This window comes from Manacus candei, unplaced genomic scaffold (genome assembly GCF_025592945.1).
Source record: "Manacus candei isolate 608988 ecotype Guabito, Panama unplaced genomic scaffold, ASM2559294v1 h1tg000047l, whole genome shotgun sequence".
NCBI lineage: Eukaryota > Metazoa > Chordata > Aves > Passeriformes > Pipridae > Manacus > Manacus candei.
Window position 1 is genome coordinate 11,051,381 of NW_026138095.1, and position 1,030,453 is coordinate 12,081,833.

The 1,030,453-nt window shown below is 50.2% G+C and overlaps 9 protein-coding genes and 6 long non-coding RNA genes across 27 annotated transcripts; 5 read left to right on the plus strand and 10 right to left on the minus strand.

The window, feature by feature from the left end:
• Positions 1-1,671: 1,671 nt before the first annotated feature.
• LOC127475613 (uncharacterized) lies at positions 1,672-63,695 on the minus strand. Its single transcript, XR_007906252.1, has 3 exons — positions 63,561-63,695; positions 12,029-12,225; positions 1,672-1,795 (listed from the first exon to the last, which is right to left on the minus strand). It is a non-coding gene; the product is annotated as an uncharacterized LOC127475613 (long non-coding RNA).
• A 36,221-nt stretch (positions 63,696-99,916) lies between these two features.
• SHISA6 (shisa family member 6) lies at positions 99,917-548,214 on the plus strand. Of its 2 annotated transcripts, XR_007906238.1 has the most exons (7): positions 99,917-100,596; positions 114,769-114,929; positions 165,386-165,481; positions 334,135-334,197; positions 347,424-347,576; positions 356,259-360,067; positions 548,204-548,214. XR_007906238.1 is itself a non-coding variant. In XM_051797526.1 (6 exons), exons 1-6 carry the CDS (start codon positions 99,917-99,919, stop codon positions 356,807-356,809), a joined length of 1,704 nt encoding a protein of 567 aa, XP_051653486.1. In that variant the 3' UTR covers positions 356,810-362,316. The 2 variants fall into 2 exon arrangements, 1 of the variants encoding a protein (XP_051653486.1); XM_051797526.1 differs by lacking the exon at positions 548,204-548,214 and having other exon boundaries at positions 356,259-362,316.
• LOC127475606 (uncharacterized) lies at positions 139,889-151,078 on the minus strand. Of its 3 annotated transcripts, none has more exons than XR_007906244.1 (3): positions 150,956-151,078; positions 145,564-150,855; positions 139,889-141,362 (listed from the first exon to the last, which is right to left on the minus strand). It is a non-coding gene; the product is annotated as an uncharacterized LOC127475606 (long non-coding RNA). The 3 variants fall into 3 exon arrangements; XR_007906245.1 differs by having other exon boundaries at positions 145,564-145,708; positions 145,818-151,072; XR_007906243.1 differs by having other exon boundaries at positions 145,564-150,852; positions 150,956-151,055.
• On the minus strand, positions 347,665-353,835 carry LOC127475612 (uncharacterized). The gene is made up of 3 exons (XR_007906251.1): positions 353,432-353,835; positions 348,284-348,346; positions 347,665-347,944 (listed from the first exon to the last, which is right to left on the minus strand). It is a non-coding gene; the product is annotated as an uncharacterized LOC127475612 (long non-coding RNA).
• DNAH9 (dynein axonemal heavy chain 9) lies at positions 387,892-576,581 on the minus strand. Of its 2 annotated transcripts, XM_051797453.1 has the most exons (61): positions 576,455-576,581; positions 574,925-575,092; positions 572,769-572,885; positions 571,524-571,674; positions 570,516-570,630; positions 569,761-569,829; positions 568,449-568,575; positions 565,779-566,034; positions 564,368-564,609; positions 563,219-563,354; positions 561,985-562,181; positions 561,286-561,704; positions 559,150-559,372; positions 556,515-556,681; positions 555,312-556,182; positions 552,887-553,017; positions 551,441-551,567; positions 548,245-548,397; positions 547,181-547,306; positions 546,310-546,549; positions 544,944-545,104; positions 542,852-543,008; positions 541,614-541,718; positions 538,930-539,087; positions 538,485-538,623; positions 536,865-537,152; positions 535,929-536,139; positions 533,585-533,712; positions 532,430-532,538; positions 531,629-531,776; positions 529,506-529,680; positions 524,963-525,136; positions 515,476-515,715; positions 511,045-511,206; positions 510,591-510,787; positions 507,236-507,398; positions 504,560-504,683; positions 500,754-500,896; positions 500,135-500,296; positions 498,652-498,885; positions 492,690-492,950; positions 489,603-490,028; positions 485,723-485,842; positions 480,303-480,491; positions 478,330-478,565; positions 476,342-476,464; positions 473,767-473,971; positions 469,048-469,212; positions 466,399-466,539; positions 464,048-464,218; positions 461,837-461,959; positions 442,226-442,419; positions 435,404-435,552; positions 431,178-431,305; positions 413,203-413,430; positions 408,134-408,325; positions 407,456-407,647; positions 406,360-406,530; positions 403,228-403,410; positions 394,611-395,000; positions 387,892-389,301 (listed from the first exon to the last, which is right to left on the minus strand). In XM_051797453.1, the coding sequence occupies exons 1-61, from the start codon at positions 576,554-576,556 to the stop codon at positions 389,074-389,076; spliced, it is 11,730 nt and encodes a 3,909-aa protein (XP_051653413.1). In that variant the 5' UTR covers positions 576,557-576,581; the 3' UTR covers positions 387,892-389,073. The 2 variants fall into 2 exon arrangements, with proteins under 2 accessions (XP_051653413.1, XP_051653414.1); XM_051797454.1 differs by lacking the exons at positions 563,219-563,354; positions 564,368-564,609; positions 565,779-566,034; ... (5 more) ...; positions 574,925-575,092; positions 576,455-576,581 and adding exons at positions 516,659-516,761; positions 518,406-518,571; positions 523,365-523,572 and having other exon boundaries at positions 561,985-562,495.
• Positions 576,582-583,256: 6,675 nt separating this feature from the next.
• On the minus strand, positions 583,257-596,618 carry ELAC2 (elaC ribonuclease Z 2). The gene is made up of 24 exons (XM_051797486.1): positions 596,229-596,618; positions 595,958-596,008; positions 595,808-595,878; positions 595,122-595,186; positions 594,459-594,516; positions 593,897-593,965; positions 593,260-593,415; positions 592,681-592,739; positions 591,775-591,833; positions 591,614-591,686; positions 590,671-590,783; positions 589,963-590,061; positions 589,636-589,774; positions 589,466-589,551; positions 588,386-588,495; positions 588,033-588,129; positions 587,476-587,614; positions 586,832-586,870; positions 586,563-586,672; positions 586,007-586,106; positions 585,807-585,927; positions 585,562-585,640; positions 584,723-584,867; positions 583,257-584,112 (listed from the first exon to the last, which is right to left on the minus strand). The coding sequence occupies exons 1-24, from the start codon at positions 596,612-596,614 to the stop codon at positions 583,870-583,872; spliced, it is 2,667 nt and encodes an 888-aa protein (XP_051653446.1). The 5' UTR covers positions 596,615-596,618; the 3' UTR covers positions 583,257-583,869.
• A 33,223-nt stretch (positions 596,619-629,841) lies between these two features.
• Positions 629,842-634,708, minus strand: LOC127475614 (uncharacterized). Its single transcript, XR_007906253.1, has 3 exons — positions 634,650-634,708; positions 633,949-634,087; positions 629,842-630,015 (listed from the first exon to the last, which is right to left on the minus strand). It is a non-coding gene; the product is annotated as an uncharacterized LOC127475614 (long non-coding RNA).
• A 192,910-nt stretch (positions 634,709-827,618) lies between these two features.
• Positions 827,619-862,706, plus strand: MYOCD (myocardin). Of its 9 annotated transcripts, none has more exons than XM_051797479.1 (13): positions 827,619-828,023; positions 837,885-837,950; positions 842,199-842,254; positions 846,578-846,653; positions 848,839-849,015; positions 852,934-853,109; positions 853,801-853,926; positions 854,417-854,676; positions 855,024-855,177; positions 856,275-857,225; positions 859,903-860,019; positions 860,959-861,016; positions 861,665-862,706. In XM_051797479.1, the coding sequence occupies exons 1-13, from the start codon at positions 827,969-827,971 to the stop codon at positions 862,225-862,227; spliced, it is 2,835 nt and encodes a 944-aa protein (XP_051653439.1). In that variant the 5' UTR covers positions 827,619-827,968; the 3' UTR covers positions 862,228-862,706. The 9 variants fall into 9 exon arrangements, with proteins under 9 accessions (XP_051653439.1, XP_051653443.1, XP_051653435.1 ...); XM_051797475.1 differs by lacking the exon at positions 827,619-828,023 and adding an exon at positions 828,353-828,787; XM_051797477.1 differs by lacking the exon at positions 827,619-828,023 and adding an exon at positions 828,353-828,787 and having other exon boundaries at positions 860,962-861,016.
• An 11,292-nt stretch (positions 862,707-873,998) lies between these two features.
• MAP2K4 (mitogen-activated protein kinase kinase 4) lies at positions 873,999-971,457 on the minus strand. The gene is made up of 11 exons (XM_051797536.1): positions 971,291-971,457; positions 935,029-935,131; positions 916,827-917,001; positions 908,428-908,547; positions 895,398-895,517; positions 894,086-894,137; positions 893,570-893,697; positions 880,047-880,124; positions 878,927-879,075; positions 875,551-875,596; positions 873,999-874,948 (listed from the first exon to the last, which is right to left on the minus strand). The coding sequence occupies exons 1-11, from the start codon at positions 971,388-971,390 to the stop codon at positions 874,835-874,837; spliced, it is 1,185 nt and encodes a 394-aa protein (XP_051653496.1). The 5' UTR covers positions 971,391-971,457; the 3' UTR covers positions 873,999-874,834.
• On the minus strand, positions 906,200-908,412 carry LOC127475615 (uncharacterized). The gene is made up of 2 exons (XR_007906254.1): positions 907,012-908,412; positions 906,200-906,369 (listed from the first exon to the last, which is right to left on the minus strand). It is a non-coding gene; the product is annotated as an uncharacterized LOC127475615 (long non-coding RNA).
• Positions 971,458-984,768: 13,311 nt separating the features above from the next.
• Positions 984,769-988,888, plus strand: LOC127475890 (uncharacterized). The gene is made up of 6 exons (XM_051798085.1): positions 984,769-984,782; positions 987,344-987,474; positions 987,951-988,030; positions 988,223-988,348; positions 988,494-988,573; positions 988,691-988,888. The coding sequence occupies exons 1-6, from the start codon at positions 984,769-984,771 to the stop codon at positions 988,875-988,877; spliced, it is 618 nt and encodes a 205-aa protein (XP_051654045.1). The 3' UTR covers positions 988,878-988,888.
• A 564-nt stretch (positions 988,889-989,452) lies between these two features.
• Positions 989,453-995,796, plus strand: TMEM220 (transmembrane protein 220). The gene is made up of 6 exons (XM_051798058.1): positions 989,453-989,649; positions 989,787-989,816; positions 990,640-990,700; positions 993,079-993,202; positions 993,995-994,054; positions 995,125-995,796. Exons 1-6 carry the CDS (start codon positions 989,578-989,580, stop codon positions 995,255-995,257), a joined length of 480 nt encoding a protein of 159 aa, XP_051654018.1. The 5' UTR covers positions 989,453-989,577; the 3' UTR covers positions 995,258-995,796.
• A 548-nt stretch (positions 995,797-996,344) lies between these two features.
• On the minus strand, positions 996,345-998,506 carry ADPRM (ADP-ribose/CDP-alcohol diphosphatase, manganese dependent). Its single transcript, XM_051798057.1, has 3 exons — positions 997,911-998,506; positions 997,302-997,418; positions 996,345-996,978 (listed from the first exon to the last, which is right to left on the minus strand). Exons 1-3 carry the CDS (start codon positions 998,461-998,463, stop codon positions 996,692-996,694), a joined length of 957 nt encoding a protein of 318 aa, XP_051654017.1. The 5' UTR covers positions 998,464-998,506; the 3' UTR covers positions 996,345-996,691.
• On the plus strand, positions 998,493-1,006,533 carry LOC127475850 (protein SCO1 homolog, mitochondrial). The gene is made up of 6 exons (XM_051798054.1): positions 998,493-998,684; positions 998,767-998,857; positions 999,629-999,826; positions 1,000,738-1,000,830; positions 1,000,942-1,001,057; positions 1,005,569-1,006,533. The coding sequence occupies exons 1-6, from the start codon at positions 998,508-998,510 to the stop codon at positions 1,005,695-1,005,697; spliced, it is 804 nt and encodes a 267-aa protein (XP_051654014.1). The 5' UTR covers positions 998,493-998,507; the 3' UTR covers positions 1,005,698-1,006,533.
• Positions 1,005,987-1,021,978, minus strand: LOC127475868 (uncharacterized). Its single transcript, XR_007906367.1, has 2 exons — positions 1,011,972-1,021,978; positions 1,005,987-1,007,904 (listed from the first exon to the last, which is right to left on the minus strand). It is a non-coding gene; the product is annotated as an uncharacterized LOC127475868 (long non-coding RNA).
• Between the last annotated feature and the right edge of the window lie 8,475 nt (positions 1,021,979-1,030,453).

The window sequence follows — 1,030,453 nt, forward strand, 5'->3', positions numbered from 1 at the left end:
TATAACTGATTAGGTTGAGACACCGAGGTCGTATCGATTTTGGCTGGTGGCAGAGCTGTCAGGAGGTTAAAAGAGACTGGAGGGATGGAGGGGAGCAGAGGGGACTGGAGCCTCCAGCACAGTTCAGGCAACTGAATTTTGGAGGGATTCTCCCCTGCCTGAGAAAGGGAGGGATGAATTAGTTACACAGAGAGGTACCAGAGTTCAATGCACTGACCATCATTTGTTCCTCACTGCTGTGGGGAGTGTTTTGCTTCAAAAGTGGAGGTGATTTCCTGAAGCTGAGTCTTGTCCATCCCACTGCTGGGACAAGGTGGGTGTCTCTCAGCAGGCACAGGGGGAAGCCCTGGGGGCTGTTCTGATGCTGGAGGTACACACTCATCTCCCTGCCTGCCCTGCTCATCCAGGCTGGAGCCACACGACCACATCAGCAGGAGGGAGAGAGTGAGGAACCCTGGCAGGGGGGGAGAGGGAGGACATGAGGGTTCTCCTCCTCTGCCCCTCAGGTGAGACCCCCCTGCAGAGCTGCTCCAGCCCTGGGAACAGCACAGGGAGGACATGGAGCTGCTGGAGAGAGTCCAGAGGAGGCACCAAGAGGATCAGAGGGATGGAGCAGCTCTGCTGGGAGGAAAGGATGGGGGAGCTGGGATTGTTCAGCCTGGAAAGGAGAAGCTTTGGGGTGACTTAAGTGTGGCCTTCCAGGACCTGCAGGAAAGATGGAGAGAGACTATTTCCAAGGTCCTGGAGTGACAGGACCAGGGGGAATGGCTTCAAATTGACAGAGGACAGGGTTAAATGGGTGATAGGGAAGAAATTCTTGGCTGTGAGGGTGGGGAGGCCCTGGCACAGGTTGTCTAGAGAAGCTGTGGCTGCCCCTGGATCCCTGGAAGTGTCCAAGGCCAGGTTGGATGGGGCTTGGAGCAGCCTGGGCTGGTGGAAGGTGTCCCTGCCCATGGCAGGGGGTGGAACTGGTCCCTTCCCACCCAAACCATTCTGTGATTCCATGATGATTCCATGGTCAGCAGGTCCTGTAGGGCAGCAGTAACATTTACACCCCTCCAGAGGGAGAGGACAAAGCACCCTGTCCTCTCCAATCTGTCCATGAAGACATTCACCAGTCATCAAGAAAAGAGCTTCTTCTGGTGCCACAAGAGATTTAAATGCCTTCTCATTTTCCTCACAAAAATCAAAGGACAAACAGGAACAACAGGAAAAGTATAAAAAATTTGACAAACTCCCCCCTCCTCCCCATCTCAGTGCAATTAACCTTGTTGCTTTTCATTCCTTCCTACAATGAGAATTTATAGCCAGATTTCAAAACAAATTGGTGTGTCTGGAAAAAAGTTGGAATTTAATTATTTCCCTTTAACTTAGGCTGTTTCATCTTTTTTTCTCTCTGTTTTTTTTTCCTCCAGCTGAAACTATGTACTGACTCACAAAAAGTTCTGAAACTGCGTTTTTTTAAGCACATCATTTATTTCTCAGGGAAAAAAAGAAACCCATAAAACCACTGCAAAAAACCCCACCCAGCTGTCGGTGTCACATTCTTCCATTGAGCCCCTACCTGGAATTGCCTGATTCCAGAATCTGCTGAGCTGGAAGGGACCCACAGGGATCAGTGAGTCCAACCCTCAGCCCTGCACAGGCCCATCCCCAAGAGTCACCCCCTGTGCCCCAGAGCATCAGCCAAACCCTCCTGGAGCTCTGGCAGCCTTGGGGCTGTGCCCACTGCCCTGGGGAGCCTGGGCAGTGCCCAACCAGCCTCTGGGGGAAGAACCTTTGCCTGAGATCCAACCTGAGCCTGCCCTGACACAGCTCCAGCCCTTCCCTGGCTGCTGTCCCTGGTCCCCCCAGAGCAGAGCTCAGTCCCTGCCCCTCCTCTGCCCCTGCCCAGGAAGGTGGAGCTGCACTGAGGTCTCCCCTCAGTCTCCTCTTCTCTAGGATGAAGATCTGTGACAGGTACAGACCAAGACCCGTGACAACTCCCACAGATATCACAGAGAGCTCTTTTTGGGGGGTTGATATCACACATGGCTGCTGTGGGAAAGTCCTTGAATGATCTGAAGGCCAGATTTTGCCCTCTGGGCTCCCCACTGATTTTCAGGTCAATGGGACTGTTTTAATCCCTCTTTGGCAATGATTGGAGCAGGAGCTCCTGGGGGGCCAGTCTGGGATCCCAGGCTGTTCCCATCCCTCTGAGCCATAAGTGATGGGTTGGAACTCAGAGTGAGATGCAGGGGATGCTCAGTTGCCTTCTGGTCCTTCCAGAGACTCTTCCAGTGCCTCTGAGGGAGATGGTGCCGACTCACATCCCCCAGGTTCATCCAGCAAACAAGGTGGGCAGGTGGCCTTGGGGTGGCTGGAGCAGAGAGAGGGTGTGAGGACACTTCTGTTGGATTAAAGCCCTTGTTTAGGGGGGAGGCCACTCAAGGAGCAGCTGAGGGCACTTGGCTTGTTCAGCTGGAGGAGACTGAGGTCAGACCTCACTGGAGGCTGCAGCTCCTCCTGAGGGGCAGCTCCATCTCTGCTCTGTGTGGGCAGGGACAGCAGCCAGGGAATGGCTGGAGCTGTGTCAGGGCAGGCTCAGGTTGGATCTCAGCCAAAGGTTCTTCCCCCAGAGGCTGGTTGGGCACTGCCCAGGCTCCCCAGGGCAGTGGGCACAGCCCCAAGGCTGCCAGAGCTCCAGGAGGGTTTGCCTGATCCTCAGGGACAGGATGGGACTGTTGGAGTGTCTGTGCAGGGCTAAGAGTTGGACTGGATAGTCCTTGTAGGTCCCTTCCAGGTCAGGATATTCTATGATTCTTTGAAATCAGAGCCTTGTTCACTCTTACCAGGCAAACCAAGAGCAGCAGAAGTTCAGGATTCTCAGCAGAGCCAACAGACAACAGACCTCACTGAAACTAAGGTCACTGAGCAAGTGTACCCTGACACCCCACTGCCAGGGGACTCTGCTCTTGCAGCCTCAACATCCTTCTCTCCCCCTTGCTCTCCAAGGGTTGCCTGTTTAGTGCTCACACACAACTTTGTGTGCCCCAGTTCACCTCCTTCAGCAAGAGAGGGCAGGGATGGACTCCACAGTGGGGGGATTGTTGGGGATGGGCTTGTGCAGGGCCAGGAGTTGGACTGGATGGTCCTTGTGGGTCCCTTCCAATCCAGGATGTTCCCTGATTTAAGGGAAACAGCCTTTAAAACAGGAGTACAGGGAAAGGCCACCCCACCATGCAACCTCCTTCTAACAGGAGTTTGTGGAGCATCTTTAACTGCAATTGGTTCTCATACTTCCCTCACACTCCTGATGCTAAACCTGCCTGCAAAACCTAATTCCTGTCTCAACTAAAGCTTGGAGGAGCTTTGTGATGAATGTTGGAACACTCCAGCTCCTCGTCAGCCACAGCTACTCTTGCAGTGGAGAGATAATTGATAAACACAGAGACATCCAGCAGGGAAGCAATCCTGACCTCTCTGCTGGGGTCTTTAACTCCTTCAGAAGTGAGGCAGGATCAGTCCTCCCTGCTGCATAAACCCACGAGGAGGAAAGAACCACAGCTTCTAAAATGGGCATTTTTTTACATTCCTGACCTAAAATTAGCAGCACCCGGTGAACAAACCCCTGGTGCTTTGGTGTCCTGTGAACCCAAGCAAAACCTGCTCTGCTGGAGCACCAGGGGCTGGAATACAGGGCCTGGAAAGATGGAAGTGTGGTGTGAAGAAATGTTTTATTGCTTTAAACAGCCCTACTCTGAAAGTCATTGAGGACAAATCAGCCTGGGATCTCACAATGGTATTTTTTATCAACACCTGTCTCGGTGTTGCCACAGTGTTTTGGAACCTCCAGGAACCTAAAGAGTCAGATGAAAGTGAGCAGAATTAGAAAAGATGGATGAAAATCCTTATGTAAATGAAGCTTTCAACCCTGTCAAGAAACTCACCACGACACTCATTTATTACTTTATTAAGGCAGCAGATGGCAAAGTGCTAATGAATGTGAGAGACATCAGGAATCTTTACAGACAGACAGAGAGATGTTGGAGGAGGCTGGAAGGGAGGAAAAGCTGGGTTTGGCAGCACAGGCTCAGGTAAACCCTGAGCAGGCAGGAAGGGGCTGCAGAGGCTCAAAGTAGGGTGATGCCTGAAGAAATTTGGGGTTGGCAGTTCCAAACAAGGCTGCTGGGGCTTTGGGGTCAGTGCCCAGGCTGCCTGTCCTGGGGGGGAAGGGGAGCAGGGCTGGGGAAGTGGCTGAGGCCGTGCCCACCCCTGCAGGGAGCAGAGGAAAACCAGACCACTGATGCATCGACCCATTTTCCCAAACCACAAACGGCACTTTTTAAGGTCATGAACCATGAAAAGGGTTCAATTGCAGCTCAAATCCAGGCCTCAGGCAACTTCCCCCTGAGCCTCACACACACTGAAGCCCGTCCAGGCAGAGGCTGAGCAGCACCACAGACACAGATGCCACCAGAGGTGTCCCCAAAGCCCCTTGGAGGTGATGCCTTAAAGTAGGAGAAATAATTCTCTGGGCTAATTACAATATTCACATTCTAATTACGATATCTGGCCATTACCCCATCTGTTACACCCACTTCCAAAGCCATCTCTCCCATTGTACCACCCTCGAGAATTTGAGTTCAGAGGGCCCAAAAAGATCCCTCTCTTCATCTTCTCTTCCCCTTCCTCATCTCCTCTGACACACTATCAGCCTCTGGAACGGTTTCAAGGCTCTTGAGTAGCTTTGACTGGTCATATCAGGTGTTGTGTCTCTCTCTCAGTACATTTTTGCAGATAGAAAACCCTCCACATTGTTAAAATCCCTTGTCTGTTGAAATTCTTAACAGAGAATGATAATGCTGCACTTTAGGGATTTTGTACAAAAGTACCAGCAGGATATACTAAAACTCATCTATTATAGGTTTTATGGCTACACAGGGCAGGGACAGGCTCTCCTGGCTCCAGCCCCTCCTGCAGCACTTCCAGTCCCAGCCCACAGCAGGACAGGGATTGTTCCTCAATAACCATTCAGTGTCGTTTTTCAATCACCTCAAACAATAAGCAAATTAAGCACCAACCCTATATAAGGAAAAGCCTAAAAAGCTCTGAGGATCCTCAGCTCCTGGCCTGCAGATTTGCCTCATCTGACCAGTGATCTGCTGGTTCAATCCCAGCTTTTCTGCCCAGCTGATGCAGAGGGATATGATGAATTTCACACAGACCAAGCAACAATACAAGTCTCCATGGAAATCTGCCTTAAAGCTCCATCCTGGAGAACATGGTCTTTAAAATCTTCAGAAAAAGGAGTCCTGTCCTTTACAACTAAAAATCAGAAGCATAGACAGGTCATTGTAGGCACATGAAACCTTCCTATTCAGAGGATGACCCAGGATGGCTTTATAGTGAATGTAATTTGGGTTTCATAATAAGTGTAACAGGGCTCAAAATACTGATCTGAAGGAAAAGGAACATTTCACACGTTCCAAAACACACCCTTTCCCTGTGACAGGGTGTTCTCTGTGACAGCTGAAATGCTCAGGAGCACCAGGGGAGATTTTAGTTGATTTTTTCTGTGGTTCTTCTAAGCCTTGGTGTGGTGTCTCCAAGAAGACAAAGCACATTTTGTGGTAGCATGAGCAACACTGGTGATGCCACATGAGGTGAAAATAAGACAAAGATCAGCATTTGCAACATTATGAGCCAAACCCCACAATTGCAGATGCTGAAAGACTTCATGAAGATGGAGATTGTGTGGAGAATAATCCTTAGTTTAAGAGGAAAATCACTACAGAGAGTTGGGTAACTACAAACCACCCTCAGACCTCCTTAGGATTAGTTCCAAACAGGAAAGCAGAGACCTGCAACACATCAGAAACCTTATCCCTGACCCGTGGGAATGGCACAAAATGCAGGTTTGCTGGAGAATTGTGTGATCACTGTGGGAAACTTCTGAAAGGCAAGAGAGGAACTCCCCCCCCAGGATATTGGGGAATCTGAGCCTGTGGAGGGTGTAGACATTTGGGAATAAAAGGGATTGAAATGAATCTTCCCTTCTAAGGTGCTTGTGTTGTTAGAGAGAGCTCCCAGAGGCTGTAGCTCCTCAAGGACACTTGCATGTGACACATGTCCATGATGGAGCTGGTGGCCAAGGATTATTTTCCCCCAGTTCTTGGAGATATCCAGGCTCATTCAGGGCATGAAATGAATCTGCTCTCACAGGAGGCCAGAAAGGACCTGGAGCAGCTGATGCAGAGGTTGCTGGTGCTCAAGGAGGAACCTGAGGCAGGAGGGCCCCTGTCCAGCAGCTCAGGAGGTGGAGCAGAAAGCTGGGACCTGGCTCAAGAACCTGCATGTGCTCATACAAATTAGAAAATGGAAATCAATCCCATAACCAGCCACTGAGTAACCCAGGGATCCAGCCAGGTGGAGAAGTAGGCCTTTCATGCACTATAATAAGCTGATCTGACATCTCACTACTCGAACTGACACTTATTACTGGAAATCTCAGCTGTTTTTTTTTGCTGTCAGCGAGTCCTCCCTCATAATTCCCTCAGATTTCTCCCTGTCAGGTCACTTCAGAATTTCTTTGAAATAAAGACAGCCTTGTAAATAAATGGAGGCCAAGATACTCCTCAGTCAGATGACAAAAGGCCTGTCAGGAGAGGAGCTGAGGATTTGGTGCAGAGTCAACAAGAAGCACGTCTTTTGTTGCAATTGCTTACTAAGTGTAATTAACTTCCTGATGAGGTGCAGGATCTTAAGGACTGATTGGAGTTAGAGACTAATCATTATTCATGAGAAATTAAAAGGCACTACTTACAGGGAGGTGAATGCATTAAAAAAATACGTGAAAGCTCACTGAAGCAAACACATCCATGATCCAAGGCTCCAAATGAACTCTTGGAGGGATTCCTGCTGGGAAGGGGGTTGTGGGGAGCAGAGAGGAATCAGCTCCCCTAACTTTGAGGCTCCAGAGGGGGAGTGGTACAGCCCAGCCCACGTCAGAGCTGCCCTATGAAATCTCTGCTCACCAAGAGGGATGTTAGAGATGCCAGGAGTTAAATCCCGGGGGTGTTTCAGGAAGCCACTGGTCTTGGGTGGGATAATTCCCCTCCTTTAGGTGCCCCATCATTCCCAGGATGCCACTGTGCACAGGGAGTGGGGGGAAGCAACAGCCAGCACACCTTTGCTGGGATCACTGACCACAAGCTCCACAGACTCAAATACCTCTGGAAAAGGCAGAGTTTGCAGGGAGCAGTCCCAGCCTTGGGATGGAGCCGGCTCTGGAGAGCCCAGAGACCCCATAACTCACCAACCATTGTGGACAGGAGGCACTGCTACAAGGAGCCCTGGACCAGCCTGGTGGAACTGTGGAAGCAGCTCCCACCACTTTACTTTGGCTCAGTAGAGCAGCACCAGGGAGAAACTGCTCTTGTTCCCCAGACCCCACATCCCAAAGCACTTTTCCAGCCCCTCCTGCAAGAGAAGAGCAGTTCACAAGGAGCACTTGTTGTTTGTGTTCTCTGAGGACCCCTCAGCCAGTGGCTGGCACAGTTTGGGCTTCACCATCCCCTGGGGAGGCTTTTCAGGGCTCAGATCAGATCTTAGCCAACCTTCCTTTCAGTCCTAGGCTGGGCCCAGACCTCCCTGGGTGGTCCCTATTCCCCTAAGGGAATGGCCTGGTCATCCTGGACTCCAGTCACCAAAGGATGTCTTCAGTCTTTCATCACCATGTACTCTCTTGGTGATGGAATTTGTCTCCTCCAGGATAAAACCAAGTGACCTGGGTGACCTCTTTGGACTCAAGCCTATAACAAAACACATCAGGTCAGGACAATACAGAATAAAGGCTTTTAAAGGAGGAACACAAGTCTGGAGTTCTCACAATGAAATGGAATTTGGGGCTTCCTACTTTCTTATTGATTCTTCACTGATGAAGGCAGGAGCAGCTGCCTTCACATGAGGCAGGAGCAGCTCTGATCTTTTCAAAGCAGGAAAATATTTAAAGCTTCATTTATCCTTCAGCAGCAGCAGCTTCCCCTTTGGCCCAGAGTGAGCAAGTCTGCACTGACACTTCCCCTGGCACTGGGAGATTTTTTTATGTTTCCTACTCTCAGGATTCTCACATCTGTGGGTTTGCAGCATCATTAGGATTTCCCTACATTTGGCCTTAATTACAACATCACAAATTAAAGGCTAATCATCAGCAGCACAGCAAAGTCTCCAGGACTCCTGCAGTGCTGAACAGATCCAGGCACATCTGAGCTGCTCCTTGCAGGAAGGTCTTCCTGATTATTCCTTTGCTGCTGCCTGTGGAAGGCAGGCCAGGGACAGCCTTTGGGGCAGGTCTCACAGGAGCAGGAATTCCCTGGCAGCTCCAGGACACACACCACGTGCTGCCCTGCACCTCTGCCAGCCTGACAGGCCCTGGGGCAGCTCCAGGTGTTCACAGAAACTGTCAGATGGAAGAGGAAATTATTAATTTGGAAGGTTCTGACCTAGCAAAGCAATCAGGGCATTCCTGCTCCTTGTGCCACTCACTCAGGGCAGTGAGTCAGCATAGAGAAGAAAGTGTTATGTGAAAAAGAGCAGAGCTTGGTCTCCCAAAGCTGAGCTGTTCAGGTGGATGCCCAGCCCCCAGGTGCTCCTCTGCATCTCTCTGACATGTCCCATCCTTTTATAAACAGGCAGTGAGAGAGAAGGTGAATTTGTCTCTCTGAGTCCTGGAGCACCTCCCTGGGAATACTGATATACAGGAGGTTTTAAACAGGCTTGGAATCATGTCAAGCAGAAAGTGTGTCAGTCTAAATCCGTACAAACCACTTCTGGATATTTGGGCAACCTCTGGTCTGTGCTGGTGGCTCCATTCAGACTTGAACACACTCCTACAAGGAGTGTTCCCTAAAAGGGAACACAGAAGAGGTGTGATGAAGGAACTGTGCAAAGCAGCTGTAAGGCTCTTGTGCTCCAGTTTTTCAATGCCAGGGATGTCTGTTTAATCTCTCCACTCTGCTTATCAGTCAAGAGAAAACAGCTGAGGAAGAAAGGATAATCAAAAGCAACTGTTAGCACTTTCCTTCCTGTTTGTCTTTCCTTCCTGGAACAGCAGCCCTTGGTGTTAGCAGGAGTTGGGATCTGTCAGCAGGAGCTCAAGGAACCCCAGTGCTGGAAGGGTCAGTTCTACCCCCAGAGACACTGCTGGGAAGTGGGAAACCAGGAGAGCCTGAAGAACAAGTGTTTTGTACCTCCTTCCTTGTCCTCTCTGGGACAGCCCTTCACTGTAGGGCCTGGCAGGTGGGGCAAGGGGCACATTGTTTCCTAAATTCAGAGAATATAGATTTTAAGGCATCAACATCCCTCTCCAGCATCACTCCCTGCACTTCACACCCACCTCTTACAGGTCAGGGGCAGTGGGTGCTCACACAGTGAGTCCTGACAGTCCTGCTCCAGGGAGTGCAAGGACCAGGTGTGTGATGGCAGAGCAGCCACAGAGAGGTGACAAAAATCCTGGAGCCTCCCTGAGGTGCCTTATCCCAGTCCCTGCTGGCCTGGCCTGCTTCCTGCCACCATGTGAAACTTCCTTCTCCTCCCATCACCTCTTCCTCCTCTCTGTCCTGCCCCATTAATTGTCTCTAAGGTGACCAGAGATAATGTGCTGGGGGTAAAGCCCAGTCCCTGTCCTTCCATGGCAGTGACACCCCATCCTGCAATAACACTGGCAGTGCCCACCTCAGCCCTGCCCACTGCACCCCCCCTCCTTCCCTCTGAGAGAGGCTGAAGAGGTTGAATTCCTGCCCCAGGACCCACCTGAAGTTCAGGAGAGCATTCCCAGAAAAGGCTGAGTCCACCAGGGAAATATCCAAATAGGAGTGTCTGCTCCATTGAGAAGGGCAAGGGAAATGGAGCCATGGTGACACTGAATATATAAAATATATGTGGTTAGTTTTGCCTTGATAAGGAAATGAAAACCCAAACAAGCAGGAGATTCAATTCCAGTCCCATCATATTCTACAGAAATGCATTGAACTGGCATTTTTATAAACTGCAGATACCTCTGTGACCAGGAGGCAACAGTAAGTGTAGAAGCAAGTGCAATTGGAATGAAATTCTGGGATGTGAAATTTATGAAAAAGCAGAATGAAACCCCAAGGAAAAGAGTGTTCAGGTCTGTTTTTCCTGAGCCATTTCAAAGATCCTGGTGGGCAGGTCTCCAGAGCCAGGCAGCAACTCCAGTGAGAGGAGTTCTGGGCAGGGGACAGTGACTGCTGGGCTGGGTGGGACTCTCAGGGTAGAACCTGCTTGGCACATTTATTATGGGGGCAGCCAGGAGTGGCAGCTTGTTTCTGGTTTGGAGGACACAGGATCACAGGCTCTGAAGCAGAAAAATACACATTCTTGATATTCTTCCCCACCCAGCTCCCCAAAACAAGACAAGGTCCAGGCTCAGACCCCACAGGCTGAGGGGAGAAGACTTGGACAGCAAGGGCAGGAGAGGACTATGAGGCCAACATTGAATCACAGAATTACAGAATGGTTTGGGTTGGAAGGGACCTTAAAGATCATCCAGTTCCACCCCCTGCCATGGGCAGGGACACCTTCCACCAGCCCAGGTTGCTCCAAGCCCCGTCCAACCTGGCCTTGGACACTTCCAGGGATGGGGCAGCCACAGCTTCTCTGGGCAACCTGTGTGTCCTGGGACCCTGATTGTCTGTCCTGGGATCCAGCCTGTCTGCCCTGGATCCCAAATATGTCCTGGGATCCCATCTGTCTGTCCTGGGAATGCCATGCATGAAGGTTTCATGGAACACTCCCTGACAGTGCTCTCCAACCTGGGATTTTATCCCTGCTCCAGCCTCTTTTCCTGCAGGATTGATGCAAGCTCTCTTTGCCCTCTCAGAGATCACCTTCTCCTGCTTCCAGACCCTCTGCTAACTTGCTGCTGCCATGACAGCCTGCTCCACACCGAGGGAGGGGATAAATCCCCCCTGCACAGGGTATAAATCGATAGGATGGGACAGGGCAAAGGCAGGAATGGGAGTAATTGGACCATCATAAAGCTGGAAGTGAGACAGGCAGATTTCCCAGAGGAACCAGCCAAGAGCAATACATGTGTAGGTTTACAAAAGAGCTCCTGTAAATGGAGATAACAGATGTGGTGGTGAATGCAGCCTTTGTCAGAGCAGCATAATTGGGATGTTCAATGGCTCCATGGAAGGACGTGGACTCCTAATTGCTGGAGCACCTGCGTTCCTTGGCTCCCTCAAAGCTCCAAACCTTCAAGGAGATCAAAAAAAAAAAAAAAGAAAAAGAAAAAGCCTGAAAGTTTCCTGGCTCTCAGGCAGCTGCTGTTTTCAGCTCCCCTGGGAAACTGTGCAGGGACAGCAGTGCCAGCAAGTCCACTTGGCAACTGCTCCTCCCTGTGCTGTGGGAAGCAACAGGAGATCACACTGGGCACTGCAGGATGAGCAGAAAGGTGGGATTTTTCTTCTTGCTGTTCCTGAGGCAAGACTCTCCATAGTCTCCAATGGAGTGGAATGGTCTCCCTCAGCCTGGACTGCTGTGTCTCCACAGGGATTGACTGTTCCCTCTCTGTGTTGCCCCCCGAGCTGCTGCAGTGGTTCCAAACCTCTTCAGCTACTCTGTGTTATTCACCTGCTGCACTGCTCCCTGCTCAAGGGCACTGATGGGCACCTGGCAGAGGATGGGGCTGAAGGTGTGATTGTGAAGCACCAACCAGGTCCTGTGTGTTACCCTGGTTTGGGGGGAGGTGAAGGGCACATGTCTGAGTGACACAGGGACCTGCAGGAAAGGAATGGGATCACAGAGGCACAGAATGTGCTGAGCTGGAAGGGGCCCACAAGGATCATCCAGTCCAACTCCTGGCCCTGCACAGGCCCATCCCCAAGAGTCACCCCCTGTGCCCCAGAGGATCAGCCAAACCCTCCTGCAGCTCTGGCAGCCTTGGGGCTGTGCCCACTGCCCTGGGGAGCCTGGGTAGTGCCCAACCAGCCTCTGGGGGAAGAACCTTTGGCTGAGATCCAACCTGAGCCTGCCCTGACACAGCTCCAGCCATTCCCTGGCTGCTGTCCCTGGTCCCCCCAGAGCAGAGCTCAGTCCCTGCCCCTCCTCTGCCCCTGCCCAGGAAGGTGGAACTGCAGTGAGGTCTCCCCTCAGTCTCCTCTTGTCCAGCTGAACACACCAAGTGCCCTCAGTGTCCTCACACACCTTCAAATCAAGGCCCTTCCCCATCCTTGTGTCCCTCCTTTGGACACTCTCTAATGGCTCAATCTCTTCCTTCCATTGTGTCCCCCCAAACTGCCCCAATGTTGAGGTGAGGCTGCCCCAGGGCAGAGCAGAGCAGGACAATCCCCTCCCTGATGCCCCAGGACAGGGATGTCCCTCCTGGCTGCCAGGGCACTGCTGACTCAGGGACAACTGGCACCACCAGGACCCTCAGGGCCCTTTCCCAGCTCTGCTTTCCAGCATCTTGTTCCACCCCTGGGACAGGGGGTTGCCAGGCTGAAATTTCATCCCACAGGAATGTACCTCTAGGTCCAGGGGTAGCCAGGGTAAATCTTGCTCTCAGCCTCCAAAACATACAAATACATCCAATTTATCCCAAATTCAGCAGCCCTTGCTTGTCCAGCTAGAGCAGGTTTAATCAGACTTAAAGGTTTTCTAGAAGGCTTTTCTCTCAGAGCTGTTTTCAGGATCCAAAGGATCTGCCAAGCACACTGTGCACAGCCCCCTCTCCACACCCACACGTGGACTGGCATTTCATCTCAAGCTATGCTAATCCACAGCTCTTCCTGCACTCATGCAGAGTTCAGTGATATTTTATTTATCATAGGATTTGACTTCAAAATTTAACCTTTTTGCAGCTTGAAAGGAGGTGTCTTCTTGAGAGGGTGAGGCTTCTTTATTGCCACATGGCTGATTTTGGGCTCTACAGAAATGTTCTTCCAAGTCATCAGCCCTTTCCACTTCTATCAGTTTCCATTTATTGGTATTTTATGTGTCAGCTCATCAGGTTAGACCTGGTGCATTCTTTTTGTTTCAATTAATTGCAGTCTGCTGAGGATGTTTCTTAGATTTTCACGCTGGCTTTGGATGGAGTTTTATGTCTCTGTTTGGATCCAAGGAGACACAAAACCAAAACTAATCTGGGTAAGACTATTAAATTATTTCTTTAAGTTTTCTCTCAATTAGATTAGACTCTTCCCATAGACAGGCTCTTCTGAGAACACCTCAGCTTAGAAGACCTTGATGGTTCCATTGATGCAATGACCATCTGAGTGCTTGGATGGGCCTTGGACTATCCCAAATCTACCACAAGTCTCCCAAATCTACACTCTAAGTGCCTGCCAGAGCATCTCCTCAGTGGAGGGCACTGATTGCACTGGTCAGTCCCTCAGTGTGGGTCCCACAGCCCGAGGGACACAGTTTTGGGCATAACAGAAAATACAGACTGGATGGAAATAACCTTTCAGGAGGAGTCCAGGGTACCAGGTGCTCAGAAATGAGCTCAGCTTTGGGCTGACTGCTCTTGCTTTCCTTCCTGTGAAGTTCAAGAACATGAGAAAAGCCAAATCTGGCTCCTGCCTGGTAAATTCAGAGGGATGGGGCAGCACCCAAGAGCAGCCCCACAGCTGGAGAGCAGCTCTCACCCCTCCGAGGCTTGAGCCAGGGGTGAGAAGCACAAATACAGGCCAGTGGAATGCCAACTTATTTGACTATTGCCCTGGGGCTACACAACCCCTCAAAGAAGCCCTTTGTCCCCTTTCCCTCTGCAAAGAGCTTGGAACCTGCCATGAATTCTCAGAGGACAAAGTGGTCCATTGCTGTTCCCAGCCTGGGGTGGGTTCAGCCCTGAAGGTTGTATGACATTCTCTGAGTCCTTGGCCTTCCCAGCTCCCTGCAGCCCTTCCTCCCCCAGGGGAGGGAAGGGAGATGGTGCCAGCTTGGAGCAGTCTGGAGGGGTGACAGCTTTCCAGGAGAAGCCACCAGTAGCTCAGGTTTCTCGCCCACCTCAGGAACTCCGATTTGCAGCTCAGATGTTCGTGGCCAGTGGACATGGGGATGTCCCCACCGGGCAGACCTTTGTACCTGCTGCCCCTCTGCTGCTGCTGCTCATAATCCTGCACACAGAGCTGGCCAGAGGGGCATCACCTCCCCTGCAGAAGGAGGTCTGTCTGCAGGGACAGGAATGGTTTTACTGCAAGTCAGCCCAAGGGATCGGCCCTGATCAGCTCCCTGGGAGAAAGGGAGAGAAGCAAATTCCCGGAGTCACTGAGATGAGCAAGGGACACCCCAGGAATGGTCAAGGATTCAGAGAATGCCACACAACCTGCCCCAGGCTGGGAACAGCAATGGACCACTATGTCCTCTGACACTTCATGGCAGGTTCCAAGCTCTTGGGAGAGGGAGAGGGGACAAAGGGCTTCTTTGAGGGGTTGTGTAGCCCCAGGGCAATAGCCAAATAAGTTGGCATTCCACTGACCTGTATTTGTGCTTCTCACCCCTGGCTCAAGCCTCAGAGGGGTTAATGCCCAGGAAGACACTTTCAGAATGCTTTTCCAAGTGGTTTCATTCCTCTGAGAGTATCTGGTGTCTTTGGCACCTGCATAATTTATAAAGCTCCTCCCTGCCTGCCAGGGGCTGTGACTGAGGGTCTGGAAGGTTATCCAACCCTCCCTCCCCAGCTGAGACACCTCAACATCCAGCTTTGTGTTTTGCTCCAAGGACATTCCAATGTCAAAGCAGAAGCATTTGTGCTTCCAGAAACAGAGAAACAGCTTTGCTCTGGTCTCACTGCTCCCTCACCTGTTTCAGAGCTTCCTGACCTGGAGTTCCTGCAGGCACTATTTTATTTCTTGAATATTTTTAAGCAGCATTATCTTATTTTTCTTTTCTGTCCCCTTGTGAAGGAGGATACTTTGAACAAATAGCGAAGCTGAGGGGGCCTTGGCATAAGGAGTCTTCCCACAGCTCTCTGGCATGTTTTCCTCCTTCTTGGTGAGGCAGAGGGAAGGAATTGCTTGGTTGGAAATGTTAGGCTGACAGTTGGGCTTAATGAAGAATTAGAAGTCTTTTCCAACCTTAACAACTCTGAGGTTCTAAGGAGGGAGCCGGGGGGTCCCTCTCTCTCTCTGTGTTGTGGATCTCTTGGTTGCTCTGCAGGATTTGATGGGGAAAAACCCAGGAGCAACAGTCCATTTTGGGGAACTTGAGCCTGAATCCGTCCTGGGAAGTTCAGTGCTGTCAGGAAAAAGCTCAGTTTTATGCCACTGCCTGGCAATTGCCCATGTGAGCATTACCACACCTCGTGGCACAGTCTGTGCTGGCCCAGTCTGTCCCAGACAGTCACAGGATCTGCTGGGCTGGAAGGGACCCACAAAGATCATCCAGTGCAACTCCAGACCCATCCCCAGGGATGGCTCTGGGGTTGGCATGAACCAAAGACCATCCCCACTGAGCTTTCTGGATTCAAAACTTCTTTCTGTGGAACTCGGTGGGTGAGGGTGGGGAGGCCCTGGCCCAGGTTGCCCAGAGAAGCTGTGGCTGCCCCTGAATCCCTGGAAGTGTCCAAGGCCAGGTTGGACAGGGCTTGGAGCCACCTGGGCTGGTGGAAGGTGTCCCTGCCCATGGCAGGGGGTGGGACTGGATGAGCTTTGAGCCCTTCCAACCAAACCACCCTGGGACTGATTCTCTGGCCACTGACCCCTGAAGGGCTGTACAGGCACCTGATGAGCAGCAGTGTCACTGAACATGGGAGTCTGTCCCAAATCCCAGAGTGAGAAGAGACCAGGGGATTCTCCTTGGATTCCTTCAGACTTGGCTGCCAGGCATGGTTTGTGTTTTTTTTTTTCAGTGCAGCCAGGCACATAAAAATGCAAATTAGCACCCAGTAGGATTTTTAAAAGCACGTAATCCCTGGTAATTTTGTGGGAGGAAGGTGCCTGAATACAGAGCAGAATGTGGCTGTAGGTTCCCAGGAATTTACAGAATAAATCCCAATGGATGCCCACCTACTGTAAAGCTGTTTGAACACAAGTCTCTGCCAGTCCACAGAGTTGCTGTTGGGTTTCTCAACCCCCAAAAACCTGGAAGTTTCTGTAGAGCAGCATTCCCTGTGATTGCTGCAAGGAGTGTGGCTCTGCCAGTAACACAGGAACAGCTGAAAGTTCTGGCTTTGGAATATTCAAATGACATGCAAAATGCAGGCACAGCCATTACTCATTAATTAATCTAAATAATTGACTATTTCAGCAGTGTGTCTGGGCTGCTCCTCCTGCAGCTGTCTGCTTTGCTGGCCCGTTGTTCTGCGGACAGATATCAGAAATATTTGTGAAATGCACAAAATATTGAGCGTTTCACTATGGCAAGAGTAAATATGCTTTTTATCCAAACTCTCCAGAAGCACTTAATTAACGTTATAGCCTCAAAAAAGAGAGCTCTTCATAAATCAGTGTCACTAAAACAACCTGTTCTGGTGGCTGTAACATAATAGTTACTAGTCTTATTTGCCCAGGGATAGCTGAGTCTGTTAGCCCCTGGATGATCAAAGGAGGAGTTGAATAAATATCTTCCTTGAGGAAAAAAAGCTACCAGGCAGTTTACACTCCGACAAGACTTGGTGTACATGTTTTTCATGTTAACAGAGCAAAAACCTTCATCCTCAGTGAGATTCAGTCTGCAGAGTATGGTTTGTGAGTGTTTGTCTGGGAGGGAAGGGCTGGCTCTGGAGGTCCTTCTTCTCCATAGGTTCTGAGGGCACATGCCTGGGATTTGATCCTGCCAATGGCCCCATTGAGGGGCTGCAGGTGGGTCAGGACAACCCCCAGGATCAATCCAGGCTGGGGATGAGCAGATGGAGCAGCCCTGGGAGAAGGACCTGGGGGGCTGGTGGGGGACAGGCTGGACATGGCCCAGCCCAGAACCCCCCGTGCCCTGGGCTGATCCCACAGCGTGGGCAGAGGGCAGGGGGGATTGTGCCCCTCTGCCCCTCAGGGGAGACCCCCCTGCAGAGCTGCTCCAGCCCTGGGAACAGCACAGGGAGGACATGGAGCTGCTGGAGAGAGTCCAGAGGAGGCACCAAGAGGATCAGAGGGATGGAGCAGCTCTGCTGGGAGGAAAGGATGGGAGAGTTGGGATTGTTCAGCCTGGAGAAGAGAAGCTTTGGGGTGACCTGATTGTGGCCTTCCAGGACCTGAAGGAGCTACAAGAAAGAGACTATTTCCAAGGGCCTGGAGTGACAGGACAAGGGGGAATGGCTTCCCACTGCCAGAGGGCAGGGTTAGATGGGATATACTGGGAAGGAATTTTCCCCTGTGAGGGTGGGGAGGCCCTGGCACAGGTTGCCCAGAGAAGCTGCCCCTGGATCCCTGGAAGTGTCCAAGGCAGGTTCAAGAGAGTGTTTTCAGTAGAGTGGAACTGATTTGGAGAAAGGTTAAATGATTATGGTTAAGCTTCTTATACTATAATTTTGCTCTTCTACCTTCTTTTTTATCACTACAACTACCATGTGATTATATGATTTCCTTCCTTGCTTTGCAAATGCAGCCAAGTGGAGAGTTTGGTTGTAATTTATGTGAAAATAGACCTATTAAAGTCTGTTACCTGGTAATACCAGAGCATTTCCTGATTGCAGGAAAAAAATTAGTGTGGTACAAATATCGTGGGGAGGGACAGCAAGCAAGGAAATGATCCCAAATCCAGCACAACCTGTGGTGGGAAGACCAATTGTGGTCATTACAACAACAAAAAAGGAAGAACACCTTCTTCCAAGAAATAACTCCCTGCAAAGGAAGATACTGCAATTTCTGAAGAGCTTCACTATGTATTTTAAATGCGGGTTTGGGACTCCAGCCATCTGTCCAAATATTGAAATTCATCAGCCGTTTCAAGTGGGAGTTCGTCAAGCAACAACCTCCCAGGAGCTCCCACGCCTGCTCTGCTCCCGGGCCTGGACTCCAGCCAAACACCACTGACACACTTTTCTTGCTTTTGCATCTTAACATTTGTTTTTTGGCTCTAAATCATCTCAGAGTGGGAGAAAAACAGAGCTGTGAGTTGGGCACAGTCACGTGTGGTGTGGACAGGATTGTCCATGTGCAGGTGGAGACAGAGAGAAGAAATGTTCCCAGGTCACATCGAGGTTCATCACGGACTCACAGAATCAACAAGGCTGGAAAAGACCTCTGAGATCATCCAGTCCAACCCATGACCCAACCCCACCTTGTCACCCAGACCATGGCACTGATGCCACATCCAGGCTCTGCTCAAACCCCTCCAGGGACGGGGACTGCACCCCCTCCCTGGGCAGCCCATTCCAAGGGCTGATCCCTCTCTCTGGGAAGAACTTCCCAATGTCCAACCTAAACCTGCCCTGGGGCAGCTCAAGGCTGTGCCCTCTTGTCCTACTGCTGGTTCCTGGGAGCAGAGCCCGACCCCCCCGGCTCCCCCCTCCTGTCAGGGAGTTGCAGAGAGTGAGAAGGTCTCCCCTGAGCCTCCTCCTCTCCAGGCTGAGCCCCCCCAGCTCCCTCAGCTGCTCCTCACAGCACTTGTGCTCCTTATTATGTTCCTCCAGGAAGGGCTGGGCCATGAGGCTGAAGAACCTTTGAGTTCTGAGTCCTTCTGGGGTTGAAGAAGCTCAGGAGGACTGTGGGTCTGGTCACACAGGCATGGACTCCTCTGCATCACTTCTCTGGCCTTCCTTTCATACCTCCCCTAGAAAAGCCTTTTTTTGGTTTTCTGTCCCAAGTCCTGCTGTCATTTCAAGGTAAGGAAAATAATTAAAGTAGGTTAAGGAGAAAAGGCAGCACAGACACCTTGGTGAGAGGGCTCAGCAGTGCAGACAAAAAAACACCATCAGCTTTAGAAATCGTCTCCCTGCTCTGGAAGGGTCACTTCCTTCCCAGCTGGAGGCAAGATTTCAAAGCCACAGCTACTGTGTGTGCTGATTTCCACAGGTTTTGACCCAGAAACTGAGTCATTACTTTTACAGACTGGTCCAAATATGCCATGGTCAGGGATTGCAGGAGACAGCCCAGAAGGAGCATGGATGGAGATGTCCAAACATTGCCAGGGTCATGAAGGGACTGACTCAGTGCAGGCTGAGGAGTGAGCTGGGCTCAGGTGTCAAACTGCAGGGCTGGAGGAGGGATTTGGGCTCCTGTGTCCAGCACAAGGCAAAGGATGAACAAGGCCAAGGCCTGGCAGGACACAGCTTTGAGGAATGGTGAGATTTCAAGCAGCTCCAGAATCCATCTCTGGAGAAACTCCTCCTCCTCTGCAGCTGCCAGCCCTTCAGCACCTTCACCTGCCGTGTCCTGGGGCAGGAGGACATGTCAGAAGGCACAGAGAGACCTCCATCTGCTCACACCTCCCAGGTGTGGCTGCTGGACCTGGCACAGCCCAGAGAAGGGGGACGGGGCAGACTCACAGGGATTTCACTCAAGACTTTTGACCTCCAGGATTTGGGATTTCAGGAGACACTTTTGGGCAAAGCCACAGAGGGTGGTTTTGTAGAATATAGAGGATGAGGAAATCAAGCCTGGGACCTTCAATACTCCTGTCCTTTGCAAAAACCTGGCTCTGAGGTATCCATCACATTATCTGTTAAGCTTTTCTGATATTTCTGACCAAAAAACCTGGAAAAATAGCAAAAAATTAGTGGGAAGAAGCAAGGTAGCACGTGACAGGCCTGGGAAGGTTCCTCTGCAGAGATCCCTGGTAAAGAAGCAGGGCAGAGGTTCCTGATGGTACATCAGGCAGGGGATGGAATCCATACATTGTACAGTTAGGAGGAATGTAAAACCTTGTTATATTTAAATTGGGAGCCACAACCTGGGGTTTTCCACGTGTTTTGTCCAAGGGAAATTCCTCCATAGCTGGGTTTAATTCCAGCAGTTTGCTGATAAACTCTGAGGAACCAGGAGCTCTCCAGGTTTCCCCCATAGTGCAGGTGAGTGAGGATAACTGAAACACTCCCAAGTTCCAGCCAAGATGGACTTTTGCTTTTCCACTTTTCTCTGCCCAACAGGACTCACTTCTCTTGCCCACATCCCCAGGATTTGGCTTTGTTGGTTTTGTTCATAAATTCAAAGTAAACACTTCTTCCTTTAATTATTTATTTATTTTTACTCTGAGGATTTGGGAAGTTTATAACATTTTAAATCTCTCTATAATCTCATAAATATAAATGGTGATATTGTGATAGACTCAAAAAGGTACAGACAAGCAGGATCATTAAATCTGGGATTTTGGTGTAGAATATGTTCCTTTATCTGAGACTCTAATGAGGAAACCATCACTTGCTGAAATTTCCCTCTAAGGGAAAACTGGGGATGAGAAAAATGATGCTGTGCTGTTTTTGTGCAGCACCAAACACCAGCTCATTCTTAATACTCCCAAAGTTTGGGCAAAGTCTGATTAGGGCGTGATAGAAAACCAGCAGATGAGCTTTTCTTTTCCCAACATGAGGAACAGATCAGCAACAGCAGGATCTGGTTGGAGTGGATTTCATCCACTGGTTTGACCAGGCTTTGGAAAGCCTTTTCACCCCAATATTTCTCTGTCTTCTCTCTTTTTAATAAGGAAAAGCTTCCCTGCAGCACAGCCCTGAAGCAGCTCACCCAGGGAAGGTGTGCTGGCAACCCTTGGAAGTTCTTGGGATCCACTAAACAGAGCCACAGCTGAGCTGATCTGCTGGTGAAGATTGTCCTGCTCTGGGAGGAAGAATGGACTAGAGACACCCAGAGATCCTTGTCACAGACTCATGGGATCTCTTGAGCTGGAAGGATCATCCAGTCCAACTCCTGGCCCTACAAGACACCCCAAAAATCCCACCATGTGCCTTTTCCATAAGCACTTCTATGATTCTCTCAGAAAAAGTAGGTGTCAGTCTCCTCTCCCACATGACAGGATGACAGGAAACAACCAGGGGAGGTTTAGGTTGGATACTGGGAAAAATTTCTGCATGTAAAGGGTGGTCAGGCATTGGCACAGGCTTCCCAGGGCAGTCACCATCCCTGGGAGAGTTCAAAAACCATGTGGATGTGGCACTTGAGGACATGGCTTGGTGGTGAACATGGTGGGGGTGCTGGGGTGGGGGTTGGACTTGATCTTACTGTTCTTTACCAACCTTAACAATTCCATGATTCCATGATTTCAGCAGGAGGTTTGTTCTCCTGTCTCTCCCAGGCCCTGTCTCCGTGTTCCCAGGGGTGAAGGTGATGGCCTGCAGAGCTGGGGCTTGGATTTCACATCTGATAAACAGCAGAAGAACCTCAGCATGTTTGGGTGGAGTGACCAGAGCCCAGAGCTGGCTGCAGGTTGTTCTTTTGGGATCAACTTTCAGATCTTCACTGGAAGATCCCCGTGACATAAAGCTCAAGTTGCAGTGTTTGGGTCTGAGATGTTCTCTCTCAGCTTCCTTTGTAGAAGGAGAAAGGAGAAAGGAGAGGGAAAGGAAAGAAAGGGAAGACCAATCCAAATGAGAGGTTTTACCTCTATCTTAGGCCTGTAGGCAATGAACACTCATCACTGGTGCTGCACTGGATCTCTCTTTGCATGTCCTTTGAATGCCCACCAACACAATTCATATTAATAGCTCTAAAACAGTTTCCTTCAAGAGCATTAAGGATTTTTTTTTCTTCATGGGAAGAAACTGAAAAAGGAATCATTAGGCTAATTTTCAGCAGATCTAATCTGCTTAAATAGAAACTCATGCAGAACACTGACATGACCAAAAAAGCAGGTAAAACTCCTGCATGCCCAACACAGAGACTCTACAGGCTACTGAACTGCACCTTTGCATTTCAGGTGCTTCTGGAGCTCACAGTGACCCCCAGAGACAGATGAAGCAGGACTAGGATTAGGCATTCAAGGAAGAAGCCCCAAATTCCACCAACTGAAACACAAATGCTTATGAAGTGAAATCTGGCCGAGCTGTCACTTCATACACAGAAGTACTTTGTGGGACAATTGCGCTCTGGAATAAATTGCTCCCATCTAATTACACCCCAAAACACCGTGGGATGCTCAGAGTAATCATGATCAAACACTGCAAAGCTGCCTTACAGCATTAAAGAAAATATTTGATTGCCAGAAATCCATTACTGAGCAGACATCTGTGCTCTGAACTCGGGCCATGAGAGGGAGATTCATTTCTCTGTAATCTGCCTCCTCCTCCTCCTGTCCAAACACAGCATTTGCATTGACTTATGAAGTTCTGCAGCCTTGGAAATTGTATGTTAATTAAAAATGTTCCATTCAGGAGAGAGGATGGAGAAAGTTTTTGGAGGAATTTCCACAGGTCTTCCTGCAATTCCAGCCCCACTGCAGGGACCCTGGGGCACCCCTGATCCCTGGGGACACTGCAGGCATCCTGGGAAAGGCAGGGAAATGCTGACACAGCACTTTGCATTGGGATCATCCCAAACTGCCTCTGTGCTGAGCAGTGCTGCCTTCAGTGGCATTATCATGGAATCACAGACTGGTTTGGGTTGGACCTTAAAGCCCATCCAGTTCCAAGCCCCTGCACTGGGCAGGGACACCTTCCACTGTCCCACCTCCCAAACCCCATCCAACCTGGCCTTGGGCACTTCCAGGGATGGGGCAGCCACAGCTTCTCTGGGCAACCTGTGCCAATCTCACCTTCACAAGGAATAATTTGTTCCCAATATCCCATCTAACCCTACTCTCTGTCAGTTTGAAGCCATTCCCCTTGTCCTGTCACTCCAGGCCTCTGGAAATAGTCTCTCTCCACCTTTTCTGTCACTCCTTCAGGTCCTGAAAGGTCACAATTAGGTCACCCCAAAGCTTCTCTCCTCCAGGCTGAACAATCCCAATTCCCTCAGCCTTTCCTCATAGGAACTGATGCTGTGCTGAAATCCTGTGTAAAATTACTTAAAGAGCATCACTCTGACCACAGAAAATCGTGTGTATTCCTGACACCCCAGATTTGTGACAGTCCCACCCTCCTGGGAGAGGTTCCAGTCTGTCACTTCTGCTCAAGGAGTGACAGGTTTGTGTGACCACACAAACCCTGTGAAACTGGAGGTGGTGCAGCAGGAGATGAAGGGAAAAAGCAGAAAATGAAGATCCTGATGGTCCAAAGACATGGTCTCAAGGAGGAGGCAGCTCCAGAAACACCTGACTAGAGGAGCACTCACCCATCAGAACAGGAACAGTGATGCTCAGACACAAGTCACCCTCCTCTCTTTCATGTCTAAATCCTTCATTACAATCTTTCTTTTGGTATTAATTAACTCTGTAATCAGCAGGACATGGGAAAGGGCCACCACAAAGGCAATTCAGCTGCTCCAAAACATAGAGGTTGGATGTTCCTGGGGAACAGCCACAGGTCCCTGTGTTTGTGTGTGAAAATAAACCAAGACTCTTAAACTCAGGGAAGGGAGGGAGGAAGGAAGGAAGAAAAAGAAAGAAAGAAAGAAAAGAAAGAAAAGGAAAGAAAAAAAGAAAAAGAAAGAAAGAAAGGGAAAAAAAGAAAGAAAGAGAAAGAAAGAGAAAGAAAGAAAGAAAGAAAGAAAGAAAGAAAGAAAGGAAAAAATAGAAAATGATGAAAAGCAAGGTTTGTTTAGAAATACCATTGCCAACATTTTAAAATATGAGACTACAAGACAATCCTGGAGTTCCAAGTTAGATCCCAAGGGTCTTTCTCTCTTACTGAAGCAAAGACATCAGGTTTGACTTTCACTCCTGCCCTGTGGGGACAGACAGACAAGGCCCTGAAGCCACAAACTGAACCTCAGGAGCAGAGACAAGAGGAAGCCACTGCTGTGAGTTTATCTGTCCTGTGGGTTGAGTCACAGCTACTTGGGAGGCCAGGAAATGATTTATATGTTTTCATTTCAGGAGAGGTGCTTATGCAAATAACTCTGGCTCCATGGAGTTTTTTAATCCTTGGAAACAGAGTTCTTGATGCTCATTCTTCATTATCTTCCCATTAAAGGAGATTCCCTCCTCTGATGCATCACATCAGAGCCCATCCCACCCACTGAATGTGACTGACAGTTCTCTCCTCCCTGATCCCACTCCTGCTTTCTCCTTCATTTCCCTTTGTCTCTGGATAAACACAGGGAGTATCTGCTATTTAGTAAAACTGGATGAGTTTGGGGGTAACTTTGGTTACCTCAGTGCTACTTGTTTCCCAGGTCCGTGACATCCCTGCACACAAATCCTCCCTCCACCTGGATCTGCTCTCCCTAAAAAGCAGCCACAGGGACATTTCCAGATTGTCTCCTGTGTCCCAGCACATAAAAGGTTGCCCAGAGAAGCTGTGGCTGCCCCTTCCCTGAAGTGTCCAAAGTTAGGTGTGGCTTGGAGCAACCTGGGCTGGTGGAAGGTGTCCCTGCCTGTGGCAGGGGGTGGGACTGGATGACCTTTAAGGTCCCTTCCCACCCAAACCATTCCATGATTCTCTGACTCTGTGATTCCAGTACAGAGAGGCAGAGGCACATGGATGCTGGGTGGTGGATGGGGGGGCAGGGTGGGAAGGAGCTTTCCTGCCAGACCTTCTCCTTGTCAGGGGTGACAGCGGGTCTGTCAGCACCTTGGCACATACTGACGAAGCAATAGATGTTGACCAGATCAAAGTATACCCCTGAGATGGACTTAAAGAGAGGACTGAAAATGGAGGCCCTGATCCTGACAACATACTGATGCATCCTGAAGAAGCTGTCCCGTGGGAACAGAGAACACTGTCTCATGAGAACAGGAGCACTGTCTCATGAGAACAAGGACCTGTTTTGAATGAGAGTGGTTGGGAAGAACATCAACATGAGAGAAAAATAAGAGCAGGTGCTCGGGACTGTTGTGGGAAAGAACTGGGCTGTTTTGAGAAAGAGCAAAGTTGTGGTGAGAAAGTAGAGTTTAGAAAATGCACCTATTAGCTGTAAGAATTCTGGTGTGAAAGTTTGAACTGTCCTATCCGTGTGCATTACGTGTGTTCAAAAACTGTACTTAAGGGGCTGCGCAGCAGCCCCGGGTGGCTGTCCCTGCTTTTTCCTTGGAATAAACTTTGCTGGAACCTTTTTTCGTGTCGCTTTGGCCGTTCCGACATTATCAGCGACATCTCCTCACACCCCTCCCAGGAGCAGCAGCTGCTCTGATTCCACTGCTGGCAGTGCCCCAGGAGGAGATGGGTCCTGAAGAGCCACATCTCAGGCTTTAGAGGGTTTTGCAAGGACTCTGAACTCACCTGAGGAAGCTGGAGAGAGCAGCTCCAGGGGCAGCACTGCCACCTGCACAGGCCCATCCCCAAGAGTCCCCCCCTGTGCCCCAGAGGATCAGCCAAACCCTCCTGGAGCTCTGGCAGCCTTGGGGCTGTGCCCACTGCCCTGGGGAGCCTGGGCAGTGCCCAACCAGCCTCTGGGGGAAGAACCTTTGGCTGAGATCCAACCTGAGCCTACCCTGACACAGCTCCAGGCCATTCCCTCAGATAACCCTGAATGCCCTGAGCTGTTGGTTCTGCTCAGCAGCACAAATATCACACAGGGGGGTGGGGATGGGTGTTCACCAGCCCTGAACTGATCCAGGGAGCTAATATGCTAATTTAAAAAAAAATAATGCAAGTGGAGTGTGGGGGAGGTTTGTGGAGCTCATTAATGTTTGAAACCAGCTCTGACATCTGGGCTCTGGGCAGAGGAGACTCTGCCAGTCTGTGTTTGGGAGAGAAATGCTGTAGGTAAAAGGCTTCCCAATGTTCCCAGAGAGCCCATCCTTGGGAGCAGGATCGTTCTGACGTTGTTTTAAAGACCTTGGAACTTCTCTCTGTAACTTTTACAAGTATCCAGATATGGTAGTTAATGACATGTCCCTGCAGATAGTGTGAGATTGTATTTTGTGGTACTGAGCCCCTCTTAGAGTAATTACCTTCCACACAATGTGTCTGATTCAGATTTTATGAAAACAAAGAGGGTTTTTGAGACAGAAATATTCACTAGATTACTCCATACTCACATAGGTGTGGCTATTCATGTCTGTAGAAGCCTAAATTCCAGCAGTTGGTGTCCACTGCTGAAGTCACCAAGTGATGATTCTAAATGATGATCCTAAAATCATCTTGATTTTAGGAAGAACTGAATTACTTTAGGATAAGACGCTGCCTATCTTCAGGGATCACAGAATCCCAGGATCATCGAGTCTGGAAAAGCCCTCCCAGCCCATGGAGTCCCCCCTGTGCCTGATCCCCACCTTGTCCCCCAGCCCAGAGCACTGAGTGCCACGGCCAGGCCTTCCTGGGACACCTCCAGGGCTGGGCACTCCAAACCTCCCTGGGCAGCCCCTGCCAAGGCCTGACCACCCTTTGCAGGAAGAAATTCCTCCTGATGTCCAACCTGAGCCTCCCCTGGCACAGCTGGAGGTCGTTCTCTCTCCTCCTGTCCCTTGTTCCTGAAATCGTCTTGATTTTAGGATCGTACAAAAGGGACGGATTTTCCCCCTCTCCCCACACAACCACAGCACACAGAGCAGGTTTTATTTCTTACAGGGAGGCTGAATCCTTGTCAGTACATGAGTGGGTTATGGCAGGAGTGTGAGCTGTGTCTGTGTGGAGGAGACCTTATTACAAGTTTATATTTACCCAACTAAAATCAGGCCCTCATTAGGCTACAGACAACACAGCCTCCTGCCATCAGCTGTTTGCTGCAGCCTGTGCACTTTAATTAGACAGGGCCTGAAGAGGAAATCAAAATGCCAAGGGAAAGTGCCTGAGTCACTGGATTGCAGCTCGAGGCCCAGATGGAAACTTGCTGTAAACCAGGTCTGTGGGAATTTGACAGCCAGGGACCCTTTGAGAAGCAAAGAACACTTGCAGCACTGTGGAGCAAGAGGCAGGAGCTCCAGGCAGATTTGTTGGGCCCTGTACATGTTGGCAGTCATCACCTTCCCATCCCAGCCCAGCCCAGCCCAGCCCAGCCCAGCCCAGCCCTGCTGAGCCTGTCCCAGCCCAGAGAGGAGCCCAGATGTCCCAGCAGGCCTGGGTCTGTCACCCACCAACACCGTGTCCCTTGGTCACCACCCCCTAATCCAAGGTGGGAAGCAGAGGAAATTCTCTCTCCCTCCTGCTGGCTCCTTACTCAGGGGCTTTAACTTGGCTTTTTGGGCCACGCTGGTGCCCAAGTGTTAGCTGAAGGACCAGGAGTGTTGGGAGAGCTGGATTTGCCCTTTGTGCTCCCCTCCAGTGCTGGATTTTTTAGAGATTCTCTTTCTGCTTCAGCAAACACCTCTAGAAATGGTTCATCTCAAGCTGTGATGTCTAAACCAGGATGAAGGTCCTTTCCATTGACTAGAGAAGAACTAAATTACTCTAGGACAAGATGCCTCCTACCTTTAGGAATCATAAAATCACAGGATCACTGAGGTTGGAAAAGCCCTCCCAGCCCATGGAGTCCCCCCTGTGCCTGATCCCCACCTTGTCCCCCAGCCCAGAGCACTGAGTGCCACGGCCAGGCCTTCCTGGGACACCTCCAGGGCTGGGCACTCCAAACCTCCCTGGGTAGCCCCTGCCAAGGCCTGACCACCCTTTCCAGCAGCAAATTCCTCCTGATGTCCAACCTGAGCCTCCCCTGGCACAGCTGGAGGCCGTTCCCTCTCCTCCTGTCCCTTGTTCCCTGGGAGCAGAGCCCGACCCCCCCCGGCTCCCCCCTCCTGTCAGGGGGTTGCAGAGCCAGAAGGTCCCCCCTGAGCCTCCTTTGCTCCAGGCTGAGCCCCCCCAGCTCCCTCAGCTGCTCCTGCTGCTCCAGCCCCTTCCCAGCTCCGTTCCCTTCCCTGGTCACACTCCAGTTTCCTTTCCAGGAAGGAACTGTTCCCAGCAGCATTATCTGTCCTTCAGCCCAGAGAAGCCCTTCCCTGTGCCCCCAAAAGGGAGTTGTAACCTCTGGCATCAGGGTGGAGAGAGGAGACACCTCCAGCCCAGCCCTAGTCCTTTGCAGGCAGCACAGACACAGCCCTGAGGAGCAGTTCCTCTGCCCTAGGGGAATCACATCTGGGGGTGTCTCTCTGCTGATTTTAAGGCCACTTAAACAATTTTGATACTGAATTTTGCTTCTGTTTGCAAAAAGATGAATTCTTGGGCTGATTTGCTTTCTGCTGCAGGTTTGTGGGGCAGGTTCTTTGTTGTTGTTTGAAAAGGGGGGAGATTTGCAGCCTGTCTGGTCAGCCCTGGATGATGACAACGTGTGAGCTGTGCTTGCTGAGGTGTCTGTGAACAGATTTGCCCCCAGGCTGGGTGACCTTTAGCTCAGCCTCAAACAGAAGTGTAAAGAAAACAAGCTCTTCTTGAGCCACAGCACTGCAAAAAGAAGTCTGTGACAGAGGGAACCTACAAAACACTCCTTTCAGAGGTGATCCATAAACCAGAGATGTCCACATGTGTCCCTGGATGTTATCCAGCTGCTCCTTGATTTGTAAAATCATGGGAATCAAACTCCAGACTTTCATCTACAAAACCTCAGGTTTGGTTTTTAGAACCAGTAGGTAAAAGGGGCTCCGAGCTCAGCTCTGCCACCCACAACTGGGGGGGTGAGGATGAGCCAAGGGCAGGGTGGGAGCCAGGACTGTGCCAGCAGCACATGGAAGCTGTTTCCTAAAGGATAAGCAGTTTTGGAGGCAGGAACTGGAGATCCACTGCTCTTAGACAGCTCTGTGCATGTTAGTGGCTGGTCTAAGTAACAGTAATAATAACAATTAATAATTGAATGTTTGAATTATTGAGAGCAGCAATTAATAATTGAATCATTCAAGGCACTATTCCAGAGCTTCTTGTCAGAGAAATTCAAAGTATTTTGCAAATGTTAATGAATTGATGTCAGGATCTTCTGCCAAAGGCAAAACCCAAATAAAACACAATTTCCTTAGGTCACTCCACCCTCATACAAGCACTTGGGCACATTTTCCTGAGAGGGATGTGGGCAGGAAAACATCCAGGCTGTGGTGATGGTGCCAACTTCTCAGGAACCCCTCGTTGTTGTCCCATTTTGGGATGTTGGGGCTCACAAGCCAAGTAGATGTAAAATATCAGACTTAAACCTGGTCTTGTGGTGTCTGTAGCAGATGTTTTGCCTAAGTGGGGGCAAACCAGCTTGAACAACACTGTTTGCAAAAAATTATTCGTGGTGGATGGAGAAGGGGGGGGTCACACTGCTTTGGGTGTTGAAGAAAGCTGGGACCAGCCTGACCCACCAGTCCCAAAATGCTCCACCCTGAGGAAGGACAATGTCTCTTGGGAGAAACTGGCCCCAGGGAGGGAGTGGGCAAAGCTCCTGACAGAGGAACCAACAAGTGATAGTGCTGAGAATTGGTCTAAAGCTGCTCCATCTTTTATCCTATAAAAGCCCATTCCCCTATTTTAATCAGAGGGTCTTCCAACACCCCCCTTCCCAGAGTGTGTGGAGATTCCTCCCTGGAGTGGGGGTCCCCTCAAGGTCACTCCTCAAGGTTGAGAGATTTGCCCATTTGTTTGGGTGAGTATCATCAACCTCTACTTAATAATTATTTTCCAAGCTTTAATATCATTGTGTCACTTTTCTTCAATAATTAGTGCTCTCTACTAGTAGTTATATCTACACATATTGTACAGGAAATAATTCTGATTAAGGTCTTTCAGACTCACAATTATCATCATCATCAATTTAAATAAATAATTTATTTTAGTCATATATGAGTTGTCATCCCTAATCCTACAGGGCAGAGTTGTATAAAGGCTCAGTTACATCCATATAATCCTTCAGAGAAAAATCGATGACCAAATCTGGGACTGGGATTGGATCCAGCTGCACACAGACCCCTCTCTGAGAAGGAGTTTAGGAGGGCAGGGGGTCCTTCCTGCACTTCAGGACTCAACAGGAGGGTGTCCCTGCTAAAGCTTGTCCAAAGCTCCCATCCTGCCTGGGACAGTCTCTTTGCCTTTCTCATGGGCCAGAAAACACCAACATTAATTTCACTCACCTCTAATTTCTTTTTCAGGCAGATAACTTCTTTCCAAGACACAGGATCCTCACTTCAGCTTGGGAAGAGAAGACTTTGCCACGTCTGGCCCCTTGTTTGTTTGCCTGGGAAGCAGTGGGAGGATGGGACCATCTGAGTGGGACCATTCCAGCCCTGCCCTTCACAGGGTGGGAAAGATCAGCTGCCTGCTCCTGTTTGAAGTGTGACTTTGAACAAGGGCAAAGCCCAGCTTTTCATCCAAATCTTTAATGCTGACACTTTCCCTTTGAAACAATAGGCCCAGATGTGGTCCTTCAGCCCTCTGCCCTCCCTCCATCCCTGTGTGCATCCTTTGGGCTGGGTCAGAAGAGGATCTCCAGGGCACTGCCCTTCCTGGGATGTTCCAGTTAGGATCATTTCCACTTTCCCAGCAGAAGCTGCCTCAGCCCAAAGCATCTCAAACAGCCCCTGCTATCTGTAATTATTTGCTGTTCCTCTCCCTCCTATCTCTCTTTCCAAGCAAGGCTTCATCTGCTTCTTTTGTGATTCCCAAGGATTATAAATGAGGACATTTATTTTACATTGCAGACAAACTTCTGTTTGGAGTAGTAACAATCACAAGAACAGGCAGTGGCTGTGAAAAGCCATTTTATTTTCTTTCTGAATAGCAAAAGTTTCTCATTCACCTTCCAGCCACTCTGAGAATACACTGCTCTTGAATTAAATGCATGTTACCAACAAAGAATCACAGGGTGAAAGCAGGGATTTCTGGCTGCTCTTGAAAATACATTTCACTGCTTCACAGCAAAATAAAGAGCTTAGAAAATATTTCAGACAAGCCTTTCTGTAGGGCACAGATTGGTATCACCCTCTCAAATGTCACAGAGAAAGCCCTGCCTGCACTGAGCCAACTCAAACACAACCCAGTTCTCCTGGGAGACACCAAATACCACCAGACCTCCAGGGGCAGAGCCCCCCCTGCCATGGCCGAGGGGAGATGTGGCAGCTCAGCACAGGGAGGGCTGGGAGTGCCTGGTCAAGCCACCCCTGAGTTGGGGTGAACAGCACAAATGTCATCCCTCAGCCCAGCACACAAGTGTGCAGGTGAACCAGAGCGAAGAGATGGGATGGTTTAAAATCCATCTGTGTCCATGTCCAGGCAGGAAATGACCTTGGGTGATTCTGCCTGATTAATAACGAAATGACTTCAGAAATATGTTTCCCACTATCTTCATCTCTCTTTTTCCTCCTCTATTTTGGCTCATTCCAAAACTGGAAAGAATTTGTTGCCAGAACAGTGTTTTGCTGGCTGCTGACCAGCTCTGCTGTGTGTTTGGGGCAGCAGACAGGGGTGTTGGGGGACCTGAAATGCTGTCTGGGCTGAAGCTGCCTCTGGGTTCAACCAGAGTTGTCACCCAGACTGTCCCTCCTTGGGCTGGACTCTGGTGTCCCTCTGAAACACGTCCCCCCTCATGTGCTGCAGAGCTTTGCATCAGAACCTACAGGAAAGAGGGAGAGGGACTTTTACAAGGGCCTGGAGGGACAGGACAGGGGGGAATGGCTTCAAAGTGCCAGAGAGCAGGGTTAGGTGGGATATTGGGAAGAAATTCCTCCCTGTGAGGGGGGAACAGCCCAGAGAAGCTGTGGCTGCCCCATCCCTGGAAGTGTCCAAGGCCAGGTTGGAGCAACCTGGGCTGGTGGAAGGTGTCCCTGCCCATGGCAGGGGGTGGAAGGAGATGAGCTTTAAGATCCCTTCAAACCCAAACCATTCTGGGATTCTATGAAATTCTCTGTTCTCTTCCGTTGCTGGTGCTCTGTTTTTGGAGCTCTGCTGAGGTGGTTGGTGTTCTGCACCTTCTGGTTTATCCCAGTGCAGGCCCTGATCCTTTCATTTTCACTTTCCCTTTTAGTCCCATTGCAGAGTGAAATGGGATTGTTGGGTTTCATTTTAACCCTCTTTCTCACCCCACAGCTCAACACAACCATTGATTACACCTTTGCATTTTTCAACAGGATGAAGGTGTCCCTGCCCATGGCAGGGGTTGGAATAGGATGATCTTTAATGTCCCTTCCAACCTAAACCAGTCTGTGATTCCATGATTCTATGACATAAAAGTATTCCATGTGCCAGCACCCAGCCAGAGAATTTGGATTTTCAACAAGGAATGTTCTCCTCTCACAGACTGCTCAGCAACTGCAGTGGGAAATCGTTTCCAGAGCCTCCACACTGAGTGATTTCAGAAATGTGAGAAAATAACAATGTGCCCACGAGCGATGTGTGAGCAGAGCAGGAGCTCCATGTGGGGAAAAGCTTTGAGTAAATCCTCCCTCTCCCTGTGCCTTCCAGAGCTTTGTTTCATCTCCTCAGATATGAGCAGCTCAGGCAGCATCCACAAGAAAGAGGGAAAACGTGGAAGAACCCCCTGTTTTGGAAGGAGCAGCCAACACCTGCTGCCTGTCCCTGCTGGGTTTGGGAGCTGGAATTCAGGGACTGTGCAGATGACCATGTTTCTGTGACCCTGAGGAGCAGGAGCAAAGAAAGGCTGTTTGGCCTTCTCTGAGCATGTGAGACCAAGGGCAAAAGGCAAGTGGGAGGTGATATTTCACAGGGACTCAGGAGAACCAGCACTGCCCTGCAGCCTGACCTGGGCAGTGCCCTCTGATGGGCTGGCACGAGATGGTTCAGCAGAAGAGGCCTGGACTGAAAGGGTTTGCACAGTGAGTCCACTCTGGGCATGAACAGCTGCTGGGCACTGCCCTGGCCATGGCCCAGCTCTCAAGAGTGTACCCACAGCTCCAGTGGAATGGGGTCCAGGCACCCCTGAGCACCATCAGGGGTCCTTTGTGATCCCTGTCTGCTTCCAGCCCCATCTTCTATTCTTGAAGAAGCAGAATTTGCTCTGAGCTGCTTCCAGAGTTGTGACAGTCCTCAGAGAAATGTTTAAAAGAGTTGCTGAGCACTGTCTGACTGTTTGGTCCTATAAAAACACAAACTTTAACCTGCTGAAGCTCTTCAAGATGAACTTCCCTGATATGTTTATGTATCTGTGAACCCAAAGCTGTCCCTCCTTCACTGCCTCTCCCTGGCAGTTCTCCTTGCTAAAGCAGGAGGATTTGTGGATATTTGGGTGAGGAAAGACAACCTTGAGTCCCTCCTGGCATCTTCACTCCAAAAACTGCCACTTGAGTGCAGAGATTTTTTCCTAGCTGTTGCAGTGAAGGGTCTCAGGGACTTGTCCTGGTCTGAACCATTTCAGGTTATTTTACCTGTGATCATCATCTGTCCTGGGTTAACTCCTCTCTGGCAGAGCCACCACAAACCATCCTTTGATTGCACAACAAACAACAGCCTTTTTTGTTTAGGGGACAGGGGAAAGCTCCTGAGGCTTTAACTGAGACTCAGTGGAAAGGGGGCAAACTATGAGCTGAAAATGTGTAAAACCAGACTCAAGCAGACCTAAGAGCAAGGATGAAGAAATCCTCACCATGAGCATTGTTTTCCTCTTGCTGGAGGATTCTAGGTGATGGCAAATTGCCACAACCTCCTCTGGACTCCCCTGGGGACCCTGAGGGTCCCAGTGTGAACATAACCCCAGAATACAGGCATATATTCACCCATCTTATTTAGGAGGTTTCTCTGTATTGGATATCTTGGGCTATTAGACTACTAAAACATTATTATTTAAGTGACTAATAAATTCTTTCCCCTGTGTGTAAGATGTGTTTCCTTTTGCTCACAATAACCTTTGGCTGCAGCAGTGTGATTTCCAATCCCTCCTGCAGAAGGTGAAGGGATCCTGCCAGGAGGCCCTTTGAAGTCAGGACACATTCCAGGCTCAATCTGCTGAGCTGGGCAGTTCTGGCCTGGGATTGCTCCCAGTTTGCTGCTGGTGAAGTGGACAAGGTGTTAACAAGGTCAAGGAGCCCAAAGATGAAAGGCAGGGAGTGAGTGGCAATTTCCAGTGGCAGGAGCTGGTTAAGGGCAGAGGATTAAGTGTTCCCAGCCTGGCACAGCTCTCATGGGATCAGCTCACCTTGGCTTTATCAGGCCCTTAAGGTGTCAGTCAGGAGAAGGTGCCCAGGATTTGCTTTGCTGTGGATCCCCTGGATGACTCTGAGCATCTTCTTTGTGCAATTCCTCAAATGGACTTGCTTGGTGGAGCTGGGCAGGTTGGTCTGTCCTGCAAAAGGGCTGGAAATGCAAGGGGTGTCAGGAATAAATGGGATGTGTGTGTGGGGGGGTGTGTGTGTGGAGGGGAGTTTGAAGGTTTACATATTGATTTGGGGAAAGACACCCCCTGCTTCATGTCAGTGTAACACCCAAAAAACCAGGGTGGGGCAGCCACAGCTTCTTCACAGCCATAAGGTGTGCTATTGCCACAACTGAACAGGAGGGCAGGAAGGGCTCCAAATGGAAGGTTTAGATGGGATATTGGGAAGGAATTCTTGGCTCTGAGGGTGGGGAGGCCCTCAGAGAAGCTGTGGCTGCTCCACCCCTGGAAGTGTCCAAGGTTGGATGGGGCTTGGAGCAACCTGGGCTAGTGGAAGGTGTCCCTGCCCATTTCAGGGGTCGACTGGGTGAGCTTTAAGGTCCTTCCCAACACAAACTATTCTGTGATTCCACGATTCCATGAATATCATAAACACACACAGGATATCTCCCTGAGTGCTGCTCCATGGGTGGGAACGAGACAAGGATTTCCTTAAGTCACCAGAGAGCTTTCCCTAAGGAAACTCAAAACCAACCAGAGGAGGGAGGACCACAGTCCTTTATCTGAAACAAATCTTGATTAAACCCATTCCTCAGCCTCAGTGGTGAAGCAGTGACAGCTACAGCACCAAAACCTGCCTGGTTCTGGCACCACTCAGTCAGGGGCAGAAGGTGGGTTTGTAACTTCTCTAAATCACCTTTGGACCTGGGGCCTCATTCTGGCTGTTCCCACTCTGAAGAGGAAGCTCTGGGTGCCATGAACATCCAGGCCACCCTGTGACCCCCCGTGGTGTGCACAGGGAAGGAGACAGGGCTGCACATCTGCAAATCCCAGGGACTGTCCTGGGGAATAAGAGCACTTGGACCCGAGGGGCAGCCTCTGTGCTTTAGGGGTGTCCTCAGGTACATAAACCTCAATGATGAGGAAATATTTGTCTCCTCCCAGCCCTGTTTGTCCCCTGCTGTGACAGCAGGCAGTCAATGGGGTCTAACTGGATGTGGCCCTAAATCCCAGTTCCATTTCTGGGGCTTCTGGAGTTCTGCTCTCACCTGAGACACTTGCTACAGGCTTGGTGACAGAGGGCTTTGAGGATGGCTCAAATTTTATATATTTTATATATTTTTATACAATTAAATATCTTTATATGGTTATATATTTATACTTTTGTATATAATTATATAATTATATATATATTTCATATATTTATATAAATGATATTTTAAAAAAATTATAGTGTGAAAAGTCAGGATTGCTCCAGGTGGGTGTATTTTTTGGAGCTGTGCTGGTCTGTATCAACACAATTGTCTTTATGGTCTGCCTGTGTGACTTGGGTCACCCTGCACAGGCTCCAAAGCAGAGGAATAAACTGCCCCAAACTCTCCCAAAGCTGCAATTTGCTACAGAGCTTCATCCATTACCCGGGAGAGCAGCAGTGGAAGCCCTGAACGACACCTCCGAGGGGGCCTGTTGTTAGTGCCTCATTTTTGGCTTGGAGAAAGGCAATTGGATTGTGGAGTCTCTGGGAGTGATGGATAAATGACAAGCAATTTGGGGAGATAGACTGAGCTGATGTGAAAGCGGGAGCTAATTGGATTATGTGCTTGTCAGGAGCCTTCTCTGCTGCACTGCCAGGATGGCTCAGAGATATGGGCTGGGGGCAGGGCAGAGCTGCAGGGAACCTGCTCCTCCCTCCCTTTCCCAGGGACAAGAGGACCAACAGTGACAGTATGTCACGTTTCCCCAGCTCTGAAGCCCCCAAAATTCAGTAAGGCACCTCCAGACCTCTACCAGTCCCAGGAAAGGTGTTGAGCTCCCAGGTTTTTGGAGCAATAGTTATTAACATGTGATTCCATTAAACACCTGGTCTCCATCAAACACCTCTCAGATTTAAGGGGTACTTCTGGAGCAGTGGATCAAGAAGGTAAAGGAAGGCTTTACACAGCCTGGGAGAAGGAGAAACTGCAGATAAAAACTGAGAAGAATTTTTCAGTCAAGGAAAATGCTGTGCTTGAGCCTGCCCTGGTCCCACACTCAGAGCAGGGGGACTCAGAGCAGGGTCACCCCGGATTTACCCCAGTGTGGGTGGATGAATTAACTGACCTACCACATGATGGAGAGATGGAATCAGAGGAACTGCCTGTAGCTGATATCATCCCATTTTCTCAGACACTGGGAATGCAGTCTTTGCTGTTTACTTAAAAATGCAAAGTAAACCCCTCCATGGCACCAAAGTGGCACCTTGTCCCAGAGGGGTCTGGGCAGGGGGCTCTTGGCTGCACTGCCACACTCAGCCCCTCTGCACTTTTCAAGGGCTCTCTGTTGGAACTGCACCTGGATGGCAGTGTCAGAGGGGTCTGTCCCACCCCCAGGACGGACAGGGACAGGTCCCCTCCCTGGAGCAGAGAGACCTGGTGGGAATTCTGCCCAGATGTCCCTTCGGCCTGGCCTGCCAGGGACAAGTTGTTGAGCTCTGATGCTCTGCTAGGGAAGGAAGATGGGAAAGATGAAACTGGTGTGTTGGAGAGAGAACAGGGCCCTGCTTGCTCCTCTGAAGCCTGGCCTGGTGTGTCTAAAGGCTGAGTGTACCTTGGAAAAGCCAGAGGATGGCAGTAGGACCAGCACAGTGTGGGAGCAGCCACAGCCCCACTGCACCCCCCAAAGCTGTTCTGTGAGCTGGCACTTACTGAGAGAGGCTGAACAGCCCCCAAACCTTCCTGGACCCAGAGCCCTGCAGGACCCCCAGGGCCAGGGAGCTGCAATTTAGGACTGGAGAGCCCTTGGTGGGTGCCCTGAGCCCCCAGTGCCCAGGATAGCACAGCAGTGCCTGGGGGGCACAGTGGCACAGCCTGGCAGAGCTGTGCCACCCAGAACCTGCCTCAGAGCTGGGTTGGGACACAGGTGACACAGCAGGACCTCTTGTGGACACTGTCATCAGCAGGATGGTGATCTTGGGGCCACCTCTTCTGTCACGTGACTGCAGATATTTAGACTCCACATACAGCAAATCCAATTCCCCTCCTACAAGATAAAAACAAGGGGAATATTTGGCAGAGGTGAAGCCCTCAGTGAAGGTACCACAACACCTGGGATGCAGGTGGAGCAGATACTTTCTGTGCTCCGAATTCTGGTGGCATGTGAACATCAGAGGAAAGGGATCCAGGTCATGGATGTTTTGAGAACTGAAAATGCTTTGCTGAGAGGTCACAGACATGAGGACACTCTGCTGGGGTCAGGGCATTTGCTTACACCTCTTAAATCTGCTGCATCAGCTCTTTTTTTTCTTTGCCTCTGTGTTTCCAGGGGCTTTCAGAGAAGGGATTGGGCTGATGTTTAAAAGAAAGAAGATTCTTTCATCTGTGTGAAGTTCTGTATTAATTGAAGGATTTAATCTTGACTTTTTAGATGGGATTTTTTTTGCCAGTTGTAATAAATTCTCATTAAAATCACTGTGTGGATTTTCCATCAGGTGGCTCTGCCATTTGGGTCTCAGGGTGCTTTGTATTTCCTGCTATTTAATCAGTTCTGTTCACAGGCATTTTTTCCCCTTTAAGTTTACCTTCACAATTGGCTGTGCTGCTCAGAAAAATACAAGTTTATTAAACAAGCAGGGAACTCAGGGGACCAAAGAAACCCTGCAGCTGCTGGGGATCATTTTCAAAGTGTACATTACCCAGAGCAGCTCGTGGAAAATGCAGCACGGGGGGGAAGCTCCTCCCTGTCATTTCAGGAGCACAATGTGCAGCAGAGAAACTGGAGCCACCAGTGCAAACGGGGCTCAGCAGAACTGGGGGCACTGAAGTCCAGGGATACCTGGAATTGTCCTCTGACTCAGGTGTTTGATTTCCAGCTGTGGGAAACTGTGGGATGTGGCAGAGCTCTGGCTGAGGAGCTCAGTGCCTGCACAGGGTTTGTGCTGGAGACACATCCAGAAAGGAAGATTTGGAATGGGAATGAATTTGGTGGAAGCTGCTGGGGCTCTGTTGGTGGAGGAGCTGGGGAGAGCTGCCTGTGCTGTGGTGCCATGGTCTGACCTCGTGTCCTCAGGTGTCACCACACACTGTGACCCAGACTGAGCTCTCAGCTCTGTGCTGGGACTCCAGGGAGGGCTTTCTCCACTCTCTGGACTCTGTGAGGGAAAAGACAGAATTTGGCTTTGGTTCTGGCTGGTCTGGAAACCAGTTGGAGCCATCCCCAAACACGGATCCACTTCAACAGCACATGATCAGCAAAGATCCTGCTTCCTTTCTTTCAGTCCCAAGCAGCTCACCCTGGTTTGGTGCAGCCCGGGGGACTGTCCCCTCTGAGGGGTCTGTGGGCAAGGCCTAAACACCAACCAGAGGGGGGGATGTGGCACAGCCCCTGCAGGAATCCCTCAGGCCATGAGGGCAATGCCAGAGGAGAGTCCTTTGCTGTTGTCTGTCGGGCTGCAGGCAGAGCACAGAGCAGAGGCAGTGAGAGGGGCAGAGGTTCAGTGGGTCAGTGTGTGATCCCACAGTGCAGATGTGCTCGGTGAATCCCATAGGACCCACTCCCCAGGCCCAATTAACACTGGGTTTCAGCAGGAATTGTGTTCCCCGCGGCTCTGGGCTCTCACTGTGTCACTCCCCGTTTGCTGTCAGACACTTTGGGAGCAGGTTTGGGGGGTTCTCAGCCCTCCCCTCGTGGAACCAGTGTGGGGTTCCCTGGGGACTGTGCCTTTCCTCAGGCCTTTCCATGTCCCTGGGACAGGCACAAACAGCAGCTCTGCTGGGAGGAAAGGAGGGAGTTGGGATTGTTCACCTGGAGAAGAGAAGCTTTGGGGTGACTTGGTTGTGGCCTCCCAGGATCTGAAGGGACCCTACAGGAAAGATGGAGAGAGACTGTTTACAAGGGCCTGGAGTGACAGGATGAGGGGAATGTCTTCAAACTGCCAGAGGGCAGGGTTAGATGGAATACTGGGAAGGAATTCTTTCCTGTGAGGGCTGTGAGGCCCTGGCACAGGTTGCCCAGAGAAGCTGTGGCTGCCCCATCCCTGGAAGTGTCCAAGGCCAGGTTGGACAGGGCTTGGAGCAACCTGGGCTGGTGGAAGGTGTCCCTGCCCATGGCAGGGGGTGGTATGAGATGATCCCTTCCAACTCAAACCAGTCTGTGATTCTTTGAAATGCTCTTGGGACTTCCATCTCTGATCCCCTGTTTTTGGAGGTGGAGGGAGGCTCTGAGCTCTGCTGAGGGGGCTGATGTTCTGCACCTTTTGGTTTATCCCCTGTTTGTTTGTGTTTTCCCTTTTAGTCCCATTGCAGAGTGAAATGGGATTGTTGGGTTTCATTTTAACCCTCTTTCTCACCCCACAGCTCAGCACAGCCATCAATTCCACGTTTGCATTTGTTCAACAGGATGAAAACCTTTCTTATTCATAAACCATATGGAGTTTGTTTGGCTTTGTTTAACAAGCTGAAATTTGAAACTGCAGATACCCAGTGCCTTCCCACAGCACACACAGGCAGCACATGGCCCTTGCTGACAGCTCTAGCAGATCAAATATTATTTGCCAAGAGATTATTCATCCAATATGCCTGTTATTCACAGAGCAATTTTCCCATTATTCACCAAATTCTCTTGCCCTATCAGCTGAATTCCAAACCTCGCAGCTCTTGGTGCTCTCCAGTGTCCAAGTAAATGATTCCATCTCCACAAAACCACCTGTGGTCAAGGAGAGGAGGTGTTTGTACCACTGACCACCCCACTGGCACTTCAGGAGACCCTGCCCCAAGCCATGTCCTCAGCTCTGCTGTGGGACACAACCCTGGAGTTCTGCTTCTCCAAGTGCCATCAGATGTCCCATATTTTTGGGGGGACCCAGGCTCAGTTTGTGGTCCAACTGCTACAGAAGAAATCCTTTAGTGTAGAGACCCTGGGGGACACTGGGGAGAAGTTCTCCCAGATTGTCTTAAAAGCAAACCATCATTTCTTTCATCCAACATGACTGGGTATAAATCCAACCTTCTTACCTGGGTTAAAACACTCTTCTGGCAGTGGCTATTTTATTAACATCTTATTTTTTTACATCTTAATTCTCAGATCCATTTCTTGATTCATTTAGAAGCTCAATTGTCATGCAGTTAATGAAATAAGTAATATTTTCTCATTCCAAGGAATCTCGTTAAGCTAATTAGCATGCTCTGCTGGCAGATGAGGTTGATTTTACTCCATTAAATGAGTGTGTTATTTATTTCTCCCCTGTCTCCTCCCTCCCCATCTGAGGCTGAGGGAAGAATAAAGCAGGGATGTGTGTCCTCCTTGGAGAGGAGTCACTGTGTGAGAGGGAAGGTGGCCACGGCCACAAATGTCTCTTGTGAGAGGCCCCTGTTTGGCCCAGAAATCCCCCTGTATAATGTGGGAGACTGAAGTGACAGCTCAGTGTCCCCTGTCCAGATCCTTGTCTCTCCACTCACCTTTCCAGGTGCCAGAGGTTCTGTTTTGGTGAGGTTCTCACTCTCCGGGATTTTTGCTGCCTGAAGATGTTCAGTCCTATGTCGCTCCTGATGGGAAGGACTGTTTGTGCCTGTCCTTCCTTGTGGGGCTGTGCATAAACCAGCCCCAAATTAAGCAGAGGAACGTTGTTAAACTATGCAAAACTCTGTCTAGACACCCTGGTTTGTGTTTGATTATAATTCAGCTGAGATCAGTTACTGACAGAGTGACATTAAATCAAACACAAAAAAACACCTGGATGCTGCTTCCTCCATGTGGAAATCAAAGCCAGTAAATCAATGCTGAAAGCCCCTCGTGGGGGGCTCTGACATCCTGAGATTTCATTTGGACCTTCAGCTTCTCCCAAGGACCAGTTTGCAAAGGGGGGTGCAGGACCCAACCTGAGTTTCAGCTCATTTATTCCAGTGAATTCGAGGACCCAACCTGAGTTTCATCTTTATTCTAGTAAATTCCAGGATCCAACCTGAGTTTCAGCTCATTTATCCCAGTAAATTCCAGGACCCAGCCCAGCAGAACCCCCTGCTTTTTCTCTGTGTCTGTTAATTAGCACCACAGCAGGACCCTGACAAGGCCAGAGCATCCCTTGCCACTGCTTTAAGTCATGAAATCACAGCTGGCAAATTTGCCACCCCTGAGGCTGGAAAATGTCACCCTTGTCTATGGAAATGATGAAGTAAATTCATATAACAACATTTCACAGGGGCTGAAAACCTGTTTCTCTTTCCCCTGCCCAGCTGAAAACCCATCAGTGTCCTTAGAGGAGGAGCTGGGCATTTGGTCCAGAGCAGCTCCTGTCAGACCCCAGCAGCAGAGAAATTCTGTTTGACAGGATTCTGAATTAATTTGGTACAAAGCATCTCAGTCTGAATAAAGAAATCAAATACTGTCATATAGGTCAAATATCTTACCCCAAACCCAAGGGAAAACCAAATGTCTTTTCAGAGAAATGAAAGCAGGTATTGGAATCACATCTCCCAGTGGAAAAGCGTTTGACAGAAGGTCTTGAGCAGGTCCTGCTTTGTGGATTGTGGCCAAGGAAATGTCACAGGGAGAGCAGGATCATTTGGGCTCACACTTGTTCACAGCACTGTCCCATATTGACAAGTGTTTTACTGCTTTTACTGCTTTTTACTGCTTTATTTTACTGTCCAGCCATTCCTGCTGAAGGGTTGCCAGTGTCTGCTGCTGGACATGGGTCTTGCACAAAGGAATCCCGTGGAGTTCATGCTCTCACTGGGAAAACATGGGATGGGGGATAAAGCATTTAATGGGGTGCTAAAGAGGGTGGGAAAAGGAGGGCCTTTTGCTCCACATGAGCTTCATAATTAAGTTGTTTCTCCACAGGAGAACACACTTTGCAACTCTCTGGTGAGGCCAAGGATAAACCACTCCTGAGCAGAACATCCCCCTCCCTTTGGGGGTCATTACAAGGTGAGGGATGGTCCTGCAGGCCACCAGCAAGGAGAGTAATAAGCCCTCAAGGAAGACATTTCCTTCAAGGCATTTTAGGGGTTTTTTTGAAGCTGAAGCTCAATGTTTTCCATTTAAGAGAGGTTCCCGTGCCATGCTCTGACAGAGCTGCTGGTATTGAAGCACAGAGACCAGGGAATGGCTGGAGCTGTGTCAGGGCAGGCTCAGGTTGGATCTCAGCCAAAGGTTCTTCCCCCAGAGGCTGGTTGGGCACTGCCCAGGCTCCCCAGGGCAGTGGGCACAGCCCCAAGGCTGCCAGAGCTCCAGGAGGGTTTGGCTGATCCTCTGGGGCACAGGGGGTGACTCTTGGGGATGGGCCTGTGCAGGGATGAGGGTTGGACTGGGTAATCCTTGGGGGTCCCTTCCAGCTCAGTCTCAAAGGGAAAGGATGGTCCAGCAGGTGCAGCAAGGGAAGGGCATTGGAAGGTTCCTCCAGGGGACACATTGATGTTTACACCTCATTTCTGGCCCAGATTTGCTTGACTGGCACTGAGCTCCTGGTTCTGGTCACACTCATGTGCTGGAGAAAAAGGTTTGTCCTGATGCCACATAGAAAAGGGGGGTTTGATCACTGAACTTGTGTCTGGGGTCTGAGACTCCTGGGTAGGAGTTGGGTGCTGTGGGACTGAAAAAACCGAGTGTGGTTTAAAAAATGAATCAAAACTGGCCACTGTCACAAAAACCAGCAGTGGAACCAGGGCCTTCTAAGGAAAGGCCTCTCTGTTCCTCACTGTCAGTGGGGAGGGATGAGATGGAAGCACAGCCTGTCCACCCAGGGAGACAGGAACCCCCCAAATCCCTTCAAAGGCACCAATCCCTCCCATGGTGACACAGGAAACATAAATATCTTTTTGAGGAGTGCTGGGTTATTGGGTGCTGAAGACAAGGACAGGGCAGGGAGGTTAAAACACACATGGGAAGGTCAAGGAGAGACATCCCAGACATCCCAATCCATGCTAAGGTGTATATAATGCATTTCCCTCATGCACAGGCAAAGCAAACAGTCCTTGCAGAGCTGTTCCACCATCAGGGGTTGCACTGCAGCTGTTTTGGAAAGTCCTGCTGCCAGAATGAAGAGTCTCCTTTCAGCCCATGTTTTGGGAACAGGTGTCCATGTCTCAGAGTCCTGAGAATGGGTTTGAACCTTTGCTCCTACTCCAGGACTGGTGCCACCATGGGATAAAGGAAGTTCAGAGTCACCTCACTCGATCTCAGTGATTTCTTCACCAGTTTGGACTGCAAGGCCCATGTTTCTGGTTTCCCAAACTGACCACTTGGACTGGCATCAGTTTTTCTTGGAAAGTTCATAGAACTTTTGCCCTCCAAACACAAGGTTAAGCCATGAATTTTGCTGTGGAGGGGTCCAGAATTAGTATTTCACCAGGAAGCAAAAGGTTGAGCCAAAATTCACATGTGAGGGTCTAGGGAAGGACCAAGCAGGTGTGAGTGAAGGTGGATGAGACAGAAGGTGCACATGGAGCACGTGTCATCTTCAGTCAAGCATGGAATTTGATGTGACCCCTCCAGAGAGAGCCCTGTGACTCCAGATCTTCTCCAGGACACAGAGGTGGCACTTGGCACCCAGAGGAGCAGGGGCTGCCTGTCACCCACCGAGCCACTGCCACCCACCAGTCACCCCCCTTTCCTTCCTGGGGCAGCCCAGATGCAGCAAGGCACTGATGGACATCAGTCACACAGAAATTAAATGATTTTCTGTCCAAATTATATTATATTTATTATTATTATATAATGTATTCTATAATATCTCATATATTATCTATTCTATATGACAGATATGTTATTTTATATTATTTTCTCTCTAAACTCCCCAGCACTGGGGTGTTTGTCATTCCCATGCTGAGGAGGAAGCTGTGTTTACTCTGCTCCACACACTCCATCATCATCTGTCACTAATTAATCCACCATTACTGGGAAGTGTTGGGGATCCTTGCCCTGCCAAAACACATTTCTCCCTCAGCTCCTCTTTAGCCAGAGTGAGCAGAATCGTATTGGCAGGGTGATTAAGGATTATGAAGAGGAGACATTATCATCTCTGAATAATTGAATGAATGCACACTTCACATGAATTGTGTGTAAAATCAGCCTGGCTGCATGTTGGGAAGGAATTCTTTGTTATCACATTTATGGCTCCTTTACTGCCTTGTGATAGCTCTAGGTAGGACCATCAGAAAGGCTTCAAAATGTTGTCATAATTCACCACCAAAAAGTGCCATTAGTGCAGATTTAGTGACACTGCTCCTGGGGTGATTTCTGCTGTTCACAGACAGCCTTTTGAAAAGAGAATTAATGCCCCCAGGAGCCCTGACCTCACACACCTCCCTGCTCCAGCATGGAGCTGGAGCTGTGGCCTGGCCAGGAGGTAAAAAAGGGATAACCTGGGCTGTGCAAGGAATTCCTTTTGCACCTCATTGATCAAACCAAAACAAATCACAGGAATAAAATGATTATTCCCAGTCCAGATGGAGCAAGACAAATCCAGACAATTTTTTCTTGGCTAAGAGATAAGGAAAAGAGAGCAAAAGAGAAGAGAAAAGAAAAAAGGAAAGAAGAAAAGAGAGGAAGGTTTGGGAAGGGAAGGTTTGGGAAGGTTTGGGAAGGTTTGGGAAGGTTTGAGAAGGGAAGGTTTGGGAAGGTTTGGGAAGGTTTGGGAAGGTTTGAGAAGGGAAGGTTTGGGAAGGGAAGGTTTGGGAAGGTTTGGGAAGGTTTGGGAAGGTTTGGGAAGGGAAGGTTTGGGAAGGTTTAAGAAGGTTTGGGAAGGTTTGGGAAGGTTTGGGAAGCCCCTGAAGGGGCTCAAAGAGAGGTGGAGAAGAACCTTGGACAAGGGCCTGGAAGGACAGGACAAGGAGGAATGGCTTCAAACTGACAGAGAGTAGGTTTAGAGGGGATATTGGGAAGAAATTCCTCCCTGTGAGGGTGGGGAGGCCCTGGCACAGGCTGCCCAGAGAAGCTGTGGCTGCCCCATCCCTGGAAGTGTCCAAGGCCAGGCTGAATGAAACTTGGAGCAACCTGGGCTAGTGGAAGGTGTCCCTGCCCATGGCAGGGGGTGGAATTGGATGATCTTTAAGGTCCCTTCCAACCCAAACCAGTCTGTGATTCTGTGACATTTAGCAAACATCTTTAGTTGCCTCAAAGGAAATAGAGACTTAAGGAGGAAAGATTTCCATGCCCTTGCTTTTCCATGTGCATTTCCTTGGCACGAATGTCTGCTCATACTGTGATTGGAGACCATCCCCAGTTGGCTCTGGATTGCCATTTCTTCACTTTGACTGTCAGCTGGAGCGTGACTGTCAGTGATTCCACACTGTTATCCCTGTTCCCTGTGGTGTCATTCCACGGGAGATGACTTTTCCCTTGTCCAGTCAGCCTGTGTGGCTGGGCAGCAGAGCCACTGCCAGCTCTCCTGGACACGGCACACTGGAAAATGGAGGAACTCAAGAGGAAAATTAGCAGTTACCCCACGACCTCCTCCTCATGTCTCTGCTCCAGACCCCTCTCCATGTGACACTTTGCTGGCTCTATTGGGAATAAGCATCTTGTCTTGGTGCTCCAGACAAATGTTGCAGCAATGCCAACATGTGCACAGACACCAGTGCTCTGAACCCCCCCAGGCCACCCAAAAAGCTGCAATGGGCACAATAACAGCAGGTTTGTGCAACTCCTTAAGATCTGGATCTGCTTCTCCCCGAGCCCTCGGTGGTTTCAGCCCCTCTGCAGCACCAGCAGGTTCTCTGTGCTGGTGGGAATAAAGGTACAAGTGACAGGGACTGCAGCAAACCCAGGGGTTCTGTCAGGATGTGAAACCTTATGACTGCATGTCTGCACCCCCAGCCCACAAAGAACATGGAGAAAAGGATGGGAGGGAACACCCAGGCAAGACGATGAGCAGGATTTCATAGCCCAGGTAGAGCTGGATGGACCTGTTCGGATGTGGGGGTTACCTACGTTATGGAATCATGGAATCACAGAATCACAGAATGTTTGGGGTGGGAAGGTGCTTTAAAGACCATTTAGTCCCACCTCCTGCCATGGGCAGGGACACCTTCCACCAGCCCAGGTTGCTCCAAGCCCCGTCCAACCTGGCCTTGGACACTCCCAGGGATGGGGCAGCCACAGCTTCTCTGGGCAACCTGTGCCAGGGCCTCCCCACCCTCACAGGGAAGGATTTCCTCCCAGTATCCCACCTAACCTCTGCCCTCTGGCCTCTCCTCCTCCTGGGAAGCCTCTCCTCCTTGTGAGGAGTCTTTTCTTGAAAACCTTGATACGAGGTCTGATACCATTCCAAGGCTGGTTTCTTCTAATTCTTCCCTCTATCAGGACTTTCCAGATCTCTTAGGAAGCCAACTCAGCCAGACCCACCCATGCCAAGGGCAGCTCAAGGCTTGGGAGCCTCCTGCTCCTTATTTCAAACCATAGGGTGATAAAGACACTTCTTTAAGTTCCTCTTTCACGGCCAAAGTGGAGATGCCCAAAGCCATATCCCAGTAAACTGGCTCTTCTATGAAATTTGGGAAGAATGAGTTTGGATCAGCTCTTCTATGAAATTTGAGAAGAATAAGTTTGGGATCAGCAGAAGACTGAGAGCCCAGGTTAGATGGGAACCTGGGTTTGCATTTTACACCCATTTAATGAACTTGAGGCTACAATTTTTATTTGGATTTCTTCCAAGTGTTTACTGGAATGAGAAAACCTTTAGAGATTCTTCCATCACTAATAGGTTTTCAAGTGAATTAACATGAACTCAAGGAGCAAAGATATAATATTCATAAAATTTAATAACCCTTGTAATTAAAAATGCACAAAAACTATGAAAAAAAAGAAACAAAAGAATTAAAGAGAAAAAGAGCACCCATAGCAGTGAAAATGTTGATATAGTTTGAATCAAACAACCACCCCCTGCAGCTCCAGGCTTGGGGCAGAGCAGCTGGAAAACTGCTGGTCAGAAAGACCCTGGGGGTGCTGGTGACAGGGGCTGGACATGAGCCCAGGTGAGCCCAGGGGGCAAGAGGCCAATGGCCCCTGGGCTGTGCCAGCCATGGTGTGTCACAGCCCCAGGGCAGGGACTGTCCCTGTGCTGGCACTGCTGGGGCACCTCCAGTGCTGGGGCAGCTCTGGGCCCTCAGACAAGAGAGACATTGAGGGGCTGGAGCGTGTGCAGGGAAGGGAACGGAGCTGGGAAGGGGCTGGAGCAGCAGGAGCAGCTGAGGGAGCTGGGGGGGCTCAGCCTGGAGAAAAGGAGGCTCAGGGGGGACCTTCTGGCTCTGCAACCCCCTGACAGGAGGGGGGAGCTGGGGGGGGTCGGGCTCTGCTCCCAGGGAACAAGGGACAGGAGGAGAGGGAACGGCCTCAAGCTGTGCCAGGGGAGGCTCAGGTTGGACATCAGGAGGAATTTCTTCCTGGAAAGGGTGGTCAGGCCTTGGCAGGGGCTGCCCAGGGAGGTTTGGAGTGCCCAGCCCTGGAGGTGTCCCAGGAAGGCCTGGCCGTGGCACTCAGTGCTCTGGGCTGGGGGACAAGGTGGGGATGGGGCACAGGGGGGATCCATGGGCTGGGAGGGCTTTTCCAGACTCGATGATCCTGGGATTCTGTGATCCCTGAAGATAGGCAGTGTCTTATCCTAAAGTAATTTAGTTCTTCCTAAAATGAAGATGATTTTAGGCACATCATTTAGAATCATCACTTGGTGACTTCAGCAGTGGACACCAACTGCTGGAATTTAGGCTTCTACAAACATGAACAGCCACACCTATGTATGTGGGCATCGGGCACAGGGTGGATGATGCTCCAGTCACACTTGATGATCCTAGAGGGCTTTTCCAACCTCAGTGGCCCTGGGAGTCTTCAAACACTGCTGAGCAGCAGTTCAGCCCCTCTGCCCTCAGCTCACCCCAAGTGCAGCACCTGAGGGTTTGCTCTGACTTTCCCTAAGGTGAACTGTGAAGGAGCAGCATCAGGATCTCAACAATGACCAGGCAGATATGACTGAACCCAGCTTGCAGTGGCTGCCCTGAGCTGTTCCTGCCCTTTGGAATCCTGTGTGATCAACACAAGCAGTGAGAGAGCTCCTGCAGCCACCATAAAACACCTGCACCTTCCCCTGCTCCCCCAACCTTCATTTAATGAGCAGAGACTGTTTTTATCTAATATCCAGTGTAATTACAGTTCATTGTTACCATTTATCAATAAATTTACTCCATAAATCACCTTTGCTAAATCATCTTTAGGTCCTCTGAAGCCTGAGGAGTTATGGAACGCCTGGGAGGCTGTGACAGGTGATTATCCAGCACTCCCAGATTTATTGCAACGCTAAAGAAACAATCAGCTCAGCCCTCCTGGAGGATTTGGTGAGGAAAGGCAGAGCTCTGAGGGAGGTAATTCTCACACAGGCCCTATTTGTTGTAGTGGAGGCACATCCTGGGGCTGGGCCTGTGCAGGGCTGAGGGTTGGACTCCATGATCCTTGTGGGTCCTTCCAGCTCAGCAGATTCGGGGATTCTGTGAAGCCAGGCTGTAACCACTGTCCACCTTCACTCCTGGGTGACTCCCCCTGCCTTTGGGGCTGGGATTTGGGTGCCAGCTCCACACTGACGTTATGTGACAGAAGTCCAATGTCAGCCAGGGCTGGTGGAAGTGTGGGAGGGCACAGAGGGACCCGCAGGACTTGGACAGGTTCCTCTGGTCCTGCTCTGCTGGCAGGAGCAGAGCCAGTCACAACCATTTGGGAGTGTGAGTTTTATCACAGACTCACCGTTTTGTCAAAGTGAAAATATTTGTGGTAACATCTCCATCCACATTGGAGAGGAAAAAGAAGAAATGACTTTCTGGTCTCATTTAAATACTGATAGAACATTCCTTTTGTATTTTTTTTAAGTATTCTGCTTAAATACAGGTTTGTATCCCCAGACCTTGTATCTGAACACTGTCAAAAGAAAATGTTTGCATCTTAATGAAGGAACAAGTTTCAATTAGAACTGGTGGGAACATTTGACAAAACACATTTCCATGAAAACACACTTCTTGGTTGAGAACCTGAATATTCTGTGGGTATGTACTGGATTTAACACAGTTTTAGCAGAGGATTTCTAAATTTCAAGGTTCCCTTAGTGAAGAAAATCATATTGAAACTCCCTTTTTCACTTTGCAAATGAAAATTCAAGCAATTTAGATCAGCAAAAAAATATCCAAAGGTTTGGAGATTTTTTTTTCTCTTTCACTATGATGAAAACAAAAATTTTGAAACTCAGAACATTACCACAGTCTTGTTACCCACTGGCTGGGTTTAATTTCTCTGCTACTGAAATAAAGCAATTTGGTTGGTTTTCTCAGTGAAATCATAGACTGTTTTGGAAGGGACTTTAAAGACCACCCAGTCCCACCCCCTGCCATGGACAGGGACACCTTCCACCAGCCCAGGTTGCTCCAAACCCCGTCCAACCTGGCCTTGGACACTTCCAGGGATGGGGCAGCCACAGCTTCTCTGGGCAACCTGTGCCAGGGCCTCCCCACCCTCCCAGGGAGGAATTACTTCCATATATCCCATCTAACCCTGCCCTCTGGCAGGGGGAAGACATTCCCTGTGTCCTGTCCCTCCAGGCCCTTGTCCCAAGTCCCTCTCCTGGTCCCTTGGAGCCCCTTTAGGCACTGGAATGGGCTCTGAGGTCTCCCTGGAGCCTTCTCACCAATCCTGCTCCATCCTCATGGACAATATTCCCAAGTGGTCACTCACTGCTCTAATTGACCCTCCAGCCTGGAGGTTCTGGAGTGGTCACAGTGGGTGGGATGGTTTCAGCATCTCTTTGAAGCTATGCTGCAGGGCACAGGATTAAACATCTCCAGGGTGTTGGGTGAGTGTAAGTGCACTCCATGAATTCACTGCAGTGCTCAAACACTGCTGGAACTGTTGACACCCTTCCTGCACGTGACTGCCTTGTCACACACCTGCTCTGGTGCCACCTGAACCTCTGGACCAGCCCAGCATTCCATGACAGCTCCCTGTGCACACAACCAGACCCCAGAACCATCCAACACACCCTGCCCTTGCTGCTGAGGGCAGTCTGGCCAGGCAGGTGAAGATCAATGAATCACCTCTCCAGTATTTCCCAGAGGTTTTAGCTTTGCTTGCTGCAGATTTGTGGTTTGGCTTCTTCAGACTCCACCTGAAGATCTGTAGATTTATCCAGAAAATAAACTAAGGCAGGATGCCTTTAGAACCAGAGCTTCCCACAGCTTCCTTTCTGGGTAGAAAGTTATTCTCTAATCACAGAATCCCAGACTGGTTTGAGCTGGGAGGGACCTCAAAGCTCACCTCATTCCACCCCCTGCCAGGGACACCTTCCACTAGCCCAGGTTGCTCAGGGCTCCATCCAGCCTGGCCTTGAACACCATATTTAAGCTGTAATTAAATTTCAAATTTGAAATGCTTCTCTTAAAGGTGGTTCTGTAGCTGTTGTTTACTCCAGTTCAGGAGAGAAATCACCAAAACCTCTTGCAGTGCACCCACTGTTTTTCAAGGGGGAGCGACATAAAACCACTGAAATTTGTTTAGAGGAAACTCCAGGGAACAGCTCAAGGGTGAGAAATATCTGTGGCATGAAAATTCTTTAAAGACAGTGTGAGGAAGGCTCAGAGGAAACATCTTTCACTTAACAGAGGGACCAAAACTAGCAAAATAGGTGTTCAAAGACCAGGAAATGTTAGAGCCAAAATAAGACTTTGAGGAACAGCTTGCTAAAAGCATCATAAGCCACTAATAAATCCTTTTTAATTCATAAAGAACTGAACAACAGCCAGAAAATGTAGCACCAATAGCTGGCCAAGGGTTAAAAGCAGCTGAGAAGGGAAGGACTCAGCATTAAATGTAAATGAAAGTACTCAGGGATGTGCAGATGAAACTGAGGAAAAAGCCAGGAATAAGAAGTACATTAAAACTGTATGACATGAGAAACTGCTGAGCAGGGCACTGGATGTCCACTGCAGGCAGAAGGGATGATGATGGAGAACAGAATTAGCAGAGAATTGATATACATGATACAGTGGTGAAGAGCTTCGGTGCAAGGAAACCCACTGGAGGATTCCCAAGGAATCCATGGATAATCGAAGCAGGACTGGAATTTTCAAAAAGCTTTTAACAAGCTGCTTCACTGAAGCAGTGGGATGAGAGGGAAATCCCTTGCATAGCCTAAAACCTCATTAGAAGAGAAAGCAATGGGCTGGAATAAATGAAAGGAGGTCCCAGGGCTGCGGGAAGTGACTTGGACTCCTCAGCATATTCAGAATATCCCTCCAGAAGGGATCTGGAGAAGGGACTGAGTAACAAGGGCTGTGCTCTGTGGATACTTTATTATTCATGGGACTAGGAAAGAATATTTACTGAAGGCAGTTGTAGAAGGACCTAATTGTCCTGAATGACTGTGCAGTAAAGCAGCATGTGGGATTCAAATAACTGCATGGAAAGCCTTGTGCTGGGGGAAAAGTAGGATTCACTGTCCTGAATTACCTCCCAGCACCAAAGACAGACAGCTGGGGGTCACAGTGGAACAGCTCAGGGCTCTACAGTGGGCCAAGAAAGCCCATTGAATGTGAGGAATTATCCAGAAAGGAAGGGGGAGAGAAATAGGAAGCACTGTTTTGTCACTGTATGAATGCAGAGCTCCCACAGTCAGTCACAGGGCTGAGCACCTGGGCCCAAAGTGCACAGCAGAACCAGCCCTGAGGCAGGAAAGGATTGGAGATCATGGAATATCCTGAGCTGGAATTGAGCAAAAGGATCATCCAGTCCAACCCCTGGCCCTGCACAGACACCCCAACAATCCCACCCTGTCCCTGAGAACACTGTCCAAACCCTCTTGGAGCTCTGGCAGCCTTGGGGCTGTGCCCACTGCCCTGGGGAGCCTGGGCAGTGCCCAACCAGCCTCTGGGGGAAGAACCTTTTTCTAAGATCCAACCTAAAACTCCCCTTGCACAGCTCCAGCCCTTCCCTGGGTCCTGTCCCTGCTCACACAGAGCAGGGCTCAGATTTGGCCAAACCAGGACTCTTCAGCTCTGCCACCTTGTGCACCAGCCCACCTCCTCTAGCACAACACTTTGCTACTCCCTCTTCCCTGCAAAGGTGGCACTAAGCCCTCACCCCTCAGCTCCTTGCTGTTCTCTCCCAGCTCCACACACACTGTGTTTCATTTTTTTTCTCCTTGTTTAACCAAGCAGAAGAGTGAGGAGCACTCGTCCCTCTGCTTGTTAGGGATGGGAAGCCATCCCTGCCTCCTGCAGCAAGACCATGTGCATTAATGTTTCCCCTGCCAGTTCAGGGCACGTTCTGCATAATGAAATCAGTGCTGCATGCTCAGCAGACACAGGCACACACACTCTCATAAGCTGTTGGGCATGAAATGGCAACATGCCCTCAAAAAATGCAATTTGGAACTTTAAAAGCATGAGTGAATCTTTCAGTTCCATACCAAGAAATCCCCAGATGTTTGGATACTTCTTCCTTGCTGTTTGTAACCAAAGGGATTTGTTGCAACCCACTTGCAGCAGCTTCTGCCCCTTCGGATCTCTCTGGGACACTAAAAAAATCCTCTTCATCCTTTCTGGAAGCAGCAGTACCAGCAGGTCTGGGCTGAGCACAGATGTTTGCCAAGGATTTCAGGTGTCTTTTGACAGACAGGGAGAAGAGGGAGAGAGGGGTGAACTGAGAAGCCAAGAACTGCATCATGTTGGTGCAGGACCTTCACAAAGACAAACCATCTCCAGACACCACATGTGCCATCTCCTGTGTGTATTCCTGTCAGGAGAGTTAAATGCCAGAGGTTTGCCCAAGGTTTGGGGAGCTGGAAGGTTGGCAGCTGGAGGTGTGCCAGTCAAGTCTCTGGATGAATCCTCCAATTCCCTCTCAGGGATCTGACCACCACTGGTGCAGCTGCAGGAAGTGGAACCAGCTGCTGGGAAAACAGCTGGGGGAAGAACCTCCACAAGCAGCTCCATAGGCTGCTCCCCACTGAGGTGAGGCCCCAGGTGAGGGCTGTGTTTCCGGGGACTCCACTGGTACCCCAACTGCTCACCTGCTTTTCAGCTTTACCCCAGACCTGCTTTACCACCAGGGACTTTTGTGGCAATCCCTGGGCTCTTGGCTGATCCTCGTTGATGTCACAGGCTCTGCTCCCTTGCCTGGTTTTGGCACTGTGGGGTGGCATCCTCTGTGGTGAGGACTGAGGGGAGACCTCAGTGCAGTTCCACCTTCCTGGGCAGGGGCAGAGGAGGGGCAGGGACTGAGCTCTGCTCTGGGGGGACCAGGGACAGCAGCCAGGGAATGGCTGGAGCTGTGTCAGGGCAGGCTCAGGTTGGATCTCAGCCAAAGGTTCTTCCCCCCGAGGCTGGTTGGGCACTGCCCAGGCTCCCCAGGGCAGTGGGCACAGCCCCAAGGCTGCCAGAGCTGCAGGAGGGTTTGGCTGATCCTCTGGGGCACAGGGGGTGACTCTTGGGGATGGGCCTGTGCAGGGCTGAGGGTTGGACTGATGATCCTTGTGGGTTCCTTTCAACTCAGCAGACTCTGTGACTCTGTGACTGTGACAGGCCCTGCTCTCTGCTCTCACCCCTTGCCCTGAGGAGAGGCTGCCTCTGTCCTGACAGTGCCCTCTGCTCACAGATGGCAGAGGGGAGGAAGAGGAGACTCTGTGCTTGCTCCCAGCTGGCAGGGCAGGAGGAGGGGATGATGCAGCTTCTCCACAGCTCTGCCCCAGATTACCAGTTCCCCCAGTTCAGGCAGCTGGAAGGAGGCTGGGCCTCCTCCTGTGTGCCTGGAGGGAACCTCTCAGCCCCCACAGTGGGTGTTCTCTGCAGATGGACTGTTTGCTGAGCTGTCCTTGCCAAGCAATTTGGAAGCAGTGACTGCACAGATTTCCTGTGGGAAAGGCTCCCACGTGCCCAGAGAGGCAGGTCCTGGAGTGACACGGGAGAAATGGGCCCAGCAGTGATCCCAAATGCCACAGTGTGACACCCCCCTCGGAGCTGCACCCCCAGCCCAGAGTTTTACTTTTAAAAATGTGCAGGGTTCTTTAATACCCTGAGATGGCTTCAAGAGAATACACCACACCCTTCTTCCCAAGAGGTACCTTTACTGATAATTTAGGGGAGGAAATAGGAGAACTTGGCAAAAATTTCAAAAGAGGAGCACACAGTCAAAACAAATCATCCCACCAAAAGGCTGACCCAGAACATGACAACCCTCACAGCTGAGCAAGATCCAATCCCACCAGCCTTAAGCTACCCAAAACATCAAGAAAGGAGCAAAGAAAGAGAAGAAGAAAGAAGAGAGAAGAAAGAGAAAGAGACAGATTATTACATAGCTACTATTGGATCCTTGTGGCAGACCAGCTCTCACATGTGCAGATGTCAGGACTGTGGCTGCGTGGAGAGTTCATGTCTTTGGTCTAATGCCTTAAAAACTATAGTATTTAGATTTTTAATGTAGCTTTTTAGCACTTATAGGATAGAACTTTTAGCTAATACCTTTTACACTAAAGTTCAGAAATACTGTTTAATGTTCCTCGTCAAGGATTTCAATGGATAAAGATTTTAGCAAGAACATCTAGTTTGTATAAAGTGTACCCAGAAGAACATAATAGTCACATTGTTTGATATGGCCTAGCCAAAACTATTCAGAAGGCCCAGAAGCCTTGAAATGGCTCCAAGCAAGACAGAAGGTGTTGATGAAGAAGAAGGTGGAGGAAGGTTGTAAAAGACCACCCACCCAATTCGGGGGGGCAGGGCTGAGGGAGGTCCTGGGGGACAGGCAATATTTGGACTAGTTGTATCCCATTATGTAATGGTTAGATATGATAATTAGCTAGTGTTATAAAATTGTAAAAGCTATGCTACCCCGTGTGCTTATGTATTTTATGCACCTTAAGGCCTTAATGAAAGGAATTGCTCTCTACCTTTCTGTATTAAAATTGTCCAGAGAATTTTTTCTTCAATGTTAGGCAATAAGTTTTATCTGCTCTGGTCCTTGTGGCCACCCCTGCTCTGACCCACTGGCCATTCCAGGGCTCCAGGGCAGGGAGAGGGGCAGAGTTCTCACTGTCCCAGTCTGAGCTGGTGAGGGGCTGCAGGAGCTGTGGGGTTACAGGGCAGTGTCCTCACTGTCCCTGCCAATCTGAGCTGGGTCAGGAGCTCCAGGAGCTGTGGGTGGTGAAGTTTTCCCAGGCTGTTTGTGGCTGGCAGCTACTCCAGGGGCTGCCATGAGGGATATGACACCATCTCACCTCTGTGGGGTTCGACCCATCCCTTCCCCCTGCACACCCCCCCAGGATGGTTCTAACTCAGCAATTACTGACCTGGTGCCTCACACGTGGAGCCCCTGCCAGGCTGCACCCCCCAGCACAGCCTGCCCAGCTCTGCTCTGGCTGCTCTCTGAGAGGGACCTTTGCAGGAGCTTTGACTCGTTTAACATAACTTGCTCTGTGCATCATAACAAATAGCAGGAGGGTGAGGCAAACATTAACTTGGTTACAGTATTTATGGCCATTATTTATGGAAGGCCTGCACAGCCACAAGCAGACAGCAAGTGTGACAGATGTGCAGTGCTTTCTGCTGTGCTTTGTCAACACCAAACCTGCTTTGGAGCTGTGAGCTGTTCCTGCAGGAGAGGGAACGATTCACATTTGTTTCAGTCCATGTTGACCTTCAGTGGCCTCTGCCCAGCGTGCCCACAGGAGGCTGCAGCTGCACTCATGGCCTTTTCCTGCACTGAAGATGTGGTTAATTAGGCCAAAGTTACCTCCCTGCCCTACTTGGGATGTGACATTTACTCCTCGAGTGTCTTTGGCTGCTGATTTTTAGCTCTAATTAATTCCCGTGCTCCATTGCTGGGGGAGCCTTCCCCACCCACAGAGCTGAGCCATCCCCTGTCCTGCCACTCACTGAGGCACCAGTGATTGCCCTGACTCCCTCTGCCCCTTCCAAAGATGTTTCTACATCTGCAAAGCTTGAAATGATGACAAATGTTAACAGAAAATTGAGGGAGCAATGGGAGTTTTCCCCAGGATGCTGCTCAGCCATGAGCAGCTCAGTCGGGCAGTGGCCACCAAGCACAGGAGAATTGCTTCCAAATCCTGATCTGCCAGAGAAATGCCTAAAAAATTGTCCCTCATGAATACCTCTAATTGCTGAACACAGAGCAAAGCAGTCATGACCACTTTGCTGCTACACAACTCAGGAGAACTGAGGGGCTGGAAGGGAAAATCCCTGGGAGCACAGGGCAGAGAATCCCAGGCCCTCAGAAGTCAAATGGAATGATTCATCCAGAGCCTTCAGAGCCCACTGCAGCATTTGGGGCTGTTATCATGTCCTGAAGATAAAGAGCAGGGAAATCGAATTTCCAGTGAAGGGAAATGAATGTTCTCTAGTGGCTCCTGAGCTCCCACATCAACACCATCACTACTTATCTCACTGGCTGTGGCCTCTACCAGGCACACTTGGGCTGTGTCACAGGTGTGGGATTTACATTTTACAGATGGTATTTTATGGGGAGGGAGAGGGAATCTCACAAATTTTAAGTGGAAGTACCCACTAAACCATGTGGGGAAAGGAGGGAAGTGGCAGCAAACACTGTCACAGATCCACAGGGCTGTCACACTCCACTGCACTGAACACTCAGGTGTTTGCCCAAGTGACTTTATTCTTGTGGGCTCAATCTTTAAATCTCCACTGCCTCTCTCAGAATTCCTGGATTCCAGCTGCCCTGTGCCTGCAGAGCTCAACAGCTGGGGAGGAGTCACAGAATCACAGAATCAGTGAGTTTGGAAAAGACCTCTGAGATCATCCAGTCCAACCCATGAGCCAACCCCACCTTGTCACCCAGCCCATGGCACTGATGCCACATCCAGGCTCTGCTCAAACCCCTCCAGGGACAGGGACTGCACCCCCTCCCTGGGCAGCCCATTCCAAGGGCTGATCCCTCTCTCTGGGAAGAACTTCCCAATGTCCAACCTAAACCTGCCCTGGTGCAGCTCAAGGCTGTGCCCTCTTGTCCTACTGCTGGTTCCTGGGAGCAGAGCCCGACCCCCCCGGCTCCCCCCTCCTGTCAGGGAGTTGCAGAGAGTGAGAAGGTCTCCCCTGAGCCTCCTCCTGTCCAGGCTGAGCCCCCCCAGCTCCCTCAGTTGCTCCTCACAGCACTTGTGCTCCAGACCCTTCCCCAGCCTCGTTGCTCTTCTCTGGACCTGCTCCAGCCCCTCCATGGCCTTCCTAAATTGAGTCCCTTGTATGGAGGAAGGCTCTGGGTAGAGGAGCCATAGTTTCTTCTCTCCTGCTGACCAAGGTTGAGAGCTCTGTGCATGTCTGAGCCTGAAAGACCTCCCAGGCATCAGAAACCTATGAGTGGTGGCTTGTGCAACCAGCTTAGAGACATGTTAACAGGAGAGGGAGCATCCCTGGAAGAGCAGCAGAGGCTGGAGGAGCCCTGGTGAGGCCAAGCCAGGCACCCACCTTGCCCACAGATACCCTCCTGTGCACAGATATCACCTCCTTCTGCAGGACTGGGGGCAAAGCCATTACAAAAAGGAGGATTTAGGGTACAGAAAGGATTTAGTCATTCAGATCTGAATATCACATGTCTAAATGCCCCATTTCTCTACTTGACACTTGGAGTTCCCTGTGAATTAGGTGTAGATGGACAAATGATTTTATGAGCTTGATTATGGAATCATGGAACAATGGAACGGTTTGGGTTGGGAGGGACCTTAAAGACAATCCCATTCCACCCCCTGCCATGGGCAGGGACACCTCCCACTAGCCCAGGTTGTTCCAAGCCCCGTCCAACCTGGCCTTGGACACTTCCAGGGATCTAGGAGCAGCCACAGCTTCTCTGGGCAACCTGTGCCAGGGCCTCCCCACCCTCCCAGGGAGGAATTACTTCCATATATCCCATCTAACCCTGCCCTCTGTCAGTGGGAAGCCATTCCCTGTGTCCTGTCACTTCAGGCCTTGTCTCAAATCCCTCTCCTGGTCTCTTGGATCCCCTTTAGGCACTGGAAGAGGTCCAAGGTCTCCCTGGAGCCTTCTCTCCTCCAGGTGAACCCCCCCCAGGTCTCCCAGAGGGGCTCCAGCCCTTAGACCATCTCCTTGACCTCCTCTGGACCTGTGTCTCACCACCCTCACAGGGAAGGATTTCTTCCATAAATGTGACCTAAATTTCCCCTCTGGCAGTGGGAAGCCATTCCCCCTTCTCTTGTACCTCCATCCCTTGTCCCAAGTCCCTCTCCAGCTCTCCTGGAGCCCCTTTAGGCACTGGAAGGGGCTCCAAGGCCACCTCAGAGCCTTCTCTTCTCCAGATGAACACCCCCAGTGCTCCCTCCCCACTCCAAACCAGTTCACTCCAGTGAACTGGAGTGAGCCCTGCCCAGCACAGGCAGGAGTACCACTGTGCCATGCCAGGGGCTGGAGAAGGGGCCAGGCAAGCTGGCAGTGCCAAGCTGATGCTTCCCAAGCCGTGACAGGCTTGTGGGTCTCTCCCTCCCCACGCCCTGCAGCGAGGAGGAGCTGGGCAGGGACTTTGTGCTGCTCCTGCTGCAGAGCCAGCCTGCAGCCATTCTTTTTATTGCTGATGCTGCTTCCTATGGAAACAATTTCGTGCTAATAAGCTCCATTTATAATAGTAAGGAATGGTTTTCGGTGGAATAATTGTCACTAAATACCATTCATGGCTTTGTTGCTTTTCCTGCACGTTGCTAATTATTCTGCATCTGAAATAGCGCCCAGAGAAACCACTGAATGCCAGTGAATTGGGTTCTCAGCACTCAAAGAGGATGAGGCAGGGTATGATTAGAAATATCAAGGCCCTAATCCAGCAGACAATGCCCTGCTCCCTGTGTGTGTCTGCAAAATCACAGCCTTTGGAAGCGCTGGGGGAATGCAGCGTTCACTGAACCTCAGGGGCCCTGCAAGGATTTGTGACCAAGTTCCTGTCAAAGGGGCATCATATCACAGAATCCCAGAATGGTTTGGGTTGGAAAGAACCTTAAAGATCAGCCAGTTCCACCCCCTGCCATGGACAGGGACATTTTCCACTGGCCCAGGTTGCTCCAAGCCCCATCCAACCTGACCTTGGACACTTCCAGGGATCCAGAGGCAGTTTCTCTGGGCAACCTGTGCCAGGACCTCCCCACCCTCACAGCCAAGAATTTCCTCCATAAATCCCATCTAACCCTGCCCTCTGGCAGTGGGAAGCCATTCCCCCTTGTCCTGTCACTCCGGGCCCTTGGAAACACTCTCCATCTTTCTTGTCAGCTCCCTTGTGGCCCTGCAAGGCCACACTTAGGTCACCCCAAAGCTTCTTTTCTCCAGGCTGAACAACCCCAGCTCTCCCAGCCTTTCCTCCCAGCAGAGCTGCTCCATCCCTCTGATCCTCTTGGTGCCTCCTCTGGACTCTCTCCAGCAGCTCCATGTCCTCCCTGTGCTGTTCCAAGGGCTGGAGCAGCTCTGCAGGGGGGTCTCACCTGAGGGGCAGAGGGGTACAATCCCCCCCTGCCCTCTGCCCACGCTGTGGGATCAGCCCAGGGCATGGAGGGTTTCTGGGCTGGGCCATGTCCAGCCTGTCCCCCACCAGCCCCCCCAGGTCCTTCTCCCAGGGCTGCTCCATCTGCTCATCCCCAGCCTGGACTGATCCTGGGGGTTGTCCTGACCCAGGTGCAGCACCAGCACTTGGTCTTGTTGAAGCCCATGGTATTACCAGGTGTTGCAGGATGGAAGGTGGTGATGAGGACAAATCAACCCTGCAGCAATTCTTGACCAGGGGGGTGAGAATAGTCGGGAGAGTTTTTCTGTGTTGAGGGAAACAGGAGGGAACACAATGGCTCAGCTCCCTTAGTACTGCAGGGATTCCTGGTGAAGAGTCCAGGCAGGAGCAGATCCACAATCCTTGGTGCCAGGTGGTTGCTCTGAGCTGATATTCATTTCCAACCCCCCTGGACAGCACAGAAATCTGCTCTGCAAGGTGGGCACACAGGATTTGGCTCTCAGTCAGGGATGGCAGGTCCCTGCTGCTTAGAAAACATGGGATGAGGATCCAGGGCTGTTCTCCTGACCCTCTCTGCTGGAGATCCACAGCCTCTGGTTGTGAGACATCAGATCCATTACTGCTCCAGTGGCAGGAACCTCAGAGACCTCACGCACCAACCAGGTCTTCAGCTGGATCCTTGATCACATTATAACTTGGGAGGTGACACTTTCATGCAGTGAGGGAGGTTTCCACCAAATGAAAAGCAGAGCTTTGCCCTACTTATCTTTAAAATGCAACATTCTGTAGCAGCAAATGCTGGTGTAGTTTGACCAACCCACCAATGATCCCATCAAAGCAGGTACAGAGCGAGTCAAGACTTCAAACTTGAGCCCATGCCAGTGCACCAACCAGTTTTTATTCTTGAAGGTCCTGCTGTCTGTGCAAAACCAAAAAAAAAACCAAAAAGAAAAGCAAAAACAAACAAAGAAACCAAAACAAAACCCAAAACCAACCACAAAACCCCACCCCAAAACCAGAGGAACACTGGCCAGTTGGTCCTACAATCCCCTGGGGAAGGTGTGATTGCCTCATGATTGATGCAGTGCCATGCCCTGTGTCTCGAGGTGAATGACACTGTTACAAACACACCACTCGTTTCTTGGCTTTGAATTTCCTTCCCATGTAGCTGAAATGGTTTTTCATTGTTCCAAACAAAGGGCAAAGGCTCAGTCCCTCTCCCCATGTGGAACAACCTGGCTACAAATGAGAAGTTTGCACAGCAGGAACCCAAACTGCTGTAACACCCCTTTTTACACATCGGCCACACCAAGGTCCAGCAAAACACTGTCAATCCACTCTGTTGAGCTGTTCTGCTGAGTGATTCCAGCTGCTCTGGGAAGCTCTAACAAGGCTGTGGGAAGACTTCCAGCATAAGCTAAAGAGCTCCAGACAGCCCCATCCCCCAAAATTAAATACAGCCCTGAGCAGCTCGAACAGCCCAGGCACTTTGAATCCCTGTTTCAGCAGCATCACTGACAGCAGAGGAATTATGGAATTCTGGAAAGCTTCCCATGGGATGATGTTGTGTCCAGCATGACAGTTCTGAAGCTCCTGGTCCAGTTCCTGCTCTGGAACCTGCCTGAAAGGTTGAGCCTGAGCTGAGCCCAGGTGGGAAGTGGTCCAGGTAAGCAGGACTTAGCAAAGCCTGCTCAGTCCCACTAAGGGCAATGCCAGGGCAGTGCCCATGAGCAGGTACAGTCCCCCCACTGCCCCCAGATCAGGTAGAGCAGCTGATAACATGTCCCTGCCCCCCAGCCCCTCACTGCTCATCTACACACAATGCATTTATTTCTTCGAATTTAGCAGCTGAGGGGTCACGGTCTCTAAAAATGCTTTGGCTTCTCACTGGGGACTTGCTTCAAAATAAGATTAGGCAAAAGAGATTTCTCTAATTAGCACAAAGCAGATCCAGGCCTTATTAGGGGCTATGAGAGGGAAAAGCAGCTCCCTCTGAATTTCCCTGTGCTGGCGTTTTGAACAGGAGTATTTGCTCAGAGACAATTATAAATTGCAAGTAAGTGGTGTGAAGTTGCTGGAAACTTTCAAATTAGAACCTTTAAAAAGATGATAAAATGACTTCCTTTGGAATTAAGGCTGGTGTTCCACTTTGTCTGGTGCATTTATCCATAGACCACCATCAGGAGCCATATCGTGTTCATATCAAGGTAACACTTCATTTGCTCCCCAGGTGAGTGTTTTTGCAAACACAACACTTTTTAATCTTCAGTTTGATGCACAACAACTCCAGGCACTGAGCAGTGGTGTGAACCAGGACAGAAGGGACACAGCACACACCTCACGGGCCCGACTGTGTGAAGAAAATAGGAGATTTTTAAAGTGGTTGTGATGATCCAGGTTTCACTCCAGAGCAGCTGCAGTAGCTGAATTCTTCTCATCACATCTGCAGCCATCTCATTATGGAATTTCCTCCAGGAAAACAGAAGCTGCTGCTTTAAAAACAGGGACTCTGTGGGGACCTGTCATCTCCCTGGAGCCAACACAGGAGCAGTGTGAGCTTGTCAGACGTGTTTTGCAGGAGTTTGAAGGAACATCATCCTTCCAGACTCCCCACGTGGATGTTTTCCCATTGTCCCTGGCTGTGGTCTGCACTCCAGGCTTAAACAAATCCAGGCTCTCTAAACGACTGACAGAACTGGCAGCACTGTGACCACAGGACTCTGAATCCCCAGTGGCTTCAGGAGCTGGTTCTGTTTATCCTTTCAGCAGTCCCTGGTTGGAAAAGCAGCCAAGGGAGGAATACTGAGCTTTAAGAACAGAGCATGTCCAGCTCCCTTGGCACTGGGTGTAGGGTGTGGAACACACTGGAGGGTGGTGTTGGGGCCCTGGATGCAGCCCCGGGGTTTGGTTCAGCTGCCTGTGCCTGGGACGGCTCAGTGGGACCTGTCTGAGAAGCTTGGAACCCTTGGAGAAGAAGCTCAGAACAGATTGGCTCCAAAACCTCAGCATGGTCTCTCTCTCCTTGTGGGAGCTGCTCTTAAGCTGAGGCTCCCATGACTCCAGCTTGGTTCCTAGTTTGACCTCAGACTGTCCTTGTCACCTCAGACTTGCCTGGTGAGCACTGGAGTGTGCCTGCTCCTGGACACTGCTCAGTATCACACTGATCCTGGCTGACCAAACCCCATCCTCATCCTGGTCCCAACTTTTTGACTCAGCTTCCTGGCTTGCCTCACACGTTGCTCACCCCCATGGTCTTTTCTGCAATTCCAGACTCGTGGCTGAGCCTGGCCATGACCATGGACCTGCTTTGGTCACCTTTTGCTCAATGTTATGAGAGAGACCCCTGTGTTGGTGAACCCACCGCTCCTTTGAGATTTGCTCAGCTCCTGCCTCTCCTTCCCCTGTGGAACAGCCTGTCCTGCTGCTCCTGGCCAAGGAGGGCCTTCAAACCCCAGCCAGCACACAGGCTGAGCTGGGCACTTACCAGGAGCCACAGGATTCACCCAGAGGTGCTGAGACACCCCGAGACCTGGGCCGGTCTATTGGGCAGCACTGGCACTGAGCAGTGGCAGGAAGACAAAGAAGAGACAGAACTTGATACAAAGCTGATATTTTCTCCCCCCCAGTAGGATTCCTGGGAAATCTTGTGGCAGAGCTCTTCCCTGGGCTGTGTTACACAGCAGCACAATAAACCCCCCATCTGCACTGAGGTCAACTCCAGCTGTGAACTCTCTGTGTGACAAGTGCAAACGCCTCTGTGGGGGCCTGGCACCAGCCTGGGGGCTGTGTCACACACCTGGGGGGACCTCCCAGTGCCCCACACTCAGGCTGAGGGGGACCATCATGTGCTCTCAGCCCACAGCCCTCATCCGACAAGCCATAGAATCATTTGGGTTGGAAGGGACCTTAAATCTCATCCAGTGCCACCCCTGCCATGGGCAGGGACACCTTCCACCAGCCCAGGTTGCTCCAAGCCCTGTCCAACCTGGCCTTGGACACTTCCAGGGATGGGGCAGCCACAGCTTCTCTGGGCAACCTGTGCCAGGGCCTCCCCACCCTCACAGCCAAGAATTTCTTCCCTATATCTAAACTCAATTTCCTCTCCTTCAGCTTGAAGCCCTTCCCCCTTGTCCTGTCCCACAGTTCCTGTAGGTCCCTTTCAGACACTGGTAGCCAAGGAGTACAATGCAGGTCAAACACCCCCCCGTCTGTCCCTGCCTGGGCAAATGTCCCTCCCAGGTTGTTCCTTTCAGGAATTGCACAACTGCAATGACCTTGAGCTCTAGACAATGAAGTCTGTGCCCTGGACATCCCACCATGGTCAAAGGGTGATCCCATGAGTCCCTTAGATGATTCAAGGCTCACATTTAAGACTCACCCACACTGACAAAAACATTTTCCATTTGAGTCACAGTCCTTACCAGTGTACGGAGCCCAAGAAACAGATCCTGGTCCATCCTCAGTGAGAACTCACTGGTGGGAAAACAGATCCCTTGGATGTTGTAACCATGTATCACTATGGCAACATTATAATTGACATTTCTGGGGTATTATAGAGTCTGAAAGTCATAAACTTAATGAAAGTATGTTTTTATTGCACTTCAACTTCATCTCTGATTAAATCAAATTTGCATAATGGAAAGTTATTACATTTCCACGTTTCTAATTTCCCTTCCACCCTCCCTCTCCTTTTTCCTTCTTTTGCCAAGTGTGGTCAGGTTTTGTTTGCAGGGAGGGCTCTGAAGGTCACCCAAGCCACAGCTTTGCTGAAAAATGTTTTTAATAATTTGTGTCAGAGGAGCCCAGGAAGTGAAGCCCCGCGAGCTGAAAGCTTTGTGGTGCTTTGAAATGCCTCTTGTTCTCCCCAGTAATGAGAGGGCTGTAGCACCAGCATGTTATTAAGTGGCTGTTGCAAGAGAGAGGTGCTGGGAGCCCAGTGAAAGGTGATTTATCAAGGAGAGGAGAAGCTGCTTGTCCCCAGCCCTCCCCTTGTGCCACCTTTGCAGAGTGTTTGAAGCAGAGTGTGTTTTTATTTTCAATAAACAAAAGCTCCCATCTCTGCCAGCAAGGAAATGGTAACGAGTTCCTTGCTGGGCTGAGTGACGGCTGCTCCCAAACTCAGCTTGAGCAGAACGGCCCTGGGAGAGGGTTGGTGATATAAGGAAGATCTGAAGCCATTAGAGAGTGTCCAGAGAATGGAATGAGGATGGGGAAGGGCCTTGATTTGAAGGTGTGTGAGGACACTGAGGGCGCTTGGTGTGTTCAGCTGGAGAAGAGGAGACTGAGGGGAGACCTCACTGCAGTTCCACCTTCCTGGGCAGGGGCAGAGGAGGGGCAGGGACTGAGCTCTGCTCTGGGGGGACCAGGGACAGCAGCCAGGGAAGGGCTGGAGCTGTGTCAGGGCAGGCTCAGGTTGGATCTCAGGCAAAGGTTCTTCCCCCAGAGGCTGGTTGGGCACTGCCCAGGCTCCCCAGGGCAGTGGGCACAGCCCCAAGGCTGCCAGAGCTGCAGGAGGGTTTGGCTGATCCTCTGGGGCACAGGGGGTGACTCCTGGGGATGGACCTGTGCAGGGCCAGGAGTTGGACTGGATGATCCCTTGCAACTCAGCATGGTCTGTGGTTCCGTAATTGTCTTTTCCAGGACAGTGGAACAACTTCTCACACGTTTTCCTGTGGAAACCTTCACCTGCAGAGAACTCAACAGAGCCATTTCTTCCAGGGCTAAATGCAAGTAGCAGGTGAAATTCCTGGCAGGCAGCAAGAAATGTGTCTGGAACCACCCAAGTCATGAACTGCCCTCACTGAATCATAGAATGGTTTGGGTTGAGAGGGACATCAAAGCTCATACAGTCCCACCCCCTGCCATGGGTAGGGACACCTTCCACCAGCCCAGGTTGCTCCAAGCCTTGGACACTTCCAGGGATGGGGCAGCCACAGCTTCTCTGGGCAACCTGTGCCAGGGCCTCACCACCTCTAGATGAAAGAATTTCTTCCCAATATCTCATCTAAATCTACTCTTCTTCAGCTTAAATGCATTCCCTCTTGTTTTATCACTCCAGGCCCTTGTCCCAGGTCCCTCTCCAGCTCTCTTGGAGCCTCTTTAGGCACTGAGAAGGGCTCTGAGGTCTCCCCAAACCCTCCCCTTCTCCAGGCTGAACAACCCCAGCTCTCAGCTCTGTGCCAGCTGTCTCAGTCAGTGCCACTTGGTCCTCAGTAATGCCCAAGCCTGAGCAGCAAAGCTGAGCCCTTGTGCTCTGCCAGGGGCCTGGCACGTGCTGCCATCTCTGCCACAGTCCAACACCTCCTGCCGTGTCTGTTTTGCTGTCGAGGCCCTTCCAAAGGCCCCTTGGACAGAACTGCTGTCCCTGGAGAGAGGAGCTGCAGGAGGTCCCCTGGGGGTCCTAGAATGTGTCACTCTGCTGCTGTTCCATGAACCCAGGGCACATTGTTTCCAGGAAAATGGAAATAAACTTGGGTTTGGGGCAGGAATGTGGGAGCCTGAGGTTTTTCTGGTCAGAACAAGCCAAGTGCTCACCATGCCCTGTGCAGGTGTCTGCCCAACCACCCGTGGCAGAGATGGCAGCGCGTGCCAGGCCCCTGGCAGAGCACAAGGCTTTGCTGCTCAGGCTTGGGCATCACTGAGGACCAAGTGGCACAGAGAGAGAGCTGGCACAGAGCTGAGAGTTGGGGTTGTTCAGCCTGGAGAAGGGTGGCTGTTCCCGGGTCCTGGCGTGGTGGTTGCCTCCCTTTCCTGAGGGCAACAAAGCAGGTTTGGGACTGTTCCTGCAAATCTCTGCATGAGGAGAAGGAAAAGGCAGGAACAACACTGACAACTAATCCCTGCCCGTTCCTGGGGACAAGTGACACTCTCCTGTGTGGGGGCAGAGGTCTCACTGTGGCCCCTGCTGCCAGACCTGCTGCCAGACCTGCCTGTACCTGGGCAGGGTGAGGGGCCCTGGCTGCCTTCTCTGCTCTTGGGATTACTGTTCCCCACCCAAATTTCCCACCCTACACACCCTCCCTTCTCCTCTCACTGCTCTCCTTCTCCTTTGTCCTCTCCAGAAACACTGACACCTACTTTTTCTGGGAACACTCTTTATGATTTCTGCCCTTTTCCTCCAAAATACTTCCCCGTAGGTAGGATTTGCTCATCAGAGAGATGTGGGATGAGCTGCTCAGGGCAAAGCCTCAGCCTTTGGACATGTTGATTTTTTAATCCTCACCTCAGTGGAAATGACAGAACTTTAGATTTGACAGTTTAGCTGGAATCCAGCCTTATATTTTTATACTGCTCAGATGTATTTTTGTATTTCTCTGTGAAAAGAAAGGGTCTTTGAGATTTCTTTGCATTTTTTTCCCCTCAGAATCCTGACAGTATCTGTTAAAAAAATGCATCTGAAAATCCAATTTTTCTTTTCTTGTTCGAAAAATGTTGACAGCCCTCATCATGAAGCAATAAAAGCAACTCTCCAGGGATTGTGGGCAGTGGGTCTGGCACCACTAATGAAAATAAACAGGCATTTCCAGCAACCTTTAGCTAAAGATCTGTCCTGCAGGGAGACAGAAAGAAAGTCTCCTCATAGAAATGGGGAGGTAAAAGGCTGTTTAATCATTTGACAGGCCAACTCTGAGGAGCAACAACAGGACATGGGGTATGAAAGTCCAGCATGGGGATAGGGAATTGATGTTTTGGCAAGGAGCTGGTTTGAGGCAGATCTCAGCCCTGTAGTGTGAGCCACAGAGCTCTGCTGGGACCAGGAACATTTTTCCGAGGGGTAAGAGAGTCTGAGGTGCAGCATTTGAGGTACAGGATGTGCTGGAACACGTGATACTGCTGCATCTCCTCTCTTCGTGGTGGCAGCCACCTCCTGCACCCTCTGCAGAGACCAAGGGCCCCCCCAGGCCCTTGAGGAAGGACCACACAGCTCTACCCCGGGACCTTGGGTATGAGATCCAGGGATGTGTGAGCAGCTTCCTGCTGGATATCCAAGAAGGAATCTTCTGTTGTTCCTGTGCATTTAACAGACATTAGACATCACCAGTCTCTGGCCAGCTCCAGAACCAGCCACCTTCTCCACCCTTGCACAGGCACCGGGTTTGCAGTCCCCAGAGCTCTTCGTGCAAAGCTGTTTTGTCCTTATTGTTCCTTCAGAGATGGTCCTACACAGCCTTGGTGTGGGCATCTGTCTGGACACATCCCAGACCTGTCCCCCAGCCCCACAGCAGCCCCACAGCACCCTCCAACCTGTGCTCCCCAGCTCCTGGGGAAGAGCTAGATCTGGAGCCTGTATCCTTTGGGACATCCCATGGCAGATGGGACAGGGAAGGTGTGGAATAAAGACAATGAAGGACTCACAAAGAAATTAATGTTCATTGGTTCTGAATTACACAATTCTGCTTCATTAGTGAGGATTCTGCTTTCTGTTGGTTATTAATTTCTTGGGTTTTTATGGTAATTAGTTCACATCTTTAGTCTTAATATCGTTTTTCCTTGGAAGGGACTTCCCATCACATATATTGAGTCTTTCTTGGCCTTCTTACCTGTGGATTTCTGCAAAAGGTCCTTGCAATTCATAAATCCTGTGTTCCAGATGTTCAGCTTCAATACCACACCTGTTTGGAAGGACCTCACCAGACCAAGCCACCAAACTGAGAGGGGAAGGTGCTGCAGCTCACAAGGACATTGAAGGGTGAAGCTCCTCCTGAATGTGACCTTGTGGACATCCCGCAGCAGATGTGACAGGGAAGATGTGGGATCAAGAAGCTGAGGGAATCCCAGAGGAATTAAAAAGCAGTGGCCTGGGCTGAAGGACAAACTTAGTGGAGGCATTTTGGAGCTCTGCAGAGCCTTGCCCAATCCTCACCCATGGGGGAGGCTGGGCTGCAACCTCTGTGTGTCTGTGCTTGGCAGTGTCCTGTAAATCCAGGCCAGCACAGCATTGCTGGGCCCACCTGATTTCCCACCTTCCTCCTCCTCCATCCCTCTGGCTCAGTCTGGTCCCAAGGCTGAGATCTTCTCCTAAGATGAGAATTCCAAACCATGGGCTGCTCCTGATTCTCCCAGTCACCTGCTCCTGGAGCTGCCCCTGATCTCACTTTTCCTCATGCACCAGAGCAGGGTGAAGGAGCTCAGGTGTCAGAACCTCTCCTGCCTCCCACTGCCCTAAGTCCCTTGATTATTTGTTTTGGCTAAAAACCAAGCATCTGGTCTCCTCCTCACCAGGGTTACATGAGCAGAGCTTGCTTCTTCCTCAGGCACCTGAGCAACAGGGACACAATCCAGTGAACAGGAAAGAGTCACAGAATGTCCTGAGTTAGAGGGACCCATGAGGGTCATACAATCCAACCCCTGGCCCTGCACAGACATCCCAACAATCCCACCCTGTCCCTGAGAGCATTGTCCAAACCCTCCTGGAGCTCAGTCAGCCTTGGGGCTGTGCCCACTGCCCTGGGGAGCCTGGGCAGCCCTTTGCAGACTGAAGTTGGAAGGAGAGGAACATGCACCCCCAAAATGTCCCTGAGCCAGCACGTGGAAAGGTGCTCAGCAGAATAGAAGGTTCTGGTGGCTGCAGGCGTGCTTCAAATTGTGTCCATGGCAGGATATTTTGCTTTAGGAATGTACAGAGGAGCAGAATGGGAGAATGGGGATATTCTAGGCACTACTAGAGGTGTGTCTGTTTGCTTTCAGGCAGAGAACGTCCAGCTACAAAACACCAGCTCTTTGGAGAACACTCAAGTCAATGCTCTTCTCTCACAGAAACAAATGAAAGAAAAGTATTTCTGCTTTCTGTGAAATTTCCAGCCCCTGCTCCAAAGCACTGAAGAGCTGCAATTATTCAAAGAATAAGTCTCCAGTCTTTCTTGTCTTATCAAAACGAGGTCTTTTGTCTTCAGCTCAGTCTCACAAATAGCAAAGTTGTGTGGATGAAACACAGAAGGATGATCCAGCCTGTGCCAAAACCCCAGCATGGAAAATTTCAGCGCCAAGGCTTCAAGCCTGGCAGAGGAGAAGGAGCTGAAGGCAGGGCTGTGGAATTAGAAGCACTGCAGCCCCTAAATTTCCAGTCTTACTGGTCTCTCTTGTAATATTGCCATGTTTCCAGTTCAGTGCACCCTGGAGTGCTTTGCTGGGTGGGGGCCAGCCCTGAGTGTGGTTTTGCTGTGGATGGAGGGCAAAGTCAAGCTTCAGTCAGAGAAACGAAAACCAGCCTCAGTGGAGCACCAAGAAACTGAGGCTCGTGGCTGGCAGGGCAGGGCAAGTTGAGCTCTGGGTTGACATCCCACAGGGGAGAGTGCAAAATTCCTGGGAAGGCTTTAATAGCCCCCACAGAGCCTGGCAGAGGACTGGGCCAGGGGCATCATTCCCTTGGCACTGGTGTCCCTTATCTCGGAAGGTCAAACCAGCTCCAGCACCAGTGTCAGCAAGGAGAAAATATCCCCAAGGAAACAACCCACAGGGCACCCCGGGGCACTGCTGTGCTTGTACCACCCTCAGCATCCCGAGACAGTTTGGGACAGCACAATATAGGGAAGATCTGAAGCCATTAGAGAGTGTCCAGAGAATGGAATGAGGATGGGGAAGGGCCTTGATTTGAAGGAGTGTGAGGACACTGAGGGCACTTGGTGTGTTCAGCTGGAGCAGAGGACACTGAGGGGAGACCTCACTGCAGTTCCACCTTCCTGGGCAGGGGCAGAGGAGGGGCAGGGACTGAGCTCTGCTCTGGGGGGACCAGGGACAGTCCCTGCCCCTCCTCTGCCCCTGCCCAGGAAGGTGGAACTGCAGTGAGGTCTCCCCTCAGTCTCCCCTGTGTTGCCATCCAGTTCCATCCAGGACACTGACCTGGAGCCAGTGAGTGCCCAGGACCAGAGGACAAGACTGTGACACTGCTGACACAGCACTTTGCCCACAGACCCTGGAGCAGCACTTGGCAAACTTAAGCTTCTGGAGTTTTATATAAGAAAATAAAAGACCATAAACAGGATGAAAATACTGAAACAGGGCAGTCTGAGATCCTGTGCAGTGTCACCTGCTGCTAGGCCAGGGGATTATGGATCCCCCCACAGTTCCCATTCTGGATCCAGCAGCCCTGTGCACAGACCCATGGACACCCAGGGGATCTCCAGCACTGCCAGACGTGTTTGGGTGACTGAATCCAGCCCTTGGTGTCAGCTTATTCTTCCTGCTGATCCTGAGTGTGTTCCCAGCTCTCCCCCTCCCTCAGAGCCTCTCCCCAACACTGCCATGGGCAGAAGATACCAGCCCACAACTGCCAGGTGTAAAGGCATCCCATGTTTCTTCCCAGAGGAGAAAACCTGTTCCTGGAGTTCAGGCAAGGCTGAGGATCACTGGGTCTGTGCTGCTGAAACTCTTTTTGTGCCTGGAAATCACCCCTGGTGTTACCAAATGCTCCAAAATTGTCAGGATAAATAAAACTCTGTGTTTTTAGTGTTAGAATGGCATTCCTTTTTCTCTGGCCAGAGAGTTTTGTGTAAGACTGACAGAGTCCAATCCCCACAGACACCCCCAGACGTGATTTTTCTACCTATTTATAAATTTTTACCAAATAAAGAAATTAATGTTCATTGGTTCTTCATTACACAATTCTCTTGCATTAGTTAACATTCTACTTTCTGTTGGTTATTAATTTCTCACTTTTCATGATAATTAGTTCATATCTTTAGTCTTAATGGGGCAGGGACTTTCCATCCCATCTGTTGAGTCTTTCTTGGCCTTCTTATCTGTTGATTTCTGAAAAAGGTCCTTGCAATTCATAAATCCTGGGTTCCAGATGTGCAGCTTCAACAACACACCTTTCTCTCTCTCATCTCTGTTCATTGAAGCATATCAGGGTTAACTTTTAACAAAACTTACAGTTTTAGTACTTTGTCCAAGCTGTGTTCCAACAGAAGTATCTTATGACAACTTTTTTGCTAAATACTGGCTAAAAGTGATTTAAGACCTAACAGAGCATTTATGATTAACTAAAACAACTAATCAAAAGGTTAATTAAAGCTATTAAAAATTAGAAAACTTACATCATTTTCAGCACTTGCGGCAGACAGATTTTAGGATAAAGGATGAAGAGAAAACACACCTCTTGTGGGAGGGAAAGGATTCAGTTCAGGCCCTGATTTACAGAGATAAAAGCCAGTTGTGCTAATATTTTCTCCTATCACAGTTGAGTTCCCAGAAGTTTCTCTCTGCTCCATCCATCTCTCTGTCAGGATGATTACACAGCCTCTGGCTTAGAGCCAGTGTTTGCACTAAACTTCCATCCCTGGTGCTTCCTTCCTTGCTGAGGATGAGATTTGGACACAGGGATCTCTGTGTGTCTCAGCTCTCCCTCAGGCTGCTCTGATTCAGGAGCAGGGGCATCCAGGTTTTTGTTCTTCCCAAGGAGCTGTTGAATTCCCTCAGCTGTCCTTAGAGATGCTGATGCCCACAGTGTGAGCAGGAGAGAGTTGTGTCCTGTCTGGACAATAAACTGAGGCTGGTGGAAAGAGTCCTGGTGCTTAACTGCAAACACATCAGGGATTGGTGGCACGTGCTCTCAGACAGGTGGAGGTGAAGGGCAGCGAGGCTGGGGAAGGGTCTGGAGCACAAGTGCTGTGAGGAGAGGCTGAGGGAGCTGGGGGGGCTCAGCCTGGAGAGGAGGAGGCTCAGGGGAGACCTTCTCACTCTCTGCAACTCCCTGACAGGAGGGGGGAGCCGGGGGGGTCGGGCTCTGCTCCCAGGAACCAGCAGTAGGACAAGAGGGCACAGCCTTGAGCTGCCCCAGGGCAGGTTTAGGTTGGACATTGGGAAGAAGTTCTTCCCAGAGAGAGGGATCAGCCCTTGGAATGGGCTGCCCAGGGAGGGGGTGCAGTCCCTGTCCCTGGAGGGGTTTGAGCAGAGCCTGGATGTGGCATCAGTGCCATGGTCTGGGTGACAAGGTGGGGTTGGGTCATGGGTTGGACTGGATGATCTCAGAGGTCTTTTCCAACCTCGTCGATTCTGTGACTCTGTATTGAAGGTGTTGGAGCAGTGCTTGACAAACCTCTGAGTGACAGGCAGGTGACACTGAGGCACATGACCATCCTGAGGGTGATGGCAGGTTTGGGTGACACACAGTTGTCTCAGGGTACCAGGGAAGGGCCACAATCCACATTTCGACTTTTAAAAGCAGTCAGTTCTTCACACCTGAAGGCACAAAAGCTGAGGGGTTTTTCCCCATGTCTGGATCCTCTTTGCTGGGAAATATTTTAGCTGTGCTTAGTGGGCTTATCATAGAACAATGGAATGGTTTGGGTTGGAAGGAATCTTAAAGATCATCCAGTCCCACCCCCTGCCATGGGCAGGGACACCTTCCACCAGCCCAGGTTGCTCCAAGCCCTGTCCAACCTGGCCTTGGACACTTCCAGGGATGGGGCAGCCACAGCTTCTCTGGGCAACCTGTGCCAGGACCTCACCACCTTCACAGGGAACAATTTCTTCCCAATATCCCATCTAAACCTCCTCTCTGTCAGTTTGAAGCCATTCCCTGTGTCCTGTCACTACAGACCCTTGTAAAGAGTCTCTCTCCATATCTCAAGGGGTATGTGGTGTTTGGGTGAGCAATAATGACATTTGGGACCACTCTGGCTGTGCTGGCAATACCTGACCTAGAGGAGAAGGTGCCTTTGGTACATCTGTGCCAGGATGTTGCTGGTGCAGAGATGGTGCCACATCTCCCTCCTGGCACAGCAGAACCTTGAGAAGTGTCGCTGGAACTGCATCCTCTAAAACACCCAGAATGTCTCCTCTGCTGGAAAAATTGCAAGTCCTTGGAAAGATCTCCTAAGCAGCTCTTTGGGAAGATGTATTCCTTATGTAGGAGCCTGGACAAGGGAGAGAAGCTGCTGCTGGATCATGAGCCTTGCTGTGGGACATGAGCCTTGCTGGATCATGAGACTGCCTCCTGATGGGATGAGCCTCTACCCCTGAGTTCTCTGGGATGCAAATACAGGCTGTACTGGAAGTGCAGGCTGGGAAGTTGGGCCTGTGGGAAGGAAAGTGTCCTTTGCTCCAGGCAGTTTCCTTCCCATGCTCTTCACCACGAGCAGAGGTCGGAAAACGTCCGTTGCGTCCGTGACTGGCCAGAACTGAGGCAAGGCATGAAATTGGTCTCAGTTTGCTGGAAATGCATTTGGTGATGTGGAAATGCTCTGCCTGGCTGTGTGGGGAGGGAGTCAGTCACCCACGTGTGATGCTGCCCAGGGCTGTGTGACACATGTGCCCAGGACAAGCCGATGCAGCCTCGGCAGGAAGGTCAGGGCCCTCCTGCAGTGGTGACTCTGCTCTCACTGAATGCCCACAGGGCCTCAAATGACAGGAGTCATCCCTGTTCAGTTAAAATGTGACACAAGCTTTAGAAGAGTGACACTGAACCCAAAGAAGAAAAAAAAAAACATCCAGGAAAGCTGGAATTTAAAAAAGCAGGGAGTTTTCTTCGAGGATTGTTTTTAAATACACACTTTTTCATTCCAGTGTGACACAAGCCAAGCTCCTGGTGTCGCTCCAGAAACAAAATCTCTGTGCTTCTCTGTCCTCCAGCACAGAAAAGTCCTATCCACCATCATGCTCAGTACCTGGGAAAACTGGGAAAAATGGGTGAATCTCTGGGTGGAGCCTTTGGTGAAGCCTTGGCAACCACAACCCAGCCAGGAACAGGTTAAAGCCTGGGCAGCTGGAGGAATTCACAGCAAAACCAAAGAAGCTCTTTCAAATCCAGATTTCTCCTGTTTATTTTTAAATGATCCTTTAAGAGTTAAACAAAACAATACCTAGTTCCTTTTAAACAAAAGTGACCTTTCTCCTGTTTCTTTTTCCCGGGTAAGTGCTAGTTTATTTTAATGTCATTTTAATGTCTTTAAGGTTTGGGAAGTGAGTATTTGGAGTGTGAGGTTTTAAAATATCTGGTGAGCAGAAATCCAATATTGACCAGAGGCAGGATTACCAGCAGGGCTGGGATTCCTTGGCATGTTCCCAAAAGCTGTGTAGATTCTCTTTGTTGTTATAATGTCACAGGCAGAGCACATCCCAAACAAAGGGTATCAGCAGGGAGCCCTCAGCCCCCTGGGCTTCAGGTGCAGGGCACCCTGTGCTGTTGGGGTGGTGTTTTCATAGAACCATAGAATGATTTGTGTTGGAAAGGACCACAAAGCTCATCTCATTCCACCCCCTGCCATGGGCAGGGACACCTTCCACTAGCCCAGGTTGCTCCAAGCCCTATCCAACTTGGACACTTGCAGGGATGGGGCAGCCACAGCTTCTCTGGGCAACCTGTGCCAGGGCCTTATGACCCTCAAAGACAAGAATTTCTTCCTAATATCCCATCTAACCTTGCCCTCAGTCAGCCTGAAGCCATTTCCCCTTGTCCTGTCACTCCAGGACCTTGTAAAAAGTCTCTCTCCATCTTTCCTTCAGGCTCCCTTCAGGTCCTGGAAGGTCACAATTAGGTCACCGCAAAGCTTCTCCAGGCTGAACAATCCCAGCTCTCTCCCCTTTCCTCCCAGCAGAGCTGCTCCATCCCTCTGATCCTCTTGGTGCCTCCTCTGGACTCTCTCCAGCAGCTCCATGTCCTCCCTGTGCTGTTCCCCAGGGCTGGAGCAGCTCTGCAGGGGGGTCTCACCTGAGGGGGCAGAGGGGCAGAATCCCCCCCTGCCCTGCTGCTCACATTTTCCCCTTTGGATTGAAGTTCCCTTGTTTGATAAAATCCCTGCTTCTGGTTTCCTGCCCTGATTTCAGATGAGGAGTTCAGGGTGCTGAGGAGTCACCTAACCCTCCTCATCTCTTCCCAGTGTGAAGGGGCTGTGACACACCACCAGCTCTGCCTTTCTGCTGGGGAAGCAGGTTCTGGAAGCAGAGGGGTGGGATGTGAGTCCCAGAGAAGAAGGTCAGGGTCAGGGCTCGCTGCTCTGGAAACTGCTGCCGTAGTTCAGAGGCACTTCTGGCTCAGGATTTCTAATGAGCTTTAAGCTTTGGCCTCTTCAGATGGCTCAGGGAGTGTGTCCCTGAGCACCAGGTTGCAGGCATGGCCTCCAGGAGATCATCTCACCACGTTGGCTTGGTGTCCTCATGCACCAAAGAAGCTTTTGCTCCATTTTCAGCTCCTTGAGAGCGAGGTTTTGGAAGTACTTTCCTACAACATGCAAGACAAAGCTTCCTCCACCTGCTGCTGTGTCTGTGTGTCCTCGTGGGCATCTCCCACAGCATCAGCCACAGGCTAAAGAACACTATGAAAGGCACATTATCCAGATGTTCAGTGAGGGAAAAGGGGGATTTCCAAGGAGAACAGTTCCTTTGCAGGCAGGGGATGTATTTGCCTGCGTGGGCGCAGTGGGACAGGAAACCCCTGCTGAAGGTGGGACCAATACCCAGCATCCTCCTGCTGTCCTGCTGAGCCTGGAGGGGGTCCAAGGCACCTGGATCACCCTGGCACCGGGAGAGGAGAGGCAGAGAGTGTGTGAAGCACTAGATAGGAGGGATGGAGAGGGAACAAACACCAGAGAGCTCTAGCACGAAGGGAAGCAGTAATCCCTTGGCTGCTTGACAGGGACCTGCCAATTTTGCAGCAAACAATGTTTGCAGCCTGCAGAGCTGGATAGGATTGTCCCAAATAACCAGGTTTCCATCAGAAAAATCCCATTTCTCTGCCTTTTGTCAAGAAGATGAACACAGACACTCCTTGGGGAGGACAAGCTGTGTCCTGCAGGAGTATTGCCCAGGGAGCTGAGCTGTGGGGTGGAGCAGATCCTTTAAAAGACCAAAAATTTATGGATCTGCAGTGAGGGCCATGGAGCCTTACTCAGGTACCCTGGGATGGAGTGTGCTCTAGGATGCAGGAAGATGGTGAAATTGGGGTTGAACACCCTCAAACTGGCTAAAACATCCCATTTTGGGGAGTAGGTCTCTGCCAGCTTTGGATACCAGTAGGACTTGTTAGCAAAACCACTACAGAGCAGGGGAATAAAGCCCTTGACACATCACAGCTACTGACATCAGGGACAGTGTTTCCTGCTCAGGACCACCCTCACGGGCAGCTCAGAGGAGACACCAGGGGGGTCTGTCACTCCAAGTGCCCCAACACAGCAGAGAAGTCCTGCAGTGGGACATCCCTGAGGAAGGGGATCCCTGCTCCCTGCATTCAGGGAGCACTGGGAACCAGCAGCCCCCATTGCAGAGGTTCTAAGGCTCAGCAGAGGGGGCTCAGCCCGTTCCCGTGGTGTTCAGGAGGCAGAGGGGGGGCTGTGGCCGAGGAGCCCCTCGGGGTCCCCCCGGGGCACAGGGACAGGGTGAGGGGCGGCTGCTGCCCGGGGTCACCGGCCCGGCCCGGCGGAACGCGGAGCCCTGCGGGCCCTGCGCTCGGAACGGCGCAGGGAGAGGCGGGGGCGGCCCGTCAGTGCCGGTCTGTACCGGTCTGTACCGGTCTGTACCGGTCTGTGCTGGTCTGTGCTGGTCTGTACCGGTCTGTACCGGTCTGTGCTGGTCTGTACCGGTCTGTGCTGGTCTGTGCCGGTCTGTGCTGGTCTGTACCGGTCTGTGCTGGTCTGTGCCGGTCTGTACCGGTCTGTGCTGGTCTGTGCCGGTCTGTACCGGTCTGTGCCGGTCTGTGCTGGTCCGTACTGGTCTGTGCTGGTCTGTGCTGGTCTGTGCCGGTCTGTGCTGGTCTGTACCGGTCTGTACCGGTCTGTGCTGGTCTGTGCTGGTCTGTGCTGGTCTGTACCGGTCTGTACCGGTCTGTGCTGGTCTGTGCTGGTCTGTGCCAGTCTGTGCTGGTCTGTACCGGTCTGTGCTGGTCTGTTTTGGTCGGTCTGTCCTGGTCAGTGTCTGTCAGTGTCGGTCTATCCCGGTCAGTCCCAGTCTGTCTATCCCAGTCCATCCCGGTCCATGATGCTCTATCCCGCTCCATCCCGCTCCATCCTACTCTGTTCCCGCTCCATTCCCGCTCCATCCTGCTCTGTTCCCAGTCTATCCCGCTCTGTTCCTGGTCTATCCCGCTCCATCCCACTCTATCCCGCTCCATTCCCGCTCCATCCCGCTCTATCCCGCTCCATCCCACTCCATCCCGCTCTATCCCGCTCCATCCCGCTCTATCCCGCTCCGTTCCCGGTCTATCCCGCTCCATTCCCGCTCTATCCCGCTCCATCCCGCTCTATCCTGCTCCATCCCGCTCCATCCCGCTCCATTCCCGCCTCATCCCGCTCTATCCCACTCTATCCCGCTCCGTTCCCGCTCTATCCCGCTCCATTCCCGCTCTATCCCGCTCCATTCCCGCTCTATCCCGCTCTATCCCGCTCCATCCCGCTCTATCCCGCTCCATTCCCTCTCTATCTCGCTCCATCCCGGTCTATCCCGCTCTATCCCGCTCTATCTCGCTCCATTCCCGCTCTATCCCGCTCCATTCCCGCTCCATCCCGCTCTATCCCGCTCCATCCCGCTCCATTCCCTCTCTATCCCGCTCCATTCCCGCTCTATCCCGCTCCATCCCACACCATTCCCGCTCCATCCCGCTCCATTCCCGCTCTATCCCGCTCCATTCCCGCTCCGTTCCCGCACTATCCCGCTCTATCCCGCTCTATCCCGCTCCATTCCCGCTCCATCCCACACCATTCCCGCTCCATCCCGCTCCATTCCCGCTCTATCCCGCTCCATTCCCGCTCCGTTCCCGCACTATCCCGCTCTATCCCGCTCTATCCCGCTCCATTCCCGCTCCATCCCACACCATTCCCGCTCCATCCCGCTCCATTCCCGCTCTATCCCGCTCCATTCCCGCTCCGTTCCCGCACTATCCCGCTCTATCCCGCTCCATTCCCGCTCCATCCCACACCATTCCCGCTCCGTTCCCGGTGCCGGGCGGTGCGTTACTGCCCCCTAGCGGTGCTGGCCGCGGGCCGCTCCCGGCACAGGGATCGTCCCTGATCCCGCACGGACACATCCCGATCCCCCCCCCGATCCCCCCCGATCACGCCCCGTACCACCCAATCTCAGCTGATCCCATCCCGTTCCCATCCCGATCACACACGATGTCACCCGATCCCATCCCGCAAAACCTTATCCCACCCAACCCCAACGGACTCCCACCCAATCCCATCTCTATCTCATCCCTATCCCACCTGATCTCCCTCAGATCCCATCCTGCTCCAACTCATTCCCAGCAGCTCTCTCCCCACCCTCTCCCATCCCAATCTCACCCAATTCCATCCCACTCCCACCTGCTTCCACCACAGTTCCACAGGATCTCATCCTGCTCCCACCTGGCTCCCACCCCACTCAGCCTCTCCCATCTGGAATCTGGATTGTTTTACTTCCTTCTGCTCCTGGGCCCCACAGATCGTGCAGAGGGAAGGCAGATCCACGCAGGGAGTCCCACATGGAGCAGAGCTGCTTTCCAGCTCCAGCTGTACTGACATTTGTCTGTGTCGTCATGTTTTTTCTCTCAAAATATGGAATTAGGCAAAAGCACCGCTGGACTGGCCCTGCCACTCCAAGTGCCAGCAGGAGCCACAGTGCCACGGACCTGCTCTGGGAACAGGCATTTCCACCCAGACAGGATTGAAAGAGGAGAAATTTCCCCTATTTGGGAAATAATGGCTGAGCCTGATTTTCAATGGGGCATCAGGAATTCAGGCTGTACTTTTCCTCCTCAAACCTGTCTGCTGGAAGAGATAGGAATGGATCAGGACAATGAGTTTCATTCAGGAACAAGTGCTTCCTGGGCTGAATATATTCTGCATGTATGGAGTGTGATGGCAGCATCTGGATGTGCTGCAGAGCCTGCTGAGAGGGGATGGGAAAGGGAAGGAATGTGAATACTGGATACAGCCTTCCTGTAAGGAGAGGCACTTCCAAAGAGAAATAAATCTCAGATGTTAAAATATACAGTAAAATCAAAGAGAAACCAGAAGGGTGTAGAAAATAGATGATGGAGCTCTGTAGGAACAGCTGGAGTAAATTAAGGCAGGTAATTGGAGCAGGATAAGGTAGGTGAGCAGCAGGGCTGGAAGGAGCTATTCTTAGCACAAGCATTTACTCATCAACAAATGGAATCCTGTCTTGGCTCGTGGGTGGCCTCGAGGGTTTGTCATTTGGCTGAATCCATGAGTTATCCAAATGCCTGTGGTGACACTTGGCTGGGGGTGTCCGGCGGTGCCCAGGCAGGATGAGGAGGGGGGAGTGCATCTCTCCTGGCTCAGGAGGAGGTGACAGCCCCATTTCCCTGGATGCTGCGCTCTGAAGGACTGCTTTGGCTTTGTTCTGGAGCCCAAAGGACCAGGGGGGTGATCCTTTTTCCCCTGTGTGTAGTTTACCTTCTGTTACTTTTTAGTGAGGACTCCTGAACTGTGGTACACCATCACTGGGGACAGTGACCTTGTCGCAGCTGCTGGGAGCCAGGAAGGAGCTGCTGTCCCCACCAGGCTGGTGGTTCTCTGAGGGGTCTCCCCCAGCTCGGGCACTGTGTGAGTGCCAGCCCAGAGCTGGCAGGGCACTGCTCTGGTGTGGAGCTGGGGCCAGACAGACACAGTGTTCTCCCTGCCCCCTCCTGCCGGGGGCCCGGGGTGTCCCCCACGGGTGGGGACCCTGGTTTGCAGCGGGAGGAGGGTGCAGGTCGTGCTGAGGGCAAAGCACTGGCTGTTTGTGCAGCTGCCTCGAGCTCACTGTCACACGGGCCATTGGCTCAGGGACACCGAGGGCAGAGCTGGCCTGTCACTGCACACGGATGAAATCAGTGCCCTTCCAGCTGCCGAACACCTCCGCACAGGGTGGCATCAGCTTTTCCGAGTGCTGTGAATGACAACGTGGATGGATTGTGCCAAAGAGCTCTTGGGCATTTACCCTGCCCTGTGCAGGACGTGGGAGGTGGGTAAAGGCTCCTTTCCATCTCTGTTGTGCCTGTTGTCGTGGCTGCACTGAGGATTTGCTGCTTGAGCACAAAGCTTCCCCAGCAGTGTCTGAAACAAAATCCATCAGCTTCATTCCTGCAAGAAAAGCCACTGACTCAGAGGTAACAACTATTTAGGCCAGTTAAGTCTCCTCCATTTGATGTAAAAGATCAATTAGTATAAATCATTGCAATGAAATAACATGCTCCAGGCTCTTCTTATCCCTCAACTGTAGAAGAAAATCCCAGCAAACATTTTAGAGCAAATACCTTCATTAAACACTTAAGTGAAGCAATCGGGATTACAACAGTCTGTAAACAAGGGAACAAACACGGTGATCTAATCTCACAAAAGAACAAAGCAGGTGTCGAGGGGCCCGATCTGTGTGTGTCTAATAAAGAGCTGATAAGCAAATAATAACGGCAAGGACTAATTAATGTATAAATATCGAGGTCTCCAAGCTGCACAGGGTTTGTACTGAGGGCAGGGAGGGTGTGGGGAGCTCCTGGGGACAGAGCCCTAAGGCCACCACGGGCTGGACAGGCAGGGATAGCTCCAGTCAGCTCAGCAGCCTTGTCCCTCACTGTCCCAAAGCCACTTTGTCCCCAGGCACAAGGGGAGCTTCCCTGTGACCATCTGTTGTGGCTTCACCAAAACCAAGACACCATCCTACAAAGCACTGAACCCAAAGGGTTACCCAACCTCTGATGGGTGGCACTGACTGAAACATTCCAGGTGCCCACGAGGAAGGAGTGTGTGACTGTCTGGTGCCATGGAGGAGCTCAAAGCTGGCCTGGCTGGGGGCTGGGACATGTCAGGATGTTTCTAAGTGAGGGAGCTCAGTGAGGAGTAAATGCCACTGGGCAGGTACCCACGAGTTTCCACCTGAGCTTTGGCTCTGCATCTTAGAAGACCAGAAGACACTGAGAGGAATCACCCATCCCTCCCACAGCCCTTCCTGCCCAGGTTCTCCCTTGCTCAACACTGTCTGGTCAGAGACACTCAGGGGCTCATCCTCACAAGGCAGACCCTCCTCTGGACGAGGGGGGAATCATGGAATCACAGAAAGGTTTGGGTTGGAAGGGACCTTAAAGATCATCCAGTTCCACCCCCCACCATGGGCAGGGACACCTTCCACTAGCCCAGGTTGCTCCAAGCCCTGTCCAACCCAGCCTTGGACACTTCCAGGGATGGGGCAGCCACAGCTTCTCTGGGCAACCTGTGCCAGGGCCTCACCACCTTCACAGGGAACAATTTCTTCTGTATATCTAACCTAAATTTCCCCTCTTTCAGTTTGTACCCATTCCCTCTTGTCCTGTCACTCCAGGGTCCCTCTCTGACTTCCTTGTAGGCCACTTCAGATCCTGAAAGGTGCTTTGAGGTCTCCACACAACCTTCTGTTCTCCAAGCTGGAGAGCCCCAGCTTTCCCAGCCCCTCAAGATGCACTGGCTGGATGCACTCCTTGCAAGATCGAGGTGTTTTGTGCTGTGTTCAACCAGAGCTGGAGATACTAACCCATGTCTCCAGCTTCCTGCTCCAGGATCCAGATGTTTCCCAGCTGCTCAGCCCCTCCTGTCCTTGCACAGGTTGCTCCAGCAACATTCTTGTGTCACCTGAGTGTGTTGCTGTTTCTCAGCCTGTCCCAGGACAATCCTCTCTTCTGGGAGGAGGGAGCACAGCTGCTGATGGCAGGAGCTGGAGCTCTTGGCTTGCCACTTCCAGGAGATGTTTACAGGAGTCCCAGGTACCTGGGCATGGGCTGGAGGGTCCTCAGTGGCACACCTGGTGTTTCCCCAACTAAACTTTGCCCAGTCATAATCTAATGCAGCTCCTCAGAGGTGGATCATCACCACCTCAGCCCTGGCCAGCACCAGCAGCAATGTGTGGACACTGTTCCTGTGGAGGCTCCCCCAGCAAGAGCTTGGCTGCTGCAATTGTGCCCTAAGGAGGGTAGAGACATCTCTCAATGAGGAAAGAGAGGTTTGTCCCTCAGTGTTGTCTCCTCTAGGGTGGGGAGACTCTTCTTGCCCACTCTGAGCTCTTTCCCTCCACCCAAACCTGCCTCTGTTGAAGCAGAGCTTAAACCAGTGTCTCTGCTGGGAAGCGCAATGGGGGAACTGGGCCCAGCACGTGTGGATGTGCTGGCACACCCCTGCCCCTCTCCACGTGTCCCTCAGCCCTGCTCCAGCCCACAGGGACAGCAGCTGTGACACAGAGCGGGGCCGGAGCTGCTGGCACGCAACGTCCAGCAAATGAATTTCATAAATCAAATTACCACCTCTCCTGTGCCCCGGAGAATCCCCGAAAATACAATGCACCTCCTTAAAACATAAATAGAGAAATAACTGCAGGTGGACAGAGGATGACCCAGTGTGAGGCTGGGGCTGAGGGGGAAAGGGTGGAGGAAAAAGAGTATCTTGGGAGTTTATAGCAGAACTTTAAACATGTATATTTTTTTGTTTGCTGGAGAAAAATGAGGATCCAGAGCCCATCATTATCTTGGGGTTGGTAAAGCTAGAAAAGACCTATTGGTTTTGCATCAGGAAAAATCTGGCTGGTTATTTTCAGGGGGTGGGGAGGGAGCTCTGTGCTTGCTCTTCCGAGAAGAGGAGAAACACATTGCCTGTGCTGATGGCATTTTGTCCCTGGAACTTGTCCCACAGCTGATCACTCCATCCCAGTGCAGATTTACTCCAATGGCTTTTGTGTTTTATAACATTTACCAACAGTCTCTGCTTGTTACAAACACAAGGAGTGGGCAGGGCCCAGCAATGGCCTCATCCCACTTTGGCCTGAGTAGTTTTGCTGTTGTTTCCAGAAAAAGAAAAGGTTTGTCAGCAGAGGTCAAAGCTTTTATTATGGCAGCAAACAGAGTGGAAACCAATGGTGAAGCCTTGAGATGAACAAGCCTTTGAGCTGTGACAGGGGCTCTGTCAGGCCTGGCTTTGTCTGGCACTGTCACCTGAGGTGCAAAGGTTCCCCCAGCTGGGCCACAGCCAGGGTTTGGGGGGGAACATCCTGTGTAATGGCCTGTTCTCCCCAGCCCCTTGTCAGGTCTCATTAAGGAGAACCAACAGCCTGAGGAAATTCTCTCCAAAGGACTTAATTAAGGTGGTTGGGGCCGGGAGCACCCAGGGATCATTTGCTCTCTGCAGGTCTGGCTTTCAGTGAACAGCTGCTGGGAGAGGGGAGGGCAGGGCCAGCAGGGCACAGAGGCTGCCCAGAGGAACTGAGCTGGCACCAGAGCCAGGTGGAAAGGGCTGGGGGCACCTGAGCGATTCCAGGGGGAGGATCTCCAGCTCTCGGGGGGAAGAGGTCCCAGCACGGTTCTCAGGTGGTTCCCACTCCTGTCAAAACCCCAATGTGCCTTCACGTCACAGGAGGAAAAGACACTCCACAGAAAGCCTGCAAAGCCTCTGAATGTGCTCAGCTGCCTCTTGAGCACAAAATCCCCTGGCAGAGAGGAGGATGGGCACATTGAAGGGCCATGGGCTCAGCAAACTAGCCTGGGATGTGCCTGGATAATCCAGCTGCAGTTCTTAGGGAAAGAGAAGAAGGAAAGCAGGAATACACAGCTCCTCATGTGCCTCCAGGCATCAGGCAGGCTGAGCTTCAGAGATCTCCTCAGACAGGAGCTGCATTAGTGCCTAATAGCCCTGGGGGTGTTATTCTGAGTGGATTTGTCTGACAGCCTTTTAAACCTGTCTGTATTTCTTGTGGCAACAGTTCCCCACCAACGCAGTGTTCAATATCTGCTCCTCTTTGGAGCCTGCCATGCTCAGGCAATTTCATTTTCCTGATGGCTTTGCATTACAGAGCAAAGTCAGGATACCTTGGAAAATTTCTGTGCAAAGCACCCACTTTTCTCCTAATGGATAGGATTGGTCCTGGCTGGCTGGATCCCCACAGGGTGAAGGAGGGAAGAAGGGCTGTGCTGCTCTTGGAGGGTCAGGAGTGGGATCTCGCTCCTCACTGACAGCAGGTTCTTTCCAGAACATCAGCTGGAGACTCAGCAGGCCCAATTCCACCCCCTGCCATGGGCAGGGACACCTTCCACCAGCCCAGGTTGCTCCAAGCCCTGTCCAACCTGGCCTTGGACACTTCCAGGGATGGAGCAGCCACAGCTTCTCTGGAAAATCCATTCCAGCCCTTCCCCACCCTCACAGGGAAGAATTTCTTCCTAACATCTAATCTGAACCTTTTCCATTCCAAATCTAAAATTCCATGATTTTTAACTCTCATCAACCCTCATATGCAGCTGTAAAGACTCAACAAAGCCCCTCTAACTTCCACACAGCATTCCTGGTTTACTCCAGCTTCCACACAGCATTTCTTGTTTACACCAGCTTCCACATAGCATTCCTGGTTTACTCCAGCTTCCACACAGCTGCATTTTCCAACTCAGTTTTTCCCATTTCCACTCACAGACAAGTGTCTGTGGGAGAAATCTGCAGTACCAGGTGGGACAGGCAAAGCTTCCACAAATCCACCTCCTCCCACTTTGTTTAGGAAACATCAAAATGCCTTGGAAAGTTTCTGCTGCTCCTAAGAATTCAGATCTTTCCCATCCAGACAGAAAAGAGCTTCTTTGCTTCTGATAAAAACCAGGAGCACTGGGAAGACATCTTGACCCCTTTTCTGAGCAACCAAATTGCAGCAAATGCCTCTGAAACCCTACAAAGGAGAACAGGGGGTTCTTCTGTGATTTCATACTCCAGTTCCACAAGGTTCATCTGAGCAGGGGTGTTAAACTCGGAGTCTTGGCTGGACTCCAGCACAGGTAATTACAGTTCTAACAACCTAAATATCTCCCCTAGAGTCAATTTAACATGTTGTTCTTTTTTGTTCCTGTCCTCAGTGCAGTGACAGTGTCCCAAGCACAGTCTGCTCTTCGTCACACGTTGCTCTCCTTCCCAGAGCACATTTGATGAGACACAAAATGATCTCCACTGATCGATTCCCACAGGAAGCTGCTCCAGAGGTGCCAAGGATAATTATAGGGTGAAGGCTGTGGAGCTGTAGCCCACCCTCATATTCACAGGGATAAAATCCAGCCCCACCTCCCTGGATCCTTGTGGGGTCCATCCAGCTCAGGATATTCTATGATTTTATGACTTCCATGCAGCTCAAAACATTCCAGCTGAGTGTTTCTGTGAGGACCCATGGGATGGACAAACAGCACCAAAATTCCCCCTGTCCCACTGTCTGGGTCCTGCCTGAAGAGGCCAAGGGGACAAGCAGAGCTCTGTGTAACACCCCAGGGGAGGCCTGTGGGGAGAAGAAACCTCTTCTCCCAAATACTTTCCCTGCATCTTGGTCTCTGTCACCCTGAGGTTGCTGACCCCCTCTTGGAACAAACAGCCATGAAGAGCCAGGTGAGTCACTGGCTGCCAGGTGGCTTCTGTCACCCCACCCCACTCCCCCCATGTCACAGCACAACCTGGAAGCAGCATCTCCACCCCCAAGGCACAAACAAACAGGGAATGGGAAGGGCTGTGGGCTCTCTCCTCAAATGAGAGAGAACACCAGGGACTCATTGTCCACCTTTACACCCCCATGAAAACCACAGGGTTTCAGAGGCCAAGCTGCAAATTCTCCTGATATTCACATCTGGGATAAAACAAACAAGAAAAAAGTGCTCCAGGGACCTTTTCAATGAATCACAAAATGGTTTGGGTTGGGTTGGAAGAGACCCTAAAGCTCATCCAGTCCCACCCCCTGCCATGGGCAGGGATACCTTCCAAGCCCCATCCAACCTGGCCTTGGACACTCCCAGGGATGGGGCAGCCACAGCTTCTCTGGGCAACCTGTGCCAGGGCCTCCCCACCCTCCCAGGGAACAATTTCTTCCCAGTATTTCATCTAAATCCACGCTCCTTCAGCTTAAGGCCATTCCCCCTTGCCCTGTCCCTCCAGGCCCTCGTCCCAAGTCCCTCTCCAGCTCTCTTGGAGCCCCTTTAGGCACTGGAAGGCCACAATAAGGTCACCCTGGAGCCTTCTTGTTCAGAGGCAACTCCTGTTTTGCTCCAGGAGAAACTCGGTCACACTCTGTGCTACTTCTGAGTGCTCAGCACGTGTTGGAGAAGGAGGAGGAGGAGGAGGAGGAGGAGGAGGAGGAGGAGGAGGAGGACAGGCAGCTCCTCCTGCCCATCTGCAGGTGCAGGAAACAAGACTCTCCTTCCACACCCATGTACTCCACAGGATATTTCAGTGTTCAGGGATGTCTCCGAATGGAACGTTTTCCTTCTGCCTTTTCTGTAATTGTATCAACGGGAAAAGAAATGTAAATAGAAATTTTAATAAAAGTACAGCAGTAAGCAGATCTAATCTGTAACCTTTTGAAATATGAAGAAGTTGCTTTATCTGCGAGGAAGCACAATCTCTCCCCAGCAGAGATGGGAATTTGTAGGAGTTAAATTAACTGAGGCACTGCTCCCCTCTTGCTCGTTGAGTGGAAGCAAAGCATATTGAGGATTATTGCAAAGGGAGAATTAATAAAAACAGAACGGGGAGGTTTCAAATCCAAGCATGTTTGCTAAATGTTTCCCAGGCACAGGGAGAGCAGCAAAGGTCCTTGGAGCATTTTTTTTTTCCAGGAAAGAGCTTTGGGTTATCCCAGATGTGAAGCTCAGAAGACTTTGTAGCATGGCCTCTGATCCATCCACACACAGGCCAACAAATGCTAACAAGAGAACCCACCTCTGACCACCCTTCCCCACAAAACCCCTCAGTGTCACTCTGAGAACCACCAAATCTCACTTTTACATTGGGCATCAGAATTCAGGTTCCTGCCCTGTTGGGTTTCTTTATTTTTATTTTTTTTACACAGTTTAAAAGTTCTTAAAAAGAATCCATGCCCTGTGGATTCTCTGGGAGTGTAAAGGTGGACAGTGAGCTCCTCACGGACTCCACGTGGATCTTTGTGCCCCACAGTCCGATGTCACAGTGGCAGGGGGGACTCGGGGCCACCACTCCCATGGCCTTGGGTGAGGAACTGCCTTCAGGGGTCAGGGAAGAGGAGAAAAGCAAACCCGGGGACACTTTCCCAGAGGCAAGTCTGGAGTCCCAGCAGCTGGAGGGAAGAACTGTGTTCCTTGGGAAGAACACGGAGCACACGGAGCAGGATGACATGCAGGGCGTGTTCAGTGGTGCTGCTCTGGCTCTTGCCAAGGTAAGAAAGAGGAGTCAGCACCTCCCAAATGCCAGTGATCCCTGCACTGCCACAAACCCTGTGCACTGGGAATCCACAGGGCTGGGAGCAGAGCATCTCCTCTGCTTCCACAGGGAAACAGGGAGCTGCAGAGTGGAAGGCCTTTGTGCTGGGAACAGGAGAGGAGAGCTGCTGAGGGGATCAGTGCTTGGTATTTTGTGGTGGTTACAGCTACAGACAGCTCTCAAAATAAAACCTCTCCAAAGTGGGGGTTCTTGCCCCTCCAGCTCGGACTATGAGGATCTCACTTGGTGTCCCACCTACCCCCACCCTCTGCATGTTATGATCTGCTTGTTGTGATGCAAAGGGGATGTACCCGTGGATTCAGCATCCCACAGATGTCCCTGAGCCAAAGGGCTCCTGGACTTGCATGGCTTTGGTAAACCAAGCCAGGATAAATCAGTGCAGGTTACTGCAGGCCAGGTGAGGTCACTGCACCTGGGGGGTTAAGGTAGGGGAGAGTCTTCAACAGAAAACCCAGTTCCAAATGCCAAATAGGTGGCAAGGTGAGGGGTCAGGGGGGTATTTCTGTCCTGGGGGAGCATCAGGGGCAGGGCAGGACCAGTGACTGGTTGTTCACCAGGGTGATCCTCTTATCTGCAGGGCCAAGCCATGACTGCAGAGTACCAAACAGAGCACATTTATCAAACATTCTGAGTGTCCCTGAGCTATATGCACCAGTTTAACCAGTTCCACCAGTCACTAGCCTGATACTAAAGGTAGGACTGCTCTTGTTTCCAAGAGATCCCAGATTACCTCTTGTAAACTCCTCTATGCTGTTGGGCATATTGTCCACGAATCCTTCACCTTTCCATTTGGGTTTTCAAGTGCTACAGAGTCCAGTTTCTTGCAGTCAGGTTTCTCTCTCAGCCCTCTTTCAATCCTCAGTGTGATCAGAGCACAACATGTGGTCCAAGTGTCAGCTCCAGATTTGTTCAGCATATGAGTGAGTTATCACAGCTGCAGACCCACTTTCAGATGAAATACAGATTGTCAAAAATGCCCTTGATCCATGGGTGCATTCCCTGCAAACCCCACCACACTCACTGGTGCTCCATGGCTCGGGTTTGTCCCCATTTCTCCAGGCCACACATCCTGTAGAATGTTCAGGGAGTGAAAAGGAATTTCAAACACAAAGCTGGGAAGCTGCACTGCACATTCCCACCAGAGCAAACCCCCAAATGCAGCTTTATTTTCATTCCTAGTGCTTCCCAGACATCATTCCAGTACCTAAAGGGGGCCTACGAGAAGGCTGGAGAGGGACTTTTCACAAGGACATGGAGGGACAGGACAAGGGGGAATGGCTTCCCACTGCCAGAGGGCAGGGTTAGATGGGATATATGGAAGAAATTCTTGGCTGTGAGGGTCATAAGGCCTTGGCACAGGTTGCCCAGAGCAGCTGTGGCTGCCCCATCCCTGGAAGTGTCCAAGGCCAGGTTGGACGGGGCTTGGAGCAACCTGGGCTGGTGGAAGGTGTCCCTGCCCATGGCAGGGGGTGGGACTGGATGGGCTTTAATGTCCCTTCCAACCCAAATCATTCTGTGATTCTATGATAATTTCTGCTGTAATTAACCCAGTTTTCTGAAGCATTTGAGTGTCCACAGGACCAGAAGTCCCAGCAGAGTGTGCTCCTTCCCCTGCTCCTCTGCCCAGCAGGGAATGCTGCCTTCTGCCCTTCCTGGGCTGCTGTGCTGGCTGCAGGCAGCAACAGTGGGACTCCTAAAGTGGTTTTTTTGCTTCTTAAACGACTGAAGTGGCAGCAGCACAAAGATTTAAGGCAAAGAATTCCCATTAAGCCCAGGGGTACCTTGCCTGAGCAGCAGCTCCTGCCTTCAGCACAGCAGAGCTGCTCCTCCCCCTGCCCTGCTTGGGGTTTTGCAATTGTTCCTGTGCATGGCAGGGATTGCCCAGGCCCTGCCTTGCTCACAGGGCTCCCATCCCACACTCTTTGCTGAATTCTGCAAGCCTGGGGTGAGCTTTCTTTGCTCTCTCCCTCTAAGCCTTGAAAAATATCCTAATTTCAGACAGCTCTGAACTCTATTCAAAGGACTTTTGAATCCTCCCATTTTCCAGTCATTCATCTGGCCCATGAATGACTGGGAAGAACTGGCTCATCCCTGGGGATTTTAGAAAAGGTCTAAAAATCACCCAGAAAGAGAAACAGAGGGACTTGCAGAGATGGGGGGCAGGATGTGACATGTTCTCTGAAAGCTCTGTCACATCTGAGTAACTCATTTGCTTTATTCAGAAACCTTTCCAGTGGCACAGGGGCTGCATAGGGGGCTGGACCCCGGGCAGAGTGTTCTCCTGACCAGCCTGGTTGTCTTTTATCAGGTCGTGGTGTGAGCCTTGAACTTGGAATCACAGAATCATAGGATCTCCTGGGTTGGAAGGGACGCACAAGGACCATCCAGTCCAACTCCTGGCCCTGCACAGACACCCCAACAATCTCACCCTGTCCCTGAGAGTGTTGTCCAAACCCTCCTGGAGCTCTGGCAGCCTTGGGGCTGTGCCCACTGCCCTGGGGAGCCTGGGCAGTGCCCAAACAGCCTCTGGGGGAAGAACCTTTGGCTGAGATCCAACCTGAGCCTGCCCTGACACAGCTCCAGCCATTCCCTGGCTGCTGTCCCTGCTCACCCAGAACAGAAATGGAGCTGCTCCTCATGAGGAAACTGCAGACCCTGCTGAGCTCTGCCCTGGGTCTCCCCTTCTCCAGCTGAACAGATCAAGTGCCCTCAGCTGCTCCTCTTGTGGCCCCTCCAGGCCCTTCACAGCTCACCATTTGCTCTTGTGTTGCTCAGTCTCATGCAAAACTGTCTCAACTCTCTCTTCCCATCCTGTCTGTTCCTGACACTTTTGGACGTGCCCCCCAATACTTCCTCACCTGAGCTGCTTCATCCACTGCGAGGAAGAGGAAGGTTTATATCTCTCAGCTGGGCAGGAAGGGGACCAGGGGTCACTCAGAGCTCTGGTCTAGTGGACATGGTGGTGATTGGTCAAAGGTTGGACGATGATCTTGGAAGTCTTTTCCAACCTCAGTGACTCTGTGATTCCCATCTGGATTGGAGACTGAAAATCATGGAAACATGAGGATCATGGAAAGAAGACCATGGGAATGTAAAACCCTCTACAAAGGTCATAGTTACTGTTCAATCAGGAAAAGCCTCTGTAGGTCCTTAGATTTCACAGAATCACGGGGTCACAGAATTATTAAGGCTGGAAAAGACCTGCAAGATCACCAAGTCCAACCATCAACCAGCACCACTACCCTGTTCACCAGTAAACCATGTCCTCAAGTGCCACATCCACTTCCAGGGATGGTGATTCCACCATTTAGAGGCATCTCAGCCTCTGCTCCTCCCAGGGCCTCACTACAGACCCCCTCAGAGGCAGCAGTAATGAGGCACCAGGGGAGATAAATGTTCCTGCTCCCAGGAAAATGGGCTCTCATCCCACCACAGCAGTGTGGGAGCCCAGGGAGAACCCCCAGGGCAGAGCATTCATTAATGGTGAGGGGCCAAGCAGAGCCTGGGCTGCTGCCCAGCAGGAAAGAGGATGGTCCAGGCATATCCCTGGAGCAGATTCAAGTTGCTCCAGCCTCCCTAGTGCATGTGTCCTCTAGAATCAGGCTCCAGGGAGGCTCCAGTGGCTTGGGGGCTGCTTCTCCATGACACCAAACAAGCTCTTCACCTGGGAGCTGGACAGCAGGACTTGCCTCTGGTTCCAGCTCAGGGAAAGAGAGAGTCAATCCTCCCTTCTGCACAGGAAAACAGAGAGTCAGTAAATCCTGCAGCCCGAATCCCAGTGCTGCAGACACACAATTGATGGAGCCTGGGTCAATATTCCTGCCCCTTCTCTTCCTGTGGGCTCTGACTCAACCTTAGGGCTCAGCAGGATGGGAACAGCCCCAGCAGTTGCCATCCGTGTGACACCCACTGGAACTGTCTCAGCCTTTGTTTTTCCCAGGACTTCAGTTTCTCCTTAAAGAGCTCTTGCAGATCCCCACAGCACAGGCTGGGTGCTCTGCACTGACTGCAGAGCAAGCTTGAGAGACTGGGCAGAAAATACAGGAATCCAAGGGCTTGGACAAGCTGCAGACACCATTTTAACCCCCTTGTGCTCCCACAATACCCACAGCCTGGGTTTATCTGCCCAGAGTTCAGGTAATGGCTAAGATGTAGTGGTTAATGGCCTGATTCTGCCCTTTGGGAGAGGAGGTGTTTCCAAGGTCTCTACTGAAGTGCAGGGATGCAGAGAAATGCTGAAAGGTGACCTCTAACAGGCCCTCCAGAGCAGGGTGATGATGTCAGTCGAGCAGGCAGGTGGCTCTCTCCAGGACTGATGTTCAGTTCCACGGTGGCCACCCACAGCTGTGGGAATGATTGGGAACAGCACAGAGGTTTTGGAAGTGCCAGTGCCAGCAGAGGAGGCTGAGGGAGAAGTGCCCTTGGTGTGCAGCATGATCCCAAAGGTGATTGACTGTGCTCAGCTCACACATCCCAGCTGATCCTGAGTGACTCTCATGCTCTGGCTTCCATCCTCTTCCAACAGAGAGCAGGAATCCAAGGATGTTGATAATGTTGCTTAGTCCTGAGGGTGAGGACTGTGACCCCAGTACTCCAGGGGATGACTCCCTGCTCTGTGGTTGTGGGAACATGGACTGACTGGCCTGGAGGGAGCCCAAGAAGCTGCTGGTTTGCAAGGAAAGGAGGGTTTAGTTTCTGTGACTGTGGCTGGGAGTGCCATAACCAAAGCCTTGCTGAGGTGCTGTCCAAGAGATGTCTGGGTTCTTCTCAGGCTTAAGATAAGGTCTAAAGCCCTCCAGCAAGGGTGAGACAGATGTGTGGGACAGGAAGGGATGAGCTGTTACAGCCCTGGGTGATCTGTGAGAAGATGAGGTCTGGGGTCACACCGTGTCCCAGCTATGGCAGGCTGCAAATATGCTCTGCTGTGGCATTTCAATGCCTGCTTTCTATTGCTAAATTAATGCATCCAGATAAAAGTGTCACAGGCAAAGAACCACTTGGATGTGATGTCTGGAGACAAGAAAAATGCCTGTTCACATCACCTCGAGGCTGTCTGTGCCTCAGCTGTCCGTGGTGGCCTGGGTGAGGTGGGCATGGACACGGTGCTGGGGGGGTTCCAGAACCAGAACTGCCTCAGTGGAGGGAGCTCCCATCATATTTCTGAGCTTGGACTCAGCCTGGGATCATTAACATGACTGCTAATTGGTCTCATCCCTCTCTGGTGGTGTCACCTGCACCCAGCCCGTGGTTGGGTAATGACTGTGCAGGGTGTGGGTACGTCCAACCTGCTCCTTCCATCTGCTCCTCTGCTGAGTTGGATGGTCTCTCCTGGCTCAGACTGGCTGGTGATGAAGTGCCTTGAGCTGCAGGACAACCTGAATGGAAGAGTGGCTGCCAGAGCCCATGGAAAAGGCGGATCTGTGGGATGCTGCTGGAGTGGTGCCTGGGTGGGTGCTGGGAAGGGGAGTCTGCCCTGTGTTAGTGAGACAGGTTGGGCCATGGAGGGGATGGAAATAACGACAGGGCCGCTAATGACACAGAAAAGGAAAGCTCTCCCTGGTTTCCCTTCTGTGCACGACCACAAGATAAAGGAAACCAACCCCCAGGACCAGCGTGGGGCAGGTCCCTGCACAGGCAGGAGTCACTCCCAGCTGGCACATTGTGCTTCAGGGGCTCGGGGACACCCAGCCTGGAGCACGGTCACACTGTGCCTTCAAAATGTCTTTGCCAAACTGGGGGGTAGGGCTGGGGGAACCTTGCACAGGAGAAACCAGTGAAGGAGGAGAACCCCATGCTGAGGTCTCTGCATTCCCTTCCTTCTGCCTGGATCCCCAGGGGATGCCCCACACTGCAGTGGAGAGTTGGAGGGTTTCCCTTGTGCTGGATTTTCTGTTAAGGTCAAGAAGGAGCCCACAATAAAAATGGAGACAGACTATTTGTAGGGGCCTGGAGTGACAGGGCAAGGGGGAGCGGCTTTGAAGTGACAGAGAAAGGTTTAGATGGGATGTTACGAAAAATTCTTCCCTGTGAGGGTGAGGAGGCCCTGGCACAGGCTGCCCAGAGAAGCTGTGGCTGCCCCATCCCTGGGAGTGTCCAAGGCCAGGTTGGACGGGGCTTGGAGCAACCTGGGCTGGTGGAAGGTGTCCCTGCCCATGGCAGGGGGTGGGACTGGATGATCTCTAAGGTCCCTTCCAACCCAAACCATTCTATGATTCTAAGATATGGCATCACAAGTGTCCACAAAGTGTAGAGACACTGCCAGGTGAGTTCTTTGTGGGTGAAGCAGCTCAGAAGGGAACACAAGAGTTGACCTTGGAGCTGTCATTCTGCAGATCTCCTTCCACACATGGAGGAGGGAGCAAAATGCCTCTGCTACCTCCCCACCACTCTTTGCTGTGGAAATGTATTTTAGAGGAGTTCAAACCAGGAGGAAAAGGTCAGTTTTGTGCCAGAAGAAGACGCTGAGCCTGTGTCCATCCCCCTGATAACAGGACCTCGGGATTTGCAGAGGTGCAGCAGTAAAAGTACTTCCTGAAGACTCCTCTGTAAGCAGAGCTGGGTAAATAATGAGGAATTAATCGTTTGCTGTGGAAGTTTCTTTGTGCTCTGTTTACAGATGGCCCACGTGGCCATGTCAGGGGAGGGCAGTGATGAACTGCCTGGCCAAGGCTCTGCCTGGTGACACATCAGTGAAGTCACAGAATCACAGAATCAACAAGGCTGGAAAAGACCTCTGAGATCATCCAGTCCAACCCATGACCCAACCCCACCTTGTCACCCAGACCATGGCACTGATGCCACATCCAGGCTCTGCTCAAACCCCTCCAGGGACGGGGACTGCACCCCCTCCCTGGGCAGCCCATTCCAAGGGCTGATCCCTCTCTCTGGGAAGAACTTCCCAATGTCCAACCTAAACCTGCCCTGGGGCAGCTCAAGGCTGTGCCCTCTTGTCCTGCTGCTGGTTCCTGGGAGCAGAGCCCGACCCCCCCGGCTCCCCCCTCCTGTCAGGGAGTTGCAGAGAGTGAGAAGGTCTCCCCTGAGCCTCCTCCTCTCCAGGCTGAGCCCCCCCAGCTCCCTCAGCTGCTCCTCACAGCACTTGTGCTCCAGACCCTTCCCCAGCCCCGTTGCCCTTCTCTGGACCTGCTCCAGCCCCTCCATGGCCTTCCTGAGCTGAGGGCCCAGAGCTGGACACAGCACTCGAGGTGAGGCCTCAGCAGTGCCCAGTCCAGGGGCAGAATCCCTGCCCTGCTCCTGCTGCCACCCTGTTCCTGACACACTGCCCCTCTCCTGGGAATGCTGGCTGTCAGGGCTGGTGGCACGTTCATCCCCAGGTTGTACAGTTGTCTGGAAAGCGGCACACACACATCTGTTCATGGCCTGGCACCTCCTCCCTTCATCCCTTTCACCCAGACAGAAAATAGAAGCTTGAGAGCAGAGAATGACCCAAGACAGAGACACGTCAGAGCTGCAGGACAGCACGAGCTGGGGACAGGCACTGCCACAGTGGTGAGAGGATGAGAGGAATGAAACAGAAACAAGATGTTCCCATGGGGAAAAATAATCACAGCTCCTCAAATTACACAAAAAAAATGTATAAACCACAGAATTCTCTCAGGCACCAGAGAATCAACCAACCACTACAAGCTGATGAAATGTCCCTGTTTTGGGGTAGACTTTTGTCCTCTATTTTAAGGCAGCTGCTCAGGAAGCTGCATAAGAAGCTGATCACATCTGGCACTGCCCACCCTGCTGTGTGTGAGGCCCTGCTGCCTCTGTGCCTGCTCTCTCTGTGCTTGTTTCCCTCATGGTTCCCTGCCTGCTGTACCTGGGAGTAAATATCCTTCTTGTAACAAACTCGGGACCCACCCATACCTATTAAAGCAAGAAAGAATGCAGCTCCATAGAAATACTCTCCCAAACTCCTATTATTAGCTTTTCGTAGCTACATTAATTTTAGAAGGAAAATTAGGTCCAAAGTGCTGGGCTCATTTTAATGAAGATTCACAGTCACAGCTGAATCCCTTGACGAGGAAGAATCAGCTTTTGAGCACATCAGACTCATTGCAAACTCCTCACAAAGTCATCAGTGTCTGACGGGGGTGGCAGGAAAACGGGCTAAAAGGGAGCGATTCCGTGTAGGGATTGGAGCGAGCAGAACTTTCTGAACCTGCACTTCCCTTCCCCGCCTGCAGCCGCAGCAGCTCCGGGAGAGAGATGAAAGCACCAGGAGATAAACAAGCAAACAGCTCTGAAACAGTCACGCTGCCAAAACAACCCGGGGAGGATGGGACGGGAGATAAAAGAGAAAGCGCTGGGGATTTTGGAGTGACTTCCAGGTGGGGCTGGAATTAGGGAGCGGAGCTGGCACCAGAGTGAGCTCCCCTGGGCAGGGTTGGATGTGCAGCAGAGGCATTTCCTCTGCAAACATCTCGTCCTTTCCTTCCCTTCCACAGCCAGCAACGCGGCTTCAAATCCCAGGAAAGTCCCAGAAATCCAACATTGCTCCTCGGGGACTGTTTCCTTCTTTTCACATTTACTTTAGCTCTTTCTATCCCGTATTTTGGCTGCAGGCCATGGGATTATATGGGATATCCAGGGAGACTCTGTCCTTCTTTAGCTCGTTGGTGTTGATAAACTGAGCAGGAGGAGGCAGAGGCATCAGAGTGTTTCATCATTACCTCGGGGTGATAAAGCCACGGTGGGATCAGAGGAGCACTTGGAGCTGGCTCTGGAGGCTGTGCAGACACACTAAAACAAGGCACATCTCAGACCCCAAATATTCTGGAGGGGGAAATACTTAACATTTAGTGCTGTTCTCCAGGGAGATAGTTCCACCAGGCTTTTCTTGTGCCCTTGTAACATTTGGCAAAAGGGCAGAGGAATGTCAATGGTTTATGTCCCAAAAACTCTGGCTCTTGTCCCCCGAGGATTGACCTCAGCAGGTCCTTGCCCACCTGGGAGAGGGTGCTGGGTTTTCTCCCCTCCTCTGGGCACAGCTGCTGCAGAGACCTCAGGTCCTGTATTGGTGTGCAGGGACCGCCCAGGGGAGGGAAGGACACAGGTTGCTCCATCCTGATGCCTCCCACACTTCACAAAGCCCTGGAGGAGCAGGGACAGAGTTTCAAGGCAACTCAGGGCTGAAGGTGCTTTCTGTGGTGCATTTGATGAGGACATGCTGGAAGGCCCACAGGGTTTGGAGACAACCTCCTGGCATCAGTCAAGTCTGCTCCGTGACCTTGGATGTCAGGTTTTGGAGGTGCCCCATAACAGGAACATTATTTCCCAGGGGAGGACAGGTGAGCTGGGCTCATGGGATTTGGGGTTCAGAAGGGTGCATGCACCAAACCAGCTCAACCTTCCACCTGGGTGCTCACATGGCCACACTGGTCCTGCACCTCAGCTTGGGGTTTGGGGTCAGGCCCTGCTGAGGCCTGGGGACACCCTGGCATGGATTTAACAGGGAGACCTGGGCACCTCCCTCACACCCAGTACTCCTTGGGCTGTGCAAGGGTGGGGCTTCTTGAAGAATGAAGTGATTACCTGATTTCCCCAGGTGTCCCCCAGCATGAGAGCAGCTTTAGATGGCAGAGCTAAAGCTTTCTTTGCCAACCTGTCAGTCCATGGGCTCTCCTAAGAGAGTTATAAAATGAGTTGTGGGCATTCAAACCTTTGGTAACTTGAGGAAATGATTTACAGGGTGTAGGTAGGGGATTTTTTAGGGATAGTTCTCCCTTTCCACTGCTCTCTTCCCCCTACACCCCATTCCCCACTCTCCTGAAAACTACTTGCCTGCAGCTACAGGGCATCACTTCAGTTCCCATCCTCTTGTGCTCCCATTGCTGTGATTCCTCTCTGTCCTCTGTGTGTCCTTCCAGCTGGTAGCACCTTGGATATCTTCAGGAAATGTTTGTAAAGGCTTTAGTTTAGTTTGCAATGGGACACGGGGGAGGCATCAGGACTTTGAGGAAATTCTGGCTTGGTGGCCCTGGCTAACAGCACTGAACTCTGTGCCTGAAGGAACCTTGCTCAAAACTGCCTTAACCAAACCTGTGGTGGCTGTGCCCAGGTCACTGGGCATGGCCAGTCCAGGGCATTGCCAGCCCATCCCTGCAGCACCCAGAGCTGCCCTGGAAGGGACCCAGTTGGAAGTGGGGAGTGTCTCAGACAGCTTGGGGTGGGGGATGCCACCTTCTCCACCCTGAGCCTTTGCAGCAGAGAATTGAGACTCAGTTGGGCTCAGTGAGGTGCCAAGGGCCCCAGGCTGGAGTAGCAATCCCTGTGGAGCCTGGGAGCCTGTCCCTGTGCAGGGGTTCACAGGGCAGGGGAGACAGCATGGCCCTGGTGGGGCCTGACAGCCCTGGGGGCAATGTCTGCCCAGCACCAGGTTGTGCTGCCCTGGGACAGGAACCTCCTGGAGGCACATGGTGAGATTCTTGGGGTGTCCTGTGCAGAGCCAGGAGCTGGACTTGGATGGTCCTTTTGGGTCCCTTCCAGCTCAGTGTTCTGTGGTTCTGGAGAGGTGAGGGAGCTCTGCCCCTGAGCTGAGTGGGACAGACCCCTGGACCCCACCAACCCTGGGAGGCTGCGTGTGTCTCTGGGGCCCCCAACCCAAACAATTTGTGCACATTTATAGGTCCTGCTCATGCGTATCCATGAGGACTGTGCCTCCCCCCCACACTGACAGGGAACATATCACATGTCCAGGGCATCCCTGACATTCCACACACCTACAGGGTCTATGGAGCCCTCAGACACCCACAGGGACCACATTCCCCACACAGATTGATCCATAAACTCTTACAGGAACAATCTCCAGTGCACACACTGAGGGGCCATACAGACTGCAAACCTACAGCCACCATGGCCCCTCTGTGCCCTCGAGGGGGCTGCTGTCCCTACACCTCCAGAGGGACTGTACCCACAGCTGAGCCAGTGGGAACACATCTCTGTCCACCCCTGTCCCCAGGGACAGGGGCCACTCACCACACACACCCATAGGGAGCAAATCCCTGCCTATCCCTGCAGGGACCCCATCCCCAGGGACACGTGTAGTGACCACACACAGGGACCCCATCCCTGCAGGGACCACCTCCACAGGGACAGGTAGAGGGGCCACATACACCATTAACGACCACATTCCTGCTCATTCCTGTTGGGACCACACCCCCAGGGACAGGTACAGGGATCACACACCTACAGGGAACACATCGCTGCCCATCCCTGCAGGGACCAAGTCTGTAGGGACAGGGACAGTGGCCATACACACCTTTAGGGACCACATCCCTACAGGGACCACATCCCCATGGACAGGTACAGGGGCCAGACACACTTACAGGGACATCCTTGCCCATCCCCGCAGGGACCACATCCCCAGGGACAGGTACAGGGGCCGCATCTACAGTGACCACGCCACTGCCACCGCTCCGGGTGCGTTCCCACGCGCCCCGCCGGAGCCAGCCCGGGGCCGGCGGGTCGGTGCGGGTGCGGGTGCGGGTGCGGGTCGGTGCGGGTCGGTGCGGGTCGGTGCGGGTCGGTGCGGGTGCGGGTCGGTGCGGGTGCGGGTGCGGGCGTGCGGAGATCTCCGCCCCGCGCGGTCCGGGGCTGAGCGCGGGTTCCCCGCGGTGCGGGCGCGGTGCCGGTGCTGCCGGTGATGTCAGGAGCGGCCCGGCAGCGGTGGGCGGTCCTTCCCCGGCTCTGCCCGGCCCCTGCTCCGCGCCCGGCCCGGCTCCGGCGCCGCTCCGCCCCCGGCCGCGCTGGGAGCGCGGGCAGCCCCGCGGCCCCGCTGCAGTCCCGCTCCGGCATGGTAAGGCCGTGGGCGGGGGGCGTACGGGCGGGGGCGGGCCGGGCTGCCCGGGGCGCGGCGGGCTCTCACCCTCTCCCCGTCTCTCGCAGCCCCTCTCCGGAGCAGCGCCGGGACCCCGCCGCCTCCAGCCCCGCTCCGCCGGGCTCCGCCGCTCGCCGCCCGCCGGCATGAAGCGCCCGGCGCCGGGCAGCCGCCGCTGAGGAGCCGCGCGGCAGCAGCGGGACCCCCCCGTGCCCGCATCCCACCCCCGCCCGCCCCGTCCCCACCCCGCTCCATGGGGCAGCGCCGCGGCCGCTGAGCCCCCCCCGCGCCGCCCGCCCGCCGCCCCCCGCGCCGCGCCCCGCGCCCCCCGCTCGCCCCCCGCCATGGGGCCGCGGCACCTGCTGCTGCCGCTGCTCCTGCTCTGCCTGCAGCTCCTGGCCCTGCTGCTGCTGCCCGCGCAGGCGGCCGGGCCCCCCCGCGCCAAGGGCAACCGGACCCAGGGGGCGGCGGCGGCGCGGCGGACCCCCAAGCCGGGCAAGGAGCTCCTGAACCAGACGCTGGCGGGGCCCGGGGTCGCCGCCCCCACGGCGCTGCCCGGGCGCGGCAAAGGCGCGGGGGGCGGCAAGAGCCCCCCCGGGGGCGGGGGCGGCGGAGGGGGCTCGGCCCCGGCCCACGAGACGTGCTGGGGGTACTACGACGTGAGCGGGCAGTGGGACAAGGAGTTCGAGTGCAACAACAGCCTCACGGGCTTCCGCTACTGCTGCGGCACCTGCTTCTACCGCTTCTGCTGCAACAAGCGCGCCGAGAAGCTCAACCAGAGCTTGTGCCGCAACTACAAGAGCCCCGAGTGGGCCCACCCCACCACGGCCAGCGGAGCCCTGCCCGCCGACGGCGGCGACGGCGGCGACGGGGACGCCAACAAGTACGACCCGGACAAGGACAGCACCAACGCCACCGTCTACATCTCGTGCGGGGCCATCGCCTTCGTGCTCATCGCCGGCGTCTTTGCCAAGGTGGCCTACGACAAGGCACGGCGCCCGCCCCGGGAGATGAACATACACAGGTGCGCCCCCTCCCCTGCCTCCAGCGCCCTCCCGGCCAGGGACAGCCCCCTCCCTCTCTGACTGTTCCCCCTTTGCAAAGTCTGCTCAAGGGTTTCCTCGTTGCACTCCCCATCCAAGGGTTTCCCACTTGCGCAGCCTGTCCAAGAGTTTCCCCATTGCATGAGCCTTCCGAGAATTCCACCTTTGAAGTGGCTGTCCGAGGGTTCGGTTTTTACACCACCTGTACAAGGAGTCCCCTTTGAACTACCCATTCAAGTCCTTGTGCTTTGCACTGGCTGACCGTGAGTTTCCCCCTGCTCCACCTTCCAAGGATTTCCCCAGTGCCACGGCTGTCTAAGGGCTCCCCTTTTGTGCCACCTGTCCAAACGATCTTCCATCGTGCTGTCACTTCGAGGGCTCCCCCCTTGAGTCACTCACCCAAGGGTTTTCCCCTGGCTGTCCAAGAGTTCTCTCTTTGCACCACACGTCAAAGGATTTTCCTTTTCCATCCTCTATCCAGGAGTTCCTCCTTTGCACGTTCTTATCAGGGACACCCCCACCTCTCGGTGCCTCCCGATCCCATCCCACCTCGGTGCCTGTCCTGCTGCCCCACGGCCCCATTCGTGGGTCGCCGTCCCGCGGCTTCAGCGGCGGCTCCGCGGACAGTTCCGTGCACGGTTCCACGGGCAGGACCGCGGACAGTTCCATGGACAGTAACGCGGGCAATTCCGTGCACGGTACCGCGGACAGTTCCATGGACAGTTCCATGGGCAGTTCCATGGACAGTTCCATGGACAGTTCCATGGGCAGTTCCATGGACAGTTCCATGGGCGGCTCCGCGCTGCCGAGCGCCCGGCCCGGCCCTCCCCGCGGAGCCGCCCCCTCCGGCATTCCGGCACCCCCACCCTACATCCCGGCACCCCGACACCCCTCTCCTTCCTCCCGGCACCTCCCTCTGCATCCCGGCACCCCCGGCACCCCCCTCTGCACGCTGGTACCCCGGCACCCCCCTCTGATCTCTGGTACTCCAGCACACCCCTCTGCACCGGGCACGACCCCCCTCCAATCCCCTGGCACCCCCCTCCCGTCCCCCGACATTCGCCTCCTCCCCCTCGGCACCACGGTACCGCCTTTCTACCCTCCGGCACCCCCCTCCTGCCCCTGGTACCCACTCCTGCTGCCCTCCAACACCTCCCTATTCCCCCCCGGCACTCCCGTCCTGCTCCCCAGCACCGCTCACCCTCCCTCCTGCCCCCGGGCACCCCCTCCTGCACTCGGGCACTCTGGCACCTCTCCTGCACCCCGGCCCTCCCGGCACGTCCTTCCTGCCCCCCCCAAAATCCCCCTCCTGTCCTTCTGCCCCCTGGCACTTCCCTCCTTCCCCCTGCCACGCCCCTCCTGCCCCCCAAAACTCCCCTACATCTCCCCCGGCCCCCTGCAGCCCCCACGCCCCCGGGGGCAGCAGAGCCCCTTGGCCCCTGTGGATCCTGCCCTGCCTGGCCCAGCCAGGAGAAGTTTAGGAAGTGTGGAGGGGACGGCTCTGACCCCCCTGGATGGTGCCTTTGCCTCGTGGTGCCAAGGGCTGTGTGGGAAAGTGCTGGTGGTGGGGAGAGCTCTGCATCTGTCCTTTTTTATTTCTTATTTTATCCCCTCTAAACCCTGCTAACTCTGTCCTTGCTGGTGTAGGAGTAGTTTGGGGTCCCCTCAGCAGTGCTGTTACACATGTCTGAGAACACTCGACATGTCAGAGAAAATTCTGTTTCAGAGCAAAAGCTCAGGCTGCTGTAGCAATTCTCATTTTGGACGAATGCATCTACTCTCTCAGTTCATATTTATTTTATGATGAAAAAGTCCCTCCAAATGATGAGTGCTCCTTGCGTGCCGAGAATCCAAGAGCTTCCCGTGTCTGAACGTAAAAATCGGTGAGAGGCTCCTTTATAAGAACACTGTGAGTGGGGAAAGACTATCTCTGGCAGATAATGCTTCATAAAAATTATTTTAATTTGGAATTGTTAGTCAAAACTATTAAAATCATTGACCATGTTTTTAAGGCTGAACTCCAGTTGCAGTTAACAGAGACTGGAGAAAGAAAGCGGAGGTTTTTACAAAGAAAAAGAGATGAGTGACGCAGTTTTTATGTATTTGGGGAGATGTGTTTTATTTAGACTCCTCCCTGAGAATGGATGTGCCTGCAGTGAGGCCAGGCTGGTTTACACTTGCTGAGGGTCTGACCCACATATTCCATCCCAAACCCCACCTGCCCCTGGTCTCACAAGGAAATACCTCTATGGTGCTAAAAACCAGACCCAACTGCGGTGTGGTGAGGGGTCCTGAGAGTGGCTCAGCCAGAAAAGAGGCTCCTTTAAGTGTTCTGTTAACTGAGGGCTGGTTCCCCAGCTGCCCAGCTCTTCTGGCTTCGAGGCAACTTTGCCTGGGCCTTATCTTCACACTAAATTTGGAAATCTGGGTTGGATGCCCATATGTTACTTCTGCTCCAGCTCCAGCGTGCTACAGGGCTGAATCCTTCACCCTTGGAAATCAGAGACAGCCTTGCCAGACTTGTCTGGATTATTCCTGATGTTTTCATGTCTTTGATGCTTGCTTTGCTTTATTTAGAGAAGTTCTGCTGAAATGATTCACCTGTGTGTAGAGTTATGAATGGCAGATTGAGTGCTCGGGAAGCTTGACTTCCAGAGCATTTTCAGGAGTTGATTGACTTCTATAATATGATAGCTGGTAACAGATTATACCTTTCAGAGCTGTGTTACCTGAACTTGATCAACACTGCACGATGGTTTAAATATTATGAAGTGCCAGAGGCTGCATCAGGCTGAGGAAAGACGCTCTCAGTGGTCTAAGCAGAACATAAATACGAGGAGTGGAATGGTTTGTCTTTGTCTCTGTCACCTGCTGAGGACTAACAGGGAAGGAGGGAATCAGGATGTGCTCAGATATTTCTATTTGTTTGAGACTGTGTCTATTGGAGTGAAGTGTAAGTTCCAGAATAATTCAGTGTAGTGGTGGCGAGTACATTAAATCTCCGTGTGCATCCCAGCAAAACCTCTGGGATGAGGAGGAGAGCAGCAGAACAAACAGAAGCTGCTACAGAGGGCTGGAAACAGCCCCTTAGGACCAGTACCCCACATTCAGGGAAGATTAATCAAGACTTGCCTTCACTTCACCACGAGCAAGATCACACTGTAAATTTTATTTCCTTGTGAATGGTCGGATAGAGGTGCTGTGTGTAGATGTTATTTCTCTGCTCATTTCTCATCCAGCTTTTACAGAAAATCCTTATTAACTCAGTCAGAAAGATCACTTGGAGGGAGGCAGGGCTCATTTCATGTCTTTTGATAGAAGGAGGGTTTACAAATTCACCGGAGAACTGTCACTCTCCTGTGGAATGAAAGGCTGGCTGTGCACAGAGATGTGCATGTGCAGCTCAGAGCTGGAATCAGCTCTTGTTTCCAGGCACTACAACATCCCTTTAAAGCAGAGGCACTGCTGGGATTCTGGGCTCAGCAGTGGCAGTGACTGAGACGGTTGTTTCTGAGAGCAGTAAGTGGAAGAGCTTTGAAAAACAGCAGCTGAAATATTCATATTTTGCACATGCACTTGTAATGCTTTGAACTGAACTGATTTTTAATGGTTTTAGGATCTTTCAGCCTGATCATACAGAATTACCTCTTGGCTGGGTTTGCTTTGGAGTTCCACAGCCAGAACTATTGCTGAGCTCCAGCTAGAAGCTGGGGCTGATTTCTTAGAGTTGTAGCCAGCGATATTATGTTGATGCTCTCTGTCTGCATTTGTGAGGATGGTTTGTTTTCATCAGTTTGTCAGGTTTTTATTTTTTCTCAAGCATTTCTTAAGTGGGCAGAGTATTTGCTTTACTTTCAGGATGGGGATGAGCTAAGGAATCTTTGAACAAGGAGTATCAGTTTGGTTGCAAAGCTGTTTTTCTCTAGCAAGGAGGGATGACCCAGAATATTCTCTTACCGTGGCCATGACCCCAAATCCCCAGGCTCCAGTGCATAAATAATTCACAGATAGTAGTATTGCTCCCTGACCCCTGTTTAGCCCTCAGCAGCAGCCACTGTGCTCTCTGCTGAGCTAGAAATGCACAAAGTAGGACTGGTTACAGTCTACAGAGAGGGATTGAAATATTCCAAGTGCTTCCCACATGGTCAGCCCAAGGCAGAAGGAGACAGTGGCAGTTCTCCTGTAGGAGATTTTCCCCAGTAAACCAGCTCTGTATCCTGCTCTAAGGTTGTCTGGCCTTGCCTGGAGTGTGATGGTGCAAAGGGCACAAACAGGCACCTTCTGCCCAGAGCTTCCCTTTCCCTACTCCTACATCAGCTATGTCGCTGCAGAGGGAAAGATCCCTGTGTTGCTCTTCTCCTTGGCCTCTGCCTTTGCTCCTCCTGCCCTGTGAATAATAACACTGAGTGGTTTTATAAATGACCACCCTTTTCCCATGTAGAGCCCACGGTGCCATTTTTACCTGGCAGCTCTGAATTTCCCCGGGAATCTGTTTGCCCACAGACCCGGGCAGGCCGGGGCACTGGTTTAGGTGAGGCTGACTTAAAGTGCAGGAGGGTTTCTGCTCCTGCAGGCCAGTACACTGCTCTGGGTGAGGCTTAACTCAGGGGACAGGAGGCTTTCTGTCCCTGCCTCTCCCCACAGTCTGGGCCCGGTGCTTGCTGAGGGCTCGCTGGAGGGCAGCTGCTTTCAGCTTGGGAGGCTCCTGCAAAGTGCCTCTGTCCGGCCAGGCTGAGTCCAAGGGGATCCCAGCCGGCTGTGCTGTGCTGCCTGTGTCCCTGCAGCCCAGCCATCAACCTTCCCCCCTCCCCAGGGCAGGGAGAGAGTGCTCGAACACACCTGCCCGGGGGGACTACACTGAAGGCTTTTGCTTGGACGCTGTTGCTGCTTTCAGTCTTTTTCCACTGATGTGGTTTTTTTTCATGCTCTGACATTTTTACTCCCCTCAGACCCACTTTCTGCTGCTCCTTGCCCTGCTTTGTGCTGTTTGCTCCTGATGGTTTCTGAGTCTCTTCCCTAAAGTGCCCTGTTCCTCTCACAGGCACAGGACACGTTAGACTTGACTGAGGGAAAAGGGAAAAGGCACAGACAGAATCACAGAATGGTTTGGGTTGGAAGGGACCTTAAAGATCATCTCATTCCAATCCTGTACCCTGGACACCTTCCACTAGAGACCTGTGGCCTCAGAGAAATTACTCTTGACTAGTTCTGTTTCAAACCAATGCCACACCTTGTTTTATTTGGGGTAATTCCCAAGCAAGGAGAAGACCTGGATCCTGTCCTGTTTGCAGGATGGATTTCCCAACCCCAGCTGGCCAAATCAAGGCAGGAGGTGGATTTTGTGTGCATGTACCTGGACAAAGTATTTGCTTTTTGTTTCACCTACACGTCATGGAGAAACTTCAGTCTGAAGCTCTGCTGACAGTTTGCAGTTTGGTAACTGGGTTTGTTTGCCGTGTTTTCCTCTCTGAGTCTATTTTATAAAGAGCCTGACTTTGTAAGAGCACAGAAGCTGCCTGGCCACAGAATTCCTCTGGATGCTCTTGAATCTTCTCTTTTCACTTTGAACTTCCCCCATTACGAGAGGCCACTCTCAGAAACCACTCTGCCCTCACCAAATCATTTCAGTGCCTCTAATTCCCATTTATTTGGTATTTTTCTGTTTTCTAATTAACTTTTTCTATTAGTCAACCTCTATCCTAAGGTGTCAAGGGAACCCAGTCTAGCTCTGAACTATTTCTTTTAGTTTTGTGATCCCTTATATCCTTAACCAATTGATCTCTGTGCCTTTGGAGATCAGATGCCTTTTAAAACTTCTGTTTCAAGTAAGATCCAAATTTTATCAGGAAAATGAGATCATGGTGCTTTTTTGCTTGTCTTTGTCCCTGCTCACATGGGCAAGTTGTGTTTCCTTAGATCTCTGTGCACTGCATTGCATGGAGAGCTTACATGTCTCATTTTTTAGGTAGATAAGCGTGGGATTCTTCCACAATAAATATTGTGCTGCAGTTTGACTCTCACCCAACCTCCTTTGTTGCAAGGGCTCTTCAGAGTTAGAGCTCTTCAGGGAGAGTACAGCTTTCTTCAGTGAGTTTAAAGGCTCTTAACTGTGCTCATAACATAGGACTTGGTGCAGAAATAGGTGCCACGTGCATGAAACTTCTGTGTGCACTCGTGTGCTTCTCAAAGCACTGCACGTCCACCGAGTGCTGCTGCCTTTGTGCCTGTGGATATCCTGAGCTGGAAGGGACCCACAAGGATCATCCAGTCCAACCCCTGGCCCTGCACAGGCCCATCCCCAAGAGTCACCCCCCGTGCCCCAGAGGATCAGCCAAACCCTCCTGCAGCTCTGGCAGCCTTGGGGCTGTGCCCACTGCCCTGGGGAGCCTGGGCAGTGCCCAACCAGCCTCTGGGGGAAGAACCTTTGCTGAGATCCAACCTGAGCCTGCCCTGACACAGCTCCAGCCCTTCCCTGGCTGCTGTCCCTGGTCCCCCCCGAGCAGAGCTCAGTCCCTGCCCCTCCTCTGCCCCTGCCCAGGAAGGTGGAACTGCAGTGAGGTCTCCCCTCAGTCTCCTCCTCTCCATATACACAAGCACCAACGGGCTAAAGAACTGGACCAGCTGACCTCTCAGGGCAATTCCTGCAGCCTTTCATGCCTCTGAAATACCTAACAAGATCTGCTAGTTTAATTTGCTCTTCTCTCCTCGATCACGATGGTGCTCTGTTCATTTTCTGCACAATAACAGTGCTTCCTGTTCTCCCCAGTGCTGTCTTTCCTGGGTCCATCATTTGGACAACACTCTCAGGCCCACGGTGTGACTCTTGGGGATGGGCCTGTGCAGGGCTAAGGGTTGGACTCAATGATCCCTGTGGGTCCCTTCCAGCTCAGCACATTGTGGGATTCTGGTATCTCTTTTCAAGGCCCCCCATTCTCTCTGTGAAGGGGCTGAGCTGTGTGGGTGCCAGGAGGGTGCTGGGGTGGAGGAGCACAGGGCAAACAGGAGCTGTTCCAGCAGTGCAGCAGGTGCCTGTTCCCTGCCTGCACCCTCAGCAATGCTGGGGACAGCCCTCCTGGAGGCACCAAATCCTTTGTGCCACTCACTGTCCCCAAAGCCCTGGTCATGGTTTAGATGCAGGGCTTGGCCCTTGCTGCTCTGGCCACTTCCTGCTCGGTGGAACAACTCTCTGAGGAGAAACATCCATTGGAAAGCTTCATTTTAACCTTTTAATTACAAAATCTTTTTGTTTTTTCTTTCCCTTTGGACTTGCTGTATTCACAGGAACTGGTATTACCTGCTGTGAGTTTAGTCACTGCAGTGAATCCCTTGCCCACATCACAGAATAGCAGGACACTTATTTGTATATTAGTGTGAGATGTGTAAAGAGTTGTGTGAGATGTGCCATCAAGCAGTCTAAGATTTACTACTCTTGGTCATAGCTGAAGTGACCCAAGGCAAGAGCTTTAGTGTTCAGCTGCTGATTCCCCCTCATGTTATAAAGAGAGGAGAGATGATGAGCTCACAGCCAAGTGTTTGCTTGGCATTTATCAGTACAACACTTATTTTCTTCTGCTTCAGCTGCAGTGCCTTTTCCACACACCTGCATTCATCCACGGGGGTGCATCTATAGTGTAACTCTGTCACCTGTGTTTTGGGCTTGTGTTCCCCAAGATGGATGAGGCAGGAAAGGTGCCAACCCCCTCCTGCTGGCACAGTCTGGGCAATGCTCTGCTCCTCAGTACACCTGGAATTCAGCTTTCATTGAAACTTGTCATTAAAGCCAGACTAAATCCTAGGAGCTTCCCACATAACTCTTGTGTTTGGCATTAAGATTTTTTTGAAGACACCTGACTTTTCCCTGTGGTGTTTATTTTTAAGGAAGAGTTTTTCCTCACTTACACTGAGTGCAAACGCTCTTGGAAGGATGTCCCAATGCTTTGTCTTTTTCCTTTTGTAATTCCACGGGTGAACTCACCTATTCTTGCACACACACACACACACACACACACACACACACGGAGGCACAGAATCATAGAATACAATCACAGAATCATGGAATATCCTGAGTTGGAAAGGACCCACAAAGATCATCCAGTCCAACTCCTGGCCCTGCAAAGGACACCCCAAAAATCCCACCCTGTGCCTCAATATGTTGTCCAACCCCTCCTTGAGCTCTGCCAGGCATCACCACAAACCCATTCCCGCTGTTCCTCCCTGGAATTCCAGCTCTAAAGCAGCAGCTGCTGCTGTTTGGGGCAGCTGTGGTGACTAGTCTTTTGCTGTGGGACTGGTGCACCTCCAGGACACTGCTGAGGCCCTGCACTGGGAGAAACGAGCCCTGCTTTGGCAGTTGCTCCCACAAGAAGCCTCCCACAGTTTGCTGGCAGCACCACCCCGTGTTTCCCTGCCTGTATCGGTTTTCAGTGTGTTGGTGCAATCAATTAACATCCCATCCTTCTGGCAGTAAGACCTGGGCACCCTCAGAGTGTGGGTGCCCTGGAGGTGATGCCCAGGAGGCAGCAGAGGGGAGGTTGCTGATGCCAGGCAGTGCCTTTGCCTGCCCAGGTGCTGTCTGACAGCAGCACAGGGAGATGCCATGGACAAGCAGGGCTGGGCTGGCAGGACCTGCAGGGTGGGAACCCCCCAGGATCTGAAGTGTAGGAGCCCTCCCAGGACCAGTCAGACCCAGCTCTGTGTGGTCAGTGTTTGGACCTTCCCAAGGCACGCAGCAGGTCTGGGGACAGGAGCCAAGCCAAGCCATCAATAATTCACAGCACCCTGTGTGTGACTGGCCAGTGACCGAAATCCTGTCCCCTGGAGAGCTGGCCCTTCCAGGTGAACTGGATCCACTCAGGATAAATCCCCTCTCTTGGACCAGCTGCCTCTGTGTTTCCAGGTCGGTAGCAGAGCAGAGGGGAGCCTTTAACCTCTCCTTTTTTAAGGACTTGTAGTGAAATCCTGGCCGTGCTGAAGTGGGTTGGAGTCCTGCCACAGGCTCCATCACAGCTCTGCTTTTAGGAGGCTCTCAGCTCAGCCAGGCACTGCTCTTTTCCCTGGGCTCTGCCAGATCCATTTGGTCATTCCTTTTCCATTCTTCCCCAAATTCAGAGGGACTTAGAACAAGCAATTCTGTTTTCTAATACGCTGTGCTTGAGGTCTCCAAGAGAGGGGATTTTCAGCAGAGTGAGGTTTTGCATGAGTACAACCTGCACTGCTGGAAATAGGCAGCTCTTCCCATTGCCTTTCCCATCCAGCACCCACAGACCCCTCTACTCCCATCTTATTGCCCACAGGCCACATCTCAACCTATTGGCACTGCCACCAAAGGTCCCCTTGTCTTCAGCAGATGCCCACACTCACACTATCAATCAGTGTGGAAAATCTGTGGAGATTGGGAAAACAGGACAGTACTGTGAGAAAAGGCTGTGGGGGAGGACTCTCGTTGGGAGTTCAGAGAGCAGGTCCTGGGCTGAGTTACTGAGGGCACAGGGAGCTGGGCCCTCACAGCCTCTGCAGCTTCACCTTCTCTCTGGTTACAAAGTCCTACTTTGGTATCAAAGTCTATTGATTTCACCTTTAGCATCAGGCCCCAGCTGATGCTCGACCTTGCTGCTCTGCTGCTTCCACCCATCACTTTTGGCCTTTTGTTTTTACAACCAGACCTTTTATTTTGCCTCCTGAGAATAGCCACAGCTGCTTCTTTGCATGAGGGCCCGTGTTCATCCCACTGTGTTTCTTCTACAGCTTCCTGGGCAGGGGCAGAGGAGGGGCAGGGACTGAGCTGTGCTCTGGGGGGACCAGGGACAGCAGCCAGGGAATGGCTGGAGCTGTGTCAGGGCAGGCTCAGGTTGGATCTCAGGCAAAGGTTCTTCCCCCAGAGGCTGGTTGGGCACTGCCCAGGCTCCCCAGGGCAGTGGGTACAGCCCCAAGGCTGCCAGAGCTCCAGGAGGGTTTGGCTGATCCTCTGGGGCACAGGGGGGGACTCTTGGGGATGGGTCTGTGCAGGGCTGAGGGTTGGACTGGATGATCCTTGTGGGTCCCTTCCAGCTCAGCACATTCGGTGATTCTGTGATTCCCAAAGTGTCCAGATTCCCACAAGAACCTTCCCTGATAACACACCTGAGAGCAGAACCTGGCCTGGGATGTCCTGGTTTCCCTCACACACTGCTGGCCCAGCACTGGTGTGGAACAGTGTCCCTGATGTCACTGTGGCTATTTGGGGTCCAGGGGGAAGCAGCTTTAGTGCTCTCCCAGCAGTGACGTGGGTGAGGAGGTGTCAGCAGTGGTTATCTCCGAGGTGAGGAGGTGTCAGCAGTGGTTATCTCCGAGGTGAGGAGGTGCCAGCAGTGGTTATCTCCCAAGGGATTGTGCCTTGTGCAGCTCCAGCCACTGCCATGTTCCAGCCAGGGAGGTTTGTGTTCCTGAGATAAGAGATGTGTCATCACAGAAAGATTCCCGAAGTGTCTCATATCCCTGGGCAGGTGATTAGGAGGCTGTTGACATCAGTGCTATTATCAGCACTAATTGTACCCAAATGGCTGTGCACACAAGACCCAAATATTTCAGTGACTCTCTTGCTCTGCCCTACTGAAGCTTTGCAATTAAACAACTGTACCCAAGAGACTTATACCAACAAAATCCTTCCTCACTTAAGTGGGTCTGACCTTCCACCCTCGGGGCCTTATGGAAATAACCTGGATCACACACAGCAGTGTGATTGAATTGGCAAGGAAATAACCAGTGTGATCCAAGTTGGACTTTCTCCTCCACCTATAAAGTTTTGTTCTGCTGGTGCTGAAAAGTCTTTTTTCTCTCTGTAGCCATGAAGAGAGAAAGGAGTACTCAGGACACACAATCTGGTGTATTTAGGGAATAAGGAGATCACACCTGCAGTGCTGCTGAGCTCACGCTGGTTTAGTCCCAGGTCTACCAGCCAGGGCTGCTTTGGACACCTCTGCTCAGTTTCTCTCATGTATAGTCTGACAGGACAGACATCACTTTCCTGAGCATCACCAGGGATTTCTTCAGTGTCTGAGAGCAACAATCTCCTCCCTCCCAGGTGGGCTGGCACCCGAAATCATTTCCTTATTGTGTTGGGACCAACAACCAACTCAGAGAGTAGCTCTCATTATTACAATCCCTTCAGGATGGAAAACAAAAAAGGGGTTACATTTGTGCTCATCAGGTCCCTGAGCTGTATTTTTGTTTGTGATAAAGATCACAAGCTGAAATGTTTTCCTGGACACGTAGGTTTGTCCTCAGAGAGGGCAGCAGGCTGAGGGTTCAGCTCTCAGGTGGATATTGGCTGGGGATGAGGCACTTCCTCTCACCTTCAGTTGTTCCAGGGTAGATTCACTCCAATTGCCTCAATTATTTTTAGTGAATGGAGGTAAACTGTCCATCCAGGAGTCAGGGAAGCTTAGGGCTGTATCAAACCCCATTCAGAGAGTAATACTAGCAGGACAAAGGGCAGAAGTATGAGGAGAAACGAGCTGAGCTGCAGTGGGAGGTGTCCCAGACTCAGAATCACAGCAGAAATCGAGTTGGAAGGGACCTCTGGAGGTCCCTCCTTCTGCCATCTGCTTAAAGCAAGGCAATCTTTACTGGCAAAGGAGGTTTCTCAGGGTCTTTTCAAGCTGAATTTGAAGATCTCCAAGGATGGAGATCCCTCAGCCTCGCTGGATCCCTGTTCCAGTGTTTTGCTGTCCCACTGTGGATTTTTTTCTGTTAAACCAAGTGCCTCTTGTCTCCTTTGATTTACAGCTCCACAAACAGCCCTGCTCTGCCCCTTTTTCAGCTCCTCACTGGTGGGATGTGGGGCCTCTCTTGGTCAGGTTAAACACACTCAGCTTCAGGCAGAACTGGTTTGTCCTCTCCCATTTCCACCCCATCAGTGCCTGCAGCTCCACATCCCACCTTTGTGTTTGCAGGGCTGGCTCTGTGTGTTCCCCACCCCACCCACCCCTCTGATCCCTGCCCTGGCTGGTCCTGCCCAGGTGGCTCCATGGATTAAGCTGAGTGGAATCTAGAGTTTTATACAGTGTTTTAGAGTCATCTTCATCTGTCACCTCCCTCTGCTCTCTGAGTGATTGCACTCTTGACACAAAGAGTGTCTTGGACAAGTGTTCAAAATGAGCCCAAACCACTGTGGGCCAGTAAATAATGGTCCTAATACAATCTGTGTGATTGAAAAATGACTCTTTGTGTTTCTGTACAGCAGATGCCATTAAATGGTCATCTGATGCTTAATATATCTTGGAGATATGTACCAAGGGCTCAGTTCTGCCAACGTGCTGCCTTCAAAAAATGTGTTGTCTCCAACAGGATGGTGATGCCAAACGGGCAGAGCTCTTTAGCTTCCCAAATATTCTCCAGTCAGCAGGGTCTGGAATGCAATGGGCTGGAATCCTGTAGGATAGAATGCATCAGGATTACTGGGTGAATGGTTCCTCTCCTCAGGAGGGGACTGTGCAGTGTCACACAGGGTGGGAACCTCAGGCCTCAGCTTCAGGTCCTTGTTCTGCCACTCATGTTCTCTACAACCTTGGACACAGAGCCAAAATTTCCAACATGTCCTGTGAGCTGGTGGCCAGTCTGAGATACCTGGAGCATGACTGTCCATGGGGAGCACTCACAGATCTGTGCCAGCCTGTGGGAATTCAGCAGCTTTTGGAGAACACCAAATGCCAGCTCTTTTTGTCTCAGTGAGGATTTAGGAGCAAACAAAAGGAGTCCTGACTTGGGATAAGGCTCAGTATCTACCTCTTACTGCTCTCTGAGCCTGTCTTAGCACTAAATAAAATCTGTGCTTTCATGTCCCTGCAAACAAGAACCCCTTTACTCTCCCTGTCTCAGTGTGTGTGCACACACAGATACCCTATGGTTGGTTACAGCCCCTATCTCTGCTCTCTCTACAGCCAATAAATAATCAAAAGTGGTTAAAAATATTCTGCACAGGATGGCTGTGAACTAACATAATCCTCTTTGGGAGCCTCTGAGATCTTCCCAGGGTTTCTTTTGTAGAGCACATTAGTGTTGCAATCCATTATGCACAGGGACAGCAGTCTGGAGAGGAAATCATTTGGAAAATGGAAGGGACTCGAGTCCCAAACTATTTCTCATATGAAAGACTAGAAATATGGCATTTAAGGAATGCCAGGAGATATGAGCAACACCAGTATCCTCCTCATCAATATGCAATGAAAGAATTTCTCCTCCTTACATCTTTCTTGGTACCCAAGGTGACATCAGACATGTTCCCTCTGCCAAGAGAAAAGAGCCTTTCAAACTCCATCATCCTTCAAAGGCCACTGTCCCTTAAATCCACACAAGTCACCCCCTTCCTCCTTTCCCTGTGGCTCCAGTGAGAGCTTGTGGCTGCCCTAAGAAAATCAGAGCATTTCACGCTGTGATTATTCCACTGTGTCCATGATATTCACAGAGGGAAAAAAAAATCTTGGAGTATCCAGCCATCCAAGGGGAAAACATTGGCTGCAGCTGCACTGTGTGGCATTGCTTATTCTTGGAGAATAGCAGAGAAACCTCAGGACCATTAAAGAAATCCCTAATGGGCAGAAAGCTCAAGGTAGGCTAATAGCTGTGTTGACATTCACCCAGGAACGTTGTTTAATCCTTTTCTTCTGGGCTGCTGGTTCTCCTCTCAAAAACTCCCTCCCCCCACTGCTGTGGTGCAGAAAAATTAGGGATTTCTGGAGTGTGGGGACCAGATTCCTGATTTTGGTCAATCTTAAAGAAGTGTGGCTTGGAGAGGGCAGTTTTGGTGCCCCCTTGGGCAGGTCCCAGGGCTGTGATGTGTTCAGAGTGACTCTGGGTGGAGCTTTCTGCTACAACGAGCAGTTTATCTGCACTGCAAGGAAAATGATGGAGGGATGACACAACCCTGGGGTGAAGTGAATGAGGGGAAGCATATGAAAAACTGAACAATAGCCAGGAACTACTTGCAGCAACCACACAGAGAGAAACTGAGCTTTTAAGCCATATTTTTTATTTTATTATGAATATTGTTGGTTTTTTTGTTTGTTTGTTTCTGTTTCTGGTAGAAATCCAACTGCTGCTGGATTTGAGGAACTGAAAATACTGAATTCTAGCTGACGAGTGAAAATATGTTTTTTTCCCTCTTTCTCTCTCCCCAGGGCTCTGGCTGACATCTTAAGGCAGCAGGGACCAATCCCAATAGGACACTGTGAAAGAGAGACTATCTCAGCCATAGATACCTCTCCCAAAGAGAACACCCCAGTCAGGACCTCTTCCAAAAACCATTACACCCCAGTGCGCACCTCCAAGAGCAACCCAGGTAAGTGCTGCTCTCCTCTCTCTCTCCAGAGCAACGAGGGGCCGTGTTAGAAGGCAGCAGAACATCCCACTTTACACCAGCAGACTTTGTAAACCTAAAATTAGGATAATAAATGGCTTTAAAAGGCGCCCAGGCAGAGCGGAGCAGTGCAGGGCTCAGTGGTGATGATTCTCTCAGGTTTCTGGGAGCAGAGTGGCTGTTCTCTCTCTCTCCAGGCATTTTAAAAATTCAGAGCCAGCGAGGTATAAATTCAGGCTGTACCAGGAGCTTGTATTGAGTGTAGAACAGTGTGTATTTCCAGCAAAACACATATGCTGAGAGGCTTTGTGGGGCTCCCTGCACTGAGCAGCTGGGAAGAGAGAAATCCGTGGAATTGGGGCCTCCGTGCTCATCCAGGGGAACTGTGGCCATGTGCTGAGAGGATGGTGTGGGAGGTGACCTAGAAGAGCTCCAAAGGTCCTCTAGGAGCATTGGCCTGGAACTGGGGACACACTTTGGGGTTTTTTTCAGCTTCTACAGCTGGGTGAATTCTGTGAAATCCTTTGCCTTCTTTTTGCATTGATTCCCCCAGTGGCACAGGGCTGGGGAATAAAGATATTGTTCTGGGTTATTTAATGCTTCAGAGGTTGATAGTTGTCTGAGCAGTGTCTAAGTGGGTGCTGCACACCTTTGTGGGGGGGATGTGGCAGATCTCCCAGCAGTTACCACCTCCCATTTGCTCTGGGTGTGTGCTCAGAGCTGGGCCCTCATTCACTCACAACCTGTTCAGCCTCCCGTGGGAGGTTCTGGTGGCACTTCCTGACCTGTGTCACCTGGTGAGCAGAGGAGGTTTCACTCATGGTCCCTGCTGGAGAAGCTTCTGAAGGAAGGCAGTGGGAGCTCAGGCTGCTCCACGACCTGCAGGGTTCTGCTCTGAGTGGGAAGGGCATGTGGCTGAGGCAGGGACTGTGTGGTTGGGACTTTTTGGTTGGGACTGTGTGGTTGAGACTGTTTGGTTGGGGCAGTTTGAAGGGTTTTGGTGCAGTGTTCATCACCCTGTGCAGACAGGCCCTGGTGATGATGTTCTCTGGAAGCCTTTTGCTGAGAACAAAGTAATTTTCCTGAGTACTAAGAAGGATTCCTTTGCTCTCCCATTTCCCTCAGAGCCAGGGACCCCTGTAATTCTCTACACCAGAGAGTTACCTGTGCAGTAAAATGCTGGTCTGGAGAACAGCACTTGAGTTGTCTTCTCCAGCTGAACATGACCCCATTACAAAGGACAGCAGTCAGTGAGGAGTCCACTTGGTGCTGGCTGAGGGTTGGGACATGAGATGAGCAAGGCAAGATGCCTCAGAAGGGGAAGGCACCTTGTCTGTGGGTTTGCCCAGACTGTGTGAGGGACAAAAGCCAGGACAGCCCAGCCAGGGCTCCAAAAGGCACCCACAGGCAGCAGGAGCCACTAAAGGAGATACTCCCAAACCCAGCCCCGAAGGAGAAGGGACTTCAGTCCCAGCAGAGCCTCCCACAGCCCTTGGCAGCTGTAGGGTGATGGATCAGTGCTGCCAGTTGGACTGAATATCACAGCCAGGCCTTGCCAAAGCTGGGAAGGGAAAACTTGCTGTTGTAAACTGCCCAAAAGAACTTGTTCCTGGCTGTGCCTGCTGTTAACATGTCCCCATAGATCATAGGAGACAGGAAGCTAATCACTTACAAAGGATCCTGAGCTCATAAAACAGCCATACAGGGAATGTTTTCCTGTCAGGTTTCCTTGGCAGAGCAGGGCGATGCTGGATCTGTGTTCTGTTACTCAGCTGAGCTGCAGATCTTTGTGGGAATCAGGAAATTGTATAAGTGAATGCTAAAACCTGGGAAGGAAGGAAGTAAAAGTTGGAAAATGAGTATGTTGAACTAGAATAAAGTTGGTAAGCCCTGGTGTGGAGGTAGAAGGGTCACTAATACTTATTTTATTGAAAAGGGAAAGAAAATTTTAAAAAAGGGAAGGAAATAGGGGACAGCTTGGGGAAAAACATAGAGGCAGAAATGTGCAGTAAGATCCAGGCAAAGCACTGCTCACTGGTGCTGCAAGTTGGCTGGAGAAGACCACAGCTGTAGAGTTTTGTGGTGGGATCTGAAAAGCACCAGCTCTGCTGGCTGTGGGTTTTCTCAGCACTGCAGAGTAGGAGAGGTTGAGCAACCAGAAAGGACTGTCCTCATTACACACCTGCTGATTGAGTTTGGGATTTGTTTTACTTGGAACTTCTGTTTCCAAACTTATAATTGGAAGGGTGCCCTGCAGTCCTGCTAAATAAACCATGGCTTCATTTTTCCATCAGGCTGGTTTGGTGTCAGTGAGCAGAGAGAGTGGAGGTGACAGTGACAAATGGAGGTGGGCTCAGCTCAGGCAGTGGAGCCCAAGCAAAGCAGCTCCTGCAGGTGCTGCTGAGGGCAGGGCTGGGGCACCTGCTGGGAGGTGCCTGGAGTTCCTGAGGGAAGGATGGAGAGAGGGGAGGAGAGGAGATGGAGAGGAGTTCATCTCCCACATCCCACCTCACACCTGAACTCCTCTGGGGTCATTCCTGTTCCTCTTGGATGCTCCCCAAGGAGCCTCAGGGGAGACAGGACCCTGCTAACTCTGTGCTCTGTGGGTCAGCCAGTCCCAGCCATGGAAGTGATGGGATGAGGGCAGGAAAAACCCTGGAAACTTGGCATGAGAAGCTCTGAGATGCACAGCCAGCTCCAAAGCAGCAGTGGGACACTTCAGGCACGGAGGCAGTTGGAGCTCTCTGACTGTAGCCTGCACATCAGCAGCCCTTTCAGCTTCCCCCCTGCTTCCTGATCCTGAATAGATTAATATAGATTTAAGCAGGTTTAACAGAAACCCTTGTTCTGCTGAGCTCTGCACCCTGGATGCCACACTGAGCACCTGTGACCTCAAGCCTGCAGCACTGGCCTTGTGCTCTAAACCTACAGCCTGGAAACATCTCCACACCTTCCTTCCATCCTGCAGCCCTCACAAAGGCTGATTCCTTCCAGGGTTCCACGAGGACCCTTCCTGTAAGGCACTGCTTGCTGGAAGGAAGATGAGCTGCTTCTGTCCCCAGCACTTGCTGATGCCTGAAGGGCAGTTCAAGGCTGAGGCAAAGCCCTCAGTGACCTCCCCAGGCAGTTCATAGCAGGTGGTTTCAGAAGCCCCTGAGCTCTGCAGCTGGGCTGGTGTTGGGTGCAGCCTTTACTTCTCAGCCCACGTCTAGATAAGGCTTGTCTAAGGGAAAAAGGAGAGTGTCTCTGTCCTAGACATGGAGACAATTGCTGTTCAGACAAGGCAGCTGGTTTTGAGAGGGCTTCATCCTGCTCCTGTGCCATGACCCCCTTCCCCAGGCAGGATGGGAGCAGCTGGTTCTAGGAGGCAGAATGCATTTCCCACACTGGGATCTGCCAAACCTGAGCTCCCCAGGTGTCTGAAGAGCATCTCTCCAGAGTTTATTGCCACTTTTGCTTCCCTCGGAGAAAGCAGCTGAGGACAGCCCCTTCCACCCCCTCTCACTTCTGTGGACACTTTTGGTCACTGTTTTTATGCAGTGCCTGTGTTTTGGTGGTGGTTGGGTCTTTCCAGGTAAAGAAAACCTGGAAGCTGTCCCCACAGAGCGCTCGGGTCAGAGCACATCACTCCATCAGTAGGAGCCAGGAATGCTCCTCCAGCCCCCAGATCTCCTGTTGGTTCAGTTTGTTGTTGTGAGCAACAGGTAAAATGTGAGGAATCTGAGATTCCACAATATCCATCTCATCTCTGTTGGCACTTTCAATATCTTCATCACAGCAGGGCTTTTAGGGGTTTGGGGAGGAAAACTCCAGCAATATTTCCCTCTATCTTCTCCTTGGCCACATGTGTAGGGGCAGGTTTAGGGGGTCTCAAAGGTCAGGGAGCGGATCTAGAGGGGTCACAAGGGTGTAGGGGCATATTTATGGGGGCTATAGGAGGATTCTGGGGGGTCTCAGGGGTGTGAGAAGTGGGTCTAGGGGGCTCATGGGGGCATAGGGGTAGATTTAAGGGGGTTATAGGGTGGTTTGGGGTCTCAGGGGTGTGGGGGTGCAGGTTTAGGAGGTGCCATAAGGTGTAGGGGCTGTGCTGACACCTCTTGTGAAGGTCAGTGCCACTCATGTGTTCAGTGGATGGACAGAAACACAGACAGGAAGGAGGAGAGATGGGAGAAAGGTCAGTAGTTCCTGCAGGGGTGGGAAATGTCCCCCAGAGGCAGCTCCATGTGCTCCACAGGCGAAGGGGCTACACTGGGCACAAGGGACAGAGTTTGAGCCAGAGGCAACTCCTGCAACATCCACAGTGAACTGGTGTGTCAGAAAGGGTGAAGGCAGGTCCTGTCACAGTGATGCTGAAGGGACACTAAAGATCATCCAATTCCACCCCCTGCCATGGGCAGGGACACCTTCCACCAGCCCAGGTTGCCCCAAGCCCTGTCCAACCTGGCCTTGGACACTTGCAGGGATGGGGCAGCCACAGCTTCTCTGGGCAACCTGTGCCAGGGCCTCCCCACCCTCACAGGGAACAATTTATTTCTTATAAATCTAATCTAAATCTACCCTCCTTCAGCTTAAGGTCATTCCCCTTTGTCACTCCAGGTCCTTCTGAAAAATCCCTCTCCAGCTCCTGGAGCCCCTTTAGGGTCCCCGGAGCCTTCTCTTCTCCAGCCTGAAAAGCCCCAGCTCTCTCAGCCTGCTGATGTTTTTGAAGGCCTTCTGGAAATATTTGAAATATTTCTGGCCTTCAAAGGAGATTTGAAGGCCTTTTGGAACTCAGATGCAAAGGGTTGCTTTGCTTTTCCCAAAATGTGGTGAAGCAAAGCACCTGGAAGATTCACAGAAATTGTCAGATGGGAGTTTTCTGAGGGCCTTGAGGGGGGGCCAGCTCAGGGTGACAGTCACACACGGGGTCTTTCTATTGCTGTTCTCCAAACCAAGTAAGGATTTGAAACCTTTGGCTGCTGGAAATCAGTGTTGTTCTATCACAGTGGGCTTGGTTTAGGTAAATCCTGATGGCTCAGGGAGATTTATGTCCTGACCCACAGCTGGGACAAATCTCTGATGCTCCAGGACAGCACATGGGCTGAACTGATCCTTTGTTTTCTTGGTTTCGTTCTGGCTCTCCCACTCTGGCTCCTTTTCACACAAATCCCCTGTATTGCCAACATGGGAGAGAAGGGACACTCAGGACTGTTGGATTGATGTGGGAAGTTTTGTGGGAGGAAAACTTCTCAAATGTGTTCAGGACAAGGATGTCCTTGTTGCCACTGTTCACAGCAGTGAAGGGTCCCCAGGTCTCACCTACCTGGTGTGTAAAATCTGTGCCTGGAATTCTGCTCCTTCTCACCACCCCCCGGAGCAGGAGGCTGGAGATCAAGGACAAGACTCTTTTTTTTGTACTTGGAGAGAAGACTCTGGCCTAGTTTTATATTTTATATTCTGTTGGCCTTTTAATTCTCAGAATATGCCTCACCAAGAGAATTCACTGGTCTGAAAGCAGCTCCAGACGTGCCAGGGAAGAGGTGACCACAGGGGGAAATGGAGATAATTTTCCAGTGTTAAAAATCTTCTGCTCTTCATCTGGGGGGACCTGCAGGTGTGAAGAACAGCCCACTGACAGGATTAGCACTTGGAATGCAGCAAACAGCCCAGCCTAGCACTCTGATTAGCCTGATATATCTGGGGAAGGTTTTTAATAAGCCATTTGAGTCAGGATGTTCCAGAGATGTATGTATTCAAAGTGGTGTTTTCAGCAGTGCCTTCCACCCAGAGGCATATTCTGAGCTTGTTCTGAATGTGAACAAATGCAGGAGAGGCCTTTAATCTTTGTGGAAATCGTGGCAAACATCTCCAGCCAAACACAGGGGAGTGTTTCCACCCCAAACATCACACAGGGGAGGGATCTCTGCTCTTGGCCCTGCTCCCCCTGGCCACGGGCTCAGGATGGGCTTTGTCCCTTTTCTAAGCCCGGGATGAGCCAGATTCCCTGTAGGTTATCCCTGCCTTCCCCTCATCCATCATTCTCCCTTTCCCCTCTCTCCCTTCCTCTGAATCAGCCAGGCTCTGCTTCAAATTACTCCCTTCCTTCATTCATTGAATTAGCGAGTTTCTCCCCAAAATCCTCAGCAGGTCTTTGAATTCATTTGCCGGGGCTGGGTGTGGGAATGGCAGTGGAAGGTGTTCCAACCCCCGCTGCTTCCCAGTTTGAGTTGTCATTTACAGCTGTTCAGGGGAACACAAAGCAGGTGTGAAACGATCCCCCGGGCCCCCGGCAGCGTTTTCCAGCCCCTGGGCTCTGTTGTGAGACACTAGTTAAGGTGCAGGTGGGTGAAGAATTAGGGAAACCACTTGGAAAACACGCAGAGAGTTCCAGGAACAGGTTTTTTTTTTTTTTATTTTTCTCCATAGTCCTGGTGCCATTCACTGACATTTGAAAAGAAAGAAACAGGGCCAGCTTTGAAACCTTGAGGATTTATAGGAGATAAGGCAATTCAGTGCCACTCCATCTGCTTTTTCCTCCCAGCACATCCCATGTTATGGTAAGCCCCAGTGCTTTCCCTCCCAGGAAAATCCCAAATGGGTTAATGCATTTTCTGAGCCACCGGAAAATGTCAGAGTTTGTGTCTCAGAAGGTTTGGAGGGTAAGAGTTACTCTGTGTCCTGCCACTGAAATCCCCCTGCCAAGAGGGAGGATGAGTCCAGCAGAGTGGGGAGAGGTGGATGTGCTGGGGTTGGTGCAGGGGGATGAGACAGGACACCAGCTGCTCACTGTGGTGTGGGGGATCTGGGATCCTCACCTGTGTGAGCCCGAAGTTACCCTGCACAGGGTTAGATGTTGGCAGTATTCACTCACCCCCAGTACCAGGACAGCTGATACCCTTTGATTCCCACTCCCTGGGGCAATCCCAGCTCCCTTTTACAGGGAAATGGAGGACAGAGAAGCAAGGGCCTTATTTTAAGAGGTCTGGACTTCAAAAATCAATGCCTAAAGGCCTGTAAAGCCCTGTCCCTGGGTAAGTCCTGCCCTTTGGCAGGCAGTGAGGGAGCAGTTTGCCCTGGGCCCTCCCCTCTCTCAGAGGGGCCGTGTGCTGTGTGTGTGCTTTGGTCAGGGAGCCACAGAAAACCAGAATGGTTTGGGTTGGAAGAGCCCTTAAAGATCATCTGCCATGAGCAGGGACACCTTCCACTGGGATGCTCTGGGTCCAACCCCTGCTGCACACACAGGAGTGGGGGCACAGGGGCTGCCAGAGCCAGGCTGTGATATCACAGTCACACAATGGGTTCTGTTGGAAGCTCATCCCATTCCACCCCCTGCCATGGCCCTGCCTCACATGCTCCTCCTGCATCCCCACATGGCACAGACCTGGCTCCCCCAATCCTGGGGCCAAACAGCAAGTGAGAGCTTTTACACCTGCACTGGACTTCATCCCAAAGAGCTTTTGAACCAAGAAACACAGGACAAGGGGTGGGTTGGAAAGCCATGAGAATGAGCTGGAATGCAAAGAGTTTAATTGGCCTGAGGGCAACCAGGATGGGGAATGGCCTTGATTTGAAGGCCTGTGAGGACACTGAGGGCACTTGGTGTGTTCAGCTGGAGAAGAGGAGACTGAGGGGAGACCTCACTGCAGTTCCACCTTCCTGGGCAGGGGCAGAGGAGGGGCAGGCACTGAGCTCTGCTCTGGGGGGACCAGGGACAGCAGCCAGGGAATGGCTGGAGCTGTGTCAGGGCAGGCTCAGGTTGGATCTCAGCCAAAGGTTCTTCCCCCAGAGGCTGGTTGGGCACTGCCCAGGCTCCCCAGGGCAGTGGGCACAGCCCCAAGGCTGCCAGAGCTCCAGGAGGGTTTGGCTGATCCTCTGGGGCACAGGGGGTGACTCTTGGGGATGGGCCTGTGCAGGGCCAGGAGTTGGACTGGATGATCCTTGTGGGTCCCTTCCAGCTCAGCACATTCTGTGACTCTGGGATTCCTCAGTCAGGGCTCACTGATGAGCTCAGGTGTTCCCTGGGCAGAGCTCACACCTGGGTGTGTTCCCAGCCCAGCCTGGCAGTGGCTGCACTCACACAGCAAATGGGATGTGGCAAAAAACTTTGCTCAGCTTTTGCAAAGGGACAGAGAGGAATAAGGGCAGAGGAACCTTAGAATCAGACACTGGTTTGGGTTGGAAGGGATCTTAAAGCTCATCCACTCCCACCCCTGCCATGGCCAGGGACGCCTCCCACTACCCCAGGCTGGTCCTGTGCAGGGCTGAGGGTTGCACTTGATGATCCTTGTAGGTCCCTTCCAACTCAGCCTATTGTGTGATTCCAAATGGATCTTTTTAACTGCTAAATATTTCTTTGCTTATCCTTGTTTAATCTCACTGTTTTGGACATCCAACTTCCCTCTTGTGATGCTGCCAGAGGTTGTGGTATATTCAGTTGTGAGAGGTTTAACCAGTGCTGCTCCCTGATTCCCACAGACTCCTCACTCCCTCGGCCATGCTGGGGCTGCACCTCCTGCTGCCTGCAGCTATTGATTTATTCTGGTCTCCTGAGCCTCTTACTGAGCTGTGAAGCTTTAGGGTAATCTGTGAAAAAAGAGCCTTTGGGAAAACTGTGCCCCACTAATAAGACACAGGAGACAACGAAACACCCCCAGTGCAAATATATTTACAAGTGAGCTTGCTGGAGACTCAAAAGCAACAATACTTGCAATATTTTCTTGTGTCTCATGCCCAAATATCTCCCATGACTGATGGCAGGGGTTTATGTGTTATACCAGTTAACAAGTGACAAATTTGACAAAAATTTGGAAAAAAAATAAGCAAGTCTTGCTGCTGTGGGGAATTAACTGAGTAGGTGGACACTGTGTGTGTGTCCACACGTCTGAGGGGGTGATGCTCACATGAACCACAGAGCCACGGCAGAGCAGCAACACCCAGAGCTGTGGAATAAATACCAGGTGTCTGTAAAAGTGTTTTGGTGGAATTTAGCATTCCTTGGACAGTCCCAGAGCCACCAGGCCGGGCAAGCAGTGCTGATCAGCCACAGTGATACCAGAAACTGGGGGTTACTATGGCAACAGCTTTTTTTTTCTTTTTTTGTAAGACAGACTAGTGCAAGTTGTGAGCAGGAGCCAGGATTAAACATATAGATTTACTTTGAAACAAAGCCTCCCAGTGAAACTCAGCCTGCTGAGAACTACCCACCAAAACACATGGATAATGTGGGAATGTAGTGAAGCAGCATTTTCTGGCACTGTGCTCCGGTGGAGAAGAGGCAGTGGTGTGGAAAAAGTCCAGGAGTGTGGTGCAGGCATGTAACCAACACGTTTGAGGGGCTGTGGGAACACACTGAGTGATGCCCCAAATTGCCTCAGGAGGCAGCAGCCCCCCATGCCCCCCGTGCTGCCAGAGCAGAAGTGGGGGCACAGGGGCTGCCACAGCCAGGCTGTGACATCACAGAGTCACAGAATGGCTTGGGTGGGAAGGGACCTTAAAGCTCAGCTCATTGCAGCCCCTGCCATGGGCAGGGACACCTTCCACCAGCCCAGGTTGCTCCAAGCCCTGTCCAACCTGGCCTTGGACACTCCCAGGGATGGGGCAGCCACAGCTTCTCTGGACAACCTGTGCCAGGGCCTCACCACCCTCACAGGGGAGAATTTCCTCCTAACATCTGATCTAAATCTCTTTTATTTTAAAACCATTCCACTACTCTCTGCCTGATATTTGCAGCAGTTGCTGTGTTTAAGAGTAAGTCCTGGGGTTGCTGGGCTGGTGGGGTCCTGGGATGTGGGACTGATGGAGGCAGGAGAGTCACAGCTCAGCTGACAGGGAGCAGTGAGATGGAATTACGGAGGATGGAGACTCTGTGTGTGTAGGAGGTCCAACCTGATACATTTGGATGCTTTCCCAGTTCCTCAATCTGTGCAGCTGGATTGGGAAGGGCAAAGAAATACTGTTCTGAAAACATACAAAATAGAATTGGAAACAGTTTTGGAGCATAACACCCAAAGGGGCAGGTCAGGTCATACCCTTGTCCTGTCCTATAACACTCCACACTCTGTGTTGGGGACAGGAAGGAAGGATGTTTAAATCATGTGGTTCCCCTCACCCTGTGCTCTGTCCTCCCCCTCCAGATGTGGGAAAGGATTGGGAACAGAGGGCATTAGAGGAAGTAATGGCACAGGTATTGTGGAGGATGTGGAGTGTGGGGAGAAAGGGCAGGACTGGGAGAGGCTCCTCTCCCTGGGAAGCACTGGGTGTCTGAGCTGCAGGTTTGTCACCTCAGCCCTCACCAGCTGCCCAGACCCAGGTCCCTGGGAAACAGGGAGGGAAGGATGGGGGTCCTGCACAAAGCAATGCAGGGCAGCAGGTCCCAGGGCTCCAGGAGGCAGCAGGTGAGGGGAGTCCTGCTCCTCAGGAGGCTTTGATTCAAGCCCTGACCTGTGTCTTGATTTGGATCTGCAAGTTTGCCCCTTCTTCCTCTCAAGCTCCAGTTTCCCAGGCAGTTGAGTCAGACTAATGTCCCTTGTGCTGTTGAAGGAGAGGACTCCATCCTCTTCTTCCCACATCCTCTGCCATGGCCGCTTCTCTCTCCTGGCTCTGGAGCTGTCACATCTTTCTTTTTTAGCTCATTCACCCATCAAAATCAGCTTAGGAAGAGGTGAAATGATGAATTCATAGAACCATAGAGTGTTTTGGGTTTGAAAAGACCTTAAAGATTATCTCCTTCCACCCCCTGCCATGGGCAGGGACACCTTCCACCAGCCCAGGTTGCTCCAAGCCCCGTCCAACCTGGCCTTGGACACTTCCAGGGATGGGGCAGCCACAGCTTCTCTGGGCAACCTGTGCCAGGGCCTCACTCACTCACAGCCAAAACTTTCTTCCCAATATCCCATCTAAACCTTCTCTCTGTCAGCTGGAAGCCACTCCCCCTTGTCCTGTCTCTCCAGGCCCTTGGAAATCATGTCTCTCCATCTTTCTTGCAGGTTCCCTTCAGGTCCTGATAATTAAGTCACCCCAAAGCTTCTCTTCTCCAGGCTGAACAACCCCAGCTCTCCCAGCCTTTCCTCCCAGCAGAGCTGCTCCATCCCTCTGATCCTCTTGGTGCCTCCTCTGGACTCTCTCCAGCAGCTCCATGTCCTCCCTGTGCTGTTCCCCAGGGCTGGAGCAGCTCTGCAGTGGATGCAGGAGGTCAGTCAGGAGAGGGCCTGAGAGGGATCCCCTTGGGCAGAGGGAGCTGCTTGATAACACTGAGCTGTGTCCCGTGTAGTCTCAGCCCTGAGCAGGGTTTTAGAAGTTGCCTGTGAGCAAGGACACAGGGGAGCCTTTGCTGGGGTGATCTGGGAACTTGGTGTCCAACTGGGATTGACTCCCAGCATCTTCAAGGCTCCAGGCACTTTGATGTGTGGGCTGAGGCTCAGACAGCAGGTCTGGGATCTTGGAGGACTCAGATTTGACACCCTGGTGGCAATTTACAGTCAGAACAATCCTGCCTGCAGTTCAAAGATTTTAGTTAAAGCTGCTCAGGAGTTTCCTCAGGGAAAAAAAACCAACCAAGCCCACTGTCTAAGCAGCTGTTGTGCCCTGTTTCATCCTGCAGCTCTACTGGGAGCTGGGGAAGGGGAAAATCATTTCTGTAGCAGCTTTGCCTCTCCCTGTTTGCCTCTGTGTGTTTTGCTGGATCAATTATTGTTTGTAACATCCATTAGATCTTCAGAAGAAAGGCAGAAACACAATGTTTTTCTTCCATTAATCACAGCAGTTTACAGAAAACATCAATTTAAAATGTTAAGGCCAATTTGCAACCAGTATTGACAACAATTAAATTGGCCTCCAGAAAGTTGCTTTTGACACTGTGAAGAATGAAATCTTTATAAGGACATTTTCCATGTTAAGCCTCTCCTGTTCCATGATTGCTGATCCTATCACACTGCAGAGGAGTGTAAACAGAGGTGAGGAGCTGGAAGCAATACTCCATTAAGAGCGTGCCAGAATCAGTAAACTTTCCTTCCCCTCTTCTTGGACCCCTGCCCAGATATTGCAACTCAATCCATGCTCTGCTTCCATCACTATCAGCCTCCTTTCTTTCCCAGTTGTCTTTTCTGACTTTAAATCTGCACAAAATGTACTGGAACAAAGGTTCACTACTTCTTCCTTGGCATTGTCCCCCAGAGCAGTGGGTTCCACAGCCGAGCACCACCCACAGCCCCCATGAGGAGCAGTGGCCACAGGCTCTGCAAAGGTACAGGTGACTCCTGCAGCCTTGTCATGGAAAACCTGCTCAGCTCCAAGGTGTGGGAGAGTGAAGGTGACACTGGAGAATTTCTGCTGATCTCCTCGTGGCTCAGTCCTTGGGTGTGGAACGAGCAGCTCCCTGGTGTCCGGGTGTGGAGCTCTCACAGACTCTGAAAGTCTGGCTTGGGGAAGTGGGAACATTTCCCAGCAGGAGATCATTGACCAGCTCTGAAAACCTAATTGATGAGTGTTCTGGTTTAGCATCTAAATCCTCAAAGGCTTAGCCAGGAGCTCTCACTGTCTGTCTCAAGCTGTGCTTGGCCAGAGCAACAAGCTGAGGCAGAGTCTGCAGGGCTGCCCTACCTGGGGCAGCTTGGCTTCTCCACAATCCACATCTCCAGGGTATTCCCTCCTTCTGGGATGTTTTCTGGTGGCTTTCATAAGAAGGTTTCTTTCTAGATTGACAGCCAGCAGGAAAGTTTGGCTCATGTTGAAGACCTGAAAACAACTTCTATTGTGGCTGCCAAGAGCTTTTGTCACTGGTGCAGGCCCTGCTCCTCCTGCACTGCAGCCATGGGTGGGCAGCTTGGGAATTCAGAGGGTCTTACCTCACTTCCCCTTCTCTGAAGCTTTATTACCCTCAGACTATCTTATTGTTATGGGCACCTGAAAACACTCCCATGTGGGGATTTATATGAGCATCCCTCAGAGGGAATGATGTCCTCCCCCATGAAAGGACACATCTAACTGCTCTTTCTGTTCGATTTAAAATGTTTGAGGAGGAAGGGAAGGGAGTACATCCGTCACAATCTCACAATCAGGGAAGTTAATGGAAAGATTTCTTCTGCCTCTCCTGGGTTTTGGACAAAGCTCTGTGCTGCAACATTAGCAAATAATGAAGTTCACATCTCATCAAATCCTCCTCAGGAAAATAATTCTAATATATGTGGATGGCCTTTTGCAAGGTTGTCTCTCCCCAGATCTGTCCCTGCTTTGTCAGCTGTGCCAACACCTCTGTCTCTGGTGTTAAATCACTGCTGAGGAAAACAGCATCTCTCTAAAGAACCTCCACACAGGGTGTTCCATCACTGCTGGTCCCAGAGTGCTGCCCCAGGGCTCAAATGGCCCCTCTGGAAAGGCACTGAGAGAAATATTAAATCTCCAACCTGTGGCTTTCTACCCCATGTCTGCCGGTGCAGGAATGGATAAAATCCGAGAATGTGCTGAGCTGGAAGGGACCCACAAGGATCATCCAGTCCAACTCCTGGCCCTGCACAGGCCCATCCCCAAGAGTCACCCCCTGTGCCCCAGAGGATCAGCCAAACCCTCCTGGAGCTCTGGCAGCCTTGGGGCTGTGCCCACTGCCCTGGGGAGCCTGGGCAGTGCCCAACCAGCCTCTGGGGGAAGAACCTTTGGCTGAGATCCAACCTGAGCCTGCCCTGACACAGCTCCAGCCCTTCCCTGGCTGCTGTCCCTGGTCCCCCCAGAGCAGAGCTCAGTGCCTGCCCCTCCTCTGCCCCTGCCCAGGAAGGTGGAACTGCACTGAGGTCTCCCCTCAGTCTCCTCTTCTCCAGCTGAACACACCAAGTGCCCTCAGTGTCCTCACACACCTTCAAATCAAGGCCCTTCCCCATCCTCCTTCCCTCCTTTGGTCACTGTCTAACAGCTTTAGACCCTCTTTATATTGTGGCACCCAAAACTGTCCCCAGGGTCGAGGTGAGGCTGTCCCAGCCCAGAGCAGAGTTGGACAATCCCCTCCTTTGTCCTTCATCCTCTGTGGTGCTTCCTTTCATTTCACATCTCCCCTCCCTGCATCCACAGCTTTTCCTACCAAAAAACCATTTCCCAGAGAGCTCCATGGGCTGGGGGAAGTTCTGCTGTTCCATGATTCCATCATTCTGTGCTGTCCACATCCTGCTTACCAGAGGGACCCCAAATCCCAGTTGTTCCTGGGTCTTTACTGGTCACACACTCAGCCTGAACTCAAAAGTCATCCCATCTTCCTTCCAGCAAGCAGTGCCTTACAAGAAGGGTCCTCGTGGAACCCTGGACGGAATCAGCCTTTGTGAGGGCTGCAGGATGGAAGGAAGGTGTGGAGATGTTTCCAGGCTGTAGGTTTAGAGCACAAGGCCAGTGCTGCAGGCTTGAGGTCACAGGTGCTCAGTGTGGCATCCAGGGTGCAGAGCTCAGCAGAACAAGGGTTTCTGTTAAACCTGCTTAAATCTATATTAATCTATTCAGGATCAGGAAGCAGGGGGGGAAGCTGAAAGGGCTGCTGATGTGCAGGCTACAGTCAGAGAGCTCCAACTGCCTCCGTGTCTGAAGTGTCCCACTGCTGCTTTGGAGCTGGCTGTGCATCTCAGAGCTTCTCATGCCAAGTTTCCAGGGTTTTTCCTGCCCTCATCCCATCACTTCCATGGCTGGGACTGGCTGACCCACAGAGCACAGAGTTAGCAGGGTCCTGTCTCCCCTGAGACTCCTTGGGGAGCATCCAAGAGGAACAGGAATGACCCCAGAGGAGTTCAGGTGTGAGGTGGCTGGAGGAGCTGAGGTGGGAGATGAGCTTTCCCTTCATCCCTACATTGCTGTCCTTTCTTTGTTGCCTTCAGTCCCTCTGCTGTGGCAAAGGGCAGCAAAGGAGGTGGAGTGACATCTCCACTATCTCCTGATGTGTTTCTGGGTGGGCTTATCCATGGAAGGATTCAGGTGGGTCAGTGTGGGTTCTGACCAGTGCTCATTGTCCCCGTAGGTGGCGGAGGCAGAGCTGGACTGAGGGGTCAGACGAGTTCTCAGGAGTTGTTGTGACACATTCTGGTTGAACAATAACAGTTGTGTAGCACCATGGCTGCCACCTGACATCTATGAGGTCACGTGGAAGGTCACCCTGTCCTTCAGGAGGCTGTTTGTAACCCAGGAGAGGGAAGAGGCAGCACCAGCGCCCCTGTCCTGGGCACAGAGAGTCCCTGGGGCTCTGCCCAGGGGGCTTGGCAGGGCTGGACCTGGGTCATTCCCATCTCAGCAGGGCAGTGACTGACAAAGAACAAACCAGTGTCCTTTTCCCTGGCTGCAGAGGGCAGGGAGGTGCCCCCAGCCTGAGTCCTGCAGCTCTGCAGCCCCTGGCACAGCTGGTGGGGCTGGGCTGTGCAGAGCCAGCCTGGGAATGGCCCCGCTGCTCCCTGCAGGGACAGGGAAGGCAGCAGCAAAGCTTCCCTCAAAAGGTCTTCTACAAATGTAGTTGCAACTTTCCAACCAAGGCACAGCTGCTTCTCCAAGAATCCTGGATGGTTTTTTATGAGGAGAAGAGTCACACATCCAAAACATCCACACATCCCCCGAATCTGGGGAGCATTATGGGATATTTGACACAGCCAAGACCCTCAGTTTGGTTGGGTAATGTTAGCCTCAAGATTTGCAGAGGTTCTAAGTTCCCCAAAGTTCAAATTCTGAGGCCTTTAGTCCCTTGGTGTCCAAGACTGTCTCCCTACTTTCTTTTTGCCCTCTGAAGTCGTTACATCCCTGTCTGAGCTCCATCTCTTTAGAAGCTGTGCATTCTCCAGTCCCAGGCAGTGTCACCTCTGGTGTGTCCCTGACTGCTGCAGGAATTTCTCAGCTGGTGCCCTCGGAAATAACTGGGCTTTCCTGTCATTTGGAGTATTACTTCTTTGGGCTGGAGGTGGGAGTCCAACCGTCCCCCAGTGAGCCACGTTCTCAGTGGTGGATGGCTGAGAACATTGTCAAGGTTTCTACTCAAACCTGTGTCCCACTGGGCAGGTTTGTCAGCTCCCATGGTAACCTCATTCTAACACCTTCTCCAGAACCATTTCATCCATGGATTTTGAGCAGATTTATTTACTTATTTATTTATTTGATTCTTAAATATGGGATACATTTTTTATTGGTTTGATCTTGTTCTACCCAAGCTGCCAAGCTGAATTTCCCCTCCCCACTTGGCACTCAGGGCCCCTTGCACCTTCCCTTCTGCCTCTCCTGCAGAACACACAGGTTTTTGTTTCCCAGAGAGTTCCTGCTCCAGGTTCCCTGCAGTGTCCAGTTGTACATCCCCCACCAGAATTCAAGTTCTACCTTCTTTGAGCCAAAATGTTCTGGCAAAACCATTTCTTTCAGTCCCTCCTGACTATACCCCATGACTTTTCAGCCCTGAGGACCCAGGGAATGGCTGGAGCTGTGTCAGGGCAGGCTCAGGTTGGATCTCAGGCAAAGGTTCTTCCCCCAGAGGCTGGTTGGGCACTGCCCAGGCTCCCCAGGGCAGTGGGCACAGCCCCAAGGCTGCCAGAGCTCCAGGAGGGTTTGGCTGATCCTCTGGGGCACAGGGGGTGACTCTTGGGGATGGGCCTGTGCAGGGCTGAGGGTTGGACTGGATGATCCTTGTGGGTCCCTTCCAGCTCAGCACATTCTGGGATTCTGTGATTCTGTCTAATAGTGTTTATCTGACCAAATTTCTCCTACACACCCCTTCATCCTCCTTGGTGCCTTCATTTCACTGCTGCTTCCTCATGTTCTGTTGTGTCACCTCCTCTGTCTGTCTCTGTTTCTCTAAATATATTTGGAATGGATAAACTGCAAAAAGTCAAATTTTTGTGCAGGATGCCCAGAATCCCCAGCTGGGATCTCGTGGGGGTGAGCACCAGGCTGAGCCCCCTCAGGCTCAGGGAAAATGTGACTGGAGGGCATGAAAGGCAAATTCCTGAGGCAGGGCAAGGGATGGGCACCAGTGTGGCTGGGCTAGAGGGGTGGGAACTGAGAAAACCAGCAGGGCCCTCCTGCTTCCAAAGGAGCCAGAAGATCAAGGGTTCTGCATGGTACATCTGGTTCCTCCTCTGCAGGAGAACCCAATGATCCTGAGGCATTTGGTCCTTCCAAGTCTGGGCTTCTTTAGTGTTCATGAGTTCAATGTGAATCATTAAGGTTGGAAAAGACCTCCAAGATCATCAAGTCCAACCTTCCACCAAAGAGCTGCTTTCCTGCCCTTTGTGCTCAGTGGCAGCTTGGGGAGGTTTGATTTCTTGTCAGAGGTACAAATGGTGCTCTTTGAGCTCCTGTTCTCATCTCTCTGCTGGATTCTGAGCACAGGGAGCTGAACGTAAGCCAGGGGTGTCCAGGGGGGCAAGAGGGCCAATGGATCCTGGCCTGGCTCAGGAACAGGGTGGCAGCAGGAGCAGGGCAGGGATTCTGCCCCTGGACTGGGCACTGCTGAGGCCTCACCTCGAGTGCTGTGTCCAGCTCTGGGCCCTCAGCTCAGGAAGGACATGGAGGGGCTGGAGCAGGTCCAGAGAAGGGCAACGAGGCTGGGGAAGGGTCTGGAGCACAAGTGCTGTGAGGAGCAGCTGAGGGAGCTGGGGGGGCTCAGCCTGGAGAGGAGGAGGCTCAGGGGAGACCTCCTCACTCTCTGCAACTCCCTGACAGGAGGGGGGAGCCGGGGGGGTCGGGCTCTGCTCCCAGGAACCAGCAGTAGGACAAGAGGGCACAGCCTTGAGCTGCCCCAGGGCAGGTTTAGGTTGGACATTGGGAAGTTCTTCCCAGAGAGAGGGATCAGCCCTTGGAATGGGCTGCCCAGGGAGGGGGTGCAGTCCCCGTCCCTGGAGGGGTTTGAGCAGAGCCTGGATGTGGCATCAGTGCCATGGTCTGGGTGACAAGGTGGGGTTGGGTCAGGGGTTGGACTGGATGATCTCAGAGGTCTTTTCTAACCTTGTTGATTCTGAGATTCCGTGTGTGTCCAGTGGTGCATCCCTTCCTGACTGCCCAGTCACTCCAGTTTAGTCCTCCTGGCACAGACCTGGCCCCAGCCTGGTGTTAAGTTGTAGGTAACACCCCTGAGCACCAGTTTAACACAATTGTCACAGTGATACGTGGTAGGGCTGATGAAATATTTACCTTTGAACACTTGGAAGATCATTAATGTTTCACTGGCTGCTGCCAGTCCTCTCCTGATTTCCATCCCTGAATTGTTTATGGGGTTAACTGCACTGCCCCTCATAAACCAGAGGTTTGGGCTTTGCTGGGGCACTTGAAATTAGGAAAAACTCCTGTGCCCTGCTCAGAAGGGCACCAGGGCAAGGAACCAGGAGATGGAGGCTGGCACAGCACTAACCCTCCATGAGCCCTCCCAGATTTCCCCCATCCCACTCCCCTCAGCATGAACTGGGTCTCCAATGACACCCTGCTGTGGGACAGGGTCTCAGAGTGTGGTGGCACTGGCCAAGCTCACACCTTTTGGACTCTCCCCTCACTTTGGAGACAGCAGCAGCACTCCAAGGGTGACTGAAAGCTCATAGTGGCACTTTTATTTTCGGCATTGGCATAAAGTCCCCAACTGAGGGGTGCTGGCTCAGCTCAGGGAGCCAAGAGAGGGACTAAAAGGTGGGTTTTTTTAAAAAAGGGCAAAGCCCAGACACTGCCATGCCTTTGGAGGAGGTGAATCTTCCCCAGGACAAGGCTGACATGGGAAGGGACTTCCTCTCAAGGTATTCACGTGCTTCCCAGCAATGCATTAAACACCACAACCAACCTCAGCCCAGGCTTAAATCTAGTTTTCTCTTCTCCCAGGAGCAAAGGTGTCCCATGGAATGTCTGCCTTTGATAGGTTTGGGGTTTATTTTTTGACTTTTGTTTTTGGTTTTCTGTTGGTGAGTTTTGTCAATTCCTTTATCAGAGCTAAAGAAATAGATTTAAAACCAAGCAACCAACCAAATTCCTCCACTGTCAGAGCTGCAGAGTCTCCAGTCTGGAATTGCCCTCACTTTTTTGGACAAAGCTGAGTTTGAAGGAGCTCTGTGTCCCAGAAAATTGTTACTTGCACTTCAGGAACCTCCTCTGTTGAGATTCACCTAGAGAACCCTCTTTAGATGAAGGGAGATTTTGCAATAGAACAATGTTCTGTTTTTCTTGTGCAATATGACGTCTTGATCTAAAGGAGGGAAATTTTTAGGCAGAGAGGCTGGAAATGATGGCAATGTGTGTTTTCAGAATGTGAGGGCGCTCAGGGAAGACAAACCCCCTGATACCTTAATCTTTGCACTGTCAATGTCCATAGCAGGGGGGGACAGGAGAGTCCCACGGGCAGGGTGGGGGCTGTTTCTGGTGATCTCCCTAAAACTGAAGAATCAGGGAACTCTTGTATAAAATCTTATCAGTGAAATGATAAACATCAGTCTGGACTAAATGTTCAGTTGAAGGGCTTTGAAAGGGGAGCTGCTGAGGTGCCCCGAGCTCAGTCCAAGCCGTCCCTCAGGTGAGTGGAAGGTGTCAATATTCACCTTGAGAAAGGCCTGGAGCTGGTGCTGGGGACGTGGGAGATGAGCTGGCAGAGCAGGTGCACTGTGAGACATGGCAATAAAATGAAGGAGGAGAGTCAGGATATGAAGGAGGAGAGGCAGGATGGCTTTGGGAGAGAAGTGCACACACTGTGGGTGTGCCCGTGCCCCGGGAGGGAGCGGTGACGTGGGCAGGGCACTGATGCTGTCCAGGCACTGCAGTCAGTTCTCTCTGGAAATTGTCAGCCAGATCTTTCATCAATAGTGCTTGAGAACAGCATGGAATGAGAGGAAAGGTCTTCTCAAGAATTAATAACAGATTAAGTGACAGAAAGCAAGGGATGAGAACAAACAGTTGGGGTTTGCAGCGGATGAATGATTGGAGCCCTGGAGGAGCTGCTTTGGGACATGTGCTGCTCAGTGAGGGTTTGAATGAGCTTGAAAAGATGTCCAGAGAGGTGCCAAAAGGTTGGATGTGATGTGCAATTATTCTGAACTCTCAAATCTGGGGCTGACAGCAGAGATTTAACTGTGTGAAGATAATAATGGAGTGAAAAGCTTTCCAGTGTCATTGAGAGGGAGGTCAGCAAGCTGTGCCTTGGACAGAGAGCTGGTTGGGGATCCTGAACTTCCAGCTGGGGTTTTAGGTCTCAGTACTTATATCTATTTATATATCTTTGCATTTAGTTTTTTAAAATATGACATCTTGGAGCAAATCTTTTCTGTGCTTGTAACTCAGACTGTCTGAGTCTCTGACCCTTCCAAGAATCCAGGACAGCTTCCATCAACCAGGTGTCCTCTCAAACCTCTGGGTAGTGAGGCTGATGCTCAGAGCCATTCAGAGCCCAAGGGCCTCTCTGTAGAGCAGTGTGCTCCTGGAAGACTGAGCTACAGGAGATGCTGCACGAGCCAGGGCAGAGCCCTCCTGGGAGACGGGAGCTGGAGCCTCCCCAGAGCACCCAGCAGCCAAAAGGGCAGCCTTGGGGTGCTTTGTGCTGCCTTGGAGCACAGCCCTGTCCCCCCTGGGCCTCCTGCTGGTCCTCCAGGGCAGCCAGGTCTGCAGATGCTCGGGGAGGCAGCTCCTGCCTGTGAGACACGTTGCTCTCCTTGACCTATTTGCTCATTACCTCCTCCAATGTGATTTTGATTAAGGAATTTTCCTAAGTAATTACTATGGAATTAGCAATTCAGCCAAAGAGAAAATAGTCCAAAAGGCAAGGTGGGAGGGTGTGTGCCCTGAGGGGGGACTGCTGCTGCTGCTGCTGCCAGGGAGGGACAGCAAATCCAGCACCACAGGGCACGTGGACACAGCTTTATCCACAGAATTCCAGCACTGGGGGGCACATGGACACAGCTTTATCCAGAGAATTCCAGCCCCATGAGGCAGATGGACACAGCTTTGTCCTGCCCATGGGGCACAAGGTCCTCCTGGCCATGTCCCAGCTCTGTGTGTGGTTTCTGCTGCTCATCATTGGAACTGCCCTGGATTTAGGGAGAGGTTCTCACAGCAGCTGCAGATTCAGGGGTTAAAACCACTCTCACTTCCAGCTCCTGGTTCAAATTTAAAACCCTGCCAAGCTCTTGTTTTGAGAAGCAGGAGAGAAAGATAGCACAGGGGCTGGTTCTGTGCTGGCAGTCCCACATTCCAGCCTCATGGACTGGGGACAGTCACAGGTGTCACATCCCTGCCAAAACCCCCTGCCCAGGGCACAGAGCTGGCTCAGAGCTCCTAAAACAGCCCCACTGCAGCAGCTGAGCTCACATTCCTTCCACATGTGGGACTGCAAGGGCTTTACTGAGCCACCATGTCAGTCCTTGGGAAGAGTTTGCTGCCAAGGAACTCTGATAGGCCTTTTCCTGTCAGGACACAACCAAAATCATGTGAAGATCTGCCCCAAGACTCAAAAAAAGACAGGCTCAGATTTACTCAGAATGGGTATAGATGAGATCTCAGGAAAAAATCCTTCCCTGTGAGGGTGGGGAGGCCCTGGCACAGGTTGCCCAGAGAAGCTGTGGCTGCCCCATCCCTGGAAGTGTCCAAGGCCAGGCTGGATGGGGCTTGGAGCAAACTGGGTTGGTGGAAGATGTCCCTGCCCATGGCAGGGGGTGGAAGGAGATTGTCTTTAAGGTCCCTTCCAATCCAAACCATTGCATGATTCCATGATTCTATGACTCAGCCAAAGAAAATCATCCCCCAGGAAAAGTGCCCGCAAAAGGGGCAAAGGCTGAGCTCACTTTCACTCAAGAAAGTCACAAAAATAATGGTGCCACCTTTAAGACCAAAGCAACTGTCTGAATTGCTGTTTCTGAGAGGACTACCTGGAAAACAAAGCCAGCACTCACCTTCTGCTGCATCTGCCTCAGCCCTCAGCAGCTTTCTAATCCAGCCCTGGGGGAGAGCTGCCAAACTCCCAGGGCCTCACTCCAAGGCTTGGACAGTGAAAATATAAATATCCCTCCAGTTAATTTTGGGTGCCATAATCCATCAGTGGCTGTCTTGTGCAATTCAGCTCCGTGCCACCTCCTTTAGTGCCAGCCTGGGCACTAAAGCATCCTGTGCTCATGTCACACAGGCACGTGCTGGGGCAGTTTTTTTTCCAGCTGCAGAAAAGGGTGGGTGGGACCAGCAGGGCCAGCTGGAAGACACAACTTACCTGGGGCAGTCACTGGGCTGGTCCTGTGTGAGCAGAGGTGCCAACAGTGACTGGCACCATTCAGGAAGGGCTGGGACCTGGGCACAGGGGGCTGGAAAAGGGACATGGAATCACAGACTGGTTTGGGTTGGAAGGGAACTTAAAGACCACTCAGTCCCACCCCCACCATGGGCAGGGACACCTTCCACCAGCCCAGGTTGCTCCAAGCCCTGTTCAACGTGGCCTTGGACACTTCCAGGGATGGGGCAGCCACAGCTTCTCTGGGCAACCTGTGCCAGGGCCTCCCCACCCTCACAGGGGAGGATTTTTTCCATATGTCTCACCTAAATTTCCCTTCTTTCAGTCTGAATCCATTCCTCCTTGTCCTGTCACTCCAGTTCCTGATGAACAGCCCCTCTCCAACTTCCCTGTAGCCTCTTCAGAGCCTGGAAGGTGCTCTGAGGTCTCCACTCAACCTTCTCCTCTCCAGGATGAACCGCCCTCACAGGGAAGGATTTTTTCCTAATATCTCATCTAAACCTACTCTCTGTCAGTGGAAATCCATTCCCCCTTGTGAGGAGTCCTTTCACAGGGAAGAATTTCTTCCTAATATCCAATCTAAACCTACCTTCCTTCATCTTAAGGCCATTCCCACCCATCCTGTCCCTCCATCTCTTGTCCCAAGTCCCTCTCCAGCTCTCCTGGAGCCCCTTTAGGTGCTGGAAGAGGTCCAAGGTCTCCCTGGAGTCTTCTCTTCTCCAGGTGAGACCCCCAGCTCTCCCAGCCTGGCTCCAGAGCAGAGGGGCTCCAGCCCTTCGATCTTCTTTGTGGCCTCCTCTGGGCTCCTCCAGCAGCTCCACGTCCTTCTTGAATTGGGGCCCCAGAGCTGCAGGGGGGTCTCACCCGAGCAGAGGGGCAGAATCCCCTCCTCTGAGGTCAGTCACAGCCAGTCCTGCAGGAGGTTCAGTTCTCACAGCACTGGGGGGTTGGCTGAACACTCACAGTTTGGTATCACAGGGGCACACTGGCAGCAGAAGAAGGATCAGACCCTTGGCCCTTCCCAGCCTGGCAGGGCCCTCCCAGGCTTTAAATAGCTTTAAACAGCTTTAAACACCCCCGAAGTGCCAGCCCTGCAGATGTCTGCACACACAGATTTACTGTATTCTGGTACTTGAGGAGAAGCCACTGACCTGTCACTTCTCTCCAGCCTCTTCACTCAGCACCAAAATATATTAAAACACCTCCAGGAAGCTCTCCCAGTCCTGCTTCTGAACAGCCTTTTAACTTACACTTGTTTTCCTCCTTCTTATTCACTACAATTTGAATTATAGTATCACTAAGGGACAATCTTTTAGGCTTGGCTGTAGATCTTTGATGCCTTTGTTTCTGCTCAGCCATTTCCAGCCCAACCTGGCCCCCTCTGCTGACACCTCTAAACCTCATTGGAACAACTAATGATGTCAAGCATTAAATGCATTTCTCATGGACAACTGGAGATCTCCAGCGTGTTCCCAGCTCTCCACTGGGATCCACATTCCACATTCCCATCAGCAATTAAAACTCAGCACAGGTCTGGCAGCAAGTTTGTGCAAACCACCTCCCAAACTTGTGGAGTGGGGGATTCCTTATGGATCTGTGCTTTGGGATCCTGGCAGGATCACTGCAGCAGTCTGATGGTGTGTCCTCAGGGCTCTGCAAAGATCAGCTCTGCTCCTAGGGAAGGATGGGGCTGTTTTCCAGGGGCAGCTGCAGAGCACTCCAAGTGGAGGAATTCATGAAACCATGAAAATATAATCACTGAAAGAATCCCTGATAATCATGCCTGTTATCCCAAAGCCATTTATAAAGCAGATTGACTTTCCCTCCAGAAAAACCCTCCCTGGCTTTTAATATCTTAATTTTTTCGTCAAAGTATTTAATGATGGAGAGAACCAACATCCACAATTTATGGGGAAACTGAGTCAGGGGGAGGTGTGAAGCATTCCCTAAGGTCAAACAGCCATCAGGGGCTTAATCCAGAAACAGAAGATGGGTCTTTTGAGCCTTGGGGTGGATCTCTGTGTCCTGGGAGACATTGTTCAGGCGGGCATTTGGGCTTGGATGGGGGGTTGTGTTACATATGGATTATTGCAGAGCTGAAAACAAAGCTCAGGGCAACTCCCTGCAAACAGAAGTTTGTCTTCTGGCCCCTGTGAACCTTCACCAGCCTCGGTAGAGGAAGGAGTGAGGGAAGGGCTGTTGCTGGGCTCGGGGTTTGGGTGGTGATGGCAGGAGGCTCCTGGTGCTCAGGGAGCTCCAAAGGGGTTAATTAGGAATGTGCAACTCTGCTGAGTTGGAAACAAGGCCAAGGCTGATCAGGACAAAGGGGGTGGGAAGATGCAAAAAGACAACTGAGAGGATTCTCAGAAGGTCCCCAAAGGTAACCTACTGCAGGTGTCACAGGAGAATGGGTAGATTATAAGATCCCAAATGACTCTGAGTATTTGAGCATGATGTCCCTTCTCAGACTGACTTGAGAAAGGATTTAGACACTTCAGCACTTTATAAACTTCAACAGGCACCATCTACATCTTTAAGCACATGAAGTACCTACAAGAGCTTCTCCCTGTCTTTCCTGATGTCAGCAGGATTTGCCCCTTAAGTACTGGCTTTTCTTTCCTAATTGGGGCTCAGTTTGAGGTGTGGTTTTGAAGTTGCTATTCCCAACTTCTCTGCTTCCAAATGAAAGCAGAAACCATAAATGACTGTGTTTGAGTGTGTGAAACAGAACAACTTGCATCCTTAGACTGTGAATTCCATACACCCATTTATTTACTTATAATTATAAACAGAGCTCTTCATAAATATTTATAAGGAGGCTCCCAAAGCCCAGCTGAGAAAATAAGTATTATCACCATTTATCAGTTCTCAAACTGAAGCACAGGCAGAGACATGACTTGGCCAACAAAACCAAGCAGGCTGACATCAGACTCAGAGTGGTTGAGGTTGGAATGACCTCTGGAGATCATCTGGTCCAACCCCTCTGCTCAAGCAGGGTCACCTGGAGCAGGTTGCACAGGATCACACCCAGGTAGGTTTGGAATATCCCCAGGGAAGGAGGCCCCACAGCCTCTCTGGGCAGCTATTCTGGGTTTTTCCTCATGTTCAGATGGATCCTCCTGTGTGTCAGTCTGTGCCTGTTGCCCCTTGTCCTGTTGCTGGGCACCACTGAAATCACTCTGGTCCATCCTCTTGGCACCCACCCTTCAGATCCTTACAGACATGGATGAGGTCACCCCTCAGATGCCTCCCCAGCTCCCTCAGCCTTTCCTCAGCAGAGAGATCCTCCAGTCCCCTCATCATCCTCACAGACCTCACTGGACCTTCTCCAGTGGTTCCCTGTCCCTCTCAAACTGGGGAGCCCAGAGCTGGGCACAGCTCTCCAGATGTGCCTCCCCAGGGCAGGAGAGGGGCAGGATGCCCTCCTTGCTCTGCTGGGCACACTGTTCCTCCTGCAGCCCAGGACACAACTGCCCCCCTTGGCCACCAGGCCACACTGCTGGCTCAGGGCCCCTTGCTGTCCCCCAGGGCCCCCAGGGCCTTCTCACAGAGCTGCTCTCCCCTGTGCTGCTGCCTGGGCTTGTTCTTCCCCAGCTTCAGGACCCTGCAGGATTTGCCCTTGCTGAAGCCATGCTGACTATTCCTGATAACCTTTGTTCTTCCACAGATTCATTTTCCATGAGCATTCACATCCGTCAGGGTATGGTGTTCTTTTGGATACCCACAGGATAAATTGTTCCTGCTGTCCCTGAGGGCTGGACCTTCAGCTGGTCAGAGCCTCCTTGCCTCACTGGAGTCCCCTCAGAGCTGGGTTACGTCAGGGGGCACAGCAGGTGACACCAAACTGCAAAGGCAAGACCTTGGCAAGGTGTTAACAGTTTGCTCTTTCCTAATGCCCAGGGTACAGGGTGAACACCACACCAGGAATGGAGGGAAACCGTGCCTTTGCCTTCCCGAGGACATTTGGGATCCTTTGGAAACTGGCAGGTGTCTGTCTGAGCTTCCAAAGAGAGCTCTGTTGAATTTGGAGCAGTTTGGATGGTGGCACAGAAGGTCCCAAGGCAGATGATGTGACTCAGTGGGAGTTCCCATGGCCCAGGGGGGAGGCACCTGTGGGGTTGAGCATTCCAGCCTCATTTAGGGCTGAGAGAAATGACTGCAAACAGAGCTGATCCTGCTTCTGGAACAGCCAGAAAGACAGTGCCAGGACGGATGGCTGGAAGAAACTGCCAGCATCTTGTAAAAAAGTCTGTTGTTTCCTAAAACCAGAAGGAAAAATTATCAGTGTCTGAGACGGAAAAGTTTTGGTCCAAACACCTGTTCCAAAAAAGTGGTGCAGGTTTGAAAAAGCTCAATATGTCAGACAAGGGATTGTCCTGCTTTGCTCTGCCCTGGAGTAGCCTCACCTCAACACTGGGGCAGTTTGGGGGGACACAATGGAAGGAAGAGATTGAGCCATTAGAGAGTGTCCAAAGGAGGGAAGGAGGATGGGGAAGGGCCTTGATTTGAAGGTGTGTGAGGACACTGAGGGCACTTGGTGTGTTCAGCTGGAGGAGCCTGAGGGGAGACCTCAGTGCAGTTCCACCTTCCTGGGCAGGGGCAGAGGAGGGGCAGGGACTGAGCTCTGCTCTGGGGGGACCAGGGACAGCAGCCAGGGAAGGGCTGGAGCTGTGTCAGGGCAGGCTCAGGGTGGATCTCAGCCAAAGGTTCTTCCCCCAGAGGCTGGTTGGGCACTGCCCAGGCTCCCCAGGGCAGTGGGCACAGCCCCAAGGCTGCCAGAGCTCCAGGAGGGTTTGGCTGATCCTCTGGGGCACAGGGGGTGACTCTTGGGGATGGGCCTGTGCAGGGCTGAGGGTTGGACTGGATGATCCTTGTGGGTCCCTTCCAACTCAGCACATTCTGGGATTCTGCCATCCTGTGACATGGACACTGCCTTGCCTGGCTCCTGGAAACATTCCTGCTCTCCTTCTGCTCCCACCAGTTTCACAAGGGAAATCTCTGACAGCTTAATCTTCTCAACAACCCAAACCACTTCCACAGCCACAGAGCTCAGGATAGGAATGGGAAAGTTTGCATTTTTCCCATAATTTATCACCTTTCTCTAGTTCTGTTATTGATGCACCTTTCCCACCTGAGAGCTCTAAGATGTCCTTTTCCCATGCCCTGTTGTCTTCAGGAACTGCCCAGGACAGTCTGGAACCTGTTTTCAGTGGATAGAGGTGCTGCTGTGAAGGAGTTTTAGCTAAATTAATACAATCATATCTAATATCCAATCTATACCCCCTCTGGCAGTTTGAAGCCATTCCCCCTTGTCCTGTCACTCCAGGACCTTGGAAATCATGTCTCTCCATGTTTCTTGTAGATCCTTCAGGTCCTGGAAGGTCACACTTAGGTCACTCCAAAGCTTCTCTTCTCCAGGCTGAACAATCCCAACTCTCCCAGCCTTTCCTCCCAGCAGAGCTGCTCCATCCCTCTGATCCTCTTGGTGCCTCCTCTGGACTCTCTCCAGCAGCTCCATGTCCTCCCTGTGCTGTTCCCCAGGGCTGGAGCAGCTCTGCAGGGGGGTCTCACCTGAGAGGGCAGAGGGGAAGAATCCCCCCCTCCCCTGCAGCCCACACTTCCATTTCCTTCACCTTTTTGCCTTCATCTCTCCCCCTTTCTCCTCTCCTGCCTTTCCTGCTCCTCCCTGGCTCTGTGTTGGAAAGGGAGGAGGGAACCATCCAAATCTGCTCTGTGATCTGCTGAGGTCAAGCCTGATAAATCAGTGAATCTCCTTGAAATGTTTTATGATCTGGGTCTGAAACTGAGGAAAAGGGGAAAGAGGAGTTAGGAGAGAATAGAACAGGAGCAGCAAGTCTCAGAGGGCACAGCAGTGACATTGGAGGGACCCCACCAGCACACACAGCTGCCCTGGCTGGGTCTGTGCTGCTCAGGGTCCATTCCTGCCTGGAAGTGACCTGGTTCCTGGAAGTAGGAGTTGAGCAGCTTTGTCCCTGGGAAGGGAACATTTTCCCATTAGCTTTTCTGAGAGCACACTTTGTTTCTGGCTGGGGTTCATTAAAGGGCTGAGGCTCCTCAGGGCCTCCTTCCCTCCCTCCCTCCTTCCCTCCTGCAGCTGGTGGGAGCAGCCAGGGTGGAGGAATCAGTGCTCAGGGTGGAGGAATCAGTGCTCAGGATGGGGCAGTGGCTGCAGCTCTACAGGAACCTGCCACAGCTCTCAGCTTTCTTTGCTTTTAAGACAATTGTGATGATCATGCTGATGTCATATCTACAGCTCTAATTAATTCATGCTGATGCCATATCTACAGCTCTAATTAATTCATGCTTTGGGGGTTAATCAATGGCTTGCATCACCTGCATATCAATAGTGCAGGTTGTGACATGGTAAAGCTTTGGGATACGTGTGAGCCAGGCTCCATCACACAACCACAGAATCATGGAACATCCTGAGCTGGAAGGGACCCACCAGGATCATCCAGTCCAACTCCTGGCCCTGAACAGACACTCCAACAATCCCACCCTGTCCCTCAGAGCATTGTCCAGACCCTCCTGGAGCTCTGGCAGCCTTGGGGCTGTGCCCACTGCCCTGGGCAGTGCCCAACCAGCCTCTGGGGGAAGAACCTTTTGCTGAGATCCAACCTGAGCCTGCCCTGACACAGCTCCAGTTGTACCTTTGAGTTCTGTCACTGGTCAATTTTTTGGCCATGTCTTTCCTCTCCTTCAATTAACAAACAGAAATCAAGAGACATGAATTCAAGCAGTTCAGCAACACAAAATCTCCCACCAGGAGGTGTTGGGTGTGGAGGATCTCCTGCAGCTTGTGATCCCCATTAGCTGTTGCCTTGGATTTAGAGCCTTTTGGAAGCCATCCCCCACACCTCCATGCCATGGATATGGGCAGGAATCCTTCCCAGGAGCTCAGTTCAGCACAGGATTTGCCACCACTGGTCCAGCAGTGACAGCACAACCCAGCTGAGGTCTGGGCTGATCTGCTGAACTGCCTCCTGAGCCACCCAGTCAGTCACCAAGTCCTTGGGAAGAGTCTGGGAGAGAGCTACAGACCCAATGAGATTTCCCTGCATTCCCCAACCCTCCAGGACCATTGGCACCTCCACCCTGCTCAGCTCTGCTCTCTGCTCCCAGGTTTGACCCTGGCAAGGACCAGCTTCCCCTCCACAGGAAGGTTTAAGGCCAAGGTGATAATCTGCCCCCTTAGGAAGATCATCCTCCTGGCCCATAGTTAAAGTTTATAAAACATAAACTTCTTCTATACTTCTAAAATCTCTGGCAAGCATCCAATATTATCAGGATCCTCTGGGATGCCAAGGTCAGTTTTTCTCACCATTTTAGTGTGGGACACTCTCCAAATCCCAGCTGTGGAGCACCAGGACATGCCTACACTGTCTCCTGCCTGGACTATGAGATAACAAACAAACTCCCTAAGAGCAGCAGACAGGTTTGTTCTACCCCTCACTGGGTATTCTTTCTTGAGTTTTCTTTTCAACACTCCGATGTATTTAATGTTGAATTTCTCCAAAAGAAAAAGACACAGTTGCTGCTCAAAACAAGTTGTGGCTTCAACAAGCTCTCACCTAAAAACAGGATAAAAATAATAGTAGTGAGGGGAAATGTTTTGATTGGTCTGGGAGATTATTTTCTTTATAATCATCAGGCAATTCATAGAATCACAGAATATCCTGGGTTGGAAGGGACCCACGAGGATCATCCAGTCCAACTCCTGGCCCTGCACAGAACACCCCACCAGCCCCACCCTGTCCCTGAGAGCGTTGTCCCCTTCACTTCTGCACCATGTCAACCCCAATTTCTCAGCTTTGCATGAGATCCCCAAAGCTGGAATTAAAGAGCAAGGTCTTCTTGCTGCCTGCTCCTTTTTCCTTGTGGGTTGGGCACAGAGAGGCAAATCCCACACACTCAGAGCTGAATGTCATTGAAACCCAGAATAGAACCAGAACCTCAGTCTCAAAGTACCTGGGGTTTTATTTTGCTCCCCCTGCAAGTTCTTAGGGCACAGAGGGGATGTTGGTCTGGAGTGGCACAGTGTGGTCTCACAGTTCCTGCCCTTGGGTTTATCCTTGTCCCTGGTCCTGGTTTTGGGGGAATGCTGCCCTGGCAGCCAGGCTGTCTCACTGCAAACCACCTCCCCTTCTGCTTTGGGAGCCCAACCCCCCTGCAAACAGCCACAAAACGGGAGGAATTGCATTGGGGTGGGGGCTGTGTGAGCACAGAAGAGCCACAGGACTGCACTGGGGAGAAAAAAAAGCCATTAGGACGAATGACAGGACACATTACCATAAACCACTCAAGAAATCTCTGTTTTCCTCCTAAAACATGCCAGAACACTAAAAAAAAAATAAAAATCCCCAAACCACGCTGGAGTCTAAATTGCTTTCCCTTCCATAGCCAGTCCCTCTGTTTCTCTGAATACTCCATTTCATTCACCTTTTTCAGAGATATTCAGCAGAAGGGGCTGAGCAGAGCACGTTGCTGGGCTCCTGGGGCACAGGAACTCGTTGTGGGTCATTAACATCACCCCTGTCAGAGCTGGGACAGGACTGTCATGTTCAGGAGGTCAACAGCCATAAAACTGTAAAACCAGCAAAATAAACAAACAAACAGCAAACTCGAACTGGGAAGCAGCAAAACAAACCTATATCTCAGACTAGACAGCTTAATGTGCCATTAGCAGTCATTACCAAATCTGGCTGGTTTAATTAGTGTGTGATCTCCTTAATTTCGGAATCCACTCAGTGTTCTTCCTTCTCAGGCTTCCCAATTTGCCACCTGGTCCCCATTTCACACCTCCCTCCTTGGGTAGAGAGTTCATTCCATTAAACTCTCCTTCACCCAGCTCAAATCCTCTCAAACGCTGGAAAAGATCAAACTGGTCCACACCGTGGGGTGAGATCAGAGCCCATTTCCACACCAAGGAAAAGCCAATGAATTAGACTTTGACTGCAGAGAGAGAAAGAGCACAGGATGCATTTTGCTGGCAGGAAACTGGTGCCCAGTGCTGCCATACTGGGACTGAGACCCAGACACAGCAAAAGGCTTTACAAGGTTGGGTCTTATTTTGTTTCTGGTTTCTTGTTGTGATATTCATGTGGGACCATGTGAATGAGATGCTTTTAGAGAGCATCTCATTTTGCTCTTCAGCTTGGGAAGGACTCAGTTGTGCCATCGTAGAATCATGGAATGGTTTGGGTTGGAAGGGACCTTAAAGCTCACCCAGTCCCACCCCCTGCCATGGGCAGGGCCACCTTCCACCAGCCCAGGTTGCTCCAAACCCCGTCCAACCTGGCCTTGGACACTTCCAGGGATGGGGCAGCCACAGCTTCTCTGGGCAACCTGTGCCAGGGCCTCCCCACCCTCACAGGGCAGAATCTCTTCCATATATCTAATCTAAATCCAACATTCAGTTTGAAGCCATTCCTTGACCCAAGTCCCTCTCCAGCTCTCCTGGAGCCCCTTTAGACACTGGAAGGTCTCCCCAGAGCCTTCTCTTCTCCAGATGAACACCCCCAGCTCTCTCAGCCTCACTCCAGAGCAAAGGGGCTCCAGCCCTTGGAGCATCCCCATGGCCTCCTCTGGACTCTCTCCAGCAGCTCCATGTCCTCCCTGTGCTGTTCCCAGGGCTGGAGCAGCTCTGCAGGGGGGTCTCACCTGAGGGGCAGAGGGGCACAATCCCCCCTGCCCTCTGCCCACGCTGTGGGATCAGCCCAGGGCACGGGGGGTTCTGGGCTGGGCCATGTCCAGCCTGTCCCCCACCAGCCCCCCCAGGTCTTTCTCCCAGGGCTGGGCTCAATCCATTCTCTGCCCAGCCGGTGTTTGTGCTTCAGATTAACCCTACCCATGTGCAGGACATTGCTCTTGGCCTTGTTGAACTTCAAGAGGTTCTCCTGGGCCACCTCTCCAGCCTGGCCCAGCCGGGCTGTGCAGCAGCCAGGACTCCCAGTCCAACATGCTGGGTGTCTTTGAGCAGATCCAGAGCCCAGGTGCCTCAGGAGGCAGGAGAATCCTGAGCACACCCACTCCTACAGGCTGTCTGGGAGCACCAGCTCCTGCAGACAGGGATGGTGGGTGAGCTGGGAACCCCCTCAGCTGGGGGTTGGTTTTGTAGCAGCTTCTAATCATCTCTCCCTCAACTCTGGGAGCATTCACTGCTGGCTCTCCTGGCCCACGTGGCTGTGCTTAATTAGCATAATTAGCACATGAGGTTGCTTTGGCCTCTCTGTTGGCTGCAGGATGATAGTTGTGTGGGCACAACGGGCACACACAGACCCCACTATCTGCCCGTCAGCTCAGAAGCAGGGTGGCAGCTCTTGTCACTGTGTCCCCCCTTTGGCAGAAGAGCACAAAGTGTCTGCAGCATCAAAGAGCTCCTGAGGGCTTGTGGGAGCCCAGAGAGATCGTTTATTCCTCGCTCCAAGGTGGGTTTGGCAGACAGGCCTGTGTTTTATGCAGGATGGGCTCTGAGTGCCCCCATCAGCTCCTCCAGCAGACAAAGATCGGCACTGACAGTGGGAGACACAGTGTTTGCTCCGCAGCTGAGGATGTTCTGCTCGGGGTCCTGGCTCAGCAGGAAGCCCTTTATCTGTGCCACTGCCCCGAGGGGCTCGTTAGCACCGGGACCTTCTCAGCAGGCTCCTGCTAATGATCCTTGCCCAGGACAGGAGGCTCCACCAGGGCAGCAAAGGGTTAAGCGTGGTCTCCTGAGCTCCCTTGCCACAGTCCCTGGTGTCTCCTGTGGCAGCAGAGCAGGAACTGGGAACACAGCCAGCTCCTGCTCTGCTTCCCCTCACCCCTCCTGCCCAATTCCCAAGGGAGGATGTGTCGTTTCCTAAGTAGAACGAGGTGTGTGTGTGTTGGGTCTGAAAAGCTCTTCCCTGGTGTGTGAGAGGCTGCTCAGTGCTGGGGCTTAAGCAGCTTGACTGGGGCAAAAATCACGTACAAATTTTTTCCATTTCCAGTTATTTTATGGCTTATCTGGGTGGTGATGTTACGGTGAGGATGTGCATCCCAGACAACCCCCTCCAGAGATCCCTGTCCATGCAGCCCACATCCCTGATGTGCCTTCCCAAGAGGATCCTGCCAGTCTGGGAGCAGAGACACTTTCTCTGTTCCTGCCCCCTGACTGTCCTTCCCAGCCCCTCACTCAGCCTGTCCCTGGGTCAGGCAGTGCCCCAGGAGGCTGCAGGCACAGGGAAGAGTCCTCTGCTGATGGGCAATCACCCCTGTGGGTGCTCTGGCTTTGCAGAGGATTCCAGAGCAGCTCTCACCCACCATTTCAGAGCCCAGCACCATATAGGATGTGCTGACATGTGATACCTGAACATCAGTGCTGTTCCAGCCCCTCAAAATGCAGGATATGCCTGGAAAGGTGTATCCTGTGTGTCTTCCATAGCCTGGGCACTCACACTCTCCTTGGATACCTTCAGTTGTGTGACTGTGAGCAGTTTCCAGAGTCAAACTGAATGTTTTCCTGTGATCAGCCTGTTTTATTTGTCCCAGTTCTTCCTCTGCTCTCTCTTCCCCATTTTTCTCTCTCTTTCCTTAGCCACCCTTTTATGCAATGCCACCGTTTTTCTCTGAAGAACAGTTATTCTTCTGCCCTGGAGTAGAGATTTGCATGGCTGTGCTGACCAGACACTGGGGGAATTGTGCAGTTTTGCAGAATTCCTATTGAAGTTTGGCCTGAATCCCCTTCATGTTTAGCATCTTTTGCTCAGCTCTGGCACTGGGAACTGGGATATGGGATCTAGAGCCTCCCAGGCTCTGGTTCAGGCTGTCCCTGGCAGGGAGCAGGAGCCTTTGAGTTCAGCTCCTTCCCTTGCAGCCTGTTCTCTCTGTTCTGGAAGCACAGATCCCAAGGAGATTAAAGAGCATCAGAACCCAGATCTGCTGCACAAGGCCAAGGGTGATGTGCAGACCTAATTTCACTGAGAATGTATCTGAGACAGATCTGGACAGCTCTGGTAACACACATCTGACCCTGGCAAAGGCATTCACATATCAAGGAATGTTTATCTCTAACCTTAAAGTCCCTGCTGGAGACAATCACTCCTCAGTATTCTCCCTCCACCTGAGCAGAGCAGGCTCTGCCCTCCCTTCTGCTCATACCCTTGAAGCTTGTGGGCTGTGATGAGCCCTCCCTTTGCCCTTAATCACTTTCTCCTAGCCTATATAATTAAATTCCATCAGGTATTGCAGCTAATTTTTGAGGAGCTCCCAAAGAACAAAAGCCAGTTCAGTGGCAGGCGAACAGAACAAATTAATTAGAAGGGGAATATTAGGACCTCTCTAAATTAGATCAGCAAATCTCCAGCAGGAGAAGCTGTGATGCTCCTCCCAGCCTGAGCAGGGAGGAGCAGTGTTCAGAGGCACAGCATCCCTGGGAAGGTGATTAGGGTTGGAGCAGCCCTTGCTGAAGGCCCTCCAAGGTGTCATTTCAAAGCAGGACACGGGGAATTGGTGGCTTTGTGTCTCTCATTAACACCAGCAGGACTCGTGCCATTAAATTCCTTCCCTGTACTTTGGGAATGGCTCCCTGTCATATTCCTGCATATCCAACCCCAATAACAGTGGATGTTACTTGAGTGTAGAGTCCTATTTACAACTTTCCCCCAGGCTGTGGAGATCTTCAGGAGTAAACACTGGGATCATCATTTAAACTCAGAAGTCACTCCCTATAAGCATTCAAAGCCCAGGGCAGCTCCCTGCTCCCTCTGGGAACCTGCAGGGTGGAGAATTGCCAGCACAGACTCCTGTTACTCCATGGGATGAGCAGGTTGTGCCAGGAGCTATGGAAGGGCACTCCATGCCCATAACTGTGGGTATCCCAGGCTGCTCATCCAGCACTGGGAGCACCAACACTGACAGATTTCCCTCTGTTTGCTCCCTGTGGGGCAGGACCAAGTATTGCAAACTGCAACCCAGCAGAGGTAATGAGGAGCTTGCAGGGGGGATGATGGGATGGGGACAAACTGCTGGAACAATTCTTCTTAATTTGGCACAAAGAAGAGGCTTGAAAAACAAACCCAGTCTCATGTATCCTGCCCTCACTCACAGAATCACAGAATGGTTTGGGTTGGACCTTAAAGCCTATCCAGTCCCACCCCCTGCCATGGGCAGGGACACCTTCCACTGGCCCAGGTTGCTCCAAGCCCTGTCCAACCTGGCCTTGGACACTTCCAGGGATGGGGCAGCCACAGCTTCTCTGGGCAACCTGTGCCAGGGCCTCCCAGGGAAGAATTCCTTCCCAATATCCCCTCTAACCCTGACCTCTTTCAGCTTAGAACCATTCCCCTTTGTCCTGTCATTCCATCCCTTGTCCCAAGTCCCTCTCCAGCTCTCTTGGAGCCTCTTTAGGCGCTGGAAGGACCCATGTCAGAAATGTCTGGTTGTTAATGCACCCACACCTCTACCAACCCCCTCTCCCCATTCCAGGACCTGGGAGGCACCTCCTGAGTTGATCAGCTTTCCACACTGTCTGATCTGGGAGGCCCTGGGGGTGCTGCCCAGTGCTGGAGCCATGTCCAAGTGTCCAGAGCCATGTCCAGAGCCATGTCCAGGTGTCCAGAGCCATGTCCAGGTGTCCAGAGCCATGTCCAGAACCGTGTCCAGGTGTCCAGAGCCGTGTCCAGGTGTCCAGAGCCATGTCCAGGTGTCCAGAGCCGTGTCCAGGTGTCCAGAGCCGTGTCTAGGTGGCCCCATAGTGCCAGGGCAGCATTGCTGCTGATGGAGGCACAGCAGGGAGGGTGAGAGCCAGCACTGGGGAGATTAATGGCCAACCAACCACTAACAATTCCTGGACTGAACCCTCTGGCCCACTGACCTTCTGTTGTAAAGGGAAAAAAGCAGCAACAGAAGAGTTTCATGGCAGAAGCAGGTTAGAGCAGGAGTCTGTAGGAACTCACTGGCCTTGTTCACAGAATCCCAGAACATGCTGAGTTGGAAGGGACCCACAAGTTTCATTGAGTCCAACCCTTAGCCCTGGTTGAACATTAGATATGATTGTATTAATTTAACTAAAACTCCTTCACAGCAGCACCTCTATCCACTGAAAGCAGGTTCCAGACTGTCCTGGGCAGTTCCTGAAGACAACAGGGCATGGGAAAAGGACATCTTAGAGCTCTCAGGTGGGAAAGGTGCATCAATAACAGAACTGGGCGAAGGTGACAAATTATGGGAAATGTCAGACACCAAAACACAAACTTTCCCATTCCTATCCTGAGCTTTGTGGCTGTGGAAGTGGTTTGGGTTGGTGAGAAGATGAGGCTGTCAGAGATTTCCCTTGTGATGCTGGTGGGAGCAGGAGGAGAGCAGGAGTGTTTCCAGGAGCCAGGCAAGGCAGCGTCCATGTCACAGGATCCCAGAATATGCCGAGCTGGAAGGGACCCCCAAAGATCATCGAGTCCAACCCTCAGTCCTGCACAGGCCCATCCCCAAGAGTCACCCCCTGTGCCCCAGAGGATCAGCCAAACCCTCCTGGAGCTCTGGCAGCCTTGGGGCTGTGCCCACTGCCCTGGGACGTTGTTGGGTGTAACCCAACGTTTGCCACTCTTCTCTTACCCAGGTTGTTTTTCTCTACAGCTTTAAAAGTGTGGTTGGATTTAGAAAATATCCAGGACAGGTGAAGAGCTGATGTGTCCATGGCCACACCCTGAGGGGACAGGAGCAGGCTGGGGCTCGTTCTGACTCAGTGAGGGCTGTTTGATACCAGGGAAAAAATCCCCTCTGAGAAGAGAGAAGATGGGATGGGGCTTAGAGAGCTGGGCATCTTCCAGGGGGGGTTTCATGCCTGTTCCCACTCGAGGCAGAGCTGTCCCCTGGCACTGGGGAGCAGGGATGATCACAGTCTGCCCATGAACAAAGAGCACCTGGAGCCACTTTCCTTCCCCTGCCCCCTGGGAACAGTGCAGTGCTTCACTGTCACACTGCTCAGCCCCCCTGTCTGCCCTCATCAGTTCTCCTCATTCCCCTTCCCAATAAGGCTCCCTAACAAATTATATTCTGCTGCATCTTTTGAATGAAACATTCCCTTACCTTAACCAGAAAAACAACCCCAGACATGAATAATCAAATCTCCTTTATTGACAAAGCTGTGTTTTTATGGCCTCTGCCCTTCCTGCCCTGAGTGACAGCATCAGTCCCTTCAGAAGGTGATTAAATCTAAGACATACACACAATTATTTCCTCTCCTTCTATCCCTGGTCTTCAAGAGATTTCCTGAGCTCATGTGCTTTAAGAACTCAGATCTTCAGAGTTAATTGAGGCAGCAGCAGGTACATTCCCTTTTACTCTCTTACCCAGAAGGAAAAATCAGTCATCATCATCCTTTTCCCCTGAAAGCCCTTGCACAACGTGTTAATGAGCATGTGGACCATGTATTTCTAAAAATTCTGTTTGTTGAGGAGTAACTTCATAAGCCAAATGCATTTGGGGAATGGATCTGAAGTTTTGGAGCTTCTTTATTCAAGAGGGTTATTGTGAGTGCAGAAATTCTAAACATTTCTGAAATTAATCTCTTCATATGGGATAAAAACTGTGTTTTAAAGGCAGTTAAGTTGCAGGCACCAACCAGCTTCCCTGAGTCATCTCAAGAGATGGCATTACTTGGAAATTAAGGGCTGAAGTTGCAGATTTTGTGCGACACAAAATCCAACACAAGACTAGAAGGTCCTGCAGTTTGATTCCAAGATCATGACATCCCTCCTACCCTCTGGAGACTTTCCCTTTCCAGTGGAATTTTATAACAACATCTTCATCTCCTTCTCAGAAGTGGCTTTCTCCAGTGTGAAGGTTCTTGACATAATTTTCTGTAGCAGAGCAGTAACTCCTTCCTGCTGCTTCCACCTGCTAAATCTGATTACAGAGCCTTGGGAAAGCACTCAACACTTCCCCCTGGTTACTTTTCCATGGAGGTAATTGCTGCTGTTCCCATGGGAAAAGTGTAATTCAGGCAGGAGGGGCTGAAGGAAATACAGTGAACAGGAGAGGCCTGGACTGCAGAGCTGTGGCTGGAGGTGCCCACTGGAATGATGAGTAAAAACATCCACATTGTTGAGTAAATGTCCAGTTCTGGCCACCGAAAAAAAAGCCAAAACCATCAAGAGAAGGAATGGGAAAATCAAATTCTAGAAATAATTACATAAATGTAATAATAATGGTAATGATGATGATGATGATGATAATGATTATAATGATGATGATGATGATGATGGTAATAATAATAATAATAATAATAATAATAATAATAATAATAATAGTAATAATGCAGGAGAAGTGGCCCTGGGTCAGAATAGGACCCTGAATCAGGAGGACACTTATGCACAGGCTTTTCTCCTGCTTATTCACCACTGCAGGAGCTGCCATCAGTCCCCATTATTCCTAATTCCCACCTGAATTCCCAGCACTTATGAGCTGTCCTGGGGAAGCAGAGATTCATCCCTTTCTCTTCACACAGCCAAATGTCTGAGCCGTGGCTGCCTCAGCATCCAGGTCACCTGAGATGCCCGGGGTTACCTGGAGGTACCCGAGGGCACCTGGGGCTCTGCAGCAGCTCTGCCCCAGCTGGTGGGCACCTCAAAGCAAGGCAGAGCACACAATATGTTTTTTGAAGCTGTGGCTCCTTGATGTCCTGTATTGGGAGAAGCTGAAAGGTGTCATAACATCAGTGCTTGGGGCTGCTCTGACAGGGCCTGAAATCCAAGAGGAAAAGGCTCAAGGTGCACCAGGGGAGGCTCAGGTTGGACATCAGGAGGAATTTCTTCCTGCAAAGGGTGGTCAGGCCTTGGCAGGGGCTGCCCAGGGAGGTTTGGAGTGCCCAGCCCTGGAGGTGTCCCAGGAAGGCCTGGCTGTGGCACTGAGTGCTCTGGGCTGGGGACAAGGAGGGGATGGGGCACAGGGGGGATTTGATGATGTTGGAGGTCTTTTCCAACCTGAATGATTCTGGGATTCTGGTATTGCTTTGATCAGGAATAAGCAAGAGACACCCAGTCCCCTACCGAGAGGAGGAGGAGAAGGAGGAGGATTGAACTTGTCACAGCAAGTGAAAATTTTAGCTCTGACAGCAGGGAATGCTCTTTGTGTGTAAGAAAGTGAGCACAGTGTGCCCTGTGCTCTGTCCCCTCTGTGCCCTGGGCTCTGTCCCCTCTGTGCCCTGGGCTCTGTCCCCTCTGTGCCCTGGGCTGTGTCCCCTCTGTGCCCTGGGCTGTGTCCCCTCTGTGCCCTCAGCAGCAAGGGGCAGGGGCAGCAAACAGCCAAGTGGGAGCAAGAGGAGCAGCAGAGCCTTCCCCTGCCCTGTCCTGCTGGGGAGAACTCACGTGCCAGGAAATCCAACCCTGCTGGCAGGAAAAGCAGCCGAGATAGTCGTGAGATAATTAATATGGTTTCTCTAAATGTGTCAACCAAAAGGCTTTATGTGCATCTAAGCTGGCATTTTCTCTGGCTGGAAACTTTTTAATTTCTTCCTTACTGATCTGGGAATTAGTGCTGGGAGAAGGGAAGCAGATTTATGACCACACTTCATAGATACAGCTCTACATCTCCTCCATAGCCAAGGGGTGCTCACCTCGTGTGTGGAGCTGGGAGTGTGTTATTTAAGGTTTTAATGTTCTAATCTAAACACAAGAAGCAGTTACAGCACTGCTCGTGCTCATGGCTCAAATTAATACAGAAAGGCTCATTTATTCTGCCCTTAAAACAGATCTATAGAACTTATTTCCTCACCCTGGGTCTTGGGTGTTGTGCTCATGGTTCCTGTGGCTCCCTGGAGTCACAGTTTGTCCCCAGAGACAGCCTGGCCTGTCAGGCTGGTGCCACCACCGTCCCCAAGAGAGCCAGCCCAGGGTGGGTGGCACACACTGTGCTGCTGGCACAGCCCAGCCCAGCCCAGAGCAGTCAGGGCTAGGCAAGCTCAGCCCAACCCCAAGACCCTTCCCTTCCCTTCCCTTCCCTTCCCTTCCCTTCCCTTCCCTTCCCTTCCCTTCCCTTCCCTTCCCTTCCCTTCCCTTCCCTTCCCTTCCCTTCCCTTCCCTTCCCTTCCCTTCCCTTCCCTTCCCTTCCCTTCCCTTCCCTTCCCTTCCCTTCCCTTCCCTTCCCTTCCCTTCCCTTCCCTTCCCTTCCCTTCCCTTCCCTTCCCTTCCCTTCCCTGCCCTGCCCTGCCCTGCCCTGCCCTGCCCTGCCCTGCCCTGCCCTGCCCTGCCCTGCCCTTCCTTTCCCCCTTCCCCCCCTTCCTCCCTTTCCCTCTTTCTCTTTTATTTTTCCTTTTTTTTTTTTCTTCCTTTTTTCCACCTTTTTTCTGTTCCTTTTCCTCCCTGCTGTTCAGGAAGCAGAAGGGTTGCCAAATCCTGCCCATGTCCCAGCAGAGCAGCAGAGATGCATGCTCTGAAGCCTGAGACATCTCCAGTCCTTCCTCAGCTGGGACTGGCTTTAAGTCCAAAAGGATATTTTTGGATGTCACCAAACTCCCCTGGTCACAGCCCTGCCACCCCCACGGGGTGTGTGCACGAGGGCACTCCCTGCACTCACTGATTGGTGCCACGGGGATAAAGATGGACCATCAGCCCCTCTTGGCAGGGATTAAAAAAGCCCCAGCCTGGTGTTTTCCAGGAGGGAAGAGGCCTGGCCTTGAGCTGGCAGAGAGAAGTTAAAGCTGATTGTTCTGAGCACTGTGGGAGCAGGAGAACACTGAGCTGGTAAAGCTGCAGGAACACGGCTGTGAAAACCTGCAGCATTTAGTGCTGACTGATCTTCCTTGTATAAAATACTTTAAATCAACCTGCAGTAATTTTTTCCTTGCTCTGGCATTCAGCAGGATGATGAAACAGTGCTCAGCCTCAATTATCCAGTTTCCCTGAGAGGGTGTTTTGTGCTGAGCACAAGTGTGTGAGTGCTGGGGATGAGAGAACTGATTCATGGCCTGGGACAGAAATCAGGAGGAACATTTTTCTCCTTCTCTTGAGTCACAGAATCCCAGAATGGTTTGGGTGGGAAGGGACCTTAAAGCCCATCCCATCCCACCCCCTGCCATGGGCAGGGACACCTTCCACCAGCCCAGGTGGCTCCAAGCCCCATCCAACCTGGCCTTGGACACTTCCAGGGATGGGGCAGCCACAGCTTCTCTGGGAAACCTGTGCCAGTTGCCATCACATAAAATGTAGAGAAAAAGCACAAACAAATCAAGGGTGGATTATATCTACAGAGTCACAGAATCACAGAACAGTCTGAGCTGGAAGGGACCCACAAGGATCATCAAAGTCCAACTCCTGGCCCTGCACAGACCCCCCAGCAATCCCACCCTGTCCCTGAGAGTGTTGTCCAGACTCACCCAGTAGCAATCCGTGCTCAGTGAGTGGAAAAAGCCACTGCTAAACCTTGAGGAACCCCAACAGGCTGGGGACTCAGAAACCCAAAATCCCAGTGACAGCAGTCAGTGGTTCCTGTGGGCACTGGGGAGCTGTGCTGCTGCAGCAGTGATGTTCCAGCCCCCACCCCACATGGGACTAATCCTAGACCAGACCTGAGCAGAGCAGGAGGCACAACCAGCTCCCAAAGGGGTGTTCTATGGCAGCCATGTATCCATGTATCCTTTCAGCTCAGGCTGTCCAAAACTGATGGCAAATCACACCTTCATCTGTCTTCCCTGAGCACCCCCTGTGACTGCACAGCTGTGACACAGAAGCAGCTCGAGTTTTTGGATGCCTCTGGCAGTCCTACAAAGTCTGACAGAGCAGGGTTGGATTAGATGGTTGGGAAAAATCCTTCCCTGGGAGGGTGGGGAGGCCCTGGCACAGGTTGCCCAGAGAAGCTGTGGCTGCCCCAGCCCTGGAAGTGTCCAAGGCCAGGTTGGACAGGGCTTGGAGCAACCTGGGATAGTGGAAGGTGTCCCTGCTCATGGCAGGGGGTTGGAACTGAGTGGCCTTTAAGGTCCCTTCCAACCAGTCTGGGATTCTGCAAAGGACAGGATCCATGGAGTCCCTTCCTCCTGCTGTGCTGCACAGGACAGGAGTGACTTTGGGTGGCTTTGAGGGTTTAATGTTTGCTCTTTGGGGACCATCAGAGGATCCTTCAGGACACGTGTCCCTCAGGGTAGCTGTTGATGAGCAGCAGCCCTGTGGGAGCAGAGCTGGTTCAGGTCCTTCAGTAGGTTTTCTGTTCCCCAGAACATGCTTTTGGAGACCTGGAGATGTGCTGGGTTCTATTTTCCTGTCCATTGAATCCTCTCTCTCTGTGAAAGTGCTTTTATTGCAACATCTGAGCAGAATTTGATCTGCTCACTGTGTTTCTGTCATCCCAGATGCACGTGGCTGGTGAGACCCTCTAGCCCTGCAGTCCTGGATTTTTCTTTCACATAGTCATTTTTTAAGTTAAAAGAACCTAAAAGTGCAGTTTCCTGAAGCTTCTCACAGGCTGTTCCAGCTTGCAGGGGGTTCACAGTCAAGGCCAAGTGCTGTAGTTAAGGGAGTAAACAATTAACCACAGGACATGTTCCCTGGATCACTGGAGGGGGGAACCAGCACAGCTTTTAGCTTCACTTTCCAGCTTTTCCAGTGCCAGAGAGATCCATGAGTCTGACCTGGCCTCCTGCAGCTCAGTGCTCTGGGTTTGGCTTGGTCTGCTGGGCAGTAATTGGGCATATTTTTGGCAGGGTTGTTGGTTTGGAGTGATCCAAAGCCCGTGCCAGGAAACTGTTCCCCATTCTGGTGATGTTATGGGAAGTCTTCCAGTCTGAGTCATTTTCCACAAAGTCCAGTTCCTGCCCAATGATTTTCCTTGGAAGTTCCAGTATTCAGTTGTGAGTAGTGAGTTTTTACCTGTCCTGGTTGCAAGGAAGGGTGGAAAGTGGGATGCAAATGCCCTCTGAAAGCTGCTAATGCAGAAGTCACACTGAAATAAATCCAAAGGAAAAGTAAGGATCTCCCAGTTTTCCAGCTGGAATGATCCTCTCGTTCTGTTTTGAACCCAGATTCCCTCTTGGCTCGGGAGTGATCCCAGCCTGAGTTTTTCCATGTTCTCTGGGCAGTCAGCTGTGCAGGAGCCACGTGCTGGTTGGAGGCCAAGGCAGCCCTGGTGACACAGGGTTGCTCATGGTGGGCAGGACTCAGCTCTGTCTGCTCAGGTGGGCACCTGCCCTCCTCCAGAGCCACCACAACACTCTGGGGCACCTGGAGGGAAGGGACCTTAAAGCTCATCCAGTCCCACCCCTGCCAAGTCCTTCCTACTGAAGGGCCTGAACCAGCTCTGCTCCCACAGGGCTGCTGCTCATCAACAGCCACCCTGAGGGACACGTGTCCTGAAGGATCCTCTGATGGTCCCCAAAGAGCAAACATTAAACCCTCAAAGCCACCCAAAGCCACTCCTGTGCTGTGCAGCACAGCAGGAGGAAGGGACTCCATGGATCCTGCTCCTCACAGAATCCCAGACTGGTTTAGGTTGGAAGGGACCTTAAAGAGCCACCCAATCCCACCCCCTGCCATGGGCAGGGACACCTTCCACTGTCCCAGGTTGCTCCAAGCCCGGGATGGGGCAGGCACAGCTGCTCTGGGCAGTGTAGACGATCTAGTTGAGCTCTGCCATGGACAGAGAGCCAGGGGAGGGGAGGGCCAAGGCCACCCCTGCCATCTGTTTAGCACAGGCTGTGGCCAGATGTCCCCATGGGGCTGCTTTGAGCAGGGTCTCTGTGCTCAGCAGTCACGTGGGGTGGAGGACAAGGTGGATGAAGCAGGGAAGGATGTGACAAAGACATGGGGAAGAGGGACATAAAGAAAGATAAGGCAGTTATTTGGAAAGAGGGAGAAATTCTGGATGTGTTGTCACATTTATCCCTCTCTCCAACCCCCTGACAGGAGGGTGGAGCCAGGTGGGGGTCGGGCTCTGCTCCCAGGGAACGAGGGACAGGAGAAGAGGAAATGGCCTCAAGCTGCACCAGGGGAGGTTTAGATTGGATATTAGGGAAAAATTCTCCTTGGAAAGGGTTGTAAAGCACCAAACAGGCTGCTCAGGGCGTTCAAAAACATGTGAATGTGGCACTTGAGGACATGGTTTAGTGGTGAACACAGAGGTGGGGCTGAGTGGGCAGTTGAACTTGGTGATCTTGGAGATCTTTTCCAACCTCTATATTTCTGTGATTCTGGGATTCCTTGGGAACTTGGCTCTGCTCAGCCCACCAGTGTGATTTAAACTCCAGAATATCTGTAGGATATGGAAAAAGCTGATATTCCCTGCACTGACTTGGGCTACATCTTGTTCATGTCTGGCTGGGCAATGCTGGCAGCTCAGCCCAAGTACCACTGAACTCTTCCCAGTTGCTTTTTTTCTTGTCCATTTGCATGTTCAGGATAGACAGGAATGCCAGAAACTTGGTATTTAACCAAAACTCCCAGTGGTGCTGCCCTTCCTGTGCCTTTACTGTGTGTGTGAGAGGTGCCAGCTGGCATCTGAATTTTGGGTTGTTTTGAGAAGGGAAATGGGGATGTTTCAATGGCATCCCTTGGGTGCCCCTTATCATTGTAATCTCTGTTATCTTCACCCCAAGATAAGACCCCAAGATGCCTGACCTGGCTACAAACACTTCCTCCAGTTGTGTAACCCACAGCCATGTCTAACTCCCACCAATTCCTGAATTAGGCTTTCCTCAAACTGAGATGGTTGGGGTGATCCCTGGGCAGCTCCAGGCCCAGGAATTCATCATTTTGGGTCTGGTGCCTCCCCTTGCTTTCAGAGATCCCTGTGTTTGACTGGCAGGACAGACAGAGTGATGCAGAGTCTGCCATGGGCTCAGCAAACACCTCAGAGCCCTTTAGGCAGCTCGTGCCCTTTGCCTTGGTCTGTTGGTATGTGTGAAACGGCTCCAGAAGATCCACTCCAGCTCTGTTATGTGTAAAACAGCTCCAAGAGAGTCACTCCAGCCCTGTTATGTGTCAGGCAGCTCCAAAAGAATCCCTCCAGCCCTGTTATGCGTAAAAGAGCTCCAAGAAAATCACTCCAGCTCTGTTAGGTGTCAAACAGCTCCAGAAGAATCATTCCAGCAGAAATGAGCAGCATCAGGCACAGGGAGCCTGTGGATCCTCCCCTCACCCCACAAAACAAGGGGATTTTTTCTTTTCCCACAGAGATCTGTCTGACAGTAATGTTTGTGCTGAGAAGTTTGGATGTGGGGATTCCTCCCTGGGTCCAGTTTTGTTCTCCCAAGGAGATTTGTGACAAGGATGAGGTCAGATCACTCTGTGTCTTGCAAAAGCCTGTCCAGGCCAGTCCCTGTCTGCCCTTCTGGGGTGATGTAATCTGTGCTCAGCAATAACATTTCCAAGAGGTGGATAACAGCATTTTAGTTCAGCTCTAATAATTCTGTTAAATCAGAGCTGGGCTTGTAATTGCTGTTTGTGGCTGAGGTTGTTCCATATGTGTGTTATGTAGGATGTTATTGTGATGAAATGTTCCCTCTGGATGCCCTCAAGAATTTGCCTTTGTTGTGGGCAGGCCTCTCCTGAGCTCTCTGCCTTTGCTGTGCCCTCACAACCAAGGGAGAGGGGGGAAAGGAGGCAAATTTCAACATGTTCCTGTTTCTGCTGGAAGTTTTAAGTTAAGTGCCCATCTTGCTTTGCTTCAGGAACACAAAGCTTTGCTCGAGTCCTCCTCTTTCCTTTGAAAGGCACAGCCTGGCAGTGTGTGCTGAGTCCCAGGGCTTACAGGAATTACAGCACATGGATCCCAGAGTGAGCCAGAACAGGGAGCAAAAGTGAAGGAAAAGCCTCTTCCAGCGAGGCTCTCGTGGTGCTCCGAAGCAGTGCTTTAAATCTGATCCCAGCCATGAGGAACAGACCTTAGAGGTGCAGAAGCTCTCCAGAAATCCCGTGCTAACACACGGCACACGTGGTTCCATGAGCTCAGGCAGCTGTGGGGAGGGTTGGCTTTGGGAGCAGGGAATGTTGGGAGGCTCCAGGAGCTCGGGCTCGGAGCGGGGTGTGCCATTCCCAGAGCCCCAAACCCTGCAGGCAGTGACCTCTTGGCAAACAGGACATGGAGGGGACAGAGCTGCTGCACTGACCTGCAGGGGGGTGACACTGGTTGGGGATGAGCAGATGGAGCAGCCCTGGGAGAAGGACCTGGGGGGCTGGTGGGGGACAGGCTGGACATGGCCCAGCCCAGAACCCCCCGTGCCCTGGGCTGATCCCACAGCGTGGGCAGAGGGCAGGGGGGGATTGTGCCCCTCTGCCCCTCAGGTGAGACCCCCCTGCAGAGCTGCTCCAGCCCTGGGGAACAGCACAGGGAGGACATGGAGCTGCTGGAGAGAGTCCAGAGGAGGCACCAAGAGGATCAGAGGGATGGAGCAGCTCTGCTGGGAGGAAAGGCTGGGAGAGCTGGGATTGTTCAGCCTGGAGAAGAGAAGCTTTGGGGTGACCTAATTATGGCCTTTCAGTGGGACCTACAGAAAAAATGGAGAGAGACTGTTTCCAAGGGCTTGGAGTGACAGGACAAGGGGGAATGGCTTCAAAGAACCAGAGGGCAGGGTTAGATGGGATATATGGAAGAAATTCTTGGCTGTGAGGGTGGGGAGGCCCTGGCACAGGTTGTCAGAGAAGCTGTGGCTGCCCCTGGATCCCTGGAAGTGTCCAAGGCCAGGTTGGACAGGGCTTGGAGCAACCTGGGCTGGTGGAAGGTGTCCCTGCCCATGGTGGAGGGTGAGACTGGGTGGTTTTTAAGGTCCCTTCCAACCCAAACCATTCTGTGATTCCATGAAAAATCCCTGAAGTCTGAAATAAAATGAATATCACTCCATGTACATGTTTTTCAAGGAACTGGGCAGTTTTTAGCTCTCTCACCGTAGAGCAGAGGGTGACACTGAGCTTCAGCCTATGAGGGAACATCTTGGATATGTTCCAGGGGCTCCTTCCTACCCCATGAGCCAGACACCTCCCTCAGCTCAGCTCAGCTTGTGGCTGAACCCTGGTTTTGGCAGAGCCCATCCCTCCCTCCAGCTCCAGAAGTACTCCCAGCAGCTTGGTGAGGGCACAGGGGTGGGGACAGAAAGGAGGAAAACAGCCCAGAGAACAAACTGGGGATGTTTTGGGTCAGTCTGTGCTCCCACTGCTCTGCCTGAGCTTCTGCAGCTCTGCTGGGGCTGCTGGACATGGGAATCTGGGGAAGGTCCAGGAGAGCTTCACTTCCAATGGGAAACCCCCCAGGCAAGAAGGGATTGTGGCAAAGCCTGTTTGAACAACAACACCCGGGTTTGACCCACCCACAGCCCCCGAGGCACCTTTGAAATCCAGCATTTTGTGAAGGCCAGAGAAAGGAGCACAAGTGAGCAGGAAGAAAAAACCACAGAAAGCAAAAGTAGCATCCTGTAATTTCTCCATAAAACAGGAAAAGTCCTGCTCCTTGAAGTCTGCAAATTCAAGTTTCTCCTGGGAAAACCTCCCTCCTGTTCAAATGCTAATGGCTTGTTATCACAGGGTTGTTTTAATTTAACTACAATGTTCTATAAGCAGGGGAAGAGCAAGGTTCAGAGAGCAAATGGCTGATGAACAATCTTCAATCTGCCAGTAAATGTTTGCTTTTTTTAATATACTTCCCCTTCTTGATCTCTGTTTTAAACAGCTTCTCCAAAGGGACATATAAAAGACAGCTGATTTCAGCTGGAGGTAAAAGCACTTATTTGTGTGGTTCTTTGATCCTTGTTTAAAATAGGGAATTTATGGCAGTTCTGGAGTGCCAGTTGCCAGAGTTTCTGGTCCTGAGAGCACAGAAATTGTTGGTATATGAGCAAAAATTGGCTTACTGGAAAGAAAAAATGCAGCACATTTTCGAAAATTATAGAGAAAATGAAATCAAATTGGGCATTGCAGCCACAAACCATCTCTGCTTCCCAGGAGCAGGAAAATCATCTCATGGAGCACAAATAAATTCCAGGGACTCAGAGGCAAAGGTCTGCCACCCTTTTCCAGGAATGCAACAGCCAGAGTTTGCAAGAGCAAGGGAGCAAGAAGAAAGAAAGAGCCCCTGATCTTTCCCATGGAATTAGAAAATCCTTGTTTCCTTTTTTTCTTCCCAGCCAATTGCTGAGTGGGTGCCTCCAAATATGAAGGGTTTTGCTACCACCTTGCAACTGTAAGAATAAATCTGTCCTCTGTTAACCCTCCCAAACCTAGAGAAACACTTTCTATGTGTTTTGAGGAGTTTACAGGGAGCACTTGGCTGACCTTGACCAGAAAAAAATCCACATGGGAAGGGAGTGGGAAGCTTTTTCTGTTAGATAGGAATAATATTGTCAGGAGTCTCAGCAGCTCCTGCAGGCCATGTGTGAGCTCCTCTGGGGCTCTTCAGCACATTCCTGGGCTGGCACAGCCTGTGCCAGGCTGTCCTGGCCAGGCAGCTCCTGGACAGGGGCTTTGGAGGCAGAACAGGGGGATTCAGCTGAGCCCCCCCTGCAGAGCTGCTCCAGCCCTGGGAACAGCACAGGGAGGACATGGAGCTGCTGGAGAGAGTCCAGAGGAGGCACCAAGAGGATCAGAGGGATGGAGCAGCTCTGCTGGGAGGAAAGGCTGGGAGAGTTGGGATTGTTCAGCCTGGAGAAGAGAAGCTTTGGGGTGACCTAATTGTGACCTTCCAGGACCTGAAGGGACCAACAGGAGAGATGGAGAGAGACTATTTCCTAGGGCCTGGAGTGACAGGACAAGAGGAAAGGCCTCAAACTGCCAGAGAGCAGGGTTAGATGGGACATATGGAAGAAATTCTTGGCTGTGAGGGTGGGGAGGCCCTGGCACAGGTTGCCCAGAGAAGCTGTGGCTGCCCCATCCCTGGAAGTGTCCAAGGCCAGGTTGGATGGGGTTTGGAGCAACCTGGGCTGGTGGAAGGTGTCCCTGCCCATGGCAGGAGGTGGAACTGGATGAGCTTTAAGGTCCCTTCCAACCCAAACCATTCCATGGTTCTGTGACATTTGGGGACCTTGGGGAGTGGTTGGGGTGCTCACCCTCAGATTGTTCATATGCAAGGTGGACTCTGCTGACAGGAGGAATGACCTGCAAAACCAGCACTAACTGCTGGGTACTGGGCTGAGAGTGACTGGCTAAAAGGAAAAGAGGCAAACTTTTCAGACTGAGTAGGTTCCAAAGTCTCTGTCCTGGTAGTGCTGCCAGAGAGTCTGAAAATGGATGAGAACAAACAGCACGTGGTCTCAATCTTTGAAAAATAGGGCTGTAACATCTGTACGTGGCCCCAGGATATTCCCAGCTGGATCCCTGATGCCCACTTGTCCCTGCCCTCTCCTGCTCCAGCACCAGGCTCTGGACCATCAGCCCCTCCAGGCCCCCTGGCTCTGAGCAGTGATACATCACAGCTTGGGCAGAAAGTCATGGAGAAGTGGAGATTTACCGGGGATTGAGCTGCATTCCTGGCCCCTGAGGCCACCTTCCTTCCCTCCCCCTGCACCTATCTTATCTCTGCCTCTCTCTGAAATAAAAGGAATAGAAAAATTAATAACATGAAAAAGGGAGGAGATGATAAAGAGTATCTGAAAAATTATCTCTGTCCTCATTTCAGAGCTTTGCATGGTAACAAGGCGGCAGGAAGCTTTTTTCTTTATTAATGTATTAAAATATTAAAAGGCTGGGTGTCTCTCGAACCTACTCTGTTGTCAGGGGATGAGAAAGCTCCAAAGAAGTCTTTTGAGAAGGCTGTTGCAGTTGAGGAACTGTCCAGGGATGCCCCTCGTGGACCAGAGCAAATCAAAGCTAAAGGACAAAGTTTGCTGTCCTGCTGTTCCTGGGGATGTGGGTGCAGCCTGGACACCTCTGCTTTTGTGCTGAGACAAAAGCTCTGCCAGCAGGAATCCTGTCAGGAGTGGGGCTGGAATGGGAAATGTTCAAAGTCAAAAATCTCTTCTGAATTCCTTTAGCTCCTTAGTCCTGAAGGTCTGAGTGAGACCAGTCCCAAACCTCAAGCTGAGCCTGTGATGAGCCAACTTCCCCAAGACTGGGGGGTTTGCTTTGGCACATCAGTGGTTCCCCTCTCAGATTCTGTTCTTGCCTTGGCAATTATCAAAATGTGCAGTTGTTCTCCATAAATCTTTGCCAGTAAAGCAGTGCTGCTGTAGCTGTTGTGTTCTGTGAGACCCTCAGGTTGGGATGAATAGTGTGACACGTGGTGGGGTCTTGGTGCTCTTCTATGACGGTGACAGCAGGGCTGTATAGCACAAATACAGATATCTATATCCACACAGGTACACTGAATAAAGGTGATTTTGTTTTCTTTTCCTTGACAGGTCACTATGGAAAAGATATTTACCGAAGTGGAGGCCCAGATCTCCATAATTTCATCTCCTCCGGGTTTGTCACATTAGGAAGAGGACACACGAAGGGTACAGTGGAAACCATTTTTTGCTAAATCAAAAGATTGTTTTAAATAAAAAGCTCTAACTCAGCAGTGGGTTCTAAGTGCCCTGAGAGAACAGTGTTGGACTGCAGGTAGTGGGTTTAGTCCAGGAAATATTGCTGCAGGTAAAATACTGTGCTCGGGCAGAACCTTTGAAATCCTTGCAGGGGAGGTGGTGGGGGAGTGCAGAGTCAGACAAATTCCAGATTCCAGATTCCAGATTCCAGATTCTGGACTCTGCCTGTGCAGTTGGACTGTTTATACAGCTTTGTGTTTTCCTGGGTGCATGGTTGCAAACCCCCCTCATTCCTGTCCTCCCAGAGGAAGGGGAGGGATGTACAGCTGGCCCAGGGCAGGCAGTGACCACTTCCAGAGTGTCTCTCTGGAGTTCTTTTGTTTGACTTCTGGGCTTTTATTTTATTTTTTTTTCTGGGGGGGTGAGGGGTGTATGATGAATATTTTATAAAATTCTTTCCTTTTTAGCTCCTGAAACATATATTTTATGTGTTCCTATAACCTGTGATATAATGTACAAACAGGAAAACACAAAAGTATACATATACTGCTCTGTGTATGTTCTGTGTATATGTACTGTATATAAAATACATGTTGAGAGCCAGCTGGAGCTCTATAAGACAAGTAACCACCTATCCCAGGAGTCCTGGTGACACCAAAGCTGTGAGCTCTGGCCCAGCTGGGCACCAGAACCCCCAATGAATGTTCATTTGATGACCTTGTTGCCTATTTTGGTGAGTTTTTGGAGTGTACAGTGAGACTGTGTTTGGAGCATCTTTCTGTCCCCCCTCCCCTGCCCCAGCCACCCTGGCAGTGCCACTGGGCTGTGCCACTGGGGGTGCATGTGCCAGTCCCTGTCTGGTTTTGTGTCCTCCTGACCTCGAGACTGTTGTACCTCCCTGTAGACACAATGTATGTGGAGATTCCTCTATAGACCAATGTACTGTATGTGGAGATGTGTCCTCGTGCTCACCTGGTTGAACGCTCCTGTGTTGTTCCTGTGGATGACATGACTCACAAATTATTAAAAGACCTTGGTTTTTACATTTCCTGCACTTTTTCCAGCTCTCCACGAGTGTCATCCGCAGTAGTGTTGGTCCTGTAGCACTGTCAGAGAAGAAACAAATCTATGTATATTGTCTGTGTATGTCTGTGTGTGCTTAAATAAAGTTTACTGAGGCTGAGGCAGCACCCGTGGGACTTGTAATCCAATACCCTGCAATTCCAGCCTGGCTCTGCTCCGGGGGAAGGGGAGCAGAGGAACCACCTCCAAACCCCAGCTGGGCTGGGAACTGCAATGGTTCGAGGAAGGACATTTACACAAGGTCTCCCTTTCTCCAGCCCATCCAAGAGGAGTTTTATAGTCATGTCATGTCACATCAGGAGGGTATTTAGGGTGAGACAGCAAGAGAACCCCAGGAGAGATGGGCCACAGGGTGGAGATCCTGATAACCTTTCCCAAGCACAAGGATAACCCCCAGCAGGGCCACATTCCTGCCTCTTTGTCCCAGACATCGGGATTATCTCCCAGCAGTTTTCTGGGCTATGTGGTTTCCCTGGTTCCTCCCCACATCAGAACAAAACCTGCTTTCCCTCTGGACTGAAAGCTCTCGGGGGCTCTGCTCTCCTGTAGATGGGCTCGTGGTTTTCACACCTGGAAGCCCCACAGAGCACATTTCCCATCCCTGGGAAGGTGGAAGAGTGGGCAGGGGGAGTCCAGACTGTCCATCCACCACAACAGCCCCCAGACAGGGGGGTTAAGGGGGGAGGCTTTCCAAAGTTTGTTTTCTGAAGAAATCAAATTCTACCTTGGCTGTTTATGGACAAACCAGAAAGGAATGGCCTTAGAATTTACTTTTCAGCTACCTATAAAACCACATTTTATTTAAACAGTATTATAATGTTAATTTCTAATTTTTTTTAATGGCAGATTCACACTCCCACTCATGAGTGGTGCAAGTGCTGAACATCTCCACACGTACTGCAGGCAAACTGCCTGGTTTGCTTGTGCAAATGTGTAGGTTTGTCTTTGTCTGTGACATGATTTGTGTGTTTGTGCTGTGAAAGCAGGACTTTTGGGGGAGCAAGTAACCGAGGGGCTCTGTTGTTATGATTGTGCCTGATATAATTTGATTATTTCTGGAAATATTGAAAAATTTCCTGTGTTCAGTTTGAACTGACAGCCCAGTACCTGGACAGGAGAGATGAGTGCTACAGCAAGGGTTAGTCCTGAGCTTTAGCTGAGCAGCTTCATGCTCAGGTTTTGTCTTATTTCAGTTCCAGTACATGTGTTAAAATCTCCACTTCAGCTGCCATGAGCCAAATAACCCCACCCTGCCTTGTTGTTACACCAAAGGGTTCTACTTTTAGACTGAACAAAGCCAGTGAAGTTTATCTCAATATTTCTTTGCACTGGGAGACACATTTTTGGTGTTTTCTCAACTGTCTTCTGTGCTGTGGCAGAACTCCAAGTGCTGAGTAATATTTAAGAGCTAATCTATTTTGGGCAGAAGACAAAGATGTGAGACATGCCAAACTACCATGGAGACCAAATCAGCACATCCACATGTCTGACATCCACAGGCTCCTGCAAGATTGTGATTTATGGTTCCTCTCTGACATGTCAGTGGGCAATGCATCACTGCCTGGCATTTAAAGGCTGTAAAGTCATTACAGGGGGTGTTCTTCACACCGTGGGGAAAGACTTTGCTGTCAGTGTGTCGTGGTGATCTAGGGATGAATCCAAACTCTTCAGGCCATAAAGGTGCCCATGGTGAGGCACATGGCAGGGTTAATCTCATATCACATCAGGTAGAGGTTGGATGTTTTATTCTGAGGCAGAACCTTCAGTTCCATGTGGTTCTACCACACCTGGGAGACAAAAGCACCTCTAAAGGAGCATTCACTGGATAGCACAAGACATCTCTTCCCCCCTCAAGCAAGAGGGAGCTGTGGAGGTCTTTTAGCCCTCAGAGGATGGATCCCACCTGCCTTATTTGTGTAGGAGCAGCTCCAGCTGCTCCAAGTGCTGTGGGAGTTGCTGAGAGTTCAGCGCTCCAGTGGCACAAACAGGAGCACAGCAGACAGGAGTTATCACATCCCTCTTATTTAAAACCAGCTTCTTCAACCTGTTCTGAGCACCTTGATACTCTCAGGTGTCCCAACCTGGGACTGGCCTGAGCTGGACTGTGCTCACAGAGGTGCCAGGACTCCTCAGGGCTCTGCCCAGTTCCCCAGGCTGGAGGAGGTTACACAGCTGCTACAACAGGGAGCAGGCACCCACAGGTACCCCCAACCACAGGGAAGGAACAAAGCTTGAGGAGCAGTAAATTCACTCCAGACAGATTATTTCACACCATGATTGCTGAGTTTTCAGGTAAAAATGTGATTTTTATTTTGTTTTTGTTTTTGTTTTTTTTCACTATCAGTCTCAGACCTTGAAAATAGTTTCCAAGTGGGATTGGGCTCCTTGTGTTCCACCAGTCTGGGACAGCAGCAGAAATTCTGTGGAGCAGATGATAATGTTGGTTCATCACTGAACAGCTTCTTTGTTTTCCTGGTAACTCTGCAACAGTGTTAAAAATAGTGAGGTTATTTGGTGGGAAAAGCATAATTTCCCATCTGAACCCAGTGCAAGGGGCTAGGAAACAGTGAGGCAGGAGAGGTTTGGGGGGTCAGACCCTCCTGCTGCGGGATCATCTCGTAGGGAACTTTCCCTACAACCTGCTAATTCCTTGTAAGTTTGTGCCAGGTCCTTGAGGAGGTTGGAACTTGAAAAGCAGATGTTGAAAACAAGGAGAGTCAAGTGCCCTCAGTGTCCCCAGTGTCCTCAGTCCCCTTACTGCCCTCAGCCTGCCCAGTAACACTTCCAGAAATGTGACCTCTGACTTTTGGATCTGGGCTGTTCCTGGAATCATTTTGAGATGTGCTCTGAGTCAGGGCGTTGCAGGAGGCTCTTCTTTGAGTATCCCACTGAAACGTGCTCTGAGGATGTTCTCCTGCAGTGCCATAGGCAGGAAAAATTAAGAACTGAGCCAGAACTCCAAGGCTGGAGCCCGGGCCAGTGCTCAGCTCTGCAGTGTGGGCAGGGTGAGAACAGTGCTGGGCAGGGGAGCCCTGGTGACTGAGCCCCAGGAGCTCCCCACAGCACATTTTATCTGTGCAGATGTGGCAGATTTACAGCTGAATGTGAGATTTGCCTGCTGGGCCTCCATTCTCTCCCTCCTGCAGATTGGTTGCACTTCCCATGGGCACAGGGCTCGGGGCACTGGGGGTGGCACAGCCCTGCCTGGGAGGTTCAGCTGTGCCTGGTGTGTGGAACATGGTGTATGTCCTTTAGCAGGGCCTTACACCCCACAGATATCACTCCTCAGATACTTTGGCACCTGATGAATATCCAACTCCCTGGGTTTGTGCATATTTAAAGGAGGAAATTGTTCCTGATCTGATCCTGCCTTGGAAAATGCTCACCCTCCTCTGCCAGCCCCTGTGCAAGAGGACACACAGAGCCTGTAATTCCTGGTGCCAGAGCAGGGGAGGTGGTGACCTGGTGGGTTTGAGGTTCAGAAGCTGCAGCATTTGGGAGAGGGCACGAGGCAGTGTCAGGAGGGGAGGGGGAGCTGAGGGGTAGGGCAGCAGCTGAGTCTCCCTCCATGTGTTCAGCGGGCTCTGAGAGGCTGAGGGGGCCCTCTGTTAGGGTGGGAGTGGGGCTTTAGACCAAGTTAATCAGAGAAACCCTCCCCTTGGCTCACAAGGTACAGAAAGGACCCCCTGCTCAGAGAGGAGCCTGGGGGTGACTGGATCCAATCTCAGCCTTGGGCTTTGTCAACAGTTTAAGTACAACTTTGTCCTGAAGGGTTAAAAGTGGCAAACTGGGTATATTTATATAAAATTAATTATTTTGGCAAACGATGAGACAAAAGATCTTATTCAGAATTATTTATTACACAGTATAGAAGCTAAAACTACTAGTATAGTATAGGATAGGGTAGTGCACTATATCAAAGCAATTCTGTGAAATAATTATATTAAAGCTATAAAAATAAGCAATAGTTATTAAACAAAGATTGATGTAACTCACCAGACCAATGCTGTGGGCAGAGCTCTTAACCTCAAGGATTATCCTTGAAAGGGCCTCCCCTCTCAAGAGAGGAACCTCCACACACCACAGACCCCAAAGGGTGTGTCAGAAGAACCTGATCCTAAGAAAGTGGACTGGACTTCTATAGTATAAAGTGATGGACTGCCAGTCATATGTCTCCACGTCAGCTTAGCAATTTATCTGCCAGATATTTGCCTCACTATGAGGATGTTAATTTGGGGTTGATGTGCCAGACTGGTTTTAGCATCACCTGGCCCTCTCCACAGCTTGCAAAATAGGGTGTTGTTTGAGTTGTTTGACCACAATCTGAGGGCAAATTCTGCTCCACCACCCCAGCACTGACCTGGTACCTTGGCCAACCTTCACCTCCTGGAGAGCCAGATCCCATGGGCCAGTACTGGGGAATGGGGTTCTGGTGTCACCAGGGTCCCTCAGGGCTGTTGCAAAGCCAAGAGTAAAGCAACAGCTTTATCAGTGTAATGTTTGTGTGTAAGAAAATCTACAGGGACAGACATGAGAGAGGGCAAAGGCAGCTCTAGATCATACTTAGCAACCAAGGTCCTCCTGAGGTGCTCCAGTGTCTCCAGCTGTGGGTGACAGCTCCACCTTCTCAGCTCTTTCTTCCCTGGGAGCTGCAGAGTTTTCCCAGCACCACAGCTCAGCTGCTCCCACTGAAGGGTGATGGGAGAGGAGCACAGAGTGACTCGTGGCTGGGGCTGTGTTTGCCCGAGTGATCTGGTGTTTGTGTGAGTCTCTGAAGAGCCTGTCAGTGAGACAGGGCTGTGGGACATCCTGTGTCAGCACAGGAGCAGGTCATTTCTGCTCTCCCCACCCATTGTGTTCTCTCATTGGCACCCCCTCCCCTGGATTTGCTGGGTCTGTGACAGGCTCTGGGTTTTATAAATGACATGTCTGTATGCAAACTGCCCTTCGTGCAGACACCCCGGTGGATCTCTAATATTCAGAGCTGCAGACTGTACACGTGGACTGAACCGTGGTGGAACAGGGGCAGGTATTGTGGCTGACACCATTTCCTCCCCTTGGACACCCACCATCCCCTGTTACACAACCCACTGCTCCTTTTGGAGCCCCCAGAATAAGCCCCTTTTCCGAGCATCACCTCAGGAACCAGCAGTTTTGCTGGTCCATGTAAATATGATTCAGAGATGAATGGGAGGAAAGAGATTTATTAATTTAATCATCATTAGCAGTTTGAAAATTCCGATTCCTCCCTCCTGTCCTGGTTCCCTGCTGTCAGGGCTGGTTCCACTGCTTGGCTTGCAGCCTTGTGTTCCAGTTTCTTTCCCAAAGTGCTGGTTCATACCCTTAATTTGTTATTTTGGGGTCTTATATTACATCTGTCACAACCAGCTCAGCCCAACATGGCTCCAAAACACACAATGAATCAGCTCCAAGCTGGAATTTGCTGCCTGCCCCCATCATTAGTAATCCAAGCTTGCAGGAGACTCATTAATACAGGGAAAGAGAGAACTTTAAAGGGTCATTTTTTTCATACCTGCATCTGTAGCTTGCCATGAATAGATATGCAAAAATTAAGGGCTAGGTTAGGTATGTTGAGTCCTTTTTCTCATTAAACACTTGTTAGACATCCTGTCAATGGAGAGGTGTTGAGCCCAGCCCGCTGCATGCCAATGAATCATTTGCTGTTCCTCCTGGCTGGTATCTAATGATTTTGATGGTGTCTTGCAGTGTGTGTGCTAAAGATCACTTGCATTCTTATTCCAGATTAATTTCAACCATTGCATATTCTGACACTTAATTGTATTGACTTGAAAATGGGCCCCCTGGGACGTGGGAAAGGCTCCAGAGCTCTGCAGAAAGATTCCATTACGCAATAGGGCATCTCAGCCACCCTGAATTATTTAATCGGCTTCAGACACGACCGGCCATTTCTCAGCAGAGTCTGGACAGCTCTGGCTTTTATAGCCCTCTGAAGAGCCTGGTGGGAGGAGAGGGGGAGGCTGTGGAAACCATACCAATGGTGCAGCTGATGCTTTGGGTGAGGGGTGGGGGAACACGAGCAGAACCACATCAAACCCCAGCATAACCTCCTGCAAGTGAAACATCAAAGGGGAAGGGCCCCTTCTGTCTTCACACCGCTCATGGCCACGGAGAGAACACGGGAGGTGGCTTTCCAAGCCTTCCCAGACTGTTAGCAATGAGCACAGGGAGGACTGGTGGCTCAGCTGAGAGCCTTCCTCAGGCTTGGGCAGGGAACAGCAGCAAGCAGGGCAGGGGCACACGGGGCACTGCTGAGCCAGGAGAGCTCAGCTGGCACACCCAGGGACATCCAGCTTCCTGGGGAAGGAGCCCAGGGTTGCTCCAGAGCCAGCTGTGGGATGGAATATCACAGAATATCACACATTAGCACAGAATCTGCTGAGTTGGAAGGGACCCACAGGGATCATCGAGTCTAACCCCTGGCCCTGCACAGGCCCATCCCCAAGAGTCACCCCCTGTGCCCCAGAGGATCAGCCAAACCCTCCTGGAGCTCTGGCAGCCTTGGGGCTGTGCCCACTGCCCTGGGGAGCCTGGGCAGTGCCCAACCAGCCTCTGGGGGAAGAACCTTTGCCTGAGATCCAACCTGAGCCTGCCCTGACACAGCTCCAGCCATTCCCTGGCTGCTGTCCCTGGTCCCCCCAGAGCAGAGCTCAGTCCCTGCCCCTCCTCTGCCCCTGCCCAGGCAGTTGTAAGTGCCATGACCTCTGCCCTCAGTGTCCTCTTCTCCAGCTGAACAGACCCAGTGAGATCCAGTTTCCTGTGGCAAGGAGTCCACAGTTGCTCCAGAACCAGCTACGGAATGGAAACTCCTTCCTGCAGCAAGGAAAACACTTCCCCCTGTGAGCAACCTCCCCAGGCAGGGGAGGGGATCCCACTGTTCACCTCCTCAGCCCATCAGTAGCATTTTTAACTTTCCCTGATCAAATGTGCCTCCTGGAGGACAGGGTGAGGACTGAGAAGGTGCCAGCCAGGCTGGGCTGCCTGTTCTTTTTCACTGAGGGACACTTAAACCCAGAATCTTGTGTCAGCCTGGAAAGACCACCCTGGACCTGTCTGTGTGTGCACACCCAGGCTGGGATCAGCCCTGTGTTTTGGCTGATAAGTCACTGGACATCCCTGGCTTTTGCCTTCAGCACCAGTCCCTGTTACAGAGTTTGGGACCACCTTCCCCACTGCCACTGCTGAGGAGCTGATGTTTCCAGGTCACGGTAAATCCCAGAAGTTATCACTCAACTAATTCTCCATCTGTGGGCAGTGATGTTGCCCATCCTTTTCCCACAAACTCCATGGCATCCAGCACCCTGCTGAATGCCCAGGGATGGTTTTCAATAATCTGGTGCTCTGGAATGGATTCCTCTTCTCTCTGCTGTGTGTTAACAGGATAACAAAATAAATGACAATAGCTGAGAGGAGAAGAAAGAAGCCCTGCCTATTATTGGATGCCCTTTCACAGAGAGTCTGTCAACTCTCTGTGATGTTTTGGCAGATATCTTTGAGAACTGAGCTGAAGGCTGGTGAAAAGCTGGCAGGTACAGCCCAGCTGTCTATGAAACTGGAGCTTCAGCTGCACACCACGAGCTGCTCTTTGAAGAATGTGTTTTTCTATATTTATTTCTATATTTATTATCAAAAAATGTTGTATAAAAAAGCCTTATGATTTCCTGCAATGGTGTCACTGAGTGTCTCAGGCTGGTTATCTCCCCAAACATGGGTTTACACCTAAATGAAGGACCACCTTAGAGCTGTGTCTTTAGCATTCAGCCTTATTCCTGTTTGCCAGTTGTAAATAGGAAATTCAAACATTCTGAAAATAATTGAGGCTCCTGTGTGCAGACAGAGGGGTTTACAGAGGGATCTGTAGTTCTGAAACATCTGTGGTCTCAGCAGAACAACTGAGTCCCATGGTCAGATGAAGAGGTTGGGCACACCCAAAATTCTATAGCAAAGCCAGTGTGTTATATACAGTTTATATACAGCCCTAAAGTTCCTTGGGAGAAACTTGGGGCATCATCAGAGAGATGTCTTTGGAGACACAGGACCCAAGTTTGCTTTCCAGATTTGCTTTCCAGATCTGGGACTCATTGAGAGGGGAATGATTTGGTCTTAGGAGCTTCTTTGGTTTGAAGGATGAGTGGAGCATATTCTCCTTGGACTGTCCTTGGACTTCCCAAAATAATCCCTGCACTCTGCTCCTGCAGAGTAATATTGAAATAATAAAACAATAAAATTATGAAATAATATAACATAATAACAATACTACTACAAAATAATAAAAATTACAACTTTTTGACAACTAAAAAGTTATAATTTGCTGGGAATAATCCACTCCTGGTGCTGCTCCCAGGCATTGGATGGGAGAGTGAGGGTTGCACTGAGACCCCCAGCAGCTGTGTCAGAGACCACCCTCGGACAGGGCTCAGCCTTCCCACTGCTCAGCTCCTGACTGTTGCTGGGACAGATGTTTCCTTCCTGAGAGCACCTTCATTCCTCCTCAGAACTGGATAAACCCATTCCATCATCCACACTCTTCAGGTGGGGGCTTAAAACTGTCCAGGGTCCTGAGATCCCTCACGCAAAGGCCACCACACTCCTGGAAAAATCCATCCCCAATCCCTCATCCCAGCATCTTTCTTTATGGAAAGACAGTCCTGGTCATTACTGTCAGGCACAGGGGGTGACTCCTGGGGCTGGGGCTGGGCAGGGCTGAGGGTTGGATTCCATGATCCCTGGGGGACCCTTCCAGCTCAGGACATTCTGCGGCTCTGTGGTGTCTCCAAAGCCTTTCCTGGGGACAGCACCATTCCCATGCAGTGCCATGAGGCTACTCTGGTGCTCTCATGGAGTAAATAAAGCTGCCAAACCCCAGATCTGGGGCAGTTTTGGAGGCTGAGGGTTGGATTGAACCTGTCTGTCAGTTGAAAAGAAAGAAGCAGCTCTTCTTCACTGCCTCTGCTTCCCAGCCAGTGGCTGCATTTTGGCCTGAGACAAATGCTGAGGTGATGCCACAGCCAGAGGATCTGTGGAGCAGGGAGCCTTTGGCCAGGGACAGATCTCTCCATGGCAGTTTTTCTGACTCTTGGATAGTCCAAACATCAAGTGAATGAACAGAGAACCTGGGAGGCTGCCAGGAATTCCTAGGGCTGACACACAGGTTCTGGATGACAGCCCAGTTCCTCCTCCAAAGAGCTGGTTCCCAGCCCACTTTGTGCCAATAACTGAGAGATTTTAATTGATTTCAATGGCACTGCCTTGGATCTGCTGCAGAGAATGAACTTCTGTGAGCAGTGCAGAGCATCCCTTCCCTTCCCTTCCCTTCCCTTCCCTTCCCTTCCCTTCCCTTCCCTTCCCTTCCCTTCCCTTCCCTTCCCTTCCCTTCCCTTCCCTTCCCTTCCCTTCCCTTCCCTTCCCTTCCCTTCCCTTCCCTTCCCTTCCCTTCCCTTCCCTTCCCTTCCCTTCCCTTCCCTTCCCTTCCCTTCCCTTCCCTTCCCTTCCCTTCCCTTCCCTAACCTTCCCTAACCTTCCCTAACCTTCCCTTCCCTAACCTTCCCTAACCTTCCCTTCCCAAACCTTCCCTTCCCAAACCTTCCCTTCCCACCTTCTCTAACCTTCCCAAACCTTCCCAAACCTTCCCTTCCCAAACCTTCCCAAACCTTCCCTTCCCAAACCTTCCCTTCCCTTCCCAAACCTTCCCTTCCCAAACCTTCCCTTCCCTTCCCTTCCTTTCTTCCTAATGTAGCTGATGTACCTTGAAGAAATGGACTTTTTGTGACCAAAAAGGAATTCCCTGCTCAGGGTGATCCCTGACTCGTGGGGGTTTATTCCAATGCTGTGATCAGACACAGACTGAGCTTGGGGACCTTCCAGCTACAAGAGGAATGCTGGAGGAGCCAGAGAGATGTAGATCTGCTGAATAAAACCCCTCATCCTTCAGAGCCATATTTCAGAGCAGGTCTGTGCTTTGTGTGTGCCCATATCTGCACTCACAACTCCCTGACTGCTCTTTGGAAACACAGTTTTATTAAGGTACTCTACTCTTATCTCTTTTTTTTCCTGGCATCTCACTGCCTCTATTGTTTAAAATGTAACACATTTTATTCAAAAGTATGTGTAACTTATTAATTTCAGATATGCTCAGATACCAAGAGTGTGCAGTCTATAAAAGGTATGTCCTCATATTCATCTGAAACCAGGAAACCAGAAATAGAGTCAGTTCAAATATAGGTGCTGAGAACAACCTGAGGTTTGAATTTGGAGGTATAATAGGAATTAAGACTCTAAAAGTGCCTGGCAAAGTGTCTGTGCTTGGAGGGAGCTGTAGATAAGAGTTTGTAAAGTAGATTTGGGACAGAGAGGCAGTTTGATGGGTGTGTCAGTGGAAGGCAGGGATTTAAAAATGCTGAATTGAGAAGGGAGAACAAGCAAGGCTTTCTGCCTCAGGAATGAGCATTCCCTGGGGGTCTCAGTGTCCCGAGGGGCTGGGGAGGCCCAGAGAACACAGAACACAGGTCTTCAGGCTTTTGTGGTGAGTGAAACAGGCAAAGTTACTGTGGTGTTAAAAGAGGAGTGAGGGCAGCAATGGGAATGTTCAGGCTGGGGATGAAGTGCTTCAGACTGCTGGCACTGGAGGAACCTCTCTGAGTTTGTGCTGTCCCACCTTCCAGGGCAGGGGTTCATCCTGGGGACAGTTAATGCTGTGCACCCCAAGGGCACCAGAAATATCCTCTATCTGTTCCACTATGGGCCTGAGGGAAAAATAGGACATTCTGACTGAGGGGAGCAAAAAAATGATCAAAGGCTGCATGGGAAGAGTTGGGGAACTCTGAGGAGTTCCCTGTGGCAGGAGGTGGGATGACCTTCATCCCTTCTCTGTGGGTCCAGAGAGAGGGCACAGCTTGGAAGCTGAGCTTGGTGACCCCTCTCCCTTTCCTTCTCGGGGTTTCCTGACCTGCCTGAAGCTCAGGGTCCTGGATGAGGGGCCAAGGCTCACCCAGCCCGGGGGTGTCCAGCTGTGTCCTGTTCCCCAGAGCTTTGGCCTCCTGAGTGTTCCCAGCTGCTCTGTGGAGACTGAGCACAACGAGCCCCAGGCCGAGCTCTGGGTGGTCCTTGGCAGCCCCAGTGACCTGCAGGGAGATGTTTTGCCTCCAGCAGGCTCCAAATCCCCCAGAGTGGCTTCACCAGCTGCAGCTGTGGTCAGGTGTGGGCTGGCACCAGGCACAGTCTGAGCAGTGCAGAAGGAAGACGAGCAGGAGAAGGTAAATGTGTGACCCCCCCTACATCTGAACCCACAAACCCCAGCACTTCCTCTGCCATCACCCACGCTGCTTATCTGTCCCTGAGGGGTTTAATCCCTGTGTAGGCTCTGGTCCCTTCCCAGTGCACATGGGATATCTCACTTGGGAATGGCACTCACAGTGGGCCAGGTGCTCCCTCCCCATCCCTGCCCCTTTGGACGAGGGCCTGGAGTGCCAGGACAAGGGGAATGGCTTTAAGCTGAAGGAAGCCAGGTTTGGATGGGATATTGGGAAGAAATCCTTCCCTGGGAGGGTGGGGAGGCCCTGGCACAGGTTGCCCAGAGAAGCTGTGGCTGCCCCATCCCTGCAAGTGTCCAAGGCCAGGCTGGATGGGGTTTGGAGCAACCTGGGCTGGTGGAAGGTGTCCCTGCCCATGGCAGGGGGTGGGACTGCATGGGCTTTAATGTCCCTCTCAATGGGATCATTCCATGATCCCATGATTCTGCAATTCTCTGATCCCTGCCCTCTGAAAGCAAAGCAGGGAGTGAGGCAGGTCCTGGCAGCACTTTGGTAGTTTCCAGCCCCCTTTTGTGTCTCGTGGGACATCCTGACACAGACTCTGCCATGGGATTCCAAATCTCCCTGCTGCTGGAATATCCCCCCTGGCTTGTGGGGCAGAGTGGTAGGAAATGTTGAGCAAAATGACAGGGGCCCATGTTCCAGTGGCTTTTCCTGCCTGTGCTGAGGTCTCTGTGCTGCCCTGCCCCTCTCCCACAGTGCAGATGTGATGGTGACAGACGTGTGGAAATACTTCTCTATTTCCCTGCCATTCCTGCAGCTACAAAAAAACCTTCTGGCACATCTTGAACTTCAAGGCCTGTTTCTCCAGATCCCTTGAGAGCCCTTTGACACTTTCCACGTGCCAGCAGTGACCTGGAGCCTGGCAGCACATGAGGGGTTGGCACAGCCACAGAGAGCTCAGATCTGTGGCATTCTCAGAATGACCCAGGCACTGTGGAGGAGAGTCAGAAATGGGACCTGCTCAGTCTGTCCTTGCACAAAACAAACTCTGGATTATCCTCATGGTTTGATGGTGTCTGGGCTCTCCCTTGGTTGCTCATGCAGGAAGGAGTAAAATCCCTCCTTCAGGAGGATGCCGAGGTACCTGTGCTGAGGGGTTGGTCAGAATTTAGGACAGTCTCACCCAGGAAGCCTTCCATTCCAGACCTCTGGAATCTGGGAACAGCATTGATGAAGCTGAGACTTGGCAATAGTGACCTTTCTTTCCATGAATTGTACAGCAAATATTGAGCAGCATTTGAAAGGAAGAGAGAGAACATAATGAGGGTTAACCTGAGCTCCCGGGGTTCCCTTTTCTCATCCTGCAGCACGTGGACAGGCCAGAACTTGAGAGACAATCCCCAGCAGCAGCCCTGTGTCTGCACAAGTGCCAGGTCAGACAGATTGGCCAGCAGAAATCCAGCAGTGTCCATCCCTTCTCTGTGGTTTGCAGGGAACAGGATCCTGCTGGTGGAGCTGGGATTTGTGATCCCTTTTGGTCCATCGGTTGCAGTGGGAATGGGAGCCCCTGCCAGGCTGTGTTGCTGCCCAGGAGAGAAGCCCACCCTGATGGGGTTTGCTCACCCAGCTTTCCCAGGCACAGGGGAGTTCCAGCACACACGAAATATTCCTTCCTTCTTTCCAAAACAGGCAGCACAGACCAGACAGAGTCACTCTGGTACCTCCAGCTGACTTTGCTGCTCAGTCTCCTTTGGTGCTGCCTTGGGAGCAGGAGCACATCCCACATCACACTCCAGGAAAGTCCAGAGGAGCTTCATCTTAACCACAGCTGATTTCTGCACCACCCATCACAGGGACTGACTCCAAGAGCTGGACCTCTCTGGCACATCCAGCTGGAGGATCCCCACCTTCTGACAAATTCACATCCCTGTGTTTATCAGATCCCCTGGGACAGAAGCCTCCAGCCCTCAGGATGGATATGAACCATCCACTGGGGAACAGAGAGGAGGCACAAAAACTGGTGCCTTTGAGCTGTTCTTCAGCACTCCCTAGACAAGGAATCACCCACAGGAGGGGCAGGAGCCACTGAGAAGTTTCTCTTTTCCCGCTCCAGTCAATAAAAGGTTAATTCACACTGGAGCAGGCACAGAACTGTGCTGCAAAGGGTTTTCTGGGGAGGATTTGTCCTGCTAGGCAAGATGAGACTGAAGTTTAGCTTGTTAAGCCCAGAAAAGGAAGACTGGGAGCCATGGGATCATCCTGCACCCAGAGGGGAAAATCATGTGTAAAGTAAAGGACAACACCGGCACAAAGACATGAAGTTGTGTCATGGAGAGATTTAGTGCAGGAGTTTCCCCAAGAATCACCCAGTTTGTGCACCCTGGGACAGGCACAGGAGCTCTGTACCAGAAGGATTGGGCATTTCCCAAAGGAAAACTGTCCCAGTGCTGGGACAAGGCTGGGAAGATGGTTCCCTTTTCCTCACTTGGCATCACTGAGGTTTGGAGCCCAGCAGGGCCAGTGTTCCTGTAATAAACCTGTTCCAGCAGCCCAGAGTTCCTGATGGGGAGCAGAATAAATAAAGGACAATTTCCCAGAGGAGGTGGATTATTTGTGTCTTTATAACTCTGTTCTGAAAGCACAAGTAATATCCCTCAAGAAGGAGCTGCTGTGCTCTGAGTCCATCAGCTCCCAGCTGCTCAACCTTTGCCACAGTTGTGGCTGTTCACATCCCTGTTCTGCAGGAATTCTTTCCTCACAGTTGTGGCTGTTCACATCCCTGTTCTGCAGGAATTCTTTCCTCACAGTTGTGGCTGTTCACATCCCTGTTCTGCAGGAATTCTTTCCTCACAGTTGTGGCTGTTCACATCGCTGATTTGCAGGAATTCTTTGCCTCAGAAATAAAGCAGATCAGGCCATTACATTCCTCTCCTGTATTCCCACTGGTTTCCTTGCAAAGGTACATCCCATGCCTCAAATTTCAACCCTCCAGACCTCTCCAAAGAGGGGGGAATTTCAGTCCAGTGCACAGGGGGAGGGCAGCCCTTCAGCCCACTCCGGTTTCTCAGGTGACCCCATGACTTACCAGGCTCACAACACCTTTGGAGTGTCACACGTTGGTCATATAGATGGAATTCTTCTCATCTCACCTCTAGCAGCCTAAAAATGGGGCTTTTAGTCTAATTGGTCATGTGGCTCCCCAGGGCAAGGGTGAATGAGTATCTTTGTAGTGGTTCAGCTCATCCTAAATCAGGTCAGTTTGGGTTCATAAAATCCTGGATGACCAATTAGAATTGGTGTACAAGGTTTGCAGCTAAAACCAGGGGTTTGGGTAGAGTTTAAAATGACATTCCCAAAACTACAGCTGGGAGAGGCAATTTGCCCTGTTCCCTCCCTTCCTCTCAGTGCCTCTTCCCTGGTGCCAGCACAGGCACTGCTGTGCCCACACAATGAGCCAGAATAGACAATTCCACCCGAATCCAAAGCCTGGGAACCCAAATCCCTTCAGCAGTTCTCCTCACGGATGCTGTGGTGGCCAAGATGGTCAGTTGGGCAAGAGGCCAATGGCCCCTGGGCTGTGCCAGCCATGGTGTGTCCCAGCCCCAGGGCAGGGACTGTCCCTGTGCTGGCACTGCTGGGGCACCTCCAGTGCTGGGGCAGCTCTGGGCCCTCAGACAAGAGAGACATTGAGGGGCTGGAGCGTGTGCAGGGAAGGGAACGGAGCTGGGAAGGGGCTGGAGCAGCAGGAGCAGCTGAGGGAGCTGGGGGGGCTCAGCCTGGAGAAAACGAGGCTCAGGGGGGACCTTCTGGCTCTGCAACCCCCTGACAGGAGGGGGGAGCCGGGGGGGGTCGGGCTCTGCTCCCAGGGAACAAGGGACAGGAGGAGAGGGAACGGCCTCCAGCTGTGCCAGGGGAGGATCAGGTTGGACATCAGGAGGAATTTCTTCCTGGAAAGGGTGGTCAGGCCTTGGCAGGGGCTGCCCAGGGAGGTTTGGAGTGCCCAGCCCTGGAGGTGTCCCAGGAAGGCCTGGCCGTGGCACTCAGTGCTCTGGGCTGGGGGACAAGGTGGGGATCAGGCACAGGGGGGATCCATGGGCTGGGAGGGCTTTTCCAACCTCAGTGATTCTGGGATTCTGTGCTGGCTTGGGGACAGGCACAGTGGGGAGCTGCAAAGGGCAGAGGAGGGGTGATGTGACTCTTTGAGCAGCATTGCTCCCTAAAACCAGTGTGAACTCCAGCCTGAGTTCAATCCCACCCACCCTGCAGGCACAACACGGGGCATCCCAGTTTCAATGACAGCACAGAACCACTACCCCAGATCTGTAATTGGTGTCACATCCTGAGATTTGTGTCCCAAAGCACCAGAGCTCCAGCCAGCACAGCCTGCATTCATCTTGCCTGTATTAATCCCTGCTCTGCCACAGGAATTCCTTGTTTTTGAGGATTCTTCAGTGTTCTAATGTAGGTCTTCACTGAAAGAGAAAAAAATGACAGCAGGATCACTGGTTGCTGTGTGCAAGGAGGAGAATTTGTGTTGGGAGCCAGAAAGCTGCAGCAACCGAGAGAGTGGGGCTCAGGAAGGTGACAAGGGCAGAACACAAGGCTGAGGTTCCTGTGTAGGCAGATGTGAACAGGAGACACTCTCAGAGAAGGGAGGACCCAAATGGTGCTAAAACACCCCCACCCAGGGAGGCAAGTTCAGAAGAAACCCAGGCTTCTACTTCACATGTGTGTAAGACAGAGCTGAGCCCTTTGATGGGCTCCTCTGATGCCCAGGAGCTGTGAATGTTCAAGGCATCAACACTAAATAAAGGCTGGAGAAAACAACAGAGAACTCCATCATGAGCACTGGGAGGGATGATTTCTTCCTGGCAAAGGTTGACAGGAAAACAAAGCATAACTCTCACTTTCTAAATAGGATGAGGCCAATACAGACATTTATTTTATGATGAACAGCTCCAGCCAGGTAGTATTTTACTACCCGGGGATAGGCAAATAGACTCCAGCTGTTTTTGGCAAACAGGCTCCAGCTTTGCAGAAGAGAACACATTTCCCAGGCTATTTCCACCCTCATGCTGCCTAGAGCCACGGGGTAGGAGCAAAGCAAAAATCAGGACAAACTGGCCAAGCCTTTGAGCTGCAGGGTTTGTCTTAGTTGGAAATACTGGTTACTCTATTTTATTTTATTTTTTTTTTGTCACCAGGGAAACAGAAGCAGAAATGACAAATGCTTTCAATTTGTCCACATTTTGTTCTTATGGTTAAAAACAAAGAATATATGTTTTTCAGTTCCAAGCTGTCTGATTGCCTTTCCAAAGTGAGTGTGGAAATGCTGTCAGAGGGCTGAAGGTACAGCTGGGGTTCCTCAGATGTACCTGGTCACTTTGGATCAGTGTCTTATGATGGAATCATGGGATCATGGAATGGTTTGGGTTGGAAGGGAATTTAAAGCTCATCTTGTCCCACCCCCTGCCATGGGCAGGGACACCTTCCACTAGCCCAGGTTGCTCCAAGCTTCATCCAACCTGGCCTTGGACACTCCCAGGGATGGGGCAGCCACAGCTTCTCTGGGCAACCTGTGCCAGGGCCTCACCACCCTCACAGGGAAGAGTTTATGTCTGTGTTTTTCTAAATATTTTTGAGGGGAAAAATAGAGACTTTCCTTCTCTTTTGAATTGCAAAGTTAATCTAGAAGGAAGGCAATGGAGGAGCTCTGACCTGCCAGGACTTCCCTCAGTTTAGAGCCACATCTCTGGAGATCATGTTGAGCTGGGCCCATAAATCCTGCTGAGATGTCTCTGGATGTGTCTCTTTGATTATCCTGTTGCTATTTGTCAAATGCAAAGGACTGAGTAAAAAAAAAGCATTTTCAGCCTTCAGAACTACTATACTTTCCCTCTGCTTTTGATGTCTGAAGAGAAAATAGTGTGTGAAGCAACTTGATTTCTTCAGAGCTATTAACAAGTCTTTCAGGGTCCCAGGGTGACATAACAGGTCTGCTCTGACTCATTCCATTTAAGAGTGTCTCCTTCCAGACAGAAATAGCTCAGTGTGCAGCCATAAAAAACGTGAATCAATTAATGTCTTTTATTAACTAGAAATGCAGATAAATCTCCTTAATTGGGGAATGCAAATTACTGGCTCCTGTTCCTTCTCATTCTCTTTGTATCTGGCTCCTGCTTTAATTGATCTTTTTGGATGTTGACTCCAGGTTCCTGTGGCTATTTTTGCAGCTGTGTCTCAGGCGTTTTGGGTTGCAGAAAGATGTGTCAGAGAGGCACTGGATCACACTCCAGGAGATCATTAACTTGTTTGGGGGAATAAGAAATCTCCAAATTACCTTGGCCAGGGAGCAGCGAGTTAAAGAGGAGCGTGGGCTGGGCTGGGAGGGTGAGGCAGAGGTGGAGCCTGTGGGTGGTACACGGGGAGCTCAAAGAAATGCAGCCTGTGCACACCATCAGTGGTATTTACATTAAAAATGGGGCTCACTAGTCCTGGTTTAACCTTGGCTGAGCCTCGCCCTGGCCGTGCTCTGGTCAGTCAGAAACCAGCCCGTGTTTCTGAAGAACTGAAGGAAGAAGTTTCAGAAGTTTCTTCCCCTCTCTGGCCCTGCTCCTGCAGGTGTGACCTGCTGTCCCAGGGGTCCCTACCCTGGCACCTCATCCCCCCTGCCCCAGCTCAGAGCTGCCTCTCTGTGCTGGTGTCCTGAGGAATCCTGGAGCTCCAGCTTGGGGGGGGTGGGGGGGTGGGAATGCACTGCTGTATTTTGGCTTTATCTTTGTGGTTTAATATACATCTTCTAATATTTAAAGGCCTGAAAATATCCTAGTTAGGATCCATAAAGGTCTTAAGTTGAAGAAGGGCAGGGTTAAATTAGATATGAGGAAGAAATCCTTCCCTGTGAGGGTGGGGAGGCCCTGGCACAGGTTGCCCAGAGAAGCTGTGGCAGCCCCTGGATCCCTGGAAGTGTCCAAGGTCAGGTTGGACGGGGCTTGGAGCCACCTGGGCTGGTGGAAGGTGTCCCTGCCCATGGCAGGGGGTGGGACTGGATGTTTTGTAAGGTCCCTTCCAACCCAAACCGTGCTGTCATTCCATGATTCTGATGCTATTTCCATTGCACCTTCTAAAGCAGGAGTCAAACACCACCAGGAAGCCTCAGTCAGGAGGTTTTAGCATCCCTTCTTTTCACTGAGGTGGGCACCAAGGACTGGCCACACACACACACAACAGATAAGTCTCAGTCCAAAAACCTGCTCACTGCTATTTTTGAAAGGCAAAAAATCACCTTCTCTCTCTAATCTCCACCTGCAAATAGGTGCATGAGTCAGAATGCACCCTGAGAAGCAGCCAGGAAGGCTTTAAATAATAGGATTCACTTAGTTAAAGCATCTAATCAGCCCTGAAAATGAAAGATTAGTGAAAACAAAAGCGTTGTTCTCCGGGGATGTGCCAGGGGAATGGGAGGGAGTTGGTTCCTCACGGGGGCTGGGGGTGCAAAGGCTTTGCTTTTCCTCCTGTGCTGCCCTGAAAGGCTCCACCAGCCCTGCGGTGGGACCGGAGCCACAAACACTTCTGAGTGCAGAAATCCCCCCCTGCAGCAGAAATCCCCCCCTGCAGCAGAAATCCCCCCCTGCAGTGGTGCTTCCTCTGAACCTGCTCACAGGGGGATCAGAAAGGGGCTGCAGAGGAAGCTCTGCCAGGGCTCACATGTGGAATGAAACTTCAACCCCCAAAGGGTGAGTCGGGGGGATCGTTTTAAACCCACTGCAAACAGCCCCCCCTGGGCTGTGCACACGGTGGCTGAAGGGGAAGTTCTGGGCAGAAGAATATTTAGAAAAGTTTTATTTTACTCCTTAAAAAAAAATAAAATGCAAACTTACTGTGCATTAAAAAGTCATGTTAGTCAAGGAAATTGGTTTTAATTAAAACCAAAAACTTGAACCTGGTCATTGCTAACCAGCTTTAGTTGGATTTTTGCTCTGATCTGCTCTTTCAAACTTGAGTTTTAGTCTGGTAGCGCTTTTAAATGATGGATATGAATTACTTCAGTCTTCATTTACTGCCTATTCATGCTAAAGACGTGACTGCAGCCCCTGATCTGTGCTCACACTCGGAAAAATGAGATTTATTTCCTTTTTCTCAAGTGTGTGAACCTTGAGGACAGTTTGGTGCTGCACAACTGAGGTAGAAGGAGGAAAGGAGGAGGAAGGAAGTGGATGCTGCTGACAATTTACATACAAACCTGGTATCAAAATTCTCCTGCACCTTGGTGGCTGGAACTTTCTTCTGGATGGTTTGATTGCCCCTGTTATAGGCAGGGAACCAGCCATGGAGAAATAGAGCTTTTTACACACAGCTGTGGAGCTCAGTGGGACTGGGATCCACCTTGACTTTCATGTGCTGGTACTGGGTGAACCCAAACAACAGAGATATTGTGGAGCAGAGGAAAATACCAGTGGATGGTATTTTATTTATTTTATTTTATTTTATTTTATTTTATTATCCTCACCTTTAAGCTCATCATTCAGTTTGCCAAAACAAGAACTCCAGCATCCTTTTTTACTTAGGAGCCCTAAGATTATACTCAAAGAAAGATCCCAAGTGTTTTTATTGTTGCTGTTGTTATTGTCATTGTGTTTATCATCATTATCAACATTATTATCATCTTACCAACAGGACAAGGAGCCTGTCCCTTTGGTAAGGGCAGGTGGTGAGATGTTAATTGAGAAAGTGGCATTTGTTTGATAAGACTGTTCCTTGGGGAAAGAAACAGTCCTGCTTGTATTTAGTCAGCAGAGCTGGAGATCAGCCACCTCATGTGTCCACAGAACTGGTTACTGAGGATTCCACCCCTCCTCCAGCTCTGGGGAACAGCCCTGGAGAACAGCAAGGTGCAGGAAATAATCTGAGAGAGGGATGAACAGTTGTCCTGGCAGTGGTGGTCTGGAAAGGCTGATTTAATCCTCACTTCATTGTTAGAGCAGGAATTACAAACAGCAGTGGGCACGAAGCCAGAATTTACAGTGAAAATGGTGGAAATTTCATGTTTTTAAAGAAGGTACAAAATAGCCTTAGAGGACAAAGAAAGATCTTCAAAGTTGCACCCACTAGAGACATGTTCTGCTGGTAAAATGCTGGACCTGTGGCACAAAGATGTGTAGATTGGGGCCTTTCCCTCCACCATAAACCCCCACCAGCCACATGTGTGGGATCAGGATCAGACTCCTCCTTCTTGATTTCAGCTGAAAGTGTCTCAATATTCCAGCCCTGTGAAATCCTAAAACCAACTAATTCAGATTGTCCTGGAGACGAGAGCTGACTGGGCAGGAGCAGAAACTGGGCAAAGCCTGCAATCCCAGATAATGACACACTGCAGGAGCTCAGGAACAGAAGGGGCTGGAAAAAAGTGTTAAAAAAGGCCAGTGTTCACTCCCCTCTCTTCTCACTCTCCCAATAACCATCCCAGGAGTGCAGGCCATGAGTTCATTGCATCCACACCAAAAGCTGGGTGCAAAAATTTGGCCTCATTCCCGGGGCAAAGACTCAGCGGGTCTCGTTTCTTGTCACACTTCGGAGGCTCCTGTCAAATCTTGATTTCTCTTTCCTTGAGGAGCTCTCTGGAGTGGCTGGATAAGGTCCTTGGCCAGGATGGAGAGAGGCAGGTCCTGCCACAGAGCAGAGCTGAGCCTTGGAGCACTGTCCTCACAAGTGCAGGGCTCTGAGGGTGCCTCAAACATTTCAGGTGTTAAAGCTGCTGAACCATCTCTGCCTCCACGGCCTTCACAGAATCACCATGACTGGAAGAGACCTTTGAGATCAAGTCCAACCATCAACCAACAGCACCACAATCACCCTGCACCCCATCCCCAAGCTCCTCTTGAATATTTCCACCGATGGTGACTCCACCATGGCCTTTAGTGAGGCAGGAACTGGTCAACTGGATGCCACTGGTGACACCAGTCACGTGTGGACTTAGTTGTGCTGGTACAGAGAAGGCCACCCCTGATACTGCCAGGTGTCTTCACCTCAGTTTGTGCACCACTACCCAGGAGCCCAGCAGACTTTGGGAAACTTCTAGTTTTTGTGACAGGGAATGAGCTTGTGGTGTGGGCAGGAGCTGGGAAAGCAGGTTGGAATGGCTGCTCTCTGTCAGCAGGACTCCTGCAGGTGCCACCACGCTCACTCCTGTGCTACAGGGGGAAATTCAGTGGAAATTTCACTCAAGACAAGTCTGCAAAGCTGCCTTCTGATCCCAAGGGAGACAATCCAGGATATTCTCAGTGTCAGTGTCGGAGAGATGGAGACCAGGAGGGAGTCACATGAGAAAACATCCCATGTTATCCTGCCCAAAGAGGGTGGTAGAAAACCACTTCTGTCAGCAGTGGTTCAGTGCAGATAAATCACTGGTTCAGTGCTGACAGAAATCTGAGACCCTTCTGCATCTTACAGATTTTTGCAAGAGATCTCAAGAGCTTCAGTGGCTCTCTGAAAAGCTCATGGAAAAAACACAGCTTCCAGAACTCCTGGAGAATCAATCAGTGCCCTTGAAGGGCAAAGGAATACCAGTAGGACTCAGGCTGTCTGTCTTCCATTGCTTTGATCCCTCTTCAGGAGTATCCCAGTGTTTGGAGAGGGCATCCAGCTCTTTAATGACCACAGATTAGTCCCTGTGGCTCACAGGGTGAGGTTGGACATCACTGGTATCATTACAGAGCTCAAAGCCCAGCAGCAGCTTCCAAACTGGAGTTACTCTCTCATTAGTGTGGCTGAGTGATGACTCTACACGTGTGCTGGGCTTATTGAACACCAAATGTCATATTTACATAACATATAGGATGATACAGGCAAATGCAACCAGGAAATACATTAAATTAGGCAAGAAATATTTGGGTTGGAAAACAGGAAAATCAAGGATTGCTGGTGGTTGCTGGAGGCAAAGCAGAAGGGAAGCATTTGGAAAGATTCCTGTTGTTTGGATCCTGGGATGCCATTGGCATTCAGGGTGTTTAAATCCCCCAGACACCCCTGGAATTACTGATGTTTAAGCTAAATTGATACAGCCACATTACTGGGGCTGCCCTGTTTTACTGGAGGGGAGAGGAACTGTGCAGCACTGATGTTGTAACTTTGGGATTTGCTTTCAAGAATAAATATTGAGTGCAAAATCCCTTTTATGAAGTATCACTTGTCCCAGGAGAGCAAAGATGATCCATCTTGGGTGCTACTGTTACCCCAATATCTTATCAACAATATCAGATCAACAAACCTGCTGTCCCTATAAATCACGTGAGGTCAGATATTAAACAGCCAAGTCAAAAAGGCTCCCACAAAAATTACCAGTGGTGGAGCAGCTGTTCCAGCTAATAAAGCCTCTTGGAGTGGTGATGGAGTTGTCGTGTCCCAACAGCAGCTTCAGCTCATTAGGGAGTTGATTTATCACCAGTTCCAGCAGAGCAAAGGGTCTAAATCAGCTCTGTCTGGCGGGGACTGCCAGGACCCCTCTGGGGGGGGCTGGAGGAGCAATGAGGAGCTGCAGCAGAACCACACATGACACAGCAGCTCCAGCTGGAATTATGGATCTCCTCCTCCTCCACAGGGCTTTGGCTAATTGGCACAAACGAGAGCTGAGGATGACATTAACACTTCCAGGAGATGGATCACAGAGATGTTCCACTCTAGAGGTTTCCCAGCTCAATGTCATGCAGCCACGTGATGTCTCCAAAGCTGTAGGGATGGAAATCCAAGCTGAGCCATGGAGGGGCTGCAATGCTCTGCTCTGGGCTGGAGCAGGACAGGCAGGGCCTGACAGCAGCTCTGTATTCAGGGAGATTTGAGAGCAAACACAGTGGAAGCAGGACCTTGTGGCTGGGCAGTGGTACAGAGGGGGCAGCTGTGCCCAGGGCAGGGTCCTTTGGGAGACAAAGGTCTGAGAATCACAGAATCACAAAATCATAAAACACAGAATGGTTTGGGTTGGAAGGGAACTTAAAGATAATCTTATTCCACTCCCTCCACACCTTCCACTAGCCCAGGTTGCTCCAAGCCCCGTCCAGCCTGGCCTTGGACACTTCCAGGGATGGGGCAGCCACAGCTTCTCTGACAACCTGTGCCAGGGCCTCCCCACCCTCACAGGGGAGAATTTCAGCCTAATATCCAATCTAATCTACTCTCCTTCAGTTTAATGCCATTCCCCCATGTCCTCTTTGTTTCTCACCCCTTTCTTCCAGCAGTGCCACAAGCCAACAGCTGCTCCCACACCCCCTGGATCAATCACTGAAAGAACAAAGACGCCCTTTCCCCACCCCCACACGCCCATCAGCATTTACCCCCGTGTCTGAGCCAGTTGTGTCCAGCAGCAGAGCCCAGTTCACTCACCTGAGGCTCTGGGAGATGTGGCTGTCAAAGTCCACCTTGTCTTTGGTACCCTCTGCATGAAACTCTCTGTAGAGGTGGCTTTGATTTTTGGACAGAGAGGTGCAACACACCCCGAGATTCAGGCACTGTGAAAGCAATCAGCATGTCCCTGTGCTGTAGGAGAGTCTTCTCCCTTATCTCAGCTTCAGGAACATCAAATACCTGGTCTTAAAAGCAGTAAGTACAGCTGGCTTAAAGCACTCCAATTTTTAGGACGTTTGGTGAGACTCTGCATGTGGCTGCATTTTCAGAGCACAGCTGAAAACTCCACTGGGTGCTTTGTAGTTACTCAGGAGTTGTCAAAGTTTGACTTTAATTGCATTTGATGTCTAAATCAACACTTTTTCTGCTAATATTATCATTCAAAAGGAGCCAGGCTGGTCTGAAAGCAAAACCATCCTCACTAAGAGTTTGGTGAAAGGCAGTGAGTGATCTTGTTGGTGGTTTTATCCTCCTGTCCTTCCATGATGCTCCCAGCATGGACACTCAGAATTGTTTGGAAGTTTTCTCAAAAGAGGAAGTATTACCTAGTTTAAATCTTGCTCTTGGCAAATGCAATTCCTGACAAAACCATCTTGGAGAAGTCTGTAGCACGGGAACAGAGGAGGCCTGTCTTCTGAGGATTTTACTGGTGGATTTTACTTCCATGACTGGTCTCACACAAGGACAGGACCCAGTTTATTTCCACGCTTCCTTTTCATCCTCTGAAGAGGGGGAATCCTTCACATCAATTTTCTTGTGCAAGAAAACACTGCCCCCCAGAAGTCAAAGCAATCCTGTTTGAGGTCTTCTTCCTGCTCCCCCAATATCCAAAGTGGGAGACACTGCTGCAGGAGACCAGCAACACCTGCTTTTGGGATGGCTGGGCATGAGAAGGGCCAATGAAAGGAATAAGTGAGGCTTGGAATCAGTTCCTGTAAGTTCTAAATGTAAAGAAGAGATCTCAGCAAGCTTTAACAGGGCTGGGAAAGGGTGGGCTGGCACTGCTCGTTTGGGAACTCAGATATAACTCATTGCTAAAAACAAAACCTGAAACTGCAATTTCCATAAAGTGGCCCAGATGTGCTTCTTGTCAGCAGCTCCTTGTGGTCTGGGCGTATCTTCAGGATGTGTCTTGTTTTGGGCCCCTCAGACAAGAGAGACATTGAGGGGCTGGAGCGTGTGCAGGGAAGGGAACGGAGCTGGGAAGGGGCTGGAGCAGCAGGAGCAGCTGAGGGAGCTGGGGGGGCTCAGCCTGGAGAAAAGGAGGCTCAGGGGGGACCTTCTGGCTCTGCAACCCCCTGACAGGAGGGGGGAGCCGGGGGGGTCGGGCTCTGCTCCCAGGGAACAAGGGACAGGAGGAGAGGGAACAGCCTCCAGCTGTGCCAGGGGAGGGTCAGGTTGGACATGAGGAGGAATTTCCTCCTGCAAAGGGTGGTCAGGCCTTGGCAGGGGCTGCCCAGGGAGGTTTGGAGTCCTCACCCCTGGAGGGATTTAAAAGCCATGTGGATGTAGTGACTGGGGGCATGTTTTAGTGGTGGCCTTGGCAGTGTTGGATTAAGACCAGATTTGATCATTTTAAGAGTCTTTCCAAACCTAAATGATTCTACATTTCTATGATTCTCAGCCTTTAAAATCAGCTCCACTCCACACACGTGGTCCATGCTGTGAAAGCAGGCACAGGTGCACAGTGCCTTGAGCAGGTCATTTTTTTCACCCCAAAATAGCTGCATTGAAAGAATATCAAGGTGATGTTTCCAAGTGAGGGTGACAGAACTGAGATAACTCTGCATTGGACTAATTCAAATGTACTATCCTGATTTAGGTTTTACATGATTGGACCCACAGCTCTGGTCCCATCCTGGGCTTGGGGACTTGCTCAGAATTTCATTAAGATCTCTCACTTTGCTGTGTCCTGTCCCAGGTCTGCACTGAATGCAGAAATATAAATTTCCTCAGGGCCCTTATTAGTTCTCTCATAATATTTTTTACTTTCTTTCACACCATTTTGAGGAGAAGTGTCATTTTTATTACAACCAGGTAGCTGTGCTCAGATTAAAGCCAAAATTGTCAGTACAACCAATTTACTACCACCAAGTTGCACTTTCATTGTTAATGTGCTCATGTCTCTTTTATCACCTAAATTCCCTACACCAAATCCTTTATACTGTCAGATATCCCAGTTCATGCACAAAATTCTACTTGTACCTTTTATGGCACTTCTTGTGCTCAGATTTCATCCTCATTTCCTCCAGCTGAACCTTTTTGTAGCTCTGCTCCTGGAATTTCAGATCTGCTTGGATGGTTCTGTGTATTTCCCCTCTTCACTAGATAAGACAGAGGATGCTTCTCAAAATTTACTTGATGTTTGCAAGAGAAAATAATGGCAGGGAGGAAATGCAGAAGAGGAGCAACTTAGTTTTGCAGAGACCTTTTGGCATCTTGGCCTGGCAACTTGATTGCAACTTTACTGAGGGTTTGGATTCATGGTGCAATTTGAAGACAATAAACTAAAGGGGAAATACACATTGGTTCCTGTAGGATTGTTGTTTGTTCTGCTGTGGCAATCAGCAGTTATGGGACCTCAGATTCCCAGCAGATCTCCCAGGAATTGGGCTTAGAGTACTCGGTACCCCCTGTCCTCTGGAGGGACCTGGCAGTGCCAGCAGGCAGCTCCTCATGCAGCAGGCAGCTGTGGGAAAGGTTCACACTCTGAGGTTCAGTTCTGGATTTCTGTGTTGTTCTGGGGAGATCTGAACCTTTACCTGTTTATGTTGAACTCTGGTTTCCTTCTGGTGTGTCCCAGTTGTGTCCCACAGCTCCTCTCCCTGACCTCCTGCCCTTCCCCAGCCCTTGTTCTCTTGCCAGCCCAGCGCTGGTGATTTTTCCTTTTAGTTCCCATGTCCTTCTCACAGTCCCTCCCAATGGATGGGAATGTTCCACCATCCCAGTGAGTTTGATCCTATTTACCTTCTTATCTTCATTTTCTTTCTTGTCTCTGCTTGAGCTCTCTTTTTCCTGCCCTGTCTCTTGTGCCATTATTATCCAACTTATCAGCCCTTCCTTTCCCCCCCTTCCTCACTTTTGCTCTTACTTTTGTCCTTTTAATTCAAGTCTGACCCCTCCTAGGTTCCTTATCTCTCTATTTTTTTGGTGACCACTTTCAATTTTTGTGTCCAGGGGAGCCCAGGACGGTCAGAGCAGCTGCTCTCAGACCTGGTGCCACAAACCTGGAGCCAACATCCTTCTCTGTGTCCACATCCCCAGAACAGCCTGGTCGTGGAGGAGCTTGAGGGACACAGAGCATCCCTAGGACAGGTTAAAACTCAGGGAATCTGCTGAAAAACTTTAAAAAATTTTATTGAGCAACTCATAGATGTTCAGAATTTTTGCAGTTTGGAAAGATTAAATGTGGAAGAAAATGAGACATCTTGTCCCCCTGAGTGCCCTTCCAGACCTCAAACCCTGCTTCAAAACAACTATGTAAAGTTAATAAAATCCAGGGAAATCTTTTCCTTGCTATTTCTTTCTTAGAAAAGGAGAATTTTTTTTTTTCCTGAAAATTAGAAAAGAAAAAGAAAAAAAATCTACCTTGACAGACACATCCAGCAGGGAAGAGTTCAGGCTGATTAATTCAGTTTTTAAAGCCATTATCACCTAGAAGCAGGTTTTCACAAGAGTAGCTGCCAGACAAACTGATATTTGGGTTTTGTCATTTAAACTGGCCTTAATGATTACTGGAATCTTCCCTCCAAGAATTCCTCCCCAGCACAAGGGGAAGCATAAGGCAGCAGGAAATGTTTTCTCACAGGTATTTTGAGCCCTGGGTTGAGTCCTGCACTGCAGCACTGCTCTGATTGCTCTGATTGCTACAAATGGCACTGGAATTCTGCATTCTTCCAGATGTAGCAGATATAGATGTAAACATTTCCTAGTTGCATGGATTTTTGCCTTTCAGTACCTGAAGGAAGCCCACAGGAAAGATGGAGAGGGACTATTTGGAAGGGCTGGAGGGACATTACAAGGGGGAATGGCTTCCCACTGCCAGAGGGCAGGGTTAGATGGGATATTGGGGAGAAATTGTTCCCTGTGAGGGTGGGGAGGCCCTGGCACAGGTTGCCCAGAGAAGCTGTGGCTGCCCCATCCCTGGAAGTGTCCAAGGCTGGGTTGGAGCAACCTGTGGCAGGGGTGGAATGAGATGGGCTTTAATTTCCCTTCCAGCCCAAACCAATCTGTGATTCTCTCTGACAGCAGGATTTGGTTTTGGCCCTGGCTGTTGTCTGTGGCTGGGGTTGATCACCTGAGTATCACAGAATCCCAGAATATGCTCAGTTGGAAGGGACCCACAAAGATCTTCCAGTCCAACCCTCAGCCCTGCACAGGCCCATCCCCAAGAGTCACCCCCTGTGCCCCAGAGGATCAGCCAAACCCTCCTGGAGCTCTGGCAGCCTTGGGGCTGTGCCCACTGCCCTGGGGAGCCTGGGCAGTGCCCAACCAGCCTCTGGGGGAAGAACCTTTGCCTGAGATCCAACCTGAGCCTGCCCTGACACAGCTCCAGCCATTCCCTGGCTGCTGTCCCTGGTCCCCCCAGAGCAGAGCTCAGTCCCTGCCCCTCCTCTGCCCCTGCCCAGGAAGGTGGAACTGCAGTGAGGTCTCCCCTCAGTGTCCTCTTGTCCAGCTGAACACACCAAGTGCCCTCAGTGTCCTCACAGGCCTTCAAATCAAGGCCCTTCCCGATTTTCCTTGGTCTGGGTGCCTTCATCCCCATTTGAGGTCTTATTTGACAATTTTCTTTAGGTTGGCAGAGACAAGCTCATTAAACCTGGATTCCTGTCCTTGGAGCAAGTTCCACTCCCTGAGGGTTTGCATTCTTGAGCTCCTACTCAAGTAGCCTGAATCATGATCTCATCAGAGACAATAAGATGCTGAAGAGGGTTCTTAAGTGCTTAGTTTAAGCTCCTGTCAGGGAATCTATCCCCTAACATAACTAACACATTCTCCAGTTCCAGAGACATCCTTCAATTTAGCCTCACAGTTACTCTTGGTCCATATTAATTTGGGGTGAGACCAATTCAGCAATAAGGGAAAATATATTTATGTCAAAATTATAGGATTGCAAAGCAGGTTGACAGTAATTAACAATCCCACTTAGCAAACATCTATTATTCACTTGTACATGTGTGTACACACACATACACATACAAAAAACAGTGTTCTGAAGGAAAACACAAAGCCAGAACTTGGGGAATAAAACCACTGAAAAAGGAATAAGTTCAGCATAAAAAATTTCCACTTTTTCGTTGAAAATATAATTTGCATTAAAAATATGTGGCTTTCATCTAAGTCTCAATTTTCTCTTAGAGGAAAAATTGCCAATCCATAGTATTCCCTGGATCAGAAATGAGTTGATTTCCCAGGCTGCCAGAGCAGCCCATCTTACAGAGCCCCATCAGAAGCTCTTGGTTTACCCTGATTCCAGGGAGGAATAAACCAGCATAATTCCAGCCAATTTGACTGTTGATGGTCTTCAAAGAAATGCTGAGGGGCTTTGATGCTTTGAGCTGAAGTCAGAAGAGTTCACTTGAGGCAAAAGCAGGCGAGGGGAACAGGCTGAGGCTGATCCCTGCTGTGCACCCTCAGTGCAGGGCCTGGGTGGTGAGTGATGGGTGATGGGTGACTTAATGAGGGACCCAGGCCCAAATTAAACTCCTGCCTGCTCTGTGGACAACCAATGTCTTATTGGCATCAAGAGTGACAGCCCAACTGATTTCTGTCCCACTCCCTGCTCAGTGACCCAGCACTGACCCCGTGGAGGTTCCAATCTGCCCAGCCCTGGGAGGCACATCTGAGCTGGGCCCAGCTCGGGCTCCTCAGCACAGCAGGGACAGGGAGCTCCTGGAAGGTGACTCTCCTACACAGATGCCCAAGGGATGGAGCAGCTCTGGGAGCAGCAAAGGCTGAGGGAGCTGGGGCTGTTCAGCCTCCAGAGCAGAGCCTGAGAGGGGCCCTGCCCAGGGTGTGTCAGGGGCTGCAGGGAGGGGGCAGAGGATGGCCCAGGCTCTGCTCGGGGGGCCCAGCAATGGCACAGCAGGAACGGGCAGGAACTGATGCCCAGGAAGCTCCAGCTGGACAGGAGGAAGAACTTCTCTGCTGGGCAGTGACCCAGCCCTGAACAGAGACCAGAGAGGATGTGGAGTCTCCTCCCTGGGGATATTCCAGACCCCTCTGGCCACAACCCTGTGCCATGTGCTCTGGGATGGCCCTGCTGAGCAGGGAGTGGGACCAGTGACCCACTGTGGGCCCCCCCAGCCTGACCCATTTGGGATTCTGGGATTCTGTGAAGGCAGTGAAAAGTTTTGCAGCACAATAACCAGAAATAAAGAGGTTTAGGGGACTAATCCAGTTATTTGGGTTCAGGAGCCCAAACTTCCTTCCCACACTGGCAGAGTCTCCAGGGCTGGCCTGGACCATCCAGCTCCATCGGGCTCCACTCCCTGGTTGGAAGCTCCTGTTCTGTAGGAAGTGGCACTAACCTGCCTCAGGACAGCCAGGTTATGTCTGGGATTCCAGGGGCCTCTTTGAAATCAACCACATAAAGGGAATTGCAGGTGTGTGAAAAGCTGCAGTTTGTAGTGACAGTGAGAGAAAAATTCTTCTCTCCTCCCTCAGGGATGATGGCACAGATATCTGACCTTCCCATAAGGTAGAACTTCTTCCCTGTGCAGTGACCCAGCCCTGAACAGGCTGCACAGGGAGGGGGTGGAGTCCCCATCACCAGGGATATTCCAGACCCATCTGGACACAATCCTGTGCCATGTGCTCTGGGATGGCCCTGCTGGAGCAGGGAGTGGGACCAGTGACCCACTGTGGTCCCTTCCAACCTGACCCATTCTGGGTTTCTGTTGCTCTGTGGATAAAAACAATTTAAAATTTGGCCCCAAAGGTAACTCTTTCAAAGAAATCTGTAGGTCATGATCCAAATGTAACATCTTTGATGATGTTCCACCAGTCACATCCCTCCAGGTACAGTGGCACTTGGCAGAGAAGCACCTTTGGGCTTTTGGGCAGATTATTCCACCTCCAGCCACTCCCATTTTGTCCACAAAGGTGCAAATGCTAAAGCAGGAATTTGGAGGGTCTGAAGAAGTGGATGCCCTGTGTCCACCCTCACACAGTTCCTGCACCCACCTCACTGATTTCTCTTTCAGGGAGGGTGAGGAGTCCCAAGGCAGCTCCAGAGTGCTGTGGGTCACCAGGCAGAGTCTTCTGGATCTCTTTGGTGATCTCCAGTTGTACAGGAGAATCCCTGTTCAGTTAAACACCCTAACCTACATCAACAGGAGCAAAGCTGTGGCTGCTCTGACTTGTTCAGGAGGACATTCCAACCTGGCACTCCTCTGTTTCCAGCAGCTAAGCACAGTTCAGCAGCTCAGAACCTCTTCAGAAAGGGTGATATCTCAGGAGACCTCCCATCCCTGTGGCCTGTCTTGGTGCCATCACTGTGGGTGGCACAGGAGGTGTGTCACAAAGCCACTCTCGGTTCCAAACTCCCCCGCTGGGCCAGGTTCGGTGCTGTACCAACAGTGGGGCCCAGTGACAGCTGACTTCTGATTTATAATAAATACAAAGTGCAGCTGAGGGCTCACACTGGTAGCAGAGGATGTTATCTGCCTCTATCCTACAGCCTGGGAGACATTATCCAACAGAAACCAGGGACTGGGATTGCTCAGTGCTTGTCTAAGGAAGAATTCTCCATCTCTGGAAGTGTCCAAGACCAGGTTGGACAGGGCTTGGAGCAGCCTGAGCTAGTGGGAGGTGTCCCTGCCCATGGCAGGGGGTGGGACTGGATGAGCTTTAATGTCCCTTCCAGCCCAAACCACTCTGTGATTCCATGATTCATTTGTAATTGTTATTATTGTTGGCACATGAACATTAGTGGGATTTACTGAACACAATTAAGATCAGGGGTTTCTTGTGTTTGTGTTTCATAGCTTCAGGAAAAATAAGTTGCTTCCCAAAGTGCTGAGAATTTCCATGGAGATGATAAAGAAAGTGTTATTACAGCCAATTTAAACAGGAGAGTTTATATGGGCACCAAGTCATTCATGTAGTTTACGTTCAGGCACACCATCCAGGATGGCATGAATTGGCCTTTAAAGTGCCCATTTCCCTTCACTATAACCAAAAAACACCAAACCTGCTGAGACTTTTGTAGCCACACTGCACCAAGGGGGAGCCTCCACAGCCACCACCTCCTCCCCAGGGCTCCTCTCACGTGGAGAATGGGACCTGATCAGGGTGTGTTTCCCTCTGCCCAGGTCTGCTGAACCCCCTCAGATAATTACAGCCAACACCAGGGCTGTAATCATGGCTGTTATCACATTACCAGGGTTACTTCTTGTTCCAGCATATCATTTTTGTCTTATTATTATGCTATTTCTGTTTTGACCATTATTCAGATAACAAAGCCAGATGCACTGCCTTGCTCCAGAGCTGCCTTGTGCTGGATGCTGTCACAGCCCCTGTGAAAAGCCAGCCCTCACCCTGAAGCACTTAAAAACCTAATTAGAGCAGACACACCAGCGTCATCTTCATCTACCAGAGCTTCAGGAGCAAACCCTCCCTGTTTGGGATATTCAAGGTCACTTTGCCAGACTTCCTGAAGAATTGGTGGAAGTCCCAATATTCTTAGTGCCACCAGCTCTAGAAACAACCTTATTTCAGTGTCACCTTCTGAACCACACACAGGGACCTAGGCAAGTATTTATTTACCCTGACTCACTTCTTCCTGTACATCCCACACATCATCTTCCTGACACGTGTCCTTTCACATAAAAACAGGTTTTAAAAAACCCAGGCTGTAAAAAAAATGGCTTAAGAAGAAAAACATTGAGAAGAAGAGACATTGAGGGGCTGGAGCGTGTGCAGGGAAGGGAACGGAGCTGGGAAGGGGCTGGAGCAGCAGGAGCAGCTGAGGGAGCTGGGGGGGCTCAGCCTGGAGAAAAGGAGGCTCAGGGGGGACCTTCTGGCTCTGCAACCCCCTGACAGGAGGGGGGAGCCGGGGGGGGGTCGGGCTCTGCTCCCAGGGAACAAGGGACAGGAGGAGAGGGAACGGCCTCCAGCTGTGCCAGGGGAGGGTCAGGTGGGACATCAGGGAAAAGTTTTGCAGGGAAGGACTTGTCAAGAACTAGAACAGGCCATGGAAATCCATGGAAGTGGTGGAGTCACCATCCCTGGAAGTGTTCAAAAAACATGGATATGACACTTGAGGACATGGGTTAGTGGTGACCATGGTGATGGTGCTGATGGTTGGACTTGATGACCTTAAAGGTCTTTTCTAACCTTCATGATGCTGTGATTCCATGATTCCAAACTGCTGCTGAAAAGGAAAGGCTGTTCCTGGCATTCCAGTTCCTGGGAAGTGGTTGGGTGTCACAGAACTGGGACAACACCAGCACAAGGACACGGGGCTGGCCAGAACCATCCACCCATCCCTCCTGCTCCAGGGATCCAAGCACTGGGATGCAAACTCAGGCACAGGAGCAGCAGCACTGCTGGCCATATCCTACCTCCAGCCACTCCTCCTTCCCCTTCCCAGCACAGCCATTCCCATCCCCAGGAGCTTTAACATTTTTCTGCAATTGGCTCTCCAGCCCAGCCCCAGCCTGGTTTCTCTGTTGGATTTCTCTGCATGTCCATTTAATAACTCCAATGTGCTTAAACCCCCAGAATTTGAGCCTCCATTGATTTTTCTGTTTCCCATCTTTTCCAAAAGGTGAATGTTTAAAATGATCTATGAGCCAAGAGCTCAGTGCTCATTTCTGCTTCCTCTGAAGCTTTTCTCTGTGGCTGGAAAACTGTGGACATTGGTAATATAAAAATAAGGCTCCTCTAAACAGCTCCAGTTTCATTAGGAGGTTGTCATAAAAGTTATTCCAAACCTTGCTCCAGTAAACTGGGGAGAGCAGGGACTGCTCAGGCTGCTGCTCTCTGAACTGGGCTCAGAGAAGCAAACCTCCAGAAAGGGTTTCAGGGTTTGAGGGTTTGTTTCACATCAGTATTAAATTCTGACACATTAACACTGCTCAAACAGCAGCTGGGAGAGACTGGAATTACCTCCAAAAGCATCCCATGTGAATGCAGGCCCTGCAGTGCCAGGTCCTGATGGGAGCTGTGGGAGGGGAGTGTCAGGTGTGATGTCACAGCTCAGCTTGGGGACAGCAGATTCTGGTGATGTTGATATTGGAATTATAGAATGGGTTGGGTTGGGAGGGACCTTGAAGATCATCTCTTCCTGCTGAAGTCAACAATAAAGTTACTACTGGTTTTAGTAAGAGCTGAATTAAGCTGAATTCTTAACCTTACCATCTACTTCTCAATCTGGATCCCTTTGGAGGAGATCCAAGCATATGGAGCGTCCCTTTGCAGTCTAATACAACATAGATGGAATTGTTGTTCCCTGAAATCCAGATACATTTTCAAAATCTACCACTTCCCATTAGGGTGCTGCAGAAGCCCTGGGAGAGTGACGACAGTTTTATCCAAAAGGTTAAGCAAAACATAATGAATGGAAAATATTGGCTGTGACAGAGCTGAAACAGAGATTTTGAAGTTTTAAAAAACACCCAGATATTTAAGGCTCTTTAAATGAACTTGACACATTTTTGTGAATCTGGTACCTGAACACTGAAATGCACATTTTCAATTTGAAGGCAAGCAGCCTGTTCAAAGTATTCTACAAACGTTTTTAAAGTCTCACTCACTGGGTCTGAAACAAGCTCCTTCAAAATCCAAATATGACAAATCCTACTGGCCTGTAGCTCCCTTCCTTCTTTTCCTTTTCCAAGCAGGATGGGGATTAACTGCTCCTGGACAGTTGTAGCCACACATCAGCTTCCAAGAGACATTCCTTTCTAAGCTCCTGGCTCTCCCTGTGCTGGGGGAGGTCATTTCCCCTCTCAGCAGTTGCTGAGGTAACAGTGAATATCCTTCATCTGGCTTTTTTTAGATATTACATCTTGCTCATTTCTAAGCTGCTTCTTGCTAAGAAGGCACTTCATGCAATCTAATTTTTCCATATTCCAAGAAAAAAGCAGGTTGGGGATCTTGATCTGAAGGCAGGAGACAGACTGACACTTGTTTTTACTGGGCAGTCAGAGGAGGAAGGTTCATTCCTCCTGCTGCAGGACCATTATTTCAACAATCTAATTTTTAACTGATGAAAATTGAAATGTGAAATTGCCATGTGAAAGCCCCAATTTTTCTTTTATATGGAAAACACATGTCTGAGCTGCAGAGGTAGTGCTGAGAGCTCTGAACCTGCTCTGGGGAACGTAGGGGTTGTTCAAACATGCCAGGCAAGGGCTGCAGGTCACTGGGCCAGAATTCACCTGGAATTTCTTTGACTTTCCCTGCTGAAGATCCCTCAGAAAAGCAGATTATTGAATTTTGTCCTTCCTTCAGATGCAGGTCTGGCCCAGGCTGCTGCCCTTGTCTGTCTTACCTGGGTGCAAACAGATCCTTGGGAAGCAGCCCAAGGAGGACCCTGGGGAGCTCGGGGGTGTGCTCAGCCTCGCCCAGAGTGGCCAGTGCCTCCTCACCAGGGCCTGGCAAGAGGGAGCAGTGAAGAAGAAGATGATGATGATGATGGTGGCTGCCTGTTTTACAGTTTCTCAAAGCCTGAGTCTTACTGAAGTCTGAGAATTGTCCTGGGGTCACACCCAGGCAGGTGTGATGTACCAAGTTACTGAGACACTGAGCTCTGCTCTGGGGGGACCAGGGACAGCAGCCAGGGAATGGCTGGAGCTGTGTCAGGCAGCTGTGCTCCAAGTCTCCCAAATACTCTGCCAGATCCTCCTGGAGAGGTTTTAGAGGATGTGGACCACATGAAGGAGTGGTCTTAGTGACAGAAGTCATGTCCAAGAAGCACCTGCTGCTTGACATTTTTCCTTTATTTCTCCATTCACTTGAGGAAGGGGGGTCACCTCAGTCACCTCAGCCAGGAGTCACCTCATCTCCTCAGCAGTTACTGGGAAAAAGCCACCTAAAATGTACAGAATTAACCATGAGAGACTCCTCTTTCCTCCAAATAAGGGAGTCCAGGCAATGGGGTGAGTGCAGAAACCCAATTTGTGTGTGGGTTAAACTGGAGGGATGAAATAATCCTGGTGCTACACGACCAGAAGATGCTGGAGGTTTTGGGATCAGCCTCAGATTTCATCCCTGGCTAATCAGGATTCCTGCTCCTGTTTGCAGGAGCCTCAGGTGAGGCAGCAGCCATACAGTAAATGCCTCTTCATGTCCCAGATTCACCAAACTGCTGTAAAACTTCAAGGAGGGATGGTCATTTTGGCCAAACTGCAGCATGGACAGGGCTCTGAGCAACCTGGTCCATTGGAAGGTGTCCTGGCCTATGGAAGGGTTGGAATGAGATGAGTTTTAAGGTCCCTTCCAACCCAAATTATTCCATGATTCTGTGATTTCCTGTCTGTATTATGGGAATTCTGTACAGCTGGAGCCCCAGAACCAGTCTTGAGGGCAACAAATGCTTCTGGATATAAACCTGGTGCCCACAGAGATGCCTTGCTGCATCACCCTGCCCATCACCAGGAGCTGTGATGGCATTGGCAGAGATGTGGACCTGGCACAGGGAGAAATGCTGGCACTGCAAAACACCCAACTTTATTTTGAAGTCATCATTCAGCACAAGTTCTTCAAAGACCAGTCCTAAGCTTTTGAAAAAGGGCTGCCATTTAGTCCATATTTCCCTCCCTGTGTGGCCTCAGGCTGAGTTACAAAGGACAGCCCTGGTGTTTACCCCTCAGAAAAGCCTGGGTCCCCTTTCCCAACAAAACACCTGCAGCCCCTCATCAGGAGCAAATGTCCTCCACCAGCAGAACACAGGGAACATCCAGGAGCAGCTGGACCCTGGTCCCTACTGGTTACAGGGAAATGTTTGTTGTAGTATCCCAGAAAAATCTGCTCATGGTGGATGAAAGAAGAGCCCAGGGCTGGTTCACCACAGAGCTGTGGATGGTCCATAAAATTGTTAAGGGTGGAAGGCCATCCATGATCACTGAGTCCAAACTTGGACTGAATCCCACCATGCCCATAAACCAGATGTGATAAGGTGAAGGAATGAGTCTGAGTGGGAAAGCAGCCCTTGAAGGGCAGAGGTGTGGAAGCTGCCACATTGTCAGCTCTCAGCATGGTCTGATGGGCTGGGACAGCAGCAAAACCCACCAACAAAGGGGGTTGCCAGGATAAGTGGAGGGAAGGAGGGGTATTCCCAGCACCCTTCTCCCTGTAGCTCCATGTGTCTGCTGGGCTGGTGGATGGGAACATCCAGCACAGCAACCAACCCTGCCCTGGGCCTGGCAAAGGAGCTCTGGAGTCACAGAACCACAGAATGTGCTGAGCTGGAAGGGACCCACAAGGATCATTGAGTCCAACCCTCAGCCCTGCACAGGCCATCCCCAAGAGTCACCCCCTGTGCCCCAGAGGATCAGCCAAACCCTCCTGCAGCTCTGGCAGCCTTGGGGCTGTGCCCACTGCCCTGGGGAGCCTGGGCAGTGCCCAACCAGCCTCTGGGGGAAGAACCTTTGGCTGAGATCCAACCTGAGCCTGCCCTGACACAGCTTCAGCCCTTCCCTGGCTGCTGTCCCTGGTCCCCCCAGAGCAGAGCTCAGTCCCTGCCCCTCCTCTGCCCCTGCCCAGGAAGGTGGAACTGCAGTGAGGTCTCCCCTCAGTGTCCTCTTCTCCAGCTGAACACACCAAGTGCCCTCAGTGTCCTCACACGGCTTCAAATCAAGGCCCTTCCCCATCTTTATTACCCTCCTTTGGACACTCTCTAATGGCTTCAGATCTTCCTTATATTGTGGCGTCCAAGACTGAGCTCCTGCTGATTCCACAGGAGAGGGCACCTCAAATGCTCTGTTGGCCAAGGCTGTGTCCATCACACCCCATATTCCCACAGAAGCTGCACGTGGAGATGGGTTTTGCTCCAGGACAGAGTAGACAGATGTCACCTGGATCTCAAGCCCTGCAAGAAGAAGAAGCTCCTTGAGCAGGTCCACAAGAGGCCACAGCTGAGCTCTCCTTGTCCCTGCTCTGCCCACCAGCACAGGTCTGGGCAGTCAGTGACAGCTGTGTCTGCCCACAGCTCCCCTCCAGGCTCTTGCCTTCCACGGAGGGTGGATGTCTTGGGGAGAGTGCCCCAGATCCAGCAGAGTCATGTGGCTCAGGCTCTATTTGCTGTTATTGCTGCTTTCAAGTGGAAAATTGCTCTAATAGCAGCCCTTTCTCCCCACACAGCAGTGTGCACGTTGGGACAGTGTTCTGGGAGGGCCATCAGCAGCCACTGGCACACAGAAGTGACAGATGCTGTCTGCAAATAATGAGCTGAAGCAGTTTCCTTTGGAAGGGAATTTAAGCAAAGTCCCTTTGAGTTTGAAAAACCAAAGAGGTTCCCATTTGTCCTGCTCTGGGAAGGCACATTCTATCGGCTCACATGGCATAATTATTTTTTAACTGTTTCTCTCACACAGATTTCTCTGGAGAGAGGAAATGCCCTGTTTCCTGTTTCCTGAGCATTTCCTACTAGGAACAAGCATGAGAGGGAATTAAGTTTATGGCTTATTCTGTTCCCTCCCCACGTGTTCCATGTCTGCCCAACTCACAGGGATGAGGTGCATAATCATGGGATAAAGCATCTCACACCTTTGGGATCCTCGTGTTTATTCTTTGCAACTCACACAAAAATCCTTTCAGCCATTTAGGTCTGTGAAGAGTCTCACACTTTTGAGATTGAAGGGAGACCACTGGGATGCTCCATCCTGAGCCTTTGATCCTTCTCTCCCTCCTTCCTGCTTTTATCTGATGAAGCCACAGTCCTGTGCCAGAGGGGTTTTTCCTAGTGTAGCACAATCAAGTGTTCAAAGTCATCCCCTCACCTCAGAGTTCTCAAGAAGGAAGTCCAGATCACTGAGAATGAAGGACTCAAAGCTTTCTAGCCAGATATTTCCAAACCTGTTAGTGAACTAGAGGCAAAGTTTGCCTTTAATGGTGTAAATCATCTTTCTATTGTAATATGCACAATTCTGCATTTTGTATTTTGAGATTATTGCCATAATCCTGAGTCCTGATGATGAAATGAGGCTCTGGGAGGTTACAGAGAGCTGAGATCTTAGAGAGATCCAGCATCTGTTACTTCCACACTTCTGTAGGTGCCTGAACCTACAGAAGGAAATGAGCTGCATGGGGCTCCTCTACAGCAAAAATAGCTCTTGATTCACAATCCCTCTCATTAGAGGCTTTGGAAAGTCTATAAGAATTGAATTTCTTCCAGCGTGACCTGTTCTCTTGGGCTTCTTTAGTAGTGGAAGTCCAAGCAAATCCAACCTAGGGTGCTGTAATTTACTGTACATTAGCTGGAATTAATGGTGGGAGCTCTGTTCCACAGCACGTTAAATCGACACACAAATGGATCAAAATAATGAACCACCATCCTTTGAGGCATCAGGGGGTAGAGCCAAGGCACTGCCTCAATCTTAATTCTGTCTCTTATTTTTAAAAGCATGATTTTCAAAACTCTGAGGCATTTTTCCCTGTATTCATTTCACTTCTTCCCTTTCTGGCTCTGGGTGCTCTTCTTTCTGCACATCTAGAGATGAAAAGCATATTTCTGCAGATTTAGAAAGGTGAAATGTGGTGGCAAATTAATCAATACTAATAATGATTTCTATAGATGAAACTCATATAAAAAAGGAAACCAAAATAAGGAGGTTCTACCTAATGGTGGCCTTCTGGGACCTGAAGGAGCCCACAGGAGAGATGGAGAGAGACTATTTCCAAGGACCTGCAGTGATAGGACAAGGAGAATGGCTTCAGACTGACAGAGGGCAGGGTTACACGAGATATTGGGAAGAAATCCTTCCCTGTGAGGGTGGGGAGGCCCTGGCACAGGTTGCCCAGAGAAGCTGTGGCTGCCCCAGCCCTGGAAGTGTCCAAGGCCAGGTTGGATGGGGCTTGGAGCAACCTGGGCTGGTGGAAGGTGTCCCTGCCCATGGCAGAGGGTGGAATGAGATGATCCTTAAGGTCCCTTCTGACCCAAACCATTCCGTGATTCTCTGATGTTTCCATATTCTCTTACAATAATTCCCTGGGGTTCTGTTGCCTTTAAAATCTCCCAGCTCTGGGATCCAAACACTGCCCAGCCTTCTTTGTCTCTTTGTTCCTGTTTTGGTTTTGCTGATGTCATTTATTTGTTGGCTTGGCCTGTAGGTTTTTTTGAGCTCTGTGATGTTCAATGAACTGTACTCTGTGAGATGGAAAACCCTGGCACTGAAGGGATAATCATTCAGTGACAGGAAAGGACAATAAGGTTGCAGAGCATAGAGAGTAAAAAATCCCCATCCCTCAAGGGACAGAGCAGGTACAATCCATCCTGATGCCTCAGGGAGTTGTTTGACTTGGGGATAATGGATCCCCATGGATAATGGGGAAAAATTATCACCTCCAAAGAAAACACTCATCCCATCCTGGGTCTGGAATAGTTTGAGGGAAAACAAAACCTCCCACAATAGGGGCAGAGCTGTGGACTCTGCAAATTATTCTGTAGATGCCAAAAGCTGAAAAGAAGGAAAACAAGTGATCCTGTGGTGACGGGGTGAGGATTCATCCCACATCACGTAGGAACTGGCACAGACACAGGCTCCAGGCCCTCAGAGCAGCTCCTTGAACACAAACCCATCATTCTCTCCCTTCAGTCTCTGCATCTGTTATTATCCTCCTTCAAACTTCCCCCACGAAAGGAAGAGACATCTCCTGGCCACAGTGACCCCGAGCACCGGGAGCACACAGAGCAATGTTCTGTTTTACAGAGCATTGTGTGCCTGTGGAATTAAAACTGGCTTCCTGCAGCAACTGTGCAGCGTCCTCAGGACTGGACATGCAGGTCACACATCGTCCCCCAGAAGAAATTATGTGGAACCACGGGAGAGAGCAGGAGGGGGCTGATTCAGAGGCAGGAAGATGCTTAACCCTTCCTTGGGCAATGGAGAGAGGGAAGCTCCGAGGCTCTGGAGCCCAGCAGGCCACGGACAATAAGCTCCAAGGCATCCTGGCAGGTAGGGAACCAGATCAGAGGGACAGAGATGGGCCCTGAAGGAGATTTCTACATCTGCAGGTGGTAGGTCAAGGCAGTAGCTGGAGGAGGCTGTGAAGCCCTAAAAAAGCAGCTGTGAGGACAGAGTAGGGGCAAGGGCTCTGCCCCGCCTCGGGCAGGGACAAACAGCTTCTCTGCACTGCCTTGTTTGATTTTTATCTCTACTTTAGTGCTTCTGAAGGAAGGTTTGAACACCCCTGCTGTCACAGGAATCATCATCTGCTTTGTCCTTCATTTCTCTGTGCAGTTTCCCAAATGAATAAGCAAAAGAGGGCTTTGGGAAGGGGAAAAGCTAGTGGGCATCTTCCAGGAGCTCTCTGCCCACATTCCCTCCATCTGTGGGGCTGAGGCACAGGGTGAGGGAGGTTTGGTGAAGGGTCTCCATACAGCTGGGTCTCACCGTGGCCACGTCCTGCTGTGCCATCCCCTGATCACTGCTGGGACTCCTGGGTGGGCTCCAGGGGATAGTGGGCAAGGGCAATTTGAGGCCCATTGTCTCCATCTGCCAGGGGAATTGGGTCACTCCTTTGAGCAGACAGATGGGGCAGAGGTTTGAGAGTGTCCTTGAGGGCATCAGAGCAGGGAGCTGGATGGATGGGGGCTGGGAGGGAGCATACAACATGAAAACCCCAGGGAGTTTAGGCTGAGACAGGGGAGAGCATGAGGAGGCCCACAAAACACTACCAAACAGTGGAGGGTAAATTGGCTGGCCTCCCCCCATCCTCCCAAAGCATCCCTGCATCCCTGCCCACAGCAGCACAGCCAGCCCAGCACTGCTCCCTCACAGAATCACAGAGCACAGAATCAACAAGGTTAGAAAAGACCTCTGAGATCATCCAGCCCAACCCTTGACCCAACCCCACCTTGTCACCCAGACCATGGCACTGATGCCACATCCAGGCTCTGCTCAAACCCCTCCAGGGACGGTGACTGCACCCCCTCCCTGGGCAGCCCATTCCAATGCCCTCCCCACCTGCAGCATCTTTTCCTGGGCGTGCAGAGGCCTCTGCTTCCTCCAGCACTGCCTCCTCTTGCTGCCTAATCACCCAGACAAGAATTAATGGGAAATGCTGCCTTACCTTGCACACCACGTGCTCTGGGGGTCGTGGAGCAGAGGCCACAGGCGTTTGGGCCCCTCGGGCAGGGCAGCTCCGTGGTCCTGATGGTTCCTGCAGCAGGGACACTGCTCCCAGCCTGGCAGAGGTGCAGCAGGTTGCAGACACCCAGCAGACACCCAGACAGGCTGCTGGGCAGGTCCACCCTGGGGAGGACACAGGCGCCGGGAACAGCCACGGGGACAGCACCGGGAATAAAACCCACCCGGTCCCGGCTCCTCTGCCTCCTCCTCCTCACCTTGTGTGTGATTGTGGGACTGCAGCACAGCCTGCAAGGCTGCTGCCACCACAGCTGGGCTGCCAGCGCTGCACACAGTGATCGATATGTTTGGCTTTTCATGTTCATCCATCGCGGGGATCTGCTTTCACGCTTCCGGCACCGGAATGGGCTTTGGAGGCAGCTCTGAACTTTGTTCTCGTGTCATTTAACATCTTTGGCCTGAATCCAGAGTGCAGGCAGCCTCCTGCTGCTCCCCTGGCACTCTGGAAGGCAGGGGTAATTCCAGCCCCTCCTCGTTGCTCCCCAAAAAAGCGCCACTTTTAGAATGTGAGCGATCTGCCCGGCACTCACTGCACACACAGACCAGGCTCTGGAGGGAGAGCCAGAGGAAAAACAGAGCTCCCAGTTTGTTTACTACCTCTTGGCACACATCCAGAGCCAGCTTTTTATACAGAACTTCCCAGGCTCTGCAGCCTGGGCAGCGGGATGCAGCTCTGCCCTGCTCCCAGCACTCCGACCGGTCCCAGCAGCATCCTGGCCCTGCTGTGCTGGGACTGGGACGTGTGGAGCTCCTGCCTGTTCAGGAAATTTGTGATGTGTAAATACAGCAGCGTGAGGGGGTGTGTGGTGGAGGGGAATAAGGGATTTCAGTCCATGCTCCACTGTTAAAAAACGCTTTTCTGTGTTTCTGAGCTCTCCTGGGAAGCAAAGCTGACGTCACTTCTGAGCAGGGAAATTTGTGGGGGTTTCTGGATGGTGGAAGGAGAGAAAGGTTAATCCAAAGGTACTGAGAGACAGGACCAGTTCTAGATGTAAACCAGGGCTCACAGCAAAAGGTGTTTTGGCAAAGACCTTCATTCCCGGGGTCAAGGGAGCGGGCAAAAAAAAAATAAAAAATTCTGTAACCCTTTTGTACCTGACACAGGAGGGGAAATGCTGTTTTAAACTAGAATGCAATTCCCAATTAAGGAACAATAAAAAGAAAAAAAACACTCATTAGCTTAAAACCAGTTTCACCAAGGACTGACTGCAGCCCTTTTCTAGGACTGGAAGCCTCTGGCACTGACACTGCCAGGACAAAGCCAGATTGGACAGGGCTTGGAGCAACCTGGAATTGGATGGGCTTTAAAGTCCCTTCCAGCGCAGACCATTCCATGACTTTATGATTCTATGACCTCTGCAATGACAGGGAGGTGACTCAGAGGCAAATCCCAGAGGGACGGGTCCATCCATCCTGCCTGGCCTTGGAATGACAAAACATGGCAGGTATCAAATCCCAGATCTCAGGGTGGTTATTAAACATCCCCCTCCAGTGTTTACTGTAGGACCTGGTATATTTGAGCCACCATGAAGATATTCCTCAAGGTCTTTGGTTGGAGGCTCCTGGCAGAGGAGGGATTCAGGCTCTGTGGTGGCTCACACCAAGATCTGCACCCCATGAGAGGTTTGTTCCTGTCCCTCACCCTCACAGCCATTCTGAGGGCAATCCATGGCATTCTTAAGAACTGCTCTTAAAACATCACCATATTTATAACTAATGCCCTAATTTGAAGGGATACTCAGTTCTCCTGGATCTAAGAAATTATTAATTAAAATGCAACAGGAAAACTCATTAGGGAATAGAATCAAACTTTCAATTAATGTCATTTTTATCTGGGAACATTAGATGAGTCTTATTTTTTCCACTTTAACAAGGATCTGGAAACATTTCCCAACTATTACAGTTCCTCCTATGAAATAATGTGATCTCTCATTTGCATATAAGAAAACAATTTCTGTATTCACTCTGACTCTGAGCTGCCCTATTTATATCAGGGAATGGAGTTGAAATCTGCCTTTGCATTAAAGACAAGTCTTTTATTATGCAGAACAGCAGCACATTTTACCAGTCCCATGGTGAACTTGTAGCATTATTTCAGGGTGTTATTTAACCCAGTCTTTAATTTTGGGCTCTACATGAGGCTTAGCAGGGGGGCTGAGCAAAAAGCCAGGTGGGGGTCTCTTGCTGAGTGTTACACAGACATTTCCTTTAGTCTTTTTTGAAATATTTCACTTCTTGATCCAAATATTTTACTTTCAATTTTGGTTTCAGTCTCAAAGTAAAACCTGCTTGAAATCACAGAGCCTTCAGGTGCCAGGCATGAATTCCATATCACTTAAAACCCAACAAATCAGCCACGTCCAGACTCCATTGGTAGTGCACTTATTTTTCTTTCTGATCTGTGAACATTTTGTTCAGGTTTGGGGGTGGGTTTGCTCTGTTGTTTGTATATCTAAGAGGCCATTCCACAGCATCCAAAATCTACAAGTCCCCAGAAACCTGATCTTTAGCTGCAGAACTGACCCAGTGATGTTCCATGTCCATCTAAGCTCTGAATGGGTTGGTAACATCTGAGTTCTTCTGGTGAATCCTGAACAGCCCCAGGAAAAGAAAGCTTTCAAAAAAAGCTCCTTGAGGGGCTCTGATACACATCTTTTGTCTTCCAGACTTCCACCCTTATTGTTGCTGCAAACATCAGATAAATCAGCTGTCTGAAAACAAAAGAAAAGAAACAATACCAGTAATCATCGTTTCATTAGTGATTTAAATTGTGAGAGCAGAACTGCCAGAGAGTCACCTGGATTATACAGGGAGTCAGGAAACCACAGTCACAGTTGGGAGGGACCCACAGGGATCATCCAGTCCAACCCTCAGCCCTGCACAGGCCCATCCCCAAGAGTCACCCCCTGTGCCCCAGAGGATCAGCCAAACCCTCCTGGAGCTCTGGCAGCCTTGGGGCTGTGCCCACTGCCCTGGGGAGCCTGGGCAGTGCCCAACCAGCCTCTGGGGGAAGAACCTTTGGCTGAGATCCAACCTGAGCCTGCCCTGACACAGCTCCAGCCATTCCCTGGCTGCTGTCCCTGGTCCCCCCAGAGCAGAGCTCAGTCCCTGCCCCTCCTCTGCCCCTGCCCAGGAAGGTGGAACTGCAGTGAGGTCTCCCCTCAGTCTCCTCTTCTCCAGCTGAACACACCAAGTGCCCTCAGTGTCCTCACACACCTTCAAATCAAGGCCCTTCCCCATCTCTGTGTCCCTCCTTTGGACACTCTCTAATGGCTCAATCTCTTCCTTATAGTGTGACATCCAAAACTGCCCCAATATTCTGCAGACCACAGAGCTCCCCCCCCACCTGCCCCCCAAACATGTCCCCAGGCAGAAGAGCTTTGGATGTTGGCTCCTGGCCCTTCTGATGTGCTCCCCAAGCAACCACTTCTGTGGGCTTGGGCAGATGTTGGAGGGAGGGTGTTCACTCCTGGGAGCTCTCCCCAGGTGTGTGGAGTGGACATCTACACCTTGTGGGAAAGGATAAAGGCTCATTCATGATTCTCCTGGAGAAGGGAGGACCTGTTTTGAAGTTATCTGAAATTAGTTTGAAGAGCTGAGAAAACTGCTTTCATACAATCATGGAATCATGGAATCACAGACTGGTTTGGGTTGGAAGGGAACTTAAAGCTTGTCCCACTCTACCCCCTGCCATGGGCAGGGACACCTTCCACCAGCCCAGGTTGCTCCAAGCCCCGTCCAGCCTGGCCTTGGACACTCCCAGGGATGGGGCAGCCACAGCTTCTCTGGGCAACCTGTGCCAGGGCCTCCCCACCCTCACAGAGAAGGATTTCTTCCTGATATTTAACCCAATCCTGCCCTCTGGATGTTCAAACCATTTCTGCAAACCTACTTTAATGGGAAAAAGTGACACTTGTCAGGCAAAACAGTCTGGTAGGTTGGGACAGGAGGGAGGGAAGTGTTGTGAAGAACAGGTCCAAATGTTTCATTTGCCAGATTTGAATTCCAGTTTTTAGTTTTTCAGTTTTTCCACTGGAGATGTGTTTCCAATTGAAGTGTTTCAATCTCAACTTAATTTTCATTTTTAAAGCAGAGAAATCCATCAATGTTTCAGTTGAGTCCAGAGATTTTTGTAGGGGGTTTTGGTTTGTTCTTGATTAATAAAACCAAACCAAAAAAAGCCAAAACAAACCAAACAAAAAGTTAAACAAACAGAAAAAAAAACAACAAATGAAACAAACATTTTCAGATCCTTGCAAAATGACCTTAGTGTTTTTTTTCCTGAGCTTTTTTTAGTGATAAAAAACACTCACAGTTCAAAAATCCCTCTTCACTTGTCCCATTATCTTGGTGAGGAGAGGAGCCCCAGGCTGTGGGATAAATGAGAATAGAAAGAGGCTGCAGGTAAAGCTCAGGTTATAAACCAGGGACAGGGATTTCTCGGAGAAACCTCTCTTTGATAAATCTCTTGCTGTGGAAGGCTGAGCTCAGCTGTCAGATCCAGCCCTGCTTCACACTGATGGCATTAAACTGAGCTTAAAAAGGCAGCCACAGGCTGGTGTGACCTTGCAGAGTGTCCCTGCCCCGGCGGTCCCAGCACTGAAGTGTCGGGGGGGAAGTGCCAGTGGGGCTCTGAGGGAGGGGATTCACCAGGGGTGGAGGATCTGGTGGGCACAGCACTCCATGGCCACATCCAGCTCCCCAAAATGCAGCTGCCCTGGGATTAGGGTGGTGCTGTTGCTTCCCCAAAAGGTTTCAGCCCCTCAGGACCCGGGTCACACTGCTGGGGTGACCTGGGCAGCTCCTTCCTCTCTGTGCCTTTCTCTTGCCCTTCCACTTGGTTCCAGTCACTTCCCTTCCTCCTGCTGCTCCCTGGGCCAGGGTTTTGTTCCTTTGTTGGATGGAAACTTCCTTCAGTTTTCCACTCAGAATTTATTCATGGCCAGTGAATACTTTTTGTTCTTGTGCCAAGTTTGCCTGTTAGATCTTCTCCCTCCCCAGCACTTTCCCTGCCCACATTTATTTATAGAAAGAAATATTTTTTTTTCTTTTCTTCTTTTTTTTTCCCTATTTTTTTTCCACAGAACCTTTTAAGTTCTCTCTCACTGTATCAAAGCTTGACTTTTGGGCAGTTGTCCCACCTTACTCTCCAGCCACCTCTTAGAGCTGTGCACCTCACCCCTTCTCGGACTCCTGAGCATCATTTGTCCAAGCCTGGGGCACAAGGATCGTGTCACCAGCTTGTTTTTCTTGGTGAGCCTCAGAAGTGCCTCTGAGCTGCCTCTGAGCCCTGTGTTTTTCTTGTCAGTTTAATATGCTCAGTAATAACACCCACCACTTTTATATGTCACACTCTGCACTCCTTCAGCAACTACACAGTGACTGGCAGAGCAACACAAAGAAATTGGATTTAACCAGAGAGGGGAAATGTTGCTTCTTAAATAACCTTTGCCTCCTCCAGGTACTTGTGCAGGTCACAGGATTACAGTACTTTGGTGACTCACAGCTCTCCTGCCTGGCAATTATTAGTCTGTGGAGCTCAAAACAATTACTGAAGCTTTAAACAAACCTTTTCTGGGTGCAGGAGCCTCAGTGACACAATTAACATCTTGCCAGCGAGTACGAGTCTGCTTGGAAAAAATACCATGGCTTGAAGTGAGAAAAGTATAAATAGATATATTAATAAACCTCAGTAACACATATCCTCACTGATATTTTACAGACAAGGATGGAAAATACGTTGGAATAATATAATAACAGTTCCTGGGAAAAGTGTATTTTTGGATGAGAAGTGAGAAAAAAAACGTGTTTTGAGAATTGAAAAATGTTTCAAGTTTTCAAAACACGAAATGTAGCAGGATGAGATTTCAAAAGGAATTCAGTGGTTCAAGGGAAATATTTGTTCCTTTTGAAAACACGTGTCCCTTAAAAAAACCAGTTTTGGCCACCCCTGGTTGTGGCTGAAAAAAACCCCAAAGGAGGCTCAGAAAAGGGAATTGGGGCTGGTCCTGAGCACAGCACAGGCTGTGGGAGTGTTTCTGTTCAGAGCAGGCTGGGGGTTTATTCCCATGGGGGGTTCCTGCTGTCAGTTGGGTCCCAGAAGGAGCTCCAGCTCTGGTGCATCCCTGGCTGTGCTCCCTGTGCTCTGGGCTTGGCACTGCTGGGACAGGGACCAAGTCCTGGTGGCCTGTCCATCTCCTCCCCGCCCCAGGTGGGGTGTTGGCTGCAGGTGGGCAGGTCCAAAATCCTGTTCCAGCACCTTATTCACCCCTAGAGGTGAAGGGGCTTCCTCAGGAAGCAGTGGGAGAAGCAGGACATAAACTAGTCCAGAGGTGGTGGATTTGAGCCTCCTCTCAGGGTCTCACCTGAGCTGGCCCTGCAGGTGGGATTCCTCCAGCAGAGACCCTGGGCAAAAGCTCCTCTAATTTCTAAGGAGACTTTGAAAACTATTTTCTGATCTCACAGGTTGCTTCAACAGCACAACCTGAGCTGAAACCCACCTGAAAACCCATCAGAAAACTTCCACTGTTACTTCGTGGAGTCCAGGAATTGGACTTGATGATCCTACTGGGTCCCTTCCAACTCAGCATCCTCTATGACTCCCTGATTCTATGATTCCATGACTCTGTGATTCTGTGGCTCTGTGATTTCTTGGAGCTGGGAAGCTCATGGGTCTTGCAAGCTTTGGGATTTTACTGGAAATGCAGGGTTGGGGAGAGTCTGGGAGCCAGAAACATGGGAAGTGCCAGCACTGTGGCAAGGGAATGAGGTAAAGGGCTGTTCAAAGCCTTCCCTGGAGTCACCCAGGGACTCAAAGGAGACTCAGAGCACATCCCAGCTCTCTCCTGCCCTTGAATCCAGGCAGGATTGGTTTGTATTTACGGTTAAACTGTGCAGGTTTTCTGCCTGGGTATGGAACATGGGCCAGGGCTCACAGGCTGCACACAGAGCAAAGTGAGGGAAGGTGCTCACTGAGTCCCTTAAATGTCTTCTTTTACAGCCAATGAAGATGTTTTCCATGACACCAGGCTGGTGTAGGATGCAAATTCGCCCCAGCTAAGCAGCCCTAATTACTACTTACCTTTAAATGTCATATTTTGTCAAACGGGAGGAAAAATGTATCATCTCAGTGAAACCAGAGGAGCACAGGGAGGTGTCAGCACAGAGGTTTAAATGCTCCACTAATTAAAAAAAAAATAAATCATCTCTCCCATTCCTGAGGGATTTGATTACTTTTTCTTGTGAAGGCTGGAGGTATCCCAGCATTTCCTGATGATGTAATTAACCTGACCTATTTGGTGGCTCCATATTAGGGTTCCTTTGTGATGGATTTACAATAAAGCCTCATTATTAAAGACTTCAGAGCAAGATTTACGATGATCTTGTTTCCCCCCCATTCATTATTTGGCTGTTCTCAGTTGGAAGTGAGTCAGGACCCCTGGGCTCTCTCCCTGGGCCTCCCAGCAATCCCTGCTCTGCTCTGGAGAAGACTCATAGCCTTGACCTCTGGGCTGTGCAATTTGCTGTCCTGCAAAGTGGGTGCAGAGAAGCAGCACTTCAGAGTTCCCCCAGCCTTACCTAACCCAGCCCAGGGCACCCAGAGCCAGAGCTGAGCTGAGGGCCCCGAGTTTCTCAGCTGGCTCGTGGGGCTTGTTATTCATGGGCATCTTTCTTCTTGCTGCTCCTGTCCCAAACCCGTGGTGTTTAGGGGGGCAGCTCCCACTGACTGCACTTGGTCTCAGCTCTTTGGAATATTTTCCAAGTCACCCCATGGGGTTGGCCCTGGGTGCCACAGGGGGCAGAGGGAGGTTATTCATCAATCCCTGTTTGTATCCCTAAGAAAAACCTGTAAAATCCCCAAGCTGAGCAGTTCTTTCAGCTATAAGGGGGTTTTTTTTGCTCTACAATAGATTTAGAGAGAATTCTGCATTCAAATCAGAGCATAACAGTCAAACTTCTTTTTTTTTTTCCCTGGAACAAACTGTTACAGAGGAAGCTGCTGCCAGATTGCTATACCTGACTTAGCTTCAAAGGTTAGGAATGAGCCCAAACCCCAGGGCAGACTTTGTTTCATTGATTGCCAAGGGCAGAACATTTTTAAAGTATTGGCATTAAGCAAACAGCTGGAAAAGTAACCAAAGATTTCAATTTTTGGTGAGATAATGTCAAAGTTTATTGACCAAGGGTGGTGGTGATGGAGTTACTGTTGCACAGCAATAACTGCAGCCAAACCTTTTGTAAGACACTGAGAAAAAGACTCAATATTTTGATGCCTCACTTGGAACTAAACTTTAGGACCTACCAGCAAATGTGCTTTGTTTGGTCCACTGGGAACCTGTGTTTAGATACCAACACAGGGTCCAGCCAGGAGGACAAAAAGGGAATATTTCAGGTGGTGCCAAAGACCAAAATCCATTCTCTTCTCCTGAGCATATGGAGGAGGGACACTGAACAAGGCTGACAGTGCTACAGGCAACAGAAAGTGTTCTCAGAGTCTGGCCAGGCCATTCCTGCCATCAGGATACCTCTCCTAGACAAAGCCATTTTTCCAAGTCCCTCAGTGTTGTGCCTGTGGAATAGGAACTCTTTCTGTCACTGGACACAGGAGATTTATTGAAGGGATGAGATGGCCCTGAATCCCCAATCCTGCAGTAATTAATTGGCTGCTGCTGGAAAGTGCAGTAGCAACATTTTGAGATACATTATCTGCTGTCCTGCTTGAATTAAGAATTCATAAGGGCAGAAATCACTCCACAGGCTTTGTTTTGCTTTAAGTTATACTTTATACAAATTATCTGAGAAGAGAAGCTGATTAATAGCATGGAAGGAGTGAGCCCAGAAGACAATACATCTCCTCTCTATCTCATCTCTCCCACCTTCCATCTGCCTGCAGGACAGAGCAGTGCAGAGCAAACCAAAAACTCCATCTCCTGCCTGAGGCCCCTTTCCTGTTCCTCGGTGTCTCACTGGGGTTCCAATAGATACACACTTCTGGAAAGAGCTGTCAGTGCTGAGGCCAGAGGAAAGGAACTGTCACCAGCAGCATCTCTATTGTGTTCAGCTCCTGCACCTCTGCAGGATCACCTTGTACCTGCACTGGGTATTCATTCAGGGGATTTTCTAGGAGCAGGATGGATGTGATTAGCTTGGCTTTATTTTGCAAACCATTTCAGAACTGGATTTTTATGTCCCACGTCCCCTCCTTTAGATTTCAGATCCTACCACAGCTTTCCAAGTGTTGTGATAATGCTTGGCAGGAGCTGGAGACAGAAGTGGCATGAGAGTGAGACATAGATTTTCCTGATGTGCCAGAGTCTTCATTTAAGTTTTTATAAGGCCAGATATGTCTTCCCAGCCTTATTAGACTGGGCTGTGCTCTGCAGCTCCCAGACTGGGAGAGAGCAGCTTAATACAAATGTCAGCTCCACAGGATCCCAGAACATGCTGAGCTGGAAGGGACCCACAAGGATCATCCAGTCCAACCCTCAGCCCTGCACAGGCCCATCCCCAAGAGTCACCCCCTGTGCCCCAGAGGATCAGCCAAACCCTCCTGGAGCTCTGGCAGCCTTGGGGCTGTGCCCACTGCCCTGGGGAGCCTGGGCAGTGCCCAACCAGCCTCTGGGGGAAGAACCTTTGCCTGAGATCCAACCTGAGCCTGCCCTGACACAGCTCCAGCCATTCCCTGGGTCCCATCACTGCTCACAGAGAGCAGAGATGATCTCAGGAAGCCACTCCTTTCGTCATGGTCATCACCAGTGGCCCAATCTGTGGCAGCCAAGAGCACTGAGGGAGTATCACCAATTATAGCAGATGGTCCTCCCTGCCCTGCCCAGCCTGGCTTGGTTTGCCTGGTGAGGATCAGCAGGATCCCAGAGCACAGTGTGCTCTGGCTGCAGAGTGATCTATACAGCATCAACTCAAATTAAGCTCAGAAATCAAGCTTTTCAGTGGAACAGAGCAAAGCTGTGGGGATTGGAATTAGACCAGACCAAAAGTGTCAAGGGACAAGCTGGACCAGGGCTTATTGGCAGAATGTAAAATGAAATCACAACTCACCTCTTTCCTGAGCTGCCAGGAGGATCAGATAGAGCCCCTGACCCACAAAGGCAATTTGCCACTATTGCAGGTACCCGGGGAGCCCAGGATTGGGGGTGTCAGTATTCAGCAAGGAATCAAAGCAATGAATCTGCTAACAAATGAGAACTGCAAGAATAATTGATTCTGAAAGAGGAACACAGCAAACAAAGCTCAACAAATTTATTTCTGCAGAACATTCTTACTTCCAAAAAAACCATCAGTTGGAAATTCATGAAACAAAGCAAAAAAAGGGAGGGGGGGGAGGTGGCTGATGGACCCTCAGCTGAGAGCCTGGTTTTATATGCGTAGAGGAGCTACCAAAAAGCACATGAGATTCTTGGCTGTGAGGGTGGGGAGGCCCTGGCACAGGTTGCCCAGAGAAGCTGTGGCTGCCCCATCCCTGGAAGTGTCCAAGGCCAGGTTGGACGGGGCTTGGAGCAACCTGGGCTGGTGGAAGGTGTCCCTGCCCATGGCAGGGGGTGGAATGAGAAGGTCCCTTCCAACCCAAACCAAACTCAAGATTCTATGATTTGGGGGCAAAATGTGGACCTAAATGGAGGGGGATGGATTCTGAGTGATTGAGATGGAAAAAAAGAAGAGGAGGAGGAAGAGAAGGAGGTGGAGGGAGCACTCAAGAGATCAAACAATCCTGAGATGGAAAGTGCTAAACTGCAGCACAGACAGCAAGAGAAATCCGAGGAAGGTGGGGAAATAATACTGAGAGGGAAAGTAGCAGATGGTGCCAGAAAACAGAGTAAGGGAGTCAGGAAATCTTTATTTTACAGGCCATGCAGGTGTGGTCAGTGCCTGCAGAAACACTGTGGTAACAGGGCAGGATGAGAAGGTCTGACACCCTCCAAACCTTCCAAAGTGGGAAACTGAGGCTCTGCACAGCCCACGAGTCCCAGACCTTGCAGGATTCTGCCAAAGCTCTGCCTTTGCAGTGTCCATAGTACTTCTGCAGTGTCTTTAGGCTATTTGGAAATGAACATAATTAAAACTAAGCATCATCTCCAATCTACTGGGGAAAGGACAGCTGATATTCCTCACGTGGGGCAGCTGAATTTCCCACAGAAAAGAATAATCAAAAGTGATCTTTGGAGCTCAGAGGCAGCAACTGAACGACCATGAGGGAAGCCAAAGTCAGATATTCCCTCTCTGATTTAAAATTGAAACAATTGATCAATTGTCCTTGCTAGAATTAATAGCAAAACAAACAAGCCTGCAATATTAAGCTGAAATTCATTGCCTGGTCTGGCTGGATCCAAATGTCTGGGGTCTCCCAGGAGTCCTCTGGATATTTATTATGATCGAATGAATTGCATTTTGGTACATAAAATAGAGATATTGAACAATTTTAAAGTAAAGGTCATTTTCAAAAGAATGGGATTTTTTAATTTTTTTTTAAGTGTGTGAATTAGGAGTTTCAAACTGTGCAGCAAAGGGCAGAGTCAGAAATGGGCAGAGGTATCCAGAGAGAAGGAGGTGGAATTTCAATCAGCTTTTGATTAAAGATTTAAAGAATTAAATTAAAGAAACTGCATCTTGTCTGCTCTGGGGTGGGGGGGGAAGTAGGGGGTTCTCAGGTTCAGAGTTATCAGACACACCTGAGCTTCTGGTGAAGTTTGGTGGCAGAAACACTGCAATGGAATTTCTCCTTCCTAGTGCCAGGAAAGGGCCCTGGGGGTCCTGGAGGTGCCAGTTGTCCCTGAGTCAGCAGTGCCCTGGCAGCCAGGAGGGACATCCCTGTCCTGGGGCATCAGGGAGGGGATTGTCCTGCTCTGCTCTGCCCTGGGGCGGCCTCACCTCAACATTGGGGCAGTTTGGGGGGACACAATGTAGGGAAGGGATTGAGCCATTGGAGAGTGTCCAAAGGAGGGAAGGAGGATGGGGAAGGGCCTTGATTTGAAGGTGTGTGAGGACACTGAGGGCACTTGGTGTGTTCAGCTGGAGAAGAGGAGACTGAGGGGAGACCTCACTGCAGTTCCACCTTCCTGGGCAGGGGCAGAGGAGGGGCAGGGACTGAGCTCTGCTCTGGGGGGACCAGGGACAGCAGCCAGGGAATGGCTGGAGCTGTGTCAGGGCAGGCTCAGGTTGGATCTCAGGCAAAGGTTCTTCCCCCAGAGGCTGGTTGGGCACTGCCCAGGCTCCCCAGGGCAGTGGGCACAGCCCCAAGGCTGCCAGAGCTCCAGGAGGGTTTGGCTGATCCTCTGGGGCACAGGGGGTGACTCTTGGGGATGGGCCTGTGCAGGGCCAGGAGTTGGACTTGATGATCCTTGTGGGTCCCTTCCACCTCAGCACATTCTGTGACTCTGGGATTCCTCAGTCAGGGCTCACTGATGAGCTCAGGTGTTCCCTGGGCAGAGCTCACACCTGGGTGTGTTCCCAGCCCAGCCTGGCAGTGGCTGCACTCACACAGCAAATGGGATGTGGCCAAAAGCTTTACTCAGTTTTGCAAAGGGCCAGAGAAGAATAAGGGCACAGGAACCTTAAAATCACACACTGGTTTGGGTTGGAAGGGACATTAAAGCTCACCCAGTCCCACCCCCTGCCATGGGCAGGGGCACCTTCCACCAGCCCAGGTTGCTCCAAGCCCCGTCCAACCTGGCCTTGGACACTTCCAGGGCTGGGGCAGCCACAGCTTCTCTGGGCAACCTGTGCCAGGGCCTCCCCACCCTCATGGGGAAGAATTCCTTCCCAATATCCCATCTAACCCTGCCCCTGTCAGTGTGAAGCCATTCCCCATTTTCCTGTCACTCCAGACCCTTGTAAAATCGGGAGCTCACTGGGGATATGGCACCAAAATGCCTTCAAGGCAAAGCAAACAGGAACCTCAGGGAAACATTTGGGCTCAGTAAAATAAAAGGCAGCAGGATGTGTGCAGAGCATGGAATGAAATCAGTTAACAGGGAATTAATGCCCCAGAACCCGGATTATTGCAGTGTCCCACCTTTGGTTTTGTTGTGTAATTTCCCTGTTGAATGTTCCCACTCTTTGGATGCTGCTGTGCCCTTCAAGCCTTTATTTGTTACCATGGTATGCATTTGGTTCTTTCTGGGGCTACCAGAACTCAGGTGCTGCCTCTGGACTGGAATTTCTTGGGATGTAGGGGCAGAGCTGTGCTGGGCTTGGGTTCCTGCCTTCAATCAGCTCCTCCCTTTCGCCTGGGAGGCTTTTGTTTTGTGTTTAACAATGTGTTTCATTGCAAATTCCATGTTTTTCTTGAAATGACAATTGAAAGATGTTTCATAATGAGTTAGCTCTGAATGAAAATACAAATTATTTCCCCTGAAGGACATCAATATGAAACACTTCATCCGGAGTGGAGGGAATCACTTATTTGCTTTTCTTTCCCTTAAACAGATCAGCAAAACTAAGATGCATTAATAAAATGGTTTTGATTCTGCCATTTTTTAAATAAAAAATTGAGGGACTTGCAAAATGCTGCAAATATCCAGGGACCTGCCAGCTCTTAATAAGGACACTTCTTAGGGATTTTTGAATCCCAAAAATGTTTCCTACTTCCTGCTCCTCAACTCCATAATTCCAGTTCCTTTGTCACCTCTCAGAGCTCCTTCTTGGTGACTCGTAAGATTTGCAGGGTTGAGCTTTGAGCTTTCCCATCTGCTGTGGTGGAGGGAGAAGTGGAAATGCCATACAAGACATTCCTATGCCATTCCATTTGGAGCTGTACCCACCTGGTCACTCAGCAGAGCTGCTGAGATGGAACAGATGTGAGAGGCTGATCCGTGGTTCCCCTGGGTGACTTTACATTTCTCTGGCAGAGGGAAGAGGATCATCCTCATAATAGTATAAATCAGGAATTTCTCCTTAGCGATGATGATTTTACACTTGTCCAATCCTTAAATCCTTGGAAACAAATCCAGGGAGAGATTTTTGAAGAGCTGTTTCTTGGTTTGTTTTTTTTTTTTTTTAATATTTGATCATCTGCAAGGAGGAGGAAATTCAGAGCAAGAACAGTTTTAAAATGACAGTGAGGAATCAAGTATGTTAAGGGAGTTCTGCTCCTTCACTGCCTCATCTCACCCACGTTTTGAAGCTGTAGGAGCTGCCAGAGCTGCCAGTGCCATCAGGCTGGGCACAGGCACCAACACCACACTGCCAACATGGCCAGGGATTTGCCTGACAGCCAAGTGAAGTTCCCCATCCTGCTCCTCCTGACCCTATAAACCAGCCTGAGTGCCATGGCACAACCCCACGGGGGGTTGTCTGAGTCACAGAATCCCAGGATTGTTTGGGTGGGAAGGGACCTTAAAGCCCATCCCATCCCACCCCCTGCCATGGGCAGGGACACCTTCCACTAGCCCAGGGTGCTCCAAGCCCCACCCAACCTGGCCCTGGACACTTCCAGGGATGGGGCATCGCTTCCCTTGGCTCCTTGCCTTCCATTCCATGAGTTTTCATCAGCTCTCCTTGGGCAGAGCCCTCAGTGTGTCACAGCAGCCTTTGACTCCTCGAAGTGTCATCTGGATGGTACTTTCCATCTCAGGATTGTTTGAACTCTTGAGTGCTCTCTCCACCTCCTTCTGTTCCTCCTCCTGCCCTTTTTTTCCACCTCAATCACTCAGAAACCATCCCCCTCCATTTAGGTCCATATTCTGCCCCCCAGATCACAGAATCCAAGTTTTGGTTTGGGTTGGAAGGAACCTTCTCATTCCACCCCCTGCCATGAGCAGGGACACCTTCCACTCTCCCAACTTGCTCCAAGCCCTGTCCAACCCTGTTGCTGTGCCCCTGCTGTGGTGATCCAGTGCAGGGTTTCCCAGCAGGAACCCTTGGGCACAATTCATTACACCCCTTGCACAAATTATTATTTTTTCCCCTTTTCCTGATTCTCTGTTTTGTCCCCCTTGTACCTCTGCACCTCCACCCCAGTAACCACCAGTTCCCCATTTGTGCCAATTTTGCTACATATGCACCAAAATCTGGTGTTTCTGAGAGAGGTGTATAGATGATCTTGGGCATTATATAATGTTGCAAATATGGTTATGCATATATTGCTGGTCCTGCACAGCTCTGCTCCCCAGAAGTTCCCCAAGACTTACCTAGGAAGTCTGGCCATTTCTTATATCATTCCACCTAAAACATCCATGAAATCCAACCATCCTTCCCAGGACTGGCTGTAAATTTTGTCACGTCTCACACAGCACTGGAAGAGGCTGCCCAGGGTGGAGTCCCCATCCCTGGAAATGCTCAAAAAATACGTAGATGTGGAACTCCATAGGATGGTGCAGTGGGATTGGTCAGAGGTTGGACTTCACAATCTTGGAGGCCTTTTCCAATCTTAATGATTCTTAATGATTTCCATTGTGTGATGTCCCGCTGTTTTCCAAACCCTGCTCAGTTGGTGTAAGCACAGCCCAGGCTCCTGCCTGCAGCCCTAACAGTTTCTCCTTGGAATGGTGTAACAGAGGGACAACTGGTCAGGCAACCACATGAGAGGCAAAGGCTTTCTGTCAGGTCCTCATGGGCAGAGTGTGAAGAAAAACTCCCTGGCTGAAGCAGAAAGCAGTTTGGCTTCTTCCTCTCTTGGTTTGGATCATACCTAGACTGTTCCACAGGGACTTGGAGACCATGGGAAACCTGCTCAGGCTTTGGAATGGGATGCCCAGGCCAGTGGTGGTGTCACAATCCCTGTAAGGATTTAATACATGTGTAGTTGTGGCACTTGGGGACATGGTTCAGTGGTGGCCTTGACGGTGCTGGATTAATGGTGGGACTTGATGGTCTTGGAGGTTCTTTTCCAACCTAAATGATTCTGTGATGAATCCAGACCAGTCCTGAGTGTCCTTGCTGTGAAATCAAAAGAACTGGAGGCTTTTGCTGGTGATGGTCAAATCCAGCACACCAGGAATAGTTTATGTCCTGCTTCTTCCACTGGTCTACCTTCCTGATGAAGTCCCTTCACCTCTAGGGATGAACAGGGTGCTGGAACAGGATTTTGGAGCAGCTCTTTCAGTAGGGTGAGTGTCTCCAGGTCCCTGCACACCTCCAACCTTGGCTTGGGCTGTGCAGCAGCAACACCACGGGATGGGGAGGGGATGGACAGGCCACCACGAGTGGTGCACGAGTGGCCTTCCAGTGCAAAAAGACTGATAGAAATCACTCCACCACCCAGGAGAACTTTCTTTGCCATCACTGGTAGGTGGCTCCAAAGCTGTGCAGCTGGATTTCTGCAGAGCTTTGTCTAACAGGGCCTGTTCCACCAGGCCCTTCTGGGGCTCAACACCCCCAGCACTGCATTTTCAGAGTCAGGTGGAACAAGCTCAGAGAACAAGCTCAGGGGTTGTTGGTAGGGTGAAGGAGCTGCAATATGGGAATGGATTGTCACAGAAAACTTAGATGTGTACGCAAAATAGTAAAAAAATGGGGTATTTCACACAACAGAGCAATTCTGTCCATCCCTGGCATGTCCTGGGTGCTACAGTCCTGTGGGCACCATGAGTTCATTTTCTACTCACACCTTTGGTGTTGCTGCTGAAGCCACACAGCCAAGCACTGAATTTGGTGTCACGTGTTAAAAAAGGAAAAAAAATAAATGGCAAAAAGAATTAAGGTGGAGCTTTGCAGACCAGATTTATGTGTGGGAGACCAGGGCCTTGTCTGAGGCATAAGGAGATTTGGGGCTGGATCAGTGGACTCCTGTGAGGAAAGTTTTTGTGGTGATGAACTGACATCACTCCAGGAACAGTCTTGCATTAAATCTGACATTGCCCTACTGTTTGTTCACCATGGGATGGGGTTTTCTGCACTGCTCTTGCACTGCAGAGTTGTGCTGGAACACTCAGAACTGGAGGGAGGTAGGGAAAGCTTCTCTTCCAAGCACTACAACGGATGAAGGAAATTTAAACAGGGCCCGTGTGCCCAAAATGCAATTTATAGATGAGCTGTGTCTGCCTGTGCAGCCCAACTGTAAAGTCTGGGTGACCTCCTGATGTCAGAGAGAACAATCCATCCAGAAAGGTTAAAGGACTGGATTTAGATTAATTCAAGAGCTTGTCCAATAAGATAAAGCAGTAGAGTGAAAGTAAATATTTGCAGCTTTATTTGCTGGGAGATTAATGTAATTGGTTTGGATTCCTTCACATCCTCCAGCCTCTTCATAAACACTGCACACTGTTAAATGCTGCAATAATGAAGGCATTTTGTCTTCATCATACTGGAGGGCAAGAGGCAGGGGAGAGCTATTCTTGCAAAATATTAGCCCAGTTTTGCACACCCCAGAGGATCTATTAATTTAGGTTAAAGGCTCTGCATCTCAGCAAGAGCTGAGCTTGGGAAGCATGTGAGGCTTTCCATAGCCCCACCTCCACCTCCTTTGGGGCTTTGCCCCCCCCCTTTCTTTCTTTTTTTTTCCATTTTTTTTCATCTAGCCAGTGCAGAACTCGGGCACAGAGTGACCCAGGCTGATCCAGTTTGTCTGGATCACCTCCCCAAGGGCTGCCAAATAGGGCTTGGAGTGCTAGGAAAATTCCACAGCTCTGTTACCAGACACCACTTCTCTGAGAGATCCTGAATCCCAGCTGTCACATGATAACTGATCCTAAAAAACTGGGAGGTGAGAGAGAAGGGTCTGATCCCAGTGCAGCCCCAGTAACCAATGCAATGTCTCTGTTACCTGTAGTGGGACAGGAGAACATGGTTTCTCTGGCAGAAACTCAAGATTTAATGACTTGCCGTGGCACTCACTGCTCTGGTTCAATTGACAAGGTGGTTTTTTGTCAAAGGTTGGGCTTGATCTTGGAGGTCTTTTCCAACCTTAATGGTTCTGAGATTCTATTCTACAGAATGGGACCAGAGGCACCTCTAGAGACCACCCAGCTCAGTGCAGGTTCCTCCAGCACTGACTGCCCAGGACTGTGTCCAGATGAGTTTGGGATATGACAAGAAAAGCATTTCTCTCTTTAAATGGAATTTAAATTACATTTTGGTTTTATATTATTTTTTTTGGTCTTTTCATTGAGCACTGATCCCAGAATCCTAGAATCCCAGAATCCCAGAATCTGCTGAGTTGGAAGGGACCCACAAGGATTGTCGAGTCCAATTCCTGGTCCTGCACAGGCCCATCCCCAAGAGTCACACCATGAGCCTGAGAGTATGAGGAGAATCTGTTTCCATCTCCTTTCCCCACTTCCATCACTGCTGAGTTTCTACAGCTACAGGGATTTTCTCTCTCCCTCTCTTTGGTCAGGGAATCCCCGTCCCAGCTTCCTCTAATCCAGAGAGATTTCAGCTCTGTCCTTCAGTGTTTGGCTCCCCAGCCATTCCCTGTCCTCCCAAGCCCAGCCACGAGAAGCACAGGTGGACAATGGCAGGTGGGACCCAAAGCAGCTCTTTCACAGTGTGAGCTGTGGCACAGGTTGGGGTTGGGTGAGTGAAGAGCAGCCTCAGCAGCCACCCAGGCCACTGTCTGGTGTGGGCCTGGGTCCCACCCCCAGCTCACCCCCAGCAAGGGAATCTGTGCCACTACGAGCAAAATCCACCACAGTCTGTGTGTCTCAAAGGTGGGACAGCCCAGGACTGAGCCTGCTGGGGTTTCTCCAGCCCATCATGACAGGTCATAATTACCTGCTGCTCATTTTCATACCCACCCATTCAGGGGCTGCTTCAGTGCTCAGAGAGCCTTGAGTTCTCTGGGGATTATTTTAAACATCCACTTGTCTGTCTCTCTGCTCTGGGCTTTCCTTTCCATCCTGCAGAGGTTCATTAATGGGGTCCTTCACTGACAGTCACACATATCCCATGATTATTGTTATAGAAATGACACTGCCCACGCAGGACAGCAATAATGATCCATGGCTCGAGGAGCTCTTTAAGCAATTCCCAGCCACAGGTATTGATTGGGTGGGTTTGGCTCAGCTATTGAAGAGGAGTAAAAGTTGTTTATTGCAAATATGTTATCAAACATCACACAGCTACTCTGGTGTGGGAAAGCAGAGTTATCCCTCAAATTTTACTCCTCCGTAGGGTGTGAAAGTCAAGTGTAGGGGCCGTGGGGAGCTTGTGGGGCTGGAAAGGATGTGAGGAGCTTGTGGGGATGGAGTGGACATGGGGATCTTGTGGGGCTGGAGGGTTGGTTGGCAAACATCAGGGGTTCAGGAGGAGGTGGGACACCCTTGTAAGCCAAAGCTGGAGGAAGTGCCTTTCCTGACAACCATCCCCACTGTTCAGTGGCCTCACCAACCATTTCCACAATACCATTTCTGAAATGACACCAGGAGTGCCCACATTAAAGCTGAGTGGATTTTGGCTTTTCCAGTCCCAGTCAGGGCACTCAGAAGGACTCTATTGCTACAGTAGTGTCTGGATGAGATGATTTAGTGACCAAATCAAAACACGGGGCAGATAACAATGTCTAATGGCCCTTTGTCCCCTGCCTGTGCCACCACCCCTGCTGGGACCAGATGAGGACTGGGGAGGAGGGGACTGGTGTTGTAGAGCTCCTGTCTCTCAGCAGTGATTTTTAGCTCTAAAAGTCTCTACTTCAACACATAAGTGGATGTCAAGACACAATTGTCACATCACCATTTCCAAGCTTGCTCTAGGTGACTGTCTTCTGCCTGCAATGTGGATCACAAATATGCCAGAATGTGAACATAAGGTAATTTTAGGTCTGTGATTTCTTTATAGGAATTACCATCAAATTTAGATCTGTTGCTGTCAGCACAAACCACCCACCCAGGGACCTGGTTTTCCTGAGCTATCACAGGCAGTGTTTCCCTTGCTGTGACTCCCTGTGTGTCCCACTTCCCACCAGCAAAGGAGTGTTCTGCTTGGTCAGGAAACTACTGTGGACCCACCCAGTTCCATCCAGCCCCACAGCTCCTCTTGGACAAGAAAGGCTTAGGAATAAGTGTATGACTTGTGAAAGCACAGAATTCTCTGTCCCTGTCTCCTTCTCCCACTCACAGTAACAGGGAATTTAGAGATTCCTGCTCCAGCATTGTACCTGCACCCTCATGTCATTGTTTCCTGTCTGATCTGCTTTGGAATTCTCTGTGGTTTTTTTGCATTTCCCCCCCCTTTTCCCTTCCCTTGCAGTGTTTCACACTTTAATCAGGCACTGCATGAGAAAATGCTTCCTTCTGTTCCTTTAAGCTCCCTGCAATGATCCCTTCCCTGCACGGCCCCTCATGCCTGTCTTTGACAGAGTGTGAACAATGTGTCTGCACTCCCTCCTCTGCCACTCCCCAGTTTGGGGACCCTGCACTCCTGCTTCATGCACAGAACCTCTTGTGATGTGGCTTCCAATCAAAGCCATAAATCAGCATTGACAGAACCCTGGAGTGCAGAACATCATCTGTTATCTGTTAGTGCCAACAGTGAGTCAGGAAATAGAGCTGTGTGGACTAGACAAGGACAGGAGCTGTGCCTTGAAATAATGGGGTCTGAGACATGGCTGAAAGGTTGGACAGCAGCCAGACAAGTGCCAAGGGTTGGTAGCTTCAGCTCTGAGTCTGTGGACATCTCTATGTTGGATGTCAATATATCCTGGTAATGGAACCAGCTGGACTGATCAGCTTCCCCTTGGAGTGTGGTCAGTGATTTAAGGCAAACCCTCCTTTAGAATAGAATAGAATAGAATAGAATAGAATAGAATAGAATAGAATAGAATAGAATAGAATAGAATATGCTGAGTTGGAAGGGACCCACAAGGAACATCGAGTCCAGCCCCTGGTCGTGCACAGGCCCATCCCCAAGAGTCACCCCCTGTGCCCCAGAGGATCAGCCAAACCCTCCTGCAGCTCTGGCAGCCTTGGGGCTGTGCCCACTGCCCTGGGGAGCCTGGGCAGTGCCCAACCAGCCTCTGGGGGAAGAACCTTTGCCTGAGATCCAACCTGAGCCTGCCCTGACACAGCTCCAGCCATTGCCTGGCTGCTGTCCCTGGTCCCCCCAGAGCAGAGCTCAGTCCCTGCCCCTCCTCTGCCCCTGCCCAGGAAGGTGGAACTGCAGTGAGGTCTCCCCTCAGTCTCCTCTTCTCCAGCTGAACACACCAAGTGCCCTCAGTGTCCTCACACGCCTTCAAATCAAGGCCCTTCCCCATCCTCCTTCCCTCCTTTGGACACTCTCTAATGGCTTCAGATCTTCCTTCCATTGTGTCCCCCAAACTGCCCCAATGCTGAGGTGAGGCCACCCCAGGGTAGAGGAGAGCAGGACAATCCCCTCACCCAGGACTGGTCCTGCTGCCCTGGGGTCTGATCAGCACTGAGAGGGGTCACATCCACCAAACCCTTTCTGATGCCTGCAGGGAATGAGTGCCAGGACCATCCTGAGGATGGATGCTCACGGGATGTGCCCAGAGAAGGCTCTGGGTGGCCATCAATGATGAACAGGGGCTTTAAACAGGGTCTAACTAGTTCTGCCCTGCCCACACTGATGACCCTTCTGCCATGGATGTGGGGAAGGGATAAGGGAAGCTGTAGCCCCCAGGACCTGGCCCTGCTGCTGAAAGAAAGTGGCAGCCTTGGCTAAGGTGATAATTCCAGATGAAAGGAAGGGAGAGTTCTGGCTCAGTCCCAGCTGTGGAGAGGCTGGAAGGAAGATTGCAGGTGTTGGACAGGTAGGGTTTGACACCTCACACCACAGGATACTTCCTGAGAGACTCCTGAAATTTCAGAGTCACCACCATTCCCTGTCCCCAGTGCATCCCAAGGGTGGCCAGCACAGGGCTCTTCAGGCTCATCCTGGGCTAATGAGCAGCCTGGACACTGAGGAGTGTTCCAAGGTTTGAGGAACAGGTAAAGCTTCTGTTTGTTCCTCTGTCTCATGCTCGGGAGCCTTTCCATTGCATCAGTAATCACACTGCTGGAAGAACTCAGGTGAACAATTACAGTGCCAACTGCTAATTGTTCAGCCAGGCTTTGCCCATTTGCAAACACCACATTTGTGGCCAGTTTAAGGAAAATCTCATTTTTCCTTCCTCTGTTCCTACTATGGGGGTACCTCAGCAGATTCCTGGGCGGAGCTGCATCCCAACAGATCCCACTAAGCTCTTCATTCATAAAAGATCCATTGTCAAATTTCCCAAAAGCTCAGGCAGAGGAAAATGTTTGTGCCACAGGGATGAGGAAACACTGCGTATGTGCCTTAACATAAAGTCATTTTTGGATGGGAATCTTCCTCCCTCAGTGGGCTGAGCAAAGAAAGCAGAGGAGAGGGTTGGGCATCTCTGGTCACTGTTGGGGTCTTCCAGGGATTCAATGAGCACAAGAGGTGCTGAGGATGTGGGTGGGGAAAAGATGAAGGGCACAGGGCACAGCATCAGAACCAGCTGTCAGTGTGCACATGGCACTGGGGGTACAAGGGCACAGAGCCCCAGGTGACATGGCCAGTGAGCTCCCTCAGCACAGCCCTGAGAGACCCCCCAGGTTCACCCGCAGGGTCACAGCTGCCCAAAGCTCTGGGCACAGAGAGAGGGAAAGGCAAGGAAGTGTCTGCATTTACTTGCCCAGTTCTGAGTCCTCAAATCTAAAAGGGGACTTTTGTATCATGCTGGGAAATGGTTCCTCTTCGAATGCAGTGTCATGGGCAGGATTTTCTTGCTCATCTGCAGGTCACCACTGTTGGGAGAGGAGAGCTGGGCTGACTCAGGCAGTTTTCAGCCCCCAATGGAGAAGACCCAGCCCCAGCTGAACTTGCCCAGCAAACCCACTGCAGGCTCTGGCTGTGGCACCCGGGGGAAGTCACAGCCAAGGCAGCAGCTCCTGGAGCCCTTTCAGGGGGAGAAAGCTCAGGAAATAGATTTTGGAGCTTGTACCAAACTGCACCATCAGACTTCAGACTTGATGTGCCCCAGGGGAGGGGAGGAGGGATCCCAGCTCCTTGTCCCTCCAGTTTGCACTGTTGCCAAGTGCTGGGATGGACACAGGATCCCCCCCAGTGCTGATCTCTGGCCATGCCCACAGGTTTTGGCAGCAGCCTCACTCTCTTCCATCTTCTGAGCAGAGGGACTGCTTTTCTCCAGGATTCCCTTCTCTGGGTTTTCCCTTCCCAAGTCAAACCAGTTTTTAAATCACTCCATGCCTTGAGGGCAGCTACTGGGAATCAGGAAGGTCCCCAAATTCTTCATTTCTCATTGGAACTCCCTGCCTTCACCCTGGCTGCTCTGGCACCCCAGGGACTCTCCCAACACACAGCCCTGGGCTATACTTGCTTTCTCTTCTCTTGTACAATCCTCACACTCCTCCCTTTCCTCAGGCTGAACTGTTGGGGACTTAACAAGGGATTTAGGAAATTTAATACAAGTAGTTACAAAGCATTTAATTCACTTATTGTGAATTATTGTGGTTGAAGTTGTGAATTATTGTGAATTATTGTGAATTATTGTGGTTGAAGCTCTGACTTATTGTGGTTGAAGTTCCCTGAATCACAAAGTTATCCCACTTCCCTTTGTAAAGGGAAACCATCATGGGATCTACTTAGTGGCTTTATCATTCTTTAATTGCTGGCTTTTGCTTTTAAACAAAAACCAAATAAGCCTGAAAAGAAGGCAAGAAAAGTATATATTTACATAAAAGTAATTGAGATACGTGAATGAAAGGAAATTTAACAGGTGGGAAAGGTTAAAGATGAATACAGGCCCTGTGCAATCTCTTTGCAGTTCTGCTCATTCTAGACTTTGGGTACTGTAACATAAATAGTCCTGTATTTTAGAGCATTTCTTTTGTATCACTTACAAAAGGATTTAGTGGATTAGGTAGAGAATGGAGCTGTTTGAGGAAAGGAGTTGGTTCCAGGGCCCAGCACACACCTGGGTTCTTGCAGGATATGTGGAAATGTCCTCTGGAAGCATCTGAGAGCTGGAGAGCAGAGGATGCAATTCCAGCCCCTGCCAACAAAGGCCTTGTGTTCCTCCTTACATTATTGTGGCCTTGGAAAAAGAAAAACCACTATGAAACTGGGATGGCTGGAATGCAACAGCACAGGTCAGACAAACTCCCATGTGGGGTTGTGTTTCTCCTCAGATTGTTGGGGCCTTGGAAAAAGAAAAACTACTGTGAAACTGGAATTAAACAGCACGGATCAAATAAAATCCCATGTGGGTCCCCTCCAAATGTGCTCAATTGGAAGAGGAAAGGTGTGTGAGGGAGGGAATTATTGCAGTGACTGTAGGACTGGGGGGTCCTATGTGGGACTGGGCTGGGCACTGACCATGGCCAGCACAAAGACATCCCTGTCCTGCAGGACAGACTCCAAACAGATCTGGTGAGGAACAACACACTGAGAGCTGGTGAGAGCTGTCCAAGCTCTCCAGGGGCACACATAAAACTCTGGTCACTGGGATTTTTGATCTTGGCATCTGACAACTTTTCTGCATGGCAGCTCCTTCCTCCCTCTCATTTTTGTCTCCTTTTCAAAGCTTCTTTCCCATATTTCCTTCCTCAGTTTTATTTCTGGCTCCCCCTCAGCCCTCAGTGCTCTCCCAGGCTGTTCTTATGGTGGTTCAAGTGCAGGATGTTTTTCCATATTTCTCCTTGTCTTTCCCTGTTTAAGATGAGAGTGCTCAGAAGCCTTGATGCTAACCAGGATTGGATGGTCCTGGAGGTCTTTTCCAACCTTAATGATTCCATGACTGCCACATTCCTGCACACTTATCTCTGAGCTCTTCCCTCTGCTTGGGGAATCCTCCCTCCTCCTTCACCTCAAAACAGGACGAATGGAAGTGATCCTCAGGAATCCAGGCTTCCCTTTCATGTAAAGCAGTTCACACATCACAGACATGAGATTTCAGAAGTGCAAATGTTTCTGTAGTACCCTGGAAAATATGAATGGAAAGAAACACGTTTGGGCTTCAAAATAGCCTGGGGTGAGACTTTTCCTGATGAGGGGGAGTGAGAAAAGGTAGGATAATTTTATGCACAGCCCGAGATGGAGTTGGGGGGCCTTTTTATGTCAAACCCAGATCAGCCTATTTTTGAAAGGATGCCCCGGTTTTGTCTCCGCGAGGCTGTCCAAGGGAGGGAGCAGTGGAGCTGAACTGTTCTCTGTTACATCTTCTCACAAATCTGTGTGATGGGTGTGCAGGTGCCAGGGGAGAGAATGGGGAAAGAAACTGAGAATTCAGTGCTGAGACAGGTCTGTGCTACCAAGCAGAAATTCCCTTTGGCCCCAGAGTTGTTCTTTCTTTGTTGGAGTCACTCACTTCACCAAGAGGCAGATGCCAAGAGCTGGAAAGGCTCTGAGAAGGTCATGTGCTGGAACAGCAATAACCACACTTATATTTTCAGTTAGTTCCAAGGCTGCCCAAAGTTCACTTTAATTCCCGGAAATTCCCTTTTTTGCCAGTCTCTGGGGCTCAGCTGTGCAGTCTGAGCCCTGTGTCTCTCCCTGGCTGCCCTTTGCCCTACCCCTGCTCTCCTCTCCAGGTGGTTTTGCAGAGCCTTAAAGGTCAGTTGCTCACAGGGAGGGAAGAATTTCTGTCTCTCTAAAGACCATTCATCCTGACTTTCTGTGTGACAGAAGAAATTATTAATGGGCAGATTTCTGTCCATTGTGCTCAATACCAGGGCACACAGGGCCAGAGAGGTGCCCCACTGGCTCCTGGCAGCAGCAAGGGTGGGATGTGCCAAGAAAGAGGGATAAGACAGACAGAGAAATGTAGAAAAGTAGAAATGAGACTAAGGGGTGACAATTTTGTATTTGCCTGCAAAGGCAACCCCTTCCCTTGAAAACTGTGCTCAGGACCCTTCCAGAATGATCAGCTCACCTGACTTCAGGGGCTGCATAAAAGATACATCCAACTGGGAATTGCCACATGAGTTGGAGCTCCACAGAGGAGAAGGTCTGGGAACAGCTCCCGTTGAGGACAGAGCTGCTCTTGGAGCCAGGCTGACAGTGATCCCTGGACAACCTGCTGGGGACTCCCAACACCCACAAACTGCTGGGTTTGCTGACCACAGGACATAACCCCAGCCTGGAGTTCCCAGGATTTGCTAAAGAGCTGGAAACACAGGCTGGTCATTCCAGATGTGAGCCATCAACAGGGGCTCCAGCACCATCAGCCTGCCAGCAAGGCAGCAAACCTTGGAAAAACTGGGTAAAAATATTAGTAATTGATGGCCCAAACCTCAGGCAGTGCATTAAGCTACAGGTGACCTGGATGCACCTCATTTAGGCAGGAGAGAACAGCAGGAACACCAAACACTGCAAGTGGTTAAATTACAGAGAGCTGCAGTGATTGATTAATGTCTATCAGAGCATCAGGAAACTGAGACAGACACACAGTCTGGAGAGCTTTATCTCCCCAGTGACCTGCAGCAGGGTCAGCTCTGGTTGCTGCTTCTCAGGAAGGTGTTTGTGTGCAGCCAGGGCAGCAATCCATGTGGAATTCCTGAGGGATGGTGGGTGATCCTGCACACCAGCAATGGAGATCAGAGATCACAGAATGTGCTGAGCTGGAAGGGACCCACAGGGATCATCCAGTCCAACCCTCAGCCCTGCACAGGCCCATCCCCAAGAGTCACCCCCTGTGCCCCAGAGGATCAGCCAAACCCTCCTGCAGCTCTGGCAGCCTTGGGGCTGTGCCCACTGCCCTGGGGAGCCTGGGCAGTGCCCAACCAGCCTCTGGGGGAAGAACCTTTGCCTGAGATCCAACCTGAGCCTGCCCTGACACAGCTCCAGCCCTTCCCTGGCTGCTGTCCCTGCTCCCCCCAGAGCAGAGGTCAGAGCTGCCCCTCGGGAGGAGCTGCAGCTCCTCTGAGCTTTGCCCTCAGTACCCTTTTTTCCAGCTGAACAATCCAAGTGACTCCTCCTATGGCTCCTCCAGATCCTTCACCATCCTCATGTCTCTCCTTTGGACACTTTGTCACAGCTTTAGATCTTTCTTATATTGTGGTGCCCCAAACTGCCCCCAGCCTCAGGCCCAAGGGATGGAGCCCTTCCATGGCTCTGTGCTGCTCAGGCAGTGCCAGAGCCACTGCTCCATCCCATGTGGGCTGGAAGTCTGAACTCCTGAAGCACCAGAGGTCTCAGTGAGAAGCAAAGAGAAAACTGCAGCCCTTTGTTGGAATCCTGGTACCTCCTGTCAGTGAGATTCAACAGCTTGGTACAAAGAGACATCAGTGCTTAAAGGAAGAGTGAGAATCATGGACAGCAAGTGGAATTCCCAGGTGCAGCCTGTTCCTCCCTCTGCTCCAGCTGAGCAACCAGTGCTTCCGTGGACTCTTCTCAAGTTGCTTTCCTTCTGCTGCATGGGATGGATGTTCTTCTATTGGAGGCCTCACCAGTGGAGAAAGTCTGGGCTTAGCCTCAATCCCAGCTGCCTACAAGGGCCCAGAGTCCTGGAGCTGGGCAGTGTCAGGGGCCTCCCAAAGTCCACTGTCGGGGTCCTCCTGCCATCCAGTGTTGGGGTCATCCTGAGCAGGACAGGACAGGGATGTCCACCTTGTCTGGAGGCTGGGCACATGAACAGGAGGTGAAACAGGTAAACAAGGCCAGGCTCAAACAGGTGAACAAAGCCAAGCTCAAACAGGTGAACAAAGCCAGGCTTGAAGAGATGAACAAGGCCAGGCTCAAACAGGTGAGCAGGGCCAGGCTCAGCACAGAGCTCTGAGATCATCCATGGGGCAAACAGGGGAACATTCACTGGAGTGCAGAGCATGTACTGGAGGTTTCTTGGGTGGTCCAGGGGGTCACACTGGAGCTTGTCCTGCAGAGCTGCCCCAGCTCAAGGCCACCTGTTTGTGATGGTGCCAGAGCACATCCCAGCACTCCCTCAGTCACCCTGGCTGAGGGAGAGGAGAGGAGCTGGGAGCAAAGCTCCTGTTAGAGCAAATCTTTAGGGGGATGTCCTGCATCAGCACTCTGAGCACAGAGCAGGGATGGCAGGAGAGGGGATCTGAGGCCCTCCAGGAGCTAAGGAAGGGATCTCTGCCTGCACAGCCCAGCCCCTCCTTACCAAGTGTTCTGCTGAGCTTTTTATCCCTGTGGTCTGTCACTGGTCCCAGCCAGGTGACAAAGGACACTGGACTGCCAGGTGGAGCTGCAGGGATCCAGGATGGCTCCAGGGACTGTGCAAGGGACAGTGAGAGACACTGTCCTGGGTCTGCTCTGAGAGGAGCCTTGCTGTGAGGGCCTCACCATGTGCCTTGCAGCAGCAGAACACTCTGTGTGGGCAGGAAACGCTGAATTCCAGGGGAATCTCACCAGAAATACTTGTGTCATCTCAGTGATCCCCTGGTGAGACCGAGCACAGCAATGGGAGTGAGAAGCTGCTCGTGGAAAGGCACAACCCCATGTGATATTGCACTGCTGGAAGTGCTGTGTCTGCTCATCCTGGTGAGCCAGAGCAGAGAAAGAAAGCAGAGTAACCCCCTGCTCCTCTGAAGTCATTAAGAATCATGGTTTAGGTTGGGATGGACCTTAAAGCTCATCTCATTCCACCCCCTGCCATGGGCAGGGACACCTTCCATTATCCCAGGTTACTCCAAGCCCTGTCCAACCTGGCCTTGGATACTTCCAGGGATGGGGCAGCCACAGCTTCTCTGGGCAACCTGTGCCAGGGCCTCAACCCCCTCCCAGCCAAAAATTTTTTCCCAATATCCCATCTAACCCTGCCCTCTGGCATTTGAAGCCATTCCTCTTGTCCTGTCTCTCCAGGCCCTCTCTCCATCTTTCCTGTTGGCTTCTTCAGGTCCTGGAAGGTCACAATTAGGTCTCCCCAAAGCTTCTCTTCTCCAGGTTGAACAATCCCAGCTCTCCCAGCCTTTCCTCCAGCAGAGCTGCTCCATCCCTCTGATCCTCTTGGTGCCTCCTCTGGACTCTCTCCAGCAGCTCCATGTCCTCCCTGTGCTGTTCCCAGGGCTGGAGCAGCTCTGCAGGGGGGGTCTCACCTGAGGGGCAGAGGGGCACAATCCCCCCCTTCCCTCTGCCCACACTGTGGGATCAGCCCAGGGCATGGAGGGTTTCTGGGCTGGGCCATGTCCAGCCTGTCCCCCACCAGCCCCCCCAGGTCCTTCTCCCAGGGCTGCTCCATCTGCTCATCCCCAGCCTGGACTGATCCTGGGGGTTGTCCTGACCCAGGTGCAGCACCAGCTGTTGAACCTCATGTTCACCAAGTCTGTCATGGAGATACCAAGTCACAACCTCTGTTTGAATCCCTGGCACTGGTCAGAGTTGGATGCTCCACTCCCAGTCCCATCCTTGGTTTCATTACAGGCACTGAGCTCTTCTCTTCTCTTTTACCACTTTATTTTTCCTGGGAGGGGCACGACCTCTGTACTTTCATGTCTTTGCATGTTCTTAGCCTTGTTCCACTTCTCCAGACCTTTACCTACTTGGCTCTGCCTCCAGGTGCCAGAGGTAAAACATATATTTATGGAATAGGTAATTTTAAAATTTGATCTTGCTAATTATTACCTTCATTATGGCTCAGTCCCCAGGGAGCGCTTGACGTTTTGAGAGCTTTCTAATCAAATTGTTCTAAAGCTCATTCTGAGGTTCATTAAAACATGGGAGGATTTTTCATCCTTATATAACTTTGGAGACTGCTAATGGTCTTAAATAAAATAGGAACCTTGTGAAAAATGCAGCGTGGAACCAAATATACCAGGGAGGCTTTCGAAGAAAGGAGTGAAGAGGGTGGTGCTTTGAAAGTGTTTAGGAAGAAAGTTTTCCAGATTAGTTAAAAAAAATGAATTGGAAAAAGTTTTGTGGGTTTAGCACAGAGCAAAATTAGCTCCTGGGCTGAAGTGAAGACTGAACCTGCTCAAGATTCTATCAAAAGTCTGGCTTAACACCCTGAGGCCAGGTCTACAAAAGCCTGACTGAGCCACCAGCCCTGTGTCCAGCTTGAGGAGAGTCAGCACTCCATGAATGAGTCAGTGAAAGAGAACATACCAGAAAGGATGAAGTTCAGTGGAATTTCAGGTTACCTTTGTTCCTGACTGCTGCCTCACCTGCTGGGGGGATGTTGGGAACCAGCTTTGTTTCTCTCCAAGTGCACTCTGCACATCTCCAACTATTTAATAGCTTGTGTGTCTGCAGCCATAAGGGAATCAGGAGCATATTTTCCCCTTTAATTTACAAGATTGTTTGCACACTGGGATGCCAGATGGCCTGAACTTTAAGTCAGGAGCTAATGTAGTCAAATACCAGCCTCCCATCAAGAGAGGAGGAGAGAAAATCCCTGTGAAAAGGCAGATTCTTGCTGAGTGCTCACAAACATCTCCACAGAGGGTTTACAGCCCCTGCAGGGGCAGCAGCAGCTTCAAACAGCACTCCTGGACTTCAGGCTGTGCTGGAGGAGAGCAACTGCAGCTGGGAAACTCCATTGGATATGAAATTATGGATTCCAAATGCTGCTCCCAGTCAGTGTCTCTGTCCCTGCACATTCCTCTTCCCCCGTGGAGTGCAGAGCCCACTCTGGCCAAGCTGCCCCTGCTCTGTGATCCTGAGGAGCAGTTGGAACAAAAAGTCCTGAAGGCTTTTCCCTGTGGGGGTGAATTTCTCCATGATGGGCTCAAAAGGAGACTTAGCTGTTATGGTATTGTATCAAGACACTGGCAGAAAACTCAGAGTGCAAAAAAACCATCACTTCTAGGGCAGATAAGCCTCTCCAGGGATGTTTTTGTTTCCACCTCCTCAGGAGAAACCTAAATGGGAAGGTCAGATATTGGTGCCCTCATCACTGAGAGAGAAGAATCTTTCTCTCACTGTCACTACAAACTGCAGCTTTTCACACACCTGCAATTCCCTTTATGTGGCTGATTTCAAAGAGGCCCCTGGAATCCCAGACATAACCTGGCTGTCCTGAGGCAGGTTAGTGCCACTTCCTACAGAACAGGAGCTTCCAACCAGGGAGTGGAGCCTGATGGAGCTGGATGGTCCAGGCCAGCCCTGGAGACTCTGCCAGTGTGGGAAGGAAGTTTGGGCTCCTGAATCCAAATAACTGGATTGTTCCCCTAAACCTCTTTATTTCTGGATACTGTGCTGCAAAATTTTCACTGCCTTCACAGAATCCCAGAATCCCAAATGGGTCAGGCTGGGGGGGCCCACAGTGGGTCACTGGTCCCACTCCCTGCCCAGCAGGGCCATCCCAGAGCACATGGCACAGGGTTGTGGCCAGAGGGGTCTGGAATATCCCCAGTGAGGAGACTCCACTCCCTCCCTGTGCAGCCTGTTCAGGGCTGGGTCACTGCCCAGCAAAGAAGTTCTTCCTCCTGTCCAGGTGGAGCTTCCTGGGCATCAGTTCCTGCCCGTTCCTCTTGTGCCATTGCTGGGCCCCCCGAGTAGAGCCTGCTCCATCCTCTGCCCCCTCCCTGCAGCCCCTGACACCCCCTGGGCAGGGCCCCTCTCAGGCTCTGCTCTGGAGGCTGAACAGCCCCAGCTCCCTCAGCCTTTGCTGCTCCCAGAGCTGCTCCATCCCTTGGGCATCTGTGTAGGAGAGTCACCTTCCAGGAGCTCCCTGGCCCTGCTGTGCTGAGGAGCCCGAGCTGGGCCCAGCTCAGATGTGCCTCCCAGGGCTGGGCAGAGGGGCAGGATCCCTTCCCTGACCTGCTGGCAGGGAGCTCTTCCCAATGCAGCCCTTGGATGGAACCTCTCAGTGACTGTCACAGCAAAAGGGGGTCCCATCTCCAGACTCATTCTGTGCTTCCCTCCTTCTCTGTTCCCATTGCTGCAGTTGTGATTTGGGTTTCAGCAGCACTCGCTGCTCTTTGTGGGGAAACCATTGGCACTAATTGATAAAATGCTTTCATTCACTTGCTGACAGAATTATTAGAGACTGATAATTGATGGAATGATATCACACAGCTTTTTTACAATGATCACATTAATTATATATCCCTCCTGCTTTCTTGTCACCAGCACTGGTGTTTCCATTCATGTTCATTTAACTGGATCAGGCGTTTCATTAGAAAACAACAAATAGGGTTGTGCAGAGCAGGAATTCCAGCCATAAACAGTGGCCTGAGTTTCACAATTCAGCATTAGGAAGGCAGTCAGTTTTAGAGTGTGTTTTGGAGAACTATTTGCTTCATTAGTTCAGTGAGAGATTGGTTCAGGGTCTGTTGAACTTGGGAAGCCACCCTGTCAATCCCATGGGATGTGGATCTGAGTGCTAATGAGGGATCACAGTGACAGGTGCATCACCAAGGGTTTCACGGCCTTCCAGCTCTTTTTAATGCAGAGTGAGTCAAAGTTTTGTCTTGGGAAGGCACAGTGTGCAACAGGAAGGGTTTCTGTCAGAGGACATGACTCGGGAGAAGGGGGTTCTGTGTGGGTTGAGAGCACTGTGGTCTCATTGGAGTCTTTGAATGATTTTCCTGGAAATTTTCTGGAAAACAGATTTCAGTGTCTGAGCTGAGTTTGCAGAGAGAGAAAATTACAGCTGTTAATCCATTGAGACTGGTTTGGGTTGGAAGGAACCCTAAAGCTCACCCAGTCCCACCCCCTGCCACGGGCAGGGACACCTTCCACTAGCCCAGGTTGCTCCAAGCCCCATCCAACCTGGCCTTGGACACTTCCAGGGATCCAGGGGCAACCACAGCTTCTCTGGGCAACCTGTGCCAGGGCCTTCCTACCCTCACAGGGAACAATTTCTTCCCAATATCCCATCCAACCCTGCCCTCTGTCAGTTTGAAGCCATTCCCCTTGTCCTGTCACTCCAAGCCCTTGTCCAAAGTCTCTCTCCATCTTTTCTCTCAACTCCCTTCAGGCACTGCAAGGCCACAATAGGCCACAGTTGGGTGACCCCAAAGCTTCTCCAGGCTGAGCAATCCCAATTCTCTCAGCCTTTCCTCCCAGCAGAGCTGCTCCATCCCTCTGATCCCCTCAGTGCCTTAATGACAAGCCTTGTCATGGGTCTCACTTCATTGAGGGGTGTAACACGACACAGAAGGATGAGATCCACCTTGCTCTTCTGCTTTCTGAGCCATTCCAAGGCCCACATTATCACTGAAGGCTCAGAGTGAAAACACCTTGTTTTTGCACTGTGCACCTGCAAACTCAGAGCTCTGCTCATGGACCAGCTCTGTGCTCAGAGCTCCTCTGCTGCTGCTCATTCTGCCTCCAGTCCCTGTGTCAGCAGCCCTGGAGAGTCCTGATCCCAACCCTGTGCTGAACTTAGATCTGTGTTATTTCTGCTGTGTGGATCCCATGTTCTTAGTCCTAAACACAGGCAGAGGCTTTAGGAATCTTTGTTTCATGTGCTCTCATAAACTGTGAGAAGTTTTGCAGCACAATATCCAGAAATAAAGAGTTTTAGGGGAATCATTTGGGTTCAGGAATCCAAACTTCCTTTCCACACTGGCAGAGTCTCCAGGTCTGGCCTGGGCCATCCAGCTCCATCAGGCTCCACTCCCCGGTTGGATGCTCCTGTTCTGTGGGAAGTGGCACTAACCTGCCTCAGGACAGGTCCTGTTCACCTGGGAATGTTCCAGACCTGGAGGTTGCTGCCATTCCCTGAGGGTTGTGTCTTGCTCCCTGTTGACTGCTGGGTGTCCCTCTGTCACCCGTGTGTGGGAAAGCCAGAGGTGCCATTTATTTTTGCTGCCCTCCAGACCCCCCACATGCAGGTGAACCTGTGTCCTGCAGGGAACATCTGCTTCCCAAAGGGCAGAAAGAAGCCAAAGGGCCTTGTCATGGCACAGTAGTTGGAGGCACAGGATGGTCCTGCTCTGGACTGCTGCAGCTCCAGCACCTGCCACCCACTCCACGAATTTCTGCCCAACTGGACCCTTAGGAGGACACATCCCAGGGAGGTTTGGAGTGCCCAGCCCTGGAGGTGTCCCAGGAAGGCCTGGCCGTGGCACTCAGTGCTCTGGGCTGGGGGACAAGGTGGGGATCAGGCACAGGGGGGACTCCATGGGCTGGGAGGGCTTTTCCAACCCCAAGGATTCTGTTTCTATCCTAGGAAGAGCCTCCTCACCTTGGTCAGCCAGACCCCAAGTCATGCCCCTGCAGCCCCACATTGTGTTTACCACAAAATTTGCTCCTCTCTGGATCTTCAGTCCCTCTGCCCTCCTTGACCTACCAGTTCTTTGAGGCTGAAGTGACTGTGAGCACACCCAGCCCAAGCACAAAGGATTATTTTGGGGTGCCCAGGCACAAAACTGGAGGGATTTCAAACATTCAGTCAAACGTTGCTTCTCTCAGCAGCATTTTGCTGCTGTTCTGTCTGGGAGCCAAACATATGGCCTGGGAACAAGGGTTCCCCTGACACTTATCACTGACATATGAGACAGGACAAGCTCTAATTTGCTCTCCTCTGGCAGCAAGAAGCATCTGTGGTGCTGGGAGCACTGGGACAGGGCAGGAAAACTCCAAGGTAAAGGGCATTGTAGAGAGGAGAAGGGAAAAACTGTTAATTGGCATTGAAATAATCCTTTGGCTCAATGTGAAGTAAGGGAGGAATAAACTCTGTAGTGTCAGGTAAAAGTGCAGAGATTTCACTAAAAATGCAGAAAGAGTTAAGAGCTAAAAGAGTGCCTGGAAGAAAGTTCCCTTTGAGGATGAGATGGGTCTGTGCCTCTTGGCCTCTGAAAGTGGGTATTAATTGAGACTCAAACCCACCAGCTTGGTAAAAATGGCACAAAAATGCCCTGCCTGGGTCAGCTGGGGAGGGGACAGAGGGGACAGTGGCTGTCCAGGGAGGGGAGTGCATAGAAAACCCAGTGTCTGACCCCGGGCCTTTTTTACTGAAGCTTTGGAGAAATATCAGGGTGTGTCCCTGCCAGGGGAGCGAATGGGACTGGGAGAAAGGAAATCAAAGGGACCTGAGCTCCTCCTGAAGGCAAACAGTCCCAGAGAGCCCCTACTGAGGGAGGGCTGTGCCTGAGCCATGGATGGATTCCAGGAAGGTCTGAGTGTGCACCATGAAACAAAGCCAGAGCCTCCTGGAGACAGGAGCGAGTCCCAGAGCTCAGGGATGATAGAGCAGAGATTTCTGTCAAGAAAACCCCATTTCCTGTGCTGAGCAGCACTGGGACATGAGTTTCCTCCCAGGACTGGCACTCAGCACTCAATCTGAGACCACAGACCATGTGCTGCTCGGTGTGTTTGTCCCACATTGGACACTGAAGCTGGATGGTCCCACTGAGTGTCAGGAGGCAGATTCTCACATTATATAGTGCCTTTATAGCACAAGATGCTGGTGCCTCGGAGATGCAACGGGGCCCTGAGATAGAAGTGGCAGGAGCAGGAGTTTTCTGGGCAAAGGGACCTTCCTGGGAGCAGTTTCTATGCCAAGAAAGGCAGCAGCTGGATAGACAGTAATGTGTGTGGATTAGACAGAGCCGTTGTACCACAGGTACAAACCATGTCTGCTCATAGATTCAGCCTTTGAGAGGAGGCTGAGGAGTCCAACTCCAGACACACTGTCCCCAAAGAGCTCAGAAAGAGGAGAGTGAACATCCCAAAGGCTGTGGAAGAAAAGGATGTTTCTCACCCCATGTTGTGCCCAGTGTATGTTCACTCTCTCACATTCCATCCACGTCACTTCAGGCAGGAAAAACCTGTCATTACAACCTGTCCTCCTGTGGTTGGGAGGAGTGGTCCCAATGGAATGGTTTGCTCAAATAAAAAGGGAATTGCATCAGCTGGACATCAGATACTAGGAAAGAATCCTTCCCTAGGAGGGTGGGGAGGCCCTGGCACAGGTTGCCCAGAGAAGCTGTGGCTGCCCCATCCCTGGAAGTGTCCAAGGCCAGGTTGGACGGGGCTTGGAGCAACCTGGGCTGGTGGAAGGTGTCCCTGCCCATGGCAGGGGGTGGCACTGGATCTTTTTTAAGGAGCCTCCCAACCCAAACCCGTTTGGGATTCTCTTACATAACCCTGGGTGGGCAAAGGTTCAGTTGACTAATGAGGTGTCCTGAGTGGGACAGGAAAAGCCACTTGTTCTTGGACTTTGTACAAGACTTTATACCAAAACCTTCCAGTTTAGGGAGCCCAGGCTGTAGGGCTGGTGCAGGGACAAAGGCAGAGCAGGAGAAATAAAGGAGCAAAATGAAATTATTGCATCTTCCTGCTATCGTTTATCCCAGCGTTGGAACATCAAAAAGTTGTTCTCCAAAACTCATGAAATTTTAAAGCATTTGGGGTTTATTGTGTAAATCTGCTGAATTTGTGCATACTGTCTCCTCTCTCTAGCCATCAGGACTGGAAACTTTTATTTGTTAATAAAGCTCAGGGAGCAGAGAGAGTCTAGAAAATGAAGTATTGAAAAGCAGCAGGAAATAAAGCTGCATTTCCCTGAGAAGAATCAATGGATTCAATCCCATTAATTTTATGTGTTGAGATCCTGAGCTCTCGCTGCAATAGGCAGTGCCACACTGCCTGTACCTGGCAATGCCACCCTGCTATTACTTAAAGCAGAGAAAACATTTTAACTGGGAAGTCACGGAATTGGCCATTCTGCTTTTTATTGAAACTTATATTTCATCGCTCATGAGAGACACGGAAAATCAATTCCACGAGACATCTCCTTTAAAGCAACATATAATTGCTTGCAAATAGGGCCTTAGACCAGAAGTGCCTCCTTGAATTATAAAGCCCCAGTATTGCAGTGTAAGAACATGATGTCTGTGACTTTTTGGATAAATCAATAAAAAAATAAACAAACAGCAGCAGATTGGTCCCAGGGTGATGCCAAGTCCACTCCCAGGGTGGATTTTATGGGCCATATAAAACCAGAGTTTGTATTATGGCATCTTAATTAGAGCAGAGCTCCCACTGCTGCTGCATTTATGTAAATTGTTGGGTCCTGTTGCTGTTCCAGGCTGGAATTGCTGCCCTTCCTGGTGTTCCAGCTTCAGACTCCCTCTCACAGCTCCTTTCTTTAAGTTTGGTTACTGTAAGAGAAGAGGAGCCCAGAAAGTGAAGTTGGGAGGGAAGTTTAGATGAGAAATGCTGATATTTTGATGTTTTTTTCCTTTCTGAAAACAGAAGAAAAAATATTCACTCTAAGTGATAACAGAAATATGAGACAGATCTTGCAACATTTCCATTTTGCTTTCGATCTTTGACGATATTTATTTCTCTTGCAGCACAAGTGGAAGTCAAGTTTTTAAACAAATGTCATTCAAAATGAATAAAAAACCAACATCACCAACTAAAAAGACTGATCACAGACCTTTTTTTAAAATTTGGAGAGACATTTGAAGAATTTATGATTATTTACCCTTAAATGTGTGATCTGGGTTTGTCCAGTTTGTCATAGAATCATCACAGAGTGGTTTGGTTGGAAGGGACCTTAAAGATCATCCTGTTCCAACCAGGGACAACTTCTACTAGCTCAGGTTGCTTGTCATAAATAGTTATTGCTTCAAGACATTGTCATTTGCCACCTCTGGAAAATTATGAGAGGGGAATTTGGAGATCACTGAACATTATCAGTAAAAATGCTCAAAATTAACAGATGTATATGGAATGTTTTGTCTATAATTTGAATCCAAACTTTATAGATCCTTGCAAATCTCTGCTAGTCTTTATTATTTAATTAAAATTAAATTAATTACATTTCCTAGAAAAAAATTAGTACTTCTAGTTCTTGCTTTACACCTTTTATTAGGTGCCTCAAAGAGCTGAGATTCTCATTTGGCCAACCTGGGGAATCCAGACAGTTGGAATGTTTGTCCAGAATAAATATTTTAACTACAGGCACAAACTAGGGTTATTCACTGAGTGTGTGGAGAGGCAGAAATTGGGAGAGAGCTCTCAAATAGGTGATTTCCAGGAATCCGTGGATTCTCTCAGGCACCTGCAGAGCAATTCCCACCGGCTGCTCCCGGCTTGCAGGAGTCAGGCTGGAATTTTGTTTCCCATGAGACACACAATCGGATGGGCATGGAATCATAGAGGCATAGAATCATTTGGTCTGGAAAAGCCCTCCCAGCCCATGGATCCCCCCTGTGCCCGATGCCCCCCTTGTCCCCCAGCCCAGAGCACTGAGTGCCACGGCCAGGCCTTCCTGGGACACCTCCAGGGCTGGGCACTCCAAACCTCCCTGGGCAGCCCCTGCCGATGTCTGAAATGCATCCCAATGCTGCTGTGATCCAGGATGGATCAAAGATGAGACTGCAGTGATGATCTGGTGGTGAAGAGAGTGCCAATGTTACCTCATATAATCCCAGAAATGTCAAGTCTGCTTCAGAATCCGGAGGTGGACAGTGATCAGGTTTATTCAGTTCAGCCCATTTTGTCATGAAATTTGGGTTCTCTGTGCAAGGAAACCTTTGCTGGTGGGGTCTCAGTCCAACTTCTTCACTTGCCCTGATGTTGAAAGTTGGGTCACATGCCCAGAGGGCAGAGGGTGCTGGAGCAAGTCACAGAGTCCCAGAATGTGCTGAGCTGGAAAGAACCCAAAAGGATCATCGAGTCCAGCCCTGCACAGGCCCATCCCCAAGAGTCACCCCCTGTGCCCCAGAGGATCAGCCAAACCCTCCTGGAGCTCTGGCAGCCTTGGGGCTGTGCCCACTGCCCTGGGGAGCCTGGGCAGTGCCCAACCAGCCTCTGGGGGAAGAACCTTTGGTTGAGATCCAACCTGAGCCTGCCCTGACACAGCTCCAGCCATTCCCTGGCTGCTGTCCCTGGTCCCCCCAGAGCAGAGCTCAGTCCCTGCCCCTTGGCTCTGGCAGAGGTTTCCCTGAAGACCATCCTGGGAATTCTCAGGCAGGATGGTCCACTTGGGCCACACAGGGAGCAGGGTCAAGGAACAGAATGGTCCACACAAAGTCCAGGGCCAGGGCAGGCCCAGAGCACTGCTGGGATCACTGACAGGGCAGCACTGGGACCATTCACTGCCCAAAGACACCTTTAAATCCCTTTGCCCACTTTAGCTGTGCTGTGCAGGGATCTCTCAGAGCTTCCAGCCCTTTCTGGAGTGGATCTTCCTCTGGCACACCCGAGGCTCAGCTGCTCCCAGGCCATGGCAGGGATTTCCCCCTGCTGGGAGCTCTTCCCTGCAGGGGAGCAGCCTGGACTGCCTGGAATGCCTTTCCTTGTGGCAACTGCTTCCCCTGTCACTCCAGACAGACCTGTGTGCCAACAGACTCCTTCAGTCTGTCAGCGGTGAGGGATGCTGGAAACAGAGAATATGGAGCTGCTCCTGCATGGAATGGCTTCTGCAGGCACTGGGAATGCTGGGCAGTGTGGAGAGACTGCTGGGGGCACTGGGAGGGCTTAGCACTCCTTCCCCAACCTGTGTCAATCCCTCTTCTGTGTGCTTGCATGTATATATCTATGAAGAATTAGTGATACATACATATACATATATATATACATATACACGTACATATATACATATACATATACACACACATATATATATATACACACACATATATATATATACACATATATATATACACACACATATATATATATACACATATACATCCACCCCAAACAAAACTTCTGGAGAAAGTTCTACCCAGTAGCTTCACTTGAAAGGGTTTCAACCCCTGACCCACCAGAGTTGAAGGCAGAACAAATCAAACAACCCCACTGAGCAGCTGCAAATCAAGGAAGCTGATTTTGGTGGCTCAGTAAAGATTAAAAACTGGTTTTGAAGAGCTTGTAGGTTCAATGTGGATAACATAAATGGTGAAAAGTCTAACTAGGGGCAAAACTGAAGGACTTGTTTAAGATGATGGTCTTCTCCTCACTCCCCACTGTTTAGTAACCAGTCTTTTCTTCCTGTCCATGCACATTATTGTATCTGTGTCTGTATTTATTCAACTTGGCAAATTCAGGTGCTGAACATTTTGATTCTCACATCCATCAGAAGGAAGGGCTTTTCCCTAAAACTGAGGTGGGCACTGAGGGGCAGAGTTGCCCCCCTGTCTGTGTCCCTCCTGCAAGGAAGGTGCATTTCCAGGCTGGTTGTGTAACAGCCAAGGCACAAATTTCAATGTACAAATACCTAAGACAGGCAGAGTGGAAACCTCACAATATTTGATTAACCTGAATTATTTGCTTTCATAAACAAGTAGGTTCTGAAGATCTCTCCAGGACTGCAAATGATTTTGGCAATTATCTCCCAGAGATAATTACAGATTTCAAAGGAGGATGCTCTGACAGGGATAAGGGAGGATACAAGGTGACCTACTGCAGTAATCCAGCGTGAAGATTAGGGAGGAAGACATCAAAAGGAGCTGGTTTATTGATGCAATTTCTATTAACAGGATTAGTGGTGATAGCAGAGGAAAACTGCCCTGGACAAGAGATCTGAAAACAACAGTTGTGCTCCCTGTGCTGGGATGGACGGTTCCTGCACAGGAGGGTGAGAGGCTGGGTCACCCTGTGGTTCTGCCCTCCCAGAGGAGGAGATGCTGTGAACTCTGTGCTGCAGGACAATAATGCCCAGACCCAGGAAATCTGGGAATCTTGACTCTGTCATGGTCCCTTTTCCAGCTCTAGGGCAGGGAGTCCTGGCTCATTCCTTGTCAGTGCCATTAAGAGGATGCAAAGTGTGAAAGGGTGGGTGCTCTCTGGGATGGGTGTTATTTTATTGCATGTTCTTTACCAGGAGAACAAGAAAGATGGAGGAAAAGAGGAGGGCGAATCCACATTTTTCCAAAACCTTGGCAAAATCTGGTAGTTGGAGTTACAGAATCCCAGAGTGGGTTGGAAGGGATCTTAAAGACCATCCATTCCCACCCCCTGCCATGGGCAGGGACACCTTCCACCAGCCCAGGTTGCTCCAAGCCCCGTCCAACCTGGCCTTGGACACTCCCAGGGATGGGGCAGCCACAGCTTCTCTGGGCAACCTGTGCCAGGGCCTCCCCTGCTTTTTAAGAAGTGCCTCGTCGGGTGCAGATGTTCAGATACTGAAGTTCCTCATCCTTCAGGGTGTTCAACTCAAACTCTCTTTGTTTTCATGCCTTTGGAGATGTTTTTAGGAATTGAACTTCTCAGTCTTTTTGTGTTCCAGCAAATGAACACTTTCTTGAAAATATGAAGTTGGGAGGCAAATTTTATGTCCATTTTTAACTTGACAGAATTATCTGTGTCAGATTGGCCAAGATATCCAAGCCAGAGTTCACTGTTACAGGGAGAGCAGATTCAAAGACACTGTATTCTCCTTGGAGAAGCAGAGTTTTCCTTCAGGAAAAAATTGGAATCCAAATAATTTTCAAAAATACCTTTTTTTTCAATTTCTGAAATTTCTGGCTGGTCAAAAATTCAATTTCCCCTCCACATAAAACTGTTTGGAGAAATGCAGGAACATCTGCCTTTAGGCCACCCTTCCATGTCACCATCTATCATTTACATCTCAGCTTTGCAATCTGGAAATTTAATCAGAGCTCTGAGCACAACATTGAACCCTCTCACTCCAGCCAGTGGTGCTTTGGGGATCCAGGCTCAAAAGCCAGAGTGAGTCATGTGTTTTATCAGATGGTTTCAAGTGTTCTGGAGGAAAAGAAATGTGATTATTGTGAATAATTTAGCTATCCTAGACTGAAAAAAAAGACAGTTCCATTCATTGGGGGAGATTTTGGTATTTGGATGTATCCAAAAGGCAAGGGGGAGTGGGTCCTGCTCTGTGCCCTGTTGGGGTGTGACACTTCATCCATCTCATGGCCAGAGCTCCAATAATCACAGTTGTTTCCTCTTTACAGTTGTCTGGCACAGGAATAAAGGAAACTTCTGTGTGCAGGAGACTCAAAGCTGTTCCAACAAACATATTATTAACAGCCTTGGGCTGCTCTCATTTAGGGCTGGCAAAGTGCAGGGTTTGATGTGCAGGACCAGGCTCCTGAACCTCCAGCAGAGAGGGAGCTGCTCACTTCGTTCTCTCTGGGTGCACCAATCCATGACCTGGGATTTGGGAGCAATAATCTGCCCATAGACCTCCTGGATTGGCTGATGCTCTCTGTGCATAACAAGAGAATGGCCTGGAGCTGTGTCAGGGCAGGCTCAGGTTGGATCTCAGGCAAAGGTTCTTCCCCCAGAGGCTGGTTGGGCACTGCCCAGGCTCCCCAGGGCAGTGGGCACAGCCCCAAGGCTGCCAGAGCTCCAGGAGGGTTTGGCTGATCCTCTGGGGCACAGGGGGGGACTCTTGGGGATGGGCCTGTGCAGGGCCAGGGGTTGGGCTCGATGATCCTTTTGGGTTCTTTCCAGCTCAGGAGATTCCATGATTGTCTCTGAATTTTGGGGCCTGTACTGAACAGAGTCAAAATCTCTTCCTGTTCTACAATTTCCCAAAGGAATTTCAGCCCTTGCTGGGTCTTACGGCAGAATCAGAAGGAACAAAGAGCAAACATTTGGAAGTAGGGACCATAACAGCCCTGGATTTGTGTGATCCCAGTCCCCAGCAGGAGTCCAGAGACCTTCTGTGTTGGTGCCTCCTGGGTCATGAGTTCTGGATCTTACCAGCCCTGTACCAGTCCCATGTGAGGTATTTTGGGGCAGGGGTCTCACAGGGGCTCAGGAGACAGAAATGGTCACTACAGTGACATCCAAAACATTTCCCATCTTCAAGGTCACTGAGAACCAGGAAAGTCTCAAAAATCATCCACAGAGAAAGTGTGGCAGAGACTGCCCTTCCCTGGCTCTCTCTGGGCAGTGGTTGGAATTACAGACAAACCCAACTTCAGTGCAAGTGGCCTCATGGGCAACTTCCTGGCCTCGTGGCAGCACCTCCAGGAGTCTGGAATCATGCTCCACAGGGGTGTCAGGGTTGAGGGAGCCATTTTAGGTTTTCAGGCTTGTCAGCATGAAATGCTGATGGTGGAAATGGTGTCTAAGATATGTCTGCACAGAATGAAATGGGGAACTCGAGTCAGCTCCAAGGAGAGGAATCTGTTGATTCCTGACACCCAGAAATGGTTGATAACTTGGGTGCTTCCCAGCTCCAAGAGCTCCAGGGAACAGGTTGCCCAGAGAAGCTGTGGCTGCCCCATCCCTGGAAGTGTCCAAGGCCAGGTTGGACGGAGCTTGGAGCAACCTGGGCTGGTGGAAGGTGTCCCTGCCCATGGCAGGGGCTGGAATGAGCTGAGCTTTAAGGTTCCTTCCAGCCCAAACCATTCCATATTTCTATGACATGCCAGAAGGGCAGGAGGTGTTCGGCTCATGGTTCTTTATAATCAGTCTCAGGTGACAAAACCCCCTCAGCAGCCACATGGCATGAAGAAAAGGGTGTGCAGGAAGGGATTTCACTAGCAACTCTTGCTTTGGTGGTTACAGGCTCTCCAGACACTGCTCTGAGGAATTCTCCTTGGGAAGGATGTGCTGGAGCCAGGGCAGCCTCCAAGCACAGCAGAGATGAGAGCAGGGCACCCTCAGAGCCTCAGTGCTCACCATGGGCCCACTGCTCCTCCCAGGCAACAAGGGGCAGGACAAGAGGAAACAGCCCCAGGCTGTTCCAGGAGAGGTTCAGGTTCGATATCAGGAAAAATGTCTTCACTAAAAGAGTTGGTCAAGGCCTGGAACAGGATTCCCTGGGAGGTGGTGGAGTCACATCCCTGGAAGTGTTGAAAAAATGACTGTGACACTTCACAGTATGTTCAGTGGGCACGAGGGTGTTGGTCACAGGTTGGGCTTGGTGATCTTGGAGATCTTCTCTACCCTCAGTGGTTCTGTGACTCTGTGTTCTGCCCTACAGGACCTGCCAGTGACCCCTTCCTGAGTTACTTGCTCTTGAACAAAGAGTCAGAGACCCAGCACTCCCCCAGGCACATGAAGTGTCCCCATGTGTGTGACCCCACTCAGTGGGCAGGTGGCACTTGAGCCTGGCCCAGAGTCCATCCCAGCTGCAGGATTAGTTTCTCCTTGAGCAGGGAACCAATGGTACACTGCAAACAGCAGCTCTGGGAACCTCACACCCCCTCAGCCCTTTCACCTGGCACAGATTAGGAGAGGAGCAGTTAAAATAGTCCCAAAAAGCTCTGTGAGACCATGTAGCTTCAGTGTGGAGCACTTTCACACCTCCCAGTGTCATCTTCTCACCCCAGTGACCTCACTGGCCTCCTACATCCCTCCCAGACCCAGCACAGCACTGGTTTTCTCACACTGATGTGAAACACTCTGAATAATTGATGATCTGATTTGCTGACTGAACTGGAAAATGGGTTTTTTGGGTCCATTCAAAATGAAATTATTCTTTCTTTTTTTTCTCCTTCCCCCCAACCCAAGATCTGAAAAAGAAACCCCCAGACGACCACACTGAAGAGTGACTTAAACATTTTGGTTTGAAGTTTAGTTAAATTTTTTTTCCTCTGAGGGGTCAAAACAGATGGAGAATAAAGGGGGAATAATAAGAAATGGGAAATGAGCAGGTTATGTCCCTGAATCCTGCAGTTCCATGCTTGGCTACCCACAGCCCAGGCTGATGCCAGGTGACCTTATCAGCTCTGCAGTGTCCTAGAAAACTGAGCTCCAACAGCATCCTGTGTGTTGGCTTAAAGATCCCTGCAAATCTTGGGAGAATGACCTCACCTGCTGCAGGGAATGTGGGGCTTAACAGGCAGGGGTGAAAGAAGGCAGATGAAAATAGAAAAAAACAATGCAGTGGAACACCAGGAAAGCTGCAAAGGTCCATCAGAAAGGGACAGACAGCAGGACATCTGGGTTACCTCCTGAGGGCACAACCTCCCTTTACCCTCCTGATTTCCTGTGAAAGTCAATCTATTCCAAAGAGAAGGAAAAAGAGACGTCTTGAAGGTGTCCCACCTGTGAGGGTGAGGAGGAGGCAGCAGTTGGAGCTGTGGGGAACTTCCAAGGCATTGTCAGACTTATTGTTCTCCTTCAAAGGCAGAAATAGCTGCACACCTGGAAGGGCAAGTTAGAGGTGAGACATGCAAAATAAAAATAAAAATAAAAATAAAAATAAAAATAAAAATAAAAATAAAAATAAAAATAAAAATAAAAATAAAAATAAAAATAAAAATAAAAACAAAAAAGAATATGTGGAAGTGTAAGACTCCTGTTGACTTCAGTGAGCCTTGGATCAGGAGGAGGGACCTGCAGAACTGATGGTCTCCACAGGACGAATTGTCCCTTGAACCTGGCTGCCTTTTTCCCTACAGAGGAATTTACTGCTAAGATTTCTGCCTAAAAGAAATCTCTCAGTTTTGTTTTGCTGATCATTCTGAAGTTATTTCCATATGCTCAGTGATGCTGATCAGACTATTCAAAGAAGGCAAAAAATCCATGTAAGTTCCAACAGATTCAAGTTTGACTAAAACTGCAGATCCTCCTTCTAAGTCACGGTAGCCTGTTATTAGAAAACAGAAAAGAAGCATTTCATGTATTAAAGAATCAGATTTAGTGTTGAATACTTAACAAGACTAGAGGTGGTGAGATACCGAATGAGGAGAGGCAGATGAAGAGAGCAAAAGAAACAATCACAGTCTCCCATATATGAATTCTTCCAATGGCTGATTAATTGCACAAATCAACACAGCAAATTTGAAACAAAACCTCCCAAAGCTGGTGTATTTGCCATATAATAAATATGTATTTTTATTTTGCTTGTGCTTTTCCTAGTCTTTACTAATGCTGTTAATATGTCCTGTGATCAGAAGATTTTAATTTTGATTACAAGAGAAATGAACTGATTCCCATGAGAAATCTGTGCAAAAGTAGCTTCTCCAGAGGGCACTGACCAGGCTCCCCAGGGCACTGGGCACAGCCCCAAGGCTGCCAGAGCTCCAGGAGGGTTTGGACAATGCTCTGAGGGCCAGGGTGGGATTGTTGGGGTGTCTGTGCAGGGCCAGGAGTGTGACTGGATGATCCTGATGGATTCCTTCCAACTCAGTATATTCTGTGACTCTGTGTCCAGGATCCTTCCCAGCCCCACACAGGACATTGTGCATCATCCAGGAGCTCTGTGAGTGGAGTCAGGAAAAATGCAGAACTCAGGATTAATTAGGTTGGAAAAAACCTCTGAGATCATCAAGTCCAACCTCTGGACCTCTCCTGGTCCACGCTGGTGGCAGGTTTGTCTGCTGTGTGCAGGTCCCAGCTCACTGGGGCTGCTCTGCTGAGCCTTGAACTGCTCAGGAAAAGGAGGAGCAAGAGGGGCCACTGACAGGAAATGTGGATTCCTGTTGAAGAGCTGAAAATGAGAAACTTCAGTTTGAAAGCCATTTTAAATATCCATTTTGTCAGAAAAAAATTAAACTGGAAATGAGAAAAGTTGTGTCTCTTGGGGATGGGCCTGTGCAGGGCCCAGGGTGGGACTCGATGATCCTTCAGGGTCCCTTCCAGCTCAGCATATTCTGAGATGCTGTGAAAACATTTTAAAGAGGATAATGTGTCCTCCTTATTCAGGGTCCTGCCTTGCTTATTGCTTACAGCCTGTTTTCCCAGGGCCAAAGGAGTGATTCCCAGCAGGATGTGCCCTCCTGTGGGATGCTGAGGTCAGTCTGGGATCAGAGACTCTCCAGTCACCACAACCAACCAATATGTGATGATTTGGACCATTGACATTCACATTTAACCCCATCACCTGATTCAGATGATCAGATCAGTATCACTGATATCAATGTTTTAAAACTGGATTAAGTTTTAAATTAAACCTGGAAGGATGAGACAAACCAGATGGAAACGCTGTTGGGTGGTTGTTCTGATATCACTTTCCAATAACAGGCAAAGGGTTATAGAAATTGAGGGTTATAGAAATTAAGGAGTCACACACCCCCCAACACTTCCTGAGCCATCCCACTCGGTACCAGTCAGCAAGAGCATTTTAAGAAAAGCAACTTTACTCATTGAGGTTTGGGGAAAAGGAGAGAGAAGCAAAGGAAGGCTCCCCATTGGATCTTGATATCAACTCAAGATATCCAATTTCATTGGATCATTTGATTCACTGCTGGGTTCAGTTCCCTCTGTGTTTCATGGACCAAAAGAAGGACAAGAGATGCTGGTAGGGAACGCAGGACTTTGGTTCCCTCCAGACTCCCAGTCCATGGGGAGGGAGGTCCTGCTATTCCATCTCTCCTGTCTGACTGTGCATATGCAGTTTCCCTCAAGGATTTTTCAAGCAACTAAAGCTGATTTCTTGGGTTTGGGAGGAATGCTTGAAAATGGTGTGTTTGCCTCTCCCTGAAAGAATCCAAACTCCAAGCTCAGACGAGATGTGAACTTAGAATTAAAGGTAAGAAAAAAGCACTAAAGTTGTACAGCCAATACAAAAGCCTGGAGCAAAGGAGGCTCAGGGGGGACCTTCTGGCTCTGCAACCCCCTGACAGGAGGGGGGAGCCGGGGGGGGTCGGGCTCTGCTCCCAGGGAACAAGGGACAGGAGGAGAGGGAACGGCCTCCAGCTGTGCCAGGGGAGGCTCAGGTTGGACATCAGGAGGAATTTCCTCCTGGAAAGGGTGGTCAGGCCTTGGCAGGGGCTGCCCAGGGAGGTTTGGAGTGCCCAGCCCTGGAGGTGTTTAAAAACCAAGTAGAAATGTCACTAGATATGGTCTAGTGGGGGTATTGATTAAAGGGTTGGACTTGATGATCTTGGAAGTGTTTCCTCACGTTAATGATCCCATGATTCTGTGAAAAAGGGAATTTGCAGAGCACAGTCTCTGTTATCTATATTACATTACAGAGCCTCCTGCAGGGTTTGGTGCTCACAGAGCTGTTGTGAAGGTCTTGCTTGATTTCAGACCTAAAGCTTTCTGCTTCCCAAGAACCCAGGATTATTGACCCCTGAATCATCCTATAATGGCATAAATATTGACAGTCACTGAGGTAAACATCAGGCTTTATTGACCAAGGTGTAGCTGTTATCCAGGTTTACAGAACTAGAAGGAATAACAAATCATGTTTCATGAGACAGGCTGTCAATAGACACTGTTATCACTTCCCCCAGCTGGAAAGGCTGGGATTTCATGCAGAGAGAGCTCATTCTCACTCCTGGGATAGCACATTCCCAGGTGGAGCTGCTCTGGCCCCAGCTGAGCCCATTCCCCCTCACTGACTCATCACAACCCTTGCAGATGGTGCATTTTTATTAGGATAGCCAAGACAAAGCTTCCCAGGAAATGATTCTATGGACAATTTCCATGCAAAGCACCTAATGCAGGGTAACAGAGAGCAGAACAGACTTAGGGCTGAGGAAGGAAAGGTCATTCCCATTCCAACTCCTGCACACTGGGACCGAAATGGCAATTAGGGAATCCTGAGAGCACCCCTTAGTCCAGTAGCACACATTCCATGGCATTCTTGTGCTTTCTGTCTATGTTGTGTGTCCATTCATATCCTATTTCCATTCATATCCTATTTGCACCCTACTTTGGGAAGGTTATGTAAGCTCCACCTGCCCCTGTGCCTGGGCCACACATGGGACACATTTCTGGGTCACACCCTGGGACCTTCCCGAGCCAACTCCCAGGAACTGAGGCAGCTCCAAGAGAACATTTGCCCCAGGCACTTGGTTTGATAATTATCCACCACGGGGCTCCTCAGCTGTTCCTTGCCCCTGTTTGGACAGGAAGCCAAGTCCTGTTGGAGTCAGGTCTGGTGATTTCAGATACTGGAGCTCCTCCAGGATTACCTCTCCTGAAGCCTTTACAGGAGACAGTAAAAAGATGTTCTTGCTTGCCATGACCCTTTCCAGTCAGTCCTGACCCAGACTTTTCCTCCTTCAGGATGGGGACTGGCTCAGGCCATGTCCTAACCCCTCCTCACCCCCAACCCACTCAGCTGAATTTCCTAAACACCAAATTACTCCTCTGAGAGATTCATTTTCCCTGCCAACCTTTCCTTCCTGCACAGTGGAGCTGAACTCAAGTGTGAGGAGATGCAGCAAACAAGAGTCTTTATTTTGCCCAGCAGTTTCCCCTGTCCCCTGTACTGGTCCTGCCTAAACAGAGGCACAACCACCTGAGATTCACAGGGGTGGAAACTCTTCACAATGTCACGTATGTCGTGTCCACCCACGGGCTCTGGTGATGGCCCAGTCACTGTGGAAACCCTTCTAGCCTCCTTCCTTCACCTTCTATCAGAGATTGTTACTCTCTGGTTGCCACAGGTGGCAGAAATCCTGTGCAGATATTCCAGGAGATGCCCTGGGAGCTCTTGGGCTGCTGAAGAGAGAAAATAGAGGACACTTCCATGTCTTCCTGAGGCAGCTCCACCACCTTCCTGACACTCCTTACACACATCCACCCTCACCTCGTGAGAAAAACTTCTCATGGATTAATGCAAATTCAGGGAGGGCAGTGATTATCCAGCTATCTCCAAAAGGAGAGAAACACAGCGACATTTCAGGCTGAATATTAAGTAAAAATTCTTATTAATTAAAATTAGACTTGAAGCATTTGAGCAGAGATCGGAGTCAGCAGTAGTAGATGGAACTGAATGAATATTCAGCACCTCCAGTCTCACTGAGCTGGGTGATATTCTGGCTCCCTGCTGTCCAGGGGAGAAGTCTGAACTGGAAATATATTATGGGGCTCATACAGTCTCATTATTGCTAAAGCATATCTTGGCAGATAAAGTGCTTTGTTGCAGCAAAATAGACCCCAGAATTACCTGATGATTAGTTTGCAGAATGTTTTCCATCTTGTTTTGCTCATTGTCCATATTCCTATTTTCCTGTTGAGGTGTCAGACACTAATTTGCAAACGACAGGGCTTTTCACACAATTAATTGGGCATCATCTGGAGAGGTGATGTGACAGCAGAAAGGCTCTCTCTTAAAAGTAGGGTTCACTCAGAAAAGTGCTGGGTTGTATTTAAGCATCTGCTTAAGTATCAGGCTGAAAAAGGACCCCAAAAGGTAGAAATCAAACCTTCACGAGCATTAAGTCAAAGGGACTTGAGCCACAGTGTTCAAAGCACCAGTTCTGAGCTCAGCCCGTGTGGGACTCACTGGCAATCTCAGCCCCATGGCCTCTGCTGGACATTGCTGTTGGTACTGCTGGTCCATTAACATTGGGACTTTATTTATTTACATTTTTATACCTTCCCACATGAACTGTTCTTGTTATTCCCCAGACTTGTTAAGTTCTGATTTGAAATCTGATGACATCATGTCTAGGACAGGTCCTGGAAGAAGGACAGGTCACACCTCTTCTGCTGAAATTTCTTCATTGCCAGGATTAATAAATGTTTAGAAAACAGGAATTGTGTGTCTCAGCAGATCATGCCCTACTTACACTGGTGTGTCTGCATACAGATGTTTCTTTGTCCTTTGGTCAACCCCAGAAGTCTGAGGTCACTTTTCCATTTCAGTTGTTCAGCTCATAGAAAGTAATAAAACATTCAGAGTTTCCTTGCTCTTGCTTTAATATTTTTTGGATGCTCATATTTGCCCTGCAGCTGCCACGACCCAGAGCTTTAAATTCCCTGCAATGACCCAATAGGAGATGTGCTTGAACTGAGAGGATTTAATCAAAACACCATGAGATTGTTCTGTGGGGACTTGTCTCATAAATTTGAGATGGTAAAACATGGCCAGTGCACTCCCAGCTCCCAAAAGCAGCCCAAGTGAGACACAGGTTGTGCATTAAAGCTCCTGCTGAACTGGACACCCCTCGAAGGCAGCAGATGTCAGATCTCAGCTTCCTTCCTACACAACCTTAACCTTGACCTGCTGGGGCTGTGATCCCACCGTGGTGCCAGCTGACAGCCACTGGGGACAGGGGGATACAACTTAGAATGAAAGAATTAAATGGTCAGATGAATCTCCTTGCATATTTTTCTTTTTCCTACATGCCACCAAGTAGATCTCAAACATGGAATTAATGCAGTGACCAGGTGCTGAATTTCCATTTCCATCCATCAGAGCACAGTTAATTCCAGTGCAACCACGTGACACCATCAGTACAATCAGGGCCAATTCCTGTAGAACTGTAGCTTCTGTGCAAGCCCCTGGTTCAGGTCTCTATAACTATATTTATATAACTGTATTTTCATTATAACTCCTGGGCAAAGTACCTGGCTCACGATGTTTGACCTTGGCCCACCCTGGGCTTTGAAAATCTGTCTCCCCCCAGTGCTTTGACAAGCTCATTATACCGGTGTAATTAGCACTCTAGGGGTAATGCAGGTCCCTGTCTCCCAGTGAGAGGTTCTGACTTCCTCCTCGGTGAATTAATCCTTTTATTCTCAGGTTTGAACTCACTCATTCTGTGCAATGACCCCAAATCTCTTCGGGGGGTTTCATTAAACACACACGGCTCCTCCTTGAAAAATTGCAATTCCTGTGGTGAGCAACACTCAGAAGCTGTAGCTGTTTAACCAGGCTGTGGTGCCTCCAGGAACACACATTCTCAGGGACAGAAAGCCCTGTGTTGGTGTTTTCCCTCAGAGGGGCAGGTGAAGGACCAGCAGGGAGGGAAGTGCAGTCACACCCTGAGAAAAGCTGCATGTCCAGCATGTCCAGACTTTGCAGGCTGTGAGTGGGAGTTGCAGCAGCCAAGGGAAAGAGTCTTGAAAGCTTTTGTGAGCTGGTTGAGATCAAAGAAATTTGGTTGCATAAATGGCAATATTTCTGGAATACTAAGCTGGAGTAAAACAAACCTGGCATTGCAAATGCAGGGAAATGTAAATTGAGAAAGTTGAACAATTTTCCCAAATGGACCAGTTTCGAGCTCCTCGTCCTCAGCCTCCAAACAGGCTGGCAAGGATTGCTCTCCCTTCTGACACAGAGGGGTGCAGTGCTGAGCCTGGGTGGGATTCCTGCTTGCTGGGACAAATCTGGGAGTGTTCAGCCTGGAGGAACCTCGGGGGCATCTTATCAATGTGCACCTGCCTGATGGGAGGGGGTAAAGACACAGCCAGAGCCTTCCCCCAGAGGCTGGTTGGGCACTGCCCAGGCTCCCCAGGGCAGTGGGCACAGCCCCAAGGCTGCCAGAGCTCCAGGAGGGTTTGGCTGATCCTCTGGGGCACAGGGGGTGACTCTTGGGGATGGGCCTGTGCAGGGCCAGGGGTTGGGCTCGATGATCCTTGTGAGTCCCTTCCAGCTCAGCATGTTCTGGGATTCTGGAATTCTCTCTGTTACCCAGTGAAAGGACAAAGGAAATGGACACAAACTGCAATACAAGGAATTCCATTTAAAAAACTAGAAAAAACTTCCTTTACTGTGAGTGTGCCCGAACACTGCAGTGGGTCAGACAGGTTGTGGAGTCTCCATCCTTGTGGATATTGAAAACCCATCTGCCCATGGTCCTGGATAACCTGCTCCAGCTGATCCTGCTCTGAGAAAGGAGTTGGAACTGGAAGGTCTCCAGAGGTGCCTCAGCAATTCTGTGATTGAATATTTATATTACTGTTTTGTGGGACAAAGCAACATCAAAGGTTCTTGTCTTAGATAAAGCTTAGTGCTGCCAGTAGGATAAAACTAAACCCATGCTGGGTCAAGTGCCCTGGAGCAATGGAAAACAGCTTCCCTTTAAATCCTCAGTGCTGGGCTACAGGAGGCTTTGGAAAGGGTGTGAATTCACCAGCATGGTCTAATTGTGTTCTGCAGCCACTTCTGACCACAGCAGATGACAAGAGTGTCATTTCTGCAAGACTTGAAAACAAATAATTAAGTCCAGAGCTCTCTTAGGTTGGTATTTCCAGCAGAGAGTAGAGAAGTCATGGAGCTGAGCAGGAGATGGCAAGCAAAGGAACCCTGGATAATTAATCCCAGAAGTAACACCAATCATTTACCTGACATATCACTTCATACTAATATTTTAAACACTTCTTGGAAGCTGAAACTGCACCAGGCAAAGCCAAGTGATTTACTTGTACATAATAATGAAAAAAGTCCCCAAACAACAAATTTTGGAAAAATCAGTGTTATGCTTAAGAAATGAGGCTGCTTTATATTAAATCTGTCCATAAAATGATCAAAAGAATTACTCTGAGCACGCAGACACTGGTGTGCAGGTATGAGCTGAAACCACAGAGCGAGGATTTCTGTAATAAACTGCTCCCTCTGCAACCAGTTTGTCTAATCAGATGTATAAAGGAAGTTTAGCCCTTATTCCCTGCAGAACCAAGCTTTCTCTGCTCATTTCTGTGAGAGCCAGTCAGACCAGACTCTGTCCTTCCCTTAACTGGCCCAGAAATGCTCCTGGGGCAGGGTTGAAACCAAGAGTTTGAGGATGGAGGACATGGTGGAGGGGTGGTTGGTGCCAGCTGGGGCTCCTCTTGTATCTGGGAGGGGTGACCACAACCCAACAAGCAGCTGGAGAGCAAAAACATCTTCAAGTATCTCAAAGGCTTCCAGCCAGGCAGCCTGAGCTGCAGCTTTCCTACTGGGATGGAGCAGCTGTGCTTGGACCTGCAGGACTCACCTCTGTGTCTGCACAGCAGGAGAACTCCCTCACCTCAAGGCTCAGGGAACATTCCCTCCTCCAGACTCAGTTCTGCTTCCCTCTGACTCCTGACTAGAAATTCCATGGAGGTGCCAAGCCACATTTCCCAGTTAAGAGCGTGTTGACACTGGTACATTCCTTAGTTTGAAGACATCTATATTTCTGGAGGAAAAGCTGTTCCTGGGGAGTCTCCCTTCCCTGCTGGGATCCTGCACCATCTGGGGGACATTTCCTCCCCCGTGCTGGGCCAGCCCCAGCCCTTCCCTTCACCTCCCTCTGCCTCCAGCACAGGGGCCCTGCACCCATCTGTGGCCAGCAGGAGCTTTGCACCTCTGCAAGGTGCCACAATGAAGGTGCTCCCTTGGCAGAGCCTGCAGAGACACAGGGCTGGGTGTCCTTGGGGGATCAAGGCTGCCAGGTAATTTGTCTTCCATGACCTCACTGCTGATTATCTGTGTACAAAGACTCATTGATAGGGCAACACATGACTTTGCTGATGAAAAACTCAACAGACAGGCTGAGTTGGGACTGTTCAGCCTGGAGAAGAGAAGGTTGTGTGGAGACCTCAGAGCACCTTCCAGGACCTGAAGAGGCTACAGGGGGGCTTCTGACTACAGCAGATGACAGCAGATGACAGGGGGGCTGGTCATCAGGAACTAGAGTGACAGGACAAGGGGGAGTGGATTCAGACTGAAAGAAGGGAAATTTAGGTGACACATATGGAAAAAATTCTCCTCTGTGAGGGTGGGGAGGCCCTGGCACAGGTTTGCCCAGAGAAGCTGTGGCTGCCCCATCCCTGGAAGTGTCCAAGGCCAGGCTGGACAGGGCTTGGAGCAACCTGGGCTGGTGGAAGGTGTCCCTGCCCATGGCAGGGGGTGGAACTGGATGGGCTTTAAGGTCCTTCCCAACCCAAACCAAACCACTGTGGTTTTATAGGTCTGTGACTTGGGGTTGTGAAGGCACTTGACTGATGGAGAGTTTTACACAGAGGGAAAAAATTGAGGTTGAAGTTATGCAGACTGCAAAGAATAAGAATAAGGACAAGAAAATAATTCAGATTCTCTCCTCCCCTCCCTGGTTTCACACACTTCTGTATTTTTGCTCTCTCATCTTCACGTCTCTAACCCAGAGAATGACCCCATAGCTGTCATTTCCCAGAGACTGGCAGGTCCTTTATCTCCCCAGATATTTTCCATCAGCCAGGCTGCAGAACCCCAAGAATCTTTGGGTAGGATCAGCCCTACTGAGGATGTAGGAATGAAGGTAGTTTTCTCTGCCTATAACTCATTAATTTGAAGGGACAGGGGTGTGGCAGAGCAAAAGTAAGAGGAGCCCCATCCCTTGGGGGAAGAGTTGGAGATGCAAAGTTTGTCTGCAAATGTTTTAACCAGAGGGAATGGAAATGTTCAGACACGAATCATGAGTCCTGGAGCCACAGCCACTTCCAGGAGGGCAAAATTTTACCCTTGGTCTTGGTGGTCCTGGAGGTGTGAGGAGGATCCCAAAGGGGAAGAGATGCCCTTGCACAGCTCTGAGGGGGCTGAGGACGTTCATCCAGCACAAGGGACCTGAGCCAGATGTTCAGTCACATGAACAGCTGCTTTCTTCGACCTTTCCAGGTCCAGGCCAAGTGTGAATGCAAGTAAAATTGGTGATGTGGGCCAGAAGGCCTGAAGCTTCTATGCTATGAACTGTTTTTGTCTGAGCTCTTTAGTAGGATGAGATTCGATTCACAGGCAGGTTATGAAGCTCAGGATAAAAAATAGTACTTCTTGACTAGAAGTGCCAGTGCAGCATTTGCTTGGCCAATATCAGCTCCAATAAAGGGGAGAAACAAGGCAATTTTGCCAGGATTGGTCCCACATCAGGCAGCAATTACCCAACTACCTCCCCACCAGGGATTTTAAGAACCCTCCCAGTCTTGCTCCATCAGGAGTGCAGAATAAGAATTTGGAAAGCTTTTAGCTAAACCTTCTGAGACTGACATTTACTTGGTGGTTTCCTTGTGTTGTCCTTTTTTTGGTATGGCAGAGAATTACCAGGAGCAAGAACAAGTTAAACTTGAGTAACTTGCCACTGGTTCACAAAGGAGAAGCAGTTTGAGGGTATCCCCTTAAGGTTATCTTGAGATAAGCTTGTCTTATAAGATTTATCTTAAGTCTTTTGGTGTCCCCTCCACTGGAACAAGCTACCTGGCACATAAATGTCCCTTTTCATGTCTCTTCTTAATAAAGTCCTCCAGTTACTCACCCTGTCTGCTGTGTCCCAGTGGTCACTGAGGGAACTCAGAGCAACTTTGTCATGATCTGATAAAAAACCAGGACATGCTGCACTGAGTAAAGCTCATTTCTGTATGAATCTTGTTATATATGAAAGCTTTGGGAATTATCTGAAGAGTTTGAGGTTTCTTAACAAAACAGTGGTTCATCCTACCAAGAAGAAGAAATAATATGGATGCTGCTGGAATTATGTGGTTAATAAAGTTTAGGTACTGCAATAGCTAAGAATAAGGAAAATACAATAGGTTTATTGTCTTACATAAGCTTCAAAAGCTGCCCAAGCCAACTTTAAATTCATGGAAAACTTTGTATGTTTGGAAATGTGACCACAAGTCCCAAGAGAAATTCCAGTCCTTTTCAGACCAAGCAGATGAAAGCCATGCTGGCACTCGGCTCAGGGAGCAATGACAGCCAACAAGAAAGAGCCTGCAGGTATTTATTTCAACTGTTAAATTAAAATTCTTTGGCTGCTCTCATTTTTCCTTAGTTTTCCAGGTGTTCTTGTCACCTGCCTTTTACTTTTAAGAATTTGGGTTTGAGTATTGGCACAGGAAACTACACGAGTTTCAAACATCTAGTGTTTGAGCAGGCGTAAAAATTCATTGCTGAACTCGAGGTACCACAGTTCAGTTCCAAACCCACTTGTTCCTGTGCAGTTCCGAAGCAGCAGCTGTGTGCAAACAGCCACAATGAGACAGCACAGCTCTGCCTCTGCATTTAAACCACTCAGCTATGAAGGAAGAACAAGCTGGGAATATGAGAGTTGAATAATTTCTGGATCCGAGAAAATTTGCTTTCATTCCACAAAGAAATCAGGAATTCAGACACCACTGAATACACTGAACATAAAGGGAGCACACATATCAGGTGAGCTGAGCTGAGATGACAGATCTAATAAATAGTTTCTTTAATAGCTGAGCCCAGGCAGACAGAGGAAAACAGCTCAGGGAAGCAACATAAAATCCCAGGATGGTTGGAAGAGAATTCCCAGTTGGAAGAGACTTTAAAGCTCATCCAATTCCAACTTCCACTATCCCAGATTGCTCCAACCTGGCCTTGGACACTTCCAGGGATGGGGCAGCCACAGCTTCTCTGGGCAACCAGTGCCAGGGCCTCCCCACCCTCACAGGGAATAATTTCTTCCCAATATCCCTCTAACCCTGGCCCCTTCAGCTCAAGGCCTTTCCCCCTTGGCCTGTCCATCTATGCCCTCGTGAAAAGCCCCTTCCAGCCCCTTTAGGTACTGAAAGGACCTAAATAAGGTCTAAATAAACCTTCCATGACCAAAAAGATCCAGAGTTCCTCCATCCCTGGAGGCTTTTCCAGACAAAAACTAAGACAAAATGCCCCTGAGGTAGCTACAGCTGTGCAGGGAAGGACAGGGACCAGGATCTGGCTGATCACCACTGAACTTTAGGAATCTGCCTGATGTGCCCAAGTTCCCAGATGTTCCAAGGTGCCTTCTTCAGTCAGGAGATAAAAATGGGCCATTTATCTAAATCAGAATTGGCACTTGGAGGAGGCTGGAGGGAGAACATCAACTCCTGGTTTTTAGATAGCTAATATTTGGTGATGTTTGTCCCTTCTGAGCCTCATCCTTCCTGGCTGGGCAGGATTTATTGAAGGAATGTGCTGAGAGCAGAGTTTTGCCCAGGTTTTACTCCACCTTCTCCTGCTGGGAGCTCAGCACACTCCTCTGCAATGTCCCAGCTGCCTGTGATAGGAGGCTAATCTTTTAATGAGATTTTGGAAGACTTTACTGCTAGTTTTATGTAAGGAGGCCAGAATCCCAGTGTCAGGAGCTTAATAAATAGGGTTTCTTGGTCTGGGGAATTCCACAGATCTGGAGCAAAAATTACAAGAGGTTTTACTCCTACATTAGACTGTCTAATAGTCAGGAGCTTATTCTTCTGTACAGTCATTGAAGAGAAAGAAGCTTCTCTTTAGCAATTCAGATCTCAAATGGAACCTATTTTCTGTTGCATCAGCAAATCTTAGAGTGTGTTAAGCCTTGAGCTCCATCTTTAGCACGGAGGCATTGGAAGCAAAAACAAATTTTCCATTAAACCATTCTTATATGGAGCAAATGAGTTCCATATAAGAGTCATGCTTATTAAATGCTATTAATCAGCTGTAAGCCTTGGAGTAACTTTATTCTACCAGTGGAAGGAAGTTTTAGGCTTGGATTAATGATTACCTGAAAGTACAAGTTATGTGCTGAGTGTGACTGTGAAGGTCTCAAGAATGCAAATTCCTCATGAAGTATCCTCAGTTTTCTCTGCCTGGTTTTCCTTTGTCAGGTGAAATGGGAACTTCAGGAAAAGCAGCTTCAGAGATCTGAAAGTTCCCTGCAGTACACAGTTTATTCACAGCACAGATTCCCTGGGTTTATTGTGAGGCCACTTCCAGAGCAGTAAGCGAAGGAAAGCTCACGGGAGAGGGACTGAAAGAAAAAATTGGAGGTTCATTTCCATTTTTCTCCATAAATTATGCATTGAAATCAGGAACTGTGTTAAAACTCCCGGCTCTCTGCTGTCAGGTGGAGCTCAGTGCCAGCCAAGGATGGTTTCATTAGGCACACAGGGCTAAATGGCACAGCACTTCTGCAGGATCTCAGCTCGCTCAGTAGAAAGCAGCTGCTGAATTGTTTGTTTAAACTCCAGCTTGGTGCTCTGCTCCTGCACTTCCTCTGCTTTCTAGGAACCACAGTTTGGAAAAGGGAACTTCCCCAGCAACAAAACTTGGCTTTGTGGGCACCTAAATGTGAGAAGCTGGGAATGATGTGCTGGACAAGATGCAAATGGTGCCGTGGTCTGCCCTCCACGTGCTCTGTCCCTCAGTGATTCCAGCTCTGTCCATGGTGCTCTGTCCCCACCCCTCTGCCCTGCCATGATCTCTCAGGACACTTGAATTTTCACCTGAACTGACCCTTGACTCTAGGGGGTGGTCCTGTGCAGGGCCAGCAGTTGGACTCGATGATCCCTGTGGGTCCCTTCCAGCTCAACACATTATGGGATTCTGTATGATTACTCCCAATGAATTATTTTTTGTGATTCCAAACTTCTTTGCTCATTTTCTGCCCATGTTTCTGGCCTCTCTTGAGCCTTTTCTATTATTTCTCCTGTTTGGCTTGCCCCTCCATGCAGCTCATCTGTGAATTTAACTAATGTGTGACTGCAGAGGGGCAGGAAATAACAGACTGATGTGGCAGAGCATGTTCTCCCCTGCACACACACTTTTGTTTGTTCTCAATCCATTTTTCAGAACTTGCAATATTGCTCCTGAATTTTCCAGAGGCAGTTCTGAGATGTCACCTGAAATGCCCTCCCTGTATCTCCAGGAGCTTCCCACTGGCTCTCCACTGGCTCCCACCCTGCTTCCAGGGCTCCACAGAATCCCAGAATCTGCTGAGCTGGAAGGGACCCCCAAGGATCATCCAGTCCAACCCCTGGCCCTGCACAGGCCCATCCCCAAGAGTCACCCCCTGTGCCCCAGAGGATCAGCCAAACCCTCCTGGAGCTCTGGCAGCCTTGGGGCTGTGCCCACTGCCCTGGGGAGCCTGGGCAGTGCCCAACCAGCCTCTGGGGGAAGAACCTTTGCCTGAGATCCAACCTGAGCCTGCCCTGACACAGCTCCAGACCGTTGGTCCAAGGGCCAAGACTCCCAAACTCAGGCTCTACAACACTCAGCATTGCTGGGCTTGGGCTGAGTTCTAGATTTAGCTCCTAAAACCACCTCTTAAATCAGGGAACTTTACTCCAGGCAAATTTGGAAGGTTTCTCCTCTAATTCAAACCTAAAGATTTCAACAGCTGTGCAAAACATCTCCAACATTTCTCAGCCTCGAGGTGAGAAGACCAGAGTCACCTCTGAAATATTCTGCTTTAGAAGGACAGTGAACACCCTCAACAAATTCCCATTTCTTGGTTTCCCTGTGACCTCTTTCCTTTTCTCCCTCCCCCTCGCCCTTCTCCTTTTTGCTTTCCAGGAGATTATAGCAGAGGGTGACAGAGTGCTAATCTTGCTGAGGATTACGCCCAAGGGATCTCTATTGATTTCCTTTTTCTCTTTTACAGAAATAATAAAAGCTGCATTGCAGGGGTTTGGGAGCTGCTGGGGATGATAATGCACTTTTTCTAACATTAACTTTAGGTTTCTACTTGCATAAAACATTGATTTATTAGAGAATCTAGGAGTAATATACTTAGTGGAGAACATGTTCCATTTGTGTAACTGCAAATCCTCATTAGTATATGTAATAACAGACAGAATAATGCAAAATATTGTTGTTATTTTTATTATTATTATTATATAGTGCTGTAGGTTTATGCCCTGCTATACCAGCTGTGCCTGTAGTCAATCAGACACTACACCATCCTATTGGGCAAGGATTTGATTTCTAGCAATTGGATATTGCTACAGATAATTCTGTAGTAATTTCAATTTTTTTTCCTCATTACATTTCATGAGACTTGGACTAGTTTGAAAAGAAAAATCCATCCCACCAGCAACCATTGCTGGACAGGAGAGGCTGTCGGGTTGTGTCTGGAAGAAAGAGATTCTCCCACCAGCATCAGACAAAGGTGGCTCACGCTGGGTGAGAGGCAGGAACTCTTAACACACAGACTCTGAAAGAGGGATATCAAACAACCCTATGTCAGCCAATTAACTGCTCCTTGTCCCCACAATGTCATGTACTGATGCTGCACTGAAAGAGGGCCCAGGTGGATCCTCTGGGCTGTGTCTCAGAGCCCAGATCTGAAACCTTTGCTCCAAAGGCACGTGGGGGGAGCTCCTGGGCAGTGTCCGAGTGTTCCTGGGGGAGGTGGGTGTGTGGGCTGGGGCAGAGCTGATGTTCCCCCCAGCGGGTCTGGGCTGTGTTTGGGGCTGTGCTGGAGCAGTGCTGGGCACACTGGGATGGCTCAGTCCCTGTGACACAGCCAAGGGCTGCTCTGCTCCTCACACGGCCCTGCCAGGCCCAGCCCGGGGGGCACAGGGAGCTGGGGGGGCACAGGGGGGACAGGGGAGCCCAACTGCCCCCAGGGATGGCCCAGGACCACGGGGGATAACACCGCCAACACTGGAAAAGACCTTTAAGGTCATCAAGTCCAATCATCTTCCAGCACTGCCATGAAACCATGTCCTCAAGTGCCACATCCACATGTTTTTTGAATATTTCCAGATATGGTGAGTCCCTATTCCAATGCTTGATATTTGTTATGAGGGCCTGTTCAGCAATAAAACTGAGGAGGAGGTTGATTTGAGGGTCCTGCTCAAGGACTGGCTGGGCATCTCTTGGGTGCTGGTGAGCAATTGTCTTCTTTTGGGTTTTAATTCTCTCTCTTCATTATTTTCCTTTTCATTACAATTTAGTTCTTTATTTTATTTCTTTTATTGAGCTGTCTTTAGCCACCAGTTTTCTTGCTTTTACCCTTCCAAATCTCTTCCCCCCCCTTGGGTGCAGTGAGTGGGTGGCTGTGTGGGGCAGAGCTACCACTGGGATTAAATCGTGACAGCAGGGACCGAGAAATGGGGGGGCTTTGGTTACCCAGCACCCCCCTCCTGTGCTTTTGGAAGGCATCTCCTTTTGAACTCCAGCTGGCAGTGGAGTTCAAAAGAAGAAAAAACAACTACATTCAGGATAAATTGGAAGGGCATTTGTGCAGGTGACAGGAACTGTGGTTGAGGTGTCACAACATGGGGTCCCAACAGGCTCTCCGGGGGAGGCAGCACCTTGCAGTCTCTGGAGGAGCCTGAAGAGCCCCCTGAGCTTGGCTCTTCCAAAATTCAGGACAAATGAGCAGGGAAGGATGGATGTTCCAGTGTCAGTGGGTGCAGTTGGGTGGATATTTCCAATAAACCTCAGCAGTGGGTGCTCAGGTTTGGAGGCATCTCATGGTGTTACCTGCAAACAACCCAAATGCCCAACTTCCCAGCTGGGCAAGGCCAGGACAGAGGGCACCTTCATCCCTCAGATCCTATAGAAGAGACCACAGCCTGCTCAGGAAAATGGGATGGAAGGTCCTTTCATTCCCTGACAGAAGGTTTTGCAACAGGAAATCCTCTTTTCATCCCCTCCCCTGGAGGCACAGGCAGGACCTGGCTCCTGCTGGCAGACATTTGTCAAGAGGAAAGAGAAAAGATGGAAACTATTTCCACCAGCTCTTGTTAATCCACCTCCTCACACAGCCCAGGGTCATCATGTGCTGCTTGTTATTAATTTATTTAGATTTATCCAGAATAATCTTGAGTTTTCCTTTGTGTACTCCAAAGACATGTGAAGGCCTTTAAAAGCAGCTGGATCACCATCCCTCTCCTCCCTCCTTCTCTCCTGGCTTCTCCCAACAAAACTTGGGCAAGAAACAGTGAAATAGGCTTAATTCCAACCTTCCTGTCCTTCCTTCTCCCGGTGAGCACAAGCACTGGGACTTTGGGAAAAGCTCTGAGTGTGACATTTCAGGTCATTTCCCTCCTGTCACCCACGTGGGCAGAGCAAGAGGTTGTTCTGGCAAGTGGCCTCTGCAGGACTTTGAGTTGGAGAGGCTGGTAGGTTTTTAAGGTCTTCTGTAGAGGCAGAACTGGTTAATAAAGTCATGGAAGTATCTAATAAAGTGATCAATCCGTTCATCTTGGGTGAATCTTCTGAGCACACAGGAGTTTAAGCTGTCCCTGGTGTCTCTCCCCTTGGTATCCCAGCTCTCAGATCTGTAGTTGCAAGGTTTATGACTCCATAACATTTTTATTCCTCCTCTTTTTAATTAGAAGATTCCCAGTCACCTCTGTGGGAGAAAACACCTTGTCCTTTGGAAGCTGAGAAAGTCCTGAAGACTCAGAGCTCTTGGGATGCTCAGCATCACTGGACAGCCATTCCCACAGCAATTTTGGCAGATATTCCTTTAGATGTTTCTTCCTAGCAGCCTCCAAATCTTATCATTCCAGTGAAATATTTGGATCTCCTGTATCATGTCTTTTGCTCCAATAATGGATTATTTTCTAGGATGACCATGGAGAACTGAGGGTGAAAGCTCACACCACTAATCCCACTTGAGCTGTTATCACTCCCTTTTAACTCCCCATTAATTATGTTTCCTTCCTATCAGGAGCTCCAGAGGCTGAGTCCAACAAGCTGAAAGTCACATTTGCCACAGAGTTTGGAATTCAGTGTTAGCTTTCAAGGGGACTTTCCCAACCACTGCAGCAGGAGAATAGTCAGCAGATTATTGTGGGAGATTTGCTGTTTGCTTCCAGAATTGTTCCCCACTTTCAGGTTAATAAGTAATTGTGATAGCTCTCAACACAGTTATGTGATGTTAACTCCAGGGGAAATTGTCCATCCAAACAGCTTCTCAGGCTTTAAACTCTGAGTTTGGGAAATATAGAAGAAAATTGTTTCTGTTGGGGCATTTTAGAGGTACTTACAACGCAGATAAATTTAGATCCCCCTCTAAACTGAGCTCATTCCCAAAAATTTATAACGTACTTAAATAAATAGATCCCATTTACCTGAAACTCTTGAAATCAAGCAAAATCAAAGTGCAATCAGTGCACAAAATCTGTTCCTCCTGGAGATTCAGCAGAGAGACATAATTTGTCTCTTAATTTCCACGCAGAGATTTGTTTTATGAGTCCCAGAAACACAATGATCCCCTGCATTTAGATCTTCAGCAGCTGTCACCACTCCTTTATGGCCCTTCCACCATATGGAGTAAATGCCTGCACTGACTCCATGTCACCTGCCCAGAGGTCACAGAATTTCATTAAGAAGTGAGCTAAGAAATGAGATTATTCTGATTCCTGTTTCATAGGAAAGGAAATGCTGGCTTAAGCTCAAGGCTTAAGGTGTCTTTGCAATAAGCAGGATCCAAGACTGGAGCCACCTCCTGATTCCTGCTGTGACCAGGAGCTGGGCACCTCCACAGGGTGACAGATCACATCCTAAGGCTTTCCATGCTGTCTTCTGGAGATACATCTTTTTCCTTTTATGGTGAGAGGAACACAGAAAACTGGCTTAAGACACCTCCATTTCAGATGACTAGAGACAATGGAAGGGACCCCACACAGTCCTCACTAAAGGGCTGGTTTAGAAGGACCCAAGAATAAGAACCACACTGGGAGGGGCAGTTTCTGATGTGGCAGATTTTGCCTCACCAAAGCTACAGAGTTATTCTGTGTTTTCTCAAACATAAAGGCATGGAAGTATAAAGGATAACATTTGCTTATTAAGGAAAGACCTGAAATTAAGTTATATCTTCAGATGATAGAATCTTCAGATCAGAATCACAGAATCCCAGGATGGTTCATGTTGAAAGAACCACAGTGGGTCATCTGATCCAACCTTCCTGTCATCCCAGAGCACATGGCACAGGATTGTGGCCAGAGGGTTCTGGAATATCCCCAGTGAGGAGACTCCACTCCCTCCCTGTGCAGCCTGTTCAGGGCTGGGTCACTGCCCAGCAGAGAAGTTCTTCCTCCTGTCCAGCTGGAGCTTCCTGGGCATCAGTTCCTGCCCGTTCCTGCTGTGCCATTGCTGGGCCCCCCGAGCAGAGCCTGGGCCATCCTCTGCCCCCTCCCTGCAGCCCCTGACACACCCTGGGCAGGGCCCCTCTCAGGCTCTGCTCTGGAGGCTGAACAGCCCCAGCTCCCTCAGCCTTTGCTGCTCCCAGAGCTGCTCCATCCCTTGGGCATCTGTGTAGGAGAGTCACCTTCCAGGAGCTCCCTGGCCCTGCTGTGCTGAGGAGCCCGAGCTGGGCCCAGCTCAGATGTGCCTCCCAGTCCATCTGGACTCACAGCCTGCCTTAGGAAAAGATGTTTGTTGGAGCAAATGGTTTCCTATTCAGACATAGATACAACTAAACCATGAGGGCATCCCAGACATGTGGGATCCAGGACAGAATGATGTCCCTGCTCTCCCACACTGGTGTTAAAGTTCCAGTTGTACAGTTCATTCTGAGATTCCCTGAGTGCCATTGGAATCAGCAAGACTGTTCCAGTTAGGACTTGCCAACATCAGTACAAAACCTGCACATTCCAGCCATAAATAAGTGAGTCAGGCTCCTGGCTGGATTTGTTTACCTGTGTTCTGACATTGCACTGCATTTCTGGGACACTTTGAAGATAAAAGCAGTCTGAGGGCAAACCTAAAAAAGGCTGGCGAGGAGGGGAAAGAAGAAACACTTTATCATCCCTTTCAGGTCCTGTTTTGTCAGTCGTTCCATAGATAAACCCAAAAGTGAACCAAGATGTCAGCACATGTCTTGGCTGTATTATCTTGAGATGGATTTATACCAAATGCACAAATAAATTCATTTTTTTTAAGTCAGCTACACAGATGATTGCATAATATTATTGACATTTAAAGATACTTAGAATTTTTGTTCATTCAATATGTGGGGGAAACCACTCTCCCCTTTAATATACCTTTAAGGGAGTGATTTACTTTTCTAATGTATTCTAGTAACAAACATCAAAACATCAGCATTTTTCCTCCAGGTCAAAACTTGGAAGGGTGAAATTTTCCAGATAGTTGGTGAACAATTTAAAGGCCATTTTGAAGTGGAGTCATGGTGGAACAGCATAAGGCCAAAAGTATTCTGCACCCTTTCTGAAGATGGAACCAGAGGCACTACAGGACTCAACCCTGTGGGATGTTTCTTTACCAAACCCTTGTCTCCTGTCACTTGGGTGAGACTCATCACACCCAAAACCTGAATTGTCTTGTGGAGACAACTCTCATTCACAGGGCACCAGGATTCCCACTCTGGGCTGCCCATGGAAGTGTCTGATGTCATAATCATAGAACTGTGGAATGGTTTGGGTTGGAAGGGACCTTAAAGCTCATCTCATTCCGCCCCCTGCCACGGGCAGGGACACCTTCCACTCTCCCAGGTTGCTCCAAGCCCCGTCCAACCTGGCCTTGGACACTTCCAGGGATGGGGCAGCTGCAGCTTCTCTGGGGAGCTGGAAGTTGATGTGGGAAGGCTCCAGGGCTTTATGTCCTTGCCCAACCATTTCATCAGTGTGACCAACCAGAGTGAAGGAACAGGAGGCTGACACAGACACCTCACACTTCCCAGTGACACTCTGGTGTCCCAACAAGCAGCTCAGCTTCATGGACACACAGCCCCCTCTCTGTTCACATCCCAGGGAACTCTTGGAGCAGTGCTGACTTTCACTCTCTGTGTGGCACCCAAACCTCTGAGCATGGGATTACAGAATCCCAGAATATCCTGAGTTGGAAGGGACCCACAAGGATCATCCAGTCCAACCCCTGGCCCTCCACAGACACCTCAACAATCCCACCCTGTCCCTCAGAGCATTGTCAAACCCTCCTGGAGCTCTGGCAGCCTTGGGGCTGTGCCCACTGCCCTGGGGAGCCTGGGCAGTGCCCAACCAGCCTCTGGGGGAAGAACCTTTGGCTGAGATCCAACCTGAGCCTGCCCTGACACAGCTCCAGTCGTTCCCTGGGGTCCTGTCTCTGGTCACCAGAGAGATGTTTTAGTCATGTTTCCAGCTTGTACTGAAGGAACACATTGAAAGAGTTGTTATTTTTGTTCTTTTTACCTAAAACACATCCTCCCTCCAGCAGCCACCAAAGAGCTATTGAAGAAAAGACAGGAGAAGAGGGGCAGATTCTTGGATCTAGCAAAAATGTGGGAAAAGCAGGGGAGAATGGCAAGATCCCTGGACAGCACTGAAAACAGAGCTGCTAAGGCTGCCCAGAGATGTGGTGCAGTGTGACCTGTCCCAAACTTACTAGTCCTGGTGGCAGAGCACTACATGTCACCAAAAGAAATAACTAGTTCTGGTGGATCCAATCTCATTTCAGCATGTTTGGTTGTATCTTAGAAAAGGGATCACCACTCTCAGATTGCTTCTCTGGAAAGAAGAAAGGTGATAGCTGGATCTTCCAGGCCATTGGCAATGAATGGTTGGATGGTGTCAGTGAAGGGTCTCTCTGAAGGTTGGATGTGGCCCTGAGCAACCTGGGCTGGTGGAGTTGTCCCTGCCCATGGCAGGGGGTGAATGAGATGAGCTTTGAGGTCCTTTCCAACCCCAACCATTCCATACTCTGTGAGTGATGGTGAAGGTGCTCCTCAGAGCTCTGTGTGTACCAGAGGAGTTTTGTGGCCTGGCTCAGTGTGCAGACCCAGGCTGAGCTCCAGGAGGACCAGACCAGGCCTCTGGTGCTCCAGGACCCAGTGATCTGTGCAGCTTCCTGGCCTCTGCCAGCTGAGCTGAAAATTTAATACCAGCCAGTGAGAATTTTATTAAAGTTTCCCCCATGTCCTTTGGGAAACCATCCCATTTATCATTGCATGTTATCATTTTACTTAATATCTTGTGACTAATTTCATCTCTTGCCTGAAGAATATTCAAATATTCATTTTCCATAACCCCACATGGATTTAGATGGCCAGGGTGATGCATGTGGTAACTCAGATTTATTCCCAAGGAAGGCTGGGAATTATTGTTGTGGTAAGACAGAAATAAGCCTTTTGTCTTTCCAACTGAGGCTGCACTTTCTCCCATAGCTGACACAGTGGAGTTTGTTAAAGGTAAAAAACACCCCAAAGGAGGGAGGAAGCTCAGACCTTTCTTTACATATTTATCTGGACTGTTTTAGAAAGGGGAAAGTTGAGAAATAAGGGAGCTTATTATGGGATTGATTTGAAAAACTCCAAGGTGGTGGCAGATGCAATCTGAGCTGCACTTGGCAGGGCAGTGGGGAACCCCTGGCCTTGCCCTGGTCTTTTCTTCTATTTTGGATTCCTGAAGAATCTGTTTCCCAGTGGTGGAAATGATGATTAATTACCCTGCAGGACAAGGAGTATTTTTTTGCCATCAAGAAATTCCTCCTATTTGAAAGTATCAACTTGACTCCCAAACTGAAAATTGAATGTAAGACCGTTCCTTCCAGAAATGACCAGGGATGAATGATTTGTGTTCATCATCTCTGCATCAAAGCCTGTGGTGTGACTCACCCCAGACCAGTTTCATCGTTGTTCTTATTATAGGATCTTCTCCCAAGGTCACATTTAACTACTAAAAATAAACCCATACACCAAAAAACATCCCCTCTTCAGCAAACACTTGGAGCAAATATAGGTTACTCCTGTATTAAAAGTACAGATCCAGGTCACTGAGCTCACCTACTTAGGGGATATTTTAGGTCTTCCCAAAAGATTTTATGTCCTCCAAATGTCAATCTCCTTTCAATTCCATGCATCAGCATTAGTTTTCTTACTTCAGAGTAGGCTGTTATTTAGATGTAGATTTTATCAAAGTTTAACCAGTTTAACACTTTGTATGTGAAACCCACAGAAAGTTGAGGTGAACTTGACTCCAGTGTTGAGCAGCAGGAGGAGGACTTGAGTACAACCTTATTTTGGTCCCAAATGATAGGACTGATTCACATCTTCATTCCTTTGACTGCATGATGTGTAATTCTATTAAAACCAGAGCAGCAGAGGCAGGTCCCTGTTTAAATGCTGATTTTGGAGAGCAGTCTCTGTCTGAACTCAGGTAGAACCCTAGAGGGAACCTGATTTTCAACCCAGTGTTTCAGCTCACAGAATATTTTATCTGTAACATGAGAGTCCTCAGCCTTTGACTACAAAGGAGAAGGAAGGACTAAACTTCCTCTTCAGCCTTTCTTACTGACCACCCTGGGGAAGCCCCTGCCCTGTGCAGATTTCTGTTTTCAGAGAATCACACAATATTTGAGTTAGAGGGACCCACAAGGATCATCGAGTCCAACTCCTGGCCCTGCACAGGCCCATCCTCAAGAGTTACCCCCTGTGCCTGAGAGAATTGTCCAAACTCTTCTGGAACTCTGCAACCCCTGAGCAGATGAGCTGGAGAACACCCTGCAGGGCTCTGCCCACTCCTGCTCGACCTGCAGGGTGAGCAGTGGCTGTGCAGGCTCTGCCTTCTGCTGCTCGTACCCAGAGGCCACAATCTGCCTCCTATTTGCCTCACAAAGAGCTCAGGGTTTCTAGAGAACATGTTCCCTGTTGACAACACCTTTTTCAGTGTTCTCTTCCCCTTCAGAAAAAAAGAGTATCCCACTGAGGATTCAGATTTCTGACCATGCACTTTTAAGTGACAACTGTAACACTGTGAAGTCTGAAATAAATCTTTTGGAAGAAACCAAGATTTCTGGGACACTGTGCATGAATGAGTAGAGTCAGGTGGCAGTTTGAAGGGTGAGGAACATCACTGATGTTCAGACTGTTTATCAGAGCCCGCTGTGCAGGTATTTCCTGGTGGGACTGAAGGGACCATGATATCCCATGGGGTTCTAGTTAACCACTGGCATTACTAGAGCAAGGCCATTAAATCCAGTCTTGTGCACTTCAGTTTAATCACATCTTCTGATACAATAATACTTTAATAAGACTTAAGCTGCAATTGATTTTTTTTTTTCATACACCGTGAATTGAAATCAAGGCAAAAATGGTTGGAAATTATTTAGGAGTTACCAAGAATTAGGGAAAAATCCTTCATTGTTAGTTGAAGAGGATTACTTTCTGGTTTTTAGCATTGAGGAGCTCTAATATATTTCACCCAGTTTGGTAACTAAGCTCAGCTGAGGAGGGGTTTGTTGGGATGGCTGTCACTGGACGTGAGTGCTGCTGTTCATCTGCTCATGTCCAAACAGCCTCTGATGGATAAGTTGCCTTCCAGTGCTTTCAATTTGTGTAACAGCAGGTGCTTGGAGATGCCATTAGCACTGAACAGAGGAAATCTATTAATAGAGAGGTCTGGATGGTCAATGTCTCTGCAGTGTGTGCATGGCAAATATTAACATGCCCATGTTGTCCGTGGTTTGCTGTGTTTTGGCTCTCTGGAGATCATTCTCTGTACATCAAATATCTCTGTGTTGCATGATACAATAGAGGAGCTGCCTCGGGCCACCCATCAGTCCCAAACTCAGCACCTCAGTTCAGTGTTGATGATTCCATCCAGAGAAGAGAAGGCTCTGGATTATGGCACCTTCCAGAAGCTAAAGAGGCTCTAATGGAGTTGGAGAGGGACTTTTTTCAAAGGGCATGGACAAGGGGGGATGGCTTTAAGCTGAAGGAGGGCAGATTTAGATCAGATATTAGGAGAGTCAGGAGGCCCTGGCACAGGTTGCCCAGAGAAGCTGTGGCTGCCCCATCCCTGGAAGTGTCCAAGGCCAGGTTGGACAGGGCTTGGAGCAATGGGGTCTAGTGGCAGGTGTCCCCACACATGGCAGGGGGTGGAACTGGATGATCTTTAGTCTCCCTTCTAACCCAAAGCTTTCCATAATTCCATGATTCTATTCCTCTATGACAACCCCTCTACAGGCTCCTCCCCACTCTCCCCAGGCTCAGTGATCTTTTAGTTCAGAGGACAAATCTGTCTGCTGGAACCAACCCAGGTCATGAAGGTGATGTTGTGACCATTCCATGCAGAATTCCTTGTTCCTCTTCTATTCTAGTTGAACACTTTTCCTGAGCCACCCTGTGCTCTCACATTTTGCTGCAGTTGGCCCAAGATCTTGGACCATCCTCCACACACAAATCCTCACAGCCCCAAGGCTGCCAGAGCTCCAGGAGGGTTTGGCTGATCCTCTGGGGCACAGGGGGTGACTCTTGGGGATGGGCCTGTGCAGGGCCAGGAGTTGGACTGGATGATCCTTGTGGGTCCCTTCCAGCTCAGCACATTCTGGGATTCTGTGGTTCCTGGACAGCAACCATGAGGTTGTTCTTCCCTGGACTCCTGTCAGACTATTGATGTTGATCTTGGCATGGAGACTCCAGTGATGAAGAAAGCAAAGCCCTTTTTAACAATGTTGTCCAGCTCCACAAGGAGAGACCCCAGAGTCACTTCACTCCTTGGATCCCCTAAACTTTGCTGTAAGCTCCACCTTCACTCAGGCTGCTTTGCCCACGAGGTGCACTCACTGTCCCAGGGGCACTGACCACTCTCAGGCAGGTTAATTCAGATCTGCACAAGGCAGCTCAGCAGTGCTAGAAGCTCTCATGGTCTTTCTGAAGCTCCTCACACTGTGCTAAGGGTCAGTGTGTAATCTCACATCCCTCAGCCCCGTGGCTCTGCTGGCACTGTCCCTCCCCAGCTCCTGCATCTGTCCCTGGTGACACTGTGACCCACTGGGCAGTTTGGCTGATTTAGAGCTGCTGCTGGGGCAGTTTCCTGGAGGAACAGGGGCAAACAGTGCTTTTTACTCAGGGACACATGGACTGTAAACTCCTCCCCTGGTATTTCCTGCACGACTGAGGCAAAGCAGTTGCAGCTGATGAGACTGTGATTGCATCCACAGTCATGGGACATGACAAAGCTCCATCCCTGCTGTCACACTCTTCGATAATGAGCCTCATTTGAATTAGTGCTGAAGCAATTGCAGACCTGTGAAATCACCTTTGACTGGTGGATTTGCTACAGGGACCAAAAGTCTCTGTGTCGGGTGTAGGATGGAGAGGTTGGTCTGCAAGGACCAGACCTCATCCTGCAGCTGGGTCTTTCCACCAAATATATTTTGGCAGGGATTTTCTTCTTGTTTACCTGGGTGACTGGAAGAAGCTGGATGACTTTTTCTAGTTGGACCTTGGATTCCATACGGACTCCTTGGGAAGTTTTGGGCTTTAACTTTGCTGGAGGATAAAACAAACACAAAGATTTAACAGAATGGAAAGTCACAACTTGGCTTTTCTCTTCTTCCACATAGCAGCTTCAGCAGAAGGTTTGGAGGTGGCACCTGGTCTATATTGTCTGGTATCTGATGGTTTGGGTTGATTCAGAGCACCAACTGGGAAGGGGGGACCAGTCCCTTGCTCTGTAATTTCTGTTTCCTGGAATTGTTTAAGGTCTCAGGCTTAGGGTTGGTCCAGCTTTCGTTCTGAGCAATTGTGGGCACAAAACTGGTCCCAGGATGTTCCTCTTGGGCACAGGAGGGGACAAGCTTTCCAAGGAACCTGAAAACAATAAACCCTGTGCTGTGAGAGTTCTGTGCAATCGTGAGTGGTGACTTTCAGGAGGGCAAATCTGAACCCAGACATGTTGTTCTACTTCCAGGGCCTAAATCTTCGAAAAATAAGGATTTTTAAGAACTGGACAAAAAAAAATCTAAAAGTCTAAAAATCCTAAAGTCTAAAACTCCTACATATCTAGAATTTCAGGCCAGTGTGTTCACTGCCATGCCATGCTCTAATTCATTTCTGTGAATGACTACACAGCTCTGGATATATCTAGACCTAAGCCTAGTTACAAACAATGTTTTATTATTGTCTTAATAGGAATATTTTTATATAAAATTACTGAGAGCAAAGGTGACCTCTGTGTTAGCCACAGATTATTGCCTCTTTGTTGAATATATAAATAAATTATATTTAAGTATATTTTTTATAAAATTATTATACATTATCCAAATTATAGATAATTATATATATAATGTTTTTATATTTCTGGATTTATATGTACTATATATATACTTTATATATATATATATATATATATATATATAAATTTTATCTCTCTCTCTATATAAAATCAACCACCCTGCATGCTGATTTACTATTCACATTCCTAAAAAAATGTATCTGGGATGAGGGGTTTTAATGCCTCTTCCCCTCAATTTCTCCAGCTCTCCTCACCAAGTCTATCAAATTTATTTCTGTTTTCTTAACCATTTCTACTGTAACTTCATGTCAAAATAAATACAGGATTTTGGTGGTTCTTATGAGAAGCAGCCATGCAAAGAGTAATAATGACAATAACAGATGAGGGCTCTCTATGTGTTGCTGAAAATTATATTGGCCTCTTTTGATTCTCTGCAACATTTCAAACTTTACTGAAAACTTAATCAAATATTTTGAAAAATCCCTGAGCATTGTAAATAGAGATTGACAGAAAACTATCTTGGAATAAATAGAGCTGCTGGAAAAAATGCAGGATTTTAGACTGTGGGAGAATGACAATGTCACAGGAGGCAATTTCAACAAAACAGGGTGAAATGAGGAGTAAATATATGTGTAATTAGTTGTGTGGGCTGGGAAGGGAAAGAATCACTGTGTGCATAAATATGGCAATGTATAGGGTGAATTTAGATGGCTCAAGTGAAGCAGGATCAAATCCAGGAGGAAGTAGCTGCTTCTCTTTCCATTTCTTGTGGGAAATGTCCTGGAAATACAGGCAAACATGTCCAGAAAAATCATATGTGTTATCAGTGATCTCTGTGCCATCCAGCACTGCTGGGTCACCTGCTCCCATCAGCAGTGACCTGTCCTGAGAACTCCCAAGATCTCCACATTTCCTGAGGGGAGAAGAACTGTGGAAATCTTGCACAAAAATCAGGTGTTTTTTCAGTGCAGCCTGAAAATTTATGAAATAAATTCATACCCTGCAAACAGTAATTAGAATACTGTCATCAGTTTTCCAGGTAGATCCCAATAGTGGAAATAACTGGGTGAGATGCCAGGCCCTTGCTTTTGGACAACCATTGGACAAAGGGCACACAAACCAGGATCAATAATATTGATCATCCCAACATGCTTCCCCTCTCTCAAACACCTTCTCATTCACCTGCTTTCACTGTGACACACAACAGGAATGGTGGTGTCACATAGGATGTGTCCTGATAGTCAGGATAAGGATATTAAGGAGGATTTAGCACTGAGCACTAATTAACAGCTGAGTTATCTCCCTGAAATCAGGTAATTGCCCCAGAGAGAGTCCCAGGACACCAATTCCTTCAGCCATTCCCTGAATAAGGATTACCAGACAACCTGACCTAAGCAATAACAATTTCAAATGACATTTCTGCAGGAAAAGAGCTCTGGAGGGCCAGTTATTCCCTTAGTCAGACACAATAGATTCCTAATATTGAGGGAAAGGGAAACAAAAGGGAGGAAAAGGCCACTGGCTGTGGGTCCCTGTGCTCCTGCCCTTGGTCACTAGTGAAGGGCTCCCAATTTCACAGCAGCAGCAGCTGATCATCACTTGTTGCTGGGGGTGGGGTACCCTCCATCTCAGGTGTGTCTCCCCCTCTTTCCCCCTGTGCCATCCCTGCCCATTTCTCTGACCTCCCCTGCCTGGTACAGCTAAAGGTTTAGTTCTGCTGAGGGTTCCATCTCACCTACTTTTGAAACCACAGAATTATAGAATTATTGAGATGGGAAAAGACCTCCAAGGTCATTGGGTCCAGCTTGTGACCAAATGAGGAGCATGCAGGAGAAGGTACTGCAAAAGTTGCTTCAATCTTGTGTGTGCAACTTAAGTTGCCTTCTGCTCCTCAGGGACACCCTCGTGTCTGTTACTAAATTCACACCATCAGCCCTAATAAGGGGAGCAAGTCACAGAATCCCAAAACCCCAGAATATGCTGAGGTGGAAGGGACCCACAAGAATCATCGAGTCCAACCCCCAGCCCTGCACAGGCCCATCCCCAACAGTCACCCCCCGTGCCCCAGAGGATCAGCCAAACCCTCCTGGAGCTCTGGCAGCCTTGGGGCTGTGCCCACTGCCCTGGGGAGCCTGGGCAGTGCCCAACCAGCCTCTGGGGGAAGAACCTTTGCCTGAGATCCAACCTGAGCCTGCCCTGACACAGCTCCAGCCCTTCCCTGGCTGCTGTCCCTGGTCCCCCTAGAGCAGAGCTCAGCCCCTGCCCCTCCTCTGCCCCTGCCCAGGAAGGTGGAACTGCACTGAGGTCTCCCCTCAGTCTCCTCTTCTCCAGCTGAACACACCAAGTGCCCTCAGTGTCCTCACACCCCTTCAAATCAAGGCCCTTCCCCATCCTCCTTCCCTCCTTTGGACACTCTCCAATGGCTCAGTCCCTTCCTTCCATTGTGTCCCCCCCAAACTGCCCCAATGTTGAGGTGAGGCCACCCCAGGGCAGAGCAGAGCAGGACAATCCCCTCCCTGATGCCCCAGGACAGGGATGTCCCTCCTGGCTGCCAGGGCACTGCTGACTCAGGGACAACTGGCACCTCCAGGACCCCCAGGGCCCTTTCCTGGCACTACTCTCCAGCCTCTCATTCCCAGTCTGTCCGTCCATCTGGGGTTGCCCCATCCCAGGGGCAGAATCCAGCACTTCCCTTTGTTGAACTTCCCATGGTTGGTGATTCCCAGCCCTTGGATCTGTGCAGGTCCCCCTGCAGGGCCTCGCTGCTTTGAGGGAGTCAACAGCTCCTCCCAGTTTTGGGTCCTCTGCAAACATCCTCCATGTCCCTTCCAGTCCTGTGTCCAAGTAATTGCTTCGTGTCCTGGGGCTGTCACTGTGGATTTTGTGCTACATCACGTGGAGTCAAAGATTGTGTCACCCTGGGACTCTCTGCACCATCCATTGTGGTCATGGGAAATTCTGGGCTGTAGGTGGGAAACACCAGGAACAGGAATCTCTGACTGCCCTGCTCTGACCTGGCCAACAACGTTCTCATTCTGCTGAAGAAGAGACTATTCCTTTGGATTAGTCTTAAGAAGAATTTGAAAGAAAAATGAGAAAATATCCATAAACCTGTGAGAAACTGAGAGCCTTGAGGCCCAGTTCCAGAGCCATCAATCTGGGCTCCAGTTATTCCAAATGTTAGGGATAATGGGAAGGAAGAGATTCCCACTGGAGCACTGTATTATACATAATTCCTTTTGGTTGAAAGTTGGACTTGATGATCTTGGAGGTATATTCCAACCTTAATGATTCTGTGATTCAATGATTCATCTTGACCAAAAGCCAGAAGATTATAATTGGGTTGAGCTGGGTCTAACACCTCCTATTTGGTGCCAGCTTGAGTACACAGAGATCAAAGCTTGAAGAGAAGGGAGTAAAGGAGAGACTGGAGACAGATGTAACAGTAGGAATAGTAAAACAGTGGTGAGCTCCTGGTTCTCACCTCTGATCTCTACTTTTAAACACAAAAAAATGGAATAAAAAGGTAATGATAAAAAATATTCCTGTGAGTCATCAAAGGATATCAGGGAAAATAAGGAGCAGCCCAGCTGGCTAATCTGAATTGGACCTGGGTATCTCAATTCCTCTTGTAAATGTCCCAGTAAAATGAAGCTTTGTGGAAGAAATCAAATAATTAACTGATCCACCTATATTTCATCTGATGTTTCAGAGCTGAACAAACTATTCCAGAAAGCCAGTGGTTCCAGGAATTCTGCCTGTCCAGCACAGGGTTAGTCTGCAGCTCCTGGGTTTAAAAGAAAAGAAAAAAAAAGAGAGTATTTGGCAGCAAGAACTCAGAGAATCCTTCTCCTCTCAGGAGAGATGCTCTGAGTGGACCCCCAAGGAAACCAGTGCAGTGAGGGAAGGTTTCATTTATTTCAGGGGATGTGGTGTCCCAAGCCCTGGAGCAGGGAGTCTGTAGGACAATCTCCAGTCCCTGTCTCCAGGATAATCAGCTCCACTGGAGATGCTGAGAAGGGAATCCAAGGGGGAATTAGACATTCCTGTCTGCTCTTGTATCAATCACACTGAGCTCCACCAGGCACAGCCACTGCTTTGTTAACACCGCAGGTCATTGCTGCCAAAGTGAAACGCTCTCTGAATTTCTGGTTTGCAAGACAGTGGTTCAGTAAGAAACCAAATGTAAAAAACAACCCTTCCTTCAATGTGCAAATCGTGCCTTTGTGGCTGCTCTTCCCGAGGTTTTGTAGACCGGATTTCTGCACATTTTTGTTGTGATTAAGAATTTCTGGCCATTGGCTTCGTGTTTTGCTTTCAGTCTCGTCTGTGCATCTGTTGGTCTGTGACAAAATAAAACATTATCTTTTTCCTCAAAAATGAGAGCAGAGGCTTCTCTGTCTCATCTCTGAAGGAAACAACGATTTGTTTGACTTTTTCAGTGTAGGAATAGACACGAGAGCCTTTCTGAAATCTGGATCTTGCTCACAAGGGCTTTGTCTGAAGGGAACGAGGTGTTCCTGTATGCCCAGTACAAGTGCCTGGGGAAGGAGGGAGCTCACTCACCTTAGACTGATGCCCATCTCCAGAGGGAAGAGGGCTTGCTACCCTCCTGCCTTTCAGCCATGGGCACTGTCTGACCTAAGCTGACCTGGATCTCCAAGTTCACAGAAAACAGGATGGAGTTTGTGCCTGGTGTGAAAGCAGGTGTTTCTAAGATGCATTCTGCTCTCAGTCATATGAGGAGCTCCCAGCCATGAGGTGAAATGGAGAGTGACCCTCTGGGACCACTGGAGCATCAAGGGTGTGCAGAATCTGCACAGGGTTCATCAGAGTTATTGCCCTTGGTCTGAAATAGTTTCAGGGAGTAGGAGATTGGGATTGTTAGAGAACTAACTCAGTCTTTCACCTTCATTTTGTATCAGGGCAGTAAAAATAGGAAGAGAGGAAAGACAACCTGCAGGAGGAAACACCTCAAGTGTGGTGCTCTGGGACATCCAGCAGAGGGTGGGAACCTTCCAGCACATCCCTGGAGAAGTCACAGGGGGAGACAGCAGAATTGTCCCCCCACTGAACAGAGCCTGCACCCTAAGCTAACCAAACTGTTCTGGTCACAGCAACGTGGCACTTACATGGCAGGGCCACACCACATGAAACACCCTCCTGATCTGTCCCAGATCTGACTTTGCTTCAGGCAGGAGAGTAAAACCTGCCCAGTGGTGACACTGCATGTTGTACATTTGGCATCTCCAGTTGCACGAGGGTGGTTCATCCCCAGGACTTTTCCTCTGGGATCAAAGACTTGCTGCCTCAGGCTGGGCTGTGCTGAGCAGGACATCATCACTTTTGCTCTTAGTCCTTAGTACAGGCCCAGAGAGATGTCAGTCTTTTCCCACTGAGTGGGAAATGGCAGCACATAGTGGTGTTGAAGTGGGAGCAGTGTTTGGATAGCATTGTCTTCTGAATCCTCCCTAAGAGATCATGTAATGTGGTGTAGAAGAAAACACGTGGTAGGTTAAATCATCCCTGGTTAATAAGTTCATCTTACAACATAGAAGCTCAGTCACTGTTCTGGAAACAACGGAAATGGGGTAAAAATAAATCTTGGCTCAGCAGTGCTCTCTGCCTGACACTCAGGGACCAGACTTGTCAGCTGAAATCACTGAGGTCAGGGTGTGAGAGAGCTCTGAGCATCCTCCACAGGTATTTACAGAGATAACACAGCCCCTGTCCTTCCTCCCTCTGTGCTCCTCCCCACCTGTCCTTCTGTGAGGATGCAGTGACACTGAGGGCCACAGCCAGGGACAGGGTCCCAGGAATGGCAAGGCAGGGTTAGGTTAGAGATTAGAAAAAGGTTCTTCCCCCAGAGGCTGGTTGGGCACTGCCCAGGCTCTCCAGGGCAGTGGGCACAGCCCCAAGGCTGCCAGAGCTCCAGGAGGGTTTGGCTGATCCTCTGGGGCACAGGGGGTGACTCTTGGGGATGGGCCTGTGCAGGGCCAGGAGTTGGACACGATGATCTTTTTGGGTCCTTTCCAACTCAGCACATTCTGTGACTGGGATTCTGTGAATTGTCCCTCCAACACTGACTTGTCAGCAGTTGCCTCCCAGAAGCCACCCCACGCCCTGCAGCTGGTGATAAGCAGTTCTGCCAGATGTTCCTTGCAGCTTGGCAAGAAACACGGCAATGTACTGAAATTTCCTAATTCATTCTGGAGTCCAGCTGCCCAGGAATTCACCTGCAGAGAGGGGTTAATGGCTTCAAGGCAAACATCGTCCCTCCAGCTGCATTTGCTCAAAATAGCAAGTGAAATCTTGCATGAGTTTATCTGTACTAGAAGAAGATTAGGTTCCTGGTTACAAAATTGGAAGTACAGTTGTAAGAGGAGAAAAAAATTGCAATCCTAGAGCCTCCTCCTTTCTCTGTGGTTTCTGCAGTCAAATCAGAGTTGAAGGAGCCAAAGCCAGCTCCGAAAGTTGGGATCTTTCCTGTCCAGGAAAATTCACGGGTTCCTTGTTGCTGCTGAATGCAAAAGAAGCTTCAAAGAGGATGGGAAGAGCTGCCTTCCCCTCCCTGTCTGTCTCCTCCAGGAGGGCATCTGGGCTTCAGTGTGTTGTGAATTCTTGGTGTCTCATACTGAGGATGAAACATCCTTAAACTTCCCTTCAATCACTGTCCTTTGATGTTTATGAGGTTCTGAGGAATGTTGACTCCTCATTTCTGTTCACTTTTTTTCCCTCAGGAAGACAACTGACTTGTAGCCATATCTGCTTCCCTTGTGATATCCTCTGGGTTCAAAACCCTGTGCCAGTTCTAGATGATGAATGTGCCAATGGGCTTCCTTGTTCCCTGAGATGACGCACTGCAGTTCCCAAAGCAGAGCCCAAGGAGGCTGGAAATGAGGGGTTGGAGGGTGTCCAGGGAAGGGAACAGAGCTGGGGAAGGGGCTGGAGCAGCAGGAGCAGCTGAGGGAGCTGGGGGGCCTCAGCCTGGAGAAAAGGAGGCTCAGGGGGGACCTTCTGGCTCTGCAACCCCCTGACAGGAGGGGGGAGCCGGGGGGGGGGGTCGGGCTCTGCTCCCAGGGAACAAGGGACAGGAGGAGAGGGAACGGCCTCCAGCTGTGCCAGGGGAGGGTCAGGTTGGACATCAGGAGGAATTTCTTCCTGGAAAGGGTGGTCAGACCTTGGCAGGGGCTGCCCAGGGAGGTGGTGGAGTCCTCACCCCTGGAGGTGTCCAAGGAATGACTGGATGTGTAACTCAGTGCTCTGGGCTGGGGGACAAGGTGGGGATTGGGCACAGGGGGGACTCGATGGGCTGGGAGGGCTTTTCCAACCTCAGTGATCCTGGGATTGTGGGATTCCATGCCTGCCCTCTGTCTGTGCTGTGCCAGCACAGAAGGCCCTTGGGCTGAAGGAGCCACCCTTGGTCAGGTGATGTGGGACTCTGGGGTGTCTCTGAGTTTCCAGCACATTTTTTCCATATGTTCAGTTTGCAGGACTCTCATGGGTGCAGCTCCCTGCCTGCTGTCGGGGGCTGTTTCCTGGGGCACTGGGAGTGGGATGAGAGTCTCTGCACAAAACCCTGACACCCCCCATTGGCATTCCCAAAGAGACCTTCTTACATATGATACAGGATTCAAAAGTTATTCTAATTCTAGAGGATTTCCAAAGCTCTGCAGAACAATTGTATAACGATAAAAGAGCTTATAAACCTCTCAAAGGGGTTTTTTTCTGTTTCTGTGGCCAAAATATGAAATGTTTTATTCACATCCATATTCCCATGGGTTCAGTTTCTCTAATAAGAGATGCCACAAATGAAACTCCAACACCAGCACTGGATTAGAACATTTTGTAATTAAACTGCTTAGAATTGTTTTCAGTCCTTTGCTCTAACTTGGATAAATTGGTTCATCATAAGTTCCACAGTGAGGTTTCCATCTTCCTTTCTCTGTGTTTGATACTGAAGTGCTTCAAAGCAGCTTTCCTAGTGAGATACTGAGTCAGGAAGGAGACCAGCTCTTCCCCAAACACAGGTGCCTCTCTTTTCTTAAGCAAAGATATTTCCAGAGAAAAATATTGTTGTGTTTGTTATCAGGTGTGTTTATCATTTAAGATCAGTGTCAACAAGCATTAATGTCAAAAATGGATTTTATTCTAACAGGAGTGAGACTTTATTGGTGTGTTCTTTATGAACTAGGGCAATTCTGAGCACTCCCTAGCGTGTTTACTGAGCTGCAGACACTGTGACACCAGGCTTCCACCACTGCAGGAGCTGCCCTGGGTGGGCTCTGATGGTGGGAGGATTGGTCAAACCTTCTACTTCCTTCTAAGTCGCCTCAAAACCTCATCAGGGGCTGTGACAGTTTGAATATTCCCTCCACACTGCTCTGTCCCACCTGGGTCTGTCACACGGGGTCTGTCAGAGAAGAGTGCTGGGCATGGCCTGGATGACCCTTCCAAAGGTTTGTGCTGGAGGCTCTCAGCCAAATCTTCTCCTGGCTGGTTGTTCTCCTGCAGGGCTGGTGCTCAGCCCCTCCCCACTGATCCTTCCCTGCCCCCAGGATACACTTTCCTCCACCGTTCCACCTCTTGGGTCTTTATCCAACACATCACACAGGACAGCACAGGATCCTCAAGACCAATTTGAAGGTTTTACTTGAATGTTTCCCCTTGAGAGCACATTGTGTGGAAGGTGCACTTGAGCCAGGGAACAGAAACTGGCACTTCCAGGAGAACAGTGAATTCCTTCTGCAAATGGCCATCAGCCTCAGCCCAGGTGAAAACTGAGAGTACAGAGGGGCCCTCAGAGTTTGGTCTGTCGGGGTCACCACTGATGGGCAACTCAAAACCAGAAATCTCTTTTCACACAACTGAGTGTCCAAGAACTCCCTACTCTTGGAGAGAGATCCAGGTGCCAGTCCAGGACTCAAGGCTGGACTGTCTCTCTTGGCACACACAGAATCCCAGAATGACAGAATGACAGTGGTTTGGGTTGGAATGGACCTTAAAGCCCATCCAATCCAACCCTCTGCCATGGGCAGGGACACCTTCCACTACCCCAGGTGGCTCCAAGCCACGTCCAACCTGGTCTTGGGTTCCCTGGGCAGCCTGTGCCAGGATCTACCCCCAGCACCTGTCCCTGTGCTCAGTCAGCACGTGGAGGTGACAGTGGCACTGTAGGGGATGAGGTTTATGATATTAGAGAATCTTCAGGCTCATTCCACCCCTGAGGACAGAAGGGAGAGATGATGTCCATGCTCATCCCACTGCTCAGGACACAATGTGGGCTGTGCATCCCAGAGCAGCAGAGCTGGGGGAAGTCAACTGGAATCTGGAGGTGTGTGGGAAAAGAGTGTTTGCTCAACACCAGTTTCACCAAACCATGGACACAGGTGGAGCAGATGGGGGAAAAAGGAAGATATTTTAATTTACAAGGCTACAGGGAGGGGTATCTGGGTTGGTTTTCTAATTATTGACATCCCACTTCCCAAGGTAATTTTGCTGTGTGGAGTAATCCTGCTGCTTCCTCGAGGAGCTGAGACTGCCCCAGAGCCTAATGGGGTTCTCTGGTTTGAGTATGAACCATGGTCTTTGTGATAATGCTGTAAAGGAGATCTGTGTGTGCCCAGCACTGAGCAGTTTGGGAGCACCAGGAGAGCTGGAGCAGCTGGGCTGTGCAGCTGACAGGCCAGGCAGTGCTGGCTGCTCCTGACTCCTGGAAGCAGCACAGTCTGGGATGAAGGTGACCTTCACACTCAGCCTGTTACAAGAGTTGGTCTTAAGGGGGACCACTGTGGGGGAGAACTGGTGTTTTTATGACAACCAGTGCTCTCAGATGTATCCAGTCCCTGGAATTAACTCTTTCTTTTCTTGGATTTATAGACTTACTAGTGCCATTCCTTTCCCCGCAGTGGGAAATGCCTTTTTCCCGTTGTTACCTTCTGTGTAACTTTCTAAAGGAGAACACCCCGCTTTGGTCCTGGGAAAGCAGTTGTTCCAGCATTTATATGTGAAGACCTGTGGGAACCCAGGTTTGAATATTGCTGGTCTGACAGCACCCCTAGCCCAGGAGACGTGTCCCATTAACATTGTGGAGATGATCCTGCAAACCCAGCAGGCAGCTGGGCTGAAGCAGAGGGGCAGGGATCACAAAGGGTACAAATTTCCCATCCAGATCTGGTTAGAAATGAGCACCAAGTCAGGTTTGTTCTTTGATCCAGGAACATAAGCCATGGGAATTTGTCCTGATGGAGATGCTGAGAGTTCCCACAGGTTTGGTGGCATTGGCACAGGGTGGTGGCTCCCTTGGTGTGCCAGTGGGACAGCAGAGGTGGAAATCAGGCAATGCTCAGGATCAGCAGAGTGTGAGCAGTGAGGAAGGAACATTAAACAGACAGGTGAATTTAGGCCTTTGTGTCCATCAGGAACCAGACTGTGGAGCTGTTTTATGGTTAAACACACAACAGGCTGTGAGGGATTTGGGGCTGCTCTGATGGACAAAAAGGACTGCACGGGTTGGGGAGACACAGCTCAGATCAGAAACCAAACACTTTGTTGATTGCAGACATAAATAATAAAAGTCCCTTAGAGATTTAGAATAAAAGTGAGCAGAAAGCATTACCTGGTGGTACAATTTTCAATCAGTAGCCAAAACTGTGAGCTGTAGCCTGGTTTGTAGTTACGCTTTTAGCACATATTTATTAATGTTAATTAGCAAAAGTTGTTCAAATGTGTCTGCAGAAGGCAACATCAGCATATCCTACACTGCTGCAGTTGCCAGGGAGGGCTCAGTGCAATACCTGAGAATAGTCATGTGACTGTAATGTGATCTTTATTATTCTAATAATTATCATGGATGGGAAAAATATTTTACACTTGGAAAAAAAGCTTATTCTTAAAGGATCCCCAAGGGCATTCCAATCCTCCCCAGTCTGGAGTACATCCTGGAAAGGCCAAAGACACAGGCTGCATTCCACAACACTGCTCACACATAATGAACCTCAGGACATTCTGCCTCTCAAAAGGTCTCCCTAGAAAAAGAACTTTTCTTGCTGTTCTGGGAGGTTTTTGGAGAACACGGATCACTGTGAGTCATCCTAAGATTGTATTTATAGACGTATTTCTCAAAGAATTATCCATCCTTGGGGCATTCAAGCTGGGACCAGACAAATACACAACACACCTGGTCACCACCAGGGCTGGTTCTCAGCTGCAGTGTTGGAGATAAGGAGACAATTCAGTCCAGTTTGAACCACAGTTTGAAGATCTTCCCTCCCCTGTACAGGGACTGTCACAAGGAGCCCACGAGGGAGGGGATTGTCCTGCTCTGCTCTGCCCTGGGGCGGCCTCACCTCAACATTGGGGCAGTTTGGGGGGACACAATGGAAGGAAGGGATTGAGCCATTGGAGAGTGTCCAAAGGAGGGAAGGAGGATGGGGAAGGGCCTTGATTTGAAGGTGTGTGAGGACACTGAGGGAACTTGGTGTGTTCAGCTGGAGAAGAGGACACTGAGGGGAGACCTCACTGCACTTCCACCTTCCTGGGCAGGGGCAGAGGAGGGGCAGGCACATTCATAGAAATGTGCCCCTGCAGCCACATTGTCCACTGCAGAGCACAGGGAAGGACTGAGCTCTGCTTGGAAGTGCCAAGAGAACTGCCAGGAGTCTCTATGTCCATGCCATGGAAAGAGAAATAGAAGAGGATTACATGTGTGTATTCAGGATGGTGGAAATGCAAGTTCTGTAGTGCATGGAGAATGGGAAAGGCATGTTAATGTGGGGGCCAGGAGGAACAAACACTCCAGAGAGGCTTTCAACATTGTGTTTCTAGATGGAGGAGCCTCATACCCCAACCTGCTCAGGCTGCACTGCAACTTTCTACTTTTCCTCCAAAGGACTGAGTCCTGAACGGGACCCTGAGTCCAGTCCCTGCCTGTGATGCTTGTTGGAATCAGTCCTGGGGTTCCCACAAAGCCCAGCCCACTCAGCCAGGCCCCAGCTCCACCCCACGATGAAAGCACTGGAACAGCTCCACAGGAAACACAAACATCTCATGGAGTGTAATTACCATCTGCTGCTTTCCAAGGCAGCACATCTCAATTACCAATTGGGAAATAATTACAGCCCACAAGTCTCCATCACAAGGGTCTCAGCTTCCCTCCTGAAGCTGCACAACTTCCCAGTTCTTCCCAAACTGCTGTAGGTGCTGACACATCTCCCAGCTTTCTTGAGTTGCTGAAATGCACCAAATATCAGGAAAGGATTTGTAAAAAATTATAGAGATATTCATAAATAGTGATGTGATAAATAGTGATATCCATTCTCTGAGGGCTCATCCTCCATCAGCCAGAGGCATTTCAGGAGCATTTGATGTCCCTTACTCATAAGAAAGGATTTCAAGCTGTAGGAGAAGACAGGAAGGCACAACCCAACTTCTCTTTCCTGATTTGGGGAATTTTGATACCTATTTAAAAAAGTGAAGAGAAGAAAGAAAACCAGTTACTTGTAACAGGATCCTCCAGGGCTCGAGTTCCACAGCACTGATCACAGCAGCAAACCCTCTACACAAAAGAGCAGTGTAGGCACATATGGCCCTGTGAAACCTCAGCTTGGGATCTCAATGAATCCAAGGGCTGGGAATCAGCAACCACATGGAGTTCAACAAGGGGAAGTGCTGGATCCTGCCCCTGGGATGGGGCAACCCCGGATGGACGGACAGACTGGGAATGAGAGGCTGGAGAGCAGTGCCAGGAAAGGGCCCTGGGGGTCCTGGTGGTGCCAGTTGTCCCTGAGTCAGCAGTGCCCTGGCAGCCAGGGGGGACATCCCTGTCCTGGGGCATCAGGGAGGGGATTGTCCTGCTCTGCTCTGCCCTGGGGTGGCCTCACCTCAACATTGGGGCAGTTTGGGGGGACACAATGGAAGGAAGGGACTGAGCCATTAGAGAGTGTCCAAAGGAGGGAAGGAGGATGGGGAAGGGCCTTGATTTGAAGGTGTGTGAGGACACTGAGGGCACTTGGTGTGTTCAGCTGGAGCAGAGGAGACTGAGGGGAGACCTCACTGCAGTTCCACCTTCCTGGGCAGGGGCAGAGGAAGGGCAGGGACTGAGCTCTGCTCTGGGGGGACCAGGGACAGCAGCCAGGGAATGGCTGGAGCTGTGTCAGGGCAGGCTCAGGTTGGATCTCAGGCAAAGGTTCTTCCCCCAGAGGCTGGTTGGGCACTGCCCAGGCTCCCCAGGGCAGTGGGCACAGCCCCAAGGCTGCCAGAGCTCCAGGAGGGTTTGGCTGATCCTCTGGGGCACAGGGGGTGACTCTTGGGGATGAGGCTGTGCAGGGCTGAGGGTTGGACTCGATGATCCTTGTGGGTCCCTTCCAGCTCAGCACATTCTGGGATTCTGTGACCCTGTGCAATGGACTCTGGCTTTGCTTTGCCTTTGCCTCCCCCTTCTCTCAGCCTGGCAGCAAAGGGTACAACCTGCTGCCTCCCTGCCAGTCCTGCTGTCTGTGCAGGGACCTTCAGCTGCACATCCAGCCATGCAGAACCATGGGCAGCTGAGATCTCTCATCCCACAGCAGCACCACAGAACAGATCTCGTTGTGCCAGAGCTCCCTAATCACTGGCTGTGGATCAAAAGGGAGCTGCAGAGAGCAGCTTCTGATCTATGCCCTGATAATGGAATGATTACCCAGTCCTGACTGCCATTTCCACTCTGATCTCAGTCTAAGGATTTCATTCCCCACAGTTGGATGTGGAAATACCTGAGTTACTTGTGCAGTGATTTGAAGTCCCTGAGAGCACTGGGCTTCTCTTCTGTATCCCTGCACTGACCATCCCAGTTTCCCACTGAGGCTGGGAAGTCCTTCAGAGGGAATGGCTGCAGCAGGGAGAAGCTTTGCACTACAAAATCCATTTCTACTTGATGCACAAGTTCCGCCCTTCTATGTCCAGAGTCTCAGATATTGTTTTGTGGAAGGACTATTTGGAGATACATGTCCTCCAGAAATCTGAGAACTTTAGCTGATGACTGAATAACCACATGGTGTAGAAGTGGATTTAAGTTTAATTGCCAGAGTCAAGTCCCATGACTTCCCCAAAATGAGATAAATCCTATTAGAAGTCCTAAGAATCCAGGATTGCCATGGAGTGTGATAATGCCTTTTACTAGAAGCTGGTTTTTTGGTATTTTTCCTTTAGCTTAGAGTGCATTGGTACATTTTTTGTTGTTATGTTTTCCTGCAATGTAGAGACCTTGTTCCACACAGAATCCAATGGAAAAGGCTGTGCCATGACCCAAACCCAGATATTTAAGCTGAAATTATTCCTAGAGAGAAAAGGCCACTCTCGTGAGTTTACAGGACATGTTATTGCTGTGGGTGAGTTATTCTATGTAGAACTGAACACTGAGTGATGTACCAGCCAAAATGGTGAGTTAAGACTGGCACTGGCAGAAAGGCTTGGAAAGTCAAACACTCAGAGAACTTCAGGAAGTTCCATGGACTAAAGCAAAAGAGGCAAGGTAGTTGTGATGGATTACAGCCAGAAAAATTGTAGCACTGGAAAGAAGACACTGGACACTTGAGGGTAACTTTCCAAAGTCAAATACCACTGAGCTGGTGAGGGATGAAGACAAACAGATGATAAATTTACCATGGAAATCACAGAGTAGAAGTGACTGTCCAAGAAAGCCAAAATTTACAGAAATTAGGTGATCAGGAGAATTTGGAGACCACATAAGAGAGGAAGAGGCCAGATGCTGGTAAAGAAACAGATCCAAGGAATAGATTTGCTGCAGCAGGGAATATGAAAAAGAAGTTGGCAGAGATGCAGATGAGGTGACAGTGGAGCAGGGAGGAGTACCTCATCCTTAACAATCAAATGTGACACTAAAAGTGAGAAGAGTTGGTGTCCAAGCAAAACAGAGGGCAGAGCATGTGAGAAATGAAATAGGAAAGCAGTAAGGAGAGTGTTCTCAGGCACAAGACAAAGGGGGAACACTGGAAACACACCAAGAACAATAGAAAGGTCTGTGTGGTTGGAGAGTCCTTGTTGAGAACTTCTCAGTGAGGAAAGGAAAGGACAAGTGTAAGTCAGTCTGAATAGTAGTAAAAACCTGTCAGAGCACCTAAATGGGTCAGGGTAAAAGGGTTGGAGACTTACTGTGTGAACAGCAGCAACTAAAAGATTGTAAAGATGTGAAACAGGAGCTGATGGAATACATGAGCATGGAGGATCAGGAATTGGGGCTGGTTCTTGGGTGTGCAGGCTTTGAGAACTGGAAAAGTGGGGTGGAAACGATGAGAAAAGCAATGAAGGAGTGTCATGGCCATCCCCAACCTGGGACAGAATGATGGGAGAGGTTCTGATAGAGAAATGTTTATAATGACCTGAAGATTTGAGAATCAGACCTGGAAATGGGTAAATTCACCAAAATTAGTGTTAGTGCAGGAATTTTGTCACTGGGGGGATTTTAATTTTCTAGATAATGTCTTACAGAATAAGAAAAACTCATGGTGGTAAATCTGTGTCTTGGAGCTGGTACCACTTGAGTTTCTTTATCCAACAGCCCATAAGCAAGAGGCAGAAGTTACACTGAGGAGCTGAGTCATTCCAAACTGCTGTGGGACTCAATGACCTTGGGTGCAACGAGCATAAAATGCTTCAACCAAGATGAAATACTACAACAAAGGAAAGATCTGTAGGTGAAGTTCTTCAGTCCAAAAAGAAAAGCTCTTACCAGCTTAGGGAAGGGTTTAGCAGGGCCTGAGGAGCTCTAGGACTTCAGTTCAGAAACAGCTTTCAAATTCCAGGTGTAAAACTGTTAGGAGTCCGTATCAGGAGGGGAAATCATAATTAGCTCAATTAAAAATATAAAGAACTAGCAGAGTCTGGAAGGAAGGAGAGCAACTTATTCCTTAAGCAGTACAGCCAGGCATTGTGTGATTGCTCATGTTGTGATTCCAGCAAAACTTTTACTCTCCAAAAAACCACAAAACAGTATCAGAGACCCCAACCTCAGAACTCAAACTCTCACATACCACTTATATCATCCCACTCAGGCTGTGGGGAGCCTGGAGGCAGCACAGGCTCTTGCAGGTAGACCTGGAGGCATGTGCTGACTGACAAGGAGGCAGCTGCCAAAAGGAATGGATTATGGCTCAGAGACGCTGCTTTTCCCTCAGTGGAGCCACTCATTTGAATCTCTCTCATTTAGTCAGCTGCCAATTTTTCAAAATACTTGTAGAATCTTGATTATCACAGGTGCTTCCACCATCCTGTCAGGTGGGGTGGAAATTGGCCACTGGGTTTAGAAGTTCTTGCAGGAGAAGAAGGGGGAGGGGAATGAAAATGTGGAGGTTTTTTTGTCTGGGGAAACGAAATTAAAAGAGACTGATCAGCAAAAGACAACATCTTAGAGGTCAAGGAATGTAGTGATTAAGAAAGAATTGTCAAGTGTCACAGTGAGGTACATGTTAAAGCAGAGAGAAAAAGCTCCTTTTTATGTAAATGAAACGAGGAGGAAAAAAGAGTGAGACTACTGTGAAATGAGTGGGGTGGTAAATTAAAACCAGGCTCAGTCTAATGCCAAAGGAAAAGGAGGAGCTGTGTTCCATTTTTAATGATGTGGATGTTCACCAGGATATCAGAAACACAAGGACAGGAGCAGAGCATGTGTAAACAAGGTGAGGTGACACCCCAGGAGCCGACACACAAGCCCAAGAGGCACCAGATACTCCAGCACAGGTCCTGGGATGAGCAGCAGCACTGGGGGGCTGCTGATGAATCTCCCACATCAGGGCAGTTGCTCCAGGCTTTGAGAATGTCCATTTATTGTGGGGTCCCCTGCACACCCACAGCTCTGAGCTGGATATCCTCAGCCAAGCAGCTTTGAAACCAGCTGAACTGGGTTTGGTTTGAGCAACAGCTGGGCCAGGTGGGTCCATTCAGCCAGACCCCAGAGAGGTGACACCTTCCCACAGTCCCTGAGAGGGACCCTCCCAGGCTCCTGTCGTGGTGCCACAGCTGAGCCCTCTCTGGGAGCAATCACTGCTGCCCAACTTGCCAGAAAATCCTGAGAGGAGTTTTTTAACCTCTGGGAGGTTTGATCTCCCCTCCTGATCCCACTTCCCACAGCAGAGGAGGAAGCAGAACCCCATTGAGATGAACCCTCCCTGGAACAAAACACCCACCACAGTCAGAGGGTCCTGGCAGGGAAGGGCAAACAGTGGGATGTGGAGCCTGAAAGTTGAACTCAGCTTCATTCAAGCTTCGAAATAGATTCTGAAGGGAGAAGTAACTAAAGGCCTGGAAATAAGTGGGAAATAGGCCAGAATGAAGCATGACTTTATCTAAAGGAGACTGTGGCAGCTAATCCGATATCTTTTCCTGATAAACTAATGGAGTTTTTAGACAAAGGGAACATGGGAGATCCCATCTCTGAGGGCTGTGAGAGAGCATTTGATACGGTGTCACATGGGGAACTCATTAGTGATGCTGAACAAAACGAGGATTACAGGAGAATTAGAAGGGGAAGGAGGAACTGCACAAAGACAAGACAGAAAAGATCTTGTGTCGAAGGAAAGAGCCAGGATGGAGGGAGTTTGCCAGAGCTCCTGAAGGGCTGTGCCTAAGGGCAGTTTTATTCAATATTTATATGGAAAATCTCAATAGAAGTATGTGATGGGCAAAAACCTAATGTTTAGGGAGCACTGTATGAAAATACAGCCCAAACCTGGGCATTGGGGCAAATATCAGACAATACTGAGGACTAGAGAAATCAAAGTGGAGAGAAATATTCTTCCAAAAGAATATTTCTTCCAAAAGAAATTGGAGCAGAATCTGTTTGTAGAGGTGCCCTGGTGACCCAGGAGTCTCTCTGTGTCCGGGTCCTTCCTTGGGTGTAACTTCTTTGGAGTTTTCCACTGTGACATTTAGTTTGGTTGCTGTAATTCTCACTGTTTTTCAATTTGGGGTTAAGCTTTGTGAACTCCACCATTCATGAGATATTATTTTCCCTTAATTAGCTCCCTGTAGATATTTTCAAATTTATCATCAAGTTAATGATTTGGTGTCCTGTATCTCCCTCCCTTTTACAGGCCTTTATACAAGAGAAAAAAAAAACAGTCTCTGGAACATTGTGTGTGGTGGAAATTCCTTTTTTTTTTCTTACGTGTAGCATGTTTAGAATTTTCATTCTGAGTGGGAATCAATCATTTCAGCAGTGGGTCCTGGACAGTTGCGTCCTGACTACATATCAAGGTGCCATTTGGACACATGTGTGGCCCCTTTTGTGGTCTGTTTTCTGTGGTCTCAGTCTCTGCTCTGGAAGACGTTTGTAGTGACCTCTCCATCCCCCGTGTCAGAGAGTGAGTTTACAGGGCCTCTTTGCAGGTTGTATTGAGTCAGCTGGAGAAGGAAAACAACTGGGAGAGCCTGCAGAGCCCATTCCACAGAATCCCAAATGGATCAGGCTGGAAGGGACCACAGTGGGTCACTGGTCCCACTCCCTGCTCAGCAGGGCCATCCCAGAGCACATGGCACAGGACTGTGGCCAGACAGTTCTGGAATATCCCCAGTGTGACCCTCCTGTGCAGCCTGTTCAGGGCTGGGTCACTGCCCAGCAGAGAAGTTCTTCCTCCTGTCCAGCTGGAGCTTCCTGGGCATCAGTTCCTGCCCGTTCCTCCTGTGCCATTGCTGGGCCCCCCGAGCAGAGCCTGGGCCATCCTCTGCCCCCTCCCTGCAGCCCCTGACACCCCCTGGGCAGGGCCCCTCTCAGGCTCTGCTCTGGAGGCTGAACAGCCCCAGCTCCCTCAGCCTTTGCTGCTCCCAGAGCTGCTCCATCCCTTGGGCAGCTCTGTAGGAGAGTCACCTTCCAGGAGCTCCCTGTCCCTGCTGTGCTGAGGAGCCCGAGCTGGGCCCAGCTCAGATGTGCCTCCCAGGGCTGGGCAGAGGGGCAGGATCCCCTCCCTGCCCTGCTGGCAAAGCTCTTCCTGATGACCCCCAGGATTAAACTGCCCTCTTGGCCCCCGGGCTCACTGCTGGCTCATGGACAGTTTGTTGTCCCCCCGGACTTCAGGTCCTTCTCCCCAGAGCTGCTCCCAAGCAGGCCACCCCCAGCTTATGCTGAAGTGCTGTGATACTGAAAGAACCTTTTTTTGGGGAAAGGTCAGATCCTTTATTTTTCGTTATTCATTATCTTTTCATATCTCTTTAGCATCAGCTGTTTGAAAAGCTGTTATTGCAGCAGGTTTAGCAGTGCAAGGGATGAAGTGCTTTTCTCCCCCCCTGCTGTGACCTCTGTGGTGGCTGTGAATAAAACTAATGAAAATAAATTATAGAGGTGTTGTTGGATATTGCCAGAGGAGTGATAAAATGTGATGGCAGTTAATAGAGCATGTTTAAAAGACACAAGGCAACTGTAGTCTCCCAGGAGACACACAAATGCATCAGTAAACAGAGGAAGTGAATCCTGGTGCTCAGGGCTACAGCAATCCAGAGCTCCCTGTGGCTTTTAGCTCCAGCCTCTGTGGTGCTTCACCTCACAGGGCATCTCTGGCACAGCTGTGCTGCTTCTCATCCTACTGAAAACACATCTGGACCTGGAGCTGCGAGTTAACCCAATCCCCCCAGCTCTCTGTCCTGTCTCCAGCACGTCTGACATATGCAGGATGCAGGTGTCCTGATCTGTATTGTTCTGACATGTTGCAATTAATTGTCTGTATCACCAAATCCAGGAGGAGTTCCCCAATGGACATCCTGGCAGGGTGAGCAGAGCCCTGAACCCACTGCAGAAGATTAGAGACATCTGTGTTTCGCTTTGCTGTTGTGCTTTGTGAGCTGCCTGAACCCTGTCCCTTCCCCAGGCCTGGTGAATGGGTGGCTCAGCTCATGTCTGTGTTGGCTACTCCCTTCTCAGATGGCAAACACGAGCAGGGAGCCCATGGAGTGCTGGCACAGGCCCACACAAGCTCAGTGCAAAGGCCCAGCGAGTCCACAGCTCTCAGCTGAGGCCAAGGAAAGGGGAGAACAAAGCACATCCAGGACGGATGGTGCACACAGATCCCCACCTTCTCCATCCATACTTGACCATGAGGAGTCTTCTGCTCACCTTCCCCCTTGCCAGCTCAGTCAGCCCCACCCCAGAGGACCAGTTCTCTCCAGGCACTAGCACCTTCTCAGCACAGGTACCCACGTTTTCTGAGTGCCCTGAGCTCCACTTGCTGCTCTTTCCCTCAGTCACTCACCAGTCCATGGTTTTCAGTCTCTCACACTGTGCCTGGGATGAAAAAATGCACTGGTTCCCTTCCAGCACATTCCAGCCCCTCCTCCCTGTCTCAGTGATGTGGGTAATATGGCACAGACCTGATGCTTTTGCAGTGTTGGTTGGGAGCTTCCTCACTTACTGGGGCCACAGAGCTACAGTTCCCTCTATGGCTCCCTTGACACCTGAGAACTGTTCCTACTCTGCCCCATCCCACAAAATAATTTCAGAATCTGCTAAGCTGGAAGGGACCCCCAAGGATCATCCAGTCCAACTCCTGGCCCTGCACAGACCCATCCCCAAGAGTCACCCCCTGTGCCCCAGAGGATCAGCCAAACCCTCCTGGAGCTCTGGCAGCCTTGGGGCTGTGCCCACTGCCCTGGGGAGCCTGGGCAGTGCCCAACCAGCCTCTGGGGGAAGAATTTTTTCATGGCTGCTTCCCATCCTGACCAGGACAGTGTCAAATATCAATCCCCTCCAAAACTTTGGGTTTTCTCTTGTTCCTCTAATGTCAGGTCCCTCTTGTCTGAGCCCTGTTTTATAACCCCCCAGCACAACAAGTCCCCTGTGCCTCCACCAGCAGAGCTGAGCCTTCTGTCCCCCCAGGAACTCCTGTGTGCTCAGGCTCTGCTCAGTCCCTGCCCCTCCAGGCCTCAGTTTGCTGTATCCATGGATGTTTTGGTTATGCCTCTCCCACCATAGCTCCCCTCTGCCCCAACCTTCCCAAGCCAAGAAACCTCTGTGCCTGAGTCCGGCTGGACCTCAACACCAGCAGCATGGTTTGGTTAATTTTCAGCAGCTAAACCCACCCTAAATAGACTGCAACCCTCAACCTTCTCATTCTGAGCCCAAAACCCCCTCTCTATAATCCCATCCCCAAATCTTCATTCGCGAAGCCCAGCCATGATGATGATGATGATGATGATGATAATCCCATGGGATCTCTTGTTCCCAAACTCCCAGTCCTGTCCCCTCAGTGTGCAGGGATGTTTCTGCTTCTCTGTTCCCATGTCTGCACCATTTTCCTCAGGGTCCAATGTCACTGGAGACCAGTTCAGACACTGACCCAGCCAACTCAGCTTCCCTCACAGCCCAGGGCTCCCTGGGATTGCTCTCTGTGCCTCTTGGAACCTGGCAGTGCTAAATAGTAACACATCACCTGGAATTTTGCTGTGAGACCTTTCACTTGATCTGGGACGTGGAGCGTTTGTGCAGGAATTGGGCAGCCAGTGTGGCTCACAAATAATGAATAATCTCTGCCCAGGGTCAGCACAGCAAAGGCCTGACCTAAGATCCTGTTGGTTTATAAATGCCAGATTGTAGCAGACCTTTTCTGCACAGAGAAGAAGAATTTTTGTCTGTGTAGGTGGGTAAAGGAGCAGCTCTGTGGTGGAAACCACATGCCAGTCTGCAGAGGTTGAGAGGGTGGAGCAATGGGTGAGGATTGGCAAAGCCACCACTTGCTCCCTTATCCCAACCCCTCCTCATCCTGGCTCTCCCAAACACATCAGAAACACCAACAGCCCTTTCCTCTGAGCACTCAGAACTCAGGCAACCCTCCTGACTTCCAGGTGGCTGCAGGTTTAGCAGGTGAATCCTGCACCTAGAAAATATCCAGAGTTCCAAACAGGAAAGTGCAAATTCAGTTCTTCCCTGCACATTTTTGCCCAGCACATTCTTAAATGCCAACTGTCTATGACATAAATCCTTTCCAGGCCATTCTTAGCAGAATCAACAGCAGATAGGATGCAGGAGGATTCTGCCTGACACAGAGGGCCTGGGCCTTCCACAGCACAGAGATCTCCAGCATTGCAGCTCTGACAGTGGCTCTGGGGATGAAACCATGGGAGGAAACAGCCCTTGTCCATAGAGGCTTGGTCTGGGTGGCTGCAGTCAGTTGGGGTCAGATTGTTTTTTGAGTAGCCCTGTGAGTACCTGAGCTGAGAAGAAGAAAGTCTGCTGTGTGACAGGAGAGTGTGCGTTGGCTGAGGGGGTGGAGGGAGGATTTACAGCCTCATCAAATTGCCTAGTAAACTGTCTGTCCAATGTAAATGATTCCAAAGATATTTCTCCCGGGCAGACAGTCTGGGAATGCATAGGAAATGAGGCAGAGACTAAAGTTTCACTGCAAACAGCTGCCTAGGAAGGAATGAGCACTGGTCAGAGACGAGTCAGGCTCTTCCTGGAGGATAATTCACAACCAGAGGGGCTACACTTGCAGCTCAGAACCTAAATGTAAGGTCTAAATGTCCCACTTGTGCAGCCTGTGGTGTTCCACAGAAGCAGTGTCAGGATCAGGAGCACACTGCCTGTCCATCACCTGGACAGATGGAAGAGGGCTGAAAGCTTCTCCAGAGAAAACTCTGACGGTGCTCCCCAGGTTGAAAAGGGTCCTGTCCCTTGAGAGGCTGTGACAGAGCAGTGCCTCTCCTCCATGGCAATCCCAGGTTAGCCCAAAGCTTGCCACTGTTGGTGGATCAGCTGCTTTGTGCTCTTGCCTTGCCAACCTGTCCACAAGCAACAGGTCCTTGTGCACCTCTGTGAACCAGCTCAGTGATCCTGCCCCACTGGGGTTTTCTCCTGGGTGCTGAGCTCAGATCACTGCTGTCTTGGTGCCTGACAGAGTGCCATGAACTTCCCAGCAGTCCTTGTCTCCTGTTGGGGCATTCCTGGGTGCAGCTGGGGTGAGAGGGATGTTGCCCCAGGGATGGGGATTCTGAGGACACTTCTGTCACTGGTTCCCAGTCTTGGCAGGAGGACCATGGGGAGACATGTTTGGTTGCTCTAGACAAAAAGAGGAATAGCAGGGGGGGATTGGGAGCTTTTGAATGGCTTTTTGCTTTTCTGCAACACAGTCCCCCAGCAGCACCAAGAGAGGCAAGAAAGCCAGCCCTGCCATGGGCCCGGTGTGAGCAGAGAGAGTGAAGCAGACTCCTCTGCCAGATGCTGCTCTAGTGCTTGGTTTGTCAAAGCATGTACAAGCTCTCTGTAGAGGTGAGATAATCACAGACTGCTGTGGGATTTGAGGAGCTCTGAGTGTCTTGAAAAAACATCAAAGACAGCAAATCTGGGATGCTGGAAAAAAGGCTCATAAGCATATCCTGTTCACTCCTGATTCCACGCGAGTCTGAAGTGCCAAGTGCAGGCACCTCCCTGACCTGTGAGCAAGCTGAGGTTATCCTAAGATTTCTGTGGCCCTTTACATCCACTTCTGTAGGTCCTGTCAAACCCTAGATGTGTGAGGAGCTCTAATCTTTATCTCCAGCCTCCTCAGTCCCCTCACTCCTCCATTTACATGGGGTTGCAGAGCCCAGCTCACAACTGGTTTCCTTCAAGCAAGAGTTGCTCCAGCTCATTCTCCTCTGTGGTCTGGTCTGACCACTAGTCTCAGATGCTTAGGCTGGAATTTCTTAAGGAATGATCTACCTTTAATTCTACCTGAAATTTGGTAATCTTGAGGCATTTCCATCAGTTTGAACATACCATTCTTTTTATCTCTTCCACCCTCTTCTTTCAGAAGGACAACAGTGCTGGAGTGCTGTGGCTGAGGAACTCGAGGGCTTCAGCACAGTGGTCGTGAAATGCAGCTTCAATGAGAGCCAGAGAGGGAGGGATGGCTGTGGCTGTTGTGTGTGAGACAGGCCCTGGGGGAGGGGAGCTCAGTGCCCTGTTCCATGAGTTTGAGGGTGACTGCAGACAAATCCCACCCCTGAAAGAGATCCCACTCTTGAAGTAGAGCACTGAAAGCAGAAGGAAGTGTAAATCAAGAACAGCATCATCTCCCTTCCCAAAGAGCAGCAGCCCAGAGGCTGGGATCGCTCATTAAACACTATCTGCCATGCAAGGCAGGCAGGGAGGGTGACATTTTCCTCTTGAAGGCTATAAATATCCAGCCACAAGCAAACATTTCTAATCAGTGATTATGGGGAAGATTATTTTCCCTGACATTCTAAGTGATTGTTTGTTTATGCAGCGTTAATGGGCAAGATCATGCTGGGGTTGCTGGCCAAGGGTTCAGCCCCAGTGCCTGCTCCAGTGCTTTGGCACCCTGCTGAACTGGGTCACCAGGCTTGGGAGGGCATCCCAGACCCTCCGGAGCAACCTACAGCTGAGCTCTTCAGGCTTTTGTTTCCCAGGGTCACTGAGGCTTAGAGCAGAGTGACAGTGGTTCCACCTCAGGGAACAGTGGTTTGGCTCAGGGTCAGTGGCCATGAGTGTCCTCCTTGGGTCAGAAACTGCTCCTGAGCCAGATATGGAGGTCTGTCCATGCCCTGAGGTGAGCAGGACAAGGGGCAAAGCCCCCCCTCAGGTGGGGTGAAACTTGGGGAGGAATTTAGCTCAAGATGAGTGCTCACAGCTGGGATTAAGGAGGCTTTGCCCAGACCACGTTCAACCCCTCCAGAGCCTGAGCCCAAAGCCCTCTTTTCTTTCAGGCTTGTAGAGACAAGACAGGAGTGTGAAACCAATGGGCACAGTGACTGTGTCTGTGACTGTGTCCTGTCACGGCCATCTAGGGAATGGGGAGGCAAATTTTTCACTCCACCAGCCTTTTCCACCCCAGTGAACACCTCCCAGCTCCCAGCACCCCCTGAGCCCCCAGGAGCTCTGCAGCAGCACAGGGGAGGGAATCCAAAGGGGCTGCCAGGGTAAAATGCAACCCAGTGCCAAGCAGTGCCCTGGGAGGAGGGCAGAGAAAGGGAAATGTTGTGACAGCTCCTGTCCTACCTCGGGGACTGACACACACCATTGTGTGCAGGGAGCATGGTAACAAATCCAGCAAATGGGCTGGGAGAGACGGGACCAGGCAGAGCTCAGGGAAATCCTGTGTCAGCAGCATCTCTGCTGATGTGTCTGTAATTTATGCAATATGCTTTTTTCTCCTAAAAGAAGGGAGTTGGAGGGAACAAGACAATGCCCTTTTCAGAGACATGGCAATAGAGTCTCTGAGCTCATCCCTCCTGGCAAGTGCTGCTCCTGCTGTGGCCTGGATGGTGACCCAGCAAAACATCTGCTGGAGTCTGGACTATGAACATTTGTGAGCTGCTCACATGCTCATGATTAAACTCCCCATCATCTCTCCAGCCTAGGATGGAAGGTTGTTGTTGCCCAGGCCTTGGCACACTGAACCCTGGCAAATCTGGTGGCTTTTTGTGCTAATCCCTGTCCCACTGCCCAGAGTGGGCACTGTGGCACATCCCACAGACCACCACTCTCCTGGAAAAGAAATGTCTGCCTTCTAGACATTGATCTTCTCAGTGGCAGAGCTGCTGGTGGGAAGCATCATTGGCACTAAGTAGAGTTCCAGAGACCAACTCCCAGCTGCCTCTGGGCTGTAAGCACCCGGGAGGGCTTGTTCCTCACCCTTGTCCCAGGGAATTGCTGGTTGCATTCCATTTTGCACCCTGGATTGTCAACAGATCAGGAGGTGACAACTCATGTCATGAGGTCTGATGTATTTCTCAGACACATCAGCTGGTTTCTGACACATCCTCCAGGACAGTAAAAAAAGAAGGTGAAGAAATTGAATTTCAGCATTAAAATCCTAAACAAAATAATGATAATTGAGTTGGAAATTCATAAATACGATGTAGGCTGGGGTTTTTTTATTGTTCTCTGTTTGTATTAATTCTACTGAGAGAGGTTGTGCCCTTGGAGGGAAGTGAGCAACTCACTGAACTGGTGATCTACTCCCCACACTGGGAAACATGTGTTTCCATATGCTTTTCCAGATCCAGTGGATTGAGTGTGCACTGAGCTGTTCAAATGAGTCCTAAAACTGTTCTCATTGGAAGCTGAATTCACAGTCAAATTTACCATAAGAAGGGGCTGACGTGGCCCAGGGGAAGTGCTGAGGTTTTTGCTGGGAAGAGAGTGCCAAGTTCCTGGTTCCTTGCCAAATCCCTCAGCCATGGACTCCTGGGATATGCTCTCCTGCTCAGTGAGAGGGAGAGAGCAGCAAAGCACAGGAGTGCAACCTGAATATCCTCAGGACACCAGACAAACAATCAGAGCCACAGGTGCTGTAACTGCTGCAACACTGGTCAGAGGAGCCTCCTGGTGCTCCAGGAAAGCTGGGGATGTGTGAAGTGGGAAACTGTGACACTGAGTATGGAATGTGATTTTGGAAAAATCAACTGACACAGCAACACAGGAAGCTCTCCCCATCTCTGCAGGTTTGCAGAGGAGATTTTGGCTGTAGATGAATATGGGGAAAGCTGCCCCACTCGGGACAGCTCCAAGCTCACTTCTTTTGCCAGGCCATCAGTATCCAATATTTTCTCATCTTTCAGGGGTATTTCTTCTCGCTTCTTCCTTGGAGATCACAGTGGGCCCTCCAACCCCATTGAGAGGCAGCACCCAAAAGACCCAAATCCTCTCAAAATTCTCTGCTGTACCATGGCAGTCTGCAGTATGTGAGGGTTGCCTGGCACTGATTCCAGGTGAGCCCTTCTCTCTTTTGCTCCTGTAAGGCCACTTGCCTGATAGTGACATTATACAAGTCAGGGAGAAACACCTTTGGGTGCCAGCAGCTCCCTGGACACTGGGAACCACTTTTCTCCACCTTCCCAATATCTCCTGGGCACTTGTACAGAAACTTAGCATATATATTGCTGCACACAATATCACTGCTTTAGTTCCACAGCCAACACCTCCATCGCTGGAGTTATTTCCCTCTATCAGGCAGTGCTGTTAAAGAGGTAATGAGAAGATAAATTGTGCAAGGCAGCTGACAGCAAGAGCATGAAATTATGTCTCTGAGGCTTGTTGCCCTCAGGGAAAGAGGTGCTGATATCTGCTGCTGGTCAGAAACCCAGCTGGGCTGGTGGGAGTGCTGGAATTGCCCTCTGGTATCCGCCCTGCTCTTCCCACCAGGATGGTGTGGAGCCTGCAGGGAAGTTTAGCAGGGACTAATGGATCTCTTCTTTGAAAGTACAATTCAAGAAGTCCAAGGAAACAAGAAGGCAATGAGGAAAGGAGAGAAATGTGCTCAGGGCTGAGCAGCAGCTCAGTTTTATACAGAACAGTAAGACCTTGCTGGATTTTACCCCATTGATTGAGGCCCTCGGAAATCAGTGTCTATGATGAGGACTGTGAGGAAAAACCACCAGCCACCCTCCTGTGCATGGAGACTGCAGGAAAAACTGAGCAGGGGAGTGTTCAGGACTCTGAGATTTTGGGGTTCTGCTTGTATTTTTTTTTCCTTTTGGAAGCTTCTGGCACTCACTTGAGGCAGCTTTTCCATAGCAGTTTTCCCTGGAGGTCGCTACTATTCTCCAGAAAAGAGACCTAAGGCCCTGCCCCATCAGTGCTCCCCCTCCACACTCCCAGGGCATCGCCAGAGGTGACATTTGGAATGAAGTCCCCTGTGCACAGCCGTGTGCCAAATGCCCAGCAAAGTGGCTCAGCTCCCTGGGCACTGCCCCGTGCTCAGCACAGGAGAGTGGGGAATCATTCAGGAGGGTGGGGAGGGAACAGGTATAGCCAGAAGGATGTTTGCACCCCTTTGAACAATAAAAAACTCTCCCTGTACCTGATTTATGTTGAGGGAGTGCTGCTGGTGGACCTTGCTGGAGATTTCCCCCTCCTGCTCTCTGCTCTCCCAGCAGTGCTGGTGCTGCAGAGGTGCAACCCCCACAGTCCTGTTGGGAGACTGCACAGGAACATGTCACAGCTTGGACCCTGGAACACTGAGCCTGGGGCAGAACCCCCTGGGCTGGGGCTGCCCCTCCACTCACACACCCCCAGAGACCTCCCAGGACTGGCCTTTCTTCAAGACTCCCCAAAGACTCGTCTGCTCCAAATTGTCACCTCTACCTTCACTGTAGCTGCTGCCAGAGCCTTTCTACCCCTCAGAATCCCTTTTCCCCCCTGTTGGCATCTCTGCCATGGCAGATGGGACATGGCAGCTGCAGACTGCTCTGGTCCATCAGCACAGAGGGAGCAACAACTCCCTGGAGAACACCCTGGCACAGCAGCAGGGTCACCTTATCCCTCACCCCAAGGGCAGGCAATGCTCTGTCTCCAGCACAGAGCCCTGGGTGGAACCATACCCAGGGAGCCGACATGGTGCACACAGGAGGGTCTGATCCCAAAGGCTCATCCATCACCAGCAGAGCTGGGGCAGGAAGGCACATTTTGACAACATCCAACTCCACATCTGGAGCAAAGCACCAGCTGTGCCAGGAGTGCCAGGAGCTCGGGACAGCTGGACTGGGAACAGTGTAGGGAAGGGCACCTGTGGGCTTGCAGGGAGAGCACTGCACTCTCACAAGGTTATTTCCCCTCCACTGCTGAGGCTGCTGCAGGACTTTTCCACCTGGGTGTATTTACCTGTGCTGGTGCTACACTGAAAAGAGCACACAGTGCAGAGGGGTCAGATGGAGAAGAACCAAGGCTCTGGGCAAAAAGACCCCTGAGGAGGGTCACATTGGCATTGCCACGAGCTGGGAGGCCTTTGGGATCCAGAAAAGCCAGGCTCTGCTTCCCTGATTTCACAGAATCATGGAATCCCAGAAAATGCTGATTTGGAAGGGACCCACAAGGTTTCTTGAGTCCAATCCTTGGCCCTGCACAGACCCATCCCCAAGAGTCACACCCTGTGCCCCAGAGGCATCAAGTAGAAATGGATTTTGTAGTGCAAAGCTTCTCCCTGCTGCAGCCATTCCCTCTGAAGGACTTCCCAGCCTCAGTGGGAAACTGGGATGGTCAGTGCAGGGATACAGAAGAGAAGCCCAGTGCTCTCAGGGACTTCAAATCACTGCACAAGTAACTCAGGTATTTCCACATCCAACTGTGGGGAATGAAATCCTTAGACTGAGATCAGAGTGGAAATGGGAGTCAGGACTGGGTAATCATTCCATTATCAGGGCATAGATCAGAAGCTGCTCTCTGCAGCTCCCTTTTGATCCACAGTCAGTGATTAGGGAGCTCTGGCACAAGGAGATCTGTTCTGTGGTGCTGCTGTGGGATGAGAGATCTCAGCTGCCCGTGGTTCTGCATGGCTGGATGTGCAGCTGAAGGTCCCTGCACAGACAGCAGGACTGGTAGGGAGGCAGCAGGTTGTACCCTTTGCTGCCAGGCTGAGAGAAGGGCAAAGGCAAAGCAAAGCCAGAGTCCATTGCACAGGGTCACAGAATCCCAGAATGTGCTGAGCTGGAAGGGACCCACAAGGATCATCGAGTCCAACCCTCAGCCCTGCACAGCCCCATCCCCAAGAGTCACCCCCTGTGCCCCAGAGGATCAGCCAAACCCTCCTGGAGCTCTGGCAGCCTTGGGGCTGTGCCCACTGCCCTGGGGAGCCTGGGCAGTGCCCAACCAGCCTCTGGGGGAAGAACCTTTGGCTGAGATCCAACCTGAGCCTGCCCTGACACAGCTCCAGCCCTTCCCTGGCTGCTGTCCCTGGTCCCCCCAGAGCAGAGCTCAGTCCCTGCCCCTCCTCTGCCCCTGCCCAGGAAGGTGGAACTGCACTGAGCTCTCCCCTCAGTCTCCTCCAGCTGAACACACCAAGTGCCCTCAGTGTCCTCACACACCTTCAAATCAAGGCCCTTCCCCATCCTCCTTCCCTCCTTTGGACACTCTCTAATGGCTTCAGATCTTCCTTATATTGCAGGTGCCCAATACTGCCACAATATTCCAGGTGAATATTCAATATTCACAATATTCCAGGTGATTTCCTGCTGCAATGGGAATGTTTTCTAGGCAGGATTGTGATCTGGGACTCTCTCACTGCCAAGAACATCCTGTTCTTGTTCAATCACTGCACTGCTTTGAGAGGTCTGTCAGTAGGAAACTTTATTTCCCTATGAGGGAACCAAAGCCTATTTAAAACCTTCAAACATTTCAAAGAATGGTTTTTCTCTACCCACCTCAGGGGTATCTGTGACTATGAACAATTCCATTTGTTGGCTTTGAGCTGGGACTCTGTAAATTCTCAGGCAGCTCACCAAGGCAGTGCAAGGTGAGGGAGAGCAAAACCCAAAGCTTTCTGTCTCTACCTCCATTTCCCCTGGCTTCCCTTCTGCAACAGTGAGCACTGAGGCTACCAAGTGGCAGTTCAGACTTTATTAATGGTGTGTTCCCGGGGCAGCAGGTGACACTTGTGCCACTGGGAGCAGCCTCAGAGGCGGGTTTTGGTGCTGCAGAGCTTTCCAGGCACTGGAGACTGGCTGGCTCTGCTGGGCTAAACACACAGAGCCTCCTCCAAGGAGAACCTGCTCCTCCCTACCCAGTCTGCTGAGTCAATCCACAACCCCTTCCCTAGGGAATATTAACCTTCACTGCTCAGTTCCCTCTTGAGAGCAGTTATCACCCTCAGTTATCACCCCCCCTTTGCTGTGGTGGTGGTTACTTCTGCACTCCACTTTCACCAAGGAGCCCCTGCCTGAAGCCCCAGCCTGAGTCCTTCCAACATCTGCTGGTGATCCAGGGATGAACTGTGTGACCCACCCCGGGTACACCACCTCTGTCCCCTCCACCCTGCTCCCAGCCAGCCCTGCCCAAACCAGCAAGCCTGGCCTCTCCAGGGAAGCAGGATTTTCCCCTGCATCTCTGTGCCCTAGTCCTCCTCTCTCTGCTTCCCATGGCATGGGGGGAGAGAAGATGGAGAGGAGATGACAGGTCCTGGCAGCTGCTGCTACAGTCTGAGCACATCTCAGCCCATGTGGTACTTGCCACCCTGCAGCCTTCCTTCCCTGCTCTGCTCCCTCCTGCCCACAGTCCGTGTTATACTGGAGAAAGGAGATGTTGTGAAAACTGGAGGAGGGATGAAAGCTGGGAGAGGGGAGACAGAAGAGAGAAAGCCTAGATGAGATCTCTTAAACTTCTTACAAACCCAGCTTATATTCCTGCATGAGAAACTCTTGTCTCAGGCATCAGTCAGGGTGTGACTTGCAAGTGCTGCTCTCAGCCCATGTCATGCTCCTCTGTCCCAGAGTCTGGGGAGCTGATGTGTGCACAGACATCTCAGGACTTGTGTCCTGGAGCAAATTGTGCTCCCAGTTCCCAAAGCCTCACTCAGCCATTCCAGCACTGTCAGGAATTTTTCCACTCCAGAGCAGCTGCCTTTGCTGGGGACTGATAAAAATTTGAAGCACTGTGTTTTCAAGTGTGTTAAAATTCTTTGTAAGGTGCCATGTTCAGTCACTGTCTGTCAACACCCACTGTGTGATGTGTGCAAATTGCTGGTCCTGGAAACTTGGGAAGAAGTGTGGTGTTCCTGGAAGCAGTGCAGTGCTCCAGGGAAGCAGTGTAGTGTTCCTGAAGAAGTGTGATATTCCAGAGAAGCAGTGCAGTGTTCAAAAGAAACAGTATGATGTTTCAGGGAAGCAGTGTGGTGCTTCAGGAAAGGAATGTGGTGTTTCTGGAAGAAGGGTGATGTTCCAGGGAAACAGTGCAGTGCTCCAGGGAAGCAGGGTGATGTTCCAGGGAAGCAGTGTGGTGTTCCTGGAAGCAGTGTGATGTTCCAGGGAAGCAGTGTGGTGTTCCAGGGAAGCAGTGTGGTGTTCCAGGGAAGCAGTGTGGTGTTCCAGGGAAGCAGTGTGATGTTCCAGGGAAGCAGTGTGGTGTTCCTGGAAGCAGTGTGATGTTCCAGGGAAGCAGTGTGGTGTTCCAGGGAAGCAGTGTGATGTTCCAGGGAAGCAGTGTGATGTTCCAGGGAAGCAGTGCATCCCTGTGTCAACGCTCAGTGCAGCTGAGGTGTCACTGAGGACAAGGTAAGATACAAACTGTTTCTTACCTTCCTGCCACCTCCCAGTGTAAAGGCATTACTTTCCCCTGAGCTGGGAGGTTTCAGAACCTCCCTGAGCAACTTCTTCAGGACCTTCTCCTCATTTCCACCCCAAACATGTTTGTGATCAGATAAGACCTGTTTGATCACGTGTCTGCTCACCTCGCACTGCTCCTTAACCAAACAAGAGATATTCATTAGAACTAAAAGGGAAAAGCGTCAATTCTTAGTTCTTCTTACTCAAAACCATGTAAAATCCAGAAGTTGGGAAGGCAAATGTTGGGAGATTTAAAAAAAAAAAAATAAAATTACACTAATGAAAAGAATCAGGATCTACCGAGATTAACAAATAACAACTTATTAAATTAGTATTTCATAATTGCCACCAAAGTTGGGAAACCTAACAAAATCTGAAGTGTAAAACTCAGCAGTTAGTCCCAAGTCCCTAAACCCAGGCATGACTGGATGTGGGAGGAGAAGCCCCTTTCCTCTGGTTATGGGAAGCTGGTGCTGTGGACAGGACTGGGGACATGAGGGACCTCCTTGTTCCCAGTGCCCTTCTCCCACATCTCCAGGTGCCTGAGACTGATATTCCAGCTTTCTCCCTGCAAGTCCTTCCCTGACACTCAAAGGTTTCATGCTCAGAGGGGCTGCTGGAGAATGAGACTTGACTTCCTGAGAGTGCGAGTTGCCTTGCCAAGGGAAGTTTGCAAAGGGATGGACCCTCATCCTCCTGTTCTCCCTCCTGCCATGGGCACTCAGGGGGCAGGAGCTCCAAAGGGATGCACTGCCACATGTGATGCTGCTGGCAAAGCTGGGAACAGCAGGAAGAGCAAGATATGATGAAAACAGGGAAACTTCTTAGCTGTGTGTTTGCAGGTGGGGACTGGCAAGAGAGATTCCCAAATCCCAGTGAGTCACTGCCAGAGCCTTTCAGAACAAATCATCCTGATCAAAATATTAAAGTGCAGGAAAACTCAGTGACATTTAAAACAAGAGCCAGAGGCTTCAAATTCTGTGGGTGCAGGGTGGGGGGTGATCCCAGGTACTCTTAGGCAATCATCTGTTTCCAGGCTGAGGGACACAAGCAGCAGTGCAGCCCTTTATGGGGTTAATCTGCACCCTGACAGAACAAGGCAGGGGGCTCTAAAACATGAACAACTCTGGGAACAGGAACAGGAACAACTGTGGGAACAGGAACAACTGTTCCACAGGAGAACTGTGTGTCCCAGAATTGTATCCCAGAACTCTGTCCCAGACCTGTGTCCCAGAACCCCTGATCCACAGTGCAGCTCCTTCCCTCTGGCCCCCAGCTCCAGGAAAATCTCTGCACTGGCACTGCTGTCCTGCAGAGCTGGAGGCTCAGCTCAGGCCCTGGGCACTCTTTGGGAAGGTCCTTGGGAAGGACAGCATATGTGGGGCTTTGGCACAGCCTGAGTGTTTTGGAGGAACCTGCCTGCACTGGGCGACTCTTCCCTGGATGTCAAATATCTGTCCAATGTCCCTTCTGGGAAATATTTGGGAGGAGGGAGTGAGGAGGTCAGACTTTCAGTGAACTTTCCCTGATGGAAAAGGCAAAGCAATCACTTTGGCCCTTTGGAGCTGAGATCCTGCTCACCAGGGCACAGCTTTCTCTACCAGGTTCCGAGGGCAGCAGTGCCTGGGACTTTTCCCTGGGGAGAAGGTGGTGAGGAGAAGGCTGTTCTCGGGGACTCCTGCCTCAGAACCTCTGCCTCCTTCTCAGAGCCTCTGTGCAGCTACCAGAGCACCCTCTTGGTGGCAGAGAACCCAAAAATGTGGGACTACTCTGTCTAGAGAGGAACTAAGAATTGTCTGTGTTTGGTGCTCTGCAGTGCTGGGGCCCGGCAGGACTGTGACCCATGGCTGAGCTGGGGGGAGCAACCCCTGGTTTGCTTTGCCAAGGGCTCAGAGTTCGTGGATGAGAACAGCAGAGCAGGACAGGACTGTTTGACTGTCCCAGGAAAGGGATAGCCCAGGACAGGTCTGGCCATGGGATGGTCTGAGTGTGGTCAGTGCCTGGCTGTGGATGTCAGGTGACCAGTTTAAGACATGTCACATCTGAGAGGGGCTGCAGGACCCCTGGCAGTGGTGGCAGTGGTGACCTGGCAGTGCCCAGGGCAGCTCAGCCTGCAGGGCTTGCACAGGAGCTGCTCTGAGCCACCAAGCTCAGCTAAAACCTACACCAGATCTGAGAACAGAAACCATGAGCAGATGGGGAGCAGCTCCTGGAGCCCGAGCCTGTCCCTGTCACAGTTGTTGGCTCAGATTAGGGCAGCCCCTTCCCTCCAAGGATGCTGACTTTGCATTTCTATCCAAATGTCTCCCACTGTGTAATCCTTGGAAGAACTTTTCTGTCCATGCCACACCTTGTATGCCAAGCCTGCTTTCCCTATGCCCAGAGCCAAGAGGAGGGCACAGACCTGGCTGTGTCCCAGGGCACAGGGGAGCTGGTCACTGCTCTGCTCTGCACCTGCAGCTGGACTGACCCTGAAAAGCCACCAGAGGTGTGGAGAGCCTGGCCCAGGAGCCACGAGACGTGAGCAGAGATGAAATATGGCATTTGTGACAGCAAATGACATCAGGGGGATCTGTTGTTGAGCTCTTGGTGAGCTGAATTCAGCCCCCAGCCCTCAGTGCAGCCTCACTTCCCTCAGCTGGTGTGTTCTCAGTGCCTCATGCAGCACGTGCAGCTCCAGTCCTGCCTTCCACCCCCTTTGCACAAAGCAAAATTCCTGTGGGCACCAAACTGTGGGAATGATCCAGCTGTGTGAAATGCTTTAGTTGCTCAGTGCCCCAGGCTAGTTCAACTCCCCACTCTGGGCAGCATGAGGGAGCAGGGAGATGGGTCTGGAGAAGGAGAAGGAGCCAAAAGTGCTCCACAACAGGAGCTCAGTCCCTCCAGGCAGGAGAAGCCCCGTGGCCCCACCACCACTCTGCTGTGTGTCACTGGCTGTCACGACATAGATGGCAGAGATCATTTGTCACATAATTTACCACATTTCACAATTAATGGCAGCATTTACCACAGAACCTCGGCTCTTTACGTGCATTTCTCCAAGGATCTCAATTTCTCCAATGGAATTCCCTTTATAACTGCAGCTGGACATGGTCTGGGTAAAGAAAGCAGAATAAATACATTTGGTGCTAAACAAAAATACTTCAATGGAGGGGAGCTCATGTGTGGAACTGCAAAATGAGCACATGAAATGAGACCTTGTATTTGGTAGAACATCCCAAGCCTGATTTTGGAGAAATGTATCTCTTTCTCCAAAAGGAAATGCTCCGGAAATATCCTGAGAAAGGGAACTGCAGGAAGAAAGTTGTGTCCAGTGTAGCTTTTCCTTGCAGAGGGCTGGGCTGGCAGGCACTGTGTGACAGCAACACATTGGTGTCATGAAACATAAGGTTTGAGGCAGTCAGGAACCTCTGGATATGCAGGTTAAGGGACAGTGGCTGCCAGCACTCTGATTTCCAAAGGTTTTGCACAAGGAAAGCAGCTGGAGCTACTGGCTCAGACAGCACGAGCTTTCCAAGCTCTGGGATAGTGGTGGATCAAGAGAAAAAGGAGTTGTCAGGGGTGGGAGTGCAAGGCTTAGACAAAATTTATTAAAAAGCCCTGTCATTTTCATGAGGTGCAGAAAGGACTCCCTGGCTTTCTAAACTACTCAGAGAGGAGCTTGGGGGTGGCTGGATCCAATTTCAGCCTCAGATTATGCCAGTGATTTAAATTTAAGAAATTACAGAGCTGTGATTGAACCACTTTTGTCCCACAGGTTTTAATGATTGGTAAAATGAGAATATTTATATAAAATGAATCATTTATTATTACAAATGATCAAACAAAAGATCTTAATCAGAATTATTTACTACATAATAATGTTAAAGCTAATAGTAGTGTAGTGTAAGATAGGCTAGTGCACTATAATAAAGCAATTATTGAAGCAATTATATTAAAGCTGGCAAAAAGAAATAATTATTAAGCAGAGATTTGATATAACTCACCCAGACTGAGGCTTGTGAGATCTCTGCTCTCAGCCTCCAGGAATGACCTTGGAGGTTGCCCCCAGCCAAGGGAGGAATCTCCACACCCAGACCCCAAGAAGGTTATGTCAGAAGGTCCTGACTGGATGAAAGGGGACTGGACTTTCATAGTATAAAGTGTTTGACTGTCAGTGAGAGATTTCCAGGCCAACTCCCCACCTGTCTGCCAAATCCTGCTTCAAAAGCAGGGGGTGTGTTTGGAGTTTGTGAACCAGGCTGGTTTTAGCCCAGTTCGACACCAGGGCAGCCCCTGCAGCTGAACTTTCACGATAGTTTGCCTGATGGCTTGCACTGTGTGCATTCTCTGATGGGACACTAGGCCTGGTTGGGGCAGGGGCTCCTGCCACAGTGGTGGGACAAGGTCTCAGAGGGACTGGGCAGTGGGTCTGGAGGAGCTGTGGTTCTGTCACCAGGTGAGTGTCAGTACATGGGGCACATCTGCCTCAAGAAGGAGGTTTTGCCGTGGTCTGGAGAGCAGGGCTAAGAGAGGACAGTCTCATCCTGCCTGTGCTGGGGCACGTCCAGGAGTGTTGTACACACTCAGTGTGAGCAGAGACAAGGAGATATCTCCTCCTCTCACTGCTCTCACCAAGCCCCTCATGCTCAGGAGCATCTTCACACCCCCATGGTTTCATGAGCTGTGGTTTCCTGCAGTTACAACCAACTGTTTGCCTGGAAGTTTTCTGAGTTTTTCCAAATGTTTGTACATCCTGTACAGGAATTTTAGCTACCATCACCTCCTGCTCAGCTGCTCCCCCCCAGCTGCCCAGGAGCCAAGTCCCCTCTTGCAGAAGTGCTTCCCCAGGAAGTTTTGTGTCTCTTGGTGCAGAGGGAGTCACCTTCCTCAAGGGACAGGCTTTGCATCTGGACTGAAGGCATTGCAGTGTGTCAGCACCATCTGGACAGCAACTTCCCACTGCACTGAAGGGGGGGAGCAGATGGAGAGGAGAACAGGGAAAAAGGAGAAGAAAAATCCCTTCTCTGCATTGCAAAATTTCCTGCAGTTATTGTATCCTGAACTTTGCCATTCAGGGAACTTGTCCTCTTCCTTCTCCCAGTTTCTCACGCTGAAAAACACTTAAGGGATTTTTCCCAAGCTCTGGAGGCCTTTTGGAGTCATCAAGGGAGAAGAAGGATATCCACACACCCACAGCCTGCCTTGGTGATCCCTTTGGATCTCAGGGGAGAAGCACTGTGGGCTCCCGGTGTCTGTGTGGACCTTGCCAGGAGTCCAGAGCAGCTCAGAGGGGGCATTTCTGGTGTAAACAGCATGCCAGGTGTCTGTCCAGGAGGCTGCTCCACACAAAGGTGCTTTTGCTTCAATTTAACCTTGAGCTTCCTGCTCATTTTGGGGCAATGCTGGACGGAGGGGCCTGCCCAGGGTGGGGCAGAATCTGCCCAACTCAGACAAACAGCATTTCTGTGCTTGAGTTGTGTCTGTGACTTCACTCTGAAGGCACAGCCCAGGAGCTCAGGGAAGTTTTGTTCCTGTGACACCTTCGTATTAGGACCAGAATTCCTGATGTGAACCAGTCCCTGAGCCATCACCCACCAAGGTGAACATCCCTCATCCCTGCAAGGGGCAGATCCTCGTCCCCACCTTCCTCCTCCCCCTTTGTACCAAAAGTGAGCTCAGGGACCTGCTCTAGCCAAAAACTCCATGAGAAAAAAAAACTGATAGAAAAACATCTAAACACCAACACAGGCACAAGAGAGGGAGGAGAGTCATGGAACTGAGGGCTGGGGAGGGAGCAAGAGCAGCTCCTTCAGCACCATCACCCAGTGACGCCCAGTTAAACATGACCACAGGACTGGTTTGCTTGGCCTTGGTGAGCTGAGTGCAGAAATAAAATAAAATAAAATAAAATAAAATAAAATAAAATAAAATAAAATAAAATAAAATAAAATAAAATAAAATTAAATTAAATTAAATTAAATTAAATTAAATTAAATTAAATTAAATTAAATTAAACTAAATTAAATAGATCTTTTCCAGCAAATATAGCTGAGGATTAAATTTAGCTATGTAACTATTCCCATGGAAGGCAGAGAGTGAGTGCTTTCCCTACACAGCTGTAAATGCTGTTCTCTGCCATATAGCCAGGTTTTGGCAGAGAAGGGCAGTAAATATCACAAGAGTTATCAGGGAGTTGCAGTCTCACCAACCACACCTGTTAGAGAAACCATAGCTGAGATCTGAAACCAAACCTGAGGCTAAATTAAAACCCACAGGTTCAAAAAAAAAAAAAAAGTTGATTCTTTTGTTTGCCTTTTGCCTTGGGGGCCTTCAAGCTGCAAAGGGCTGTTTGTGCCTCTTCTTTAAAAAAAAATAGGCACAGAATTCCCTTTAATGGGAAAATAAATAAATCCCCACCTACTCAAATGATTCAGGAACCTGGGTCTTGAAAGATTGGTGAAAAAATGCTCCAATTCTGCTAAAACTGAGACAACTGGATGGAAAAACAACTCTTTAAGGGGGTGCTCATTTTCCATGGAAAAGGGTACCAGCATGGCACAACAAAAAGTGATCATTTTAAAGATCTTACTTTGGTAGTTATTACAGAATTTCCCCAAATAAGACCTGTATGAGCCTAATATATACAGTAATATATAATATAACCTAAATATATGATAAATACTTAAGTTATTGTCACTGCAGACAGACACATTGTTTGGAAGTGCTCACTGTGCCAAGCAATTTGGTCACTGGAATCCAGGCAGGTTTCCTGGACTAGCTGGAACTCTTTTTTCCCCTTTAACAGGAATCCAGTTTTCCACATGTGAGTTACTCTGAGGCTTCCAAATACCAAAAAATAAAATTACTCAAAAAAGAAAAAGGCTTTGCAATTTCAGCTGGTTTTGAGTCAACCAAGCTGAACATTTCTAATTACAACACATGGAAAAGGGCTTTTTAATTAAATATTTTTTAAATTAAAATAATAAGGATGTATAACATATCCAAGAATCTGTGTTTCATGAAAGGAATATAGTCCTGACTTTGGTAGTCAGGGTTAGTAAATCTGTTCTCAGCTCCTTCAAAGGTTATGTCACTTTTCCCCTTCTGATGGCACAGAAACACTGCAAGAACAGAAAAGGTAATTCATAGTAAAAAGCACGATTTTGACACTGTCACACCCAGATCTTTCTAGAGAATTGCTATTTTGAAAGCTACTGTGTGATGTGACTTCAGTTAGACTCAAGCAGATGCTTAAAGTTAACCATCTGCTTAATTGCTGATAGGATTAGGACTGGATTTAAATAGATCTCGTAGTTCTTCCCCCTTTCTTTTTGCCTTTATAAAGCCCGTGGTTCATTTTAAGTGTTTGATTAGTGCCTCTGACTTCCTCATGTGCTTAAAGACAAGAATATGATCACTGCTACATTGGATCTGGATCTTAACTCTCTTTAAAGCCCTGGCCCAAAGCAGTGTTTAGCAGTTGATGGGCAAGCAAACAAGCCTGGGAACAAGAAAATGCCAGGAATCAGCAAAAGGGTGGAATAAATTTCCCCCAGTCCCACCAGGCAGAGTTCCCATTCCTGGCCCCTCACACAGGCTTGTTCCTGAGTCATATCAAATCTTGTCCTCTCTGCTCAGACACCTCAGGGGTGGTCATGTGTTGCTGACAAAGAGCAAGGGAGTTTCTCTGACTTTAGAGTGATTTACAGAATATTTCACAGAATATTCTGAGTGGGAAGGAACTTACAAGGATCATTGATCCAGCTCCTCAGTGAATGGCCCCCAGGGATCAGATCCCCAGTCCTGGTGTTACTGGCACCCTGTTCTGAGCAGCTGAGCTGATCTCAGAGACTCACAGTCAGTTAAGGAGTTAAGTCTGCTTGTCATGATCATCACATTCCTTATGATGTGTCCTGTCCATCACTCCTGAGCCAGAACAGGGGCTGGCCCAGCCGTGCTGTGCTCTGCTCTGGGCACCTCCTGTAGATCCCTGGGTGACAGGACAGGCCATTCCAAACCATCCTGTTCCATGGGAATCCAAATTAGGTTGTTTTTCCTGTGAATTATGCTTTGAGTGTAACAAGGGTTTAGGCTTTCTGCTTATTTCTGTGTCTTTTCAGTATAAAAAGTTGGGAGAGTCAGGTCCTGGTGTTCCCTGAGGGACAGAATGAGCAGGGGCTTGGATTTCTGCTCTCCAGCCCCACGGGAGTCAGTGGAGAGCCCTTCTGCCAGGGATTTCATCCTCAGTTTTTGTTTCTCTTTATACTTCATGGAAGAGGGAAAAACACGGAGAAGACTTCAAATTCCCTTCCCTTCTCCTTCCTACCAATACCACGGGGTTAAAAAGGACCATGTGTTACTTCCAAAGGTATTTGCATAATTATCTCTCCCCCTGAAATGTGCAGGAGCTGGCTGTGTTCCACAAAAGATTGCGTTTAACTAATCCTGCTTTAGAACCCCAGACTATTTATACCTTCTTAAATCAACTTCATCTTCAGAAGTGCCCTTTAAAGGACACATTTTGTTCCCTTCTGACCATATGTTTTCACTGTGATCGGTGCATTTTAAACATGTTCTCAAAGGTTGGAATCCAGGGCTGCTCCCCCAGCTGCTGTTTGTGCTTTGCTGGCTGACATTAGTCATGCAGCCTGCTCAGCTGTTTGATTTCTGACAAAACCAGTCCATATTTATCCAATTACTTTGTGTTTCCAAAGTCAGTGGGAAGTCCTCAAACACAGGAGGGATCCCAGGCACTGACTGTCAACACCAGCTCTGTTTGTCCCCTGGGATTTGCCACCAGCACTGCAGAATTATCTCTCCCAGAAAGAAAGTCCTTGTTCTTTATCTTCCTCTGGATTTCTTTTAGTCCTTTTGTCATTTTGTTCACCTGATTTATGCTGGAACATGTGAGAAAGGGCAGCAATATATTAATTAAAATCAGAGCAAATAAAATAAGAAATGCTATGGGGAGATATAAAACCCCAGCTCAAAAGTGAGTCCAAACATTCCCCTTTGGGGCAGCGAGGGTCTCTCTGGTTACTGCTCTCTACAGCAGATGCATTTCTGAGGGGAATCCCCAGGACGTGTCTCTTTTCCAGACTCTTCTACTCCCGAGGCCCTGGGAACAGTGGGAAAATCTGCCCTTTTGATACTGTGTTGTCCATCAAACAGCCTTTCCAAAGATGCTCCACAACTGTCAGTGTATTTGGAGAGAGATGTCTGGAGCTCTGGGTTACCTTTATCCTCATGGGGTGTTGCCGTTTCTAAAAACACCATTTTGGCCAAGACTGGGAAATATTTTTTTGTGGCTTTGTTTTTCTGTAAGTGCTCTTTTTAGGCGTAGCTGCTTGAAAACAGAAGTTGTATTTCCCTCATGCCAAGCTCTTCCCTGCAGTTTGCTTTGGCAGTTTGGCACTTGAGAAGAGTCAGTGAGGAGCTCCAGGAATGTGCTGGGAAGGAGACATATGTTGGTGTGTAGGGAGTTTGTGAGTGGGCTTGGTTTCCGTGTTCCATCAGGGATATAAGGTGTGTGTGGGAGGAGGAGATTCCAGTGTGAATGAGTGTGTGAGTTTGTTCAGGCTCTCAACACAGGAGACATATTTTTGTGAGGGAACTTGCAGCCCTGTTCTATAGCCCTGTTCTCCACATGCTTTCACTCAGATATTTGAAAGAGAAGGACTATTTTCCATCAATTTTTTGGCATCAGTGGGCCATCCTGATTTCCTGAAGGGGTCAGGTATTACCTCCAGAACATCAGTGCTCTTTCCATCTCAGTATTTTCCACCTGCAGTTGGACATAATGGAGCTGTGTCAGGTTGGATCTCAGGCAAAGGTTCTTCCCCCAGAGGCTGGTTGGGCACTGCCCAGGCTCCCCAGGGCAGTGGGCACAGCCCCAAGGCTGCCAGAGCTCCAGGAGGGTTTGGCTGATCCTCTGGGGCACAGGGGGTGACTCTTGGGGATGGGCCTGAGCAGGGCCAGGAGTTGGACTGATGGTCCTTGTGGGTCCCTTCCAGCTCAGCATATTTTGTGATTCTATGATTCATCTCCTTCTTGATTTCTTAGAATTAATTTCAGCCCTTTCTCTTCCATAACCTTAAAATAAGAATAAACACAACACAAACTGGAGAAACAGAAGGTCAAAAAGTAGCAAATGACTGAGTTGAAGTTCCCTGTGAAGTGTTGACTCACACAGCCCTTAATTCCAAATAAATGCTGTGCCTTGAGCCTGTGCAGAGCAGTTAAGGGGGTTAGAGCATTTCTAAGATGTGAGAAGCACAAGGCACTGAGTGACAGCTCCAGGAGGTGGCAGGGGAAGCACTTGACTGGTGTCCAGGTGAACATGATTCCTCTCTTGGCACTGCCAAGGAGTTCCTGCAGCCAAACCCTCAGTGCCAATCCTGCTCACGAGTGTCCAGCTGTGAGGAACAGCAGCCTGAGCTTGTTGTGCCAGCACCCAGACAGCAATGGGTGTCCCGAGGGGGCAGGCAGGAGGGGAGGGCACTGGGGCACCCCTGGAAGGCTCTCCTGCTGTGGATGGTGCCTCAGGGACAGGCCTGTGGGAAGCTCAGTTAACCAGAGCCTTTCAAAGTCACTTTAGCTTCCTGCTCCCCACATTTGAAACACCTGCAGGAGGATGTTCAAAGTGTTGAACTCCAAGGAGCTGCCACAGCCATAAAATCACAGAGTCATTAAGGTTGGAAAACAACTCTAAGATCACCAAGTCAAGTATCACCTCAGCTCCACCACCACAGTCACCACTAAACCAGGTCCTCAAGTGCCACATCCACATGTTTTTTGAACACCTCCATGGATGGGGACTCCTCCAGTGCCCTGGGCAGCTGTGCCAGTGCATGGCCACCCTTTCTGTGAAGAAATTTTTCCTAATATCTGATCTAAACCTCCCCTGGTGCAACCTGAGGCTCTTTCTGTCATCCTGTCCCTTGTTCCCTGGGAGCAGAGCCCGACCCCCCCCGGCTCCCCCCTCCTGTCAGGGGGTTGCAGAGCCAGAAGGTCCCCCCTGAGCCTCCTTTTCTCCAGGCTGAGCCCCCCCAGCTCCCTCAGCTGCTCCTGCTGCTCCAGCCCCTTCCCTGAGCAGGCAGGCTGTGCTCTCACTGCCCTGACTGGTGATGGACAGTAACAATGCATTTGATTGGGGTTGAACTGGGCTGGGGGAGCATTCTCAGTCCTCCTTCTGTCCCTGTGCAGCCCCTGGGAGGTGATTCCACCTGTCTTCATTTTTTTCCCCACATGTAAAGCAGGAGCAGTCACACCTGCTTTACCTCCCCCACAGAAGGGGGGTGATTAATTAGCAGCTGATTTATGCTTGCAAAATCCTATTAAAAATCCCATGTGTGATATGAAAAATCTTCCCTGAGTGTTCCAGGGCTGTTCCTCAAAAGGAATAGAACCTTACAGGTTCAGGTGCATCTGCTCTGGAGCTCAGTTAAACCTGCTCTGGGACTCAGGTTAAACCTGAGGCTGGCAGTCCTCACCTTACCTGGGCTGGGAGTCTGGAGGCTGTTTGTGAGGCTTAGATGGGTGTTGGAGGAAAGACTTCATGGAAAATAACAGTTCCCTAATCAGTGCAGGGTTTCGATGGCGTGGGATACTAAAGAACAGACCATTCACCACTTAATGAGGATTAAAATAACTCCTGAATAGCTGCCTTATTCCCTGAGCATCCTGTTCAATGAATGAGTCACAGGATTACAGTTGAAAAATATGTTGGAATGGGAGAACAAACCCCTGACATAATGAATATCAAATGAAGGGGTTGGGGACAGCCTTTAATCTGGCATTTCCAGCCCCTTGAATGACTGACATGCTGACTCTACTAGTGGCTTAACTCCTGGCTTTGTCTGGCTTGCCCCTTGCTCCAGCCCATTTTTCAGGGTCAGTGTGCCTGGGCACTGTGAGCCAGGTGCACAAACCCTCTGCAAGCAGGATATTCACAGCACAGAAGTACAAAGTAATTAGTTATTGGCTGGTGTACATGAAATACAGCTGGGATTTAATGATCTATTAGGCTAAATACTCATGTGCTCATCACCTCTGAGTCCTGGCTGGGCAGAGCTGACTCAGGATGGGACCATGGGCTTCACCTCCCCCATTCCCTGGGCTGCCTTTGCCACTCTGTCTAAACTCCTGGGAAAAGGCTTTGCTGAGCACAGGGTTGGTTCCTGCCCCTGCCCCAGGCACCTGCTCAGCTTTGCCTGAGCATCCTGGAACAGCTGAAGGACATTTGCTCAAGGGTTTCCCTCTACACTGCAAACTGTGAACAGAAGATGCCAGAGGGGGCAGGAGAGTGATAAATGAGGAACTTTGTGCTGAAAGTATTTCTATTCTCATCAGCAGCTTTTGCTCTGCTTTCCTCCTCCCTTCAGGGCTACATTGCTTTCAGTTCCCAAAGCCAGAAGTGCTCTGGAAGAGCAGCCTTAGACAGGGATTTTCTCTTCCTTAGTGCAGATGCCAAAGAGGGAGCTTGTCATCAGAGAAAAAACCCACTTGTTACATCCTCCTCTGAAAATCTCAGCTGAGGAAGAAGGTTGAAGGGAGAAAAATGCTGAGGTTGTTGGAAAGGCCAGAGGAGAAGATGGCAAGGAATTGTTTTTCATGGAATTCTTTAGGTTGGAAAAGGCCTCTAAGATCATCCAGTTCAACCACTAACCCATGTCCCCAAGTGCCACATCCTCATGTCTTTTAAACCCCTCCAGGGGTGGGAATTCCACCCCTGCCCTGGGCTTCAGAGGCTGATTGTTCCTCTTTGGGCCACTTCTTTTGTCATGTTGATTACAGATTTAAGAGCACTTCCAAATACTTTATTAAATACTGTAAAACTAATGTAAAATAATGCATGACTGTCAGAACCATCACAGACCTGTAATACAGTTGGCACATATTAAAAATATCCTTGCTTTGCAGTCTTTATCAGAAACTTTATTAAGAAAAAGACAGGCTGGAAAATACAGTGGGTTTTTTCTGTATTCTGACACTTAATATTTTTTTTTCTATTATAGAACACAATAAATCTAGATTTTTTTTAACAATATTCACATAGGAAATCATTGAGAGTTAAAAAATTGGCTCTGGAGAAGACTAGAAGTAAGTACCAAAGGAAAGGTTAAATCTTTGTGAAAAGGTTGTGTCTTAAGAGGATCTCCTGGGCAAGAGGTGCAATGGGAACTCTTTGGGGGTTATTTAAAGTTTCCCAGAGTTTTTCCCCCTGTGCAGACAACGCAGGTTGTGACTGTGGTGGTTTAACCCCAGAGGGAACTCAGCCCCACGTGCCCCTCACCCCCTCACACCAAGGAGGACAGAATTGGGGGATAAAAGTGAGAAAAATGCTGCATTGAGATACAGCCAGTTTAAAAGGGAAAGCAAAAGTCACACAAGCAAAATGAAGAGTTCACTCCCCCCTTCCCGTGGGCTCAGCCATCCCAGGACTGCCCTGGGCTCCCTCCCACCTGCTGGGGACTGGGGAAGGCAAACCCCATCCATCTGAACATCCCCCTCCTCCTTCCCCCAGCTCTGTGTGCTGAGCGGGACTCCCCACGGGCTGGGCCATCCCTGGGGGCAGTTGGGCTCCCCTGTCCCCCCTGGGCCCCCCCAGCTCCCTGTGCCCCCCGGGCTGGGCCTGGCAGGGCCGTGTGAGGAGCAGAGCAGCCCTTGGCTGTGTCACAGGGACTGAGCCATCCCAGTGTGCCCAGCACTGCTCCAGCACAGCCCCAAACACAGCCCAGACCCGCTGGGGGGGAACATCAGCTCTGCCCAGGGCAGTGGTCACAGAGCTGTGGCTGACAGAGCCAGCCCAGGGCACGGGCTGACAGAGATCAGGGAGGGTTTGGCTGATCCTCTGGGGCACAGGGGGTGACTCTGGGGATGGGCCTGTGCAGGGCTGAGGGTTGGACTCAATGATCCTTGTGAGTCCCTTCCAGCTCAGCACGTTCTGGGATCCTGTGACTCTGTGACATCAGACCTCTGGTAGGTCCTACCTCACTCCTTTCAGCCCTTTGTGGGTGTCTGAGATGCCCTGGAATGACCCAAATGGTTCAGGTGGCTCTGAATTGAGCACTGGGCTTGTGACTCTGTGAGAGCTCTGTGAGAGGAGGGCTCTGCCCACGCTGCCTTTGGGAGATCATGGTCAGGGTTGTGCTGGAAGACAAGACTGAATCAGCCTGTCTTTGAGAAATGTGCGCTCTTGGACCATCCTCCACAGGCAAATCCTCACAGCCCCAAGGCTGCCAGAGCTCCAGGAGGGTTTGGCTGATCCTCTGGGGCACAGGGGGTGACTCTTGGGGATGGGCTTGTGCAGGGCCAGGAGTTGGACTCAATGATCCCTGTGGGTGACTTCCAGCCCAGAATATTCTTTTCAAAACTGCATGTACCTTCTCATAAAACTTCAAGGAATTAATAGAAGGACCCCTCCCCTCCATCTTGAAACACAGTCTGGGCACACTGAGAAGACAGGCCCTTGGGGAAGTTTAGGAGATCACCTGAACCTCTCTCATGGAGCTGCCTGAGCCCTAATTGCAGGCACAGAAAACAGCTGTACCTGCAGGACACCACCTGCAGCTCTTACCATGCTGAGCTGCCGGGACATCAGTGTCACCTCCAGACATCTGAGTGTCACCTCCATGGAGAAATGTGAGGCAGCAACAGGGAGAAGAGACACAGAGTCAGTGGTGGGGCAGAGGCTCCTCTGCTTCCTTCCATGCTGAAGCTGGAGGGCTCTGGAGAGCTCAGACAGGTTTGGAGCTGCAGCAGAAGGGACATCCCAGCAGGGCAGCAAGGCCATCCAGGCAGAGCCTTGTCCCCTGGCATTTCCCAGTTCCTAGAGAATCTTCCTTCTCCCTCCAACAGCATCTTCCCCTCTCCCCTCACAGTGCCCCCACACAGCCCCTCCTTCCCCACGTGGTACCTCACTGAGCAGTGGTTACTGAACTCAGACATAATCACAGATATATTTCTGGGGGATGCAGCACTTTGTCCTGTCCTTTCCATGTGACTCCATTTCCTTTGGAAAAAAAAAATGAAGCCCTTAAAACCCCTTCCTGTCCATGTGTCTCCCCCTGTTTGCAGAGGAGCACTGGTTTCCTTTCTCCCAGTAAAATACCTCATTCTTTTTGCTGGTTATTTTATCTGATCTCTCCTACAGCTGCCTCAGAAATTTCCTATTGTGGTCTGGCAATTCAGAGCCCTGTGAATTCTTTCTTTCCCTAATGGAGTTTCCTAGTAAATAGCTTTGAACTCAGATCCTTGTCTCAAAAATAGATAAGCTTCTGCCTAACTGGCACTTCACAATTAACAGCATTATCCTGTTAAACCTGAAGAGCTGTAGGAAGGCTCAGCCATCATTTTAAAGCATTTTATTGCTTAGAAAGTGTTTACAAAGGGCTACAGAAGTGGTAAATGAAGCCCAGTGCTGCATTCAGATGCTTGATTAGCTCAGCCACATCAAAATGCCAATAATTCGGGTTCTGACTGGTTTGGATGGCATTTCTTAAGCAGTAGCCTCAAAACATAGGAGGTTTTTAGAGAGGGAAGGTTTGGGAAGGGAAGGTTTGGGAAGGTTTGGGAAGGTTTGGGAAGGTTTGGGAAGGGAAGGATTGGGAAGGTTTGGGAAGGTTTGGGAAGGTTTGGAAAGGGAAGGTTTGGGAAGGGAAGGTTTGGGAAGGGAAGGTTTGGGAAGGGAAGGTTTGGGAAGGTTTGGGAAGGGAAGGGAAGGTTTGGGAAGGGAAGGTTTGGAAGGTTTGGAAAGGGAAGGGAAGGTTTGGGAAGGTTTGGGAAGGGAAGGTTTGGGAAGGGAAGGTTTGGGAAGGTTTGGGAAGGGAAAGTTTGGAAAGGGAAGGGAAGGTTTGGGAAGGTTTGGGAAGGTTTGGGAAGGTTTGGAAAGGGAAGGGAAGGTTTGGGAAGGTTTGGGAAGGGAAGGTTTGGGAAGGTTTGGGAAGGTTTGGGAAGGGAAGGTTTGGAAAGGGAAGGGAAGGTTTGGGAAGGTTTGGGAAGGTTTGGGAAGGGAAGGTTTGGGAAGGTTTGGAAAGGGAAGGGAAGGTTTGGGAAGGGAAGGTTTGGGAAGGGAAGGTTTGGGAAGGGAAGGTTTGGGAAGGTTTGGGAAGGGAAGGTTTGGAAAGGGAAGGGAAGGTTAGGGAAGGGAAGGTTAGGGAAGGGAAGGTTAGGAAAGGTTAGGGAAGGGAAGGTTAGGGAAGGGAAGGGAAGGGAAGGGAAGGGAAGGGAAGGGAAGGGAAGGGAAGGGAAGGGAAGGGAAGGGAAGGGAAGGGAAGGGAAGGGAAGGGAAGGGAAGGGAAGGGAAGGGAAGGGAAGGGAAGGGAAGGGAAGGGAAGGGAAGGGAAGGGAAGGGAAGGGAAGGGAAGGGAAGGGAAGGGAAGGGAAGGGAAGGGAAGGGAAGGGAAGGGAAGGGAAGGGAAGGGAAGGGAAGGGAAGGGAAGGGAAGGGAAGGGAAGGGAAGGGACTTGTGAAATTAAAAGTTGATCAAAATCAGAAGATGGTGGTTCCCATCCCTGTGAGTGCTGGTGTCATTGTCCTCAGTGAGGACACAGTTTCACCTTGGAGTGAGGTTGTGGCAATAAGTGACTCACTGAGCACTCTGTGTTTGCAGGAGGGAGAAACCTCTATTGTTTCCCTTCTGGAACAACTGATGTGCTCCAGTTCTGTCTGTTCCTGTTCTACATGGTTGCATTTCACACCACAAGTGTCTCCATCTCTGTGTCACCTCTCACCTGTCAGCTCCTGGTGTGTGTGAGCAACACCAGTTGGGAAGGGCACAAAGAACTTGGGTGTTTGAGTTGCAGATTGATTTGTAAATCAGCTTTGCTGCAGCCAGGTTTGATGTCCTTGCTCTCCTTGGCGTGACTGCGGCCCCATGTCTGTGTGGAACCACACGATGCTCTAAAAGCATGTGGAAGGATGGAAACCTCCCGGGGAAATCCATCACTTGCCAAGGCTTTGAGGAGAGAAGTGTCTGTGGAGCAGTTTAGTCATGCTCAATGAACTTATCGCTGCAAATGTCAGGGAGAGGTCATGAAAAATACAACAGGCTCGTTACTCACTACCTGCTTTGCAACCTCAAAAATAGATCTAATAACTTAGAAATAAGGTAATAAATGGTGGGTAAAATGACCGATGTAGGGCACCCAGTGCAAGGTGAGGGATCAATGCGCCCTTGTGGCAAAGGAGGCCACCAGCACCCTGGAGAGCATCCCAGGAATGCTGCCAGCGGGTCAGGGAGGTGATCCCTCCCCTCTACCAGCACTGGGGGAAATATCTGCACTGCTGGGAGCAGTGATGGGCTCCCAAGTCCAGTAGAGCCACTGGCAAACTGAAGCAGGGCCAGCAAAGGGCCAGGAATGGGATTGGGGTGTGGGGGAGGCTGAGAGCTGGGTCTTCTCAGCCTGGAGAGGGAAAGACTCAGGAGGATCTCATTAGTGCAGATAATTAACTGATAGGTGAGTAAAGAAGATGGAGCCAGTCCCTTCCCAGTGGTGCCCAGTGCCACAGCAGAAACATCAGCTTTGGAGCAGCTGAGGGCACTTGGTGTGTTCAGCTGAAGAAGAGGAGACTGAGGGGAGACCTCACTGCAGTTCCACCTTCCTGGGCAGGGGCAGAGGAGGGGCAGGGACTGAGCTCTGCTCTGGGGGGACCAGGGACAGCAGCCAGGGAAGGGCTGGAGCTGTGTCAGGGCAGGCTCAGGTTGGATCTCAGGCAAAGGTTCTTCCCCCAGAGGCTGGTTGGGCACTGCCCAGGCTCCCCAGGGCAGTGGGCACAGCCCCAAGGCTGCCAGAGCTCCAGGAGGGTTTGGCTGATCCTCTGGGGCACAGGGGGTGACTCTTGGGGATGGGCCTGTGCAGGGCTGAGGGTTGGACTCAGTGATCCTTGTGGGCCCCTTCCAACTCAGCAGATTCTGGGATTCTGGGATTCTATGAAGAGGCAAAGAACACAAGTTGTAATACAGAAAATTCCACTTAAACATAAGAAAAAGCTTTCTCACTGGTGGTTGAATACTGGAAAAGGACTCGGAGAGAGGTTATGGAGTTTCCATTCTTTGAGTCACAGAATCACAGTATCCTTAAGGTTGGAGAAGTCCTTTAAGATCATCAAGTCCAACCATCACCCCACCACCATGTTCACCACTAAACCATGTCCTCGAGTGCCACATCCACATGTTTTTTTGACACTTCCAGGGCTCCACCACTGCCCTGGGCAGCTGTGCCAATGCTTTACAACCCTTTCCATGAAGAATTTTTTCCTAATATCCAATCTAAACCTCTTCTGGTGCAACTTGAGGCCCTTTCCTCTTGTCCTGTTCCTTTTTTCCCCGGGAGCAGAGCCCGACCCCCGCCTGGCTCCCCCCTCCTGTCAGGGATTTGGAAATACTGAAAAGGTCTCCCCTGAGTCTTCTTTTCTTCAGGATATCTTTGGAGATGTTCCAAACCATGACAAAAATGATCCTGGACCACACAAGCTGACCCTGCTTTGGGCAGGGGTTGAACTGGAAGGTCTCCAGAGGTGCCTCCAGCCTCAGTGATTTAGTGATTTTATGAACTTGACAGCAGATAAGCAGCTGCAAGAGACACAGTTGTACTCAGGGCACTGAGAGCCCTGACCTGCACTGTACAAACCAGCTGCCTCTGCAACCAAAATCCTACAAATTCTGCACAAAGGAGGCTCCCCAGAGCTGGGTCTGGCAGCTCCAGCAGCCCCATTGGCAGCCAAAATGCTAAACACCATTCTGCCAGTAATATTTAAAACACATTTCTACTTGACAATGCCATGGATCAAATCTGCTGAAGTGAATCCCAGCCCAGACCTCATCCCCACAGCTTTCCAGAGGCACAGAATATTGAGATTATCTAAGAGAATGGTAAAGTTATGATTGTCAAGGTTCATGACCTAGAAATACCTCTATGGGAAAGCATTTTCTAGTAATAAATTGGGTTTTTAGTCCCACCAAGAAATATAAAAGATCTAATAGAAGCTGAATCCAGATGAGTCAGTTAAGACCTAAAGTATATTGTGGTTTTTGGTAACAAAGACTGAAATTACTGCAGTTATTTCTAAAGATGTGCCAGACTGACCACCACAGACAGTGTTTTAAAATTGTATTACTGAAAAGGTCTGTTTGAACTTAGGGACAGTTAAAACCTAATGCAGGATTAGTGAGCATGAATGTGCATCATGTTTGCTGGAAACTAGATAAAAATTAACCCACCTGCCCCCAAAAGGGTCCTGTGCAGGGCCAGGAGTTGGGCTCAATGGTCCCTGTGGGTCCCTTCACACTCGGCATATTCTGTGTTTCTGATTCTGGGAAAATCCCCCTGGATAGTCCCAGGGATTCCAGAAATACTTTCTTATTTGTTCCACCCGTCCTCTGGTCCAGTTTTCACAATTAAGTGAAATTTGACCATATGGAGGAAGAGAAACTAAAGCAAAGTCACAAAACTTGTTCCTGCAGGACTTTCCCTTGCTAAAAACAAGAGGGGAGGATCTAGAGGAAAATTCTAACTGAGGGCCCTGTGGGCCACTTATTCAAGGGCACTCCAGAGGTCCATGTGAACCTGGGCTCCTCTCAAATCCTTTGGGATCAAACCCTTTGGGTGTTTCCAGCTGCCTTTGTGTTTAAGGAGTGCCTGGTTGCCAGGTGGAGCAGTGCCCCAGCAGAGATGTCCAGTGTTGTCCCCTGAGTAAATAAGCTCTGATTTAATCCTGCCTGTAAACAGACATTCCACGTACTGTGCAGGGAGAGGAGTTTCAGGGAGATAAAGCACAACTTCTCAGAAACAGATCATGTGAAGTTAATTTTATTTTTATTTTTTGGCTGTGTTTTGTGGCCAGGGAGGAATAATTTCTATTAAGGCTCATGACCTCAGCAAGATTTCCAGCAGTTTCTAGGAGAGTAATGTGAGTTTAATTTGAGAAGCATGTTGTTAATGAACCTCTCTGGGGTAGATGTGTGACCAGAAAGGGGAACCAAAGATGAACCGATGTGGTTCTGAATTTAGTCTCCTTGTTACTGGTGGAAAAGGAATTTGCTTATTAAATTTGCAGGTGATATGAAGCTTGGGTGACCATAAGTCTATTAGAGAATGGGATTAGAATTTAAAATGTTCTTGACAAATTGGAGAAATAGCCTGAAAATAAATTGATTAAATGGAGAAAAATGAGATGCATTGGACTAAAACAAGAATGTTGAAATGTGTTGGAGAACAATTGGACAGTTTCTCAGAAAAGCAATAAGGAATCACAAAGGATCACAAACTTCACGTGAACCAGGAAAAGTAAAATATCACGAGTTTGTGTGAACAAGAGAAGTTGACTTGGAAGACTCCAGGGAATCCACTCTGTGCTGGTCAGGTCTCTCTCAGAAACATGTCCCAGACCTGAGAAGGATCCTGGTCACTCAGAGAGAGCACGGGGTGCTAAAATGACAATAATCAAAGGCAAAGCAAGTTTTATAGAGAAACATAAAAGAAATGGCATTAACTTGAAGAGTAAAGTTAAGGGAACACACAGGAACAGTGTTGTCATAAAGAGCTGTGGCAGAAACAAGGGGGGTTTTCTCCATGTCCCTGGAACAGAAAAGAAACAATTGGTCAGAACAGCAGTGAGAATGACCCAGGGAAACAGCTCTTCTTGGGGGAAAGTGAAGTATCAGTGACAGGGTTACAAGAACAGCAGAGGAGACATCAGAGTATCCACCCTGTACAGGGAGAGCCCGGCAGGAAAGGTTTCTAGAAATCTCCTCTCACCCTCCATTGCTACAGTTCCATCCCTGTTGTAAAGATCTGGACAAAGCATCCTTTCCTTACTGAAGGCCTGTGTGGAATCTAAAGGTCATGGAAGTTTATCAGGACTCACTTATCTAATGGTTTTATTACGGTGAGAAAGAGGCAGAGTTGTTTTCCACCCCACAGGGTAGTTCCCAAGCCCAGTTCTGGCAGTCACTCTGCCATGGATTTTTCCCCCTACTTTGAAGAATTTAATACTGAATACATCAGTTTTACAGGATTCTCCCTTCTTGGGGAGGGAGATCCACATCCACACGCAGACATTTAACTCAACTTCATTGATTAAAGAGGTCACTTATTTGATTTCTCTCTGCACTCAGACAGGACATTGTTGCTCTGGTTGTGCTCACAGTGGGACAGTGGTTTTTGGGTGGTTGGGGATAACGTCCTGAAAACCTCCAAATTTCCAAATCTCCAAACCTCCAAGTGTCCAGGTCTCCCTGGTGGGTGGAGGTGGAGCAGGGGGCAGGGGCTCTGAGGTTCCAGCAGCTCCCGGGAGCCCGTGCGGGTCCAGCAGCCACAGTTTGCCTCTGCCTGGACATGTTTCTCACCTTTGCAGATAACCTTAATTTGCAGGCTCAGCAGAAGGGGAGCAGATTCCTATTATCATATTCTTCTTGCATCTGGAATTTTAAGTGAACTACAGAACAGAATCTTCTGCTTTCTTAAGCATTTTCCTCTTCTTTTTTGAATCACGCTGAGATTTCCTGTGAGTGCTGTGAGCTGTAATTATCATCTGCAGATCACTGGGTTTGCTAAGCTAGTTCTTAAAGGTATTTTTTTTCTATGAATTTCAGATGACCAAGAACAAAATTATAATCACCTGATACTAGACAGTGCCACCCAGACACCTACACATGGTAAGAGATAACAAAGAGCAAAATTACACACGGTGTAACTTTCCTCTACCAGCCAGTAACATTTACTGGTGTCAAAGTATGTTTAATGTTAATAGAAATGTTCCTATGGTAATGCTGCATGACTGATGCTTTCCATTAACATTAAATATAGGACCATATTTTTCAATAGTGTGCAAAATGAAATATGGCCCAGGCTTTTAGAATTGTGCCGACCAACCTCGTGTTCCCCCGTGTCTGATTGCTCCTTTCTCTCTTCCACATCAGCAAAGTGGTGTCAGATTTAACCAGACAAACCAGGAAAAATTATAATCAAAGCAAAGTCTGTTTTGTCAGCCAAGCCATGACTTCCAGTGCTGCTTGGGCATCTGTGCAAGGGCAGTTTGAAGGACAAGGAACATGGGACAAAGCTTCCTAAGCTGATGTGGTTTTGGCACAACAATGTGTGGCCAGAGTTGGGGTTCATGGCTAAACCCAGCCTGTTCAACCCCTGCTTGCATGGGGCTGGTTGGAATAACCTGCTGAAGGCCCTGACTCACTGCACAACATCATTCAAGTTTCTCCTGTTCAGGACAGAGAGACCATGAGGGATTCAGGGCTGTCCCTGCCCAGTGCCATGGACAGAACCTCCTCTTCCTAAACCACTTACAGTGATTGCTCTCACACCCTTCCAACCCCCCTATTTTATTGTGCAAACATGATGCTTCTCTGACCCAGGGACTTATGGAACCCAGAGCACCTTTCATGTCCCTGCACCCACCACAGACTGCCCAGCACTGCCTGTCCCCAGAACCTCAGAGCTGCCCCCTCAGGAGATGTCTGGGGGAGCCTCTCATCACAAACCTGTCTGCTCATCCCTCTAAAGGGGAGAGCAGCCCCTCCAGAATTTTTCCAGAGCTTCCCAGGTTTGGTCTTTGTACCCAAACAGCTCCACATGTGTGAAGCTCCTGCCAGTGCTCTTGCTGAGCTCAGAAAACACGAGTTTCATGTCTCATGAAACGTGTTTCAGCAGCACTTTTTGGCACCTCTCTAGCCAGCCCTCTTGACCCAACAAGGGATGCCCCACGTCATCCTGGAGGCAGTGTCAGGAGTTCAGACACTCTTCAAGGACACTCCCTTGTTTTCCACTTTGTTTCCTTCAGCTCATCCCAGCCCGGAGAGATTTCTTCGCTTCTTCCATGTCCAGAAACCTTATCACTCCCTGCTCAGCCCTGTCCTCCCAGCCCTTGTGCATCCCCTGCCCTCTCTCCCTCCTCCTTTAGGTTTCCTTGACCCCAGATCAGCAGTTGAGTGTGGGCAGTGACCCCCTCCATCACCAAATCATCACAGCTCCCTGGCTCCATCCAACCCAGACCAGTCGCCACCCCCCAAACCAGTGGTTCCTCCATCGCTGGGCAATCAGACCCCCCTCTGAATGACCCCTCAGGTCCTCTCTGCTTTCTTCCCTCTTCTGCTGCTTCCTTGTCCTGATCTTGTCCATGTTCTTCCCTGCACCTTTACCCTTGCAATGTGATCTATTCCTCCAGCTTGCCTCTGGAGTCTTCCTGCTGCCGAGGAACCAGGAAGAGATTGGTAAATCTCATCTCAATATGCACTTCTTGCAACTCTGAGCCTGTATTTGTTACTGGGTTTGTCCTGGTATTTAATTCTGAAACTTCATCCTGTTAACTGTTCTGGAGTTGATTTACTGTGAGTCATGTCCATGTATGGAAATTTCCATGCTGCTAAAAAAGGTGGGAGAACCCTTGGAAAGGCCACCTAAAATCTTTGGTGTTTCTGCCTCCTAGAGGGTGGGTCAGGATCTCCTCAGCCCACAAGTTCCTTTCACTTGTAAGACAACATTACTGGGATTTCTTTTTCTATCTTTCAAAAACCACAGGAGAAACAGTGTCAGCTTTAAACCTGGTTGTGCCACAGGAATTTTTATCAAAGCTGAATCAACAGCCTCAACTGTTCCTCAAACTACTCACTCTGTTTACCTTTTTACCTTCTTGAGGGAAAAAAAAGAAGGAAAAGATAGAGAAATAGGGTTGAAATTGTGTTTTGTTCTCTTTTGTTTTGCTACTTGTTCTTAAAATCTGTCACTTGCTGGTTCTGAGCTGCCCCAGCAGAGCCAGGTGAGTCCCATTTTCCTGCCCAGGAGTCTCAGTGCAGCTTCATCTTCATTCAATAACTCAAGGGAACAACATGTGCTCAAACAACTCAACTTCCCTCTGGCCCTGGCAGCTGCTTTGCTTTTTTATGTACTTAAGAGACAAAAATCAAGGCAGATAAACTCATGATCTTGGATTTCTTGCGTTTCCTGAGTCTTAATAATGTGGCTGAACAAAGTGATTTGGATGAGCTGACTACAAATAACTGTGTGATTCAGAGTTCCATTTTATTCCTGAGTTATCCACATGGCCATGGGCTCTTCTGTTCCTTATATTCACATGTGCTATTGCTGGGAAGCCATTGCTTGGTGAGTCTGAAGAGATATTTGGACCTTTCAAATAAGGCATCCAAAGAGTTTGCAATGTTCAGAGTTACTGCTGCAATTCTGAGTGAGCCCAGTAAGGCCTCAGGTTTAATTTAATCCTTTCCTGGGTAGGACAGGGAATTTTCAGGGGGATTGTGCAAATTTTTAGGGGACATGAGCTGCCTTTCTGAGCATCTTGTTCATGGGCTCTGTCCCTCAGCCTGTAGTGACACTGAACAGAGACGGAGGGAAAGAAGTTGGTGTGAGGGTCAAGACATGCCTTTCTTGCACATGGTCTGGGGTCAGTTCACTTTTAACTCAGTAAATGTCCTTCTCTGCCAGCACAGAGCAAGCAAGGCAGTGGCTGTGGGTGACCTGCCACCAAACAAACAATCCCTCTTTCTCTCTCTTCTTTCCTTCTTTCTTCCTTTCTTTCTTTCTTTCTCCCTCTCTCTCTTCCTCTCTTGCTTTTTTTCTTTCATCTTTCTCTCTATCTTTCTCTCTCTCTATCTTTCTATCTTTCCTTCTCCTGGAGGAGCTCCCACAGGGACTGTCCCACTCTGCTCTGACCTGGATGTGTGAAGGGTGAGCTATTGGAATCTGGAATTCCTGTCAGGATGAGAGCTCAGCTTCTGTCTCTCCCTTTCCCCACCACCATAGGAATTTCACAGGTCTCTTACCTTCACCTATAATTCTAGAATGTATAATTATGCTGAATCTCCAAACTCATTCCACCCTGGGACTGAGCAGCAGAGGATTCCCACAGAATGGGGGATGTGGCAGAATTCCAACTCCCAACTGTGGCAGATGTGGAGCCCAGGGCTCTGCAGGAGGAGGGAGAAAAGCTGAGTCCCCTTTCCCCTTCTTCTCTTGGTTAGGCCTGTCCAAAAGCAGAGCAAAATGCCCATTTGTTTCCCCAAAGGTCTTGGGAATCACAGCAGGAACCTTGTGTGAGGGAATGATCCAGATGTGCAATGGGGCAGCCATTCTACTGTTTTGGGAATCATAACAGAATCTGTGTCCCGGTGTGATCCAGGTGTGCAGTGGGGCAGCTGTTCCACCAAACAACATTCTGGGAAAAACCCACTGTACGAGGAACACTGTTGAGCTGAGAAAGGCAGAGGATGGTCAACATCTATTTCCATGGGCTGATGCCCTGATGTTTCTGTTCTTCTCCCTGTAGATGCCACAGAGGAACAACCTCTGCTCACAAGGATAAGAACAACCTCTGCTCACAAGGAATCAGGAAAAAAATACAAAAAGCAGATTTGCCCTCAGCCGTTGGAGCTGTTCTGCTTTGACTGCAGGTTCCCAGGGTTAAACCCCCAAGGGTCTCTGCTCTGACCTTGCAGGGGAGGTGCCACTCCTGGGGCACAACTTCACTGTGCAAAGGGTCTGCCCATGGCAGTGCTGTGACTCCTCTGAACCCTTTGGTGCAGGGAGGAATAACTGCTAATTACTGGTGGGGTTGTGTCAGCTGCTGTCACCTCATTAGCACAGTGTTCTCTGCAGCACAGAGGGAGGAGAAAGGCTCCCTTCCCTCCCTGCCTGGCTGGCACTGAGGGGGATAATGTGTCTGGAAAATGTGCTGTGTTGGGAGGACAATTCCCAGTGGAGATCAAGCAGAGTGACCACAGGGAAGTGAGTCAGAGGAAGTGTCCAAGGCCAGGTTGGACGGGGCTTGGAGCAACCTGGGCTGGTGGAAGGTGTCCCTGCCCATGGCAGGGAGTGGAATGAAATGGGCTTTAAGTCCCTTGCCACCCAAACCAGTCTGGAATTCTGTGATTCCATGACTCTGCCAAGCCATGCTCTGCAATACCAGCATTTAAATTCCACTGTTGAGGGCTCTGAATGACCCATCCTGACTTTGACACCCCACATCTTAAAGAAATCCTTGATTTTTTTCTGCTCTCAGACCATTCCTGCCCCTGATTCCCTTCCAGGACACCAAATGTCCCATTCCAGAGGTATCTCCAGTCCTTTAGAAACCTCAGCCTAAATTCTAAATTTTCAGTGACAGACTTCAGACCCCAGTCCCACTGAAATTAGAATTTTGATGTGGGTTTCCTGAACTCCAGACTTTATTTCTACATCAGCTGCAGATTTGAGCTGCAAATGAAAAACTCTGAAGCAGTTTGGGAAATGTGGTGATTTGTATGTAAAAGGTGAGTGGGAGGGAGTGAGTCCCAGGCTCTGAGCACATTTCATTTTACATGAGAAATGCAGTGAAATCTTTTGATACATTAATTTATCTTGCTTAGATATTCAGTCTTCATACAAAATAAGCACATAAAATGATTTTCCTATAAAAATATTAAAATATGAAGAAAAAAACCAAGCTGGGGGCACAAAAGAGAACTGAGGCAGTGTAGCATCAGTTGTAACAGAAATATATGTTGACTGCCTGGGCTTAGTTTCTTTAAAGCTTATTACTCTATTTTTTACTGCTGCAGAAGTTTAATCTCATTATATTTAGTGCATATATAATTATCCTACCCTAAAGAGGATCTAAGAAACATAGTTTTTTTACATCTACATAAATACCAAGCACATTTCCAAATAACATAGTTAATAGGAAGTCCATATCAGAATTTTTATGTCAGTTAATTGCATTTGACAATCAACTCAAAAAATACTTGGTAAACCACAATTAGCAGCAAATTAATTCAAGTCATTAATTTGGCCAAGTGTTTTTCCAGGGATGGTGCCTGGGGTTGCTCTGATGGAGCCAAATTTCATTTTATAGCTGTGCTTGTGTGAACTTTTATCAGATTCTTATAAATATATGGATGTATGTGTGTGTCTTTTATATTCCTTCTTTCTTTCTTCCTTTCTTTTTCTTTCTTTCTTTCTCTCTCTCTTTCTTTCTTTCTCTTTCTTTCTTTCTTCTCTTTCTTTCCTTCCCTTCTTTTCTTTCCTTCTTTCTCTCTTCTTCACTTCAAAAAATCCAGGGCATCTCCCTTCCCACATAAGACTTTGGAGGATAAATTGCTGAAAAAAATCCTTGCATCAATTTTCTAACATCAGACCAGAAGCTTCAATTTGGGCCAATCCCAGAAGATCTGAGATGATTCGTTATTCTGTCACATCTCCTCCAACAATTTGTCAAGAGTTTTGTGTCTATTGTGTTTAAGACACTGTTTACAAAATCATAACAATTAAGGACTGTTAAATTAGATTTATCCCCGGTAGAAATACATGTGAGAAAATGAGAGGATAATCAGATCTGGAGCAATAACCTCCAGAACAAACAGCCACAGGCTGGGCTGATGCTCCCCAAGGCAGCAGGGCTGCAGTGACAGGGGGAGCAGCAACCAGGGGGTTTGGCAGGACTAGACCCCAGGACACGAGCTTTGTGGTGCCTCTGAGCTGCCATTTGGGCTGGGGCTGTCCAATGATGATTCGTTGCTTTGCTCCCCAGCTTTGCAAAGCAAAGGACACAGATTGTTGGGTTGCAACACAGATCCAGTTATGGAATTGGAGCAGGTTGGAGAAAAGGCTTCTGTGAATCAGGGTCAGCACTGTCCTGTCTTGCCCTGAGAATTTGCTGAGAATGTCCCACAGTGCAGAGCCAAAATCTGTGCTGGGATGTGTTGGTTTGTTGGGGCCATGGCTTCACTGAAGTGATGCGACCTTTGATGATGTGTGCTGACCTTCCTTCAGTCACAGAATCCTAGAAAGCAGGGTGCTGTGGGTTGGAAGGGACTTTAAAGACCATATAGTTCCAACTAGACCAGAAGTTGTGGCTGTCCCATCACTGGAAGTGTCCAAGTCCAGGTTGGATGGGGCTTGGAGCAACCTGGGATAGTGGAAGGTGTCCCTGTTGGAACTGAGTGGTCTTTGTGGTCCCTTTCAACCCAGACCATTCCCCAGTTCTGTGCCTTTCCTTGCTGAACCAGCTCCCCCTCCCTGCAGCGACAAGTTCTGACCACAAGGCACTTGCAGAGGCTGTTTTCTGCAACCCCACGGAAAGGCAGCAAACTCAGGAGAATGGATCTGCCCGGTGCTTTGATTGCCAAGTGCAATTCCACTCTGTATTTTTTCCTTTGATTTTAATTGGCAACATGATTCCTCCCACCCCGTGTTGTGGTGTGTGACTATGCAAGGCTCAGTTAAGCACTTCTTGTGCTCCTGTTAATGCCCCCTGGATGATCCAATTCCAGGATATTATCCTGCTGGGTCATATATTGTCATATTCAAGGGCACACCCTGCAGGATGTTCCTTGTTCCTCTTTCCATTTACTCCTTCAGTTGCTGCTCAGTTCTGAGCCATGAGCCCTGAAACCCCAATCCCAGCACCATCCTGACAGGCAGAGGTTTTTTATCCCTGACTGAATTTAAAATCCTACATCTCCAGCTCTTCCAAATGAGGGCAGCTACTCACCAGAGAGCTGCAGATATACACCACAGAGGATCTGACCTGGAAATGTAGGAGCCTCTTTGAGCTTCGTCATGAGAGATGTGAAGGACTATTAATAACAGTGTTTGTAACACAGAAAAAACAAGTGTGACAACACAAACACTGAAGATATATGCTATAAATTTTAATTTGAGTCTGTGAACATCAGTTCTTTGCCTCCTACAACAGTGTGGTACTTCAGGATGGCCTGGGAGGTCTGAGCTGTGGTGCAAAGGCTGCAGAACGTCATCAGTGCTCCCAGATTTTCCAAAGGAATGAGGGCTTTGTAAGAACTTTCGTCAGAATCCGGGAAGATTTTCCGTGTGAGGCTTTCTGGCTGAGCAGGAGCAGTGCTGGGGAGCAGGGTGTGCTTTGATGGAGGGCTGAGCTGTGCTGAGCTGAAGCTGAGCAGCAGAAGGCTGGGTGGTATCAGCTCCTCCGAGGTGAAATTGTTTGCTTTCTCTGGGTGAATGTTTGAAAAGGCATCTGTTGAAATGTCTTGCAGAATTCACACAACATATGTGCAGACTCAAATGTAAATCTGCAGCACATCCCTTTTACCACTTGAGCTTAGTTTAAAACTTTGCCATCAATTCACTTTTTTTTTGGAGCTTGGGTATCATCTTCTCCTGTCCTTAAACATGAAAGGTTTTCTGCTCATGTAAACACACTCGGAAACTGTCTTCCAGGAATAGGGGCAGAGCAAGGTGCCACAAAACTTCAGGTCTAATCTCCACAAATCTCTAGAAATCCTGAGACTTCTGAGCCCTGAGCTTGCAGAGTTTGCAAAGCACTGGCAGTGAAACGAGGCTTCCCCTCAGCTCAGAGGGCTTTTCTTTCCCCCACAGGTTACAAATCAGAGGAGTGAATCCACGTGTCCCCTCAGAGCCCAGCTGTCCTTGCAATCCCCAGGCACAGAGGGACTGCAGGCCCCCAACACCCATGGGGGTGACACTCCAACCACAGGCCCCAGATCCGCTTTGGATCCAGGATGGAGCAGGAAGCACATCAGTCCCACTGTATGGGCAGAGCTCTGGCTCCTCAGGTGCAGAGCTCCAGGATGGCACCTTCTCCAGCCTTTTGCAAGAGCCTGCTGTGAACAGAGCAGGAGCCTCTCTGAGCCTGGCCCAGGAGCCCTCTGGTTCCCACAGAAATACGACAGGGTTTGGAGTGGCCTGACAACTCTGCTCGTGAAGAAGAAGAAGAGAGGAGACTGTAGGGAGGCCTCACTGCAGTTCCACCTTCCTGGGCAGGGGCAGAGGAGGGGCAGGGACTGAGCTCTGCTCTGGGGGGACCAGGGACAGCAGCCAGGGAATGGCTGGAGCTGTGTCAGGGCAGGGTCAGGCTGGATCTCAGCCAAAGGTTCTTCCCCCAGAGGCTGGTTGGGCACTGCCCAGGCTCCCCAGGGCAGTGGGCACAGCCCCAAGGCTGCCAGAGCTCCAGGAGGGTTTGGCTGATCCTCTGGGGCACAGGGTGTGACTCCTGGGGATGGGCCTGTGCAGGGATGAGGGTTGGACTCAATGATCCTTGTGGGTCCCTTCCAGCTCAGCATATCCCGTGATTCTGTGATCCTGTGAAATGCACAGTCCTTGGTAGGTGTGCAAGAACAGAGGTTACAGCTCCCCATAGTTCCCTGCTCCCTTCCTGAGCTCACAGTGCCAACACTGCTCAGCCTTGTGAATTCTGGGCTGGGCTGTGCCAGTACCAGCCCTGCCAGAGAGCTGTGCCACCACTGCTGCTCAGGAGATGAGGAAGTGCTGCAGAGCTCAGCCCTCTCCTACTGAATTAATCAGAGACATCAGCAGAATTTTAAGATGTTGCACTGACTGTAAAAAGGTGTGGTTCTTTCCAGCAAAGAGAATTTAGAACCCAAGAGAAATGGCACTGCTGGGTGATGTTCCCATCCCTGTTGCATGGGCAAGGGGAGGTGTAGCTCCTCTGCGTTCCCCTGCAAACACCTCTGCAAACAGTGCTCACATTGGATGGGGGATCAGAGGGGCAGGATGGGGTAATCCCAGAAGCCACAGTTCATTTTCCAGGAGTCATCTCCAGTTGCCAAGAACACAGATCTGGACTGGAAGGAGTGGGAATGCTGGGAACACAGCAGTGCACAACCTCAGCTGCCTGGCCAGGAATGGGAGACCTTTTTATTTACTCCCTGATAATTGATTATGTCCTGAATCCTCCATAGGAGCCAACAAACAGCACAAACAAAGAGAAGAGAGAGCAGAGAAAAGCATGGCTCAAATATATTGCAGGAGTTAAAAACTGCAAAGAAACTTGGGCTGAACTGGTCCCAGAATATAAATTGCACAAGATATTTCTCCTTAGTGGAGTCCCTCAGTTCTCTGATCTCCCCCTCAAACTACATTATGCAAAAGACATCTGAAATTAGCTTTGGTCATTTCAGTTTATCACTTGTGTTGCTGAATGATGGACAGTGGATTTCAAGGTGACTTCTCATGTGCCAGAATCTTTACAGCCTGTTCCTGACTGACTGGATAGAACAGGCAGGGAGAAGATGAACTGATTCTTCACCAGCCCATCAGATAAATGTGTGGCACTTAATTTCACACACCTCATGCAAGCAGTCAATTAATGCTCCTGCTCTGGCACTGAGCACAAATTCCATACATAGGACTGGGCTTATTGCAGCATGTCCAAACCTCCATGAAAATGGAGATCAGATACAGGTTCTGCCTGAGAAATCTGCAAAGAGATGTTACCCCAGGGTCCTTACCACACAAGCACAAAGAGGAGTAGGGACATAGTTTTGATGCTGATACAGTCTCTGTTTACTGGATAATATCTAATCAATTGTTTCCAGCCCCCTGATGAATATGATGCAGTCCCTAATCCTGCAGTCAGTCTATTAGACATGGATTGAAGTCTTCAGCAGGGAAATAATATTCCCAGAGCGATGACACTCCAGCTCTGTGCTCACTTGGGGCTATGTTCTTTTTGCCAGACAATCACCCTGTTCTAGGAGTGCAGAGATGTACATAAGCAACAGGAACACAAGAGTTTATTAAGATGGTTATTGCATTGCCAGGAGGAAATTTTCTCTATTGCTAAATTCTATAAGAAAGTGCCTTGAAATTTCTTAGAACTGGGAAAAAATGATGCTGTGGCAGAGAACTGGGCTCTTCCTTTGACTGAGCACAGAGGGCAACATGCAGTGGCTTCCAGAAACATGTGAAGTCCCTGTTCTTGATAGAGCAGCTTTCCTCCTCACCATGCTGTGCTGGTAGCATTGGGAAAACCACAGGATAGAGGATCCCACAAGATGGAGGATTCCACAGGATGGGGGATCCCATGCTGGTGCCAGACTGGTGCTTGAGAGCAGAGGAAGCTCTTCCTCCCCTCACAGTCACACCTTGGGCATAGCTGGGAAAGAAATCACTGCTGGGATTTGTTCTGCAGGAAGCTGTATTGGGAGGAAGCTCATGGAGCAGCAGAGTGTAGGGAATCAGTGTGCCAGGGACAGGAAAGAGCAAGAGTTGAGTTTGGTGCCATGGTGGTTGTAATTCCAGAGTCAATACATGGGTGACATAAACACAAACAAAAGCCAAAGCACTCATTTGGCAAGCACCCCCCAGATGTAATGAACAGTACAGGACATGGGGCTGTCTCTCCTTTATGAAGATTATCAACAAATTAAGCCATTTCTGGTGAGCCAATCTCATGGTATTCTTGTTATTGCCTTGCTAAGAGCTGAAATCAATACAGGCTGTGGTCTGTGATGAGTGAAAGAACCTCAAAATCAGTATTTCCCTTGTCTGTAGAAAGCAGAGCAAGTGTTCCAGCTTCTCTTGCAGTTTCATTGATCCTCCTGTTGTCACCTTTACCAAAAGGAAAGGGATCACCTTGGATTAGTCAATCACTGTGGTTTAACCTCAGCTGGCAAATAAACCCCACGTAGCCACTTCACTGCCCCACCTGTGGGTTGGGGGAGAATATCAGAAGGTTAAATGTGAGAAAACTCCTGGGTTGAGATGAAGACAATTTAATAGTCTACAACAGTCTTTAACAGTTCCACCTTCCTGGGCAGGGGCAGAGGAGGGGCAGGGACTGAGCTCTGCTCTGGGGGGACCAGGGACAGCAGCCAGGGAATGGCTGGAGCTGTGTCAGGGCAGGCTCAGGTTGGATCTCAGCCAAAGGTTCTTCCCCCAGAGGCTGGTTGGGCACTGCCCAGGCTCCCCAGGGCAGTGGGCACAGCCCCAAGGCTGCCAGAGCTCCAGGAGGGTTTGGCTGATCCTCTGGGGCACAGGGGGTGACTCCTGGGGATGGGCCTGTGCAGGGCTGAGGGTTGGACTCGATGATCCTTGTGGGTCCCTTCCAGCTCAGCACGTTCTGGGATCCTGTGACTCTGTGACATCAGACCTCTGGTAGGTCCTACCTCACTCCTTTCAGCCCTTTGTGGGTGTCTGAGATGCCCTGGAATGACCCAAATGGTTCAGGTGGCTCTGAATTGAGCACTGGGCTTGTGACTCTGTGAGAGCTCTGTGAGAGGAGGGGTCTGCCCACGCTGCCTTTGGGAGATCATGGTCAGGGTTGTGCTGGAAGACAAGACTGAATCAGCCTTGTGTACAACGTGTGTGCAACGTGAAGGGTGGGTGACAGGAGGTTTAAAACATCCTGGGGAAGTCACAGTGGGAGAAAAGTTGTGAAGGCAGCACTGGATCCCCACAGACAGACACACAGGGAGCTGCTGGGCTCATTGCTAGGCAGCAGAGAGCACCAAGGACACAGTGAAATGAGAACCTCAGAGAGGAGGAAAATGTTCTGCTGTCCAGCAAAGAGGGCTCCACACAGGAGGAAGGCAGCAGGGGAGGGGGTGGCCTGACTCCTGTAAGTATTTTTTGAAGTAAACAATTTAACCTCTAACCCAGATCTAGAAAAATATCTGTGAAATACCTGCACCGTATTTGGGTGGATTTTGTCTTGAATTTTTCTGGGAGATGGGAGAAGTTGGCAAATGAATGGACACTGCACAAAGCCAACACATTTGCTGAGGTGAAATTCCCCTGCTCCTCCGTTATTTTGGTTAGAATCTGTGCTTTGGTCTCAACCAGCCCACGGTTCAGAGGAGCCCAGAGAGGCCTGGAGGCTGGTAAGGGCATGTTGAGCACACATTGCATTGCTCTTCATGGGTACATTTTAGGGCTGTACAGCAGGAACTTGTAAACCCAAGGCTTGGACATCCTGCTGCTCCCCAGCTGTTGCAGAGGATTTAGCCTTCTGATTTCATTGTCAGGCCATATTTGAAGTGGCCACTGGTTTGGCCTTTTGACACAGCTAATGCAACCCCATCACTGGTATGAGCTCCCACAGAGCCCACTGCAGTCTGTTCTAGCTTTGCTTCCAATAATTGAAGTTCTTGCTTTGTTAAACACTTTCACATCTGCCTGTTTTAATATCTGAACACCTGGGAGTTATAAATGCAGTTCAACAGGTCCCTGTCCCTTGGCTGAGCTGATGAAAGCTCATTTTCCAGCCTGCAGCAAAGGAACAAGGGCTCAAAACCCTGCAGATAGTCTGGACTTGAATTTTAGCATCCAGGCTCAGTGCTAATCTTTGTTGCCAGTGCCCTCAGCTTTAGATCTTGACAGGGCACTGAAACACTGGCTGGGGACTCCCTCAGTGACCAACAAAATGAACATCAGTAGAGGGGCACCTTCAACCCGTCAGGTGTGGGGCACCCTCATGCACCCTCCAACCCTCATAGACAGCACTTTCCTGCCTCAGGGACCTCTCAAACACCTTGCCTGGCCATCTGACTGCACTCAGATGTGCTACCTTAGTCCCACTTCACACTCCCTGAGTGCAGGGGAAGCAAGAACATCCCAGATCCCACCAGAACGTCTGGGGCCATGGACCAGCATTTCCCAGGAGCCTCCAGGCTTATGGCATTAACCAGAGGTCCGGCACCATGAGAAAGCAATTTGATTATCAGCCCCAGTTAAAGTGACCCCATAGGCTTGTTTCTGTGTCTCTGGGGGTGGGCAGAGCACAGTTTGTGGGGGTGAAGGTGGGTGATGCTGCCTGAGCTGGTTCAGGCTGCACTGGGGTCAGTCCACAGCCCCCCTTGGTGAGTGGGTGACTGACAGCCCAGACCCCCCTCCCCCCGAGCTCCAGGTGCTCTGGAGGCAGCAGTTTGCTTCTCTCCATAATCACTGTGGACAAGGAAATATCTCCACAGGATCCATTTCTCTGCTCTGCCGGTGCCAGGTTGAATTGTGTCCAGGATCCTGTCACTGGGGCTGGCTCTGGTACAGCTTCCCTGCCTGCTGGAGTCTGGGAATGACTTGCTTCTCTCCTCTCAGTTTGGTGCACACCATAGACCTGCCTTTCTCTGTTGTTTTTTTGCAGACAAGCCACGAATGAACAACATCCTCACTTCTGCCACCGAACCCTACGACCTGTCCTTCTCCAGGTCCTTCCAGAACCTCTCTCACCTCCCACCATCCTATGAATCTGCTGTCAAGACGAACCCGAGTAAATATTCTTCTCTGAAGAGACTAAGTAGGTGTCAGCTCATTTCATTTCCTTTGTATCTCTTTGTTTTGAGCCTCACTGGGCTCAGTGTTCAGCCAATAACCTCCTCCCTCTGCTCTGCTCTCCCGGGTTGGCAACTCCAGTAATGATTCCTTTGGCTGTCACTTCCCATCAAGGATGAGGAGAGGCAAAGAGTCATTTCATTACTAAGAGAGTACATGTGGTTATTTGCTTACTGACCTCCTTGCTGTGCTGCCTCCCACTCCTCCACCTCAGTCTGCTCCTGATGGAGTCCGCTGAGAATCCTTTTTTTCTCTGCTGGAATCCAGGAAGGCTGAGGGGACTCAGAGCTCACCCTGGCACCCCAGGGCAGGTCTCTCCATCCACAGGAGTAGCTGGAACCAGATAACAGCAGAAAGCTGCTGAGATTTTTGGGAGCATCTGTGTCAGCAGGTGACATCCCTGGGCAGTGCTGTGATCCCTGTGTTCCATGGGGTGTGTGCCCAGAGCTGGTCTTGGCCTGTGCCCTGCACTGATCCAGTGGTTTGGGTATTCCAGCACATTTCTCTATTCACACAGGTCAGGATCTCTCCTGTCTTGCTCTTTCATGCCCTGTTCTGCCAACAGTCTTGTAATGCTGCAGTTCATCACCTCAGTGATGACAAACTTCAGCTTCAGTGGGATTATGAAACACAAGGGATTTTTGTGCAGGCAAATGCTCTGTCCAGACTCACCCTGGGTCTGCAGTTGGATGTTTCCATGAGCAGTTTCTGGATGCAGCCATGTATTTCCAGTGCCTAATTTAGAGAAATAACTTAGGTGTTTATACTTGCAATACCTTCACTGAGAGAAGGTGAGGATGAGGAGCAGATCTAACTTCCTTAGTCTGAATAAAACTTGCATTCCCAATTTAGCCAGTTAAGTGAGACACACACAATTAAGTGGCAGGGAAGCCCTTGGATTTTCCATAAGATATATCTGTGGAATATTTTTCAGAAGAGACAAAGGAAATGTAGCACAAAAAACCCCTCAGTCCATTCTTTGACACTTCAACATGGGACTACATACCTGTTTAATATTAAGTCAAATGCATTTGGTGTGCTTAAAAGTAAACATGTGCTTAACTGTGTTGGAGAACAGAGCTCAGGTATTTGGAGATTGGAACCTGCCACCTCCATCAGTCAGTTTGCCATGTGCCATGTTTCCCTAGAAACATTTGGATCTTACACTCTCAACCAAAAGAATTTCCCCCCCACTGTATCCCACTGATGAACAGTCCATGTTCATGGGTGTAATATCTGATATTGGAAACCCCTTGAAATCGTGGCACTGTAATATTACTGCTTCAAAATATCCCCGTTTCGAGGTGAGAATTTATTTTCATTTCTCAGCTGAAATAAAAATTTCCCAACACATGAAATATAGCCCCTGGAGACACAGGAACAGGTTGCCCAGAGAAGCTGTGGCTGCCCCATCCCTGGAAGTGTCCAAGGCCAGATTGGACAGGGCTTGGAGCAACCTGGGCTAGTGGAAAGTGTCCCTGCCCATGGCAGGGGGTGGGACTGGATGAGCTTTAAGGTCCCTTGTAACCCCCAAACCATTCTGGAATTTTACAATATCATTCTATGGTTTCACAAACATTTGTCTAAAATGACAAAAGTTGTGTTAAGCTGCCAAGATTGAATGTTCTCAACAATGTACTGAGCAGTCAGTGCTCCTCTCCTGAGCTTTTCCTGACTCTCTGGGCCATTCCTGTCCCTGTTACTGTTCACTGGATCCCTGAGAGTCAACATGAATCCAAGAACATCAGAGTTTGTCTTTGGCCATTGCCTTGAGTGGGGTTCAGTGACCCCCTTAAATATTCAGCACCATCAACCCTAGAAGTGGAAACACCAGCTATTCCCCCTCCAGGGCAGGTGTGGACAGAGCTCAGGGATCTTTGCAAGGCACCAACGCATCCTCTTGCAGAGCACCTGGTAAATGCCAAACCAAGTGCTTGGCACTGTGTTTTTGAGTAACTAAATAGACAGTTTGGACTCTGAAAGTGCCAAGCACTCTCAGCTCCCACTGGGATTGAATACATTCAGCACCTCCAGAATCACTGAATCACTTTCTTACAGCTGCTCTACTCCAGAGCCAAAGGAAAACAGGCACAGAGCTCCCAGAACTTCCCTTGGAAAATACCAGCAATATAATTTTCTTATTCCATGTGAAGGAGCTAAAGGTAACACAAAGAATGTAATATTTAAATGCTGGAGTTTGAAAATTATTTATTAGGAGTTCATTGTTCATATTGAAAATTACTTCTTTCCAATGAACTCCCTGTTAGGGTTAAAAAAATAATAAAAAAAAAAGTTAATGAAGAGCTCCTTAACAAATAAAATATTTCTGTTTAAGTAAAATAAAAGGCAATAGATACTTTTTAAATCTATGTTTCAGCTGCTGGTCTGCATTTCTTTGGGTTTGCCAGGCAGGTAAATGTTATTTATTTTCCTCCAGTTAGCAGAGACAGGTAGTGAAAGACAATTTCTGCCCAAGAATATTGAATAATCAATTAAGAAAAAAATAAAATTTAGTATCTCTTTGCCAGAGATAAGGACAGAGCTCAGCAATGGCACGGTCAGCTCCACCTCAGCCACCTTGGCCACAGAGCCATCAGGGATCCTGTGTCTGTTCAGTGCTGGGATCAGGGAAGGACAGTCCCCTGTGACCCCTCGGAGGGTCCCAGTGTCTCTGACACCAGAGCTGCTCTCAGGGGCTGCCCAGCTCTTTGCTGGAAAATAACCCCAGTTTACAATGCCCAGGGGGGCCAACCCTGTCCTGGGGCATCAGGGAGGGGATTGTCCTGCTCTGCTCTGCCCTGGGGCGGCCTCACCTCAACATTGGGGCAGTCTGGGGGGACACAATGGAAGGAAGAGATTGAGCCATTGGAGAGTGTCCAAAGGAGGGAAGGAGGATGGGGAAGGGCCTTGATTTGAAGCCGTGTGAGGACACTGAGGGCACTTGGTGTGTTCAGCTGCAGTTCCACCTTCCTGGGCAGGGGCAGAGGAGGGGCAGGGACTGAGCTCTGCTCTGGGGGGATCAGGGACAGCAGCCAGGGAAGGGCTGGAGCTGTGTCAGGGCAGGCTCAGGTTGGATCTCAGCCAAAGGTTCTTCCCCCAGAGGCTGGTTGGGCACTGCCCAGGCTCCCCAGGGCAGTGGGCACAGCCCCAAGGCTGCCAGAGCTCCAGGAGGGTTTGGCTGATGCTCTGGGGCACAGGGGGTGACTCTTGGGGATGGGCCTGTGCAGGGCTGAGGGTTGGACTGGATGATCCTTGTGGGGCCAGCACATTCTGGACTCTGTGGGCTCCCTGCTGTGTCCCTGGCCAGTGGCACTGCACTGAGGAGGGAGCTTCCACCTCTGGGCACTCACCTCTCCTGCCACTGCACTGAGAAAGCAGCACCGTGGCTTCTCCTCCTTCCAAAGCAAAGGCTTGAAGGTGCCCCAGACCTTTTAGGAGCAGTAGGAACAGGTTGCTGACTGCATGGAAGCCACTCAGAACCAAGTCCCATGGGAGCTTTCTGCTTCCAGGGCTCTTTACTTCCCCAGCTCTTCCTTCAGGGCACAGACAACAGGAAACCCCACCCAGTGTTTGCTCCCAGAGGTAGGAAGGTCTCTGAGGGGCTGGGTACCCCCTCCATGGGAAGACCTACTCCAGCCCTGCCCTGGCAGCCCTGCAAGGTGGGAAAAGCAGTGGTGGGTGGGTGTGGGAACCTCTGGCTGAGCAAGAGCTGCCCTATTAATTCCATCCTGCCCAGAGCTCCAGGGAATTGCTCTTTCCAGCTAAGTGAGAAAGGTCAGTCAGGAAGGAAGGTGATATTTTCAGGCATATTAAACCACTTGGTTTTGGCTAAAGAATCTTCACAAATGAATAGGCAGCTTCAAAATGTTAAGGCCAATTAGAACAGGAGGTACAAGCCAGAAGAGAGAATATGTTGGAGCTGCAGAGAAAGAAAAACAGAGGAACTACCTTTAAGAAAAGCAAAGGAATTACTCTAATGGCCTCACACACACACATACACACGTGCACCTACTTTCACCACGTTAACTACAACCACAGGAAGCAAAAATCCCCTTGGCTTTTCCATATTCTCTTCCCAGATCACCAAAAATGTTCCTTGTTTCTCTAATTCCAGTGTCAGAGGAGCTGTGCTCTGCCTTAGACATGTTGAAGTGTAATGTGTGAGTAAGAGCACTTAGAGAGCACTTATTTGGGGATTTCCCCACAAATGGGAGGAAAAAACCCCCAAAAAGCAGTCTAAGGGAAAATCAGTTTATCCTAAAATCAAGGCAGTTGAAGCACTCAAATACTCCTGAAATTTGGTGACATCAGCCCTGGTCAATGTTCCTGAAACTGCCAAAGGAGGAAAAAAAGGGCAGAAAAAAATCCAACTAAAACCAATGAAAAAAACCCAGAAAGTGTGCAGAAAACATGATTTCCAGGTCCAAATGTTTGAAAAACACAAGTGATGACCCAGAACAATGGGACTGACTTAAAAAAAAGAGAAATTTTTGTCAATCAATACACCAGTGATTTCTTTTTGTCTGCTCACAATTTCTGGCCTTTTGGAATCCACTTTTTTGAATTTTTAAGCACATCCTTGATGGAGAAACATATGGGATTGTGCAGAGTCTCCATCTCCTTGATGGAGAAACATACTGGTAGTTTTATTTTGCCTGAAACTACAGTTGTCTGTTCTCATACCAATGACAAGATAAGGAGCAGTGGTATGAGAGCCTCAGTGTCCCAGTATAATGAGGATGAGATGGATCAGGCTGGAAGGTGGCCCTGCCCGTGGTAGGGGGTGGAATGAGCTGATCCTTAAGGTCCCTTCCAATCCAAACCATTCTGTGATTCTGTGATTTCTGTTCCCAGGGAGAATTTGGTTTTAGCCAACTATGAAACCAAACGTTCCCAGTTCCCACCCCAATCCACTGGAGCCTCCAGTCTCCAAAGCCTGGGGCTGTGTTTGGTTCCTGGCTGTCCCTGGGTGCACAAACACTGTGGTTACAGAGCTGTGCTGAGCTTGTCTCTTGTCTCTTGGCACGTGTGTGCTGCAGAACCTTGGCCTCCTGTCAGGCTTCGTTCTCCACCACTGGCTCACACTGACACCACCTTTTAGAGGCAACAGCCTGGTAAAAGTCTGTCTGGTGCCTGCCTAAACCAGCTTGTTGTTCATGAGAAACTGCTGTTTCAGCTTTGATTCCTTTGAGGCGGAGATGTGAAGCGTGTCTACACCAGGAAACCCTCCCAGAGTAGCTGTGCCAACATCCACACGTGTCCCTCAGCATCATGGGGGGCACAGCCTGTGTGAGCTTAGAATAACCTTTGAAATGAAATCAGCTCCCTAAAAGGTTTAGCCATGGCCAGCAAATGGCTGTACAGAGTTGTACATGGGATGGGAGAGGGGAAAAAAGGATATTTTTAATGCTACTAATGGAAAAAAAAATTTAAGGCGTAGAAATGCTGGGGGTTTAATCTAAATTAGCAAGGAACAACTTCAAACCACTTTTCATCAGCTGATTCACCTCACTAAAGCAGCCTCAGACGCTGCAAACCTCACATAAGCTGGTTTAGCTCCTGTTGGCAATTACCACAGCCAGGTATGGGCATCCCAGCACATCTCCATTTGGGATGTTCTCTGCTTTAATTACATCTATTTAGAGCCACTTGGGCAAATCCAGTGGAACTCCTCTCATCCAGAGCAGAGGCCAAGTGCCAGAGTTGTAATTGCTTCATTTCTATTCTGCAGCCAGCCCCAAGCACCAGTACCAAGCCTGTGCACACGAAGTGGGGCATTTCTATAGAAATAAACTATGGAATAAAAATGCCTACACTTACTGTGGCCATATGGAATTTCCCCTGTCCTTCTCAGGCTTCCTCAAGGGTGATTTTAAAGACAAAAGTGTTTGAGACCAGAGGAGCTGCTGTCTGATATTTGCCATGAGATACTATTCCAAGAAGTTTTTGATTGCAAAAAACAAAGACTCATTCCTCCAACATGTGCTCTGGAGAGCAAATCCCAGCAGCAGGAAGTGTGCCAGAGCAGGAGAGCTGTGGGTGACCTCAGCCTTGGTGGTGTGTGGGCTGCAGAGAAGAGATTGGCAGCAGTGATGGTGCCAACAGGCCCTTGCACGTGTTCTCAGTTTGTAAATTTGTGTGCTGAGATGGGAACCAACCACCCTGCTCACAGATCTTCTGGACTGTGCAAGGGCCCATGAGGAGCAGGGTCCAGGGAACAGTGAAGAGAATGTCTGGGAGAGGAGATAAGTGTCACACATAAGTGACATCATCCAGCACAGGGTGCTGACAGCTCTCCAGGGCTGGAGAAGACATTCAGGCACCATTGGGTAACTGTGCTCTTCTCTGTGGGGACCAGTGACAGGACCTGAGGGAGTACTCTGAAGTTGTGTCATGGCAGGCTCAGGTTGGATCTCAGGCAAAGGTTCTTCCCCCAGAGGCTGGTTGGGCACTGCCCAGGCTCCCCAGGGCAGTGGGCACAGCCCCAAGGCTGCCAGAGCTCCAGGAGGGTTTGGCTGATCCTCTGGGGCACAGGGGGTGACTCTTGGGGATGGGCCTGTGCAGGGCTGAGGGTTGGACTGGATGATCCTTGTGGGTTCCTTCTGACTCAGCAGATTCTGTGATTTTTGTGAGCAAACTCTGGGATGGTGTCAGCACCCCCTGTGCCACCTGAGCTCTGCCTCATGGGACACCAGCCAACTGTCTTCAACTCTCAGCCAGCATGGTGCATCAAACCAACAGATTTATGGCTATTTCAGAGGAGAGAGGAAATTTCCACCCATATTTCACTTTTAGGCCTGTTGGATGCCTACAGAAAGTGGGACCACCTTCCTTACCCAATTCTGGATTGCCCAGACTGTCCTGCAGCAGAGCTTTGCTCTTTTTGTCACTCAAACAACGTTCAGAATCTCTATGCACATGAAATTCTCCTCTTCTATCATCTGATACTTTCCCATCTCACATCACCTACTACAGAATGAAATATTGGAGCTGAGAAAATCAATGGTGTCCCTCTTTATTATCATTATCATATATCTTTATCATACTTGTCTTATAAGCAAAAGACTTTCCAAAGGAATTTCATGTCAGGTCCCAGGAGCTGGCCAAGGACGTGTAGGACAGGATGTCTTTGCCAATCAACACTTAGCTCAAGTTGGTAGGGACAGTGCACACTGGGTCTCGTGGGTGTGTGTTCCCAGCTCTGTGATCTCCATCCCAAGATGCTCCTATGAGGTTACTTCTCAAGAAGATTGTTTCCTCTGGAAGGTGGAGAAACTTGCTGTACCTGTCCATGTGGAGTCCCCTTCCTACACACCAGTGAGGGTTGTGTTGTCTTCTCCAAGGAGAAGAGGGCTGCCTGCCAGGTGTCTGGGGTGGGGCTCACTCTAGGGTCTTCTGGAGCCAGAAAGGATAGAGGTGCTTCTGGACACACCAAGGAAATATCTCAGACAAAGAAATGAGGAAGGAGGCTCGTAGAGGTGATCAGTGTTGAGCATTAAACATTCTCCATCCCCTGACCCCTGACAGAGGCCAATGTTGTGCTCTTCTCCTTGTGACAGAGACCATTCTGGTGAGGGACTGATGTCCTGTGCTTTCATCTCTGCAGCCACAGGCACAGAGGGAAGTTCTCCCTCCCCTCAAGTACCTCTCACCTCCTGACCTTAATGACATTTCCTTACAGGCTGCACTGGGCTTGAAGCCCAAGAACTGCTAAGCCTCCTTCCAGGTAAGTAATCCCAGTTTACAGCATATGAACATCAAAGGGGTTAACCAGGAAGTTTTTGTGTTTCTGTTGTTTAAAAAAAAAAAAAAAAAAATCTGAAACAGTTGTGGAATTGCTTCTTTTAATTAAATGTTGGTTGAATCAGGTCATTCCAGCTGTAGGATTTAAGTGGTCTAACATGGTACAGCTGCAGGAGCCAACACTGAGTCTCTAGTGTTTCTCTAAAAGCCAAAGAGAGGAGGGTGAGTGTGTGGAGGGGGGTGATGAGTTTCTGAGCAAAAGAGATCATTTAAGATGCAGAAACAGCAAATTGAGCACGAAACATTCCATGGGATAAATTCTATCAAACGAAGGTGTCTGAGAAAATGGAAACTGAAACCTTAGGCAGGTGTTTCAGTGTCTCAGTGAGAACATCCAGTGACTACCAAACCTGTTTTGTGATCACATTTACAACTATTCAAAAATGGTAATTAAAAATGTGATGATGTCACTCATGGACTCCAGGGAACATCCATGTCTGAGGCCAGAGATGAGCTGTGCATTCCCTCAAGTGGGGGGACTGTCCTGCTCAGCTCACCTGCCCTGTCCTTGCTTTAGAAGTGTATTGAGAAGGTGACATTTGCTACTTTCTCCATAACTCGCCTTTTGTGTAAATCACGTCATACCAAGTCTGGACTGGATGGCATGTGGGATCTGTTGTTTCATGGTGCAGGAAGGTGGGTGTTTGCACAGGGACTCCCCCCATCCCCATGCAATTCAAACTCTCTGGGGTCTCTCTGACAGGCAGCTCCTGACATGGGTGGTTGATGGTCCCTGAGGTGTCCCCAGGAGGCCACTCCAGGGCTGTGTGCTGTGCACAGTTCCCTTTCCCCCTGTGGAACAGCACTGTGACATTCCTAAACCACTCCCTTTCCCTCCCCACAGCTGACAAGGAGGCTGACGAGTACTACATGAGGAGGAGGCACCTGCCCGACCTGGCGGCGCGGGGGACGCTCCCCATCAACGTCATCAAGATGTCCCAACAGACCAACCACCGGGACAGGCCCCGCCGCCCCATCCGGGCCATGTCCCAGGACAGGGTGCTGTCCCCTGAGAGGATCATGCCCGAGGAGTTCAGCATGTCCTACGAACGGATCCTCTCAGACGAGCAGCTGCTGTCGGCCGAGCGCCTGCACTCCCAGGACCCGCTGCTGTCCCCGGAGCGCTCGGGGTACCCCGAGCAGTCCATGTCCCGGGCACTGTCCCACACGGATGTCTTTGTGTCCACACCCGTCTTGGATCGCTACAGGATGTCAAAAATGCACTCCCATCCCAGTGCCTCAAATAACTTGTACAACACTCTGGGGATGACCCCCACCTCGGCCAAGCGCCAGGCCTTCGCCTCGCGCCGCCACAACACCGTGGAGCAACTGCATTACATCCCCGGCCACCACCACCACTATCGCACGGCCAGCAAGACTGAGGTGACTGTGTGATAGAACCTCGGGCCTTGTACATACTCTGTAAGGACTGGGGGTGGCCACAGCACCCCACACTGCAGTGGCCTTATAGGCCAAGGTAACCTCTACTAACTCAGTGTCTGCAAAGACTTCTCTGACAGTCCCATCCACGTTGTTTTTAAAGCCACCCCTCCATCGGTGACATGAGAAGAACCCAAGCAAGCCAACAGACAATAGTGAGGGATAATAGAGGAAATTTTCCTGATGTGCATCAGTTTCTGTCAAAGAAAGCCATAGTAATCGATGGCTCCTTCCAAGGGCTCACCTGCATCATCTCATTGTTCCCATGAATTTAGGACTTTTCCGTTGCTCCAGGTAGAAGCAGTCCCATGCAGCCCAAGGTAGAGAGGAGGAAACACAGCACCCCATCCTGTCAGGAAGGGGCTTGTCCTCATGTTTGGTCTTTCTGTAGCAAGGAGGGAAGTTCTGGTTGCTGGGGGGTCACCCCCAGGCTGCTCGACACCAGTCAGCACCCACACATCTGTTCCTTGTCACCCTTGGAGCAAGTTCAAGGGCAGACTTTCCTTGGGGACTGGCAGATCTAGGGACAAGAATAGCCTGGCTGAGAAATAAACTTTTAGTATATATTAAATATACTCATAAGATACAAACATACTAGTGCCTACAAATCGCCTGCTCTCTCAGTGTAGGAAGTAGTGGGGTTGATGTGTTCAATAAGCACAAATACGCTGAAATGCTTGTTTCCCTTTCCTCCACTCATCATTCTAATATCTTGGTGTCTCCAACATGTAAATAGGAAGGAGGAATAGGGTTTCTCTTCCTCCAGCTTCTTGCCACTGCTGAACCTAAAGCACCAGAATTCGTTCAGCTTCGCCCTGCTGAGCCGTGCTGGGGAGGTCCCAACTGCACCAAGAGCCCTGCAAGGCCAGGTTTCCATCCCTGCCCCTGAGCCTGGATCTCTCCTCAGAATCTTTTCCTGACAGCATTTTCCACTGGCCCAGGTCCCCTGTTTCTGAACACGTTTTCTCCTCTCAGTTACAACCCAGAACTCCTTATGTAGCAAATCTTTCCCCAGCCCTCAGCAGAAGCACAAGACTGGGGGTGTCTCTGCCCAAAAGCAGGTCGGTAACTTTCCATGATTTTCTCTCCATGTGATGGCCTCCCAAGAAAACCTTCCAAATTCCAATTCCACTGAGTACCAATCCTAACCATGAAGACAGTTACATTTCATGCATATAAATTATATATCCAGCATAATTATAATTAATGGGCATGTTGTATATCTGATATAATGCTAATTAGATACTGTATATTTGTAAAATCTTTAAAACAGAGACTCGTGGGTCCAGAATTTGTGAGGGTTTTATCCTTGGCTTTCCAGCCAGATTGGGCTTTGCTTTAGTTTTTTTTTTGTTTTGTTTTTGTTTTGGTTTTGCGTTGTTGTTGTTGTTGTTGGATTTGGGTTTGGTTTTGCTTTATTTTTTTTTTCCCTTTTATTTGTGTTCCTATCAAATTCTGTAGAACTAACTCACATCAGAACACACTTCTGGGACCGGGAAAGGGTCTCAGAGGTTTGGAAGGCCAGCCAGACCCAGTGCTGTAACTCCTGGTGCTGGACCCTGTCCATGGTGTGCCCTGGGGGTCCCACCACATGCTGTCCACGCTGCCCGTCCCACCGGCAGCCACGCTCCCTCCTCTGGGTGGCACGACTAATTCAGGCTGTAAGAACATTCCTGGACACTTCTCCTCATGTCCTACATTTCCAATTAAATCTTTTCCTACATTAAACCTCAGTGAACTCAGCTCTGCCCTGGTCCCTCCCTTCAAATACCTCCCACCTCCCGGCCTTAATGATGCTCCCAGCTCCACATGCCAAGTCCTGTAGCAAACAATGATTGGGAGCTTGAGTCTCCTCTGGAGGTTTATGAGTCTCCTGTGGAGGTTTCTGATGCAGCACCAGGTTTGTCAGGGTAGGCAGGAGGAGCACGTCCTTATCCCAGTGGGATTTAGAGGCAGGCCTTGGTGGGGTGGCCACATGGGTCTGTTGGTATGAGTTCCAGAGCTTTATTCTGCCCCATCAGATGGAGACTGTGCTGAGAAGGATCCATCAGTGAGAGGTGCTGGGGCTTTGTTTGACGGAAACTGAGCTGGAAAGGAATAAATAACAGTCTCCATGGTTCAGATTTGGCAAAATCATTCTGAGCAACAACCAGAACTGTCTGTGGATCAGAGTGGCAGTTCATGGCATGGGAGGGATGAGAGAGAAAAGGCTCACACCTCCTCTCCTGCCCTTCCCCTGAGGGAACCACTCTCCCCTGACTACCTCCAAGCTCCTCAGCTCAGTCACTGGATATTTCCTCCCAGAAGACAATCCCTGGGACAATATTGCCCTGTGCTGACCTTCCCACAGACCAGTTTGTGACTCTTGTGAGGATAAGAGACACTAAGAGGGCTGATGGGGAGTCAGTCCCTGATGAGGTTCTGGGGCTCTTCCATTCACTCTTGGCCCAAGAAAGGCCAGGATTTCCCCTCTTCAGGCAGGGAGACATGAACACTGTGGGAGAGGAGAGGCCACCCCAGAGTCTGCGGGAGCTGTGGTGGCAGAGCCAGAGGAGCAGAGGTGGCAGTGTGAGGCCATGGGTAGGTGAACACTCCTCTCTTTCCATTCCCATAGCTGTCTGTCTCAAGCTCTAGTCCTTGTCTAAATGTTCCATTTATGAGCTAAGAAGTTGCTGGACCAGATGCAGATTTGGGAATTTTTCCCTCAAGCAGCCCATGCAGATGCTGAGCTGTGCCCGTGTCATTTGACCTCGGGGTCTTCTCTTATTCTGCCTGGCAGATATCACCAAGCCCTCTGCCAATTGTCCTATCTGGGCAACAACCCTCCAAAGAAAATTAAGCCCCATTTCCTTGTCTTTTCCACCCACTCAACTGTTTTAAGCAGATGTGTCCCACCCTTTTTGGGCCAAATCTCTTCAGGGACTCTGCCACCACCACAGAAAGTTTTCAGCAAATTTTCTTGGGAAGGAACAATGCCCTTGATACCAGTGGGGCACGCTGTGCTCCCATGGCTTGCTTTGTGTGCTGGGCTGGGTTGGGAGATGGGGCAGTGATGTTCCAGCACACACAGGTGTTCTTTGGTTACTTTTTTTCCTTATTCCTCACTCTGGGATTTTGTCACTGAACAAATACTTGCTCTGTGACCGGGTGTCGTGTCCCACAGCCTGATCCCAGCACTTCAGTTCCCTGTGATGATAATGGGAACACCTTCCAGTTCCACAGAGGCTTCAGACCATGGTGTGAAGGGCTTTGAGACCCTCTCACAGCAGAAACTGTAGAGCAGCAAAGTGTTTTTATGACTATTGTTTGTCATTGTCCTGACACATCGTGTGTGATGTGTTACAATCCTGTCTGCCCAGAAAGGGAGTGCTGGGGTGGGCAGATGCTGCATCCCAGATTTCCCATTGCTCTCTTTCTGGCCAGGGTCCCTGGGAGGCACAGCTCCAAGGGGTGCTGCCACCTGCACTGGGACCTCTCTGCTTTCTCCTCCTCGTGTCTGAGTCACCAGGACATCCTGCACTCAGGAGAAAGGCAGGAAGCAGCCACATTCCTCTGTACAGTGAAATAGAATCTGCCTTGATTAATCCAATATACTCTGAAGAATTGAGCTTTTTCTTCAACCCACAGGTGGAAACACCCCTGTGGAGTGTCCAGTTCCCTGAGTGCATGTGCAGGGACCAGGAGACGGGGTATAGAAAAGTTTATATTATTTCCTAAAAACTGATCATTATTTGCATTCCCTGAGCAGCAACAAAAAACAGTGCTCTGCACTGGGATTTATACACCAATCTCATGTGTGTGTATGTATATGGACACAAATATATATATACACATACACACTGCAAAATGCAATCAGTAATTCTGACTGACCCTGTATCAATCTAAACTTCAAACTACATCAAATCACTCTTTGAAATGTGGCAAACTACTTTTAATGAACCACACAGAGCACCACATGGAACAGAATTTTGACATAAAAAGTCTTCTAATGCCAGTGACTCATGTTTTAAGGAAAAATGAAATATTTTTCAATGTTTTAACGTTCCTTTTATAAATGATGATCTGTTATTTGGATATGGGAGTGGGTGGGAAGAAACAGGGACAGTTTTCTGGTAGCAAGCTCTCCTTTCCTGGCCTAGATTTCATTTCTGTCTGCTGTTCTGGAACCTGGCTGGCTACAAAGCTGGTCCCATGAACCTGGGCTTCGTGCATGCATCTTTCTGTTCCTGTATCCATCAGAGGCATTCCCACCAGGAATCTGCAAGAGCCTGGCATGTTTTTTGTAAGAGATGGACAGTTCCTGGGAGCTGGGACATGTCTTCATCTTCTTCCACCACTGCAACCAAACTCATCATGAAACAGGGTAACTTTAATTGTTTGAAATATGTGTTCTACTTTGTGATCAATTTGTCATCTTCAGTTCATGTGATGGAGAAACAGCTTGTGTTGGTTTTGTTTCAGATTTAGTGTTCATGTGGAAGGAGGGACTCTGCTGAAATATATCTCACACGTACAGGTTGGGGTATATTTCCAATGTGTGAAAAGTAAGGGGAATATGTGAGAAAGGGGCTGAAATATTTTCATACCAAGTGTTGTAGCAATAAGGCTGTGCTGGGGCTGCTCCTCAAAGAGCAGCCACTTTGTGCTGTCTGTCAGCAGATGGGAGAAGGGACTGTTCCCAGCTCCCAGAGTCGGCTCTTGGGGTGCCCTCACCAAAACCCAGCTGGGAAAGCCCCTGTGGCAGCCCAGGGGTGAGGGGAGAGCTGCAGGGTCCCTTTGGGGCGTGGTGGTGTCGATGTGAACGAGTTCTGTGCCCTCAGCACCCCCTGTCTCCATGGCCACACGATGTCCGGGAGGTCTCCATCCCACTGCCCCCCTGACCCTCTGCCCCCTGTGCCCCCCTGCCAACCCCTCAGACATTTTTGTAGCAAGAATTTCTTGGCTCTGAGAAAGACACTTCTTACTGTAATATTTTTAGTTTCGGGGGACAATATTTCCTAAGAGGGGTTAAGTGGATATTTTTGTGCTTTAGCCCAGTTTATGGATTCCATGTTTATTATACAGTAGTACTGAAGAGGAAGTACATTTGTATCTGTAATTTGCACAGACTCTTGGTTAACCATTAAACAAGCTTCAAGATGAGCAGTATTTGACTGTTTTTCTCTGTATTATTCTTGTTGTTATACTTACCTGTAAAAGCACATTCTGTATGTACTGTAAACAAAAATATTATCAGTTTAGTAAAATTTAGAGTCTTAAGGATTTTTCCACTTTTGTCAGTAACAAATATTTATGGATTAAAAAATAAAGGCAATTTCAACATAGAAGTTGTTTCTTTTTGATATCTATTGAGGGGAAATAAAAGCCATTTTCTTGGCGGCCTTCCCAATATTTGTAACCAGCGTTTGAAAGGTAGATATCTGTGATTCTGTGTGTAGTTAAATAGCATCTATTAAAATGAATGCTGCAAGGTTTGCAGGAGTCATTATTTTTATGTATTTATTTACTGCATTTAATCATCAAACCAGAAAAAGAAGCAGGGAAGAAACAAGACATTACCATTTGCTGTAAAATTCTGTCTTGCAAGCCTTAAAGATTTTATTTTAAAGTTGCCCTTCTCTAAGTTTGCATCCATGAGCTGTGATATTCTCTCCATCTTTGCCTTGAATTGCAAAGTTGGGACTTCTGGAATGTCTGTAGGCTTCGACATGGGCTTTGCTTTGCTTTTGAACACACAGGAGTTTCCCCATCTTTCTTCCAAGATGTGAAACGTGCTGAGGAGACATTTGTGTGTCTGACTGAACAGTCCCCCATGCTACCAGAGGGTCAAACTGTATTTTCATTTCTCCCAGCTCTGAATTTGGGATTCCTTCCTATTCTGGCTGGCTGGGAAACATGGTGGGGATTTTCTCTTGCCTTTTGTGAAGGAAGAGTAGAATTTCATATTTCCTTTTTCACATACCTTCAGCATCGTGAGGATTTACTTACATGGAAAAATGGGAGAGTTGGGAATTGGGAAGGATTGCTGGAAATAAAACTGTTGAGACATCAGTGCCCTTTCCTAGCACAGCTCTGGGGTGCAGGGAGGGCACTGCTTCCCTCACAGCCCATCCTTGCACTGTAGGGCTTTGGGAGAAGCTCTTCTCACCCAGCTGTGCCACATCTCTGCCCCTGTCCCTTCTCTGCCACCTGGTAGCTCTGGCACTGAGGTTCAGAGGAATTCTGCTGCCATGTCATCCCAGGGCTGACACACCACAGGTCCTTTCCACTGCTGCCTTGGTGTGGTGCAGAGGTCCTCACTTCTCCACCACTCATCTACCAGGCCCCAAGCTCTGCTCTTTGCTCAGGGGTAATGGGATTGTTTAGACTGGAAAAGAAAAGACTCCAGGATGACCTGATATCCAATACCTGAAGGGAGATTACAAGAAAGATGGGAGAGACTATTTACAAGGGCCTGGAGGGACAGGACAAGAGGAATGGCTTCAAACTCACAGAGGGCAGGGTTAGATGGGATATTGGGAAGAAATTCTCCCCTGTGAGGGTGGGGAGGCCCTGGCACAGGTTGCCCAGAGAAGCTGTGGCTGCCCCATCCCTGGGAGTGTCCAAGGCCAGGTTGGACGGGGCTTGGAGCAACCTGGGCTGGTGGAAGGTGTCCCTGCCCATGGCAGGAGATGGGACTGGATGAGCTTTAAGGTCCTTCCAACCCAACCCACTCTTTGCTGCTCAGCTTTAGTGGACTAAAGAAGCTTTGAGGAGGAATACCCCACAATCATCTTCCAGAGGAGGTCCAGTGGGAAGACAAGGCCCTTCTCTAGCCCTTTGGCCAAACTTGTGGTCTCCTGTGTCTGTGTGAGCAGAGCTCAATCAGTGAGACACAACCAGCACTGCCTGAGAAACACATGAACCCAGCAGAGTTAATTAAAATGCATTTTTAAGGGAGAAGTTTCATTTTGCCTGGCAGTTCTATTCATAATTACTCAATTCTTTGTGGTACTAATAAATCAGGATGGAGCAATGGGGAATTAGCTGATTTCTCCACTTCCTATAAAAGGCATTGAGGAGAACAGCAGAATTTGTGGTGTTGAGAGTCAGTGATGACTGAGATGAGGCTGGGACCAATTCTTACCTCAAAAGACAGTGAATTCCACTGTTTCCAATCCCTGTAATAATTGATTTCAGTACTTAAGTGCAAAGCTCACACTTTGGTGACCAACCTTCACTCAAGCCATCCCCACTGGCCCCACTAAGTGAGCTCTGCAGCTTCTCTGCTGGTGGCCCAAGGTGGCTCAGGTGGCCTGGGCACCCTGGCCCCCGAGGAGCTCCCTCCAGGCAGGGTATGACTTCCTTGCACGACTGGAGGGACACTTTGGTGGATGTCACAGAAGAGGACGAGCCCCTGGCCCACCCCAGCACAGTGTGGACCCCCAGTGCCTGTCCCTGCCTGGTGCAGCTGGGATTTCCCAGGCTGAGCTGGAGCCAGGCCCAGCTCATCCCCACACTGCCTGGGGAAGATCCCACCTCACCCTCGGGGGGACCAGGGCAGGCTGAGCAGGTCCCAGTGGATCCCCTGACTGGGGGAACAGAGCACAGAAAGGGCAAGGCCAGCTCTGGGCAGGGGCTCTGCAGAGGAAAGACCTTCCTGTGGAAGGACTGAAGGATGGGAATGGTGGTGTGGGTGTGGGGTCACCTGACGAACACTGAGGCTGGATTTTGTCAGCCACTTCTCCTTGGTGGACACAGCTCGGCCACAGGTCCCAGAGCAGAGTCCTGGTGTCACCTCCCACAGCAGGGTCCTCCTGTCACCTGGGCACACCAGTGCTGGCACAGAGCCAGAGCTGCACAGGGCCAAAACATTCCACTAGAAAAGCAGCAATTCCTCCTGCCGGGAAGGCTCAGGATCCTCACATGTGAAAACAGAGAGGATTGTGTTCACTCCTGGAAAGGCCAAATCCAGTAAAACTGCTGGGAGGCCCCAAGGATGCTGTTGAAGTCAATGACAGAAGTCAAAACTCCATCAATCACATCTTCCCAGCAGCTCTCCCACTCTTCCTGGGCTTCAGCAAAACACATAGGAATGTTTCCTAAACCCAAGGATTAGCACTGCTCCCAGCTGCCTTGGAAAGACATTGGAAAATGGTGAAGAATTAGAGGACTACAGGATAATTAACACCTTTCAGCAGGGGTTTAAAAAAAGCAGATGTTGTCAAACAACCCCAAATCAATTCTCTAACGTTCTTACAATTTGGGCTGCAGGACGATGGGTATGTGCAATGTGTTTTGCCTTTTCTACAGCACTAGATCACGTGTTGCTGGATAATCTGAGAGGGATTTGTGTCACTCCACGTCCTTGAGAGAGATGGTGTTGAAGGGTTGCAGCAGAGGGGAACTGGCAGGGCTCAGGATGGGTTTTACCCTCTCAAGAGCCACTGCAAGTGATATTTGGCAGCACTTAGGACAAGGTCACGCACTTTAGAACACTGAGCTCAGTGATCCAGAAATAAGGATGAAATTGTCACTGCTGAAAGTTTCAGAACACAGAGGGTTTGGGATGTAAAAAGCAATAAAAGAGGGAAATTCTGAGTCAAGGGTGGGCTGAGGCCTTTGAACAGAAGGTGCCCTAATGCCACAAGTTCTGCCAGACCTGCAGGACCTGGAGCAGGGCTGCTGGGGTGGCTGGTCCTGGTGGAGAAGCAGCCCAACTCCAAACCGAGTTGGGGAAATGTTTTTCAGTGACATTTTTACAGAGCTCAGCATTTCAGCTCGAAGTGAGAGGCTCTGAGGTGACGTGGTCACCAGGTATAAGCACTTTTAGGGGGTCAAAAGTGCGGGGTGTTAAAAAACTCTTTAATCCAGGCTCAGAAGGAGCAGCTGCTGAGAGACGAAGCCAGGTGAGTGCCCCCAGAACAAATATCAAGGAGACACGAAATGGGGGTTATTTCCCACTGCAAGAAATGCTGGATGGCTGCCAATATTAAGTCTTATTGCCACAGTAATTCTCTAAACTGGAAACCACCTTTCCCTCAGCTATTTTCACAGTCAAAACCTACAGCTCAGTGAGTCCTTCTGTGGTGGGTTGAAGTTCCCTTCAAACCTGGGAGTGTTTTCTGCCCAGAGAGCAGAGATCTGTGTCCACAAGGCATTTCCTCCCAGGTTGTAACACACTTAAAGGCATTTGATAATGAATGGCACTTGGAAGAGCTTCCAGGAGCATCACCATTTCCTGCAGAGCAGGGAGGACTTTGGAAGGAGAGACTTTTGGAAGTGACTCACCCCACTCACAGAGTGAGTCAGGAGCAGACTGGGAATAAGATACAGTTTCCTATTTCCCTCCTTGTTGAAATGCCAGGTAACAGTTCTTCTTTTCTGCTTCTAGGTTTGGGAAGCACTTTTTATTTATTCCAGTTTGAACTTTGGGCTGCCCACAAAGCTCAGCCTCTGCCAAGAGCACAGTGAACTCCAGCTTTGCAGGAACTCCCAGGGTGCTGTGGCACAGGGGCATCCAGGGCAGGGGAGAGGACAGATCTCACAGGTCACCTGCAGCATGTGCCCATTTCACCACCCAAAACCAGACAAAAAGGTTGCTGCTCATCTTGTTGCCTCTTCTTGCTTGACACAAGACTACATCAGGTCAGAAGTCAACTCAGGGCTGCCTTAGTGTCGTTCAGATAATTTAGTGTTCCACTGCTGCCTAAGAGCTCCTTGGGAGCTGGCCCTGTCCAGTGATTCTGGAGGGTTATATGGCAGTACCTGCAGTGATCAAAATTCTGCTTGGCTGTAGTAAAGCTCAGGAGCTGCCTGAGCCCTTCTGGGCTGGGATTCCTCTGTCCCTGCTTCCAGAGCTGACAGTCCAATATCTTGCTGCAGCTGTGCCAGGTGTCTAAGACCAATTGTCCTCTGGGGAGACCCAGAGAGGGATATTTTTTCTCAGTTGAGGCACCTAATTCTGACATATTTAAAAGGTGAATGACACTGCACTGTTCAAGCTTCCCCCAGCAGTCTCCCAGGCCTGCACTTTCTCTCCAGCTGGATGGATGGATCACCCAGTCACCCAGATCCCAGAGGTTTCCCCAGCAAGGAGTATTCTCCTACTCCAGCTGCCTTGGACACGCTGGGCCTTGGGTTGCCTCTCACCCATGACTTCACCCCCCTGCTGTGAGCTGGGATATGAGTTGTGAGAACAGTTGTGTGGCCCCCTTTGGTCCCCACTGCTCCTGCCACCACAAGCAGTGATGGAGCCCAGGGGAGCCCTTGGCTCAGCCAGACCTCTGGGATTGGCAGCCCTGGCCCTGCTGGGCAGGCAGGAGGGGGTGTGCAGGCTGCTCTGCCAGGAGGTGACACCCAGCACTGCTTCATTTGGAGAGTCCTCCAAGGACACCCAAATATCACACACAGGTTTCTATTCCAAGGCACAGTGGGAAATGGCAGAAGAAGAACTGTGGCACGTTTTCAGGACACTGAGGGTTGTGTCTCACCACACAAGCACCTAAAAACACCTTAAAGTCTCTTTGACCCTACCAACCAACCTGCTGCTCCTGTGCTGGCCCCTGGTCCTGTGCACTGAGCATACCTGGATCACAGGCTCAGTCATGTGGTCTTCTTGGACTAATTAAATCCAGCATTCAGTTTTTTCTGCCTCATGACTGGTCTTTAACAAGAAGGGGACTACTCTGGTGCACAAAGCTTTCTGGGGCAGCAGGAGGGGTGTCACTGTGGGACTCAGACACTCTCACAGCACACAAGGCTGGCAGCTGGGTACTGACAAACCTTCCCCCAGGGAAGCTGAGTGTCTCCCATACAAGACACAGTCACAGAATTATAGAATTGTTCAGGTTGGAAAAAGCCCCTGAGATCATCAAGTCCAACCGTTCCCTCAGCGCTGCCAAGGCCACCACTGACTCATGTCCCCAGGTGCCACATCCACACTGCTTTTAACTCCCTCCAGGGATGGGGACTCTACCCCTGCACTGGGCAGCTGTGCCAGGGCTTGATCAGCCTTTACATAAAGAATTTTTTCCTAATATCCAACCTAAACCTTGGTTAATGCAAATTGAGGCCATTTCCTTTCATCCTGTCCCTTGTTCCCTGGGAGTAGAGCTCGACCTCCCCCCGGCTCCCCCTCCTGTCAGGGGGTTGCAGAGCCAGAAGGTCCCCCCTGAGCCTCCTTTGCTCCAGGCTGAGCCCCCCCAGCTCCCTCAGCTGCTCCTGCTGCTCCAGCCCCTTCCCAGCTCCGTTCCCTTCCCTGCACACGCTCCAGCCCCTCAATGTCTCTCTTGTCTGAGGGCCCAGAGCTGCCCCAGCACTGGAGGTGCCCCAACAGTGCCAGCACAGGGACAGTCCCTGCCCTGGGGCTGTGACACACCATGGCTGGCACAGCCCAGGGGCCATTGACCTCTTGCCCCCTGGGCTCACCTGGGCTCATGTCCAGCCCCTGTCACCAGCACTACTATTGGCTACAATCCCTTGTGATCCTGGTGCCTGGACTGTTCCTCTCACCCTCTGGGTGCCCTGTTGTGTCCATGGGCAGAGGCACATCTTGTAACCTAATAATGATGATGGTGACCATCTTTATCTAAAATAGTGGAAGCTCGTGCCTTCTGGGTAGAGGTCTCTGGGCTGATTTTCTGTCTCTGAAGTCCTGGGAAATAAACCCCTTGTTCCCCTCTATCTTCTGCAGGTCCAGTGTCACTGTCTGTCCTGAACAGGTTCAGTGCTCTCTGATGGAGCAACACCATCCATTATTGTCCTTCTTACTGACTAGCCTGGCATTCACAGCAGATGAGAGACAAATTCCCAGCCCTGGCCCTGAGAGAGGATGCCTTTTCAACCATCCACATGTCAGGGATGACTCACTTCCAGAAGCCTTTCCCATGGCATTCATCACCAGTGCAGATGAGGCTGTGGGGAGCCAAGTTTATCTCCAGACACCCAGATAAAGGGCTGGTGTCATCCTCATTGTTCAGACACAGAACTGTGGCCTTCGAAGGCAAGAGTGAGGGCTGAGTTTACAAAAGGAACAGATTTTTAGATGATTTACTATCATACAGCACCTTTGGGCTTAAAGGAAAAGCCTCAGCTGCAGATCTGGATTTGGAGTATTCCTGCAAATCAGGTACCACCTTTTCCAGGAAATGAGGCCCAGGATCAGCAAGTCTGAGACCAGAGCTGAGCTCCCAGGCAGCATCGTGCCCATAATCCAACACCAGCCAGCAGCTCTTCCCTTTTCCACACCCAAAACTGCTCCTGGATTTGAGGCAGGGCTCTACAGCCAACAGTGTCCCTCCAGCCCAGGGAAGGTTTGTTTGTGCAGTGAGGAGATGGGGCCACAGCAAATGGGATCTGCACTCATGGAATGGATCCTCAGCCTGTTGCAACAGGCTCCCCAGGGCAGTGGGCACAGCCCCAAGGCTGCCAGAGCTGCAGGAGGGTTTGGCTGATCCTCTGGGGCACAGGGGGTGACTCTTGTGTGCAGGGCCAGGAGTGGACTGGATGATCTTTGTGGGTCCCTTCCAGCTCAGCATCTTGTGCGATTCTGTGATTCTTTTTGGTATTCCCTAAATGTTTTGGAGCTCTGTGTAATCACAGGGAATCACATCAGTTTCATTCTTTTTAATAAATCCTCCTTAAATGCAATCCCATCCTTACTCCCAATCCTCCCCTATTTTTCTCATGTCACCTCCCTGTTTTTCAGTTTGATGCAGAATCTTTCCTGAAAAATGTCACCCTAAGTAAGGTTTGGGTATAACCATGTGGAAAGAGTCTCTCCATGTAGAACACGCTGTCACACATCACCCAAATCCTGCCTGCCATGGCAACACCAGAGCACAACACAGGCAAAACAAGCACACAGACAAACTGAGGGACCTTGAAATTCTGGGATATCACTCTGTAGACCAGAATCTAATTAGTAACAAAAGTCCCACACTGCTCACTCAGTCACCATCCTACCAAGAAATTATTACTCTGTTCCAATTACTGTGGCCTCAATTATAGGATCTTCTGCAAGGAGCCTTCTAGTAAAACAAGCCACCTTTGATATGGGGCTGCTCTGCTCCACCTCCTTTGAAGCCCATTATAAATATTAACTTAGGATTCTTTGGATCCCTGATGCAGTTCTCTAACAGGCAGGTTCTCAGGCAGGAGGGCTGGGTTAGCCTGTTGTGTCATGCTCAGGTCAGGGCTGGAGGCAAATTCACTCCAGCAGCTCATTCATCTATTCAGTAAAACCAAGCACTTCAGGAAAAGAGAAATGCAGCTATCACCAAGGTATAGCTGTGCCTTTTTTGGTGTGTAGAGAGAGGCAGAGAAAATAGTTCAAGCAGCAGGATGACAGAGAACAGGGATTGTCAGTGTAACCCCTTGCCTGGCCTGTGAAAAGGATGTATGAAACTTTATATCCCTTATTTGTGAGATGGGATTAAAGCAGGCTGGGTGAGAACTCCAGCTGTTTTCTTATTTACAAGTGTTGATTTTTATACTTTGAGAAGGTTTTAGACCAACAAATATTATTTTTACTTGAATGGAACTGACTTTAAGATCATCTGAAGATCCCAATGTGAACACCTCTGAACTGCACCAAGTGTTGTCTCTGAGCATTTCTCGGATTGTGTGAGTGGCCAAAAGCCTGCTCAGCTCAGCCCACACTCATCCCAAGGCTGTGTCCGTGGGGTCAATGATTGGATGCTGTCCTGGATTTGCAGAATGCCCAGCAAAAGCTCCTCAAACACTCATTATCAATTCTCCAGGAACCTCTAGGCAGTGACCCTGCAGGGATTGTCCAAAAGCTGATGGAAATCTTAAGCAAAGAGGGACAGATGCCTGTCCACCAGCATCCAGGGCCAGTGATTTTTTCTGCCACAGAAAACATAGGGCTGAACTGCACCCCAAAACCTACTGCCCATCTGTGAAGGCTCCATGAAGGAAAGAGCTGCCAGTTCAGGGCCCCAGCTTGTCTCTCCACCCTGTGGCAACCTGTGCTCACCCATCAGTGCAGCTGCAGCAGCCAAATCCTGCCACTGGTGCTTCAAGCTGAAGGGGAACTCATTCCCCTGAGGAGAGAAACTTGAAGTCACAGAATCCGAGAATCCCAGAATGTGCTGAGCTGGAAGGGACCCACAAGGATCATCGAGTCCAACCCTCAACCCTGCACAGGCCCATCCCCAAGAGTCACCCCCTGTGCCCCAGAGGATCAGCCAAACCCTCCTGCAGCTCTGGCAGCCTTGGGGCTGTGCCCACTGCCCTGGGGAGCCTGGGCAGTGCCCAACCAGCCTCTGGGGGAAGAACCTTTGCCTGAGATCCAACCTGAGCCTGCCCTGACACAGCTCCAGCCCTTCCCTGGCTGCTGTCCCTGGTCCCCCCAGAGCAGAGCTCAGTCCCTGCCCCTCCTCTGCCCCTGCCCAGGAAGGTGGAACTGCACTGAGGTCTCCCCTCAGTCTCCTCCAGCTGAACACACCAAGTGCCCTCAGTGTCCTCACACGCCTTCAAATCAAGGCCCTTCCCCATCCTCCTTCCCTCCTTTGGACACTCTCTAATGGCTTCAGATCCTCCTTATATTGTGGTGCCCCAAACTGCCCCAATATTCAATGTCCCCACACCATGTCCTGGTTGCTGTGTCACATTCAGCCATTGACTGACCCCTTTATGCAGCGTGGCCTGGTCACAGTGTCCATCAGGAGCTGCCACTGAGGGTCTGCTGTGGCACAGGCTGTTCTCTGGGTATCCCAGCTGTTCCCTGGATATCCCAGCTCTCTGTGTGCAGCCAGTGAGTCCAGAGTAACTGCAGTGAGTAATGGCAGGAGAGTGTGTTCGTGCTCATTAGAGACAAATTGAGCTGCCTGCTGAGAGGGAAATAAAGAGGCATTTGCCAGCCTTTCTTAGTGGCTGTGTTTGCACAGAAACATCCCCTCTATGGGCTTCAAGAGCTGCTTTTACTGGAGTCTCCAAGGAGTGAGTGGTAAACGAGGACTGCCTGGGAATGGTGGATGGGGATGAGGATGAGGTGGTCGCTCTGATCTGCCCATGTTTTAGACAGCTTGGCCTGGGGACATGCAGAGCTGGCTTTAAAAATATAGAGAATCAGCCAACCATGCTGGAAAAGCTTTACCACCAGGGGAATCTGGCTTGGGTTTTGGTTTAATCTCCTCCACTAACTCAGGCCCCTCAGGCTGTTTACATCAGTTTACTGCAGAGAGGTCACCCACTAAGCTCCCTCTGTCCCTCGAGGCTGGACTGGTTTCCACAGAGCACAAACCACTTGGTGCCACCTTTATGTGCAAGTTTGTTGGTAGGAAAAGAGCACATTTGTGCTTTGGATGAAGAGGTTGTAATAAATAAGCAATAGTAAAGTTATTTGCTCATCAAAGCCCATGTGCTTATTATATAATATTGTAGTTAATGCTTCGCTAAGGCTGGGGAGCTGTGGGTTGCAGAATAGTTAACTGCCATGTTACTATTATAAGTTGGCTGTTCTGCAGCTGGTAGTTCTCTAGCTGGCAAAGATAAAGTATTATGCTTTGTTGAACATGTATGCTATATCCTGTTTTTCTAAAAGCATATTGTCTAAGTGTACTCATTGTGTACTCATTAGATGAAGAAGAGAACAAGGATCAGGAGGTCAAGAACAAGGATGATAAAGAAGGGCCAGAACGGACATCTGGAGAGCAGTCCCACACACCAGGCCTCAAGGGCTCAGAACTAATTAAAGTTATCAATGGAAAGTACCTGGCAGCTGAAATGGACCTGCAAAAAGACCAACCAGAACCAAGTCTGTGAACTCAAGCCCAATGAAGAGCTAACAAGTGACTATGGGAGGGGAATTGATAAGGGTATAAAAGTTACTGTTTATACCTCTTGTGCCTGTGGGCCCTTGGTGGAGCGAGGGTCTCCCCAGGCCGCCCAGTGCCCTGTTTTGCTTATTTGCACTTTATATAAATCTTACAATAAATTTTGCTGCTATATTTCAATCTAGTTTATTTACCTATAACAAGGGAGAGGAACCAAAATATCTTAGGATCTAGTTGAGTTCAACTGCTTATGGGACTGGCAGTTTCCAATCTCTGCTCCCAGGGCGTGGTGGTGCTGCAGTCATTGTAAAGCAGAGGCTGGACACAGAATCCCAGAATCCCAGGACATGCTGAGCTGGAAGGGCCCCACAAGGATCATCGAGTCCAACCCTCAGCCCTGCACAGGCCCATCCCCAAGAGTCACCCCCTGTGCCCCAGAGGATCAGCCAAACCCTCCTGCAGCTCTGGCAGCCTTGGGGCTGTGCCCACTGCCCTGGGGAGCCTGGGCAGTGCCCAACCAGCCTCTGGGGGAAGAACCTTTGCCTGAGATCCAACCTAAACCTCCCCCACAGTTTGGGGGGAGTGTTGATTTACTGAAAACCCAGCCCTGCCTCTCACAGTGACCTGTCCCTGCAGTCTGTGCAGTGAGTCCCATCCCAGCACCCCTACTCAGAGACTCCAGGATTATCTTTGATAGTCAAATGATTTTGCTGCTTGGTATTCAAGGCCAGCCCCCTGGAGCAGCCCTCTCCTGCACCTTCTCTTCTCTCACACCTGCAGGGAACAACTTCTAACCCAAGGAAGACAATTGGAGATATTTCGAGGCCAGGTTGGACGGGGCTTGGAGCAACCCAGGACGGTGGAAGGTGCCCCTGCCCATGGCAGGGGATGGAACAGGATGAGCTTTAAGGTCCCTTCCAACCCAAACCACTCTCTGGTTCTATGATTTGCCTGTCAGTGATGATGCAGACTGAACCAGAGAAAGGGGGCCAAGTGTTTCAGGTGTCTGCTGGCAGAGGGGCACAGGCTGCAAATTTGGCTCTAGAGACAGAGCTCTTTGGCTGGATAGCTTGTCCAGGAGCCCTGCAGGGTGCTGGCCACATATGGCCTGGCCCTGTCCCCAAAGAGCTCTGACTGCAGGGCCTCTGCTCATTCACTCCAACCATTTGTAAGCACTCAGGGATGCCCTGACTTTGTAAGGCACAGCTTTGTAAAGTCACGTAAATGGCTCCTTTTTGCTTCCTACTGGGACAGCATAAGCTGGGAGTGGCCTTCACCCATGTCCCTGCTCCTGGGCCCCTCTGTCACTTTGCTAGGAATTGTCCAAGGCCAGGTTGCTGTTCTGAGGTGGAACAAGATGAACTTTAAGGTCCATTTCAACCCAAACCAACCCGTGATTCCATGATTCTAATAAATTCACTCACAATATAGTACACTCGGATTTACTCATTGCATGTGTATGTAGGGAATCCTCACACTGAAGGACCATTTTTGTGGAGATTTGGGTGTCCCCTGGCACTGGCTGGGACATGGCACTGCTGAGTGACCTTCAGGAGTAGCAATTCCTCCTCCTCCCCCAGCCAGGTCAGGGTGTGACAGACCTGCTACCCCCCTTATTGGCCCAGCTGTGAGCACTGGGGGTGCTAATTCCTGATTTTCACCCAACCCTGTTAGGTTTGAAGGTATTTTTCCAAGGCAGCCTGGTAGCTGGTAATTGGACGGATCAACGAGTTCAAGGAAGGGATTTAGTCAAACGTTGGATTATCTGATTAATTGCCTTCCACTTCACGTATTTTTCCCAAGGTAAATTCAAATTAGCACCTGTTGAAGAGCCCATTAGTCACTGTCTGGGCTCTGGAGCACTGCAATTTAGAGGCTTTCTGGGTTGGAATTCAAAGGTTCTCAATGTAACACCAGACAATTCCTCATTGTCCCAAAAGCCAAAACCACCTTCTTGGGTTGTAGTGAACAAAACACTACATGGTCACAACACACAGCCACCACTTCCACACGTGTCCCCAGCCTGACCCGCCTGTCCTGCTCTCCAGGACATGATGGACACATCTTCCCATCAGCCACACATGTGGTCCAGATAATTGGATCTCTGGGTAGGCATTGCTCTCACAGAAGGGCTGTGTTGAACAGAGTAGCCCTAAACAAAGGATGAAGGATTTTGGCACAGAATGGTTATGGTTGTGGGTATGGTCCTAGCACCATGTGGAAGCTCAGGCTGTGATGAACACCTTCCTAAGCCCAGACCACCTGGACACAGCTGGATCAGGTACAGCAAGTTTTCCCCAACTGCAGTGGAGGAGACAGGTTTTTTATCCTGGCTGATTTGTCCTGGGCTGTGACTCAGATTTCCAGGAGCACTCCAAAGCCCAGCTGTTCCGAAGCTCTCCAGAAAATGGAGTTTCTCATCCTGGGCAACCAGTGACAGGACAAGAGAAAACAGGCCTCAAGGGAGGTTCAGGTTGGACATCAGCAGGAATTTCTTCCTGCAAAGGGTGGTCAGGCCTTGGCAGGGGCTGCCCAGGGAGGTTTGGAGTGCCCAGCCCTGGAGGTGTCCCAGGAAGGCCTGGCCGTGGCACTCAGTGCTCTGGGCTGGGGGACAAGGTGGGGATCAGGCACAGGGGGGACTCCATGGGCTGGGAGGGCTTTTCCAATCTTAATAATTCTGGGATTCTGTGTGGAAAGCCCTGGAGGGACATCACTGACAGGTTGCAGAACACAAACTCCTCCGAGTTGGTGTGTGTGGGGAGGTGGGACCCAGTGCTGAGGATGGCCCAGGAGATGTGGTGTCACCTCAAGGGCACACAGAGTACAGCTGACAGGCTCTACAAAAGCACCACAGCTGAGCAGACTGATAACTCCCACCTCAGGGCAGCACACAGGGAGCTGGGCTGTTCCCCCAAAGGAACTAAAAGCTCTCCAGATCTGTGATCATGGGAGCTCAGCACCCACGTGTTTGGAGGAGTTGTTTGAGGACATGACTTCCCAGCACATCCCCTCACCTGGCAGTACAGAGAGAGTGTAGATCCAGTGCCTTCACTTTAGTTGAATGTGTCTTTAGAGCATTTGGTCTTCCTTGATTTCTGCCAAACAAACCTACTAAGAGCCCTGCTGAGCAGGTTTGGGAAGAGTCAGTGGCATGTCCATGTGTGTGTGCACAAATCCTGCAGGAAAACAGCAGGGCAGATGTGCTGCAGGATCAGCTGGGACTGCTGAAGGGCACAGTGATAACCAAGGTGGGATAAAACCATGGAAAAGGCACCTTCTTTCCTTCTCCCAAGCTGTAACCCTCCCACTCTGCTCTCCTTGGTGTGTTCAGCTGGAGAAGAGGAGACTGAGGGGAGACCTCAGTGCAGTTCCACCTTCCTGGGCAGGGGCAGAGGAGGGGCAGGGACTGAGCTCTGCTCTGGGGGACCAGGGACAGCAGCCAGGGAATGGCTGGAGCTGTGTCAGGGCAGGCTCAGGTTGGATCTCAGCCAAAGGTTCTTCCCCCAGAGGGTGGGGAAAAGAATCTGGAAAAAATAGGCGAGGGCAGGATTGTCCCCCCTGTCCTGTGTCCTCTCTCTGGCTCCTGCCCCTGCAGCACAGCCCCACCCGGGGTGAGCAGAGCCCTGCTGGGAGCAGGGGGTGACTGGGCATTGCAGGGCTGTGACTGTGCTGGGGCTGTTGGGGTTTGTGTCCTCCTGCAGAAGGCAGGACACTGGAGGGAGGTGTGGGCATGGTGAGTGCTCTGCCCTACGCTCAGGACTGGCAGTGCCAGCCTCGGGGGAACTGCTGGACACTCTGCTCTGCCAAACAGAGGGGTAACAGCACCCTGGAGCAAACCCAGAGCAACTGTTTTTAAGGTGATGAGCACAGGAAAGATCAGTCTCCATCTCATACATATTTTTCTGTCTCAGTTCTGCTCCCTGGTGCTCTGGCAGAGGTCTGGCTTTGCAGCTGACACAGCCGTGCCCAAAGCTGATCCCAAAAGTGCCAACATTGCCCTGGATTTAGGGGTCAGAGGAACACAGGAACTCAATGTGACTCAGCAGCAGCAAAGCCAACACTGCTCTGAGATGTTCCAAGAGCAGAGAGGGCCCAGGGCAGGGAGGTGACTCCAGCCCCTGGGGATGACTGGCTGAGACCAGCACATGCATTAGAGGGATGATAAAAAGTGAGAGAGTGCAAAAAAGAGCCATAAAAATGATTTGAGGATAGGAGAGGACACTTTGAAGTGAAGGATTTAAAACCTCAACCTGTTTAGCTAATTGAGGAGACACTTGAAAGACAATGTGCTCACAACACAGAGCAGCTTAATGTGGAAAAACACCAAGTTCTGAAAGGCTCCTCAATAGACTGGGAGGGGTAATGGGGTCAGCGTCTGGGAGCTGGAGCCAGGCATGTTCAGTGTGGGGAAAATGTGCAGATCTTTACCAGGAAAGATGACAGAGGAATAAGCACCCACTGAACTAATGAACTTTCCCTCTCTCAATTATTTAAAGGATTACTTTTGGATAAGATGTGTCCTTGGTCTGGTGTGGTTCCACCCACCACATTCTCTCTGGAGCAGCTCAAACTCTGGTCTGTGACACCATCCAGACCTCAGGATGATTTTGAACCAGCAGCCTCAGCTCCCCCACGGGCTTTGCAGAGAGACACGTTTGTGTTTCACCTCCAGCTGACCCCCCACCTGTGCCAAGAGTCTGTTCATGCAAACACACATTGTCCTGGCCACTCTTTGCAAGTGGAGGTAAAAAGTTGAGTTAATCTTCTATGGAATCTAAAAGAATTGGATAACGAAGTGTTTGTGTGGCAATGACCTGGGGAAGCACCAAAAATCCTCCTTAGGGCTTTGCACATGGTCTTCAACCCCTTCCTGGCAGCTCTGCACCTCCAGAGGCTCTCCTGCTGAGCAGGACCTTCCTCTGAGTCTGTCAGCCAACACACACTCTGCTTCCTTCCAGTACAGATGGTCTGTGCAAGGTCTCTCTGTGGACCACCCTTTTCTTCACGTCTTGCTGATCCACCTCTCTGAAATCCACCTTCTTCTGCTGTGGGTTTAACCAGTAAAGCAACTTTCTTGCAAGACTAAAAGCATTTCTGGCTGGCTTGTCTGAAGTCTGAAGATGGGTGTGGGCAATGCACTGTCTCGGGTTGTTCTCTGCTACCAGCAAAGAACTGGATGCATCTTGATTTCCCAGTACGAGCCTTTTGGCTGCCATGATGACTTAGAAACCATACATTATTAAAATAATTATAAATATTTATTATGCATGCATCTTGTGTATAACACCATGGAGAGATGCAAGGGTTTAGCACAGATTTGAGATGGGGCCTCAAGGAGTGTTTGGAGGAACCCTCCCTACTTGTCGTACTGTGATCAGCTCATCATAAGCAAAGGTGGGTGAGGAGTGTTGGTCAGGGTGAGGAGGAAGCTCTCTTGGTGTGTCTCACATCAATCTCAGCTTATTCTTTAGGCACAGACTTAGCATCAAACCAGACAATTCACTGTGCACATGGAGGCTGAGGGGAAGAGGTGGCTCCTGACAAAGCACTTCTTCACTCTCCTCCTTTGTCAGTGTTAATAGAGGTTTTTTATTGTTATCTGCATCAGTTCATCCCAATTGTCCCATTCTCCTGCCTGGCACTGTTCCCAGATGCAGAGGTCATCTGGAGTCGAGTCTATCCCAGCTGGCAACCAAATGTCTCATTAATTTGCCGCTCGTTCCTGTCCCCACTCTCTGTGCAGGAGCCCGACACTTGGCTCCAGGAGTCCTCAGACACATGCCCAGGTCCCTGTTTATCCTGTCCCACCAACCTGGCCTGGGTCAGCACCAGATGCTGTCACTGACTGAGCCCAGATGTCCCTGAACCAAACCAGCTGGGGACAAATGACTCCTGAGAGCCACAGGGGAGGGAGGTGGCCTGGATGGTACAAACGAAGGGAGGATCAAAGACCTGTGGGCAGGCAAAGCAAACCCCTGGGCTGGCTGAACACCAGGCCCTGCTGTGTCCTCTGTGACCTCAGAACAGAGCCAGGACTGGTTCTACAGTTACCCTTGGAAACACCTTCCCTGAGGAGTTAATTCACCCCTCGGGCTACAGCAGAGGACAGGGAGCACTGAGTGAAGCACACCCAGCCCAGAGGGGGACGGAGCTGTCCCTGGAAATTGCCCTGAGGTGACTTATCTCCAAAGATGAGGAGCAGAAGCAAAGGCAATGGCTCCACTCGCCCTGTGACTGAGGGATGAGCAGCTCTCAGCTCTGCAGTTGGGCTGTTGACTGAACTCCATGGACTGTGGGGCAGCCCTGGGAGCAGGGCCCAGCACTCAGGAATCCCCAACAGGAAAAGAGCTGTTCCCAGGTCAGTGCTGTGCTCTGAACACCTTTTTCCAGCTCCACCAGGCAGATGTGTTGCCAGCGCTGGTCAGATCCCCTTCCCCTGCGAGAGCACAGCAGGCCCATGGTCCCTGGCTGAGTGCTTCCTCCTGACCCCTGGGGAGCAGCCACCCCCACCCACTCACTGCACTCCCCAAATGAACATTTCATTGGCATATTATGCATTATTAACTGAAATGTCTCCTGCGGACTAAACCCATTATGTCTCTGCAGTTTATGCAGTTACCTTTGTCAGCCCAACCTGTAATTGCATCATTTGTTTGCTTGACAAGACCCACATCCTCTAAAGGCCCAAAGCCTGGCATTTAATGCAGCCTTAGAGGGATTCCACGTGGCCTTTCATTCCTGTTCTCTCCTAAGCACCTCATCTCATTTACTCGTCCCATGTGGCCTTTTCATGGAGGAGCTTTGGAAATTCCCAGATATTCAGGTGTGAACAGCACTGGATGAGCAATGGGCTGTGCTGCCTTGGGGAGCCATGGACATGTCACTGAGCCCAGGAGACATTCACACCTCCATCTGATGGTGGGATTCACTCCCTGCTTTAGGGAACACAGAAAAATGTTTCCCAACATGCAAAATTTGCATCAGGACCACCAGACTCTGGTGCCCACCTGTCCAAAGCAGGGATTTGAGCAGAGGACATGTCAGGGGTCCCTGGGGGTTTCCTCCAAAACAAACAGGAGTAGATAGAGGGAGGTACTTTGGGTCTGTCTTGGTCATCCCTTGACACAGGGCCAGGATGTTTTTCCACATCTGATCCCAGAAATTACACCCAGTGCCACAGTTTGGATAAAGCCTGGGGACAAGTCACCCCTGGAGGACTTGTGTCCACACAGTCCAGGGGCCAAGCCCATGTCACAGCTGAGCAGAACCATTAAGCTCCAGAAGTCCATTAAAGCCCAACAGCCTTCATCTGCCTCACTCACTGCTGCCCTTCTGCATTCCCACCAGGAGTTTTCCCCACTCTTGGATGTGGGACCCGACCCACTGGGAAGGAATCCCATGACTGATTGTAATTTTGCCTGGTACAGCCTTTCTTCCACTGTTCTCAGCTTTCCTGAGCAATTTCCCACATCTTCCAGTTCTGCTTTGTGGAGAACTCTCTTTTCTCCTTTGCAGTTCTCCTGTGTTCAGCATTATTTGCAGTTGCCAACTCCATCCACCCTCCATGCTTTTAGGCAGAGCTGCCTCTCTGCTTGTGGCTTTTTTACTTCCCAATATCTTTATTTAAAGAATTTTTTGTTTCCCCTTCCACAATTTTCTATTCATAATTCTCATTAGTTTGGAGAACTTAGTCCCTTTGAAGAACAGATAATTAATTTCCAGGTCTGGCATCTTTCTCCACTGCAATCAGCCCCACATCCACATTCCCTCCTTCCCTGTGTGCTGTCTTCTGTGTTGGGAAGTGAGAACTGGATCTCAGGAGGCTTTCAGCTCTCTGCTTGTGGCCCCCAGCATATCTCCTGGCAGCTCCTCTCCTCTCCTCTCCCTGTACTTTGTGCATCCTGCAGTGGGAAATGCTCCCTGGACGGGAGGATCTCCCAGGGGTGTGAGGTTAGGGGGCAGCAGTGGCAAAGGGGTGCTGGACTCTCCCATTTCAGTAAAAAATGGAAGGAAACTGCCAGCAATAAACTCGTTTAGTGGTGAATCACTGATAGATCTCAAGCTCTCAGCGTGGTCCCAGCATGGACCAGACTAAGGTTGGACTTGATGATCTTGGAGGTCTTTTTAACCTCAGTAATTCTAAAAATAATAAAAATTCTCATTTGTTTCTATGGTCCCTTCCACTACACCTCTCCTTCTTTCTGGGGCCCTGTTTTGATATGAGCACATCCAGTGCCTGAATCCAGCTGTGTTCTGACCTCCCTATGGAGGAGTTCATTGCTACTTTTTATGCAGTTTTGCAGGCTGCTTCAAATACTGACCATTTTGAGTCTTTTTCCCCACAAATATTCACTTTTCTGTAGCCCTGCAACTTTTCAGCTAAAGGAAGATGATTGTACTTTCAAGAAATTGCAGCTTAAAACAAAGAAACAGAAACAGTAAAAAAATCCAATGCCATTGTCTATCAACAATTTCAAGCAGCTCTTTAACTCAAAAATGTAAATTCTGCTTAATCTGCATAATTCTATGATTCTATGAGCTAAACCTTTGAATGGATTCAAAGCAACCACACATTGTTGATCATGAACCTGTGCAATGTCACAGAAGGGTGACATTGAAGGTCACAGAGATGTTAAAGGAGGCACAGAGACAATGCCCTTGGTTTTTCCCAAAAAATGTGCGTGTCAACATCAATGCCCTGAGCCTCAGGAGTCCCCAGCTCCTCCAAAAGTCAAGCTGAGCTGTGCATGGCAAACATCTCCCTCTTTAGGGCCTCCCCCTGCCCCTTGCAGAGCTGGTCCCCAGTCAGGGGCACTCAGGGAGGGTGGCTCAGACACCTGGTGCCAGGTGTGTTCCTGGTGGGATGGTGGTGGCACAGGGGGGGACTGGAAGAGTGAAAGGCTGTGATGCATTCAGAGAGCCTGGGCAGCTCAGCCCCAAACAGCTTCACCTGGGATGGGACAGGAGGGGTTTTGGCACGTTGGTGTTGCTGCCACAGCCTGTGCTGGGCAGTCACAGAACCACAGAATGTGCTGAGCTGGAAGGGACCTACAAGGGTCATTGTGTTCAACTCCTGGCCCTGCACAGGCCCATCCCCAAGAGTCACCCCCTGTGCCCCAGAGGATCAGCCAAACCCTCCTGGAGCTCTGGCAGCCTTGGGGCTGTGCCCACTGCCCTGGGGAGCCTGGGCAGTGCCCAACCAGCCTCTGGGGGAAGAACCTTTGGCTGAGATCCAACGTGAGCCTGCCCTGACACAGCTCCAGCCCTTCCCTGGGACAGAAATTATAATAATGAGCAGCTCAGGGCATTGATGTTGCTCCATCAGCAGCTCCAGTCATTCCTTTAAGGTCCATGGGCCAGGCATCTCCTGCCCATCCTTCCCCCTGGCACCTCCCAAGCCACTGCCCCAGGGCAGCCCTGGTTTCTCCAGGATCTGGGGGGGAGCAGAGAGGGAGACATGGCTGGGGCAGGTCTCCCCCTGCACTCTTGAGCCCGTGAGAACTTCCTCAGGTGGGTTAACCCCAGCTGAGGTTTTGGGGAATCCCCCCTCTGCTTCTGGCTGCACTTCTGCCAGTGCAAAGCACTGCTGCTCCATTGGCTGCCAGGGCTGCTGGCCAAGATTAGGGTTAACCTGTCAGGCCCTGTCCCCGGTGGGGACACATGTCCAGGCAGCCCTGAGTCCCTGGGGCTGAGTCCCCACTGATACTTCGGCAGCTCACACCTTTGCCTTTGAGCCTCAGAGCCATGGTGACAGTGACCATGTAACCAGGCACACTCAGCTCCTCCCTCACAGCAAATCCCCCCCTCTGTATCTGACCTGCCTTCTGCTGACCCTCTGCTGTCACCCCCGTGGGCCTCAGTTTCCACAGTGTCCTGTTGCACCTAAGAGAGGAATGTGATACCATTTCTTTACTGAAAGGGTTGTTAAACATCGGCAGGGGCTGCCCAGGGAGGTTTGGAGTGCCCAGCCCTGGAGGTGTCCCAGGAAGGCCTGGCCGTGGCACTCAGTGCTCTGGGCTGGGGGACAAGGGGGGCATCGGGCACAGGGGGGATCCATGGGCTGGGAGGGCTTTTCCAACCTAAATGATGCTGTGATTATCATACAAATGCCCTGAATTCCAAGGTCTCCAGGGCTGCTGACCTGGACAAAACTCTCATCATGGACATGAGCTGCTTTTCCTGTGTAGCTTTCATCAAAGCTCAATCCCACAAATATTCTGATTTTTCCAAGGCAGCATTTTCAACAGTGAGCCTGGAGAACCTGAAAGAGCCCTTCCCAGGAGCTGGAAGAGCTACAGGCCCTAGACTATCCCAGCTGACATCTCCCCCCATCCCAGCTCCTGACAGACCCTTGGAAACATTAAACCAAGACACTGAACTCGGGGTTTTGCCTCACGGCTTTTAATCAAAACGAATGTTGTAAAAGTGAACTTGAAGTGAATCCTAAAGTTTGCACACAGGTAAGTGGCTTTCAAGCCCTTCAGACTGTGTGTTTACAGCCTCAAACCACCCTTCTGCACTAACAGCCACCCCAGCACTCCAATTACAAGGGCTGCTTATGACTCCATGAACAACTTCCACAGTCCAAAACCTTTTAAAATGAGGTTCACAGCCATTAACAAGGTAAATACATTTGTAGATTGGTTTGGGCAATTACAGTCATTCAAAAAACAATGCATAATAACAGACATGAGTCTAATAAGCCATTGCTAATTAAATATATTAATGCTGTTTTATAAAGTGAACGCATCCAGCTGATACATTGCAGCAAGTTTTGTGCTGTAAATACTTGAGCAGTGACACAGGCAGAATTTGCATCCCTGGGCATCACTAGTGCCCAATTATAGCTGCAATTACTTTGCTTCAGTGGGCCCAATCTACTGCCCATGAACCAGGCTCTGCTTTTATATGTCGTCCTCATTTTCCTTTGCTCTGTGAGCAACAGCTGCAGCAGAATGGAGCTGCTTAACCCCCAAATATGGGACACCATTCCAAAGCATTTGTGAAGACTCTACTTTGAACTGTGCTCTTCTGTCAATTATAATTTGCAGCAGGTAAAACACTCCCAGGCTGTGGAAAAGACACTTTTCTATCCCAGGAGAGTTCAGTCAATTTTCCGTGACATTAAGTGTCCAAGAGCACAATTTTCCTTCTTTCACTTTCATCTCTTTGGAAAATGCCACCAATCTGGAGTTAACTAGTTGCCCACAGACCTTTTGAGGAGTCAGGCCCAAAGCAACCCCGTGGAGATCCAGAAAGGCTGAGCCAGTCTGGAATCCCCTGGGCAGGGAGGGGCAGCTCCAATCTCTGCTCCCCAGCAGGGGAAGGCTAGGCTGGATTTTTGTAGGAAATGATTCTTCCCCCAGAGGGTGGTTGGGCACTGGCCTTAATTAGGTCCCCCCAGAGCTTTTCTCCTCCAGGTTGAACAATCCCCACACTCTCAGCCTTTCCTCCCAGCAGAGCTGCTCCATCCTCTGGCCTCGCTCCAAGAGATCCATGTTTCCTGTGCTGGGGACCTCGGAGTTGGAGGCAGCACAGGTGGGGTCCCACCTGACCCCCTGCCCTATTGCCCACCCTGCTGGCACTGCCCAAACCCCTGCCCTGCTGCAGCCCAACCTCAGATGTGCCCCAAGGTTACCCAAAGTGCTCAGCCCTCAGCACCAGCTGTGCCAGCTCCTGGGATGGGGCCCTGGCCAGTCTCTCCACTCCAGGCAGGGCAGGGTGGGCAGGAAGGTGCACACTGGCAATGCCAAGTGGGCAGCTGCTTCCAAGAGCTCAGGGACAGACAATGGTGACCTTTGCCAATGCACTGCTCCCAGTGACCAGCCTGGGCAGCTGGATTTAATGGCCTGCTTTGGGCAGGTATGGCTGAAATATCTCACACCTGTCAAATGTTTTTTTCACCCCCTAAAGCACCAAATTATTCACCATCCTCTTGTAGCATTTTGCAGCCAAGTCTCCTGTGACGATTTTCAAAGGATGAGGAATGAACACCCTGATGACATTTCTAGTATCTATAAATATCTCCCCACTCCCCTGCCTGCCCAACTGGTGAATTATGCAGGGAGATGTATATAATAAATAAGACAATCCGATTAATTTTGTTGTCAACAGCCCATTCTTGTTCAGCTGGCAAGAGAACAGCCCAGGCTGTGGCTCTGTAAAGAGCAGGGAGTGCCTGGGGAGTTACTGAGCTTCTCCTTTCCTGTAGGTCTGAGGGGCAACAGTGAGCAGAGAGAGGCCCTGGTGTGCTGGAAAAAGGAGGAAAGGTTTTGAAAGAGAGGCAGCCTGAAATTTATGATAGTAACACTCTCCAGAATGGCAGGAAATCCCACAAACAGAGCACTGAGGATCACAGAATCACACAGAGAATCCCTGAGGTTGGAAAAGCCCTCTCAGCCCATGGAGTCCCCCCTGTGCCCAATGCCCACCTTGTCCCCCAGCCCAGAGCACTGAGTGCCATGGCCAGGCCTTCCTGGGACACCTCCAGGCCTGGGCACTCCAAACCTCCCTGGGCAGCCCCTGCCAAGGCCTGACCACCCTTTCTAGGGAGAAATTCCTCCTGATGTCCAACCTGACCATCCCCTGGTGCAATTTAAGTCCATTTCCTCTCATCCTGTCCCTTGTTCCTGGGAAGCAGAGCCCAACCCACCCCAGCTCCCCCTCCTGTCAGGTGGTTGTAGAGAGTGAGAAGGTCCCCCATGGTAAAGAAATATTCAAGAAATACCTAAGAAGGACTAATCCAGCAGGATGGATTATCTGGAGCACGATGCACTTACTCTACATTCTGGTTCTGCTTTTCTGTGTTTAATTCAACCGTGCTCTGTTTATGCAACTGAACCTCCTGAATGGTGAAATCCACAGAGAATTTAATGTGCCCAACTTTGCAAAGCCGTGGGAAGTGACCAGTGTACATTACACATCTAATTGGCAGGTTTTAATTCAAACTGTGAGGGATTTAATTTAATAGGATAGCTTTCCCCAGCTAGCAGACCTCTTCTAGCCAGGTACTCATTAAGTGGGATAGTCCACAGACTCTCATTTACGGGTTAGAGGCATTTTAAAATAGGCAGCTTAAACCAGCTCTCTCCGTTGCTTTAGATATTTGCAGATGGCTTTTGCTAAGCCACAACTAACTTCTTCATCATTAATTTTTGGGGCTGTACCTTGGAGACACTTCCTGGCAATTAAACAGAGTTCTTACCAGAGAGTTTTCCCACCTTCCCTTCATCCAGAACTTTGCCATTCTCCGGGACTGCAAACCCAAGGATTTTGTATCTTCTCATTCCTGCAGGAAGAGCTGCTGTGCTGCTCAGAGCAAGGGAGTTCCTGTGGACCTCCTGCAAGGCCTGAGGACATTACCCTCCTGCAGGACTCTCAGTGGGAGGGAAGCTGATACCCTGCACTGGCAGAGAGCTGACCATGTCTTCTCCAGTGTGTGCTGAGGCCATCCATGAAGCTGCTCAGTTTGATATGAAGCTCTGAGAGACCAAACCCTGCCCACAGACACACTGGTTTAACCCCAGTAGCAGCCAAGCCCCACACACTCCCTGGCTCCCTCCCTCCCACAGGGATGGAGTGAGGCAAAAGGGCAAAATTATGAAAACTGGTGGGTTGAGATAAAGAAACTCGTGGGTTGAGGTAAAGGCAGTTTAACAGGTAAAGCCATAAGTGGATGGAACTTCCAGGCCCTGCAAGAGATGGAGCACAGCAGAGCTCAGAGGGGACAAATTCCTCAGGAGGGGCAGAGGAGGGGCAGGGGCTGAGCTCTGCTCTGGGGGGACCAGGGACAGCAGCCAGGGAATGGCTGGAGCTGTGTCAGGGCAGGCTCAGGTTGGATCTCAGCCAAAGGTTCTTCCCCCAGAGGCTGGTTGGGCACTGCCCAGGCTCCCCAGGGCAGTGGGCACAGCCCCAAGGCTGCCAGAGCTGCAGGAGGGTTTGGCTGATCCTCTGGGGCACAGGGGGTGACTGTTGGGGATGGGCCTGTGCAGGGCTGAGGGTTGGCCTCGATGATCCTTGTGGGTCCTTCCAACCCAGCATATTCTGGGATTCTGTGATTCCCAACTCCCAGGGCTCAGCCCCTGCAGTCCAGAGCGATGCTCTGTGTGTCTGGCTCACTGCCATCTGCACACCCAGCTCTGCTCTGGGAACACATCAGTTCTCAGCCACCCAGTCAGGATTAAATACCCAGGTAGGTTTGTTCCTCCCACCTGACCTCCTGTTTGCTCTCTGTGCTGTGATTAAAGACGTGGCACAGGCCTACAGGCAACTTCTAGAGACTAGTCCGGGAATAATGAGTTTTATTAGCATGGTGGGTTGACCTTGGCTGGACACCTGGAGCCCACCCAGCCACTCTATCACTCCCCTTTCCAGCCAGACAGGGGAGAGAGTAAGGTGGAAAAACCACTCGTGGGTCGGGATAAGGCAGTTTATTTAAAGCCAAAAGTAAAGCAGAAGCTTGCACGCGCTAAAGCAAAGTGAAAGATAACAGGGTTTATTCTCTACTTCCCGTGAGCATCCTCTACAGTTGGTGGATCTGTGTGTGGGTAATATAATGTTACCTGACTGTTAGAATATGACTCAAGGGTGCTTTGAACCACCTTCCTCCACATGGCCATCATGCAATGAACATCCTCTGGGTCTTTGGGGGTGTCATCCCTTCTTAGGTTACTACAAATGATTTCCAGCACTGCTAATTCTCTCCAGTACTGGATACTTTCATCTGCAGTGGCCCCACTTTCTCGGGGAGCTCATTAGATCTTCCTTGAATGGATACCTTTCCATCACACTTGAGAGGAGCCGTCTCCAAACACTGCAAATTGTTCTCTCCTTTCCAATTCCTGTTTCAATTTGGTGATCTCTGGCAAGGGATCCCAGCTGAGCTTCATGACCTTCCAGTTGTTGACTATCAGCCCTGTTGTCCCAGCATCGAGGCAGCCGGGCAGGAATCCATTCACTGGGCTGGCAGCTGGAATCTTTCCATAAGTCCCAGAGTTCTGATGAGGTCAGGGACCAGGTAACCTCGGCTTCCTGTTTGAGCTGTCTGACTTCCTTTGTTGAAGAACCAGCTTTCTTATCTGCCCTGTCTCCTCCTTCTACTTCTTCTCCTTCTTCTTCGTCCTCCTCCTCACTATAGCATGCAATATATATATATATGTATATATACATATATATATGTACATATATATATGTATATATATATATATATTTATATATATATAAAACTGCCTTTATCTCATCCCACATTGGGCACCAGAAAGGACTGTGGAGGGTTCACCTTGGCTGAACACCTGGAACCCACCCAGCCACTCTATCACTCCCCTTCCCAGTGGGACAGGGAAGAGAGTAAGGTGGAAAAAAAACCAACTCATGGGTTGGGATAAGGCAGTTTATTTAAAGCCAAAAGTAAAGCAGAAGCTTGCGTGTGTAAAAGCGAAAGATAACAGGGTTTATTCTCTACTTCCCATGAGCAGTGATGGGCGGCCCCTCCCCAGAAGCAGGGCTTGGGTACACATGATGATTCCTCAGCCATTGGACACAATGAATGCCCCCCTTCCTGCTCCTTGCCTCAGCTTTTATATCTGAGCTGACATCACATGGTCTGGAATATCCCTTTGCTCCGTTTGGATCAGCTGGCCCGGCTGTGTCCCTTCCCAAGATCTTCCTTTCATTGAGGAGGGAGTGTTACAGTGCTGGTGCTGTGCTCAGCAGCAGCCAAAACACTGGGGTGTTAGCAACACCCTTCTGGCTACCAGTGCACAGCACAGCACTGTGAGGGCTGCTGTGGGGAAATGAGCTCCAGCTCAGCCAGACACAGTAAGTCTCTATGACCACGAAAAATTCTCTTAAATAACGCCTGTGCTCTATTTTACAGTTGATTCCATTAAGCACATTGGATATTACCACTATTTTCAGTGTTTCTAAAATTTAGAAAGTTAGCAAGAAACAGTTTATAACCACAACATCTGCTCACCTCCCAGCTTTCAACATCACACACATGGGAAAGAAACACAGAGAAAAAATACAAGGTCTGGAGAATTTCACAAGTCACTGGACTATCTGAGTGTTTTGGAAAAGTCCACTGATTTTAAAACTACTTTGGAATATAAAATAGAAATAAAAACTAGATTTAGATTAAGATATTTCACACCTCTGAGTGTGGATTATCAGGCTGCAGGCTGGGATCTTCCAGTGCTCCAGTGCAGCAGGGTAGGAATTACAGGATCTGGGTTTACAGCAGCCATGAGCCTGGTCCACGTGTCCCTCTGCACCTCTGTCACCTCTCACAGGCTCTGTTATGGCCATATCTCCAGTGCTCAGAGAGAGTCCTGGGGAGTCCATTGGAGAGATGGAGCTTGGGCTAAACCTCAGCATTTAATTGTTTAAATTGCCTGAGGAAGGCAATGTTGGGATTTGCAAATGAGAGGTGTGGGGGTGCCCCTAGACCTGCAGCAGCAGGGCCACACCAGCCAGCACCCACTTGGTAGGGTTGTCCTTGGTTTTAAGGTTGAAAGTCCACACGTAAGTTGGGCCTCTCTGGCGTGTTTTGTACAGAGGACATGGGTACATGGCCCTGGTGTCCTGTTTGTCAGCAGGGATGGCCCTGATGAACAGGACAGGCATGGCTGGGGTGAGCTCTTTGAGCCTGGCATCGGTGATCAGCCCGGCCTGCAAAGGAAAGGAGACAAAGCTCAGTTAGAGTTCCAAGGTGTCCATCAGCTGCTCCATCACAGCATCATCTTCTGTGATTTTTATACAGGTTGGTCTTACTGGGGAAGTGCAAACAGCTTTTCTGAGCTCAAGGGGCTGGATGAGTCTGAGGGAAGGAGGGTCTGGATCCAACACCTGCCCTGTCTCACCATGAGCCTCTCTCAGTGCCGGTTATCTCAAGGGTACAGAGCCTGCCTCCCCTCAGGTGCTCAGACCCACACACATCTGAGCAGGACTTTGTGGGGGAACAACGTTCTTGGCTCTGTCCAGCTACATTATGGGCAAAGTCTTCACTTCTCTTGTTCTGGCTTCTACTGTGGTGCAGCTTGAGGCCATTTCCTCTTGTCCTATTGCCAGGCAACAAGGGACAGGATGAGAGGACACAGCCTCAGCTGTGCCAGGGGAGGGTCAGGCTGGATATCAGAAGGAATTTCTTCCTGCAAAGGGTGGTGAGGCCTTGGCAGGGGCTGCCCAGGGAGGTTTGGAGTGCCCAGCCCTGGAGGTGTCCCAGGAAGGCCTGGCCGTGGCACTCAGTGCTCTGGGCTGGGGGACAAGGGGGGGATCAGGCACAGGGGGGACTCCATGGGCTGGGAGGGCTTTTCCAACCTCAAGGATTTTGGGATTCTGGGATTATTCTCATGCAGCTATTTCTCAAGGTTTTGCCAGACCAGACTCCCCTCGTGGGAAGTGTTGCATGTGGCAGGAGCAATGGTGGGCACCTGAACGGGGCTGGGGATGGAGAACAACACTCACTAAAAGTCACCAAGTGAGGTTCCATCCCACCACCAAAATCGAGCACTTGGCTGGGAAATGAAACGCACACAGTGGTTTGTGTGGCCCCAAAAGGCACCACAGACTGGTTTCCCCTCTCACAGGTGCTCACACCAACAAGGAGGATTCAACAGGTCTGTTCCTGAGGGAATATTGTCACTAAATATCCCCTTCAGAGCAATGCCCTGCCCAGGCTGCCCAACACAGGACAAAGACAGTACTCTGCCAGGGCAAGAAATCAACAGCTTGTTTCTCTCATTTGGGTTTCTCTGGGATCTTCTGTCTCCCTTTCTGACAGTAAAATGCCCTACACATCAATCCATTTCCAGGGAGCTGCAAAATTGTTAATGGAGGTTAGAGAGACCAAATGAAAACAAATAGAGAAACAGAAACAAAGCTTTTCAGTGCTAGAGAAACAGCCTCTCTCTGCAGCTGACCCTCACATATCATTATTATTTCCAGTGCTCTTACATCAGGGCTGTGGAATGAGGTTCAGCCTCTCCAGTAGTTTATTTAGCTCTGCAAATGAATGAAGAAAAATAATCCCTCTTGCCACACACCTCAGTTTAATTGTACTAATGCCATCTGTTATACTGAACTGTGATAAATCCAGCTCTCATTTAGGATTTTATATTTTCAACGTGCTGAACAAACATTAAATAATTCTTATAAAACCTTGCAAAGTAGCTATTTATTAAACATTGTTATGCACTCTTTTGAAATCTACATCTTTCAGTTCTGAGACTGGATTTTGATCAGTTCTCTTTTTTTTTTTTTTAACTGCTTGGACTGCTTCAAATCAAATTTCCAAGAGATATTCTACCTGTTTCTGGGTTACCAAGAGTTGAAAACTTCCTGAGGTACCTCCATGTAACACATCATTTTGTTATGTCTGGGCTGATTTGCATTTGCATTTTTTATCGCTCTTATGATCAGAAATCAGTTCTACTCTGAAAGCAATTTTTCCTGACTACTGGCACAGCTTTTCGTGGTGCAAAGCTCGGGGAGCTCAGGCCTCAGATCCTCACAAAGCCCTTTCTGCTTGTCCTGGCTTCCCAACAGGCCACTGAGAGGGAACATGTTGATGGGCCTGAAGACACAAACCAGCTGTCACGAGGCAGGGCTGGGGAATGATGGGCCCAACTCCAGACCCAGTGAGACAACACCCAACACCCCTCACACTCTGTGCACACTGAGGTTCACCAGCACAGGGGCCCTCCCAGCACAGCCCATTGGGGTCAGTTGGCCCAAGGACCCCAGCACAGCTCGGCTGCCTTTGGGACACTGGAACCTGTTTGCAGGGGGGAGGGGTTGGTGACCAGCAGAGGAGCAGCAGAAACATCACCCCAAAGAGGGTACAGAGAGTGATGGGGTTTGTGGCTTCAACTGGACCAGGGGAATGAGAAGAAATTGTTCCCTGTGAGGGTGGGGAGGCCCTGGCACAGGTTGCCCAGAGAAGCTGTGGCTGCCCCATCCCTGGAAGTGTCCAAGGCCAGGTTGGACGGGGCTTGGAGCAACCTGGGATAATGGAAGGTGTCCCTGCCCATTAGATGAGCTTTAAGGTCCCTTCCAACCCAACCCATTCCATGACTCCATGGTTCCATGACAAGGGGCTGTGTTGTCTGTACCTGGCAAGGCTTCACTTGCCACATGTAGTGTAAAAGCCACCTCTCCCCTTGGGGAGTTGCAGGGCACATTCTTGGCATCAAACTGGCCATTGCTGGGAGCAGGAAAGCCAGGAATCAGTCAGCAAGGCTCCCCTGGCTTGAGATAAAATGTCTCAGAGTGTCCCCAGTGGAAGCATCTCTCACTGAGTGTCACTGACTTGAACAGGGCTGCAGCAACACATCATTTGCACCCAAAATAATCTGCTTAGTTTCATTTCATTTAATAGCTGCCTGCTGGTTTGTAATGAATGTTTTATAAATTTAAGACACCCAAGGGCAAATATAAATGTTTAAATAAATAGAAAAATGTGTGTAGCAGAACATAGAGGGACTTTTTCCTTTTTTGGAGGCACAACCTAAATGTGAAATATTCTTTTAAGAGTGGAGGTGTTCCCCAGAGGATGCTTCTAAATAAGGCCTGCCATTTTTATCAGAGGATTAATTTGGAAGGAGTATACAACCCAAAAGAGCTGTGCACCTGTTTTAAAAGTCCTGCATCCATTAATATACTGGTGCTCACTGGATTATAGGTGAAATGAATAGTTCCACTCAGTGGAAATGATATTTCAGTGTGAGCAGCAACCCATGAAAATATCCTTTTCCTTTCTGAAATAAATTGAAGCATGATACCAGAGATTATGAATGGTTCCATAAAGGTATTTGCTCAGTATCTTTCAATCACAAGGAAAATGGAATCAGAAAAACACAGTTCCTGGGGCTGGGATGGTCCCTGCAGACAAAGCTCATTGCTGAATGCAATCACCTGGATGAGTTATTAGGGGGAGGCAGAGGGGAGAAGCCACATGTTTCCCAAAAGATTTCTGGCTTTGCACCACCAAAACTTCTCACTCTTCCCTTCCAGCCCTGACTGGCACTGGGTAAAATCTGGGCAAAACCTGGGCAGAACTCAGTTCTAGTAATGGTGGCAAGGATGGTAAAGGAAAATGTAACACCAGTCACTGGAATTTTTTAAAAAGGATTATTTGATATGCACGACCAGGAATTTTTTTAAACTTTCTCTGTTGTGTTGTGTCCAGTTGGTTTGTACCTGTCAGATGTCAGGGTTTGAGGGCAGCTGAAATGCAGTGCTCCCTGTGCTGAGGGCTGTGACTCCAAGGGGCTATGTGTGGCAGCCACACCACAGACTTAGAGAAGGGAATAGTCAGGGAACTGTGGGACCAGGGCTGGGAAACAGACTGGGCTGGTTGGTCCCTGTTCTGCTGCTGGGAGCTCTGCTGGGAGCAGAGCAAAACCATGGAGGGGATCTGACATGACACCCACACGAGACCTTCACTGCAATCCCCTGACAGAGCCTTTGCCCATGTTCCTGACTGCCTGTGGCTTTCCAGACCCAGTGTACATGTCAACCCATTTCCAGAGTGAAAAAGGGCCGGGAAGTTCGACCTTCCCAAGGGTTTGTGATCAAATGCACTGGATGGCATCACTCAGTGAGGTCAAAGATTTGCTTAATTTCCTGTCCTTCAAGGCAAACCATTGCAGAGAGGGAGATGACAAATAAGTAGTGAGTGTTGGACGTGAATTGCAAGGTCAGGCTGGGATTCAGGATCTAACAGGCTCCTCAGCAGCCACCCACCAGGTCCCACAGCAGATAAAGTGGGATCTTCGAGGTTAAGACTTGGAGTCTTAAGAGCTGGCTCTGGGTAAAGAGCTGTGTCTGACATAAAAGCCTCTTCTTGTGAGAGGGTAAACTTGACACAGATCAGAAGGTTTTGGGTGACCCACTTTGGTCAGTGTTCTCTCTCTCACAGATCCCTGGCAGCAGCAGCAGAGCACAGGAAGAGCTGCAGGAACCACTGTCCTTGAATTCCCACGCACAGAACAAACTGGGAATCACAGCCCCACGGGCCAGGCAACTCATAGAACCAGACCCAGTGGGAATTGTCAGTCTGAGGGCTCTGGCTCTGCAGGCTGTGCTCCTGCAGCTGACAACTGTCAGAAGGACTCACAGGGAGAGCTGTGCTCCTTGGGATGATGCTCCAAGAGGATGCCAGAGCTCCACAGGTAGGAACAGTAAGTGCCCAAGGGGTAGGTATGGTCCTCATCTTGGCTGCCTGAGGTTGTGCTCCAGCTGAAAGGTGTCCCTCTCACCCAGAGGGGGAAAGAAGAGCAAGGGACACTCACTGTTTCTGCTTGTCCAGGGTCAGCCCACCCCCCATCCTGAGTCAACAGCCTGAGTCCACGTGGACTATCCAGGTTAGACCTTCATCAAGCTTTATTTAAGGGAATGGATAAAGAATATGATTAATTTTTGGTCACATCCTGCAGCACCTGACAATGGAAGCACAGTGCGCTGGGTGTGGCACATCCCATCCATCCAGCCCTGAGGATGTGAGCACGTAGGAAAGCAGAGTCCTCTCCTCTCTCCCCACTGCTGCCAAACAGGCAACAGAGCAGTGCCCCCAAAAAATCTGTCACTTTTGGAGGCAGCAGTGAAATCACACCATGTGAAGGTGTGGGGACAGTGCAGCTCTGCCAGGACCCCATGTGTCTGTCTGTAGCAGGACCTCGAGTACTGAGCACAGTTCAGTCAGTGAGATTCACCTGGGACACACTGGATGTGTCAGTCCAAGCTGAGCACCCTGGACTCCCTTCACAGCCATGGAGCTGAGCTCCAAAGGGTGATTCCTCTGATCTCAGGAGGCCTCAGATGGCCCAGATCTCCCATCTGTCTTTCCTGAAGAGGCAGCTCAGATGACTATTTCAGATGAGAGCCTGTCCAGGCTGAGAAGTTTCCTGAGTGCAGCACCAAGGAATAAGGACATGACATCCATGGCTTCCCTCCCAACCCAAGAGCCTTGGTGAGCTCACCTGTGCATCCCAGCGTGCTCCTTCCATGAACAGGCCATGGACATAGGCCCCTTCCCGAGGGGGGCTGGCAAAATCCTCTCTGCTCTTCTTTGTCACATCACACTGCAGGGCCATCCTGTCCAAAGGCCACTTGTTCTTCCTGGCCGTGGTCTGCATGATGGCTGTCAGGATGGACTGGGGGTTGAAGAACCCCCCAAGCCACACCGTGCAGGGCAGGGAGAAATCTCCAGTCCAGGTGTCCAGCTCGTTGATGCGAGCGAGGAGGTCAGTGAACCACATACCCAGGCTGGCTGTGGAAGGGTAGGACTTCCTTCCCCAGGACTCGGGCACCATGTCCAAGAAGAGGGCATTCTGCAGGCTCTCCATGTCACTGGTCATGGTCAGCTCTCCCTGTGTGAGAAAGGGCACAATTAGCACTGATAACTGTTCAGCAAAGGCTGTTCAAGCAGAAGCTGGGCTGGGACATGAGGAACAGCAGCTCACCCCACACAGTCACTGGTGGTCATGGACTGTGAAGGGCTTCAAGAGTTTGGGGCTTTCCTGAACACCTTCTGTTGCACATTCCTGCATCCTCATCTTCCCTGCTGTAAACACACTACTGGGAGGAGAAGCTGTGGGACAGTGAAAGGGGTGTCCCTCGGTTGGCCCCTTTTTTCTTCTGTTTGGACTTGTGGACTGAAGATTTGTTAGAGCCAGTTTTCAAAGGTTCAAAAGTGTTCTCATTCACTGCCAGGGCAGGACACTGGAGTCTCTGATGATCTACTCCAAAATTGTCCAAATGTTTGTTAAGTCAAGTCCTCTCCCCTCCTCTCCTCCACTTCCTCTCCCTCCTCTCCTCATCTATTGCTTTGGCAGTGCAAGGTTTTCTTTTTAACTTCATGTGTTGTCTGCAAATGTAATCACAGTTCCTTCCACAGCAGGGAAATACACAACAAAGTAAGATATGATTCAGCCAAGTGAGATAAAGAGAAAGGTTTGACTTATCCTTTATGCAGCAAGTAATTAGTTTTAAAGCATTTAGAAACCTGGATCACTTTTGTTCAGGCAGAAGAGCTGGAACATCATTGCCTGGCCAAAGAGGGGTTCTGCACATCAACCACACATCCCTCTTGAACTCGTGGTGCTCTGCAGAGGGTTCCCATGGCCTGAGAGACTAAAATTAAGAAAATTCTTGCTGTATTCAGCTGAAATCTTATGAAATCTAGATGAGAGATGTCTGGATGTTACCAAGGCTAAAGGACAGCTGGGAGAGGCTGTTCAGAGCTGCAGCAGGTTGTGCAGCAGGTTGCACCAGGGGACACACAGATGGAGCTCACCAGGGTACAGGTGGGGTGGTGACACTCCACGAGTCATTGTCCCTACCTGGGGCAGCTGACTGGCACAACAGAGGCTTGGCTCAGGCCAAGCTGCTGACAGGGGCTGTGCCTGGGACTGCAGGCAGTGCCTGGAGCCTCTCTGAGCCTGGGATAGGTTGGAGACCATGTCCTTGTCATGGCACTGGTGAGGCCACGTCTGCTGTGCTGGGACCAGTGCTGAGGATTGCTCAGCCCCAGGGAGAGGTGGCTCAGGGGGGTTCTCAATGCCTATGAACATCTGATGGCAGGAAGCAAAGAACATGGAACCAGACTCTTCTCAGGGGTGTCCAGTGACAGGACATGAGGCAATGGGAACCATTTGAAATACAGGACATTCCATCAAAATACAATGTCAGGGTGGCTGAACACTGGAACAGGTTATCCAGAGAGGCTCTGAGTCTCCATCCTTGGAAATTTCCAAACCCAACTGGAGTGGGTCCCAGATAACCTGTCCCTGTTTTGGGGATGGGGTTGGACTAGACAATATCCTGAACAACTAATCTGTGATTCTGCCCCACTCAAACCAAGCAAGGCTGCAAATAAAAAACCCGCAAACACAGGCTCAGCTTCCCCTGTATGGAATGATCAGATAATGATCAGGAGTGATCACTGGTTTCCATTATAAAAACTTCCTTTTATCCTCTTATCATTTCACCAGAGTTTATGTGACTTACAGTTTCTCTTTGCCTCAGGCTGAGTGTTTTTGGAAAGATCAACTGAAATCAGTTGAGCCATTGCTGAGAACAAGGGTGAGGGAATTGGGTCAGTCTATTCACATTAAAAAATTCCAGCTGTTCTTTCCCAGGGTGTCAGTGCCTCCAGCCATGAGGTCAGCAGAGGTGCCCTGTACTGGGGCCACAAAAATCCAGAAAGCTTTAGCAAAAGTTGAAATCTGCTCAAAGCACCTCACCCCCACACACATTTAGCAATTCTTGGCAGACCCAGCAGTTCCAAATCTTTGCAGTTTGTTCCTGGGCTGACCATGCCCTGCAGGGCTCTGACCTGCAGGCACCACTGCCAGGCTCCAGACAAGGTCACAGCTGGACACCCACCAGAGCATGGGACACAGGAGGGTGCCCTGGGCAATGGAACGTGGTGCATCCAACACCAACAAGTGGAGCTCTGCATGGAGTGATCGAGGCTTAGAACCACAGAATCATGGAATTGTTAAAACTCGAAAGATTTAAAGATTAAAGATTTAAAGATTTAAAGATTTAAAGTTTTAAAGATTTAAAGATTAAAGATTTAAAGATTAAAGATTTAAAGATTAAAGATTTAAAGATTAAGATCACCAAGTCCAACCATCAACCCACCACCACCATGTTCACCACTAAACTACGTCCTCAAGTGCCACATCCACATGTTTTTTGAACACTCCCAGGGATGGTGACTCCACAACTGCCTTGGGCAGCTGTGCCAGGGCTTTACAACCCCTTCCATGAAGAAATTTTCCCTAATATTCAATCTAAACCTTCCCTGGTGCAGCTTGAGGCTGTTTCCTCTTGTCCTGTCCCTTGTTTGCTGGGAGAAGAACCTGATCCCCACCTCTCTCCAGTCTCTTTAGGGCAAACCAGGCTTGCTCTGGGGTCAGCAAGTCCTTCTACAAAGAGCCCATAGCCTCCACCTTGGCAGACAAGTGTCCAGGACAGGAATGCCCTGAACCAACCACAGCCCTGGGAGCTGCTGGGTGACAACTTCAACAAGGGCTTTGGACACACACCTGCCCCATACACTGTTGTGTAGGAGCAAAGAGGACTGTCAGCTGAATTCAGGCCTTGGAAATGTCCATTCAAGCACTTCTGGTTTTTTAGAACTTGACTTACAACCCTATTTTTTTCTCTTTTCCCCCCCCTTTTTCTTTTTCTTTTCTTCTTCTTCTTCTCCTCCTTTTTCTTCTTCTTCTTTTTCTTCTTCATCTTCTCCTCCTCCTTCTTCTTCTTTTCTTCTTCTCCTTCTTCATATTTTTCTTCTTCTTCTTATGCTGATTCTTTTCTTCTTCATCATCTTTTTCTTCTTTTTCTTCTTCTCCTTCTTTTCTTCTCCTCCTTTTCTTCTTCTCCTTCTTCATCTTTTTATTCTTCTCCTTCGTCTTCATCATCGTCTTCTTCTTCATATTTTTCTCATTATTATTTTTTTTCCTCTTTTTCTGTTCCTGTGAAAAATTCTAAACATCCACAATAAAATCCATCTTGTCTGGCAATAAGCAAGGGCAGGACTTCAAGGGGAAGTCCCCAGCACCCACCAATTCCAATGGGAGCTCAGAGGACTTTTGCACTGCCCCATGCCTGGAAGATGCTGCAGCCCTGGGATCTCTAATCAGATTCCTCCTCTCTCCCAAGGTCTGTGGATTTCCCTGGGAAATGTTCCTGTCTCATCAGGAGGGACTGGTACAAGGCATGATTAAACCTCTGCCACACCATCTGAACCTGCTGGGTTTCCCCAAGGAGAACAGATTATGGTGGATAGAGAAAATCATGAGTACAAAGAGTTTAAGGTCTTTGAAGCCAAAAGAAACAAATGAGGTTAAATGAAAAGGTGGAAGTAGGAATATTTGCAGTTAGTACTAAAACATGAGGAACAACTGCAACCACCTTTCAAAACACACCTCACCTGTGCCATCCCAGGGGAGTCTCTGCCTCCTCATGATTTCTAATCAATGATTTTACAACTGTGGGGAATCTCAAAATGATGGATCATGTGGTCAAAGGGCTTTGAAGTCCTGGGTAACTCCAGGCACAAGGGTCCAACACAAATGAGAGATGGCTCATGTTGGCACTTGCCATGAAGTGACAGACACACAAGGCAGTGCAAACCCCAGGGGTTTCCTCTTGGGCACCTGTGTTTCATTTTCTCCATAACACACTCGGAGACAATTTCCTGATCCAACATCAAAGCTCAGCCTCCAGAAGATCAGAGGGGCTGGCAGGGACCTTCTCCAGCCTGTCAGGATGGTCTGACCCCATCAGGGCAGTTGTCATGACTTTGTTATTGAACACTGGCCACAGACCCTGAAGCACCATTGCAATTCCTTCTTTGTTCATACCCTGTGGGTCACCATCTCCCATCTTAGGAGAAATTGGACATGGAAAGGAAGTATCAATGGTCTAAAGCCATGACAAGACCATAGAGGAACTAAAAATAGTCTGAGGAGCAAAGTCCTGCACTGGCCACAGCGGGACACTGAGACAGGAGAATTTTGCACTCCTGGAAGGGTTTTAACATGGGAGAAAATCTTGCAAAATGTGTGCAAGCAGTCAAATTGATTTAAAGACATAACCCCCTGATCATATATCATGTCTAGTTTTACTTTCAGGAAACAAATGAATTAGCAAATGTAATTCTCAGCAAGGCTTGAGAAAAGCAATTTTTAAAACCTGTGCATCCAAGCATAATGTCAGAGCCTCCTGTGAGGGTTCAAAGCATCTACAGCAGCAATCTCATGTAGTTGTCCAAACACAATTATGCATAAATTTGCATTTCAGATGCTGAATACTAAAGTGCATCTGAAATGATTCAAGTTACTTTTTTCATTTTATTTTTCCCAAATGCTGGGAGTAATTTTCATTAAAGACACCCTCGAAGGAAACCCTAATCAGCCTGCAGCCATTCCCTCCAGATGAGCACACTATTGTCACAAATTGTTTTCTCAGTTCAGGTTATTTTATTTTCACTTGATACAGTGAAATACCCCGTTAGCCTATCGAAATTTGGTCTAACTTTGTTATTTTAGAATATATATTATCCTCATTTTGGAGGCTTATCCTTCACCCAAATTGCAAAATAAAAGATCTGCTTGCAAAGATGAGGCTGGTACAGCATTAACATGCAAGTGTTTCAGCCCAGCCTCTGGTCCCACCCAAGTCAGCCAGAACAAAGGACTTTGAAGAGCAACGTGCCAGTTATTTTTGATGGCCACCAGTCTATTGCAATTTCTCTTCCTCTTAATGGGATGTCTCCTATTTTTGGACCAAACAATCACTTTCCGCTACAAAGACACAATGAATTATTCAAAAAATTCAAATTAGGCCTGACATTTCCAAATCGCCTTCTTTTGGCAGATAGTCAGTTAAAACCAGTAAGATTTGCTTCCTCTGGGCTTTATTTATTCTCTGCTGAGCTCTGAGGCTCCTGGTTTATAAAGTCTCCTCCTCTGAGGGCTGTCAGTGCAGACCCCCAGCCCCAGGGATTAACGAGCTCCAGCGGCTCTCACAGGAGCTGCTTTGGGAAGGAACCTTTGGGAAGGAACAATTAAAGTAGGATTTCTCCCCCAAACTGAGTGTGAAGACCAGCTGTCAAGTCAGGGCAGCAGAAAGAGCCATCAGCATTCCCTGGCTGCTCGACAGGCCCCATGGCATGGGGACATGGGCAATGCTGGGCAGTGCTGTGGGTCATGCATGACATCTCTCAGCTCTTCAGGGACCCACGAGTGCCTGCAGACACAGAACTGTGCCAGAGGAGGGCTAGAGTGGATATTAGGAAAAATTTCTTCACAGAATGGGTTGTAAAGCACTGGAACACGCTGTGGTGGAGTTACCATCCCTGGAAGTGTTCAAAAACCACGAGGATATGGACATGGCTTAGTGGTGATCATGGTGTTGGTGCTGGGTTGATGGTTGGACTTGATGATCTTAAAGGTCTTTTCCAACCAGAAGGCTTCCATGAATTGCCCATTGGTGGTCTATCAGGCCCTTCAAATATGTCTCTTCAGCCAACAGCAGATGAAGAAACGCTGACTCAGACTGATGGTGCTGCTCATCCCATAAAAGTGATTCACAGATTCACAGAATCCTGAGCTGGAAGGGACCCACAAGGATCACTGAGTCCAACCCTCAGCCCTGCACAGGCCCATCCCCAAGAGTCACCCCCTGTGCCCCAGAGGATCAGCCAAACCCTCCTGGAGCTCTGGCAGCCTTGGGGCTGTGCCCACTGCCCTGGGGAGCCTGGGCAGTGCCCAACCAGCCTCTGGGGGAAGAACCTTTGGCTGAGATCCAACCTGAGCCTGCCCTGACACAGCTTCAAACTGTTCCCTTGCAGTTCTCCTCCAGTCCTGGCCTTGGGTGCCTGAATCCCCCCTCAGGTGCTGAGGCTGCTCCAGTCATTAGAGGTTCCTTTTCTGCAGGTACCACCTCCTGCCCTGCCCTGATTTATGGCAGGGTTTTGGGAGAAGTTTGCACCCTCTATTGTTGATTCTCAGCGTTTATTTTGTCTGTGCTTTATTTAAGCTTGTGCATCCCCTCATTCCCCTATCAATATTAAACAGCATATTCTTCCCCACATTAAATCTAATTGCCACACATTGTCCAAGTTACAATTATATCTTGTTTGCTGCTCTGGGATTGAAACATTAAATCACTTCTGTTTACCTGTCTCAGAAAACAGAATTTTCAATTCCACTGCCTTATGCTAGAAAATAAGGGAAATCTGTTTGTAATAATTGACTACATAAATATCAACCTATTTTAAACTGGACTGTCCACACTGGCCACCACAAAGTGACTGTGGTATGTCTCTCTTTAATGAAGACAATAAGCAGCAGCAGCAAATGCATTGCAGACACATGTGCAGGATTCAGGGTACAGCTCACACAGCTGGGATTTGGGAACAGCCCAGTCCCATCCCTGCAGAGCTGCTGCCCAAATCCCTGAGCCAACCCTGCCCCTCCCCATGCCCCTGCAGGGAGGGCCTTTGGAGATCTCTCTTCCAAGCTGCCCTCAGGAGGGGCTGGGATGTCCTTCCATCTCAGAACAGGCCCTCCTTGCCCACCCAGCAGCTCTTCCTGCCAAGGGGTTGGGTCAAAGCCGCTGCAGATCCTTCAGGCAGATGGTTCCTACGCTGTGCAAACTGGTTTTGGGAGCTGAGAATTTTGGTGAAATGGGATGACAACCTGTCATTCCAGAGATGATGGAGCAGGGAATGCCCAGCAACTGCTGCCCTTAACTGTTACTTCATCCCATGGAATCTCTGCTCTGGGGGGACCAGGGACAGCAGCCAGGGAAGGGCTGGAGCTGTGCCAGGGCAGGCTCAGGTTGGATCTCAGCCAAAGGTTCTTCCCCCAGAGGCTGGTTGGGCACTGCCCAGGCTCCCCAGGGCAGTGGGCATAGCCCCAAGGCTGCCAGAGCTGCAGGAGGGTTTGGCTGATCCTCTGGGGCACAGGGGGTGACTCTTGGGGATGGGCCTGTGCAGGGCCAGGAGTTGGACTGGATGATCCTTGTGGGCCCCTTCCAGCTCAGCACACTCTGTGACTCTGACAGCCATCCCCCAGGGCTGTGTGTGGTGGTGCAGGGCAGTGTTGAAGCCACCAGGTTTGTGCTGCCAGCTCCAGGCTGCATCTCTGTGCTGCACTTAGGCTTTCCCAAGGGATGTACAGCACCTGACTCTGGGGGGGAGTTTTTGGGGATGACAAGGGGAACAGGAAGTGTTGTTGCAGGGCACCAGGACAGCCAGGCAGGTCCTCACTCCCTGGCAATGCAGCCTGATCCCTGCTGATTTATCCCCCAATGGGCAACCAGAGCTGTTATATTTTGTCCCACCAACTGCCTGGGAGGGGATGCAGAAGATGATTTCTACCAGTGGATGAAGTATCAGTTACAGCCCTCCCTCCCACCCTGCTGAACCCAGAAATCTGCATTCCAACTAGTGTGGCCAAAGGCAGCACCCAGAGGGACACAGAATCACCCTCCTGGAGCAGAGTATCATTTCCTACCAGGGTGGAGAAGCAGCTGTGGTGGAGCATCAGGGATGTGTCTTCCTAGGGTAGGTCTGTCCTGGTCCTCCTCCATCAGCAGGTGACTCATACCCAGCAAGGGGAGTTGTACCTCTTCCAAAACTTGCATTTTTAGGCTTTTTCTCTTACAGTTCTGAACATTTTGTGTCCTCACACACAACCAATCTTTGATTTCAGCCCAGCTTGTGCCTCTAAGACACTTTGTTCCAAGTTCCCCCATACCTGGACATTTTAGGAAAAGTTGTGATTTTTGGCTCACATTTAAATAGGCCACGTCCCAATTTCTGAGTGACCTGCTGTTGCTGTGCCACAATATGGGGTGGCCAGAAGTGCTTGGTCTCTGTTCCTAAAGCACAGGCAGTGCTGTGTGTGTAACCCCTCCCCATGCCTGAGGGCACCGTGCCATTTGAAATCCATCTGTGAGCCTTTCCCACGGAGCCAAGATGGGTTTGCAGCCAGCAGCACGTGAGCACTTTTATTCCCCGTGACCCCTTTCATTCCCTGAGCACCATTCCCCAGGATTGTCCCCCAGTCCCACCTTCAGGCCCAGCTCCAGCTCCAGCAGCGAGCGCTTGATCTCCCCGGTGAGGACGTTCATGCGCTCGCACTCCTGCAGGGCGACCACGGCGTAGGGCGTCCTCTGCTCCAGCCTGGCCACCAGCTCTGCCATGTTAAACTCATCGCCCAGCTTCTGCAACATCTCTTCCAGAAGGTCTTTCACCTGTGTGCCAAAGGGAGGAGAGAGGGATGGGCACGAGTGACCCCAGAACCTCCTTAGCTCAGCAGCCTGAACGTGGCAGGAGAACTTCACCTGCCAGGCAGTGTCCCCAAAACCACCCAGGTCACCTGCACTGGGCACAGCACCTTTTTTCTGGTGCAGTTTTGGGCACCACAGTATAAGGAAGATCTGAAGCCATTAGAGAGTGTCCAAAGGAGGGTAATAAAGATGGGGAAGGGCCTTGATTTGAAGGTGTGTGAGGACACTGAGGGCACTTGGTGTGTTCAGCTGGAGAAGAGGAGACTGAGGGGAGACCTCAGTGCAGTTCCACCTTCCTGGGCAGGGGCAGAGGAGGGGCAGGGACTGAGCTCTGCTCTGGGGGGACCAGGGACAGCAGCCAGGGAATGGCTGGAGCTGTGTCAGGGCAGGCTCAGGTTGGATCTCAGCCAAAGGTTCTTCCCCCAGAGGCTGGTTGGGCACTGCCCAGGCTCCCCAGGGCAGTGGGCACAGCCCCAAGGCTGCCAGAGCTGCAGGAGGGTTTGGTTGATCCTCTGGGGCACAGGGGGTGACTCTTGGGGATGGGCCTGTGCAGGGCTGAGGGTTGGACTCAATGATCCTTGTGGGTCCCTTCAACTCAGCACATTCTGTAATCCTGTGACTGTGAGAGCTTGCCCCACCCTATTAAAATTCAGTTGCTTACAAAAGTTAATGTCAGATGAGCAGCTTTCAAAATGATGGTTTAAAAACATCCCCATGACATGTAGCAGCCTCTTCTGTGCTTGGCTTTCAAGCTTCTCTTCTTATTTCTCCTTAAGTCAAACTCAACACAAGGAGACAAATGGGGCTGTAGCCTCAGCTGAGCCTCAGGACAATGGAGCTTATGAGCTGGTTTGCTCTGGTTTATTGATATAGGGAGGTGATTATAGAAAATTGAATTTTAAGCTGACTTTGGCATTCTGGACTAATGGAGCCGTGGAAGAAAAGCATAATGAAACAAGATTATTTTCTGGTCACCATCACAGCTCCTTTGGAACTCTAAGTACAAAACAGGGAAATCTCCAATGTAACAGGATGTTTCCAGTGTCTAAAGGATTAAATAAAATAGACAAACCCCTTTCTGGCTGACAGGGAGGCATGAAGCCCCTCATCTCCATTGGATCAGCTGTATTTCCCAGGTTTCTGTGGAACATTAGACATCTTGCTGTGGAAGTCTCACACATTTCTTTGCTTTACTGCTGTGCTGGAACCTGAGCAAGACTCCTGCTTCCTGGGGATTTTTCAGGAGCGCATAACACAGTTACAACTCAACGATCCAACGTCAGAAATCTGGTTTGTGGGGGCCAGTGCCAACTGCAGAGGCAGCCAGGGGCATTTCATTGCCATGACCACCACCAGTCCTATTTTGGACTCTGTACTCCAATTTCCTCCCATTGCTGCTCCCCCAAACCCTCCCCACTCACGTCAGCAGCACTGATGTGTGGGCTGTTGTTCCAACACACAGGTAGCTGAAGCAAAGCTCTGCTGGAAAAGCTCTTCAGCTGCAGCTCGGGTGCAGTACAGAAATGTCCTCTAATTTGAAATTCCCCTGCAAATCCCTTTGGCTCTGATTCCTTCACAACAATTACAGCTCGTTTGCTGTAATGTGGCCTCAGAAACCTGTGGGAGTAACTGGACTTGTCAGAGCCTCAGGAAAACGACAGGTTCACAGTTCCCCTGGAAGCTCCCTAAAAACCACCTCAGCCGGAGCAGGGGCTGGATATCCTCCAGGGGAGGAGCTGAGACAACACTTAACTCCCTCTCATCCAAGAACCAGGTGGACACAGGCAGTGCAGTTATAGCTCAGATCATGACAGAGATCACCCTGGGAAGAAAATGAGCAGTGGGAGCATCCCTCAGATACAACATGGGGCAGTGAGGCCACACTCTGGCTGCTCTCAGGCAGATTTTATTCCCAGACAGAGCCATGAGGACTCCTGTGCTCCTGTGAGGGTCTTCTTGAGTGTCACCAGGGGTTTGCAGAGTGGCCAGGCCCTGTGACAGCACTGCTGAGGCACTCACTGATCAGTTTGTTTCTGTGGCTGAGCAGTTTAACTGCATTTCAATAGCAAATGGAATGAGAGAACAGGCAGCCACATCTGCTACCTCTGAGCATCTCCTTTGGCTTTGCTACCTCTGGATTATTACTGTCCCCTCAAATTCCAGTATGAACCAAAAATTGAACATACTGGGCACTTCTAAGAGCCCCTCAGTGGAAGGCAGTCAGTTCCCCAGCCCCACACCAAGGCAAAAGAAAGATGTGTGAAACTACAGGCTTCATATAAGCTCCCCATTAGCTACTCATCAATTTGCAAAGCTTGAACAGAGAGCTGGGGCCTTAAGACTTCAGAAATAAAAACCTGAGAATGTGTTGGCTGATTTCTGATCCTGATGGGAATGCTTGGGCCGTGTTTTGATGAGCTCTGAGTTTCCAGAGGAAGACCAGCCTGGTACATAGGCACAGCAAAGGGGTTCAGCTGGAAATAAGGAATTACAAGGTTACTGGGAGCCTGGGAGCTGGGTGGGACATGGTGGCAGCAGTAAGAGTTGGGCTGAGCTCTGGGTGGCACATTTAGGTGGCAGACTGTGCACTCCGGAGCCTGTTATGCCAGACACACAGGGGTGCACAGAGACTGGTGGCTCAGAGATCAGTGGAGGCCACACAAGGTTTATCTGGAACACCTTCAGAGGATGATAACGAAGGCACCGCAGTGCAAGGGTAATTAAAAGCCACTGTCCTATTACTGCCAGTACTCCAGTTACACCCCACTGTGGTGATGTCCTGCATAAAACGAGGCTTTAGGCTGGGTTTGTACCCAGCACAGGTAGAACACAGTCCAATGAGCAGCTGTGAGACAGCCTGAGCTGTGCAGAACTGAGGGATGGGACATGGATGGGATCCTCTGCCCCTCTCACCGTTTCCTCCCTGGTCCCCACTCCTCCTTCTCCAGTGCTGCTGTCCCGGGGCTGCAGCTCCAACAGCGTGTGCAGGAGCTGCTCCGAGCTCTGTGTGAGGAAGCCAAGCTCAGCGTTGGGATGGAGCCCATACAGGTATGGAGACTCTGGAGGCAGGGCTTCATCTATGTACTGCAGAGACACAGTCAGGCTCAGGTTAGACACAGAGCCAGTCAGGGTCAGGTGAGACACAGAGACAGTCAGGTCCAGGTTAGATACAGAGCCAACCAAGTTCAGATAAGATACAGAAATATTCAGGTCCAGGTTAAATACAGACACATTCAGGTTCATGTGAGATTCAGAGACATTCAGGTTCAGGTTGGATACAGAGCCCAGGGCACTTTGCCTGCAGAGCTCACAGCACTGGAATCATCTCCCTCAGGTCAGCCCAGGCTGGGCAGCTCTGCTTGGGGGTGAAACACCAGTGAACTGATGGAGGAAGGAGAGTATATTTGTTTACAGAACTGCTTCTACTCCTGTTGGCAAAATTCAGTAATTGCTGAAGTTTGGCTTGGCTCTATATCTCAGGCTGGACCTTCTCTAGCAATTATCTGCTGTGCACTTCAGCATCAGCATCCTGAGATCTCTCATGGCAATTTAGCTTCCAGTAGTTAAGTTTTATGAACAAACCCAGCCTAATATGTCTCTCTCTGCTACTGCATTTGTGTACAAAGAACAGATGAGATCAGTAAGTAGATCAACAAGAGCCATCAGTGATTCTCATCAAAACTGATGATAAAAGAAGCTTGAAGGGGCCATTTTAGCAAACGGTATGTGGATGTAATTTTCCAGGAGCCCTGCTCAAGTCTCAAGCACCAATACAGTTGCTCTATTCATGCATGAACAGAATGAGCCCATGATGAAGTGGCAAATTACCATTAGACTGGGTCATCCAAGGAAATGCTGAGACATCTACAGAAACAGAACATAATGGGAGATAACAAAGGTGTGCAGAAACACTGCAGCCCTGTTCCTGCCTCCTAAGGCAGATTATAGGGCAGTTATGGAACACATTACATTTAGGTGTGTAAATAATGCCAGAAAACAAAGAGCTTACCTGGTGATAGCCATTGTAGTCCATGTTCCCTGGGAGGGGGAATCCTGGAGCAAGGAGAAGTTCTCCCTCCAGCATTTCTGGCTTAATAAATTCTTCCAAATAGGTTTTGCAAAGCCTCCTGTCCCAGTCATCTGTGATGTGACCCCCATACATGATCTCACCCACAAGGTAGCGCAAGTCATCATAGGGCACCTGAGGATGAACAGGGAGGGCAGGAAGGACAGACAGATTCTCATTTTAGGAAACATGCAGGAGGTCAGAGAGCCAGAGCTCCAGAGGCCAGTGCTGGGCTGCAGGTTCCAGCACTGACCTGCACACTCAGTGTTTCCACCTCACTGCTTCAGTTTTCTCAGTGAACAAACATCAGGTAGTAGTTAAAGTCTGCCCAAGGAGAACTGGATCACAGCAGAGATTTCCTGCAATTCCCCGCTGAAATGCAAATTTACTCTAAGCTCTGTTAAACCAAAGATCACTGTTCTTTTCAATAATAAAGACCACAGGCACTGTTTGCTGTGATTTCTAAGCTTCTACAGGCTCGAGTGGCACCGAGGCCTCTCATCTCCCCACAAAGGCACAGCAAACCCACAGATCCCAAGGAAATGGTATTTCAGGAGATTTCCCAGGAGCTTCAGCACAAGCCATATCCCCAGTGGTTCAGAGCCCCAGTGAAGCACCCACCTTGGAGCTGGCCTGCAGGTAGTTGTGCAGCACAGTCACAGAGATGGTCAGGTCCCTGCTGCTGAAGGGGTACGGGCGGTTCCAGCCCTGGGGGCCGAACCTGCGCCGCTCGGCCACCACGGCATGGAAATAGCACAGGGCAAACAGGATGCTCCTGAACTCCTTCTCGTGGCTGCACATCTCCAGGGTGTCCTGCAATACAGGCAGAGCCACTGCTCTCAGCCTCAGGGCCTCCAAATACCTCCAACTTTGGACAGGGATGAATCACAGAATCAGTAAGATTGGAAAAGAACTCTGAGATCAAGTCCAACCTTTGACCAACACCCCCATGCCCACTAAACCACATCATGAAGTGCCACTACTTGAACATTCCCAGGGATGGTGACTCCACCACCTCCCTGCCCAGCTTGTTCCAATGTTTAACCACGCTTCCAGAGAAGAAATTTTTCCCAGTATCCAACCTGGACCTCCCTTGGTGCAGCTTGTTGCCATTTCCCTGGTCCTATAGCATCCTACCTGGAAGAAGAGGCCAATCAATTTTTCCTCCAGTTCATATTTGCATAATACACACATGTGTTAATTTTTGAAGTCAGTGGATTTGCATTGCAAATTTATTGGCAAATTCTAATGAATATTTTTGGAATTAATATTTACTATTTCCAGCTCAGAGTGGCTTTGGACAGGAACACACATTAACAGTGGAGAAGGGAAGGACACGTGCACCCACTCAATGCCCCATCACCTGCATGTGCTCAACATCCCTCACCAGAGAGATGGAGAGAGAATCCCAGAATCCCAGAGTGGTTTGGGTTGGAAAGGACCTTTAAAGCTCATCTCATCCCACCCCCTGCCATGGGCAGGGACATCTTCCTGGTCACTAGACCAGGTTGCTCCAAGCCTCATCCAACCTGGCCTTGGACACTGGCCTCACCACCCTCACAGGGAAGAATTTCTTCCCAATATCCCACCTAACCCTGCCCCCTGGCAGTTTGGAGCCATCCCTCCTTGTTCTATCACTGCATGCCCTTGCAAAAAAATCCCCCTCCAGCTCTCTTGGAGACCCTTCAGGTACTGGAAGGCCACAATTAAGTCACCCTGGAGCCTTCTCTGCTCCACGCTGAGCAATCCCAATTCTCTCAGCCTTTCCTCCCAGCAGAGCTGCTCCAGCCCTTGGAGCATCTTCGTGGCCTCATCTGGACTCACTTGAAGAGCTCTGTGTCATCACACTGGGCAAGGGGGCCAGCACTGGGCCTGGGACTGTGGCACCTTGCCCAGGAGGTGGAGGGGCAGGAGCCTGAGTCATTTAATCACTGAAAATGAACACAGGAACTGCTTCAAATATGTGCAGAGCACTTCCTCATTTTAGGAACCATCCCCAGACATGAAGGGGCACTGCCTGAATGAACACTGAGAATCCAGTTCAGTCTCATTCGGCCCCTCTTTAGTTTTGTATTTTTCTTCAGCTACAAAGCAGAACAATATCCCCCACACAGAATAAAGAGGCTCCTTTGTAGCTTTCAGCTGAAAGCTAAATTTGAACATCCATTTGTATAAAGCGGGGAAATGAGGTGTAAAAGAGACCCCACCCACTTGCTCCAGGATTTCTGATAAGAGATGCTTTATAATACTCCAGCAATTTAGAAAATGCTAATTACTATCTGATTGAAATGAGCAGAGGCAGGATGAAAATGTTACTTGGGGTGAAGGTTCTCCCCTTCCTTGTTCTCTGGGACATTTTGTGGAGTTCAAGATGATGAATGACAGTAGACAAAAATGGAATAATCTCTCCTGACTAGGGACATTAATCCTGGCATGGTGCCTCCCCATCCCATGCTCAGCACAGTTAGCTGCTGCTCTTGAGATTCCTTCTACTCTAAGTGCAAAATCAGCTGAGAGCTGCCCCCATTTCCCTGCTCATGGACCAGGGCCTAGGGTCCACAATAGACTGGGATGTTCTTGCCTGGTTCCAAAAGACAAGAGGCTGCATGGAGAGAATCATTAGGATCAAAGAATGGTTTGAGTCAGAAGGGACCTTACACATCATCTTATTCCACCCCCCTGCCATGGGCAGGGACACCTTCCACTAGCCCAGGTTGCTCCAAGCCCCATCCAGCCTGGCCTTGGACACTCCCAGGGATGGGGCAGCCACAGCTTCTCTGGGCAACCTGTGCCAGGGCCTCCCCACCCTCACAGGGAACAATTTCTTCCCAATAGCCAATCTAGATCTACCCTCCTTCAATTTAAAACCATTCTCCCTTGTCCTATCCCTCCAGGTCCTTGTCCCAAGTCCCTCTCCAGCTCTCTTGGAGCCTCTTCAGGCACTGGAAGGGCTCTACGGTCTCCCTGGAGCCTTCTCTTCTCCAGGCCGAACACCTCCAACTCTTTCAACCTCTCTCCTTAGCAGAGGTGCTCCAGCTCTGTGATCAATTTAGTGCCTCCTCTGGACTCACTCCAGCTGTGTTGGACTCAGCACTGCAGGTGGGGTTACAGAAGAGCAGAGAGATTTCTCACAAGAGAAAACCATCCTGCCAGACCTGCCCTGTGTGTTCCTGGCACAGCCATCAGCTGCAAGAACTTCAGCACTATTGTTTCAAAAAGGCACTTCAAGGGTTGAGGGCACCTTCAGACCCTCCTGGTTGCTCAAGGTTCACCAGATGGGGTCCTGCTGTGAGAGCTGTGTGTGCCAAGGCAAGGGCAGTGTGTGAGTGAGGGCAATGAGTGTTCAGGGCAGCAGGAGGCTGTGTCTGTGTTTCCAGGACAGGAATCACCAGCAGTGTGAATGCTCAGCTCTCAGCCTTTGTGTTATGTGGTAAACGAGGTCAGCAGGAGCGTGGATGGCTCCAGCAGTGACACACACTGGCTCCAGCCTGTCCTGGCCAGGGGCTGTTCCCTGGGGAGCCCTGTTTGATCTGTGTCCTGCTGCTCCCAGAGCCTCCTGCCTGTGGTGCCAGAGCTGTCGAGAGAGGCCACAGAGCAGAGCTCACTTAATCACCACATACCAACGGCTCTGACACTGATCTAACCCTCTGGGGCACCAAGAATATTTTCCATCATTTCCACACAATTCAGTGTCGTGTCCCCTGCACAGGAGACTCAGCTGCAGTTCCATCAGCAGGTCCAGCATCACCAGGATGGGGATTGTCCCGCTCTGCTCTGCCCTGGGGTGGCCTCACCTCAGCATTGGGGTAGTTTGGGGGGACACAATGGAAGGAAGAGATTGAGCCATTGGAGAGTGTCCAAAGGAGGGAAGGAGGATGGGGAAGGGCCTTGATTTGAAGGTGTGTGAGGACACTGAGGGCACTTGGTGTGTTCAGCTGGAGAAAAGGACACTGAGGGGAGACCTCAGTGCAGTTCCACCTTCCTGAGCAGGGGCAGAGGAGGGGCAGGGACTGAGCTCTGCTCTGGGGGGATGTAGTGGTTTGAATCTTGTTTTCCCCCAGAGGTTAAGAAAAGTGGTAGACCCCAAGGGGTGGAAACCCCTGGAAGTTTTGAAGTTCTGTCCAATGGGAGCTCCTGCAAAAATGTAAACATATCACAAGCTCACCAGAAGAGATGAGTTGTAGTTTTGGTTGTTGTTGGAGAGGTGGCCATGTTGTAGAGCCACGAGGAAGGGGCTCTGAGCCCCACAGGGGGGCTTTGGCCTCCCAGCCCCTGGTTGGGGGGCTGCAGGGACCTGGAACAGCATAAAGCTGGGCTAGGTGCCTGTAGTTATGCCGGGAGATGTTTTCTCCATGGGCGCAGAGCAGCAGCCGGCACTGACCAGAGAAACGGTGGCAGAGAGCCAGAGATAAGAACCTGAACCGGGGGAGCAGCAGAAACAACATGCAGCACCAGAGAAAGGACTCCTGGAAAGAGAGCTGGGAAAAAAGAGAGCCAGCAGCCTGAGAGACAGAGTTCTGGGGGTAAGACTGTACCAGATCCCCTAAAACTCCCTTGAGACCCCTCTTGGAGAAGAGGGACATGGACTCCTATTTTGGAGAGCAGTTTTAGACATGCAGCACTGGAGTGAGAGAGGAGCTGAGAAGCTCAAAAGACGTCCCGGAGCTGGACCGGGACGGCCAGAGGAATGCGGGGGGAGTTGACCTTGGCTCTTCCCCCCCCTTGCACTGCTGCCACGGTGGCAGCCTGAGGCAGGGCACAGAGGCCCTGCAAGAGATACCAGACCGTCACGAAGACCCCCCTGTGTCTTCGTGATATGACGTGGTGATACGACCTTGTCTGGGGTTACGAAGCCCACGGAAGACCCCTTTGCCTGCGTCGAGAGGGCCGAGGGAGCTTGAATACCTCCCTCGTGAGTGCTGGCAGAAAGCCAGCTATCAGCTGCTGCATGTGGAGAAGACAGACAGACTGCTGCCTCAGAAGATGCTGCTGCTTAAGAGACTGAAAGGGATCTGTCCTTCTTTCCCTCCTGGACTTTTATTTGGAGGGGAGAAGAGATCTGATCATTGTAAATACATATGTCATGGTAGAGATAGTTGTGATCGTGTGTATAATGTGATATGGTATTTATTTGTACAGTCATTGTAATATATTCCCTCTCCCCCACTTTGAGTCTGGTGTGTTTTGTCTGGAAAAACCCATCTCACATTAGGTTGAGATGTGGGAGGGGGAATGGAGCTAGGGAATTGGATTTTGGGGCCATCTCAAACCATGACAGGGGACCAGGGACAGCAGCCAGGGAATGGCTGGAGCTGTGTCAGGGCAGGCTCAGGTTGGATCTCAGCCAAAGGTTCTTCCCCCAGAGGCTGGTTGGGCACTGCCCAGGCTCCCCAGGGCAGTGGGCACAGCCCCAAGGCTGCCAGAGCTCCAGGAGGGTTTGGCTGATGCTCTGGGGCACAGGGGGTGACTCTTGGGGATGGGTCTGTGCAGGGTCAGGGGTTGGACTGGATGATCCTTGGGGGCCCCTCCAACTCAGCACATTCTGTGACTCTGGGATACATGATGGGATGCAAAGGGACTCACTCAGTTGCTGCTTGGAAGGGCAATGCCTTCCCCCATCACGCTCCATGGGGCCTCCAGCAGCTCCAGCAGCTCCAAGCCAACCTGTCACTGGTGCCCCAAGCTCCTACCTGGCTGAAGTTGTCAAGGGCTCCGTGCAGGTTTGCCTGCATCCCAGTGGGGGCCTCGTTGGTGATTTTGATGGAGTTCTCCAGGATGCCCTGGGGAATGAGGTGGCTCTCGGGGGAAGGTGCTGGCTCTGCGCTGATGAAGACACGGAAGTCCTGGTGGCTGCCCTCACTGTGCTGCTCCAGCTTCTTCTCCAGGGAACTCAGCCACTTGGCCACCAGGTGGATGTTCTGGCAGGGACAAAGGGGAGGCTTTATCATTCCCCCATTTACACCCTTGATTTCCTGAGTAGCACTAAATCCATCCCACCCATGAACAGCCAAGGCTGCTCTAGAATTGGGTACTCGCCCCAGGAGTGCCTATGAGCAGTTCCCCAAATATCCACTTACATCAAGTACACTTTTAAATTCAAAATAATCAATACAAACCACCAGCAGTACAGCAAGTCACAGCTGGGCTGGTTGGGCTCTCAGTGCTCAGACTCTCGTCGTTACAGCAGTACCAGCTGACAAAGCAGAGCAGTTCCACATCCACTGAGCTCAAATGAAAACATTTGTTCATTTTTAACAGAATAACAGTGAGGACCCTCAACAGCAAAAAGTCAAGCAGGTGGTTCCACAAAGACCTTTCACATAAAGGATTTATTTATTCATGCAACTAATTAGATGTATCTCAGAAAATTAGGCAGCATCGTGGGGAGATGGTGAAATCGATAAAGACAAGCCTCAGTTTTTTTCCCCTCGGAGTCCTATACAGTAGTTTTCAGGCAAGAAAACAACTTTTTGTTATATTAGGGATGGAATTTGTGGGCTAAACTCCCCTTGGTTTAGTTGGTTGGTAATCCAAACTGGCTGTGTTCACTGTGGTGATTTATCTCATCCAAAGAAAGGACAAGGAACTTGATAACCCTAAATTAAAAACAGCCTCCAGAAAGATGAACTGCTTGGAGGTGGCAAGGAAATTACATCAAGGAACCATCTTAGAGGCTTAGAATAAATATATATCACCTATAAATGGGGCCAGAAAGGAGCTCTCATGGTTAAGTAGCAGAGTAATGGAAATTATTAGGAGAAAATTGAATTCTTCCAAAAGTGTAAGTTTTGTCCAAATGAGAAAAACAGAAAAGAGCACAAAATCCAGTCACAGGAAGGCCAAAAAATGCTATAAGAAGCAATATTTCAAAAACATAAAAGCTACTAATAAAGCCTTTTGCAGAGACCAGGAACGTGCCAGAGAGTCTGTAAAAGTACAAGATGATCAAGGTCTACAGGGAGTGCCCATGAAAGGCCAGGCCACCCCAAAACAGCCCATCTTTGCAGGAATAGTCTCTGAGGAGCCTGGGGAGGCTCTCACAGCCTGTGTAACACAGTGGAATCACTCAATGCTGAGGCTCAGATGCCCCTGGAGATCATCCATCCCATCCTCCTGCTCCAAGTGGGACCAGCCAGAGCAGGTTGCTCACTGTGCCCAGTTTGGTTTTTGGATATCCTAAGGCTGAAATCTCCACAACCTGTCTGGTAGCATGTGGCTAGTGTTCAACAATCCTCACAGTAAAAAAACCATAAAGATAATGTAGTATAATATAGGAAAAGAAAAGAAAAGAAAAGAAAAGAAAAGAAAAGAAAAGAAAAGAAAAGAAAAGAAAAGAAAAGAAAAGAAAAGAAAAGAAAAGAAAAGAAAAGAAAAGAAAAGAAAAGAAAAGAAAAGAAAAGAAAAGAAAAGAAAAGAAAAGAAAAGAAAAGAAAAGAAAAGAAAAGAAAAGAAAAGAAAAGAAAAGAAAAGAAAGGAAAAGAAAAGAAAAGAGAAAAGTTTAAGGGAAATCTGTATCTCAGTTTGAGTCCAGTGTCTCTGTCTGACTCCATCTTCTGCACTTCCCCTGTCATGAGGGATTTAAACCCCTCTGAGCCAAACCCCAGCTTTTGGAGGTTAAATAATCCCAGGTCTCTCAGCCTCTCCTCATGTAACACATACTCCAATCCCTCAGTTGCTGGAAAAGATTCTTAAACAGAAGCAGCAGATGAAGAGTTTTTTGGAAAAATTGATAAGGTGAATAATAACAGGTTATAGGAGCTGACAGTCTCCACTTGGGAAAATCCCAGATGTGGAAGGTCTGCAGGACTCCCCAGGATGCACCAGGCACCAATAAAGCAGGAGTTACACACAAACAGGATGAGTGGGAGAAGACCAGGAATCTGAAAGTTCCAAACCATTTTAGATGACAGAACTGAGGATATCAAAATCTGAGCTTGTGGGCTGGGCTGGGGCAGAGCTGATGTTCCCCCCAGCGGGTCTGGGCTGTGTTTGGGGCTGTGCTGGAGCAGTGCTGGGCACACTGGGATGGCTCAGTCCCTGTGACACAGCCAAGGGCTGCTCTGCTCCTCACACGGCCCTGCCAGGCCCAGCCCGGGGGGCACAGGGAGCTGGGGGGGCACAGGGGGGACAGGGGAGCCCAACTGCCCCCAGGGATGGCCCAGCCCGTGGGGAGTCCCGCTCAGCACACAGAGCTGGGGGAAGGAGGAGGGGGATGTTCAGATGGATGGGGTTTGCCTTCCCCAGTCCCCAGCAGGTGGGAGGGAGCCCAGGGCAGTCCTGGGATGGCTGAGCCCACGGGAAGGGGGGAGTGAACTCTTCATTTTGCTTGTGTGACTTTCCCTTTTAAACTGGCTGTATCTCAACCCAAGTTTCCTCGCTTTTCCCCCCAGTTCTCTGCTCCCCGACCCTCGTGCAGTGAGTGATGGTGTGTGGGGCTGAGTTACATCACAAACACAGAGGGTTGTCCCCAGGGAACACTTTTGCAGGTCCTGGAGAGGTGAATTCCAGCAGACAGGTCACACATTTGTGTCAAGCATTGCCTGCTCAGAGGAGGAGTTGCCTCCATGGGGCCAATGTGTCTCCAAGCTTGCATTTTCATCAGTATGAGCCATTTCTCTTCCAGTTCCCACTATCAGTGCAGGTAAGAGGGAAGGTCTCATAAGCCACCAATGAGTCAAAAGCCAGGTAACAGGGGTGGGGAGCTACTGATGGAGCTTTAACTTCTCACCATATTCAAAAACCACCTGAAAGAGTGAATGATTAATGAGCTGACAAAATTAGTTATAAGACAAAGTTATTTCAAGTCCTCAAAATAAAACCTGGTGGTGAAGAACTGCAAGAGGTGCCATCATTCTAAGTGAGTGGCAGTGACATTTCAGAAGAAATCCAGTGGTGATAGATGCAAAGTAATGCACTCAGAAAAACAACAACTCTGATGAGTTCAGAATTAACTATTATCACCCAGGGAAGAGACCTCTAAGTCCTCACAGTTATTTCCTGCAAATAACAGTTCAATGCAAAAACAATCAAACAATGCAAAACCAACCAAAGGCTTGGAAAGGAACAGAGAATAAAACTGCAAACATTATTTTGCACTCCATAAATTCATGGGGGGCCTTCATCTTGAAAACAGCATCCAGTTCTCACTCCTCTGTCCCCAAAAGGGTTTAACTCCCCCAAAAGGAGACACTAAATGGATATACACCTGCTGTTTGGAGAGAGCAGAGCTCGGGGAGGGAGGGAGGGGGTGAAATGCAGAGTGGAGGGTGGATAGAGCAGACTGCAAGCTTTGAAAGAACAAGTGCAAGGATATTTTCATATGACACATACCTAAACTGCCAATTTACTGCCTCAGGGTGTTTTGTGAGTTGAGAGAATCACAGAGTGGAGCTGAGCTTTAAAGTCCCAGAGAAAAACAGAGAATGACAGAATTGTTGAGGTTGGAAAAGACCTTTAAAATCCTCAAATTCAACCCCCAACCCAGCACCACCACCATATTCACACTAAACCATGTCCTCAAGTGTGATATCTACATGGTTTGTGCACAGTTCCAGGGATGGGGACTCCAGCACTGCCCTGGGCACCTGTGCCGACATCACTGCACACTGTTACTGTTTCTGCACCTTTTCCCCCAGGTTGTGGCTGTGCCCATCTCAGGCAGAGAGCTGGGGTGGCAGCACCTCGGGTGCCCCAGTGCAGGGATTCTCTGTTCCTCAGAACACCAAGGGAGCTCTTCCTGGCAACACAGAAACCCTCTGCTGGCTTTTCTGTCGGAGGGCTCAGGTGCCCCTTGTGAGCTACATATGGAGACATCCCAGCTGGGGCTGGAGAAGAGGAGGAACACTGGAGAAAGGAAAAGCTGAGGTCCTTTAGGCACAGGCTGGGAGGGAACAGTGGCTGCTGTCACAGACTATTAGCAGTATTTGAAAAAGCTGGAGGGATGGGCAGCACTCAGAGATGAACCAAGGGATGTGAGTCAACAGAATTCTGTCTGGGAAAGCCATGGACACCTTCCTCCCTCCAGTTCTGTTGCCCCAAATCTGATTCAAATGTCTGGGAAAAATAATTATTATTTAGAACTGCATAAATTCAGTCTCCACCCCTGAGATGACCCAGGGATGTGCTCTCAGTATATGGGTGAAATGGAGTTTGGGTTGTGAGATGAGGAGATGCCTGAGCAGAGGGATCATGTTCTGGGGAAGTCTTGTTTTCTCATAAATGGGGACCATGTGAGGAGCAGTAAAGAAAATGCATTATATCTGAGCTCTGCTGCACCACTGCTGGGCTGATACATTTAGGATTTCAGGAGATGAAGTTCTCCCCAGGGTCCAGCCAACCAGCTCTCCCTAAAAACACAAGTCCAATAATCAAGTAGGAGTGGACTGAAACCTGTAACCAAAGTGCTACAAACACCATGGAGATTTAGTAACACAGGGAGAGAACTCAACAAAATACCAAAAGAAACCCTGTGCATTAAATATCAGTTTAATCATATTCTGCATATCTGACCTTAAGTGTTCTCATCTCCAATTGGTAGTTCCTTCCTACATCTGCTTTTCTGGTGTTAGATGGCTCAAAAATAATTGCTTTTGCTTGTGTTGACATGACACCAGTGATCATTATTTGTCGGTATCACTGCCTGCTAACAGCCAGCCGAGGGAATATTTCCAGTCCAATGATAATTGAGTGCATTTATATACTGTCCTTTTGTGATAGAAGGGATGAGAAAGAGGAATATGTGCAGCAAAACAAGGGCTGCTACTAAGAATTCATGATTCAAATGAATATATCTGCCCAAAGCAGATGGAGGTGTTGGGGAAGGGATCCACAGGATTGAAGGAAACCTTGCAAATGAATTCCCAGCAGTCAGATAACAAAACTTGAGAAAAAATGACTAATGCCAACACACACTATTGTCACAGTAATTGAGTGATGTGTCAATTATCCAGCACAGACAGCGCTGTGTTAATACCAATTGCAGCTGAGCAAAGAACCACCTTCTCCTGCTTGTTTTGGAACCCACCTCCCACCAATTCCATGGGCTGCCTCTAGACCTTATTCAGGAGAAACAGGGGTTAATGCAGCCTGTCCACCTCCTTTTGCTCACCCTACACTCTCCTCTACCTCCCTAAACCACCCCGGGCACTTTACACTGCAGCAGTCTCACATCCTCCTCATTCCATGAACCCCCTGAAGATGCATTTATTTACCCAGGACACACCAAGGTGGTGCATTGGTTTAGTACAAATTTTCTTAGCCAGATGTTTAAGGCTGTGGATGTGTTTCCTGGTGTTTCCCAGGCCAGGTTGTGCCGCAGACAGGAACAGGCAGTGGTAAATTCATTACCTTGCTGTACAAATGGAGAGTGGGGGACAAATACTGCTGTGAAAAAGGCAAAGAAACAACCAGAAACACCTCCCCTGCACACATCCCCACAGCACCTCAGCCTGGGGTACTTCCCCAGTGACTGAGAGCAGGGACAGGACGAGGGGCTGTGGGAAGAGCTGGGCTGGGCTACATGTGCAGGAACAAGGGAACACCAGAGGCTTTTCTTTGGAAATTCACTTCCAAGCACCTCTGTGTGTTTGTACTTCACAAAGCAGAACATATATCACAGGATGCAATTGTTGCCATGGTAGCCATCAGAAATAGTACTACATATCCATAAAGCAGCACTGACTGCCCTCCCTGTGCTGGCAGTACTGGGGACCCTGTCCATGTCCTAGAGTGCCCCTCTCCTCCCCTCCTGCTCACAAACCACCTCCTGGAGAAACGAGAATTGGTTGTTTTCTCAAAGTCTCATCCTCTTGTGGGATCTCTCAGGAAACAGGTACTGCTGTTCTATCCATCTGCCAGGCAGGTACAGCCCAGAGCCATCCCAGCACTCCCAGTGCCCACTGCATGTGTTGGGGGGAAAAAAGGGGCAGGATTGGGCACTGCAGAGCCTCCTCCTTGGCCACACTTACTGCTGACAGTGGGGTGAGCTCTCATCCATGAGAATCACAGAATATACCGAGTTAGAAGGGACCTATGAGGATCAGAGAGTCCAACACATCCTCAGGAACAGCTCCATCCTGTGAATGCTGCCCCAGGACAGGCACAGACCCCTCCACCACACCTGGTGTCCACCTATTTCTGAGCAGCAAACCTGCTGCTGCCCCACGTGCAGAGAGGCCACCTCAGAGCTGTGGCAGCACCAGGAGCTTTGCCCGATGTCTGGCACATGCTTTGACCTCACTGAGATGTTCCAGCAGCCAAAGGAGCCCCTGGGGCAGGAGGGAGGGTGGGATCACATCTCACCCGTGGGAAGTCCTGGATTTCAGCAACAGCACCCTCAGGCTTTTTCTCACCTCACCCATGAGGCCTCCAAGACACACCTGATAGAGAAGGACACACCTGATCCTGGCAGTTAGCACTACCTGAGCCCTCCCTGGAGCCCTCAATCCCCAGTGAGCCTCTCCACACATGATCACATGTCAGAGTTTGAAATTGGCCCCCTGAGAGGCTGGGGGGGCTCAGAGGTGTTTGGGTGCCAGGGCAGTGTTCCCTGCAGAGCCAGTCACCACTCATGTTGTTCGCTTCTGCTCAAAATCACATATCACAGCACGGGAAGCTGTCGGCAGTTCTGTCTGGGTTGTTTTGCTGTTGGTGTCTGCTGCGTGTAGGTGGACAAGGCCAGGGGGTGGCTGGGCTCCCTCTCTTCCCCTCCGGGGGGGAGAGGGGAGCCCTGAGACCCTCCAGCTCAGCCTTTGGCTAGAGTTAGAGGCAGCATTTGGAGTGTGTGCTGTGAAAGAAGAATTTCACAGCCCCTGAGGTAAGAGGGAGCAGGCCAGGCCTTCTTTCCCCCCCTGCAGCTGCGGGACGCCTGGGACAGTGCAGAACTGAACCGAGTGCCTGTGGCCAAGGCTAGGGGGCTTTTTTTCTCCCCACTGCATTTAGGCTGGTGGGGGGTGGATTTTGAGGCTCAGCACTTGAGCAGAGCCAAGTGGACGGGCTGATAAATCAGCTCAGTGCTTGGGAGAAGAATCCCAGGCGAAATTGGAGACGGCCAAGAGAGGCTCGGGAGCTGCTGCCGAAGCTGAGCGGGGGCAGCCAAAAACTGACTTTGAGGAATGAAGATTCCAGGATAAGCTACACTGCAGCAGCCTACGGACCAAGGTGGGACACCGAGAGGGAGAGATCACCAGCAGCAGAGGAGCAAAGACTCAAAGCTCTTCTCGGACTTCATGAGGAGAGAAACTGCAACAAGCAGCCGGAGCTTGGTGAGGGGGGAGCGTTCAGGCCCAGAACACTCCCACAAGAGGGACTGGTTACTTTCCAGCCTTGAAAGGCTTCTTTCTGGACTAAAGTTAAAGGAAGGGGCTAAAAGGACTGACAGAAATGTAAATATATATATATATATAGTTGCTTTTAGTTTGTACAGTATATTTATTTGTGTAAATAAATGTACATACTTCCCCCTTCCCCTACAGAAGCCTCTGGTCTGAAAGTTTCTCTCCGGTGTTAGGATAAATTGTGAGAAGGGGTGGGGGGAAGCCTGGAAATTGGATTTTGGATTTCTAATGTGGTTCAAACTGCCACATCACAGAATGGTTTGAGTTGGAAGGGACTTTAAAGATCATCTCATTCTACCCCCTGCCATGGGTAGGGACACCTTCCACCAGCCCAGGTTGCTCCAAGCCCCGTCCAACCTGGCCTTGGACACTCCCAGGGATGGGGCAGCCACAGCTTCTCTGGGCAACCTGTGCCAGGGCCTCACCACCCTCTGAATAAACCATTTCCTACCATCTGCTCTACCCCTGTCCTTTGCCAGTTCCAAACTATGGCCCCTTGTCCTGTCACTGTCTGCCTGCATAAAAAGTCCCTGTCCCTCCCCAGTCAGGGGGAAGAACAGCACACAAGAGCAAGTACAATTAACTGAGCCTTCAGCTTCTCCTCTGAACACACTCTCTGTTCCTCTTGTGCTGCTGGGCCCCATGAAGTTCCTCATCATCTGCTTGTGCTGGGCCAAACTAATTAGTGCTGCCACCTCCAAACAGGGTCACTTCCCTGCTCACTACCTGAGCCACCAAGCAATTAAAGCAGGATGCCTTAATTAAGAGCAGAGTGCCTCTGCCTTTTGTGTGCTAAAAACTATGACTCTATTCAACGTGTTTCCTCCACAACTCTCCACGTGATTTCACCAGTAGGACCCAGCAGCAGCACTGGTGCAGCTGCACAGGCCCTGCTAATGCTGAGTGAAGTCACTACAGTATCACTGGGTCTTTACATCTCTATCAGACCTCAGGATCTTCCTGGGCCACCACTGGCCCCCCAGTAAGGCTGTGCTGTAGCAGCTTGTCTTGGTCATCCAAGAGGAGACTGAGGGCAGAGCTTCTTGGGGTCTGCAGCTCCTCCTGAGGGGCAGCTCCCTCTCTGCTCCATGTGAGCAGGGACAGCAGCCAGGGAAGGGCTGGAGCTGTGTCAGGGCAGGCTCAGGTTGGATCTCAGCCAAAGGTTCTTCCCCCAGAGGCTGGTTGGGCACTGCCCAGGCTCCCCAGGGCAGTGGGCACAGCCCCAAGGCTGCCAGAGCTGCAGGAGGGTTTGGCTGATCCTCTGGGGCACAGGGGGTGACTCTTGGGGATGGGCCTGTGCAGAGCCAGGAGTTGGACTCGATGATCCTTGTGGGCCCCTTCCAGCTCAGGATGTTCTCTGATTCTAAGATTTAAGTTCCCAGCTCCCAGGAGCTGTACCCACCCACAGCTCTGCTGTCCCTCCCCCACAGCACAACCCAGCCCTCTCGGGCCAGAAATTGAGGCTCTTTCAAGGCACACAGAAGGCAGATGCAAGTGAAGAAAGGGAACAGAAAACAAAACCCAAAGAGGCTGCTCTGAAGCCTTCACAGCCCTTACAGCATTAGAACAAGCACCTGATTGTTAAGACAAGTTTTGGAATGAAGTAAATTATATTTTGCATATTCTTTTAGCACAGACATACCTTAATGTTGGTGACAGTAAATGAAAAGTGTCCAGGACTATTTTTGGGCTACTTTCTTCACTATTTGAGATGTTTATTGGGGTGTCCTGGGGTGGCCAGGAGTTGGACTCAATGATTTTTGTGGGTCCCTTCCAACTCAGGATGTCCTATGATCGTAAAATTTAACTTCACTGCTCTCAGAATTTGTACATGGCCTTTCCTCACTCCTGAACTGCCAGGAAGAGCCAGACTTCTTCATCCAACACCAGGTGCTGACAATGAGACAGGACAGACACCTGAGGTCCAGCCCCACTTGTCATTTGTTTGAGTGCCAAGTACAGACACGGCCTGGGGATGATGGCAGAGAAAATTCAGGTACCAAGAGATTAAATGGTGCCTGGCTGAGTGAACAGAGGAGGATGAGGAGCTAATGAGAGGCTGGTAAGACCCAGGAGAAACAGGAGGTCAGTGAACTTGGCAGTCAGACAGGACAGGGCAGTCAGAGGAGATGGAAGGAAATGGCCTTACACTCTGCCAGGGAGGTTCACATTAGATATTGGGGGGGGGGGAAATCATTGAAAGAGAGGTCAGACATTGGAATAAGTTACCCAGGGAGGTGGTAGAGTCACTGTCTCTGGAAGTGTACAAGAGGAGTCTGGATATGGCACTTGGGGACATGGTTTAGGGGTGACTATGATGGTTGGGCTGGATGATTTTGAAGGTCTCTTTTGACATTAATGATTCTGTGATTCTATGATCAGAGCATTTATCCAAAAATCATGAATGAGAACTAGAGGCAGAGTGTGTATTTCTCCTTTTAGACTGATCTAGAAATGTGGCTGGAAGGAAAATGAGTCTGGTTTTACTGAAGTAGAGGCTTGGTGCCAATTGCCTGTGTGTGCTTGGAATAGAGAATGGATCTCACACAGGACACCAGAGCAGCACAGAATAACCCCAAGCTGGGGGGCCCTGCTGGAGAACAGCTCTGAGGAGAAGGATCTGGGGGTCCTCGGGGACAACCAGCTGTCCCTGAGCCAGCAGTGAGCCCTGGGGGCCAAGAGGCCAGTGGGATCCTGGGGGGCTGGAGGAAGGGAGGGGATCCTGCCCCTCTGCTCTGCACCTGGAGTGCTGGGTCCAGTTCTGGGCTCCCCAGTTCTAGAAAGAAAAGGAACCACTGGAGAGGGTCCAGTGAGGGCTACAAAGATGATGAGGGGACTGGAGGATCTCTCTGCTGAGGAAAGGCTGAGGGAGCTGAAGTACTTCAGCCTGGAGAAGAGACCCCTGAGAACAGATCTTAGCAATGTGTACAAACACCTCACGGGTGGGTGTCAAGAGGATGGACCAGACTGATTTCAGTGGTGCTCAGCAACAGGACAAGGGGCAACAGGCACAGACTGACACACAGGAGGATCCATCTGAACATGAGGAAAAACCCAGAATAGCTGCCCAGAGAGGCTGTGGGGCCTCCTTCCCTGGGGATATTCCAAACCTACCTGGGTGTGATCCTGTGCAACCTGCTCCAGGTGACCCTGCTTGAGCAGAGGGGTTGGACCAGATGATCGCCAGAGGTCCTTTCCAAGCCCAACCACTCTGGGATTCTGTGATTTATGATTCAGTAAGAAGGGCCCTGTCAGTGTCTGGATCTCCCACAGTTTTGCTCCAGGAGCTCACTGTGATTCAATTTAGTCCATGAACCTGACTCAGTGAAGCAGCAACCTATGAAAATGGGAAGATGCTCAAGAATTAAATTAACTCGATCACAAAGAGAGGGAAGTGACATTTGGGCTAATGGATGAAGACTACAATTAAACTGGGAATATCTAACATCTGAACTTCTCCCTGCATCAGTGCATCCAGACACGCATCTGTACATGTGTAAACACATCTCATCGTGTCTCTCCATTAGGCTGATAAACACCATTTGGGGACTGTGGTGGCCACTGGCTTAGCAAAAACCTCTGGAGTGTCACAGGGAGGGAAACAAGGCAGACAGAGCTTGTTCTAACTCACAGCTCAGTGTTTTCTGGTGTGCAAAACTCCTTCCTCCCTACACAGAGGAGACAACACACATCAGAGAAGCCACATTGCTGACTAACTTGGCAGTGGGAAAGCAGAGATCACAGAATCCCTGGGGCTGGAGACACGTCTGAGATCACCCAGTGCTCACCCTCTGCTCAAAGCTGGGTCAGGCAGCACGGGAAGCCCAGCAACACGCTCAGGTGGGTTTTGGATGTCTCCAAGGATGAAGACTCCACAAACTCTCTGGGCAACTTCTTCCAGTGTTGGACCATTCACACAGCAAAAAGGATTGTACTTATGTTTAAATGGAATTTCCTGTATTTCAAGTTGTCCCCATTGCCCTTGTCCTGTCACCAGACACCACTGAGAAGAGCCTGGTCTTCATTCCCTACCACTGGGTATGATAATGGTGAAATCCTCAAGTCATCTCTTCCTGAGGCTGAACAATCCCCAGACGTGTCTGCTCCACTTCCAGCTGCACAGGGCAGAGCCAAGCTGCCCCTCAGAGCAGCTCCAGCTGTGGGATCCCGCTGTTCCTGCTTCCCAGGATACAGACTGGCCATGAGGAACAAAGGGGCACTTCCAAACTGAGTGGTACCCCTTGGAGTGAGTGGAAGGCTTGGGAGAGGAAGGAGGTGCCTGGAGTCTGCAGGAAACTCCCTGTCTGTGCCACACCTGTATTGCCCTGCCATCCTGTCCCAGGATAACATCGTGTTTTGGACAACTTCTCCATCAATCCATCCCCAAAGCGACAGCTGGGGAGTTGGACAACACAGAGGAACCAACAGAAGGCCCAAGACGTGATTGATCCACCCTGGAGAGCCCCAGGAGGTGCTGCTGAAGTTCTGAGGTGCTGGCATCAAACAGGGTGATCTGGTTGGACCTGCACAGGTCCTGTTCCTATCAGAGGTTGTGCTTCTGCAGCTCTTGGGCACCTCTCACACACATCTGAAAAACCCAAGTGATAAAACAGGTTTTAAATAGGTGTTCAGCCCAACTGCCAAGTCTCTTCCCACTAGAATGTGCCTCCTGTGCACCTGTTCCTCAGGTTTCTGCACTTCAGCTGGAGATGCTCCTCGCTGAGATGCCAGAGCCTTTCTCTGCCCACCCACTGCTGGAAGAAGTGCCCATGTGAACCCACAGGATGGGAAGTGCTTCTCATCCCTGTAACTCCACCTCACATCTTGGAAAACAAGGGAAGTTTGATTGCTCAGGGCAAAAGGAATAGAGAGCAATTGAAAATTCCTGAGAAGAAAATCTGGTTTCTGACTGAATGACTCCCAGAGAATCCCACAGCTGGGGACCTGACAGACCCCACAGTTCTCCCAAACTTTTCAAGGAGAATATAAAAACTGACCAAATTTTCCTTCTAACCTGAGAGAAATATCAAGGTGGGAGGAACGAGCTACTAAGATGTGCATTTGTTCCCATCTGCATTTTTTTCTGAAGCTCTTTGTGGATTCTCAGAGTGCCAAAGCACTGGGATTGCATATTGGACAAAACCTACCAGAAAGGAAACTTTTAGGTCTGCTCTTCATCTCCATCCTTTTCTCATGAACATGGACACTTTGAACCATTGTTAACAGTGGTTCAGGTGTGACACCATCAGAGACCAAACAGAGTCATGGCCCATGCAGAGCACAATAAAGCTGTCCAAGACATTTCTGGTACATTTTGTCTTAGGCAGAAAATGTCAATTTGTCAAAGCTGAGACCCACAAGCCAAAGACTGGCTTCTGAAACTTAGAATCACACAATGGTTTGGGTTGGAAGGGACCTGAAAGCTCATCCTGTCCCAACCTCCTGCCACGGGCAGGGACACCTTTTGCTAGACCAGATTACCAGGAAAAAACTTTCTTTTTCCTGTTTCTTTTTTCGTTTCTTGGAGATATTTTGGAACAGTCAAAGACTCTGCATTGATACTTGAAGCACGAAAAACAAAATTTTGCTGTTCCCACTGCAAAAAAACCCCCAAAAACCAAAAAACCCAACAACCCTTTTTGCTAGAATTGTTAATTAATGAGGGAAAAAATAAAGATTAAAAAATGAAAATGAAAAAGGACCAAAAGACAAGAAACACTGACTGGTGTAGAAGAGGGAAACTGGTCATGTAAGAGATGTGATTCCTGGAGATATTTTGACTTGACTCCCACTCATGGGACTTTAACACTTTCAGGAGTGGGGATGGTCAGCAGCACCTTCCCCACGTTCCCTCACACCCTCAACCTGGTGGTAGATCCATGACTGCTGCTGGTTTGAATAAAGACTTGAAAACTTCTCTCACAGCTTCAGGGTCCACTTTTCCTGCTCTTTCTGTCTTACAGTGATTAATCAACACAATAACCAGGTATGGAACTGCAGCTCCACAACCCTGGGATCAGCTCTGCTGGGACACGTGTTGGGACCCTGCTGTGAGGGGCACCAAAGGTGAGCCTTGGTCTGACCTGCTCTGGAACCGCTCTGCCACCAGGCATTTGTGTCACCACAATGGAAGGAAGATCTGAAGCCATTAGAGAGTGTCCAAAGGAGGGAAGGAGGATGGGGAAGGGCCTTGATTTGAAAGTGTGTGAGGACACTGAGGGCACTTGGTGTGTTCAGCTGCAGTTCCACCTTCCTGGGCAGGGGCAGAGGAGGGGCAGGGACTGAGCTCTGCTCTGGGGGACCAGGGACAGCAGCCAGGGAAGGGCTGGAGCTGTGCCAGGGCAGGCTCAGGTTGGATCTCAGCCAAAGGTTCTTCCCCCAGAGGCTGGTTGGGCACTGCCCAGGCTCCCCAGGGCAGTGGGCACAGCCCCAAGGCTGCCAGAGCTCCAGGAGGGTTTGGCTGATCCTCTGGGGCACAGGGGGTGACTCTTGGGGATGGGCCTGTGCAGGGCTGAGGGTTGGACTCGATGATCCTTGTGGGTCCCTTTCAACTCAGCAGACTCTGGGCTTCTGTGAATCTTCAATCAGATTGTGAACACCACAGTCAGGAAAAGGATTTACCTAAAGGCAGGTCCAAATCCTCCTGGGAACAAAAAGGGTCTTGAGAAAAATATGATACTAAAATCTAAATCTATGTAAAACTTTCTTCAGCCTTCCAAGTTGTCATTTCATTGCTGTCCTACCTCCACAGTGACCCCTTCCCACCAGTCCTGACCAACACTTCAAACTACCTCTTACAGGTGACACTGGAAGCTCAGTGCTGAGTGGTTGAATTGTGCACACACCTGAAGTGAAAGTATCAGACCCAAACTCTGTGCCCTTTTTATGGCCAAAAAATTCTGCTTTCCAGCCCTCCAAGCCTATGAACTGTTTCTAAGGAGATCCAGAGGCTGGACCCGCTATCAAATGGATTTTTGTGGAGCTCAAAGATCAGCCTCCTCTTCAATGCCAACAATTTAGGGGAGAGCAGCTGCTGGGCTTGGGCTGGGTTTGTCTCTGCAGCCCTTGATTAACAAGTTCTCTGTCACACAGCTGCACTTTTGCTCCTATTCTGCAGTTGGAACATCTGTATTTGTAGAGAATAATTTTAACTGTGGGCTTCATTTTCTCCTCATCTGTATCATCCCCAGTGTGGAGGCTGTGACGGGCTCAGCAGAGCTCCAGCTAACACACAGGTACAACTCTGGTGCTGGTCAGGCTCTGCCAGTGTGACTGATGTTCTTCCCATGGAAAAGAATGATTGGGTGGATTTCTGCTGTTTTCTCTGATAAAATCAATCATTTATAAACATCTCCATTTTCAGAGTGAGCTGAGAAACTTCACAGTTCTCAGGGCAGACATGGATGCTCTTTTCTTTATTTTGCCTCCTCCCATGTCAGGCAACTTGGCTGAGAAGGAACTGGCCCTGGGACAGTAGCCCTTCCCAACGCACAGCAGTGATCCTGCTTCTATATCCAATAAGAACTTCCCAACTGCCTCAATATCCCTTAACAACCAATTCCCACAAACCTAATTCCCCAACTCGTTATTGCACTTGACTCTCATTATTTCTGGTTCCAATCAAGGGCCAGTAATGCAATATGTGTGTAAAAGCCACCAGATGATCCTCTCAAGTGTTTGCATTGGAGAACGTGTGTGAGGTGACAGCACAAAGCCAGTTCAGGGGCTGGAAGAGGAGCTCTGCTCCACATGAGCTGGGCTAGTGTCCAAGGATAGCAAAATGCAGTTGCTTTTTGTCTGCTCAAAAACAAAGGGGAAGCCTGAATAAAACTGCCCTATGGGTGGGACACAGCCTCCAAATAATGAGTTTAATTAATCTGGGTAAAATTACCCTGAGTGCCTCTTGAGATCTGCCCTGTCCTCTCTTTTATTTTCAGTGCAATGATCCACAAATCCTGGGACATTTTTGTAAGTTGAGTTGTCTGTGTCCTTCCAGATCTTGTGCAAACAACCTTGAAACTGTTTGCAAGGTATTTGTCATCAAAGGCCTTGCAGGAAAGGTTTTGCCAAATAAACTACCTGTTGGCAAAGACTTGCTATGATCCACCTCTGACTGAGGTGGCAGGAGAATCCTCTGTGGGACCCTTCCCACTGAGTTCCACTGTGATAAGTTTGGATTCAAATTTTACCAGAGGTCATTTTCTCACCCTTGAGAAAATGGTTTATCCAACCTTCTAAAACAGTTTGCTCAGAGAGTGCTTTCCTGCCAGGTGGAAGTCTGCTGGCCATAAAGGAGTTTTGTAGACCAGAGGGGTCTTGTCCATCAGTGTAGGGGACACATGTCTGGCCCCTCAGGCTGCTCTCCCTCTTTCTCATACTCCGTGAAGCTCCAGGCCTTGGAAGGAGATGGGAACACTCAGTGAGATACAGAGCCAGGCTCTGGAGTTGGGCAGCTTGGCCAGTCTGGGTGCCAATGAAGTGCCATTGCTTTGCTGTCCGTCCCTCCACGAGCCTGATCCAGTCACCAAATGCTGAAACTGGTGCTGCCAGCCCCAAACACCTGCTGGTGTGTCCAGGGCTGTCCTGAGATCACCAAGGCATGACCCCAGCTCCCCCTGGGGCCCTCACTGCCTGGATTGCTCAGGAGGCCTGTGACTATAAAAACAAGGCAGAAAGAGCTCTGGGATCTGTCTTGAGTCAGTCCTGCCTGTATCCCATTATTCCAAACCAAGCACAGCAAGAACGGGAATATCTGCATATTTTGTGACCACACCAGAGGAAATGCCAGATGTCTGACTGGCCCTGAGGAGACCCAGCACTGGCACCAGGCAGCCTGTCCCCATGGCCATGTGTGAGTGCTGGGCTTGTCCCACACAGTTTCCATCAGAACCTGTTGGCAGCTGAGCTCCTCTCCAAGCTCAGGGGGAACCTGCTCTGAGCCACCAGAGACAGTCACATCTGGCAGGTGTTGCTGGAAAACCAGCCAGCTCAACCTCAACACTGTTCTCTTACAGAAATCTAATTTCTGCAGTTCTTCTGGTTTAATCATAGAATCATAAAATAGTTTGGGTTGAAAGGACCTCAAAGCCTATCCAGTTCCACCCCCTGCCATGGGCAGGGACATCTCCCACTAGCCCAGGTTGCTCCAAGCCCCGTCCAACCTGGCCTTGGACACTTCCAGGGCTGGGGCAGCCACAGCTTCTCTGGGCAACCTGTGCCAGGGCCTCCTCACCCTCACAGCCAAGAACTTCTTCCAATTTAACCTTCAGTATCTTACTGATTGCTCTGACCACCAGAGAAGGTGGGAATGGATGAAATAAAGACCCTTCAGTCCCTCAGTGCTCATCTGTTAGCACTGAAACAACACATGGAGGCTGACACTGCTGATGGATCCTCCACAGCATCACACTGTCCCTGGAGAAAAGAACCCTTCACTTTGCATTACTGAATGGAATAGGGCTCAAAAAGTGCATATTTCCTTGTTCACCACCTCAAAGCAGATGCCACTATTGCAGCTCTCTGCATGAAAAGCTCTTGAGAAGCTCAGCATTGTTTACCTTAGAGGGAGCTTGCAGGAAAAAAAAGCAAAAATTAAGATCAAAATATCAAAGGCATTTAATTTCAATTGAAACTCAGGCCTGCAGGCTCAGATCAGGGCTCAAAGCTTTGTCTTAATCTAATTTTATGCAGAAAATTCAGTGATAATAGAAGTTTATATAATCCACATCAAGGAAATCAGAGGGGTTCCCAGGACCTATAATGAGAGCTGACATTACTGACTGCACATTACAAACCCAGGCATTCACTAAATAATTGTGGCTCCAGAGAGCACTTGACAGAGACAGAGCTCCCTCCACACCCTCCCAGGCTCTGAAGCATTTTGTTGAGCTGTGATAAGAGCTTCAAACATTCCTCTGGTTTGGGGTGCACCAAGGAAGCAGCCCCACTGCAGAGAGGCTCTGCCTTCCCTTCAGTGAGTGGGTCCTCAGCTCACTACAATACAGGGTGGATTTTGAGCAGCAGGCAGAGAACGAGTCCAGCTCTGAAGGACAGAGCCCTTCACGTATTCATGAACCAAATCAAGGCAGAGGGAAGTGCAGCACAACCTCCCTCAGAGGCCTCCCCACAACTGCACACCCCAGAGAGGAAAACCAGACTGACAGTGCCTGGGGAAAGCAATGGATTGCAGCAGGACACAGGGAGAAGGGGCTGCTTTGGGCACACAGGAGACACCCTGGCTCATCTCCCCGAGCCAGGAATGATGTGCCCTCACGAAGGGATCAGCATGGGACAGCCTGGCAGAAGGGCAGGGCTGGCCAACAACCCCCTACCTGAAGGATGACCCAGTGCCCCTCCTTTGCAGCCAGATCCAGAGCTTGTTCAGCAACCACCTCTTGGCCTTGTCCAAGGGACACATTGTGGAGGTTCCTGTTGTTGAATGTAAAGCCAAGTTTCTTCCCTGAAAGAAATCAAGGAGTGAGTTGAGCACTGTTGCCCGGCAGGGCTGGGCAGAGCTCCCTGGCCCCAAAACCCTCCCAGAAGAGCCCTCACACTCCTGAGAACAGTTCTCTTGTTTCATTCCCTTGGCTCTCACCCACTCCTTGCCCAAGTGCTCAAACAGCAGCAGCTTCTTCCAAACTCTTAATTACAGCACAGCATCAACACGAAGGTACCTTGTTACAAAGTGCTTCTTGTTTTAAGAACATTATTCCCCTGCAACCTGGTGTAAAAACACCTTTCACAGTGATAAGAAATGAACATCTTTTCCTGCTGATGAAATGGGCTTTGAACACCCCCAGCTGAGTGGGGAAAGGCCCCTGTGAGGTGGGTTGGGTGCAGCAGGGAGGCTGGGAACACCTTTGGTTTTGAGAAGGCAGGTGCATGAAATCTGTGTGAGCTTCCTGTGACCTCAGGAAAGGCCTCCCAGGTGCCTTGGATATGGAGAACAGTCAGCCCTCTAGATTCTTCATGGAGCATCCTGGGCAGGTGTGTGTGGGAAGGCCTAGGGTCAGTGGAGAGCAGCAAAGTCCATGGGAAGGGGAGGTCCAGGAGACACTCAGACCATTTCCCACTGCCCTTCCTACATCCCTCTGCATGTGCAGGCTGGGAATCCCAAAATCCATGTCATTTACTACCCTGCCCTGGAGGAAGGATCTAGTTATTTAGTGTTTCTTCCTTTAGAATGTGATGATTCTTCAGACTCCTCTGATTTCCCTGTAGCATCCCAGTGCCAGAGATCCTTTCAGTGATCCTGGCTGAAGATCAGGTTGGTTCTGTGTCTATCTGTCACCCAGAGATGGAGGATACCACTTGCTCTTCATCTCACAGGAAAAGCAACTGCCTGGAACCAGCTCTCTCTACTGGGTGTTCCTGAGAAGACAAGTCCAAATTTGTGCTGCCAGGGGGAAGCAGCCCCATGAACATCCCCACAAACATCCCACACCATCACAGGATGGATTTGGCTCAGCCAGGGAGTCAGTTCATGTGTCCCTGTGTGCTGATCCCTTGGGATTGCCTCCACTTATCTCTGCATGCAGGTTTGCCTTCCTGCAGGCAGGGCCCCCTTTATTCCTGATTTCTGCTCAAGGCAGACAAGCTTTATACTAACACAAGGAAAAGATTTGTCTTGCAAGACTCAGGAACCATCTCGTGCTACAACGTTGGAAACAGATGGAAAACAACCATCCAAACTCAAGCTCTCTGCTGAGCCTTCCCACAGCCCCCTGGGACACGGCTCTCCCCATTTTTAGAGTTTCCACTTGTCTTTCCCACCATCTCTGATTGCTGCCAACTTTGAAAGCCTCTAATCTCCTCCTGTGCCTTCAAGATCCAGCCACTCAAGAGGGAACGGGGCAAATCACAGAAGGCAGGACACTCCCTCAAACTTGGGGATTAATAATAAGAAATATCAGTTGTTATTTCCATTTCCTAGATGGGAACAGGACTGAGAGGGATAACAGAGGGTCTGTGCTGGCTGCAGAGGAGGGGTCAGGCACCCAGGCTGCCCCAGGATGTAGGGAAGCTTTTTGAGCCCCCAGTGTTTGCTGCAGGGCCCTCACCATGTTGTCAAGGAAAGGTGCTATGAGAAGCAGCATGTGGAAGAAGCCAACTTTCATTCCCAAGGATTATCTGGCCAGAGCTGCACTTTAATAAAACCTAATGAAGGACAGAGGGAATATTAAGAGTCAACCCAGCCCAGCCCCAGCTGGGCAGTGAGGGCCAGTGCAGCTGCTCTGTAGCAATGATGTTATTTCACTACAGTTATTTTTTTCCACTTTTTCTTGCTGTAGCTGTTCTGGCTGACTAACCCCAGGTGCTCAGCTATACTCAGCTTTACAATTCCAATTAAGCCACTTGTGGTTGGATTTTAGTGCTTCATTTCCCAAACAAGAAAATAACACAATGAGAGACAGGATCACCAACATGACCCAGGGAAAGAGAAGGGAAGCCAGGACCATTATAGGAGCTTCCTTGGGTTGGTGCCTTTAATTCCCAATAATGACATGTGGTTTGGGGGCAGAAAGAGCCTGAAACACAAGGCACAGCCCAGGAACTCCCCATGAGCTGAGGTGCCTGTGGCTGAAGCTGCACCAGGCTTCAAAAGCTCTGACAGCTGCTCGTGGCCATGTGGGTAAAGATAGACTCAAATATTATTTTGGGATGACCCAGAGAGGAAAAAGAACCCACAGGTCAGTGTTCCCACACCAATCCCCTGGGTGATGGCTGAGTTCAGAGGGACTGGTCCCTGATAGGGCTGCCAGCGTGGATGGTGTTTAGTCCTGAGACCAACCCATTAAACAGCAGCCAGCAGCTTTGCTGTGGCTGGGATGTGATTCACACAGTGCCAGGAGCATCGGGGCTGGAGACCAAGTCATGGGCTTGGATATATGTGGAGCACATTGCTGGGGAAGGAGAAAAGACACCTGATGAACAGAATGGCAATGTGGGGCAGCCCAGTGTCCAAAGGCATCTCTCCCCTCTGCTTCAGAGGGATGTTCAGGCTGAAAACTGTACTTTTTCCACAGTGGAGCTGAGATGTAGAATAAATTCTCCACATGGTGAGCTTTAAGGCACAGGCAGTGGCTGCAGCTGGAGGTGCACAGGGGGGGTCACTGCCTTCTCCGGGAAGTCATCCCTGCTCTGCTCTGCTCTGCCCTGGGGCAGCTTCACCTGCAATACTGGGGCAGTCTGGGGGGACACAATGGAAGGAAGAGATTGAGCCATTAGAGAGTGTCCAAAGGAGGGAAGGAGGATGGGGAAGGGCCTTGATTTGAAGGCGTGTGAGGACATTGAGGGCACTTGGTGTGTTCAGCTGGAGAAGAGGAGACTGAGGGGAGACCTCACTGCAGTTCCACCTTCCTGGGCAGGGGCAGAGGAGGGGCAGGGACTGAGCTCTGCTCTGGGGGGACCAGGGACAGCAGCCAGGGAATGGCTGGAGCTGTGTCAGGGCAGGCTCAGGTTGGATCTCAGCCAAAGGTTCTTCCCCCAGAGGCTGGTTGGGCACTGCCCAGGCTCCCCAGGGCAGTGGGCACAGCCCCAAGGCTGCCAGAGCTCCAGGAGGGTTTGGCTGATCCTCTGGGGCACAGGGGGTGGCTCTTGGGGATGGGCCTGTGCAGGGCTGAGGGTTGGACTGGATGATCCTTGTGGGTTCCTTTCAACTCAGCATATCCTGGGATTCTAGGATCCTGTGACCAGTTTGGGTTAGAAGGGACCCTAAAGACCATCTTATTCAAGACCATCCATGCTCTGTCATGAGCAGGGATGCCTTCCATGATTCCAGGTTGCTCCAAGCCCCGTCCAACCTGGCCTTGGACGCTTCCAGGGATGGGGCAGCCACAGCTTCTCTGGGCAACCTGTGCCAGGGCCTCCCCACCCTCAGGAAGATGATGCTCATTCACCAAACTCCTTGACAGGAAACCATATTGCAGAACTCACATTCTACAATAAACAAATCTAAACATATTCCTGAATTACTTTTTTTCCCTAGAAAACACAAATCCTTTTGGCTTTGGATGCAGCTGACAGCTTCGTATCTGACCATCCCCAATGAAACCAACTCAGGAAGGATGGGGATAAAAACTGAAAACTCTGCCACTAAGCACAGTCTGTTACAGGGAGCTGCTGCTTATTTTTAGTTCTCATAAAATCATAGAAGAGCAGGGTGGAAGGGACCTCAAGGGTGCTCTGGTTCAACCTTTCTTGGCAACAAGCAGCTCTCTGACAGTGTGTTTGATATCTCTGACGTAAATCATGGCTTGTGTACAAACCCAGCCCGGAGATCGGTGCGGCGTGAACCACACTGGGAATCCAGGCAATGCAGGAAGGAGACAAGTTTAATTTAAACTTCAGATGAAAATCCAAAATACTTTAAGAAAAAAATTCAAAACAAACCCCAAAAACCTATGTTCTCACAATTGTCTATTTTTAACAGATTACTTCATTATCTACAAAAAGATGAGGAAAAAAAGCCAAAACAAAAGAGAAGTGTCATGCTAAGATAATTATGCAGCAGATAAAAAGCAATGCTGTGCTATGCCTAGAGACAGGATTTATTTACCATGTTTCTCCACATCCTTCAGTGGGTCCACTCCTGGGGACAGGATAAAAAACATTGGGGTTGCAGGTCCTGATTCCTCAAAGGTTGTTGCAAAATCCAGGGATCTCCCAGCCACATATTTACTGCCCAGCTTTTCTTCTACAAAATCTCTGCCAGAGAGAAAAAAGTTTTGCCATCTACTATTGTTCAGAAAAAGGCAGATTCCACTGCAAATAATCAGTTAATTATCACAGAATCACAGACTCACTAAGGTTTGAAAAGGCTTCAAAGATTATCATCACCCCAGCACCACCACCGTGTTCAGCAAGTGTCCTCATGTCATATCCATTTGTTTTTTTGAACACTTCCAGGGATGGTGACTCCATCACTTCTCTAGGCAACCTGTGCCAGGGCTTGATGACCCTTTAATTCCCAATATCCAACCAAAACCTCTCCTGGGGCAATTTGAGGCCATTTTCTCCGGTCTCATCACTAGGAGCAGAGCCCGACCCCCCCCGGCTCCCCCCTCCTGTCAGGGAGTTACAGAGAGTGAGAAGGTCCCCCCTGAGCCTCCTTTTCTCCAGGCTGAGCCCCCCCAGCTCCCTCAGCTGCTCCTCACAGCACCTGTGCTTCAATTAGCTGTGATTTTGCTGATTCAAATAAATTAGAAACTACATGAGGAAAATGGGCATGAAATAATTGTAGAGGGGACCTGTAGGCTGGGCTTCCAGCGTTATCCCTCAGGAGCAATGCCTGGCACTGTGGGCATGGTGGAATGACACCTGGCACCCCAATTCCTGACAAAAGAAGGGAGGTGAGAAGGGAGAACAGTGGGAGCTGCCAGCCCAGGGCTGCACTGATAAGTGCAATACCAGCACTGGATGATTCTGACTCAGGTATCTCAAGAGAGAAGAAATAAGGTACAGGAACCTGCCAAGTGCTTTGCAATCCGAGCAGCTTTCCAGAGGAAGCACCAACTCACAACAAGTCCAGATGATTCACAAAATTACTTTGATCTGGAAAGCTAAAAGAGAAGATCTCCAAGAATACCTGGTGTGTGCAGCCTTGGCATGAGAGTCACAAGGAAAAACACAATGGAGTGAACAGAAAAAGGTTCAGCTCCACAGCAGCTGCCTGAACAGAAAACAGCGTACAGAGAACATTCCCCCAGAGTGAGCTTCCCACATCACTGCTTTAGCAAAAGAGGATACACTGAACATTCATTCAAAGGTAGGAATGTTGTATTCAAACCCCAGGAATGCTGCTGGAGAGTAGATACATGAGTCAGGCTTTTTGAAGGCAGCCAAATTCCTTCTAAGAGAGCTGAGAGCCTCCTTCAAGGACTGGTGAAAGGCAGCTGGAATAGAAATGCCTAAGGGATTGCAAAAGAAAAAGCTTCCACTTTTTTTGGTACCTCTTTCAAGTAGATTTTTCTGTTCTGGGTCAAGATTTGCTAAATTGCTGCTGGGAAGCTCCAGTTCACAAAATTTAACAAAGTCCATCGGATCCCCAAGAGCCACAACATCCTTGTTTGACATCTCTATGAAATGATGCCTTGGGGACTGGAAAACACAACTGAAGTTGAGTGGGAGGCTTTGAAGTGGGACCACACGTGCAGGAGAGGGAGGGCTGCCCTCACAGAGCCACAGAATGTGCTGAGCTGGAAGGGTCCCACAAGGATCATCGAGTCCAACCCTCAGCCCTGCACAGGCCCGTCCCCAGAGTCACCCCCTGTGCCCCAGAGCATCAGCCAAACCCTCCTGGAGCTCTGGCAGCCTTGGGGCTGTGCCCACTGCCCTGGGGAGCCTGGGCAGTGCCCAACCAGCCTCTGGGGGAAGAACCTTTGCCTGAGATCCAACCTGAGCCTGCCCTGACACAGCTCCAGCCATTCCCTGGCTGCTGTCCCTGGTCCCCCCAGAGCAGAGCTCAGTCCCTGCCCCTCCTCTGCCCCTCCTGAGGCAACTGGAGCTGCAGTGAGGTCTCCCCTCAGTCTCCTCCAGCTGAACACACCAAGTGCCCTCAGTGTCCTCCCACGGCTTCAAATCAAGGCCCTTCCCCATCCTCCTTCCCTCCTTTGGACACTCTCTAATGGCTCAATCTCTTCCCTCAGACAGGACTGGAGCAGTCCCCACATGTGGTGTCTTTCAAGCAATGTCTCCACAGGGCTGGGTCACTCTATCACCAACAGGATTTGAGAAATGGTGCCAGCAGTAAAAGCAAATATCCCCAGACAAAGGGCTAGCTGTCAGGTCTCCCATGGTACACAAGCCCCAGCTGCCCACCATCCCATATCCCAGGAGTATATGTCAGTGTGTTAACCACGGCTGGAGGCACCAGCTATCAGAGCCCTCAGTCCTGCTGCTCTGTTTCCAAGGTCTGTCCCTACTAAGGCAGAAGTACCAGTGCCTTTGAAAGGACTTCACGATGACCAAGTAATACCTTGCCTGTGGCTGCTGGACTGGTCTGACCCCATCATGGATGTGGAAGAGGGGGAGCACAAGGTCTTGTAAGAGGCTTTTTGCTGATGTTCTTCACTAAGATTGGGGGATGAAACAGGTATTTACAGTGGAAAATCCTTCTTGAGGAAATGATGGTTCCTGGTGCAGTGCTGGCACCGAAGCTCTAAGGAATGAGCTGGGGTAAGAGTGCTTTCTCCTGACGACTCCTTAGGCTCAGGGAAGGAAACAGACTCTGCAAATATCCCAGAGATCTGCTGTGAAGGGAGGCTGAAAAACCCAACTTCCTAGGCAGAGAAATGTAAGAAGCCTGTACAGAGGTGGATCATTTTAAATCCCAAAGAACTTCCTACACTATCACCATGGAGCTGGCACATATGACATGGGACTTAGGGGGTCTTAAACCTTTATGAACAGCAGCTGAAAATGATGTAAGGCACCTAAAATATCTCTGTCCACATGTGTTTAGGTTACCAAGTTACTCCTTGACTCCTAAAATGCATTCAAGTACTTGTCAGGACCCCTGGAGAGTGAAGCCAGGTAAAACCTGGAAAGCGAATTTAGTAGAGCACTACAAGAATTAGAGAGTTAAACACCAAATGCAGGCCTTAAGCAAAGGCATAGAGAACTTAGTGTTAAGAAATAGTGGAGGCAATAAATTCATTAGAATACAGAACACTGACATGAAAGAACATAAGCGTGGACAGAAAGAACTAAAAATGTTAGCACACACAAAAAAGGACATAAAGAAGGGAAACAAAAGGAGATAAGAAAAGAGATGAGCCAAGAAATCAGGAACTTCTGCCAGACACTGGAAATCCCTGCCAAAGGCACAAGGAAACTATCCAAATTAGGGAAGGTTCAAAAGTTTATGAAGATGATGGTGAAAGGACACAGAGTTCATGATGATGAAGAACAGGATCGACCACCAAAGTTCTTCCCAAATTAGAGACCACGCCTCAAACTCCGCCTCAACTCCGCCTGTTATGAATATTAAAAGTAGATGTTGCAATATAATGAATATTCATAAAATGTGATGTAATTGCTTACCAAAAAGTGTATAAAAAGCTCAGTTGTAAGTTACTCGAGCTGAGCAGGTTGTCCAGGGCGACCTGGCTGCTCCCCAGCTGCTCCTCGGCCATAAATAAAGACCTCCTGCTTATAGACTGAAAATTCTGCCTCTGAGCAGTTCCTCCGTGCCTTCTTTGGGGCACTAATTGGCATCAAGAGACAGGAAGGTTTGGACTATTCATGATGTTCATTGATCACCAGTGAGGCATTGAATGTTGGCAGATTGATATATTGATATACTGACTGATATAACTGATAACAGAAGGAAGAGATCTGCAAGTTGAGAACGGCAAAACACCCTCTGGGATCCAATGGCACTGCAGGTTTCTAAACTCGATGAATTTATTAACACACACGGTCTTGAACCACCACTGGCTGCAGGAGCAATGTGGAGGGTGAAGTCATAGAATCATAGAATCATAGAATATTAGAATCAGCTGGGTTGGAAGGGACCTCTGAGATCATCAAGTCCAACCCTTGAGCCAACCCCGCCGTGGTGACCAGCCCACGGCACTGATGCCACATCCAGTCTCACCTTAAAAACCTCCAGGGACGGAGAATCCACCCCCTCCCTGGGCAGCCCATTCCAATGGCTGAGCACCCTCTCTGCAAAGAAATTCTTTCTAATGTCCAACCTAAACCTCCCCTGGCACAGCTGAAGACCCAGCCCTCTTGTCTTGCAGATGGTTGCCTGGGAAAAGAGACCAATCCCCCCTGGCTCCCCCCTCCTGTCAGGGAGTTGCAGAGAGTGAGAAGGTCTCCCCTGAGCCTCCTCTTCTCCAGGCTGAACAGCCCCAGCTCCCTCAGCCTCTCCTCACAGCACGTGTGCTCCAGTCCCTTCCCCAACCTCGTTGCTCTTCTCTGGACCTGCTCCAGCCCCTCCATGGCCTTCCTGAGCTGAGGGCCCAGAACTGGACACAGCACTCCAGGGGTGGCCTCACCAGTGCTGAGTCCATGGCAAGAATCACTTCCTTGGACCTGTTGGCCACCCTGTTCCTGGTCCAGGCCAGGATCCATTGGCCTTCTTGTCCCCCTGGGCACACTCTGGCTCCTGTTCAGCTTCCTGCCAATCCACACTCTCAGCTCCCTTCCTGCCTGGCTGCTCTCCAGCCACTCTGTCCCAGCCCGTGGGGTTGCTGGGGGTTGCTGTGGCCAAAGTGTAGGACCCAGCACTTGGTCTGGTTGAACCTCATCCCCTTGGAATCAGCCCAGCTCTCCCTCTGCTGAGCCCTCCTGCCTTCCAGTTGATTGACACTCCCCCCCAACTTAGTGTCATCTGCAAATCTGCTGATGGTGGACTCAACCCCCTCATCTAAATCATCAATAAAGATATTTCAAGAAGAATTTTAGTCCCATCGCCCAAGTCTTGGGGAAGGTGCTGTGAATTGTTACTGTTTGCACATATTTGTGTTCTCACTTACTCCTAGATAAGAAACAAAACATAAAACTCATCTAAATACTCCTGTGCAAAGAGAAAAGCTTGACGTGCCCAGATCCTAAAAACATCCAAGCTTTTGAACTGGATTCCCTTTTCATAAAAGAGAGATATGAAAGGGGCTGAAATTTGATGTTCCAGTTATTTCCGAGCTGTGTGAGTAAGAAGGAAATAAATTAAACTTGCTTAATTAAATATGCACTTAAAATTTCAGAAAAACATGAGCTTATTTTACCCAAGCTAAACAACCAATATTTCCAGCTGAGAGACACATGGAGAATCCAGTCATAAGAGTAAGACATGAAAAAGATGGTTCAGATTATTATGATTATGATAAATTATAGTATTTATGCTAGTAAAACATAATAACATTGACCATAGGGAGACTTCACTCCGTCTTGTCTGCATTTTCCTGTGAACTCTAAAGCACAAAGAGATCTAGTTCATACACTGAGTAATAACCCTGCTACACTCCCATGCCATGTGGTGCAGTAATATAAACTATTTGAGAGGCAGGAGCATGAGACATTCGAGAAATGTCAAAACACTGACTACCAGGACAGAGGAGGAAAAAACAGCTCCTACTGGAGTGAAAGACCTTTAGTTTCTCCTGGAACAAGTGTGTTGCTTTTGCATACCTTGGGGAAGTTTAGCCTTGCCTAGTTACCTCCACTACATAATTTACAGCTACAAGATTCAGAACCAGCAGCACATAAATTTTGCACTTTACAGGGGAAAAAAAAAAAAACGAGGGAAAACGTCTCTAAGACTTTCCTTTACTTCTACACTTTATTCTGGTGTCTAAGGCACAGCCAAAAAGGAACTAAAATCAATGTTATTGAACTCTAAACCATGTGTTGATCACCCAAAGACTCCAGTAGATGTGTAACACCTGTAAGGTGATGCTCATTTCTGACTTGGCCTCTCTGCTCCTCACCCATTGCCAGTGACACTGCCCCATCCTACTGCTGATCTGGAGGTGAGATCCCCTAAACAAGAAATTGCAAATAAATGATATGGTTGTTGATTGTCTTACAGAGTTCAGAGATCATGGAATCACAGAACAATTCTGAGTGTCCAAAGGAAGGAATGAAGATGGGGAAGGGCTTTGATCTGAAGCCGTGTGAAGACACTGAGGGCACTTGGTGTGTTCAGCTGGAGGAGACTGAGGGGAGACCTCACTGCAGTTCCAACTGCCTGAGCAGGGGCAGAGGAGGGGCAGGGACTGAGCTCTGCTCTGGGGGGACCAGGGACAGCAGCCAGGGAATGGCTGGAGCTGTGTCAGGGCAGGCTCAGGTTGGATCTCAGGCAAAGGTTCTTCCCCCAGAGGCTGGTTGGGCACTGCCCAGGCTCCCCAGGGCAGTGGGCACAGCCCCAAGGCTGCCAGAGCTCCAGGAGGGTTTGGCTGATCCTCTGGGGCACAGGGAATGGGCCTGTGCATGGCCAGGAGTTGGACTGGATGATCCTTGTGGCTCTCTTCCAACTCAGCACATTCTGTGATTTTGGGATTCTGTGAACAGTTTGGGTTGGAAGGGATCTAAAAGCTCATCTTATTCCACTCCCTGCCAAGGGCAGGGACACCTTCCATTAGCCCAGGTTACTCCAAGAGCCATCAAACCTGGCCTTGAACACTTCCAGGGATGGGGCAGCCACAGCTTCTCTGGGCAACCTGTGCCAGGGCCTCCCCACCCTCAGGAAGATGATGCTCATTCACCAGACTCCTTGACAGGAATCATATTGCACAATCAACCATACTGCAAAACTCACATTCTATAATAAACAAACCTAAACATAGTCCTGAATTACTCGTGTTCCCCAGAAAGCAACAATCCTGAGTTTCCCTCCCTGGGCAGGAGGAGCCCTGGGGCAGTGCTGTCCCACCTGAGGGCACAGGTGACGCGGTCGGGTCGCAGGGCCCTCAGGATGCACAGGCGCTGCAGGGACGACTTGTTCTTCCACTCCTGGGGGAACTTCTCCCTCTCAGGACACTCAGATTCAATAAATTTCTTCCACCTTTTTGCAGACCCTTCAATATCCCGATCCAGGTTTCTGAATTCCTCCATGGATGAGAGAGCCTGGAAAAAATCAAGGGAGGTCAAGAAGAACAATCCTACTTGCCTCTAAATTGTTTAACTAACATTAAGGACTGCTCAGGTTTTCCTCCACCAGAAGGGTCAGAGCTGGAGTCTCGGAAGCACAATCAGAAACCCACCAGGACCCCAGAAGCACAGAATATGCTGAGTGGGAAGGAACCCACAAGGAGCTTCAAGCACAACTCTTAGCCCTGAGCAGGACTATCCCCAAGAGTCCATGCCTGAGACCAGACTTTGACCATTCTCCTTCTCCCAACTCTGTGGTCAGCACACGATCAGAGGACCAGGAATAAACACAGCCCATTTGCAAGGCCACAGGGCAGGAGGACTGAGGGCTTTTTCATTCTTGTAGAAGGCCTTCTCTCTAGGCTGCCCTCAGAACATCAGCTCTAAAGTCAGGCAGTACCTAACATGGCCCTGCCTGGCGCCCTCACCCACATCTCTGCAGTGCCCCTCCCCAGCCAGGGCAGCCACACACATTATCCAGGCCCCTGCCTGGCACCACAGACATGGATGCTTGGAAAGGACAGCACAGGAAAGGAGGAAACATTCTGGCATCAACTACCATGTAGTCCTCCATTTCCCAGAGAGCAAATAAATCTCCTCTTCTGTTTGGAAACCAGATCTGAAGAATCTCAGCTGACAAGCACTTCTGAGTGACTGTTATCCCAGAAATCCCTGATTTGGATGGGAGCTGGAAATTTAGAGCCCATGTCTGGAAGAAGAGCATATTGCTGACATTCCCGTGAGCTGCACATCCACAATCTCCTCATTGCTTCCACAGAAACAAGGAGAATTGTGCAGCAAAATCCACAAGAGCTGATGGAAAATGTGCTTTGGTATCCAGGGTGCTCAGCATCCAAAGCTAAACAGACTCAAACATACCTAGCTCACCAAAACCATTTTTTTTAAGGATTTCACAGTTGGAATATTAATTATCTTTATAGAATCACAGAATGGTTTGGGTTGGAAGGGACCTTAAAGACCATCCCACTCCAACTCCCTGCCATGAGTCAGGTCATCTCTATCCAGTTGTTTTTCTCTCCCTGTTCCCCATGCACATCCCTCTCTATCTGCATAGTCTGGTGCACACACTCTGTGACACCAAGGCACTGAGCCTTCCCCACACAGCCCTGGTGACCACAGGGCCAGGAATCCCAACAAACACAGTGAAACCAAATCCTCAGGTTTATATTTGCCAAACACACACAGCGATTAAGTTACTCAGTGCTACAAGTCTGCAGCAGAAACAGGCAGCTGAAGAATGCCCCCAAAACCAGCTGTGCAAGGCAGTCAATAAATTATAAGTTATTACAACGAAAATTAGTTAGTTAGATTTTGTAGTTAGAAAGTGGTAACTATAAATGTTATGCAGAGAAGTACAGAATCCAATTCTCTCTCATACAAGTGGTGGCAGAACACACTGCACGGCTCAGAAGGTTCTTCTGGATTTCAAGTAAAATTCTCACTGAAACAAACATCTCCAGAGTGGTTTGCATAATCCAAAGCTGTGAGTGGACAAGTGAAGGACAAAAGACAGTGACTGAGCTGTTTTCTACAGGAACAGAAGGGCACAGTCAGAGAGAAGCAGAAGCTTCTCGATGGGCAGAGGTGTCCCACACCCCCAGTGCTCCAGCTCACAGCCCATACAGCTTCAGATGAGAGCTCCTGAAAAAATGCTGGTGTCACACCTTGCTCAGATCAACTGAACAACCACAGCCTTGCACAGGGCTCTGAAAGGCACCCAAGTGCCCTGGCAGAGGTGTGAGAGATGGCCTTGCATACGCTGCTCTTCCAAACCAGGCAGAACACACTGAAGGCCACCCTGCTTTAAAAAAACCCTGCTTTTCCTCTAGAAGAGGGTTCCCAATGAGAAGACAAGCACTGTAAAATTTGGTCTTTCTAACAGATTGAATTTAGTCACAGAAGAGTGAAGAGAGAGAAGGAAGAAGTCAGAAAAAGGGGCTTCTGATAACAAATGAGTTCATGTTTTTAGCAGTGAATTCATAGATTCAAAAATGGTTTGGGTTGGAAGGGACCTTCAAGATCATCTTGTTCCAATCCTCTGCCAGAGACACCTTCCACTATCCCAGGTTGCTCCAAACCCTGTCCAACCTGGCCTTGAACACTGCCAGGGATGGGGCAGCCACAGCTTCTCTGGGCAACCTGTTTCCAGGTAGAATGTCTGCAGACAAAGAGGTTGCAGAGCTGTTCCCAGTGGGTGCCATGGCCCAGGACATTTGCTGTATCTCCACTCCCATCACCAGCAATGGTTGGAAGAAATCTCAGGAGGGGTCCAGGCCACGCTGGGCTGGGCCTGTGGCCAGTGATAGAGAGAGGGACAGTCATGTCTTTGTCTACCAAAATGCTGCCCTCCAAGATGACATTGTCTCAGCCCCTCTGGATGCTCTGCTCTAGACCTGCACTGTCCTTACAGTGAAGAAGAGAATTCACCTTTTCATATGTTCAAGCAGAATCTCCCAACCTGCAGTTCGCCGTGGTTGACACCACTTTCACCATTAAACCACGTCCTCAAGTGCCACATCCACATGTTTCTGAACCCTTCCAGGGATGGTGACTCCACCACGTCCCTGGGCAGCCTGTTCCAGGGCTTGATAACCCTCTAATTGATTTTTTTCTCCCCTAATATTCAATATAAATCTCCCCTGGTGCAACTCTTGTCCTGTCACTTGTTACCTGGGAGAAGAGACTGACCCCCACCTGGCTACAACCATTATTACACTGCCCAAAACATGGAGAGTTTGGCTCTGTCCTCTCATAGTTGGACAAACCTCCCCACCTTTCCTCACTCCTGTGCTCCAGGGCCAGAGAAGAACTTGGAGGTATCACCAAAAATGCTTCTGCAACAAATCAAGCCTTGCCCAAAGGCACTATTCCATCAGTACCTCCACCAAAGGCACAGAGTGTTTGCAGTGCTACAGCTCAGACTGACTCAGCCTGGCACTGCCCATTCCCATGCCAAGCTCCCAGAGAACTGGAGAATGTAGTCGGGAAGAGTGTGGGAAAAACAGTGATTCAACAGCTGTTTTTTCCAAGTGAGGATCAGCACTAACATGGAGAAATGTCAGATGAACTTGCTCCAAATCTAGTGCCTTACCCTGCTTTCTGTGAAAAATCAGAAACCAGAGCACAGAACAGGAGAAACTGAAATTCCCAGGAATGATGGAATATTCTGATCTGCCAAGCCCTGGTCCTTGCAGCAATAAATGCACCTCTCAGAGCAGAGCACAACACAATGGTAAATGTTGAATTCAGTGGATTCTCAGTGCAAGTGCTTATATAAAACATCACTGTCGACTTTTGACGTGATTCATTTAAAATATCTCTTCAGAACTTTGGCTGCTGCTGCTTCGAGAAGTCTCTTGGTTGATGTTAACAAGGGAGACTCCAAAAAATTGCTTTTTTCTTATCAAATGACAGACATGTAATCAGGGATGATAGTATCCCTCTCTCCCTGAACAACACGTTGCAAAATCAAGAAAGCTCTAATTGCAAGTAAAAAGTCTGTATTATAGAAATTAACAATAAAATTGTCATTAGTCAACAATTTTAATTGCATTTATTAAGAGTGATGGTATTAATAAGAGATGCTGCTATTTAAAAGCCAGTGGAGTGAAAGCTATCTCAATCTGTGAATATTAATTGCTTTTCAATACCTCTGCTGGGAATTTTTCCAGGAAACTTAGTCCAACACTGACACATCACTGTTTCCAAGCAGGAATGGCACGTTGGGGCAGCAGATGGGAACCTGTGCAATGTGGCTATTTTTGTCCACATAATGAACAGTACATTTGTCACTTAGAGTTGTCATGGAAATTGAGAGAGACAAAAAACATTGGACAAAATGAAATATGATCCAAAGGATTGGAGGACTCCATTCCTGCCTTTGCAACCCACTCCAAGATCATCTCTGATGGCTGGAAGCAGGAGGGGCTTGAGTTTATATCTCAAAATGAGACTTTGCCAGCAAAATAGGGCTCTTCACACCATCAGGGCAAGGAGCATTGTTTTCTCAGAGAAAATGGGTTTTCATTCATTGAATCACAGACAAGTTGCTTTGTCACTTCAGGTTTCCTTGACAGTTTCTCTCTGTCAGAACCAGTTAATTTGGAGCTGGGGCAGCAGCAGCTCTGTGGGTTCACACCTTCACACATGCAAAGTTCTCTCATTCTCCCACAGCTGGAGGGAACACAACATTGGCTTCGGGACAGGAATCCTGGTTTCCATCACAGAGCAACACAGGAGGGTCCCTGACACACAGCCCTGAGTCAGGGAAGTGCCACAGGGAACAGGGATCTTTGGAAAGACACACCTGGGGGGGACAAGGAGGAGATGAAACCCTCAGAACCCAGAGCATGGGCTGAGGCTTTAGAGAAAAGAACAACTCCAAGGTTGCTACTCCACACAAGTTATTTCCTTGTGCCAGACACAGCACAACAAGGTTTTGTAAATTTATTGGAAAAAAATGCTTGCTCTTGTCACTGAAGGGAACTGTTCTAAGGACACCATCTGGTCAAACTGGCCTCAAGTTAAGGTGTTGCATCATAATTTCTTAAAAAATCCGAATAAATAATTATATTATTTCCATATTTTCTTCTCTTTGGTTCTAAAGGAATTTATTCCTTAAAAAAAAAAAAAAATTGCCTTTTATTTTACAATATATCCATAGTTCAAACCCTCTGCCCCAGAGCCATAGGACTGGAGAACAGCTCTGGGGCAAGGCAGGACAAAATCACCTCATTGCTGTGCCCTGAACAGCACACATGCACAAAGAGCATGGAAAATAATCCAGAGCAAGTAAAACCAGTGCTGCCAGAACACTCCTAACATCAACTTACTTCCTCAGCAGCCATAAGACTGGTTTTTAAAAGACGTAATGAAATCGAAATAAAGGAATGTGAGGGGGTTTGTAAAAGCTACCCTTAATTTTGAGGCTTCAGGTTATACCTGGTCTGCATTTTCGGTCTTGGTCCCTTGTATATCTTGCTTTTCTTTTAAAAAGTTACCCCTCTATTTAAAAAAAATGAGGTGTATATGGAACATGCTGAACATCAAATGTCCCCCTATAAAAATTACACAACACTGGAAAAAATTATATTTAATATTCTCACAGTTTTAATAATCTGTGAGATGATTAAATCCTGACAGTTACTCACTATTTCATTTGCACAATTAAGGAGCTGTAGTTTTATGAATTGTGTTACACAGTTTTTAAGCAGAGCAGTAGCCACAAATGAGAAGTTCACGGTGCTCTGGGCAACTGACCCTGAGATCAACTGATCCTGAGATCAACTGATCCTGAGACCAACTGACCCTGAGATCAACTGATCCTGAGATCAACTGACCCTGAGATCAACTGACCCTGATCTTCTTCTGGAAGGGCACTGGCACCTGCCCCGAGGGTTGCTGTGAGCAGGGGTGGCCCCAGAAGCCATGGGCACATAGTGGGGGATTGGGGTAGGATGTTCTACCCCATAAGACCTAAAATGCAATCAGAGAATGCAAACAATGCCAGCTCTCTGTGTGGAGTTCCTGGCAGTGCCAGGGTGTGGGTTTTGATGTTAAACTGTGCTAAAACCAGCCTGATTCACCAAATTACAAACACACCACCTGCTTTCGGAAGCAGGATGTGACAGATAAGCTGGGAGCTGGCCTGCAAATCTCTGACTGGTAGTCAATCACTTTGTACTATAAAAGTCCAGTCCTCTTACATCCAGTCAGGTTCTTCTGACATAACCCTTCCTGGGGTCTGTGAGTGGAGATTCCCCCCTTGGCTGGGGACGTCCCCCAGGGTCACTCCTGGAGGTAGAAAGAAAGAGATCTCCTCAAGACAGTTGGTCTGGGTGAGTTACATCCATCTCTAATTAATAATTATTTCTTTTTGCCAGCTTTAATATAATTGCTTCAATAATCATAGAATCAACTGGGTTGGAAAAGACCTCTGAGATCATCAAGTCCAACCCTTGAGCCAACACTGCCACGGTGACCAGCCCATGGCACTGATGCCACATCCAGTCTCACCTTAAAAACCTCCAGGGACGGTGACTCCACCCCCTCCCTGGGCAGCCCATTCCAAGGGCTGAGCACTCTCTGGAAAAAATTTTTTCCTAATATCCAACCTAAACCTCCCCTGGTACAGCTGAAGACCCAGCCCTCTTGTCCTATTGCTGCTTCCTGGGACAAGAGCCCAACCCTCCCAGCTGCCCCCTCCTGTCAGGGAGTTGCAGAGAGTGAGAAGGTCTCCCCTGAGCCTCCTCTTCTCCAGGCTGAGCCCCCCCAGCTCCCTCAGCCTCTCCTCACAGCACTTGTGCTCCAGACCCTTCCCCAGCCTCGTTGCTCTCCTCTGGACCTGCTCCAGCCCCTCCATGGCCTTCCTGAGCTGAGGGGCCCAGAGCTGGACACAGCACTCCAGGGGTGGCCTCACCAGTGCTGAGTCCATGGCAAGAATCACTTCCCTGCTCCTGCTGTCACACTCTTCCTGGTCCAGGCCAGGATCCACTGGCCCTCTTGGCCACCTGGACACACTCTGGCTCCTGTTCAGCTTCTGTCCATCCCCACTCCCAGCTCCCTTCCTGCCTGGCTGCTCTCCAGCCACTCTGTCCCCAGCCCGGGGAGCTGCCGGGGGTTGCTGTGGCCAAAGTGCAGGACCCGGCCCTTGGCCTGCTTGAACCTCATCCCCTTGGAATCAGCCTGTCCAGGTCCCTCTGCAGAGCCCTCCTGCCTTCCAGCTGATCAACACTCCCCCCCAAATTAGTGTCATCCGAAAATTTGCTGATGATGGACTCAATTCCCTCATCATCAATAAAGATATTAAATACAACTGGGCCCAACACTGATCCCTGGGGACACCACTGGTGACCAGATCCCAACTGGATGCAGCTCCATTCCCCACCACTCTCTGGGCCCGGCCCTCCAGCCAGTTCCTAACCCAGCACAGTGCCCCTGGCCAAGCCTTTTCCAGGGATGTGCCATGGGAGATGGTGTCCAAGGCTTTACTGAAGTCCAGGCAGACACATCCACAGCCTTCCCCTCCTCCACCAGGTGGGTCACCTGATCATAAAAGGAGATCAGGTTGGTCAGACAGGACCTGCCCCTCCCAAACCCGTGCTGGCTGGGTCTGATCCCTTGTCCATCCTGTAGCTGTTGTGAGATTGCAATCACTTCAATGTAGTGGACTGTCCTATCTTGCACTATACTACTGGTAGTTTTAACTTTTATATTGTGTAATAAATAATTCCGATTAAGATCTTTTCTCTGATCATCTGTAATAATAAATGATTCATTTTATATCAGTGTTCTCAGTTTGCCATCACTAAAGCCTGTGGGACAAAGTGATTAAATAAAATTAAACGGTTGACAAAATCTGGGGCTCAGATTGGACTCAGCCACCCCCAGGCTCCTCTCTGAGAAGAGGATCCTTTCTGCACCTCATGACTAAACAGCAGGGCTTTAATAAACTTTGTCTAAAGGCCCCCACTCCCTCCCATGACAGGGATAGACCAGCTCTTGAAAAGCCAGGATCAGCCCTTGGAATGGGCTGCCCAGGGAGGGGGTGCAGTCCCCGTCCCTGGAGGGGTTTGAGCAGAGCCTGGATGTGGCATCAGTGCCATGGTCTGGGTGACAAGGTGGGGTTGGGTCAGGGGTTGGACTGGATGATCTCAGAGGTCTTTTCCAACCTGGTTGATTCTGTGATTCTGTAATCACCCCAGTAACACAAAGCATCTGAGCTCTGCCATGTCCCCATGGCTTGGCTGTGTGTTCCAGAGCTTCCCCAACCAGAGTGACACAGCTCCCAGGCACGTGTGGGAAGGTCCCACCACAGCCCAGCCCCGCAGCTTGAGGAGTCCATGGGCTTGAGGAGTTTGAAGCAGCTCTTGGGTGAACTTTTGCCCCAGGGTTAAAGCAGAGCAGCTGCAGCAATGTCAGAGGCTTGGGGACAACCTCCTGCACAGCAATCTGAGAGGAGGTTGTGGGGAGGTGGGGTTGATGTCTTCTCCCAGGCAACCAGTGATAGGAGAGGGGGAAATGGACTCAAGTTGTGCCAGGTGAGGTTCAGGTTGGATATTAAGAAAAATTTCTTCACTGGAAGAGTGGTTAAGCACTGGAAGGGCCTGCCCAAGGAGGTGGTGGAGTCACTATCCCTGGAGGTGTTCAAAAAATGAGTGGATGTGGCACTTTGTTATATGGTTTAGTGGCCATGTGGCTGTTGGTCACAGGTTGGACTTGATGATCTTGGATGTCTTTTCCAACCTTAAAGACTCTGTGATTCTATGATCTCCCAAACACTTTGTAAAAGGTTTCACACTGTCTATTTGCACTGCTAATAAAGGTTCCTGTGAATATTCATAACTTCTTTCCTTCATTTTCTGCAGCTGGACCAAAAGTCTTTAGGAAAACCAGCATCCCCACAGCTGGAGAGTGACAGCTCCTGGAGGAATGGGAAGTCAGACCTGCACCTGGCTTCCATTGATAGATTAGATCATTCAGGAAGGAGACATACAGGCAGATGAATTGCTCCATTTGAATACTACTGTTAACTAGAAGGATTAATGCAGCAGGTGATGGATTATTTGCCATCTCTCCCATCCTAGGTTTTGGGTTGTATTATTCATTCACTGAAGGTGTTATTTTCTGTTTAGCTGCACCACCTGAATAATTTAACTGATAAGAAAAATCTCCACCAAAGGTGAAAATAAAGATTTGATGGATTTGTCAAATGTCAATCACCTCTCAACGTAAAAATTTTATTTTGACCCTCCTCATTTCTCTCATAAAAGTTGATTGACAAGCTCATGGCACTGAATGTCCCTGTCTCCCTTTGAACTCCTCCTTGCTGCTTCTGAATTCTACTGGGGTTCAAAGGTATGTAGTGCCACAACATGGCACTGTATACAAAAACACCCCGTTTATCTGCAGGATCCTTCCTAGAGCATCACAACATGCACACACCCTGTGGCTGCACACCAGAAACAGTCTCAGGAGTGATGGGTTGGATCTCACTACCTTTCCTTGGAAAATTTCCAGCAAAACCTATATCATAAATCAGAAAACAACGGCTTCAGTTCCCTCCTGCCAGTACAGGAAAGGTCAGGGACAGAAATGAGATTTAGTCATAATCTTTGTATTCTAGTTGTTTATAACCACTCACCAAATTTGCCTCATTTTACCTGAGATGATTCCCAGCCAGGTTCATGTTGGCATTTTCCCCACATTTTCTTTTCCCTGCAAAGGTTGTTCAAGTGGGTTCGAGAGTTGGCCTTGCAAAGTCAGGCTGTTCTCCCCAAGCCTCCATCTTTCCTCTTCACTCTTCCATGCTCCTCAGCAAACTGGGGATACACAACCAGAACCAGAAGCTGGACATGGATCCCCAATGACACTGAAAGGTGGTACTTGTGTATTCCTGAAAAATTCCCTGGATTTGGCTGTCATAAGTCCCAGCTGGGTTATCACCAATGAACAGCAAAACTGAAAATCAAAATATGTCTCATGGTCCAGAAGAACTCAACTGAAGTATCTGTTCCACATGTCACCTGCTGGAAAGCTCTCAAGTTTCTGTGTCCTGATATAAAAACACACATGGACTTGTCCCTTGAGGAGGCTTCTCACAGCTCTTCACAGCCATGGTCTCATCCAAAGTTTCATGGTGGCACTGCAGCAGAACTGGCCTCAGGAATAGTCAACCAGATTAGGAGAGGGAACAAGGTGCAGAGCTGCTTCTCTGAGAGCTGGTGCCCCCAGCCCTGCCATCCTCCCCTCACGTGGTCACAGACCTGCTCAAACAACCTCAGGAATGGAAGCTGCAGCAACCTGTGCCAGCCCCTCACTGTGTCACAGAGACTTCCCACCTGTCTGCTGGAAAATGGTACTTTGAGATGGACTTTATGCTCTACCTTTTACTGATACAGAAATCAAACTGCTTTCTCTCCTCCTCAGGATGCTGTTGGAAGATGGTACTCTCCTGTCCCCTCAATCTTTACGCCCTCAGACATTCTTCTTCTCCCTATTCTCACTCTCTCCTCACAGTCACATTTTCAGCTGTCTGACACTTCTCACTGCTCCCCTCTATCCTGACTCTGGAAGGTCCACATCTGTCTTAGAATGCAGCACTCAAAGATTAGACCAGGCTGTAGCAGAGGCTTGGCCAGCTCAGAGTGAAGGGCAAAGCCCAGGGCTCCTGTTCAGGTCCTGTGGTCCTGATGCACTGTGATCACACAGTGGGAATGATACACAGACCATGGGAGCCTCTATGAAAGGCCAACTCATGTGCCCCAACACAGGAAGACCTCGGTGTTACCATAAGGATTCTAGAGATGGATCCCAGTTGAAGTGTGCAACCCTCACAGCTGTTTGAGGAAACCACCACTGCCAGGGAAAGGACACAGCTCTGGGCTCTGCTACACTAAAGCCATGAGGAGCTCCAACAGGCCCTTTATCACAGAGTCAGAGAACTGTTTAGGTTAGAAATGACCTCTAAATGACCAGCACCACCATGTCCTCAAGTGCCACACCCACATGGATTTTAAATCCCTCCAGGGATGGGGACTCCACCACCTCCCTGGGCAGCCGCTTCCAAGGCCTGACCATCCTTTGTAGGAAGAAATTTTCCCAATATTCAATCTAAACCTCCCCTGGTGCAACTTCAGGTCATGTTCTCTCCTCCTGTCCCTTGTTCCCTGGGAGCAGAGCCCGAGCCCCTCCCGGCTCCCCCCTCCTGTCAGGGGGTTGCAGAGCCAGAAGGTCCCCCCTGAGCCTCCTTTTCTCCAGGCTGAGCCCCCCCAGCTCCCTCAGCTGCTCCTGCTGCTCCAGCCCCTTCCCAGCTCCGTTCCCTTCCCTGCACACGCTCCAGCCCCTCAGTGTCTCTCTTGTCTGAGGGCCCAGAGCTGCCCCAGCACTGGAGGTGCCCCAGCAGTGCCAGCACAGGGACAGTCCCTGCCCTGGGGCTGTGACACACCATGGCTGGCACAGCCCAGGGGCCATTGGCCTCTTGCCCCCTGGGCTCACCTGGGCTCATGTCCAGCCCCTGTCACCAGCACCCCCAGGGCCTTTCCCACCAGCAGCTTTCCAGCTGCTCTGCCCCAAGCCTGGAGCTGCAGGGGGTGGTTGTGACCCAAGGGCAGGATGAAGCCATTCCTTCCCTTTTCTTCCATTCAGAGGATGAAAAAACCTTTACATCCAACATGCCCAGCTGACAGCAGGCTTTGTGTCAGGAGGCCTTGAGAGTGAAAGGCAGAGGCTGGAGAGGCATCCAGGAAAATTCAATTTCCACTCTGCAATCAAACCACCAAAGTGTGTCTCTAAATATTTGATGTGATCCCACTCTGCTGTATTTCAGATAAGCATCAGATCATTTGCCAGAAGGTTAAAAAGGGGGGGAAAAAAAGGCAGAACGTTCTTAAGTAGCGTTTCTGTGAGACACTGGGAATATTTCTCTGAGACTTGATACAGAGGACAGAAGAATGTCCTTAGGAAACTTCTAGATGAGAGCAGATAAGTCCATTGAAGTGTCACAATCAATGTTTTCTATCAGAGATGCACTAAAAGGCTGTACATCTGAAGCAGGGAGTTAATGGAAGATATTTAATTAAGACTATGATTTTCTGGCATACTAATAATTCTGAATGTGGAAGGGAAGCTGTGAGTGAAGCCTTTGCTGTCTGACCAGCCTGATCAAAGGCTGTTGCTTGTGCACAGAGAGCACAATGGGTGCAGCACATTGTGTCCCAATGAATCTTGGAAAAGAATGAAAAATTCCTGCATCCAAAAAGTACAAAAAGTGAAAGTCAGAAGAGAGATTTCTGCTCTTTTGTCCAAAAAATCCTGTTTTCTTAAGGGAAAAATATCTGATTCGGTGTTTTATCTCCTAAGCCACACACGCAATCTTATCATCTGCATTCTGCAGGATTATAAATATGGAGTTAATATACGACTTTGTCTAGTGCTGTTCTCCTCCTTGAGAGCTGAATTCAGTGCTTAGAGCTCATTATTCCACATCACATTTATTAAACAATGCCCTTTCAGCAGCGTTTTCATATCTACATAATGAAAATTCTTCCTCTTCAGAAAAAGATGAGGGAAGTGATTGGGATGAAGGAGCAATCTGAGCTGGCCAGGTGTGTTCTTGTTGGGTATTAACTTGCTGCACTTATCCTACAGGACACATCTGCACCAGCAAGGAAGAGGAGCTGCAGGAAATGGCACAAAGGAAATCAGGCTGGAAATATGTATCCAAAGCAAGGAGCTCCAGCACTGCCTGTGCCCAGCCCACAGGAACAGCCTGGCACAGTGACAGCCACAGGCACCCCCAGGCATCAGGGAGCTGCAGGAGGCACAGGGTAACATGGACAGAGCTCCCCACGACATGGAGGGAGCTGGAGCATGGGAGAACCTGACAGCAGGGGTCACTGGGGGCACTGGGAATCCCACTGAGGGATTCTGAATCAGCTTTGCCTCAGGCTGGGGAAGGGTCTGGAGCACAAGTGCTGTGAGGAGCAGCTGAGGGAGCTGGGGGGGCTCAGCCTGGAGAGGAGGAGGCTCAGGGGAGACCTTCTCACTCTCTGCAACTCCCTGCCAGGAGGGGGGAGCCGGGGGGGTCGGGCTCTGCTCCCAGGAACCAGCAGTAGGACAAGAGGGCACAGCCTTGAGCTGCCCCAGGGCAGGTTTAGGTTGGACATTGGGAAGTTCTTCCCAGAGAGAGGGATCAGCCCTTGGAATGGGCTGCCCAGGGAGGGGGTGCAGTCCCCGTCCCTGGAGGGGTTTGAGCAGAACCTGGATGTGGCATCAGTGCCATGGTCTGGGTGACAAGGTGGGGTTGGCTCATGGGTTGGACTGGATGATCTCAGAGGTCTTTTCCAACCTGGTTGATTCTGTGATTCTGTGATTCTGCAGCCACTTGTGGCACATTCAGTCCCTGTATGGGCCAGTCACTGAAGATCTGGACTCCATGATCCTTGTGAGTCCCTTCCAGCTCAGAATATTCTGTGATTGTTTGATTCATCCCACCCCCAGCTAGTCTGTGTGGCCAGAGAAAAACCCTCACTTCTCAGAAAGACTGGATTTGTCCGGAGCAACCACACCAATTAAAACCACGAGGGCACAGCCACTGGACTTATCCATAGTGGTGAAGTTCAGGACGAGCCCTCCTCCACTCTGGGTGTGTTCAGATGGTCTTTCCCAGGCACATAAAAAGTTCAGCTCTGCTGAACCCCTTGAGACACAAGCCTGGTCTGAACAGATGTGATTGTGCCTTGTGTGAGGCTTTGCCTAAGCCAATGAGCCCCACTGATGGGCACAGGGTGTTAGTTCAGGACTAAACTATGGTCATGCATCCACAAAGCTGTTCCTGAGTTAGGCTGTCTCAGACTCTGGGGAGAAGGAGTCTCAGACCAGCACACCTGTACAGGGAGAGGAGGACACACACTGTTCTATCACCTGCTGATCTGCCCCTGGGTCTGTGGCTACAGAAGATGTCCAGGCATGAGCTCACTAGGAGCCACACAATTTGCTGGTATCTTGCTGGCTCACATTTGACTTTGGGGAACTCTCCTGCTGTCAGGAAATGCCTGGACACAGCCCAGGGTGGGACACTGCAGGGGCTGCCCACAGGAAACAGTAGATGAAGTCACTCTGGTTTGGGAGGTGAGGGCTGTGTGGATTCACGTGCTGCCAGGGCCAGGAAATCACTGCTGACCCTTTCACTTGCTGGTCTGGACATAGTCTGGAATACCAAACAACTCTAACCCCACTGATGTAATTTCTATATCCATGCTCAGATCAGAACGATGGCAGGAGCTGTCTGTTCTAGACCTGGGGATAACAGGCTCAACAGGCAGCCTGGACTGCACCCAGGGGTGAGGAGATCACAGGACATCAATTCAGAGAATACTCAGCTCCCATCTAGATATCAACACCTTCATCTGATGAGACTGGAGACCTTCCAGTGAGGGAAAGGAGAAAAAAAAACAAAAAGAGGAAAAACCCTCCAGAGGCCAATATCTACATGGATTCCATGTTAATTCAGTCACAAATGAGAATATTTAAATGGCCATTTGCACATGGCTGTGGCCTGAGGGCCTGGGCAGTTCCAGCAGCAACATCTCTGTGGTCTAAGGTGTGTCCACATATTTACTGGTAAGAAAACAACCAGGCAAGTCAGGAGACAGGGATAACCTTGCATGAATACAAAAGATGTTTTCAGCAGTATCAACAGAAATAAAAACTTTCAAGCCAGGCACTGGGAACACAAAGGGGGAGGGAGGCACAACAGGCTGTAATAAAGGAAATTGAAAAGAGACAGAAAACCTCATTTAGAGTAAAAGAACACTTTTGCCTTCTCCAGAGATCACTGCTAAGGACCTGAAATGACAGCCCTTAGCACTGGAATGACCAACTCTATTGAGCACTGAAGGCAGGGACTGGCAGAGGCACTACTCTCACTAAATGGCAGGACTGTGACCCTCCTTTCTCTTAACTGACCCTGCCTGACTCAGAGGCAGTATTTGCACGATGTTAATGGCTGTGCCCTTTGCCAACACCTCCTCTGCTCCAGAGCAGCTGATTTGCCTCCACAGGGACTCCCCAGGCACCATTTCCTCCAAACACCCAGACTGATGAACACAATCAAGCCAAGCCCAGAGCAGCTGTACAGCTCGAATTCAATTCCTGTTCAGGCTTAAAGAAGCACCAAAGAGGCTGAAATGTAACTGTTTTCCCCCAAGTCTATCAGCACATCTAATCAAAGCTGTTGCCTTTCCTTACAAACCTTCTGGACAGGTCCGTGGGGTTCTTCATTCAGGGCTAAATATTGAGCTTCCCTGCACATAAAAAAATGCTCTGTGAAACTTCAGACTAAACTTTAAAAAAAAGCTGGAAAACTAAGTCATAAACATGTGTCAGATGCTCCAGCACCACAAGCTGAACCAGCAGCAGAACTGTTGGCCTATATATATAATTAATCAACAAAAAACAATAAATAATAAGCAAGTCAGACAAGGCCACTTGCACGCCCAGAGCCCTGAACATTTAATGAGGTTCCCTTTGAAGTTAATGTGCCCAAAATGGGAGGCTCAGAATGAGCCACAAATATCAATATTGATTTCTTTTGGCACTATCTTGGCCAGAACCCCCTGGCATGGAGAGGCCTTTGGGCTGGAGCATTTTCAGTGTTTCTGTGAAAAATTAGCAGAATGCTAAATTTCATTTTGAATTTGAAATATGAATCTGAAATGTACTTTGCTCAAGCTTTGTTGAAGAAACAATTTATTATAGCACTTAATCTCCTTGATGAAAGAAAAGGAGATTTTAGCCTGCTAATAAGCTGTGTAGAAGCCATGACTAATTAACCTAATTGTAGCAGCCTGTGACAAAATGTGATTGTACTAAACCCATGCCTCAAGTAACTAGAATTGTCAAAAACTCAAAGGCTAATAAACCAACAGACATTAACAGAACATAAACACTAATAAAGTTGACACCAACCATATTATTTGTAACAAAATCTATACTACAACCATCACAAGAGACAATCTGAAGGGTATTCAGTATCTGAGAATGTAGAATTCACCATCTGAAATGCATAAAATTAGTGCAGATCATTGGCAAGTGACGCAGCTCTTGGAGCTGTGCAGCTCATGGGGCCAGGCAGGCTGGGGCTGGAGACACCCTTCCATCCTGTCCTGTCAAAGTTCAGCAGAAGGGGAAATGCAGAGAAGCATTTCTGGGCATCACACAGTTTCCATCTCAATCACAAACCCCAAAGACTCAGTGGGGATGAGGAAGCTGAGTGGGAAGGGCTCATCTAGAAGAGAATCACCTGGGAAGGGACTTGAGGTGACAGCCCCCCCTCAATTCCTGCCCACCTTGGAATAAGCCCCCACGTACTCCCCCAACAGAATCACAGAATCAACCAGGTTGGAAAAGACCTCTGAGATCATCCAGTCCAACCCATGAGCCAACCCCACCTTGTCACCCAGACCATGGCACTGATGCCACATCCAGGCTCTGCTCAAACCCCTCCAGGGACGGGGACTGCACCCCCTCCCTGGGCAGCCCATTCCAAGGGCTGATCCCTCTCTCTGGGAAGAACTTCCCAATGTCCAACCTAAACCTGCCCTGGGGCAGCTCCAGGCTGTGCCCTCTTGTCCTACTGCTGGTTCCTGGGAGCAGAGCCCGACCCCCCCGGCTCCCCCCTCCTGTCAGGGAGTTGCAGAGAGTGAGAAGGTCTCCCCTGAGCCTCCTCCTCTCCAGGCTGAGCCCCCCCAGCTCCCTCAGCCTCTCCTCACAGCACTTGTGCTCCAGACCCTTCCCCAGCCTCGTTGCCCTTCTCTGGACCTGCTCCAGCCCCTCCATGTCCTTCCTGAGCTGAGGGCCCAGAGCTGGACACAGCACTCGAGGTGAGGCCTCAGCAGTGCCCAGTCCAGGGGCACAATCCCTGCCCTGCTCCTGCTGCCACCCTGTTCCTGATCCAGGCCAGGATCCATTGGCCCTCTTGCCCCCCTGGGCCCCCCTGGCTCCTGTTCAGCTGCTGTCAGTCAGTCCCCTCAGGTCCCTTTCTGTCCCCCCACTCTGTCCCAGCCCGTGGGGCTGCCGGGGGTTGTTGTGGCCAAAGTGCAGGACCCGGCCCTTGGCCTTGTTGAACCTCACCCCGTTGGATCCTTCCCATCTCTCCAGCCTGGCCAGGTCCCTCTGCAGAGCCCTCCTGCCTTCCATGAAATGACCACCTGAAAAATACCCCCCACTGTCAGTTTGAGATGGCCCAGGGGGGATGGAGGGCAGGCTGCTGTGGGGATGGGGCTGGGGAACAGCTGATGGAAGGGATGAAGCCCTTGTTCAGTGATAACAGTCTGAGCTCTGAGGAGCAGCTCCCTGCTGGTCCCACAATGGGGATGTGCTCAGGCACGCTGGGCACAGAGGGCCTCTTCTCCTGGGTGTGTCAGGTATCACAGAATCATGGAATATTCTGAGCTGGAAGGGACCCACAAGGATCATCAGTCCAACTCCTGGCCCTGCATAGACTCCCCAACAATCCCACCCTGTCCTTGAAAGCATTGTCCAAACCCTCCTGGAGCTCTGGCAGCCTTGGGGCTGTGCCCACTGCCCTGGGGAGCCTGGGCAGTGCCCAACCAGCCTCTGGGGGAAGAACCTTTTGCTGAGATCCAACCTGAGCCTGCCCTGACACAGCTCCAGCCATTGCCTCAGGTCCTGTCACTGGTCACACAGAGCAGAGATGGAGGTGCCCCTCTGGGCAGGAGTGATACAACAATAAATCCTGAGGAATGAATGACTGGGAATATATGACTATTAATAATTATTAAATGACTATTCCTTCTGGTGTAGATGCCCCTGAGCTGGCACTGGACCAACTTCAGCACAGCAGTGAGGCAGTGGCAAAAATCATGGTGAAGCACAAGGGGAACACAAAAGGCCATTTCACCCTCCCTGAACAGGACTGGCAGCACAGGAGGGGGCACCTCACAAAGAATACTCACTGCAAACCCAGAGGGTGTTTTCTTGGAGAATGTACCACCTGAGGGCAGGAGGCAAAGGCACCCTGGGGCACTACAAGTGTAATAATCACAGAATCATTCAGGTTAGAAAAGACCTCTAAGATCACCAAGTCCAACCATCATCAACTCAGCACCACCACTAAACCATGTCCTCAGTGCCAAAAAACATATTTGTTTCCTAAGATGCATTAAAGGATCTCCAAAATGAGAGTCAGAGCCTGAAATCTTCCAAACCCATTGTGGAAGGAAGTTCACATTCCAGAGGAAACTCCGAGGACTGAAGTAGAGAGAAGCTTTGCTGCACAGAACCTCCAAAGCAGTGCAGAAATCCAACCCAGAGGGGTCCAGAGAACTGAAATGCTCCATTCACCCCCTGTATTCCCAGGCTGAACATAGGCAGGGACGGAGTAGAGTTGAGAAAACCCATGATTTCAAGCAATAATATGGATGTACATCTTCAGTCCACACAGCCCAAAGACACAATATGCTGTTGCTAAGCCTGTATTTCATGGGCTTGATGGCTGAGTCTTCCTGATTATGTGCATTGACCCTAAATGTCCATTTAATTTGTCTTCGAAGAAGGAACAAAAGTAAAGCTACTGCTGTCTGAACAAAAGATGATTAAGGAAAGGGTGTAGGATTTTTTTTAATTCCTTCATTATTATGGAAATATGCCTTTTAGAGGCTGAACAGAGCTGGTTCAGTGAGAAGTTCCAAGCTTATTTTATGGTTGAAAATGTGACTGTGACATTTAATATGAGGTAGGTCAGACAGAATGAGGCAGAGGCCGTGTCCCCAGTGCCAGTGATGAGACAGGGATGATAACTCCTGGTCAGGGCAGCCAGGAATTGTTCCATGTGGAATCACTGTGGGTCACCTGTGTTAGAAATATCAACTTTATTTGACTCTTGAGCTTCAGTGTGCAGCCGAACTCTGTGTTACCTGAAGGACAGTGTTTGCCCAGTTAAGCCCAGCCCAACACAGGCTTGCCTAGAAGGGCATGTGGCACCTTATGCCAGGGCTCCTGCAAGACTCTGGAGAGCCTCAAGAAACAACATAAACAGGCAAAGAATTTCAGACATGTCTTGGGCCTGGATGCAGATTTTCTGCTTGGTCATCCTCCAGGAACTACATACATCCTCTATGCAGAATGGTGGGAGGGAGAGAAAGGGAAAAAACAATGTCCCATGTGAAAATTTGGGAACTATCCCAATGAAACTGAGATGTCTTCACTCCCTACTTCACAGCACAGGGAAAATATCCCACAAAGGCAGAACAATGTAAATAAAACTGATCCTTAAATCAGCCCAGGTGCCAAACACTGATCAGAAGCCACGATCAAACAAGAGACACAACCTCAGCTCCAGTAAGGTGTGAATGAACATGCAAAACTTGGAGAATATTTTAACTGCTTCCAGAAAACAAATCCCACCCTGCTGAACCAGGTCCAAACCCAGCACAATTCACATCTGTTGATAAACAGGAGCAGAGATGGGATAACTCACGTCTCCTTGGGATGCTCTTCCTGACCTCTCACTCCAAATCCATGGCAGGTGTTGGACCTGCTTATTGCCACGGCAGTGTTTTCTTGCGGATCTGGGAGCTCTCCCACCCCAGCACAGCTCTGCAGATGGTCTTATCAACCTTAAAAACTACTGTGGCATCTCCATGTCCTTTACAAACCATAACCACAAACCCCAGAGGGTGTTGTCATTCTAGAGGAGCCCCCCAAGGCAGTACCTGCAGAACTCTCTGTGTCTGTGGCCTTTCTCATGTATGGTCAGAACTTTGTTTACCAAGTGCCACAAGAACCCACCTGAAGGGCAGAAAGGTTTTTAGAGGAGGTAAGGGGTGGTGATTTCCCATGGTTCAGGTACCTTGATTCCTCCCCAGGAATGGTCAGACAGGAACTCCACAGGGCTCGTGACTCCAGGCTGTGCTGGGTATCTCAGCAGGAAATCCAGCTCTGCTGGGTTGATTTCTTTATTCATCAGGAGTATCTGTAATTCCAAACAGACAAGATATCCTTGAGCGGCAATAGAATCCAGTAGATTAATTATTCAAACCAGGTACCTGCCAAATGTGTGGCTAAAAGGTACTCAGAGCCCCATGTTGGAGAGGTGAGATGGACATACCATGTAGGTGCTTGGGGTCTCCCCAAAACAGGAACGGGAATGAGGATGGAGATTGGCAACAGAAGAGGAACAAAGCTGGGAAAACTATGTGGCAAGTGCTATGATCCAGGTGGATGGGAGCACCCTGAGGAGCAGTCCCTGCCAGGGTGTGCTGCAGGTCCCTGGGCTGGGATCCACAGCTGGAGAGCAGAGAAATTCCTGGAGAGGAACCAGAGCATCCTTAGGGAATGCCACCAGGGGGTTGGCCATCTCTCACTGTCTTGTTCAATTTATAAACCAAGTGGAGACACACTGAGAGTGCTGGGAAAAATAAACAACAAACAAACAGCAACAACAATAAAACCCAAACCAAAATCCTCACCACCCTCATGGCTCCTGCAGCAAGAGAATAAGCAGGTCCATGAGGTCTCAAACACTGAAGAGCACCTGGGACATTCCAGTGTTTTTAGTACCAGTGGTGACTTTCAGGAATAAATGGAGTAAGACTGCCAGAGCCATGGTTGAGGTCATTCTGGAAAGCCCAGCTGGGGCCACTGCTCCAGGTGCAATGCCAGAATTCTGAAATCCCAGACTCCGAAAACATCCCCTCCAAACACCAGTTCTGGGAGGGGGGAAAACCGGTGCAGGGAGTGTGTGGTTTCCTTGCCACAGATCCTGGTTTGTATCCCAATGATGTCAAAAGGGCAGTGGCACTTCAGGTGTGCCTGGCACCTCTCCTGCCACTGAGGGTACGAGGGATTCAGCTAAAGAACCAACTGTTTTTTTCTATGGGAGCACCTGTGCCCATCACCCAAGTGCCTCCACACACTGACACTGGGGCTGCTGCTTTTCCTGACACATAAAGGGACTCATTAATTATTTTCAGTGTTTATTGTAGTTACAAGCACCATGTGTGCTACTGAAACACTTTATTTAGAGATATATGCTAAAAAATGTACGTGTTCCATGGGTCAGAATTATGGCTGACATTGCAAAATATAACCTGACGTTTTACACACAATTTATTAACAAAATATCCTGTTAGAGTCCATTTTTTTCACATATACACTTTCCTTTTTACATAAAGTATTTTGTCATGTAGAATTAAAAGAAGTCTTGGCCATCCCTGGATCAAGGTTAACCAGCCCTGCAGTGTTTCAGCAGTTGGATCTTGGTTCAGATCTGCATTCTTGGAGGTATTTTCCAAACTTATTTAGTCTGTGATTCCACATGTCAGGCCATTTCCACAGTCATTCACTGCACAAACTTCATATCAACTTCACAACATCGTTCCAAGCACTATTTATTGATTAGATATACAAATGTCTCCTTGCTCAGATCATGGACTAAAAATTATACAAAATACTGGACATGGTAGAGCAGCAGTGTAGGAAGAATTTCTTCGGGATAAAAGCAATAAACCCTTCCAGGCCAGTTTGCTTTGCCCTGTTTTCCAGGTCCTGCCAGCAGGTATTACTGTCTCAAACAACCTTTGCCATCACAATTCAAATCCAACTCAGCATCTATGCCTGTTATTGGTGAGAGTCAGTCCTATGAGGAGCAGCTGAGGGAGCTGGGGGGGCTCAGCCTGGAGAAAAGGAGGCTCAGGGGGGACCTTCTGGCTCTGCAACCCCCTGACAGGAGGGGGGAGCCGGGGGGGGTCGGGCTCTGCTCCCAGGGAACAAGGGACAGGAGGAGATGGAATGGCCTCAAGCTGTGCCAGGGGAGGGTCAGGAGGAATTTCTTCCTGCAAAGGGTGGTCAGGCCTTGGCAGGGGCTGCCCAGGGAGGTTTGGAGTGCCCAGCCCTGGAGGTGTCCCAGGAAGGCCTGGCCGTGGCACTCAGTGCTCTGGGCTGGGGGACAAGGTGGGCATCGGGCACAGGGGGGACTCCATGGGCTGGGAGGGCTTTTCCAACCTCAGGGATTGTGGGATTCTGAACCCTGCTCACAGAGTGCCACCCCTGGTGGTGTTACCTGGAAGGTGAGCTGGGCAGTGTAGGTCAGCCTGTCCCCCTCGAACAGCCCCCGGGCCGTGCACTGGCACACGCAGAAGGTGATGCTGTCGCTGAGGCTCCTCACGCGCTCTGTGAGCCCCTCGGCGGGAGCCGCCCTCTCCATGGCTCTCTGGAACACCTTCTGGAATGCCTGGTGGGGACACACAGTGGGACATGTGACTCTCAGATCCCCTTTGCATGGTACCCCCTGAACTGCCACAGTGAGAGATGCCAATCTCTAGGGCCACCTGGAACATCTAGAGACCAGCCCCTGCATCTGTCTGTAGCTGCTCTTCAGGAACACAGAGTCTGGCAGTGGTGACATCCCCTGTGACACTGAGCTCTCCGGAGCCCAAGGGAGCAGCACAGAGACAGGCAGAGGGAACTCAGACACTGGGAATACAAGAAATGATCTCTTACCAATGTGCTCCCACAGGGAGGACATGGGACACTTGCTCTGCAAATGTTGAGCCAGCAGAGAGTGGAGATCCCAGAGGACACATGGAATCACACACTGGTTTGGGTTGAAAGGGACCTAAAAGCTTATCCAGTCCCACCCCTTGCCATGGGCAGGGACACCTTCCACCAGCCCAGGTTGCTCCAAGCCCCCTCCAACCTGGCCTTGGACACTCCCAGGGATGGGGCAGCCACAGCTTCTCTGGGCAACCTGTGCCAGGGCCTCACCACCCTCACAGGGAAGGATTTCTTCCCAATATCCCACCTGAATCTGCCCTCTGGCAGTGGGAAGCCATTCCCACTGGTCCTGTCCCTCCATCCCTTGTCCCCAGTCCCTCTCCAGCTCTTCTGGAGTCCCTTTGGGCACTGGAAGGGGCTCTAAGGTCTCTGTGGATCCTTCTCTTCTCCAGCTGAACACCCCCAGCTCTCCCAGCCTGGCTCCAGAGCAGAGGGGCTCCAGCCCCGTGATCATCTCTGTGGCCTCCTCTGGACCTGCTCTAACAGATCCACATCTTTGCTGTGCTGGGGACCCCACATCTGGACACAATATTCCATGTGGGATGTCACAACAGTGGAGCAGAGGAGGAGAACACAACTCCCACTGTGCAAATGTTTCAACTCAGAGAAAAGCAATTGCTCTAAATAATAACAATTTCAAGAAGTCTTATGAGCACTTTACTGTCTGGATCCAGCCAAGGACTGGCTAAGAAGAGCAGAGAGCAGCACTGGTGGGATGGAGCAGCCAGTGAAGTCCCCTGGGGATGGGGACCTGCATCGAGAACAACCCTCTTATATAAGAGAATAAAGATTCTTGCAACAACATTTCTGATTTGAATGAGAAAAGACATAAAACTTTCAGAGCCATCCGAAGAAAAAACATTTTTAAATTATCAAATGCAACTGGAAAAAGAAAATGGAAAAGAAAATAAAACCCAAGTCCTGCTTAGCAATGCAAAGGCTCTGTAAGCTGGGCCCAGCTAAAGGAAATAACCATGGATGGCACAGACTGGCCAAGGCCTGACTGTGTTGGCAGCATTATTTTGGGGGTTCTACAAAGGAAAAATGATGCCCCAACAAATTAAAGTAACATTGATACCTAATGCATTATTAATAATTGCAGAATGCATTTTCCTGCTTAACATTTCTTTAAATTCTGTTCAAACATGCTGCAGAGCAGCACATAAATCTTTGTGTTCTAATTTATAATGGGTTCTCAGCTGTGTGGCCAGTATTCTGAAATAATTTCTGTGCATCTTTACACAATGTTTTATGATCTGTCATCAAAATTTATTAGATAAAAACATTTCACCCAATAATTTTTCATGTATTTAGACACACTGCTAATATTAACTGGAAAACATAAAACAAACTAACTCTGGAAGATGCAGATTAAAGGTGAAGCCTCAGAAACCCCTGTATCTATTATGGATGTGTAGGGAATGAATCTTTCAAAAGGCACAAAAGATATTCTGTACATTTTTCTGATAAAATTACTCCAACAAACGAGTTGTGGATATAAAAAAGTAAAGCTTCTTTGTGGATCAGGCTCAACACATCGTAGTCTCTCCTCAATTCCTTTTTCCAGGTCACTTGTCAAGGTAAGAAATCGTTTGGAAGAAGTCCTAGACTAGGACTCCAACTCATTTAACCCTCCAGCCCCCAAAGAACCTTTCTTGTGATAAAAAAAGGTCTTCCATTTATTAAAGCATTAAACTGGAACTCTTTCTAGATGGTTGGAGCAACCTGGGCTGGTGGAAGGTGGCCCTGCCCATGGCAGGGGGTGGGACTGGATGAGCTTTAAGGTCCCTTCCAACCCAAACCAGTCTGTGATTCTGTGAACCTCAGTGAGAGAGAGCAGCTCTGAGGGCACAGCACCTTCAGGGAGAACTGGTACATGGGGTGGATGTGGTGGAGCTCGTTCATGGTGAAGTAGAGCAGGGAGGCCCTGGCGGCCGCGGGCCTGTAGTGCTCCCTGGCCTCGTTAATCTTGGCTTCCGTCACCTTGAAGTCCTGCACCTGCAGGGAAACACAGGACAGGATTCATGTGAGAACACCCCTGTGCAGTGAGTGCAGCCCAGGGAAGGTGGACATGGGCCACAAAGTCCTCAGGGCAGCAGTGGGCAACCCACACATGAGCACCACAGGGAGCAGCCCCTGCCCCCAAGACACGGTGCAGCCAGGCTTGAGCTGCCCCTCCAGCATCCCCCCACTCTGGAACCTTCCCATTTAACTGCATTTCCCATTCAGTTGCCCAATCCTCCATTTTCCTGAGTCCCCTCCAGACTCCTCCCTGGATTCCCTGCTCTCCACTAACTGGAACTGTTTTTCTCAACAATGAGTTTCTCCTGCTAATTGCAGGTCATTAACAGCACAGGGCTGAACAGCCCCAGTTCTCCTCTCAGGCAGCTTCCCCAGGGCTGGGAGGTGCTCATTTATCCCAGCTCTTTGTTGCCTTTCCTCAGCAGCACTGAACACACCCCACCTTGCTGCTCAGGGCTGCAGCTGCTGTGATGGACATGTGGAAATCGTTTTTGGCAGAAACACCAGCCCATCATCGTCTCAGTTTGTTCTTTCATTCCACTTCGGCAGCACAAAGTGACGTCCTCGAGCCCCTCAGGGGTTATTTCAGGCTCTGTTTGTGCACAGACATGTCTTGTACATGGCCAGGAGCTGCTGAGCGAGAGCTGATCCAGCCAGCTCAGCAAACCATGCTGTGGGATCATAAAACCATGGAATGGTTTGGGTTGGAAGGGACCTTAAAGCCCATCACCCATGGGAAGGGACATCTTCCACTAGCCCAGGCTGATCCAAGTCCCATCCAACCTGGCCTTGGACACTTCCAGGGATGGGGCAGCCACTCTGGGCAACCTGTGCCAGGACCTCCCCACCCTCACAGGGAAGGATTTCTTCCTAATCTCCAACCTAAGCCTACTCATTTTCAGGTTAAAGCCATTCCCCCTTGTCCTGTCACTGCAGAAGGTCCCTCTCTGTCCCTCTCGTTGGCTTTCTGTGGCAGAGCAGGGCTCAGCAGGGCATCACACAGCCCCTGAAACACAGGCCATGGGGTCCCCTGGGCTGTCCCTGAGCTGGTGTGAGCACATCTGGCTGGGGTACCAAGCCTTCCCAAGGCAGCACAGACTGAGCCTTAATCTGCTGTGTGCAAACATCACCACACCTCAGCACCCCACAGCATCCAGGGGCTGAGCCTTTTTGCATGTGCCCACGAGCAGAGCTGGGCTGATTCATAATTCTAGTCAAATAAAAGCCGGGGGGGGGGGGGCAGGCAATTGCTTTCCATAGACAGATCAGAGAGGAACTTCCATAGGAAGGAAAATGCTGCATGAACATTTTTTTTTGGTATACAGACCAAAAACAGAGCAGCAAACCTCTGACAGGGCTCTGCAAACTCTAAAACTCAACCCTGTTGGTACAGAGCTCGCACTGACCATCTGTATAACCACAGCTGGTTTAGGAGCTGGACCCCTTCAAGAACACCCAATTCAAGAGGGAGATGCCAAGCTGGCAGGTCAAAACATCTCTTTAACATCTCCTTTGGGGGTTCAAGCAAACCCTCCTCAGACAGTAAAATACATCTGATGCACCAATGGCTCCCAGAAATAATTCTGATTTTCAAGGTGGAGGGAGGATCTCTTAGTTTCTTGGTCACTGAGGCTCCAACACAGAGATGTGAAAGGCAGTTCCAGCCCAACCCCATCACGAGGGTGACTCACCCCCAGCCAGTGGGCAAGTGTGGGCTGTGAAGATGGGAGGTGGTGGAGTCCCCACCCCTGGACATGCCTAAGGAACAACTGGCCATGACACTCAATGCTCTGAGCTGGGTGACAAGGTGGGAATCAGGCACAGGGTGGACTCGGTGGTCTTGGAAGTCTTTTCCAGCGTAAATGATTCTGTGACTGTGGCTGCAGAGGGAAGCAGCTGAATGGCCATACCAGAGTCCTGGTACAATCCTGGCATGAGAACCACAATTCCCAAGTTCCCTCAGTGGCAGGAAAAACCACAGTGCATCTAGCTGAGCCCAGCCAGCCCGCCAGGGGAACTGGGCAGTGCTGACACTCACAGCTCATACCAACATTGATTTATACTCTAAAGAATGGAAAGGTATGAAATGCCCAAGTTCCTGCAGATTTACTCAAGATCACAAACTCACCAGATGCCAGTCCCTGGTCAGCACTAAAATCCAGCTTAGCTGAGGCAGTGTGATGTACTCAGGATTAGGCTGGCACCGTTTAAAGCTGCCTTGATAGTGTGTAAATTTTATTGTCTTTACATCAGACACTGATGTTTTCACTTGGTCTTAAATAGGTCATTTGACACACAAAAGCTGCAAAGCACCAAATGGCCTGAAGCTCTCCAGAGTGGAGAGCACTGTAGTTTATACCCATTTCTCTTCTCTGCTGAGCAGAAGGAGCAGAGATGGGCAGAGCAGAGGTGACATTCCACCCAGAAATCCTCAAAGATAACATCACACACACACTTTTCTCCAGGCTATCACTGTCTTTGTACCTTCTCCTCGATTTCTGCAGCTGTCTGTTTAGTGATCTCCAAGTTCTCCACCAAGGCTGTGTCTCCCAGGAAATTCCCAGATGCTGATGACAGCCGAGAGAGCAAGTTGTCCTCTAATGTTTTCAAGGTGATCTTGAATCCATTCTGCTGCTTTGTGAGATCTGACTGCAAATGAGAAATTCAGAAAGTTTTAGCCACCAAACATGTGGTAAAGGAAGGATTAACCAACTTCCCATGGGAACAGGCTTCTCACTGAAAACTGACATAGTCCAGTAGTGCTTATTCCTGCTCTCTGCAACTCCTGGGAGTGGGTGGAGCTCTAGGATCACTCCACATCCAACAAGCCATCAACTCAGAGAAACCTTGAACAGCACAGAAAGCACCAGGAAAGCTGAGCCCTTTCACTAGGAATGTATGAAAATGCTGGGGATGAACCAGGAACCTTTATCCCCATCTCAAACATATCTCCTGTATCTTTGTTCCTGATTCAAGTCAGAATGGACAGTCCCTCTGCTCCTCCCCCCTCCTGATGAACTTACCCCTCCACACCCCACCAGTCACACCAGCAATGGGGCCACGGGGATAAAACCTGGTGGCAAATCCAGCAGCAAAGTCCCTCAGGCCCTGAGAAGAACACGAGATGCACCTCAGGCTCAGGACTGAGGGCAAAGCTGAGGCCTCATCTATTGCTGCTCCTGTTTGTAGCCTGGCCTTGAAGTCCCACAGGGACCAGTGGCTTTCTGGGCTAAAGCTGTACATGCACAGAGTCCTCCTGCCAAAGGATTTGCAAACTCAGCACAAGCAGATACAGCCAAGAAGGCCAAGCAGATAGCCCAGTACAACCATCCTGCCTCAGGGGCACATTTCTGAATCACAGAGTAAATCCTTCCCATTTCTCTGGTCCCCTCTCCCTCTCCCCTGTGGAAGCACCATCATTAATGCTGTTCATGGTGGAAACAAAGACTCTCATCCATCTCCTTTCTGAGCTGCTCCTCCAGAACAGGTTTTATCCCATGAAATGTGATTGCCTTATTCTATGTGTTGGCTCAGAGAAACTGCATCTCTCCTGGATTTCAGGTATATTATGTCGTTCCACGATATGGCTCTATTGTGAATACCTATTTTTAGAGTTACCACAGCAAACATCCTGTGGGAAGGCTGTGCCTCTGATTGGGATGTTGCTGAAGAGCTAAGCCTGGTGACTATTCTCTGCATCAATGAAGTCAGTCACTACCACCCTGCTACATAAAGCACTACTGGGTGACAGTTTAAATCCTCAGACTGTGGTTAAGTGGCACAACCAAGAAATTCAAGTAACTTTAAGTGTGTTTTATAGCCCTGCAACCATCCAGCTCTGGAGTACAGCAGACGTGGGACACGTGGAATTGAAACAAGTTCTGAGCAACTGGCTCGTGACAGATTCAGTGTCATAAATCAAGTGATCCAAGGCTCCAAAGGCAGTTTTGGGAAAACATGTCCCCCTGTAGGGTCTGGAATGAGAAATGTGACCCTTTGCCTCTCCCAGCCCCACCATGCAGGATGGAGCCTGCTCTGTTGGCAGAGGTTTCCCAGCAGATGAACTGACTCTGTCATTAATAACTCATCTCTCAACATTTGGGCTGAAGTTTCCTGTACTTGCTGTGCACACACTCATTCCACGTTCATGGCAATTCAGGTGCTCAGCAGGGTGGGCACTGAAGTGTGTTGGTTGTTGGTATTTCAGCCGGAAAAGGCTGTTTTGAAGACTTGTTCCTGGCTTTCCACCCAGGAATTGGCCTGTGGTGGTAAATATTTTACAAGTCTTGAGCCAGAAAATGAACAGAGCAAATTTTGTGTGTTTCTGCCATTCAAGCATAGCAAGCCTTGAAAAATGACATCTGCAAGCTATTATTCAACCCCTTGGATTATGAGCCTGGAGTTATTAATGAGGAGGGGGTGGATTTTTGCTCCAATAGCTTGTAATCCCCACCCAATTCTGGAAGCACCCTCAGAAGTGCAGACAGCTCTGGGTCCCCCCAGCACCTGCAGCTTTATCCTGCCATGGTTTGAAGCAGCAACAAGGTCATGGTTCCTCATTTCTGCACTGGAGCTCATTATCTGTTATTTCACAGCTGATATATAACAGTGCTAATTCTGAGAAACAGGTTATTCCCAGAGCCTTCCCCTGCCAACCCCTTCCAAGCTCAGCCAGAGCAGCCACCTTTCCTTTTCCTTTCTGTTGGTTTTGTTGTTTTATTTTAACATCACAAACCAGAGGGGAAAAATTCCCTGTGTTTTCATAGAATCACAGAATGGTTTGGGTGGGAAGGGACCTCAAAGACCATCCAGTTCCACTCCCTGCCATGGGCAGGGACACCTTCCACCAGCCCAGGTTGCCCCAAGCCCCGTCCAGCCTGGCCTTGGACGCTTCCAGGGATGGGGCACCCACAGGTTCTCTGGGCAACCTGTGCCAGGGCCTCCCCACCCTCACAGGGAAGAATTCCCTCCTGATATCTAATCCTGCAGAGCACCTGAGGAAGAATCCCAACACTGTCCATCACAGCCTGGTTGTGCAAGGATTTCACACACACCGTAACCAGTGAAGTCTGGAGTTGATGGGAGACACCTGAAACCAGTCCTGGTGACACAACTGGAGCAGGGCAGTGCCACCAGCACATGGAGCAGAGTCATCCCCACCAAAGGGAATTGCAGATATGACCAGATAAAGGCCAAAGGGTTTGGACTGACCTGAGAGGGAAGGTCTTGGGATTTAACTTTGCTTGCCTTGGCCTAAACTGGTTTGAGCTTCTCTGAGCTGTGACCATCTCACAATCAGGTCCTGCTGCCTCACCCGGGGCCAGCCTGGTTCTAATGTCCAGGGAGAGCATGGAGTTGTCCTGGACAGACTGATCTGTCCCCAGAACCACCACAGGGCAGAGTCTCAGGCTCTGCCACAGGAATGCCACCCTGGGAAGATGGCAGAGCTTCAAAGTAAGGAAGGAGAGAAAGATGTATAACTGGGAATCAATGAAGACAGAGATTATTGGATATAGGCTGTGCTGAGGAAACATTTTAAAAAGGTTGGTGTTATTGGAATTGGATCAATAATAGCTGTTTGATGGATTTGGATCAGGTTATTAACAAAAAATCCTGGGCTCCACATATAAGGTGTGCTCTGAGATCAGTAACTGTTGTGCAGTGCTCTAGGAATCACTTCCATCTGCCCTTGAGCCAGAGCCTCAAACCTTCCCAGGACACTAACCTCTGTCCCTTTAGTCCCAGGGTGGAGACATGGACTAACACACACATAGAGAGGTGACCTCTCCTCTGGGGAACCCAAACATCCCAATCTGAGCCTCCAAGGAGCTCCCCAGTGATCAGATCCAGCCCTGGGGCAGAAGGTGCTGAGCCCCTGCCCAGCCCACCCCCAGGTCAGGGCCACTGCCAGTCCCTCCCATGTCCAGGAGGCACAGCTCTGCCTTTAGCCCAGCAGGGAAGAGATTTGTCTGACTGACTGTTCACCATCCAGCAGAACATCTGGAACACCAGGCTGCCTTTCTCCTCCCTGATCCTGACCTCCCTGGGGCAGCAGGGCTGGAGCAGGATGGGAGCAGATGAGGGAGAGAAGAGATGGTAAACTCTGGTGTTATCTTGTTGTGGGGATAGAGAGAAATAGATCTTAAATATTCTTAAATATAAGGAAAATGCCATCCCACACCAACTGTGTCAGCCCAGCACAGAGCCCTCAGACCAAGGGCTTTGTGTCCTTCGTGTCCCCAGAGAGACAGTCATGGCTCACACATTAAATCTGTTTATTATGTGTTTTTGAGGCCATCTTTTGGCTCATTAGCACATGAGCCTGGTTCAAACTCAATGCATCATTAAGGCTACCCAGCTAAAGCACTTCAGAACCTCATTAAATGGAAAGATTATTACAAAACCGGCTTGGCCTGACTGAACATGTGCAGTAAATTTATTCCCGCTCTCAGAAAATATTTAGTATTATACATGTTTGTTAGATGGTTATATGTGTCATTAGAACAGGGGATTTTCTTAATAAAATTATCTTGGAATTGAAGCCATACTTATTAAAAGAGAGAGAGAGAATATTTTGGCCTGTTATAAAGAAGTGGGAGGAAGAACCAGGAAAGGAAAATGTCGTTACCAACCTCACAATATTTACACAGAGAATCCTATACCATAAATGCTGAAAACTGAGATTAATCCTGCTCCAAAATTAAATCTGTGAAATCCAGAAAAACCTGATATAATGAGAATCTCAGTTTCCAGTCACAGGAGGAGAAGGAAAATAAAGTGACTCGTACCCAAATTTTGGGAGAAAAAACTTGAAATTGCAATACAAATTTTGCCAAAATACCTAGAAAACAAAAGAGTGAAGGAAAAAAATCTTCAATTCGAGGGAAATCTCCTGATTTTATGATGAGCTTAGTAATCTCGGTAACCTTCCAGGTGAAATGTTGTTTTCTTTACATTACAATAACAATAACAATGATGATGAAGATTATAATAACAATAACAACAATATAATAAGGAGAAGGAGAAGCAGTAGCAGAAGCAGCAGTAGAAGAAGAAGAAGAAGAAGAAGTGGAAGAATCAGAAGCAGCAGCAGCAGCAGCAGAAGAAGCAGAAGAAGGAGATAATAACAATAGTAACAATAATAATAATAATAACAATAATAATAATTTATTCTTGCTCCCAGTGTAAACTGCAGCTCCTGACCTTGAGCTCCTCCAGGTCAGGCCTCTCCATGCTGACCACGGCTGCCAGCAGCTGCTCCTCCAGCCCGTCCCTGGTGACGGTGAAGTTGATGAGGGTGCACTGGGCCTGCAGCTCGGGTGGGAAGTGGGGGTTTGCCAGCTTCGTGTGCAGGATGAGGCGGAAAGCAGGGCTGAACTCACACTCTTTGTCCCCAATCTTGATGTACCTGCAATTAGAAGATGAGCCAGGAGGTGGTTCACCCCAGGGTGGTTCACCCGAGGACAAATGGAGGTCTCGGTCAGTGGCACCTACCAGGACTTGGCACTTGACACACAAATCACTATTAGAGCAAAAGTATTAAAAATTGGCAGTGACACCTGAGTCCCTTCTGATCTAGGAGAAAAGTCCCAGAAAGCTGCCCCTGCATCTTGGATTCTGTTTGAGAAGGCTCACGTTTTCCAGCAGCAGCATGGCCACTCCAACCATGAACCCTCCTGGCTATTGAGAGAGGCTGAATTCTACCTTAAAGTTGGAGTTACAGGGAGGAAAAGCCTCTCAGCAATGAGGTCACGGGTTTGATACTCATATGGGCCATTCAGTTAAGAGCTGGACTCGATGATCCTTGTGGGTGCCTCCCAATCCAGAATACTCTGTGATAAATCTGTGACAACTTTTCATTGGTCACATCTAGAATTGCCCAGTCTGTTGGCTCTGATCAGGCCAACTCTGCAGTTGCACTGAGCTTGAGCAGTGAAGCCACATGTGGAGAGCAACTGGTGGGCATTCAAAGGAGGTAACATCTCCCAGGAAAACTCAATCTCCTCCTGTCTTGCACTTCTGACATGAAGACTAAAGCTCACAGTAACATGATCTGAACCTAAGTTTAACCCAGCCCAGAAAGCCAAACAAATCCTGGGCTGCACCAAAAGCAGTGTGGGCAGCAGGTCAAGGGAGGGGATTCTCCCCCTCTACTGCCCTGGTGAGACCCCACCTGAAGCACCGGGAACAGTGTTCCCCAGCATGAAAACAACATGAAACTGTTGGAGTCCAGGGGAAACCATGACGTTGATAAGAGGACTGGACACCTCCCCTCCAGAGACAGGCTGAGAGAGCTGGGGCTCTTCAGCCTGGGAGAGAGAAGGTTTTGTGAAGACCTAATTGTGTCCTTCCAGCATCTTAAAGGGCTACAGGGAAGGTGGAGAGGGACTGTTCATCAGGAACTGGAGTGATGGGATAGGGGAGAATGGCTTCAAACTAAAAGAGAGTGGGGTTAGATGGATAATAGGAGGAAATTCTTCCCTGTGAGGGTGGTGAGGCCCTGGCACAGGTTGCCCAGAGAAGCTGTGGCTGCCCCATCCCTGGAAGTGCCCAAGGCCAGGTTGGACAGAGCTTGGGGCAACCTGGGCTAGTGGAAAGTGTCCCTGCCCATGGCAGGGGGTGGGCCTGGATCGTCTTTAAGGTCCCTTCCAACCCAAACCATTCTGTGATTCTATATTAACAAAGCCCATGGGAACCAGAGACCAAGAGAAACTAGAAATGTTTTCAGGACTGCACTGGGACTGCTGCAGGAATGGTGACATTGTCAGGGGAGTTTGAACACTCTTCCCAGCCAAACATCACTCACTCAGTGTCCTCTTGGCCCCTCAGTTACTTTTACAGCTGTGAAACAGAGGCAGAGAGAAACCACCCAGTATGGGAACCACAGGGATGGTGGGACTGACAGTGTCTGTCCATGAGGTCTGGGCTCATGGTCTGGGAACACGAATCTCATGGACTTCCTATGTGATTCATAATTCATTTCCCCTTTCTTAGGAAGCACATGATCCCACAGAGAGTTCTGAGAGCAGACACATACAGCCCCAAAAGGTGTTTTCCTGGAGGGGGGATAAGGATTGGCACCCTCACTGCTGTACCCCCAACTCAACATTCTTCAGCATTTCAATCCCTTCCCTGGGACTGATTTTCCCCCTCCATCCTGCAGCCAAACCCACACTCAGCCATCCTTCTCATGGTGTTTTCCCCTGCACAGTTTGCAGACAGTTTGCCTTGCCCAGCAGTTTACAACACCCTGGGGTATTTTAGGCAAGTAAGGAAATAATCCTTAAGAACGTAAGGACAAAGGGCTGCCCCTGTCTCTGACCTCCTCTGGGCTGGAAGGGCCCAGAGTTGCCACGGAGAACTTGACCTCATTAAGAAACACTTTATATCCTTAATGCTCAAACCTGGAGCTGTATTCCTGAACTCTGTGCAGTGTTTGCTAAAATTCAAGGCTACTTTTACTCCACAACAGTAAGAGCTATTTTGGTAATAATTTAGTGTCAGGACAGTGGTCACTACACAGGGAGACAATTACAGGTCTCTCTTTTCATGTGAGGTTTGAATGACACCGTGCAATGAAATGAGAAATCCAGGTTGATTTTCAAGCCATCCTGTGTCTGAATTACCTGTGATTGCCTGATTTAAAAAGCCTTCACCCCTGAAGGCAGGATGTCACTGCTGCTGGATCTGAATAGCCACGATCTGAAGTGAGGAACAGAGAGCACAACACCCCCAGCCCCCACCCACATGTACCACCAACCCCTCCTCCCCAGCTCACCTGCCTTTCTTGATTGTTTCTCGCCCCAGTAATGGTCCCAACACTGGATCCACAGATTCCTCCAGGTTTTCAATCAAAACCAGTTCTCCTGCAGCCAGAGCTCGTTCCAGCGTGTCCAGGTACCTGTGGGGAGCAGCACTGGTAGGTACCTCCTGCAGCAGAGCAGGGTGTGACACTGTTATTGAGGAGGATGTGGGGACAGACAGGGGTCCACACAGCTACAGGCACGTGGCAACATTTGAGGAGAGGAAGAGGGGTAAGAGGGGGTCAAGGCCTGATGCAGAAAGTGGCACTTACAGAGTCTGGGCTGGCCAAAAAAGAGAGTGAGGTCTCAGAGCTCCAAGAGCAAGCAGTGATCACTATGACTTTCCCAAGAAGAGTCTGGGCATCAGTGAGCAAAACTGGAGTTGTTTTTAGCAAATACCTTGTTTCCCCCAGAATCCATTGGTGCAGTTCACCTTATTTTGATCCCAGATCAGATCCAGTAGCTCATTATTTTCTAGGAGGAAAACTGAGGAGGCACCAGCAAAACAACCTGGGCAACCACAGAGGAGGCACCAGTGAAACATGGACAACCCCAAGGCATCTCCAAATCTACATGAATTTTCAAGTACCAGGCTTGGGCCACTCTTGGCTGTTGCCAGAGCTTTCCCCTGTATTCAAAACCAACCTCAGTGCTCGGACATCTCAGCAGGGTTTTGACTCTGGGGCTCCTCACTACTGGGCAGAGATGGGTGCAAGCTGATACAGCAAGAGAGCAGTCTGAGGGCTGACTGGAGATAAGAGCCAGGAGTGGAAAAGCCTTCCCATGAAAGATTTATCTGGATCAATGCAGGGGTGCTGCAATGAGAAAGTCCAGCTGGTGCCAAGTGGGAGCAGCATCAGCCCAGCTGGTCTGCAGGGCATGGTGACCCTCCTGGCAGCTTGGTTGTCCATGCCAAGCCCTCTCTCTCTTTCCAAGAGGTAGGAAGCCCTGCTCACCCTCCTGGATGAGACTAAACCAGGACATGACATCTGCAATAAACCCGATGGAGGACACCACACGCCTGTTGCCCAGAGGAGCTGTGGCTGCCCCACCCCTGGAAGTATTCAAGGTCAGGTTGGATGGGGCTTGGAGTAACCTGGTCTAGTGGAAGATGACCCTGACCATGGCAGGGGGTTGGAATGAGTTGAGTTTTACGGTCCCTTCCAACCCAATCTATCCTGGGATTCTGTACCACACAGAGCTCTCCTCAGCACACAGCACACTCCATCCTCACTTTCAGAGGAGTTTCTATGGTAACTGAGCCAAGCTCTAACCAGACCCCTTGTTTAATGAGAAATCTCCATCATTTTGGTAATGAATAGCAGATAGTTTTCTAGTGTTATGTCCAGCTCTGGGCCCTCAGCTCAGGAAGGCCATGGAGGGGCTGGAGCAGGTCCAGAGAAGGGCAACGAGGCTGGTGAAGGGACTGGAGCACAAGTGCTGTGAGGAGCAGCTGAGGGAGCTGGGGGGGCTCAGCCTGGAGAGGAGGAGGCTCAGGGGAGACCTTCTCACTCTCTGCAACTCCCTGACAGGAGGGGGGAGCCGGGGGGGTCGGGCTCTGCTCCCAGGAACCAGCAGTAGGACAAGAGGGCACAGCCTTGAGCTGCACCAGGGCAGGTTTAGGTTGGACATTGGGAAGTTCTTCCCAGAGAGAGGGATCAGCCCTTGGAATGGGCTGCCCAGGGAGGGGGTGCAGTCCCCGTCCCTGGAGGGGTTTGAGCAGAGCCTGGATGTGGCATCAGTGCCATGGTCTGGGTGACAAGGTGGGGTTGGGTCAGGGGTTGGACTGGATGATCTCAGAGGTCTTTTCCAACCTGGTTGCTTCTGTGATTCTGTGATAATATGAGCAAACCCAGAGTTGGATTTGCCTCAGTGTCACTGGCTCTGACAGCACAGTCAAAGGGTCAAACAAACACCCCAGGCAGCCCATCCCCAGTGTCACTGTGTGAGGAGGCTGCTTTACCCCTTGTTCCCAACCCGGAGCACTCGGAGCCCTGGGCCATATCTTGCTTTGATCCATTGGATGCCCTGGAGCTGGGGGTCCACCAGGAGGGGCCAGCGCTCGCAGGTGCTCAGGATGGTGGCGTTCTCGGCAGAGGTGCGGTCGGCCGGGAGCCCCTCGTTGTGCCAGCCCGCCACGGCCGCCTCGTCCGCCAGCATGGCCAGGGGGTCCAGGCACGGGCTCACAGGGATGGGCACCTGGGGGGAGAGGACAGAGGCTTCTAGTGGGTTATTTCACAGAAAGTTAGCTTAATTAAAGACTGATAAAGCAGATTTATCTGCATCACCAGCAGCGTGAGCAGGTTGAGGGAGGGCATTTTCCCCACCTACTCTGCTTTGATGAGACCCCATGTGCAGAGCTGCCTTCAGCTCTGAAGGAACCAACATCAGAAGGATGTGGAGCAGCTGGAGAGAGTCCAAAGGAGGCCATGAAGACACTCTGAGGGCTGGAGCCCCTCTGCCCTGGAGACAGGTTGGAACAGCTGGGGAAGAGAAGGCTCCAGGGAGACCTGAGAGCCCCTTCAAGGGCCTAAAGGGGCTCTGAGAGAGCTGGAGAGAGACTTTGGTCAAGGGCCTGGAGGGACAGAACAAGGAGGAATGGCTTCAAGACAGAGGGCAGGGTTAGATGGGTTACTGGGAAGAAATTCTTCCCTGTGAGGGTGGAGAGGCCCTGGCACAGGTTGCCCAGAGAAGCTGTGGCTGCCCCATCCCTGGGAGTCTCCAAGGCCAGGTTGGATGGGACTTGGAGCAACCTGGGCTGGTGGAAGGTGTCCCTGCCCATGGCAGGGGTTTGGAATGCGATGTCTTTAGGGTCCCTTCCAACACAAACCATTCTATGATTCCATGATTTATCACTGGTTTTCCATTCTACAGGGTCCTTTTGATCTAGTTTTCTTTCCCCAATCCTGTTTTAAACAAACACAAACTTTACAAGCAATCTAAGGTTTTTGCCTGCAGAGCCCTAAACCAGCCCAAGCCCCACTGGCTCAGATCACACTCCTCCCTGTCCCTCTCTCTGAGACAGCCTGGAAGGACATCACTAACCCCCTCATAAGGCAGCTGTTCTGCTGCAAAACAGCATTAGGAGGCCCAGAAATGCTTCTCTGACAGGGGAGGCCATTGCTGGGTGTGACAGCCAGAGTTACCTGTGCCAGATGTCTGAGCAGAGTGGGCATTTCATTTCCTATTAGAATCTGAGGCATATCCTTGAAATTTCTAAGCACAGAGTCGGGTCATTTTTGGAACAATACTGCATTTCTTAACTAAGTTTCTGTCTTAGTATTAAAAAACACAGAATGAATTTTTTCCTCTCTCAAGCTAAGGAACTGGCTGATTTTGTCAGCCCTTTGATTTGGCCATCACTGCCCCACTGTGATCTTACTTAAAAGATTCTTGGCATTATTTCCTGATGTATGAGAGGAACCTGCTAAAAATTAGCAAAATATTAAATGAGTTTGCAGCATGATGATCTCCATCTGGTCCTAACAGCAAGACATGGATACAACCAGCTGAGAGGCATGGCCAGCACGAACAGAGCTTGTGTCCAGCATTAAAGAAACACCTGGAGCTTTTCCAAGCCTACCAGAGAGCTGGCAGTGGGCTCTGCCTGCTCCAAGCAATTCCTTCTCCATGCAAGTCCCTCCTTCCAGGCCATCCCTGATGGCTGGTCAGAACTGCAGAGTATCATCCTGGGCTCCAGGCTTGGAATTTTTCTCTGCACGTGGAGGAATCAAGACAATTTCATGGAGCAAGGACACCACAACTGCCCCACAGAGGCATAAATCACATGTGGCTACGTCCTGCTCCCTAACCCAACTCAGCAGGGACACAGGGCTGCCCTTCATTTGAGAGATCCTCTCCCTTGGGGATCCTTGTGGACATCAGAATTCATGTTAATCCCAGGAACAGCAGCTTTTCAGAAGAATCAGGACTTACTTTGAGCTGGTGCAGATATGGTTTCCAGACACCCTCCAGGAGGTCCTGGCGGTATTTCCTGGTGAAGTAGCCCAGGTAGGACACGAAGGCCGTGATCAGCAGGACATCCCCACACAAGGTGCTCTGCTGCTCTTTGAAGGCCTTCACAGCCTCAGCCCATCTCACGTTCTCAGAGGCCAGGCCCCCAACCTGCAAATGCCCAAATCAAATTAAACGTTCATAGACCAATGGAATGGGTTGGAAGGGTGAAGGCTCATCTCATTCCACCCAGTTCCACTGGCAGGGACACCTTCCACCATCCCAGGTTGCTCCAAGCCCCCTCCAACCTGGCCTTGGACACTTCCAGGGATGGGGCAGCCACAGCTTCTCTGGGCAACCTGTGCCAGGGCCTCCCCACCCTCACAGGCAAGAATTCTTTCCTAATATTTAACCTAATCCTGCCTTGTCAGTTAAAAGCCATTTCTGCAAATCTATTTTAATGGGAAAAAAATGACACTATTTAGGCAAGATAGTCTGGGAGACTGGTGCAGGAGGGAGGGAAGTGTTAAGAGGGATGATGGCACATGGTGTGACTCTTGGGGATGATCCTGTGCAGGGCTGAGGGTTGGATTCAGTGATCCTTGTGGGTCCCTTCCATCTCAGCACATTCTGTGACTGATCTTTGTGCTCAACAGCCACTGATGATTTTTCCCTTCATGACTGAGCCAAAGCTGCTGTGGATACCAACCAAACTTTTGGCATCTACAGCACCCTGTGGGCAGCAGATGCACAGTTCAGCTGTGCTTCCTGTAAAAAAGTACATCTCTGACGTGCTGCCTGAACTTTTCAACTGATAAAACCTGTTGGTGCAGTGGAAAACCAGTGGAATGATCCTGCTGGCACCAGCTTCTCCGCACCACTCAGTATTCCAAGCCCTCAGTACCCCTCTGCTGTCTCCTTTGGAGTTGAAGAGCTTTAGCCTCTTCAGTAATTCCTCACTCAGAAGCAGCCTTTTCATTTTCCTTGCAATCTTTATCCGTACAGAATGATGCAATCTTTATTATCCAGTTTCTTTTATTGTTCCTGTCTCTGCACCATTTCCATTCTCCTCCAGCCTTTGAGGTGCAGCAGAGGGGGTGGTGGGAATGCTGCACATTCAAGATTTATTTAGAATGTATTCATACAGAAATGGGGGTTTTTCTCTGTTTTGTTCTCTCTTCTTTTCCTAATAAACCCTAACATCCAGTTTCAGATTGGTTTGGGGTTTGGTGAGGGTTTTTTGCCTCTGGGAGCACAGAGCTCACACACTCACAGAACTCTTAGCTCCAGCCTTTCATTCCAGACTGATAATAACCTGCTCAGCACCACTTACAGGGCATGCAAAGTAAAACTTGATTTTTCCAATATACACTATATTACATTTATCTACCTGGTGTTTCATATCTGCATCACTTGGGATCATTTTCACAATTCTTTATAGACTGTCTACATCATCACTGTGAAACCGTGCGCCCACGCACCAGCTCATCCTGCTCGACTGTGATTCAGAGAATCACAGAATCTCAGAATGGTTTGGGTTGGAAGGGACCTTAAACCATCTCATCCCACCCCCTGCCATGGGCAGGGACACCTTCCACTAGCCCAGGTTGCTCCAAGCCCTGTCCAACCTGGCCTTGGGCACTTCCAGGGATGGGGCAGCCACAGCTTCTCTGGGCAACCAGAGTGGTGAACTCAAGAACGAACACCTCTGATGGCCCTTCTGCCTTGCCAAAGCTGCCTCTTTGAATCAGGGAAGACTGTCCCCTGGGCAGTCTGGCTCCTCCCAGGAACAGAAAGAGCAACCTCAGGTTTTCGGTGCCCCATCTGACCTCAGAGCTGCTCCTAAACCTGCCCCAGCTGAGCTGCTCTGTCACGAACGTGAACCACCACCCTCCTCACGGAGCTGCAGAGGTTCCCCAGTGCCTTTTGCTGATCTCAGACTGTGTCGTTGTCCCATTACCCTTGCTAGAAAGCTACTTGTGATAGGATTAGAAGCACATCTGCCTTTCTTAGGGCTACATGACAGGTAGGGCAAAGCCTGATCAAACACAATGGTCCTCACTGGTTTCTGCAATGGGTTCCTGGCTCAGAGATGAACAATCTGCTATAAATCCATAGTTACGTCTGCAACTTGTATCACTGAATTTCAGCCCATTCTTGTGGTTCCATATTGAGACCATCCAGTTATTTTACCTCCAGCAGTGCTTTCTCTTCATCTGGGGGAATTTCCATTTTTATGTTCTCAGTCTTATAAGGTTGTCTTACCTTGTAAATCCACATTCCTTATAGTGGAGCATATGAAGGCTGGAAAATAGCAGGGATCTGGCAGCACAGCCTATACCTGCCCTGATCCTACTCTGTTCTGGGCATTTTCTGGAGTCCACCTGAAGCTGGACAGACCCTAGTCTCAGCCCACATGTCAGTCCTTACCTTATCCTGCTTGTTGAAAAAGAAGCAAAACACTACTTTTAGGCTATTGGTTAATTTTAAGGATCATACACAAAATATCCTTAATATCAACTACAGTTACAGTGCAGAGTCCAGTTCTTCCATCTTTCCTTTGTAGTTTTAACAGATGAAGCATCTCAAGTTCTTCCCTCCAGCCTCCTTGAGGTCAAAACCCATACTACTCCCAGAGCATCTCTAAGACCAAGAAGTCTTTATTGATCTGATTTTCCTAATTCTTGTAGAGTGGTTACATACTCCTAATTAATTTCTTCAGGTTACTTTTTATCCACTTTGGTCCTACAGGTCTTTTTTTCTCCCTTGCTTGAATCACACACTACCGCCAGTTCTAATACGTTCAAGACATCCCAGATGTCTTCCTCCTCAGATCCTAGAAGTCATTGGAGTTCTTTTTATTTAGCAAGCAGCAAATTAAAAGCTACTCATGGGATTCTCTTTAGCCTTTGATAATGAAGGATAGTGAACACCCACTCCCCATTCACCTTCTGCACACTAGTCATGACTTTAGAGGCTTCTCTCACATCCATCCCCTCTACACCTTTTCCAGAACGAAGAGTCCTAATCTGTTTCCTCTCTTCTTACACAGAAGTGTTTCTATACTTGGCTGTAGCTTTTCTAAGTTGTCCTCAGCCTCCTGAGCTGGGTTAACCCCCTGCCCAGGCATGTGGGATGGAGGCACTGACAACCTGATACAATGATGTTTAACTTCTGCTTCCTGAGGTTTTTTCTACTAATTACTAATATTAAGTTTGTCTTTCTTCCTCCAGTCAAGTGCCACGTTGCTGTTCCTGAGAACTCATTTCAACCACTCCAAGAGCTCTTCAGTGAGTGATAATAGTGCAATTAGGCCCCATCCATGTAACTGCATGATTACAGTTTGTTTTCCCTGCACACATTATTTTGCATTTGTCATCACTAAATGTCATATGCTGCATTAGCAACACCCACTCACAAACTCCAACACCAGCCAGCCTCCCTCTCTGGTGCACAGATCACTGCTCCCTGTCCCTTGGATCCTGGAGCATCTTCCTTAGGTCACGTGAAGTTCAGGAGATGCCAATCTGGCACTGTCAGGGCTGGGATTGCCTTCAGGCCCCAGGTTCATTTGTTATTCCAAAGCATCATTCTCTGTTCAGTTCTATTCTTCAGACAACCTCAAATGTGTTTATTTCAAAGTCTGGGAACTTATTTCTGCCCACAACCACACAGGTGACACATCCTGAATGTCAAATGAACTGCACACCAGTGAGGGCTGTCAGGAGCTATTCCTAGATCAAAGCCAGGACACCACAGGAGATGGTGTGCAGTGCACAGCAGGAGGTTGGGATGAAAGTAGTTCCCTGCCTACACTGCAAAATGATGAATTTCATCAATTCAGTATAGAATCATGGAATCGTTAGGGTTGGAAGCTGTTCCCAGGTCATGGGGTGAGGAAGAAATGGAACCAGCATGGTCTGGGATGTGGTGTCATAGAATCATAGAATGGTTTGGGTTGGAAGAGACCTTAAAGACCACCTAATTCCACCCTGTCCTATGAGCAGCAACACCTTCCACTAGCCCAGGTTGCCCCAAGCCCCATCCAACCTGGCCTTGGACACTTCCAGGGATGGGGCAGCCACAGCTTCTCTGGGTAACCTGTGCCAGGGCCTCACAGGGAAAAATTCCTTCCATATATTGAACCTAAATTTGCCCTCTTTCAGTTTGTACCCACTCCCCCTTGTCCTGTCACTCCAGTTACCGATGAACAGCCCCCCTCCAGCTTCTCTGTAGCCCCTTCAGATCCTGGAAGGTGCTCTGAGGTCTCCACACAACCTTCTCTTCTCCAGGCTGAACACCTCCAGCTCTTCCAGCCTGTCAAATTTGGAAAGCTTCACGAATTTGTGTGTCTGGTATAGTGGAAGGTGTCCTTGCCCATGGGAGGGGATTGGAATGAGATGGTGTTTAAAGTCCCTTCCAGCCCAGCCCACTCTATGGTTCTATGAGTCTCTCAAGGTTTCCAGGTGTTCTGCACCCCTCGGGTGTCTCCAGCCTCAGCTGCACCTGCTGGCCCCATGAGCTGTACAGCTCCAAGAGCTGCATCGCTGGCCAATAACCTGCACTTCCCACCCCAGAGCTGCAGCAGGAGCTGTGTGGGAGTGCAGAGCCCTCAGAGGTCTGAACCACCACCTGCATCCTCCCTGCAGGCACAGGGGGTCAGGGAGGTCAAAGAACAGACTGGCTGGGCTCTGTTGTGCTGGGGATGAGCCTGAGCCAGCAGAGCCAGCTGCTGGAACCAGCTCCTTCCCCTCACCCCCAGGGCAGAGCTCAGCACAGACCAGGCTCCTGCAGCCCCATCCCCCTGCTTGGAGAAGAAACTGGCTCCAGGTTAACAGCCAGTGCAGAGGCCAAAATATGAAGCACTGGGGGCATTTGCAGCACTGGGTGTGAGCTGGGGCTCCAGCTGATGGGGCAGTGAGGGCAGCAGACATTGCCTCCCAGCCTCTGACATCTCTTCAGTCTTGCTCTGCAGAGGATGGGGAGCTGCAGACACCACAGACTGGGTGTCTGGGTAACAGGGACAGGTGCTACTTTTAGAGAGCTTTTCACTCTAATTTTTCTCATTTCAAAACCTGCAAAGCTGCAAGTTCCCACCTTTGTTTTTATAATACAATTTTTGAGCCATATAGTTTTGGCCCCTCTGTACTTGATGACACATTTAAAGCACAAAACAGGAGGCGAGAGCTGTGAAGAGAGCAGAGCCAGTCCCTTTAATGAGCTCAGCTGCCCTGATGGGATGAAAACAGCCAGTGCAAAAGCATTTTCATTACTGAAACTTGCTGCAGTGCAGGAATGTATTCCCAACAAAGGAGGGGATGGAACGTGCTGTGTGCCTGTGGTTCATCTCAGTGCCTGGTCCCTCCCTGGGGTGCCCCCCGAGCTGCAGTTGTGACACTCACCAGCCGGTTGGCCAGGGCGATGGTTCTCGCTGTCGCTGCAGCCTCTTGCTGACACTTGAGCTTGTCTGAAGTGGCTTCCTCAAACTGGGCCCTGAGCCTGCCCAGGTTCTGGTCGAGGCGCTGCATGGGAAACACAGGAGAAAGCAACAGCACAGCTTGAACAACACGTGGAGCTGTTGGAGCAAGTCCAGAGGAGGCCATGAAGACACACTGAGGGCTGGAGCACCTCTGCCATGGGGAAAGGCTCAGAGAGATGGGGGTGTTCAGCCTGGGGAAGAGAAGGCTCTGGGGAGAACTTAGAGCCACTTCCAGTGCCTAAAGGCACTCCAAGAGAGCTGGAGAGGAACCTGGGGCAAGGGCCTTGAGAGAGAACAAGGAACAGTGGCTTCAGATTGAAAGAGAACAGCTTTAGATTGGATATTAGAAGGAAATTCTTGCCTGTGAGGGTGGGGAGGCCCTGGCACAGGTTACCCAGAGAAGCTGTGGCTGCCCCATCCCTGGAAGTGTCCAAGGCCAGGTTGGACAAGGCTTGGAGCAACCTGGGCTAGTGGAAGGTGTCCCTTCCCATGGCAGGGGGTGGAAGGAGATGAACTGTGAGGTCCCTTCAACCCAAACTATTCCAGGATTCTGTGATGCTCAGGCAAACAGAGCTGCCTGGCCCTGTGGCAGGACTGGCCAAGCCCAGCTCACCCACCCTGGTTGGCATTACGAGCCAGCACAGAGCAGGGCTGGGCTGTGCTCCTGCTGGAACTCACACCCTCAGCGCAAGGCAGAGGCAAAGGACACCCAAAACTAAGTTATTTGGGGCTCAGCCCTGGTGTGAATTTAAACTGGGTAAGGCCAGGGGTCCCTATGGCCAAGCCCCCAGGACAGTGCTATGGCTGAGCAACAAGCAGGCAGCTGAGGAAATCAAATCTGATACATCCTGATGCTGCAGTCCCTTGATCTCAGAGCAGTCCTTGAGGCTCTGCTGCCTCCCCAAGCTGTGCTTAAATCCCCAAGGGGCTCCTGGAGCAGCTGGAGGCACAGCTGAACCACATCCAAGCCATACCCTCACCCTGTTTCAAGAAGGGAATATCACAAGGAAGTCAGTAAAATTGTGCTGCTCTAAAAGTTGCTGAAACCTGTACCAGGAGCCCCCAGAGAGGTGGGACCACCTCCCATGGACATCAGTGCTGGAGCTTCAGGGCTGGAAAGGGACAGAAGGGGACCAAAGCACCTGGAGAAAAAGCTGAAGAACCCTTTGCTTGGACAGAGCTGTTCACACTCTGACCTAAAACAAATCAACAGCTCCCACGAGCACTTGGAGCATTTCAGTTCTGATAAGAGAAGTAATAATTGATTTTATCTGCACCCAGTGCAGACTGCTTAAGGCTAAACTGCTTGTAAATCACTTTAACACTGAGATACACACTAGAAACAAACCTGAAAATGAAAAATGATTATATTAGGGATCTCTTCAGCCATCCTGGATACTGGCAAACGCAAAGCAGTCTCTCCTTGACCTCTGTTTGGAACTAATAACACAAAAAGTTTCTGTCCCTGTGTGCATATGGATATATGTGCCTACAAAGCCTCATAGATCAAATCCCATTATTCAAGCACAACCTGATAATTGAGTATCTATAGAATACACACATACATCTGGGCTGAAGAACAGGCCAGACCTGCAGGACCCCACCAGACACACTCCAGAGTAACACACAAATACAGCTGTGAACACACCTCTGGCTTCTACCTCCACCCTCCCCGGGGCCTCAGATCTTATTTCCCAGGCAGGCAAAGGAGAGGGAAAGGTATTTAGTGTTTCAGACAATCAGAATAGTCTCATTTATTACTAAAAATGGGTATGTGACATCTTGGGGCCCAGCTGTGAGCAGGTATGAATCAGCCCCACAGCAGTGAAGCTGCTCAAGGTATCCCAGCTCGACAAGCAAGGATGTACCTCCACATCCATCCCACGCTGAGTAGCATCATTACCCATCTGCAGAGGGGAAAATGCACCTAAACCAGGCAGTTTTGTAAGTGCATGCCAGAGAGGTACCAGTAATCTCCCCAAAGATTGCAATTTGCTTTAACAAAATCCCACTCCTTTGAAAAAGAAGAAAAAAGAAAAAAAGAAAAAAGAAAAGCCCAGGCATTAAAAGCTTTTGAAAAGAGAAGCATAAAGGGATGAAAAAAGTTCCCCAGCAGTGTATTGAACATCTGAGGTGGGAGAATTAGACACTAATGCCCACTAAATCCATCCCTGCTCTTTTCATCTGCAGCAGGAAGGGGCGACCGGAGAGCTCAGCACTGGGTTTCTGTATTTCCAGGTAAAAAGTGTAGTAAGCATTTTAAGAATAATAAGCCATCAGAAACATCCAAAGAGTGATGTGTTTTCTGAGAGGAAGATGTGCTGGTGGAAAACATGAGTGCAGGGACCTGCTGCCCCTGGTAGGGCCCCTCAGGCACTCCCCAGCCAGTTCCAGCCATGGAGGGGATCCCACTCCCAAAGAGGGATCCCAGAGCCAAAGCAGCCTAAAACCAGGCAGGTTCTGGAGAAGCTCATTCCCACACTCTGTTCTTAGCAGGTATCAGCCTGGAGGGACCACAGAGGAAAGCAGCATAAGGCAGGATGTGTTTTTACATAGAGATAATTTTCTGAAGGAATGATTTTCTAAAGGCCTGAAGCCACACTCTGTGGAAATGCACTTTTAATCACGCTGGAATTTCTTCTATTCAGAGAAGTTTTTATTTATTTATTTATTTATTTATTAAGTAGGAAAAACCCAAATAAGGTACAAGATGTGCTGCCAGGAAGCTGTGCTGGGACAAATGAGGCTCCTACCAGAGCAGTTGTGATCCTGCAAATCCTGCCCATCCCCAGGGCCTGAGCACAGGGCCAGCCCAGCTCTGAATCAGCCTCCAGTGCCTCCCCTCTGCCCTGTGCACACACTGGGTACACACGTGTTTGAGATAAGGAGTTCCCTGAGGATCCATGAGAAGAAGTAAATTACATTACAAAAATTTGGTGGGAGTAATAAGAATTCATAATTAACCTGCCTCTTCAGGTTCAAGGTTGGAGAATAATCAATGGAATTTAGAAAGCAGCCATATCCTATCATACAGTTAAAGAATCCCAGAACGGTTTGGGTAGAAAGGGAACTTAAAGACCGTCTCATTCCACCCCCTGCCATGGGCAGTGACACCTTCCATTATCCAAGGTTGCTCCAAGCCCTGTCCAACCTGGCTTTGGACACTTCCAGGCATGGGGTAGCCACAGCTTCTCTGGGCAACCTGTGCCAGGGCCTCCTCATCCTCACAGGGAAGAATTTCCTTCTAATATCCAATCTAACCCTACTCTTTATCAGTTTGAAGCCATTCCCCCTTGTTCTGTCCCTCCAGGCCCTTGTCCAAAGTCCCTTTCCAGCTCTCCTGGAGCCCCTTTAGGCACTGGAAGTGGCTCCAAGTGGCTCCCTGGAACCTTCTCCTCCCCATGCTGAACACCCCCAGCTCTCCCAGTCTGTCTCCAGGGCAGGGGGGCTCCAAACCTCAGAGAGCCTTTGTGACCCCCTGGATTCATTCCAGCAGCTTCACATCCTTCTTATGTTGGTTGTCCCAGAGCTGGAGGCAGCACTGCAGGTGTGGTCTTACCAGAGTGGTGCAGAGGGGCAGAATTCCCCCCTTACCCTGCTGCCCACTCTTCCTGTGCTGCAGCCCAGGACACAGCTGCATTTCTGGGCTTCAGTGAAACACAAGGGATAGAAAACCCTACAGTGGCCCAAACCTTTGGATCTCCAACCTGCCCTTAAAAAACCCACAAGTGCAGAGAAGCAGCTTTCTCCACAGCAGGGGGTTTCTCCCCAAGCAGTGACGGGTCCCACCACAGGGCACTTACAGCAATTTTGGCCTTGATGGTGCCCAGCTTGTCCTGGGCTGCTGCCAGCTCGGTGTTGGCCCTGCTCAGGGCCTGCCTCTTGGGCTGCACCTCACAGAACACGCCGTGGAAGCGCACGATGTTCACCACCCAGGAGCACAGCCCGGCCGCCGCCGCCGACTTGGTGGCCACGAACTCGGGGTTGAACTTGGGGTCTTGTAAATAAGGCTGGAGGGCTTTGAGGCAGTTCTCGTGGATGTTCTCCTTGTTGAACTTGATCAGGGAGTCCAGGAAGCCATCCACCCTGGCCATGGCCACTCTGGCTGCTTTCCAGCTCCTGTCCTTGGGGATCTTCCCTCCCGGGGCCGTCAGCACCATCACGGCCGCAGTGACGTTGCTGACGGCAGAAGGGGGTGACCCAAAGGATCTCAGCTCTGTCAGGTTGGTCTGGAAAGAGGAAAACAAGGTTGTCAGACAAAAATGAATGGGCTTGCTTTGTACTCTGCACTAATGGAGTCAGGCTCCCAAGCCATCAGTCTGATAAACTGGGCTCCTCTCAGCCCCCACAGTGCTGCCTTTAGAGCACTGCTCTGCATCTTCCCAGCACACCTGCTCCACTCCCTGCATCCAGCTCCTGACATCCCACCTGGCACCAGCTCAGCACACTGCTCCTCCCCACACTCCCTGCTGCCTGGGGGAGCTGGATGTTTCCTGCTCTTTCAGATGACTGGGATAAGGAAGAAAGAAATGTTTCCAAATAATAACCTCTAGAAATATCCCTCAGCCCCTCTAGAACAGCCTTCAGAGCTTCCCTTCATGCTCCCCTTCATGCTCCTTCCTCCCCAAGCTGAGATGATGATGCCAAAACACCAGATCCACTGGGTTCCATGTCCTGCTATCCTCAGGGCCCAGGGAATACAGCTACTGAGAAAGAGCCCAGGCACCCTTGCAGGGCAAGCAGCCAAACTGCACTGGAGGAGCTAAAAGGGCATTTTTGTCTCTAAACACTGATTTCTCACATTTTCAAACTCGCTAACACATCTGGGTGTGCATTTTTTTTCTATTGCAGGTGCTCTGCACTGCATCTCTCACAACCCATCATAGTCCATAGAATAACTACCTTAATTATCTTACAGTATATACTTAAATGAGACAGTTTTATATATATATATAATATATAAAAACTATCTCATTTATGTATATACTTATCTCTCCCTAAGTATAGCCTCTCAATTTGCCTCAGTCACTCTCACTGCCACCAACCCCTGCAAAAGGCACTAACACTAAAGCAGGGGCAGAGGGGCTGCAGAATGTCCCCCTGGCACAGTCAAAGCTGGGCTGACTCAGTCCAGGGTCACTCTTGGCTTACATGGAAAAAAAGGAAAAGGAAAGTTTAAACTGTAAGGAACAGAATGAGAGCTAAACCCTGCCATAGGCTGAGCCTGGCCAGCCCTCCTGAGAGCAGTGTGGGTACAGAGGATTCTGAGGGCACCAAAGGGAACTATTTAAAGCATCTGAAAGATAATCCTCCCACCACAAACAAAGGAGCAGAAATCAAGCTGGGTTCAAGTTGCAGCCCATGAGCAGGTAACGCTCATGGTGTGACCCCTTCACCTACTCACACACATCCAGAGAAGTACATATGCCTGAGGGAACAGCCTGGAGCTGTGTCAGGGCAGGCTCAGGTTGGATCTCAACCAAAGGTTCTTCCCCCAGAGGCTGGTTGGGCACTGCCCAGGCTCCCCAGGGCAGTGGGCACAGCCCCAAGGCTGCCAGAGCTCCAGGAGGGTTTGGCTGATCCTCTGGGGCACAGGGGGTGACTCTTGGGGATGGGCCTGTGCAGGGCCAGGAGTTGGACTCGATGATCCTTGGGGGCCCCTTCCAATTCAGCATATTCCATGATTCTGTGCTCCTTCCCCTGGATTAGTGCAAAGGCATCTGCTCTCCCCAACTCTCCACACACTCTGCACAAGACACACATCCCTATGGCCATGGCTGCTCTTCTTTTGCACTGGCAGGTGACAGTGTCACAGGATTGTCCACAAATCCACAACCTCACTGAGCTCCCTGGGAGCTGACTATATCTGTATTACTGGATTCTCCTCACCAGCTTTGCTCCCTGTTTGTCCTATTAATGTTGCATATAACTGTGCTGTCCAAGTAAGACACCTGAGATAATTGGGGAGAAACTAAATATACACACATAAACATTGCTGATTATTCATGTCAGAGAGCAGGTCAGGCTCTCTGATGCATTTCCAATCAGCAGATAAAGGAGGCCATGGCTTCCAGTGCTCTGCTACTGCTGCTTTACAAGTCCTGGAGAGAATCCCAGAAATGTCCCCACCTTTGTCTAATGAGATACTCCACAGCTCCAGCACAAAACCAAAACCAATGAGAAACAAACACCTTCCTTTTGTACAGTCCTTTGCCTTACAGGAACCAAAGCCAAAGCACATGTCTCTGCAGCAAAACCCAAAATCCCATCCTTCCCAAAATCTAATCCAACAGAGCCCCGATTCTGGATGGCCCAGAGTCACCTTCCTGCCTCCCAACAGGGCTGTGACTGAGCCATGGTCTGAGGGAGGACTGTGCCATTCCTTGATGTGATCATGGCAATAACAACCCTGCATTTTCCAGCTCCTGGATTTTCCCTGTGCCTTGTGTGCAGTGGGAGTTTGGTTCTCCAGGATGCTGCATGAACTGCAGATCAAAAGAAATTGCAGGTACGTGTCTGTTGGGCTCCAAATGGGAACCCCTGGAGCAGCCTTGGAGGACAAACCTTCCAAGGTACCAAAAGTCTTTCCTAAATCGGTCAGTTGGTCTCCTGCAATCAGAGCAGTCCTTATTTCCTGGTTATACATTTCCCCAGTGGCACCTTCCTTTGGACTGGTTTTATCTGCTCCTTTCCATGGACATGAGTAAAGGGGAACACGGTGCAGCCTCGTGGCTGCTCCAAGTTACACCAGGAATGCAGTGTGAACCAGCTGGGAAGAACCTGGAGGAGGGACAATACAATGCCCAGGAACTTGGGCCATCAGATGACACAGCCCCATTCCCCCAACACTGAAGAAAGATACTGGATCCCCCTGGGAATCCTCACCTTACCTTGTTGAGGGTGTTGAGAGCAGCCTGGGCAGCTGCCAGGGCAGGCTCAGCCTTGGCCAGATCCTCCTCACAGTCCTTCTGCTTCTGCTCCACCTCCTGGGTGATCAGTGCCACCTTCCTCTCCTCCTCGTCGGCCACAGCCTTTTTCCTGCTCACCTTCTCTGTCTCCACCCCCACCACCTGGATCAGCTTGTCAGCATCCTCACTCTTCTGCTTCAGCTCCACCTCCTGGGCTGCCAGCTTGGCCTTCAACTCATCCACCTGGAGGGAAGACACGTGTGGAAGCAAGACAGTCCCTGGCAGCCCTGAGTGGGACCCAAAGGCAGGGAGGGCCTGTGTGTGAGGCAGAGCCCTGGGAAGCAACATTTCCAGCTGTGGAAGGACACTCCTGCTCTCCTTTGCTGCACCAAGCAGCCTGGCAGCACTGAGGAGCCCCGTGAGGAACCCAGCTGGGGAGATCCCAGCACCAGCAGGATGCACTGCTACGGGAATTGTCCCACCCCTGCTCCCTGCCTCTGCTTGGAGACTGGACAGAGGGACTAAGGCAACTTGGACACTGCTTTGGGCAGGATCCAATGGGAAGTAGGAGGAAGCATTTCAGATATTCTTGGGGTGATCTTTATACAACCCAGGAGCCCCATCATGGACCAGGCACTTGCAGGAAGCTTCTGTCATTGTAAAATCAAATACACCAGCTTTGAACATGAGCTCTGATGTCACATCTCCCCTGTCTGGAGGTCTGCAGGTGCTGTGGGCAAGTGTTTTGTGGGAAAGATGACCTGGGATACAATTCTAGAACCATAGAATCTCCAGAGTTGGAAGGGACCCACAAATATCATCAAAGTCCAACTCCTGGCCCTGCCACAGGCCCATCCCCAACAATCCCACCCTGTCACTGAGAGCGTTGTCCAAACCCTCCTGGAGCTCTGGCAGCCTTGGGGCTGTGCCCACTGCCCTGGGGAGCCTGGGCAGTGCCCAACCAGCCTCTGGGGGAAGAACCTTTGGCTGAGATCCAACCTGAGCCTGCCCTGACACAGCTCCAGACATTCCCTTGGGTCCTGTCACTGGTCACCAGAGAGCAGAAATCAGTGCCTGCCCCTCCATTTTTTGTTTCACTTCTGAACCTGACACCAGCAGGATTGAGCACATGGTGGTTTTGAGGAAGACCTGTGCACCAGGAACCAGAGACGCAGAATCACAGAAAGGTTTGGGTTGGAAGGGATCTTAAAGATCATCCAGTCCCACCCCCTGCCATGGGCAGGGACACCTTCCACCAGCCCAGGTTGCTCCAAGCCTTGTCCAACCTGGCCTTGGACACTTCCAGGGATGGGGCAGCCACAGCTTCTCTGGGCAACCTGTGCCAGGGCCTCACCACCCTCCCAGGGAAGAATTTCTTTCTAACGTAATTTTTCACCCAGAAAGATTACAATTGGGATCTGCTGACAGGTCCAACTCCAAGGCTCAAGGGATTTTGAATGTGATGTCAGATGAGCCTGAGAAGGGATGTCCCACTGAGCTGGTCCCCAAGAGGCACAGCCATGGTGGCAGCTCCTCACACACTGCTCCACTAAGCAGCTGCTCCCTCCCAGGAGTGTTTGCATGGTGGGGAGGTCACACAGGCTCCCACTTGCACACAGAAAATCTCTTTCTAAAATCTCCCATGTCAGTGAAATTACCCAGGCTCTGGGCAGACCATGGATGTTTTCACAGTCCTGATCTTCAGGCTCCTAAAGGATCACTAAGAGCTCCTGGGGCACATCTTTACCTACACAGATATATTCCCTAGAAGGGAAGCCAGACCCTTGTTTTTGGTGAGATCCATTTTGACACCAGAAGGGAGAGCACAAGTTGCAATCTCCAAACTGCAGCTGTTGACTTTGGCATCGGCCTCACGTGGAGAGCAGTTCCTCAGGAGTCTCTGCATGCCCTTCATCCATCACCATCCCCTGCTGCTGGCACTGTGGGGCTGCTTTCACCAGGACAAAGGTAGGGTTGTAAATCCAGGCTTACAGGAGCACTTAATCCCCTCATTTGACAAACTCGGCAGCAGCTCCTTGTTCAGCTCCGGCTCTTGGGGGATTGCAGGGAATTGAAGGGGGCTTTGCTGATGGCAGATACAGCCTGGGACCTGCTGCCTGAAACCCAGCCTTTGTGTGCTGGATATACACACAAACAGCAGCTTCAGGGTTTTACATGACCAGGACAAAACAAGCAGGGGATTAAAATCCATGGGCACTCAACAGCTTTACAAAGGCAGCAGGTGTCAGCTGAGCCCAGCACAGCCCGGGGGGAACAGAGAGTGCCCTGCCAAGCACAGGCAGGGATGGAAGGGGAGATCACTGGCTACAACGTTGTCAGCATTTGAAAAATGCAGGAAGGTTGAGGAGGGACTATTTACAAGGGCCTGCAGTGACAGGACATGGGATGGCTTCAAACTGAAAGAGGGGAAATTTAGGTTAAATATAGAGAAGAAATTCTTCCCTGTGAGGGTGGTGAGGCCCTGGCACAGGTTGCCCAGAGAAGCTGTGGCTGCCCCATCCCTGGAAGTGTCCAAGGCCAGGTTGGATGGGGTTTGGAGCAACCTGGGCTAGTGGAAGGTGTCCCTGCCCATGGAAGGTGGTTGGAATGAGATGATCCTTAAGGTCCTTCCAAACACAGCCATTCTGTGGTTCTGTGATTCTGTGATTTTATGAGAAACCTGTGAGCAGCTTCCTGAGTGCAGAACAATCAGATAAGCAATTAATAATGGGAGGTGGAAAGGGAAAGAGCAAAGCAAATGAGAGATTCAAGGGTAATGTGCTGTGACTTCAGCAGGGGAGGGAAGGGAGAAGCAGTTGCCTACCACCAGGACAGCATGAGAAAAATTGTTAAAGAACAGAAAACCTGGAGGGCAGGCTCCCAGAAGACTCATTTTATCTGATTGTCCCTGCCTGGTTTCAAGAACACAAAATACATCACAAAGGTCAGCGATTAATTGATAGCACAAGCCAGATTCAAATCGGGAATGCAGTGATGCAATATTAACCAAAGGCATCCTCAGAATTACTCAGCAGTGGGCTCTGATCTCAGTGCTGACCTCTCCATGGCAAACAGTACTCTGAAAAACAAATTACTCATCCCACACATCTTCCCAATCCATTATGTCCTAATAGGAAGGAGGCTTTTGCTTTTCTGAGTGCTGAGGACACCGCTGTCTGCAGGGAGAGAGGGCTGTAAGCTGATGGAAAGTGTTTCTGTAGAAGTAACAATACAAAGATGTACAAATCTCAGAAGAAAGAAAAAACTGGGGGGAGAGAAGAGTTAAAGGAGGTAGAGAGATTAATTTGAAACTGGAGCAGCCAAGTCAAAAAGTATCTGCAGCTCCTGGCACAACAGTCCCTCGTGCTGAGGCCACACTGCACAGTCTATAGAAACACGTAAACTCATCATTAATTGTCATGCCATCCAAGCTACAGGACTCTGGAGGATGGTGCTGGTGAGCACCAGTGCTCAGGCCTAGGGCACAACCAGGTCATACCCAGGTATCAAAACCCTCCTCCCCCCAGTGGATCAACTCCAAGCACCACCAGCACACCTGTGGATGACACACCTGAGTGAAAAGACTTGTCACTTCCTCAGCCCCAAGACTGAGCATTTTGATGGGTGAATGTAAAGTTCAGGCTTTTAAATCCATATTCAAGATGGAACATACTGGCATGATTTCCAGTAATGCTGAATATCCACACTCTGGTTTCAAATCAGGAGCAGTTTGACTATTGCGCACATCTGGTAATTAAGGTGTTTAATTTTAGGCCCCCAGTGCTAATTTTAGATTCAAATTTGACATATTTGTCCTCACTGCTCTGCATCTTAATCAACTTCACCATCAGGCACCTCTCCCCCCAAGCCTCACTCCAGCCAGACACAAACTTTGTGCCCTTTCACCCTTTCTGCAACAGTAAAATCTCCCAGACCCCCTGGTGCTGTGGTTTCCCATCCTTCCCACTGCCTCCCCAGTTCTCCACCACTGTCTCAGCACCTGCTGTGTGAGAACCCTGCCAGCACAGCACCCACTGAAGAGAGGACTGAAGAACACACAAAAGACACTACAGAGACTTGTTCTCCAAAGATGAGGTTCAGATCAGTTGCTCCCAATAAAAAATATCATCTTGTCCTCTACTGGGGAATCATCAACAAGAGCAGCACCTCACGAGTCAGCAGAGCTTTGGCCTCCACGGGTGAGGGGAGGTGAGAGGTGTGTGCAATGAGGGCATGTTCTCATTGCCCAGGTGGGTGTCACTGCCCTCTGCTCCTGCCTGTTCAACCTCAGCTGCTTCCAACCATGGGAAGTTCAACAAGAGGAAGTGCTGGATTCTGCCCCTGGGATGGGACAACCCCAGATGGACAGACAGACTGGGAATGAGATGCTGGAAAGCAGAGCTGGGAAAGGGCTCTGGCAGTCCTGGTGGTGCCAGTTGTCCCTGAGTCAGCAGTGCCCTGGCAGCCAGGGGGGGCAACCCTGTCCTGGGGCATCAGGGAGGGGATTGTCCCACTCTGCTCTGCCCTGGGGCAACATTCTGCACCTGCAACATTGGGACCTGAAGTGCTGTCAGGGGAGATTTAGGTTTGATATTACACAGAGTCACAGAATATTCTGAGTTAGAAAGGACACACGGGGATCATCAAATCCAACTCTTAAGTGAATGGCCCATACAGGGGATTGAATCCATGACCTTGGCATTATTGGCAGAAAGTTTTAATCAAAGGTTCTTCCCCCAGAGGCTGGTTGGGCACTGCCCAGGCTCCCCAGGGCAGTGGGCACAGCCCCAAGGCTGCCAGAGCTCCAGGAGGGTTTGGCTGATCCTCTGGGGCACAGGGGGGGACTCTTGGGGATGGGCCTGTGCAGGGCCAGGAGTTGGACTCGATGATCCTTGGGGGTCCCTTCCAGCTCAGCACATTCTGTGACTCTGCAAGATGCTAAAACCTGCAAAGGGGACATGACATATGGTCCCTCCTCCTGTGTCCTCACAGACCTGTCCTGCACCATGAGAAAAGCAACTGTTTGAAGTGAGATGGAGATGTCAGCACTGAGAGGCACCAGCACAGCCCATCCATCACCCTCCAGACAGGCCTGCGTCCCATGGAGTGTGACAGACATGATTTATGCCCCCAGCACTATCCAGAGCAGATATATGGAATGGAATGGACCAGCCAGTCCTTCATTCACATTAGCCCCTTCTTTCCTTCAGAGAAGCTTCAGGAGAGGTGCATTTACCACTGTAGAAGTTTGTATGTTTACCATTTGTAAGAAATAATAGAATATGAAATGGAGAGAAAAATGGGAGGTGAGCAACAGATGCAAAGCACTGAGAGGCAGTTTGTGTCTCTGCAGAGGTTTGGGAAATACTCAGAAAAACTTCTACTCATTACCAGGGGACAGTGCCAGTGTGGCCCTTTAGCAGGGGCATTTTGGGATGACTAATCTATATTTCAGACATGCATTAGTTTTCCTTAAAGATGGATAACACAATGCAAGGGAAAATGAACATCAGCCTTATTTTAACAGCATGCACTATTTAGTTTGAAGGAGTCTTGCTGAAGTTATTGTGGATTTCCTGGATGCAACTCTAAAAATCACTGATTGTCCCTGTATTTTATGAGCTATTTTGTCACCATAGATTAAATTTAACCATTAAAGGACGGTGACACAGCCAGCTGGATTCCAGTCTCATTTTACCTACTGTGATCTTTCAGTTACCAACTAAGCAGCAGAGACTGGACACACATCTCTCCATTCTCCTTTCCAGGACAGAGCATCTCTTCTGCTCCTCCAGGAACCCAAACCCAGACTAGAGCCAGGATCCAGCACCATTTTTTTTTCCCTGTACAGTCTCAGCCTGTAAAATTGTCCTTCAAACCAGGATGCAGAGATGTCTCTGACAGAGAAACAGGAGCCCCCCTTGGAGCCCTCAGGGGTTGTTACCTGTGCAGAGGTGCTGTTGAGCTTCTCCAGGCCGTTCTCCAGCCGCTCCGTTTTTGCCTTTAAATCCTCGTCCTTTTTCAGCAGCAGGCTCTGGTAGAGTTTGATTTGCTCCAGGAAGGACTTTGGGGTGGTGTAGTTGTAGCGGCGCTCGTTGCTCAGGTACAGCCGGGACATCTCGTTGACACTGATGTGGACATGGGCCATGAATTTGCTTATTGAATCTTTCACTGAATCCTACAGGCAAGATGAGAAGACAAGGAGAAACTATTTTAAATAGAAAACTATATATAACACAAGGCTGTGCTGAATATAAAGGAATTTGGTAACTTTTCTTTCTACTGCAGCACAGTAACACCTAAGCTGATCCCTTTTCACTGTTATCTCTAAAATAACTTTGTCTGCTTATGTACTTTATACCTCTTTTTATATCTTTTTATCTCACATATTATCTTATTCCAAGCAATTTTTCTAGCACTCAGCTCTACAAAATAACAGCCTTTTAAGTATAAATTTGGGCTTTTCTTCTGTACAAATGGGAAAAGTGCACACTCCTAAAAAGAAACATTGTAGACTTTATTCTTCCCAAATCCTTCCCAGAAAAAGTAAATAAACAGAAATTAATCTCCCTTAATCCAGTAGAATGTTGCCATCAATGAGAACTTGATATATTTTTGCCCTTGAGAATTCCAGAGGCTCAGACACATGTGGGGAGAGCAGAGTGTGTGTTCCCTGCAGTGATCAGGAGCATCAGGTTATTTTCTGTGCTGGGTTGGAGCTGCCTTTGTGCTGGCAGAGCAGTCCTTCCCTGGCAATGCCATCAGTGCCCAGCAGCGTGGTGCCCATGGCACTGCTGCCAACATCCATGTCCCTCTCTGAAAAACCTGGACCTTGTTTTAAGGATAGTTTGGTTGAGTTTGATGCACTTCAGTGTTACCAGCAGTGCCCCTCTGGACAGACACCCAGGTGTCCTGGCTCTGTGTTGCAGGCCCCACCTGCACCATTGGGGCAGTTTGGGGGGACACAATGGAAGGAAGGGATTGAGCCATTAGAGAGTGTCCAAAGGAGGGAAGGAGGATGGGGAAGGGCCTTGATTTGAAGGCGTGTGAGGACACTGAGGGCACTTGGTGTGTTCAGCTGCAGTTCCACCTTCCTGGGCAGGGGCAGAGGAGGGGCAGGGACTGAGCTCTGCTCTGGGGGGACCAGGGACAGCAGCCAGGGAATGGCTGGAGCTGTGTCAGGGCAGGCTCAGGTTGGATCTCAGGCAAAGGTTCTTCCCCCAGAGGCTGGTTGGGCACTGCCCAGGCTCCCCAGGGCAGTGGGCACAGCCCCAAGGCTGCCAGAGCTGCAGGAGGGTTTGGCTGATCCTCTGGGGCACAGGGGGTGACTCTTGGGGATGGGCCTGTGCAGGGCTGAGGGTTGGACTGGATGATCCTTGTGGGTCCCTTCCAGCTCAGTAGATTGTGTGACACTGTGTGACTCTCACCTCCACAGCCCCCATGTCTCTCAGGAAGCAGAGGCTGACGGACTCCAGGGCCTCCCGTGGCCACTCCTGGAACCAGTCGATGGTGGTGCAGCTGACGAGGGCCGGGAACCTCCTGCTGCGGAGCCGCAGTTTGGAGCCGACGGGGGAGAAACACAGAGCAACCTGTGGAGCCCAAAGAGGAGAAGGGAGGAGGCAGGGCCAGGAAGAGGCACTGGGTTCCAACCATGCAGCCCATCCCAGACTCCACCAGCCACTTCCAATGGAGGATCCCACAGTTACCACCCAAACAGCAGAGACTGGACACACATCTCTTCATTCTACTTGCCAGGATAGAGCATCTCTTCTGCTCCTCCAGGAACCCAGCTCAGTCCAGGTCAAACCAAGGGAGCGGCAAGCTCTGTCCTGGAGCCCTTTGAGCTTTCTAAAGGCCCAGAAGTGATGACAACAGACAGCAAACCCCATGCTTTGGAGCACCTTGCTGGGAGAATCCCAGCTCATATCATGCCCTGGCAGCAAAGCTTTTCAGGCTGCAGCCCCACGGGGCAGCCCAAGGCATCTCCACCCCACACATCTGCCCCAAGGGGGATGGGAAGGATCTGGCCTCCCCCATCCCTCTCACCTTGAGCTGCCGCCGAGCCCGCTCTGTAAAAAACTTCCAGCAGGTCTCCCTGGAGCCCACCAACCCCCGGCCTTTGACTTCATTCCTCACGCTGCTGATGATGTTCTCAACTTCCTCATCAGGGAAGAGATCTGGTATTTCCCCTAAGAGAAGAGTTTGGGGTTATTGGGCTGGGTGTTTTTGCACTCTTAGAGCAAAGGGAAGCAGCTGCCTCCCTCTTCTGGGGCCCAGGGAAGTCCCTTCCTCAGGTAAAAACAGGTGCCAACAGGCCCCAGCAGCAGCAAAGGGGCACAGAAAGTCATTCTTCTAAAAAAGAAACACTTAAGAAAGCAAACTTCCTTAAAAAGCACAGGGGAGAGGGACATAAAATAGAGTCAGAGCACAGAAAGTCCATTTTTTTTAGTTCTACAGAGCTAATTAGATTACAATAAAATAATCAAATCCCTAATATGCTATACAAGATATAAAATCATTTTAGTTCGGTAAGTGCATTAATTATATGTACAATTTCTGCAGCTGTTCAGGGCCATTTCCAGCATGGTCAAAAAACTCCCAGATCACCAAAACATTTTAAAAGCTAGAAATCTCGTAAACATTTTTAAAATTTAATAGTTAAGCAATTGATTGCCAAAAATGCACCCAACCAGATATTTTTTTTAGTGCTTCTTTAATTTGTCACCTACTCGCTTCCTTTCTGGCTTCTGATTTGATTAAAATCCCCTTTATTGAGTTAGATACTATCAATATGAGCACTAATCACTTAAGAAAATACATTAATTCAGAAATCTCCTCATTTATAAGAGTGACTAAAAGGTATATTCTATTCTGGCTTTCTAGATGATGATAAGAAGTGAAACAAGTAAGAAAACAGAGGCTGCAGAGCAGGGAGCAGCCAGAGCCATCAGCCAGCACCCCCTGGGCAGCTCTCGCTCATCTCATGGGGAGTCTCAGTCCTCTATGTTGCCTCCCAGACCCTGGAAGGGGACCTTTGATCTGTCCCCACAGCCCCCAGAGCAACCACAGGAAAATCTGATGCCTTTCAAAGCCACCATAAGCCACATAAGCTGCCAAAGGCCACCACAAAGCCAGGATGCTCAGTCCACCCCTCACTGCAGGACAAGGAATCCCAGAATCCTAGAACGCTTTGGGGTGGGAGGGACCTAAAAGCTCATCTCCTTCCACCCCCTCTCACAGGTAGGGACACCTTCCACCAGCCCAGGTTCTTCCAAGCCCCATCCAACCTGGCCTTGGACACTTCCAGGGATGGGGCAGCCACAGCTTCTCTGGGCAACCTGTGCCAGGGCCTCCCCACCCTCCCAGGGAACAATTCCTTCCCAGTATCCCACCTAACCCTGCTGTCTGGCAGTGTGAAGCCATTCCCCTTGTCCTGTCCCTCCAGACCCTTGTCCAAAGTCCCTCTCCAGCTCTCTTGGAGCTCCTTTAGGCACTAGAAGGGGCTCCCTGGAGCCTTCTCTTCTCCAGGTGAACACCCCCAGCTCTCTCACCTGAGCTTCACCTTCACTCATCAGGTGTTTGTGCATTTACACCAGGAGCTGGTGGGAGCTACTCCCTGCCCTCCACAACAACCCTTGTCCTTGCTCCTGGTAACAAATTCATCATAGGCAGCATTTGCTTGATGTTGAAACCATCTGGCCACCAATTTACAGCCACAAATGTCACCTCTGGAGTTATTCACAAATAACTATCAGTTGTGCTGCTGACTCCTGCTCCCTTCCCATCCCTGGAGGGCACCTGAACCAGCTGGTACCTCCCTAAGCCTGGCTCATAAACAAGGCCACAAGTGGCAGGCAGTGAATTCCCAGGGAGTGAGGGGAACATGCCCACTCTGGCTGTCCCCCACAGTCCCAGTGATGATGCCTCAAAATCTACGTTAAATAAGTTTTAATATAGCTTGCTAGTACCTTTGTACAAAATTCCTAAAAATGCTGTTTAACATTCTTTGTGGAGAATTTCAAAGACAAGGGATTTTAACAAGGTGAAGATTTCTGTCTCTGTAAAAACATACTGAGAAAGAGACATAGCACCTGATATAACCAGTCAAAGCTATTCAGAACCCTGGAAACCATTCCAGAGGGCATGACAGTGTGCCAAAGACCAAGGGAAAAGACGAGGAAGATGAAGACAGAAGGGTCTTCCAGATCTCTGACTCAAATTAGGGAGGTGTGTCAGGGGTGGGAGGAAGGTGGGTGTAACAGCATTAGGTAATGCTTTGAACTGTTAATTAGGTAACTAAATAAAAGCAAGAGGCTTTTGTAACTCTGGGTGCTTGCTTTGGAAGGTAAAACTCACTGATTGAGTCTTAGGGCTTTTATCTGGAGCTGGTTTTAGGCACCAGTGACACAACCTGCACTCCTAGGGAGCTGCAGCACACCCGGCACAGTGGGTGCTCACCACACATCTGTGCCACCTCCTGCAGAGAAGAAGAGTGCTGGCATGGACACTGATTGCTCTGCAATGGTTTTGGTGAGCAACAACCCAGAGGCATCTGGAAAAACAAGAGAGGAAGGACTGGAATGGGATAAGCAGCCAGGTGATGCACACAGACATGGTCATCATGGCTTTGCATCATCCCCAGCTCACAGATACTCCACGGAGGAGGATACTCTGCCTTGATAGGTCTTACCTGCCTTGGGCCTCAAATCCAGTCAGAGAATCCAAACAACGTGCTGAGCTACCACTGGTGCCATGGTGCTGTTTTGGTGTGGAATTGTGCTAAAACCAGCCTGGTTCACTAACTGCAAACACCCCCCCCTGCTTTTTGAAGCAGCATTTGACAGAAAAGCTGCTGGCTGGCCTGGGAATATGCGACTGGCAGTCAATCACTTTATAACTATAAAAGCCCAGTCCAACTTTCATATGGCAGATTCTTCCACAGGCTTTCTTGGAGTGTGTGGAGCTTCTCCTGTGAAGCAGCAATGCCTCTTCATGGTCACTCCCCAGGGGCTGAGTGAAAGCGAGAGATCTGCCCAGGATCCTTGTGTGGTGAGTTACATCAATCTCTACTTAATGACTGTTTCCTTTTGCCAGTTTTGATACAATTGCTTTGACAGAACTGCTTTGATACAGTGCACTTGCCTATCTTATACTGTATCACGAGTAGTTTTTAGCTTTTATACTGTGTAGTAAATAATTCTGAGTAAGATCTTTCATCTGTTCATTTGTCTGTTCATTTCTTATAATAAATAATTCCCTTTACATAAATATATCTGATTTGACATCATTAAAACCTGTGGGAAAAAGTGATTCAATCATAACTCTGTAATTCCTTAAACTGTGGACAAAAATCTGAGGCTGATATTGGATCCAGCCACCCAGGCTCCTCTCTGATGAGTTTAGAAAGCTAGGGGGTCCTTTCTACACCTTGTAGCTCAATGAAGGGGCTTTTCTAATAAATTTTGTCTAAGCCTTTCGCTCCCCCCAACACTCCAGTAAATTCTTCTAGCCAGGAACAACCTTAATTTATCAGGTGGATGCATGGGATCCATAGGTGAAACTCCTCACCTGGTGATACATCCTTCAGCTGCAATATCCCAACAGACACATCATATAACAACCCTGTGCAGTATTCCATGATGTATGGAAAAATGGGTACAAGATATGAGGGAAAGTAAAGAAATCTCCCAGCTGATGGAGCTGCTCCCCAGGGAGGCCCCAGCACGGCTTTTACTCAAGGGCTTAAGCCATGTAACTTCCAGCTTATTCCTTTCTTGCCCTTCTGTAGATTCTCGAACTCCAGGTGCTCCACTGAAGGGGGGAGAGGAGAAATCAAAGCAGGAGGGATGTACCTGATGCCAAGAAGTCATTGACCAGCACCAGGAACTGCTCGTCCGCCACCTGCACGTCCGTCAGCAGGAACACAGTGCCCGTGTTCTTCACACCAGCCTTCAGGTACAGGTTTGCCAGGTCTGCCTGGAGGTTTGAAAGCAAGAGGGGTTGTCCCTACACTCTGCAAAGCATAGGCAGGGTATCAGACCTACCAGAGGGATAACTCAGAACCTTCCCATGCACTGAGAACAAAGCAATTGCAATTAATTGGTGTGAAACTGCACTTGGGCCACTCTGCACCTTCCTGTCCAAGCCTTCCAGGTCCCTGTGTCAGCCCATCATTGTCAGGCATTAACAGGTAAGGCTTGACACCACACCTTAGAAGAAGGTCCTGGCCAGCACTGCCAGACCAGGGCAATGCCTGTGGCTGAAACACTGACAGGTCAATGAGATGTGGCTGAAGGCACCAGTGCAACCCCTGGCTGTGGAGATTGTGATTGTTCATGTTTTCCTGCCTGCTCCCATGGAACAGCAGTTTTATTTCAAAGGGAACAGCATCCACCATCTTTGTGAAATCCAAATTTTACATGAGTTGAATCATCATAGAATAGCTTGGGTTGGAAGAAGATGTTCATCCAGCTGAACCTCCATCCTTTCCTTCCTACCCCTCCAAGCAGGGTACCAGATGTGAGGGATCCTGAAGGACTGTGCACTGGACAAGGGTTCAGAAACTCTCTTAGAAATTCAGCAAACACACATGGTTTTTCCAAAAAAACCCAACTTGCTACTTTGATCACCGGAAATTTGGATTAGACGGATGATAACAGTGGGAAGGGCCAATGGCAGACGGGGGAGCTGTCATCATCTTGCTCTTCTATAGCTGAGAAAAAAAAATTACACTATATTTCACCTTAGGAAGAAATTCCTGACTGTGAAGGTGGGCAGGCCCTGGCACAGGTTGCCCAGAGAAGCTGTGGCTGCCCCATCCCTGGAAGTGTCCAAGGCCAGGTTGGATGGGGCTTGGAGGAACCTGGGCTAGCGGAAGGTGTCCCTGTCCATGGCAGAAGGGGGGACTGTGTGGTCTTTAAGATCTCTTCCAACCCAAACCAGTCTGTGATTCATAAATTTTTTGAAGATGAATACAGAGTGAAGGGAACATCAAATTATCTCCCACCTCCAGAGGCAGAGAAGCAAAGAGATGCTTTGAAAACAAGTTGATTAAAGCTGGTATTGAGCTCTATTCCCAGCAGGGGGCTCCGGCTGCCACAGGAAATGGGAGGTAGGAGCTGGACAATCCCAGGAGTTGGGCTGAAAACAGGAGAGCTGAAAATATCCAGTGGATGGTGGGACAGGCTTGTGTGACATGATGGAAACAACCTGGACACAAACACAGGTCATCAGGTTGTGCCACTGATGGGGAAGGAACCCAGAGTCATTGGCCATTGCATCTCCCAGCAGAAGGGAGTGAAGTTACTGTGGTGGTGGTTTTCACATTTCTAATGCAAATCATTTTGCCAGCAGCTATAAAACCTTAAAAACCTTCCAATGACATCCCAAAATGTTAATTTATAACTCCTAAGCTCACTGACCTGTGCATAAATATAAAGCAGGTCTTTAGTGAACCATCCACAATCCACTCAGTCCCTTCCACATAGAAAATACCAGAGGAGGAAATGGATCTGATTTGGGATTGGGATTTTCTGCTTGCTCCTTTTCTACCTCCAAATCACTCCACAATGGGCACCTCACAGATGAGCTAATTACCACACCCTGGTTTAACTAGAAATATCTAGGGTTCATTAGCCCAGCTCAGAGCTGACACTCAAGGCTGGTCTGGAATGTTCTCAGGCCTGGCCAGCTCGGAGCCCTGGCAGAAGACACCAGGGGGCTGCACCCTGTGCAGACACACTTCAGCAAGGCATTAGGAGCAGCATTGCTCCTCCCCACAGGACTCTGTCTGGAGTGTTCCAGTACCTCAGGATCACAGAACCATTCAGGTTGGAAAAGCCCTCTAAGTTCATCATATCCAACTGTTCCCCCCACACTCAAGGCCACCACTGACCCACGTCCCCAAGTGCCACATTCACACGACTTTTAAATCCCTCCAGAGATGGGGACTCCACCACTGCCCTGGGCAGCTGTGCCAGGGCTGGAGAGCCCTTTCCATGAAGAAGTTTTCCCCAGCACCCAACCTGACCCTCCCCACAGCAGCTTGAGGCCATTTCCTCTCCTCCTGTCCCTTGTTCCCTTCAAGCAAAGCCTGACTTCCTCCCGGCTCTCCCCTCCTGTCAGGGGGTTGCAGAGCCAGAAGGTCCCCCCTGAGCCTCCTTTGCTCCAGGCTGAGCCCCCCCAGCTCCCTCAGCTGCTCCTGCTGCTCCAGCCCCTTCCCAGCTCCGTTCCCTTCCCTGCACACGCTCCAGCCCCTCAATGTCTCTCTTGTCTGAGGGCCCAGAGCTGCCCCAGCACTGGAGGTGCCCCAGCAGTGCCAGCACAGGGACAGTCCCTGCCCTGGGGCTGTGACACACCATGGCTGGCACAGCCCAGGGGCCATTGGCCTCTTGCCCCCTGGGCTCACCTGGGCTCATGTCCAGCCCCGTGTCATCTCCACAGTGCTGTTTTTCAACAAGACAAAGTTTTCAGGGCAAGCTCTGCTCTTTATTTCCTTCCCCTCCAGCTCAGCCTTAAAAGCCACCTACCTTCAGGTCAGGGATGCCATACCCCTTCCTCAGGGTGATCTGGAAGACCTCCAGGGAGCTCAGGAATGCTGCCAGCCGGGTCAGGCTCTGCTTCCCACTGCCTCCCACACCCACCAGGAGCGCGTTCCCCCGGGGGGACTCCAGGATGCGGTTGATGCGGCAGCTGAATTGAGGGACACAAAATCTCTCATTAATAGAAGTATTTTTCTATTTCTCTGCCCGGTGCTTTTCAATACATATTTTATTCACTAAGAAATTGTATTCTGAGTGGGATGAAAAATGTCAATCTCAGAGCCATGTCAGCAATCGATCCCCAGCTCTGCTGAGACCCGCAGAGGACACTGCTGATGAAAAAACCCCAGTGTGGTGGCAATTCAGACTGTGCCCAATTTTTTTCCACCTGCCAAGTTCTGCTGGACAGAACTGTGTCAAAGTGAAGGTCTGGATATCTTTGCAGGGAGGGCAAGGGGAAAAAGGACAATACATTGACATGCAACATGCAACACCTGAGAACAGAAGTCAAAGCTCTGATACAGCTCCCCAGGAAAGGCCTCTCTTCTCCAGGCATTTGTGGTTTGTGCTTGGTGAGAAGTCCTGCTATGCATTACAGAATATTCACATGTGCCTGGAATGGCACAAAACCTTGCTGGACAACACAGTCCTTGTTCCTTAGTTAGGCAAACCACCACTACTTCAGAATGACATTTTCTTATTCTTAAAATGAACTTGCTGTTATTTTCTGGGTCTGGTCACTTGGACAAGTGTCTGTCACATAGTGAACTCTGTCTGCCTCCCTTTGATGCTCTTTAAGCAAATTCTGACACTGCCACGTGTCAATACACCCCAGGTGAGGAGGGTCCAGAGGAAGTTAGTTGTGGAACCCTCACTGTTCTGTGTCTGAAACTCAAGGACTGTTCCCCTCTTTTATTACTGCCTTTATTCAGCACTGTCTTTATTCAGCTCTCTTCACTATTTCCCTACACTAATATAATTATTTTTCAAATAAGACTGTGAGAAACACTGCATTGCTTTATTACAGCTCAAGTATTTTATGATCTATGCACAGACTCCAAATGATTTTTTATAATTTTATAATTATAATTTAATAATATCTGTGAAATTATTCCCCTAAAAGCAATCCAACCTGTGAGGAGAGCTTTAGCATTCCTGCTCTTAATTCCCCAGGCCAGCTCTGCCCAAGGATGCCACCGTGGTCCCTGGAGTGACTCACAGGTATCTCCCACGTCCCTACACAGATAAAGTCCTCAAAATTCCTTTTTTCTTCTTTTTTTTCTCTCAACTGAAAACCTTCAGCAAATTCAAGCTGACATTCTGAAGCAGTTTGAGATGGAAGAAGTTGTGTATTTCAGCCAAATGCAACTTCCAAATGCAATTAATGGAATTCCCTACCTCCAGTGAAATCCTGCTGGATACTCAACCCTTGCCTTCATGATTATCCCCAGAATTAACTGGAGGGATAGTGCAGTGTTTTGTGACAAATTCTAATTTATGTAAAATGCAAGAGGAGCACAGGGTTAATATTCCTGTGAGCTGTCTGCAGGCAATGCAAGCAGAAATGCTCGGGGACATCAGGGTGCATGTGACCCATTAATGCAGAAGAGTGAATGAATGCCCAGAGTGCCAGGGAAAAGGTGCCCCAGGCCATTGGAAAAAGGGACAAGTTGGGAGCTTTGGGAACAGACATGGGTAAGCAGTTTGTTAACAGGAGTAGCACATATATAAATACATATATATATATATATATATTTAATTTGCATGACAGCAGCCACATTAGGCTGCCAGGTCCAATGAGAACTGAACCCCCCCTCCCGGGTGTGCAGCAGGACACTGCCTTCCCTCCAGCTTAGAGTCCCAAATCTGCACCTCTTGGGCCAATGTTGTCATACAAAATCAGTTACAACTCTGATTGTCAGGGTAGGTCCATGTTCTGAAGTGATGCAAGGCCAGCTCTGCATTTCAGCACCCAGAAATGACTCTGTCTCTGCTGGGATTGCCACAGGCTGTGTTTGAAAGCTGGGGGTGCACCTCACTATACCCCAGGTATGGAAACACCTTCCTAATGATCAACAGGAGGCTTGTTATTTTCACACAGTCCCACATGTCCAGTTTCCAACAGGAATCCATCTGCACCTCCAGGCACCTAAATGCAAGTGGGTTTACCAAAAGATCAAAGCAGTTTAAATGCCTCCACCCTTTCAAACTAGTAGCCTGAATGCACATAATCTTACTTTATATTCATAGGAAAATCCCACTAAGAACCTGTGTAAACATGGTTCTAAACCAGTTGTCAAAGCACTTGGGGAAATCCCAGTACAACCAGTTCTGTGCTGGGTGTCAAGGGAAGACAATAAAGCCCTTGAAGGTTGTCATGTGTGATAAATGTTTGTGCCATATCAGAGCATCAAGAGCCAAGATTCCATCACACCACATGGGCAGGTGAAGCTTCATCACACCTCCAGCCCCATCAGCTGTAATCATCACAGAATCATGGAATTGATAAGGTTGGAAAACACCTTTAAGATCATCAAGACCAACTGTCCACCCAGCACCACCACATGTTCACCACTAAACCATGTCCTCAAGTGTCATAGTCACATGTTTTTTGAACACTTCCAGAGATGGTGACTCCACCACTCCATGGGCAGCCTGTGAGAGGGCTTGACAATCCTTTCAGTGAAGAAATATTCCTTGATATCCCATCTTAACCTCTCCTGGCACAACTTGAGGCCATTTCCTCTCCTCCTGTCCCTTGTTGCCCTCAAGCAGAGCCCAACCCTCCCCTGGCTCCCCCTCCTGTCAGGGAGTTGCAGAGCCAGAAGGTCCCCCCTGAGCCTCCTTTGCTCCAGGCTGAGCCCCCCCAGCTCCCTCAGCTGCTCCTGCTGCTCCAGCCCCTTCCCAGCTCCGTTCCCTTCCCTGCACACGCTCCAGCCCCTCAATGTCTCTCTTGTCTGAGGGCCCAGAGCTGCCCCAGCACTGGAGGTGCCCCAGCAGTGCCAGCACAGGGACAGTCCCTGCCCTGGGGCTGTGACACACCATGGCTGGCACAGCCCAGGGGCCATTGGCCTCTTGCCCCCTGGGCTCACCTGGGCTCATGTCCAGCCCCTGTCACCAGCACCCCCAGGGCCTTTCCCACCAGCAGCTTTCCAGCTGCTCTGCCCCAAGCCTGGAGCATTCCATGGGGTTGTTGTGAGGACCTGGCTCTTGGGCTTGTTGAACCCCATATCATTGGCCTTGGCCCATCGATCCATCTCCCTCCATCCTCCAGGAAACTCCACAAAACAATCTGCACACACAAATGCTATGGCAAGACCATAAAGCCAGAAAATCCCCTTACACATGGCACATGGCATCCTCAAACAGCACCAGGTTCATGGCAGCGTTGACTTCATTGTAGTTATCCAAGGCTTCCACGAGGATCTGGTTCAGCTCCTCCCAGGTTGGGATTGGCCTGTACCCAGGTTCCCCAGTGCCTTTAGCAAAATGGCAAAAAATATTCATGTGCTTGGTCTGCTCTAAAGTTTCTTCCATGTCCTGTAAAAGAGAGAAAAAATGTGTATATGAAGTATAGAAACCCCAGTGCAGCTCTGTGCCCCCTGCCAAGGGAAGTATGGCATTCCAGCCTTTCCATGTCCATACAGTTGCACCTGCAACTATAGTCTGCAAAGGGGAAAGAGGGACAAGAGAGAAAGGGGGGGGAAAGGAAAATCCCTAGTAGTGACTTCCTTTCAAATAAACCCATCCTGTGGTTCTATGACATGTTATCATCATAGTTACACCTCAACACTTACATCATAGAATTTCTTCACCATCTCCCTCTGGATTTTATCAAAGGTACCATAATCGTTTGCTTCAACCATCTTATCCCGGTACACCCGGTTGGACTCGTGCAGGTAGAGCTTCACCAGGTCCTGGGGTTCCTTCAGACATTCAGGGGTAGAGAACAGGAGGCCCTGTAGAGAGCAAAGACAGTCAGGAAACCCAAGCTTGACCCAAGGGACCTCACCCATCGAGCTGGAGTGTGGCTGAGTCACCCTCACAGCAACCTGCAGCTGAGCTCCCAAGTGAACAGCCCCTGGAGAACGTGCCCTTTGGTACCCAAAATCTCCCAAAGCCAATTATCATGGAATCCCAGAATGGTTTGTGTTGGAAGGGAAATTAAAGATCATCCAGTCCCACCCCCTGCCGTGGGCAGGGACACCTTCCACTAGCCCAGGTTGCTCCAAACCCCATCCAGCCTGGCCTTGGACACTTCCAGGGATGGGGCAGCCACAGCTTCTCTGGGCAACCTGTGCCAGGGCCTCCCCATCCTCACAGGGAAGAATTTCTTCCCAGTATCCCATCTAACCCTGCTGTCTTTCAGTTTATGGCCATTCCTCCTTGTTCTATCACTACACACCCTTGTGCAAAGTCCCTCTCCATTCAGGCACTGGAAGGCTGCACCCTGTCTCCCTGGAGCCTTCTCTTCTCCAGGCTGAACAATCCTAATTCTCTCAGCCTTTCCTCACAGCAGAGCTGTTCCAGCCCTCTGATCATCTTTGTGGCCTCCTCCAGACTGGCTGCAACAGCTTTAGGTCCTTCCCATGCTGGGGACCCCAGAGCTGGACACAGTCCAACAGGTGGGGTCTTACAAAAGCAGAGGAGAGGGGTAGAATCACCTTCCTCACCTGCTGCCCACACTGTGGGGGTGCCTATTCCCCACATTCTTTTGAATATTTATACTCATCACACCCATTTTGACCCTCCTCCCAACCTCCTCCTGGCTGGGCTGGGGGTCCTGCTCTCAGCACAGGGACCATCCAAGGTCAGGCCCAGCCCAGACGTGCAGCTTTTTCATCCTGACCCCACACCATGGATGCTTTGTCAAGAAGGAAAAATAGTTTGGAAACGATAGTGGTGGTGTTTTTTTAAATCAATTAATTTTAATTAGGTGCATTCTGCCTGCAGGAAATATCAGTTGCTGTCTGCTTAGCACAGTATGTTTACTATGAACTCTATTAAAATGCATAGAAGAATTATATTTCAAAGAGGTGTTGCCTATACTAAGCCTATTAACAGCACACAGGGTTTTCAATGGCATGAATTAAACAGACAGCTTTTATTCCTAACATCTAATTATTTTTACATTAAATATAAAATGCATTGAAAGCAATGTAAAGCAGGCCCTCTCAGCTCACTGGTCCATGGCTCAGATTGTTTGGGTTTCACATCTGTCATTACAGTTGCCAAAGTATTCTATTTATTTTTGAAAAAAAAAATAGTGAGAAGAGCTGACAAATAAAAGGGAGGAAGGAGAAAACCATTGAGCCTTAAACTGGTTAAAATGAAAATTAAAAATTACTCGGTCCCTCTGGAGTCCCTCTAAAGGGACTGAGTCTGAAGACCCCCCATGCCACAAAAGCTGTTGTGTTTTTGATGCAAGCACGTGTAAGGCTTCAGGGGCAAGAAAATCCACACCTCCTAAATCTGAAATCACTTACTCACTGAACATCTCCCCTTTTCTCACTTTGCAAACCCACCCTCCTCACTCCTCAACAGTGACCACGCTCTTCCACCAACACAACCAGCTGCATCCCCTTGGAGCAATGGGGTCCTCCATGGGTGATGAGCTTCCAGGAGAAGCCATAACATCTATGTCTGGGATGCACGAGGGACACATGGCCATGGGCCACTGCATCTGGGACGGATGTGGTGCCAACATTAAAAAGAAAACAAAGAAAAAGAGAGGGTGGAGAATCCCTTGTCCTGTGCCACGTCAGTCCAGTTATCCTGCTGCCTCGAGAGTCCTCAGGTTGCATTTCAGCCAAATCTCTCAGCTCTCAGCTTCTCCTCCTCGCCAGGAAGGCCAGAAACTGGTTACAAAGCCCTCTCTGCTGTGCTGAGGCTTCTTGAGACAATAATATCAAATATCACAGAATCCCAGAATATGCTGAGTTGGAAGGGACCCACAAGGATCATCGAGTCCAACTCCTGGCCCTGCACAGGCCCATCCCCAGAGTCACCCCCTGTGCCCCAGAGGATCAGCCAAACCCTCCTGGAGCTCTGGCAGCCTTGGGGCTGTGCCCACTGCCCTGGGGAGCCTGGGCAGTGCCCAACCAGCCTCTGGGGGAAGAACCTTTGGTTGAGATCCAACCTGAGCCTGCCCTGACACAGCTCCAGCCATTCCCTGGCTGCTGTCCCTGGTCCCCCCAGAGCAGAGCTCAGTCCCTGCCCCTCCTCTGCCCCTGCCCAGGAAGGTGGAACTGCACTGAGGTCTCCCCTCAGTCTCCTCTTGTCCAGCTGAACACACCAAGTGCCCTCAATGTCCTCACACGCCTTCAAATCAAGGCCCTTCCCCATCCTCCTTCCCTCCTTTGGACACTCTCTAATGGTTCAATCTCTTCCTTCCATTGTGTCCCCCCAAACTGCCCCAATGTTGAGGTGAGGCCACCCCAGGGCAGAGCAGAGTGGGACAATCCCCTCCCTGATGCCCCCAGGACAGGGATGTCCCTCCTGGCTGCCAGGGCACTGCTGACTCAGGGACAACTGGCACCCACCAGGATCTGTCCCTGGTGATGACAAAGGACTCTGCAGCAGGGCCACTGTGGCTGTTGTGGTGTGGGGGGTCACACCAGGCTCTGGGAACCACCAGCCTCCACCTGGGACTCACCAGCTCTGGATTCCCTGCAGGGTAATGCTGAGTGATGGTTCCTCAGAGGCTGAACAGACACCCCAGGAGATGAGGACTATTTGGCACAGAACAGGGAATATGCTCATCATCCCAGCAGGACCCACTTGCCCTGTCACTGTCACCCATCCCTGTGCCACCAGGGACAGGCTGTGGTGGCTCTGGCAGGGCAGGACCTGACCTCAGCCTGGTTTTTTCCCATAATCACCATGAAAAGCAGTAGAATGAGGAGCAATTCCTGTCACTGCTCCTACTCTCTGGCCCAGCCCCAGGATCTGGCGGGACATTTTCTAACACCCCATAACCTTGGCTTCTTTCAAGCAGACAACAGTTCAGATTAAAGCTTCCCATTGAAATGCTTCTGTTCCCTCTCTGTGCCTTTCAAAGCCCAGATTAACTGGAAGCCAGGATTTAACATGACCCACATCTCACATCAGGGCTGCTGTTCAGCTGAGCACAAGTGACAGGTCTGATTCCTTTCTGACACAGTGGAGTTATTAACTTGTTCAAGGTCCTGTTCTCGGATTTCCCATGTCCTGTCATTCTTTCAGCTCTTGTCTGATGGACCAGACACAAGGCATTGAACTTCTAGCACCTGCTTTGTAAAACAGATGTTAACAAGGATAGTGACAAATTACCAGCTGGGAGTTTAGAACAGGTTATGGTGTTTCAAATCCCTTGATTTGGCTGCTGAGAAATTTCTGTAATTTCGTTAATCAGCCTGAAATTCTGAAAGGCTTTTTGAGCAGTAACATCTACTGCTTCAATGCATGAGATTGCTGGGGAAAACACAAAACCAGGATCTCTCCAGTGATGGAAGAAAACATTTCTAAAGCTGGACAACTTTCCTTTGGTACAGTGGCTGGTAATTCAGTTTCAGTGATTAAGTCAAAGCTGGTTTGGAGTGATTTATCAGCTCTTTAAATGCCATCTTGCACATACAATGCTGAGCACTTGAGAGGACGTGACAGTACAGACCACCAAGCTGTCCTGGCTCTGGCAGAGCAGCTGAAGCAGACACTGCTCTCCTCTCTTCAGGGCCAGCAGCCCACAAAGTAGGCACTGGCTGCTCCACACAGTAAATGATGTCCCTGTGTGCTGGAGAGGTGCCATTGATCCCACACTCACATGAGTGGAGCTGAGACTAACAAAGACAAGCCCAGCTCCATCACACTCACCAACAACCACTGCATGAAGGGATGAGATTGGGAGCCCAAAGCTCCCTCCAGATGGTTCCTTCTCCAGCCAGAGAACACTTCAACCCCCCCTAAAACCCACACCTTCTTCTGGAACTGTGCATCCCTGTCCATTGACCAGAGGAGGCTGGAAAGCAAATAAGCTTTTAACTGATGTTCCTCAAAGTCATGGGTGGTGGCTCTGGAACCCACTCAAAACCAAGCAGGAATTAGGGAATGGCCCAAGGTCATCCCTTTTACTCAGAAATTGCTGGGTGGGACACTGTGCTTTGTTCACCAAGGGCCAGAGGGACACAGGTCCACAGCCTCCCGTGGCATTGGAACAAGCTCCAAGTGCCACAGACAGGGACTGCACTTACTTGGAAGATGTTAGAGAAGTCTCTCAGATTGAAAACGTAGTGGAACTTGACAGCTGTTGGCAGGAAGGTGGCAGCCACCCTCCTGTGCAGCCCCAGGGCAAGGGCAATCAGCTGCTGGGCTGATTTTTGCACAGCCTCCGAGAAATTCCCACTGGTCAGATGCTGCACTAAAATGGTGCTGTAGATCCTGGTCAAGGCATCCTGGTCAGGGTTGGAGAGAGCGAAGACACAGAAGTGACGCTGAGGAGGAGAAAGGGAGACACGGAAAGGTCAGAGAGATGGGCAGTGAGCTCCCAACTCAAATGCCTTGTGAGGACTTGATGTGCTTGGACACAGTGCTGGATAAACTACTCCAGGCTCCACTTCCCAGGAAAGGTTGGCCCAGATGATCTGTCGAGGTCCCTTCCAACCTGGGATGCTCTGTGATCCCACCAGAACTATCTCCCCCTTCCAATTTCCCAGCTGAGGACAGTTGACAAGCGACACCTTTTGCTCACTGAACAAGGGATTTCCAGTGGCATTTCACAATGGCTACACTGCAAGCTCAGTCCAGTGAACAGCTGAAAGGTCTGAAGATCCCACTGACCCCTGATGAAGCCCAGTCTTGTCTCTGGTAGGAGCAGCCCCTGGAAGGTGCCACCTCTCAGAAGACCCTTTATTGATTTGGAACTTACAAAGAGCAAGGAGATTATAGAATCATTAATGTTGGAAAAGACCTCCAAGATCATTAAGTTCAACCTTTGACCAACTCCCAAATCCCCACTAAACCATACGATGAAGGGCCACATCTACTCATCTTTGGACACTTCCAGGGATGGTGACCCCATTCCCCTGGGTAGCCAGTTCCAGTGCCTGACCACCAAAAAGCTTTAATGAATTATGGCCCAGAGGTAAATATCACCTTAATGAAGGTAGAATGTGCCTGTCTGAATCAGAAGGCTTCCTGAGATTGGGTGTGGCTGGCCAGGAACCTGGGACTTCTTCCTCCCACTGAGCAGCAGAATGAGAGGAAACACAAAGAAGAGAAAAAGGCAGCAAGTTTGCTGCCCCTCCATCAGGAGTTAGTCGCTCAACAAATCCAGCATGATTCTACTGATCAAATCACAGAGGTTCTCCCTGAGCCTCATCTTGAACACTCCACCCAAAGCCAACCCCAGGGCAGTGCCATCGTGCGGGGCTTTACCTGCAGCCTGGGGTTGATGGTGAAGCTCCCTGCAGTGGGGTTCATGCAGGACACGTACTGCACATTGGTGATCTCCTTCAGGGACAGCCTGGTCCGGTCATACCTTTGGGCAAAGCAAAAGCCATGGATGGTGACCATTGCTGCCACCCCCTGGAGCTTGCTTGTGGGCTCCCAGTGTCCCCATGGCTTCAGGGGACACATTCAGGGGAGTCACATCCTGCCCCTCACCAGGGCGGGGCCCAGAGCTGCTGCATTTCTGCACACAGAGTCACAGAATCATGGAATATGCTGAGTTGAGGGATCCACAAGGATCATCCAGTCCAACTCCTGGCCCTGCTCAGGCCCATCCCCAAGAGTCACCCCCTGTGCCCCAGAGGATCAGCCAAACCCTCCTGGAGCTCTGGCAGCCTTGGGGCTGTGCCCACTGCCCTGGGGAGCCTGGGCAGTGCCCAACCAGCCTCTGGGGGAAGAACCTTTGCCTGAGATCCAACCTGAGCCTGCCCTGACACAGCTCCAGCCCTTCCCTGGCTGCTGTCCCTGGTCCCCCCAGAGCAGAGCTCAGTCCCTGCCCCTCCTCTGCCCCTGCCCAGGAAGGTGGAACTGCACTGAGGTCTCCCCTCAGTTCTGCTCTTGGAGGATATCCTGTAGCTGGTATTTCCATCAGCTGGTAACAACCACTGAGCAAAGCCCTCAGGTCAGACCCATCACTGGTGTGGAAATTGTGGGAAATCCCAGGAGTGCCTCCAGTTTGGGCCAGCCTGGGATGGGGTAGGAGGGCTGCCCAGCATTGCCCATGGGGAAGGATGGGGGGGCTGCTGGAAGAGCTGGGGTACAGCCCCCAGAGCAGAGCTCAGGGTCACTGCTGGGCCAGGTCAGCCCAAGAGCACAGGGAGCTGTGCCCCTCTCCTTGCTCACCACCCTGGGTGAGCTGCACCCTGATGGGCTGTGAGTGGGACCATCGAGGGGGCAACACCTGAGGGGCACTGCCAAGAGGGGTCAGAGAGCTCGGGAGGGCCTGGGAGGGACAAGGAGGCACAGGGTGTCCCCCACTTGTCAGTGCTCCCATACACCCTCTAAGCTCTCTTTCTGCCCAACCTTCCCAACACCCACAGCCCCAAATTTCTGCCTCCACCCCACTGTCCCTGTACTTGGGAAGCTTTTGGCCAAGGTCAGGCACATACACAGCTGAGGAGACTTGGAATTGCTCCAAGTCCTTGCCCTGTATTCTCTGTGGGAGAGCTAGGAGTATCCCTGTCCCACACAGCACTGCTGGTTGAGGTGTCAAACGCACCAATCTCCTTCCAAAGCACTGTCAGTGGTTTTCCTTCAAATTACCTGTGCCTGGAAAATGCCTGTTTGCTGCTGCCTAACTGAAAACAGCCTCAGGTGCTCACAGCAGGGGTGGGTCATCCCAGCTGAGGCCAATCCATGTCCTTCCCCCACTCTCAGCACGGCAGGGCTCAGGCTGAGCCTTGCAGGCTTTGCACTGGGATCAGTCACAAGACTGAGCAGGAGTGGAGTGAAGCTCCCTCAGCCAGGCAGGGAGTGTGTTTGCTGGGGACAGGGGACACCCTGAGGGTGCACAATGGCCTGTTCACCCAGAGCCTCCCAGCAAGCTCCAGCCCAGCCCAGCCAGATGCTGTGGCCAACACGGGATGGGAAGAGGGATCCACACTGTGACTTCCTCTCAAACTCCATCCCCAACAGCAGAGCTGGATGAAAAGGTCTTGGCCCCCAAGCCTCCTACCAGTGTCCATAGTCCAGGTGCTGCCTGAGCAGGGTGTGGGGCTGCACTGTCCCATACGTGTCCACCTGGGGCATGTTGAGGTCGTCGATGAAGTACACGAGCCTCTTGGTGCCTGGGGGGCCGTAGGTCCTGCCAGCCTTCTTGTCCAGAGGCTTCTCCAGCACACCTGTTGGGCAGAGGGAAATAGAAATGATTCCTCAGCCCAGTGTGAGCAGCTCCAGCAGGAGCCCAGCTCTGTGAGGGCAGGCAGGGTCCGGGTGGGCAGAGGGGGAAGCCTGTGGCCCCCTCGGATCCATCTAGGCTGTTCGGGTCTCTCTGGGGAGGAAGAGCTGGTCTTGGCACAGGACACTGGCTGTCCCCAGGCTGTGCTTATGGAGCACCTAGGAGCCCTTCAAGGGGCTGGCAGGATGGTGGCTGTCCCCAGGCTGTGGCTGGCAGGGACCCTCAGGCAGATTTTTGGTCTGACTCAACCCAAATCACAAAGTTTTCGGTTCCTCCTTGCAAACAAAACACAGCAAACACTCTGCTACAAGCCTGGTTTACTTCAGAGCAAACAAGGCTTTTCATGCAAGATAAAGCCTTTTGAATCCCTTCTGCCCATTTTTTTAAACTCAATCCTGCTTTGTGAGTTTATTCTGATCCACAACACGGAGGCAGTGTGTCCCCTCCACTGCCCTGCCCCAGATGTACCACAGACACCCCCCAAGCCCAGGCAGAAGTGACTGGGCACTAGGATAGAACCAAGGAGGTGCTGGGGCACCAAGCCCAGGAGCAAAGCTGATTTTGTGAATGAAAATGCACTTCTTATGCTTGTTAGACAAAGGAAATGGGTGTTTTCAGGGTTAAAATCCTGAACAACTTTAGAACAATCAAAATAATATTATTTATTTAAATGTACCAGATATAATCACAGAATCACAGGATGGTTTGGGTTGGAAAGGACCTTAAAGATCATCTAGTTCCAACCCTCTGCTAAGGGCAGGGACACATTGCACTATCCCAGGTTGCTCCAAGCCTCGTCCAACCTGGCCTGGGACACTTCCAGGGATGAGACATTACATGCTCTTCTCCCAAGTCCCTCTTCAGCTCTCCTGGAGTCCCTTTAGGCACTGGAAGGTGCTAGAAGGTCTCCCTGGAGCCTTCTCTCCTCCAGGCTGAACAACCCCAAATACCGTTCAGTTCTCTGATCCCCTCCCCAGCATTACCCAAACCTCCAGAAAATGCAACAAGACTCAATTGCAAAATGAGCTGTCACATTCCCACCCAGTTTTCAGTCGGGTCACCCATGAGTAAAGGACAGCATGGAGAGAAAACTTCTCATTTCGAAGCTCTGAAAGATTTTCCTTTGTTTAGCAGAAGGCTGAGGTTATATGTTGCTCTAGACTATAACATATGGGGAATATTTATGATGCTGGGCTGATATTTAATGCAAATCACCCCACACTGCTGCACATAATATTTTACAGCTTATTGATTCCTTTCACTGCAGCCCAAACAACCTTTCCTGCCTCAGTAAGTGGCAAAGCACATAGCAGCAACTCTCCTCTGCCCAGATCCTGGGATGATTTTCCTGCCAAGGAGCTTTCTTGGACATGAGGGAGCTCTCAGGGGCTCCCTGCTCTCCTGGGGATGGAGACAGAACTTGTTGCGTTGGCTCAGTTTGGGGTTAAGCAGCATGACAAGAAACACGTTGTAATTAGGGATGACTAGGAATTTCAATAAAAATCTCCTTGTGCAAATGTTCACTTCAGCCATTGCTTACCAAGGGCCAGAGATATTTTAAAAAAAATTATATTCTGGCTTTTTGATGACAAATCTTTTAACCCCCCCACTTTTTCCCTGCAGACAGTCTGGTTTGCCCACTGCTCAGAATTCAGCTGTTTTCTTGCCATAGACACTTGCTACAAAAAGGCATGAATTGTGCTCAGAAAAATGATGGATTTTTCCTCAGCAGAGTCTCTCTCCCCCTTCAATAAAACGACAATATTTGAAATTTCTGGTAGCAAGTCAAATTAAGTGTTTCAAATAAGCATTTAATTTAAATTTAATTAAGCCTTAATTAACATATAAAATCAGCCCTTTTCGAGGTTAAACAAGGATGCAGGAGATTCATCATAGTGAAATGCAATTACTGGGGATGAAGTGACATGTTTGTGGAAGTTGCATTTTAATTCAGAGCCATATCCCACAATAATTCTGGAGGGTCCCTGTTGCTGCCTCTGAGCTCCTCACACACCCCCAGCAGCCCCTGAATGAAACACTCAGTGCACACCAGACTTGGCCAGTGTGGCTCCTCTTGCCTGCTGGCAAGGGGATAAAAAATACTCATCCCCCAAAAAACAACATTTATTGTCATTTTCTTAAGGCAGATCTGGAGTGGGAAGGTGTGGAACGATATCAGGGTAGGGCTAATGGAGCAGTGAGGAGGAGCAGAGGTCCAAAAGGGCACAAAGCAGCAGATCAGGGGCCACAGAACATGGTATTTGGTCACAATACACCAAAGAAAATCCCTAAACTGGTCCCAGGTTTGGGCACAGAGAGATTCTGGCTCCTTTTAACCTTTATGCATGTGAAATTCTGTAAGCCATAGGCCTGCAGTTATGGTTTGAATGACAACTCTGTGCTCCCCCCGAAGGATGCAGCTCTGCACCTTAAAAATCTCAGTCCCAGCAGGCACTTTGTCTAAGAATTCCTGGCTTTCAAGCTCTTTTTAAAGTAAATAAAAATAAAAAATCCCAAACTGCTTTGTATGCACATTTTACAAATCTAAAGAGGCACCTGCTCGAGCGACAAAAAAGCAGCCAACTGACAAACTCCAACAAAAGGGAAAAATTAACTCTAAAAAATGAGCAGAAGGGAAGGAGGCCAAGCTGTGTAAATCACACTTCCCAGAGCAGATCTCCCAGCCACATCTTCATCCCCGTGATGAAGATGTGCTGTGCTCTGCAGAGGAAGGAAGTCACGGGTTCAGCCCAGAGCTCAGAGCAAACAGGGACACCCAGCCAGCTCTGCCCCTATCAGCCCCCTCCCCTGCACACACCCACCTGGCCAGAGGGGTACCCATAGCACAGGTGCCCCCCAGGCAGCTCAGCCCACCCACCAACCCAAGGGCATTTCCCAGAGACCCCATGCTGGGAGGAAAGGACAGGCTGGAACCCAGAGGCTGGTCGGGCACTGCCCAGGCTCCCCAGGGCAGTGGGCACAGCCCTAAGGCTGCCAGAGCTCCAGGAGGGTTTGGATGATCCTCTCAGGCAGGGCCAGGAGCTGGACTGGATGATTCTTGTAGGTCCCTTCCAACTCAGCATATTCTGGGATTCTGTGATAACCATCACACCCCCAGGGCTGCAAGACTGGCCAAAAGGGGAGGTTTTACCCAGTTTTTGTCTTGAAGGACAAGTAAGCCAAATAATTTGCCTTCTCACTGTGTGCAGAGGCACAGACACTGCCCTGTGGGGTGATGAGCTCAGGCAGGAGGCTCCAGCAAGCCCAGAAATCCTCCCAACCTGCCCCAGGAAGCAGCTGTGGCCGCACAACACTCAGTTGGTCAGAGCATGGTGCCAATAACGCCGAGGTCATGTTTGATCCTTGTATGGGCCATTCACTTAAGAGCTGGACTTGATCCTTGTGGGTCCCTTCCAACTCAGAATGTTCTGTGATTCTGTCACATGGTCCCAGCCCACAGAGCATGGGCTGGGCCTGTGTTGTCACCTCTCTACAAAACCTTTCCTAGGATGTTTGCAGTGTTGGGAGCCTGGCAGAGAAGGGACGAAGCCCAGGACACTCCCTGCCTTCAGCTCTGCCCCTGGCTAGGAGGTGTCCCCACCTGGCACCCTCAGCTGGGAACAACCAAACAGGGAAGGTTAATCCTTGGTCTGCCTGGTGCTTCACATGTCAGCAGAGAATCACAGAATGGTTTGGGTTGGAAGGGACTCTAAAGCTCATCTCACTCCAACCCCTGCCATGGGCAAGGACTCCTTCCACTATCCCAGGTTGCTCCAAGCCCTGTCCAACCTGGCTTTGGACACTTCCAGGAATGGGGCAGCCACAGCTTCTCTGGGGAAGTAGAAGGATTTCAGGACTTTTGAGTCAAACCAAGCTGAATAGAGGAAGCAGTGTGATATACAGTGACTCACAGCTGTTGTTCAACTCAAACCAGGTTGCTTCATTACTGGTTAGTAAATACATGTAAAATTATTTATTTCTCTTGGGACACCATTTCGAAATGAGCCACTTTTCCAGAACTACATCCTTTCTCTTCATCTCTGAAGAGACTGCACAGCAAAACTGACCTTATCTTGGGATCAAACTTAATATTTCACTGATTTGCCAAAATCCCCATCAGAGATATCCTTATGGACATTCCCTGGGGCTCTGGATCCCCCCAGTCAGCAAGCCCTGTGCCCCTGGGGAGGGGGTGATGTGAGACCTGCTCTGTTAGGCTGCAGCAGGATGGGAGGACAGCCCCAGGATCCAGCCGTGGCTTACAGCCTGCACTTATCCATTAGCACCATCCTCTGCTTAATTGGGATGCAATTCCCATCATTGCATCCTGAGGACAGTTTGGATCCTTGCCAAGAAACTTATCCTATTCAGCACGGGCTTAAATTCCAGGACATTAAAGACACACTTCAAGTCAAGTACAAGCCATAAAAACAGTAGCAGAATGAAGCCTGTGTTTGGCACAGCCCTCAGGGTGAGGGGTTCAGGATTCAAATCCTCATGTTGGAAAACAACATCTTCCACAAAACCAGGGCTCTGATGACCAGAGAGTTTCATTGTGGGATTTAAGGGTCTGCAGGTGCCAGTGCAGTGCCCACAAACCACACGGGCAGCCCACCTACAGGTGGGCTCTCCAGTGATCACCCTGAACTCTCCAGTGATCACACGCTCCAAACCCCAATGGCTGCCCCAGGAATTCGGGAAGGTGCCAGGAGAGCTGTGACTCAGTCAGAGCCTTACCTTGCAGCATGGCAGAGGTGGTGTAGTAGTTAAACGGGACCTTCTTCACCACATATGTGTCTGTGTCCAGAGAGGAGAGTTTGTCCCCCACCAGCACAGACTTCCCTGTGCCCGCAGTGCCCACCAGCATCACAGGGCGCCGGCGCTCCAGGAGCCTGTCCAGGAGGTACCACACACGCACTGTCTCAGGGGTGGGCACCAGGCAAGCCTGAGGGGCAGAAAGAGCAGGTGACTGTCCCCATCACTGCCACCACCCCACAGCCATGTCACAGACTCACAGAGTCTCAGAATGTGCTGAGCTGGAAGGGACCCACAAGGATCATCAGTCCAACCCTGGCCCTGCACAGGCCCATCCCCAGGAGTCACCCCCTGTGCCCCAGAGCATCATCCAAACCCTCCTGGAGCTCTGGCAGCCTTGGGGCTGTGCCCACTGCCCTGGGGAGCCTGGGCAGTGCCCAACCAGCCTCTGGGGGAAGAACCTTTGGTTGAGATCCAACCTGAGCCTGCCCTGACACAGCTCCAGCCATTCCCTGGCTGCTGTCCCTGGTCCCCCCAGAGCAGAGCTCAGTCCCTGCCCCTCCTCTGCCCCTGCCCAGGAAGGTGGAACTGCAGTGAGGTCTCCCCTCAGTCTCCTCTTCTCCAGCTGAACACACCAAGTGCCCTCAGTGTCCTCACACGCCTTCAAATCAAGGCCCTTCCCCATCCTCCTTCCCTCCTTTGGACACTCTCTAATGGCTCAATCTCTTCCTTCCATTGTGTCCCCCCAAACTGCCCCAATGTTGAGGTGAGGCCGCCCCAGGGCAGAGCAGAGCAGGACAGTCCCCTCCCTGATGCCCCAGGACAGGGTTGCCCCCCCTGGCTGCCAGGGCACTGCTGACTCAGGGACAACTGGCACCTCCAGGACCCCCAGGGCCCTTTCCTGGCACTGCTCTCCAGCATCTCATTCCCGGTCTGTACAAACATGACCTGGGGAAAAGTAAAACTGGGAGAGCCAGGAATGAGTGTGGTAATCCCAGTTTCCAGGCTGCACTAGGAAGGGAAGGACAAGCTGCTGCCAGCCATTAAAATCAATCTTTGCAGGCGGAACCCTGATGGCTGGTGCTGCGAGCAGCAGCTGGATCTGTCCATGAACACACACTTTGCTAAAGCAGTGACAGTTTTTATAAGTCATCTGCTCACTGTGGCACTTCTGGAAGGACAGGGAAGCACAGCTGGCAACCACAGTTCATCACCTGAGGAACCCTTTTTTTGGCCAAAACATAAACCTATCTCTATTTCCAGCCAGGCAGAATGATGAGATGTTGTCTCAGGGGCTTTGTCCCTACTCTGTCTCACATCCCCTCTCTCTGCAGGCCAGTTTCCCCTATTCTGCACCCGGGGCACACCAGTTCCTGGGTCCTTGGGGTGGCCTGTCCCTGCCCTTCCTGTACATAACTCAGATTTGGGAGACAGTCAAAGCACAGTACAGAGGATGGGTAATTTAGCTGTATCCATCCTTAGTGTGCAGTGCCTGACTTTTCACCAGACTTCATTGAAACACCCCCGTGCAGTCACTAAAACACGTTCTCCCAGCCAAACAACCACCTGGGGTCACCTACCTGTAATGGCACCTCTGGATCAAATTCAAACTGGGGAATAAGTTTAGACCAAGGCTCAAACTTCTTTGTTTCTGGATCAATGTAAAAGTCAAAGACTGTGCCCTGAGAGGGAAACTTGATTGTCTTGAATTCTGCCACCCACCACTTGCTGAACTCCAGTCTGTAGTCCACAAGCTGCAAGACAGACAGGAGAAAATATGCTAATCTGGAGAAATTCATTAGTGATGGAGAATGTTATCTATCCCTGTCCAACAGAGTGGGATTAGTCCCTAAAATATATTCCACAAGATAACGATCTTATCCTTTTTCCTATTATTAAGCCTAATTTTTCAATTTCTTCATTTCTTCTCATCACTCCTATTTATTCCCCTAAATAATTCATCCTCTGTGTTGATCACTCCTAGTCTGTCTGAGATGAAATAGATGGATCAATTTGAAAAAGAGAAATACGTGCCTATGCCTAAACAGACACTTGATTGATTCTTGGTGCCTACTTCTTCCAACAGACAAGGACACCACATCCATCTCCATCCGTGGCCATGGACAGTCAGAGCATGCATACCAAAGCCCTTCCTCATAAATCACACCACTCTGCAAACACTTGGTTGTTGTTTTCTGGCCTCTTTTCAAGCAGGAGCAGCAGCACTGCAGACACCAGTGTAACAAAGCCCTGGAGAGGGACCGTGCTCCTGTGGCTGTTTCCGTGCCTGAGAAGCACCTGCTTTCCTGCTTTTTGCCATCCTATCTTCTGCACAGAGATTTTGGAGCATCTGAATTCTTGTCAAGAGCTAGGGTGACAGTTTTGGCTTTAGATGTTGAGTCAGGACTGGCAAATTATGCTTAGTCCCCTCTCCTGCCCCAAGTTTCCTCTGTGACACTGGGCCAGTCACTCCACCTTCCCACACAGACCATAGGGACTGCAACCTTCAGCCCTGGGGAGAAGTGGAGGAGGGAGGGGAAAAGTGCTGCTAAAAAAATGTCTGTGAATGACCAGATGCATAACCGAGCCAGTTTTAGCAGCACAGGTTGCTCCTGGGGCATCTGTGGGTCTCTCCTCCCCACAGCCACCCCATGGGCCAGCACACATGGACTGCTCAGCCGCTATCAGCAATCCTGGGTTTGAACTGAGTTCCCTCTGCAAAGTCCCCCGAGCCACCATCCCTCAAAAGACCAGAGGATTTGCAAAACACATTACTAGTATCCAGGATTTTGCAGTCTTGTGCTACCCAGAGGGACAATATGACTGTAATCTCCATTCTCCCGTTGTCACAACCCCCTGGCCTGGCAGTGGAGCAGCAGAGAGGGACGGGCAGCACTGCTAAAAGCTTTCTCTCAGTGCTACCCTTACCCTGCCTGCAGAGCAGTGGGATGGGCTGCCTGCCTCCCTGAGCCCTTACGTGGAGCTGCTCCAGCCCCAGCTCTACTGCCAGAACAGTGTCAAGCTCAAACTGCTTCCTTAACAAAAACCCCATATGGATTTCTGTTAATTTCAGAGCCTGGAAATGGCAAATCTATCATCTGTTTTTATCCAGGGCCCCTCTCCCCACCCCCAAACAGAGCAACAGGAAGCCTTCCAGCCTGTTTGTCCTGACATTTCAGCAGCAAAAGGTCAGCACGAAGGACCCCCTCGGTGGGGAGCAATAAACAGCTTTTATATTGGCTCATTTTTCAGGAGGCTGCCCCTCTCTGGGCCGTGGTGCTGCGCTCTCCTTGCTGACATTTACAGAGCGGCACAGCGGCAGCGCCCGGCCCAGCCTGCCAGCCCAGCACCCTCCTGAGGGATGCTGTGCCTGCACACTGTGCCACCCACCCAGCTGTGCCATGGCCTTGCTCCTGGGGAGCCAGCACAGCCAGGGACTGACTGCCACGGCGTGAGAATGCTGTGTCCATGTGCCACCCGCCCCCGCTCCAGGGAACTCACCCCAGGAGCTGGAAGCCCCTCTGAGGAGAGAGCAGCTTGTACTGCTGGTCAGGGACCAGGCATGCTCTCCAGGTTTGGTTTGTTGGCTTTTCAACTCATCCTGCACTGACAACACTAAGGCTGAGTTTTTCCCAGCTGGCACACAGGGAATGGAGGGTTAAATCCTCCACAAGACCCAAGAAAGCTGGACTCATACAGGTCATTCCATGGCCATGAGGTGTGATGGTACCGAGGGAGCACCATGCTGAGCTTGACCAATGTTTATCCCTCCCTGAAATATCTGCTCCTTGGCTGGAAGCAAACAAAAGGAGTCCAGCAGATGTTGTTGGTTTAGCACTGAGGAACATGGACAAAACACACTGGGACCCCAGTGAGCACCTGAGCATCCCCTGAGAACAGCAGGGGGAACATCTCTGGTGTCAGGTTCATGGAGAGACCTCCACATATTCCAGACAACACGCAGCCTACCAGACACCAGGTTCGGCTCTCTGAGCCCTTGACAGCAGTGTCCTGCCACTGGGCAGACCCACAGGCAGGACCACAGGCTTTATCCTCTGACCAGGAGATGTGACCACACAGCAGGCCCCAGCAGGGACCAGGCAGGACCAGAGTGAGCAGCTCCAGCCGATGCCAAACGTGCCTCCAGCAGCAGTTTTGCAGACACTGCCACTGATCCTGTGCCACCTGCTGAAAGCCTGGGACTCCAAATCTAGGTCTTCACATACCACACGTGCCCTCAGATCCCTCTACAAGCACTTCAGGTTTCTCCTGCCTGCCCTGAACCAATCACGTGAAAAATCTCCAGCCTTCCTAGCCATCAGTGTGGAAACAGCAATGCCAAGGGAGGTTGGGAAGGCATCCTGCAAGCACAGGCAAGTACACAGCCCACTGCCTCTTGTCTGTTATCACTGCTAACAGCTGGGAGCTATAAAACAGCAGCAGCTTTTCCAATTGCTTGGAAATCAAGAGACAGCCCGGCTGTGTCGAGGCCACGTGGCCAGAAAACAGGGCAGAATGGGACATGGGCAAAAGGAGATGCCCACTTCCCTCCTGCTTACAAGGCATCAGGGCAGAGACAGAGGCAGCAAAACAACCCTGCCTCCCCCAGGCAAGCCTAAATCTTTCTCAAGATCCCTGTTGTTCACGTGCTCCAGCTCCCACAAGGCAGCTGTGTTTCAGCCCAGCTGGGATTGCTTGTGCTTCTCCCACATTTGAAGGACCAGGAGCTGGGAGGGGGCTGGAAACGTGCAGTATCCAGTGCTGCCTCCCAGGGATACCTCCCTGTCAGAGATCACGCCCACCTCCTCTAATGAGGACAGATGGATTCTGGGCTGACAGCTGCAATCAATCCATGGGATGGATGTGCTATGGGAAGCAGCAAGGACAGGAGGGCCCTGTCTCCCTCTGCCCCATGGCCAAGAGAGTGCTTTGAATGTCAGAGGTGCCGCTAATGAACCACGGGCTGATTAATCCTCACAGCCCAAGAGGAGCTTGATCTCTGGATTGTGCCCTCCTGGGCTATGGGCATCCATCCACTGTTGCAGTCCAAAATTTGGATACCCGCAGAAGAACTGTTAGGATCTGTGTGGTAAACCTGGGGCAACAGAAGCTGAGAGAAATCACTTAACCTGAAGGACTTGACCTTCCTCACAAGACCTGTTGATGTACAATCCTGTGGATTAACCTGGCTCCTGCAGCAGGATAAGGAAGGACTTTGAGACGAAGTTATCAAACCGTGTTGAAACCCCTTTGTTTTCTTCCCCCTCATGTAATCCTGGTTAAGGAAAATATTAAGCAATTGTGTAACTGTAGCAGAAACCTGTGTAATCCTCTAGTTAATGTAAAGCCATCCCCTAATTAACACAACTCGTCCTCCTCATTAACATGTCCAGCTCCCAAGACCCTTAAATTGCACTCGCTTGTTCAATAAAGTATTCTAGTTTTTGCCCCCATATCGGGGATCATCTTAGCTTTCTGGACCCTTATAATCCACCAACACCCCAACCAAGCCCAGCTCCTCACTGCAGAGACCCCCAATAGCTGCTCACCCAGACGGGAGGTCAACCTGAGAGCTCCACCCACCCACCTCAGCCTCACCAGCACACTCAGCCAAGGGTGTTCCACTTCAGGGGGAGCACAAAGCCCATTCTGCTCTGCCCCACTGACTTTCTTGTGTAATTCTACCAGAAACTGAGGGCAGCCCCCAACTCTCAGCATCCACCTAATAACAGTCAGAAACAGGTTTGTGCTATACCTGCACATTTCCCTGCACAGTCAGGTGGTTGGATAAGGCTCCACTGATGGATTCATCTGATCAGTCCATCTTAATTTTGATCACATTATGCACATCCACACACCGCTATAAATTAACCGGATGTTTCTCCCCAGTGAAATGTTTCTTCATAAGCAAACATCCCCCCACCTCCATCCCATGAGCCCCTAGACATTCTTTGGTGTTACCCCCTGGATAACAAGGCCTTTAGTAAAAGGGATTGTTCAGTTGAGGTTTCTGGGTCAAACACCATCACTGACACAGCATTGGGTCTAGGAAAGTAGGAAAAAAAGAAAAAAAGAAAAAAGAGATCTGTATGAAAGATGCTGATGTGGCACCTCCCTTCTTACCTGGTCCTGAAACATGGATCCACCAAAGGCCCAGACAGCAGCAAAGACAAAGTAAAGCTCATAGAGCTCCTTGGGACAGTCAGAAGGTGTGTTCTCCTCAGTCAGGAGGCATTCCAGGAGGTAACACAGCATCTGAACCATGCTCTGCTCAGGAATGGGAATAATCTTCTTAAATCTAAGGGATGAAAAGTGAGAGCATAGGGAATACAACTGGGTGAAACACCAGGGTTGCTTCAGCCCAAGAAGGCAAGGCAGGAATGCTTTGTCAGAACATCCGTATTTTCATTGTCAGCAGTGTGGGTCTCATTCCCTTTTCCTTGTCTCATTCCCCGGAACAGCACTAAGGAGAACATCCATCCCTTCCCTGGGCCCTCTGGCACTGGCACACACACATAATAACAGTAATCAGAAGTTTCAAGCATTTTAAAACTTTGATCCTCTTGAAAGAAGTAAAATGGAAGAGTTGCTGAAGGCAATGATTTCCTGGGAACACGAGGAGTTGAAAAGCGGTCAAATAGAGGAGTAATAAAATCAAACCTTTCATCTTGCCATTTTACATTCGTTTAAGCTACACTTACAGAATTCCAAACTAATACTGTAGCAGCACTGAAGTCCTCCATAAAGTAATTACAGCTATTTGAAAGGTTGGTTCTACAATTTCTGAATTAAGCAAGCTACCAAAATGCTCTGCTCAGGGCTGCTGCAGCTAATCCTAGGATTTCATGGGCTGACACAATGATCAGCAAAGAGGGTGGGAAGTGTCAGATGGACTTTGCTGCCAATGGCTACAGCAGCTTGGGCACCCAGAGAGCAGCTCCCTAGCAAGATTCCCAGCTCCCACTCCCAAGGAGCACTGCCTGCACTAAAGCAGTTCCTCCTGACCCCTTCCCGTTGGGGCTGACAACTGAGTTGTACATTGACTTTTCTTCTTTTTCTACATATATATATTTTTAATGCAAATGCAGCTATGGGGAACAAGCAGAAGATGGGAGAATCATACAATCATAGACTGGACTGGGTTGGAAAGGACCTTTTAAAGGTCATCCAGTCCACCCCTCTGCTATGGGCAGGGACACCTTCTACTAGCCCAGGTTGCTCCAAACCCCGTCCGCCCTGGCCTTGAACACTTCCAGGGATGAGCCACAGCTTCTCTGGACCAGCTGTGCCAGGGCCTCACTACCCTCACAGCCAAGAATTTCTTCCTAATACCTAATCTAAATATCCTTTCTTTCAGTTTAAAACCATCACTCCTTGTCCTATTGCAACAGGCCCCGCCAAAAGGTTTGTTCCCTTCTCTCTCACAGGCCCCCTTCAAGCACCAGCTCCCTCCCTCAAGGTTTTTGGATCTCTCCTTTGGCCAGTCCTCACCACTGTGTGGGTCAGAGAGCTGTGTTCCATTATGACAAGCAAGAACTGTGGTCTTGCCCAACTTCTCTGTGGGCACTACTTTGAGGGTAACTCAAGCCAAGGAGCACCAGGACCCCTTCAAATATCCAAGATCTTCATGTTCATCAGTCTGGTGTCCAGCCAGGAAACATGCCCAGCTGGATGCTCACACAGACTGACTTGATTGTGTTCAAATGCATCAGGAAAGAAATTCAAGAGAAGACTGCCTGGAGAGCAATCCACCCTCTTCTACAAACACCAGCTTCCTTCTCATCCCCAAGGGGCAGGAAAAGACATGTGGCAAGAAAAGAAGTGGGGAGAGGATAAAAGAGGATCTGCTCTCTCCATCTTCCACACTGCACATGGAAAACTTCCCTTCAGCAGTGGTCTAAATCTGCTCTGCTGAAAAATAACTTGTGGAGTTAACTCAAGTCTGGGCTGACACATCAGGAGACTGGAAAGACTTCCTCTTTAGGATCTCCTGGATTAACTTTCCAAGAGATACAGAACCGATACAAGCACAGAATCAAGTCACTATCCAGTGACGAACAGATGTGCCCAGACAAGGATGGGCAGGAGTGTCAGCTGCCCCCTCACCCTGATGTTCCTCTCAGCTGAAGTCAACGACACTCAGGGCTCTGGGGACAAGGAGAACACTGGGCACACATTACACAGAGCACAGCCCCAGCACAGCTGGTCTGGAAAGTGGTGAGTGAGCCCCTGCCTCCAGGTGGTACCTTGTCCTGAGGGTGTCCAGGCAGACTGGCAGGTACTTGTCAAACAGGATGGTCAGGTTGGCTCTCTCAGACTCGATCTCTCGCCGGTCAATCCAGCTGCTCACCGGGGGATTCCAGCCCAGGTCCGATGGGTTGATGTACAGGATCCCTTCAGGCCCAGAGGAAGAGAGAACATACAGTGAGGACACAGCAGAGACCACAATTTCCCAGCAGAATTTCTCAGCTACTTTCACACAACTAAAACCCTGCCAGACACACCTGGTACCCCATTACCTGCTCCCTCCTCCTGCCCCACTGCAGAGTAGAAACATTAAGAGTGAAGAGATGGAACTCAGGAAACCAGGACACTTTTCATGACTCTGCCCCAAATTTTGAGCATGATCTTGTCTGAGGCTGGTTATTGCTCTGGGCCCCAGATATGAGGAGACACCTTCATTCCCTTCTCCCATGAACCCCTCCAACGATCAGGAGCATTTTGGGATAGAGACTGGCCCTCTCCTCATCCATCAGAGCTGTGCAGGAGCACTGTCTCAGCAGTGCTGGAGCCATGGTCACACATCAGCAGTCAGAGCACTCTGGGTACATTCCCAGCATGGTGACAGGTCCCCACGTGGATCCAGGGTCAGGATCCTCAGTTTGTCCATGTGCTTCAGGAAGCGACCCTGCACACCCAGGGCAGCTGTGCTCCCAGGCTGGGAGCTTTCAGGAGGGACCAAGTTGGCCAACAAAAGGCTGACTAACAGCACTAGATTCTGCTTGCTCCGTGCAGAATCCCAGGGTGGGACTCACGCCGGGACTCACCCGCCCTGGACACGGTGGCCGGGGTGGCCGAGCGCAGGTGGCTGATCTCAAAGAGCAACCTCATCGTTGGGTTCAGAGGGATCCTCTCATTGCTGGCCAGGGTCAGCACCTGCATGTGGCACACAGACAGACAGACAGACAGACAGACTGAAGCTCGCCCAGGAACAGCCATGAAGAGCATTCAGCCCTTGGCTGCTCAGCCCAGCTTCCCGAGGAGCTCTTTGGCAAAGGGCTGCAATCCCAACACTGTGACCAGCACTTCAAGGGAGGGGATTCTGCCCCTCTGCTCTGCTCTGATGACACCCCACCTGCAGAGCTGCCTCCAGCCCTGGGGGCCCAGCACAGGAAGGACATGGAGCTGTTGGAGTGAGTCCAGAGCAGGCACCAAGATGTTCCAAGGGCTGGAGCACCTCTGCTATGGGGAAAGGCTAAGAGAATTGGGGTTGTTCAGCCTGGAGAAGTCTCTGGGGTGACATAATTGTGGCCTTTCAGAAGGGGCTCCAAGAGAGCTGGAGAGGGACTTCAGACAAGGATCTGGAGTGACAGAACAAGAGGGAACAGTTTCAGACTCAAAGAGTAGGTTTGCATTGGATATTAAGAGGAAATTCTTCCCTGTGAGGGTGGTGAGGCCCTGGCACAGGTTGCCCAGAGAAGCTGTGGCTGCCCCATCCCTGGAAGTGTCCAAGGCCAGGCTGGATGGGGCTTGGAGCAACCTGGGCTGGTGGAAGGTGTCCCTGCCCATGGCAGGGGGATGGAGCAAGATGAGCTTTAAGATTTCTTCCAACTCAAACCATTCTGTGAGTCTATGATATGATTTCTAACAGGCAGTAGAATGACCCTTCTCCCTCAACCCAGAATCCACAGCACTCCCTCGGGGTCTAGAATTATGCCCCTAGTCTATTTTTAAAGGGCCTGAAGTCATGATCAGGACATTCATTATTACTCACAAGCAACTCTCCAGAAAAGGGAAATTCCAATGAAAACAAACTCTGAGCTATTTCCCTCATGTACCATTTCCTCTATGCAATATTGTTTGGTCTACCTGAAGGAACACAATTGCATTATTCCAGGAGGTGTTATTTCAGCACCTGCATTTCTCCTGGGCTGAATCACACCTGACAAGGAATACCTGCTGCTTTACCTTGTATCCATTACCTTATTGTCATCCATCACAGTATTAAGAGATTCAATCCACATTGGATCAATATCTCCATCCAGTACCATCCACTTGGGACCATCATGTGTGAGGTTGGCCAGCTCTCGCATGATTGATGAGAACAGTCCTGGGAAGGTGACAGAATATGTTGATGAACACTGAAGTTGTCACCTCCTTTAAAAGTTTTTCTAAGAAGTTACTAAAAATTATGCCTTCCTCTTAAGCTTTCATAACTCTTTACATCTGTACATAAATAATACTATATCAAGATATCTTCTTTGAAGAAAAAAGCCATTATCAGTTATTATCACTGAAAATGACTGCAGACCTACACAGGCTTCATTCCCACTGCAAATCATAAGGGATAAGAAAAATGAAGAGTAGATATTCAGAGACAAAAGAAGGCATGAATTACACAATGCAGAGAAAACCATCTGAATATGCCTTGGAAATTCTTATAATTTATTTCTTTTTTGTGATTTGAAGTGTATCAAGGAAATCAAGATGCATTAAACGCTGGGTCATGGCTTTAGTGAGATTGAGGGGAGAACAAGCACAGACTGACATTGAGTGACAGAACAAAATGTCAGTGAAATCAAGGAGACAGAGAGGATACAGTGTCTCAAGGGGAGTAAATAATGAATGTTAAGAAGAGCAAGAAGCTGGGAATAGAGCAGCAGCACTACAGGGCAAATGAGAGCTCCACAAAACCAGCCCTGACCTCCACAGGAGGAAATACCTGGGGAAAGGCTGGGCTGCATGAAGGAACAGCAGGCAAATACTAAAAACAGCCTCTCTGATGGTGAACTGGGACAAGCCCTCTCTTTTTTTTTCTCCAGGACAAGCTATTCCCTTGTGATCCAGGTCAGGAATGGCCGGTGGTGTTACATGACTGAGACAAAGCTTGAGTATAACAAATGCAGAACAGCTCATCAGACACAGGTACCTGATTCTGAGAGCAGGTCAAAAAGTAACACTTCCCTGGCTCTGCCTTGACTCCATTCCTCACGTTGGACATGACTTGGCAAACACTCCAACACCGTTAGTGTCAGAACAGCTCCTGTCTCAGAGTATCAGTGCTTCCCTCATGGACACCACAATGGCAGTGGGGAGGGAAGTGCCCCTCTCCCAACCTTGTGCATCCACACCACAGAGTGGCCTCGGGAGAGTTTGGTTCTACAAAAAGCACTTTTAAGATTCCCTTGTGGGACCTTTTCCCACCTAACATGTACAGACTCTCCAACTGCTGGCAATGAAACGAGTGACAGGATGAACCAGGGAAGAGGAAAAGGAGGGGTAGATTCATAAGGGAACACATCCTCTTGTCAGTCTGTGGTGAAAATGGCCTAGCTGGTCTTTGACATCAAGAAACAACATTTTCAGGAATGGTTAATGCAGACAGTATGTGCCTTGAGCCCTCAGGGAGGAGTCCTGTGAGTTCTCTTGAAACATTAGAGGCTTGAGACCACTGGGTACCCACCTGCCCATGTCCCTCCTGCTTTCCAGTGACGCCCACAGTCCCTGACCCTCATTCCCCAATGCAGCCCTTCTGCAGGGCTCTGTATCCCACACTTCCCTCTGTCACTTTGATTTAGGGTCCCCAATAACAACTAAAAAGAAATTAACCCTGGCACTGGAGGAAAGCAGGGGGCAGGAGGGGCTGTGGCAGGGCCTGGGGAGGTGGTGGCAGCTCATCTCCTGGCACAGCTCTGGCCCAGGATGATTTATGGTGACATCCTCCCACCTCTCCCCCCGCCACCTCCCAAACCAGCCACACATGGAATCAAAGCTGCCTTTCCAGATTAGTCACAACCCAACGTTTTCACTCCAGAGCTCTGTAATCTTTCAGCAGGTTTTAAATGCTCCACTTGTCCTCCTCAGGAGCAATCAGGATCAACAGCCTGGCAAATGCCATGTGCTAGAAATCAGACAGTGATAGTGCAAAAACACCACTCAAAGGTCTGTGAGCGTGCTATTGGGTGTGGAAATGTGGGGATGGCACATTTTGGGGGGCCCCAGTGCACACCATAGGGTAGGAGGGAACTCTCTTCCATCACCAGCCCAGCCCTGAAAACCAACCTGCCCCAGTTAGGAACTGGGAAGTGCTGGTGTTAATGGACAGGATAATTATCCTTATGGCAAAAGGATAAATTCCCATTTGATAACCAAAAAGCTAAACCACCCTACATGTCCTTTCAACAGCAACCCCTCACATGGCTGGAGCAGCACACAGGCCTCTGGGCTGTCAGACCTGGGTACAGAGGACTGGCCATCCTGCTGGACTCAGAAGGTCCATTAAAAACATCCTTTTTATCCCCAGATTCAGCGTGAAAAGACATTTACCATCTTTCCACTCTCTTGTTGCTGGGTTAATGATGCCAAAAAGCTCATCGTTGGTGACTGCCTTGGGGTTGAGGTCTGTCCACACAGGACGTCTCTTCATTATCTGGTGGGTCCTGTGCAGGGATCTCATCACCTGGGACTTGCCCGTGCCCGCGTTTCCCACCACGAACACGGAGTGTCGGACCATCAGCAGCTCCTCCAGCTGCACCACCTGGGAAAACACACTCCCACAGCTTAGACAAAGATGCCAAACTGAAGTTCAGATCTACAAAACCTGGTCTAGTGGAAGGTGTCCCTGCCCATGGCAGGGGGTTAGAATGAGATATCCTTGAAGGTCCCTTCCAACCCAAACTATTTGGTCTTTCTGTGATTCTATGAAATGAGCTCTCATTGGGCCTCTCCTTCAGAAAGCTGTGACCCAGAGACATAAATGGACTTGATACTGAGTTTGTTTTGCTCTGGGCACTCTAACTATGATATGTGAAATCCTCAGTGGGCAGACAAACCTCCTGGAAATACCATCTGACAGCCATCAGCTGAGGAGCCTCTGCTCTCCAGGGTGCTCTCCACATGTGCATGAGCCTACAAGTCAGTTCCTTGGCCAACTCAGGGACGAGGCAGTGCTGGTTTTAGGGGCAGCTGCAACTGCATTAGACCCAGCATAGCTGACTCTGTCCTCCATCAGGGTCTATCTGCAAGGGGAATATTGTGGCTGCTCTAATCCTGGAAGTGTTCAAGGCCAGGTGGGACAGGGCCTGGAGCAACCTGTGTCCCTGCTCATGGCACGGGGGTGGGACTGGATGATCTTTAAGATCCCTTCCAACCCAAACCACTCTGGGATTCTGTGACTGTGCAGAGCCTTCTTTGTAGAAGCAAAGTTGAGAAAACCCAACTGATTTGATGCTGGTGTAGGCAGAGAACATCACTTGGTCTCACTTTGAGCACAAAGTTGTCCTCAGGCTGCAGCCGCAGCTCCAGCACAGCCTGTCTCACCAACGCCTCGAAATCCAGGTCACGCTTCCGAGGCACAGCCAGGGCAGGGAACAGATCCCCAATGAGCCCCATGAACACGGGCATATCGTCTGTCACGATCTTGGGGATGTTGAAGTCACGCAGGGAGCGCATCAGAACCTGCTCCTCAGGGCGCTCGGGGTCGGCGCGTTTGAGGGACCCGGCGACCACCAGCACGGACTTGATGGCACGGAGACCCCAGTCATAGTGATCCTGCAGGGGGAAGGGAGAAATCAATTAAAAAGAGTTTATGAGCACCATGCAAGTGAGGAACCAGCAGCTCCCAGCTGCCAGACCACTCAGCTACAGAAATACTGCAAGTCAAACACACGGTCACAGAATATTCTGAGTTGGAAGGCACTCACAAGGATCTTTAAGTCCAACTCTTCAGTGAATTGCCCCTCCAGGGATTGAACCCACAACCTTGGCATTATTTGCACCAGGCTCTAACCAACTGAGCTCATCTCAGGGTTATCTGTGTTGTGGCCAGAGACCTCCATCAGCCTGAGTTACCTGATCTCCATTTAAGCAGGTGAGCTTCCCATCAGGGACAGTATTAAAGAGTCAAATAATTCAGTTGCTCATGCCATGCCGTGGGCTCAGAGCTGGCACTAAGTCAGCAGTAGGATTTGCATTCCAGAGACCTAAGTAATTTTTTCCCCCTAGATCACAAAGCAGTTTGCTTGGCCTTTATGCAGCTTAGGCAAGGCCAGCCAGAGCCCTGGATCTGCAGGAGCTACTGAGCAGAAAGGCTTGTTAGTCCATTCTGAGGCCCCAGACACCCAAGGTTCTCCATCCTCCCCATCATGAGGCTACGAGGCACATTTGGTCTTGGGGAAAGTCCACCAAGCAGACACTGCTCAAAAGGAATCCCAAAGATGCCTGAGAGGAACTCAAGCCAACAAGCAACCCTTTTTATTTCTGCTCTGTTAAGACCTGCAGAGCCCAGCCTGACAGCTGAAAGCTTTGTGTAGGAGGCCATGGCTCCCATCAAGGCCTCCAGGGCACAGCACAAAGTTTCTGTGACAAGGCATCCCCCACCCAAGCTCATGTTGCAACAGCCAAGATCAGGTTTTCCATCTGGAATCTTGATTCAACTCATTACTGGACCCAGATTTGATCTGTGCAAGGAAAAATCTGATTAATTAGAGTTTTGCACTGCAAATGACCCTGTTATCAACACCTGACATGACAGGGAAGTGTTAGGTTGGACTCAGAGAGGGATAGTCACCATAAACCCCTTGTGGCAGGAAAATAGGAGCCAAGAGTCTGGAAAGCACTGAATATCACCCCAACCATGGTACCATTTGGACCCTTTGAGAAATCTCTCCCACTAATGTAGTTGGTCAAGTGCTTTTCTCCCTGCAGATCCTCCAAGAAAGCAGCTTGAAGATCTGATGACCACAAACCTTCCCTTCTTCCAGCAGCTGCCACCAATGCAGTCAGTAAATCAAAGCTGTGAAGCTTCAGTCATGGAGGTGTGTGGCAGAGTGTCACATTCCTGATTCTGGGAATGCATAGGCCCAGGCACAGCAGTGAGCTCACCTGCTTGGACAGGAGCTCTTTGCAGAGTTGGTAGAGAGTGATGAATTTCCTGGCCAACACCCGGGCCTCGATGAACCCCTCGGCCACCAACATAATCTCACAGATCAGCTCAAAGTCTGGCACAACCATGGCACAGGGCCTGGGGAGACAGGCAATAAGAGACTGCAGAGCAAGTACTGATAACACATCTTAAGGGCAGTGGGTCTGGAGCTTTATCTTCCAGGTCTTCTCCAGGGAGGCAGGTCACACACTGCCTTTCCCAGGCACAGAGCTCCTTTGCCCTCCCCGTGTGTTCCCAGAGCCAGGCTTGGTGCACAAGGCTGAAACTATCTGTAAATCCCCAATGCAAGTGAATGTCCCAAGAAAACAAAGCCAAACCTGGATGTTCCAAAGGACAATTTCTGCCACTCTTATAACACAGGTAACAAACTTGATCTCGACTCACCTGAATAGAGCTTTCAAATTCTCAGGTAGTTCAGTTCGTCCTGCATAACCAGGGTTCATGGTGATGAAAATGCCTACTGAGGGGACCAAGTTAATGTCTTCTCCAAGAAAATTGAAGGATTTCTTCTTCTCCCGTATGGCATCCTGCACACTCTTCACCTGGGAACCAAGGCAGTGCTTAGTGCTGCTGTTCAGTTATGAAACCCCCCCAGACTGTTGTCCCTCCCGTTGGCCCATGACAACTGGGGATTATCACTGCTCTGGTTTGGTTGTTTACTGACCAAATAAAGCTTTATACACTGTTTAGAGCAAATTTGTGTGGCAATATCAGTCTCCCATCACCATCATCTCCATCAGCACATCTCACAGCAAAAACACCCCCAAAGGCTAAACCAGCTCTTCCAACTTCCCAGTGTAGCAGGAGGCCAGAGCAGAGGAGGAGATGCAGGGCTGTGCAGGCACCCACAGCACAGCCAACTCCAAATGTCACCCCAAGAGTCTCACACAACACAGTCCCTGATTCCCTCACCCACCTTCACCCCTCCCCACACTGCTCCTCGTGACAGCCCAAACCCTCCTGTGCCTGCTCTGTTCCTTGAGCAGGCCCAGAAAAGGAGCTGCATTTCCCACAAAACTTGGCCTTAGCTCAATTGCAAACAGATCACTTGATGTTGCTTTTAACGGCTTTGGGACATCAGATGCCTAATTTAAAACCAAACCCACAAGGCAGAAGCTGGAAGACCTCCCGTGACACCTTCGCTCACTAATATTGGCTGGTCTGCTCTATTTGCCTGATGGCAGCTTTGTTCTTCTCACTCCCCACTTTCCAAGGGAGTAAATTCACTACAGCCAGACCGTCTCATTCCTCACCTTCCACTCCAATGAGAGCAAGTCCATCACAGCCAGATCACTTCATTCCCCACCTTCCAGCAGGAGAGTCAATCACAGCCAGATCACCTTGCAAACAGCACTTGAGCGAGGGAGGACTCCCTCTGTTCACTGCTCTCACCTCACTGCTGTTTGCCATCTTACAGTTAAGCAATTAATGGGGTCTCTCTGTAAGGCCCCACATGGACATTAAGCTGCATGACTAAGACAGCCAATTAACCATCTCCATGGTTACCCTCCTAAGAGCAGGCAGGAGAGGAATGATGGAATGACAGCTGTGCCTCCGACACAGCTCCAGCCAGGAGCCAGGGCATCATTAGCAGTTGAGTCATATCTGGGCTTCTTTTGTTCAGCTTCCCTTTTTATTTTAAGATCCTCAAAGACGTTTTTCAATGACAACTTCAAACTAGAACCTGATGGAAGGGAAATGGAGAGGGAATGACACACAAACTCATGTACCCGCCGGGGACTTCTTTGGGACATCATGTGGGCTACAATGATGAGAGAAAGAGATGAGAGGAGTATGGAGTTCATGGAGGGGTTCAAAACAACTTCTTTGACCAAAACACAGAAGTTTAGAAACTTCTGGGTTCTAGATCTTTCTCTCTTCAGTGAGAGGGGGTCTAGGAAAAATTCATAACCCAAAACCTGCACTCAGCCAACACTTGGGTCCAGAAGAACTTGGATTCTTCACACCTCAATTTTCAGCACTGAAGTCCCCCAAGACTCAAAACCTTCAGTTCTGCCCATGTGGGAGCTGTCTGAGTCTGGACAATGCAGTTGCCACTACAACTCCTCTGGCAGCTGATTTACCTGGCATTTTCAGCAGATTCCCATGAGATTCGGGATCTGGACAAATCCCAGATCCAGCTCTCCTTCAAAACATGAGCCAGAAGTTGCAGCAGGGCCTGCTCTCATCCTGCTGCCCCATGGTCATACCTGGGCTGCCCAGATTTCAGCTCCTGCCAGGAGCGACTCACACCCATGGGGCTTTCCTTGGTGCCCCCTCCTCATTTCCTGGACAGGGGAGTCTCCTCCCATAGTTCTTTCCCCTCTGTAAAACATTCCCAGATTTCCCAATGGGCCAGTGAGGGGAAGGGAAGGAAGGGAATGGAAGGAAGGGAAGGAATGGAAAGAAGGGTAGGAAGGGAAGGAAAAGAAAGAAGGAAGGAAGGAAAGGAAGGGGAGGAAGGGGAGGAAGGAATGGAAGAAAGGAAGGAAGGAAGGAAGGAAGAAAGGAAGGAAAGAAGGGAGTTCCACACCCTGGGGACAAGTAAGCACTATGAAAATGACTCTTGAGTGTATTCCTGTTTGCTGAACATGACCCACAGCCTGTGCCTGACTGGAGGCAATAAGTAACCCCCAGAAGTCCAGCAGCCCATGGATCTGCCCCAAACACCATCCTCCCCTTCACAGAAATGGTTCCCCAGGTGGCATTTGCAGCAGCCATGAGTCAGGGCAGATCTCCTCCCTGCAGTGATACACTGAGATTATCCCCCAGCACATCAATGTCATGAGTGTCATGCTCAGGAGGAGCAGGTAGAGACATGGTGGGTGCTGATCTGGGGGAAAAAGCTGTAAAGAATTGCCTCCACACAAATGCTGTGACTGGAGGAAGAAAAGAAATGGCAAAACTGCTTGCAGCACATCACTGCTGCATTTTGTCCATGCTGTGACATTCATGTGATTAATCTTGGGATATATCCCTCAGCTGCCCTCACAAACTGAGACTGGCAACAGGCACTTGCCATATTTAGCCTCATGCCAAAGGCTGCAGCACAGCTCTGCCTCACTTACCTGGACAGCAACCACCGAAAGCACCTCAACTGAGATCCTGTTAAATTCATCAAAACAGCCCCAAGCTCCTGTCTGGGCAAGGCCTTTGTAAATATTCCCACAAGACTGAAAAGAAAAAAAATAAAATAAAATTACAAGAGTAAAATCACAAGTGGAATCAACTCCAGTAAAAAATGGATTTTATTTCCCAGCCTGTTTATTTATAGCAATTTACAGCCTATTGTGGGTATTTAGGAAAGTGCATGGGAGCAGCAGGCACAACTCAATTACAATATTTATAGCTCTGCACAGTTTGCCTCTTGATTTTCTAATTGCCCTCTCTGACATCTCTGTGTTCCAGTTCCATTTAAAGGTCAGTGGGCTGAGTTACTGATGGCCCCCCTTCAGGAGAGACCTGAGCTGGATAAAATACGATTCAAAGCCACAAACCCACTGCACTGTGGTAGAGCACAGGGCTCAGCCCCACAAACCCAGCACACTTTGGCCCTATCCCAGGAGAGGATCCTGGGAAAACCAGGAGAGGTCCTTCCCCAATGGCAGCCTGGAGTGTGCTGAGAGGAAATAGCCAGGATGGTCTCAACTGAACAGGTCAAAATTTTCAAAGCATTTCACATGGACTCTACCTCCAGAAAGGAAGGGAAGGGAGCTCAGCTTGAGTCTCTACCTCCTGAAGAATCTTGTGTAAGTCTTAGAAGAGAAAAGGGAGGAGGAGAAAAAAGTGTTTAGCAGAAAGGAACATAGCAGGGATCTGAGGAGAGAATCAATCTAAGCAAACTCAGCTGGATTACCCTCATCCTTCAGGTTTCATCAAGCCCTGAGCACCTCCAGCCCCACATATTCAGCCTGGAGGAGCCTGAGGGGAGACCTCACTGCAGTTCCACCTTCCTGGGCAGGGGCAGAGGAGGGGCAGGGACTGAGCTCTGCTCTGGGGGGACCAGGGACAGCAGCCAGGGAATGGCTGGAGCTGTGTCAGGGCAGGCTCAGGTTGGATCTCAGCCAAAGGTTCTTCCCCCAGAGGCTGGTTGGGCACTGCCCAGGCTCTCCAGGGCAGTGGGCACAGCCCCAAGGCTGCCAGAGCTCCAGGAGGGTTTGGCTGATCCTCTGGGGCACAGGGGGTGACTCTTGGGGATGGGCCTGTGCAGGGCTGAGGGTTGGACTCGATGATCCTTGTGGGTCCCTTCCAGCTCAGCAGACTCTGTGACTCTGTGCCACAGCCCTGTGGCCCAGGGCAGCAGTACCTGGTGGTCCATCTGCTCGGAGCAGTTGAACACGTACACCATCATGCCCAGGGCTCGGCCCAAATCCTTCGTTGTCTCCGTCTTGCCGGTGCCCGCAGGGCCCGCGGGGGCTCCGCTCATGGTCAGGTGCAGGGCCTGGGTCAGGGTGATGTAACACCTTCCAGGGTGAGGGAGGAAGGAAAAGGGAAAGAGACTGAGACTGGGTCCCACAGGTCACTGTTGGGCTGCAGGGACATGGCACTTGGGCAATGAGCTCCGGAGAGCCCTGAGCCCTTCTTGGGAAAGCTCTGCACGAGCAGGGCCCATGTACAAGCTGAAAGTCCTCTTAGGCATTAACAACCACCTCTGCCCTGCTGTGATTTCCCCACAGAATCATGGAATGGTCAAGGTTGGAAAAGCCCTCTAAGGTCGCCAAGTGCAACCATCAACCCATCATCACCACTCTGTGCAGCACTAAACCATGTCCTCAAGTGCCACATCCATGTGTTTTTTGAAACCCTTCCGGGGATGGTGATTCCACCTGTTCCAATGCTTGACAGCCCTTTCAGTGAGGAATTTTTTTCCTAAAATCCAATCTACAACTCCCACAACGCAACTTGAGGCCATTTCCTTTCATCCTTGTTACGAGGGAGAAAAGCCTGACCCCCACCTCATTACAACTTTTTTTCAGGGAATTGTAGAGAGTGAAAAGGTCCCTCCTGAGTCTCCTTTCCTTCAGGCTAGACAATCCTAGTTCCCTCAACTGTTCCTTAAATCCAAGAAATACTCATCTTCCACTGGGGTCTGCCCAACCTCTTCACCTCCAGGCTGTGCTTTCTTTGGACCCTCACACCATTCATTGACATTGGGTATGTCCCAGATAGTATAAGGAAAGATTAGCTTTCCTGAAAGACCTTTCTCTTGCTGCCCAGTGCTCTTCAGCCCAAAGGACCCCACTCCCCACTATGGTTAAATGCCTGCTCTGATGGCCTACAGATGTTCCCACCCAAGGCTGCATCAGGTCCCAAAGCTACTCTATTGGGCTGATGATGGACCCCAGAGAGGTGCCCACATGTGGGTGTCTGCACCCCCTGTACAAGCCACAGAACTATGGTCACCATGGCCAACAAAACCTGAGAGTGCACGGGGGCTTGGGTTAGCTGACTAACGTGGGGTCTAGAGCCACCTGAGATGCTCATGGCTCCTGAAACATCACAGAGAGTGGAAAGATATGACAAGGGATCCACAGGAGACTTGCACACATCCAGACTGGCAGCTGAAATCCAGGTGGGACAACTCAGACCATGTCACATCATCCCAGGTATCCCCACTGAGACAGGTGAACCAAGTGGCAAATGTCTCCTCAGGATAAGATGAAAGCTTCTGGACTTCACCAATCCTGCAGGGTGTGGACACCTTGCCCAGGCAGACACCCACAGTGAGCATCTGGGAGTCTAATCCCACCCTGGGATCTGAGGCACAGACACCCCAGGGGGCAACACCATAAAATCCCAAACCAGGTGTCCAGAGAAGGGCAACAAGGCTGGGGAAGGGTCTGGAGCACAAGTGCTGTGAGGAGCAGCTGAGGGAGCTGGGGGGGCTCAGCCTGGAGAGGAGGAGGCTCAGGGGAGACCTTCTCACTCTCTGCAACTCCCTGACAGGAGGGGGGAGCCGGGGGGGTCGGGCTCTGCTGCCAGGAACCAGCAGTAGGACAAGAGGGCACAGCCTTGAGCTGCACCAGGAGAGGTTTAGGTTGGACATTGGGAAGTTCTTCCCAGAGAGAGGGATCAGCCCTTGGAATGGGCTGCCCAGGGAGGGGGTGCAGTCCCCGTCCCTGGAGGGGTTTGAGCAGAGCCTGGATGTGGCATCAGTGCCATGGTCTGGGTGACAAGGTGGGGTTGGATCATGGGTTGGACTCCATCTCAGAAGTCTTTTCCAGAATCTGGTTGATTCTGCGATTCTGTAACAACAGGTGAGAGTTGGAGCTCTGCCACAGGATTGCAGGGACACAGACAAAGAACCAGAGGGGTGTGGGTGTCCAAAATAAACCCCTCTTTAGCTGGTAGCTCTTCCTCCAGCCACGTGGCTGTGCTGGTGTTTCCCAGGGACTCACCTGTCGGTCAGGGGGGTGATCACGAGCCGAGGGGTGTTGCCAAGGTACTCATAGGAGTACAGGAACTGGGCATCACAGATGTTGGCAAAGCAGTGCTGCTCCTCATCTGACCAGCGGTGCCGGAGCTGCGACAGCCACACGAATGCCTGGGCATTGTCCACCTGCAACGAGCCCACAGGCACCATCAGGGGGGCCACACACAGCTCAGGGACTGCAATGGAGCTGTCACTGGGGATGGACTGGTCACTGCAAAGGCAGGGGGGGTGAGCAATGTCACCTCCCCACTTCCCTTCAGCAGAGGGCAGGACCAAATTAGCAAGCACGTCCATGGGAGAGGAAAAAGTGAATGTCCAAGAGAAAGAGCAGCACCAGGAGTCCTGGAGAGGAGATTTAAGAAGCAGCATGGCATGAAGAGGCTTCATCAATGCAGGGTGAGCAAAGGGGGGAGAGGCTGCTTAGCCAGGGAAGGGGCCTCAGATAGCTCCAGGGGACAGGGGACAAGGAGCCATGGCCAGCACTCTGCACGACCCGCAGCAGCCCTGCAGGTGGACAGACAGACACCTGCATCCCAAACTGGGCCAAGGCACCATCAAGGCCAGCTGTGCCTTGAAGCTGCCTCTGGGAGGACACAAAGGAGGGTACAACCACAACCCAGCACATCCAGGGCACCTTCCCACCCACCTGCAGAGCTGGACATGAAACAGTGTCAGGGACATTGGGATTAGATGGATGGAGCACCTCTGCTATGAGAAAAGGTTGAGAGAGTTGGGACTGTTCAGCCTGGAGAAGAGAAGGCTCCCGGGTGACCTAACTGGGGCCTTTTTGTGCCCGAAGGGGTTCCAAGGAGAGATGGAGAGAGATTTTGGACAGGGCATGTCACGTTAAACAGAGTGACAGGACAAGGAAGAATGGCTTCACATTGACAGAGGGCAGGGTTAGGGATATTGGGAAGAAGTTCTTCCCTGTGAGGGTGGGGAGGCCCTGGCACAGGTTGCCCAGAGAATCTGTGGCTGCCCCATCCCTGGAAGTGTCCAAGGCAAGGTTAAACAGGGCTTGGAGCAACCTGGGCTTGTGGAAGGTGTTCCTGCCCATGGCAGGGGATGGAATGAGAAGAGGTTTAAGGTCCTTTCCAAGCCAAATGATTCCATGATTCTGTGATGCCAGGGCAGTGGGGGGGGAAAGCAGTGACAGACAAGGGAGCCCCATAGGGGTCCCTCTGGCCCCACACCAGAGCAAGGGAACTATAAAAAGAAGAGCCATGTGCCTCCCACTGAGTCAGGCAGTGATCTGTCTGTACCTGCTCTACCCCTCCATAATCCCCACTCCAATGCCCAGCACGGGACCAGCCTGAGCTGTGAACACCAACCTTCTGTGCAATCATCTTTGCCACCACATCCCGAGCGTGCACGTCGATGGTGCAGATGGTCATGATCTTCTGCCTGTCGCCCTTGGAGAGCTGCCCCAGCAGCATGGTCACCAGGCTGTTCAGCTGGGCCACCTGCTTCTTGTGGTACTCCTTCATGGCCTTCTCGTAGCCTTCCTTCATCCTGGCAAAGGCAATCCCCACCTCGGTTGTCCACCAGATCTGGGTGCAGGAGAGAGCCACCTGGAAAAACAGTCTGCCTCAGTATCAGGGAAACACCAGAGCTTCCTCACATTTGAGTCTCTGATCCACAGGGAGATCAAGGATGAAGCATCTATGACATAAGATTAAGTATTTTGTCCCACAGTGTCACAGCACACAGGACAGGGGGAACCTGCCCCATGACATCCATTTAACACCCTGTCAGGGGCAGACACATTTAGCAGCTGCTCCTCAGGAAGTGAGTCCCTATCCCATGTCTGACAACATGGGAGGCTGAGCTGGAGATCACGAGGCTGCCAGAGGGGCATCCAAGGGGCTCTTTCCTCTCATCAGGCTTCATCCTTTGTTCTTCTGTGGCACCTCTCACCTCTCCGGGTGTACAGGCTTCCCATGACCCCCAGGATGCAGCAGCCACTGCCCAAGTCCTGGGACTGCATCCTGCTTGGAGCTCCAATCAGAGCACAGAGCTCAGCCTGGGAATCCATCAAGGGATTGCCAGGAGAAAGGAGAACTCGCCCTTCCTCCTTCCTGGACAGCACAGCAGAGGCCAGAAACATCCCCAGCCATAGCCAGAGGCCACGACTGAAAGCAGGGAAGGGCAGGATGGAAGGGGAAGCCACACCCCACCTTTCCCAGGAGCGCTGGCAGGTACCTGGGCAGGGTAGTCAAAGAGCCATTGCTCCCTCGGCTTCTCCTCGTAGGCCGTGACAGCCGCCGTCATCTCGTCCCTCACCGTGGCCCTCATGGTGTCCAGCAGGTGATTGAGCCACACCTCGACCTGCAGGAGACACGAAACCTCGGGAACAGGTTTGCTCCTCCTGGGTCATGAGTGGCCCAGGGAATGGGAGCAGCAGCTCAGCTCTGCAGTCCAACACGCCTCTGTCCTCCTTTGGACTGCAGGACTCAGCCAGTTCTGCTCCTGCAGGATCAGCATCTCTTTCCAGACACTGAGGGAACACGGCAGGTTTTGTGGAACTCCAGCTTTAGGAGGAACCAAAATGAACTCCACTGAGGAGCAATTTAGTTCAGCATGTTCCAGCTCCGGGCCACGACAGAGTCACTCGTGGGACTGAGCACAATCTGCCAGCAGCAAGAGAGAGCCTGGGAACACAATTCCTGTTGAATTTAGTATTTCACAGGCAAAGCCCTCGCTGAGAGGACAGTTTAAATGCCAAGCTCCATCACCAGGGAGCTCAGAGCTGGTATTACATACTTTAGCTTCTTATAATAGTCCATGGAGAAAAGTGCAACTACAGGGACAGAAAAGCTGAGCAGTAGTTTGATTCTTAAATTTTGCACTTCAACTCATGCTATGAAAGAAGAAAGATCTGGAAAACGGGAAAAAAACCCTTCTCTTTCCAAAGGTAGCCATGCAGAGGCACTATGGAATAGCTTAATCTATTTTCAATATGCTTCCCTTTTCCAACTGAGAGGGTAAGAGTAACTCTCAAAACATCTTAAAATAATTAGAATAGAAAACCCCTCCTTTGCACTGTTGGCTGGGCCACCTCTGCCCCACTTAGTGAGGATCCATCCAGAGTGGGCCTAGAGCTGTGGTGTAAGGAGGGATTAAAGTTACACAGCACCTCTTCCAGATTTTCTCATTCATAATGGAAGAGCAGTGAAGCTCTACAGTGTCTTGGCCATTGATGCCACTCAAGGGGCAGAAAAGCAGATTCCACAGAGAGTTTGAACACACAAGGCCCTCATTCTCACCTGCCCACTGCAGTCACAGGGTTCACTGAAGGGGACATATTCCTCCTCTCTACTGTACATTCCCAGGCCAACCTTCATTGCCTTTTGCTCAGAGTCCACTTGGAATTTCACCTTGGCCAAGCTGTCAAAAAGTTTGGAAAGATGACGTTGCACCTGCAAAATAATTGTATAAATAAAGTCACAGAGACAGGACAAGCAGAACTGAGGTCACCCTGCATGTGACAGAGACAGCCACGTTCACAAAGCAAGGACTTGGAACAGCACTTGGCAGCACCACATCTCCTCACTCATTGCCATTATGCTGCAGTACAAGCCTCTTGCTGTCTCTCTCAGTACCTCCATCTATTTCTACCTCATTTAGATAGACATGTCTTAACAAATCCTGAAACTTCCCCCACAGGAGAAAAGCTCAGAAACCATTCAAACATCACATAATTCTCTAGTCCCAATTTCCCTTCATGTAGTGCAGAGAGATCTCCATCCATTGCTCCACCTCAACCTGTTCTCAGCACACTGTGGAGTTTTCTTCATTAAGAATCTTTCTGCTTTTTCCCTCCTAGAAATCAATTTTGCACTGAAGAAAAGCCCTGGATTTTCCTTCACGGAGAAACCAGATTTCTATTTCTGCCTAAGGCATAGGATAAACAGCTCAACATCCCACACAAAACCCCCACCCTGACCAAAAGCACTTTTCCAGAAGGAACAGAATGATTCAGTCCTGTCCTGTTCACACCTGGATGAGTTTGCAAAGCCAAGGGGGAGACACCAGAAGTGCTGCTGAGGCTCCCAACACCAGCAGAGCAGGTCACTGGTGCTTCTTCTAGAGCAGGACATCACACCCAGCTGAATCCCTGTGTGTTACACACCACTGCAGCAAAGGCAGGCTTCTCCAGGACTGGTGTTCCCATGGGAAGGGTAGGTCCCAGAGCTGTCCCAGCCAGGTGAAGGGCCTTGATTTGAAGGCGTGTGAGGACACTGAGGACACTTGGTGTGTTCAGCTGGAGAAGAGGAGACTGAGGGGAGACCTCATTGCAGTTCCACCTTCCTGGGTAGGAGCAGAGGAGGGGCAGGGACTGAGCTCTGCTCTGGGGGGACCAGGGACAGCAGCCAGGGAATGGCCTGGAGCTGTGTCAGGGCAGGCTCAGGTTGGATCTCAGGCAAAGGTTCTTCCCCCAGAGGCTGGTTGGGCACTGCCCAGGCTCCCCAGGGCAGTGGGCACAGCCCCAAGGCTGCCAGAGCTCCAGGAGGGTTTGGACAACACTCTCAGGGACAGGGTGGGATTGTTGGAGTGCCCTGTGCAGGGCCAGGAATTGGACTCGATGATTCTTGTGGGTCCCTTCCAGCTCAGGTTGTTTTATGATTCTGTGACTTGTTTGTTCAATTCTCACTCACTGAGCCCCAGAGGATTCCAACCTTCCTCATGAGGTGGACACAGCTCATCAATCTTCTTACCTGTGATCAAGCAGGGCCCAATCCTGGAAGATGCAGAGTGGATCAAGAAGCCACAGGCACTCAGCCTCCTCCCAGATAAGCACATCTGCTTTCAAATCTCACATAAACCATAGAAACCTTTTCCTACATCTGGAAGTTTCTGCTCAGCAATTCCCAGTGTCCACTGCTAGCCCCTGGCCAGTCTCAGGGCTTTGGCTGTGCTCCAGCACTCGGAGCATTCCTGCCACTGGAGCCTGGAATACCCCTGACTCTGCCCCAGCTCAATATCCAGTTCAAGCAGATAAATATCATTGTGTATTTAATCCTCCTTTAGGAATTATCAGGCTTTAAAACTACAGTGGAAAGGCTGAGAGTGTATCCAGGTATGATCCCACTTGACATTTGCTTTGATTTTACTGCAAATAGTTTTGAATAACAGAAAGCACCAGGAATTTCTTCTTACTCCACAGAGCACTTCAGCACAGCAGTTTTCCTCTGCTTCCTGTGTTTTCTTTCTCTCCATTTAAAGTATCAATCAGCTGTGTATTTATGACACTCTGTGGGCTTAAATCACCCAGCAGCAGAAAACAGATCCAAGCAAAGTTAAAGTTTAGTGGCAACAACAGCATTTTTAAACCTGCCCCATTCACGTGCTCATATGAACACAGAAAATGAGGAAAAGCTTAAAGAAGGAGAGATTACTCACTACTGAAAGGTGGAATAAGGAATTGATTCCTTATCAAACAGTCTCCATTTGCTGTGAACATGTTGATTGGGTTTACACACCAATGATGCCTCCCAAACCAGGCAAGTCAGGGCACAGCATTGCCAAGAGAAGCAGCTGAGGATTCCTGGCACAGCTCCAGCAGCACCAATAACCAACCCCAATACTGCCATGCTCCATATGGAAAAGCACCCACAGGACTGAATCCTCTGAGCTCTGCCCATGGGGGATAGAGGTGCCTGACCCTTGGGAACAGCAGGAAGCCATTTCCTACAACAGGAAGGTTCCTACCAGTTCCTCCCCAGCAATCCTGCCGAGACAGCAGCTGGAATGGTGTGTCTGGAGTGATTCCCCCCACCCGGCATTCAGGCACCATCCCAGGAACCCAGCCTGGAGCAGAGGAGCCTGCTCAGTCAGTGGTGCAGAGGGTCAGACACACAGCCTGGCCCTGAGCCATGGCCACTGTCTGACCAGCACGTGCTTCACCCCCTCCAGGTGCTGTGCTTCCCTGCCCCTACGATCAGGACACCCCAAAGCCCTTCGCAAGGGGGAAGGAAGAAGCAGTTACTAGCAAATGCCTTTTCTGCCCTAAGAAAGGGACCTTTCCAAGCCACCAGTGATCAGCACTTCCACATTGGAATGACCAGTCTGTGGCTCTTCCAACAGCAGATGCTGTTTAGTGGCATCCCAGGTTGAGATTCAAGTTTTGGATGAGACTTTCAAGGTGGTTTCCTCCCACCTCGCTGTGTCCCAGTAGAAACAAACCCCCAGTTTTTATGGCACCAAAACCACAGCTCTACTCAGTGCAGAGCTCCCAGAACCTTCCACAAGCAGCACCAGAGTTAGATCAGAAAACACCCAGGGTACGTGCTGCCTGTCCAGAATGACAGATGAAGATGAGCTGTGAAAGAGTTGTTAATCCACATGAGGGTGGGAGAAAAAGTCCTCTAGAAAGGACACTGCAGAGTCTCAAGACTGCATTTTCCACTGTGACACTCTTGACAGCTGCAAAATGCAAAGCTGATGCACTCCAAGGCTTACCATGTGTGGGTTAGTGCCGTTGGAAAGAATATCCAATAAATCTGTGGAAGAAATGAAGTAAAATCTGGGAAAGGCCAACCTCTTCATGTCCAGATATTCAGCCAAAGCCTTCTCACACAGAGACAACCTGTGGAGACAAAGCAGATGAACAGAGCCCAGGACAGGGGGCTAAAGATCTTTCCATGCTTCGTGCTGCCCTTTGGGTTATCAAGCAGCTTCTCCCCACCATGGGGAAATCCAAGGCACAAGCTGAGCCTGCAGCTGCCCTCCAGCATTCCTGAACAGATCAACACAGCACAAAGTAACTCACAGCTCACTCTCTACTCCGGGGTCAAACACCCAAGAGCCAGGGTAGCCTCATAAAAAAGCAGAAACAGAGGTGGAAGAAGAGGTTGGAAAGATTTGCAGTCTGACCTACTGTTTTAGACAAGCTCTAAACTGCCACAGGTGGTTTCACACGGGGATGAACATTTCCAGAACGGCTTTTATTCTAATGAGCCACATTTTAAAGTCTGATTCCAACCAACTCAGCTTTTTGTGTTTGCAAAGCATGAAAGGAAACCAGTTTCCTCCGATCTGCAAAATGAATCTTGCAGTGTTCACATGCTAAACTGCTGCTGAGCTTACAAAGTTCCTAAATAACATTCTCTGTGAGGAACATTGGCCTTATCCGATTGAAAATAAAATCCAATCTTTATTTGAAATGGAGAGCTGTTACTGCCAGAACAGCTCCACGGGAACTTTGAAGTGTGTTTCAGGTGCATTCATATGTTAAGTGAGCAGTGTCTCCATCTCAGGACACTCAGGTCTTTCCCAGGGAGCTGTTACACCTTGTGTCACACACAGGGATAATTTTGTAAATTAAAGAACATGGACTCAGCTCTGCTGCAGATATCATGGAACCATGGAATGGTTTGGGTTGGAAGGGACCTCAAAATCCATCCAGTCCCACCCCCCTGCCATGGGCAGGGACACCTTCCACTAGCCCAGGTTGCTCCAAGCCCCATCCAGCCTGGCCTTGGACACTTGCAGGGATGGGACAGCCACAGCTTCTCTGGGTAACCTGTGCCAGGGCTTCCCCACCCTCAGAGGCAGGATTTCTTCCCAGTATCCAAACTAGATCCTCTTCTCACACCCCTATAAAGCTATTTCAGACACTGTGTTTGGGTGGCAGTGAGGCCATGAGCTGTTCAAACCACCTGGATGGCCCTTAACGTGTGCAAATCAATAGTCAGGATGAGAATTTGCCCCTACACAAAGCCAAACTCCACTCAGGGGTTTCAGAGTGATGGGTCACAAGTAAAAAGACTTGAGAAAGGTCGGAAAGGCTGAGATTTGTGAATGCAGATAATGCACAGCCTCACAAACAGCCTTGGAGCACAATATCAACCAGCTTCTTAGAGCTGATTCCCTCTAACAAAATCCTGGGACTGACCTTCTACCTACCTCCTCTGAATGTCCTCCAGCTGCTGGGACAGACCTGGTTTATTGGTGGCCTCAACTACATTTGGGGTTTTCTGAACTTCATAGGCCAGTTCTTTAAAATCCACATCAATCCCTTCAAAGCACTTGGAGTCCTAAAAAGGGACACAAAGGACACAGTCACAGTGACACACAAATTGTGTGCTGAGGGATCCCATCCTCTGAGTGTGGCTTTGGGATGAGGGGAAAGCTCCTCTGCAGAGAGCCTTCTGGCCAGTGCAGAGGGGACCCCTCCTCCACTCCCCAAGGGCTCTCCCACCCATGTGCCTGGAACAAGTTCCCAATCAGGCCTTTGCCTTGTCATTGTATCCCACAGGAGCTGTGGATAAAGTGATCTGTGCAGAAGCCAATCCCTAGGACCACTCATTCCCACAGGATTGAATTCCCCTTTGAATAGCTCCTCCTGACTCTTCATCTCCCATTCCAGATAAATTATCCATTTTCCCTGATCACAGCAGGGGAGATGCTCCCATATGGGGGAAAGGCCACCAATCTCATGGGTGTTCTGCTGTCCCCTTATGCCACACCGCCCATCCTGATGTGGGTGTGGTGGCTGGAAGAGCAGAGCCCTTCCTTGCCCTGAGTAGGGCCATGGAACCCCAGACCACCAGCAGAGGAGCTCCCTGACACCCAACAGAGACCATGAATTTCTGAAGCTAAATAGTGAAAAATAGATAAGTTATGTTCAAAATGTCCCTGCTCCCCCTTTCTTCCCAAGCTGAGCTTCCTGAGTGAGATAGGACACTGCATAAAAGTGCTCCCAGCTTTCCTGGGAACACTTCCACGCTAACCTGTGTTAAGCCCCTGTAGCAAGGCTGTGGCTGAAGTCATTCATGGAATCATAGAATAATAGAATGGTTTGGGTTAGAAGGGATCTTAAAGGTTATCCAGATCCCCCTGCCTTCACTAAACCAGGTTGCTCCAAGTTCCATTCAGTCTGGTCTTGGACACTTCCAGGGATGAGAATTCCACAACCTCTCTGGGCAACCTGTGCCAGGGCCTCAACATCCTCACAGGGAAGAATTTCTTCCCTAATATCAAAACTAAACTCGCCCTCAGTCAGTTTGAAGCCATTTCCCCTTGTCCTGTCCCTCCATCTCTTGTTCCAAGTCCCTCTCCAGCTCTCCTGGAGCTCCTTTAGGCACTGGAAGGGGCTCTAAGGTCTCCCCAGAGGCTTCACTTCTCCAGGTTGAACACCCCCAGCTCTCCCAGCCTGTCAGCCAGCTCCAGATGTGCATCCTGGCCCTGTCAGCACAGACTCCCCAGCCCTGGATGCATCCCAAGGAGGTTCAGCCTCCAGAGGATCTGAGCTTCATCCTCTGCTATGGAAGGGAACTGGCTACTGGTTCGTGGCACCTGCCGGGTGGGTGCTGAGGTGCAGAACCCTGTGAGATGCAGGTTAAACCATGCTGTGGTTTCTGACCCACCCCCAGAGAGCTGCTGGATGTCACATTATGCTGGCACACAGGACAACCCTTGGGGCTCTGGGACCAGCCCCTGGACACACAGTGTGGGAAGCCAGGTGTGCCCAGCACTCACCAGAGCAGAGGAGGAACAGCCCAAGTAGCCCAGAGGGAAGGGATGGGGACAGGGTGGGCAACTGTCAGGTGCACACCCTGTCTGGGGGCCAGTCCCCCCTCAGTGACACTGCACAGGTACAGGGACAGTGGGAACACTGCACCTACAGCTCACTCCTCAGTGAAAGGCACGTTCCTCCTCAGCACGGTTGCCAGGCTGGAATAACTCTGGAAGCTGGACTCAAAGCCAACCTGAGAGGTTCACCAACGACAACTCTGCTCCATTTCCCAAAGCAGGAGGGGGAGAAGAGCTGCCCTCCCCCTGTACCAGCACTGAAGGCCAGGGAGGGGATGCTGCCAGAGCTGCCTGGGCCACAGGCCCAAGGCTGCCAGAGCTCCAGGAGGGTTTGGATGATCCTCTGGGGCACATGGTGTGACTCTTGGGGATGGTCTTGTGCAGGGCTGAGGGTTGGACTTGATGACCCTTGTGGGTCCCTTCCAACTCAGCACATTCCGTGATTCTGGGATTTGCAGTGCCTGAATAATTCTCCTGGTGCTCTCCCCTCCGAGGGAAGAGCGAACACACCTGCAGTACTGAAGGAACCAGCAGCCTCCTGCCCAGCCCCAGCAACTCTGTATTTGCTATGCAGCAGTGGAGGGGAGAAAATCAGCCTCTCAGCACAGCTCAGGCACAACCTGTGGCACAAAAACATCCCATGGAACTACCACAGCACTAAGGGAGCCTCCAGGAAGAGAAGCAGTGGGAGAAAAGCCCTGCTTGGGGCAACTTGGCACTATAGATAACTCTATTTAATAATAGAGGCTCTTCTTCAATGCTTTCCAAAGAGGAAGCAGGATTTGAGGTTTCCCACCTGGGGCAGCTGTGCCCGGATATCCTCTGAGCCTATGAAGATGCCCTCCAGGTGACACCACGTGCGCTGCACCTCGAACCAGAGGGAAAGGACAGAGTCGGCAGTGGAGAGTTGCCTCTGCCAGGCAGACACCTCCTCCAGGAAGAAAGCAATATATTTGGATGACATCAAATTCTGCAGCTGCACCTGGTTGTCTTCCAAAGTTTCAATGAGCTCCTCATCTGACTTCAGCAAGGGGATGTTGGTGCGGGAGTGAGGCTCGTACTGGAACTCCCTGGTGCTCCAAGTCGCTCTCAGCTCCTTCAGCACTTTCTCCATGCTCATTTCTCGCACTGCTTTGTCCACAATTCCATGGACCTCACCCTCAAATTTATGCAGGTTGAGCCTGAGGAGGTCAGCCAGCGTGGTGTCTGAGTCCATCACAAACCTCACACCCGTCACCTGCATCAGCTGGTTCCAGTGCCTTTCTCTGATGGCAGGGTTTTGAAGTTCTGCCACCGCCTTCAGGGCCGTCAGCATGTTCTTCACCTTGCTGTCCAGTCCAGTGAAAGCATCCCATGCCCTCATTTCTTTATCCAGATTCCGAATCTCTCTTGCAAACTTTTTACACTCCAGATCCATGTTTTCCACATTAATATCCACCCATTTGGTGGTCTGCCAGTCACTGAGGCTGGTGTTCACCAGGGAGATCATATCCCAGAGCTCTTTGAGAAGACACAGCTCCTTCCTGCACTGCTTCAGTTGTTTATATTCTGGCACCATGACTTCAAACAGACCAGCTGATTCAGAAATCGAGGTCATGGCTGACTCCATCTGTTTAATCTCCACGTGCTTTGCATCCAGCAGTTGATAAGGCTTTTCGGTGTCAAACCTAGAAATAAATGTTTGTTATTCGTAAGTGACATTGTTACAACTTCTAAAGAAAACATAAACTAAACAGTGCCTCTGAGAGACATGGGAGAGATGAAAGGTCTGTAGTACACCTTGATGGTACTACATGGCACTACCAATGCCACCTTAAAGTAACGATGTGCCCTCAGCATCCAAACCACTAACACCGGACAGTGTTCCCAGGGACACAACACCCCAGGCACAGCACTGGGAGCAGGTATGGAAGGGCTCTGCATCCTCAGGACACGCAGAGATGAGCACATAGAGCTTTTTTTCCCTCAGGGCTGCCCTGATGGTATAACCTGTCCATACCTGAAGGGAGCTTCTCTCCCAAACCTCTCCCTGAAGTGGAGCTGTTGGGCGTCGAAGGCGGCGCAGCTCTGGCGCAGGGCGGTCATCTCGTTGGCCTGGAGAGGAGCCACATGCTGCCTCACAGCCAGGGCCAGCTTCTTCACGTGGTTCCACTTCTCTGGCAGCTCCTGTGGGCAAAACAGAACTGCTGGGAGGCAGGACTTGCTGTTCAGTGTAAGATGTGCCTGATCTGTTCACGGGTAACCACAGAACAGGAAAAGCAACAGATTCCGTGTCTAAGACTGTAAGAAAGTTTTGTTGGGATGCCTCAAGTTGTGCCTGGGGAGGTTTAGATTGGATATTAGGAAAAAAACTCATAGAAAGGGTTGCAAAGCATTGGCACAGGCTGACCAGGGCAGTGGTGGAGCCCCCATCCCTGGAAGTATGCAAACAATGTGTGGATGTGGCACTTGAGGACATGGTTTAGTGGTGAACACGGTGGTGGTGCTGGGGTGAGATCTTAAAGATCTTTTCCAACTTCAACAATTCTGTGATTCTATGAAAGGCTAAAGACACAATTTGGGATAAATATTCCCACTTATTCAAAATTTTGAACACTAATGAAGACCAAGACCCTACAACTGACTGTTCTGATTGTAAAAACATGTTCATAACCACTGAAGAAGATCCCAGACTCAATCCTGGGCTCACGGGATGGTTCAGTGCTCAAGAGAGAACAGTGATTCTGACATCGAGCCCATCAGGGCCTGGAACCTGCTGGGAACAGCTGAAGGCAGGAGAATGGATGTGGATGCAAACTCCTCTGGCTTCCCAGAGCTAAAGGAACAGAGCCTGGGACGTTTACTGCCAGGAGATGTTATACCAGGAGGACTCCAGAAAGCCCTACAGGGCAAATCCCTCCAGGATGTGTATACAACATCAGTACCAAATGAGACTGGGTTCTTTCTCAGCTCTGCTTCCAACTGTGAGTGCACAGCACTGCTGACAATGCCCCCTCCAGACCTGGCATTTTCTTCAGAAAGGGATTTTATTTCTCCTCACTGGGCCTCTCCAGCCATACCCTCAGCCCAGGCACTGACACCAAGGGCTCTGCTGTCCCCAAGCCCCAGTGCTGTGCTCTCCCCACTTCCCCATGTACTGTCCAAGCCTACAGGAAAGATTTTGGGTTTCTTTTCAGCCCAGTTCACATATTTGAGGAGATTAATGGAGACCCACCAACACTATGAAAAGAAGGGAAATAACTGAAGGCAGCTCTGAGGCAGCAGAGGTGACCAGAGTGGGGTTCCTGAAGGGTCTCTCCCTGGCACATCTCATTCCAAATAGAAATCACTATCCAGGACCACAGCAGGGCACACATGGAGCTGCTTCCTTTTCTCCTACTGACTACCAGCTCCACACCCATCCATCTCCACAGCCACAGAAGGAGCAGTACCTACAGGAACTACTGGTTTTCCCACCCTACACAGGAGCAAATCAATCATTCACACACGTGTTGCTGCCACTTGCCAGAAAGGATAAGTGTTTTTTGTTATCTCCTGCATATGCAGGGCTGCCCCACATCCTCATTTCTTCTATGAGGAAAATAAATCAGTTGTTTGAATGTACTTGCACAAACAGACACCACAGCAGCAGCTCCTGGGCAGAGGGATTAGCAGAGTCAGGTTCCAGCTTCATGCTGGACCAAAGATGCTGCAGCAGCCAGAACACCCATGCAATGCAGCCCTGCTGGTGTTCAGAGGTCTGCAGGACCCTGGGTATCTTTAGGACTCTTAACTCTTCCAGATTTGGTGACCGACCCCCCACAGATCAGGCTGCACAAGCAGAAAACCCAGGGATTGCTAAACCCCCTTCGGCTCCATCTGAGCCTGCAGCAGGGAACAGGAGCCTTTGCAAGGCAGGAACTCCTCCCCAGCAGCTCCTGCTTTAACCCTGTGCCCTGCACACACCCCCTGCCCACACGGGTCCACAGGGCACCCATCAGCAGGCAGCCACACACTTCTCCACTGCATCCCCTTGGCTGTTGCCAGTGCTGTCCCCAAAGCTGGTTGGGCACTTCACCATCATTATTAACCTTCATCTCACGGTCCCTTTTCTAGAAATGAAAGGAATTCCCAAAAGAAAACTTACTCATCATAGCCACATGTGAAAAGGTGCCAAAATACTTTCATAACCTGCTCTCAGTGAGGCCCTCTGGGTCAAGCAGATCCGGTGGTTCAGACACAGTGGAGGCCTGAAGTCCTGTGAGAAGGCAACTCCTCTGCCAACATTATCCTTCCCATCTCCATCGTTGCTAAGAACCAGCTTATTTAAAAATAATTATAATTGAACCTAATTAACAGATGTATTTGAAAATGCATTAATTTTTTCAAGAGTAATCGCTGGGAGTTGGAGCAGGCAATTCTATGTTTTTCATACATAACAAAAGGCTTAATCTCTGCTTTAAAAGAAAAATCTCAATATAACTCCAAAATTTAGAGCTATTAAGGCACATCCTGCAATAGCAAAATACTATCCACTGAGGCCCTCTAATGACAGGGAGCAGGGCCTTAAATATTCCTGCGATGCTCTTCGGCTCCTGCTGCCTTTGCCATCTGCTCCTTGGCAAACTGTGTGTCCACCACAGGTTCTCACCCACCTCCAGTTGCTGGTGGACTTCCCCTGGCACCTGCTGCTCGTAGGCCCTCAGCAGGTCAATGGTTTCCCTCAGGGGCTCAAACATGGCGTCGGTGGCACCCTGTCGCTCCTTCACGGCCAGGAGGTGTCCCATGACCTCCACGAGGCTGTTGTAATCCCCCTTCTCGACCTTCCTGCTCAGCCCTTTCTCAGCAGTTTGGATGAACTCCTCAAGGTCAGCCAAGCTGTGGAGCACAAAGCAGGGAGGCACAGAATCAGAGCAGTTCCTGTGGAATTAACATCCAGCCTTCCACAGGCAGCTGGGCTGGCAGGGACGGGGACGGCCTGGCTCTCCTTGCCCACTGCATGCTAAGGGCAGCAGGACTGCTCAAAAGGATCCCTGGATGTGGTACAGCTTCCTGCAAGGAACACAAAGACAGGTTGGGACTTCCCAGGTTGGGGACAGGGGAGCTGAGCAGGAGTGTCACGGAACAGTGAGCTCAGGGGGGCTCTGCAGAGGTGCCTTTGAGAGGACAGTCTGTGCTGTGGGGGTGGCCCTGGCACAGGTTGCCCAGAGAAGCTGTGGCTGCCCCATCCCTGGAAGTGTCCAAGGCCAGGTTGGACGGGGCTTGGAGCAACGTGGGACAGTGGAAGGTGTCCCTGCCCATGGCAGGGGTGGAACTGGACGATGTCTAGGGTCTCTTCCAAACCAAACCATTCTATGATTCTGTGACAGTTTTCACCCCTTCTCTTCCAACAGAAGAATCCAATCTTCCCAGATGAACCCACCAGATTGCAAAGCTCCAACAAACAGGGATTCTTTTTCATACACTGCCTCACCTGACAAGGCAACTCCCTCCCTGCAGGCAGAGGGTGCAGGTGATACAAATTCACAGCAGTTCAGAAAAACAACTAGACATTTGTAAGAGGGAAAAAATCCATCCAGGTCTTTAAAAACAAAGGCATGATCCCTGTCTCTCAAAGTCCTTGAGCCATAAATCATCAGAGACAAGGATGGTGTTTGGAGGATGTTTCCATACCTGCTTACCCTGTTCTTAACCTCACCAGCTACTGGGTACTTTTAGCAGAGGCAGAATGGGCTCCCGTGTCTCTGGTCCTTCCCAGCACATCCACTGTCCACCTCTCAAAGCACTTACTTTTTAAGTGCCCACTTAAATTCTGTGGATGCAGTTGGGCCTAAATGCATCCTTAAATACTTCACCTAATAAACTGCTGAGTCAGGGACTCTCAATAACAACTCCTAAATGCTCCTTCACAGCTACACAAAAACCTCTTTGCACAGAAATTATCTAACAGAATTATGGTGCTGGAAAGACAAAGGAGATCATATCACCACCCCACGCAGCTGCCTCCTCTACAGATGTCTGTGAACACTTCTATGGGAGCAGGCAAGACCTGGGACACCCTTCACAACTTCACTGAAGTTGTGACCAGTAAATCAGCCGGGGCATCATCCTACACTGATCTGGTGGCTGAGCAGCTCTTCAGAGCAGGGAATGTGTTCTTTCTAAACTTACAGCCCAAACTCCTCCTTTTTGTAACCTGGAGCTACCTCCTCATGACAGGCTGCCTGAATTTCGATGCCTTCAGAAACAGAGCAAGTACCCCATGGCACACTAATGCAGCTTTACTGATGGCCAACGTCTAATCCTACAAAGCAGGCCCAGAGCCCCAGCAGAGATGGGATTATTTGCCTCAGGTTAAGCAGGCAAACACATGCCCTGTTTAATGCCACACAGCAGGTCCCAGGGCCACTGCCTCAGGGATGTCAGTGGTACCAAGTTCACATCACTGATCCCAGTTTACGCGCCAGCAGAGACCAGGGGATGGAAGACACAGGGATGTGATGGAGCTGGCACAAACCATGGACCCTTCTCCTCTATTAGCTATTGTAGTGGTCACAACCCCTGGGCTGCCAGAGATCAAGAAGCATTTGGACAGCACTCTCAGACACATGGTGGGATTGTTGGGGTGGCCTGTGTAGGGCCAGGAGTTGGACTCGATGGTCCTTGTGGGTCCCTTCCAGCTCAGGGTATTCTATGACTCAACTGGTTATCAGTCTAAAACAATAAAGTCCAGTCAAGACAAGAGGAATCCCAGGGCAGGTCCCAGGAGCAGAGGCAGGAGCAGCCCTCACCTGTGTGTGACGTGCTCCAGGAGATGCTGCTTGAACACCAAGCTCCACCTTTTAATCTCATTCAGCAAGGCCGCCTTGAAAGGCCGAACATCGACCCTCACCCAGCCCTGGAAGGTGCTGAGGGGCTCCATGTGAGTCACCTCCTCGTAGAGCCTCTCGTAGGAGTCGATGTGCTCCCTGAACTGCTGCAGCGTGGGCGGTGCCTCAGGGACCATGTCCTGGGCCTCGAGCTCTGCGGCCGTGAGGACGCGCCCATAGAACAGGAACTGCCGGCTCAGCTCCCGCCGGTCCTCCCCGTACACGTGGGAATAGCGCCCCAGGGAACCCCGGAACTCACAGCACGAGGACACCACGGCCTGGACACGGCACAGCAGCTCCTGGCGCAGCTCAGCCAGGCCAGACATGTCCTCCAGGTCTGCCTGGAGAGAGGAGAGGAGAGAGCAGGGCAGAGGAGAGGAGGGGAGCAGGGGGGAGGAGGGGAGGGGAGGAAAAGGGAAAGAGGGGAGAGAAGGGAAAATGGGGGAAAAGGAGAGGGAAAATAGGGGAGAGGGGAGAAGTGAGAGGGGAAAGGAGAGACAAGAAGGAAGAGGGGAAAAGGGAGAGGGGGAGGACAGGAGGGGAGAGGAGAGCACAGTGAGGTGGGAGCAGTGGGCACCTTCTCACTGCCACACAGCACAAGGGAGGGCCATGGCCACAGACCTGGTAGTGGGGGAAGCCGCTGTGTGTGGCCAGCCGGGGCACCAACGAGGAGATGTGGTAGATGCTGTTCAGGAGACTTTCCACCATGTCAGAGAAGCCATCATGTGTGCCAGGGTCCAGGGATGGGTGAAATACCAAATCTGGGATCACCAAATCCAGCTGCACCTCAAACAGGGGAGCAAGCCCTGCCTTGGGATCTGGCAGGGAGGAACCAGGATCTTTCTCAAGGGGAGAAAAGGCATCTTGAGCCACCACTAACATCCTACCAGGAGATGCACACAGGGCAGCAGGGACAGCAGGCAGGTGGGAGGGAAACACTCACTCACAGAGTCCAGGGCTGTTGTGTCTGCACAACATGAGGAAATGCTGGCAAAGCAGCTGGTGTGGTGGTACCCACTGAAGACAGTGGGGAACCAATAAGACAGAAGTGATTTAAGGACTGGAAAACATGCTGAGGAAAGCTTTAAAGAGACCAGGCTCTTCAGCTACTCCAAAGGGAGTCTGAGAGCTGAACAATTACAGCAAGTAAGTACTTGCAGACGAGAAAAACAACGGGAACCAAGAGGCTCTTTAATTTAGTGGAGAAAGGGATGAAAAAAAAAAGCAGCAACCAGAAACTGAAGCCAGATGCAAATGTGACAATATGTGCAAGTTTTTAACAAGATGGTGAAGAACTGGATGCAATTCTCCAACTCAGTGTGCCAGGAGGGAGGCATTCCTGGAGATGTGCTTTAGTTGGACACAAGCTGCTCTCAGCAGAGGGGGTGAACCTCCCCGGTGGTCTTAGGCAGGATGTCTGATCTAGTGGCTGCTGAGCCCAGCTCGTCTCTTCACAGGACTTATGCTCAGGGACTGAGGTTTTTTGTTCATGACTTTCACGAGCAGAACCAGCTCTTGAGACTGCCCACAAATGAAAGATTGTGTCACCTTGATGCTTTGGGCATGGGAGGGTGGGAGATTGCTGAAGCCCAAGCCCAGACTTGGGAGGATGTCTCAATTTTGTCTACCCATTAATCCCTGCAAGTGATGAACATTCATCTCTATCCCCCCCCCGAGGAATCCAGTGATGGAGTCACCCTCCCTGTCTGGAGGCTCCCCCAGAGACAGGGAAGACGCCCAGTGGAAAGCCAGGAAGGAGAGAACAACTTGTGGGCATGAGGAAGAGCACAACAGGAGACCTTCCTTTGGAGAGGCTGAGCAGCCACCATGACCAGGGGACAGGAACCAGTGTCACCTGTGTTCTCCAGGAGGTACTTGAGCGAGCACTCAATGGCAGTGAAGAATCCATCCAGGACTATCTCATCCACATAATCCACATAGGCCTTCCAGGAGTCAGATGCTGGGTCTGCAAGTAAGAGGCTCTGGTTTTCCTGGAAGAAAAAGAAGATGCCTTCAAACACAGCAGGGCTGAGTCTGTTCTCCAAGAGAGCTGCCCACAGTTAAGGACCGATGCCAGTGAGCCCACGGGAACCAGCCTCCTGGAGGGACGGGAGAGATGGATGTTGCTATTGGTGCTATGGCCACGATTTGCTCCTGTCAAGGGCTGCTTTGTCACCTGGAACAACTCAAGGGGAAAATGGAGTGCAGAAGAGCTTTGGTAGCTCTGCCACTTGTTCTCCTCCCTCTTCTCTGAGGACACAGGACTCAAGACTGCTTTGCAGCCCTGGGGAAGGGAGCACTGCGGGTCTCAAAGGCTCATCCTGAGGCATGAAGACCCAGCTGCTCCCCTTCAGAGTCCAAGGCCAGACAGTGACCCTCGGGAGAGGGCTGGACATAAAACCATCTCCCCCCAGGCCAAGGGCTGTCCCTGACATGCATAACACCTGGCACCAGGCAGGTGAGGAGCTGAGCTTTGGGCCTTCGCCTGGTCTGCAGAGGACTCTGAGCTCTGTCAAAGATGCTGGAAAGCACCAAAGTTTGGGACAGCAGCTTTTCTCTTGTCTCTCAGCTTCTCCCTGGGCTGGCAGCATCACCTCCTGCTCCAAAGAGGGACAAGGAGTCTGAAACCGAAGGGTCAGCCCCAGCCAGCTGCCTCTGTTGGCAGGTAAGTACCTCTGAGCATATTTTTCCTTGCAGCAGGATCCCAAACCCGATGCACCACTCCCCTCTAGTGGCTCCGGCAGCCAGGGCTGCAGCCAGACCCTTCCCTGGGCTGCAGCTGCTCCCAGTCCTGTCACCAGCTGGTGCTCAGCAATGCCAGACCACAGCCCTACACCCCCAGTCCAGCTCACCCATCAGAGCCACCATTAATTAACACTGGGTAAGATTTTCAAACGACTTAAGGGAGCTCATTTAAGGTGCAGCAGCTCTGGACATTTTCACTGGCACAGGGACACACAGAGCCTGTGAGGAGCCAACAAACCCCAGGGAAGGTCCCCCTCACCTTCAGCAGGGAGTGGATCCTCTGCCCGGCCTCTCTGACAAGGCTGTAGCGCTTTTCCAGGTGATTCTGACAATCCTCCAGGCTCAGCACTGAGTCCCTTTTACCATCCTTCCTCTCCAGGATGGGAGATGCCCACGAGCCCACAATGCTCTGGATCAACTCAACATTGTCCTTGGCTTTCTGCAGCCTCTGCTCGAGGTCATGGACACCTTCCATGACCCCAGAGATGTGATCCCACACACCTGGGGAGAAATGAGACCACTGACTCCCTGTTTTCAGAGCTGCTGGGCCAAGCTCTGGTGCATCTCCCTTCAGAGCAGCCTCTGGCTGTTTTCCCAAGGTCTCATGTATCTCTCACCCATCCTTAAGGCAAGAGATTCATCTGGACCAGCACAGCCACTTCTACCTCCCTCCTTCCCCCACAAGCCACAGTACAGACCAGCACAGCCTCCTTCTGGCCAGGAGCACCCCCACCATGGGGATGCCTGACAGCTCCTGCTCCCCTGTACCCAGGATGATCTCCCAGTGACTGACCCCAGAGGGAGAAGTGTAGGGAGAGTGGGAACAGCAGGCTGAGTGTCCCTGCCCTCACCACCAGAGCAGGGCCCCCCAACCGAAGGCTGTGCCAGCCCCAGGTGCATTCAGGTGCAGGGAACTTAGGGTTCATCTGCAGCAAAATCCAACTTCATTGTACAATGGAGAAAGAGTTTTTGAGCCTGAGGATTTTCTGCTTTGCATGTTCCCCAGGGATTCACTTGGTCCTGCTCATACCACAAGCCTGAGGACAGAAACACACATTCCCCCCATGAGCAGTTTGCTCTCACCAAGAGGCTCCCTCTGCTCTGCTTTGCAGCTAAAGCTGCTCAAGGAAGAACTTGGTTAAATCACCCTGATATCCCAGTGCACAAACACACCTCCAGCTGCACTATTCCATCCTGCTGGAAAAGCTAATGAGGTGGCCTGGGATGAGTTGTTCTCAGTGCCAGATGGCTGGGCCAAAGGGTTCCCACTCCCTGCACAGTTGGGTGAGGAAGCAGTGACTGAGTGGCATCACTTGGGCTGGCAAGGGGGGCAGCAAGGTAGGGAGCAGATGCTTCAACCCCAGCCTTGCCAGGTCCTGCAAACCCAAATGCTGCCATTTCACTGCTCACAGGGCAGCCTCTCCTGCCCAGAGCCCAGGCTGAACCTGAGGGTAGCAGGATCCTGTCCACAACCCCAGCAGATCAAGGGAATGTGGAAAGAAGCAAGAAAGTGGGGGGCTGCTCCTCATCTCTCCAGTGCCTTCTCTGCTGGAGAGTCCTCTGTCCAGCTGGGAACTGCCATTGGGAACCAGAGGACAGAGGTTGGGCACAGGGAGGAATCTGCTGAGACACAGTTCTGTGCTCTGTCCCCTCCCCCAGTACCAGCTCACCCTCCATCTTCCAGGTCAGGGTTTCTTCTGCCTCTTTCAGCTTCACATCGACATCCTGCAGCTGCCCCTGCACCAGGGGATATTCCACCTCCAGCACTGTTCTCAGGACCTTGTTGTACCTGTTCCCCATCAGCTCCAGGTTGGCCACCAGCTGCCGGTAGGATTCCCTGGAGGAGTAGATTCCTGCTGCCGTGGGTGGGATGGCTCCTGCCCGGCTGCCCGACAGGTAACTCACCTCCCTGAGCACCGAGACCAGCTGGGGACACAAGGCACAGAGCTGAGCACGGGACAACCCTCCCCATGTCCTGGCAGACACCCTCCAACCAACCCTGAGCACCCTGGGGGCTCCCTGCTGGTTTATTCCCAAAGCAGCACACTGGAAAGGGTCTGGACACCTCCTGATCTGTACTACCTATCTCCCTTTGATCTCTGACTCTGGTTTTCTTCCCAGCCAAAGGCACAGAGCTCTGTTAACTACCCAGCCAGCAAATTCCATCCAGACTCTGGTCCTCTCAGTCATCCTCATCCATGTGGATCACCCCTCAGATGATGAGGGACTCACATCACCAGTCTCTCAGCAACACTGTTCCTGCAAACAGAGTTTGACCCTTATCTAACTGAAAGAGAAGATGCTCCAGTTCTCTTGGTTTACTGGGCTGACTAGCTTAAAAGTATAAAAAAATTTAAAAAAAGTAATACCATGGCCCCAAGTCTGGTGACTTATCCTGTGCCCACCTTCCACCAAAGACATCCAGAAGCTTCTCCTGTCCCAATCAAAGCACTCAGTGCTAGTGCATGTTTGAGGTGTGATGGGACAGGATTGAGGGAGATTATTAAATTATAAACCCAAGTATAAACAACTCCCTGCAACAAAGGGAGCAGCAGGGTCTGCCAGTGTGATACATCCCCTCTGAGACTAAAAGCCTTTGTTCAGTCCAGTGCCCAGTGAGTGGCAAAATGCTCCTGGGGTTATGCTGGCAGGGTGACAGAAACTCAGTCCATTGTGTGGGCAATGGGGGGGTGAGGAGCTCTCCTGGCTGCAGATGAGCTTGAAGTGCAGCTCCCAGAAAGTCACCTTTCCCTTAGGTTAGCAGAATGTGTTATTCCTTCCTGTGAAGGTATGGGGCAGAACTCTGTCTGATCCCATCCCACCCACCCCCTCTGGTCCCAGTTCCCTGCCCCTCTTTTCCATAGGAGAACTGGAATCTGCAGGTGTGACCATAAGCAGGTGAAGCCACAAGCACAGGAACTGCATGGCCAGGAGCCTTGTCACTGCCCTGGGTGATAGGCAGGGGTGACTGAAACCTCTCCACCACTGCCTGATGTCAGCTAAACCCCAATGTCCTACAGAACTGGCCAAGGTCCCTGGAAGCACACCCCCTCTGAAGGAATGGCACAGGGGGGATCAGGCAGTGCCTGTCAGGAGAGTCAGTCGTGATGCACTCAGAGTGTGTCAGTGAAGACAAAGATAAAAAGGAAATAAAGAAACAAGGGGTAAAGACGAGTGCAGGAGGCAGTCTGGAAAGGTGGAAGAAGTAGGATGTGGTGGGAGGAAAAGGAGAGGGCAAATGAGATAGAACCGAGCTCCACTCCCTTCTCTGCACTGCAATGTCTGGACATCCCCATCATGGGCTGGGGGGGTCTTCCCCTCTCTCCCCTCCTCCATGGAAGGTGACCTCTGGAATGCGTTTCCATGCTTAAGAGTTGCAAGTACATCCTCCCTTCCAAGCAAAACCAGGTGCTCCTGTCTATTTTGGAGGGAATGAAGGGGTTGCTGAGCAGGCCCTGGGGGACATCAGACTGTCTTCAGTGTGCTCAGAGAAGAGCAGCAGCACTCACAGACTGGAGCTGAGGACAGGCACACTCAGCACATGCCAGGCTCCAAATCCCATCACCAGTGGGAAGGGTAGGAAACATCCCCTGGGGCCAGTTGGCTCCCAACTTAGCAAGGAGCTTTCAAGGAGATGGACAAGTCCTTTGACTGAGGGGCAAGCTGGAATGAGATCTAAAACCTAAACCCTTTCCTTGGACAGTAGCAAGCCGCAGGGATAGGGGAAGCTTGGGATGCCAGCGTTTCCAAGGCCACTGCAACTCCTCTCCTTCCCAGCAAAGGGCGTTTTTACAGCCAACAGACCCTGGCTCCCACCAGGGCCCAGAAGCTCTCAGCCCAGCTGTGCTCACTGCTGGCTCAGACCCTGCTCCTGCTCCAGGGGACCCAGAACAGAACTTAAATCTATCATCAGCCTCATGCTCTGCAGTGAAGGAAACACTGGAGTCACAAAACAAACCTTTGCTGGGTGTTTTACACCCTCTCAGAAGCTCAGGTTTCAGGTACACATAACATAAACCCACCTCTGGAGATGATGTCCCAACACTCCTCACACCAGTATTGACACTGGTCTAGATGGGCTGACACGTTAACACACCTGGCTCCTCAGGGACTTTCTGCCACTGGTTCTGACTAGAATTTGCTCTGCTAAAACTGTGATCCTGATATTTCTCCAGGAAACAGAGCCCATGAAGAGGATGGCAAATCCATGTCACCCACCACAGAAAGGGTTCCACAGACCTCAGAGAACAGACCTGGTACCAACCCCACCAGACCTCTGCACAGTGGGGCACAGCCTGGGGACATGCCATGAGAGGCAGGAGAGTGGCAGCAGTTCTTACCTGGGGATCAAAGTTGACAGTGATCAGTTTGGTTTCTGGGTCTCGCCGGATGAGCGGCTGAGTCAGGTTGTACTGGGATTTTTCTGAGACTGTCTGGGACCAGTCTAAATACAGTTTTTCCTGATACCTGACAGAAAAGAGAAACATCACCATGTGGTTACCAAGACAGCAGACCATGGTATGTAACTGAATGGAAGCCCTGTCCAATCTGAGGATTAAAACCATGAAGGAATATTAAAAACTCATCCATGCCATCTTCCTAAAAATCATGGCTTCCAAGATAAACATCCAAAGACCAGTGACAGCATCAAGGCAGGAGGACAAAGCTCTCTCAAGTACCAGTTTTAGCAGAGGATTCGGATTTGGAGACAGACTTTCCAAAGCATTTAAAAAGTGACAGATCAGCAGCTGATGGGCATTTCCAAAGTGTTTAAGCAGGGTGGGTGCCACAAACCCACAGGGATGCTGGGGGTGGCTGCAGCTGCCCTCACTTCTCCCAGTCAGTACAGAGAGACCTTGACACCACTGGCATGGGAACACAGAGGGCAGAACAGGGGCCTGGTACCTCACATGTCATGGACAGTCCCAACCACCCAAGTAACAAAGTCTCTTCTGAATCGTTGTCATCTGAGCACTTTGGTTGGGAAATGTCACCAAAAACCAGCACCTCTGTTGGGTCACCCAGACCCTCTTTGGGGCTGCTCCCTTCTGAAGGGCTGTGCTAAATTATCCATTATCCAGCCTTTGTTCTGGTGCTGGGGCACAGGGCTCCCTCCATCCACCCTGCAGGACCCAGCAGCCTGGGGCCTCAGCTGCCTTCACTGCTGACAGGGATGAGGCCCTGCAGGGATCTCCTCCCTGGGGAAGAGGCTCCCCTGAAGGGTCAGCCCAGAGCAACCAGTTCAGCTTTAACACGAAACACTGAGATGCCAAGTCATGGGCAATGTCTCCCACTCCAAACTGCGGAATATAAACATTACAGCCACTGCAAACACCGTCAGTGAGTGGGCATGAGCGGGCAAAGAATTCTGCCCAGCCCAGGGCTTCTACCACAGCAGCTCCTACATCCCACAGCAGCTTTTTCCAAAGTTTCTTTGGGCTGCACAGCCCCTGTTCCTCCCATGCAGAATTCTCCTTTCAAGCCATCCCAGGAAGTCTGTGGTGCACAGTGACAGGATCCCTCCTCCTCTCCCAGCAGAAAACTCCCTCTGGCTTAGGAAGAGACATTCCCAGGGCCTGGGCTGGTATAAGTGCTGGAAGGTAGCTTAGAGGAGGAGAAGGTTTTCTCACAAAGGGCCTGAGCCCCACTTACCTGTCAAGCTGCTGGATCATTTCCTCATATTTCTGTACCACCCTCCTTCCTTGGGCAGACTCCAAGCTCCTGGAGACACAAGGGACCAGCTCAGTGCTATGTTTAGTCCTGACGGGCTGCAATCTCTATTTACCCCTTCCCAAGAAACCCCACCAGACTGCAGGCAGATCACTGCTGGGTGAATGACTGTTGGGTGATGAGAATTCCAGCACTGGTTCATTTTCTGGATCTTGGGAGACTAATGCTGAGAAAGTTGACTTCTGTCAGTACCCAAGGGTTGGGCTCCTCCCAGGGAGGTCCTGGAGACCAGGCTGAGTGGGATTGCAGTGAGAAAGATTCTCACAAAATCACAGAATATTCTGAGTTGGAAGGCACCCACAGGGATCATCAAGTCCAACTCTAAAATGAATGGCCCATACATCAGACCCATGACCTTGGTGTTATCAGCATCATGGTTCTCATTCCAATACTTCTTTCAATTGCAAGCTAGGACTGGGTTTAAAAGCTGAAGTGCCCATCTACTACCCCACTGTGCCTCTTACCCACTTCAAAACAAACTCAATTAATGAGTTTCTTTAAAAAAAAAAGATGGCAGGGAAGCAAACAGCACCAGTGCACTCACTTCACACCTCTTCCACTGAGGATTGTTCGAGCTGTAACCACTGGGTAACGTTCAACTCAGAAAGAATATTGGATGGATTGGAGACGAGATTTCAAGATGGTCATAAAGCAACTTATCTGGAGCAGACACTCACAGGTGTGGGATTTGCCTGAGGTGATCAAAAGGCCTCTGGATCCGCGCTCGCAGCTCCCGAGCCCAGCCCAGCGCTCCAGCCACGGGGGGCATGTTCTTGTGCAGGGGGGGAGACCCTGGTGGGAACATAGAGACAGCATTTCACTGAACACAGCATTGTAACCCCAAAGATAAACCAACAGGCTCTGGAACCCCAAAGATACACCAAAGATACACCAAGAGGCACTGTAATCCCAAAGAGACACCAACAGGAATCCATCTGCACAAAGTGCCCTGGTTTCCCAGCTTCTTCCCTGAAATCCAATGTCTGCTACATGATGTAGGTCTGGGACAAATCCCCCTGTGCCTCTGGACCCTAAATGAGGGATCCCAGGAGAAGCCCAGCGTGTGGTAGAACCAGAGCTGATCGAGGCATCCTGTGCCTGGGGTGCATTCCCTGCTCCCCACAAACACCAGGGGAGGGATTTCTGCCCAGGAGCTCCTTGTGACTATCCCATCTAACCCCCACAGAACAACACTCCCCAAATCCACAGCAAATTCTGGACTCATTGTCCTTTGTTAACCTGCACTGGTTCCAGCAGTGCTGCCTCTCCAGGACTTGCCTGGTTCCAGAACAGTCTTCCTGAGGCAAGGAAAAGGGCTGCTGCTCAAAAAAACACACTAATCCTCATAATCTGACAGGAGTCTCCCCATTCCCTCCTGTGCCAAAACCCTTAATTCCCAAGTCCCCCTTCCATACTCAGCATTACAAGGGAGAAGCTCAGCACGTGCCCTCATTCCCACTCACACATACACCTTTAAAAAAGGATATTTTCAACAGATTATTTGCTTTAATGCCAAGAAGAGAGTATTCCCAGACATTTCCATTTCCGCAGGGAGCTATAGAGGCTGAAAACCTTTGCAATTTGGGAAGTCCTGATTTCCTTAGCAAAAGCAAATTATTTTCCCCCAAAATTAATGGAAATCCAATTTTCTGTAAAGTCAGTTTTCCTCAGCACAGGGCACCCACCGAGCTCGAGCCCTGCCTGGGTGTGCCTGGAGTAGATGAGCCTGGTCTGGTCCAGGGCAGTGCTGAACATGCTGATGAGAAGAGGCCATTTGTCAGCAGCAACTGCAGCGATCACCGGACGCTCCAAAAGGCTCTGGAACATGCTCAGCAACTGAGGAGGGGGGGAAGCAGGGAAAGAAATGGGGAAATATTCACACCTCTGCAAAGAGACCCACTGGGATTTTCCTCACTGACCCAGATGCTTCATCTTCCTCAGTAGCCCAAAAGTCTGCACTGATGGGCACTTTGGCAAAGGGAATTTTTTTTCCCCTGCTTTTCCAAGTAATTCCTCCCTTTCATAGAATCATTAAGGTGGGAAAAGACCTCCAAGACTATTAGGTCCAACCTTTGACCGAATCCCACCGTGCCCACTAAACCACACCATGGAGAATATCTTTATGAGAGATGCTCAGACTTTCTCTGGGGGAGAACCATATTCACACTGTCATTCTTCAAATGCTTCAAAATTTATTATTAAAAAAAACCCTCAGAAATATAAATACTAGCACTTCTATCACTTTCTACAGTCTTTTCTAAAATTATATTGAAATTTTTCAGAAAAAAACATTTATTTTCTCTGCAGGATGGATTCATTGGTAAACAAACCAGCCTTGTTTCTAAAAAAACCTCAGTTTTCAAAGTCGAAATGCATCCACATGTTAACTAAAACAACAAATTGATATTAACAATGATCATCTGGGTTCAACAGCAGTTCTCACCAGGAAATCAGAGAATCACAGAATGGTTTAGGTTGGAAGGGATTTTAAGGATCATCTCATTCCACCCCAATGACATGGGCAGGGACACCTTCCACTAGATCAGGTTACTTCAAGCCCTGTCGAACCAGGCCTTGAAAATCCTGGACAAAGCATCATTTCCTCCAGCTCACAGAGAGACCAGTAAAACTTATGGCATCCCAAAGCCTGATTTGAGTAATTCCTTTGACTACTCTTCCTCAAACTGAGTAAAGGTCTGCTCTGTTTGTGTCTTAACGGGAAGAGCAGGAACACTCCCAAGGTTTCCACAGCCACCCAGCTGCACAGCTCATGAGGGACTCACAGGCCTGAGCATCACTCACCAAGTCCAGCCCAGCAGCTCCAAGTGTCACTGTCCCCCTGTCCAGCCCCATGTGCCTCCAGCACTTCCTGGGACAGGCCAGTTGTCACTCCCCAAGGCAAACTGGGACAAGGGAGGGGACACACCAACCTTGAAGATGTGCTCCAAGTCCAGTGTGTCATCGAAGGCCTGGGTGAACACAGTGCCCAGCCGATGGTCAATGTCTTCTACTTTCTGCTGGAAACCCAAGGCATCCTGCTCAAACTCCTGGGGGAAGGGGGACAGTGAGCTGTGAGACACAGAGACCAGCGAGATATTTCTTCTTATTATTCACCAAGAATTAAACCACTCCTCTGGCCAACCTCCAGCCAAGTCCCACGGAGTTGAGACACTCCTGTCCCATGGCTGGACCAAGGCCCTCCAGGATGGATCCACAGTCCAATGAGTACTAACTTCAACCTAGATGCAAGACAGACCTTTTTCCACACTCTCTTACCCTGCACTTGATCTGAAGACCACACCATCATCCAAAAACCCCAGAGATGCACTTGCTGAGCTGCAAATCCCATCTACTTTCAAGCCAAAACATCCCCATGGTTCTGTTAGTCAGGTGACTCCAAGTGGGGCAACAACAAAGGCAGTTCCAAACCACTTGGCATGGGCTGCCCAAGAGGGCTGCAAAGTTCCCCCTCTTGGACACTTTCAGCCTTGGAGTTATCGATCTGGTTCCAGCCCTGCTCCAGCTGTGTCTGTTTTGAGCAGGGAGGTGGACCAGGTGATCTCCAGAGGTCCTCTCCAACCTCAGCAGTTCTGTGTTCCTGTGATTCCCATCAGCCTCTGGCACTGCTCTTCTTGCCCCAGTTGGAATAAATCCTTTGAAGCTCAAATGTAAAATCTAGGTTTGTTTTCCTGCAGGTAAAAGAGTCCAAATCAAAGTGTGAACCTGACAAATGGGGAGACTTCAGGGCTTCTGCCCTGCCTTGGTCAAAGCCACCAAAAATGAGGCCATGTGTCTTTTTTCTGGAAGGAGAGAGCATAAGGCAACAGCTTTTGCTGGTATCACTGCTCAGCTCCAGCACCAACAGATGCCACGTTTGAGCTGAAAAAGAGGCTCTAGAGAGTAACAGAGGGTACAAAACTCAACTACTGAGAGAACAAGCACAGCTCAGAGTCACACAACACACCACAGGTTCATTGGAACCAAACCAGCTCCTGCAGAGCCACTGTCACACTGTCACCCTCCTTCAGAGCCCTCCCTCCCAAAGGAGAGGGAACATGGAGCAAGGGGCTTTCCAGCAGGATTGTCCCAGGCAGCACCAGGGATGTGGCACCCACTGCAGAGGTGGACCAGGAGCTACAGGGAGCAAAGCACGAGCCATCCATCCCCACAGCAGACAGGTCCCACCACCAAAGGAAAGACTCCCAGCCCCAGGTCCCAGCCCAGCCCAGCCCCCCCTCAGCTGCCCCAGTGCCCCAGTGTAACCTGGAGCCCCTCACACAGAACTGCCCTCAGACCACCCCAGCTCTGTCCCTCCCTCCTCCAGGTGTGGGAGAGGCCTGACCATGTCCTGCTCACCAGCCACAGCAAACTGACCCCAGGGCAAATGGGGAAGCAGCAGAGGAAATCAGAGATCCTCTGAGATCCCACACAACTGTGGGACATGGATCCCTTGGGAAATGCCATTCCCACCCTTCCTGCACAGCTTCCTGCTGGTGTCACAGCCTGGGACGGGAGCTCTGAGCAGTCTGGCTGTCCATGGCACATTGGCTTTGCCCTGTGTGTGCCACACAAGTATCTGTGATCCCCATGGCCATGGAACCATGACCCACAGGGCAGGGAATATTCCTTTAATTAAAGCACTACTGATAGTCAAACACAGAGTCCTTGAATTCTGAGAGCTGAGATGCCACATGTTTATCCAGACAGGAGCATCACATCCCCAGGGACTGTGGAGCTGGCCCTCATCATAAAACCAGGCACCAAAGCAGGAAAGCAGGAAAGCAAAGGGATGAGGACACTGGCACAGGTCAGACACACCAGCAGGGAAAGCTGGGGAAAGGCAGGGGAATTCAGGTTCCCCATCTGCACTGGTCTAAGGTCCTGAACCAGCAAGGTATACCAGACATGGAGCTGCAAGAACTCCCAAATCTCTGCAGGAAGGGCCCTGTTCCCTTCAGGGACAAATCAGATCACAAGGAATGAGCTGGGAAGGAGCCAGCAGGAGCCAGGGCTCCATCACAGAGGGAGCTGCTGCTCTGGGAACATAGATGTCCTGCTGGTGCCTCTGCAGGCTGGTCCCACCTACCATGTTGGCCAGGTCGAGGCAGTCGTAGCTTCGCTCTGCAAACACCTTGTAGGCCTCCTGGAACTCCTCATACATGTCCAGCACCTGCTGGCCCAGGGCCCTCCCTCTAATCCCGCTGAACTCCATCTTCTCCAGCTTTGTCAGGTCCAAGGCCGTGGTCAGGAGACCCTGCAGAGCCAGAGGGGGCACACACAGGGTCAGGTGGGGACAAAGAAGATGACAACAGTTGTCACAACACTGTGCTGTGTCTGCTGCCCTGCTGAAGGACCTCCCCAGGCACACCACAGGGGAGGGACACAACTGGGAATGGGGAGCCAGGTCCCACCTGTCCTGGGCCAAGCCCTGCTCACAGCACACCCCTCCCCAGAGGGCCATGTGCTGCCACCAGCAATACACCTTCAATTGTTTTTAAGGGTGTTTAGAGGACTGAAACAAAGCAACGTGTGAGACCCTGAGACATCATCCAGCACAGCTAAGAATCCCAGTTTTAGGAGTATTAACCAAGAAGGGGCCTCTGATATTTACAGGTACTTGAACTGCCCAAGGCTCCTGCTCAGCCACAGCTCCCTGTGCCCACACAGGTGTCACTGCCCCTGCCTAGATGGCCTTGTCTGCTGAAAGGAGGACACAGGTCCTTCCTTCCCAACCTCAGGCGGCAGGGGAGCAGGGCAGGGCCTGGTCCCACAGTGCCAGCTCTCAGGAGGTGCCCCACTGACCCAGCTGTGGCAGCTCTGCCCCCCACACCCCATCCATTCCTTTTGCTCAGGCTAAACAAGGTCTGCTCTCCCAGAGGAGCAGGAGAAATGCTCTGATCTCCAGCACAGGAATGTCCTGCTGGCTGTCCAGCTTGCTGTGAGCTCAGGGACAACCCCAAAAGCTGAGCTGAGCAGGTATGGAGCTTCACCTCCACGTAGACAGCACTTGGGCAGCACCTCCCAGACAGGGGCTGCCAAAGGGGTCCCAGTCCAGGACACAGCTGCCCCTGTGACCACAGATACTACTCTCTGCACCAGCCAGCACAGTTTGGTTACCTACACACCAAATCCTATTGAAAACCATCAATTCCAGAGAGTTGGGATTGTTCAGCCACAAGAAAAGAATGCTCTGGGGAGACCTTAGAGACCAAGTGGTGCCTGGGCTCAAGGGGAGCATGTGGCCTCTCCAAGTCAGACAAGACCCAGCCCTAAAGTGTCTCTGAAGGCCACAAGAGGCCCAGGAGTTTGTACTGGCTTATTTACAGCCCCCAAATCCCCATCCCCTGCTCAACAGGAGCACGGAGTCCAAGAGGACTCTTGGGAGCACTGACCAACCTGAGCAGAAGGACACAGCAGTTTATCTGACAAATGCACTGAGCAAGACCTGGTCAAACAAGGTCCTGGCCTTGATGCAATGGGAGATGGGACAGTGCAAAGAGCAGCCCCATTCCCTGCCATCAGAGGAGGTCACAGGGAGGGAAGATACCAGCAAATGAGTTCATGACTACAGAGTTCTCCTGATGGCTTGCAATACTCTTCAAGACCAGAGTCTCACCTTCACCACCTCCAGCCTCTCCAGGAAGCTGTCCAGCCTTGCAAACACCATCCAGGAGTGGAAGTTCCACTTCCTCACTTCCTGGCCTGGCTCATAATACATGTGCAGATTTTCCCGCCTCTCCTCAAACACCCCTTTGAAGCCATTCAGGATGTCAAGCACTGTTTGCACCTTGCCCAGGCTCTCTTCCATCTCTCCTTTCAGAAGGTCTTCTGGAGACAGGTACACCACGGCCTGGAAGAGCAAAATCACACCTGAGAGGTCACTTCTGCCAGCACAGCAAACAGTGACTTCTTGCACTGAACATGTCTGACCCTGCCTCTGAAATTCAGAATCACTCTGCCAGGGAAGGATGGAGGAAAGGAGGAAAGAAGAGACTTTCATAAAGAACTTCCTGTGGCAAACACAGGTGCCACAGACACACACCTGCTGGATGAGCAGGTTGCAGATTTCCTGGAGCAGAACTATGATCCTCACAGCTACGTTGTAGTGCTTGGAAGTGACCCAGATCCAACACACCATGTGGAGCAGAGGGACCAGGAAAGGCTTCACCTTGCTGAACTCAACAGCCTCTATGTCCTCCAAGGGGCCCTGGAGGGGTGTCAGGTGCAGGTGGATGTCCTGAGCTTCGGCCAGAGCTGTGGGAAGAGATGGGAGAAGTGGTGAGAGCTGCTGAGCTGTGGGGTCAGCAGTCAGCATCATGGTGAAGCTGTCATATCATCTCACCTGCCTCAACATCCCTGAGCATGGTTTTGAAAGCTGGGACATAGATGCTCTTCACTCTCTCCAGCACCTCCATCATGTTCCTGACCTTCCTGGATTTCAGCTGGTCATAAATGCATTCCAGCTCATCACACCTGCAGCAGCCAAGACAGGTCACCACCCATGCTGGGGCAGCACAAGCTGTCCCTCCACACCACCCACTTCCCCTGGGCCTGATCCAGGATCTCCTCCAGCTACACATGGACTGAGTCCCAGCGGTGACAGGGAACAGGACCCACCCTGCAGGACAGCCAGGGGTGCTGGGAGTGAGCATGAGAGCAGCTCTGCTGGGGGCAGGGCTCTGCTGGAAGGAGCCATGTGATGTTTCTGCAGGCACCAGTGACAGCTCTGCAGCAGGCAGGGCTTTGTCTCGGGTCAGCCTGAGCCAACATGGCACAAAGGTTTCCAAAGGGCAGGATCAAATTCCAATCCCTGGCTCATCTAACCCCACTCTGGCAGCAACAGCCCAGCAGCAGCCAGCTGAGGGCACAGAAGGTGTCCATCAGCTCCACTCTGGGGCTAGTTCCCAGTAAACAGCGATGGAAAGAGCATTTCCAAAAAGCTTCCCTCATGGTGTAGCCCTGAGCTGTGCTGGGGTCCAGTTAAACCCAGCCAGCTGCCCAGCAGTTCCCAGGCACCTTGAGATCATCATTATTTCATGTGTGGGAGCAGTTTTCCTCAGCTCAGGTCTCTGCATGACCCCGAGCAGCTGCTCTCCTTGGCTCACAGCAGCAGCAGCTCTGTCTGCACCAGCAGGTCCCTCCACCCAACCCAGCACAGTGCCCACCGTGCCCTGGGCAGGGCCCACAGGGTACCTGTTCTTCCAGAATTCCAGTTCCACCTTCGGGTTCGGGTTGCTGCCTTGCAGGAGAGGCTCTGAGGACTCTTTCTTCAGGGCTCTCTGGATCTGGTGGCTCCAGTCAATGATGGCTGACTCGGTGGCATGGACGAGGGATTTATCAATCAGCTCCAGGCTGCACAAAACATACCTCATGAATCACTTGGCTTTCCACTCATCCATGTGGATCCAGCTCAAACAACCCCTTGGGCAGCTGGATTTTGCAGTGACAGCCTAGATTCATGTTTCAAAACCACAAAACAATCAAACCCATAAGATCTTGTCTTTGTTTTAAACAGGAATTACAGCAAGAAGGAAATGGATGAAGCTCCACAGCAGAGTGGGCAACAACACATTGGTCATTAAGTGAATCCCCACAAAGAGCCAGCTGCCACCCCTGCACAGCCAGTCACTGTCACACCAGATCCCTTTGGGGTCAAGGTCTGACCTGCAGAGCTGTACCCTCAGCAAGTCTCTCTCTCCCCACTCTGTTCTCCCTGAATCTATTCTACCTTCCCACTTGCTTAATTCAGAGAGAAAGGACACAGAGTGGGAGAGGTCAGGTCACCCCCCTGCCTTGGAAGCAGTAACTCCCCATTCTATCCCACTCAGGAGATAAAACCACACAGGGTCATACTCACAATCTCTCGTTTTCCGGATCAATGTCCTCAATTCCCTCCGAGCCAGCTGGAAGAGGCAGCAAGGTCCTGCCCTTTACTTGGCCAACAACCATGAAAACAGTTTTTTTTAGGTTGTGGACATGACGGATGATGTCCTGTGACACCACTCGTGGCCAGCCCTGGTGGTTCTTCCGGCTGGTCAGGATGGGCACAATCACCTACAGCAGGAGTCATGGAAGAGCAACGGAGAGGAGCTGAAGGAGGGCAGGGTTAGTTTGGATAGTAGGAAGAAATTCTTCCCTGTGAGGGAGTTGAGGCCCTGGCACAGGTTGCCCAGAGAAGCTGTGGCTGCCCCATCCCTGGAAGTGTCCAAGGCCAGGTTGGACAGGGCTTGGGGCAACCTGGGACAGTGGAAGGTGTCAGAACCATGGCAGTGTCAGAACTGGATGATTTTTAAGGTCCCTTCCCAGCCAAACCATGCTGTGATCGGATGATTCTTTGAGAAAAAGTGCTGCAGAAGACAGACAGGCCACCAGGCCCCACAGTCCTGACTTGGCCAAGCCTGGAGATCCATATTCATCACTGTCCCAAGCAGTTCCCTGCCTTTAAGAAACAAGGGCAGGTGGACCTCCAGCCCACACTGTTCCTGGTGAACCCTCTCCTCTGAATCCAGGCAGCTGAGAAGGGTGGAAACCAGCAGACACAGTGAGCTGACCCATCCTCAGGCTCTCCCAGCCTCTCAAACCTGCAACTACAGACAGCTCTGGGGGGTCTTGTCCTTTGCTCTTCCCACATCTCCCCGTGCTGACCCCCCAGCCCAAGGGCTGTCCCTGCACAGAACCCCCCTGTGTGCAGAGATGGAAGGTCTTCTAGTACCTCCTGGGATCTACTGCTGCTGAGGGTTCCTCCACCCCCACCCCAACCACACTGCCAGCCTTGAGCACAGCCACTCTTTAGGTTATTTTCTGAGGTTGCAGCCCACTAAATATGATTTCTGTCTCTATCAGTGAAGTTGCAGGGTCTGCACTGACCCAGCACCATGCAGACTCATGGCTGGGCTGGGCTTGCCTGGACCTGAGCTGCTTCTGGCTTGTTTGTGATGGCAACAGTGCCTGTCACCCCCCTGGGCTGGCTCCGAGGCTGGAGCCAGGTTGTCCCTGGTGACAAACAGCCTTTGTGTGACCAGGCTTCAGGGAGGCTAAAGATATAAAACCAGATACAAATGGACATAGAATTAAAAAGGAACAAAGCAGCCCAGCACCACCAGGTGCCATCCTAGGGTGCTGAAGATTCTTTGCCTTGTGCCTGAGGAAGATCAGCAGCAGCAACCACAGTGCCCAGGGAGCCTTGGGAAGGGGAGGCACAACCCCAGGGCACACAGGCAGACCCAGAGAGCTCCCCTTCAACGGCTTCAGCTGCACTTCTAGCAGGATTTGACCCTATTACTCAAATCACATTGACTGCTAATGAGAGTAATGTCATAACCAATCAAATAAGCTGTTCATTTTCTTTTGTATTGTTAAAATGACAACTTGGCCCCCAGTGAACCCCCAGCCCCACAGCACCAACGTGTGTCCCCTGCAGCCATCACAAGGGGTAGGTGTCACAAGCAGATGAGGTGGCCCCAGCTGTGACCCACAGACATGGTTTGGCAGGTCAGTTCCTGATGCCTCAAACAACTCACAGAGAGTCTGACACAAAATGTTTATTTCACTGAAAAATTCTTCTAAGACTGTCCTAAAACCTTGTGACAAAAGCTTCTTTCACACAGACCCACCCCAGCCCCTGGCCTGACACCATCATTCTGTTAACCATGAAAAATGAGAACAAATCCAGGCACAATCTGCTCCCTATGGAAATACCACATCTGCCTGCACAGGGGAGGGACCAAAGCCTGCAAATGCAGCTGGGATGTGCAAAACCAGGTGCTGAGGGCAGCCAGAAAGCAGCATCTAAGACCTGGGGAGTGTTCCTACCCCAGCACCTCCCTGTAGCAGATGGTGTTTGCAGTGCCCACTGTGGCTCCCAGCAGCGCCCACAGATAGAGCAGAAAATGCTGCTTGAGCCAGCTTTCCAAAACCCAGGGCTCATCCAACACCTTGGAAGAAGGGCTCCCCATGTACATAATGTGTTAACCTACAAAACCCTGAGAGCCAGCCTGGCAGCTTGCTCTTGGGAATCCAGTATCAGTCACCATCCCAATATACCAACAGCATGATCTGAACTTTGCAAAGCAAGCAGTTCCTCTGCTGTCCTGTTACAGCCTCCTGCTGGGACTTCTCCAGGCCAGGGACCATCAGGAATAAATTCAGACAATGCTCTCTGGGTCAGGCTACTAACACAGGAAGGAGAAAGTTCTTGAACTTCTTGAAGATCCCTTTGGAGAAACATCAGCCCACCTGAGGTAACTGTGCACTGAACAGCAGAAGGCTCTTTTGAACATCAGGGAACACTTTCTGATGGTGAGGGTGACCAGGTGCTGGCAGAGGCTGCCCAGAGACTGTGAAGTCTCCATCTGTGGAGATACTTGAAAACTATCTGGATGTGGTCCTGGGCAACTGGTTCTGGTTCTGGGTGGCCTGGCTTGAGGAGGGGCTTGGACCAGATGGCGCTGAGATGTCCCTTCCAACACTGACTGTCACAGAATCACAGAATGGTTTGGGTTGGAAGGGACCTTAAAGACCATCTCGTTCCACCCCCTGCCATGGGCAGGGACACCTTCCACTAGCCCAGGTTTCTCCAAGCCCCGTCCAACCAGGCCTTGAACATTTCCAGGGATGGGGCAGCCACAGCTGCTCGGATTCTCAGGAATCCATCCCGTGATTCTGTATCGCGGGTCAGTCCCACACGGACACCGCCTGGAAGCGCCGCGGGTCAGGATTTAGGGGTTCCTTTCAGGGGGCTCTAGAGCCCCCGGCGCTGCCTCAGCCCCCCTTACCTCCTCCAGGAGGGCGGCGAAGTGCGCCAGGGGGTCGGCGGGCAGGTCCCCGCAGAGCAGCTCCGCGGGGCCGGCGCCGGGCGGGCGGAGGAAGAAGACGGCCTTGCTGGCGGCGGGGGGCGGCGGGGGCGGCCCGGGGCGCAGCCCCAGCTCCCCTCCGGGGCCGCGCCAGGCGAGCAGCGCCGGCCCCGCCGCGCCCCGCACGAACCCGCGCAGTGCCCGCGCCGCCCCCGCGCCGCGCTCGGCCCGCACCGCCAGCGCCCGCACCGCGCCCCGCCACAGCCGCTCGCACACGGGCTCCAGGGGCCCCGAGGGCTCCGGCCCCCCCGCACCGGGGTCCTCCGAGGGTTCCAAGGGCTCCGGCCCCACGACCCCGCGCTCCCCGCCGGGCTCCGCCGCCTCCATCCCGCCCGCACCGCCGAGTGTTTGCGGGAGGAGCCGCCGTCGCCCGGGCAACTCCCGGGAGCGCTCCCGTGTCCCGCCGGGAAGCGAGGGCGGTCCCAGCTCCTCCCTCCTCCTCCTCCTCCGGCCCGCTTCCCTCCCCGTATCCCCGGCAGCTCCAGCAGTTCCCCAGCCGGGCAGCTCAGAGCACAGCCCGGGGAGTTTCTCCACGCCGGGCACAGACAGGTCCCGTCCATCACCCCCCGTGCTGCTCCCCGACCCCACTGGACAAACATCGACCACCTGGAGCTGGATCCCGCATGCTGTGGGCTCTTGCCACTGTTGGATTTGCATTTTATTAATACCCAATGTGACAAGTATTTCATTATTTTCCAAATAAAAGACCTTTCTTTCCATGAAAAGCAGCACAGGGATCCTGTGCAGGCCCAGGGCTGCTTGTCTCAGCCCAGCAATAACCAGACCCTTTCCTGGGCACCCCAATCCACTCCTACAAAAACCTGCCCAGTAACAGGTCCTTGCTCAGTCTTTCCCCAACCCCTGAGGGCTATTCCTAAAAGCCCAGCACAGATTTTCTGCAGGACCCAGCTGTCAGTTACCATCTCTGCTTCAGACAAGCAGAATATTAAAGCTCAGCTCATCAAAGAAAAAGGGGTTGCTTCCAGTTTGTTTCTTAATTTCACATCACCTTAAAATGAAGTCTTAAGTCTTTACTATGTGCTGGCATCACTTGCTGAGCAGGGCCTGGGGGCTGTGTGACTTCAAGTTGCCTCCAAAAATGAACTCCTTAATTCAAGCAGCACAGAGGTCCCCTCCTGCTTCCAAGCACAGGCAGTTGCAGCAGTGGGAAGGGAAGAAGGAGAGGTGATCCACAGAAAACCTCAGAAAACTCCTCTTAACCACAGTCCTCCCCCCTCTCTGCCTGCTTTGCCAGCTTTCCTGTTCCCTGCACCCAAAACTGGAATCTGCTCGAGGAAACTCCCAGTCTGATCCAGTCATTCAAAAGCCACCACTCATTGGGACCAGCTTGGGCTGACAAGCAAAGCTCCTGTCTACAGGGTAAAAGAGGCAGAGAGGATTGTTCTGGCACAAAACACAGGCATGACGCTCCAGCATGATCCAGACCTGACAGGCAAGATCTTGGTCTTTATCCCAATGCTGTAATGCAAAATCAGACAGACAAGGTCACTCTCTGGAGCAACCCAGGTGTTTGTTTCCTCGTTAGTGATCCAGATACAACACAGCTTCCTGGAGGACAGTGAGGGCTTTATTCAGATTCTAAATAAAGGGTTTGGAAAACTGATCTTTTGAAAAAAAAAATCGGTGGAGAAAACCAAAATAAAATGGGAACACAGATGTATCGTCACTCCTAATTTAACCTAAAAAGTAACTGGATTCCATTTTACTGTTAATTTTCCTCCTGTCACCTGGGTTCTGATACCTGGTTACATCCCCTATCACTGAGACCTGCCCATTGTCTTCTGGCAAATCCGTGGCCCATCAGGGCCTCTCACACCTGATCTCTTGCAAAGGTCACACCAGCTGCTGTTACATTATCAATAGCTTTTAGCATAAACCTCAAAATCAAAACAGCTCAGAGAGAAGAACTTCAGGCTAAAAGAATGCCACGTGGCCGGGTGAGCCCCAGGAACAGGAGCTGTGTGGCAGATCCTGTCTCCACAAGGACTGGCACTGCTGGCAGACGCTGGAGCTGCAGTCCAGGGAGGTCCATGATGACCAAGCAAGCCCAGAACCAAGGCCAGCCCCTTTCCTGCTGTGCCGGCGGCACCGTGTGCTCCCGAGGCCTGCGGAGAGCAAGGAATCTCTCTCAGAGAGAGCATTCCCAGCCGTGTCTCTCTCAGTTTACTGTTTTAAGCTTCTTGTCTGGTACTTCCTGGTGGTTCTTGGCCTGTTTCCGTTTCTGGCACGCTGCCCCCGTGTTCTCCCCCCCAGTCAGTCTGTCCAGGACCAGGGTTGTCTCCTTCAGGAGCCGCATCTCCCGCTTCTCCTTGCGTTCCTCCATTTCCACGATGTCATCTGCAAACAGAGCTTTCAGCGGCGGGATCAGCTTCGGGATGGTTGGAAAGTCACCAAAACGTACCTAACACACAAGCACAAGAGCACCTGCATGAGAACTGCTTTTTGTTTCCCTTCCTGCCCCTTGCCCGTGGCCTGTGCAGACGGCAGGGCACTGCCCCTCCCTGTGTGCACACCCGCACCCAGCAGCCCTGGCTCGACAAGTTATTCATATTTTCTTCACAGAAATATCATGAATCAGTACAAGTTCTGATTGACAGGGAGCTGCCCTCAATGTCACAACTGCCTGCAGCTCAACGGTAGCAACTTTTGCCTCCCAGATGTCTGCTGCAGAAAGCCATTGAAGCAGCACACAAATTGAGAAGGGAATCGGGATGGAAGCAAAATTAGGTTTTTGGCTGGGAGTAGCAAGCACAGACTTAAGGTGCGTGAGGGAATTACCCAGTCAGTGTGTTAAGAGTTGGATTCAAGAGCCATCAGCACCTGCCTCACCCTGTGCCACCCTTTCCCCATACTGGTGATGTCTGCTGTCAGCAGTTAAAGGAGCTGTTTCACAGGAGACTGCTCTTCAGGAGATGGAATATCGATACAACTGGAGAATTTAAATCACGAACAGCCATCCTAAAGTAACACTGCAACCTCTCCCATGGCCTGGCCCCAAGCTCCCAACTCACCCTCATGTGGTCGAAGGCAATTCCAACCTTGTCGCTGAAGTCCTCGCTGAAGAGTGGGATCTTGGCGTACCTCTGGCTGAAGTGGTTGAGCATGATGAACTCTGCATTCATCTTCATCCCAGTCTGGATTGCCTGGGAGGTCGTGCTGCAAGGGAAGCAGGAACACTCTCTGGTCACACACAGGCAGGGCAGGGTGCTCTGCACACAGGTCACATCACACCAAGTGACCTCACCCCTGCTGGGCCCAAGGGTCCCCACAGGCACACTCTGCTCCTTTCCCTGGGGCAGCCTGCCCTGGGGCAAGTTTCTGACTTCCAAAGGGCAGGAAAACAGGAGGTCTGTATTTAAGAGCTCCACAAGTCCCTAGGGACAGGGACTTTTTCAAACACTTGTCCCAGAGGTGCCAGCACGCCCAGCTCTCTTGCACTGTGACTTGCAGGTAATTCCATGCAGCTGCTCTCAGGTTTCCCCCTGTTTGCTGGGGGCAGGGTGAGGAATTCCTGGCTGCAGAACTCACTGGAATTGCACATTTAGTTACAAGGGCAGGATGACCCTTCGATCCACTAAGCTTAGGTCCAAGATGTAATCAAGCAGGGGGTACTCTATCTGTAGAGTTACTACTATCTACTTGACAGCTTTCCCCATCTATTTTGAGGGATGTTGAGAGGAGCTGCAACGGTTACAGAGCTGCTGCAATTAGCAACACACTGTTTTTAGTGTGGAAAAGCTCTACACCAGAATCTTCTACAGGACTTGGGCCCTTCACCCCAGCTGCAAGAAAACACCCAGCTCAGCACATTTCCCTTCTTAACAGGGACAGACAGCAGAACACACCCCACCTGTGGGTCTTCTCTATAGCTTCTTTTTCCAGGCCATCTTCCAGTGTGGCTTCATGGATCAGCAGGGTGGCATCTTTACCTGTGTAAACCATCATATATTCAATTTTCAGTTGAAGACTGACTAGTTCAACTGCCTACATGAGCTCTCCTTGCATTGCATGGCAGGCACAGCACCAAGGGTTTGGGGTTGCCCATGTCAGATACTTTTCCAAGAGATTCTTCAAGCAGAAGGTTCTGTCACCTACCCATTCGCACTAAGGCCATGCAGGGCATTGTGTCCCCAGAGTAGACTACTTTCCAGCCAGATTTGTGGATCAATGAACATGCAAAAGCATTTTTACAGTGCTGGACTTCACAGGTCTGAAACTGAGCACAGATACAAGTGTTAGAGCCCAGGTCCTCTCCTGCCCCTTGCAGCCATGGAGCCCCCAGCTCAGGAACTTACCTCAGCCAGGTCGTAGCTCTCTAACAGAGAGCTCACAAACTCCTTGGCTTTAGGTCTGATGTTCTCACAGCCTTTCACAAGAGACTGAGAAGGAATCATTCTGTGAGGGAGGGAAGAGAGAACTATGGAGAGGCACAAAGTAAAACCTGATCTAATTTTTACGTGGCTGATTTTTCCCGTTTCTCCTCCTCCGTTCAGCACCTTACAAACAAGGGTAAGGTGTGCTTTGGTGCACCTGTCTGTCATTCCCCCTGCTTTCACTGGTGCCCCAGTAACTATCCCAACCACCTCTTCCCCACTGTCAAATACTCTCTCTCCCACTTGCCCAGCTGTCTTTTCCCACAGAGAAGGGAAGCCTGCCTGTAAGCCTCTATTAAGCAGCACAGCTGAGTAACAAACTATATCCTGCCCTCTGCAAACTTCACATCCTCATTCTACAGGCAGTGGAAGGACTCAGAGTCACCTCCAGTGAAGGGGCTGGGGAATGGATGATGGGTTTTGCCTTAAATAAGGACCCAGCAAGGACTTTTCTCCACACACCACACAGAACACTCACCTGATGTCTCCGAGAATCTCTTCACAGTGGTTGTGGTACTCGTGTAGCCAAGGCATGATCTGCTCAGGTGCTACCAGAAACAGAGGGCTGAAAGCCTGACCAAGGGCTGCCTGGAAAAGTAAAGGTGGGGGAAAATATCAGTACTAGGTGTACACCAAATCAGAGAGAAGAAATATCTAGGGAAGTGCTGGTGCTTCTCCACTACTAGAAGTTCCTCTCCCCTCACCCCAAGCCAAGTTCAGGAGCAGTGGAACACCAGGGCTACTCACAAAAGCTCTCCTTCGCTCCATCAGGATGTGCACCAGCCCCTGCAAAGGGAACAAACAGGACAGAGGCTGCAGTCAGAAATGCCTGGGGAGGGAATGGCAACAGTGCTACCACAGCTCAGCAAGCCTGGAGTCAGAACAAACCTGCAGTCAGAAATCCTTGTTTACTGCTTTTCAATAACTGCAACTTGCTGAGCTGCTGACACTGACACTGCTTATGCCCCAAGCTGGTGGCCAGAAGCCCCCAAGGCCCTCAACGTTTCCCAGAAGGGTGGAGAGCAGTAAGCAGTAAGTCCCTATCCAGCTCCTCAGTGGCCAGTGTGATGGCCAGAGAACAGAGCAGCACACACCATGTCCTGCTCAGGCCCAGTCTAGAACAGATCAGCTGGTCCATCTGTGACTCTTTACTGCAAACAGTAGAGGGGGGTGGGTTGGACACTACTAAAAAATTACAACTCTGGATGATTCCAGGGACTCCAAACGGGGAGGGAGAGGGAATTAGAAACACAGGCAGATGGAGCAGGGCCTGGGGAAGGAATGCAGAGAGGAATGCAGAGCAGGGCAGCCCACACTCATCAGCTGGAGCTCCAGCTGCTCCCAAAGAGCAGAGCACACGTGCACAGAGCCCCCTCCCACACTGAACCCACCGAGTGATGGTCCGTGTGCATGTGGGACACAAACACAGCCACGAGGTTACACAGCACTTGGTCAACCTGCTCTCCATAGTGACGGCACAGCTGCCCAAAGGTTCCTTCTCCACAGTCCAGGAGCAGGGATCGGGTAGCACTGGGGAGACAAGTGACAGGGACATCTGGCAGCCACTGTATGAGCTCTGAGCAGGGCCATGCTGGGAAGGGGGATCTTTTGGGTTGGAAAACAGAGATCCCAGTGCTCTACACCCCGCAGTGCTGCTCCAGCCCCACAAGCCAAGGTTTTAGAGACTGTTCTGTCTGCACACCTCACTCTGGTCTTGTGCAGATGCCGAGCACACCCTTGGGGCAGATGGTAAAATGGAGACATTAAATGCTTGGCTTTACAGGTGGCTCTTGACTCTTCCCCACCTACAGAGAGACTGGTGCCTGAAAGTGCAGGCTCCAGGATGGGGTACTCACCCTGTGTCACCAGCACTGTTTAGATCAGCCCTTGGGCAGCACCCCCGAGACACTGAGCCTCCTCAGGCAGTATGCAGGGCACTGGGATTTACCTGGTATTCACCAGTGTGGAACTGACATTTCGGATCTTCATTGGAATTGCAGATCCTGTTCCCAGGAACACAATTTCAGGATAAGCATCCACATTTGCTAGAGAAAACAGACAACAAGGATCTGTAAGTGTTATCCACATACTGCCCAGTCAGACACCATTCAGTTCACCAGCCCAGTAACTCCAGAGCCAACATGCCCAGCACAGTCAGTTTTCCCTCCTCAGCAGCAGGTTTACAAGGGAAGGTAAAACAAGCACCACCACTTCACAGCTTTGTCTGGGCTCTAAAGCAGTGGGGCACCAAAAGCTCCTACTTCCCATTGCACTGATCCAAGCCAGGTTCCTGATCCACACCTGGTACAGCAGACAGGCTCTCTTTGCACTCCTTCACACGGGTCTGGAAGTCAGGGAGGTCCAAGGCTTCACTAACAAAGGTGTTGTGATCACAGACAGTCACAGCATCTCTGCAAGAACAGGCCACATATCAGAATGGGGCAGAGCAGGCACTGAAATAGCCCTTCCTGTGCCACAACAGCCTTACAACAAGGGGGCAAACACTCTTTCCAAGTTCCGAGGAGAAGACATGTCCACAAGTGTGGTGTGTCCCAAAAAGGCCTAGTTGGGCTGAGCCAACCACAGTAATGATCGTTCCACCAAACTGGAGCAGCTCCTGGAATAGAACCATGTCCTGATCCAGGGCTGCAAGGCACTAGAGGGCACTGCAAGGCAGCACGGAGGGTCCTGGAAGAGGAGCAGCCACCCAAAAGGGCTCCAGGCTCCCCTGAAAAGCATAAGAGACTTGTGCCCTGGGCCTGCATCAGAGCACGTGCAGTACACGGGCCTTCAGACACCTTGAGCAGAGAAACTTAAACTCTTCTTGGCACCTGGGCCCTCCTGTTCTGCCCAACAGAGCCAGAAATCTGAGCCTGGAATCCTCTTGCACCATGTGGTCCCTGGCCCTTAAGGTTCTCACTGAGCAGCTTCACCCACTTGCCCACAAGGCCAGCACAAGCAAAGCTGAAAACTGTTTAACCACCTGGAGCTTTTAGCTCTGATATCAGGCTTTCTGGATCTTCAGACATTGTCTTTCACTGGGCTCCCCAAAAACTCTCTCCTTGCCCCTGTCTGCTCTGCCACAGCCACAGCTGGGTGCACAGCATGAGTCAAAGCAAAGGACAGAGGACCATGAGGCTACAGGAGTGAGGGACAGAAAAAACATTCCAAACCACTGGTCAGGTGTTGTTTTCAGTGGTTCACTCATCCATGCCCTACACCTTGTCCAAGACTTTCAGGGACAGGGACACAGCCCTCCAGACACAGTTGGCAGCCTGGCAGAAAGGATCTGCAAAGGATGCTGACACAGTGTCCCCCCTCACTGAAAAGCTGCTTCAAGACAAAACCCAAAAACCCGGGAAGTCAGAGATTCCCACTGACCTCTGCCACTCCTGCTGTGGCCTGAAGTGGTACTTGAGGAGGCACTCCCCTCGCACGATGGGCACCCAGCACTCGGCCTCTGCTTCCTGCGGGGAGGAGGGGACATGGAAGGGCACGTGGAACACGGGCTGTGCTCAGGGCACAGGGCACATGGGCAGGGCCTGGCCTACCTTGCTCTGGTAGGTGGTGAGCAGAGGGAAGATCTCAGGGTGGATGAGGTTCAGCTGAGTTTGGATCTTGTAGCTGCGCGGGTTGTGCACGGCCGAGGAGTTTTCATTGAGCACCAGATGCTGAGTCCCGGGGCCAAATCTGTCAGAGGACAAGAACACGCACAACAGCTTCAGCCCCACATTGCACACACGTGCACACCTGAGCTAAAGATCTCACCTGAGCCAGCAGAGACCTGCTGCCAGCCAACAGCTCTTTGTACTTCAGGAAAAACAAGAACAGGCTGTTGCCAACAGAGTCACAAACCCGGTAACCAGAGGACCACATACCTCTGCATCCACTGCTGGTAGCGGCTGTCTCGGAGCACTGACTCAGGAGTTATGTGAATAACCAAGGCCACCTGGTTCTCAGGAAGTCCCTCTTGGTACCTGGGCACATTCAAACACAGGAAAAATACCTGTGCTTCAGTCCATTCCTTGGCATACCCTCCCCTCTCACCCTGGTGCTCCCAGAGATGCCCCTCGTGGACAGAGCACAGACCCTCAGAGCACAGCCCAGGAGCTCCAGGCTCCACAGCACCAAAGCACAAGGCTCAGACCCATCATCTGCTGACACCTCCACCGTCCCCCACAGGCCAATTCCTCTCCTCCATCAGCAACAACATCTGCAGGGCCTCCATGAACCCAACATGCCCCAGCACAAGCCCTACAGACTTGTTATGTGCAGTCCAGGCTTCCAGCACCCAGGGAAGCAGCAACCGCCACTGCTCCCCAGCCAGACACCAGTGCACATTCCTGCTCTGGGGGCCCCTGAGGGAAGACAGGTCTATGACAGTCACAGATTCCCACAGATCCTGCCTTTCCTAAAAGCCTCAAAATGCACCACCAGTCCTTTCTTGCATGTTGAGCTCCTTAACAGTGCCAAAGAGCTCAGCCATCAGCCACGAGAACCAGCACATCCAGACCAGGACAAGAGCTCCTCTTTGGCAGAACTCAGCACAGGGCTCCTTCCCCAAAGCCTGTAGGTGACCCCCCTACCTGCAGAAGGTCTCGTTCTCACACACAGCATCCACAAAGCCCTCGTGGGGACACTCCAGCACCAGGAACACAGGGCCAGGATCCGTGGGGGTGCACAGCTCTTCAGGGAATAGCTGCAGGAGATACACAATGGTCACACCACAAACAGTGTCTGCACACAGCCCTTCCTGCACTGCTCTGTCAGCAGTTGTTCCACCAGGCAGCCCCCCAGCAGCCCCTCTCAATGCTCAGCAAACCCAGTCAGGGCAGTTCTTGTTCCCCTTCTGCTCTCATGGCACACTGTGGAACAACAAATCCCCACCCAGATCCCAGGGCAAACCACAGTCAAATTTAAGGAAAGGAATTTTAGCAGCTTTTAGATTCCCATGGCAGATTCAGGAGGTAGAAAAAGCATGTTCAAGTAAAAAAAAGGCTCTGTGAAATTCTTGTGACACAAAGATATGTCAATTCTCTCTCCCAGATCAGGACCTTCACTTGAAGATCACCTGGGCCATGGCCAGAGCTGGCTCTGCCTCTCACTCCAGTGTTTGAGAGATTCAGACCCTGCACCCAGGAACCACTGAACTTCTTTTGATATAAGAAGTGCAAACACAGTAAGGAGGGAGTTATGGCTACACAGGCATTCAATCCCCAGATTTAAAAAACGCAGGGATTAACTCCACTAGCTTGCTCCTAGATCTGCATCAGCTTTGGGAAGGTGAGGGGAAGAAGCTCTGCCAAACAGCAAATATCCAGCCATACCCACACAGGTATTTATTTTGGAGTGTACTTCCTTAATCATAACTTCAACTGCCCCAGACATGCACATTCACCAACAGCCCAGAGATGGAACAATCCCAGTACCTACTGGTAGGAAAACCATTCTGCACAAAAGCTTGTCACTGGGAGCCCAGTGAAGGAGGGAGGGTGGCAAAGCCACAGCAGAAGTACAGACACATCTTACCTCTTTGCCTTCAAAAGTGACGCTCTCCCCATTTTTGAGAGCTGTAATTATGGGAAGGATGGCTGGAGTTCCCCTGAAAACAAGGCCATACAAAGATTTAGCTGGACAACACCCAAGTGCCTGCTGTTGCCCTGTGCCCCAGGCTGGGATCTCCTACTCACACTGGCAGCCCCATCTCCTGGGCTTTAGCTACCAGGAATTTCCCCTTCTTTGGGTGAATCTGAAAAGAGAAAAACAGAATTATCAGCCAAATACAGAGGGCCAGGAAACACGATCCACGTACTCCCAGTTTAAGTCTTTCCCCACAAGCCAAGGAATTTTTTTTTTTCTTCCTTTTCAGTTCCACAGCCACTGCTCTAATTTAACCCAAAAACCTTTGACCAGCCTGTCTGCTTTCCAAGATCAGGCTGCTGCTTCTTGCTCCCTCCTTTAGCCAAGCAAGCAGGACAGCCTGTCCTGCTGGGAGGGTTGAGGAAGAATGGAACCTCCACACTCTTAACAGCTGCTCCACAAAGAACACATGTAAAAAACCATCTCCAATTTTACACAGTCCTACTCCTGCTACAGCAACTCCAACATCGGAAAAGCAGAAACACATTATAGCTGCAAAGTACTACTTGAAAATGCTGCCTCCAGTTCCATCTGTCCAGCAAGATGAAATGTCCTCATGGCATCAGGGAGCATCTCCTTACAGAGAGGGAGGTCAAACACTGCAACAGGCTTCCCCAAGAGGTGGTCAATACCCCAAGTATTGACAGTGTTTAAGAGATGCCCTCAATAATATGCTTTCAATTTTGAGCAGCCCAAAGTGCTCAGGCACTTGGACTGGATGGTTCAACCCTGGAAGTGTCCAAGGCCAGGTTGGACAAGGCTTGGAGCAACCTGGGCTAGTGGAAGGTGTCCCTGCCCATGGCAGGGGGGTTACAACTAGATTATCTTCAAGGTCCCTTCCAACCCAAACCATTCTGGGATTTCAGGTGATCATTGTAGGGCCCTTCCCACAGAAATGCTGTTCTATTCTCCAATGTGTTCTGTGTTGGTTTAGAGACCTCTGTGCCCAAGCTTACTTTACAAAGAAAAGCCATCACCAGGTCAGCATTCCTACTTGCACACTTCTGCTCACCACCTGCAAAAGAAAGCAAAACTACTCAAAATCATCACTCACTGTCACTTTCCTTAAAACCAAAATGTGCCAATATTTGCTAAAGCATTAACAGGAGCAACACGGGAACATCATCCACCCAACTTGGAATCCAGCAGCAAAACATACGAGCACCCAAGGCCAGAGAGCCCATGGCTTCAGCTACAAGAAACCAAACTAAAGCCAAGACTGAAAAACAATCAGCCCAACATACAGCTGTAATTAAATTACACAGGCTGGAGCACACACCCCAGCTAGAAGTAAACTACTACAGGGACTAATCACACCCCAGCAGGAATCAAGCCCAGTTTCTAGGCCTTATGAGGTCCCTTATGAGTTCTGTGTCAGGTTCCAAAGCACAGAACACATTCTGCTTCATGGAATCCTCCAGCTGAGCTTCTCTACAGACCTCACTTCCAGAGAGCAAATGGCTCGGAGGACAAATGCATACCCTTAATTCAGCTTGATCTCATTAAAGTTTAAAAGGCCATTCCATGTTTTTCACCTGTTTGCTTGGGGCTTTCATTTCCTTTGCTCTCTTCCAAGCTTTGCTGTGCAGCTCTCGGGGATCCAGGCGCTGTGTCCCCTTTAGGGCTGTTTTCACCTTGGGTTGATGCTCCAGGACCCTGGGGCAATTTACTTTCAGCAGCCAGTGGTTTTTCTGTCCCAAATCCAGTAAAAGCAGACAAAGATCACTCAATGAAAAGGGACAGATAAGAAAACCGGGAGTAGCATTCCACCTTCCATGACAGGCATGTTTAAATTGCACCAAAATACAGACCTCCAGCCCTCCAGTCACTTATTTGGGGAACCATCCCTCATACAAGTCCTCCTCCCCAAACTGTTAAACTCTGTCAAGTCTGTGCTGCACTCGCAGTATCACAATTTTCAGCAGTAAGAACTCAGCTGGCTGAGACAGCCAAACCCAGGGATTTGGCTTTGACATCATTCCACCCACCCACACCTAAAGGAACAAGCCAAGGCCTTGACTCAGCAGGTCTTGTTTCTTTGAACAAGATCCTTCTCCTTAGAAAAACACACAAATTAATGAACTTCTGCTTACTCAGGATGGCAAACGAAAGCTACTCCTTGAACCACCTTAATTGTGCTTGCCCTGTGTCAGTGCAGCATCAGGTGCTCACCTGTCAGAGGTATCTGGTAGACTGTCATTGTCTCATCCTTGTACTCGGGCTCTGTGTGCAACTGCACAGCTAAGAAGAGATCAAACAGAGCATTAACACCTTCATAAGCAGAGACTCACACTCTACAACAATGCAAATCAGAAAAGTGTCTTTTTCTTTCTTAAATACAACCTGCTGAACCTTCCCCTTGCCTTTCTCTGCCTAACTTCAAAACCCAATGAATATTTGAAGTTTTAAAAGCCCACCATCCTCAGGGACTTGTCCATGATACCAGTGAGCAAACTCACTGGCAGACTCTGGAAGCAAATTGCCTTCAGAGAGTTTTAAAACCAAATGCTGTGTGGATCAGTCAGTCTGGCAGCCCCCCAGCAGGGACAGAGCTGGAGACACTGTTGTGAGGGGTTTGAACAGTGCAGCAGAGCAAAACAGATGTTTAAAACTTTCTCTGAGTGGATCCAAACCAGAGGCATTTACTCTGAAGTTGTTACTGTTCAATGTAACTGTGATTACAGATGAAACAAGATATTACAAGTTCACTTGCTCACACCCCTGACCTACATACCTAAATCCATCCTTTTGAGAGGCCCCGGAAAGAGGCGAATGGCCTTCAAGTAGTTTTGCTGGAAAAGAGACAGTGTATCAGGAGGTGGCACAAGCAGTGCCAGGACAAGCACCGCTTCCAGCACCTACAGGCACTTCCAGAGAAGGGAAAGGCTCAGTGCCCAGTCAGACAAATCTGGGCAGGGGTCCCACCTCCAGTGGGCACAGCGTGTTTGGAAAGAGAAAGGATAACAAAGAACCACTGTCCCCACCCCTTCCATCCATAGAATTAGTCAGCAGAAACTGCATGGAAATAAAACAACGCTGAGGATTGCGAATTTTCAGTCCAGACGTTGCATTAGGCTGGCAAGGACCTCCTTAAGCAGGAGATCAGACTGAGTTTCTATTGACATAAAACCCAGAGGGAGCAGACAAGGGAACAAAGAACTCACTTCTCTCAAAAGATGATTTATCAGGATACAAGGTGACAGGACAGTTTCAAGGAGCAGAAGTCTTATACTGTCCTGTGATTTGGATTTTGAAGGCAGCCCTCCTGGCTGACACTTACTCACACCAGCATTTTACACCTGCACAAAGATTCACTTTGCCACCACCTCTCCCAATTACAGTGTGAACTTTAACATTTCAAGGGTTTGCTCTCCCTTCTGCACCTTCCCCTACTTACCAGCTTTGGTGGCCCCAGGAACATACATCTCTGAAGCCCTATAGCCTTTAAGGTGAGAATCATACCTAAAAACAAGCAGGGAAACAGCTTTATCACAGCCCCAGTTACTGCTGGAAGATCCCAGAAGAAAGATCCCTCTCTGTGTGCAGGAGTGCTGGACCTCAGCCTGAACTGAGCTCAGATGCAAATTCAGTTTTGCCTCAGCTTTGTCACTTATCTCTGCAGAGAAACAAAATATCTACACATCTGGGTAGCCATCATTTGGAGCAAGGTATCTGAACATATTGTAACATCCTCTTTTCTTGGAGATTTCCAGAATTTTAATGGACAAGATCCTAAGCCATCTGTTCTAACCTCCTCCTGCTTTAAGGACAGTGGTGGCCACAAACCTTTGTCATTCCTTTGGACTCAAACCAGCCTAACTCATCAGCAGCTCCCTGCTGGCAACACAACAGTGGTAACACCTTCTGCTCTGGGAGATTTTGGGAAGATAAAGCCCTGCAGGATCGGCAGGCAGGGCCTGTCCCACCATGTGTCTGCACTGTCACAGAGCCCCACGTGCAGCCCAGGCCCTGTGACTGCACCATCCCTGGTCCTGCCAGGACCTATAAAAATCCCAACCTCACCAAGCGACCACCCTCAGCCCGCAGAGCCGCCCCCGTGGCCGTGCCAGCCCCCCCGCTCACCTGGCAGCCCCCCAACATTGGCCCAGGCCACCCTGCTGAGGAAGATGCTGTCCAGGTGGGAGATCTTCAGCCTGCGGGGGGACACAGCGTGCGCGGGAGTCAGAGGGGCCGATCCAGCCTTGGGCCCCCCCCCCCGGTGTCCCCACTTACTTGTGCTCCTGCATGGCCCGCTGGGTGCCCTCGCCGCAGTTGAAAAGGTACCTGGGGGGGAAAGGGGTGTCAGGGCGGGCCCGGGACGGGCGACCGGTCCCGGCCACAGCCCCATCCCCGGCCCCTACACCAGCCCCATTCCCTGCCCCATCCCCATCCCCCTCTCCATCTCCATCTCCCTTCCCAGCCCCAGCCCGATTCCCTGCCCCAGCCACCACACCGGTCCCCGTCCCAGTCCCGATCCCATCCCCACTCCCGGCCCGGGACTGACCGGTTGAACTCGGAGAACACGTACACGGCTGCCCCCGCGTCCCGCGTCCCGGCCGCCACCACCTGCACGTACACGGTGTTGGGCCCGGCCAGGCTCCCGCCCGCGCTGCGCCGCCGCTCGCGGGCCCACACGTGCCGCGGTACGTCCTTGGGCCGCCGCGCGGGCCGCGCCGCCGAGGGGCCCTCGGACATGGCCCAGCCGCGGGACCCGGCCCTGACGATCCCGACCCCGATCCCGGCCCCGATCCCGATCCTGATCCCGGCCCCACTCCCCGCCCGCCCCCACACGAGCGCGCGGCCCGGCGACAGCGCCCGCACCAGCGCCCACATCCGCGCGCACCCGCCCCCCGCCAATCGCCCGCGCCGGCGTCCACGCCGCGCCGCCATGAGGGGCGGGACAGCCAATGAGAGGCGAGGAATGCCCCGTCCGGCCCGCCTTCTCGCGCCACGTGATTCAGGTGAACCAATGGAGAGAGAGACTCTGCCCGGCCGCCCCGCCTCCTCAGTCGCCAGGGTCCTGCCCGGCCGTGTCACGTGGCCGCGCCGGAGTGGGGCGGGGGCCTTGGGGGCGTTCCGGGTCCTGCCACTCACGGTCCCGCCGTTCCCGGCCCTGCCGTTCCGCGTCCTCTGCCGTCACATGCCCAGTGCCAGGCACTGTTGCTGCCGGGCCCGGACCCATTCGCAGCGGCGGCTCCAGTGCCCGCCGGACTCCTCACACCGCGTACTCCCACAGCCGGGCGCGGATTCCTCGCCGGTCTCACCCCAGCTTTCCAATGGGTGACCCGTTCCATAGAGCCACTGATTCCGGCGCAGTAACACAGCAATACCCCGAAGCCGGCGCCTCCGCGGGGAGACCCCAGCAATGAACCGCTCGCTTTTCTCCCCTCACTCTCCCTCCAACCCCGCCGTGTGTCCCGGTGTCCCTCCTCGGGCTGTGCCGCCGCTCTGCTTTGCCGTGCCAAGGGTGGGCAGCTCACGGTTCCCCCAGAGCTCACCCTGCCCCCGTTCACCGGCCCCGGCGGGTCCCGGTGCCTCCGCAGCCCGTCCCTGCACGGAGGAGGAGGAGAAGCAGGAAGGTCAAGCGCAGGTTTCCTCGAGAACCTCTCCAGGAAATCGGTCCAGTGTTTGACATCCCTCTCGGTAAGGAAATGCTGAGCAGAAGTGTGCAAGTAGGAATGCTGACCTGGCGATGGCTTTTCTTTGTAAAGTAAGCTTGGGCACAGAGGTCTCTAAACCAACACAGAACACATTGGAGAATAGAACAGCATTTCTGTGGGAAGGGCCCTGCAATGATCACCTGAAATCCCAGAATGGTTTGGGTTGGAAGGGACCTTGAAGATAATCTAGTTGTAACCCCCCTGCCATGGGCAGGGACACCTTCCACTAGCCCAGGTTGCTCCAAGCCTTGTCCAACCTGGCCTTGGACACTTCCAGGGTTGAACCATCCAGTCCAAGTGCCTGAGCACTTTGGGCTGCTCAAAATTGAAAGCATATTATTGAGGGCATCTCTTAAACACTGTCAGGCTTGGGGTATTGACCACCTCTTGGGGAAGCCTGTTGCAGTGTTTGACCTCCCTCTCTGTAAGGAGATGCTCCCTGATGCCATGAGGACATTTCATCTTGCTGGACAGATGGAACTGGAGGCAGCATTTTCAAGTAGTACTTTGCAGCTATAATGTGTTTCTGCTTTTCCGATGTTGGAGTTGCTGTAGCAGGAGTAGGACTGTGTAAAATTGGAGATGGTTTTTTACATGTGTTCTTTGTGGAGCAGCTGTTAAGAGTGTGGAGGTTCCATTCTTCCTCAACCCTCCCAGCAGGACAGGCTGTCCTGCTTGCTTGGCTAAAGGAGGGAGCAAGAAGCAGCAGCCTGATCTTGGAAAGCAGACAGGCTGGTCAAAGGTTTTTGGGTTAAATTAGAGCAGTGGCTGTGGAACTGAAAAGGAAGAAAAAAAAAATTCCTTGGCTTGTGGGGAAAGACTTAAACTGGGAGTACGTGGATCGTGTTTCCTGGCCCTCTGTATTTGGCTGATAATTCTGTTTTTCTCTTTTCAGATTCACCCAAAGAAGGGGAAATTCCTGGTAGCTAAAGCCCAGGAGATGGGGCTGCCAGTGTGAGTAGGAGATCCCAGCCTGGGGCACAGGGCAACAGCAGGCACTTGGGTGTTGTCCAGCTAAATCTTTGTATGGCCTTGTTTTCAGGGGAACTCCAGCCATCCTTCCCATAATTACAGCTCTCAGAAGCAGTCAGAGCTGCACTGGGGCAGGAACAGGCACACACACAGCTGGGCAGTCCCTTCCTCTCCTTGGCTGCCAGGCCCAGGCTGGACACAGCCCTGAGGCCCCTGGTCTGACCTCCAGCAGCAGGTTGGACCTCTCAAGGTCCCCTCCAAGCTCCAGTCCCCCTGTGATTTTCCAGGCCTACCATTCCCTCCTGCTCCTCTCCCACAGGAGCCTCTTCAGAGCCTGTGTACAAACACCAGGCTGCAGCTCTGTTTATTTTCCAGCTCTCCAAACCCAGTGTGAGCTCTCAGGCTGTCTGTTTGCTTCAAAAAGAGCCACTAATGTTACTGTAACCAGAGTACCCCAACATAAACAGTACTGACCATCAATATCCCTTGTCTTCCTGAGTTCCAAAGGCAAACCTTATCTTTCCCAGTGCTTTGCTTTCCAAACACTGTCTCCCTTTATTCTTAGTGCCAATGTTCTTCCCTTTGTCTTCCAGTGATCCAAACAGCCTTTTGAGTGAGGACCTCTCTAGACCTCCAGATCTTGTCATGGCTATTTACAGCTGTTCTGTTAGACTTCCTTCAGACCTATAATACATCTAACATTTATCCTTCTGATTCCCATCTCTTCACACAACAGCTCAAAGTAGCACAGTAGTTTTCCCTGGGTATTCCCACTTCTGGGTAAAAGAAAAGGTTTGTTTGTTCCTTTGAATGGCAAACTCTTTGTTCACACGCATTTTCCACATTACAGTGCTGCAGCCTTGGCACTTGGCTCTGCACCCTGTAGCCACATGAGAAGGGAAACATCAGCTTAGATCTTAAACTCTTGTTGGGGTGTCCTGTGCAGGGCCAGGAGCTGGACTCGATGATCCTTGTGGGTCCCTTCACTCTGTGATTCTGTGATTTTTAGAATGCTTCCCAATAAAAGCTGGAGTTTCCAAAGGCAAGTGTTCTGTCTGTGCGTTCCTGCCTGACTTCTGTATCATTCCCTCCCCCTGGAAATGTTTTTCTGCTCAGGTGAATTAGGAGGTATGAAAATACCTTTTTTTGTGCTTAATGCATTTTTTAAATACTTTGGGAGCACAAGAGTTTTCTTAGGGCTCTGACCAGCTGGCATGGGGGCTCCAGCCAGTGTTTCTTTAGTGGGTGAAGTAACTAAGGCAGTGTGTGGTATTTTTCATCGTATGAATCCTGGCAGTTCTGTCCAACCTTGCTGGCTTGGCTTTGCATGCACAGGCAAGTGTGGAGAGCTGTGACTGCATTTCTGCCATGTGACAGAACTGCCTGTAATATCTCATTAGTCTTATGGAGATTTCACTGGAAGTACATAAGACTCTGAGCCTGATAGGAGGCTTATGCTTGATGTCAGCACGTGAGTGCCCTTGGCTGTTTGGGCTGCAGGGTGATCTGGCACCTCTCACAGGGGGAGGAATTTCAAAGACTGGATCACTGTTTAGGAGGAAATGTCTTTTGTTTCGCAGTTTGGTCCTTGTCTGGGGTGAGAGGGGTCCCAGTTGAACAGATTAGTTGGTGGAGAAGTGGGGACATCCCAGAGTTCAGTCCCTGCAGCAGCTGTAAAGTGAATGACTGGGAGGGGCTCCTGCTGGTCCAGCTGGGAGGGCCCGTTCTGCAGCAAAGCAGCTGCTGCAACAGTGTGGGCACTCTGAAGGTCCCTCCAGCTCTGGAGTCCCAGCACAGGAAGGACATGGAGCTTCTGGAGAGAGTCCAGAAGAGGCACCGAGATGATCAGAAGGATGGAGAACCTCTGCTGTGAGGAAAGGGGAGAGAATTGGGATTGTTCAGCCTGGAGAAGAGAAGCTTCAGGGTGCCCTAATTGCAGCCTTCCAGCACCTGAAGAGAGCAAAGGAAAGATGGAAAGGGACTATTTACAAGGGCATGGAATGACAGGACAAGGGGCAATAGTTTGAAACTGAAAGAGAGCAGGTTAAGTGGGTTATTGGGAATAAATTGTTCCCTGTGAGGGTGGGGAGGCCCTGGCACAGGTTGCCCAGAGAAGCTGTGGCTGCCCCATCCCTGCAAGTGTCCAAGGCCAGGTTGGATGGGGCTTGGAGCAACCTGGGCTGGTGGAAGGTGTCCCTGCCCATGGCAGGGGGTTGGAACTGGATGAATCCCTTCCCACCCCAGCCATTGTGGGATTCTGTGGCACTGCCCCAGGAGTACATGTGTCTCCTGGAACAGATCTCCTGGCCCTTTGACAGTAAATGCTAAATTACAGTCTGATTTCCTCAAATCCTCCCTCACCTTCCCAGTGATCACACACAAGGATCACTCCCAGCTTGGAGAGTCACCATAAACCCAGCACTGCCTCAGGGCTGTGAGGAAACACTCCCCATGTGGCCCATTAATGCTCCAATAACACAGAGTAATGCAGAGTTGGGTAACTAACCCAGCTGCAGCAATAGCATCAGCTGTGCCACAAGGGAGATTGAAAAGTAATATCCCAACAGACCCCAGGAACAGACAAGGGAGGATCCTTATCTTTGGGACTTTCCCAAGATGATACTGATGTTTCCATTTGTTTGCTAAGAGGGACTGTGTATTATACTGATTATCATCATCCCCTGGAGTCTGGGGTTTATTAGAAGAGCAGGTTTATGTGTAGATTAAAGACAGCACAGGACAATATGAAGAGTTTATGGGGTCAGTGGCTCGTAAAGATAACCAGTCTGGTTGTGATAAGAAGCAAAATTAGGGGAAAGTCAAAAACCTTGAGGGCAAAGCAATAACTGGGAAATACTGATCCCAGGCAAAAGGATTCCCACAGAGACAGCAGGGAACAGGGGAGGACACTGAGGAACAGGTCTGCCAGCTGCCCGAGACTGCTCAGGGCTGCCCAGAGGTGGAGAGGTCACCCTGGGACAGGAGGCACTGGGATATGAGCACATGCAGCTGGGTACCCAGACTCGTGCACACTCCCTCTGTGTGGAACTGGGATAGCACTGCAGAGCATGGACAGGTCCCAGCCTCTCCCCTAAGGTGCCTCAAGGCCTGGCCCAGCACCAGAGAGGACTCTGCCACTGGGGAGTGAAAAGGATGGCCAGGAGCATCACCTCAAGAGATGAAGGACTTCCCTGGAGTACCCGTGCCCCAGAGTGACCTTGGGGAATGGGTACTCCAGAAGGAGGCTGTCCCAGACCCCCTTTCCCACTAACCTTTGAGCCAGACACACTCCTGCCCACTCTTCCAGCCCCTCAGAGGCAAGTGCAGCTCATGGAAACTGCACAAATTGAATCCCAAACAGACTAGTGGCTGGAATATCGTGCCCAAGCCGATCACAAGGGGTGATCCAGGAACTTGTGTGAGTGTCCCTGAACCTTTCCTCGGAGCAAGCTGTCTGCCCAGAAGGGCATGATAATATCCAATTACCCCTACAGCTTCTACTCTAACATCCCTTGTCTGGGAATTACATGTGAGCAAAGGTTCATGAGTGAGCCTTGCTTTCCATAAAACTTCCCAAACTCCCTTCCAAGCAACCAGTGTCAAAATCCCCAGTTTCCCCAATGGGTTGTGCCCCCTGCAAAAAGGGCTGCACAGGGCAGTGGCACAGCAGGAGGGTCTCACAGAGGTCCCCTCTTGCTCAGCAGTGCAATGTGCAGCTTCAAAAGCTCAAAGGATTTACCTTAAATCCTGCTGAGTTTGGCTCTGCAGAGCCACAGGGGTGGGCTCACTCTGCAAACCTATTTTTCCTGAGAGATATAGTAACTGCAGTTACCAATCATATCAAGTAACCAGGAACAGACAAGGAATCCAGGAGGAGAAATCAATTTGACAGTGCTGCTTTTGCCATAAATAGAAGATTCGAATGGAGGTTAGGGATAGGATTACTTTAGGAGCTGAGCTTTTGGGTGGTTTTATCCCTCAGATTAGTGGTATTTTGCTAAAAAACTCCTGTTTCTCAGTGACTAATAATGACAATACTTGACAGAGGAGTGGGGAAATTCTCACAAAGTGGCACAGGACATGACAGAGGGTGCCTTAGTAAAACAGTCAAAAAATCCAGAAAATAATTAGACAAATAAATAGGCAGCTAATGGGAAAAGAGAAATAAACTCATTAGGCCACAAAAATACTTGAATTTAGAATGATTTCAGGGAGCCAACAGCAAGGTGTAACCCAGGGAACTTCATTAAAGAGCAGTTTACACTTCTCGTCTGCAATCTCCCCCAGCCCCTCGATCCTGTGCCTGCCAGAGGAGCAGATGTGTGGACAGGCCTGGCCCCTGCAGAGCCTGTCTCCCTCTCCCAGTTCTCCCAGTCTGGGAATATTGCTTTCCGCTCTTTCAATAAAAGGAAGGTAAACACCTTGCACCCAGCTGAGGGGCTTGTGATTGTATTCAATCTTGGCTGTCAAAGTATAAATTAAATCAATTCCTAGTGGTTCAAGAAGGATCAGGGTCCTTCTCCCTCTAATTTGCTATTTTTTCGCTGTCTGTGGCTCACGAAAAACCCAGCCAGTGTCATCCAGCTGAATGTCACTGTTTTGAGGTGGGTTCAGTGAGGGACACAAAGCCTCCCCTTCCACAGTGGGAGCTGGGGCAGCTCAGGTGGATGAACTGGGGCTTTTCCCAACTGCAACTGCGTGGCTGAGATGTGGGAGAGGGGGAGAGTGTGAAGCACTGGAGAAACAACATTCTCAGGGCACGTGGTGTGTCACAGTCATGTCTTTTAGCTCAACATGTGCCCTGGGAAGTGCCTTGTGTTCTCTGCTTTTCCAGGTCAAATTTGCATTAAACTGAACAGCACAGGCTGCAGCACAGAGGGAAAGTCTTAGAGGGGCTGATGGTAGAAATCGGGATGAGACCAGGAAGTTTACTGTGGAATCGATGCTGAGGAAATTCAAACACCTGGAAATACAACACCCAGGCAGGACAAGCAGGCAGCCTCAGCTTTGGCTTCAGCAGACCCTCCACCTCTAGACCCTTGCTGTCCAGTCCATCACCACCAGGCTGTCCTGGGGCTCCGTGTGCCCAGGTCCAGCCCTTCCTTGGATAGCTTTTCCCTGGACAGCCAGGATATGGCAAACTGCCAGCACATAGAAACCAGCCCATGTCTCTGGTTCAGGAGGATTTATTGCCATGCTCTGCTTCTCTCTTCTCAAGGCACATCTGTACTCATTCCTGTGTGACCCAGGAGCTTGGTATCATCCCACCAGAGGACTGATCTGGGCCTGATCACCCTGTGCACAACCAGTGCTGTGCCTCTGTGATTCGATTCCAGTCCCAGGACAGCCCTCATCAAACTGAAGCCAAACTGAGGGGCACTTCAGGGCCAGGTTTCAAATAGTGGATGAGGCTCCATCTGCTCTGGAGGTAGTGAGGAGAAACCCACAGCTGCTTGGGCTGGGAGACTGCCTGATCTGCCCCAGGACAGGCAGGAGGTGTCACAGCAACGGGGGGCCATGGGCCAGTCACTGCACTGTCATCAACACCAGTGAGCTCCTGGGAGACAGTCTGGGGATACTGACCTAAGACCTGACATACGTACCCTTGGCTTAGACACCAAGAGTCAAGAAAGGCCCAGCTGTGCTCTGGAGCTTTTTGCCAGACCCACATTGCAGGGCAGGACAAACTCTGAGCGCTGGGACCCGCTGCCCCATCACCCACCCAGGACTAACTGAGGACCGGCCCTGTGGGGGTGCACAGGAGGAGGTGGCTCCATCTGCTCCTGGGGACCGCACCCCCAGCCCTCGGGCCCCTGGGGCGCTGCCGGGGAGCGCTGGGCACAGTGGCCAGGACGCAGCTCCGCACGTTGCCCGAGAGGCTCCGCGGGCACCCCCGTCTGCGGCCCGGGACCCCGGTGCGGTTCGGCCCCCGGTGTCGGGGGTGGGCTCGTGTCGTGTCACCGCCTGTCCCCGCTGTCCCGCGGCGGCTCAGCGCGGCCCGTCACCTCCCCCGGCCCCGGGAGCAGCCCCGGCCGAGCGGGGTCCGCGGTGACTGCTCCCCCCGGGAGCGACGGGCCCCGCTCCGAGCTGTGCTCTGGCGTTCGGCACGGAGGGAGCGGGGAATGCGGTGTAAGGGCACGGTCCTGCCCAGTCCCGCGGCCCCGGGACCACCCGCAGAGGCAGCCGCGGCTCCACAGCCTCTTCCCGCAGCCCCGCAGTCCTATTCTGCAGCCCCATCCCGCACCCTCGGCACTGCAGCAGCCCGCACTCGGCCCTAGATGGCACCGCGATCCCGCAGCTCCGCCGCGGCCGCCTCCTCCCCTCCGGGGCGGAGCGGGGGGGCCCGGCGGGGCCGCGGCGGTGAAAACGGGGAGGCCCCTGCGAGTCCCTCCACGTCCCTCCACCCACCCCGTGCTGCCCCGCTGCCCCTTGTGCAGCCCCGTGCCGCCCTGCTCCCTCCCAGGCTGTCCTGCTGCACCTTGCGCTGCCCCATCCCCTCCGTGCTGCCCCTCCTCGCAGCCCGCGCTGCCCCGCCCTGCCCGGCTTCCCTCCGGGCTGCCCCATGTCCCTGCCCAGCCCTTGCTGCTGCTCCGGGCTCAGCCCCACCCGGACACTCCGGACCCTCCCCCCAGCCTGCAGCACAGAGCTCTCACCCTCTGCCCATCACTTGCCCTCTGTGCCACTTCTGGCACCCCCAGCACAAATTCTGATGCAGGGCCAGGCTTCCAGGAGTCGCCTGCTCAGCGAAGCAGAGCCAGCTCCAGCAGCTGTACAGGCAGGGCCTCTGCCCCAGGGGATGCCCTGTCCCCCTCCAGTGCAGCCATGGCACTGCAGTCCAGCAGTCTGGAACATGGGACCCTGCCCTGCCAAGGATGGCACGACACCCAGGACTAGCCCCACTTCCCACCCTCACCCCTGGGCCAGCTCCAGCTTGGATAGTCCAAAACCCCAAATTGCTGCTGGATTTTCACCATCTCATCCATCACAGGACTCTCACTACAGGGCCTTGAAGCTGGTGCTTGTCATGGACAACCTCTGATATTTAAAGTGGGCCATGAAGCATCCATGGAAAGCAACCCCATTTTCATCCCCAGGGACTGATCCCCAAGGAGGAGCAGTGGGCTTTCCTCTACTTTGGGTCCACCTTACTCCAGTCCTGCTCCCTATCCTGCTGCTCATGTGGATTGTGTGCTGCAGGAAAAGATTCCTGCAGGATCTAATGGCCAGGACCTCTCTGGTTGTTACAGGGATGACCCACCATATCACCTTCTCCAGAAATCAGACTCAGGATTTACGCTGGGATTTCATCAACAGATGAGATGTGCCTGGAGAGTGGTGCAGGGAGAGTGAGACAGCCCAGAGCAGGTCTATCCCAGCAGAACCAGCCCCTCTTACTTCCAGGTGGGCTCAGTGGGCCTGGACCTGTGTGTAGAGAGGGATGCCAGGATCCCACCTCTGCTCAGAGCAGTTCCAAGGTACAAAGCTGCTTCCCCGCACTCCCAGTCATCCCATGAAACATGCTCGGTAGAGAACACACTTCAGTAGGAGCTTGATGGTTCTCTCTTTGACACAGAGCTCGTTTAACTCTGTCCCCCTCCTCATTTATTTATGAGCCTTCATCGTGTCGTGGCCTCACCCTGATGGACGGTGTTTGCACATGTCCTTCTTATCCAGAACATGGGGCTTTGCAGCCACTTCTCTATTTACTGTAATTTTTAGCTCAGACACAACCAGAACTCCCACCCTGTCTGGGCGTCTCAGTGCAAAAAACAAGACTAAACTATTTTGGGATGTTTTTCCCTTTTTCTCATACTTGGGTGCTTTCCCATGTGGCTAAATCTTTGGAACCTCGGGGAGGGTGAACCTGTTTCGCACACCCCCGGGAGCTGCCTCTGACCCCTGTACATTTAACCCTCCTCTGACCACAGGCACCTCCCACACAAGGCAGCTTCATGCTTCACTTTTTTTCCAAGCTAGAAATTGTATCCAGTGTCAGGGATGAGCTTGAGTGCAGTGGATGGGAACGAGCCTCTCAGACTCCATCCACACCATCCTCCTTGTCACCTTGTCTGGTCACACCTCTCCAGGGTGCCCAGAACACTCTGTGCTGCTGCCCCAAGGCAGAGTGGGGATGTGGGTTTGGCCCTGTTTGTTTGGCACACGTGGAAAAGAGCCTGGAAAATGCTTCTTTGCCTCCATCACTCCCGTTTTATCCCCATTGCGTGGCATCCGCGAGGGAAAGGCCGGCACGGAGCCGAAGCGATGTGCAAACCTTCCCCTTTCCTGCCTCTGTCACAGCCAAAGGTCTCTCCATTGAAGTTTACTTTAAGGTCTAATAAAATTTTCAAACTGGAAAAATCTTTATGCAGAGGGTTCTCTTTGTTTAGAGGAAGAGGACCATAAAGATAAAGCCCTGCCTGCCCGCTGCTCCCCTCCCGCTGCCTGGGCAGGGGCCGTGCCACAGCCCTTCCCTCCCAGCCTGGCTGGGGTTGGAGGAAGAGCTTGTTTTCCTAACGAGAAGTTTGAAGATTAAAAGGGGGAAAAATCAGCCATTTGGAATCCTCTACTGATGCTGCAAATACCCTCGTTAATAGATATGTCTCGTTTTGTTACCTCATTTTAATTAATCATTAAACAAAGACAGCTGCCAAATTTTGGCTCTGGCTTTGAGCCTACAACTGACTTGGAGCCCTTGAAAAATAGACTATTTATGGTGCCTGGGCTTAAAGCTTAAATTTCTTGTATAAACTTTACCCTTCCTAAGAATAGCGTGGGGTGGGGAGTGCAGTGCCGGCCACATCCCGGTGCCCATGCCCCCGGTCCCCAGCCTGGCGTGGGAGGGATCAGGGTCCCTCAGGCTCCAACAGCCTCATCTTGCACAGAGGAGTGGCTGCACTGGTTCCAGGGTGTCCCGCAGACAAGTGCTGCCCCTGGCCCTGTTGTCTGTACATGGGCAGGTGCCTTCAACATGGGAGGTGCCCGATTCCCAGTGCCAAGTGAGAGTTATCCCTGCAGCATCCTGCAGCAGGAGAGCTTCCCTGCATCCCCAGGGTTGACTGTGTGCCTAAGGGAGGTATTACTACCCCAGAAAAGACAGGGTCTGGGGTGAAGAGCCTGTTACGTGTGTTAGGGCATGACTGCTGCATCCAGCCCTGCCACTGCTCCCTTGGGACTGGGGCTCCTGTGTCTCCTCCACGCAGACCCTTGAGACCAGAGCTGCTCAGGCTGCCCACAACAGGGACACAAGATTTCTCTGTCTTCCCTTGGATACTGGTTTGGGGTTCCACAGACTCTGAAAGGGCTTTTTTATTCCTTTATACAATTTTTGTTTCTGTTCAGAGTATCATGGGGACAGGCAGCTTGTCCTCAGATCATAGGAAGGGAAGGAGCTTTCCTGGGGGACTGTGGCTCAGCACAGCTCAGCAGGAGCTCCATAGCAGCACTGGAGGAGCAACCCCAGCACAGACTTTTGGCTAGTGGATCATCCTGTGCCAGGTGAGGCTCAGGAGGTGGATAGGTTGAAGCAGGGACTGTGGTCCTTGGGTGGTGGGTGCCCTGGTGTGCTGCTCACAGGGCATCATGCTACAGAGCTCACTGTGCCCTGTGCTCCTGGCCTTGTGTATCTACACACCCCTGCACCTATTCCACAGGTTCACAACACAGAATTCAGTGCAGATCAGTTCATCACCTTCTGTGGTGTCACACACTCACAGTGTCACCCTGAGACCCCCCTAAGACTTCCCTGAGAGCTCCCTGAGAGCTCCTTCCTTGCACACAGGCAGGGCTGAAATACCTGCCCTCCCAGCCCTGGGGCTGAGCCAACTCTGCACCACGTTCAAAACACCCCTGCTGTTACGTGAGCACCCACACCCTTCACACCCCTCACATCCTTCACACTCCTCACACCCCTCACACCCCTCACACCCCTCACACCCCTCACACCCCTCACATCCCTCACACCCCTCACACCCCTCACACCCCTCACATCCCTCACACCCCTCACACCCCTCACATCCCTCACACCCCTCACATCTCTCACACCCCTCACATCCCTCACACCAGTGGCCTGGCTTTGGGTAGTTCCCCTGCAACAGCTCTGGCAGGCCCTGTGCTTTGTCAGTGGGGTCACCCCATGGCCCCCGAGCCCTTTGTGGGATCCTGACGCTGGAGAGCTCCCCGGTTGCCGGGCTGGGTTGTGAGTGTGAGGGGATGTGCCGAGGTGATCAATAAACCAGGTGCCTGCAGCGAGCATCTGCCAGTGCTCAGGGCGCAGAATCTGGCCAGGTGCTGGGCAGAGGACATTTGACCCTTCCAGCACTTCAGGAGCAGCTGTGAGGAAAAATCACCCTGCACGGCTGCTGGTGGCATCCCGGAGCCAGGCAGGGAACACGGACCCCGCGAGGGAGGTGTTTCCCACAGAGCTGCCCCATGGCTGAGCGTGACCAGGGCTGAGCCCCACGGTCCGGGGCTGTCCTGCTGGCCGGTGTCCGTCCCTCCCTGCTCGGGGTGCTGCGGCCGCACACAGGCACTGCAGGCTCCGCACCGGCTCCCGCTGACCTGCATCTCCTGCCCCGGGGAGGGAACGGGGCCGGGCTGCAGGATGAGCTCCTCCAGCTGCAGCCGGGAACCCGCAGCTCGTATTTCACCCCGCTAGCAGGTCTCCCACTCGGGTGACACCAAACGCGTGTCACACGCGCTGGAGGCACGGGCTGCCGGCCCCCGCCCGCCCACACAGCCTCGGACCGGATCTTCCAGCCGCCTCCTGCCTCGAGGGCTAAAATAAACTGTCTGACACACAGCCGGCGTGGGCTGCGGGGCTGAGGCTGCATGGAAATCCAGCCACGCACGGGCAGGGACAGACACCCCAGGTCACTTCCCCAGCACCTGCCTGCATCGGGGGTGCTGCCAGATCCAAACTCTGCATCCTGCTTCCCACTGTCAGCTCTCCAGGACACCCCTGGACCCCCCATCCTGAGAAAAGTATGAATACCCATGAGTGTGCACAGCAGCACAGCCACACCAATGCCACACTGCCACCACCTGTGGAGCACCGTGGCATTCACGGGCAGCCAGGAACGGCGGCTGTGTGGCACGGGCAGCAAGTGACACTGTGGTCCTGTGCCAGCTGCTCCAGTGGGATTGCCAGGGAGCACGTCCATGCCACCTCCGTGCCACCCATTGGTGGCCCTGTGCCATCAACCCGCCTGTTGTCCTGGGCTGCAGAGCTTGGAGGATAGAGCCGAGACCCTCTGCTGAGGGTGCTCTCAGCTCACAGCACTGCTGGGATAAACTCACCATGTGGGAGCTGGCAGGGATGGGATTCCCCTCTCTGACCTGGGGTGTTATCCAGCTGCTGGCACACAGGGCTCCCTCTGAAAACTCCTGTGAAATGGATCCATCACCTCCAGAGCTCCCTTTCCTCCTCACCTTGGCCTGGCTGTCAGCACTGGGCCATGGCTCTGGTGTTGCTGCAGAATGGTCCTGCTCCACTTGAACTCTTGTGGCAAAACTGTCCTGAAGACCTTCCAGTGCAAGGATCTTCTGACAAAAACTCAGATGTCCCCCGTGGGCAGGAGCAGTGTGGACAGCAGATGGATTGGACGAAAGCGGAGAGAAGTGTGAGTTGTTCCACTGCCCAGTGTGGCCTGTTAACTCTGAACCCTAAGGATGCCAGCCTCAATAACAACACAGGTATTGTACAGAAACTCATTAATACAGAAACTCTCACCTCTCCTCCTCATAAATGTCACTATTTCCCTTTGTGTGCTGTCCTAAAACCCTCCTGCTTCTGAAGGACATTTTGTATGGACTGTAGCTCTGCCCTGTGCAAACTTACCCTGATCAGACCTCTCCCAGGCACAAGGCCTGGATGTGACATTAAAGTGCCTTCCACAGGGACCATTGTGCCTGTTTCATTGTTGGTGTGGGCTCTTTTGGGGCTCCGGCTCAGATCTCTGCTCGACCAGGAGCTGCTCTGCCAAAAGGACTTCACTTACAAGCTGCTCTGTAAACAAACCCAGTGGAAGCCGGGGATTTATGGAAGAGCTGGAGAAGGGCTGGGGGAGATCCCTCTGTTACATCTGCCTGCCCAGCCAGCGACTGCTGTGAGACCAAAGGGACTGTTAGTGTGAGCAGCAGGTTCGCCGGCGGGTGAGTTTACAGCGAGATGGATATAAATAAATAGAAGAAAAAGGACTTTCCCTGCCTGAGGAGCGGCGTCCTGTCTGCCTGGGGAGGGCTGCCCTTGGCCTGGATGCCACTCAGAAGAGGGATTTGCTTCAAGGGATCTCCCTGCTGGTGTCAGAAAACCTATAGGGATTTTTTTTTTTTCAGAAGGGTGAAAGTCGTGGAGGAGAGGATGGGACTGCCACCAGCACTGTCCCCTGTGCACAGCACCATGATGGCACCAGGGGCAGGGGGGGGAGGACAACATTCTGCTGTCATCATTGAGGAGAAAGCACTGGGGAGGGGATGTGCAGGGCAGAGGAGGTGTAGGGAGCATGGGCAGGGAGCCTTCAGGGCTCGGGGTTAATGAGGGGAGCTGAGCTGATCCAGGCTGAGCAGAGGTTTCAGCTGCCTCCTGGGCTGCTCCTGTGTTCAGGGAACACTGTGGAGCCCAGGTGGTGAGGACAGCACCTGTTCCCTTCCCAACAGCAAGAGCCTGCAAACCTTCAGGGCTTCAACTGAGATCAAAAGGGAAAGGGTTGATTTAAGGGACAGGCTGCACTGGCAGAGCTCAGCCCAGCTCAGCCCAGTGGGATGGCCAAGCCCTAAAAAGGTGTTTATAGGTGGGAGAGTGATGTTTTTAGGGATTTGATGCATAAGTGAAGTCAAAGGGCACTCAACAGCAGCTCATTCTTCACTCCCAAGGAGTGAAGAATCCCAAGTTTGGAGAAATCAAGTCCTTTGGGACCTGCTCACCTCCCCAGGTGAGGCTGTGCCCCCAGAATGCAGGAGAGCAGGGTCTGTGAGCTCCCCCTTTCCCTTTCCATTCCCCATCCCTTCCCCCTTCCCCAGCCAGTGCTACTCCCCAGAACAGTTGACCACAACCTGGTGCTTCTGTGGGCATGGGAACACGTGTCTCACACCTGCCAGGGCAACAGTGAATGTACCCCAAAGGAAAGTAAAGGAGGACTGTCCTTGGGGTTCTCAGTGCACCGGACCTGCCTGTCAGGAGAGCTCTTGGAGCGCAGTTCTGCCCTCCACCACCCATATCGTGGGTTTCACAGTCAGGACATGCCATGCTGGCTCGGTGAGCCTGTGAGAGGGACTGCTCTGCTCAAGGTGACAGCACCTCTGGGAACACTGGGCTAAGCTCAATAAACCCTCCAGTGTCTCTCTAGGGAGAGACCTTCTGGTCCTTGAGTCCAGACTTTGGAGGAGAGCAGGATGCCAGGACTTGAGCCACCTCCTCCAGCCAACCACCAGAAATCAACCGCTCGTAGCAGGCTGGGAGAGGTTGAGAAGAGAAGGCTCCAGGGAGACCTCAGGGCCCCTTCCAGTGCTTGAAAAGGGCTCCAAGAGAGATGGAGAGGGACTTTGGGCAGAGGCCTGCAGTGACAGACCAAGGGGGAATTGCTTCACACTGACAGAGGGTAGGGTTAGATGGGATATTAGGAATAAATTATTCCCTATGAGGGTGGGGAGGCCCTGGCACAGGTTGCCCAGAGAAGCTGTGGCTGCCCCATCCCTGGAAGTGTCCAAGGTCAGGTTGGATGGGGCTTGGAGCAACCTGGGCTAGTGGAAGGTGTCCCTGCCCATGGCAGGGGGTGGAATGAGATGGGCTTCCAACCCAAACCATTCTATGTTTCCATGTGCCCTCTCCTTCAGTGGGCCACAACCAGCACACTCTGTTTCTTCTAAGTACAGGAACTTTGCAGTGCCAAGGAAACCTGTTCCTACTCTCCCAGACTGGCCTCCTCGGGCAGAGGGGGATGCCCAAGGGACACTGTGAGGCAATGAGTCTGGCAGGGATTGACCCATAACTCGAACGCCCTGGCTGGGATCCTGCCCCGCTCCCCTAGCAGAGCAGGACCCCTCCAGGTGCCTCTGCTCTCCTCTACCAGCACAGACACTTTATGAGGTGCAGAGAGACTGGGGGGGCCAGGGCTGCCACTTCCCCTCCCCACGCAGCCCCAGGCCCCCGGGTGGGACAGTGGTAGCCCTGGGGCTATGTCGGGAAGGGGACAGCAGCGGCAGAGGCGCTCGGGCAGCTCTCCCGGGAGGCCCCGTCCCCCGCCCCTGCTCCGCGGGCTGCAAGAAGTTAATTTATTTTTGGAAAAGCAGCTCGCGGAGTTTGTCTAATTCCACCCGCACCAGCTCCGTTCACTCTATTTTAAACCAGTTCTTACTGTGCTTCAAGTTTATAAAACACAATCAGTGCTCCCTGGTCAAGGCAGCCCCAATCCGCGGAGCAGACGAGGAGTGGCAGAGCAGCATCTCCTCCAGGACACTGTAGCTCAGCTGAAAAGCCCGCAGGTAATTTATGCTTCCTACTTCATGTCCTTCTGTTCTCTGGCCGCTTTCTCCCGTGCGGGTTTGGTTGTGGTGACACACGGCACCGGCGTGTTGGGACAGCTTTAGGGAGACAAGCACAGCCAGAGCTGCCTGCTGCTGCTCCCAGGCTGGTGTGGGACCTTGGTGGTACCCGGCAGGTTGTGGACTACACACAGATGTCTGTGGAGTGTGGCACTTCTTCGGGAACAGGCACAAAGTGCATTTGGCAAGTTAGGAGCTGGCCTTGCTGGAGGCTGGCAGGGAGAGGGAGATGTGGTGAGGACACAGTGGCTGGCTGTCCACAGGGAGGATGATGGTGAAGGGCCACTGTGGTTCCTAAAGGTTCTTGCTGTGCTGCAACCCTTTGGAGGCTGCTCTGATGGTTTCTCTGGTCCCCCCACCCCTGCTGGCACAGAGGGTTCCCCCTCAGCAGGTCAGGCTGTGTGGTGGCACCCTGCTTTTACTCCTCTTGCTTTGCCAAGACTGTGCCACGGCTCCCTTAACTGTAGAGGGTCGTTCTGGCTGCAGCAAATGCTCGGAGTTTAACACAACTTCTCCATGACTCACCAGTGCAACCCACAAAAACTGTTTAGAAGAAGCTCTCGGCGTCGCTCACACGCAGAAATCCAGGGCATTTATGGAGCGCTTTGTTTCTGTTACATGAACACATTGCAAAGCGCTGCCCATCAGGAAGCACTGATGTCATTTGCTGAGCACTGGAGCAGTCAGGGGAGGTTTGTCAGCCTCGTGCTGGGCTCTCTGGTGTTTCGGGGGTAAAGTTTTCGAAAGCGCCACCTTGGCAGCCGCAGCCGTGACATTTCCAGCACGGATGGTCCCTGCGCGGAGCGGGAAGGGCGGCGGCACTGCCAGGACAAGGCTGTGCTCGGTGCCTCTCCTTCTCATAGGCTGCCTGACCCAGTGCTGCATGTAGGAAACCTCTCTCCCAACCAGAGCAGCTCTCAAGGCATGTACAAGTGTTTTTGGAAAAGGGGTGAAGGTTCAGGTTTTAGCTCTGTGTATTACAGCTGCTGCTTCACTGAGCTCCATCTGCATCCTGCTTCACTTTTCCTTATTGCCTGTTGATGAAACACACATAATTTCAGCTCTGAATGGGAGAAAATCACGACCCCAAAAGGCTTAAAAATCGAAGTGTTTTTTTTAGGATTGCATGACCCAATCTCTCCTATAAATGTCATCTGTGAGATGGCCCCAGGGACAGCAGCAGGCAGTGACCCCAGGTCCCTCTCTCTGGTGCTGCCTGTGCATTCTGGTGGTCCAGCTTGCAGGGGAAGGGAAATGCGGTTGTTGTGTGGAGTGTATGGGCTAAAAATAATTTCCCTCTCGTGCTCCATCTGAATGGGCAGCCACATATGACTGTACATGGATTTGTCTGATAGTCCCGTTTCAGTGTAAGAGACAAAATATCTTAGTTATGGCTTTGTTCTTCAGCTAACAATGGGTAGCTAAAAATATCCGACTTTGTTCCACTCAATAAAGTTCTCTCAAGGGGAGACACTAACGTTACATTTTTGCCAAATCCACGCAGAACACAGCCAAAGAAAATGCACATTTTTGCCAACAACTTTTCATAAACCATGTAACTAGCAGAAAACTCCATACTGTTCTGTGAGCAGGGTTGTGCTGTCTGCTGTGCAGCATCCTGGGGCTCCTGGCTGCGCCGCTCCCCCGGAGCATCCAAGGGGGGTGAGGCACATGGCTTCCTCCCATCCCCACCCTCCTCCTCCTCCTCCTCCTCCTCCTCCTCCTCCTCCTCCTCCGTGCACACTCCAGCTGTGCCACGGCCTGCCATGAATTTGGGCTTGGTGGGCACAGGAGGATGTGCTGCTGCCTGCTCGTGCCTGGCACAGGGTGATTGTCCCATCGCTGCCAGTGGCGGCTGGTTGGTGGTCACTGTGGTCTCGCTCCAATTCCCTTATTTCCCATTTTCTGGCAGCCAGGGCTGGAGGGCGGCCAGGCTGTCCCGGCCCCGCTGTGCGAGCGCTGCGCTCGTGTTTGTGAGAAGCCTGGCACGGCTGCAGTGCAATCACAGCCTGACAGCCAAGAGGAAACCAGCAGAGACCTCACTGAGCTGGCACAGGCCCCATGGGGAGGAAGGAGATGGGCCCTCCTGTGCTCACCCCCATCTCCACACTGAATCTCTCTCTCCCACTGCTGCTGCCAGGTTCCCGGTGCCTTCCTTCCAGCTGCAGCCCTGTACGGCTGGAACCTGCTCCCAGAAAGGCTCAGGGAGGCAGGAGAACCAGTCCTACCCTTTCTGTCTGTGAAGACCAGCCTGCTGCATGGGTGACAATCCCTCCTCACTGTGCTGCCTTGCAGCCCTGGGCAGGGCAGAGCTGGGTGAGCCCAGCCGAGGAAGCCCCTCTTTCCATGTCAAGGCTGCACCAGATGAGTGAGCAGCCACACTGTTTGCAACAGGTACTTTGTTTTCCTGTTGCAAGTGTTCCAAATCAACTGGAGCCCAGTTTGGTTTGGGCTACAGAGCTGCTCAGCAGGTGCTGGCTGAGTGGGACCAAGTTTTACCTGTACTCAGCATTGGGAAAAGAGGTTGCACTTCTGCCTTCCATGGCACTGCAGTTTTCCAGCCTACCAATCATTCCTGTACCTCTTCTCTGAACCCATTCCCATTTTCCAGCATCCCTCCTCTTGTGTAGGCACAATGACCAGCAGTAAACTCCCTGGTTCTGATGTCTGACTCTGTGCTGTATTTGCTCTCCAAGCCACAGTGCCAGATCCAGAGCTCTGGCTCCATCAATGTGCCCCTTCCTGCAGCCTTGTCCCCTTGCTCTTTTTCTTCAGGGCCACTTTGTTTTGCATGTGGCCACCTTAAGCCCCACTGGAATTCAGAGAGAGACATTTCAGAGGAGCAGGGAAGGTCTGGTGGTTGTGGCAGAAGCCAGTCCCCTGTGCCAAGCCCTGTGGAGCTGGTTTGGTGCTGGTGAGCAGCTGAGGGTGCTGATGGGGGAGGAACGCAGCCCAGGGGATGCTGTGTGGCTCTTCCACATGTCATGGCTGAATCAAAGCCTCCCTCTGCCTGGTGGTCACCATGCTCCTTTCACCACCCCTGGTGTGGAGGACCTGTGTCCTGCTGGAAAGGCTGAGCTCCAAAGGTGGGCTGCCCACACCAGCTGGACGAGCGTGTGTTGGGAAGGAGCCGCAGCATGACGTGATTCATGTAGTGTTTGCTGCTGCAGCATTCCCGGAATGTACCTGCTTTATTTCTTGGCCTTCTTGCCTGTTATCAGAGAGGAGCTAAATTAATGCACTGAGGTTCAGATGACAAAGAGATCCAGCCCTGCTCTTGGGCTCAGGGAATCATGCACCCATGAACCTGGAGGGCTTGGACCAGGATGAAGGCCCCCAAGCAGGAGGGCAGGGCTTTGCTGGGATGTTGCACTGTCAGATGTGACACATTTTTGATAGGGCTATGTGTTACCTCCCCACCTGCCTTTGAGGTCCTGGCAGGCTGGCTGTGTGTGTCCTCCACCACAGGCTGCCTCTTGGGTTTGCAGATTGTCCCCTGTCCTGAGGTGATTAGTGATGTCCCAGAGTGCAAGGCTGGGGCATCACTCGTGGTGCCCCCTCTCCTGTGGGCCTACCAGAACAGCTCCACTGGAGGATGGTTCAGAGGTGCAGCACAGACCTGGCACCCATCGGAGCAGAGGCAGGAGGCACCAGGGAAGAGGTTCTGCTGGCCTTTTACCCCTGCTCCTCCATGGAGCACCTTGGCCCCATCAGCCCAGCTGAGTGCCCCACAGGAGCAGTCAGTCCCTGCACTTCCCTGGCTGCCAGAGGGTACACACTGCATAGACGATGTGTTTTGGGAATTCCTCAAAGCCCACCTCCCCTGCCAGCCTCCTTCCCAGGCTCTCCTCAAGGACCCATTCTCACCCTTGGGATGGGGAGCCAGTGGTGGCCTTGGATTCAGGCATCAGATATGGAGTCTGTGTCCAACCTCGAGACCCTGTTTGGGAAGTCCAGTGAGCAGCAGTGAGCAGATAGCTGGGAAAGGGGAAAAAGACCACACTGGATCATGGTGTCCAGGTCCTTGCTCTTGGGGAGACTTGCAATAGCACTGTTGTTAAGGCAGGACCTTTCTGGGAGGAGACAGGAAGCAAGTTCATAATTTTTTTGGCTGAAGTGATACAAGGATGTCAGATTTCCCTGCTAAGTGCAGAGCCTGAGCCTTCAACCACCATCTGTGTACTCTCTAGAAGCACCTCTGTTTTGGGACTACCCTTATTGTATGTGAGCTGCGAGGATAGCACAGGCACTGAAGTTCAGGATTATGACCCTAAATACCCCTCCCAGGTCACTGTGACTCCAGGTGTCTGCTGCCAGCCTCATGGCCTGGAGACAGGGCTATGGTTGTCTCTGTGTGGCCCATCTGTCATTCACCTGTCCCTCAGTGTCTCTTAACCTACACCTTCCATTCCACTTCCCATGTGAGTTGTTTCATCTGATGCTTTCCCTGAAGCAGCGATGGATATTCAGCAACCAGGAGTTCCAGTTTCATGAGGCAGGCAGGGAGAGGGACCCCCATATTTGTCCTTCCTTCTGAGCCAGCTCCCAGCTGGTTTCCAGTTCCAAAGACAGCAGTGCCAGTTGTGGTCAGGGCAGGTGAGGGAAGGGGCTGTGGACATGTTCAAGCACTGATATGAGGGTTGGGAACAGTCTGGCTGTGCTGACCCTCCCCACTCCACACCTACAGCCAACTGCCAGGACATGGGGGGTTCTAACTTGCAGGAAGGGGTAACTGAAGACAGAGGCATCACACATGGGAACGGTTCATTCAGCCATCAGAGGATACTTCTTTGGGATCTTCCAGCTATGTGTTTGTCTCTGCATGGCCCCAAGATGGGATCTCATGACTAAGGGTTTATGCACAGGCCCTTGCCGTGACCTGCTGTGGTTGTCTCCCATCCTACCAGCTGATGCTGCTCATCAGGTTTAGTTTCAACTGTGAGGTAATTTCTGAGACTCTTTGATGGGACTGTGTTACCTTTGTCTTCCAGGTCATGCTGTGTGTGTGGTACACGTGGCTTCCTGGTCAGCACACCCTTCTCCTTGGGTTCATGGAGCACATGGGTAATCCTGCTCTCAGGATTGTCCCCTTGCACACGTTGGTGCTTCGCATGTGGCCCTGAAGCCAGAACAGCCAGTGCAGTGACTTCATGACTCTCTGACCACTGCACCCGAGCCCTGCCTATGTCCATCATGCAAAGTGCCCAAGGCACATGGCAGCCACCAGCTTGGGGCTTTTGACAGTGTCCTGGAGAAGGCACCAGGGCAGGGGTTGTACCGTCAGGGGCCATTTCTGACTCACATTGATTTATGTCCCAACCTCAAGCCAAAATACACCCTGCTTGCACAGGCACTGTTGGAACAGATGCAGAGGCTTATCAGCTGTCTCCAGGGACTTCCTGGCTCTGGACCTCACCATGGGGATGTGGCAGCCACGAGCAGCCTTAGGAACAGGGCCATGTCCCCCCTCACAGCACTGGGGTTTGAGCTCTGCTGCCTCTCTGCAGGGATGGCAGTGAGACTCTGGGCCTGGAGGTGCTGTGTGCTGTGGGTGAAGTGTGTCCCCTCCAGACAGCACCTGCAGTGTTTCACTCTGGATGGCTTTGGTTTGGTGTTCCCACCTTCACCAGGGATGTGCCTACAGTGCCAGCCACAGTGACCCAAAGGCTCCCCCTGAGCCCTTGGAGCTGTCACTTGAGGGCAGCAGATAACACCCAGCATCTGTCTCCCTGGACCAGTCCTCAGTATTTTATTCTCTCCTTACAGTCTTCCAATCCCTTTAACTACAGCACTGGTTTCATCCTTTATGTGATTTTTTGGGCCTCTCCAGGCCAATTCATCCTCATGTGCTGCTGAAGCCACTGCAGGGGAAAAACACTGTCTGTTGGCTATTGCGAGTGACAGTCTGGTGTGCTCTCACTTTCAAAGGCTTCTCTGTGCTTAAGGTGAATTTGTGAGATGATACTGCTCCCATGATGTGTTACACGTGTGCTCCCACGATGTGCAGTGACTGAGTTTTGCAACTTTCCTGCATTTCTAGAAGCTGAATTGCTGCTGAGGTAATGCAAAGGATGAGGAAATAGGGCTCAGCCTCTCACTGTAGGAGCTGGTTCTGAGGCATTCCTCCAGGGCCTTGCTGAGATCAGAGGGACCTGGGGAAGGAGGAGCTGGAGGGAGCAGGAGGGCCCCGCTGGGTGTGATGCAGCCCCAGTACAGGTGTGTGGGTGTGTTCCCTGTCTGCAGGGCAGGCTGGGCAGTAAATCACAGCGTATCACTGGGGAAGGGCTGCCGGAGCAGGTCATTCCACAGGGCTCTGACAGGGCCCAGCAGCTGCTGGACGGGGCAGATGGAGTTTGTTTAACTCCCAGCAGTGGCAGGACTGCCTTGGTCCAACAGCTTATTTGCCGTGTGAGCAACAATAACATGCCTTTGCTGTTGAAGGAGAGTTGCAATGCCATGTGGGATTTGCTCCCAGCCCAGGAAATGTTCCTGGGAAACTCTTTCCCCTCCCAGTGTTAGCAGAAGAGGCGCGAGTCCTCTCTGAAGTGGGACGATGAACAACAACTCCCCAGAGATGTGGCAAACGCTGCGGAACAGCCTCGCACGGCCGCGAGCTCCGGCGCGAAGGATCCCACTGCGTTCTGTCCCTGGAAAACTCGCAGGGCCCCACAAACAGCACGTAGGCACCTCCCCGTGGACTGTCATCGGCCCGGAGGAGCTGTCCCAGCACAGCGCCGAGCCCCGGCCCGGGGCTGACAGGCTGCTCCTGCCGGGATCTCTGCATCCCTGTGCCACACGGGCTTCCCCTGACGGGCACTGCTGTGGGGGCTGGCAAAGGGTAGGGCTGGGTGCCCATAATTCATGGAGTGCTGTCAGCACAGCCAGCCCTGCTACTCCCTGTTCTGGTGTCAGCAATGGTCCTTCAGGTGTTTTTTTCAGCTTGGTAAACCTCTCGTGCCATTACTCACACATCCCATGTCACTGCTCTGGGCTCTCTCTCTTTCTCCAGGCTCCAACATCAAGCCCTGTAGAGCAGACGCAGCTCCTGGGGCTGTGGGTATCCACATCCCCCTGCAGTCCTTCCCTGCAAGAAAAAGAGCCTTCTCTTTAGCAGCACAATCAAAACTGACATTTACCCCATCAGTGCAGCAGTGTCAGGGCTCTCCTGGCAGGGACTGTCTCATGTCCACATGACACCCAGTCCTGTGGGGCTTCCAGGGCCCAAGAGGTTGGATAATGTTGCTGCACAGGACTGTCCCCATCATCACAGAGCTCTGTCCTGATGTCAGGCTTCATCTTCAGGGATGTATGTTAGTGAAACAGGATGACACAGCCCTTCAGAAGGGTTCCTAAACACACTAGTTCAGCTTGAACAATAAGGAGACCAAAAATATTTATCTCAAGTGGTAGTGCCGGCATTGGTTTCCTCTCGAGGAAACTGCTACTCCAGACCCTGCTCCAGGTCTGCAGAGCCATGGAGAACAGCAGAGGCAGAGGGCTGAGGGGCATTGGGGACCAACAGCTGCTGCCTGAAGATGGACCTGAGACACCTCCCACCAATCTTGACTTGGATAAGGCATCAGCAGGCACCTAAATCCAAGCCTCTGGCTCATGTGTGCTGAGCACAAGGAGCAGGCAGGGTTGAAAAGTGGAGAGATCCCAGGCAAAGCATGATCAGGGCACCTGGGAAAAGGGAGAGGATTGTCATCTACACAGTAGATGGTGTCCTTGAAGGGGAGGATGTTTGGCTCAGCCCCGGGTGCCACAGACCTGCTGCTGTTACTGGAGTACAAGGGACTCCAGTACTGGAGTACAAGGGACTGGATCTGGGACATCAAGAGTGCACTGAGGAGTGGAGCTCACAGCAGTTAACCCATAACACACAGCCAGGCCTGGAGAAAGAGATAAGGGATGTCTAAGCCTGGAGTGGGAGGCAACAGCTCTTTGGAGAATCGTGGGATGTGCCAAGAGCCCTGTTTTGTGCTCTGTAGCTGTACAGCAGTTTGACACAGAGCCCGTGCCGGCTGTGCCGCTGGGGATTCTCCCCCGTGCAGTGCCCTCGGGGGATCTGCTCCCCTGCCTGCCTCCTCCAGGGCTCTGTGACTGCAGCACGCTCTGCCTGCCCAGCTCCACAGCCATTTGTCACTGAGAAATTTAACTTTCTGAAGTCTGCAAGCTTGCTAAGAATAAACTTAATAAATTAGTGAGCATATTTAAAGTGCAGCACTGCTCGCTGATCTGGCATTTTAATCTACTCGTGAAGCTATCCAGAGTGTTTGCTCAGCGTGTGGCCAAGTTCTGAAATATTTGCATGCTTCTATTGTCAGTACATCTTCTGACCCTCTGCAAAAGGATGGCAGGAGGAGTGAATTTATAAGAATCTTCCACTGGTGAAGGTAGAGGAGTGGTTCCTGCTCACACACTCCGGAGTTATCTCCCTGGGATCATCTGCGCCTGCTGTTCCGATCCAGGGGATGAGGTACTTTTAAAAAATGCAACTGTGCTTTATGTTCTCCAGGGCTACATATCCTCTGCAGTGACACACATTCCTTGCAGGTCAGTTGTAAAACATGTTTGCTGTTGGCACACAGGCAGCTGGAGCCACTCTCTCCCCTTGGCAATGGCCAATAGCTGCAGGTTGGAGTGGCCTCTGCCCCATTAAGGCAAAGCACTGCCCTGCCCATCTCCTTCCTGCTGCTTCCCAGCAGCTCCAGGCAGGTGGACAGTGGGAAGAGGGGACTCGTGCAAGCCAGATGAGGAATAAGGAGCTGTGTGCAGGACTCCAGGAGCTGGTTTTCCTCCCCTAATCCTCTGCCTTATTGCACCAGTGTGGGTAGTGGCCTCTCCACGGGGTGGCTTTTCTGTAAGCTGCCTTCTTCCAGCAGCTCATGAGGATTCACAGAGCTCTAATGAACTGGAGCAAGAAGCCCGTGGCTCTCTGTAGCCATGGTTGTACTTCTTTCTGTGACTATCCCCATGCTCTGTGTGAGGTGCAGGCTCTGGCTCCGCAGTCCTCACACACCTCTCGGAGTGCCTTCGCTGTGAGCAGAGAGCAGACTTCCAGCTCTAAGGCACTAGAAAGATTTCAGAGTTTCTCAGGGAACCCAGGGGAAACTGGGCACTGTTGGCATTTTTATGTAATGAATTAGCTACTCTTATTTACCCATCTACTGAGTGCAGGCTGAATTCCTTCTCAAATGCCACTGACTATGAAGGCTGCACCTCTCACCCAGGTGGGGAGAGGGACAGAGCAGTCTGGCCCCAGAACAGGATGCCTCCCATCCTTAGCAGTTTTGAAAGGTCAGAGTTTCTGGAAAATATTTTTTGGGAACAATTCCTGACATGTCAAGGAATACAGATGACAGCAGGTCCTGCCATGCTTGGGGGCCCAGCAGAGCCTTCCCAGCCTGGTCAGGAGACAGGTCAGTGCCCTGAACATGATGTTGGGATGACAGCTTGGTGGGTGCAGATGAAGAAACAAACCTGACAAGAACGTGAGGGAAGGAGAGAGGAAGGTAGAGAGGGAGGGAAGAAGCAGGTTGGAGATCTCAGTTGGCCAGTTCTCTCCAGGGGCCCAGCACAGGAAGGACATGGAGCTGTTGGAGCCAGACCAGAGGAGGCACCAAGATGATCAGAGGGATGGAGCAGCTCTGCTGGGAGGAAAGGGGAGAGAGTTGGGATTGTGCAGCCTGGAGAAGAGAAGCTTCAGGGTGACCTAACTGTGGCCTTTCAGGACCTAAAGGGAGCCCACAAGAAAGATGGAGAAGGACTATTTACAAGGGCCTGGAGGGACAGGACGAGGAGGAATGGCTTCACACTGACAGAGAGTAGGTTTACATTAGACATGGGGAAGAAATCCTTCCCTGTGAGGATGTTGAGGCCCTGGCACAGGTTGCCCAGAGAAGCTGTGGCTGCCCCATCCCTGGAAGTGTCCAAGGCCAGGTTGGACGGAGCTTGGAGCAACCTGGGCTGGTGGAAGGTGTCCCTGCCCATGGCAGGGGATTAGAATGAGATAATCTTTAAGGTCCCTTCTGACCCAAACCATTCCGTGATTCTCTGAAGTTAATAGCTGATTTGGGTCACTGTGATTCAGGTGTGTTCCTGCCTGAACATGTAAAGAGAATAAGACATACAGTTTGACATGTAGGATTAGGGGAAGTTAGACCTTAGGTAGGAGTAGACAGAGCCAAGTTTTTTGAGGAAGCTCGATTTTCAGTTAATCTGGGTAAAAAAACCCCAAACAATCTAAGACCTTGCAATCTTGTAATGAAATAAAAACCTTATTTTTTAAGAAAATAATTAGTAAAAAAATAATTTTGAGGTGGATAGAAAAGGGGAGTAATGAAAGAAGAAAAGAGAGGGATTAGAGCTGTAAAGGGCAAGGTAAGGTATAAGCCACAAATGCCCTGGTGTGACATGTCGGCAGGGGAAGGAAGTCACAAGGGGTGCCCAGTGCTCTGTAGAAGGTGCAGCTGGGCCGCTGTCCTTCCCTGCCCAGATTCACAGCACATCACCCTTCAGACTGTTTGCCCCCTCTAAAATTGACCATAATTGACTCTTCCTGTTAGGGACCTGCTCGGCAGCCTTGTGTCCAGTAAGTGACACAGCCCCACCAGAGGACCACATGTCTGCATCGAGTTCAAGCCCCTGTGGTTCACAGGCTACCAGGGCATGGAGGTCCTGAGGAGCAGGTCTTGGAGGGAGGAGAGATTGCTTCAGCCACACCCCACAATTTAACAAAGCTACTGTGGTAATTCACCTCTTTTGCTCTCTAGAATCACTGCAATTCTAAGAAATGGCCATAGCTGTTTTTTTGGAGCAACTTATCCCCAGGAAAAATGCCCCCATTGAAGGTTTTGCTGTCAATGAGGCAAGATTGGACCTGGCCACTGCCTCTTAAGCACAAGCAGAGACAGCAAGGGCAGTGATGGTTTCATTTGCAGAACTCCTTTCTATCACTGTTTGGACCAAGAGGCCTTCAGATACCTTTGTGACTGTCTAGTCTGGCTACCCGGTACAGTCTGAGCCCAGACTATCTCTGCATGAATCAGAGATCAACCAAGCCTGATGTAACTCTTGCCAGTGATGAAGATTCCCACACTGCCTTAGTAAATGCTTCCAGTGACTGATTACCTTGCTGGCACACCAGCAGGCATCATGCCATACTACTGGTTTCAGTTTCCCTAGCTTCAGGCTCCAGGCATTGGACCACTCTAGAACTCTGAGAGGCTGGAGAGTCTTCCATGAGGCAATACATGTCGTCTAGATACCCCAGAACCTGCTCTTTGTGAAGCAGAATCAATTGAGCTCTGGAGGACCTTCACTGCAGGGTTGGTTCTCTTTAATCATCTGCAGCTTTTCCCCAGTCTCTCAAACATTCTGGTGATGAGCACCAGAACCAGGTGCTGGGTGGACACAGTCACTCAGGTGCAGGGCAGTAGTTGGTCCTGGAGGCTGTTGTCCCAGGAATGTGCTGGCCTCTTGGCCACCTTCCCCTGTGGGGAAGTACAGCCTGCACAAGCTCTACCAGACTCCCTGGGGTCTCACAGTCACCCCTTCCCAGACACAGCACCCTGAGGTGTCTCTGTGGCCGATAACCTGCTGCCCTGTCCCAGATGTGTGACTATATTTGGCTGCATTATCTGTTTGTGCCCAGTTTAACCAGCAGCCCAGGCTGGTTTCTGCAGTGAGCTGGCTTTGTCTCCATTTGCTGGTCTCACTAACCCAGTGTCATCACAGATGATTTAATATTTTTTTCAGATCATTGATAAAATTGTTGAAGAGGGGGCCAAGCACCAACCCCCGGGGACTCCTCTACACCCCTCTGGGTGTGGAGTTCCCATTGACAATTGCAGCTGGGACACACCACCACACAGCCAGCTTTTAATCCATTAAATATGGGCCATGTTGACGGGGTATTGTTCTGGTTTTTTCGTCAAAATATCACAGTATCAAGGCAATTGCCCTGCAGAAGTCTGAGCTTATTATACCACCAATATTATTTTTATCAATCAAACTTGTATTTCAGGAAAAAGATGAATCTTAGTTGGACATGTTCTGTTTTCCCCAAGTCTGTGTGAGTTGTCTTTAATCATATTTCTCTTACTTAAACCTGTCTGTTGGTGGCTGTAGCTGCCTTTGGAGTAGCCTGCCCAGAGCTGATGCCAGGCCCCACCAGAGCCTCATTCAGCCGAACACTTCCACAAACATTGGTGAACGTGAGATCTTTTCTGTTGCTCTTGATTGCTGTAGAACATCCACCCTGAGACTAACACAACCCACAGCCTCACAAGAGCCATAATTATTCCCTTTACATTGAGAAGAGTTGCTGCTCCTTCACTTCAGATTTGCAGCTTTCAACTTTCCTTATCAGTTTTCTCACTTCTCATTTTCTAAGTTTCTCAGTTTCTCACTTCTCATTCATTATTATCAGTTTCTACTTTCTTAAATTATATATGATTTTCTTATTTTTCACAGTTGTCTTCACTTCCTTCACGAGCCAGAGTTGTCTATTTTTTTAACCAACGTTGCCTTCTTTCTCAATTGTGGGATTGTGGTTTTGGGGCAACACATAAAATGTTTTTCAACAATTCCCAATTAGCATTCACATTTTTCTGATTAAATTCCTTCTCCCAATTGATTTGGTTCATAATTGTTTCCAGTTCTGTGAATCTGAATCATTTTAGCATTAAGTACATATATTTTCAGAACAGAGCTTCACTTCAAATATTCACTTTATTGTCATTTTGCTTTTCAGTTAAATAAACTAAAAGACTCTTTAGAGAATTTTGGCATGTGTTTTAGGGTCACAGAACTGGGAAATGTAAATTGTTCCTGAGAAAAGTTGTTTTCGTGAAATGTATTTTGTCTATATATATATTAATTTGAAAAAGCCAAAGCTTGTCTGAAATCCGGCAGCATGAAGATGGCGTTGTCCCTCCTTTGGAACTGGAAATAGAGACATTAAGTCTGAAAATTTTTTGATTCTCTAAATTTCCCCAATGTTTTGCATTTGGCAATTAAAATGAGAAACTCTGCAGTCACTTTGAGGTTGTTCAGATTTCACTGGAAACACAATTTCCTTTTGAAATTGTGATTTTGATGTACAAAATAACACATTTCATTGCCAAAAATTTGAGTAAGCAGTGGTGACTTGTTCTGTGGAGGATGGCCATGGCTGGAATGTCTCTCCTGGATTGCCCAGCTTGTGGTAGGATTCCTCTGTCCCAGACGAGGTTCCCACCCCTCACTCCCAATCCAGAGTGGTGCTGCAGTGACTGACTGGCATTTTGATCTGCAGAAGGGACAGGGAGATGTAGTTGGGCAGCTTGTGCTGGCCCAGCAGCCAAACCAGCCTGTGTGTGGAGAGCTCACAAACTGCTGTGTGCAGTGAGTGGAGACCAGCTGGGGACAGGATTCCAGACCTCCCTTTCCACCCCACCGTGGTGTGTCCAGCAGTGCAGTAGGGAAGAGGGCAAGTCCAAAGGGGCTGCAGCCCCCCTGGGTGCTGTGTGCCCAAACTGCTTTGTCAGGAAGGCAGGAGAAGGCAGGAGGCTGTGGATACAGCTGGACAGGCAGTTCCTGCCCAGATCCCACAGAGAACCGTGGGGAGCAGGAGAGAGGACTGGCCACTCAAACCATGGGGCCGGGTCTCTGCTGACCCACTGGAGATTTCCAGGTGACCAGGTGAGGAGACCTCAGCACAATGCCTGTCTGTGCCCACCGTGGTCAGGACCCTTCAGTTGTACAGAGCCTTTCTGAACCACAGGCCTTTCTGCTGGCTCAGACCCCAGGGTAGGTTCAGCCCTTCCTCATGGCACACTACCCTGGGAGGGAGGAACACAGGAGTTAACTGTGCCTTATTCTCATGAGTCACTTTTTCATTCACACATTAAGTATCTGCAGAACCATTTTCTGGCTTTCAAGGACAGAAGAGATCATCTGCTCTGACCTCTGCTTAGCAGGCCAGGGACTTTCATCTGCTGGTTCTTGCATCCTGTCTGCAATGTCTGGTCAAGAAAGAGCATTTCTTTTACAATGATGTGCCCAGTCTTGAATTAAAGCCTTTTTGCTGAAAGCAAATCTGCTGTGTCCCCAGCCAAGTTGGTCCAATGGGCCAAGAGTGCTCTGTGTTAAAAGTGCACTACATATTTCTGTGTAGGACGTGGGGTTTGCCTGCCAGAGGAAAGAAACTCTGCCAGAGAGGTCTCCTCCCACACTGGTGTTCCTGGATAACTGGAGACGGTCCTGCTTGCCTGAAGAAAATAAAGCCTAGGATTGCTCCTGGTTTTCTCCAGATCTTTCAAGCTCTGTCAACATTCCCAGAGCCCAAGGCAGCCCAGGCAGGCTTCTCCCACAGCTCCCATCCTTCTCTTCTGCTCCCTACCCTGAGAGACCTTCAAGACTTACACACCCTTCTAAGAGCAGGATTTCTTTGATGGGATGCTTCCTCATGGCTTCCCTGCCCCAGTCCCTACCTGGAAGATGTTATTGACCTGCCATAACAGACATTTCTTCCTCAGCCACTTTACCAAGTGTTGTTGTACCCCAGTGTTGGTCCTGGGCTCAGCAGCAATGGGGGTCCCAGTGCAGGTGATGGACAGACTTGAGGGATCCTCTCACATTGTCCAAGTCCTCCATGTCACAGGGACTCCAAATGTGAGCTGTGCCTGGTCATGCTGTGAGACAGCAGCTCTCTTGGGGCAGCCTAAAAGCAAAGGCAGAGCTGGAGCACTGCCTGGTCACTCCTGACTCCCTTGTACCCCCGACTCAGCAGCCTCTTGGCTGACCCAGCGCATGAGACCCGCTCCCAGGAGATCCCCCATCGTGACATCCAGGTCTGCTCCCTCTCTCTCCCTCTCCCTGCAGCCCTGGGTCACGTAACGCGTGCACAGCACAGGCCAGACAGACTCTCTGGCAGACTCTCTGGCATCATTTTTTCAAGCTTGATAAATGGGGCCAACTCCTCCAGATTGAACTCAGGAAAATACCATTATCTGCTGAGCAGTGACTCAGAGATTGCATTGCAACATCTCGTTGGTAATGTCAGATCACAGGCAACGATATTAAAAATGAGCATTTTACCCTGGGCAGGGTATTAACTATGAAATGAAATGTGTATTTATTGCCTTCAGCCACAAGCGTCGAGACTCTTCCAGAATAAATGTTTTCAGTTCCGTGCAGGAAGATTCTGGCATTTATAGGCCAGACGTTTCTAACCCATGTGCACAGCCAGGGTGGTGGATTGCCCTGCCATGTGATGCCATGGCAGGGATGATGAGCTCACACCTCGTCAGGCTCAGCGGGTCTGACACACACCCCGACCTTCGCAGCCACTCGTTCCTGACTGGGTGTAAACACCAGCCACGTGCACTTCATGGAATCATAGAATTACAGACTCACAGAATATCCTGAGTTGGAAGGGACCCATAGGGGTCATCAAAGTCCAACTTCTGACACTGCACAGGGCAGCCCTAAGAATCCCACCATGTGCCTGAGAGCATTGTCCAAATGCTTCTTGAGCTCTTTTGTCTTTGGCCAGTGCAGAGCAGAGCAGGACCCTGCAGTGTGAGGATGGAGGGGGCTGTCTTGGAATGGGCTTTGTCCCCAGCAACATGGCATCAGCCCTGGCACCACCCTGGCAGGGCTGGGGCTGGCATGGCAGCACTTGTCAGTGACAGTCACGTGTTTCATCCATGACAGTGTCTCTGTGGGCCTGGCATGGGATCGTGTGGCATCCTCCAGGACAGGAGTGAGCACAGTTTCCCAGCAGTGGGGCAGTCCTGCTGTGAGACCCCCAGCTTTCTCCATGCTCAGCTTGGATGGACATGCAGCGGCAATCTGGGTCATGCATTTCATTTGCCCAGGGGGAGTGAGATGCCTGTGAGCCGGGCACATGCCCAGGGAGAGATGCCTGGGGCCCTCAGGATCCTGTGGTAGCACTGCACCCAGTGCCAGGGCTCAGCCCTCCCCCAGGGTGGGTCACAGCAGCCTTGTGTGCCTCGGCACAGCCCTGGGAGGGCACAGCCCAGCCCTGGGTTGGACAGAGCCATGGGCAGGAGGATGAAGGTCCTGCAAAAGGTGGGTGCCACGTACACCTTGGGCAGCCGTGGCATCAGCTGTAGGATCTTCTCTTACTGGACTGCAGGTTTTGATCCTCAACTGCCTCCTCCTCCTCTGCCTCTCAGTTCAGGAGCTTTTCTGCTGAACCAAAGAGTTTCACTGAAATGGCTGCTTTGCGCAGAAAAAGGTCTGTTCTTGGGGGGAAAAAAATCAGTCAAGTGAGTGCAAGTGTCAGAATCAAAGCTGGGTGGCTTTGTTTGGGAGCAAGTGGTTTATCGGTGACGTTTTTCAGTTGAAAACCAACAGATAGGGATGTCTAATGTGAGGGGCAGAGGAGGGGCAGGGACTGAGCTCTGCTCTGGGGGGACCAGGGACAGCAGCCAGGGAATGGCTGGAGCTGTGTCAGGGCAGGCTCAGGTTGGATCTCAGGCAAAGGTTCTTCCCCCAGAGGCTGGTTGGGCACTGCCCAGGCTCCCCAGGGCAGTGGGCACAGCCCCAAGGCTGCCAGAGCTCCAGGAGGGTTTGGCTGATCCTCTGGGGCACAGGGGGTGACTCTTGGGGATGGGCCTGTGCAGGGCTCAGGGTTGGACTGGATGATCCTTGTGGGTCCTTCCAACTCAGCATATTCTGGGATTCTGTGATTCTGTGGTTCTGTGATGATGTCCAGGTTGATTCAGACTGAAATTCCCTGCATGAAATATCTTTTTTTTTTATTATTATTTTTTCCTCTTCTTTTTTTTATCTTATTTCCTTTTTTTATTTTTTTTAGCAAATTTTTAACAAATATTTGGAATGGTTCTTAGGTTGGGTTGAGCTTTCGTTCTGGAAGAGTTTCTGGTAGTGTCTGGCTCTCTCACCAATGTTCCCCAGGGTGTGTTTCCTGGGAGGTGGGAACCATGCACAGCTGTACAAGATGTTGCCAAATACACCTGCAATTTCCATACTGGCTGTTCATGGGGAAATTCTGCCAAATCAGCTTTCCAGTGATGTTTCCAGTGGCTTGAAATGCAGCAAACGTGTCCAGCTCCTTGTTCAGAGGCTCTTAAGTCCATGCTCATACTGGAAGGGGAAAGAAAATGAAATGCTCCAAACTTTCTTTGCAAGTCAGCATGGTGTAGTTTGCATTCCCTAATAATGGCAGCACAGCTTGAAATAGTGGCACTCCCAGGATGGGTTGTGAATGACCCCGTGGTGTTGCTTTTAGGACATGTGGTCACAGCCCCAAACCTGCCAGAGTTCAAGGAGTGTTTGGACAATGCCCTCAGGCACATGGTGGGTTTTTTGGGCTGTGCAGGGCCAGAAGCTGGACTTTGATGATCCTGGTGGGCCCCTTCCCACTCAGAGTATTTGCTGATTTGTGCTGTGTCCCAGGGTGGTGCAGTAGGGAGCCCAGGGTGGTACCAGCAGTCTCATCTCACAGGCCCCAGGTCTCGGGGCTCCCCAGATACCCTCTGGGGACACACGTCTGCTCTCGGGGTGAGCAGGGCAGGGCCTCTGGGACAGCCCTGAGGCCCCTCCCTGCACCCTGACCTGGCTGGGGATCCCTGAGTCCTGCCTTGGCTGAGTCCGGGGTTTGCTGGCAGTACCACTGTGCAACAGGGCCATGTCCCATTCCCACAGCCCTCTCTGCCTGTCTTCCCATCAGGAAGCTGAAGCCACAGCTCTTGGCTTGCATTCCACCCCCTCATTCCTCCCCTGTGGTTTGGGGTGACTGCTGCCCCGTGGGGTGTGAGCAGCTCTGCCCAGAACATCCTCCCCAGGCAGAGGCAGAGCACAGGAGACTGGGAAGGGGACTTCAAGGCCTTTTCCAAAAGGCTTCCTGTCTAGAGAGCACTTATTTGTTGTTAAACACGAGAATACTTCACTGTTGTCCAGTGCAGAAGTCACTTTCTGTAGTGCTGTGCAAGCCCCATGTGTGGCCTTACACAGAGCAGCTGGCACGGGGTGTGTCTGACAGAGCAGCCAGGGCTGCCTGACCCCATGGGAAACAAAACACCACAGGATGCTCTCACAGGCCAGCCCTTCTGCCCTGCTCAGTGCAGGGAGCTGGGAACTGTGCTTCCCAGGCTACCCCAGTTCCTGGGAACAGGTCAGATTGGGTGCAGGCCCCAGGCAGGAGGCTGTGATGGCCACCCTTGGGCCATCTGCAAACCCTCAGACCTGCTGGTCCACCAAGGGCAGCTGGAGGCTGGCGATGATCACCCAGGGCAGCCAGGGATGTGACCCCTGGGTCACTCTCTATCCATTAAAAGCACCTGGGCAGAGGAGGGTGACACACTGTGGTATCACCTGTGGTGTTGAAAGAGATGGTGAAGGGCCTAGAGGGGCCATATGAGGAGCAGCTGAGGTCACTTGGCTTGTTCAGCCTGGAGGAGGCTGAGGGGAGACCTCACTGGGGTCTGCAACTTCCTCATAAGGGGAATTGGAGCAGCAGCTCCATCTCTGCTCAGTGTGAGCTGCAACAGCATCCGAGGGAACGGCTGGAGCTGTGCCAGGGGAGGGTTAGATTGGATTTTAGGAAAAGGTTCTTCCCCTGAAGGTGGTGGGGCACTGAACAGGCTCCCCAGGGCAGTGGGCACAGCCCCAAGGCTGACAAGAGTGTTTGTCAACACTCTCAGGGACAGGGTGGGATTGTTGGGGTGTCTGTGCAGGGCCAGGGGTTGGACTGGATGATCCTCGTGGGTCCCTTCCAACCCAGGAGATCCTATTATTCTGTGATTCTGTATATGGGCCACCAGACTGTTGCAAGCATAAGTCCTGGGCTGTGTCTCGGCCCGCTCTACCCAGAATTCTCCAAAATGTACCTGTTGTCCAAGTTCGTTGTCCAAGGGCATGTGAAAAGGGCACCCCTTACTGAGAACACAAACTCCCATGGGAATGCATCCCATACACAGCTCCCTACAACCCTTCTGCTGGGCTCCTCACTCCTGGTCTGCCCCTGCAGATGTGGGCACCTCAGGCTGGGATGACCCGAAGGTCTTTTGGGATGCCGAGATCCATCGCCTACAGCTGCTGTGTCCTCCTGGACATCCCAGGGGTGTTACTGGTGGCCACCATGGTGCCATTTATCAGACTGTGCTTTCACCTGCTCAGAAGAGACTTGTGGGTGCACAAAGCCATGACCTCAGAGACGGACTCAAGGTGAGGTTGCTCATCCTAAAGAGTAATTACAGAATCACAGAATGGTTTGGATTGGAAGGGACCTTAAAGATTATCCAGTTCCACCCCTCCCCCCCACAAGCAGTGGATAAGGGATTAGAAAGATGCCAATAGTCTTTTGAATGTTTCCTCAGCAAGTTGTTTAGGGGTGTGTTAAGGTAGCACCAGGCTCATGTGTGTATCCCTAGAACTGGGCAGGCTTTTTAGGAGTTTAACCAGGAATTTTATTTGCTTAAATGGCTGTTTGGGGAGTCAGTACTTCTGTCTTGTACTGTATTTTACTCTAAATTATTGGGATATACTTCCAGTATTGCAGCACAGCGTGGCTTTTGTCTGATTTTTGTACTGATTAAAAAAATCTCATTGGAACATTAAACAAGAAAGGTGAAGGGAACGTTCCTCCAGTAAGGATGTGAGCTGACCTAACTTTCTGGAGCTGTGAGTACCAAGCTTGTACTTACAAAAATGAGTGATCATGGAAATTCCATTGATCTCCTTGTCCAAGGGCCAGAACAGAGTAACTCCTGCACAGCTGACCAGGTCAGGTTTGTGGTATTTTAATTTGCTCTGCTGTTATCCAGAAGAAATACATCTCCTGAACCCATGGTGTGTTCTCCTGAATGTGGATGGTGCACAATTGTCTACCTCATCTGCTGCTGCTCTGTCCCCTGTAGGATGCAACTGGTCTTCACTAGTCAGTATTTTTAAAGACTTCTAGGATTAATGGTTGGTCTTGCTGTGACTTTTCATAGTGACATGAGCTGAGAGCCCTGAAATGTCAGTACCATGAGGAGGCACCTCTGTGCTCTGCCATTTGTTGGGCAGGCAGAAAATGCCAGCTCCTAAGAGAGGATTTTTTGGGAAGAGCGGTGACTCAGGAAAGGCTGGAAATTGTGAGCACAGTGAGTTTCTCCTACAATTTGCTGCTCAGCATATATGGAAAAACAGGATTTTGGACACAACTGATAGTACCCAAGACTGTGCAGAAGAGATCCCTGAATCAATTACTAACATTTTTGTCTAGTAGTGCAAACCTACAGTATCTTAGGGCTTGGCTAAGTGTGTGCAGAGCATAGTTTGTGAGTTGATCTTGGTGAATTACAATTAGACAGATGATGGGGATATTTGCAAAACAATAGCACAGGAATGGAGAGAAGCTGTAGGAGGAAGAGGACACCTCCCCAGCAGTGATAAAGATCACTATGGAAGTTTTCACAGAAGAGCTGTGGAGGAGATGCTGGGGCAGAAAGTCCATTTGCATGACTGTCAGCAAGGAGGTGGACATGGGCAGGACCTTGTGTTTGCAGCACAACGTCTCCTGCTGGTACAGGATGTGGAAGGCTGTTCTTCTCACATGGGGTCAAAGACCATTGTCTGGCTAGAAATCTCCCCAGGAGGTGCCTCTGGCTTGGTTTGGCATCCTGGTACAGTGAATGGCTGGGAAAACCAGACAAGGGGAGAGGTTTTAACAATCAGTTTGAGTGGACCAGTTACTGCCAAACTTATCCCCATAAAAAAGAGACTCAGTGATCCAAATCTGATACCAGCTCTTGATGTGTGGCTTGGATCCAGGCACCTCTCTGAGTTGGCCTGAGCAAAGCTAAGAGCTGGGGGGAAAGGGCGAAGTAAGAAACCCCACCTGAACTGGCAGAGGGTCTGCAGAGACTCAAGTGACGAATGTGGCTGAGTATCAACGAGGGGTTCCAGGATAAACTTTCGCTGAGTAAGCAAATAGTCACTCTTTTGGGGCTGGAGATCAGTGGGGAAGGCCAAAGGCACTCCAGAGCCTTGAAGTTTGCCACAGATCCCAAATCTTTTCTGGCAGAGACTCACCTGAGAAGGAGGGAGCTGTGAGGGAGGGAGCTGGACACTGGTTGAGATATGGAACCATGTCTGTTATTGATGGCGGAAACCCGGACACGGGTCCTGGCCAGAGAGTCCTTGAGCAATTAGAAGAAGTGACATGTCCTGTCTGTAAAGCAAGAGGACTGGTAAGAAGGCAAAAATTAGGAGAACCCAGTGAGTTAGATGCTGGCACCTTCCAAACTCCCCATTTAAAGGCCCTTCCTGGTTTGCGGGGCTGGTCCGAGTTGGCAGCTGAACCATCTGAGGGAGGGTTGGTCCCATTACCCCATGGCTCCTGTCACCACCTAGAACCATCAGAGCTGTCTCCAGCCCAGGCACTGCTGCTGACAGGGCTGCTTTTAGTGTAGTGAAGAAAACACAAACCCAATATAGTATCCACACCCCACAAGCAAATCCTGCAGGTCACAGCATGGGCACTCCTCCCATGAAGCAGCCTTGAGGACTTGAACACTCTTCTTCCTCCAGAGCCCAAAGAGCATCACACAGGGGATTCTGGGAGTTTATAGACCCAATGGATGAAGAAAATTTCTGCCTGGATGCACCTGGGCTCTTCACACAAAGTACATCCTTAATTCCTGAGGTAGGGAACGAGGGTCTCATCGCAGGGTTTACAGTTGTTCCCCGAGAATTCCAAGTCTCCAGCTGTTCCCCAACCCCACATTGCTTACCCTGGGTGATTTTCCATCAGAATGCTGCTGCATCTGCTCTGCTTTCTTCCCAGGTTTTTACTTGCCCTCTCCCCTCTTGTGCCCAGCACTGTAGAGGCAGAAAGCAAAGGAAAACCTGGTGTCTGAGCAAAGGAGCAGGAGGGAGGGCAGGATCAGAAACGCTGTGATGTGTCAGAGTTTGCCTATTTTCCCCTCCTCTCTTTGCCTCTCAGTCCCTGAAGAGCACAGCTATTGCTCCTCCTGCATCACCAGAAGTGTTTTGCTTTTGTACAAGGGACAGGGTCTTGGAAAGCTGCCTGTCAGGAAGGATGAGGCTGAAACAGGGAACAGGAGGATCAAGGACTTGGTTGCCACTCAGCTGCTGTACATTTGCCACCTTTGGGTAGTGCAGATCATCAGAAAGGTTTGGAGTCTTTACCCTGGGATTCCAGTTGCTGCCTAGAAGCTTTGTTGAGAATAACCTACACTCTGCCTGGAGCTCTTCTGCCTTGTTTCTTGGAGGTGTTATTACTCCTCACTCCAGGATGAATTGACTCTGGCCCCAGAAGCCTCTCTGGTTCTGGCATCACAGCTCTTGTCCATCAGCCTAGCAGCCCTTAACTCCAGTAGGAATTGTGGGGTGCTGCAGGATGTGGTAGCTGAATCATCCATTAATCCCGGATCTTTGCTTTTTCTGCTGATTCATGTGGCTGCAGCATTGAGGCCCTGAGCTGCCATCTTGCAGACATGTGTCAGAGTGTGTCACACCTCTGTTATGGGCTCTTATCTCCCCTCACTTATTTGGTTTCCCGTGTCCACTGAGTGGTGATTCATGGTGCCTCCCCCAGCTGTGGGGTGCTGGGCACAAGCTGCAATTAAGAATGGCTTTCAAACTGTCAAGATAATCCTGTATTCAGCTGAAATAGATCCTCATCAGCTCAAGCCAGGAACCACAAGGGACCTCCTGTGATTTCAGTGGGGTTTCAGCTTTCTCTGTTCCTCCCTCAGGTTGGCCCAGAACAGAGTGTACTGGATAGAGGAGATGACTTTTCAGGGGCCATCACATCTAGGAGGTGACACAGAAGCTACCTCAGTCTCTCTGAAATGCCTTTTCCATCCTCCCTCTCTCCAAGCTCATGGCCAGCACCACTTGGCACTTGGCAGAGCATCAGAGCTGTGTCTGCAGTGTGTGCTGGGCTGGGTCACTGTGCTGCTTCTCCTTCCTCCACCATCCCAGGCTGTAGCTAATTTTTTCAGAAAAAAAATTCTGCCCCCGCTCTCTGGACAGGCTGCACCACTCATCTGCACGGAGGTGGCAGAGTAAAATTTGCTGCAGCTGCAGCCTGGGCTCCCCACTTTGCCCAGTGCTGAGAGCCCCACTGGACCTCAGCTAGTCCTGTTTACTCTTGCTTGGCACATCCAGTTGTGATCCTGCTGGAGATCCCTTATCTTTCAGTACTTCCTGAGTGATGTAAAAGTACACTTTCTCCTCATTAATTATCAGTGTTTTGTGGAGACAACTTCCCTCATGGCTGGAGGTACGGTGTGTTCTGGGTGACCTCCCTTCTAGATGGGAAGGACTTCGCCATGTGATTTTTAGGGTAAACCAGGGAACATGCATCACAGCCCAGGGGTTCCTGCCACATGCTCAAGGGTGGTTCATCCCTCTCTGTGTTTTCTCCCTGGTTTGCATTAGACTCCTTCCTCCAAGGATTCAGCTGAGGCAGGTGGTCCAGCACTGAATTAGGAGCATAGCAATCATAGCAGTGGTAGTTTGGCAAAAAAGCCTGGCAGCTCTGCCCATAGCAACACTGGGGCAAAATCCCTCAGGTGTGTGCCAAGCATCCTAAATCCAGAGCAGCAGCCAGCACTCAGGGAATTCTCCCTTGCTAATGTTGAGCATGGGTACATGGATGGTTTTCAAGCCTCTTCCTCCAGCACTTCCAAAGCAAACACTGTGTTTTCCAGGGAAGATGTGCTGCACGTGGGTGGGATGAGGATCTGCAGGGGAGCTCCTGCTGCGTGCTCAGGGGTGCCTGTGCTCCCCAGAGCTGCAGCAGCGAGGCACACACTCACCTGGCTCCCCAGCCACTGGCTCTGCTACCAGAGCAGCCACTGCCAGAGCTGATTATTCCTCCTGTGCTGCATTGGAGAGAGCAGCTGGCAGCCACCTCCTCAGTGAGAAGGAGGAACTAAACACACAAGCCAAGCCAGCGTGGTGCAGTCCCCAGGAGACTGGGCTGGCTGGGAGCACCAGGCTCGGTTCTGCCACCCAGCCTGGTGCTGAGCTCACACACATCCCAGCCCTTGCTTCAGAGCAGCTGGAACTGGGAGCAGGGGGTGAGCTGTTGGGTGGGTTTGCTGCACTGTGTGTTCCTGCACCAAGTCTCTCCCTTGCAGAGAGCAGCACAGGCATCTTGTAAGGTGCAGGATGTTTGGGAATGGCTGGAGCTGGGTGATGGAAGCAATGGAGATGGATGCTGCTCTGCCCTCCCTCACATGGCTAGTGTCATCCTCAGGTGTTCAGCACAGAGATGAGCTCAGTTTGTTAGAGCATGTGCTAATAACACCAAGGTCGAGGGTTTGATCCCTGTAGGAGCCATTCATTTAAGAATTGAATTCAATGGTCCTTGTGGGTCCCTTTCAACTCAGAATATGATTCTGATTCTGAGCTCTGTGCTTGGGCACAGCTCGTGGTCTGAATTGGAGCATAACTCATGCAGGAGCACTGGTAGAGCTCTTCCCCCGGGTCAGGGCAAGAAGCTGCTTGCACTATTCCCCCCTCATCAGGACTCCCAGGGAGCCACGGTCCCACTGTGCCTGGAGCTCCAGGCCCGCGGGAAGCCGAGGATGTGGAGCTGCAGCGCGCATGGGCTGCAGGGCTCCCACGGTCCCTCTAGAGGTTTGTGAGTGTGATGACTCCAAGCTGCTGGTGATGATTTCCAGGATGAGGGATGTGAGTGCTACTGAACAGTGTGAGGAGTGCCGCAGGCACAGTTCTTTCACCAAACACCCACGCTGGCTGCACTCTCTGCAGAGTCTCTGAGTTTTCAGAGAGGAGATGTTTGGTGTGCTCAGCAGCTTCCTTTCCTTCCTAACTGGAAGAGGGCATCCAGCTGAGATGATCACTGAGCTCACAAACATCACTGGGCTCTCATATGGCCTTGGCAGACCCCCAACACCAGAACTAAGAGATCCAGGTAACCCACTCCCTCCCACAACCCAGCCTCAAGGAAAGGGCTAGGCAGGAAAGCCCAGATCTTCAAAGCTGAAGGATACACTTTTGTCCAGTCCTGAAGCTCCTGAACACTGGGTATGGGGGAAGGAGATGTGAGTCTTTCTTCTCATGCCCCTTTGTTCCAGCCTCAGACTGAGGTGTCCTGCAGCTTGTGTGGCACCATGGCTGTGTCCTGTTGAGGTGGCCCAGTTTGGTGGAGCAGTTGACAGCAGTGGGTGTTCCTGGATCACAGGGGTGAAAAGAGACCGCCCGTGGGAAGGTGAAGGGGAGTTGCCTCCCCAGGGAAAGCAAATCCAAATCTATAAGGCTACCGAAGGGTACATTCATCAGAGTGGCTTTCCAGGCCTGCCGTGTGGTCAGGCTGTGCTGTGAGCCAAGCCAGGCCACATCCACAAGGACGTGGCCACCCACCCTCAGGACAGATGCTTCCATTGGACTGCACGTTATTAAACTGCTGTGGGCTTTCAGAGCTTCCCTTGTTCTTGGAAAGATGCTGTGTTGTACTAATTAGTAGGAACATTGGGAATAGACGTACTTTGCAAGTCCTGCTGCTCGTGCCAGTCCCCATTTTTCAGTTTGATTTAAATAACGCCCGCTCTCCCTGCCCAGAGCAGCTGAAGGCACTGATGCAAAGTTGCATAACCCAGTGCTGCTTGTGTACATGCTTGAGAAGAAACAGCCACGGAAAAATCCTGTAACATTCCTTGGCTGGTCCGTCTCCTGGTATCAAAGCGTTTCCTGCTGTGCTTTCACCTTTGAATCTTAATCCGATGGCTTTGTAAGAGTGGAGAGAGGGGGTGGGCCAGGGCTCTGTAGAGACCCCTCTGAGGAGAGGGTGGGTAAAGCTGAGTCAGGCTGTGTCCTCCAGAGGAGCGAGAGATCCCTGGTTGGTGTCTGACAGGAGGAAATCTGTCCCCTGGGCTGTGCAAAGCTGTGGGTCCTGGTGCCAGAGTCAGTGCAGATGTTGTTGCTCACTCTGCCTTGGTTCCCTGGGGAGGACCCACAGCTCTGAGTCCCTGTGTTCCCCATAACCCTCCTCTCATTCAGCAGCCAAAGACTGGTGTGTCTGGAAAGGCAGCCCCAAAACCAGCTTTTATATCAGAAGAGCACATTTCAGCCCTTACCTATTCATTACTGAACCACTCCTGCTATGTGAGCCCCCAGCCCAGGTACAGGTGGCTGGACCAGTTTGCAGTTAGAAGCAAGTCAGATTGTTTTCTCATGTTCTCCTCTGCTGTCCTGTGTGACTGATGGTTGGGATTCCCAGGGAAATAGCAGCACTCAAAGAGCAGATCTTTTTCCTTTCTGGCCTGGCCTTGTAGGATCCAAACTGTCAGCGCTTGAGGCAGGTGCTGAGGTACCCTCTTCCCATGGTGGGCACTTTTTGCCCATCTCCTCTTCCCAGGACAGTCTGTTTTCTGGGAAAAAGGAAGATCTGGGCAAGGAAACTTGATCAGAGCAGAGCTGAAATTTCCTGTCCCAGGAGGAATTACTGTCCCTTGCAGAGGTGCCAAGGCCTTTTCCTGATGGTGTCCAGGATGGGAAGGAGAGCAGAATGGATCTTCATGTGGTGGGTGTGGGAGTGGAGAACATGGTGTCAGCTCTGCACCCCCAGGGTGGGTGAGTGCCCTGCTCCCCCCCAGGGGCACCGGCAGGTCTGGCTGGTCAAGAGAGGAGGGAGGGCTGTTCCCACTGCTGTCCCCTGGTACAGTGGTGTTTGGAGGGGTGGCTGCTGCCCAGCCTCTGCTCTGGGAAGCTGTGCTGCCTCTTCTGGTCCTGAGCCTTGCAAAGACAGCTATGGACTTGTCTGAAGGCTTGCCCATGACATGAGTTTGATATATCTGCCTGCCCTTGGGAGCACAACCTGGTTAGATCAGTGCTTTGCCTAATATGAGGGTTCTGGGGACACTAAAGCCAGCCATGTGCTGGGGGACACCTCCCCTGAAGCAGCAGTGTGCTGTGGCACTGCCTCCCCTGCTTGTGGTCTAGTGTGGACCCTGCATGGTGGCAAAGGACGAGAACAGGGAGCCCCAGGGACATAAAGCACTGAAATGTCTTAGGATCCTCTTCCTCCTCACCCTCAACTGGCTTAGCAGCCTTTCCAGGACAAGGAAGAGGTGGGGCGTGCCTGCTGCCCACAGGAAGGTTAAACACAGACTAACCATGAGAACCACTATGAGAACTCCACAACCAAAGTGATTCATGCATATCCCCATCCCTCCCAAAAACTGAACAAATGTTGGAAACAGTTGCCACCTAAAGTGGCTCTGGACCCTGATCCTGAAGTAACCCAGGAAGGAATGAGGCTTTATTTCCTGCTCTTTAACATTTCTGTCACATCTCTGCAGTGTGTGCAAGGGCTGCCTTCCCCTACAAGCAGCACAGGCCTGTGTTCAGGGGCCTTCCAGCCCTGAGATAATCCACTGAGTGTTTGACACTGAACATGGAGACCCAAATATGCTTCAGATGGAAGCCCTGCTCAGTCCTTGCTGACAGAGCATCACCCCACAGCAGCTCCCACACCTGCCTGAGTGCCAGTGTGTGTGTAATGGAATCCACAGGAATTGATGAACTCCACATCTCTGCTGAATTAAGTAGGTGTGAGAAAGGTTACTCATGTGAACTGGTCCATGCCCAGCTCATGTGGGTGTCTCTGAAGTGTCAGAGACACTTCTCTCAAAGCAGATCCTGCTCCTTGGAGAGCAGAGATGGCAGTTTATTGTCATGTACCTTGAGTGTGACATTTTGGCTTTGCCAGCCCTCACTCCAGGCAGCACCTTGGCTCAATTGTATGGGTTCACTTTATGACTCACCCTGCAACTTGATGCATTGTGTCCAGATAAAAGATACTTTATCCCTATGATAAAACCGGACAAAGATGATGTCAAAATAAAAGAATGTTTTCTCATCCGAATAAAAGTTGAAGCTGCTGTTCTTGGGGTTATTTTGCTTGAAAACCTCCAGAGAAAGCAAGACTTTGAGTTTTTACCATTTATAGTTAGTTTCAGAAAATTCTGCATGTGAGGTTTGCTATCTGCCTTCCTCCCTTCGTTTGGAGAGGAGTGTGTCTGTGCTGGTTGTCTGGGACCATGTTGGGGCTGCAGGGGGTATGTGACCACCCGGGATGGACCCAAACTTGTGGGGCACTCCTTGGGTAGGGAGGGGGTAGCTCTGCTGGGTACTCACAACCTCCTGCCAAGGCAGCTGTCCCAAGTGTTGTGGAAGAGCTGGTACCTGGAGGACCTGCAGACACAGCCTCCAGGAGTTCACCCCGATAATGAAGGACTGTCCTTGCCCATCCCACCACCAGAGCCTGGACATTCCCACAGTGGGATCATGGCCAGGCACGAGGGCAGCCGGTCTGAGGGAGGGCCCAAGCCCTTGGGGAGCTGTGTCTTCCTAGCTGTGTTTCATTGAGCAGGAGTTTAATTTTAGCAAACAATGCCAATTAGAGAGAGATTGTTCAATGGCTGCGTCTCAACGGAGAGCAACAGCTGCTAGCACAGCTCTGAAGGACCCTGTCTGTGGAGGATCCTCCCAGGACAGGGGAGGGGGCAGCTGAGCTCTGCTCTGCTGCTGGTTCAGCTTCTGGTTCTTCTGCTGCTCTGAGGTCACAATTCCTGTTCCTTGGGAAGCAGAGATTGGGCTCACCAAGTGTCACCACAGCCTTCTGGGGGATCTTGAAACATTGGGTTTAAAGGCTGTGGTTGCCTCCACTCATTGGTCTCAGAAGAGCCTGTGCCTCTGCCCACACATGTTCACTGCAGCTGGGGAGGGTATTTGTGTGGCTGAAGGGCCAGAGAGGGATGGACAGATCTATCTGCACTAGTGCAGAACAAATAAGCACAAGTAGGAATCAGGCAAAGGACCATCCTGTGTGGATTCTTGTTTCAGAGGTGAATTGATCCCATTGCTTCAATTAAGTTGTTCTTATTAATATAATTAAATTTTTGGTGGAGGAGGATCATGGATCACCTGCACCCTGAGTGCATGCAACCATTAGACTGTGTCAAGGGAAAGTGCTCCATGAGAATGCCTCAGGGTGAAAGTACCAGTCTGGGGTACCCAACATTAGTTGCTTTTTGGTATTTTTCTGGCTGTAAAGACAAAGTCTTTCAAGTCTTTGACCAGTCAGCAAATTTGTGACCTTCCCTCTGAATCTGTGCCTCAGAGAGTCCTAGAGACAGTGGGGGGATAAAGGTTGTAGGACTCATGTCCTGTGGGCTCTCAGGGGGGATGAAGTCCTCTGAATGTGTCAAAACACCAACCATACAGGCTGCAAAGCTGATGTCCTCCTGAGGGAAACCAGACAGTCACTGTTCCTGCCCAAAGGAATTCATATCCCAGTGCAGGCTGTTTGCACTGTGAACTGTGCCCAGCCCTCAGTTAATTTGCCAATGAAACAACTTGTAAAAAAGGTGAAGAGAAACCACAAGAGGGAAAGAAACAGAGTCACAAAGATGTCAAAATGCCTCATTTTGGAAATGAAAGAGCCTGCTGGCAATGGCAGAGCTTCACATGCTGAGTTGGAATCGCAACCCAGGGAAAAAGGGAATGGATTAAACAGAACAAGAACTGAGGGACTCTAAATGCTGTCTTCAACATTTCAGTAGAGGCCTCATAAATCTAGGCAATTATGAGATGCACTTAGAGAAGCCCAGCACTGTTATGTTGGGGCAGGAGGGCAACTCCTTGGAAACAAAGAATTTCCAAGGAGCTCTTAGACTGAGGGCATACTGGAGCAATGTGACCTGTGTGACTCTTTAGTACCTGAAAGGGAAAGGCTGGATGAATGGAGTGGGTTGGAAACACTAACTTCATTAACTCATGCAACACAGGACAAGACAAATGTTCCTTGGCTTCAGCCTCTTTCCTTTTTTGGATGCTTGTCTGAATCCTGAGTAGCCAGCCCTGGAGTCCCCTCTGGGTGTCAAGGTGACTCGTGAGAGGAGGCTCTCGATTGAGCTCCTCCAGGGCTGGGCTCATGCCCTTGGTGTGACTGATTTTCCACCAGACACTGACAGGAGACTCAGCCTGTATGGGCTCTGCAGGAGAGAGAGATGCCTGCCTGCCTTGCTACGCTGTTCAGGAGCCTTTACAACAAAAACTAGAAGAAATACATATCAACACACTATTTTGTGTGTTTTCCCCTCCAGACTGTAGTAAAAAGAGCCCTTCTAGTGTGTTAGAGTACCAGTGTGCTGGCCTGTGCTGAGGGTTCAGCCACCAAGAGCCGGCTGAGGTGAAGCAGGGTGGGTTTTCCTGTGGCTCCAGGGCTGTGCTGTGGGTGGGGACAGTCTGCTCTGCACGGGACATCAGTGCTGGTTGCAGTGCTCGTGGGACCCTACACTAGCACAGGGAGGGGAGCACAATCTCAGTGCAGGTGCAGGGCTCCCCTGCTCCACCCTGAGCTGTGGTTTGCACCTGCATCCCCTCCGAGCCTCCTCCAGCACAGGCAGCACTGCCCACAGTGTCTCCTCACCTGGAGGTGGGAGTTTGGCACTTCCCTACATCTGGTCTCCTGCAGTTTTATCTTTTCACAGCTCAACACCATCCCTGTCCCAGAAACATGAGCAGGGCAGGGAAGGGTGTGCTGAGGCACTGGACACTGGACACTGAGGTGCTTGGCTGCCATCACGGAAAGCTCTGTTTTGGGGGTACGGTGGGATGAGCAGTCACTGGACAGCACCATCACTCCCAGTGAGCAGCAGGAGTGGGGGTGTTGTGCCCTTTGCAGTGTCAGGGAGGGACAGAGCAGGTGAAACGGGCAGAGCAGTCCCCTGAGGCCGCCAGGGGAGGGCTGGCACAGCCCCCAGCCCTGACAAGGCAGGTGGTGTGGGAGCAGGGACTGTATGTCCCCAGGCTTCACACTGAGCCCAAGCCCTGGCTCTGCCCTGCAGCACTAAAACCACCCCAGCACGGACCCTGGGAGTGCAGGACAGCCCAGATGGCCCCTCCACAGCCCCCCCCCCTCTGCAGAGTTCAGGGCTTGCTGTGTCTTGGCCAAGCACCTCCAGAGTGAGGGCCAGACACCCCTGTGGCTGCCACAGAGGAGCTCAACTCTGGGATGCCCTGGATATGTGTGACTGCCCAGAGCTTCCCCAGGACCATCTCCAGCCTCGTCATGTGGTCAAATAGGATAAAGCAAGAGCTCACTGGGTACTTGCTTGGAAGGGAGTGTTTCCCTTCTTCCCTTGTGTGGGAAGGTGAATGAACCAGCCCCAGCAGAGGCCATTCATAAAGTGGATGTGGGCCAGGGGATCTCAATGGGGTCACGGTGCCCTGTTTCACCCCACAGCCCAGGCTGGGCATGGTGGCAGGCACAGCTCCTTGGCAAGGACCTGCTGGGGAGGGATGGGATATGTCTTTGCACATGTCTTGCTCACACCCCTGCTCCAAGAGCAAATCCAGAGGTATTTTATCCTCTGTACATTTGTTTAAGGAAGTTTAAAAGCAAATTTGGCCCCTGCCTTTGAATCCTCGCTCCTATAAATTCAAACACCTTGGACAGAGCATGTCTGTGCAGTCTTACATGTGACATTTAGCTAAAACCACTTACAAACAACTTGCATTACAAGTTTATTCATTCCCCACAGAATGTTGGCTCGGCTGAGTGTCTCACGAGCCATCTGCTGTGGGTGAGCTGCTTATCTTTGCTATCAGAGCCCTCTTCTAAATATTATGACCAAACAGAATTCCAAGAACAACATCCATCCCGCTGCACTGCAAATGCACAAAGCTGATAAACTGTTTATATATTATCAGCTAAATAAGTTGGGTTTATCTGGAAGGGTTGCAAAAGAAAGTCTCTTGGGGTGCTTGGAAAGAATGTATTTTGCAGGTGGTGCTGGTGAGATGGGGAGTTCATTTGGGCTCCACTCAACCTGCCAACTCTGCCTGAGCCAGCCCCAGGATGCCCATGGGATGGGGTCCCACCAAGGTCAACAGATCCCCCCAAGAGTGGACCCAGGAGCCTGATAAGTTGTGGTGCAGCAGTGGTTGAGCATCAGCTCCTTGCAGTGTGTTTGTGTGGCACATGGGGCTGGGCTGAGCCACTCGCCCCAGATCCAGCAATGCAGGAAGAGCCCCCCAAGCCCTGCTGCCCGCGCTGTCAGCAGCTGCCTCTGTGTCTCTGTGTCTCTCCTGCCCCATGCTCGGCTTCTGCAGCCTCAAGTTACCCTTGGTCTGTCACACCAGATCACCTTCTTGACCAGCTTGTCCTCAGAAGGGGCAGCCCAGGGAGCTGTGTGATGTCCCTGCATGGGACAGCAGGGCCTGCTCACTCTGGCGCCTGGGACAGTGCCCAGAGCCCTGATCCCAGTGCCCCAGCATGAATTATCTAAAGGCCTGTGAAATCCACCCAAAGTGTCTCTGCCCTTCCCAGCCCAAATTGGGTATCACGGGCTGTGTTTATTCTTCCACACTGGGTTCTGTACATTGCCTTTTGGTGTCAAGAAACCTTGGGACAAGGCCATGAGCAGAGGTCAGTGTGGGTTGGCGCAGCAGACCCCAACAGTCCCAGCAGATGGAGAGCATTTGTTTTCCCCGAGGGACTTCAGATTTAAGGACATTTTGTCTGCTGGCTGCCAGCAAGAACATCTCACAGCTCCAGAGGGTTCCTGCTGGCCCCAGCTGCCCTCTCTGGGAGCACTCCGGATCAGCTGGAGCGTGGCCAGTCCAGCAGTGTGGGGCACGGAGGGCCAGGCTGACCACGGCTCCTGGGGTGACCCCATGGGGCTGGGAGCAGCCAGGGAGTCAAAAGAGGATCTGTGGCACTGAACATCACCAAGTCTGCCCAGCTCTGGCTGCTGTGTGTCACTTTAGGACCTTGTGAGGTAGGAATTGAGGGGCTGTGACTGGGGTGGGGAGAGGGTGGGCTCAAGAAACCCCAGGGCAAAGACATCTCAGCCTGGCAGGAGGAAAAAAAAAGGGGCAGGGAGTTGTGATTTTAACAGGGATCCTGAAGCAGAGCAGGTCACTCTGGTGCAGAGCAGGGCTGTGAGTGTGCCTGCCCAGGGCACTCTCAGCTGAGAAGCCAGGGCTTCTCTGCTGACCCAGCAATGGAGGAGTGTTTCTCCTGCTCACACTTGCAGGGAGCAAAACTGCTGGAGAGGTGTGAAAAGGACAACTGTGGGGAACTGAGCTGGGTCACATGGCTCATCCAGAGAAAATTCATCATCCAGCAGTGAAAATTGTCCTCCAGGTGGTTCAGGGCTCTGTATTGTGCCAGCCAGAGGGAACAGGGACTTGGGTGAGGAGGTGAAGTGAATGTAAGTGGGTATGGAGGAAGGGCTGGTGCCTGGATGAGGATCAGGGCATTGAGGAGGAGCTGTGCGTTCTGCACAGAGTGGCAGGAATGTTCCTGCAGATGGAATGTCATGTGCTGACCCAAGCCAGGGCTTCTCAGGGTGTCTGCAATTGGGAGCAAACTCACATATTGACTTCAGACTGAAGAAACCACCCCGGGGAGTTGTGTGGAGTTGGGTGATCCAGGGAGCCTTGGGATGTGTCAGTGTAATGGGTTCACACCTTCCAAGCAGGTCAGTGCACAGCCTGTCCTGGTGCCCCACGCTGCAGGTGGGGAGTGAGACCTGGCATCAGGTGAACACGTTTCCAGGGGGGATGAACAGAGCCTGGCAACAAGAGGTGGCAGCAGGGCCGTGGCTGCAGCAGGGACAGGCTCTCCTGGGCCTTGGTGTGTCCTGGTGGAGGTTGGGTGCCTCCTTAGACAGCTGGCATGCTGCACAGCTGGAGTTTCCTGCGTCTGTGAGGCAGTAAACAGTGACACGTGGTACAGCAATAGGGATGGGGGACCCTTTTGTCATCTAACTTACCCTGTTTATGTTTTACAAAACTCCTCACAGTTTTAACCATTGTATTCAAACCATATTTAAGGACAGCAAGGGATCCAGCCATGGCTGGGTGACTGGATCAGTCACAGTTGGGGGGTTGTTCCAGTGACAGGACTGTGGCCCGAAGCTGCTTCCAGCCAAGGTCCTCAGTCATTGCAGGGTTGATCCCCCAGAAGGTTGTCAGAAGGTGGGGAACAATGTGGTTCCTGCACATCAGCCATAGAGGGGGTACTGCCACCTCTGTGCCTTGTGTTTGTCCCCTCAGGGCATGGCTTCTCTTCTGGCAAGCTCATCACGTTGACCTTGAATGACCCTTTGCAGTGGCATTTTATTCCCATGTTGTTCTCATCTGAGGAGCAGCTCACTACACCAACCCCTAGCTGGTGGAGCTGATACAGGGACAGACCCTGGTTCTCGATGCTTGGTGGCACTTGTGACACTTGTTTTTTCTGTGCCAAAGCTTGTGATCACAAGGTCTTGTTCCCGTCTGTGTTCAGGATGGAGGTATCAGAGGCAGGCACAAACCCAGAATCCCCTGGAGATGCCACCAGCCTACATCTCTCCACTCTTTATGACTGTAAGGATCCAAAGCAGGAAGATGTTACTGCTCCTTCTTACAAATCTGAAAATGGAGACAAAAAGAGGCCACAGTCTCAGGAAGCCTGTCAGGGAGTGAGCCCAGGTATCCAGGGTTCATCCTTCCTTTTTCTTTCATGCTTTCACACTCTGACATAGTACTTTTCATTTCTGGAAGAAAGTTTAAAGGAAGGGGAGACAGTGGCTATTTTTTTTTGTGCCAATATCCAGCCATCAGAAGTGCTGTCCCCATGGCACAGAGGAGAGGGGACTCACTAGGCATAAAACCAGCAGGGACAGCTGAAAGGAACACAAAGTGTGCCAGGGCTGGGGAAGAGGAATGTTGTGGGGGAGAGCAGCTTCCCGAGCACTGACCTGGGACTGAGAAATGCAGTAGCTGCTCTGGGATATCCAGGCCTCTCTGCCAGCTCAGCCACTGCTGATTACACTTTGGGGCTACTGCCGTTTTCTGCCATCCCCTACCAAGAACATGTTCCCCCAGGTCACTTCTCAGTAGCTCTGCAGGGATTCTGGCCACACAATGTCTGTCTGGAGCTTCACTGGGGGCAACAAGTCATTCCCACCCAAGCTGCTGCTGGAATGAGCCCTCACCCTGCCATGCCCAGACCCCCTGAAAACTCCTGACCCCTGACCCCACGAAAACGCTGTCCTTTGGCAGGTTTCCTGCCCTCAGGGTGGAGAATTTCCCTGAGCAGATCTCCAGTGTACAGAGGCACTCCTTGTCCTGGGTGCTCAGCCTGGCTCCGAGCCCCATCGGTCGCCATATCTTGTATATATGAAGCAACTCCTTTGCATAAAGATATGGAGTTTATTAGGAGACATTGGAGCTTAGGAGCTGTCAGGAGTGGAAGTCAATTCTGTTTCTGACATGCAAAGAGCCTTTTATGGGCACAGGACCCCAGCGAGTGCCTCTCCCTTGGCGCTCTCCTCGCCCCTTCCCAGGCACCACTGGAGTCTGATACTTGGACTTCCTCGGGTTGGAGTTGGGACCCCATCCCTTGCCGTGAGAGATAACGCCACAATCTAAGGAATCTCTTAAGCTGACCTCATTCAAACACACCCTCAGGCAGACTGTGCTCCCCCAGGCTCTTCTCCCCAACACTCCTTAACCCGTGTCCTTTCCTGGAAGCTCAAGGAGGTAGCAGGAGCCTCATGAGCCTGGTTGTGAGGGACATTGACCCTCTGCTCTCTCTCCACTGTAACATCAGGACTGCAGCAGCACCAGCTCCTCTCCTGGGACTCCTCTCAGCCCTGGACCCCAGGGCTTTCCCATCTCCTTCTCCACTCCATCGTCTCCCAGAGTTCCAAGGAGCCATATGTTTGTGACACTTTTCTGTCATATCCTCTCCTCAGCCCCTCAGTCACTCCCATCACATTTGTTTTTCCATGACTTCTCTCTATCAGAGAGGGGGTTTTCACCCCTTAGGTCTCTCAGGTGTCATTCCCCAGGCTCCTCGGTCCCTTCAGTTATTCAACATCCTTGCACAATGCAGATGTCCCTCCCTTTCTGTCCTCTTCCCGCTCTGGCCTTGCTATCCTGGCTCAGAAAAACTAACTAGTGATTTTTTATTAATTTTGTGGTCACAAGATTCCTTTTCTGACCTGCATCCAGGCCTCCTCCCAGAGAATACCTGGAATTACTCTGTTTCTCCAAAAGTATCAGCCGTGTCTTTCAGTGATTAATCTCACCCAGGAACAGTCTGGGGATGGAGCTCACTCAGGGTCAGAGACCCCAGCTCAGCTTTCCCTGTGGATCCAGCTGTGAGCCAGTTCTGACTGCTGCAGATGGTCTGTCACCTTTTCCCAGCTGATGGGGATGGGAGCAGGTTTCAGGCATGTCCCCCAAGCCCTGGAGCTTGGAGCAAGTTCCTGGACTTGGACCTTTTGAAACTTGAAATGTGGGAGAATGCTCCTAAAGGAAGAGTCTTCACTTGTGTTCTGGATTATTTCAAAGGAAGTTGCCTTCTACCAGTGTTTAAATCTTCATCTGGACTTGCAGGTCCCCTACCCCAGACTGTCTGGCTGTCCCTCCCCAGTGGGCTGTGATTTATGTTCCAGGCACATGCCATCCCCCACCCTGAGTGCTGGAGGCACACTTCCCTCTAGGGTGGCTTCTGCATGGCTGCAGTGTCCAAGGGAGCCTGGAAACAGAGGTCAGTGACCGTGTGCCATCCAGCCCTGAGCCCTGGGCAGCCTTTGCTGAGAAGAGGAGAGACTGTGAGCCAACACTTTCTGCCAAAACTCCACCCAGATCTCTGCACACGCTGCTCCTCAGGGACAGAGCCCTCTGAGCACTGCGCCGTGGGCGGTGGGAGACTCCAGCAGAGACAGAGACATGTCACTGGGAATCTCACTCATTTGTAGCTCATTCCAGTTGCACAGCTGTCTCCTTTAAACAAAGTTTACTCAGTGTTACTTAATGCTTCAGCCAGGCCTGTGCCAGGAGGATGTTCAGCTGCAGCGTGTGCGACAGCTACCCACCGAGTCACTGGGGGGAAGCTGAACCCACAGGGCTTGGGCATGGAGCTTGTTTGGAGCTGGATTGAGCTGTTGGGACTTGGCCCAGCTCTCCCACCACTCACACACTCCAGGGACAGGGCTCACCAGACCAAATTGTCCTGGGCTTTCCACAGAAACTCCTCCTCACTCCGTCCGGGCCCTTCTTTATTTCAGTCCTGCTTGTATCCCTTGGTTCTTCCTTGCTGGCCAAGGCTGGCAAGGCTGGTGCTGCCAGCTGGGGATGGTGCTGTCCTGAACTCCACTGTTGTGGCTGCAGATCCTGAGCACTCAGGTGAGCTTTGCTCCAGCGTGTCCCACAGGAGATCCCAGGGTCAGGGCACTGGGGTCCATCATGACCCCACTTTGGTCTGTGGCACAAAGAGAATCAGGAACAGGCTGTGACTCAGTGTCTTGCAACATCCAGAGGAAGAAATCACCCTGGGCTGTGCCTCAGTTTCCCCACTTGCAAAGAAGAGGAGTGCTCTGAAAACTTCAAGAAAAGCCTGCTGAGTGCCCAGATCATCTGGGATGCACATGGGCCCTTCTCCTGGGGTCCCAAGGGGCTCCATGGGGCCTCTGAAGCTTCCCAGGTGCCCAGGAGAGGAGACTTTAGGACATATGTCTATAAGATCCTTCCAACGTTTTCAAACAGTCTGTTCATAAGCCTTTTTGGACACTGAACTTCCCATCAGACCGTGCTGGGGTTACCTCCCTCTGTCCCAGGGCTGGTGGGAGTGCTGTGCAGAGCAGCAGCCAGCAGATTTATGGCCCTGGTGTCTAGACCAGCTCCGGTGTTCTGGGAGGACAGGTACATCCTGGCGAAAGGCAGGAAGCCTGTCTTTGGCCTTCTGGCCCTTCATCTTAGAGCCAAGAAGAGAGAATTTGCCAAAAATCATGCTGCAGCACTGGCCAGAGACACGGGGGCTGTCCATCAGGCCACCCTGCTCTGCTGCCTGTGGGCTACAGTGGGATCCACCCCCTGTTAATGGTACCAGCTCCCCCTCTGCAGCAAAACCATAGGGATGTGGTTAGGGTGGGATTCCCGGGAAAGGGTCTGCAGGGAGCCTGATGCTGCTCCATCCTTGCTGGGAGTCTCAGCTCTGTGAGAGCAGAGCTGGGCTGGGCACATGGGATTGGGGAGATGTGTGGAAAGGCTGGAGCAGACAAAACCAACAGGCTGCCCATGTGCAAAGGGTAGAAGAGACCAATTCCACAAATGCATGTGAGGGAAAGGAAGGCAGCTCAGGGTGAAGGGGCAGGGGTGCTGGGATGCTCAGTCGTGCTGGGAGCTGTGGCAGAAGCAGGAAGGCATTTCTGTCCTGGGTGGGAGTCCTGGTACCAGCAGATCTCCTCAGCCCACTGGCAGCTGGCAGTGGCATCTCAGTGCTGCAGAACCTGCTGGGCTAAGCAGGGCAGCTACGGGCACATGGGACCCTGCTGGTGGCAGGCTGGGCTGGGGACGGATGCAGGAGCACCAGGGCAGTGTTGGGATAGGGCGTGCTGCCACTTTGCTACTCACTGTCTCATTTTTACCATTTTTCCAGGGATTTATCACAGGTGGCAGCACCTTTGCAAGCAAGAGGTCCAGGCCCGTGTGTCCCCGTGCAGTTGTGTACGTGCACGTGCCTGCTGATAAACATACAGATGCGAATGTGAGGGGAAACGTAAACATATACAATAATTTTCCACAATTAAGAGATGTTTTAGAGAAGAAAATTTCCATTTTAGGCATAGGAAGATCAATTTTATAAATAAAAGATTTAAATAAACATTAGCATAGCTACATCAACACACACACACACACAAACACACACACACACATACACTCTCACTTTAAATAGGCTCCCACACTGTAATTTAAATAGTACAAAACAAATGAATTCTCCAAATATTGTTTAAACTGGCACGGGGGGTTATGATGTCATTTCTGTAGTAATCATAAACTTCTTTTCCTGTAATAAATATGATTGTTTTTCCCATTAACAGTCGATTAGGACTTTTAGTCTCTGTGGGCCCAGCCCCGGGCTGTGGCTGGTTTTGATTGCTGCAGGCTGCCCTGGGGCTCCATCCTCGTGCTGCTCTCAATAGGCACTCTTGGATTTTCTCATCCTTTTCCTCCTGGGAAATAAGGGCCGGCGCCGGGCTCGGGAGTGGGGTGGCAGCTCTGCAGCCAGAGGTGGGGCTGCCAGCTCTGACACTGCCTTCAGTGGAGCAGGACTGGGCCACAGGGCTGGGGACAGGAGTCAGAGGTCGTCCCAGTGCGGGGCTGTGGAGGGCATGGGAGTGTGGGGGTGGAGAGAGGGTGGGCTCATGCTCCCTGTTCCCCCAGCCAGTGCCCTCCCAGAGCTGGTGAGGAGGAGCCAAGCCCAGCCTGTGTCACATCCCTGAGCTGAAACAAGGCTGTCACAGCTGTGGTGTCACAGCTGGGGGGTGTGTGAGCATCCCAACGGCTCAGGGGGATGCTCTGACATCTCCACCTGCAGGGGCCTGTGCTGGAGGAGGAGGTGCATCCCCTTCCCAGTGACAGAAAGAGTCAGACAGAAAAAGAGTAGCTTTAGATTAAACGTTAGAAAGAAATTCTTGAGGGTGGGGAGGCCCTGGCACAGGTTGCCCAGGGAAGCTGTGGCTGCCCCATCCCTGGAAGTGTTCAAGGCCAGGTTGGATGGGATTTGGAGCAACCTGGGCTAATGGAAGGTGCCCCTGCCCACGGCAGAGAGTTCAAATGAGATGGTTTTTAAGGCCCCTTCCACCCCCCAAACAGTCTCTGGTTCTATGACAGGGAGGTGGTCCCAGATATGCATTCCTGCACATCAGCAGATTTTCCCCTGTGGGTGCAGATGAGCCCCACTCCCGGTGCCCTGCTGGGACAGCACCTGTGTCCTGCACTACCTGCAGCCAGGGATGGCCATGGCACGGAGCTGGAGGCACCCAGCAGCCCCAGGGACAGATTTGGATTGGGACACAAAACACTCCATGGGATCTTTTGCCCCATCCCTAGAAGTGTCCAAGGCCAAGTTGGATGGGGCTCTGAGTAACCTGGAAGTTGTCCCTGACCATGGCAGGTAGGGTTGAAATATGATGATCTTTGAGGTCCCTTCCAACCCAAAGCACTCTGTGATTCTGTGATGATTCCATGATCTCTGAGCAGGCAGAGGGTCCCAGTCTCCCCTCCCCCTGACGGTCGAATCCCACTGCTCTGCCTCCTGCTCACACACACAGCCCTGCAAGAAATGCCATTGGAACATGTGAGCTCTACCCCTGGAGCTCTGTTCATTCACACTTACCAGCACCAGGACAGGGTGTCTCTGAATGACTTAGAATAATATTTGGAAAAATCCATCTTAAGTATGTTAGTCCACTAAGCCTTTAAGTCTTCACAAGGGCCTTAATTCCAAGGATGCTGGTGCATTCCTGTGCCAAGGATTTTGCAAGGCAGTGACACAGAGGCAGCCGGGCTTGTTCCACGCCCCATCCTGCTGCCTCCAAAATGGTTAACAAATGTCTTGCTGCTGGAAGTCTGTTTCTGCTTAGCTGGGAAGCAGTGGGGTTCTGAACCTTGCTTTGTAGCACCCTGCTGGCAGCTTTTGTCATTCCCAGGCTTGGCATATTATTGGAATTATTAAATGATGTTGCATTGCCTCATTGTATTTAGATTTTAAACATATTTGTAAGGCTTTGAAAAAATTTTTTTTCTCATTATTAAAGCAACGTAACAAATACCTTCTAGTAAATAATGTGTCCCAGAAGTGCTCTGCTCACCCAGAGTGGGCTGGGGAGCAATAAACCAGCAAAAGGGAAGGAAAAAAATAGCCTGGATGTTACCGAGATGTAGAGCCAGGAGGAATGAGAAGTAGGAAAGCATGGGATGATGCAGCTGAACTCCCTGTGAGCTTCTGTTCACAGGCACAGCCCACCCGCCTGGGAGGGCATCGCCTCCCACCAGGAGCCCAGGGCAGGATGCAGGGAGCCAAGCCCAGAGAGGGGAGATGGGATGAGTGGGGTGTGCCCGGTGCCACTGCCCCTGGTGCTGGCAGAGCCGGGCCCTTGGCATGCAGGGTGCGGCAGCCAGGGATGTCAGGAGCTCAGAGGTTCCCTGCAGGCTGCTGGGGGAGGTGGGAGCAGCCTGAGGAAACTCAGCACTCAGCTGCCTTTGCGTCTCAGTCCCCCTTGTCTGAGCAGCTGCCTGGCCAGAACACAGCGGGAGAAGCCTTTGATTTCCAGGCTACCAGGCTGAATAAATCAGGAGACAAAGCCAACCTGCCTGTCCACCTACACATCTCTCCATATAGGTGGAGATGGAGACACCTGTGTTTGGAAAACTGCCTTAGCCAAGTCATTTCACCAACCTTGCCCTGCCACTGCTGGCACTTGCTTTACCCAGCCTGGCAATGCCCCCCCCCCCCCCCCCGAACTCTCTTGTAAACTTTTTTCCAGGGTTTGACTGATTCCTTGGCACATCTGAACTTACACCTGTTGACAAATGTTTCTCTCCACCCATCTAGTCAGAGCAGACCCCCAAATGCAGAGTTCATCTGCCTTTGTTCTCCCAATCTCCTGCCGTGGTCGAAGGGGCTCAGGGAGTGAGCCTGGGAGAGTCACAGCTTGTCCCATCTCCGGGCTCCCTCCCCAGGGAGGGATGAGCTGTGCTGGAGGAGGAATAGCAGGGGTCACTGCTCTCTGTTTACTTGCAGTGCCATACAGCCTCTGTGCCAGCATCTCCAGGCTACAGAGCTGTGAAGGCACCAATGAGCCAACCCAAGTCATGAGCCTCCCTCACTTCTGCAGCAGAGCAAATTACCAGTGATGGGACTGACAGCACTAACCTGGGCCAAGGTTAGGTCAATCTTCTAGAAGCTGGGAAAGTAACAAAAAGCAAACAAAATCAAGACAACAGGACAACAAAAAGCCAGGGAGAAAGGAAAATAGCTGTGATGCTGTTGTGATGTCTGTGCATGAGTATTTTTGCAGGGAAGGAATGCAGATGCATTTTTGCTGGGTTACAGCACAGTTCTCGACAGACCAGCAATGATGCACTGTAAACAGACCATACTAAAACACAGAGTTCTCTCTAGATCTTTCTGCTGTATTTTCTCCAAATAGTTATTTTGTAATAGGCATTTTATTTGCTTTGCAGAGTCCCTAAATAGTATGAGCCCAAGTTCAGGAACATGCATGTTCTGGCGTTTATTTTAAAGGGCTCTTTATTTAGCAAGTGTTGCCACAAGTGATATCCCCCCATGACTCCCCTTGCCCACGGTGCCCTGTTCCTGCTCTAAGCCAGGGTCCCTGATCCCCAGCAAAGCCTGAGCAGGGCCCCAGAGCAACCTCTCTTCACAAAACCACCTCCCCTTACCCACAGGGGAAGACAGGAGCTGAGCTTGACTGTGTTGTGGAACCAGCAAAGGTTATCCAGGTAGATTTTTCCTCCTCCAGTAAACAGGAAAGTGACACTGAGAATGGGGAAATCAGGCATATTCAAGAGCAAAGCCTTTTGAATTGTTTCAGAGACCATTAGGCTACATGAGGATGTAAAGCCAAATTCTGAGCCCTGCTGCCCCAAGGGTAATGCCCCACTGCCCTGTGTGCCCAGAGAAGGCAGTCAAGTGAATTTCCCTCTGGATTATGTTGCAGGAATTGGGCCTTTTCAGGAATCTGATTTGCATTCAAATCAAGGTGAATCAGTTCCAGAGGGAATGGAGCACCCCTTGAAGTGCTGCACTGACAAATGTGACATTCCAGAGGCAGCAGTCACAGGTGAAGGTGAGCAGGGCACCCGGTGCAGGGCAGCTGGAGAAGCTCTGTTATCTCCCTCTGAGCTCTCAGCCTCCAGGCAGTGGGACCAGGATGTGGCCATAGGGAGGGGAAGACAGCCCTGAAGTTTGGAGAATGAGTCAGCTACCTACCTACCTGCCTCTCCGCTGGCTGTGGGATGCCATGCCAGAGGAAGTTTTAGTGGAGGCACCAGACCTAGTCAGCACTGTCTGTCACTCACTGGAGTTGGGATTGAGTCAGAGGGAGCTCCTGTGTCACTGCTGATGTTTCCAGCATATTGCAGGATGCACAGAGGTTTGGACACCATCCAAGGTCACCTGCCTGCCTTGGGGCACAGGAAAGGCCACACTGTGCTGAGCATCACAATAGGAAGCAAAGATTTTCCATGTCTCCCCAATATTACTTTTTTTGGTGAGGAATACAATCTAAAAACTACCTTCTTTGAGACCTTTAAATCTATTTCTCAGTGGTTGCTCTTCTATTCTCCCTTCCCCCTCCAAATCTCCATGTCACTAGCAGGAATTCCTTTATGGTTTTGTAGAAAACAAATTGGAAACAAACTAGAAAATATTTTGCTTTTGCAAAAAAGGGGGAAAGGCAAACAAAAGTTAAATGCAATTTTCTATAGTGGCCTCATTTACGGTACCAAGTTTTGCCCATTGTGCAAAAGGCAGCTCATGTACCCAAGCAATGTAGCTGGAAAGGCAGCACTTTGGGCTGGGTGAAGCTGTTTGGTTTGGGAGATCACGCTATGGAATTGCACGCCAAGGAGAGCTTGCCATTGTGGTTACCAGCTCCAAATGGGAATGGAAGAATAGCCAAACTTTTCATAGGCGTTGTAAATTGTCTTTCCACAAACCAACTTCCAGGAATAACAGCATGCTTTTCTAAACGATGCTTGTTTGCTCTCTGCACCCCTTCCAGCCCTCCCCCTTCTCTGCTCTGCTTTTTATTCTTTTTAGTCATTCAAGTGATGAAAACTTAGGGAATATTTTGGTGACTTTCACAGACATTTGTGATTTTTCCTCCTGAACTGCCAAAGTAAAAGTTGGCCCAGAGCAGCTAAGACACTTCCAGTGGGATTTGAGGATGGTAAATCAGAGAGAGGCAACAGCATAGTGAAATCTTGGTTAGAAATTACAATACCATTTCCCCCCCTCGCAACAAACGGAAAGACAGAAATAACTTCAGGAAAGACTTTCCTGCCTCCGCAAAGCCAGTTGGAATTTGCAGCAAACCCAAAGCCTTTCTCCCCTTTCCCGCTCGCACACACTCCACGTTTGGCTCATTAGAGAGTCCCTGACACGAGACCTCAGCACTTTATCTGATACAAGAAGTGGAGCAGCTGCTGGACAGGCCTTGCAGTAACAGCCCACCTAAGTCGTGTGAAAACTGGGGCTCGATGGGGGCAGGATTATGAGAACTCCCGTTCTGAATCATTCCTGGAGCTATTCCTGTGCAGGCCACACTCACACTCAGGCTGTTTGCAGCCCTGGCTCCCGAAGGCCTGTATCTGAAGGTTGTGGTCAGCAGCAACTCAGTCCTGAACTGCTCCGAGGACACTGCCAGCCATCCCAGCACAAGGACAGGGGATCTTTCACCTCCCTCCCAACACCGGTGGCTGGACAAGGGTATCCTGGTGGTGTGTGCCTCATTGTTTGGGAATTGTTTGGGAAAAATGTGTGGGGGTTGACTCACTGGTCACTGCAGTTACAGGAGATGCTCTAGAGCAACACTGGACCCTGATGGCAGTGTCTGATGTGGGGCAGGAGTCGGCAGCTGAGTCTGTGGCAGAAGGGCTGGAATCTGTGTCTTCTCCTGACTCTACCATCTGCTGAAGGGAGCCTGGACAGGACAGTGGTTACTGGGTCTGGCTGGAAGAGATGAGAAGGTCATGATGTTGAAAAGAGGAGTTTTGTACAGAAGTAATTGGTGGGATTCTTCAAAGAAGCATTGAGATCTTATACTTTTAAATCACTTTAAACCCCGGTTTTGCCATCAAAAAAGGGATCACGCTGGACAACTCTGTGATGACTAAAAAAGTAAAAAAAGGCTAAGAAAGTACAGTGGAAGCACAAGAGGAACATCACCTCCCAGGAGTGAGGGAGGAAGAGTGTCATCCCAGATGGGACTCAGACAATCCAGATATGAGGGGTCATGACTCCAGAATATAAACACAGAAGGGGATGAACTCTGGGAGAGAGACCTCTTGGAACTGCAGGACACGGTGTCACAAGACAACCTAATCATGAACGTGAAAGGGGCAAAGGTGTTTTTCAGCCATCAAAGCAGGGAAATACCAGAAAACCTTCCAAAGGAGAGAAATGAAGAACAAAGGTCATCATAGCAGGGACTGGACTTGAACAGAGAGTGTTGGGTGGGCATCATATCCCATGAATCCTAGGACAGGGAAGATGCTGTGTTTCAGAGGAAATGGAGCCCAGGGCTGGGGCTGGGCTGTCACAGACACAACAGGTCACACCAGTTGTAGTGACCTTGGACAATCCCAATGGGGTGTCCCATGGGCAGACTACAGTGACCAGCAGTCACACTGTCATGGTGCTGTGGGTCCAAGGGCACTGGATCAGGCCATCCCCTGAAGTCAGACCCTGACAAGCGGGACTGTCCTCCTTGATTAACCATATTGCAGGGAGTCCACAGGTAGGATAATGCTGCCAGGAGCAAGAGTTTTCTGGAACCAGATCCAGTCTGGGGGTGAGATGTGATGGCTGAAAGGTCAGTGAGAAACATGGGAGAGACCTCACAAAGGAGCTCTTAAAGGTGTGATTTTGAGCCACTCTGAAAATCTGAAAGCAAGAAAAATATAGTTTTAGAGAAGTTTCTCCCATGCCCATGGATCTTGGGCACACAGGGCTTTAAATGAAGTCACTTAAGACCAAACTAGGGGGTCAGAACCTTCTCACGAGGTGGTGACTGTGCCCATGACACCTGATGCTGCCTGGGGCAGGGGCAGGGTCCAGGAGGAGAAGCCCAGCCCAGAGGGTGGCAGGAGCAGAGTGGGGTGGTGGTTGAGGGGTGTCTGTGTCCCCCCCTGCACAGATCCCCCCATCTCTCCCTGCCACGTGCAGACATGTCACTCTCCCTTTGCTGAACAAGGCAATACATTGTCTGGGGACTGTGGATTGGCAACTCCTTATTCTCTGGTGAATTGCCCTGCTTGAAAATCCAGTCCTGTGCATGTTTCCATTTCTATACCCACTGGTATAACATCAGGTCCTGGGAATGCTCCCCCCTCCTGCACTCTTTCAGGGGGTATCGATGTTTCCATTTAATGTGGGGTTTTTTGCCCCCACTAAAGAATTCTACAAATTGTTTGTTTATTGTGTCAATCTCTGCCTTTGTGAGCAGAAGAGGGAGCATCTGGAGAGCATCATGAACTCTTGGCATGAATGTTCCTGGGAGGCTGTGCTCTCCCCAGCGTGAGAGCAGCAGCCCATCCCCACCCCCAAGCCCCCATCACATCCTCAGATGGGGTCTGAGCACATCATTCTGCTACCCACTGTGTGTGAGGCGGTGTCAGGGTGCGGGGAGAACCACTCTGGCTCTGCTAATGGACAGTCACTCACTCTGCTCTGGGCCATGTTCCCCTTGTGAAGTCACCTGCCTGCAGAGGAATGTCTCCTGATGTCTCATTCTCCAGGAATCAGCTTGGCTGATGCAGGAGATAACAATCTGTCTCTCCATGTGTGCCAAAGCAGGACCAGGCTGCTGTGCCCACCCATCCTGGAAATTCAGCAGAGCAGCAGCTCTGAGCCTGCCTGTGAGCAGCAGCTTCACCTCTACGTCAAGATTTTCCATCACAATAGAGTTTCATTGGGGGAAAAATTAACTAGTTGATTAATCAAGAGGAAAATGTCACACAGGAATGCACTAGTTTGAGTTAGTCTTATCTGAGAAGGTCAGTGGTGTTTGGGAGGGAATGTCTCATGAAGGCAGAGGCAGACCACCCATCACCCACTTGTTGGGTCACAGCTGGAAGGGGGGGACAGCAAAGTGGAGACCTGACTCTGGTTCCCTCTGACCCAGGAGAGCACAGCACTCCCTACACCCCAAGGACAAGCACAAGCCTTTCCTGTCTTGCTGGAGCTGCTCAATTATGTATAGTTAATTAATATTCATTAAGTGGAAGGGAAAGTTGGATTGCAGTCTGCTCATTAAGGTACCGACCTGGGCTCAAGTTCAAGTGATTATTCCTTTATTTATGCTGTGGAAAGCTGCAGTGGGACAGGCTGTACAAACCCGCCAGCCTAGAGCTCAGCTGGAGCCTGGGACACTTCCAGCCAAGTCCCCCCTCTGCCAGCACTGGAGAAGACCTTGGTCCTCCTTCCCACATCCCAGCTGGTTCCATGCCATGGCAATCCATCTGGGAGTGTCTTTGGTTTTTCATGGAAATTGCTCGAGTTTTTGGTTTGATCCTGGTGTGGGGTGGGAACATTTTCTGATGCTTTTAGAGGTTTTGTTGGAATGGTGAGGATCCTCCTGGCCAGCCCTTGTGGGCAGGGCAGGCTGTGCTGCCCTGGCAGCCAAGGTGAGGGAGCAGCTCGGTGCTGCTCAGGGACCGCAGCACAGCGGGTGACGTTTGCAAGAAGCAATGTCCCAGCCAGGCAGCAGTGCCTGACACTCTGTGGAGGGGCTCATCCCTTCCCAACAGAGCTCTGCCTGCAGCTTGGGAGCTCAGCTGAGGCCAGGGTGGCTGGCACTGCATCCAGTCTTGGCAGCTGGGGTCACCTGGGTTGGCAAGTAGATCATAGAATCATGGAATGGTTTAGGTTGGAAGGGACCTTAAAGCTCACTCAGTTCCACCCCCTACCATGGGCAGAGACACCTTCCACTAGCCCAGGTGGCTCCAAGCCCCGTCCAACCTGGCCTTGGACACTTCCAGGGATGGGGCAGCCACAGCTTCTCTGAGTAACCTGTGCCAGGGCCTCCCCACCCTCACAGGGAAGGATTTCTTCCTAATATCTCATCTAAACCTACTCTCTGTCAGTGTGAAATCATTTCCCTTTGTCCTGTCACTCCGGGCCCTTGTAAATAGTCTCTCTCCATTCTCTCTTGTAGTCTCCCTTTGGGTGCTGTAAGGCCATAATTAAGTCATTCCAAAGTCTTCTCTTCTCCAGGTGGGACAATTCCAACTCTCCCAGCCTTTCCTCATAGCAGAGGTGCTAGATGCCCACAGAAGTATCTCTAGGGCTTGAGGAGCAAGCACACTCCTCCTCTGTCCTGGTGCCCTGGAGGTGTCAGGGGAGGAATGGTCAGTCCTCCCAGCAGCCTATTGTTCCCTGCTGACAGACAGCAGAGCCTGCAGGCCCCAGGGACACTGCTGCCTCCTCTGTGGAGGATGGCAAATGGAAGCTGTGGCCTTCTTCAATGCTTTATGTGAAGTGTGGGGGCTCTGTCCCTGTCAGGGTTGCTGGGTGGTTGTCTCTCAGGCATAGCAGAGGATGCCACCAAATGGGGGCATTTAAACCCACAAACACACCCACCAGTGCCCCGTGCGGACTCCGCAGCCACGCTGGATGGAGATGCACAGCCTGGGAGGCCATGTGGCCTCGGGCCCAGCTCAGACTGGAAGCACTGGTTTGGCAGGGAGCAAGCTGCAAAGCCCACATGCTCATTTCTGCGCCCCATCCTGGTGGCAGGGATGTCTTCCCATGGGCAGGGTCTGGCAGACACCAAGAGCACATGAACAGCCTCTCTGAGATGCTGCTCCAGGTTGAAGTGATCGAGCTGCAGGTGTTTTGTGGCTTCACATCCAAAAGATTGTAACAAGTGCCAGGCAGACAGTGGGATGGAGAGCTCAAGTTCAGCTCCATCACAGGCATGCAGGGATTTCTAGGGGAAGAATCTGAGGAACATTCTGGAACGTGCTCCAAGGTGGGTTGTGCACCATTCCATTGTGCACAAGGATGTGCACAAGCGCAGAGACATCCTGTGCTGCCTTGCCAGGAGAGCTGGTCACACTTTTCTGCCAGTTCATCTCAATGGAAACTTTCCACAGCCTAAATTTGTTTAGAAAAAACACTGAAATGAAACATTCTGCTGATGTCAAGATATTTGGCTTTTACATTAACTGGTGAAATGCTCTGATTTTTTGTTTTGACTTTTTGTTTCTGTATCCTACTGACTTTATTATTCCAGTATACCTCATAAAAAGGAGTAAAATATAAAAAAAATTTAAACTGAATTATCTCAATTGGCTCTAGTGCCATTCTTCAAATTACACGTGACTGGCCAGTTGAAAATTTGTTGTTTTCATTCTGATTAGAGACAAAATCAAATCTCTGAGTGGCAGAATTTTCTGTGGATTGGGATTATGATCTGCCAGCTCGAGCTGCAAGTGTGTGCTTGGGACCCTGTGTCCCTCCTGCAGGGGTGAAGGGACAGGCTGTGTCTGCCCACTCTGGAGCAACAGTTTAACACCCAGATAATGACATCTCCCTCCATGCTGTCCCCTTCTCTAGCATTTTCCAACTCCCTTCTCCCTGGGTTCCCTTTGCTCCTCCTGCGCTTCACTCCCAGCCAGTGCCTGAATCCCAGCACAGCCACAGTGCCAGGATTTCGGTACAAGGGAGGCAAAACTGCTCCTACATCTGCATCCTCCCTTCATCTGTACCTCAGGCTACCATGGCCACTATCACCCCTGCTCCATCCTTTCCTCTCCTGTCTCTTCACACCCCTTCCCCCTACTGCCCACCAGTCCCAGAGACTGGGCACCACTCCTGTGTCTCTGTTCTGCTCTGCTGCTCTGAATGGCCACGGGCATGTTCTCCTGCCCAGAAGACAGATATCATGGATAGATCTCTTAGGAGTTTGTTTGAAAGGCTTTCCAGCCAGAGAACACTAGTGGAGCATCATCTAAGCACTCCATGGGACCCTTTAGTTGCAGTGACCCGTAATGCTGCCGACACACCTTGTTTCAGCAGCTGGGAGAGCTTTGGTTGGCTTCTTGCTGCCAGGCTGTGCTCTGCACACACCCTGCAGGCAGAGCCTGGGGTCTAGACAGTGTGGGGCGTGTTTAGTCTGTCTTCTCCACACCATGGTGAGGAGGCTTTGCAGGGCAGCAGTGTGTGCCTGCACCAGGCTGGGTGAGGAGCAGGGCATTTCTGTGCTCTGTTTGCATCCTCATGTACCTCTGCAGGAATCCTGAGCAAACACCATTGGGAAACAGCAGCAGGACAGTCTGTGGTGGTTCCTGTGGGTCTTTTCTGGGTGCCTTTTAGCTCACTTGGACAAAACCTTTTCTTTGCCAAGAGCTGGGCTTATCAGCACCCTAAGAAGTTGCTGCTTCTCTTGGGACACTGGAGAAAACTCCAACCCCTGCTTTAAAAACACCTGAGGGTATTTTTATCTGGTTACCACACAGAAAGGAGTTGCTGATTAATTTGTTATGGAAATTCCCAATTCATCTTTCCCTTGTAAATCGAGGGCACATCCTCTGCCCCAGAGCTGTAGGAACTGATGAGTTAGCTTTTGCAGGCACTGTATGAACAACTTGGGCAATGAAGCTGGTGAAGGGTCTGGAGAGTCAGTCCCATGAGGAGCGAATGAGGGAGCTGGGGTTGTTTATCCTGGAGAAAAGGAGTCTCAGGGGGGATCTTCTCACTCTGTGCAACTCTCTGACAGGAGTGGGGAGCCAGGGGATGTTGGGCTCTGCTCCCAGGGAACAAGGGACTGGACAAGAGGAAATGGCTTCAAGCTGTGCCAGGGGAGGGTCAGGATATCAGGAGGAATTTCTTCAATAAAAGGATGGTCAAACATTGGCAGGGGCTGCCCAGGGAGGTGGTGAAATCCTCATCTCTAGAGGTGTCCAAGGAACAACTGGACATGCCACTCAGTGCTCTGGGCTGGGTGACAAAGTGGGGATCAGGCACAGGTTGGACTTGATGGGTTGGAAGGGCTTTTCCAATGATTTTTCTCAATAATTTTATGATTCTGTGATTCTAACTTGGTTGGGAAAGGCTTAGGTATGACAGCCCGGTTAATGAGGCTGGGCCACCAGCATGCTGACACAGCTGCTCTGCTCCCAAGCCTGTCCCACTGGCAGGTCTGACTCCTTTCAGAGCTAGTTTCTGTGCACTGAGCAGAAGTTCTGAGTGGTTTCCTCCCAGGAAGGCCCAGAGCCTGCCCCAGCCTGCATCATGCCACTGTGGGGGGAACCCTTCATGTTTGGAAGCACTGTGTCCTTCAGCAAAGAACAGTGTTTGTTTATCCACCGTCTGTCTGGGCTTCTCGGTGGCCTGTGGGGACAACTGCTTTCCCAGGGCTGCAATCAGAGAGTTGACAAGTCTTGTGTGTAAAAGCTGAAGGCTGATGACCCCTACAGTCAGCCTAGGAAATTCCTCCCTTCCCGAGGAGCTCCCGCCTGCCGCTGTCCATGGCCACCCGGTCCCATCCCGGGATGTTCTTGTGGACCAGCTGCACTCCCAGCCCTCCTTCACCTGCAAAGAACATCCTGGCCCAGCCAAGCCCTCCCAACAGAGCTGACTCCTTGTGAGTTGGTGCAACTCAGTCACTGCTAAGGGACTGAGAACAGTCCATAGGGATCACCCCTCACCTGCCCTGGCTTCCCCTGGAGAGCAGGGTGACCCGGCACAACCCTGGCTGCTGCAGGGAAGGAGGGTCCAGGAAAGGGTGTTTGAGATAAGGTTGTTGATATTCCCATCAGCACAGATCAGCCAAGAAGAAAGCCAGGAGGGGCCAGATCCCACCCCCATGGATTGCAGGGCACCCAGGGCTTGCAGGGCACCCAGGGCTTGCTGAGAGGAAAGGAGGACCTCTCTCTTATGGCATTGCTGCAGGAGGTTCCCAGCCTTCCCATACCCACAGAAGGGACTTCTCCACTGCTCTGGAAGCACAGGAACCTTCCAGCAGCCAACGCCCCCATGGGAACCACCCTGGTTTTACCTGGAAGACATTTAGTGGGGGGCCCCTGGTGTTACAGAAGCAGGGACACCCCACACCAGCCATCACCCAGCATTTACATCTATGCCAAAAAAATCCCTTTGCTCACAGTTGTCTTCTTGTTTGAAGCAGTAGATCAGACAATCAGGGGGTAGTTTTCTCGTTAGCATAACAAAGAGCCCCATGTCCTACTGGCTCTGATCCCCAGCTCAGAGAAAGGCCCAGAAACCCCTGTAATGCACAGAGATACCAGGACACTCTGCCAAGGGTTTACCTGCTCTGTGCAGCACAGGCATTGGTTTCTTGCACTACCACCTCTTATTTTTAGTAGTGTGGCTCAGATGAGGTCAGAAGCAGCATAACCATCCCACCTGGGTCTGTTCAGACAGGAGGACACTGAGGGGAGACCTCAGTGCAGTTCCACCTTCCTGGGCAGGGGCAGAGGAGGGGCAGGGACTGAGCTCTGCTCTGGGGGGACCAGGGACAGCAGCCAGGGAAGGGCTGGAGCTGTGTCAGGGCAGGCTCAGGTTGGATCTCAGCCAAAGGTTCTTCCCCCAGAGGCTGGTTGGGCACTGCCCAGGCTCCCCAGGGCAGTGGGCACAGCCCCAAGGCTGCCAGAGCTCCAGGAGGGTTTGGCTGATCCTCTGGGGCACAGGGGGTGACTCCTGGGGATGGGCCTGTGCAGGGCTGAGGGTTGGACTGGATGATCCTTGTGGGTCCCTCCCAAGTTCTATGATTCTGTGGTCTCCAGTGTGCCTGTTCTCCCACAGCCAGGGTTTCTCGGGGTTATTATCCCCTTGTGTACTGTCTGTCTGTGTGTGCCAGCACACAGGTGTGTCTTTTTGTGAAAATGTATTTTGTCAGTTCTAGAGGCACCTGTAGAGATTATTCCTGCATGAACTATATTTAATCCAGGAGCCACTGGTGTGGTACTGCCTGAGGGAATTCTGCTGTTCCTGATGCTGTGTGAGCACAGCCTGTGTGACACTGAGCCCTGTGAACCAGCCCCCAGGGAGAGATGGGCCCTGCTCTGGAGCATGTTGCACACAAACAGACTGGACAGACAGGACCCTCATTTCTTAGGAGGGAATTGAGGGAGATCAGGGGAAAAACCCTTGTATGTAAAGAAAACAAGTTTTGCAGAAATAATTGATTTTCCTTTAAATCTCTCTGATTTTTATCAAAGATTGAATGGGCTGCAGCTGCATTTTGGCCCCTCCTGTGCATCTCCTAGCAGCTGAACTGCTTGGACTTCCCTATCCCCTCCCCATCCTTCTCCAAGGGCTGTCCCCACCTCACCCACAAGGCTCCATGGCCAAGGACAGCCCCAGCACAGGAGCTGAAGGGTTTGGTCATCAGTCCTTTCCTGGGAATCAGAACTTTCTGTGAGGATGAAGAGCAGCCTTTGAAGCAGTTGCAGGGTGTGTTCCAAGTGCCAGGCAGGGTCACATGGGGTGATCTGACAGGGCAGGGAGCTGGCTTACCATGAAGAATGAGTTGGGAGGTTTGGGAAAAGGTTGAGGTTGTGGCCAGGACTCAGATGGAGCAGGATAGAGCTGTAAAAGAGGCTGTTTGATGTGTGCTGCAGCTGTGGGCACTGAACCTCATGTATTTTGGGGTCTCCTCCAGTCTGTGACCCCAAAACTCAGGTCAAGGTTATGAGAAGATTATTCCTCCCTCTCCAAGAGGTCCTACCGGGCAGGGAGCTCTGATTGCTGGTGCCAAAACTGAGAGTGGCCCTGGTGCCTTTCCTTTGCAAACTGTCCAAATTATAAGTGTGTCATATAAGTGTGTCATATGGCTGGGGTGTGACCATCTCCCCAAGGAACATCCCTCTGTGTCTGAGGGGTGACACCATCTGCACGGGGAAGCAGCACTGCTGGCTGCTCCTGGGAACCCCCAGCAAATCCCTGTGGCGGAGGCACACGGACATCTGGGCACAAGCACTGCAGGAACAGTTTGTTGTCTTCAGTGTCATTGCCAGACTCAGAGGGGATGGAGAGCAGCTCATCACGGTGGTGGCATCTATATCATTCACCACAGGACATGATCCCAGACAGCTGGAAGGTTCACCTGATGTGAAATCCCATCCAGTGCCCACAGCCAATGCCACACATGTGGCCTGGAGACCATGGGAGCAGAGCTGCCAGCACTGTCCCCATCCCCACCTGCACACACACCATCCCAGGACAGGTTCGTCCCCCTGGTGCTGGGATGGCGAGGGCTGGGCCGGGGTCTCTCTGAGTCTGGCAGGAATTCTGCCCATGACATCAGTGGAGTGGAGACTTTGTGTCGTTCTATTTAGAGAGATTATCTAGAGCAGCCCTTGGCAGCCCTGCACGGGTGGGATGCCAGATTTTTTCCCAAATTAGAGGTGAAATATGCTAGTAGAAACGCAGTGAGAGCCAGGCTCTCTGCCTCCTGACAGGAAAGGTGCTGGCAAACTGCTTATCAGGGCAATATCCATCTCTCCAGGGGAGCAGGGAGCTGCTGACACCTCGCTCATTGCTCCACTCCTGGCCCTGCACCTGCTCTGGCAAACCTGTGCTCCCCTGTGTACCTCAAACATCCTCTGCACATCAGGGCACAAGGATGGGGTGCTGATGAGGAGTTCTTGGCTTTCTTATTCCCAAGGCGTGGGTGCGTGTTCACAAGGAAAACGAGGGGGGAGGGTGGAACCAACTCTGAGAAAAAAAGTGAAAAAAATCCAAGTTAAATATAATGGGAAGTGGGGCTGAGATTTTTGATGTCACCATAATTTTCCCCCCTTCAAGGTGTATTTTTTTCTCCCATAAAATTTCAAGGACAGGGAAAGGTTTGTGCTTTAGGACCATGTGGCTGAGAAGCACCACTGGGTACTCAGCTGCAGCAGGTCCTCCTCAGGGCTCCTCATGGGGCTTGAGTTTTGGGCTGAGCATTTTCCCTTGGATGCTGCTGTGGAGAGCACACAGAACTGGCTGGATTTCCATGCTCATTATTGTTACAAAAATGTCTAAATGAATAATTGAAGTTTTCATGCTTTATATGGATGGCTGAAATGTTAGAAGCACTTCAGTGCAAAAGTGCTGTTTCAATAATTTGCTTTAATCTTAAATTTTGGGATTTTTTTAATCTTATATATGACATTAGGTGTTACTGTATGCAAGGCATCATGTTGTTACCTTTTGTAGTGCAATCAGACAATATGAAAGTTACTTTTTTTGCCTTTTGACCCAGTGAATGTTGAGATTATTACACATTAATTTAATGAGAATCAGAAGAAACTCCTCAGTGCTGACTTTTCTGATGCTGTTCTTGTGCTTGCCTTCTTGCAGTCTGATTTACTGATACTCTGATTTGCCAGCATATAAATCATTAATCCCCTCTGTAAATTAGTGTAGGGGAAGTTTTGAATCGACCTGTGCACACGTGTGAACCAGTGTGTCTTCCAAATGCCTTTTGTGCTAAACCCAGTATTAACTCCTTTTTCTCTGTCTCCACAATAAAGCAAGGCCTGTTTTGCAAAGAAAATGCTAAACACTCAGCCTGGAGCAGGGGATGGGAAGGTGCAAACCTCCTCCCTTACAGATGTGAGAACATCATCATTAAGTGCACTCAAAAGGTGGGGCCAGCACTCCCTAATCAAAAGCTGGGGAAGGGAGACTGTGACAGCGGTTTGGAAAGTGTTTGTAAGAATCCTCTGTACAGCCCTGCTGAAATCCTGTCCCTTGTGGAAGCTGAATAAAATGATGAGAGGCTGACAAGCCTAAAGGGTAGAAGAGCTAAAAGTGGGAAAAACAGCTGACCAGAAAGGTCACTGCAAAGGGGCAAATGCTTGAAGAACCATGGAAGTGGAGATGTAACTGCCTGGGGCAGCACAGATGAGAGCCCCACAGTGAATTTAACTGGAGGAAAATGTGGGATATCAGCAAAATCCTCTCTTGCAGGCAACAAGATCTATGGGAGCAGAGTGGTTTCCCAGGGGACAGAGCAAGCACTCTATTGCTGGAGTAATTTAAAATTGGATGGGACAGAATGCTTGGGAACAGGCTGCAGAGGCTAATTGTGGGGTTGGGACTGTGCAAAAATCTGGCATGCATGGAAAACAAGAGTTTGCTGCAGAGGGAAATATGTGTTGATCAGTTAGTGGTAGAAGGATCTGAGTAAACAGAGAAGGAGAGAGGGTTTGGATCTGCAGGAGATGAGCTGCACTGGGTGCTGGTCCCTACTGAGCCCCAGGACCTCTGAAAACATAGCACTGCCCTGGGGCAGGGGCTCAACTGCTCCTCATGCTACCCCAGAGAGAGAGTCTCTGCTGTCCCTCCTGATGGCATCTTGGCACTTCTGTGCCAGGGAGGAGTTTGGAGGAGTTACATTATGCAAGGAGAAGGTGTGCTCTCTGTCCAGAGCTCAGCCCCCACCCAGCCCTGGCAGTGGATGGACACAGTGCTGTCATGCAGGGATGGCCACTCCACTGCCCTGGCGGGTGTGTGGGCTGATCCCCGCTGGAAGAGGATCCCTGCCGTCCCTCTGTCGTGATTTACAGCCCTGCCCAGCCCCACTGACCTTTACACTCCTCTTTCCAAACACCACAACCAACATCGGGGCTGTGAAGTGCTGGTGGAGCTTCACTGGGTGCTCGTGGTGGCTGAGCTCTGGCCCTGCCTGGGACCCTTGCTAGGGTGAGCTGGTACATGCAGAGACCTTCCCCCTGGCCCCAGAGCTGTGTCTTTGCAGCTGAAGCTGGGCTTAGTGCGGGTTCTGTGATGGGGGGGCACCTCTGTACCCCATGCAATGGGCTGCTGGCACCCACTGGGTCATCAGTGATGGGTTCAAACCATCGCATCCCAAGTGCTGGAAGGGCCTGTTATCCTCACCCACATGGGGATGGGCACCCTGTGGCATGAGGGTGAGATTCCTCATGGTCCTGCCCTGCTTGTTCTAGGCCTGACACAAAGCTCTGCTGTAGGATCTCCCCTCTGTGGTCTCAAAAGGGGAGCACCCCACTGCCTGCCCTCACATCTGCCCCACCATCAAAAACCAAAGGGTCTTCAAGTGTCTGCCAGGACAGTGGAGCTCTAAGCTTCTTGGGGGAACTGAGACCAGCAGACTGGGCACAGCCCTGCTGCCCCTGACACACTCAGAGCTCCCTGGGGTCACCCTACAGGCTCTGTAGTGACTTCCTTGCCCCCCTTCCCTGCAAGACAACCCCTCTGCTGGGCCTTGCAGAGTTAAAAATAGAGCCTTGCTTATGGAAAGTTCATGTTGGATAAGAGACTGAGCAGGACGCCGCTGAGATCCTCATCTGAACGTAAATCAAGTGCTGCTCTGCAGGAGGGGTGGGCAGGCAGGAGCAGAACATGATGTGTCCCCTCAAATTAAAGATATTCTTTGGTCAACAGGCTCCACCTGCTCGTCATCAATGGGAGAGTGGGGCAGCTCCAGGCCATGACAGCCAGGCTGTGGCCAGGAAGCCACCTGATAAAGCAGTGTCCTCCTCCTGTCCCAGGGAGCAGGATCCTGCCTGGGTGGGCTGTGGGTGACACCCTGCTGCTCCTGCACTGCCCACAGCCAGACCTTTGCAATGTGGCATCTCCACTCCAGAGGTCTGGATGAGCCTGGTGCTGTCACTGCTCCCTGTATGTGCAGGGCAGGATTTGTGCCCGTGGGTTTCAGCCTGATCTGGGTGGGAAAGGCTTTGTGATGCTCTGCCAGATGCCACCTCCTCTCTGTGTGACGCTGTGGGTGGCTGGGGTGCAGTGGGAGAGGGGTTAAAGCAGCCTCCGGTGTGCTGGGGGCGGGTGCTCGAGCCTCTAACAAGGAATAGTAATGAATGGAAAAAGTGAAGTGTTTTTTCCCTAAAGCAAACAGCTCGGGCAGATTAGAAGCCCAGAGCACGCTTTACCCAACTATTAATACATTCCTCGCTCATCTCAAACTAAACAGCCACACTGAGCTCCAAGTTCATAAAAACAGCATCAAATCCATGAGAGCACAGAACATTTATAGTGTCAGCCAGTAAAACTGCCTGCTGGAGGTGATGGTGTGCTGGCTCCCTGCCCGCCAGAAGGGACAGGCTGGGCCAAGCAGGAGGAAGGCTGGCAAAGGGACCCTCACCCTTCTCAGCAGGGACTGCTGGTAGGAGAGGAGGGAGCTGGGAGAAGCCCCTGACACTGCTGGAGTTGCCCTGCTTATAAATGCTGCATCATGGCAAGCTGTCAGTGCTGGGACATGGCTGCCAGCACATGCCCTGGGATCATCAGGGATGTCAGATGGGCTCAGTCTTCCCAGTAAAAACCCTGGATGAATCCCCCCAGCCCAGATGTCTGTGTTCATCTCCCTTCCCTCCTCACAGGCCAAGAGATACAGCAATGCAGGGCTGTATCCTTCCATATCCTGTATCTGGTGACATCCTTGTGTGACACTGCCAACACTGTGAATCAGGGCAGATTCACACTTCCCTGTGTCCCCACGTGGATCAGAGGGACCGTCCCCGTCAAGGACCTGTGCCTGGGTGCCTGTGGCACTTGCTGGGATAGGCAGTTGCTCCAGGGCCCTTGGCACAGGAGATCCCTGCTCAGCTTTCCTTGCTTACAAGTGCCGAGGCAGCAGCTGCTTCCCAGATCCCACAGCTGTGAGATCCATCTGCAGCACACGCCGGCTGCAGCCCTGTGCCTGCACCGAGCTCAGGGAGGACAAGGCAGGGCCATGGATGGCAGCAGCCCCTCTGCCCTCCACAGCCTGGCAGGGCCAGGGGGCTGGGAAAAGCCCAGCACTTGCAAAGGGAAATGGGACAGTGGCCAACTGGGGCTTTGCTGTGACCTCGGGCTGGGCAGGGTGTGAGCCCTGGGGTGTGAGCTCTGCAGACTCTCCCTGTGCCTCCCTGGCCTCCTTCCACCTGCTGCAAGGCAGATGCAGATGTTTAGTTCCTGAGGTTTGATGCAGGAAGGTCTGCAGGGACAAGGTGCAAAGCCTTTTCATACTCAGCAACTGGACGAGTTCTGAAAAATGGTATCCAGTGGTGCTCTGCTTCTCACAGTGTCTCTCAGTTCACGCTGGACATAGGAGGAATTTCTTCATTAAAAGGGTGGTCAGGCATTGGAAGGGGCTGCCCAGGGAGGTGGTGGAGTCCCCATCCCTGGAGGTGTCCAAGGAACGACTGGAAGTGGCACTCAGTGCTCTGGGCTGGGGGACAAGGTGGGCATGGGTAAGAGGTTGAACTCAATGGTCTTAGAGGTCTTTTCCAACCTTAACAATTCTGTGCTTCTGTGATTTCCAGAGGGCTGGTCTATGCTCACTTTCTGTCTGTTGGGCTGAGGTTGTTTAAGGTGACACAACCTGGGGCAGATGTTTGCACTGGACATCACTTGGGGCCTTCAGATATCTCAAGAGAGCCAAACAGAAAGTGTGCAAGAGCCAGGACTATCCCCAGACTCCCATGAGGAACAGGAGGCTGTTGCTTTGGTGTCAAGACATCCTCCTGTGGCAGCTGGAGCTGGGCAGACCATGGCTGGTTGGAAGGAAGCTCTTGTTCTTTGGCCTGCCTCAGTCTGAGAAAACTGACTCATTTCTCAAAGACCAAAATATTCAGAGAAAAAGGCCATCCCTGATGAAAAACTATATTTCGTCTGGGCTGTGCATTACAGAGCATCTGTCCCGCTTGGCTCTGCCCCTTGGAGCTCGAAGCCCAGTGCCTGCCCTGTCCAGTGCCCAGGACTCACTGGCCAGACAGCTCTGCTCTCGTCTGCTCAGTGGCCCCGGGGCTCCCACGAGGCTCATCTGACCCACTCAGTGGCTCAAGCCCATCTTGGGGGATAGACCTGGGCAAGGAGCCCAGCTGAGCAGTCAAACTGGGAATACTGAGGATGCAGTGCAGCAGCTGAGGCAGTTGCAGGGTTAATAGTAAACAGAATGGTTGGGAAGATAAAAAAATTCCCATGGAAAACTGTGACTTTGGGTTTGCAGAGGTGTGTATTCCTGTGGGAAAATGACAGCTCGCCCTGTGGAGGAATGGAGTTTGCTCTGGTTTATTCTGTATTCTGATCCAGCTTCTAAGCAAGGGTCACATCTGCAAGCCTCAGCTGAAGGGCACTGAGGGTCTAAGGTTTGAGCAGAGGCTGAGCGTGGTGGCCTCTCACGTGTCTGGTGACTGGCAGAGCTGGCACAAACGTCTCCTGGCTGGTGACACTTGCCAGAGGGCTGTTGGGAAATCTCACCCTTTGCCTGTGTTAGGGAACAAATGAGGCTTCTTCGGTGACAATTTTATATACATTTCTGAGCAATAACAGTGCAGCTGCTTTCACCCTGCCAGGGACTAGACCCACACTGGGAAGGTTTCTGGGTAAAGCTCTTCATACCTAATACAGCTAGGCTGGAAAAATCCTATAAAATGTGCCAGGACAGAGGGCTCATTCCAGAAACTGTTGCTTATTAAATCATCTGGGTGGCAGAGGAAGAAGCTGATCAGAGATGAACTGATAAAGCGTGGCTCTGGGAGCTGCCTGACCTCAGTGTCATGTTCTGCCCCTTTTTTATCTTTCCCACACATTGCAAAAAGGCCTGGTCTAAAGTGCTGCTATATATACGGCCTGCTGTGCCAGCCAGCTGGGCAGCACAAAGCCGGGTTTACATGGATCTGTCTGGCATTAGAGGATCGAAAGGTTATGTTATTGGTACATTTCTGCACATCCAAACCATGAGTCATCATTTCCAGGAAGCCAAATACTTCCTTAAAGAGCTGTGATGCAAAATGTGTTTCCCAAATATTTTATTCTTAATGCAACCCTGGACATCGAATCTGGGCACACAGTTTATGAACAGCTGATCTACAGCAAAAGTCTGAGGTAATGGGTCAAAGCTGCCTGTAAGTTTAGCCTGATTTATGGACAAAGTAATTTTGTTATGAAAAATAAGCATACAAAGTACTTGGATGCTGCAGTAAAACCATAAACAGTGCACTTTGCCTTCTGCAGACAAGAACTAATTGCGAGGATGCAGCAGATCAGCAAACAGGCAGAGGTCCTTGCTTTTATTTTATACTGAGAAAACACTGCCAGTACTTCATATTGTTAATTGTCATTATTATTATTACTATTGATAAGGGTGAAATAGGTTTTAAACAGATGTGTTTTGAAACTCTCCTGTCACCCTGTTCTCCAATACTGCCATGGGCAGGGACACCTTCCACCAGCCCAGGTGGCTCCAAGCCCCATCCAGCCTGACCTCGGACACTTCCAGGGATGGGGCAACCTGTGCCAGGGCCTCCCCACCCTCACAGGGAAGGGTTTCTTCCCTATATCTCATCTAACCTGCCCTCTGCCAATGTGAAGCCATTTTCCCTTGTCCTGTCACTGCAGGCCTCTGTCCCAAGTCCCTCTCCAGCTTTCCTGGAGCCCCTTCAGGCACTGGGAGAGGCTCTAAGGTCTCCACAGAGCCTTCTCATCTCCAGGCTGAACACCCCCAGCTCTCTCAGCCTGTGATACCTGAGTAGGAACTGCACCTCTGCAGATGGGATGTGTCAGGGAGATTAAGCACTTGTAGCTGAGACTTTCCAGTCTTTATGCCAAGGGGACAAGACCTAGGCCCTCTTCCAAAAAACTCGTGTTCATAATTCAGAGCTGGAAAGCCCTGAAGTTTTTTCTCATTCTGGTTAAAGCTCACTGGGGCTGCCAGCTTGGTGATAGAGCTTCTAGCAAAGATAAGAGCAGGACATCCTGGCTTTAATCAGCCTGTGCATGGTGTGGTGAGAGGTAATTCACCTCCTCTGAGCTGAGCCTTGCTGGAGTCCCTGTGTGTGCGTGGTCTGGCTGGGCTGGAGGAACACAGCTCCTGTCCTTGCCAGGATTGCCCAGGCTCTGGTTGTCTGCTGGGCAAACAAAGTGCTGAGCTGTAGGTGCTGAGCTGCAACCACCACGTGTGTCCATCTGCCCCAGCTGCCTCTGGCACAAGCCCCCTCCCGGGTAATTTGGGGGCAGCTATGGGTGAGGGACACTTCACAATGGGCAGGACAGAAGAGACCCTGCGTTTTGAGGAAATGTGAGTTTAGGTGTGTAGGCACAAATCATGTCACTGCAGTCATCTTTGGGACAGAGAACAACCCAGGGACTTTTATTTACAATTTATCCAACCCAGCAAATGCAGCTGCCTCTCCCGGCGTCTCTCCAGCCATACCCGGCCTCGCCCTCCCCAGATGTGTGCACAGATGGGCAGCTGAACCAAGACCTGGCACTGGCTGGGCTTATCTACAATCATTGCAAGAGATAAATAATAACAGTGCAGTGCCTGGCTCACCCCTTGCCAGGCTGCTGCTCCTCATTCCCACGGAGCCAGCTCTGGGACTCAGCCACCCGATGTTTCTCAGAGCTGAACTGAGCAGAGCTGACTGAGGGGGTGGATAAGTCTGTTCCGTCTCTCTGGGATCCTCTGTGGTGTCTATTCTAAGGTTTGCTGCAGTAGACTCTGGGAATGGGCTGGGAGGCTGCTCTCGGGCTGCCAGCATTCCCTGGGGACACTTGTGCTCTTCCCAGGTTGAGTGGCCACGGCTCGTGATGGGGGAGATGCTTTTTGCTGGCACCTCTCAGCTTTCCTGAGACTCTGCAAACCAGGCTCCAGGCCCTGCTGTCTGACATCCTGCCTGGATGGACGTGCCCTCCACAGCTGGATGAGCCAGCTCAGGGGTAGGTGTGTGCCAGGAGGGCTCCCCCACCCATGTGCATGGCGTTTCCCTGGGGCTGGGGGTGGGTTTACACACTGTCCCAGCGACTCACCCTGAGGCACAGCTACAGCTGCAGGTGTCTAAAAGACTGGAGCTGTCACTCCTTGCTTAAGTCACAAGGCAGAAAGTTTCTGAGACACACAAGTTTTCTTTTCCTCTCCTACATGTTTTTTGAAGTCCTGTCAGAGAAGTTTTGCAGGGACTTTCAGGCTCCATCTCTCATGGTGATGGATCCGCTGGACTACAGAATCTCTATGACTTCTTCATCTGCTGAACCTTGCTGGATCCATGATCAAGGAGAACTTCTCCCAAAGAGCCAAATCCTTTTAGGACTGAAAGCAAAAAGAAAAAGAAACAAAACCTAAGTCAAAGTTTAATTTTAAGAGTGGGAACAAGATAAAAATACAAAAGTAGTTGAAAAGGAATTCAAAAGAAAAGCTAAAAGGGTAAAATATTTACAGAAGGCATAAAAACTGTTTAAAGACAAAGTATTAGAGGCTCAGAATAAATATATACAACTAATCTAGAATGTGCTAAAATATCCAGAAAAAAAAAATCTACCATACTTTAGTAGTGAAAGAAGTTATAAGAAGAATGAGAGATTCATCAAAATTGAAATAATTTCCAAAGAAGGAAGATAGAATGGAGTACAAATTATGTCTGCAAGATGTAATACCCATAATAAGGACAGGTCAAAAATATTTTTAGGAAAAACTTGCTGAAAGCATAAAAGCCAATAATAAAACATTTCTCAAAGCATAAATAATAGGAAACTCATCAGAAAGTGACCCTGGCTCAAATCTCTGTAGGAAAAGACAGAAGAAGGTGAATGTTGCAGTGCAAGAGCTAAAGAGCTGAACTGCTGCTCGGTGGGAGGGAGAAGGGACTGGGTCACACTGGGTCCATCCTTCACACAAACCCCCATCAAGGAAACAGCACAACCAACAGCTACTCCTCAGACCCTGAGGTGCTCTTGAACACCACCTGAGCTGAAGCTAATGAACCATCTGGGGAGATGGTTGGCCTGAAACCCAGCATCCCACAGTGAGGTCTCGTTCAGCACAGGCACAGTCCCATCCCCAGGGATCATGAGCTCCCACCCTTCCCCAGCCCTGTGCATCTCCCCACCTCAACACCACTGCTCCGGTGCAAGCTGTGACACCACTGTGGGCTCTGCTAAGGGTGGGACCTTCCTGCACCTGCTTGGGTGACCTCTGGCTCTGCTGCTTGGCCACTGTGGAACAGCCAGGCACTGTGTGATTCCCCTTTTCCCACGGTAAAGGACTTGAACGCTGTTCTCAGCAAAATCCGTGGGTCCCCACGCAAAGCTGTGATCTGTTCCCCACTGAGATCCTCTGATTTACCTCACTGTGTGTCCCTCAGCTCCTGCCCCCAGTCCCACTGTCACAGTGCTGGCACAGGGCCTGGCAGCAGAGCACAGCAGCTCCTTGCAGATCAGGGACAAAAAGAAAGCTGTGCTGGGATTGGAGAGGTGCCAAGGAGAGCAGGGCAAGTGGTGGGGCTTGTGCCCTTCCTTGGCTGAAGCCCCTGTGCTGCGGGCACCTCGTGTGACCCCGGGCTGGGTTTGCATGCAAACAGGTAATGAACTGCTGTTAGCTTGGGTTGGAACTGAAATACCTTCTGTCCCAGCTAAGCCCAAACTGGAACAGAATGAAAAAAATGCAGTGGTTGGACTCCTGCTAACTGAGCACTGGGCTCTGAATTAGTGATTACTGCTGGGGAAAGAAATCCGGGGTTCTTGGGCGACATCATGGAAAACATTGGCTCAGTAGGGGAGCAAGAGAGGGAATCAGATTTTAGGAATGATTAGGACAGGAACTGGGAACAAACCAGAAAATTCAGTTCTTCTATCTAAGTCCACAGCATCCCCACAGCCCAAGCTGGCTGGGTATCCATTCCTGTCTCCTCATCCTCAGGAAAGTTCAGAAAACCAGAAAAGGACAAATCAACAGGAGCACAGGCATCTAATGGTGCCAGCACAAACCATTAAATAGACAAGGGTTTTTTTGCTTTAACAAGAGACATCTGAGTGAGGTGATGGGGTGGTGCAGGACAGCCTGGAGCAGTTTGTGAGTGATTGGAGACAATCAGTCTCTGCTTCTTTCTGTGGAGGAATGAGGAGAAATTGTCAGGTAGCAGATTTAAAATGAACAAAAGTGAGTACTTTTTCACACAACCTCATGAAACTCATTTCTATGGGACAGTGTAAGGTCAAAACTGGAACTGGCCTCAAAAAGCAATTACATTCACAAAGAAAAATCGTGGAGACTTTTAAACATGAGGGCCTAGTGATAACCTCTTGCTCACTAGACCCAAGGGCTGGGAATGGCATAGACAAGCATCATAGCAGAGATCCAACATATATAACTGGCCAGCAATGGAGAGGACACACTGGCACAGGGGGATATCGGGCTGACACAGTATAGCTGTTTTATTTTCTCTCCTGTTCCAAGCTGTCCTTGCCTTCCTGACTCTCAATCTGAGGAGATTAATTTCCATCTTCTCCTTCAGCTTTGGTCTTTTAACATCTCAGACAGCCATGTCCATGAGAGAGAAACGAGCCTCTCTGTTGCAAGATTCATTTGACTGGGTGTGGACATGCCCATGCCCCAGACCTCTGCAGGGGAGCTGGAAAACCTTTTCTTGCCAAGGTTTTGCCTGACCTTTTGTTCTGGGCAAACAAGATCTCCTCAGGGCCTGACTCACCAGCCTGTTCTCTGTGAGGTGCACAGGAACCATCCTCTTTCCCTAGCAACACATCTGGGAGGCCAAAACACAGAGCCAGTTGCTTGCTGGGAGCTCATAAGCAGAAGTTCATCTTAGGATCTCCCTTCTGAAGTTGATGTAGGAAGAGGAATTAATTCCTGGAAAGATCCATTTTACCTGCCATGACCTTCAGATGACACAGGTCTCTCTCTGCAGCAGCTCAGCTACCACCTCCCTGCCATCGTGTTGCTCGTGCTTCCACTGACCTGTTTGGAACCCAGACTGCAGAGAGGAATCACAGCATTGTTTAATATTATCAAGTCCAACCATAAACCTAACACTGCCAAGTCCACCAAGAAGGGAAGGGTACCCAAGATGACACCCACTCCCCTTCTTCTGGGGCAATGCCCCTTCCTGGTGCTGTGTTGTGGCAGTGCTCTGACATGTGGCACTAGTGCTGGCATTGCTTGGCACAGGGTATGTGTATGTTGGGTAGATGATGTGTGCACTGGTGAGGCCACACCTCAGATTCTGTGTCCAGTTCTGGGCCTCTCGCTTCAAGAAAGACACTGAGGTGCTAGAATATGTCCAGAGAAGGGCAACAGAGCTGGGGAAGTATCGAGAGAGTCAGTCCCATGAGGAGTGAATGAGGGAGCTGGGGGGGCTCAGCCTGGAGAAAAGGAGGCTCAGGGGGGACCTTCTCACTCTCTCCAGCTCCTTGATAGGAGGGGGTAGCCGGGGGATGTTGGGCTCTGCTCCCAGAGAATGAGGGACAGGACAAGATGAAACAGCCTCAAACTGTGCCAGGGGAGGTTCAGGTTGGACATCAGGAAGAATTTCTTCACTGAAAGGGTTGTTAAGCATTGGAAGGAGCTGCCCAGGGAGGTGGTGGAGTCCTCACCCCTGGAGGTGTCCCAGGAAGGCCTGGCCGTGGCACTCAGTGCTCTGGGCTGGGGGACAAGGTGGGCATCGGGCACAGGGGGGACTCCATGGGCTGGGAGGTCTTGTTCAACCTTAATGAATCTGTGCTTCTGTGATTCTGTATGTTGGTGATTACAAGAGACCAGGGAAACAATGGAGACCCTCACATGCACAAGAACACGCTCAAACATGTGCAGCCCTCACACCTGCTCTGTGCCCTCCTGGCAGGATGCAAGGGGAGGCACTGCTGGGGCTCTGGGAGCAGCGAGCCCCAAGGGGTGGCAGGTGTCAGGGCAGCACCAACCCCCAGGACAGTCACTAATGCTGTAACCACACATGATCAGTGCAAGCAGAGACTCATCAGCCACTCAGCTCTATGGTAACCAACACACACATCTTCCAAGGACATTCAGTTCACTGCCCTGCTTCCCATCCACCCCCACATGGGTGATTATGTAAATAGAGGATATTCTTAGCAGAGAGGATTCCCAAGAAAATGTCATGTTTCCTTGATGCAAGCAAGAATTTAGTACACTGGCATGAGGAAACACTGAGGTCTTCCTAGTGACAGGAGAGACAGAGGCAGGGATGCCCTGCAGAGAGACCTCGAGAGATTGGAGGGCTGGGAATCACCAAACATAGGAAGTATAACAAGGGAAAGTGCTGGATTCTGCACTTGGAATGGGGCAGAGGAGGTTTAGGTTGAATACTAGAAAAAAGTTCTTCCCCCAGAGGCTGGTTGGGCACTGCCCAGGCTCCCCAGGGCAGTGGGCACAGCCCCAAGGCTGCCAGAGCTCCAGGAGGGTTTGGCTGATCCTCTGGGGCACAGGGGGTGACTCCTGGGGATGGCTTGTAGAGGGCTGAGGGTTGGGCTCGATGATCCATGTAGGTCCCAGCATATTCTGTGATTCTGTGACTTCCCAGCAGGCCCAGGGATGGGGTGAGGGTTTGGAAACATTTGCTGTGCTCTGCTCTTTTTCACACTGGTGAAATTAAAAGGGATGCAGACGGTAATGACATCTCTGAGCTCACCAGTGCCCAACTCATGAGACAACAAACCTGCTGGAGCTGTAGGGAATCTGGGGATCTGCTCTCAGCACTTCTCACCTGGCATCAGTGGTGCCTTGGGGACCATGGGAACTTCCCCCATGGAGCAGGCGAGGGCTGCAAGCAGAGCCAAGAGACCAGTTTAGCTGGGCAGCAGCTGGTGTCCCCAGGTGTGACAATACACCACCATCCTGGAGCACATTGTTCCATTCCCCCCCAGATGTGATGTAGGACAGGATAAGATGAGGGGCAGGGCAGAGGAGGGTTGTCTGTTTACCTGCTGCCACTTGTGTGGCCGAGGTGCACCCCCAGCCCTTGGGGGTGCCCACACAGCCCCCTCAGCCAGGCACTGCAGCGGGGTCAGTGCAGGCTGGGCTGAGACAGAACTGGGCTGGATTTCAAGCCCCCAAAATAGGGACCTTTCTTTCCCTTGTGGCTGCCATTCAGGGAGAAGAGCAATAAATTCCCCAGGCAAAAGGCATATCGTGGAAGCTGTGAAATCTGGGCACAGTTTCTCTCAACATGCCTGACAAAGACAGACAAAAAACTCATACTTCTCTGCTGGAACGGGGGGAGAGATGGGGGGCACAGGCACAGCAGCCTGCAGGGCACGAGGCTGCTCAGGGATGTGTCACTTGTTCCTGGCAGGGATGTGGTGGGGGTGCAGTGAGGCTGGTGGGCTGTTGGCTGGGCCCTCGGTGTGCCAGGATGTGTGTGGGGTTGGGATCAGAGGTACCACAGGATTTTGGAGCAGGATGCTTCAGACTCTGGCTCCGTCTATGTCTGGGAGGTGCTGCACTGAGCAGATGTGTGCAGAGTCCACTCTGGCACTGAACACGGTTTGGAAATGCAGGAGGCACCTGACCTTCCTTCAGGCAGCAAGAGGTTCACTGGGCTTTAGCGTGAAGGGCTTGACTGGCAGGTGATACCACAAGAAGGTACCAACAACAGCATCTTTGTACTCATTTGTGCCCTGGCAGGGCTGGGCACTGGGGTTGTTTCCAGCTCTGCCTTATTGGGATGTGCTGCCTTTTCCTGCCCTCTCAAACCTGCCCATCCCACCCTGCTCCATATTTTTCCACATGAGGATGTGGTGGGAGGAAGACAGAGATTGGGGGTGGTCTTGGAGCAGGAGAGCCCCAATGTGCAGCTCTGGGCTGCCTGTCTTGCCCTCACAGGCAGTGCCTCAGCACGGCCTGAGGCTGCTCCGACACCATCACCCCATGTCCCAGCCGAGCCCCCAAGGGCCACCAGCCCTCACCTCTCAGCTCTCTCTTTGCCCCACACTGAAGCCTGTCGGCAATATACGATTCCATACAGTTCCCTGTGTGCTGCTTTTCAACATCCTACGCAATGTTTAGTCACATTTAACAGAAATAAAATTCTCCTTCACGGCCGCATGCTGGAAAATGGGGCTGATTTCACTAAAAACAATGAATGTGAATAGTTCATGGTCTTCTCGCATTACCCAGAGATTTATCACATCTCTTGCATAATTTAATCTCTACATCTGTGGGACACAAATGTTTTACATTTCTTACATTTATGGGCAGACATCGAAAACATCTGTGCAGACCCAACACACAAAGACATCTGGAAGACATCTCTGCCTTTTTATGACATACGTCTCCTGATCTTTTGTCTGGAACAAGTGTGCAGATACCAGTAGTAGCTTTATGTGTTGGTTACTGGGCTTCCCATTTGGGCTCTGACAGGCACAGGGGAAAATGTGATCAGCTCTGAATTTCAGCCCATTTCAGCAAGTGGGGAAGCAATTCAGGGAGCTTCCCACCCACCCACGCTGTGAGAATTTGGACCGGGATGGGAACAAGGCAGCCAGGGTTTGCTGCTAAGCTTGTGGACAGGACTGTTTCCTGAAGATTCAGGCTTGGAACTTTGCTGAGCTGCTGCTTCCATCTCTGGAGTGTCCCAGGCTGGTGCAGTGCTCTCCCCATTAGTGGAAGTTTTGCTCCTGCTGTTAGTATCTCATCCCTTCAGGACTGAGATCAGCACTCCCTGCAGGTGGGATGGGAGGCAATAACAGCATCTGGAGATCTTCTTTTCACTATGCAGTTTCTCTACAGCCATAGCAGTGTGTCTGGGACCTGCCAGTTGTGTCCAGGTGAGCAAGGGGACCAGGGCATGGCCTTGGGCAGAGTTTATGGGGATTCACCAGCCATTCCCCTGTGCCCAGGGACAGTGCCTGTCCTAGCCCAGTCACCCTGCCCAGTTTGAAGACAGGAAGCCTCTTCTGGGATGAAGAGGGTGTAGTCATTGTTCCTGGAGAATTCAGACCCTGCCATTTGGGGAATAGGCCCTGGTTGGTTTTACTTTAGTAGTAAGGATGGGGCCAGTGTGACCCATAGGATTGCTGGAGCTGTCACTGTTTGAAATGGAGGTGTGGATGGGAACTTGCTGTGATGGATGTGATGCAGAAGATGAATCAAAGAGTTGCTCTTGCCAGCATAGGCGTGATACAGAGCAGAGGCTGATGGAAAGATCCAGAGAAGCGAATGAAATGGCTTTGGGGCACTGAATGGAGTGATCCCAAGGGTGATGGGCTGCGTGGGATGGAGCGGGAATGTGTGTCCTGAAGAGAGTAGCAGGGATGCAGCATGGTAAGCTGAAGAGAGGGAATAAAATATGTGACTGTTGGATGATAAAGTTAGGGTTAGGGTTAGCCTAAGAGAGAGCTCAGAAGAGCTTTAGGAGAGAAACAACACAGCAGGGATGCAAGACGAGAAGGGCACAGTGGGGAATTATTGTGGTCCATGTGAACAGCTGCCAGCAGTGACCACCTCAGTGTGGTCAATGCCAGAGCTGTCTCAGGTAGAACTGACAGCTTGGTGGAAACCAAAGGATGAAACTCTCCTCAAGTCTGTGCTCTGCTCTAGCTCAGATACACACCTGCACGATGCCTGAGTTGTCCTTCAGCACTGGTCCAGTGTTGTCAGGTCAGTGGGGCTGGGCTGGGATGAGCAAAGGCAAATACTTCCTGCCTGGATGGAGACCTGCAAACCACAGCTGGGGCAAACAAGCCCAGCTTGTGCAGCCAGGCATCAAATGCCCTCATTTCTGAGCCTCCTGCCTGTCCTGGGAAGGAGTCCTGGTCACCTGCCCTGGGCTGTCAAGGTACTTCTGCAGGGTGTCTGCCCCAGAGAGCTGCATGGAGATTGTGGCAGAGGGGAGCAGTGTCCCATCTTCTACCTCCCTCAGGAAGATAGGTGAGCCATCGTGTCCTCACAGCCAGCCTATGGGCTGGTCATGGAAAGAGGTTTCCAGGGTGGCACAGGCTGTCTGGAGGGGTTGGTTGAGGTTAACAGTAACAAGGACACATGTCCCTCTTGGACACTCCTAGACATCTGGGCCCATCCTGTGGAATGCTGAGCAGAGGCAGGTCCCTGGCTGTTGCACATGCTCAGTGTAGAGTGTGCAGCTCCTGGTGACAAACCCTATGACCATCCTGTGCTCCCCTTCCTCACATGCCCCTGCCCTCTGCAGACACATGTCCATATGGCATCTTGAGCTGCTGGTCTGCCCTGAGCCACCCAGAGAGGATGAGAGTGTGAAAGAGAGCCCTGCACCACTGGGGGTTTGAATTTAGGGAGATGCCAAGTGTTACCCTTGTCTTTGTAACCTGTGAGAATCGTGGGACAGCAGTGACACCACGTCACAGGCCAGGGGATGCTCATGGCCTCTGGGTTTGTTGGGAAGATGTGGGTTTGTTTGAAAATATCTGAACTACAACAGCTGGCACAAGGTGGGGAAGGCATCCAGATCCTCCAGCTCCTCCAGCCTGTTTGGGTGGGAGGAAGGCAAGGACATCAACAGCACCAGCCCTGAACTCACAGCTTTATCACAACAATATCATGTGTGGAAACAGCGAAGGGCAGGTGAACAAAGAGGCTGTGGGATGAAGGATTTGGGCGAGGCTCTCATCACAGCTCAGCACCAAAAAGGACCATCCAGGTCTGCTGGACAGGGGATGAGGTGGGAGGTGTCTCTCCAGCATGTGATCCCTTCTGACATTTACAAAATTCCTCCATGCTCCAATAAATGGTCTATGTATCTTTCTTTGCTTACAGCTGGGCATTTCAAAAAATACTCAGGTCAGAACAGGAAAAGCTTTATATGTCAGAAAATTTGAAATGTTTCACATGAGTTTTGGTCTTTTTTCTTTTTTTTTTTTTAATTAAAATAAAACCAAAATGCAGCAATTTAAAACTTTAAACAATATGCCATTGTGAAAAGAAAACCTGGAAAGGTTTTTGAACAGTTGTATGCATGGGAGGTCTTTCAATATCTTCAAATATACACCTTTCTTGTTTTTTAACAAACAAAATAACAACAACAACAACAACAGTCAGTGTGTTTTTGCACATTTAAATTTTAACAGATTTGCATTTTCCAAAGCCAAAATGTTTTACTTGAATTTTGTGGATGAATTCCCAAATTTTTCTGATTGCCTGCACTCTGATTACATGTGGGATCACATGAACAGATGTTCTTTTTCCATGGGATGTGTTGTGTAAACCCAGATTTTGAGAGACATTGAATTTGATCAAACGTCACCAAAATTTCCCAAATATAACTGGCTGTGAGCTCTTGCTCCAAAGTGAAGTGGTTTGAACTTCTGAATGGTGGCTTTGAGAAGCTTTTCATCGTGCATAAAGCAAAATATTTCCCAAAGCCCGTTTCAAGGAATCACTGACCTGTTTAAGCTGAGTCCTTGCAAAATCCTCAAGTGGAAGCAGAGTCCTGGCAGTCAAACCTGGGCTTTGGCAAACTCTGAGCCACGAAGGGTTTAGAGCACAGATTATCGACACTACCTGTCTTTGTTGATCACAGAGCTTGTTTTCCACATGTTTTTGTAATACCTCTGAATTCCAGGGTGGAAATAAGGAATCAGCAGAGTAGCTTGTTCCATCTTCCTCCAGGAGCAGGAGGAGACACGCAGAGCACACCATGGCTTGGATAGTAAGGAGGTACTGACAGGGAAGGGAGAAGTGTCCATACTGTGCCTGATTTCAAGATGTTTTGCAGGAGTCAAGGCCAGGTTTTGGTATCACCAGGGCAGGGAATGTGCTGCTGAAGGTCCAGAGCAGCAGTGTGGACCTGCTGCTGCTGCTGGGGGACTGTTGCTGACTGAGCCCACACCTTCCCGTGCAAAAATTCCCCCCCACAAGCACCACCTTTGTTGATATTAGCAGTATTGGACCCTTGGCTGCACCAGGAGAGGCTGCCTTGTATGTCCTCCTCAGCCTGGAGCAGAGCCTGGAGCCTTGGCAAGCCCTGGTGACTCTCGGACTCCTGAACTGCAGCTGTAAGATGACAAAAATTTGCAGCTGAAATGCAGCCAAAGCCCAAATAACACACTCGAAATCCCCTCACTGACAGGCCAAGGTGGCAGGACCAGCCTTCCTGTGCCCCTGCAGCTGTGGGAATGGGATGGCCCCCTGGTCCATGTGAGGACCAGGAGGTTGGGGATGTGCCCATCTCAGCCTCCTGCAGAGATGTGGCCTCCAGGGCTTTGGGAGCTGGCAGGAACAATGTAGTTAGGACTGAGACTTGGCAGGAAAGGTCTGCAGGAGGAGAGCTCCCCGGGGGCAGCCACTGCTCCCCCTAGACACAATACTCCACTGCTTCCAAGCACATTTTTCTCAGGCAGAGCTGGATAATCTACGGGAATTTTAAACACCAAAATGAGTAACAAGCTTGGCTGGAATTTCTCTGCAGGACAAGCACTGATCTCGTGTTCCTCTCCAGGGGTAAGCAAAGGGAGGTGGAAGAGGTCAGTGTTCCCAAGTCACTCAAATGGCTCAACCCATTGTGAAAGTGCCTTGGACTCTTTTGAATAGTCTGGGGGAGAAGAAGCTGGCCAAACCTGCCTGGGTATGTTGTTACCTTGCTTCCCTGTTGGGAACAGCAATTCTCCTGCAAGGTATGAGATTGCTGAGCCCACCTCGCTTGGCTGCCCTGCACAGCTCTGGGAAAGGCTTTTATGTCCTCTGTGCTGTCAGCCTGCCCTGTCCCCCTCTGCCAGTCCCTATGCCAGGACAGTGAGATCCTCAGCTGGAGGAGAGAAGGATCACAGAACCCCAGAGTCCCAGAGTCCCAGAATGGGTCATTTGGTACAACCTCCTGCTCCAGCAGGGCCATCCCAGAGCACATGGCACAGGATTGTGCCATGTTCTGGAATATCTCTGGTGATGAGACTCCACTCCCTCCCTGGGCAGCCTGTTCAGGGCTGGGTCACTGCCCAGCAAAGAAGTTCTTCCTCCTGTCCAGCTGGAGCTTCCTGGGCATCAGTTCCTGCCCGTTCCTGCTGTGCCATTGCTGGGCCCCCCGAGCAGAGCCTGCTCCATCCTCTGCCCCCTCCCTGCAGCCCCTGACACACCCTGGGCAGGGCCCCTCTCAGGCTCTGCTCTGGAGGCTGAACAGCCCCAGCTCCCTCAGCCTTTGCTGCTCCCAGAGCTGCTCCATCCTTTGGGTATCTGTGTAGGAGAGTCACCTTCCAGGAGCTCCCTGTCCCTGCTGTGCTGAGGAGCCCGAGCTGGGCCCAGCCCTGCAGATGTGCCTCCCAGGGCTGGGCAGAGGGGCAGGAGCACCTGGTGGATGGAACATCTCCTCTGGTGCAGCTCCTGCCAGGAGAAGAAATAGTCATCCTCTCCCCCTGAAGCACAGGTTATGTCTCCCAACATAGTGGTTACTATGCCCATCCCAACATCCATAAAGCTGGACAGGAACACTCCATATCCCGGATCCCAGAACAGCACCACAAGTCACCCAGTAACAACCAGTCTCTGCTGCCAAAGCCATGGCCTTTGGTCTCCCCTTTTCACACTGGGGGACAAGCAGTGCCTGATCCAGAGTAATGTCTCCATGTCTCCTGGGAGGGCATTTCTCCTTCTGAAGCAAAGGCAGTGCTCAAGGTGCAGTGGGCAGGATTAGGGACCCAGGTCACACACCTGTGGCACACAGAGCAGGTAAAGTACCACTTGTGCAAACAGGGTCCCTGGTGTCCATGAATCCTGTGCTCAGGGTGGTTTCCTGGCCACCCCAGAGCCCCACGTGTGTCACAGGACATATTGGCAAACAGCTTCCAGTGCTGTAGCAGGGAGGCACATCCAGTCAAGGCCAAAAGCCTCTGGAGCTATGGGGAGGTTGTGTGGAATTAATTTTTTCTCTCACAAAAACTTTATAATAATGTGTTCCTGTTTGCATGGGAATGCGACAAGGGTTGTTTATTTATTTGCTTTAAATAACTGAGAAATGTTTACTTCTGAAGGGTTCTCCTGGTTTTCTTCCATGAAAATCCTCCCAAGAGTTCAAGGGAAGAAAGATGAGGTGTTTGTTTGTTGGTTTTTAGGTTTTCTTCATTATAATTCCTGCTTTGGCAAAAACATCTTTCTCCAGTGAGGGACAAAATATCTGCCCAGTCAGGGATCAGTGCTGTGTGACAGATCTCTCCAGTGCCCAGAGGAGCTGCAGGCATTTGCAAATGAGCAGTAACTCCCAGGTTGGGGACCCTTTCAGGGCTCTGGGACCAGCATGTCGAGGCTGTTCGTGCTCAGAGTTGCTCCAGGAAACCTCCCTCAGATTCTTGGCACAGGCCTGGGCTCTGTGATCTGGCATTGACCCACTGAAAAGAACATGGAGGCTCATTATCATTTGCTGACCCAACTCCTGTTTTCATTCCTCATGACAGAAATCTGCACAGTGTTTAATGCAAACAGAGGAAACACATTTATTGCCCTTTCTAAAAAATTCTGATGTTTCAAAGCCATGGTCAGAATGCTGGAGTGACTAAATTTTTCTGTCTCTGCAAACCCAGCTCTGAATACTTTATATTAGGAAAACATCTTAAAAAATTCTGCCCAGGAGATATTTCTTTTACACGAACTGGACCTTCACCGAGGGGCCACTGGGCTGTGCAGGAAACTCTTTTTTCTGCTGTAATTCTCCCCTGCAGAAACCAGATTTGACAGTATCTTGATCTTCTCCTGGGCTTAGCCAAGTGTATGGGTCTCAGCAAACCTGCACAGCCATGGGGTTGGTCATCATCCTCAGCTAACACAGCAGCAAGTATGTGCTTTACCATCTTTTGAAAGAGTAAATAATAATTGCAGCACGACTGAAGAGAATCCTGGTAGTGGATCAAACGTGACCCCAGGGACAGGCTGCTGGTGAATCAGCTGAGCTGCTCCTGGTGTGCAATGGGCATAGGCTGGGACAGGTTGCAGGAAGAAATCAGGGATTGAGTGGGATTGAGTCTAAGTTTGTGGATGACACCAAGCTGAGTGGAGTGGTTGATACTCCAGAGGGAAGGGAGGCCACCCAGAGGGACCCTGACTGGCTGGAGAGATGGGCCTGTACAAACATCATGAAGTTCAACAAGGCCAAGTGCAAGGCCCTGCACGTGGGCTGAGTCAATCCCAAGAACAAGCACAGACCGGGGGGAGAATGGGTGAAGAGCAGTGCTGGGGAGAAGGACCTGGGGTTGTTAGTGGATGAGAAGCTCGACACGACCTGGTCACGGCACCCCTGTGCTGGGCTGATCCCACAGCCTGGGCAGCAGGGGAGGGGTGGATTCTGCCCCGTTCCCTTGCTCAGGTGGGACCCCACCTGCAATGCTGCCTCCAGCTCTGGAGGCCCCAACAAAAAAGCAACATTGACCTGGAGTGAGTCCAGAAAAGGCCACAGAGATGCTCCAAGGGCTGGAGCCCCTCTGCTCTGGAGCCAGGCTGGGAGAGCTGGGGGGGTTCACCTGGAGCAGAGAAGGCTCCAGGGAGACCTGAGAGCCCCTTCCAGTGCCTAAAGGGGTTCCAAGAGAGCTGGAGGGGGACTTGTGGCAAGGCCTAGAGGGACAGAACAAGGGGGAATGGCTTCCCACTGACAGAGGGCAGGGATAGCTTAGAGATGTGGAATGAATTCTTGACCATGAGGGTGGTGAGGCCCTGGCACAGGTTGCCCAGAGAAGCTGTGGCTGCCCCATCCCTGGAAGCGTCCAAGGCCAGTTTGGACGGGGCTTGGAGCAACCTGGGCTAGTGGAAGGTGTCCCTGCCCATGGCAGGGGGTGGGATTGGATGAGCTTTAAGGTCCCTTCCTACTAAAACCAATTTTACTCCCCCCAGTGAGGGCTTTGACCACAATGTGCTCATCAGACCACAGTTTAAAGAGCCCCAGCTGTTGCTGAATCTCCACCAGGACACTGTTGCAAGACAAGCCAGATCACTTCTTGAAGTCACAGGTGGTCCTGGGGTGTCCCAGCTGACATGGTGGGTGCCCATGGCCAGCAGTGGTTAGGAGGGCTATGTCTGCTTTATCAATGCACTCAGGGAGTCAAGGCTGAGTAACTTTGTGTGAAGTTCCCAGGTGGTGTTCAACGAGCACTTTCAGGAGAAAATGGTTGAAATTCAGCATCAAAGAGGCTTTGGAGAGGGCTACAGAGGACAAAAGACTTCTAAAATAAGACTTACTTGCTTTTCTAAACACTAACAAAGTAGACTGAGCTCTAATCTTATACCAACTTTACTCTGGTTTAATGCCACTCACTGATGTAGACTTAGACCTCAGAGGCTCAGGTGAGATCAGGATGTGATCCAGCCAACACGGACTGCAGGGCATCCTCTGCCCTGGAAGAGGTTCAGCCAGAGGGCAGCCTGGACACAGTGTCATTTCCCCTGCCATGTGCTGGCACAGACCTTGGGACCTGCCCCACTGATTTGAAATCTGAGGCAGATGTGAAAGGAAAAGACCATTATTTTAATCAAATTAGAGCTCTGTGCATTGCTGCTTAGAGCAGCCTGAAGGATAACACATTGTTCTGAGGGCACTTCACTGCCATGAGTGCTGTGACCTGTTAAATCATGTCAGGAAACCCATTCTGAGCAGCTTCAAACACATCTGCCATCTTTAAGGGTTTTATAATTTCCAGTTTATCACAGAAGAATGATTTACACTTGCAATCTTGCAGAAACTGAGAAGAGACTGTTTACAAGAGCATGGAGTGACAGGAAAAACTGACAAAGAGAAGAGTTTGATGAGATATTAGGAAGAAATTCTTCCCTATGGGTGAGGCCCTGGCACAGGTTGCCCAGAGAAGCTGTGGCTGCCCCATCCCTGGAAGTGTCCAAGGCCAGGTTGGACAGAGCTTGGAGCAACCTGGGCTAGTGGAAGGTGTCCCTGCCCATGGCAATGGGTGGGACTGGACAAGCTTGAAGGTCTCTTCCAAGCCAAACCACTCTGTGATTCTGTGATTCTATAAAATACTGTTTCAACATCCAACATGTTGGTCCACCTCACTTTGCTGGAGCTGCCAGGGGCACTCAGCCACTTCCTTGAATGCCACAGAATCACAGATCTTTGGCAGTGAGCTGGTGCCTCTGATAAATCCAGCCTGACACAGCTCTGCTTTTTTCTGAAACTCCAATCCAGAAGAGAATAACAAGTTTTAAGTCAGCTCAAGAATGGTTTTCTGTAGCTCCAAGATGCCTGTTTGCAGGACAAGGCGGAAGCAAAATCTTCCTACAGATACAGGTGTGTTGCACAAGACAGATGCATTGCCCACCTCATGCCCAGCCACGGGAACATGGGCTGCTCGGGCTCTGCCTTTTCTCCAGATCACCCCTTTTTCTCCTGTCTCTGCAGGATCACTGGGTGCCTTGGCATTGAAGGAGCCTTGTAAAGACTCCTGTCCCACTAGCCCCTGGCTATTTGCTGTTACCAGCTGATCTCTAAGGGGGGTCTGATAGTGATGGGCAGCACTGCTGGGCTTTGTTGCTTACAGAAAGAGTCAGGAGCACACAGCTCAAAATCCCTGCTCTTCAGTTAAGTGAATTGTGTATCTTACCAGGATTGCAGAAGAAATAAAGTGCTGTCATGCTGAGAATGGCTTTGCAGTCTTACCCTGTCCTCAACATAAAGATTAAGGGAAGAAGTTCTGGTTCAAGTGTTTAAGTGGGTGCCTGTATAATTGAATTTCATGCTTGTTCATTCCCTCTGAAGTGGTGTATGCAGGCAGTCACTTGAAAGGGGGAAAATCTTGCTCAAACCCTCTGTGAACTTTCCTATATTCAGTGAGATTTTTAATAATGGGAAAATCCTGCCCAGACCCCTTTGACCATGGGATGTTGATGAGAAAAGGCTTCTTTTCGTTAATATTTCTGAGGACAAAGGTGTACCATGATCTCCTTACATCCAAATGACCTGAAATGTTTTCATGGAATCATAGAATATCCTGGGTTGGAAGGGACCCACAAGGACCATCGAGTCCAACTCCTGGCTCTGCACAGACACCCCAACAATCCCACTCTGTCCCCAAAAGCATTGTCCAAACCCTCCTGGAGCTCTGGCAGCCTTGGGGCTGTGCCCACTGCCCTGGGGAGCCTGGGCAGTGCCCAACCAGCCTCTGGGGGAAGAACCTTTGGCTGAGATCCAACCTGACCCTGCCCTGACACAGCTTCATGCATGTATCAAAACTGATGCAGGCACATAAATTAATTGCAGTTGGTTCCTGTAGCTGAGTAAGCAACAGAGTAAGACCCAGGCACAGGTGTCCTCTGCTTGCCTGGCCCTTGTGAGAAGCTTCGATGTCCTCAGATGAAAGCTCCTGAGTGGCACCAACATTCCTGTCACTGGCAATTGTTGTGTATCAAAGGCTCTGTGTCCTGCACCTGCACTCCTGCTGAGATGGTGCTGGAGGTGTCCCCGTGGGGGCTACGCTGTGATGGCACCCATGGGCCACGAGTGGGCTTTGAGTCACAGTGCTCCTCTGGGAACATCATGAGTTCTGTGGCTGGGAGGTGTCACCTGCAATCCAGGGTCTGGTCCCTATCAGGCATTAATGAGTTGCACGTGCAGGTTTTCAACATGAGGAACTTCAGTACAGGGCACCAATGGGTAAGTGGTGTCTGGGGAGATGCTCAGACACTAATTTATCACCTTTCTTGCCAACTGGCAGGACCATTGGTACACTTGCCCATGGTGGTCAGTGGGTAATTCATCCTTCATCCTCTGTGTGAGGGCCCATCTGCAGCCCCAGAGCAGGTGAGCAGATCCCCACTGGTCATACCTGCAGTGGGTTTGACAGCTGGAAACAAAACAACAGCAAGAGCAGGGGGAAGGCCTTGCTTTGTCATACAGACAGGCAGGATGGCCTGAGATCTTACTCAAAGAGCACAGCTTTGCCTGGTGTTGGGGCAAAGGAATGTGGGTTGTGGCCAGGCTGCCACAATGACAGGTTGAGCACAGGGAGATAGGGCCTGGGGCTGCCTTTGTGTTTGTTCTCACTGTTTCCATAGGCTGGCTGGAACCAGTGGTGATTAGGACTGCCAATGTCCACCACAAGCATGTTTGTGGCCAATGTAAATGCAGTAGTTCTTGTGCCAGCCTCGTACAGCGAGTGGAGCCTTCCCCTTCTGGGACTAGTGCAGATGTGCTGTCAGGGGAGATCCTATTCCCTCTCAGTTCCCTTTGGGGTGCAGAAAGGCAGGTTTTTTTCCCTCCTTCCAAGCAATATTTAAGGAAATCTTCCCCGCTCCCCATGGTTGCAGTGTGCACCACACACTGTTTCAAACTCAGCTTGGCTGAGCCAAGAGTTTTTCCAAAACAGGAGCATATAGCAAAGACCAAGGTCCTCACCATGATCTGCAGGCTGCAAACCCTTCTTTAAATCTTTCCTCACAAATCAGACCCTTTCACTCCAGTTGTCTGCCATTTCACCATCTATTCCTGCTGTTGCCTAAACAGCAATTTTGGGTGTTACCACAGTAGAGGATGGAGTCTGCCCAGTGTCCCTTTCCTCCACGCTGACATGACAGGCTGTCTGTGTCTCCTGGGCTCAGAGTTGTGTGTTCTGAAGAAAACACTTTTCCCTCCAGCTGAAAGATGACTTTGGGGCTTGACACAGCAAGGGGTAACTGAGAGCTCCAGGGCCTCCTGGTTGAACACATCCCCTTCAGTGTGTGCGTTTGCACACATATGTATATACATCTTCACTGCATCTGTGGTTTCAGTCTCTCATCCTTTCTGGGTCACCTCCACACTTCTGAGGTGATGCAGAGTTTGAGGTCCTTGTGTGCATGTGTCACTTTGCTGCAGGAAGAGGTGACAGACCATCCTCACTTTGAGGCAGAAAGGCAAGCACTGGTTGCAGTGAGGATGAGGATGGTTACAGTGAACTGCTGAAGGGCAGATCTCACTGCAGATCCCAACTGCACTTGTTCTGTAGGGCCCAAGGAAGACAGAGGTACCCAAAGGAGCTTCCCTGGCATACCCAGAGCATCTTAGGGAGCTCAGCAAGATTCAACATACCCCCAGAAGATCACATGGCTGGCAGTGCCATACTGGGCTGGGACAGCCTCAGCATGTCTGGAGTGCAGAGACACATGGCAGTTGTGGCATCTCCTCCATTCCTGCTGATCCTGCAGAATCTTCCCTAATCCAGTGCCTGTACTTTATCCTGACATGCCATTGGCACCTCCCTGCCAGGTTATTGAAGAACAAACAGTTTGGTTAAATGTGGCAGCTCAGCATTTCTGTTCCAGTGCATGTTTGTCTCTAGGCCTCGAGTGAGTGAGCAGATCTGGGGGTGTGTGTAGGTGTGGGCACACCCTGTGAGTGTGCCCATAGGGGAGAGGTTTGGGAGTGCAGAGGGATGTGCATTCACTCAGGTGTTGAAGGTGTCTACAGGTCATGATGGGCTTTGGGACATGTGTTTGTGAAAGAACTACTTAGGAAAGTCTTTGCTTGGAGGAGTGAATCATTACCAGGCTGCCCAGGGCAGTGGTGGAGTCATCATCCCTGGAATTGTTTAAAAACCCGGTGGATATGGCACCTGGGGACATGTTTTAGTGGTGAACACAGTGGTGGTAATGGGCTGATGGCTAAATTTGATGATCTTAGAGGTCTTTTCAAACATCAATGATCCTACGATCATTGCTTGCAAGAGCAAACTCCACAGCAGAGGTGGTCACCTTCCCAGGCCTGCCCCTCTGCCCACTGCTGTTCCCACCTGCCTGGCCTTTAGCTCATCCAGCAAAACCAGGATGAATCCATGAGACATGGGGCTTCTGCCATAGAGAGTTTTGGGTAATAGCTGTGCCTTATATCCAGATACTGGAGTCAGTCAGAACCAAGTGCAGACACAGACTCAGGGTGTCAGAAAGGTCAAAAGATGAGGCTGTTCCCAATAAAACAAGATAAAAATTATCTGACCATTAGGAGAAGGAAAAGGTTTTTTCCATTGTGGCATTTGGGCAGACAGTGAGGAGTCCAGGGGGTGACAGGGCTGCAGGTACCTGTCGAAAGAGCAAGACACTGGAGAGGAGGGGAACAGTCCAGTGCTTCCTTCTGAAACATGCTGGGGGAACTGGGAGAGAGAGGTGTGTAGTGTTGATACTGTCCAGACACCAAGAGCTTTCCTGTTCCTTGGAAATCCCTTGTCAGCAAACCACAGCTCTGCAGGCACAGGGAGAATGTCCTGTGCTGAATGCTCTGCTCTGCTGGGCAGCAGAAGGGGGTGGGTGGCTGCTGGCGGCAAAGTGCCTGGGCTGGGGGGCTGGTGAACGACGGGCACTGCTTCAGGAGGCTGGTGGAGGGAGGTGGCACAGGCAGGTTTCACATTTCTGAGAGTTGTTTTACTATGCTCCCATGTTCTTCTCTCCAGTCTGCCCCCAGTATCATGGAAACAGGACACTCCATCAGGGGTTGGAGCCAGGAAAACCAGAGTGCAGGGTCACGGCACCAAGGCTGCCAGAGCTCAAGGAGTGTTTGGATGTTTCTCTGGGGCACAGGGTGTCACTCTTGGGGATAGGGCTGTGCAGGGCCGAGAGTTGTACTTGATGATCCTTGTGGGTTCCTTCCAAATCTGGGATTCTGTGACTCCTTTTTCCCCATCACCAACAAGACAAGCTGAGGCTGTAGCCCCAGGACACCTTCCTGAGCCAATCTCTGCCTACACAGTGCCGTGCCCAGTGTTCAGCTGAGGTGGGGCCATCCCTCCTCTCTCCAGAATATCTCAGTATCCAGCAGTGCTGGCAGTGCCCGTTGGAGAGCCTGGCAGAGCTGGTGCTCATCAACAAGGGCCCAGCTGAAATCCCACTGCTGCATCTCCCTGCACCCAAGCCCACCCTAACAGCCCATTCCTGACACCGAGGGCAGCCCCTGAGCAGCTGGTCCAGTGGTGGAGCTGGAGCTCCCTTGACAAAGGCAGAGCACCTCTGTGCTGAAAACGGGGTGACACTGAAGCGAGACTTAGAGCTGCACTGTCCTGTTGCCAGTAGACATTTGACCAGCACCCCTACACGTGACAACTGTTTGTTCAAATGTACCACAACTCATGGGCTCTTTAGGAGCATGTTGATGCTGTGACATTAAGCAGCCGATCCCTCCTGTGCTTGGCAGATGCTCAGTCCTGCTGTGATATGGCCCGTGCCCAGCACCTTCCCCACCAAAGTGCACTGGCATAAATATGTGAGTAATGCAGGTGACAGGCTCTGTGGCTCTGGCTGATTATCCCTTGCTTTTATGTAATTTATGCTTCAAAAGTAACTGTGCTCAATCTTGTCCATGAGCTTGATTCCTTTCATGTGGTTTTCTGTGCTAACGAGATTAAATCAGTTTCAATAGGCACCGTTTTAATGGAGATGATAAACTTTTATTGAACTCAAGCACATTAAAATGAAATGTAAGCAATAGGTGACTTTAGCATTAGTCTAGAGTCTTTTCCAATCTGGATCAAGCCAACATACCTTCCCTGTTAAGCAACAGCCAGCACCCCAGAACGTTTTACAAGCTTCTAAAAGAGCCGAAAAATCCTTCCCCCACAGTGCTTCCCTGTTTCAATGCTTCTGGAGGCTGAGGTAGAGCATTAATTGGAGCAGCTCCATGACCTGGTGATGCAGCCATGGAACGAGGAATAAACACGGCTAAGTACAGGACTTCACATGTCCCGAAAACAGGAAAGCAGGGGATGGGTAATTTGGTGTTTTACAGCAGCTTTGTCTGCTAATCTGTGATCTGTTTGGTCTGCCAGTAGGATTATTATGGTGGGTTTACTGAAGAAGTGCCAAAAATGATGTTAAATAAACTGTTTACACAATGTAACTACAGGCTGAAAAGCTAAACAGAGTCCCAAACTCGGCCCCATCGCAGGTTTGAAGAAAAATAAACTCCTCGACACTTTCAACTGGACGCTGCTGCTCTGCAGAGGCTGCTCTGTTTGTTGAATATTAAAACATAAAATTAATGTGTTTCCCCCTCTTTCTGGGGCTCTTTCCAAAGGTCTCATGGTTGGAAACATGATCGGATCATTTTGAGCTCCTTGGCTGTACTTGGAATTTGCTGTGATCATTTTATTCGTTATAAAATATTCACATTTCAGAATGACTACAAGAAAGCCCATCATTCTTTAGAAGTGAGTTGTGTAATATTATTGCTGAGAGGACAGGAAGAGCCAGTGATGGTTCCATGTTCTCCAAGGAATTATAAGGGAGACCTGGGGGGCAGAAGTTCATGGTGCTCTCCTGTGTGGCACACAGGGAGGGTGGTCACACAAAATGTCATCTGCAGCAGTGGGTGGGTGATCAGGGAGAGTTCTCCACCAATCAAAAGCACAATCTGGAGGGACACAGGAGCTTTCATCCCTTTCCTCCATTTTTGCCTGTCTTTCACATGGTTGTTTAATTGTTGAGGAAAAAGCTTGAATGGAATTTGGAAGAATTAGTGGTGTCAGCTTTTTGGCCAGGGAATTGCATGCAAACCTCTCTTGAATTCTGGGTATTTCTGTCAGCCATAGCCTTCTCTCAGCAACCCAGGCAGTTTCTGCAGCACGTGGGATAAGCACACAGCTTGTGCAGGACCCATCAGCTACAGCCAGGGTTCATTCTGAGCCCCTGTGTTAGTGCCTGAGGTGTGGATTTGGTTTTTTAACTATGGTGAGATGAACAGGGTATAACTGGCATTGGCAAGAACTTTACGGCCCCATCCAGGATGAGGCTCTGGTGCCTGTGTGGGGTCTGTGAGTAACAAATTCTGTAGAGATCAAGGAACCTCACATGCACTGGCCATCGAGGACCGAGTGGTAGGACAGCATGTGCCTGGCACTGTTTACACAAAGGTTGTGTTAATGTTCTCTGGGCATGTCAAAACAGTGGGCACAGAGGAATCACTGGCAGAGTTTGCACAGGCTTTCAAAAATCCCTCATCAGAGGTGGCTGGAGGAGCTGGATCATCTGGGGCACAGTCAGGGGTCAAAACCCGGAGGCAGGAAGGAAAGTCAGACTTTTTTGTCCTGGTGCAGACTTAGAACAGGGTTTCTAGTTTTCCTACTGGATTTTGTGCTGTCAGCTGTTGTCATGGATTTAGTAAAAAGTGAAGGGAGATGATACGAAGGTACAGCGTAGAAATGCCTGTGTGGTTTTGTTTAATCTGATATGTGTATATGCTCCATGGCAGAGCTTTGAGCACATGAATGCACACTTTATTTATTTTTTCTATAGGAACCAGCTTTACTAATTGCACAATGTTACTTTGTTCCCCGAGATCTTGTGATTAGATAAAGCAAAGCTGTGGTGACATTACGCACACAATCACGTTGGCACTGCAGCACACAATATGTTTAAAAGTGGGGGGAAAATCAATAATTAAATGCAATTTTGTTTTTTTAAAAAGACAACAAAACCAGCAGATGATGCACAAAAGGTCACTACAGAGTCAGTGGCCCTCTAGCACCCAAACCCAGGATGGATTCACCAGCAAGGGCCTGTCCTGCTGGGTCATCAGCAGCTTGTTGACGGCACAGGAATGTGGAGACCCGCGAGCCAGGCACTGCAGTGTCCCAGCACCAACAGCCTGGAAGGGGCAGGGTCCCTGTTATCTACCCCAGAGCTGAGGTGGCATCCTGGCACAGGGCTCAGGGGTCAGGGTCGTGGGGGAGTGCCAGGGACTGGGGCTGCAGTGTTATCCCACTGGGCTTGGTTTGGGCTGAGGGAGAGGGGCCGTCACCAGGGACAGTCACAGCAGTCACGGGGGACAGCCCTGCACAGCTCAGCTTCAGAGGGGCTTGAGAAAACCTGCTCTTCAGACCCTTGTGTAATTGGTTGTATTTGTCATGAGACATGCAAGAGTGAAGACAAAAAGACCCCTGAGACCAAAGACCCCTCCCCAAACAACCTTGCAGATCTCTGCAGGACAGACTTTCCAGCAAAGCCTTAATAAGAAACCAAGTATTTCCCCCTAATTTTGATTCTCAAAAGGACTGAACTTGTTCTTAATGAAACCATTCCAAGGTATTCAGCCCAAAGGGTTAAAGTTTGGCAGTGTTGTAAGCAACTGAACAATGGGTCATATCATGGAAACTGTCAGGCAACCTTAAATATAGCTGTTATGATCTGCACAGTCTGCAATGCTCTGGAAACCAGGATGAGCAGCAAGGGGAAAAAATTCATAAAGCCCATGGAGTTGTTTAGGTTAGTCAGGAACAGAGAGGACTGCAGGGAGTGCAGGAAGCCAAAGGGCACCCAGGGAAAGGGGCAGGTGGTGGGAGGGCAGGAGCAGGGCAAGGAGCCCACCAGGAGCAAGACTAGGATGAGGCAGACTGGAAAAATGTTGGGAAGGGATGATGTTTGGTGTCTGGCTGGTTTGGGAAGTTCAGTGAGCTTCTTTGACAGCAGCTAGTGACCCCCTTTTCCCCAGACCTTCTTCTTTTTGTCTGGCCTCTCTGCTATGCCAGATGCTGCGTAAGAAGCATTTGGATGATCCTCTCAGGCACAGGGTGTGACTCTTGGGGATGGTCCCGTGCAGGGCCAGGAGACGGACTCAATAATCCTTGTGAGTCCTTTCCAACCTGGCATATTCTGTGCTTCTGTGACTCTGTGAACTGCTTTAGCATTTGCACAAACTGATCTGACAATGAGGAGTCAGAGTTAGTGGCAGCATTGATGTGGGGGTCTCACATCCTCACAGGGGAGCTGAAATCCACCTCCACCACTCACCAGGGGCTGCAGCATGTGGATGTCAGCTCCTTCCCCAACAGCATCCCAAGTATCCCATCTGAGGCAGCCTGCAAACACGGACTGAACTTAGAGCCCGAACAGTTCAAAGTGAGTTGGAAACTATTTTATCACGGCAAGATCAGTGCAAGCTGCAGTGCTGGATGTGAGCAGGAGCGGGGTGGGAAGCTCTTACGGGAAGCAGCTCTTAGTGTGCTGTCTGAGCTCAAGCCTGGCACAGGGAGGGAGTCACTGAAGAACACTGAGCTATGCAGGAGGTCAGATCCAACATCCCTTTGGCCTCCAGCTCTACAGGCAGATGTTCAGCTGGAGTAGTGTTATAGCGATGGAGCCTGAGTGATTTATACCCCTGGAGAGGTTTTTGTTTCCCTTCTTCCTCCCCCCTGCCCTGCTCTCCCTCCTTGTCCATCAGCACTGACAGAGAACTGAAGGGCAGGGGGAGCATCAAAGTGCCCACCCTCACTGTGCCCCCAGCTCGGACGCATCCCAGGGAATGGAACCTCATGGACACCGCTGCCCTGCTGCCCCCACACAAGCACTAAGGCAGTGGTTTCTCTGCTGGCCATTTGCTGGCCATGTCTTCAGAGTCTCTCATGGACAAAATGCAGCTCTGGCTGTGTACAGAGCCTTGGAAGGGAGTTTGGCTCCTGTCCTGTCAGTGCCCTGGGTACCTTTCTGTCCATTCCTTCCAGCAACCCTCTCCCCATGAGCTTCTGTGACATCCCTGACACCCCATGACCCACACAGCCTCCCCTCGTACCTGTCTACTCCCCCATCTCTGGCTGCAACCAAGGCTAAGATCAGTGTCCTGAATGCCAGGCAGGGACAGGAGTTTCTCTTGGACCATCGCTCCCAGAATTATTGGAAGATTTGCAGGGGCAAGTTTGGGGCAGGTCAGGGGAGTGCCAGGGGAGAGCTCCAAGGCACAGAGGGACACCCCCTGTGCTATGTGGCACAGCACTGACCTGAGTATTTCCACTGGCCTTTTCTTGACCATTTTTGGTTCCTTTCATTTGTTTTTGAATCTGTTCCTCCTCTTCGCCCAAGTTCTTTGTGCTAATTGGGAACTGGCTCCTCTCGGGGTGGGAGGTCTGTCAGGACTGCCTTATGACAGATTTACTTTGTCTCTCTGTCTCTGCATTTTGGCAGTTTGGTTCTTCTGCAATGTTCTGGATTTGGATTTTGCCTCTCAGTGCTGATATCCTCACAATAGGCAGCCTATGGATTGACTAAATTAAAACATAACGAGCTGGAATGCAACTGGCAGCTCTGCAAGATCCCCATCAGCTGGGGGGGGGGGGCTTGTAAATGCACAGCTGAGCTGTGTCTCAGGGTGTGTGAGCTGATGGCACAGCCCGGTGTGGGTGGGCCAGAGCAGGTGGGATGTGGATACCCTGCTCAGTGTGCCACGAGTGATGGCACTAACACCGTGTCACACACACCCCCTGCAGGGGCTCGTAGGCACTGTGAGCTGAACCCCAGCAGGGTGACAGGTGGGAAATGTCACCCAGCATTGATCAGGGGTGTAGGTTCAGGAGGACAAGTCTAGAAGTTGGACTTCACCCATGTTGATCCTTGCACCCTACATGCTCATCAGTCCATGACTGGAGCCTTCTCTCCATCCCATTGCCATGTTATGAATGCCACCAAAACCTTCTGCAGCTTTGTCCCTCCTGCAGCACATTGCTTTGTGTCCATGCCAGCCATGCACCCTGGAGAGGGGTATCTGTATCATTTTTCCCACTGCCTCTCTTCCCCTCACATCAGCCATGGGGTATCCATACAGGGGGTGTATCTCTCCCAGCAGACCTTTTCCTGATTCTGCTTCCCCTCCAAAATTTCCCCGTTGTGAGTAGCAAGCTCCCCCGGCTCATTTTCAAGGCAAAGGGGCTTTGCTCACTCGTGTCTAACTTGGCTGGCACGTCAGCGAATGCGATGCCCTCAGAGAGCCCCGTTCCCTGTCCTGTGGTAGAGGTGACACGTGGAACCACTCGGGTTGTGACACGCAGCCAACGAGCCGAAGAAAAGGAAACCCCGGGTGGCACTGAGTGTGGGATTGTAAGAATGTTCGTCCCGGCTTGCCAGGCATCAGGAGGAGATCCAAACCCGGGGAAGGCCCTTGAGAAATGGATCCCAGGGCTGGGGCCAGACTGTGATGGGAACCGAGGGGGGGAGCAAACGGGAACTGGGGAAGCAGGGTGAGAAAGCGGTTTGCTCTCCCTCCTGAGGAAGCTGCCGCTCACTGCAAGCGGCGACCTGGCGCTTTCCTCGGGAGCTCCGGCAGCCCCGGGAAAGGCTGCGCGGGGCGGGGCGCAGGGATCGTGTGCGGTGGGTCCCACCCAGGGCCGGGCACAGGTATCGTGTGCGGTGGGTCCCACCCAGGGCGGGGCGCAGGGATCGTGTGCGGTGGGTCCCACCCAGGGCGGGGCGCAGGTATCGTGTGCGGTGGGTCCCACCCAGGGCGGGGCGCAGGGATCGTGTGCGGTGGGTCCAACCCGCACAGCAGCAGCACAGCGGGAAAACCAAGGCGGCACACACACGAGTCTGAGCTCGCTCGTGTTTCCTGAGACAGCTCTGCCCGACCGGCCCCAGCAGGGCTGCCCAGCACGGGCTTGGAATTAGGGCACACGTTCTCCCCGGCGCCTGTCTGCAGTCGCAGGAGGAGAAACACTAGCACATTAGAAAAATCCGTGATGAACCAGAGGAGGGGACTGGCTAAAGTCTGCCCAGGAATGGTGAGAGGAGCAGATAAACACTCCCTTGGAAGGATAACAAGCAGGGTGAGGATAAGGGGCAACTCCCATGGAAAGGTCCTGGCAGGGTGAAGGGCAGGAGGAGGTCGCCTTCAGAGGAGTGAGATGAGGAAAACCCCCCAGATTGATTTCTCTGGATACTGTGAGGTCCATCAGGGCATTTTCCCTCTTATTTCTCCCGAGTGTCTCACAGTTAGTGAGGCCCTGTTGTTCTTTAGGCTCTGAACTAAGGCTGTATCCCTTCCCCCTGAGGTCTGGGTACCCACCTTGCTCATGCAAGAGCAAGGTTTCTGCACAGAAACTGCTTTACCTCCAAACCCCAATCATGCCTCTCTTCCAAGAGAAGACAATAGTAGGACCTCAGGCAAAGTTTCCAAGATTGGTCTCATTTACTGACTGTAGGATATCTCTAAGTCCTAACAATGAGGCAGGGAACAATCAAACCTCACCAGTGCCCATATAATGCATATTAATAACTGAACTAGGTAACTAAGTAAAGCCAGAGAGATGGTTGGAGAGGGGGCTCAGAGATTCACTGCTGGTTAGTCCAAGAAGGGGTGTCATCTGGCTTGTCTTCCTGCGCAGAGGGGCCAGAGTGTTTCCCCAATGAGTACTCGCAGAGCACGTATTTTCAGTGGTTGTTTTGTATTGATTTTTGAGTTGGCAATGGGAGGAATTCCTTCCACAGCCCTGGTTGACTTGTTCCAGTGCATTTTATTCTACATCAGATCTTCAAATTAACCTAATGATCAGCTTGATTAAATTATGGTAAATCAAGTAACAGATCCATGTCAGCTTTCTGGAAACACATCAGTCTTGTTTAGCTCTGAACCTCCCAATCAACCATCATTTGACTAGCTCTGTCTCTTCCAATCCAATGGGGATTTGGGACTAGAAACCCTCCTGAAGTGCCTCCAACCAATGTTTCTTTGCTCCTATTAATAGCTTGTCCTAGAAGAGTCAAACCTTTTTACGTGGGTCTCAGCTTCTTTTGGGACCCCTTTCCTCAACTCTGCTGCTGGCTGGTGCTGTTTGACCAGAGCAACACCAGGATGGAATAGTCCATCCCTTCACTTAAACCCAGTGTTGTGTACTCCAACCCCATCCAACCCCAAAGAGTAGCATATGTCACACTTCACACTCAAATGACAGACCTGGGTGAAAAGACTGATTTCCTTACATACATTAAACACATAATTTGTTGCCAACCAACACACAGAGAGAGAGAGAGAGAGAGAGAAAGGCAGAGAAGGGGGAGATGCCTCAGAGGGCAAAGCTCATGTCTGCTGGCCAGGCTGACACAGAGATCAGGACTGAGGCCCCACTGTTAAAGTCGAGACGATGCTGTTGGGTGCTAGGGAGTAGGAGAAGAAGTATGAACCTGAAGGTTCAAATCTGATTTGGTTCAGCCTCTGGAGTGTGGCTCTTGAGAAGATTAGCAGGTGGTCTTGAAGGCCCTGCTTGTGGCAGCACAATCACTGACTACCTGGAGATTGCTTGTCCAGAGATGGTGAATCATGTTGTGTGAGCTGAGGGATCCTTTACTCTGAAGGTCAGTGAGTGGATATGAGAATATAAGCACAGAGTCCTTTGTGTTGGCATCAGAAAACTCCAAGACTCCAACCAATGTCCAGCCATGAGCTGCCTGCTGGCTTCAAGGACTCTTCCTTTGCCCATTTTTGTTTGGGCTGTTGTCCTACGACATGTCTCTGTCATATGTCCCTCAGTGGCCACAATGGCACTGAGGCTAGGGGCACAACCCAGTGGATCTGGTCAAGTCTCATTTCTGCAGTCAGGGACATATCTTTCTGGGATTTTAAGGTCCTTGGATCCAGAAATATTCCCCGTGCATAGGACTGTAGGTCACAGAATCACAGAGTGGTTTGGGTTGGAAAGGACCTTAAAGATCATCTTGTTCCACCCCTCAACCATGGGCAGGGACACCTTCCACTAGCCCAGGTTGCTCCAAACCCCATCCAACCTGGCCTTGAACACTTCCAGGGATGGGGCAGCCACAGCTTCTCTGGGCAACCTGTGCCAGGGCCTCCCCACCCTCAACAGGGAGGAATTCCTTCTGTTATCTGAGACCCTTCAGGAGATGGGACTCTCAGTCTTCTTTGAGTGCCCATTTCAAAAAATAATTAAGAAATGCAAATTTTGCATGATTTTTTCTGATTTCATCTCAACTTTTCACAGCCACGCTTGGGCAATCTTTACAAAGCAACACTTACTGTAGCCCAGGCAAAGTCCTGGGAGTTCCCTGTTTGTTATGCTCTAACAGCTCAGCACATGCACAAGCACCATGTGAATCCATAACTGACATCCACTGAATTCTGATGGTGTGAATATCCACCTCCAACAGCTGTCAGGGCAACCTTTTCAGCAGGAGTATGCTGCAAGCTTTACTGGTTGTCCTGCCCCTCAGCAGACACATCTTCTGCACACCCGAGCCCCCTGACTGTGTGGCTGCCTGGAGGGCCACAGTTGTGCTGGCTCCTGCTTCTCATCCCTGGGACAAGCATCTGCTTTTAGCAGAGAAGAACTGGCAAATCCTAATGCTCTTCAGGGTGTGCTCTGGCTGGATGGATAGAGAACATGAGAAGGGGCACCACATGTCTCACCAGGGTCTGAAGAGAAAGAAGCCCCTAGAAGTGCTGTGGTGTCACGGGGCAATGCTTGCATGACGCCTCCTGCCCCTGCTCACCCCGACAGGCAACAGAGAGGCTGGTTTGGAAGACAGTGAAGCTTTCAGGAGCGTTGCTCACACGAGCCTGATGAGCCCCTGGGGAGCTGTGGCGTCCGGCGGAACGGAGGTGGGGCCATGACCCGGTGCTTATAGAGAAACTCAGCAGGAATTAGATCTGTTCCATAAAATAAACACTACAAGGCTCTAATTTCCAAACAAGCCCCAATGGCTCCTTTCCCTGAGTTGTTCTGCTGTGACTAATCATACTGGTAGGTGTTGGGTCAAAATCAACAATGGTTCTCCACTAAGGTCACTCACTTTCTCTGTTTACACTGCTAATTTTATCACTGCTCAGAGTGGCTAATGGTATTATTTATACATTTAGCAGTGATAAATGTTGATGCTAAATAAAGGCTCCCTGGCATAGGCAGGTTAAGGGCTGATATGGCACACCCAGAACTTTATCATCAAAGGAATTAGCACTGTGGGTAAGAGCTTTCCTGGTTTTCTGCAAAGCTGAACACTTATGAATGGGAAATGGTGGCAGCAATTAGCCTTTCCTGATAACAAAGCACGTCCTTAATGAACAGTGCTTTCAAGAGCCTGGATTTTACACATCTCCCTGGGAAGGCAAAGGGAAATCCCCCCTCCTGCTTTCCATGGTGAAAAGCTGTATCTAAAAGTGCTCGTGTCTTCAGATGTGTAAAACAGGGGCTGTGGGAGAGCAGAGTCAGAGCTGCACCACAGCAAACACCCACTGGGAAGCTGTTGGGAGCAGGGATGGTCAGCCCAGGGTGCCCAGGGTCACCCCCAGGGATGGGCAGCCCAAAGAGGTTATTAATGCTCAGACAAGGCTTCTCAATTCTGTGGAAAAATGTTTACTTTCTAGTGAAAACTTCCAGCCCACGTTAGTTATTTCAGGGAGAGTTTGACCCAGCGATGCCACCGGGGTGACTCACTGGACTTGCAGGTTTGGAAACTCATGTCACTCATCCTGTCTGGATGACAGGCTTCCGTGCTTGGACTACATCACCCAGGATGCTCCGTGAGGTCTTCCCTGTGAGCTGGGCTGAGCCATGGTGAATGTCCTTGGCTGTAGCCCAGCCTGACTCAAACACCATGAGGCCCTGATATGTCTTTCCAAATTAGAAAATTCACCCTTTTCCAGTGACAGATGATATTTTAAGAAACGTTTTGTGAGATTTGATTCCATCTTGAGAGAACATTCTTGGCCTTTTTCATCTTGGAAAAGAGACACAGGACCAGGGAGGCAGGAAGATCTGTTCTGGGGGCATCATGGCCATGGGCAGCAGAGAAGAGTCAGCAGTCCATGTGGATTTTGGAGAGGGAAACAGCAAACTTCTCTCCCAGAGCTGTTGTGTGGCAGGAGAGCAAGCAAGGGAAGAAAGCACAAAGGGCCAGTGGGCAGGAGGTGAACTGTACAACACAACAGGCTCCATGGGTTTGGTAGGAAGGCTGGTGGATGTGCTCTCAGATCCCCATTCCTCGCGGAATCCACAGCTATTGTGTTGTGATGCCCACAGCATCCCAAATCCAAAACTTAAGCCTCCTACAGATTCCCATATCCTGATCATTCAAACTAAAGCCATTATTCTCCCAGACTAAATAACTGTGAGTACAACCCAGTTTCAGCCCCTGGTTGGAAACCCTGTGTTCTCTGCACATCTGCTTTCATCTCTGCCCTGCACACCTCTTTTCCAGCACCTCCTCTCTGCTGAGATGCTGAGGGTGACTCTGCAGGTCCATGAGCAGGAAAGGACACAGGGAGCAGAGACCCTGTTTATGGCAGTGTATTTTGTCTAAGGACATCGCCTGAATATAGCATGTGGTTCTGGGTGTGCTGCAGGGCCCAGGATTGGGGGCGTTGCACAGACCAGGGGTCTCATGACAGATCTTGCCTTGCGAGAGGCCGGACAATGTGCAGTGGCCACTGTGGTGGGTGCACACAGGTCCAGCTCACAGCCTGCTCCCCAATTCCCTGCAGGGCAGGCATGGGCTGAGGGAGCTGAAGTGGTGCCAGAGTTACAGAATGCCCTTCTCCTTCCATGGATTCATCAAACCCCAGCCCAGTGCACCATGGAAGGGGCTGTGATTCTGCTGCTGTAGCAGCAGCGTGGGCCCTCCACAGATCAGTCTGGATATATGCTCATCCCCATGGATTTGTTCATACCTTATACCCATTTCACTGAGATCAGGATTAAACTGACAAAGGTCTGGATTTAGTTCTGGAGATTCCTCTAGACTTGGATTTCCTCTGCACAGGTTGCCTGCTGGTCCCAGCAGGGTCTTGAGCCTGAACCACACAGTTTGTTTTGATGCCACGGAGAGGGTATGTGGGGAAATTTATCATCTGTATTCACTGAGGCCTCCTGTGGCAGTGCTCCTGTCTGGCATCCCAGATTGGATTTACTGAGAACCAGACAGTGATTTTGGCGCTGGACATCTTGGCAGCCCCACCTCCTATCAGTCTTTGGGAAGACAGGACTTTCAAATTCTCAAGTTTTTCTCTCACAGCAGCTCCACAGCTCTCACAGATGTTCCCATCTATTGCCCTGCTCATGTGAAAACCCAAGAACATGATCACCCACACCTTTGCCTTGCCACGTGTGCTTAGGGGCCAATCTCAGAGGGTTGTAATGCTGCAATTTCAGAATAATGGATTTCTGGTTGTGAGAGGGGCAGCAATGCCCAACAGGCAGCTGCCAGGAGTTTCTGAGCAGCCTTTCCTGTCTTACCACAATGAAAGCACAACAATTGTTAGTTGTTGTCAAAACACTGGATGTTAGCGACATTGAAACTAGATGAGAGTTTTTGGAGGGAGCTGGGGAACTTGTAATTAGGGAATTACAGTTGTAAACACAGATGAGGAGGCACCTGGTTTGGATGGTGATGCTTGGTGCTCCTTCCCTGGTGTGACCCCTGACCGAGCAGGGTGGTGCTGGGCCAGGCAGCCTTGGTGTCCATTGTCATAGGGGGCAGTTCTGATGGGCCATCAGGACCCAGAGGGCTGTTTGGATGAGCCTGGGAGGCATTTTCTTGTATTTGTAAACTGTAATAACTGTTATCTGCTTTCGGTCATGCACAGATGATTTCACAGTGGTAACAACAGAGCCTTCAGACAGGGTTACTTGATGCTTTATGTGGACTCCCTTCCCCTTGAAAATGGTGGCCACATCCTTGCCCTGAGGGCAGTGTGTGTCAGGAGTGCTGGAGTGCATAGCAGTGTGCACAGTGCTGGCTCAGCCCTTGTCTTGGGGATTCATCTCAGGAGGTGGAGATGAAAGGTTTGAGGATGACCAGTGCCACAGAATGGGAGGTCCTGCTCTGTCCAGCTCCCCCAGGCAGCCAATGCCTGCAGACATGGCCAGTGTGGGCACATCCCCTGTTACCAAACACCTGAGAGCACATCTCTGCCAGGTGGGGCTGCAGCCTCAGGGCAGCCCAAGGATCCTTTTTGTTCTAGGCTTCCTCGGGGTAACACAGCCCAGCTGCACTCAGGTCCTGTCCTCAGGGCTGGAGTCAAGAGCTATACATTGTGTTATGTGAGCCAGCACATGAATGTAAACAGCAGGCTCCAAAACAGTGGCAGGAGAATTAACTGATGCTATATGCTGCTGCTTCATGTTTTCTTTGGAGTTGAGGAATAGGTTTTGGAGAGATTTTCCTCCCCATTTTCTGCTCGTGCCCTTGGACACAGCTCTGTTATCCCCAGCTGACTTGCCTAAGCCTATAATCCCTGGTGCTCAAGAGAGTGAGAAGAAAATAGGATTCAGAGTCCAAACGCCTCATGTGTCGGCCTCTAGAAGATTCCTACCATCTGCTCTGGCCACCAAGCAAAGGGATTGAGCTCATTTTGTATCCTGTCATGTAGTGCTGTTGTGCATAAGAAGCTGGAAAAGCCATGGTGGGATCTGTCTGTCACAAGTTTGGCACGTGGACCTGGGAATGCCACACACCCCCGAGGAGAGCTGCCCCCCATGCAGGGCAGTGTCTGATAAGCAGCTGTGCATCACTCTACAGAAATCTGACAGGCAGATCCTGTGTTCCCACCTTGAGATTTTGCAACTTGAAAGCTTTTATCCTGCATGCTTCAAACTGCAAACATGCCAGCAATCATTCTGTTTGAGGTCAGGATAACTAATCACCAGTGCATTTACTCAGAGCAACCACTGACAGATGAAGGGCCTCCAAGATCATACCCAGTCCTCCGCTTCTGGTCAGCCAGAGCTCAGAAGCATCCTGCTCTGACAGGGGCACCATGCTGGCTCTTTTGTGTGCTGCCAGCTGCTGTCATTCCCTAGGAATGCCCAGCTGGGCAGATACAGCTGCTTTTCCATCCTGTGTGTCTCCACACCACTCAAAAGGTGTCAAGCTGCAGTAAGGATGGACCCCTATTATTTTTGACAGTCTGTGTTGCTTTGGTTTCCATGCTTAGGTACAACCTGTAAGCAGCTGTTGGCGTGGAAGAAATGCTTATTTATTGTTGGGATGAAATTCTCTTTTATATTTGACAGTGAAGTCTGTTGCTGCCTTATACTGCAGCAAAAAATGAATTCACACTCTTAATTTAAGATGCTGTCACATACCTGGACCCAGTGCAACCAGTACTTCCCACAGCCTGCAATTCCAGCCCTCTCCAAGCCCTGTTTTGTAATGGCAACAGCCATCACTGCTGGGGTCTAATGCACCAGGGTTATGAATCCTCCCGATGCTTTCCAGCGTCACAGCACAGTGCCAGGGAACAGGCAGCACAACAAGCCTTTGCTTTTCAGAGCACATTCACAGATCCCTGGCTGCAAGTCAGGGGTGACCAGAGGGCAGGGATCATGCCCAGGAATGTCCATGTGCAGCTCTCCAGCACTACTTTGGTGGAAAGTGGGGTTCAGCCACACTCTCCAGGGAAAAGGAGCAGCCTGAGCTGAGGTGCTGGTTTTGTTGAGCGGGACACCTTGGTTACAACTGGTGTTGTCTCACTTCCACTACCAGCAGTAAGCCCTGTTCCTTATTTTTCCACTAAATCAAAGATTCTTCTTGTAGAAATGTGGCCTTATAAACACTGTTCAGTCACTTTGTCATATTTTCTTGGATAAGTTAAATTAATTGACCTACTTTAATCTCTCACTAAAACATGCCCTTTAGACACAATGTTTTTCTGTAGCTCTTTTCTGAACCCTTTCTTTTTTTCATTTTTCAGTATCTTAAAAGAAACTCATAAGGCTAAAAATGGGAAGACTCTTCCAGTGTGTTCTTATCAATGTCAAAAACAGATAACTTTGACACTGTTCTCAGAGTCAGTGTTACCCAGTCCCTACAGCAATGTTGCATTCCCACGTGGAGACAGAGCATCACTCGGGCAATATTTGCTGATGTTGTCAGCAGTGGCCCCAAGGTCATTTTCAAGGTCATGGCTTTCCAGGGTACAGTGCACTGTCCCATCAGTGGCATCTTCATCTTCCTTCTTGAAAGTATAAAACTCTTCTGGATTCAGTCCAGAGAAGGGCAACAAAGCTGGCGAAGGGTCAGTCCTGTGAGGAGCAGCTGAGGGAGCTGGAGGGGCTCAGCCTGGAGAAAAGGAGGCTCAGGGGGAATCCCAGGGGCACAGGACGGTGGAGCTGGGGGAGGGGGTCGGACTCTGCTCCCAGAGGATGAGAGGAAATGGCCTCAAGCTGCACCAGAGGAGGGTCAGGTTAGACATCAGGAAGAATTTCTTCCTAGAAAGGGTGGTCAGGCCTTAGAAGGCCTTAGAAGGCTGCCCAGGGAGAAGGTGGAGTCCCCATCCCTGGAGGTGTCCAAGGAATGACTGAACGTGACAGTCTGGGCTGGGGGATGAGGTGGGGATGGGTCAAAGATTGGACTCGATAATCCTGGAGGTCTTTTCCAACCTGAATGATTCTCTGATCCTATGTTAAAATGCACAGTCTGCCTGGTTTACCAAATCCTCAATTACCTCAATCTTTCAAACCCTGCATGCACTAAATGCTGATGTTTTTCTACTAAAACACATTTCTTCAGCTCTGAAAACCACAACAGCAAATATTTTTCCCCAACGAGAATCATTTCTCCCAGATCACTGTTAAAGAGCTTGTGTTGTGGGGGATTTAGAGCAGGACGCTGATGTACCCTACCCCAAAACTCCTGCAGCACCATCAGAGGATGACTCTCGATTAGCAGACACATTTCAGGGTCTGACTGTTGGACAGACTTAGATCTACTTAGCAGTGTAAATGTCATTTTTGGTCAATGAAAATCTCAAGAACAAAATATCATGGAGTTTCAGCCTTCAGGGAAGGCCAGAGTGTTTACAGACCAAACTCCATAAAATTATATATTGAATTCATGCTTTAAGATCAGAAACAGCTTTTGATTGTCTCTAAGTAGTGTTGTATCAGCTTGCCACAATTTCAGCCGGGACTGATGTCAAGTTAAGAGGCTGACAGTTTATTCTATACTCTGTAAATATTTGTACACTATTGGCCTTTTCCAGTCCTTTGGAACAATATTCCAACTTTTGTTAAAAATAAACATGGATGGGGCGGAGCTCAAGGACCAATTCTTTATAAACTCTTGTGTGCTGATTTTCAGGTTCCAGCCTTTTGTAAGGGAGACTCTGCTTTCCAGGTCTCAGCTTCCCAACCTGTGACCAGTTGGACAGTAGTTGCATCAGTGGCTGCTGTTTCCAAGCATGAAGATACCACCTTGGGGTGTGAGCAATAGAAAGGATCCAGCACATGAACCATTGCTGCAGCTGAGAATACTGACCCAAGAGATCTCTTCACACTCTCAGGTTACTTTCAAAGTCTCAGCTTCCACAAAGAGACTGCCAAGAGCTGAGAGCTGCAGTCTGGGTCGGCATCAGGCAAGGGAGAGGATAGATGGGAACCCCTAGAAGGTTGGCCAGAACACAGACAGGGCAGGAGGAACATCATCTAGCAGGAATCAGGGATGGGGTCAAGGATGTGTGAGGCCTGACATGTCAAATATGTAGGTGGGAAGAAAGCTTGGCTTCCAAAGCCATCAGGATTCAGGGCTGAGGTTTTCCCAACTTTGTCCTTACTGATTAGGATTTCATGCCAGAATTAAGAACTCCAGTTCTGCAAAATGGCTGAGCAAGCCTGAGAAGCTAAGGAGGCGCTCCCTCCATCTGGCATAGGCTGTCTTCCTCTAGACTGGGTGCTGAATTTGCCAGACTAGCCAAAAGAATGTGGGAATTCATATCCTTTTCCTCCCCATTTCTTGTGTACAGAACCTGGGACCCCCCCACAAACAGGCAAGCTGCTGCAAATCTATTGGAGCAACCCAGAGGTGCAAAATGGAAATTGGAATGCTCTGAGGTGTAAGTGGAGTCCTCCTCTGCCGTGGACACCAGGACAGCAGTACCAGCCAAGGAGGGGGAGAGCTGGTCCAGGAGTTCAGTGCTTCCCTGCAGAGGGCCTGGTACAGCTTGTGGGGGCAAGGTGCTCACTTGTCACCTCTTGTAAGGCACAAACCCTGCCCAGGGGAGAACAGGGAGCATGGGGGAGCATGGACACCTTGCAGACCCACTGCCCTGGGGCAGGAATGTGGCTTGGATATGGAAGACTCCTCTTGGTTCTTTCTTGGCTTTCCTTGCAGACCAAACCTCAGAGGTGCCATCATTGTCTCTTCTGGCCTCACCTCTGTGTTGGGCCTGACCTCAGCACAGCCACACAGTGTGAATGTGAGTCCCTGTGCTGCACTGGGGGATGTCCTTCCTCCTCAAGGCACAGAGGTGCCAACAGCATTCCCAGCACAGAGAGGAAGAAGCACAGGCCCTCTGCCTTGCTGGAAAAGACTGACAGGGAGAATGAGGATAGGAAAGCAAACATGCGTCAAACCCCAGGGAAACACTGAGCAAATAGTTTAAGAGCCTGGTACTATTATTCATTATGTTTCTGGTATTATATAATGGCATGAGGTTAAAATAGCACACTCAAGTAAAGAAAAAAATGACCTACGGGACACCAAAGCAAAACACATAGGGAGGACAAGCATCTTTGGCTCTAAATCCTGCAGAGGAGGCTTGATGGGGGAACCCTCCTCAGCTGCATTTCCCCAGAGGTTTCATGCAGTCCTGCTCTGGTTTTAACACGTGCAAAGCCAGATGCAGGCATAAACTCATGCAAGGTTCCTGGTGGTGGCAGGGAGGCAGGAAGCTGGGCTTGGAGGAGAGGAGGAAACCAAGTACAGATCCAGACATGGAGGAAGGAAAAGTCTCAGGGACAGCTGAATTTTGGTGCCTGGCACGGTCAGTCACCCAGCTCTTGGGTTTTGTTGGGGCTCTGAGACCATCAAGCAAACATCCCAAACATCCCAAGGCAAGGCTCCTTACTCTGGCTGCTCTTTGCTTCCAGAGTGCTCAAATGCTGTAAGCCAGGGACCCACTGGAAGAGTCACAGCCTTCTGGGGAGGATTTATGGGATGTCTGAGGGGTCAACAGCCCCCCACCCTTGGCACTGCAAGGCATGGACCATGCAGCTTGTGCCATAAATCTGGGCTGTCTTCCCAACCCGGTACAGCTGGATCCAGTCCCTGGTATGTGTGATCCACATCCAAGGCCAGTACATTTCCAGCAAGAGGCAGATGTGGGAACAGTGGAACAAATGTGTGGTGCATGATTGCAGCTGGTGTGGATGGTTTGTTTGGTCACGTTTGACCAGGGGCAGGAGAGAGTGGCAGGTTCAGCTGTGCTCCCCTCGGCAGGGATGGCCCAGCCCTGCCCTGTGTCGTGGCAGTGCCAGGGAGGCTTTCCCAGGGACACATTCCAGTCTCCTGGGTCATGGCAGCTCACTTAGACGTTGTTTTGAAAGAGCTCCCAAGTGGATCTCTGACAAAGTGCAGCCTGAAAAACAGCAAGTGAAACCCTTGTTCCTTTGAGGCCAAAGGGATTTCTGCCTTGCAGTGCTGTGGGGTGAGGATTTCTCCCATCCTCTCCCACTCCCCCATTGGATGCAGTGTCAGTAGGTACCAGAATGTGCCAACCCTTTGGAGCCACAGTAATTTGGGGTGCACGCAGACCCCATAGAGACGAGACTGGACGGAAGAAGTGCAAGCAGCCATTCTCGAAATGTTCCCCTCTGGAACCATGAAGACTGCAATGGCAGAAGCTGCAGAGCTGGGAAATGCCAGAGTGCACCTTACAGTGCACAAAGGCTCTGATGGTGGGGAAGTTTCCATGGCCATTGGAGAAGCCAGGCCAGAAGGACTGAGGGGGGAGGAGGGGAAATCACTGCCTCTCAGGTTGGGCAATGGCTTCAGTTCCCTGTGGTGCTTTTTTCATCCAGACACCTCCACCTGCTCCTGGTTCCTGGGATTTTGTGTGGCCACAGCAGTGTTTAAGGCTGTACTGTGCCTGTGATGGTTCCTCCACGGCTCCCCCAGCACAGCCCCATCACCTGTCCCACCATGAAGCCCAGCTCAGCTCCCAGAGAAGGGTGGGCAGCAATGTCACCTCACTGGCCTCAGCTCACTCCAGAGAAAAATAACTCTGCCACAGGACCCGAGCACTCCCTGCCACTTCTGTCCTGGGTGGGCTCCCCATGTCACAAATCTCCAGATCACACAGAGTACAGTGCTATCTGCAGAGCTGAAATGCTCCCTCTGCCCTCTCGCCTTTTCCCCAAAGTAGACAATAATTTTTTTGCCTCATTCTTGGATGGAAAGTCTTCTCCTGATGTATAAGATGAGGTGTCACTTCCACAAACCCTCCTTTCTTTAGCAGGAAATATCTCCCTGTCTCAAACTCTCCTTAGCTGGATGATCATTTATCTTTGGTTTTCCACTGGATTCATGTTTCCTGTTTTCTTCTTCCAGATCGTGATCCCTAACTGTAGATATTTTACAGCTCTGCTTTGCTTTCCACATATCACTGCAGAGATAATCTCTGAGCAGACAGTTTCTTTTTCCTTGGTAGTTACTGGGAAAAAGTAACTGAGTTATCAAAACACAAGGGTGCTTTCGAAACCAAAAAAGCTCTTCCCTGACCATGCATCCTCCTGGCCCCAGCACATCACCCAATAACTGAGATCTTTGTGTCTTCAAGTATTTGCTTTCTGTCTCCTTCTCCTTTAAATTCCCAGGAGCCTGCTGGCAGCGCAGGCAGTGCTGATCCTGTTTTACCAGCAGAGAATGCTTTGCACTTGGTTTTGTTGATTCCTTTAATCTAAACTAAGTCATTCACCCAGAAAGTTCAAGGCTCTGGAAAGGTGATGCTTTGGGCCCTGTCCCAGGTGAATGTTCCCATTCCCTGCCAGTTCCCAAAGGGGTAACGACTTTCCAGTGCTCCACAGGCCCAGCAGTGCTGCAGTCAACTATCATAAACCTGCCACGGGGTTTGAGAGCTCATGAAGAGAAAAAAGAGCCTCTTTATTGTCTACTTGCCTGCCTTTGGTGCTGCTTCCCATCAGTGCCGTTACCTCGGGACTCCCACACGAGATGTGCAGCAGCAGCAGCAGCAGCTCCTTCCCATGGAAATGCCCTTCCAGCAGCTGGACCCGGCCCATGACACTGAGCCCTGCCACTGGGACATTGTGGCCAGTCCCAGGGACCTCCTTCCCCTTGCTTTGCTTTCTTAGACGTGAGGTAGTGACAAGTTTTCTGGTGACACCTTTCCAGAACAAAAGTTGTGAGACATGGAAAGCTGCAGGGCAGGGGATTGTCTCACTCTGCTCTGCAATGTGGTGGCCTAATCTGCAATATTGGGGCAGTTTGGGGCACCATAATATAAGAAAGATCTGAAGCCATTAGAGAGTGACCAAAGGAGGCAACAGGGATGGGGAAGGGCCTTGATTTGAAGGTGTGTGAGGACACTGAGGGCACTTGGCGTGTTCAGCTGGAGAAGAGGAGACTGAGGGGAGACCTCACTGCAGTTCCACCTTCCTGGGCAGGGGCAGAGGAGGGGCAGGGACTGAGCTCTGCTCTGGGGGGACCAGGGACAGCAGCCAGGGAAGGGCTGGAGCTGTGTCAGGGCAGGCTCAGGTTGGATCTCAGCCAAAGGTTCTTCCCCCAGAGGTTGGTTGGGCACTGCCCAGGCTCCCCAGGGCAGTGGGCACAGCCCCAAGGCTGCCAGAGCTCCAGGAGGGTTTGGCTGATGCTCTGGGGCACAGGGGGTGACTCCTGGGGATGGGCCTGTGCAGGGCCAGGAGTTGGACTCGATGACCCTTCCAACCCAGCATATTCTGTGATTCTGTGAAAGCAGTACAGCTGGTGACATTTTTCTAGGGAAGGTAGAGTGTTTGGGGGAAGGGGAGCAGGAGAAATCTGGTGTCAGATTATCTTTACAAAGAAAAAAATAAAGCGATGGCTCTTTTCTTGAGATAGTTCTGCCCAAAACCCAGCCCCTGGTCATGTTTACCTCTCTGCTGTTGGAGATGGAGCACCAGGATCCTAGAGTTGAGAACCACCTCAGTTGACCTTAGATACATAGACAGGAGATGCTGAATTCACCTTTTCAAAGAGCAAGACACTTTCACATGGTGTTGAAGGCAGCTCACAGCACCTTCTGAGAGCAGCTTAAGATATTTTGCAGACCAGGCCACCCTTTGGAATGGCTTTCATAGACACCTGTGATGGAGTCCAGTCCTTGCTCTCTGGAGCAGACCTTTGCTCCCTTGCTCGCTGACTGGAGATCAGTCACTCCCTTCAGAAGATGTGAAGCCCCAGGACATGCTGACAGCCAGAGACTATCCTCTCACTGCAGCCTGAGTGGCTTCAAGGGTTGTTCACAACTACTCTCTTGTGCCAGCCCCATTCCTCATCTTATGTATATCTCCCCCCCTCTCCTTGCATCTGCTATTGATACTTCTTGTTGGATTCACAGCTTTCACTTGGAAAGACATTTTTAGTAGTTTGGGATATTAGGGCTGGTACTTACTGGGGTATGGGAAGAGATGCTGTGGCGCACAGCATGTGCGTGGGGGGGTGTATAGGATCACCAAAACACTCATCCAGACTTTGGTTGTGACCAATTTGCATGACTGTCAGCCATGTCACACCCTGCATCTCTCCTTGCTGTACACAGATTCATTTTCCCAGCTCGCTTTCACAGAGCAGGTTTGCCAGCAAGGCCCTGCAGCAGCACTGCCAGCAGCCCTGGGGCCACCTCCCTGTTTTGTTCATGGCTCTCACCCACTGCTGAGCCACCACAGGGACCATGGCAAGATTTTCTGATGGAGTGTAGGTGAGAATGCGCTTCAAGCTTGGCCTTCTCCTGAGTTAGACACTGTCCCTCCTGCCTCAGCCCTGCCCAGGGTTCTGACAAGTACTGCCCTGAAATCCTTCTGTTCCTATATTGGCATTTTGGCAGAGGTCTTATTAACTCAGTTGTCTAATTTATCAATATAATTTTCTAATTTTGTTTTGAACTGCCTTTACAACCTCTCATGGCATCCCAGTGTTCAGACACTCACCAGTGATTGTATAAAAAAGTGATTTCACTCGTTGCAAATTGATCTCCTGACAGATTCATCCTACAACATCCTCCAACACAGCAAGGGTGGGGGAACCATAGCACTTTGGTGTGCCCACCCCCCCCCCTGCGTCTGTCAGTCCTGCTGGCTCTGCTCCAGCCTGCTCCTTGGCAGAGCAGGTATCTGCCCACAAAGCACACACACGGCTTCATCCCCTCTCCATTTCCACCTCTGCTCTCCAGAATTTCTCTGACTCCATGGTATCCTAAGGAGGACATACAGAGTCTGTGTTCTGGCCATCCTCTGTTCTTGTTCTCTGTGCTGTCAGAGCTGCCCCAGACTGGGCCATGTGTTTTGGAGCTCTCTGCAAAACTTGGCTAAACGTGCAGGACCTGGGGTGGGACGTCTCCTCCAAGCTCAAAACACTTCCTGTGCCAGCCCCAATGCCAGCAAACTGCCTGTCCCCTGTACCACCAGGCTGTTCCCATGCAGTGTGGCCCAAGTGGCTCTGGTAGGTATTAGCTGGCACCAGTGTGTCCCAGTGATCCCTCACGACCTCCTGAACTTGTGCAGGACCCTGCAATAATCAGTGTTTCTCCATTGTCCCACTTCATGGAGGCAGCAGGAGGGACAGGGGTGCTGGGTGGCTACTCCCCAATTCCAGTGGGATGGAGAGGCATAACCCCAGAGGTCGTGCCCGTGTCCCCCTCCACTTTGCCTCTTCCTGGTGCTCTGAGCAGGGACAGGATGTGCACTGAACATCTCAGAGCTCCACAATGGAGCCAGGAGCACCCCTGGCTCGTGGGCACCCTTGGAGCTCACCCCTCAGCTGAACCTGCATGGGACAGGTCTGCCAGAGGGCACAGAGCATGGGAACACATGAGCCTCTGTGGAGCAGAGCCCCAAATTCTTGGCAGGGCTGGCTCACACCTCCTCCATGATCATAGACCACAGTGCAGAGCTGAAGCTGAAACTTCCACACATGGTACTTGTCTGCTCGTTCTCCAGCGGCTCTGGGGAGCCGGCTCTGCCGCCCGTCACGTAACTGCTTGCCTGCAGGAATGTGCTGGTGTTTCTTTTGGGGGATTACTAGGTCTTTCCTGTCCTGTTTTTCCTTGGAAAAGCCCTTTCTGTCTGCAGGCCCAGGCAAGATCTCTGGGCTGTGTAAAGCCCTGCAGCACACAGCACAGGCAGGGCCTTTGCTGCTGCCTGGATGTCTGTGTCAGCAGAGAGCGGCCTGAGGGCATGAGCAGCTCAGCTCTGGAGAGGAGCTCCAGGGGCTGCTGGTGTTGGCAAGCACCTGAGATTAACTCATTTGGTTAGAACACAGTGCTACTAACACGAAGGTGGTGTTTGATCCCTGTAAAGGCCATTCACTTAAGAGTTGGACTCAGTGATCCTTGTGGGTCCTTCCCATTAAGAATATTCTGTGATTATTCCTGCCTGCTCACAGCAGAGGAGTTGCCCACAGGATGTGACCTGTGCAGGAGGGCAGGTCACCCTGACTGACCACGGAGCAGCACCTGGGATGCAGGTGTGGGACAAGCATCTGGGAAAGCACAGGAACATTGTTATCCATCCTTGAGCTCCTCTTGGGCCTGGGAGGTGGCTCTTGGCTCCTGCAGTGCTGTGCAGGTGTGTGCCCAGCACAGCCCTCCCACCTGCAATGAGGAGGAGCCTTCCTCCCTCCAGGAATCCAGTGCCTAAAGCTATTTGACTTGGTGGTTGAGCTGGACACTCCTCATCTTGGGATACCCCCACATCCCATGTATATTGAAATGCCAGTGGCTGGCAATGCACCTCTGGCATGCTGCAGAAGGATGGCCTGGAATTTCAGAGTTTGGCTGTGGTGCAGTGTTTTTAGCCCAAATGTTTAAGTTCATCTTCTACAGAATTTCTTTCCGAATGCAAATAGCAGGAAGCACATGAGAAGCCTTCTTATCTGGAGCTAAGAGATTTTTCCAGTCCCCCTAATCTGACTGTCCTGGGGCTCCTCTGGGCTCAACTGTGCAGACAAGGGACTTTTTGAATTTCACTGTTACACACGTAGCCCTGGGGGAGCTGATGTGGGCCCAGGTGGCAGTGCCACCTGGAGAGGCCACCCTCAGAGGAAGGCAGAGCAGGGTGAGGATGAGCAGTCAGTACCAGGGCTGCTCCACATTCACCTGGACAGGGAAGGCTGAGCCTCTGCTCTTCTTTGCACAAGTCTTGGTGGCTCTCAAGATTCCATGGGTTGTAAAGCCTCCAGTGCCACTAGTGATGTCCAGACACAGGCTGGAGACCCTCAACCAGGCATCCTGCTGGAGAGGCCTCAGGTGTCCTGAGGTGCTGAGACCTCACAGCAAGACCTGCAGGGCTGTCAGAGGTGGCTGTGCTGCCCAATAAGGCCAGGCATTGCACAGTGCAGCCTGGCTCCAGGTGTCTCCTGGAAGCATTTAAATGCTCCCACTTCCAAATTCTACAGCTCCTCGGACAGAGCTATACACTTCAGGCTTTTGGATGAACCCAAAAAGAGCTCCTATTTTCTCATGGGCTTGAGCAGGTACTCACCTTCCTGCATGCTGGCTGCTGAAAGACCCTTCCAGTCACTCTTTCAAAGGATCCGTAGGAAAAGTCTTCGTTGTAAGTAGGGTCAAAAAGTATCTTGTGGCTTCCATTTGCCTTACAAGAGATGAATTTACACTCCTGGATCACAGCAGGTTTCACTGGAGCAAAAGCTCCATATTTGCAGCCCCAGAGAAGGAGAGGAAATGCCTCAGTCATTACCCCATTCTGAGGAGGATTGAATCACAGCTTTCCTGGGGGAAACTGCCACCCTGAGCTCATTCTGGGCCATCCATTGCCTGTTTGGGAGCCCATGCTCTCCCTGCTCCTCCAGCCAGAACATGAAATGCTTCTGAAGTGATGTGAAAACGTTGCTCAGACTGGCCCATGGGCAGGATGGAGACCAGGCTCTGTGCTCTGCTTTCCTCAGGCATCCACTCAGGGTGCCGTGCACATGTGCTGTGTTCATGGGGAGTGCAGAACACAGCAGTGTGTGAGTCTGCAGGTCACAGGCACATTTTGCAGTGAATGAGAGCATGCACAGGGAGCAGGGCCTGCTGGGGACCAGAAGGTCTGAGAGACATGAACATTTTCTGAAACAGCATTTCCCTTTATTGATTTCTTCGAGTCGCAAGGGATGACTCTTCCCAGAAGCAAATCCTCCTTCTAAGCTAACACTGCATAAAAGCCTCTGGAGGGTCAGCTGCTATCGTTTCATCTATGCAGGCTGCTCCCTACCAGCACACTGGAGAGTGGATCTGCTGTCTGAGAGCAGCACAGAGCTCCTGAACCTGAAAATCCCCCGCACGCGGCTGCGGTCAGACAGACTGCAGGACAGCACAGCCCTGGCAGCAGGGAGGACTCTCACTGAAGAGGTTAAAGAGTTACCTTGAGCTGGGATCTGCATTTTGTTAAATTATTTGAAAGAATAGCATCTCTGCTGTTTCCTTCTCCAACATGCAGAAGAAAAATGACTGTATTATGGTTGTGTCTAGCATAGTCTTTGGCACCAAGCCAGCGGGATTTACAACGGCAGGGTGAAAAGTCTGGAGGGAAGGCAGTTCATTTTGCTGCGGACAGAACTTACAGGGTCTGCAAGGACCAATCTCCCAGCAGAGCAGGGGCCCATTGAAGAGCCAGGAGGAAACCTGCCAGCAGAAAGCTGCTGGAGAAGCCATTTGTTCTGTTCATGAACCATGAGGTCAGCAGGACCTGCCACCTCCTGCCAGGGGTGATAAGAGAGGGAAGCAACAGAGTAAGATGGGCTCTGTCTATTCTGGATAAAAGATCAGTTTTATTGCAGCTCTTTAGCATAGAGATTTTTCATGCTGGAATTTTCTGGCTGGAAAAACATGTCTCTGATTCAGAATCATTTTCAGAAAGAAACACCTGGCCTCACTCCCTGAGGGAGAAGGAAGCAGCTGAATATTGATTTCTAATACTTTGTATTAAATTCACACACATTCCTGAATGAGATTTTACTCGAGAGGCAAGTACAGCTGCCAGGATTGGCAGGTCTCTGTTCTACTCTGGTTCCCATCACAGCAGGTACTGAGTACTTTCCTGCTCTGCCCAAATGCTGTCCTGCCTCATTTGCTGTCCTCTCCTCACCAAAGAGAGAAGCTCAGGCAACTCTTGTCCTGAGCAGAGTCTCATTTTGGAGTGAGGATGTGAGCAGTGGCACCATGTGGACTTGTGTCTCAGCTGGGTGCAGGATGTTCACTGGATGGAGACTGTGGCCAGTGTGGTCTGTAGGGTTCAGGCCGATTTCTGCCTCAGAGAGAGGAGCACAGAGCTGGGTGATGTCCTGCCCTGAGCCCCGTGGGGCTGCAGGCAGTGCTGAGCAGGGCTGCACCAGCTGAGGGCACGAGGGGAGCACTGGAGCCTTGAACCTCATCGGCCCCATTACAGGGACAGTGAGGGGCAGACTCCTGTTGGTGACAGGACGTGCAGCCTTAGTTGCTCCAGCCCTGATGGTCTGATGGATTTCAGACCTTCAGGGACGGGTGAATGTCTTCTCCAAGGAAGGCCCTGGCTTTTGGATCAGGACTGCCTGTGTGTGTTCATAGCCTTAGCTGGTGATTGCAGGCAGAGACTGCGGGTGTGGAGGTCACTGACGTTCTCAAACGTTCATGGAAATTGTTGTTACAGCAGCAGGTCAGACCTCACAGGCACCACTCAGTGCATCAGGGAGCTCTGTGCCCTGAGCAGCAGTGCAGGACCTCTGCACAAGGGAAGGATCCTCCCCTGTATGAGCACATTGTTTGACCAGGGTGAGATAGAGCTGCCACATCTGCAGCTGAACTGGACAAACCATCACTGAGGTCCCTTAAATTTCTGGCCAGAATCTTCCCCTCTGGTGCAGTAAGACTTCCAGCTGGACACCTGGGTGATTGGGACACACTGGCCCCATGTCCTGGCAAGCAGGTTTCCCATCTTGGAGGATCTTTACAGCCCCAGTGGTGTCCCTTCAGGAGGCACTGTGAGATTGCTTTCCCTGGACGGGCTGTAGCAAATCCATACCTGACAGTGGCAGCAGATCCTTGGTTTCCTGTGACCAGAGGCTTAGCAGGCTGTGATGACCATGGACAGACACTGATTTACACAGTCACATCCTCAGAAAGGTTTTTAGCAGTAGTTGGGTACCTTTTAAACTGCTTTACTGGCTCGCAATGAGACATGTTTTAAAGGCTAAAAGAGAAAATTATTCTGGAAAACTGGTCTGGAAATGTGTAGTAAAGATGAATACCTATGGACTGAGTGACACCGGGGATACAGTGTTGCTGATCCACCTTGCAGGCCAATGTCAGAAGAGTTGTTCCAAACCCACGGGCCAGCGACTGGGTTGCAGTCAGGCCCTTTGTCCCCATCCAACCTGGACAACTCAGGCTTTGTGCTGAGTCTTGGGAAATGAGCTAAAGTCATCTCATTTTTCTTGCATCATCTTGGGTTCTGGTAACATCCTGGTGTGTGAACCCCACACCCATGGTGCAAATTGGACACCTCTGACACCTGCTGTTGAACTTGCTATTGACAACCTACAAACCGAGTGAGCCTCTGTGCCCCAGCCAGCTGGAGAGGAAACCCGTGCCCCCATCACCACAGCTTTTGGGCCAGGCTGGTGAACTTCGCTGGTCTGGGGAGTCAGGGACACAGATTCTGGCTCTGTGAATGGAAATGTCCCCTGGCCTGGCAGAATCAGGCAGTTGTGTATGTGGACTGCTGTCCTACCTGTCATGCCCAGGGACAGCAGCCAGGGAATGGCCTGGAGCTGTGTCAGGGCAGGCTCAGGTTGGATCTCAGCCAAAGGTTCTTCCCCCAGAGGCTGGCTGGGCACTGCCCAGGCTCCCCAGGGCAGTGGGCACAGCCCCAAGGCTGCCAGAGCTCCAGGAGGGTTTGGCTGATCCTCTGGGGCACAGGGGGTGACTCTTGGGGATGGGCCTGTGCAGGGCCAGGAGTTGGACTCGATGATCCTTGTGAGTCCCTTCCAACTCAGGACATTCTGTGTCTCTGTACAGGAACGACAGGCTGCTGAGCCCTCCTTGCACCCGGGGCCTCACCTTCGTTGGTGCTCCCCATCCCTGAGTGCAGGAGGAGAGAATGGTCAAAGTCAGCTCTGCTGGGGCTTAGCAGAGGGAACAGGGAGCAGAAGTTGGGGCTCAGCCGTGTTGGTGAGTGTCTGCCTGAGCATGAGCTGCCTAAATCCCAGAGATTACTCACAGCAACCTCAGCTCCAGAGTTACTGCTGAAGGAAAAACTTCAATGTCAAGAGCATGAGTAATAACCAAGCTGGCACTTAACGGTTCAAACAGAAGATAAGAGCTAAGGCTGGATTCTCAGAGGGCCCGTTTTATCTCTTTTATACATGTCACAACTGAAGAAATGAAGAATATAAAAGTTATTTATTAGCGTTTTGTTCCTGCTGTACTTTTATCATGTTGAGTGTGCATTGATCCCACAGTACCACGGAACTGGAGAAGAGATTAACAGATTAAGGGAATCCTCTATCTCAGTAGGACCAGATTTGGGGGTGATCTTCACCCTCTGACCTCTTCACAGCTCTTCCCTGTTTGCTTGTGAAGCTGCAGTGCTGCTCCTGCTCAGCTCAGAACCTTCCCCTCAGGGTGGAGAAGCATTTTGACCCTCCGGGCAGAAGGCTCGAGGTGGTCTGCTGTGGGCGCTTGCACTGGCCCACAGGGCAGTTCCTCTGGTTGTTGGAGGAGACCATCACCAGGCTGCTCCTTCCCCATTCCTGCAACGCCAACCAGAGTGCTCTGAGGTCCTGCCGAGTGGATATGCAAGAACCAGCAGCAACAGCCTGGTGCTAACAGCAGAGACACGGGAAGGTGAGAGAACTGGAGGGGCTGGAAAAGTGAAATGTAGACAGAAAAATGTAAGATAGAATCTCTTGGAAAGCACTATATGGGAAACTAAGGTACAAAAGAAAACAGGAGAAAAGAGGGGGGACAAACTTCAGTACAAAATGTATCTTAAGTTTCCTTGATTGAGTGATACAGATCTTGGCAATGCTGTGTGTACTATCCTTGGCTGAAAAGTTATCCTCCCGTCCTAGCTGTGAATGAGGTGGCTCCAAAATGGCAATTCCTGCAGCTGCTGAGGATGATTGAGCTGAATAATGGAGTGGCTGGGGAGAACAGATGCTGGTCTGGGGCTCGGCAGCACCCAGGACTGCGGAGCAGAGAGCGCTGTGGCTTCCTGAGTGCAGCAGGGAAAGCTGAATTGTATTCAAACAAGTTTATATTGGTGCAGAAACACAAGCCCTTGAGTGTGGTTTGAAACATGGCACGTCGGGCTGAGCTAAACAGCAGTGAAAGGTGCGGCGCTCTCAGTCTACACAGCCCATCACGGTGTTTATGTGCTGCAGGCAGAGGGATTGCTCGGGGGCTCCAGGCACAGGAAAGGTCAATAATTAATTACTGAACAGATGGGACAGTTTTGCCTGCATCTTCCTATAACTTGGCTGTGACCAGGTGGTGACTGTCTTGAATCTGTCTGTAATCTGCAGTTAGTCTCTGTCATTGAATAATTCCTGACCCTCGAAACATTTGCATGCTGTAAATGAACGAGAAATCCAAACCCGTGCCCTTTGACAGCACTCCAGGTAGGTCTGTGCACTCTGGCTGGGAGGGAAGTGGAGTATTGCTGCTCTCAGACAGGATGTATGTGATATACCCTTGCAGGATGAATTTTAAATACTGTAGTTCAGTCCAGCAGCTGCAGTGTGGGCTCTACGGATGTTTAAGCCTGGAGATCACCTTTCTTAATTATTACTGCTAGTGGTGTCCCTCATTTATGGAAACCAAGTAAGAAACAGGTAGGAGTAGGGTACTGGAGTAGGCATGGATCTGCTTGAACATCTCAGCGGCCATCAGTGACTGCTTAGGAGAACCTTCATGTGCCAAGAATGATCCAAGTACTGTGATGTTCCTGGTCAAAGTCACATATGTTTGTTATTCTGACTATCAGGACAAACTTCAGTGGGAAGATGGAAGAGTCTTGCAGGAAAGAAAGATCATCATAGGATGGGCAAAGGACTGGCAAATACAGTTGTGGGTGCTAGCCTGTCCTGGCTGATCTGGGCAGACCAAGTGTGCTCTCAATGGCACTTTAGAGAACTGTGTTTTGACAACTTTAATTCCTCTGATCTCATCTTACACAAAATGTCCTGGATTTTGGCATCGGCATCACCCTTTTCAAAATGACTGGTACCTCTGAAGCAAACCAAATGTGAGTTCAGGGCAATTAAAGCTTAAATTTAACATTCAAGATTGAAGTGTGGCTTGTTCCTAATGACAAGCGAGTGAGTAATAATCGTTGCAGTTCACACCACCCAACACTTCTCATCCAAAGAATCTATTTTCATTTGTCAATAACTTGGATGAACACCCAGGACCAGGATTCCTCATGTCATGTATCTGCCTTGTCCTGGATTTGTTTATAACATTGCACTGAAATCAGTGAAGTTGCATAAGAGGAGGAGATTAGAGAAAACCAGTTGATTTTTCTCATTTTTCAAAATTCTTGTGACTTTGATTTTGAGAAGCTCCAGCTCATGCCATGGAGCAGCACATGACATTTGGCAGAGGTGGTGGTGTGTGTGTCAAGATCTGCCTCTTGCTATCCTAGAGAAAAGATGCCCAAATTTGGGGACATTAAAAGTGTTTGAAAAGTCTCCCACAGCCTCGATGGGAGGTAGCTGGAGTTTAGCACCTAAAATCTTGCAAGTGTTTGTCTGCACTGGTCATGCTTCAGCCCTGCTCAGTGCGTTGTTCTCCATGAGCCCTGCTGAGCCCATGGGAGGACCAGGCTCTGGGTGTCACAATCCTGGAATACAACACAGATCATGGAGGGCAGAGGAAGAAAACATGAGAAGGATCCCGGGGAGGAAATGGACTCAGGAGCCCAGGTGGGAACAACAGAGAGGCAGCATGGGGATCCAGGTGGGGAACAGGTGGGATGGGTACTGGCATGAAGGTCTTGAGACATGGCTCTGATAACAAGTGATGCTGGTGGAGAGGTAGAAAGGGCACCAAGGGGGAATGAGGCTACTTGGGACCTCAGAGCTGGAGGACCCAGAGGATGAGGGCAGACAAAGGGCAATAGGTCAATAACTAATATAATGTTGGGGATGACATGGGTGAGCAGTCCAGAGGATGATGTCTGGTCTCTCTGGGATGTCTGATGCTCTGGTTCTGTGTTGAAGGCACACAAGGCACCACTGCTTAGTTCTCTGTCATGGAACAACTTACCTGCTGAGCCCTTTGGATGTAGTCAGAGCTTTGGCCATGTCTAGCTAACTGCAGACTTGTTCCTGGCTTTAGGGAAGGGAAACTAGCAGGTTTGAGGGCAGCTGCCTCTCTTCATTGACTGACATGGTTTTCTATGTATCCCATGAGCTGTAAGTGACTCCAAAAGCTGAAAAGTCCCAGTAAAACTGACAACTTCACAGCAGTGACAGAGACACTGGGACCTTGGGTTTCACCAACAGTGCAGGATAACACAGGAATAAAAAGACCATAGAGAAGTACTGGAGCTCACTTTTTGTGGGCCATCACCCACAACCTCCCTTGCACTTCTGTGTCCCAGTGTCCCCAGAAGGAGGTTGCTATTGGAAACTGGGGCCTTCCTCCCTCCCTCTCCACTGAGACCTCAACCATCTCCCAGAACAGCCCAGGCGGCGGCTGAGGAGGCCTCCAAGCTGGGGTTTTGACCCCCTGCCATGGCAGATTCACAGTGTCGGGCCCTCAACCTGAAAAGACAGTTCTGTCTTGTGGACTTAGAAGGCTGTGAAGGAAGGAATGCTATCCTTGCCTCCATGGAGAGGAGGAATCGCTCCTGTCTGTGCACAGGAGTGAGGCTGTACCATCCCATCAGCATGGCTTTTCTATCTTTGATTAACAAAAATCCCACTTGTCCATATTTTCATTCCTCAAAAGCCAACAGTCCTTTAGCAACAGCAAAAACAGTGTTGGTCCCACCATGGGAACCAGGAGGAAGGCTTTGTGCAGTGGCTTTAGTGGTGAGAATCTTAGTGAAGTCACAGGGCTGCTGCATCTCTTGTGAAAGAGCCAGGAACCCTGCCAGGATGGTGCTTCCAAACACAACCAGACAGCAACTGCTCCATGCTTGCAGCTCTGGATCACTTCTCTGCAGGCAAAAGAGGGAGTGAAAAAATCCAGGAGCCTCTCAGCTACTGCGTGGTGTTGGCATTTCTAGGAAAGCCAGTACCAACTGTGCTGAGCAGTGGATTGCATTCAGAATATACCTGCCCATGCTGAGCTGTAGGGTCTGGAAGAGCTCAGCCTGGAGGACAGGCCCTGGCACAGCTGCTGCAGCTGCTGGAACTTGGAAGAGACTCTATGTGTGATGCAGAGGGACTCGCTGCAGGCACAGGAGTCTCTTCCAAGGCAGGAGCGCTGCAGGAGGGAGTGTGGGACACTCACCACTCTCAGGACTGAGCAGAGGAAGAAGGAAAGTGTCAGGTCTGGGAAGCAGGAACATGCTGGATGCGCTGGAGGCTGGAAGAGTCTGTTCCACCTGGTCCATAGGCTGAGCACAGGGTGGTAGTTACAGCATTGTGTGAATAGATGGGATAAGGGATGGGAGAGGATTGTGTGTCCCTTCCCTTCCGTGTGGCTGAGCTGCCTGCACAGATGTGCCATCAAAAGCTGTGGGTCTGCCTGCCCACACAGCAGGAACAGGGCTGAGATGTGAGCCAGCTCTGTGGTCTCTAGGGCCTTCCCTGGATCTGTCAGGGCTCTAACTCTACACAACGTCCCCGACAGGAGAGGTGGGACAGGCAGGACACCTCCTGAATAGCAGTCAGGTCAAACAGACATACCACAGAGACGTGAAGGGCTGGGGTTTAGCTGCATGAGGGTGGTTGTCCCCTTGGGTAAGGATGGGAAGAATTAGAAACCTTGACGGGAAGAGAAGACGCTGCCCCTCAGCATCTCTTGAGCTCCCTGGTGCAGACAGGGCTCTCCCGTGCCATCAGCTGCCCACAAGCTCAGCTTTGCTGGCGCATGGACAGTGTGTGGCAGAGGGGAGAGGGACTTCCCTGCTCTGTCCCCATGGTTTGTGTCTGGGACAGTCTCAGTGACACTGACAGGGAAGAGCAGCACAGGTCTCTGCTCAGACAAGCAGAACAGCAGCATGTTCCCAGCTTTAGCCAGCAGAGCTTTAGCACAAAGCTAAAGCTTCACATTTGGCCATTTTCAGCTTGCAGCTCACCCAGATGTGGGTGGCATTTAGGTGACCTACAAGAGGCTCTTTGTTCCCCAGGCTCAGAGACACAAAACAATTTCCTTTTTGGACTTCTAGAGGTGAGCAGGTGACAGGTGTCAGCTCTTCTCTTCTGTTTAGAAGTAGCTGAGTTAATTTTGCTGAGATTTTAGCAATTCAAGAAAATTTAACCCTGACATTTAATTTCTGGCTAAGCTGAGAGTTTTCTAAAAAAACCCAAACAACTTATCTGCTGCTAAACACTGAAACAGCGTTACTAGCAGATGTTTGTTTTCTGCTTCTGTTTTTTGTTTTCATAAAAATATTTGCAGAAAATCTTGTTAGGATATTTTCTTACCATTTTAGCCAGTCTGTCATTATTCCTTACAAGTGAGAGCTCTCACGGGAGGCACAGGGCAGCACTAATGAGGGGCTCAGTGTGCTTTGCTGCCCAGAGCAGTCATGCTTAATCTTCCCTTATATGTCAGTCTTCCCAGTGTCTCAACCTTTCCCACCACTTCCACGATCTTTAGTCTTTGCCTCAAGGCCACCACACTCAGCATGGATAGTCCTTCTGTGTGATGCCGGTAGTGGTGGAAATGCTGGAGTTCTGTACCAAAATATTACAAAATTTCCTTCCTGACACTCATCTCATCTATGTCCTTGGAGTATATACAGTCTCCAGCTTCAGGGTCCATCTTTAGTGGGTGACTTCAGGCCCAAGCAGGCAGCAGATGATCTTGATTCCTGTTATTCCCAAGGGATAGGAGAGCCCTCTGCACATCAGGCAATCACAGGCTTTCTGGGGTGAAAGCCTGTCTGTACCAGCCCACACAGCCATGGTGGTGGGAGAGGGTAGGAACACCTTGCCTTCATAAAACCCCACCAGCTGTGGGACCCAAGAGCATTGCACTGTGATGGAGGCCAGCAAGAAACACTCTCATCCCGATACTTTGGACAGCAGGTGGCACTGGGAGAGGGCAGGAGGGTCAGGAGTCTTAAGGGACCCCCTGAGGAGCATGTTCACATCTACCTCAGATGTAGGGAAGCCCCTTGGAAAAGGGAGCGCCATCTTCACCCCCCTCCTGGCTCAGGGCAGACACCTCTGCCCCCTCCTGCAGTGTCCAACCTCACTCTGCTGGATGCACAGCCAAGGGAAAAACCTCCATACCCTGCTGTTCACAGCTGTAGCAGCCACAGTAACCACGTTCCTGTGGGCAACAAGGCTTTGCCTGAGGATTTCTGCCTGTTATGCCACAACTCACAGGGTCTGACACTCACACCCTTCCTGCACAAGGGCTCAGCTGATATCTCATTCCCAGCCTCAGCACAAGGTAGGGCTGCTGTCATCCCTGTTTCCTCACCCCATGTGTTGTGCAACAGAAAGGGCTCCAGACTAAACCATCCTCCTCATAAAGACAGTGCCCAGCACGGTGTCCACGAGCATCTGCCCTGTGGGCAGGTTTGGTCTGCAAGTGCTGTGACAGGATATGAAGGTTGGACTGTAATTACACTGCCCAGGTCGTTCTACAGGCTGGAAGTCAGGGAAAAGAGACAGTGGTGAGGAATTGGGAAGGGAAAAACAAACCTGGAAGAGCTGTAGGCTCAGATTCTGGGAACCTGTTACAACTTCCAGCCCTTTGCAATCCGGTGAGGGTGAGCAGAACCTCAGGAGCAGCACCCAGACCTTGGGGTAGTGTGGGACCACCATGGGGAGAAGTGGGTGAGGGGAACCTGCCCATCACCCTGGTCCCTCCCTCATCTTATCCACCCACTGCAGCTCCCAGGGCTTTTCCCGGGGGAAGGTCTCTGCTTTCCTCAGGTCTGGTGCAAGGTTGCTCAGTTGCAGTTTCCTCCCAGTTAAAAAAGGTGCTGGGCAGGTTGTTCAGGGCAGGTCAGTAAAAGCAAGGGCTGGTCAGTCCCAAGAGAAAGCCAACAGCAGAGGGAATGGTGCAGCTGAAGAATTCAAGGCTTTCTCTGCTTCAGCTGTTCCTAGAGTGTTTAACTTCAGTGAAGTGATAAATGTAATTAACTAGCTACAAAGGGGGAGAAATGGGGATTGAATAAAAAAATAATCAGTTTGAAAGTGCTTACATAAGTGAAATCCATTTATTTTCACCTCAGCTGGGTCTGCTGAAATTCTATTGAATTTCTCTAGACATTTAGGGAACTTAAGCCATTTTACAATTCCTGGCAGCTCTCCCTGAGAACAAGAGCAGGGACAAGATTGTGTCTGTCCTCAGGAAGGGAGAAGAAAGGATCCACATATAAAGGATAATCCTCATTATAGCAATTATACTATGAAACACTGGAACAAGTAATCAAACGTGATTTTTACAGGCATCTAGAGGGGGACATGATGAGGTGTAGCAGCCAGCTGACACGGATTTGTCAAATAAAATACAGTGTACAGATGCCTCCTTTCCTTTTTGCTAATGTGTGTATTGGAGGCAGGGAAAAGCAATAGCTGTCAAATAACTGGATACTACAGAGTCTTTGCATGCTGACAGATGGCATCCTTGTGGTCATGGCAATAGGAAAAGGTCTGAGTGGAATTGCTAAAGGCTGGTACATCAGATTGGCAACCTGTCACTGGTTGGATTCTATAGGGCTCCATCTTGGGTCCTGTGCTCTTCAACATCTTTATAAATGACTTGGATGCAGGACTGGAAGGGGTACTGAGCATGTTTGCAGATGACCCAGAAGTGGGAGGAGCTGTTGAGTCCCTGGAAGGCAGGGAGGCCCTACAGAGAGACCCGGACAGATCCGAGGGCTGGGAATCACCAACCATGGGAAGTTCAACAAGGGGAAGTGCCGGATTCTGCCCCTGGGATGGGGCAATCCCGGATGTATGGACAGAGTGGGAATGAGAGGCTGGAAACCAGTGCTGGGAAAGGGCCCTGGGGGTCCTGGTCGGTGGCCAGTTGGCCCTGAGTCAGCAGCCAAGGGGGAGGTGTCCTGGGGGCTGTGGTGGGTTGTCCTTAACTGGATGCCTGGAGCCTACCCATCTGCTCTATCACTCCCCTTCCCAGCCAGACAGGGGAGAGAGTAAGATGGACAACAACTTGTGGGTTGGGATAAGGCAGTTTATTAAAGTAGAAGCCAGGTGAAAGCTTGCACTTGCAAAAGCAAAGCAAAAGATAACAGGGTTTATTCTCTACTTCCCATGAGCAGCGATGGGCGGCCCCTCCCCAGAAGCAGGGCTTGAGTACACATGATGATTCCTCAGCCATTGGACACAATGAATGCCCCCCTTCCTGCTCCTTGCCTCAGCTTTTATATCTGAGCTGACATCATATGGTCTGGAATATCCCTTTGCTCCGTTTGGATCAGCTGGCCCGGCTGTGTCCCTTCCCAAGATCTTCCTTTCATTGAGGAGGGAGTGTTACAGTGCTGGTGCTGTGCTCAGCAGCAGCCAAAACACTGGTGTGTTACCAACACCCTTCTGGCTACCAGTGCACAGCACAGCACTGTGAGGGCTGCTGTGGGGAAATGAGCAGCCAAACCCAACACAGGGGCATCAGGCCCAGCATGGCCGTCTGGGCCAGGGAGGGGATTGTCCCGCTCTGCTCTGCCCTGGGGCGGCCTCACCTCAACATTGGGGCAGTTTGGGGGGACACAATGGAAGGAAGATCTGAAGCCATTGGAGAGTGTCCAAAGGAGGGAAGGAGGATGGGGAAGGGCCTTGATTTGAAGGCGTGTGAGGACACTGAGGGCACTTGGTGTGTTCAGCTGGAGCAGAGGAGACTGAGGGGAGACCTCACTGCAGTTCCACCTTCCTGGGCAGGGGCAGAGGAGGGGCAGGGACTGAGCTCTGCTCTGGGGGGACCAGGGACAGCAGCCAGGGAATGGCTGGAGCTGTGTCAGGGCAGGCTCAGGTTGGATCTCAGGCAAAGGTTCTTCCCCCAGAGGCTGGTTGGGCACTGCCCAGGCTCCCCAGGGCAGTGGGCACAGCCCCAAGGCTGCCAGAGCTCCAGGAGGGTTTGGCTGATCCTCTGGGGCACAGGGGGTGACTCTTGGGGATGGGCCTGTGCAGGGCCAGGAGTTGGACTCGATGATCCTTGTGGTCCTCTTTCAGCTCAGGAGATTCTGTGATCCTGTGAAAAGGAGGGAGCAGGCATGTGTAGTGGTCATTCCTATTTGGTGTCTGTCTGAAGAGCTGTGGGGAAGGAGACAAAGGGGCTGTGGACAGGTACCCCAGGGTACCCAGAGACTCCCATGAACTAGCAGAGGGTATTTACTGCTCCAGTGACTGATCACAGTCACTGAGAAGAAGAGGAAGTTCTTGGCATGGCAGGATTAGGATTCAGACTGGATTAGAGCAGCTGGAGAAGCATGGGCCACTAAGCATGGATACAGCCCTGTGCTGCTGCTGGGCTCACCAGCAGGAGGTGAGGAACACCTGTTTGTGCCTCAGGGAACCACAGGATGGGAATTTCCTACAGTCACTTGCAGTGTGCCACACCCTCTGGAGTGGGTTGGTTTCTTCAGCCAGCTGCTGCCTCCTGCAGACCTGCCAAGGGCAGGAGAGCTCTGAGGGACTGTCGCCATGGAGACTCCCAGATCTCTGCCCACACTCAGCCAAGCCTGCAGGGCACACACTGCTCTGCTGAGAGCCATACATTTTCCTTGAGAATAATTTTCCAGTATCCTTGTTTTACTGACTTAGTAGATTTTATTTGGTGATCTGAAATACCATCTGTCTGGCGGCTTCACCTCTGCCTACACGAAGAAAGTCCAGCTAGCAAGAGCCTTTCAGACAAGAACTGAGCACCCTGGCTACCCGTGTTCCACTCAGGAGAGCTCAGGGAAGGATATGTGGGAGCTGAAAGCCTGAGGGCTTTGGAGCCAGCAGCCTTCTGGAGGAAACTGAAGTGGCAAGGTTTTTCCCTGAGGGCAGGGATCAGGCTCCCAGTGACCTCTTTTTTCCCTGTTCCACCTGCCCTTGGGAACAGAGGATCCCCAGAGGGGTTGAAAAAAGGAGCCAGTCTGAACTGACTTCCTACACGATGTCTCCATCACTAGCGGTGTTCAAGACTCTCCTACACAAAGCTGTGACCTGATTTCACATAGTCATTAGTCCTACTTTGGACAGAAGACTGGCCTAGAGGTCTCCAGATGTCTCTTCCACAAACTCACCTGTGACTGCACAAGAGCAGGAGATAGCTCCTGGGATGTCACTGGGATAGCCCCTACCACATCCAGTCCTCCCAGGCAGGATTCCTTCCCACTGCCTGGAAGGACTCCTCTGTGCTGTGTCTGACAAGTACACCTGCACTCTCTTCTCCCCTCTCACAGCAGTGTTTAACCCTCCTGGAGCCAAGGTGGACACAGTGGTGTCAGCACTGACAGCCATGGGTCAAGATAATCAGCAGTGAAGATGTTTTCCTTTCTGCTCTGACTCGTGATGGGAAGGTCAGATTTTCACACTTCTCCTTCAAGTGTAGTGTCTTGGAAAAGGCCATTCCTTCTTCTCTGTGCATGGCCCCACATCTCATAGAATCATAGAATTATAGAATATCCTGAGCTGGAAGGGACCCACAAGGACCATTGAGTCCAACTCCTGGCCCTGCACAGAACCTCAACAATCCCACCCTATCCCTGAGAGCACTGTCCAAATGATCCTTGAGCTCTAGGAGCCTTGGGGCTGTGACCACTGCCCTGCGTAGGCTAGTCCAGTGGGGGGAAGAATCTTTTCCTCATATTCAATATCCATATCTGCTCTAGGCTGAGCCCACCTTTTCAAAACAAGTAGAATTAAAATGCCACACTGTTATTTGATTGTAGATTGCCTGGGAGAAAAAGATGTATCTGAGAAAGAAATGCAGTTCTTGCCTTTGTCAGGGATTATATTATCTGTGAAAGAGAGGAATGCTGGTGCTGTTGTGGCAGGTCCCAAAAAGGTCTTACCTGGAAGGCCAATGTAATTCATGCCACTCACTTCAAAAAAAGCTGAACTCAGAAAGAATTAGATGTACAAACCGGTTCATAGGATGAGCAGTCACCTGCCTATGCCTGTGTGCATGTGTAGTGTAGTGTGTGAGGAACAGCAACTCTTCCTTGGTGCAGAGCAGTGCTTGCCTGGGTCAGGGCCTTGTGTGGGGAGAGAAGATGGGACAGAAGCTGGGAACAGGGACCTTTCCATTCCATCCTGTGAGAGAATTCCCATTCTCTCTGTTCCTTGCCAGCCACCAAGGACCTAAGAAAATTCCTGGCAGAGTCCCAGGCTCCACAGTGCCAGCTCAGGAGGTGGCACCACACTGTGGGCATTTGGCTGCTCCAAGGAGGGCTTTATGGCCCCAAACAGTTCTGGCATTGGGTGCACACAACCAGGTGGACAGACAGGTGGGCAGATGCCACTTCACATTTGAGAGCAGCCAAGTGGATGGAGAAGGGGACCAGACCCCTTGTCTTCTCACCAAGTGGCACAGCCCACCACCATGTTCCCACAGGATTTGGGGGTGTCTGAGCCTTTTTGCATGTGCCCAGGCATCCTGATGTCCCCTGTCTGCCCATGGCCACGAGCAGGGAGGCAGAATCTTTGGCTGCTGGTCCGCAGGATGCTGTAAATCTTGGGAAGCTGCTGCTGTGAAGCCCTTCACAGCACCAAGCCTGCTGTCTATTGAGAAAAGCCAATACCCTTCTGTCTGTCAGATGGCACTTAACCGCTGCTGTTATTCTAGATGAGTGAACACTTGTGTTATATTTTCCAACAGCAAAAACTGGGGTCAGCAGGGTGTCTGCTGTTTTAGCCAAATCCAGATGGGGTTTTCCTATAAACAAGTGCACACAGAATATTTATACAGGCGATGGCACCTGACGCCTTAACACTTAGGCCATCCTATTGAGTAGCCACTCATACTATAAGTCACTTCAGTGCATTAAGTAAATATTTTAATATAGCCATGTCACTGTTTATTATATAATGGCGGGGGCCCAAATCTTGCCTAATGCTTGGTTAAAAAGTCAGTTTACACCATCCTTTACAGTGAATCAAAGAATGCATAAACGGGGCTCTTTTGTTACTCAGAGCTCTGTTTACTTTACTTTTCTGTAAACCTTTCGAAACACTTGCTTATAAGAGCTGATAGAACCCAGATTTTCCCCTGGGGCTGAGGTGTTCATGATGTCGAGAAGGTACCGCTCCGAGTAATCAATGGAGTTTCCACTGAGCAGCCCCAGGCTTGTCCCTCACTATCTGTCCCCAGCTCTGGTTGGAAACCAGCTCAAGGTGACATAAAGGCTGCTTGTGCCAATAAGGGGAGTCCAGCAGCTCCTGCTCCAGCACAGGTAGCTCTGACACACCTGGTGCCAGGAGCAGATGGAAGCAGCACAGGGCAGCATCTCTGGAGGCAGAGGTGCAGCCTGTACCAGGAAAGGATGTCTTCAGCTTCTTATCCAGCTGAAGGACTGCATGAGTTGGTGACCAGAGGGATGCATTCATCTCTTTTCTTTATTGCCTTCCTTCTTCTCTTGCCTTTCTGCTCTCCCACTGCAGTCCAAGCAGTGCTGCCTCTCCCAGTGTACGCTGTTCCCTTCCTCACTCTGCAGCATGCTCCTGAGATCCTTGGGGTCAGGAGGCACGTGCAGATCTTACCTAAGATCAGGGATCACAGGAATCTGTGATAACACAGGCTAGAGGCTGGGGACTTCAAAGGTCCATCACAGGTTCTGGCTCAGAAGGATTTGGGATGTTGCAGAGGAGCCTACGGTCCTCTCAGCACTGCACATGGGCCTTACAGACCCCCCTGATTGCCCCACCCTTCAGTTCTCTGTGCTCAACCCTAGGTCTACTTCTGGCAGGGGAGGAATGTGCCCTGAGTAGGACATGCTTGAATCCTGGGAGGCACTAAGTAATGCAAGAGAGTCCCCCAGGGAGTGCCCACAAGTCTCAGCCTTTTAGTTGTCCCAAGAGCCTTGGCCTCAGGACAGCAGCCAAAGGCTCTGCAGACAGGAGGTGGGGTGAGGTTAGGACATGGGAAAAGCCCATCTGTAACCAGCCTGGCTTTGCCCTGGAGTGATGTGCAGATTGTCCCAGAGAAAGAAAGGTTGGACGGGAAGATGACAGGGAGATTCGGGAAGGGGTTGTGCTTCCTTGTGCCTCACTCATCAGCTGTCAATGTGCTTGGAAAAGCCCATGGATGCTCTGAGCTAGTGCAGAGCTGGCATGGAGGGGTTTGGGAGGGCAGATTTTCCTGTAGAGGTTTTCAGCTGTTTCAGGGGATTCAGCTGCACAGGGAGTGAGACGAGCCACATGCACACACCTGGAGCTGGTGGTAGCAAAAAAGCACCTTGTACACAGATAGAGTGTGGTTCACAAAATGATCGTGGGACAGCGCTGGGGCTCAGCTCACCTGTGAAAGGCAGCTAAATGCTGCCAGGGAGGAGATGAATGGCCTGGGAGAGAAAATGGGCTACCTGGCAGATAAAAAAACCTGAGTGTACCCTGGTGACCTCTGTGTTCCCCTCTGAGCTTGGCCCTGGAAGCTCCTGGCTGTGGAGCACCACTGTTCCCCACAAAGCTTCATCTGCACCAAACCCACTCCAGTCAGGGGAGGAAAAGCCTGCAGAGATCAGGGAGGGTGCAGGATGTGCTGTGTCACTGGGTCAGTCTGAAGGGACAAAGGGACCCTGAAATAGGGGACAGGACAGGGCCAGGCTGCAGGAGGCAGTGGTGCTTGGGGTGGCCTGGGCTGGCTGGCTCTGAACATGGCAGGGGGCTTTAGGTAGCAAGGAAATCCTTCCTCAGGCCAGTTGTTTGTGTGCCTGGGTCGTGCACACCCTCCAGGAGTCCTTACACTTCTCCCTGGCTGCTCCCTCCAGTGTCTGCTTTGGGTCACTCTACCAAAACAACAAGCCTGTGTGTAATTTTAAAGCATTGTTTCTGGATTGATATGAATCAGGAAATTACCCCTCTGTGAGTTTCTAAGGTAACCAACGTCCATGTCCTCCCTTGTGCCAGAGTATCAATGGCTATAGCACTAAACAGATAGAGGGTTTGGGTCTAGCCAAACCCAGAGCTTGAGGCTGCAGGTAGGTCCTGGAGCCCTTTTGGATGGACACAGGCATGGCAGGGACAAGAAGATCTCAGCACCCCTGGAGCAGCACAGGGCAGTGAGCTGCCCTGTCAGCTCAGCATGTGGGCTTTGCAGAGCTCAGCCTGTCCTGTGCTGCTGCCCAAGGCAGGGACACAACTTCACACACCTGGGTCCTTCTGCCATCCCCAGAACAAGCTCTGGGCTCTCAGCTCCCCCTCATGAGAGAAGCACCTCCAGTGCAAAATTTCCAAAACTCATGGGTTCATTGTGACGATATTCCTGAGACTGTGAGGACCGTTGTGGGTGGGAATAAAGCTCCTGCCTAACTCTTGGGATGAGCAGAACTCTGTAACTGATACCCAGGCTGACAAGCACCTACCCTACACTCTGTGGGGCACCTCCTGCCTGTCTGCTGAGGGGAGCAGGCTGAGGAAAAAGAGGACCCCTGCACATGCAGAGGGGAAGCCATGGCTCCCCTGGCCAAGCATGCAGAGCTGAGCTGACCACACAACAGGGTCCAGCCCAGAGCCCTGCCAGAACTGACCCTCAGGGACCTCTGCCCAGCCATGAGCTGCTCCACAGGGCCACAACAGTTCCTGTTGGTGGGATATCATGACCCCTGTTCAGAGAAGGGCAGGTGATGGGCAACTGTGGCCCTGGGGGTTGACACAAAGTTCGGGGGGGTGGGAGGGTCTGGTGACCATGGTGCACCTAAAACTCAGTGTGATGAACAGGCCCTGTCCCGAGTGTTCTTGAACCTCATCACTCCTCTTGGCCTTTGCCAAGCCTGGTAAAGCAGTAGTGTATTTTCATCTGAAAAATAGCTCCTATCCTGAGACTTCTGAGGATTTTGTGCAGCCCACAAGTAGTCTTCAACCTCATTTTTTAAGTTCTCAACTGTTTTCCAGTGAAAGCTCTGCCACTGGCAGGGAGTCAGGCTCTGGAATATCCATGACTGCAGCACACTGCAGTTCCATTTTCCTGCTTCTGTAGAGTTGCCAATGGGAGAGAAGGAAGTGGTTTCTGACATAGGGCGCTGTGGCAATGGATTTGCCATATGCAAGATGGAAGAAGTCCTCTCAGAGATGGACTAGTGAAGAAAAAGAAGAAAACAGTTCAAATGCTATAGAAACAGAAGGTTTTAATGTGGTTTAAACATGTTTCAAAATGGCTTTTTGTATTTTCTGCAAGGTCATTGCCTCTTCTTCCCGACACCCCCTGTGAGGGACTTGTCTCTCATACAGGAGTATCCTGGGAAGGTGTCCTGAGGTGTTTCTCATTGGTCCTTGTTAACCCCTTCCTGTTGGCTGTTGACCCCTTACCTGATTGGTTTTTTCTGTGTGCCCTTGAACTTGGGATTGGCCCCCTTTTGACCCTCCCAAAAGCCTTATAAACCCCTTCCCCACAATAAACTTCCTCTTTCGTCCTTCCCTCCCTGGTGGTTTGTGTGGGCTCCTTGCGGGGTCGCCGGCCACGTGCGGGGCCGGGGGGAAGGGCATTCACCTGGCAGGTAATGGGGCTGGCAGCCTAAGGCCTGGAGGTCTCCCCCATCCAACTAATCCGCCGTAGGGCACTGCATAGCAGGGAAGAGCAGGAGTGTGAGTTCCGTGGTACATGCATGATCAGGAGCAACAGACATTGCAGCAGCTGATAACTGGCTTTCTCACAGTCCCTGTGTCGTCCAGCACTGTCTCCAGGCCTTGGATCGTAGGACTGAGAGATAGTAATTTGGAGAAAAATGTCTGTAGCTCTCCTGGATGCATGGAAATGGTGGGAAATGATGGTCTAAGGGAAGCTTTGAGTCTGGATGTGCCCTGGTCCATCAAGAGAAGACTGAGGGGAGACCTCATTGCAGTTCCAACTGCCTGGGCAGGGGCAGAGGAGGGGCAGGGACTGAGCTCTGCTCTGGGGGACCAGGGACAGCACCCAGGGAATGGCTGGAGCTGTGTCAGGGCAGGCTCAGGTTGGATCTCAGGCAAAGGTTCTTCCCCCAGAGGCTGGTTGGGCACTGCCCAGGCTCCCCAGGGCAGTGGGCACAGCCCCAAGGCTGCCAGAGCTCCAGGAGGGTTTAGCTGATCCTCTGGGGCACAGGGGGTGACTCTTGGGGATGGGCCTGTGCAGGGGTAAAAGTTGGACCCTTGTGAGTTCCTTTCAACTCAGCATATTCCATGATTCTGTGATCAAGGGGAGCCCATGGTTATTTTTCACTGAAGTCATGTGCTCAAAAGTCTAGTTTATGGTACCTGTGAGGCCTAACAAGGTTAAGGGTAAGACCAGTGTTCCCAGACATGTCTGCCTTAGGGAGGTGGGTCTCAGTTTCAGGGCTCATCTGTAACAGAGGAATTTTTCTTGCCTGGGTTGTACCTGCAGGAACAAACCCACATTTAGCCCACGTGTGGGTGACCTTTAGGACCACTGTGAGAGCAGTGGATGTTTAGAAGGCCATATAGTGCTAGTGGGGCAAAGAAGTAACCAGAGTCTCCAGGAATATATATACATTGGGACCAGAAATCCTGCAGAGCCACTGCAGTGCCCACAGTTTTCTGGGAAGCAGCTCAGCTCCACTCTCTCAGGGGATGCAAATGCATGTGTATCCTGGCTGTGGAGAGCACAGAAACCCACAGTTCCCTCACAGACCTCTTCAGATTTTGCAGTTAAGACAGCCTTGGGGAGTACAGAACTGTGAGCTGTCATCTTTGAAGACAAAATGCTGCAAGTGGTGCTGTACTGGTGAGAGCCAAAATACAGACTGTCCAGCTCTCCAAGGATGCCTCTCAACATACAGAGCAGCCTGGGCACAAATACCACCTGCTGTACCCCTCCTGCTGTAGAGGTACCTCACCCTGAATTCAAGCCCATGCTTTCCCACAGTCTGACTTCTGGGGGCAGCAAGGTGAGCAAGAGACCCAAGGGCAGCCCACGGCACATTCATACTGTGTGTCCAGTGCCACCAGCATCTGCCATAGCCCTGGGCAGCTTGCTCAGGTCTCTGTGCACCAGGACAGTGCTGGAGAGGACAGTGGTGTCAGTCCTGGTACCCTGCAGCCAGGCACCAGCCCTTAGCCCACCCACAGCCTTCTCGTCTGCAGAAGCTTCAGAATCCTTCATCTACATCCCCCTTGCTGACCCTCGTGTCCCATTGCAGGAGAACAGTCCCACTTGCAGCTCAGGGAGGGGTGAGGGTGGGCTCTCACCCTGCTACCTCCCTCCTCTGCCACATGTAGACCACAGCAGGAATAATGGAGTGTGAATTCCTAATCTTCTGGGCATCTGACCCCTGTAATATATTGTTCTCCATTTCCCCCAGGGCAGCCTTGTTCCATTTGATAACTGGAAAGTATTTATCTGTGTCATATTAAGAGGCATTTGGATTAATTGTGAAATTGGCAGCCTTGGCCCTTCTTTGTTTAGACCAGGGTATAATTTGGTTAATTTTAGTGGTTTTCTTAGCTTTGCCACAAGAAGGCGGAAATTTAGATTCCATTATTCAGCAAGTAGCTCTGAGGAATGTCCTTTGGCAGCAGGGACATGTGGAGGGGCCATAGAGCTCCTGGCAGCCTTGGAGCATTTGGTGTGCTGGGCGTGTTGAGTCTCAGCCAGGCCTCAGGAGTCCTTGCCACAAATCTCCATCCTTTCCTGGTCTGTGTTCCTCCTCCCAGACTGCTCTGCACTGTGCACACACCAGACTTGAGAGGCTGTCACTGTAGCACGTTCCTTTGTGGAAGACAGGGACATGAATGGTTTTACTGGGGATCAAAGTGCAGGTCAATCTAGTTGAGTGCCTGGTCCCCAGTCACAAGGACATGGCTGGAGGAGAGCATGGAATGCTCAGGGACCCTTCTCTCCATGAGTCTGTTTTCTAACCTGCTGTGCCTCAGAGCCTTCTTGAACCAGGCCCAGCACCTCCATGTTTAATACCTTGCAATGGATTTCTCTTTCATGCATGTCTCTGAATGCCTTTGGAACCCATACAACCCTCTGGCATGTGCAGCATCCTGCAGCAAAGAGTTCCACAGTGTAACTATGAAGTGGGTGAGAAAATCTCTGCTTTTGTCTTTTTTAAACCTCATGCTTAAGCACTTCCTTGGTACTCTCTAGTTCCTGCAGTCAACAACCATTCCTCACTGATGCTGTTTGGACCACTCCTGACTGGACAGTCCTCCAGGCTGCGGTCTCCTGCCTCAGCCTTTTCCTTCCAAACTAAGGGTTCCAGCCCATTTCACCTCTCTTTGATCATCCTTGTTGGTCTTCTCTGTGGACTATTTTTGCCCATAGACATTACTTTTCTTTTGTATTTTTATCACTCAGCTACTCAGTATCAGGATATCTTTCTGTAGTTCTCCATATCAGGTGTCTTTCTCATGGAATCACAGAATGGTCTGCGTTGGAAGGGACCTTAAAGCTCATCTCATTCCAGCTCCCTGCTGTGGGAAGGGACACCTTCCACTAGACCAGTTTGCTCCAAGCCCTGTCCAACCTGACACTGAGTAATTGGACACTATGAGGAAAATTTCTCTGTCTCTTCATCTCAGTCACCATGTTGACCAGCACAAGCCCCGGCACAATTTCCTGCCTTTTGCCTTCACTAAAACAAACCTAATTTTTGCTCCTTATTTCTAAACATTCATATTCTATAACAACTGTTTAGCAGCTTTTGGTGAGGACAGTTCTTAGAAATGTTCTGAAAATCCAAGATCACTCAAGTCACCTTTATCCAGGTGCCTTAAAATAGCTCTGAGGCATGAGGCACCATGAAAGCTATTTGGATGTGTCTCCTCTAGACCACACACCTTCTGATTCTTCACTCCTCTTCCCCTAGCATGTCCAGAGGTGGTACCAGGTCTGAACTCTGAGACACCCAGCCTGGCACTCCTGTCCCTTGCTGAACCTGCTGCACCTGCTGATGGCTTTGGTGCTGAGAGCCCATTTGGTTGGGGTTAGGGAAGGTGAAATCTGTTGATGTGAGTTGTGGCTTGGGGATAGGGATCCATTGATATAATACCTCAGAGAAATCCATAGCTGGTGAACTTCTGGGGTATTTTATGAGATTGGGGAGATTTTTTCTCTCACCCCTGGGCACTGGATCACACTAGTCAGGATACAGACAAACCATCAGTGGAGACACTTCACCGCATCTTGTCCTGTAGAGATCTGTGTGTCCTTTCCAAGCCAAGCTCAGCTCCTCCTGAAAGAGTATTCCAACAGGAATCTGGATTCTGCATAGAAACACAGGACATCTGTCCCTGTACAACTGTAGGATAGTAATTATTTTCTTTTTCTGTCATCAGTGTTATTCATGATGAAAGAGGTCTGTAATTCCTGTGCAGCTTTCTTGTGTCTCCTGATCCTTGCCCACACAGCAGGGAACTGATTTCTTGTGTGTTTCAGAGAATTGTGGCTCCTGGTCACTGAAATAAGAGGGACCAGTCATGACATGAGCAACTGGACCTGGAGTCCTAGTTAATGCCAAACCTTGCCTCTTGCAATAAACCCACCTATACTGACCTAAACACAGCCCTTTTTGGTCACAGACCTGGTGCTTTGAGTCTGGGTGATTTTGCAGATAAATTTAGACTGCAGGATATATTAAAATTTCTAGCCAGTAGAAGGATGACGTTCTTGAACAGCCTTCCAAACCGGAAAGTCGGGGCAAGGAGCCTATGTTGTTTGTAGATGGAACTTGATAAGTTAATGGAAGGGATTTTATGACATGACAGGAATGATCCCAGAGTGAAAAATTAAGTCATGCTATAATGGGCCCTGAATGTTCCATTTGTTTGCATCTCTGGGACCATGCTAAAAAGAGAGGGGTTCTTCAGTTCTTGATATTCTTTATTGCACTGTGGTTTATCATCCTGTGCTACAGAGCTTTATTTACTTGTCTAAAGGAACCACAAGTTTCTTTCCTGCTCGTGCAGCCTTGGTTTTTGGGATGGAGAGAGGAGCTTGCTTTCTGTCATAGCATCTTGGCCAGAGAGGGGATCAGGGTGTGCTGTGCTCTGAGTGTCAGAGCACTCCTGTGTGCCTGCCTGAGGCACCTCGCCCACACTAATGTGTTTATTGGACTTGGAGCTACACAGCCTTTTGCCCTTGACTGGACTGTCACATCCACCTGCATTTTTTCCTTCTTTTATGGGATGAAGTGTGTGTTCACCTGGGTTCACCCAGGAGTTTCTCTTTTAAAAGTCCTGTGGGTGCGGGGACAACAGGTGGATGTTTAACTACTTTGAGGAAAGGCTTCTCTGAGAGGAAAGGCTGAGAGAATTGGGATTGTTCACCCTGGAGAAGAGAAGCCTTCGGGGTGACCTAATTATGGCCTCCCAGCACCCAAAGGGAGCCTTCAAGAAAGACGGAGAGACTATTTACAAGGACCTGGCGTAACAGAACAAGGGGGAATGGCTTCACACTGACAGAGTTAGATGGGATATTGGGAAGAAATTCTTCTCTGTGAGGTTGGTGAGAGTGGTTGCAGCAATGCATTTTTCAGAAACTGGACTGTTTTGGAGACCTGTGCAGGGCTCAGCACTGATCCACAGTGGCAGCTGGAAAGCACGCACTGAAGAGGGAATCCCTCACAACACAGTCCCATTCAGGTGTGCTCTGCAGTCACAGTCCTGCTCCCAGCACTGCTGACCACCGTGGGCATCCAGTGTCAGGGACAAGAAGAGTGTTTCTGTCCCACCCCTGAGCATAAAGGATGTCCATGTGCTGGCACAGGCCAGCTGTGCTGTTCCTAAGACTTCTCATGGTGTGGTGGAGAATGTGATGGCTCTGGAGCCAAGTGCTGTGGAGCAGATGTGAAGGTTGAACTGTATTTTATTCCTGCACATAAGATCTCCTTTCCATTCCTTCTCATTCCTTTTGGATTGGTCATGCATCTGTAGGCATTGTCTATTGAGTCTGCTCCATATTAAAGTGTATCTTGACATCATCAATGAACACTAGAAGATAGGATATACACAGTTTCTCTAGGGAGGTTACTTATAAAAAGCTCTCACCTGGCAGCTCTGTTAATGTGTTGTGGCAGTGGTTGGCACAGGGTGCCCACCAAAGCCATACCTTGGTCTCTCCCACTGTATCACCTAGGCTTTTTGCCCTGTCCAGCTGCTCTTGCCAAAAGTCGAGAGCAAGACAGGCAGAGGTCTGCACAAGAACAGTTTCACTGGGCTCTGAGGAGGGGATGACAGGGTCTACAGGGATCGGCAGCTGCTCTTCCTTTCCGGGCCTCTTGCTTTCTCAAGCAGCCAAAGGAAGGGAGGGTCTAGGTCACCACCCTGAAAAGCAGAACTGGAGGTGACCCCTGTCAGCAGATATGTTCTTACTCAGTGTTCAGACCCACATCACTGGGCCAGAAAGGCGACACGACACACCCAGCGCTCAGGTCCGCTCCAAAGTCTGGCTCAGGTTAGTCCCTGTTGCAGCAGGAACACACCCCGTGGGCACAAGCCCTCTGCCAGCAGTCTGGGACCTTTCCCAAAGCCCTGCTGGGTCAGTGTGTGGCCTTTCCCACCCACTGAATGCTCCCTCTGCCAACTCAAGCTGGCGAGGCCCCTGTGCCAGGCAGCAGGACTGTCCAGTCTGGCTCTGCCTCAGCTGCTCTCCTGCTTGAGAACCGCCTTCATCACTTTATTAATAGTGTTTGTCACTCTGGGGCTTGTTCCTTCCCCTCCTTCTGGCATCTAATAAAGAGGCATGGGTCCAGTTTGAGCTCATTTTCCATTTCAAATCTCTGCCATGTTTTCTTTCTTTTAGAAAGATTTTGTTTATTGCATTTCTAAAATGTAACACAATACGAGAGACAAAGATCAGACATAACCGCAAATGCCGCAGGATTAGGACGCAGTTAAATGCTGCAGCCATAACCGAGGGCGTTCAAATGACCTACAAGAGAAGTCAGTGCTTGCTTGCAGAAATGTGGGCTGGCAGCTGCTGGCAGGGGTGCAAGAGGCACTGGGAGAACCTTTTGGGGTTGGCCAGACACAGCCAGAACTGCCTGGTGGACACGATACTACAATCCACATGCAGGAAGAACCTGACCTCAGAGCTGGGCTCCACAGGCCTTTAGCACGTGACTCTGGAATGCACAAACCCAGAGCAGAAACATCCTTGCTGTGTAATTCCAGGGACTGGGGCAAGAAGGCTTAGGCTGGGACAGAAGCTGCCCTGCCCTTGTAGGCAACCTAGCCTTGCAAGAGACACAACCACCTCTTTGGTGGAAGACAAGGTTGATGAGTGCAGAACAGCTCTCCGTGTCAGTAAGTTTTTTCCTGTATCCAATGCAATGCTATGAGAAAACTCAGACTGGATTTTTTGGACACTTGTATCCAGGAGCTCGGGTATATCAGAGTAGGATGGGTAAGTGTGGGGTAGGGCCTGGCCTCAGGAATCCCCCACACTTCACTCATTACGTGGCTGTCAGAGCCATGAATTGGTGGTAGAAGCAGTGTCAGTGTTAATGGCAACAGTGATGCTGGTAACGTGAAGTACCAGGGTCACTTCCAGAGACCAGGGATTCCCATTCCACTGGAACAGTTTTGGTCAGGGCTGGATTTAAACCAAATTCTGGAAACAATGCAGTTGCCTTCAGATTAGGAGCGTGGTTTGTCCTTTGTAACCAGCCCAGGCTGCACTGCCACCAGCAGAAACAGCTCATTGCTAAAAGTTTATAAATTAAGCAAAATCAAATCAAATCAAATAATAGCTTAGAAAAAAGTGCTGCTTCTCTCCAAAGCCTCATGCTGCCAGTGTCCTTAGCCCACCAAGGCTGCTGGCACTAGGGCTGTCCCCAGGTGTGCAGGGCTTCTGTACCTGGTGTGATCCAAGCCCCACCATCCCCAGCACTCAGCATTCGTGAGTCAGACCTGGACAATTCACAAGATTAGCCTAAATGTGGTTTTGCAAAAAGAACAAGCAGCAAGAACAAATCTGAGTCTGATAACTGCATTTTGAGCCTTTTCAGAATACTTAGAACGTTACTGCTTATTTTAAGATTTTTAAGTTTATTTTAAGATTACTATCAAAACTACAAGTACAAGCCAGATTCATAAGGAGGTGTTTTTTCCTAACTCAGAACTATCTGCATATGTTGTCCAGTCAAGTTCTAGCAGTATTTTTAACTGACTGTTTTGTCATGGAAATAGCCCTGGACACAAGAACAGGGCTAAGGACTGGTGGCAAATGCCAGGTAGCCCTTGAACTGCAATCTTTAAGTGTTTCTAATCATAGGATAATATAATCACAGACTGGTTTGTGTCAGAAGGGACTTTAAAGATCATCTTGTTCCACCCCCTGCCATGGCCACAGACACCTTCCACTAGCCCAGGTTGCTCCAAGCTCCGTCCAACCTGACCTTGGACACTTCCAGGGATGGGGCAGCCATAGCTTCTCTGGGCAACCTGTGCCAGGGCCTCATGACCCTCACAGACAAGAATTTCTTCCCAATTACCCATTTAACCCTGCCCTCTGTCAGTTTGAAGCCATTTCCCCTTATCCTGTCACTCTAGGCTCTTGTAAATACTCTCTCTCAATCTTTCTTGTAGGTTCTCTTAATCTCAAGCCAAATGCAGAAACCACAACACCACTGACAAAAATCGATGTGCTGGTAGCCCAGTGCTGGCCCACGGTCAGGGCAAAGGCTGTGGGTGACTGTGTAGGTTTGTGCCATGTCCCAGCTCCCAACCCACCTTCTCCATCCACTGTACTGCATTTCTGGTGATGTAGGGAGCAGTGTTGTAGCTTTGGCCTCCTGGGTGTTGCATCTCTTTCTCAGTGTGGAAAGAGATGGCGAATGGGGGAGCAGGCTGGCTGTGGTGGCAAGGGACTTGCAAAAGAGTCAGGGCTAAGCACAGGGCAGTAGGGACTGGGGTCTCCACAGGGTTTTGTCATGGGGCTTTAGACAACATGAAGCCTGCAGGAAGGCTTGGGTACCAGCCCTGGGTCTGCCATCCATGCCTTCAATGTTGTTGCCATGACCAGACCTGGACAAGTGCTGTACAAGAGCAGGAGTTGAGACACTGAAGTGCTCAGGCTGCTTCGTGTCAACATGATGACTTATCCTCTGTCTTTGACATACAAAAGTGAAATTTTACTTCCAAGACTCCTGCAATCTCTCTGCACAGGCAGACTGCTGCTTTTTTCAAAGCTTTCATCCTTTTCCCCTACGTGGATGACTCTGTTTTTCCCCCTGTCTCTCTGCAGCATTTGCTGTATGTGTCTGGAGCACAGTGCAATGTCCCGTCATCATCTCCATCCATCTCTTACACCCTCATCCATCACTCACACTGGGCATGGGCTCTGCCAGCAGCTTTCCCTGGATGGTGCCAGGAGCTGAGGCTACCTCTGTGCCAGTGCAGAACCTGTGTGGAGGAGCAGTGGTGCTGCAAGAGAAGGCATCGTGTGAGGACAATGTGTGTAAAAGGGGGGGTCCTCTCCGCTCTGTCTCTCTAAAGAGCCCATCTCCTCTGGCTGCCAACATACAGAGAGCTGGCTCCACGAGACATCTGAGTATGGGGCTGAGTAGTCACTGAGTAAAGTCTGCATTTGCATGGGTATTTTCCAAAATTCCCAGCTCTCTTGGCCAACATCATGTACAAGAACTGAGATTTTCATTCCCAGCCGTGCCAGTGATGACAATGTGCCCCTTCTGCTGTGGTGTGTGATGTAGGGAGGACTTTCTTGCTTCCTGTTTGTAAGGTGATGAGGGCTGTGTTAAATACTATTTGGAGCAAAGAAATAATTTTTTTTCAAGTTTCTCTGAATCACAGAATATGCCGAGCTGGATCGAGCCCAACTCCTGGCCCAGCACAGGCCTATCCCCAAGAGTCACCCCCTGTGCCCCAGAGGATCAACCAAACCCTCCTGGAGCTCTGGCAGCCTTGGGGCTGTGCCCACTGCCCTGGGGAGCCTGGGCAGTGCCCAACCAGCCTCTGGGGGAAGAACCTTTGGCTGAGATCCAACCTGAGCCTGCCCTGACACAACTCCAGGCCATTCCCTGGGGTCCTGTCGCTGGTCACCACTGAGAAAAGATCAGTGCTGGACCTGAACAGGGTTGAACACCCTGGAATAATCCCTGGAAGTGGTACAGTGTGGCCCCTGTCTTAGCTAATGACAAACCTCTCTGTGTGAGTGCATCACACAGAGACTTTTAAAAGCCAGAAGCAAGGAACGTGTGCTTTAGGAAACAGATCAGCTCACCTGTTCCTTAACTCACAGTCAGGCTCTAGAAGCTCCTGTTTCACCTTGGTGAATGCACAGGTAGGTGAGTACTAGGCTCTAGTGCCTGAACTTGCATTGTGGGCATTTGGTCAGATGGATGACAATGACAGAGAGAGCTCTGAGAGCTGCACTGTGCTGCTGACCTGAGACAGACTGTTCTCAAGGCCCTGGATGTTTACTGCAGGGTGCTGGTGCTCTGTGTCTGATCAGGCAGCTGGCACTGGGCACCCTTTGGATTTTGCACAGATGTCAGCTGAGGGATTTTGTATAGCACAGGCCTCCTCCAGCTCCCTGAGCTAGCTTATTGGTTAGCAAAGGTTTCAACCTTTAGGAAGGTTAATAATAAAAATCATGAAGTCTTGAAGAAGTAGTAGCAGCCACGGAGCAGGAGTGTTTTGCCATTGCCTTTTCCCCACAGTTCATCACTCAGAAATGTCCCCCTGGGCTCACCCTAGATCCCATCCTGGCTCTGCCAGGCGTATCCACACATCCCATTCTTGTGCAAGGGAAGGAAGTAGCAATAGTGTTAGTTCTGCAGCACTGCAGGCAGGACAATAAAGAGGGATGTCATCCCTCTTTGGGATGCTGTGGTGGTAGTCTGAGCCCATCAGGTGCGTTACCCTCCAGGAGACATCTCCTGCGACAAGGTTAGACTCCAGCTACATCACTGGCAGCCTTATGTTCCTGTGGTGGTCACCATGTGCCACCATATTGACCCAGAGTCATTCAGATTCACTTTTCAGGTTCTCAATTCTGATATTTTCATAGAATCACAGAGTGGTCTGGACTGGAAGAGACCTTAAACCTTGTTCCAGCTCCCTGTCATGGACGGAGACACCTTCCACTAGCCCAGATGGCTCCAAGCCCTGTCCAACCTGGCCTTGGACACTTCCAGGGATGGGGCAGCCACAGCTTCTCTGGGCAACCTGTGCCAGGGCCTCACCACCCTCACAGGGAAGGATTTCTTCCTAATATCTAATCTAAATCTACCCTCCTTCAGGTTAAAACCATTTCCCCTTGTCCTGTCATTCCAGGCCCTTGTTGCTCTCCAGCTCTCCTGGAGCCCATTTAGGCACTGGAAGGTGTTCTAAAGTCTCCTTGGAGCTTTCTCTTCTCCAAGAATTTTCTGTGTTTATCTTCTCTCACTACCACATGATGACTACATGCAATGCTGTACATGGTAGAAACTCTCCACATTAGCTTCTGGGTGCTACTAGAATATAATAAATTACCTTACAGAGGTCACACCAGCCTGCCTGTGCTCACAGTGCAGCATGAGGGAGTCCTTCTCCTGGGAAAGGCCTTGGGTGCCAAGTGGTGTGCCATGGACGTGGACGCACAAGCAGTGAATCAATTCTTGAGCAGTTAATTTTAGGATTAGTTATTTCAGAATCACATAATTTGTGAGTTTGATTCTGTCCCAGATATTTTCAGCCTATTTAAGGACTGACAGAGAGGTGGATTCTGGGGGGATCTGGGGAATAACCCAGTTCCTGATCACCATTTCCTCTGCTATTTTTCATGAATTAAAGCTTCTTTTTATGAAAAATGAAGGAGAAATCACTCCTTTTCAAAACTCGAGGGGCTGGGGCTGAGGCCAGAGCTGAGCTACTCCCCTTAGAACAGCCCCTATCCCTCATCATCCACCCCAGGCTGGAGGCCAGGAGCTGCCCTGGATCAGGAGAGCTGCCATTTCCCATCACTGTGCTCTTTGCTGCTGTCTAAGGCCTCATGGCCTATGGGCAGCTTGGAGCAGATATCAACACTGAAAATTGGGAGGCTGGGAAGGAGACCCTGTCCTAAAACTCCTGGGGGTGCAAACAGCTGGCAAACCTCAGTGTGAGCATGGGGATCACACTGTGACCAAACACTGGGTGAGTTTGCCTTGAGTGAAGATTTTACAGTGTCATATTCAAACAGTTCTGTTCACTGGGTCTTGGCACTGACCCCACGAAGGGGTTGCACAAGAAGCTGCATGGAATAGCTCCTCAGTGAAGGGGGGATCCAGGCTTGTGGCAGGTTTCCTTGGTTTGTTTTCTGTTCACTGGGGAAGTCCCCATCCAGGCACTCCTCCTGCCCTGCAGCTCCTCTCATGGAGGTTTAAGTGGTGAGCAGGTCACTTCTCCAGGGCATGGCAGGAATGTGCAGATCTGTGGGAAACAGCCTGCAGTGCTGCTGCCCTCAGTGCCGTCATGGGGTGAGGCTTTCTGCATCTCTGAGGAGGCAGAAGGGAGTTCAGTGAGGGGAATCATCCAACAGGGATATGATCTGCAAGGCAAACCATGAGATAATAGCAGTGGTGCAGCACAGGAGGGTCTCAGGGGAGCAAAGGCCTCTTGGTGTTCTGAGTATAGGGACAGAGTGGTCAGAGTTGCCTTCTGCCTTGCCAAACATGACATGGCTCTGAGGACCACGCAGGAATCCTGTGGAGCTTGTACACAGCAGGACTTCATCAGCATTTGCAGCAAGCCAGTGCAAATGTTCATGGGATATTTACACCCAGAAATCCAGAGCTTCTTTTACTGTCTAAACACTAAACACCAGCCTTGAAACACATGAAGTCTACATTTAGTGAGATGGTTTTATCAGCAACATTCCTGCAAGCAGAAGCCCAGAAATACAAACACACCACAACAAACATGTGAAGAATTTGATAAGGCTGAACTGCATCTCTGAACATCTCTTTCCTGGTTTTTCTCTCTGTGTATGTAAAGTTTTACGGTGGGTCATGATGGCTTAAGAGACACTGCACATACGTTAGAGCTAAATGTATTTACTTCCACTTCAACCTCCAATAGAGCAAATAGGAAGACAGGGGTGGATTTGATGGATCCAGTATCTGAGGAAGTGTAAGCCCTGCTCATTCCCAGCTCAGTGCATGCAGGAGTGGCACAGGGGAAAACCTGAGAAGGGGGAAAGTGAAAGTTAGATGCCTGGCCCATGCTGGCAGGGAAGAACTGTGCAGAACATTAAACTGCATCATAGCAACCCAAGCAGAACCCAGCCTCTTGGAAGTGTCACAGAATCACAGAATATGCTGAGTTGGAAGGGACCCACAAGGATCATCCAGTCCAACCCTCAGCCCTGCACAGGCCCATCCCCAGGAGTCACCCCCTGTGCCCCAGAGGATCAGCCAAACCCTCCTGGAGCTCTGGCAGCCTTGGGGCTGTGCCCACTGCCCTGGGGAGCCTGGGCAGTGCCCAACCAGCCTCTGGGGGAAGAACCTTTGGCTGAGATCCAACCTGAGCCTGCCCTGACACAGCTCCAGCCATTCCCTGGCTGCTGTCCCTGGTCCCCCCAGAGCAGAGCTCAGTCCCTGCCCCTCCTCTGCCCCTGCCCAGGAAGGTGGAACTGCAGCTGAACACACCAAGTGCCCTCAGTGTCCTCACACGCCTTCAAAACAAGGCCCTTCCCCATCTTCATTACCCTCCTTTGGACACTCTCTAATGGCTCAATCTCTTCCTTCCATTGTGTCCCCCAAACTGCCCCAATGTTGAGGTGAGGCCACCCCAGGGCAGAGCAGAGCGGGACAATCCCCTCCCTGGCGATGCTGGGTCTGACGCCCTCAGGGCAGAGTTGGCCCTCCTGGCTGCCAGGGCACTGCTGACTCAGGGCCAACTGGCACCCACCAGGACCCGCAGGACCCTTTTCCAGCACTACTTTCCAGCATCTCATTCCCCAGTCTGTCCGTACATCCCAGGGGCAGAATCCGGCACTTTCCCCTTGTCCAAATACATATGGTTGGTGTTGTTCAAGCAGACGTTTCTAAATGTTAGAAGCAAAGTGCACGTTGAGGTATTGTGGCTAATCCTACACAGGCCACATCTCAACCCTGTAGGTTTGCCTCCAGTCCTGCTGCCATAGGCTCTGTATCCAAACTGTTGGTCGAGCAGGACTGTCTCGGGTGGTGCTGGAGGCCTCTGCTCAGACACCAGGCTCAGCCCTGGAGCCCTGCATTCTTCATGTGACACAGACGCGCTCCATCTCCTTTTTGCCTTTTCTTTTTAGGTTGCTGAAGTGCATTTGGAGGACAGCAGTGGCACCGAGCAGAGGGAGAGGTGTCAGTCCCTGTGTTAGATCCCAGAGCAGGGCTCAGAAAGTGTTTGTTTTCCTCCAGTGAGTGGCTGATCCGAGTTCTGGTATTCCTGGTGCACACCTTGACACAAAGCTCACTTCTGGAAAGTTAGAAAGAACCATGATCCAGCAATTTACTTGAAATGTGGAGACCCGAGATGTCAAAGGGGGTTGCTAAGACCTGGACAGCAAATTTTTCAGTTTAGGAATTTTCCAGCCAAACAAATAGTTTTGTTGGAATATGAACTGCTAAAGCCAACTGTTTCTCAGCGAGATAAAGTTTTTCCTCACTTCTAAAAATAATTTTTTATTTTAATGGTTTTGTTCATTTTTTCCTGAGAAGAAGTTAAAAATATTAAAAAATAAAAATATTTTAGAATTATCCAATTATCTCCCCCAGCAGGACAGACTCAAAATAATCTGTAGTGTCTGTGGGCACTGCACTGGCTGCCCAGGGGATGGGGGAGCAGGGTAAGGGGAGGTGAGGAGCAAGGTAAGGGGTGAAGGGCAACCTGTCTGGGTGTGCTGCTCCATTACCTCCTCCTGCAGCTGCAGGAGTGGGAGAAAGGCAGCACCCAAGGGTTTTTGCCCAGTGTGGTCCATCGTCAGGGCAGGGACAGTGTGAATTGCTGTGTTGTGGCCCCAAGAACAGTGGCAGCAGGTGCCAGGGACACAAGAGGTGACACATGAACACTCTACACTGCTGTGACTCAGAGTCAAGAAAGGGAACATGTGAGATGATGCTATGAGTGGCATGACCTGGCTGCACAAAAAGGGCTCAGGTACCTCACCTGAACAGCCACTGCCCCAGGGGCAAGGATCCATCCACATGGGAAGGGAAACATCAGTTTAGATCTCAAGTCTCCCTGTGCAGGACACTTCAACAACCCCACCATGTGTCTGAGACCATTCTCCAAACCCTCCTGGAGCTCTGGCAGCCTTGGACTGTGCCCACTGCCCTGGGGAGCCTGGGCAGTGCCCAACCACCCGCCGGGGGAAGAACCTTTTGCTGACATCCAACCTGACCCTGCCCTGACACAGCTCCAGATGTTTCCTTGGGTTCTGTCACTGGTCACAGAGAGCAGAGATGAAGCTGCCCCTCACGAGGAAGATGTAGACCCCAGTGAGGTCTGACCTCAGTCTCCTCTTCTCCAGCTGAACACACCAAGTGCCCTCAGTGTCCTCACACACCTTCAAATCAAGGCCCTTCCCCATCCTCCTTCCCTCCTTTGGATACTCTCTAATGGCTCAATCCCTTCCTTCCATTGTGTCCCCCCAAACTGCCCCAATGTTGAGGTGAGGCCACCCCAGGGCAGAGCAGAGTGGGACAATCCCCTCCCTGGCCCGGCCGGCCATGCTGGGCCTGATGCCCCCAGGACAGGGTTGGCCCTCCTGGCTACCAGGGCACTGCTGACTCAGGGCCAACTGGCCATCAATCAGGACTCCCAGATCTCTTTCCACAGCACTTGTCTCCAGCCTCTTGTTCCCAGTCTGTCTATACATCCCAGGGGTTGCCCCATTCCAGGTGCAACTTGGTACTTGTCTTTGTTAAACTTCAAATGGTTGGTAGAATCAACCAAGTCCCACCTGGGTCTTTATGTGTGAGCATGTGTAGGGGGAAGCGAGTCTGAGCCTCATCCAGGCTACGTTGGTCTCTGGACAGAAAACAAGGAGGCTTCTCCTCAGGCATCTGCTCCACAGATCTCCAGTGTCTTGCAAGGAAGTTCCCATGTGCTACCATGGTAGTCCAGTGCAATGAATTTAATATTTATAGGCAGGGAGAAATGGAACATGACCTGTAGTGTGCATAGCCTTCAATTTATGTGTTGGCAGCAGTGGTTGATGGGAGATGTGCTCTAGGGCTCAGAAGTGTGTCTAAGCTTTGTAAATACAATCAGTTCAGGCTAAGCAAGGGAACAATGTGGAATATTTTGAGGCCAAATTTCACTTCAGAAAAAAACACCATTTAGCCAGTGGTGCTTGAGTGTGTTGTGAAACATGTGTCTGCGGGGTCACAACGTGACCTCCTGGCTCAGACAGTAAGGGCCCCGGCACACTCACTGCACATTAAAATGTTGCATATGCTCTGAGTGCAAAAAGATTGTACACAGTGCCTGCAAGAAGCCTTTCTGAAAGACTTTTGCCTCAGCTGGTGGTCTTGCAGCCTCGACACTGGATGTCTGGCTCATGCTCTCTATTTTTCAAAAACAATAATCATAATCCATATAAAACTGTCATATTGGTTCAACATGTACGTCACCAGAGCCCTGCCTAATTTATCAAAGATTTAGTGTTCAGTTGAACAAAGTCTCATTTCTGTAAGCAGATGCAGTTTGCTGGATTGTCCTGTCATCACCCACTGTTCCCACTGGAAAGATGCATCATATCAGCAACTTCAAAAAGTCCAGAAAAATGGACATTTTAAAACAGCAATGTAAACACTTATTGAATGTTTCATGTTAGTCTTGAATTAAATAGAGAGTTCAAGGACTAAAGCTGCTTGTGTCAAAGTGGGTTTGCAGCCCTACAGCCACCAGTGGATGGATGGTCACAGTGGGGATGGGGCATTGCATAGCAGCCACACCACTAGAAAAGAGACCACAAGCTGCTCAGGGAAGATCAAATGCAGAGGTGGTAGCTGGGATTGTCTGTTCAAAGGTGTGGCACACAGCACAGCCCTGCCCTGTCTGGATGCCCGCAGGACCATTTCCATGTGTAGTGGCAGCATGTCAGGCTTTGGTAGGAATAGTTGGGCATAGGAGATGATGAAAGAGCCACAATGGTGAGTGGAGAAGGCAGGGGTGGAAGCATACAGCAGAAGGGAGGGCCTCACCTACAATACTGGGGCAGTTTGGGGCACCATAATATAAGGAAGATCTGAAGCCATTAAAGAGTGTCCAAAGGAGGGTAATGAAGATGGGGAAGGGCCTTGATTTTTAGGCATGTGAGGACACTGAGGGCACTTGGTGTGTTCAGCTGGACAAGAGGAGACTGAGGGGAGACCTCACTGCAGTTCCACCTTCCTGGGCAGGGGCAGAGGAGGGGCAGGGACTGAGCTCTGCTCTGGGGGGACCAGGGACAGCAGCCAGGGAAAGGCTGGAGCTGTGTCAGGGCAGGCTCAGGTTGGATCTCAGCCAGAGGTTCTTCCCCCAGAGGCTGGTTGGGCACTGCCCAGGCTCCCCAGGGCAGTGGGCACAGCCCCAAGGCTGCCAGAGCTCCAGGAGGGTTTGGCTGATCCTCTGGGGCACAGGGGGTGACTCCTGGGGATGGGCCTGTGCAGGGCTGAGGGTTGGACTGGAAGATCCTTGTGGGTCCCTTCCAGCTCAGCACATTCTGGGATTTCGGGATTCTGGGATTCTGTGGTGGTAAGGGCTGGGTTTGCACAGTCTCTGAGCCCAGGCAGCAGGGCTGGGTGTGCCCACAGTCCGTCCCAGGCAATGCACATGGGGATAGCTTTATGTCCCACCTGCAAAGTGACAAAGTGACACAGGGATCTTTGGGACTTTCTTCCTGGCCAGTGCACCCTCCCTATGGGCACTCTGTGTGAAATCTCTCAGAAGTGGAGCACACTGTAAGGCAGGACAGAGGGACACAGTGTCTGAGCTGCAGCCAGGGACAGGCTGTGGGGGGAATGGGCAGAGCAGGTGGAGTGAGGTAGATGAGAAAGCAGATGGCAAAATCCCTGCTGGTGCAGGGTAGGGAGAGGGGTGTGAGACAGTCCTGGCACACAGAGTGTGGAGGAGATGGTATCATATACAATGCACTATTCCCACTTCCTTATACAGTAAATTGGTAACTTTTTTGTGTTAAATCAGATTTTATCACTGAATCAGTCTTGCACTTTTCTATTCTTGTTCTCCACAAATGACCTTTTTTAGTTCTCCTCAGCTCTTTCCTGATGGGACTCATTAGGAACTTGTGCTAACTCTTACAAGCAATCACTTTCACTCAGCATCTGGAGATTTTTTTCAGACAATGCTCTGTTGAAACAGTCCCTGCAGCTTTCCTCTGCTGTGCTTAGTATCACAGCCCCTCCTGGCCCATGTGCCTGCATCCCACAAATATGGTTGATGTGAGCTGAATCTTTTCCCTCCCTGTTTCTGGTGAGATGAGAGTATCATCAAGCATCTCCTTGCATACATAGTTGCAGAAGCACAACTTGAATTTTCAGAAATTCTTTGAGAGCTTTTCTGATGTATTTTGACCATAAGCCCCACGTAAACCTCGAAGTAGAACAATGTGGTAAACAAACAATTCCTCCATCCTTCAAAAACTCTCAACATTTTGTACCTGATGTGGTTGAATTCTTCATAAAGGCTTTAGCACTGGTGAGTGCCAATCACATCTTTGATGTCAGAGTATAGGCTTTGCACATGTATTTGACCTTGCAGGGTGTTTATACATTTCCTGCATGTAAAAGCTGACTGGTGTTTGCTCTTTTCTTTTGCTGTGTGTGTCACATAATTAGCAGCTTCATCTATGTTGTGTGGAATTATTCTGTCACACAGTTTTCTCAGCAAACCAGAGTCATATAAAGGAAGATTGTTCTCATTTGTAGATTTATTCTGTATTTCTGACAGTTTAAGAGCTCTCTTGCGTGGGTACCCCATGGCTGTGTTTTTTGAAAATACCCCTGACTTTCTGCAAATATTCTGTGTCCATGGATGGAAATTCTTCTAGCGAAGCAGCCAAGGATACAGACCCAGCAGACAGGGAAAATGAAGCAGGCAATAGGGAATTCTAAAGTCTTCCCATGCAAAGTGTCAGTAATTAATTGTCTGTGGTGTGATCCTTCACAAATGCCAGCCTTTGTTCACTGTTCCCCAGACTGATTTGAGACTTTGTCCTTACCAGTTCCTATTCTCTTCCAGAGGTCACCTTGGTGTCTGCTTCTCTCCCTGCTCATCCAAAGTGGAGCAGCCAGAATCTGGACCGGCCCCTCCAGGCACGGTGATGAATGGTGGGATCAAACAGGATCGCTCTGACCATAAAGGTGAACCAGGTGGAAATGAAGAGGAAAAGGCACTCAAGGAAAAATCTACCAGTGAAGTGAGAGATGGCACCAAGCTCCAGCCCCCGCCCTTTGCGGAGCGGAAGAATGGTGAGTTCCTCACCTGGTGGTGTCAAGAGAGGGGAATGGAGATTGGATCAGTGCTGGTTTAACATGTGCTGGGTTTGTGGTTCATCATTATTCTTATGCGTGGTGCTTTTGAGGATGTTTCTGATGGCATCATTTTCAGATTTAATGGAACTGTATACTCCTGATCTCAGTATTCCTGGGTCAGCCATAAATGCTGTTGTCACACTTGAGGCAGTTACTATATTCTTTGTGATCCAAGTGTTTGGCATAATTTTGGCTGAAATGTGGAATTTCAAGGTCTTAGGAAGACTGGTGTTCTGACTGTAGCAATGGGATTGCTGGGGAATTAGAGTGATGTGAAGTTGATCAGTGGAGAAGAAATGGAAAGGGTATTTGATTTGCCAGGGCACCGATAGACTGCTCTGCTCTCACTGGGCACTGGGTGTTTCAGATAACCTTGTCCTCAGCAAAATTGCTTCAGATTGACATAACAGAGATCAGAATTTTGTCCAGGCCTCTGCAAGGGTCATTTGTCTGGTCATGGGTCCAGCAGCTACTCCTGCTGGCAGATATTGCTCCAAGTTTCATTGGAGGTCTGTCACTGGAAAGCCGATGGGCAGAAAACCCCCAGTTCAGCCTGTGCAAAGCACACTTAGGCTGAGGAGTTGTTTGCCATTTCTTTCAGGCAACTGTATAATACATGAAATGAAAAAAATTCCTTTTGTACACTCTAAGGCTTTCGACATTAAGTCCTCAAAATATCATGCAATGTGAAAGTGCAGCCTCAAGGCACTATTTTTGCTTTGTGTCTTTGATTGTTTGCATTATTGTACAGGACTCAATTTTTCTCAATCACTATAAATCAGAAATAATCCAAATGATGTCATCATGGCAATGTACTGGTGTCAGACTGGAGTAACACAGCAGAGAGCCAGACCTAGGGCCTGCCCACAGTCAGACTCAGTCATACCGGTGAGGGCTATTCTTTCCTACAGTCCCAAATATCAAAGAGTACCTAAGATAATATAGTAACAACAGGAAAGATGACGTGGACTTGTAAAGGGACAAACTGTTCGCTGCTGCTAAAAAAAAAATCACATTTTCTCTGTAGCTTTCACATTGCTTTTTGTATCCATTTTTCACCTGGTTTTTGTTATGGGAAGGCAAAGGAGGAAACATCACCACGTGCCCACAGGCATGGCGGCTTCCAGCACTGTTCCCTAAGCCCTGCAGCAGTACCAGCACCTGCCTGGCAGCTGACCCTCTGCCAGGAGTTTGTGTCCCCTGGGGCTTAGGCCTGGTGGCCCACCAGCACGTGGCTCCACCCCTGCAGTCTCTCCACCCTGGGCTGTTTGCCCTCTCTAAGTAAGAAGAGCCCCCTCCTCAGCCTGGGCATCCCTCCAGCCCCTTGCTCTGCTCCGTTTGCCTCCTCTCCCTTTCTTTAGCACATTCAGACAGCACAGGGGCTCAGCTATTCCTGCCATCCCGTGTGGGAGCAGCCGGCTCCCTTCATCTCACATCATTCTGGGAGCTGGCAGGGCCGCCCAGTGTCACACACGTCATGTGGCACCCAGGACTGCCTTTGATGTCCCATTCTGTGGTGTGACAGCTCCCACAGGGCCCGTGGAGCCTGAGGAGCACCCGGCTTGGAGGGAAGAGGGAAGGGGACATCCCGTGGTCCCCCAGGCTGCCCCCACAGCTGTCACCTCCCTTTGCCCTGCAGGACATGCAGAGCCCTGTAGCTGATTTGTCCCTGCCCAGAGCAGAGCCTCCCTGTGCCCCTCAGTGCCATTTACTGGAGTGTCACAGCAATGACCTTCTACCCTGTCCCTCGGTGGGGGGTCAGTAGTTGGAATTGACTTGAGGAAAAAAACAAGACATCAGTGTCTCCTCATATGCCACCCCCATGAAGGGCAGCCACAGGGGTGTATTCAGCACTCCCACCTTCATCCCACACACACGAGGGAGAGCAGCAGGAGGGAGCAGGGACCCACCATCCAAGATCGTGCCACTGAAGGAGACAGTGCCTAGGAATGAGCTGGGTGAAAGGGATGAAGCTTTTAGGACTCTCCCAGGGCATGTAAGGAGAAGCAAATGCAAGATGCGTGACCCCCCCACTCCTCCTGCCCTGTTGCATCCCACCTCCTGAGGGTACAGGTGTGCACACCTCAGCCAGGCAGGACCTGCCCCTTGCTCTGTGCTCCATCCACCTGTGGGCGGGTGATCTGTGGTGGTTTGGTGAACATTGCACAGACACCCATCTGTCAAGGGCACAGCTCCTCAGCAAGGACTAGTTCCTGCCCAGGTCTCAACTTTCAAACTGCCGTCTTTATTTGACTTAACTTTGATTTAATAAAAACAGTCTAGCTAGAATATTTTTAAATAGGAAAATAGTCTTTTTAACTCCAGTATTACTAAAAAATGGCTGAGGGGATTTCATTTAAATTTGTGAAAATAAATCACCTTTGAGCAACCAGAAAGCCCATTTGGCAGGACCTACAAAGTCCCAGGACTGGATGCATAGGTCCAGGAAAATGGAGACTGTTACCTCTACAACAAGCAGGAATCACAACCTCTGCTTGCCCAGCCCCTGGGCTTGTACCCCCAGCCCCTGGCCCTGACCTGCCCCAGGATATAACACTGTCAGGCTGCCCTTTTACCATGACTGTGCCCAATCCACAGCCCATGGTGTTTATACACGCAGTGACATCATCTCCTCCCAAATTCTGGTCCACACTGGCCTGAGCCAGGCTGAGCTGTGAACTCTGTCTCAGAAGAGCCTCAGAAGAGGCAAATATGACTCTGGATCTTCTTAAAGTCACTAGTGATGTTTGGTTTAGAGGTGAGGTCTAGCCCCCCCCAGCCTGCTCATTGTGCATCTTTGCTGGGCACAGGATACGTGGGCTCTGGCATTCTGCCTTGCCAGAGGCACTTTGATCTCAGTGCAGTGACTTCACCATCTCCAACTCTCCTCACTGCATTTCATCTCTCCACGCAGTGAGACTGTTGAGGTGCAAGGTCAGTGCATGGCATCCTCAGAGTGAGGATACACTGTATTCTGCCTACACCTCTGTTCCTCCCAAGGTTGGTTACACGCAAAGGCAGACTCAAAAGCAGTAAGATAATTCTTGGTGCAGTGGGAACACAGGCCCCTGCAAGGGGTCCCCAGCAACCACCTCCCTGGAGTGCTGGAGCCTTCAGTTTGTGAACCATGAGGGACAGTGTCTGCACTGCACAACGTGAACCACAGTCCCGTTGTGCAGGTACCAGAGGTCATCACACCCCAATCCAAAGGTGCTTAGTACATCATCCCTCACAGGCTCACTCATCTACAGGCTCAGCACTCTCTAACCTCCAGTTTGGGGATCAGATCCATAAGCTGCTTTTCCCTCTCAGATTCACCTGAAACCCTCTCCGATGTTGACACCAGGGCCAGTGGTTACACTCTGAAGCAGCGTCAATGCTCCCAGGATCAGTTTCTTCAGCTAGTAACAGCTTTCATCCCATCACAGCTCATCCAGCTCATCTTCCCTCATCCCATGCCATTACACTGCACACCTGTACTTTATCTGTGTCAGCTGTGCCCAGTCACCCTCTGGGGGAAGAACATTTTTCTAAGATACAACCTAAAGCACAACTTCAGGGCTCAGTCCACTCTGGAGGGTCCCATTTCTCTCCAGTGACTATCGGAGTTTAGATGCCCAGCTCTGACCCAGACACCCTTTAGAAAAGAGTTTGATTTTACCCATTTGCCTCCACCCACGTGTCTCCAAGTCTGGGTGTCAGAGCTCTGGCTGCAGGTGAAGGCTCTGGTCTGCGGAGCCACTGAATGAGGCCACTGCAGGTGGGAGAGCTGAAGGGCTCCCCTGTGCCCACACCACTCCAGCAGCGTGTTTGCAAACTCCTCATAATGTTTCCACATAGGTTTCCCATTTTTGATTTTGGAAAATAATGTAGTTAAACTCTTCTGTTTATTTGTGTAGTGAAACAGACCTTCTGACCACCGGCCCCTTTAGCCCCCTGCAACAAAGGGGAGGATTTTCCAGTGCCCATCTGGTTTGTGTTTAATGTAATGTGCAGAAAGGTTGCACATTTTCAGGGCCCGTGTTCATAAGTAGTAGATTGTACAACAGTTTATTACACAAATGGAGCTTTATATTGCTGGGCTTTGTTGAGCTGCCAGTTGGGATAAAAAAAAAAGTAACGTGCTTCATAGACCCTATCAAGGAAAATTAGAAAGCATTAAATTCTGCTCAGACTATCCATCACTGGTGAGCTGGTAATCAAATCCAGAGAGGCTGGTCAGAGGTCAAGACTTTCTTGTTCTTGGTGTTTCTGAATCAATAACTACAATGAAATACACGTAAGTGAAACCAAAAAAAGAGAAGGCATGTCTGACCTAGAAGTCATCACAACATCACAGCAGAGAAGCCAGAAGAGACCAGATACCTACAGGTTTTGGGGAGAAAACCCCACAGTCTCAACTCAATTCTTGTGGTGAGCATGTGTTTTAGTTTAATTCTGTATTGGAATGGTTATTAAATTACTATCTAGTCCTAAGCAAAATCTAGCCCTTATTCCACACAGCTAGGTAAGAGGTGTATCTACAGGAAGACTTTCCAGATTACCTTTGGATCCAAATCAAATAAATATTGCAAACACTGTATTGAACCCAGGTGATACCTAATCCACAATGAAATATCAGCCTGCAGCCTTGGACTGCAAAGCCCAGCTTTAATGCCACTTAAATCAGAATGTAAGAACTAAAAGAATTCCAGGAATCCAGTGATATAAACTGTATTTTTAGAGCCGTGAGTGACTTGTGAGAGTGAAACAGTGCAGTGACTAAAGATAGCACAAGCAAGGTTTTCCATGATTTATCGCAGGAGCGCTCACAGTAAGTTAAAATCACTGAATGTTGTGATAGCAGCACCTACATGTTGGCACGTTTTCAAGACAAGTCATTCATAACATATTTGTCACAGATGAAAATTTCTATAACAGAGCTCTGAGTTGCATCTCACTTGCACAAGCACCACACACATCACTTTTCTATTAAAACACCGAGAGGTTCATTTGTTCCCAAGGCTGTATTTTTTTCTTTAAGACAGCTGGAGGGAACCCATTTGCCTGCATGTCTCAAGCCTCTCCCAAGCTTTCAGTCTGACTGAGCAATCAAAGCAGTGGTGGCAGAAGACAAAGACCCTCCCTTGGACCCAGCTGTGGCCCCACTCCATTCCCTGCTGGCCATCTGGAGTTATCATTTTAATAGGAATTCATTGTGTGACCCGTCATTCCTCCTTGGGGCTCTGTGTTCCTTTGTGCACCAAGAGGTTGGGTAGGACCTTTCTTTGCTAAGCAAAATGCCTACAGGGGTTATTTTAAGGATAAAGTCATGGCAAACATTTCCTGACACCTCATGATCAGCATTGCTCTTGGCTCCTGGCCCTCGCTAGTTGCAAGTTTGCAGGCACTGGTTTGTTGAGAGGGGGCTACACTGCAGAACTGTTTTCTCCCAGTTTCTGATGTGCTGGGATGCATTCAGACAGAAACAGCAGAGAACCTGCAGAGGACTCCTCTCATGGACAGATTGGTCTTTGCCTTCTTCAGCCACCTCCTGGGTAGCCTGAGAGTCACCTTGAATCTCATTTTCACAGAATCACCAAATGGTTTGGGTTGGAAGAGACCTTAAAGACTATCTCTTCCCAACCCATGCCACAGGTAGGGACACCTTCAACTAGACCACATTGCTCCAAGTCCCATCCAACCTGGCCTTGGACCCTTCCAGGGATGGGGCAGCCACAGCTTCTCTGGGCAACCTGTGCCAGGGCCTCACCCCCATCACAGGGAAGAATTTGCTTGTGTGTCAAGTCCTAAGTTCACCTTCCAGAACAGAAACCCACTGGCTGTGCTAGGCCCTGGCCAAGCTCCCCAGGCAGGGTTTCCTTCTCTGCTGGATAGGGACATCACCTGCAGGATGAGGAATGTAGCTGAGAGACTGGAATCGTTTCCTCTCTTCCTCATCCATTGACTAGTCCTGCTCTCAGTCCCATGATGTCCCTGCCCAGCTGCCTGGTCTCTGATCAAAACCAAGGCTATGCCCAACCCTGTGTAATCACCTCCACAACCCTCCCATGGAGGGATATGTGTGAGTCATGCCCATTTGTTTTTCAGGTATATTATGGCTCAAAGCTGCTTTGGTGTCCTCTTTCAGAAATCAAATAGAAACAGGGAGAGTTATTTGTTATGATCCTTCTTGTTGTTCCATCTCCATGTGCTTTCAAGCAAGTCCTCCAACATTCTCGTGAGTGACCCCATCCTGCTGGGAGGTCACTGCAGCCTGAGCACTGCAAAATGCAGCAGAACAGAGGTCCTATTATTGGCAATGAGTCTGTTCTTGGGCTGGGGCTGAGAGTCCCACTGCTCCAGACCATTACTCAGCACCCAGGAGGACTGAACCCCCAGGCTGGTTCTCCTCAGCTCACCGTCCATGCAGCCTTAGCACTCCCTATCCAGGCTCTGCCTGTTTTCCTTCCCTTATAACCATGCCTGTGGTTAAATAAACAGAGGGTGTCAATGATTATAAGCTTTCCTCTCCCTGCTACACTGGGAAAGAGCGCTCATAGCTCCATGAACAGTCTGAGTTTGTATTTTATCTCACTTACATTTGTGGTTATTTCTGTGTTGTTTTAATGATTTCCACATCCTCGAGACCATTGCTTGGAGCACCTGTGGTCAGGTTTTGCTCAGCATCTCCCTCTCTTTTATAGCTGCTTTTGAGAGGTAGCCAATCAAGGGTAAAGTTCAATCCAGGACACAGTTCTTAATTCATGGTCAAGCCTGATGAATGGCACGTGAATGATACCTGAACACGTGAAACTTGGGTTTGAAACTGTGATCTGTGGTATGAAACCTGCTAGCCCTGAAATGATAAAAAGAAAACATCCTCTTGCAAGAATAACACCATGTTTGCTCTGCAAGTATTTAACCTGCAGGACTCAATAGCACATTAGGCTCGTTGACACGAAAAAATCAGGAGGATTCTGGACAGAATTAGTTATTTCTGGAGATAATGGGAACATCCACAACATCGCAATGAGCAAGCATGAATGTATCCAAGTAGAGCATCTAACAGGGAATGGTGGGGAAAGACATCTATTGCTATAACTCCCTAGATAAGCTGGCCTAATAGAAAAACAGACTAACAAATGAGGCTTAAATAGCTCTTCAGGGTAATTTGTCTCTAAGCCCACCCTATCTGGGGACTTTTTGCAATCTCCAGCACTTCAGGTCTTTTAGCTGGGATGCACTTCTTTCTTCAAAAGATCCTTTCTTATGTAAAAGAAAACTCCACCTTTACGCAGAAACATCTGGGAAAGCTTCCCTGGCCTTTGAGTCATGCTTGTCATGCTCGGGTGCTTCAGTGCTCTCAGCTGGTGAGCAGCAGCCCAAAGGGGTCACAGAAGGTTGTCAACAGAAGACACACAGTCCTGTAGGGCTTCACTGCAGTCAAATGCCAAGTAGCCTTGCTCCACATCAGCAAGTTACCCCCAATACCTCATTGTCGACACTGAAAGCCTTCAAAACTGTGCTTTTGCAGTGTGGGGAAGATGTTATGATATGATGCAGCATTTAGCTGGATATCTCCAAGTTTTAGAGGTCAGGAGCATTGAAGAGACAATCATAAATGGAGGCTTCTGTCCTTGAGCAGAATGAATCTATGAAGAGACTGGAACACAAGATGTTTCCAGTTAATGCACCATCTGTGTTAGATCTGTCCATTCACAAAGAGGAAACACATTTTCACTCTGAATGACTTTTTAAATTAAGAGACACCAAGGAAAGCAAGCACGTAAGTCGTGTGTGCGTGTCTGTGTGCGCAAACGTTCGTGAGCGGGGCCGTGCACGTGTGGGCCCCGCAGGCCTCGCGCCCGGGGCTGCCCAACCTCAGCAGGTCTGCAGAGGAACGGCACAGAAACCACCTGGCACCACATGACCACACAAATCCTCATGACATCCTCCGTGGCACAGCACAGCACAAGCTCTTTTCTTAGCTGACTTCGTGGAAATTGTCAGCAATAGTGGCAGCCCGGGGTGAAGGGCCTGGGGACCGGCTGCTGCTGTGGGAAGGGCGAGTGGACTCACACCAGGGCTTCCCATGAGAAGCAGGGTGGGGTTCTGGGTACAGGGCTTCCTCAGGCAGCTGGGAGAGAACTGCCACAGGGTGCCAGGCTCCTCGAGGAGCCATGTCCACCCTCCATGGTGAGCCAGGAACTGAGGGGAATTGGGAGGAACTGGTCTCCACCTTGCTGCAGAGGGGATGGACCAGTGATTCCTGTGCCCTTCCACCACAGCACACTGGCAAAGCAATCAGGGCAGGATGCTGGCTGCTCTGGGGCTGGAAGGAGACAGTGCAGGAACTCATCATCTGTGTCACTGCTTGGTCCAGACTTGTGTGCCGACAGTGCAGCTGGAGCCACCGATCCATCCCCATCACCGACGGAGAGATGGGGAGCACTGGAGAGATGAGCCTGCCAGGCACAGAGCCTGCTCCCAGGGTAATCAGCAGCCAGGAACATCTCTGTGGGAGACCTGCTCAGAGCTGGTTATGTGGGGCTGGCTGGGACCAGTTCCTCCTTCCCTTTGACATTCCTGCCACAATGTCTCCGTCTGCCCTCACACTTCCTTGTGTGCCTGGGTGCTCTGTTTGTGTGACCAGTAAAATCTCCCTGGGGAGGGACAGGCTGCGATCGCAGCCCTTGTGCTCCATTCCCATGTTTGTTGGAGATCCTGCTTTCTCAGGGCTGGTTCTGGGCAGGCTAGAAGGGCTGGCACTTCCAGGAATCCATTTCCAGGCCCAGTGCTGCATTGCCTTCTGGTAACATCTGGCACAACATGTTTGTACAGATGTTTAGTGCCGTGGCTGCTTCCCAGTAGTTTGCTGGGGTGGTGTGTGGAGAACAGCTCCAAGGATGAGAAAAGCTGCTTCATACTGGGTTTGTGCAAAACAGCTCATATATTTTAAAATGAGAAGAGAGGAAATTCACAGCTGTGCCTCTGTTATATGTGCATTTAGGGCCAAATCAGGCCTGTTTCTGGCTTGGACATAGAGAACGCTGCAGGGAGAAGGCTGTTCCTTCAGAGGCTGCTGAGCAGCAGTAAAATCTCTCCATAGCTACTGCTGCAACCCTGGGTCTGCATGCCTTTTGTGTCCCCTGCACTTTATCTCCGAGAAGATAGAGAAAACTTCTGCTTCCTCATCCTTATTCCCCTGCCCCATTAAGTCCTGCTGCCCAGGGGCAGGCAGTGCCAGAGGCTATGAAGTGGGGACACAAGAGATCCCCGTGGTTACAGCTTCACTGGGTTTTTACAGACCCCTGGGGCTGGGGTAGGGCCTCTACTTTCCTTCCTATGTTGCCGAGGTTTGTGCTTTACAAACCCTTCTGTCCAGGCTGTGAGTCCTCAGGGAGGTGCTCAGCTCTGTGTGCCTCTCACCCACCATGACAGCTTGAGAGCTCCTGGGCTTTCTCGTGGAGGGGCACACGTGGGAAGATGGACATGGAAGACAGAAGGATAACAAGACACTGAGACATGAGCATACTGAACACCAGTGGACAGAGCAGGACACAGGAGCCTGGCTGAGCCTTGCACAGGCTGATGATTCCTGTCTGGTGTTAAAAATAGCCACAAAACTACCTCTTATGACAAACCATCATCATGGCCATGGCTGCAATTCCACACTGACCCAGCAGAACAAGCACCTCTGAACACAAAGTCAGGCTCTCTCATTATCTCCATGTTCACCATCTCCATCCTTCTCATGTTGCAGGGCTGGTTGTGGAGGTTCCAAGGATTTGTTAAACCTTCTGGAGGTGGGCAGCACCTGGAGAGTTGCAGGGGCTGGCATTGTCATTGCAGATGTCTTCAGAGGTGTAGCACACATTGCTGTTAGGAGTGAACGTTAAACACTAATCAGCTCGGGGTAATGAACTCTGCTTTGTTCCTTTTATGGGTGTTTCTCCCAAAACCACAGTCCCACAATGCTCATACCAGATGGGAAGAGCTGTTCTGGCCAGGATACAGGACAATAGACATTGTCCTTGATGGTGAGCAGTTTGGGCAAGGATGCAAGAGACTGTGTGGAAATGGTACACAAACACTGAGCAGCACTGCTGAGACAGAAGCACAACTCCCATATACCCAGGGAAGGGAAAGAGGAGAAAGACAAGGATTGGGACATAAAGGCACTGCTAACTGAGATGGCATCAGGAGGCTGGCCAGAGCTTTAGCATGCCCATGTACACCAAGCAATGAGCCTCTCTGTGAGGGGACCAAGAGCAAGGAGTCCTGGAGGACTAAACAGGCCTGGAACAGGCTGGGGACTGTTCCCAACTGGAGCAGCAGTGCCCCAGCAGCAGGAGCACAGGGCTGCCAGCACAGCTGTCGCCTGCAGCTACGAGCAGCCATGGTTTGCTGCACAGTGACAGGCATGGAGACCAAGGTGGTTGTGGATTTGTCACAGTATTACTGTCCAAATCGGTTAGAGGAGAGACTAATGTGAAGCCAGCAGGAGAAGCACTGCACGTTCTGTACTCGGCACTGCAATTGCAAACGACCAGGGCAGTGCTCAGCAGGAACGTGGTCACTGCAAAGATGTGATGAGCAGAGGAGGAATCGTAACAACGTAAACATGACAGAACCCTTCCTGATGGATGCATGTTGTCCATAAACATCATTGTCACACCAGAGATCTTGCCAGAGATTCCTGAAGGTGCTTTCAAGCATGCTGCAGCCTCATCCTGTGGTTCTTGGGGTTTCAAAATTATGACCATCTGTTTGCAATTGAGGCCCGTTTGGAAGTAGAGGAGACTGCTGCCAAGAGACTCTTTTTTTTTTCGAACCAAGTGCCTTCAGTCCTGTCAAGAAGTTCCCACCAGCAGGCATAAGAATCACAGAGATCACAGAATGGTTTGGGTTGGAAGGGACCTTAAAGTCCATCTCAATCCACCCCTGCCATGGGCAGGGACACCTTCCACTAGTCCAGGTTACTCCAAGCCCCCTCCAACCTGGCCTTGGACACTTCCAGGGACGGAGCAGCCACAGCTTCTCAGGGCAACCTGTGCCAGGGCCTCCCCACCCTCACAGGGAAGAATTTGTTCCTAATATGCCATCTAACTCTGCCCTTTGGTAGTGGGAAGCCATTCCTCTTGTCCTGTCTCTCCAGGCTCTTGTCCAAAGTCTCTCTCCAGCTCTCTTGGAGCCCCTTTAGGCACTGGAAAGAGTTCCAAGGTCTCCCTGGAGCCTTCTCTTCTCCAGGCTGGACACTTCCAGCTATCCCAGCCAGTCTCCAGAGCAGAGGGGCTCCAGCCCTTGCAGCATCTCCATCACCTCCTCTGGACTCATATGGCTCAGGAGGGTTCTGCAACATCCCAAAATGGGGTAATCAAACTCAGCTAGAATGCCTGTGATGGGTATGACACCAGGCTGGCACGTGGGTATGTGAACGTGATGATTTAAGCCCAGCCCTGCAAACAACTCCTGTCTGTGGTACTGGCACACTCACTGCTAAAAATAAGAACTTCCAGGAGTGAGCATTAAGCTGGCTCCCAGAATTTGCAACTGCAGCCCAGGTACTTGAAGCCTTGGAAGTTTATTTTAATTCTTACTTTGCAAGAAGCTGGGCATGAAGGTCTGTGGGCATGATTCGAGAGAGCTGGGCAGGTCTCCTCAGCTTTCTACAGACCCTGAGGGTGTGCTGGGCATCACCTTGAAAGTGCTCTGCCACCCTGGTGAGCTCTGCACACCAAGGAAGGGAGGGAAACACAGACTTCTTCCAGCAGGGAAGGAGATCAGAAGGGAGCAGCAATCCTGAGAAAGTGGGAGATTTTGCCAGCACTTGGATGCTTTTATTGAAGCCACAGAGGGGATGGCACAGAATCTGTCTGTCTGTGTGGTGTGGTTTGTCCAAACACGGACAAACATCCCCCTGATCTGCGCCTGGCCCCCTCGGCTCTGTGCACTTGGGGGGCATGATCAGCAGCATTGCTGTAAGCCCAAAGGTCCCCTGAAGGAGGCTGTCTTAGCACTGCATCAGGGCTTGAAACCTGGGTTTAAATGTCAACCCGCCTTAAAAGCCCTAGGCATCTCCTGACGTGTGGTGCGAACCTGTTCACTCTGTAGAGATTTGCTCCACTGAAAAGGAGCCTGAAAGCTGATAAGAGCCCCTGGTTAGGCCTGAAATAGCCCTTTGCAATGTGGGACTGGCTGGAGTAGGTATCAGATGAAGAGCAACAGTCACAGCACAGCAGAAAGGAGGCTGAGATCATGCCTGTACTTTGGTCCAGTCACAGGTGCAGGGGCTGCTCAGAGATGTTGCTGTGCTCATGCTGTACATCCCCAAGAGCAGCTGTGTTCTGGTGCTCCCTGTTCATGAGGTGGAACACCAAGAAACATATAGAAAGAGTGGAGAGACACTGGAGGGAGAACTGCACTGGAAAAGGTACAGTGGGTGCTGTCTGAAAGTGCCTAAGGAGACAGGATTCCCATCTCATGGCAGCTGCAGAGAAAGGCCAGAGGGTTTTGCTCAGTTACCTGTAGCTGTGTGAAATGCAGCATTCCTGGTATGAATATGATTCATTCCACTGCCCTAAAAGAGGCAGGAGAGACTATATTTTCTTTGCAACCTCCACTGGTACCATGCGTGGGAAACACAGTTGGCACTGTGGCTCTGGGATTTCATTCTTATGGGGGTTTGCTCTGTGCTGGTGATAAGACTCTACTCTCCTTGGCCACTTTGTAGGAATGGAAAACATGCCTGCGCCTTCAAGCACACTTTGAAGTCAATCAAAGCTGTCTGAAAGTATATTTCTCTGCTATAGAACATAAAAATATTATCCTTCTGGCATGCCTCCATGAGAATATTAAAAATAGCTTACTGAGTTACTCTGTGAAAATTGTTAATATAATGAGACTTTGTGTCTTATTTCATTAATGAAGGAACTCTAGTGCTGGGCTTTAATGTGACACTGCTGTAAATCAATAAAGAATATTTTTGGAAAAACGCAATCCTATTATTCCGAGATATTTTTGTAGGGTGAAGTTAGAAAGAAACATTTATTGCCATGACTTTTGTCCAACTCAATAAGCTATTTGCATCTGAAAACTTTAGTGCTAGTTAAAGAAAATCATGTTCTGCCCATGGGATGGCATTTGCTTTCCTGGTTTGTTTTATTGCTGTTTTTCCACAACAGGGGAGAATCTGTTTGGCAGAGAAAGGCTTGGAGCTAAACCTTGTCCTGACCCCTCACAGCAGAAACCCGTGGCTGGCTTAGAGAAGAGTCAGAGCAGGACAGGGCTCCTGGCTTTTCCTGAACAGCATCCAGAATGCAGCAAGTCTGGGATGTGGCCTGACTCCGAGGCACAGGATTCTATCCCATTTCCAGCTCCAACTGTTTGTTAACAACCCCCTGGGTTTGTGGCCATCCTGGATGAATGCTCTGAGAATGCAGCCGAGGAACACAGAACAGTTCTGCCTAGGCCAGGGCTGAGGTTACTTCATCTCACCCCCTCCTCTATGGCACCAGAAGTCAAAAGAAATGTGGAAAATCAGGGCAATCATACAGTAGCACTTCCCCACCCAACCACAGCCTTTCCTTTACCAAGAGAAAGGCTTTAGATTTCATGGCCTTAGGGGGTACTTCCTCCATGGATTTGTGTAATTGCCTTTTGAAGCCCTGTTTAAGTGATTTGTTGCTTCTGCCATGGCCTCCTGAGGGGTGCAAGTCCCAGCTCTGCTGCAAGAACCTGAGGAACAGGCAACATTCCTCCCGTGGCAGCTCTTCCAGCGCTATACCCCTGTTGCCTCTGACGCTCCAGGGAAACAGATACCTCTTATTTCCTGTTGCCTACAGAGGCTCCAATCATGGTCAGTGATCTGAGGTGAGAAATAGGGTTCTTGTAGTACCTGACTTTCCTGAGGTGCCTCTTGGTTGGCTCTGCCAGGGTTTCACGGTCTCTTGCCTTTAAGCACCTGCGCAGGGTGAGGAATGGCTCATGCAGCAGGAGCACAGATGAGCTGAGGGAAAAGGCTCCTCTTAGTCAAGAAATAGCATTCAGCAGCTAAACTGAGAGCATGTCTCTGGGAGCAAATGATACAAACCACCACAGTGTGTCATGAGCCTGGAACTGAGCATTGCACATCCCCTCGAAATCCACAGGACCCCGTGGCACACTGGGTACATCTGGAGGAAACCTCTGTCACCCGAAGCCAAGATTAGCTTTCCCTCAGTCATTCCTGACAGAAGTTTGTCCACCCTGTTCTTAAAAATCTTCCTTGGTTGGAGAAGATTTCAAGTCTTCCCCAACCCATCCTGAAGTGCTTGCTCATATCTCGTAGTGCTACTCAACATGGATACAGAGAATAACATAGTCTGTTCCTTTCCATGGTAGTCCTCCCTAGATTAAAAATCTGATCAGGATTCCCCTCAGCCCATTTTTCACTGGACTGTCCCTCAGTCCTTGCGTCTTCACTTGAGTGTCTTATTTTCTGGAATTCTGGTGTCTCTTTCTGTGCTTTGGGCTCTCTCCTGTGGTCTCTCTCCTTCCTTGCCCACAGTGCTCACAGGGGGTTGGTCTGTGCTGCCCTGAGAAGGCAGTGTAAGGGATGAATTTTCTGGTCTGCACTGTACAGCCCTGTGCTTGCCCTTCTCACACTCGTGTACCCTCGTTCGTGGTCTTGATCTGGCTCATGACCCAGGTCTGTTGGCACAAAACAGCTGCAGAACAGTCTGCTCTGTACATTCTGTACGTGCAATAGGCCATTGCTGACTAATTCTCTCTGGGTTTGTTTCTGTAACTGTCCTCACATCATCAGTTCTTTTTAAGAGTAATTTCTAGCTGTAACCTTGCTCTGCTGCATCCATGTGTCCTTTTCCAACTTCACCTCTTAGTAAATGAAATCATTTTCTACTCCACATTGTAGAGGACACATAGAAGACAAGGTGATACATGGAGAGCTTCTCTCTGAGTGTGCCTTTCTAAACATTTTGCAGCACCTTGGGCAGTTTCCTACAGATCATGTTTTCCCAAAAAGCTTTTGAGACTGTCAAGTCAGACAGTGTCAACAGCCTCATTAAACAGAAGATAGATGACATGTACAGCTTATTCCCTATCCACAAGTGTCGCAGAAGGATTAGATTTGACACATGCATAATGACTGGGTTTTATTTCTTTTCCCTAATTTGCTTCAGTATTTGTTTTTTGGCTCGATTAGTTGTCCAAGTACTTTTCTGGAAATGGATGTTAAACTAGATGCTCCATAATTTCCCTTTTTCAAAACCAGATATTCTGTTTACCATTTTTGAAAGCCATAAGTAGTGTTACATTTCCATGCCTGCCTTGTGTCTTTAAAAATCTGTTTAAGTTGCCAGTACCTCCTAGAACATTACAACAGATGTATATCTCCCAACTATAGAGGCAGAATTACACTCATTTGAACCTTGACTGATTATTTCCAAGACTTACTCCTTCCTAGGTGGTTGGCCCAGCAGGCCCATGACAGCTCCTTAGGGACACATTTTGCACAAAGGGTGTCACCCAAAATGGAACAGACTGATGAGACACAGAGGACAGCTCTGAGAATTGCTGCACAGGGGCTGGAACTTTTGTGATTCTCTATTAAGAAAAAAGTTAAGTATTCCCACAGTGGAGATGCCATTGGAAGGGTGGTGTAAGAGTCAGTATTTGCAGTGTGGGGGAGTTTGTAGAGCCTGGCCCTGTACATTGCAAATCCTGATGTTTCTATGCATGGCACATGTGCTGCTCTCAAAGAAACACAATGATTTATCATAGAATCAGAGAATCATTTCAGTTGGAAAAGGCCTCTAAGATGATCAAGTCCAACTGTTAACCCAGCACTGTCAAGCCCACCACTAACCCATGTCCCCAAGTACAACATCCACAACATCCACATCCATCCCTCCAGGGATGGCAACTGCATCACTGCCCTGGGCAGCCTGTTCCAATGTTTTACAACCCTTTCAGTGAAGAAATTTTCCCTAATATCCAATCTAAACTTCTCCTGAGGCAACTTGAGGCTGTTTCTTCTCATTCCGTCACTTGTTACCTGGGAGAAGAGACCAACCCCCCTGGCTCCACCCTCCTGTCAGGGAGTTGTTGACAGGGAGAAGGTCCCTGCAGAGGAAGGAAGAATATGGATGTTACACACCTACACTCTGCAAGGTCCCACTGCCCCCTCACAGGAAACAAGCAGGTGAGGTGGGTGGCAGTATCAGAGAAAGAGAAGGAGCAGGTGCCTAAAGCATCTCTAAGAAGAGTATGAAAACCACTTATGACCCCAGGAAATAGGAGAGTCCAGGAATGACATCTCTGTCTCACTCAGGAACATGGTCCTGGTTTCTTCTTCTTTCCAGCTAACTATAATTTTCTTCTCTTCCTCTTATGCTGAGTTACATCTTGGAAAGCATCAAAATTCCCCTTTCAGACCCTGTCCTGGCTATACTGCAGTCTTTGGGAAAGATCAAGGCAGTGGAAAACAGAGGCTGGCACTGCTCCCTCCTGGCTGCCAAGACCCCCAACAATGCTAGAACTGGCCTGGGCTCCTTCCAGGCTGTGAGCAGAAACACGTCCAGCACTGAGTGCCCTTCCACTGTCCCTGGTCCCCTTCACTCAGCCTTGGGCAGCTGCCTGCCAGCATCCATCCTGCTGGAGTGAAAATAGGGAAAAGCCTGGAGATAGCACACGTGGTATCAGATGGAAAGCTCACACCTGCCCAGACTGCAGCTCCCAGAACACGGTGCAACCCCACAGCAATTGCATCAACAAGCCAAAGTCAAGGCAAGAATAGAGTGTTATGGAAGTTGTGGATCCAGGTCAGTTTGTTAACCATATATAGCATAACCCACTATAGCTGACTGAGAGCATTTTAATTACTTAGAGTTTGTTTCCGTAAAAATAGAAGAAATCTGTAGTTTAATCTTTAATTCGCTCAGAAAAAGAAAAAAAAAAAAGGCTTGCTTCTTTGTGTCTCTCCAGCAATTCACAGTTCATCCTTTGCAATGTGTACAAAACAAAGGGGAATGTTACCTTGCCCAGATGAAATCTTGTTTTCAGGTCTTAATTTCTTTCTTTCTTTGTTTTGTTTTACAAAGCTTCCCTCTCCCAGCAGTTCAGGAATGCTGTCTAGGCAATAATCTCTCCTGTATCTCCTTCTCACAGATGCTGTTTAGCCACTTCCCCCTTTTGGTCCCCAGAGTACCTGTGAAGAGCTCAGTTCCACAAGACCTTCTCCTTTCTCCTTTTGTACAAAAAACCCCACCCAAACTCCAGCTCGGGTAAACCTGTGGCCAGCTTCACTTTTCCTACAGCTGTTTCCGTTTCCCACATCTCTGCGATAATCTGTTTTCTGTGAAAGAAATCTCTCCCACTCTCTGGGTAGAAGCACCTAAAGCACAGGAACAGGGAACCACTAGCAAGGAAAGAGCAATTAGGGGTGTGACAGTATGAAGGTATCTGAACACAGAGAGAGCTGAGCCTCTCCAGCCCAAGAAGGGGATTAGTCCATGGGACAGACTGGCAGGATAAATGTGTCCCTGAGTTTAGCCCACCCCGTGACACCCGGTGTGGTGGGCGCTGGGGGCTGTGTGCCACTGCAGGTCTGGCTGTGACTGCAGCTCAGTCTCCTCACAGGAAGGAAAGAACAGAAAGGACAGAACGAGCAAAACTGTCCAACTCAACTCTTGCACTGAGGCACACAGCATCTGTCTCTGATCTTGGAGGTCTAGTTGTAAGAGAACCCCTTTTCTGCACTTTTCACCTTCTCCAGACACTTTGATTTTCACTTGCTCTGAGCTGCTGTGACTCTGCTGGCTTGTTTCCTGAATAAAATTCTCTGTTTCTGCTCTGCAAGAAAACAGCAGCATTAGATGATCACAAGAGAAATGCAGTTGCATTTCCTAGGACTCATATGGGAGCTTCTCCCTTCCAGGTCCTTCAGCAGGAGGGGGAAATCAGGGATCATTCATCAGGGGTCAGGGGTCATTCATCCTCAGCTGTTGGCATAGTGCTGGCTGGAAGAACAGGGCTGAAAATCTGAATATTTTTCATTTTTTCTCTTCCTCTTTTTTGACTGACAAATGGCAATGGCTAAGGTTCACGTTGCTCTTAGGAGAGAAGGATCTTCCTATACTCAGAGCAGGCATGAGAGTGGAATTTCTTGGAGTAAAAGTGGAATGCTGCCATGGCATGTCTCTGACAGGACAGAGGGGAGGCCTCAACTAGATCTGCCAGAGACACACCAAAGTGTCCTGCTCCACAGCAGGGCCTTTTATTCTAAGTCAGCAAAGACTTTACTAATTTCATAGTACTTTCTGCTCATTTATCATCCCCAGTTGCTTGGACTTGGCATCATCAGTTCCCTTTCTACCCACAGTCTTATCATCTACCCCTTGTCACAGAGAAGCCCCAGGTGCCAGAGGGATTTCAGCCTTCCAGAAGGGCAGGGAAGGGGAGCAGAAGAATCTGATTTTTACACGGTGCCGTGTTGGATGTTCTGATCTGGTGAAACCTTACTGACTGGGCTGCAGGGGAAAGGCATGGGAAGCCCTGGGGAGTATGAGGAGAGGAGGAGAGACCATGGGGATGGGAAAAGAGAGATAGGACACTGATGGATGCTGGAGCAGACATAGGGAATTCCTGAGGAGCACAGAGCAGACACAAGAGCAAATCACAAGGGTGATGCAAATAAAGGGGTTTTTCTCTGGTCCCAGAGGAGGTTGTGCAGAGCCTGGTACTGCTAAGGGAGGCACTGAAGGATTGAGTGTCAGAGGATGCAGAGGATGCAGAGTGTGCAGAGACTCTGTGAACAGTGAACAGTGTATCGATGTTTTTTCAGACTTGTAGGGTTTTTTACTTTGAAAACCAGAGTTGTCTGCATCAGACACCTCAGCTGAAGCTCTCTTCTAGGATAGGGTAAGATTTGGGTTTTATGGTCCTTGAAAGTCACAGACCAAACGGGACAGCAGTCATGGAGCGTCTAAAGGGAAGGGACAAGGCCATGAGGATAATAATCAGATTATTGCCCTGCTAAGTGGAGAAGGACCTTGATAGATGGTCCTGCACAGGTACAGCAACCTGGAAAGACCAGCCAGCAAATCCTCAAGGGGCCCAGCAGCAGCAAGGTACCAGAGTCAATGGGAGCAGCATAAAGACTTCACCGAATAGAAAGACTTACCAGAGATGGTCTCTGCTGGGGCAAAATCCCCAAAGTAGGATTCTGTTGTTCATGGCAGTGCAACACTGCAGGGGTTGGTGTCCTGGGGCACTGGGGGAAGGGCTGCCAAGGACCAGGAGCTTGAGAAGCTGGTGACAGAGTCGTTCTGGATAACCTTTGCTTGTGGATGGCCCATTCCCAGCTTAGCTCCAGGTGTGGCAGTGAGCCAGGGAGTTGTGTCTGTGACTCTCTGCTGCCATGAGTTCATGGTATATGAAAGCAAGGCAGGAGGCACTGAGAAAGGATTCAGGTGGGACTGTTGTTCCAGGCTGAGGGGTGAAGCAGGGCTCCTGCTCCAAGAAAGCTCTGACAAGTTGAAGGTTGTTTGCCCAGATTTGGAAGCCTGTGCCAGGATACTTGGATTATTGTCATTTTGATGAAGAAAAAAGAAAAATCCCTCTATATTTCTGACAAGAGAGCAGACATTTTTCCCTGTTTTCCAAGGAGGAGGAGAATCAGTGACAGCCCACAGTCCCTAATGCACCTGGTGACACCTCAGAAGCACTAAACACCCACAACCCATCTCATGTTAGGGTTTAAGGGCTGCCAAGAGCTCAATCAGAGCAAGGCCATCAGAGGCCTTGGCAGTGTGGGCTTCTGTGTCTGGAGCAGCCCAGAGGACACAAGCAGACACACTGGAAGCCATGGGATATCCTGGCAGCAGACCAGTCACTAGTACATCCAAATAATGTCTGGGTTTCCTTGTAAATTAATAAAAACTGGTGCATTTCCATGAAACATTTTGATGTCTATGAATCAGCATTTTCCAATAAAATGTTTCATCAGAAAATTCCCAGTGAGATCCAGCCCTGAAAAGGTCTGGAGCATTGGCTGCAGTCCAGACAAGCCTCAGCCATGAAGAGTGATCTCTCTGGGCAATGACGATCGCTCCTGACCTTTCCTGCAGTGTGACTGTGTGGCCTGGGCATCTGAAATGTTATTTATAGGCAGGAGCAGCAAGTGCTGTGGAGACAGTCTCCAGCAGGCCCTCGAGGCAGGGAGTTGCAGCTGGACAGGCAAGAGCTGCTGGAAAGGAGCTTGTCCAGTGGAAAAGCCACTTTACAGAAACACGAATAGAAACAAACTCTCTTTTGGAGATAAATCATTCCTGCTGGGGGCCTGGGTCTATGCATGCGCTTCTATACGGCCCAGCAATGCTGCTGCCTGTGTGAAACCACTAATAACATTGGGGTGATCTCCTCCTCTCATTCCTCTCCTTAAGCTGCTGCCAGAGGAAGATTTGTTACAGCACAGGGAGGCTCTGGTTTCACTGGGTGTCTCCTGCTCTATGTAAATGTATTTTCATACATCTCAAAGTACAAGAATTGCTGGGGACAGGTTGGTGGTATGTGACTGCAGGGCCCATATCGTAGAGGAATGGAGTACTTAGGCTTCACCTGGAGCAATGAAATGAAATTACTCCCTCTCAGAGCCATCTCCAGAGGGTTTCTTGGAGTTTTCCAGAGCCTCTGTGCTCTCTAAAGGCAATTGTCTATATTGTCCCAAGTTGCAGGGTGGTTATTTAGAGCTGAGGACAAAACGGGCAGTGTTAGGACATTCGGTTGCTCCAGTTTTCTTCAGGAAAAAAAAAATTAGTCAGATCAGTTTTTCCTGAACAAAAATTCAAATTTTCATCCCACTAAGAAGTTAGGGCTGGCATTCCCAGATCTTCCATTAATTACCTGCCGCATTCTGAAGAAGTAATTTTCTGCTTCTGACTCCGTTTCTTTTCTTGTAAAATGAGGTCATTCCAGTGTCCCTGCTGCTCCAAATTCTTGACACTTGCTGGTGGATTTCTGTCCTTCTGTACAATAACACAAAAATAAAAAAGAAACCAAGGTATAGTTTCTGCCTGAGTCCTCTTCATGCATCTGTTCAGAAGCCTCTGTGGACTGGTGGGACAACATGTTATTCCAAGCAAACACCTTGTTTTGGCATAAGCTATAACCCAGCTGGTGTGTTGGTGCTTTGAGTGGTGAGGTGGTAATGAACCATCAAAAGCTAAAGAAGAAGGGACTTTCCCAGAATTTCTTACTTTATCTGAGCAAGCAGCCCAAGAGGCTGAAAATGTCCTTCTGAAGAGAAGAAACAACTCAGAGCACATCCATCTGCATCCTTGAGAGAGCCATCAGTGTATCCAGCAGGACCCATAACAGGAGAGCATCAGAAAAGGTGCCTGGAGAGCATCCTCTCTTGTTCACAGCATGTGCAGCACTTTCTCTCTCACCAAGACTGATGTGGACATGCTCTTGGATCTTCTGTATCCTGAAAAGTCAAGGGTATAACATTTGCAGGGTGACCTTTTTACTGAGTTGTCATCTGAGACCAAAAGGGAAGGGTCAGAGGAGGGAATCAGAGGCTACAATGGGATCCTCTCTGGAACACAGGTGTGTAACAAAGGCTTGTGATGGAGTGTCCCAACACTCAGGAAATTCCATCGTAGTCTTAGGCTGAAGAAAAGACAGAAAAGTATGAAAACCTGATACTTGTAGCTCAGATTTATGGCTTTTGACAGCTATCCCATGCAGCACATCACAGCCTGGAGAAAGGGTTGTCCACAAGATTCCAATTCAATAGTGAGATACCAGTAGTCAGCTGTTATCCAAAACTAGCTCAGAAATCTCCCTGGGAAATGTGCTGAACTTTTGAAATAATAAATCCTGGCTCTTTTAAAGCATAGACAGAGATGTCTGAATGTCTTCACTTTCTCTTGGCTTCTCCCTGCACACTGAAAAGCAGCTCTGGGCAATTCACAGGTACAAGTAGGCAGTGCATCAACCTGTGGGAATTTTGGGATCTACAAGTTATCACACTCTTATGCGAAGTTGCATTTCATCTCTCATCAGAATATAAGAGTCAAATACCACTGCTTTCAGGCTGTGGGTAATTGTACCTCAAAAAATAATAGGAAGGGATTATATGTCCTTGAAAGAAAATTCTGCTTATTCACAAACAGGAAACAAATCTGTTATTCCAAGCTTTAATGTCAGAGGCAGTGCAGAGACAGATTTATATCTGTGGTTTGATGCAATGCTATGACAATATGGATATTAATGGATTTACTACAGAGAGACTTTTGTTTGTGTGTGTGCTCTCTGAGTTCCCTTTGGTAAAGAGAAATATTTATTCTGACAGCATATATTGTGTTTTCAAGATGGACTGATTCAGGATTTCATTCAGCACAGTGGAGACTTGTTGCAAATTATTAGTTTAAACATTACAGATAGACTTTCATTCTTTACGTTGTACTTCTGCTCATGTAAATCAGCAGTAACACAAGTAAACCAACCCAGTTACAATTCTTTCAAATTAATAATTTTTTTTGTTTGATACCTGGAAACCACCTTAACATACACTGTCATTGCAACAGTCATCTGCCTTCTGACAGAGACTTCAAGGAACTCAAAAATAAAATGGTGGAAGTACATTGAAATTTGTAATATATTCCCTGAGTATCTACTCCAAGCACTGAGCAAAATCTTCCAAGGGAGCAAGTGTATACCGAAGAGAAATGGCTGCTTCTTTCACAGACCTGCTCCTTCCTATCCATACCACAGATATTAGCATGGATATCAACATCCATGGCCATTGGGAACCTGCCAAGTCTCACCTAGATGAGATCTTTCCCTTGGATAGAAAACATCTGGGTCCCTTGCTCTTGTGAGGTGTAGCAGTGCATGGATGATGTGGATCCCATTTGTCAGAGGAGGTCCAGGACCTCTGGCTGATATTGGGTCTATTAATTGCCAAGCCTTTGCTCCGCAATGGCCCTGCTCTTGCACTCCTTGGGAAGCACAGCACAGAGCAGACCCTGCAATTTTTTCCCTGCCCTGTTGCATCTGAAAAGGAGACTATTCCTCATGGTGCCTTTGCAAGGTGCTGCTGCTGCCAGTGGACAGGCTGGCTGACCTCAGCCCATGGAGAGAGCAGCTGATCCCATCCCTACTGTGCACACAGGGCAGGGGAGGCACCAGGGACAGGCAGAGGAGGGCTTGGAAGAGGCTTTGGGCAGAACTGGGACCTGAGCAGGGAGAAATGAGGGACAGGCTGGTACAGACACAGGGAGCCTGTGACTTCTGTGATTGCTTTTGTCTGCATGAAAAACCAACTTCTTCAGTCTCCCCTCAATGACAGTGATGTAGCAGAACTGCAGCTCATACCATAATCATTTAAGTCATGATTGATGGAACTTGGCACAGGAAGTATTGGTCACAGCAAAGTTGACATGGCCAATGGGTATTAACTCCCTATGTGCATCCTCCCAAGACTGAGAGACAAAAACTCCTGTATTCAATAGCAGTGAAAGGAGATTGTGGAAAATACTTTTCTGCTAATACTGGAATAGGCAACTTGGACTAACTCTTGTTCATCTTTGAGAGCTATGCAATGACTCTTCGGCTTTTTTATTATCCCTAATACTTCTGCTGCTGTTTCTCGCTCCCCTTCTTCTTCCCAGCAATTTTTCTTTGTGAAGGAGCAATAACTTGTATAACTTATATTCAAGTTCATAGGCTCCATAATTTCAGAAATGTCACACTCTGCAGTGTTGTCTCTCCACCCCACTGGAGTCAGAGGTGGGCCCTGGCTATCTGATTCTAGCACAACAAAACAAATATGCTGGCCCAATGATCTTCTGACCATATATAGGCTGAAACAGCCTTTTGGAAGATATGGTTGATATCTGTGAGCAGCACAGGGCAATTAGGAACCATCATGAAACAAGCCTCTTACCAGTAATTTATTGGTCAGTCTCAAACTATTTCCTCCTGTGGGCAGGGTGTCATCTTCAAGAGCATCTCCTGCTCAGGAAAGGCAATGAATTAATTTTTATAGAAGATGGGATGGGCAGGATGTGGAGCTCAGAATATGAACCTGAGCACAGAGTTATGTCTTGGAAATGCAATGTCCCAAAGGAAAGCAGAAAGAAGAGATTCAGCATTGATGAAGGCCACGGGGGTTATTGAGCAGACCCAATGTATTCCTGCAGTGGCATGATGACATGTACCCTTTCACATCACCATTTGCATCCACCAGAGAATCACAGAATGGTTTGGGTTGGAAGGGACCTTAAAGCCCATCTCAATACACCCCTGCCATGGGCAGAGACACCTTCCACCAGCCCAGGTTGCTCCAAGCCCCGTCCAAACTGACCTTGGACACTTCCAAGGATGGGGCAGCCACAGCTTCTCTGGGCAACCTGTGCCAGGGCCTCACCACCCTCACAGGGAAGAATTACACCAGTCCAGTTCTGTTGGATTTGTCGGCTTCTTCCTGAGACATGATTTTGTTTGCCACTGGTGTAGTGGAAAGAGGCAGAGAGGGAATTTCCAAGCCCAAACAAGCTGGATTTGATGGTCTCATTGTCATTTTTTAGTAACTGAGCAAAATGGGCAGCCGGTGGTGGCTGCTGGATGGGAAGGGGTTGGAGGAGAGGCTGGAGGCCAGGCATGACGGGAGCAGTGCAGGCAATAAAAGCAAATGCTGAACTGCAGACCTGCCTTTTCTTTGTAAATTCATCTGTTGCTAAGAATAACCTGCCTGGACAATATCCTACAGCATGCTCCAACCTAAAGGGCATTTTGGTCTGACAAATGAAAACTAATAGAGTGAAGTTATTACCATGTGAACATGCGGATTGAAAACATGTGTTGAGTGATTAAAGGCGAAGGCTTGATGACAGGCCCGTCCCGGAGATGGTGCATCCTGGGGAGGAGATTTGCTGTTTGGGAAATGCCATATTTTACCATTGAGTTCATTAGTATTTGCCATAAGGAAAACAAAAAAGGTTGACTCCAGCAAAAAAACCTTCATCTCAGATCCTATCGCTGCACACACGATGTTTGCTTTGGAAACTCCTCGCCGGGGTTTCTGTCAGTCTGTTGCTCTGTGGATGCTGTCTCATGGACAGTTTAGGATTTCACTCTGCCTGGGCTTGGACTGTGTCCCAGGAGTGTGCTCGGTGTCAGGAATTCAAGCTGGAAAAAGTGTGCATTCTGGAAGATTAGCCACTGGGCACAGTCCCCGCAGTGCTGGGCAAGTCAGTGCACACTGGGGCTGCTGCGGGCACTGTGGGGCCATGCCCAGGGAGCAAGTGCTGCAAAACCCACCAGCAGCACTGCAGGGAGAGCCCACAGAGCTCTGGGGAAGTTTTGGTTCAATACATGTTTATTATAAATCATTTTCTGCTTTTCTGTTTACGATACTCTGTCTTTCTTTAATGTTTTTAAGGTAATAACAGGCCCTGTGTTTTAGCTCAACAACAATATTTTTATGTGAAAAAATAATTACACATCCTTGGTTTTCATATTTTTGTATGAGATATTAACCAGAACTATGGGGCCAAATGCTTCACCCTAAACATTGAAAATGGAAGAACAAGAACAAATCAGTCAAAATGCAGAAACTTTACCAAATTTTGTGACAATAACAAGTGTATCTGTGACTGGGTGCAATGCACCTGCAGCAGATTAACATTTGACAGTCCTTAGCAGTCACAGTCCTTGTTGGATTTCCATCAAGATACTGCATCAAGAGCTGGTACTTAAAACCAAACTGAATCAAGTATTTGGGTCCCCCAAACCCCACCAGTATCCAGGCAGCACCGCTGAGCCCCGAGCCACAGAACAGGGTCAGAGGAGCCTGCAGGAACACTCCTGCCAGGGAGCTCTCAGGACATTTCACTGAGATGAAACAGTCTGCAGGAAACTTCCAGCCAGGATAAATTCTTGCTTCATCACAGATTTCACCAGATGACACATCGTTCCCACAGTCCTGCCAGTGCTACTTTGCAGGCTGGGTTTGTGCTCCCCCATCATACTTAACATCATAAAAAAGTGTAAAAACCAGTCAGGGAGGGCTCATTCAGATGTGTGGGTCTATTAATTACATCCTGTGAAATGTATCAATTGCTATTAATTGCTATGGAATGGAATATCCCGTCTGTCTTGTCTGTGTGCAGTTCTCCCAGCAGTGCTTCTCTTCAGTGACATTTAATTGTACAAAGTTTCATAAGCCAAGGACTAGTGAATGCTGATGGGGAGGATTCATTTTCAGGCTTGAAGGAAATTGTGTTCTAGAATCTATTTGTCTTGTATTTTTACACAGATTTAGAGATTGGAATTTAAAAATAAAACAAACCTTTTTTTCTTTTTTAACCTACACCATTTCCCTGACCTCTGTGTTGCCACGTCATCTTTTTCACATTCCCTGTGATCTTTTGAGATTTCAAGTTTGTTTCTGGCAGTTCCCTCTGGGAGACTCCAAACAGGCGTGGGCTGGGCAGACACAGGTGTCCTGGGAGATGGATGTGCCACATCTGGCAAAGCCTCAGGAGGAGATGTGCAGCTCTGTGCACCTGTGTCCCAGGTGCTGGGGACAGGGACAGTCCAGCAGCACCCATTGGAGGGTACCTGTCCATGGAGGAAGCAGGATATAAGTGTACCAGGACGTTTCATCAAGCATGTTGCAAATGTAAATTCCAGTTTGGTGTTCCCTATGATGTGCAGGAATGTAGTGGTGGAAATAAAAAAAGCTGACATTTCTCAGGATTCTCAGTTCAATGGGGGCTCTGTGTGCTCTGTACAGCTCTGCAACTGGGAAAACTAATATGGGAAGTTGTGCTTATGCACCTCCTCTGTTCTTCTCTCCCCCAAGACCCAGATAAAAGCAGTCTACAAAGAAAAACTGCATGTAGATGGCAGCTGGAGGCTTTGGGGCTCCAGGGAATGGTGGGAATGGGGTCAGACACAGCAAAGGGACAGCCAAAAAATTAGAGAGGGCTCTGCTGCCAAACTTCCCCTGTCCTTTGAGAAAGGGCAGAGGGCACAGGGTGGCTGCAGAGAGGAGGGCTCTCCCGGAGGATGCCAACATGCTGACAGGAGGAGGGGAACCACCACATCCCAGTGAGCAGACAGGGCTGAGCCCAGAGCAGGTGGCAGTTCTGAGGGGGCAGGGATTCTGTGCAGGCAGGGAACAAGAGAGCTTTGACCAGCAGGTAGAGCTGCCTGTGGCAAGAGCAGAGGTTGCTGCTCTCCCGAACACTCCCAGGCAGAGCACATTTTAGGGGGGGGTGTCTCCAAAACAGATCTCAAGTCCCTGTTTGACTCTCATGGCTGCACCCAAAAGCCTGTGTGTTGCCCCAGCTGAGGGGCACACGGAGCTGTGTCCCCCCTACAGCCCCAGGGACAGGACAGGAGGCTGCGGGGCAGGAACTGTCCCGCTGCACTCACCCTGCTCCCCACAGCAGGATCACTCCTGAGAGCTGGTTGGGAGCAGCAGTGCTGCAGCTCCTGCTTCCTTCCCTGTTGGGATGCAGAAAGGCTGGCAGAACCCACAGGCACCTGCAGTGGGATGAAACCCAGCTCCTTCCCAGAGCCAGTGTGTGTGGGAAGGGCAGAGCTGTACATGCACCCAGGCACGGCTCAACCTGGAACACTCCCTTTCTGCCCATCTCTGCTGGAATACATAAAACTGGTTTCTCTCTCATGGTATTAATAATCCCTTGGATGTCTTTGTTTAAAGTATTCCAGTGGGAAGTGCTATTTTAAGGCTCCACTGAGTCAGGTGGAATGTGAAACCTCCTCCTTCTGGACACTTCACACTCGGTGCTTATCTGCCTGCACGCTGGTATTGTGTCTAATACAACGTGCAGATTAGCTCCCCTCGTGATTTCACTTTCACAATTTACATTTCATGTGTTGGAGCAGCCACAACAGTCTGCCTGAGATCGTGTCCATATGTTCCTGGTGCACAAAACACCGGTGCACTTGTTGAGCATTGTTGTGCTCTGGAAGATGACGAGGGTCAGGTCCCGGGAGGTGTTTGCTGGGCAGACCCCGGAGCTGGGCAAGCTGGGCCTGGAGTCATCAAGAAAGTTCAGTTTGCTAACAATTCATCAAGTAGCTACGAACACTGTTTGGCTCTTTAGGTTTAGATAACACTCATCTGACTTCCTGCATATTCAGAAAGTACTTCTGCTTTTGAAGTGCCTCTAAGTTAAACTCCTCTCCCTGTTGGCTGAATTGCTGAGGGAGAGATCCTGGTGCCCACAGTCCTGGACAGGACAGGATCTGTGGTGTGGCCCCCAGCACATCAGATCTGGACACTCAGCCTCACCCCTGACAAGAAATACTTTTCTTTACTTTTTAAAACCTGTGCTGTTTTAGTGTGTTTGTGGACTGAAGCTCCATTCAGAAATGCAGAGAAGGGATTCCTTTTGGCTAAAAAAAAAAAATATATATATTTATTAAGTTTGCAACAGAAGCTGAGAATAAAAAATCTGTCCAAAGAATGGTCCAGGGTGTAATCTCATCTTCATGAGATACAACAAGGGGAGGAGAGGTGACTCTCAGAATAAGTGCTGTTGGAACTGTGAAACAGTTTGCATAATATGAACATAAAGAAAAACCTGAGTGTTATCAGTGAGAAGGACAGGGGAAATACAGAAGTGTTGCAGAAAAAAATCAGAAATTCATGATTATAGAAATAATACAAATGTTTTAATTCCTTGTTCTGGCTCTGCAGGGACAGGAGCAATAGTGTAGCATGGCCAAGGCCAAGACTGATGAGGGCATGGGGAGTTTCAGCACTCAGGAATTTTATCTCAGCCCAGTTCTCCACAGTGGCCTCCTGTACTCCTCCTGGGGCAGAACTAAGATACTAAATCTGAGGAGCCAGTCAAGGCTACATGGGGGCAGGAAGGTTCCTCTTCCTTTCTGCTCTCTGTCACAAGTTTACTTGAGGAGAAGCAGGAAACATGGCCAAAACAGAAATAAGGGCTCCCACCTGCAGCCTCCGGGTCTGAGAGCAGCACCTGGAAGCCATCCCGGTCCTGGTGAGGACAGACTGCCCTGTCCTTTCTCCAGTATCCATTGTGGTGAGCAGGAATCCTCCATGGCAGTAGTGCAATGATTCTCTTGGCAAGGGCTGGAATTCTGGAGTTGATCCTGGCATGGGGAGTGTCCAGCCAAGGTGATCTCAGCAGCAGGGCTGTGCAGAGCTGAGATAGCCTGGTGGGAGCTCCCCTCTGCAGGGAAAAACAAACCCATTTTGGAGAGGAGAGGAGAGGCTTGCTGAGCACAGGGCATGTTACCCCTGGATATCAACAAAACATGTTCCTGCTTTACCCTTTGCAACCTCGCTTATAAATACCATGATCTCTGCTTTACTTGCAACTCAGAAGAACAAAGTTGATTTATTTTTGTTCTTTCAACTGTGGCTAATAATAAAGTGTGAACTCCCTGCGAAGCTGAGCTCTGTACCAGGGCTCTGTTGTCATGAGGTCAGTGACTCCAAACACAGGGAGATGGGAACACATTGAAGGTGTTGTCGAGCCATTTTTTGCACCGGTTGCAAGGGCCAGTGTGAGGCTGGGAACAGCTTTGTTTAAAGACTCTGTGCTCCTTTGGCAGGTGGCAGCTGGTACCTCTTTTTTTTTAAGTGGCACAGGGAGCTCGAAATGATTTACAAGGCAGGAACAACAACATGCCAGTGACACTTCTGAAGCACATTTTTTTCCTCTAAATCATTTTCAAGTATTTTGCTGCAGGAGCTGGAGCCCTGCTGAGGCACACTGGCTCAGCCCTGCATTTCTCCCGTTTATGGTACCCCACGCACAGGCAGTAAATGCCTCCACTCATTGGCCCAACAGTTCCCATGCCATCACAGGGCTGCCTTCGGAGAGGTCCAATCCATGCTGGACTGGCAGGCTTTCCTAAATCACAGGACTTCACATCCTACCCCTCAGGCATCACATACTCCCTGTAAACAAGCACTTTCAGTTCTGGCCTGGAGCTCCTTAACTGTGACTGATGGAAAACCCAGTAAGATGGGGAGGACTGCATTAAAAAAAGGTAAAAAACAACCAAATCCTCCTAGGCATGACATGGAAGAAAAATTAATATTTAAAATGCATATATGATGTAATGGGGTTTAAAATAAACTGTATCCTGGAAAAAAGAGATTAACTGCTTAAGGCAAACTAATGAAAAGGTCATTTGGACAATACTTGCAAAGCACTCCCTGTTCTGCATCACAGACTTATCGGTTCTGTTTGACAGGGACTCACACATGATCCCAAGAACTTATCTCTGTTTTATAGTTTATGAAAAATTGATTGACTCCTTTTGCCCAAGAATTTGTGTTAAATAAGAAATAAAACATTGTTTATGGGCAACTTTCTCTTCTCATAATCAGCAGGGGCCAGTTTTATAAGAATAGGGCATCAAATCTTAATGCAGCAAAGCACCTGCATATTTGACATGGCAAAGTGAACTCTTCTGTTATTATCTCAGCTGGATCAGTTCCTAAAGCTAAAGAGAAACAACAGTGAACATTTTCCATTCTCTCTGCCTTTAACCAGCTTCCCGCACCCTCTGGCACTGAACACATCCTGTCTGGGTGGTGCCAGTCACCTCAGTACTGACACTGGCATGGCTAGAGTGGAGATGTCCATCCCTGCTACCCCAGCGTGGTGCTGGCAGCACTGGGATGTCTGAGCCCCTGCCTGCCAGGCTGTAGGGTGCAATGTGTGTTTGACTGCCCACTGATTCCCTGGCAGAGCAATCCTCTGCCCAGCCACCCTCAGATGTCTTCCGGCTAAGGGACGTTAGTGATGCCCAGTGTGATGAGATAACACTGTGCTGGTGTACAGCACTGTCCCTGGATTTGGAAGCTGGATGTGGATCACAGAGGTGGGACCAAAGTGGGTCCCTTCATTTGCTTAAAATTTCAACCAGTATCAGTTAGAGCACTCCTGCCTAGTACATCAGACACAACTGTTGTATAACAATACACAAGAGAGAGTCAAAGCTTTCATGACAGCCCCTGAGCTGCATTGCTGGAGGTGAAGACCACAGTCTAGGAAGGTGTTCTCATCTCCTTCCACAGGCATCTGCTATTGATCACTGCCAGAGGCTGCATTGTTGGCTAGATGGGCTGTAGTCACTCATCTGTGTCTGTCTTTATGATTCTCTTCAACTGATCATGGATGGACTTAAAGGCTCTGCCAAGTCCCAAAACAGGCAGGGTGCATAGACACTCCCTGGACTGGCTGCCCCTGACCTCTAGGATGGCTGTGGAAGGGAGCTCCGTCCTGAACAGTGCTTGCTCTGCAATGTTGTGCTTTACCTTGGCTCTGCAGGGCCAAAAATAGGCTATAGGGAGAGCTTTGCTGAAATCCTTCCCCTGCCCAGGCTCATCACTGAGGGGCTGAGCAGCTGCAAAGGACCTGGGAGCTGTGGTGGATGCCAGGTTGGACATGCCCCAGTGGTGCACCCTTCTATGAACAAGGCACAGCACTTGTAGGAAGAGCTTGGCAAGGCCTTGAGGGCCTTCCCTGTGTCTCTCTGCTCCTTACTGATGAAAACACCCTGGGAGGAGCATTTTCCATGCTGTGTCCCCTGCTGACCGTAGATGAGAAAAACTCAAGTGAGGTGGAAGGAGCTGGACTTGTTTTATCTGGCAAGAAGGAGGTTCAGAGGGAATCAAACAGAGCCTGCAACTATTTGAGGAGCAGAGACAAAGGTGATGTTTCCAGCTTTTCTCAGGAACGGGAGACAACACAGCAAGTGTGAAAAGCCACTCTTGGTGGAGGTTCAGAATGGACTGTAGAAAAACTTCATCAAGAGAGTAGTGCAGCACTAGGACAGATCACCCAAAGAGACTATGGGCTCTCCATCCCTGGGAGTCCTGAAGATTCAAGTAGACAAGCCATAGCTGACCTGACCTGGTTTTGCTGCTAATTCCCTTTTGGGGAAGAGTGTGGACAGCAGGCTCTGACAATCTCTTCCTGTTGACGGGTCTATGGTTCTGTGATTCTTTTCTCCACTATATTTCAGAGGTATTGGTACAACAGTCATATGGAGAAGACATAGGAGGATTGCTCCTTTTAAAAACACTTTTATTATTCATAAAGGAAGGACTTTGCAATCAGCAAACCTTCCCACCAGACTGTACCTGCTTTTCTCCACTGGAGTTGTATTCTTACAAGATTTCCTTGAGTATTTCTTTGCTTTTCAGCAATGCCACACAGCTGCAGGGTGGGAATGCTTGTTGACTTCCTCTAGTGCAGAGCATGTGCTTCACCTCAGGGAGATGGAGTCTGTTGTCCTTATTTCAAAACAGGACACACACATATTCTGTGGGTGCTGGGAATACGTCCCCTGACAGGGATGTTACACAGTCATTATTCCTAAATATGGTTTTATTTTCCCAAATAAAGTGTCATAAAACCTTCAAAAATTTGAAATATCACTCAAATGCTGTGTGCTGTGTGGTGCTGCAGTCAGTGCTGGGCAGAAAGTGTTACATCTCACAATCCCAGAAGCTGAAGTTTATAGATCCAGTCAGTCCTCCAGAGATCCGTGCTTTAAGCCGGGAGGTATGAGAAAAAGAAGTTGTTGATTTTAGGGTCTTACATAGGGGCAACACCGAGACTCATCCAAAGCCTGAGGCTGTTCACAATAGGCTCTGTCCTACCTTCAAAGCTAAAATTGCCGTTAAAACTTGGTCTAAAGTGTGTTGGGAGCTGACTTAGGCCCATATCTCCTCCAGTAGCTTTTGTAGTCAATGGATGTGGAAGAGCCCACGTAGCTGCAGAGCCTCTCTCATACCTCCAGCAGGTCTGTGCCTGACACTGAGCCACCAGTGGAAAACCCATGTCCAGATGTGTGGGGTTTCAGCCATTTCCACCAGCATCATTGGGATCTGCATGGACAAGTGGCTACTGCAGGAGCCTTTTCCTAGGCTTGGCACACACTGAGCAGAGCAGGAGGAAAGCCCAAAACCACTGGGAAACCGTGTCCTCCCCAGGGAAAATGTCAGACTGAGGGAGCTGGGCACAAGGACCAGAGGGACATGTCACAGATGGGCTGTGAGTGGTAACATGACTATGGGCAGAGGGAGTGACAGCAACATGTTCTGCCACATCAGCACTATGGGGGAGAGATTTCATACTGCCAGAGCAGAGGATGGTCCTGAGAGCAGCTGTGCAGCCTGAACAGGGGAGTATCTATCAGAAATGGTGTCTTGCACTGAGAATACACTCCAGCCCGTGATGAAGTCACATCCTGTTTGCTGGACTGCCCCAGGCTCTGCTGGAGGAGAACAACTCTGGAGCAAGAGGAGTTGTTCTGGCTTCCCCTGCTGCCATAGCTCCTGCCTCCTGTGACCTGGAACATCCCAGTTGGGCTGTGGGTGTCCCCTCTGCCCAGGGCTGAGGCCACCTGCTCAGAGCAGCATGGAGCTGCTCCTTGTAACTGCCTCAGAGGATTTCATGCTGTGATGTCCCTTCTGCAACACCTTTCACCAATGATAAATTCTCCCACAAACAGAGAGAAAGTGACCCAGAAACATCATTACACATAAACCCCTCAATTATACAAAGTCCTGCAAACATCAGATAAGAACATAACAGAGAAAAGGTCACAGCAACACCAGCTCTATCGTGAATAGCAGCAACAAGTAGCAGCCAGTGCCTGTTTCAGTCTAAGGCTAGAAAGATGAAAAGATAGAAATGTTGTTGGCTTTAATCCTTTTGCAGTGTGTTCCAGGCAGCTGTCAACTGCTGAACATTTGAACAACCAGGGCCTCCCAAAGGGAAATAACATCTTCGGAATGGCCAGGCTCAAGAAAACACCACATCTTAGATGATGCATTGATGGGGAAAAATAAATTCAGAAGAGAATTTGGTGCTTTGCCGAGCAATGTCCTGCAGATAAGCTTGTACCAGTTCTTCAGTCACGCACTAATGATCTTCAGTTGATTATATGTTATAAATCACTCTGATGGATACAGAAAAGGGTAATAAATGAATAAATAAATAGCAAACACTCTGTGGCTAGTGCTGATCATAGAAAGATGAATTAATCATAAATGCTGTTTCCAAAGGCTATGACACGAATGAGCATTCCTTTGATATCAGCCATGCTCTTCTTCCCACCAACTTGTTCTCAAATAAACATCTCAGTAAATATTTGTCTCCCTGCTCCGGAATTACAAATAAAATGAGAAAGGCCACATCCCTTCCTAACCCACAGAGGGCAATTTCCTGAGGCTGGTGCTGGGTTTCAGATTGGGATTCACTTCAACTCACTTTGGTTAGCTTCTAGCTTGCCATGTGAGTCTAGACTGGGCTCTCTGGGCTCCCTCCAGAGCTGCCCTTCTGATTTGCTACCCTCCTGTATGTGCAATCTCTTTTAGCATGGCTTCAACCTCTGGTGCTCTCTTCCCTAGAAGGTGTCCCAGTAAGCTTTGATGCCTCATTGCAGCACAGGGTCCTTCCTGGTGAAGGGATTTCCATCACAGCACAGAGATGCCTCCCCAGTTCCTCTGGGATGGTGCTCCAAGGTTCAGGTTCCCTGACCATCAGCAGGGAAAAGGGTTCCTTTGCTGCACTGTACTCTGCCCTGCGCCAGTGAGTCACATAGGACCAAGTGGGGCAGGGATGAGCCCCTCTGGGGTGCAGGGATGGCTCTGTTGGACTCAGGACAAGCCTTTCTAACAGATTCAGGGCTGACTTCCTCGATCTGCTGCTGTATGACTGTAAACCCTAATTTAATTCTCTGCCTGCTCCCCTTCCTAGGTGAAGCCCATTCATCATTTTTAACTGTATCCATAACTCTTATATCCAAACCCTGCTGTTCCTCCTGCACAGGCTGATGACATGACTGCATGCACTGTCTCCTGGTAAATTGCCTGAGCACAAATCATCTTGATGCTCCCTTTCCCTGTTCCCCTCTGCAGCAGCCAGGTGCTCTGAGGAGGCATTTCTGACACATGGCTCTGCAGCTGGTATCTCCTTCAGTCTGCAGAGAGGCCAGCACTGGAGCAGCAGCCTGCCCTACTAACCTCCATCCCAAAGCATCCTGCTTCCTGTAGCAACATGTGTGACTTGGCCATCTCTCACCTGCATTTGTCCTGCTCAGCCTTGGGAATCCCTTGACAACTCCAGCCGACAATCATCCTGGAATGGGCACCACACTTCAGCCTCTTCTTTAGGCTGTTGCCCCCTCTATCAGCTTCATCTTTACCATATTTGAAGCCCAAATTCTCATATGCCAAAACCAAATTCTGTCTTCAAGTTGCCCTCACTTCTAATCAGCTATTTTCCTCAAAGCAATAGCGTTCAGGCAATGGGAATGCTGTAGATTAATGGTGATCAAAGGGTTCAGAATCCTCTACTTGACCCAGAGTGTAAAAACCTGCATGAGCAGTGAGTGCCTCTAAGCAGAAAACTTGTGATGCTCTGACAGAAAAATCAATCTGGTTCCCTTGCTACGTGCAGCATTCCCTCTGCTTATCCTCTATGCCAGCAATGCCTTGAGATCATAGGGATGGACAGTAGCTAATGGGAGACTTTACTGAGCAATCTGAGGCAATCAGCAAGTTCTCAGTTTCCCCTGTTGCTCAATTTTCCTAGATTGGAAATGAAACACGGGTAGCAAAAGAACAGGAAGATGCTTTTAAGCATGGTTCTGGCCTGCACAAATGGCTCTCTAGTGTGAATATTGCTGTGTATTGTTTCTTAATAGGCCCCTCAATTAGTTCTGCTGAGTACAACACAGTGGGAGAACTGGTTTTATCTCCCTGCCTCCAGCCTTGGTTTTAGCTCAGCCAAAGAAGGCTGTCCACTGTTGTTTCCCAGTACAGACCTTGAGGAAGCCACAGAGAACACAGGGATTAGCACAGCTACAGGAAGAGAGGATGGAGGAGCAGATGCTAGTGGTCTCAGCTGACAAACACAGACACGTCTTCTCTTGCTGGCACCACAGCAGCCAGGCTGTGAGAAACGTGCTGGGCTCCTTCCAGATGAGATGCCACCATCAGCATCAACAGACGTGCAGGACTTTGTGATGCTTGGGCTAAATCCCAGCCTGGGAGACGCCGGCACAGTCCCCTTGCTTTGGCTGCGGCGCCTGGGCAGGAGCAGGGGGTGTCACAGAGCAGCACGTCCATGGGCCCACAGGGAAGGAGTGGCTTCTGGAAGGTGATGGGGTTCTGTTTGGTGGATGTAGAACAACCTCTGGGCTGCAAGAACAGCTCTGAAACCTGCACTTTGAGGCCTGGAGCAGAGCTGGGTGGGGTAATGCACCTGTTTGTGCAGAGGATAAAAGTGTGCTCTAAGAAACCACTGCAGTTGGGGCTGCCCTTATCTGTCCACCTTGAAACAGTGCAGTCCAGAATATATTTCCCTCTGCCTATCCAGGAAGGTGTTTCTACAAACATGTGTTTTATGATCTGGACTCCAGACTGGACTTGTATTTTCAGTTCCTGGGGGCCTGATTGTCTATTTTCAGACCATCTCATCTACATAACCCACAGCAGTTCAGAAGGCAGGCACTCTGTACATGAGTCTTAGCATGTGCCTCTTTGCTTTGCTGTTCTCTGAATTACACACATAAACTAATAATAAAGCCATCTCTGTGCTCACTATTGTCTTTCTGTCTGAAAAAAAAAGAAAAAGTAGGGGAATAAACGGACATATATGAGAAAGAAACAGCTTTACTGAGATTATTATTCAATAATACATAAATGGCTTCACACAGTGAAGTGAAAAGTGTTGCAGGTGTTGGAAAATTACATGACTTCAGTCAAGACTTGAAGGAGTCCAGCTAAACTTAGGTCAGTCTGACAAGTGAATTTTTGAGCTGGTAGTGCAAAGTTTTGCATTCAAAGGAATTATGTTTGCTGATCTCAAGCGGGAGACCCATGCAAAAGTGTAGTCAAAACCAACCAAAAATGGGCTTACATTTAGTGCTCCCAAGGGTAGAACCTTAACCTGCAACAGAGTTGTGTGAAAGGCTACCATTCATTACCAGGGGTCGACCACTCACCTCACCTCAGGAGATGATGGCAGGGTGGTGGGGCCCTGGCACAGGTTGCCCAGAGAAGCTGTGGCTGCCCCATCCCTGGAAGTGTCCAAGGCCAGGTTGGACAGGGCTTGGAGTAACCTGGAATAGTGGAAGGTGTCCCTGCCTATGGCAGGGAAATGGAACTGGATGCCCTTCCAACCCAAACCATTCTATGACGCACACTATGCATTTATGTGGGCAAGAAATCTCCTGTGACAAAGCTTCAGAGGGTAAATTTAAGACTTTATCCAACATTATCCAATTTGAGGCATTATCCACCACTAATTTTTAAGTGCAAGGTAGGCACTTGACCTATTTGTCTGGTTTTCCTCTGGAAGCTTTATGCTGTGTGCAAAATTTCTGCTCTGGGCAGATTCTGGGAGAGCAGCCGTGCTCAGGAACCACTGGAGGTGTGAGTGTATGTGCAGGGCCATGCTCAGTGTCACTCTGGGTGGAATTTGTTTGCCATTACTGTTGATACTTAGTGGCTTTGCTGCCCATCCTCTGGAGAGGCAGGACATCTGTCTTCTGGACCTGTTGCTAGAATCTGTATTATCCTTGGAATATTTTGTTGCAGGCATGTTGCTGTTTTCATGTTTTGGCAAGTCAGGAGGAATATCTCGTCTTCCCAACTCTGTGACTTTATCCCTTAGTAGTTCTTCTTCTACTAAGTTTCCCTTAGGAAACTTGTACTTGCAAAGAGCCCTGTGGTCTCTGATTACACCCAGAATCCCAGTGCTGGAGTCTACAATTCAGACTAGTCAGAGTCAACAGCGGGTGTCTGACATCCTTCATCCAGAACCAGGATGGAGCAGAAGGAGGGTGTGTTTTCCTTCTTGACTTTGCATTCACCTCAGGTGATAGTGGCTTTCCAGTCTCCCTCATCCCACCCAGGTGCCTCTAGGTTTGTTCCACCAAGTAGATGTGGACTCCCTGGCCCTGCTCTCTGAGGCATTTCAGCTTGACCAAGGCCCAGGAAATGTCTGTGCTGGTACAGCTCCATCCCTGTCCCTCCTCAGGACTCGACTGTTCCAGTCCATGGCCAGAGGCCAGCAAAGCATGAAGGTAAACACAATACCCTACCAGTAAGTGTGAATCCAATTCCAGATCAGCAGTAAAGGAGGGTATCCATCCTGCCATGGGAGAGGTGGCTCCACAGAGTACAGAAGGTTCTGCCAAGAGCTTTTTTTGGCTCTTTAGTCAAAACTTCCCTTTGCCTAAATTTCCATTGCTTCTGGGCACAGTACGTGCCTTCTTGGAGCACCCCAAATAACCCTTGCTCACTACCATCAAGTTATTGTTCAATTTAAATGATATTGGAAGCTCCTCCAGCCCCAGCCAGGGAGAAAGGCCTTCCCTCCTTGCCAGGGGACTATGTAATACAACAGTTTTCTGCCAGAACCTCTCCATGGGGGCCAGGAGAGAAGCAGGAGGGACATAATGTGCTTTCCACGAGGGAAGCCCATTCTACCAAGGTCTGCTGGGCTCGCTCTGCTGCTGGCATGGTTGCCTCTCACAAGTTGTACAGGACTTGATAAAGTCAGACAGCTGGATGAAAGAGCATAAATACCCTAAACTTAAACATGCTATTGAGAAGCTGAAGGCAGGACATAAATAACTGCACTCTCACTTTCATGTTTATCATACAATTGTAACAGGACCATATTTGGAATAAATATTCCAATATTTGAATGCAACATGTGATTGGAGTTTATCTGTTGTCATGTTTTGAATAAATATTCAGAAAACTCCTTATTTCGGGTATCCCCCTCTTCTCACTTTTCAGCAAATGAGGTGGAGTCAGGCAGTTTGGACACTGCTTGAGCTGTCTTTCATGTTCTCAAAAGCCCTAAGTCTTTCCCTGGAACTGAGCTCAGCACAGTTTGTTGCTGGGAGGCAGGATCCGTGCAGGGAGAGCCCGCCCTAGCCAGCGGCCAGTCCTGCTCCTCAAACCAGCCCGGGGTGTCCTCTGTCCCGACGGATGGGCACTTCTGCTCCTCCTCTCCAGAGGCTCTCATGGCACGGCTTTTCTGTGACCATGACAAGGGACCAAAGCAAGGCCATGGCAGGAGAGGACCACGGCAGCTGCCCCATCCAAAAGGGGAGGGAGGCAGAGCACCCTGAATCGCTCTCTTCTCTATGAACAGGCTCCTGCCTCTGCCTGCATGTGGTTCCCAGACAGACTTTCTCTGGTACAGGGTCAATTCCAGATCCACTATCTCTCAGGGATGCTGGTGTCATTTTGCCCTTTGAGTTTTAATAATGTCAACTGCAAGAAGTCCTCAGCACCACCAATCTGGTGAAGCATAAAAACTTGTCAAAAAAACTCTGAGAAGGATGTCACGAAACCAGAGGAACAAGTCAACTGCAATGATATATTTACCCCCAAGGCAGTGTTGTTAACTGAGGTTATGATTATCCTCATTTGTAAGAAATTCAGTCCTGTTGCTGCGTGGAGGAGGCGCAGGCTGGTCTGCACCACCACTATGGATGTACACAGGCGGAGGGCTGATTTTGTCATCGCAAAGGCTGCTTAAAAAAATTCAATCTCTGGATAACTCAGCTTGCACACACTGTGGTGAACATCACCAACAGCCAGGTGATGTGCTAATGCAAAGCTTTACTGGTGCTGCAGCCAGTGAAATGGTCCAGGGCTCTGCAGGAGCACATGAGCCCTTGACAGTATCCTGCGTGACAGTGCTGCTCCAGGGGTGTTCTACCCAGTTCTGCTGCTTCAGGGTTGTTCCAGCCCTTACAAATGCAGCTGATTAGCACAGTGGTACCTTCTTAGGACAATATGGATTTGATCAGACGTTGTATCCAAGGTTATCTTTGCTGTGAAATGCAGTGTTACAAAGTAGTGTTTCCCGTAACATTCTCTTTTTATTTTCCCTTTCACTCTTACTCTTACTAGATCAGATTTTGGCAGAGAACATTTTGCTTAGTTACATTTACTTCTAAAAACACGAGTTCTGCAATTAATTTCATCTTTCTATTGTCTCAGAAATGTTGGTCAACAGGGAGAATAATTCTGGCCTGGATTTCTGGTGTGCATTGGGGTATGGCACCGTGCTGCCAGCAGACTGCCAGGCATGGGATGCATTAGGAGGGAAATGAAATCTGAGGGCACGGCGTGTGGAAATGCACGATGTCTGCCTTGCACATTCACACAACCACGAGCACACATGTGCACTGATCGCTGCCAAAGCTCTCAAACAAACATTCACGCCCTTCCATGAGCATAGTCACTCACAACGGGACACACACGTGTGCTCAGACTGGGAGCACTGCGGCTCCCACAACCTCTGACACCATGAGCCTCATCCCTTGGCACCCACACAGCAGCACAGCCCTGCTGGCACGTGCTGCTGCACTATCTCTTCCTTCACGTTTTGGGCTTCATACAGATGGGCCCCAGGGTGCTCTCAGTTCTTGGGGCTGATGGAAATGCCATGTCCCCAGACCTTGAACCATCAATATTCATGGACCCCCATGCTTGCCAAGCTGCCCACGCTGTAAGAAGCACAAGTTATGGAATAACAAACAGTTCCCAACCTTCTGTCATAAAGGAAACCTACATAAAAGCTGAAGAGGGACTTTTTACAGAGCATGTATTGACAGGACAAGGGGGAATGGCTTCACACTGACAGAGATTAGGTTTAGATTACATATTATGAAGACATTCCTGACTGTGAGGGTGGTGAGGCCCTGGCACAGGTTGCCCAGAGAAGCTGTGGCTGCCCCATCCCTGGAAGTGTCCAAGGCCAGGTTGGACAGGGCTTGGAGCAACCTGGGCTAGTGGAAGAGGTGCCTGCCCATGGCAGGGGGTGGGATGAGATGAGCTTTAAGGTCCCTTCCAGCCCAGGTAATTCTATGATTCTGTGTTTCTGTGATTCTCTGTCCCCCTTCCTGCTGGCTCCATGGTTACACCCCCGTTTGCTTTGTGACTGAGAGCACTGGGGTACAGAAGTCTGTTGCTCCCTTCTCCTGAGTGCCACTGTCCCTTTGCCAGATTCTCACCTCCTCCCCCTCAGAGGACCCTGTGGATGTGACACAGGGCCCCTCTTGCCAGAGGCACTCCTGGGCCTGGGCACAGGCCATGCTGGGTATCCTGGTTGCTCTGTGTGCAGGTCAGGGGTATGTGGAGCGTTCATCCTCCCTGGGTTATATCAACATTCAAATTCTCCATTTATACAAGTTCTCAAAATTTAGCTGCCTTTTTCTGAAACTCCATTTTCACCTCTCAAGAGAAGCACTATGAAGAGGGAAGCAGCCAGGGTGGACAGAAAGGATTGTGTCCTTGGTCTGTTTCTTTGTGATCTTCACTGAAAAGGTGCTTCTTCATTGGAGAGGTCCTGCAGGGTGACTCAGCCCCTGCAGGTTCCAGCTGCTCCTAAACACAGTGCTCATTTGCTCAGAGCAGCTAACGTGGAACAGAGGGTTGAATTTGTTGACACATCTCAGAGAGATCTCACTGATTAATGTGCTGAATCTCAAACACAGGCTAAGAGCATGAAATCCCTAACAGGGGTTTAGATCAGAGATAACATAATAATATACAGAACTCTTGGAAACATTTTCAAACCATGTAATGTCTATATTCTTAGTGTTCCTGACAGTGCTAATGGAACCAGCTAGTTGACAAGATCTATTCTGTATTCAATTCTCTGATTGCTTTTAAACCTCTTTTCATATAGACATGGTTCTTCCAGCATCACTTAAGTCTTCCAAGCCTATGGGAACTGGGATGTCAAGCTTGGCGAGTCAGTGTCACTTCTCCCTGCTCTGTGACCAGGGACAAGAGGTTGCAAAGGCTGCCCAGAAGGAGATGCCCCTGCAAAGGGCAGGGAGAAATCAGCTGTACTGGTGGAAAGGAAGAGGATACAGGCCAAGAGGAGGCTGTGAGCTTTGTTTCTCAGCTTTTGTGTATCTCTCTGTTCTGCTTTTCTGCAGTGTGGGGAGGGGAATGATGAAATGCTGTTTGAGTGTTTGAGGCAGGTCAGGGAATGCTTGTCACTTTGCCTCATCCCGCAGGGAAAGGCAGATGAGAGCAGACCGTGCAGTGATTCATTAAAAAGCTCTGCTTCCCCCTGTCAGAGCCTTACATGGTGTATAGCTTATGCCTGCTGCCTTAATCCTTTGAAGATGCTGGGTCAGTTTTTCCTGTTCATCTGGCTTTGGCTGCACGTGCTCTCAGCGCGTTGAGCCACCAAAGTTCCCTGAGCTTCCCGAAGGGGCAAAAGCAAGGCTTTAATTTATCTGATCTCTGTTTCATCCTTTATTTGTAAAGGGAGCAACAAAAGTGGAGATGGAGTTCCTGCCTTTTCCCACCAAGCCACACACGTGCCTATGCCATCGTGTTTACTCTGCTAAGGAGACACGGGAGGCAGCTCTGGGATTTCATGCTGAAGCATGAGGAATATTTTCTCTGGGTTTTGAGGCAGAGAGGGGGAAGGTTCCCGAACCCCCCCGAGTTCTGGCACTGGTGCAATTAAATGAGCTGGAAAAGCGCCTTTCCCAGCAAGGGCTGTGCATGTACTCACAATGGCATGTGCTCTCAGGAAGCAAGAAATCCCTCTCCAAACTCCACATGCACTGGCTCCAGAGCACATTTCACCTGCTCACTGGCTCCAGAGCACACTTCATTTTCACCTGACTCGCTGTTGGGCCTCCACTCTCACTGATTTTATCTGCTTTACTTTACTTGCTTCCTGCCCTTGGGCGGTGATCCCTTTGCTGATAGCAGATGAGACCTGCTGGCAGTGAACCACAGGGAAGCAGAGAGAGACTGCTCTGGGAGTGCAGACACTTCGGAGCAGCCTCCAGAGGGAGATGCCAGCCTGGCTCTGGTAGAAACAGCCTCCCTAACTGGATCTGTGCTCCCCAGCTGTGTTCTGGCTGTGAGAGTGTGGAGCACAGGTCTCCAGGTTAAGGTACCCATAACCACCAGATCCAGGCAGGGAACTTGAGGCAGCTGTGACCAAGTCCATGAAGGAGGGAGTGCCAGGACTGGAGCCAGCTTCTCCATGAGCCAACTCAGCAACTCAGCATTGAGGGGAGGGTACCCTAAACCATGGGCAGCCGTCATCTCCTTGCCCAGCACAGTGGTACTAATGAGAGGCTACTGCCCCCTCCCAGGCTGCCCACCTGCCCCTCACACACTGTGTCTGGCACAGGCTGGAGGGTCCTTCCACGCCTGCTGGGTACCAAGGCAGAGCTCTGCCATTGCTGCTGGGGTCAGGGAGGCTCTGGCACTGACTTTCCCTGTGCTTGGCACTGACTTTCCCTGTGCTCGCCTTCCTCACCTTCCCAGTCCCAGCCCAGCCTCCCCCCAGCCCCTCTGTGACCCCCAGGCTGTGTCAGGGCTGTGGGTATAAACCTGTTGCCAGCTCCAGAGAACACTTCATCCCACCAGCCGCACCCTCTGGGTTATGTCCCATCATGTGGCCGTTGGTTGGCAGGTCCAGCACCCCCACAGCTCCCACAGGGCAGGTGCAGCCCCAGCACCCCCAGAGCCCAGCAGGGCTCAGCACCTCCATCTCCAACCCAGGAGCATCCAGGGGAAAGGGACAAAATAGAGTGGGAGGTGAGTTCAGGATTTTCAGGGATACCTTGGAAACAGTTTGGATCTACCCAAAGCAAGTATATGACACAGTTCTTCTGGGGCCAAAGAAAGAAAACCAGTTTACAAGCTCTGGGGTTGCGCTACCTGCTCACGGTACTCCAGGAGCAGCAACTGGCCTTTTGCAGCCTTCTGGCTGCCTTTTCCTGCCTGGTTTTCCCACAAGTTCTCTGTCACTTTCCATGCTAAAACTTCTGGTTTATGCCAAACCTCATGTCTTCTGCAGTGTATTTAAAAGCCAATGATTGGGGGGTTGACTCTTCAGGTGGTGAGTTTTCTGCATTATTGTCAGAGAACATTGTGGTTTCAATTTTTTCCAGTCTTAGGAAATTTTGGAGACTGCAGAGAATGGAAACTAAATTTGCTAGACCAAATAATCCTGTTTTTTCCAAACAGAATAAGCACCATATAAAATACACCAGTGACAGTCTCCCAGCTGCACACTGCATGGGTTCAGTTGCACATCCCATTGGGGAACAGCCTTAGAGTAGGATTTGGCCCTGACCTTCTTCCTGGAGCTCTGAATGCCCTGTAAGACATTGCCCCATGCAGTCAAAGTAACAGTAATTAATATAATTTACAAAAGAGTGAGTCCTGGGAGCACTACTGTTGCTGCTGTGGTGGTGGTCTGAGCCATGACAGGAGAGACCTTGGCAGGTCTCAACACTGTTGAATAGATGAATGATATTGTATCTTAGTTTTGGTTATTTTGGAGTGCTGGAAATTGGTTGTGACATCCCAGCATGAATCATGCCCTCAGGAAGTGGGCTCCAGAACTAGGAATTCAGCTGCTAGAAATCATAGGGAAGACTGGAGTGCATGAGTTTATCATAAGACAAGTATAACCCACCGATGTAATGTCACTGTGAAAGGGGCAAATGCAATGCCAGGATGCCTCAGGATGGCTCCTCCCATGAATGACAGGGAGAAACTAATGCCAGGGAGCTCTGGAGAGACCATGCCTGGAAAAGTGCACGCAGGTCTGGTTGCCTGCTTCAGGAGAGATACATTCATTACTCTCTGGACATAAGTCTGGGGTGAATTCCAGAGATTAAGGAGATCTGTTCTTAAGCTAAAGATCCTTAAGCTAAAGATCTTTACTGGCAAAAGAAAAAATGGGTATAAACTGATCATTATGAATTCAATCTGAAAATGAGGAAATACAGTCTGAAGGTCAGGAGTGAGACACAGAAACAGCCTTCCCTACGAACACTCAGACTAACCACATTGCTTTACAGTGGAGACATTCACTGGAGGATAAGAGCACACTGCTGTGTGTAGGGTGAGAGGGTGAGTTGCAGCTTGATGGTTCCTTGTCTGAACAAGCAGACAAGGCTTGTGTGTCTGGCACATCTGCCTTGGGCACGGGGGATTGCCAGGGCCAGGGAGCTGAGGAGAGCTGAAGCAGAGGTTCTGGTTATCAGCCCTTCCTCTGAAATTTTCTCATCTCTCCAGAATGGTCTGTTTGTTTTGCTCAGTCTTTCATCTCCCAGGACACACTGTAAGTCAAATTTTTTCCAGACCAGGAGTTTCTGGGTGATGAGAAGAGGCATTGCTGCAGGGTGCAGCCAGATGGAGAGGGTTTGCTGAATACTCACATTCTAGTTCTCTGTGCCTCACAGGCAGCAAATGGTGTCTCAGAAGTTACCCCCCACTAAATCTCTGTACCACACAGTGGCACAAAGGTCCCTTTTAGGGCAGACAGAGTGTCTGTCACACACAGCTCCTGCAGCTGGTCATCCTGGTTCCTCCCTGGGCAGTCCAGATGTGCACAGCCCAGGGAATCTAAGCTTCACTTCCAGGTAGGGACAAGGGGGTGTGCAGAAGGCTCAGTAATGGGTAGAGGGACAGACAAGCACAACCCTCATGAGAACTCAGTAAATCCTTCTTATCATACATCTAGAGCAGGAAAGAAGCAGGAGCCTGTTGAGATGTGAGTGAAGGGAAAGCAGGATGTGCTTGTGACACATTAGTGCAGAGTAGTGACAGCTTCTCTCATGCTGAGGAGCTTTTAACCCCCCTTTCCTGGTGAGACTCAGCAAGTCTGCTCACACAAGCACTTGGCAAGGGGGAGCAGAGAGACCCCACAGCCAGAAATCAAGCTGCTCCCCCAGAGCTCTGCCAATGTGCCCCTTATTCATGAGCAGAGAGTATAAACCACTATCCCTCGACTTGGCTGTTTGCTCGGTTCACATCGTGTGACTGATAGCTTAAATCATATGCCATTGTTTCTGTTCCCTGACTGGATGGCTTTTAAACAGGACACCCAAAAATACACTCTGCAAAGAGATTTCAGATGAATATTCACTTGGGATTGAATTTGCATGTTTCTGCTTTGCAAACACTTGCCCCAGCATGGAGCATCCATGCATATGCTCACCAGGAACACCAGCACTCCCAGAAATCCCTCAAGCTGGACGTCAAGCCATGTTGAGCACACATCTTGGCAAAGATCCTCTTCTTTACTGGGGGCTGGCTCCAGGGGATGCTGAGCAACTGCTCTGAGCACCAGGGGGTGAAGTGCTCTCCAAACTCTGACCTGTTTGTTTATGAGCTTTGTGGTATCTTCTGCACATGTTCCCATGGATGAAGTGTTGTCTCAGGTCCCTTCTGTGAGCTTTGTGCTGGAGCTGCTGCCATGACAACTCCTGTCACTGTACTGGTCACAGACTGCCCAAGTCCCCTGGCCTCTCCACCTCAGGCATTGGAATGGGCTGCCCAGGGAAGTGGTGTATTCTCTGTCCCTGGAGGTTTTTTAAATAAGACCAGATGTGGCACTTAGTGCCATGGTCTAGTAACCAGTGCAGTCCATCAAGGGGACTTGATGATCTCAGAGGTCCCTTCCAACCCAGCTGATTCTATGATTCTATGATTCTTTCCTCTGGGCCACCCAACAGGGGTGGAAACCATAGTAAAGCATTCCCAGTCATGGTTTCTACCTGGGCAGGTAAGAAATGTGGCTGCAGCCCTGTGCACTGCCTGGTGCCTGGCACAGCTCCTTCACTCACAGCATGTGCATGTCCAGCCCTCCTGCAGCCACTCCTTGGTTGGGCCCAGGGGTGCCCAGCACCCAGGGTGCAGCAATGCCTCTACCTGCACTGACCACACCAGCACCTGCAGCTGAGCAGTGTCTGGGTCCCCCACCTCATCCCACCCTGCCCATTGTCTGGAGGGAGCAAAAAGGGCTGGAAGGAAGGTGGGGTCATGGGGCAGAGACGCAGCAAAGCACACTTTGCCAGGCATCCTGCTCTTCTCATCTCCATTTGGGAACATGCCGGTCTGTCTCTCCAGAGGCCTTCAGGGAGCAGGAACTGGTACCTGCTGCAGCCCTCTGGGTCCTTGCAGGGAGAACAGGGAGCCAGGCACTGCCGTGTACACTCAAAAGGTGCTAAATCCTGCAGTTTGAGCAGGATGGGGAGCTTGCCTGCTGAAGCAGGCGTGGTGCAGAGCTCCTCTCCATGCAAGGCAAGGAAGCAGTGCAGTGCCAGGCTCAGCCATGCTGACTGTCCAAGGAAGTACTCTGTGAGTTCCTGAGAATTGCTGTGTAACCTCCTTGGGACAGGTGGGGAGAGTGGCTGCCAGGGAATGCAGCAATGGAGACCAGCACAGGCTGGAAAGGAAACCACAAGCAGCTCCAACATCATATCTGGGGACAGGGAGCCCATTTCAGGAGCTTCCTAGAGCAGGATGGGGGTCCTGAAAACACAATTTTCAGTGGTGGGTATCTCCTAATTCAGAAGAACTTTGACCTCAAGGTGGGTTTGGGCCAACAAGGCTTTGGGTGAAAAGTAGCGAGTGAGGAGGTTGGGTAAGGACAGAGCCCATGGCTGCTGAGCACCACCCTGGGTACAGCTGTGTGCAGGGTCACTGTGCTTGGCAGCTGCTTATCCACTCACTTCTCCTCTGTCTCCCTCCTGGCACCTGCAGGCACTCACACATCTAGGGGTCAGACCTCTGTCTGAGTCACTGCTGAGGTTTCTCCCAGCCCTGCTGCAGGCCACTGCTTGGAGGCAGCCTGTCCACAAACCTGCCTGCGTGGCAAACAGGGGACAGCACATGCAAATCAGAGTCAGCTGCACCTCCCAGGGCTGTGGGGGTGGAGGAAAGTCACCCTTTAGCAGGAGCTGCAGGAGCAGGTGGGTCTGGGCTGCCTCTGCCAGCGTGGGACATCCCAGGCAGCTGCTGCACCAAGAGTCTGGAAGAGGGGCCATAGGCACACGGGTGAGATTGAGTTCTGGTGTCAAATCACCTCCAAAGGAGATTCAATCACCTCTTTCCTACAAGTGTATCACTCCCCCCTGGTAAGAGGGAGGGTCCCAAGGACCTTTGATTCTCCACAAGAGGAGTCTGGCCCACCTCAAGTGCAGGAGAGGGCTCATAGCCTGGAGCCCGGTTACATTTGAAGGACAGGGCCAGGATCTGTCCCTTTCCCCAGCCTTCCCTGCTGTTAGTGTACATCAGTGAGGAGGATAAGACCCAGATGGACCCCTGCAGGATGGGCTAATGATGAGTCCTATATCACAGGACTCCCCACCATGTCTGGCTTAGGTCCTCCAAGGGGCTGAAGGGATTGATCCATGTGGTTCTCCACCCAGTAATCTCTCTGAGATGGCATCATGAGCAGATGGCAGCTGGGAATGTGACACAAATCTCAGAAAATCAGGGCAAGGCAAATATTTGCGATATTAGAAATAGCTACAAAAATATAGAGCAATAAAAGCCACGATTAGGATTATAATCAGGAGTGCATTCCAGAGCTGCCACTGTGCCTTAGCTTGCTTGGGAAGCTGGCATCTTCCAGGGATGAAGGAGGGGTGACATGAAATGGAGACGTGTCAGGAACTGTGCCCACTCCAACTGAACATCCCTTCCTGTTTTCCTGTCCCATGTAAAGGCTCCCTTCTGGAAAGCAAATCTGAGGAAGAGACCTCCCAACATGTCTCAGTGGGCCAAGGGCCTCTTGTTTGCAAAGTCTTCTGATTTACACTCTATCTCACATTGAACTTCCTAACTTTCTTGGAAATAATTTTGTGCTTAAAGGTCCTTTGTCGAAAAGGGCAGCTTGGTATCTCTGTTTCAAAGCTCTGGAGGACTCCTGACCCCATCACACTGTATGCAGACTTAAACTTTTTGTGCCTGTTGCAGGCACTGGAATACAGTGGAATATGTACACTGAGAATGACATAAATAGTGCTGAAATAGGAAAAGAGATCCAAAATTTCACCTGGATGGCTCAAGAGGTGGCCCATGGGAATCTCATGTGGTTTAACAAGATCAAGTGCTGGTGCTGCACCTGGGTTGGGGCAACCCCTGGTACCAACCCCAGTGAGAGATGAACAGATGGAGCCCAGCCCTGGGAGAAGGATTTGGGAGGCTGGACATGGCCCAGCCCAGAAACCCTCCATGCCCTGGGCTGATCCCACAGCGTGGGCAGAGGGGAGGGGGGGATTGTGCCCCTCTGCCCCTCAGGTGAGACCCCCCTGCAGAGCTGCTCCAGCCCTGGGAACAGCACAGGGAGGACATGGAGCTGTTGGAGCCAGACCAGAGGAGGCACCAAGAGGATCAGAGGGATGGAGCAGCTCTGCTGAGAGGAAAGGCTGGGAGAGTTGGGATTGTTCAGCCTGGAGAAGAGAAGCTTTGGGGGGACTTAATTGTGGCCTTCCAGGACCTGAAGGGAACCTGCAAGAGAGATGGAGAGAGACTTTTTATGAGGGCCTGGAGTGACAGGACAAGAGAGGATGGCTTCAAACTGAAAGTGGGTTTGGAGTAGATATTAGGAAGAAATTCTTGGCTGTGAGGGTGAGGAGGCCCTGGCACAGGTTGCCCAGAGAAGCTGTGGCTGCCCCATCCCTGGGAGTGTCCAAGGCCAGGTTGGACGGGGTTTGGAGCAACCTGGGCTGGTGGAAGGTGTCCCTGCCCCTGACATTGGGTTGGAGCTAGATGATCTCTAAGATCCCTTCTAACTCAAACCATTCCATGGTTCTATAAAATTCATCACCTCAGGCTACCATCATGTGCCTGGTTATGTGGCCTGGGCAACTTTGTGCTCCAGAGTTCTGAATGAACTGTCACTGTGTCCCATTGGCAGTTGTTAATGGCACTTGTGGGAAGTTGATCTGCAGTGTCCAGATGCTCTGAAAACACATCACCAACCTTTTCACAGCAGCACACACAGCTGGCAGAATGCATGGCTGTTAGTGTGGCATGGACACAACACCACATATCTCTGGATGGGCCTGCCCAGATTTCACTGATAGCCACTTGCTGTCCTGCCAGAGCACGTATTGGACAGCCCAGTCCACTCCTTCCCTTGGGGAGATTTCCCAAAACACTGGCATTTCCCAAACAGATGGTTCCTGTTTTCTGCGTATCTGGTTAATGCTGGGGCAAAAGCAAGTAGTGCAATAGCTGGACAGACCTGTCACCAGCAGCAGCAGCCATGTAGGAGGTGACAATTTTTTGTGACTGCAGGGCAAGGTCACCCTGGGCCAAATATGACCCTGTCACTAAGGAGCACAATCAATCTTGGGGGGATCTGAGCAGGTGTAGTCCCTGCTGCCAGAAGCTGACTGATCCCAGACTGTGTCAGCAGCTTTGGAGAAGCCACTGCTGCACCCCTAAATAATATGAGGTGGCACCTGCTGTGAACCATGGTCCTCTTGTGCTAAAAGCTGCAGATGCTAAGCAAAACCATAGCTGAGGAATTTTTGCTTAAACCAGGAAAAGTGTTAATGGTTCTAACAGACCTTTCCATGGTACTTTTGGTATTTAATGAAGTCACGAAGTTTTATGTTAGGCCAGAGACAAATATCAAGGAAAGAAGAATGAATGGAAGTGGTTGAAGGTGAGAAGCTGTATTATCTTCTCAGAGTTAATCAGGCAGTGGTAAGACTATGTTGACTCATCTACCTGAAGGAAGGTGAGAAAATCTCGCTTGCCATGCTTTTACTACAGCAGCTTCTCACTAATTCCTGAGGGATATGAGAAGTGCCCTGTTCTGGGCAAGATTCCCCAAAAGCAGTCTCTTACCCAAGCTCTGCTTCATAGGTGCAGCCCTGCATTGCACCTCATGAGAAGGCTTTGACCTCTGTAGACTGCCAGAGTGTACTTGAAACCTAAGAGGTAAAACATGGGTGTTTGAAGCCTCCTTTCCTTCTGTTGGGCTTCTAAACATTGTTCCTCTCATTTCTGCACTATTTGCATTACATTATTCTTTATTTAATTGCTCCATGTACAATCTGCAGTCAAAATACTTTCAATCTATTGGTTTGGGAGGGGCAAGTTCCTTGAATTCCTATCCACCCCAGCTAGTGTCAAGATGCAGACACTGTCACAGTCAGACAAAACCAAAACTCTTTCTTTTCTCCCAGGCTATTGCACAGATTATTTTCTTGGTCATTTGGTGTGCAGCCAAGAAGGGACGGGAACTGTCCACCACAGCAACCCAGAGTGGTAATGCAATTCTCTTTTTGCTGAAGGCAGGGATTGTATTCACCAGCAATCTGAGAATCAAGCAGAGCTCTGGGTGTTGTTCAGTTGGTTTCAAGAGTTCTGCACTGCTTTTCATCAGATCTCCAATGCCATAGAACTGCCTGCTGCTGGACAAGGTCTGCCCACATAGACTCAGGAGTATATTCCAGCCCTGGCATGCAGGATGGGAGGCTGTAGGTACCAGGAGGTAGAATTGTGTGGATGTGTTCAAAATTTGGAGAAAGGAAAGTCAAAGGGATTGGCCATCCAGGACATGGAGGTGGGACTGGGGCAGGCAGCCAGTGAGGGGAGGGGTCGTGGGACATGCCTGCCATCTTGTGTTCCCAGAGATTCCTGCTGCCAGGAATGCACACGCAGCCATCCCCGTTGTGTCTACTGGTTGTCCCCTTGGTCACTATGGCAATGGTGAACATCCTCCAGTTCATCTGCTGACAGACACCACTCTTTTCAAGTGGAATGTCCTGCCCCCAAGCCAGCCCGTCCTCCCACCACAGCTCAGAAGTCAGCTCAGAGACATTTATGAGTCTAATTGAGGGCAACTTTACACAGTCCTCTTAGCCAATGTTTTTCCTCTGGGCAAAAACAGTTTCTTTCTGCAAGGCACTGGAAACAAGCCCATGGTGTTCCAGTGAGGGGTGAGCAGTTCGCAGTGTGGAAGCAAAAGTTCCCTGTGAACTCACAGCACACAGACCCTGCCAGTCCCACTGCCTGCCACTGCTCCTTGGCCCCACACACCATCCAGAACAGGAGGAGCATATTTCCTTGTGTCAAATTTTTCAGCATCCAGTTTAAAGACTCTCTCATTTTTCCTCATCAATATCCCCAGGGGTTCACTTATCACATTCTTAGGTGGCATTTTTGTCACTTGCTTGCGTCTTTGAGCACATACACTCAAATCAGAGTTAGTAATAAACAAAACTATTCCTTCCAAAACAGAAACTCACTCTTGTAAAGATTCCCATCTATAAATACCTCTGAAAAGGACAAGAAAGTTTAGCTTGGCATAAAAATGTGGGTACCATGAGGAATGCCATTTTTCAGTGCTACTAGAACAGGCCCCACAACAGCTGCATGCCATGGAGACACATGTCCTGCCCAGAATACGTGCCTTTCCTGTGTCTGGCTGTGCACTGCAACCTATGGATTGGACATGCTTGGGAAGCAAAATCCTGCAGAAAGCTGCAGGGTGCTCCAGGCAATCTGACTGGATGGGCATCAGTGCACAAATTCCAGGAAAATGCCTTCTACAATGAGGTAACAAGAATAGGAGTCAGACCATGACAAGGCACACCCCCATGCAGAGGAATTTAACATCTCAGTAAACCCCGTGTGGGAGAGGAAGCAGGCCAAGAAGTGACTTGCTGGAGAGGGACTTCCCTGAGCTGGCGGGTGACAAAGGCAGGTTCCCTGAGCATCTGTGCCAGCCCCTGCTCTTTCTCCTAGAGCAGTTTCTCCAACATGATGTGCACCCACCCCCCCCAGGAACCGCTGGCTCTGCACATCTGTGATGAGCACGTGGTGTTCTTGGCTGCTTTTTGATCTACCCTTCAGCAGTCCTTGCTTTCTCCACAAGACCTTGCAGCATTGCTGGAAGAACCTGCTCTCCACACACTGATTCATCTCTTCCCACAACCATATCCCACATCCCCAGAACTCCATTGCTTGCCGGCTGTGCTCCCACACTCTCCATGTGCATAGGAGCAGGTTGGAGGCTTCAGGGCACTGCTGACTTTTGCAGGGCACCGCTGACTTTGTTTGTGTAGTGGAAGTGCCTGTTTGAGTGGCTGATATAACTTCCACAGGCATGAGGATACCCCACAAATCAAGTACATTCTCAGTAACAGAGCAAGAGTTCACCCACCTTTACTTCTCCAAAGGGATCACCACATCCCAAGGGGTCTACTCGCATGCCAGTGTGTCTCTGGTACACCTCAGGGGTCAGAAAGCAGACTGCAAAGGACACTTTCACCCCCTACACATGAGACACTACACTGAGCTCTGTGACGGCAGAACAGCCTCTCCTCCCTCTTATCATCTCCTGGGAAGGACCCCATTTGTGATGGCTGCTGGGGCTGCTGATAGCAGGGTCCTTAGGTCAGACCATTTCTGAATAAAGCCCCCTATCTCAACTCAAAATCCTTTCCCATTCTGGGTTTTAAAGACATGTCTGGAGAGCCTGAGCACTCTGGGCAGGAGACACATTTGGCTAATCTCTAGCTGAGCTGGCTGCTCAAAACACAGCTGACACCTGTCAGTGATAGCAGAGGTGGCTTCCCAAAGAGGCCTCTGCTCCAACTCCTCTGAGGCTGACGGCAAATAGGAGCCAGCACCCCTTAGTCCTTATCTCCCAGCTGTGCTGAGAGGAACCTGAGGTGTGTGAAGGCAGTTTTATCTCCCCAGGTGACAAAATGACTTGAGTAAATAAGCTACTGGGTTGGGGAAGGTCCCAGATGTGTTTCTGGGACATGTGTTGAACCATCACAGCTCAGCACTGAACAGGGCGGAGCTCATGGAGGAGTGCTGTGTACTGCCAGTGCAAACCTTCCTCACACCCCACAGAGCACAACAGAACCAGGGCACAGAGCCCAGAGAAACACGTTGGAGGGTGAAGGTGACACAGTCTCATCCAGAAGTTGTTACAAAGATGTTGGTCACCCGCAGTAATGTGACCACCAGGAAGATGAGCCACATCCCCCTGGGCTGGAGACCTCCCTGCCCTGGGTGTCACCAAGAGAACTCTTATATATTTCCTTTTTGGTCACAACCTGCCTGCCCCTCCTGTCCTGAGCATGAAAACTATCCAGGCTAATGGCTCTACCATAACTTTTGGACAGAGATGTGGATGTTGCTGCCCTGCTCACCAGGCTCTGCACTCTGAGGGTGGTGAACATCAGCCCATGGAGGAATCCAACTGCAGAGGACAGGCAGCACCTTACCAGAGCAGTCATCTTCTTCTTTTAGCTCTCTCCCAGCTGCTTCACTCCTTCTCCATACGAGGGAAACTGGTGACCAGAGCCTTGGGGTCAGGGCCACACTCGGAGGAGCAGGCAGTCCTACCATGTCCTGATTATGTCATTGGAAGCCAGAAAGAAAACCAGGTTTTTCACATTTTTTCCCCAAATGTCATTTCCACTAGGTCGTCTGTTTCAGCCAATTTAAGCTCTCAGCAGAATTCCCACCAAATTTTATATCAACTATTTTAGGGAAGGGTTTAAAAAAGTGAAAGAGTTTGACTAATTTTAAACCCAGCATTCTCAAGGGACATTTAACAAAACACACAATGTCTAAAAACCTTTGCAGTTTCAAGGAGTTCAAAATAACATTCCAGAAGGGATCTTTAGAAAAATGTTCCTGCACCGGTCCCGTTCCCGCTGCTGGGCCAGGCTGCCTCCCTTTAATATCCCACATTTGTTTTTCATTTAGTTATCAAACCTACATTAAAATAAAATCTCAGAGTAAATGAAATCAAACTAACCTGCCTCCTTTCATTTCCAGAATATTTAAGGCATATTAAAGGAGCAGAGTCTGTGTATCTTCCTTTCCAGCAGGGCCAGCTAGCGGAGCTCAGGAGCTCACCCCACTGAGCCCACGGGACAGGGCTGAGCACACCTTTGCTTTCTCTCATCCCACACCACCGTGCTCTGCACCAATAGTCCTGAAACCACTCCAGGAGAGAAGTGTAGGGGCTGTCCCTGCCACCCCCACTGCAATATCAAGGCAGCCCAGCTGCCACTTCGAGGAAATCTCATTTACACTAATCCAAGGACTCTGCTAAGCTCCCTCTGCAGCTTTTGTCTGGAGAAACTGGACATGTTTAAAGATGGTTTTATTAAAAGAGGCTTGGAAGGAGTTATTTAAATCACCCTGCTTGGCAACCTGACAAAATTACCTGCGCTTAGCCCAAACACCATGTCCCTTGCAGAATCCCCTCCCTTAAATAAAAATTTAAAACTTTCCTCACTTGACCAAAAAAACATGTATTTTTTTCATTACCAGCCCCTCATGCAGCACTGCCCCTATCTCATCCCTTTGCCCAGTTTACCCAGTGTCAGGGCTTGGGGTGCTGGTCCCCAACTCGGTGGCAGGTGGTTTGTTTGGGGTTTAACACTTGAAATTCTGGGTGGGAATCAGCCTTGTTGTTATACTCCATCACCAGCACCATCCTGGTGATGGCAGGTATTTGAAAGTCATTTTATATTGTCTTAATCTGTGTGGTGGGGAGTGATAGAGACATTATTAGATCTTTTGGAAAGAAGATTTATTTGTCTAGTTTATTCCTAGTTTTCATAGTATGGATACCCTTCAACTTCAATATTTAATTCTTAACTTCTTTTTTTCTTATTAAAAGAAATAAAAATTAAGAATTTATATGAGTCAACATCTGCCCAGAGAAGATTTGCTAAAATATTAACTATGCAAGTAGCTGAATACAATGAATTCCCTCTTTTCATTAACAGCAGACGACATTTCTTTTGTCAGCAAAGATATTTCAGATTTATTGAAGCATAGTGGGATACGTCTGAGTCCCAAACATACAAACAAAACTATAAATAGTTCAGGAAGATAAGAAAAGTAACTTACGTAAATACTCAGCCTAAAATGAATTCAGAATCCAGGAATCCTTCCTTGCTCTCCAGTATATTTAACATTTCCAGATGTGCCTGGATGACCAGTTTGGGATTAGGGGTCTGAAGCTGCATGGCCTGAGGCCCACTCTTCAGAGAGAATAAGTTGGAATAAATGTCCTGTTGCACATCCACTTTTCTACAGTTGTCCCTGTCCTGAACAAGTATTTGTCATTTCATGAAAAGTGCAGCTTCTGCTGGATTTTGTCTGTCCTGCAGATCATTGTCAGGCAGTTTCTTTTTCTTACTGTGGCTTCAAACTCTTTTGTCCCTTTGGACCACCTGGTCCTGTGGTCTTCAGCACTGAACAGATTCAGACTGAAGGTCTTCGCATCCTAAGACGGACAGATTCCATGCCTTTATCATAAATCTACAGAGCTCCGGCTGGCCAGCTGGGGAGGGGTTTAGAGGAGGAATGGAGAGAAGGTGGGGGACAGGCAGCACAGGGTTTGCTTCAGTGTTCAGCCCTGCTTTGTCCCACCAGATTTTCCTGGCCCATTTTGATGCTTTTTAATGCCAGTGTTCACTATTCCACAAATCCAGATCTGCTCTTTCCCTACCACTGCACAGCTCTTATGCCATCAGGAATCTCTTTGGCCCCCACAAGTTCATTCCTCTTCTCTTGCCTCTCCATGCTGTCCAGTGACCAACTGCCCTCTGTTTCTTGATCTTGGTCATGTCTGATGGGATTCATCTCCTCTCATAACAGTTATCTGAAAGCTAGAATCCAATCTTAGCTGTCATCTAGGCTTCCTCTCTGCTTGATGGAAAGGGAGCGTTTGCTCCAGGGAGCAGCTCCTCCCAGTCTGAGCTCAGTGTGGAGATGAGCAGCGCAGGTGGCCCTCTGCCAGCACCTGCTTTTGTCCTTTGCCTGTCCAGGAGACCCAAAAGCTGAACTTAGACAGTCCAGTTGGGAAGGATGAATGCAGCTCTCACAGAGCAACAGCCTTGCTGCTTACAGCAGAGCAGGAGCTACAGAGAGCCCCTGTTTGTCCCAGGACTGTCACCTCCCACCTGCACAGGGAGGAACTGGGTCCCACAACCAGCTTGGGTAGGTGTGGACTTCAAAGAAAAAGAAAAGGGGGAAAAATGAGTTAATTTCTAAAAACAGGTTTGTAAGAAATAAAATACCATAAAACTGGGACATTTGGCTCATTTTTCCTCAATACGGACAGGAAAAGGCTTTATAGAGCAGTGTGTGAAATGTTTTTATTTCCAGGAGTTTCCTATTCATCTACATTTCAATGATAGGTCAGTGTTTACATAGCATTTCAGAGACCTGTCCAGAGAACTTCTCTGTTCCCAGTGCTGTGATGTTTTCTGGCTGCAGAGCTCTGACCACAGGCACACACAGCCCGTGTTCGTGCTGCAGCGCTGCCTGGGCTCCAGCAGCACCTCTGCTTCTCATCAGTCAGAAAAACCATATACTTAAACATTACAAGGTTATACTGAGAATTGATTTCTATTTTCGTAATCTTTAAAATAGTAGGTAAGTCCCATGGTTATATGCAACTTGCCCCAATTCCTCTTTTTGTTTGTTTGGGTTTTAATTATCTCAGAAGATATTTGCTGGTGATTTTGGGTCTCTGCTGCAGGATTGTGACAAAGTCTGTGCTTGAGTTAGTCATCTCCAAGTCTGTGTTTTACAAAGCTTGGCACCTCTGTATCCCTCCTCATCTGGGAGAATTTCAAAGTCTCTTCTTTCTCTCCTGCTTTAATACCATAAGATGATGGAAGAGGGAGGCTCGGGGAGGCTGCTGGAAGTGGGATGAAGAACTAGCTCTCCTGGCTTCACAGCAGCACAGCTCCCATTTCTGATCAAACAGTGCCTGGTGGAGGAAGACAATTGGATACCCCAGGAGAAAGGCTTGTCAGGGTATTTTGGCAGCAGCAGTGCAGCTGTCCTGTGGACGGTTGTGGGGGAAATCAGACTGTGGGGAAGCTGGCAGCTCCCAGGCTGGGAGATGGATGATGAACAGACCCGGAGTGAGTAGAGCTGTGCCGGTGCTCAGAGCAGTGAGCCAAGGTGCAGCACAGTAGCAGACTGAAATCCTATAAATAAACAACGCCTGCAGATGGCAACAAGCAGATTCCTGCTCCTCCCGGGTCTGTGTGGCTGGGCAGGAGGAGCTGCTCCCCAAGCCTGCTGTGTGTGAGCAAGAGGCTGCAGTGCACGGGGTCCCTGGGGTCACTGAGGGGTCCAACAGCATCCATCGTCCCAGCAGCTCTGCTGGGTGCCCTCACCACACCTCCCAGGCCTCTGGATGAGGCAGAGCCCTGAGGAAGAGCAGATTCTCTGATTTTAAGCATTTTCTAAGCTCAAGAATAGAAGTGCGAGAATCAGGCTGGAGAAGGTCCATGTGTGAGGGAGCTGGCGAAAATGATACCTCTGAGCTGGGGTTTTCCAGGATGTTCCTGAGGAAGTGAGGGAGCTCAGAGGACTGAGAGTAGGGTGCTGGACATCGGAGACAAATGCTGTCATCCATGGGCTCCTGTTCTGCCCCAAAGCACCACGGCCATGCTCATGTATTCCTGCCAGAGTTGGGCTGAAGGGACACTGAGGAACACCAGTGAAAGGTATAAGGGCTAAGCAGGGGCAGGGCACTAAAAGCATCTGTCATGGGACCAATATCTTCATGAGAGCAGGAACCATTAGCCCAGAGAGACCAGAGGAAAGTGTTGTCCTAAGAGCACCAGGTGGGATCAGTGTCTGTTCATCCCTGTGCCTGGGGAACTCAGCTGAGTCCAAGAGGTCACTGGCGTGGGGAGGGCTGGCAATGCATGTGCACAGTCCTCCAGGAATGTGACAGTTTGAGTGAAATTTGGGATCCATCTGCACCCTCTTCCATGGCCAAGGCAGGCAAGTGATGGCACGAGCTTCAGTGAAATAATGCATCTAATCCGCCTGAGTAATGCTAATGCAAGCCTCTTGATTACTGTTTAGAAATCAGGCAAACAATTGATTTAAAATAATTGGTAAATTATGATTAAATAAAAACATTTATACAAAAGAGTTTGTCATTGATATGGTTAAATAAATATTTGTAGAAGTAACTTATACTTGGCCCTGTGCCTGGGTGATGAGCTCTCTTGGGCTGGCTGTGGTTTCATTTTAATAAAGACCAGAAGGCATTCCAGGAATACATAATGCTCCCAGCCCATCCGATGTATATCTGGGGCTTTAGCTCTGCTCGCCACTAACCCAGGCCCAGCTTTGTTCCATATCCCTTGCTATTGCTCGTCACACCCCTCTCAAAACATGCTCCTTCTTTAGGGCTGAGCCACCAAACAAGTGGTTGTGCCGAGGTGGTTCTGTGGGCAGGTGGGACGAACACAGATGGAAACATCAAGGTGTTGCTGTGTCCTGAGTGGTGGAGCAGAGGTAGGGCTGTGCAGGCTGCTCTGGAGCTCTGGAGCTGCTGCAGGGCTTAGAGAAACATAGCTCTTATCTGGCCCTGCTCAGTGGGAGATTTCCAGGGGCTTGACTGAGGGTTTGCCTCATTACAGCCAGTTAGAGATAAGGAAACCAAAAGGAGACCTGACTTGCCCAAAGTCCTGCTGCAGAAGGAACAGAAGCCAGGTCACCCCACCAGCCAGACCCTGTGGGGCCTCCACAGCTTTTGGAGCTCACTACAGGCTCTGGTACATCCTCCTCTGCTCCACAGCCTGGCAGTGTCAGCACTGCCTGATCCCCAGCAGCTTCATGGAGCAAAGGGACTCGTGCCTCCCCTCGGGCACCTGCTGAATCTCTCTGCAAACACCCATCAAGTGAAGGGTGAGGGGGGACACAGGTCAGCAAAGCAGGGGTCTGGGGGTGATGCTGGAAGTACTGCCATTGCTCCTCTCCCTCATTTCCAGCCAGCCACCGAGTCACCAGTGCTTGGAGCAGCCAGACCAGGCACAAAATCCTTCCTGCCTACATGGCCACCCAGAGAGCAGCCAAGGACTTGTCACCACTCCAAGACACACCAGCTCGGCGAGAGCCTCACATGCTCCTCATTGCCCTCAGTACTGGTCCCACAGCTGCTTGCACAAGTCCAACTGGCTGGGGAGTCCTGCCCTGCTCATAGGGGTGTCACCTCAGCCCCAGCCTCACCCTCCTTGTGCACTGAGGCTGCTTGGAGGGGGTGCTCGTTTTGCTGGTGGTAAAGATAGCAGAGCCAAGTTCCTGCTTTGCAACAACCTTCCTGTTCACCATGACATGCCCACAGTCAACCTGCAGCCTGGACACACGCAGAGTGTATCTGGTAGCACAGCCTGGGGATGTGAAGGTGTCCTTGGACCCTTGCCTGGGGTGACCTGCGTGGGTGGCTATGGGAGGAAGGACATAGCCAGCTCAAGGCTTGGTTTGCACCATGCACAAGGTACTGAAGGGATGGAGGGAGTCAGTCCCTGCTTTCCTGGGCTGCAGCATTTGAGGCTTACCCCAGGCACCATTGCAAGGGCAGCTTAGCACCTGCGAGCATCCTGCTCGTGGCCCCAGGCATCAGAGCAGCCATGGGTGCTAGAGGAGTCCCTCAAGGGAGCAAATAATCAGCTCCATTGGGAAACCATCCTCAAAATGTCATCTCCAGTGTACTGAAATTGAAATTGCCTGCCCCAGCTGTGAAACACAGAAATTCACAGTCCCCCTCACTTGTCTGCCTCCCTCAGCTGTGCCTGCAGGGAATCCACAGAGCCTGTCCCCTGTCCTCCTCCCCAGCACCTCCCCACAGGGACAGGGGGACAAGGCCCTCCTGCTGCCTATGAGCCAGGGCCACGCTCAGGGCACACAGTGCCGCTGTGCTGGACCTCCCACCGAGGCCAGTGCTCTGACCTTGGTGTCCTACCATGATCATGAGTCAGGAGGCAGCTCCTAGTGTCTCCCATCCCACATCCCGTGCCTCTGGACAGCATGTGCCACGTCTGGCCTGGCCCTTCCCCCTGCTCTGCATGGAGAGAAGAGGTCCCCGAGTGCCTTGAGCTCCTGCCAGCACAGCCCACTTGTCCTGAGAGCTGTGCTCTTGCCAGCAACCTCATTGAGAGTATCACCCCTCCCACTGACCTCCCCAGCCTCAAACTAGGCTCAGACTTTGAGTCTTTAACTCTTCCTTCACCCCCTTGATTCCTCCCTACCCTCCATCCTGAGGCTCCTGGAGCAGCTGCAGCCACGGCTGCTGAAGGACCAGTCTGTGTGTCAGGAGTGAGGCCCCCACTCTGCCCCTGCCTGGAGCCAGGGAGTCAGGGATGAGCGTCAGTGCATCCACGGCCCTGCAGCCTGGAGCACACGGGCAGGGCCAGGCAGGGACATGGGGCAGCCTCCAGCACAGTGCCCGGCTGTGGCAGCTCCCCACACTCATGGTGCATCCCTGCCCCGCAAACACAACAGCCAGAGCTTTACAATCAAATATTTATGCTAGTAAAAAACATTTTACATAATCTTTAAACAGCTATGTCATCTCCCTATTTTCATTCTCTGATCTCTCTGTTTTGAACTGAGATTGGAGAATTCAGCGTATTTACAAAGAAGTAAATATTATGATGAAAACATCAGGAAGCTTAATAGTAGCTCTAGCAAAGTGCAGAAGTATTTTTGTGTTCATGTTGTCAATTGCATAATATCTTCTGGACCTTCATAAATTAAGGGACCTTGCTTGGATGCTTGCAGTCCTGTGATAAATAGTTCACAGCTCCAATTCAAGCAAGGCTGACTGCTGTCAGAATGGGAAGAGCTCAAGACACCTCCACCATAGATTGATGCCTTCAAGCTCTGTGAGGAGATAGAGAGGGGGCAGACCACTTAAAAGCCTGGCAGACAGTGGCAAATTCAAGGCAGCAAAACACTGCTGTGATGGTGCTTACCAGATGCGATCAGAAGTAAAAGACTGGATTGTCTTGGACCATCCCTGTTCACAGTTTCCTGACCAAAGCAAAGACCATGCTCTGCACATGCCCTGAGACAGGACCAAACAAGGATCACTCTGAGCTAATCCCCAGAGACCATCTCTGCCTCACAGAGACACAGACATGGCTGCCTTACTAGCTCCAGCTCAGAAAGGCTCTTTCTGTCCTAGGTCATGGAGACAAATATCCTGTTTGCCAGGTGAGAGCCACAGGAGCTCTTTTCTGTGCAATTCACCTGGGGCTAAGTCTCAGGCATGCAAAGAGGAGCTCATTTCTTAGCAGGTTCCTAAAGGCCATGGTCAGCAGCAAAGCTGGAGCTCTGCTGGGGCAGTGTCAGAGCAGGAGGTTCATTTCTGCTCTGAATTCAGACAACTGCAGTGATCCCTGCCTCCATTACTGGGACCCAATAACGGGAAGTTCCCTTGGTCCATTGGAAAAGTCTTCCCTAGGGAAAGATTTCTTCTTCCACTCTCTATTACGATGATGACATCCTGGCAGTAGGCGTCTTCAAAGAATGTCCAGAGCTTCTTGGTAGCCTTGGCTACTGGTTTCCCTGTGATACCTGCCCTTGGCTACTGCCCTACACTCAGTTTATCCCAGCTGTATTGAGTATGAATGCAAGAATGCACTCCTCCTGAGCAACATATTTGTTGAGGCAACTCTTTTTCCAGCCTTTCTGCTCCTTCAGGATTCAGAGTTACGCCAGCCTGGGGACATGGAACACAGAGCTCTGTGCCAGTACAGCTGTCCCTCCCCATGGGACCTCGGACACCACAGCTGCACAAGCACTCAGCAAATTATCACTGGTCTACACAGTGATGGGGGCGTCAGGGTTGTGAGTTCATACCAGCAGATCTGTCTTTCCAGAGCATGTTGTGAAGATTCAAGAAAAAAGGCCAGGGCAGGAGGGGTCTTCTCCAAATGGAGCTGCCAGGTGCTAGAGAAAAGAAGCCAAAGGCAAACAGTCTCATTCCTACAGGAGAGGACAATCCAAGCAGACATGACTGGCAGGATACTAGGATTGGGGAAAAACTGTTATCTTGGAGAGTGGCAAACTGTCTATGAGACATTTTTCTTGGCATTACAGCCAACCTTAAGTCTTGCAGGGAATTCAGTTTACTCAGTTCAGGGTTTGCTGTTGACAATGCCAGTAAATACGTTCTATGCTGGCATCAACACCAGCAGTGGTTGGATCACATGGAGTGGATGGGTACCATGGCAGGTCCTCTCTGGAGCAGAGCTGGATTTCCTGTGCAAAAAGAAAGCCACTGGCAGAGCTGTGGGCCCAAGGCTGAGAGGGCAGGAGGCAGAGCCCAGCCTGGCAGAACAGCCCTGGGGGCTGTGGGAGATGCCCTTCCCTCGGGCTGCAGATCCACAGCCCTGAGACCTGCTGCAGCCTGGCCTTCTGGGCACAGACACTGTGTCACACACTGACCCCTCCAAGTCCCCAGAGGGGTTTCACTGAAACTTCAGCTCGTTTGGGTCTTTTTCCCACAGTTGCAAATCTACATAGAAACAAACAACCTGCTTTAAAATAAATCAGTCCCATAAACAATAGGGTGTATTGGGAGATTAGAAGGGACCGCTTCCTGGGATCTGGTGAGCAACGCAGGGCTGATGTCCTTGTGGCTCTGGGGTGTGACTTCTCAGTTCAAAGGAATTCCCTACCATGACTAATTTTTTCTGGTATTTAAGGCTCACTCCTTCACTCACTGCAGTCAATATGACCCTGTTTTCTACAGAGGTGCTTATAGCAGGACTGGATGCGGGAATGGGAAGCAATCCTGGTCTTTGCAGTCTTTGGTACTACATGCCTGTTTCACTTTCCAGAGAAAGGTAGTGCTGCAGCTGTGGTGATGCCTTCTTAAGGGCTGAACAGTGACTGTGGTGCAGACACGGCCAAGACATGTGAGGGCTGGGCAGTGAGAACTCTGGAAACACACAAGGACCTTGTTGTGGGGTTTCTGGTCTATCCAAGGCAGGCAGCAGCCAGGAAAATGGCTTGGTATCTGTGGTGGGATCTCAGAGTCTGTCCTCCTTGCCTTAAGTCTGAGGTTCATGGGAGACAACTTATCTCTGTTTCCTGAGGACATCAAGAATATGCGTGGTCAGGGCTGACTCTCACGTAATGACCATCACAGGGGAACACCAGCTCTGGACTGTGAATTTAGCAGTTCAGCAATTTGTTGAGATGAGTCAACACATTAGATGTTGTTAAGAGATTGTGTCACCTCCTAAGATGACACTGGTATTCCCTGGAGGATGAAAGAGAGAGGGGGAGAAAGGGAAAGAGGAGAGAAGGAAGGTAGAGAAGAATAAAATGTCTTTCAGCTCTTCTGACCTCTCATCCTGTGTCACTGGCATGGTTTTACTGGCAGGGTATAGCTTGTGGCCATTAAGTTTTGGAGAGGGGAGAAAGGATTTCTAAGAGCAGGTTCTGTAATCAACATCATGGGACTTTGAATCTCCACCATCTCAGAAGCCTCTGGTCAACTAAAAACACATCCTCCTACCACAGCCCATCTGTGCCTGATCACTTCCCATAGCAGGGGGAGGCAGCAGCTGGGAAGGCATCGCTCCCCCCGAGGTACCTCTGGGCTACAGCCTGTGCTCAGTGCTCACCAAGAGAAGTGTCTGGGGCTCAGTCAGGCTCAGGCAGTGTTTAACAATCTGACGACCTGGCTTTCTTCATTATCACTTCATTCCATCACAGGCTTGTCTCTAAATTCAAAGGAGTGGTAAAGAGCACAGGGGGTTTTAGTTCTCTGAGAGGCTGCCTGGGATGAGGCTGTAGGGAGCCTAGTGGAGCTCATGGACTGCTTTACTTCTCCCCTAAGCACCTGTGCAACTTACCTCACCTTACTTACCTGGCTTGGGAAGGGCAGGGCAGTGCTCTCATTTGGGATGAACAATTGGCATAGTATGTAAAGCATCCCAAGGAGAGAGGAACCATCATGCAAGCATCAGCAGAGCAAGAGGTGGAAAGGATGGTGGCCAGGTAACAACAGCTCCAGGGCCTATAGTACACTGGGGTCTGTCTTTCCTATAAATGTGATTAAGGAGCTGTTGAAGCATCATCAGAAGTGATTTTACAAAAAAAATTTGTCAAATGAGTAGCAGCAGATCTCTGGGACCTGGTGGTCCTGGAGGACCGCAGAACTCTGAAATATTCAAAGGAACATGTCTGTGCTATTAATCTCAGCATGAGACCCAACATCCTCATCTGCTCTGGGTGAGGAGAGGGGTAAATCTGATGATCGTTTTCACAAAAGGCTCCAGACAGGACCCAAGGAACTATCAACAAGTAAATCTTCATTCCAGTTTGGAAATTTTTGAATAGATTTAGCAGAAATGTGAAGAAATTCTATGTATGAGGATTATCATGCCCACCAATTGCTCTGAAGTATTCACTGACAGTCTGGGTAAGAGTGGGTCAAAGACTACAGTGGGTTTGGGTTTCCACCAGTCTTTCAATGAGATTTCTCCTCAGATATCTCTAGCTCCAAGCCTGTAGGTGAGAAGAGGAAGAGCCTTCCAGGGACTAATGCCTTCTTAAAGACAGAAATGAATGACCATTTTTCACATCTGAGTGAAGTGTTTTGTGGAGTGCCAAAGGAACATGTGCTGGGAGAGGGCTTCTCAGCAGAAATATTAGGGAAAAGGGATGATGATTCAAAATTACTAAAGCAGTTAGAAGTAAACCTTCCTGCAACCAGTTGCAGAATGCTCTCTCCTTTCTGAATGCCTGAGAGGTGAAACATTAGATGAAAGTCGACATCAATAGATGTAAATAATGCACAAAGCAGGGAATAGAGACAACGAGGCTATGCATCTCCACAGTCAAGAGCCCAACATTAGCAATGACCACTCAAGGACAAGAAACTGGGGCCACTTCAGATTTGAGAAGCCACAGCCCCATGTCTTGTGGCTGCCAAAGTCATCAGTGCAGTTTCTACAGCCCCCTCAGAAGAGCACTCAGTGCTCTGAGAGTGGTGGCTCCAACATCACCTGGCCAGGGACCTGCATGGAGAGAAGCATGTAAGCAAGACCATTTTGAGTTTCTCCTCAGCCACCCAAAGAAAGCTCTGGTTTAAGTTTTCAGATGAGATCACTCACAGCAGCTCGAGCCCTTTGGTTGACACCTCAACTTTCTTACTTTTCCCATTCATTTTTGGTGTCATTCAGCAGAGTGCCAAGGCTGACTGTTGGGATCTGGGTGTTCAGGGGAAGGATTATCAGTGGCCAACAGGCTGTAGCTGAAAAGATAAAGGAAATAAAGAAAGCTGCAACAGTCTCATCCATCCCCTCATGGACTTGTAAAGCCAGGGAAGAGGGAGCGAAGTCACAACACTATCAGGCACTGGTGTCCAGGACAGGCTCTGAGCAAACCCTGGCATTGAGAAACTCACACTGTGTGAGGGGATTGCTTGGGTGCCTCGCACATCTTAATGTCTGATGTAAAAGTGCTCAGAGATAAGCAGACTTACTCTTTGAGCTGGCAGAGAACTACCCTGGGGCAGGGCCAGTACAACCTCCCACATGCACTGGTCTGATCTGTGCCCTCCAAGGGAACTGCTCAGGAATTGCCTGCAGGTTCATAAAAAGCCCTGAGAAAAGAGTAAGGAGGAATGAAGGCTTCCCATCAAAGTGGAGGCCAGGTCAGACAGATGGGATGATCCCATCCCACACACATCCCTAGAAAATCACCAACCAGGATGTGCCTGCTAAATCACACCCCAGCTTCCATTGGCCTGGGTGAAGAGTTACCAAACCAGTAGAGCAGAAAGCTTCTGCTTGCTCTTCATCTCTACATGCTCACAGTGACTTGAGCTCAAGGAGCCAGTGATCTCCACAAGGCTCCATTTCCCAGGCTGCTCTACTTGGGGAGTCCAGGGTCCATCCTCCCTTCTGCCACAACAGTCAGCACTTATCCACATCAAATCATCTCCATCTGCCATCCACTCAGTTGAGGTAGGCCACAAACCACTTTCTTAATAATTCTGGGATTTTACTAACCTGCTTACTTTTTCAGCTACAGGTTCTGCGGCCCCTACCCCACCAAAAAAAAAAAATGTTTGCCATTTTTCCCTGTCGATCGTTGCCCAACCTTTCTACTTCCTTTTCTTATGTAGTCCTGATTTTGGCTCATTACAATACTTTGTTTCCTGCCTTGGAACAAATGCACTTGTGTGGGACCAAGTGAAAAAAATTCTGAATGTCAAAACCTGATTTTTTAATTTTTTTCTGTTTTATTTACTGCTTTAGAGGCACCTCCAGACTGCTCTAAAAATTAGGAGACCACAGCCTGTATCCACCTCACTTACTACTCATGCTAGTAGTCCATGCTACAAAAAAAAATCCTTTGTCTTCATTAATCATTTAGGTAGGCAATGCATGTCCATGAAAGGGGAAGACTTTGATACTGAAGGTCTTTAGGGGCCCAGAGGGCACCTGCACTGTCTGTGCCCTCGATGTCAGGTCTTTGGACAAACCCTCTTCTGTGCATGAGCCTCAGGACAAACCCTCTTCTGTGCATGAGCCTCAAGACAGAGAAGGTACCCACGGTGGAGATGATGGGAGAAGCCCCTTCTTCAGCAGAGGGTCTGGCAGAGGAGATCAGGCTGCCCTGTCAGGCTCCTCCAAGTGCTTGGCATCAGGCCTAGAGCTCCTGTACCCATCCCTCATGTCTGCAGATAATCCTGAAGGAGCAGAGGGTCACACCTAGGGTGAGAGTACCACGTGAGATGCTGCGCACCTTGGGCCGCTCATCTGTCCTTGCTGGTCCTAAGCCATCCCTGCTGATGGCCTTTTGCTGCCACAGGGAGATGCACCCCAAGCAGCATCACACCATGGAATGTCCCCCTGCACTCTATTCCTCTTCCACTGAACTCAGAAAGGGGAGATGGTGATGTGCAGGCAGAAAAGGTCAAGAACAGGAATGACTGCAGTAACAGCAAGAGGGGTCTGAAGAAGAAGAGCTCATCCTCACAGGAAGACACAGCACTGGAGTGAAAAACTCCTGGAGACACTTTCTCTGGGCCACAGGGTGATGTGGGCATTGTCACGGCAGATGTGGAACAAAAGACCCATCCGTCACATCTGCAGAGTCCTGATGGGGCAGAGGCACAGGCCCAGGGGGAGAGGGGCTGCATGGCCAGAGACCCCTCAGGCAGCTCCAGCTCACGCACGATGGAAAAGACATTAGGAACCATCAGGCTCCAAAGGGAGCAGGGTACCTCAGTGGGGCTTTGGCCAGCAGGAGCAGTAGATCAAACAGGAGTTTGCAAAGCAAAAAAAGTAAAAGAAACTGCAGTTTGAGACTTGGGGTGTCAGTGAGTTCTGTCTTGTCCTTGGGCTGCTCGTGGTGTGGTTCTGCTAAATGACGATTTTTGTTTCAGGACAGCACTGATTAGGAGGATAAGTCCATTAGACAGGACATTTCAAATTCAGCGGACTAAACATTAAGGAAAATTAGTAAGGAACAAGACTCCTGCCACCTTGCTGTTACAGGCTCAGCTTAATGCTTGGAGATAAATTTATTTAAATCACCTCTCCCCCATCAGTCACTAAGGAATATCCACTTCATCGGATGCAGCATGACCAGGAAATCACCTGTCCAGCCCATGGCAGGGAGGGGCCTCAGCTCAGGACAGCCTCATTGACCTCAGCTATCGGGTAACAAGCAATAGGACAAGATGAAATGGTCTGAAATTGTACCAGGGTTTAGGAAAAATTTCTTCACTGAAAGAGTAGTCAGGCACGAGAACAAGCCACCCAGGAGAGTGAGTGGTGGAATCACCATTCCTGGAAATGTTTAAAAAATGTGTAGATTTGGTGCTTAGAGACATGGTTAGTGGTGGGCTTGACAGTGCTGGGATGAGGGTTGGACTTGATGATCTTAGAGGGCTTTTCCAACCTAAATGATTCTGCGCTTTTATGGTTGTATCACGTGGACTACATGAGCGTGAGGGACTCCAGGAGTTCTCCACTGTGTGGGGAGCACTGATGGAATCAGAGCTTCTGGGGTCACACATCTAAAAGCCCTGAAATGCCGATCACTCCCCCAAACTGTGTAAGAGTACTTTACAGAAACCATGGGATTAAAATAAATTAAAGTTAAAAAAACCCAAAAAATCCCACATACAATAAAACCTCAAACCAGTTCTGAGGGAGTTTTCAGGTGGGTATTTATGATCTAGAGGGAATTTAGGCAGCTTCCCAGGTGAGACCTGTGTGTCAGGGAAGCTGAGACTTGTCCTTGACTTAGCTTGGCTTGTACCACTTGTGCTACACACTAAAAGGTGACTCCAGTTCATCTTCTTCTACTACCTAAAGTGAACTAGACATGGGCTTGGGGAAGGGAAGCCCCAAAGGATCTGTTTCTCTTTATTTTGTATGTGTGCAAGAAGCTTTTCTTCTCTGAGAGCATGTTTGGTAGGTGGGGAAGGATCCTCTATTGCAGCCGTGTTCGTCACACCACTGCTCCCACCCTCCTCAGGATTGCTGTGCTCAGCTGTAGCACAGGAAACTTTGAGCCAAGGTTTAGCCCTGCCTCATCTATCCTGAGTGTCTGTGTGCCACAGCACAGGAGGACATGTTATGGATGCCTGCAGCATCTGCCACCTGAGCCACAGCACGTGAGCTTCTCAGGTGGATAATCCCATGGACAGAACCACACACTGAGAAAGATGTGCACTGAGAAGCACAGCTCTGGGCACACCTGTGCTGCAGGAGGGTTTCGGTTGGATCTCAGCCAAAGGTTCTTCCCCCAGAGGCTGGTTGGGCACTGCCCAGGCTCCCCAGGGCAGTGGGCACAGCCCCAAGGCTGCCAGAGCTCCAGGAGGGTTTGGCTGATCCTCTGGGGCACAGGGGGTGACTCTTGGGGATGGGCCTGTGCAGGGCCAGGAGTTGGACTCGATGATCCTTGTGGGTCCCCTCCAATTCAGCATATCCTGGGATTCCGTGAAACACTGAGCCCCGCTGTGCGCGCTCCCTGTGTGAGCCGGGACACAGCTCTGTGCGGGCGAGGGGCGGCAGCAGCCGGAGCCAGAGCTCCGTTTGCCGAGCAGCCGAGTCCTCTCTGACGGGAAGGGTGTCCAAGGTGGCACTCACGGGGAAGGACCTTCACCCAGCCGTCCCCTCGCCCAGGACACTCGGGCTGAGCCCGGCCCTTCCCCGGGACACAGCCCCGGAGCCGCACTGGCCGCCGCGGGGGGAGCGGCGGGGGCAGAGCCCGTCTCACACCACGCTGCAAAGAGTTAAGCCCGGCTCTGTTGATATTTCCAGCGGCTCCCAAAGGCGGCTGAGACGGGGAGCGCCCGGATTGGCTGCGTACGGCCGGTAGTAATTAGTATCAGATATCAAACTTCTGTCTTTGCTAAGACCCTTTCCGATAGTCGCTGCTCCCCGCTAGACGATGACATCAGCCAGGACACCCAGCTGCTGGTAGTAAACTCCGGGCGGGAGGAGGCTCCCGCTGGCTCCACGTTAATTAGTTCAACACAGCACAAGGGGAGCAGTTGGGTGTCTGTGGAGGGTCAGTGCTGGATGGGACCAAATCTTACAAAGCCACTTGCTGCTTCTTGCCAGCCGGCTGTAAAAGGACCCAAAGAGTCCAGGAGAGCTGGATGAATCCTGAGCACCAGCCACGGTCTGGTCGGCTTTTCCTGTGGAGGAAGTTAATGGTTTAAGTGAGGGGCGTCTGGATCTGGTCCCTGAGTCACCATGACACTCCTGGGGTCTGAGCACTCTTTGCTGATTCGGAGCAAATTCAGATCAGGTAGGGAAAACCTTGAGATTTCTCTTAAACCTTCTCTCTCTGGGAAAGCCGTAGCCACAGACTGTTTTGCATTAAATGTTCGGAAGCAGCATGCGAGCAAAGATTCGAGGGGTTGTAGAGCTGTCACGGCTTTGCTCTTACAGAGACTGTTCCACAAGTGGAGAGACGCATCTTCCTTCCTCTATGTTGCTTTTTTCCTCCTGTTTTTTTCATTGTCTTTGATTTATGTCTGTGGTTTTTTCTGGTAAAATTGCAGTTCCCAGTTCTCCTGCTCTGGCCCTGCTGCAAAAGATTTGGGCAGGAAGCCAAAAGGGCATCTGGGATAAACAACGTGCCTGCTGCCGTCCCTGTATTCCAGGTGCTCTGGCGGGTCTGTCTGTGACAGTCGCGGTGTGGACGGGCCCGACACTGTCTCTGACAGGCAGGCAGCCGAGCTGGTTCCATTAGGTTGTGACTAATTGGAGAAAAATGAATTTGAAGAAATGCGTCATTTTTAGAAGTAAAAATAACAAATGGAACATGAAAAGTATTTAAAGTGACATCATCAGAGAAATAAAACCAGAGCCACACAATTGATTGCCACTCGCGGAGGGTTTGCAGTAAAACATGCCTCCGGCTCGTAAGTCCGGGGAAGCTCCGCTCAGGGGCTTCTCCGAGGACGCTCCGCGTGAGTGAAGGTGAGTGAAGGTGAACTATGGGACGGTCGCTTCTTGATCAGCCCCTCTGCTGGACGTTCATTCCTTTAGTCACTGGCTGTGTCTATAGTAAGTATGCTCTGCTTGGGAGTGGGTATCTTGACTTGTAGTTTTTTTAATAACAGAACTGCAGTTTTAACAGAAATGTCAAAAAACGTTCTCGAGGTGCTTTCTCTGACCTTCTCAGAGGTGAAGATCTCCCTGGGAATATTATCTATGAGGATGTTCAGACAAATCAGCTGCACCCGCTCTGGCATGTCACCCACGCCGTGTGTGTTTTTGCCTCTTTCTGCATTGTAGATAATGAAATTGGAGATTTATGATACTGACAGAAGATATGAGTGGTGTTATCAGGATCTCTTAGATAGCTGGGTGGTCAACTTAAACTTTGTTTTCTCAGCAAATACAAAGTTGGCAGTTGGTTGAAAACCCCAGAGTATGTGTGCAAACACAACTGTCCTAGTCTGGCTCAATTATACAAAGCTTGGGTCCAGGTCTTTGGTGTGGTTTCCATATCCCTCTGATCTTACATTTCATTAGATTAAGTCATTCCTTAAATTTTGTTGGTATATTATGGTACACTGCTGTTCATTTGAAAAAAAATCTCTGTCTGTAACAATTCCTCCAGCATGTACAAAGCAACACTGCCACCTCCCTGAGGAGCGGAGGATGGGCTGTGCATTGTCCCTGCATTCTTTTCAAATGAACCAGGGTTGTTTTTAAGGCTCATTTCTGGTTTATTTGTAAGCTGGCTTTATTATGGAACCAACAGTGGGCTCTCTAAACATATTTTTCAAATGATTCTCCAGGAAAAGTAAACTTTGTGGGTCTTTGCGTCCATAAATTCTCGTGCCTTTCAGCATTTCTAGGACAGTCAATTTGTGGAGCATTCTTATTCATGACTTATTCCCACAACTGCCTATTTATTTTGTTGGAGTTGGGCTTGCCAGAATCCCAAATGTACGTCTGCACCTCGCTGTCCCCATGTCCAGGACCACTACAGGTGACATGGGACATGGCCACAGCACAACTCTGGCTGTCGCAGTGTGTGAGACAGGGGAGGAGAGCAGGATGCTGAGGAACACAAATAAGTCAATAATGCTGCTTTCAGTTTGTGCTGGATTTTTAATAACATGGGGAATAGAGATGAAAAAGCTAACATTTAATGAAATGTCTTTTATGTTCAAAATCTCTATGGGACAGAGTTTTCTCTGGTGTCCCTGCTCCGTGTGCAGGCTTTGTCAGCTGTAAAGCCCCAAGGATGGCAGGAGGTGCAGAGCTCTGATTTATCATCCTCCGTTTCCTCGGAAGAGGGATGAAAGTCTCAAACAACCCGTCACCCTGCCCCACACCATCCTGCATGGCTCAAGGGCTGTCACACAGGGCAGCAACAGTTTCAGGGAGCTGTGTAGCTTGCAAAGAGCTGGGAGGGATCAACTCCCAAAATTCCAAGCCCCAAGGAGCCAGGCTTGACAATGCACCATCGCTTTGGAAGTGGTCTCGTGCAGGCAGGTGTGAGGCTGGTTTGGGAAGGATTAACTGTGCTCCATGACTCATGATGAGTCTGAATCCCTTTTGAAGGATTCCAGGGCAATATTAATGAGGGCTGAAATAAATCTTAGTAACGAAACTTTTGCTCTCTCTCCATGCCCTGCACATGCTGAGCAACTGAAAGAGCTATGTGAGTGTGTTAAATAGTTCCAGAGATACATTACTTGTTTCTTCATCCCAGAATCCCTTTAATCTCTGTGTCATGCTTCAGGGAGAACATGGAGCAAGGAGGTGGCAACTAGAAGGTGGTGGGACGTAGGTGTGGCTCGAGCGTCGTCTCTCTGGTCTCTTGCTTCCATCTGGCAGCATCAGTAGCAAGGAAAAGAAAGCTTGTCCAGGAAAGGCTGGTGTGGTGGTGGAAAAGCAGTGGCTTTTCACAGCGTGCCCAGCAATCCTCCCTGGAGTCCCATGGTAGTTTCTCCTCTTCTGGTCTCGCCAGTGGTCCAAGTGAAGGACCAGCAAAGCTCTGCCATGTGGAGAAACAGCAGCTACCCCAGTGCTGGGCACCAGGAACCACTCCAGAGGAGAGAGGGAAAAACACCTCCATGCTGCTGTCCTGCAGGGTCCCCTTCCCCTTCCTCGAGGATTTGTGTGCCTGTTTATTTTGTCTGTTTTGTCAAAGATAAATATTCTGATCTGAGGTCATCCTGACAAATTTTGCAGGAATGATGATTCTTCAAGTCTGCCATGCTATCCCATGTGCTCCAACTATCAATGGGATTGCACTAAATCAACTAGGACGTCCAAGTGCTGTTCCAGAAACACATTTAACTCTTTCCAGAGACAATAATTTATGTGATTTTCTTTAAATACAAACCAGTTATTCTCCAGCAGCAGCATCAGACACAACAGACAAAACTGACCAATGCGAATCTAACCTTAACCCTTACCTTTTCTTACAGTGGTATGGAAAGAGCTTGCAAGGCCAGTATCTGCCTAACCTCAGTGGTAGTTTAGATAATTGGTGAGAAGTGAAAGTTTGACACTATAAATAAGGCTCTGTTTGGCTTGGCATGGGGTACCAAGGCCTAATTATGGACACATAGGGGTGGGTTTGCAGAAAAGCCTTGTCGGGCTCCATGAGGGAAAGGATTCATTCTTGCTCATAGGGCTTGAATGAAGCTGAGAGGGGAAAGGAATTCATTCTGTCTGCCTCTGGTGGCTAGAGTGATTTGGAACAAAATCAGCAGGTCAACAGAGGCAGAAGAGAGTTGGTCTTGGTAGGGTGTTAGGCCAGGCATTTTGGCCGAACCTTTATTTTTATTTTCCTGGTGTCCAAAGATAAAACATGAGCCTGTGTTTCCTCTCGGATTGTGAACTCGTGCAGGTCACTGTCAGTGTGTGTATTCAAACCATGGCCTCTTTGTAACTGATGAGACTGTTTTGTGAAGTTTTTGTAGAACACCGACTTTATGTAGATGGATTTGTGCTTGGTGTTGTTTTTCTGGCATCTTATACCTCAGTGTTTCAGTAGACAGTCACATGTTTCTCAGGGTGTGTGTTATAGCACAGATTGAAACTACCTCACTGTACTTCGGAGGACATCTGTCTGGGCTGCTCAGGGGGTGCTGGAGGGAAGACTCCAAGGTGAGAGCCTGTTCTCAGGACCATGGTGAGATCAGGGTTGCACATCATGATGGAGAAAGCCCTCAGAGGGATTTCACAGCTGGTAGTGCCCGTTTGGTGGTCTGGGCTCCTTGCTAGCTAGCTGTGGTCCTGTGTCTCTTCCAAGGCTCCTGAAGACCCAAACTTGGGGTTAGAAATGTAGTTCTGACCAACGTAGACAAGATTTTCAGGGCAATCCCCCAGATAACACACATATTTGTAGCACATCTGCCTGGGAGAAGGTAAAATGCTCCCACCTCTGAAGTGACAGCATAGGAAGAGATAAAGCAGCACCCACCTGGGAAAGGACAGACCAGGGCTTTCCACGGCTGTCCTGGCTGAGCAGTGCCATGTCCAGCTTCCTGAGGTTCATCTCTGCTCACATGGTTCCCACAGGGGCTGTGTTGTCAGAGGGTAACATGGGCCTGGAGACGTGATGCTACAGAGAAATCCCGTTGTGGCTGATGGCTGTCACCAGAGCACAGAGCCATGGAGGGGCTCAGGACAGAGCCTGGCCAAGGTGTTTTGCAAAACAGCAGCTCCTGACAAACAAGTCCTGCGGTGCTCTGCTGGTGTCAGCACCCAGGAGGTTGGCTGGCTTGTCACCCAACTCGGAGTGACTCCACGTTCACCCACGTCCAACCCCCACATCAGGGATTTGATGCCAGCCTGCTGCCCAGCTGGAACAGAGCCCCCTGGTCCCAGCCCTGCCTGTGGGGCACCCTGCTGTGGATACTGCTCCTGCTCCTGCCACAGCTGCAGAGGGAGACAGACACAGCCCTGAGAAGGCCACAAGCAACGTGACTGCACCCTGCCAGCATTCCATCTCTGCTCTGGCCCTTCTGGGACCTTGGGACAGTCAAGGGACCCCATGGGGCAGCTGCTGTCCCCCACCATGCTCACACAATGCCTCAGACATTATATGTAAAGCCAGTCTCAAAGCCTGCAGCAGTCCTGCCTTTGGAAGGAGGCTGGGTCCAAAACAGGGCCAGGAGCTGGACTCGATGATCCCTGTGAGTCCCTTCCAACTCCAAATATTCTATGATTCCAGGGCTGTTTTCTCCCATCCAGTGTGTGTGAGCAGTGGCAGGTCCCCAGGTTCCTCTGGGAACACACCGTGGCTGTGGACAAACCCATGTTTCACATTTGCTCGGCTGCTGTTTGACAGGCAACAAAACTGCTGCTGTTGCAAACAGGAGTCCCTCCTCCCCGTTCCCAGTTTGTTGCCAACTCCCCCCTGGCCCCAGCAGAGATGTCCCTATCCCGTGCACCACAATCTGCACTCGCCCTCCCCAGACCTCAGCTCTGAGCCACAGAGGGCAGGAATGAGCTGCTGGGGTGGCTGGCAGAGGGGACAGTGACTTGCTGCTGCTTTTTTAGGGGCAGTGTCAGCTTCAGCTGTTTGTCAGACTGCTGACTCCCATCACGGTCGTGCACTTGGGTCCAGTTGGCATAAGGTGGTGCCTCTGCCAGTCCCCAGAGGCACTGGCTGGTGCAGCACAAAGTGGAGGGAGCAGAAGGTAACTGCCCCACTATGAGTTCTGGCAGCAGCAGTGACTCATTTCGGATGAGAGAACAGCAATTGCACTGATTGTGAACGTGGTTCCCAATCAGAGCAAAGGTGCTGGTGCAGCCTGGGCAGGGAGGAAACTAGCAATAAAAATAGATGTGGCACTTGGGGGTATGGTTTAGTGGTGGGCTTGACAGTGCTGAGTTAAAGGTTGGACTGGATGATCTTAAAAGTCTTTTCCAACTAAACAATTCTGTGATTCTGTGATTCTGTGAATTATTGGAATTTCACTTGAAACTACGTAAGAAAACTGGAAAAAGCTGAAGCAGTAGGGACTGTGCCTCAGTCAGTCCCACTGCCAGAGGGTCCATCAGAGAAAGGGGCAGATTCTGGGTCGGAAGTCAAGAAGCAGCAATAGATCTGCATCTGCCCACCCGGGCAGCTCGACTCAGCTGCAAGAACAAGCTGAATGCTGAGACGGCCTTGTGCATCCTCAGAGTTTCCAGAGAACCTGCTCTGGCCACTACGTAAGTGTTGGTGGAAAGAGGCAGGCTCTGATCCATCCTCCTTCTCGGAAACAGACTGTCCCCAACACTAGGTCAAGTCAGCCATGGCTTTGCCTGCCTGTCCTAGTCCTGAACCCTGCCAGGAGGGCATTCCCCTCTCTCCTCGTGCTGCTCAGCCCCCTGTGCTGCTAAAGCCAATTCTCCAAGCAGAGGATGGTGGTAGGAGTGCTCTGGCAATACCCCAGTGTGGGAGATGCTCTGGTGCAGGTGATAAAAGTCCCAGCCCACCCTGACTGTCTGCTGAGCACTGGTCTCAAAACGCCCTCAGAGACTGAAGCAGATGGCCAGACCTGCCTACTCCTGGGGTGGAGAGAAGATTTGAACATGTCTTTTCTGTGTATCACTAGGCCAGGCAAGGCTGAGGCTGTCCTCTTAGCTTCCTAAACCTCTGAGTTCAGGTCCTAGAGAGGAAGATGACTCACGGCTGCAAGTCACAGGCAGTGCTCAGAGCTTGGGTCACCAGAGGCAGCTGTGACTGACAGCAGGAGGTCTTGTGTGCACCAATGACACAGCCTCACTGCAGAGGACATTTCTGAAACTGTTTTCAGTTAAGGGACTTGGTGCTGGCGTAGAAGGGAGGAGCAGTGTTTTCTAACAGAAGAAGTTCACGAGCGAAATCACTGGAATATGTCCGACATGTCTCACATCATCCAGGGAGGATTTCTCATCATGGGGTACCACAGGAGGGAGCAGGGTTGCTGAAAGAAAGGCTTTCTCTTAGGTGGTGGCAGCTGGTGGTGTCAGCACAGCTTGGTACCACAGGACCAATGTGTTTGGCTGCCCCCTGGCTGGTACAGCCATTCAAGCTGGTGCAGTCAGGCAACAAGGATTATTGTCTGACACTGTCCACTACATTTCTTCAGATGGTTTGCAACACGCTTTGGAAGTTCACAGAGATATTTATGGGAGTCAAGTTATGTATCCATGCATAAGGAAATACAGATTTGGGTGAATATTTGGTGGCTGAAATAACTGTTTCAACAGTCGAGCTTGTGCTGCTCCTGGAAATGGCCAGCACTTGCACTCGCCTGTCCTCACATTTTTTGACAGCATGCCCTGAACAAACAAGGCTGGATAAACTTTTCCTCCTTGCTCTGTGGCTTAAGAATGGGCCAAACTTAAGGAAGTTTGTAAGCTCAGCATGGTCCACAATGAAGTGTGTGCCTCAGGGAGGTTGCATGACCTGCCAGGGAAGAGCTCAGCTCCCACACTCGGAGCAGTGAGTGGCATTGCTGGGTCACAGCCTTTTTGCCTGTCAGCATGAAAACCAAATTGGAGACTTTTTCTCCTTGCACAAAATTATCATTAAATAATCCCTGATCCCCTCTGTGATGGTCTATCTGCAGTACTCAGTGCAGGAGGCAAAGGAGAGGCTGTCAGCTGGAGCATGGGCCATCTGCAGCAGGATGGGATCCCCTGGACTGTGCCCAGCTCCTGGAAGGCCATGGGATCTAGGAAATCTGTGTTCCCAAGTGCTGCTCCTGCAGACAAGTAGAGGGAGAGCTATGGCAGTAAAACATGCATGTTTTCAAAACTTCTTGCATCATGGCAGATGATGAATCTTATACCCACTACACTGGAAATCATCGTCACCTTCCAAGATATGCTCCAAGGGAATTTGTACCATCTCCTTTTTATCCTCACTGGCCTGGCTGACAGCTGACTGCTCCCTGAGACTGGCAAATTATTTGTTTGCTAGGAAGGGCTATGAAATAATCAGAAGCAGCAGGGAATGTGGGCCTTGAATACCCAGTTATCTGACTGTTAGATGTTCCACATCTCTGCCAGTGTGGATGTGGAACAACCCTTGGTCTGGCCATGTCGGAAGTCGCAGTGAAACAGTGCAAATAATTTGGCACACGTGGGAGCTGTGAAGGGAAGTGATGGAGCATCCTCACTCAGGATATTTTACAGCTAGATGGGGAGGCCGCTGTGTCCTTGGCAGGGTGGTGTATGTGACTCCAGAAGGCTTTGCTGTCTCTGATCCCAGTTGGTGATGTGATGTTGTGTGTAAACCGCCTCATTTGAAGGCAAGGGGCTCTAATGCCCAGGACACTGGACCAGGACTAGGAGAGCAGAGAACCATTCTTGGGTGAGCAACAAATCTGTTTTTATTCTTGGACAGTCTCTGACCTCCCTTAGCTCACCTTTTCCATAAAGATCCATCTCTTCCTCTGGGAAAGGGCCAAGTTCTTGCACAGCTCTTCAGCATGGTAAGCAGGCACAGAGAAGGTTCTGCACACAGAAACTGAGGTACAGCTCGCCCCGTGTAAGATACCTGCCACAAGCTGGTTACCTTTTAACTGCCTCTACAGTCCAGGAGGAAAGATGGGCATTCCCAAGGCATGGACTGTGTTATTTGGTTTTGAGGGCCCTTGAGGTGTTTGACTTCTGCAAAGGGGGTGCAGATAACGGGGTCCAGTGTAGGTACCAGAGTGTAGGGGGTCTAGATCTGTGTCCATGGGCAGAACCAGCACCGACTGGGCGTGGTTCCATGGGGCAATGGAGGGCTACAGACTCTCCTGGCAGCAAGGTTTGCCAGTGACCTAGAGCCACCAGCTTCACCCTGGCCTAAGCAGAGCAGCACACACACAGACTTTACAAAATACTGAAGGCTACATTTTTCCCTCACAACAAGAATCTATCTTTGGTGTCCTAAGAAGTGCTGGAATTTGACAGGAGATCATTGTCCCACACGAGGCTTTCACTAAACATTTGCTTTGAATGCGAGATATGGTTTGTCCAGAAGATGTGGAAAAGTCACAAGAAATGGCATCTTAGGGAGCCTCATGCTCTGGGCACTGCTCTGGAAGGGATTATTATTGTGCTCCATCCCATGTCCCAGGGAAGCTCTGTTGGTGACATGAGCTGTTGGCAGAGCTCAGCAGGTTGCTCCCAAGGACAAAAAGGCTATTCTTGCCTTTCTTCTCCTTCCAACGCTGGGTCATTCCAGGCAGCTGAGGGGAGGCAGTCTGGGGCTGTGCTGGTGGGCAGGGGATGTGTGTGCAGTTGTTTTGTGACTGCTGGAAGGCGTATGTCCTCATGGCAAGCTGTACTGAGCTTCCAGCAGGAAAGAATGGAAGTAAGTTTTATGTTCTACCTTGTGATACAGATGTCTTCTTGAAGACAAATTTGCAAAACCAAAGGTGTAGGAGTCAAAGTCCAGGCATGGCTACCTGAGAGATGGGATGAACTAACCTGTGCAGCCCTGGGCCATGCAGAGGTTTGCAGCCTTGCATGAGGCAGGCAGCAGGTGTGTGGTGGGCTGTGATTACATAATGCAGATATTGAGAGGTGCTTCTTTGTTGGATGCCTAATTGATGCTCTGTAGCTCAGGCCATAGCACTCAGTGGGTCATTCCCATCTGTCAGCGCATTGCTCCTAAACAGGAGTTATATGGGAGATTTGAGGTCCTTGGAGCAGTGGGTTCACAGAGATGGCACTATTTGCTCCTCACCTTGGTACAGTAAGCATATCTGCATCCCCCTTGCAGGGTTGGAAATGTGCTGCCAGGCCCTCAGAAGGGTGGTGGAGTTGGAAAGCTCTACTCAACCCACAGTGATGGGACGAGGGAGAACCTCCCAGCTGCAGAGTGCAGAGCTCAGCAACTATTTGAGCTGAAGCCAGGGTCACCTGAGGCCACTATTCCAGGTGCCAGGCAGGGCTCAGCCTGTCCCAGGCACCAGGTAGTGCCTGTGCCAGAGCAGCCCGGCCCTGCCCACTGGTGCAGAAGGGAGGACTTGGGTGGGTGCGGGCTCTCAGCTCCTCCCTGGCAGACCCCTTGGCTTGGAGCACTCTGTTCACAAGGCTGGTCCAGCAGCAGCAGGGATCAGGGCCAGACCTCAGTGCCACACACAGACACCCCCCCACACACGCTCTGTATTGGCATCTCAGCACAGTCCTGCACCTTTCCCTGACACTCTCTCTCTCACAGTTTTACAGCTACGGCTCCAGCAGAGAAGGACCCGTGAGCAGCTGGCAGACCAAGGCATCATGCCACGTGAGTATCTTCTGCCTTTTCCACCCACTCCTGGCTCAGAGGGGCTCTGCTCATCCTGGGCACTGCTGGGACACTGTGTGGCACCAGCTGCCTGCTCAGACCCACAGAGCTCAGAGCAAAGTACTCCCATACTCCCAGGGGAACTTTGCTCCCTGCCCTGCAAAAATATGATGGTCCCTGGTGCTGTACAGAGGTGCTCAGCATTCATCACACAGACTGTAATGCCCCTACTCAAACTGAAGTCAGGAGAGATGTTTACCTTCCACCATCCAAAAGTTCAGCTGCAGAGTTCCCTGTCCCAGGGGTCACTGTAGCAGGACAAGCAGAAGACTCACAGAGCTCATCACGTAGGCAAGGGCAGGGAATCTCCTGTCCCCCTGTAAAAGCCAGGAACCTCTGTGGCAGGACAAGGAAGAGGTAGAGAGGGCCCATTCCAGAGGCTGTGGAGGGAGGCAGCCACAGGCAACTGCCTTGGCCCCAGAGCGGAAAGGCAATCCCTGGAGGATTGAGATATATCCAGATCTGTGTCTGTGCCCAGCCAGGACCCCACAGGGCAGGGCTATCAGGGTACACCTGAGGCCAGTGAAACCCCACCTGGGCTGGTTGTGGCACAGTGACAAATGTGTTCCCTCTCTGACCTCACTCACCCCTGCTCACCTGGCATTCGAGCCTGAGGGACAAGCTCCAGGACAGCATTATCCTGCAGTCAGGCAGCATCAGAAAGTCAGTTGCTGGGGCCCAAAAAGTCAGTGAATGAAAACAATCCCTTCTGCACCTGCAGGTGCATCATGAAACCTGTAGCACCACTGGAGAAAGGATGTTGGGAGCTCAGCCCTGCTCGGTGGAATACTCTATCCTGACCTAGCTCAGGCTCCACGTGCATATCTGTGGTTACCTGGGACCCAGGTAGAGGATCCTTTCTGTCTCATCAAGGACCCCTTGGGTTCACTGCTAAGATCACAGTTTTCCAAACGCTGTGTCACTTCTGTCTCTTCTGGTTGACCTTGAAGACTGTGATGCAGCTCTTGCCTCAACAGCAGAACAGCACCTCACTAAGAGTATGGCTCTGGCACTGCTTGCTGCACCCTGCCCACCTGAACGATTGTGCCAAGGTAGCCAGCAACAGTCACCTGCTCAGGACATTATTGTCAGCATCAAGCACTAAGAAAACTTGACCAAGATGACAAAATCATGACTGCCAAAATGATAAATGGCTTTAAGACTGATAAATGCATGTTCTTTCCATTTTTCACCTGTTTATTTGTTTAAACATTCAGATTTTATGCTACCTGCCACAAAAGGGCAAGCACTTTAATCCCAAGACTCCAGGAGCTGAAGCTTTAAACAAAATACTGTGACATTTGTTAGAGGACTGCAAGAACCAGGAATACAGTCCATGGCCAAAAATATGTCTAACATCTCCGAAATTGCAAAGTCCACTCTGTAAAGGTGCGGACACATGGACAAGGTGCAGGACAGCTCATTGGACACTCACAGAGCAGCAGTGCCTACTGAGAGGTTTGCACACCTGGCACTGCTCTGCAGGGCTGAGCTGGCACACGTGGCACCCAACAGCTCGAACCTTACACATTGCAGACCACTTATTAAGCCAGATTTATCTGATGGCAACTGAAGTGTATTTTCCTGTTACTTGCAGCTTCTTTGCACTCCCAACTTCTAGGCTGAGATTTTGCAGTCTGGTTTCTGTCCAAGAAGACCGTTTTGGGAAACTTGAGCATAGTTCACTCACTGAAAGTAATAGAAGAAAAGGCACTTTTGCCATTATAAAAACAAACATGCAGAATTTTACTGCTGCATTTGACCTCAGGAGGAAGTGTCAGATGTTAGCATTTAATACGTGGGAGCCCCAGCCAGCTTCCCCATGGCTTAGGCATGTGCAGTCATTCCTCATGAAAAACCTCAGAGCGAACAGGGTGTGGGAAGATAAGGTTAACAAAGACTTGTTAACCTTATCTTCCCACACCCTGTTTGCTCTGAAGACCATCAGGTGAGATTGGCTCCAGGAGGTGCACTAGGACAGGATCTCAGTTCACAGCCATTGCAGGAGGTCAAGAAATGAGCCCATATGGCTGTAACACACAGGGGTTGAAAATCTTCTGGAAAGAGAAAAGAGAATCTCTTCTGGAAAAAATAAAGATGGGCATGGCTGGTCTCCATGGTGAGAGGCAGGTTTGGGCCCACACTTGGAGCATGCACATGGCACAGCAGATTCTGCACAAGATGCTCCTGATGCCTACCAGTGCAGACGAGAGCAGAGCCCGTCCCATTCCTCAGCCTCACTGAGTAGGAAGTTTCCAGTTCTCGCACCAGCACATGCAGATTTATTGCCCCAGGGAAACTGCTGCAGAGCCAGCAAAAGCATTTTGAATCAAGAGCATGCAGGGTCACTTGCAGACAGGCAGCTATAGGGTTGTGCATGGATAAACCCTCTTCCTAGACCTGCCCAGACACCTGCCCTGGGCCAGATCCTGCTCACCTGCCTAGAAGGAAGAGGAGGCAGATTGCAGGATCAAGGATTCCTCAAGACAAGGTTCCACTGACTGTGATGGAATGCAAAAATAGGTGCTCTTGAAGACCCTCCTGCTGTACACAGCCACCACCTCATGCTCTCACTGAAACCTCAGAGCCATAGTCCCAGGGTTATAGACCCCTCATGCAGCAACTCTGCCTCCAGACCCTCAGCCATTTTGTGCTGAGATGTCATCCCCTGAACAACCAGTACCATGTCTTTATTTGTTTTGCAGACTAATACAAGCTGCAGCATCCAGATAATTCCTCCAAAAATCTTGATAAATTACTGAGCTCTGCAACATTTTCCTCTGGAATAGCACGGTGCTTGGTCAGTGCCTGTAGCACGGTGCCAGCATCAGTACTGCACAGTGAGCAGGGTTGGGAAAGTCATCTCTCTTGCTAACTTCATTTCTCCTGTGCACTATTTGATCTTGCTTCTGATCAAACCAGCTGTCACCAGTGCTTGTGGCTGCTCACCAGAGCATGACACAGCAATGCTTCACTGTCTGTCTGCTTTCCAAATGTCAGGAGTAGGAATGTGCCTTCTGTGTTTTCCTGTGATTCACTGGAGATTCCAGGGGTTGCTTGGGTGTTGCCTACCAAAAGCCAGTTCAGAGGCCTCCAAACCTTTCCTGTCTCTCCTCAGTTTTCTCTTCCTCCTCCCCTAGACTGATGGAGGATCACATGTCCTGTGTGAAAATAGTTTCTGTCTTTATTGCATCCCATTCAGAAGATGGAAAGAGAATTTCTGTTGCCAAACAAAGAGTTGCAGCGGACTGTTTTTGTGGGTCAGGACACCTTCCCCTTCCTTGTCCCAGTGGGAACAGTGAGTTTTGCCTGCTTACACAGCCAGAAAAGAATTTTTGTAGGATGTGAGAAGTATTAACCCCCTCACCATGCAAATTCTGCCTCTATTTCTACTAAACCCCAGTAAACAAGGAAATGTGCAAGATTCTTCATGACTCCAGCACAGACTGGTGGGACTGGTGTTCACTGGTCCAAGAGCCAGGGATGATTGGCCTTTTTTTGGGAGCCCCTCTGCGTTAATCCCCCTTGGTGTCAGGAGATGGTCTGCTGCCTGGTACCGTGGCTGGGCCAGGGAGGTCCCATGTCACACAGCTGCCTCTGGGCAGGGAACAGGACAAAGGTCCAGTGAGAAGGGGAGGGACAGTCAGTGATGGAAGAAGGACAAAGGACCACAGTTCCAGGGCCTTCCCCTGCAGTACCATTGCTGGAGGCTGCGCCCACGGACCCCAAGAGCTGAGGCAGTCTTAGTTTTCCTGTTGACCTCAAGCCTGAGTCACCTGCAGGTTTTACTTTCAGGTGAGGTCCCTCACAGGTGTTTCCTTTTCCCAGATCTGTCTTCTGGAGCTGTGGTGCCTTCCATGCCCTGCAGGGAACATTCCAGAGAAAAGTCATATTTGCTCTCTGACATGTCCCACAGAGCACTGTGTTTCAATGCCTGCACCCCCTCCCTGCCCACATGCCTTCTGCTCTCCCCCTGCTCTCCATCTCCCCTGCTCTCCTGCCATGGACTGGCTGAGAGCATGGGATTTCCCAGAGCTTTCCTAAGTTATTTTTAGGCAGTGCAATAAAGACAACAGCTAGTTTGTGTTGCTATTTTTATAGCACTCATTAAAATGCTGTTGCTGAATATCCTGGTAGCTGCTTGCTTCCGCTCCTGTGCTGACTGCTCCTCTTTCTTTCCTGTTGCAGCACTGAAAAGCCCATCTGCATTCCATGAACAGCGAAAAAGTCTGGAGCGAGCCAAGGTAACTCCTGCAGCCCTCCTGTGAGAGAACACGTGGGCTTGCTTTGCATGAGTCACAGGGTTTGAAAGCACCTTCCACCACCATCCCCTCCTCTGGCATCCTCCATGCAGGCCCTGTGGCCAAGGATGAGGGGCAGAGCATCTCCCCTGCTTCCAGACATGGGGTGTGCTCACAAATGTTCTGGAGCACCTTTCTCTGAGCAAGGAAGGGTTAAGAGGGCAGAGGGGGCATCTGTGCCCTGAGCTGTGGGGTTTTACAGCAGCATCAGGGTTTTGCAAGGGGCCGTGGGCAGAGCACAGTTCAGCATGGCATTGGCAGACCTTGCAGTGAGTGTCCAACCAGTGGAACTGCTGCTGTCCCTCCACAGCCTGTGCTGGCTGTTCTGCACTCCTGTGTCAGCCAGGTTAGAGCAGGGCCAGCAGCAAACAGGCCTGAAGGGTCCTAACTAGTTCTGTGCAGAGGGAATGCAGCTGCCTCCTGGAGCAAATCCACAGGGAGCTGACACTTGTCCCCAGGCAGGAGCCTGGCTCTGAGCTCTGCAGGGCGGCTTGGCCACTGGGACACAACATTCAAGGCTCCCGTCCACCCCATTATCTGACTTCCCTAAATACTGCTGAAGGCAGAGATAAGTAGCCATTTCCATAATGCATTGAAACTCTGTTGATCACCTTTTGGGAAATCACCCTGGTTTCCAAGTGCCATGACCAAGCTGGAGGGATGACCACAGAAATCACACAGTCATGCAGGTTTTGCTTGAGCACAAGAGTTTGTTCCATTAATCCACAAAACGTGCTTGCAGTCACATGGGAAAGGGCCTTTGCAAGGAAGAATGATGGTGAAATACAGAGTAGTGCTCTTCTGAACTTAAACACACTCCAAATCACTTGCCCCAAGTCTCCCATGGTAATAAATGGCAAGCATAAGAAACACAATATGACTCTGAAAAATTAGTATGCTTACAAAATTTCAAGCAATCCAAAGTATCCTTGAAGTGTCATATATTTTATAGTTTAAGTATACATTTGTGTCTCTTTGTCTTCAAAAGCTTTCACTGGCTAGTTGCCTGGGGAATGGGAAAGGATGGTCCAGTCTATCCCAAACCTCAGGCATTTTTAGAGCATCCTAAGGAAGACACTGAGCACAGCCCATAACAAACATTGTTCTCTTGCAAGGTTGCCCTGCTTAGACCTGGGACAGGGAAGACCATGGCTGCTTCCAGATAATTACTCAAAGGCATTTGTGGTTTAGCTGATATTCCTCCCAGCTGATGTTGTGTGAACAGAAAGCAGATAACAAGAACTGTTCCTGTGTTCTGCAAGCTCTTCTGCTTCAGCTGATGCTAAAAAGCCCACATTTGAAGGCTTTCTCCACCATTTGTGCCCCAGAGACACAAGGAAAGCTTATAAACAGATAAGGTCCAAAGGAATTGAAGTCATAGCAGAAACATGAGCAAAGCCACAGCTGTAGGCCAGCAACTGGAGCTGAGCTGAAGTCAGGACCTGATCCGAGGATTAGCTGGAAATGCATTAGGTGATTTTAATTGCACCTGGGTGCAGACACCAGCTTGCTCCGACCTGGCACAGGAACCAGGTAAACCCTCCCACGGTCCAAGCAAGGGATTGTATTGGTAGAAGTAAGCTGGGAAAAAATACAGGGGGAAGGGTAAGGCGTTAGAAAGACTTCAGTAAATAAAATATCTATTATTTGTTTAAACATGTCACTGGCTATGTTAGAGGCTGTCATCAGGCCAGCACAGCATACTTTGAAGTTGGTGTCCTAGAATAGATTGCTGGGTTGGAGGACTGAGAGCAGGCTGCCTTTGCTGAGGCAGGCTGGCTTTCCTGAGCCCTGGCTCAGTAGTGCTTGAGCACTCACCCAGCACTCCAGCAAGGGTGGCAAAGAGGGACTGCAGGGGCTCTTGTGCCTCTGCCCCAGAGCAGAACATCCCCACTCAGTCAGTCCTGACTGATGTGTGAGCACCCACAGACATCCCACTACCCAGCAGCTGCTCTGGTGTTCTCTGACCTGTGCTATGAGATGTGTCCTCTCATTCCCAGCTCAAGCTGTTCAGCTGAAGTTTGAGCACGCTGCTGGTTCTCCTAAATGCATGCACATGTAGAACTGTGTCTCTTTTTTCTTGTAGCACTTTAAAAAGCTATTTTGCATCCTGTGCCCCTACAGCAATCTCACCTCTGGCCTGACCAGCCTCCCCTCCCTTCAGCCCCTCCTCACTGATCTCATCTCTGACTCAATTGATGTCTGTAGCTGTTGTCCAGTCCTTGTCCATGAACCCTTTCAGATCTAGGGCACAGAACAGGGCCTTGCTGTGCTGTGTCTCCCTGCTGGTTTGGGGTTGTGGGTCAGCTGCTGATCACTAGATTCTCCAGAGCCTTTTATAGTTTTTCTATGCATTGAGTAACTAATTTCTGCCAGGGTAGTGACCACCTCAGAAGTATCTCTGGTGCATTGTCTTCATCCCCCACAGTGCTTAATCAACTGGCTTAGCTGTGGCTAACTGTCACCTGAACACAGTCCTTCCCAAGTGTCCCTGAAATTGTATCACATATATTTCAGATCATGTATTGCTCTAAATCATGGTGCACTGTAATCTGTTAGCTTTGAATGATTCAGAGTTAAGAAATACGTCTTCTGTCATCCAAAGCACTAATTAATATATTGACTAGCAGGAAAAATTGCTGCATAACAGGATTTGATTTATTCTTCTGTTTAGACTGTGAGCCATTCCCAATTCCTCTGGTGATCCACGGCTATGCTCCTTTTTTATGTTAGTCTTATCCAGACCAAATTTCTCTGGCTTGCGTATGAGAAAGCCATGTAAGATAATGTCAAAACATGTTTAAAGTCAAGCTACATGACATTAATTTTTTATTCCTGTAACAGAAAACTGTCATCTCTCCATAGAAGGAATTTAGGTTGATGTGATGTGGTTTGTTCTTCATAAATCCATCCTGGCTGTTGTTCACCTCCTTGCTATCTTCAAAATCCACTTATATAGATTGTTTGATTACTTGGTCCAATATCTTGCTGTCTGCTTTATAATTTCCTGGTTTCTTCTCTCCATCTCTTCTAAAGCAAGACATTATGCTCTCCTTTGCCCAGTTTCCTGGAGAACCACAGATAGTTGCTATTACTCTAGCCCTGTGTATCCCAAACTACTTGGGGACATTTAACTCCTCTGAGTACTCTCTGACCAGTTCTCCAACCTAATAACTGGAGCTTCTTCTCTGTTGCTGAAGGCTCTTGGCTTAGCCACCTGATTGATAAATAGCCATTTATTTGTTTAAGTGAGATTTGTTTTAAAGGGCATTAAATCCTGTGGTCATCTCAGCAGCACGCACAATTATTTCTCCTGTTTATGGAACACAGACAGCACTTTCCATTGCCTGATCCTGGCTGCAGAAGTGCTTGTAAGATCTTTTTCTCGTGAACCTGTACATTTTATACTGTGGGTTTCCAATTGTGCTCCAGCTCCTTGTACTATTCTTTAATATTTATTCTTAAGATTTTAACCTTTTTGAACTATTAAGATATTTTTGACTATTTCTTCTTGCAGCTCAGCTTAGCAAAGAGCTAATCTTGTCTAAGTTGTGCTCTAGCTTTTCTTCACCAGGGGATAAGCTTATATTTGTATTTTTGAGGTCAGGTGCCCTCAAGGCTGACTTTCTTGGCCCTAATGGATGGTTACTGTACCTCTGTGTGCCTCTGTGTTCCTAAAGCCATGAGGGAGGTGGCACAAGGTCCCAGGACCATGTTCATTACAAGCTCAGCTGCAGTGATCTGCAAAATGGATTTTCCCAGCCTCATATCACAGCTGGGGTGAGGAACCACAGAGCATAGGAACTGCAGGAAGGTTAAACCTCATGGCTGACCTGGGTGGGAAGTCTGAGTATCTTCATTACTTGCTCTTGATATCCCACCCCAGAGTGCCAGGCTTCCCACAGAAGGCACTGCTAACAGGACACCCCAGAGCTGCCTTGGTGCAGCTCTCAAAGGACCATTCCCAGGGAATAGGTCCCACTCTTCCCTTCACAATACTTCAGGCATCTAAAGCTCAATGGTGATTGTAAAGGACACAGGAGTGGGTACAGTGATCAGTCAGCAGCTCCATGCACAGTGTTCCCTTTCTGAAGAACTCCTGCCCGAGAACAAGCTGGTGTCTGAGTGACGAAAAATTCCATTTAGAACCTCACTCAACCCAGCTTGTAATAAATCCAAAAGAGCCATGGGATGACACAGGGGCAGGTGCTCTCAGGACCTTATTGCTGCTCCAGCCAGGTAACCCTCTGCATTTGTGTTCTGCAGACTGAAGATTATCTCAAGCACAAGATCAGAAGCAGGCCTGAGCGCTCAGACCTGGTCAACATGCACATTCTGCAAGGTAAGACTGCCCCAGCTTCCCACACACTCCTCGTGTCTCCTGCCCTGGGACTTGTGTCCTTCCTGCCCCACCTGTGTTCCTTCAGGGCTCTCATCATGATTAACTTTGTCCCAGCTGCTCATAAGAGACAGACTTAAATAGGACACAGTTTGTATGAAATTCTCTCCAGACCTGGTCTTCAGGAAGCAGGACACACTTTTGGTTATTCCCTGGCAAACGCAGTCCCAAGGCCATCTAGTCTTTCTCCCATCTCTGCCAGGGGCCAGCATGAGATGCTCTAGAGAACAGTGGGTATAGAACAGCTGTGAGAGAGAACTCTGTTAGCCACAGGAGCTGATGTCTGATCACAAAAAGCAAACCCAGAGCATTTGTTGTCCAGGGCACTGAAACTCCTATAGCAGGTTGTTGTAACACCCTCCCAAAGCGAATCTTTTGTGCTGCCATAATTCCAGATATTCTGTGGGACAACTCATGCAGTCAGTGACCCAAGCACAGCTGTATGAAAAGCCCTGCTATCAGTCTGTGAGCCACAGCAGCTCTCCCCTCTCCCATCATGGTGTTCCCTCTCAGCCAGAGACCTGGCAAGGCTGCATCCCATCACAGACAGCAGAACTCCACGGTGTCCCTCCTTATCTCCAGAGATAACAAGATACTCAGAGACAGAGAGGATGTGCAGCCTCCCTCCCTCCCTCCTAGAGCCCTGTCAGTTGGCTGGAAAAAGCAGATCACTCTCTGGCAGCTGTAAATGCTGCCCTCTGCTCTCAGCATGGGTGCAATCTTCCTCTGGCAGGCAGGAAGATGGAGCCGGGGTCCCATGCTGGATCAGTGTCACTGCCTTGCTTTCCCCTTGGGTTTCCATCCCTAAAATGGGCTGGCACCACTGCTTAAGAGGTGAAAGTGTCTTTCCCTTGGTTTAAATAACAGAAGTAATATGGCCAGGAGTTGTGGCCAAGAGCTGTCAACCAGATGTGGAGGCAGCTGCAGCCCTGGGCATGGACAGGGCCAGGCAGGGCACAGGGGAGCAAAGCCTGGCTGTGTACTAAGCAAGCTGCACATGCTGCCCCACACCCCCTGACCTGGAGGCACTGCTCAAACCTCTGTCCATCGTGCTCTGCGTTCCATGGAGGTGCCTTGGCGTATCATGAACCTACATGTACATTTTGTTCACAACAGGACCTAGAGGGGATTGCAATTGGCCAGATGAGACACTTCGCATTGTCAAAGTGCCTTACAGACACATCTTCTGTTACTGTTCACCTCGAGGAGCTCATTTGTGTTCACTGGTCTATATAATCTGAGGCCAGAAGTGGCCCTAGACCAGCTCTCCTGGCCTCTTGCAGAGAATTTTCCATGGCATGAAGCCCTTTAGCTTGTGTTGCTGACAGTATCTCCTCCAGAGCAGTGCCCAGTCTTTGAAGATAGCACAACCTAGAATCAGCCATTCCTACTTCAGACCCCCAAGGGTATAGAAATGGTCTGCTTTAGAAACCCACTCCCTCCCTACTCATGCCTGTGCCACCATAGGAGCCAGATCAGCTTTGTTCAGGAAATTTTCTATTGAAGTTGCTGCTCTTCTGTCACCACTCTGTAACTGGGGTCTTCTCAGCTGGCTTTGGTAGGGCTGTAGCTAGATCTACCTGCTGTGCTCCTCTCCAGCTCGTTCTTCCCTGAAGGCCTGGAGCACTGTAGTCATGTCACCTCCAAAAGTCCACAGCCCAGCACGCACTATTTTTAATTCCAGTGTAAGCCATTTACTCCAGTTGTCCAGCACTGCTAATGGTTCTTTTCTCCAGCTATTCCCCAGAAGTAGGGATCCATCTGCACTAGCCCACAAGGGCCAAGGTGCTCCTGGCAGGCAGGAGCTGGAGACCCCTTTGGCCCTCATTAGTCTCAGCTTGTTAATCACGGGTCACTCCTGGTCCTTGCAGAGGATGCTCCAGCTGTAGGCTGGGTTTGCAAATCTAGGCTGGTAGACAGAGGCTCTTGTTTGGGAAGGGAGAAGCTGGGCCTAAGGCTCAGAGGAGGACCCATGTCACAGATCCCACCAGCCCCATCCAGTCCAGCAGAGCAGCTCCTGCTGTGCCCTGAGCCACACTCAGGTTTTGCCCACAGCCCCCAGGGCTGTGATGAAAGGAAGCACTCGCTGAGGTTTCCCCTGGTCCTGATGCCTTCTTTGGCCTTTTAGACTCGGCTGCAGAGGGGTCCATTCAGTCGACTCAAATGAAGCTGAAAAGAGCCCGACTGGCAGATGACCTCAATGAAAAGATCGCTCTCAGGCCGGGTCCTTTGGAGCTGGTGGAGAAGAATATTATTTCCGTTGACTCTGCAGTGAAAGAGGCCATAAAAGGTAGTGAAAGGAAAGGTGTGTGTTGTGTGTGTGCGCGTGGAGCAGGGCAGGGGCTGGCGAGGGCACGAGGAGGTACCACAGTGACTGCAGGAAGTGACTGACCTGGACTTAGGAGCTGCATTTATTGCTTAAATTTCATTATTTTCACAGTAAGGAGCCCAGTCCAGCACAGCCTGCTCTGTCTTATCCTGCCTGTGAGCAGAGAGCTCTCATGTTAGAGCAGTGACACTGAAACGTGCACAATTGTTCAGCCACGTCCCCACAAAAGAGCCTTCCTTCTTACACCTCTTCTCTCCACAAGGCTTTGAGCATGGAAATGCTACAGTTGGAGACAGAATGTTCCCTTCTCCGCCGTGGTTGGGTGCAGAGGTGTGGTTGTGAGGCCAGTCTGGATTCTCCCACTTGCGCCCTGCCAAGCTCTTACATCCTAGTTAATGGGGGTGAAGTGGCCCCAGTTCAGTGAGGCCGTGGTTCTTTTTTTTACCACTGATGCTAGTGGTATGAAGGGCCTAACAGAGCAGGATGCTGCATCTTGGGGGTGTGAAAGCATCCCTGGGGAGTTTGGCTGCTGGGGACTGTGGAAGCATCCCTGGGATACTAGGCTTCTGGGGAATATGAGAAGCAGCCCACACCCCAAAGCAGGGGATGCTCCTATCAACCAGTACCCAGCACTCACCTTATGCCCAAGCCTGGTTTTCCTCCATCACCTCCCACCCAGGAGAGAGGCAGAATCCTCCACAATTACTTCCCCACAGGGAAGCTGGTGTGGGAGGAGAAACAGAGCAAAAAGGTGACTCAAATTTCACAGGGCCCAGTGCCAGGATAGGGAGGTCTGAAAGGAGAGAAAAGGAGCAGGAAAACCAGCAGGGTCCTGCAGTGACAGGACACCAGCCTGTATTTTTGAAGCCTGGGGCCATCTCTACATGTCCAAATTGGTGCTCAGGTCTTCAGTGAGGCACTGAGAGGTGCTCTGCCCCTGGAAACTGCTTGTTCTGTTGCTCCTGGTTCCTCAATTCATGGGATCATTTTCATTGGCATAATCCCATGTGAAGTGTCAGTTCTGGAGCTGAGAGCTGAGAGCAAGCTGGGGACAGTGGCAGGACTCTGGAACAGGAGGGGTCTTTCGGTGACAGGAGTGATGCCAAAAATGAGAGTTGAAACAGGAAACACTTTGACTTTCATTTCATCTCAGAAACCATCATAAATGGCATTAAATATTCCAGGCCCAGATATTACTCTGTCCTGCCCCACAACTGTTCCTGCTCTTGGTTTTGGGGCTGTGAAGTGCAGGCTCTGTCCATACAGCGGCTCCTCCAGCCTGGCCCTGGAGCTGCTCTCCTTCCAGCATGTCACAACTCTCCTCTTTGAAGCTGAAATGTTCCAGGACTCTGCCTGAAGAGGAATTTTTAAGGAGAGTTGAAGTAAAATCTCCCCAGCCACTTATCGAAGGAGAGAACAGTGGAAAAAAAAAAGTTTCAAAAAATCCCCCCCTCTATAAACATTTGAGGCAGTTTGAGCATGACTTTATCCCCTGGAGCTGAGGTTTGGAGGCTGGGCAAGTGAACTTGAAGCTTGAACAGAGCTTCTACCCAGCTGCCTTGTCAGGAGCTCATGGTAAACAGAGATTTACGGGACCAAACTGTTAAACCCAAAAAGTTTGGCTTAAAAATGATTTGTTCAGTTTTAAATTTCTCCCTTTCGCAATGCCCTTCAATCACATTGCTGGGTAAAAATGTGTCCTGCAAGCCAGTTACATCCCATTTACGGTGAAATGTGCAGCACATTAGGGACAAACAAGAAGATACTTGGTACCATTGGGTGCCACGTGAAGAAGGTGATGCAGCTGCACCAGGAGCACCATACCAGCCCTCAGGTTTCTGCAGAAGAAAGCCCCAGGCTGAAGGATCCTCAAGCTGGTTTTCAGAGTCAGGGGCGCCTTGTGGTGCTCACAGTTTGGGGCGAAGGGCTGAACACAGAGCAGAGATGAGCACTGGCACTTCTGAATGTTAAGCCTTTTGTTTTTGCAATACCAGAAAGATGACAGGGTTTAAAATCATTTTACTTTAACCTTGGAATCTCAACTGTTTACACAGTGGAAAGTTCAGCTGACGTGTTCCTCTAATCGCCTCCGGCAGGGTGAGCAGAAAGTGCCAGACCCCAACTGAAAGCCCAACCGTCCCAGTGACAGGAGGCCGCCAGAGCCCTGCATAGCTGAGCAGTGATACAAGAACCCTTTTTTACCAGGTCCTTGTCATCACTTTGTCCAGCGTGCTGGAGAGGACAATACCCAGTGCATTAGAAACAGCCCGGAGCAAACACCATCCTGCCTGAGATTACAGCAGGGACACGGGATGGAGAAACAATACACTCCAGGGCGGGCTGGGTGAGAGCAGGACAGATAAGGGAAGCATTCCCCATCGGCACAGGCCTGTGGTATCAAGCAGCAGGATGCAGCGCATTCTTGTCATGCTCTGGGCTGTTGCTGTGTCCTGCAGGTCCCTTGGGGTCCCAGCTTTGGCACCACTTCTCAACACACACTTATTAAATGCCAGCCCAGCAGGAGACTTGCAGATCCACAAGTCCACTACTCCTTGCTGGGAGTAATTTTTCCCGAGAGGGATACCCGTGCTGTCTGCAGGGATGGGAAGCAGCTCCCACCCAGCCTGGGTGGACCGTGCAGTGCTGCAGTTCCTCAGGGAATACCCAGTTTGAGGGCTGCCTCTGATGGAGAGGGCACAGGCCCTATTTTCAGGGACATATGAAGAGAGCAGGTTGGACATGGCTGATCTCATACCCCTAGCCCATATGGTGGCTGGGCAGCAGCTCTGGCAGGGAGCCAAGGCACCAGCAGCCACAGGGAGCTGAGATAACCCTTATCTCTCAGATAGGGGCAGGGGTCAGAGCAGGAGGCCCGTGTCGGTGAGAAGGTGCACATTGCTAGACCAGCAGCAGGGACAGGTGGAAGCTTGTCCCCAGGCCCTTCCTACTTCCCCATTTGTCACCTCGCTATCAGCATGCCAAGCTGCCTGACAAATGCCAGACATGAGCACGAGGAGATTACGAGCATGGCCACGCTGCTCCTTCCTCTACCCCCACCTGCAGCCCTCCAGAGGCTCACATGAGACCTCTTTTTTCCCAGCCCTTTATTTATCAGCAAAACCTAGGGGTCAAGAGCCGTTGCCCATCTGACAAGCAGATAGCGTGCAGCAGCTGTGCAGTGGGAGCAGCAGTGCCCAGGGCTGTCAGAAAGGCAAAGGTAGTGGTTTGAACCATGTCCTGTGGGTGAAGCCTGTGGACAGAGGCAGGATCTGGGAGCCTCTGTGCATCTGCAGCCAGGTCCACCCATGTTGGCTCGTGTGCCTTGAGGGGATGGGTCATGCTCCGGGTTGATTTCAGCTTCAGTTCTTCTGATGAGGATGGGGTCCCACGCGTGTGTGGGTGTGCAGCCGGGGTGCTCGGGGGACCCTAACACCCATCTCCCGCCTTAGCCCAGCAGTGGGGCAGGATGGCAGAGCCCCTCCTGCACCAGTCCCACCTGTCTGTACCAACCCTCCTGTGCTGGTGGGCCTGACTCCTCCGAGCCTTCCTCTCTCTTTCTCCCACGGAACAGGGTCTATGGTCCCAGCTCCTTTGACCTCTTCTCTCTCCCTCTTCCAAGGGACACAGTTCGTGGTTCCAGCTCCTCAGACCCCTCCTCTCTCAAGGAAAATGGTCCATGGGCCCAGCTCCTCAGACCCCTGCCCTCCCACCCCCAAGTGACCGGTCCATGGCTCGGGCCAGGCGCTGTGTCCCCCCGCTCTCCCCCAGCCGCGGCCGAGACCGCCGGGCACCACGGCCGGGGCTGGGGGCACCGCGAGGCTCACCCAGGCCCCTCACCCCTCCCCAGTGCCCCCAGTCCCCGCGGGCTCTGACCGCCGCCCCTCCGCCCCCCAGGCACCCAGGGCAGCTTCCCCTGCCCGGCCGACGCCTTCGCCTTCGAGGAGGAGGACAGCAGCACGGACGGGCTGTCCCCGGAGCGGCCCCGAAGCCGCGGCTCCCCGGGGCCCGCAGAGCCGCCCGCTGCCTCCAGGGACCCAGAGCCGCCCCCCGGTGCTGCCGGGACACCGCAGGTAGGGGGGCGGTCCCGGACCGGGGGCACAGCGGGGGGCACGAGGGGGACGGGCCGGGTCCCGTCCGGGCGCTCGCCCGGGGCCTCACGGGCTGCGCGGGGCCGGCGCGCCCTCCGCCGGCCGGAGCGGGCACTGCAGGCACCGGGGCAGAGGTGGGGCGAGGGACTGGCGGGAATGGGGGGACTGGGGTGGTATCGGGGGAATGTGAGGGGCCGGGGGGGAACTGAAGGAATGGGGAGGACTGGAAGGAATGGAGGGGACTGGGGGAATGGGGAACCAGGGTGGACAAGTGCAGACTGTGGGACTGGGGTGGACTGTGGGGGCTGGGAAGAACCGGGGCAGACTGGGGGGGGGGGGGGCAGACCAGAGGGACTGTGGTCATCCAGGTCAACTGGGAGGACTGGTCTAGTCTGGAGGACACTGAGGGACCAGCATTGGGCAGGGTCAGGTGAAATGGAGGGGGCTTGGAAACCAAGAAGAACTGGGGGGACAGAGGACTAGGAAAGGACTGGGATAGCCTGGGGGTGTGGGGATAGTTGGCTGAGATAGACCTGAGGGGACTGGGACGGACTGAGGCATCTGTGGGGACTGGGGACAACATGGGGTGAAGAAACGGGGTAGCAGGTACCCCTGTCGAGGCTGGGCAGCCCCTGGCACCGGCCCTACAGCCCCTCTCACCTGTCCCTCGCAGGATCATCCCCCCAGTGCCGATGGCCACGCTCCGGACACAGCCTCGGGGCAGGGCAGCCAGTGTGACAGCCCCAAGCAAACGGGGGGGCAGGACAGCCCCACGCTCCCCGTGCCCTCTGCAGTGAAGGTAATCAATGCCTGTGCCTCCGGCTGCATCCCAGCCTGGAGTGTCCCCATGCTGCACTCCACCTGTGTGAGAGGTCTGGGGGTTTGGCCTTAAAGGCTTTGAACAATGCAGGCAGACAAACCTTATGCCAAAACTATAATTTGATTCACTGTGTAGTGGTACAAGGTACAGCAATATGCCTTTTGGCAGAGGCAATTGCTTGAGTCCTGCACTGGAAACATCCTCTGGGCTGAGAGCAGGAGGAAATGTGAGGAGCACTGGAATACCTTCCAGGCAGGGACGGTCATTCTTCATCTCATGTGCTCTCCAGCACAAATGAGAAGGGACAAAGTCCCGAGGGAGTCCCCCACATCCAGGTTCAGCAGCTCTTAGAGCTGGAGTGTCAGAGTACCAACAGGAGCTGCCCTTGTTTTGTCTCAGGCCTCTGAGGTCCCATGGAGGGTGGCAGGAGCTCTTTTCACAGCTCATTCCTTTCCTTTTTGACCAACAGTCCAAATCATCCACTGATAGCAAGAACCGTCACAAAAAGCCCAAGGACACGAAGCCCAAAGTGAAGAAACTCAAGTACCACCAGTACATCCCTCCAGACCAGAAGGCAGAGAAATCCCCTCCACCCATGGATTCTGCGTATGCCAGACTGCTCCAACAACAGCAGCTCTTCCTGCAGCTCCAGATCCTCAGCCAGCAGCAGCAGCAGCAGCAGCAGCAACAGCACTTCAGCTACTCCGGGATGCACCAAGGACAGCTAAAGTGAGTGGCACTGTGACAGCAGCAGGGTTTAGTCCTATCTCTGTCCAAACTTTCCCCTGCCTAGTACCCATTTGTGCCAGAGCAAGGGGGTAGAGGCATGCCGGTGAAACATAAAAGCTTGGGAACAGCACAGACTGTCCATTCTGGCTTTGTGGACTGGCCGGGGCATCTGCAACCTGCTGGTGGGAGACCAGCAACCTCCTACAGCCCAGCCTGGTTTTCCTTGGGCTGGCCATCCATAGGCCTCATACAGGAGACAGCTCCTAAGGGAGCATAGGGATGGGATGCTAGTCACAGAGACCTTGAGGGGACCAACAAGTTACCCCAAATCTCCTTTGTTATTTCAGGCAATCAAATGAACAAATGGTCAAAAGTTCAAATTCTTCATCAACTTCTGTCAACAACACCCCTCTTTCTCCAGTGAAAACCACCTTTTCAGGCCAGACTTGTGTCTCATCTATCAAGCCAGGCCCTCTGCCATCCAACCTGGATGATCTCAAAGTGAGTGCAAACTTTGTCACAGCAGGAGCAGAATCTCACAGCCTGAGCGTGCAGTGGAGTGCCACAGGCTGGGAGAGAGCAAGTTACAGGTCAGCACACCCCACCCACTGTGCTCTCAGCAGCCCAGGAGTACAGCACACCACACTGGGGCAGGGCTTGGGCACCATGGTGGTACCTCAACATGAGGGCTTTCTGCTCTGCAGGTCATGAAGGGCTGCACTGCTCCAGTGCGTGTATCAGCAAAGCTTAGGTCTGCCTTGGGGAGGCCGCAGGCGAGGCCAAGGGCAAGGACTAAAGGATGATCTGTGCTGCTGCTCCTGCAGCTCCTGTCTCCATACCTTCTCTGGTTTTATCGTGAACATCAGGGTACTCTAACAGACCAGCTGGAAGGTCAGCGTGGCCTCCCCTTAGTGACTCAGTGGTCCCTGCAGCCAGGCCAGCTCAGCTCTCTGCAGAGCAGGTATCTCCTGCTACATGCACTGCTTTGAACATCTCTCATGTAGGCAAGACAGGGCACAAGGGAGAAACACATCAGCAGTTCTTTTATACTTTGCTAATGGACCCTCAGCCATGGGGAAGGTCAAATCCTTCTAGGAGCAGAGACCTGGGGGCAGCATTCATTGTTAGAGGTAGAAATAACATGAGTTTGGCCACAGCAATGCCACAGCTCAGGTGACTGTATCCTGTGCAGATGCCTGAACATGGAGCGTGTGGCTCCAAGCTGTATGATCAGATTCTCTGAGCTGTCAGCTGGCTTCTGGTCTGTGTGAAAGTCCCCTGCTCATGGAGAAACCTCCTGCTAGGAAGGGAATCTTGAGTTGCCTCCATGGTCCAAGGGCCACTGCTGGTTCCTGGAGAGTAGTCACAGTTCCTGGAGGAAGAAGGAAGGTTTTCCTGTTCGGAAAGGTGGAGGTTCTGCAGAATGTGCAGTGGTCAGGCCTGCACAGGGTGACTGGTGAGACAGTGAAGCACCCGGGAGGGCAGAGCTTTAACACTGGGAGCTGCAAGCCTGTGATCTGGGCCTTCTTGTTAGAAGTGTTGGGTTTCTAAAGGACTCATCTGCCACTGAGACTGATCAGGAGTGACTTTCCTTCTAGGTGTCAGAGCTGAGGCAGCAGCTCCGAATACGAGGTCTGCCTGTGTCAGGTACCAAGACAGCACTGATGGAGCGTCTGCGGCCCTTCCAGGAGTGCGGCAGCAACGCGGTGCCAAACTTCAGTGAGATCACCACCGTCACCTTCCCAGTCACTCCAACAAGCACGCTGTCGAGTTACCAGTCGCAGTCCTCCACCAGCATGTTATCAAATGGCTTCTACCACTTTGGCAGCACCAGCTCCACCCCACCCATCTCACCCGCCTCCTCTGATCTCTCTGTGAGCGGCTCTTTGCCAGACACGTTCAATGATGGGCCCATGTCTTCCCCGCAGTTCGGTCTCCAGCCATCTCCAGTTCATGGCAGTGCTGAAGAAAGCCTCATGAGCAGCATGAACGGAGGGAGCATCCAGCTGGAACTGGAAGGAATTGACACAGAGAAAGACAAGATGCTGGTGGAGAAGCAGAAGGTCATAAATGAACTGACGTGGAAGCTGCAGCAAGAGCAGAGGCAGGTGGAAGAGCTGCGGATGCAGCTCCAGAAGCGAAAGAGAAGCAATGGCCTTGAGGAGAAGCAGCAGACTGCTCAGCATTTCTTTAGTGTCCCCATCAAGCAAGAAAATGCTGTGTCCAGCTGTCCATTTGCATCCAAACAAAAGACCTCGAAAGGCCAGGCAGGCAGCTCGGACAAGCTCGGTAACCGTGCGGTGCCGCAGGTGCCCCACATTGTAAACAACCACTGCTTGGAGCCTGCGGGGCAAAGCACCATCACCTCCTCGACATTCCTGAGCCCGCAGTGCTCCCCCCAGCACTCTCCCCTCGGGGCTGCCAAGAGCCCCCAGCACATCAGCCTCCCGCCGTCCCCCAACAGCCACTACCTGCTCCCGGTGTCCCCCGTGCCCGCGGACGGGCACAGCGGGTCCCCGACCGGCAGCTCCTGCCTCCGCACAGCACCGGTGAGTGTGAGAGTGAACCCAGCCCCCCTCGGGCACACACAGCCCACTGCAGGCCTGGCCTGTCAGCCCGGGACTGATGGAACTTGGGCTGGGCACCCAGGGGCCGTCGCAGCACGTGGCACTGCCTGGAAAGGAAGAGAGTTTCCCAGATGGATGGGTTGGAAGCTGATGGCACTGCAGGGTTCTTTGCAGGGTATGTCTTGGGGAGCCTTGCCTCAGCACCCAGTTGCCCTGGGGGGGCCACAGCACAGCTCCCATGCCCCATGGAGCCCTAGAACAGCTCCTGCTGCCCTAGGGAAGCCCTGGCACAGCTCCACTCTTCACCAGAGGACCCCAGCACAGCTCTCTCTGCTGATAGGTGAGCACTGGCAGAGCTCCCTGTGTCCTGGGAGACTCCTGGCAGATCATCCTCTGCCCCGTGGAGCCCTGGCACAGCTCCTTCTGCCCTGGGGAGGCCTGGCATAGCACCTTCTGCCCTGGGGAGCCCTGGCACAGCTCTCTCTGCCCCTGGTTGAGCACTGACACAGCTCCCTCTGCCCCTGGAGGGGTCCTGGCAAAGCTCCCTCGTCCCTGGGGAAGCATTGGCAGAGCTACTTCTGCCCTAAAGGAGCCCAAATCCAGCTGCCTCTCCCCTCAGGGGGAGTCCTGGCACAGCTGCTTGTGCCCCATGGAGCCCTGGCACAGCTCTGTACACAGCAGGGAAGCACCAGCGTGGATCCCTCAGCTCCTGGGAGAGCCCTGGCACAGTTCCTACACCCCTGGGAGACCCCTCTGCAGGGTTGCAGGGCTTTCCAGCATCTTGCCAAGCCATTGTGGCTCCCAGCAGTGTGTGAGGGATTTTCACCACTGGCTTGGAGGAGAGCAGTTATCCCGGGAAACCTTTTGTCAGAAAGCTAAAGCAGGGCCTGCAGTTGGGGTATGCAAGATAGAGCTCGTGCCTCCCCACCAGGCCACCAGCCCAGCAGGGTCTGCAGCATCCACCACTCCTCACTCAGCCCTCTGGACAGGTATGAATGCCTGGGGAGGAGCACACACTGCCAACACAAAAAGCACCAGAAAGTTCTTCTGATCACAGCCCAATTCACCCCAGCTCCCTCCTGGGGATCCCCAGGGAGGAGCTCTACCTTTCCCATGGCCTGTCCCACTTCAGGGTGCCAGGTGAGCACACAGGCCTCAGAGAGGGGCACGGCAGGGCCAGGCTGAGCACACACAGCCGCGGAGGAGCAGCCCAGCCCAGAGCGGGGTCATCCCAACCGTGTGCCCCAGGGTGCAGGCACTGTGGGCAGCCCTGCACGGCGGCACAGCATGGGCACGGCACCGTGTCCAACCCTCCAGCAGTGCCATGGGCAGTTGGCACCAGCACAGCCAGTGAGGTGAGAATGGGCAGTGATTTAGGGCAAGGAGGGGCAGAGACAGGGCTGCCAGTGGGATGGGCATGGAGGGCAGTGGGGTTGGAGTGAGGCAGGTGGCGAGGCTGCTTCAGGGGTGAAGAGGGTGATGTGAACACAGGTTTGGGTGAGCTGAGCCATGAGCAGGATGAAGTGGGCAGGGGGCAAAGAGCAGGGAATGCAGGGGGTGACCCCAGCAGCGGGGCTGTAGAGGTGAACTGAGCACTGGGGCAGAGCTGTGGGAGCAGTAGGCAGTGGGACACAGTACTGTGAGATGATATTCCAGAGAGGCATTGGGGCTGCTCTGGAAAGCTGGGCAGTGGTCAGTGAGTGTGAGGAGGGAGCAGTGATACTGTGGGGTCATCTCCAGCTTCTCCCTCCCAGCCTGAGAGGAAGGGGCATATGGAGGGGATGGTCCCATGGTGTCCTGCAGCTCATCTCAGCTGTGACACCACCATCCTGAGCATTCCTCTGCTGCCTGCAAGACACTCCCAAGGGTGAGGGTCCTTCTTCAGCAAGAACCACTCTGTGCCCAGCACTGGAGTGCTGTTCCTCAAGAGCCAGGGACGGTGTTCCTTCCAGCTGCTCTCCACAGAAGGGTGGCCAGGATGTGCGTGGCCAGGCCGAGTGATCTCACTGCTGCCCTGGATCCACCCCTGGATCCAACCTGCAGGGGTGATGCTGCTTCCCCTGGTGTTGGCTCTCATGGGACAAGGCAGTGGGGAAGGACACACAAGGGCCTAGAAGTGATGGGGACAGCAGCTGGCAGGCACTGGACCTTCAGAAGAGGTCTCTCCTGGAATGGGAGCCTGGCAAAAAGCTGACAATCTTATGCAGGTGTTTGGCACAGGCGAAGGTCTCCCTCTGTTGCATGATCTTCCCTGGCCTGGGCTCTGTGAGATGCCCCCAGACAGGCAGTGATGGAGAGGGGCTGGGACACAGCTTGGGAGGTGCCACATCGGTGGCCAAGTGCAGCCAACCACCAACAGCCCCTCTCTGTCTTCCCCTTGCCCTGCACATCCCTGGCTGGGCCAAGCACCAGGATGCTCTGGGGCACCATTCCCATGCTCCAGCAGTAAGCAGAGGCCAGCCTGGCCCTGGGACTCAGAACCAGGCTGAGGGAGTTAGTTTACCTGCCTCTACCCTGCTGGAAGACCAGGCATTTTGTTTGTTTGACCCACAAAATAGTTATTTTTCCTGGCCCCAGCCTGACCTTAACAGGGATGAGAGAGCTGGGCCTCCCTCTGTGCCTCCCTGTGCACTGACTCCCTTTCCCTGTATTTCCCCAGCAGATGGCTGCGCAGGCAGGTCAAAAGTTTTCTATTCCATCCCCAAGTTTTTGTAAGTCAAGCCCAGCCCTGTCAGAGGTAAAGCAGCCTCCACCCTATGAGGATGCAGTGAAGCAGGTAACTGCATGGTTTTTGTTTTCTACAGGGCTGGGGCTGCCCAGGGTGTCCTTCTGCAGATAGTGGGACTCAGCTACAGGAGTTCCAACCTCTTCTGGGGTCTCTGGGTAGAACAGGCCTGTTTTCAGAGGCATGGGCTTTTTTTAAGGGTTAGCTGCTGACTGGCTGCCATGAAGCAGTCAGAGACCACACTGGGCAAGACAGTGTCTGCTGTGCACACACTGACACCCCTCAAACATCCAGGGTGCTGGTGTATTCCTCTTTGGGGTGCTCAGTGCTGTGTGAAGAATAGACCCTTGAGCATTCCCCAGTCACCAGGAAGCTCACCTTCACTCCTTAGCCCATTAACAGCAGGGGTTGTTAATGCTCTGTGCCATCTGCCCCCTGAGTCTTATCCTGGAGTGCTGTTCCCATGGGAGGACTGTCCATCGCCCATGAACCCCTTCCATGAGAATCTAGCAGCAGCCTCAGTGCCAGGAATGATGGTGGCTTTAGGAATGCAGAGTGGTGCTGTCGCAGTGATGAGAATTGGCTCATGCTGGAGTGCAGGAAGTCCTGCCAGTTTCCAGGCAGGGAGAGGAAGATGCCTGGGCAATGCAGGGAGTGCAGGCAGTGGCAGTGCAAGGTGCCAGGGCCAAAATGTCAGTGTGTCTTGGTGGCCCTGGGACAGGGCAGGCTGTGGTGTCCGCTGAGCAGAGGGTTGGTGGCAGAGCAGGGCACCTTGGTCCCTGGATCCACCGTGGTGTCCCAGGTCCCTGCAGTGCCCACCTGAACACCACTGACAGCCTCATGTTGATGTGGCCTCTCTCCTGCATGGGAGGAAGCCATTTGTGGGGACCAGACCCAACTTTTTGGGGATATAGAGCCTTCTACCTGGCTTGTGGCTGGAGAGACTCTCCTCCTAATGCCCTCTACTCTCCTCTTTGTTGTTTGCTGCAGCAGATGACACGAAGTCAGCAGATGGATGAGCTCCTGGACGTGCTGATTGAGAGTGGAGGTATGCACTGCTTCTCTGTTCCCCTCCAGGGCTTCCCCTCCCAGCCAGCATTGGTCCCTGAGCCTCGGTGCGTTCTGTGCACCCCAGCAGAGCTGCCTGAGTTGAACACAGCTTTCATCAGCCCTCCTGTGCCAGCAGCCACTGAGATTGAATCCAAAGGCATATTAGCCCTCCCAGAACCTGTTCCTGTGTGTGTCATCCCGGTGGGGTGGTCTGGGCTTGGCTGTCACCTGTGCAGACTGTGCAGAGAGAAGGGGCAGCAGGGCAACAGCCTGTGCTCAGCGCTGCCAGCCCCCTCCCCACACTGAGCCCCCAGTGTCCCCCACCATTCCCAGTGCTGCCAGTGCCATCTCCCATGTACAGTACTGCTGGTGCCCTCCCCTGTGCCCTATCCCAGCCCTTTGGGGACAGCTAGCAGTGCTCATGCCCTAGGGACTGTGTCCAAACCCAGGGGATCAAGGTCAGAAAGCAGGAATGTGCGAGGTTTCCCGTGGCAGGGGGTGGGTGAGCAGTGCCAAAGGGATTGAGTGGGGAGCAGGTCTCCAGGGGGAAGCCCAGGAGTCCAGGTGGAGGACTGTGGTGGTACCCCTGTGCCCAGCAGTGGTGGGCACTACCAGGGCACCTCAAATCCCTCTCATCTGTTGACAGAAATGCCAGCCACCGCCAAGGAAGATCGGTCCTGCCTCCAGAAAGTACCTCAGATAACAGTGTCTCCAGGGAGCACTGGTGCCTCTCTCCCCAAGCCCCCAGCCCCCTTCGAGCAGGTCCCCCCCACGCCACTGCCCTTTGAGCACTGCCCGGGCAGCAGCGACGCCCACCTCGAGGTGCTGCTGAACAGCCCCCTGGGCAGGGTCAGCGACATGGCCCTGCTGAAGATGGGGACAGAGGAGCCCCACTTTGAGGGGATGATGGAGGGGTTCTCTGGCAAAGCCGCAGATGAACTGCTCAACTCCCAGGAGATTTTACAGACTCCCCTCTCGCCCATGGAAACCCAGCTCTCCCCTTCCCCTGCCGAAGGCTCCAGTTTACAAATGAGTTTCACTGAGTCTCCATGGGAAACAATGGAGTGGCTGGACCTCACCCCCCCCAGCTCTGCCACCGGCTTCGGGTCACTCACCCCCGCGGGTCCCAGCATCTTCAACATCGATTTCCTGGATGTTACCGACCTCAACCTGAACACCAGCATGGACCTGCACCTGCAGCAGTGGTGAAGGGAGGTGCTGGGGGTGGATGCTGTGAGCCTGCAGCAGGCAGTGCCGTGTTTCTGTCGTGCCGGAAAACATGCGGGGCTAACGTGCCTCATCCAGGGGAAACTGGAGTCATTTTCCCAGCATATAAACTTCTTTGAATTTCCCGTCACTGCAAATTGACAGCACAACTCTGATACTTTGGTTTTCCTCCATTGACACATCCCAACAGAGGACACCAGTGCCTGAAAAAACACTTCCTTTGATTGACAAGAACTTCAGTTTTCTTTCTTTAGTCTTTCTCCCCCAGTTTTAGTAGTCACTCTCATGAGAACTGGAGCAGCTTATGACAAGACTGCATGGGGAGATGACCTCACCTGGGTGGCAACAGGAAATCACAGAGCAAAGAGCCCAATGCTGCCCTCTCCTCTCCTCTCCTCTCCTCTCCTCTCCTCTCCTCTCCTCTCCTCTCCTCTCCTCTCCTCTCCTCTCCTCTCCTCTCCTCTCCTCTCCTCTCCTCTCCTCTCCTCTCCTCTCCTCTCCTCTCCTCTCCTCTCCTCTCCTCTCCTCTCCTCTCCTCTCCTCTCCTCTCCTCTCCTCTCCTCTCCTCTCCTCTCCTCTCCTCTCCTCTCCTCTCCTCTCCTCTCCTCTCCTCTCCTCTCCTCTCCTCTCCTCTCCTCTCCTCTCCTCTCCTCTCCTCTCCTCTCCTCTCCTCTCCTCTCCTCTCCTCTCCTCTCCTCTCCTCTCCTCTCCTCTCCTCTCCTCTCCTCTCCTCTCCTCTCCTCTCCGACCCTCTCCTCTCCTCTCCGACCCTCTCCTCTCCTCTCCGACCCTCTCCTCTCTGACCCTCTCCCTCTCCCTCTCCCTCTCCCTCTCCCTCTCCCTCTCCCTTTCTATCCAGGCTCTTCAGACAACCCTGCTGGCCTCACCCTGGCTGTGCCCAGGCCATGGCTGTGGAGCAGGAGGCTCTGCGCAGCCTTGTCTCTTGCCTTGGCTCCTGCTTCCCTCCTGCCCTGAAGCCGCAGTGCCCAGTCCTTGCCCAGCTCTGCTCCAGGGGGGTGAGAGATGGAGACCACCATGTTCATGGTGGCACCTTGGCATGTGCTGAGGGGCAAAAAGCTCAGGAGCCATCGTGGCTGCAGTCTGAACTGGATCAGGCTGTGACCTTGGAGCAGAGAGCTGTGGAGGTTGGAGGCAGGTGTTCAGGAGGCGGGTGCAGGTATCACAGGGATGTGCCATCCCAGTGGAACGGCTGTGTGCCACATCCATGGGACACACAGACATGTGTGATGTATTTTGGTCCAAGGTAGGAGCAAATGGTATGAAAGAACCAGCTGGGCTTTGGAGGGGCTGTTCTGTGCACAGCCAGGTCAGGGTGATCTTCATTACCCACCTGATCCAGGAGCAAGGGGAGCCAGACAGGGACACTCAGTGACTGGCACATGGAGCAGGGCTGTGGGTCTGTGTGAGCCTCTGCTTGTGCTGCCTCCCCTCCTCTGCCATCTACCCTCCATCCTTCTACCTATTCCTCAGTCCTCAGCAGTCATCCCCTTCTTCCCGAGTTTACTCGAGTGTCACTGCTCCCCCAGTCCGGAGCAAGGCTACCGGGGAACAGCTGTGAATCACCGAGCCTGGAGGAGCCCGTTCTCCCAAAGCCGGCAGAGAAGGAAGCTCTCCCGCAGTGATGCTCCCATTTGGAATCACCAGCATGTCTCCTATGAGTCTCTGTGCAATATTCTTCCTCAGGCTCTAGCAAGAAGGAGCCTTTGCTTCACTTCTTCGCTTCCACCAAAGAACTTGCTGCAGACTGTGTGATGGACACGTCTGTTCTTTGCAATTCTGGTTTTGCCTAAGTAAATATTGTTGCTGACAAAGATTGTTAAACTATTTACAGACTGAGTGTATTTAATATTTGTGTTACTGGAAGGACAGCACACGGAGATGCAGCCACTGGGAGGAGGTCCAGCCTGGCCATGGCTCCCGTGGCACTTCCCCAGGGATGCTGGAGCTGTCGGAGGTGGCTCTGCAGCCCCGGTGGGGTCCCCAGTCCATGGTGTTGTTGCATGCTGTATAAAGCACATGGCAGTAGCTTTCAAGTCACTATTTAAAGCACCACTTTTCTACTGTACAAATGTCACAGGGCACTGCTAGGATAGACAATCACAGGTTGCCTTTTTTTAAAAAGAATTTCTTTTTCTAAGTGAGAGATTTTTAGAAGCCAGTCTGTGGAGAATATTCAGAGCACTTGACCCAGAGTAGTGTTAGCTGCTCCACTGCAGCCTTGTACAGGGCTCTCCAGGTAACTTTCTCCTCTCAGCAAATGTATTTCCTTATTTAAAGGGATGCTGTCAGCTTCAAACCTGTAAGCAAGCACATTTCCTTACCTATGTTACCAGCAACACTTTCATTATTAAAACCCTTGTCTTGCCACTCTGTCTACTCGCAGTTTGCTGTTTGATTTCACCACTGGGACAGCCACAGCCATCCCAGCTGCCACCATCTGGTGCCAGCTCCATGCCCTGGGACAGCTACAGTCCTTCAAGGGCAGAAGTATTTCTTTCACAGCTGTGGTTTCTCCTGGAAGATTCCTGAACACAGCAGCCGGAATCTCTTGTTTCTGCTGGCTCTTTCTTCTGTTGGCTCTGGTTTTGCTTTGTTCTCCTGCAGACCCCACTTCTCTGGTCAGGGTCCCCTTCAAAGGCAGTGGTTGGCACCCTGCCCAAGCCCCTTGGCATTTCTGCCAGCACTGGGCTCGCAGCCAAACCTCCTGCTGCCCTCAGGCAGAGCAGGCTGGGACCTTGGCTCCTTCTCCCTAGGAGGACCTTGGCTCCTTCCCCCTGCTACCCCTGCGTCTATTCCAGGTCCATCACATTTTCCTTTGATTAGAAAAGATTCCCCAGGTATTTGCCCACCTGTGTGCAGGGAGGGACTACCCAGGTGGGGCACAGGGAGGCTGAAGCTGGAATGGTCCTGAGATATGGCTCAAGTGAATATGAAAAGATGTAGATGAACAAATAACCTATGTTCCTATGAACATCTTTTAAGCTTTAACCCACATCCTGCAGCCAGCTGTGCTGTGATAAACTGCATGGGCTGAGCCAGGTCATGGTTACTCAGAGAATGAGACAAGACAGCCTAGGATTGTTCCAGGAATAGTGATGCACTGGACCACTCCCCTGCCCTGCTGAGGAGAGCCTGCCTGTGCTGCTGCACCTGCAGAGCAGCTGGGAACCTGTGCTGCCAGTGCCCCCTTGTAAAAGGCAAAAAGCAGAGTGAGTGGTCCAGGGAGTCACAGCTCTGAAGTGCAGGAAAGATACCTGTCAGGTGCCAAAGTTTGGAGCAGCGCTTCTGGGGCAGCTGAGTCCAGACCAGGGACCTGCTGCGGGCAGAGGGAGGGATCAGAGGGTCTCCTGAGGTCTCCTTCCAATCTCCAAACAATCCCAGTAGCAAATCCTGCATGGAGAAGAGCTCAGCCCAGCTCTGCCCCAGCCAGTGGCCCTCCAGCCCCACCAGAGCAGCCTCCTGGGAAGACACACTGGGATGGGACAAGCTCTTTCCTCGCGTTGCCTTGGGTCAGTTCATACTCAGCCTTCCATGTGTAGGTGATTTTCCCACACAGGTTGTCCCAAGGAATTTAGGGTTCTGGGATTTTCCTTCCTCTCAATACCAAGCTGAATGATCCCAGTGATGTCCCACTCTCTCTGGGCCTTAAGTCCTGAAAAATAGAGGAAATACAAAGCAAAAAAAAAAAAGTTCCAATTGTCAAATTAACATTTTTCATGCCTGTATGAGGTTTTTAAAATGTGAGCTCAGTGTTTCCATCCAATGTTTCCTCCACAACAGGCACTGACACATCCACAGCATCTCTCCACCAGCTCCCAGGTCAAGATAGACTGTGGTTAAAGCACAGTTTCTCTCCCCAGTGACATGGGGAAACAATACCTGTTTCTCAGCCCTTCTGCCCTGGTGGGGTGGGATGAGGTGGCAGCATAAGTAGGAACTTACATGTGCCCATCACAGAACCCTGCACATGGAGGGGACTAAAAGCCCCAGAGCCCGGTGCCACAACTGGAGTGCATTCCACCACTCCCTCATCCTGTGACATTCACAGTAGCACCCCCAGGACCCCTTGCTGCACCCCACCCCACCCCACCCTTGTGCCACCTCCACACCACCAGCACCCCCAGCCCAGTCCTCAGGGCCCCTCAGGCTCCTCTTGTGCAGCCCTGGCACCTCATCACCCACCCAGAGCCACCACTGCCAGCGGGTGCAGCCCCTCACACCTGCTCAGCATCCCCCTCCCCAAGCACACTGCCACCCTCCACCCATCCAGATCCCTCTGCTCATCCCTGGCCACCTCCCCCAGAGCTTCTGCCCACCCCAGACTCACTGGGGAGGGGAACTGGGGACACACCAGGGCCATTCCTCACCCATGCATGGACCTCTACGCCCCCGACCTGCTGTCACCCGCCTGTCTGCAGCACCTGAGGCCACCTGAGGCTGTGCAGGATGGGCAGAGGGTCTTGGGGGCTTCAGCAAAGGCAAGTTCTGGTTTTAAAGCCCAGACACTTGTTCACTCTGGAGCACTGGCAGGGACCCAGCTCTATGGCCAGGGGTTTTTAGACCCTAAGAACTACCTGCACACCTTGGCTGTGTGTCCTTCACAGAGTTTTGGTTTTTTATATCACAGCACTCCCACCCTCAAATTTCTACCAATTCGTTGCATGCAAGTTAGGAACTAAGTTCCTTGTATTCCTACCAATTCCTTACACTTAACACTTTGTTGCAGATGAAAGGAAACATGTTTTTATACAAATCCATGAATTTATTGGTAGTTTCATTAACATATTAAGCACAGAACTAAAGAATTAGGTTTACTTAGTTCAAATGACTGTTAGAAGTTAACATACACCGGAAGTGTTACATACAGTAAAAATCAGTGCTCACAGACATACTTGTGCTCCCCTTTTTCTGGAGGCCCTGCTCACCTTCCACTGCCTCTCTGGGGCTTTCAGAGTGGAGGAGGGTGTGGGGTGTTGTAGCACAAAGCAGTAGCCTCAGCCTTTGCCTGGAGGAGCGCCTTTGCAAACATGCTCATCCTTCCTTGGTTTGTAACCAACCCCACATTACACCTGAATTGCTGTATCTGTGATTTCCTTCTGCCAGAGGCTTGTTTTTGTTCTTTTTGTTTAAGGCTAGTTTTACCCTACCCCCAAATCCCATCCCTTTGATGACCAGTGACCACTGCTGAGGTGTTTGTAGCCTCAAGAACCCTGTGCCTCTTCCTGCAACCTCTGCTGTCATGTCTTGTCCTCCAAAGCCCATTCTACTCCAGCTGCATAGAGGATATTTATACACAGCAGAACTACTCAGTACTACCGGTTATTAGTTGAAAAATTTATACCAAAGCAGCAGTAGCAGCAGCAGCAATGCATTTACTGGGCTCCAAGGCAGCAGCAGCAGAGGACCCCAGAGGAGGCCCAGGAGCATCTTCTGCACTGCTCACCTGGGGATAACATGTTCTCCAGGGACACCCAAATCTCTCCTACCCAAATAACCCCTCCCCAGTGCCACCTTCAGTCAGCACCTGCCAGGAGCTCTGCCCCCTCTCTGGAAATGTTCTGACATCCAAGTCACACGTTGGTGCTGTGATCTCACCAAAAAGGTGGCTTCAGTCGCACTGACATTTCTTCAGGAAGCAGGAATTGGCTGGATTTCAAGGTGGTTTCCACCAACCCCTTGAAATTGGGATGAGGTTCAAATGTCTTCAGGAAGTCACTCTGATGTGCAGTTCCAGGAATCCTTCTGTCTCTGAATCCTTCTGTCCTCCTTTCTTACTTAGTTCCCTCCTGCTTTTCCAGCTCAAGTCTGGGTGCAGAGGGAAAAAGAAAGAAACACAGGATGCTGGTGCAGGGAACCAGGAGATCAGCTGTGAGCTACATTATGCACAGGCTGGAGCCACAACATCCCACCATTCGCCAGCACGAAGGGTCTTGAGGGGAAGCCATACAAGGATTGGCTGAGGGAGTTGGGCTTGTTCAGCCTGGAGGAGACTGAGGGGAGACCTCACCAGGGTCTGCAGCTTCCTCCCAAGGGGATGCTCACAAACTGGAGGGCTCATCAACTGGTTCTGACAATGTCTGCAGGGCCTCACAATGAAGCTCTTTCTTCTCAGAAAGTTGCAACAGCCTCTCAAGATGGATCACCTGGAATCAGTCCATCACGGAGCTGTCAGGGTGCTGTAGTAGGGGGGTTGCTAGCCCATTCTGAACCTGGTGAGAAACCTGTTTTTCTTGGAAGCTCAGGCAGGATCTCCCCCTCTTCTCAAATAATCTGATTGAACATGACCTGCACTGCCACATTGGCTGCTTCCACCTCCACCCAACAAGCTGCTCTCTCCTGTCTGGCCAAGGCACAGAACTGCCTGCATGGTCAGATAGCAAAGCAAATTTTTTCCCGGAGGCACAGAGGGAATTGAGGCATCTGAATTTTGCTGGCCCTCATTTTCCTCTTGACTTTCTATCTGTGAGAACTGACTTATGTTGAGTACGGGCCAAGTCTAGGAAAAGGCGGTACAGAGCAGAAGTGCTTTGGTCAGGACAACAGGGCATGGCTGCCAGGGAGCCAGAGCAGGAGTCTGGTGTCCAACGAGGTGCTGGGCTCACACAAAGCACTGCCTCTGATGGTTTTCAGTGTAGCTCTGGTGTCTGCGCCCACAGGCACAGGCACAGGCATAGACAGCCCCACAGATATCACAGACTTTACCACACACAGCCTTGCCAGCCAGCACTCCTCAGGTGTGAGAAGCTCCTTCCTGCACATACCAACCCCTTCCAGCCCTCCAGAGCCTGCCTGCTTATGCTTTTGGGACTGTTGACACAGCTACATGTGCGGAGTGACAGCCCTGCACTCAGCTCTGCTGCTGCAGATGAGCAGGGATTTGCTGTCTGGACATGCCCCATTCTCCTGATGGTAAGGCCTGTCCAGCCTTTCCATCTGGGATTTTTGCAAAGACAAAAGCTGTCTGGCAGGTGCCCCACAGAGCAGCCCTGCTGTTCTATTTCCAGTACAACGGTGCTCTGTTTCTCCAGGAGAGGGAGTTTGTGCTTCATCCTCTTCTCCAAGCGCTTTGCACAGCTTTTAACATAAAGAAAAAATTTCGGTAGCTGTTTTCTTATTCCTCAGAGCAGCCCTTCCTTTCCCTGGACCCTTACTATGCTCAAAGCAATGGCCACGTGTGTGAATTCTATCAGGAGTCAAAGAGAAAATGGAGTTGTGTTGAAAAGCAGCACTTATGGTATTAACAGAATCCCACAATCCTTGAGGTTGGAAAAGCCCTCCCAGCCCATCGAGTTCACCCTGTGCCCACCTTGTCCCCCAGCCCAGAGCACTGAGTGCCACGGCCAGTCAGTCCTTCCTTGGACACCTCCAGGGGTGGGGACTCCAAACCTCCCTGGACAGCCCCTTCCAAGGCCTGACCACTCTTTCCAGGAAGAAATTCCTCCTGATGTCCAACCTGAGCCTCCCCTGGCACAGCTTGAGGCCATTTTCCTCATTCCCTGAGAGCAGAGCCCGACCCACCCACCCCCCCCCGGCTCCCCCCTCCTGTCAGGGACTTGCAGAGAGTAAGAAGGTCCCCCCTGAGCCTCCTTTTCTTCAGGCTGAGCCCCCCCAGCAGCTCCTCATCAGAATTGTGCTCCAGACCTTTCCCCAGCTTCGTTCCCTTCTCTGGCCACGCTCCAGCCCCTCAATGTCCTTTTCATCACAAGGAGCCCAGAACTGGACACAGCACTGGAGGTGCCCTAGCAGTGCCAGCACAGGGGAGCCCTCTGTAATACAGGCCTGAACCCTTCATTTGTACTCACCTGGCCACCAAAGGAGACGCAGGGCTGGGATGAAGACCAGGGGAAGCCATGCCAGAATATTAGTGGGAATACAACCTATTCAATTCGAAGTGCTCCTGACAGGACACCAGCACATCTGCATTCACCCTGCTTGGGTCCAGGCAGGTTTGAGCTCATCCAAACCTCAAAGCTGGTCTTGGAGCTCCCCAGACACACAATAACCATAACAGACCACAGTGTGCTCTTTTGGATGTTATCTGATGCTTGGTGAAACTCTGAGAAGCACCTCAGCCAGGCCAGTGGGCACAAAGGTGTGAGGAACTGGTGTGAGGTGCCAGTCTGGGCCACTGAGCAAAGGCAGTGGCCAGTGGCTCCAAGTCTTCTGGAAGGCTGGTCCAAACACTGGCTCCTCAGCCTTGGCACCAAATATGGAAAAACACAGGGAGAGGCTGTGTGGACTGTGGTGTCCACAGGAAGAATCCCAGCTCCGGGGCTGGAGAAAGCCATCATATGTCACTCAAGCAAGGAAGGTTGGGATTGTCCAAGGGCTCCCAGGAGCAGTAACAGTGGCACTGTGCAGACATGGATCCTGTTGAAGACAACAGGGGCATCTGGGACGTGGTGGGAGGTTTTCTGTACCATCTCAGCAGTGACACTGTGACAATGGGACCCTCAGCAATGGAGTGAAGGACAGATGGGCAAGAGAAGAGTCCAGAGGAAAAATGGAACATGAGTTCAACAAGAAGCAGCGGAGAGGAACTGAAATGTCTGCAAATATGTTCCCTCCTGTATGTCAGTCACAGGGGAACAGAGCTGAGAGGGATCCTCTCCCTCCTGCAGAGCACAGGAACACCCTGTGCAGGGATGGGCAGGTGGACTCACATGCAGCCACCAGCTTCTGTCAGGTCCTTCAGCTGTGACAGCTTCCTCAGGGCAAATCCCAGGATGCAAAGGCAGGCGGCAGTGCCAAAGGAACAGAGTCCCAGAGCAGCCCCAATCCATGGAACTGTAAGATGAGGATCTGGGTTCTCCAGTGGCTGTCCAGCAGGGAAGGACCCTCCCTGGTGTGTGCTCAGACTTTGTCTTCTGCCTTCACCAAATGAGCGATCTTGGATTCTGACTGAAGAGTGAGGATAGCAGGTGATCCAAAATTCTCCAAAGTATTATGCTGGCAACAAGAAGTTCCAGAAAAGGGTTTGGTGTGGTGCAAACATGGAATTTAGGCAAACTGACAGACTGCAGGCACGTGAACCTTTCCCACTGTGTATCTCTATACAGTAAGACTTTCTTCAGCACCATGACCTGCCTTCCTTTCTCTTGACACAACTGTCACCCTCCAAGTGATGAGACACTGCAAGGGCTGATGCCAGGCGATCCACCCATTCCCAAGTACTCCTGATCCTGAGCTGTGGCATGACCAGTGATCCCTGCAGGATGCTCTGGCTTTCACCTCTCTGAGCTGGGCACTCCTGGGACCATCCCATCCATGCAGGTGGAGCAGAACAGGCACTCGTGGCTGGGCCCTCTACCCTGACACTCTTCTTTCCCAGTGGGGCTCCTGGGCTCCACTTGACAGGGCAGACTCCAAGCCCTCCATAGCTTCCAGGCAGGAGAGACACTTATCCCAGCACCAGGCAGTAGGAATTACCTGGGGTTCTGAGATATCTGAGCTCTGCAGACCTTGGCTGCTCTTGCAAAACTGAATCAGCCTGCAAGACTGGGAGTATTGGTTGCCCTTTTCCTGGGGCATGGGCACAGCCACCTGCCCTCCTCACAGGTCCTGAGAAACTCCAGAACCTCCGAGTGCCCACCTGAGAGGCACCCACATCACGCAGAGGGCCCAGCAGTCTTCCAGAGAGAGAGAATATATCCAGGGCTCCCTACACTTCTTTTATTTAGCACAACCAGATTCAAAGGCTGCTTCCCTCCTCCACCTGGAGGACAGACCCTGAAGGCAGGTATTCCACAGCTCTTAGTGAACCTTCCCATTCATGTCTGACCTCACAAAATGAAAATAACAAGGTCACAGTTGCATCTTAGTTTTATTACAACTGACCTGCAGGCAAAAGGATAGAATTAGTACATAAACACTCTGATCCATGTATAATAGCTTAAATAGAGGAGGAAGTCAAACCAGGATACCAGATAAAATATTGGGAAGCTCTTTGAAGCAGTTATGTTCCTGAGCTTCATTTTACAGACAATAAGGCAAAGTCCCTGCACATCAGCTTTTTGATATTTTTTTATACATTTTTTTCTATGGTACAAGAAAAAAATAACCAGAATTCACAATGTACAGTTCTTACACTATTTTCACAGCTTCTGAACACTATACACCTTTTTTCTTTTTTTTTTTTTTTTAACAAAGATACATTGCAATCAATTGTGCACCCTTAATAATTGGTATTAATCTATGTTGAATAGGCTAAACCTGTCCTGTATGGTCACCCAGGCCACAGCACCTCAGCCCTGACTGTCACTGGCAGATCAGAGCTTTTCCTTTCCATTCCCAGCAAACTGGTCCTGCTGTTTGAGACGGGTCAGCACCAGAGCACGGGCCCAGCCCTCCCAAAAGGGCAGAGCAAGGCAGGTGCTTGTGTTCTGGGTGTGCTGGCCTTCTGAAAGGTTTCTGGGCTCCCTGTCACTGGGGAGATGCACAGTGGAGGCAGACAGCCTGTGCACGTGTGGCTGCCCTTGCCCCATGGGACACAGAGGGTCCATGGTCCCATTAGAGGGTGCTGAAGGCTGGAAAGAGGAATCACAGCTCCATGGGGAGTTACCTGAGAAAGGCTCTGGGCTGAGGGCAGAATCACTTCACGCGCTCCATGTACGGGTTCAACTGACTCTTCCGTGGGATGCACCAGAGCTGCCAGGAATGACCAGTTACTCCAGAAAGCTCTGCCTTGTCTGTTTTGGGAAGACTTTGGTGACTACCTCGCCTGAGGAGCAGCCCAAGAGGAACAGAGTCCAGGAAGGCCAGGACTAAGGGATCCCCAGGGCTCACACCGGCCTCGGTGCCAGTGGGAGACGTGCAGTGCTGCGAGATGTCACCTCTGTGGTGCAGGAACACCAGCTGTCCCAGGAGCATGGCTTGGCTCTCATTTCCCAGCTGGGATGGGCTGGTCTTCGGTGCTCCCGCACCAGCCTGGTTTGCACTCGGTAGCTTTGGTTTGAAGCCCTTCCTTGGGGTCCTGCCAGCACCACAGTGCCCTCACTCCCATGGCAGCCTGGGTCCAGGTTGGCTGCAGAGCTCTCACAAGAGGTTGCTCCAACACTGGTGAAGTCCTAGCAAGTGCCTAAACCAGCCCAAAATGGAAAGCAGAGACCCTTGTAGCTTCCATTTTATCCCTGGTGTGCTACTCAACCTGAAAACTGCAATGTTTGGAGAAGTTTTCAGGAAAAATTAATCTCTGAAAAATACGTCAATTAAAACCAACAGAATAAAGCCTGATGTGCTGCTTCACTTAGGAATGGGCCAGAAGATGACAGCTTGCCCGGCCTTGCTGGGCCAGTTAAGAATCCTCAAGGCATTAGACACTCCCTCATCTCCTTCTGCACCCACCAGTCTCAGGGAGGTTCACTCCAGGGTGCAGCAACAGGAGTTATGGAGGGTCACAAAAGAGGTTCAGTATCCAGAAGGTGGTGAACAGTCTCCAGCAAGGTCAGCAGAGTGTGATGGGCACAGAGCCCGTGGCAGCCCAGGACACCCGTCCATCCTGCCGGCAGTGGCGAGACAGAAGAGCTGAGGTTTGGACTCAGGAGGGACACTGGGCTGGGAGGGCTGGGCCAGTGAAAAGGCAAGAGCACCAGGGCTGGGGACAGAAGGAACACGACAAACAGTGGCCAGAACTCACAGCACACTAAAGCAGCTGCAGCCTCTGTGGACAGCACTGGGCAAAGGCAAAGCAAAGCCAGAGGGTGGTGAGCACTATAAACCAGGTCACAAGCAGGTTAAATTCAATCAAGTAGTTTAATAATTCTTCAGGTCAAAGGTCTTATCTTACCAGGTAACAATTTACAGGACACCTAGTTAAGAGTGAAGAGTGGCTGGCTTGGTAAAAGGAGGAAGAATACATTATGTCCCATCTCAATAGTTTAATGTTAGCCTCTTTCAATGCAACATATTTTTGGTAAAGACATATTCACTATATTTAACATGATCTCTCTTTAACAGGAAGTTCAGCTGAGCACACTGTCCCCAGAAAGTACACTGCGACTGTAAAGCAACAGAATTTCATAGCAGTAAATCTATTGCACTTTGTGAAGAATAAAATTCTCCTTTGCCTTCCCAGCTCCAGAAGGCAAAGCATCTCGTTGGTTAAGCAAGTTCTTCTCCCGCCAGGCAAAGTCTCTTAATGTTCAGACAGACAACGCCTAACTTCTGTTTGTTTGCTTTTTATTATTACTTGAAACAACAATTGGAAGAGTTTGAGAGAAAAATCTTTCCAGTAGCTGCTGAGAAGTTCTCCAAGTTTTGAGTCTAGAAATTAATTTTAGGTGCTATCCAATCACGGTCAACAAATAAATGTACTTATTTCCACATTTCATGAATATGTCCACAAAAGAGCAAGATGAGGTCTCTCTGTGACCAACACTAACACTGTGTGATCAGGTATTACAGGGATGCACTTTATATGTGACAACAGTATACAGACAGGATGGAAATAACACCAATATTATTGCACATGGTGTCTGGGCGAGCATTAAAAACACTGCAATATGTGATGAAAATTCTTTACAGCTTGTTTCCCTCAGTCCTTTTTCTAGAGTTTGATGTAGCAGCAATATCAATCCACGTACATTGGAGAGCTGGGAGTTGCTGGCATTTGATCCAGGATTTTACAAACATAGCATGCAACATCCACTGTGCGTTCCTCATACATCAGGATGAAGGGATGTTTCTGAAATCAGATAAAAAACAAGGTTACAAGTTGCCCTCCTGCCACATGCTGGCTCCCCAGATAAAAGCTGAGCAGGTGATTTTGCCTGGTGCAAGAACACAGGGCTTAGTGGTGGCCACAGGACACAGCTTGCTCTGTGGCTTTTCCACATTGGGAATCTGTCTTTAATGTGGGAGGTTAATGGAGGTAGGACAGGACTCTAGAGTGTCAGGAGCTGATAGGAGAGACAGGGAGTGGCTTGTGGAAGTCAAACCCAAGCCCTGCTCTCCTGAACCCTGACTCTCAGCTCTGCCCAGGAGGCCGCACTGGCCAGACCCAGCTCAGAGCAGCGGGTTTGTAATGTCAGGGTGGCCCTGGGCCGGGACACCAGGCAAACCCCTTTCACAGCCCTGCAGGGACCCTGATCTGATGCCACAGGGCACCTTCCCCTGCTGATCTCTCGCCTTGCTGGACAGACACCCATGGCAGTGGCATGGAGGTGGTGCTCCTCCTCCAGCCCTGGAGCTGAACACCCTGCCAGGATGGCCTGAGGAGGGGACGTGTGTCCCAGCCCTGCTGTGTGACTGCAGAGCCACCCCAGCTCAGATACACTGTGCACTCACCAGAAGCTCTTTGTACTTTGGCCTTTTGGACTCGTCCTTTGTAAGGCTAAAGAAAGCAGAAAGAGAATTAGGAGAAGGTGGGATGGGGGAAAATGTTACAGACATCAAATACGGATTTTTACAGGACATGATGCTGAGCCCACTGCTGTCCAGGGGGACTCACTGCCTGTGGTTTCCCGGAAAATCCATCCTTGCACTGTGAGTGACCACAGGAGCTGCCTCCCTCCCTCCCAGGCATCCCAGCTGTGTGGGCAGGGGCCAGCGAGTGGCACCAAAGGCCACCAAAGCCCTGTCCCAGGGGACATGGTGGAGAGAGGGGATGGACTGGGTGACACTGACACCACAGCCCCTGCCCCAGGAGCCAGAGCTGCACCACTGAGAAGAAAATGGGTGGATATGGCACCTTTCCCAAACAAAGGGAGTCACTCTAATTCCCAACAGCTGCATTTCCATCCCCAGGAGCTCTGGCTGGGCCTTTCTCCATCTCCAGCACCACCACAGTGGAGCACACACTCCAGCACACACCACAGCTCCACCCCATGGAGCAGCTGAGGGTCACCAGAGCCTGTGGGGCAGAGGGGGCACAAAACCAGTGACTGGTCCCACACAGCCCTCTCCAGGCTTCTGCCACCCCAGAGTAATTCCCTGCCTGACCCCATCAAGGCTCTCTGGGGGCTCCAATCTGCTCCTGCAACACCTGTAAGGCAACAAAGCAAAACTTGAGCTCACAGACCGAGCTTTGCTCTCAAATGTCCACACACCCTTTCCTAAAGCACTCTGAGAAATCTCTCATTCCTTTCCCAGCTCAATGTGAAGCTGCTTGCCTGGGGTGGCCACTGGCAGCACCAGGAGCCACACACTACTGCACAGGAACTCTAGTTCCAAGGATCCTGATCCTCAGGAGCTCAGGGCTCCATAGCTGCTGAAGCCAAGCACAGACTGGAGACTTCAGAGCAGAAAATTGAACTGCTGTAGGAAGCAGTTCCAGGAGTGGGACTCCAGATAAGCCTCTAATTCAGGAAGTTGGGCTGAAGGGGAAAAATGTTCGACCTAGGCATTCACAGTGCTGAAAGAAATATCAGGAACTCTTTAACACTGAAATGTTCAATAAATGTTTCTTGCCCAGAGAAGCCCCATCCCTGGGAGGGTTCAAGCCGAGGTTGGACGGGGTTTGGAGCAACCTGGTCCAGTGGAAAGGTGTCCCTGCCTGTGGCAGGTGGTGAAACCAGGTGAGCTTTAAGATCTCTTCCAACCAAATCCATTCTGTGATTCCATGATTCTATGACAATATCCTTTCCTCACTGATCTATCCTAGCAGTGATACTGCAGGACTCTCTTTCGACATTTTTCCTGACTCTTGAATGCACAAACCCAGAAGACGCTTAGATGCACATCTGTGGGATGTTTATGTCATCACCCACCACACAGCCTTTGGGAACCTGACCTGCCAGCTTAGTAACCCCACAGATCACTGTTTGCACCAAACTAAAGGTTATTACGAGAAATATTTATTGCAGTGTTGCTATGAAGACCCCATTAATACTCCAGGCAGAAGTCAGATTATTTACAAAACCAGGTTAAACAAAACCCAGAATCAGGCTGAAATCTGCCCCGGGCTCTGTGTGCTGTGTGTGATCCGGAGTAGCGGCCCCAGGAAGGGGAAAGGGGGTGGAAATACAAACTGACCTGATAAGTCTGGAGAACAGAAGGCTCTGAGGAGACCATAGAGCCCCCCTCCAGGGTCTAAAGGAGACCTACAGCAAGGCTGGAGAGGGACTTCTTACAAGGGCAGGAAGTGACAGGACAAGGGGGATGGTAGTTTTATTAGTTTATTAGGAAGAAATTCTTGGCTGTGAGGCTGGTAGAGCCCTGGCACAGGTTGCCCAGAGAAGCTGTGGCTGCCCCATCCCTGGAAGTGTCCAAGGCCAAGTTGGACAGGGCTTGGAGCAGCCTGGTCTGGTGGAAGGTGTCCCTGCCCATGGCAGGCGCTTGGAATGGGGTGGCCTTTAAGGCCCCTTCCAACCCAAACCATTCCATGGTTCTGCATCCAAAGACATGGCTGTTTAATGGAGATGCTGCACAGGCTCCTCTGCTGGATGATTTGGAGCCAAACTCACAGGGCACCACAGCAAGTTCCTGGCTTTGCAAAGTCTGATGATATGGCATCTCCATGGAGAACTATGTGGAAACACACCAGTGCTTGTTTTGTACACGAGGAAAGCAATTCTGACCTTTCTAAGCAAATGCTACAGTTGCAGTTTCAGTTTTGACTGAAAAATAGAAACTTCTGAGCAACAAACCATCTTGATGCTTGATTTTCTGCATCCCCAAAACAATAACCAGGCCTTCCTCACAGGGGGCTGGCGTCCTTAAAAATTTGTAATTCTGAACTGGACTACAATCCAAACCCAAAAATCACCTCCAGAGGATGGAAAGTTCTGAAACAAAACCTCTTGAAAGTTGAAATTGTCTAGTGCTGAGCCTTCCTGTGTCACAGAGCTTTGAGGTGGCCACCCCTGTGCTGGGGATGTCCATCACCTGGTCTGCTCAAGGCAGAAGGTCCCAGAAGACAAATGCAGGTCACACTGATGGATCTCACCTGTGCTTTGGTTAACAAAATTATATTGACCACCTTTCTCATTTAGATAGAAAAATGCTTCACCAGAAAATTCCCAATCAGCCCTTACCCTAAGCAGGACCCCACAGCTCTGGCAGGTGGGGAGACTCCCCAAGCTCCCCTCAGCAGCACCACAGATCCTCCACACAGGGCTGCAGAGGCCCTGCCTGCAGAAAACCATCTCCAGTCTTGATCTCAACATTCAATTCACACAAGGCATGAAGCCAACAACCCAGCAAGCCACAGCCACAGGTCCTGGCAGTCACTGTGCTGAGCCCAGCCCAAGAAGTGGGCAGGAAGGCTCCCAGCCTTGCCAGGCAAAGGCAGGACAGTACAGATCCTCTTTGCCCGATAAAGGGACAACGCTGCCCAGTGTCTCTGGCTTCAAACTGCAGAAGAAAGGGCAAACAGCAGGTCTGTCCCAAGGCTCTGTGACAACAAGGAACAGAATGCACAGGCTAGGCCCCTATCTGCTCACACAAACCTCCTACCATGGGTCTTACCATGCCTCTCCTTAGCACAGCCACTCAGAGGTTTTCTCCTCACCCCTTCCCTGAAGAGCAGTTTCCAATGTCTGCCCTTCAGCTGCCACCTGGACAAGTCCCCCATCACCTACAAACCACTGAAATGTGAGAGGTCCTTACCCTCATGCTGGTGCAGGAACATGAAAAAAAGCCAGGAGGTGCTGGGCACATGACCCTTGTCAAATACCCAGCAGTGACAAAACAAGCCCAAGTGCTTTCAGCAGGACACACTTACCACAAGTTGACGAAGTTGATGAAACTGGGGGAGAACTCCCTTTCCTCTGAGTTGCTCAGCTGTGGTGGGTCTCCTTTCACTACTTGTGTCAACTGGTCAAACACACTGTTCCACTTGGGGTAAGGGAACCGCCCCGTGGCCAGCTCGTACTGCAGGGAGACAGCAACAGCACCAGGCAGGTTTACATGAGGTTAAGTTCAGTCAGGGCAACAGAATGTCTGCAAGGACACTCAAAAGGAAGGCTTAGATGAGATTCTTCATCCTATTCCCTGTATGGTTCTAAGAGGAGGGAAGGTTTCACCCAGCAGTAAATGCTGCCTGTGTGAGGAGCACGGCCAGATTTAGCCTGGCCAGGCCATGCCTCCACATCTGCCACTGACTGTACAACAAACCAGTGTAGGAGAGTAAAATCCTCCAAGCATCCTAACAACTACCAGAGAAAATGGATAATGAGAATCATACAATCATAGGATATATTAAGCTGGAGAGGACTTACATGGATCACCAAGTCCAACTCCTTGCTCCTCACAGGACAATGGAAATGAGCATTTTAAAACATCAGTGGGGAAGACAGAAGCTACTAGTTCATAAGTTATTGCTTCTGCTTTCTCTTCCGCTTCACCACCTGGAGAAGGTAAAAGTTTCTCACTGCATCAGTGTGTGCATCTTGCAGTGCTGTGGTTAAGCCAGTGAGGAATCAGAATACCAGAATCCAGGATTAAACAAAGTCTCTGTGCAGCCAAAGTACAGCAGCTGCCAGGGCTGTCAGATGCTTATTCCCACAGGCTGGGTGTTCTGCCCTGCACCACCACACTCACCATCCCTCCTCAGCTCAGACTTTGAACACAAAACTCATTTACAGTCCAACACCTCTTCCCTGCTCACATCCTGCTCGCTGCAAAATACAGCTGCAGCCAAAGGTATCTGCAGGGGTTCAGGAGAACCATCTGCCTGGATGGGATTTAGATTGTTCCTGAGCCAGGAAGTGCCCATTTCAATCACAACATGCAAACATGTTGGGCTGGGCTTGGAGCTGGGCTGGGCTTCCCATGTGTGATACCATCCCACTGCAAAGGGCACCAAGGCTCCCCAGCAGGAAAGGGGTCAAATCCCCACTTACCAATGTAATCCCCAAGCTCCAGACATCTGAGCGGACGTCGTAGCCTTGCCTGGAGGCGCTGGGATCTATCCTTTCCGGCTGAAACGGGAAGAAGGTTCAGTCAAGCACTGTGCCATGCAGGAAGCAATGAGAAGCATCTGCAAACTTATCAGAAACTCTGAGTCTGTCCCACCAAGGCAGAGACTGGCACAGCTCCAGAGGCAAACTTTTGGCCAGGGCAGACCTTCAACCCCAGCAGAGAAATGTCTTAAGGAATCGCTTAAAACACTGACTTTATGGAGGTGTAGTGGAAGAGGTGATGGGAAATGGCCATTTATCACAGTCTAATCTTTTGGTTGTTTTCTTTTCCTTTTGCACAAGCACCTTGAATAATGGTGACTGTCTATTTATTTAGTTTTGTTCAACTCTGGGATTTCTTTAACATGAAGTCTCTGTTTTCACAGCCAAGTAGTTCCCAAGGTTTGGAATCAACATCTCATCCACCATCCCGAGGCTTAGCAGCATCTACCGAACTCTTCTCCCCAGCTGGCTGCTGATTGCCAAATCTCAACACGTAATAAAAACAGTGCATTTTAAGAACAGCTCCTCTTTACAAGGTTTGGTCATCCCTTGAAGGCAATTATGATATTACAAGGTCTTCAGATATCCAAAATATCTTCAATAGAAAACAATATTTAGCCAGACATGGGAGGTTTGCACCTAAAAAGCAAGTTATCCAGAGAGGATAACAGCAAAAGAAATCTTTATGCCTTGCATGTCAACTTATGAGAAACATCAGTCTGCCTTCTTTAGTAAAAAATATAATAATTAAAACATCAAAAGAAACAGGGTCTCATTCAGTTTTGGCTACAACAATAATAAAGATACCCAAGTTGCAATAAAAATTATGAGGTACAGGACTCTGAAAGCCCCGGTTGCTTTGTAAGCTACATTTTACTACAGTGTCATGGCAGATGCAGCTGAAGAGTGCCATGCAATGAACCAAGTCCTTCAGTGCAACCTCCACACTCCAGTGAGCAGACAACTTACTGTCAACTCACCACATGAGCAGACACCTCCCAGATCCCATGGGAATGCCTCATGGCATTCCTGACTGCTCTGCCATGCTGCCAGCAATCCTCTTTGCAGCCCACCACCCACATGTGGCCGCCCCTGCTGTGACTGCTGCCAGACCTCTCCCTTTCCCTCAGCTACCAGCACCTTCTCCAAGGAAACTTGCCCAGGCCATGCATGCCCACAGCCCCAGAGAAGGTTCTGCCAAGCTGCAGTGGTTCTGCAGGTGGCTTCTCCTACAGCCTCCCTGTGTCCACTGCTCTTCAGTACCTGGGATATCACCTTCCCAGGGCCAGTGATATGTTTTGTCATACTCACTTTCAGTTACAGTATCTGCTTTGAACCAGGCTGGCTTCCAAGGCCATACCCAGAACATCCTGCCCATCCCACCCTCCAAGCTCTGCCCTTTGCTGGTTTTTTCTTTGGTTGTGGTTTCCATTCAGCTTAAGCTCATACATTAGTTATTCCTCTCATGACCTGGATGGATGTTCCAATACTTCTGGTGGGAGGGCAAAATAATAAAATCACTAAAATTCAACTCTCTTAAAACAACCATCAGCCCTTCATATGCTCGTCTTGTAGCTCAGTCAAAACCTATCATGTCTGCACTGCAGGTACCCCCGTGCTGCTGCCTCCTCAAGCCAACTCCGGCCTTCCCTCAGAAGTCCAGACTTCTCATACTGGGTACAACAGAATGCCAGACAGCTGGGAAGGGATCAAGAGCTAACAGAGCATCCATTGCTTTAAATACAGGGAACAGAAATGCAATGACAACTTCTCTACAACTCTGTGGGAGGATCTGAATGGAAAATGTGCATTCCCAGTCCCTGCTTATTTGAGAGGAGGATGGTTTGATAAGCAGAAAACAACGTGCAGATATATTTAGATGTTTCAGGAGGTCACTGCATATCTCAGTAAGAAGCAAAACATTTCAGGGAGTAGCCCATGGGTGAGCACTGGGTTGTACTCTGGCTCAGGAAGGACAAGAGGAGCTCAGACTTACAAATCAAAGCTGTCCTCTGAGGTAACACACAGAATAACATCACCTCATGGGTACAAAAAAAGTCAAAATGCTCTCAGCAATGTGTTTCTGTGAACAGCCCAAAAGGTCAAAGAGAAACCAAACAGAAGATGCCAGCAGTAGGGAGCTGGATAGAAGAACATGGCATCAATAATTGACCAGCACTGGACGTGGCCTGGCAGGCACTTCCCTGTCCCCTGTCACAGGCTGAAAAGCAGCTTCCAGGGACTGTCATCACGAGTGATGCTGTGTCCACCACGCTCTGTTTCAATGCCACAGGCAGTGTGATGGACCTGCAACCCCCAGCAGCCTTCTTTGCCTATGACCCCACACAGCCCCTCCAGCATTCCTGGAATTCAGGGCCCAGAACAGCCAGGCTCCACCAGCCCAAGGGCTCTCCCAGAACTGCTCTGCTGTGCCTGCAGCCCTGTAACACCCTGGCTTCCCTCGGAGCAGAGCTCTCACCTCCAACCCCTCCTGCCAGGCACCAGGGGCTCTTCCTGCCTTCCTGGCTCCAGCAGCAACAGTGGGTGTGAGACACACGGAGCTATCCCTTCCCTGTCCCTCAGGCACAACACTGTGGCCAGCTGGCCAAGGCAGGGGATTGTCCCACTCCTTCTTGCTCTGCCCCCTCAGGTGAGACCCCACCTGCAGAGCTGCCTGTAGCCCTGGAGTCCCCAGCACAGGAGGGACATGGAGCTGCTGGAGTGAGTCCAGAGAAGGGCAAAAAATGATCCAAGGCTGGAGCCCCTGTGCTATGGAACACGCTGAGAGAGCTGAGGGTGTTCAGCCTGGAGGACAGAAGGCTCTGGGGAGACCTTACTCTGGCCTTTCAATATATAAAGGGGGCTTATAAGAAAGACAAAAAAACTTGTTACCAGGGCCTGGAGTGACAGGACAAGGGTGATGGTTTTACACTGAAGGAGAGTAGATTCAGATTAGATTTAAGGAAGAAATTATTTACAATGAAGGTATTGAGACTCTGGCACAGGTTGCCCAGAGAAGCTGTGGCTGCCTCATCCCTGGAATTGTTCAAGGCCAGGTCAGATTAGGCTTGGAGCAGTCTGGTCTAGTGAGTAGCAGGGCTGGACCAGGTAATCTTTGAAATCCAAACCTATGGGTTCTATGGTTCTGTCAATGCTCCCTGTGCTGCAGGGCACTATGAACCACTGTCCCCACCATGTGAAGCACCTCTCTGGGCTCATGGCCACTGCCCATAAGCATTTTGGCAATAGAGGATGGATTCCACAGCTGGCAGGTACCTTGCCACCAAGCAAATCAGAGTCACCTTGCTGGAAAACAAGGACCTCCCTGTGCCAGAGGACTGTCTCTTTAGTCCCATACCCCATGTGACAGACACTGGTGTGTGGGAATGGCAGCGGGTGGCCCTGCCCTGAGCGCTGCTGGGGACACATCACCATGTCTAGAGGCTGCCACCAGGGACCAGCCAACACAGGGCCACACCACATTATGGGGATGCTGGCCCTGCCAGTGCTGTGACCCCCCACACCACAGATCCACGGCACAGATCCACAGCAGAGCAGTTCCAAGCTGCAGATGAAGGACTCACTCTCCACATAGCACAGTGAAGGAGGGGACTGCACAGAAAACAACCATTCTGGGCAGGGCCCAACTGCTCAAAGGGACTGGTGGGATGGGTGGCACTGGTGAGACAGAGCTGGTTGTCTCAGGCACCTATGAGGGGCAGCCTTCTACTTCCACTGAGCAGAGCACTGGGGACGTGGCCCTAGACCATGGTGGCACAGTTAGAGGGAAAGCAGGATAGACCAAAGTAAATCCCATCCAAATGGGAAGCAGGAAGTAGATGACATGGGAGCAACTAACACCAACTAAGGAAGAGTCACCATGTGAACTCTGGGGACCTGGAGTGAGGGCTGCACACAAAGCCTGGTTCAGGCCAGGTGTCCTGCAGGAAAGGAAATGGCTGAGGTGAAGACCCACCTCTGGACTGTGCTGATGGGGTGAAGGGGCAGAGTATGGATGCATCAGAGAAGGGTACAGGCTGCCATGGGACTTCTCTCTGGTTCAGTGTTCACCTGGGCACCAGCATTTTGACTGAAAAATGAGCAGTGAGCAGCACAGATCCTCACTGCCTTCCAAACCCCAGGTAAGCAAACACACGTGGTTCAGGTTATCCTCCCTCTTCTCCAAGACCCAGCTACACAAACACCTGCAGCTTGGGCTGAGACACAAGGACAGATGCACACAGGACTCCCTGTACTCCTGAGCTGCTTCATGTAGCTAAAGAGTAAAGTTGCATTTCTTAGAAAACCCAATTCTTGAAGCTCAGATCTGGGTTTTCACTGGTTATGTAATCAGGGAATTTTATCCCACATGCACCACAAATTCAAAACTGCCTCCACAGCAATAAAAAGTACACAACAAACTTCTTTTCTACTTAGGTCAATGCATCCCTAAACTAAAAGGAAGTAAAAGGTTACCAGGAGCAAAGAATGACCAGAAAGTGCTGTATTTTTGCAATACAAAAAGCAGAAAAATTCTACATGATACAAACTCTTCCTCTGCTCCAACCCAGGAACAGAGAGATGTGAAATGGAAGCTGCCAGCCTGCCACGAAGACTAACTTCTCACACTGAAACACGTGTAAAATGAAGTCCAGCAGCAATGGGAACCATCCTTTGGACCATCAATAACTGGTTTGGGAAGTTCTTCTGTTCAGTAAGGAGAACATTGTCACTCACTTTTCACATTGCTGTATTTCTCGAGAATATTCGTACAGCGAAAAGCAAGTTGTTCTTCCTTCAGGGCTGTCCCCCCACATCTCCCCTCACCTGCTCACTGAGACCTCAAAATGTTTTTACTCCTGTGAGCCCCCTCCCTGACTACCCTGCTGGGCTGGGCTGGCAGTTCAGACTCTGTAAGGCTGAATAAGAGCCTGAGTGCTCACCTGGCTAGGAAATGCTCACACCAGCCCTCCATCTCCCAGAAGATCACAGAATGGTTTTGGTTGGAAGGGACCTTAAAGACCAGCTTGTTCCAAACCTCTGCCATGGGCAGGGACACCTTCCACTAAACCAGGTTCTCCAAGTCCTGTTCAACCTGGCCTTGGACACTCCCAGGGATGGGGCAGCCACAGCTTCTCTGGGCAACCTGTGCCAGGGCCTCTTACCCTCACAGGGAAGAATTTCTTCCTAATATCTAATCCAAGCCTGCTCTCTGTCAGTTTGAAGCCACTCCCTCTTGCCCTGTCACTCCAGTGAACAGGCCCCCTCCAGCTTCCTTGTAGGCCCCTTCAGATCCTGGAAGGTGCTCTGACGTGTCAGAGATTGAAATGGTTAATGATCACCAAAAGACTTTTGTCAAACTGCAAAGAAACAGCTGCTCATTGAGCAAAGCCCACCCCTCTCTGAATATGCCTACTGTGAAAAGACCTTCAGATGAGATAAGTGGGTGCCATTGCCCAGCTGTCCTGGGTGCAGAAGGGTGTGCACACCTGAAGCTACAAACTGGATTTCCAGATAAGGGAAGAGGTTGATAAAAAGCAAATTCTGCAAGGTGGGATAATCCTTCTTACCATGCCAATGTCCTCCCTTACATGATGACTCTGCTGTGAAAACCCCTCAGGTAGCATTGAAGACATTTCACACCTACCCTGGGCTATTCATCTCAGATTTTAGACCATGATGGACCATAATTGATACTAATGTAACACGAAGCTGTAAGGTCTTAGAAGGTCTCAGAGACTCCTGACATGTCCCATGACACCATCCACTGTAAAACTCCCCAACCCAGGGGAGGTACAAGGCATTCCCACCTGAGCCTGTAGTGTATAATTACTCATGAAATCTTAGAGTTTGGGGGGAGAGGGCAATGCTTCCCACACCCCCAACAGAGCAAGACCACCACTTCAACCAACAGACATGGAAGTTGCAACTACCAAGTTTCACTGCTGGATCCAGCAGGTGATTACTATATATATATATATCTTTCCCTGTTTATCCTTTCTCTTCCTTTCCTTACACATTTCCTTAAGTGTTATTTTTATGATTTAATATTGCTGTATTACTATAGATGATAACAACCAAAACAGCTGCATACCTGTTTTCCTTTGAAACAAAACCATTCTAAAATAAATCCTACATATATATATTTACAAACACTGATCATTCACTCTTATCCACACCAAGGGATTTATTAACAAGAACCTGGGTTACCCTCCCCTTCTGGGGTGGGTCATAACATGAGGTCTCCACACCTGCTTTTTTCCAAGCTGAACAGCCCCAGTTGGTGACACCAAAATCTTCTGCTGGCTGCTAGAGGTGAGGTCATTTCATGTGGAACCTAATAAGCTTTGAGATCCCCTCCTGGGCACGTAGGACCTCACGGGTGACCTCAGTGCCTAAGAGCAGAGATGTGAGTCATTCACAGGAGCAACTGAGGCATCACAGTCACTGTGCTGGGTAAAAACCTTTTCTAAGGTCATACTCTCCTCTCCAGCACCAGGTGACCAAGGACAAACCTATGACACTGTGTTCTCTCTCTATATGGCAGTGCCAGTTGCTCCAGGGGTCACACAGGATCCTGTGCCACAGCCTGCCCTGGTCACAGGAGGAGACCCAGCTCCTTGGCCAGGGAGTGACACAGTAGAACAAAGGACACATGGTGTGACGAGGGAAGAGCTGCCAGGGCAGTGGAGAACAAAAGTTCTTCTGCCTCTGCTGGCTGAATCTGCCACTGCCCCCAGCTCCTGAGTCCCCCTCACCAAGACAGCAGCAGTGACCCGAGCTCTGTGTGCATCACTTCTGCACCTACAGGAGAGCAGAGTAGTATTGTCAAAAAATACTTCAGCCAAAGCATTCGTCCCTCCTTGGATGCTGAATTCAGATGTTCCTTCCAAAATCCCCTCTGTTCTCTGAGTTCCTGTCCCTCCCCCTCACCCAGGCCAGCCACAAAGCTTGTGACTGACCAGAGATTATCAGCAGAGATCATATTTCTAGAGAATGGCCTTTCCTCCTCTCCTATTTCCTTTACATATTTGCTGTGAGAGAATGTTTCATTGAAAAGCTTCTCCAGCAGTATTTTCCAGGTGGAGATGCCAGTTCGCATGGGATCACCATCCCCTCCCAGCTGGCTTTCCCTAACCCTGCCTTTGTTGATCTCAACAGCAGCAAAGTGATGGACTGGTGGACTGGGGACACTTACTAGGCACAAAAGGTTGGAACATTATTGAAGGTAAACAGGCCCCGTTGTGTTTTTACAAATGTAGACCCTGAAACTGTGCAATGACCTTATTTGTCTTGTTAGAAAAGGTAAATGTGCCTGTAATAAAGCTGGACTAGTGCAGGGCATGGTCTGGACCCCAACTAACTCAAGTATCAATAATTTGCATCAGTAAATGCTTCACTGATAAGAGTTCAGAGTGCAACTGTTATGTGTTGAGTGGGAAAGATTTATAGTGGGACCTCAAAGGTGGCCTTCCTTAGCCTACTGCTAATAATATCCATGAAAATATAAAATTAGTGTTGCTAAATTCTGCCTATTACAAAAACTATTGCTAGCATGGCACATAAGGGCTCCTGGAGAGAGAGCCCTTATGTGTGACTGGAGTGTTCGGCAAGCTGGGCTCTGGCTGGTTGCTGACTCACTGGAGTAGGCAGAAAAGGCAGCACTCTGGGGTGACAGAGGCCCCTAGGGCAGAACAGGAGTGCAGGAAATCCTGAAGGAGCATCAAGACTTCGGGTGTGTGGCCGGGGCGATGCTCTGGGAGCTGCTGCTCTTGTTACAGACACCACAGGTGAGACAAACACGGAGTTTGCACAGTTTCAGGGTCTACATTTGTAAAAGGATGTTGAAAATATGAGGGGGTTATAGCCCAGCCATAAAACACAGGCCAATCTGCCTTAAGGGAAATAAGATGCTCAGTCCCTAATCTCCTCAAAGAAAAGCACAAGAGGTGACTGCATCAGTCAGAAAGTACCTGCTGGGGAAAGGGGTGTGGCAAAGACAGGGCTCCTTAACTCTGCAAACAGAGCAGAAACCAGAGCCCACAGCCAGCCACTAATACAGGACTTACTCGTACTAAATAGTATTAGGAGCAAAATTTATGACCAGGACAACCTCATGGTGGTAAATTCTCCAGAAGCTGAAGAGGCACCTTTAATGCAAGACTTTGGAGATCTTCACTGTCTGGCATTATTTTGGAAGGTCAACGTCCAGCACCCCAGGGCTTGACACATCAACGCCATCCCCACTGCTGCTGCCAAGGGCTGTGTTAAAGGGCTGTCAGGTGTTTCAGGCCCATCAAGGAACTTTCTCACAGAACCTCACCAAGGGCCCAGAGTTTTGGTAGGGATGCTCTGCAGGTCCTTGAAGTTGTTACTGAACCAAACACTGAACTGCCCAGTTATTTTTCCACAGCCATAAATCCTAACCAACAGGCCAGCTCCAAACACACACTGAAAGGAGTCCAGAAGGAAGCACAGCAAAGGAACTACTTCTCATCCTAGAGGATTCTGTGATGCAGCAGAGAAAGGGAACCAAGGTGTCTACAGATGAAGTCACATGCATCCTAACCAGAAATCAAACGTAACATGCAGACGGCCATCAGCAAAGGTGAGTCATCGTGTGGCAAGGCCAGGCTGCAGTCATCACAGTGTGAGCCTCATAATCCGGTTTCTTAAAGATCTCTTCTGTTCAACCAGTCTGGGTGCAGGATCAGGAGACTTCCCCTGCTGCATTCCAATGCCTCTCTTTCTGGCCTCATCACCTGATGAAGGCTGATCCTGAAAAGCACAACCCTCACCCCCAGATCCAGTCCTGACTCCAATCCTTCCCATATTATGGGAAACAGGAGCTTTTGCATTCCATGAACACTGGAGTCCCTAGTCCCAAAGCAGGTGCTGTGCCCTGCTCCTGCCATGGCCCTGTGTCCTGCCTGCTCCACTGCTGAGGGCCAAATGGGCTCCAGGAGGGTGGGAGGACCTGCACACACACTTGCACACCTGGGACCTACACTGCCCTTCACTCCCTCTCTCCATACCTGACCCTGCCCTAAGGTTCCTTGCCCATTCCTCTTGGTATCTCTGCTGCCCTGACAGTCCCATTCTGCTGCCTGTGGCCTCCAACCAGCCTTCTGGGACCTGATCAGGGCTGTGGGACCACCCTGGGCCACTCCAGCACAGCCACCCAGGCAGAGCAAACCTGCAGCAGCCAGCTGAACATCCCATGCCTCCCGAGGGCAACTATCTCCCAGATCTCACTTTCAGGCACTTCCCACTTAAATCCTAGTGGCCAAAACGTGTTTTTTATCCCCCACTTTTAGCACTCTTCTCCACAAACCTCATGTCCTGCCCACAGTACTGCTGGGCAAGCAGTCAGCTTACACAGGTGGCTACTGTCAGGCTTCCCCAGGTTGATACAAACTGCCTGTGCAGCCGAGCATCCAAACAGGTAAGGAGGGAAATCCCATCCTGCCGTGTACCCGGCGGGATGAGTGTGAAATGCCGAGGCACAGACCCAAGCTCAGCACTGCAGCAGGGCTGCTCAGCATGGGCTCTGCACCATGTGATGGCAGGGGCCACATCTGGAAAGGAGAAGTATCACAGAGAGCAAACCAGATTTCTGCCAGTGGATGAGTGAGCAGAGGTCACGTTCTGAGCTGAAGGCATGCAGGTGACAGCAGTGGGGACAGCTGTGCTCACAGCTCAGGCATCTCCCCAGCACTCCCTATGCCACAGGCAGGAAAGCCTGGATCCAGCCCGCCCTGCTCGCAGAGGGGCGGGGCCACATGTCTCCCAGTCTCCTCCCAGATCTGTTTTCTCAGTCATAAAAAATTATGGCTGGGTTCCAAGTTTCAGAGGAAAGAGGAAAAAAATGTCCAACATACAGTAATATTTAGGAACATCCAAGAGGATTTTAGTTGCATGAATTCAAACCCACAGCCTTCCTGTGCAGAATAATGACTGACTGAGCCCGATGAAACCTAGGCATTGGGTCAGGAACGCAAAGCTGAAACAGGCTCTTGCTGTGGCTCCAGTTGGGAAAAGGATCCAGAGAACTCCTGCATCCCTACAGCCTTCCCCTCCATGAGCACAGGGCGAGAGGGGACAGAGCTGTCACTGTCACCTTCCTTGGGTAATTTTTTTTTTCTGTGCACAGTCTGATCCCTGCCCAAGCCACCCAAACACAGGGACACAGCCTCCAGCTGGCCTTGACACCAATGCCAGCAGTGACTGCCCACCTTCTCCAGAGGAGAGTGAGGAGCAGGAAAACATCCTGAGCACAGACAGGGCTGTGCACAAGCCCCTGCTCCTGCACAGGCAGGGACACACAGACTGTGTTCACTGGGACACGGGTAATGCCCTGGCACCAAGAGGGCTGCTCTGTATCTGTGCACTGCACATCCCCTTGCCCACGCCCTCACGGACAGCACAGTGGGCAGCCCCTGGGAAGGGGGGAAAGCACAGGGCAATGGCAACCAGGTGACCTGGGAAAAGGACCTGAGTGACCAAGGACACTGGTGACACCATCAAACTCTGCCCCTGGAGGTCCCAAAGGAGTGGGGCAGGGCAGGACATCGGCCTTCATGCTGGCTGGGTCCACCCCTGCTTAAACCAAGCACTTCCAGTCTCCCTCCTCTCCTCTTTGACACAGACACTGGGTTCACTGGAGTGTTTGGAAGGCAAAAAGCAGTAATGTCACAAAGGCCACCAGTGTCAGTGTGGCACACAGAGCCCACTCCCGTCAGCAGCACCCACACAGCCAGAGGCAAGGCAGGGATCACAGGGAGCAGCACACGGGGAGGACACAGGGCTGGCCAGGAGCAACCTCACCCCAACCTCACCTGGAGCAAAACCCCAGCGCTGGCACCAGCATGGGGCAAATCTGGGTGAAGAGGGCTCAGAATGGCCCAGGGGCTGCCCCAGGGGCCATGGGCTGCCTGGGGACTCAATCCTGCCTTTGTGTCAGAGAACATAAGGTACCAACAGGCCTTTGCTTACCGCAACAATCGCAGAGGAACTGAAAGCCAAAAACAAAACAACCTCCCCAGCACTGCAGCTCCAAGGCCAAGATGCTGCTCACCGGGAACAGCTCCAACACTTTTGGTTCAAACCCATGGCACTTATTTGGCAGCTGGACATGGCTCCTGCTGCCTCCTCAGGCTGCTCACAGCCAGACTGGCCAAAATCCAGTGTTATTGTTACCAACACTCTCTGGGGACTAGCCCCAGTGAACAAGGTGTTCCAGGTTCTTTCAAGGGGCAAGTGCTCGTGCTGCAGGAATTACTGTAAGTGTCATAGGGTTGCAAAACAAGACACTCTCATCAGGAAGAAGCATCCAGCAGCCCTTAACAGAGCCTCCCCGGCTGAACACAACTACTGCTCTTGGCCTATTTTACACTAAAAAAAATACTATTTTCCTTTTGAGAGAAGTGTGGTGGCTTGACTCCTTCCCAGGTATATCCAGCTTTGATCACAGCATTCCTACAGACATCAGCCTCTCCTGGCTTGGAGAAAGAGCTGGCAAATGTGCCTGCACACTGGGGACATCTCCCTGTTTCCCAGGCTTCCCAGTACATGGAAATGCTCATGTAGTTGGAAAGGAGTCACTGAGGCCAGAGAGCAGCAGGGAAGAGGCCAGTCATCTCCCACACTGCTTGCCAGCTGCTGGCTGTCCCACAAACCCTGTGCCATGCCAAGGTCTGAAAAACACAAACTGAACTGGAACACTTGTTCATTTAAAAGTCCACTCAAGTCTGGAGTTGGCGATGGAGCTGCACAAAGAGCAGAGTGCATATGGACAGACAGACGGCAGAAAGGAAAACCAAGGGGCTATAGAAGCACTCACCCACTCACAGCCCAAGGGAAAGGAAGCAGACAGACACACCAGGAACTGTCATGGTATAACTACACCAACTGCCGGAGCAGAGCCAACCACCTACCCGTGGCTCTAAGAAAAGGGGGGAACATTAATTCCTGAAATTATCACTCACTGAACTCGGGAGGGGAAAAGGTGACAGCAATTTTTCAAGAGCTCTATCTGCAGATATGACACACACCTCAGAGTGTAGGGGCAAGGCAGTGACAGCCCAAACCCCACAAAGCCATGCTGTCCAAGTGCCTGCAGTCTGGGATGCAAAAGCAGCCTCGGGTCAGATAGTTCACACTGCTCTGGCTCCCACCCCTCCTGGCCACCCCTCTTTGCTGCTGCCCTCAGCATCCCACACCTCACCAACACACCAAACTGGGCAGCTCCGACCCAGCCTCTTCCCTGCAAGGAGCTCCACACACTCGTCAAGAGTGTTGAGAGCAGAGACATGGCTCTGGCCCCTCTCCAGCCTCACAAGGTCTTTATTTAACAAACTGCCCTCTTTCACCACATTTTGTGGGTCTGGTGCTTGCACAGACTTTGCTGCACCATAGCATCAGTCTCCAAGAACAGATCTCACCTGTGCTATCCTGTTCAGCTCAATGAGTTTCTACCTCTGCTAGAAGGGCAGTGAGAGAAAAAGGTCAAATGCTCTGCAGTCCAGACTCTGCACTTACACAGATCAGTCAGGGCAGACAGGTTTGCCTTGGACATCACAATCAGATAAAACCCATCTGAGAGCTGTGACTTGGGCCAGATGGGCACTGTACCTTAAAAGAGAGATATTTTCCTTTTTTTCTCCTTGGTGGTAGATCAAGAGAGTTTGTTAGACAGTATTTTTCAGCATACAGAATAAAGCATAAATAAATAAGTAACAAAAGTTAAATACGGGCACTGAAATCAAAGTTACATTGACAGCAACAGGCACATGGCTCCCTGAACAAGGTACCCTCAGCTCACATGAGAGCAGAGATGCATTTTCAAAGCAGTCTGAAGCACAGAAGAAGTGTTTAAAAGCCTCAGAGAGCTTCCAAATTCACCACCACAGCTTTTCTCCCTGGGAGGGGAGGGCAGCAAACAAGCAGGACAGACTCTCAGGAGCCACGACAGCCCCAGCAATTTCCACACAGCTGCTCTACTCCTGCCGCTCTCCAGAATCACATTCCCCTGGAATTAAATTCTGGCACACTTTGGAATTAAAGAGGTTTGCAATAATCACTGTAATTCTTCTCTGCAATAACTCCTGTGACATAATCTTACCAGAGTAAATGGATTTCTTGCAGACCAAGACAAACCTGCACTCCAACGGCACTGCTCCCCCTGAGTGCTGGGTTTTTTTGGAGCTGCTGGAAGGCACAGAGCTCCTCTCCACTCCAGCACCACAGCCCTGGCAGCAGCAGAGGAACCCAGCAAAAAATGGGAATGCGGTCACTTTGCCACAGCCTGGACACCTCTGCTGACACTGCCAGCAGCAGCGCCCCATCCAGAGCTCGGTTCCCATGGAAAACAGGCTGATGACAGGCAGGGCCATGCCGAGCCAGGCCTCAGGAGGGGGTGAGGTCCTGCAGATCCCACAGATACAGCAGCTGATCCCACTCACCGCCATGTACGGCCGGCACCCCGCATCCCGTGTTTTGGCAATGGAGTCCACGAGCTGTCCACTAATGCCAAAGTCACAGAGTTTAATATTCCCATTTCTGTCCAGAAGAATATTGGAAGGTTTGATGTCTGCAAGGGAAAGAAATGTTAAGCAGTAAGTCACAGCTGGAGGTTTCGATTTCAGGAGCAGCAGCTGCAGAGGGTCAAGGCCTGTACCCCTTGGTGCTGGATGCGCTCGCTGAGGATCCTGAGCGGGAGCACGAGGAGATGGAGGCAGTCCCAGAGATGCCCCGGGCCTGGGGGCAGAGGCAGATGCCCATGCCCAACCACCCTGAAATCACACTTACATGGAAAAAGCAAAGGCTGAAGGGGCAACAGAACAGGCACTGGAGACACCTGTGCAAAAGCTGCACAGACTTGTGGCAGTGCATGTGCTATTCACACTTCGACTGAAGCAAAAGCTGTTTACAATTCTTGCAATTATTTTCATAGACAAGAAGAAAAGATGTGAACTCACCTCTGTGAATGATTTTCAAGTTTTCTTTTAAGTGGTTTAGTGCTTTCACAGTCTAAGAAAGAAAAACAGATGAAAAATTAGCAGATGTCCTAAGAGCCTTGGGATTATTAAATTTTTGGAGCTCCGAGAACAGAGGAAAAAAACACTCAGTATGTTGAGATATCACTCCTGTAATATGCCATGTAATAAAAGCATTTTTCTCTGAACTTCTCCTGCAAAGAGATAGTGATATAAGAGAGAGGATGTGCTTAAGTGAACACACATCCCCCGTGACCTGGAAAGATCCCACTCTGGGAGAGGGGAACAAGGGGTGAAGTCAAAACAATCTCTGATATTAATTATCCTGAACAGTAACTTATTTCAAGCCCTATGCTGTATTTTTTCAGTAGGTAACAACCGTTCCCATTCCTTGACTTTTTACTGGGCCAGGACTTGAAAACATCAGTCGGGTTCTCCACTCGCTGAAGAGTCTCCTGTGCTTTTGGGAGTCTTTGCACGAGGCTGCCAGAGTCTTCTCTGGACTGGAGGGGCCCAGCATCCCCTGCAGAAACCTGGTGGACCTGGCAGATTTTTACAGGCAGCAGCAGGACAGAGATTTCAGGATACCCTTCAAAACCACAGACCCAAACCACACATTTATTTTGCAGGGCCAGACCTTGCCCTTGTGTTCAGCCAACCAAGAGTTCCTTTTGGCACAGCCAAGGGGTATTTTACAGGGATTCTTAAAGGAAGAAAGGGGGCTCTGCGTAGTAAGGCTGCACCTGGATGCCCTGGATGGGATTCCTCTCCCTTCACACCTCAGCCCCCACACAGAGGCACCAACCTCTCCCCAGTGCCTCGAGTGTGAAGGTGGGAAACCCACTGAGACCAGAGCCTAGTGGGGTTCACCTGTCCTGGGTAAAAATGCCCAACTCCTTGTTCCCTGTACAAACGAGGAAAAGGGAGACAGCTCATCTTTTTTTAAGGCACCTCCCTTGGGATGAGACAGCTTCCAGTAGTGCTTTCCCCTGTGCACACGAAGCAATCTCTGCACAGGGAGGGTGGTGTCTGTGCTGCTGGTGCTGACATTCAAGCAGACAGAGCAGGAAGCTGGTCCTGAGGTCTCTTTATGAACTCATTACTGACCCCAGAACCTGCTTTTCCACCATGCAGTATGCTGTGGAAAAGTCACAAGCACCCTCAAGGACCATTCACAGCATGGTGCAAAAAGCAGCAGCAGTTCTGCTGCACAAACCAACCAGATCTTCACATGGAGTGACAGATCTGAACTCTTCACGTTAGCTTCAACAAAAAGGTTTAACAAAATACTCACAGCTAAAGTGATTTTGCCTAGGATTTCTTCTGGAATAACATCATCTAATACACTATATACATATTTGTAAAACTTATCAAACGAGGTAGACATGAGCTCCATACAGATCCAACAGTCACCCTGGAAAGAGAAAAGAATCTGTGTTACTGCCGAGACAAAAATGAGAAATACAAATCCAGAGAGCATACGGAGATCCCTTGAATCCAATGAAACACACTGCATCTGTGCATTTGACAGGAAGGATGGAATTCAGCTTGATTCATTTTAGCAAAGAAAGACTTGCTCCATCCACAGCAGAGGCCCACCTCACACCTGACATTACAGTTTAGATGCCTAAACCTGAATGAATCTTGCACACTGTTTGGCTCTCCAGAAGGCTGCAGGCACAGGGAAACACCAGCAGGCACAGTAAGACTAAAACAAAATCCCTTTATGGCTGTCCTGCAGAGGACAGAAGACATTTCACACAACATTCAGAGATACCGTCTAAGCAAGAGAAAATGAAAATAAACCTAACAGTGGGGGGAGATTGTGGATTTGCATCTTACAGCTAAACTTAAAGTGCAGAAATTTGTAAAATATACCAGAATACGTGTTCAACCAAACCAAGCTGAACTGCCACAGGAGAATAACGTGTTCTTTCATCAAACTCTCCTGAGATCTGTAAATTGAACTGCTCACAATGGATTTGCTGGGCATGACAAATGGATCCCCACAGCATACTTTAGTGTGTGTCTGCCCTATGGTAGACTGAGAGAGAGCTTAGCCATGCACTGATCCGAGTTATTTCCATTTTTTTGAACATTTTAGCCCCATTGAGGAGGACAGGAGGCTTTCCATGAGCTATTTCTGTAGACTCTCATGCACTTGAGGTGACTCTTTATTGCAGAAATACTAAACCATTAGACTCAGACCTGCCCTTACCAGAAATGACATCCTCACACCTATCTCCTACAGACTGTACCACAGTGAGTGCCCAAACTGCATCAGCTGTCAAAAGCTACATGCAGAACAGTCTGGGTGTCTCATCCTGGCTAAACACCACCCCCAAGCCCTCTGTGAGGAGCAGCAGGTTTGTGCAGGCGGTGCTGCCTAGGGCTGAGGGGCAGCCCCAGGCACGGGATAATGTTCTGCTTAGGACAAGCTGCACACTCCTGTGATACAAGAAGTAACAAATAGAGGACAAATTGTCCAAGTTATTATCCTACAGAAGGCAGATTTTTCCTGACCAAAGCAAACACAAACCAACTCAATTCTATGTTAATACATGGAAATAAAATTAGGAAAAACCCCTAGGATATGGGTATGCTGAAGGAATGGCAAGGGCCCCTGCTCCATCCTACACACACAAACCACTTCTCAATCTCTCTATCTCAGGAGTGTCAGGAGCAATTCTCCAATTAAATTTATCTGGTGGAAAAGCTTGTAGAGCTGTAGAGGTTTTAAGGTCAAAAAGAGCTTTTCTGCCACTTGGAATGACCTCCTGTGAAACACAAGTAAGGAACTGCATGACCAAGTTGCCTCCAGCCCAAAGATTTAGGTTGAGGGAACAGAAGAGGTCAGCAAAGGTGCTGCCAAACACCACATGCTGGTACGGGCAGAGGCAGTGGTGCCTCTCAGCTTGGCCTTGGGCTGCTCCCACATGAGCAAGGCTCTTCTCAGCTACACAAACAGCAAACTGCCAGGAAGGTCCACGTGCCACCAACATTACAGGTGCTGCTGCTCCAGTGACAGCAAATCCCCCACTATCTCCTGCCAAAGGAGGGATGCTGACTCCAAAGGACAGCCTCTCCCTTCTGAGAAGAGGGTATCTGCTTTCCTAGGAAGGGCTGAGCCGCTGGTGGGCTGGCTGGAGAAGAAGACTGTGGATATAGAGCCCTAGGCAGCTCCATTTTACACAGCTCTTTTGGCACCAGGCCTTTCAAATTAGCACAAGGCAGAGCAGGAGCTGATGTCACCCACCCAAGGGAAATGGCTGCTACAAGCCTGAGCCCAGAAAACACTCATTTCACCCAAAAGAAAGCAAAAGGGACTCATGGAATAGGTGCTGTGCCAGACATGGAAGCAGAGACGCAAGAGCAGTGCAGCAGGAAAAGGGCAGGACCAGCACTTCAGAACACCTGGAGAAAGGTGAACTCGGGCTGCTGGACACCAAAAGATCAGTAGGGGATGAATTAGGCTAAGGAACCGTTCAAGTTAAACTGCAGAAGGGAAATGGGGCAACACATGTAGAAAATTTCTCTTTTCAGCACCAACAGCAAAGGCAAAGTGCAGCTGAGGCACTTCCATATGATGGAGAGTGGTTCAGAGCAAGCAACTCCAGAACTCCAGTGCTAGTGATGGGCACAAATCAAGCAAGACTGGAAGCCCAACAGAGCCTTACAAACCCTCTGCAGGGAGAGCAGACATGAACAGGCTCTACACTGCTTCTGTTTTGACCAGCTTTATATAAAAAATGGGATGGGGCTGTATTCCCAGGTTATTGTACTGAGACTGTAGAGACTGGACTGGTTGTAGTGCCAGAACAACCCTGACCACCTGCAGCCTCGTATTTGTGTCCAACTGCACCAATATTGTGAGTGGCTTCAGTTGCCCAGGTTACAACAGCTGGTGTTTGGACAGCAAAACAAACCAAGTGGAGCAGCAGGCAACCTGAGCAGAGCCAGTATTGTAAAAAAAGCTCCATGTGTACTCTGTGCATCTGTGGGGTTGGGATGAGTGTGGTACTGAAACCTCATACAAGTACAACAAATTGCTATGCAGTGTTGATTTTTAAGCATAAAAAACCTTGTATATGATCAAAGACACCAAAGGAAAGATCTGGTTTACTTGTCTCCTAAGGCATGTGCCATACAGAAATCCTGGATGTGGGCACTTATTGATCTGGTAATATAAAAACCTACCTGACCAACATGAATTCATGTCAGCAAGATCAATGGAAAAAGGTAACAGATCTTTTCCATTGTGCAGCTCTATTAAGGCTGGTGGCAAGATTCAAAACTCTACAGGTTAACTCTTCCTGGGACTTGGAAAATCTTACCTGTTGGCAAACTGGTGAATTTTTATGGGAAGAAAAAGGCAGGCTGGCAGGGATGGCAGGGCACTGGGCACCCAGCCCCCTTTCTGACCAAATACCAGGAAGTGCTGATGTCCGTGGGCAAGTCCTGCTCCATTGTGAACTGTGAGAACAAACCCATCCTAATCAACATTTCTCTTTAATTTTTGCTCTTAGGTCAGGGTGATTTCCAATTATAAAATGACAGAAGAAGCATTTTAATTTTATTTTTCTCTTCCTGCTAGAGCTATTCTTCCAAAGAATGTATTTTAGCCCTTATTGGGTACGAAATCACCAGATGCTAATGCACAACTTGTAGCATTCCAAAAAGCGTCCAGGAAACATCCTGTGCATTTAATTCAAAATATCCCTGCCCAGAACAGACACAAAAGCTGCTTCACCAGCAGTGGGGATGCTTCAGCATCTCAGTGCAGAGCCCTAAGTTTCCAGAGATGTCATTGGAGTGGATCTAGGGGTCCAGGTGGACACTGAGTTGAACATGAGCCAACAATGTGTCCTTGCTGTGCAGAAGGATCACTGCACCCTGGGCTGCATCAGGCGAAGCATCACCAGCAGGGTGAGGGTGGTGATCCTTTCCCTTGATCTGGCACTGGTGAGGCCACACCTGGTGTGCTGTGACCAGTGCTGGGCTCCCCACTGAAGAGTCTCCAACAAAGGGCCACTAAGACGACTGAATGAAAGGAGAATTTCTCCCATGAGGAGAGTCGAGACTGTTCAGCCTGGAGAAGGTTTAGGGAAATCTCATCCATGTCTCAGGTCCTTATAGGACCAGAGGGGAAGTTGCACAGAGGATGGAGCCAGGCTCTGCTCAGTGGTGCCCAGCACTTCGACCAGGCCACAACCTGCCCCACCCACCACTCTGTGATACAAACACTGAAGGTTTATGGCATCCACACACTGCAGGGAGCAGCCAACTCTTTATGCAAGCTCCACCTGCACTAGTGAGAGAGACAGAAGAATGTCACCACCACCAGACATCCTTATGTGTCACAAAGGACACTTTTCCTGCGGACCAGGGACTGGTCAGAGGGACAGATGCATTGAGTAATGGCAACAGAGTCAAGGATGCCCATAGAAACAGGGTGTTGTGCATCAACAGCAAAGAGATCAAACTGAGCAAGGCTATGTCTACAATTCACAGCAGCATCAGCACTGTGCTGTCAACACATCCATCCCAGCTCTTCTCTCTTGCCAGCAGAAGTTCTTCACAGGCTGATTTATGGCTTCTCAGGCACTTTTGCAACTTGCAATGAAATTTTCATCAAATAATTTTATCAATAATTGAACTTGTTGGTTTAAACTTGGCTTGGCTCCACTCGCACTCTGCAGGAGTCACTCCTGAGATTCCAAGTCAGACAAGGCTCCTTTTCTCTCCCCCTCTTGAGAAGAAAAGCAACAGGAACAGGTACTTTGAAGAGCCACTAGTGTGGTCACAGTAACTACTCAAACACTGCCAGCCTTACAGGTACTGTCTCAAACCAGAGTAGCTGTAAAGCTTTTGAAAGACATGCAAGAAAAGAAGACCGTTTTTTTCCCTCAGACCTAAAAACCCTCTAAACAGCAACATTCAGAGCCTTCTTCCCCCACCAAGCAAGTGCAGGCTTGAGAGGAAACACACAGACACAAGCAGCCAGATCCTCTTCACTGAGCATTGTTGCTGACTGATGGGGACACTGTGCACTGCCAGAAGTCCAGCATGGAAAAACCTTGTGGGGTCAGTGTGAACCTCACAAAGTTCAACAAGGAAAAGTGTAAGATCCTGCACGTGGGTCAGGGCAGTAGGCAGTATAAATGATGAAGGGATTGAGAGCAGCCCCGAGGAGAAGGGCTGGGAGATACCGGTGGATGAAAAATCGGACATCAGCTGGTAACATGTATTTGCAGCCCAGAATGCCAACGTGTCCTGGACACAGTGCACTGAAGCCTCCCGACTCCATGCAAAGGAGTCTTCTACTTTTTCAGCTTTGTTCCTGTTTGATTAAAAAGGCAATTTAATCTCATCTAGTGGGTGCAATGAACTCAATTGAAGTCCCATACTCGGCAATTAACTTGAAGTTTTTGCACTGTTACCTATTACATCACATGCACAGACACAGAAAAACAGAACTGTCCCTTCTGACTGGAGAACAAGCAGCAAATGATACAGGTTCAGGTGCTGCCTGCTGAGGGACAAACAAGACCCAGAGAAGACTTTCCCTATCACAAACTGTGAAACAAGAAGGACAAAATACAATTAGAGGGAGAACTATTTGTGAAGTATTTTCTGCCTTTCCAAATCACACAGGTACTCACAGAGGCTGCCACAGGAACTTGTATTCACAGCTGTTTTCCTGACCCTGGAAAGTCGGCCCTGAGTCAGCAGTGCCCTGGCAGCCAGGAGGGCCAACCCTGTCCTGGGGGCATCAGGCCCAGCATCGCCAGGGAGGGGATTGTCTCGCTCTGCTCTGCCCTGGGGCGGCCTCACCTCAACATTGGGGCAGTTTAGGGGGACACAATGGAAGGAAGAAACTGAGCCATTAGAGAGTGTCCAAAGGAGGTAACGAGGATGGGGAAGGGCCTTGATTTGAAGGTGTGTGAGGACACTGAGGGCACTTGGTGTATTCAGCTGGAGGAGACCGAGGGGAGACCTCACTGCAGTTCCAACTGCCTGGGCAGGGGCAGAGGAGGGGCAGGGACTGAGCTCTGCTCTGGGGGGACCAGGGACAGCAGCCAGGGAAAGGCTGGAGCTGTGTCAGGGCAGGCTCAGGTTGGATCTCAGCCAAAGGTTCTTCCCCCAGAGGCTGGTTGGGCACTGCCCAGGCTCCCCAGGGCAGTGGGCACAGCCCCAAGGCTGCCAGAGCTCCAGGAGGGTTTGGCTGATCCTCTGGGGCACAGGGGGTGACTCTTGGGGATGGGCCTGTGCAGGGCCAGGGGTTGGACTCAAAGATCCTTGAGGGTCCCTTCCAACTCAGCATATTCTGTGATTCTGAGACTGCAGGCTGGGACACTTGTCTGCCTACACAGTAAGGCCTTGCATAGCTTTGTCCAGTTTGGTTTAGTATTCCCAAACTGTCAGGATCCAAGAGCTTAGTTCTGCCTCTCCATATGAACCACTCACTGTTGTGGAAGGGTCCATCCCAGCTGCTTCTCCTAGAGCAGCTTGAATCCTGCAACCATCCAACTGCACGAGCTGCCTGCTCAGTGGGTAAGCTCCTCCAGAGAGGCTCAAATGGAAGTCCTTCATCTTTTAGGAGCAGGCAGAAGATTTGTCATCTGTAGCTCCATCCATATCCAGAGAATTTGAATCCTGGCTCAGAGCAGCTAATCCCAAAAGGATGTGCCTTTTGGAACTTATTTCCTTACTTTTCACCTTGAAATGCTGGAACATTGTTTTACATGGTTTGCTGAGGACTTCTTGAGAAAGTGTCAGTCTTTTGCCATGTCTCCTGAGCTCCTACACTCCAAGGGATGGTGCAGCAGTGACCTGGATCATTCAGTTATTTGAGACAGATCTGATAAGCAGAGTGGGGGAGGGGTGAGACAGATACAAACATCCTGGTGAAATTCCTTTTTTCCCTTTCTGTGCTTCTCTGCTGTCCTACTTTCCAAACATTAAGACTCTAATTAATACTGGAATATTTAATTAACATGACAAGATAAAAAACCTTATCCAAGCTTACCAGCTCACCTGTGTACCTCTGAGGTACATGACTTGGAACATCACATTGGCAGTAAGGGATTGAGGAGAGGGGAAGGCTGCTTTCACCTCCAAAGCAAACACCACTTACGCTGAAGGGGGTAAAGAGGATTCCACTCCAGCAAGAGTGACCTCAATGAAACCTCTCCCAGACAGAGCATGCAAGGAGTTGGCTGCAGGATGACAGGATTTTTGGACAAGACAAAGAGTGCAGCCAGGCTGACATTTGGGTGCTGATAGAGGTACGTTTTTATATTATTCATGTATTTACATTTACGTTCTGGGATGTGCCCAGAGCTGCAGGGAGGTGACAGGCTTGCAGAGTGCTGAACATGCTGCTCATCAGCATCTGGCAAGACACTGTCTTGCCCGCAGACCTTTCCTCACACCAGCTGACAGCCTTGTCATTGATATCTCAGCAAAGCTGGAAGTTTCCAGCCAAGCTGAGGCTCCGCACTTGGCAGGAGTTTCTACTGTGTGAACATGGACAATGCACACTGGCCCCAAATGGCTCACTGTTCATTCATTCATGGCTGGGCTTCGCGAATGAAGATTTAGGAAGGCTCTATCCACATTTGTTACAAGCACGCTGGTGGCTAATAAGGCCAATGTAAGATAGACATAATGGATTGCAAAAGGCACAGCAGAAAGACTCCTTAGGAGGTATATTCTGCGAGGCATGGTTCTTTCTGCGTTGTCTTTTCTCCTCAAGGGTGATCCTGTGTGCGTTCTCAAAGGAAGCAGCAGCGTTATAGATGGTGTGTCTCCAGACCTCCCGATTGGAGGCCAGAGTAGACCAGTTATGGTGATCAATATGGCCAAGGCTGAGATGTTGTTTCAGGGAGTCCTTGTATCTTTTCTTCGGGGCTCCTCTCAAGCGGCAGCCAGTGGCAAGTTCACCATAAAGCAGGATCTTAGGGAGGCAGTGGTTGGTCCTTCATCCTGGAGATGTGCCCTGCCCAGCGCAGCTGTGTTCTCAGCAACACGGCCTCAATACTTGTGACTGCTGCCTGTTCTAGAACAGATGTATTGGTCACATAATCTGACCAGTGGATGTTTAGGATCGTATGGAGGCAGTGTTGATGGAAGCGTTCCAGGAGTCACAGGTGGTGGTGGTAGATGACCCATGATTCAGATCCATATAAAAGAGCAGACAGCACTATGGCTCTGTAAACACTGATCTTGGTACTTTTCTTCAAGTGTTTATTACACCAAACTCTTTTATGAAGCTTTCTGAAGGCACTATATGCCTTTGCTAACCTGTTGTCTATCTCCCCGTCAATCTCACCATCCGAGGAGATGAGGCTCCCTAGGTAATTAAACTGTTGGATTGATTTGAGCTCTGATTTACCAATGGTGATATGGGGATGATGGAAGACTTCCTGAGGTGCCGGTTGATAGAGAACTTCTGTCTTCTTTAAGCTGACTTCCAGTCCAAAGAGCTCAGCAGCCTCAGCAAAGCAGGATGCTAAATGCTGCAGAGCTGCTTCTGTGTGAGCCACGAGGGCGGCGTCATCAGCATAAAGCAGCTCCTGGACAAGATGGTTTAAGGTCTTGGTGTGGGCCTTCAGTCGCCTTAGGTTGAAAAGGCTTCCATCAGTACAATATCGAATGTAGATACCGTCCTGATCATCAAGGTCTGCCATGGCCCTTTGGAGCGTCCTGCTGAAAAAGATTGTGAATACGGTTGGTGCGAGAACGCTGCCTTGTTTCACACCATTGGTTATTAGAAAGGGCTCAGAAAGTGCATTGCCATATCTGACTTGGCCGTGCTGATCCTCATGGAGTGAGATGATCATTTTAAGGAAATTGAAGGGACATCCTAAATGTTCCAAAATCTGCCATAGACCTTTTCTGCTCACAGTATCGAAAGCCTTGGTGAGATCAACAAAGGTTACATAGAGACCTTTGTTTTGTTCCCTACACTTCTCTTGCAGTTGTCTGAGAACAAATACCATGTCTGTGGTGCTCCTGTTGCCTCTGAAACCACACTGACTTTCAGGTAGAATTCCTTCTGCTATAGTGGGTATTAGTCTGTTCAAGAGTATTCTTGCCAGGATTTTGCCAGCAATGGAGAGCAGAGTAATACCATGGTAATTTGAACAGTCTGATTTAACTCCTTTCTTCTTATACAATGTGATGATGACTGCATCACGAAGGTCTGATGGTAGTTCACCTAGTTCCCAACAGCACACCACAAACTTGTGAAATTTAGCATGGAGTGCAAGGCCCCCATGATTCCAGACTTCAGGTGGAATTCCATCAACCCCAGCTGCCTTGCCGATTTTCACCTGCTGTATGGCCTTAAGGGTTTCTCCTAAAGTGGGGGCAGTATCCAATTCATACTTCACCGGTTGTTGTGTGATGGACTGAATAGCTGAGTCTTGGACTACACGGTTAGTACTGAAAAGAGTCTGAAAGTGTTCAGACCATTGATTCAGAATGGAGGTTTTATGTGTCAGAAGAGTTTGACCATCAGCACTGAGTAGAGGACTTTGGGCTTGGTATGTAGGCCCGTATGCGGTTTCAGGGCTTCATAGAATCCTCTGTGATCACCTGTGTCTGTGCATAATTGGGTTTTTTCAGCAAGACTGTTCTGGATGTCACGGAGTTTCTGTTGGAGCTTGCTGCATGCAAGGCGAAAGGCTCCTTTTCTTATGTGCCACGATGGCAGTGCAAGGTGTGCTTGTGGGCGGTTCTCTTCTTCCTCAACAATTCCTGGATCTCTTGATTGTTTTCATCAAACCAGTCCTCGTTCTTCTTGAAGGAGAACCCTAAAAATTCTTCAGAGGACTGCAGGATGCTGTTTTTAATATGGTGCCAGAGTGTTTCAGGAGAGGGATCTAAAGAATCTATAGAATGATTTTCAAGCCTAGTTTGAAGTTTGCCTGGAATCTGTCTCTCACTGTGGCTGATTGGAGATTGTTAACTCGCAGTCTCCTCCTTGGGATACTGCCCCTTTTAGGTTTGAATTTAAGATTGAGGTTAAGTTTGTAGTGCACCAGCCCATGGTCTGTTTGGCATTCTGCACTGGGTATCACATGGGTATGGTGGACATCGTGGACATCCCTCCGACGCACCAAGACATAATTGACGAGGTGCCAATGTTTGGATCTGGGATGCATCCAGGTTGTCTTCAGACTATTTTTCTGCTGAAAGATAGTGTTAGTGATGGCGAGCTGTTGCTCCACACAGAATTCTAGCAGAAGTCGACCATTATCGTTGCAGCTTCCAACACCATGCTTGCCTAATATTCCTTTCCAGGCTTCAAAGTTCTTACCTACTCTGGCGTTGAAATCACCAAGGATAATGATCTTATCATCTGCAGGAACCTTTTGGGTAAGGCGGTGCAGGTTCGTGTAGAATTTATCTTTTTCAGTAGGGTCAGCTTGGAGAGTTGGGGCGTATATACTAAAGAGGACAACGTGTTGCTTGTTGTGCAGTGGAAGATGTAGGGAGATAATTTGGTCAGAATGACCTGTTGGCAGATTTTCAAGTTTAGGAACAATAGAGTTTTTGATCATGAAGCCGACTCCCGAGAGATGCTTTTCGGTTCTGGGCTTACCTGACCAAAAGAGTGTGTAACCGGCACCATGTTCTCTGAGGTTGCCTCCTCGTGAAGGCGAACTTCGCTGAGAGCAGCAATGCCAATGTTGAGACGTGACAGTTCATGGGCAGTTAGGGCAGACCGACGCTCAGAGCGACCACTATTTGCAGAATCAAGCATGGTTCTGATGTTCCAGCATGCGAGAGTTAATTTGGGTACACCTTTGGAGGTAGGTGTATGCCTTTGGGCTCAGTGTTCAAACAGATCAGAAAAAGCAGAGCATGGGAAAAGTAAGGATCATCATCCTTATTTTAGGGACTGAGATTTATAAGCCAGAGGAGTGACCTGGCACAATTACAGAGGCAGACTCTCTAGAAGTGGGAATTGAATATTCAGCCCCAGTTTTGAGCTTTAGCTACAACACTGACCTTCTCTCTAACAGTTCCCCAGTAAAGCCCCACAAGACTCCACACAGGCTGCTATGCCTGATAACCCCCAAAGACTACCAGCAACCATTATGTCTTTATTTTCCTTCTTCCCTTGAGCACAGGTATTGGGTTTGTGCTGAAGTGGTGGAAAACAGGTAAGAGTTCCATGTCCATCCTCCTATACTGTCGCAGCTTCAACACTGGAGCAATTACAGGAGTAGGGATAATCCAAGCCCGCAGGAGAGCTGCAGGAGGAAGGAGAGGCAGCAGTCAGGTTTGGGCACTAATCTTCTCCAAAACTCCTGTTCTTGCAAAGGGACCAAACTGCTCAGCAGCGATCAATGGCTCTTCTCCTACCTGGACTGAACGGACTCGGCTCAGCCTGATGGCTGACCTCCAACCACAGCATGACACTGGCCAGGCTGCATGGAAAAGACCAGTTTTCCAACTGCTTTTACTGGTCATTCAAAGCTCAATAGCAATGGGAGCACTCAAAACAGCAGGATGAAAATTCAAAACCATTCAACAAAGAGGAGGAGCTGGAAGCCACTGCACAGCAAGAAAACTATGACATAACTTCCCTCATGGAGGCATGGTGGGATGACTGGCACAGCTGGAGTGCTGCAATGAATGGCTGCAAACTCTTCACAAGGGACAGGTAGGGAAGGAGAGGCACTGGGGTGGCCCCGTGTGTGAGGAGCCTGGAGCAGAATGGTGGTCACGACAGGGTTGAGTGTGTGTGAGTAAGGAACAGGGGAAAGGCCAACAAGGCAGATTATCCTGGTGGGAGTCTGTCACAGATCACCCAACCAGGATGAAGAGATAGACAAAATATTCCATAAGCAGCTGGGAGAAGCCCTTGCTCTCATTGGGGGACTTCAACTTACCAGATGTCCACTGGTACAACAACGCAGCAGAGAGGAGACAGTCCAGGAAGTTCCTGCAGTGTGTGGTAGAGAACTTCCCTGGTGAGGGAGCCAACCAGGGAGTGCCCCACCGGACCTGCTGTTTTGTGAGCAGCTTTGTCAGAGACGTTGAAGGGCTGGAGGGTGTCCAGAGAAGGGAACGGAGTTGGGGAAGGGTCTGGAGCACCAGGAGCAGCTGAAGGAGCTGGGGGGGCTCAGCCTGGAGAAAAGGAGGCTCAGGGGGGACCTTCTTGCTCTCTCCAGCTCCCTGCCAGGAGGGTGGAGCCAGGTGGGGGTTGGGCTCTGCTCCCAGGGAATGAGTAACAGGATGAGAGGAAACAGCCTCAAGGTGTGCCACAGCAGGTCAGGTTGGATATCAGGGAAAATTTCTTCACCAAAAGCGTTATCAAGCATTGCAATGGGCTGCCCAGGGCAGTGGTAGAGCCACCATCTCTGGAGGCATTTAAAAGATATGTAGATGTAACACTTGAGGACATGGCAGTGTTAGGTTTACTGATTGGACTCTGTGATATTAGAGGTTTTATTCTGACCTAAACAATTCCACAATTCTAACTGAGGTGATGGACAGTCAAACAAGGGGTAGATAAACAAGGGAAGTGACTCTGAGGGAGAACCATGGATGCAAAATGTACATGTATTCAAGGGGAAACTGAACACTTTCATAGAAAAGAAATCCAGTAAGAGTCACTAAGCACATAGATGGCACATGCTGATCAAAGAGACACTCAGCTCCATATGACTGGATGCTGAGGTGAAGTATCACACAAGCTTCTGCATGCAAATCCTGTGGGCCACTGCCAGAGACAGAACACTCAACCAGGATTTTGGTCTGACCCAGCACACCTGCCCTTGTTTCCTTACAAGTCTATAGGTACAAAAGGCTTCCAGGCAGCTGTGCGTCCACTGGGAGTGTCTGACACAGCCTGGACATGTACAAACATCTGTCAGGGAACAGGGGCTGTGAGTACCATCACAGCAACCACAACACCAACAGGGGTGCAGGGCCTCCCCATGGTCACATCTCACAGCCACCAACACAAACCACAGCTGTGTCCAAGTGCTGTGCCCCAGAGCCCAACCCAGCAGCACACACTGCATAGGGGAGCCACAGACCTGGAGTCATCCAGAGAGAAGAAAAGCAGGAGAGACTGGAATACATAGACACGTGGGAAAACACGTGGGAACTGCATGTGTGTGCTCTGCAGCGCCCAGACATCTGGGTCTCCTGGGTAAATACCCTTGAGTAAAAGTGGAGAGCCAAGACACCTAATACAAATCAACTTTCTCCTCCTTAGCACAGGTTGGAAACTACAAAGGAAAAAAAAAAAGGTAAAACCCAAACTGTGCTACAAACAAAGCAAGTTTGGGGGTGCCCACCTCTCTGAAGAGCGCGCCATAAAACTGAACAATATACGGGCAGTCACTGCTTCGCATCACTACATCAAGGTCCATCAGTAGCTGCTTCTGTTCTTTTTCATCCACTGTCGACCGAATTCTCTGAAAGAGGAAGAGTGGCAGAGACTTCATCACTTACTGTGTCCTCAGCCCTGCTGATGGAGACACATGCCAGGGACCCCAGCCCCAAGCAGAGCAGGCAATCCCCCAGGCATGCTCAAAACACACTCCAGAGAATTAAGCTGTGTCCTCAAATAGCAGGTGAATAATGCTGTTTAATCAGACTATAAACCCCTCAGTCCTTGCATGAGCATCAACATTTTCAGATGAAATGTCAGAAGGAAATTAGAGTTGAGATTTCAGCAAAACACCACAGCCAGGCTTTCCTTTCAAAACGAATTCCCACACAGTTCTTAGCTACGCTGGATGGGCCTTGAAGGCTGGTTTGAAATTTAACCAAGGAACACTATGTTTAAAATTTCTAAGTACAGAAGCCAAAAAGGCTCCTTCCACAGCGTCCACCATGTCTGGCACAGAGAGAAGGGACTGTCATGTAACCCAAGGAACACACTGCTCTGGTAATGCTAATGGGGGGCAGCAGTCCGGGAAGCTCTTCTCATCAAACTAACAATTCTCTACCTAGTACTGGCCTAGGGAACATTAACACTGCATAAAAGATACTTAATATGTGTATATATATGTGTGTGTGTGTATATATACACTATATATATACACTATCTATAAAGAGAAGTCTCATTTGGGCTTGAAAGAACAATGCACATTTGAAAATAGAAAACTGTACATGTTCAAACATGAAGCTGGTTAAACGAAGGATGGAGAAGACCATTCACAGTTTTTCATGTGATTTTAAAGATATATTTAACATCTTGCACTAATTTATGTATTCTCTGAATCACAGGTGAGGAAATCGTGATCTTGAAGCTGTGACTCATGTTGAAAGACCATTAAAAAAAAACACTTGGTGACAAGTTCAAAGCAAGAGAAGTAGCCTGGACCCTCCTCGAGGACAAAAACTACGTGGATATCCAAGAAAGAAAAATTATGCAAGGTCGTGGAAAAAATCTGCAAGACATCAGCGCCCATTTCACTGATACTATGGCCCCATGGGCAACTGCTGGTGGCATCAGGACCACACATAGCCAGTACAAGGCCAGGTGTATGAAGGTACTTTCAAGGTTGACCATTCATATAGAACCATATGTGAAACAGTGCATGATTATGTACTTTAGGACTATTTTGTGATGGCCCACACAAAATGAGGACAGTATCAACACTAATTTTCCTTACCTTTGGTGTTTCATGATATTTTGGTATTTTAGCACTCATTCTTAACATTCTAGTAGTTCTAGTTTGGCCTAGACCAGTAACTGCTATGTTCAGATTGCCCTTCTCCCACCCCATTAATTCTAGAGTTCTTGGGGAAGCTGTCAGGATACCTGCCCAGCACACACAGTCCATCACATCCACACCCCACAGTGCCATGGGTGGGTGGGACTCTGTGGTCACCAAGAGAGCAAGAACAGGAGCAACAGGCCAGGAATGGAACTGAAAAGCTTCACCTCTAGGTCACTGGTTCAGGTGTGGTTCACACGAGTTCAGATGTCACTGAGGAAAGCCAGAGCAGTCTGTTTCCTTGCCGTGTGCCCTCAGCACACAAAGCTCTGGGACACCCCGTGCTCGGGAGGCCGAACAGACTGAACGTCCCTCTCCAGGTGACAAACCATCAGCACTGTGTGAAATGAAAATGCCACTGCTCTGACCTCCGCAGAAGACGATGGATGCCAAAGCTACTGTGGTGAGACCTATGAGGAATAGTTCAGTCGCTCACTGAGATGTGGCCCACACTGCAAAGGTCACCTTTTTGATGAGGAACAACACCAAAAGGAGCTTTTCTCCATATTATAACTCACACCCCCCATTCTGTGCCCACTCCAAAAAGCCTCTTTCCTGGTCATCTGGGAGTATCTCCAGCCCTGCTCTGCATTGTCCCTGCACCTGCACAATCCTGTCACATTCACCCCCACAGCGTCCTCCTCAAACACCACAACTTCCCCTGACAGCATCTTCTCCCACCTCTGACATTCCTTCTCTGTTGTTACTTTTCCAGCTCTGGAAACCATGTAAAATATATACTGGATGGTGGAGGAAATTTTAATGGCACTCCAGAACAACACTGAACCCAAACACTCCTCTTCCCAAACACAATCTCCCCAGGGAGGAGTGGCAGGCAGAGGACCCAGAGCACAGACAGTGGGTCAGCTATATGGCAGAGCTCCAGGCAGACACGGGAGCCAAAGGACACCTTGAGAAGCCAACATGAACACTCCAACAAATATTGCTTCAGGGAGTGAAGGGAATAACATGTACAAGATTGGGAGGTCTCATACAAGAGTGCTGGAGACTGGCAAACTCAAAGGGGAGGACTCTGAGGAGCAGCACAGTGCTGAGCTGGGGTCAGCCCAGGTTGGAAAAATGGCTTTGTTTAGCTGGAGTGTGCCAGGGAGCCTGCTGCAGCCCAGCACTCCCAGTCCACCACGAGGAACCAGCATTCACCAGCAGAACAGGGAAGGAACAGCCAACGGTGAGTGAAGTCAACAGCAGTCACTGGCCAAACATGAGCCACATGAGCCACGAATCAACGTGCTACCAAAATCCAAGGAATAGTGCAAGGTACTGCAGCATCTCCCACAGACAGACTCCCCCAGGAACACGGGACACGGTAGGGAAGGAAGACACAAGGTGAGGCAGCTCCTCGAAGGCAGCATTTGAGACAGGGATGGGCAGGGTCTGACTCAGGCCTTGCACCGCTCAGCCTGGTCACTCCTGTGGGCACTCACTGACAAGTCACTGACAAGTGACTTCAGGGCCAAACAAGGCACGGATGGAAAAGAGGGGTTTGTAGTAGAGGCTTATGGAAAGTCTCTTTTTTAATGATTCATTGTTGACCTCAAATTTAAACTGGATCAAATCTTCCAGGAGAAAATTCTCCAGCGCTTTTAATACAAACACAGGTTAGGACAAAGCCTTCTGACATCAAGAACAAGAGCTCTGAGCAGCATCAGCAGCAGAAGGATAATCTGTGCTGTGGGTTGTGCCACTCTGGAATCTAAAAACAGATCCCAGAAACCAAACCCAAAACAGAAGAGACACCATCCAGCCCAGTTCTCACACAGAAAGATTCAGGTGCAATGGAAAGTGACCAGTTAAAAAAAAAAAGAAAAGAAAAAAAGCTATAAACACCAAACTGAAACCCAACTCGAACTGTGAGACAACCCAGCACTGTCCTGAGCATGGGGCTCACCTGTGTCCTTAGCAGAAAGCTCAGCACAGCAGTGCCTGGCAGTGCCACTGGGGAAGTAGTGCTCCTGGGGGATGGCAACGACTGGGGACACTAAATCAGCAGGAAAAAAGGAGTTTGCCCAGCCACTGATGAGGATGAGAATTTCTGTCTACCCATCTGAAATGTGCACATTTAGTGCACACTGAAGTAGATCACAACTAGTTTCCCATCTCCTGTGATGAGGTTCTCACTCTCTCTACCATTTCCTTTTCAACCCTTACTCATTGACCTCCTCCCTCACCAGCAGGGCTGGGAGCACTAGTTTCCCTGACTCTCAGTCAGCAGACCCAAAGAGATGACAAACAGAAAATTCTGAAGGTGTCAATTTGGGAGAGGGCACCGAGTTGTGCAAAGAATGACAATGATGGCTTGCAATAAGGCCCCAAGACACTGTGCTCCTAACAAGAAATGACTCCGTGGCTTCCTGGCTCCTCCAGGAAGACCAGGGACAACCCATGGGTCTGACATCTCTGATTACTCTACTGATCTTGAAAATGCTTTTAATTTTCTTAGGGCAAGTTTAGAGCAGAAGCAGAGCAGGTAAAAACTATTGCTAGACTAAACCAGCAACAATGGCTAAGGACACTGACTGGAACTGCAGGTTGGACTAGACAATATTGCAGAGTGGGACTAAATCAGCTGGGCTGGTTTATAAAACAGATATTGGGAGATAACGAAAATTCTGGTATAGAGCTGAAAATCACTTTCTTTTGGAGTGGGGAAAAACTGAACACTGTGGACAAATGCCCTCTTCCCAGCTGTAACCATGTCTGACAGAAACATAATTCAACTGGAGAGAGGTGCAAGATGTTTCCATGGGGTCGTGATAAGGAACTTGAAGGTCAACCAAAGCACACACCACGCTACTCATCTCCTGGTGATGTATTTCTCAGATAGCTGAACTGGTTGAAAAGAAACTGGCAGAAGCTGCTGGTAGTGAACCCCAGATGTCCCAGGCATTCCCTGCTGCAGGGCAGAAAGGGCTGAGAGGACTGAGGGGGAAGAACAGGTGGTGAAGAGCTCCTCCCTGAGCCTGAGGCTCAGGACACTGCTGTGCTAGGGCTCCTGACCTGCACAGGAGCCATCCAACACAGCAAAGCCGGGCTATTCTAAATATTTGCTGATTTATTTTAGGAACTCTTCGAACAAGCAGTTTTCCCAGCCTTCTAGAGGTCTTGTAAAGTACCCTGGCTAACAAAACCCACACCATGTACAGTATTTCAGTGCAAAGCAGAGAATCCTGCTCCAACTGGGAGAATGCTCCCCAGCTTTCATTCTGGTTTGGTCTTTTTTTTTTATTTATGTACTTTTATATCCATATTCCAAGGATCTTTTAAAGCACCTTTTTTCGTGTGAACTATCACCAGGGCCAGGAGGAAACCTCAGGACAGAAATAAACCTCCCAGCAGTGGGTGAGCTTCCCAAGAAAACCATTTCACCCAAATAAAATGCAGCTTCTCTATGGTTCCTCCAATGTGCCTCAGATTTGTGGTACCCTCGTGGAACAAGATGCACAGTCCCTGGAGCAGCTGGGACCACACCACATGGTGTTGCTGGAGGGCAAATACAAAAGGGGCTGAAGAACTGCACTGACCGTGAAGCCTCTGGGACAAAACCAGAGTGACAGCATAGGAGCAGGTCCTGAGAAGGGACCAGGGCTCTAGAGTGGAGAAGCCCAGGACATTAGTGACAAGTCACTTACAAACTGCCCCAGACTGGGAAAAGCTAACATGAAAACAAGAAACCAGAAGTAAAATTAAAGAATACTGGGTGAAACTGGAAGTGTAACCAGGCAACATCACAGAGAGCTGGTGCCTCTGAGATGGCAGCTGACCCAGAGGAAACAGGGACTGTGCATCTCCAGGGAGATCTGAGAGGAAGGGACCTAATGAATGAGAGGATTGATTTTTATTTGGAAATAAAAATTTGGAAGATTTGAAAAACATTATAATAAAGCCCTTTCCAGGGGCAAAAATGAGAAAGGTTTGAACACAAAACCTGTTGAGCTGGATTCTTCTTTCCTCATCCTCTCCCTCTCTTCTTGATGGCCCTAGGAAGAGGCTCTCTGTGGCTGAAAGGGTAAGGGATGCACAAGCAATTGCAGGTGGCAGCCTCGGGAGCACCAGATCCCTGCTCCTGCAGCCCACTCCAGCCTGTTGCCAAAGAGGTACATAATGTCTTTTTGTCATTGAAAAAGGTATTCACAGAGGGACAGAATGACAAAGGTTGAAGGAGAGGGACAAGCAGGACTGGGGACAAGAGTTCATCAGCCCAGCCATGCTCCAGTAGCTGAAGCTTTGCTGTAGTGGTTTCAGCCAGCAACACAACGAGGCTCATTTTAGGCTCATTTTCCTCCTTTGCCACTGACTCTGGAGTACAGATGAAAGCTGCCTGACTCATCCAGGGCCTGGCAGCCCTGCTCATGCCAGCAGCGAGACACTCACATTGAAGGTGTCAGGACTGCATCTGCCAGGACCCAGGGGCTGATGGGAGCAAAATGCATAAAGAAGAAAAATGGAAGAAAACGGTGCCTCTGCCTGCAGATCTCAAGTTATTTTGGTGATATTTCAGCACTCAGGAATGATTTTCCTGCAGTGGTAAGAAATACTGCCAGGAAGTGCAGCAAAAAGGCCATGCTGGGGGGAGTCCTGGGGCACAGAAGCCATGCCCAGCACTGGTACCACACACATCAAGCAGGAGGAAAGCTTCAAGGAATTATTCCTTGTGTAAAGGTATGATAGGCTACAAAAAGCCAGAGGAAGGAGCTGGGAACAGGATTTGAAGGCAACAGTTTTGCTGTCAAGAGACCAGAGGCTTGAGAGAAACAGAGAGAGCAGGAGGGGAACAGCCTTAAACACGGATGGCCTGTAGGGCAGACTGAGATAGAGCAGAGTAGGGAGATTATTGCACAATCTTGGCTGCCCCAAAAGCAGCAATCTGAGAAAGAAAAGTCTGAGGAGTGTGGGATGAATGAGTCACTACCAAGCTCAGCCCCATCTTGAAACCTCATCTCAAAGACCTGCACCATCCATGCTGGTGAATTGCTGCTGCTGCCTTGGAGACCTCACTGACTGTTCCACCCACAGGTGTTCCTTTGCCCAGTTTCATGTCTTATCCCCACTGGGACAAAGAGAACAGTCTCTTACCTCTACCATTTTAGAAATTATACTGTTGCACAGACCCTCCTACCTTCCTTCCCCAGTAGGTCTAGCCACCCTTGCCCAAGAGAAGTGGGGTCAGAGAAAAGAAGGTGGCACCTGCTCAGCCCACAACTTGGAACAGTTCACAATTTAGTCACTGTAAAACAATCGGGTTTTACTTCTTTTAGAGTCCCCAAGCCCAGCACCCTCCTGAGGCTCAGAACACCTCTCCTTCTCTGGGAAGGCAGCTCAACATGCTGTGCCACGTCATCTCCAGCCCTGTGCCTCAGGGACACAGTCCTGGTGCCTTCTGCCTCCCAGATGGGAGCTGTACCTCAGCACAGGCCCTTGACACTGACAACATTCACCTACGATGCTGACAAGTCCTCATGCAAACAGTCTGGAACAAGAGAATCCCTGTGCCAGCAGACACTTCTCCTCCATGACACGAGCTAATCCATCAAAGTGCCCTTCTCCGCATGGCTGTACCCACTGCAGGCTCCAGACAGCAGCCACTCAGCTATGGGCATGTGCCTTCCTCATACCCATGGCTACCAGGGGTAGAGTAGCAAAACTACAGGTACCCAGCTCACACACCATGGGTTTAAGAAGCTGGAGGTGCCCGGGCATTACTTCATTACACAAACGGTTTTCAACCCATCATCTGCAAACTACACCCATGAGCTCTACCAAAGGCAAATGAAAGAAAAGAGCCTTTAGCTACAGGCAACCTCTAGCTCCACTGGAGACTTTTAGGGATTCAAATCCAGGTTGAAACACCACTGCATGGTGATCCAAAACACTTGGAGACCTAACCAGTGATCCCACTGCTGTGACAAAGTCAGTATTTACTGGAGAAGATCAAAAGATGAGGGTTACTCCAGTAACCTGACACACTAGAGACAGGTTTCGATATTCACAGCAGCTGGAGCTGGGGCTGAGATAAGTCCGCCTGGCCCCGTGAGACCAGCAGGGGCGAATGTCTCCAGATCAGATCAGGCAGTATTCCAAAGAAGACAGTGAGAGTTGGAAAAGACAGCAACAGAGACTCCTACATAGCTCACTTCTGCTCTTTCCTGGGAGCCATGAGTGCACTTATAGTTGATCTTACTGACAGAGTTAAAGATGAATGTCATCTGCCACCTGCAATGAGCAAGGGAAAGGACCGGAGAGAGAGAGAATGGGTGCTGCCCTCCTCCATGGACAAGCAGATCCTCAAAGATGCCCATTGAGCAGCCCCGCTGTGGCAAGATAGAATACTCTGTACTGTCCAGCTGGGAGAGGAGGCTGAGTATTGCTTCTGGATTTAAGGTGAGTTTTTGGGTAGCATAAAGTAGAAAATAGTCCAAAAAACTGCTACACTTTCCATCTCTGGAACAGGTTAAGCACAAAGCAGAGATACATCAGCAAGAGCACAACACTCCCTAGAAGACATCCACTCCATTCCAGTTCCTCCTGGTGAGGCCACACCATGGCACATGCTGACTTAAAGAGCTAATTTTAAGTCTCTACTTTAGTTCACAAAAGACACCAAGAAGCTGTGAGATGTCAAGGTGTGTCTCCCACCAGCCTAGGCTGTACCTGAACCAGTGACCCAGAGGTGAAAGGCCTGTGCCCCATCATCAGTCTCCAGAGATGTGATCCCCTCAGAACAGCAGGCTCCTGACAGACATTTTCAAAAGGGCACAGTAATTATGAGAACATCACAAATCACTTGAAAACATGCCCACTATACACTGTATTTTCAGCAAACAGTAGCCTTTACACCAGAAATAAATAGAACAGAGCAGTAGATGGGTACTAGATGGAAGAACCCTAATTCTCCATCACAGAGCATCCCAACGGACTAAAGTACAAATGTAAGGATGGGCATCACCTACTTTAACTGCCATAATTTGCCCACTTGGTTTGTGGACCATTTTGTTGACAGAACCATAAGCGCCTCGTCCAATTTCTCCAAGGTCTTTCAAGTCCTCTGCTGTAAAATCCCAATGTTGTTCAGGGGAAATCTTCAATTTTCCTGATGATTCAATGCTGTGTGTTCTCAGTCTCTCTCTGTCAAAAATATTGGGAAGCAATTTTTCCACATTTTAAATATTCCGTAAATGTCTCTTTTCAGCACTTGTTTAAACATTAGAAGAGGGGTTCACAAAGCTACAGCAACAATCTGACTCCACGAAGGATTTTGGTTGGGGTGAGGGGTACGAGGGTGAGGGGAAAATGTTAAATCAAAAATGACATACACTTGCCCACAGCTTCAATTAAGGATAAGTTTCTCCAGCTGTGGCATAAAATTCAATGTGTCTCATAGAGTCATTCTAAGCACTCATTTACACAAAATGCATCAGGCTGAGGGCAGGATCTGGGAACATGCAGCACCAAGAGCCTGAAGAACAATCCCAGCCCCATCTCCCCAAAGCTCCTGCTGCTCTACCACCACATCCCGGCACCTGCCTCCCTTCCAGCTGGGATTCTATTGAACACAGGCAAAGTTCTTCTGGGTGACTCAGGGAGACTTCAGAAAAAATTTGCCCTTAATGCAAAATGGCAATTAAAAAAGATAACTCAAAAAACCTCCAATCCTAATACATTCAGGTAATCATTTAATTTATTCAAAACCAAAGAGAGAGCCAATAATTTATAAAAAGCATGACAAGTTCTTTGTGACATATGAAAACAAAAACTGCCTGTTCAAGTGTGTCTTTACCAAACACCTAAATTAACTTTCTCGGGCAAACCCTGCTCGTACTGAAGCCACCAGAATTTGCCAAGGTAAGGAGCAGACCAATGTCCAAAATGTGTGAACAGAGGAGGTCAGAGATTGTTTGAAGGTGCTCCTAATGGCTTGTTTAAATGCATCAATGCTATCACTGAATTAGGAGGAAATGCACAAGTGTTTGCAACGCTTTTCATCTTAAAATGCTATGCAAAATTTCAGGTTTTCATTAATTAATTAGCTGAGTCACACTTCTTGGGTCATAAAGTAAGCCAAAGCCCCACGTTTCAAGATGCATCAAGAGCATTGCAGAGAGTTCCCACTGCAGGGCACGCGGATCTCACAGGGACTGTAAAGCATACGGGTACTTGTGCCCGCCCTGTGTACAGGGCAGATCTGTCAAACTCATTTCTCAGACTCTGATCACTTCACTTGGGCATTTGATCCAGCCCCCACTTCCCTGGCCAGGGTCCAGCCCCACGAGCAGAATACACATGATGGATCCAACCAAACACATGGAGCTTATCGAGTTTATCAGCCAAGGAACAACCAGGTCATGGCTGATTCCACACTGATAAATCCCATGTTGGCCACCAGCAGCTGCAAACACCACCCAGCTGGGTGTCATGGGGGACCCAACTGTGACCTCCACTGGGTTTGGTTTGGATGCTGGGCTTTGCAAGGGTGAAAGGCCAACTGACCGGTTCAAATGGCTTCATGTGCTGCCTTCCAGCCTCTCCTGTGCTGCTCTGGGTTAGTGCTGCCCGGGTCTGAAGCAGCTGCATGTCCAGAACCCTTGACCATTCGATCAAAGCCTTGGAGAGCAGCTCCTCTCCCCACTTCTGGGCTGTGTCTGCCCTGCTGTTTCTTGCTCTCTAACCTGCCCAGCTTGAGATTTTCAATCTGCTGCTCTCTACAGTGTCCCTACACTGCACTTAGGAAAAATTCAGGAAACCTCCTAAGAGTGCTACAACACAGCACGGGGGGGATGAACACACCTATCTCAGAGTTCCTGTGCATAATAAACACTGCATTGAATGGGGTTCTCCGTGGAAGTTGCTTACTAGAAAGCAAGGAATGAAAATAAGGCAGCAAAATGTCAAAAAGAACAGAGGAAAAAAAAAAAGAAAAAAATGAAAAGAAACATGACCTCCACACGTGCCAAGTGTTTCACAGGCAGCTTCTGAACAGGTTACTGTCTAACTGCTCCACCATCCTGTTTTGTCAGTGCCATAAAAATAGTTTTGGTTTTGAGGGAGGAAGGGAGGTGAGAAGCACCAGTCGAAGAGGCACTGGCGAACGGGCATTTCCTGCCTCACCTCCAGCCAGCTGGTGGGCACAAAGGAGCACAACCACTGAGAGCTAAGCCCTCTTCAAAAAGAGGAAAAACAGCAGAGAGGTGACGTTTAACAGAGTTGAGTTTTGATTTTCTGAGCAAACCCTTTCCAGATCTTCTTTGAAAACACTTCATACCAAAGCTCTCACAGAATTAAGAAATTTAAACATTGATGTAGTTTATTCAAATAAAGCAATTAAATCCTTCTCCATTCTTCCCTCTGTTTTTCTGCCCAGGAAACTTTGCTTTTCTGATGCTCCATCAGAAGAGAAAGCAATTTGGAATTCATTAATTCCATCACACAAGCAGCCTGTGTGTCCCCAGCTGTGTGTGAAAGCCGAGCTGTGTCATTGTTGGGCAGCTGAGGGATGTGGCTCAAACTGCCGGGAAGAAGGTGGGAGCAGGGAATAACCCCCTGCTGGGGCTGCACCAAGGGCTCTGCAGCTCTCCAGGGGTTTGGATCCAGCTGTACTGTCACCATCCTCCCCCAAACCCTCCCGTCTCGGAGTTTGGCTTCATTTCCATTACATATTTATGATGCCATCTGCCCTGTCTTGTAACCACAGCTCCTGCTTAGCTTTTCTCAAATACCCAGGGAAATGGTCAAATAAGCAAATGAAAAGTTTGACAGTGACAGACACTTGAATAGAGATTTTGCTCATTTAGCTCATTTGCCACATGTAAGCAGAAATCATAAATGGAATGCAATGATTGCCTTTAATGTCAAAAAACTACACTTGATATCAAGAATTTTTCAGTGTAAATCAAAATCCAAATGGATTTCCATGCCAAGAAAGCAGTTCAAAAATGCAAATCTAGAATACAGACTCTGCATTGATCTAAATTGGGAGTTTTCTGATGTAAATCTGAGGCAATAAAAACAACTAAATCACCAGTGCAGAACATCTATTCCTAAGTTTGCACTGCTGCAGATGGATGAGGACATAAATCCACGGGGCAGACATGCCTCCAAACACAGAAAAGCTGCCTAAGCCCTGCACTACATTCTGGTGCTCTGGATACTACAGCAGCCTGCTTCAGAGAATAGCAGGGCAACCACACAGTGTCTAGTGAAGGCAAAAAGTAGTTAGTGCCAGTCTGTGATTAAGTGCACATCAGAGTTTGCACAGATGGGAGCAGACGTGCTTCCTCTTACCATTTCATTTTTCAGCTGTGCAATCCAACCTTCTCTCTTCTCTAAGGCTGGGAATGTTGAGCAAAATTGGATATATATTCTCTAAATGCTCAGGACGTGCAAGATGAACTTGTAGGGATTCACATATGATTTTAAAAAATAATATAAATAGCTAAAGTGGGTTAGATACTCCTCAAACAGTTAAAAGTAGCATTTCCAAATGCATCTTAGTGACTACAGCTCCTGACGACTTGTCCAGGACTCCTCATCTTGGTTTTGAAAATTTTTAAAAGGCAAGAAGAAAAAAAAGGGGCTGAGGAGGTGGTTGTGCTCCCTGCACTTGAAAGGCACCAATGTGTCAGTCTCACTGCAGATAGTTACTATGCTTGTCACAGCAGTTACTCCAGGGATTAGGAGCACCAAGCAGGACAACAACTCCTCCAAACAGTTGCCCTTTGTCAGAGCTGACTCTGTGGGCCCAGCCTGGTAGGAGACGGGCTCTGGCACCAGACACGGCTGGGACGGGGCACCAGGCTGAGAGCTGAGAGCTGAACCTGCATGGGAAGACCCACCAGGGCTAGAGACCCCCCCAGACACCTTGGGAAGCTCCCAGACAGGCTGTGTTAGTTCCCTGAGCCCTGTTGTTAACATCCAACTGCAGGGAGGCCAAAACTTTTAAAAACAAGCACTTCCTTGGGCATGAAAAAGAAGGACCATTGGGAGAAGTAGAGAAAAGTTGGTGGGTTGTTTCAAACTAAACCAGAAGTCATCAGACATGAAGCAAGGTCAGAAAGATTGCTGTACGTAGCTACATATATCCTCTTTTCTTCACTTTGTTGAGAGCTCTGCAGGACTCAAAGTTGACATATTCAATGCCCAAAAGTTGACATATTCAATGTTACAGCTGACATGAATAAAATCTGCAGAGGCAAAAAGATCCAAGCAAACCGCTGTGCCTCCCAAGCCAGCCTGCTGCTGCATTCTGCTCAGAAGTCTCTCATTAAAACTCCTACTTACACTACAGCTAATGAGAATATATTCTACTTCTCTACAAGTTTGGTAAAAAAGCTGCTCGACACAATGGCATTTTAAAAACAGATTTGTGGTCCATCAGCCAAAGATGAAGTGTAAATCCTAACAAAAAAGCTTCCAGGCAAACTGCAGGGTGTGAACGATACTGTGCACTGTCCATAACTTCAGACTACAAACATGCCTTAGGGCTGGGGCTGACAGTCCCTACCAAGACTTTCCAACAGCCTGGAGAAGTCCTGGAGAACTGCGATGCTTCTGTCTCAATGTCTGTGTCACTTCTAACACAGTTTTCAGATCCTGCAGGCTATTGCTAACACAGTATCAACCCTAGTTTAACTTTCACTGGAGAAAGTCTCCAGAAGAAATGTTTTTCTTTTTTTTTTCTGAGGGCTGGAAATGTCGGTGCTCTCACAAATCTCTTAGATTCTCAAGAAAAGAAATTTTTGCTTCTGATAAGCAAAGAGCATCCTTGCAAGAGGGATAGAACCAATTTGGGTTTGCTTTGACCCATGTAAGCTATCCTGAGGCTTTGCTATATTCAACAGCAGATTCTTAGACATAAAGAAGAGATACAGAAAATGTGGCAAAGGAAGAAAATAGTTTTCCACCTCAGACTTACTCAGATTAAAGCAATGCAAACTTGCTCCCTTTCCTTGTGACCAGGAGGTTGAAATTCTCCCTAGCACTGCCCTTGCTTTTTAATGCTTCTCCAAAACTTTAAAATAATAACAAGATGTGGAAGTTGCACAGCCCTTCCACAGCCCCCATGTCTCAGCCCAGCACATGTTCAAGGCTGCAAAGAATCTCCCTGACTTCAACAGAGCTTGGCTGAGGCTTTTAAAATGTCAGCATTTTGTATTAAGCTCCCCTAGTAAAGTACTGAGTTACAAAGAATTTTGAATAACCCTGCTCTTGATACGGAGGAGACCTCTCGTCTCATCATGGTGGACCCTGCACTGAATTTCACTGGGCACATTGATCCCAAACTCACTCTGCAGTGCTGGCTCGTGGTCGAGGCAGCACAGTCATTGACCCCGCCACGGCCAGGAGCTCAGGGCTTACACTGCATTCGAGAATTTCACGATAATACTGGAAAACCCTGAGCTAATTAATTAAACAACCCTTCTGAAACACTGACTCTCTTTCTGAACCATTCCCTCTCCTGGGCCATGGGCAGCTCCTTGAGAGAGAACAACAAACAGAAGCATGAGCACAGCCATAAGAATCAACAAAAGGACTATAAATAGTTTGCAAAATGATACTGAGATGCAAAATCATTATTATTACACAGCAATCACCTAACAGAATGACACTATTTCGAAGACAATTCCATGACTTTGGGAGATGCCATTTTTGCAGGATGGAAAGATTTGACAATGGCTAACAGACAAGGAAGCTTACTGTAGCCTGCTGGACAGTTTCTGGATGAGGTCCGCTTCTCTCCTTTTGAAACTGAACGGGGCAATGTGATTACTACCCAGGGTTGCCTGTGTGTCACTTCAGCCAGGAAAAGTTGCGGAAATGACAGGAAAACATGGTGCTGTTATCACATGACACAATAACATACAACACAATACTCAGCTTGCCACTGCCCTCCAAGCGCTTGGCATCACAAATTAATGAGCTGTACCATTTTTCTTCCAATGTTCACCTAAGCAACCTCCCCTTCTACAGAGCAAAGCAGCACCTGATGATTTGAACTCATTTTAACATATTAAGTCATAAGCAATTTGTTTCTTTACAGCAATGGCAATTATCATTTCCAACTGTATTATTACTGTGATTAGAAACATGCATTAGCTTATTAGCCAAATACCTGTATGTTAGTGACATGCTGCTTCCTCAGGGCACATTGACCACCTCTGCTCTGCATTTCTTGAACTCTCTAAAGCAGAACTTGCTGACAATTATTTTTCTTAAATAAAAAAAGGGGGGCGGGGAAGGGAAATCGAGCTTCCATCCTGAATCCACCAATCTAGGACTGGTGGTCTCTCCCAGGAGGGCTTGCCATTCATCAGATCCCCTCTCCCAAATAAGTCTGGATGACTTGAACAACTACATCCTTACTTATTCCCCCTGGAGCCCAACAACTGACAAGGTTAATCACCATTCTGCACTACAGGACTTCTCTAGGAACAATAACTGGGTTCTGGATCTCTTAGTCCCTCAAGCTCTGGAAATCTTTCCCAACATGAGGACCTGTTACCTCAGAGCACTTCAAGGAGCTCAGGAGAGATGGGTTTCTGCTAAGCCCTGTGTGCAGAGCAAGCCCTGGAGCATTTCTACCAATGACCACTGACCACTGTAGCTGTGGACAGTCAGTCACAGGAAACCAGGGGTTACACTCAGCTCCTGGTGGGAACCACCTGAGAGGGGCAGATTCCAAGCACTGCTAATTCAACTACAAGAAATGGTTTGGCTTCAAACCCTCTGAACAAGTGATTTTTCTAATATAAACTTCCATAGGTCACAAAATTCCAATCCTAGTCAGGGAAAATCCAACATTTCCTTTGGGATTTATTTTCTACTTGGAATTTAAAAAAAAACACAGCCCAACAAAATCCCGCAAACTTTGGGTTGCATCACAGCCCGAAATAACCTGAAATTCAGAGCCAAGAATGCACCTGGCCACATATTTCTTTCTGTGGCAGACAAGGACAGATGGGAGACACAGAAACCACCTGACTGCAAGACGGAGATCACTTTTTCAGAGACACTGCCATCTTCAACATGGTGACCGAAAGAGAGCTCGTGAAAAGACCAAGTAGACCAAATTTGAGTTGTATTTTTAAAGTGTCCCTTCTCTAAGACATAAGACTCATGCAGGTCAGAGAAAGCAGTTGCCTAGCGAAGGGTCCCAGGCTCCAGTAGCGTGGTGAGATTTTCCATGTTGGTCTCCTCTGAGATAGCTGGGTGGGACACAGTGCTCTCCATCGACCCTCCAGAGTGAGAGATGCTTTGCTGTAAGCTCTGTGAGGATGTTTACAGAAAACTAAGGGTGCTGAGCGGAGTTAGGCCAATGTTCTTAGGGAAGCTTCTTTCTCATCTTTCACTAGTGTGAAAGAACATGAGAGAAAACAACCCAATATAGCGAGGTCCCCATGGCTCCTCAGAGAGGACAACCACCCTTACACTGCTGGAGCAAGAGATACCAGGAACAACCAATTCCAACTGATCCACACTTGTCTCTGCAAAGGCATCAGTTGTGCCGAGCTCGAAGGACCAATTGCTCCTCTGTATTTTTTCCAAGCTTATCTTAGAAAGGAGGGAATTAAAACAGGCTCAACAAAGAAGACTGTTCAAGGTCATCATAATCCAATGTAGACCAGCTTGGCCATTTAGGTTTAGGTTAGATAATTGGAAAATTACCCTCTTCCCCCATAGGGTGCTTGGGCACTGAACAGGCTCCCCAGGGCAGTGGGCACAGCACCAAGGCTGACAGAGTTCCAGGAGTGTTTGGACAACACTATCAGGGACATGGTGGGATTGTTGGGGTGCCCTGTGCAGGGCCAGGACTGGGACTGGATGATCCTGATAGGTCCCTTCCAACTCTGTATATTCTATGATTCTCAGCTCTTTCTTTACTGAGGTCTCCCAAAATGGATGTTCTTGCCTCATATCATGAAGGCCTCTCCAAGAATCTCAAGGATGATGTCTATGGTTTTCACAGACAGAATACACCACAAACCCAGAAAATTTAAGTCCTTTTCAGAAGTCTGTTCCTCAAACAAGCAGAATAGCAAAAACAATTCAGCCTTGCAGGCCAAGTCCCGTGTCCATTACATTCCATCCAGGCCATCACAATGTCCTTTCCATGAGCACTCTGTAGAGCAGCTGATTTTCCTGGGTGCATCCTGTCCACTCAGGCCAGATGTCCTCCATAGCACACACTGAAAGTCGCTCATTTGTGCAAAGGATGAGAACAGAAGTTGTCAACAATGACCTGTGGGGTCAAAGCAGTCTCTGAGTCTGTAGACTATCCTCTCTTTATTCTCCATTCCTCACTATGTACAGAAGACAAAAGCAGTGACTGATTCCTTCAGTTTGAACCCACAAAGCAGAAGAGTTGGCTCACTTCTCCAAAGCCAGGGAAAACAAAAGATATTTTACTATGAGCTGGTGATTAAAGTCCAAAGAGATAAAGGAAGTGCTTCTGCTCTGATGAAATGCGGTGAGGTCCCAAATACAAGTACAGAGTAGCAATGGGCAGTCTATTCCTAGAGCTGGCAATGGCAGCCGTTTGTTGAGGTTTTCTGCAGGAATGTGGTTTGCAAGGTTCACATCTGGACCCAGAGGGTTCGAGTCCGATCACAGATACGAATTGTGGTGGTCCATACATAAAATCCGTTCTGATATTCTGTATGCCACATAATCAAAAAAAAAAGTCTGTGCCTGACACAGATTAACTGGAGTCCAACAGTCACAACGACAGCCCTTCAGGGTCAGAACCCAGCTCCACCACCTGCACAACACAGCAGAGACACACAGGCACCAAGCTCAGCCCCACGCTTAAGCCATGTCCTACTTTGCTACTTATAAATAATTACTGAACAATACATTTATCCAAAACAAGGGTAGAGTCCAAACCTCTGTGCGCACACAGATATATTTATACACATATATTCAGAGATGTTAAATATAATTATCTGTTTCATCCCATTTTCTTCTCCAAACACCAGCAGGTTTTGCGTATGAAGTCAGCAGTTCCTGAATTTGCCCAAGGAGGAGGAAACACTGGGATATGGGCTCTCTTCAGCCTCAGGGCTTCATCCATGTCCCAGGACACCAGTCCCTAAGACACACAGGATGGGAGGGTAGGACATCTGTTGCTCCATTGATCTTGGATTGAAAAAAAAGCTCAGAAAGCAGATTTATGGGGTAGAAGAAGAAAAACTACAGACCAGCAAGAGGGCAGTCCATGCTCTCAGATGGTTTATAAAGATGAACAACAGCATCTCTGCTTCCTGGATACATTTTAGTGGCAATCAGTTCTGTCTGATGGGTTTTCAGAGCTTGGCTTATGAACTGGTAAGCTCAGATACAGGGATGCTCAGTGCTCCCTCTTAGGCAGGACAGCTCAAAGGATCCCTGGGGCACCCTGGGATGCAGGAGGAAACACAGGAGGTGCCATGAGATCATTTTGATCAAAAAGCTCAAGTCCCAAAAGCTCATGGCAGGAGGGAGGAAGGGAGAAATTTTGGCAACTTCCAGTTGCCAAATGGAATTCTGGATTCTCACCTGTACTTCTTAATCATGAAAACTTACTGGTGAATGTAGACAATCAGACCATTTGAAGGCTCAGAGATGGCAACACATCTCACCTTCTCCACGAAGTACGAAATGCAAGTTTTAGAATAGCTTACAGAATTTACCAAATAAAATGGTAAAGGACAGATAAATGGGTCTTACAATACTCTGAAAATACATCAACAGATTCAGACGTTATTGAAAAGTCCAAAATGAATGGAGCTGTGGTCTTCCACTTTCTCACCAACCCTCCAGAGAAGCCTGGGGTATTTTGGTGTCCTGAACGCCTCGAAAGTCTCCACAGACCAAGACTTACAACCAGTTTGCATCTGAGCATGTACATAGCTGTCCTTGCTAGAGGATGCAGCACCTCAAAAGAAAAGAAAGGAAAGAGAGAAAATTTTGCTTCTGTTACACAACAGTATGAAGGGAAGAGAAGAGCTGATACCAGCTCTGAAACTATTCAACCTACTTTCCCTGCTCCCAGACAAGCACTGCAGCAGTTACACCATGGGGGGAGTGACACAGCTGTGCCAGGCCCAGGCACGTCCTCCAGCGTGTGAGGAAGAGTTGCAGCTCAGGAGTGCCCAGGGTCTGCTCACAGGACCAGGACAGCTCTGCTCCTGCCACACCCAGAGCTCCCCTGGAACCGTCGGGACACAACCCACGGAACTACATAAACCCAAAATTCTTAAACCACACCAAACCCTCCGCAGCCCAAACCCCTGAACTGCTTTCAAACAAAGGCAGCATCATCCCCCATCTCAGACACAGCAAGGCCACTGGGGGAAGTTCCAACTCTCCATGGTCAGGACGACAGACTTTCCTAAATCATCTTCCTCAGCAGAGCACAGAATGTATTATCAAAGCACTGACCTCGCGTTCAGGTTTATAAACCTGGGCTTTTGGAACCAAACTGACTAACCAAGAAAAATGGTCAACTCCTGGCTCTCCTCCAGGCTCTGGAGCATGACAGGTATCCCCAAAGCAGCAACTTAGTCCTGCACAGGCTGCAGACACCAGGCTTTTGCCAGGAGCGTGGATGGAGTCAAGGATGGTTCCTCTTATGTGTCTCAGGGAAGGATCTGGTCAACCACGGGTCACCCATGGAGCCACACTACTAGATAAAGGGGAGGCAAAACAGCTCACCAAAAGCCAGGCATGGCAAGGAAAGTTTATAGGACACTTCTATCCAAGGGAGACATCCCCAGCTTTGCTCTTCTGTCCAGCCTCTCTGTCCCATCAGGCAGCCACATTGATGCAGACTTCATGGTGAATGAAGTCAAGTTCAGTTTGAAAATTAACACTTCCACCTCATTGCTCTACGTTTCCCATTTTCACCACTCCAGAATGCTTCACCTCCCTTCACATCATTCAACTCAGTAGAAAAATCTAGTAGTCAACTCAAAATCACTGCTCTTCAGGGACTCACCCCAGACACCACCTTAGTGTCTCTGGAAGAGGAAGACTGGAGACAACACTGCTAGAAATACCTTCACAGGTAACACCTTCACAGGTGCCAGCTCTGTCACTACCCCGTCCCACCTTCCCTTGCCCAACATGCCCCGAGGAAGCAGCACCAAGACCAGTCACCACACCCTGAATGGGGAGGTGCAGCAGGGCCGTGCTTGGTGTGTCACACACCCATGTCCCAGTGCAGTGGCCAAGGACAGCTTGGCCCACAGGGACGGGGGGCCCGGGTGGCTCTGGGCAGGTGCAGAAGCCTCCAGCCTATCCCACCCTGGATAACCCCCCTGCCACCACAGCTCCCAGCTGCTGTCCCTGCCTGGGCAGGACAGGCCAGGTCTCAGTGCTTTGGAAGGTGACTGACTGGAAGGTGACTGAAAGGAGGGTCAAGGCTGAGAGGTCCCAATGCAGCTCCCAAACAAGCAGCTCTGCCCATGGCTGTGTGTGCAGTGAGAACCACGACAGCAGCTCCCAACGTGCCAGTGGTGGGACAGGTCACACAGACCACCAGACATCCCTGTTAACTCCCTACCCTGTCACAAACTGCTGGTCTAACCTTCACCTCTTCCAAATGACAGCATGTCCCAGCTTCCCAGCTGCAGAATGGGGAACAGAGATTTGTGCAACCATTTAGGATTACAAAGCTAAATCATTCAGCATGGGTGAAGCACTCAGAACCCATGGGAGTCAGGTCATGCATAACATCAGGTTGGATTTGATTTAGACACCCAAGGGTACGTGATTAGATTCCAGAAGTTCTGGGGAGCCCAGGTCCCAGCAGTGTGGCAGGAAGGCAGGTGCTCAGCACCCTTGAAAAATCCATGTGAATTAGCTGAATGGAGACATATGAGGTCCAAATTTTGGTTCCAGATATGGAAGGCATAAAGCCAGAAGCAGAGCACTGAGATATCAAACCCTCACAAAAGAAAAGAACAGTCCTACCAGGGCAGTGAAGCTCTAAAGGATGTGGAAGCTGATAGAGAAATTTATTTTGGAAGCAGCAGACAGCAAAAAGCTCCTCTGCAGAGAGGATATGCACCTAAGAAACACCAAAACTTACAAAGTTTAAAAAAAAAAAAACCAAAAAAAAAACCTTAATGCAGCACATTGAAATCTCACACTGACTCTGGCAGCACCTTCTCTGATGAGGTGATCTCCTGGAAGCCTGAGATATGGAATTTGGGTATTTTACAGGTCACATCACCTCTTTGTCCTCTAGGCCTCAGAGATTACTGGCCAAACAAATTTGTAAACTTTTGGGGAAAAAAAAAAAAGGTAAAATACAAGGAAAAGTTCATCAATTTGTCAAAAATGCTCCTGAAAAAACTGCAGAAGAAACATTGTTCCAGCACTGAACCAACAGTGATGTTTGTATGAAAAATGAAAGCCTGGTTACCACAGGTTCCTTCAAACACTGAAATGTCTTAACTAAGCCCTTGGAGGTTCCATTCTACTTGTGCTGACTTGAAAATACAGCTGATTACATTCAGAGACTGCAACTTTCAGGAAATGTAACAGATCAGTCACAGAAAAAAATCAAATTCTTGGTACTTTTGACCCTGAATCCTGCCTCCAAGGCTTCCAGTCAGCACCCTCTGACATGGGAAGGCAGCACGTGGCAGAGAGGTAACAGAAATCAGTGACAACAAAGATGTGAAATGACAGTGATAGAAATGGGGAAGAGACAGGAAATATTTACAGGAAAATTCACACTAGTAATTGTGAACATGCCAATTTAGGATATTCCACTTTGAGGTTTAGTATTCATTTACAAAAATGGTAGAAACTCTCTCAGGTTACTTTCTAAAGAACTCTGCCAGCTGCAGGCAGAGCAATAAACACATCAGAGAGGCTTTGGTACAGCCAGAAAAAAAACCTTTCCAGGATTAACAACAGTCCTTGAACTATCTAGAAAAAAGGAAGCAGCAGAGTCTGATGTGCAATTAGACCCCACTGGCTTTTGAGGAACCCAGCCCTGACGATTCACTAAAACATCCAACACATTCCTAAGGCAGCTCCCTGGAGAGTGTGTCACTCTCCCAGGTGTCACAAGGAGAAGGTCCACACAGGGCACCTCTGGAAGCTTCGGTCCTAGTGAATCCATGAAGACACTCACATGGTATAGGGAGGCTGTGGAGTTCAACTGGACACCAGACACTTCAAACACCAAGTCTGAACATTAGGAGAGGTTATTTCATTTTGTCACCTTTCCAGGGTCAACACTTTGGTGATCAGATTTTTGAGAGGTGGCACCTCTGACAGCCAAGAGACTTCCCAGGCAGCACACAGAACACTCCAATAGCAACATGCTGTGAACCAGATGCCAAACAACATTCTTTGTGCGTGGTCATTTCTTAGCAGGTGGGTCTAAATCCTCTAAGTCAACATCCACCCATCACTGCACCAAAAGAAAACAACACTTTCTAGAAAACCAAAAAACTCATCTACAGCCAACTGAACAACTTGGTTCCAGAGTGATGGGCAGCACAGCCCAGCCAGGCACCCTGCTGTGCACAGCCATAGTCACACCTCACCACATCACTCCCCTGTCAGTGTGATCTGAACCTCCTTTCAGCAAAGGCCATCAGCTGTAAGCAGCTCTGTAAGGCTTCCACAGAGATAACAGAGTAATCTAATTTTGTTTGTGACCTAAATCCTACTTGGACACAGCACAGATGAGATAAAAGGTGGGATACATTCCAGTCAGTATAACGGATTTGAATTCGAAGAGCTCACCCTAACCATGGCTTGTGTCCTCCAGCCTCTGCAACTTCTGCTGCAGGGAAAACAAAGTTAGCAATTGTTAATCTGGTCTAAGTCAGAAATTCAGTCTGAACTCACGAGAGCCATGGGCTCACCTGGCAGGTCTCCGCAGCCTCGACTGCTCCTCAGCCTGCACAGCATGGCAATCACTCGCTGACTCTGACCAGGCACTGGGACATCAGACATCAGTAGAACACTTACATCTTCTCTAGACTGTATACTTTCAAGTAGGAATTATATTCCTCAACTACTCTCTGTAATTCAGGCTCTACTCTGCCTTACTCTGTACGTGTAAAATTCTGTTTAAAACTGTACCAGACACTCTATGCACTGGCAGGGTCCATGTCATACCTAGACAAAACCTCTGCACTTCTAGAGAGGAGTTGGTGGTAGCAGTCCCAGCTGAATCAAATGAGACACAATCTCCATCACATCCAGTCACAGAACCAGAATGGACCTCCCTTCCAAAACCCTTCCTTGATTCCTGCTACTCCCCACATCCTCCTGGGGCTTTGCCCACCTACCCCATAGGATCTGCACAGGAAAGCAACTCACAGCATCTTTTAGCTGGAATAAGGGATGTCTCAGCCCTCAACATCACCAGGAAGGGAGATTTCAGCGAGCCACAGCCCAAATTCTAGAACTAGAAAGGTACTTCCAGTTTCTAATCTCATTCAAAGTCACGCAGAGTCAGCCTCGTATTTAAAGGTCACTTCAAAAAGCCCTGATTATAACACATTCTAATTCAGAAAGTACTCAGGGCAAACCCCTTGCAGCACTGGAGATGTGAGGGCTCCTGTCCCTGGCTCCAGGCTGAGCAGCTGCAGCCTTGCTCATCAGCTCCTTCCTTGATTTCCTGGTCATCTGTGACAAAGGTGACCTCCTTCAAGACATCCTGACACAGCTGGTGGTGGATGTCCTGGGAACAATGAAGAAGGAAGGTGTCCTGTCAGAGGCTCAGGGTGACATGGGCTGGATGGGGATGGGACAGGAGCAGTGAGGCCAAGCCACCCACTGCAGCCCTCACCAGCTCTCAGCTCCAAAGCCCCCATGGAGATGGTCCAGCAAAGCTCAGAGGTCCTGACCGCTCCCCTGCTCCTCCTGTTTCTGCACATGGTCTCACATTTTTCCATGTTGCTCTGAATCCTGCTCTGGCTCCCACCTCCTGTTCTCCCACAGCTGCACACTCAAACAGCCTGGAGGGATAAAGCCCCAACCTGGACCCAATCCATAACACCTGGCTCAAAACCTCCACAGGTGGGAAAGAAAAGACAACGAGGGGCAGGCAAAAGATTTGGGAACCCATGTCTCAACCTTCTACATCCAGTTGTGTAATCTGTACTGTCTCCTCCTGGACACAGTATTCCAGGGCACAGCCTATGTATCAGCTGAAAGCCTCTACCCATGACAACAATGAAGCTCTGGGAACAGTCTCCAGGCAGAAGCACAGTGGGAGTAGAGGGTCTCTGTGCCATGAGAGACAAGGCATTTGGGAAGCACTAAGCAGAGTGCTAATAATGCCATGTTTTGCAATTGAGATTCCATGGCCTTGAAATCATTCCTCCAGGTAACATGCCATGAAAGCCAAGGAACTAGTATGAATGAATGGAGTCAGAAATCCCACACAAATCACCTGGGAAGCCTCCCTGTGGAAACCCCATCAAGTCCCCTCCAGCCTGTGTGTGCCTCCCCCTTGTTCACCGGAGCTAAACTCCACCCCTGGCTTACAGCAATTCCCAAAATTTTTTCCATCACACTTCCAAACTGTTTTTCCAAAACCCCTGAATATCTCCCAGATCAACAAACAAACCATCAAAAAAAAGCTGAACTCACACCTTGGGAGGGTATGTGGGGTCCATACCCATTTTATCCAGGTATGGAGCCTTGGCACTGAGAAAGAGAACAGCTACACCCTATAGCCTGAAATTTGGAAGGCCACCTGTGGCATGATGTGCCTCCCCTCCTTGACAGCCATGTCTCTGCTCCAGTTTTCACAGAGGTTTCCTCACTCCTGATCTACACACTGGCACAAGGAGCCCCATTTGCCCCTTTACTGTCTATGTAGTAAGAAACCACACTCTCACCTGAACATCCACCAATCCAACCTGAGCAGTTTCCCAACCAAAACCTGCTAATCAAATGAAATACAGTTAACGAGCGATTCCCATCTCCTGGCAGCTGCAGGTCACTTCTGGCTGCCTCCTCTCATGCCCCAGCCAGAGCTCAGCATAGGCAACAGGACTCTCTGCCCTCCTGGAGGCAGGAGCAACAGGACACCTCCGGATCGGTGGATCCAAGTCACAGAACCCACAGAGCCCCAAATTTCTTGAGAGAAATTGACCTCTCCGTATCTTCAGATCCACCCATCTGGATGGAGAGGGTCTGCCCAGGGCAAACCCCAGCAGTGTGGAGCCAGCACTCATTTCGGGAGGGTGCCCAGGCCACCCCACTCCACCAGGCTGAGGAGAAGTGACTTGGCAAACAGAAACACACTTTGCACTGGGAACACATCTGGGCAAGGAGGTTTGCAATACCCAGTTCAAATCCAAAGTCTAGAAAAGGTTTCTAGCCAACTGAGGAAAAAACATTCCAGCATCTCTGAGAAGAAGGGAGGAGATGGAGATGCATCAGCTGCGAGACAAACACTTGACAGAAGAGTGCAACCAGAAGATGTCAACACTGCTTTTGAGGAACAGCATCTGCTACAGACACACAAAGGACATGAGGACAATTAGCTGTACCCAACCTCACCGAGAAAGCGATCCAACAAACAGCATCCAGCTCTTTCAAACAGAAATGGTCACTACAGCTCAGAACCTCCCAAGAAAGCTTTGGCACAGGACACATCACCATCAATTTTGGCACTCGAACAACTATCATATCCAACCCAAAACACTTGCAAGCCCTCAGAACCAATAGCACCATTAACCAGCCCAGAATCCAACCCCTGCCAACAACTGCATCTCCCACAGAGATAAAGCATCACCTTCTTCCTGGACAGTGTTGACAGTCACTTGCACAAACATGAAACTTAACACGTCGTGGACTAACACTGAAAGTTCTTCTGTGCTACACAGGAGCCACTGTGACTTCCAGTGAATCCAAGACAGAAATCTGCACAGATAAACACAGAAAAGTCAAATCCCTATAGATGGCTGATGGTGGGAACTCACTAGTTGAGACTAAGTCCTTTATTTAATGGACTAGGGATGTCAGAGAGAGGAAAGAGCCCCAGATCTGGTTTTGCAGAAAATCCTTACGAGGGTTTGATGATGTGATGAGACCCAAAAAGTAAATATCTAAATGTGAACTCTACAACCAGCAAAAATACTCTAGTTCAGAGAGGAAAAGAGAAGGAAAGAGGAGGACTTGCTGGAAAGGTCACTCAGGGTTTTAAAAAGAATCATCTAAAGTACTCTATAAAATTTCTCGATGTTGTAATTACCATCAATAACTCATCAGAAACATACTTTTAACTCAATAATGGCTTGCTTGAAAATCCCCAGCACAAAGAAGCTCCCAGGAACAGAGCCCAGTGGGTAAGTCCTGGGGAAGCAGAAGGCACTGAGCTCCAGGAGAGAGGCAGCAACATGCAGAGCCAAGCAGGAGCAGCCTGTGACAGGGACACCTTGGAGAGCCCAGGCAGCAGAGAGGCTGCAGGTGCAGTTTCTGAGCCTTGACACTGACAAAACTCCTGAGACCTTAGAGAAGAAAAATGTGGGGCATCTTTCTGTGCCTGCTGCATCTGCCCCACAGAGCGGCTGCGGTGAGGCATCATCCAGCTGGGTTGGTGGATCTGAGGATACAAAGCTGATCTTTTCCATGCTGGTGTACACTGGTATGTACTAATGCCAGGAACAGCTCTGTGCCACTCTTGCACTCTGACTTTGGATAGGGATATCCTGGAGCTAAGCTGGCTAGAAAAGTCCCCGAGACCTCATCTCTGCGTAACTCCCAAACATATCCCTGTTGGTAAAATGATAATCCTCGACTTTTGTCTATTTTAGTGCTGCAAACAATTCTATCACAGTTATGGCTTTCACAAGTAACATAGAAACAAGAACTTCTAACAAAAAGTAATAAGCTGAATAAAGAGATAGGAAAATGACAGTGAATCAGTCTGGAAATTAATTACAGGCATATCTAGCATTATCAGCTACAATATCTCAATTCTGGAAGGCATTAGCTCCAGTGTAAAACAGGACAATCCCAATTTAATTTCTTTTTTTAATTCCGGAAAGAAAAATCTTCTACAGTGACTCAAACTGAGAGATTCAAACAACCTACAAATAACTGGAGTAATCAAACTGCATTTAACTAACACCAGGTGTTGGCTAAATAATTTCAAAGTTGTTCCACTAGTTGTGCCGTTGGCTTTATACTCACATGTGTGGATTTTGGAAAGGAACTCCAGAAGTATTTAGAGTAAATCTTGCTGTGGACTTGAAAGGTGGATTTGCAAAATTTAACTTCAGCGCTTTGCGTTTACCTGGGAGACAACGAACATAAAGTAAACTTTTTGTCAGCAACAAAATATTGAGAGCATCTGGAAATAAACAGGAAAAAATGACATATTGTAAGAAAAGGAAAATGCATTTCAGAACAACATTAGCAAATCACAGCTCATGTCAGGGACGTGGGGATGGAGACACAGAGTCGGCTCACACTCCAAGGTCTTCCCTGGCTCATTCCAAGGCAGTCACCAAAGAGAGGTGTCCAGAGCACCTCCTGGGACAGGTGGAGCACCTGCATCACCTTCCAGGGTTCCAGCAGCCACAGGGCACCTCCTCACCATGGCCCTGGCCATCCTCCATGCACACCCAAGGGGGCAAAGGGGCCTGACCTGCCCGGCACGGCCTGGGCACACCACCAGACCCAGGGGATGGCACTGCAGACAGAAAGGACACCTTCTGTGTAACACCCCAACCAAGGATGGCTGATGGGCGTCCTGACCTGGAGATGGCCAGGCTTGAGGGAGGCCTGTGAGCTCCTTCTGCAAAGTGGGCTGCCAAGCAGAGAGAAAAATTCAGCCCATCCGAAGGGTAACCAGGTGAGGGAAAGCTTTGCTCTGCAGCCAACTGAGGAAGTGTGGGGAAACAAAATAAACAAACAGGACTGTGGGAGGGGGCCTGGTCACTGCACCAGCCACTGGTTCTGTACTTGCCATTGAAGTTGAGATGACCTGCTCAAGCAATAGCAGGATCAGGGCCTACAAAGGCAGCTGTCCCCATGTTGTCCCTGTTTGCCCACAGGAAACCTGCATTCCTCCCCACCAAAACACCTAAGATGGGGCCTCTTCTAGCCCACCTTCCCGGGAGCCTGGAACTGAACCCCCCTGGCTTCCCACTGCCTGGGTGATGCCTTAACCAGTCACTGTTGCTCATCCCAGGAGGCACTGGCCACCCTAAGCTGGCACAACACCTGGATTCCTCCAACAATTTCTTTCACCTGCACCCTAGAGCAGGTGTCATATTCCTCAGCATCCCACAACCCCCCTGGGAAAAACCAAAAGGCACCATTCTGCTCTCCAGCATTCCTGTACCTTGCACAAAGAGGTGTTTTGGGTAACTCCAAGACCATAAAAAAAAGAAGAAAAAATAAGTCAAAGCACTTAGAGCAATTTCAGGGCACGAGATATTACAAGGATCGGAGAACCACAGAATCATCAAGGTTGAAAAGGACCAATCATTCCCCCAGCACTACCAAACCCACCACTAAGCTGTGTCCCCAAGTGCCACATCCACATATCTTTTAAATCACTCCAGGGATGGTGACTCCACTGCCCTGGGCAGCCTGTGCCAGGACCCAACAACCCTTTGGGTGAAGGAATCTTTCCTAATATTTAATCTATACCTCCCCTGGCACAACTTGAGGATGTTTCCTCTTGTCCTATTGCTTGTTACTTGGAAGGAGAGACCCGCCTTGCTAATAGAATCACAGAACCTTTGAGGATGGAAAGGACCTTAAAGATCACCATGGCAATATACATCTAAAACCAGCCTAATAAACCCAACACACCTCAGAATTAAGCACTCCCTCAAAAGAAATACACCCACCCTGTAGCCTGGCAGGCCAGGAAAGCTTGTGGCCAGCACCCACCCATACCCAGTCAAGGCTTCTTAACACTTGCCACCCCACACCAGCTCAGCTGGGACCGAGTGACAGCTCAGCTTATTGGGGTGAAGTTCTGCCCTGAGGTGTCACTGCAGGAGCCAGGTGCTGCTGGCACTACCCGAGCTCAGCACATGAAGCCCATGGCACAGCTCCAGTCACTCCTCCTTTGATTTCCACAGAGAGATGACCCCTGTTTCCTCTATCAACCTTTTAAATCACTGGTAGATAACTTCAGTTTTAATCCTGCTGCAATACAATAATCCAGAAATACCTGCACACATGTTGCATTTGCTAAAAATCACCAAATTTGCTAGACATAAACGTCACACAAGGAACTTGCAAAAAATCCAACAGCGGGAAATGAATTATCCAATGCTTTGCATGAACCACTTAAAAAACACATCCCCATTTTCTGGTGATGATTCACCAGCAGATTTCCATAAGGTTTCATCAGTGATTCTGGGCCTCTCATCACTAAGGATGGTGGGGAAGAGCAAAGGCAAGGATGCCTGGCCTGGGTGAGGGGGGCTCAGCACAGAGCTCAACACTGCGATGGGCCCTTCCTGAGCGTGGTACCCAAAAAGAAACGGCACAGCATGGACTAGGCTGCAGCACTACAAGGAGAGGATAAAATACCAGTTGTTAAAAATCCTGAGCACACTGCAACAAGGTAACCATCATTGGCTTGCTCCTGTTAAAAGTACTGATCTCTGATTTGACACAGTTTCAGAATCACAGAATATTCCGAGTTGGAAGGGAGCCACAAGGATCATCAAGTCCAACTCTTAAGTGAACGGCCAGAATAAGGAAAAAGGCCCCTGTTGGTGCTGCAAGCTGGTCTACTTTGGGGTACTTCCCCTCCAGTAGCACCCTCGTATTTTGCTTTGTTGTGTGCAAAAAAAAATAATGAAAGAAATAATGTAGTTTAGCAAATGCAATAATGCCCAAAATACCCATTAACCATCTTGCTTGCCAAACTGACTTCCCAGCATGAGGCTCCACCTTTCAACAATGCATTTTCAAAGCTTTCTTTAATCTTTTCCAAATAAAGATGATTCTTTCCACATGTTTATTACGCATAACTTATTCTTCTGAAAAACACTTAAGTTGGGGCCGCAGGGTCCCTCTCCCCAGCTCAGAGAAAAGGCCTGGTATCACTAAGTTCTGCCTGACCTCCATCCCTGCCTCCACTGAGCCATGTAGCATGAGGAATATCTTATTTATGTTACTTACATGCACACAAAGCAAGTCCTCATTTTGTACCAGATGACTGCATCTATACACACAGCACTGTCAGGAGGATAAGCAAGTCTTCTCTCCTGTTTGGACTTGGTCACTCCAAAATCTCCTGGAGTAGGCAGTGCAATGTGGAAGCCAAGGACAGTGAGAGGCAGGCACTGATGGAGCAACAACATGCTGGTTCCAAGAGTGCCAGGTGACAGTAACACTTCACTCTCACTTCAAAGAATCACAGAATCATGGAGTGGTTTGGGTTGAAAAGGACCTTAAAGATCAACTCATTCCAACTTCTGCCATGGGCAGGGACACCTTCCATTTCAGGTTGATCAAAGCCCTGTCCAAGCTAACTCCGAATGACAGGGCATCCACACCTTCCCTGGGCAATCTGTGCCAATGTCTCACCACTGTCATTGTAAGGATCCCTTCCCAGTTGACACTCAGTCCGTTGTCAGCCAGCAGCACACTCTGTGCCTCATGGCTGTCCCCTGAGCCAAATGTACAGCTGAGGGAAGGTCTGCAGCACTGAGGAACCAGAGGGCTCCTGGCAGGACCCTCTGAGAGTGCAAGACCTGTCACAACACCCCACCATCGCCTGACCGACCTCCCACACCTCTTCTGACTACTTCCCTGAGGGCACCTCCCTTCCCACACACAGCAAAACCAGATGGAGTTCAGAGCGCCAAGGCTCTGGAGGATGCTGACGCTTATCCCGGCACCCTCCCCCTGCGCCCCCGTCTGTGCAGGGACAGGGGTGGTGCTGGGCAGGGACCTGCAGGGAAGGGCCACACAGCCCCTCGCTCACTGCTCCTGTTATGGCACCACAAACCTGCTCTCAGACTAGGTCCAGGGATTTCTTGCATCATTCTTTCAGTATGTTTCATTCACCCACCCAAACCCCAGGCCTCTGTCAAGGGCAACAATGTCATGTCATAAGATTTTCCCTTTCTCACACCAACGCTTATACAGTTCAGGAGAACGCTAGACTTCTAGCTAGCTAGAAGTGGCCCAACATCAAAATTGGCACAATTAACTACAAACTCTTGATCAAAAAAATCTCTTCTCACAGCCTGTTCCTATTCTTGCTACTTGCAAACTTTATACACTAAGTTTCCTCCTGTTTTCACGTTGGGACAGAATGTTTTTTATCACAGTTAAGCACTGGTCTATTGATTTCTATCTTAGTAGGTTTCTAAGGATAGTTTCAGTTATGTCAATCCACCATCTGGAGCTGTATTTTCTACAAATCCAAAGAATACAGAAGCACAAGCTGCCCCTGGGAAGCAAACAGGATGATTTGCTTTTGCTCAGCTGATGAACATGGAACTTGACCAGGGAGAAATGAACATCCTGAGAAATGCCAGGAATTTCCATCTAGCACAGATCACATGGAAACACTTACTGGAAGTGAAACAACACACTCAAATGGACCAGAAGTCTGAGGAGAGTCAAAGCAAGCTGTGTTCCCCAGCAGCCTTCCAAAACCCGAGTGCTTCAGCTATGGACGCAAGAGTCTCGAGTTTCACACTAAAAAAGACTTTTGACAACTCCATGTCCTTATTCCTTGCAGACACTCATTCTAACTGGAGGCAAAGGAGCCTCTTTAGACGCAAGAGTTTTGCTGTGATTTTGCTATGCGCAGATTCAATACAGTCCCACCCTGTCCAACTACAACAAAGAGGCCTGGGGCTAATGGTGCTCCTGGAATTCACTAATGCCCGTCATCACCAAGGCTGTGCGACCAAAACTGTCTGAAAATGTGCAGCAGAAATATTCACCTTACATAGATTAAATGTCTTTTAAAGGTTCTGCTAACTTTATACATAATTCTAACCATCAACCACTATGACACCTACTTCTCTGAAAACTTTTACTGTAAAGATTATGTGAGAAGCAATGATTTGAAGGAAACCAAAAATAACTTTAGAATAGATCACTTTTTCACAAATGAGGTTAATCCTCAACACCAGATGTGAAACCATGAAATTCCGTGACTTATGGTCTTCCCAAACTTCCTGGGTTTGGTCAGCTGCGTGTTAACAGTTATACCAAGTCCAGACATGAAAGTACGATGGTCTGGGCTGTGGTTGAGCTGAAGTGGCAAGGGAAGCACTGACTTTGAGTGAATCTAACCAGGTTTGCATCCTAAATTATGCTGCTGAGAAGAACAAAGACAGCCAAGAATAGCTTTCTGACTGTAAGTAAGTTAAATGTTCTACCCATAAGGACAACAATCCTTATTTCAAATCACCACAGCCTTAAAGCGGTGGTGGTAGTGCTGGTGTCCTCTAAACCATTTTTAAAAGGATGTTGTCATTCTAGCACCAGGCTTATGTGTGGAACAATGGTAAGGGACTGATGCCTTGTGTCCTGCTACTCCCCAAATGCACATCCCTTGGCATTCCATTAACCACAGACAAAACAGACACCAGGAAAAGCATCTGGGAGCACTGGAAACCCACCTACACAACAGCCCCAGAAGAACTCCAGCTCATAGCAGCACTTGTTCCTTGCTGCACTGGTGAATGGGTGCTACGCCAAGCACAGAATTATTTATGTGCTGCTACCCATCACCAGAACTAATCCAAGCACTTGGCTCTGCAGTTAAGTTCTCTTCACTCTTTCTGAGGCCCCTTCACCACCACCACAGCCAACCAGTCTTCACACAACCAGGAACAGCTGCCTAGCAGGTCACGTGCAGGCCAAAAGTATTCTTCCAGAGTTAGATTGGGTACTACTATTTTTACTTCACCTAGGACACCTATGATTTACAGAATCAGAAAATCATCAAGGTTAGAAAAGGCCTCTAAGATCACAAGTCCAATGATCACCGCAGCACCACCACTGAATTCACCACTAAACCATGTCCTCAAGTGCCACATCCACATGTTTCTTGAACACTTCAGGGATGGGGACTCCATTACCTCCCTGGGCAGCCCCTTCCAATGCCTGATAACCCCTTCCATAAAGAATTTTTTCCTAATATCCAATCTAAACCTCCCCTGGCACATTTCCTCTTGTCCTGTCCCTTGTTCCCTGGGAGCAGAGCCCAACCCCCCCCAGCTCCACCCTCCTGTCAGAGAGTGAGAAGGTTCCTCTGAGCCTCCTTTCCTCAAGGCTGAGCCTTCCCAGCTGCTCCTGGTGCTCCAGACCTTTCCTCAGCTCTGTTCCCTGGACACGCTCCAGCCCCTCAAATGTTTTTCTTGCCTGAGGGGTCCAGAACTGTCCCCAGGACTGGAGGTGCCTCAGCAGTGCCCAGCACAGGGGCACTGGGTCCTGCTGGATACTTACTGGAGAAAGTAATCTTAATTTCTTCCTAGAATTTCCTCACTCCTGCTCCTGCCTGCCATACCCTCAATAGCACTGCTGACTATGTTCATGTTACACAGAGCAAAATGCTCCCTTTCCAAGATTTTCGAAACAGTAGTAGTTCAATGGATTTTGTCCAAGGTTTCTGTCTTGCAGGGATACAAACCGATACGTGCCAAAACACCTTCCACCTAGTTCAACTCTGATGTATCAACCTCTTGCTGTCACAGCCTGAGTGCACCTGTCACAGGGCACAGGTGAATATTCTCTCTGGTCCAGATGCTGAAGTCACTCTCCCTTTGTGAAGTGATATTCCAAGAATCAAGTCTGCACTCTAACTTCCTTACTCTAGTATAACCAGGAAAAAACAGAGATACAGCCACAGGACCACAAGCTGTGACAGCAAACAGTAGGAAGGACAATCAGTAGATTTGCAATTAAGTGTGAAACCTTTTTATCTCTCCCTTGTAAAATTAAAACACATCAACAAAAAGACAGAGAAAATGGGGAGGAAGGGATGATTTGCTCGCATTTGGAAACAGAGCTGGATGCTTGAAGTTATTTTCTTGATTTCTTCCAGGGCAACTCCAAGAAAAGCAAGTGCCAACTCTCACCTGCAACAGAAAAAAAACCCCAGTGACACAGATCTCTGCTCTTCCAAGAGCTTTAAATAAACGTAGTACCTTGTCTGCTAACAAAATGCCTGCTTTGATGTAGAGACAGCAGAGAACACTCACCTGTGTTCAGAGCTGTAGCCCCACAGCTGCTGATGCCCTGAACGCTCCCAGGATTCCCAGCTGGTTCTCCCTACTCCTGCTAGCACAGCTCTGCCTGCCCACGGACCCTGCCCACCTACCATCCTGCAGTTATATTTCCTTCCTTTCCAGTCTTGCTCATGGATCTACTCCAATACCAGCACAACTAATTTGAGACTAAAGTAGGTTTCAAGCCTTACCCTCATGATAAATCATTTTTCAAGAAAAAACTAGTCAAATTTTTTAAAACAAAATCTGAAGAACTTCAGCATATCATGCAGTTCTATTTGAGGAGTCTGGATGAAAGAAGGGGTCTCGGGTTTGAGTTATTATTTTAAGAATTGCAGCTACAGAAATTCACTTTGAAGGCTACAAGTATTTTCAGTGTGTCTGTCTGTTACTGATATTTACTGTCCTTCAATTTATTATACTTCAATTTAGTATAATCCAAGAGTCAGTCTTCAAATCTGAGATGACAATTCTGCACTGCAGGAATGAGCTCATTTTTAGGAATCACCTCATTAGGAAGAGGATTTATCCATAATTCCCCTACAGCCCCAAGTGTGCTTCCACTTAGGGAGTACAAACACCAGAGTAGCCAGGACTCTGGAAGGGTTACTTGCCTTCAGGAAACTACTCCGCAGCAAAATATTTGTACTAGACAAGATTTTAGCAGACATCTGAGTGATGTAGTGCCAGGAGGTGGCTTACAGCTGCACCAGCAAACACACACCTCTGCAACTTGGAATGCAGGATTCGTGCTACATCCAACAGCACTTGCAGCAGATCTATAAATACCAACACCATGATGCCTGGCTAAAGCAGGTTAGGCTTAGAGTGCAAGAAATTGCAGTCTGATTAAGATTAGTTCCCTCAGACCGGAAACTCCCAGCAGCAAAACCTGAGAATGAAGTCTCTATGCCCTCCAAAATCCACAATTAACCTTCAGTATTTATTATCCCTGATGCCACCCTGCACAGAAACACCATTCGTAGAAATAGCATTAAAACTACCCAAGTCTTGGGAGCAGATCAACTGTGGTAAATGAGCTTCAATCTACGCCTGGGCAAGGGCTGCCTAGGAATGTCTCAGCCCATGCACACAGGGTAGAGCCACGCTTGTGCCAGGCTGTGGGGGCAGTTCCCTGCCCAGAGGGGAGCACAGCACTCAGGTCAGATAGCAGCTTCCACCCCAAACTGGAGTTCAGCTCATTTCTAGCTGGAGAGCAGCATTTAACACATCACTCCCAGTCGCAGCCCAAAGCCAAGAGTGGTGAAACACTGCTGGAGAGAACCTGGAGGGTCTGGCTGTCCAGGCAGGAGGTGACTGTATCTGGTCTCACAGTACCACTTCACTCACAAAATATTCCTCAGACCTGTGTTTGAGGCAGCCACGGCATAACTCTGTGGAGCCTGTCATAGAGCAGCTGCCAGAAAGAAAGGGTGACACCGCCCTGGAAAATTTATTGCAAGGCACCTGGAGCCCCTCCTGATGGACAACAATAATAAATTATGCAAAGGGCCGTGCCAGGTACTTTTTCATTATGAAACAACACAGGAACAATTATAAAATATAATGTAGGGAGGAGGGCTGGGGAGGGGGTTGGTTGATTATATTTTTTTACTTTTTAATTTTTAGGAGCCTGTACTTGGTCTAAAAGCAAGAAAAAAAATCTGCCTGTGAGGCCTTTGCTTAAGGTCAATGGAAAGGATTTAGTTTCTTTGGATAAAGCAACAAGCATGTTTCCATCATCCCTCTAGATACCTTAGGCCAGATGTGTGGCAATGTCAATCACAGCCTGTATCCCACCAGCTCTCATAAACACCTTTTATCCAGCCACCAGGAGTCCTACAGTCACAGAATCATAGAATATCCTCAGTTGGAAGGGACCCATCAGGACCATCAAATCCAACCCCTGGCCCTGCACAGACACCGCAACAATCCCACCCTGTCCCTGCGAGCGTTGTCCAAACCCTCCTGGAGCTCTGGCAGCCTTGGGGCTGTGCCAGAGCCTGGTCAGTGCCCAACCACCCTCTGGGGGAAGAGCCTTTTTCTAAGATCCAACCTGACCCTGCCCTGACACAGCCTCATGGATTGGGAAGAACAGGAACTAGAGGAGCTGGGGGGTGGCTTTTTCCATTTTGAGACACAATTACTTTGGAGGAAGCAACCAATTCTCTTCACCTCAGCAGTAGTATATCAAGTTCTTTAATTCTGAAGACAAAAGAGGCTACAAGTAAACCCTCCTGTAAGCAAGAAACAGCACTGGGAGTTAGGAATTGCTGTCCAGATGTCCGTAGGGAAGGTCAAGGAAAGCCCTTTGCCACTAAGCCAGGAGGTATCTCCTGACACAGCAGTTTGGGATTTCCCAAGTGCACAGAAAAGGGGTCCACAGGGCAGGGACTCACTGATATCTCAGATGGGATTAGCAGAGCAAACCTGGAGTCATTTAAGCAAAATGTTCCTCAAAATGCCAACAGAAATGTGGGGAGCATCTGACTCCTCCTGCACACATCACAGGGGAGGTGTCCAGCCCTTGGCTCACCAGGTTGTCATTTGCTGCCCCTCAGGAAAAACAAGATGTGAAAGGGACTTCGATCTCTCTGTCCCTGCCTTTCCCCTCCCAGTCCTGCTGCTGCTTCCCATCATTGCAGAACATTTTGCTCCACATCCTCATGGCATGGGAAGTTTCGTTTTTGTCTCCCCCCATTAAGTTTGTTAAATCCAGTGGGCATTTTTGAAGCCTGCTATCACCTATGTGGAGGACACTGCCCACAAAGTGTTGCTTTTCTGTGAGTGATTTGGGCACAGGATCAGTTAGGTAACACCAGTCCTTAAAGAGCTTGGTCCAGGTGCACTCCCACATTCCCATCTCCCCTTAAAACAAGCCCTTGCAGCCTCTGTGTGACCTGTGCAGGTACCAAAGTGCCACCGGAGGGCAAAGACAGGTCAACTGTTTGGATGGAGCTCGGACAGCACTGCAGGCAGGACAGGACAGAACCTTGCTCATGAGCAGAGGCCCAGGAAACCCAAAATCAGAGAATTACAGAATGGTTTAGGTTGAAAAGGATCTCCAAGATCATGGAGTCCAATCCTTCCCCAGCACTGCCTAGCGTACCACTAACCCACGTCCCCAGGTGCCACATCCACCTGCACAGGACAAGCCAACAAGGCAACACCAGCACCACATGCCCAGCCAGGACTCAAGCCTCAGGATCATGTCAGGATGACACCACTGCAGTGCTTCCTCCTTGCTCCGCCTTGAAGCCACGAGAGCAGTGCATGGAGCACACACAGGTGCCACCGCCCCAATGTTGCCACCTCATTTTACTGTTAAGCCACATGCAGCACACATACATATTTAGGAAAAGGGATCAAATTATTTAAAAGCAACAACCAGTCCAAGTGGGCAGGGGAAGGCAGAGGGGCACATCTCAGAAACCCTTCAGAGTGAGGGGAATAACTAGAAAGGTTAAGCAGAGAAAGTGTGTGTGACAATGTCCAAGTTGCACAATGTCCAATTTTGGAATCAACTTGTGCTACAGTGAGGAGACTTGTACTTGAGCAAGCTTTTAACAGGTCCCAGACTCCTCTGGGCAGGGGTGACACTCCGACCCCAGCACTGGGCTGCTTCTCACCCAACCACTCTTCCCACAAGAAATAATCCTCTGCACAATGCACAGCAGATCTCCATGGCTGGACCCAAAACTTTGCACGATATGCTTTTTTTTCCAAATACTACCAACCTGACATCTATGTGTAGTTAAAAATACACCAAACCAATTTTTCAAGTTAGGATCTGCTTCACATAAGCTGGTTTGTTGCTTGTGAGCACCCAGGTGTGCTGTCCTCCCAAACATTTGATCACTACCTTCACCAACCTAGAGAGGAGCTAAGCCCTTCTAAAAATCTGGTCTCAGCTGCTAGGTTCTTTCTGCACTGTTACACTGGGAAAGATTTTGATTTGGATCTTAAGAACACCTAGAAACTTGTGGTCCCAACAAGTATTTTTGCTTAGTCCTGCTGAATTATAACGGAGGTGTATACAGTTGCTAAGCAAGACATCAAAACACAAGTCTACAGTGCATATAACCTTTCAGTTCTCTTTGAAAGTACTGTTATAACGCAGCTGTCTCCTTTGAGAACACAAGCAGGATCACCTTCGAAGAAAAAAGGCAATGCAGAAAGAACCGTGTATTGCAGAATACACCATCTAAGGAGTCTTTCTGCTGTGCCTTTTGCAATCGGATATGTCTGTCACGTATTGGCCTCATAAGCCACCAGTGTGCCAGTAGCAAATGTGGATAGAGCCTTCCCAAATCTTCGTTCATGAAGCCCAGCCATGATGATGACTTTTTTAAGTCCTTCAGAGAACTTCTAGACACTAAATCCAAAGCAATTTTATGCTAAGTTTAAAAAGCGTTATCTCTAGAAAGGCAAGGATGTATTTTTGTACTTCTCCAACATGGATTTCAGAAAAAGATGTTCTAATTCCAAAAGTAACGGCTAGATCCAAAGACAAAGAGTGTAAGAACAGCTGCAGTGGTCCTTCTAGCAGTCTTGCACTCACCCACAGCACTGAGAAGATGCCAGTGAAGAGAGCGATAACCAACCCCACAACATCCTTCCTTCAGATATTCTTTTATCCTCTAACCACTCCTCTGCCAGCCCTGGTATCCCTGTATTTAGTAACTGTTGCTGGGTTTCACTTCCCTGACCATATCCCATTCTCTGGTCTCCTTGTGAGCTCCAGACTCCATCATGCCGGGCCAGCAGGAGCTCACACAACTCAACCCAGCACTTGGCTGGAGCCCCGGGGCTCGAAGGCAGGTCTGGCAACACAAACCCAACCCAGCAGCTCAGCCACAGGTGCAGGCTGTCAGAAGAGACAGGACCTGCCCCCCACGCCCAGTGCCATGTCACCACCCACCCTCTCCTCCTGTCACACAGGACCTGCCCTGGCACTTGCACTTGAGACACAACCTGAGTTTGTTGAACCTGCAGGACCCTGTCCAGCACAGCAGCAGCACGGACCCGGCCATGGCTGGGGCAGGGCGCTGCCATCGGATCCACACACGCTCCCTCCCTGTCTGCAGGACAGCAGATCCTTGATGCCGCAATGGACAGATGTGACCCAGCACCGGGGGTTGCCCCACATGCCTCCACCATGGCCACAAGTGCCCTGCTGCCACATCACAGCTTGTCTCCCAGTACTGGAATTACTCTGCTTTCCAAGGAATTGGAGAAGGAGAACCAAAGAAAAATTCACACTGCAAGGAATAAAAAAAGTTAAAAAATCTAAAAAAATTTAAACCAATTTTGGTTTATTTCCATTGTTTTGTTCAAACTTCCTCTTGTGCTGAAATCCAGCAGAAACAGCCAAAGGCATCTCTAAGTTCAGTTATTTCTCAGCACCAAAATAACACATTTAATAAGCACTCAGAGGCTTTGCTGAACATCACACCACAGCTCTGTGAACACCAGCTTTTGGACTGATGATTTTTTTACCAAAAAAAAAAAAAAAGTCTTGTGCACTCATAAAAATTCTGGCTTTGCAGTGTCTTGTGAAGCATTCAATATGAATTAGCAATATGCCGTAGCGGGATGAGCATCGGAAGGAGCTCACGATTCCCAATACCAAGACATGCCAGGTATTGTGTAATGACTGGTGTTTCCAACAGAATTTGCAGTTTTAATAGCCTGGCAGCATCAAACCCTCTTCAGAAAGACACATGGTGATGGCTGCTCTGCTGCTGTGCTGGAAAGACTGATGGCAGCAGGTACCACACCAGCTGAAGGGTGGAGTCAACCAGGGACTTGGGCACAGCACTGCTGCCATCAGGAGCTTGTCAGAGTGCTGAAACTGCCTCCAACAGCCAACAGCTGACTGACCTCATCATTGCTGTGGATATTTACCCACATGGTAGAAATCTTCAGGTTCTTGTTAGCAAAGATAATACAGACTGAAGTGTTACAACATCTACATTTCTTCCTGAAAGAAATGGATAGATGGACACACTGACTCCAAACCAACAGACAAGGGATCTGCAGCAATGACCAACAGATTGTGGCTTTGGTACATCAGCTGTTGCAACTCTAAACAAAAAATTTGTATCCTGTCAGTGCAGGGAGAATGGATCTAAGACAACATAAAAAAATTATATCTAAAGATCCTAATACAGCCATTCCTAATGCAAGCAGACACGGTGCAAAAAGTGAGAGTATAGAGAAATAAGCAGCTGCAATCATGTTACCTGCAGAGCAGGAAGCTGAGGGTTTTGTGGTTTTCCTTTTCTTTGTGGTTCCAGATAAGTAAAACCCCAGTGTTCCCAGCCAGGACAAACCCAAGCCTCTGCAGAGCTTGGCTCCAGCACATGGATCACAGTCAGGAGGTGAAACTTCTGTGGAGAGCTCTGGTCTCCTTCCACCACCCAGCTCAAAGCATTCTGCTCGCCCAAAGGACACACAAACTCATTCCTTCCCCAGTACAGGAACTCCAACGACAACACGTTACCTTTTTATTGCTACACTTTTTATACTGAAAAAAGTGCTTTTTAATACATATTTATCCTGCAGCACTATTTGCAGGCCCTGACCTGAGGATTGGAGTCTCACTGTAATGTCACACTGAAGGGAGACCTGCCATCACAGAGACAAGCACAGCAGGATCTCCAGTCCCTTCACACCCAGGGTACCCCACAATCAGCAGCCCTGCCTTCCCACACAGATGCTCAACCCTACCTTTTTCCCCTGGTTAGTTTTAACCCAAACTGCTGCCCTGAGCACCCTCCTGCCAGCTGCTTTCACAAGAGTGAGCACAGGAAGGGTGTGAAAGGCACCGCTGTCTCCTCCAGCAGTGCTGCCATTTTTCCATCACCTGGAACCAGAGCATTGAACCCAGGCAGAAGGCTGTAACCCACCACACCACCTGTCTCTGCAAGATTTTGGAACACACCCTGAGTAGCTCACCGAAACCATCAAGTCACCTTCCTCCATAACCCCAACTGCTCAGAGGTGCAAGGCTTCAGCATCCCTGAAGAAACAAAATGGTTCTGGAGTTACAGCTCCCTCCAGCTGGTAGTTTCTGTGGCTTCCCTCTCTAGCAGAGCAAAACTTGCTAGGAATTTTATGAATCTCCAGTGGGCCAGTGGTGGTGCAAGCCATGGCCACACGCTGTTTCTGAATTTGTATTTACTTACAAATCCCACGTGTGTGAATGACTCCATGCAGAATCAAACTGCCTGGGAGGAGGAGGAGTATAAAATCTGTCTGGAAATGCCAATCCATTCTAATTTTTATTCCTTTCTTTTGAACATCTCACAAGAAGCAGTCAGTGCCTGTCAGAAGTAACATTTACCTGTGCAAGTCACAGCCATTTCTAGGCATCCTCCCTCTACTGAAACTGTTTGCTTCCAAGGCTTTTGGACAAGGAAACAGAGTCTGAACAAGAAGAGGTATAAATCACAGCAAATAATTCAAATTTCTAATTTGTGAACAAAAGCTGGTAAGAATCACATCAGCTTTATTCTGATGCTGCTTGAGAAACCCTGAGACACATCTGCAATGAAGTGTTTCTGCCTTTCAGGTGGTCCCTTTGCCCTGAGACATCCAGCAGAGACTGGTCAGCTTCAGGCCCTGTCACATCCACAAACAAGACATGTCATATTGAAAAATGCCATTTTTCCTAAAAAATATAGTCCTAGTTACTGTTGACACCTTCAAAGATTAAGAGAAAGAAGCTATTTAACTAAAAGATCCCAATACATGAATGAATGACAATAAAGAGTAAGTTTAATCTCAGTGTGGAATACAATAATTGCACCGAAGTTCCCTATTGAACCAAAGTCACAGACTTCATTACTTTGTGTTTAGGTTAAAAATTTTAAAATCATCTAAGAACTGAGCAAAAGTTTATGTTTGCTACCAGAAAGCAGAGTTTAGTATGTCATACAGTACTCCCAGTTTCCAGCGCCATCCTTTCACAGTCATTAGGAGCTGCCTAGAAGATCTAGTAGTCATTGAGGGACTCACCTCCACCCATCAACAGCACCCCAGCTCACAGGTGCCAGACAGGCACACACTCATCCCCATCAGGATTTAATCACACTCCTCACCTTAAGGTGGGAACACATTTGGGGTGTGCCCTGTCATTAGGCTCGATGCCAGGGGTGGGTGGCACATACCCAACTCTGGGGGTATGGCTGTCCCTTCCTCCCCCAAATGCCATGGGGCGTGGAGTGCTCTCCTCACTCTGTCATACCCTGCCAGAGCAAACGTCCCACCTCACTGATGAGTCTCCCACAGCCTACAGGAGGGTTTAGGGCACTGTACACCATCATGGAAAGAGCACCTTCCCTCTCTCCTGAGCACCCCCCTGGCCCTACACTCCCAACCCCCTCACCCAGAGGTGCTCCCTGCACATGGAACAGGTCTGTGCTCTTCTTCATCACCTCTCCATTTTTAAAACTCACACCACTGTGCACCACAGCTTCCACAGCTCAGCTACCCAGTGCACAAAGAACCACTTCCCTGTGGGTTGGTTGTTTTTTAACCCTCTTGCTACTTTAACCTACTGAGTATAAAATCTTACACCAGCAGACACAGAGAAGAATGCCATCCAACTGCTCCACATGTTCAAATATTCTTATATTAAAATGTTCCACATATTCAAATGCTCACTTTGAAACTTCACTATGTCTCAATTTTGCTGTTAAGCAAACAGCTTACCCCTGAAGTATTAAATACCTGCCTAAAATTGAAATGACATTGGATTCATGTCAGTTTTAACACTGTTTAATGCACTTTAGGTAAGACTCCCCTTTGAGTTGTTCTTGATTCTATTTTATTTTCTTTTTACTTCCTCATATGATAATTGGACTGCTTCCAGTTCTTATTTTGGCCAAATTTATTCAATGAGAAAACTGTAAGACAGTAATTTAACCAGCAATTAAAAGCATAAAGCAGACTTTTTTTAGCTTTACATATTGGTTACAAAACAAGGAAAATCATGTGCACCTTACTATCTAGTGTCCTATATGTTAAGATTCACAGTGTAAGAAAAAATTACTGATATAAAAAAGCCAGGGTTGGTATCCTGAAAGATCTGTTCTGATAGACGCTACCAAAGAAAATATGCCTAAGGAATATCTTCTAGCACTACTCTATTAAAGCTGTAACTGCCTTCATTTATAGGTGCTATGAGAATCACCACTGAGATGATTAAATCCAAGCTCTGGTTTCTTGTCAGCAAATGGGGCAGAGATGTGAATCCTACCCTGCTCTGGGAGCTCAGAGCTGGGCCCCACCTGCAGCCAGAGCACAGCTCAAAGGGAGCCCTCAGGAAAACACACCTGACCAACCTGCTCACTGTTTCTGTGCCAGAGCCTTCTCCTGTCTCCTGCTCCATTTTCCTGGGAGCAGGCTACTCTCCTCTTATTCCGAATGCTCTGCACTGGTGTGGCCTCACCTACAGTATTGGGGCAGTTTGGGAGGACACAATGGAAGGGAGAGATTGAGCCATTAGAGAGTGTCCAAAGGAGGGAAGGAGGATGGGGAAGGGCCTTGATTTGAAGGCGTGTGAGGACACTGAGGGCACTTGGTGTGTTCAGCTGGAGGAGACCGAGGGGAGACCTCACTGCAGTTCCACCTTCCTGGGCAGGGGCAGAGGAGGGGCAGGGACTGAGCTCTGCTCTGGGGGGACCAGGGACAGCAGCCAGGGAATGGCTGGAGCTGTGTCAGGGCAGGCTCAGGTTGGATCTCAGCCAAAGGTTCTTCCCCCAGAGAGGCTGGTTGGGCACTGCCCAGGCTCCCCAGGGCAGTGGGCACAGCCCCAAGGCTGCCAGAGCTCAAGAAGCATCTGGATGATCCTCTGGGGCACAGGGGATGGGCCTGTGCAGGGCCAGGAAGTGGATCCTTGTGGGTCTCTTCCAACTCAGCATATTCTGTGATTCTTGAATAATACACACTGAGCCCCCTAAACATGACCTGCCAAGCACAGGACAGCTGTAAGCTGTATTCCATGCTCACTTTTGTTGCCTTTACACAACGTTTTATTCCATGTTTAGGTCTCACATGTCCCGTGAAGGGCACTTTGTACCCACCCCATGGCTTGGTAAATACCAGATCAGAAAGATTAGCAAGTGGGTGCAGGAGAGCACAAAAAGTGACACACAGTTGATTCATTATCAAAACAAAACAAGAGAAAGGAGCTGAAAGGAAGCCTAATAAAAGCCCAGCTCTTGCTGCCATGGAAATACAATGGATGTCACTCCAAAAAGTGTCACTGCACACATTCACAGTATTCTTTATTTTTAAAGTAGCCAAAGCACTAAAACAATCACCCTGTGGAAATGCACTTGTTCATGTGTTCATGGCGTTCCTCTAAAGCTGCACAAATATTTAGGAGGAGAAATGAAATTACATTGGGAGGGGATCTTCACATCAAAGTCTGGGAAATGCACTTCAGTCTGGATGTTTGCAACCCTGACAGAAACAGCAAAAAAATACTGAAAAGACATTGACCCTTTCATTTTCACCATACAGACTTGCCAGCAAAAAAAAAACAGGAAAGAAGTACCCCTGGGAACAACCCTGTCCCCACAGAGGGCAGAGCTGGGCACAGGCAGGAGCCCAGCTTGGAAACGGAGAACAGCTTGGGTTGGTGCCTGGGTAAGAAATGCCATGGGACAGGGATGTGCTCAGCCATGGGACAGGGACCTCAGCCACAGGAGGTTTGGTGCCATGTCCCACTGCCTTGGGAGATGCATCCCAGCACAGGGCAGAAGCTGCGAGCCAAGTGCTGTTCTCTTCAGGACAGCAGGAAGTCAGTTGCATTGTAAATTTTCCCCCTCGTTTCACAGTTTCTTAATACACCAACCAGTTCGTGTCTGGGTCTCCCAAATCCAGGTTAACAGAACATGAACACATCTCATGTCTCAGTTGACAGCAGTTTTGCCCAATTATTCACTAAGGCAAAGCTGCCAACCTGAACTGAGACACTTGCTGCTGTTTTCCCCTGAAGGAGTTGTAGAGAGCTAGGGATGAAATCCTGCCACTTCTCAATGGCTTACAAGACAAATTCAGACATCTGTGCTACATTCCTTTCATTTACAACAAGCAGAGGATCTGCAAAGCATCCCTCTCCACTAAACACCTTTGATCTTCCAGTATGGAGAACAGCAACTGCCTTTTCCTTCTCAGAAAAGAAAAAACACCTTCAGATGAAAGATGTTCTGGAACAAAAAAAAAGTGGATGCACAGCCGAAACCACTCCTTAATGGGAGAGCACAACAGTTTCGTGCCAGCCTATGCCAAGTCCAGCCAGACTCTTCCTGCCCACTGCAAGCACCACCAGTTTCTCCACCAACAGTTACCGAGCACTGACTGACAACTTGAAAAAATAAATTCATTAAAACCCAGTAGCTCCTGTCATTCTCATTAATAGCTAATATACCTACGGAAATTGCCTATGAAACAAAAAGCTGTTAAATGGGTAAAAGACTACACAAAGGCATTCACGCTCCTATCATCCTTTCCTTCAAAATACATGTGACATTTGCATAGAACATGTAAAAAGTCAGCAATATACTCCCAGCAGTTTATCAAGTGGTTTAAAGAGAAAACTACAATTAAAATACACTCTGGGGAAATTGAAGCAAACACACTGTCACTATGTATCAGTCAACAGTACTTTTAATGGAAAATGCTCAACATCAAAATCTGTCTTTGCTGTAAATCACTTTTGCCAGGAGCAAATGGGGTTTGTTCTGTCAAAGAATCTTCTTGAGTGCTTTCCTAGTCGCTCACTTCTTACTTCACCTGGTTAAAGTCTACAGGGGAAAAAAGCCCCCGGCCCCTTTCAGCAGCTCTCCCGCCATGGCTCTACCAGCAGGAAGGTGCCAGATCCAGCCCCCACAGCTCATCACGGGTTCCCCCAATCCCACCCAACAGGCTGGACTAGGCCCCCTCCCAGCTGCTCACTCTCCCAGCACCTCATCTATCAGCTTAAACTTCCTGCCAAGGACATTTCATCTTTACCTTCAAGGGTTTTAAACTATCAGAGGGCAGGATTAGCCTGGACATGAGGAAGAAATGTTTAGCGATGAGGGTGGGGAGGCCCTGGCACAGGTTGCCCAGAGAAGCTGTGGCTGCCCCATCCCTGGAAGTGTCCAAGGCCAGGTTGGATGGGGTGTGGAGCAACTTGATCTAGTGGAAGGTGTCCCTGCCCTTGGCAGGGGATGGAATGAGAAGGTCCCTTCCAACCTGTACTTTTCTATGATTCAATGACCAACTGCGGGGAACAGCCAAATGTTCCATGTTTTACCCAGATTTCCAAAGCAGCAAAGGAACCAGGCCAACAACCCCACAGTGTGTGAACAGGCACTCGCTCTTCTCCCTTAGTGAAACCTTCCCTGGAATAAAACTCAGGCAACGAACAACTTTGGGTGTTCAAACCAGGATGACCTACGCTCAGATGCACAACAGCAGCTGTTCCTACAGAAACATATTTCATTTCTAGCACAACTCTTGGGGAATGAAGATCTCCACTAGGCAACACTTCAGGAGTTCCCCAGCCTCAAAAGCATCGTGGGCACGACCCAGTATTTTCAGCTGCTCTGGTGTACGTTCTGCATTTTAAAGGCAAACTATGGTGCTCCAGTGGCAGCTTCTCTGTGGCAGAAGTGCTAAAGTGTTGGTTTAGAGGGTTTTTTTAATGCCTTTTAGCCTCCTGGGTCTGATCTACCTGAATTTCTGCCTCCAGGCATAGGAATCAAAATTATTTTAATGGAAGCACTTTACAGCCTTACCAGCCATGAACCTCTGGGCACGCTGTGCGGGGAGCTCACAGCACAGCAGGTGACAAACCACCAGCACACCGCTGCTTGTGGAACAAACTGCACTAAGGATTCCGGAGTTGGAAACATAAATTTTCACTCCAAAACTGCCAAGGTCAGAAAGTCACAGTGATGCTGGAGGGATTTTTGTCTCCTGTTCTCTGGAAGCCTCTCAGCAGCAGCCCAGCCCTGTGCTGCCAGCACCTGTGCTGTGAAGTCTTCTGCCACCAGCAAAGCAGTTCCCAGGTTTTCTTAAATTTTCAGACAGCCAATACAGTGAAATGAGCTGGTCAGAAAGGATTCACTGGTTACTGGGGCTCAGCTTGCAGCCACCTGAGAGCCCCTTCACTCCTGCAATGGGAAAATAACAAAAACCCTTCCCTAAGATCCCATTCATTTCCAGTTTGCTCCAGGGGCTACCTACCATTAGACCCAGCTGCCAAGCTCTGGAAAACCTCATTATTTTGCAAAACCTTCTGATGACAAAGCCTTTTTATTTCCTTTCTTTTCCCCCTGAAATATCATTTATTCAGAATTTTTTTGTTTTGTAGAAGACTTCAACCCCTCCAAAACACATGGACTGCCTATGCCTGACAGAAGATCCCAGCTTCAGCTGGAAAGCACTGCTGGGGAAGTAACTCATCTCCTCCAGAAGCATCTACAGTCTTCTTAACATGCCAGACAATTGGGAATTGGCAAAAAGACTGACACAAAAGCAAGCCATTGTCCTTATAAATATTAATCAATCTTCTTAGGCTGCCGTAGTTCATATGAACCATTGGGTGCCAGCTGTTCCCAGCAAGACCCATCTCTAATTCAGTCTCACCTGCAGAGCCATTAACACAGCTCCCTCACCCATATGCCTCCAGGCCACAGCTCCCTGGGGTAGACACTTCCCTTCCACCTCCTTTCACATCTCAGTCACTGTCCTCTCATATATTCACCAGAAAGGTCTATAAATCCAACTCTAATCCTGCCACACAGCTCCAGCCTGCAAAAGAGGTTTGAAATTCCTGCTTCAAACATCAAGTTTCCTAGATATGTGTACACCCTTAATAGCTTTCTTTTAGCTCAGAATAAATAGGTGCTTTCCAACCCTCTCCTAGGGGAGTAATTCTGACATGCAGGCTCACTCTGTGCTGGAACACTGAAGCAAAGATCTTTCTTAGCTTTTCCAAAACAGAAAAGCATCAGTCTGTGAAAAGTTATGGCAAACAAACCATTTTCTATATACAATACCTCAGAAGAAATGTCTCTGAACAGCAGTCACAAAACATACTGAGATAAAACCCACAGATACCAAATGTTTAAAAAACATTAACAATTATCTCTCCAGATATTAAAACTGCCGTAACAAATAAGCATATTGAGTACAAACAAAAAAACTTTATGTAATTTGAAAGAAATGCAGAGTCAAGATTTCTACAATTCAGATTTAAAAAACAAAACAAAACAAAAATAAGAAAAAAAACCACAAAACAAAACAAAACAAACAAAACCCCAAAACCAAACAAAAAACCAACAAAACCAAAAACAACCAACCAAACAAAAAAAACCTACAAAAAATCCATGCAGAGCCTTGGTTCATAATACAGTTTCTACCTTACTGCAGCAGGGGTTTGACTAGACATCTAAGGCAATGACAGAAACTAGATGAACCCTCCAGAGTTCTGCAAGTCCCAGGGGCCACACACAGCATGAGAGACTCTCACACCACCTCTGGGAACAAGGTCTCTGACCTCTTCACATGCTGTCATCCCTTACAAAGGGGCAGGACAAGAAGGGACCCACAAAAGTACGTGGTGCCCATACCACCCATGCTTGAGATTCGAGGTATTCACCTGTAAGCTGAGCATGGGTACCTTCACCCTCACCACCACGGAAAAGCACCTGGTCTTCACTCCACAGAAGTTTTAACAAGTGCAAGTCAAACCCCAGTGGCAGCAGCTGGTGTTGGTGGCAGTTCAGGAGGCAGCAATGCCCTGGGCTCCATCCGCTCCAGCCACGGGCAGTGCCTCTGTATAGTGACACAGTGCTGCTGTCGTGTCACAGGTAAAGCAGAAGGCACAAAGCCACCTCAACAATTGGTGACCTTTTCAGAAGTTTAAATTCAGCTTTTGGTGCACTAGCACTGTGAGAAATGGGGGCTTCCTCAGGAGCAGGAATAGTTGGTTAGTTGGAAGAAAAAGCAAATTCTCAGTACCAATATTTATAAAAAACGAAGAATTAAGCTAAAAAAATGGCATAGTTTTCTTTGTGCTTTTTCACAGAAGTTTCTCTAAAACTCTTAAGCAAAAGAGACCAGTTCTCAGGCATTGCTCAAAATCAAAGGAGAGCATCACTATTAAGAATATCCTTTTATGCTTCAATATTTACTCTAAAATCATAGATAAAATTGATCTTTTAGATCAAACTTTAGACTGTGCTGCTTTGAGTAGAGAGCAATCCCATCATGTCAGGATCCAACATTTTATAAACCAACCTTTAGGGGTGGCACAGCTCAACACACCAGCAAGGGGACCAGCACCAGCACCTGGAAGGAAAGGAGTGGACCAAGGTACCGTGTGGAGTAAAAGTAACAAACTTTAAGACTGTCCCCAGACAGACTGTTTTGTCCCCAGAAAACAGAAGGTTTGCAGTAAATCTGCCCATATTAAGCAGTATTTTCAAACAGATGGTCCAGCTGCTCATGCTCAGGCGATTTCCCACAAAAGCCCACCTCTCCACCTCTGCCACCGCAGCACAAGACCAGAGCTGGGAAAGCGCAGCATTCCACACTTCCATCAAGGACTCCTGCCCAGAGCAGGGGAAGACACAGGCAATGGCTTTTTGCAGTATTCCCCCACGGGTGCTGCTAACGACAGTTCCCCTGTGAAACAGCAACCTGGGCAAGCAGCACTGCCCGCTGCCCCTCTGCCCTCTGCACAGAGCTGCCAAACCCTCCTCGCCCCTGCCAGCAGCAAACTCAGGCTCACAGAACACCAGAACGGTTTGGGTGGGAAGGGACCTTAAAGCCCATCTCCTTCCACCCCCTTGCCATGGGCTGGGACACCTTCCACCAGCCCAGGTTGCTCCAAGCCCTGTCCAACCTGGCCTCGGACACTTCCAGGGATGGGGCAGCCACAGCTTCCCTGGGCAACCCATGCTAGGGCCTCCCCACCCTCACAGGGAAAAAAATTCTTCCTAAGTAAAGAATTTATTCCTAATCACACAGGGATCACACCAAACAACCACACTGCAGACCTGGGTACAGATCCGTTGCTTGACATAAGGGGCAGGTCATGGCAAAGCTCCAGCTCCTTGAGCAGTGAGGACAACCCAGCACTTGGAAGAGGCAGATGTGATCCAGCAGGCTCTGGTGGTGCAGGCACTAAAGCCATGTGCATGGAGAATTTGGCATTGTCACACTCGCGGAAAGCAGCAAGCTTGCTGTTTTACTAGGGTAAATAACTAGAGGCAAACAAAATTTCTCTGCTAAAGAAACAAGCACCATAGAGTCTCTTAACAAAAAATCCCCAAGTGCACTGGATTTTAAAGTTCTTGGAAAAATGCTGTACTGCTGCTGCAGAGGGCAGGAGGGCCCTCAGTACAGAAGGAGCCTGTGAGTCTGCCCAGTTAATCCCCGTGGTCTCACGCTGGGTAACAGAAGACTGTTGCAAAAATATCAGCCAGTAGCCCCAACTCGGATCCAGCTATCTTCTTCCCTTGCCCTTGTCCCCATTAACTCCTTCTCCCCCTGAGTTTGCAGTAAAGGCAATGCACCAGTCCTGCACACAAAAGCATCAAGGGTCCTCCTGGTTTCTGCAAGGTGTCTGAGCACCACAAAGAGAAGTTTTCCCCCTTTGCAGCCACCCGTGCAGAGCCCACAGCCAGAGCCAGCACTGTTGCCCACCTGCCCCACAGCAAACTGACCTGTAATGCCTTGGGTTATGATGCTGCAATTTCTCCACAACAGCAGGGCTCCCAATTTTTTGCTGAGAAGGTGAGAGCTGCATGACCTTTTATCAATGATGCAACAATCATCTCCGCTAGTGGCACCAGCACAGCTTGGGTCTGCTCCTGGTGCTGCTGCCCTTGGCGGCATCTGGGGAACGGGGAAGCTGAGGCATCAGCCTGGCCCTGCTGGCCATGTTTTCTGCTCCACGCAACACCATCAGTAAACTCCAGAGACAACAAGAACTCCAAAGTTATTTGCAGTAACTTCCCATCAGCAGGAACGGAGCATCCATATGCTCCAAAGGGGAACAGAGGCTGGTTCTTTGCCTAGCCTAAGGCACACCACGGCAGGAATACCATCACACCCTGCAACACCTCTGAGGAACAGGCATTACAGAGGGAGCAGCACATGCTTATTGAAGATGCCACACTAACAGCTACACAGGTATCATGAAATCACCACAGTCCAGCAACAGAAAGAACATCCACAGCTAATGAAATTGTCTTCTGAAAGCCAAGAGTCCAAACTGGTTTTAAAGATGAGCTTGATATGCTTATGCATGATGTAGAAAGGGGTAACTAGTGGAGACAAAATAAGAAACTTATGGCAGGATTACCCCAGCACCCAGCTTGCCAGTTCCCCCTTCAGAGGGGAGTAAGAGCATTGGCTGGGCTCTAGCTGATCCCACAAGAGTGTGTGTGCACATGCAGTGCAGACACAATTCTTTCACTGCATTTCTATCTGTGATTATTTTTCTTTTATTTTCAAAGAGACTTGCAAGGGTCTTTGTATCTCTTTGAGTTGTTACACAGACCAGAGCACATCAAAGCCATAGTCATCTAAAACAACTGCCATACTTGGGACTAAAGAAACTCTTCTTTCACCATATACAGGTCACCATCGAATCATAGAATCATCAAGATTGGAAGAGACCTTTAAGATCATCAAGTCCAACCATCAACCCAGCACTGCCACTGTAACCCCTAAACCACTACACCACATCATCTAATGCCAGATCCAGACATCTCTTTAACACCTCCAGGTACCACTCCTGGAGGAGGTACAACTCCACCACCTCCTGGGCAACTATTCCAATGCCTGGCCACTCAAACAGTGAAAACATTTATTCTAATATCTAATCTGAATCTCCCCTGTCTCAGCTTGAGGCCATTTTCTCTGGTCCTCTCACTGCAGACATGGCAGAAGAGACCAGCCCCCATCTCACCACAACCTCTTTTCAGGAAGAGCCTCCTCTTCTCAAGACTAAACAAACCCAGCTCCCTCAGCCCTTCCTCATAAGACATGTTTTCTAAACCTTTCACAAGCCTTGTTGCCTTTGGCTGGAACGTTCCAGTATCTCCATGTCCTTTTTAAAGTGAGGGGCCTTGTTCATCTGAAGCACTGGGCAAAAGTACTTCACAGGATCACTCTGAAGTTCTGTTCACAATTACCATTTCTGCAACATCCAAAGCACTGGGAATAGCCTCTGCACTACAAGCTGGAATTTTATACTTTAGCTATAGGTAGAAACTTGGAAGAAAATAAAAATATTGCTGTGAGCCCGCTGCAAATGCAGAGGATGTCGGAACCCACAGGGAATGGAGACACCTGGGTTAGCCATGCTGGGGACCTCTCTGGGTCTCAAAGACTCAGGACATGCCAGCACAGGATTATTCTGAGAACATGAACACTGGGCAGTCTGAGCTCTGCTGCCACAGTAGCACTCAGATTTGAGAGGAAAACCCAACATAAACCAACATAAACCCAACAGAAAGCTTACGTTTACTAAAAGGAAATCACACTGTGGACAAGCAGGTCCTGGACTGTATCCCACGTGCTGTGAGAGCAGCACAGTGCCCTGGTACAGTGCAGAGTGCAGCTCAGACCTTTGGCAGCTCAGTGATGAAGCAGGTTCCCTGCTGCCAGTTCAGTTCCAGGCTCCTGTTCAAGTCAGCCCTGACTAAGGCCTGTCTATATTAAAGCAAATGACCAGGACAGAAATGTTCCAGGGCTTCGCTGAAATAAATCCTGCATTCACTCATTCTTCATCTACCATATTTCTGTAGGACAGGAAAAAAGCAGCTGACCTGACAAATCAGACTTGGACTTTCTTCAAGTCACAGAAGATCCCAAATCATGTCCGTGATGGGGAAGCCAGGCAAGCCCTCCTACCCCATACAGACGTGGGCCACAGACCAACTCCCACCACTCCTGTCTCAACCTTTGCCACTTGCTGAGAAGAGCCTTCTCCCGTTTGCTCAGTTGCAATCCTCAGCAGCGGGATCAGCAGGGATAAACCCATGGGAACAGGCCAGAGAGTAAATTCTTGTCCCCAGCCCAGAGGATATCTAGCACTGATACACAGTGGCAATGCTTCCCAGGAAGAGTATCTGGCTACCACTCTGGTGAAACCAGCTGGGGGGGATAAGCTCCAGGATATTATTTCTTTTTGAGGAGAATTGGAGTAAATTAATTAGGAATACATTTTAAAATAGATTTTGGATTTTCAGGAGAATGCTGGCAGGCTTATTCAGATATTCTACAACATGTGGTCCCAGAGCAGAAAGAGCTCAACCGCCAAGCTGCTGCCTAAAGCAGCACATCTCCAAACCTTTACATCCAACCCTTTCTTCTTCCAATAGAAGTCCGAGCTCATTCACAATTCTTTTGTGTAAACTTGCATGCAAACTTACACCACAGTGCCACACTTTCAAGTGACAACAGCTGGGCTATATATTAGATCTGAAAGCAGAGAGCTGACCTCTACCTTTCCCCAAATCTCAAAGGAAATCAGCTTTAAAACACTGCAGTTTCCACATGCTGACTGATCTCACTAACCCAAGGCAAAAAGGACTTCATAGAATGGACCAAACCTCCTCAGCTCTGGGTCACAGGTCTTGGTCAGCATTATATAGAGCCATCCTGATCATCCTCCCCCTTCCTACCCTGTGTCTGTCCAGGTTTCTGAGTGGGACAAGAGGAAAGAAGAGGATATCAAAGGTAGGATGAAGTTTCCAGTGTTTGACAGGAGCCCAGGTCCTGAATTGACACAATTCAGGAGGGGAACTGGTCTTACAGGAAAACTCAGACATGGTCCCATTGCTCCCTAGAAGGGATTTCCAAATGCAATGCTTTTATCTCAGTCCACAACCCCTCCCAGGTCAAACAATACAGCCATATGTTTTTAAGAGAAACTGTTTTATCTCTGTCCACAAACCTCTTCAAAGTACAAACACTTTGCTCTCTGGTCCAAAAGCAAAGTGATGGCTAATTCAGTTCAGAGAATTAGATCCAAAGCAAATCATATAACCCTTTTGGTCCACAGAAAAAAATAAACCTAGACAAAAACAGATAAAGGATAAACTCCCATTCAGCTCAGTTGTCTGCTCCCAACAGCTGTCCTCCTTACGCCACAGGGCATCTCCTGAAGCACCTCAGAAAGATCAAATAAATTATTCAAAACACAGACTAATTCCTGGCGCTTGGACTCTCTTTGCTCCAGGACCAGCAGAGCTGTCTGTTTCCTGGAGGGCTGGCCCCGCCTCTGGTAAAGGGCAAACACAGAGGCTTCCATTTGCACAAGAGGAAATCAATTTAGCAGCTAATAAATACACAACTTGTGCAACACATATACTCACTTCTCCCTTGATGCTCATGCAGAAGTTAATGGGCCGTACCCTGCTAAGCACCACCGTCACTGCACTCTCCACAGCACAGCAGCTCAGCTCACCTGAGAGGAGAGCCGGGAGGGAGACAGGCAGCAGGATGCTCGGCAATACCATGCTGTACTTCCTCACTAACAGCAACTAGAAGAGATCCAGCCACAGAGGGCTACAGCCTGAGGAGTCAACACATTTTGGAAGATGCTCTGCAGCATCACATGATGCTCCTGATGCAAATCCAGGCCAACAATATCTCACAGGCTCCGTGTGGGATCTGTGCAGGCGTGGAGCAGGCACTCAGCAGGGTCACAGAGAGCTCCAGTGGGACCTGTGTTTGCCGAGTCCGATCTCTGAAATAGTCACAGACCATGCACAGGAACTTAAACAAACCTGTGCCATCTGATAAAAATTGCAGTGGCACCTTTCCACCTAATCATAAGGAGGCACAGACGTGTTGCACCTGCAGGACTAATTTTGAAGAAACATCCACCTAAGCAGACCAAAAAACACACATCATGGAGATCTTCAAGATCTAAAGCTTTCCCTGAAACAAAATAAAGCCCAGTAAGATTGCAGATGCCCATAAGAACCAGATGAACCTAACCTAAAATAAAGTGAAATGGAAAGTTTAGAACCAAAGTCAGTGCTACAGTCTGTTCAGAATGATGACTCCTGAATGCTAAGGTTGACACAAAGTTTTACTGCTGTGGCTGAGGCAGCTCAACTGCTGAGGCAGAGCAAGTTTTCAATTCTCCCTGCCTCCCTTATAATTTCTAAATGTATTTGGTTGCCAGAGTTTATCAGTCTTCTTTCACATCCTTTGGCTTATAACACTTCCCTGCTGTCCTCTGGGTGCTCTGGGTTTACCATATTAAATCACAGAAAGTTCAGGTCTCTCCCACTGCAAATCTCCCTTCGACTTCAGGAAGAGTCTTGGGAAAAAGACCAATTCACTAAGGGACAGTTCCCAAGAGGCAAAAACACTGGGATTAAAGGCAAAAAGGAAGCTAATGAGCCCCAATAGGGTGCTCTTCTACCTGTAAAGGTCAACGTACACCAGAGAGCTGCTTCTTGCACTCACAGCTTCTCAGCCCAATGCAACTGGGGAAATCTGCTTCATCCCTGACAGGTAAAAATACGCACAAAAAAACCCCAAAAACCAAATAAAAAACCAGAAGCCAGATGAACTACTCGAGCCCACCCCCACACAAAAGATTGAAAACAGCATCTGGGGAGGCTGCACAGATTATTTTGGCAGCGGCACAGCAGCTCCTCAGTGAGTCAGAAGCATCAGGTTGTCCCGGGCAGCACACACCTCTGCCCTGCCAGCAACGCCAGCTATGAGGGCTGGCTGACACAGTGTCAGCACCCAAGGGAGCCTGCAAGGGGACCAACTGACTCGGGCTTAGATCAGCTTAGCAGGCACAGGATTTAGGATAAGCATACACCCCTATGCCATACCAGCACGGTTTGAAAAGTGATAGAGCCAAGTCACCATGTTCTCCACCTGCCTCCAAGAAGGTGGGTTTCCTCCCTCCTGCCACCCCCAGTAGCATCATCCTGCCCCCTTCCCGCTCTGCAGCTCAGGGAGCTGTGCCCCTACAAGGGGAAGGCAGGTCCTGAGCTGGGACTGCTCACGGGGCCAGGGGACAAACATGGCCCCAAGAAGGGATATGCCTTCAAGGTGAACAGAGGGGCTGCCTATATTAAAAATATATGTATGTAAAAGGTACATCTGTACCAGCACTTGCAGTCAGTTTAAATCTGGTAGCACAGGACCACCCATTCGAGAGACTGCCACACCACACATGGTGTCACCTGCAGTGGCAGTTTTCCAACCATCTTGTACACAGTTTATGTAAGTTCACCTAGCAAACCTCAGCAAGAGGCCTGTAACAGAGATAACTTGTCCAACAACTCAGCAGTAGTACAAGGAGGTGGGGTGGGGGTAGAAAACAGCGTGTAGAGTCACAGAAAAAATTACTTTGTCTTGTTCAGACAATCAGAAGAACCACAAGCGAAAACCAAAGAGGGCTCCAAGGCTGCATAAATCCTTCCTGATTTATGCAGAGTATGAGATGAAACCCACTCTCCCTGCAATTTCATGCTTTATGGACAATGACATAACCCCTTGGCACCTTCAGGATAACTCAGAGCACTTTCCTTCTCATTGATTTTGATAATCAAATATTTCAATATTTTAAAAGCCCCTGAACACCCAAGTGAGTGCCAGCTGCGAGGGGTGAGCCTCACACTCCTGTTCAGACATACTCCAAACACAAGAGCTGGTGTCACCAGAGGGGCATGTGCAGATGGAAGGATAAGAAACATGTAATAGCTATTCCACTCTTAGCCCAGCACAGGCACAGTATCCAAGTTATCTACGAGCTGAGCCAAAGAAACACAGGTGAAGTGTCTCTCACCAAGGATTTACCATGAGTAACTAGTACACAGTAACTAATCTAGCTATAGCAACACACCTTTTTGAAAGGAAGACCTTTTTCCCTGCTCAACGGGCACTGCACTATCATTTAACCACGGCTCACACATCCCTTCTGCAATCAAACAAGTCCTCAACATGAAAAGAAACCTGAGTACCCCGAAGACAGACAAAAGCCCTTTGCAGGGAATGCCAGCAGCCTGCAATAACATTGTGCAAGATTCACATTACTGAGGGCATTGGACAAGGGAGCAGCAGCAGAACTGTACAGGGAGAACCAAAAAACAGAAGTTGACCAAACCTATATAAAAACAGCTTAAGAAATTAATAACTACTGGCCCAATTGACTTAAAGACACAAATTCTTTTAAAGTGGTGTCCTTAGAGGGACTCAATTTCTCATTGCAGAAGAGATGTTACAGCCCAACAACCATAAATGACCAGAATCAACACAGGAATCCCCAAAACATTTTTGCATCTCTTCAAAGCCAGCAGACAGAATGTACAATAATAATAATCCATCCTGACTAGAATATCCATGAAAAAGCCATACCCCAAGGTGACGCCTCCTGAACAACAATGAAAAGGTTCAGCCCCAAAATCAGGCAGGTTCTCCTCTGCCTGCTGCTGCAGCACAGCAATCCCCATTTCCTTGAGTGGATGCTGCTGTCTCAGCACGTGCAACAAGGCAAGGTAAGGGCAACACTCACATCCACATCTAAGGAGGTATTTGAATACAATGCAGCCCATTTTAAATAAGGTACACGAGAACTGGGAACATCACCAGCACCTTTCCAAAGCTGGTCCAGATCAGTGTACTCCAGCCTTTGTGAGAGGATGCCAGAAGCATCACATCCATTCAGAGATTTTAATTTCTTTAAACATCACTTCAGTGAAGCCTAGATGGATATTTCCTGCAGGTTCCCACCCCATGGGGCAGAGCACGACACAAACCTCTTCCCCTCATACAGTTTTCCTTTCCAGTCTCCACAGGCTAGAACAGCTCTTCCTCCATTGGGAAGCAGACCCTCACTTTTAGTTTCACATAAAATCTTATTAAACCTAAATCCAACAGAAGACACCTGACTTCAAAACAGTGATCACGTACATTCCAGCTATACAACACTAACAAGGTGTTTATGTGTGTTTGATACATGCAGAGCTTGATGTGGTTACACGAGATTCCTGTAAGCAATGCTTCATTGCATACACATGAATTTAATTTGGGGGACTCCTCAACAACATCAATTTTAGAAAGTACACATTCTGACGGTTTTTTTGCTTCCTCTCAAAACTCATCTTTCTCTTGCAGGATGACCCTCACTTTGATGAGCAACAGTGTGACTTCCACAACTCTTGGCTTCCTCAAATCAGCATAAAATAACTGAAAAGGCCTCCCAGGTCTGAGGAGACTAACTAGTACTTTTGGGCTGCCCCTTTAGCAGGAAAACAGACAGATCAAGAATATCACTTGATTACAATTAAACCAAAATAGAAAGCCAAAATGCCAAACATATGCTCACATGCCGCCAAGATTCAAACACAAAGCAGACACAGTCACAGGATCCATAAAGGAATAAACTGGGGGCAAAAATGAACTGAAATACATTGGTTTGCTCACCACTCAACTATCTTTACCTTCCATAACAAATGCAAACGTGTCCAAGTAGACACACGCCCAACAATCTGCCAGTGTCAGCCTGCACCAGTGCTGTCTGCTAACACATACGGGTTTGATAATTCCACTGAGGGCAAGAGGAAGTGCAGGCACCCTCTGATTTTATTCAATCAGTTCCAATCTGCTGAAGACACAACTCACTTGGCCTATATTAGCATAAGAACAGGTAATTAATACACAGGGACAGATAATGCTTATTTTACTACCTACTGAGGACATGGGTTAATTCTTTCCTCCAGTCCCCTCTTTTCTTATCTTGTTCTTTTCCATCTTCCTTGTTTTCATATCTACATCATACATTTCATTTTACCTGGCCATCCACACACTGCTTCATACCTAACCTGCTGCTCCTTCACAACTCCTGCACCTTCCCACTCACTCCTTGCTCCTCAAATTCCCCTCTGAGGTTCCCTAAGCAAACTGCCATGTTTACATTGCTGACTCCTCTCACTTTCTCCACCCATGGTGCCCCTCTGCTCAGAGAGGCAAGTCCCCCAGCCAACCTTTTGACAGTGCCCACTCTGTATTCCAGCAGATCCAATATCTCACTTCTCTCCTCCTGCCAGACCTGGGTCCACCTTCTGCAGTGGGGAGGGGAGCTGCTCCAGTCACTCAATGCACTCACCAAAGCAGCGCTACAGCAGAGGAGCACACAGGAATCATGGCATCTCTTAGTGAATTCCTGTACCAAGGATCACTCTAGTCATGATGCCCACAAATGGTTTCAAGAAATATTCTGCTTCCCCCAGCACTGCTGCAGGAGCCATAACCACCCCACTGGCACGGTTACACACCCACACCAAACCTACCTGACTGGGAGACTGACAAAGTCCATCGCAGTGCTCACCAGTTCCGTCACCTGCCAAACACGAACAACTCCCAAGCCTTAAAAAGCCTCCCAGCAGCTCTTTTCCATCAGGAAGAGAAAGGTAGAGGGCAGAGCTTCCACATAAACAGGCAGAAACTGATCACCCAATTCCAGTAAGTCACTGATGTTCTGAATGGCACCCAAGGGTGAGACAGGGAATCTAGTTCATCTCCTCATGCACCTCTTGGTAACCTCCCTGCCCAGACTCCTTCCCTCATATCCACAGAGGACTCTCTCACCAGAGAAAGACCTTCTCTGATTTTTGCTAAAAACAGAAAGGTTATAGCTGAAGCCAGGTACAGAGGGTAAAGACATCAAGGAGGGAACAGAAAGGACCACAGACACATGTGAAGGGAACTTAGAATCCTGAATTCCAGTTGAACGGGTCAGGAATTCCCACCCAACACAACTGAGCCATCATGTACACTCTGAGAAGTACACATACAGTAGTTCTGCTCGGCTTTTGAGAGACACCAGAGCATGCAGCAAGGATCTGGAGAAGTCCCAGTTGCCTCTAGTCTTCCCCAACGCCCAACGTAGAAGTTGAGTCCATAACAACTCCTGTTTGGCACTGAAGTTAGGATGAGTGACTCCAAAGGTTGTAATTAGAATCAAAATTCTCCCTATGCCTTGAAATTAATTACATTTTTAGATTTCACACCATCATTCTTCAAATGATCATTTTTTTCATAATGTGAGCAGTAAAGACTATTACTAATTTTGGCAATGAGAGAAACACAAAATTGCTCCAATTACAGTTTGAGTGTTGTTTTTTCCTTAAATCACTGTCAAAGCATGGTATCCCATTTCCCACAGAATCTGTTTTCTCCCCAAAACATCCAAGACATTAAATATTCTGAACCGTTCCCAAGCTTCAACATTACGCAAGTAAGACGGACAACAACTCTTTGCACCAGCAGTCACCGGCATCCAGACAGACTCCAGTGTGCATGCAATAAACATTAAAAAATTATGGATTAGGGTCTATTTTAACACTTAGAATTCCAGCTCTCCTTTGTCTCTTAGCTGTGCCTTGAAGACAGCACCATGAACTGCACTGGCCGGTAGACCCTTTGGGAAGAAATAAAGCTCCAGGTCCTTTGGCACGGGCGGCAAATGCAGGCTGACAAGAGAAGACACGAGCATGAAGCCGGGGAACACAGAACAGTAAGGACAAGAAGACCTGAAGCAACCCCTTGCTTGATCATGAGGGCCTGAGGACCATGGCTGAACTATGAGCCCAGGACGAGGACAGCACAGTGTCCCCTCATCTCCATATGGTCACCTCCGCATGGAGGACTTGAGTCTGTGTGCATCAAAAATGCTGTAGGATATCAAATTAAAAACAAAACAAGGTGGCCTGTAGAGACCTTCTGGATCTACTGCCCTAGCCCCAGATGTGATGGGCCTCAATTTCCATGAAGACTTCTCCCCTGTACCACCACCCTCCAACTATCCCCCAGCCCCAGCCCCTGCCAAACACCCTGATAGCAGATCCCCCTTATGAAACTGCCAGCCCTCACAGCAAAACAGAACTCCCTGTGAGGGTCTCTCATCTAAGTTCAGCTTGCCCAAGCACATGTCCTGTGGGCAGGCTCTCCAAATACAACAGATTGCTGTCCAGAGGAGCACTGCCACAGCCCCTTGGCGTGGGAGTTGTCCCACTCTCTCCCACTCCCAACGTCCCTCGCAGCACCAGTTGCACAAGCCAGGTCGGAGTGTTTCTGGCTGAAAATTAACTGAGCAAAACTTTTTTTTAAAATATAATTACTTGTTTCCAGCTTAATGACTTCCCTGCTCAACCTTGCCATACTGTTTAAGCCAATTAAATCAACACTGACGCAGTCCTACCTACTCTTCTCCCCACCCAGCAACGCATTCCTGCACCTCCCAGGCTCCTATGCCTGCCCAGCCCCACTACAAGCACACACTGGGCATCCCAACTGCGGAACACTCGACACTTTTGGGGGCTTCACTTTGTTCATGCCTGCTTGCCTTGGCATCAGTGGGGACATGTGCTGTGGGCAAGGCCACAGAGCACCTCAGAGGGCAGCCAGACCTGCCCCAGCAGCCTGCAGACCACCTGCAGGATGTCCAGTGCCTTCCTATCCCACCCACAGACCACAGATGGCATGGCAACAGAGGGATCTCTGTCCTCCTGGGACGGAGTTTCTTGCAGGTTCCAAGAACCATCACCACCACAGCAACCTGCTGCTCAAGAGCGCTCCCAGGATCCTACGCTCCAGTCCTCCTAGGCACCTAAACACTCAGCTGTTGCCTTAGGAAAAACCACCCCAACACTGGCTTTCACTTGGGTATCATCACGCTGGCCCGTTGTCCTGAGTCAATATTTAAACAGACACTTAAACCAGATACAACAGAACCAACTGCCCTTCCTCCACCTGGAGAGAGGGTGCAGATGATACACCACCACAAGCTCACGGGGCATCACAGGTTCTGAGATCACGGTGCAAATCCAACCCTCAGCCCTGGAGACACAGGGGATTCAAAGGAACAACTCAAATAAGAGAAATGGGTCAGGTGGAAACACAAGGGGCAACAAGGAGGGTTTTAACTACCCTGCAACAAGGCTAGTTCTTGTTTAGTCACAACGGCTTTGGTATATCATGGTCAAGTTTTTAACACGTGCATTTAATTCACAAGGTCTGGGATTCTGTTTTTTGAAAGGTGGATAGTACTACCTTGACAAGGCCCAGTGGGTACCCAATCCTTCGCACAGGGGAAGCTACAAACAGCCAAAATTCACCTTTTTATTCCACATATACCAAACTCTTCAGTTTAACCATCAGTTCTCTGCCCAAACAAGTCCCCATCAGTTTCAGCACAGACCATCCTAGAGAGAACAGAACGTGGACTATAGCAAACAACTGTGACAAACATTATTTGCTGACAGTACCTGCACCTCTGTCACAAAGAGAGCAACCTTTCCTTCTTCCTGCTCCCAAAACAGGTCAAACAGCTTTTCAGTATTACCATTACTGTATTTAATTTGAAAAAAAAAAACAAACCAGCACTGTGCCACTTCAGCCTAACAAGGACTAAAATGCTGCTCAAGCAGAGAGTATTTTCCAGTGATCCAACTTTAAAGGAGAAACTCAAACGGTGTTTGCCGAGGCCTTTCTAAAAAATAAATATCCACCGTTTTTGCAAGGCTGCTCAACCATCAACAAGTGCCGGCGGGAACCAACATGACCCTGCTGCAGGACTGTAAATTTCCATCCGAAGGGAACAAAACTGAACCGCAAGTTCACGCTGAGCTGATTTTACTTAAACATCGGTCTCGAGGAGAGCACACTCCGGAGGCGAGGGCCGGGGCGCCCGCGATGGCCGGGCAGAGCCGTCCCGCCGCAGCCGCGGCCCGGCCGCTCCGCGGGGCTCGGCGGGCACGGCCCGGGGACGCCGCTGCTGCTGCCGCGGCCCGCGCAGGGTCCCCGGAGCGGCCGCAGGACCGAGCTCGGCCGGGAGAGGCCGGAGCCGCGTCCCGCCCGGCCTTTGTGCCGCGGCGGGGCCGAGCTCGGGGCAGGCCCCGGCGGGCAGGGCCAGGGCCGCGCTTCCTCCCGCCGAGCGCGCCGGGCGCGGCCGAGCCAGAGCGGGGCCGGGCCGGAGCGGGGCCGCCGGGGCTGAGCCGGGGCTCCCTGCGGGCAGCGCCGCCCCAGAGCCGCGGCCCGGCGCGGGGGGCGCGGGCGGCAGCGCCAGGGGGTCCCCGCGGCCCGGGCAGGGCGAGCCCCGCGGCGTCCCCGGCCCGGCCCGGCCCGGCCCGGCCCGGCCCAGCGCTGCCCGGGCCGGCGGTGCTTACCCTGCATGCTGCTGCTGCTGCTGCCGCCGCTGCCGGCGGCGCCCGGCCCGGGCCCGCTCCCGCTCCCGCCGGAGCCGCCGCTGGGGCTGGGAGTCGCCATTGTGCGCGGAGCGGGAGCGGCGGCGGCGGCGCTGCGCAGGGACCTCCCCGGCAGGGCAGGACACACGGCCCCGCCGCCCGTCCGCCCCCGGCTGGGGCCGCCAAACCCCTCCCCGCCGGGGCCCCGCGCCTGCGGCACCGCTGCGGCGGGGCGGGGGCGGTGCTGGGGCACCCCCGGGCCCGCTCGGGCCGGCCCCGCTCCGCTCCCGCTCGCTCGGCCCGGGGGGCACCGCCTGCAGCCTCTGCGGGGACCCCGCACCGCCGGGCCCGCAGCCCCTGGGCCGGGGGTGCCCGGACATCTGCGCTTCTGGCCCCCGGCCCCGGACAGGCCCCTGGGGGGCCAGCGGTCGGCCCGAGCAGCTCTATCGTATTTCTCATCTTCTCTCCAGGGTTGGGGATTCTCCCACTTGCAAACTTCTCCTGACTCCCCCGAGACCGCAAGGCACGACTCCCTCCCGTGCTTTCCATGACACTCCGGGCATCATCCCCCTTCCTGCCACCATCAGCCTCCCCCTTCTTTTCTCTCCGCCTTTGGCCGCTGCTGTTCATTCCACCACATGGTTCCTGACCCGTCCTCTTAACTCCAGCAAACGTACAGTCCTAGTCGTGGGGACAGCACATGCTGGGAATTAAAGCAGTGGAATGGTTTCCCCAGAGCCGTGGGCTCCCTCCAGCTCTCTGCATGACATGGGCGAGTCCCTTCACCTACAGGAGTCCCTGTGTCTTCATTTTTGTAACAAAAATGATGCTGACCCCCTTTATGAATGGAGATCTGCTGAGGAAAGAGATGGATGTCCAAGTGTTGGACAGAAGCATGAGGCCTTTTCCCTGCTCCTCCACTGCCCAGGCCACCATGGAGGCGATAATACAGGAAACTCCTCAAGCCTTGAACACACACTGGAAGTGCCTCCAGGAGAGGCCAACCATCACCCTTTGTGCTAGTGCGATGGGGGAGGAGGAGCTGCCCCTCCCCCAGCCTTCGTTTTTCCTTCTTCCTCCCCCAGCACAGCTCATATTGATTTATCTCACCAAGATTTTTATTTCCTCATATTCTTTGAACTTGGGAAAACATCTTCTCCCATGCTAGACTCTTCTAGTTTCCCTGCTCAGCCATGTGTGGGGGCAGGGAGACAGGCTGGAGTAGTCTCTGGGGCACAGGAGGAGCTCAGCCTTCTGCCCAAACCCAGCTCACTTTCTGCTAAGCTCACCTTTGTCAGGAAGCAGAGGAGGTCAGAGCTGGCCCTGACCATCTCCCTGTTTCTGCTCCCAGCTCCTGCTAGTCCAGCAAAATCACCTCCCTCCCTGTCAGGGATGCAGCTTTCCTTTTCTTTTGGGGAACACCATCACCCTGCTCACACAGGCCAAGATCTGGGTTTGAACTTAGGCTGCGGCCCTACACTGTTCCACCCCAGCCTCTGCCCTCTCAAGGGACATTGCTAACTCTTCCAAAGCTGCTTCCAGTCTGTCCCCTCCACTGCTTTGGTTGGAGAGGAACAGGGTACACTTATATCCAGAGCTTCCCACAGGAACAGCCCTTCCTGACTGTGGTTTTGTGTGGGCACCACAGGTGGTAATCATCAGTGCCACCACCTGGCAGGGCCTGTAACAAGATCCCATGGCACACAACACACACGTCCAGGTGAAGATGTGCCCTTATGCCCTCCTCCACATTCCTCTACGGGACATCTCCCTGCCTGGCACAAAGCAGGATCCCAACCCTACACCTTCACCTACACAACACTGGGGAGCACCATGGGTGGCTGCTCTGCATGGGAAGGGACACAGGAGAGGAGCATAATTTGGTGGATGGGCAGTGGTCTCCACAGCCAGAGGCCAGACCTGAGCCAGGGGAGCAGGGTAGTCCCATGGCAGCAGTGACCAGGCTCAGTCTGGACTCCAAACAAGTCTACTGCAGTGTGGCAGGGCTGAAGTTAAGTCCCCAGGTCAGGTCTGGCTCACAGCCCCAGGATACGGCAATACAGAGCAGCAACACAACTGTAACACAGCCTATGTGGGAACCAAAGTAAAAGCTTTGACTAAAAACAGCTCCCAGGGAAAAGAGTGAAGAGTGGTTTCTATATATGCATACAAGCCCTGCCCCCTCAGGCTTCTTCTATTTCTTTTTTTCCAAGTGCTCCAAAGCCACCTGATGCTGATTAATCTGCTTGTTCTTATCAGCAACCTGGCCTTACATGCTGAGATTTAAACCTCTGGGGAGGGGGGTGCAGTCCAGGTGCTGACACAAAAGACATCTCCCCCCCCAGTTTTCACATCTTTTCTTTCTCTTCCATACGTTGCTTAAGCCTTCTCTTCTGTGTTAACCCTGAGTGCATGTCCAAGGTTGGCTTCTTGCGGGCTGTGATACAGAAACCCAGTGCTATCGATGGGGAGGCATGAACATAATGCTCACAGGCCATTATGGTCGGCAATATGTCAATTTATTATTTAAATCCGTTAACTTTTATACAGTTTAGTTTGTTTGGGACACATGCTTATAAGAAGGGGATTGGGTAGCTCAGTCTGTGCACGCGTCTCATGTCCCCAGTTCATTGGACCTGATGTTCTGTCCACGCGATCTGAAATCATCCTTGGCATAGAAACCTCTTTCTAATTAATCTGCTTTTAGGGTTTTACTAAATTTGCAGGTGTTTCATTATCTTCAGTTTCTCAAGGTTTTCTTTCTATAAACATATTATGTTCTCAAACCTTATAATTAGACACACAGCTAACAAGTATAAGCATCACATATTTTCACACAGTCTATAAGTATAAACTATACACGCTTGTCACTTCCATGGCAAGGAAGGCCTACAGAGTGCAGGAAAAACTGTTCACAGAAATCTCTATGTCCCGGTGACAATTCCCCAGTTCTGCTTTGAACAGTTTTTTACTGCACTCCTGCAACATTCTTCATCATACCTATAACATATTAACAAACACAATTACATATAATAATACCACTACCATTAACAAACCTGTTGATCTCAAAGTTTGTGCTCTTAACTCTGTGCTTAAAGATGTTTCTAAATATAGGACTTATTCTTGAAAGCTTTTATTCAATCTAAAAACACTTCTGCAAATGGAACTCCACTCAACTTAGGGTTATGTGTCTTCTGTTTTTATTTTAGGTGTTTGTGTCAAAGTTGTTTGTGTATTTGTTCATATATTCACACACATACTTGCATACGCTTTCATTCATTCACTTTCACACGGTGGCCACCATCATCCAAACACATTTCACACAAACATACTTTTGAATTTCATGTCACTGTGTTTTATGAACTAAGAAACCATAATTAGTCTCTAGTACCTTATAATGTCAAAGTTTCTCAACCAAACAGATAAAATTAACCAGATAGATAAACTTTCTTTTACCAATACCTAGTGAGTAATCCAAAGGTCATACAATACATTATACTTAAATTCTTACTCTCTATAACTTATATACCTCTTAACTTCTTATATACCTCTTAACTTCTAAAATTATGTGCCTTAAAAGTATTGAAAAATTGTACTTCAATAATACTGAAGAGACTGTTAGCTACAACAACTTCTGGTGTCACAGTCACCTGCAGGAACAACATCAACCTTGTTCTAAAGAACCAGCTTCTTACCAAGGCTTCATCCATCATGCAGATAACCAGAGAACACCTGTGTGCAAAAAACTTCAACACATAAAACACTTTTGCAGGTCAATAGAGGAGAACTGATATCCTTCTTTCCCCCTTTTCGCTTTGCAAAAGTGTGTTAAGAATTACTTAATACCTTTGTGCTAATAACAAAAATCTATAACAGTTCTATTTCATAACAGAGTATGCTAACACTATCTACATCTTCTAACAATTCTGATAAAATTATAGGTTAACATGTTCAAAAATTCTACTTTCATGTTCTCATCTGGGTCAGGATGGGTATTGATTACATGATGCAACCGAGAAATGTCCCAGATGGTTCTGTGAGCTCCTGTCGTACTGTAGTAAAGGATGGAGCTGTCTTATCATCATGTGCTGCTTGTGTTGCTTTTCTGATTACAACTCACAGCTGTGTTACAAAAGTCGTTTCAGCTGAAAAGTACAGATAGGTAATAAGTACAAAATAAGATTCATGGGTAAAAAGAAAGGAATTTCTATAGATCATTTAGACCTACAGTTAAATGCGATTTGCAAAAGAAAAGTAATGTATCAATATTTGCTGTGGGATGTATAATAAAACTCCAGAATTTCTTAACAATAAAACAATAGGTTTTGTTAAAGCTGAGGAACTATTCATTGAAAGAATGAAACTACAGGATTGAAGAACTGATAAAAATCATATTTGATTGCACTGTAAAAAAGAAAGTCTTTTCTACGGACTTAATTACTCTCAGCAACTTTAAAATTTCAATAAGTCTCATTCAAAAATGTGATACAACCTAAGGAACTCTTCTGGCTTCATCTTCTATAACTAGTAAGATTTTGGATTTTGTCTCATATAAGCAAACATCACAAATGTTTGCTCTATCATTTTATTTGAATTATCTGTTTTAAATTACCATAACAAATATTCTACTGTTGCCTATTTGACACAATTCATAGGTATTTACACTATCATTCTATTTTTGTTTGCTATATTTATCTTGACTGCAATATGCATGAGAAACTCTGTAGAATTCTCTCTCTTACATGTATTTTGTTTGGTTAAGGATGATTCCTTGTGGTATTAGACACAATCCATTATCATTTAACTTACAGAGAAAGTACTCTATGGAGATTGGATTATGTGCTGTGAGAAAAAAAAAAAAAGGGCATTACTAAATTAAGCATTAAAACCAAACTGCTAATCTGGTTTCATCTAGCTGTGCAGAATTACAATATTTTGGTACCTGCTTAAGAGTTTGTTTTGACTGACATTTAAAAATAAATAGTTTTTTCTCTATTTAATCTATAGGGTATTTTGTGATACAATACATTTTTCTATCACATTGCAAATTACACTTATCCATAATAGATTGCAAAGCCAATACTTGCTAATAATTCATCCTAGAGACGTACAAATAGTAGGAATAGATAAAAGGGGGAGAGGAAAAAAAAAGGCATTGTTTGCTATAAGAATGTTTAAGGAAAACTGCAGAACACTTTTAAAATGATTTTGATTGCACTGATCACAAAAAAGTTGGATTTCTTACAAAGGCTTGGCTTGCAAAGAAAGGCTAGAGAAGACAGGTGCAAATCTGTCTTAGCAAAAAGTAGCAGCAGTCAGAGAAATAACTTTTCTCTCTCCAGAGTGTTTAGATTTAGACAAGAGAGTCCTAATTACTCTTTTCAGCCTATAGTCTGAAATGCTAAGGGATGATACATGCCAAGCAAAGCAAAAGTCACTGGGAAAGGAGTGAAGAATCTTCAATACACATGCATTTGTGAATGTAAAATCAAAAAAAAAATACTGAGCATGCTCTGCTTAAAATCTCTAAAATGCAAATAAATCATACCAACTAATAAGTTAAAACTATAACAGAGAGAGAAATATTTTCTTTACAGATGAAGTGATCAAAGATTGCAAGAGTGAGAATTTTTCTCAGTATTTACCAATTCTGCATATGCAGATTGCAAGTAGATACTAACACCTGGCCAAGAAGGTAATTTCATGTTAGGGCACTGCAGAAGTATTCATGATACTGGAAATATGACAATGCAAGCTGTATTAAATGCTTCAGTTACAAAACTATAGCCTAGAGCAGCTTATAGAAAGATCAATGTACCCTATACACAGTTCTAAAAAAGAAGGTGGTATTGCACTGATATAATTAAACTGAAGCAATTTTGTACATAAGAATGATGCACTGATTTAAAATTGATTTATTTATTATTCTTACTTCACAACAGTGCCATATCTATGGGCAAAGTAGGCTTCGGTCTTAAGTAGATGTCTGAACTATCAGTCTCATAGGATTAACAATTTTAAATTAAGAAAGAAGTTGCAAGAAAAAGGTAATTTCATGCTTCGAAAAGAACTTTCATTGATTTCCAAAGTTTGGATCCCAAAACCATCAGTTCAGAATCTTATCCAAATAATGATGTCATCAATGCATTTTAAAGCACCTTTCAATTAGGTTAAATAAAGAAAATAGAAGCTGATAAAGAAAGTTCAGTAAGAGTTTCTATTAGGATGTGATACACATGACCGAGTTAATTAGGCAATTAGTGAGAGTTTTGTGCTGCTTAGTATGTTACTGTGAAAAGTCAGCACAAAAATAATATTATAAAAGAGTTGGTCTATAACTTCTACTCCTTCTCATTGAAAAAGGACATATTTTGCATCAGTCGTACTCGGTAACATTTGCTCTGGGCTGCAACAGCATTTGCTTTTCTTATAAAATGTTTCATCTGCCTAAATTCAAAAAATCCTTTTCCAGATTTCTTAGCTCAAATGAGCATACAAACAAGGTAAGCATTCAGGGAACATTTTTTATGTTTAAACTCTCTCAATCAATAGTGCTGTAACTTAAGTCTCATCTAAGCCATAACAAGGTCCTAAGAAAGCTAAATTATATATGCAGCAAAAAGAGAAGAAACAAAAATTAGATCAGGTCTTTGATATTAAACTAGCAAATTGACAAGGAGCATAAAAACTAAGCTCTGATATTTCTTCTAAGGGTCCAAGAACTTCAAAGCTTTCTCAAATAGTTAAAGATCATTACAAACTAAAAAAAATCTAAAATAGTGCAGTGCAAGGAACAGTACAGACTCTTACAGACTCCAGCGTTTCCAGTTTATACAAGCATTCTTGCTACTAGAATCTTAACGTTTAAAGAGCTAAGAGAAAAAAAAGAAAGGTCATTATTACTGAAGATAATACTTATTGTTAAAATGCTGTAACACAAATGTAGTATAACCTGATCTTAACTCATACTGAATAATTATAGATGTAGCTTCTTTTAGCATCTTCTAATTTAATGCTCAATAACTTCTATTGTCTCCCGCATCTGTTATAACTGGGAATGTAGGTAACAACTAAAGTTTTTATTATAGCATCGCACAGAATCTCTTTCCATCTCTACTCCAGACTTTTCACTTTCACCAGCCCCTGATCTTTCAAACAGCAGACTTACAGATCTTACCAGCACGGTCCCACCCTCCTCCCCCCTCCCTGAAATAGAGCTTGAGGAGGTGGTGGAAGCGACAGAGAAGGGCTTGGGGGAACCTGCCTGCATGGGGGTACAGGGAGCTGGCAAGAGGGCTGTTCTCGCTTTAACTTCTGTTCTGCCACAGATGTCTGCAAAACTTTTCTTGCAGCTGCACTCGGGTCTTTGAGTCTCTCTGTCTGTTCTCGTAGTCCGATGTCGAATCGGAAACGGAGGGGGGCTGACGGCAGCAGCGATAGACAGGGCGGCACGGGAGTGAGCTGAGCTGGTTCGTGGTTCCTTCCCCTCCCCGTTCCTTCTCACCGAGACTGGCTCTTGCCGGGTTCGGGGGGCCGATGGCGGCTCTCGGCGGCTCGGGGTCGGTGTCGCGCGGTGATGATGTCATCAGGCTGCGGCGGTGGTCGCGGAGGCAGCGATCGTGTTCGGAGACGGGCGAGCGGCGTCGGGCGCGGGGTTCGCGGTGCCAGTGCCGGCAGCGGCTGGCAGAGGGGTTCGCGGCGCCAGTGCCGGCAGCGGCTGGCAGAGGGGTTCGCGGTGCCAGTGCCGGCAGCGGCTGGCAGAGGGGTTCGCGGTGCCAGTGCCGGCAGCGGCTCCCGGCCAAGGTGCCGCCGGAGGGGCTCCGTCGGTTCGGGACTCTCGGCCGGGGCTCGGCGCGGGCGGGGCAGCGGCGGGGGCAGCGGCTCCACGCAGCAGCAGGACGGCGCCGGGCACGGCTTTAGGCGGCGGAGCGGCAGCAACCCCAGAAGCAGCGGCAGGAAAAGCGGCGGCGGGCGGGGGGTGGAGAGCTCGCCGCGAGGGAAGGCGCAGCTGGCAGTGGCCTCCCTGATGTCCTGCACTTTGGAATTCTCCGGGGCCAAGGATGAACTGCTGCTGGGGCCGCTGGCTGACAGTCGGGCAAAAGCCTGCACTTTGAAACTCGCCGGCAGCACGGTTGTTGACATAATGAATAAAAGTTGATAAAATGACTCGCTTTCTTTGCTTTCAGTTTCGCTGCTTGCTAAGGCAGCATAGGCTGGAGCTGTAACTTGCCTCTCAGTCCTTAGAAATTACTCTGTTTCAGTCAGCAGCTGCCACAGTGTAAAATAACGAGCTGCTTCGTCAAATCTTTTTATGATTTTTTCCCCTAACAGTTCCTTAATAGCATCCCAAATAGATACCTCAAAGGCAGCTTTAACTGTGGGGATTAGTAACTCTTTAAGAGCTTTTTCATCATAATTATAATCTCTCTCAGAGAGAATAAAATAAAGGAGCGTTTGCACTGCCTCTTTCTGCGGAGCCCGATTCTCCTTTCTTCAGCCGACTCACCTGATCAGGGCAAGATTTCTTTTTTACCATGCGCATGGCTTTGTTCCGTAGCGCCGGGGTCACGCTACCTGTAAACAGCTGCTTCTCCCACGTCCTTCTATTCGCCTTACGTCCCTCAGAACTCAACGAAGAGGATGTCCCGTCCCTGTTTCGGGCACCAGTTATCGATGGGGAGGCATGAACATAATGCTCACAGGCCATTATGGTCGGCAATATGTCAATTTATTATTTAAATCCGTTAACTTTTATACAGTTTAGTTTGTTTGGGACACATGCTTATAAGAAGGGGATTGGATAGCTCAGTCTGTGCACGCGTCTCATGTCCCCAGTTCATTGGACCTGATGTTCTGTCCACGCGATCTGAAATCATCCTTGGCATAGAAACCTCTTTCTAATTAATCTGCTTTTAGGGTTTTACTAAATTTGCAGGTGTTTCATTATCTTCAGTTTCTCAAGGTTTTCTTTCTATAAACATATTATGTTCTCAAACCTTATAATTAGACACACAGCTAACAAGTATAAGCATCACATATTTTCACACAGTCTATAAGTATAAACTATACACGCTTGTCACTTCCATGGCAAGCAAGGCCTACAGAGTGCAGGAAAAACTGTTCACAGAAATCTCTGTGTCCGGTGACACAGTGCCTGCTGGCAAACACTGGCACAAGCTGACAGCTGGCTTCCACCTCTTCTTTGCGCCACCTGCATGTGGATTGCTTACAAAATCTTACTTTCCCCCCACTGTAATACCTGGAGGATCTGGGAGGATCAACAATACCTGTTCTGATATGTTTGTGAAACCTTTCCTTAAAAACTTCCAGTGGTGGAGATTGTGCCATTCCCCAACAATCTGTTCTGGCACACTTCTGTCCTAACATTATCTGAAAGTCTAACTTCAGGGGTTTTTGTTTGATCTGAAATACTGTATATCCTGCCCTGTGTGCTGTGGCCATGGCCTTCTTCAAAGTCATCCCTTAGGCATTTGATGATGTGCAATGAACTGCAATGTTTCCCTTCACCTCCTTGCCTCTGCTTTCTCTCCTACACACTACATCTACTTATTTCTTTCAGTCTTTTTTCACGTTTTCTCTGCCTCCCAGCATCTTCCCTCACCTCTTTTGATGTTTTTTTTCTGCCCATCTGCATTTTTTGAAGTACAGCATCCCTAGCTAGGCATATTACTCCAGCTTGCCTTGGAGGCTACAGCTCACATGCTCCAGGTGGTCTTTGCCTTTTTTTCCATTGCTGGTGTTCAGTTTGCCCTCTCTTACACCTTGTACTCTTTTGTTTGTTTGTTTGTTTGGAAAACTGCATCCACCCAGTTCCCTCACTTGAACCTGCTCATAAAAGTAATGATTGAAGTTGTACCTGTTGACTGTCACCCTGTAGGTTGTAGCCTGTTTCTCCATCTAGTGCTGAATCCTGTTGTCTTTGCTGTCCTCCACAGCCTGAAGTAATTAGCATGTTTAATAAAGCACTCATGGATTAATCATCCAGGTTGTTAACTGAAGTAACTAAAAAGACATGGCATCAGAATGGACCCCTGCAAAAATCCCTTCACTATGTCCTTCCACTTTGACAAACACTGATAAATACCATTTGAGGTACAATGATCTCACCAGTTTTGCACTCACTGTGCCCTTATATCTTCTTAAGAAGGGATCAGAACAGCCAGTGTTAAAAGCCTTCCTAAAGTCAACATATTATGTTTCACTTTATGCCTAAAAAATTTTGCCACATCAGAACATGAGAATGGTTTGTCAGCATTTGTTCCTGATGAGTTCACAAAGGCTGGTGTCCATCCCCTTGCGTTCTAGGTGCATAAAAGTGCCCTGTATAATGAGTTGTACCAGAACTTTTCTGGGAATTGAGAAGGACTTTAAATTAGGACTAAAGAAAGAAGCTGGCAAAGCATAACCAATCATAAACCATGAGTTTAGGTGAAGTCTATAAAACTAATGAGGTAGTAAGAAGGTTGTTAATATGGGATTTTAATAAGGACAAGAAGAAGGTCAATCTATTGAACACTTCAGACATGTCCCCTGAAGATGGTCAATCAGGAAACATGGGGCTGCTCCCTTTCTCAGTAAGGTGGGCTCCATCCTTTCCTGCTCCTGGCACCTGACCCACCAGTTAGGGCAACTAAATCCAGAGCTCTTTTGACACTATCACCTATGACCATGTATTTATTCCCAGATGTCCATATTGGAATTGTAGTCTGGGTTTGGGGGTCAGGAACACACCAGAGCTCCCAAACCCTTCACCTGCTCACCCAGAGTCTTTTCAGCAGTTTTGAGCTAATCTAAACCAATCTATCATTTGTGGCACAAGGATGAGGGCCCTTATGGAATGGGTCACTAGGATAGATGACCATGGCAGTGTTTCAGTAACATCTGTGGTACAGGATCTTGGGAAATGGCCTGGGTCTGGATATCACAGCTTGGCTGCTGGGTCCACCCCTGCAGCCTTTACAGGTGGAGTTGCTGGAGATAAGCTTAGACTACTGTGGGGTAAGTAGCAGATCCAGAGAGGCATAAGGAGGGGAATGTTTTACATAATATTGAGGAACAAGTAGCTCAAGTTCTACTCAGGGGTATTAAAGGTGCTTGGCCTCCCTCTCATGGGAGAAGGCAGTATTGCTGGGGACACTGCCGGCAGTCTCTGTCCCTGGAGCAGGGTGGTTATACGAAGTGGTCGGGATAGTTGGTAAAGCTTTAAAGTGAACAGCCTCGACCTTTTCTTTGCAGTAAGCACACTAAACACTGAAAGACCTTTTTATTTCTAAGGCACGCTACAGCTCGATTGCTTTTGAGCAGCAAAGACCGAGGCAGATTCAGATGCCACAGTTAGTAAAGCAAGCCCCTCCTTCCCACCCTACCCTCAGGAGCGACAGAGAGGCCTTTTGCCCTTTCTTGCTCTTGTGTCACTGAACTTTACTCACTCACAGGGTTGCCAAACCCTCCACACCATCCCTCCCAAGTGCCCACGGAAGCTGCTTTCTGCCAGCCCAACCCCCTGATCCCCTCGGCAGAGCCTTGTCCCACTCCCACAGAGCCCTGCATGTATCTCTGGCTGTTTCTCTGCTTCCCTCTCAGTCTCCGCCGGTTTCTCCCAACCGGTCTCTCCTCTCCTGACATTCAGCCCATAAGGTGGCAAGCAGCAGTCCAGCTGTGACAGAAACCAGGTGGGCTGTGCAGCTTTGCACAATAGCTTGTGACCAGACAAATTCAAGAGTCAGAGTTCATCATAGGTCAGTTTTCTTTTTGAAGATCAGCTGGTATGGTTGGAAAAAATTTTGTTTCTCGCATGCAGAAGAGCTGTTGTGCCTGAAAAGCTTGTCCGCTTTTATTTTCCTGTCATATAAATTACCCTAGTGAAAGACATGCTGTCTCTTACATTCTTCTTACTCTTTTTAACACCACTGTTGCTTTTTAACCCTTGACATTTCCATTTTCTAGCCAAAAATAACCTCTCCTCCCTTAGAAAATAATACAATCAAGAGCCTATCCCAGACCAGAAAACAAGGCATGAAGGTGATTCATTACTAGAGCTCTACTCCTTCTGAGGTGAGGGGAAGGGACTGGAGACAGGGGTTGCATCAGAAAGACAAATATTGCTGCGTGCTCTCCAGTGAGGTCCTCCTCCTTAAAAAACCCAAACCAGGGGAATGGCGTATGTAGTTCATGGTGCCTCAGTTGGGGAGTGCAGCCCCACAGGGACCTACTCTGAAATTGCAGGGATATTTGGACTGTTGCTGTTGCTAATCAAAGTTTCAAACTGGGTTTGGGAAGAGAACACTGTGGAGTGCAGTTCTCCAGCTTTCCTTTAATCATCTGTAGTCCCTTCCTGGAGTGCTTGTGAATAGGAGGAAAGTTGTACTCCTAAGTGTGCCTGTACAATCACAGAATCACAGAATATTCTGAGTTGGAAAGGACCCACAAGGATCATCAAGTCCAACTCTAAAGTGAATGGCCCATAGAGTGGTTTAATTTTTCTGGGCTTCAGGAAGGGAATGTCAATCAATGTAAATGTAGGGAGGAATTTAGTTATAGTGAACATGGCCTACTGTTCTGCCTGCAGCTGCCGGACATTGTTTAACGTACAGAATAACACAATTATTATGAATATACAGCCTGCTCAGTGGAGCTGTAACAGTGGCAATCATTTACAAAGACAGCTCTTACTTCTCTGTGGCTTTCTCAGCAGTAAATCTCATAACCTGCTCAAGGAAAGACTCAGTTAAAAATCTTATAAGACAAGCACTAATCCTCTCCACAAATGTGGAGAGTTACATGTCCTCCACATAACAATTTATCAAGACCTGATTCTGTTGGGGGCTGAGGGAAATGTGTGATGCTGTTACTGAAATCAGTGGGAGAAATGATCTGACAGAGGCTCAGTTTTGGCAGATGGATATGGTAGATATAACATTTCTAAAGCACCTACTTTCAATACATCACATATTGCACTTTTGGTCATAAATGATCTGCGAATAAGGAGGCAGCAATATCCTTTTTTGTTCTCCAGATGACACAAAATGACTGAATCTTTTAAATACAAAACTAATTCTAGACCATTACAAAAATTTCCATTTATATCCCACTCTCTTAGCAAGGAAAAGAAAGAATTCTCCTCTTATTTCCAACTCACTATTCCTTCCCTATACTCATGGTTCTTCAACATCACCAAATTTCCAAGCCCATCCCACCACCCTGGCACGGGGCAAGCAGGGCAGACCCAACTGGATCCAACTGAGATTCCAGATCACCAGCACAATTCATAGTGACTAGGCAAACCTGTGGTCAAGCTGGAAAGTCAACCTATGGGTCAGGATCAGCCCTGGTGGGTGTAACCAGCATCAGACACAGCCCAGTGATGGCTGGTGAGATCCATGGTGGTGAGGTCAAGTTGGTAAGTCACCTCATGGGTCAAGGGCTCGATCAACAGCTCCATGGGCAAACTCAGGTAAGGCTGTGGCTGAGCTGGAGCTGGATGCTCAAACAGCAGCTCAGGCAGGCCCCTCTCCAGGGGTTTATACTTTTGCATAACAATTTGCCAGTTTTACTGCACAAATTTGTCCACGTGAATTCACCAAGACAAAGATCTAATTCTCTTTCAGGTACATAAGCAGTCACATTATCTGGACTCCTGACCATCCTGGAAGCTGTCTGCAGGACCCCAATCTGGGTCTCCCACGCACTTGTCCACCGGTGACCCACAACAGAAACAAAAGTTGCAGGTACATCAGAAACCAAAAACAGTGCAAATAGTAACTCCCTGCAATGCGTTGGTCACACTTCTCCTTACGGACTCCAGGGCATTCTTGGACATATTCAGAGGACAGGTGAGGGATTCCCTCTTGTCCTGTCACTCCATACTCTCATCCAAAATCCATCTCCAGCTCTCTTGGAGCCTCTTTTAGGTACTGAAAGGGGCCACAGATCAACCCCCTAGCACCCGCAAAATGCTTCACTTGTTCCCAAATTACAGAAAAGAGCCCCTTAGTTTGCTACAGGGGGCCTCAAAAATTTCCTCCCTGGTACCTCAAACTACCACAACGGGCCTTCAGTTGTAGCTGCAGAGCCCCACGTTTCCTTGGTGGACTCCAAATTCCATCTCCGGTACCCCAACACGCCCCACTGAGCCCTGCATTGCAGCTGTGCGGCCTCAAAGGGTCTCCGGTGGACCCCCTAGGCATAGAAGGATGGAATCATGAAGGAACGCTCAGCCCTGAGTGGGCTGCAGAGGATCCCAGAGCTCCTGGGAATTGCTGGGGCTCCAGAGCTTGAAGCTGGAAATGAGTGAAGAGCTCTGTTTTACGCTTGTGGCATGGAAAGCCCTGGCAGGGTGGTTTCTGCTGGGGGGCCTGGGGTGCACTGAAGGCCTCAGGAGGCTTTGTGTGTGATCATGAGGAAGCTTTTCTTGATGGAAATGGTTGTCAGGCATTGGAAGGGGCTGCCCAGAGAGGTGGTGAAATCCCCATTCCTGGAGGTATCCAAGACAAGACTGGATGTGGCACTCCCTCAGTGCTCTGCTCTAGTGGACAAGGTGGGGATGGGTGCAAGTTGGGACTCGATGATTTTGCAGGTCTTTGCCAACCTAAATGGTTCTGTGATTGTATGATCTGGCCTGAAGACAGCTGCAGGGCAGGTGGAGGAGTCCTGTGGTGGGACTGTGGCCAAGAGGCCTCTCCTGGCTGCAGAAGAGCAAACCGTGGGCTTTTGTGTCCATTGAGGGCCAAGGGAGGGTGCGAGGAGGGGGATGGAGGGGTACTGTGGGCACCAGGGGACAAACTGTGGCCTCTGGAGCACATCAAAAGGTGCCTTAGGGTGCTGAGGGGGCAAATGGACCAGGCTGAGGCAGCCCCAGCACAAGAGAGGATTCAGAGAGGACTTGTGGGTCTGAGGAGACCTCTAGGCCTGGAGGGCCTAGAGGAAAGGGAAAATGAACAAGTCCTGAGGGGATGGGATGGAAATTCAAAGTGGGGGGACTCTTTGCCAAGATAACCTTGCCCACGTCTTTCCTGGACTGCCAGTTGTCCCCACTGGCTGTCCCCAGGCAGCGCGGACGCCCACACCAGCCCCCCAGGGCAGAACGGGGCTCTGAAGGTGCCTGAGCGAGGTCACACTGGGCAGCAGCTCCAGGGCACCTCTGGAGCTGTCAGAGAGGGGCTGTTCCAGGGCCAAGTGGGGTCTGGAGACATTCTGAGGGCAGCTGAGTGCCAAGGGCTGAGGCAGGCCTGTGTCCCCAGGGACACCCTGCCTGTTCCTGCCTGCGTGGTGGCTCCCTGGGACCTGTTACTGGGGGCAGGTGCCATGTCAACAAGCACTGGGACCTGTTGCTAGCGGCCGCTAGCGGGTCACAGAGGGGCCCTTTGTGACACCCACTGCAGCAGGTGTGCTCAGCACGACCGTGGCCCACGGTGGGTCAGTGTCCGTCAGGACGGCGACCGGACAGGAGAGGAGTGCAGCACTGGCGAGAAGCCCCCGACTGCAGTCCACGTCTTGTCCACGACCCCAGGTGGCCCCGTGGGAACGCGGAGTTTCGCTGAGGCGTTTTGCCAAAGCGTTTTTGCCTGAGGCATTTGGGCCGAGGCCTTTTGGCCGAGGCGCTTTGCCTGAGGTGCTTTGCCTTGGCCTTTGGGCTGAGGCACTTTGCTGAGGCCTTTGGGCTGAGGCACTTTGCCGAGGCCTTTTGGCTGAAGCCTTTTGCCTTGGCCTTTTGGCCGAGGCGCTTTGCCTTGGCCTTTTGGCTGAGGCACTTCGCCCTGGCTTTTTGGCTGAGGCCTTTTGCTGAGGCCTTTTGCCTGAGGCCCTTTGCCTTGGCCTTTTGGCCGAGGCGCTTTGCCTTGGCCTTTTGGCTGAGGCACTTCGCCCTGGCTTTTTGGCTGAGGCCTTTTGCTGAGGCCTTTTGCCTGAGGCCCTTTGCCTGAGGCGATTTGGCCGCGGCATTTTTTCTGGGAGTGTTCGACTCCACCATTCGGACGCCCTCTGTAGGCAGGCTCCCCTGTGTTCTTTGATTCACAGGATGGAGAGGAGACCCCCCGCCTGCCCCAGGCAGGCCTGGATGGAAGACAGCTCTTCCCAGGAGAGCCGCTCTCCAGGTCTGCAGCTTCCGTCCTCCTACGAGGCAACCACCATGCAGCCCCTGAAGCTCGGCGAGTGAGGGGCCCTGTGGGGCTGGGCAGGGCTGGGGCCCACCAGCACACCCTGTAGCACACCAGGATCCCACTTTCCTGGCCAGCTGACAGTGGGGGTCCTGGGGTCAGCCATGATGTTGCCTGAAAGCTGGGACTGCTCAGGGCTGGAGCGTGGCCCCAGCACAGCCTCTCCCAAAGAAGGACAGGGCAGAGAGGCTCTGGGGTGTGGGCAGAGAGGGCCAGCTGGGCTGGCATGAGTCTGTCATGCTGTGGGAGCCTGGGCCTTTCCTGCCTGTCTGCCATTGCCTTCCTCAGCCCGGGGCACTGGGGCTTTCCCGGGCATGGCAGCTCCTCTGCCAGGCACCCTCCAGCCAGGAGCTGCAAGGGAAGGCCGTGCCAAGGCAGTGGGCAGAGAGCTGGGTGGAGGGCAGATATCCTTTGCTCCCTCCTCTCGCTGGACCCTCTGCAGCTCTCCCTGCTCTTTCCCCCCTTAGATGCCAGCTGGTTGCCCATCTACGAGGAGGAGCAGGAAGCTGTTGATTCCATCCTGGCGTTCGTCACCAGCCCCAACAAGGTAACTGCGGCCAGCTGGAGGGTGGCTGTGCTGCTGTCTGCTGGCAGGGGCTGTGCTGCCGGGCTGCTGAAGGGGTGCTGGCAGGGCAGGGCTGCTTCTCCCGCAGGGCACTGCACCCCCAGTGCTGCGGTCCCGCTGGCTGTGTCCGCCCACTCACAGTCCGTGTTTGTGTCTCTGTCCCCCGGCTGGCAGGAGGAGAGAGACAAGGCCACATTTCTCCGGAGCATCTCTGTGCTGTGCAGAAGCGCCTTGAGCCACGGCCTGACCCAGGGCCTGGATCTGTTTTGTGACATGTACGAGCTGGCAGAGAACATCAAGGTGAGGGCACTCTCGGCAATGTGGCGAAGGGAGCAAAGCCCCCTGGCACAGGTGGCCTGTGCGGACAGCGCTGGGGCGGGTCAGGGACTGGAGGCCCTGGGTGCTGGCAGCTGCCAGCAGGTGCCATCCCGGTTGTGCTCTGCAGGCGCTGCTGGAAGAAGAGCCAAGGGACCAGCTGCGCACAGACCTTCGGCATCTTTCCATGCTGGCTCTGGAGAAATTGAGGTACCTGCCCGTCTGTCGTGGGCCCCCTGGCCCAGAGGTCCGATGCCACCCGCACGAGTCATCGAGGGGCTGCTCCCAGCACCCGTGTGCAACCCGTGTCCTGCCCTCTCCCTGCAGCTTGGTGGACACAGCGCTGGAGGGTAAAGCCAAAAGCCTCCTCCGCGCGTGTTTCTCGAGTGTCTTCTGGCTGCCTGCAGAGAAGGAAATGCCAAAAGCGGACCTTGCCCTCTACATCAAGGTTGCCGGTGGTAGGTGCCATGTCAACAAGCACTGGGACCTGTTGCTAGCGGCAGGTGGTGGATGACACCGGGACAAGCTGAGCCCTCGCTGGGTCTTTCTCCTTTTGCTAAAGGAGAATCTGCTGCCCGAGCCTTCTCGCGACATTTCAGTTCAGGGTCACTGCCAATGTAACCCTGCCCTCTGCCGGTGTGAAGCTGTTTATGTGTTTATAATCAGCGGTACAAGCAGTGAAGGGCAGGAGAACCCTGGATTTTCTGTAGTTCGTGGGATACGCACAGTGTACCCAGCGCCACGCGGCTCTGGACTTGGCTCGAGTTTGAGTGCAAGCATTTTCCAATCCCCAATAAAAATCGGGAGTGATAAATCACAGAATGGCTTGTGTTGGAGGAGACCTTAAAGCTCATGTCGTTCCATGCCGCTACCATGGGCAGGGACACCTTCCACTAGACCGGGGTTGGACACTAGACTGGGACTTGGACACTTCCAGGGATGCGGCAGCCACAGTTTCTCCGGGTACCCTGTGCCAGGGCCTTCCCACCCTCACTGTACAGACTTGCTGACGGTCCGGCCCAGGCGGCCGCGCTGCTGTCGGGCTGCAGCGCGGACGGGGACCGGGACCGGGATCGGGGCAAAGATCGGGGTCAGGATCGGGGCTGGGATCGGGGCCGAGATCGTGGCTGGGGCCGGGGCCGGGATCGGGATCGCTGCCGGCGGGCAGGGCGGATCCGCCCCTCTGGCCTTGCTCCCCCGTCCCCGCTACGGCCATGGCGGTGCGGCTGTGGCGGCTCTGCAACCTCCTCATGGCCGCCTTCTTCGGGCTGGCGGCCGCCGTGCAGGTGAGGCCGGGGTCGCCCGGGCTGGGGGCGGCTCCGATCCCGGCCCCTCCGGTCCCCTCCGTCCCCCCCGTCCCTCCCGCGGGGCGCGGCCCCGGCCGGGCCGGCGGCGGAGGCTCAGCGCGCTCCTCCTGCCGCAGGTGAACGACCCCGACGCGGGGCTGTGGACGGTGAGTCTGGGCCGCCCTTCCCCTTCCTCTGCCCCCGAGCTGGGGTCACCGCAGGAAACCCGCTCACGGCTTCCAGCTGGAGAGCGAGCAGGCGCCGGGAAAACGATTTCTCTACTGCAGCGACGGCTGGAATCAGGCCATGCTTCCAGGATCTGCCGTATTTCACCCCAGATCTGCACCTGGCCCTACATAGCATCGGTTCCCCGTGCGGAGCACCCCGAGCCGGCCCCGTGACCCATCGCCCTGCACTCGCCTTGAGTCAGCCCCGGGACGCTCCCGCCGCTCAGCTCGGCCTGGGGGGCAATGGGGACAGACCCCCTGCTCTGCCCGCCCTGTCTCGGGCACAGGAGCGGCCCGTGGCCCCGGCCCAGTGCGCCGGGCTGGGGGCGAGGGGCACCGTCTGTTTGTGTGACAGGAGCTGTTGGGTGGGCAGGGGCTACCCCTGCGTGTCTCCGGCGGTGGAGCCCCGCTGACAGCGGCACCGAAGGGTGGGCAAAGCCCCCCACACAGGGTGGGAGGACCCTGTCAGAGCTTTTCCTGGGATATCAGGATTGAGGGAAGGGGCCCTGCAGTGACTGATCAGGCAGCCAGCATTTGGTAACTCAGGAGCTAAGGAACAAGGCTGGTGCTCGGCTGATGGCCCGAGATTTTGGGTGGTGACGATGAAGAGGAGCACTAACAGTGCCCGAGGGAGAGGCACTGGGAGTTGCTCTGTACCTCTGACAAGCCGCTGTGAAGGGGAGAAGTATTGCTGTGGGCAGGCACTTCTGCTTCCTGACCTTGCTCAGTTTTGCTACAGAGTATACTTATATGTCATTAACAGGTTGTGTACTTAGTGCCAGCTGCCCTGACACTGCTTGTCAGCATCAACCCTTCAATAACAGGTATGATACTGGTGTGCAAAACAGTGTCTCTGTTCAGATTTTGTCCCAAAATGGTTGTTTGTTTGTTTGTTTGTTTTTTATTGATCCACAGATTAAAATCAGGCCATGTGGGAACATGTCCTACTATCTTTTGAAGGCAAAAGGTTATGGGACCCGCTTTTACAAAAGCTGGTCATTGGTTTAGTGCTGGTGGCTAGATGTGCTGCAGGTGAAGAGATGCCCTGCAGAAAAGTCCACAGCTGGGATGGCCTGCCTTTGCACCCCAGTTCAGAAGCCTGGGAGCTTACTCTGAACCTGGCTCTGGTATTGACCTTAGCACATTAATTCACTTTATTTCCTTGTTATAAATCTATGGTTTTGCTTATCTACCTCATGCAAGAGCAGCTGAGCTCAGCACAGTCCTGTGAAAGCACTAAAAGTCTTGTTCAGTACCAGGTATTGCAGCTGCCCCACAGAGCACGCAGGGAGCAATGGCAATGTTCAAAGGCTGGGGTCAAAATTTCCGAGGGTGGATGCTACAGGTGCTAATGCCACTTCACATGTTCAGAGAATCAGTCAGATCAGGAATGATATTGAAGTGCTGGAGCAGGTCCAGAGAAGAGCAATGAGGCTGGGGAAGGGTGTGGAGCACAAGTCCTGTGAGGAGCAGCTGAGGGAGCTGGGATTATTTAGCTTGGAGAAGAGGAGGCTCAGGGAGATCTCCTCACTCTCTACAACTCCCTGACAGGAGGTTGTAGCCAAGTGGGCATCAATCTCTTCTCCCAGGCAACCAGCAGTAGGACAAGAGGGCACCATCTTAAGCTGTGCCAGGGGAAGTTTAGGTTGGACATTAGGAAGAAAATTTTACAGAGAGAGTAATCAGACCTTGGAATGGGCTGCCTAGGGAGGTGGTGGAGTCACCGCCCCTAGAGGTGTTTAAGATGAGACTGGATGTGGCATCAGTGCCACCACCATGGCGGTGTTGGATCAAGAGTTGGACTTAATGATCTCTGAGGTCTTTTCCAACCCAGTTGATTCTATGATTCTATGGCCAGATTTGTTTCTGGACTCCAGAACATAGTTAATTTTTTTTTGTACTTTCATTCAGTAGAAATAATTTCAGAATAAGGCCATTTTATATACACAAAGTGACTGTATCTGTTCTGGATGAATACTTGTTTTGAATAGACTAAAATCGCATTTAACACCAAAAAAGAAAACCTTCAGGAGTGCATGCTGTTGTCACAAATGACACCATTGCAGGCATTTGCTGCCTTAGGCATATAAAGTGGAAGCAGCCATAAAGCAAAATCCCTGAGGGTTGGTTTGCTTGTGGTTTTGAACATTTCAGGGGAGGTTTATTATGTGTGATAGGTGTAGCTTCAACATAATGGCATTTGGCTTGTCAAGAGAATCTGCATGTTAAGCTCTCAAGTAGAGTTTTACCTGTGCCAAGATCTGTAGAAAATAAAGATTGTCATGACACAACTATTTTATAACTGGAGATTTATGTAAATACATCAAGGGATATTTGCCATTCAGGTCTGTGGAAGACCCAGATTCTGCCTGTGCTGAGCTGCAGTAAGTTCAGTCAAATGGGGAATTGATTACAGCATTGGGTCACTCTGAGCTCTTGGGTCTTGGCAGCTCATCACCTTTAATGCTTGCCCAGAGGGGTCAATGCCCCAGAAAACCTGCTTTTAACTTTAGTTTTTTTGCTGTTGACATTGCTGAGATCAGGGAGAACTGTCAGTGTCATTTCTTACCTCCCCCTCAGGAGCCCCTGGAAAGGGACATGGAAAACCACAAGAACCTGTGGGCCATTCAGATATTTCTCATCATCTCATTTATCTGTTTAAAAACATCAGTCCCCAGGCAGAGATGTTATCAGTGTTGCTCATCATCATCAGGCAACACCTGAGGCAGTCTCCTCAGGGAGCGTGAAATCAGATGCTCCCCACAGTGGTGGCTGCCTAGGGGCTAGGCCTCTCCTGGGCTCCCTTGGGCCCCTGGGGTCGTGCTGAGCACCTGGTTTTGGCTGTGAGCTCCAGAAAGGCTGTTCCTCCTGCTCAGGAGAACTTCCATTTGCCATACACCTTGTGATTTTTTTTTTTCCATGCACATTAAATGCTGCAGCCTGTTGTGTTTGCTGCAGAGAACAGGAAAGTTTTCATTGAGGTTCTGATGCTGAGAAGTTGCATTCCTAGGCCCAGTAGTATTTATTTTTCACAGCACTTTTTAGCAGATTTCTCTGGTCATAAAGATACTGGCAATAATGACATCTTCCTGCCTAAGGTGTGTGTGTTGAAGGCACCTTTTTTTAGCGACTCAATTGCTTTTAGACTTATAGGTTTACTTCATGCTTCATGTAGTTGCTGACAGTGTATTCTTTTCCTCAGATAATGGTGTTTGGAGGACCCTGTGTGACTTTCATTCTGCTGGCTGTGTGGTTGGGACCATTGCCTTGGCTTGCTCTTTGTTTGCTTACGCTCAAGGAAACATTTTTCACGAAGAGGAAGGCAGGTAAACAGTGGGTTTTCTTTGCCCCTGCCCAAATCCAGCTCACCAGGCCATCTTATCCTGGTGTCACCTTCCAAAACTTTATTTGCTGGGCTGTTGCAGTGAGTGCTGTTGGTCCAGAGGAAGCAGATCAAAGGGACCATAATGCTCCAAACCAGTGATTCCTTGGACTCAGGAAGAGTGAGCAGTCATTGCTTGCCTGATTGTGGCAGGTAGATTTATGTGGGGGCAGTTCTGGCTTTCAAAGTCCAGAACACATGAACAGTGAAACAGCTTTGCACTCTCTTGCTGGAGCTGCAGGAATGGTAATTAACCTTACAAAAACTCTTGAGGTGATACCATATGCATGTTTATCTGGCATGGGCTGCTGAGTCCTCCAAACTGCCAGAGATTGAGGAGGAGGGAGGATTTCTCACCTGACATTTGGGTGTTGCCTAAAGTAGGTGCTTGTACTGTATTGAGGTGAAGCCCTGGCAGCTGTTCATGGTCTAGAAAACTGGGTTGCTGTTTGCACTGTGTTAATTAGAGAAATGTGCTGTGGAACTTAAATCTAGCAGTGGAGCAAACAGTGGAGGCAGGAATTTCTGCAGCTGTTTAGCCAGGTCATGTCTGTAGATCTGTGATGCAAAGTTACTCCTTGTAAATACCTTTATAATTATAATGCTAGTAAAATATATTGAACTTCTCCAAAGGAGCAGCTGCTACTCCACTTGTTTTGGAGGTAAAATTTGTATTCTCTGAACACAGAAATCTGCTTGTATTATTTTCTGATCTATTTTTCATTTGGCTTTTTAGAGAGTTGTTTGGTCTGGTAATTATTACAATATGGATGAGTCTTTGTCGCAGTTCAGCAAAGTAAGTTTTATTTTCTCCTTTTTTTTAAATCCATTACTATGTTCACACTTAGTGACTAGGTCCTTGAAAACACATAGTTGATTTTGGCAGCTTGTTTTTCTGTTTCATGTCACCCTCTGAACCTTTCAAATGCCCAAGCAGTAGCAGCTGGTGCTACAGTCTGGAGGATCTCACACAGATAGAAGTCAGGGCGGGAGGAAATGTAAGGCTACACGAAACATTTTTTTCTGCTCCCCTGCCATAATGGGGACACTTTCTCTTTGTATAAGATGCTTTTTTTTATCCCAACTTGGTTTTGTAGCTGAGTTGTCAGAAAATTATTTTCTGCTGGCACATGGTGCCTCTCCAGTAAAGGATTCTGCTGATGCATCCACAGGAGCCACATTAAAGTGCCTAAAGGCTCCCTGCTGTCTTTCCAGCTGCAGGCAGATGTGAATGTTTCATAGCAGTTGTAGCAGTGGCCACAAAGGCCAAGGACATCCTGGCTTGTACCAGCCATAGTGTGGCAGCAGAACCAGGGCAGTGCCTGTCCCTGTGCTGGCACTGCTGAGGCACCTCCAATCCTGAGGGCAGTTCTGGGCCCCTCAGACAAGACATTGAGGGGCTGAAGTGTGTCCAGAGAAAGGAACAGAGCTGGGGAAGGGTCTGGAGCACAAAGAGGAGCTGAGGGAGCTGAGGGGGCTCAACCTAGGGAAAAGGAGGCTCAGGGGGGACCTTCTTGTTCTTTGCAACTCCCTGACAGGAGGGGGGAGCCGGGGGAGATTCAGACTCTGCTCCCAGGGAACAAGGGACAGGACAAGAGGAAATGACTTCAAGTTGCACCAGAGGAAGTTCAGGTTGGATATTAGGAAAAATTCCTTCTCTGGAAGAGTGGTCAGGCATTGGATGGGGCTGCCCAGGTGGTGGAGTCATCATTCCTGGAAGTGTTCAAAAAACGACTGGCACTTCACGATAGGGTTTAGTGGGTGTGGTGGTATGTGGTTCAAGGTTGGACTTGATGATCTTGGAGGTCTTTTTCAACCTTAACAATTCTGATTTAATGTAGCTCTGTTGCACTTGTTCCTTTATAGGAATCCTCTGGGAGGAGTTTGCTTGGCCGCTGCAGTCGTGGTCGCCCTCTTCCCCTTTGCTTCATGGCTGTACATTTATGTGAACAAAGAGCTGCGAGCGGCTTGGCCAGAGCACTGCAAAACAGTGATTTAACTGGGTAGGAGAAAGTCTAAACATTCTGATTGTACTTGCCTTTGCTTTTGGTGATTAATGAAACATTAGTGTCAGTTTGATAGGATACAAGAATGCCTGGCTACTTCTAGCAGTACCATTTGAATTTTGGTAAAAAGTTGAGGAACACTGTCAAATCTGAATGGGGAATTTTTCTGTGGAAACTGTTGTTCAACTGGCTGCTTCCTACATTTTCAAAGCACTGTTGATCTAATGTGTTCTAATGGTATATATCCTGGCATCCCTGGATCACTCTCTAACCACCTCGTACTTTGGGAAATCTACTGTTCTGTAACATAAGGGACAAGTAAAGCAAACACTGTTTCAATACATGATTATTTACAGCCATAGCACTTCCAAATACCTGCCTGGATAATCCATTTGAGACTAACTGGGATTTGAGCAGTCTGTATTTCTATTCCTGTGCTAAAATGATATATAGAATATATTTGAAAAATTATTTTTGCTATTAACTGAAAATCACTAGTTTTGCAGAGTAATAAACACTATTTTTCTAAAGAAAACTCAACAAAAGTCTCCATATAGTTTATTTTTTGGGAGATGTGTACTTGAGCCTGCCACCAGCAGATGCGGGCTTCGTCACAACTCTGCTGGCACTGTCACAGCTCTGCTGCTCACTGGCTTTTTCCTGGAAAGCAGAACCCAAGCAGCAGCCCAGCAGCAGTAAGCATGTCCTGCTGCTCATCCTGGAGAAGGAAGCACAGGTGGATACACTGGACATATGAGCTGGGTGGGACAGAGCCAGCACAGGTCCAGGTGCAGCACAGCAACACCTTTAGACCCGTGTCAGGGCTCCTTCCCTCAGCACTGCTGCAGGAGGTCACAACTGTGCACACACAGGTCCCTGCCCGTGTATCTGCACCATTCCCTGCTGTAGCACAGATGGTTTCCCTTCTCTTTAGGCTTAGCCTTTTCTGGGGATTACTTTAGTCTTTTAAAGCAATGTTGGAAAGCTGCATTAGGCTACAGGGTGGGTGTATTCTGCCAGACATGAGACATTACTGCCTTATGATGTTCACAGAAAATAAATACGTTGAAATGCGGCTGGGCAGGTACAACTCTGCATGCTTTAATGCTCACCGAGAGAATAACAGTGGGTGGTTTTTTGAAAATATTCATAATATGGTTCGCATCTTTTCACAGTAACAAATCCAGTCTGGATTAGGTGTTTCAAGTCAACATTCTGCATTCAATATTTCAACTACTGGCCTTCTCTATTTTCCACAAAGAAATCAGGTCTGTTTCCTTACAGAAAGGTGATTTCTGAAATCCTGTATCCTGAGCTAAAGTAATAAGGATCAGCCATGCACCTTTCTACAAGCAAACAGTAAGCTGAATCCCCTACGTTTTTATCCCGAGTCCTTCCTGAAGAGCAATCTGTATTTACTTGGCATTTCAGAATTGCATAACTCTGTCTGCAATTCTGCCCCTTCCCTTTAGTATCATTTTATCTTCGTAGACATAAATAGTCCCGAAAGCATTGCTTTCCGGGGGCGTTTCGATCACCCCCTCCAAGGTCAGGTGATGAACTCCATGGGAGTCCAGGCAATATCCCCCATCGTGCAGGTGCCCCGCAAGGACACAGACCACGCACCGGTGGGAGTGGATGACAGACAGGGCAGCTTCGTAATTCCAGGCCAGGCACACCCTGTCTGAAGCATCGGGGTGAATGGGCAGGTGACCTGCAGTTGAGAGGGAAAAAACCAGGAGAGTTAAACTGTAACAAAGTCTGTCTCATTGCTGTGAAACTCAGCCAACCATGTGCAGAAAGCTCCCCCCAGTATGGACATGGTCTGTCCTGCTCCTTCACAGGTTACATCTGTATCTCAGGAGAGCTACAAAGCTGCTACATGTTTTCCTCAACTCACATACAGCTGTTCCCGGTATATATCCTCGGGAATATATACCCCCTTCAAATATAGGGGTTGAAACTAGATGATCTTTAAGGGCCCTTCCAACCTAAACAATTCTGTGATTGTATGATATATCCCCCATATCCACCTACCCATAACTACAACTTTTTCTTGGTTTTCATCAGAGAACTTGAGGACTTCATCGAACCAGTTCAGCTGGGCTTGGCTAAATCCTCCATTAAATGCTACAAACTGAGGTTCTTTGAGCCCTACAATGAAGAAGAAGGTTAGGCACAGGTGCATACACCTCCCACAGCTCCTCTATTTGCCTTATGTAAATCTGCTTACAATAGATGGTTTACTCTCACAACTTGCAGGATTTTTTTTTGCTTTTCTTGGATCAAAACTCCAGCGTCCTTGGACAAACGAGAAGTGTTTTGTTAGTGTTTTCAGGGGGTTTGGTCACACTGCATGCACAGCGTTTCCACTCTTGGTGTCCCCCCCAGTATGGGATGCGGTGGGCACAAGTCGGTGCTCTGCAACAGCCCCTTCACCAACAGCTACCCCGTGTTCTGATACTGTGGGGCACAGAGCACAACACAGACCCTTCCCACGGGTAAGGGGGAGCATCTCCCGTGCCCGCCTAGGGCCGCACTGACCGCAGGGAGGAGGAGGAGGTTGGCAGCCCTGGGGCACACGGCCGAGCCCCGCTGCCAGCCCCGGGAGCTGCTCCGCCCGCGCTCCTGCCGTGCCGGGTGTACCTGCGGGGCTGTTGAGGTCCTCGTTGGTGTTTTTCTCCCGCAGCAGCCGCAGGGACTCCTCGTAGCGGGGGCTGTCGGGGTCCCTGCCCAGGACGCTCAGATCGTAGGCGTCGAGCACGACGAGGCGGAGCCGCGCGGCCGGGCTGCAGTGATAGGCCTGGCACAGCCCGTCCGGGGGCCCGGCCGCGTCCCCCGCGGGGCGGCTGCACAGCCCGCTCTGCGCCAGCCGGGCCCGGCTGAAGTTGTAGAACTCGTGGTTGCCCCACGCGTGGTGCACTGGCACCGGCAGCCGCCCCAGGGCCTCCAGCACCTGCCGCAGGGCGTCCTCGGCCTCGCCGCGCCGGGCGTTCAGCCCGTCGATGCTGTCGCCCAGCTGCAGCACGAAGTCGATCGGCGGGCTCTCGGCGGCCCAGGCCCGCACCGCGTCCCGCAGCAGGCGCAGGCTGTGCCGGTAGTAGCGCCGCCGGCTGCCGCCGAAGTCGTGCCCATCGTCCGCGTCCGCGAACTGGATGTCGGCGATGACCCCGAAGGCGACGCGCGGCACCGCCTCCATGGCGGCCGCGGGCCGGGCGGAAGGGGCGGGGCAGGCGGCGCGGAATGGCGGGGCCGATGGCGCTGTGGTGGCTCGGCGGGGCCGTGCGGCGGGGCCGGGCCGCGCTGGGGCCGCTGCCGGGCCCGGCCGGGCGGGTCCAGGCGGGGCTGCCCGCGCCCCGCAGCCGCCCGTTCTCGCAGCTGCCGCCGGGCAGCGGCCGCCGGGCGGGCGGGCAGAGGCGGGTGAGTGAGGGAGGGAGGGCCGTGGGCAGGGGGCGCGGGCCGGCCCTGCCCCTCCGCGCTCACTGAACCCCTGTCCCCGCAGCTCGTGTCGTGGCGGTCGCTGGCGGCCACCGCCGTGCTGGGCGGGGGACTGCTGGTCGGCATGAAGGCGGTGAAGCGGCGCAAGGAGCAGGGTGAGTGCGAGCGATGGAGGAGCAGCGGCGGGGCCGCGTCTCGTGTTCAGGCGATGTATTTTTTGTACTCAGGCGATGTATTTTTTATATTTAGGTGTATTTTATCCGCTCAGGCATCGCTCGGTATCACAGCTTTGCAGAGGGTCACTCCGTGCCTGTGTGTACGGAAGTGCTGTGGAAAATTTTCAAAAATTAAAAGCAAAATTCAGCGTTTGAAAGTTCTGAGGTTAGAATAGTTGTGTTTGGCTGCATGCGCTGTACCAGGCGATGCAGCTCAGACGGGGAGCTGGGTGTTGTGGGCACATTGGGTTCCCTCTGTGAGGCACATGAGCTTTGCCCTCTCCTACAGGAAATGCCCATACCTTTCCTTTTCATGGATTTACTGTTGAAAACGGAGATATTACAGCTCTTAGGGTGTGTTCAGCTTGCAAAGGATGCTGTTTTTTCCTATTTCCCACCAGGCCAAGTGGGAAATCGCCTTTCTCTCTTTATCCCCCCTTTCTTTTTAAACAAAAATGCAATCAGATAACAATAAAGAAAGATATTATGTTTCAGAGGAATTTAGTGATATATTTGATTTTGTCCAAAAGGAACGCTTTTTGGAAGCCATGTGCACATTGGGTTCTGCGTGACAGGTGTTGGTGGATCTTGACCTGGCAATGCCCTGCCCATGACCCAGTGTGGTGCCTGACTTGGCTGCTTCCAAGGCTCACCGGGGAAGCAGCAGGGATTGTGACATGGACGTGTTTGATCTCCTCTTGTGTTTTGTAGAGCTAGAGAAGGAACGAAACCGAAGCATTGGGAAGCCACTGCTGGGAGGGCCCTTCTCGCTCGTGAGCCACGAGGGGCAGCCCAGAACCAGCAAGGACTACATGGGCCAGTGGGTGCTGATCTACTTTGGCTTCACTCACTGCCCTGACGTCTGTCCCGATGAACTGGAGAAAATGATTGCAGTGGTAGATGAAATTGGTATGAGAATTCAGGGGATTCAGTGGGTGTAGAGGTCCTGTTTATGGGAGGGTCAGGTTTGTTCTAATGAAATGTCACAAATGGTGATAACTGATGATCTTCTTTAAAAAATGCTGTTGGCTGCTATTCAGTAGTTGAATTAATTGCTAAATGATCCATAGATCAATCTGCCTGTCACTAGTGTCTAACATGACAGCACTGGTCTTTCCATAACAGGAGACTTGGGAATAAAACATGGTGGTGGCAGATCACAGGGAATGCACCTGCATTATATTTTTGCCAAGAAGTGACTGTGAGGTGTGTTAGGATTTTTTTCCCTCTATTTTATTCATCCTGAGAACAAATCTCTGTGAGGGTCTCTCCTGAAGCAGAACTACTGTACTGTGAAATGGAGGGAGGGGGAAGGCCGTGTGTTATGAGTTTCTCAGCCTGCAGGCCCTGAAGAATTATGGGGCAGGGATAGTGGTAAACCCAGCCAAGTGGGAAAACAGACTAAAGAGAAGGAAATACAGCCAAGGCTTTGGCTGGAACATGAGGGAAAGAGCCTGAATTGTGTCTTCACATTTCCTCCTGTTCCCCCATCCCAGCATGCTTCCCTTGTGTGCGCCACTGTGCTTCCAAATGTGCATCACACCACCACGTCTTCTGCAGCACAGCCAGTCTGTCATCCCTCCTGAGCAGGGCAGGGGCTCGGGGGCGGGGGAGCTGGAAGCTCCCAGCACAGACACAGAGCATTGCGTCTCATAGCATTTGAATCATTCACAAATTAGATAGATTAAGCTGCACAAAATGGCCTTTTTAGTTCCTTAGGGTGGGCTTGGCCTGATGTTACTTGGCTGTGAGTTTGTTTGAAGGGAGATGAAAAATGATTTCTGGTTTTGTAAAATAAACAATAATTGTTAATGTCACAGAACAAATTCCATCTTTGCCTAATCTGACCCCACTCTTCATCACCATCGATCCTGAGAGGGACAACCAAGAAGCCATTGCCAAATATGTTAAAGGTATTACTGCTTTCTTTCTCTGTGTCTCATAGCATGTAATACAGAGCACTGGAAAGGAGCCTCTTGAAGGGATTCTTTTCACTAAAATGCGTACGTCTTGCTTCTATCTAGAATTTTCTCCAAAGCTGGTCGGGTTGACTGGTACCAGGGCACAGATTGACCAAGTGGCTAAAGCTTATCGTGTGTACTACAGCGAGGGCCCCAAGGATGAGGACAACGACTACATAGTAAGTAAGAGTAGGACCTTTGCCTACTGAAAGGCTGTGGATAAGAGCAGCATATAGATTTTAAAACCAGCTGTTGGATCTGTGCTGAAGTTCCAGGTGACAGAGCCCTTGTTGCACTGATCTGTTAAGCTGTTTGTCTCAGTCAGAACCAAAGTGTCCTCTTACAAGCTCAGAACCTCACTGAAGCATGTTCAAAACGTGTCCCAGCCCAGGCCTGCAGACAGTAGCACAGGAACCAGTAAGGCTGGCAGTTAGTTCAATGTAATGTGTTTGACTGGCTGCCTTCCTGTGTGCTCCAAAGAGAAAATGGAACTTGGAAATTAAGGTGTCTTAGTTTAACAAGATTACAACTTAGAAATTAAGAAACTTCAGGTGGAAGTGTGGAAAAGGAAAAGAACAGCTTTTTATTAACAAAATCTGAATAAACAACAAATGATGCAATCAAAAACTTTCAGAAGAAACAAAACAAAGTCCCAATTTTCTTGGGAGGGGGAGAAACCTGCAGCAACCCGGGGAAGGAAGAGAAAAACTGAAGGCAAAATGTCCTGGGAGCAGAAACAGATGAGTGGGGGGAAACGGGACCCTAGGAAAAAGTTCCGACATCTCTTTTCAAACCTATGACATAAGGAAATAGGAAGTAGGAGAAATGAGAAGTAAAAGTGAGTAAGAACTCATTCTCTGCCAAACTGACACCAAGGAATGGAGTCTTCCTGGCAAGAGACTTGGATATCTCCCTGCAAATACTGTGAGCATCTTCTTCCTGTGACAAACAACCTGCAAGAGAGAGCATGTTCATTAATGCTATATTAAGTGGGAATAAAATACATAAGTAACAGTGTGAAGGAAGAAAATGAGGTTTAAGTGAGGCTGAACTGGGTAGTCAAACTTCCACTTCTCTGCAAGGGACAGGATTGATTATAGGGCTCTGAGCTGCTGCCAAGACCTTCCTGTCTTGCCAAATTCTGAGCAAGCTGGAAGAGTAAAGCAGGTACAGGTGATAGGAAGAGTGAGGTTACATCTTACATGATCTGCCTTGTTTTTTTCTTCATTACAAGAACTGAGGACATCAGAAGAAACTAAAAACAGGTTCAAAAGGAAAGGTAATGATTCTCATTGCAGTGAGCACATGAGGAGTGGAATCCCTTGGTACAGGTGCAAATGGTGGAAGTCCACAGGGAGACTTGTTCTTAGTCTTTGGAAAAAACAATCTTTTGAGGGTTATGACATGCACAGAAATCTTGTGTAGTTCAGGAAGTCTGTGAGATGACAGTGTTTGGAAACTGGGAGGTAATAGAGGAAGGTAACGTATTTTTGGTGCTGATTTTATACTCTTTCTTTAAAGCGACTGTTGTTGGCCACTGTTTGGGGTGGGATGCTGAGGCAAATTGAATTTGGTCTAATTCAGTATTGTTGATTCTTAATCTGTCTTAAAACTACCTGAGTCCCGCAAAAAAATTATCCAAAAAGATTGGGGGAGCAAAAACAGTGGTGCATGAAAAGAAGGAGCAAGAGCAACACATGATCTCAGTGAAGAGAAGATGAAATCACTGGTGATGTCCACTGCTCTGCATCACTGAGGTGGGAGATCAATAACTTGTTTTCACTTGAAATGGCAACTGGAAAGATACAGAAGCCTGTGACTAAGATACTGTATTTGAATGGAGAAACTGAATGACAATTTAAATCAATATGAAATCAATCTAAAGATACTGCCTAATATCAGACTTTTAGAAGGGGGCTTGTGGGAATGCAATAACAGGTTATAGGAACAGGATTGGCAAAGGATGCTTGCTCAGGAGAGGGAAAGAACTCCATAGAACCTGACACTAAATAAGTGAACTGAAGTTGAGGAGAGCTGATGGAAAGAGGCCAGCAAAGCTGAATGAGTGCTGGTGCTTAGCAAGTGAACTACATGTGGATTCTATTGAAGCACACCTGGATCCTGGCATGGCCATGAAGGGACAATACGGGGGTTCAGCCAAGAAGAATAACTCCATGGATGACAGCAGCTTGGAGGGAGGCTGGAGGGTGACATTGGGCATAGGGGAAGGGATTCAGGATCCAGGAGGGGACCACTGCTCTGTGTTAGGGCTGTGAGTCTGAGGGGAGGGAAGGGCAGCAAGGAAGAAAGGCCAGTGAACTGGAAGTAGGAGAGCAGCCTAGGAGCCCCAGATGTGGTGCCAGGGAGGAAGAGTATATCTACATCTCCCCAGGATTCTTCATAGGCTCTTGGGTTTTGGCTCTGCATGCTCAGGGCAGGGGACACAGGACTCAGGAACAGAGTGCAAACAGGATAGCAGCAACAGCAGGCCTGGGAGGGAGAGCTGGAGGCTGGTCTTGTGCCTACCTGAGACAGATCCAGGTAATTTATACTCTGTCAGTTCTTCCAGTAAGTTTTTTTTCCTCCTTATGTCTTGCCTGGACCTGTGTTCCCAGCAGATGATGAAGTCTGATGTCTGTGCAGGAGTGGGCTCTCTGTCATCTGCTGTGGGGTAGGGAAGAGGAACAAGTCCTCTGCAGCATTTGCTGCTTGTTTTGACTTGAAAAGAACATTGAGATGAGCATTTAGAAACGATAGTTTCTATTTTAATTTTTCAAGTACTACTTCAATATTACTAGTTCCTATTTAATAATCTCAATTCTGTAATTATCAATACCAGAATATCCAATTTATATGTTTTAGTCTGCAGTTTACAAGATTCGAAACTCAAATTGTGACCTTCAGAACACTCAGTGGGAACAGTGTAGGCTTCAGGCAGGCAGAGACTGAAAAACTGTTTTTTGCACCCAAACTACCCAGGGAATTAAGATGTTCTGAGCAGGCAACCTGATTTTTCAATTTTTTTTATGCTAGCTTCCATTGGAAGGATCTAAATTGTGATTTATCTTGCTTAAGACAAATTGTCTCCTTCAATTTGATTTTGTGATCTGATCTTGGGAATTTGAAACCGGAGTAAAATATCTGAATTAAACCCAAGTCAGTGCACAGGTGTGTTTCAGTCCCCAGCAATCACAGGTTCGTGGCCTCCATCGCCAGTACTTTGTGTCTTTGCTGATAAAGGTGTGATCACAGTTGGGTGCAGGCAGTGTTTGCAGTGGCATTTAAATAAATGTGCTGTGGAGTTAATGAGGGCACTTGGTGTGTTCAGCTGGAGGAGACTGAGGGGAGACCTCACTGCAGTTCCACCTTCCTGGGCAGGGGCAGAGGAGGGGCAGGGACTGAGCTCTGCTCGGGGGGGACCAGGGACAGCAGCCAGGGAAGGGCTGGAGCTGTGTCAGGGCAGGCTCAGGTTGGATCTCAGGCAAAGGTTCTTCCCCCAGAGGCTGGTTGGGCACTGCCCAGGCTCCCCAGGGCAGTGGGCACAGCCCCAAGGCTGCCAGAGCTCCAGGAGGGTTTGGCTGATCCTCTGGGGCACAGGGGGTGACTCTTGGGGATGGGCCTGTGCAGGGCTGAGGGTTGGACTCAGTGATCCTTGTGGGTCACTTCCAACTTGGTGTATTCTGTAATTTTGGTATAAATCCAGTGGGAGTGCCCAGGACATCCGTGTGTGAGGGTGTCTCGGGGCCGGCAGGGGGGGCCCCTGCCCTGCTTGTTCCTGTATCCCGTGGCCACTCCTGGCTCTGCTCCCCCACCATGGTGAGGTGCTGGATCCTGCTGTTTGCTGACAGTGAGCTTGGTTTAATAAAATACTCCTGTTTATATTGCATTTACATTCTGTTAGCAGCAGGAGCTTGAATACCTTGTGACCATCGTGGAGCATCATGAGAAGTAGAGGGAAACTGGGAGAAGACCATCAGCCTCAGGTTTGCAGGAAGGGGCCCCTGTTTAGACAAGACTTGTCTGCTGAAAGTATTTCTGCACACATTCTGAGGGTGCAACGACTTTTCTCTGTTTATTTTATTGGGTAAAACCAGCAGAGATCACTGAGGTGATCATAGAATCATGGAATATCCTGAGTTGGAAGGGACCCATGAGGATCAGGGAGTCCAACTCCTGGCCCTGCACAGACACCCCAGCAATCCCAGCATGTGCCTGAGAGAAGAGAAGCAGTGATGCTGAGGTTTTCCTTGTCTTGCTTTACCTTCTTGTGGAGAAGTTTGCAGCTGCCGAAGGCTGAACCAGACACTGTTGCTGCTGACAGAGATGTGCAGGATGTTCCAGTATTTAAACGGTGGCTACAAAGAAGATGGAAGCTCCCTTTTCTCGGGGAGTCATGCGGAAAAGACAAGGCACAATAGGTACAAGTTACTCGTGGGGAGATTCCAATTGGACACAAGAGGAAAAATTTTCAGAATGAGAACAATCAGCCATTGGAATAATCTCCCCAGGGAAGTGGCAGTTTTCCAACACTGGATACGTTTAAAATTTGGCTTGACAGGGTCCTGGGCCATCTTGTCCAGGCTGTATTTTTGCCAAGAGAGATTGGATCAGATGATCCATGAGGTCCCTTCTGACCTGGTGGTGTGTGATTCTGTAATCTCTTACCAAGCTGTGTTGTGCTCTCTTGCAGGTGGATCACACAATAATAATGTACCTCCTCGGACCTGATGGTGACTTTGTGGACTATTATGGCCAGAATAAGAGGAGCACCGAGATTTCGGCTTCTATTGCTGCACACATGAGAAAATACAGATCCTAAACCACAAGGTCTTCAAAGATTGCTGTGAACATCACCTGTGGGTTTGGCTGTGGTTGGACACTGGCATTAAAGCAGAAGCACACAAGTGTAACATCCTATCACAACATGCGTCCTTTCTTCCAAACAAGAAAGGCAATCCTGTTTCTGCAAATTACCATTACCAAAGATCTCTGCCGAGCCTTTCCCGTGGATATTATTTGCAGCAAGATCTAGGCTACCAAGTGAAATTTGGGACTTCTCTGAAACATTGTTGGGAGCAAAAAATGGAAAGCACTTTTCATTTGGGAAGAATGTGTGTGCTGCTGGTAAAATTAACTGGTATCTCTTGGCAAGACACCAACAAAGGACGGTCACTGCAGGAGGATTGCTTGGTGAAAAGCCATGGGGCCATGGCATTCTCAGAGGAGCTCTGCCCTCTGGTTTTTCTGTACTGTCTTGCCTTCTGGGAGAGGCAGTTGCACTATTAAAAGTAGGAGAGCCTTAAGAGTGCTCCTTTATCCAGGTTAAGAAGGTGAAGGGCATGGAAAGCACCGGCAGCTTCCATGCGTGAGACCAGCCCTGTAGTGTGCATGATCTCTTCATCTGAATGCAGAAATGAAAGGGGTTTTTCTAATGATTTTTCCAGGTGAACACTGTTCACTTATAAGGAAAAGAGAAATGGGTTGCAAATAGGTTTTTCTTCTGGCGTAAATGATTGTGTGCATAGTTGCTCTGCTTGTGCTGAGCAGGGAAGTAGGAGGGTGGAGGGGGCTGTGTCCAGGCAGAGGGCTGGCAATCAGATGCATTTTATGCAGTGCAGCATTTAAAAATAAAGATTTCTTTGTATAGGCAATATATATTTTTTTTTTCCTTACTTAGATTTCACTACAATATCATCAGAACTTTGTATGCCGGTCAAGCTTCGTGTTCTTGCTGTGTTTTCCCTCTTTGCAGAAAGCAGTCTTTATTTCTGGTTGTGCACACCAGAAGCCTAAAGTGCTTTTTTAAGGCAGCTGAACCCCACAGAATGGCCCATAGGAGACAACCAGAAGAGTTCTTGGTGTGAGTCCCAGAGTGTCTTAGACTGAACACAAGTATTCCTGCAGGTAGCACTGGTGTTCTGAGTGTGGGAGAGAACATTCCTGTCCGGGGGAAGGTGCAGGGTCTATAGAAAATTTCTGTCTTTCCAAAATTGTGAAAAACAGTAAACTTGACCTGTTCCAGAGCAATTCTAAACCACAATTGAGGAGTGCAGGCCCACATCAACTGCCCTGTACTGTAGTGCCTCCTGAGGGTGTCTGGAATGTTGCTGTGATAGAGTATGTCTCACACGGAGTTCTTCTCGTAAAGGTCTCTCAAGGAAGGAAGATTCCCAAAGTTCCAAGATAGGATATTTTTTTCTTTGCCTTTCAGATACTACATAGTTTAAAGAAGGGGTTTTTTGTCTTTTAAAGCAAGATTTTTTTTTTTATCAGTTTACAGTGGGAGTTTTGAAAAGTGTCCTGGTAGGCTTAACCTCAACAGCTGAAAAGGAAATGAGTTTTTATTTTTCCTCTTTGTGCTGGCTGGGTTGACTGCAGTAGGCAATAGGAGTGGTTCCAAAGGAAATTTCACACTTGCGTCTTCTATCAATAAGAAGGTGCATCAAGTCCAATGTGTTATCAATGGTATTAGTGTCTGTGATAAGTGGTACCCTGGCAATAATGATTTTGTTTTCATGGATGGGTTGCAAGTGTCAGCATTGTTTCAGAAAAGCCTTTCCTTGCTGTTTGTTTTTCCCCACAATCCTGGAGGTAACTAATTCTCAAAACTTCCCTTACAGAGCTGACTTTTGGCACCTCTTGGCCCTGCATTTCTATGTGCAGGTGCTTGTGCACCACTTTGTTTTGAAACAAGACAGGCCATGGCTTGACCTGCTGCTGATAATCCTGTGGAAGCTGGGCCGGAGACCTCTGGAGCTCCACCAGGGCAGAGTAGAGGGGCAAAATCCCCTCCCTTGATCTGCTAGCCATGCTTCCCTTGATGCAGCCCAGGGTATGGTTGGCTTTCTGGGCTCCCAGTGAACATTACTGGGAATGCTGAGCTTCCTGTCAGCCCATGTGCATCCAATATTGGTGTAGGAGACGTGATGGGAGTGGGACTGAGCAATGGAGCAGCTGATCCAGGACACTTGTTTGCCTCTTTAAAGTCTGTGCTTCTCCTAATTATTCCCAAGCACTTAAGATAGCCTGTGGAGAAAAGATGGATTTCAATATTGTAATTTGACTCTTTAGGGAATGGAAAGACTCGTAATACTTGTTTTTCAGCCATATCTGTCTTCCAAAAGGAGTGGGAAAGAGACTGTTTCAAAGGTAAAAGTGCAGAGGGTTGATTGTGGGGCTAAGGAAGAGGGAGGATGTATTTATTTAAAAGCCATTTTATGTAACTGATCACTGAGTTGTGATCAGTAGAGGAGTGGTTTGAGTTTGTAAGGTAGCCTGTTCCAGGCACAGGGCATGGCCTGGGTCCCTGTCTCTTGTGGCAGCGTGGGAATCTCCGTCAGCAGCAGGCACTGATATGCCAGCATTGTCTTTGTGCCATGTGGGTGTTTCCCTCTTCCCACGCCAGTGCCAGAACTCCTCACTGAACCCTCCCTTGGTGTCTGGGGGCTCTGACTACCCCTCTGTTTCCCAGGTAATGAGAAGCATGGCAGTTTCCTTGAGCCTTCCCCAAAATCACTGTGCTGCTGGTGGTTTGCATGGAACGGGGCACGTGCAGGCTCCACAGCAGGAGGAGTTTAGAGGGAGGGGGTTTAGCTGATGGAAAGGAGACACTCATGCAAAAATGTCAGGAGAGGGCCTGTTGCTCACCACAATGATGTGCAGTAGGTTCTGATCAGTTGTTACTGGCAACATGAAAGAAATAGTGGATACTGACTGTAGTTCCTGAAGGAACTTAGTGCCATGGTCTAGTAACTGCAGCAGCAGTGGATCAAGGGTTGGACCTGATGATATCAGAGATCTTTTCCAACCCAGCTGATTCTATGATTCTATGATTGCTGGATAATGGTAAATTGCTACTAAACAGCTACTGCTCACCCCATGTCTGTGTAACAAGTGCTGGCTCTGTAATGAAGTCGGTCCTACTGCAAGATGCTCCTTTTTCTGCTGCGTGACTCCACATGACCCCTCCCATGCATTTTCACATACATTGGGTACTTGATCTCTTTCATGAGTGACACCTTCAGGTCATTTATTCAACCCCTTGTGAGTTGTTGGTGTTTGTGGAGTCTTCAGGGACAAGTCTCTGCCCCATGTTTTACCATCCCGTGGCTCTGCTCTGCACAGCAGCCTTTGTCTGCCTTTCTCAAGGTCTCTGCTGTCACAGCAGGCTTGTATTTCAAATATTGTAGCAGTGTGTTAGTGCCAAATACCTTATTCTGCACAGAGTACAGTCGGTGTAAAACCAGGATTGTATGAGGCAATAGTAAGTAAAAATAACACAAATTAGCCAGAAACACCTGCTCAGAAGAAAGAATTGGTGTTACAGCTGAGCCAAGTTAAAGCAGGATTTGGACAAGGGGTGCCTCTTTCCCAAGGCTTTGCAAACTCCGCTCATGGGCTGCATCCTGGCAAGGGTCACCCCATCTACACTGATTTCCCTAAAGCTCATTTGCAGCTGACTCAGCTACAGAGACAAATGCAGGGTTCCTGACTTCTCCAAAATGTTTTGACAGAACTGTCATGTCCTTTATCTTGTTTTTTGTGCCCTGAGAGGCAGAGCCAGCTGACCTAGGAAGACTGGGGTTGTGTGGGAAGGGCCCAGAGAAATGTAGGATGGAGGGATGTGTCCCTTGCCCTCCCAACAGGATGTCCTGCTCCCTTCTGCCTCTCACATTGACTGTGCCAATCACTGTTCCCTTGGCCTTTCCCAGGAGGGAAGCTTTCTTTGGTAGTGAGGCGGGTTTTTTGTTGTGTTTGTTTGTGGGGTTTTGGCTTTGTTGTTGTTGTTTGGTATTTGGTTTCTTATTTGTTTGGAGTTTTGTTTGTTTCTTAAAAACAATAAACATGTTGTTTAGGCAACTGCCCTGCCTTGCTGACAGCAGGGAGCACAGGTCTGTTCCCTGCGTGTTTAGGAGGCCCAAGGACTGTGCCAGGTGATCAGTGGGAGGAGGCAGAGCTGGTTGGAGGTGACAGCAAATGTGCTGTGGGTGCTTGGAGATGCTTTGTCAGTGGATGTTCAGTGTTTCTCCAGTCCAGTATTAGAAATGGATCAAACTCCCTCTGTAGGTGTTGTACCCAAATTCCCTGTAGCCCCGAGCACAGTGCCCGGCCCACAGGGAGGGAGCTCAGCTCTGGCGGGGGCAGGTTTGTGGTGGGGCTGTGCTGGTCACTGGGCTGGGGCTGGGGGATGCTGGAAACTACTGGAGGACAAGTTTCACTTGGGAACCAAATTTGTTGGAACCTGGTGCTGTGCAAGGTGAACCTGTGCTACCTTAGGCAGATGGGAGCCCCTGAGTGCCATGACAGAGGGAGGACAGAGCACAGTCCTGGCTGGGGCCAATCCACAGAGCTCTGCTGTGTGTGCCCAAGGCACACCCGGCCCCAGGATATATGTCCTGGAAAATACTAGTTCCTCTGAGTGGCTGAGATCCATAACACTGGTGCCATCCCAGGCTGGGGGCTAGTGACAAGATGTCTGAGGAATGAGGAAAAGCTTCATTTGTCTACCCAAGGAAGACAACGCATTCCTCATGCCATGGAGGAGCTCAACTAATGAGTGACACTTAAGCCACCTGGATGAGGCTGGCTGTTTTAGGAATTTTCTCAGCACCAGCATGGGCAGAGCCAGGGACTGAAGAGGTACAGACTGTGGCTTTAAACATCTGCAAAGCCCTGTATTACATTTTCAGCCCAGATCATAGAATAACACAGATATGAAGGACCCTTGGGAGGTTTGTAGTCCAACCTCCTGCTCAAAGTAGGGGCAGCTGCAAGGTCAGACCAGGATGCTTAAGGTTTTAAACAGCTAGGGCATGAAAACCTCCAAGGATGGAGGCTGCACAACCTCTCTAGATTTGCTAAAGCAAGTATTTTTCTTTAAATCCAGTTTGAACTTCTCATTTCAATCAGCATTTTAACTTCAGGGTGAAGAGACTGATTCCGTCTTCTTGACAGCCTTCTCATGGATATTGGAAGGCTGTTGTTAGATCCTCCTGAAGCCTTGTCCTTCCCAGTCTGGGCAAGCCCTCTTCCCTCATCCTCTCTTTGTGTTGTATGTGATGGCCAGCTCAAGGTCCCTGACTGTCTTGACCTCAGATTCTCAAACTGTTCCCAGCCCAGTCCCAGCATGTGGGGTTTTTTTTAAGGATGTTTTCCTTACTGGGGGCCACACTGCACTGCCCGGCAGGGGTTGTGGCCTCGAGGGAGAGGAGAGGAGGAACTTTGGAGCGCACAGAGGTTTGCCAGTTCAGTTTGGGGGAGAGGGAGGGGGTCGGGCAGGCCGTGGGGTCCCTGGACCAGCGGGAGGGTGGGCGGGGCAGTCCTATTTGGAGTGTCTCGGGTGAGCAGTGTGAGGGAAGATCTGTGGTAACACAGTGAGGGGGAGGGTAAGGTCAGGGTAGGTATTGGGTTCTTCCAGGGGGTTGGGGGGTTTAGGCTGGGCTGGGGCTGTGGGAGGTACCCAAGCCCTGGGTGGGTGCAGGGACCCCTTATCTGTGTGCCCACCCTGCCCGGGGGTGCCTTTGGGATCACTCTCTGTTCCAACATTGTTGCAATGAGGGCAGAATGTGCTGAGCTTGGCTCACTTGTGGCTACTGCCCAGGAATGGTTTGTTTTGGAACTATAGTATCCTGAAAGGGTGCTTAGGGCAAGGGAATGTCCCTGGGAATATCCCTGGGTTTGAGTGTAGGTGACTGGGGGAAAAGTAGGGAGTGAAAGGCTTGCCCCAGTCGTTTTAGCGGGGGAGAAGCTTGTGTGCCCCTATGAGGTTGTGAGCTATGCTGGCGATGGTACATGCCTTTGGCAGGGTCTCCTACGCCAAACAGATGAAAACTGAAGGGTCAGATAAAATGTGTCCATGGGCAGGATGGGCTCACAAGCCTTCTGGCAATCATCCTAGGAGAAGGACAACTCTAATCCCAAACCCGGGCAGGTGGAGCTCACTTAGCCCTGTAAGGCCATCCACCTAAGAGAAGGTCACTCTAATTAAACCTACATCCTGAGGACCTCGCTGCCACCGTCCAAGCTCGCTCGGCCCTGGCAGATGAACCTTAGGACTAAAGGGTGGGCCCAGTTCTGCGCATGCTGCATCTCACCTAAAAAATCCATTGCGCGGGCTCGAAGGTTTTGTCGCAAGTGGGGATAGAGTCCTTGCCAAATCTTCGTTCACCAAGCCTAGCCATGATAATGATGATGATTTCTTTACTGGGTGCAGGACTTTGCATTAGTCTTTGTTGAACTTCATAAGATTCCTGTCAGCACATCCCTCCAGCCTGCCTGGATCCCTCTGGATGGCAGCTCTGATCCAGAGGTATTGGCTGTCCCTCCCCATGTTGCCCTCTGCAAAGCAAGATAAGCCAGTGTGGTGTTTCCTCTGCCGGGTGATTGACAAAGGGGCTGCTCCAAGCACATGACCCATCAACAACTGTTCTCTCCTACTGCCAACCAGGTTCTTCACCCATCTAGTTGCCCACCCAGCCAGGCCATGAACTCCTTTCTTGGACCCAACAGTGTTGTGGCAGGTGGTTCTGGAAGCTGAGGTTGGTCAGTGCCCACTGTTCTCTCTACAACTGCAGATCTGGTCATTCCATCACAAAAGGCAATTGGGATGGGCAGGTATGATTTACTTCATGATAAATGGACACTGACTGTTCCCAGGCACCTCTTTTATGTCCCAGAGATGTACTCCAAACACATTTCTGTGTGCATTTTTTCCCTCTTCACTATTTTTTATCTGCATCTAAAGAAGAAACCTCTCAGATAAGCAAGCTGATGTCTCCTGAGAAGATGTGGGAGGCAGGTTGGGCCTTGGTCCACAGTCATCCGGGCAAAATCCAAATCAGGTTTTATTTTTCCATACTCTGTCACATGTATGCTCCCAGTGTGAAAATACTCTCTGTGCCTGCAGGGATAGCCAAAAGGGCTCAGCCCAAATTCAGTTTTGATCATAAGGAGATTACAGGAATGTATCTGCTCCATGAGCAGCTGCCAAACTCCCTTGTGCAGGCAGGTGCAGCAGAGGCTGTGGCTCCCTGGCCTGGTCCAGTCTGGGTCAGGTCCTCAGTGTTCATGCCAAAGGAGTTTGTTTTTGCCCAGGAGCTGTGGAGCAGCTCTGCTCTCTGTACTGAGCTGGAGCTGTTCCCCAGCGTGAGGCTTTTGGAGCAGGGCTTTTTGGAGCTCCAGCCTTGTGCTGGGGCAGTGAGGGCTGCCCTGGTCATGGGTGCTCACACAGGGCTTTGTGCAGTCCCTGGGGTCTGTCCCCAGCCAGAGCATCCTGCTGTGTGCCCTGGAGGGACTGTCCAGGACAATTTCAGGGCAGGTGTTTCCCACAGCACTAGATTTACCTGCTGCCTCCAAACAAGCTCCCATTCCTGTTGGTGCCCGCTGGGCCCCTCTGCTTCCAGGGCTTGGTGGGTCACCACAGGGTCTTGCTGGCCTGGTCCTGTGGATGCTCCTGGGTTGCTGGCCCAGCTGTCACCAACCATGCTCCACTTGGCACAGATTTGTACCAGCACCTTCTTTGAGACAAAAACAATCTCAGGAGCACTTCCAAGCCACTCCAAAGCACAAACCAGCCAGCTTGACTCAGGGGCAAGCTGCAGTGGCAGTGAGAGAGGGCAGGGAAGAGGGCTGCAGTGCTCAGGACTGCTCTGCTGTGCCCATTGCAAGGGCTCATGGATTGGAAGCTGCTTTTGTGTCTTAGGTCCCTGTTCCTGGATATTGGGGTTACAAGGAGGCAGCAGGGGGGTTTCTGCTGGCACAGCTGCCTTAAGCACAGGCCAGAGCAGATTTTGCAGAGGGCACCAAAACACCTGGCATTAGGCCAAGGGATGGGACAGACCTGGGGGCAACTGTGGGGTGCCTGGAAGACCGAGGTGTGCACTTGAGCTGACACCTGGCCATGTGGCTGCCACTCTGCTCGTGTTCCTCCACGGCGGCTACCACAGGCTCTGCAACCCTCCGAGCTCTTCCCAGCTCTGTTGCTTTTCCCTGACCCCCTCCTCTGGGGTGAGCAGTGCTGTTCTGCTCACACGGGGGTTCAGCTGGTGCAGACTCAGGGTTCAGGTCAGCTGTTGTTGTGGGAGTTCTTCAGAAACTGCAACCATGGCACTGAGCTTCAGTGACAAAGTTTTCTGGCCATTGTGGGAAACTGAAACTCAGCATCCTCCTGCAGCCACCCAGAGCCACTTCATCCTTGCTGCTTGCTCACAGCCTGAGGAAGAGAGCAAGTCTTGCCCATCCCCAGCCTGGACCAAGGCCATGTATGATTGGAGATATCATTGCTCTTTCTTCCTTTCTCAGTGCCTTTGCAGATATCTACATTTTGTGAGCCTTTTCTCACTTGATAAGACTTGCACGGTCCCAGCACTGACCCTGCATTCCAAAGATGTGCTCCCATCGGGCCCTAGCCAGGATCTGGGATGAGTGAGGGGTCTCACATGCTCTCTGGTGAACTAATGGATGGAGCTGGAGTCTGAGCATTGAGTTGGGCTCTCCAGCACCTAGCTGCAAATCAGGTTGTGTTTCAGTCAGGTAAAAGAAGCAATGTACAGACTTCTGAGGAGTCAAAAGAGCTGGGAACAGCCTGCCCTTATGCACTGAAGTTGCTAGTTACAACCAAGGCTTTCCAGTCCCTGCTACTGGACTAACTGTCTCTCCAGGACAGTGTGTGCTGGGGCTGCTTAGGACCTCCTCAGCCTTGGGGCAGTGAGTCTATACTGAGCGAAGCACATATTCTGGTCTGTGCTACAGGGGGAACGACCACAGTCCTTGCTGTTAGACATGAACTCATAAGCAGGTCAGTTTTACTGCATTACCCTTAGGAGCAAATCTGGTGGCCTAAAAGGAAAGGCAAAAAGCTGACTATTTGTCTGCTGGAAAAGAATTTAAAAGGTTTGGGTTGGTTCAAATGGAAACCGATTTTTTTGAAGGAAACTGTGCTGGTAGTAGAGTGCCTAGCCCCTGACTTCTAGCAGCCCTACATCAGTTGTATGTGCTGCTGGGAGTATGAAGGTCTGTGCTGGGGAGACCTGGGCAGGAATGATTGCATTCATTCCTCTGTGCAAGAGCCAGCTCATTCCATGTTTTAAGCTGTGTATTACTAGTTTAATAAAGCAGGTTCCTTCAGCATGCCAGGGAACTTACTCAGCTGCAGCTTACAAAACCTCCTTGTTCTCCCAAAGTTCTTTGTGCAAAAATAGATAGACGCCAACCAGCAAATCCACCTTTAATTTGCGGGGGTATATTGAGCCATGAGTGCCCTTTTCTGAATGCAGGGCAGCATTAAAAGCTCCCTGGCAGCACTGGGATGAGAGAGCCTTGCAAGGCAATGTGGCTCATGGTGACAGCACCCTTGTGACCTTCACCTCAGGACAGCTCTGTGTCTGCAATGATGTTGGCAGCACAGAGCAACAGATGTACCTGCAGCTGCTGTTCCCTGGGCTGTTTGTGAGTAGATGTTCACCTACACGAGTGCCCTGGGCCTTTCTGCACTGCCCTAGGAGGGCTTTGGCCACAAAGAAAGGTGATTCACTGTCCTCTGCCTGTGAGAAGCTGAAGCAGGGTGGTGTTGGCCTGGGACTCACCTAACTTTTCCTAGGACATCATTTCTTGCCCACCTGAACCTCAAGCTTGTAGCAGTCCTGGCTAGGGTGGGATGGTGCTAAGGGCCACTACCTGTTGTGAGCAGCAGCCCCCTTATCCCAACCCCAAATGTAGTATGCCTGTTCATGGGGGCAATCTGCTGGCACTGCCTCTGGCTGTGTGGGTGGGGAGAGAGGCAGTGGCCCTGGGCACCAGTAGCACTGAGTTCAGATGAGCAGGACTCCAGGGCTTTGAGCTAAGGAAGGGCATCCAGGCACTCAGCAAGTAAAAAAAAAGGCTGCTTTTCCCTATCAAGCTCTTGTGAGGCAAAGAAATAAGTATGTTTTGCTTTTATAAGAAAATGTTGAGAATGGATGTTGTCCAGTCTGTGTAATTCCTTGGCTCCCATGTGCTCTGAAATGGCCTGTATGTGCTTAGACACTTTGTCATGGTCAGAGTGGAGCCCTCACGCTGAAACTGTGGAGCTTGAGGGGTAATTTGCTGGGATTTGTTCTTTCATTTTCCATAATAACTGGGAGCATGTTGCAGTAACCAACCCCCTGGGTAGGCACTGGTGTAGGTCCTCCAGCAAGCTGTGGTCCCTGCAGCCCTTTCTGGGGTTTCCCACCAGTTGCTGGGACAGAAGCAGCAGATGCCCCACTGCCAACTATAACTCTTGGGTTCAGGCTCAGCCAGATGATGGGCCCCTTGCCTGGCCAGATCTTGCTGGCTGCAGGGCAGAGGGGACCTGGCACCATTCTCTCTCCCACCCCATGCATGGGAAGCTGTTCTGTGGTGTCCACTTGACTCAGGGGTGTGAAACCCCTACTCCCTGCCCCTGAATCCAGGTCTGTGAAGCCACTCATCAGCTTGGGAGGTGTCCCTGGAAAAGAGGGGCAACCCCAGGGCATGTGGGGACACCGTGGGGTCTGTAGGGAAGAACTGGGTGATCAGCAGGGGATTTGTTCCCCATTTGTTCCCTATTTGTTCCTCAGGTTGGTGCTCTGGGTTCAATGATCTTAGGGACCAAATCAGAGAGAAGGTCTTTGCAGGGAGATCAGCATTGCCCAGTCTGGTACTGGCACTTTTTTATGGTTTTGGGTCCACATTGAAAAGATCTAAGCCTGCTCTCACAGTACATGCGCCCACTTCAGCTCCCTGTAGTACATGTGCTCCAAGCCCCAGGCCCAGAAATCATGGATGTATTTTGCTAAATTTTTCATGAAAACTTCCATTGGAAACATCTGGCAGGAACAAGAACAGCCCAGGCATTTGATATCCTAGAAAGCTGAAAGTAATTGAAACCAGAAGCTGGTGAACATTAGGAAGAATGCAGTAAGGAACACCATTCCTTGTGTCAGAAGACACTTAGCTGCAGTGATGATTTAACTTTAGTTAAATCATGATTTAACTTTAGTTTGATGCATGTTATCTGTATACTTCATTCCAGTTGGCTTTAGTACCAAAGACTTTTGAAGGAGCAGCTGTAAAGCAGAGCTGTAGTGCAGAAGGGCTGTGACACTCACCTCAGGCTTTCTTAGAGTGTTTCTCTCTAGATAATTTATATTTCTGAGAAAACCCCAGGAGATTTAACGACAAGCTCTTTAATTAGACCTTTACCTGGAGTAATTTTCAGTAAGACCAGGTTGATTTTGAAAAGGTCTACACATCTCTGCTGTGCTGTGTACACTGAGCTGCCCACACTGGGCTGTGCCCACAGGGGTGGAGGGACGGTGCTGGCAGAAAGCTGGTCCCACCACAGCCATCACCTCTGTGCTATTCCAGCTGCAACAGAGCCTCCTGAGAGTCCCTGCACTAGATCCAGACTCATGAGAAGGTGCAACACTCCTCCTCACCCACTAATCTCTCCCTTTGCATCAGCGTTTCTTGCCTTAGTTTGTTTTTTTAGTGGTTTTTTTGTTTGTTTTTTGTTCTCATTTAAAAGGATCTGTTAAAGGGGGCCCTTGCTCTCAACATGGGCGTGCAGCTGAGCCTTCACTCTGGGCCACAGGCACCTGAATTGAGCTGTGGTGAACCACAGTGACCTGGGCTCACAGTAGCAAGCCCTGTGCTCGTCTTGTTTTGGGTTTTCCTGAGGGCGAGCAGGATCCTGCACAGGTGCAGAGATGTCACTTGTGTGTGGCCTGTTGTAGCTCATGGCTTTGTGGGTAGGAGACTAATCTCGTATGGTCCTGGGGTCTAGGTGAAACACTTGAGATGTTTTAGAGCTCTGGGAGTGCAATAAGAAGTATCTTCATGAACAGGACCGAGTACCAGACATTATACTGGGAGCACAGTGTCCACCAGCTGAGCCCTGGAGCATCCAGGCTGCAACCAGGTTTCCTTCTTCTGCTTCTGACACTGACTCTTAACGTCTGTCTCCACTTCTGGGGAGGTGAGAGACATCAGTTGAAAATCCAAAGGCTAAGAAAAGGTTTGATTTCGGATCTCCTGTTTCCTGGCTGCTGGTCCTATGGGAGTGACTGGAGCCAGCCCAGTCACTCCAAAGTGTGGAAGTGTGGCCCATCCCCAGAGCACTGAGTGCCATGGCCAGGCCTTCCTTGGACACCTCCAGGGGTGGGGACTCCACCACCTCCCTGGGCAGCCCCTGCCAATGCCTGACCACCCTTTCCAGGAAGAAATTCCTCCTGATGCCCAACCTGAACCTCCCCTGGTGCAACTTAAGTCCATGTCCTCTCATCCTGTCCCTTGTTTCCAGGGAGCAGAGCCCAACCCCCTCCAGCTCCCCTGTCCTGTGCCCCTGGAAGCCCTCCTGAGCCTCCTTGTCTCCAGGCTGAGGCCCCCAGCTCCCTCAGGTGTTATTTATGCTCTAGACTCTTCCCCAGCTCCATTCCTTTCTCTGGGCACATTCCAGCCCCTCAGTATCTTTCTTGTCGTGAGGGGCCCAGAACTGGACACAAGATTCGAGATGCCTCAGCAGTGCCCAGCATAGGAACAGGCACACCATGGCTGGTACAAGCCTGGATGTCACTGGCCTTCTTGGCCACCTGGGCACACGCTGGTGTGCCAACTCCCCACACCCAGCTGTGGAAGTAAAGAGCACCCACAGGCAATGAGAGCCACTCTCCCAGTTTTCCCTGGCTGGTTCAGGTGCCCAGGTGGGAGCAGAGTGCAGGAAAACAACTGGCACTGAGTAAGGGGAGTAAGGGGCTCCACGGGGAGCCCCTGCTGCCAGCTCGTCACAGGCGTGTGCTGAGCCCTGCACCGACAACATCTGAGCCCTGCCTCAGATCTCTAACTCAGGACCATCCAGTGTATCCACAAGCTGAAGCATCATTTCATGTTCTCCCCAGCCTAGCATGGGTTAGTAGCTGAAAAAAATACACATTAATTACTTTCAGATCTCTAATTCTGATCCATGAACTACACAACCAGCTACCACAGCATTGCTATTCCATGCCTGCTGTTGGAAAGGCCCCACTTTGCATTACAACAGTCACATTCTGATTTCATACTGTTCCCCATCATGATATGAAAACATCTGTCAAGATAATAGTTGCTGTAAAATCTTAACAGAAGGTAGCCTGGAGCAAGGGCTGAGATACAAAACTGTGCCTGTCACACTGCAAAGCAGGGATGTCAGGAGACTTGGGGAGTGCAGGTGAATCTGCACATCTCAATTTTGGAGTTTTTTTCTTTGGTGTTAAGAACATGCATTAGATTTTCCTGTCTCAAGAAATAAGTGTACAAACCTTCCTATGTCTGGACTTGCCTGTGCTTCAGAGCCCCTGAATGATTGACAAGCTGTATGATTTGGGATGACAGCTTTGTGGGATTGAAAATCAGAAAGTCCCATGATAGATACGAAACTTAAGTCTCCCTTATAAATGACAGTAGGAATTGAATGAGTGGGACACTGCTGGTGTTTCAAGCCAATCAAGAAAGTTGCAAAATTTCAGCAAGCTGAAGAAAGATTACTGTTGTTATTCTGTGTGTCTGGAGTTTTCCAGAGAGCAACTACTTTAGAAACTCTCTGTATTTCCCTCTGGTAAGGTAGCTGGTCTTCCCACTCTGCAGGGGAGATCATAAAGGAGTGATTTGTCTCTTCTACAGGGAAGAGGCTGGATCAGACTCAAAGCAGGCTGTGACACTTGGGTTCCAGCTTCTGAGTACAGGATTTCAGGAGGACATCCAGTCCCCAAGGGCTTGACATGAAGCCACTTGTGCTGTGCAGGGGATTGTTAAGCACCCCAGAGGGACAAATCACAAACTCCTCTAAAAAAGGGGGGATCTGCTTAGCCTGAGCTGGTTTTGGAGGTCTTTTCCAACCTTAATGATTCTGTGGGTGGGGTCCAGCCCCCTTGCTTTGGGCATGCCTGGGAGCAGGAAATGCCCTGTCTTAATCACACTGGCAATTCAGTATCAGGAAAAAGTCCCAAACTGCTTATTGGTCTGGTGTGTCTCAGTTTTTGCTCTCAGTACATTCACTGTGCTGAGTTCAAAGGGCTGATCACAAGGGATGAGGGCTAAAAAAAGCTTTTCTCTCATCCTCCAGGCTTAGGGGGATTCTAGGAATTCATAGTTCATGAGATATGTGGCTGTCGTGTCCATTTTTAGTGACCTTAAATGAAATTACGGGCAACATGGAGCATGTTTTTCAAAACACTGGTGACTGACTCTGCTGCAAGCCCACAAGGTTAGTTCTTGTTGTGCAAACACAAGCAGGGTCAGCCACTGTGGCCTAAAGACAAGGTGACGTCCCCTGTGCTGCAGCAGCAGCTGCAGGTGTCCCAGGGTGCTCCAGCTTGGAGTGGTGCTTTGGGAGGTGGCAGGAGCTATTTGGAGTGGGCTTCTGGCTTCACACAAGACCTGTAGGCTTCACTCTGCTGAGGGAAAGCTGGTGCTGCAGCCTTGGATGAGCATCCATGCAGAACAGAGAGAAAATAGGGCTTACTGAGCGGTAACAGAAGATGACCATAACAGAGATCCTTCCTCTCCTGCACCAGGAGCTCACTCTATCTGTGCATGAAGGCTCCCACTGCTCCTGCCAGTCATTGCCTGGCTGCTCTGTACCAACCAAACTATGTTTGGGACTGGGAGACCTCCCTTCAAAGCCCGCTCTGGCCCCAGGGAACTCATACCCGCTTTTCAAGAGTTTTTGAGTCAACTTTGCTGGTTTTGCAAAAGTCAGTGAAGGCTTGATCTCACTGGAAATGTGCACCTGGGATCACAGATTTTTAGGCCAGGAAGGCAGTACCCCAGCAGCAGCCTGGCTGTGCTCCCCTGAGACGGGAGAGCTCAGCTCCAAGTCCTGCCTGTCTCCCTGCCTCTCCTGCAGAGTTGGGGAATTTTGCTGCAGTTGTATTTTTTTTCCATGCTAATTCCCACTGTTTTCCTATGCTTTTCAGGGCACACATGTTGGCTGAAGTGGATTCAAGGGTGTTTTGGCAGTGTGGTCTGAGAAGCCTGTGGCACAGCCTTGGTCTGAGGAAGGGAGAGGAATGACTGAGTCTATGGTAAGGCCTTACTGCCTGAGCTGCCCACGTCAGAGATGCAGAGGTGCAGTGTGTCCTTGCTCAGCCTGTTTCTCCTAGACACAGCTCTGCCTTCCCCAGGCACAACCAAGCTTGCAGCCCCAGAGGTTCAGGTGAAAGTGCTGCTCTGGGTCACTAGTGCTCAGGACTGAGCAGAGCTGTTACTGTCCTAGTGGGCTGACAAAGGGGGTAGTGCCCAGTGGTTTTGTGGCTACTGTTTACCCTTACCAATATCCGTCTCACATGGGAATTGCAATCATCCATGTCTAAGAACCTTCTTAGAACGATGTGATGAGGCTTCTGCAGCTCTTTTTGGCAGCAAGGGCAGTGAACATCCTGAGCAGCCAAAATTGTATTTGGAGCTACGTTTCTTTACCATATTCAAGGTTTGGCATTCATGAAGTGTCCATCCCTGGCTAGATTTGGGTGTTGTTCTTTCTGGTTAGTCTCTATTTTGCCATGGTTTATCACATCATATTTCAGTCATGGCCTCTCATCCCATCCCCCCTGACCCATGCAGTGATGGGAAGCCACAAGAGTTGCCATAACTGATCCTAACACCTTTTTTCCTTTCCATGGCCTTGGTCTCCACCCCACACAGGGCTGCTTTGGGTTCCCTCACCACTGTGCAGCTCTGCCCAGGCATCCTGTGATCAGGAGCAGGGAAGCAGGTCCCTTCTGCACTATTATTTCTTTGACATGTGGGTGAGAGTGGAAGGAAGTGCTGGCCATGGTCATAGCTGGCAGGAGAGCATGTGACTGGGAGAGGAAATTCTCACAAGAAAAAATCTGTAAACCACAGATCGGTCCCAGAGTTACCAAAGTTGGAAAAAGAGCAGCTCCTTTTCTTACACACTGTATATGGCAGAAAATGCACACGAATTGTGAGCAGGCAGGAGTGTCAATCCCTTCCTTCCAAATATAGGGAAGGGGCTGAACCAAGAGGACCAAGCTGAGCCTATAAAAGCAGTCGGGGAGAAAGCCCTTGGTGGCTCCCGATGTCCTGACCAAGCTCGTGGCCATGCTGTGACTGACCTGCAGAGTGGCAGAGGGCTCCTGCCACGGGTCCTGTTCCCTGTGCTTGGAGCTTCTCAAGGTTGTAGCTGCAGTGGGAATTCTGCTGTGGATTCCCTGCTGGGCCATTTCTTGGGCAGGGAAGGGCGGATCTCTGGTGAACTGTGCTGGCCCTCAGCAGGCGCAGTGGCTTGCAGTAAGTGAGGGGTGTCAGGCCTTTGGAGAGGCTGTAGCTTTGGTGAAGTCTGACCTTCCACTCTTTCTCTTGCAGAGATCTGAGATGTCAGCCTGTTCCTTCCTGCTTTCTGTTGACTGATTGTTAAGGTGAGAATTTAAGGCATGAAAACTAACATCTTGCCCAGGCTGGCATGAGCTGATTTTTCCCTTGCGCTCACCGTGGACAGGTCCCTGTTCTTCCTCCTGCATGAGCTGCTCGTGTCCATTCCTGCCCGCTGTGGCTGCCCACCAGAGGACTAGGACAGGCTCCATGTTGATAGGGAGTGGGGGAAGTCATAAATGAAAAACCAGGAAAAAGACAGTCTTCAGGGCTTCACTTTTTCTAAGGACTATGTTAATCCTTTAGAGATCCCTCCCCTTTGCCACACTTCCACTAGGAGCCATCCTGCTCCTTTGGGCATGGATCTCCTTTCCCTGGGGCCATAAAGGGTGGCAGCTCCTTTTCACTAGGTTTGTACATTCCAGCTTTGAAAGACAAACATCTCCCTGAAGACCTGCAGCAGGTGAGGGCTGGGAGGGGTCAGCTCAGAGCAGACAGCTGGGAAGGGCTGTGGATGTTCAGCTTCACTCTGCTCTAAGGACTGCCCAGGGGACCAGCACAGGGTGTGTCTTTCAGCTCCAGCCATGAGCAGAGATGCTGCCATGGAAGTTTTTGGTGAGGCTGCACCGTACCTGCGCAAGTCAGAGAAGGAGAGAATAGAAGCCCAGAACCAGCCATTTGATGCCAAGACCTACTGCTTTGTGGCTGACCCTGAGGTGGAGTACACCAAAGGGAAGATCAAGGCTGCACAGGATGGGAAGATAACTGTGGAGACAGAGGATGGCAGAGTAAGTGCATTTCTCCTGGTCCTGCTGAGGGACCCAGGGCATTGCTGGGGAGGGCAAGGAACGGGGGAAGCACCAGAGTAGCTCAGGCAGGAAATCTGCCCTGCTCTGCCCTCCAACTGGGACCAGCACAGCCTCCAAAGGAAAGCATAGCTCTGAATGCTGGGATACAGTTACTCATTGGATAATTATTCTTAGTTTGGGCTTTAAAGAGCAGGCAATGCTCTAAACCAGGTTAGGTCATTGCCTTGCCAGTCTTGGCATTCCTCAACCACTGCTTTTAACACTTTTTCAGTTAACATTGTCATATCGACTGATAAATTCTTTCCTTTACTGGTAGCAGAGCAGACAGATAATCTGAAAGTCCCATTTGAATGTGATATTGTCAGTGTCACTGGTTGTAGTTTCCCAGAGGAGCCCCCAAGGTGTTACTCTTCCAAAAATGCTGAAATGCCATAGCAGCTCATGTCCTGACAACTTTTGTAACAATAATTGCAGAGGCTCAAAGAACCACCTCAACCAACATCTTGGCAGTAAATGCTACAAGAGTTTTAGAAAGCAAGTAAAGAGTAAGCAGTGATCCACAGCAGTCTCAGGGAAGTGACTGAGGCTGCACCAGGCTGAGATGCACAAGGTCCTGCTTTCCTAGGGCCTGACTATTTTATGGCCATTTGGACTTTTTGCCCCTGTAGTGGCCTGTGGGAAAGATTTTCACACTTTTAAAATTGGATTAAGTGTAAAGTCCTTCCTTTTCTCTGCTATATGCAGCATTATTTTTTCTTTCGCAAGGAGTAGAGGAGAATAATTCTTCCTTGCTATGGCTATTGTTCTCTCTGCTGTTCCAGACTTTGCAAACTTTGAAAGTGTCTCCTTTTCACCCCCAAACTCTCAGGTTGTACTCTCCTCATAGAAAAACCATTTCATATGTGTGACCATCTTTGTTTCTCTTCTCTGGAGCATTTCTAGTACAATTCTATCCCTTCTAAGAGTTGTGATCAGTAATGAAGGTGTGGATGAACTGATGGACACTTCCTACATAACACTCCCTTCTCTTCTCCCTTTCTTTTCTAACTATTCCTAATATTTTAGAGCTTCCTGCCCTCTCCTGAGCACTGAGCTGCCATTATGTTAGTAGTGACTCCCAGGTGTGTGCTGTGAGGAGCAGTTAATGCACGATCTCTTGTTCTACATGGAGACTTCCTGCGAGTCTTAATTGCTCAGGTGTTTGAGTGCTTTAAAAAGGTATTTGGGGATGCATATCACAAAGCTACTTTTGAAAACTGGGCCTATAATTCTTGCTTTCTCAAAGGAGTCCAAGACCATTCCACTAGTCAGGACTTGAGGTAAGAAACAGTGTTCGGTCTTTCTGAATCAAATATGATTCCACACTATTTCCTCCTTGCCTTGGTCTAGTCAGCTTGGACCAGTCCATGGGAGCAACAATTTCAGCAATGGATAAAAGCAGTGGGATAAGTCATCTGAATAAATTACAGCAGGATTTTCAAGCTCTTTCATGGTTCATAGTGGCTGAGATGAGCTGCTACCAGCTGTGAACATCTGCTTTCCTGTACATCTTCTGCCTCCCTCCCCATCTCCACAGGCCCTGGCTGTGTGAGGGGACAGTCACCCACAGTGTGAGCCCAGCAGACGGTGCTGTTTGGAAGAGATAGAACCATTCTTCAATTAGGAATGGCCACAGGCAGGAGTGGAACAAGTCAGTCCCAAAGCAGGATTTGCTATTGATGAATCTTGTGCTGAAGACCTGAAGTTCATAAGCAGCAATAATGTGTGGAAAGATCTGCTCCATCAGAAATTCTGTCTTTGTGCTTGTAGCAGTTCCAGGCCAGTAAATGTACATCGTATCAGTTTGACAGCATTGTAGAGCTCCTGGCTGGCAGCAGTGTTTGCCCTGAAATAGCCATATCCTGTTTTGCACAGTTAAACAGAAAGAAAAAATATGAATTAGAGCAGCCTTACAGATGTTATTACTTCTCTGAGTTTGTGTCTCAGTGTGTATTTAAGAAAGGACTGTTGAGAGTTGCTGAATCAAGGTTCACTCTTTCTTTCTGAATTATAGACAGTTGCTGTCAAACCTGATGATGTGTATGCCATGAACCCACCAAAGTTTGACAGAGTTGAGGATGTGGCCATGCTGACTCACCTGCATGAACCTGCCGTCCTCTACAACCTCAAGGACCGCTACAGCTCCTGGATGATCTATGTAAGTTCCCTCTTCTGGCAAAGGTGAAAGTACAACCACAGGAGCTGGACTTCAGTGACTCTTCTGTTCCATTTTTTTTCCTGCAGACCTACTCGGGTCTCTTCTGCGTCACTGTCAACCCCTACAAGTGGCTGCCCGTGTACAACCCGGAGGTGGTGTTGGCCTACCGAGGCAAGAAGCGCCAGGAGGTCCCTCCACACATCTTCTCCATCTCTGACAACGCCTATCAGTTCATGCTGACTGGTGAGTTTCTCTATTTTGACCAGGTTCATAGAAAAAACTGTGTCAGAAATGCAGTTCTGCCAAGTGCCATTCCACTCCTGCCATGGACTCAGTCACCTTTGCAGGGTGCTACCCCAGCTCCTTGGTCTGGGTCGTGGTGTAGATTGTCTGCTTAGTCTCCTAATTAATGTGCAACTATTTTAGCTCTGAATGATGCGAAACCTGCTCCAGACAGCTTTTCCTGTCTCCTGAAATGTTTTTTTTTTTTATTTTTGAAGCATCTGCTGTTGTCCTGCACATTTATCTGCATTCCTGGTCTAAGTACTAAGCTAAGGACCATAACAGGGACCTCTGCAAAGGGCAGTTGCAGTTGGATAGGATACACTACCTGGGAAGTCCCTAGTCAGCACACCTGAACGTGGCTTCAAGCAACAGCAGGTAGATTCAGAACAGAGCTGGTAGAAATATTTTCACCAAAATAGATGGGTTTAGTTTGAATAGGGTCCTGTCTTGTATTAAATATCAATAAAATTAGAAATGATAAAGACAGAAGCAAGAAAGACTGCAGCAATGGTGGAGGGGAGAAGACAAAAAGTGGAGTATAGGGAGGGGAAGAGAGGAGGAGAGAAGACCATGCAGCTTTTCAGTTTTGCCTGCAGAGATTTTGTTTCTTTCCCTCTGATGGACACCAGGTCACAGTTGCCTGAGAACCAGCACTTTTCCCTACAGCTTCTCTGACTGCAGGTATTTTTCCCTTTGACAGATCATGAAAACCAGTCTATCCTGATCACGTAAGTACATCTGTCACTTTGGGCTTTGTGTCCAGCAAAAAGGGGCTGGATTTTTCTTCACTGTGCTTTCTTTCAACAGTGGGGAATCCGGTGCCGGGAAGACTGTGAACACAAAACGTGTCATCCAATACTATGCAACCATTGCAGCCAGCGGGGACCCAGCCATGAAGGAGTCTGGGATGAAGGTGTGAGGAGGAGGGGTTGGCAAGGGGCAGTTCAGGATGTCCACTTGTGGCTGTGGACAGCACTGGTGACAAACATTTCCCTCAAGATATCTTTTATTAGCCTCAGTCACTCTCTCAAAAGGCAGCAGGACCAGGGGCTGATGTGCAGGTACGACCACAACAAATACAAGCCACTGGAGCTGCCACTGACACTGCACAGGTGTAGCTTTACTTGGACTGAAACCAGATCTGTGGGATTGGTGTCCAGGAAGAATCAGAGTTTTCCTCACATGGATTAGTCTGTCCCTGTGGCTGAGACCTGAGAACTCTGACAATGAGAGAAATTCTGAATAAGAGGCAAATGACTCATTCACTCTTTACCCCCAGTGCTGGTTCTTGGTGCTGGAGTTGAAAAGGTGCTGCAGTAGCACTGCACAGCTGAAATGAAAGGCACATGGCTGCACATATAATCATGCAATAGATTCACTTCTTCCTACCACAAAGCTCATGGTGTTTTTCAATAATTATTCAATTATTCCTGCAGGGTACGCTCAAGGATCAAATCCTCAGCGCCAACCCACTGCTGGAGGCCTTCGGGAATGCCAAGACGATGAGAAATGACAACTCCTCACGCTTTGTGAGTCATCCTGTGTCTGTCTCTGCCCTCCTGCATTTCTAATGCTCTTTACCTGCTTGTTAGTTGCAACTGGGAGCCCCTGGGCTGGGAAAAATGTTCTTGTTGACAAGTTTTCATGGTTGGTTGTGAGATGCTGATGTGTTTGCAGCTGTTTCATGCTCACAGCTATGTGGGCTGCAGCAAACTGTTCCCCATTATCTAGATTTGGATATCTAACCTAATTCAGACTGATTTGGAGGTGCTGTCACTGAAACTCAAGAAAGAAAAACAGAGATTGCTGCACTGACCACTATCTTTTGTCTGCTTGCCAGGGTAAATTCATTCGTATCCATTTTGGAACCTCTGGAAAACTGGCTTCCGGTGACATTGAGACCTGTGAGTGACTGAGGGGGGCTGACTGCTCTGCTAGAAGGCGAAGAGCCTGAAAAATTTCTATGCATGCATATTACAGACCTGCTGGAAAAGTCAAGAGTCACTTTCCAGCTGAAAGCTGAGAGAAGCTTCCATATCTTCTACCAGATCCTCTCCAATAAGAAGCCTGAACTGCTTGGTAAGGACAGCCATCACCTGGTGACATTAAGTAAAGTCACTGTGGGAAACATTTCCCCTCAACATACCAGCTCAGTGATGGAGGGTCCAGTGGCAACTGCTGCCCTGGTGCCATGTGTCACCTGCCCTCAGGCAGTGCCTCAGGCTGTGCAGAGCAGGGACACTTTGGTCATGCTTATTTACATCCCTGACATCACGGTGTTGGCCAGGCCAGGGATTACTCTACCTCCCATTTATTCTCCCTGGGTAAGTTCTAATAGAAACTGTGTGCAGGTGAGGTGCAGGGGTGAATGGCTTTCCTCTGTCTTCCTTGTCTCTTAATAGAAAACCAAGACTTTGGGATGCAAAAGTAAGGAGAGCTTGTGAAATCTTGCTGAGCCATTGTTCCAACTACCCTGCTAAGTTCTGGCTCTCACTCCTGTGTTTGCCTTTCAGAGATGCTTCTCATCACTGCCAACCCATATGACTACCCCTTTATCAGCCAAGGGCAGATCTCTGTGGCGAGCATTGATGACCAGGAGGAGCTTGTTGCCACAGATGTGGGTACAGTTAACGAGGACAGTCTCACTCTTACTCTCACCACTGCTATAACCGGCTGATCTGTCTCATCTGCAGGCAGCCATTGGCATTTTGGGCTTCAGCCCTGATGAGAGAATGGGGATTTACAAGCTGACAGGGGCAATCCTGCACTACGGAAACATAAAGTTCAAGCAGAAACCACGTGAGGAGCAAGCAGAGCCAGATGGCACAGAAGGTAATACTTTCATGGCTGTGAGAGAACTATTTCCAACTGGTTTCCATACCATTTTTCACTAGAAACAGCAGGAGTTTTCCAGGAGAGATGCAGTTGTTCCATAATGACCACAAAAAAAAAAGGTTTGGCTTTCAGCTTACCAGCTCCAGTAGAGTCACTTTTTGCATCCACTTTATTCCTGATGTCTCTGCTGAAGGACCTTGTGCCTAGGACATATTATTACTGTAGTGTTCACGAGTTTCTGGTCACACATCCAGACTTGGGCTGCTTGGGTGACATTGTGGAGAAGTGGGTTGAAGGGAAAACCACTCTTGTCCCATTACCAATGCCCTCACAGGTTCCACCACATCAGCTAGGGCTGCCGTAGCCATTCCATCATGAGGACCAGCTCTACAAGGCTGTTCAGAAGAGTAAATGAGAATGTTAGTCAAGTTTTGTGGATAGGCTAAAGCCACCCACGTTGCAGGTTTCGGAGTGAGCTCTGGCTGGTTCCAATGCACTCTGTAGGTCTAAGCTAAGAAGAAAGTATTTCAGCTTATGATTTTGTTTTCCAGAGGCTGACAAAGCAGCATATCTGATGGGCCTGAACTCAGCAGACTTGCTGAAAGCTTTGTGCTATCCCCGGGTGAAAGTGGGAAATGAATATGTCTTGAAGGGCCAAACAGTGGATCAGGTGAGTGTCAAGGAGCAGCAGGGACCATCCTCTGCCTAAAGGAAGGAATGGGTGCAGGTCACAGCCGAGCTGGTCAGGACCATTAGGGGCTGTTAGTGCACTGTGTGGGCTGTGCACATGGGCACGCTGAGGGTTTATTCTGATGGGGCCCTGGCAGTGCCCTGACAGAGGTGTGTGAACCATCTCCCTGCAGGTGCACCAGGCAGTGAGTGCCATTGCCAAGTCAGTCTATGAGAAACTCTTCCTGTGGATGGTGATGCGCATCAACCAACAGCTGGACACAAAACTGCCTAGGCAGCACTTTATTGGGGTCTTAGACATCGCTGGATTTGAGATCTTTGAGGTTTGATTTTATACAGCACTCTCAGACTTCTGGCTGTCTTTAAATTCTTTTTCATTTTGTTTGACTTCTATGACCTTTCCTCCTCCTCACCTCAGTGCAACCCTCAAGAACAGGGCAAATCTCTCTGAAGCTGCTTCTGCCTTTGTAGATCCATCACCTACTTTGTAAGAGAAGAGACATGGCAGAAGCATAGCAATGAATCTGCTGTCCCCCTCCCCACAGAATCTGCATTTAGTGACATTAGGGCCATCCAAAAACATAGCCAGTGCAGGCTACAGCAACCATGTGCTGCACAGCACAACTTCTCTGTAAGCCTGGACCACCCATGGTATATTCTTTACACTGTTATCAAAACCCTTCTGAGACAGCCTGGCTGACTTTGCTATGACATCTCTGTGAAATAAATTGATTGGAGGCAGTTTAACATTACTAACACACTTACTCAAACGTTAGTTCAACAGCCTGGAGCAGCTGTGCATCAACTTCACCAACGAGAAACTGCAACAGTTCTTCAACCACCACATGTTCGTGCTGGAGCAGGAGGAGTACAAGAAGGAGGGAATTGAATGGACATTCATTGACTTTGGGATGGACCTGGCTGCCTGCATTGAGCTTATAGAAAAGGTGAGTTTCTTAAGCATCTTTGGCACTCACACAAATTGGATCTGGAAGGGATTCTTGAGAGTGTTTGGATTGAGTGCCTTCAATGCAGTCTCCCTGTGAAGCTTTCAGGTCTCCTCACCTCCTCTGTTCCTTTAAACATCACCTTTGTGATTAATTATCGACTGACTGTGAATGTATTCTGTCTTCTAAAAAGACACTGCTCTTTCTTTTTCTTTCTTTCTTTTCTTTCTTTTCTTTCTTTTCTTTCTTTCTTTTTTTAAATTTTTTTCTTTCTTTCCCTTCCTTTCTTCCTTCTTCTCTTTCTCATTACAAATTGTCATCTTTCATTGTCACATTTACCCCAATTGTCCTCTGCATATTGGTTCCTGCTCAGGTTTCCCTCTCAGTTAAATTCAAAGCCTGATGTCTGCTTGCTTTTTGTTCCTTCTGGGTAAGGAGAAGTCACT

Bases quoted from the DNA above. Each gene is read 5' to 3' on its own strand.
- SHISA6 (XM_051797526.1), top strand. From the start codon at position 99,917: ATGGGGCCGCGGCACCTGCTGCTGCCGCTGCTCCTGCTCTGCCTGCAG. The intron at 114,930-165,385 runs GTAAGTGCTGCT...TTTCCTTGACAG, and splicing joins CACCTCCAAGAGCAACCCAG to GTCACTATGGAAAAGATATT. The intron at 165,482-334,134 runs GTACAGTGGAAA...TATGAATTTCAG, and splicing joins AGGAAGAGGACACACGAAGG to ATGACCAAGAACAAAATTAT.
- DNAH9 (XM_051797453.1), bottom strand. From the start codon at position 576,556: ATGTATTATGAGCCAGGCCAGGAAGTGAGGAAGTGGAACTTCCACTCC. The intron at 545,105-546,309 runs GTTGGTGTTCAC...GGCTCGTTGCAG, and splicing joins CAAAGATGATTGCACAGAAG to GTGGACAATGCCCAGGCATT. The intron at 473,972-476,341 runs GTGAGCTGGGGA...TTCTAATTGCAG, and splicing joins GAAACAATCAAGAAAGGCAG to GTACATCAAGATTGGGGACA.
- ELAC2 (XM_051797486.1), bottom strand. From the start codon at position 596,614: ATGGCGGCGCGGCGTGGACGCCGGCGCGGGCGATTGGCGGGGGGCGGG. The intron at 590,784-591,613 runs GTAAGATGTGTC...TATCTCCTGCAG, and splicing joins TCACTTTTGAAGGCAAAGAG to CTATTCCCTGAAGAGCTGTG. The intron at 585,641-585,806 runs GTAGGTGACAGA...TGGTTTACACAG, and splicing joins CATGGCCTTAGTGCGAATGG to GTAAAGATGCCACCCTGCTG.
- MYOCD (XM_051797475.1), top strand. From the start codon at position 828,718: ATGGGACGGTCGCTTCTTGATCAGCCCCTCTGCTGGACGTTCATTCCT. The intron at 846,654-848,838 runs GTAAGACTGCCC...TTGGCCTTTTAG, and splicing joins CAACATGCACATTCTGCAAG to ACTCGGCTGCAGAGGGGTCC. The intron at 853,927-854,416 runs GTAATCAATGCC...TTTGACCAACAG, and splicing joins CCGTGCCCTCTGCAGTGAAG to TCCAAATCATCCACTGATAG.
- MAP2K4 (XM_051797536.1), bottom strand. From the start codon at position 971,390: ATGGCGACTCCCAGCCCCAGCGGCGGCTCCGGCGGGAGCGGGAGCGGG. The intron at 895,518-908,427 runs GTGGGCACCCCC...TTCTCTTTCCAG, and splicing joins ATGGCGCGCTCTTCAGAGAG to GGTGACTGTTGGATCTGTAT. The intron at 880,125-893,569 runs GTGAGTGGGATC...TTCCCGTTTCAG, and splicing joins GGTGCCGGCCGTACATGGCG to CCGGAAAGGATAGATCCCAG.
- LOC127475890 (XM_051798085.1), top strand. The intron at 988,031-988,222 runs GTAACTGCGGCC...CCCGGCTGGCAG, and splicing joins TCGTCACCAGCCCCAACAAG to GAGGAGAGAGACAAGGCCAC. The intron at 988,349-988,493 runs GTGAGGGCACTC...TGTGCTCTGCAG, and splicing joins AGCTGGCAGAGAACATCAAG to GCGCTGCTGGAAGAAGAGCC.
- TMEM220 (XM_051798058.1), top strand. From the start codon at position 989,578: ATGGCGGTGCGGCTGTGGCGGCTCTGCAACCTCCTCATGGCCGCCTTC. The intron at 989,650-989,786 runs GTGAGGCCGGGG...CTCCTGCCGCAG, and splicing joins GGCTGGCGGCCGCCGTGCAG to GTGAACGACCCCGACGCGGG. The intron at 994,055-995,124 runs GTAAGTTTTATT...GTTCCTTTATAG, and splicing joins CTTTGTCGCAGTTCAGCAAA to GAATCCTCTGGGAGGAGTTT.
- ADPRM (XM_051798057.1), bottom strand. From the start codon at position 998,463: ATGGAGGCGGTGCCGCGCGTCGCCTTCGGGGTCATCGCCGACATCCAG. The intron at 997,419-997,910 runs GTACACCCGGCA...TCTTCATTGTAG, and splicing joins GGACCTCAACAGCCCCGCAG to GGCTCAAAGAACCTCAGTTT. The intron at 996,979-997,301 runs GTAGGTGGATAT...TCTCAACTGCAG, and splicing joins AGAAAAAGTTGTAGTTATGG to GTCACCTGCCCATTCACCCC.
- LOC127475850 (XM_051798054.1), top strand. From the start codon at position 998,508: ATGGCGGGGCCGATGGCGCTGTGGTGGCTCGGCGGGGCCGTGCGGCGG. The intron at 998,685-998,766 runs GTGAGTGAGGGA...CTGTCCCCGCAG, and splicing joins GGGCGGGCGGGCAGAGGCGG to CTCGTGTCGTGGCGGTCGCT. The intron at 1,000,831-1,000,941 runs GTATTACTGCTT...GCTTCTATCTAG, and splicing joins CATTGCCAAATATGTTAAAG to AATTTTCTCCAAAGCTGGTC.